The 1,153,433-nt window shown below is 39.2% G+C and overlaps 1 protein-coding gene, 1 non-coding gene and 1 pseudogene across 2 annotated transcripts; 1 reads left to right on the forward strand and 2 right to left on the reverse strand.

The window, feature by feature from the left end:
• Positions 1-67,431: 67,431 nt before the first annotated feature.
• On the reverse strand, positions 67,432-885,904 carry Ctnnd2 (catenin delta 2). The gene is given in 20 exon segments (XM_058583219.1): positions 67,432-68,203; positions 76,657-76,730; positions 82,400-82,531; positions 88,964-89,090; positions 111,250-111,334; positions 116,478-116,798; positions 161,039-161,328; positions 166,523-166,640; positions 201,261-201,444; positions 241,622-241,835; positions 276,356-276,488; positions 380,020-380,275; positions 394,155-394,349; positions 416,951-417,506; positions 428,643-428,815; positions 443,376-443,492; positions 443,821-443,855; positions 573,985-574,097; positions 730,580-730,716; positions 885,726-885,904. Coding segments are annotated over 20 exon segments (3,558 nt in total). The 5' UTR covers positions 885,763-885,904; the 3' UTR covers positions 67,432-67,942.
• On the reverse strand, positions 270,589-270,668 carry LOC124101050 (small nucleolar RNA U3; annotated as a pseudogene).
• Positions 885,905-1,102,313: 216,409 nt separating the features above from the next.
• On the forward strand, positions 1,102,314-1,102,420 carry LOC124101051 (U6 spliceosomal RNA). The gene has a single exon (XR_006854515.1). It is a non-coding gene; the product is annotated as a U6 spliceosomal RNA (small nuclear RNA).
• Positions 1,102,421-1,153,433: the final 51,013 nt, after the last annotated feature.

Below are 1,153,433 nucleotides of genomic sequence, written 5' to 3' on the forward strand. Positions count from 1 at the left end.
CCTCGGGGCCTCCCAACCTCCAGAACTGTGAGAAAATAAAATTTCTTTTCCTTTCAAGTTACTCCATCTGCAGTATTTTGTTATAGCAGCAGAAATCTGACTGAGACTGATGTCTGCTATTGATTAGGATGTTGGCACCAAGAGTCACTGCCTACAGTATACTAATGATCATAAATTTCATGACCTCTTGGTGCCTCAGTTTGCTCATCTGTAAAAGGCAGAGATAAGGTGTAATCTGCTACAGAGATTCCTTGGGAGGCATCAGGGAGTTCAAGCAGATGAATTCTCAGTATGGACCTGAGCACAGATGCTTGGATTATTACCACCTATTGTCATGGTTGTTATTTTGGAGAAATTGCATTTGACTTCACTAAGAAGACACCTTGATCTAGTGGAAGGAACTCTGGGGCAGAGCACTGGGGCCAGTGCACACCCTGCCCTGACATCCAGTGAGAGTACAATCACATGCTGCTGGCCTGTGACCTGTGACCACTGGGGTGGTGTGGGTGTGGGGGGGTGATTCCAGTTTGTGGATTTCCTTAGATTGCTCTGAAGATAACTTTAGATGCATAATACCCATGGTTTTAAGTAGATGTCACTAGTTAAAATTTTTCTGCTCTCAGTCTCTGATTTATCTTTTTTCCCTCCCTGCCAAGTGGATCAAACCCAATTTTGTAATTCAGACATCAGATTGGATTGCGGAAGCTCAGCAGGAAGACGTTAACTCTTTGGACTGTGCCATCATCCAGCTTACCGGGCTTACCATTTTCTGGATTATTAGAAATCTCTTGTGCTTATTAGAGAATCTCATTCAAATTTATGTGTTTTGACTTGGCATTTCTGAAGTGACACATATCAAATGGCAAATATATTGCTTGTCACCATCTGACGCAGTGCACAGTTACTTGCTAGTTGTCAGTGGATTGTCTGCTTCCTTGCTCTGGAATGGAAACTTCACGTGTGCAGGGCTGGTTTACCTCGCTGCTGGATCTATAGTGCCTAGCAGCTGGCCTGACTCTGGAGTCTCTCCATAGCTATTGAGGGGGCGAGTCACATCTCAGTGACATAATTGAAACACTGGAGCAACTGTCCATCAACAGGATCAGTGTTAAGGAGAGGAAACAACCAGAACTGCTTTAGTTGCAAGTCATGGGCAGATGCCACCTGAGATGATTGTGAGAGCTGGGTTTTGTGGGACCAAGGAGACCTGAGACCTCCGTCCTGATTGAAAGGGAGCTGGAAGTCTACTTGGAGAGATGACAGCTGGAAGGAAAGCCAGGAAGACGCAGGAAAAGAGTGAGTGCTGACACTCACTCTGCAGGAGGGGATCACTGGACAAGAGGGGGAGAAGGTGGAAAGGGAAAGGGGAGCGAGGACTAAGACAGAAGGGGGAGGGTTTTGTGCAGCAGCAGATTCCTGTCCTTGAAGGATGCATGGGATTTCATCAGGAAAATGGGATGAACATCCCAGAAGGGGAACATGGAAAGACTTTCAGCCCGTCAGGGCAGACAACGCAGCGTGATAAGAGCAAACCTCCATCTGAAGGTAGAGGAGGAAGTGGGAGGTGAGCCCAGCCAGGTGGGGAGGATCTCTGCCGGACATCGGGGCTACTGGTCAGTGTTGCCGGACTTTCTGATCATATGAATGTCCAAAAATACAAACACTGCTTGGACACTATTCTGGGCTTACTGAACTGGAACGTCCAGGATTCTCATTTTAAAATTTAAAAATTCAACCCATCTGTCAAGACAAACTCCTCAGGCAAGTTTGGGAAACACAGAGGGTATGCAATGGACAGACACCAACAGTTTTGAGCAGACAGGAGCAGAGGAATGCTGTGTTTTTGGAAGACTAATGGAAGTGATTGATGGAGGTTGGCTGATGGAGGAGGAGGCTGCTGAAGGAATCCAGGCAGGTGGAACAGGCTGGACCCACAGGTGAAGTCCATGGGATACCACGACCAGACTCCACACAGAACAGCCAACCATGGGACCAGCCAGAGGAGGAAGTCATTTACAACTGGGTGTCTGCAGGAACTGTCTAACAATTTACAGAAAGAATAAGATCCAGGCAGGGGCCATTTACACAGCGAGTTCATCTCAGAGACACCATGTTTCTGGTGGTGTTGGGTGTTTCCCTGGAAAAGTTGATCGGAAGTTGGGTTTGTGGGCCTGGCATGCAGGAGAGAGTCAGTGCTGGATAGTTGAACTGGCCCTCTCCTGGACAGGGGGTGGGACAGTATATTTGCAGCCGCAGCCACTGCACCTATGTTGGGAGGTAGAGGCTTAAGCTCACCGGGTGAGGGTGAGGGTTACACCCCCCACCCCTGCGAGGTGTTGTGCCTTTCCGCTCCCATTCATCAGCTAATTCCTTGCAGGTACTGTGTCCTCGACTTGTTTTGTTCAAAATACATCTTTTTCCCCCTTCAGCAAAATAGAACGAAGTCGACAAGAAGTTTTGACAATTACTCCCTGAACAATAAATCACTCTGCAGCTGAGCTGTGCAAAGCCCAGGTGGGGCCCGGGTGCATTTCAAGCGAAGCCCTCCCAAGACGAATGGCACCGAGTGCTGTGATCACAGCTGCGCAGACGCGCAGAGGGCGCTGGGCCAGGCTGGGTGCTGACCGCCAGACTGGAAGGGGTTTTCCAGAAGAGCCTCTGAGAGGCTGTTGGAGGAGAAGCAATGTGCCTCTCGCTCTGCAGCTACCTGTCCCTGGGAGACGCCCAGGGAATGAATGAGCACCAGAGGGGTTCCTCAGCCCCAGGCTGGCGTTCAGCTGACACAGGGCGTGCCCATGGTGATCAGTGTGCACAGCCTCGGGCCTGTCCTGACTGCTGTCGCCTGATTAGACAGGATGCTAATTCGCACAAATATCACCCTGTTAATCTAATTAAATAAGATTAAACTCTCATATTCTCTAAGTACAGGGGAAGCACTAGAAATATGAAAATAGGTAGCCTGGTGTATTCCTCAAGGAATACACGTGTGTGCAGGGTAGAAACAGCCCAAACTCCAACCTTTGGTATAGTAGAAGCACCACCGAGTCCAGTGTTTGGAAGGTGCAGGAGGCTTTTGGGAGCAGGACACAGTGAGGGGACCTGGAAGGAGTGGGATACACTCCTTGGTCCATTTGGGAAATGGCAGCTGTTTAGATGGGCAGCTGCAGGGAGTCCCCGAGTGGTATTACCTGTGCTGGGGAAGTGTGAGATAGCATGAGAGTCTGAATAGGTTCCTAAAATTCCCTTGCTAAAATTTGGAGCAACAGAGTGATGAGATCATATTTGCAAGTTAGCAAGACCTTCCCAGCTTGAGAATAAAATAACATAAAAAGGGGCCAGGGAAGACTGGTTAGAAAATACCATGGTTCATTCATTCATTCAACACATATTTCTTGAATGTCACATCTGTTCCAGGTCACAGGCAGGATGCTGGAGATAAAGAAGTTACCAAAACAGTCAATAATTCAATGGGAGAGTGGGATTTAAACACAGAGATGCTAAAGTGTGTGTGTGTGTGTGTGTGTGTGTGTGTGTGTGTGATTTTAATGAGTGACCAGGACCAGGCCTCCTTAGGAAATGGCACCTATTCTGAGACCAAAAGGATGGGGAGGACATACCTGGCTGTTTTGCAAAGAAAGATTGGGAGCAGGTAAATCTGTCCAGAAGCTGGTTTCCTGGCAAGGAAGAGGTTGTGGCACTCGGAATGTGGGAAGACAGCTGATGAAAGATGGCTTTTTGGAGAGGGAGTTGGCAGAGCTCCTGCAATCTGTTGAGAAGCAGACGCAGCTAGGAAGCAATTCAGAGGAGGTAGTGTGGATTCGAGAGAGATTTAGAGAGGAAAATCCACAGGACTTGGTGATGAGTGGTACAGGGTGTGGGTAAGCGCTTGTGGGCCCAGGGTGCTTTCTGGTTCTCTGGCTCAGTAGCATGGGTAGATAGTGGCAAGATGGGCCAGGAGTGTAGGGAGGAGAGGTGTCTGAGAGGCCTGTTGGTATATCCAGAGATTTCTCTCACTAGCATGCAGGCGAATATCGGGCTGACAACTGTAGACTAGGAACCAAGTACAAGGGCGGATCCAGAATGTGTGTAAGATTGGGCAAAACCACGGCTGGGTCAGGTGCCAGAAATGTGAACTGATCCTGTGGTGCCATCCTTTCATCAAGCACGAGTGCAAGAGACAGAAAGAACGTTGGTGAATTGATGTACAGGGTCACTGCACCCCTGAGCTACATCCCCAACCTTTTTACTTCTTATTTGAGTCAAGGTCTCACCAAGTTGCCCACGCTGCCCTTGCTTGAGCTCTCATGCCTCACCCTTCTGAGTGGTTGGGATTATAGGTGTGTGCCACTGTGCCCACTGCTAACCATATCCTGTTGCCCTTTTACTCCCCAAATAACTCCAAGTTGGTGGGCAATCTTGAGTTAATGAAACTTAAAAAAAACAATCTTTTTAGTTGTAGATGGACACAATATATTTACTTATTTTTATGTGATGCTGAGGAGCAAACCCAGTGCCTCACCCATGCGAGGCAAGCGCTCTACCACTGAGCTACAGCCCCAGCTTGACTTAATGAAATTTTACTCTTTTCATGGAAATCTCATTCACTAATTAGCAGCAGTTCTCTCTGGAGAATAAGATTAGGCAGAGGTGATTGAGAAATTTTTCTTATAAAATTATTTTTTAAAACTTAGATTTTGCAGCAAATATTACTTACATAAACAACAGATAAATGGGGGGCTTAAAAATGCTTAATTATAATAAAATTGGGTTTTCTTCTTATGTTAAATACACTTGAGATGTACAGTGTCTAGATGGTTCACTTTAGGCGTCAACTTGACTGCACTAACAGATTCGGCATACCCAGAGAGCTGGGTGAATCTGAGCCTGCTTCCCCCACATTTGAATCAGTGGACTGAGAAAGCAAGATCTGCCTTCCCCTGATGTTGTCTGGGCACATCAGTCATCAGGGACTGGATAGAACAAAAAAGCAGAGAAAGGTCAAATTCTCTTTCAGCGCAGGGGCCTTCTTTTTCTAGTGCCTCGAACATCATAACTCCAGCTTCTCCATGTTCTGGACACTGAAGCATGCACAATCACCCTCTCAGACTCCTAGGCGTTTGACCTTGGAGTAAGAATTAAACCATTTGGCCAGGTACAGTGGTACACGCCTGTAATTCCAGCAGCTCAGGAGCCTTAGGCAGGAGATTTCTGAGTTCAAAGCCAGTCTCAGCAAAAAGCTAGGCACTAAGCAACTCAGTGAGACCTGTAAATAAAATACAAACTAGGGTTGGGGATGTGGCTCGGTGGTCAAGTGCCCCTGAATTCAATCCTCAGTAACCCCCCACCCCACCCAAAAAAAAAAAAATAGAATTACACCATTGGTTTCTCTGGTTCTGAGACTTCTGGATTTGAACTGAGCTACATCCTGGTTTCTTGCTTATCATTGACATACTATGAATTTCTCAGACTCCATAATCGCAGGAGTGAATTCCTCTAAGAAATCTTCTCTCATATATTTATATCTTATCTATATCTACATATTCAGGAAGGTTCTGTGTTAGCAGATTAGACTAAAAATATTTTTTAAAGTTGTATCTTTACTGAAAACATGCAGATATTTTTCTTATCATTATTTCCTAAATTGTACAGCAAGACAATTATTTACATTGTATTAGGAGTTATAAATAATCTAGAGATGATTTAAAGCATACAGAATGTTCATAAGTTAAATGCGAATACTATGCCACTTTATATAAGGGCTTGAGCATGCATAGATTTTGGTACCCAGGAAGGCTCCTGGAACCAATCCCCATGGATACCAAGGGGTGACTGTATATCCTATTGGGGTCTGTCTCTCTTAAGAACCCAGACTAATACAGTTTTATGACTTTTTATACACAAATTCTCAAAGAAAAAAAAAGTAGCTCCCCCCACCTCCTGTTTAATTCCTGACTTGACTGCCATAAATGAGTTCTGGTGAGTTGGAGGTGACTGGGGAAGAAAGGACCCAGGACACTCAAACATTGAACTACAGCAGTCCAGTCTGGCTGGGCGCCATCCATCGATTCCAAAAGCAGATTGACGCGTTTTCAACAAGTAGCACATTTTCTCTGGAGCCACAGATTGTAGAATTCCTGGAGTGAGGAATGAGTGGAGGGAGAGGTGTTAACAGGAGATTCTGTGAATGGACAATCTTTGTGACTCAGGAAACTCACCAGACTCATTTCTCCAGATGGTTTTCATCTTCTTCCTAGGGTTAGGGATTGTTTTGATGATCTCATTCCTTCTATGAACTTAGGGGGAATATTCAAAGATTGTGGCTGATTACATAATTCCTTTTGTTATGGCTTAAACTCAGTAACATTCTTAGGGAAAGACAAAATGTGCTAATGAGTTTTTTTTTTTTTAAACAAGGTAAAAGTGGCCTTTGCATACAGGAAGTCGGAGCTGGTTTGCCTTGGAATAAAAGAGTGAGGAGCAGCAGGTGGTGATCAGCCTGGCCTTCAAGGAGTCCAGGGCTTTCAGATGTGGCTCTCCATCCTGCTCTGTTTTAGTTCAATAGCACGTTTTATTCTTAAACAAAGAAAAATGAAAGAAACCTCTTTAAAAGAAGATCAGTGTAAGAAAAAGGTATTAATTCCAATGAAAGTTGACTTTTCTCTTTGGGACATCTGCTGTCTGGGGAGCTGCTACTGGACAGGTGGGCTGTATTTGGAGGAACAATGAGCAAATCACCTGAAGCCAAAGAAAAGCCAGGTGATTGGTTAACGGGTTCTTTGTGTGTGGTTTCTTCAGCCATTGATTCGTCCTGCCTCCGATGTATGTTAATAAGGGTGCAAACCCCTACTGTCTGTGTGCTACAGCTCTGGAAACTAAGGGAGAAAAATAAATCAAAGAAAACATCCTTCCCGTCATCTACAAGAGAGATAATTCACTCAAAATGACTTTTTTTTTTTAGACATTTCTAAAAGTCCTTAAAATGAAGTGGGCTGCTTGGGAATTGAAGTATATAAATTTAGAAGACTAGAAAAGCCGTAAACCTGGAGGACACTCTTTAAGAGTGCATTCGGGAGTCTCACTCCTGAAAGATGGGCGGATTGTGTTGAAGAAGGCCAGCCACTTGGGTAAAGTACTCCTTTTCACAATTTTGTATTAGTACCACCTTGCAAAATTCTGGATCCACAAAAGCTTACTCGGCATTAAGCTGGTTTCGGAAGTTGGAGGTCTGGGTCTTATGACCATGACTGAAGTCTTAGCACTCTGGGGAAGTTCATTTTCATCCAGTGGATATCCCCTGTCTGCCAGGGAAGCTGTCAAATTCTGAAATTTCAGCTTTCTTCCATGAAAAGACTCATGAGGCCACATGAATTTTCCAAATGATCATCACTTGAACTCTCATCCTGCTCAGCTGCAGGAAAACCAGTTCAATTCTCCAAGGATTTTGGGAAAGCTTCAGGGAGTTCTTGGATGTCCCCATCTCCTTTGGTTGCCAGGCCAGCTGCCACCTCTCTCAGGACCATCACTCAATCGGCTTCATTCGTGGTGGACGTGGCTGTTCTGCAAGTTTCCCCTGCAGCCCTAGAGAGCTTCCTTCTCGTGGCTGCTGCTCTCCAGCTCCCTGATCTCCCTTAGGCTGAGCACCAGCCTCCAACCCTCCAGCACAAGTCACCCAAATCCCTCTCCTGGAGCTCCTTTCTGTTCTCCTCCTGGGAGTCATCGCACTGATAGCCACTGTGGACAAGGACAAGTCTTGGTTTGGACAAAAGATGATGTGGTTTCCCTTGCAGATACCTGGCCTACCTTCCATTGCTATCACCCTTGACCAAATGCTGGCCCTGCTTGGACACTTGGCCTTTGCAGCGACTGGCACCAAACCCTCCATTGCTCTTTCTGCTGCAATACCATAGCCCGCCCCACTGACTGGGCAGAGCTGCCTCTGTCCAGGGCAGGATGCCCTGGCTCTTCCTTCCCTCCACCAGAGGAAGTTGCAAAAGGGGTTGCCTTCCATCACTGAGTGCTGCCCACTTGATTTCCCAGGTGGAGTGAGCAGTTGCACCCCTCTCCTTCGGACGCTCTTACTCCATGTATTTAGAGAATTCAGGGAAATGCCAGGACAGAGCTCAGCAGCGCTTCAGGCTGTTCCCATGTTGTATATTTCATGAGCCAAGTCACCAAATGCTGCCTCTTTTGCAGCATATTGTAGTGTTCTGTTTTTGGCAAGAATCTCACCAGAATCCTGTATCATCTCCAAATAGTCTCATGAATCACCTTGTGGCTTTATTCCACAAAATAGCACAGGCTAATTGCTGCCTGCCTTCTGAAACTGCAGGGTACAGTATCTGGGTACTTAGCTTATATTTATTGGGCCCAGAATGATTAATTCATGCACCTATTCATCCACTGAAGAAACACTCATTTTAAATCTACCAGGACTAGCGGTAAGAAGTGGTAAGGAAGGTACAATGGACTGGAGACGTGGGTCAGATCTTCCAATCCAGACAGCCAAGTTCACGTGTGAAACTGTCTCTGCCTCTGTATTCACCTGAGTGACCTTAGGCAAATGCTTTAAATCCTTTGGGCTTTAGTTCCCTCATGAGAAAATGGAGAAGGAAACCAACTGTCAGGTATGTTTCTTTGTACTGATGGACAAGGTCAACACCAGAGAGCAGAATTGGGCCCAGCAGTGCAAAGTCTAATACGATGGTATTAATGCAATGGTGCAAAGACTGTACTAGATTGCCTAGTACTGTCTCAAGATGGACTGACCCCCATGGCACTCCTACCAGAATGGTGCCTCCCCCAGAATGAGCTCTCCATTCCTGCAGGCCTTGGAGCACAGACCAGAGGGTGCTTGCTGGAGAACCTGCAGTGAGTTTACAAAATTCAGTCCCCCAGGGCTTTGTGAAACATGGAAGCAGATAAATTAACAGTGCAGGGTGGCCTTAGTCTTCGGGTGGAGCTCTTTTTACTTAACACAGATGGGACATCTACTAGATGCAGAATCCTGGTGCTCTGCCCAAAGAGTGTGAACAGCAAGGAGAACAGATTTCCTGTCCTCATGGAGGAAAATATCATGTGAGAAGATAGTTACACACAGGGTGAGAGAGAGAGAATCAAAGGGAGGTGAGCTACCGCTTCCAGTGTACCCCAGGGGTGCACGTGTTGTGCTCTTCCACGTTGTTCTAGGGTCAAGGCTTGTAAGAGAAAACAGAATTGTACTGGGCCTTGGGCAGGAGGAACATTGTAAGTGATAAAATGAGGGGGTTAGACAAGAAATGTCACCCCACTGTGTTCTCAAACTTGAGACACAGGACCTTGTAAGAATATTTTGACCTTCCAGGGTTGACCTAAACAATTTTTTATTATAAAACTATTTAAATACAAATATAAAACTAAGTATATATTTCTCAGAAGGATGTCATAAGCATATTTGTAAATTACATACAAACTAAACCATGAAACCAATAATATTCACTTTTAATTTAGTTTGATGGGTGTTTTTTTTTTCCTGAACCTAAATTGCCTACAATGGACTTAGGAATGGGCATATGGTTTCCTCTTGTCAGACTGTCTTACAACATTCCTGAGGATGGCATGTCACCTGAGTAACTGTCACTGTGAAATACCCACTGCATGTGGGTAAAATTGTCGATGTTAAAGCCTGAGGTGGCCACATGGGGGTTATGTGGCCCTGAGTGTTACTTTACTTCTCCGTCTCTTCCTCTCCTCATCTGTAAAATAAGGATGAAACACTAGCACTTGCCTCTGAGGGTTGGAGTAAGAATTAGAGGATGTGACGCATTTATAGAAATCAGTGAGGTGTGTTTAGAAGGATGCCTTGCACATAGCATGATGTAGCATAAGTGTCCCTTCCAGTGTCAGTTATGATTTTAAATGCTCCTTTCTAATTATGACTTTATTTGAAATCTGTGATGAATTATTTTGATGAACAGTTAATGCAAAAGTGGTCCCCAAATCTAATGGCAAAGCATAAAAATAGCATCTAATGAAAAATGTCATCATTGAATCTTTACTGCTGTGCTCACTGCCAATGAACTGCTGCAGGTGTGGACCTGAGCTGCTCACCTTGCAGCCTGAGCCAGGGGCTCTCTCCTGCTGTGCAGGTGTTGAGTAGGCTTGCTCATGCTCCACAGTACTGGGTGATGACTCGGTTCTCCCACCTCGTCTCTCTGCTTGGAGAACTGTGACATCTCTGTGAGATCTTCTGCAAGGGAATTTGGGCTTCACCTCTCACAAACACAAACACACGGGAGGATGCAAGTGCCTTAGCCTGTTGGGGGCTATTATAGCCAAATCGCATGGACCCTGTGACTTAGTGGCAACAGAAATGTGTTTCCCATAGTTCTGGGGGCTGGGAAGCCTATAAGATCAAGCTGCTAGCATCTGGTGAATTTAGCATCTGGTCAGGGCTCTCTTCCTGGTCCACAGATGGGGCCTCTCACTGTGTCCTTACATGATGGAGGAGGCAAACTAGCTCTCTGGGTTCTCCAAGAAAAGAGCATGTTATGGTTTGGACCTGAAGTGTTCCCCCAAATCTCCTATTAATGCAGAAATATTCCGTGGTAAATTGTTCAGATGATGAAAACTGTACCTTAATCAGTCCATTCTACTTTGAGTGGACTGACTGGGTGGTAACTGTAGGCAGGTAGGGCTTGACTGGAGGAGGAGGGTCACTGGGGAATGTTCTGGAAGGGCACATCTTCCCCTCTCTCTTTTGCTCTGCTTCCTGACTCTGCCATGAGCTAAGCAGCTCTCCTCTGCTGGGAACTTCTCCTGTCATGTTCTGCCTCACTTTGGGCCCAGAGCTATGGAGTCAACCATCTATGGGCTGAGACCTCTGAAACCATGAACCCCAAATAAACTGTCACTCTAAGTATTTTTTTTTGGGGGGGCAGGGGTACCAGGGATTGAACTCAGGGGCATTCGACCACTGAGCCACATCCCCAGCCCTATTATATATTTTATTTAGAGACAGAGTCTTACTGAGTTGCTTAGTGCTTTGCTTTTGCTGAGGCTGGCTTTGAACTTGCAATCCTCCTGCCTCAGCCTCCCGAGCTGCTGGGATTACAGGCAAGCATCACTGCACCCGGCCTTTAAGTTGTTTTGCTGTTTTTTTTTTTTTTTTGGTCATAGCAATCCAAAACCTAAGTAAAATAAGACCCTAATTCTGTCCTAAGAATTTTTCCCTCATGACCTAAGCATCTCTGGAAGGCCCTACCTCCTAATACCACCACCTTGGTGTTAGGATCTCAGCATATGAGTTTTGGGGGAACATAAACATTCGATAGCACATGGCCTAAGAAATCCTGGTCCTACATGATTGCCATGATCCAGATGATGACAATATTACTTTAAAGAAGATAAGAACAGAATTCTTGTTAAACCTGGGTGCTGTTGAAATATATTATTTCAGGAATTTGGAAAGGAGCAAATGACATTGTTTTAGATAATTCCTTAAGGCCTTTAAAATCCTACCTAGGAACCATTCAACATGCCAGGCATCATGACAAGCCCTTTGTAAATGGCATCTTGTTTAATCCTTAGAACCTTCCTATGGTGGGGACATGTTTATGATTAAAAAGTCAGAAGTTTAGGGATTGACTTGCTGAACATTGTTGAAGCAAATGAAAAAAATATGAAGAAGTAAATGAAATGAAGCAGATTCTCCGAGCTGTTGGCCTGCAAGGCCCTACTCCTACCCATCATTCTCCTGTTTCCTTGGGAAGGCCTAGAGGGAAAAATCACACTCAGTGGAACCTGAGAGGTCCTGGTCTCAGACACTGCAGCAGCCCTGTTGCAGCCTGCCATGTTCCTCATTTACCTAAGTAAGTAAGTTATGGAGTGATCGCACAGCGTGGGCAGATAAAAGCCACACTCTCAAATCCGAGATAAGACAAAGTGGGGGCAAGGAGAGGCTGTTGTCTTAATGCAGTTATGAGCACCTCTGCTATCAGTCCAGGCTTGAAGAGCCTCACAATTGGAAGTACGCATAGAGAAAGGATACCCAGCTCCAGTTACATGAGGCTTGGGCCTTATTATCATTTCTTAGAATACTTGAAACAACCCAATGAGGATTTTCAGTGAATATTGACTGGGAATGTCTAGAAAAATGGGCACTGCCATCATAACTACTGTTAATAAATGCTGTGCTGAATCAGTTGCAAATCTATGAAAGGCAAGTTAAAAAAAAGTTAAAAGTCATTTTCAACAATATTTTTTTCTGTTATGGAACAGAAAGTCATTGTTCTGAATTTTCTACAGACTGACTCTGACCCTGATATTATAACTGAAATATTGGATTTATTTACTCCTTTGCCTAAAACTGTTCTAACCAACTATCTTAGTTGACTTCTACTGTCCACCTTGTAGCAATAGCCTGTGAACATTGAGAAAGAAGTACAAGGATTATTATGGTGATTTCTTAAGATTCTGCTGCTGAGAAATTCCTTTTGCTTTGTCCTTCTCTCCCCCAGATCTCTTTTGGTTTTGCTTTCTTGGTAAGAATGGTGTCTTGTCACTGTAATGTTCTGACTGGCTGAAAAGGAACTGCCAGCCACGTAGAAATTGCCATATCTTAGACAAGAGATTGGCAATTCCCCCCCACTCTACTATCTTTCATTTGGGTAATAACAAGAGGAAAGACTGAGGGAGATGATTTTATTTTACTTGGAAGAAGAGTTTGAATATAGAAAAAAACCCCAAACAGTTCCCACAGATAAAACACTCATGGTGAAATATGTCTCCAGTCTCCACAAGAATCGTTTTATCTGCTGCAAGAGAAACGTGTAGGACTATGATGCTGTAACTGTAAAACTGTGCTGTGTTTGGATTTCATTTCTAAAGATCTAAAGAAAATCCTAAGATGGAAAAGATTAAGAAAGTAATCAAAAAAGACCCTGTACCTCCATCTGAAAACTGTTGCCTTCCTTGGGGAATTCTGTCATAACTTCAAGGAACTGATAAATCCTAGACTCTTCCTTCACATCAGGGAGGATGAGGCTCTCCTTTTTCTTTCCTGATGTCAGTTAACCCTGTAAACTACAGAGCAGGACATATATGAGAAAACTGCCCAATCCCACCCATCTTGAACACAGAAGAGTGTCATCATTACAAAATCCGAGATAAAACACTGGTATTTTAAAAAATAATTATAAATGTGAGGCTTCAGGAATGGAAGGGTGGCTTAAAATGAGAAAATATAATAGAGTATACTCTTTTTTTTTAATTTTTTATTGTGGGTTGTTCAAAACATTACAAATTTCTTGACATATCATATTCCACACATTGATTCAAGTGGGTTATGAACTCCCACCTTCACCCCATTAGAGTATACTCTTTTAAAAGATTGAATGAAGAAAAGTCATTTGATTGTCTTTATATATTAAAATATGATAATATGCTACATACATACCAGGCCAATCATTCATTTTAAAATTTTTATTTGTTTTAATTAGTAATGCATGACAGTAGAATGCATTTATGCACTGTGATATATCATACATAAATAGGATATAATTTCTTACTTTTCTGAATCTACATGTTGCAGAATCATATTGGTGATGCAGTCACATATATACATACAGTAATGATGTATATTTCATTCTACTATGGGTTTTCTATCCCCACATCCCCCTACCTTACCCTCCCTTCACTTCCCTCTACTTAATCTAAGGTAACACTATTCTTCTCTAGTGCCTCCCACATTATTGTGAATTAGTTTCTGCATATTAGAGAAAATATTTGGCATTGTTTGGAGATTGGCTTATTTTGCTTAGCATGATACTCTGCAACTTCACCCCTTTACTGGTGAATATCATAATTTTATTTTTCTTTAAAGCTGAGTAATATTACATTGAATATATATATATATATATATATATATATATATATATATATACCACATTTTCCTTATCCATTCATCTATTGAAGGACACCTAGTTTGGTTCCGTAGTTTAGCTATTGTGAATTGAACTGCTATAAACATTGACATGGCTGCATTAATGTAGTATGCTGATTTTAAGTCCTTTGGGTACAAATGAAGGAAAGAAAACTTCAGACCAATATCCCTGATGAACATAGATGCAAAAATTCTCCATAAAATTTGGGCAAATCGCATAAAAAACATATTAAAAAGATAGCCTACCACGATCAAGTGGGATTCATCCCAGGGATGCAGGGTTGATTCAACATATGGAAATCAATAAAAGTAATATATCATATTAATAGTCTTAAAAACAAGAATCATATGATCATCTCAATAGATTCAGAAAAAGCATTTGACAAAATACAACACACCTTCATGTTCAAAACACTACAAAAACTAGGGATAGTAGGAACATACCTTAACATTGGAAAAGTTATATATGTTAAACCCAAGGCCAGCATCATTCTAAATGGAGAAAAATTGAAAGCATTCCCTCTAAAAACTGGACCAAGACAAGGATGTCCTCTTTCAGCACTTCTATTCAACATCATCTTTGAAACTCTAGCCAGAGCAATTAGACAAAAGAAAGAAATTAAACTCATACAAATAGGTAAAGAAGAACTCAAACTATCACTATTTGCTAATGACATGGTTCTATATCTAGAAGATCCAAAAAATTACACCAGAAACTTCTAGAACTAATAAAGGAAGTTAGCAAAGTAACAGAATACAAAATCAACATCCATAAATCAAACACATTCCTATACATCAGCAATGAATCCACAAAAGAGAAATTAAGAAAACTACTCCATTCACAGTAGCCTCAACAAAACAAAACAAAACAAACAAATAAACAAAAAACCTGGGAATCAATCCAGCAAAAGAGATGAAAGACCTCTACATTGAAAACTACAGAACACTAAAGAAAGAAATTGAAGAAAATCTCAGAAGATGGAAAGATCTCCCATGCTCCGCATAAGCAGAATTAATATTGTCAAAATGGCCATACTACCAAAAGCATTATACAGATTTAATGCAATTCCTATTAAAATCCCAATGATATTCTTCATAGAAAGAGAAAAAACAATTATGAAATTTATTTGGAAAAATAAGAGACCCAGAATAGCTAAAGCAATCCTTAGCAAGAAAAGTGAAGCAAGAGACATCACAATACCAGATCTTAAACTATACCAGAGAGCTATAGTAACCAAAACAGCATGGTATTGGCACCAAAATAGACTTGTAGACCAATGGTATGAAATAGAGGACACAGAGATAAATCCACATAAATTTGGTTATCTCATACTAGACAAGGTTGCCAAAAACATTCACTGGAGAAAAGATAGCCTATTCAAACAAAAGGTGCTGGCAAAACTGGAAATCCATATGTAGCAAAATGAAAGTAAACCTCTGTCTCTCACCCTGCACAAAAATCAACTCAAAGTGGATCAAAGACTTAGGCACCTAACAGAAGAAAAATAGGCCCAAATTTTCACCATGTCAGCCTAGGATCTGACTTCCTTAACAAGACTCCAAAAGCGCAAGAAGTAAAATCAAGAATCAATAAATGGGATGGATTGAAATTAAGAAGCTTCTCAGCAAAGGAAACAATGAAGTGAGGAGAGAGCCTACAGATTGGAAGAAAATCTTTACCACATGCACCTCTGATAAAGTATTAATCCCTAGGACATATAAAGAACTCAAAAACCTTGACACCAGAAAAACAAATAACCCAGTCAATAAATGGGCTAAGGAACTGAACAGACACTTCACAGAAGAAATACAATTGATCAACAAATAAATGTAAAAGTGTTCAAAATCTCTAGCAATTAGAGAAATGCAAATCAAAACTAAGATTTCATCTCACTCCTGTCAGAATGGCAGTCATCAAGAATATAGGCAACAATAAATGTTGGTGAGGATGTGGAGAAAAAGGTTACACTCATACATAATTGGTGGAACTGCAAATTGGTGCAACCACTCTGGAAAGCAGTATGGAGATAACTTGGAATGGAACTGCGATTTGACCCAGCTATCCCACTCCTCAGTTTATACATAATCATTCTTATTAAAATTTATGGAAAGTTGCTTTGTATAGTATGTGAGGGAAAAAAAACCCACAATTCATGTGTGCTGTATATATGACCATCACCAGTATGTGTCCATCACACTCCCCACCTGTCAAATCCACACATTCTGTGTCCTGTCACTGCATTGTAACAATAGCCAATGTCATGTTTGGTGATGGAGAGTAGAAACAGGTTAATTCTATAATCATCATGTTAAATTGTTCTGGGAATGATACAATGAAGTTAGGGGGAAACTGCGATCAGAGTTCTATATCCTGCTTAGAAAAAGGCAATATTTTCAGATGATATGATGAACTGCCTGGAAAACCCAACCATAACAGTGAAAAAACTCTAAGAAACAGAAGGAAAATTAAATAAACAGGTTACAGAATTGAAATACAGAAAGTGGCAGTGTTTTTAGTACAGATTAGAATGAAATACACCAGACACCGAGCCACATAAGGAAGCTGCATGTGCATCTGTGCACCCGCCATCTGGCTGAAGAGATCCACGTGGCTGAAGTCATGGTGCAGCGCCCTCCTGACCACATTCTTCCTTGGAGGTGGTGTGTATCTTGAGATTGGTGTTGGCCATTTGCACACAGGTCCTAATGCCTTTCTGAAGTATGCATGCATGCCTGGATTCCATCTGTGGCTTATCTGATGCCCATGGAAATGGTGTCACTCTGAAAGGGTTCCTTCTGAGCCTGCTTGTGTTGGTCGGCAGCAGGTTGGTGGAGTTCTGCTGGGAGGGTGTGTGGGCTGCAGCATGCCGCTGCCTGGCTATGGGTTATTGCAGTGGCAGAATGCAGCTCTGCTTATTCCACTGCTTGAGTGTGAACATTCATGTACAAGTCTCCTTTTCACAAATGTGTCTCTCCAGCCCCATGGACCCGCAGTATGTACCAGGGCCTGGGTAAAATTCCAAATCTTCTTCACCTTTTCTAGCCAAGCCCAGTTGCTCTCAATTCATTTTCCAACCACAGTGTATATAAATTCATTATTTCACACCCGTCCCCAAACATTTGCTTTTATCAATCTTTTTCTTTTTTTACTATATCAGCCATAAATATGTAAAAAATATAAAGGAAATAAAAAATGACATTCTCAATAGCACTGACAAAATTTTTAGGAATAAAATTTACAAACAACGTGGCACAGAATTTATGTGAAGGAGACTAAAACTCTTTTCAAAAAAGAATATGAACAATGACTTTAGTAAATAATGATGCAGTTTCCTTAGTTGCAAAGACTCTAAATTGAAGAGCTAAAAATTTTAGTCTAATTTATTCTACAAATTCAAAGCCTAAAGTAATTTCCCTCTATGTATTTAAGAAGAGTATATTAATGTATACATAATTTTATGTGTAAGGATATATATATATATATATATATATATATATATATATATATCCATAATTTATTTCCTTTCTTTGGTGAATTATACATAATAGTTGGGTTCATTTTGATGTAATCATACAGGATGGTCCATTTCAGTGCCCCCTGACCATGTTTCCTCCTCTCCTCCCTCTCCCTAATCCACTTTCTCTACTTTCCTGGTCTTCCTTTTACTCATTTATTCATTTATTAATGATGCTCTATATAAACAGTGTCAAGGGTGAAATTCACTGTGTTGTGTCCACTCATGCTCATGGTGTTATTGTGTCAAATTCACCCTGCATTTCCACCCTTTCCCCCCGCCCCCAATCTGCTTCTACTCCACTGATCTTCCCTATGTCTTTAGGATATCTGACCCCTCCCATTTTATCCCTTACTTTGCTCTAATTTCAACTCTTGATTCTCTGAATCTTGGCCATGACTTTTTTTCAAAGAAAAGAAAGGGGTTAAAATAGTGCTAGCAAACATTAATCATTTTATGACACACTTAAGTGGTATAGTGCTGATGCAAGACAAGAAGATTGCTCCTCAAACTGGTGGCTCTAGAAAAAAAAATTCAGGGATAATGCAAACAAAAAAGATGGCATTTCAAATCCCTGGAGAAAAGATATACCCTGTGGATGTTATTGGAGATTTTGGCTAACGATTTTAAAATAAACAAATGGAATCCCTACCTGACCATGTACATACACACAGCTCAGGAGAATGAAATATTTTAAAGAAAAAATAAAACTAAAATAACTGGATAAAATTTTTGGTGATTATGTGATCTTGAACACAAAGGCAGAAACCACCAAGAAGAAATCTGATAACATCAAAATGAAAATCTTCAGCTCAATGATAGAATTTAAGCATATAAAGAAAAATAAACCAGAAAAAAATTTATGAGGGTTAATAGTCCAAGCATTAAAAAACTTCTGTGGATGTGAGGAAAAGGTATACCTCAGTAGGAAAACACAGATCACAAACAGGCAAATTATAAAAGCAGCAGCATAACACCACCAATAGTCTTGAAAACTGTGCATTCTGGCAATAATGAGGTACACAGGGATGGCTGGGTTGTGGGAAACAAGCAACATAAACTCATAGTGCACTTTTGGAGGGAAATTTGCTTGTTTCAAAAGCCAAATTGTACATCCTTTGACACAGAGGTTCTAGTACTAGAAATTCGTCACCAGGGAAATTGAGATAGGAGTAGTGGGCAGGTGCACCCCAGATGTGAGGGCCCACCAGGAGCCAGGTAGGCCTGGGCTTGACTCTCAGGGAAATCACCCACTAAGCCTGCCTTTTCATAAGTGTAACAGATAACAATTCATCACACCCTCAGAGTTGTGAGGATAAAAGGGGGAAGCAACGCATGTTGAGAGCTTAACAGAATACCTGGTGCATAGAAAGTGCTCTACAAATTTTCGCGACTCCAATTGCCATGACTATTAAGGTCTATTCCTAGTCATTGCAAAGAGATACAGAATTATGGTTTTTGACACATTACTGGGAATTACTGGTCATATTCTCTTTCTTTCTAAGATACAGCATTAACTGAAAATGCAACTTATATAGACAGCATTTGTGCCGTGAATACATTTCTGCCGTATGTCTAGTCCTGCCACCTCTAGGTAGGGAAGCGGAGCCACTGCCATGAGGGGAGAGAAAGGGGTCACCTAATGTGAATCTGCCTAAAAGGCACAAAAAATTTGCAGTCAAAATAAATAAGAAGAAATAAACGTATTTTATTACTTTATCTTGAAGATCAAAAAGAAAAATTTTGGAAAATTTTTTATTTTATTCTTTACAACATTTAAAAAAAATAATGGTGCTAAATACTAGTGCTTAAATGAATAATGAACTGTGTTGAAAGAGTTTGGGGGCATAGATTTTCTTATGAGAGGTGTATTCCAGCAGCTATTAGGCACTTCCTATGTGCAGGCACATCACAGGCACACCGAGGACACAGCAAACTAGACAACACAAAGGCTTGCTCCTGTGGCTCGGTTTTTAGAGGGGAAGACAGACGAAAAATGAGTGTCAAGGAGCAGGCCACATGACTGTCCTATGCCTGTCCCTGGGCACGGAAGGGTCAGGCTCCCTGGGAAGGGAAAGTGAGGATGGTGGACAGAGGGGGGAGAGCCCTAGGCAGAGGCAAGATGTGGTGCAGGGTCCGTGAACCAGGGCTGTACCTGCATGTTTGAGCAGCAGCAATGGGGTCCCTGAGGATGGGCCAGGGCTGGAGAGACACGAGGATCGCGCACTGCAGAGTGGGCAACAAGCCAAGGGAGGACGCGCAACTGGACCCCCGTGGGGAAGCGCCTCAGGAAGGAGAGCGATGACTTGGTGTTGAGGGATCAAAGTCAAGGACCAAGGCACTGACAGATTCCGTGTCTCCCAAGAGCCCGCTCCTCCTAGACCACAGCTTCCATGGGTACGATCAGCTTTATAAGTGGTTATTTCATTAATTGATTTTGCTGAAAACTGTTAGTTATCATATTTACTCTCCTTTAAAATATGTTGATGATAATAACTCAATAAAAAAGGAAAATATATGTAAAAGTCTAGAAGGTGGCATACTACATTAGCTTTAGTTTTTGCTGGGAATTACTGTTCATATTCTCTTTCTGTTTTTGGTGACTTTACCATGACCATGTGTAACTCTTATTGCCAGAATAAAACCCAAACAAAGCTATTGTCATTAAAAGGAGAAGAAAGTATGGAAAACAGCACAGATGTGCCTAAAAAAATTAATGAAATTTCCATATCATCTAGTGATACCTCTCCTGGGTCTATGTCCAAAAGAATTAAAAGCAAGGTCTCAAACAAATATTTGTAGTAGCATTTTCCATAAGAGTCAAAGGTGGAGGCAACCCAAGTGTCCACTGACAGATGAGCATAAATCAAATGTGGGCTATAATGCAGTGGAATATCACTGAGTCTTACAAAGGAAGGACGTCTTGACACCTACTGCAACATGGATGAGCTTCAAGAACAATTTGTTAAATAAACGAGCCAGTGGCAAAATAAAACAGCATGTGACTCCACTTGTATGAGGCAGGACGAGGAGGAGGCAAATGCATAGAAACACAGTATAGTGGTGGTTTCCAGGGGAGGGGTACAGGGAGTCTTGATTACTAGGTGTGGCGTTTCAGTTTAACAAACTCGGAAAGTTCTGGAGATCTCCTCTGACAATGTGAATAGACTTAGCTTTAGTGGACAGCACACTGAAAAAGGGTTAAGATGGTAAATGTTATGTGTATTTTATGACAAACACTTTTAAAAGAAAAGAGACAGATTGGAAGAAAGAAAGAAAGGGGGTGAGGAGGACTGATGGCCAGCTGATTGCTGAGATGTAGCTGTGCTTGAAGGCTGAGTGGACACCGGACGGGAGATTCCACACGTGTCCTCTGAGAGTCACTTTTAGTTTTGTGGATCTAGTAAATGTTGGATTCTTTCCTCATACTTGAAAGTAAGTCAGTAAATGAAAAGGGTGTTTATAATATGATTTGTAGCCTGTATTTTGAGTTGAGACCAACAGTACTACAAGAGCCCCACATGAATACAAGTTTGAAAATTTTGGCCAGCTTAGAGGGAAAAAATGGATTTTTGGGACTCATTTTCAGTGTAATTTACTTTTCCAGTCTCTAGTGTACAGTATGATTCATATCAAAGGGGCTCTATTTAAGGCAGTGTGGCTTTTAGGAGGACTCACATAAAAGGAAGCCACGGCATCTAATTCATCACTGAGGAACCCAGACTCTGTAATTACGTGCCAACCGTTTCCAATCATGAGTCAGTTGTAAATCTAAATAGAATGGTTTGCCCACTGCAATTATGTAAGTCCCTCTTATTGAGAAGGTCACAATTACTTTGACAGTCCTTGTCCCTGGCTCTCTGTCAACTTTCAGAGGGTACTTCTCTTTGAGATGTGCAGCTGTACTTTCAGGCTCCACCGTGATGCGGGTCACCTGGGGACTAGGCTCCTTCACTGAGGCCTGCAGATAAGGCTGCCACACCCTCTCCATCATGGGGCTGAGTAGAGACATTACTCAGCCAGTGCTCCTTGATCTCAAGAGGGCAAATGTTCATGTGGCATCTATCTGAATGCTATACTAGCCAGGCACAAGTACCGCTGTAGATGGAATTGGCTTTCTTGATTTCTATATCAGATAATTTGCTATCGACATACAGCAATGCTACTGATTTTTGTACATTGATTTTTAAACAAGGTTGACAAACTTTGGTGAATTGCATGGGTGAATTCCAATAAAGTCATCCTTTGCCTGACCGTGGTGGAGCAATGGGAAAAAGAATTGTCATATTGGGAAATCTTTAGAGAATATTCAATTTAGAGATATTAATGTGGAGGGTGGGCAGAGAGATGGCACCAGGGCAGGAGGGACAGCAGAACCAAAGGCTAGAATCAGAAGCAGGTGAGACAGAAGTAGGGCAAAGATCACTTCAAGTATATCATATGAAGAACTATACTGCAGGGTTGGGGTTTAGAGAAACAATGGATATAAAGAACTGAGTTCCCTAATTTCCTTTTAAAAAAAAAAAAACTACTTCTCCAACCTTGGCATTGGGCAGAGACACAGAAAGTTACAGATAAATCTTACCCACATCTGTGGGGAGTTCATTTTGATCAAACATTGGGAAAATATCCTCTTATCTATAAAAAAAATCATAAATATCTTAGGAGAGAAAATGTTATAAAATGGCAAGCCATGAAACAAATTTTACTTCACACTTGAATCTTTTGTGTTGCAAACTCAGATTACTCTCCCCATTTGGCCCTGAGGGTGCAATGGGTGGTGTTTGAGAAGAGGTGCTCTGGCTTTGAGGTGATGCAGAGACACCCAGGGAGAGATGTCAGGATGCAGGGGAAATAAAGGAGGTAGCAAAAGGCTCTGGAAGGGTCTTTCCCCAGGTGAGTCAGACTTCCCCTAATAGGACCCCTGCACACCTGTCCTGGCTCTGCCTCTGAGAAGGCCTGAGCACACTGCTCCTTCACTGAGTTTCCCGAGGCCCAATTCCTGGTAACAGTGCCCACATTTCCTCCTTACGCATTCTGCCATTCGACAGATATTGATTTCAACCCCAGTGTGCTGAGCCTGCTTTGAATGGGCTTCTCACCTTGGTCACTTTCTTCTGAATGCTTCCTGTCTTATCTATATTGTTCTTACAATGTGGACCTGGGAACCCTTATCCTGGTTTGCAGAATGAAGTGTCGCTCAGTTCTAGAATCAAGAATTAAGCCAACTAAGATCTTTGAAACAACGTCAACAACAGAAAACACTTGAACCTCAACGTGAGCGAGTCCTCAGCCATGGTGTGGCCAGGGCACATCCGAGGAGGCTCTTGCTTTCCCTGTTGGAGATGGGGCTTCTGCTCGGGTGGCACTGACTCCAGGGGAGCTGCCTCTCACTGTGCCTCATCGCCCTCTTCCCAGATGGCATTCCTCCTACAGACCTCTGTGTTCCCCTCCTGGATTTGAAGGATCGCTCCTTTGAGGAGCTGGAACAAGTTCATCCACACACTTGTTCATCCTGTGAGCCCAGCCTCCTGCCCCAGCCTGTTTGTTCAACCATGTGGTAATGAGCGGGCTTTGCACCCCTGCATTCCTGGCAGGCTTTGGGAAGGGCAGCTGTGAAGACAAACAGGGAGCATGGTCAGGTTTAGCTATTTATCCTGCTTTCATTTTATATAGGAAACTTGTTTTTTGGTGAACTTAGAGCATAGTTACTACAAGTGGCTTCTGTGCATTCTGCCAGCAACAGGGCAATGGTTAGAAATTTTGCTTACAAAAGGTATGCAGTGAGCTGTCTGTGAACTTACATAAGGACAATGACTTCCTTTAAAAGATGAATGAATTAAAGCTAAATTGATAAATAAATTGTGTGCATTAATGGTGAACAACAGGATGTTTTGATAAATGTGTTCATTGTGGAATAGCTAAATCAACTTTATCAACATGTATTAGTTGACATACTTATATTTATTTATTTGTGGTGAAGACATCTAAGGTCAGACCTCTTTTTAATTTTCAAGTGTATTATACAGTGTTATAACCATTGGCACAGTGCTGTCTTGAAACTTATTCCTCCTTTCTCCATGAAAGTCTGTATCCTTGAACGAGCATGGGGTCTCTGCGAACCACCATTTTACTGTTTCTACAAGGTCCACATTTTAGAGACGATGAGTTTTTGAGAAGGCTGTAGGTGCAACACAGACGAAATGTATTTCACAAGTGACTGACTCTGACCGTGTTTGTGTACATGTGTGTGTTTATTTAATACAAGTTTAAATTAATTTTTTATCTAAGCAAATTCTAATTCCTTACCAAAATGAGAAATTTTCGTAGGTTTCAGAGAAAGAAAACCGAACATCTCTGGCATAGTAACTTACAGCTGCACTGTTTCAGCTCCTGGGCCTTCAGCAGGGTGTCAGAACCAGAGCTGATGGGTCAGATGATTCTGCTTCCTCAGGCTGGGAGGCTGGCCCAGCTGAAGGGCGCAGGCAAAGGCGATACCAGGCAGCAACAGGACCCGGACAGGCCTACCTGGAATTCAGGTTCCACAGGGGTTTCCCGTGTTTATTTTGTAACATTTTGGTGAGCATCCAATGATGTATTGGATTTTCAACCTGCTATTCAAATTTCAAGGATTATTATTTAGAAAAGCCAGGAGTGTGTAATTCATACACAGACCCTGCTCCCTCCCATGTGATGAATGCTTTATCTTCCAAAGAGCATTTTTAAACGACCGCATGTTCAGCTGAGGGAACACAGAGGAAGGAAATTCAAATAGAAAACAAAGAAGAGCTTGGTAATTAGAAGGACAAAATGACAACGCTTGAGCATAGGAAGGGCTGGTGAGACGCCGTGGGATGGACACACGTAGGATGTCAAGAGCTGGAATTCTGGGGAGTGGTTTCCCTGATATCTCACTGGTGGTAAGGACAATGACACTTGGTGTTTCACTTCTTGAGAAACAGACTCTGCTGCTTCCCTTTCACTTAGACTTGGTTGAATATCCTCCCCGAAGCTCTCTAATGGAGCTTGGTCTCTCCCTGCGCATCCCTGAAACACCTAACAAACCTTTAACAACCGAAGCGCTTGCAAGCAAAAGAGCCAGGCCAATAGCATAAGTCAGAGGTCAAAGCAAACAAGGTGCCAAGGGCTGAGGCCAGTGTTTGGGAGATGACCCGGGCGATGGCCTGGTGCATCTGCAGCCCACTGGTGTCACCTGCGGAGGTGATTGAGTGGCCGTTCTCAGACCTGCTTCTCTTCAGCTAGTTAGACCCTGAGAATCCACGAGGAAGGCCCAGGAAGAGCATCTATCCAATTTAAACCGTGAAAGGAGTAATTTAAGTGTGCTTCTCCCCTTTCTTGACGTTCAGGGAGGGTGGGAGAAAAGTGGATGGGTTGAATAATAAATACACTCACCCAGGAAATCCCCGCGTCACAACACATATCATGTTTGGACGGCTTTGCAGGCCCAAGCCATGAGACGGTGCAAGGGTCTCGTTTGTCATCCTGTTGACTTTCATTAGGCTCAAGAGTTTGACAATTTATAGCCATTATCAGTGTTATTTTTTAAAGCCAATATTCTTAACACTTACACTCACCCAAACTCACCCAGCTCGACTATACAAATTTTAAGAGAAGATACAGGCATATATTCTTTGTGACAGTTTCTGGCACCAAGTCAACTGCATGGCCATAACAAGATACAGCACAGCAGGAACGTATAAAAGGTTCTTTATGAGGTGGTACTTTCAGAAATTCATAAAACATTTAAAGATGAGCAAAAGATTTTTAGACTTTGGAAAAAGTGAAAGATCATTCAAAAAGATGCATTTCAGCCCACACTGGTGAATGCCAATGAGTGGAACACCAAATCTGGTCATTTGTTCTATTTGTAAAGGGCAATAACTGGTCTTCTAGATATTTTAATGAATATTAAATTGGCATTTGCTTTGATTTCTGGATTACTCCCCCATTTGTGTGCAAAATGATATTCTAAGTGCAAAGACCCACATATCAATGTCAAGGTCAAAGGTGGGAAAAGCCATCCAGACTTCAAGACCTTTCTCTTTCCCCAGAAATCTAAATCTTAAAGTGGGAGGGGTCCCTAGTGGCAGCCCAGAAGCCACAGAAACTGTGGAGACATGGAAAGGATCGCTTGCTGGCCAGGGAAGGACCTGGCCTTCTCCTTGTGTTCTCAAAGATCATGAGTCCAGAGTAAGCATCACAGGGAAAGGTCAACTTGGGAAGACATTCAGGTGTTTTAAGTACACCTCCAAGATGTCCCATTCATGTGACTGTGCTAAGGAATGTGTAGCTTCCATATGACTAGTGAGTCTAGTTCACTGCCAGTTCAGAGCACCCTTGTCTCCTTGAGTGGTAAAACGCCAGGTGAAAGAGGTAATCAGTGATTGGCTGGTCTGTCTTACCTGTTTTCAAAATCCTCTGGCTTTTCCTTGACTTTGGATTCTCCTTCCTTGTTTTCTGGAAGCTCCTGTTCTTAGTGCCTACATATGGAGGCTCTTTGGCTACATGGACTTAACAAAGACCACTTAACACCAGCCCTGGTTTCCTAACCAGGGCCATTGAGCATGTTAACCTGTTATGAAACATTCTAAGACTGCAGTATGCCATGTCACCAAACACTGGCAATTTATACTAACTCAAGATGCTTGCATAATGGAAATTTTAAAAGGCTATCAGTTTGGGACATAAATAATATAATTAGGAGGTAAATATGGAGCATAAAATTTCTTCAGATGACGTGCACAACAGTTCAGCCTTACCCTGTTCTACTTTTGCATGACAGTAAGGCCAAGGTACAGAGCAGCAGGACAATTTCCTGGGCCTCTCCTGTCGGAGGTAATCCTGCTATTGCCAAGGATGGAAGGTGGCTGAGAGGAGTGTGGTCTACTTGTATATCCTTATAGATGCCCCTGGAAATGGATGCTGGGCATTAGAGTCTTCTGTCTGCTCTGCAGAAGTGCCAAGTGACACCTTCTATTCTCTTTCTCTGACAGGTGTCTATGCCACACTTTAATGGAATAAAGAGGATAAACATGTATAAAAAAAGTTTTATCATTTGTTTCTTTGGGGGCCCCATAAGATGGATGTGTCTGGGCTCTGAGGACAAGAGGAGAAATGGCCAAGGCCTGGGAAGGAAGAACTCTGAGGAGGCGCTATGTCACGGGACCAGCTGCATCTGAAAGATCTTGGTGTGGGCAGCTCATCAGAGGAAAATAATTTCTATTCTTTGATTTGATGAGGCCTGTGGAAATTCCTCCTATTAGTCAACAAGGGCATACAGGTAGCTGTTTAGCCCCGTAGCCAGTCACCTACATGATCAGATCTGAGGCAGCCTTCTAAGGGGCCTCCATCTAGCCCTGTAACCACCCTGCTTCTCCTTCCCTTGGGGTAATAGTGATTTTTCTACCCATATCTTGACAACAGATTCACCTGGAGATGATTTTTTAAAACACACTCTGATTCACTAAATCAGAGTATCTATGGGTGAGGTCTTGGCATTTGATAATTGTAAAAATTGCTCTAGGAAATTCTGATGTTCAGGTAGGGCTGAGAGTCACTGGATTACTCCATTGATCTTCTGTTAAATAGAAATATTTCCCGGCAGGGAGAACACATCACATCACTGTAAGTCTTCAAAACCATTTACACCAGCAGCGGGTGGGTCTAGGGGTAGGACAGGTGAATTGACCTTATTGAGGAGTGGACATAAAGGGATCAGAGGAGAATGCCAGTGAGTCTGGGTGTCAGAGAGTCAAGAAAACTAGACTGAGATCAGAGCCAACATCAAAGAAGACTGGGAAAGTGAGTGAGAAACAAAATTAATTTATTTCCAATTTGTCAGGGCCAGTCAATTGATGGAACAGGAGCGGGTTGCAGAGAGAGCGAGTAACTTTTACTATCTTGATTTCCTAGTTTGGGAGGTTGGGTGACTTGATTCATTATGGAAACTCAAAAGGACCTGGGCAAAGAGTACCCTCTGTTGTAGTCAGCTTTTTTTGCTGCTATGACTAACGGACCCGACCAGCACAATTATGAAGGAGGAAGAGTTTATTTGAGGGCTCATGGTTTCAGAGGTCTTAGTTCATAGAAGGCTGGCTCCATTCCTCAGGGCTCCAGGTGAGGCTGAGCATCATGGCAGGAGAGGGTGGCAGAGAGAAGCAGCTCACATCATTGTGATCAGAAAGCAGAGAGAGACTCCACTCGCCAGATACAAACACATACTCAAAGCCATGCCCCAATTCCCACCTCCTCCAGCCACACCCCAGCACTTCGATTACCACTCAGTTACTCCCTATCAGGGGATTAATTCACTGATTGTGTTAAGACTCTAACAACCCAATCATTTCTCCTCTGAATCTTCATGCATTGTCTCACATGGAAGCTTTTGAGGGACTCCTCTCATCCAAACCATAACACCCTCAAACTTTGCTGTGGGCACACCATCCAGGGAAAACCACCCAGGATCTGTTTTTTATTAGTATTTTCAAGGAAATAAACAATCATTCCTAGTTTACTGTAGCCCAGCAGCAAGAAAACATCTAATTTTTAAACCTAAAATAAAGTTTTGATAAAATTCCCTTTTGGAATACATCCTCAATTTGACAGTTCCGTGTAGCTAAATCAACCCTTCTACGAGTAATTCAATGCAGGTCGGCAATTTATTTCACAAAACTTAACAGTGCTCCATTGTAATGCCAGGTTAAAGTGAGGGTCTCCGTGGATCCAGCTAGTAGCAACAAAATCATGAGGAGCAATCACACTCAGTATGAAGGAAAAAGCTAAAATCAAAAGAGTTTCTATTCTCCTGAGGAGACATTTTAGAAAGTCAGGGCCATGCTTTTCAATAATGTGGTTGTTGGTAGATAAATTTTCTTACCATTAATATAAACTCAATTAGTTGTTGACTTGCTTTTTGTGTATTGATTTTTTCTCAAATGAATAGGGTTAGGCCACTGAAAACAGTGATTTAAAGACGCACTTTAAAATAATATTACCACCTCTGAAATCAGAATGTATTCAAATGGACCCTCTTACACGGGAGCAATAAGGCTGCTCTCCTGACCTTACCTATCTCACCTTTCTTCCAGGTGCAGGATCCGTTATTGCCCAAAGCTGGGATGTATGTACCCTTTTGCAGGCTTCTCTCTGATGGCAGCATGAATGCACGGCTTGAGTCCCTAGAGAATAACAGCTGTGTCCTCTGCTCTTGCCTTTTGTTTTTGTCCCAAGTACCATTGAGGAGCAGCCCTGGGCTGCAAGACTTTCCAGGTCACAGCAGGCAGAGAGCTGGATGACTCTCTCATGAAGTTCTCCTCAAGCCACACAGTTAACCTACTTTTTATATTTATAGAATTATTTTCTCCTTTTTAGTTTAAAAGATTAGAACTCTACTAATGTCCAGCATGTGGATAGAACAGGCTTGCCTGGGAAATCTCCCTCTGAAGTAGGAAGTCCTTCCTCATTATCGGCAGCCATCAACTCCTGCTCGGTCACAGTGGGATCATACCTCCGTTGGGGCAATCTTTTTACTTGATAGTTTGAAAGTTCTTTCCAAAAAAGTAAACATGATGTTCAGACTAAGAGAAGCCCAAGTGTTCCAAGCTTTCAGCCTCTCAGAGGCCATAATCAAATGTCAGAACCCAGGACTCCATGTGACCTGACTACAGAAGTCTAGTCCCTTACCAAGGAATCTACCACATGTGCCTGCTTATGGTGTCTTCCACCATTTTCCATGCACCATCTTGGTGATCCTTTCCACACAGGTAAACCTCTCAGGACACCTCATGTAGGAACTCTGACACAACTCTTCCTTTAATGCCCAAAGCATAAACTTATTAAGGTAGTGTTGCTCAAAACACCTTGCTTAAGATCTGAGAATAATATAAGGGAATTAGCCTGAGGGGAAGGACACTCATTTCTCACAATACATAGTGTCCCTAATCTGTCTCCCTCCTTATCTCCTTAGCCTACGTAAGCTGTGGTTCTGCAGGGCCCAGATCTGTTGTCTAGAGTCCATTTTATCATCAAGAAACACCCATCTCTGTGCTTCTCCAACATAACAATCTCTCGAAGACCTATTTTACCAGGAGAAGACCATTTGTTTTATCTTCCTGGTGGATTCACCTATTTTTGGAGGTATGTTTCCATTGCCTTTTCTTTTTTCTTTTTCCAGACTCTTGATATATCCTGTCTCTTGCTATGCTGCTACATTTTTATTGAATGCTGTGAATTCACATACATTTGTACCCATGGGAAGTTACAGAGGCTCTGGATCCTGTTATCTCCTCCTGAGAGGGTTCTCTTTAGCTCCTGATGTGGAGCTGGGTTAGGAGCAGACCACTGCTATTCAGGTGGGGATTGGAATGAATACAGATGCTTCTCGACTCGTGATGAGCCCAGGTCCCAGTAAACCCATGGTAAGTGGGACTGCATTTAACACACCTCGTCTACCAAACATCGTGTCCTAGGAACACACGCAGAACATCAGCTGTGGCCCCTCACCATCGTGTGCTGCCGCTGCCCAGAATCCCAAAAGTACCACGCCACATATCACTTGCCCTGTGAAAACATCAAAATTCAAAATAATGCAGTTTCCACTAGATGCACGGCACTTCTGCACTATTGTAAAGTGGGAAAAATTGTAAGTCAAACAATTGTGAGTCGGGGACTGTTTGTACAGCCTCATTTCCACTTTCCATGAGGTCTGCTCTGCTTCAACTTACCCTTACCATCCTGCAGTGGCATCCTGCAGGGGTCCCAAGTGAAAACTAATATTTTCCTAGATCCTCCTCTTCATTCAGCCTCAATATTCATTTCCTTAATACCATAAAGATTCCAATAGCTCTGCTTTAGATCTTTAGCTCCCTTCCTTCCTTCCTTCCTTCCTTCCTTCCTCCTAACTTCCCCTGTACATCTCATGTTGAGAGAGTACTTTGGGAGAAGAGTGACTTAGACTCTTGGCTTTACATCCTTCACTTCATGTACTTTCCTTTACTCCACAGTCTTGGTATTTTGGGTCCTGCCTATGTGGGGAGGTCTGTATGTCTAACCTATTTCTCATTCCTCATAGAAGCATATCAATCACTGGATTTAGGGCCCATTCTAAACACAGGAGAATCTCATCCTGAGAGTCAATTTAATTCCATCCACAAAGGCCCTGTTTCCAAATAATATCACATCTGTAGTTACTGGGTGTTACAAGTTGGATCTGTGTCTTTTGAGGTGGACATTATGCAATCCACTAAACACATACAGAAGATTAGGAAATGAAAGAATAATTACATCAACAAATATTTCTATTTGGTGCTGAATTGGAGGAACAAGGTTTGTGCCTAAGAGTCACATCCTCCTTGGACTGTCCACAGAAGCTTAAAGGTTTCTGATAGGAACTACATGGAGTGGTATTTTATTTCTAACTGAGATTAGCTTAACTAAGAGAGCCTGGTCTCAGGTCAGCTGGAAGGGATCTTCAGAATAACTCCTGGACTGAGGGGCTCCTCACAGTTCAGGATGTGGCCCACAGCCTGCTACATACAACAGCTACTTTCTCCAAGGAGTAAAGGCATTGGCAAGTCCCAGGTTATGTTTGGATGGCAAAACCCAACCTCCCATCCCAGATGACATGAAGATGTACTGCTGTGGATTGAATTGTGTCCCTCCTCCAAGTTCATATGTTGCAGTCCTAACTCTCAGTACGGAGATGTGACATTGTTTGGAGACAGAGTCTTTACAGGGGTAATCCGGTTAAAATGAGGTGTTCAGCATGGGCTCCATTCCAATGTCACTGGCTTTATTGTAGAAACAGGAAATTTGGAGACAGACATGCACAGAAGGCAGATGCCACATGAACATGAAGCACATTTCAGGAAGGTGCCTCTACAAGCCAAGTAACACCAAAGGTCACTAGCAAAGCCCCAGAAGCAGGGGAGAGCCCTGGAACAGATTCTCCCCTGTGGCTTCAGCAGGAGACAAACCTGCTAGTGTTTCAGACTTCTGGTCTCTGGAGCTTTGCAACCATAAATTTTTGTTTTGATGCCACAGAGTCTGTGTATCACAGGAAAGGGATACGTGTGCATTTTTCCTTTTCTAATTCAGAGACTTTCCACTTTGATCTTGTTTGATTTTCAGAAATGGGACTATATAGGCAGGGAGGTGTTTTCCTCCTCTGTATGTCATCTAATCATTTGGGTCTATTTTTCTGATAGGGCAACATGTTATCATGTTATTGTTGACACTGTGCCAAGAGCTTGTCATGACATTTTTTGCCAGCTGTCACCTGAGCAGTGGGGTTCCACAGCAATGGAGGGAGTTGGAGAGTATCTACCCAGGTAAATTCAGACCACATTTGTCATTCTGGAGGTTAACAAATTGCACCAGATTTTAAATGAGGGAATTTTTTTTTTGCACACAGCTTATACCATAAATTAAATTTCTGAAAATTTGCCAGGCTACTTCTTATTGCCAATACCAGATTGGCAAGTAGAGAGGTCAGTAATTAAAATAATCAAAATCCTGCTATGTTAGTTATTTTTTGAAAGTCAGATTTAGGCAAGACTTGCAGTGGTTTGCAGTTGCTTGTAGAATAAAGTGTAAAGCAAATGCACAGCCAGTTTTTTCCTGAAAGCTACAGTCACAAAGCAGCTGATGAGGAGATCCATAAGAGGAAGAGGGCATGAAAGTGGCACCCTCCCTCTGACACATTAAAACATTAGTCCTAAAGTAGAGGAGTGCACATCTCTATCGTCTTTCATACAGGGCAAAGGCAATGGAGGCCATCTGAGGTGTCTGCTGTGGTTTGAATGCATCCCCCGAGTTTCTTGTTGGGAAGCATAGCCCCCAACTTTATGTGCTAATGGCAATTGGAGGTGGGGTCTTTGAGCAGTGACTGGGTCAGGAGGGCAGCCCTCCTGAATGGGTGGACTATTCACAGCTTAATGGGTCACTGAGTGACTGTTATGAAAGCAAGCTCCCTGCAGCATGCTTGCTCTCTGATTTGCCTTAGATGCCTTCTGCCACATCATGGTGCAGCAGGAGACCCTCCAGAGGCTGAGCAGACGCTGGCACCCTTCTCTTGGACTTCCGAGCTGCCACATCCATAAGCTAAACAAAACTCTATTTTTTATAAATTATCCAGCCTCAGATACTTTGCCATAGCAACAGAAATAGACCGAGAACAGCTCATCTATGTAAAGAACTGCATCATGTTAAGGTTTGTGCATCTTTTTATAAATCTGTCTGGACCAGGGGCAGCAATGACCAGCAAAGTCTCCTGAGATCGAGAATCCAGAAGTCTGGGAAACAGGAACTATTTCTAGTGCTGGTACCACTCTTTTTTTCCTCACTTCTCATCTGCCCTTGTTTTTTCTCACTTCTTTATTTAGTGAAAGGAAACAATAAAATGAAGGAATAATAGTCTTTCTCCACTTTTACAACTTAATGCTTCATATATAAATAAGAAAATGAATGTAAGGAATAAAAACCTAATGATGAACTGCCCAGAAACAGAGGGGGCACCTCTCTTGGGAATTTCTTAGTGCAAAGGTGCTGTGGAAACCACCCTGCAGCATGCTTGCTCTGACTTGCCTTAGATGCCCTCTGCCACATCATGGTGCAGCAGCAGGCTGTATGGTGATGCCCGGTTCAAAGGGAAATTCCTTGCTAGTCAAGGACTTTTATTAGTTCATAATCTGGGGTTCAAACATCTGCTGCCTGGAGGTAGAAGATTATGGGCACAAGGTGATAAGTTCTAACTGGGCTCGTTTTACCCTCAGCTTTGGTTTTGTTTATCTTGAAGACCTTTCTCACAATAAGTCCTTCTGGTGTTGAAACCTACATAATGAGTGTGCCCAGTTGGCTAGCGCCCAGCTTCCTCTACCAGCGGCAGGCTGAAACTCCAAGCCCCAGATTTTTCTCTATTTTTGTGTCTGTTTGTTCTTTTCCTAATCATTGACTAGGTCATGTAGTCCTGAATAAACTGTTGTGCTGCCCACGACCATAAATAAAGTAAAAATAACATATAATAGGTAAAATAAAATTACAAAATAACAATAAACTGGGCCTTTCTTCCCTAGTCACTTGGGTTAAGGCAGACTTTCCACAGAGTTGTGACCCCTCCCCAAGCTTCTTCTCCCCAAGCTGATGATCCTCGAGAGAGACTGCTTGATGGGAGAACTGGCAATTAGTGCCAGCTGGGCAGGCCTTCTTGTCCACTTCTGCTGTTCCCTGCAGCAAGGCCTAGTAGCAGAGACAGGGGGCAAGCACGGTGGATGGCAGCCTTTTATTTCAGCAGGAACCTCCTCCCTACACACCAGGACAAGAGCATGCCGGGCAAGGTCGTCATTTTGACAGTGGAATACCTATATTTCATCCTCTGAGCAGAAATTAGACTTTTAAAGCTCCTAATTACATTAACACAGAAATACATCATTGTACATGTTAAGAAAGGAGTTCATTCAAGTCCCAACAACAACTAATCATCTGCTAATGTGCACATTTTCCCTGTGGTAACTGGTCAAGTTTTGAATCAGCAGTTGTTTCCATGGCTTAGTATTTTTAAGGAAAGCTACACAACGCCCATTTCCCTCAGGGTCACTCAGTCTTGGTAGAATTCTGATTCCAGGAGACAACTCTGAAATAAAGGGGCTAGATATTGGATGGTGCTTATGGGGACTCCAGAGTTCCTGCTTCCAAAAGCCTATGAGCAATCACCAAAAAACCATGTTAGATCTACTGTGCCATACAGAGCGATGAGAATCAAGCCTGTTTAGGAGAGCTGAGGGGCTGGAGGTGTATACAGGGGTGCCTCCAGGTGACTGGGCTGTCCTCTGTAGGGCAGAATGGGGCAGGACCCCTGCTTCTGTGTCACAGGCTCAACCACAGAGACAACTGCACAGCCTGGGGGCTGTCCCTCTGTTCTTCTTTCCACCCCATCTAGGTAAAGATGGCTTATTGTCATCTGGCATAACTTGGGTCTTGTCATGTTCCCATAATGCCTGATTATGTGGTCCCGGGGCTAACGGTTCGGTCAGTGCTGACACCCTAGCCAGGACAAGCATGGACCTTTAGGCTGACCTTTCCACCTCCACAGTTTCCTCTGGTGCTCTTTGTAGCACATTTCACCCTGAACTCTCAGTGCCTCAACAACACTAACGTCGATTCTCAGGTCAAGTTGATGGGGAGAGTTCTGCCCTATGGGCCGATCAGCAGTAGGCATCCTGCATCTCTGTCACCTGCACACTTGGCCTCCCTGGCAGCTGCAGTGGGGAGGACCTGGCTGGAGGGCCTCCATCCAGCTTTTAAAGTTGTCCACCAGAAGCGAAATTTCTGCCCCTAGCATTGACCAGATTCTGAATCCCGCTTGAATACCAGAGAGTCACAAAGGTCTACTGCAGGTCTCCGTCATGTTTTGTGCTGATTTATCTTAATCTTGTTTTATAGATCAGTTGATTTGTTTTACATTTTCCCTGATAGCCTGAGCTGCCTTTTCGTCTCTCCTTCCTCTGCCCAGGCTCTCCTCTCCCTCTCCAGACTGTGCTCCATGCTTTATTGCTGCCCGTTCATGAAGGCTGTTCCCCTTTTGGAGAGTACAATGGTGAAGCCATAAAGTGTGACCAAGCTCAACAGCGGAGTCCAGACAAGTGGTCTCACTTTACACTTCTAATGGGATGATTGCCACTCACATTGGAAAGTGGAGACCCACATGGAGGGCTTGCTGAAACACGGGTTCTGACCCAGGACGTTTGGGGTAGGGCTGCATATTTCCTTTCTAAACATGTTCCCAGATGAGGTTGATGCTGCCCATCTGAGGACATTTTGAGAACCATGGACAGTGCTTGGGAAGCAGGTTGTTTCTGTTTTCCTAGACTTATTCTTGTTTGGAAGCTGACATTTTCTGCAGCCTAACACAGCGGGGGAGACATGGTAGGGAAAGGAAATTAAATTATATTTTGGTGTGAAATGTGGGGAAAGAGCTATTTGTTGCTTGTTCTGGAAGGCGAAGGGTAAGCTTTTGTAGGCAATTCTAAGGGATGCCTGGGGTTGCTGGAAGCAGTTTTTCTCCCGTTCCTCCTGGGCTGCCAGCAACAGCGGCTGTTCTACCCCAGGGCTTCCTTTGTAAATGGGAAAGTTTCCCTGGTGCAGATGGGAACACTTCACTCAGCCTGCACTTAAGGGTGCCTTCTAGGTCATATGAAGAGTTATTTTTTTAGGATTTGCTTTTGAGGTTGATGGAAGGGTTTACTAGCAACGCCTTGCTCAAATCTAAAAGAAAACAAGGTAAGTGAACAAAATTTCATTTTTCACAATGCCTTGTGTGAGGCACCTCAACGTCACTTTCTTCTTATTTCAGGTGGGCTAGGTAATGAGGTGCATCTGGGAGGAACTGACGTGTAACCACTGACGATGCCACGTGTGTAGCCCATCCTCATTTCAGCTGCGCCAGCTGTTTGGGATGATTTGCTGTAACTCCTTTCCCTATCAGCCAACATTTAAAAATAACTGAGACTCCCTTCCTGTTGCTCCACATCGGATACTTCTTAACCCCATCTTTTGATTACAAGGTGCAGAATGGTTCTAGTCCAGATTTTTTTTTTTTGAGACTTAAAATGGGGTTGTGTTCAAAAACGTGCTCATTGGTGGGCTTATGGGGCTTTAGGGAAGATGAAAGGAGGATTTGTGCTTAGCACTTCTAGAGCTTCCCCTGAAAGCTTTTCCTGAAATGCCCCAAGCTGACTGCTGCATCTGTGAGCGAGAGTCCCCAGGTTAGGTGTGACTCCAGGTGGAAAGCCTTCTCCATTGACTGCTATGTCCAGTTATTTAGGATTCTTATCTAAATTTTCAAAATCTCTTTTGAGTGTGAACAAATATTTTTGCTCTTTTGAATTCAAAAGTTGATGAAGTAACTGTTAGATGTTTTTTGAAAACAACCTTAATCAGACAGCTTCTTTTTAATGATAACCATTCTAAAACATCTGAAAACACTTTCAAACCTTTCTCCACTTTTTTTTTTACACAACCGTAACTCATAACTATGGCCTATTGCTTTTTAATTTTTACTTTTTATTTAATGTTATTATACACTTTTTTCATATTTTAAGGCAGTCATCTTAAACACATTTTTAAATTGAGGCTAAATATTGCACAGTGGGCACAGTGTCCATTATTAGCTTGAACTCCTACTTTCCATCCTGGTTCATCCCTTTTGTTTCTCCCTAGTGTTGATATTTCTTCACTGAACAATTTGATACATTGTTTCCTCCTGTTGAAATATGCTCTTGGACTATTTTCTCTGGGTTGACCTGAGAGGCCATGGTATTATTGGTCCCTTTTCCATGTGCTGCCATCACCCTTTACGAAGTGAAGAGCCAGATTAACATGACATTATGGTGGCAAGGGTTAGCATTCCACCTTTCTGCTGTGTGACATCTCTGTGATGGATAAGACCTTTCTGTTCCACTTTTATCTTTATACCTCTTTTTCTTTATCCCAAATGTGGAAAACCCTCTGTGTGAAAGACGTCCTCATTATGGTAGCTTGTTACTCTCTGATGACAGTGTTGAGTCAAGTGCATGAGTAGCCAGGAGGGGACTTCCGGGGGTGGAGTTGAGGTGAAGAGCTCTTACTCTTGGTGTGCAGCGGTGATGTTCTCAGGCTCCCTGTGGGACCGGAAAATCTCATTGCTCACTAGGTGCCACTGGAAGTAAGTTTTCTCTTTGGGAAATGTGAGCACTGAATGCAACTCTAGGTTGGCACCAGATGACCCACAATGGCAGTCACATCTGTTTATGAGTGTGTAACCAGTCTCAAGAGCCCACTCTGGTCCAAGACCAACACTGGGAGGCTGGCAATGCTTGCACAGGGGACGACTCTCTATTTGGAACATATTATCATTCTCATGACGTATTTCCCCTTGGGTCTTTTCTGTTTGTCCACATTTAGATTAATTCAACAGACACACATTGAGTCTCTGCTATGTATTAGGTACTGAAGAGATGATAAAAATAAAGGTAGTTAATGTTTGTGCTCTTTTTGAGAGCTTAAGGATACTGTCGCATGCATACATCAATCTCCTGAATAAGATAGGGCTCTGTTCTCAGGTAAATTATGGTGATATTATAAAAATGCCTTGCTTAACTGAATCCAGGGGTTTGAACAAAACAGAACAGTGTTGGGAGGTAGAGGTGTTAAACTTCCAATGAGAGCAGGAGTTTAAATGAAGACAATTCTTCAAAATGGCAAAGTAGATTAAGTGAATGTCTCACATTAATGAAGGGATTCCAAATGAGTGGCCATGCATTTTTTAGTAAATCATGAAAAATATTCTATTCAGAAAAATGAAGAATTGAAATGATTGACAGCTTACCTTGCCTGTCTTTGTTCTCTCGTGATTTACTTCTTTATGGAGAGAAGAGTGGCAGTGACAACATTCAGAAACGATGGGTGCTCAGGGTCAAATGGGTTCGCTTTGGGGCTGCCAGGAAAGCGTTTGTTTGGAGATGCTGCCATGGCCTGCAGCAAAGCAGATCTGTAATTTTAGCTCTGGAAATAGTATTCAGTTCAAGGTAAGTTAAAAAAAAGCATCTGTCTCTTCTGAATACATGTTGTTTTTGACAAACTCTTCCTCTTGATGTGCTAAGGATGCCTGGAGCTACATAAGGAGCTTTGATATTAACTCTTAAATTAAACCACTCAGGAAAAATAACAAGAGCAGTATAGAAAGGACATTTGTTGAGTATGAGTTTTCTTATGATGATTATGGAGCCACGTTTCAGTTTTCTCGTGTGCACAGGGTTCTGGTTTCAGGCTGCTGGACAGAACCCAGTGGAAGCGGATGTTTCATGGGGGGCTTGGGAATTGCTTGGCAGCCTTATAGTCCAAGAGAAATCTTCATTACAACAGACTCTTGCAATTTGCAGAAGACTCCTCAAATTCAGAGAGGGTTAGTCTGTTGAGTATAAAAAGGAGGAACAAAATCAATTTCTGCATGGAAGGGATAACTCTCATTTCTACAATATAAAGGAAAATGCCATTTTTCACATTTAATATTAACCTATACCATCCAGTATACCAGAAAGGGAAGCAATTGTTTTGTAACCAATAATTAAGGCAATTGGCCATAGCTTTGGCTCTGCTAAGTTGTCCCTCCTGTCACATTTGTGTGCAGTGATAGGTCAGGCAGGGACAGTACCAGGTTCCTCACCAGCTACATTTGTTTATGCCAATCACACAGGTGCAGGGGCATTCTGTGTCTTTGAAGGCTGTAGCTCCTGCCTTCATAGAAGCAAACAGAATACAGGTGCTGACCTATGGGTTGGGGCTGGTCCTCTCTGGCCAGAGAAACCTCAGGTGGCCTCTTGGTTCTCCTCAATCCATTCATTACCATTCAAAATCATAACTTCTCTGGATGTCATTACATGAGCAATATTGGGAAACATCAGGGTGGAGGATAGATTCTTGGAGAAGATGCTAGCTAATCTGAGGCTTCAAGCTCAAGAAAGAGAATCCTAGGCAGAGGTACAGCATATGAAAATAGAGGCAAGCAGTACCGTGACACCTCAGGGCAACAGCTGGCATTTGGTTCAGTTGGGAAGAAGGGAAATGAGGGGGAGGGGAGGTTTGATGGGTGAAGGGTGTGCAGGGACGTGTACACATAGCTCTTTAGTTTCCAATCCCAACTCTGAGCAGGGCCATTGAAGGATCCTAAGGAAAGTGGTTCTTTTGTCTGGCCTAGCTGCAGGGAGACTGGAGGACAGGAGAAGACAGCAGGTAAACTGAGTGGGCAGCTTGGACAGTTTGCAAGGATCCAGGGGAGTACTCATGACGGTCTCAGCAAAGACAAAAACAACCATTAGATAAAACTGTCCTTTGCAAATTACAGTGATCTGCAAATACTGACTTTAAAATATACCTGAGCAGATTACCTATGCGAATTGAAGGTAAGATCTGTAACTATCTGCTACGGCAATTAAAAAAAAAAGAAATCATTACATGAGAGTCTAGGTGAAATTTAAAGAATTTTTATGTATTTTTTTTAATAGAGTAGGTTTTTCTTGCTAGAGGAGAATGCTTCTCCAGAGCCACATAGAAATGCTTAGCATAGTCATTACCAGAAGTGGTTGGAACAGTCAAACAAGAAGGTCCGAGAAAGAAAGAGGCACCCTCTGTTTGTTTCTGGTCTTTGGGGATTTTGTTTGTTCTCAAGTGTGATGGTTCATCTTACATCTGGGGATTTGCCTACAATCAACCAGGCTGTACCCTATTTTCTCTGTATCTTTGGTGACTGATGATTCCAGTGTGGCATATTGAAGTTCATACATCCCCACTGAGACCCTGACACTGCCGATATATGGAGGCGTTACATTTGGACTATTCTGGAACTTTTATATTTTGGAAGTTAGGGTTTCTGCTTCTGTGCCACATTGTAGTGGAGTTTATTGAGCCTTGATGGTTGTCTCAAATACATGACAGTTGATTCTCCTAATTTGCTAGCATTGGAGTTTTCTTATGTGCAATTCATTGTGGTGCCAAACCACAGAGGCATCCATAGGAGGAGGAGTTTGGGCTTGAGGTCTTGCAGGAGGTGGGGCATGTTCTCCTCTGAAGGTCCTTAAGAATAACATGGAGTCAATTCCTTACCTCCAAGAGGCTCACAGGGGGTTTTACTTGAATAAATGAGCTGTTAGGTATTTTCCAGCCTTGTTGCTCTATGTTTAAAGCCTTTTATTCAGCCTAACAGAGCATCTGTCTTATTTTGCTGTTACTATAAAGAATTGAAGATCATTTAGCTCACAGTTCTAGAGGTTCAAGAGCACGGTGCTGGCATCTTCTCAGCTCCTGGGCAGGTCTCAAGGCAGATGGCTTCACTATGCCATGGGACCATGTGTGTTGGGTACAGATGGAAGCAGATCCAGGAGAGGCCGACGTGACTTTATAACAACTCATTTTCATCCAGTCCCAAGAGACTTGCATAAAGCCCTTCCAAGAATGGTGCCCCCAACCTAATGACCTTCCGCCAGACCCCACCTAGCCTAAAATGTCCCACCACATCTCAGCATGCCACACAGGGGACATGATTCTTTGGGGTCTCATTCACATAGTATAAGCATCCAGTAGAACAAGGTTTCAGAGAAGGAGCTTTTGACATCGTCGTGTTGGGATAGTGTTTGAAGCTCTTCGAGAGGTCAAGTCTCAATGACAAGGGCCAAGGGTGAAACTTCCACGTACGTTACTTTGAGGTGCTGCTAAGGCTCCACGTAGTTGTTAGCCTTTCGGTAGCTGGAAGGCAGGTTACTCGTTACGATTAACTAATTAGGGGGTGGAAATGGAGACTTGTCATTTTCATTATTCTCTTGGCACATATTGTTCCTGATTTTTGGCTGTTTTGCATCGTGATAAAGGGCACTTCAGTCATGGCTTTCTAAAGAGGGCGCATCTTGGAGGTAGATTAAATCCAGATTTGGTTTCCTTGTCTCCACAAAGATAACGTGTCATCTGTGTGCGAGGATCGTGACCAGTGATAGGGCATATAATCGTCTCTAGATCAAGAGGTAAGACTGAAGCAGAAATAAATGAAAGCTGAAAGCTCCTGGGAGAGGTGGTCATTAATTCTGCCTGGGAGATCAGGGGTTCCTGAAGGAGCAACTCTTGATGTGGGCTCTGAGCTCAGAGTGGGTGAGAGATGGGGTCTGGGAGGGAGACATGACGGGGGAACCACAGGGACAAGCCCTGCAATATGAGGTTGCTCCGTGTGTATCCTTCTACACATGTTCAAGGATGTCATTCAAAGTCTGGACACAGGAGAAATCAAGTGGGCAAGTTCCTCCTTGCCTGGAGGTTCTGAGAAGCTAGGTATGCCATGAACTGGGCATTGGACAGGTGGGTCAGGGCACAGGGCTCCGTGGTAAAATGCCACTGCATGATGGTAGAGGAATTCAGGCTCTGTTCTCTGGTCTGTGGGAGTAGGGACTCTAACTGGCTCTGTAGACCCATCTTTTGAGATCCTATGAATTTGTGTGGACCTCAGCCTCAAATACCCGAGTTGTATCTAGGAGGAAACACCTGGAAGGGCCTCTCCTGCCCCACACAACAATCCTCCTGAGTCTTCACCTGGTCCTTCTTTGTTGCTGTGGCTTGGGCTCTCCATTGCCATGCCATGGCCCAGCAAGTCCTGGGAAAAGCTGCACTCTGGTCCCTCCTAATTCTTGTCCCAATGGGATAGGGGAATATGGTGGTAGCAGGAGATAAACCCCAAACACCCTGAAAGTCTTTATCATCAGATGTTAGACTAGAGCTGGTTTCCCTGCGCAGGGGGCTCTGGACCTCTGAACCTATGTTACCTGACACCATTCCAGAGCAGCTGAAGGGGCCCCACAGCAGCACCTGGGCCAACCTGAGAGCTTTCTCCAGGGTTACCTGCCTAGGTCAGAAGGGCGGGGAGCAGATGCTCAGGCTGGCCCTCAGTTGAGGATGGGTGGGAGTGAAGGATACATACCTCTGCTTCTTCCTCCTTTACTCTATCAGTTCCTGCTCTGTCTCCTTGGACCTGCACCTTGGTCTTTTCAACTCAAAGACAGTGCTGGGCCTGAATCTCTCTCCAGACACAAGCTGGTGCAATTGCAGGAGATCCCGCACTTGTTTTTCTTGTCTACTGATCACTGTCTTCTTTTCCTCCATTGCCTATTGTCCACTGTTTCTTTCTTTCTTCATTTTTTTTTTTGGTCAAAAATTTTGTTGAAAAATATTAATTAACTTTTTCATTTGCTGGATTATATTATCCCCAGTGGTGGGGTGCTTTGTGGCATGTTCATATATGTACATAACAGTTTGGTCAAGTTCCTTCCCAGTACCTCTCCTTTTGCCTCCTCCCTCCCCCAGCCGTCCCTCCACTTTCCTGGTCTCTCTTCTCATTTCATTGCTTCCTTTATGTTATGGAGTGTCCTAATTATTTAAGAATAAATGCATTCCCCGTTATTCCATAGAGGTCAGACGTGGAAGTCTGGGGTGACTGCAGTTCAGTGGAGAAAGTGTGATCTTCCCGGGGAGCAGGGCTGGACACTTCTGTATGGGAAGATCTGAGCTTTCAGCTCTGCTGTCCATCACGCCAAAACATAAAGCAGAAACGAACTGAATTAGATCCAAACCCCGAATATGATGACTAAATGATACATTGAGAAGAAACAGGAGAAAATCTTCACAGCTCTGGGGTAGGCAAAGATTGCTTAGGACCAACAAAACAAACAAACAAAAACTCCATTAATTAACTATAAAATTTTAAAGAGCAATACCTCAATGAATTTTTAAAAGTTTGCTCTTCAAAAGATAGTATTAAAAAATGGAGAGACAAAAGCACAAACTTGGAAAAGTATGTTTACAGTGCACATATGTATTAAAGGACTTGCATCCGCAAATTATAATGCACTCTGAAGACTTAATAAGGAGAAAATACACAATCCAGTAAAATATGGGTACCTCATTGATCAGTATCTTGAAAGAAAATAAAACATTGAAAGAGCTAGTAAGTACATGAATACATGTTCATTATTCATGAGAGAAACCCAATTAAAACAAATAAAAAGGCTAAAATTTAAAAAAAACTGACAATACCAAATGTCAGTGAGGATATGAAGGGTTGGAACTCTCAGATCTTTCTTTGGGTGGATATAACAGCAACCCCTTTTGTAAACAGTTCAGTAGTCTCTTAAAAAGTTATGACGTGCCTTTAGTAAGGCCTTAAGCAACTTAGTGAGACACTGTCTCAAAATAAAAAAGGGCTGGGGATGAGGCTTTGTGGTTAAGCAGCTCTGAGTTCAATCTCTGGTTAAAAAAAAAGTTACATGTATATTATATGTATATTATATGACCCTGGTTGTCTACTGCCATGTATTTACCTAGAAGAAAAATAAATATGTGCTCATTCTACCATCACCATAAACAAAATTAAAAACAAAATTCTAGTATACAACATCCAAAAATGTGTGTTCACAGGAGTTCCAAACTGGAATCCACCTAAATGTCCATCAACAAGGGAATGGGTGAAAAATGGAGTCACATCTATACAACGGAACTGCACTTAGTGATGAAGGAAGTACTAATACATGTATCAGCAGAGATGCACTCACAACCACAGGCTGAGTGAAAGGCACGAGGAACAAGCACACACTGAATTTATTTCTATGAAATTCTAGAACATGGGAAGCGAATCAGTAGTGTCAAAAGCACAACAGTGGTTGCCTGGGGTCAGGCATTGGCAGAGATGGACTGCAAAGGGGAGCCCTTGGGTGGGAGAGAGTATGTCTCAACTGGAGCAGGCACAAGGCCATCCATTGGTCAAAGGTGCTGAATGTAAAGGTAGACACATTTTGGCATGTATAACTTATAACTCTGTAAAGTTAATCTTAAAATAAAAATTGTGGTGGCCATCTTTTTAGTAACTTCAAACATTTTCACTGATTAAGGATAATTTATTTCTTGAGTGTTTACTATGAGTTGGATGCCAGGTGTTTCCCATTTCACAATCTACCTAGAATGTTAGCCCTACTGACATCCCCATTTCATAGACGGAGAAACTGTGGCTTCCAGAGTAAAGCCATGGAGGAACTGACTTGATATCACTGGAGCAGCCGTTGGAGACTGGATTGAAACACTGCCTTTCGGATTCCAGAGTCTTTGCTCTTGTCCACTCTATGAAGCTGTCTTGTTGGTCATAGAGGCTGCACTTCTGCTTCCTCAATAAAATAAAAGTCACCTACTTAGATTTGGTGTGAGGGCCTGGACCCTTATGCAGGGAGCTGGGGCAGTGGACAGGGTACTCGCTCAACTCAGTCTTCTCATTGCCGGTCCTTCCTCCAAGCAGTGATACTGGAGTTGGGGGGTGGGACAGTGTGGACACGCAGCACTTGATGAATTAGTCATCCTTCTTGCTGCCTGAGCCAGGTGTAGGAGTCGCAGATCACAGAACCTGCAGGGCCCCAGGTGTGGAGGTTCAAGTGCTCTCGTGCACCTGAGCCATCTCCTTCTTCTTAGTGGCATCATTTTTCATCTGTGGTCAAAGCTTCCCTGGACCATCCCTCAAAGTGAGGCAGAAGGGGCTGCTGTCCCTGCCGAAACCTCTGTCTTGTCTTGTAGGTCTGGATGACCCCACAGCCCACCCAGGAAGGGCACGAGCTGTATGCAGTTCTCATCAGGGAAGAGATGGAGCTGCACTTGGAGATCTCTAACCCTCACCTGCCCCAACTCTCATCTGGTTCTACCTGTCCCCAAAACAGGTGGACAGAGAAGAGCCATGTTCTATATCTTAAAGACTGAGGCCTACCCACTTCTACCCATACCCCTCCTCCTCCCTGAGGAGTCAAGGGGCACTCTGAATCGAAATTAGTTTGGATGTAGAATCTCCTTTATAGGTCTTGAACCCTGGAGCTTATGGGAGGTCATGCATTTTAATAGCTTAGTAGTCATGTTGCTGGATTTACAGATTTGGTAGGCCATAGAGGGACCTTCTACAGTCTGAAAGAGAAAATGGGGTAGGAGGGTGCTGGCCCCTTGGGTGGATTACAGCATGGACTCTAATGTAGCCATTCAATAGCTGAAAAGAGCAGGTTGAAATTTCCCCAGCAAACCCAACCCTTGAGAGAGGGAAAAGGAGGCCAGTAACTTCTGGTTGCATAGGGATTGTGTATTTTCTCAAACCTATAAGCTCTTCTAAAGGCTAACTAAGTGACACACATACTCAGCCTCCCCAAGAATGCAGATCCAAGAGCATCTGAGACAATATTCAAATGTCTTGTGAAGTCTTTTCTGTATCCTGATTTCAGTTCCGAGCAAAAGGTCCCTCAGGTTCCCTGAGACAGAACTGGTTCTACAGTAATGTTGACTGGCTCAAACCACCACTCAAGGAAGCACCAACGTTGGAAAATCCCCAACTATCAACCTTTGCACCCTGTTAGAGTCTGTAAACAAGTCAAAATAACACCTGGCATTTTGCCAGGGGAATGTTAGAGTTCGTAAACAAGTCTGGATGGTGCCTGGCAAAATGCCAGAGGGAGTGGTTTGAGAAGTAACAAAAGCGAGCCATTAAGTGTGGAGATTCCTTATTGGTTGACTGATGTATCTAGTTTATGCTAATTAGATAAGCTGTGTGGAATGTATAAATACTGCTCCTGTCCTGCAATAAACGGCTCCCACTCCTGCTGTATCAACGTACGCAAGTTATTCGTCACTCCCCGGTTATTTTGCTGCAGCCGGACTGCGGCAGCACCCCATCTCCCTGGCTTCCAATTTGATTCACAAGCAGCGATGGAAGAAGGAGGAGAATGAAGAACAATTAAGAGAAAGCTGGGCACTTAGGTGGAGATTGGAAGGATGGAATGAAAGAGGAGGGAGATCTTTCCAGGACTGAGGGACACTGAAGAGGAAGGGGCTGCTGGCTCAAGACTGGCCACTGAGACCATCATGCGTTTCCTTCATGGGTCCTCTTCCAGCTGCTTTCCCTGCTTAAAATTCAGTTTCACATAGTCATCTTCCTCTCTCCCTCCCTTCTTTCCTTCCCTTCATTGCTCCTCCTCCCCTCTAGCCCTTTCCTGTAAAGTACAGGAAAAAGAGACGAGCAGAGTTCAGAGTCTATTTACCAGGCCACTTCAGGTAACTCGATGTTTCTAGTATCAGCAATCCTGATCCATTTAGCTTCTCTCACCAGAAGCTCCTTTTTAATTAAGTTACAGTGGTCTCCTCTCTCACTGTTGATTTTCAATTTTTTAATTGTGCAAGACCTTAGAGTAAGCAACCTCAGAACATCCTCTTCTCACATTTAAGGCGGCAGTAATTAGGTCAGATTTGCTGAGCCTGTGGGAATCCCACAACCAAAGTGATCTTAATGGTGGTTTAATGTCTGAACTCCTCTGTCTTATGTGTGAGGTCACTAAGTGGATAAAGGGAATGGCTTTGACATCCTGGTGCTTATTGAAGTTTGGAGAATGGCTTCAGGGTGGAAGGTTTGTGCGTTTTTCTTTACTCTTTGAGAAACTGTGAACCCCTGAACCCATGTCAGAGCCCACCATGCATCTGGGGGCTTTCATCCCTCCGTACGTAAGGTACCTGGAGATATTTTATTCAATTCAGAGAAAGTAAAGATTCTATGGATGGCAAAGTCTTGTAAATCAGGAAGCTGTAAGCAAGTGGGAGTGCTCAGTGGTCTGTAACAGGGGAGGCAGTTTATCTTTAAAGGAAAGCTTTGTTACCTTCCAAGTAGAGACCTACTGGTATTTTGGGTTCATTGTAGAAGACTTTACAGGAAATTTATTTATAACTTTATGGAGTCTTATCAAACACCCACTTCATAGAATAGAGACTATTTTTAATGGTGTTACCCCTAAATATGATTTCTCATAGATGGTCTGAGGGAAATGGAGAAAGAGCACAAATAAATTGTCCAAAGCATGGAATCATCATTGTCTCAGACTGTGGCCTGAATTAAAATTTCTCCTGTCTTAGGAAGCCAAGAACCACCACCTGCCCTTTCCCTGGGGAAACACTGAGTCTAGTCTCCAAATCCCACAAACTTCACTTTCCATTCAATAATAATAAAATTCTTTGCCAGCTGGTTCCTTTGATCTGTCTGAGTCTTTTCCAACTACCAGATGATTTCTGAGCAGAGACCACCTCATTATTCTTGTGAAACCAGTCCGTTATCTCAGTTACCTTCTCCCTGATAACCACCCAGCACACTTTGACGCCACCTCATTTATTGACCAGGCATGGTACCAGGATCTCAACTGCAAGATGCCCAGGATGACCTTAAGCTGCTGTTGTCTTTTAGGAAGCTGCAAAGCAAACACAAGTATGACTCCGGACAGAGAGACGTGGGCATAAGAGAGGCTTGCCAGAGGGCCAGGGAGGGGGTCCACATGTGATCACAGACTCAGGGAACCCTGCCTGAGGGTGACGACATTAGTCTAAGCCTGAGGGTTATGTAGGAGTTAAATGGTGGCAGTGTGTATTCCAGATAGAGGACCCACCGTGAAGACTTTGTGGGTAACCAATTATTTGGGATGGTTAGGTCAGATTTGCTGAGCCTGTAGGAATCCCACAACTAAAGTGATCTTAATGGTGGTTTAATGTCTGAACTCCTCTGTCTTATGTGTGAGGTCACTAAATGGATAAAGGAAATGGCTTTGACATCCTGGTGCCTATTGAAGTTTGGAGAATGGCTCAATGGCTTGTCCCTGGAGGGACAAGTATAGGTAGACAGTTAGAGCTACCATTGGGGCAGTTACTAATTGTGAAGGTTATTAAATTCAAATTACACCCCAACAGTTCTTAGAAAGGAATTGAAGATGTCCAGCAGCATAACTGGATGTATGTTGAAGAAGGATGATGATAGAGTGGAGGGACTTATTCCATGAAACGGGAAGCCACTGAGGTTGCTGCCGCGGTATTCCAGGTGAGAGGAAATTAGGGCTGGATGGATGCAGAGATGTGGGAAGAGGAGGAACATGTAGAACAGAAATATCAGGACTGTCAGGTTGGGAACTGATACAGGCAGAGAAGGGAGAAGGAAGAACTGAGACTGTCCAGACTGCTGCCGGGGCTGGGGGGTAGAAGGAGGGGCTTGCAGGAGGCTGGAGGGAAGTGGACCCCCCTGCACATTCTGGGGCTGGGGTGAAGCTGACAGAGCTGTCTCTCATTCAGTTCTCGACCTCGAGACCCAGGTCTAGTGGGTACCTAGTCAACTGCAGACGGTGGGAATGACTGACTGCTGAGGGAAGTGCACAGAGCAGGAAGACTGGCATTCTGAGAGGGAATGGAGAAAGGAGAATCCAGCAGCCCAGGAAAGGAGGTGGCAGGGGGAGGGAGAGAGGCCCCACTGTCCCAGATGCTCCGTGAGTCTCTGCTCTGCCGTGTGCTCCATTTCCTTCTCTCCTTGAGTTGCTCAGGAAGAATGGACACCCTTCCTTCCACTGTGCACTCCTCTCTCTACCTGGAATACACACTGCCACCATTTAACTCTGGGTAAGGATGGACCCTGTCTCTGAACTCCATCCATTTCTGTGGTTCCTTCTCTGAAGAAAGTTTATTTCTTCTTAGTCTTGGGAAATTGTTAAAATTCCCTCCCTCGGGAACAAAACGGGCTTACAAAATTCCTATCACCAACAAATATTTTTTAAAGAATGGTTCACAGTTTAGAGAAAACTTGAACAAATAAAAATACTTGGGAAGAGTTAGATAATTGCCTGTGTAGGTTGAACTTTTCTTGATCAATAAGATGCTTGTTCTACACAAGTTTATGGAGTATTAACTCACACGGATGTGGTTTTATTCCTTAGCATTTTTTTTTTAAGTCAAATGGTCCCAAACCAGATTTTCTGGGTGTTAATGTGCTTTTAATTTTCTTTTTCGTTTATTTTTGATCATATCAGGGGAGCTCCGACTACATCATATTGTGACTTCCCTGAGAACGGGCACCCTTCTTTACTTCTGTGTGCTAACCTAATCTTCTCCAGGGGGAGTGATCAATGAATGTATAGTGTGTGATAAACGGATTGCTTCCAGCCTTTCAGCCAAATCATCAATTGGCACTCCAAAGATTCCCATTCTTTTTTCTTCTTGTTGTTTCATTTCCAGACCCTGCAGAAATAAAATGACAAAATCATATTCTAAGATATATTAGTTTATGTGGCTATTCCAAGAGACTCTTTCTCTAAAAAGGAACCTACACAAATTTTACTAATTGCTATAAAATTTTATCTCATATTGGATATATTAAAAGACTGTACAATCTTGACCTTAAACATTGAAATCCACTGTTTTTTTTATCAACAGAGGACTGATTTGGGGGACTGTTTCATTTTAAAGATAGCTCCATCAGTTTTAGAAATTTCCTCTTTAAATGTATTTAACTCAAAGAGGGTGGGTTAAATAAAATTCGAAATAGATATAGAAACATAGTTAGTTAATTAGAACATAATTACTATGATTCACTGTCCTTTAATATCCCTTAAGTAGCTCATGAAGATAAGCACACTTGAGAGACAGAGGTCTAAGGCCCTGTAGGATAGGGTCTGTATGAGGGTCCTCTGATGCTGTGAAGATCCCCACCGACCTACTGTCTTGTGCTGCAGGTCAGCAGGGCTGTGTTGCTGTGCAGGCCCTGGGGAGGACCGCTTCATCCCCTTTCCTACCTTCTAGAGGCCAGTTATAGTCCATGGCTCATGACCCCTTCCAGCCAATGATCACGCTCCCAGCTCCAATTTTGTCGTCACTTCTTCTCTGACTCTCTTGGCTCCTTCTCTTTAGGACTCTTGGGATCATGTTTGGCCTCTGGATAATCCAGGATAGCCTTCCTGTCCTAAGATCCTTAACTCACTGACATCTGCAGGGTCCCTTTCCCATGTATGGTCACACATATTCACAGGTCCTGGGGATCTGAATGTGGACATTTTTAAGAGGCCATTATTCAATGTATAGTTGTGTCTTTAAGACAAACAGTACCCAGCTGGAAGAAGATCCCCTGAGCTCTGTGATCCATGGTCAGAAGAGTCCAACTCTGTTCTTAGTCTCTGCTTTCCCAAGCAGTTTTTCACATTTCTGCATCTCTCATCTCTCATCTTTCCCACCTTTCCATTTTCATGTCTTGTTCTTAGTCATTTTAAAAGGACCAAAGCAGGAGTAATGATTATATGCCTTTCATATATCAAGGGGATATACAGCCTGTGCATGATAACATGAGCTCTTGATTCTGCATGAGTTATGAGGCAAGATGGGGAGGATACAAGGGATCGTGGCAGCCTGAAAAATGTTCATCGTACAATCAGCAGCAGGAGCAAGTAGCTCAGCTCCACGTCTCTGTCGTGGTCCCAGAGCAAATGCATTTTATTGATTTTTATGTTTGAAAGGCTCATCCACTCAGGTAGCATATTTAATATTTCAGGTACAATTGAAATAAGCTGAAACTCCTACACTTTAGAGAAAAAGTTGTGGCAAATTGTGTAACTACCTGCAAGTTTATTTATACATCTATTGACTTCTCAGTTATCTTTTCTGTTTCTCTTGGCTTTTAGCAAGCAATGTAGGTGTTCTTGTTCAAGTTAAGAATGATCCCTTTTAAGATCCTACAAAGGCTTGGTGCTGGAGAGATTTCTTTCCAGAAATTATTTGAAGGTGTGAGAGATTCTATCAGAAGGAAGTAGATGGTTGATAATAAATGGTTAAAAAAAATCATTTAAATCCCAATTGAGAGAGGCTTGTTTCCATTACCAATAAGTGTTATGAGCAGGTAAACGTCATTCATCTGTTATTCCAAAGATTGTCCACAAGCACTTTGTGAAGTTTCCCCCACCTCTCTGTTCCTGTTCTTTCTGCCTCTTTGGTCACTTCTAATTCCCACACTGCTGGGTCCCAATGCTGGTATGCCACTCCTGAACTCTTCAGAACACTCTGTCACCACCACAGGGACCTTCACATGGGCTTATCCTCCTTACCCCTCCATTCCTTTCCAGTATCTTCCACGAAACTTCCAAGAGGATCTTTTCACAAGAGCAGCGTCTCCAGCTTCCTGACAGTTATCCCAGGTCTAATAGTCTGGTTCTCGCAAAGTTACCTTATTCTGTTTTCCTCTCTGGGATGGCTGGAAAAGCAACACTCTAACTACAATTTCCCAAATGAATTCCTTAAAATACAAGTTTCCTCACATGCTAATACTTACCAGGTGAAAAATATGTTCAGTTGTCCACTAAACCCTGAGAGCCCATAATGTGCATTGGCATGTGTGAAAACAGTGTCCTAAGTAACCTGTCCCATGCTGTTTGACACTGTATTTTCCCTCATGTCGTCTATAGGACTGGAGGATCTGGACCTCACTTAAAAAGGGGACACCTCAGAGATGAGCTGCTTCCTCAATGACAAGCAGTAATGCTTTGGGGACAGTGAACAACAAGAGAAGCAGAGAAGCTTCAGCTGGTGTAGAGTTAGAAGGATCAGAAAATTCAGACTCAAGCAAAAAAGGAAATGATTAATTCACTTGCAGAACTTGAATTGAAAAACTTGAGAACAGATCTGCTTCGGGTGGAGCTGGGTCCTTCAACAAGACTTAGGAAAGCCAACTTAAACCAAGAGAAACCAACAAATCTCATTGGCTCGTTGACTGAAAAAAACCCCAGGTAAGCAATGGCCACGATGTTCTGACATAGCCATCAGGGCGTGATGTCCCTTTGTCCCCTGGCTCTGACTTCTGTCTCCTTGGTCTCATTCCCAGGACCGTGTGGTGGTCCTTGTTAGCTCCTGACTCACATCTTCCTACTTCTAAGGAAAAGTCGGGAAGGTCTCCTTGAATTTCTTTAGTTCTGACTGGGTAACACAATCCCCCTGGGCCAATCACAGTGACCAGGGAGATACCATCCTCTGACTGGTCATGTCTGAGTCCTGGGACCAAAGGAAAATCAACCCCTCTCAATGGACCTGGGCAGAGAAAAGTTGTGGCATTATTACTAGCAGCAGAGTGAATAGGTGCTTGGTGGTCAGAGTACATCAGTGTCCACGGCAGCTGGGAGGGAAGCATCTTCCAGCACATCTTGGTCTCAGTATTTAAAGCAGTTCAATTTCACAAATGAGTACAAAGTCATTACTAAAAAATTCTCCATGAGGACTGGCAAGTTAGTGCTGCAGATAGGCAAGATGCCTGCAGTTGTCACAGAAAAAGCTGGGGAAAGATGTCCCCAGGATGTGGAACGAAGGTTCCCTTCTGAAAATGTGGTCATCCAGAATGTGCCTCCCGGAATGTGAGTCAGTTCTGAGTTCCTTGCTGGGGTGATTTGCTTAAGGGTAACTTAAGGGTGACTCAGTTTCAACCTCTCCATCTCTTAGGTAACGCCTGGTAAGGAATTTCTGAACCAATTAAGAGCTTGCAGAAGTGACTCAAGGAATGGTCATTTTAAACTTATGCCCTGGGATCTGTGAGAAATACTCTTGTCCAGGCAAAAGGTGAATGGATCACATCGCTGTATCAAGGGAGATCTGCCAACTAATCGACTCTGCCTCAGTGTATCCAAAGACTGTGTGAAAATCCGGTTCTTGGTCCAGGAGGAGCCTAGGAAGTAAAGACAAAGGGCTGGGGCTTTTCAGGCTCAAGGGAGGATGGCCTGTCCAGCTAAGTCAGCTTGGGCTGCTGTAGCACATCACCATGGAGACAGTGTCTTATAAACAATAGAAATGCACGTCCCACAGTTATGGAGACTGCAAGTCCGAGATCAGGGTGCTAGCCTGGTCAGGCTCTGAACAGGGGGTCCTTCCAGGTTACAAACTACAGACCCCTCTCCGTCACCTCACTTGGTAAAAGGAGCCAGGAGTCTCTCTAGGGTCCCTTTTAGAAAGGCGCTAGTCCCATTCATGAGAATCTGTGCCCAGGACTCAATCACTTCCTAATACCATTACCTGGACAGGTGAGGTTCTGAGGACATACACATTCAGACCACTGCACCAGTTTACCCCTGTGTGGCTCTCTTTTTCCCGCATCTGCCACTCCTTGGCCTCCCCAAACTTCAGGCTTTGTCTCGTCTCAACTCAGGTCCTGTTGGGGTCCCTCTTTGTCTGCAGACAGCTGGAACCCCAACAGTATTGATATCTCAGGGCTCATCTTGGTGTCTTCTTCCACTTGGGGACCACAATTCTATGTAGACCTTTGTCCAAACCTTTGGTGCAGGCATTTTGTCCAGTTTTCAAGGTGTTTAAGGTGGGAGGGTAAACCCAGCTCCTGCTGGTCTAAGGGGTTCTTGGTCTTTACAGTGAATTCATTGGATCTGGGTGTGAGATCCAAGGAGGATATCTGGAATGAATAAATGGAGCAGGGGACCGGGAGAATTGGATGGAGTTCTTTACTCAGACTGCTGGGTGCCTTTCTTGCAGCTTCTCCTAGTTGTCTGATGAACAACAGAGAGTAAATGTGATTTCCTCGGGCACCACAGGGCAGCAGCAGCCCCTGGGGTTCCTGGTTGGGCAGTTCGGAGGCTGGATTTTGGCACTTGTGCCTGGAAACTTCTCTCCTGTCTGTTTCTGCAGCCCTCCCCACACTCCTGTGATACCTCCTTTTCCTCCATGATCCACCAGAGTCAGCCACTCACTTGAAAGATCCATTGTTTTAGGGCTGTTATTTGACTGAGTAGTAAATAATCACCAAAAGAGTGACCAAAAAATAGGATATCGCTTTATCCAATCAAGAAAGGTTAAATTTAAATAGCTGCTTCCGGTTAGACCAGAGTCCTCTCTTCCACGCCATCTCTGTATGCCACAGACTGATGCCAAAGACCAAAAGAAAATGAAAACATTAATTATTTTTATGTCTTTCTATTGTTAACTATAATGATTTTTTCCATTTGAAGTAAAATCTCCTTGTTACTCTAGTGACTATTACTGGATGTTTTAATAACCTGTGCCAACACCTTACAAATCATAATTTTGGAACAAGTTTCTAGGCTTCATCAATATTTCCACTGATGGGCATTTGTAATCAAGGTATAGGGCATGTGAAGGTGACAAATGGCACTCTCTCAGGCAAACAGCATCTGTTTAATTAATTGTATATTTTTCCATTCTTTTACATTCATAAGCTGAACATGTACTACTAGGCTTATAATTTATTCCTTTGAAAAATGAGCACATCTAGCATAGTACAGAAACCAGGGCCGTTTTTATGAATAAATGTGCATCTTCTTGAAGCAATGTGCTTGAAGTGGAAATAGTGTTGGGCTCCAAGGTGGGTCACCTGAGCCAGCTGGTAGAGAAGAAGCTCCTGGAGTCAACCAGGCCAGGCGTGAACTCAGGAGACAGGAAAGGCTATCCGAATCAAGTCCTGGATTCCTTGTCTTTTTAAACAGGAACTAATGTACCCCTGGCCTGTAAGAAGTTTCTGGTGGGTGTTGCTTAGAAGTGTGTATTCAAATTTCGGAATGGCACACTTCTCTCATCATCAAGAATTACTTGGTGAGATTTTTATGGACAGGCAAGACGCTACTTTGTCATTGAAACCTTTGAAATAGGGTGAGAGAGAGTGAAAAAAAAATCTACAAGTGAATAAATGAACGGGCTGAGAACATGGTAGGGGAGACACTGACCTAGCTGCTGTTTATGCCCGAAAGAGATTCTGAGTGTTTTTAAAATAGATCTAAATTCAAAACCATTATAGCAAGAAGTGAATGCTTCATTGAACTTATTGCTGGGTGAGAAGGAAAAAAGTAGATATCAAAGAATAGTTTTCTGGAAAGGACCTTGGAAGTCCTTCTAGTTCGACTATTATGCTAACAGGGGAAATTGAGGCCCAGACCAGAAAGTGACCTGTCCAAGGTGCCTTATTAGGTAGTGAGAGAATTCTTTGGACTGAGTGTTTGCCTCAGGTATAAAAAGGAAATCCAAGAAATAAATAGGAGAAAAAGTGAAATGATCTGTTTGCTGATGATCTGATCCTACATCTAGAAAACTCAAAAACCCCAACCAGAAGACTTCTAGAGCTCACAAATTCAAAAAAGCATCAGGATACAAGATCAACATTCCTAAATCAATAGCTTTCCTATATGCCAATAATGAATTTTCTGAGAAAGAAATAGGGATAACTATCCCATTCATGATAACCTTAAAAATAAAATACTAACAGAGGAGGTGAAAGACCTCTGCAATGAAAACTGCAAATCCCCAAAGAGAGAAATTGAAGAAGACCTTAGAAGATGAAGAGACCTTCATAATCTTGGATAGGCAGAATCAATGTTGTCAAAATGATCATACTAACAAAATCATTCACAGATTACATACAATCCCATCAAACACCAAAGAGATTTTTCATAGAACTAGAAAAATAACAGTTCTAACATTTATTTATAAATGTAAATAAAAAGAATAAAAGCAAAATACGAAAGCAATAATAAACAAGAAAAGCAATGCTGGAGGCACCACAATACCTGATCTCAAATTATACCACAGTGATATAGTAACAAAACAGCCTGGTATTGGCGTTCAAATTGACATGAGGACCAACAAAACAGAAGACACAGAGACCAGCCCACATGGGCATAGGCATCTGATGATCAACGAAGGTGCCACAAACATTTGTTGGAGAAAAAACAGACTCTTAACAAATGGTGCTGGGAAAACTGGATATCCATATGTAGAAAATGAAACGAGATCCCTCTCACCCCACACAAAAGTCAACTCATAGTGGATCAAGGCCTGTAGGAAGTAGGCCAGAAACTTTGCAACTGTTAGAAGAAAACATGGGCTCAATGCTACAATGTATCAGTTCCTTAACAAGACCCCTGAAGCTCAAGGAAACAAAAACCAAAAAAACCAAGAATCAATAAGTCAGACAGCATCAAATTTTAAAACTTCTGCACAGCAAAGGAAACAATTAGGAATATGAAGAGAGAGCCTGTAGAATGACAAAATCTTTGCCAGCTACTCTGCTGATAGGGAATTAATAACCAGAATATATAAAGAAATACAAAACTTAATAACCAAAAACAAACAATCCAATCAATAAATGGGTAAAAGAAGAAACAAATGGCCAACAAATATATGAAAAAAAAGTTCAACATCCTTAGCAATCAGAGAAATGCAGATTAAAAGTATATTGAGATTTCATCTCACTCCATATGGAATGGCAATCATCAAGAATACAAATAATAAATTCTGGCAAGGATGTGGGGAAAATGGCACAGTCGTGCATTGTTGGTAGAACTATACGTTGGTACAAACACTTTGTAAAACAGTATGAAGGTTCCTCAAAAGACTAGAAATGGGTCACCATATGACCTAGATATCCCACTCCTTGATATTTATCCAAAAGAACCAAAATCAGCATACTCGAGTGATGTAGGCACATCCATGTCTACAGAAGTGCAGGTCATGGAACCGGCCCAGGTGCCGACGAACTGATGAATGGATAAGGAAAATGTGGTCTATATACACCATGGAGCTTTACTCAGCCACAAAGAAGAATGAAATTATGGAGTTTGCTGGTAAATGGATGGAACTGAAGAACATAAGGCTAAGTAAAATAAGCCAGATTCAGAAAGTCAAAGGTTGAATGTTTTCTCTTCTATGCAGAAGCTGGAGAAAAGTGAGGGGGGAAAAGGAGTGGATATAGGTGGATCTCATGAAAATAAAAGGGAGATCAGTGGAGTAGAGGAGGTGGATAAAGAGGGAGAGAGGAGGGTCAGGAAAAGGAAAGAACTGCAGAAGGAACTTGACCCTATTATGCTGTACCCAAATGTGAATATACCACAGTGAACCTCACCTTATGTATATACACAAAGTGCCCATTAAAAAAAAACAATAAATACATATAAGCAAGATCAGTAGAGTAGAGTATGGGGAGGACTAAGGGAAGGAAGTGGGGAGGGAAAGAGCAAGTAGTAGGTACTGAAATAGCACAAATATATATTCCATGCATGCATAATTATGTCAGAATGAATCTCACTGTTATGTGTAACTATAATTCACTATTAAAAACAATACAAGAAAAAAAGATGATATGGGCTGAATAGGTGTCAGTGTCCAAACACCTTGGAGAAAGAAACTTTGAAGGGTATAGATGGAAGTTCAAAACAAGAGAGAACTTTCTTGCTATCTATTGTATGGATTGGGCTCACTTAGACTGGTATGCATCCCTGGAACGCTATGAACAGGTGTGTGAACGTTGCTCAAGAATGCTGTCTGTTTGATCTGACTTGGACTAGGTGGCTCCCAGCTCCATTCTAACTCAAGTGTTAAAAGTGCTAACTACAGCATTACCTCCCATGCCCACCACTTCCCCGGTGACCTCAGGCATGTTATTTAACCTTTGCTGAATCTTTCTTTCCTGGCTTGAAGATCAGGAAGATCAGATACATTTCTCAGGAATTGTCTTAAACATCAGTTTTAAAATGCACAACAAGGTCCTTAGTATAGTACTTGGTACATGATGGTTTTTCAAAGGAAGGCTTGTGTCTCTGCAGCTTTCCATTCTCCCATCTTTAACAACTCTTTCAGGCATGAGCATGTGACCCCATAACAACTAATGAGATACCCTGAGACTTTCGCTGAGTCTTCTTGCTTAATGCATTTGAGGCTGAGAGGACAAACTTTCTGGAGATCTTATTACATCTGAACTCAGAGATGAAAACAAGGACAGCGGGAGAGGGAGATGAGAGCCAGGGAGAACAAGCCAGAGACGACTCTGGCCCCTGAACCCAGCAGAGCCTGCAGCTTAATGACTTCCAGACTTTTCATTTACAAGTGTCAGTTAATTTCATTCTGTTCCTGCTGTCTGGGCCATGGTTTCAGGCACGTGCAACCAAAGAATTGTGACAGATGCGGTCCTTCGAGAGACATCCCCATATCCATACAGTTTAAATGTCATCGTTTCTTGTGAAGCCCCAACCTGGCAACTATTTTCCCCTCCTTCCCTGTGTGGAGCCCCTGAAAGCTCTACCTTTCTGGAATCCTCTACCTCTTCTCAGAGCCCCTAGGGCGGCTGGCTTCAGTATCGACCTAAAAAGTCTTGTTGATATTTTTGGCAGCTCTCAGTTTAGAGATGGTACCTTTACAGCAAAAACTGCATCTTTTTAAAGTGCTTTTTAGGTGCCAAAAGCCAAATCGATAGCGACATCTAAAATTCCTTCAACTGAGTTTGGCATCTGGCCTGAGCAGGTAGTGCCAAGTCTGGGTCTCATGGTCAATCAAAGTCGCATTGGAAACAGAAATGCTGAGACATGCTCAGTCACAACATAGATCCACAGATATTCTTCTTTCTTCTTGTTTTTTTTTTTTTTTTGTGTGTGTGTGTGTGTTTCATTTGTTTTCTGACTCAGCTAATTTCCTCTGTTTTCTGACTCAGCTAACCCGTCAAAACCTGCTGCAGATGGGGCAAGGGGTGAAGTCAAGAAGGCAGAAGCTCTGGTGCCATCTGTGAAGCAGGCTGTCGCAGTCCCCACTCTGATTGTCTCAGAGGCCACCTTGTCTTAAGGACCTCTGGAGACTCTGCTGATGAGCTTCCAGGAAGCAGGTGGGTCTTTCAATGGACAGGAACCTGGATGTTGGTGGCCCAGGTGCTGGAGGAAGAGCTCCAAGACCCTACAGGAGTCTGTGGATATCAGTCATTTAATGCTGGTATTCTTCCCAGGGGAGACTCTTCCTCTATTAGTGTTATGTAGACCCCCCCTCCAAAACTTTATTTGGGAGTGTAGGTTAATGAATTTCCACTGTGAAAGGTGTCAGAATCAAAATGGAGTCACTTGTGTCAAAACCCAATAAAACAATCAACAAAGGAAGCAGAGAGGTTAAGAAGGGGACCTCATGGGCGTATGCCTGATGACCAGAGCTGTCAGCAAACTAGTTTAATACAACCATTGCAAGGACTCTGACAGAAACACAACCTTGCATGAAGACCAACACAGACACACAAAGAATCTCCTTCTGTGAGGACATCGACCAGCAGCTGTCCGTCTAAACGTGGTCTGTCAACAGCTCCTTTATGATGATCCTTTCAGGCAAGGATGTGTGCTTCAAACTAACTTAAGATAACTTTTCAGCAGTGAGAGATGAAGAACAAGATCAGAGGTGGCGCTAACGAGTTATAATCTTATCTAAACAAAGTGGATTCATTTCCCAGGGTTGCCATAACACATTACTACAAACTTGGTGCCTTAAAACAACAGAAATATATTCTTCCTCAGTTCTGGATGCAGGAAGTCAGAAGTGGAGGCATAGGCTGCTTGGGTTCCTTCTGGAGAATCTCTCCCTGGCCCTTCCCTGGTCACTGCTTGTTTCTGGCAGTCCCTGGTGTTCCTTGGCTCAGGCTGCATGTCCCCAGCCCCTGTCTCCATCTCCACAGGGCCTCCTCCCTGTGTCTGTTTTATCTGTCCCTTGAAAGAACATGTCCAGGAGTTTAGGACCCACTTTCATCCAGTATGGCCTCATCTCTTACCTTGATTCCTTCTGCAGACACCTGTTTCCAAATAAGTTTTCTGAACTTCTCCTGGACATTTAATTTTGAGGGTAAAACTATTCAACTCAGTACAAAGAGTGAAAGCACCTCATTATCAATCTAAAAAAAAATCACTTCTCAATCATACTTACCATATGGCTGAGATTTTGCTTCCCAAATGGGACTGGAGAGAACCTTCACAGGTTTGTGAGGTCCCAGGGGAAGCCTGATCCTTGAGGAGCTTTGAGACCCACCAAAAGACGTTGCTCAAAGATGGAGCTGACAAGGAAGAGGGCAAGCCCTGTCCAGGAGGCAGCCCTGGCTGGGCGGAGAACCAACCGTCAACGACATTGGCCTGTTTCCTTGGCAGAGACTCAGGCCACGTCAGGAATACCGTGCCACTTGGTGAAGCATCACAGCCTCATTTGATAGATTAATGCTTCTAAACACGGTTCTCCTGGCTGGTGCCCTCAGGATGAAGACTGGGTGCTTAGCAGCAAGTTCAGCTTTAGAATTTCTGAAGTTTGGTTGGATTCCGTGGTGTTGCCCTTTGATCCCTGCATCAGTGTGCCTGGGCTGCAGTATCAGAGCACCACGGTGGGGCCTAAATGGCAGAAATGCATTTCCTCACAGTTCTAGAAGTCTGGGAGGAAGGTGCTGTCACTGTTGGTTTCACTCTGGCCCTACTTGGCCACTGTGTCCTCACATGGGCTCCCCTTTGTCCCTGCATGTGAACAAGTTTCCTCTTCTTATAAGGACAGCGGTGAATTGAATTGGAGTCCACCCTACAACCTCCTTTTAACTTAGTTATCTCTTCAGGGGTAACTTAATAGGGACCAGAGTTGGGACTTTAATTTGTGAATTTGAGGGGACATAGTTCAGCCCTTAACGATCCCTTTCACATTCTTGTATTAAGTGGGGGAAGCACATGCCCTCCTTGTTGACACCCTTATATGTCTGTGGAGTTACGACTACTTTCAAGGAAGTGTCCAGAATTGAGATGGCAGAGCCATGATGCAAAGCCAGGCGGAGACCTTGGAATCTGTTTCCCACCTGTCCCCTTGACATTGAGCACCATTTTGCAAATGTATTGGCTGGTGTGTCCTAACTGTTGTGCCTGGCTGGTTGTCTTAGGATGTAGATTTTGGGAGCCTTCAGATAATGTGTGAGAAGTGTGGCCACTCTGAAGTGTTTCTGCTGGAGAAAGCATGTGGGGAGGCCTCGGAGGATGCCCCAATGCTCAGGAGGTGTTCCTGCTCCAGCTGTCAAGAGCTTGGCCTTCCGTCCCAGACCTTGTAGCTGATTCTGAGATGAGCAGAGTTGAGCCATCCCCATGGAGTCCAGTCTAGATTGCAAATTCTTGAACAGCTTTTGGAGTAGTCTGTTAAAGAGCAGAAGACAATCAGAATGAATGTAGTTCAAAATCGTGTGTGATTTTGTAAGTAAGTTGTACATACAAGTGGTGGTATTGTAACAATTTTTTCTTTGATAACTGGTTAGCTCAGATACTTGATATACAGTTTTAACATGGCTATTGATTTGCATTTAACTTGCAGTTCACTTTCCTCAGCTCTGTGACCAAAATGTGTTTATCTCATAGATGTCTGCTTTCATGAGAGAATAAAGACTCCTTGCAGCCATTAGGAAATAGACACCTGGCTTCCCTGCCAAGTGCATGACTAAAGGGAGCTTGGCTGTGTTGTGGAAATGGGTCTCAGGTAGCCCGGGCATTGAGGAATGTAGAGTTAGACTTGAACACAAGGGGGTGAGAGAGTGTTATAGTTTGGATTTGAGGTGTCCCCCAAAAGCTCATGTGTGATACCATGCAGGAATGTTGAGAGGTGAAATGATTAGATTATGAGAGCTGTAGCCTAATTAGTGGATTAATCCTTTTGATGGATTAATAATTTGAATGCATCAATGTGTGGGGGTAACTGTAGGCAGATGGGGCGTGGCTGGAGAAAGTAGGTCTGTGGGGGCATGCACTTGGAGATTAAGTCATCCTTGGCTCTCTCTGCTTCCTGTCTGCCACACCCTTCCACCATGATGTTCTGCCTTGGCCCAGTGATGGAGCTGGCCCACTGTAGACAGAATCTCTTAGAAATCCTGAGCCAAAAGAAACTTTTCCTTCTCTAAGTTTTTCTTGCCAGGCATTTTGGTCACATTGATGCAAAAATGACTAACACAGAGCGGGTAGTATGGACGAAAGTCTGGAAGGAATCCACCTAGCTCATGTGGCAGGTGCCTGTGGGTATGGAGTGGAGAGTAAATGGGCTCCTTGAAAGGGCTGGTAGCCAGATGCCCAACCTTCTGAGATAGGATTAACCTTGTTTCCTGCTGTTCTCTGTATATTTCAGGGTGCCAAGTAAAGTGTGCACCTTGGGGAGTCAGACTGTCCTCTCCCTATGGCTTCTTTGCTTGGCAGGGTCTTAATCATGTCTCAGGTTGCAAAGTCTCAATTTTATGTTGACCTACAAAATTTATCACTATGTGGCATCACCATAACCATTCCTCTGACTTGAAAAAATGGGGCTTAATCTAGTAGGAGTCCACGGGACAAGGAGGATAAGTGTTTAAACAGTACAGAAGCCATAAATGCTGTACCTATAGAAGAGGTGGCCTTTAAACTGTTTGTATGAGCATAAGCCACATTCCCCTTGATTCCTTCAGCTGGCCCAGATGGTTCAGTTCTTCCTTCCTTCCTTCCTTCCTTCCTTCTTCCTTCCTTCCCTTCTCCTCCTCCTCCTCCTCCCCTCCTCCTCCTCCTCCTCCTTCTTTTTAATATTTTTTAGCTGTCAGTGGACAGAATCGACTCAGTGCCTCACACCTACTAGGCAAGCGCTCTTCCACTGAGCCACAACCCCAGCACCCCCTTTCATTTCTGTTGTCTCAGGATCGCATCTCAGTAGATGGTTCACTGCCATCTTCCTACTCGCTCACCCTCAGCTGCTGTTGGAACAGCTCTTGAAGGCCCTGCATGGTCTGCAAAGTACTGTGTCTGAAGGCTGATTCTCTGTCCTCTTACTCCTTGCCATCCTTTGTGCCCACCATTGGCATTTGCCACTCTCTTCACATGAGGTCTTCCTTCCCTGGTTTTGAAACCTTTGCCTTCACCTTGTGTCCTTTCCTGTAGCACATAGCCTCCCTAGAACCTTCCCCACTCCAGGACTTGCTTCTGGCCATATTCTCCTTTTCACAAATACTCTATGCATGCCCATTTTCCAACTTTCAACCCCAGAGGAGCAATGGCTACCTTTATATCTCCAGTTCGGAGTCTCCGTTACATTTCCCACTGCCGGTTGCAGCTCAGCCCCTGGATGTACCAGCAGCATAGGTAACTCCACATGTCCAAATGGAGTGGGCTCTGTTTGCTGGAAAGGAGAGGTTTGGGGCAACCCAGGCTCACATCTCAGAGGCATCTTTAGGTGCTTCTCTCTCTCATCAAGTAGTGGGCAAGTGCCTCTGATCAACTCTGACAATATTTTATATTAGGTTTGTTAGTTTTACTGTTAGCTCCTCACTCAGACCCTGACTTGTTTTCTGGATTGTTGTTCTGTAATGTTCTGTGCATCACCCAGGCATCTTGTGAAAAGGCAGATTTTGATGGGGAAATGCTCGTGTGGGAGTGATTTGGGGTAAAATGCTCACGCTTCTGGATCATTACAATTGTCTCATAAGTGATCGTCTCTAGACCAGGCATTCTCAAAGTGTGGTCCTCAGACAAGCAACATAAACATCATTTGTTAGAAATGCAAATTCTTAGCCATATCCAGCCCTACCCAGTCAAACCCTCAGAACGAGCTTGCTGGGTCATGTGCTCCAGGTGATTCTGCTGCCGGCTGGAGTTTTAGAGCACCCATCTAGAGTTTGCCTTTATTGTCACCACACACACTAAGGATCTTTGTACAGGTGCAATAAGAAATTGTCAATGTTTCCACAAGGTGGTTTTTCAAAGGCCTGCAGCTTTGCTCCCAGCTGATTTTTCTTTCTCTCTTAGTTAATCCTTACTCTGTTCCTAATTTTAAAATAAAAATCATCGCCTGCTGTTCCCTGTCCGTTCCTGATGCTTCCTATATTGTCTCCTTCATTCTTGTTTCTGTTACCTGAAATGCTCCTATTCTTGCTCCCTAGAAGTCTATCCTTTCTTCAGATTCTAGCCAAATGCTGTCTCCTCTGTCTTGTTTCTCAGATCACCACGCTGTGGAGTGTGGCATTTTATGTTCTTGAACTCGGTTGTGATTAGCACCTGGAGCAGGGCACTGGGACAGTGGTTCTCCACTGGGGCTGACCTGCCCCCTGGGGAGCACTTGGTATTCTTTGTGAACTGAAGGTCTTGGTCCTTCACTTTGGAAGGCCAGTAATAATCTAGCTCATTCTGATTTTCCTTGCTCTTTGGTTCTACTGGTGACCAAACAATATGGCACTTCCAGGTGAGATGTGATGTGCACAAGGTTCTCTTTCCCACAGAGCCCTCGCCAAGGTGCACCCTCATGAAGATCTTGATCTGAGATGCACCATGGGTTGGAGATTATCTCTAGGAGCTAAAGGAGACCTTGGAAACCCAGAAGTCCAGTTCTTATTCAGTTCGTATACCAGTTCACGTGTGTGAAACTCTTGGGCAAACTAAGCTCAAATTTTCAGATTTTTAAAGGCAATCAGTCATTCACCCATAAATTCCATAGCACCCCAACACCCCACCAGAGTCTGGGCAGCACCTGGTGCTCAAGCACACAGTGTGTGACAAATATCTGAGCAGCCACACTAAGCATGATAAACACAGACCACAGAGGGCTTGCAGCCAGCGCAGAGCGGGTTTTGCCACCAAGCCAGTTGTGAAATGTTATTTGGGATATTTGAGAGAGCAAGGTTACAAGCTGATGATCAGATGGTCATTAGTTTGGTCTTGATTAGCTGGTTGCTTGACCTGCATTTCAGCCCTGCTGTCCTGACCACACTGGGAAAGAAAGTGTCTCAGGTTGGGCCTGGGAGAACATGTTTCCCCAGAGAACTCCTCCAGGTATCAGCGGGATCCCGTCTGGGATATGCAGTTCTAAAACACCATGTGCCCCCGTTGCTTGGCTTTTCTCCTCTCTGTGTCATACAGATGTTCTGTCATTCAGTCAGCCGGTGAGTTGAGGTGTCCATAACCCACTGGGCTTGGCCTTCTCCTGCTATCTGAGGTGAGCTGAGCTGATCATTCTGAGTTTTCATATTTGGCTGGTGAGAGACCGTGGCAGTCTGGAGCAACACTTTTGCAAACAGATATTTTTCAGGCAGTACTTAATGTTATTTCCCCACACCAACATGGGGGTCTTCAGATCTTATGGCCCAGGGGCACAGCTTCTAGGAAGAAGGGGGATGATATCAGACACTAAGGAAGAGCTCAAGTGGAGAAACCAGACAGACCAAATACATCGAGTATTTTGGTGGTTATTGGTATGTATTTAATTTTTATTTGTTATTCAGTTTAAATGCTGCTTTTATCTTATTATTATTTCTTTAAGAGAAGCTTTCCATAATGTGAGTCTTATCAAGATGAACAGGTCGTCACTGGCTAACTTTCACCTACGTCAGCACCAGTAAGATATGACCTCTGTGTCACCCAAATTCTTAGAAAATTGATATTTTATTGTTTAACTCATAACTGTTAACGAGGACTGAAATATTAGTGCATGGTATTGCAGCTGAATCGGTATTAAAAGATCTTATTTGTAAGTGTTCATTCTATTTATAATGGTCTAGTCTAAGTGTTCCTTTATCAGACTGGGGTGATAGCTTTTCCTGCGTTCATGTCTGGGCTTACATCCTGTTAAGTGCACTGGGGGTATTTAGTATCTACCATAAGGGGCTGAATAGAAGAAGAAGTTGTGCTAGCTGAAAAATACCGTTCCCATCTCAAGAGGATGACCCAGGGTCTGGAGGCTCTGTAGACCTAAGCAGCAGCCACCTGGGGGAGGTGTCTTACTTGCTCATCAGCACAGTGAAAGCTAACCAAAGGTTTCTTGCCATCTGAGGCTTTTAATCAATACATATCTTATATTTCACTAGCTGATCAACCTTTATACCAAGGGAGACTGTGGAGCTTCGGGCCATTTTACTGTTCAGATAAGACCCATCTATCTAGTTGGTTATTTATCCATCATCTCTCTCCCTCCCTCCCTTCCTTCCTGTTCATTTAGCAGCTATCTTCTGCCTTCTGCCTACCTACCTATCATCTATCTCTGTGTATTTATGAAAAGGAAAAAAAAAGGATTGGCTTGAGTGACTATGCACACTTCAATTTCCTTCTCCTCCTTCCAGCTGTGATCCCAGAGGTTCCTGGATGAATCAGTTCACCACAGTCTGGTACCATATGCCCTCAAAGAAATACAGACAGCAAAGGCATCTTTGGTCTTCAAGAATTGCTAATGTGGGCCATCCACTGAGACCCAAAGTCATTAAAAAAAAATTGCAAGTTCCTGCTAGGAGGAGGACTGTGTTAGCACATCATTAGTTTTCCCTGCACAACTCTCAGCAAGAACTGCATCCTACTGTTTACTTTTGAAAGGTTAAACCAGCTACTGGTTGTGGATAAGTAACGTCTATACCACAATCTGTCTTGATGAACTTGCATTTCACTCTACAACTCAGATGAAGACCAAGCTCTGTCTTTAACGCTACATCTTTCTCTCTCTCTAGAAGGAGGGGTGGGAGCATTTCTTTGAGGAAACCCAGAATCCTGGAGTCCTACAGTAAACAAAGCTTCAAGGTCCAACGCCTAGGTAATTTTTAGGAAATTCATATGTAATTTTCTGTCTGCTGCTCTATTCTGGAAGTTAACATTTCTAAAAAGAGGCACAAATGAAGTATATTTGGATCACTGTTAAATTTGGAGCAAGAACCATGACTTCAGACTTTGAGCTGAATTAATCTATGTGGCGTGAAGGGCAGTCAGTTTTAAAGGAAGATGGCAGCCAATTTCTTTTGTTATTTATTTTTTTATTTTTTCCAAGAACAGTTAACATTTACTAGGCACCTATTGGCCTCAGTCACTTGCATCTAAAGAGCGAAGCTAATTCACCCACAGCCCGTGTTCTTTGAAATGGTTAGCCTTATTTCTTAGCTCTGTTAACCACTAGTCTAACATTAGCTTCAAGTTCAATTTTAATCATCTACCCCATAATTGTCTACTGCTCCCTGCCACGAACAAAAAGTTTAGGGGGGAATAAGGCGAGCAGTTTACATTTTCTGTGGACACTTCAAGTAATTGGCCCCAAAGTGAAATTATCGATTGGCCATGGTTTGTAGTGTTCTGAGGGCATAAAACGTGGAAGGAAATTGACCTGTAGAAAGAGTTGGTATCCAAGAATGTGTGAATGTGTGAAAATCCTATAACTTCACTTCAACTGGCCTAATATCCTGAGTCACTAGATGGTCAGAAGAATAGATACAGTACGAAAGGAACAAACCAATGTACATTGATACTAAAAACCAAAAACAAAGTCTGCACAAATGAACAGCAAATGAAATCGCTTCTATCCAAATAAGATCTCACACAGGTCATTTTTTCCCTACGTACATGGACATACACACACCCACACACGCACAGACGCACAGCAAGGATGCGTATTTTTGTAAGCTAGGTCCTTGGAAATAGACATTCTTAGCAAATATGGATGACAGATCAATTGTAATTTATTTTCTTTTAACACTGTATCATCATAAAGAAAACTGGTATAAATGAAAAAATCTATTTCAAATATCTACATCTAAAATTTTAGGCAGTGGAAAAGCACTTTGTTGACAAGGAGAGTGGAATGATGGATGTTAATCGTCAGGAACTGCTGAATGCCTCGTTAGTTGCCACAAACAAATTCACATATCAGAACGAACAATACTGCTAAATATTCCTTTTTTTTCCTTTTTTTTTTCGTTTTTTTGTTTTTTGTTAAAACATACTGGGAGAAAGAAAAGAAAAGAAAAACTGGAAATCCATACATCTTTCAAAAGTTTGAAATTGAAGCAATATTTAGAACCATAGATGAGGAAACACGGTGGCATTGGTGTAATATACACAATGCGCTCTTCTTTAATCTGTAATGTACATCAAATACTTTACAACAATGCATTAACAAAAGGCAAGAAACATCTTGCTATACAGAGGAACCCCAATGCAACTTGAAGCCTAGAGTCACAACGGATGAAGAGAGTAAACAAAGCGTGAGAAGCCGTCCCCCATAAGTGTGTAAACTCTTCTGTGTCTTGTGCTTAACTAACCTCCACGCCCCGCCACCGGCCTCTCCTCCCTCCTTCCTCTGCCGCCTTCCATATGAAGCACTCTTCAAACCCTACAGCTCAGACTAGAACGGTGTGGCCCGTTGTCGTGTTTAGGATCTACTGGTTGCCGAGTTAACGTTTGATTCGTTTAGCTTTCTAAAATAGCTCTTAATATTCCCTTACTGGTTACCACAGCCTTCCTATGGAACAGGCTTGAACAAACTAAATTTGCAGGGTGGGGAGAAATGTCTCGTGGTGTCTGCATGCACATGCACTGCTCCGGGCGGGCGCCTGGCCGGCTCACACCCAGGAGTCGGGCGAGGCCGGGTAGTGGCTCGTTTCATAGTTCAGTTCGCTGTAGGGACGGGCTGCCGAGTAGAAGTCGACGTAGTTGCCCGTGGACTTGAGGCCCAGGTGCATGGTGTACTCGCTGGCCGGAGGGCGGTGGTGGACCTGGTCCTCGAAGAAGGACTCGTCGTAATTCCTCGTGGAGTTCTGAAACGGCTGGTAGGCCTCGTAATCTTTTCTGCTGGGCTCCTGGGGGACCGGTTGTGCTGAACCCTGTGAGGACGGAGGGAAGAGCCAGGCTGGGTTAACCCATTTCCACCAGCTCCCTCCCGACAGGCCACTCCACCCGGCCTCGGAGAAAAGCCCCACGCCGTGCTGGGCATTCACCCGTGAGCATTCTCCCAAGGCTGCCACCTTTGCTTTTTTTTAAGAAAAAAAAAATTAAACTGATCATAATTATGGGTGAGCTGGGATGATTTGTACAGATACACAACGTGCCAGGATCAAATCAGTGCAATGAATCTTTCTGTCTCCTCCAACATTTATCATTTATCTGTGCTGGGAACCTTTGAACCGCCCTCTTTATAAAATATATGGAATGTTCTGTGTCCTTTGGTCACCCTGCGGTGTTGCAGAACACCGTGCTATTCCTCCAGTGTAACTGGATTCTGGAGCACATTACCCACCTCCCTCCCACTCCTCCTCCCTCTCCCTTCCTAGTCTCTAGGGACCACTGTTCTGCTCTCTGCATCCACTCTTCTAGGCATGAGTGAGAACACGGGGCACTCGCCCTTCTGTGCCGGCTTTTATGACCCAACACAAAATCGTCCCATTCCACCCCTGCTGCTGCAGATGACAGGATACGGTTCTCTGTGTGGCTGAATAATATGCTACCGTGCACATATATCACAGTTTCAAAACGGGTTCTTGGGTCCACATGTTATCCTTCTGCGTATTCCCCTCTCTCTCATTATTATTGTGGCAAAGTTGTCATAACATAAAACTGGCCCTTGTGAACAGGCTGGAGTGACCGGCTCAGGGGCTACGCACATTCCTGGTGTTGTGCAGCCACCCCCCCATCCCCTCCCACAACTTCCTCCCCACCCCACACAGGCTCGCTGGCACTCACTAAGCACAACCCACCTCCTCCCCCACCCCTGGCACCCACATTCTACTCTCTCTCTGAATTCCATGCTCTAGCGCTCCAGTCAATGGAGTTGTTCAGGATCAGTTGTTGTGTCCAGCCTGTTCACGCAGCATAATGTGTTCATGGTTCATTCATGATGTAACGTGTGCCAGGATGTCCCTGCTTTGCATGTTGAAAGAGATTCCCTTATAGGGACAACCCATGTTTGGCTCATCTTTCCTCCATCCATGGACACTGGAGCTCTTCCCACCTTCTGGCTCTTGGGAGTTAGGCTGCAAGGATCAGGGTGCACCAGGGTCTATGGGTCCCTGCTTCTGGTTCTCCTGGGTCAGTACCCGGCAGTGGGCCAAAGGGTAATTGTTTCAAGGGGGCATCACACTGTCTGCCACAGTGGCCACACCATTTTACTAGCTAACCTTTTAAAATTAAAGTGGTGTAGACCAGAGCTAGAGAACACATGGACTTGACTTTCATCTTTTCTGCATTTTCTGGTATCACACTCAGGTACTGCAATCTCCAGGAGACGTGAGGATGCACAAGGTCTAATGGCCACCCAGGGACCTTCCCTCCAGTGTAGAGGACCATCATCAACATGCTTCTGATTCCTGTGTGCACACAGGGGACTGAGGCTTCCCTGTGGTTGGGCCACTCCTTCACACCTTCCTAAGTGGCCAGGGACCACAGCCTTGGATGCACACCCCAAATACTCTGCACTCTGAGGGACAAAATGTTCCCTAACTTGGTGCTATCAAGAACTGGTGGTCTCAAGTATGCTGTGTGATGAAGACTTTGATTAGCAGGGAGGGGTCTTCAGAATTGTCTGGTTTCCCCTGGGCTACCTCAATACCGCCCTAGGCTTTGCCCTCTGCACATTACTGTTTGATGTATGGCCTAGGAACATTCAGGGATTACAGGAGCCTAGGAGATACATGAAAGTCAAGAGTCAGTTCCTCTGCTTGGCTTTAGGGAGAGTGAGACCCAGTTGTGTTCATGGGCTGATAATATATTTACTACCTGGGGACAGAACTAGCCTTTCCCTTCTGACTGGCTCTGGGGTTCCTCTCCGAGTACCTGCCCCCAAGGTGAGCAGAACCTCTCAAGGTGTGGGGTAAGGGAGACCCTCACAGCTAGTGCATAATGCAGGGACGCACCAGCTCTGCTATTGCAGTCACGGGGGAGGAGGTCTGGTTTCAATTAAAACACTCCTAAAAATACAGTTAGATCACTTTCCAGCATTCGGTAATTTCCTATTAATTTAACTAAGGTTCAGCATGGAAACACCCTCTAGAAATTGGTCTCAGTAAATAATGATTTGCAATTAGCACGTTGTGTATGAGTGAATGTCTCTAATGGCCCGCACATATTTCTTCTCTCAAGGAAGTGAAACTCCCTCTTTTATATGTAATTGATTTATGTTAGTAATCGACCTGCTCTTCTAAGAAGCAGTGAGCTTCCTCACAGAAGTGCTCAGAACGTCCACATGTCTAGTTAGTGGTGGCGGAATGCATGAGAAAGTCCAAAAGTCTATAGAGCTCAAACCATTGTTAGCCCAAGAGCCTGAAGAGGAGAGGGACATTTGGAATTAATCTACAACACCTGCTCTGACCACACAGACTGTGTGCTTAGGCGCAGGTGACCTGGGCTACTCCACCAAGAGCTGTGTCTCTGTGGACCTTCTCCACCCCACTTGGGTGCAGCTGTCCGAGAACAGAGCACAGCAGGCTTACAGGTGGGAGGTTAGAAAACTCACACAGAAGGACACCAGAATTACTGTTTCTATTCAGTAGGTACCATCTTCCACATTTAACAAGTTCTGTTTTGTTTACTCTTCAAAGGGCAATAAATGTATAAGTATATGTATATGTCTACCTATATTGATATCATCCATCCATCTATCCACCCATCCATCCACCCATCCATCCATCCATCCATCTCTAACTATAGGAGAAGAAACTGCAGTTCAGAGCCATTAAGCAGCTTCTCTAAGACACCATGGTGAGTGAGGCTGCAGAGCTGGAATTTGAACATATGCCTGGCTCACTCTAGGGCCTATGCTCTCTTTGTGCCAGTAGGGTTTCCACAAAGTCATGGTGGCCAAACCTTGGAGGGATGTCCTCACTGAGCTGACTCCAGACCCTGTGATAAGCAAGGAGGTCCGTGGACAAAGGCCAAGGAGAGGTGTGTCTTGTGCTGGTCATGGCCTCCCAAGGGCACTGCTGGAGACAGAGGGGACCTCAGGGGAAGTCACTAATGAGGCTGCATCTGCTGCTTAGTCATTTCCAGGTGAATGTGTTTCAGATATATATATACACACCCCCCACACACACATACACACACATATATATATACATATGTGTGTGTGTGTATTTTATACTGTTGTCATGTTCTCTGGTTGGGGCACATTTTAGAATTGGGTATAACTTACAGGTGGGAGAAGCAGTGAGCTTCGTCACAGAAGTGCTCAGGACGTCCACATGTTATCTGAAGCACTTACCTGCTTCAGTTCACCTGTACTGTTCATAAAGTCTCACATCAACCCCTTCTAAGGCTGTGCTGAGTGCACAGGTCAACAAACTACTTAGGATGGGTGGCGGGTGGCACTGCTGCGTTTGGAGGGACTGAATTGCTCCCTGGCCTGGTGGTAGGAATGTTGGCTGATGAAACACATCATAGTGGAGAAATGTTGGCTGAATTTTACAATTTTCCCTAAGGAAATAAATATCTGAATGTGTTAAAAATTTGGCAGATGAAATGCTCTCAAATATAAGCCCACCCCAGAAAAGAGCTAAAAATACATGCATTAAAAATATCGTGCAGTTTGCATAAACCGGATTCTATGAAGGAAGGAAAACCACCCTATGTAATGGTGGGGATTTCTAAATCTGGGTGTCTGCTGTGGTGCAGAGAAGCCTGGATCACCCAAGGATCTGACTCTGTGGCTGGCTTGCCCTCAGGCAGCATCCTCTCCAGGAAGGGGAGGTGTGGCCAGCTCACATGGGGCTGGGGGGGGGGGGCCCATGCTCTTTGTGCTTGTGCTGTGACTCCTGTTTTTGTAAGGCCATCTTCGCTCCACTTTCCCCTCACCTAGTAGAATGTCTAATACAAATTATGGAGCTTGGTTCCAAAAGCCCTCCCAACTCTGCTAGCACTAGAACACAAAAGACTTCTTTGTGGTTGCTCCTCGTCACATTGTCCAGTGTTCTGTTTTGGATGTGCTCTGTCCCACCAAGGGTCATGTGCTGGAAGCTCGGTCATCAGTGGGGTATTGTTGAGTTGGTGGAACCTCAAGAAGTGGGGCCTAGTGGGAGACAAGTGGGTCTTGGAGGCGCCACCTTGGAGGAGATTAATGCTGGTCTTCCAGACTAAATTTGTGTGGTTGAGAATGGGGCTTTATAAAGTGAAGCCACCCCATGGGCTGGGCCTCATTTGGATGCAGTCATTTTCCCTTTCTGCTTCTCTGCCAGGTTGTAATGCAACCAAGGGGATCTCACCAGAGGCTAGAACAGATGGGACCTCCTGCTCTTGGACTTTCAACTTCCCAAACTGGGATTTAAATAAACCTCTTTTCTTTATACACGACTCAGACTCAGGTATTTTGTTATAACTACAGAAAACAGACTCATACAGCCAGCAAACTGGATTTATTTTGAACACAAGGGAAATATCTGCCCATAAAAGGTCTTCAAACTTTTCCATACTGGCAAATACGAGGAGTCAGAGTGTTAACAAAGGAGGCCACATGGTAATCTCAGTGGTTTGCAAAGTGTGGTTCCAGCAGCATCAGCATCACTCCCTGGGAGCTTGTTCAAAGGGCAAATTATCAGGCCTACTCCAAACCTATTAAATTAGAAACTCTGGGCTTGGGGCTCAGCAATCAGCTTTAATATCCCTTAGGGGAATTCTGACTCATGCCCAAATTTGAGAACCAAATTGGCATAGAAGAGGGAAAAACGGAACGAGGCAGAAAAACCAGGTTGAGTCTTTGCCTTTTCCTAGCTGAGTGACTGAAGTCAAAACTTATCCTCCTTAAATCTCAATTTCCTCATCTCCAGGGGCACTAATACCTGACAGTGGGACTGAGGACACACACACACACACACACACACACAAACTAACTCAAGATGCTGGTTTTGTTATAAGCAAAACACAAATCCCTTTGCTTCTAGTTTACAACAAAAGGCCCATTGCTGGCCACATACATAAAGTTAAATAAGGCACTTCTCTTTATAAGCATGGGATAGACTGGTAGAAACTCATCAGGACTTTAGAGAATAAAAGTGGTTAACTCTTACAATGGTGCCTGTGACCCACTGACCCCAGACGTAAAACCCCGGGGCCACCTACTTTATTCTACAGGATTAGTTGTTTCTTCTAGGAGTCCTTAAGCTCTGAATTTGTTGATATGTAAATGGGGTTCCAGGTAGTCACAGGGCAGAGCAGAGCTGGCTCCTCCCCCCCCGGGTCATGGGAAGCCTGGGTCACAGGGGATGCCCTGTCCCCCATCAGACTTGGCCATGCCTCCAGAGCTGCTGTCCTGTTCTCAGCCCTCAGCGTCCTTGGCCTCCTCCTGGAGGTCCACAGGAACTCATCTCCTCTAGAAGGCTGGCTACTTCCAGCCTCCTCTGTGAGGGTCCCGAGGCCCCACTGGTGGCTGAGACACAGAAGTTTAGAGGGCTCAGCCGAGGGAAGCTAACCCTCAACAAACTCCAGAACATTCCTCCCAGTCGAACTGTTCAGGCGAAAAGTGGAGAGGTCACTCTGTCCAGGAAAGCTCCTAAAATGAAGGCCTTCCACTTGGCAATGGCTGGCCCTACCCACATGAGGATCCAAATCATGGATCCTGTCTATAAGGGCATCTCTGGAACCACCCGACTGGAGCCCTCAAGAGAAGCTCCACATAAAGACAGATTCACTCCGGTAACGGAGTCCCCGTAAGTACGGCATTTTCTTCTGTTTTCCAGGCTCATTGGAGTGTGATAATGATTTTTAGGGGGAAAGAGCTCTCTGGTGGATATTTTTAAAATGCTGCTTCGCATTAGAATTTGACGGACAGCCCAACTGCCCCCTCCCTTTGCTGCCCTGCTCAGGAACAACGAGGGCACGGAGCCATGACCACAGGACTCAGCTCTGGGAGGGCTCCCCATGTGGTCGGGAGCTGTGGTGCTCATGTTCCTCCCGGGTGCGGGCAGAGGGTTCAGCAGCATTCACCAGAACCTCTGTGGCCTGCAGGCTTCACTCTGAGATGGACGTCTGGGCAGTGCTGGGGAGAGGCTACACAGGACTGGCTCCCTCCACTGCAGGACGCCATCTTAGTCCATCAATTCTAATTGGCATAAGGGCCCAGAATATTCTTAAGAATGTGTCCCTTAGGACAGTTATGGCTTGTCTCTACGTCTAGATAGCAGGCAGTCTTTGGAACCCTCTGTAGCCACATCCTGAGGCACCCAGGACTCCTGGGCCACACCAGGGTGCTTTTTCATTGCCAAGAGTGCAGGATTCCATGGAAGGCTGGTGTGGAATTCACTGATTCTGCTGACGAGCTTCTCTGTACCCTGGGAACTAAAGACTAATCTTACACTCTTGAATGCAAAATCAGTGTCCTAGTGCCTCCCGACAGGTCTCCCTAAGAGCTACAGACAGTCTGCTCACTGCACTGACAGAATTTTGCAGTATTTGCTATAAGAAAAGTGGTTGCTTTCCATAGAAGGAAGCGGCATTCCCAATACATTTTGTTTCTGTTTTCCTTTATGCTCAGGCAGGTACGTTGGCATGTGTGCAATTGTGAGCCACGCTGGTGACCTTGTCTAGTGCTCATGACCCGATTTATTTATTTGTTGGCTTCTTTGCTTTTAGTAAAGACCAGAACTTAAGGGAGGCCGATTAGCTGTTAGCAATGTGTCAGGAGGAAGCAGGGCCATTGCATTCACCAGGGGGTCACGCACAACACCAGATGTCTTCCAGAATGATTGCAGTTGGATGGAAAATTGAGGGTGAGAGGCTAACTCCTCTGCTGATGGTCATATCTCCTGCTGATGTCTGATTAGAGGAAAAAATGACTTAAGGTCAAGGAGACAGCCTGGTGTCCTTCTCTCCCACCCAAATGGTTCTGCTCAGGACATCTGCACCTGCTTGAAGGGGTAGATGCTACCCTGCAGGGTGCTGGGATACTGTTCCAAACCTACACAGTTCCCTTCCATACTTCCTTTATCTGGTTACTGGTACATGGCTTTCAGGTTTATCTTCTTAACTTTCCCGAAGTGTGGCAGGAAATAAGACATGAGCAGAAATGGTTCCTGTTGACAGTTCTTAAGAGCAACCAGCTATGAGGGGTCGGTCTTGCTGTGATGCCCACCAAGGGAGGGAGAGAGAGGTTGTCAATCAAATACGAGGCACAAGCTTTGCCCCTTTGCTTTCATAGTTCCTGCAGAACCCCAGAAAAAATGAATGTTTCAATGAATGTTTGCTGAAAAAAACAAACACCTACAGATTCATATTAGTTCAGGGTCTATATTTCAGAGCTCCTAAAACAAGGAATGTTCACACAAATCACTGGGGCATCTTATTAGAATGCAGCTCTCCTGCAGAAGAGCTGGAATGGGTTAAGGCACCAGAGAAGACCCTGTTCTGCACTTGTAATGAGCTCCCAGGTGATGCAGATTATGCTGTTCCTCAACTAGACTTTGCTCAGCAAGGAATGTTCAGTGCTTTCTATTTGGTTGTTTAGATTGAACTTGATGTTTCTGTGTTATTGGTAACTAGCATGTGTAATGAATGTTTTCTTCCTAATTAGAGTTGGCTCTGTTACAGGAGCTATTCAATTCCTGCCCAGAAATTAGGCAGTTTCTGTTTAGCAAATGACACCTTACACTTATCTACTGGGGACTTTCTTTTAGCTTCATACCTATATTAGTCTGGTGTCTGTTACTGTAATGAAACACCTGAAGCTGGATAATGTTATAAAGAAAAGAGGTTTATTTATCTCACAGTTCTGGAGGCTCAGGGGCATATTGTTGGTACTGGCCTGGCTCTGGTGAGGACCACATGGTGAATGGTATGACAATGATTGGAGAACATGTGTGAGAGGGATCACATGAAGAAACAGGAAGCTCAAGGAGGAGAGGGCTTGGTTTAAAACAACTTGCTCTTGAGAGAACTAACTTCAGATCCCATGGGAACCACCTTAATCACTTCTGAGGGTCTCAATGACCTTCCATTAAGCTCCACCTCTTAAGGCCCCACCACCTCAATGCCACCATCCAGAGGACCCAGCCTCCTACACATGGACCCTTGGGGACAAACCACATCCAAACCCAGCAGCACCACTGTAGAGAACTTGCTTTGCCCAGCAGGTCAGGAAGCAGCTCCCATGAAATCCCAAGTAGTTTTAGGATCTGAGGCTGTTCTGAGCACTGCCGCTGGCCACCCACCTGTATGCGGTGGCAGGTGTGAGAGAGGACATCAGGGGACATCTCTCCTGGTTGCTGATGATGTGAGGTGAAAGTTAAAGTCTTAAAAATCCCAGGTGACTTCCCATGAGTCAAATGGAAAAAACGCACAGAAAGGTGCTGCCTTTACTCACCTGGTTGTGTTTGATGTCCTCGGCGGGCGCACCGTATGAATTCCTATACAAGGTGGAAATCCCGGTGTTCTGAGCTACAAACAAAAGGAAAACAAAAGTGTTAGAAAAGAAAGCAGGATTTCAAGCCAGGAATGATGGCTCTTGAGGCCGGTTTCACCCTGACAGAGCCGGGCGTCCCGCGAACTGTTCCAAGTAGGAGAGATTCTTTGAGCCTGGACCTCATTTTACATGGGGCGATGCAGAAAGAGAGCCGTGGTGCTGTCAACTCCCCGGGCCCATCGGCCGCTGGCAACACTGCTCACCGCACAGACAGGGTCAGCGCAGGTGCAGCAGACACATGGCCACCTCGCGAGCTTTATTGCCTTCTTTTCTGGTGAGAACAGGTCTTTAATAGAGGCTCGTCACTTGCACTGGAGCATGCAGTCTGTATCAGCAGCTTAGTTTTTAGCTGAAGAATGACAAGAATAACATTTCTAATTTGAGCTCACAGAAGTGCTCTGTCATCATCCAGACAGTTCATTTCTCCACAGCCCAAAGGACCAATTGACGGTGCCACCTGAATGTCCCCTGTGCATCTGAGGGGCTGTGGCTTTGAATCCTGCTAGGTGCAGAGATAGGGTCCCCCCTGACTTCTCACCCACTTGTGGTGTGGCCAAAAGGAAGGAGGAAGACCCCCTCCAGCTGCCAGCAGCTTCCACAGGCCGAGAGTGGGTGACGGTGCCTCCTCCTTACCCAGAACCCTGAGGCGCATGCCACAGGCACTACCATCGGTACAGCTGATGAAAGATCACGGTTGAAGAAAGCTCAACCAAGTCCGTCTGTCAAGTGTCAGTGGGACACAGAATACTCTGGAAATAAGAAGGGCTTGGCCTTTGTTTCCAGGGTCCAAGGGATAATGAAATCCATCCCACGGCACCTGCTCTCTCAGAGACCAGGCTGCTCTAGGCCCAGCCCTGCACAGCCTATCCAGGTTCAAGTTCATTGTCACCGGCGATGGTTACCTACAGGCACACGGTAACTGTGCAGTAACCTCCTCTTGGAAAAGTCTGCTTAGGAAGCGAGGGTGAGAGCACAACTTCAATTTCAAAGACAACTCTGCTGTCCTCTCTGGGTGAATGCACATCACTCCTGTCTCCCTGGACACTAAATCCCCTGATGGCCCAGCTTCCTGTCCCCCAGTCTGCTCCTCCCAGCCCCCAGGGAGACCTCTGTTAGGCAGATTGATTACGTCACTCCCTCTGCTTATCCATACCCCAGTGCTCTCCACTCGAGATGCTCTCCTTCCTGGTCCACGAGGTTCCGCATGATCTTCCCCACCTGACCTCCCGCGGCATCTCTCCCTTCTCTAGTAACGCGGCCCTGGCTGCCCGGGCCTCCTCTCTCAGTCGAGGGAGCCCAGCTTGTTCAGCTTCGGGGAGACGGTACTCCATCTTCCTCTAGGAATTACCTCCCCCAGACTCCAGCTGCCTCTTGCTATTTAGGTGTCAGCTTGTTGCCTGGGGCAGGTAAGGACCACCTGGCGTCCCCTGTCTCAGTGCTCCAGTGAGGGAGACCTTTCATGCCTCTCAACATCCTGCAGTGATCCTGCTGGTGACTGTCCCCTGATGACCCTGCACATTGCCTGCCTGTGCCCACCAGCGCAGAAGCCCACGGGGATAGAGACAGTAGGTGTTCTCACCATTGTCCATGCCCCCAGAGCCTGGCACAGCGTGTGGCCTCAGTGGACACTCCCAGAGTAAGTGCTCAGTCTGCTGAATGGATGAAGGGAGGCACAAACCGCGGGACAGCGCCATCAGAGCTCTGATTCCCGACAGAAAACGTCCCTCCAAACTGACACTGAGTTCTTTCTGTTGCTTCAAATAAGACGCCTGGGAGGGGGCAGAGGGGAGGACAAAGCATCTGTACTGGTCGAGCCTCAGCCTCCCTTCCTATTAGATTTGTGGTTTCTGAGTGAAAGCTATCCCTCCTGGAAGTTCTGCTCCACTCTTGGCCCCTCCCCTGTTGAGATGGGACTGTGTGGCTGAAAGGCCCTCAGGAAGCAGAGGTCTCCAGGAGCTCTGCCCTGGTATGTCTGAACTGAGTGGACTCACAGGGACGTGCGGGTCTAGTTCACACAGGAAGTGGCCCCAGAAGCTCATCTCCACCACCTGCACCCGTGCAAGGACGTTCAGAGGTAAAATGCTGGGTAATGAGAGCCTGAGCCTAATCACACATGAACCCCCTTCACAGGGATTAACTGGGAAGGGACTAGGAGGTATGGGGGGCTGGAGGAGATGAGTCCCTGGGGCAGGCTTTGGGGTTCCTATTTTGTCCCTGGTGAGCAGAGCTGTCTGTCTGTCTGTCTGTCTCTCTCTCTCTGCTTCCTCACAGCCATATCCTCAGCTGCTTTCTCAGCCACACCTTCCGCCTCCATGTCCTGCCTCACTGTAGGTCCAGAGCCATCGAGTCGGCCAACCACAGACCGAACCTCTGAAATGGAGACAAAATAAATTTTTCCTCCTCTGCATCGTTCTTGCCAGGTCTTTGGTCAGAGCAATGCAAAACTGACTTAAATAAACGCCTTTTTTTTTTTGTATCATCTCCCAAACACCCAGCTTCCGACGGAATCAACATATGGAAGATGAGAGGCTTTAAAAGACGTAAGTGAGAACCAGGGAGAATCAGCCCAGACCATCTGATGAAGCGGCATTTGGGATGCTCAGATGGGAGGGCAGAATCCCCGGATCCACTTCAAAGTCCTGCCCTGCGGTGAGCGCCCACACCAGAGGTGGCTCTCCAGCGGCCGTGACTGCGAGAAGCAGAGTCCTGCTTGCCTCAGTGAACAGCTGAGAAGGGTCCTGGGCTCCTCAGTGGCAGAGGAACCCTGTGGATAGAAGATACTTGAAGGAACTTCATCTCAGTGAGAAAATGAACCCAGAAAGGGGTGGGGGAGTCTGGAACAAAGCCCAGAGGCCTGGATTTCTGAGAGCTCAGGAGGGAGCTGACAGCTGGGCCAAGGAGCTGCTGACCCTCCCTCCCCACGGGCGTCTTTCCTGAACCCAGAGCTTGGTCCCAGGTGGGGAACGGCAGGATGCCCCTGCACTGAAAATTACATGTCCCTTGCATTTATTCTTTTTTTGTTATCAATTTTTAAATTACAATTTTTTTGGGTGGGGGTGTGTGTGGACCTGGGAATTGAACCCAGGGCACTGCACATCTAGGCAAGTGCTCAACCACGGAGCTACATCCCCAGTACCCTTGGGTTTATTCTTGAATGAGAAAAAGAAAATACTGCTTTTGGTGTGGAGGTCGCACACAAAAATTCAGATTTCATAGGTAAATACTTGAATTATAGGCATTGGCCAAAGGGCTCCGGAGAAGAGGTTAGCAGGTCAACCCTTCTATTCCTGTCTGGAACACTGGCTCCCACCTGGCTGGGCTGAGGACTTATTCACTCCTCTATATAACAGGATAAACACCAGCAGCAGCCTTACTACCAACACCACAGACTGCCTCCCACCAAAACCATCATCTCCACTAATATCTCCACCACCTGCACCCAAACAAGCCTTGCCAACACCATCCCCTCCACCACCCTCATTACCCATCCTCACCTCATCACCAAACCACCCCCCCGCCGACCCCCACCACCCTCCCCTTCTCAGTGTCTGTTTAGAATTGCATCCTCTGCATCCAGTTTTACGAATGATCTAATATAACCATGCTCTCTTAGTCACCACCACCAGCATTTTTGTGATGCCAACAACTAGATTTCACCTCGCACTTATTGGCTTCAAGAAGCTTCCCCTGTCTACACACATTCAATAAAGATCTTAGTGTTATGGGCTTGCTATGTGATTGTTCGTGTAGCTTTGAATCACATTTTTAAGTAAGTTAGAGCAAGGCTGTTTAAGCCTTTAAGTAAGTTTGAAGATTTACGTGTATAAAACTCAATACCAGAGTTGTCCAGACCCCCGCCGTTTCCTAGGAAGGCTGAATGTGGGAAACACCAGATTTTATGTTTTATCTTATTAGGTGGGCAGGGCACCATCATACACCATTGGACTATTTCAGTGTGAACACATCCACCTTTAAAAGCCTTCTGAGTGATTCTACTGGGCCGGAGAGTTAAAAAGCAACACTAAACTTAAATGATAATACTACAATCAATCTCACAATTATTCTTAGAACCATCATCTGAATTTGTTGTCCCAGACTTCTGGCGATGTGGCCACCTGGTGCAATAATCATTGCAAACTGAATGGGTCAGGTGAACTAGGTGCCACTACTAATGCAAAGTGATTGGCATGACTTGCATTCCCAATGAACATCTCTACTCCAGGGACTCAACATTCAGATTCATGGCTTTCTTTGTTCATGTTCGTTTATGATGAGGGGCAACATTTATGGGGAAAAACAGAGGAGGAGACTAATAAGTATGGCCTTGTAATGAGCTCGGTTATCCCACCCAAAGGACATTTCAGGAGTAAACAGGGCGTATTCCCTGGGAGGGTCTGCTCGAGGAGGCAGAACGTGGACCTCCGAGTGGGGATGAAAAGCATCTGTTTATTATGCTTTTCTTTATGCAGCTGTACAGAGTTAATGTGGAAAAGACAGCCACTGGGGTAAATACATTTTCTATTAGGAAAATTCATCTTAGCTGTCCTGGGTTTAGAGGACATTTTAATAAATCATCCAATTTGTCTATTCTGCTTCCCTGCAGGTCTGCATGTAAATAATATCAGAGAAATGTGCCCCATGCTTTCAAGATTTCTCTGATAACAGGGTCTCAGTGTCTGTTTAGAATTGCATCCTCTGCATCCAGTTTTATGAATGATCTAATATAACCATGCTCTCTGAAAGCCCTGTTGCTCACGACTGATTTTCAAAGGGACCCATCTCTATGTCTGTGTGGAAAAGAAGCATGTGGGTCCCCTGTTAGAGTCTTACAGCTCTGAAAGTTCTGCTTTTCAAGTATAAACCCCTCTCTAATAATATTCGGTATCCTGCTTCTTAAAGGAGGACCAGTGGAAAGGAGATTTATGGAAACCCTGGAGAAGGCTGAGTAATACTCCATTGTGTATATATACCACAGTGTCTTTACCCATCATCTGTTGAAGGACACCCAGGTTGGTTCCATAGCCTAGCTACTGTGAGTTGAGCTGCTATAAACATTAATGTGGCTGTGTCAGTGCAGTATACTGATTTTAAGTCCTTAGGGTATATCAAGGAGTGGGCTCTAATAAAACCTCCTGGCAATCCGCCGTGGTAAGAGGCAGGCCTCATGACAAGAGGAAGCAATGCCTCACAAGAGTTCTGGGGGATCCACTTAAGTCTCCCCAGCCCTCTGTTCCGTGCTTCTTCCCTCCCCTCCTTTCCTAACGGGCAAGGTAGAGCTATAGAGCAACCAGCATCTTGGAATCTCTCCCACCAGGGGTCCTGCAACAAAGAAGAAACAGATGTTGACTCTCCCTTCTAATTGGAGGGGACATGAGAAGCTGGTAAGGTGAGAAGGAAATAGTGAGATTAAAAGTGTGCAGAGGACATTTTCTCTTAGTGCTTCCCAGCTCTAAGATGCGCAGTTTTTATATCTTTGGTTAATCTCCTCAGTTCCCATTTCTGGGAATCACGGCTTTCAAGATCTCAAGTGACCCAACAGCCACTTAGTCTTCCTGAGCGGCAAAGCCTGGTGTGCGGCCGAGGTTGCAGCCCCTCCCTGTCCCTCAGTCACCGGCTCTGAGGAGGAGGTCCGAGGGGCACTCACCTGTCATGGTGTCTTTCCTGGAAGTGTGCTCGCCTTTAGTTCCGTGGTAGGTGGCGTTGCTGCTGGTGGACTCGTAGTCCGTCTTCCTTTCCTTGAGGCTGATCATTTCCCGAGGTGAAGCTGGGGCACTTGCTAGATGAAGAAATGAGAAAGATGGTCTTTTTGCAGCTCATTCCAAACCATGTCTGCCTTTTCACATGAGCAATTAAGGCCACAAAGACACGGCTCCACCTGGGCCCGATATCTCTGCGTGGCCTCTTGAGAGTTTTTGGTGATTTTTGCTCTTGAATTTATCACTTTGTCTTACTCTGTGACAACTCGTGCGAGGTGTGGCTTAGAGGCAGGTGTTTAAAAATTACATTCTGGGACCATCTTCCCTGGTAGAGACAGGACCTGCCCGAGGTGTACATGGCAGTTTTAAGAATGAAGACCAGTCTTGCTTTCTTTCTCTTTCCCTTTCCCCTCCTCCCTGTCTCCCTCTCTCCATTTCTCCTCCCCTCCCCTTTTTTTGCTTCAGCCTCCTTAACCCCAAAATTCAAAAATCTGAAATGCTCCAAAATCAAACACTTTTTCAGTGTTGACATTATACCAAAGGTGATATACTCCATACCTGATCTCAAGTGATAGGTTGCAGTCAGAACAGATGATTATTCAAAATATTACATAAAATCACCTTCAGGCTCTATGTGTAAAGTATATATAAAACATAAATAAATTTCATGTTTGGACTGGAGTCCTACCTCCAAGATATACCATATTTATCTATCTGTCTATCTGTCTTGGGGCCGGGGCCAGAGTATTTCATATTTCTGGGTATATACCACTGTGTGTGTGTGTGTGTGTGTATCTAGAAATATGAAATACTCTGGTCCCAAGCATTTTGAACAAAAGATATTCAACCTGTACTGATAATGAAGAATCCATGTTTAAAAACAACGCAGTTTGATTTAAAGGTTGGGTTGTCAACGCCATCAGAAACTGCTCTCAAGGAAGGCAGAAGAAACGACCATCCACGTGGGATGATTTGTGGGGCTGAAATCACCAAGCCCACCAAGCTTCTCTCCAGGTGGCCCAGGGGCAGGGCTGAGAGCTTCTGTTCCTGATAGGGTGTCCCTGCCGCACTCCTTGGGTGATCATCGCAACAGTCCCTCACACACCTAACCCTCCAGCCACTCATTCCCTGTTGGACCCGGGGAGTGAGCCGCTACCAAAAGCAGAGGAAAAGTTGAACTTGGAGGCAAAGAAGTGAATCCAAAAGGTCTATTTTTTTTTTTCTGGGAGCTGGAATGGTTGGTAGCAACCCCGTAGCCCAGCCAGTAAGTACAGAGAGGAGGAGGGAAGGGGAGCAGCAGGGTGTTCTGTTGGGGACAGTCCTGCTCCCCCCTGGGGGCCATCGGTGTTGCATGCAGTTCTTCTGTACCCTAATGCAGTGCTCCACCATCTTCCTTAACCCAAACACCTGAGAATTTAGGGATTCCACCACCTGATCCTGGGCCTTGCTTGTTTGAATTTGCAGTGAAGGGGCCTCAGAATCCATGCCTGGGGACGGTTAAGGCTAGGACTCCCTGGGAACTCTGATGGCAGGTACCAAGTCTTCTTTGCCAGCGTCCAAGCCCCTTCTCAGCCAACCTGTTTACCTTTTGCACGTTGTTCACACTGTGCAGGGTCCCTCAGCCCCAGCGCACGGGCTGCTTGCCCCCGAATGCACCTCTCTTTTCACTGAATCACTGAATCCTGTTGGTCAGACTATTTATCTTCTGTGTACAGATCCCTGCTGAGCCCCTGAGAGGTGGAGCTGTGAGCCACAGAGCTCCCTGATCTGGGGAGCTCTCAGCCAGGGAGGAAGGGGGTGCTTAACGCCAGAACAAGAGGCACAAGTACTTTAGAGAAGTCACAGCCAAATGCTGGGAAGGGAAAGGAAGAGTTCCCTCCCTGAAGAGCCCTTGACCTTCTCAAAAACTGATGAAAGCAAAATCCAGGTCATCTCTGCTCCACCTGGGACACCTGGGGGCAAGTGACCCTGGGTCTGTTAGGGGACAGACATGGTGGCTTCCTCATGGAGGGAACATGAGGTTAAGAGAATAATTTCATAAAATGGGCCCACTGAGCTGATCCCTACCTGCTTTCTTTTCCAATAAGCAATTTACCTGCAGCCCTGCCTGGCCTCAGTGGACAGGACATGTCACTTTCCTCAGCAAACTACCTGTTAACTGCAGGAGAAACGCAGGCCTGAGATAATGCTGATGGAGGAACCCAGGAAACTTTTGTGACCAGATCCTGAAACTCTGGGAGACAAGGATGGTTCCTCCTAACCAAAAAATCTGTAAGAAATCAGAACGGGTCATCCTGGGCCAAGGTGACTACAGTTGCCATGACAGTGCGGACTTGAAAGTCTGATGTCAGCGTGCTGTCAGTCAGAAGTGAAGAGGTGGATCTGGGTGGACTCTCTGGAAACTACTCTGGATCCCCAGTAAAACTGGAGTGCAGGACAGGCACGTGGTCCTGCTCCTCTCTGAGGACCCACTCTTTCCCTTGAGAGTGTCCCCTTTCGCTTTTCCTATCCCCTCAATCAACTCATTCCTGTTACTCTGAGCGACAGGTCTGACATCTTTCTGACATGATCACAAGAATCGGGGTTTGAAGGGGGTCTCTGTGCTGCCTCAGTTTCCCAGAAGGCCACAGCTCTGTAACAGGACGCTGCATCGTATTAATACTTGGGGTTCTGAAGCTAAAGGGGGACCTCTGCAAGAACAATGAAGTCCCCGAGAGCCCCTAGATCAGCTGGGCTTTGTCCATTTGCTGCTGTTTCAGAACGTCAGCTGCTCTGCTGAAGCCTCACTCACCTCCCTCACCCTCTGCTGGAGTCTCACTCAACTCCCTCACCTGCTCTACTGGAGTCTCACTCACCTCCCTCACTCTCTGCTGGAGACTCCCTCACCTCCCTCACCCTCTGCTGAAGCCTCACTCACCTCCCTCACCCTCTGCTGGAGCCTCACTCACCTCCCTCACCCTCTGCTGGAGCCTCACTCACCTCCCTCACCCTCTGCTGGAGTCTCCCTCACCTCCCTCACCCTCTGCTGGAGCCTCCCTCACCTCCCTCACCCTCTGCTGGAGTCTCCCTCACCTCCCTCACCCTCTGCTGGAGTCTCACTCACCTCCCTCACCTGCTCTGCTGGAGTCTCACTCAACTCCCTCACCCTCTGCTGGAGCCTCCCTCACCTCCCTCACCCTCTGCTGGAGTCTCACTCACCTCCCTCACCCTCTGCTGGAGTCTCACTCACCTCCCTCACCCTCTGCTGAAGCCTCACTCACGTCCCTCACCCTCTGCTGGAGCCTCCCTCACCTCCCTCACCCTCTGCTGGAGCCTCACTCACCTCCCTCACCCTCTGTTGGAGTCTCCCTCACCTCCCTCACCCTCTGCTGGAGTCTCACTCACCTCCCTCACCCTCTGCTGGAGCCTCACTCACCTCCCTCACCTGCTCTGCTGGAGTCTCACTCACCTCCCTCACCCTCTGCTGGAGTCTCACTCACCTCCCTCACCTGCTCTACTGGAGTCTCACTCACCTCCCTCACCCTCTGCTGGAGCCTCCCTCACCTCCCTCACCCTCTGCTGGAGTCTCACTCAACTCCCTCACCTGCTCTACTGGAGTCTCACTCACCTCCCTCACCCTCTGCTGGAGCCTCACTCACCTCCCTCACCTGCTCTGCTGGAGCCTCCCTCACCTCCCTCACCCTCTGCTGGAGTCTCACTCACCTCCCTCACCCTCTGCTGGAGTCTCACTCACCTCCCTCACCCTCTGCTGGAGTCTCACTCAACTCCCTCACCCTCTGCTGGAGTCTCACTCACCTCCCTCACCCTCTGCTGGAGCCTCACTCACCTCCCTCACCTGCTCTGCTGGAGTCTCACTCACCTCCCTCACCCTCTGCTGGAGTCTCACTCACCTCCCTCACCTGCTCTACTGGAGTCTCACTCACCTCCCTCACCCTCTGCTGGAGTCTCACTCACCTCCCTCACCCTCTGCTGAAGCCTCACTCACCTCCCTCACCCTCTGCTGGAGCCTCCCTCACCTCCCTCACCCTCTGCTGGAGTCTCACTCACCTCCCTCACCCTCTGCTGGAGTCTCACTCACCTCCCTCACCTGCTCTGCTGGAGTCTCACTCACCTCCCTCACCCTCTGCTGGAGTCTCACTCACCTCCCTCACCTGCTCTGCTGGAGTCTCACTCACCTCCCTCACCTGCTCTGCTGGAGTCTCACTCACCTCCCTCACCTGCTCTGCTGGAGTCTCACTCACCTCCCTCACCTGCTCTGCTGGAGTCTCACTCACCTCCCTCACCTGCTCTGCTGGAGTCTCACTCACCTCCCTCACCCTCTGCTGGAGTCTCACTCACCTCCCTCACCCTCTGCTGGAGTCTCACTCACCTCCCTCACCCTCTGCTGGAGTCTCCCTCACCTCCCTCACCCTCTGCTGGAGTCTCACTCACCTCCCTCACCTGCTCTGCTGGAGCCTCCCTCACCTCCCTCACCCTCTGCTGGAGTCTCCCTCACCTCCCTCACCCTCTGCTGGAGTCTCCCTCACCTCCCTCACCCTCTGCTGGAGTCTCACTCACCTCCCTCACCCTCTGCTGGAGCCTCACTCACCTCCCTCACCTGCTCTGCTGGAGTCTCCCTCACCTCCCTCACCCTCTGCTGGAGTCTCACTCACCTCCCTCACCTGCTCTGCTGGAGCCTCACTCACCTCCCTCACCCTCTGCTGGAGCCTCACTCACCTCCCTCACCCTCTGCTGAAGTCTCACTCACCTCCCTCACCCTCTGCTGGAGTCTCCCTCACCTCCCTCACCCTCTGCTGGAGTCTCACTCACCTCCCTCTCCTGCTCTGCTGGAGCCTCACTCACCTCCCTCACCCTCTGTCCGCTTCTCTCTCTTCTGCTCACCCTGTCTTTTTCTAGAAAAGTTCCTTTTCTCTCCTTCCTGCTTTGCTTCTGGGTCTTCCTACGCAGCGGCTGCCCTCTGAGGAGCTGCTGCCATGCAATCACGGAGGGATAATTTTTCGAAGCTTCTTAACCAAAGCTTTTAAAATTGGAGTCTAATACTGCACAGATGGTGGTGTTTATTAAACCACGTCAAGTGTGTAATTATCTCCTGAGACCTCATCCGCAGTGGTGCTTTGAGTCTCCAGTAAATCAGGATTAAGCTCTGGGAAAAATCAAATCATGCAAACAAGTGTTTATTAGGTGTCTCGATGTGCCTGGCCTAGGAAATACCAAGGCACTGGTGGATGGCTGAGTCCCAGCCCTGCCTGCTCCTGGGGGGGGGGGCTGTTCCCATCAGGGCCTTCTGAACTGTTACATCACTTTATCTTCCTTACTTCTACCCGAACTTTTTAAAGGACACTTTCCTTATGTTTCCCAGGCTCCATGCTCCTTATCTCTTAAAACCTGCCAGAATTGTAGGAAAAGAAGAAAAAGAGGCCACCTCTGCACTGCAGTTTAGGTGGAAGTGTCCCCAGTCACAGGGGTTCCTGATCCTCATGGGAGGCTGGACCTAGAAGCTTTCATGGGTTGGAGAGGGTGCCTTGTGTCGGTCTAAAGCTACCCCTGGTTTCTGATTTTCAGTCATTTTGACGGGCCAGTGTAAGGATTTGCAATTGTCCTCGGATTTGCAATGGTCCTCAGGGTGGAGAGGCCACTTTGGTGGGCAGCGTTTTTTGCCAATGTCTCCAGAATATCCTTTCAGAAATGTGATCACTTCATCAGGGAGAGGGCTGGGGAGGGTAAGGAAACGGAGTCATGTGCGGAAGCCAGGAGAGTTGGGTTGGTGAGGGCATAGAATTGCTGTCCGTCCTTCATTCGCCAAACAAAACCAAAATGCAGAAATGAAAAGTTTCAAAAACTTTTCAACTTTGGGTAAAAGAACAATAAACCCATGCCGCTTATGTTATTAAACAAGGTGTTCATATTTTACCTTGTATATTTCCATCTAATCTTTGGCATTCCTTCAAACAACTGAAAAGTGGTATAACATAAAATACTTTCACAAATAAATGTGTAAATTAAGCTCAAAATTTAAGCAAGAGGAATGTGACAAAATTAGAAGATTAAATGGAATGACTTCCAAGTTAAAATTTGGCGTAAGAATTTATCAATGATTTGTAGGTAATAATAAAAAGCCAACTGGACACAGAATAGTTATGAGACCCTCAAAATACATCTCATGCCAAAGAAAGAAACAGTACATCCCGTTTCCTCTACTCTGTTATCCCAATTACAGTAAAGAAAATGCAACTCAAACTAAGTTTCAAAAACTGCGCATGGAAAATCCTGATGTGTACAGTCTTGACAGTCTTCCTTACACTTGTTCCTCTCTGAAGGCAGGTTCCTGATAGGCATTTGCGCATGTGAACCTGTTAGAGAATTTGCTCTGAATATGTGTTTACATAACACAAAGGCATTTCATATTCCCAGTCAAAGTTGGGGCAGTTCCCCTCCGGGTGCATCTCAGCTGAAGGACTGGGGTGAGAGCCTTTGCTCAGGGGAAACCAAGGACGGCCCTGGCAGCCTCTTACCTGAGCGGTTGTTGGGAGACACGCGCACAGGGGAGATGGAGGGTGTGCGGGAGGAGGAGTAGGGCCTTTGCCGATCCCTCTCGATGGTTGAAGATGAGGCTACAAAGTGATATTGTGACCATCCATCCTGCAAAAGACAGCGTGCTCCTATTAAACGGGAAGGCAGAGTGATCCTTCACCTCCTGACATTTGAAAGTTCTAAGCATCTGAATTTGCAAAACATTTCTATACAACATGTCAAAAGAGATTACAGAGCTCCTGGCCATCATCAAGGTTAACAGAGGGAATGTGAATTAAGACACACCCCTTCTCCTCCAGGCAGCCTGGCTGGGAGCCCCTGCTTTTAGTGCCTGCTTTCCTTCCCGGATGTGGAATAAATGGTCTCTTTGCAAATCTGCTTTGGTTAGAGGTTTTCATTAAATGCAAATATGATCCTCAGGATGTCAGATGACCCTGAAAATGTCCATCCTTTGTTTACCTGTCTCTGGCCATGCCTGCCTCCTCTCCCACTGTCTCCAAATCTTCCCAAAGTGATTCCTCTTGTTCTCAGGACCGATTTGTGAGCAATCAGGATGCTGGGATGGCATCCTCCCTCCCCACTTACCTTCTTTACCCTGTTTCCAACCCTCTTCTCCGCCACTGATACCCAACCCCGCCTGTCTCAAGGTCTTAGCAGCTGCTGCTAAGTATCCACACTAGACTGGGGGGTGTTCTCTGGTGCCCCAGAAGTTACATTTTAAAATTTAGAGCATATTCCAAATGCATCCTACCAAACCTCCATTAGCCTTTTAATACCCAGTTCATACATGTAAAGCATGCATATGATTTTTAAAAATGCATTGAAATACATTCTGGATCATTTGGGGAACTTAGAAAACATAAAGAAGAAAGAAAGAACATCTGGTGATTCCGTCTTCCCCACCCCAGATAGCTCTTGTTAACGGGTCCCAGTATTTCCTTCCAGTCTTTATTCTTAAATTTCAACTATATATCTATCAAAGTAAAGTGCCCAATAGTATTAATGTTGTAACAAAGAATAGTAGGACTCTATCCAGCTCCCAATTCTTGCTTCACAGAGACAAATGTTTCCAACTCTTTCAGCTTTTCATTTTGGATAATATTTAGACTTTAAGGGAATTCAATGCTTTTTAGAGAATCATTGAAAATATCAATAGACGAAAATTAATAAAAACACAATTCATACTCATTTTGCTATTGCGTCTCTTCATTTATCTAATGTTATTCTATTTTGTTATTCTTGTTTATATGAATGGTGGGATGAAGTCCAGCTTAGAGGTGGGTTATCTTAAAAGATACTGTTGGGTACTTACGATGGTGCAAGATCCTCTTATTGATCCCAAGAGCTGGATGTTATTATTCTCCCCAGTTTACAGAGGAGGAACTTGAGCCTTACAAAGTCAAGACGGCTCCCAAAGTCAAAATGTAAGCAAGTTAAACATTAATATTAAAATGTGACGTACTTACAAGCACTCGGAAGGGAAGCAGGGCGAAGAGAGAGAGTGTGGTGGGTCGTGCTGGTGTGGCTATTCAGTGGCCTATGGTCAAGGAAGCATTTTGGAGAATGACAAGGAGTCAGACACGGAGGACAGAGGTGGGGCCTCCAAGTCACAGGATGAACAGAGGTGAAGGTGCTGGGTGGGAACTGGTCTGACCCACGTGAGAACAAACGAAAGGCTCCTGTGACTGAGCAGAGTGAGCAAGGGGACCAGGACAGCAAGAAGCCTTCTGTGCTGAGGACAGTTTACAGAGAACAGAATAGAGGCTGCAATTTCACCAAGAGAGAGGGAGAGGCCACACTGACTCAGATGGGGTGCTCATGGGGAGAAAGGGAAGATTTGCACTACGCTGGAGGGTTTTCCAATGAGTGTGGGACACAGACATCAAGTCTTACCCCAATGCTTCTGGTGTGAACCAGAATGGCAGGAGCCACTGACTGAAGGAGAACAGGGAGAGAAGTAGGAGGGGAACCAGGAGCACCTTGGCACAGGTTGGGTCAGAGATGGAACAGAGGCTAGAGAATCAAGCCGAATCTGTGAACCCAGAGCAATGTCAGGGTTAGAGAAGAAATTCTGGAGTTGAGCATGCAGATATTATTCAGAGCAGGAGAATGGCTGGGGCCATATATCTGAATGGAAACACAGGGAAGCCGGAGACAGAAGCCGGGTGGGCCCTGGGGCACTCCAGAAGTTAGAGGGTGCAAGGAGTCAGGGGTGTTTCTCAGGGCACTGAGTAGGAACAGGGTGGGCTGGGGGGAAAACAAAGTGGGTGTGATGTCAGCAAGACTAGGAGAGCAGACGCATAAGGAGGAGGAGAAGGCCAATCAAAGGAGAAGGACCAAGCACGTCCACTGGTCCTGGAAAGATGGAAGCCATCAAGATAGGAACAAAAGTACTTGATTCTGCCAGACTGTGTCTCACTCAAGAAGGCTCAAAAGATAATGGAGAACTAATGAAGGAGAGACAGGGAATCCAGGCAGCCTGTGGCACAATTCAACCATACAAGGGCAGCAGAGGAATGGGGCTTGAAGAGAGAGGGATCAAGAGGTGTTTTAATAGATCCCTGGGAAGATTTTGCAGCATTTTGTATGCTGATAGAATGACTCAACATCAAGGAGGGAAAAACTGGTGACGTAGGGGAGAAAGGAGAAGATCACAGGAGGAAATAGGCTGATGGGATTCAGTGAGCAAAGGGGTCACTGGCTATGGGACCAGGAGGGAGGCCAGACAGGCTCTCCAGCCACGATGCAGTGAGGAGATGGCGAGATGCGGAGACGGAGGACGAGCATGTTCTCTCCTCAGGGAAAATGAAAAGTGAGGTCGTCTGCTGAAGGTAAGGATGGGTTGGAGTTTGGAGGATGGAAGAGGAGAGAGGAAGAGAAAGGAGAACGGAGAAGAAGGGTGTGGAACAGTTTGGGAGGTGAGGGGGGAGGAAGTTGGCTACGGCCAGGCGCTGGGCGGCCAGGGTGGGCAGAGGGATTGCGGGGACACTACTTGAGGTGTGCAGCAATGAACAGAGCATGAAGCCACCAGTCAGTGTGGTCCTTTGCCTTTCCCCAGCCACATCCAGCTGCTCTGGGGCAGGTGGGCAAAGCTGGATGGAGGTTTTCAGTCATGCAACTTGGAGAGGCACAAGGACAAGAGAAAGTCATGGAACTAAGCCGGGTAGAGAGGAAAAGAAAGATGGGAGGGAGGGGATGGAGAGTGGAGATTAGCTAGTGGACTGGAGATCCCACAAGGATCAGAGTCTGCGGGAGTGGGGGTGCCTCCCAGATGCTGGGAGTTCTTAAAAGGGAAGAAAAGGCCAAGTTCTCAAAGGAGCAACGAGGAGAAGGAGGGCACTTACCCCACCTCAGGGGCCAGTGACCTGGGGTGAGGGAGTCGAGGAAAGAGGGAACAGCCACCTCCTGAGAGGGTGGGCGAAGTCCCTAGGGTCTCCAAGGGTCAGAGCAAGAAGATGAAGAAAGAGCAGCCAGGTAATGGACACAGAGGGGCTGCTACCAGCACACCGGGGGTTAAAGATGAAGGTGTAAGACAAAGACAGACTGCGGAGGCAGCCCGAGGTTGATGGATGACCCGGAAGGCTCAGGAAATTGGCAGCAGTTGAATTAATGAATGAAGGGTGTAAGGTGTAAACGTGTCCTCGGGGAATGGTGGGATCATGTCATGGTAAGGGGTAGGGACCGGGGTAGGAGGAGAGAATGTGTCCACTGGAATACTATGGGTTTTTCTTAGATCCTCTGGAGGGTGGCGTCCATGACAGGAAGGGACAGGTTTGCCAAAAACATGTGCAGGGTGGAAAATATTTTGAAAGTGTATGCACCCATTAGTCATATATGAGAATGATTTTTAAAAAATTGTTTAGATAAGATAATCTTTCATTTTGAAGGGAATGCTTGGTTGACAGCAGAAAAAAAATCCTAAATATGACCCAATGAAGGCAGCTCGTATTATGTTGGTCTCATTTGCAATTTAGAAGGTACATCTTGGGGTTCTAAGTCATGGCTTAGGACACAGCTTCATTCAAATATGAAGCAGTTTAGATTTCATGGGGCTTAGGGTACACTGCTCCCCTCTAAGTTCTTCCATGTCAGGAAAATGGCTGTATAAAACTGCTTATGAAGGAACCCTCAAGGACACGTGCGCGCGCGCGCGCACACACACACACACACACACACACACACACCTTTCAAATCCTTCATAATGTCCAATCCTGAAAATGCTCATGCATGACAGAGATGTGACCTGGCAGGTAACTTGTCTCCGGGTGATGGGATTAGTAGACACCCGGGGGTGGTGAGAGAGGAGGTGGTAAGAGGCAGGGAGGAGAATGCCACTCTGAGCCAGACCCCTCTCACATGGCCCGTGCAAGTGGGCACAGAAACTCCTAGTGGAGGTGGGGAGAGGGGAGCTTAAGGAGTAGGGCTGTGGAAACCCGGTCAAGGATGTTGATTTGGCAATTTCCTGAGCTACAGCAGGGGAGCCCCAGGAGGAGCAGGAAGAAGGGCTCCGCTCCCCGTTCCCTCTTGGCTCCAGATGTGGTAGATGTTTCGGTGGCTAAACTGTCGGACTTCAACTTTGCTCCATTCAACCGTGCCTGGAAGGGACTTTAAAATCCGGGTTCTGAATGTACCTATTTCCAAATGTCCCAGAAGCCAGCGTTACCACTGGATGCTAGACCAGGGTACAGCTGGCCTAGGATACAGATTAGTCAGTGCTCATTACAAAGAGTTATGATGAAGAATCAGTTACTGTGAGGATGAATTTCATGGTTCTCCACTCCTTTTATTGTATGAAATTTTGCGCCAGTCTATTGAAAAACAATGTTTGGCTTTCTAAATAAGAAAGGAAATGAAGAGATCGTTTATTTGGGAAAGTTGTTGTTAAGTTAACCTTCTTTCCGTCCCACTAGCCACTTACATATTTGTGATCAGCTCGCCACCAATCATTTCCTTCCCACTCTCATTCAGAAAGGCTTGAAGTGGTTTATGTAAACACGTGCCACTTGGACAGGTATCTTCGATCATTGTTTACCTCCTTAATCACTATTTTTTTTGTTAAAATTTTAACTCACTGTCAGCAGGAGAACTTCTTGGAGCTCTAGTACACGGGGTGCTTGGCCCTAGACCCCCCTTGCACCATCTCTCTGGCTTGCAGGGGTTAGATAAGAAAGCTCAAAGAAGAAACCCAGAGAATTCGGAATAGGCACAGTAACCAGGGAAGGGCTATTAATCCTCAATATTGACGATAAGGAACTTTCCCAACATCTGTGGCTCAGCAGAATGACCCAGAAGTTGTGCCCTCCAGCTCAAGACCCAGCTAAGCTGTCAAAAATGTGATATGATATCTGCGCCTCAAATTGGTTTTTATTTTTAACACATTAAACTTAAAACTGGAGGCTGGTAAATGGTTCCAAGTAGATAGAGATGGAAATCTAAAGAGGAGTTCAAAGTCATTGAACTTTTAAATTGCCATCAGGAATCATCTGATTTTCTTTATCGTACCCTTTTACTGTCCTTCCACCAGTTTTAGCTTCTGTGTCAAAGTTTCTGACGTGTTTCTTTATGAAATTTATTATTCCCCAAAGCTGGGGTCTACGCCACTGGCATTTTCAAGGGTGCGGAGTGCCCGAATGTCAAGTTCATGCACACCCGCACCGTGGGTCTTCACGGTGGGTCTAGGCGGCTGCTACTCTATTAGGTTTCACAGAACTTGAGTATATTTAGGTTCCTGAACTTATAATATTATATTTATTGAGTACCCAGTAAACATCTCAAGCAGAATGTTATTACTGGAGAGATTTCTTCCACTTACAGAGTGTGGACGAAGGGTCTAAGCGGCTTTCAGACTGTTGAGGATAACACATTAGCCCACAGCTTCTTACTCTGGAAACTCTGCGTGACATTCAATTCAACTGTGCAAGGGATGAGCTAGAGCACTCTGTCAAGGCTCAAAACTATTATCAGGAATATGCTTCCCCTACTCAGGGTGTTACCCTAGGGGTCCCTGTAGCTGGAGAGGTGGGATTAGACATCTACAAGGGGTCAGCCCCTTCCTCTCAGTATACACATTGTAAACACAGCTTCAGGTTTTTTTTTCCTCTTCCATAAATTAAGGGTAACAAGATTCATGAGCTTGGGGAGTTTGAAAAAGAGTAATGCCTAGGCAGTAGCCCTGGAGATTCTTCTGTTTAAGTTGTTCTGGGAAGGGCCTGGGCATCATTCTTGGTGAAAGTTCCTGCCTCCCCAGAGTTGGTGCTAGCAAAGCACTGTGATCATACACTACTGGCTTGGAGGTTTTGCACAGGTGGAGGAGATTACTAGTTGGAATGCACACGAGTTTTTAAAGTACTAAATCCTAGGAAGCCCTTCAGCCCCTAATCCATGTGGAATGTCTCAAGGATGACTTCTACAGAATCAAAAATAGGTCACAACCTCAGGGTGCCACACACACACTGAGCCCCCCTCACACCCGATTGCACAGTATTCGCTGACTGTGTGATTCAATTTCACATGTCTACACTGTTCAGCAGGCAGCCCTGAGACTGAGCACAGCGCCTTCCCCTTTTGTATCTGTTGACTCTTACCTGGTCAGTTGTGTGCCAGGTAAACAGGAGACAGGCAGCAGATGTCCATCAAATCACGACTGCTCTGAGACTTGGGGGGAACGTACAAGTCACGTGACTATGGTTTTCTTTTCCTACTATTAACAAAATGCTTTCACATCACCTGAAAGTCTCTTGCCATCCTGTCCGTCTCCCCAGCTGTGGGGCAGGAAGGGTGAGTACCCTCTTTATGAAGCCTTAGTGCCAAGTATAATACACTCGTATTATACTTGGTGCCTAATAAATGCTAGCTAGATTTAATATGATGGCATTTATTATTGCGAAAGGAAATGCTAAGCAATTTCGTAGGTTTTACAGATAGCCTGTACTGTTCTTAAGGTCTATTATTCTATATTGAATAAATATGACAGTCTTATGATATTTTCTTAATTTTAGATTAGAGTAACCTCATCAGATGAATCCTCTTCTGTGTTGGAATATCTGTCTTTTATGCCATACTTGCAGCTGGGCTCAAGGCAGTGTTAGTTTAGGCTAAATAGTAAAACAAAAACAAAAAAAAAAAAACGGGGCCGCAGCCTGCCTGCTCCATTTTAAGTGGTAATTTCTCTCAGCTGCCCATATTTCAGTGAGAGGCAAATGAACTTGCCTCCTCCTTACCGGATCTTGAAAATAATTTTGAAGCATCATTCTATCTGCACATCTGGCCCCAGATTGGTGCTGATTCCAAACACATCTCTCAGGGCACGCATCTCAGCTCCTCCATCTCCATTGCTTCTTGTATCCTGCAGCTCAGAAAACACCCATTCCTGCCCACAGCCTCACAGACAGTTCTCCATCCTCAAACCCCTTAGGAGCACCAGGAGAAAAGGATGAGAAGGGAGAGCATATCACATTTCCTGTTAGATATGCTCCAGTTTCTTTCAGGACTGGGTACAGCCACCCACACCTACCAGAATGTGCCCACTAACCTGAAGGGGCTGCTTCCTGAATGTGTCACATTAACATTATTGGGAGGGAAAAAGGATGACAGTCACATTCCTGTCAACAACATGATCTTGTTGATAGAGCGTGTCACCAAGAGGGGTGGGGTGGGGAGAATGTAGGGGAGACAGGATGAGAAGCACCTATGTGGGATTGGGTACAGAATCCCACTTGGCCCCAGGGAGCAGAGAACACCCTGTTACCACCAGGTGGGCAGATGAGCGCACCACACCGGGCACCCTGCTGAGTCAGAGAAAGGATGGAGAAGGACCAGATGGAGGAGGAGAAGAGGCCCCAGGGAAAGAAGTTGGCTCCATCCACACAACAAAGAGTTTACAAAGAAGAGCAAATATCTCAAGGGCTGCTAAAATGAAGTTTGGAGGATTTGGCAATCAGGCAGAGAGAAAAGGGATTATATACCAAATCCTCACTAATGAGATGAAGAGTGGCAGGAAAGGGGTTTTGAGTTACTTATTTGGTGCCCTCTGACTTCACCTTCTGGAAGAAGACACACTTTAGAGACCCCCTTGGGCTGGGGTGAAAGGTGGCCTGGTGGACAATCAGGGAAGTTAATGTTGATGATACCACGGACAATTCTGTTCTCAGAGTGGGTTCTGGCTGTTGGACTTCAATACTTAGAAGTCAGATTTAGCCAATCTTTCCTTGTAATCAGGAACATCTCTGACTCAGACACAAGTTTCTGTAAAAAATGAAACTTGACCGTGCACAACAGTTTTTTATTTCTACTGGGGACATGAGTTGGACTCTGGCTCAGACACTAGGACAGCCGTGGCTGGTGTTCGGTCACTGGCCTTTTCCTCCCTGGTTTGTAAACAGCTCTGGAACTTCCTCAATCTGGTAAGATTTATTTGGCCTCAAAACAAGGATTTCTCAGTGGGCATACAGAAACTATTTGATGCTGAAGTAACGAATACAAGTTTTTCCCCTTAGCTGTCCTTGAAGGCTCTACAGCCCATAAAGCTTGTCAATTCTAATTTTCTTTGAGTGACTTGAGATACAAAGAAAAGTATGGTGAAAATCCTTTGGGCTTTTAGCAACCCAAGACCATCTACTAGTCCGCCTCACTGCTTATTCTCGTCACTTACACTCACAAACAAGATGTCTTCTTCAGGGACCTGTTTCTCAAATGAAAGTTAAAACATAAATCGTTGCTACCCCCCTTGAAAAAGGCAACCAGCTAAGACATTAGGCTCACATGCAACAAACTTGATTTTTCAAAATTGTGCCTGTTGCCAGTTATTTTTAAGTGTACAAACCTATTAATGTAATCACATTAAGCAGAGAAAGAAAATATTCCAAATTAGTGGTAGTTATACATTGTCCTTATTTCAATGAAAGGTTATTAAATAGAAAAAAAATGGAAGCAGAATACTCCCATGCATAGTCCCAGTAATTGAAGACCCAGGCAATTTTGCATATCAGTGAAACCTTCCGCTTCTCTTGGCTGTAATAAAACAAGCTTCCATCTATTTTTAAGGTAAACTGTTTGTTAAAGATTCATTTAAGCTAATTCCATCAACAATTCCGAAACCCATTAAAGTTAAATATTTAAACTAAATTTTAAGGGCCAAAAGGGAGTATTTGCAGTTTAATGCAGGAATAAATACCACCTGACATGCCAGTGGCTTTCATTAGCTAGTTTCAGCTCTGCCGCTAATGAAATTTAATTAAATTGATTTGGATACTTAAAGGTACAGTATATATGAGGATCTTCTGTAGTGACATCTTTTCAAAAAGACTCTGTAAATTCATTTTATGAATTAAATTTAATTCAGTTGGCCTAATCTTAAAGAACCCACGTCACCAAGAAGATTTGACAGGTTGGAAAGAAATGTACATAATTTAGTTGAAGAAAGTAATATCATTGTTAACTGCCCCAAATTAATCATTACCAATAGGATGGGGGAGGGGAGAGCTTGGGAAGTTGAAACAAGACCAAATTAGTCTTTTTGATTTCCCTGCTGTCACTTTTGAGGCTTTGACCCAAAGATGTGACATTGATGGTCTTTAACTCTGTCCTCTGTGTCCCAATCAATACTACAAAGTTGAACTTGGGATACAACTGAACGAAGTCCTGCCTTCAGGCTCACAAATCCAAATGTCTGGCTCTTAGCACTTCGATCACTTTGACATTGGAAATAATTGGGTATTTTTCATATATGCTCATGAGGGGTCGATGAAGACCTGGGTCTCAAATCTGAGGTCTCTGCAGAATGCCCCACAGTGGACAGGGAAGGAGTCACTGAATGCACCCCTGCAGTGCCTAAGCTCCCAGGTAGCTACAATGGAGGTTTATTCAATCAGCACTCAGAACCACCTAACAGTTGGCTTCTGATGAAATTTAATTAAATTGAGGTGTGAATAGAGAAAGAGACAGGCATAGATCCCGAGGAGAAATGGGGGAGGAATGAGTGTCTAAAAATGGCCATAGCAATAGCCTCTTGCAAAAACAACCCATGAAAGAAAAGTCTAGCCTTGGTAACAACCATGCCATGAATTGCATAAAAATACATTTCTATTTTAGAATAGAGCCTGGTAAAAATAAGCCTAAAGTAAAACAATCAAGAAATAATGATTGAAAAGGACTGTCTTTATGAAATTGGGGAAAGGCAAGCCAATATGGATGTGTTCACTTTGGGAAACTAGAAGAGAGTCAAAGACATAGTAAGTATTCAACAGAAATGTGTTGAATGAGTGTAGAAATGGTCATTTGCTACTAGGACAGGGAGGATGACTAAGAGGAATCATGTGATATTACACAAGGAGATTAAGAAAAGGGGGTACTATAGTTTAGAATGGCATAGAGGAAACCTAGTTGATGCATTTCATTATGTGATGCTATGTATGTCATGGTAAATCTGTCATCTGATTAAATCAGGCAATTAGCATAAGTGACTCTCAGAGGATGTGTGAGAACTGTGGGTTCATCAGGGTTTACCACCAGGCACTCGGCCAACCTGCCAAGGGCACTGTGTGCTAAGACGGGGAGAGTAGAAACAAAGAAAAATCCAACATGTTTCCACATCCTATGACCTCGCTTCTTCCTCTGACATTACTGATGCTCTTTGCATCGTGCAAGACTATTTTTTAATAATCTGGAAACTTACAGGTCTTCTTCTTTGCCCACTGCACTGGTCTCCTGTATAGGACTAAGGAGTCATGGAAATGGCTGTTTTTCAAAGTTGAAGTCAACTGGTAACTCCTGTAGAACCCTTTGCAATGAGAGGTAAGCATAGTGGGATCTTCCAAAAAATGTGCTTTGATAAAAACTGGGCACTGAGAGTCAAGGAGTTTGGTGTTGATATGTACAGAACATGCACATTATGGGCATAAACATGTCAGTAACCTTTAAAAAAAATCTCCACCTTGTAATAGAAACACTCAGCTTTTGGTTAGGCCTCCAGGTAGAGAGATCTGCCCCCATGATTTAGAGTCTCCAAAAGAAGAAGGCACATGCTCCTGGCCCATTTCTAGTTGTCTGTTATGTGGACAGACTGAGGGTCAACGTGAACACTGAAGATGAGGCTGACACTCTAGAGGTGAAGACAGCGAATGAGGAGAGGCCAACCCCTGACTCCAAGAGGTGTTATTTCACGGTTTGACTATTACACTCAGACTCTCATGTGAGAGGGTATGGGGCTGAGTAATGGGCCCCAAAGAGGTCCTTTTCCTAATTCCAGAACTTGTGAATAGGCTACCTTAAATGGCAAAAAGGACTCCGAAGGTATGATTAAGATCTCAAAGGACAAGGTCATTCTGAGGATGTCAGGGCCACTGCAACCACCACGTCCTTCCCCATGAGAGATTTAGGAGGTGAGAGCTGGGGAAGGCAATATAGCGCTCAATGGAAGCAGAGCGAGGGACTCAAAGGTGCTTTGTTGCTGACGTTGAAGACGGAGGATGAGGCCACCAGCCCAGGCATGCAGGCCACCTCCAGGATTCTTCTCTGGAGAATGTAAAGAGCGAGTGCATCCCTGCCAACACTTTGATTTCAGCCCAGTGAACCCATTTTGGATTTCTGGCTTCTAGAACTGCAAGATCACTTATTTTTTGGTATTTTTAACTTTTTTTGGTGGTAATTTGTTAGTGTTGCAGTAGGAAGTAAATCCAGAGGGTGATCCATTTCTAACTTCCTTTGAGTCATGTTTGTTCAACATAATGACTTAGCATTATGAAAAACTTGTAGATAATTACAGAACTGACAGGGTACTGTGGCCTGTGTTAATATGATTTTCCACACTGTCTCCATGGCCCCACATTCTCTAATTACAGTTCTAGAGCATTTGTTCAGAGCTTCAACAGTGGCAGACCAAACAGGCTTCTGCAGTATTAGCATGTGACCCACTTTCATATGGTCTAAGATTAGGTGAGGAATTTTCTAGAGGGTGAAGAGGCACTCCCATGAAGGTAGCCAGTGGCTGAGTATTCCCCACATCCCATCTCCTAAAACCCAGGGGACAAACTTCTTAAAGAGCTTGACCATGGGCTCCCTGGAGTTTGGGTGTTGCCAGAGCCGGTGTCTTGAGTAACGTTGGCAGAATGATTTGGGGTCAGAGGTGAATTGACCATGGAGCACAAGAAGCTTAAATTTTAGGTCCTCCCACTGCATGGGCTCCTTCGGAGGATGGTAGATAATTTTATAGTCGTAAAGTTTACTCTTTTTTTTAAACAGGACTTCCAAAACTATGTTATCTACAGGAACACAGAGTTTGTATCTAACCAGTCTATATACAGTGAAGAAGCAGAAGCCTGAGGCTGATGCAGAATTCTGAGCAGTTGGAGGAGGCTGGGCCCAGGCCAGGCAGCAGACGGAAGGCTCCCAGCAGCAGGTGGCACTTCTCAGTAAACCAACCACTGCCCTCACAAGAGAAGGAGCTAGCCGGTGGACATCTCCCAGAGCCCAAGTGCACCAGAGCAGGATATGGCTGCACTGGTCAGGTTGGACCTCCTCACTGTGGCTTCCTCTCCCACTTGGTCTAACCTCGTTGGTGGCACTGGGAAGGGTAAAGTCACAGCTTATGAGAGAGGGAGGGAGAAAGGGAGGGTGAGGGCAGCATGAGCACACTCAGCCAGGTTGAGGTTCTCATAGGTGACATCCCCAAATCTACTGGGATCCACTGAAGATGGAGTGGGTAAGGTTGACGTGGTCACACAAAGTAAGCCACAAGAACGCACATACGCTGTACGCCTACGTTAAACTTCCTGAGTTTTCTAGTTACTGATGCAATCATTTTTTTCTGTCTTTTGTCTCTAGGGTATTTTTGTCATGGGTGAAGCTCTGTAACTGAGTGGTATTATAGGGGAAATGTTTAATTTGGGCACCGCTATGTGGATTTCCCTGACATGGGGACCTGTCCCAGCAATAGTTATAACTGAGTCACTTCTCGTCTAGCAACTGCCGTGTGCATTGATTTCCACTTTTGCACAATTGATTTTTGCTTCTGTTCCCATTTGTGCCTTTGTTTTTGGACAGATATCATATGATGAGTGCCTGAGAATTCTCTCTGAGAGGTCAGGGGACCTCATGAAGAAAGACCTTCACTGTCAATAGAAACATCAACAAGTAAACGCCCAGATTTATGGAGGAGAAAGTACCATGGACGAGTTTAACTTCAGCCTTTTCATTTTCTACCCTAACTTCATATCAAGCGGTTTGGAAAAGAAAACACTAGAGGAACTACAATTGTGAACTTTGAGGACTCCAGCCTTGGGGTTGTTTTAGAATCTGGCTAGAAGTCCTTGTGTTTTTCCAGTCATCTCTTGGTGAGGAATTTTCCAGCACTGCTGAAAGATTAATAAATTCCTGGTGAACGGGTTCCCTGATAAAATGACGGCTCTGCATTTAGCAGTTTAATTTATTTCTACAGAGGATTTAGTGCTTTTCCATGACTATCTTAGATACCCAGAGAGTAAAATCTATTAATTCTCAAAATGGTACATACCGAAGGAAGTATTAAAGTATGTCTCACTCTTCTAACTGCAAAGCTTAGGGATCACAATTTCGAATTTTAACTTTGTTGTGTTTTTTCCTTGATGATATTTCAAAATAGATTTCTGATTTTCATCACAAACTAGGATGGTTCTTCAAATGCCCAGCAGACCAGGCTGATGAAGGGATGTCAGACGTGAGCCATTAACTCCAATTTGCGGGGACAGGACTCCTGGCTCATTTATGTGCAGTGGTCAGCCTTGAACAGGCAGCAGGAGGCCACACAAGGGCTGGGTTCACTCTCCCACCTGCTGTGGTGTGGGCACCGGAGGAGACCTGTAGGCATTCCCTTACCTATCCATAATTACTTATTGATTTCTTGTTTTGTCAGTGCAATGGTGGTAAAAGCCAATGAAATGAATACCAGGGCAGGAAGAAAAGAGAGTCCTGTGTGAGACAGGCTGTGAAGGGCATGGACCTCACTTCTATCAAAGCTCATTATTCACTGGCTGAATGGAATGTGCGATCCAAGAGTCTCTATTCCCTGACAATAAAGGGAAGGGCATCTAAAGATTAGCTTTATGTTTTGTTTCTCACATCAAAATGGCAATAGGAAATACAATATTGCCTGTCAGAGAAACATGACCTTACCCAGTTTCCAGGACAGGCAGCTTGCATTCCGGGAGAGAGCAACTCACTGTGCACAATGCTGACATTTCACTGGGGCAGGGGCAGGATCCTAAAATCCCCAGGCCTGGAATAATCTGATTTCTAACCCCAGTGACTGTCAACAAGAGTTTGATTCTGATGTTTGATTGATCTTGGATTCGATCTCTGCATTTATGAGCTAAGGATTTTAATTCTTTCGGAGAGGCTGAGTCGATGTTGTTCTCTTTGAAGCACTCTGAGTTTCTTGGAACACATGAGTCTCAGTAACAGAAGGCTACATGCTGGAAAGAATCATCTGCCACTTGGAACAGGGACTGGCCTGTCTCTTCCGTGGTAACACAATAGTTTGTTTCAAAGGCTTAAACATGTTTCTAGGAAGCATCTCATGGAGAAGCAAGGGAATGGAAGAACACAGGTGGTGGCTCCACTCACCGCTTGCCCTCTCAGCACCCAATGCTCACAGGCATTTTTACTCTGGTGTCGGGCTGACTGATACTACTTCCAGTTGATCTCAGATGAACCAGTATATGTCTTGGAAGGCAGAGCAGAGTTCATCGTACCTGAAGCTCCATGACTGCCCTGTGAATCAGTTACCCTGAGGTGGGTCCCCATGGAATCACACAAGAGGGCCCAGAGGGCTTGGGTAGCTAGGGCTTCCAGAGCTTCCCAAAGCTGTGGCTGAGTGGCCCCAGCTAAGTCCCACTGAGACTCCAAGTCCAGATTGCGAATGTTGAGGCTTGGGGAGAGCAAAACACTGCTGTGTGGAGCTGAAATCCGACCAGTTTAGGGAGGAATCACACACCAAAAAGATGTCATGGAAAGTGACAAGGAATCTCCTGGCTGGCATATTAGCCTAGAGCCCACCCACCACCAGGCAGGAATGATTCACTGGTGAAACATTCACGTACACTGGTTGTCATTCTTCAGCAAAAAATAATTTTGCTTCAATGTGACAGTGAATATGAGTTCTTATTTGCATTTTTAATAATCAAACAATAGCATAGTTCTATTTTAGTAAAATTGAAGGAAGACTTTGATCCAAAGCCTAAAATCTATGTGCTAAATCTTGTTCAAATATCTGTCCAGATTTAACAGAAGCTCAGAATTTTAGGCCAGTGAAAATACTCTGTAAGATGCTATCATGAGAGATACCTGCCATTATATATCTGTTCAAAATCAGAGAATACACAACACCAAAGGTGAACTCCAATGCAGTCTATGAATTTTATGTGACTATGATTTGTCAGCACAAGTGCACTGACTATAACAATTGCCATTCTGGTGGGGGATGCATATGTGGTGCAAGGGGTATATGAGAAATCTCTACACCTTCCTCTTAATTTTGCCTAAATTTAAAATTGCTTTAAATAAAGAATTCAAAAAATGTATTTAAGAGAAAATAGTAAACTTCCTGAAAGAACAACAACAAAATCTGAGACCAAGTGCTAAACATGCTTACATTTTTAAGAGTCTGCTACATAAATAATACCTTGAAAGTAAAGAGGGCCATGTAAAATGTAAAACCAAAGTCTGTCACTGAATTCGTATTCTGGAAGGCTAACTAAATTGATTATGGACCTACAGCATCATGAAGACCAATAAAACAGAGATCCATATTGTTTGGGGATTAGATAAATGTCAAGTTTCCATGCCATTAAACTGCGAGTTGTATCTTTTTATATTCTGGTAACCAAGAGTGGAATTGTGAATTTTGGGAAACAGAATAATCGAAGTAGTTGAGATAAACTATGAACTATGATTTTAAATAAGTCAAAAACATCTATTTTTGCTTAAGACATAGTTATGCTTACTTTCATTTATTTCATTTTCTGCATTTCTATTTTCTAGCACATATGAATAAAATCTCTTTCAGGCAGTACTTCTTAATTTTGCCTGGTCCCTATTTTTGATATTCCTTAATTCAACACTGTTAATTAGGAATGAATACTAATTGTACCAGAGCTGGGCACAAACACCACAGCAATTTCCAAGGAGAAATCACTTGCAACATAAGTTCAGGGTGCGAATTCTTCCACAATAAATATTTGAACCCAAAATGAAATTATTTTATAATAAAAATACAAATACAGCTTAGGCTGTAACATGTTAGCTGTAGGTTCAAACTATTCCTAATACTTGAAAGTTATTCTTTCAAAGTATGAATTTAAACAATTTTATTCATTCAAACTAATCTGCTATGTAATTATTTCAGATTAGTAAGGAGTGACCTTACTTCAGAGCTAAGGAGAGGTCAGAAACATTATTTTCAAGGAAGGTGGTACAAAAACATGTAGGGAGAATGAAAATTTAGATGGGCTAATTGGATGGAGTATGGACTTGGGAAGGCTTTAGCGGATGGCGGGGATGAAGAGTGACCTGCAACCCCACTCAGCTGCGGTGGTGATAAGGGCTGGCAGGAAGCAGGGAAGAGCTACAGAGAGAAGCTACGGCCACTCTTGAAATGACTCATGGGCTTTGCTGACATATTTTGACTCTGTCCTGAGGACCACAGTGGCCACAGACTGGTGTGGCTGCAAGGAGACATGAATTCAGATTTGCTCTTTAGAAAGTTCACACTGAATGCCCTTTGGAGAATTTGCTGGTGAGGAGTAGGACTGAAATAAGAAGCCTCGTTGGGAAATAAGAAGCCTCGTTGGGAGACTGGAACCAAAATCCAGAGATAGGAGACAACTGTTCATGAGTACAGAAAGAAGAGGGCAGAAGCAGAAGCAGAAATCTGGGGTTTGCTGGTGGACTGGATGCTGCAGAATCAGGGAGATGCCTGGGCATTGACTTAGGAGCTGTGCAGCTCTTCAACTGGGGTTGGGAGGCAAGAAGAGGAGCTGACTCCAGGAGAAGCAGGCCTGTCTGGGATCTGATTCAGGGAGATGCTGCAGATGCTGCATCTGAGCAGGTTTTCTAGCAGGGGGCTAGAGATTCAGAAAGCAACTGGGGCTAGAGAAATAGATTGGAGAGGCCACAACATTTAGTTGATAATTGAATCAACGAGAAAAGTTATGATAACCCAGGAAGAAGTTGTGCATGATATGAGAAAATTCCAAGCATCAGGTCCTTGAGGATGTCAAAATTCAAGAAATGAACAGGGAGGAGCCCATAAAGGGTGGAAGGTGGGATGGGGATCATGAGACCTTATGGGAAATAGATTGTCCTAGTACTTCGGAGAAGACTGTTTTTGTGAATGACACTATTTTGCCAAAATGTGTTCAAACTAGAAGCACAAAGGATCACAGCAGAGCCTCTGACTAAGGAAACATGGTTGGCTTGCACTTGTGAATTATTTAACCCTAGACCTCACCATGATCCCCAGTCTAATATGTCTTCAGCATACTTGACCTTCCCCTCCACCCCCACACAAATTCAGCACAATTCCAAATGGAATGGAAGCATACCAAATACTTCCCCTCCACCCCCACACAAATTCACACAAATTCCAAATGGAATGGAAGCATACCAAATACTTCTGAACTACTTATGCTGTCATGTTATAAAACCCCGTTTGTGGTTTAGTTTACCTAAACCTCACCATGCAAAGTTCTCCCTGTTGGGACTCTGGACAATATGGATGGCCGGCGGAGATGCTTAGGAGACAGATTGTGGGAAGGGAGCAGTGCTCCAGTGTCTGAGGACAGGAGGAGACTGTAGAAGAATCAAAGGGGAAACAAGCCATAAAAATGTTGGTGCAAATGAATAGTGATGGTGACAATGACAAAATAAAATCCTCAGCTTTAAAACTCCAGGATGAGAGGGACAGCATTTGTCAGCAAAATGGCATGAACAAGTGTTTTGGATCAGCAGCAGCAATGTCCATGGGCACATGAGTTCCCAGTGTACAGAGCCCTTTGGTGACTGCTGTTGCTGCACCTGAGACAATCAGCAACCCAGCAAGGAAGGTGCTACACTTTTCCCTCATATGTGAGGACACCGAGATTGGGGCTGGATTGAGGAGACATGCTGTGGTCTCTGTGGAGCTGGGGAGGTTTTAGATGCAGGGATTGAGGAGTGCTAATATCTCTGATTCTTAAAGCAGAAGGAAGGCAGTGAGTCATGGAGGTCCAGGCCTCCAAACTTCCAGGACCCTGAGGCCATGTCCAGCCACCTAGAGAGAAGATTCTGCTTGTAGAACTGCCATAGGCCATTTGAAGAGGTTATTTAGTTTTCTGGAGACTGTCAGCAATGTCTGGGAAGGAATGGCCTGGTAGAGATGGAGGTCAGCTTCAAAACCAGGAAGGCCAACACAGAGAAGAAAAATGAGACTTGCTCAGTATGGCTTTAGGGGAAAAACCTGCAGATAAAGAGATCAGTGCTTAAAGTAAGCAAGAAGTTCTGGCTATCTTGGTCACCCTCAAATGAAATAATGTCTCTCATTAGGTCATACTGGCAATTGGCATTAAAGATATTCGAACAAAACGAAATGACTGCTGGAGCCGATTCAGCCTTCCTTCTCCTGTCATGGCTGCCCACGTCTCCCGCCACTCTTGTATAGCTGGACGCGGCTCCAGGGCTGAGATCTAGCCCCAGGGGCATGTGCAGGAGTTTGGCAGTTCCCCCACTGCTTGCCCACCTTTCTCCCTCTCCTGTCCAGACAGACAAGGACCATCCGCTGGCCCCAGGCCACCGTCTGACCAGGTGCAGTCTGTGAGAGTTCTATGAAAGATGTCTGTTTAGATGGAGCTTCTGAAGTTCTGAGTCACTCTGTTAGAGTGACATAGGTTCCAACCAATTGAACTGTTTCTTGATGATCTGACAGATGATTGCAGTATTTACACAAGGACAGGCACCAGTGGTTTCCCCAACTCTACATTCTATCTCCCGCTCACCCAGTCATTCCAACAGTCCCCAACCATGGTCAAATGTAAGCACCTCCTGTTGTCAGTGACATTCTGAGGTTTTGGGAAGCCAAGCTCTTCTGAATTCCTGCTCGTCTTTGCCTCCACCTGCAGACAGTTCCCGAGGCTAACAGCCTCCAAGATGATGCAGGTGGCAAGGACGTTTTGCAGATTTATTTGTGACTAGCTAAACTTAAGGACTTCAAAAAGGTGACACAGTATTTATCTTGCATTTCATAAGGTTCTTTGCAATGGTGTATTTTCCCTGCGGGGAACAAACCCAGAAGGCCAGGTCTTACTCAGGTAGAGGGTCAGAGAATACAAATGTGTTTGGGCTCCAAACAGGAATTAACAACACCCAGCCTGAAGAATATTCCACCCATTAGTCCTCTAAGAGGTAAATAATAAAGTAGACAAGCTAGAACTAAAAGTCCCTGGCCTCTGTGCCTGGGTCTAAGGGAAGATGTCAGTGACAGATGGGTCTGAGTTCTGTCCCCGACACACGCGGCTGTCATTCCAATTTCCATCTCCCCCTCATGGTTTTCCTCTGGCCATAACTCCCTTACCTCTCACCTCCTAATTATACATACTGTAAACATTCTTCAAGACTTTGCTCTATAATTTTCCTTCCCTTAATTCATTCTTTAAAACCTGAAATATATAATTCAGGATCTAACAAAATCTCCAGTAATTGTTCCATCTTTCATTTTTGCTCAGGTGGCCTCATCCATATCTTAAGTTTCCTTTGGAACTCTTCCTTTGCTCAGCCCATAATAGGTGTTTAATAAATAAATCTGAAATGTGGGTAGTTAAAAGATATGAATCTGATCTTTTTCTGATGATATGTAAATTGTCAATGAAGAACAAGAGAGATCACTTCCCTGATGATTAAAACAATTCATGAGGATAAATGAGCTTGGTTTTCTCACCCAAAGACTTTTCAAATGGAGAGATTTTTGAATTTTGAGCTTTGCTATTAACAGCATTATGACATTGAGCACCAAGGTCCTCATTTCATTTCACAACTGCATAATTTGGAAATGATTAACAACAGCTCTTTCTCAACATCTTTAAATCATGGGTCAACTAAAAATATCATCATTTATTTCTCTAGCCCATCTTTCTTGAATTTTCCCATATGAAGCACATTTTAAACTTTCTTTAGCTCTTGAATTTAAGGTCCATTAAATTCCTGTCAACACATTCTTATTTTCACGGAAATAGAAAGACAATTACACTTTTTGAACTGTACTATCAACAAAGAAAAAACTAAGGTGAAATCTCATACTCCTATTTAACAAATAGTGTGCAGCATCTTAAAAGCTGTACCCCTCCAGTGCACAAAAGCATGAGCAGGTGCATTTGTGCACAGAGGAGGCACGGAGGATCCCAGGGAAAGTGGTTTATTTGAGGCAGTAATACTTCTTTGAGCTCCTGGAACCACTGACTCAGAACCACCAGCTTCGTTCTAATTTCTAACATGTTCTTCATGTCTGGCTGCTGGTTAGCCCAAGGACTCCTTCCTGGGAGAGACGTCTGTCTCCTGGAGGAGTCCAGGGAGGAACTCAGAGGGGATGCTGGGACCTGAATTTTAAGCAAAACAGAACAGAATCCAAAACATTTGCTCCTCCTGACATGCAAAATACTAAGAAAAGGATGCAATTAATCTTCAACACTCAACACTTAATTTTGTTATCTGTGATTTAACTTCGACACACCACCTCCTGGGGAACAGGAAAACTTTGAAAGAAAAATATGTAAGCTAAACTTTATCAATTTAAAGTGCAAAGTAATGGATGCTTAAGGGAAGTAGGAAGGCCCTGAGGAAATCTAGAAATAGACTGTAACTTAGTAGAGCCAGTTATTAAATATTTACTTTTTCCCATTGGTTTAGAAAAAGACAAAATTCTTTACTGGCAAGATGGGTCTCACTCCCCACAAGAGACCCTTGCTGAGGCCTCACAATCCGGCCCAAGGAGCTGGTTTCACGGCAAGGCTGGTGGGTGTAAAGAAGGCAGTGATGACCTTGGCTCTCTCCCCTCTCCACACTGGCAAGCAGGTGCTTTGGGCAGTAGCCATGGAAGCCCCTGTGCCCTGCCCCAGCCCCATCTGATCCAGGCACTGCTTTCTTCCTGTATACCCATGTTCTCTACTCCCATTCACTAGCTCAAATTTTAACTACCCACATTTGCTCGGCAAAACAACAACTTATGGGAGATATTGTTAAAGTATTCTCCCCACTAAAAAAAAGAAAGAAAGAAAGAAAAAGTATCCACTATTTAGAAGCATTTGGAAATGAGGCATAGAACCAAAATCTCTAGATGTGGCATTTTTCTCTTCAGGTTTAATTTCGAATCATTTTGCAGGTAAAGACTTCTTCAGAGGCATGATATGAACGCTTACTACCTTGCACAGGTGTACAGACCAATTGCCCCAAGGGCCAAGCCCCTCTGAGTTCTCAGGTGAACACTGGAACCATTGTCTCCTTCCCACTGGGCACTAAAGTGGTGAGGTTCTCAGGGCCAGGGGGAGGGTCCACATTGCTGGGACTGAGTTCACATCCTTGTTCCTGGGCTGTGACACTGGACTGCCTGTATTGCTTTTTGTAATTTTTTTCTGCCTCCTTTCTAAAATTACTTGTTGAAACTTGTTAATAATTTCCCCCTGCCAAAAAAAAACTCCCTGAGTTTATTATATTTTAGTCTATTGTAGAATGCAAAAGTGTAGGAAGATAGGTCTACTTTCTTCTTTATGTAAGGTGATTTAGCATAATTAAAAATATTACATATTTCAAAATAGGTGGAAGAGAAAATATTGAGTGTTCTCACCATAAATAAATGAGAAATATTTCAGATGATGGATAAGCTAATATCCTGAATTGCTTATTACATTAGGTATACATGTATTGAAACATCACACTGTACTCAACAAATACATACAATTACTATGGTTAATTAAAAATTTAAAAAATCACAACCTCTTATGGAAACAAAAAAGACAACTTTGGGTAAGACTCTCTGAGTGTGGATCTGTCCAGTCCCAAAGGTTCATGGATCTTGGTGTGTATTTAGGGGACACATGGTGGTCCTGTTTTTGCATCTTCATTGATGATCTTGTTTTAGTAGCATTTTGGCTACTGAGGCTGTTGGACTAGTGCTGTCCATATCTGAGGTGCCTTTTGTTATGGCCAAATACTGAGTCTTTGGATCCAGAGCCTGTGTGAAGCTCCTAAGCCAAGTAGGTAAAGCAAACCTTACCTTTTTGTACAGACTTCTCAGATCTCGGTACTGCCACATGCTGTTTAGGACCTGAGATGCAGCCTTGACCACTTTTGGGGAGTGTCTGATAAAGGAAAGACAGGAAATGCAATCAGAGTGGTAGCTGGGCTTGCACTGACCCTGACATGTCAGGAGAGGTCAAAATGGACTTCCTCCCAGCTTTGCTGGCTCTTTTCTTCTCTGCCTGGGGACTGCAAAGGATTTTTGTACCAGTCCCCATCCGTGGTCTCATCACACATCCATGAGGGTGACAGGTAGGAAGAAATTACAATTTGGCAAAGAGTTTTTAAAAATGCAAACACAGGAACAGTGGCATGTGGTCAGAATGCAGACTTAGTGTTTGACTACAAAATGGAATAGAAAGAAAAGAAACAGTGATCAGAAAGGACAAGCTTCAGGAGTTCTGATGGCAGTTTTGTGGAACACCTGGTAATAAGAGAGCAGTGTCCCACTGGGGCATGAGAGCGTACCAGCGTTGACGCTACACACTTGCTGAGGCCATAGGCAGTGAATGCTGAAGTGGGCACACTCTGACATGGGTGCAGAGGAATACATTTGTGTAAGAATCTATAACGCCTTACCTGCACTTCAAGTTCTGGCCTCTGGACCATAGTGCATAGGGAGAAACCAAGGTCACAGAAATATTTGGACAGGAAGTTGTTAACTGCGTTCAAAGTCATGCCTTTGAAATACCTATGACAATATAACTAGATATTTTGATTTAGGTTCAGTGCCAATCTGAATCTCAAAACACAAATTAGATTAATAAATTCCTGTCAATTTAATTCAATTGAATTCTTGGAAGTCACTTTGACCTGTGGTCATGGAAGCTACTCAGGAATTAATCTAAGTTAATCCACTCAGGAATTTTGTATACTAATAGGCTGGTTTCACAACCAGAGCACTATTTTAGTGACTATCATTACAGAGTCTATCTGAGAGTGTCTGATAAAGGAAAGACAGGAAATGCAATATGAGGGGTCAGCTCACTTTTTCTGCAGAAGGTCAGATGGTAAATATTTTATGATATTAGTCACAATTACTTAACTGTAACTGAAACATGAAAAGTCATATTTAAACAAATAGGTATAGCTGTGTTGTAATAAATGTGATTTATCAAAAACAAGCAGTTGGTAGGATGTGGCCCATGGTAGATTATCAGGGGATTCCTGCCTCATGTAGATGCTGACTCCTGGTGTTCGGCAAGATATTACCATTCATGAAGACTCCAATGTGATAACCACTCCTGAAGGTGACTGGTTGCAGTGGCTAGCAATAATATCTGAATTAAAACCAAAGATGCCTTTGAAATAAAATGGTATTTGAAACAAAATAGGAAGATGGTAGATGGTCCAGGATGAGTTTTCAGTTGAGAGCAGAAGTAAATAGATATTCTGAGGCTATGCATTTTACAGTGAAATTATGGGATGCCAATACATGGTGGAGAAAGTGGCTGCTATTTTCCTAGGTCTTCACATTTGTCATTTAGACCAACCTAGTTTGAGGATTCTTCATCCATTCACTGAAGGGCAAGTGTAGCAGCCATTGCTATGATTACTGAGATGAAATTCAACTTTAGCCATGTTAGTTACATCAAGGAATTAAAGAGAACAAATATAGAGTTTCTATAAATTCCAATTTTTAACATTTCTTTTCCTGAAATGAATTGTTGCTAAATTATTTCAAAATTTATGATAGTATTGTGCTCCAAATGTAATTTTAAATTCTTTTGACTTAAAGACAGAATTTTAGACCTTTTTGTGGTCTAAAAGATAAAGGTACCTGTCATTCTTATATAATCAATGCTGAACAAAAATTAGATGCTATTTTTTTTTGAATTTTGTCACTGTTGGGGAAGTATTTGTCTGTGATGATACTCAAGCAACTTAAGAGGAAACTATATTAAAATTTAGGTAGTAATAGTGTAGTTGAAATATTCAGTAAAAAAAATTCCCTGACACAGTATAATTTTTAAGTTCCACTTCTTTCCTAGTTATAAAATAGAAAGAGACTATGATTCGTAACAAATAACAGTTTTTAACATCTTAATTAAAATGCCAATACATCATAGTGTTATAATAATATGTGAAGGTCAAAGAAACATTGACTTCTTTTTAAGTCGTTAATTTTGATTCATCCACTAGACTGGTATCATATAAACTTCTACTTGAAAAACGATGAGTATTGATTGAAGGACTTGAACATTGAGTGCTTTTAATGTGACAAGTGATTATAACCCAAGCCACAATACAGAGTTCTTTTCTGACAAGTATCAGTTGAGACTGTTAATAGCTTTTCTGTCTTATGACAAAAGACAGGGACACATTCAATGCTATTTCCTATACAACTTTTACAAGCGGAAAAAAATATTATTTTTGAAATAGACATGATAGAATGCCCATGATGGGTGTTTAAAATGATGTGAAAAGAACATTATCGAGACTTCAAAATGGTGAGTATGAGACTCCTACAAGAGTTAATAACAATTACACAATGTCCGGTCTTCACCAGAGCTGTCAAATCAGGGGTGACTGTTCTGAACAGTCATGCCAGCAGCAGGATCCCAGTCCCATTGGTTGTGCTCCCAAGATGCAGTGAGTGTTGTGCAATCACATGGTGATGGCCAACTCACCAGCCTGGTTCATATCACTGCATATTTAGGCTTGCATATATTTAGAAATAAAACAGATCTGTACATAAAATGGAGGATGATAGCTAGGCATGCTTTTAATGCCTGTGGCTTCTAATATTATTTCAAATGAAAATCAGATATACACTAAATTTATCTTTGGAAGTAATTTTTAAATAATAATTTAGGGTGGACTTTTTGCAAGTATTTTAATAATTACCTAGTATGAATTGATACTCTTATAATTTCCAGTTATGAAATCATTCCCAATTCCAAAAAATCTATTGTCAATAAAGAGTTTCTCTTTTATTAAAACATTGCTAGAAGGTGATGGGGATCTCAATGTCTCCTATCATGATAGAATTGAGTGAGTTTCATGCTGAAATATGGAGCAATTCTCTTGGAATCACTTGGTTTCAAGGGCAATGAAAAGAATAACAAAACTGAAGTACAGATAGATAGGAAATGAGGAATTATAAAATTCTTGTTTTACCCCCTCAATTAATCAATATATATATTTTAAAAAATTGGCAACATGGAAAAAATGGATGAGCTTTCCTAAGCTGGAGAAATACAACTGAAAAGGTACATAATTCATTCCGGTTCGACACTTCTTATGCAACTCAGAAACCCAGGTTGTTGACATTGAAAAGAAGATCAAGGAACAATGAGACAGGACAAGTACCATGGAGAAAATTTTAATCAAATTAAAGGACATTTGTGAGATCATCTCAAGTGAAAATACCTTCCCATTAATAATAATCAAGTTAGGACCAGATATAACAGGTCCATTTTTTTTTGTATTGGCAGCAAGTATACATACTGTATTGCAGATAGTTTCTTCAAATGATTTTTAGTAATTTTGATTAACAGTTGTCTCTGACCATAGAACTGAGTCAAGCATCTTTTCTCTATAAGATTCCAATAGTGAGGCACACTGCTGTAGAGAAGCTCGGGAAGGAATGGAGTATCACTCCCTAACTCCCTAGTCTTAAAATTCAGAGAAAGTACTTCAATCTTTGAATGCCTCATGGACGTAGACAAAATGTTAGAGTGTTTCTGTGCACTCCAACTAGAGATTCCAAGCACCTACTGAAACTATGAAAGAAAAGCACATACCTGCAGTGTATGCACAACATCATGAGATCGATCAATCTATCTATCTATCTATCTACCTACCTACCTATCTCCCTGCCTACTTACATACATACCTACAGGTTATCTTGTTGTTTTCCCTTGCATGGTTGCAAGTCTAGGTATTGTTGGATCCATGTCTTTGACTCTGTGCCCTTCATTGCTGCATAACAAGTCATCATGCAGTATAGATGGGGAGGGTGTCGTACAGTATCTCTGTCTGTCTATCCATCTAACCATATATAGTTATAATTCAAGCCAACCATCTGCACCATGATTGCATGAGTCCTATGGGCCTTCTCTATCTGATACAGGAAAGTATTCAAATTCTAATGCTGAATTGTTGATTGAACCTATTTCCAAATAGGTTCTCAAGGTGCTTAAAACAGAAACACTGAAATCTCTGAAACACATTAGTAGCATCTTGAATTAAGTTAAATAATGAGACAGCATTTCCAGAAAGTCTCCAAGTGCATTTCTCACAGTTTCTAATAATGAAAGAAAAATTATTTAGCATTTAGATGTAAAGGAATGAAAAGTCTAGAAGCAGACAGACCCTTAATAACAAAAGGTTTACCCTTTTAATCTTCTTTGATTACACTGAGGGACTTCCAGGAGGCAAAATTTAATTAAGGTTGGTGCAGGTTTCTGTAAAAATTGACAGCTCTCTGATATACTAGCACCCTGGCTGGTGGAGATATTTTTTAGTTGTGTACACTAAGATACCCTTGGCTCTTCAATCACACAGGGAAACATTCCCATTTGTGGCAGTGCAGCTGCTTGACACCCCGTCTTATCTCTTTTTATTCCATTTGTCTGAAAGCTCTCCCTTCTCCCCACCATTTCCTCAGGTTAGGAAATTTCTGCTCATCCTTCTGGGCTTGATTATCAGTAATTTCTGGAAGAATATTATACAGCTCCCCCCTCGGCTTTAGATTGCAAAATATGGGCATAACGACTTGTTAAATTAAGTGGTTTGTCCCAAACCACAGCTTGTAAGGTGGGGTGGTGGGCTGGGACTGAGTTTCCTCTGACTGCCTCTCACTGTCTTCTCCCCGGTCGGTGCTGCTTGATGAGAGTTGAAGGGGCACAGGTCCGTCAATGCCTGAACTTGCAACCACACAAGGACTGTAGCAAGAAGAGTCCTTCATGCCTCCAGGTTAAGCGAGTATCTCTTGCAACACACTAGCATGAGGGTTGGAATGTCAATTCTACCTTTCCAATTTCTTGGCCATCGCCAACTCACAAGTTATTTATCAAATCAAAATTAACAGTGAGATCAGCTTTCGTGGTGAGGAAGGAAAACTGGAAACCATTTGCCTTTTTTTTTTTTCCTTGACTATGAGAGAAAAATGGTTTTGAGTGACAATCAATAGTGCTATCCATTGGCACACTTAGAACCAATTCTGCCCCTGTGGAGGTGGGACGTTACCAGCCAACGTACTTGTCTCCTTTGCTCTTGGAGATGCCGACCAGTTTCTCGATGCCTCCCGCGTCCCGCAAGGCCTTGGCGTTCTCCATGTTCTTGGTGATCACCTCGTGCAGGGTGCAGCAGACGGCGGTCACCGTGTCGTCGGACATGGCCTTGCTCGCTGCGTTGTTGCTGTTGTTCCCTCCGGGAAGCCTGTGGACCAGGTCTCGCATGGCGTATTTGCCTTTGGAAAAGGAAACACAGGGAAGAGTTGAGGAGAGGGCAAGCAGAGAAAGAAGGTTCAGGGAAAAAAGAACAGAGGCAGGTGGACGCAGTAGAGTCACTTTCCCACCTCTGAGTGTTGATCATAGGGTGATTTCAGACATACACACAGAGAACACAGCGGTCCTCCTTCAGAACCCATGGGGCATCGGTTCTAGAAGTCTCCTGTTCTGCTCCATGGTTACCAAAGTCTGGATGTTCAAATCTCTTATGTAAAATGGCACATGCACATTTTTCTTTGTATTTTTAGTCATCTTTAGATTCTTTTAGCTTAACAAAATGTAAATGCTATGTAAATAGTTGCTACACTGTATAGTTTAGGGAATAATGGCAAGAAAACGTCTGTAAATGTTCAGTACAGATGCAATTTTTTTTTTTTTTAGTATCTTGATCTGCTGGTGGTTGAATCCAAGCATGAGGAACGCATGGATGTGGAAGGTGCTCATGGTGAGCACCTGGAGTTTGGTCCTAGATACATCAAGGATGAATCATGGGTCACTTCATTTAAGCTTTGGTTTGTTTTTTCCATTTATAAAGGAGAATGACAATGATACCTGATTTATATTTTAAAAATTAAAGGAGTAGATGTATGGAGTGCATTTGACACAGTGATTAACGAGGATGCAGGACTCACTAGACATTAGCCATCACTAGGTTCCTACCTGATGTATTCACAAAAGTCAAGAAAATGTATGTGATTCTAAGAACCCCCCAAATACCTTGCCAGGAGCTATCTTGGGACCTGTACTACTGAACAGGAGTCAAGCCACACATATATAGAGAACATGGTCACGCATGTGAGTTCAGACCCCTTTATAGCACAGAGAAGTTGCTTAGGGCTATCTAACTAGGTACCTGGTCCATCAGGGTGACCTTGCCTCTCTGGGATTTGCCTAATGGGATTTTATCGTATGGGTCCCCCAATGTTTACTAATGTGGCATGTTTTTATTTGCGCAAGAAATAAAATCTAACTCTGCTTCCTTAATTCACTTTATCATTATTAATGCGGTTACTCCTGATGATAAGGGTACTTACAATGACATAATTATAGAGCCATTTTAGTTTACATAGCAGTTTAGGCAAGACAATTCATTTATCCCACCTGCAGCTTCCAATTCTGTTCCTTTAATTTATTTATGGAAGCGAGTAAATGAGTGCCTGCAGCAAAGTTGGCTGTTCTTAAATTTGGGGGGTGGAATTGGCAAGTGTCCAGAGTTATATTTCTGACTTGTCCTCTATCCCCCAGTAGACATGTGTGGCTAGCTCCTCAAAATTATGTGGACTTTTTACCTCCAACATATACTGTAAATGATTCTTTCATTTGCTGCTAAATTCTCTAGTGCACAGAGACTAGGGCCATAAAATAGAACCCCTTAGGAATGTGCAACATCTTAATTCCAGGTGGTAATAAATAAAACACAGGCCCTTGTAATTTTGGTATCTGCTTTTATCCTGTGTTCTAGTGGCTTATTTTAGTGTGGACAGAAAATGCTGACGTTTACTGAAATAGAAAAGTGTCTTCATCCACTTCGTGATGGCAGAGGAAGCGTCTGACAAAACTGGTTTCCTGAAAACCCCCACATGTGGCATATTTCTCCTCTAATGACAGCACTCACAGTAGTTTGGAGAAGATATCTGTACATGGACAGTCCTCTGAGCAACTTGCCTTAGCTCTCTGTCATTGGACCAGACTGAACTTGGGCTAAGAGTTTACTTCTGTAGCACTCAGCATGCGGGGCCTCCTCTCAGTCCATTCATCCCATAAACCACGAGAAGATACATTTGAGATCCACAAAAGTGAGAAGATGAATGTGTTCTCTCTCTCTCTCTCTCTCTCTCTCTCTCTCTCTCTAAGGGAAATGATGGAGAAAGGGCAACGTATTGAAAACTATTCCAATCCCCGTGCGTATGGCGACATTCACACTCAAGACCGCATGGAAGACTGGCTTTGTAAGCTTGGACGCTGTCAATGTTGAAAGCAGAAATGAGGACAGGAAAAGGTTTGGCTGCAGCGTTTCTTAGTTTGATTGCTACTGTCGCCACCAAATGAGCTCAGATACAGCTGAATGTGCAGTTTTATCCGGGCTTCCCACACCCTGAGCCCTGGAGGAGACACAGTTGTCCCTGTCATATTCAGGTGGAAGGAACCCTGCTGAGCAGCCTCTTCCTTCACCTCAGGGTGCAGTGCAAACACTGTCATTGTCCATGTGACCCTCGATGTGACAAAGATCAGAAGCCACTCTTATTTAAGCCACCTGGGAAATGCAGCAGAATTGTTGGATTTCTAATATTTCTGATAAAGTTCACTGATGTTCTACTAGGTGGTTGGGGATTTTTCATGTAGTCTGCTTATCCAGAGAGATACCATCTAGTCTATACTTTTTTACCATCTGAGAGAAAAACTATTCCATGAGGAAGAACTTTGTTAATTATATTAAGGGCGCACCTTATTATTATTTTTTTTAAACTTTGTGTGTGTGCTCAAAAATGCTATCTTCTCACATTAGAATTTGAATCCCACTTTTACATGGAATCTGGGTAGCCAGGAAAGTTTCTAAAGCTCTTTTTAGTGTTTAGAAACGTTGAGGCTAATTGGGGTGTTGGGGCAGGAAAAATGGAACGTAGAATGCTTATGGCCACAAGTCACCTTGGGTGGCAAGCTCATGACATCAGCTCAAGGAAGAAAGACACTGGGTGGACTGGAGTTGTTAGGGCAGGCCAGACACGGGAGGTGGACATATAGGACTGCTCTGTAGGTCAGGGGCCAGCCAGTCACTATTTAACAAAGAGATTCTGGGGCATGAGGAAGGAAGTTCTCAGCAGTCAGACGGAAGGGGGGAGAAGCATTGACCTTACCCCTGATGATAAAGCTGTTGACTGCAGATATTATCAGCACGACAACTCAGGGAGCTTGTCCCCTGTAACTGTCCCTGGTCCCTTGTTTCTTTTTTCCACAGGTTTCTAAACACTAGAAAAAGCTAAAACACGTTCCTACTTTATCAAACAAGAATCAAGGTCCCCTTTCCTCCAACCCTCATGCAAGGCTTTTTGATCCTTGAGGCCTGAGATGTCTTCAGAGGTGAATGGAGTTAACTCCCTTTCATAATAAAGAGAGTGGGCTGACCTTGATTTTCACAGCTTATCACCATCAAGATGTCAAGTTGTTGATTTCTTTGTCTCCTTTCTTTTCTTTTCTTTCTTTCTTTCTGTTTGTGGTGGGGGGGATACTGGGGACTGAACCCAGGGGTAATTATCCACTGAGCCACATCCCAGCTCCTTTATGAATATTTTAGAGACAGGGTCTCGCTGAGTTGCTAAGAGCTTTGCCTCACTAAGTTGCTGAGGCTGGCTTTGAACTTGAGATCCTCCTGCCTCAGCCTCCTGAGTCTCTGGGATTATAGGCATGTGTTACTGAAGCCAACAATTTCTTTTTAGAGAGAGAAATGATAGAGGCCAGGTTCTGCTATGGCTAGGGATGGAGTGGCCGGGACAACAGGTGGTGACTGTCTCTCTAGGGATCTTGAGGGGGAACAGGTTGCAGGTTCTGCAGGGGCCCAGGGACATAAAAGGCATCTGCAGCTCAGCAGTGGCTCCATGGGGCACGGGACACTCTGTGGATGCAGAGCAGGACATGGAGCACAGGGATCACCCTGGGGTAGAGCCAGGCATGAGGCATAGGAGGTGATGGCCTAGGCACTCAGGTGGTGGACGACCACTCCCTCTTCTTCTGGATTTTGTCTGTTTTAAAAATAAGAAAATGATACAGACTGCAGTCTCAGAATGGTTCACACTGAGAGGCCACCTGACAGCCACTACAAGACTTAAGGATCCAAATGATATGGATGTGTGACTACTAAGAGGTGGAGGCTGGAGAGGAGAAGCACACCATGATGGAGAGTCCACGGGCTTGGAGTCCAATGCAGAGTTGAGGGAGGATGACTCGAGGTTTTCAGCTGCCAGTGAAGTGGGAAGTGAAACCAAAGAGAACTTTAAAGCACAATAATAATGGGCAAGTGGATTTAATTTTACTTTTTCACTCAAAGGAAAATGTGCAGAATTAGTTGTGCTAGTTTTGAACATGGATTGTTCCCATCAGAATCCATGTTGAGACCTGGTCTCCACTCTCACAGTCTTGGGAGGTGATGAGACCCGTGGAAGGCACTGAGGTCAAGAAATCCATTCTCATGAAGGATTAATGTCATCTCTTGGGACTGAATGAGTTGTTGCTCTTGAAGGGCTGGATTAGTTTCTGCAAGAGTGACTTGTTACAAAGGTAGGCTGTCCCTTGAGAGTTTTACCCCTACAGGAGCCAGCTTGCCCTTCCTCTTCCACCATCATTGGAAGTAGCCCAAGGCCCTCACCAGATGTGGATGCCCAGTGGTGGATTTTTCCAGCCTCCAAAACAGAGAGCCAAAATGTAGCCCCTGTCCTCATACCTGACTCAGTCTCAGGTATTCTGCCATTGAGTACAAAATCAGCCAAGACACATTATACTAGTTACATGAGAGAACCGCTCAGCCAAATCCTATCAGAAGACAAGCAGGTGATCAGGTTCAAAGGACAGAGGTTTGTGAGGCACAGAGGACACCCTGTCCTGCCTCTGTTTGGAGTAAACATGCTTCCCATGATCCACTACACGAGCCACACTGTAAGAGAGAAAAACTCTTTACTTTCTTTCTTTATTTCTGAACTAAGCCTCAAAACAAAACAAAGCCTGACACCACCATCCCCACCAGACAAGTCGCTCCATCTTGCAGAGTTCCCAGTACAAGTGAACCCTGAGGCTATTTCTTCTGCAGTGCTTGGTCTCTAGGGGAGAGGACCTTATCTATGACTTTGGTGGTACGGATATGAGATGCCTACTAGAGGTATCATCATCATGTGGAATTGTAATCTGTGTTTCTGTCAGCGATAGACCAAGTGCAGCCTTGTAACTTGCTCTGTTTCTTCCAAATCCATGTATTTAGCACTCAGCAAAACCATTTTGTAAATTCAGACTCTCTTAACAGATTACAAGTAGAAATTATTTTCTCTTTATCATGCGTCTTGCTGGTAGTCTTCTAGTCAGAGCTATGGACACCCCAAGGTAGCCAGTGGACTCACTCAGGAGACCTAACAAACCGTGCTGCCCACAGATAGTGCTCACTGAGGTGTAGCTGTGCGTGCAGGCTGGAGGGCCTTTCATGATGGGGGACAGAGCTTTGCTCTTCTGACTGCTTCTGCTTCTGTGTTGTGTTTGCTTGTGACTCTGTTTCTATTATTTCTGAACCAAGCCTATTTCTGGTATTGATGTGCATGCTACCATTCAGCTCCCCCCACTGGAAGCAGGAATTTTGAGGAATGGTTTTATGCTTTGTAAGGTGTCAGACAACAGAAAAGTCCCCTGAGTTCCTTCCTACACTGATTATGTGTTTCTTTTGATCATTGACACTGTTCTCTGTTAGCTGATCTTTCTTGTGCACTACCCTAAACTTCAATATCTCAAAATGACTGGGAAAATATATTTTCTTAAAGAAAGATTAGGTAGAATGGGCAGAAACCCAGGGTCAGGAACACCACAGCTCCTTTGTCTTTGAGTTCTTGGTGCTTTTTTGGCCTTTCTGTTTCTGGAGCTGCTAGGAGTGACCTGTGAGTTTTTGCTGAGACACTCTGAAGTTTTTTTTATTTAACTCTTTTTTTATTGTGATAAAAAACACATACCATAAAATGTACCACATCATCAATTTTTAAGCAATATTAATTAAGTACCTTCATATCATCGTACAACCTCTCAGCAAAACCATTTTGTAAATTCAGACTCTCTTAACAGATTACCATCCATATCCAGAATCCTTTCCTCTTGCAAAACTGAAACTTTATGTATTAAACACTAATTTCCCCTCTCCCCTCTTCTCAGCACCTGGAACCCCTATTCTACTCTCTGTGTCTATAAAGTTGACTACTCTAGATGCCTCATGGAGTGGAATCATAGACTGTCTTTTTGTGGGTCGTTTATTTCACTGAGCACTGAGTCCTGAAGGTTTACCCACATGTAGCTTCTCAGAACTTACTTTCTTCCTCATGCATTTCACTTACCTGTTCATCTATTGATGGACAGTTGAGTTTCTATTGTCAATAATGTTGCTATAATATGGTGCATAAAGACCCTGTTGTTAATCTATTTGTCTTTTGATCTAAAGTTAGTCTCTTACAGATAACAGGTACTTGGATCATGGTTTTGTGTGCAAATGATTGATTCCTGTCATTGGAGAGTCTAATCCAGTTACATTTAAAGTCACCGCCAATTAGGAAGGACTTATCTCCTGCCATTTTGCTGTTCTCTAAATCCCTTATTTCCTGCATTATTGTCTCTTTGGTGTGTAGTTGATATTTTTGTAGTGAAAATTTTAATTCCCTTCTCCTTTTCTTTTGTGCAGGTTCTTTGTTTTCTTTGTGGTTGCCATGGGAATTACATCCAACATCCTAAAGCTATAACACTCTATTTTAAATTTGTGTCAGGTTAACTTCAATATCATACAAAACCTGATTGTTTATAGTGACACACTATCCCTTTCAGTTACTGATGTCACAAAATTATACCTTTGAACATTACATGTCAAAAACATAAACTGATAATGGCTTTTTAAAGTACATTAGCCTCTTAACATATGTAGAAAACAAAATATGTAGCTGTAAACCAAAGTTACCACAAAATAGCTTGTAGACTAATAAGTGTTTTCTTCCTTATGCTTATTAGTCTCTTAAATCATGTAGAAAATAAAAAGTAGAGCTATAAACTATTGTTACAATAATATTGGCTTTCATAATTGCCCGTCTTTACTTTACGGAGGTCTTTCACTCCTCTTGGGATCTGAATTACTGCCTGGTGTTCTCTTATTTCAACCTGCAGGACTCCCTTTGGGGTTTCTAACAGAACAGGTCTAGTGCTAATGGTCTTTCTCGGTTTTGCTTATCTGGGAATGTCTTAATTTTCCCCTCACTTATGAGGAACATTTTGCTGAACACAGGATTCTGGGTTGATAAGGTCTTTTTGTTTTTTCTTTGAGCATGTGAATATGTCAGTCAGCCTTCTGACCTCTGTAGCTTATAATGATAAATCTGCTGTTAATCTTCCCGAAGATCTCTTGTATGAGATGAATTATTTCTCTTGCTGCTTTCAAGAGATTCTCTGTCTTCCCACAATTTGATTATGATGGGTTTTTGCAAAATACCTTATTTTATTTGGATTTCATTGAACTTCTTAGATGTTTATATTTATGCCTTTCATCAAATTTCCTCTAGCAGTCTCTCTACCCTTTTCTCTCCCCCTTTCTGGGTACTCAGTGTGACTGTGAGTCCTCTTGATGGTCCCACAGATCCCTTAGAATTGGATCCTTTCTGGAATCTTCTTCTTTCTGTTCTTCAGACTCAATCATGTCAATGGTCTGACCTTCATATTTGCTGATGCTCTCTTTTGTCTGCTCAAATTTGCCTTTGAACTCTTTAGTTTTCCTTTAAGTTTTTCATTTCAGTTATTGTACTTCTCATTTTGTTTTTTTTTCAATTTTGTATCTTTTTTGATATTTCCATTTTGTTCACACATAATTTTCTTGACATTTTTTTTTTGAGTCTTCTTCCATTTTTTGAGCATCTTAGAGATAACTGTTTTAAAGTTTCTGTCTAGTAGATCAACCATCTAGCTTGTCTCAGGGAGATTTTCTGTTGGTTAATTTTTTTCCTTTAAATTGTCCATGTTTCCCTATTTCTTTGTAGATGATGATGATGATGATGATGATGATGATGATGATGATGAATTTGTTATAGAAAATTGAATCTAATAGTGTTGTTACTCTGGAAATCAGATCCTTACCCTTTCCCAGGATTTAATACATTTTTGTTTTTGTTTTAATTGTTGTAGGCATTCTCTGAACTGTGGAGTAACCTGAGGTATAAACTCAAGCTTTCACAGACATTTCTGAGACTGTCTCTTTCCCTGGGCATGCACACAGACTTTCTAATTTCTGTAGCTGCTTTTAAACATCCTAGTCTTTAATGACTGGCTTCTAAGAGAAGAAAAAAGAAAGAAAAAAACCCAAATCCCTTGAAATATCAGCTAGAGAGGGGCTTGCACCACGGTGTGTGTGCACATGCAGAACAGTGCTGCCCCTCTGCCTGCCTCTCTGTGATCAGAAGCAGATATCAGTAGAAAGCACGGATCTCCAATATTTGGTGGACGGGGTCCCTTGTGCCAATCCTGGCTTCTGGAAGCTGCATGTAAGCTGCTCTAGCTGCCTGTCACAGGGTTGAGGGCCAAGGGATAAGAGATGTGTAGCTACTGCTGGGGTAAAAGCTAATATGGACCAAAATCAACCACAAATTACTGCACAAGCCTTTCCCTGGAAGTCGCAAGTCTTCAATAGACTCCTGAGTTTCTGAATAGTTACATCAGCCAGATGCTGTCGGGGTCACAGTGACGGTGCTTCCTCCTCCTATACCACTCCCCAATCCTCTCTGAACTCTGAGTTTACTTTTTCCCAATGAATAAATAAATAAAAGTGAAGGGTTGATAACTATGTGATTGGGTATCTGTACATATGTGTGAGTAGAGTTTCTTTCCCCTTTGCAGCGGAAGGCTATTGTCTTTGGCAATGCTTTATGGATAGCTGCAGCTCTACCTAAAGCAAGTGGGCAGTTTTCTCTCTCTTTTCTCTTTTGGGGAATGTCTGGAGCTCAATTTGTCACAAAACTAGTCATTTATGCACTATAAGAATATCTAACCTATCCAGATAGTCTGTGGTCAAAGAGGAGATAGCATGAGCAAAATATTTGTTTCAAAACTGATTTACATGCTTATAGACCAAGTTAGTGAAGCACATAAGATGGTATTGTTAGTTATTGAAAAAAGAAAACTGAATGCTATTGACATCTGAAAAATCTCTTCTGACTGGTCTGGAGATTTCTGACCTCTGGAACTATCTGGAAGGATCTGCTTGCAGGAAATTTTCATTTTCTACCAAAAATAGATGGAATATTACTGAGTGAAAACAAAACAATATATGCTGTTTAATGATGCAGATAAATCAATGTTTATAGCAGCTCAATTCACAACAGCTAAGCTATGGTGTCCTTCAACAGATGAATAGATAAAGAAAATGTGGTATGTATACACAATGGAATATTACTCAGCCATAAAAAGAATGAAATTATAGTATTTTCCTGTAAATGGATGGAACTGGAGATTATCATGCTAAGTGAAATAAGCCAATCCCAGAAAACCAAAGGCCAGCGGGGCATGGTGGTGCAAGCATCTGTAATCCCAGCAGCTTAGGAGGCTGAGGCAGGAGATCACGAATTCAAAGCCAGCCTCAGCAACACAGCCAGGCTCTAAGCAACTCAGCAAGACCCTGTCTCTAAATAAAGTAAAAAAAAAGGGGGGGGGGCAGGGGATGTTGCTCAGTGGTTAAGTGCTTCTGGGTTCAAACCCTTGTACTCTCCTTCTACTCTCCTCCCAAAAAAACCCAAAACAAAAAAACAAAGGTTGAATGTTCTCTCTGATATGCGGATGGGGTGGGGAATGAAGAACAGAAGTACTTTGGACTAGACAAAAGGGAATAAAAGGGAAGGGAGGGGGGATGGAAGTAGGAAAGACAGTCGAATGAACTGGACATAACTTTCCTGTGTGTTCATACATAAATACACAAACAGTGAAACTCCACATCATGTACAACTTCAAGAATGGGAAGTTATACTCCATGTATGTATGATATGTCAAGATACACTCTACGATCACATATAACTGAAAAGAAAAAATACAAAATTTTAAAAAAGAACAATACAGGTAAGGTACCATCTAGACAGATCATAACAGCACTGTGTCTACAATTTCCTGTGACTCTATAGTTATTTCACAATAAGAAACTAGCATAGTCGCATAGAAATGCAGGTAAATGTAAGAGCAGTAAAAATATTTGTAAAATAACAATAAGGAGTTGGTAAATCTTAGAGTGGACCCCCTGGGCCCACACTGGGCTGGACAAGCCTGGCGAAAGTCACAGCTATTTAATAGGGAGAAACACGGTTATAAGTTCCCCTGGATTCTCCAGCTTGCCTAAGGATCTTATGGGACTCTATTTTTTATGTGTATATAAACATTTTGTGTGTCAAGAGATTGGCATAGCTTTTATATTTTCTGGGTGAACGTATTAAATGGAAATCCTTGGTTTCATTGGATTAGGTAAACAATTAATTCTTTCTATGTAAAATTATAATCAGAGAATTAAAAACGTTCCAGTGAAGACATACTCTCAGAATGATTTCAGCTGTTTGTCCTTTATGAAAAACAATTGTCTCATGAAAGCTTTTCGTAAAGGGAAATGCAAAGTCGGTGAGTGATGAATTAAACTAATGGCCTTGGTTGCTAGGTTAAAAAACTGTGCAGCAAAGGAATACAAGTGGACGTCGCATCGGCAAAGGCAAGGAAAAAATAGTACCGAGACTCTTCAAGGACCCTGAAGGACATCTAAAGAGGTTTCAATATTTGGTACTTAAGGTAGAAAGAGTTACGTTATATTTTTAGCTAAGGCAAACCCTTGCAAAAATTAGACAAGTTTGGTAATTTGAGGGTAAAACAGAGATGTGTCCCCTCCCTGATTTTATTGTGTAATAAATTTTTCTTCATGTGTATCTTTATTTTTTTTCCACATTTTTTATTGGGGCATTTAATGTCATGAATCTTTCATTAGCGTGATCTATTTTACACAAGATAAGGTTTATTTCCTCATTTGTGAATTAATATAAGCCAATTAAATTTCCAATTCTGGTTTTATTTCAGACAAGCTCACATTATTTATTTAAAATGATAAAAGTAAACAGGTGTTCAAGTACACTGAATTCTATAACTGCTGTTTTATAAAGGGTTTGCTCTTCTTAACCTTATATAATTCTGAAAATTCTACTGAGTTATTGCATTTAACTTTCTCGATAGAAATTCTAACGTCCTCTTTTTTTCTAAAATGCTGGTCACTCAGCACAGGTGCACAGGCACACCTAGACATGCTTCAAAGACTTGCAGGTGTACAGCAGGCTTGACCTCATTAGTGTGTGTATCTGTGTTGCTGCTAGGGCAGACAACAGGGCTCTGTGGGAGGACGAGGGGGCGCACACTGGTGGGGCCCCAGATCTCGCACACCTACCTCGAGTCTGCTCTATGTCTGAAGAAACAACTTGGGTGCATTGTTTAAAAGTTACAAGTAGAGGAACAGTCTGTGCTGTGTGCATTAGTTTTCTATTGCCACCATAACAAATCACCACATGCTTCTTAGTTTACAACTACACAGATTTACTATTTTACAGTCCCACAGGCTAGAAGTACAACATGGGCTTCGCTGGGCTAAGATCAAGGAGTGGGCAGGGCTGCTGTGTGCCTGGCACTGCAGTGACAGTCTGCTCTCTGGCCTTTTCTGGGCTCTGGAGGGCACTGCATTCTTTGCAGGTAGCCTTCAGCTTCTGTCTTTGAAACTAGCCACAATGTGGGTTGAATCCCCCTCACGTCACATTTTTCTGACGCTCTCGTTTGCTCCCTTCACCCTCTTCCACTTTTAAGAACACCTGGGATCATGTTGAGTGCACTGGGGTGATCCAGGGCCTCCTCCCTATTTTAAGATTAGCTGATTGGCACCTTGGCTCTCCTTTGCAGCACAAGGCCACAGGTTCCCAGGTGTGACGGATAGGCTAGAGATCTTGGGGCTGCAGTCTGCGTGCCTTGCTATGCCAAGTACAACAGTCGACAGTCGTAATGTGAGTGCGTCTGTGAGTAATGGGCTGTGTTTTTGTTTACAAGGTAGAAAGCCTCAGGTAAAAATGTCTAGCTGTGTGTTAATGTGAAAGAAAATAATACAAGACATGTGCGGGGAGGCCAATAAGTTATAGAGAGCTTGAGAAGAAGTGGGCCTTATTTCCCTAGTTTCTAATACCTGTGCATAATGAATTTGAAAAAAAAAAACAATTGAAACACGGTTAAAATCTTCATCGAGTTTGCCTAATGTTGATGAATTTACTTATAAAGTAAGAAAAGACTAGTGAATTCTTGATTGCAAATGTTACCAATGTGATGTACATAAAGAATAAAGTCAGAACTGAATTTTATCTCTGGAGAAATAATTGATTTGAGTATCCACTCTGCTTTCAACGTGGAAATGTAAAGAATGGTCTGTGCCCATACCCCAGGCTTCTCCTATCACCAAAAAACTTCTACTTCAGTGAGGTCATGTCAGTTTTAGGCTGTTTTTGTCAATCTCTTTAATCACTTAACTTTTTAAAATTAATACTTAAAAGATCCTCACTCCCGAAAAGGTTAGAGTTCCTCATAACTGCTGGGTTTGCTGTTGTTTCTTTATTTTAAATATTATCACTCTGCACCCTCTGAACTAAACAGAAGTTATGAATTGTCTTTATCCACTCAGGGCTCACATTCATATCTTGAGTCTCCTGATAGGTCTTTTTGAAATTTCCTTTCCAGAAATGTACACTCCCTAGTTATACAGATTTGTTTTTTTTTTTTTTGAGAGAGAGAGAGAGAGAGGGAGAGAGAGAATTTTTAATATTTATTTTTTAGTTTTTGGAGGAAACAACATCTTTGTTTGTATGTGGTGCTGAGGATTGAACCCGGGATGCACGCATGCCAGGCGAGTGCGCTACCTCTCGAGCCACATCTCCAGCCCCTATAGAGATTTTTTAAAAAAACTTTATTAGTTTATCACCAAAAAAATCTGTAACCCCCCAAAAGGTTTGCCAGGCTCCACAGGTTTCTCTTCTTCTTCTTTTTTTTTTTAGAGAGAATTTTTTAATATTTATTTTTTAGTTTTCGGCAGATACAACATCTTTGTTTGTATGTGGTGCTGAGGATCGAACCCAGGCCGCACGCATGCCAGGCGAGCGCGCTACCGCTTGAGCCACATCCCCAGCCCCGCGATTTCTCTTCTTCACCTTAGGAAATGTACAGCATTCTGTAGATTTTTCTTTAGCTGAGTACTGTGATGAGAGAGCTGCACTATTTACCAAGAATCCAACACAGAAAGATCTGACAAGTGAGAAAAAGAGAAGCTAAATTTCCACTTCATTACAAGTGAAACAGTGTCATTATGATCAAGCGTCAGCAGCCAGGGACTTTTCATTCCAGACTGAAGCATGTTCTCCTTCATGCTGGAGAATGGCCTGATAGTGGCCAATGCCTTATTATATTTTATTTTTATTTATTTATTTTTGGTCAATGGTTTATGTTATTTTATTTATTTATTTTTCCTCTAATTCAACTTTATTTCAAACAACTACATCAGGGAAAATTAACAGCAGAAGCTCATTTCTCAAGTTTCCCAGCTGACTCTTAAGTTTTTAATAGGCTGGGGTGTTATAAGGCAGGGGAAACCAGCTTTTTAAAAAACCCTGAAGAATTCACTTTGAGTTCATTATAGCCAAGGAGTTAACAGCTGCTACAGTTTATGGGCTATCACTGTTTCTTTCTTCTTTTTTAATTGATTTTATTTTTTTAAATACATGACAGCAGAATGCATTACAATTCTTATTACACATATAGAGCACAATTTTTCATATGTTTGTATATAAAGTATGTTTCAATGGATTATTTTAAAGGAAAGTTTCCATTTATAAGTTTCAGGGAGCCACTTCAGTGGTGGTAACCCTAGTCTGCACTCAAGGATAAATGAAAAGGCCCTGGACATCTCTCTGAGCTCCTACTGTCATTTCTATGTGCTGATGGTTGTCATCAACTCCATATATGAAAATTGCCTCAACTTCGATGTTATTGCTTATAATGAGCATCTAACCAGACTAATCAGCCTTGTCACCAACAGGCAGTTTATGATTTTTCTCCCATGCTTAACAAGGCAAACAAAAAACCTGCTAGAGCCATGGAACAGTTATCCTATCTGTTAAGAAATATCAAAATGCCTTGATTAACGGACTCTGCGGGGGAACTCTTGCACTTGATACAATAGAAAATAGGATGCTGGTTCCAGGCAGCCCTAAATAAGCTGATGTTATCATCACCAATGAACATCTCTCAGACTGTGGAGGGACTGGGTCAGGATTTCCAGAACTCATTTACATCAGAATCAGACAACCTGGAGAAACTGGACTGGTTACTAATCCAAGATCAATAAAACAAGGATTTATTACCCAGACTACATGAAACACATTTAATTGAAGCTAACACTGCATTTTAGATTGGCATGTTACAAAAAGCCCTCTTTCTACTTTTTTAGTCTCTAATGCGTGATCTAACAGGTTATGCTTATAAAAATTAGAATGAAACATTCTTTAAGTAAGATCTTGTTCCAATTAATCCTTTAGAATTCATTAGAAAGATCCTTTAAAAAGTCCTAAAACAGATGATAAGTCAATAAACAATTGGGCAAAGCTCATCATCACTATAATCATCATCATCACCACCACCACCATCATCATCACCATCACCATCATGCTATACATGCAGCAACATATATTGATCAGCCTGGGTTTCTGCTACCACTTACTGACAAATAAATAAAGTATCTTCACTAATCTGTGCACATCTTTCCTTAAACGTAGGTTTTCATGGTTTATAATGAACTAGAATCTGTCCTTCTTCCAACCAGAATATAATTGAGTAAGTCAAGTATGTAACTGCGACGGTGCCAGAGACATCATATTTAAAGGCAAATATAACTTAACAAGACATGACAAGTCCATTAAGAACAAGTACATCTCATACGTAGAATTGGTGTGCAAGGCGTCCTCCTAGGACCCTTTGTTGGTTCATGTTGTATGGTTTGGGGAGTCCCAGCCCTACAGGTAGTATGGCCAGGAGCACTGATAACTGGGAGCTCCGACAGCTGAGACAATCTCCATGTCATAGGTAATGCAGGTGAAGCCTGTAAGAGCTGAATCTTGTACCAGAGATTTCTGGGTTATTGTTCTCAGTAGTTGAACTGAAAGGGAACTGAATATTTCTGCCATATAAAATGGCCACAAAACAAAAGTTAAATCTCAAGATTTAGTGTCATATAGCTTTCATTCTGATAACCATGCATACAGGTCTTTGTGAAATAAACCAACACTGTTTGCCATCCCTAAGGCTATACAACTGGTCAGATAAGACAAACCATGACATTAATAATGAAATTACATAAATAAGAAAACTGCTAAACAGACATCTATGGTTCAATCTGCATTTTAGGGGTAGAACATCAGCATTAGGAGGAAAACTGACCCCAAGCTCTGTCCCTATCATGGCGGTGTTCACAGTGTGGGCTCATTATGAAAACAGAACAAATGGCACAGATAAGCTCAGGGAAACTAAGCCAAAAAAATCAAAAGAAATACACTCTGTTTTTCTAGCTCTAGTCCCAAACTTTAGATCTCCGAGGCACTTTCTTTCAGTTCCTGACTCCTAATCAGCTTGATCTCTGACCCTGGCAATACCAGTTTGTGACTGTTATCGTTTAGATAGGAAGTGTCCTCAAACCTCACGTGTGATGTTATCACCATGAAAGTCCCCAAGTGACATGACTGGGTTAGGAGAGTTGTAACCCGCTGATGGGGATTAATCGGGTGGTAGCTACAGGCAGGTGGGGTGTGGCTGGAGGAGGAGAGTCACTGGGTCATGCCTTTGGGTTTACATTTATCCCTGGTGAGCAGAGCTCCTCTCTCTTCCTGGTTCCCATGTTCTGAGCTACTTTCTTTCTCCATGCCCTTCCTCCATGCCCTTCCAGATCCAAGGAGTCAGTTCACCATGGACTGAAACCATGAGTAAAAATAAACTTTTCCTCCTCTATGCAGCTCCTGTTATTTGTTATTTGGTCACAGAAATGAAAAGGCTGATTGTAATAGCGGTGAGTGATGAGCCTGCGAGAGAAGGGCTGTTTGCTCACCAGGACCCAATTAAATGTAATTTTATAAATGGAATTATGTGCTTTTTTATTCTAAACTTGGAAGTTTAGTTCTTAAATCCTGCTCCCCTGCAATAACTTGTAGGTGAAAACCCCTTTCTCTTCTCCACGTTTTGTCTTCCCTTTCACGCACTGAATACGGCAGTGGCGATACGATGTGGACTCTCTGGTCTAATCATGTCAGTCCCTTTCCCCAGAATTGGAACCTGCTCATCTCCACATCTGTCCCTTTGTTTCTGCTGGATTAGAATAAATATTTCATGAGATGCATTGTTTTTTAAATGAACCTTCTTTTATGTCTCTGCCCATTGTTTTAATTGATTTGAAATTTATTCAGAGAGAGAAAGCAGAGCAGGAAGGGATCCGTGAGAACCAGGGGCTCCTATGGATGCTATGGGCAGAGGTTGACACAAATTCTAGAAGATATGCTAAAGTTCCTTATGCTTTTTTTTCCCCTAATAACTATGAACACATATAACACATGCCCAAATTGGTAAGTAGTTGGCCTGAGAAAATGAGTCAAAGAATAATTCAGCCCTCTGAAGAGAAATAATATCGAACAAGGCAGCATCTTATAGGTTTATGGTATATGGATGCAGTTCTTTCAAGAGTTATTACCTGCCCCCCGCCCCCCAGATAATCTATTTCATCTAGTTGAAGACAAAAGGAGTTGTGTTTGGGGGCACCTTGAGGTCTCATCCAGAGGAATTCACTGAATTAGATTCTGAGATCTTCTCACACTGTTGAAGTGTCAAGAGCTGTAAGGAACACAAGAAGGCAGCTAAGATATGCATATTTAACTCACGTAAAAATGATTCTAAAAATAAAAAATGGCAGTTAATTAACAAGAAGTTCACTGGAGCACCTCTTTGAACTAAAAATAAATTGATTTTTGAGAAATTTTGAAAATGAGGCAAGCAACTGAGATGACACATTTAACAGGATTTCAGTAATTTGATTAGATATTAAGCACAATAGCCCCCAAATTATCTTAATTCATTGCTTAAGTTTAGCAGAAAGAAAATAAAGATGAAAAGTTTAACTTAACTGATTCTAGCTTCAGGGGAGAAACCTAGAAAGGGCTTTTTATTTTTAGGGCAAGATTGCTATCTGTCAAAGACCCAAGCATTCTTCTAGGGTAAAAGTTTCAGAAGACAACAGTCTAACAGTCTGCCTGAGACAGGGTGAGATCAGCATTTCCATAAAAAAAAGTTTGTTTGCAGGAACAGAATCTGAAATCCATCCCCTGACCTGAGCACACTGGGATGATAGCGTGGTTACTGTGAATGAGCTAATGATGGGTTACAAAACCACACTCCCTGTTCTTGGTTTCTCCAATTGATTTCCTCCTCTGCCAAAATAAAAATCAGCCTCAATTAAGGATATCCAGAGAAGGAATGATTTCTCAGTTTTCTTCCTATGCAACTTCTTACAGGTTACCTTCTATGGAGGCTTAACTTTTGTTAACAGTCACATCTGTTCTCGTTTTTGTTTTACCCCTCCATGGGGCATAAAAGGGGCAGGTGAAATTTCCAGTTTATACAGGAGACAAATCCAGTCTGTAGAGCTTGAATGATATGTGCTGGTTTGCGGTTTTCTTCTGAGCTTTGGTACCTGTAGGTCCAAAGCTCTAAAATTCCCCTTTCTAACCTACTCCCTCACTCCTTCTCTGAGCTCTTTCACAGGTACTAATCTATCTGTGCGACACTTCTGTCGTTCCTTTATTCAGTCAGTCATCCTACAAACATCCACTATAAGTTGCATCCTGTTAGCTGGTGTATCTGATGTACCTTCCCAACAATGTTATCAATTGAGGACAGGATGAAATCTAGCAACCTCATGTCTACTGATAAATTATTAAACAGTTGAGTGGGGCCCTCAGGCCACACATCTAAGATGCAGTAGTGCTTTGACTCTTGTGAATTGTGTTCACATATCTCCTGCTGTTCTTGTCACTTGCCTCTGTGACAGCTCTAGGGTGAAGAAGTTCTACAAGATGGCGAGTGCTAAAAAGGGGTTTTATTGCTGACATAAGTATTGGAAATGCTGCACTTGATATTCAAGTCACTGACTTAAAATGCATTAGCAAATGTATTTCCAGTTAGTGAAGTAAAGGCTCCATACAGTTTAACATAGCATAGTTAGCCTGATTAACAGAGCTTAGCTCAGGTTTCCCCAAACTTATCTGAAGAGAGAACTTTTCAAGATGGCACCCATTCCCTTCCCAGAGAACTGGGATGCTGAGAGACTCACACTGGGTCGTTTTGCTCTGAGCCTGAGATTCTTGTCACTAAACCCACTATTATGCTTACCCCTTAGTACCCCACACATCTTTACTACCAAAGAAATCATAATTTCATGGAAAATTGAGTTAATATTGATAAAAACCAGAACTGAGCAAATCGCTTGATTATGAAAAAGGGATAGTCAGAGAAAATAGACAGCTGCATATCTGAAGCTCTGCTGAGGGGAGCAGCTCACGCTGTGTACACAGGGCTCTCAAATGCACGCGTCATGTTCTCATCCCATATACGCAACCTCCCTCTGATTTCCCATGTGTGCTGACTCACAGATATAAGAAGGACATCTCATTTGTTTAAAAATTTCATCTTCCTCCAATGAGATGTTCATGGGAGAATTCTCAGGACAGCTTCCTAAATGAAGGAAGTTCACTGTTTGAAATTCACTTAATTTCGTTACCCCAGCTGATTTTGGTCCTGGTACCTAAGAGCAAGTCAAGTATTGGTTTCCAATAAACAATTCTAATTCTGCTTTTAAATACTGAACTGAGCAGTGAGTCTTCTGTGGCTCTGGGTGACTGCTTTCCCAGGGTGTGATTTTGTTTATATAAACCTTCATGTGGAGACAGGTAAACTGAGGAGGCAGCCAGCCCAAGGCAGCTTGGGCTGAACTGTTCTCATTTTCTACTTCCAAAACACATAATGGGGCCCCAAATTATATAGGTCAGGGACTTGAGTTTGCACCAAATCTTACAACATCCTTGTCTCCCTATTCTTCAGAGATACTCTCCTGTCCTGGATACAAGGGAATTTACAGTAGTCCTTTCCAACAAAAGTAACACTCTCTTTTCTTTTAAAAATATATTCCCACCATTTGCCCTCACTTGGAGATTTTTAATGGTATTAGTTTATAAAATATGATGCCTATGTCAAAACTTATTGTTTAGTTTCTGCTCATGGGCTTATTAATTTTTTTTCAGGATAAAGAGATTTGGTATCTTTTATATTTTTTTAACCTTTTGCATTTTTATAGTACATAGAATTTCTAGTTCAAGAGAAAGAACATGAGAACCCAAAGATATTGAGAAATTATTCTAATAAAATTTGGCTTGTGTTTTAGATATTTCCCCAAATTCCCAAGATACTGAAAACACTGCTCCTATGAATTATAAAAATACCCTGGGCTCTGTAATATGTCCCACTTCTCTGTTAATTAACCACTGTGAATGCAGGGAGCTGTTCTCATTATTAGTCTACCCAGAGCTCCAGCATGAATATTGTAGGTTTCCACTGTGTGTATAGAACTAAAATTTATGGGATTGATATTTGATTACTTTTAAACTTTGGTGAGCGAGTTTGTGCTATGCCACAAAATTCAATATTATAACTATATGAACTATTCAGCAATAAGTAGGTAGAAATCAATTAGACATGAAGATAAAGAATAAAGGGGGCCAAGTGGATACAAAAGCGAATTTAAAACTTAGCTTACAAACCAAAAATAAACCAATGGTCATTTCCCCTAATCCCTCCCAATCAAAATGGCTAGATATTAGATCTGAGCCCAGCTGATCACCCACTTATTACAAGCAATATTTAATCCTGAAAAATACTAGGAACAGAAAGGAAATTGAACAGTCCTCTGACAATTTCTTTATTGTGATGGGATTTTGCAAAGAAGAAAGATGCTATGAATGAAAAAGAGTACGTGGAAGATTCTAAACAGAAGAAAACTTGAGACATAGAATTTTGTAGGTCAATTACCCCAAAGCCAGGAATGTGATTGGCATTTGAGTTTTCTTATCTAAACAGACTCAGTTTTTGGTGCTGGAGATTGAACTCAGGGGCACTCGACCACTAAGCCACATCCCTAGCTCTATTTTGTATTTTATTTAGAGGCAGGGTCTCACTGAGTTGTTTAGTGCCTTGCTATGGCTGAGGCTGGCTTTGAACTCATGATCCTCCTGCCTCAGCCTCCTGAGCCGCTGAGATTACAGGTGTGTGCTCACTAGGGAGCCCAGGCAGGAGGGAGTGGCTGTCATCCACAGTTGTCTCCTTGAATCTGCTAGCAGAGGGGTGGCCTCCTGGATATCTGCTCTCACTGCTGCAATGAAGTATTGCGCCACAGGTCCTGGGTTGGAATGGCTTCCTAACAGTGTCCCCTTCTATAGCGTAGGCACCAAGCGTGCACTGCACACTCTCCTCTGACACTTCTTAAGCCCCATTTGGCATGCTCAGATTGATGGCAGTGAGATTCGGGTAATCTTGAAGGATCACAGGAGAGCCTACACTTTGGTCTACAGATAGTATGGTTATTATTATGCGATGGATGTGCCAGGCACTACCAAACCCAAACCAAACCATGCAAGCCCAAACCACTCACCAAGCTAAAGCAAGTAGCAGGCTTCATGTTAAGGAGAATCCTTCAACGTACACTTCCTAACCTAATATGAGCAGCACTGACTACTTCACTCTCAACGTCATTAAAAGCTTAAAAAAAGCTTCAAGGTATGTGCACAAGAGCATCAGCTATTTGGTTCTTTGAAAGTCTGAAGTTTCAATGATGGCTGTTTGACTTTATATAATTCCATTAGCTAGACCCAGTTCACACAGCAACTGCTTTCCTCCTAGAGATAAACAGCTAAGGTCAACTACAGGTTTGAGTGCCTGAATGCAGGTGTAGGAGCCCAGGTGAGCAGATATGAGACAAATACTGACACTCCTTAAGAAACTGTCCCTCTGGAAAGGTGGCAGGATCAGCAGGGGATATAGCAGAGCTGGAGAGGAATGTGGGCTTCAATGTGGTCCCTGAAAAGGACACTTCTTTCATTCCTTCTGCATTGGTTTTCTGTAATTAGCAAACGACCATGAACAGGCAGCTTTAAAAAATCAGCAATGTATTTTCTCATAGTTCAGAGGCCAGAGGTGTGAAGTCCAGGCGTTGGCTGGGTTGAGCTCCTACAGGAGGCTCTGGAGGAGAACCCGTCCTTGTCCCCAGCTAGATTCTGGCATTCTTGGCTTGTGGCTGTATGACATCGTTCTCTGTCTCTGTCTCAACATCGACTTGTCCTTTGTGTCTACGTTGTCTCTTCTTCTGTCTCTTACAAGGTCACTTGTCTTAAGATTTGGGGCCATCTGGGTAACACAGGATGCTCTCAAGTCTCTTAATTGCATATGCAAATAAGGTTACGTTCATAGATTCTGGCGATTTGGATGTGGACACCTCTTGTGGAGGCCACCATGCAACTTACTATGCATTTCTCCGCTAATCCCCTCCCCTCATTTTTCTTAGAGTATCCCTATCCTTCTCTCCTTCTCTTCCTCTATTTGGTTGGAGGTTCCAAACCTCCATCCTTGGAGTTTAAAACAGAAATATGAAGTGGCTGACCTCATGCTACAAGGAAGGGTGGAGAGTCTGCCTGCTGAGCAGTTGGTGGGGCCAGCTGGTGAGGGTGGCGTGAGAACAGGCATGCTGCTGGCAATGAGGTGATTTGTGCCCCCAAAATCATATTTTGACAGTTTAACCTCAATATATGACCTTATCTAGCAAGAGGATAATTGCAACTGTAGTTACATAAGATGAGGTCATCCTGGAGTGCAGGGGTTGGGGGTTCTCAATCCTATATGACTTTCTTATAAAAGAGGAAATTTAGAGTGAGATAGATGCATACAGGGAGAAACCTGGGATGGTTCTACAAGCCAAGCAAGGCCAAAGATTGCCAGCAAACCAACGAAGGCTGGGAGCAAGGTTTGGAATACATCTCCTTCCTCAGCCCTCAAAAAGAATCAACCTTGTTGACACTTATTTCTAACCTCCCGAACTGTGAGACCATAAATACCCATTTTCATCCCACTTGATTAGTGGTACTTTTCTATGGAAGCTCTAGCAAACTGTATTCACTGCTAGACATTTGAGTTTAGGCACATGTTTAAAATAGCTACTCTGAAGAGGAAACTACAAATAACAATTACTTATACTTTGTTTGATTTGAGAAATATTCACATATTCTCAGTTGTGAATTGTATGCAATTCCATGTCATACATCATTCCATGATTAGCATTCTGAAATCTTCTTTAATGACATACTCATTCACTAGGTCTCCAATATTGAAGATTGGTATAGAAGATGAAATAACCAAGAGCAAGTGAATCTATTACTTCAGTATCACTGATGATGTTTTAGCCTATTATAATAGGCTGCTGATATCACTGGAAGTGGATTCTACTTTGTCCTCCTTTATTGCAAAGAAAACACGACTGAGTTCTCTAGGAAGTCCTCAACAACAACATAAAGCCCACGCATTTTCATGAGGATAATCACCAACATTATTGGGAATGGAAAGATGGTTTAAAATTCTGTCGTAAGGGACTCCTCTCAGTCCCCCACGGATTTCAGAAGGGTTAATGAGATGGATTTCATTACTGCAAATACCTCTGCAAAGCTGAGATTTCTCAAGGAAATGCATGTGTGCACAGGGTCTTTATCTTAGAAATGAAAGATTATTCACAGCAGTGAGGGAAAACTGCCAGTGCCCACCTCCAGCTGTCTAGGAAGATGATGTCATAGGAGGGGGCTGGGCCTTCAGTTTAAAAGGAATACAGGGATGAAATCATGTCACATGCAGTCCCACCAATAGCAATGCAAAAATGCTGGGCTGTGAGTTTACAACAGAGGCAGAGAATTATCCACTTAGAGGTTTGCTATCTATGTGATGAGGGACAGAACATGTGTGTGTTGTTTAGCATATGGAGAATGTGGCATGTGCTCTCTGCATACACATGCATGCATGCATACAGACTGACTTGTTCATTGAAAGGTCAATAAAAACATAGATCAATACATTTAACCACCTGATATTGTGGAATAGGTTCAGAGATATCTTAATAAATACAAATCCCTTATGTATTAGTCCTAGCAGAATAAAATTGGACTCACAAGGCCAAGTGCATCATTCTGCTGACCATATCAGTGGTCCCTTGCTTTCCAGATAAACTCCAGTGAGACCCCTGTGGTTGGGGCCTCTCTCTCCTTCCAGGGGGCCCTACCTTTAATCTTATGAGCTGGGTGCTCAGGCTTAACTCCTGTTGTTCTTGCTTCCTGCATGGTTAACACCTTTGCTTGGGTCACCCTGACTTCTCCAGGCTCAGTTCAGGGATCCTACTATTTAGGAAGATATTTCCTGAATCCTCCTCCTCGCAAGGCTGCTTCAGCAGCCCCTCCCCCACCCCAGACCCCAGCATCTCTAGCCTAGTGCGAGGGATCCTTCAGCTTCATGATCTGAGGTAATGGATACAGGTATCACCTAAGCCCTGGCACTGGAACTGACCACACAAGGTCCCAGGCACTGCCCCAAACAGCACACCAACTAGTCTCTGCATCTACTTAGCCATGAAGCAAGCAAGCAACCAACCAGAACCCCACCCAGACCAGACCACAGCCAACACCACTCAAGCCTCCTAGGGGAGCTTCCAAGTTTGAAACATAAGCTATTCCCAAAGTGATGGCAGCTGCCTCAGATTTAAATGATCATGAATATTTGTTGAACCTAAATTTAATATTATGTTGTTTTATTTTTCCCATAAAAATCTTGTATGCATATATTTGTGCTAATACATTTAGTTGCCTGGGAAACCAGAAGAGTATGTGCAGTGAGAGAAACATTTCTGAGAGAGTCTGCCACAGAAATGTTTATGGAATATTCTGTCATGGTGAAATCTGCTCCATGGGTATACAACATGCACATCTGAGCTGCAGGAACACCCCACCCCACACTGCTCTCATGGTACTGTGTGACAGGTGATGACAGGTGGAATATCTGTGACTTGACTGCCAACTTGCAGGGGGTCACACCAGTGCTGTTTCCAGCTAATGTCATCTGCCTGGATTGCACTCTGGATTTTAGTGGATTTCCTACTTGTGATTTTCAGATGTAAGTGGACATGATTATGTCTACTTTAAAAGATAGCAAGGGATACTGCTGTTGGGAAGAGATGGAATTTTCCAGGTCTCCAAGGCTTCCAGGGAGATCTGGAGCAGGGTCTTCAACCTTGGCACTACTGCCATCTGGGGCTGGATCACCCTCCCCTCCTAGGGGCTGCTGTGCTGTGCACTATAGGATGGTTAGCAGCCTCCCTGGCCTCCACCCACTAGGTGGCAGTAGCAACCCTCCCATCTTCAACAGCTGGGCCAACAAAAAATGTTCCCAGACACTATTAAATATCTTCTGGGGGACAGATCTGTCCCCTGTTGAGAGTGATGCTTCAGAGATTCACAGGTGAATCCAGGTATCTGCGGGGAATGCGGGAAGCAAGTCATGTTCTGAAAGTCATGGGTGGATGTTTCAGGGAGCCAAAGGGAGGATCCTCTGTGCTAAAGTCTCCTGATGTCTATTCTCCACTTCTCACATTGCCTCAATAACTTCATAAGCCCTGGGAACTTCATGCCTCATGGGCTTTTGGAGGCTTCTGCGTGATTAGAAGGGCAGACGGGAGATGTGATTTGGTGTAACTGACATAATACAAATTGCTTGTCAAATTCCCCTCCCGCTCGTCTGCAGAGTGCAATGGTGGGAACACATGCAGAAAAAAATAAATGTCTAAACATGCACCGGCACAGACGGTGTGCTGACTCTGAGCCTCAGAATGGAAATGTGAGACTCGTCAAGTGTGTTGTGATAACTCCCCAGGGGCCAGGAAATTGCATCCTTCTCATGGGGACTGGAGGAGTCTGGAGTTGTCCACTCCTGAACCCTATCCACCGCCTCCCCTGCATTATATCTACATTCCTATCCCTATCTACAAGGCCTCCTGAATTTCCCTGAGATCTGGAATCCTGTCCATTTTCCACACACCCAACCATGTCCCTCCTTGCATGGTATGTTTTCAATAAATAACTGGGTTCCACACCCCTTATGTAAAAGTAACATTAAATTGCACCATTTGTATCTCTTAGTAGCCATTTCATTTGAATAAGAAATCTGCAAGGCTCAAGCAGTCCAACTGTCCCAGAGCACATTCTGTTTCCCCCGCGTTGTTGCAGACTACCATTAAGGTATCACAGACTATTTCCAGTACCAGGCTCCCAGTAGGGCACAAGTGTTCAGTGAGGGTCCAGCAAGTTAAGGTCAGTTCCACTTCTTAAATATGGTCTTAACAGATTGCTTTTAAAAATGATACAGACTCTAGGATTCTGCATGTAATTTTTAGCCAATGGAATTTCAACTGGATGCTCTTTCTTCTTCATTCCTTACCAGACCATGATGTCTTTCCTTCCTCTTTTAAGCCATGTTCCATCTCTTCCCAGGTCTCCTGCTCTATAAACTGGGGACTAGGAGATCATGAACACTTTCATGCAAAAAACATACTCAGAAGTATCCACCATGTCAGGTCTCAATATAAAACAGACACCAGGAGATGCCAAGTTCAGCCAGACATTTCCCACAGTTAATTCTGCTACATACAAAATCTCCCCAATGCTTTCCTTTGTGATTCATGCCTTAGTCCCACAGACTGGGACACTCCACTAGAGGGGGAAAACTTGTAGTACATAATTTATTCCTGATTACCTAGCTATGCTTATGTTTATTACAATCTAGTTTAAAACCAATATGAAACAAAATGTATTTTAGAATCAGAGCTCTGCTCCATTATAATGCTCATACATATCTCCACCAAAAGACTGAATATACAAACAGACAACAGCCAGACTTTGCAGAAAAATAGAACTTTGACTCACAACCTGCAGCCACCTAACCAAGCAACAACCCAGGAACCAGCCTGCTGAAGGCCATCTTGCATGGATGGAATGCTATTTCTAGTGACAACTCAGAACTCTTAATTATTGGCTCAAAATGGCCAAGACTCAATAACTGTCAGCTTCCTTAATTTTTTCCCTGATTCCTATGTAGGACTGACCAGGGAAAGGCAGATACATCCTCCCATTCACACACCTGCTTGGGGTGTGTCTGCTTCCAGCTTCTTTCCATCATCAGGCTCCAACAGGTTACACCTGAAAATTACCTTTTTTGCCCTATAATATTTACTACTCTTCTGCCTTACAGTCTGGCAGAACCTAAGTGATAGGTGCTGACTCCCTTGCTACAATAAGATCAGAATAGCTCACCTTTGCTGTTCTCCTTTGGCTGGTGTTTATTTCCACAGCACTCACCCTATAAGCAGGAGGATATGTGCATTCTTAAGTCAACTGCTCTGCTCAACTGGTGGCTTTCCTTCTCAAGCAACTCAAAGAGGCTCTTAATTTTCAAAATATCACCATCTTCAGGATAGGGCACACCTGCCCATGGCCAATCAGCCAATGGACACCCGTGGAAAATAGAACACGCAGAGAAATAGCAGGGCTACTTGAAATTGCTGAGAATTTGGGGTGACAGGCCATTAGCTAGGGGGAATTTGGCCAGGGCAAGAAGCATGTGAAAAATGGAGACAGGACATTGCTCCCTGGTTAATTTTCCTAATCTTGTTAGGAATTTGTAATGAACTAACAAGAACCTTGGTTTTCATTGACAAGAACTTCACACTGTAAGTCACCATTCAATCTCATGCATCTGAACTTTTCTTGATCATATCTACAGGACTAAGGCATGAATCACAAAGGAAAGCATTGGGGAGATTTTGTAAGTAGCAGAATTAACTGTGGGAAACAGAAAAATACAGACCTTAGGTACTAATCGATAAGTCTGCATTGTTAGATAGCAGGTAGTCATGAGCAGTGGAATGGCAAGCTCACAGGCTTACTGGAAGTTAAAGTTTTCTCTGAGTTACTGCCAAGGCAGATGAGCAAGTAACTTGTAGCAGAAAGACACCAGTGCACAGACCTTGAGAATAAAGAAACAAAAGTAAAAGGCGCTAAATGGGGGAATAACATCATGAAGGAAGGACTAATGGGACTAACTCTTGACCAGCCCATAAAGGTCAAGTTATAACTGGGAGTTACGGCTTCCAGTTTCCTTGCTGGTCTCCTTCGATCTCAGAAGGGAGCTTCTTCAGTGGTGCAGGTACAGGAAGGTAACCTGCTGCCAGTGGCTGACCTCAGTGTCCACATTTACATAGGACTTACTTATAGATGAAGCCCCCTGAGTAGGATGGCCACCATGACAGTTCCAGAGAGGGCCAACTAGGTTTGAAAACTCACCACCCGGAGAGAAGGAGGGGGCTAAACACCTGATTGGTGAGACTGCAGACAGTGAACCCCAGTTCTCAAGGCAAGCATCAAACAGAAATAAATTTGGAGAAAGCACTGTTTCCTTTGTCTTTCCCTCCGCAGAGATGGCCCCCTCTCCATTGAGAGTGCTCTCTGCTCAGCCTTACTCTGCATTCACCCCTTTCTCATTCCATTTCCATTTTGTCTTGACTTAAAATAAAATTCTCTTGCCAGACTTTTGGTGTCTACTTTAAATTTTCTTTTTTTAGAACATGAGACCTGAGGTTCGGAGCTTCAGCACCCCTCTCTCATGTGACAGTACGATATATGGCAATGTTCTAATAGTTGGGAAATCAAAATTGCAAAGGATTTTCTAAAAAATAAGAGTGGGGTCATTTTCCCCTACTTTTTCAGCATTAGATTTTTTTTTTTTTTGGTAGCAAGAGAATCTATGATGCTTGTTCTTTATGAACTTAAATCATGAATATCCACTGCTTATCCACTCAATATAACACTTACATATTGCCACGCTAACATTTTGTTGGCTTTGGATTTATTCAAAAGTTAAATATGAGTGATATGATCAGACCTGTCTTCCAAATCAACTGGGCTTAAGCGTCAAAATAGTGTGATTCAGAAATTCTTAATTTACTGTTGTTTCCTCGTGACCTAGAGCTGTTCACTGAGTAAGCATTGTGTTTGCCTCGGTGACCATCCACAGGCACTTACAGCACGTACCACAATCCCAGCATCTGTGAACACCTAGTGTGCTTCCAAATGGGACAGAGCTCAGGCTCCAGCTGAATGACCCCCTGTCTTAGAGATCTCCTCTCCTCTCACATCATGTTGGGAGGGAATAATTAAGTGGGAGTCCAGAGGTGGTGACACTGAGACACTGGGGTGCAAATGATTGTTAAAGTTAAGTGAAAATGAATTTTAGATGATTGACAGCTTTGTGTTACTGTGATTTTATTTCCTTCCCGGCTACCAGTCCTTCATGACAGAGAATTTTTGAGTGAAGAATCCTATAGCTCCACATCCTTGCTGCTCTACACACACAGCTTGCACAATGAATTTACATGCACATCTGTCTTCATGAATATCACTTAATCATCAGGATTAGCATCATTTCCTCTTTCATGAGGTTGTTGACCAGGCAAAGAACTTGACAGTTCAATACAGAAACTTGTGAAAAGACCCACCAACCCTTCAATGGAAACCGTCAACAGACGTGCTTATACCTGGAGACTCTGGATGCCTGCTTCCATCAACCCTCAACTGGGCAAGCCCCACGCTGAAAGCCCTGCTTTGTAAACCAGACTCCCCATGAGGCCTCCCCCAACCTTAACGAGGTATGGCTCCTGCTCCCTTAAGTGGTGAGTCCCCTCAACATGGCATGGAATAAGTTCAGCTTTGTTTTAGCGATGAGTTGTGCTGATGATATTTAGGAAGCAAGTCTTGGGTACCACTGAGGACCTTTTTTTTTTTTTTTCCCACTAGAATTCAAGCAGATGCGAGCATGTGAGGCAGCTAGACTTCGTGCTGGCCCTTTGTTCATTACGCTGTAAAATTATTGTATAGCATCATGTAAACTTCGGATAGTTTCATTATCAAGACATTAGTTCTATCCTCTTCTTATAATGCTTGATTATAAGTTGATTTTTTTGTCTCTATTAGAATGCACAAAACTCAAATTGGGCAGTGGCTAGTTCAATTTGAGTTCATCAGAGTCCCTTACAGATATGACCTAATGTCAGCAATTTAAGTGTCAAAGAGGAATTGGACTAGACAAAGGGTGACAGCCGTGGCTTGGTGTACACTCTCTCACAGGCCACACTAATCTCAGATGACTAACCAATTCAGTCTTATTCGAAGCTTAAACTAAAGGTGCTTTTCTCTTTTCTTCTATTATTTTTCATACTAGGTTTTGATGTGTTTATAAATGGAGGCAAGCTTACCAGAGAAGTTTCAGAGGAAATTAAAAAAAAGGCTTAAATGGTTCATGAGTGAAATAGACGAATTTCAATGTCTGTAGGAAAAGGCTGAGCCCTTTGGTATAAGGCCAAAGCAATTCAATACCAAGGAAGGAACTCAACTTCATGGGATAATGCACTCAAGTCCTCCTCAAGAATCCTGTCTCCAAGGATTTGCCAGGGAATAGGCTTTTACCTGAGGCTCTGCCTGGCTCCCTGGAAACTCCCAGAGACAGTGCTCTTCTGGTGGCCACATCTGGATAGAAGAGTGTTGTTCATGGCACGTCAAAGAGAGGTTACCACTGCCTCCAACCCCATGGAGGGCATGTGGGTTCTGGGTCACAAGATGTGCCTGATCTTCTCCTTTGTGTTCATGTGTTTGAATTTGTTTAAAGCAGGCTTATTTGGGTGGTTGAAACCCAGTGTTCTTGTTAAGGCATAACAAGCCATCTCTCCTTTTATCCAACTCTGCAGATGTGTAGGAGAACACAGTTGGCAGGTGCTTGAGATCACAGCTCCTGTCACTGCTGAGTGCTCTCCACTGCCCACACTTGGCTTCAGAGACCCACCATGCACCCCTGGGCTACTCGGAAGAACAGAGATGTGATGCCCAAATACAAAACCTGGGCAGGAGGAGTAGGTTTCTTTTGGGGAAACATTAAACAGCTGCATAAGAAATAAAGCCTACAATAAAATGAAAACAAAAAATAAAGCCTACAATAAAATGAAAACAAAAACGTGCTTTGGGAAAAAAACCTTCATCAGAACAGGCTAAAGATAACTAAATACACCAAACAGTTTAATCTCTTGCTCACAGAGCAGAGGTGTGAAGGAGCCTTTGCCTCGCAGGCCCCTGCACCTAGAGACGTCAAGGGAAGCACCCGGGGAAGCTAGGGACGAGAGCTGCTGGTGCTGGGGCTGCTGCAGACAGGCGTCAGGGCTGGATGGCACCCACGGCGCCACCTCCCAAGCACTGGCCTAAGAACTCTATGTCTTCATCTCCCTCTTACCACAGGCCTTGGGGGTTAGTGGTACCACTCTCTGCATCTTCAACAAAGGCACAGAGAAAATGAGTCACTCACTTGCCCAAGGCACTCAAGCTAGAGAACGCGCAATGCCCAGTGCCCGGCCAGAAATAAAAGGAGTGGGAGTGCCCCCTCAGTGACCCCCATCTTCCCTGCACACCCCAGCTGGGATCTGGGCCCCCAGGATCACTATCCCACCCCCACCATACAGCTGGACCTAACGCTCACCTCCCATCTCCACACACCCCCGCTTCTCCTGGAAGACCAGGCATGTTTACTACCTACCCCTGCTGGGCATTCTAGACTCTTTTCTCTATGAAAGTTGAAGACTTGGGATAGAGTAAGGTTAACACTCTCTAGATGGTTCAGCGACTTATCGGGAGCATCATACAATTTTTTTTTACATTATAGTAATATTGTCCCAAGAGCTCTGGTCGCACACTAGGTGGCCCTAGATTGTTCTATGCTTGTATTTGTGTGGAGCCATTACATTTCCACCCTCTCACAGCCATTGAGCAATTCTGCTTTGTTACTCCTCATGTGTGATTCTAATGTTCTGCCTTACACGGGGAGCCTTGGAGGGACTTCTCAGAGCAAGCCTGGGCCACATCTCAGCCATGCTCAAGGTGTTGATTTCCACCTTGGAGTCTGCAAGTCCTAGTTTGTTTCTTTACACCACAGACTGGACTGAGAAATGGGAAAGTGAAAAGGTCTGAGAAGTCAGGGTTAAGAACATAGGAACTGGAGGCAAGACGACCTAGACACAGCCTCCGGGATCTCGAGTGGACCCACTGGAGTGACATGAAGATGGAACCTAGAAGAAGCCTTTCTGAGCCTCTGAGAATAAAGGTGCTATAACCCACTCTGGGGAACTTCCTGCCAAAAAAGGAGACTGGCCCTTAGCACTGGGGGGAGAAACTGCATAAACAACCTTTATCAGAAGCTTCTGGACCTCGGTTTAGTTTCTCTCACGCCTTCTTTAGTCTCCCTAGAAATCCTATCTGTGCCTCATCCCAATTAAGCTGGTGTGTAAACCGTTAGCCCCGCTGTTTAGTGAGTTACTCCTGACTGAGCTTTCTGTGTATATGTGACTAAACTTGACTTTTCTCCTGTTAATCTGTCCATGGACCTGAGTTGGTAGAGGAAAGTTCTACTCCCACCAGTTTGGAGTCAGGAGGTGGCATTCCAAGGCACAAGCTGTTCAAGGGAGCTATCAGTGAGCTACCCCAGAGAGAGGCAGTGCCCAGCAGTACTGTGCTAAGTGGTCCTTGGCTTTAGGGACAGAAGACACAGGTGGGGAGGAGTCAGAGATAGACAGTGACCAGCCTCCACCTGAGATTGCTATGTATGCACTGGAACCACAGCAGGAACCCACAGGCAGACACCCTGCTAGGACCTGGCACTGCTTGGTGTGTTGAGGACAGGGAGGTCCACCTGCAACACCAACCCGGGTTTCGGCTGGCTTCCTGTCTGCAAAAGAAGTCAGCTCCTACGGTCAAGTGTGGGATCTCAGACACACTTGCCCATGAACAGAGGGTTCCAGTTGGTCCTTGGTAAAACTGCAACATGCTGGGGCCCTGAATCACAGAGGTGGGGTGTGGGTGTCTCCCATCATCCAGACTTTGCTAAGTACATACTTGAATCAAACTAGACGTTCAAACAATGGCTTTCACTTCTGAGAGTAAACCCATGCACTTCAACACTATTCATGAATCTCCTTTCAAATTGAGAATCAAAATAAATGCCTGGCATTGAATCAGCACCTAGCATGATGTCTTGAATATAGTAATCACTCAGTTAATGCTCATGACTGAATCAACTTAGATTACTACCCAAGAAATGCTGAAAAATGAGATGCAGAATAAATTTAAATGAATCTGGGAAATTTTTCTCCCTGCGTTTCCTGTGTAATGGAACTTGACACTACTCATCTGACTTATTTAAAAACAATGATGTAGTTGCCGCTCTAAATTGCTTATGTATTTTAAATCCACAGGCTCACTGCACAGTCTTGATGACACTTGATTTGAGCTTTATTTTTTTAAGGATCTAAAAACCTTTGCAAGTGAAAATTCAGAGCTAAGAAAGTAGTGCCATGAGACTGAAAATGGCAGTACCACACAAGAGGAGGGGCCTGGCGAGGGCTAACGCTTTACAAGGCAGGAACCGGGTGCCCAGCTCAGACCCTATACCAGAGTCACCTGGGAGACTTCTGCAGACAGATGCTCGGGGCCCTTGCCAGATGGAAAGATTCAGGAGGCCTGGGTCAGGTCAGGGCAGGTGTCTTCCTATATATTTCTGAAGCTGATTCCTGGTGGAGCAGTTTTCACTGAATCCCAGTGTGTGGAACCTGCTGGAGCCATACCTCTGGGACATCTGTTTGTCTATGACTACGGCTGCCCTTGGTCTGCACTATGGAAAACCACGTGCATTTTCCAACACCCCTCCTCCAGCACCATCTCTAAGAATACGATGACTACCTAAGACTGACATTCTGGGCTCTTAAAACAGCCTCACGGGCACAGTAACTAGGAAACAAGAGGAAACAGGAAGTTTGAAGGGGGCTCTATTGGTATATTGTTTTGTTTAATGATGTGGGCATAGATAGAGCATCAATACCACAGAACTGGGTCTCAGCTCTGAGTGAACAAACAGAAAAGGTGCTGGGAATGTGAAGGCAGAGCAACGATGGTTTTCCATTCTGAAGGAATCACGTAAATCTCTAAAAGTACCTTGGGACAAAAATCACGTTGCTTGAAAAACTCTTGTAGCATACAAAGGTATATGGATATTAGGGGAAGAAAATCACTCACCCACAGCCAAATAAAATCCAATAATGGGGGTAAAAGTGTCCAATTTAAAGGACAAATATTACTGAACCCACCCACTCCCATCTCATAGTAATCTGTTGAGCCTTACATAGGGTTGAAAAAAAGAGGAACTAAAATACTCCCCCGCCCCCAGAAAATAAGGTGAACTTGGCTACAAGGTGTCTCCAATGGTCCTCTATCAATTAGATTTATGTGTCCTAGAAGCATTTGCCTCACCACAGGCTGTTCTCACTTCTAAATGTTTGACAGAGTCTCCTGCCAAGACCTGCACACAGCTGAAAATTGGGAGATGAATTCACAGCCCGAGCATTTGTATGGCAGGTGTGGAAGGGAGTCGGCTCTGCTGCATGTATGGAGGTGTGAGCAAAGAAGCAGTTCCATCTATTTCCATGTTAATAAATTCCACAGATAAATAACTTGGCACTTCATATACGGCTCCCTATTATCATTTCTGCCACACAGAAAACTGAACAGAGCCGAATAACTAGGTATGCTGTCCTGTTCACAGGGATCCATCAAGTCCCTGAAACAATAGATTGAGGGATGACTACACACCCACAAACATTACTTGACAGATGGGAATTTCAGTAGTAAAATGTGACCATCCAAAATAATAACACTAAGAAAATAAAACAAATAATACCCAAGGAAGTCTAGACCAGGGTACAAAAATGCAGACTTCTCATCAGTTTTAAATGACTGACCCTCTCCCACCTGGACATATTTTTTCTGGGGATGGCTAACAAGCCATGACGATTCAGTTATTGTGCAGGCACAGGTTTAAGTGCCATACTTAGGCAAGTAGGAAGACCATCAAAGGACTTCACAATACGACCTGTGGGTCATGCAAAATTACGTGAACATATGTGGTCTCAGATTATCCAGAAAGAAACAACATTATCTTTTGTTTTCTTTATTAACAAGTAAAAAAGGAAGAAGAAAATCATGTAAGAAACCTGTCTTTGGTTAATGAGCCACAAAAGCCTTGTATACCAGCAGCTAGGCTTTTTATTTAAAGATGATTAGGCTTCCTTGTACATGTTTTTGTACTCAGAAATGAACATAATTGGACCATGACTTTAATTATCTTTTTTCCCCTTTAATTTCACTGATAACCCACAGATGGGTATCTCAGTCCTGAGCCCCAAACTAATATTTCCTGTTTCCTATTTGGCCTCTGCTTTTTTCCTGTGTAACACACATTCTACACCTTCATTCCACAGTCAAACTCTAGTTCCTACCAGCCCCTCCCTGCCTCTGTTCTCTTTCTATTTATAGCAGTTTGTTCCCCATCCATCCACAAATCCTGCTGGTTCCACATTTGAAATTCTTTTCCTGATACCCCAGCTGCAGCCCTGGTCCAGGATGGTACACTCTCCTTCCAGACTCCTGGAATCCACCCCTCTTAGGTCTCCCTCCTTCCCTGCAGTCTAGCGTGCAAAGGACTAGCAGACAGGACTGTAATGTAAATCCAATCACGCTCTTTCCAGCTAAAACCCTTGGAGGAAAATCCAAATCCGTCCCCTACCCCCGGGCTTACAGGCACCCCTCACCCATCCTCAGCATCTTCAGCCTTCCCTCTCACTCACTGGCTGTAATAACATGGATTCTGTCCCTGTTTTTGCCACACACCAAGCTCTCTGCTACACCAGGGTTTTCACTCTTGCTACTCCTTGTTCCCAGAAAATCGTCTTTGATGCCTTTCTGAAAGCTCCTGTCCATCACTCATGACCTACCTCCTTACAGAATTCTTTCCTGACTGCTACATTCAAAATTCCCCTTCTCTTGTTACTCTGTAATCCCCTATCAATATTCTATTCATATCTAAAGCAGAAAGTAAATATTGTTTGCCTGCTCTGTGTCTGTTTTCACCATCAGACCACAGTCTCCATGAAGCAGAAGAAACTTTGATGCTGTTGCTGTATTGTGATTGGCACACAGTAGGCACTCAATAAATGCTGAATGAACGAGTAAATTGAATGAATAAATGAGGATGTAAATTAATTTCACACGTTGGAAGTCGATAGACAAGGAGAAAATGATGATAAACCCTTGAAATACCCGACTATTTTTTATTACAGAATCTCGGTAACTAAATTAAATAATTGCTTTAAACTTTCGTGGTATGAGAACTGAATTGTGGCACTTGTAGTCTGAAAGCAGGACTTCTTTATATATAATTGATCCCTAGGAAGTTTTAAATACTGCACTTATTGTCCCAATAATGATCCTCTATATGTAGATAAGAAATTATTATCTAGCATAAAATTCATCCTGTAGTCTTAATTAGCTTCAAATGCGACCCTTAAATCTCGCCTGGTGCTTCCCACCATGCAGATGGCTGCTCTTCTTTGTGGTAAGCTCCCTCTGGGGATCTGCAGCTCCGCACTGGCATATGCAGAGATAGCTTGTGAAAACCAAAGCTCATTCAGGTGAGAAGCACATTTTCCCACCATTAACCTTTGATTCTGTTCCAACAACCTCAAGGTCATGGCTATAGTGCTGTCAAGGTCAGGCTATCCTGGGGCACTGGTCTCCAGGAGCCTGTGTGCCCTGGGGCTTGATAAGGGGATGTGTGGCTTGGGGGTTCAGAGAAGCCTCTTTAGATCCTTGACTTCCCTGCACACTGTTACAGCAAGACCCATCTTCTAGAGAACACATGGCCTGCCCTCTCACAATGTACCTTTTCCCATTTCACAGAGCCAAGTCAGATCCCTCCCTGCTCTGAAAGGGCACATGTTCTGTGAGACAAAACCCAAGTATTGCACATGCCTGTGACTAGGTCAACAAGGAAGAGGAAAGGGCTCTGATGATGGACGATCCATTGCTTTTCCCAGAAGGGGAGTTTCTAATTCATTGCCTTCAACAAGTTTGAAAGGGGGCTAAATCAAGTTGTCCATTAATAGAGAATTAAAAATCACTTCTGATGATGGACCCCAATGAGATCTTTGAAACCACATATATAAGAAGTTCAAAGAATCAAATGGCATGGCTATAAGGAAAGACCTTTGCTTAGGTTTGTAAATATGTTTCTCAGTATTTAAGTCTATAAAACCAAAGCAAAACAAAAATAAGATCAGAATGATACTGAACCCTGTTTTTTTTCAAACAATAAGTAATATTCCTTTGGATATATAAATTGAGGGATGAAGCTCTTTCATCTAAAAAATGTATTTCCAATGAAAGTCTACTCTTAAAAATTTCAATAATATTTGTGATATATATGTTATTTTGGTCAATTTCATTCTGCTAACACCTACAGTAATAACTTAAATTTTAATTTTAATTGAAAAATTTTAATTGTAAAATTAATTGTAAAATTTTAATTGTAAAATTTTAATTGAAAGCCTGTTATCATTAGAAGTATTAAAAATTAAAATTTAACTTGCGTATATTTTGCTTGGAGAGACAATGATCAATCAGAGACCTTAAAGCATAAGAGACATTAATCAGGGTAAAATTTGGAGGAATGTGGGAGAATCATATGTTCAAGGAGCAAAATAAACAATGTTGAATTTCTAACATTAATGAAGCATTTACTCACATATTATTAAAGAGGATGACAGTGGATATAAAACCACTGTAGTATTCAGATTTCTTAGACATATTTTAAAAGGATGTATGTCAATTTTATTTTAGAATACAGCACAGGAATTACATTTGTGGCACATTTAAGAATTTTTAAATGTGATGTTGTAAAGGAGTAGCAAATAGCTATACAACAGTCTTAGAAAGTTAGCAAGCAAAAATAAACTGTGGCTCCCAGCCTCTAATCATTCTGGCAATGATTTGTAATTGTTGATGCTGTCAATAAAAAGACACAGACCCCTTGCAGCCTGGATGGTCAGGCTACCCTTGGCCATCATGGGGGATCCTGGACAAGACCACAAAACCTTTCAACGAGAATATCAGGAACAGGCACCAGACCCAGGAGAGGCCAGTGTCAGGAAGAAAAAATGACTTCAGAATTTCAGGCTACTTGGTGGGGCGGGGCTTGGGATGAAGAGATATGTGTCCTCCCCAGGACATTTATAGCAGGGTCTGTTCCCTTCCATCCCATTCCCCTTCCTTTCTCTAAGTTAAGATCCCAGCTCCTTTCAGCCCTGTTATGGGGCTATTCTTGGTACTTAGTTGATCCCACTTTTTACTGTGTTTAAAACAAGGAGTCTCACGTGCCTTTGAATTTAGAAAGAAAGAAGCAGAGAGGAGAATCTAGTCATTGGATATCTGAGCAGAGACAAGGTAAGTATGTAGACAGGAAAGCCCTGGACCTGGAGACTCCAGAACAAAACAGAGACTGGTTCTCAGCAGCTGCAGGGTGGGGGGGGGGAGGAGTGAGTCTGAGGGAAACTCGGCATTCATTCCTGAAAATTCAGCATAATTCTTAAAGGAAAGTAATGAACCTAGGAAATGGCAAAATCTGGATGCGTTTCAATCACACTCTTCCTACTTAGATGGATGTGGTCTAGGGAGTGATTTGTGTTTTCTGTGTTCCTTTTGGGCAGGTTCATGAGTTGGCTTCTTGGTTTCCCAGCGTAGCTAAAGGTCTGTCAATTTTATTTATTTTTTTCAAAAAATCAACTTTTTGTTTTGTCAATTTTTAAAATTGTTCCTTCTGTTTCAATTTCATTGATTTCAGCTCTAATTTTAATTATTTCTTGCCTTCTACTGCTTTTGCTGTTGATTTGTTCTTCATAAAGGGCTTTGAGTTTTGTAATGTGAGGTCATTTATTTGTTGACTTTTTTTCTTTTAAGGAATGAATTCCATGCAATGAACTTTCCTCTTAGCATTGCCTTTATAGTGTTCCAGAGGTTTCCATATGTTGTGTCTATGTTCTCATTTACCTCTAAGAATTTTTTAATCTCCTCCTTGATGTCTTCTGCAACCCATTGTTCATTCAGTAGCATATTGTCTCCAGGTGTTGGAGTAATTTTTATTTTTTATTTTGTCATTGATTTCCAATTTAATTCCATTATGATCTGATAAAATGCAGGGTAGTATCTCTACTTTTTTGTATTTGCTAAGAGTTGCTTTATGGCATAGTATATGGTTTATTTTAGAGAAGGATCCATGTGCTGCTGAGAAGAAAGTGTATCTGCTTGATGCAGGTTGAAATATTCTATATATGTTAGTTAAGTCTAAGTTATTGATTGTGTTATTGAGTTCTATAGTTTCTTTATTCAACTTTTGTTTGGAAGATCTGCACTGCAGTTGTGGCCATTACTGACTCTTGTCTGCAAAATGTCCCTCCCACTCTAACACCTCCAAATCCTCCACTGTGTCCCATTCCTGCCTGGAGCCCGTACTGGGGGGCCTGAGGTGGTCTTTGAAGCCAGCTTGGAAACTGAGAAGCTATGCACTGCCTTAAACCAAAGTGGGAAGAAGACTAAGCCCTACTCACTCTGTCTCTTCTAATTTGTGCTTAATTACCATGGAAGAAATCATGTTTACACACACAGGTCACTTACCCATTTAAGATGGGCTTTGTTGCAAATTGTACTTAATTACTGAATGTTCAGTATTCATTGTTACTCAGACATTGTTACTATCCAATCCATAGTAACACTGTCACATGCTTGAAGTTTGTGGATCCCAGAGGAGCTCCTTTAATCTGTGATTCAAATGTTTTTAGCTAATTCTAGTCCCTTACCTAATGGAAAGTAGCTGAGTAATTCCTCAATTTTCCCCTCTGAAGAGTCTTAGAAATGATACTTCTTCATTCCACAAACATCCTTGCCAATCCCGGTCACCAACTTTCTCTTTCATCTTCTACTTCTTCTCCCCCAGCCTAGGCCAATAGCAGGAATCAGTAGGAAGGAACCTGATTTCAGCATTATTTGGGGGAAATAAGTGAGCTGTCACAGAAGGTGACACTTAATGATGGGTAATATCAGGCTCTCTGCACAGTGGGATCATTTCTTGGGTCTCCTCATTGTTTGCCATTCTTTAGTTCAGTAGAAAAAAGCAAGGCCAAAGATTTGACCTTCAAGGGCACCAATTATCTTCTCTACTGTATTACATCTGAGGCAGCCTCTTCACCAAAGCCCAGAGGTATCTGCATGCCACGCCTGTGTTAGGGGATGGGAAGGGGACTAGATACTAGATGGAGATGCTTCTAAAACATCCTGTCTCAAAGACTCAAAAGCAACTCAAAACACATACTGTCTTGCCTCCATAAACCAAGAGCACAGTTCAAACTCATCCAGGCATAAGGCACAAGGTAGAAGCAAAAGGGAGAGGGGGCGAAGGGGAGAGGGAGGGGGAGGAGGAGGAGGAGGAGGAGGAGGAGAGGAGGATAGGCGGCCATATTTTCCAAATCTATGAATTCAGTAACTAAGAATTAAAAATGTCTTTAAAAATTGCATCTGTACTGAATATGCAAGGCTTTCTTTTTCTTGTCATTACTTGCAAAGCAATAGAGTAGAACAACTATTTACATATCATATTAGATATCAGAAGTAATCTAAAGAGGATCTGAAGTGTAGAAGAGGATGTGCATGGGTTATATGAGAATACTAAGCTGCTTTATGCAAAGGACTTGAGCATCCATGGGTTTTGGTTTTTGAGCAGGGAGGTCCTGGAACCAGTTCCCTGTAGATATTGGGGACAACTGTTTTTCAGAAGTGATAGAAAGATTTAATTCATGGAAACGTAATGCTAATACCACAGCACTTTGGGGGAATGGTTGGGGGCAGGGTTGTATCTCGAAGTATCAACATGCATATATCCTTTCTTCCTCAGTCCCTTCCTTCCTTTCTTTCCACTGACACATCTTAACCCCTGACACATCTCCAGCCCTTTTTAGGTTTTATTTGGAGATAGGGCCTTGCTAAATTGCTGAGGCTGTCATTGAACCCCTCATCCTTCCACCTCAGCCTCCTGAGCCACTGGGATTACAGGCCTGTGACACGGCCCAGCTAGTTTCTTCTCCTTTGCTCATTCACTGGGACATGAAGGGCATTCTTTCCATACTCAACCACCTTTAAGCAGAGTCACTCAAAGAAGCCATGAAACAAAGTGTGAGGAGGAATATCTGAGTGTGGAGTGAAAAATGAGGGGTTCTGGTTCCAGAGATGAGCTAAGACTGGAGCTGAGGGAAGGACACTAGCCCGGAGGGCTAACCATGATGGTCACCTGTATGATTCCTGGGCTGGACAGCAACTTGGATGCCTCATATCTTCACCCACGGGGGGCTGAAGCATTCCCCACACCCTTCCCAGCCTGAGGCTGCTGGTGGTGGCCACTCACATTTAATGTTTTCGATGAGCTCATTAAGCCCATACTCTTAATTAAATTGGTCTTTCAACATAAGGGGCTTCATTAAGTGGAAATATAAAGTTAGAATCCTCCTTAAACTGAAGAGGCTTGTGATATCTTCATCCATGGATGTGTTTTGAAAGCTTATACTAAAACAAGGGAGTAGTTGTCTTGAAATTCCCATTATATATACACAACAATTTAAACTTTGTTCTAACTGTAGGTATTGATACCAGTAGTGGTAATGCTGGCTGAAATTGGCTACTCAATTAGAATTAATTATTCATTACATGCAGTAAGATAAGGAGGGAATTTGGATCAGAATATTCCTGGAGAAAATTTTTTTATCTTTTTACTGATCAAAGAAATGAAATGTCTCAGAGAAAAATACATGTTTTAAGCTTTCACCATTAAAAACAATTCAAAATTGGAAGAAGACAATTTTTCAGAAAATGAGCAGGCTGTTTCTATCTACAGTGGGTTTTACAGACTCTAAATCAGTAGTTATCAACTGAGATATTTTTGAAATCCTGAGTAGGCCTTAAGATAAGAGCTAGTGTATCTTGGTGTCCCTGGAGATGGGACTCCAATGTACATCAAAGTTAAGAACCATGTTCTTCAAAAAGTACATCAAAGTACTATTTGCAAAATAAAAAAAAAAAAAACAACCTTTGGTTTGCAAAATAAAAACAAAAAGGCACTGGATTCTATTTTTTAGAGGTGTGGTGGTAGTGTGTTCGAAGTAAGGAAGGAAGAAGGTGAAGGTAGATAGGTCTCAATTGCTAAAGAAGCTGTGCTAGATGTTATAGCTGCAATCTGATTTAAAATGATAAGGAAAATCTACATATGACAAGAAAATCTTGGTTTGTGAGGTCATAACGTTAAGACTTCAACTGGTCTAGTACCCTGGACTGGACTTAACAACCAAGACAATGTTCCCTCTCAAGGTACAGATGGTAATCTCTGCAGAGATATCTGGTTATAATAACAGGGGCAGGGTGGGGGTTGGTGGTGCTAATGCCATCTGGTAGGACCCAGGGATGCTGATAAACACCCCATAATGCACAGCACAGACCCATAGCAGAGCATCACTCAGCTGCAAATGTCTCTAGCAGCAAAGCTGAGAAACTCTGGTGCAGTGGTCCAAGACAGAGTATTGGTGGCATGGAGTACTGAGTGGCAAAATGTAATTAAGACAACTTGATGAGACAGCTGAAACAGAGCTTTAAGTCTGGAAATCCACAGAAAATAAATAAGCAACACTTTCAGATGCTTTTGGAGGTGAGGAAAAGGCAGAAGGAAAATCTCATTCATAGTACAGGAGAGTTTCTGCATCAAAACGTGCAGCTGATCTTTGTAGGAGCAAGTGGCTCACTGCTTCTAAGACATGATATTCCATGTCTTGAATCAACAAGCTCCTGGAATATAGTGGGGTTTTCACAGAGCAAGACTAGACTGGAAGCAGCCAAGAGGAGTACGTAGCAGCTGAAAGAAGCAGATGGCTGGAGAGGAAATGGTATTGAACAGAAAAGAAAAATCATGGTTACTAATAAGAAAAGGAAAACCGCTGGAGAGAAGAAAAACAACTTCTGACGCTAGGAAATGAAAAGCTGAGAGTTTCAACAGTGTCGTGACAAGCAGATCCATGAAGTGATAATAAGGAAATCAACTCCTCATACCTAAATTGTCATTGGCAACATGATAGATAAATTTTTGTTCATGTATCAAAAGCCTTTAAACATTCATTTGGTCTAGATATTTCATTTTGAAGATGTATCTTTAAGACACAATTAAGGAGGTAGGTGAGGTTTAACTACATGGGTGTTTATTACAGTTTACACTAGTGAAAAATTAGAAGCAACTTCATTTTCTAAAAAGAGGGACTGGCTCACCACATCATGGTATGCCCGGCAGTAGAATTCTCTCTAGCTCTTCAGCATTGCAGCATAAAGAGAAACTTGCTGGCAGAGAGAAAGGTCATGCTGTCCAGTGACAAACTGCCACAGCACAGTCTACTATCCCCAACCTGCTCTCCCCTTTAGAGCTGTCAAGGTGGCAGGAGAGAAACCCCCTGGGTACAGGTGAGAAGGGTCTGTGCAGTTTCCAGAGAATGTGCAAACAGTAAAATACATAAAAGTTATTATTGTTGTTATTAGTAGTATATGCAAAAAATGTGGAGTGAGTTCAGTGATAAGACACTCCTCTCATAGGGACAGGGAGCTCCTACTAAATTATGTCACCACACCTCATTTTTCTGTATTAACAAAATGCCCGAGGATCATGCACAAAGGGTCCTGGTGACTAAATTCCTGCTTCCCTGGCAGCTCAGGTATTACTGTGAATCTTGCAGGGCACCTGGGTACCAGTAACAGTGATCTGTGCAATGTCGGGGTAGGGCAGGGCTCTCCTGTCTTTCCTCTATCTATCTATCTATCTATCTATCTATCTAGGTGCAAAACCCAAGGGCAAGGCAGCACTTAGCCAGGTGCTCTCATTGGGAGGGTTTGGTAAACACTTGCCAGGGGCCCCTGCACCCCTGGAGGGAGGTTGAAGAGATTAAGCATCAGGGCTCAATCCTTACCCACAGATTCCTTCCTTTCAGGGAGAGGATGAGAGATACAGCTTGACTCAGGACAGGGGAAAAAGTGGGGCTGGGCTTAGTTCTCAGAGGGCTAATGAACCGGTGCTGTCAAAGAGAGTGTGAACATGGATCTCCCAAAGTACAGGCATGTGTAAGATGAATGCATGAATCTAGGAGTGGTCCGAAGTACACAGAGCTGTAAGCCACTAGAGAACTGGAACCTAAAACAAATGCTAACCCTGATGCATTCAAGGAGAATTCAGGAATTAGACTTAAGAATGCATTCTCATTGATTCTTACTCAAAATATCTTCTTTAGCCTTACCTTTACTGGAGGAAAATTATTTCTCAAATAGTTTAGAAATTCTGCATTGTGATCTTGACAAATGCATTTGCATATTTATCTTGAATTCAAAGACTGTCAATGGAGGGAGTTGTAAATTTCAACCTATTTCCCAGGCCAGTCAGGTCCCAAGTTAGTATAACCCTCAGAAGCTGGATATATGACCACAGTGTCCAGGGCAATCTGGACTTGTGACCTCAGCGTCCAGGGAAGGACATGGATGTGAGACCCCAGTGTGAGGAGAAATAGGGAAATCCTCAGTGGCAGGGTTTTGGCCAGCAGCAGAATGAACAGTTCCTTCCCACTACTCCCTTTCCTGGGATGAGGGCAGCTAGGGGTAAGGGCTTCACCTCCCAGGGGCCCTGGGGATGTGGTGGAGGCTGTTCCGATGCCCTGGAATGAGGAGGGGTAGCTGCCTACTGGCCTTTACTTGACTGTAGGGGACCCACTTACAGTTGCACAAGGTGAAAAGCATTTTGTTTAAAGAGATCTCCCTCTCCAGCCGCAAAGGGCTTTGAATAGTCCCTACAGCCAAACTTCTGATGCCCATTCTGGTGAATGGGCTATGAATTCTGACTTGCACTAGCAACTTCAAGATGGCAAAACAAAACCTTCTCCAAACGTGCAATAAAGCAAACATTGGATTTTGTGCTTACCTTCATACAGTGCGTCTATTCCAGGCATCTCTGCCACCCAGATGGCAGCCAGCCTGGCCCCCCTACTCCCAGACTAGTCCTGCCTGGGACTCAGAATCCAGTCATAAAGAGCACAGTGAATGTGGGAATCAACACATAGAAGGCTCAGCCCCAGGGTCCACCTCTACTCTAGGAGCTGTCACACCTTGTCTGGCTTTTTTTCTTATTTTGAAATTTACCATCTTGGCTCAGCTGCAAGACATGGGGGGAGTTATTTAACTATCACCGTCTCAACTGTGAAATTCCCACAGGAAAACTGTGCAGGCACTTCAGTGATTTTACCGCACAGTGGAAATGCAAACCGGGTATCTGGACATACAGAAAGGAAATTCACGTTGCAAGGAGGGAGGGAATGAGTGCATGCAGCTGTGAGTGTCCAGCATCACCTGGTCCTAGGATTTCTTTTTCTTCTTTTTCTTGCCCCAGCACCCAGAGCACTCCTTGTCCTTGCTGTTGGCCTCGCCGCAGAGCAGCCCGTCCAGCTAATCCGTGCCCATGTGCTGTCCCTGAGACGTTTCTGCTGCCAGCCGGTATGAGAAGTTCCTTAAGATGCACACACAGTTTTCACCGGTCTGGGAAAATGGAGAAGAAAGAAAGAGAGAAGGGAAAACAGAAGAGGAATGAACAAGAACTAACCAGTACTCTGCCCTCCACCCTGGACAGGCAATGAGTCCCAGGCACACACTTCTTTCCTGCTCCCAGGGCTCCCCTGACCCCAGTGGAAAGAATTCAGAGAAGCCTAGAAAGGTCATGATACCCTCTCTCCCCACACAGAAGCTATGCATCAACAACAGTCACTTCTAAGCACCTGTTACTGTTGATTGACATTTCACTGGAGAGAGAGGAGGAATTTATAACCACGAGCTGTCCCCAATGCCTCTACTCCCAGACTAGTCCTGCCTGGGACTCAGAATCCCATTCATGAAGAGCACAGGCCCTGGCCTGTGGTCAGCCCTGGTGGGTGACCCTAACCTGCACCATCTACACTTCTGGGTGTAAGAGGAGCAACAGACACAAACCAGGGCTGTCCCATACACATCAGGGGCTATGGCCACTGGGAGACATATCTGTTCTCATTCAACTGATTCTTTCAAGAGGACCAACATTCCTGTTTCCTAGCAAAGGGGTTCAACAGCAGTTAAGGGCACATGTGGAGCTGGACACCTGTAGAGCTCCGGATCTCCACTCTTAGCTGTTTGACTTTGGGTGATATAATCATGGTATCCTGGACTCATTGTCTCCCTCTGTACAATGACCACAATAGGACCTCATCAGTAGATTGTTGTGTGGGTCAGGGGAGCTAATGTATGTGTGTGCAATGGTCAGAATAACGCTCCCAAGTGTCCACATCCTAACTGCTGGACCTGTGAATGTGTTAGGTTCTATGGAGGGTGATTAAGGCTTAGGTGGAATTAAGGTTGCTGTTTGGCTGACAGATGGGCAGTTTATCTGGATTTTCCAGGTGGCCCATTTATCATGAGGTCCTGTAAGAGGGAGGCAGAAGAGTCAGGGCAAGATGGTTGTGATGCTGAGAGGTAGGAAAGGCCACCAATGGCTTTGAGTATGGAGGAAGGGGCCACAAGCCAAGGGATGTGGGCAGCTTCTGAGCTGGGGTGTAGAAGGAAGCAGATTCTCCCCTGGAGACCCCAGGAGAAGCCAGCCCCCATGGCACTTTCTGTTTAGCCCAGTGAGACCCATTCTGGACTCCTATACTCTAGAACTGGAAGATAATAAATATGTGGGGTTTTACCCAGCCACCAAGTTTGTGGCCATTTGTTACAGAACAGAACAGTAGGAAATTGATGCAGCGGGGAAGCACCGAGAATGCCGGGGGCACCGGGAATCATTCTAGTGATGCTGGGAGAAGGCCTGGCTTCAAAAGCCTAAGGCATGGGACCCAGAGGGAGTCAGCATGGTTTGGGTTTTAGTGTGGGCTCTGCCATTTAATGAGCTCTGTGACCTTAGGCAAGATGCTTTAACTCTGTGCATCACAGGGCTAAAGGTAAGGGTTAAACGAGGTCACAGACACAGGTCTCAGAAGAGTGACTGATGATGATGCATTTGCTGTTATCAGAGTCAAAATGTGGGATTCAAGAAATATAGTTCTAATAACCTCTAATTGTTGATAGGAGGGGTTGGCTGGTAAACCAGAGCTTGCAGGCCAAGCCAACGGAGCTTGTACGTAACCTATCAGGGGAATTCAACATGCCCTGGTTTTTTTATGATGTATGGTTGCTGTCATGTTCCAATAGCAGAACTGAATAGTTGGGACAGAGACCAGGGGGCTCACAGAGCCAAACACGTTTATGCTCTAACTCTTTGCAGAAAGTTTGCTGGTTGAGACAGAGCTGACCATTTTGACCTTTGTCCTGGACTTGAGGAACCAGAGGAGAGGAAAAAAAATACTCCGATTTTTAAAAGGGCATAACATCAGGAGGCAATTAATCTGAGCTAAGTTTTGCTTGAAAAAATCACAACACCTGGGCTTCCATTTCCCACACATCTATTATGTGTCTGTCACCACTGGACATAGGTACCAGGATTCCATTCTATGGAGGCTGGAAAGCACAAGCCAGGCTGTGTGTGACCAGGGCAGATGCTGCCTCTGATCTGCAGTCCAGGCTCAGGGCTGGAGCTGGGATCCCAGTCCTGCCTGATTTCCTCTGTAGGCTGGAATCTGGTGAGATGCATCTGTGCCCTTTGCTGGATCATGGGCATGTGAAAGTCAACCAGGAAAACCAGCTCTCAGGACATATATCTGGGGCCTTTGCCATTCTAGACCTTTCTTGTCGAATTTTCAAGGTTTCACGGCAGCTAATCCCACAGGCTTTGCGTCAACTTGATTTTCTATTTCAAACCTCCTCTCAGCATCAAAAAAGGAACCCGGCATGAAAGCAGGTAAGCACAGGACGATGCATGAAAGACAGAGAAGTCTCTCATTGAAAGGAAAATGTTATGGCATAAGTCAGAACGATTTTCAAATCAGCTCAAACTGATTTTTCTTACATCAAAGACTTGGGAGAATAAACTTCTCTCTCCTCCTGCTGTTCATCTTCCCCAGGGGCTGCGCCATTCCTCTGTTTAACAGAAGACTACTGGGGGCTAAATCTGCTGTCTTGAGAAGTGTTTTATAATCTACCTGCTGTGGGGAGATGATTCAGGGAGAAGCTGGAGGGACAGAGGGAAAGAGGTGGGGGTGGGAGGCGAGAGGGGCCAGGAATTGAACTCCTGGCTCTCATTGAGATCCCTGGAGTGAGGCAGTCCGGTGTGGTTCAGGTAGGTTACCAATTCAAGAGCTTTTCTGTGAAAAGATTGGGGAGGGGGTGAAGGAAGAATAGAAGAAGGCATGTGGCAGCTGGTGGCTTTGCTTGTGACATGCATTGCTGTCCACAGCACTTTTAGCAGTTTCTTTTGGCCACCAGGGTCATCTTGACTCCTTATTTTCTATTAGAAAGGGCTAATATGGAAGTCGTCTGTAGAGTGCTCTACCATATGCTACCCATTCAACAAACTGTCCCCATTATAACAACAGAGCTGAGAGCTTGCATAGAATCCAGGCTCTGTATTCATTAACTTCTCTGGCCTTAAAGGGAACGTATGGTCATTTTTACCCCCTTGAACTTGTCATTGTGAAAGCGCAGAGTGGCCGAGCAGAGCACTGAGTGGAAAATTGTGGTACGATAATAACATGTTAAAACTCCATCTTAGCATGCAGCCTGCAAAGCACTGCTGAGTGATTTATCACATCTGAGCCTTGCAACAGCCTTGGCACGCAGCTATGATTATCCTCCCTGTCACAAAGCTGAGGTCACTTGGGCATGGTCCTCCAGCTGGCTGGAGCTGGAGATGGTACTATCCACTGGCGCCTCCTGGATGGCCCTCAGTGCTCTTCCTACACATCAGGGATTTCAGGGTCTTCCTACTCCAGACTTGAAGACTCCAGATTATTTCAACTTTCCTTTTGGGGGAAATGTGGATATCCAATAGATGACCTCCAGGGTCTCCCAGGAGTATTAGAAGTGTGACGTCTGAGGCATCAGATGAGAGATAGTTGCGCCTTGGAGCACACTGGCTCTCAAGCCACACTGCTGAGACTGCCTGAGCTCAGAGATGGTGCAGGGGAACGTGGCTGAGGCACAAGGCCACTGACTTTCACTTTAGCTTCACCTGCAGTCCAGAAGTCATTTAAGTTCCTTCTTGTGCATCGTGGTAAGAGGCTTCGTCTCCCCTTGCCTCAGTCTTTCACAACAGCAAACATCAAGATGCTTAGCATGGCTGCTTCAGGAAATTACCTTCAGTAGCTCTTTTAAAAATCAGGAGTCTATTATGCTATCAGGCCTCTGTAAATTCTCAGGGCATCTCAACTGGTCACTTTTCCAGGGATTTAATTTTCCTGTCAATGATGCTAAAAGGTCTAAAATGGTCATTAAGGGTGTTTACAAAAGAGGAACACTTAAGCCTCTGTTACATTATGTTCTGTCTTAGAAATTAATAGCTCATGGCCAATGAGTGGATGCAGGCCTGGGGGTGGCAAGGATGAGATGACAAGCAGCACTCGTGACTCAAAGAGCTGGAGTCCCAGGAGACACCCAGGGCCCCAATCTTTGAGGAGCAAGCCTAAGCCACTGGTAATTCTCTAAACTTCTTGTGACTGTAATGAGTGGCCAAGGCTGAGAAGTTTAATGTGAACTTACTCTCAAAGCTGATTAACAACTAAGGGAATAGAGTCACTCCTATTTATTTTTTGTTTGATTTTACAATTATATTATCAAAGCAGACTGCAATTGTCCCATTCAAAGCTCTACCTACTAAGGCAGGCTCTTCATCCAAGATGCACATTAGATTCATTTTTAAAGGTATCAGCACTTGCAACCAGAGCTAGGCAGTCAGGTTAGGAACAACAATGGGGTCTGGGAGACATATTCATTAGTGCCCCAAAGGCAACTCTGATGAAGAGTCTGGGTTGGGGACCATGGGGTCAGATAGGGGTTTGCAACCAGGGTGGATTTGGCTCTGCATAGAAGGCATGGCCACGTGCAGGGACCCGTTGGTTTGTTAGTACTGAGGTGGGTGGGTTGGGAGATGCTACTGGCATCCAGTGGGTGAAGGCAGGAATGCTACCTGATCCTGGTTACAGCCCCTTACAATGAGGAGACAGAAGGCCCCAACTGTTAATAGGAACAGCTCCTCAGAGCCCTCATTAAGGTATCACACTTATCCATGCACTAATTTGAAGTATAGGTAGAAGCTGTGTTTATATGAAGATTACTTTGTGAATTTATATTAGTGTGAATTGAAACTCATCTAGTTAAGAGAAAACAAAATAACTCAGACACTGGAAAGGTTCCCCCATTTCCATCTTGGCTTGTGAACTACAGCAGTGAGTACATATTAATAACTTAAGATACTGGCAGCTTCATTCAGCTTTTTGACATTCTCTCCGATTTTGAAGGCATTTTAAAATGGCATTTAGTACAATTAGCAGTTATTAAAAAGATAATATGAGAATACAAGATTATTCCAATCTTGGGGAGTTTAATGTTAACCTGGATTGTCACGCATTGCTGATCTAAGGTTGGAATGCTAGTTCTAAGACCACGAGGAGAGGCCTGCCTGCCTGGACAGAGTTGGAGTCACACAGAGAAGCTGAGAGAGCTCAGGATGCATGTGTGAAATGCCACCACAGCTCTCTGTGTTGTCCTCCATCGCGGGGCCCCGCGGCATCTGTGTGCTCTGAGATGCTCAGTCTGTGCAGATACTACAAACCTTGCTATCGATCTCGCTGCTCCCCAGTGCAGACTGGACCACGTAAAGCAAGGCATCTGTGAGCCCGTCACACTCCCGCATCCTCCGGCGGGCCTCCTCTCCGGCTGAACTTACATTCCTGCAAAGCAGAGGGAAGTGTCAGTCATCAGTGACCTTCACTGTGGTCACTGAGAGAGCATCCTTCCAGGCCACCACCCCCAGTTTTAAAGAAAACTTTTTTTTTCTTGGTTAATCAAGAATATAGCTTTAAGCCTGGGGTTGTGGCTCATGGTAGAGCTCTTGCCTAGTCTTGTGAGGCACTGGGTTCGATTCTCAGCACTGCATGAAAATATAAACAAATAAAATAAGGTTATTTTCAAAAAAGAATATAGCTTTAATGAGTGGGATTGGCTTCAACAACAGTTCCTGGAATTGAGTAAAACAAAGATCCCTTACTGCAACTTGGAAAACAGAGCATGCAGACTTCCTAGCATGATTGATCTGCCAGTCTTGTGACTGCTGAGAATGGGGGACTTTCAGAAAGTCCCAGGGGTCATGTCATTTATAATCAACAAGGGAATCAGAAGTCTTTTGATTCAAAGGATTCTTCTTCTTTGAGAAGTCTGAAGCAATTTCAAAGACAGAGCTTCTGACTTATTGAAATATCTTAGAGATCTAAATTGGCCTGCCTCAAAAATTACCTACCCTGGCCCAGCCAGAAGTAGACTTCTAGGAATTTACTCTAAGGACACAGAGTTTCTGGACAATTTAGTATTTGGGATGTCCATGACAGTTCTTAGGGGAAGAAGTTACTCCAAATGCGTTCCTGTCCTTCAGGGCTTGAGCTAAAGTCCAGAGAAGGAGCCTGTTGGGCCGGAACCCAGCTAGGAAGCACACAGACCACGGTTAGAATTCGGCTCCAGGGGAAAATTTCTGTAGAGACTCTGGACCACTCAGAAGGGATGCTGGGGAGATGAGCTAATGGAGGGCACAAAGGGATTGGAAGAATTTAGAGAGAAGGACAGAGAACTAACTAGGTAGGGCAATGGTTCTCAAACTTTGGGAACCTCAGAACAACCTGGAGGGCAGATAAAATATAGGGTGCTGGATTCCACCTGGGTCTGGCTTAGAAAGCCTGGGTTGGAGTCAGATAAGGTGCATCTCCATGGTGATTCAGAAGCTGAGAGCGAGGCCCTAGTCCTGTGGGGCAAGTTTGGCTGGAGGAAGGTGGTCCTCTTTGCTGCCTGCTAGGAGGCCATGGGGAGGATTCCCAAAACCTCTGAACTTGGACAGTCTGGAGGAGTGGAAATGGTAGGACTCTCCACACCAGCATGGTCATCAACACAGGCACTTCCTCATTTTGTTTTTAAAAAATCTTTTGCGGTTGCACCTATTCTACTTGGCAGGTGAGGAAGCTGAGCCTTAAAGAGGTTGTCCAAGGTCCTGCAGCTACTTATGGAGACACTGAAATGAAATATGAGGAAAGGAGAAGCCAACAGCTTCAGCCTTAATGGAGAGTATGGACGGACTAGATTTTGTTTGTTCATAGTTTTTTTGTTTTTGTTTTTTTTTTTTTTTTAGGATAAAAAGAAAATGAAATAGGCCTAATGTTAAAATGCTAGTGAATATAATGCTTTCTTTGATGTCTAAAACAATATCACAGGAGATATTAAAAAGGGTTTATCAGCATTTTAGTGTATCCCTAGAAAATGTTATTTAATTTAAATTAGGATTTTTGGCATTTGCTGATCTTATAATATGAACACAAATTTCAGTTTCTTAGGTAATACAACTAATCAAATATTGACAGCGTTTTAATGCAAAATTTTATAAATTGCACCTTGTGTCGACCAACATGTTTCTGGCAATGTCCCTAGTGGGGGTGAGGAGGGAGGAGGAACTCACTTACTGCTATGGGAAATGTGGCAGGAGGCACAATAGTATTATTTTAAACTAGAAGAATGGCCCTTGTAAAAGTCAAGTTTAGACCATTCATCCTTGAAATGATTTTCTCCAGGTTGAGCTTTGAAGATATTAGAATAAGTTTGTCAGAATTCCCTATCAGACTTCCATGGCAATGAGTGACCTTGGGTTTGGGAGGGTGGTTTTTCCAAATGAAGAAACTGTGGAATTCAGACCTGAAAGCACCTCAGCTCATGTACACCCCAGTCTGAAGTATCCTGAATATACCTCCTGGAGGGATGAGATGTCTTTCCTTTGAACATCGTCATGATGGGGTGGCAGCCTCCTGACCCACAAATAAACTTAATCATGATCAGCACTAATTTCACTGATAATCAAAAAATGTGCAGGAAATAACAGGAATGAACAGTTCATCAACATTAGATGCTGTCAACATTAATTCCAGCATATTCTAGTTTCTATTTGATTCTAGTCCAGTCTGCTCCCAAATTTAAAACGTTTTTAATTAAAATGTACATGATGTTGAGACACAAGAAAGATTAATATAGTCTCACTAGACAAGGTAAAAGGACCAAGACACCCACACCCACCCACCCATATGCCTATTGTCTGCAAGTGACAGGAGACAACATATATTATCAAATGGATACAAGTTTGTGCTTGTCTCTTCTGTGGGTAATGGTTCCATACAAGCCTTTGGACATAAGTTTCTACTTTTATTCAACTATTACAGAATTGGTAAAAAATCACATTAGGTGAAACTTTGGGCTTTTCTTGCAGGCAATGAGGTTTTCCTTTTTTTCCCTTTTCGTCCTAAACACAAGATCTACTACTCTTTCAACTACAGCAATCAGTTTTGCTGTTCATTACCAGGTAACTGAAGAAGAATGATGTTCTTTCCACCCATTGTAAGGAACCAGTGCAGAAAAAAGGTCACAGCCTCAGTAATTCCAATACAAAATCCATGATGGAGGTTTAAAATGATAAGGAAGTAGGAAGGGAACCAAATAGATTTGGTCCCTTAAATCCCATCTTTTGGTTTTCTCTCTGGCTTGATCTCCCACATGTTGGCCATCTGCACCAGAAGCACTTTTTATGGGAAATGGAAGGCCCATTCAGTTGAAAGTGTGCTGTAAGCTCCATAGCATAGTCTGTGGAGTACTGGGTATTCCATCTGATTTAAATAGTGCAGAGAATGATGGTGGCTCAGAGGCACAAGGCGTCCAGCAGCACCGGACACCTGTGCCACTTGCACCTTTCCTGGTCTGGCCACTCAGTTGGATGTATGCTGTGAGCTCTCTTGCAGAGCTATGAGAGCACAGTCTTTGAGCTCCCCAAGGAAATCACTGTGACCACTGGTGTTTATCATCCAGGATTATTTTCTACTCCTAATAAATGACCTGGGCAGGTATGATTTTGTTTTTTAACCATCCTGTTTCCTCAGGAAACTTGCATTTATCCTTAGAAAATGTATCATTGTCTCTTTTTATGATGGTACCTACAGATCTAGCTTAGTCATCAAATGACTTCTGGTGTCCCATGTATAAACAGATCATGATTCACATTTTTTAGACTTTTTGCACCTAAATGGACACTCAGGTTATATCTAACTTTTTTCCTATACTTAACAATGTTGAGCTAAAGTTCATAGTTATGGGTTTTGTCAGATGGATGCTGTGGACCTGTTCTAAGAAGAAAGAATTTACAGAAATAAATCCATTCAAGTTAACAAAAGTAGATACATGCTTTTTCTATACCCAATGCTATCTTGTGATAAAAAGACAATATAATACCTAGTCTTTGACCTTTAGAAGGTCACAGACTAGCCAGGTAAACAGATGTGTGTGTGTGTGTGTGTGTATGTGTATAATGTGACTAAATATTTTGCAAGCAGCAACCAGCAATATGAAGGAATGGGAACCAATCTCCTTTGAATATGACTCTTCAATGTTCAAAAGAAAACGAACATAGGCTGAAATGGATGGATGGGTTATCACTTACCTCATTCAATAGAATCTTTCCTTAAATTGTAATTCTATAAAATTGGACATTGGTAATTTTCCTTAACATTTATAGCAGAAAATTATGAGTTTGTGATTAAGAAATAAGGACACAGAAGGCATTAAATGTGTTTCCAGCAAGGAAGCATCTCATGTGAATTCAGTGGAAATTATTTTTGAGAGTGAGATAAAATCACAGACACGGGCTCAGGAGCAGTCCAGGTAAACTGTGTGTGCACACCAATCAGCACATCTGCTCAGAGGTGGGGTCGGCAGACCATTAAAGCCTTTGACAGAGGAGAGGACCCAGCAGGAAGAGGTAGAATTCTGCATCTAATGCCAGTTCTGGCACAAGACCTCTCCATTTTACTGGTATCCTGAGCCAGCCCACTGTGTCGTAATGTCATGGCTAGCTCCTGGTTCACTGGAGTAATCTTGTCAGTGCCCTTCACCAAGCCCCGTTACCTGTGCTGGGTCCCTCCTAACATCTCTAGGTACTAGATGGCATAGGTAGGCGGCTGTGAGTGCTGGGAAAGGAACACCAGAGGCTCTGCTGCCCCACGGGGCTCCGCAGCAATAGGCAAGTGAAGGTTTATGATGCTATAACGATACACAAAGGCAGACAGAAGCAAGTCTCCGGACCTGCTGGGTGAATCCAAGTCATTCAAATCGCATTTCCAAGGCCACCTTTCTCTGACATCTTATGCAGAGGGCATAAGAACGACAAAGAACGACAAAGGGTAAGTCCTTGGCCTTGAAGCTCAGTGGAGTTTGCTGGGCTGGATTTCCAGGCTGCTTTGGGTCATGATTCCACTTTTCTTTCTACTTCCTCCCTTTTTGACCTCAAATGTCTCTAACTATTGTCCCAACTCTGTCCCATCCACCCTGGGTTGGAAATAGATGACTGCTCCTTCATTTTTACAGGTCTCACATAGATGGGGACTGCTTCCTGGGAGCTTTGCTTAGTGGATTGCTCGTCCACACCTGATTTAGATGAATCAGATTCGGAGTTTGGAGGTGAAGAGATTCAGGACTTTGAATCAAATGCTGTAATGGGATAAATTTTTAGAGAGATAAAATGGGATGAGATAAAAGTATGTGGGATGAATGTATCTTTGAGGGCCAGAGAGGTGGTCAAATACTGGCCTCTCAAATTTGTTTATGCCTTAATCTTTGGAATCTGTGACTAGGTGGCCTTACATGGAAAAAGGGACTCCACAGATGGAATTAAGGTTTTGGACCTTAAACAGGGAAGTTGTCCTAGGTGTATCCTTGGGCTCTAATCACATGAACCTTAAAGGCAGAAGGCATTCTCTGCTTTTTTTGGCTGGAGTCACAGGGACCCCAAGTATGAGAATTCGATTCCATATTCTGGTTCTGACATAGAGAAGGCTTCATGCAAGGAAGGGAGAGAAGCAGGTTGGAGGTAAGGCCAGTGGAGTGGACAGCCAGCAAGGAAACAGAGACCTCCGTCCTGTGGCTACAAGGAATTGGATTCTGCCAACACTGGAAGTAACCGGCCATCAGAAGCAGATTCTTCTCTGGAACCATTGGCAGGGAACTCATCCTTATCAACACCTTGATATCAACTGGGGAAGCAGATTAGTGCCTAGATTCCTGACCCACAGGCACTATGAGATGAGTGCAAGTTAAGAAGGTATTTCTAGATGGTCAAAGAGTTGTACCCAAATGCCACACAGGTAAGAATCAAAATTCTTCCTAGAGGCATGTGTGTGCAGGGGTAGGCAGTGGCATAAGTCATCTGCCCTCCATGATGCCAGGCCAGGCTACACCTGGATGTATCCCAGAGCATGTGGAGGAGGCTCTCCGCATAAGACACACTGAACAATGTGGAATGTACTGCCTGAGGCCAAATTACACCACTTTATTTTTTTCCCCCTCCTTGATCTCATTACCCCAAAGGATGCCACCAAATTTGTGGGCATCAGTCTGTCTCAGAATGCCCTTCTGTTTGCTTGATATCTTTTATTTCTGCCAGAAGAGGCCCCTGAAAACCTGTGTCCACAGCTTCCATGAACAAGAAGTGCAGCCTGCGTCTGTGTCTTCACAGAAACGAGCCTGCCATGCCAGGGGAGAGAAATGGCAGCGCCCTAGCCCTGCTCCAGTGGTGTCTGCAGGGCGGCCTCATTATTTTCAGTGAGTGACCAGAACACGGTGGAATGCCCACCGTAAGTGCCAGGGGCTATTAACCATTTTAGGATCAGCTGCACCTCTGCAGACTTTCACTGGGAAGCTGAATGTCCCTGAACAGTCTTGACCTCTCTCTGCACATTCGTGTACACAGCTGGCACCTCATCACAGTCAAGTCAGAACAATTTCCAGGGAAAGAAGTTCCCTAAATTTTTTTAAAAAAGATTAGCACAGTCTTGCTGTTTGGATTACAATGCACCTTGCTGTCTTTTCCCAAGGAAGGCAATTTCTTTATAAATAAGAATGATGATGTCTCGGTAATTACTGTTGAGCTTCAGGGACAGAACGCTTCAGTGGCCAAAGCCCAGCTACCGACTGGGGCTGGTGGCGAACCCCACTGCCATTCTGCACTCAGAGCCGTAGTTGCTGTATTCGCCCCACACTCCTCAAGTCCCCTCATAAATGTAAACCATCAGAAAGAGACAGGTGAGCTCCTCCTTCACTGACTATTAAACACTGCCCTCTTAAAAACTGCCTGGGTCCATGCCTTCTGGAGTCAGCCATGCATGAGGGAACATTGTTCCACAGAAGCCCAGAGCGGAACCAGAGATACCTGACTTAAAAGACACCCTCTCCCTGTCAAGTGCTACCTAGGGTTTAGCTACATGATTCCAATTAAAATTGATGGTCACCACAGAGTGAACTGCTCTATGAAACGTCTGCGAGAAGTTTCCCGTTGGGCTAAATTACAAGAAAATCAGAGGGGGGATAAAAGAGCAAGTGCTCTGTGGCTAAAACCATTAGCTGCAAACCTAATTGTGCATGTGGTCCTTTGTGCTCCACAAACACGCACGCGCTGGCCATCGCGGTTGTTTCCTCACTTGGGATGGGAGCTGTGCTCATTAGGCTTTGTTTAGTTTTGCCACCGGTTCTGAAGCTGGAAGTGGTACCCTGTAGTTCAACTTCTGGGTGAATGCCCACCTACCCTGTTCTCCACTAATGCCCCCAAAGTTCTCCTCTTGCCTATTTGTGGGTGGGCTCAGAATCTCAGAATCCCATTCCATGTTGGAAGGCCCTCGCTCTCTTCCTTGGATCCAGCATACCATCTTCCCGTCAAGACCACCTACCACCGTCACTGCCGCAAGTTGCTCAACATTTTACCTGACATGGCCCAGTCACAAATGCAACAATAGCAAAAAGAAAATGTCCTGGGCCAGAAGCAAATAAAATTAAAAAATGGATAAAGCAAGTGTTTTCTTTCTTCTCTGCTAATCCAGATTAACACACACACACACACACACACACACACACACCTACATACATATATACATTCATTCATTCATTCATTCACTGGGTACATAATATATGCTAAGAAATACTGCAAAATAGAATGCAATATTCACTTCACCAAGCAGGTGGTTTCCAGGAAAAAAAAAAGCACTGTATCCTCAGCAAATCATGAGCAATAACAATGTGACCCAATTCTTTCAATTTCAAGTTCTCCATTTTCTAAGAAGTGGAAGAACACAACTGACTAATAAGGGATTATCGGTAATTGGCTACCTCCCTTTTAAAGTCAGATTGTGGGTTTGAAGACATTCAAGATTTGGCATTATGTTCTGGATTATTAATAGCAAGTATTAAAACAAACTTTCTAACTTTCATTTCGATTCCTCAACTAATTCCTCATATGCAATCATGTAATCTTTCAATTTATTTACTTGTAGGAAAAGTTAACAACTCGTACTTCAAAGGATGATTAAAGCTGAGAATCCATGTGATTTTTAAAGCTCACTTCTCCAGCTGGTAAGCTTTCCTTGAGGCCTCTTCTTGTTTTTACGATTGCTCTGATCACTCACTGATAGCTTATGAAGCACCACAACCACCATCAGAGAACTGAAGGTATATTCAGAGGCAAAGATGTGCCAGTGGTCTGCGCCTCCTCCTCTTCTTCCATGCCCAACCCTCCCAAGGACCACTATAGTCTGGGAATTCAAGGTTGAACTGCTGTCCTCAGCAGCTCCCTAAACTGTTCAGTGCCTTGCCTAGCCCAGTGCGGTGGAAGAATTGGCAGCAGCTACACATGATAGGGAATGGGGAAGAGAAGGCCCCAGCTGCTCAGGGGCTCCAGGAGAGTGGCTACGGGTGACCATCTCTCTCTGCAGCTTTGGTCTTTGTGATGGACTGAATGTTTCTGTCCTCTGTAACAAATTCTCATGTTGAAATCCTCTCAAAGTGATGGTATTAGGAGAAGGAGGAGCCTTTGGGAGTTGATTAGGTCATAAGAGTGGGGCCTTCATACTAATGGAAGAAAACTAGAAGTAAAGAGCAGAAAAGTCAGTAGAGGGAAGGGAATAGGAGAAAAGAGAGAAGGAGGGAAAGCGGAAGTACTGGGGATGAATTAGAGCAAATTATATTCCATGCTTTTATAATTATGTCAAAAGCAATCCTCTTGTTAAGTATAACTAGAAAGAACCAACGGAAAAAAACAATCAATTAAGAAAAAAGTGAGGCCTTCGTGAACGGTATTAGTGCCCTTAAGAAAGAAATCTCAGGTGCATGCCTATCATTCCAGTGACTCAGGAGGCTGAGGCAGGAGGACTGCAATTTTGAGACCAGCCTCAGCAACTTAGCAAGACCCTGTCTCAAAATGAAAAATAAAAATGGCTGGGGATGTAGCTTAGTGACAAAGTGTCCCTGGGTTCAATCCTCAGTACCAAAAGAAAAATTAAGAGAGAGAGAGAGAGAGAGAGAGAGAGAGAGAGGGAGAGAGAGAGAGAGATTGATTGATCCCAGGGGAAGGCAACTCTCTGCAACCTGGTGAAGGACTCTCATAAGAACACAGTTACACTGCCTCTCTGATCTCAGAGTGGTGAGAGAAAACCCTGTGTTTTAGAAGCCTCTCGTCTACCATACTGTAATGGCTGCCCAACCGACTAAGTCAATCTTCCTATATCTATTCCCTAGGGGGAAACACTGCTTAAAATGCTAATAAAAGCAGTCCTTGGATCAAAACAGCTTAAGTCCTGTGTCCAAATTGAGAGAAAGTGATTAAAAATAAAACCTTTAGTCTCTAAGAAAATTACCCATCTCTGCGACTTGCTACCTCATGAACTCAGAAGTTGTGAAAACTCACTGGGTGGTCTTTTACTTGATCTACAGAACATGCAATGCTAGAAAACGCTGACTTCAGTAGCTTGGCCAGAGAGGATGGTGTGGTTCTAGCTAGGTGAATATGACACTAGAAGCAAATGGAAGGTGGGCTAGTTGATTAGTTAAAAAATGATATGTTAGATTAGATTAGTTAAAAAGCCATGGCTAATGTCTGTAGTCCACTCTTTGAGAAGAAAAAATATCTAGTGTGGAGATGGTAGGGGATGGAAGAAAGGAAGAAAAATGATAAGATTACATTTCTACTTTATGCAAGAGAAAAATACACAAAAAACTCAGTAAAAATAAGACTACTTGGCCTTTTTTTTTTCCCATAAAGGGAAAAGAATATATATTTAATCTTGGTTATTGAGATATATATGTTTAAATTTTGGAAAGAAATTTCTGAAAGCCTTATTAAAAGAAATCAGGAGCTGGCTTCTGTAAAGAGGAGCACCAATAAGGACTTTCAAGTCTATGGACTGAGTTGCTACTTAGGAATACTGTTGGAAAGGAAACTCCGCAGCGCAGAGTTCCTCCATCTAAAAATCAAGGCTGCTACAACACCTGCACAGTTTGTCTGCACGTTTGTTCTTCATTGTGGTGGGGAGAACTCTAAAGCTGTCCCTCCAAAATTCCGGCCACCTGGTGGAGTCAAATATGAACCTAGGAACTGCTGGGAAGGAGATTTACAGATGGAATTAATCTTAAGGTAGGGGGAGAGAAAAGGGAAATTGCATGGAAAGGGAAGGAGACCCTCATTGTTATACAAAATTACATATAAGAGGTTGTGAGGGGAATGGGAAAAAAAAACAAGGAGAGAAATGAATTACAGTAGATGGGGGTAGAGAGAGAAGATGGGAGGGGAGGGGAGGGGGGATAGTAGAGGATAGGAAAGGTAGCAGAATACAACAGTTACTAATAGGGCATTATGTAAAAATGTGGATGTGTAACCGATGTGATTCTGCAATCTGTATTTGGGGTAAAAATGGGAGTTCATAACCCACTTGAATCTAATGTATGAAATATGATATGTCAAGAGCTTTGTAATGTTTTGAACAACCAATAAAAAAAATAAAATAAAATTTAAAAAAAGATAAAGAAACATGAATACACAGAGAATAAATCCTCAGGAACCCACATGCATCTGATATGAGTTCCAGAAAGAAAGAGTAAAGAAGAAATAAAGATAAAATAACAACAACAACAAAAAATCTTAAGGTAGGGAAATAATCTTGGATTATCCCACTAGTCTTAATGTAATCACTCAATCTTTATAAGAAAAAGTGGACGGCAGAATATTCAGACTGAGAGATGAGGAGCAATGAAAGGAAGGACCGCCACTCAGACTTTGCAGACGAAGGAAGGGGGTCATGACCAGGGAACATGGTGGCCTCTGGAACCTAGAACAACTCCCTCCAACAGCCCCCAAGAAAATGGGGCCCTGACTCTACAACTGTATGGCACTCAATTTGGCCAATAACCTGAATGATACTGAAAGTAGGATTTTCCCAAACAGAACTTGATGACCAACATCTTGATTTCAGCACAGAATCCAGCCAAGCCCCCATAGACATCTGGTGTGCAGAACTCTGAGGTAATGAACTTGCATTGTTCTAAGTCATTAATATTGTAGTCATTTATCACAGCAGCAATGGACAACTGCTGCATCCACGTAAGAACAACAACAAACCACCAAATATTTGTGTATCTGTTGTCTTGGTTTTAACATTTCTGCTAAAGTATTCCAAAAATTTCATATAAACTTTGTGTCTTCATATGAGGGCATTTTAGATGCTCCATGTAACAAGATGGATGCAGACATTGTAAAGCCTCCTGTTGCAGGATGGTAATCTAACAAGCTCCTCCCCCAACCCTAGGTTACACCCCAGAGTGACTCTTCCTGGCTTACTGCCACCAGATGGCTTGCACTCAGAACTAGTGCAGGGTAATGGCACCACTGGGTGTACAATTTCCTTTTACTGCTCTAGAAGCCCAGGGAGCAATGCTTCAAAAACCCAAGAATTATAAAGCTGCATAAAAAGGTCAAACTGCAAAGACACTGAGGAGCCACAGAGCACCATTAAAAACAGGTCACAAGGTGGCCATGAAGAGTCGCATTGCACTCCCTGTCCTCTCAGCAAGAAATACGTGCTGCAGTCGAAGGGCTTTTAATCTGTTATCCCACCAGCCACTCTTTTTTTTTTTTTTTTTTTTTGTTTTGAGAAAGTGTTAAGATTTTATTGAAAAGCTGCATCCTTAAGCAGCTTGGTGGCCATCCTGAAGACAACGGAAAAACAAAAGGGAGGACTTTTGCCCTCCACCATCTGCCCAGGCCACATTCCTCCTTCAGGTCTACTGCTCTAGGTAAATGGCAACGATTCTGAGAACTTCAGCACAAGGTACATAGAATGACTTCATGGGAAACCATCAAGCCACCCAAGGAAATGGGGCCCTGACTCTACAACTATATGGCACTCAATTTGGCCTGGAAGAATCTGGAAAGCAAAAGCTAGGCAACCAGGATTTTTTTCTAATGTTCATTTTATTCCCCTTATGACCAATCTGTTATATGTACATGGAAAGGTCTTAGAGATGTGTTGAACAAAACAGTTAAAAACAAAACAATTTATGAGGAGATAGAGTAGATTTAATTTTTGTATAAGAAGGAATGCAGGGAGAGGATTCTTATATATCATGCAAACATACTAGCTATTAGAATCTTAGACCTAGTGATCAAATGATTTCACTTAATCCAGTAATTTGCTAAAATTCTCCAAGAAACACACTGCACTATTTCAGTTTTAATTACAAATACTTATTCTGAAATATTTATATAGAATTCTAAAAATAAAATATATAGTGCTAGGTTATTCCAATGGAAGAAATTTAGAATTGCTGCAGTCTTAGAACAATGGTTCTGCACACGGACATGTCTCAAGGACAGTGTGGCCATAGTTTACACTCCCCATCTGCACTGATCACTCACTGTGTGGCAAGATTAAGCCACAACTGTAACCCATCCTCCATCTGATATGGATCATGGGGGGAGTCAGTATCAGTCAATGCTAAGTTCTGAATGCTCTGTCTCCCAAAATACATGTGTTGAAAATTAACCCCTAAGGTCATGGTATTAAGAGATGAGAGCTTTAGAGAGGTGATCAGGTTGAGGGAGCCCTCATTAATGCAGTTGATCAGTGCCCTTGTAAAAGAGGCTGAAGGAGTTTGTTTGCCCCTTCTATTATGTGAGAATACATAAAGGCCCCATTTTTTTTTGGGGGGGGGAAGTCACCAAGGATTGAAATTACGGGCACTGGACCACTGAGCCACATCCCCAGCACTATTTTGAATTTTATTTAGAGACAGGGTCTCACTGAGTTGCTTAGCTCCTTGTTGTTTCTGAGGCTGACTTTGAACTTATGATCCTCCTGCCTCAGCCTCCTGAGCCACTGGGATGTGGCTTTGCATTCAGGTAGGCATGTGTCACTGCATCCAGCTAAAGGCCCCATTTTTTAATCAAGGAGTGAGCACTCACCAGGCACTGAATCTGCCAGAACCTTGACCTTGGACTTCTCTGTCTCTAGAACTGAGCAAAATTTCTCTTGCTTATACATTACCCAGACTAACATATTTTGTAATAGCACTCGGCATGAGGCCAGTCAGCCTTTTGGTTAGTTTTCTTTTAAATTCTGAGTTTCCCTTGCCTTGGAGACTTTGAGTCAAAGTGGTGATGAACAGGGAAAGATCAAGAAGAGTGAAATTAACCAGTGCAAACTATATTCATGACTACAGTGATCAAGCGATGCCCAAAAGGAGTAAATGAAAAAAATTAATGGGGGGAAGACAGGTAAAGTGAAATGGGGATGAAGTGGGGCGGTGCCAACTGGAGGTTGACTTGGGGTTTCCTTAATGGTCACGCGGTCCTGTACCAAAACCCTACTTCACTCGCTAGGTAGGCCTGGGTGTGGCACACCCTCGACTCCTCCCTTTCCCACACACTCGCATCCAGTCAGTCAGTAAATCCAGTCGGCTCCAACTCCAAAGCATTTCCAGAGTCCCCCAGGACACTGCCTTGTCCTTGAACCACAATCTTCTGTCCTTTGTCCTCCGGCCTCTTCCCTCAATCCCCAGGAGGCACCACACAGTGGCTATAGTGGTTCTCAAAAAACGTTCACTGGCGCTTGAGTCCTCCCCATGATGTTCCATTTCACTCAGAGCCTCACCAAGACTCATCGGCTCACTCAAGGCTCCCTCTCACAACCCCACCCCACCACTGCTCCTCCATGCAGATGCATAAGAATGGAGAACGGGCCTTTCTTCTTCACCAGGTCATTAGCATCCAGCTCAGTACCCGGTGTGGAGCCTGATAAAAGCTGTTGAACTGCCAAGACTGTATCCATGATCAAACCTCAGGAATACTGAACTTACCCTAGATTTGTCAGGAGGGATGAAGGACAGAGAAGCTGTGAGGGATTGATCCATCCACTGTTCCATTTCTACTTACTGACTCACAGGCATTGTCTCAATTTTATTGATGAAATGTTGCTCTAAAGTCAGAAACTTCATAAACTTTGGTATAAAAAATACACAACTCTTTTTTTTCTCCATTCCAACTTAGCCAAGCAGTTGCGTCATAGTCTAAAGGAAGTTATGATTTGGAAAAGACTATAAATAGCATACAGGCCCTAAGATGTTCAGGACTTGCCTTGTATTTCCTTGCTTGATGTCTTTCCATGTGCAAGAACAAGATTAATCCTGATAAACTTAACAGGGCAGCTCTCCAAGCCTTGGTTTACTATTCCACATAGTTGTAGATAAACACTTGAGAAATAAATCAGGAAAAGAAAACCGAGCAGTGGGTCTGGGATGCCCTCTGACTTTGGCACAGGAGGAAGAATGCTTTTGAAAAGGGAAGCAGGTGGTGGTGATGAGTCAGGCATGTTAAAGACAGACCCTTAGCAAACACAATGATGATGTTTGCTAGCAAGGAAGTCCTTATCTACATATGGAAAGCTTTATTGGGAACGGTCCCAATATCCAGGACGACCTATGGAACATACCACCAAAGTTAGCTGTCTATCCAGATATGAAACAGAAGCTATTTAATAACCAAAAGAACCATCTATTGCCACAATAATCAAATTTCTTCTAATCTTGCAGCTTAAAACAACACAAATTCATCAGGTTACACGTTATGGTTTAGATGTGAGGTGTCCCCCCAAAACTCATGTGTGAGACAATGCAAGAAAGTTCAGAGGAGAAATGATTGGGTTGTGAGAGGCTTAACACAATCAGTGCATTAATTCCCTTATGGGATTGACTGAGTGGTAACTGAAGGCAGGCAGGGTATGGCTGGAGGAGGTGGGCACTGGGGGCGAGCCTTTGGGGGTATATGTTTTGTACCCAGCAAGTGGAGTCTCTCTCTCTCTGCTTCCTGATAGTCATGTGAGTTGCTTCCCTCCACTATACTCTTCCACCATGATGTTGTGCCTCACCTAGAGCCCCAAGGAACAGAGCTGGCTATCAATGGACTGAGACCTTTGAAACTGTGAGCCCCAAAATAAACTCTTCCTTCTCTACAATTGTTGTGGTTGGGTTTTTAGTCACAGTAGCAAAGAGCTGACTAAAAGAAGCCCATCATGGGTCTGTATCCAGGGCTAATGTCAAGGTGTCAGTAGGACAGATACTTTCCCACCTCTAGGGGATAATGCATTTCCTTGAGTATTCAGTATATTGAGAAAATTCAGCTCTTGCTGGTCATAGGACTGAAATCCCCAATTCTTTCCTGGCTGTCAGCTGAGGACTTACCCAATTTCTATGGGCTGCCTATATTCCTTGGCTTGCATCTGGCTTCCTTCACCTTCAAAGCCAGCCATGGTATGCCCAATCTTTAATTCTTAAGATTTCTCTGACTCCAACCAGAGAAAGTTCTCTGCCTCTGGGGTCTCATGCACATGCTTAGATTGGACCCATGCCAAATTTTTGTGACAGTCTCCCATCTCAAGGTCCCTTATTCTTACTCACATCTTCAAAATTGCTTTTGTCAGGCAAGGCAACATATTTGCAGGTTGCTAGGATTCATGCAAAAAGTCTTTGGAGGGGTGGTTCCCTGCTGACACAGGCTCCACTATGCCAGTGGTGGAATGCCCTCCATTCTTCAAGGTCACATGTTTAACCGGGTCAGTGCAAGTCCTGACATAGCAGGGGAACCCGGGAGGTTCAATGGCAGAGCAAGCCTCTCACTGCCTCCTTGCTCCTCGAGACTACCTGCATCCTGATGTTATTAGTGAGGCTTGAGAACGTCGAGGTTGGTGTGAGTCTCACAACATTCTAAACCTTTATTCTAATAATTGTTTGCAAACGACACACTGAAGTTGTTTTCATTCATTATATGGGCTAATAAATTAAAGTTCCAGCTTTCTTGTGAATCTACTAATGATTCCCAAGAACTAAGTATGGAGGGACACCTGTGTCTATGTTTGCCAGCACTTCAAAATTCCTCTGATGACACACTCATCTGGAGAAGGACAGGAGGACAGCCCATTCATTCCCAGCTACAGAAGAATTACTGATGCTCCTAGGGGTAAACAATGGGAAAACGAGATGGAAACAGAGACCCTGTCCAAAGTTCATTCAGTGTATAGGATAATCTGCCTTTACCTACTGTTGGGGAGAGTATTTACATAGAGTTAAGTTGATGCATATTGGATTTACCAAATACAAACAAACAAACAAACAAACAAAACCCCCAAAACAAAAAGCCCCAAACAACAAACACGTACATTTTCTGGAATGTATACATAAACAGTTAACTGGTTTACTTCTGGGTTAAGAAAGTTTGGGAAGGAAGGCAGGCTTATTTGATTCCTTTCATATTGTTTGGTTGCTTTAAAAGCACATACATGCAAGACAATTATTTCTTCATTTTTTGAAGTGTTGGTGGATATAATAGTAGAAAAGGTCAGAGTAATTAACAATAATTGCATGTTAATATGATTAACTGTACCTCGTTCCTGAGTGCTCAGAGTTCCCTCTTGAGAGTTTTTGGTGAATAAAAGGGCTAAAGCTAGAAGGTAGGGGCTCTAATCTTTGGAAGTCAACTTCAGTAAAAATATCCTTTAGGGAAGCTTAATTATCCTAAGAGCAGATGAAGATCTAATAAAGATTGACTTGAACGGCTTGCGTTTGACTATGCAAAAACACAGGGCGAAGGAAGAATGGGTAGCCACGAAAGATGACAACGTGAAGGACACCTTTGACTGTGGTCAAGAGAAACCCAATAGGTGCCCGAGGCCAGCTGTGCCTGCACTCCAGAGCCCAGACTGGCAGCAGGCCATCCCCCACGGTGCCTGTCTTCATCCACAGCCAGTGTTGGTCTGTGAAAGAATATGCATGGCAGCTTGTGATTTCTTTGCCTGTGAAATAGATGATAACTTGATAAAATGAAAAGGAGAAAGAAGGACTAAGTGATGCCAATATTAATGGACTTTAGCTACAGAAGGGAGATAAAGAGGGAAGCCAGCAGGAGCACATTCTCCTGGTGCCTGCTCCTTCTTTACCTCTGTTCCACAGGGAAATTAGAAACGGACCAAGATAACATTCCTATCTCAAGCATGTTATAGGAATTTCAAGCAAAAAAGTCTGCAGTTGAAGGCAGTCGGCATTCTGGAAGACCCAGGAAGAGGGTATGGAGAGCACGAGGAGCACAACAGGATACATCCTTGTCAGGTCCTCATCTTCTCCCATGCGAGCTTACGCCTATCAATGTCATCATTTGTTTATAAATAATGGAGATATATTCTACTCCCTAAGGCATTCCTGGGGCAGCAGAGAACTCTGATGTGGTGTTCTGACTCTTTTTATCTGCCTGGCTTTGCACAATACATTGAGACTCTCTGATCCTCAGTTTCTGGATCTGTTAAGTGGGCTGTTTCGATGGGGCTGGAGAGGAAGTCTGAACTAACAGACCTCTAATCCTCCTCCCTCCTCTTTCCCCGTGACTTCTGCTCATTCCAGCACACTTGTTGTCACTTGTTATTATCACTCAGGCTCAATTATTGACTTGGCAGCCCAATAATCAAACCCCTTTTTTCTGCCAAGTTCAGGACTCACTGAAAAATATGACACAGAAAACAGATGGAAACTCAACTGTCTGTTTACAGCTCAGAATGCTAAGAGGGCACTAACAAAATTTCATCAATTATTTTAGTGTACATAAAATTGGGGTAAAACGACACAAAACTATCTTTTTAACCATTTTATATAGTTCAGTAGTGTTACGTGTGACCACGTGGTTGCAATAAATGATATTTGAAGGAAATAACTTTTCATCAAAATTGATGCAAAAAACATCCATAATGAACATATCACCATTTTAAGTAAAGATGGGCTCCAACCTGACATAGCTCATTCCGCCTCGCTTTAGCCTCAACCCAGCCCTGCATAACAGGCCCATTCCCTTTTACAGACAGAGACACTGAGACACAGAGCTGCTGCCTCAGTGACCCCAGGTTACCCAGCCGAGGTCTGCAGGCAGATGGGGAATGGATGTGGCTCCTCTATAGTTGGATTTCATCTCATATCAACATCACGTGCATCTCAAAGACATTGTCCCTGACTGATGCTCTTTCTGTAGCTTCTAGGACACAGTCCAGGATCAGCAAAGGGGCCCAGTGCTGTCCTAGGTCCCTCCTGCCCCATGCCACCCACCTCCTCCTCCTCCCCCACTTCCTCCCCCGCCCCGTGAGCACTGCCACATTTCTAGAGCACAGAGGCACTTCCTGCCAGCAGAGCTTCCATGGTTCCACAGAAACTTGACCCTCCTCCCTGACCCACCAAACCTCAACTCCCACTAACCTGCTCTCAGGCCCCTCCTTGTCCACCTCTCCCTGGCGAGCCACACAGAGCCACTTGCTGGCCCCCAAACGTGCACACAGGCAGTGTGCCCCTCCTGCCCCTGGATCCTTCAGCCTGACGTGCTCTCCTCCGCCCCTCAGCCTGCCCACCCTCCCTCAGCAGGAATATCACCTGTGGGGTCCTCTTAGAGTCCTGCAGGAGAACATACTGGGGTCCTCCCAGTTCTCCATGGTGTTTTTTTAACGGCACTAGGTGCACTCATTATGCACCGCGGGTCAGGTTTCCCTCAATTCTTTTAGGTCATAAATACCATGTCTTATCTTTGTTTCTACCAAACTTAGCAAAATCCTGGGCACATACTAGAAATTCAATATATGCTTGTGCGGAGGAAGAGTGATCACCCATTTTATCCAAGCTGTAGAGTAGCACTTGGCCAAGAAGAAGAACATGAGATGGTTATAGCTGTTGTACTTATTGCCTGGGGGTCGGGGGTGGCTGACCACAGTGATGAGCAAGGACAGGCTGACACCCAGGGAAACACTAGGAGGAAAGCTTTCTGTCCAGACTCAGAAGCCCAGGTTGGAAGCCTGGTGCATGGTTTTCCACCAAAAGTGCCAGGGTAAATGGCCAACCAGGTGAGTTTTTTTCTTATTTAAAGTTGGAGGAAAACATATCATATGTAAGGCTGTCCTGAGGATTAAGGAATGATCGAAATTGTTAAAGAGGGTTTTTACCCCTATAAAGCACTCTAGTGACATTATTTATGGATTTTCAAACAGTACTATTAAGATGACAGTCCAACAGCTTCCTCCAAATGAGGCAGATGAGGAATCCAGGATCCTAAGAACCAGGAGCAACTGAGCAAACTGCAGGGACAAAATGTACTGGTTGAGTACCAGCCAGTGACAGCTGTCCAAGAGAAAATTCAGTCTTCTCTTTGACAAAAATAATTGAGAAGCTGTTTTCACTTGGCAGAAACATCACATATTACCCACACTGGAAAACGAGTAGGCGTGTGGCTCTAACCAAAGGATAAGTCTCACATGGAAAGGGGTGGCCATGCCGTGGCTTCGTCTCTGCCATTGATCCCTTGGGAACCAGCAGAATGGAAAGGTCCCTTGCCTTGGTGACAATGAGCACTGGATGGGTCTCAGACAGCTCAGCAGTGAAGGAAGGGCCATTCCCTCATTCATCACTCACTCATTTATTTAGCAGCTACTTACCAGGGGTCTACAAGGTGCCAGACATTGTTCCAGTGAAAAGGATTCTACGGTAGTAAAGATGTGAGTCTCTCATGCTTGAGAAGGCAGCTGGTGGAGCACCCGGGTTCCAACACTAGCCCACAGGCAAGGATGACATTCCAAATCATGACAAGGCCTGAGCAGAAGCCCAGGGTGCCTTGGAAATGCCTCAAGGCAGCTCTGATTTACATGGGGGCAAACTGGCAAGGAAAGTATCTCTGAAGAAAGATCATTTAAGCTGATATAAAGGTAAAGAGGTGGGAATAAAGTTCTTGGCCTGGTGGGAGTCATGTGTGGGCATTCTGAGCTGAAATGATCTCACTGATGGAGATTCCTCAGGAAACTTGGAATGGAACCGCCATTTGACCCAGTTATCCCACTCCTCGGTTTATAACCAAAGGACACAGTCACATCAATGTTTATAGCAGCTCAACTCACAATAGCTAAACTACAGAACCAACTTAGGTATCTTTCAACAGATGAATGGATAAAGAAAATGTGGTATATATATATACACAATGGAATATTACTCAACCTTAAAGAATAATAAAATGATGGCATTTTCTGGTAAATGGATGGAGCTAGTGAATTATCATGCTAGGCAAACTAAGCCAGTCCCCCCAAAACCAAAGGCTGAATGTTTTCTCTGATATGTGGATGTTAATTTACAATAAGTGTTGGAGCTAGGGAAAAACAGAGGTACTTTGGATTAGATAGAGGGGAGAGAAGGAAAGGGAGGGGCCATGGGGTTAGGAAGAATAGTAGAATGAATTGGACGTTATTACCCTATGTATTATCATTACACAACTGGTGTGAGTCCACAATCATGTACAACAAGAAAAATGAGAAGTTATTCTCCATTTATGTATGATGTGTCAAAGTGCATTCTATGTTATGTATAACTAATAGGAACAAATTTTAAAAATAGTGAAAAAAAAAATCTTACTGCATAGAGCAGAGGTGATGGGCCACTATTGCAAACATGGATTCAGGATGAGTGACATCAAGGCCATTGTCCCAATAATCTACTAAACAGGGCAAAACCCTTCTCTGGTATGAAGATAAATGAAAAGGAAGATAATGAATGAAAAAGAAGAGTCTGAACTCAGAGACATAATGGAGGTGGCCACACCAGAGAGTATACAGAAGAGCTGTGGAAAATAGTTTGGTGGTTACTTGAGATGCTATTCATAGAGTTACATATGATCCAGCAACTCTGCTCCTCATTAACTACCCAGACGAATTGAAGACAAATACCTGTATGCATGTTAATAATACACTATTCACAGTGGCCAAAGAGTGGACACAGGCCAATGTCCATCAATGAATAAGCAGATACATAAAATGTGGTACATCCAAACAATGGCCTATTATTCAGCCATAAAAAAAGAGTGAGGTACTGAAGCATACTACAATATGGGTGAATCTTGAATACATTGTTATACCTGAAAAAAGCCAGTCAAAGGCCTTAGATGTTGTGATTCTATTCATATGAAATATGCAGAACATGTAGTTTCATAGAGATAGTGCATGCATTGGTAATTGCCAGGGTCTAGGGGAAAGGATATGGCGGTAACTACTTAGTGGCTCTGGGGGTTTCTTTGGGGTGATGAATATCTTTTGGAATCAGATAAAGGTGGTTTGTACTACCTTTTAATGTGCTACATTTCTTTGATTTGTTCACCTAAAAATGGTTAGTTTTATGTTGTGTGAATTTCATCTAAATTTTTTATTTTTAATATAAAAAAATAATATGAAGGGGAGAAATTGCTAAGGGGAGGGGTTTGTGACAGAACCCAAACAGGTGTCCACTAGGCAGAGAGTCCCCTTGTTGCTGTTAGTCAGATTTGCCCACAGGCCAGGATAATCTGATCTCCATGGTTCATTGTGCTCCTTGGCCTTTGACTTCTTCTACATAAAGTCTTCATAGCTCAGTAAGTTTCTAAAGAGAGAGAGGAAGCCTGAGAGGTGAGACTTAAGGGACCCTTTTCTCCAACAGCATCCCTGTCCACAGCGGCCATCTGGACACTCTGGCACCGTTATTCGCAGTTTTCGTATCTTTGGGACCCGCGTGGGAGGATCTCAGCCTGCAGAGCATCCTGGCTGGTGCTTGAGAGGAAACAAGAGGATAATCTGTCTCAATAATCTCCCCTCAAATAGGAATAAGCCCTGGAAAGTCCTAATAAACTCCGGCATCGGTTCTTTGTAAGCCTATTACCGCAGGTCCGGCCGAGGACATTCCGCTCCATCTGATTTAGGAAGTGCCAGCCTCTTAATCTATTTCAGCTGCTTAGGAGTGACAGGGGTCAAGGACAAATGACATTTAATCATGTTTGCTAGCCAGGATGACAGTGCTGCCTGGAGAGGAGAAATAAGTAAAGTTCCTTTCTCTTCTAGAAAGAAGCTTATCAGCACTGCTTTCATACACGTTGAGGGGAAAGACTGCCCTTCAGGCCCAGCCAGATTCTGAGCAAAGGACTAAGTCCGTCTCCTCCAGAAAGCTTGAACACTCACTTAATGTGACAGGCCACACACCACGCCTCCTGGCAGGCCTTCAAAGGACATGCTTTTTGTTCTGATTTGAAATAATTATGTTTTGCAGTAAGCTTCATTTGCTCCCACTGCCTGACCCAAACCTGTGCACAAAAGAGAGCATTAAATTCCAGACCTGGTGACAACACTCATTTGGCAGAATCCTTGTTTGTTTATATAAATTAGCCTGCAATTAACAATTACATTGTAGGTCCCAATTAAGGTCAGGCTAAATGCAGCCCCAGGAAGAACAATGCTCTGGACATGAAAGTCCAGATAGGACTATTATGGAGAATTATAGGGGATGATTAATCAGCTTGCCTGTTCCTGGGGATGGCCATTCTCACATAAAAATCTTTGTGCAAACACAGCTACTTTCTGGTAACAAGTTACCTTAAGAGAAAAGTAATTAGTTGTAGGGATTTATTAACTCCCATCAGTGCATCCATAGCACATCTTCCTTGCTGGTTTAGAGCCTGTTAATGGGGAATAATGATGTGTCTGTACCTCTATGGAACAATAATGCAGGATGTGGGGTTAATCTGAACTCCTGGCACATCTGTCCTTTCACTTAGCAGACTGAACAACTGAAAAATGAATTTATGACACAGAGAAACACAGTGTCCTGACAGCCCAGGGTTGAGGGCTGTCAACTTGTTTGCACACATTATTACTAAATGTTGCTTCTTTGCTTAAAGCTTTCCCAGGCAAGAACATGCAGACTGAGCATGCAACCTGGGCAGGGCTGTCCTCCCCGTGGCTCTTCTACTGCAGGAAAACTTTTAAATTGGTATTTCCAGAGACTCCAGTCGGTTCAGAACAAGAACTCTAGTTAAGAATGGAGGAATAAGGATCCCTACGTTCAGGAGCTTCCTGTTTGCAGAATGAGCAGCTTTGTATGAGATGATGATGAGTCATCACAGAAACGCATCCTGGGCTCATCATGCCAGGCAGGAACCCAGTGCAGGAGCCCAGCTCACCCCAAGGCACCTCTGCTTCCTGTGAAATCCCCGCCCACCATCAGCAGTCATGTTCCGAGACCCCACACCTTTCTTCTCCACCTCAGAGCTGCAAAGGCTGATGGAGAGAAACCCAGAACCCGAGGGACCTAGGGAACCAGACTTGCTAATCAGCCTTTGCCCTGCAGCAATCCATCAAAGGCCCAGTGTAACTCCTGTGGACTGCACTAAGCCCACACCAGGAAGTCATTAACCCTGAAAGGGGGCCCATGAAGACAGAATGGCACCTGGAGACTTTCTACTCTTTTATTCCAAATATTCTGCGTCAACTAAGGAACGATGAAAATTTATTGCAACATCTTCTTGGTTAATTAAGGGTCCACCAGACTCAAGAAAAAGACCATGAAGGGGCAAAGGATGATCCTGTTTCTAGAATGAGCAGCTTTGTACGAGATGATCAAGAGATGCACGCAGCATGAACTTGAGCATCAGGCTCTTCACTCTGCATCTACCAGACGCTAGGCGGGAACCTCTGAACCATTGCTTGCTAAATGCCTTCTGTGGCTCCCACTGCTCAGGTTTCTTTTCCTCCAAGAGGACTCACACCTGCAAGCTGAGGACTTCCACCTGAGTTTGATGGAGGGCACTCCACCTGCAGTCTGCTATCTGTTCACCACAATCACCTCATTGATTGTTTTGTCCCAAATCTGGTAAATGACTTTGTTATTTTGTTTATTTATTTTAATTGGTGCATTAAAATTAGACATTATAATAATGAATTCATTGCATCGCATTTGTACATGAACATAACATAATCTGATCTATCTCATTCCCCAGTACCTTTGCTTTCTGGCTTTATTTTAAAATAATGCCACTCTGATCAGGGAAAAGAGAAATGGCATGAAAATAGATAGGTTAAAAGATTGCAGAGGCTTAGTATGTATGCTATTAGTGAAACTGGCAAGACATTCTTCTTTAATTTATGGTTAATAGACTAATTTCTTTGCTTCTCCTCCATGGAAGCTACTCTTTATGCAGTGAAATATGAATTGGGGGACAGCAGGAAGAAAAATTATATTTCTAATAAGAAGAAGTTATATAGAATTTTAGGAATGAATTGACTTTATATTTATCAGGGGTCTAACATCCTGTAAACCAATGTTTTATAGGAAAAAATGTTAAACATTAAGGTATACCAATTGAGAATTAGCTAAACTTTTCATTGAAACTTTTTTTAAAGGAAGTCATTTGTTCATACTAATGGAAAGATCTAAATATTCATATTCTGATAGGAAAAAGTGAGAATTCACAGAAAAAAGATAAAATTTAATATTTGTTCATTTCTTTAAAAAAGCCCATATTTACAAATTATAGAATAAATAATATAAAACAAATTTTAGTTAGAGCCTGTAAGTTTTCATAATTAAGTAGATTAAATTTGCAGAAATAAGTTATAGAAACTTTAAGATGGACTAGCTTGATGGATGTTTTATATTCATCATTTATATTTAAGGTAAATTCATTATATTCATTTTTCTAGCTTGGAGGAAAAAACATAACATTTAGGAAGAAATGATCCCTATTACTCTTCCAGGAAATGTAAATGCCAGAAAGAACTTTGCACAAATCTAGTAGTCTTTTTAGGGGGGACAGGAAGATCTTTTGAAGACTTGAAAAAAAAGAAAAGAAAACCTTTCATACTTTTTGTAATGGAAAGGATAAGGAGATATAAAATCCTGAAGATGGAAAGCTCAGGAGCTCTAAGACATAAATTTTAAACTAGTTAATGGCAAAAAACCAAAACAAAACAAAGCTTTTTTATGTATAAAAAAATGTGTCAGTAAGAAGAAGTTGAGAAGCCATGGAAATTAAACAATATTATTATCTCCTGAGGCACTAATTTGGGAAAACACTCCAACTTGCCCCCTCTAGGGCAGCCAGGTGTGGACCTACACATCAGACTGTCTTATTTTAATGATGTTCTTCAGGGCTTCCAACAACAAATTTCACGGATTCATCCTCTCTCCATTATCTGCAGTACCTACCACAGGGCCTGGCACAGGGTAGGGGTCTGAAAGAATATACCCCAAGAGAACCAAATGTTGGTTCATACAACTCGTGTTTATATTATATCCAGTAGCTTCATGATGATAACGTAGCATTTTATAAGCTTAGTGTGTTCAGAAGGGAAGTGCTATCAAAAGGTTATCTGATGTGTCACCCAATGAAAACACACCACTCAGATCACTGTTGCAGGAGTGCCACTGACTGACGGGCCCTGGCTGCTGCACCCTGAAGTCCATTTCCTTGCCTTCTTTTATGCTAGGGCTTCCTCTCCCCTGGGTGCTCCCAGCCACGGAGGAGATCAGCAGCAGTGAACTTGTTCCTAGGAGATATGGTTCAAGGGTGGCTGGGCTCAAGAACTCTCCAATAGTCTTGATGAATTCTGCTTAAGTCTGAGACATTCCACTGCCTGCTCACCTGCCCTTCCTTCCTTTCCTTCCTTATGTTATGGTTGGAATAGGAGTGTTTCCTGTGTTAATGAAGGAAAGTTCAGGGGTGAAATGGTTAGACTATGCAAGCTGTCATCCAGTGAGTGGACGAGTTCATTTGATAGGTTGATAATCTACAAGGACTCACTGGGGGTAACTGAAGGCAGGGAGGGCATGACTCAAGGAGGTGGCTCACTGGGGACATGCCTTTGGGGGTTACATCTTGTCCCCCAGCTCCTCCTCCTCTCTCTCTGCTTACTGGACACCATGAGCTAAGCAGCTTTCCTCTGCTATGTCCTTCTGCCATGATGCCCCCCTTACCTAAGGCCCACAGCAATGGAGCTGACCCATCAAGGGGTGAACCTCTGAAACTGTGAGTTCAAAATAAATTTTTCCTCTTCGAAGTTGTTCTTCGTCAGTGTTTTGGTCACAGTGATGAACACCTAACCAACACACCTTCCTTTCCTTCCTTCCCCCTCCCTTCCTTTCTTCCTTTCTTCCTTCCTTGTCTCTTTAACTTGGGGTCAGACCTGAGCCATGGTTTGAAGGTTCTTCTAGTTCCTTTGGTTCCCTCCCATTTTCCTCTCAGGTGTTTTCCCTAAGAAAAATTTCTTTCATCGACTGCCAATTCCAACTTGGTGTTTAGACCCAGCACCTGGACTGAGCGTCACCTCTGCCCTCACGGTAAACAAACACATATGCCCGTCCTTGGGGGCATCGCCTGGTCTCTGTCTTGTGGAACATAGAAAAGTGGCAGGGACCTAAAGGCGTCATCATGCAATCTGGGTATTATTTGCATACTTCTTTCACGTGCAAGCTGTATGTCTCGGGGAAGTTACGCTTATTCTATGAGCATCAGCTTCTGGATCTGCAAACAGGATCAGAATCCCTGCCTCAGGATTATTGGGACAGCTGCATTAGGCAGTGTGCATGTTATAGAAACATCAGAATGGGCTTCTAGAAGGGGCTTTGTCAGAAATGAATTTCCTCCTGATGGTCTTGTGGTTTCAAGGTCCAGTATTACACCAGTCAGGCCACAGCTGGGCCCCAGAGCCATGGCACTCCCTGGGGAGAACCCACTTGGGGACACTGATTATCAATGGGGATGCCCACTTGGGTATGTCTCTTCTGGATCCTTACTCAGAGAATGTCTGGGGTCAGCTAGCACATACCCCAACTGTATTGCAGTTTCTTTGTCACCTTATGAAGGACTGCAGGCCAAACCTTTCTTCACAGCCAGGAAACTGAGGCCAAGATAAAGCTGCCACGTTTCCTTCAGGACACTGGACAAGATGCTGCAAAACTGGGGTGCAAATGCAGACCACCTGATTCTTAATCGGAGGTCATTTTATTTACTCTTCAATTCAACAATTAGAATTGAGGATGAATATAATATGTACAGAGATTTTCTGAAAGTCATATTTTTATCACTAAATCAAACTATTGATTTCATCAAAATTAACTATCCCCCCCCCTAAAAAAAAGAAAGAAAAAAGCCCATTAATTGGCTTTTATAGTCTTCTATATAAGGACTTTTCTGAAAGTCCCTCATGTGGGTACTTTTGTGACAGTGTTAGCTTATGTAGGGAACATTTTCTACAGACTACTTTTATGATCACTTCCATCTGGAAATAGAGACTAATAACATTAGCTTTTTTAAAGTTAGAGAATAAGTATGATTTTTATTTATATTGCCCATGAATCAAATATGCTTCATACTGGTAAACGTGACCTTGCCATAAGAATGTTTCATTTATTAAAAATTATTTCCCAGAGTGAAAAGGAACAGGGAGACCCACTATGAGAGCTGCAGGCTGAATTTTATCTCCCTAAGATTCATTCTCGAGGTCCTCACCTGAAGTCCTTCAAAATGCGACTGTATTTGAAGACTGGGTCTTTAAAGAAGAAACAATTTATGAAGTCTTTAGCAATGGTCTTAATTCAACTTGACTGGAATCCTTATAAGAAGAGAAAATCTGGACACACACTCAGAAAGAAAGCCAAGGGAAGACACAGGGAGAAGCCAGAAAGCTACAGGTAAGGACAAGGACCTCAGAAAACCAACCCTGATGATCGTGACTCAGACTCCTGGCCTCTACATCCTTGCAGACATCTCTGTTACTCAAGCCACCCTGTCCTCGGGACTCTGTCATGTCAACTGAGCAACCTGATGCAAGTAGAGACCACCACCTCCTATTGGCTGGGCTTGGGGTCAGTGAGCTAGTCATGCTGGGGGGGTGGAAGCCCTGTCCCCAGTGGGGCTGCTCTGGTGGGTGCCAACCAGTTGGATGAGTTCTTAAGACCCCTGCTCATGCCCCCAGTGAATTCTGTTCCCTCCACAGTAGAAGACCTTCACTGTTGAGTCTTAACTCAAGAAAACAAGATATTCTGATCATATTGAACATGGAGAATGCCCATAAAGAACTTCTTCTGCTTTACGGAGAGGGTGGGAGTTGGGGAGGGATGGGGAAAGGGGTGAGTGTCTCCTCTGTTCTCGAACCACAGAGACCAAGTCCTTTCTCTTCCAGAGACCCTGGACAGAGAGTGCTCCAGGCAGAGCTGCCCACCCTTGCCCTGGTGGAGACTGGGGTAAGCCAGTCCACAGCTCATCACACACCACTTTAAAAGCACTTTTAAGACTCTTTTTGAATAGATGAAAAACACTGGCAATAACCTGACCTTAACACAAAAATAGTACCATTTCCCCTTCTTAGTCACTGCTAATGCAAGTGTAAACCAGATAAAATAAATGTCCTTGGAGCATTCCAGCTACAGCGTGATTATCATTAGCATTACTTTATGATGGGGTTTTCTCAAGGTCACTCTAGAATTAGTGGCACTGTGGGACTGAGCACTCATCCATTATATGGGTTAAAATGACTAATTGAGGGTCTGAGTTTAATTATACTCATAAGCACAGGCACAGTGCAGCTCCTTTGATGGCTTAATAACATTCTTGTGTACACAAAGATAGATGGAAAAAATTAGGGTTGTATATTGTTGTCCTTTAGGACAAGATGCTGAAGTGGGAATAGAATAATAAAAATAAATAAATGACTCAGGGGCACCAGGAAATGAGCTGGGGAAGCTAGCAAACCCAGCCTTGTGCACATGCTCAGGCTGGAGATAAAGTCCCAAGTACCCATGACTAAATACAGTGCAGCTATACAGTAACGTAGATCCGAGTCTCTTATTGAGCTGCCTCTTAGATTAACAGGAAAAAGAGGATGCTAGCAAGGCTTTACCTGCAGCTCACTCTGAAATGATGATAATGGCCACGACAGGGATCTTTAAGGTATTGATTTGTGATATTTTCAGTGGGAAATGCAGCCACGTTTCACAGTAAGTCCAGAAAGCATTCATTCTGTACACAGCTGCTGGAGTTACTTCCAGAAATGACACTTATATCATGTCATGCTACCTGTATAAGGACGCAGAATAACTTCTGGCTGTTAGATAAATCCAAGCCACCTTGAGAAGCTGGCTCGAAGTCCAGAGAATAAGAGCAGGGAGAGCAGAAGTTGGATACAGTGTGGGAAGACCCTTATTGAATGGAGGTTGGATGGAACCTTCTTCAGCTGAGGTGAACATATCTGGGCTTGAATAACTCAGTCCTGCTCACACATGCTGCTTTGTTTTGTATCTGAGCCATGGATGGGAAGGGCCTGTGTACAGAAACACAGGTCCTTTCTGGGTTGTTTGTCCCCATGTGTGGGCACTATTTGGGGACAGGCCGTGTCTCTTCTCTGAGTTACTTACTCATTTTTCTCCCTGTGCTGTGTCCACAGGTGACTACCTGGTTTTGTAGGTGTCTCTCCATTTCTTACTGGGGTAATGTGTTCCTTTCCTGGGGATGCCAGTATGAAGCATCACAAAATCCATGGCTGAAAGCAACAGAAATGTATTCCCTTAGAGTTCTGGAGTCTAGAACTCCAGAATCAAGATGTTGGTGGGGTCATGTTGCCTCTGAAGGCCTGATGGGAGGATCCCATCCCTCTTCCTAGTTTATGGAAGCCTTCAGCAATCCTTGGCCTCCTTGGCTTGCCACTCCATCCCACCAGCCTCTGCCTGTCTTCACTTCTACCTTCCTCCTGTACATCTCACTGTGAGGGTCTTCTCTTCTTACAAGGACAAGTACAACCTGATATGAACTATGTCTCCAAAGGCCCTATTTCCAAATAAGGTCACAAGCTGAGGTTACGGGTGGACATGAATTTTGGTGGGACATTTTCAGCTCACCACGCGGAGCTCAGCTGACATGAACTTGTCCAGAGGCAGAGCCCATCTGACCTCACTCATCAGTGTTCAGACGGGGTGGTCAATACGTGTTTTCAGTTGAAGGTGGTGACGGTGCCGGCCAAAGGTTAACAGATATATCTGATTACACTGTGTGCAACAAAATAGTCCCGAGTACAAAACTAAATCCATTTTAAGATCTGCACAGCCTGACAGGCTATCTGAAGTCCTTTCACCAGAAGAATTCTTAATCATAAAATGAAGAAGAAAAGATTAGCAATAACCTTCATATACATGTCTTCAGTCTTTTTAACTATTTGCTACATTTATTTTGAACCATATTTTTATTTTTATTTTGGTGGTGGTGGTGGGTACTAGAGGCAGTCAACCACTGAGACACATCCCCAGGCCTATTTTGTATTTTATTTAGAGACAGGGTCTCACTGAGTTGCTTAGCGCCTCACTGTTATGAAGCTGGTTTTGAACTTGCAATTCTCCTGCCTCAGCCTCACGAGCTGCTGGGATTACAGGCACGCACCACTACACCAGGCTGAACCGTATTTTTAAATACCAGACATTAAAGCTTGAACCAGGCAGAATTGGAGCAAAAGACTCAATGAGAGAAGGGGAAGAAATGAGGAAGGCGAGCATGAGTTGGGGCACAGCAGGGGATGAAACCCTTCCCGTCCTGCTCCTGATCTCACAAGGCTAACACCCATTCCCTCCCACAAGCCGGCCATCATCACTCCCATCAACCCGCTTCTCCAACAAAATGTAAGAGATAATTTTTTTCATTTCCCTGTCCTTTTTCCTCAGTGACAGATAGATATTTCAGGAACAAATAGGTAGATATGCTTGAGAAAAAATCCATTTCCCACTCCAAAATGAATTTTAAATGGAAAAGGACTAAGGGCATCCACTGTTCATTTTATATTTGCTATGTGCTTAAGTTTTTGCTGTGTCAACATGCAGGACTTTTCCAAGAAGGTGTTCCCTGCCTCTTAGGGAAGGCGGGGGCAAGTGGTTCCTCTCTCTAGAAGGTACCCTGAAGCTGGCTCCTTCTCCAGGCAGGGTCTGGAGCCACTGCCACGGATGCTGGACCACGCCCACTGCCCAAGAGCAGCACAAGACAGTGGACACAGTCTCCCGAGATTGGAGCTCGTAAAGGCAGGATGACATCAGCCTCTGAGCTCCATATGACAGAGGCACAGACTTATCTCTCTCTCTCTCAGATTTCCCTTTGCTGAGCATTTTTTTTTTTTTTTGGACATTTAGGAGCAGTGAAATTTGCATTCATAAAACTGTATTTTCTTTCTGAAAAACAATAAAAAATGTGATCTCTTTATAGCAGCTGCTTAAATCTTTAACCCTGGCTTCTCACCCAAGATGACATAACACATATGAATTGTTTAGGAACAAACATCAAGAGTAATGATTTCTAATGGTGAAGTGATAGATCTTCTCTATCCTATGCTCCTACTGGACTGGTAAGCTACACTGGCTTAGGAAATACTATACTGGGAAGAGTTCTATTTTCTTTTATATTTTCTTTTCTCTATCTATTCCTGAATCTATAGTTAACAGAAACAAGCCCCAAATATCAACTTATCTTAAATTTATCCAATGATGGAGGAGTCTGAGTACTGTAAAAATCATGTCAATGTCATTGTCTAGGATATTCCTTAAAAACAGCCTTCTCTCAAAGAAAAGAAAAGGCAACTATAACTGTCTAAATGAAGATTCAAGATTGGGCTAAGAGACTAACTCTGTCCAAGCCACTTGCCACTCAATATTTAAATTCTGTCTTATTCTGTTTTCTGTTTTTACAGAAAAGAATTGATTCTGGGTACTTTATTTAAAAAGGAAGTGGGGGTTTTTTTAGGTCAGAGTTTTGGAGACTGCCAGTCCAGGACAGGCCAGCCCATCTGTTCAGCTGTGGTCAGGGCCTCCTGGCAGTGATACTACAAAGGCAGGAGTGTGTATGGGAGAGATCATGTGGCAAAACGAGAAGCCACAGAGATTTGTGGACCAGGATCAGTCTTTTAACAACAATCTTCTCAAAGGAACTAACCAGGTCCCCCCACCACATCAATCCCTTCCCACCAGACCCCGTCTCTGAACGGCCCCCTTATCGCTCCTCCTCACCACACTGAGGACCAAGCACAGCAGCTCTGGGGGACAAGTCAATCCGGACCACAGCAAGGCCTTAGTGGAGGGAAATGGAAAGGAAGGAACTGGGGAGAGGAAGAAAGCAATTGGCCTTTTAAGGCAAGAGGGATGCTGGCCAAGTAGAGGCCACCCAGCAGGTGGCTTGACTATATTTGGGTCAAAACTTTCAGGTCCTTGGAAGGCAGAGATTCTATAAATAATAATAATCGTTGAAGATTGACTTAAGAGTCTAGTCTCTATGGACAATGCACCTCGGAATTCCTGGACTTCTCCCGGGCTGTGCCAGACCATGTCAGCTGCTCTTCCTGGCCATGATGCTTTCCCTTAAACCCACTGAGGCAGTCTTCTCCATGCCTGGCCCAATATCACCTGATCCTCGAGGTCATTTTTGCCTACACCTGGCTGAGTTCGTGACTCCAGTGGCAGTTTTCCTCCTGTGTTACCCTAACTGTGGCGTCAGCCTGAGAGTAGGACACCACCTTAGGGCTGACTGTATGGATGGCCCTTTCTTCCACTAGGCACGAGTTTCTAAAGTGCAGGAGCACTTTAGACCACTTGTTGACCGCTTGTCTCCTGCCTGGTTCCCCAAGGCACACACTAAGTTTTCAGCAAATGCTTACAAGATAAAACTACTGTAAGCAAAAGCAGCCTAGGAAGGATTTTTTTTAAAAAAAAATGTGAATAAAGATCTAGGAGTTTCTAGAAAAAGCAAGAATGTAAATAAACCCATACTAAAACCTAAAATCTTCTATCATGATGTAGGCATTTGCACCCATTTGGGTATGTTGTCAACATTATTTCTCAATAAATGGAAAAACAAATTCCTTGAAACTTTACATCCACTCACACTTTGATAACTTTATTTTGGCCTCCTCCAGGGCTGCTTTCTTCCTCTCCCAGTCAAACCTGATCATCAATGTGAGATGATTCATAAACACATTCAAACAAGAGAGGAGCCCCAGGCATGGTGATGCACACCAGTGATCCCAGTGGCTCGGGAGGCTGAGGCAGGAGGATCCAGGTTCAAAGCCAGCCTCAGCAACTGAGAGAGCCCCTATGCAACTCATCAAGACTCTGTCTCTAATAAAATATCAAAATAGGTCTGTGGATGTAGCTCAGTGGGTAAGCACCCTGGGTTCAATCCCCTGTACCCAAACACACAACAAGGACAAAAAACAAAGACAAATAAGACAGGCGAAATCATACTGCTTTTTGTAGGAGGATGGAAGTTTAATGGATTAAGGGAGAAGTTATCACTGATTTTGATGAGTTTTGGTTTGTCACTCGCCTGATAAACCCAGAGACATGGGACATCACAAGCCCTGGTTGCATCTTGGCTAAGGAAACCTTGCTTTGGCTACAACAAACTCTTTTCAAACCAAATGCTCTCTTCTCGTGCTTCCTGTGTTACTACCACTTCTAGCCAGCAGCAAAAGCCAAAGCTCTGAGTGAGCAGAGAAGGATGGAGAGTCTCCTGAGTCTGACCTACCTTTGTTCTCACCTCACCCTCAGCCAAGGGCTTACAAAGGGGGCCCTTGTCATGCACCAGTCTAGCTTCTTCAGCTACTTTTTCATGACAGTGCTACACGTGTATGCTCTTAATGGCAGCACCCCAAGCCTTGAGTCAGTCATCAAGAAGATATAATCATGCTCCTATAGTACTCAAATTTCAACTTATAGAGCTAACTAGCTCTTTACTCTTCTGCCATTGAGTCTGAGACACATAGACGTCCTTAGGAACCATGACAGGCTTGGTAAGTCAGGGGCAACAGGGAGGGAAAAACTAATCATAATAAGTGGAAATAACTGATCTAGAAAGATCAGGCTGAAAGGTGGGGATGCCTGCAGCTTGAGCTTTGGAAGAGTTACGTTTCTCCTGCTGAGGCAAGAGGTTTCTGAAGGGTAACAATTAAAGAAGTCATAAAATTAATGCCACAATGGAGGTATTTTGGAAAACTGTAAATTTGGCTTACATTAGAGATTACCCATGTCAAAAATTCATGAATTTGGGACCTGGAAGAAAAGCAAAATTGTCAGAGGGTCCCCACTTCTGTGAATGCATGGAGATACGCATGGATCCTGTCTCTTTATCTCACATTCTGCATACACATTCACACAGAGGCCCCTCTCAAGACTAGGCTGAGAGTGTTATTATGAATATTCATGACATGACGATTATTAATGTCACTGAGGTGATTTCATTCCTGCTCGGCAGAGACAAGTTTTTATACCTAGAAACCAAATAAGTGTTAAGAGAAATGGCAGCTTTGCACCAGCCCAGCGAAAGCAACTCTGTACATTTTAGTCTTGAAATACAGATTATTTGACTAGGTGCTTTTAATCACCCCCTCCTTGCCCCCATCCCATGATTAACCTCATCCTGGGGAGATTTCCAGCTTTGACACAAAATGCAACATCCTTGGGAGCTCAGGTTCCAGAGTTTGTAACTGTATCTTGATTATTACTTTCTTTCGTAGGAGTCAAAATTAAACAAGGCATAAAGAGGCTCTAAGAAGTCTCAGTAGATTTCTGGGGGATGATTTTGTAAAAATGCTTTGGGAGAGAATTACCACATATTTACAACTTCTATTATTTACAAAAGCATTTAACACAACAGGCCTTATGAAACAGCTCTTTCTAAGAACCACAGACTTGCACAGTCACACAGAGAATTGAAAAACAAAAACAAAACCAGCTACTGGTGATAGTTAAGTAGACCCTTGCACATCTGTTGTCGACTCCCCAAGCAACTGGCCTGTCTGGTTATTCTTTATGCATGATATTACATCAAACGACCCAAAACTATTGTTTTCAGTTAAATGAGTCAGACCCAGGTGTAGGTGCAGGGCAGTGGAAGATGCCTACACCAGTTCAGTGCAGGATTAAAAACTTTTGGTTAGCTTCTTATACTGCACTGCCTCGTCAACACTCATCTTTGCAGAACAATCTGGCCCTTAGGAAGGCAGCAGCGAAAGCTACAAGGAAGAGTGCCTGACCCAGGAGGACCCAGGGAAGATGGCAGGAGCAGGCCCCTGTGCTGCGGGACTGACCTTAGGCACCCAGTGGCATTGCGCAGCACCTGTGATGAATGCAGCTGTATTTTCCGATCGTCCTGAAGAGGTGAATTTTCCCAGCCTGAGTGGGGGATAATCACCGCGTTGGTCAATACTGCCAGGGCGTCCTGGATGATTGGCATTTTGAGTGCATCACACGACGAGAGGTTCCACAGGACTCCTGCAAGAGACACACAAGGAGAGAGTTGGTGGCTAACAGTCGTTCTCATCTCACAGTGTTTTCCTCTCTGGAGTGAAAGGCATCGCCAGGAAGGAGTGAGGCAGCGTGTGGGGGTGTGTCTTAGAGCCTGATCCTAATTCTAGGGCACCCATTGGAACCTTCTAGAAGCGTGCTGTGAAAGACAGGTGAGCAGAACCGGGACATGACTGTCTGTCTCATCATGAAGAACAACTAACTCCAGAGGGCTGGTTGAACTGAGGCTCTTACCCTGCTTCAGTGAACTTCTAATATGATGGACCCAAGCTTCCAACTTGAATCCAAGACCAAAGACGTGTGGAAGTTATTCAGAACAGTCTGCTAGGTCTTTGTTTTACCCAGCACCTCAGCCTGCCTGTGTGGCTGACCTCAGTCACCCAGCTTCTACACACCAGCAGCTGCCATTAAAGGGACACCTGAGACTCCAGCAGGAGACTGATGGCAATTAGCACGTGAAGCAGTTTGAACATGGTGTCACTGTGACAGCTTTGTCAGTTTTTCTCTGGAAGCAAGCTCATGAAGGACCTCTAGAATGTTCTTTCTTAAATGGTGACACAGGGAGCATGGAGGGCCTGCCTGCCGTGGGCAGAGAGGAGAAGTAATTAAGGTGGGCAGGGAAAAGAAAAATTGCAGACATGTGGAACGTTTTAGGTTTTTAGATACATGTTTTCTAAAATGAGACTAATTCTGGAACAGGCCCATGGGCATTGCAGGTTATAACATCATTTGAAAATGCTTTTAAAATAATGGTTCTATTTTTTGCTCAGAATAGTTCACATAAAGGAAAAAGAAACAGTACACTATTCTGTTCCCCTACTGAGCCTTTTGCTCCTGCAGCCTAAACAGGCATCAGCACTGCAGAGATGGGGATCAAACACTGTAGTTGTCTTTAGAAAAATGACTTCCGGCTTTAACAAACTCTCAATCTATTTTAACCAGATGAGATTTTGTTTTACCCACCATCTGATGAATAGAATATATAGAATGAACTTCGTTCTGAATTTCTTATTAGTTCTTTACACATGTGGAACCAACCAGTAATACAAATGTGACTGTTAATCATTAATGAAGCAACATCACAGTGACTATAAAGTTCTATAAAAACATGACTGCAGAGACAAACCCCTTTAACTGTCTTTAGAAGTAACATTTACTGGGAACTTTATTTAAGTGAATACAACAGAGATGAAATGGTTTTGGTGCCTGTGGTCCATGAATCAGTCCCATAAGGCCCGGGGTTACCTGGAGGGCAAATCTGGACTGCCTGTTGGGGTAAATAAAGTATTTTTGTAACACAGCTGTGTCTGTTAATTTGTGTATCTTCTGTTTGCTTTTGTCCTCAGAGGGAGAGTTCATTATTTGTGACAGAGACTGTATGGTCCACAAAGCCCAGTAAATACACTACCCGGCCCTTCACAGAACAGCTGTCCAACCCTCCTCAACCCTCCCCGGGCTCTGTGAGCATGCTTGAACTGCCATCAGTGTCCTTCCGTGAGTGGACAAAGGTGCTCAAGGGTGTAGAGAAGGTGCCCAAAATACTTCATGATTTGGACTACTTTGAAATACCAGGAATATTAGTAGATGCATTTGTCGTTTTGAAAATAGAGCATGAAGCTATTTATTTATCTACTAAATGTTTTACAAACTTTTATCATCAAAATAATAAAAATGATTCTATTCATTCATTTGCAGTCTTGAAAAATATTTTTAGGGTACAGATAATTGATTTCTTTTCTGTTTTTTTAAAAGCACATTACAGAGTAGCTAAAAGCACATTAAAGAGAAGTAAATTAGTAGCTACTATTGTGTTTGAAGGTATCTTTTAAGAATGTCATGTTAAAGCATTTGTGCACGTTCCTTCAATGCAAGGACATGGAAACATAACTTGAAATATTCTCATTCTTAAATCCTGATTCAGAAATACTAAGACATGAAAATTGAGGTTTAGGAATAAATGCTTTAAAATATGGGTGATACGTTCTTTCATAAAATACAATTCCTCCAAAAACTAAATATAAAGGAAAAAAATTGCATTTTAACATGAATGTGTTTAAACCAATCCAAATCAATTCTTATTTTATTTATAGCTTTTAAAAATAAGTACATTATAAAGACACATCAAAATGAGATTCACTGTGGTATATTCATATATGCACATAGGCTAGTTTGGTCAATTTGATTCCTTTGTTCCTCCCACTTCCTGACCCTTCTCCCCCCTCCTCAATCCCCTTCCCTACTCCAATGACCTCTCTCCTGTTTTCATGAGATTCCCTCCTTTCCCCACCTTATTTTGGTCTAGATTTCAGGAGCACTAAAATCAGCATGTCATAGCGATCCTGCCACACGAATGTTTGTAGCAGCGCAGTTCACAATAGGCAAGTTATGGAACCAGCCCAGATGCCCGTCAACAGATGAATGGATACAGAAGATGTGGTACATATAAATGAGGGAGTTACTCAGCCATTAAGAAGAATGAAACGGCATTTCCCAGTAAATGGATGGAACTAGAGAACATCCATCATGTTACATGAAACAAACTTTATGCAGAAAATCAAGGATTAAATATTTTCTTTCAAAGTAATTTTATGATAATTATTTTTAGTTTTCTAATGAAAAATAAGAAGGAGGGAAAATAAAAGAAAGATTAAAGAAAAATTAAAAACTCAATTTCATATTTGACAAGAAGAGGATAAAAAAGACACAATTTGAGGTGTCTTTATCTCCTTTAGGTTTCTCATTAATTGCAGTATAATTCAGACTTAGTTCACAATCATTCCAGGCTGGATTCATCTGTGAGTCACGTTCCAATGAACTGAGTACTTGACCATATCTCTGAACCTTAATGCATGTCTGCAGTCAACCACAGGTGCTTGCTGAGCTTATTACAACAGCAGAGTCTCCATCAGGGAGAAATTTCTCACCTTCATATGAAGAGTGGGCTAAGTAGATATAATATTGCCAAATTCCTTTTGGTGGAATTCAACAGGCACCATTTGAAATTTTGATATCAATCTTAAGAGTAGAAGCAGTAGTCTCTGTGGACAATTAAGATAAAGGTGGATAATGTCACCGGGAGCATGAGGGAGCTCCACATCAATCCTGTAAATACACACACACACACACACACACAAAGCTGGAGGGAGAGGGACTAATAGAAGACATTGGATATAATTAGTCATCCTCTTTGAACAAATGGAAAATGGTGTTTTGCTCAGATTTGTATTCACCCCTCCCAGATTTCTTCCATAGTGGTTTAGGATATGTCTACAAATTTCCTGACATTCCCTTCAAATGATGGAGCCCAATGCTTCTGAGAGGACTGAATTTAGTTACTCATTACTGACCAACAGAAAATGGTGGAAATACTTGGGATTATTTTAAAAGGTACTGTGGATTCCTCCAAGTTCTGTCTCAGAAATTGCCTGTTTTTAGGAGAAGCCAGGTGCATCCACAGGAACCTCAGCAGCCCTATGGAGAGGCCACTGTGGTGACGTCAGCAGCCACACAAGGGCATGATTTTGTAGTGGGCCCTCTAGCCCCTTCTGAACCTTCAGACAAATGACTTCAACCTCATGAGACCCTGAGCCAGAACTACCCAAACTGGCTGCCCCTGGACTCCTGTTCTGTTCACTTCCCTCTCTTCCTTTTCCATTCCCTCTGTCTGGTGGGTTCATCCCCCCGCCTTTTAGCTTTGAGCATCTTTTTCAAGTTTCAACTCCTCTCTCCTATTCCTAAGTTCCATTGTGAGAACATAAAAGATACAGGAAGAAGGATCCTGCTGAAATTTGTAACTAAATTTTAAATGCATTTTAATTTAAATGATAAATATCTAGCTTTTAAAACCCGTACCATTCATCATGTGCAGGACTTATTAAAAGGCTAAGCAGTTCTTTTAGTTTGGAATGTCTGCCTTAGTTTCCTATTAGTGCTTTGACAAATTAACACATGGTGGCTGAAAGGACACAGCTAGTTATTTCCAGCCTGGAGTCTTGCATGGGCTAGCAGGGTGCACCTCTGGAGGGGCCCGCCTAACCACTCTGCTGGAGGCTGCCTGCTGCCTTGGCTCGAGGTCTGGCATCCGTCTGACCTGGCTTCCATCATCACATCCCCTTCTCTGACTCGGAACTCCTGCCTCCCTCTCATGATCCCTCTTATGCTGCTAGTGAGCCTACCTGGATAACCCAGGATAGTCTCAAGAACCCTAATTGAATCAAGTTCTGCAAAGAGCCCTAATTCAATCACACCATGTAAAGCAGCATCTGCAGGGTCTGGAAATTAGTATGTGGACATCTTTGGAGAGCCACCAGTCAGGCTAACATAAGTCTCCCTAAAACTGCTGGTATATTTAGAATGAAATTAAACTTCTTGTGGTAGCTTTTCCCTACGTCTCTAAGTTCATGGTGAACCAGATTCTTTGTTCATTTATTTACCTCTCCATACATATCCAGCACCTGCCATGTGCCAGGTTCTATTAGACACAGAGTGGAGCATCAGTGAACAAAACCCAACTCCCTGGCCTGGGAGCGGGTATGGCAGCAGCTCTCGTCATTATGCTTTAGTCAGAGTGGCCTTTGGTCCTCTCTCCAGCACACATGCTCACTTGTACTACAAGACCCCCAACCTGCTGCTGCTGCATTCTGGATCAGTGGGAGCTACCTTTCTGGCTAAAAATAGAATTTCTGTAGATTCAAGGGATAGAATTCCACTTAAGTATATCTTCATACAGACACTTGGGAGCCAGAACTACCGAAACTGGCTGCTCCTGTCTGGCTCAGTGTCTGGCTTTGATTTTCAGCAGAGCCCTTGTGTCCAGCTCACATTTTTCATTACTTATTGATTTTCTGCTATCAGTTGCTACTCTTTCCCACAGCAAGGTCCTCATCACTAGATGGGAGCAGATGCTGACTGAGTGTACATAACACAGAGAACACACTCAGTGTTCACACAGTAGCTCCAGCATAAGGACCATACCCTGGCATCCAGGAGCTTACCAGATAGGAACCACGTAAAATAGCAATTAATAATGGTGTGCTATGACCTTTAAAAGATGTCATGGACTCCAGGCAGGTTTCATGGTACTAGAAAAATGACATAATAGCTTGAGAGAATAAAACAGAAAATGTGAGATGTCATTTTACAAATAATAAATCCCCAAAGAGAATTAAAAAATGCACGTAAGTGGAATTATATACTGTGAATCTATAGAAATTCTATTTTTAGCTTGCAGAGAAAACTTTATATCTCCAAAAAATATTCATCCATTTAGCATTGGAAGGCTTATCTCCAGTGCTTCATTTGGGTAATTTCATTACATGAACTCCCTGATAATTCTAAATTAGGCAAAGTAACACTACCCTTTCAACTCATGGGAAAACTGTGAAATAGACTGAATTGAGTAGTCTTCATTCACAACAAGTGTCTCCACTTATTTTTATCTGAAGATAAAATTAAAATGTAGTAGTTTGGTTGATGGTCACCCACAAATTTTAATTTACCCGAAGAAGATATGCTAATTTCTTCTAGATTATAATCTGTAATAAAATTGTTTTATAGCATCTCTCTGCTCATTCCTCACTCTTGACAGTTTCTCTCTATGTAAAAGATTACTGTTCCAAATATAATTCTGACAGTAAGTTTAGTTAAGAAGACATTTAAATAACTAATTATGTATAATAAATATACCTAACAGATAGTTTATTTTTATTTCAGGCAGAGGATGGCTCTTTTCCTTGAGATCATCCATATTCATGAGCAGTAATTGGTTTATTAAAATTTCTTTAATAAAATCTTAATTACTTTAATTTGATCCTTTATTTTGTCTCAGTAGAGGGTGACTGTGGTTTCTTTTTCCTAAAGGAGATGATGACTATCTTAATAAAAAAATTAACAAAAAATACTTTTAATAGCAAGTCTTAAATTATGAGAAAAATCAAATATTGCCTCGTGGTCATGCAAGACTTTATTATGGTCCCCTATTTGTTTTCTGCTATTTCTTTTCATTTGACATACCTAAAACACAATCCCCAGACCCATGAGGCTCAACCCCAAATCCAGAGATATTTGGGCTTAATTTATTTTTATTTTTTTAAGTTGTTGATGGACCTTTATTTTATTTGTTTATTTATATGCAGTGCTGAGAATCAAACTCAGTGCCTCACACGTGCTAGGTAAGTGCTCTACCACTGAGCCACAACCCCTGCCCTTAATTCATTTTTAAAATGTTAAAAAAGTTTATTCTAAATTAATCAGTTAATGAAAAATTAATGTATTTTTTAAGCAAACTTACCATTTATCATATTTTGAGAAAGATGGTTTGTGACCCTGGGAAAGGAGAAAGGAAGAGATAAATGGGGGCCGAAAATCTCATCACATAAAAAAAGTCAGTTAGGGGCTGGGGTCGTGGCTCAGTGGTAGAGCACTTGCCTAGCATGTGTGAGGCACTGAGTTTGATTTGCAGCACTGCGTATAAAAAATAAAATAAAAATCTATCAACAACTAAAAAAATATTTTTAAAAAGTCAGTCAGGCCTAGTTAGGGTGGTGGGAAGGGGTTACAGGGGAAACCATCCTTAATTTTTACCATTCCCCCCTCATTTGTATATTTAGCCCGTAAGTGGGTAGAGGGCTGTGGATCAAAACCTAGGGGCCATGAACTCATGCTGCCTTGGGGTGCACAAACTTCCATGAGTATTTGGGTGCAGACTATCACACTCTCAGGTCCTTGAGAAGCAGAGACCCTCAGGGTAGGGCTGTGAGTTGAGATTGTCTTGAGAGTCCTTCTGATGGAAAAGAGTCACACACACAACACTGTTGGAAGTTTTTGTTTTAAATAGAAACATTTATCTTGAGTGTGTTAAAGCTTATACCAAAATGTTGTTTTAATCTCAGGGATTCCTTAGGGCAATACTCCTCAAGCTTTCTTTTAGGAGTCCCAGGGGTTGGTTAACCAGAAAAAAATGTCCTCTGTTCTCCTCCTTAATATTCCCGTGGAGGAAGCTGGTGGCCTCTGCAGTGGGGATCAGGACGGCTAAAGCCTCTTCAAATTTCAACTCAGACATGATGAGCTGAGGGTCTAGAGAGACAGGGAGGAGATGAAAGGAGGATTGGGCTGGTAGTGGAGGGAAGGACTGGGAAGACCTAGACTGTCAGCATCCACGACTAATCCACATCCTACTATTGACACACAGGCTTCTGGTTCACACGCAGAATTGATTTTAAATAGTAACATGCACACCAATCCTAAGATTTCAGTAGTATTATTCTTACTTATTTAAAAAATATATATAGAATGTGGTTAACTGCAGAAGGCTGAGAGTGAACTGCTCATCTTTACATCTGAAAGCAATTCAGACCTTTGCTGTTTCACAGCAGGCAAAATCTGGTTTAAGCTGAATAAATCTACCTGGTTCCCATGAGATATTTTAATTGCCAAGGTTCTAAAGCAAGTTTGAGAAAAGATACAGCCATCAATATTGAAGCTGTCTTGTTCCAAAGCCAAAATGAATCTCAGCAACACTTTTAGATTCAAATTTCTGCACCAACAGCATTTTTTAAAAGTTTACACCAAGTTTGTGTAATTATTAATATAAGCAAGAGGCCCATCCTTACCTAAAGTTTTGATTAGTAGTTTTAAAAATTATCTTCAATGTGGTTTTAACAGCTTGAATTAAATTTAAAAGGAAGTAATTTTACAGAGAGAAGACTTTAAGCAACTTTTTTTTTCTAAAGAAATATTCAAATATTTAAAACTCACCTACATCTAGGATCTCTCTAGTTTAAGTTGGCATAAGCACATCCTAGTTTCTTTAGAATTCTTCCATTACATTTTTATAATAAAGGGGTAACAGACTAGATTCCACTCATGGAAAACAATGCTTATCTTCAACTTGGGACAAAGCAATGCAGATACTGAGAAGGAGAAAGCTCTTCCCATGGTAGGTTTTAATTTATTTGTTTTTGTTTTAAGTAGTTGTATTTGAAAATAATTTGGGTGCTATTATCTGACAGTGGCCATCTGTGAAAGTCATAGGTTCACCTCTGATCACAGCATTTTTTATAAATGAACCACAGGATTCGGTATTTCTCAATTCCCAAGAGTTCAGTGGTTAGGATGTAAAATTAAGTTTGTTTAAACTGTAGTCTCCCCCAATGACCTTGGGTCTGTCATGACTCAGAAAAAAATGTCACCAAAGCCCCCAGACTGCTTTGTAACCCCAGGAAAGCAGTCCTGGCACTCTCTTCCTAAAAGTTACAGCTGTCCAAGATTATGTACATCCTTTTAACTGGCAATCACTGAATTCATATATGTGTTGATTCAAGTGGTTTTAAGATGTATATACAAATATACACACACATATTCCTTGGTTGTATTTCTTGGTAGTTTTGTGCTCTAGAATTATATAAGTTAAATAAAGTAACTTAAGTTTGTCTCTTTCATAAATGGCACGATTGAGGGAGAGAGGGAAAAACAGAAACAGAGAGAGAGGAAAAGAGAGGGGAGACAGATTCAAAGACAAACAACCCCACTCTCAGATGATTTTAAAAATTAGTGCCGGAGGTGAACTTGCCATGATCTCTGGCCCTGTGCTAATGATTTGGGGGCCGACATAGTTTTCCACGTTGAACAAAGCTAAGTCCAATTAAAGGTAACCTGCTCAAGCACGGACGTTTGGAACATGAAGGAAACAGCTGGTCGCTCCAAAGCAGGAGTTTGCTCATCAGGACACATTTCAAGACCCTCTCCCCTCTCTGTGGCTCTCCAGCTTGGACACCACTTACGGCCATCCAGCCAGGAGCCAGATACTGGGCACTTACCGCCCTTCGACTCTGGTTCTTTCTGAGAGAGCAGTGGTCTTTCTGGCAGTAAGTGTAATAAACGGTTCTGTTGGTCCGGAGAATTTTTTTCCTGCTGGCCTTTAGAACAGATGATAAGCCACATAAAGCACTTCATCTTTGGTAAATATACAGCCCTGGAGAATTCCTGAAAGTGCAGGGGCTCCATTAACCATAAATTTGAGGCCTTCTTTGGGTGTGAGATAATGTGTGTTAAGCTGTGTGCAGTTGGAGTAAGTGCTGTCACTCAGAGGTCACACAGCAACCCCTGTTCCCAACCTCCGAAGGGCCCAGGCTGACATACCAGGCTCTCTAGGACTAGAGTGAGGAAGAAAATGGGAAATGATATAGCCTCATTCAAAAAATGAAATGTCCGCCGCCTTGAGAATTTTCTATGTTATATATAGCACATCCACTTCATTGGTCCTGTTGATGCCAATATAAGAACTTCACCTGAATTCATTAGAGCTTTCTTAGCTACAAGTCTGTACTCTGGTTTATATGTGGTTTGTTTCCCAAAGGTTCAAGGTGTTGATGGCTTAGTCCTCAGTGTGGGGTGGGAACTTTCAAGGGAGAGGCCTAGTAGATTCTGCAAGAAAATCCACTGCCCAAATCAGCAACCCTTAGGGCACGGGAGATTTGATCACACCTCTCTTGTTTTCTCCTCCTGTGACCTCTTGCTCCCAATGCATTTCTACCATGAGCCATTCATGGTGAGGCGCTCCCCAGAGGCCCAACAAATGGGGACACCTAATTTTGATCTATTGGCTTCCAGAACTGTGAGCTAACTTAGCCTTTTTTCTTTATGAAGTTACTGAGCTTTGTGCTTTGATATGGTAATGAAAAATGAACCAATCTACCCTTGGAAAGAGGACACTGGAAACACTCTTCTGCACTGGGATCATTTTTAAGAGTATTTTGGTTCCTCTGGCTCTTGAAGAATTGCAGTCTTAATGGAGGTGTGGAGGCAGAACAAAAAGAGCAACAGCTAGGAATCAAAGACAGATTTGCATTTCAGCTCTCACATAGTCCAGATTAAAGAAAGTTTAGTTATCACTAGGTTTTCAAGATGTGCTCATCGAATGGGAGAATAATCAAATGAATGAAGAATGGGAGAATAATCAAATGAATGAATCTCAGATTATCAAAGAGGACAGTTGAATCAGGTGTCCTAGAGAAGATCACATTGAAATAACATTTAAAATCTCCCCCAATACTTCACATTTTTGAGTTCATATTAGGCACTAGGGTCTTTGCTAAGTACCTTGCACATATTGACTCATGCAAACTTTCAACCATCTCCCTTTGACAGATGAGGAAACTAAGACACAGAGAAACTGTCACTTGTTGAAAGTCATTCAACTTGTAGGTGAAAATGAAGGTCAGATGAGAGTTTGACTATGATGCATATGAACAATCAGACAAATGTCAGGCACATACATTTGCTACTTGAAATTGGAGAGAGGTGATGTGGTTTGCGATCCTTTGAAGCAGAATACATGAACACAAGAGAATGTTCTGCTTTTCATCTTTTGCCAGTTTCTTTTTAGCCTCAGGTCATGTAGCTGGAGAAACTCAAGAAGTCATTTGAGTCTACAGAATGAAGAACATTCAGTTTTGAAACTACTTTTACAAATATTTTTTCTTGCAAACATCCAATTCTGCTTACCTCTACTGAAAGAAAAGACAAAAACCAAACCAAAACAAAACAAAACAAAAAAACAGCTACAATCTTCCATGGAAAAAACTGAACAGACACCAGGTTGAGATGAGGAGTAACTTTAAATGTAAATCCTCCCTTCATCTACTTCAAAACTAGGTCTCATTTTCAGTAAAATCAAAACTGTCTGACACTGGCTCTGTCACAATACCCAGTGATAATAATAAGGCCTTGTTCACTGAGTCATGACCGTGTCACTCAGACTATTTTATAAATCTTGACCCCAACAGTAGGGGAGAGCTATTGCTGGAAGTTTTGTTTGTAGATTCACAATTAGAGATTGAAGAGTTTACAAAAGTCCCTCAAGGACAGGTAACAAGCAAGAGAGGTGGAGCTGGGACATAAACACATTTCAAACAACACTGCCACTTGGAGACACTCTATTCAGAGGTCATTTCATGGAAACTGTATGATGATAGAAGCTGAGATCACCAAGATTCAGCTACAGTCTCTACTTATCATCCTCAACTTCGTATTTCTGAGTTTCCTCATCATAACTCCAATCATGACCACTTGTCATTGCAAATTTTCCTCCAAACATATTATCTTCCCTCTCAGATTCTGCAAGAAAATCCACTGTCCAAATCAGAAATCTGGGGACACTTCTGATTCCTCATGCCATTTTTTAAGGTTTTGATTGTTTAGCAGGTATTCTGTGATTACCTGCCAAAGCAAGGTATTGCTAGTCACCCTGGGGAATATGTAGTAAATGAAGCAGAACCCACCTGGGGAGATAAAGAGTAAGCACACATGCCCAGTGAAAAATGAAATTTAGCATATAGGGCTGTATATGATAAAATCCATTAACTGTCAGAGATGGCATGCCATGGAAATACAGGTATTGAAGATCTCCATAGGAGGATATCAAAGAAAGTCCCACGGACTGGGTGAGACCTTTAGGGATAAGAGACCTTTAGGCTGCCCTTTAGGGATAAGTGGAGTTAGACAGAGAAAGAGGGAGGGGGAGATTCAGGTGTAAAGAGAGCAAAGACTTACAGCTATGAAGGGGTAAGGATATTAGTCTCAATGTCTACAGCCGAACTCTAGAGTAGGTGCCAACTAAAATGTTGAGTTAAAAACACCACAGCTCTCAATAATCAAATGGATACCTATTACTTGTACACGGTCTTCCTCCCTTTCATGGTGAAATTCAGAAAGACACCTGCCCAGTCTCCAGCTCTATCTATGTGACATGGGAGTGGAGGTTGGGAGGTGCGAGTGTTGCTTTTTAAAGAGTAGCTGATCTCATCCTGGTTACTCTAACAGACCTCAGCACACTAGCTCCTCCCACTGCACCTTCCTCTGTTGGGCACAGGACAAAAGTGGGATTTGAGTAAAGGAATGTGATGGGGGAGCTTCATGGGCGAGATCTTTGGACTTTCACACCACTCTGACCAAATAACTTCATGCATTCATTTATTTGTTCATTTATTTCATTATCAGCCCACTCAGTAAATAATATTCTTGTCTAACAGAACTCTGTGAAGCCTCACAGGGACCAGGCTGCCCCAGTCAGCTTCACAAACATTTAGCAAGGTGGGTGCAGTCCCTCTGAAGAGCTACAGAGCAAAGGGGACAGGGCAAAAGTGGTCTAGAGCCTTGAGGAACTATAGTGGGTCAAGAGACTAGGCCACAAGAACAAATGCATGCCCATGTAGTTAAGACGGGAGAAGGGCTTAAGGGGAGTGACAGGAGGTTGGTAGCAGAGGCATGAGCAGAGTGATGCCACTTTGGAAACTGGCCTCAGGCTCTATCAAGACCTGGGAGTTAAAAGGGCTTGCTAAGATCCATCAGTGTTCACAGAAGCATAATTCACAACAGCTCAGTTGGCTAGCCTAGGTGCCCTTCGACAGATGAATGGATAAAGAAACTGTGGATTATATGCACAATAGAATATTACTCAGCCACAGACAAGAATAACTTTATGACATTTGCCAGTAAATGGATGGAGCTGCAGACTATCATGCCAAGTGAAATAAGCCAGTCCCCCCAAACCAAAGGTTGGATGTATTTGTTGATATGTGGAAGGTAGACCACAATAAGGAGGGTAGGGAGAAGAGAAGTTCAGTGTATCAGACAAAGAGGAATAAAGGGAAGAGAGGAGCGATAGGAAAAAACAGGGGGATGAATCTGACCCAATTTTCCTATGTACATATAGGAAAATACTTAAATGAATCCCACCATCGTGTACATCCCCAAGAATGGGGTCCTAAGTAGAATAAGATATATTCCACACTTGCATCATTTTATCAAAACGAGTTCTACTGTCATGTATAACTAAAAAGAACAAAAAAATTAAAAAAGAGAAAATCAATTTTCATAAACCAATTTCTTGATTAAAAAAAAAATCTAGCAAGCAGACAGAACATTCTACTTCAAAAACAACAGGAGGGTCTGCAGTTGCAGAGTGTCTCAGCCGGTGGGAAGCATGCTCCACTGCAGCCTCTGCTATGGCTAGATTCTCAGCAAACCCTGGATAGTTGAGGTTATGACTCCAAGAAGACAACAAGGAGTAGGTATTCAGCCTGTCGCATCCAACGGAAATCCTTAGGCTTCTCATTCTCTGTATCTAGATAGGAAAACTGACGTTCGGTGATGGCATTCACGGCACTGGATTTTCAGGTCCCCAACAAGTCCCATCTTCAGCATCATGGTGTCTAATGCTGTTTACAGCCAGGACTCCCATTGTTCTTCTGAAAGCTCTCCACTGCGTGCTCCTGTGGGCCCCCAGACTGGTGCACTCTGCTTGCAGTGGGTTTTAGCCAACGGAGGGATCTAGAGAGGTCAGCGGGCCCAGAGAGACCGAGCGCAGGGGTGCTGCAGGCCCAGCTCACTCAGGGCCCTGGGCCTCAGGGTCTCCATGGCTACACCTCACCAGCCTGGATCCCTCTGCTAGCCCTGCCCACACCTTGGAGAAGAGTCCTTCCCTTGTATCTCCTGAGAATCCCAGGGGTGTGCTTTTAGGTCCTGCTTAAACTGGTGAGAGCCCAGGAGCCGGGCATGTCCCTCACAGGGCCTTAGAAGTTTCCCTTTTATTCACAAGGGTGGACAAAACTCATAAATGGGTTTTTTCTTTTTAATTTTTATCCTTTGTTGTGCGTCACTCACACTAAAAGCGAGATAAATTCTCCACTGGTTATCTAGCTCTGAGATTTTTTTTTTTTTAACAAAATTCCCATAACATACAATTAGCCATGCTACAGTGCACAACGTGGTGGCATTTGGTTCATTCACAGTGATGTGCAACCTCACATCCACCTAGTTCTAAAGCATCGTTCTATCCTCTCAGAAGGAGGCTTGTTTTGTAAAGATACATTCTAGAAGCACTTGACAGAGAATGGAGTGAAATGGGGTAAGAAGGGAGCACAGCAGTAGAGAGGCCACTTCAGGATCCCAAGGGAGAAATGCTCGGGTCAGTGGAGATGGACATGGTCAAGTCCAAGACAGAAACTGGATGTTTAGCTGGTAGCTGGACCGGATGTGGGCCAAGGAGGGAAATGGAGCCATTCTGGCCTTGGGCACAGAGGTGAGAAGATGGGGGAGGGGAGGGCAGTCTCCAGGAAAATGTGAGATCCAGCGTGGGATGTGTTGAATCTGAGAGGCTGACTGATGTCCAGTGGTGACACCAAGAGGCAGGTGGGCTCCCAGGCTGGAGCACCCTGCTGAACTCAGAACCATAGAGTCCTCACCACCTAGGGGGTATTTAAAGCTGCAGCACTGGATGAAGTCACAGAAATAAAGTTCAGATGAGGAGCTGGCAGCCCAGGGCTGCTCCTAAGCATGCCTACCTTTAAGAGTCTGATGGTGAAGGCAGTTTGGCAAAAAAGAAGAAAATCACTATAAAACTTTTTTGTTTCACAAACTGTTCACCTTGGGATCCTCTGCACATCTTGGAATCTCAGCTGACACCTCCTCTGTTCCTTGCTGAGAATGTCTTTTTTTAGCATCACAGGTAACGGGGAAGGTATAACTTCTCCCTTTATTATGCACATGCACAAGAAGCTGAGCTGCAGTTTTCATCACAAGGCATCTGTTTTACACCTCTCAGTGGGTGGACTGAGGATAAATGGAATGGAGTCAGCCAGCTGATCTTCATGGCAGGTACTCAGTGAAGATAAGCAGAAGAACTGGCGGGGCGGGGGCAGAATCACTTATTTTAGGCATTTCCCCAATCAAAGCAGTAGCAACATAACCAGAGCTTGGCAAAGCATGCATAATGGTGACAGCTCTATTATAATGGGGATGTAAAGTGTAATAAGATTTTCAGAAAACAATTTAGGCAAAGTGACAATCTTGCTTAGTGGAATGCTGTGTGACATTCAGCATTACTCCTTCAGGTAAAAATCACAAAACTGATAAAAATGACTTTGAGAGATATTGTGGAATATGCTGAACACATGTAATGCATTTATCTGTTGACTAACCCTTAGGTGATTATAAAAAAAGCATCGTTTTCTGAGAATTGAAAGCAACTTTTACTGATTATGCTAAAATTTTAGAATGTCTATGTTTTTTTAATTTCAAGCCAAATTTCAGTGTGCTGCTGCTGCTGCTGCTGTTGCTTTTTTAAACTAGTAATTTCTCTGTATGGGTAAATAAAGTAGAAAATAAATTACACTTTACATTATAATTAATCTTTACCAAATTTTAAGTTCATGAAAAGTGCATGGTTTTGGTACATTAAGTTTTCTCACATTCTAACAGGACTATTTTTCTCTGGTAACTTTAACATCTCCAGTCTGATGAAAAGGGAAAAAAGACAAAGTACAAAATAAATATCCCCACAGATAATCAGATTTGGGGGAACATGTTCCCGTACACTTCTATGCTTATCATACACCCACTTTCTAACTTTACAGAAAGATAATACACACAGGTATTTAACTTGCCTTTTGCATTCAACATAGGAACATATTTTGATATCAACAAATATCTAAGCCACATTTTCATTTTTAATGACTGGTAATGGTCTTTTCGGTGAACCATTTTTATCCAATTGTGTACTGACAGCCATTTAGGATTTTTCTAATTTCTTTTTTCTGATATTGGCTCTTTACTACATACTAGAGAGTGCTATAAATATTTTTTTCGTACTTACACTCATCTGCTTTGAAAGCTGTTCTTAATAGCTCCTCAAAATAAATTTATTAAACTTGACTCACTGGGTAAAGAGTATGAACATTTAAAATATTGAGGTATGTTGCTAAAATGCTCTCCAAGGAGATGCTACCATGACAGTCTCACCCAATGGTGCACATTTTACTGTCTCTGCTAACACTGGGGGCCAGCAACCATTTTCAGGTTTGGACATCTAATAGCAAAAGTAGCATCTCCTTCTCATTGGTATTCCCTTTAATTATATTTCTTGATATGAGCATTTTACCTGTTTGCAAGTTATTTCCTGAAATGGCAGTTCATATATTTGAATATTTTATTTTCCAATTGGATGTTGCATTGACACAGACACATAATTAAAGTTCATAAAAGTTGTCGAGTTGTGGGGCACCCAAAGAATTCAGAGAGTATCAGAACTAGTATCCGTGCCCACGATTATTATTGTTCCTTTTTCTCATCTTTAATTTTTGGGACTCTGAGTCCATTGATATCCAGACTTCATTTTTCACAGTATCTTTTATTTCATTTGTTTTCTACAAATGATCCCACTTTTAGAAATCTGGGGACATCTGACTTTACCTCATCTCCTGGCATGATTCTTCTTTCTATCTTGTGTTTTGGTAAGAGGAAATTTAAACAATTACAAACACCATGTTGCAAAAGCCTCTGGAAACACGTAGCCCCTGGATAGAGGGGTACTGTTGATGATGGACATTAACATGTACACATTGTTTCAAGGCAGACTCCTTTCCCTGTTGCCAGAGCCTAAGGGAACAAAGCCCTAAGCCATTCATTTCTAAATGTGTTTATCTGATTGTGTCTGTTGGTTGAGGATGGCAGTAGTGATATAGTTTAAAGTAGGATGAGTTCCTTCAAAGACAGAGGTCTTATTGATCTGCTACTTATTTCTATTTCTTTCTCCAAACCAGTCTACTCTGTGGAGATCGATTTCCTTAACCCAGCTCCCCATAATGGGAACCCAATCCAGCATGACCCTAATTGGACTCTGCCATCATGTTTCCAAGTCATTATTTCTAGCTTAAGGCATCACAATAACCCACCTGTTCTCCCACCTCTGGTTACCTCAAGACAGGCTGTTCATTCCAACCCACCAGGTCACTGCTGTCAGACTGATGCTCCTCCCTGCAAGAAGGATCATGTCACTGTCCTCCTCAACAACCATCTATTTGTGTCCCTCATCCACAGATTGAAACACAAATGATGTAAGAGCATCTAAAAGACCCGGTTTGTAAGATTTGCTGATGTGCTTTTCATATAAATGCTTATGTAAAAGTCTAAGAACAGTAAGGAGAATGGCATTAGAATATAATCTGTCTGTGGAGCTGAGCTAATGAGATCCAGGTACACAATCTTTTGATTAAAAATGTGGTGAAGAGATAGAGCATATAGACCCTGCAAAGAAAGATGGTATCCACCCCTTTGCTCAAGCCCTTTGGCTTTCTGTAGGGGACTCTATAAGTTAAAGTTTCATCTCTGAGAAGACAGTGAGGGAGATTCTCTGTGCTTCATACTTAAGGCAGGTTTGTTTCCAGATGTAGATAGGACACTGAGGTTCAGTGATGAAACTGAAGGATTTGGTTTTCAGTTAATTATGAACTCTGTATCTACCACAAGGCAACACCTAACGCTGACCAAAGGGATCCATGGTTCTTAAAAATGTCAAAAAAAAAAAAAAAAAAAGATAACTTGAAATACTCAAGATCCAAGGCATTACTTATTTAAGACTTTAGAGTTTTTGAACATAGAAAGTTAACCAAAATATATGTATAAAATACAGGCACTACTGAAAAATATTTTATGGAAGTGAGATTTTGAGAGGCATCAAATTTTGGTCTTGTTCAGAATTATCAGATATAAAATATACCATCATTAAACGGCATGGAATAAACATTAGATGAAAAAGTTTACATCATCCATTTAAATTCTGAAAAACATATGGTAGAAATCACCACTGTGATCCACGATGTTGAATTATTCTTTATGGAAACAACTAGAAATGATGTCAATTATTTCTTCAGGAGAATTATGTTTGTGATGATAAAAATCATACCATGGGAGGAAAAAAAGTTCTCCTTCAATTTAGGAAAACAGGTAGGTCTCAACTCCTTCTAAAACTGTCAAGCAGTTCACACGAGACAGACAAATGCAAACTGACACTTGCTGATGCCCCGTGGTGACTGGCATGGCCGTGGCACAGCTGGTGCTGATGAAGGCAAAGCAGCAGAGGTAGAAGATGGGAGCCCGCCAAGGAGTCAAGACAGGTTTGCGCTGTTTCAGACAGAGATGGGATCTGAGTCCCATTTCACTTCCCATAATGGCATCAAGCCATTTCCTGTGGAAGAGCTAAATGCTGTCACCCTTCACATCTCACAGAGCACCCAATGTCCTGCCGTAAAGTCAAGACGGAGGAGCAATCAGTGAACAGGACAAGTCAGCCCTGGTCTGAGCCTTTCCTCCGGAAGCTAAAAACAGAAGATCACAGTGGCTGTGTGCTGAGGACCCCTTTGAGACCCAGATAGGCAGGTCCATAAGGGGGACTGACCCAAGAGTGATTTGTGGAGCTCTTACGATAGGCTGAGCTGGACATGGAGGATACAAACACGGTATGAAACTGCCCCTGCCCAAGGAGCTTGTGGATTAATGTTGTGGAACACGGGAGATGGTATCAGGTATCTACCACACAGGCTAAGTGGAAAATCTGTCACATCACCCCTGGGGCAGGAGCATGACTTAATGATGCCTCATAAGGAAGACGGGACAGGATTAGACAGGACAGAGCACCCCTGGCAGCTTGACAAATTTCAGCAAGGTGAGAGCAAGGGGAGGAGGAAAAGCCCAGAATATTTTACATGAGAGAAGTCTGTAGAGCCCCACAGAGCTTCCCTCTATAAATGTGTCTATAAATTTGAAATTTATAGTACATAAATTTTTATTGTTGAAATTAATTAGACCAAGAGGGATCACAACATTTAATCATTTCAAGCTGAAAAAGAGTGCAACAACTGGTATCTATTTATTGTACAAGGAAGACAAACACGATATATTCTTGACCTTATATTTAAATCTAGCTGTTAGAAAGACATGTCTTACTGATGTTCTGGAGACTATAGAACTACAATCACTCATCGCTGGAAAATTCTTATTTAAAATCACCCCATAAGATGACAGTTCATATACTTTACACCATTAATTTTGGGGATGGTGTGTGCAAAAGTAAGCAGATGATTTTTTTATAGTTTGATTAAAAATTTTCAATTTTAGGTTGTTACATTCTTCTGAATGGAAATACTTTAACATAAACTGTGTGGACATTCATTTTTAAAGATAAAGCAAAGCATTTTATTATTATATTTTCTAAAAACAAGGCTATCCTTTAAAATATGAGCTATGCCTTTAAATATGCATATCTACCAAGAGGTAATTCTGATATCTATCATGTATCCAATTTTCAATTCTTTTCACAAAAGATGTTTTCTCATAGAAAATGTTGTTTTACAAAATATTCTGCCCTCCATTCCTCAAAGTTAGTAGCTCTGAGGTCTAAGAACATATTAAAAGCTTAAATTATACCCAGAATCAGTGACCCTGGATATTACCTAATTTAAAAAATATGTGTAATTGGTTTGGAGAAAGCATGACTTTGTGTTTTAAAATGATGAATAAACAAGGAGGAACTGTTAGTTAGGGATAGATGGCAGTAACCTTTTAGTGACTCCTTATCCCAAAAGAGGGGGCAATAACAATGACGTATTTTCCCTTTGCCTCAATAATGAACAAGGGCTCTGCTCTTTGAGGAAATAGAGCATTGACCTTCAGTAAGGAAAGGCTCAGTCCAGGACACTAAGTCTGAAATTAGCAAGGAAAGTAGGGTAATGTCACCTTATAATGCAATACATTTATTTTGGAAGTCGAATTCTGGGTTAATACTTATATTATTAAAACAAACAAACAAACACCACATACTTATATTTGGTTTTAAATTTTATACACTGTATGTAAGGACTGTGTGCCTTTCTCATCGAAGAATCTTACCTGCTGTAGAAGGCACTTAGGTGCCTGAAAGGACATGGGCTAATGTCCCTGGTCCCTCCAGCAGGCTGCAGCACGTGGCCTGTGGGATGGGCTGGTAACTCTGGGCTCTTGTCCACCTCTGCCCAAAGGCAAGCTGAGCAACACACATAGTTCTGCCCATCACAGAACATCACACACTTCCATCTCCTAACACTGGAAGTGTGACATGGCTCCTTAGAGAAACAAGCCAAGACACACGCACTTGTAATGACAAATGGGCGGCCATCATAACAGTTTCACATGCAGCAGGGATACTGGCTCTCGACTGAGCTGATGCCTCTGTCTGTTGATGAGATTAGATAGGACAGAGCACCCTTGGCAGCTCAACAACATGAGGCAGAGTCTACTGCAAGATGAACATTCCTAATCTGAGACTCCAAAATCCAAAATGTTCTAAAATCTGAACCTTTTATGGGCACTGATAAGATGTCACAAGTGGAAAATTTCACATCTGATCTCATGTGATGGGTTGAGGTAAAAAATGTGAACTCACCATCAATGTTTATGGCAGCTCAATTCACAATAGCTAAATTATGGAACCAACTTAGGTGCCCTTCAATAGGTAAATGGATAAAGAAAATGTAGTTATATACACAATGGAATGTTACTCAGCCATAAAGAAGAATGAAATTGTGGCATTTTCTGGTAAATGGATAGAACTTGAAACTGTCATGCTAAGTGAAATAAGCCAATCCCAAAAAACCAAGGCTGAATGTTCTATCTGATATGTGGATGCTAACACACAATAAGGATGGTGTGGAGAGGAAGAATAGAAGTTCATTGGATCAGACAAAGGGGAATGGAGAGAAGGGAGAAGGGATGGGCATTAGGAAAGACAGAGGAATGAATTGGACATAATTTTCTTATGTTCATATATGAGCATACAACCATTGTAACTCCACATCATGTACAACCACAAAAACGGGAAGTTTCACTCCATGTGTACATATGACAATACATTCTATTGTCATGTATAACTAAAAAGAGCAAACAAAAAAATGTGTGACTCACAAAATTCAGCATTCCCAAGGGGCAAAACCCTCCTGCCTACTTTAGGTGTGATACACAAAATTCATTTCATGTACAAAAGTATTAAATATATTTATAAGATTACCTTCAGACTGTGTAAATATGGACATGAAAAATGAATTAATTTTATGTTTAGATCTGAGTCCCATTTCCAAGATGTCTCATTATGTATATGCAAATATTCTAAAATCTTAAAATATCTGACACCTGAAACACTTCTGATCTCGAGCTTTCAGATGGGCAGCACTGAATCTGTAGTGTGCGGATGCAGGAAGCTCTGGGCGAGAACCCAGTGTGGGGACTGGGTCCTAGCTGAGTGGGTTGGGCAGGCTGGCTGGGCCTCACTGATGGGGCAGCAAAGCTGCAAGAAGAGAGCTGACAGAAAGGAAAAGCAGCCTCCAAGGGCCAGGAGCAGGGTGTAGCAACAGGGAGGTGGACTCACGGACTGACCTCTGTCCCAGCTCAGCCACCAGAAACACGTCTGCATCTCAGGGGAGAAGGCAAGGGTGCAGAGGCTGCTCTGGAATACCCAGTGCTCAACACCTCTTCAGGTGCTCCTGCACAAACCCTGAGGCAAAGGGCAGCAGGCCATTCTTCCTCTTTGGGTCACATACGGCCTCCTCTCTGCTGTAGCTCCTGGGGAGGGGGAGCTCATGGCACCTGTGGGGGTGCTTTGCCTGGGAGGCAGCAGGTGAGACTGAGACAACTAGCAGAGCAGAACTTTCCATGCTCTGGGAGAGGTGGGTGACAATAGCCAGCAGGGAAGACCTGCAGCTCTGCACAGGCTTCCACCAGACCCAGTGTATAAAACAGGTACACGAAAGGAGCTGCGGACAAGAACACTTCCAATACGATCCTCACCTATGGAGAAAACAGCTGGAATGGCTGTGTGAGGGATGCAAATGGAGGTGTGTGTGTGTGTGTGTGTGTGTGCGCGCGCACACCTGTATACACATGCTGTGCACATGCACCTGGCTGTGTGTGTGCATGCTTCCACATGCATGTCTATGTGTGCATACCTACACTGTGCAAGCAGCCTTATATGTGTGCTTGCTCTCCTGCATGTGCACACATGTGTGTAGATTCCTCTGTGTGTGTGTATGTGTGTATGTGCACACGCCTGTGTGTGCAAGCCCAAAATTTTTATTTTTTGCAGGAGAAGTTGGGTGGGAGATAGTTGCTGCTATAAGTAGATTTCCCTTAACTTCAACCTCTATCCCTATTCCTAGGTCGTTTTGTTCTTCCAAAACCCAAATATGCCTTTACATTCTTACCGTAAGTGATTGCCCTCAACTTCCTGTCCTCAACTCTTACTGTTGGTGGTCTCCTCCAAGGATTCAGTAATATTATCTTTGCATAAAACAGACAGAAAAAGTAACGAGGGACAGTTTAAGAGGAGAAACAATGCCAACGGTAGTCTTGGGCTGAAGTGCTTGTAAATTTCATATGTCAGACAGACTTTCGGTGGCCTAATGATTTTTTAACGAGTAATTTGCATAGTTATAGCTGTTTCCATAGCAACTCAGAAAGTGTTGCATTACACCGCAGCCCTAATGGAAGCATTAGCAAAGGTACCTAGAGATGGTGGGGAGGCTCCCTGGAGATAAGGGACTTTTAATAAGACCCTAGTATTTGGAGTCTGATCAGTCAACTACAGAGAGGTATTCCTCTCCATTCACTGACTGTTTATTTAATCAGACTTAATGCTTTGCTTTTGGGAGAATTCTCATTCTGAGATCACATGATCCTTTCTTTTCAATCACATTTTCATTAGATTCAAGTTATAAATGCCTAGCCATGCTCAATGTGAAGTTTTTCTATGACAATAAAATTTCACATCTGTGTTTACACACTCCAATAACTAAGTTAATAGCAAGGGCAGTTTTGCAGAAAGTTATTAAATTGATAAAATGCTTGAGAAGCCTAAATGATCCATGCTCATCTTATAAGCACAACTATGTGTTAAATACAAATTTCTACTTCCTGTGAATGTCACAAAGCACTAGGAATCTTCCCGAAGACAGCACAGAAGGTAAAACACATTAAAACTACCTGAACATAAACGTCTTTAGAGAAGGACAGACACAATCTTGTGTATAGTGGTAAGCATTTCAGAAAACACCCCAGGGCTAAGAGCAGGGAGACTGGCATCTCCAGGCACTAGTTAGCTGGGAGAATCTCCCTGCAGACAGGCAGCCACTGCCACGAGGCGCAGACTCAGCTTTGTGCTCTCTCCCTCTCGTTTTTAAACTCTTTGCCTTCCTTGCCCTGAGCATGCTTAGAACCAACACAAAATTAAACATCTGCTCATCAAAACTATAAAATCACTTAAAAAGCATACAAAGAACTGAAGCAAAACAAAAACTGCCAGAGTTAGCGGCCAAGATCTCTTTTTATTAATGAAAATGTTTTCTGAATGCTTTGGAGTCTGTATTTCTCAGTCTGATATTTCCAAGCATATTCGTGCCTCTGGCTAACTGACGAGAAGAAGAATTTTGAATAAAGCATAAAGGATAGAGGATCATTCTTTTTAATCTAGAAAAGTTTCTTGACTTACAATGTGAGGAATAGAAGCAGCCGTTTTTACTACTGACCCTTGTGAATGCAAAATGTGGCTGTCTGTGAAATATATCTGGGAAACAGATTAGAGTGCACACTCATGTTTGCTTTTAATTAAGTAACTGCATAGATAACTCTGGAAGTCATATTTGTGAAGAGAGCAGGTATGCCACTTGAAAATAAAATTGAGCTTATGAATTAAAATTAATTTCTCAAAAATTATTCCAATGAAAGTCAAGCAGAATGCAGGGTACATTGTTTATTAATTTATTTAATTTTGGGCTGAGATGCATCCTTACTTTAAGAATGCTGTACTTGAGGCACTAAACACCTTCATGCTTCAAGGCTACATGATTTTTAAATTACATGGAAAAATGACCACGATTTTCAGTTGGTCAACTGTCAACCCTTTTTAATTAATTGATCCTCTTTAATTAATTCACATGCACTTTTGAGTCAATAGTACATGCAAACTTTTTTTTTTCTCCCATCAAAGAGGACGCCACTACCGCTGGAAGGTCCCCCTAGAAATATTTGGGTGAAGTTGTCAAATTTCGTGGAGAGCATACAGCACCTTCCTCATTATTCCTTCCAACCAAAGGCACATGGAAAGTACAGGATTTGAAGGCAAATAAGGAAGAGAAGAGAAGACCAGACAGCAGGAAACATTAGACCGTGGTGAAAGGATGGTGGTGACAGTGGCTGTGCCGAGGAGCCCTACTCTGACCGGATGCGTGTGCAAGAACGCACGTGATCACCCAGGCCAGCAGAGGAACGACTCAGTGTACCACTGTTCTTTTAAAAGGGGTATGCTTGGGAAGATCACACCACAACTTTCTTAACTCTTCTTTTCCTCCTCCTATTATCTGAAAGCCAAACCCATGCCCATCTTTAAGACCCTTTTGAAATATTGCTTTCCTCATGAGATCTTTCTTGATCTCTCAATTGAAGTTTTCCCTCCTCTAAGCGCCTCTTGCCCTGGTTTGTCTTGGGGAAGAGCTGCCTATCCATTCCTCGCTCACACTTAATTGACCACTTCTGGAGGCCAGAGCTCACGTCTGCCTCACTTTTACATTGTGTACCCCTGGACTGCAGGGCTGCTCAGACATATCTTGGGGATGCAGGAAAGAAAGAAGGAAGATGAGAAGACCATGGCTGAGCATCATTTCTGTACTTCCCTGGGATTACAGGTCTCTTGGGACGCAGGTCCCTGTGGTAAGAAAGTGCTCACAGAGATTCCTCTTCTGGGCATTCCATTGGGAAGGCGTGTGGTTGGCAGTACCTGGCTGTTGTGGTGGCCAATGCACCATCAGTGAAGACAGCAGCCCACTATCAGTACGAAACCACAGCTTCTCTGCCAGATCTTCTAAGGTACATCCAGGAAGGAAGTTTATTCTGGATGCGTTATTTGGAATGACAAATAAAAACATCTGTTGGAGAGGAAACCAGGTGTTGGGCAAGGGATGTAGACATTGTGTAATTTGTTTCTCTCCTTCAGTGGATATTCTATGCTGTGTTCGTTAACACTGGTTAATGTAATTTTTGTGATAATTGTAGAGCAAATAGAGCAAACTCTCAAATATAATTAGAGAAAAGTGTTTCTAATTAACTTGTAACTCGTGAGTCACAAAGTAGAGCCACAAATCAGTTAAGCATTGTCAGGCCTGACAAGCAAGAAGGCACCACACATTTCAATTCTGGCAAATAAACAAAGAACAGAAAGCTCCTGTCAATACTTTCATTTGAACTTGTATAAAATTTTGGCTGCTCTCAAACAGGAGGGTAGATAGGGACGGGTACCTCTCAGGACACCAGCACTAATGATCATGGATGTGAATAATGAGGGCAACCTCAGATGGGATATAGAACGGATGACGATCACACGACACGCTCTCATGGGTACACAGGGGGTTCTTATGAACCCCAAGAAGCTTTGCAGGGAAGTCAAGGACCTCATAATTGCAAGCCCCATTCTGGATCACTGTACTGTCAATAGAAGCTGGTCTGTTACCAGCAGTTTCTGCCATCTTCATTAGAAGTTATTTCATTGTTTTCTCTTTCACTCAAGAATGTTTGAATGTAAGGGTAACCTCAAATTCATTCTAATGGGAAGAAATGATAAATGGGCTAAACATTCTCACTGGGTAATTTAGTTACTATTAGCACCAACTTGTTTTGGCATCTCCTGAAACACATCTGTGCCTTCCAAGTCTCCACCAGTCTGCTCCCACCATAACTGAGGATATATGAGAGTAGAAAGTGGTGTTTCTCAAACATTCATGATCATAACCACCACCATAGGGTCTTGTTAAATGTGTAGAGTCCCAGAATATTATCACAGAGATCTGGGATTCAAATCTGCTCCCTGCCCACTCATCCTGTGTCCCAAGGATCTCTTTTGATTAGGAATACTGGGTGACTATGGACATAAAGCAGTCAGGTTTCAGAGGGAGAGGATGTTTCACAGATCAGCTATGTCTTTGAGCAAGGCTTTTACATCTGATCTCAGGGACCATCTGGAATATTCAGAGCAATAGCTGACATAGAAGCACAGAGGACAATGGTTGCAAGGACTGGTATTCAGGAATGTTTGTTTACTCCCTCTTGTTATACAAGAGATCAGAGAATGCTGTACTTCTCAGCGTAGGCACACTGGGAAGCAATAAGAGTGCAACCACAGGAAATAATGGAACATATAGGCTCTTAAAGCATCCCCACGCCATGCCCCGTGACTCAGTTAATAAAGAAGGTGTATAAAATTGACTTATCTGGCCATAAACGTCAGCAGGTTCATCTTACCGCAGATAAAGTTGCTTAACCTTAACTCTTTTAAAAATACTTTCTACCAAACTCCTGCTCACTGAGTGTAGACCATCTTGGTCTTCCGTCAGTGGGTTGTTCCCTAAGGAAGGGTGAGCTAGTGGCTGGAAGGGGTCTGGGTTCCTGAAGACTCAGTGGTGCTGAGCTCCATTGCTACCCTGAAGCACTCACCTCCAGACTTCATGTGTTGGAGGCAAAAACTCCCCTCTAGTCCAACAGGGCATTTGATGTGCTTTCTATTTCTTCAAGCAGAGCTTCATTCTAAGTAAATCTACCCTTTAAATCTCCTCGGCCTGCTTGATTTTTCTTCAGAGCTCTTGCACTCCCTAAAACTACTGATTTATTTGTCTGGGTTTATTACCTGTCTCATCCACCACAACACAAATGGCAGGATCTGAGTATTAAGACTGAAACCTTCTGAAATGGTTCTGTTAATGGATTATGAAATTCCACTTAGAGTCTTAATATAGTTCAGACATATGAACCAACCGAGACACCTGTCAGCTGTGATCCTTTTTTCTCTCTTCCTCTATCAGGCTTCCTGAAAAGCAGGTGCCATGATCTTGCCATTAAGAAAGAAGCCATAACCTAGGGAAGGCTGGCCTATGGCTAGCAGGTGCTGACTCTTTGCTCCTTGTATCCCAAGCATCTTAACCTCACTTCTGTAGAGCAAGCAGTCAGCAAATTGCTTAACGAATGAATGTATGAGATTCACAGCATACAGAGCTGCTTTGACCTCTTGGACTGAGGGTGGGGTGAACAGGAAATTAAATGATGTGGATTTTCTGATTTGATTAGACTTGATCTGGTTGGGGAGAGAATCAGGAATCAGAGTAATGCTGAGGATTGTGAGTTTTTGCCCTTCCTCTGCAGACGTAACTGGACTAGCTCCTATAGATAAATAGCTTTAAAATAGCTAAAAAGATGAGGGATAAGAACAGGCAAAAACCATACAAAGAATGTGCGAGCTACCAAGCTGGTTAGGAGATGACCTGTGGTCAAGTGGCAGATGCAGGACAAACACTTAACCCTCTCCCACTCAGGCATCCCTGGAATGGACAGCAATGTGCTAGTGGGAATGATTCTTCCCAGGTCGGATGTTTCCTTCCTGTGAATGGAGTACAAATAATGTAGCACCGGCCACTCCCAATCCTTCATCTGCTCTTCTCCTGAGAAGTGGAGACTTATCCAAGTCATCAGTGGGCTTGCCTTCCTTGGGCCAGCTTTGCCCTTCTTCCTTCTTGTGAATGAGTAGTCACAGGGAAGTTTGGTTCCCCTGGTCTCCATATGATGTGACCTGGCAGAGGAGGAGGGAGGCTGCCCTGGTCCAACTGCTGCCGGTTATGATGGAGAAGTCTGCCTAATTCTAGGAACTGTATGAGCAAACCTGCTTCTTTAACAGTCCTACACCCTGATCTTCAGCAGCAACAAGTTGACTGTGTGTCCTCCTCTTCATTTTATCAAAACTTGGTTGTGGGAGGAAAGGTGTGATGGAGGGTTCTGTACATTGTGGCCTGAAAGCCCACCATCTGCTTCTAGAGATAATGTTTAATTGATGCATAGCCACAGCCACTCATTTGTGTTTTCTCTATGCCTGCTTCCATCCAGGGTAGGTAGAGCTGAGTAGATAAAACAGACCCTACAGCTTACAAGCTCAAGTAATTTCTGTGTCTTTATGGAAAAAATAGCTTCCCTGTTGTAGAATCTGGAGGAATGCTCAAAAAGCACAGTGCATTTAGCACAATGCTTTTGGGAAAAGTAGAAGGCAGGCAGAACTCCGTCCTAGCCAACACTGCTGTCCCCACACACACTAGGAAGCAAAGAGCTCAACCTAAGCAGCAGGTTTAACAGTTAGAAACTCTACTAAGCCTTCCCCAAGAGATGCAGGGGATGAGCAGAGGGAAATGAATCACAGAAGGCCCCAGTACATGAGTAAAAAGGGTCTAGAGAGATGTGGGTCCCAGGGCCTGGAGAGGAGAAAGCTGATGGGGGCCGAGGATCGGGGAGCACAGGAGGTGACTAGTTGCACACACTCGGGCAGCATCAGGAGCCGTGTCCACCACATAGTTGGTTGAGGCTGATTCTGCAGCCTTTGTGAGGACAGGAATCCAACCAATTCCACGGAGGCAGGGGAAGCAGGTGCTGCTGTGTGCATCCCTGCTCTGCTCTCTGTCTTCAGGGTGGGGCAGCAGGCAGACCCCTCACTCTCCTCCAGTCTGCACCTCACCTCCTCTTCCAGCTTCCCAGGTCCAGGCTCTCGCAGAGCCCTTAGGCAAAGGGCCACAGCTTCTGTGCATCACTCAAATGGCTGAAATGCTGACAGACAGGCCCAGGAAAGGTGCTGCTTTCCGCATGCAGCCAGAGCTGCATTCAGCTTTTCTTCCCTGCTTGTGCCTGCTGACCAATATCAACCTCAGACTCCTCACCAGGCACAGAGACAAAGCCTTCCACAGTCTAGACAATAAATCTCCTTTCATATCTTTCATAGTGCTTCTGCCTCCATGGTCAAACCAGGGCCGATAGACCTGGGGACAAGGGATGAGAGTTGCTACCACTGCCAGCATATAACTGCTGCATGATGGCGATTGTGGCAACACCTACATTTGTCAACCACCATCACTTTTCTAGAGACATGCATAGATGATTCTCTTTTCAACTGGTAAATGGTTAATACCCAAATTAACCATCACCTGAAAAATTTCTCTTGATTTAGTTTAAATTCATGGATTATGGTCCTTTGGAGTCAGGTACTACCCAGTTGGCATCACATGACTGACTAAACTGAAGGAAAGTCTGTTTCCTCATCTTCCTCCAGACATTGTGGCCAGGAGAATACTAGTTCTTCCAAGATGCCTACATCCTAATCCTCAGTACCTGAAACTATGCTTTGTTCAGGACAACAGGCATTCTGCAGATGGCATCAAGTTACTGAGGTTATCCTGAAGAGTGTCCTGGTCTAACCCGATGGGTCCCGTTCATCATCCCACAGTGGTCAGAAGAAAATGTGCTGCAAAAGAATCATCAGAGATGCAGTGTTGGTGGCTTTGAAAAGAAAGGGGTCCCAAGAAAGGGAACATGGGCAGTTTCTAGAAGATAGAAAAGGCAAGGCAACAGATGTCCCCAGAGTCGTCATGCTATGGTATATATCTGGAGTGTCCCTAAGGGCATGTGTTGAAGGCATGAGTTCCACCTGTGGGGCTATTGAGATGGGAGCTTTAGGAGATAGGGCCTCATGAAACGTCACTGTGGGCATGTCCTTGAAGGGAAAACTGGGACTCTGCCCTTTCTTTCCTTCTGCTTCTGGCCTTCATGAGGTCAGCACTTTCCCTCTGGCATCTACTCCACATCATTGCCCTAAAAGCAATGCAATCAATTGTCCAAGAACTGTCATCTCTGAAACTCTGAGCCAAAATTAATCTCTCCTCATTCTAAGTTATTTATCTCAGGTATTTTGTCACAGTTATAGAAAGCTATTTAAGAATCCAGAAAGGAACAAGGCCCTGATGATACCTTGATTTTAGCCCAGAAAGACCTGTGTCAGGCTTCTGACTTCCAGAACTGCAAGGCAAAAGATGTGTCTTGTTTTAAGCTGCTGCATTTGTGGTGATTTGTTACAGGTCCAATTTGAGGCAGCCCTGGCCTGGACCTCTGACGGAACCCACCCAACAGAGGGATGAGAAACCTACTGGTTGAGATGGTGCACAACAGAAAAGTTGGGGAGGATGGCTTTTACATTTAGTTAACTTCAGAATTGTGGACTTTGAATTTGAACACATAATGGCAAGTGATATTGATTTTTCAACTTTAATTCCTTTGAACTTTAATGTTTTTGGACTTCAACATGAAAGGGGATTTAAACTTTGATTTTTAATTTCTCCTTGGGAATTTGATATTTGGTAGGGTCGGTATTAAAATTCAGGGCATCTCCACAGTGCTGCCATTTTGTTCCTGGAATGTCTCTCTTCATTTTCATCTTCGTGAGATGTGAGATTAAGCAACACCTTACTGCCGCACCACTAATGTGCTATGTTGGACCACATGGCTGGTTATTATTCTGGATACAAAATAAAACTGGAATTTAATTTTAAATCCTGTGAAAATAGCAACCCTGCAGTTGACTTATATAGTTTGCTCTTCTGACCCAATTCAGTGACTCTTCTGACCCAATTCAGTGATTCTTATGAATTCCAGGTAACTACCCGGCTCAAGTCCCCCAGAAGATGGAAGGGATGTTTTGATAAACTGCTTAGCTCCAGCTTGGGAGAAAGCAGCCATGCCTCTGGGTGATACAGAAGAGAGGGTAAGAAGACAGTCCACGCCATGTTCATGGGGAAAGGCTTCTCCCGGTTCCATGGCCCTTCCATGAAGGGTGTTCCACCCAGCTTCTCTTGAACTAGCAAGCGCCCTTGGCTTACCGGCCTAAAGTAATGCCTCTGACCTGGTTTCCATCAGCAAGAGGAGAGAATATTTAGTAATTTTTATGCTTTGTTTTATATGTCACTCTGTTCAGAACACACGCAGGGCAGGAGATGTTATTTATTAGGGATACAGTGGAATAAGTCAAAGAAAGGAAGATGTAATTCACAGATAAGAAATTTTACCACATCCCTGCAAGAGGCCCACAGACGGAGGTGAGCTGACTGGTGGAGATGACAGGGAAGCCAGTCCACCTAAATGCGCACAGAGGGGGCACTGCAGTATAGAGGCTGACCATCCAGGAAGAAGTCACACTCAGAGAAGACAGGGTACAGAAAGGAGAAGGGAGGCTACAGAGGGTCTAGAAATAAACAGCCTCTTGTTCTCTTCTCCTGTTGAAGTGCAAAGAAGAATGCTCAGCAGCCGGAAAAGTCCTGACCCCTCCTTTCAGGCCAGACAAATAAGCAAGACTAACAACACAGAAACGTTTCAAAAGAAGTTGGTCACACTGGGGAGAAATAAAAAGCTACCATGGATATCTGAGTCTTGGACAGGAGTTCTACTAATTAAGTCTGCACCGCAGACCCTGCTCCCCCTTAAGTAAAGCCTCACTTCACAGTTAATGAGCTTCACCAATGTGCACAGAGCTCAGACAAATCCCATTTTCTTCCTGTCTTAAAAATAAGTAGAAAATCCAAGAATCACCCTGCATTTACAGTATGCCCTCAAAATCAATGAGGAAGACCCTCATAAGAAACAGAAAAACTGATACTAGAGAACAGTGAGCTCATTCCTGTTACCTAGAACAACCAACCAACAACCATAGTTCTAAATAATATCTTCAGAGAGTGCATTGGTAACTTATATTCATAAACCAAAAATAGAGGCTATTAAAAAAACACACACACACACACAAGAGGTTCTTTCTTAGAATTAAAAAAGAAAGAGGATATCTTCCTGTGCCCCTGCCCTCACCAAAAAATTTTCATAGATTTGGGAAAATAAAGGCTGGAAATAAATGTTAGGTATGAGATAAATCACTCAGAAATTATGTGATAAAAAGACAAAGGGCTCCAAAGCATACAAGGAGATAAGGAGGAGGAATAATCCATGAGATTTACAATATGCCTTCTATTCCAGAAAGAGAGGAAAAGAAAAGGGAGACAGAGAAATGATCATTTTTTTAAAAGAACAATCTTCTAAACTACAGGAGGTAGAGGAGAGGAAGGTCTTCCTTGGAGTTATCCCTAGATATTTCAAACAAGGATATGTTTTAGACAAACACCAAATTAAAAAAGGACAGTTTTAGTGATTCTATGCCAGGGAATTTTTAAAAACACACACCCCTAAGATGTCTCTTCATCAGATGTCAGCAGTGAGTTTTAGAATATCAAGGATAAAATTAAATTATAGAAAATGTTTTTGGGAAGAATAATTTTTCTATCTAAAAATCTAGATCTGGCATGTATCAATCATGTGTGAGTTTAAGTGACATTTTCTGAATTTCATCTCCTGAGCACCCCTTTTTAGGAACTTGGAGAGTAAAGCAAGAGGGGGAGCAGTACTGGATCCAGGGGATGGGTGTTCCCCTAGAACAGTGGTTCTGGGAGGAGATATGTGGAGACAAGAGGGAAGCAATGATGGTGAAAATGGCATGAGTTGGGTTGGTGGCCAGGCCCCTTAATCAGGAGGAAAGAGACTCAGGTGTGGGAGGCAGACACTGCACTACACTTACTCTTGGGGAAGTAAAGCTCTCAAGGCCACTGGCTTTCAAACAAAATAAAACTTATCAAGTTTTATGGTTTAATAAAATCTTTTATTATGACTTGTAAAGCATTCTGAAATCATTAGTTGATCATTTCAAAATGTAGGTTGGATATTTCCTTATTTAGAGAGAGAAAAATTATATTAGTCAAGCCCAAAGACAAGCAGCCTTTCTCATCAAAGTTTATTGCTTAGGAGGATTTTGAGTAATGGTAGCACAAAATAGCCTCAACTGGATTTAAGTAAAGTTCTGATTGTCACCTCATAATAGTTATTGCACAGCAGGAAAATTATTTGTTTCAAAGCCTAAGAGGTAGAGGCAAGATCTCTTCTGCTGTGGATAGATATTGCAGTACAAACAAGCGGCTGTTTTATTCAGCATGTATGTTTATGCATTGAATTTAAACACGTATAAATAACTCAGTTTAGCATTTTATTATTGTTCACTTTTCCAAGAAATATTCAATAAATAATTTAAAGCTTTGCAATATAATTTCTTTCTTTAATTCTTCAATTATTTGTAATTTGGCATTCTTAAAACCTTACTTCTAGATCTACAGCTAAGTCTCATCTAAAAATTAGTTTATAAAAAAGACTGTCTAAAAATTATCACTAAACCCCATGCTTTTTAAATTTTGTATTCATATGAAACACATCGTTCCTTACAAATATCTAGGGAATACTTCAAAGGAGGATGTTGCTCTCCATCTCTCTGTAATTTTTTTTCCTACTAAGTCTGATGAAGAATTGCAAAAGAAGCAAAAGGTATAGTTGTTACACTTAAGTCACTGTTTTGTTTAATTCATACTTGGATCTTACTATGGTTAGAATATGAGATATAAGCTCAGGAGAAAATGTAGCAATGATGAAATGAAATTATTAGATTATGAGAACTGTTACCTAATCAGCGGATTAATCCATTGGTAGATTAATAATTTGAAAGGACTACTGTACCTGGTATCAACTGTAGGGTGTGGAGACACGCCTTTGGGGTTTATATTTTATCGCTGGAGCCTCACTTGCTTGCTCCCTGCTTTCTGGCTGCCATATGCTGCACAGTTTTTCTCCATCCCACCCTTCTGCCATGATGTTCATGATAATCATGATGCCATGATCAAATCAGATATCCATGGACTGAACCTCTGAACACCAAGAGCCAAAATGAACTTTTCCTCCTCTAAAGTGTTATATCAGTTATATTTTAGTCACAGTGATGGGAAGCTAACACAGAAATTAGTATTGAGATGTGGGATCCTTGGTTTGCCAACACCTGACCATGTAGTTCAAAAGCAATTGAAACTGGTTTGTGGGAGAAGTTTGGAAAAGCTTGGGAATGGAGGCTGGACATGCCTTAAAATGTTGTAAATAGAGTTTAATGGGTGATTCTGGTGAGAGCCCAGATGACCAAAATGACAATAGGAAAGCAAACATTAAGACTGTGCTCATGTTTCCGAGGCTAACAAGGATTTACTTGGGAATTGGACTGGAGACCAATTACATTCTGGCAAAGAACTTTTCTACATTTTGTCCATGTACTGAGACTTTCTGCAAAGCTGAACTTAAAGGTGATGGATTAATGAATTGGGCAGAGGAAATTTTAAGGCAGCCCAGCATTCAGGCAGTGACTTTGATATTGCTGAAAGCTTTTATCCAAATGCATTGTGAGAATTAAGAGCAAAAAGCAGAGAGGAAAGATTTGAAAAACTCCCAGTTTGAACAGATAAGAAGTGCATGTGGTGGCTGGGGTGTGGCTCAGCAGCAGAAAGCTTGCCTCCCACATGTGAGGCACTGGGTTTGATCCTCAGCACCACAGAAAAGTAAATAAACAAAATAAGGATACTGTGTCCACATATAACTAAAAATATTAAGAAAAAAAGAAGTGCATGTAAAATTGAGGCCAAACAAAGTGTGATTATTGAAAGATTTGACACCACTAAAGAGAAGCTAAGTACGATCTACATACTGTGGGGTCGGGCTCCAAATTCCTCAATAGGACACCCATAGCACAAAAGTTAATAACTAGAATCAACAAATGGGACTTACTCAAACTAAAAAGTTTTTTCTCAGCAAAAGATACAATAAGAGAGGTAAATAGACAGCCTACATCCTGGGAACAAATCTTTACTCCTCACACTTCAGATAGAGCCCTAATATCCAGAGTATACAAAGAACTCCAAAAATTAGACAATAAGAGAACAAACAACCCAATCAACAAATGGGCCAAGGACCTGAACAGACACTTCTCAGAGGAGGACATACAATCAATCAACAAGTACATGAAAAAATGCTCACCATCTCTAGCTGTCAGAGAAATGCAAATCAAAACCACCCTAAGATACCATCTCACTCCAGTTAGATTGGCAGCCATTATGAAGTCAAACAACAACAAGTGCTGGCGAGGATGTGGGGAAAAGGGTACACTTGTACATTGCTGGTGGGACTGCAAATTGGTGCAGCCAATTTGGAAAGCAGTATGGAGATTTCTTGGAAAGCTGGGAATGGAGCCACCATTTGACCCAGGTATTCCCCTTCTCGGTCTATTCCCTAAAGACCTAAAAAGAGCATGCTACAGGGACACTGCTACATTGATGTTCATAGCAGCACAATTCACAATAGCTAGACTGTGGAACCAACCTAGATGCCCTTCAATGGATGAATGGATAAAAAAAATGTGGCATTTATACACAATGGAGTATTACTCTGCATTAAAAAATGACAAAATCATAGAATTTACAGGGAAATGGATGGCATTAGAGCAGATTATGCTAAGTGAAGCTAGCCAATCCCTAAAAAACAAATGCCAAATGTCTTCTTTGATATAAGGAGAGTAACTAGGAACAGAGTAGGGAAGAAGAGCATGAAAAGAAGATTAACATTAAACAGGGATGAGAGGTGGGAGGGAAAGGGAGAGAGAAGGGAAAATGCATGGAAATGGAAGGAGACCCTCAGAGTTATACAAAAGTACATACAAGAGGAAGTGAGGGGAAGGGGAAAAATAATATAAGGGGGACAAACGAATGTCAGTAGAGGGAGCAGAGAGAGAAGAGGGGAGGGGAGGGGAGGGGAGGGGAGGGGGGATAGTAGAGGATAGGAAAGGCAGCAGAATACAACAGACACTAGTATGGCAATATGTAAATCAATGGATGTGTAACTGATGTAATTCTGCAATCTGTATATGGGGTAAAAATGGGAGCTCATAACCCACTTGAATCAAATTGTGAAATATGATATATCAAGAACTATGTAATGTTTTGAACAACCAACAATAAAAAATTAAAAAAAAAAAAAGAAGCTAAGTACTTTGCATAACAGCAACAGAAAAAATGCCCTGAGGGCAACTCAGGAATCAGCAAGATGATGCCTATTGAAGAGTCGAGGGTGTAGAAGTGAAAACTTGTTCCAGAGGCCAGGGGGAACCCTACCTACACAGGGGTGCCTAGGAAGTTGTTCCCCCAGGGTGCATTTCACTGTGCTCAGCTGCCCAGTCTATCAGAGGCCACTGCAGCTGTGGTCCAGAGTGGTATGGTTATTACTGGAGCTGGCAGCAGACATTGGCGTCATTCATGTGGTACTGGTTCTTCAGGAATGCAGAATGCCAGAGTTAGGGGGGTCCAGAACTTTCCATTGAGATTTCAAAGGAAGGCTTGGTGAGTCAGGTGAAGTGTAGCAGGGCTAGAGTCCCTGCAAGCAGGGGTCACTGAGAGTGACATGTGAGGCTATACAGGTGAAGCTGAAGTTGGGATGAAGACCCCCATATTAAGAGATGCCAGGAACGAGGAACATTTGCTGAGGTGCTGGCTGCTGACAGACACAGCATAAGAGAAAGACCATGTGGGCTGCAACTGGCAAGGATCAAATAGGAGCTGCCCAACCCTCTGGGATCACATCTTGCCGGCATATGCTCCAGATGCCCAAGGTGGACAGACAGGACCTGTTGCCTGGCTAGATTTCAGTTTTGCTTTGGTCCCATGTTTTCTTTACTTCCCCCTAATTCTCCCTTTTATGAATGGAAATGTTTACTCTGTGCCATTATATATTGTATATATGTTAAGTTTCTTTTGATCTTGACAGGGGCTCAGAGCCAAGAGTTGACCTTAAGTCTCAGAGGAGGCTTTGGACTTAGACTTTTAGATGTTGCTCAAACGTTTAAGCTTCTGGGGATTCTTGTAAATGGACTCAGTGGATTTTGCACTGTGAGATGGCATGAGCTTTAGGGGGCCAGGGGCAGAATGCTCTGAGGTGTCACCCCAAAGGTCGGGAGACAATGTGGCAATGATGAGAGGTGAAATGATCAGATTCTGAGAGCTATAACCTCATCAGTGAATGGATACATTTGATGGGTTAATAATTTGGAAGGACTACTGTACCAGGTAATATCCACAGGCAGCAGGGTGTGGCTGGAGGAATAGGTCAGTGGCAGGTGCCTTGGGGGTTTTATCTTGTCCCTGGTGCCTCACTTGCTCACTCTGTGCTTCCTTGCTGCTATGAGGTAAGGAATGTTCCTCTGCCACAAGGTTCTGCCTCCTCTCAGGCCCAAAGCAATGGAAATGGCCAACCATGGGCTGAGCCTCTGAAACTATGAGCCAACATAAACTTTTCCTCTCCTCTAAGTTGTTATTTTCAGTATCTTGGTTACAGTAATGAAAGATGACTAACACAGATACGTAATCTAATTCTCAAAAGGATTTGTGGCTGCTCCTTGAGGCTAAAAAAGATGAGTGAGTCTCTCTCCTCTTACACTGTACTCTACCCTTCACAGCCGTGTCCTCCTTTGCTGCTCATCTGGTAACTCTAAAACGTAGACATGGTTGTCAGGGATGTCTCTGCACATTAGCAGCCAGCAAGGCACAGGTGCTGACCATTCACAGCAGAGTCCAATCACAGCAGCGGGTGCTGACCTAAGCATCAGTGCCCCTTCAATAGCACCTGAAGCCTGCAGATCTCCAAGATCATTCGAGAAATGAATAACTTAGGAACAATGGGGTGCCTGTACCCACACAGGAAGGCTTACCATGCTACAGAGTCCAGCACACTTGGCCAGAGACACAAGTCTGGAGGAGAAGGACTGCAAAGAAAATGAAGGAGAAAAGAAACGCAGGCTTTGAAGACCTGGATGTTAAACCAGGTTTTCTGGAATAAAATATCTGGTTCTCAAAGCTCTGCAGGAACTAGCAGGATCCCACTTCATAGCCAATTTGCAGATGACCATGAGCTGCAGCTGAGGATGAAACTGACCTTGCAGGCTCTCTGTGGTGAGGCCATTTGCCTTGTTTGCCTTCTGCTTCAGCAGTGGGTCCAGCTTCCGCTAGACTTGCACACTGATGTGACATTGACGTGGATGTCAGCAGGGTCCTGCAGGTTCCCAGGCGTCCTTGGAACGCTGTGGCTCCTTCTGCATTGGAAGGTCCTCCAGGTTTCTCTTCCTGTCTCCTGCACTGGAGGCACAGCCAGGCCATGGTAGTCACCGTTTTCAACAACATCCATGAAACTCCAGATACGATGAACTGCAGCTTGTCAAAATGTTGTGACAACATGTTTATCTTTGAGAAACAAATTCCTGCCTGAAGTTCAGCTGAGCACAGTAAATCCCAGCCTCTGGAAAGGCAGAGACACCTGCTGAAGGAGCAACCACTGTCACTCTCCGTCAGTCTGGCTGTCACCGTGGACAGCATTTCTTCTAGGAGGTGCAGTGGAGAGAGCCTTGGTCACCAGCACATGCTGATGAAATAACAATGGGTCATGACATGACCACGGGGACCAATCTTTGTTCTTCTCAGAAGAAGGAGAATAAGAGGTGAAAGTCCCCTCTCTGAATATCAAGTGCCTGCCTGCTTCCGACGCCTGTTTCACCAGGAGAGGAAACTTCCTGACATTTGGGAAAGGTCTGTTTGCCTTTGAGGTTATGTTCCTTTGATGTTTTCAAATGGGGCTCACGTAGATATTTTTGATGTTGCCCTGGTCGAAAATGGGTGACCTCTAGGATCTGTCAGAAGCAGTCAAGAAAGCAGTGATGTAGCTGTCCTCTGTTCCTTTATAGCCACCTCAAGTGACAGCAGTGGCATAGGGCATTCTGTTCTGAAGTGTGTCATGTGACAAGAGAGCACACTTTTTTCTTTTAAGCCATCAATCCCTCAATCATGCCAAGTTTTCACATGTGACAGTTTCTTTGGCAATGAGATGAGCTCTGGTGGTAGTGATCTGGGTGCAGTGGTTCTGGACCATGGTTTTGTATAGCAATCCCAGATTTTGTTAGATCCATTTTTTTTCAAAGCATGCAACATGCCCCAGGGGTGGGTCCACGGAAGGCCTTCTTCTGGACCTTAGCACTCGTGGCTTTGTGCACCCGGGTGAAGGGCTCAGCACAGAGGCAGTGTGCTTCACCGCACGCACTGAGTCCTTCCTTTCTCCACAGCTATCTCCAGCTTCAATACAACCCATGCAAAGAGGGACGGGTGTTCATGGCCACAACAACAGGGAGTGTTTCCAGTGGAACAGCACACCTCAAATCTATCCCGGACATCACGAGGTGTGCATGGTGGTACTTTTGCACCTCCTAACCCAGGTTACTTTAGTGTGAAACACTATTTTTACAGCACTACAACCCATAGCAATGATTCTTTTCCCCTACAAAGACAATTTTCTACTTACGGAAAGAAAATAGAAAAAGAAAAGAAAACTAATTTGGTTCTAATTCAGCTAAAAAGTGAGAAAGAGATGTGACAATCATCTTAAAGAATGAAAATTCAAGAAAATATATTGAAGCTGGCAGTCTTGACCCAAGACTGAATAAATCTTTATGATTCTCTGGGTTGAGTAGTATATTTTCTTTAATAAACAAATTTGCAGCTGTTTCATCAGCACAGATATGAGGAAATTTTAGAGTGGAGACAGAAGGTGAGTGAGGGATTACAGAGGATTAGAAGATTTTTTTGGAGTGTCAACTTTAAAGTCCATTTGCCAAATACTTGCTTCTAGGGATATGCTAATGAAGCTGAAACCAAACATCACCCAGAACAGCAGTGAGCACAGTCAAGAAGAGGAAGCATTAGGCAATGTGGATCCCACACAGGGGCCACCTATGTCATAGCATTCCAGCAGGTAAATCTCATACTTAAAAAGCAGGGGAGGATTGCTAATGGCCAAGGTTTGCTATGTTAACACATATTCTAAGAAAGGTGCATGCTGAATGTCTGTGTATTCTCATTAAGCCCTCAAGAGGCTATGAGTACCTGGTTTATAAAACCCACAGTTCTACAATCACGGGAGGCTTTCTTTCATGTCAACGTTTGAAAAACTCCTTAATGTGTAGTCATATAACCTTGGGACTTTGAATAGGCATAAATACATAACTCGATAAATAAAGTGCTAATAAGTATGATAAGCTCTCTACTATTAACCAGCCTATAAACCAGACTGCACACTTATTACCAATAACTCAGGAGCCCTGTCCTTCTATCAGTTATTCTTCATGTAATTCAAATGATGGCCTGTGGTATTGTAAGATGCTCCACTGCTTATAAATCAACTGAAGAGGGCTGAAATAAGACCACAGAATTTTAGGGAGGGCTACATTTACTGGCTTCTACTGATTTAACACGATCAATCCAGGCGTGTGGCAATGGCTACTACATTATTCACGTGTCGGCTCATTTGAAAACAGAAACTGAGACGGCCCATGTTATGAGCACTCTGAGAAGCCCAGAACCACAACATTGGCTTTGCACTCTTAATATATGGCTGGGTAATGGAGAATCTGCCTTGAGATCCAGTGTAATGACCGAGTAGCGATGCTAACCTGTGACCAACTCCCGGATCTCCAGGTCCGTAGTCTTGCGGAGTAACCTCACCAGTGCGGGGATGCCACCGCAGTTTTTCAGGGCGATTTTGTTATCATCATTGGCCTTTCCATACACCAAGTTCCTCAGGGCGCCGCAGGCACTGCGGTGGACTTCCGTCATCCGGTGATCCAGCAGGTCCACCAGGAGCTGTATGCCCCCTTGTCTCCTTATCTGAAAGAGCAGAGGACATGACTTTCACCTCAGTGAGCACAGTTTCACTACCTAAAGCAAAACATGTTTTTTTTTTTATATGAAGAATCTGCTACAATTAATTGCACTGAACTGAATTAAGACATGCAAAGGGAAAAGAAAGCCATTAAGTGTTCCCTGATTTTATTGCCTGTACTTGCTTTAATATCCTCCCAATAAAAATTTAAATGTATTTCTTTCAAGCTATAGAATTTTGGAAAGGTGATTTTCACTTTAGAATGGGTGTCTCAGACATTTCTCTCTAAAAATATGCCACACATTCACGGCATGAAGCAGATGGAGGAGCAAAAGGCAGGAGAATGGTCCCCATTCCTTAGGCTTATTAAATTTAACCACTGTCTTACAAGGCTGCAGGGTTGATGCAGGAAATGCTAAAATTATGCTATTTAATAGGGAAACACTCCAAATGATTCAAAGGAACCAGGAGCTAAATGAGAAACTGGAATCCTTGCCACAAGGAGTTTTATTTATCTCAGAAGATCTGGGAAGATGAGAATGTCACTCACAATGAGAGACAGAACATGTTGAGCTAAGTAGTTGCACTTAGGTATTTGATTAAAAACAACAACAACAAAAGCTGCATTAAATTTTCGTGTCCTTTTTACCCAGAGACAATTTTAATCTTTTACAAGTAAATGTGAAACAACCTTTGCAATGTGTTTGCAAAATGCCTGCTTTCCTTACTGCCCTTTGATGTTGGGACCTCTTTTAAAATTTAAACTGGAAGCAAAACAAAGTGGCTAGTTAACATGCAGACTATTTCACAGTTGCCACGGGTGAAGCTGTGTCTGAATACCTCTGCATTTAACATGGGAAAATACAAGAATTCATTTTGTAATGTCCTTCTCGTTTGCTTTGTTTAAACTTCAATGTTTCCCAGGGACAGAGCATTGGTACCTTCTCTACTTAATTTTCTTATTACAGAAAACCCATCCATCTCACTGATATGCCAGGACCCATGGCCAAATCCTCCCCCCGCTCTTGGTGTTATGCAGATGCTACCTTCTCTATGAAGTTCCTCTAACCACATTGCTTAAAACTATAATCTGAACCACACCCACCCTCTGCCACAGCATCCTGGTTTAACCTTCATTGGGAACAGTGTTCTTCAGACCCTTGACAGGCTCACCTAATTTGTTACATTTATTGTTATCAGCTGTGTCCTGTTTGAAGGCATGTTCTGGGAGGGCCAATCTCCTTGTTTGGTTCACTGATGTATTCTTATTCCTACCACAAGTGCATGGCCAAGAACATAGCAGATGCCACTAAATGTTTGCTGAATGGATGAATGAGGCTAGTCAGTTACTATGTCACTTGCTACCTAAGTATTCCTCAAATTTAATAGTGCTTTTTAAGATTAAGCAATAACCTCTTCAAAGGGATGAAAACACCCTTTTATGAAGAGCCAAGAATGCGGCCCTGAGGCCCCAGCAGCAATTGCTACCTGCTTACAAACAAAATGAAGGCAGGCCTCACACCTATGGTGGGACCACCCATGGGCCATCCATTCCTATAGGAATGATTTTCATTCAGCCACAAGTGAGAGCAGGAAAGAAAAAAACCCTCAAAGAACGCATGGGCCATAAAAGTTTTTATTTTGGAAACTTTATGCACAGTACTTCAAGTATTACACCCCGTGGGAGAAGCACCAGGGCAGGAGGAGAGGGGACTCAGGACCACAGTGCTGAGCGGGGTACCATCCTCCCAGGCTGTCTGCATGGCACCTGCAGATGACTGCTCCGGGGATTACCAAGTCAAGCTGAGAAAAAGCAGCCAGAAACCACTTTGCCCAACTGAGAGTTCTGCCCAGTTGTACTGCTTCGCATCTACCCCAGGAAGGTGAGTTTGTATTGCTCCTTGTGTGATGCAAACTAGAGGTGTGTCCTTAAAACACATCTGGATTACATCCACCTCCACTCTATTAAAGCACCTCAGAAGGGATACTGCATTTGTATGGAAAGTTTAAACTGTGAATATCCATTTTTTTTCTATGTGTGTGTATTGAAATTGTGTGCTTTACCTTAAAATTCTCTTGGTTTAATATTTAAATAATGATAAAGCCATTAAAAAGATAACAAACTTATTTATACAGTCAATCTGTCAGTTATATATTAAAGACAGATGGCATATAGTAAATCAGAAAACAAAACAATTTCATCCATACCTATGTATTTTAGTTATTGTGAATATCATAATTAATATTCTAATTTATGACATTTCCCATTCATGTGACTCAATAAATTAAGCAACTAAAATATTATCCAAACTCATTAAGAGGGTAAATGAGTTCAGAATGAATAAGATGAATTCTTAATAATATAATGAGATCACAATATTTTCATCATGACCCTAATTAATTCCACATACTCAAATTCTATTTGAATCTATTTAGAGAAACACAGATAAGATCATAGCACTTTCCTTTCACTCCTGTTTGGGGCCACCAGGTCATCTATATAAAAGCTTTTGTTTTCAGGAGGTTGAATGTTATCTTAGAATTTGAGACTCCCATTTCAGTTTTCTAAAGCCAAAAGTTAGTCGGAATCAATATTTAAATATTCCCACCTGTGAAATGGGAAGTCAGGTCTTTGGTGCCTCGTGCCCCTCCCCCTGCTTCCAGCAGGAACAGAGGGGAAGCCCTGCCCGGGACGTCTCCTCCTGGTCTGCTCTGGAGGACCTGGGCTGTCCTCGTCCCTTCTCCTCTGCTCTTTCTCCTAGATCTTTCTTCCTCATTCTTCTGGCACATAGTCAAGAATCCTTTAAAGTCTCCAAACAAACCTATTCTGAACATTAATAAAGTATAACTTTTTGAAACACTACCAGGGGATGCTCTTCTTTAGAAGTGGGACCTTTACGTCCTGTCCTACTCCATGTCCAGCAATCTTTCTGACTCATCTCCCCCATGAGGGCTCTACATCCAGCAGGCTGAGCCCGGTCACTGCTGGTGAGTTGATCCTCTCACCTCATTTCCTGAACCATCTTCATGCCGAATTCTCAAATCTCAAAAAAGTCTAGGTTTAATATAACTAAAATAAAGTCAACCAAGTTAGCTAATATGTAACCTTTACCTTTAACAACAGAATAAAATGCCCTAGAAGAAAGTAAGAAAGAAAAGTAAGACAGAACGTAGCAAGTGAATAAGTACCAAATGAGTGGAAGACTGGTGTAGTTGGTTTTTATATATTCGTTTCCTCTCCTCCTCCTCCTTTTTCTTTTACATTTTAAAACTCTTTTTCCAATGGGATTTTGATGTTTTAGAGCAGTTTTGGGTTCACAGCAGAACTGAGCTGAAAGCTCGGCATTCTGTGCTCCTTGCCTGCACAAAGGTATGACCTCCCCAACCACCAACATTCTGCACTCTAGGGTCCTTTGGTTACAGGGGATTCACTTAATTGACTTACTGCTGTCACTCAACCTCTAAATGCTTCATAGTCCAAAGTTACAATAGGGCTGGTGTTGTGCATTCCACAGGTCTTGACAAATGTAAAATGGCATGTACCCCCCACCCCAGTAGTAGATAGAATGGTTTCCCTGCCCCACAAGTCCTCTGCGTTCTGTCTATTCTCTTCCCCCTTTTTACCCCAAACCTGGGAAACTACTGATCTTTTTAACCATCTCTATAGGCTTCATTTTTTCTAGGATGTCAAGCAGTTGGAACTATACAGGACACCGCCTTTTTCTTAGTAGTATTCATTTAAGGTTCCTTCCTGTCTTTTCATGGCTTGCTAGCTCATTTCTTTCTAATGCTGAATAGAATTCCATTTTATGGATATACTACAGTGAGACCATTCATTTAATAAAGAGCATCTTGGTTGCTTTTGAGTTTGAGCAATTATGTATAAAGCTGCTATAAACCTATGTGTGAGAGCTGTAGTTGCGGCTCAGTGATAAGAGTGCTTGCCTAACATGTGTGAGGCACTGGGTTCGATCCTCAGCATCACATATAAATAAATAAAGGTCCATTGACAATATATATATATATATATATATATATATATATATATATACCCTCTATGTGATGGTTCTAAGCTTTTATCCCTATGGGTAAATTTCAGAGTATAATTGATGCATTATATACTGAGAGTATATTCAGTTCTTCCAAAGTGCCTGTGCCATCTTGCACAGTGAGAGTTCCTGTTGCTCCACATCCTCACTAGCATTTGGTGATGTCAGTGCTTAGATTCTGGCCATTTTGATAGGTGTGTAATGGTATATATTGTTGTGTTTCTTCTAAGACTACCTGCATGATTTAGATTTATTTGTGTTAGTATAAATGATTGAATTAAAACAACCAATGTTGAAATTCATAAGGGATAGGATAGCTTTGATACAATCTGAATTGCACAAATCCCATATCTGCTACCTTCCTGAAGCTGACAGGCTTAGAAAATGGCTGGAAAGGGCTTTTCATAGGATAACCTGCATAGGTAGCTTTAGATTTTTTTTTATTAAATAATTCTTTGATAAGTGGCCAGATTTTGTCAGTTGTAGTTATGTCAATAGTTTACATTTATTTTTCTGCTTAGGTGAAAATTTCAGAGATCTAGAAGATAAGACTAGTCCATTAGGAGTGAGAAAGTGGAAACTGATGGACTGAATTGACAAGCAAGAAGGAAGGAAGGAAGGAAGGAAGGAAGGAAGGAAGGAAGGAAGGAAGGAAGGAAGAGGGAGGGAGAAAAAAGAGAGAGAGAAATAAAGAGAGAAAGAAAGAAAGAGAGAAAGAAACCATGCTCTGCTGCCTGTTCTGTCAGGGAAATTTAAAATCTGGTATAGACCCCATCTTAGGAACGTGTATGTTCCTGGAATGTGTATGTTCAGGCTCTGTGATGCCCATTCAGTTTCCACCAGGGGAGAATGGAAACAGCTTCCACATCGCTCCCATCAATCCACTGTTTACAAGTGTTTTTACCGTTAAAATTCCAGAGCTGAGAATACCTGAAAATCATTCAAGAGTAGGACACAGTGGATTTCCTCCCTGCCCTTTCCTTAAAAGGCAGAAGACATCTAAGCTTTAGCCAGAAAACAAAAGAATGAATTAAGGTGAAACATAAAACATGCAAACAATACAGCATCACCTCTTAAAAACAGGGTCTCTTAGTGAATTTGTTATTAATATAATCTGCATTTTTAAGAATACAATATATTACCAATAAGCTAGTTATTATAATTAAATTGATATCAACATCGGTGAACTATCTGTAGCTCACCCAGTTAGAGTTGTGTCAGGATGTTCATAACAGTCTGAAGATGATATATATAGTGGGGATGATATATATAGTGGGTTAAAAAATTGCTTCAAAGTTTGCAACTTTGTTTGAGGAAGTACTTGTCTTTATTTAGAAAAATACCAAGAAAAGTTTCTTGGTGAGCCGCTGAGGGCACAGCCTTTTGGGCATTTGAGTGTGACAAAAGAGATTGCTCACCTGCACTGCAAAGGAGTGAAATGTGGAGGGAGGCATAGGTACAAGAGCAGAAGGCCAAAGTAGCCTTTTGTCAGCCCACTGGGTGGTAAAATTAGGACCTAAGAACAGGTGAGAACCTGGGGATCCCTTCTATGGCCCTCAGGGATCTATCTCATTTTAAGCAAAATAGGTATATCTTTGGGCTTCTGGGCTAGTGTTAAAAGAAACTAGGCTGGATCTGAAACCCAAAGTAAGTTTAAATAATAGCGTGCAAGACAACTGCCATAGTGTCATATATACATACACACTGCATTCACATGCACAAACACACCGCCTTCAGAGACCAGCATGGTGCTTTTTCTTGCTTTGGATGTTTATGAAAACTCAAGTCACCATGTCTGAGAACTAGTTTATAGAATGAGCTGATTAAAAAGATTTAAAAGTAGTGCTTTGATTCAATGACTTTACTAAACTTCCTGTTAACTGTTACATTTCAATGGTGATGATCTAAAAATAATGACACTGAGAGTTACCATGCAATCCTTATTAATACCAAAATTTAAATAACCTTCTTTGCTAAAAGCCAGATTTGTTTTGTAAATCAAAAAACAGAGGCTGATCAAATCTCACTTTTACACTTTAATGTAGAAATTGCAAAGTTATTAGTTTGTAAAATGTATATTTACCTCACTGAATTCAATCCCTTAACTATACTGTAAAGCCAGTGAAACAATCAATGTTTACCAAAGATCCAAATTGATGTGTGACCATATTTACCTCTGAGTAATTTCCACTTCATAAAAATGCTTTTAGTTTAAAGGCAGAAATTATTTTCGAGAATTTTGATCAATAGTCTTTCCCTCTCCCTCTCTGCGTCTGTTTCTCTCTTCCTCCAGTTGGGTGAAATGATCTGCTTTCTCCATTCAGTGGGTGAATGGAGATGAGTTAAGTTTCATTTTAAATCAAGTAGTAAAGAGGGGTGCTTGGCTTCTGAACTGGAGTTGCACAATCCTATCTTCTCCTCTGAAACCCTGAATGCCCTCCAGCAAGTTACTTAACTACCTATATATCTGAACCTATCTCACAGCGTTGTTCTCAGATTAAATGAGGTTTCAAATAAATTGCTTAACAAAGTGCTCAGTAAATAATATCTATCTGGAACTATATACTGTACCAACTTGTTAAAGGATATTCTTAATTGATTTACAACCTGGTCAACATATGAAATCAATTGAATAATTTGACAACATAATATATGGTAATCAGTAAGGGAACACAATTCAGAGTTATCACTTCATAAATTAGTTTTAATATGTAAACTGTGTATTGTCTAATGCATTCTGAATCCCATCTGGCTTATGATTAATGAGATTAAATAAGGAATATATTGGTTCTAGAATAAACTACATGGATTTGTCATTTAAGGAATAATTTCAAAATATCTACATTAATACTGCACAAATGAGATATTTTGCTAGATATATTTCTAAGGTAAGAACAGTGTTCGAACTAATTAATTTATGTTTTTTAAAAAAGTAAAATATTTTCACATTATGGTAATTGGCAAAAACACATTTAAAAACAATAATTTTGAGTCTTGCAAAAAGAGCAAATACAGAGAGTATTATGAGGCAAAAAGAAAGAAGGAACACTTTTCTTCTTTTTTTTTTTTTACTTTATTAACAAAACAGCTTCTAATAAACAGATGAAAAGGAAGCTACTGGTGATTGATGCAACCTATAACAAATGACCCAACTTGGAAGTTTCTACTGTTCTGTATCTGTTCCTAGGTGCTGCACATGTATCCTGGTGTAAGATATATAGGGACATGGATTCATCTAGTGTCTAGCATGGAGGTATTTTTTTATTTAATTTTTTTAAAGTTGTAGATAGATACAATACTTTTATTTTATTTATTTATTTTTTATGTGGTGCTGAAGATTGAACCACGTGCCTTATGTGTGCTAGGAAAGCATTCTACCACTGAGCCACAACCCCGGCCTGCTTTTTGGTTTCTAAAGTCTGCATTTCCCTAAAGAAAGAAATTGAAGAAGAATTTAAAACATGGAAAGATCCCCCATGCTCTTGGACAGGGGGAATTAATATTGTCAAAATGGCCATACTACCAACCCATACACAGATTTAATGAAATTCCTATTAAAATTCAGTGACATTCTTCATAGAAATAGAAAAAGCATTCCTGAAATTCATTTGGAAAAATAAGAGACTCAGAATAGCCAAAGCAGTCTTTAGTGAGAAAAGTGAAGCAGGAGGCATCACAATACCAGACTTTAAATTGTACTACAGAGCCACAGTAACAAAAACAGGATAGTCCTGGCACCAAAACAGGCCAGAAGACCAGCAGAACTGAATAGAATACACAGAGAAAAACCCATATCTCATACTGGACAAAGGCAACATACACATACATTAGCTGAAAGATAGCCTCTTCAACAAGTGGTGCTGGGAAAACTGGAAATTCATCTGTACTAGAATGAAATTGAACCCCTGTTTTTTACCCTGCACAAAACTCAACTCAAAGTGGATCAACGACCTAGGCATTAGACCAGAGCCCCTGAACCTACTCGAAGAAAATGTAGGCCCAAGTCTTCATCACGTTGGCTTAGAAACTGATGTTCTCAACATACTCCTAAAGAGCAAGAAGTAAAATCAAGAATCAATAAATGGGAAGGTATCAAACTAAAAACTTCTTCACAGCACAGGAAATAATCAAGAATGTGAACAGAGAGCCTACACCAGCATCTCAGACAGCATTAATCTCCAGGATATACAAAGAACTCAAAAAACTTAACACCAAAACAAACAAACAAACAAAACCCACAATTAATCCAATCAATAAATGGGCAAAAAATCCCACAAAAAGACAAAACAACAACAACAACAAAAACTGAACAAGCACTTCATAGAAGAAATATGCATGGTCAAAAAATTTTCAACATCTCCAGCAATTAGAGAAATGCAAATCAAAACTACACTGAGATTCCATCTCACCACAGTCAGAATGAAATCATCAAGAGTACAAGCAAAAATAAACATTAGTGAAGATGTAGGGAAAGAGGTTCACTGATGCATTGTTGGTGGGACTGCAAATTGATGCAACCACTCTGGAAAGCAATATGGAGATTCCTTAGAAAATCTGGAATGGAACCACCATTTGACCCTATTATCCCACTCCTCAATTTATACCCAAAGGACTTAGAATCAGCATACTACAGTGACACAGCCACTTCAATGTTTACAGAAGCTCAATTCACAATAGCCAAGCTATGGAACCAACCCTAGGTGTTCTACAACAGACGAAAGGATAAAGAAAATGTGGTATATGTACACAATGGAATATTGCTCAGCCGTAAAAAATAATTCAACTATGGCATTTAGCAGTAAATAGATGGAGCTATGTGAAATATACCAATCCCCAAAAAATCAAAGCCATAATGTTCTAATATGTGGATGCTAACCCACAACAAGGGAGGAGAAGATTAGAAGTTTATTGCGCAAAGGGGTATGAAGGGAAGGGAGAAGGGATGGGAACAGGAAAGAATGAATCCAATATATTTTTCCTATCCTCATAAAAAATACACGACCAGTGTAACTCCACATCATGTACAACCACAATGATGGAATTCTAATTGGAACGAATCATTCTTATTCTATGAATATATAGTATTTGAAAACACACTCTACTGTCATGTAAAAAAAATCAAATGCATAAATAACATGTTAAGTTCATTTTCAAGGCCCCAAAACTCCAAAGAAAGCAAGAAGAAACAAAGAGAATGTAGAATTTATACAAACACAAAGTAGGCATTGAAGGTATCTTTCTACCAATAAATATTAAATCAAAGAAAAAAGTCTGCGTCTCCATCCTGCCTACCTTGGAGAATCGTTAGGAAGGGCAAAGGAGGCAACACATTAAGGTGCATATGGAAAAAACAATAAGTCTGCAAAGACATTATTACTAATATTTTATTTATCTTATTGGTTCCATGTAAGTATCCCATCAAAAAGCCCCCACAATTCCCCGAACATTTGTCACCCTGCATAGGCTTTCCAAACCCACTCTGGACTTCAAGTCCACCCCACTGGAGGACTGATAAAATGACTCTCTCAGCTGGCACTGGAATCAGAGAAGACCACCACAGTTAAATGCATCGACGTGAAACCGAAAGCACATCTCAGAGGTGCAAAGCTGGTATTCTTAATCTTTTAATTCTTTGTTCTATTTAAGAGCAGTAGAAGATACTGTACCAGTATTTGCAAAGGTTCTGTCCATGACTCTGGTTCATGAAAACTATTTCTCATGAAAAATCTCTGTAATGATCTATTTGGTTGCAGTTTGAACTTGTAAGTTCTCATCTCCATCATGATCCCATCATTTAAGGAGATAAAGGAAAGTAGGAAAAGCCTTTATCTTGGACTGAAGGGAATCATCATTTTCTGTGTAGTGATGTGTCCTATTGGTCACTTAAAAGGTGCCTGCAGCACCACAGCCAAGTCACACACACACCTGGCCCTTCCATTCCCCTGCACTGACCACGCTCAGGCAGCCATGTTCTCCCAATGGTCACCCTGTCTGAGGGTGAGATTCCGCCAAGTGTGAGTGGAAGAACAGCAGGCAGTGGACTCTGCTGAAACCCCTGGTGTCCACCCCTGTGGCAGGCCCCTCCCCGCTCCTACAAGAAAGAATGTCAGGAGATTCTACAAGTTCCTCTTCTAAGGACACCACTCACTAAACGTGATCCAGGGGAGTCCAGTGGTTCCTGCTACTGGCATCTTTTATCTACCCATGTGGATACTGAATACAAAATCACGCAGCAGTGACAAGGACAAAGAAAGCCTCCAGTGACTCTCTTACTGTGTTCCAAGCTGAGCTCAAATGTCTACTTTCTGTTTCCACATTAGATATTACCTGATGTTAAAATGCCATGGTTTTCTCTAGGTGTTGGTGAATCAGTAATCCCAGGGCCTTGGATAACTCCTCTCCTGAAAGTCTGTCCCCCCATCATTCAGAGGCCAATGCTGCTTGTGAGTGGGGACTCGACCTCTCCTTCCCAGGCTCTCCTCCCAGGTTCAAAGATTATCCCAAATTGTTGTCTTTGTTTTAAAACTGCTATCTGACCTCTTCACCAAATAGACTCAGAAGACACGCACTCTCTCACAGTAGGAAATTTAATCTGTGGGACATTTCATATCACTATACACAAGGCCTGGTGCTATTGGAGGGACATACAGTTATAGTACCACAGCCTAAAACAAAGAGAAACTGTCTGTAAAGGTAGATTGTTTAAAATATTCACAGTGCTCTCTGGATAGTTGGGGCTGATAAGGTTTCTTTCACACTTCTTTGAACTTCAATCCTTTTGGCTTCTTTTGTGTGTTGCAGGAAAGTTCTCATAGCGCCCAGATGGTCAAGCTCCCTTCAAGGTGCTCATTAGATGCTTTGTCTGGACTCCAAATTCAAAATGAGCTTCTGATTTTGGCTTACTTTGACTTTGAGAACAATTGCTTTACAGCTGAGCAGACTCATTGAACCTGGATTTGACACACAGCAAACCTAAGACTTGTATGGCACTTAAGCAACTTAACCCAAGAATGAGCCTCACTTTAAACCCAGAATAGACTGAGGACACCAGCCTCTAGCTGAATGATTTGACTTTGCTAGGATGTGATGATCAATAGAGTTAGACCAAAAAACTGAAATAAGGTGGAAAGGGTATTGGTAAAAAGGATCACAATTATCAAAATCCATTGAAAAATCTTTTAGGATTAATAAGAAAATTCAGTAAAATATAAGATTAAAATAAAAAGTTTCCTTATGTATTTAAAACCACAGATTTCCTATATATCAAAAATAATCAGTCAGAATTTTAAGAGAAAAACATCATTTGAGAAAGTAACATTGTAGATAAAATACTAGGGAAATTAACAAAGAATCGAGGACTTCCTATCTGGAGATACTTGCATCTATGAAGCAGATGTGAATAAATGTGAATGGAACAGCACACCTCTGCTATTGCGAAGACTTCACATTGGCCCATATTCAGTTAAAATTGAGGCCATTCTAATCCAAAACCTAGAATGACTTAAAGTTGCTTTGCACATAATGATACCAAGCTCACCTAAAGAATGAACAGAGAGGGGGAAGATCACGGGAAAAAAATAAAGAAATGTTGGAGGATGAACACATTCTAAAGCACCAAGAAGTAGACTAACATGACAAAGGCCCATGAATCCAGGGACAGCGATGAAGAGCAGAAACGGCCGTCCAGAACAGAACCACATGCTTACATGTGGATTGGATTGGACTTCAGACACCAACTTAGAATTCAGTGCCTGGATTAAGCTCAGCCTGTGAGGGGAGATGGCATTTGATCCTTCACAGTGACACAAAGGAAGGTCCAGATGTGCTAGAAATTTAAACATGAAACATAAAACAAACAAACAAAAAAACATTACGGGAAGGTAGACATGGGTATGTACACATTGCTGAGAGCCACAGATGAAAAGATTGAGTACTCAGGATAAATGAACATCGGTAGTGAGGGGCAAATGGGGGCCATTACTGGCTGTGACATGATAGACAAAGAGTTCATAACCTTACTCTAGAGACAATAAAAGCAGGCATAGTGAGATGGCACCATCTATAATGTCACACCCAGCAGATAGCTGAGCCTAGACCCAAATCCAGTCTGCGCTCTAAAACCCTCTCTGCAGAGCCTTATTAACTAAGTGTCTACAAAATGGCTTTATGTTCTTAAAACTCTATGTCAATAGTTCCATGCTGCACTCAATTCTCTTTACTCATTTTAAAAGAAAATTATTATTTTTTTAACGTGGTACTAAGGATTGAACCCAGTGCCTCATGCATGCAAGGGAGCACAGTTCCTCTGAGCCATAACCCCAGCCCCTCTTTACTCAATATATAAATGATATTTACCCCCAAATCAAAGAAACCTGTTCACTCACATTTACTGTTGGGAAGGTCTCCTCTGTAGGAGCATACCACGGTAATTTTTAATCTAGTCTCATAATAAATACCTACTTGTTTCCAGTCCTCCTTATAACAGCCATGGTGCTGTGTACATTTGCAAGCACAGTGGAAAAGTTTGTCTGAGATAAATGCTTAGGTTTGGTGGACCATAATGATGTAGCCAAAAAGGATGTACTAATTTACATTTCACCAGCAGTGAATAAGAGCCACCCTGCTGATAATTTACATTAAGTTCTTTTAATTTTCCCAATCTGTTGGATGAAAAACGATATCTCTTTTTAGTTTTAATTGGCATTTTCCTGATTACTCATGAGTTTGTCACTGAATAAACTCTTTACCAAAGAGGTGCAGAATCTATATGAATGAAAGCAGAGGGCTTTACTGAGTAATATAAACACGCACATTAAGTAAAATAAAATAGCTTGTTCATGAATGAAAAGAGTAGATATTGAAAAGGCTGCAAAATTTATCTATAGTTTCAACACAATTTTCAATCAAAATTCAAAGGGATATTTTGGATCATGACGAAGTGATTCCAACTTTTAATATAATCTTGAGCCCTCAATAAAAACTAAAAATTTTTCAATACAGAAGAACACAAGGAGGATTATTTTATCTCAAATCTAAATATTACAGAAGTCTTAATACTTAAAACATCATGGTGCTGATGCAGAGTTTAGATGGCATAGTGGAAGAGAATGGATGACCAGGAAAAAGAGCTTAATGCATTTAGGACCTAATGCGTGATTAAAAAGCAGACTTGCAAGCTAATAGTGAAGGTTTGAATTACATGAAAAGCTCATCAAGAAGTTGCATTGCAAGAGTTTAAGAAGAAAATATATCAAATAAAGCCAAAGTTTAAGGGAATATCAGTATGACTTCCAGGATGAACAAAGAACCCAAAACACAGACACTAATGGAAACAAGGTATTTCCAAAAATAATAACTGTCTACAGATAAAAGCTATTGTTCCAGCTTTGGCTTCGCTAGGTATCCTGATTGGAAAGGTTGAACATGAAGCCAGCACAGCCTCAGAGGGGATCACACTGACATGCTAAACTTGGGGTGTGTCCTCCATCCAGCACAGGATGCAGACCGAAAACAAATACTCCTCCAATTCTGGCCTTCTTTTAAAAAATAATTTATCAGTTTTCTATTGTTTTTTTAGATTAGCAAATACTAAGCTACAAATTTTATCCCTTCATTTGGAAAAGATATGATTTAAAATATTAGGGTGTGGTATAGCTAAATTCACGTTGCTCAACACCTAAGAGAAGTTTGAATGAGCTCACATAAATTTTGAAAGCACAAACCCTAGATATATAACCTAATTACTTGAAAAGTCTTAATCTACCTTAGAATGTGAGTATAAGAAGCCTAAACAGCCCCCAGAGCTTTCATTTTTGCAAGAACTGGACAGAGGCTCATTTGGCAAGTGCTTCTGAGCACTTTTACAGGAGGGTGCAAGGCTAAGCCCTCTCCTAAAGAGACATTGTACCCATGGAGGAGTTCACAATTCAGTCAGGAAACTAGCAAAGAAAAAGCAAATATGGCCATTTTAATAGTGAAAACTAGAGACCGCTTTATTTAGAAGAGGACCAGCAATTTTCTACTCATCATTTTCACATTTTTTTTTCCTTAAAGAAGATCAGTCAAATTAAAATATATAGTTTCAGGTTGCTCTACACCTGTGTTGTCCAGTGATGAAAACCACAAAGAAACAGCAAGAAAAGAGGATGAGCTGGGGACTGGGTCAGGGGACATTTGAGCAGAAACCCAAGGGCATGGAAGAATGATAGAAATGATAGAGGATGTCAGAGGGCGGGTCACTGGGAGGAGCCAGGAGGTCAGGATGCTGGAGCAGGTGGGGGGCCTGAGAGGGGCAAGATGGGGCAGCCTGCAGAGCTGGATCTGAGGCTGTCAGTTATCACCAGGGTTGCTCTTGGGAAGACAGAAACCAGAGTCACCCTAATCCACTGGTTCCAAGACTGCTGCCTTGTGGAGGACAGACTGGGCACCAGGTAGGGCCACTGAGAGTGTCCAGATGAGGAATACACAGTGGCTTTCAAACAGACTGATGGGGAGATGAGAAACAAAATATGGTCAAATTCCATATTTGTTGGACAGATAGGGTGGTAACTATGGGGTCTGACCCAAAGAAAGGAATCATGAATGACTCTGGTGTTTGGCCCTTCATGTTTAATGAACACGTGCCCTGGTGGTCATCACAACAGTAGCTCTGGTTTACAGACAGATGGCAAAGCACTTGACACAGCCCTTCATTTAAATTTATATTTTATTGCCATTACCAAAGCACACATTTTAAAAATTGCTATTCTTTTGTTTATGTACAATGGAAAAATAACATCTTTCAAAGATATAAAATTATGCTAAATATAGAAATAGCAATAATAGAGAAATTGGTTTGTGTCTTAGCCCATAGTTATAAAAAAAATGAGTTCTGAAGTAAAAGTAATATATTTCACCAAAGGGTTATGACAGATGTGTACAGAAAACTTTTGTATGCACACTTATTTTAAAATTACACCTTAAAAAAAACTCCAAGTCCAAGAAAGACTTTTATTAAGCCTACAAGAGTTGTATACAATCTAAAATTTCCTTTATTATATGAATTACATGATAGAAAGTGCCCTCTTATTATGCATACATCTTTTTTTGTCTTTATATTTTAGGTTATGAAGTGTCTTACATGTCATGAGGATGCATTTTCTTTGTTGCACTAATAGCCATTACTTAGAGGATTAAACTTTGGTTGGGGAAAAAAATTCTAATTTTGTTGGGTTTTAATAATAGTCATTAAGCAACAGTCCATGGTTCTGAGGAAATCATGGTTTAGTGAAGGAAGAAAGAAGGTGCTCTAAAGTCCATAGGAAATCACCAAATCAGCCTCTGTAGGAACTGGGGTGGGTCATTACTTCTGGGGGAAATAATGACCTGAAATAATGACCCTAGTTTAGACCTGAACTAATTACTCAGAAATCTGAAAACAGGCAGCCTGGGTAGTGTAGCATACCATTAAAACCACAAAATGCTTGGGTACAGTGGGTCCACACTTTGAAGTGGGGTGCACATGTGGTAGGGTTGGAGGAAAGGGTGGGCATCACTGCTAGGCACAGGTATATCTTCTTGGCCCCTAAATTTACTAAAAGATCTTGTTTTAAAAATCAGATTTGAACAATTAATGGAGTAGAATTCAAGATGTGTGGCAAATTCAAAGAAAAAGCACGGAGATTCAGATTGACACATGCTCACAGAGAACTTCCTTGGCCAGCAGCCCCTGGTTCTTGCAGCCCAGATGCCCGAAGGCTTGGAGGACAGAGGTGAAGTGAAGGTTGGAGAAGTGGGAAGCCACATGAAGAAAGCCGCCTCCCTGCACACAGCGCCCCCCAGAGGCAGATTCAGGAAGTGTCAGGGATGCTGGGAAGAGGGCAGGTTGGGAATGGTACCAAAAAGCACATTAAGGTGAAAATATCAGAGGTGACAGGACGCCTAGCCAGCCACATGTGGCTTCTGAGCAGAGGAATGATATGGGCATTGGGCAATAGAGACAACAGAATGAATTTGAGAGACGGTTCAAAATAAGACACTGTGGATTGTAGTGTCAGATATTAAACATTTTGACTTTCTTCCTGAGATGTAGGATTTTATTAATATTATAGAATGAACATGGGGATTTTTACAACTCTTAATCATTTGTTTAAATAAACTTTGCTTCTTTTTATTCTGATAGCCCAGTGCTCTGATAGCCCAGCAAGATAACAGTGGAGCCCTCTGCGATTCCCCAGGAAGCTCTGTCCCCAGACTGAGAAGGAGGAGGGAATCCTAGAGACTGGGCAAGAGAGAAAGCAGGAGCCCAACCACGGGGGGATCACTGGGCTCTCCAGTAGGCTGCCAGACTCAACCACTGTGACCAGCTTTTTTGAGAACCTACAAACTGGAACATGTCAACCTCATTTTCTCCCATGTTTCTACTGAACACAAAGAAAGTGGTTTCCAGCGAAATCCATCTGTAACACAGCATCTTGAAATATGAGTTTTTCAATGGTGTTGCTCAGTTGATTAAATATTATTCACTCTTCATTTTGTCCATCAGCCCAAGCAGAACATTTATATGACACTTGGATCTTGCTTTAATAAGAAAATACACTTGTTTGGTGCATCTGTGACCTCTGAAATTTTAAAAATTATGTACTCAGAAATTCCATCAAGTGTCCTGCAGTGCATCCCCAACCTCTGTGTCATCCCTTAATGAAGAAGGAGGTTTTAGTCTAGGCATCACATGGAAGGTTTCCGTGGCAATCCTCACGGCACAACAACTCTGCCAGGATTTTTAAAGCCCACAGTATTAAATTATACATGTCTGTAACTCAATACACACACATACACATGGTACAATGCTATGCATGTATGTATGTATTATACATACAAATGCATTTAAGAAAGGTCTCTGTCTCCCCTCACCAAAATAGGATTCACTCTGTTCTTTCTTTTTTTTTTTAATTTAAAATTGTTGTGGCTTATATATGAGGTATTCCCCAAAAGCTCATGTGTGAGACAATGAAAGACCGTGCAGAGGTGAAATGATCGCGTTATGAGAGCCTTAACCTAATCAGTGCATTAATCCCCTGATATGGATTCACTGGGTGGCAGACTGGGAGGAGGTGTCCTGGGGACATGCCTTTGGGTTGTATATTGTGTCCCTGGTGAGCAGAGTGCTCTCTGCTTCCTGGTGCCATGTTCTGAGCTGCTTTCCCCTGACACACACACTTCTGCCACGATGCTCTGCTCACCTCTTGCTCAGAACAATGGAGTCAACTGATCAAGGACCAAACCTCTGAAACCATGAGCCAAAATAAAGTTTTCCTCCTTCTAAGTTATTCTTTAGTCACAGCAACAAAAAGCTAAATTGGTAGCATTTTTTCTTTGTTTTGGTAACCCATTACTTGTGGTGTCAAAGGTCCTGCTTGAAAGTGTTGCTACTTTCGAGTAAGTAAAACAGTCACAGAAATGGAGAAGGCTGTTATTTCTTCAACGATAACCTCAGCTCGAAGATCTTTGGTTCTGGCGTTTACCAGATTAAATGGCTACAACTCACATTTCAAATAATTAAATGCTTTGATTTTACCCTATTTTCAGACTTTATCCATTGGCATAGCTTATCAATGAACTCTTTAAAAATTTCTAATGTGTGAAATTTCAAGTTTTTTTTTTAAAGCAGGTTTTTTCTTACTGATTTTTTAATTGTGCATTTAAAGGAATATTGTCTACATGATATTGTCTACAAAATGGTTTGCATTTTTAGTTCAAGAGTCTTCAAATATGTGTCCAACTGCATATTGGTTATGCGCTCAATTTGTAATAGCTAAGTGGATGCTAAGGATCCTTAATGAAGCAGAGATGTAGGGAAAAAGTTTTTGTTTTATTTTTAAATTCTTCTCACACAGTAATCACTTATTTTTTTTAAATGCATCTATAATCAGACCCTGTCAATCCCTGTTCAGAATCCTCTAATGATTCCCATCACATCCAGAAGACCATTAGCCTTGGCTTTCGGTCCTGCATGACCTCCCCACCTTCTCTCTACTTCTACCTCTGTTATCTCATATTTCTCTCTGACTGGCATTTGGCTTCCTTTCTCTGGTTGTCTGGAGGTGGCTGAGCCACCCAGTGTGTCTGAGTCTGTTGTGTGACTTCCTTTCCATCCCACAGTCTCCACTCAGCCTGATCAGTATCCAGAAGAGCTCACCACCCCACATACCGTCTCTCCAGGTCCACTTCTGCTCTAGATTCTGCCATAGCTCCTATTTATAACCTGATATACTTCATGTTCTTATCTACTGACTCTCTTCTTTCACCCCCAAACAGAGGGAGTGCCTGGCACCCAGCAGGCATATACTGTCTTTTGATGAATGAAGTTTTGACTTTGGACTCTGAAGTTTTATAATAGGGCTGGTTTGCACAGTCTACCTTTTAGAAGAAATGTTACCTAAGCAGATATCTTAGAACCTTAGAATATTAGGCAGCCATGAATATAATGGCACTAGTCCAGGCAAACATTATATACACTTAGAAAATGTTTTTCTTAGACCTGTCTTTTCATTTCATGCAGAGTGAGTAATCTTTCCCACAAGTAAAAGCCAACACTCTGTATAAAGTGCTTCTGTACTGTGTACACCTGCATCTTGTTGATAGAGACCAACGCTGAATATATTAGCTAATTATAGATATGCAGATGTCTTGTTTTCCTTAATGCAAAAATATATAAAAGCAGGTGAAATAGTGTAGCACCTAAGCCTATAGCTAAATATCCAATTTCCATTAGTTATACTTGGGTTAAAAGGTAAAGAGACAGATAAAAGTCAGAACAATAAAAAGATTATTCATAACTCAAAATCTTCACATTTTTCTGTCACTCTTCTGGATGGAAGACATTAAAATAGAAAAATTTGAATTGCAAAGCAAATTATCATCTATTGATTCATTTCTTCATGCGTTCATTGCCGAAAAATTAAATCTAAAGCCTGAAAAACTAGCAAAAAAAGGGAAAAACCTTAGTTTTGGTTCCTCTAAAAGATAATATGCAAAAAATGTAAGGTATTTATTAATATAGATATACTCACAGGGTAGGAAGATAGTAAGTTTGAATGACAAAATTAAGGAAATTTTGATTTACACTGAAACTTCTAAAAGGGGATTTCCATAACAACAGTTGGAAGGTGCTCAGCACATTTTCTTTTAGGTTGTGTGGTCATAAAGATGGAAAGGATTAATACAACAGAGTCAAGCACCTAGCCAGGGAATAGTCCTGTCAGTGGCAAAGAATCCGGAACCTTATTTGAGGGAAGACAGCCCCATAGAACAGAGGTAATATGGCACCTTCCATCAGAGGTGCCACTTCCCAGGTTTCCCAGCCTGTAACATGTCTGCATCCTAATTTCATGTGTGCCACATGGCAACAGGGACCTGAGTTGCAGAAGAAATGAAGGCTGCCTATCAGGTGACCTTAAAGTGAAGAATTTTCCCAGGATGGTCTTGAAGGACCTAGTGGAACTGCAAAGCTCCTTTTGATGCCATACAGGGAGACAGACGTTTAGAATCTGAAAGGTAACAGCACGAGGAAGATTCACTCAGCAGCTGCTGCTGGCCTGGAAGATTAAAGGGGCCATGAATCCAGGAGTGCAGGAAACCTCTAGAAACTGGGAAAGACAAGTGAACAGATTCTACCTGGAGCCTCCATAATGAGCACAGTCCTGCTACAGCTGGATTTCAGCCCAACGAAACCAACTCTGGACTTCTGAGCTCCAGAGCTATAAGGTAATGAGTTCATACGGTAATTAGGCTCCTGGGTTTGTGGTAACCTGTTCCAGTGGAAATAGGGAGATAATATGTAGGCAGTGATGGGTCATAGGTTGTCAGGGTATGTGTTCATGAGGGACACTTGAGCCTTCTCCAGGGAACAGGGCAGCTGCTTTTACCAGCCCAGGTGCCAACAGCAGAGGGCTACAGCACCCATGCATTCTGATGCCCAGACTTCTGTGACCATGGTCAGGACCTATGTATCATCCTCTCTTGTTCTAACCAGTAGGAGTTACTTGGCTTCTCGATGATCTGAAATGACATGAGCAAATCTAAATCTGGCAGGACCAAGGTAACCTCAGTATCTGCTCTGCATAAAGAAGTACCAAGAACAGGGCATTCATTGCCTCTTTGTCCATTTTCCTACTCAATGGCCCAACCATTGGCCACTGACCATAGGTCCATGTTAAATGACTCCCTTTTCAGATAATTTCCATGAAGAAAATTAGGAACAGTCCTCCCAAAGGGTCAGGTTGCACTCTGGTTGGTGACCCTGTCTACATAGGTAATCACTGGTCACTATAACTAATACCACTTCAGACAGTTCATGCAGAGGAATACAACCTGGCCTCCTGGGAAGACGGCTCTGGTGTTTTGGCTTTGCTTTTTATTCTCCTGTCTTTAGCTTTTCCATAAAACAGGATGGAAGGAGGTAGATTTCCCAAAGTATTGCTCAAAAATCCCCCCAGAAGCATTCTTCCTCATCATTTCCTGCTTTGTCTGCAAGTCTCGTCACTGTTCTGGTAAGAAGTATAGGGCGGCGCTAGGCTTTCACTGCAGAAGAGGACAAAGCAGCAGAAAGGGCAGTGGGGCACGCGGATGCAGTCTTCCTGCTCATGCACTTACTGGGCACCTCTGGCCTTTCAGCCCAATTTAAGTTTATGAGCAAATCCCTGCATTTAATCTGAGAGTCTCAAGGAAGGCCCTTTTCTATGTCAATGTTTCCTGATACTCTCCTTTCCAAGGTCTACCAAGAGGTCCAGGCCTCCAATGTTCCCTAGGAATGCAAGCACTCTTTATCTGTGCCCAACAGCAAGCCACCGACCACCTTTTAAAAGGTAAACAGCTTCTGGCGAAGCAAGGTAAGGGGATGACCTGCTCGAAACCTCAAGGTTATCTCTCTGCTGCCTCTAGGGGCTTTTCCATGGATGCCAGTCTCTTTGGATATTTGTCACTGTTTAGTTGAAGGACTTTTGGGATCATAGATATCCAAGAATGTGTCCAATATTCTTACCCACTGTGGACCTTGAGACCTTCTTATTTGGGGGACCACCTTCAACAATCGTTCATTCTTCCCTCCCTCCCTTCTTTCCTCCCTCCCTTTCTCTCTTTCTTTTCTTTCATGATTTTTCTAGATTTTTCTTTTCATTCCTTTTTTCCCAATAGAACTTAATCATATTCCTAAATATAAAATATATTTTCTCTAGAATCCAGGGAGTTATAGCAAGTATTATGTTCTGTGTTCACTTCAGGGAGGCATCAGGAAAAATTTTTTCAATCAGTTGAGAAACATTTCTGATTCCTCAGATCTGCCCTGTTGGGTCAGCCGCATAGTTCTGCAGGACTGGCCAGCCCACCGCAGCTTGCCACATGGGTCAGCTAGTCCAGTTCTGTCAGCCTTCTCTCCTTTTTTTTTATGGACCTTTGTTTTATTTACTTATTTTATTTGCTGAGAATTGAACCCAGTGCCTCATACATGGTAGGTAAGGGCTCTACCACTGAGCCACAAACCCAGCCCTCTGCTTCTCTTTTATAAGCCCAATAACTATTATGTCATCCGACCTGTATATCAGGTCATATCATATATGACGACGTTTGGGTCTCTTTGCTGAAGTTTTTGCCGTGGCTAAAGGAGTTAACATAGCTTGCGTGAAAACTGTTAAAATGGATTGTATGGTCTTTAGGGTAAAGACAAATTGAGATTGACTTTTTCTCAGAAGCTGGGATTGGAAAAAAAAAAAAAAGAAATTTTCCAGATTGATGATAGCCCTATAAACCCCTGGTGCCTATTGAGCTTCCTTATTACCTTGAACTATATTGGATACTGTCAGAGCCGTAGGGAGTCCCAGTCTATTTAGACCCTAATGATCTATAAAGTAAAGCCAGAACAGCTGATTGGTCTGATCAAATAGGCCGTCTGTGCAGAGAGGGGCTGTGAACCAGGAACCTGCCTTTGCCACCTCCTTTGTCAGTAGAGCTATGGCCAGCACCTGCGTCTTATTCTTGTTTCAGAATTGCTGGGTCCTAGGGGCTTTGTTTCATGTGCCCAACTACAACTGTCACCCTCTCCTGTGCAAACTCACTGCACACTGTACGGGTGATGCACAGGGGCCAGCCAGATATGAAAACAGACCTTTTGTGTATGAAGAGCCTGTTTCCATTCTCACTCTGAGTAACTTCCAGTTCTTCAGCACAAGGGCCATTATAATGACACCAACGAGGCCCAGGAAATGGAGCTTCTCCACCATGAAACTGGCCTCAGCACATGGCCTCCGATCTCCTGCAGGAGAGCACCCCTGCCCTGCCCTGCCGCTCCTCCACACCCCTCTTGCACTGTACCCCCATCCTCTATCTGCTCCTTCCTCACTGCATGAATTAAACCCAAACCTTTCTCCACAATCATGGTTTCGCCTCCTCTGAGCCTCTATCCAGGTCTTTAAAAAAAATCAGCAAAGGTAAACATACATACCCCACATTTTCTAGCACTTTTCAGGGGAGAGAAGACTGCAAATTCTGATTTCTTTTTACTCCCAAAGTACCTAAGTTTTTCTCCTCAGTGGACAAGACTTAGATGGTAGGTGGAGTAATTCTCCTCCCCTAAAGATGCGCACATCCTCATTCCTGAAACCTGTGGATGACCTTACACAGCTAGAGGGACTTTGCTTCTGTGATTAAGTTAAGGAATTCTGAGATGGGAAGATTATTCTGGTCGTCTGAGTGGGCCTAAGGGTCAGAGAGAGAGAGGAGATGTGATAAAGCAAGTGGAGACTCTGTGAAGATGGTCTGGGGCAAAGAGGTGGGTATTGACAGAGGCTGGAGAAGATTCTGTAACTCCTTATGTGATGGCCAGACCATTCTGGATCCAGAGCTACACAACTTTACATGGGTGAGATAGGAACTTTTACAGTGTGTCCATTGTTCCCTTGATTCTGGGTGAAATACAACCTTATAGTGAATAGAAATTATAATTCAAAGAGAGTTTTTTTTCCATGGGTTCTTACTAAAATGCAGAGATAACTGAAGCTTTTAACAAGAAAATAAAAGCTGACATCAAAACATAAAATATGAAAACCGAATGTGGAGTGCCAATACATTGCAGATAGATGATGCAGAGAGGGGATGGGTGAACCTGCCTCTTGATAGAATGTTCCATTCAAAGAGAAATCTGTCCTCCTTTGGTGTCATCCAAACAGACCATGAGCAAGTAACCCTAGTCTGGGGGCAGAAAAACGGGCAATTCTCCAATAACTATCTGCACAGATTCAGTCTCACCTTGCACATCTACCTGCACAACGGACACTACAGCAGCTGGGTGACCCCTGGAAGGCTCTGGCCTCTAGAGCCTCCAGAGGGAAGAGCTCCTTGGAAAATAAAAGGGAACTCTGAGAAAGCCTAAGGGAAACCTGCCAATTGCACAAGCCAACATTTTGTCACTTCTGGGTGATATTATTTGTCTTTATAAGAGAAAAAGCAGGATGGTATCTAAGAAGGAAGCATTATATTCCTGCCATATTTCTCCATCAAATATGAACATAGTAAAAATCTACATAACATCAAAATCCAGAGTGTCTGCATCACATGGAAGAGGACAGGGAACAGCTGGTAGGTGGTGTTCTCTTCCCCAGTGCACAGGATTGAGAGAACTGGCCTCCAAGCTGTGACAGCAGTGGTAGGAAGGACAGTGGTTAACCTAGGCACATCAAGTGAAGGGTTTCCAGTGAGCTCTGAGAAGTTCCCTTGGGATTTAAGGGCAGTGCCCATGGGAGCTGACACTCAGCCCCCCACCCAACCACCCCTCTCCATTCAGCTCACACAGTCTCAGAGCTTACTAAGCCCTCCTGGTAAGGACACTGCCGCTGTGTCCTTGACCCTCTTCATTTGTCTTCATTGCCCTCCTGCCCAGCCCGAGCCAAGAGACAGCATCACCTGTGGATGGTGGCAAGGGTGGTCCCCACTGCCACCCCAAAGCCCATAAGGAAGTTGTGTAGGGACAGTGCTGGGGACGGTTCCTGGTATTCCTACTGGAATTCTCCTTGCTGGTTCCCAGATACCCATAGATATTGGATATGACATTATGGTTCACCTGCTGCTAGAGTCCAGGGGACATTCAAACAAGGTTTTAGAGCAGTTCTGGGAACCTTGTCTCCTTATATATCACTGATAACAGGAAAATACGTTTCAGTCATGAGAGTCTTTCCATCTTGGAAATGGAAGACAATGTGTACAGAGCCACAGGAAATACCCAAAGCATCCCATATCCCATCTCATATAACTAAATGCAAACAACAAAAGAGTTAATGCCTACTCAGGGTTTCACTTGTTATTCAAGAGGCAAATAAATTAAGAATGATTGTAAGTGCAGGAGAACAATTTGAATTTTGAAGAGCTTTTAGCAAAATAGACGTTTTTTTTTTCCCCCTTACACGTGGGTTTGGTTAGAAGTGCACAGGGGCTATCAAAGCAGGAGAGGTATCATATAACCATCACTTACACAGCTTTTCTTGAAATATCTGTAAACATTTGTAATGATAAAGTATACCTACTAAGGAAGAGAGAAGACAAAACATCTGTGGGAAAGTTTGGGTAAAAAGACACACTTCTTCCATCCAGAATCTGATTCTTCCATCCAGAATCAAGTACGTCCTGAATCTTCCCACACTTAAAATAAGTCAACTGAGGATCTCATTCAACTCAGGTGGCTCTTCCCTTCCATGGTGTTCTGGCTTCAGTGATGTTAAACATTTCCAAGATGGTGCATGCAGGGGCCAGAGGGGAGGGTCATTGGTCATCTGCAGCTCTACCAGATGGAGGAGGTCTGAATCTTGGATTTAGAATGAAACAGAGCAACAACCTTGGTGAAGCTGGAAAAGCGGGCAGGGGCTCCAAGCAGCAAGTCCACTTAGGGTGGATGAATGAGGTCAGAGGTTGCAGAAATACAGTTCATCACAGAACTGGGATGAAATCAAGGACAGGAGAACTGTCCATGCACTGATCATCTGTGCATGGATCTCACACAGTTTTCTTGTGCTGTTTCTAACAGTATCTCAGCAAGAGCAGTTCTGGGAACCTTGTCTCCTTATATATCACTGTTAACAGGAAAATACGTTTCAGTCATGAGAATCTTTCAGTCTTAGAAACGGAAGACTTAGAAATGGAGCAAGATGTTGAGATACTGGCTCTGGTACACAGAGCCAGGAAAACATGGAGAAGGTTTGGAAGGGAAAATCAAGAATAGGACAGATGAACAAGATTCCTCTCCCTTGGTTCAACACTTTAGAGATTTTCCACCTGGAACAAGGCCTGAGGGTGGTGAGCTAGCAGCAAAGCCTGACGGGAGGCCGGAACTCGGGTTTTCCTGCCACCTCTCCTAAAGATGAGGAGAAGGAATGGCCCAACAGAGAGCTGAAGAAGTTTAGGCTGTTTATAAAGTTGGATTATGTCCTCAAAGGATGGCTAGTGCTTTAGGTAATAGGTCTTCTCTTCTAAAACATGGAATAAGCTTCTGAAACATGCCCAGGAAACAAGGCTCTAGGAGAAATCCTGGGTCACAGCAGGCCCTCCACCAGGATGCACCTGCACCTGCACTGACTTTTGGACAGTCTTTGTCTCTTTAGCTCATATTTGGAAAGACGACAGACCAAGGTGGGGGAGGGTAATAAGAAGACCCATTAAAATAAAAGGGAAGAATGGCCCAGAGAAGATGAAGTTAAAATAATCCAAAGTGAAATCAGCAAACCCAGCCCAGTAACTTCACAGACATTAGAAAGATACCTGCTTCTCTCTTCCCACGCCATGGCCCAGATTTGAGATGGTGCTGTGACTCATGTGTCTTGCAAAGAGAACCTGGTGCACCTGGGGGTCTTAATCGGGTGTCTCGTCTCAACACAGCATCAGTTTGAACCCCTAACTTCCATCCACTTATTAAGACAGTCTCATCCAGTCTTCAGCAACCCACCCTCAGTGCACTCCTTTCTTCCTCCTTCCCCTCCCTGCTCTTTCTCCATTGCTGCTGGGGTGAAAGGGAGAAGGGAGAGGTGTTCCCCTCCACAAAGGCAGGTCACCAGGCCTCTGTCCTTTCTGTGGATCATCCATCTGCTGATGGATGTGGCATGTGGGCTACAGAAAGGCTCCTCCAGACAGCTGTGCTCGCTGCTGCCCTCTGTGGAGCCTTGCTCTGGGCTTTCTGTTGCCTGCACCTTGCTTCATCCGCCCTGGCGGCCCTGCAGGAGCACATCTGAATCCCCAGCACCTCAGTCTCTTCTCTCCTCCATGACCTTGCCTGGTCCACCTTCCTTTAGGGAACCTTAAACCTGAGGGAGTACAGTATTGCTCATTAGGTCTGACTGTACAGCTGTGTCACCTCTCCCTGTGCTCCTGCAGCCCAGGCAAGTCCCCAGCTCATGACCTGAACTGATAGCCAGCTGGGGAAAGAAAGAAAAGACAGACTCCTTCTCTCCTCCTCCTCCTCCTCCTCCTCCCCCTCCTCCTCCTCCCCTTCCTCCTCCTCCTCCTCCCCCTCCTCCTCCTCCTCCCCCTCCTCCTCCTCTTCCTCCTGCTTCTCCTCCTCTTTGCTGTCTCCTACAAACTACAAGGCTCCTCCAATCTCTATACCCAGTCTTCCCCAGTGTGGATTCTCTCCCAGTTCTCCTGTTAGACATCTCAATGGACAAGGCTGCCAAATTAGGGAGGTCACCATTCTATTACAGAGACCATAAAGAGACAATGAGGTGATAGTTCTTCTATCAACATCTGGGCTTATTATTTTTGTGTTTTTTGATATTTTTAGTTGTAGATGGACTTAATACTATCTATCTATCTATCTATCTATTCATCCATCCATCTATCCATCTATTTATGGGGGGTACCAGGGAATGAACTCCAGAGTACTTGACCACTGAGCCACATCCCAGCCCTATTTTGTATTTCATTTAAAGACAGGGTCTCACTGAGTTGCTTAGCACCTCACTTTTCTGAGGCTGGCTTTGAACTCACAATCCTCGTGTCTCAGCCTCCCGAGCCTCTGGGATTACAGGCATGCACCACCACCAGCTTATTTATTTAATTTTATGTGGTGCTGAGCATCAAACCTAGTAACTCACACGGGCTAGGCAAGAGCTCTACCTATCAGCTATACCACCAGCCCCCTGGGCTCTTTTTGACCTTGGTCCTGGTAATCATCCACTCATTTTCTTCTGGAGCAGTACAGCTGCTGATGTCTCTGTTCAGTGACCACTGGGTCCCATTTAGCACCTCCTGCGGAACTGCCGTGATAATTCTGAGGCCTCCTTGCCCTTGGGAGGAGGCCTTCTGCCAGGTGAGCCCTGATCTCTCACCTTGGGGAAACCTGCTAAGGCTGGTGAGTGCTGTGACTGGCGAGTTGAGAAGCAAGTGAGGAGAGAAGAGCTACATGGACAGGGAACAAAGTCCCAAGGGCCATGAGGCATAAGAGCACAATGTGAACAGGAGACCTGTGTGGCAGGGAGGGGCACCAGGGAGTCACCAGGCCCAGGCAGCCTGGCCTCTGCGTCCCTGCTCACTGACCTTCAAGCAAAATGGTGCCTGATCACCAGCACTGGGTGCCTCCAGATGCCTCGTCTCTGTTGCTTCTCCTTGTTTGAAAGGACCATGATTGTGACTTTCCCCACACTGATACGTATAGGTGGCATCCTATCTGTGCTTTTCAATTGAAACTGCCCCATCTGCTAGCAATATTGTGTTCCTATTATCTCCTCTGCCAAGGGTGACACATGGCCCTTTCTGCTTCAAGTGCTGGCCCTATAACTGTGGTTCTGCCTCTTTAAACATACTTCACATACGAAGGACCAAGCCTTCAATACATTTTTTTTAAAAGTGTGTTGGGCTATCTTCTCCTCTTGCTCAGTGCAGCCCTGGCTCTGAGGTGCTCCCTGTGGACCACAGTCGTCACCCTGCATGTTCCTGCAGGTTGTCATCTCCAAGAAGCTTCAACCCCCCAGAGAGCTGACTCCTCCACAGAGACCTAGCTATCTACCCCACCCTGTTCCTGGCCCTTTCCTCCTCCCAGCCTGAGAATGTGGCGTAAGCATGATGAGGCCAGGTGTTTCCCTGGAAACAGGTCTTCCAGCTCTGCTCATGTTACTGCCTGCTTTTCAGCTTCCCCTCACTGACGACAGCAAGTCTCAAAAGGTGGACAGCCAATACACATGCAGCAGAGTATGTACAAAGATTTCATCCAAACTAAAACATTTTATATTTAACTATTAGAGATTTCTCTCATTAATCTTTGCAACAGATGCTAATAATAACTCATATTAACTTAACCATTTGATCTGTGCTGGCTGTCCACCTGTATTCTCTCTGCAGGGATATGGGGTCACTGTGCCATTTTATAGTCTGTTAGAGGTTCAAAGAGGTAAAGCAACTTGCTCAAGGTCAAGGTCATGGAGCCAAAAAGTAGTACAGCAGCCAGGGTTCAAATGCAGGCAGCCTAGCCCACAGCTGAATGGCACACTGTCTACTGATACCTAGAAACTGAATATAGGCTCTCTTTCAAAAAATGTGGAACAATTTATGGTGAAGGAAGAGAAGAAATCATTCAAAGGCAATCAACTGAAAAGATAGATAGCAGCTTCTCTTGAACTATATGAGGTAGAAAGAATCAAGAATAAAGCAGAAATTATGAAGCACTTTAAGTGTAGTAGACAGGAATAAGTCTCAATTTTTTTAACATATGAAATGTTCTACATGATCAGAGAAACTTCTCTAGTAACGAACTATAGAAATGATCCCTGAAAGTATAGTCTTAAAATGTTCTAAATTGTTCTGAATAAAATCAAAATTGTGGGGGAGGGAAAAGTGTGCATATTTTATACACAAAGATCAATTTCTATGTTATAGTTAAAGAAAGATACTGTCAATTTGGAAGAAAATACTATCAAGGTTATACTGACACCACAAGCATGCGCACACATACATACAAAGAAACCCCCACAGAGGAGAAAACTCCAAGGGACAGCATCCTTCAATCTGAACTACTCTGCTTACCAGGTCTAAGTGGGTATGCCTTAGATTATATTTTTATGGAAAATTCTGACTTCACTGTAAGAAGCAGGCAGCTTTCTCTGATTCCACAAGGATGGATTTCAAGTATTTTGTAAATCCTCTACAGCTGTGGATGTGCCTTTCCATACTCATAACCCAGGGTATTATAATGCCCTGTTGCCCTTAAAAAAAAGATTCCACTGAGAGCCTGGTTTATGTTATCTTTTCTTAATTGCCACTCGATATGAAAAGTTCATTTCTTTAATAATAAAAATCTTTACAGGAGCTGGGATGATACAGCAAATATAAAAAAGCTACTTGGAGAGAGGAAAATACAGTCAGGATTGGTTTTGTAGGGCCAAGGTCCTTGTACTGGAACAGTGTAAGTTCATAACGTAAGATCTTCAGTAATTCAGCTGCCTTTATTATACTGAGGCTCATTTTTCGTGAAACAAAAAGTGACCAGGTCAAACCCTAAATGGAATCTTTTGTTGTGTGTGTACTGGAGATGGAGCCCAGAAGCATTCTGCCTCTATGCTACCTCCCCAACCGTTTGAAAATTTTATTTGGAGAGAAGTTTTCACTAAGTTGCTGAGGCTGGCCTGGAGCTTGGATCCTCCAGCCTCAACCCTGTGAGCAATCAGGATTAGAGGCATGAACCACCACCTTGGGCCCTAAATTAAGACCTCATCACTGGTGATCAGTGACCACGTCTGTCATAAAGAAGAAACTATTGTCAACCCTTCCCACAGGCAATGTCATATATTATGACTGAGATCTGAAAAAAGGCACATTGTTTAAGTGAATGAAAACATCTTTTAACTAAAAAAAAATCTTTTAATTATTTAAGTATTTAAAATTTTTATCAAATAAAATTATAATTAAATTTGATTGATTGACCAATGTATAATTAAGTAAAATATTTTTAAAACTAAAAAAAAATTAAGATAATACCTTTGGAAATGTGGAAATATTTTTCAGTCTCTAGGAGTCACATTACCTCGAATGCTGCTATTTAGGGAACCATTGGGGTGTGTGTGTGTGTGTGTGTGTGTGTGTGTGTGTGTCCTGGCTTGCCCATAACTCTCAGGTGTGAATGTGAGTGTCCCTCTACCTGCCTAGTCCACCGTTTTCATCAGAAGAAATGAGAAGAAATAGCATAAAAAAACTGAAATGATCACAACCCATGAAAGGCACTTAGCATTATCCCCAATCAATGAGATGCTCTTAATATTCTCACCTGAGCAGGAGTTCCCAGGAAAAAGAAGAAAGGATTTATAAAAATATCCAGAAGTTACCTATGTTGAGGCACCCTGCAATCCATACACATAAGACAGTTGCCTGGTCTAACAATTTCTCTGCAACTCAATTTATTGTGACATTGCCAACAATGTAGAAGACAGCGTGGACTGCAGGTATTGTTCACACACCACTGACATCTATCCACTAATCATGCCTCTGCCCATTAACACAGGTGAACCCGCTTACAGATCAGATCGCCATTGTCCACAAAAAGGAGCTGCACACATGTGGCGTGTTTGTGATCAGAACCTAGCCCCCTCTTTACCTCTCCAGCTTCCTACAACCTCTTTTAATTTTCTTTACCTGCTTGGCTTCAGATCTCATCTCTATCCACCTCTGACTCATTGCTTATGTGATGTCCTCCAATCACAATTGTTTTTTTACACACTGGCTGATCTGTGCTTATGGCTAAATGTCCGACTCTGGATCAGGGCAACTCATGGAATGCAAACTTCACCTAAGTTACTGGAGACTATCAAGCTAGACTCTACCTGGCCCTGTCTCCTGAACCCAGAATCATTCTATTTATGCTGTTTCTTCCTACATTTCTGATGAAAACAGCAGGTAGAGGAAGACCCATTCACACCTGAGAGTTATGAGCGAGCCAGGACACACGCACCCATGGTTTCCTAAATGGTGGCATTCAAAGTAATATGTCTCCTAGAGACTGAAAAATATTTCCACATTTTTAAGTGATCAAAAGGGATTATTTTAATTTTTTTTAAAAAAATCATTTACTTAATCATACATTTGTACATCAATCAAATTGAATTCTGGGAGGTGCACCAGGAGGCTCTCAAACCCCAGTTCACTAGGCCACAAGGAAAAGTTAGGACTGGGCTTTCGTTGATGATTTATGGCAGTGAATTCTCTACTTTGTACCTATAAGATCCAGCATCATTTTGAACAAAACTGAATTTCTTGGCTTCATTATATGAAATCTGTACAAAGCACTGTAATAAGGAACAAGCAAGGCATGATTTATGGCCTCCACATATAGGAGATTTAATTTTGCCTTTTGCTCAATGCCCTATCCATTGTGTGAGCAGAGTCAATACCAATAATGAAATGTAGACTGAAGGGCTAAATCAATCCAATAAAACGCAATAGAAAGACTAGAGGACTGAGTAAATTTGGAAAGGCTAGTGCCTGCAAGATTAGTATTTGGACAACAGGTAATTACGAAAATCAATACCTGTGTATGAAAACATGACAGGCAGCCATCCGTCACAAACAGAGAACCCATTACTAATAGTCTGGGCTCTGAGTAATGATGAGAGAACAAAACAGGTCTGGAGGATTCTTATCAGAGTTTTGCATGCATGTACACCTCCCCATGGACTGAGGGTGGAGAGGAAGGAAAGCTCTGGGCTGCTCATTCTGGGTTTTATTTAGGCCCTTTGCGCGTCTCTGTCCTCCTGGCTGACAGCAACTTTGATCTCATGCTTTCCATTCGATATCAGGGCATGCCCTCAGTCCTACACCCTTGCTTTCCCTCACCCCAGCCTCATAGGTACCAGGAACCATCATCATGGAGCCAGTAATCTATCAGGTACAGTGAGGAGGGCTGGGATAATTTGAACCACTACTCAAGGGTCAGCTGTTGGCAGGCACTCCAAATACTAAGAGGTGATACAGATGACCTGGAGGGGACCCAAGCAAAGTAAAAATAAGTACACACTGATATATGCAGACACACAGATGCACGCACAGAAAGACATATATATATATATATATATATATATATATATACACACACACACACACACACACACACACACACACACGTGCACACATATATTCATAAGGTAAAATAGCTTCAGTGTCTTAACTAGGTTCCTATGATGATGAGTGGATGTTCCACCACTAAGTAGTCTGCAGTCCCTTAATCCCCTCAAAGGTATCCACATCTCTATTTTAAAGGTAAGAGGCTCTAGTAGACAACACTGGTTTGTTCCAGGTAACCACTGATGAGCAGGGGCCCCAGTATGGGAAGCTGCCTCTGTCTGATGTGATATATGTGCCCCTTCACTGAACAGGCTCCATGAACCACAGGGCATTGAGGGTAATTCCAGTGTGGCCACAAGTAAGTCAACAGCCAGGTGCCAGCCAGCATCGCTATTGAGGCCTCCATGCCTAGGCCGTGAGCCCGGAGCACATACACAGCCAGTTAGGAAGCCTTTTCAAACTACCCTGAACCATGACGCCTGTACGGCCAGACCAGGCGATCCCTTGTGATAAAGTTTTGCCAGATGCAGTGGTGCACGCATGTAATCTCAGTACTTGGGAAGCTGAAGAGGATTCTCTAGGTCAAGACCAGCCTCAGCAACTTAGCAAGACCCTGTCTCAGAAAAAAAAAACGTCATAAAGGACTGGGGGACAGCTCTGTGGTAAAGCACCCTGATTCCTGGATTTCCATGTCTCCTTTCTTTCTGCTGCCCCTCATCTGAACAAGCTGATAGGAAGAATCGCCCTCCACACAAGGCCCCGTCCACAAGACAGACTCCATTGCGTACCACCCCAGGATCTCAAGCCAGACCCTCTCCAGAACTCTCTCAAGCCATTTTTTGGAGGGATTGGCAGCAATGATGTTCACTCTGGAAAGCCTCACCATGTGGGAAACCCACCTTTTTGTACCTTGGTGTGAGAGTGACCTTGGCAGTCTCAACACTGGAACCACAATTTGAGTGGGATCCAGCTCACTTGGGGGTGGACACCACCACACTCCTGAGATAACCTCATGCTAACAGTGGACGGAATGCTTTCATGGCCTGAGACACTCTCCAGGTTGCATTCTTCAGAACCTTACATGCTGGTACATGATGCCCTCATCAGAAGTCTGTCCTTCAGTTTGTATGGCTCCTTGGTTTTCTATTCAAATGACTAAGATGAGTTCCACTGAGGATTGGAGTCACATGACTTTGATGACTTTTTTAGGTCATTTTAACAGTAGGTATTTTTTCACATTTAAATTTGCCTTAGGTGGGCAATATTTTCTCTGTATCTAAATTTGGCAGAATTCACACTTGGGGCTGGGTAGTTCTGGGTTCTTCCCTGTGAATTATAGGACGTTTTGCAGCATCCCTGACCTCTACTCAGGAGACCAGTGGCATCACCACACCTTCCTCCAGTTGTGACAACCAAAATTGTCCCCAGACAGCAAATGTAACTCAGGAGAAAAATCACACCTGGTTGAACACCACTGCTCCACATTCATTCAAAAAAGAAATATGACTTTTCTGATAAGAATGGACATGAATCAAGTCCTCTGTAGTCCCAGAGGAAGAGAGGAAAAAAGATGAAAAGCTGCTGGGCTATATATATCCCAATGAGAGCAAGCAAAATCTATGATAAATTGCAATTATATCTTCAAATCTCTTCTTTCCCCTCTTAAACTAATTCAGACTCATCCTCAAAATTGCTTACATGCTATGGAGATGACTCATTATAGCTTATAAAATCTTTTTATAAAAAATTGATTACTCAGCTGCTTGTATGCAAATTCTTTTCCCTTATCTGAAAAAAATCAGAGTTGCAGTGACCACAGTGATTTTCCAAAAATAATCACACACCTCAGTGTGCTATGCACTTTAGAGTGTTCCCAAAGAACAGGGCATGTTAACAATCATTTATGTGATGGACACAGACAACAGTCTCTTTAATGCACCACATATTTCCATATTATATCTGCTGTTACCTTTGTAAATGGCTTCAAAATGCTTGTTTATAAGACAAAGCCATTTTATTGCCTAACATCCTCATTCTTTCAATGAGTTCGCCAAGAAGGATAGGCCATAGCTCCTCATATTGATTGCAATTTGAGGAGATAGCAATTGATGCTTTGGAATTTTTTAGGGCTTAGAGGCAGAGATGACTCCAGAGATGGAATTCAGAAGAGGAAGGCACATCACACCCACATGTGCCATTGACAATCTAGCCTCTACTGCTTCTGGCATGCATCCTTGGTCCTCTATGCCTCAGTATTCTAATGCTGGAAGAAAAGAATGATGGTTCAGTCTTAAAGAGAGATCTAAACCTGAAAACACAACTTTAGTTTACTGATGTCTTTTCCCATTGACATTTCTCTAAAAAATTCTGAATACTTACTCATCTGACACCTTTCATTTGAGAATCCAAGTAGTGCTTACCTCAGCTTTAATTTTATTGTCTCCAAAACAGAGGTGTTGTAAATAGGCTGCAGCATTAGACTGGACTGAAGGAAACTGATGTTGCAACATCTGGATCACTTCGGGCAGTTCTGGGTCTCTCCATCCAAATTCTCTGAACAAAAGGAAGGCAGGAGAACATGAGGATGAGCCCTCTAGACTGTGGCATCTGGTTAGCACACTGATGAATTGTACTTACTAGTTTACACATAAATAATTTGCAATTATTGTTCTGGTTTCCTTACACATAGACGCATCTAAGAGAGCATCCTGAAAAGATCAACTCATGTAAATAGTTTTTAAGTGCACCCATACACATTGATTATATAAGATTCTAGACACACATAGCTGGGTATGGTGGTGCACGTCTGTAATCCCAGCAACTTGGCAGGCTAAAGTAGGAGGATCACAAGTTCAAAGCTGGCCTCAACAATTTAGTGAGGTTCTTAGTGACTTAGCAAGACCCTGTCTCAAAATTGAAAACAAAAAGGGCTGGGGATGTGGCTTAGTGGTCAAGTGCCCCTGGGTTCAATCCCTAGAACCTAAAAGGAAAAAAAAAACATTATATATATATATATATATATATATATATATATATATATATATATATATATATGAAGTTAAATGTATCAACTAAAGTTCCACATTTATAAAGATTATGATTATGAAAAATAACAAGATGACCCATGATCATATTAATATAGACACTTTTTTTAATTTGGCTTATGTGGATACTTTGTAGAGATCACCTTTTCCTAGTATATTATTTTTTAAAAAACTGAGGCATGGCATTTAGCTAAATTTTCAGATATGAGAAAATATAATTCATGATAGTAGGTGATGCTGATATCATCATTATTTTCATTTTCGTGGTTGCTGTTTTTATAAACTTACTTTAAAAAAATAGAAGAGCTTTAGTCCTGAAAAAAGTAGGCAAAAATTAAAAAAATAAAAGATAAAACATAGACATATTCCTTTAATGCTTTTCTGGGGACAAAAGTACAAAAAACAACATGACATTTTAAGAGGAAATTATTTATTTAAAGACATTGATGTATTCACAAAATGTTAATACATTTTATGTACTAAATATTCTTTTCCTGAATCCTCCTTCTTACATCTGACCTACTCCTAAAAAATCTATTTTTTAATTTAAACTTAAGGAATATGCTCTAATATCCTAAATAAGAAGGGATATTGTACCATTGTCCAAATGGATATTCTTTTTTTGAAATCTCTCAGCTCAACCAGTTAGATCACAAGGCTGACAGGACCAACTCTATGGATTCTATTCTTGAAGCAGAGAACCAATTTTTAACTGAGAAATAAAAAAGCAACCTCTGAGACCACAGATAAAAACTTGACCCCACAAGGCACAGAAGGGTGCTATTTATCTGAAAGATGGGCTACAGGAGGAATGAGATGGCTGTGCAGCATCTACTCCTACTCCTCGTGAAACAACTCAAAAGCATGCGTCCTACTGATGCCAGGTCAGCGCTGTCATCTGCACGGAGAAGTCATGAAAAATAGGATGGAAAGGAACAGACAAAGGTTAAAAGTTTCCTCATAGGTTCTAACCTGTTCTCTTTATCTTTCCTTTATCACAACTGGTAGAGCTGTCAAGAAAACCCTGAAACATGTTGGTGCTTGCTTTACTGAAGACACTATGAAATAGGAAGGCTTTTGAAGTGGCTTTGTTTTTATTGGAAAGACAAAGCATTTGATTTCATGTGCACTGACTATTCAATAAGTCTACATACCTTCGGAGGCAGATACATGCACATTCTCAACAAGACACAAAGCACAATACTACATTTGCTGGGAAACACATATAAGTGACTGCTGATGCTGAATCCTTCTTGATATGTGATCACAGTAGAAAACCATTATAGACTAAATATGTGAAGCTGGCTCTTCTTTCAAATTTAATTTCCTTTTGTTGCATGATCCCAAACCACCTCTGCAATATGGAGATAGCATGGTCCTTCTCATGAAAGTAGCCCTCTAGAATTATATGCCTTGCAAATCACATCAAAATCTGCAGGGCAGCTACAAATTTAAGACAATGGGTGGCCAAGATGAATTCAGTAAGTTTAGGCTATTAGGAAGTGATTAGTGAAGAACTTATTTCAGTCTATTTTATTAACCAGGTGGTAATTGATTGCTCTATTAGATAGACAAAGGCTCATGGAACATACCTTTTGAACAAGAGCTTCAGGGGAGAAGACTTAGAGACTTTTTGAACACATGCATACAATGTAAACATGTGTATCCACAAGTCACCCCCCAAAATTCATATGGGACTGATGAACATTCCAAAGAATCATGAATCCAGAAGAGATCCAAGCTCCCTACTGATAGGTCAGAAGGAACCTGGCGCCAGCTTAACCCCTCTTCTAGCCACAAACCTCTGGAATCCCAAACACCCACCCATCCCTATTTCTACCTCCACAAACCTAGTTCTAACTGTCAGTCCCCTCCCACCTCACTGCCCTTCCCACTGTCATCTAACCATACTCAAATGAACTTGGCTATCTCCATTTCCTGCCTCATACCCTGTGTGGCTCCCAGCATTCCTGGTAAAAGGACAGTGAGTCCCCTTGGCCTTCTACAGTGCCTCCCCAGCTCTCTGTGCTGGTCACCCTGGAGACGGGTGGGCATCACTGTCTCCTGCCTCAGTTCCTTGGCTACTGTAGGAGGATGATCTCAGGATCTGGCATCAGAAAAACTGGAAAAGAGTTCAGAACTTGAACATCTGTCTTTAACTCTTGTATCTTGTGAATATGGGGTAGTCCCTTAGTCTTTGTTGACTTTGGCTTCCATAGATGAAATAGAGAGTAACAGCGTAATATAATAACAGAATAATATTACAGAGAATAATAGCACTGTTCTCATGGAAGATACCATAAATTGGTAAGTGCTTAGTAAACTATTCAGAGCTAGATATATTCTAGTAATTGTAATGCTAAGATTGCTATAGGGACATATTTTTCTTTTGTAATCATGTAACACCATCTAATTTTTTAAGAACTTCCCTTTTATTGACATGTATCCATTTGGACATTATGCTTATGTGAAGAAATAGAAGTGAAAAGAGAAAGATTGCTTTCGCTTGTAGCAACATTTGCCATTTTGAAACTATTATCTTTCTTGCTATTCCCTCAGAGTCAGGGTGGGTTAATGGGCAAGGTTTTTTGGATGGAGCCAGACCTGGTTAGAATCCTGCTGACCCATCAATTTTCTCTGCAGCCATGGGCTCAAGTCTGTCCAACTTGCCCCTGAGCCTCCACTGGTCAGAATGCGGTGGGGAGTATTTGCCACATAGATGCACTTGGAGTCCATCTTCCTCCCTGATATCATAATTCCTGCTCTGGTATATTGGTGGGAGATCAGCAATAACAGGCACAGATGGCACACGGTGTAGGCTCTCTAGAAATATCAGGTGTTACATATAACCAGACAAAGAAAAGGAGAATAAGAAGCAAGAAGCATCTATAATTTTCTAAGAAGCTGAACTCAACACTCATTTGTTACTGGGCTTCACTTCAGAATGTTAATGGAACTGGAGAATATGCAAATGTAACCTTTTCTTCATTAAAACTTGTCACATAGACCAACAATATTGTGACTAAACCCTCACTCATATATGGACTGTCTGAGCTGTTAAAATTACAATGCTTAGCACAGAGCTAAATAGCAAACAGTTTGAAGTTCTTTACAGAGTTAGACTGGGATTGAAACCAAAGTGTTGGAGGACTGTCATAACATTTGATTAAGTTTCCCCAAGGAAAAGTGTTGAGAGCCACAGCCGAAGGGGCCCCAGCAAACTTCCAGCTGCCAGCAAACTTCCAGCTGCCGGCTGATGATTGGCTCACAGTGGCCCCAGCTACATCTAGCTGATTGGCTCCTCCGCGGTGATGCTCATTGGGCTGTTTCCCTGCCCTTTCAGACCACGGAGCTGCTCATTGGGGGACTTTTTTGGCTCTGCCCACGTGACCCAGCCAATCGGCCTCAAGAGCAGGAGGATTGTGGGAGGTGGGGAGAAGCTTGTGTGGGAGAGAGAGGCTTGTGGAAAGCCGGTGGTGGCAGTTGAGGCTCTGAGGGTTTTTCCTGAGAGGCTGTTTTGTTTGGCATGTGTGGTTCTAAAAATAAAGTTAGTTTCTTTTGACAAGTGGCTCCTGATTGTGCCCAGCCAGACTGCGGCAGAAAAGAGTGTAGAGACACCCAGGGTCCTCACAAATTCAAACTTTGGTTTTTGACATAGCTTCATGTCAGAGGGGACACTGCTCACTTTGAATGCAACCTGAGTAACTTCCACTGGGAGCCTGACTGTATGGAAGTTATATAAAAGTGTGGAAATCTTTATCATTCATGAACTTTTGAACTTTTTTGAAGTTTTAAAGACCATACTGACTTTGACATTCATATCTAGAGCTATGAAGATAGGCTGCTTTGTTTTTTATGCTGCTTGTTGATTAAGTTGGAAGGGCTGAAGGGTGCTAGATATAAAAAAAAGGATTTTTAAAATAATAAAAAGAAGATACGTCAACTCAAAAGAACTTATCCAATGATACACACATGAAAGCACTAATGTCTCAACCCTCATTCCTGGATAGATTGTAACACAAAACAAATAGGATAAAGTTAATCACATTTTTAAAAAGTCTTTTTTTTTTTTTTTTAAAGAGAGAGAGGGGGAGGGGAGGGAGAATTCTTTTAATATTTATTTCTTAGTTTTCGGCGGAGACAACATCTTTATTTTATTTTATGTGGTGCTGAGGATCGAACCCAGCACCCCACGCATGCTAGGCAAGCGTATTACCACTTAAGCCACATCCACAGCCTAAGTCTTTGCTTTTATATAAACAGTAGCACCAGAATTAGGACTATCTAGAAAGTGAGTTCAATTGTTATACGGCTTTTAGACAGAAAGGGCTTTCTTCAGGCTTTCCATATTGAGTTAGATGGAATTCCCTGAACTGCGTCATAGGCATTATTCATTCCACCATGCCTTATGGGGCCAACCTCATGATGGAGCTGCCACTGTGCTCCACGGACATGTGCCCAGCTCACGAGGCACCTTCAAGTCACCTGTCAGTAGGAGAGAAATTAACAGAGAAGAAAGGAATCCCACTGGAAAGTCAGGAGGGAGAGATCCAGGATGCTCTACACCTGCCCTGTGTTTGGTCTCTGGTTAGAATACGTGGGAGGCTGGACAGTCACCCCACATGACCCAGGTCCTAATCCCTGGTATTGTGAGTGTTGTCTTGTCTGGCAGATGTGACCACATGAAGGGTCCTGAGATGGGAGATCATCCTGGATCATCCAATGGGCCCTAAATGCCATCATAAGCATCCTTCAAACTGGACACGGGTGGAGGCAGTGAAACAGGGAAGTGAGAAGGGAGGCTGCTGCCTCTGCAGATGGAGGAAGGAGCCGGGAGCCAGGAAGGCAGTACTCTGGAAGCTGGAGGAGGCAAGGGGATGGACCTCCCTCTGGAAGCAGGCAGCAGGGCACTAGTGACACCTTGTGTGGCACAGAGTACTGGAGTTCAGACTTCTGACGCACAGACTAGCAGGAGTAAAAGTGTGTTGTTTTAACCCAGTAATTTTGTGTTAGATTGTAAAAGCAGCTGCAGGAAACTAATGCAGAAGACCACCCACTGCCAAGGCCTAGCTTCTTGGCCTCCTCCTCAATCCCAGGTCTGAGAGTTTCTCGTGTGACATCTGTTTACCAGGCATTCTCTTCTGTTGATTTACTCTGACTTCCTGGCCACCGCCTGCAAATCTATGTATTTGAAAATGTAACATCCCTGATCTGCATCTGGCTCCCATAGGGCCCAGGAGCCTCCACTTCTTGCCATGTTCCTACCACCCCTGCCTGCTGTGCCCAAGGATCCAGCCACAGTCCGCCCACTCCACCTGCCAGTGTTTATGGGGCAGCCACTGTGCCTTCCCACGAGGACACAGCACTGAACAGAGCAAATGTTCCCACCTTTGGAGAATTTACTTTCAGATGGGAATTGGTAATTAATTGTTAAAAGAGAAAAACAGATTACTTCTCAGGTCGTACTAAGTGTATAGGAGGGTGAATAATGTCCCCCTTAGAATCCTATCTTATTTGGAAATAGATTTGCAGACATAACTAGAGTAAAGATTGAGACAAGTCTATACAGGATTGGAATGGTCCTAGGTACAAAAAGAGTGTCTTTTTGTAAAAGACAAACGGGAAAAGAGGGAAGAAGGTGGTGTACAGATGGAGATGGAGACTGGGGACAGGCATTGGCAAGCCAAGAAACACTAAGTCTACCTGGCAACACAAGAATCTAGGAGGAGGCTTGGATCAAGCCTCTCTCAAGCCTCCAGAAGGAACCAACTCTCCAACACTGTGATTTCAGACTTCGGATTACCAAGCACTCAGAAGCAGATTTCTGTTACTTGAAGGTGTTCAGCTGTTACAAGGTTATGGCTGCCACAGGAAACTCACTTATATGATGGAAAAACAGCATGGAGATCGGGACAATCAGAGCCTGGGAGGGTGGGCGTGTGGGGGTTTGTGCGGGCGTTGTTACTATACAGTGGCCGGAAAGAAGAGTCTGTGGCAGAAGTGGGCTTGGCATGTCAGGCAAGAGGTGAGAGGCCAGTGGGAGAAGTGGAGTGGGCCCTGTGGGCCTTGCTAGAAGAGGCAACGGGGGCCCAGATTATGGAGAATATGCTGGCTATTGCAGGCCCTTAGATGCTTCTCCAGAGAGATACTTGGATGGTGGTTATGTGGACATATGCACCTGTTACAGTGCACGAACTTCAGGCCTAAAAGTGTGCATTTCTGTTCATCAAATATACCTGGATGAAGCTGAGTTTTTGGAAGGGGTCTCTGAATCTGCTGTGTTGATAGCCGGCTTTAAGGGGCAGGGTGAGAGCAGAGTGTCCTGAGAAGCAAAGAGTTTGGGTACAATTTGCAGGGTGAGCCAGCAGGGTTTGGATGGGTGCGTGTAAAGTGTGAGAAAAGGGGGCTCTTGGAGACCCACTGAGAACCCTCCTTCCTCCCCCACATAAGGGTGTCTTCTGTCACTCATCTCAGGCACAGCCTGGACCAGTGGGGCAGGTGGGGCAGGCTAGGCCACCTTTTGGAGACTAGGACCTTTTATTTCAGAATAAGGAGGAATGATTTGAACCGGCAAGTTTTCTACTGGCTGCTGAAGTGGAGAGAGACAAGCAGTAAAATGATGACAAAATTGGTTCCTTTGAACTATTTTTTGTGAGTACTAAATGTCTGGAATTAGTCTCTGCCAAGCAATGGGCTTCTTCTCTGAATTCAATCTAGAAGAAGTTGAAGAGGAAAAATAATGTACCATGATTAGCCAAAACTTATGATATTATTTAGCATTTGAAATTACATATAATTTAAACATCAATGAATTGCTGCTTCTATTGAAGACGTAAATATTTTAAAAGATGATTAGGACAAAGGATATTATCAGTTATATCATAACACCTATGTAGTGTCAATTAACTTTAAAGTACTATTTATTTATTCATTAAGGCTACTAGATGTTTCAAGAAAAATATGGTACACAAGGAAAAATTAATAATACATGTACATAAGAATGGAGTTGCTCTGATTGAACAGGTTCTTTTTGGTGGCAATAGCCCAAGGGAAAAGATTGCAAATTAGTACCCATAAAATTTACCTTGTAAAACATAATGACTTTATGGAAAATGCTTATATTCTACAACTATGTACCTATTTTAAAATTAATAGCCCATATTGTTCCTTAGAAAAACACCTAGACGTGTGGACCCAGAGTGGGAACTGGAAGGAAAGAATTTGATGCTCAGGACATTAAGATTAGAAGGAGAGGATCTAAGAATGTTTGATCTACAGCTTTTAGTCTGTCGATATTAGGAGAAGATCAGGATTGTGCCTCCAGGTTAGATTAAGAATTTGAGAAAAAATAACAAAGGCCCAGGTCACTTCTAACATTTTTTTAATGCATATATGGATATGCACATGTATCTGTATGCTTATGAGTACATGTGTGTATGTATACATATATATGTGTATCTGTGTGCTAACGTGCACACATGTGTATATGATGTGCTTGCATATACGTATGTATATATATTTACAAATCTGTGTGTATGCATACATACACAAAATTGTACAATGCACATACACATGCATTTTACATAGGTAATAGGGTGGTATTTGGAAAGAGTAAACTTCAAAAGCAAGTTGCTAGCCATGTCAATGCCAGGGAATCAAGAATAGGATTTGGCTTAAATTAAGTGATCTCGGGCAGATTCAGGGGTGAAGGGCTGTGTTCAGCATAGGTGGTTACCAGGATGTGGGGGAAAGTCTATGACTAGGTATCTTAAAAAATCTTATTTTTCTAGGAGGAGGGAAGAACAGAGCCCTGCTCAACCTGTGGTGGTCAGAGAAACGGCAGTCATGTTGGCCAGGCTTGGGAGTTGTGTGGTCATTTTTTTGTTATGTGGATGACATTTGCTGTTTTGTCTATATTCAGAGATGCTAATGGATAGTGGAGACTTCGTTAGGATCCATCATGATGCAGGACCTTGCCTGTGGTTCATGAGAGGTGAAGTGCTCACGTTCAACAGGAGGGAGCCCGGGTCTGACAGATGCCTGCCGGGTTGGCTGCCAGGCCTCGCTCTTCCGGTCTCACACCTGGGTGTGAGGACACCCTGTGAGGCCATCAGGGGCACATCCGAAGGGAAAGGAAAATGCTGAAGAGAAACTTCCCATTCTAAGGCTTACTGCCTCTGCAGAAGGGTCATTCTAGGGCAAAAATTGTGTTCTAAATCTGCCAACGTTTTAACAAAACTACAAGTTAAACAGGAAGAAGAAAAGGAATTGAACCAGTTGATTTGTCGCCAAGAGCTCACATGCTCTAACTCTGTGTCCTTACAGCCTGAAATCTCCCCAGAGAGCAAGTCTGACACTCAGTGAAGAGTGACCTGAAGAGTGACCTCATGGATCACGTGGTTCTAACCAGGAATACATTAGGAAGGGGAGGGAAGCTTATTGAGTAGTAGTTGTGTTTAGTTACTAAAATAAGAGGAAAAATAAAACACCACAATTCCATAATTAGGCCTAGAGCAACTAGTGCCCCTGTCAATAATAAGGCAAAACCCAGCCCTCTAAGTGCACTACTCCACGTTGCTCTTAAAGGAATCCTAAGGAAGATAGAAATTCTTTCATATATATATATATATATATATTCTTTTTGGCACTGGGCACTGGGGCTTGAACACAGGGGCGCTTTATCACTGAGCCACATCCCCAGCTTTATTTTGTATTTTACATAGGGACTGGGTCTCACTGAGCTGCTTAGCACCTTGCTTTTGCTGAATCTGGCTTTGAACTTAGGATCCTCCTGCCTCAGGCTCCCCAGCCACTGGGATTACAGGCATGTGCCCTCACACCTGGCTTACTTTTCCTTTTGAGACAGGGTCCCACTAAGTTGCTGAGGCTGGCCTCAAACTTGCAATACTCGTGCTGCATCCTCTCGAGTTGCTGAGATTACAGGTATGAACTAACATGTTCAGCTCATCATTACTCTCATATAAGAAAAAAGAAAAACAAGTACAATGTCTGAGTAGCTATTCACAATTACTTCTCATTACTAGGCATGAAGTACAAGGAAATTCCATGGGTGTTTCTTTTACCTTATTTCACAGTACATTTGATATAAAACTATTAACCTATTTCCATCTTACTGTCTGGATTTTTCCAAATGTAAAATACGGACATTGTTTTCACTCTTCAGTTTGAATAAAACAACCAACATTGGATACTCATTAGCAGTCCCTGCAGACCATGAATCAAAGGGGTGTCAAAAGGCCACCTGTATACCCTCATCCTAGATGATTCTATAGCTGGGCAGCTGAACACATTGGCCAGCTTCTTTGCAAAGTGTAATAATAATAATAATAATAAATTCATTTCAAGATGATGATATCCAATTACCTTTAACTTGGACCTGTTGATAAAGTCTTAGATGAGGCTTTTATTACATCGTGTGTGGCTAACTCACAGTAAATGGTTATGACTTATTTGAAAATTAACTAAAAGTTTTCAATGAATTCACAAAGATTTTCTCCTATTGTTGCCACAAACCTCTATAATTTAAAATGGGCAGGGAGTAGACAAGGCAAGAGGTTTGACTATAGGAAAAAGAGCCAATGGTAGATAAATAGAAGTTACTTATGCAAATAACCAAAAGGTACGTTATTTCTATTACCTTTTTCACTAATTATGAATGATAGTTTCTGTGATGGAGCTGTAGCTCACATGTGTAAGGCCTTGGGTTCAATCGCCATCTCCATAAAAAAGAGAAAAAGGTAGTTTCTTCATTAAGCATTTCTTCAATACACAAGAAATACATTGTTTTAAGTTCTGTCTACATGGTAGCAAACCAAAGCCACTAGAAAAAAACAGAATTTGGATCTTTAAGAATGCTAATTCAATATTTAATTATTGTACACATATATGTTTTTAAACAAAATTTTCTTTCTTTTTTTTTAGTAAGAAGTAACTGTACAGTTCTCAATGCTTGACTTTATAGAGTTCAAAAAGTTCTCAAACTGTGTTGGTTCACAGGGCCCTTTGCTATAAATGCTTCACAGTGTCCCTGGGACAAAAGAAATAACTGACAGTCCCATTCATTAAGTGATTAGATCCAATGACTTTAGAATTATCTGTGCCCTGACCACTTGTGCTTTGGGGCACCAGGCAACTTCTTAAACACTGGATTCAGAAAATGCCATCTTCACTTTGTCTCCTTGGGTAGTTGAAATTCAGGATTTCAATTAAGCAACTCAGTAAATCAAATGAACCTAAACATTTGTCATTTGGGGAAATAAACTATCACTCTATCAGTTTTCTTTTTTAGGTGTTTCAAAATGTATCATTCTATGACTGTGAAAGACCTAAATAATAGCAATGTATTTATTGTTAAATATCCTATATTTACAATATAAAAATACAAAATAACTTAGGGAAAATATCCACATTTAAAGTCACCTTCGCCCTCCTTTTCTATTTGACCTGGGCAAGGGCATAGTACAATGGGATCATGAAACTCGATGAAAAGTACCACTTTAGTGCCGTGGTATCACTGAAAACACTTATTTTACTATATTCAGCATGCTCCTCACTGTATGAAATTGCTGTTGACGTCTTCACTATTGCATTTGACCTTAAGGGACTTTCCTTCCCACCCATTTCTTGCCCTTTCTCCCGAGCCTTTCTTGGGCTGCTATGTATAGGTTTAAACTGCAGAAGAGAGAATCACATGAGGGACCTGAGAGCCAGAGAAAGCAAATGAATATAGTGATGGGAAACTCTGCTCTTCGAAGAATGTAACAAGCAGGTTTTTTTTTTGTAGACATGACTGTGCTGGAATGATCCAAAGTTGGAAGAATGCAATACTTCCTCTCTACCTCTAGAGACAATTAGAGATTTCATTATCAGAGTGATTATCTGAGGTGCATACTACTACTTTACAAAAAGCACTGACATAACTTCCTTTCATGCAGAAATAAGTCGACATAGTGAAGAACTTGTTCTTATTGAGCACATCCTGTGTTCCTAGGAACTGCCCCTGTGCCTTACCCATTTCTGATCATCACTCCTATTGAGGTAGAGTATTAATATGCCCATTTTACAGATGTAGCTGCTGTAGCACAGAGTCTATCAGCACTTTTCCTAAGGTCCAGAAATAAGAAGGTGATGGAGGCAGAATTAATATGCAGACAGACTCCTCAGAGTCCCCGCTCATAGTCAGGAGGCTCACTGTCTCATCACACATGGTTGTTATTAGTTTTGAAAGCTATTACAGGTTTGGGAGAAGAACAAATGTGGACCCCTCAGAAATTTCATGAGGATAAGGTAAAACTCATCTGATTTAGGACTAACACCATGTCTACTACATATCTTTCAAATGTAACTGCTTTCTCTTTTTAAATCAAGAGTTGTGTGATTTCTCAAAAATAAGTAGCTCACACAACAACGTTTTATATTGTTGACTTTTATAAACCACTAATTGCAAAAAAAATCTCTAATATAATTGACATGTTTATAATTTTAGGTAGTTTCCTCAAAGAATTCTGGGGTCCAGAATCAGGTAGTGGAGGAGAGAATAAAAGGTTCTACCTGGAGAAACATCCATGCCCTCAACCAATTCCTCAGATATTATCCTTTTCTTGTCCTTCATGATCCAGTCTCTAAAGAGCAGAGTTTCCCATCACTATATTCATTTGCTTTCTCTGGCTCTCAGGTCCCTCATGTGATTCTCTCTTCTGCAGTTTAAACCTATACATAGCTTTACCCACAGCCCATTTCTTGAAATTTCTTCCAAATTTTGATCTATAATTCTCTGGTTTTTGTAGTTCACCTACCATTCAATTAAAAACTATGATATACAAACAAAATATACCATTAGCCACCTATTTCAATAAAGAGTTGTTATTTGTTGATGCAAAGAATAAAGTCTTCCAGATACAATAACTTTTCCTAATTTGTTTTCTTCTAATAATAATCTTAGTGTTCTCCTGTTTAAAGTCTTCCAAAAGGGACTTGAAAGGCCAACCAAATTCTGCAGAATGAACTTAAAACAAGTGTTCTCTTTATACACAGCATGATATAAAACATTTATTTTCCTGTACTCCCAATATATCCATTTATTTCTATTTATTTCCCTGGTATAATATATTACATTGCCTTGAAATTATGTTCTATTTTCTATTAAAATCCACTGTGGTGACAAGAAAAATGCTTTACATGGAGTGGATACTCCGAAAACAATAGCTGTCTGATCATCAAATCTAGCAAGCCATATGGGTTTTTAAAATTTACACAAATCACCCCAGTGTTAATGTAACTTGACCTTAGTATTTGCACAATAAATGTCGGTTGTCAATTCACTATCTGGATAACAGCTCTGTGAGTTTGGTTCTATGATTACTTCTACCTCTGTCCAGATACAAGGCAGTGGTTGGACAACAGGGAGGGCATTGAACACTGTTCCTGGCTTCCACAAGACATTGAGCAAACTCAACCATTTCAGAACACTTCAGGCAATGTTTTGACTCCATATGAGTAAATATGAGGGGTGCATATGCTCAGAGGCAAGGACTCAGAGAAGGTTCTTCTTCTACTTGGTCAGAGGAAATTTATGCTTCCTAGAAGAACATTCCGCTTTATCCTATGTCAGTGGATGTCAAAGTTACAAAGCAGAAAACTCACTCTAGACTTAATTTTTTAACTTCAAGGAGAAGTGTGAAATCTATAAAATATTTCACTAAGTTGAGAGAGCAATTATAACTCATATTTGCAAATACTTGGGATTGATTAGAATATTCTGCACATTTTGATAACCCAGAACAATATGTGAGTGGCATTGTGTTAGGTCTCGTGTACAGTCAATTCAATCCCACATCTTTATTTCTCTGAGTACCAAGTGATCTGGGTTGTTGTTACTATTTAAAAAATCTGATTCTAAGGGATGTCAGAGCTTTAAGTTCAGGAGTACAGGGTTGAACACTTTCCCTTCATCTCTTATGACATGTGTCATCTGTGAGTTTTTTCTAAATATCCCTTGACCTATTTAGGTTTTAAATCTTTAGAGTAGCTGGTATTTTAAGTTTACTTTATTGTGTGAGTTAATACTTCTTTTGTAGTGAAATAGAAGAAGGGAAAGAAAGATTTGCATTAAAAACACAAGGGAAAAAAATCCAAACTAAATCTTACTTCACAAAGGGTGTCAGCACATTTCAGCTACAGAAAGGGTCCTCAGGTCTCAGCTGTAATGGGGCTCAGCCAACAGAACCCCAAAATGAAGACCTCAGAGGCAGCCTCAGAAGCAAGCTTTCTCTTTGACTTTCTCTTGCACTCTGTTTACCCCCTCACATCCCCCTAAGACAAATGCAGAAATTAGATTTTCCCTTTTCCAAGGCATGTCATAGAAACCAGACCCCATTTACCCTAAAGCCAGCCATACAACCAAAAAATATTACTAGAGCTTTCTTTCACTTTTCTGCATAAGAGCTGGTTGTAAAGAAACCCTCTAGTCTACTTTGAGAGTAGGTCAGAGGAGCCCATTTCTGTAGGGTCCTGCCTCCTGCCCTACAGGATGGAAAGCTACACAGAGAGGCCAAGAAGAACCTGAGCCCACAGGCCTGGCTGGGTTCCCACTCTGCCTGTTCCATTAGCTTGGCCACTTGGTGCAGTCATATGTCTCCACGGCTGTCTCTGCTTTATCCAACCCAAGCATAAAAGCAGAAAGTTCACCTGGGGCTTTGGGTCTTTAACGTGAAGGCTCCCGCGCCACCTCAGACTATGATCAAATAAAAGTGTCATGCTCGTCTTTTGTCAGCCAGTGCAGCCAAGACCCTTTATGTTGAGCAAGGAAAGGATTGTCCCCTCTTCGTCCCTACAGCTCCTATCTGCAATTGCTGGGCCCCAGCGACCTCCAAACATCATTCTCAGAGATCAGACTTTGCGCACGCTGGCTTGACACAGAAGCCAGCCAGGACTTTACACAGGCCCACGTGTGACACAGAAACATACTGGAACCCGATCATTTTCCCCTGTTCATTTAGCAGCTCGGAAAGTTTCAAATATTTTTGTGAAAAATACTTTCTTGGAACTAAAATCACCAGAATATTGTAACATAAAGGCAAACCTCAGTCTTGCCTCATTTTGAAAATTTCTTTGAATTGCAAAACCCGTAAAGTTGCCGTGACCATAAAGGTTACCCAGTCTAGCAGGATGCTGGTGAGGGGAGGGGCTATCTTGGGACAAGACAAACATTTACAAGGGACTGTTTTTTCATTAACTACTGGGGGAAAGTTACTGGGAATAAAAGAATGACTTACAAGTTCCTTCAAACATCCAGGCCCAAGGCTGTCAACTCGCTTTCCGTAATCCATAATATTCTCATGGCTGAGCTGCGGGCTTCATTTCTCATGCTCTGAACACTGTGATACTGTTCTAACGGCTCTTCACCCCAGGCTGTGCTGCTTCACTCTGTCCTGCACAGCATGCCAGCGCTAGGCCTCTCCAGACACTTCCCAACATCTCGGTGACCTCCCAGCAACCCCACTCACGCTGTCACTCACAGAGCTGGCATCCACCACAGACTCATATTCTGGCCTCTGCCTCCTCTTCCAGTTGCACTGTCACTCTGTGTGCCCTTCTGTGCAAGCCCTGTATGCACACCCAACTATGCACAGCTCCCAACACAGGCCAAGCCATGTTCTCTCACTTGTCCCTTTGCTAACATGCCCCAACCCCACTCCAGTGGCACTTGAAAAAGTCCTTTCCAGATGGCACAGAAGTTGACACTATTCCCAGGGAATATTAGTATCCAAACACAGACTTAAAGTATCACTTGTGGGTCAGACTGTTCTGCAGAGAACCCTGGCTGGTTCCTGACCACACAGGACCTTCCTTGGCCTCTTCTGTGGCAAGCAAGCAGCCTCCATAGCTTCTCACACCGAAACTTCACACTTGCTGTGTAGCTGGGCAACGATGGTTTCCTCACCAGGCAGCAAAGTCCAACAGGCAGGGATCATGTCATTTTTTACTCATTACTGTGTATTCAGCATCTAGCACATGGCTTTCACATAGTAGGCACTTGAAGAATAAGTAAAACTATTCCAGGGTGGAAAAATCTCAAAGCTAAAAACAACTATGATGCTAGAAAGTATACATGTAATATATTCAGTGCTGCTTTTTCTCTTGCTGGTTGTACCTCCCAGACCCCATTTGTTCATTTATTCACCAAACACTAAAGGACTGACAATGAAGCAGAGTGAATAATCAAGGTCACTGGCTCCAGGACCTAGTGACTGAGAGGATGAGGTGGGTTTAGAAGGGGCAACCTCAGGTTGAGACAGGGTTTCTCAGACTCAGCACCACAAACATTTTGGGTCACATAATTCTTGGTTGGAGACAAGAGCTTCCCTGTGTTAGGACATGTTTAACAGTAGCTCTGGTCTCTACCAATTAGGTGCCAATAGCATCCTGTCTGCTTACATCATGCCAACTAAAAATGCCTGCAGCTATTGCCCAATGTCCCCTGGGGTGGTGGACTCATCCCTATTTGAGAACCACTGGTGTGAAGTCACAATTCTGAAGCAGACAGACCAAGGTCCAGGACACCTAGCACCTCTGATCATATCAGATAGGCCTCTGTTCTCTTACTTCTTCCTTAAGCCAAACAATAAGAGGCTTCTTAGATTGAGATTTCAGTGAGTTTGGGTCTAGAATCATGGGTGCAAAGGATAGAGTGGGAGAGGGAGTGAGTGACAACCTTTGGGTTCACGGAACCTAAGTGAATGATTAGTTATCAGCCCAGCTTGGGGCACAGAAAACTAAATGTGATGGCATTACAGGTGGAACAGGAATATTACAAGAGCTGATTAGAGGTCATTAGCCACCAAACAGCAGCTGACTGGCCTTCTGAGTGCCAGAAAAACCTTGTTTGGTGAATGAGCGAATGATGATCTTATGCTGCCTCCTTACAGGGAGCTTTGCAGTAGGTTCACATATTTGCAAGGAAAGGTACCCGAGAGTCCTTGTGCTAAATGACTCTTCTCAGGCATTTTAACATGGTTGTCAGTCTCTTACTACCCCGTCAGCCTCTCTTCCTTCAAGGAACCAAGCTGGTGTAGCATTTTCAATGGTTATATTCCTGGATGAATAATGCTCTTCAACTGGTCTGGGGTCTCCATCAAACTCAGGCTGCTCGAAAGTTAGATCTTTTCGGTGCAGATCCACTTGCGCTGTGTTGCAGGAAGTCAGACTGGCACCATAGGCTTAATGGATTTCCTCTTAAAAAAAAACCCAGACAGGAGAGAAGCACAAAACTCTTCCTGTTAGGGAACCTGGCATGAGTTGCCATCACGACAAGTCCACAGGCCAGGAAGGGGACAGACTGGAGGCCAGAGCTGGGCTGGAAAGGAGGCCATGCTGGCAGCACTGGGGGGGCTGCTCAGCCCCTCTCTCCTTCTTTCCTCTCCCTGGCAGCAAAGTGGCTTCCATCTGGTCACCCCAAATCCTTTAAAACACTCATGTACCAATGCTGCAATTACTCTCCACAAGGGTTTGCTCAGGCACAACTGGCTCCGTGCATTATTCAAGGTGACACAGGAAAATCTTACAAAAGCTGAAAAAGACTTCCATGTTCCAATTCCTTTCCCAAGGTGAGAGAATCTGCTCATCACTTCATCTTTATTAGGCTTGAATGTCTCATTTTTCACTTTTCTCTACTCTTTTCATATTAGCATAAAATTTTTCTAAAATATTTTTAGAATTTTTTTTTGTTTTAGTTATAGTTTATGATATCACTAAGAAGTATTTTTTCTTATCTTCTAGAATGCAAGAAAATGGTTGCATCTGAGATTGAGAATTTTAAAAATAATAAAACCCCAGAATTTTACATCATCTTGAGTAGCATTCCCATATTTCAATTTTAAAATCTTACCCAAAGCATGTTTAGACAGAAAATCTATAATATTTTTGTCTCCATTTAACTTCTTTTGATTTCCCCCTGCTTTCCAAAGAGCAGCTAATTAGGAAATTCTGTGCCTCTCTAAGCTCTTCATCTCTGCTCAGTTCATGGATCAGCAAATCCCTCTTCATAGAAGCTTATGTTTTAATGTGTCAACTTGACTGGAATATAGTACCCAGCTATTTCACCAGACCTGAACGAAAGGGTTTCCTTGAAGATGTGTTGAGATGTGAGGACCATTTATACTCAGCTGACTGTAAGTCAAGGAGATGATCCTCAATAATGTCATTGGCTTCATCAGGTCATTGAAAGAGAAAAAATAGATTGGTAGAGGTAAAAACTCTGCCGCAAGATGGTAAAATCAACTTGCACCTGACTCCTGCCTGTCAACATCCCTTACAGAATTCAGAATTGACAACCCCCACAGTTCAGTGAGCCAACTTCTTGAAATCCATCTCTGTGTGTGACCAGGTCATAAGAAGCCATGTGGCTTCCAGCTGGGTCTCTTGGATACTCTCTCCTAGATCCCATTTGGGAGAAGATCAAACCATAAGGCATAGGTGACTAGGCAGGTAATCCAACTGATCTCGGGTTTCATAACTTCAACTGTCTGCATAAGAATACGCCATCTTGGATGTCCAATCTTGTAGGGATAGTACATGAACATAGCCAGGGACATCTTGCTGCAACCTATGATACTACCCAAGGGAGAACTCCCAGCTAAACTCAGTCTTCACAGAGAATCATGAGACACAATACCCATAGCTCTTTTAAGACATTAATTTTGGGGGAATGTTTTGTCATGCAGTAACAGATAGCAAAAATATGGAGGAATAGATCTGGTTATATTGTTCTTTTTTAATATTTATTTTTAGTTATAACAATCTTTATTTTATTTTTATGTGGTGCTGAGGATCGAACCCAGTGCCTCATGCATGACAGGCGAGCACTCTGCCTCTGAGTCACAACCCCAGACCAAATCGTTCTTAAGTCATGTTCACATTTTCTGCAACCAAGGATACTATTCACAGGACCTAATGAAAAATAATTTCATCTTGAAACTATTCGAACTGTTCCTTAATTTCTTTAATTTTTCCCCATCAGACAGGAGTAAAAGGTTTGAGAAGAGCTTTTTGATAGTAGGGATTGAACTGGTTTGTCTTCCCACTGAGCTACACCTCCTGTCCTTTTTAATTTTGAGAGAGGGTCTTGATAGGATGTTGAGGCTGGCCTTGAACTTAGGATCCTCTTGCTTCAGCCTCTTGAGTCACTGGGTTTACAGGCATGTGCCACTATGCCCGGTCTGAAAAGGCCTATCTTTGGTATATTGTAAATGACCTCCAAAGGCAGCACTGAATGGGTCCAGCTCTCCCATATCAAGACTATGGGTCAAAGAAGGTCTTCATCTCTTATGCTTGTTCACTAATACTTAAAAGGGGGCAAACACATTTTAAGACACTTGGAAAATTGTTCTAAAATGGAGATATTGCAAACACTATGTTTTCAGCTTCATCTATGATCTTCCCCAAGGAGTTTTGCAGGTATGAACAAAACAATACATCAGGCTACCTTACTACAGAGTGATGGCCATTCTTTGAATACTGTGTTCATATCCAACATTTATAGCTTTGAAGTGACAGAGAGAGGAGCGGGCAGAAGGTCAGCCAATGACAATGAGAAGAAGCAGAGTTGGCAAATGTATTTTAACCAGAGAAACAAAGGCTCATGCAGAGAGGTGAAAAGTTCAAAACAATATTTCTTGTGGTTAGACATCTTTGTTAGGCCTGATCCATAAGAAACTATTAAGTAATGTATTTGCACTTTAATGTATAACTAATGCAACATTTTAAATTTGTTACTTCTCATGAATTTAATTTATATACTTAAAAAAGGAGCTTAAAAAAATACAAGGTCTTGTTAGCATCCCTCTTAGGGTCTCTCCCCTTGAGAGCTCTGTTTTCTTTCTGTTACTCTAATAAATCCTGTTTCCTCATGCTCTCTCTCTTCCTCTCTCTCTCTGGGGGGAAAAAAGGGAGAGGGGCTGGAGTTGTGGCTCAGTGGCAGAGAGCTTGCCTAGCAAGTATGAAGCACTAGGTTCGATCCTCAGTATCACATAAAAATAAATAAATAAAATAAAGATATTGATTCTGTCTGTCTACAACTAAAAAAAAAAAAAATTTTAAAAACCCCCACATGGGCTGGGGATGTGGCTCAAGTGGTAGCGCGCTCACCTGGCACACGCAGGGCGCTTGGTTCGATCCTCAGCACCACATAAAAATACAATAAAGATGTTGTGTCCACCGAAAACTAAAAAGTAAATATTAAAAAATTCTCTCTCTCTCTCAAAAAAAACCACATGAAAACTCAATGAAAAAGCAATAAAATTATTTTTATAATATTAAAATATTTAACTATTTCATGTAATATGTATTCTAATATGTTAAAAGAGGATAATCTGAAAAAGTCAAGGTGGTAAAGATGACCATTTTATCAGCAATCCTTATGACAGTAACATAAATTGAGTATTATTGGAAATAGACAAGTCACTGGTTAAGAATGAATCCACTTTTTTAGAAGTTATTAAATTAACTCTGACATATTCCTAATTACAGTGGGCCCAGAGCAGGACTTGGGATTTTAACTATCATTAGCTCATACAACGTGGAGAGATGAGTCTGACCCCTAGTCTGCAGGTTGATGTCAGGCAGGGGGTTGACACTCTCTAAGTGATGTGTAGCTGCAGTCATATACAAACCTCTGTATGCCTTCTCTTCACTTAGGACCAGAAAGGATTTTAAGGTGGTTTCTTCTTCAATAAAAATGAATGATTAAAAGTATGGCTTTAAATACGGCAGCAAAGTGACATACAAGTGCCTGAGAGGGTGCTATGCGGCTGCCACTCCTCCCAGCTGCTCAGAGATCCAGGCTGCATCTCTTGGTATTGCCCCAAAGATAGACAAGGGACACACTCGAGCCTCTTTATATTCCAAGAATTCCTTCCTCCAGAACCTGCAGACACAATAGTTTATTTGTTATTTGTTGCCCGCTGACTCTGCTCAGGATCTGGCAAGCTACCCAGTGTTCTCCCAGTGGTTTGCAAGTGAGACTGACAAAAACCCCCGTTATAAAATCCACCAGCAGAAAGTGCAGTTAACTCTGCAGTGGACAGAGTCACTTAACATTTTCCCTTGGTCTCCATCTCAGACTTAGACTGCAGTAACCTCTCAGGATCCTACAGAGCCAAGCAAAGGCCATTTGTTTCTCCCACTCTAAATGGTGGGACACCCTGAGGGTGAAATGTCCCTGATCCCCTTCCAACCAGGGGCTGAGGTAGACTGCCAGTGCACCTCCTGCCATGGCACGCCAGGGTCTTCCCAACTTACTGTTGAGAGCCACAGCTGAAGGGGCCCCAGCAAACTTCCAGCTGCCAGCTGATTGGCTCCTCGGCGGTGATGCTCATTGGGCTGTTTCCTGCCCTTTCAGACCGCGGAGCTGCTCATTGGGAGACATTTTTGGCTCCGCCCACACGATCCAGCCAATCGGTCTCAAGAGTAGGAGAAGTGGGGGGTTGAGAGGCTTGTGCGAAGCCGGTGGTGGCAGTTGGGCTCTGAGGGAATTCCTGAAGAGCTGTGTGGTGTGGCCTGTGTGTTCTAAAAATAAAGTTCGTTTCTGCTTGACAAGTGGCTCCTGAATTGTGCCCAGCCAGACTGCGGCAACTTACCACTAGTGTAGGTGAATGAGAAGGAAGGGGGAAGCTTGGGATGTGAAGGATTTTGTAGCTACAAGTGTGAATGGAGGGACTCATCACTTTCTCATCATGAAAGTCAGCTGGGAGTTCAAGTAACAGGATAATACACCATAAATCAACACGTTGACGACCCAGACCAACAGTGTTAGATTAACTATTTAAAGCTTAAAATCTCACATCAAAGGTCTAAGAAATTCAAGGTGTATTAAAATGTATGTATGCATTATCCAATTCACAGTTCACGTATGAAAGACACCCGGAGTTTCACAGGTATGTGTTAACAAAATGGTAACTTTCACTCATGTGAAAGTTGATCATCAGCTGAAACTGAAGTTGCTTGTAAGATCAGATCTGAGAAATCAGAACAGAGATGAGAGCCAGCCCCAAACAGGCCAGTTAGAAAAAATAAAATCCAGGGGCAGGAGTTGTGGCTCAGCAGTGGAGCGGTCACCTAGCACATGTAGGGCACCGAGTTCAGTCCTCAGCACCACATATAAATAGATAAGATAAAGGTATTGTGTCCATCTACAACTAAAATAAAAAAGAAAGAAAGAAAGAAAGAAAAACAAAAAACCCCAACCCCTCCGTCACTTCAAACAGGAGACCTACAGCAGCCTATGAAGAGGGGCCCATTGACTGATATGAAAGAACTCTCTGCTCAAACCACACAAGGAAAGCAACCAACTCACCTTTTACACCAGGCTTCTTCTTGAGCCTGCTAAAGCTCCTGCCAGCGGAGCTCCTTACTGTTTGTCAAGTGGATGCTGCCTGGTTCATGAAACCACACTAGCAGCCAATTAGATCCTTGAAAGGAATTTGTTGAATTTTTTTTCTTGACACCTGTATTACTGTCATGGATGGGCTGGACTCCTGATTTCCATGCTCTCTCCAGCTCCTTTCAAGAATCTAGGCTTTTTTTTTTTTTTTTCCAAAAAAACTGTACCTTGAGAAATGACTTTCCTGCCAGAAAATCACTTTATTTACATATGGTTTGCCATGCTCTAGAAGGAGTTTCCACTGGGTCTGCCCAAAGTGTAACATTTCATAGGTGAAAGAAACCTTGATGCCCAAGTGATACAACTTTTACCCGAATTTAAAACACAGACTGCAGAACAATGGTCAATATCTATGGATGCCAGGTGAAAAAGCATATTTCATCACTCTGAAAATGTTCAAGAAATGACTGTCAATTAAAAAAAAATCAAGATACAAATCTATAGAGAAAATATAAATGTGTGTGTTGGTGGGGGCAGTTAGAGAATAAAAGAGAAACAATGGAAAAGAATACTAAGAGAGAGGCTGTAAAAGACTGGGAGGACAAATGGAGACATGCATAGTATGATCAATATTGGCACCAAGTCACTTTAAAAATCCCTCTTTGTATTTGCCCTCTGGTGCTCATCATCTGCAATCTCATGTTCACTTAGGAGCAACTAAGCATAGATGTTCTATGTTGCTAGCATAAACGTTGGAAAAATGTGTAGCCAACAGCATTTTAATCAGTCTGACTTTGTTATCAAATGGACTGAAATACTTGTTTTAATCTTTTTTAAAAATGTAATCTGTTGTCTAAGATACAAAGAGAATCTCCAGTTTTCTCGAGGATAGTTACTTGATATTACAGGTTGAATTCTATCTCCCAAAAGCCCTGTGGAAAGCCAAACCCCCAGAATGTGTGATTGTGTGCTTATTTGGAAATAATCAACTCATAAGGTCATACTGTGTTAGGGTGGGCTCTAATCCATGACTGGGGCACCCAGACAACAATAGGGCACTTTGGACCCAGAGGTACCGAGGGAGGACAATGTGAAGCAGACACAAGGTATATGCCAAGTGTCTACAGAGACAGGACTTTGAGTGAAACATTTCTAAGCCAGGGAAAGCAATTGGTAGGAGCTCGGAGGGGCCGGAGCTGGGGAGACAGCATGGCCCTGCTGATACCTTGATTTTATCCTTCAGAACTGTGAGAGGAGGAACTTCTGTTGTTTTCAGCCACTCACATTCACAGTCATTCTTTCAGCAGCTGGAACACACTGGAAAGGTGTGATGATGGTGTTTCTTATAATTACTAACTACGTAAGTGACAAAGCCTTTACTTTGAAAATACTTTCAGAGGAAAATACTTTAATTGTCATACTTATTGAGTACTTAATGTCACCTAATGCCCTCTTCACAAGTGATTTTTGAACAATGAAGCAAAACTGAGTTTGATGAAATTATATTTATAAAAGCTAACATATAAGTGTTGGTAATGTATCAAAACTCATGATGAAGACCTTACATACATACAACATGTATACATACAAGCACATAAGAAGCCTCATACATACATGTAGATTTTTATATATATTTATACACACATAAATTAAATATTCTGATTCAGGATTCAGCACTTTTTCTCTTAGGGCCAGATAATAAATACTCTAGGCTTTGCCATCCACATGGTCTCTGTCAAAATTACTTAACCTTGCTTAATGCACAGAAGCAGGCACAGCACGATATATGCAAATGAGCATGACATGTTTCAATAAACTTTTATTTACAGAAGCAGGCAGGGTGCCCGATTTGGCTTGTGGGCTCCAGTTTGTTTGCTCTAACTGAAACCATTGAGAGAGGTACTGTTTGCAGATGAGGAAACTGAGACGGAAAAACCTTGTGCAAGGTCATACAGGGCAGGGAGCGCTGGCATTCCAGCCTGGTACTAATCTGCAGAAGCCGCTGGGCTGGTGTAATCATTTGGCTACACTATCTCCCAGGCAAGAAAAATTGTGGAGTTTCATCAAAAGCATATTGATTAAATTTTTAAGAAACTTTTCTGATACCTATGCTGCCTTGGCAATGTAATATAAAATAAAGATAGAATAAATTTCATGAAGTCAAAAAAAGAAATTGCTACAAATCTTCTAAAGAACTTGCATATATGTCAAAAATTTTTTAGGAAATTAAAATTATAATTTGGAGTCATTGATTGTTAGTATTTTAAACAATCTGTGTATATGACCAGAGAAATCATGTAAATGAGAGAGAAAATAGCCATATAAAGGAATCAGGAAAATCCTGATGTATGTCACTGTTTTTATTAGTTTTCTAGCTAAAAAAGCAATTAAAAGGTTTTAAAAGCAATTAAAAGTTCTCTGGAAACACAGAACAACAGTGATGTGATACTGGTGGTGGCATGAGCCTTGTGCCACAGGACAAGCTCACCTCTGTCACAGGCACCCTAGATGTGGCTTTTCCTCCCTGTCAAAGCAGACCCTTTTAACACTTAGGAGCACTTATGCTGCATCTTTTTACCCGTTAGCCAAGAATTCTCCAAACACTCTATTAGTGTTTGACTGGGTGCCAAATCATTCTCAAAAGACACATGAACATGGAGCTTTCCAAAATCAGCTGAAAATCATTCAGCATCGCTCTTCTTACAAATGCCTTTCATTTAGCTGGTTCAGGCGGCTTTGATGGAGAACACAGGAAACCCATCCTACTGAAGGATTTTTAGAAATCTTAACTGACAGGATTAACTAATTCGTCCTTTATATCACCACAATGTATTACCACAGCATGACGATGATGCCTCTCAGATCCTTCGAATCGATAACTCTGGCACAAAAGGCATATGTGACTACCTCTGGGGCTTGTTTTAATTCTAAGTAAATAGAATTTATTTCCCAGAACACAGCTTTAGTTGAGCATACTGAACCCACATTGGGCCGATGGGTTCGTGCCTCATTTCCATAATTATCATAAATACACACAAAAGCATAAATAAAAGATAAAGATTAACTCCACAAACCCACTTAGAATAGGACATAAAGCTGCAGCATGCCACGGCATTTAACTCTGCTGTAATAATGCCACAGACAAATAGAGTTAAATGGGTTAATTAGACACCAGTGGCTATTTTTATTGCCATATTGAAAATTGGACACAAATGGTAGAAGACGCTCATTGCAGGGTTACCCAGGCCTTAAAGACAGAGTTTGCCTGGGATGGAAGCCTCTCCGAAACACCGCGTAACTGATTACATCTCTTCCTCCCCTTTACCTTTCATAATTAGCTGCACACTATTAAGTTAATGCACATTTATCTACAACAATTCAAGTCAGACTGTGAGCGAATCTTCCTAGTCTATAATTACACTCCAGCTTAATTAGCATAATTTCCACTGCACATATTTAATAAAGAAGCTGCCATTATGGGTTGGCTTCCCATGTGGAATCTCTTCCAGGGAACATCATGAGGAGAGACAATTGCCTCCTACTCATGAACTGCTGTGACTGCACGGAGATGGGGTGAAGCTAGCTCTTGGTGAATGGGAAATGTTGGAAGGGCAAGCTTCTCAAGGAGGGGACCTGATGGAATGTCCTCATCTGCCATTGTCCACCAAGGGCCTGGGCAGGTAGAGCTCGTCCTCACTAACTATGGTGGGTGATTGGCGTTTGTCAATGGTATCCTGTGGTGCAGGATTTGCCTCCATCTATCTGTTAGTGGCTGGGGTGTGAACATATGTCTACTAGTTCACTTCCGATCTATCTCCAATAGAGCCATTTGGGTGCCTGCAATGCAGCCACCACTAGGTGTCACCAGTCATTAACTGAGACACAGATGAATCAGATCGAATCAGATCTTGAGGAGATTTTTATTAACCTGAAAGACCCTAAGCAGTGGGGTCTCTATTTCCTACAGCTCCCTTGTGGAGGGCGGATTAATAACAAGAGGGAGCCCATCTATTTGTCCAGCTAAGAAATGAGAAGTAGGTGACATCCTACTTAACAAGATGGCACACATTCTGTAGGTGTGACAAGTTTGTTCTGATAATCATGGGATTATAAAGGGAAGTCTAGTTCTAGCAGTGTGAACATCTGACACCCAAAATGACTTCACACTCAAACACACACAAATCGTTTTGCCAATGATTTGGAAGCTAACGTTTTAACTAAATCCCTTATTGTTTCTATGTATCTGTCACTCAGAGAAGAATGACGGGCATTTGTAGTTTGTGGGACTGAAAGAAATGTGAACGGTATCACACACAAGAGGAAGAGCCATGGAAAGAGAAAGCAATCGTCCCTGTCATGCACAAAAACCTCAGTAAGAAAACTAGGAAGGAATGAGATGGATCAAATAAATGATGGCAAGGCCAGCCCATGCTTCTTTGAATGTCAAAGTGGCAATAGCAGGAGGATGGGATTAAGGGACCTTGAGTGAAGTAGGTGTTTTTAGAGATGTCTGACCCCGACAGTATTCCTGGGGAGGCCAGGTAGGTGTCAGGAGACCCAGCATGTGCCCCCTCCATGTCAAGCATTTCCTCTTTCAGGTGTATATTTAAAATTTAGAGCATTAATAAAAAAAATATGTTGCGTGAGCTCAAACAGTAATTTTAGTTAGGTATCTATTTACTTTCTCCATCATTAAAGGAGCAACTTAAAATAACAAAATAGGATAAAGAATGATCACACTACTTACACTAAACAGAATAAAAATAACATCATGAAGACTGACTGTGTCATCGCAGTTGGTGCTTTTTCACATCCACACTTTCCTACTCTTTAGAGTTCACGTTCCTCTGCACACCTACATCTGGGCTAGTTTTATGGGTGGTTTCCTTTTAACATAGGATTTGCAGCCCAGTGGGCAATGTGCATACTGACCCTTTTAAATTGTACTGAAGTCTCACCACAGCATTCTCTTAGGTGTCTGAAGAGGTGGGAGGGGTTAGTTAAAAAGCTGAACTCGCCTGGGTGAATTTAATGCTCACTCTGTTCCTTTTCTGTATTTCAGATCTTTTCATTAAGATGTGAAACTGGCTAGGGGTGTGGCATCTGGAGACAGACACAGGGTGGGCCCTGGCTCCTCCACAGACTGGCAGTGAGACCATGGAAAGGAAGCTGGGATCCCTGGGATCAGTCTGCTGGACTGTAAAGTGGGGGGATCACGGCATCTGGCCTAGAGGGTGGCATGGGAGTGAAGGAGGAAAGTCGGCAATGGGCTCAGAGCAACATCTGCCCTGAGACAGTCACGCTGAGTATTCGTTTTCTCTTCTCTTTGTCCCTTAACCTTCAAAAATATAAGAGAATGGTTTTATAACACGTTGGGGCCCTTAAATCTGAAAACCTCTCATTTGAATTCTATTCTTTTCTATTATAATGGAAATATACTGGAAAACAGTTTAGATTTCTTGATCATGACCCAAAGAGAACCAACACAACATCTCTTCACTGGAGAAGAACCTGATCTACACTGTGTTCACACCTCATCTTCAGCCAGTTGACACTGAATGGGGGACTCACATTGTGACAGAGTCCAGGCCTGACATGGATTCCCACGTTGGATGGAAAGAATCAGTGCTTCTGCTCTCACCAAGACCACAGGGTGTGAAGCTCACAATAGATGGCTGGCAAGAATATAAATACTTACAAAGAAGGTGCTCTTTTTGAAATTGCTGTCAGAGTTCCTCTCTAGATTTTCACTTTGAGCCCCTGCAGAATGATTTTTACAGGACTAAGCCCTTCCCTCGCAGGATATTCAGGACATCATCAATATTTACATTGACGTTCCATAAACCAAAAGGCAGACATTCTCAGGAAACTGCACATTTATCCATGAAGTGTACCTTCTAGAAATTAATGTTGAAAAATTATAAAACATGAAGCCTTGGATCGTATGATTATGTTAACCTTGGGAATATTAATTGCATGATGATTATTTTTCAAAAAGGTAGAAACAAAACCTTCACAATGAACTTGAATTAAGTTTGTGTTACTCATCATTTTGAAGCCACTTCTCATGAATGCTGGAATTCACTGGAATTAGTTCCTTCCAGAACTTCCCTGAAGGGCAGCTTTTTTAATTTTTATTTTGCTCAGAGACAAAAAGTGTGAGCATGGCTAGATTTTCTCATTTACATTACTTCTGAAATTTTTAACATCCAAGTACTAATTTTTATACTCATAGACCCACACATAAAGTAGTGCATTATGTAATTATCATAGAAGAGCTAATAATTGCTGGTGCAATATTCCACATAACAGCTGTACAACTTGCCAGGTACAAGATGGCATTGCTATAAGCCTATTAGCGTACGTTCTTAGGAAAACAACACGGTGACAAAGAAGAAAAAGAAATCCAGTCCCTGCAATATTTACTCTGTGAGAATTCTCACGCTTTTCCAGTGTCAGATTTCTGGCTGAATTGATTTTTCCTCAGCAGGGAACAATAGATAATACAATGCTCATAAAAAATCCAGGATCCCAGCTCCAACACATGGTACCATCAGAAGCTGTATTAGAAAGGATAAAACTCCTTTCTCCCTAAATTAGGGTTCCACAGTATACTTTTGGGCTATGTCTCTGAATACTTCTTTTGTTTGGGGTTATTGGATTATAGCAACCCAATCCTTATCCTTATTATTGCGACAAAGCTTAAAATAGCAGATAAGAAACCTCTAATAACCAGCAGAACGAAACAGCTAAGCAAAGAGTAGTTTATGAATGCTATGTGGAACCAAAAGTAAAAATATTTATTGAAGTTAAATTGTATCTAGTAACATACTAATTATCAGGCTTTATCACTTGGCGATAAAATATAAAATATGTAGGAGAAGAAAAGGAACACGTTAATCATTATGTCACTAAGACTTTAGCCCTATTTTTTTTCAGAGTTTTAAAATAATGAATGCTAATGGGAAATACTTACATTGCAACCCAGTTCACACACACCCAATCACATACATGAGTGAAAAACAAATTATCCTTACTAATGTGACACATTTTGATAGGTTCTATTCTGTTACATTGTTTTGAAGGATCTAAAAAACACTATTTATGACCAATAAAAGGATTTTACTATAAAGGTCACAATCTACAATTGGAAAAATATGATTATTACACATATGTATGTGTGCATATGTATGTATGTATATATATATATTATCTATGAGTGCTAGATAATCATGCATACCACATACCCCATATACAATAGCATATATAATAGATTAACTGTTGGATGATTTAGGTAATATTAGCTTTAAAGGCTAAAGTTAGACCACAGAGGAAAAGAGCTTTCTTTGATGATTTTAATTTTATTTACTTCTGATTCAATGAGAATTTCCCCTCCCTTCCTCCACATCTATAGTCTCCTTCCAAGATAGGTCAACCTGATGAAGATGGCAGTGACATAGACAATTCCTCCAAACGTTAATCTTAATTCTGAGGAGAGGCCTACCACCATTATAAAACATTTTATCTTTGTATGAAGAAAGAATATTGGTCTAAGATGGGATGTTGAAAAGAATCACGTTACCTTTTGAGTATCTCATGTTACTTGTAAACTTGGGTCCTCACCCAGGGCTGGCTGTATGAGCAGTGATCAGGAGGTGGAAGCCGAGAGAGAGGAGAGGAGATTTTGTTCTGAGATATGAACCATCTCACTTAACAGAAGGACAAAATGACTTCACTGGGTACGACACAAATTCTGTAAACTAAGCCACAATTCCTAAATTATTTTCATAATGCAAACTAAAATATAAAAATGTCTCTCAAAATATTTATAAAATATTATGAAAATACCTTCTGTACAAATATAATTCCTATTTTTCTAATAAAAATGAAGTCATAATTTTAAAATGTCGATGCCTAAAAAATAAGGAGGAAGATTCTAGATTATTGCCATAAAACAAGTTGTAGATTCTTTCAAAAAACAGCAGTGATAGCAATGTGAGATTATTTTCCTGATAAATAGATTAACTGTTGGATGATTTATGTCATTTTTTAATCTGCTCTCTTTCCCTCTACTGTGGAACCCACTCTCCTCCATAGCCACCCAAACTATTTAATTCCCATGAATTACAATGTGATTTGTTAGCACTGGATGGTTGGAGACATTTGATAGTGTTCCTTTGTCAGAATCTACGAGGTTCTGATTTGAAAATATTATTTTTTTTTTAAATAATATTGGGCTGGGGTTGTGGCTCAGTGGCAGAGCGCTTGCCTAGCATGTGTGAGGCACTGGGTTTGATTCTCACCACTACTTATCAATAAATAAAATAAAGGTCCATCGACAACTAAAATTTTTTTTTTATTTTCTGATTTTTTTTTAAATTTTTTATTGTGGGTTGTTCAAAACATTACAAATTTCTTGACATATCATATTCCACACTTTGATTCAAGTGGGTTATGAACTCCCACCTTCACCCCATACACAGATTGCGGAATCACATCAGTTACACATCCATTGATTTACATATTGCCATACTAGTGTCTGTTGTGCTCCGCTGCCTTTCCCATCCTCCACCATCCCCCCTCCCCACCTCTCCCCTCCCCTCCCCTCCTCTCTCTCTACCCCCTCCACTGTATAACCCTGAGGGTCTCCTTCCATTACCATGCAATTTCCCTTCTCTCTCCCTTTCCCTCCCACCTCTCATCCCTGTTAAATGTTAATCTTCTTCTCCTGCTCTTCGTCCCTACTCTGATCTTACTCTCCTTATATCAAAGAAGACATTTGGCATTTGTTTTTTAGGGATTGGCTAGCTTCACTTAGCATAATCTGCTCTAATGCCATCCATTTCCCTGTAAATTCTATGATTTTGTCATTTTTTAATGCAGAGTAATACTCCATTGTGTATAAATGCCACATTTTTTTATCCATTCGTCTATTGAAGGGCATCTAGGTTGGTTCCACAGTCTTGCTATTGTGAACTGTGCTGCTATGAACATCAATGTAGCAGTGTCCCTGTAGCATGCTCTTTTTAGGTCTTTAGGGAATAGACCAAGAAGGGGAATAGCTGGGTCAAATGGTGGCTCCATTCCCAGCTTTCCAAGAAATCTCCATACTGCTTTCCAAATTGGCTGCACCAATCTGCAGTCCCACCAGCAATGTACAAGTGTACCCTTTTCCCCACATCCTCGCCAGCACTTGTTGTTGTTTGACTTCATAATGGCTGCCAATCTTACTGGAGTGAGATGGTATCTTAGGGTGGTTTTGATTTGCATTTCTCTGACAGCTAGAGATGGTGAGCATTTTTTCATGTACTTGTTGATTGACTGTATGTCCTCCTCTGAGAAGTGTCTGTTCAGGTCCTTGGCCCATTTGTTGATTGGGTTGTTTGTTCTCTTATTGTCTAATTTTTTGAGTTCTTTGTATACTCTGGATATTAGGGCTCTATCTGAAGTGTGAGGAGTAAAGATTTGTTCCCATAATGTAGGCTCCCTATTTACCTCTCTTATTGTTTCTTTTGCTGAGAAAAAACTTTTTAGTTTGAGTAAGTCCCATTTGTTGATTCTAGTTATTAACTTTTGTGCTATGGGTGTCCTATTGAGGAATTTGGAGCCTGACCCCACCAACTGTAGATCGTAGCCAACTTTTTCTTCTATCAGACGGCGCGTCTCTGATTTGATATCAAGCTCCTTGATCCATTTTGAATTCACTTTTGTGCATGGCGAGAGAAAGGGATTCAGTTTCATTTTGTTGCATATGGATTTCCAGTTTTCCCAGCACCATTTGTTGAAGATGCTATCCTTCCTCCATTGCATGCTTTTAGCCCCTTTATCAAATATAAGATAGTTGTAGTTTTGTGGATTGGTTTCTGTGTCCTCTATTCTGTACCATTGGTCCACCCGCCTGTTTTGGTACCAGTACCATGCTGTTTTTGTTACTATTGCTCTGTAGTATAGTTTGAAGTCTGGTATCGCTATACCGCCTGATTCACACTTCCTGCTTAGCATTGTTTTTGCTATTCTGGGTCTTTTATTTTTCCATATGAATTTCATGATTGCTTTCTCTATTTCTACAAGAAATGCCGTTGGGATTTTGATTGGCATTGCATTAAACCTATAGAGAACTTTTGGTAATATCGCCGTTTTGATGATGTTAGTTCTGCCTATCCATGAACAGGGTATATTTTTCCATCTTCTAAGATCTTCTTCTATTTCTCTCTTTAGGGTTCTGTAGTTTTCATTGTATAAGTCTTTCACCTCTTTTGTTAGGTTGATTCCCAAGTATTTTATTTTTTTTGAAGATATTTTGAATGGAGTGGTTGTCCTCATTTCCATTTCAGAGGATTTGTCGCTGATATACAGGAATGCCTTTGAGTTATGCGTGTTGATTTTATATCCTGCCACTTTGCTGAATTCATTTATTAGCTCTAATAGTTTCTTTGTAGAGCCTTTTGGGTCTGCTAGGTATAGAATCATATCATCTGCAAATAGTGATAATTTAAGTTCTTCTTTTCCTATTTTTATGCCTTTAATTTCTTTCGTCTGTCTAATTGCTCTGGCCAGTGTTTCGAGAACTATGTTGAACAGAAGTGGAGAGAGAGGGCATCCCTGTCTTGTTCCAGATTTTAGAGGGAATGCCTTCAGTTTTTCTCCATTCAGAATGATGCTAGCCTGAGGCTTAGCATAGATTGCTTTTACAATATTGAGGTATGTTCCTGTTATCCCTAGTTTTTCTAGAGTTTTGAACATAAAGGGATGCTGTACTTTGTCGAATGCTTTTTCCGCATCTATCGAGATGATCATATGGTTCTTATTTTTAAGTCTATTGATGTGGTGAATAACATTTATTGATTTCCGTATATTGAACCAGCCTTGCATCCCAGGGATGAATCCTACTTGATCATGGTGTACAATTTTTTTGATATGTTTTTGTATCCGATTTGCCAGAATTTTATTGAGGATTTTTGCATCTAGGTTCATTAGAGATATTGGTCTGTAGTTTTCTTTCTTTGAAGTGTCTTTGTCTGGTTTAGGTATCAGGGTGATGTTGGCCTCATAGAATGAATTTGGAAGTTCTCCCTCCTTTTCTATTTCCTGAAGTAGCTTGAAAAGTATTGGTATTAGTTCTTCTTTAAAGGTTTTGTAAAATTCTGCTGTATACCCATCCGGTCCTGGGCTTTTCTTAGTTGGTAGTCTTTTTATGGTTTCTTCTATTTCCTCAATTGATATTGGTCTGTTTAGGTTTTCTATATCCTCCTGACTCAATCTGGGCAGATCATATGACTTAAGAAATTTATCTATGCCTTCACTATCTTCTAATTTATTGGAGTATAAGGATTCAAAATAGTTTTTGATTATCTTCTGTATTTCTGAAGTGTCTGTTGTGATATTGCCTTTTTCATCCCGTATGCTAGTAATTTGAGTTCTCTCTCTTCTTCTCTTCGCTAGCATCGCTAAGGGTCTGTCGATTTTGTTTATTTTTTCAAAGAACCAACTTTTAGTTTTGTCAATTTTTTCAATTGTTTCTTTTGTTTCGATTTCATTAATTTCAGCTCTGATTTTCATTATTTCTTACCTTCTACTTCTTTTGCTATTGTTTTGCTCTTCTTTTTCAAGGATTTTGAGATGGAGTGTGAGATCGTTTATTTGTTGGTTTTTTCTTTTTTTAAGGAATGAACTCCAAGCAATGAATTTTCCTCTTAGAACTGCTTTCAATGTGTCCCATAGATTCCGATATGTTGTGTCTGTGTTTTCATTTATCTCTAAGAATTTTTTAATTTCCTCCTTGATGTCTTCTATAACCCATTGATCATTCAGTAACCTATTGTTCATTCTCCAAGTGATGTATGCTTTTTCCTTCCTTCTTTTATCGTTGATTTTCAGTTTCATTCCATTATTATCAGATAAGATGCATGGTATTATCTCTACTCCTTTATATTGTCTAAGAGTTGCCCTGTGACATAATATATGATCTGTTTTTGAGAAGGATCCATGTGCTGCTGAGAAAAAAGTGTAACTGCTTGATGTTGGGTGGCATATTCTATATATGTCAATTAAGTCTAGGTTATTAATTGTGTCATTGAGTTCTATAGTTTCCTTATTCAACTTTTGTTTGGAAGATCTGTCCAGTGGCGAGATGTGTTGAAGTCTCCCATGATTATTGTATGGTGGTCTATTAGACTCTTGAACTTGAGAAGAGTTTGTTTGACGAACATAGCTGCACCATTGTTTGGGGCATAAATATTTATGATTGTTATGTCTTGTTGGTGTATGGTTCCCTTAAGCAGTATGTAGTGTCCCTCTGTATCCCTTTTGATTAACTTTGGCTTGAAATCTATTTTATTTGATATGAGTATGGACACTCCTGCTTGTTTCCAAAGTCCATATGAGTGATATGATTTTTCCCAACCTTTCACCTTCAGCCTATGTATGTCTTTTCCTATCAAATGCTTCTCCTGTAGGCAGCATATTGTTGGGTCTTGTTTTGTGATCCATTCTACTAGCCTGTGTCTCTTAATTGGTGAGTTTAAGCCATTAACATTTAGGGTTATTATTGAGATATGGGTTGTTCTTCCAGCCATATTTGTTTATTTCTGTTACTAAACATGGTTTGTTTTCCTCTTTGATTATTTTCCCCCCCTTTACTGTCCTACCTCCCACTGTTGGTTTTCATTGTTATTTTCCATTTCCTCTTCCTGTAATGCTTTGGCGAGGATGTTTTGAAGAGATGGTTTTCTAGCTGCGAATTCTTTAAACTTTTGTTTATCGTGGAAGGTTTTAATTTCATCTTCCATCCTGAAGCTTAATTTCGCTGGATACACAATTCTTGGTTGGAACCCATTTTCTTTCAGTGTTTGAAATATGTTATTCCAGGATCTTCTAGCTTTCAGAGTCTGTGTTGAAAGATCAGCTGTTATCCTGATTGGCTTACCTCTAAATGTAATCTGCTTCCTTTCTCTTGTAGCTTTTAAAATTCTCTCCTTATTCTGTATGTTGGGCATCTTCATTATAATGTGTGTAGGTGTGAATCTCTTATGATTTTGCACATTCGGCGTCCTGTAGGCTTCTAGAATTTGGGATTCTGTCTCATTCTTCAAGTCTGGGAAGTTTTCTCGTATTATTTCATTGAATAGACTGCTCATTCCTTTGGTTTGGAGCTCTGTACCTTCCTGTATCCCAATGACTCTTAAGTTTGGTCTCTTAATGTTATCCCATATTTCTTGGATGTTCTGCTCATGGTTTCTTAACAGTCTTGCTGAGCTGTCTATGTTCTTTTCCAGTTGAAATACTTTGTCTTCATTGTCTGATGTTCTATCTTCTAAGTGTTCTACTCTGCTGGTAGTATTCTCCATTGAGTTTTTAAGTTGGTTTATTGCTTCCTGCATTTCTAGGATTTCTGTTTGTTTGTTTTTTATAACCTCTATCTCCCTATTTAGTTGATCCTTTGCTTCCTGGATTTGTTTGCGTAATTCATTGTCGAAGTGATCTTTCATTGTCTGATTTTGCTGTTTAATGTCTTCCTTGATACTCCAGATCATCTGAAGCATGTATATCCTGAATTCTTTATCTGACATTCCATCTGATGCAGCTGTTACCTCTTCTAAAGTTGCATTGACCTGCATTGCTTGTGGTCCTTTCTTTCCTTGTCTTTTCATACTGCTTGCGTATCTTTCCTGCAGGAGTGGGCGGCGGCTCTGCTCTCTCCTTATTCCAATTGGGGTGTCGTGGCTACCACACCGGCAGGTCACTGGGCCTGTTCTGGGCGCTGGCGGCGGCTCTGTTCTGCCCCTACTCCAATTGGGGTGACGAATGTACCACGCTGGCAGGCCACCGGGCCTGATCCGCCGGTCGGTTGCAGGTTTGCCTACCCTGCAGGCGCGGGCGGCAGCTCTACTCTGCCCCTACTCCAAATGGGGTGATGTGTCTAGCCGCAGGGTGGTTTGCTGAATAAGCAGTGTTACCCTCCGTGCAACAAACCTCTCGCGTTTGAGTCCCCGTAGCCGATCCTCGTGCGATGGAAATCCTTCCTCCAGGTTCCGGAGCACCCCACTATTGCTGGAAATTCCTAACAAGATATCCTTTAGCCGTCCTGACTTGTCATACTCCCACACAGTGAAGCAGCACACGGGGCAATGCACTCCCCTCGCCGCCATCTTCCTTCCCCCACTAAAAAATTTTTTGAAAAAAAAAAAACCCACAATAAAAATGTTTTATGCCCTATACACCAATGTGACACCCTTCTGCCAAAACACAAAACCAATCCACAGTGTCCTTATGTGGGTATTAAAATCCATTCCACTTCATTCTATCTTTTAATCCTGGTAAAACCCTTTTGAACTGATTCACCTACTCGGTCATGGGTAGTTTCCAGATGGAAAACAAAGTCGTACCAGTCATGAGATCATGGGCTCCTGAAAACATCATCAAATTCCATCTGTATCACTCTTAAGCAGCTCCCTTGCTAAGCCACATTAGGGCAAAGTATCCACTTTTATAATTCAGAGAAAATGCTAGAAGTAAACCCACAAGTACATTAATTGTCAGTGTACTAAAAGAGGGTTGGTCTTGGGTCTAATCTGGGCCACCTCCTGTTTTTATGTGGCCTATGAGCTGAAATTGGCTTTCACAGATGAAGATTGATGATCAACTTGATGAAATGGAAAAAAAAAAAAAAACCAGAAATTTTGAATCCCAGAAAGGCAAAATGTTATCCCCTTAAAAAATCCCATTCTTATTAGTAGATCTGTGTTAAAAATATCATCATGAACATCATTATTTTAGAACTTCATCAATAATTCTGTGAAAAATCAGTTTTCTTTTCTATTATTTAAGTATTTACACAATATTCTCCATTTTGCCTTTTGGCCCACAAAGCATAAAATACTTGATATCTCATCCTTCACAGAAAGTCTGCCAACATACGTATTTGAGAGTCATTTTGAAGTTCTCACAATTATTCTTATACACACCTGTCAACTTGAAGAGTGATCTGGCTATGGCCTTCACCACCCTCTGGGACGCAGGTGGAAGCACAGGCAATGTGTGCAGCAGGTGCAAGACTGGGCGTGGGAGTCCTGCCTCCTGTGCTGGATGCAAACTGTCCCGCTGATTCCAGGGAAAACCCTTCCTCGGAAGGAGCCCCTCTCTTTCCCAAGGGAAGGCAGTGGTCTTAGTTAGAAATAACCTTGCATTCATTTTATTAAAATTCATAAGCTCCCAGAAAAACTGGGCTTTTCATCCAATGATATTGCTTTTCACCCCATTTCCTTAGTGTCTCGGGAGGGTGCCCACCTCTGCAGAGGGAGGCAGGCTACTGAATGAACGTCCTGGTAAAATGAGTAGCTCCTGTCTTCCCTGCAATGGCAGTTGCGTTCTAAGTAACCACCACTCAGGTCCCCCGTAAATGGCATTATAGAGCAACCCCAGGTTTATTACATTTCAGAAATTCTAATTTGTTTGAGGTTGACATGCAGCAGCATGGCTTAACTCCCTCTGTGTATATTTTCTACCAGAAAAAAAAAATGTAGCTCTATCCTGGTACACAGTAAGTTTTCCTAAAAAGATGTTTTGGTCTTTGGGGTGCTGCAGTTTTAAAACTTAGCCCAGGAAAAACACTGGAATGGAACATAAATTTCCTGGGGAGTACATATGCTTTCTGCTATTTATTTTTACAGTGTTTTATCTGATGCTCCTGCTCCATTCTCCCTCCTCTCCCAATCTAATAAATACTTCTCTTTAGAACATGTTTAACTAAAAACCTTAAACAACGATCCCATCAAGTATTCATCACTAACTCTCGCCCTTACTAGAGGCTGAGATAGGCACCTCTTATGGGTAGGATCAATGACAGTCGTACTTACACTCAACTTGATAAAATTCTTAATCTTCGTGGCATGTGTCAAAGCCCTGTTCTTAGGGCCTTTGGGTTTATGCAGGCATGAAGATTGGTGAGACTGTTTTGGGTCCTCATTAATTTTTTGTTGACTGTGTGTCTGTTTTAGCAAAAACTAATAACTTTTTCATATGAAACTGCCATCGTATTAAATCTCCATTTCACGTGAATGCACAGTGTAATAACCTGCACCAATAAAATTGCTAGACGAGCCTGAGGCAGGAAAATAACATGTTCAATATCACATTAAAAACAGACTTCAGAGAGTAATTAGAAAACAAAACAAAATAACACAATTTCCATAAAAACATAGTTGATTTAGGAAAAAAAAAAAAAACTACCAAAACATAAAACACATTTCAGATTTCCAAGGGACAAGATCTGTCTGGCCTTGCCAGACAAATTAACTTAAATATGATCTATCTGGAAGCAGATTATAAGCCCAAAGAATCAAGCCTAATAATTAATGATTATCTTCCTCCTGTATAAAATGTTACAGCTTTATTTGCTTTTAAGTCTCGGATGGAAAGTCATGGTTTTTATCTGAGCAAAAGTTTATTGCGAAAACAAAGAGTTGACTTCCAAAGACAAAAACTTGGGGTGGGTCAGAACTACAGATCTTCAAGTTAGTTGTGAAAAATATTAAGATTTTTTTTGTCATTAGCTGATGCACTTTTCGAAAATCTTTCCGTTGCAAGAAACACAGTAAACTGGGACTTGACTACTTCTTGGTCCTCCTGGGGCCCGTCACCAATCTTAGAGACCTACTTTTGGGTGAAAAGCTGGTGGGGAAGCTCCTGGGGCTGGCTCTGGAATTCTCACCCTAGGTCACCCCACAGTGGCTAAGGAGGTGGGACGGGTATAATGCTCTCAGGCACCTCTTTATTTAACCCCCACAGTGCCATGAAGCAGGAGTTAGTATTATCCCCACTTACTGATGAAGAGACTGAGGCCACAGAGGCACAAGTAAGTGTCCCCCGATCACACAGCTAGTCAGCAGCAGAGTTAGAGCTCCAGCCAGGACACTCTCATCAGCAGCAGTGCTGATAGTCACCTCACAGCCTTCTCTTGATGGCTGTTGGAGCATCAGCACTGGCCAGGCATGAAGTCAGAACTGGAACTCAGATCTCTGCACTCTGCTCTTGCCCTGGCCATCCTGACACCAGCCAGTTCACATCTTGCCCATGAATCTTCTGCTGGTGCTGGGCCAGGTACACATGCATCCACTTTTCTGCCACTTTCACAGTAAGAGGGTCTTGCTGCAATCCCTGTCATTGCTGGGCTGCTCTGATCAGGAATGAGATCCCGGTGCAGAGGGCTTGAATTAGCAGCTGCTAAGTATGCGGTTTCCCTCCCTCATGCCACACGTGAAACTTTTGCTGGTTCCCTGCTACTCTGTGAACTCCTGCAGCTCTATGTTCAAAGGAAACAATTCTTTGAAACAACTCGAGTTAAAGATTGACATGACTTCAAATTAATTGGGATTCTATTATGTGCCAGTCCTTGGAGGAATGCATTCAGCAAAACACATTTCTTCAACAGACATTTTACTAATTGTGTTTTCTAGACAATTTAATGCCAGCAAGAGAAACATACAATCTGTAGATTGTTGAATATCTGATTTTAATTCCCATGTCAGCTATTTTTGGCACATGATCCAGAAAAAAACCATTAAAACATGGTCTTGGTTGTTTTGCTGAAACTCAAAACGGCGTTATTTATTTATATAATTATTTAAATGATGTTGACTTTCCTAGAACATAAAACAATGATGTGTTGATTTAAAACAGCAACAAAAACTCACATCTCAAATTACAAAACAATCTGTAGTGAATTACACATCTGCCCTCAAAAAGATGCACCTAAGTGCTAATCCTTATACCTCTTATTGAAAATTACATGCTTACAAATGTAATTAAGGATCTCAAGATAAAATCACCCTCCTGGATTTAGTGCAGTTCCTAAATCCAAGGACTTATATCCTATGAGAGAAAGGAGAGGGGATTTGAGACACAAAGACACACAGGGAATAGGGTCACATGACAATGGAGGTAGAGACTGGGCCACCAACAGCCAAAAGGGTCAGGGCAGGGTCCCGCCCAGACCTAAGAGGGTCTGGGTTTGCTCATATGCTGACTTCTGGCCACCAGACTGTGAGAGAATACATTTCTGCTGCTCCAGATCATAAATTTAGCACCAGGAACGAACATACGACATTTTTGAAGAGAAAAAGAAAACGCTTGGAATGAAAATATAACTTAAAAGAAGCCCCACAGCCTCTGACTGTTTTTTCTTTCCTGAAGCAGTGAGAGAAAATCTTTCTCCAAAATAATCCTCAGAGAGTAATCTAGCTATGAAACGACACAAGTTTTGGTTCCACAACATGATGGAAGAATACATAAAGTTTTAAAGCTGTCATTTGTATTAAGAACAGAATTTACTGTTTTTTTTTTCTCAATTTTTAAATTGCTCAATGAAAAGAATAATTGATTTGGAAAAAAAAAAGTGAACTCACTCAATAATACAAAAAAAAAAAAAAACCTGAAAAACCTCACAACACTTGACCTCCCTAAATCTCTAAAGGCCAGTGTCCAAGAGCAAGGCCACGTGGCTGCTCAGTTCTCTTGCTTCGACGCTGACTTGCAAGATGAAGGTGCCTACGTACATGCCCCTCCCCAGAGGTGACCAGAGGTGACCTACCACTCTGCTGCGAAGCCTCTTGTCCTTTCCTTTCAGGAACCTCACCCCTGCTCCGGCATCTTGCTCTGCTTCCACACATTCTCACAAAAGCCCACATCCCTCAACTGTCCCTCCAACCAGAAGGCTCTCCAGAGTTCCCTGTAAGCTCAGCGCTCTTGTGTCTGTGGTGTGATAAGGGCCTTAGCATTATTTGGAGGTGGTAGAAACTTGAAGAGGTGGAGCCTTCCTTCTGGGAGAAAGTTGGGAATATGTCCTGGCAAGGGATTGTGAGAAGCTGTCACTTCCTTTTACTCTCTTTGCCTCCTCCTGGTCACAAGGTGAACAGTTTTGCTCTCCACATATGCAGGTCCTGATGTGCCACCACAGGTTCAAGAACAAAGGGGCCAACAGGTTGTGGACCGGAACCTCCAAAACTTTGAGCCAAAACAAAGGTTTTTCTCTTTATAAGGTGACTGTCTCAAGTATATTTGTTACAGTGACAGAAAGTTGACTAATACAGTGCTATATCACCTCTCTCTCATTAGTGGTCACTAAGGAAGTAGAGGTTTGAATGTGGTTTGTCCCCCACCAAAATGCACCAAAATGCATGACAATGCTTAGTTCCAGGCACAGCTATGTTGGGAGGCATCTGGGTCATAGGCAGAGTCCTCACATATGGATTCATGCCTCACTCCTGTGATTGAGGTCTTACTTTTGCAGGACTCCACAAGTAATCACAACAGTGTGTTGTGGTAAAGCAAGGTAACCCCCTCGTGTTTCATGTCTTCTGCACACACCTGTTTGCCCTTCCATTTTCCAGCATAGATTGAAGCAGCACAAGGCCCTTGTCATGCCAAGTTCTTAAATTTCCCAGCCTCCAGAACCATGAGCCAAATTAAACCTCTTTCTGTATAAATTTACCAGGCTCAGCTATTTTGTTATAGCAACAGAAAGTGGATAAAACTTTCTCTCTCCCATATTTCTTCCACTCTCTCTTGCCTCCGCCTTCTCACTGGGCTTCCTTCACAAGTCCTATTTCTTTTACTTTCATTCAGAGATTCAGCAAACCTCCATGGAGCATTTTACACCACCAGTCTGCATAAATTTCCCAGTATCATGGAGGAGGCGGCGAGAAACCGCGAGGAGAGAGTACTTACAAGTGTAAGGAGAAGGCATAGGAAAAGGGGGTACAGAGATGCGAGTGACCAGGAAAGCCTTAAATGAGAAAGTGATATTTAAGAAAATGTTTCTCTGGCTGCTGACAGGAAAGGAGACTAGGCAGGACGGAGGTTGAAGATAGTGGTAAGCTTAAGGCATAATGTGGAGTCACTGCCATTAGACAGCAGTTAAAGCTGAGTCTGGATGCGCTCATCAAGGAAGTCAGTGCAGAGAGGCAGGGAACAGCACCCCAATACTGACTCCCCTCCTCCTGAGGCCCTCTCCCCCGGTTTCCACCCACTTCACAGGCACTGCTTACCCCTGGTCGCCTGACTTCTGGGCTTTGTGTAAGTGAAACCATGCACAAGGCCCTGAAATCCACTGTTATTAGCAAATATCAACATTTTTCTTGACTGGGTCCAAGAGAGAGACCACACTGACTAATTTTTATCACACCATATTGTTGTGATTTTTCTATTAATGGCTATTGCTATTGATCTCTTACAGTGCCTAATACATAAACTCTACTGAAGGTAAGTGTGCATAGAAAAATACAGTATATACACACTGAGTACTGGCCATGGTTCCCAGTATTGACCTGCATCTTTGAAGATATCTGCTGAGGGCACAGTGGCTACTCTACACCGAGAAAGGCAGACTCGACTATCCTGGGCATTGAAAATGAGTGGTGGCTTGTTCTGTAGACAAAACACCCTTTCATTTTACACCACCAGTCTGTATAAATTTCCCAGTATCAGCTACTGCCTCATCTAGAACTGCCTCGTCTCCCAGATTTGGAAAACTGAATCTTGGGAATCTTGGCGATATCTCTTTACAGGGGTCTAAGTGACATTTAAAACTGAATGCGGCCAAAACTGTGGCATTCTCTAAAGCCATTTCACCATCCAGTCGCCATGGCGCACACCTGTTATCCCAGTGACTTGGGAGGCTGAGGCAGGAGGATCTAAAGTTCAGAGCCAACCTCAGCAACTTAGTGAGGCCCTACGTGATTTAGCAAGACCCTATCTCAAAATTAAAAAAAAAAAATTAAAAATAATTGGAGACACAGCTCAGTGGTTAAACACCCCTGGATTCATTCCCAGTACCAAAAATAAGTGAGTAAATAAATATATAAATAAATAAAATGACAAAAAGCAGCCAAAAACCAACAAAGATAAAACCATTCTGCTCATCATCTTTACATCTCAATGAATAAAACCATCCTTACTTGAAACCCACAACCAAGCTGTCAACAAATTTTGTCATATCTGTTTTCTAAGTGTATCCGTAATCTGACCCTGCCTTAAGTTCATCCCTGTACCCATCTGATGGTTCTTAAATTTCCAAGTCCCTTCATCTCTGTTCCAGATATTGGAAGAGCCTCCTGACTGGTCTCCTGCCTCTGACCTTGCCCCCTGGATCTACTTTCAAGGGTACAGACTGGAAGTTCATGCTGCCCACTTAACCAGGCTTATGATGCCTCAGCATCTCACCTGGATAAAGAATCAGTCTACTCCAGCCACACTGCACTTCAAAGCCTGACGTCTTAAATGATGTGATTGTTTCTGCATTTCTTCCCCCCCCCCACTTCTATAACCACCGTTTATTGTGAAATTTAGGACACTCAATATCCAGCACTATCTTATCTCACATGGAAAGGGCCACAGGCTAACGGTTAATGTCAACCTATGAAAGAAGACTGAGCATGGCGCTGTGGAGTAATACTTGCTTTAAATTGCCATGGGTGCCACATGAAATTCCACAGACTGGATGTCTTAAAGGACAGAAATGCATTTTCTTACAGTTCTAGAGCCTGGAAAGTCCAACATCAAGGTTCTGGGGTTTGATTTCTATGAGGGCTCTTGGATTTCAGGTGCCTACCTTTTCCCTGCACCTCACCTGGCAAGAGAGAAAGCTCTCTGTCCCCTCCACTTTCATAAGGACACCAATCCTGTCTGGACAAGGTGCCACCCTTGTGACTCATTGCATCTTGATCAGTTCCTCTGAGCCCCATCTCCAGGTACAGTCACATGGGACAATCAGGCTTCACTATGTAATGTTTTGGGGGGACACGACAGGTCAAAGCATTTACCTGCACGACTTATAACTCCACTGCAGCCACAGATTGCTTTCAGTTTTGCTTCAAGGCCTCTCCCTGCTCAGTTTTCCCTGAATGACTCGTCATGCCTCAGCCCTAAAAACCCTCCTATCCAGCTCAGCCTCCCCCTGAAGACACCCTCTAGTGTGTCTTCAATGCCCAGAGGGACAAGGAGAAAACTGAGGGGAGAGATTATGGCCAGTGTGTGTCTGGGGTGGGGAAGCCCCACTTCTGGCCCAGGCAGGAGCAGGTAACAGATTCATATTGCCCAGAGTGGTGGCACCAGAAGTCAGAAGAAAAAGAAAATAAAAAGGCCAGAATTTATCTTCTTTGAATTAGTATAGAACATGTTCACCATGTGTGATTAGCTTTTTGAGTTCTTTATGTACCCTAGAGATTAGTGCTCTATCTGATGGGCAAGTGGTGAAAATTTGCTCCCAAGCTATAGGCTCTCTATTCACCTCACTGATTGTTTATTTTGCTTAGAAGAAGCTTTTTAGTTTAAATTGATCCCATTTATTAATTCTTGATTTTAATTCTTGTGCTATAGGTGTCTTATTAAGGAAGTAGGGACCTAATCCGATATGATGGAGATTAGAGCCTACTTTTTCTTCTATTAGACGCAGGGTCTGTGGTTTAATTCCTAGGTCCTTGATCCACTTTGAGTTGAGTTTTGTGCATGGTGAGAGATAGGGGTTTAATTTCATTTTGTTGCATATGGATTTCCAGTTCTCCCAGCACCATTTGTTGAAGAGGCTATCTTTTCTTCAATGTATGTTTTGGTGCCTTTCTTAATAGTTTAGTGACCCTGTAACTAGTCTGTTGCAAAAAAAAAAAAAGTATATCAAATATTTTATCTTTTAGGACTTTTAATGGCAGATGCTGATCCTTGGGACAAACATTTTCTTTACCTTTGAAAAATAATTACACAAGCCCAGTAAATTCCAGAGGCGATAAGATCAGTGGGTGAAAGGAAAGGCCAGGTATGTTGACATTACTGACTAAAAGAGGTCTGGTAAGCCATGTTTTAGGAATGGCTCACAAACCGCATCAGGTTTTCTAAAATGTTTCTTTACCCAACCAAGTCACACACCATGAAAAGTGTTTGTGCTGCGGAAGCAAACAATTATAGGAAGTAGTGTTCTGTGAAGCCATAGCCAGTGGCAAAAACTTAAAAGGATTGTCGACACTCACAGACTGAATCTGTTTTGCCTTGGTATTCATTAGTTTGCCAGGGTGCCCATAACAAATACCATGGGATGAGGGGCTTCAACAATAGATATTTGTTTCCTCACACTGATGGAAGCCAGGAGTCCAAGATCATGGTCCCAGCAGGATTGCTTTCTCTGAGGCCTCTGCGTGGCTGGCAGATGGCCACCTCCTCTCTGGGCCCACACGAGGTCTTTCTTCTTTGTGCATTCCTGGTGTCTCTCCCTCCTACAGACACCAGTCAGGCTCGATTGACGCCAACCCTGACAGACTCCTTCTAGCTTAATCACCTCTTTAAAGACCTAGTCTCCAAATATAATCATATTCTGAGGGACCAAGGGTTAGGGCTTTAACGTACGAATTTTGGCAGAACACAATTCAGCCCATCACAGAGCACTCAACAAACTACTCCAAAACTTAGTAGCTTGAAACAGCAACCATTTATTTTGCTCACAAATCTAATTTGTGCAGGGCTCGAAGGGATAGCTCATTTCTGCTCCAGGCACTATGATGTGGTGAAAAAGAAACTCGGGAGAATCCTCAGCCAAGGTTTGCTCTCATGTCTGCAGAGTCTGTGGGTTGGCTGTTGTCTAGGTACCTGCAGGGGGCCACAGGCTGGTCCCCATCAGGGTGACCAGCCATGGGTGGATGTGCAAAAGGAGACAACTCACACCTGAGGTTCAAGCCCCTCTAACCCAGCACCCAGAAGAGTGAGTGGCAGGAGGTAGGTGGAATAATGGTGCACCCAGCGGGGAGACTCAGAGGGCTGGGGATTGAGGCTCTCTCCTTCTTAGAAGGAAGCATCTTACTTCAGGCTGGCAATGGGAAGAAAAACAAGTGGTGTTTTGTAAGCCACTCTCAAGTGGTGCTGGTAAGCTCCAACCCCATCGAGGCAAAGGCAATAGCTTACAGGAGACCAAAGCTGCTCCAAGAGCCTCTTCCTGCCACACTCACTCTGTAGGGAGGGCTGCTGGGTCTCTCAGCACCTGCTAGGCAATTGACACGGACCAGCCCACCCAGGCTAGAGAGTTTATATATCTTTTCTGAATCAAGTGATAAAAATTAGGCTTTCATATGTAAATTTAGTCTTACATTAAATATTTATAGAGCAATGAACCCAAGTAATTTAATACTCCTCAATTACTTTTCTATCTTTCATTGTTTATACAGGTTAAACAGCAACACCCACAAGTGACCGTGACCCGCCAGCCAAGGCTTGACTACCTGCCATCTGCATAATGATGCATCTTTGCCAGAGGAGTTTTACTCCAAACTCAGGACACCACACAAAGCTTGTCCCAGCCTAGCACTCTCCCTCCCTCAGATCTCTGTAAGATCAAAGGGTGACAAATGAAGATGCTACAGCCACCTAACAAACCCTGTCTGACTGAATCCTCAGTGGCTGGTTTTACAGTCCTTCCAAGGCTTTGATAGTTTGACAATTATTTACTATCTTTTACAACAGCTATTTTTTTATATACCTAAGAAATTCTGAGTAACTTTTAAGTAGACTGCTTAATCTATTAGGTAAATGGAAAATGCTGTGATTTTAGTAGTATAAAATGTGGATTTTTCCCCCCTCCAGTATTGGAATCTAAATCACTGATGCAAACTTTTGGTGCCTTCTATACTAAAACAAAGAGGTTTATCAACTTCCTTGCCACTGTAAACACAGGAGGCAAATAAGAGAAGGGAATCAATTTATTTGGAATCCAAAATACATGTTAGATCATTCAGAAATTTCTGGAAAATAGTCCCTAAGAGAATCACCTGGGAAAAAGTTCACTGAGTAAATTTCTATGAAACACAGGAAATTTAATGCTCATGTTAAAACTTAGTACAGTGCTGAGCTAGGGCTCTGAGGTCCTCTTCTGAGTGGGATGGTGTTCCCCACTGGACAGTAAGCTTGTCCATGCTGTCCTCAGAACTGGCCAGCAGGAACTGTCACTATAAAATGGCTTCTCTAACACTGCCCACCTGGTTCCTTGGGGCCTCTGTGCACTTCAGTATCTAGGTAATTGTCTTTCTCAATGCTTCAGCATTCGCTGTGTGACTTCTTGGGCCATACAAGAAGCACGATTTGTCCTGGTACTATCTGACAGCATTCCTGGCCAGGGCACAGCTGTAGCCCCGTGTCCTGCTCTGGGGAGGTGTCCAGGGCTGGGAAGGTAGCCAGGTAGCTCTCATGTTGGGCTTTGGCTTCCAGGTGAGCTCTGCCCTTCTTATGGGCATAACTGAGAAGTGAGGGGAGCTGACAGCAGAAACTGCTGTTTTTGTGTCACAAAGGTTTGGTGGTCTAACAAAGACACCCTCCTTGACCAAACTTTGGTCAGACACCTCTGAGCACACTTCTCAACTAGACCTCAACCCTAAGGTCTTGCTGAGTCAGTCTGGACAGGAACCTTAAAAATTATAGAGAATTCCTCTTCCTTGATGTCTTATCTCCATCAAATCGGATCAATTTCTCACCTGCCACCACACCCCATGTCACCACCTGTGCTGTCATCAGCAGGAGTCATGCTAGGAGGGCAAAGAACAATCCCACCCTTGATGTCTCTATGGCATTTTCCATCAATGACCTCTGCTTTGCTCCTTGGCTTTCCTATATTCAGACCCGAGTCCAGCTCCACACTGAGGACTCTCCTTCCCTATTGCATTAGTTTCTGAATAAAATCTGGTTGTAGTACGTTCACTGCTGTCTACCTCTGGACATTGGCTAAGTGTTTTCCTGAATGAGAAGAGGGAGCTGAAGTTCAAGGACTGACTCAGTTCTAGCTTGTTCTTATTAAACACCCTCACAAACAGCCAGACGATGGGTGATGCACATGTGTAATCCAAGGGGCTGTTTTAAAAAACAATAAAAAGCTATTGTAGTTCTAAAAACAAAACCACCTTTGGCTTTGCATATCAGACACAGAATCTGGTTTAGAATAGTCAACAGGAGTCACAGAGCTGAGGGCACAAGCTGACATCCTGTGGTAGGTCACCCACTCTCTCCCTGGACCATGGGGATGAGTTCTGAGAAAGACCAGAGGAGACTCATGATTGCATGGATACCAGTATGAGGTACTGACCTGTGTTTTAGGCCCTCTTAAGCTTGAAGAATCCAAAACCAGACAGAGGACCATTTTCCTTCTTCCCTCCCGGGAGTCAGTAGCTAAGCACTTGGCCCTGGCCTGCAGGACTGCAGGAGAAGAGAAGAATGGCAGATCATTCTCTGCCCAACCAGAGTCCCCCTTAGCTCCCACAGCCCCACAGGTCTTTCCTGCTTCTTATAGGAGTGAAGGAGGTAATCAAGAATTAAAGGCCAAGGAGCATCTGGGAGAAGATGGTGGGGGAGTTGACACGTTAACCCCAGTGGGATTCACAGAATCATTAAGGATATACACCATGATGTAAGCATTGGTAAGACAGCACAGGTGTGTAATGATAAATAATGAGGCTGCAGTTTAAAGGCAAAATATATTACTTATCAGTGAGTCAGAAGTACTAGAAAAAGAAGCACTTTCCTGCAGCTGATAAACGTGTAGAAAAAAAATTAGATCCCTACCTCACACCATGCAAAATGATAAGGTGAAGATAAATTCAAGAAGAAATCTAAAGGATTAAGTGTTAAATATTTTAATAAGGAAATAAAGAAGAATGATATTATGAACTTGCCATAAAAGGGGATTTCTATGACATACAAAGAACAAAATTTGAATACACCAAAAAATTTTTAAGTGTGTTAAAAATTTTAAGTTAAAAAATTATTGGGCTGGGGATGTGGCTCAAGTGGTAGTACGCTCGCCTGGCATGCGTGGGGCTCTGGGTTTGATCCTCAGCACCACATGAAAATAAAATAAAGATGTTTTGTCCACCGAAAACTAAAAAAAAAAAATTAAAAATTGTCTCTCTCTCTCTCTCTCTCTCTCTCTCAAAAAAAAATTATAGCAGTATCATAGATTGAGAGAATATATTAGACTCTAGATAACATCAACAGTGAATAAACATCTCCTATAAAAATTAATAACGACTTTCTGTGTGTAGGATTGCAAATTGGTGCAACCACTCTGGAAAGCAGTATGGAGATTTCTCAGAAAACTTGTCATGGAACCACCACTTGACCCAGCTATTCCACTCCTTAGTTTATATTCAAAGGACTTAAAATTGGCATAGTACAGTGATGCAGCCACATCAATGCTTATAGCAGCTCAAATCAAAATAGCTAAACTATGGAACCAATCGAGTTGGTTCAACAAATGAATGGATAAAGAAAATGTGGTGTATATACACAATGGAATATTACTTGGCCTTAAAGAAGAATGAAATTATGGCATTTGCCAGTAAATGGATGGAGCTGGAGACTATCTTGTTAACTGAAATAAGTCAATCCCGAAAAACCAAAGGCCAAAGGTTTTCTCTGATATGCAGATGCTAATTCACAATGGGGGTGGCACAGCTAGGGAAGAATAGAGGTACTTTGGGTTAGGCAAAGGGGAGTGAAGGGAGAGGAGGGGATAGGGGGTTATGAAGGACAGTAGAATGAATCAGACATTACTACCCCATGTACATATTTGATTACATGGCTGGTGTGATTCTACATCATGTACAACCAGAAGAGAGAGAAGTTTTACTCCATTTATGTATGAGGTGTCAAAATGCATTCTACTGTCATGTATAACTAACTAATCAGCACAAATTTAAAAATAATCTAAATAAAACGGGACTATAAAAAGTGCTAAAAAATTAATGACTTTCACTTATATATCAATCCTGAGCATTTTACTTGTATTACTTCCTTAAGAACTTAGCATACTTTCAACATAATGTCCCATTTTAAAGATTGTAGAAGACTACAGAGAACAGAGGTTAAATTTGTGCATGATCACATGACTTTTAGATTGGGACCTACACCTAGGGGGCCCGGTTCCAACACTTCCATTCATCATCCAGTAGTAAACTGGGAAAGGTAGACACAGGCAATTCACAGAAGACTGATCTGAGCATATGCTAAACTTCAGAGATCATCTGAAACATACATCGAAGCAACCAGACTATCCAATTATCAAAAATGTGAAGGCTGAGGAGAACTGGCACTTTAGGTGAAACAGGAACTCTCACCACCCGATCGCTGGGAAGATAAACAAAGCAACCATATCAGACAACGAATAGAGGGTAATTCTTAAAATTGAAGATGGGATTCCTCTGGTCCAGTAATTTTAATGCCCAGAAAAAACTCTCCCATTTTCTCAAGGACACATGCTCTAATGAGGACTTGCTAAATGTCCATCACGGAAACCACCAAAATCTCACCTAATTAGACAACAGATAAATGCATGGTGGTCTATGCATGCAATGGCATATTTACTACATAATAGAGAAAGTGAATGAAATGTGCATATACATTCCTTTTGGGTAAATCTCAACAGCAAGGCTCCATCAAAAAGGAAGTTACAGGTGGATTTCTAGACCTATAGGTAGTAAGATACTGTCAAATTAATTTTAGGTATCACCTGAGCTAGGTCATGGTGTCCAGGTATTTTCTCAAACATTAGTCTAGATATTTCTGTGAAGATATTTTTTAGAGGAAATTCACATTTAAATAAGTACTCTTTGAATAAGGCAGATTACCCAGAGATGTGTAAGCCTTATCCAATCAGGTGATAGCCTCAAAAAAAAAAAAAAAAGATTGCCCTTCTCAGAAGAGGGACTTATACCACTGACCACCTTCAGTCTGCAATTCTTCAACAAGTGTCCAGCCTGCTGAACACCCTTCAGGTTTTGGACTTGCCAAACCTCCACAATTGCATGAACAAATTTTTTAAAATAAATCTGTCTCTGTTTACATATACAACCTGTTGGTGATTGTCCCTTGAAGAACTCTGACTGCAGATAAGGCACATGTTTAAACTATGCCAAGGGGTGTACAGGAAAATACAGGTGTGGATGGCATCCTAACAGCTGTGCTAGGTGGTGCTCCACTCCATTTTCCATATTTACAAATAATAGTCCATAGGCAATGTCCACAGCACTGTCAAGGACGGTTTAAAAAGTCAGATTAACATGCAAATGCAGAGGGACAAGTTTAGACACTTCTGAGAGCTGCATTTTAAGTAAATTTCCTTTTTCAGGAAAGAGAATGTGCCTCACTTTATAATATACAAAGGAACTTGATTTTCTTCAACTATAATTTGAATTACGAGATGAGTTCTGTCAACTCTATGGAAGTGTTACCCCAGAATAAACACTCCACATTAGTCAGTTGCTAGAAGGATACATTTATCTGAGCTATTGTTTTAAATTTTTATTTTGTAATAGAAGACTTTGTATTCTGATAAGCGTTATAATTTTCAATGTTTTTCTCTTTATGAATTAGAGAAAAGTATGGTGTCCTGATTTCTCAACCGTGTCAGACATCATTCAGGTATGACAAATAATTCAGTGCCTTCTAAGTTATTGACTACTGCAGGCAGACACATTACGCAGGTTGTTTCTCCTTGTGTGTGAAATATTATACCCACATTGGGAGGTGGCATGGCATGGGAACTGCCTGCTGAATATTTAAAGTGAGGTTAGGATTCCAAAAGGAACCCAAACATTAGATGACATTGATACGTTGGATATCATCTACATCCTTGCTCTTTGGTACAGAAATAGCTCATAAAATGTTTTCTACTCTACCTTCAAGTAATGTCTTTAAATAAGACTTGGGGAAAAATCATTGCTAATTAATTTTAACACCATGTCGATTATGCTAATAGAAATCTAATTAAAATCCATGTGATGTAAATCAGTCTTTCCTTACGTGGGTATTTAATTATGGTAAGTAGGCTGTCACCAGATTCTTGGTACCTTGGTAGATATTTAGGTCCTTACATGTGTCTAGGTCCATCTTCCACAGCTTGGTCATGTTAAGCCGCCACAACTGCATGAGCCAATTCTTTAAAATAAATCTGTCTCTCTTTATGTACACATCCTTCTGGTTCTCTTCCTTTGGAAAAGTTGAGAGAGATCGCCTAGTATTCAAGGTACCCCAGAGGTACGCTAATGGGTGCCCATTATGAAACAAAACAACTCGGAAGGCAGGGAAGGACTGAGGCTGAGAAACAGCTTTCCAGCAGGAACATGGAACACGGGCAGGAGAATTTGAACATCAGGTTTCAAACTGATTCCATGAAACTCTATAATGAAAAGAAATAGCAGCTTTTGTGCTGCAGGATGCAAGGAAGGGTTCCTCGGGTGTGCAAAGGACGTGCAACTTGGACTGCTGCCAAACGTGGAAACCCCAGCTAGTGTGTAAGTCAGCTTTCTCTCATCAGAAAATAATCTGAGAAAATGGCCTTAAGGGAGGAAAGGTTCACCTTGGCTCATGCATTCAGAGATTTCAGCCCGTGGTCACTGGATCCTGGTGCTTTGGACCTCCAGCACGGCCAACATCACCCGGGCAGCATAAGCTGGAGAAAGCTGCTCACCTCACGGTGGTGGGGAGCAAAGCGAGAAGGTCAGGAAGGGGCTGGGGTGGGACAGTCCCTTCAAAGGCTTATCCTTGAGGCCCTTCCAGTAGGTCTCACCTCCTGAAGGTCCCTCCACTCCCAAGAGTGAAAGATGTTAGGATTTGGATCTAGAAATGTCCCCTGAAGAGCTCATACACAGGTGATATGGCAAAATGTTCAGAAAGAAAAGACTGAATTAAGAGATCCCTCACGAATGTGAAGCCAGAATCAGGCAGGCAGGCAGTGTGGATAGGTAAATCAGTCAGGTCGGTCAAGGAGGCCAATTTTGAGTGAGTCTGGGAAGTTGGAGACTGTCCCTGAGGGATCTTATCAAGAACCTGCCCCTGCTCCACCCTGTTGCCAAGGTAACCAGTCCCAGGAATCTCCCCTCTACAGGGAGCTGTAAGGCTGTTACAGTGTCCTTGTCTACTGCACCCTGCCCTCCCCCTTCAGCCCACCTATTGCCCACCTTTTGGCCCTTCCGCTGAGCATTCCTGGGCCTAGTCACATAGGCAGGAAAGATAGGGGAAAGATGGGGGCGGGGGTGGGGGGGTGGGAAGCAGAGAACAAAGGAAGCCTAGGATGTTTAAAATGGGCAGAACATCTCACTTCTGGGGATACCATGTTACCAGCTATGGCCCCCTTCTCCCTCCCTGCATCACATCCTCCTCCGCCTGCTTCTCTGATTTCAACATGTGGGGCTCGTCACCAATGGATTAATTCATATGATGGATCAATAAACTGAAGGCACTCCTGGGTATACCACAAGTAGGTGAGGGGTGGATGGAAGAACCATGTCCCTGGCCCCTTCCCTTCCTCTCTCCCTCCCTGCTTTCTGGCTGCCATGAGCTGACAGCTGCTCTGTGTCGCATCCTTCCTCCAAGATGTTCTGCCCACCTTGAGCAACGGACTTGGCTGGCCAGGAACTCAACCCAGAAACCATGAGCCCAAAATAAACTAAAGAATAAAACACGATATCCAGTAAGGCAACTGTATCCATTTCTTTTCCTATTATTTGACTGGCCCTGTGCTAGGTTCTGGGAATGCACCACACATACACGGACCCTGTCTAAATTAGGAGGCTGCCTGGAAGGGACAGAGAGAGTAAACCAGGACGTGGAATAACAAGTGTGTTGTGCTGTGATGACGCACCTCATCCAGGCTGATCATCAAGGATGGCTTCCTGGAGGAGGTGGCCTTGGATAGCAGTCCTACAGTTCACAGGATTAGTGCCTGAGGGGGAGGAAGGCGTTTAACATTGGGGAACAGCATGCTGAAAGGCTCCTAAATGAGAGACAGCAGGTCTATTAGATAAACTGACGTCTACTGTCTCTGGAGCTTAGCCTTAAGGGGGCTAAAAGAGAAGCAGGAACAAGACCTTGAGTGAGCTAGAAGGTCATAGTAAAGAATGAGGATTTATGTTGAAAGTTCTCTTTTATCTGCAAATGATTTTTCTGGACAGGAATAGCCTTTGGGCTGCAGACTTGTTACCTCTGGTATCAGGCCTCTAAGTCCCCCCCCCACCCCCACCCCCGGCCCCGGGGGAGAGGATAGGTCGGGAACTCTGGGATCTGGGCCTGACACCTTCAAAGCAAACCCTGATGTCAATGATCCGGTGTCCAAGGGGATGATGGCAAAAACACTGGTCTATGTCACGAGTCCCAGAAGATGGGAAGTTAACAAGGATAGTGAAAACCCCAGCTTCTCCACTCTGGGTGTGCAACTAGTGAGCACATCCATGTCTAAAAAAGGGAGCTCTGGAAAATGAAGGCCAAGGACACATACTTGCTTATAAACCTGAAATGTCTGTAATGTGGATCCTGCCACTTTCAAATCTCACTGATGGAAAAAGAAAACTCTGAAACCTAATTAAAAAAATAAAGGCAGAGTCTTGATGGCATTAAATCTTCTTTACATTCATGACAAAACTGGTGTCTGAGTCCTTATTTCAGAACCACTCAGGGCTGACGCATGTGTGCTCTGGAAAAGCCCAGCTGAACTCTGGCTGGCCTCCTCTGTCTGAGAACCAGTACTCCTGGTGATTTATCCTTCCTGTCCCAGTATGTATAATTCCCAGGCTGCCTTTACTACGGGCTTCCTGACACGATGGGTTATGAGAAGTCAGGGATATAAATGAACCTTTATGCTCACTGCTCTTCAAAGAAAAATAAATAATTCAATGGGATAGGAAGAATGGATTTCTATGTGGAAAACAAATAACTTTTACGTGTAAATACAGTTTCCTATACCATGAGAAGTGGGTCCTCCAGGGACTATCGGGCAAATTAGTCCAACAAAAGAGGATGAAGCTAAACAGTCTGTAGAGAAAAATCAGTAGAAGTGGGAGAGGGCAGAGGAGAGCAGTCTCAGGAATCAGGATCTTGGATTCCATACCAGCTTCCTCGCTGCACCCAAGGGCCAGCATCCACATGCTGCAGAGGCTTCCTGGTCCACTCTGAACTTCAGCCACTGCTGGGTGATGCTTCCCTGGACCTCAGGTAGATACCTGAGCACCTGTCCTATGGCTTTTGCTAGGGAACCTTCACCAAAGCCCCGGGGCTATTTTGCTACAAATAAGCACAGACCCAAGGTACAGCCCCACGACATCTGCATCTTCTGGGGACCTGGTGGACAGAAGAAGTCCGCCTCCTGGGACCACCATACTCTCCAAAGTCCCAGCAGAGCGACCCCTCCTTCAATGCAAATGGGGGTGACTGCTTCCTTCCCTGTCTCTCTCCCCACCTGCCGGGATCACCTCCTGAGTATCAGAGCTGTACTCAAGTTCTGGTCTCAGCTTCTGTTTACAATGATGCCAAATTAGAACAGAACAGAGAAGGTGATGACCAAAACCAGACAGCCAGTTCGCATGGTGAAGCAGGTAACCAAAGGAACCAAGGGAACAACCCAGTGGAGGGAGCAGCGGGAGGAGGTGGCCAGGAAGGCAGTGCAAAGTGTGGGATAATTGGGTGCCTGCTATGGGGGGGCAGGACTCCCCGCAGGCCATGCACCTCCAGGTGTGTGGTTTTCCAAAGACACACAGCGGCTGATGCACCACACCTCAGCCAGGGCCCTGGGACTCAGAACATAGAATATCATTTCTTCCACCTTTATTTCTGGCAAGCTGCAGTGAGAAATCCATTTATCTTTGCAGCCAGAGCACATGTACATGCACATACGTACATACGTGTATCTACACTTACTAGGTACTCATCGGATACTTCAGTGAAACAAAAGGTCACCAGACATGATTCCTACCCACACGCAGTGGGATTTGACCTCTCCATCCTGCCTGGCTCTCTTTCGCTCCCTCTCCTCAGAATTGGTTTCACAGCCTTTACCAGCAGGTCACAGCCCACAATTAGTCCAGACTTATTTTCCTGGGAATTTGAATAGACCATTCATCCTCTCTGGGCCTCACTCTTTGTTGGTAAAGTAACAAAGAGAAGATGAAACGACAGTGGAAGTCCTTTCTGCCTTTCAAATATTGTTACAGCTCTATGTAAAATTCATAATAAAATATCAGGGAATGCACTCAATATTCCATTAACGCCTGGCAGTTAACACATGATACAATTTAAGCAAAAGCCCTGTGTATTATGTTAAGTGTTCTTCCAAGAAATGTTTACTAAGGTGTTGTGTGTTCTTTTGGTAAAACACTTTTGTATTCAGAATTAAAATATAAAAAGTCAGGAATAGTTGCAAAGTAGTGGCTTTAACTTCTTTACTTCTCGTCATCAGCTTTGCCTCTTAGGCCTCATCCTTCTTGGTCTTAGGGAGCTCAAAGTAACCACACACATGCCTTTGTCCTCGTGGTCCCCAACCTGGAATGTCGCTCATCTCACTCCGGATGTCCTGCCAGGCTCAGGCTGATGTGTTCCTCTTCCCAGAAGCTTTCTCCAGTCTGTCTGCATCCCCATGTCACTGTCTGCAGGCCCTGGCATGGGTCCCATCCGATCGCTGTGCAGCTGTTTGCTTATGTGGCTCCGAGTGCCTCAACAAAGGAATCTGTCCTGTTTGTCTCGGTATCCAGAGCACCTAACACAGTGCCTGACACAAAACAGGCAAAGATAAATGGAAAGGGATCCTATCTTTTCAATTTTCACTCAGATACTCCCGGGCACTCACATCTGACCTCAGGTTCCAATGCCAATCCCAGTGTAAGAGCCACTATCAAATAACACAAGTGAAAACCTTCTGCACTCCAATTACACCGCATGGGGCATCGCCTCTTATTAAATTGAATTTGGCCAGAAGAATGGCAGTTGAGCCCTGGGAAAGTGATTCATGGTGTACTCACAAAGAAGCAGCTGTCACCCTCCAAGCAGTACCTGCATGGAGGGTACAGATGCATTCTCCTGCTCGTCAAATTGCTGAAGTTTCTATTGCATCCGACAGAATCTTTGGCATTCAAGGGACAACCGCTCAGGAGATAAAACATCAATCAAACAAATAACAACCACCACTACCCCTATTACTACTCTCTGGGCTCAGGGGAATTATCACCAGGTTTCTATAACCTGAGAAGAATGAGCCTCTGGGACCTCCTTCCCTGGTTCCCATTGAAGCTTCTTGCTGAATGTTGTTCCTCCTCCCTGTAAGGCCACTCGGGACCTAGCCCCTCACTATCCATCACCAGAGGGTGCCTATCACCCTTCCTGGTCCCAGTCCAGATGCTCTAGGAAGAGGCCCACGGGCTCAGCCTGGGCAACGCGCTGAATCCCGGAGCCGTCACTGCCCCCAGCAGGTGGGACTCTGTGACTGGTCGTCCACGGATAATCCCCGTCTGTCTAGCATCATACACAGCGGCTCCCCCGCAACCACATGGCTGGGGTGTGGAGAGACACGAGGAAGGAAGGGGAGGGCTGTTCTAGAATGTGAACTGAAGGATGAGTGCCTCACCTTCTAAGGACTAGCTCCATTTTTACCCCATTCACTAAACTAATCTGTAGCCATTTCCCCCAGGCATGAGCAGAGCCCACTCTCATACTCCTAAGTCTCTTTAAGTAGTTTAAAAGGCTTCACATTCTTTCTCTCAGACTAGAGCGGAAGGAGGATGGGAACTCAGTAGGCTGCTCTAATTGTGTCTGTAGCTGCCTGAGAGTGCACAGGATGCTCCTCCGCACAGCCGGGGCCAAGCCCAACTCCTGCAGGACTGTGTCTTCGCATTTGTGACTCGCTGCTCATGCTGCCTCAGGCTGCAATGCTGCCTCCCCTTCAGGTCCCACAACAGAAGGGACTGCCTGTCCCCACTAGTTCTACCTCTGTGCTTTATTCCTTTAAATAAACAGTCATCACTCTGACCCTGAGAACTGTATTCCAGCCACATATGAATGACCTCATGTGAATAAACACCCATAACTTCATTTTGTCCGCTGGATGCAACTACAACTGACCTTCAGGAGAAACTCTATAAACTATAAAAAAAGTTATATAAAAGGATACATTTCATTGAAAACATCGGTTTTACTCATTATCTGTCCATTTTTATCATGTCTGAGATCAGGGGGGCTTTGGTCTGAATCTCATGCTCCTATCACCTTTTGACATTAATGAGATGAATCAAGGCTGAGGCTTCATTGAGGCCCCTCTCAGTTTCAACATATCGGAACCTTGGTTGTTTCTTTAACCAGGAAGCAGAATACACTGGGCCCCCGGGAAGGGATGCATGATGGCAGCTGATTTTGTGAAGTTCAATTAAACTGCTGATTTTAGCAGAGTCCTAGGGAGTTAATGTGTCACCTCCACTTGAGTCTCACAGGTGAAGTACACTGCTAGGGAGTAGAGAAGGACACTTGAGGAGAAGACGAGTGGCCAGGCTAACCCTCCTCAAGAATGCGGAGCTTCCTGGCTGGCGTCAAGTGCTGTGCTCTACCACTCTCCTGCCCGTAACCCACACCCACCTCCACCCTGGGCAGCTGCTGTCAACTGAAGGCAAGCAGTCCAATCCGGGAGTCACATCCGTGATCCCTTTCCCCTCTGAATTTCTCTTTCCTTGTGTTTTGCAAAAAGCATAGTACCCTCCCCCCTTATACACAAGGGATATGTTCCAAGACCCCAGTGGAAACCATGGACTATGGACAGTACCAAACCCTACATAGACACTGTGTTTCTTCTTATAGGTACACACACAGATTGATGCCCTTCCCACTGTAACTAGGCACTTATCACACACTGTGGCCACAACTGCTTTCACGGTTAGAGGCATAAACATAAAGCTAGTACAGATTTCCTTTTCCTTCCTCACAATTTCAAGGATAGAGGATTCATTCCTCCTATACATCTTAGAAACCTCGGCAAAAGATTTCTTTTTTTTGCTTCTTAAAGTTGGGAATTTTCATCTTTTCATTCAAAGGAAGCACTTCATGAGTTTCCTTTGGCATGTCTAAAAAGCCAGCATCACTACCCTTGGGCTTTGGGTCCTCATTAAGTGACATAAGGGTCACCTGGATACAAGCACTGTGGTACCGAGACAGTTGATATGATAACTCACAGGGAAGGTGGTGCACGCAGCATGGACACACAAGACAGAGGGACGATCCACATCCTGGGTAGGTTAATGCAGAATTTCATCAGCTGCTCAAAATGGCATGCAATTTATAACTTATTTATTTCTGAACACTCCATTTAATACTTCTGTGCCTCAATCAACCACAGGTGAAAAACTGCAGAAAGAAAAATCACAGATAAGAGGGGGCTACTGGGCTACAATTCCCCATGGTTCTTGGAGTAAATTTTGTGCCTATGCCTGGTGCTTCCAGTTCAGTACACAGTTATGTTCAGAAGAGCCCCCTAACAGAGCCTCACATACCATTCCCCAACCCCCCAAAGCTCTCCGTGGTTTCCTATTGCTTTGAGGGCAAAAAGAGAAAAAAAAATAGTAAAAGGAATACTCCTGTCCTCTGTACCTACGGCTGACCTCTCCCATGAATTCCCTGGGGACTCTTATCAGGCTAGACTATTCATTCTTCTCTAAACATATCTCTAGGTTTACGACATAAACAGTGCCCCAAATCCCCCAAATATTGTGGGGAAAAACCTACCTGGTACAAAACAGTTGCTAAATGCAGAAAGAATGGAATCTTTCACATGAAACACACAGACACATGGACTTTCTGGTGACTTAAGCCCACAGCCCTTAAGGTAGTTTAGGGATGAATCTTAAGCCCCACAGCCCTCTTCAGATTTCCTTTACAATACTTAATTGATATACTAACAAGCTAATTAAAATATATTCGCACCCTGACCCCCCAGCTCCTGCTCCTCATTTGGGCTTTGGGGCCCGGGCACAAAAGCTCTAGGTGTCCACCCAGTTGTCAACACTAGAAACCTCAGAACTATCCTCGGCTCCAACTTCTCATGCTCAGTGTTAACGAGTTGTCTTCATGGTTAAGAGTGACAAAATGTCACTCTTAACAGGGGTCAGCTGGGTGGTGTGGGTTGAGTTGTATTTCCCCAAAATTTACATGTTGGGATCCCACCTCCAATGTCTCAGAATGGGACTTGGTTTGGAAGTAGGGTCATTCCAGATGTATTGAACAAAACGGTCACACTGGTAGAGGGGTCACACATGACTGCCTGACACCCTTAGATAAAAAGGAGACTCGGACCCAGACACACACACAGGGAGAATACCATGTGACAGCTGCAGTTCTGCTGTCCCCTCCAAAGACCCACCAGAAGCCAGGAGAGGAGTGGACCAGCTCTTCTCCAGCAGCCAAAGGACACAAGGCCATGTGAACCTCCTGATGTCAGACTTCGGCCTCCAGAACTGAAGTGTTACTCTTAACTGAAGTGTTAAAAGGAATTGAAGCCGAAGCATCACACGGTGCCCACATAATGAGAATTCAGTTCTTAAAACATTTCAAATTTCACGTGTATTCTAAATAGTGAGCAGCTGAGTGAAAGATTTCTGCTCAGCAGGCCGCTGAGGTTGGTTCTCTGCATCAGCAGTCCTCAGAGACAAATACTCAAGTACCAGCCAGGAGCCAAAACCTGTCTCAGGCATTGAGTTGGTTAAGGTTCACAATGACCATAAAGGCATCAAGAGTTAGAGGTTCACATGATTAACACCCTTTTTACTGCTGTGGGGACAGTATTAGAAAAATTAAGTACTTAGTTCAAGGTCATCCACTAGGAATTAAGAGAGCAAACTCAAATGTCTGTGAATAGCACCCCAGTTCATAACCATGGCATGGCCTCCAGGGATCACTCCTGATACCTCTCCAGGCTGGGACAAAGCTCTACAGGGGCCCCTCACTTGGTCCACTGCAAGGCAACATGGGATTTCTACTAAGTGAGTCTGTAACATGCCCCTTGAAAATGCAAACTTGAAAATAATTCATTTATCTCAGATAAGACCATGTTTATAAAAAGGCCCAAAGGGCATCCTATTTTTATTTGATTTATCAGATGTGTTATTTAAATAAAATGAGTCATGAACAAGTCTAACATGCTTGGCTGCACATTTTTACTGTTTCTTTTATAATGCAAACATAGTGTTACTTTTGTTAAAAGGAATTAAAGCCAATGCATCACACAGTGCACAAATAATGAAATTAAATTCTTAAAACATTTCAACTTTCACATGTATTCTAAATACTGAGCAACTGAGTGAAAATAAAAGCATTCAACAACTAAGATGTTGCTTCAACATCTCAAGGAATGGAATTACATGAACTTATGAATACAGAACAAAACCACTGTTTCTTAAATCATTACCATCAGCAAACACGGCTCAAAGAAATTTGTGCTGAAAAAAAAATATTCCCTAGAACAGATTTGTGTGTGTGTGTGTAATTATTTCCTTGTAATCTGAAGAAACAACTGAACAACATGGAGCAAATCTGGAGCAATAATTGAACAACATGGAGCAAAATTAGTCTAGAACAGCAGTTCAAAGTTTGATCCAGGAGCCCCAGGACTCCTTTCAAGGCAACTCCCAAGTTAGGAGAATTTGTATGACAATTTTCTTATGTCATTTGCTTTTTGACTCGGCTCACAATTGCACTGAAGCTGCAGAGACAATGCAGGTAAAACTGCTGAGTCTGAGCATGAATCAAGCCGGTGACATCAACACCGACTTGCAGTTACTGTATTCTTAACTGTCCCACTCATGCAGGAAAAAAAAAAAATCCAGCCAGCCCCACCTCCAATCAAGAATGGCCTTGAGGTATCAGTACAATCCACTAATTTAATGAAATCTTGACCCTTGAATTTAGATGTATTTAATATTCTGGGTGATCAGATGGAATCCATGTGTAGGTCTTCTGCTTGATGATGGTCCCCTCCTCAACCGGCACCTGTGTTCGCTGTATATGAATTACCCACGTTTTCATGGCCCTGGTTAATCAATCTTGAGTATTTATAGGTCATCTTGATGAAGATGAATGAAGGGAGCTTTTTAGTGCCAGAAAAAGAACGGACAATATATGTTGCCAATGACACAGTTTGGATCTTCATGCAAATGTAGAATTTTGGGAAATTTGGGTCTGCCATCTTGAGCTGGTACATGTTTTAAAGTCTTTCTGAGGCAAACATCAGAGATATTAACAAAAGTGATGTTTAAACATATTGCAAAATGAACCCTACCAATATTTAGAAGATCTCTAAGAAACTTGGTGTAATACGTGTCATCATTACATACAATTTTATCAGATCTAATGAAGACACTTGAAGTCCATTCGAGAGAGAGTAAGTCTATGTTCTCAAATTCCATCTCTCAACTAATCCTTCATAATATACAACTTGTTGAGTTTAGGTATTATTAAAGAATATGAATCCATAGTTTCAAAAAGCTTTGAAAGCGTTGTCCCTTTTCCAACTGTGATGGTCTGGATTTGAAATTTCCCCTAAAAGTTCAGGTGTTAAAAGCAGGGTCCCCCGCAGCAAGGTTCAGAGGTGGGGCTTTTAGGCAGTGATTGGATCATGGGGCTCTGACCTCTTCAATGGACTAATAATGGATTTCTGGGAGGTGGGACCTAGTTGGAGGAGGTTGATCCCTGGGTGCCTGCTCTGGAACGGTTTGTCTTGTCTCTGACTCCTTCCTCTCTCTCTCTGCTTCCTGACTGCCATGAGCTACTGCTTTCCTCCACCATGCCCTTCCGCCATGATGCTTCTGCCTTGGAAACAGCCAACCACACTCTGAATCCTCCGGAACTGTGAGCCAAAATAAATCTTTCCTCCTCTCAGTTATTCTTGTCAGGTGTTTTGATAACAGCAATACAAAGTTGACTAACAGACCAACTAAGTATGTGTGTGACCATATCTTCTTCCTATGCCTCCAATAAAATATCTTACAACAGACTGAATCAAGGAGACCTGAGAGCAGGGATGTCTTGTATTAAGCCAGACACACCAGCTACTTACAGTATTATAAACTAAAGCCACTCTTCTTAGCTGTGAAAAGAATGGAGGTATTTTGAATGAAATATTTATATCAATACATAATGGGTTTATTATATTTGACATTAAATGAATACTTAACAGATATATTGAGTCACACATTTTAAAATTTTTTGATATTCAATATAATACATACTAATTAGAAGCAGCTCACATAGATAAAAGCTTCTTGGGGTCTTCTACAATTTTTATAAGCATTAAGGGGAGGTCAAGAGTCCAAAATCTTTTAGCTCCTCTGGACTAGTGGGGTTGAATGGGAGCGAAGGGGACAATTCATTATGGGCATGAGCCTGGATTTTATCCTATTGTGCATAATTTATTTCCCTCACCATTATCTAATGAATTTCCAAGGAATCACATTGTTAGTTATGTTCACCTCAAAATTCACAGCAATAATGAGGCAAAATGAAAACACTATAGTCCTAAAGTTAAAATGACAATGTATACTTTCAACACTGGTGAGCCTGGTTCTACAATGTCCTGTTGCTCTACCTTCTTCAAAAGACACCACATGTCAAAGTTAGGCAATTTTACCCAAGGAAGCATACCACTGTGACTGCATCCAGACATCAAAACCTCACGCTTTGCCAAAACTACTAGTTTTTAAATTAGGACAAAATCCTAGGAAATGATCTGTTGTCTTTTGTTTCATAAGTAGATGCTAAAGCTTGGGAATAAATATGTTAATCTGAATAGTGACTGAATTTTCTTTCTCTTAAAACTCTTTATAGTTTGCTTTTAAAATGTCCAAATAATTAGATTATCCCTCGTTTAGTTATGCCTCTCATTGAACTAGTTCTATTAATTCTATGATCTTGGTTTCTGATGATCATATCCACTCACATACTCCCTAAGGGAAAAATCTGAATTATTCATGCACCACTTATTTGCACAATGGATACAAGAATGTATCTTGGAGCAGGGGCTGTAACCATGAATCTGAACTGCATTATTTATGGTCTGAGTGATGCTGAGGGAGGCAACATATGTCTGTGGGCCTCAGTTTCCTCAGCCATGAAACCGGATCAGTGACAGCACTTAGGAGGTTTTGTAAGACACAGAATGAGTTCCATATGGGAAACACTTCAGAACCATGCCTAGTGATTCCTGGTCATGTATCATTTATGCAGCTGATAATCTACATTTACTTGGGTCACCTTGGTATTACAATTTATAAAACTCCTTTTGGCATAAATACATAAATAAATGCTTACTCTGGATGTGTGCTAAAGATAGTCCCTTTTGCCAACTAATTTATTAAAGAAAGAAATTATAGTGATGGCACACCAGTCAAGTTTCTTGAGTTTGTCCACTTTTTTTTTTTCCTATAAGTATCTGTTTTGTCTCCTGACCAGTTCTTAAGGCTTGAAATGACTGTTTTATCTAAATTTACCACTTCCAAGTTCTACTTGTGGAGCTCCAGCTACCAAGTGGGTATTTATCATAGGCGAACATGCACTCACCTCTTTTCATATATATTATCTCAACAAGCTGAGATCTTGATACTGCCCCTTCTCATTTGAGCAGAAGTAGGCCAAGTGACGTGAAGTGTCCTGCAGGAAGCCCTCTGATCTCAAAGTAGCAGAATCGAGAGAGACCTCCAGCTTTTTGGTTCCTGATTCCACAAAGACCAATACACACTTTGGTGCCCATGGAGAGCCATGATCATCCCCGTTCATACCTCTTATGGCCCTGGTGGATGCTCCTACTACATCTTGTCATCTTGAGAAGCCACCGTGATCTCCTAGCTGGGTTGGTGGGTTTTCTAGGGAGGAAACACCTACATTGGCCATGTCATTCATCTCCTCTGGGAAATTCCCTCTGCTGAAGTGTGCCTGGAACTTTAATAGGGTCACTCCCAGACTGAGGTCACTGAGGATATCAGTGACTCCAGGGTAGGACACCAGTAGCCTTGGCCACTCCTGAGAGACCCTGGCATGGGAAGATGCAGTGTCTTGGACCTTCAGATTGCTTGACTCCTTAAACAGTCATGGGGCTACTGAGGGAGGCTCCAGAGGACCCGTCTAGAGTAAGCATTTATGTATTTATACCAGGGTGCCTCACTGCTCTGATGCACCCTGTAGAAATGGAGACCGTTTATGTTTGCTAATTGATCAGTTTTAAGCATGCATGGGAATATATAAATTATTAAAAGTCTGAATATATTACACATGATGCTCTCCAAGGAAATAACCAGCTTTCCTGGATGTTGTAGCTCATTTGTGCATATCTAAGTTTGATGATCTAAGTGCTATGGAGTCATGGTCTCTGAGGTACTGAGCCCCTTTTAGGAGAAGAATCAATTGCCCACATCCACCACACTGAAAATTTGAGTGGTTAGCACTTAAATCCTTTGAATCGGGAAAGCATATAAGATTCTCCTTTGCTACAGTGGAGATCTATCTCCCAAAGGCCAATGTGTTTAAAGCTTGGTCCCCAGTACAGCAATGCTCAGAGGTGAGGCTTTGGGGAGGTGACTGGATCATGCGGGCTCTGATTTCATCACAGATTAAGGATTTGATGGCATTATTAGGAGTGATGGAAACTATAGGAGGTGGGACCTTGGGGCACACCATGCCCATGGGAACTCTATCTTGGCCCCTGACCTGCATCCTCCCCTGCTCCATGGCTGTCCTGAGTTGAGTAGTTTTCCTCCACCACACCCTTCCACCATGATGTTTCTGCCTTGGAGTCAGCCAACCATGGACTAAAACCTTTGAAACCATGAACCCAAATAAATCTTTCCTCTGCTAAGTTTTTTTCTCAGGTATTTGTCACAGCAACGAAAAGCTAACTAATACACTATTCTCAAGAAGGGATTCAGTTTGGCCTCTGGGATTAAAAAGAGAAAAAGAGAGACAGACAGACAGACAGACACGGGTGGTATCCCTAGGGAAGATAATGTGCGTGGGTATCAATCCTGTTTCCAGGGAAAGGTATATGGCTTATAAGGCTTAAGTAGAGAAAACTCTTCTGGTGGCCCTGTGGTGGTGGTTTGTCACTAGTAACCTCAGAAACCCACTGTTTATGTCTTCACGATGAAAGGTCCAGTCCAGGCTGTATAGGGGATCCATGTTCCCTGCAGTTTCTGCCACTTCCACCTCCCCGAGTGAGGACAAGGTGTGGTTCTCTTTCTACTGACTACAAACTCTGCATCACCTGTATCTATATTCCTCCAAACCCATAGTTTCCAGGTCTATCAAATTAAAAAAATACAGGACTCTGAATTAAATTTAACTTTCAGATAAATCACATGTTTTTTTTAGTAAAAGTATGTGCCATGTAACATGTATGGCATCATTATATGAAAAATGTACCCACTGTTTATTAAAGTTCAAATTTAACTGAAACTTGTGTATTTTATTCAGTAATCCCAGATCTTGCCCACTGCACCCTGCCCCATCCCCTCAAGGGCACAAACTTCCAGAAATGGGAAATAGGAAGGAGCTGTCTTCAGACCACACCATCTCCTCCAGGGATAAGAAAGCATCAATGATGGTAGCAGGAAAGACTAAAACAGAGTGAAGTAGGAACTCGTATCTTAGTATATGATCTCCCTCCATCTGCTTCCTCCTTGTGGGGTCCAGCAAGCAGGAAGCAGCCTTGATGGGCTTAGCTGGAGTAGCTGAAATGATTTAAGACATTTTTTTTTTTTGAGACAGAGTCTAGATAAATTGCTGAAGGCCTCATTAAGTTGCCGTCACGATCCTCCTACTTCAGCCTCCTGAGTTGCTGGGACTACAGGTGTGTGCCATCACACCAGGGACACTTTGAACATCTATGAGTGGCTTTGTTTTGGAAGACTTCCTCAAACATTATCATCACATCGTTTTGCTTTTAATACCTCCCCCACCAAAGCAAACATTATTTTCTTTTCTGCCATTTCATTATTGAGAGAGAAGAAATTACATTTCTAAATTTTTACTCTTCACTCAGTCCTTCACTAAAGGATGTCTGCAAGTGGGCAGGAAGGGGTGAAAACACATCTTTTTGTTCTAATCCTAAATACGTTTATGTTTTTATATCAGAGTCGCATGCGCATCTCCATTGCAAGCATTGGGAACTTCACGGTTTTAGAAATGACCCTTCTGGAATACACCTGCCCTCGTGGTTATGTTGTTTTCTCTGCTGGGCTGGCTTCAACCTGAATGACTGAGTGGTGTCCTGGGGAGGCACAGGCAAGTCAGAGGAGGTGGCAGAGAGGTTCTAAGAAAAAACATGGGCAACTGGGAGCCAGGCCCTCCAAATGCTTGTTGTGGGGACTGGTAGGCGGCCATCCAGCAGAGACCTGTGCTGAATGCACCTTCCCTGGCTTGTGTTCTGGCTCTCCCGTTGGGATTAACTGATCACTGCCTTCTGAGGTTCTGCAAAAATCCCTCCCCAGAGGGTGGCCCTCTCATGAGAGGGATGAGGGCAGGGTGCTGTATTGCTCAGGGCACATGTGCTTTCCTAGCAGCTGGGAATGACAGTCTCCTCAGTGAGAAGACCCCGGGGAGTGTACCAGGAAATCACTCTGGGGTCCGGCTGTCTGTAATCTGGAAGGGTCTGTGCATGTTCCCACAGGGATGCTTTTCTCTTACACACCCCCCCCCCCCCAGGATTCCTGTGCTAAGCGGTTGAGTTGACCACGGAGGATGGGAAAGGAGCAGTGCATGCCTCAGTAGGTGTGGTGCTAGAGGAACACACGGATCCTGTAAAGACTGACCAACCGTGGGATGGAGAACTGACCACACCAGCTTACGGAGAGCTGAAAGAAAGCCAGCTGAGGAAAAGAGGAGCTTCCTCCTTTCTTGATGATACTTCTCCTGCTCTCCACACTGAGTCACAACGTGATCTGAAGTCAGCCACTGCTTCCTACTTCTGTGACTCCGTCTGTACCTCTTGGCTGCTGTAAGGCGGCACAGGGCCTCCTGGGAAAATGGAGGGTGCCAAAAGTCTAACACATGCCCCCTTGGTTAGGAGGCATCACCTGGCAGCATTCAAAAATGCATGAAGAAGTTAGGAAGACAAGGGCCACTTCAGAGACGCTTCTCCCGTCCTCCTCCTGGCCCGTGTTGGAGATAGCCTGAGTGTCCAGGTGCACAGGTCAGCTGGGTGCCCAGACCTGCCTGAAGCTGCTGTGTTAGTCACTCACTGGCTCATAACTCTGTAACTCTTCTCCTCAAGGGTGTGGATGTCTCCAAGCCCTCAGCTGCCCCCATGAACTGCCTTCTTTCCACACAAATGTTCGAGTCCACTCCTGGGTGGTCAGTAGGTTCTCAAACACACAGCTGAACTGAACTTGAGGTTGGCATGTCCAATACAGGTTGAGATTTGGGTGGGCAGAAAGACTACTGCTCATCCCCGTAGGAGATACTGAACTCCTAATTATTTACTCTTTCTGGTACAGGTTGCTCCTGAAAGCCATAGAGCCAGCCCAGCACGGTGGATAGGAGTCCTGGTTGGGGCAGCCTTGGGCTCACTGAATTCCAGCCCCTCCCATTAGCCTCCTCCCATTAGCTGTGGCTTCCATTTCCTTCTGACATAAAACACAGGTGATAAAATCCCTCTTCCCGCTGGGTTGTCAGGAAGACTTAGTGACACAATAAATGACATCTGCTGAGATGGCTGCCTGGCACAGATGGAGCCTTCAATGGACAGTCACCATTATTACTTCCCAGGGGCCACAATGAGACCATTTCGATTCCTTCTTCATTCAGATACAGACTGCAAGGTATGGTGTCTCTCCTGGTCCTTCTAAATTCTATCAGGAGGAAGGAGTGGCCATGGGAAACCACCCTAGCCTTACACAGTCTCTAATTTTACAATAACCTGGGTTGATCACCCAGGAAACTGTAAATCTCAGGTTCTTTCTAAAATGGGGGTAATGACACCTGACCCATTCAGTATTGGGGATTAAAAATACTTTTTGAAATGTGTTATAACCAATTTTACTTTTTTATATTGGACTTTCTTACACAACTGTGCATGTATGCGCACACGCATGCACACATACACACTCTCCCATGCCTGCCAACACTCTTCCCCATGGGGGGAGTGTCTATCTTTACTTTCTGTTTCATCAATGTTCAAAGAAATAAATTTCTCATCCCAGGATATACCCAGGTTTTTGTAGACCTGAAACTTGTATAATAATTTTGAGTTCCTCTACAAAAATATATAAACTTACTGAACTAGTTTTTAAAGGAATATTTATCTAAACTGAAAGAGCAACAAGGAATAGTGGTGGAAGAGAGGTCCCTTGCAAAAAGGGACCAGGAATCTCAGTTCCATATCAACCTGTTCACCTGTCACAGGAGTCTCAGCTCCAAATCTACCTGTTCACCTGTCACAGGAGTCTCAGTTCCAAATCCACCTGCTTACCTGTCACAGGAGTCTCAATTCCAAATCCACCTGCTCACTTGTCACAGGAGCCTCAGCTCCAAATCCACCTGTTCACCTGTCACAGGAGTCATAGTTCCCAATCTACCTGTTCACCTGTCACAGGAGTCTCAGCTCCAAATCTACCTGTTCACCTATCACAGGAGTCTCGACTCCAAATTCACTGCTCACCTGTCACAGGAGTCTCAGCTCCAAATCCACCTGTTTACCTGTCACAGGAGTCTCAGTTCCCAATCTACCTGTTCACCTCTCACAGGAGTCTCAGCTCAAAATCCATGGCTCACCTGTCACAGGAGTCTCAGTTCCATATGCACCTGTTCACATGTCACAAGAGTCTGAGCTCAAAATCTACCTGTTCACCCATCACAGGAGTCTCAGCTCCAAATCCACCTGTTCACCTGTCACAGGAGTCTCAGTTCTCAATCTACCTGTTCACCTATCACAGGAGTCTCAGTTCCATATCCACCTGTTCATATGTCACAGGAGTCTCAGCTCCAAATCCACTGCTCACCTGTCACAGGAGTCTCAGCTCCAAATCCACCTGTTTATCTGTCACAGGAGTCTCAGTTTCATATATACCTGTTCAACTGTGACAGGAGCTCAACTCCAAGTCTACCTGTTCACCTGTCACAGCAGTCTATTCTCCAAACACACTGTTCACCTGTCACAGGAGTCTCAGCTTCACATCTACCTGTCCATGTGTCACTGGAGTCTCAGCTCTGTGTCCACCTGTTCACTTGTCACAGGAGTCTCAACTCTGTGCCCACCCCTGTTCACCTGTCACAGGTATCTTCCTGATCATGTGGCTGTAACCCATTTTCTTCCAACCACTCCTTGTTCTTTGCCAATTCTGCACTGAGCAGGTGAGCTTGCATCCTCTAAGCTACTATGGTCAGAGGTTAGCCAACTTTTCCTTCTTTTTCAACAAGTCTTACCTATCTTTGGGTCTCAGAAAATTATGCCCCAAACTCATATCTTCAGAAGCAAAGTTTCTTTCTGACCTTCCCCTACCCTCTTGTCTGTGGCCTCTCAATCCTCCTGAGGTAAGTCATAAAACCCTTTCCCCAAGGCAGGTCATAGAAACCCAGAACATCTTGTCCCCAAAGCAAGTCATAAAAGCTAATCTTCCCCCTACTTTCCCGTGTAATGGCTGGCCATAAAGAAATTCTCTCACGTACCATGTTTGGTAGGTGGGACCTGTTACCATTTGGGGCATCATAAACCCCATTGCAGAAGGGGCTCCCCTCCATATCCTGGAGGAAGGAGTGCTGCACAGAGAGGCCAAGAAGACTCTGAGCTCTCAGGCCTGGCTGGTTCCCACTCAGTCTGTCTCCATTAGCTCCGACTGTGTTTGCCCACTCATATGTCTATATGGCTGTCCATGCTTCACTGAACCTAAACATAAAAATGGACAGTTCATCCCGGGTCTTTGGGTCTCCAGGGTGAAGTCTCTTGTGTCACATAAAACTATGACCAAATGAATTTGTTATGCTTTCTCGTGGTAACCTGACAGCCATGGTCTTTTATGATGGGCAGGAAAGGGATCACCCTCTTATCTGTCCCTACCTGTCCCTCCATTTGCTCCTTTTGCTGGACATCTGTGTGTTTCCCACAGTCCAGTCTCAGGACAAGAAATGAGCAGGTGAGTTGCTGTAGCCCCAGTTCCTTGTAGCATGCTGGGCTCTGCAGGATGGCTAGACAGGTGAATGAGCGGCCCTCAGCACCCACCCACTCCACCCCTTCTAAGTCCGCAGTCTTGGAAGCATCTTTGGTTGCTGCAGTTGCTTTCCCCAGCCTCCTAGTGATTCTTAGAGTTGGCAATTTTAACCCATGCTGATAAGGCTCTTCCTTAAAGGTGGCCTTATCCTGAACACCTTTTGAACACTATCATCATCTCCATTAGACAGATGAGGAACCCAGCACACAGACAGTTTAGTGGGGTCCCCAGGGTCACACAGTGAAGAAGGGGCAGAGTCAGGAGTTCTACTGCACCTGGTCCTAAGCTCAGTGTGTAGACACTTCGCTTTCCCTCCCTCCCACTTCCAGGGTCTTAGGTTAGCAGTGTCCAGCTCTCAGGCGAATACTGTGTTAGCCTCTCAACTGTCCCCTGTCCCCAACCTTCACAGCAGCCATTGCCCAGGCCAAGGTTCTGAGTGCCCTGGTGCCGCAGAAGGCTCTCACACCATTTGTTGACACATCTTGCCTGCACTCAGTAACTTCCCTCCCAACTTCCTTCTTCACATTCCTCAGTGTCTTCCAGGAGCCGGGCACCAATTTAGGTGATTAGGTCTGTAGAAAGGCAGAAATGGGTGCAGCGCACACGCATCTCAATGCACAGTTGGAGCCTGTGTCAGAGGAGCACTTGGGGATGCCAGGCAGAGCCCGAGAGGGGAGCAGGTGTGGTGAGGACGGAGGGCAGGTTCTGTTTTACATGCCTGAGAGATGAGTGACGTGGTCCAAGAGAGAGGGCGTGGGGTGTCCAAGATGGAAGGGTCACCCCCAGAAGGCCCCGACGTAGAGACGAGGTTGGTCCCTCCAGAGCGCTGCACACAGGCCCACCGGGCGGGTTCACAGTGTGCAAGACGGCTACGTGAGATGACAGCTGGGCTGAGTCTGGACCTTGCGTGGACTTACAGGACGCTGTTTTGTGAGTATGTTAGTGACACAGAACAGTGGGTGACACTCTGGCACACCCGTGCATGCACTGAACGTTTTGATAACTTCCACCACTGTTTCCCCCTCTACCCTCCCCTGCCCTTTCCCCTGATCCTTTCACTGCTTCTCCCCTCGACGCTTTCCTGAAGACTTCAGACTTGATCTTAAATGTGATGAGAAGAAGACAAAAAAATTTGCGCAGTGGAATGGTTCCATACATGAAGAATTGATACTGTCTCTGCTGCAAGAGGAAAGGATTAGAAGGGAGCAAGACGGGAACTGTGGGGAGGTCGGTTGGGGGGTTTTGTGGTGGCAGAGGCAAGAGATGATGCTGGCTGGGAGTGGGGACGTGGAGGCGGACGCCAGTGCTCAGCTGATCTCAGCTGTGTCAGGTTGGAACGTTGGTCCTGTCAAAACTCCAGGCAATTCAGTTGCCACTGTTAATGGCACTAAGAGGGGGGACAGTTCATGGATGACAGGCTCTGGAGGTTCCGCTCTGATGAATGGAGGAACGCTGTTATCACAGGAGTGGGTTCAAAATAAACAGGCGATTTTGGGCCCCTCAATTCACCCTCCCCAGCCCTTCCACCTTCCACCATGTGAGAACACAGCAAGACGGCCCTTGACAGGTGGTAGCCTCTTTAACCAGGACTTCCAACACATTCCTGGTCATCCTGCATTACCTAGTCCCAGGAATTCTGCTAGAGCAGCAAAGAGGAGACTAAATCATCATTTGAATTAAAGAAGCCTGCCTCCTGTCCCATTGCATCCTTCTTGCACCCACCCTTGTCCTGGGTTCCTATTTCTAATGCTGGTGACGTCATTATACCTGGAGGATTTATGCAGATTTCCTAGAGTTATCATTGATGATCTCCGCCAAGCTCCCTGCCTCTTTTCCATCCCAGTACCAGGCCACAGTTAGTAATGCACCATTCCTCAAATAGATCCCTTGCTGCCAACATCGATGACTTTTCTTTACCCCACAGCTGTGGTCCTCTATCTCTGTCACCAAGTTCTACTCGCCTTTCAAAGTGTGGTCCAAATGTCTCCTCTCTAACCTTCTTGATTCCCCAGTGTGAACTGGTTACTCTCTCTCTCTCTTCTTCCCTCCAGCAGTACATTTTTTTTTAAGAATTTGTAAACAAATTGAGAAAAGCACTGGAACCAATCCTGTTAGTCAGGAAATTAGTATAATGCCAGGATGCACAGGGCTACCATAGCTCCCCATGTCCTGCCTTAGTTTTCACCACAGGTTAGAAGCTGGAAGCTACATCCATCAACATTATTAGGGCATCTTTTGGAAAGATTATTAGAAAAACACTCCCCTGAGACTAGCAAGGGCTGACCCTGAGGTGTCCACTTTCCTACAGCCTCACTCAGTTGAGAAGGTTCTAGAATCATCACATTGTCCATTGGATTCAGAATCCAGTTATTTGTCATTCTGTTGCCTTGGAAACACAAAGACTTTTGCTTCTTTGGTTTGGTCTTTTCAGAATGCACAGGTTGACCTAGGCCCTAGCACACAAGGCCCAGCTATCTTTCAAATGTATGGATATGCTTTTACCCACACCTACGCATGGGGATATTTGAGGCTAAAATCTTTTACCAAGCTGCAGAGTCAAAGTGCCAAAATGCCTCAAAGGTTTGGCTTGCACTACACCCCAAAGAAAAGGCACAAAGAACCAGGCTTGATCTTAAATTCATAGAATCCAGTCTTCTGTCCTCAGTGACAACACCTTCACCTTTACCAGGATGGTGCCTCTCTTCTGTGCACCAGGCAGGGATGCTTGTGGGTGGATACAGGGCTCCCTGCTGCAGCCTGGGGGTGGTAGCCAAGGTTCCAGAGGGGCACAGGCAAGTGACTGCTCTAAGCCACCAGTTTAGTTCAATGCAGTTAGCTTGCCCACAGTGTGATCGCAAAGGGTTTTTCTGAATTGCTTTCAGTCATTTATTAATCCCCATGAACAAACTATTCTTTATGGCAACAGTAGTTCTTTCCACATCCCATGCTCTTGCTCCTTTCTCTATTCCTAAGTCAGTAATGAGGTGAGGGGAGATCAGAAGCTAATGTCCCTGAATACACACATACACAAGTCACAAAGGTGTGTGTGATGGGGAGAGAATGAATGTGCACATGCACATGAATATAAGGACCCCAGCTGCAAATCACAAGGGCCAATTGGGGAAGACAGTGTGATAGGAGGAAATCCTTTTTCTTAGTGTTGTGTTATCTCAGCTGTTTGTGCTGTGAGAGCAGCCACAGACAATCCATCATTGCATGAATAAAACTTTATTTAAAATAACAGGCTGGGAGGCTAGATGTGGTCCACACACTGTAGTTTGCCTGTCTTGATTTAGGGAAGGTATATCCACTTCCCTCCAGGTTGTGTTAAACACAAACTCCAAATCAGAGCTAACATACACAAAAGGTGAAGGCTGCACTCATTGTTTAAATGTGCTTTGATTTAAAAAAAATAAATAAACTTAGCTTAAATCAAGCAAAATCACTCAGAAGCATGAGTGTTGAATGCAAATCTAGGCGACATCTGTAACTGTTCAGACCTTTCCCTTAGGAGGTGTCAGAGTCGGCCTTCATTCATTAGCACATACTGGGCCCTTCCAAGAGGTCTGGCCCTGGACTCACCAGTACCTAGAGAGAAATGAGCCCACTTGCCCCTCTCAGAGTCCCCTCCCACATGAAGGCTGATGCTTTCAGGGCCTTGCTGTGACTCCCCATTGCTAAGCACAGGCCCGGTGCCTAGGAGGTGTTCAGACCACCTTTGTGACCTGCCACAGTCTGTCTAACACATCTGAAGTGTGTCCTTAGCTTCCCCTCAAACTTGGTCTCTCCTCCTGCCTTCATTGCTTCTATTCATAACACTGTTTTCTAAGTTTAAAATCCCAAAGTCATCTTCTGTGACAGCTCCACGGTCCCTCCCTTTACTCCATCCTACACGTTAAGTCACTGCAATCTTCTGGAAAGACAGCTCTGATTCTGCCAATCCTCCTTCATTACACCTGAAAGATGCCCTTGGATTTCAAAAACAGGCTTCTGTCCTCAGTGAGCAGGTCGCCTGGGGGTTGGAGTGACCCTGCTCCTGCCCTGCCCTGAGCCTCCTGCCAGAAGGTGACCCTCTCTTGAGCCTCTGCACAGTGAGACATACTCCCACCCTCCAACACCACTCAGCCCACACTCTCACACTTGGCCCCTCGCACATGCATGCATGCACACGTATTCATGCTCTCCACACACCCTCCCCCCAGACTCATTGTTCTACGTGGGCGTGCTCAACCCCTAACACAACACCTGTATGCCTTGCCACACTCCCGGCATGCCCTCGTCCACACACACTCACAGTCCTACCCACACACTCAATCCCTTGCATCTCAAGCCCACACTCATGCCCACATTCACACTTGCATCCTGCCATTGACCCTCACCCACCCTTACCATTCCTACCTGCCCATTCTCTCACACACACATTCACATCCACACTTACCACCCACTTTCTCATTCACCTAAGCACACTCATGCACACACTCACTCAAAGCCAGCCATACGCCCTGGACAACTTGACTTTTGCACATTTTTCATATAGTTTCTAAATGAGTATGTGCTTATGATGTCTTATCCTTCCAGAATATCTTTACTTCCATTGCAAAATGCCTTAAAATCAATTTAAACTGCACCTCCTCCCTGGAGAACAGGGTCTCTGACAGTGCCCGTTGTTTACATCTCTCCTTGCCCTTAGCACATATTGTAAAAGTGGGTGGAAACCTGAATGTCACTCGTCTTTCCCTCACTGAGCGCTCATCTGTTCCAGAGCCTTTATCTGCATCAACTGAACTGACCCTTCCCACCCCCTTCAATATCCAGATTCTCCTGACGGAGTCAACTCTTACAGACACATCAGTTTTTAAACTCCATCACAAAGAGTAAAACCATCTTTTCTTCCTCTTCTTCCCCCTGAGTAGGATCTGGGTCAGCAGGAAGCAGAACTGTGGCCTCTCTGTGTCTCTCCATTCGCTCTATGGTGCTCTGGTCTCTTCCAGGCTCTAGCACAAGGGGCCCACACTTTCTGCCCTCTGGTCCTGAGATGCTCTGAGTACGTGCAGTTGGGTCATCCTGCAGAATCCCGTGAAAACAGCCGGAACCCCTGCTTATGGAGGGCGGGCTGAGGTGAGGGGTGGCACTGGTGAGCCCACTGCACGATGTGGCCTCCCTACACAAGGGCCTGCAGCAGGGCAGAAGCGGGTTTCCCCAGAGCCCCAGGAGAAAGTCCCAACCCCTCTCAGGGGCTCTGTGCCTCAGCACTTCTCCACCCTGGCTGAATCCCAGGTGCTGGGCTCTGGGACACTCCTAGGGTCCCACACAGCAGCTTTACAGTGGACTGGTCCCTCTGAATTTCTTGTCTTGCTAATTTGGCTTGGTCTTTTACCTTCTTCCCTAAATTCAGAAAAGTGTACTGTGCTACTTCTGGAGTCCTGCCTGCTCTGTGCTCAACTTCGGGCTGTGATCTGGGGACACGATTAATCTTTTTCTTCTTCCCCCCATCAACATTCCAGACTGGCTTTTGAAATCAGAGACTCTTGATTTCTTACCAATTCTGGCTAATCATTTTTACATTTCTGTTTGAGCATCACAGTTGAGCAATGAGCCCCTGGCTCCTGGTTCCCTTCCTCTGAAGAAATGGGTGCCTTCACTGCAGTGGGGGTGGGGTGAATGGGGTAACCAGGGACACTTGAGAAATACAAGATGCTCAGTTAAATCTGAACTTTAGATAAACAATGATTTTTTTGTTTTTTATTGCAACTACGTTCCAAATATTTTAAGAAACACATACTAAAAATGTATTCACTGTTTATTTGAAATTCAAATGTATCTGGGCATCATGCATTTGAATTTGCCATCAAAAATAATTATATATTAATTACAATTTCCCAGTTTTTCTACTAGGTTCTGTAAACAATAAGAGCTCTGAATAAAAACAGGCGAGCCTAGCAGCTGAGGGTTCACTGGGAATGAAACATATTAGTTTCATGTTTTCAAAACTATGATCTTCTTTATATTAGCTTGTACCAGAAAGAGTGGTAGCAGATAGGGAAGTGACTCAATATGGCAACTTATGTAATAGAGAGTATAGCTTTTTGCTGTGATTTTATTAGTTTTAAGATGATACAATTTTAGAGATAGCAGAGATCTTAAATTAGTTTATACTCCACATCTGAAAAAATATTAAAGTAATTTATAAATAATTTTGTAGTGTTGATCCATTTTTTTGCGGTCCTTTTCTTAACTTTCACCAATAAAAACTGATTTCAAGGCCATTTTTATTTTAGAGTTTTCATTTCCAGCATAACCTAGCACAACAACTGAGAAAATATAATTAATCATATTTTGTTTGAAACAAATTAATAATATATGAATACATTTTGAAACACAAAGCTCAGGGATCAGATTATTTTGTTAGTTGGGGAAGAGACATATACAGCCTTTCAAATTTTCCTTTCAATAATTCAGAGGGCTAATTTTGCAGAACATGTTGGAATTTAATTAGGAAGACTGGTTCTTGCTTCTCCGATTTAAAGACAGCATTACTGATCCAAATGGGTCTGAATCCTCTTTGATTATTATGACACAGTCAGCCCGACAGAAGAGTCTGACTTGGATGAAGATGTTACTAACAATGGGTTCAAGTACTCAGTATTTGAGCAGGTCATAGGTAGAAGTTAACTTCATTTAACACTGAGCAGTTATTGAAAGTGATGACTTTTGTACCAATCTGAACTATAGAACTTATGCAGACCAAGAGGTAAAAAGCAATTATCCCATTAATTAGTATTTCTTTCACTATACTTTATACTAACAAGAATTCTAAATGTTAATTTGATTCTAGACCTCAATTAAAAGATTCCAGTTAAGAAAAAAACATTAAAACAACAACAACAACAACAACAATAATGATCATCTCTGGAATCACACTACTTGAAATGTTGAAAATCAAGACCAAGAGCAGCTATTTAGGGGCTGGGGTTGTGGCTCAGTGGTAGAGTGCTCGCCTAGCACGTGTGAGGCTCTGGGTTCGATCCTCAGCACCACATACAATAAATAAAATAAAATATTAAAAAAAAAAAGAGCAGCCATTTATATGACACTATCTCCCAGGTATATCTGAAGCGTGTTAGATGCACCGATCCTCAAAACACTTTCCTGAGGTAGATACTATTATTTTATTCTCATTTTACAGGTTAAGAAACTGAGGCTCAGTGAGCTTAACCTGTCCCTGGACTACACAGCTGGTTAGACTAGGTCTCGGATTTGAACTGTCTTACTGTAGATCTCTGTTTCTGCTGCAGGACCCCGCCGGCTACGGCCTCTCCTCACGAGCCCCAGCACCTTGGTGGCCAGGGCACTGTGATTAGCTAAACACACAGCACTTAAATGCCCAGAGAACAGACTCCAGCAGGCACATTTACTTTTTTATTTTTAAATACTTTTTTAGTTGTAGATGGACCTTTACTTTATTTATTTATATGCAGTGCTGAGAATTGAACCCAGTGCCTTACACACGCTAGGCCAGTGCTCTACCACTGAGCCACAACCCCAGCCCAGGCAGGTGCATTCTAAATATCAGTACTTCCCATTCTGCTTTTTGCCGAAACTCCACATTATTCAGTCTGTTGAACTCTGAATATAAGTCTTCACTCCTCCCTGTACTCTACTTTCTCCACTTCAAGTAGAGTTCTTGTACTAATTATAAGCCCTTCTAAAATGGTCTCCTAATTTTGACTCACTCCTTTTAGAGAAGAGAGTATCTTCAAAATTTAAGTATAGCCATTTCTTTAATTTAAATTATTATTTATATTATATGCAATGTAAAATTTTAAATCACATGGCTTTTCACCTGGGATTCCTAGGTCCATGGAAAGGATTCTCCTATCCTCAAGTAACCTGAATATTAAATACAGAATTCTACAAGTGTGTGAGTCTATGCAAAGGTGGAAACGTAAACATGTCTACAACTTTTATTGGATTTGTGAGAGCCCAGAATCCCAAACATAGTTCTAAATGGCATATAATACTAGAAAATTACCTGTATTTTCATGTTGCTGTGTACCAGCACCCTGCCAAAGCTAAACAGAGTCTTGGATTAAGAGCTGGACAGATTCTTACCCACCTGCCAGGGAGCACCTGTGGAATGCTCCATGGGGCTCAGAGGAGCTCCCCTCAGGTAAGCTTCATGGTTAAGCTGCATTACTCCTGACTTCAGCAGACTTGGAGACTCTGAGTTACTCCTTGGTGAATCTAAAGGCACTCCCAGTAGATTCACCTACCACCTCTTCACTGTCCATCCCCGTCACCTGGCTCTCCACCAGCCCAGAGTCACCGTGAGCTGCACAGATGCTCTGTTCCTCCGTCCCTCCTTCACATTCACTTGGCGCCACCCCTGGTCTCACCTGGTGACACCTGGCTTGCTGCCTACTTGCCCTAAGTCCTGAACATGGCCAAAGCCAACATCAAGATGCACCCAGGCCAGTCCAAGCACGCTGCTGCACCTGAGGGTAGTGATTCTCACCCATTCCTCAAGCCCCCAGGCCCCAGACCCCTCCTCAGGACCACCCGAGGCCCTGGCTTCTTTGTGAGGAAGTAAAAGGGATCCCCTTCTCTTCAGATCCTTCAAGCCAGCTGCCTGTCCCCATTTACTCTGCCCTTGTTTCTGTTGAAGTAGAATCGCCCCCTTACCCTTTGACACCACTGAATCCATTCCTTCTGCCAAATCAGAAAACTTACAATCATCCTTTTTTTTTTCTGCACTACCAGTTTTTATCCTTCTGTGAATTCCCACCAGCAGAAAAACATGATGTAAAATGTCTTCTCAGAAAGAAAACAAAAATCGAGCTACTGCCTCATTTCACTTTCTCTGACCATCTTTAGAGAATCTTCATAGGGATGCCTCTGGTCACACCCACGCTCACGTGGTGACCCCGCTAAACCCCTCTGGGATGCCAGGCTCTGCTGTAAGCACTGGGTACGTATTCACTTAATGACTCCACACCACGATCCTCACTTGTGAAGACAGTCACGACTGCTAATATTCTCAGATTACATTTGAGCAAACTGAGTCACAAAGAGGCTCAGGAACTAGTTCAAGGCCACTCAAGCCAGAACCCAGATGAACAGATTGGAACCAAGGAAGCTCTCGTTTTCTCAACTACACAACTGTGTTCTCTGAATTTTATCCATACTTAAGGTCTACACTGCCTCACCCTGGGGTATGGGAGTTTGGCACTTTGGGGTCTTAGTGCCTCCCTTCCCAAACCCAGTGGCCAACCATCAGCCCTGATCACGTGGTCCCTCTGAGCAGCGCGGGACACAGGGGGCTTCTCCTCCCTCTAGCTGCTGTCCTAACCTGTCTTCCAGGACGTGGTTCTCCCTTGGATCTCCTCCACTTCACTGTCGGTGCCACCTCTGTTTTCTCTGCCGAATCCTCCTCTCTTCAAAGCCCTTTGGGAGCTCTGGAGGCTCCTGGATGTCTTCTCCTCCTTTTAGGAGACTGCAACCTCGTGGGTTTACATGCTGAGATGTGAAGTGTCCCTTCCCAGTCCACTTCCTCATCTCCACTTGGATGGTCAAAGTGGACACGCTCCAGCCTTTCCTGTGCTGCCTCTCACGATGGTGTCTCCCAGAAATGCACTCTCCGCTAGTGGAGTCCCTGTTCTTCCCAGCCACTGAGGACAACATCAATGTAGCTGTCCAGGGCTCCTCGCTTTTCTAATACCCCACCTTCAGTTCATCAGCAAATTCCACGGGTTCCATCTTCAGCACAGCCAAAGTCTGATGGCCTCTCATAACTACGTCTTCTGTTCACTTAGTACATAGGCTATTTTCTTCTTGCTTAGCAAATGCACTTCATCCTATGGGATGCCGCTGCCTCTAACCTGTTTTCATACAGTTTATTTCCTCTAGAAGCCATGATAATCCCTTTAAAACTACATCTGATTAAGACTCTACATACTGGCAAAATCCTTTAGTTCTTTCACATTCCACGCATAGCACACTCAACGTCTTAACAATGTCCTATAGGTTCACCTCCTGCCACTTTGCCCGGTTTTCCAGGCCCTGATATCTTGGATCACAGTGACCTCCTTGCTTTGGTTCACACCTGCCAACCAGGTTCATGTCTCAGAGCCTTGTACTTCCAGTTCGCTACAGCTCCAAGATTCTTCTCCAGGTACCTGCTGATGACAGTCACCTCTTTTTCAGGTCTCTATTCAAATGTCACACCTACAGAAAGGCTTCCTTGTTCGCCCTGTGTCAAGTAGCATGATTCTTTCTTTTCAAAGTCCTAACCTTGCTTGCTTTTGGCAGAACATTCTACCTCCGCATGGCTGCATCTATTTATTTCTTTACTGTCTCCTTCCTCTGACTACTAGGTAAGCACCAACAAAATAAAACCTGGACCTGTTTTCTCATACCTGGAACAATGCCTCAACCATCTTTGTTGAGTAAAGAATGTTAAAGACCTACATCCTGGTATTGTGTGATTGAGATTCTTCATAATATGCAAGATAACTGTTTGTAAATTAAAATGGACATATTATTTATACAAATCTGCTACATCATTTGCCAACTTTTGAATGTGACAAACTGCCCAATAAGCCCACAGTTAGATCCAGTTTGTCATAAGCTCAGGTTTGGGGATTTTATTTAAGTGATGAGCAGAATACTTTAGTGCACCCCACCTTCCTCTGAAATGGAGAGCATATGCTTGCCGAGTCCGTGGGGCTGTCAGCGCTGCTTCAGGAAGTTCACGAACGGAAGCTGCGTTTGCACACTCACTGGCAAGATCTTTTAGAATGAGAATCGATTGGAATGGAAATGATGCCCAGGGTTCTGACCATCCCTGGTGGACAGCACGTCCTAGCTCAAGGATCACAGGCATCCATCCCCAGCCGCGTTCAGCCGGCACCCTCCACTTAGAAGATAACGCATGCCAACAGGAAATTAAATGGATGTTTGAATACAACATATTGTGTAACTCTTCTCTCCCCCTCCCCTTAGTGTTTATAAATTCATTTGACAGGTTTTAGAAGGAAAAGAATCGTTTCTTGGCAATATTGATATATTTCACTTTTATGCTCAAAAGAAAAGTTGCTTCAGTTTTGTTATTTTTCCCACTCAGTTGTTGTCTAAATATTGGTGCCCTCAGACAAACCAGCAACCATGTCATGATTTTCAAAAAATCTCTGTAGGTGAGGAGATGGTACAGAATACGAAACACCTCATCAGCTGAAGAACTGAAAAGGAAAAGGTATCATAAAAAGAAAACCCCAAGAATGCACTGTTTAATCTCCAAAAATATGAAGAGTAACACCAATTCCTAAGATTAAAGAGACAGACTTGAACATAGCTTTATGTAATCATCTATTTTTTGAGTTTGACAGGCATGAAAATGTTTGCAAAATCTTATGCAATAAATCATATTTTCTGTGCAGGCAATTCACACACATTATTCTTTTTTTCCTTAAATAAATACAGAGCTTAACAGTGCAGGCTAAATATCATTTTTATCATCTTTCCAATAACATGTAACCTACAACTAAACAGGTAACGGATCCACCACCAAGCAAAAGAGAATTAAAACAGTTTGAGGCTATAAAAAGTCTGACATAAAAATGAACAATATTTTACAAAACAGTGATTTTACAAAATACAACATGTGTTGATACATTGAAAAGGAATTTGATTTTCTGTTTTTGTCACTTGGAGATGTTGTGTCAGTAATAAAGATTATTGTGTCAAAGCAGTATTACACTCTGTAGAGCATTTATCATGCTCTGCACTATGGATGGAGGCTCAGTGCTCTGGGTCCCAGTCCACACTTTGCCCAGATGACAGTGGAGTAGGACAAGGTCTGAAGGTCCAAATAATAGCTACTGAACCCGGGACAGCGCTGACTCTGCTAACATGCCAGCCTTCTGCGTCAGGCCTGTGTACACCACTGTTGAAGAAAGCCCTGTAACCACCTCACAGTCCATCCTAAATCACGGACTTACCAACATAAGACATTTTGATAATGACATAATAAAAATGTAAAGTTGAAACAGTGAGAAACTCATAAAAATGAAAAGCAAAATAACTGAAAGAGAAAGATGGAAAACCTGTGAGGAGACAAGTTTGCTTCCTGTAAAAGAGATGGGAGAAATAAAAACCACACATATGCACATGTGTGCACCTGCACACATACACACACGCACAAATGTAATGAGTGTGGTACCTGCTAATTCTTCCCTAGCAATTTTGACCATGAAAGATGGCTCACAGCACTGCTCTCCCATGCATGATCTTAAAGCAGAGACAAACTTTCTAAAGCTCAGGCCCAGCTCTCTATCCCTTGTGGCCATGATTGGAACCAGATGAAGATGACCCCTCAGGTGGGAGCCCTTTAGAACAAGGCAGGCTTGGAAACAGCCCCATGTACTCCACACAGCGCCCTCTGGTGGTGGGCATCCTGCCCCTCCCTTCACACACACTGTCTTCCATGCTGGGTACCTTCTACCTCACAGAATAGACCCTGCTTTTTCTTTCATGTGAAGCTCTCCATGAGCCTCACTAGAACTGCCTCACCTCCAGTCATCGCATGCAGTTGGCTCTAGAAAGCCTCCCTCCTTCCCATGCACACGAAATGCTCCCTTCACTTCAGTGCCTCGCACTTTAACGTCACACATCACAGGACTGAAACTGTTGAGCTGCCTTTTCCCATGGAGATCCCAGAGTTTCTGGGGGATGTGACATGTCTTACTCATTTTGGTAATTTTAATGTTACCACAGTGTTTGCTGCACAGAATCTCTGTTGACATAATGAAGGCACTGTTGCATAATAACATTATGTAATAAGCATTTGTGAATTACTTCCAAAAAGATGAGTGACATAAATGCACTACCCCACAAGAGTTTCACCAAAGTGTCAGTTTTGTATATATAAAAATAGCAACAGCAAAGCTACACTGAGTTGATTTGTGTTTTCAGTATTTTATGGAATTGTTCTATGATACACATTTTGTGGGGGCTCTTAAATGCGTTTACTCTGTGAGCTCTTTTCATTTTGATAGCTAAAGGGGAAAAGGTGCCTTATTACCAGTGAGAGATATAACTACATTTAAGGTATAGAACAAAATCCGTACTATAGGTCAACATAAATTTCTACGAAAGTACAGGTATTCTCCTTAGGCAGGAAATTCTGATAAGCAAGCAACCAGATCCCAGCCAAAGACAGAGTGTGCCAGTCCCCAGGGAGGAATAGGGTCACCACAGCACAGTAAGCACCTGGCCTTAAGGAAGTTCACTACTGTGCCTTCAAAGTGGGGCTCAGATGGTGGGGACGCACCTTCATCTGGCTGCTAGAGAAGGGGATGAGGGAGACACTGGCAATGGTCAGGGCTTAAGAATAGTGATCTGCACCATCTGGAGGTTTTCTACCACCGTCTGGGTCATCTCCAGAATCTGAAGGTGCTGAACCTGCGGCTGGGTGCAGAAGGTACTCTAGGCAGGTCCAGGTAACCCTTCTCTCCCTTTCATAGGCTCAGCACCAGAAAGGCCCACCCAACTATGAAGACTAATGCTCAAACCACTTTTCAAGCAATTTTCCTCATCAGCTTAAAATCTGACTGCATATCACCTACACACACCGCTCCCTTCCTGAATGCAGTAGAATGTTTTCTGGTTTCCTAAATCGTGGCCCTGCATACCATTCACCAAGCGTTACCACTTGAAATACAGCAGGGGAAACTTTAAAGTGCAAATTTAAATAAGTAATCATAAGCACATTATTTTGTTGTTGTTGAAAATTGCCAAAGAAAATTTCCCTACCAACTGCAGTGACCGTGGAAGAAAGCATGCCCTACACCTAGATGGCATATCTGGGGACGATTTGAGACTATTTCCCCTGGCTTATCTTTTGCAAATAGTCATGAAGAATCTAAATGGTATCTGTCCTAACAAGGTCGGGGGCACCTCAGGTTACTGGCAGGGGAGAATTCTGGCTTTCTTAAAAAGATGAAATGCACAAGTCTTCCCAGTCTGAGGGCAGCCTGCCATTGCCGCCACAGTGTGCCATTGAACATGAAGAGAGGGACAGGCTGGGAAAGTGTATAGTCGGCCATTGTTTTCAGTGGACTCCAGACATCCTCATTTGCTGTGTATTAATTGAAAGAAACCATTTGTTTTGTGGATAAAGTAGTTTGCTTCTGAAATTTGCTAAGGAATGAGTGCTGATTTCTCAGAAAACTCAAGGCCAAGTTTAATTTTTCCAGCTTTCAGCCCGACACATTATCCTTTTTTCTAAAGAGTGAGAGCCTTAAATGGGAACCAAAGCCTGTAGCCGAAGGACTGACCCTTTCTGCTGAACTGGGGTTTCAGGAGAGGGAGCCTCTGCATTGCTTTCTTATTTCTGAGAAACTGGTTCAAAGGTCAAGCCTAATGGAAGTCTTCAGAAGTTTTATTTTCCGTGGAAGGCTTAATGAAAGGCCCAGAGCTTGACCCAATAAAATGCAGATTATGAGGCATTCTCAGTTGAAAGAACTTCCATGGTTTTTCCCTTTAAAAGAATCATATGCAGATCAAAAGACAATGTTTAGATTTTTCATTAAAATAACACACTCACACATATACCCACAGATATTCATATATCCTTCATTTCCTGTGACAATGAAGCTCTAATTGTTAATTTTTTCTTTGAAACTGAATGATCATCACAACTATTATCAGTATACAATGGATCAAAACATGTATGATTATTAAAGCACAGAAATTCTGATATGCAATTATGAAACAAAATTTTATTGAAAATGTATCTTTTAATGAGATGGATGTGGAATCTAAAAATTCATTGATTTTCACAAACAAATGCTATTTATTGCTAGAATGAGACAGGTCTTTATAATCCATTGCAATTTTGTTTTCTATACATGAGAGTATTCCAAAGCCCTGTTCATGTACGTATGTAGTGAGATTCTGGAGTAGAGGCTGCTGTCATTTCTGAAGAGGGTGCAGAGAAACAGTGAAAGAACATAGAAAGGGCATCTGGAGAAGAGCAGATCATGAGATCAGACACTGCTGAAGACAAGAGTTCCCTCACCTAGACCTTCCTTCTCAGCCAGAAAGCCACAGGTGTAGAGCTCAGTGGGGAGAACTCCTACTGTGAACCCTGAAAGCAACCTGATACAGCTGCCTTCTAGGTAAGTCTGGATGTATCTTCTGTGTCCCACAGGTTATATCCATAATGGGTATAACCAATCTATCAGCTGTGCATCCTTCATCCTCTTGTTCCCTGAGTTTAGCACCAGATCAGGGGTGCTTGGCTCCATAACCAAATGTAAGAAATGTCAATTCTTTATTAAAGAGGCAGAAAGAAAATGAGCAGGTAACATTGACCATCAGACCATAGCTTCTTAAACCACAGCAGAATAAGCCACTGCTGGAGGAATTGTTAAAATGCAGCCTGCAGGTGGGGTCTGGGATTTCACATGGCTAATGAGGAGCTCCAAGCCCAGCATCACCTGGGATGCACTTGAGCATAGAAAGTGGGCTTGAATATATCTGAGTGCTGGTGAGGTGTGTGCAATTGGATGATCTGAGGAGCATCCACCTGATTGGTAATAGCACACCCTGTGCTCCGTGGAGTCATGAAGAATGGCAACTCCACAGGGAGGGGTCCTACGTCCATGCTGAGGGATCTCAGGCTAGTGGAGGACATGCCTGGCTCTATCAATCAGAGAATGCTGATGTGGGGAGTACATTGGGTCTGATGGAGGTGAAGGGCAGGCAGGTAAGGGCAAAGACTAGAGAAAGGCATTGCAGCAAGAGACAGAATAAGGCTCTGACTCTCATTCTAGCAATTCTGGGATGGAATGGTCTATGCCCTCTCAGCAAAATGAGAAAGACTCAACAGGAAAAAGAGTGGGGAAAGTTGGAGGAAGATATGAGAGGCATCTGCCTGGGGATAAAAACGGGGAAGGAGTTGTTCAAAACCTTTGAAAGACAAGCAGAAAATTACATCATTTAAAAAAAAAAAAAGCAGATACTGTGGAAATTTTTTAAAAGGTAAACTACATCTTCAAAAGTCTATACTGTAATGCTGTGAAAAGTGAGTTCACATTTTGATAATATTATCAACTCTTTTAACATCTGGATTCTCAAATTTAGATTTTTGATAAAATAAGACTCTAAGACTTCGAAAGTCAAATGATTGTAGTAAATTATTATGCCACTAACGATATAATTCAAAGCACATTCATATGGTCCAATAGGAGAACTATCTGAATACCACTGCTTGATCCCTAACTTCTGCAATAAGATGTTCTAACTGAGAGACGTTTTTGGCCAAAAAAAACATCAGCTATTCAGACTTTCATGTGCATAGAGCACATAGTGTCTTGTTAAAAATGCAAATTCTGAGGTCTGTGATTCTGCATCAGGTCACAGCACCACACTTTGGAGAGCAAAGTTCTAAAGAAGGTGCTAGAAAGTTTAAATTTTGGTTATTCCCATATTAATTTTTAAGTAAAATGATATATTTTAATGTAAAATTCAAAATGTAATAGAGTGAATATTTATTGCAATGATTTTGAAACTGAAGGAATGAAATGAAAAAGAAAATGTTCCTTATTTTTAGAAAACATTTCAATCCCATAATGGGTATAACCAATCTATAAAAAGTAGTGACTAATTAATGACTTACTACCTTAGGTTCATTTATTTATATGCATAATGGTGCCTATGAAAGATTACAAAACTGTCTCTTTTCACATCTCATTTTCTATAACCTGCAGACACCTTCTTTAAAGTTAGAGCAGATACATTTGTATTAACTTGCATATTGTACTGTAAACACTACACAAAGTTCATTTTCCCAAAAGACACATCTAAACAACAACAAAAAAAAAATGTCAGGCCAGCTCGGGCAGCCTCCTCAGGGCCTTCTCAAAGCAGATATCCCCCTCCAACACCCTTCTCTTAGAGGACTCCCACAGATGGACTGCTGCAGAATCCCACCACAGCTGAATGCCCTTGGGATTCACATTGACCTAAAGCAGCTCTGCTCAGGGTCAGCACAGCAGGCAACCTGGTGAGCAAGCTCTGTCCAGCGTGCTTTATCCTGGACTCCACTCATGGCTATCCACATGGACACCTGGATTAGACTTTTAGGGCTGCCATAACAAAATACCACCCACAGGGTGGCTCACACAGATACGTATTGTCTCGTGGTTCTGGAGACTAGAAGTTCAAAAGCAAGGGGCCAGCAGGGCCTCTTCTGAGCTCTCTCTCCCTGGTTTGCAGGTGTCCATGCTCTCTTTTCTTACAGGGTCTTTCCTCTGTTCAAGTCCGTCCCTGGCGTCTTTTCCTTTTCTTATAAGGGCACCGATCCTCCTGGATTAGGGCCTCACCCTAATGGCCTCATTTTAACTTCATCACCTCTTTAAAGACTGTATCTACAGAAACAGTCGCATCCTGAGTGCTGGGAGTTGGAACACTGACACACGAATTAGGGGGCAGAATTCAGCCCCAAATGCCTCTCTTGAGCAAGCTGGAATTCACGGTGTTAGAGACAAACATACACAGGAGAGAGACAGAAGCAGAGCACAGGAGGAAGCCAGCACAGAGCTGAGAGACCAGGTAGACAGGTGGGGAGGTCAGAGGGAGGCAGGCAGAAAAGCCCAGAGCCCACACTGCAAGGCTCTGCCACGGGGCCCAGCCCACACTTGCTCTCAGTGACATACTCAGAGTTCCTGCCCAGCTCCAAAGCCGCCTTTGTTACCAGGCCTGTGAGCTGGTTTTCAATGAGACCCTCCTGGCTGAAGCTGCTGACACCGTTTCCTGTCTCTTTCATACCCTCTGGAAACATACAACAAGCTCCTATTGACTGAGATCACCCGAGTGCATTCTCATTCCTTGCAACTTGTAAGTGCTTACTGCCGTGAATGAGCTAATGTAGCATGTTACACACAGGCGCTTCAGTCGAGGGCCTGGGTCTGAATGACAGATGCGTAGCACGGGTGGATGTGTGTAAGGGTCCTGTTGTATGTTGCCTGTTTTGCCTTCATTTTTACTAAAGCAACAGTGTAGGGCAATCAAACCTTTTCTTTCAAAAAATGCAAACATATCAATAGTTACAGGGTTTGAAGTTACTTATTCAGAGTAGGTCCAGTCTGTGTGTGTATGTATGTGTGTGTGTGTGTGTGTGCGCACGCGCGCATATCTGTATGTGTGCATACATGTGCATATGTATTTGTATACATGTGCATAATGGAGCCCTATATGTTTGTTACATTTGCATGCACATGGGTGTATGTGTACATACATGCACACTGCTTGGCAGACACAAAGTGTTCATATTCCTAAAAGTCCCATTTACAATATTAGCAATGTTGCCTGCTACTTTCAATCTGATTTATGGGAAGTTTAAATCTTTAATGTCCCAGTCATCCTCAAAACAAAGGACAGCACACACATTACTCGGCCCCTACAGAGACATGTCAGTTTATCTAAAAAAGCCCGAGCTTTGTATTTTCCTCTTTAATGACAGGAGCACTTTAGTGCAGTTATACATGTTAATTGCCACTTACCTTTAATGAGTTCTCTTCTAACACAACAGAGCTTGGCTGGAAATACAGCAGACTGCTTTGTCAAGAAAAGACAGGAAGGGTCCTGTTGGTTCCTGGGAGGAAGGAGATGCTTTCTCTGTCTGCTTTCTTGGTGTTGCTTGAAAGCTTTCTGACTTAGGGCCTTTGCAGTTACTACCTTCATACTCAGTGTGAGTGGAAATTCAATAGAAGTCATGAAATGGAACTCTGGCTCTAAAACAATAGGCACAGTAGGAATGACTGAGGTCATTATGCAGAATTATGTGGTGGCTGGTATAAGCAGGCACTAAGGGGAACTTATAATAATCCTGCAGATAGTCTGATTTAAATTCAATTTATTTTTAAGTTTCTATGATTTTAAATCTGATTATTTCCTATTTATTTCTTAGCTAATATTCCCACTTCATTTTCTCTAAAGTTTTCAGTATCCAGAACAGTGCCTGGCAATTTGCATTCAATAAATATTTGTTGAATGAATGAATGAATAAAAATATCTAAATATGATCACCATGAGGCAGTATTTCTTGAATAATATGAATAAATATTTTTCTTCTGTAGAGCAATATTATGCCATCTAATTTAAAAAGCTACTTTAAATTTATTCTTTTAATTGAGTCTTATAGTTATTATAATTAGGCAATACATTGTAACAGACTATTATTGTTATTATTTTACTGGATCATGAGAAAGTCTGGGAAAGAGATTAAAGAACTTACTTTGGTAATATATTTGGCAAGTAATAAACGAGGGATAATAAATGATGTTCTCCTTAGAAGTGGGCTTCGGAGCTTCCTACAAAGTTGAGAGAAGCTACTGCTTTGGAATCATGTTCAAGTCCATGGGGCCGCTTCCATTCATTCCACCTCCCTGTAGCTTCCACACACTCCTCCATATGTTTTCTGCGTGTAAGAACTAGTGCCTGGTCAGCGTGTAGCTGGCTTCTATTCTTTTATTATGGTAAAACATGTGCAACATTAATTTTACCATATTAACTGCTTCTAGTGTGCCATTCAGTGGCATTAAGTATGTCCACAATGTTGTACGATGATCACCATTTCAGGACATTTTCGTCATCCCAGAGAGAAAGGATGTACTTAAACACTAACTCCTTATGGTCCCCTTCACCCAGTTCCTGATTATCACTAATCTATTTTCTGTTTCCATAAATTTGAAACTCTAGGTACCTCATTGTGTTAGCTTTTTTGGTACTTGATCAAAATACCCCACAAGAACAATTTAGAGGAGGAAAAGTTTATCATGGCTTACAGCTTCAGAGGTCTAGTCCATGGTCAGCTGATTCCATTGCTCTGGGCCCAAGGTGAGGCAGAGCATCGTGATGGAAGGGCATAGTAGAGGAGAACTGCTCAACTCATGGAGGTCATGAAGCAGAGAGCGAAGGAGAAGGGCTGTAGGTAGATGCACTCCTCCAAGGCATACCCCAGTGACCCACCTCCACCAGCCACGCCACATCTGCTTACAGGTAACACCTCTGTTATTCCATTCAAACTAGATGGGCTGACTAGGCTATAACTCTCACAATCCAAGCAGTTCTCCTCTGAATATTTCCACATCAACACAGGAGCTTTTGGAGGATACATCATACCCAAACTATGCTATTCATGTAAATGGAATCACACTGTATTTTCTCTTTTATGTGTGGCTTATTTAAATGCTCCTTTGTGTGTATGTATCATACTTTCTTTATCCATTCATCAGTTCGTGGGCATTTGGACTCTCTCAACACTTTGCTTTTTTTCTTTTTAATAAAGAAATTTCACAGAAGATATTGGATGTGAGCAACAGGAGATGGGGTCCTTGGGGGCCACACTATGGACTTGCTCCCTGAAACAGGTATTGTTAATTCACACAGTATAATGGATATTGGGATTTTTTTTTTTTTTTTTTTTAGAAATGATTAAGATTTTGATTATTGCTTCTTTGCAAAACTCAAAAATATACAGAAGAAATGATATAATCCTAGTCATTCACTAATTCATCAAACATTCAAAACAGTATATGCAGGAAAAGTAAATGAGAGTCCAGGGTGTCTTTTTCACAGTCAGTGGGACCTAAATGAGAACCTTCAGCTAATATTACATTAGTTACTTGTCCAGAGAGTGACTGTTTCTTGGTGTGGCTTTCATGTCAGTGTTCTCCAAACATCTTCTTCAAACCAGCTTCACCCCCACCCTCCGCCTCCCCCTGTAAGGCCCTTTCATTCTATTGCAGAGACTGTTCTTAATTCCAAGGTTATTTCATGGCTGCCTTTCCTGTGTACTAAGAGGTTGGTGGTGACCTTATGCTAAGCAAAACACTGGCTAACCTATGCTGTGTTTAGGCTAACCATGTGTCTTTAGTGTTTGAATTCCAGAGATGTTGGGAACCACTGGGCCATGGTTGAAAGCTGGGGGAAGCACCCTGGGTCTACTGCAGCATCCGTCAGTACAGAGCAGCTGTCCAGGGAACACTGGGTTTTCCTGGCAAACAACCCAGTTATCAAACACAGTTTGAGCCTCATGAGGTGCTGCCTCTTCTCTGAAGAGTCCTCCAAGTTGGTGGCCCACGGCCATGCTCCACTATGAGATTTTAAACATCAGATACAGTAAATAAACTAAGGAAATAGTGAAACGTCTTCAGAAAACTAAGGTGAATGATGAAAAAGTGAGGATCCATCTTCCATTTCACCCTCCAGTGCATGTTGGCACATGAACTGTGCTTTATGTACAGAGGCATGACAGATGCACGACTTCTCAACTTCCCACCGGAGCCTTCTCCTCCTCCTTGCCACCCTTCTCTCCCTTCTCCTCATTCTCTTAGATAATTTAGTGGCTGCTAGAGCATACGTGGCTCAACAACCCAGTTCAACTAGTTGAATGTGATCTTCAACAGATGAAAAAATGAAGTTACTGGACTTGTCAAACTGTAATGTACCATGAGCAATGAAATCTCAGTTTAAAATGTATTTTTTTTTCTTACTATAAGATGCTAATTTTCTTTTTATCAATGTCAGTACCTCCAAATTAATGAGCACTATTAGCTGCAAAACTCCTCAAGAAGCAATGGGAATTAATTTCCATTAGTTAACAACTGACAGTCAACTACAACCTGCCTTGCAAGACAATAAATGTTTTGAATGCTCCATTTTTGTCCTCAATTAAATGTTCACAGTCAGATGGTGAAGAAAAGTGACTATGACATCAAGCCAGATATCAATGCTGGTTAGCATATGACATGACCAAAGGGGATTTCAGCTGTTCAATTGTGATGGAATAAACAAGGAGGGCTTTGAGGATGAATTAATTAAAATATCCTAAAAATGAAAAAGCTTTACTACAGTAGGATGAGTGGAAGAGCAAAGGGGGGAAGTTCTTAATTAGGAACTGGCCAAGCTTTCTGAAAAACACAGGTCACTTAGAATAGCACCCGACTTCAAAAGGTACAACCCAGCAACACAGAGACCCACAACCAGAAATGGACCTTTCAAAAATCTCATAGCTACCGTGACAGGTCCACATTTATCATATGGAAAACACCCCTATGGATATGTATTTTTAGTTTATAATATCTTATCAACATTGAAAAACAGATAAGATAGAAAATACTTTGTTATGTGTCCTTTGTAACATTAATAACCATGTGTTTATGCAAATTTTATAGATCTTACCTCTGCCTAAATATATGGAGAACCAGTAAATGAATAGATTGTGTTTATATATAAATATACATATACACACATATGTGTACATGAACATATAGTCAGACATAATCTACTTATCAATCTGCCACATAAACAGATTGCATATCCACATACATGTATATGTGTATATATAAAATACATAATATATCCATATCTATACATATAATCTATATGTACAGATATATAAATATAATGGATACATACACACGTCATTTGCCACAAATATATAATTAAGTCTAGGGCTATTAAGATTTTCCTAGAAGACAAATCCCAAAGGCTGACGGAACAAATGGGCTAATTCTGTCACCAGAATTATTTTTGTTTCTCTTTTTCTAATTAGGGATTCCTCTCATGGGAACCAACCTTAGATAACAGAGTGCTGTCCTTTATTTAATAATCTCATTCAAGTCAGGATGCACAAAACTTACTATTTTTTTTTAATTCCTTTTGAAGCACCAACTCTTCTTTGAATTCCTTCAAAACCACATTCTAGGGGCTGGGGTTGTAGCTCAGTGGCAGAGCAGTTGCCTAGCACATGTGAGGCACTGGGTTTGATCCTTAGCAACACATAAAAAATAAATAAACAAATAAAATAAAGGCATGATTTCCATTACAACTATACAAAATATTTTTAAAAATAAAAAAAAAATACACACATCCTAGAATCTCAAAAAGTGTCAAGTGAGAAATGAGCAGGAGGAACACACAGATTTTAAGTGAATCTAGGCATTTTACTTGTATACTGGATTTTGCAGCGTCATCTCTGGGTTTGGCTCTCAGAGTTTTCTCTCTGGGTCTCCAGGCTGCTCTCCTTCTCTATATTTCAGGATAAAATGCTCCCTTGGTTTTGGATTTCACCTCATTTTTAATATTCACACTCCTGCTGTCTTAACCATTCTGATCATTTATTTCAAATGAAGATAGAAATTGATTTCCTTCAAATACAGAGGATTTTTTCCCCCTCATTCGTAGAGACACATACTTCCTGAGACATCACAAAGTGGTTCAAGGACTGACTTCCTCTGTAAGACCCCTTTCCAGTGTGAGGAATCCCATAGATCACACATGCAACAGCATACACAAAGTCATCGAGAGATGATGGACATTACCCAGGCGTGCATCGGGAAATAATATGATTGCTGTATTAACCTTGCAGCAGGTGGAACAACTGTGTTAGTGCATCAGCCAGGGAGAGTTATGCCAGGAGGAAAGGACAAAGTCAGCTTTTGCTACTGGGTGTTGGCTCCAACTAGTTCGGATTTGGTTTTTTGCTCCAAGGATGCAGGAAGACCAGAATGTGTACTGCCCACTTTAGAGATCTAGGACTTGGGTTCTGCAGACCCTTCATACACCTGAAGGCCTGGTGGGTGGTGAGATCCCAGGGGCACTCAGCTCTACTCCAGTGTGAGCTACATGCTCACCTCTGAACTTGGGCTAGAGTTTGCTTTACTGATAACCTGTGGACTGAGTGGGGCAAAGGAGTTGGCTCCCCAGGGGAAAGTCTGTTCACCAGGCAAGCACAAAACAAAGATCTCCACCATCACAAGTGATAGAGAGCCTGCTAACAAGTCATTAACTAACTGGCACCCTGGATACAGATACCCTTCAGTGTGGCTGCCTATTTTTCATTACCTTTAACCCTGCACCGTCATGGAGTCTCCTATGCCAGATCCTGACAGTATAAATCAGGTGGGGATGTAGGATTAGAAATCAGTTGTTATTTTAAAAATGCACTTGTTTACTCCTGCAAATAGTTTTGAAGACAAGAGGCAAAATAGCATCCTAGAATGGAAAGAATCAACATTGGCACAGATAAGTCTGATGTGTAAACATTACTTTCCTTTAAACTGATAAAGGAAATCTTGAAAAGAAGGATCTCATAAAACAACAAAAAAGTGCTTTGTAAAGAAGTCTCCTCTTCCACCTTGTAACTCCGACCTCTCAGTGATCCCTCCTCCTCCTTCTCTGCTGGCCACGACTCTGGTCTTCCCTACACCCTCTCATATTGCTGGTCTCCAACAGGAAATGCTCCAGCACCCGCTCCTGGGCCTCTTTTTGTGCTCCAACCAGAGAGCTCATAGCCTCTATATCTTCCCACATTTACTCTGTGGATCTGATGCCCAAGCCCCAATCTCAACAAAACTGAGGGGCTCCTGCAGGCAGGATTAGGAGTTGCTGCAGAAACAGGGGTGCTAATAGCAACCACAGCTTAAAATGACTCTCCTGCTATGGTCTAGATAAGGGTGTCCTCCATATGCACACACATGAGACAGCACAAGAAGGTTCAGAGACAAAATGAATGCATCATGAGAGGTGCAACCTAATCAGTCCTTCAATCCACTGATAAAGATTAACTGGGTGGTAATTCTTGGGAGGTAGGGTGTGGCTGGAGGAAGTAGGTCACTGGAGGTGTGCCTTTGGGGTTTATATTTTATCTCCTGGCTGTCATGTCCTGAGCTGCTGTCCTCCACCACACCTTTCCTTCCACCATGGTGTCCTGCCTCTCCTCAGGCCCAGAGCAGTGGAGTTAGCTGTCTATGGATTGAACCTCTGAAACTGGGAGCCCCAATAAACTTTTCTTCTATTTTGTTTTTGTTAGGTATATTGGTCACAGCAATGAAAAAACTAATAACCTCCCTGCCACCACCCCAAGCCTGGAGGTATTCCAAGGATATTAACGTCTTAGTATAGTTCATCCTCAGAATGATTTTTATGAGGAAGGACTGCCATCATTTCCACTTCACCTCATGGACACTGAGGACCTGCAGAGATCATGTCCCAATTGTTATTTGGTAAGGACCCTTTTACCCTTGTATTTGATACCCTTCAGAAGACTGGCCACATCTACCATTTTCCTGTGGGAGAGACAGTATGCAGCTCAGGACTGAGCAAAGATGTCCCCTGGGTGGGAGGAGAGAACATTAAAATGTCTGCTCATTTATCTAACTAAACAAAATAGAGAAACAAAACATCATAATAGCTACTCTTTGGGTTGGCCCTGTCCCTCTTGCTGGGTCCAAATCTCAGCTGATGGTGTCTCAGTAGAAGGCACAACATGGCACAGTGGTTGGAAACATCCATGCTAGTTCTATGGCCTTGCATACGGGCACCTGTTGCTGCTGATGTGTGTCCCTGTGAGGTTTGATTGACACTAACTACTTTTAATCCAGCCCTCGCAAAATGAACAAGAGAGCACTAATACTTCAAGCATGTCCAAAAGCCAAAACAATGGACCCACTGGCCCAGCTACCTAGGCCCAGAGCCATAAACATCAGCCACATTAACCAGTAAAAAATGGTGACAATACGCTCCGATCTAACACAGTCAACCACATTGCTCTTAATAAAGAGTGACAGTTATCATGAAAAATTGAAAAAAAAATGAAAAGTTTAAAATTTTTAACCTTTAACATACCTTATTATTTGTAAGTTCTACCTTTAGTGTACATCTATTTTATGGTGTGTGTAGTGTATTAGTATGCTGGTGTGTGTGTAATCGTTGAATAGTGTCTCACCAAGTTAATGTCTACCCAGAATTTCTTAGTGACCTTATTCATAGGGTTTTTATGGACGTAATTAACATGAGGTCACAGTAAATTAGAATGGACTCCAAGTCTTAATGATTGGTGTCTTTAGAAGAAGACAAAGGTAGGTAAAAACAGAGAGAAGATAGAACGTGAAGACAGAGGCAGAGACTGGAGTGTTGAGTCCAAAGTCAAGGAATGTCTGGGGCCACCAGAAGCAGGAGGTGAAGAAGGCTCCCCGTAGAGCCCTGGAGGAAGGCAGCATGGTGGCATGTGGGTTTCAGACCTCCAGGCTCCACACCTGAGAGAATACATTTTTTTTTTAATTTAAGGCCACCGAGTTTGTGATAATTTGTTATAGTAGCCGCTATTGTTGAATGTTTGAGTCCCCTCTGAATTCAAATCTTAAAACCCAATGGCCACAGTGATAATAAGAGAGGTGAGGCCTTTGGGGAGGTGATTAGGTCTTGAGGTGAAGTCCTCACGAATGGGATTAGGATTCCCAAAGAGGTCCCCGAGAGCTGCCTTGCCCCTTCCACATGAAAACACAGAGTGAGAAGTGCCATCTACAAGGAAAGGCCCTCACTAGACCACAGTCTACCCGCACACCTGGATCTTGGACTTCCTGGAACTCAGAACCATGAGCAGTATTTTTGTTATTGCAGCCCAAACACACTAAGACAGCAGCCCTAGGAAATTAGTACAGAACAGTCATAACATTATGAGAAGAAACGTCCACATGGAGGTGCCAGCTGGCACTTCATCCTGGTTGGTTGGGGAGACAGGGACGCCCAGAGGTTTCCCTGCGTATCCCCACAGTCCAGCTGAACCAGGCCTCAGTGTTTGCAATGGTCCTCCCTGCTCCACTGCCAGCCCTCTTTTCTTTCTGACTGTCCTCTCTGCCTGGAAAGCTTTCTCCTATTCTCCCAAGTAAACCTTCTGTCCCTCTCAGCTGCAGGACACCCTCCACCTCTCTACTGGGCCTCTCAGCACTCTTCTTAGTTACTCAACACAGAGGGTCACTTCTGGAGGAACCTTTCTCTCCAGGACAACTGTGAAAGCTCCTTAAAGCACAAGGCCATGTTCAGGCTGCTCCTGTATCTGCCTAGTCTGTCCTAGAACTTTCCAGAGAAAAGTCACCTTTACTGCCGTGACATGAACCTGGGGTGCAAGGAATGAGCGCCACAGGGCTCCATCTCTGGGCTGGTGCCAGCCACATCTGGAGGAAACCTTGCTGGACACACAGCACGCCTTTCAAGTTTTCAAGGGACAAGGAGCAAAAGTTATAGTAATTACACTTGGTTAAAAAAAAAAAAAATGTGAGGATCCAAAAAAAGATTTCTGTAGTACCAAATAATGGAATCATCTGATATAAAGCCCCATCCTTTAAGTTGAAAAGAAAATTAAAAACCTGAGTTGAGTATAATTGATTCATATCTTTGCAGAAGACACATGAGGAAAGACAAGGCATTCTGTTTGGTTGGTGATATTGGTATCAATGCTCATAGCAGTAAGAAGCACAGGGCTAAAAATTAGTCAGATTTGGGTTCAATTTCTAGCTCTCTGGGTCTCAGTTTTGTCATATGTAAAATAGCCATTATTAAAAGTCCTGTGCTAGGGATTTTTGGAAACAGGAAATTAAATAATTAATATGAAAAATTTAACCCTGAGAGTGGCTGTAAAACTCATTAATTTTAATTGTTGTTGTTCCCGTTATCAGTTAGAGACATCATTGTCATCTTACTTTCAAGAAAACCCACAATAAGCCCAGGTTGGCCCCTGCTAGCATTCATTCTTTCTGTACTTGCTGGTGAGGTGTGAGACAGACCTGGGAGGAGGCGGCCCCTGCAGGGTGACCTGGGAGCTCCTGGGATGAGGGGAGCTTGCACAGGGACAGGGACAGGGACAGGAGTCCTCGCCCCTGGTGGGACCTTCTGTAACTGCCATCGAAGTTCATTCCTAGAGAAGGAATAGGCACATTCTCATGTGACTTCAAAGGGCAGAGACAAGATCAGGGATGAGCTTACAAGAGATGCAGATTTTGGATCTATATAAATTAGAGTTGGAGATCTGAACGACTCAAAGAAAAATTGTGAACTTAGTCAAGAGGAGGTGAGTGGCCAGTTTATTTTACTTCCAGGAAGCGTGCGGCCACCTGCCAGCAGCATTCCCATAGGGTGGTGGGCTTGCTCTGGGCCCAGGGAGTAAGTGCCTTCCTGGTGCTCTTCAAGCTCAGAGGTTCTTTCTTGTCACTGTGAATCCTGTGCTTCCCTCTGACGTTCCAGTTAAATAAACGAGTATTGCACATCTGAAGTTAAAAGCCAGCTCCCCGGAGACTCATCACCCACGTGAACTGGACTATGAAAAATATTATTTGTGTTTTACAGCAAACACTTCAGCAATGTTACTGAAGCTACGTGATAGCTTCAATTGCATAGCAATGGTGTTTAAACCTTAACATTTAAAAACTATTTTTCAACCTTCACCTTTCAAAAAGCATATAAAACCATATTTTGCTTCCTGAACATTCAGTTCACTACATATTAGGTGTGTGTGAGCTGTAAACTGTTAAAATATAAAATAAAACAGTATTTGAAAATCATTTTTCCTACTGAGGTTTACATAATAATATAATATTTAGAAGTGATATTATTAATTGAGATCCAATAATATAATGTCAAAATAACTTTCAGTAATACCTCAAAATAGGAAATAAAGTAGGAATATACATATAATTCTTTAGAAGTTCCTTCTTTTATATTATGGATCAACTCTGTGGCTTAAACAACTCCATGGAGAATAAATTTGAAAAGCCAATTGAAAATGCAGTTGCTAATTTGGGTCCAATAGCTGTATTAAAAATATGCCATTTTATGCATTTTTTTCTGTTTTGATGAATAACAAAAAGAAAAGTTTTATTGTAAATCACATTCACATCAATTGAGATTTCTTATGGCATGTTTGAAAATTGCTTTTGAGATAGTGTACATCCTTCAAGACATACATCACCCTGAAAAGGGATTTACCAAACATATTAAAAGTATGCTGTGATTGCTATAATTTATGCATTATATTGGTGAACTGTCTTGGCCAACACTTCTCTTCTTTTGTAGATGAGAACACTTATTACATCCAAAGTATCTTTGAATATCAGTCTTGCTTTATGTTGTTCTAGTTACTTCATTAATTAGAATTTCAAAATAAGAATGTTATTATAAGACTCACCACTCCTGATGTCACTGATACCGCTTCCACATAATTTAATTCAGAATTTATATCTGACTCACATGTTCAGAAATAGGAACAAATAGGACTCGATATTGGGCACACATCCAAAAACGTATTCGCTATGTTAATAGTCCTTAGGGAAGTCATGTTTGATGCAAGATGGCATGCCATTACAAAATAAAGGCTTCTTAAAATCAAAACACACCTGTAAAGTTAATTTTATATGTATAAAAAACTATTTTCCCAGTGATTGCCAACCTTAAAAGAGAAGCTGGATTTACCTCCTCTTCGGTAAAATGCTTCTGTGTGCCCTCTTTGTTGGTGTGTATGATAGGGCAGTTAACAGCACAGAAGACCAAAGTTCTGCCTCAAATCCTCATGAGCCAACCATCAACAAGAAAAATCCAACCTTGCAACAATCCTTCCATCCTGTGACTCAGACTAACTCAAAGCTGACAGGTTGTCTCTGGCTTAAAGTCCAAACGAATGAACAGAGGCTCTCCTGACTCCAAATTCTTATTTTAAAATGCCAAATTTACTTGAAAACTTCTGACTGAATAATATTATAGCTCCTTAATAGAGAAAAGATACTGGTCTTTAATAAGACAGACAAGCCGTGCACTGGAAAAGAACTAAACCACCCAGCAGAGACACGCCTCTAGGGAGGCGTTAGTGCTGCTCACTCTTCCCAGCTTCTCACCCACACACCCGGCTCAGCCATTCATCCCTCCTCAGAAAATCACAACAGACCTTAATACAGCATTTCCCTTTCCCTTTTAGTTTTGGTAAAGAAACAAAACACTCAAGCCAACACAGGCTGCAGAGTGGAGTGACTGGCCCATGTGCCCTCCAGCTTCAAGGTGACCACCCCAAAGTCACATCACACCTCTTATTTAAGGGACAGCATGGGGGACACCAGTTTCCTCTCACAAAGGAGGAGTACTTCAAAGAAGTAAGAAAACAGACTATTATAAACCTGTGTTTGTAATGGTAAAGAGGCTTATGTGGCTTGTGGCTTGTTGTTTAATGATATGTCAAACTTCTAACACACTCTCCTAGGTACATGTATGTATAAATGTGTGCAAAAAGTCAAAAGGCTGAAAAAATCTAGATCTTAAGTCATCATGCAAAGTAAGTAAAGGTAAATAATTTTAAGAATTAGAAGTTAAGGCAATATTTGCTTATGAAGAATAAAAATTCATTTTAAAGGAAAAAGCACAACAATTTTATTAAAAGAAGAATTACATTTCAGATTTGAACATTAGATTTGGCATGTGTTTCCACTAAGAAAATTTTGACATGTTCCTTTGTTTAAAAAAAAACTACAAGACATTATTATACTTTATGCTCCATTTTGTATAAAGTCAGATTTATTCACTTCTATATTGAGCCACAACAATCCAATTGCAGCTCTAGATGTGGCTCTATTTTGTCTGAATGCCTAAGCTTAGGATGGTGGTATGTGTTTTTCAGAATTCATACATTTTTAAGGCCAAGATTTAGCATTCTTAAAAATAATGTTGAACTTGTAATTCTTGTAGCACTGATTTGCATATAAACTTAACACACACAAAAGATTCTCAGATTCACTCTAACATTTCTTGTTGGTGTTACTGTTTCTGGTTTATAGCAAGCACTCAATAAATATAAGTGACATAATCCATAACTCGAAAAGGTAAGAGCTATGCCGATACAGCAAAAGAAGAAAAAAGCCTATAAAAGTGACAGTAATATAAAATAAAAAGGATATGCCATTTAATAAAATAAAATGCATTTAATACACAGTATAAAACAGACGCAAACTTGCAGCTAGAGAAATAAAAGTTTTGTCTCTCATAATCCAAATGTTCTTAATATGAAAATGTAAAGCTTTTTAATTAGAGATAAAATATTTATTCTCCATTGAAATATACAATGTTAAATACAAGCCAGCCAATTCAAGAATATATTTTTCTGTTTCAGACTTCTTAATGGCTTACTATTGTTGTATTTCCACATATTTTCAGTTGCATATTGAGAAAAAATTATGTGAAAATAGAGAGTGCAGAAGTATTTTTCAAAGAATATTCTAATGAAACATAATTAAGAATACTTAAACATTTAGGGCAGATTTCAGGACCAAGACTATAGAGACCGTTACTGACACTGAAAATCTAGAAAACCAGGACAGTGAGCATTGTTGATGCAAGTATATTTCTAATTTGTAGTCCTTAAGAGTAAGGATTTATTACAATTGAATTTTATAATGGAGGTTAGACCAAATATGGTATTTAGCAAGGATACTACAAGTGGGTTTGATCTATACTAAAGTATCTATCTCAGAGAATACATAAACTATAACATTCTGCTTTTTATGTTTGTAAAATTGATTTCTTCTTCTTTTTTTTTTTTTAGAGAGAGAGAGAGAGAGACAGATAATTTTAATATTTATTTTTTTTTAGTTATCGGCGGACACAACATCCCCGTCTGTATGTGGTGCTGAGGATCGAACCCGGGGCCGCACGCACGCCAGGCGAACGCGCTACCGCTTGAGCCACATCCCCAGCCCCTGATTTCTTCTTGCTAAAGAACGTACGCAAACTTCTCAATGTAATACACAGAAATCTGTGTTCTCTGTAAGTAAAAATTCCTTAAGACAAAATTTAAGTTTCCCACCAGAGTCAAGCTACATGCCCTTCCATAAAGATATTCCAGAAATTTGACATTTCTGTAGTACTTGCAGATGCAGATATGTATTTGTGGGACTCTATCTGCATAAAGCCAATGGCTATGAATAAAACATCATTTAACTCTACAGGGAGTCAATTGGAACCTCAAAAGTAAAGCATCACTAAATCCTTTGCTGCTGTTGGAAAAAAGAAAGTAAAAAAAGAGACACACTTCATAACAACAATTTCTTTAATATACTGTGTTCCAAGCTTTGGTTAATCCCCAAATTAGTTCATCCTAGCATTTATTTTCAAACATAGACCAATGAAGTTCACAGGGAATTTCCAAATTTATAATTTTTACGATAACTTGGGAGGAGCTATCTTGACACTGTGATAAGTGGAAAGACAAAAGGTGACAAAGGATGCTCCCACAGAGACAAAAGCATACCTCTTAGACCATGGCACTGGAAGCCAAGTGACACAACCTCTGCTCTCCAAGCCTCAGTTTCTACTGCATCACCAGGAGCTCCTCTAGATCTTACCAAATGGCTGAAACCTCAAGCCCCTAAAGCTGTTCCCATCAAGAGATCTCCATTTGTGTTCTGTTTTGAGATAGCGTCTTGCTGTGTTGCCCAGACTGGTCTCAAACTCCTGGGCTCAAGTGATTCTCCTGCCTCAGCCACTCGAGTCGATAGGACTACATGGGTGCACCACTGCATACAGCTCAATGATCGACCATCATTTCATGATATGGAATCACAACATACTAGGAATCCACTGTGAATTCTCATGTCCCATATTAAATAAAAGTACAAAATCCAAGTAAAGCCAACTGTCTCATACTTAGCCAGTGACGTAAATGCTGAAGTGACATAAAAATATTATAATACGGTTGAATCAACACCCAGTTATAAAACCGTTTCCAACATCACAGGTATGAGAAAAAGGGTTTTACCCACCTGGGGTCTTTCTGAATGCTGTCGATGGACGGGGACCTGGCCAAGGTGCCTTCGGGCGGGAGGGCAGGGCCGGATTTGCTGTAAGGAGACTCAACAGAGGGACAATACTGCAGCTGTCGGTAGGGGTCTGCGTAGTTGGCGGCTGGGCCTGCGGCGTAGCTGGCCCTCTGGAAGGTGGCTGCTGTGGCACTCTGTGGCCCGTGCTGACTGCCTGTGCGCTGCAAGGGGACGGAGTCGACACCGGGGGAGGATGGGGCTAGGACAGGAAAGTAGGGACAAAGTAAAAAATTGAGGACCTGCTCACAGAAACGGTTAACCAGGTCTAGGCAGGGGGGAACATTACACACATAAAAAATAGGGGTTCGAAAGAATAAAAATAGTTAATCTGTCATATCTGAACCACATATTCAATATTATCCAGTCAAATGTAATCAGCATGCTACTTCAGAAACACACCCTACAGGAACAGGGCAGGGATCCACCTGTCACGTGTATATTGCTAACCCACATCCAAGGGTAGGAGCATCCAACTGAAATGTGAACTAAGCAGAAGTCTAGGGAACACTGTGAGGAAGGACAGCTATGGCCTCACTACTGAAGTTGAGGTCATTTGGGATGGGGTCACTCAGGTCACCTTGCATTAGTATCATTAAAGGCTTGGGACAAATTCAGAAATGAATTAATTTTCCTGAAGAGAGGAAAATAAGGAAGAGAGGAGGATGTGTGAGTGGGGTGCTGGGGGGAGAGGTAGGCTTGCATTTCCATAAGCACTATGTGCAGCGCTGTGCAGGGCTGCGCTAGTTTCTGTCAAGTAACTCCTACAGATGTTTGCAGGCTTCTTTCTCAAGTAGAGCTGTGTAGGAACAAATGCCTATGGTGTAAGGTAGGTGTGCAGACATGGGGGACGTCATCCCAACCAAAAGGCAGACAGAATGATGGGCAGACTCAGCTTTTCAGAAGAGGACTTTACACCAGCTACTAAAGTCAGTTTGATGATTGCCAAACGGAATCTCATTTTTTAGTTTGCTTCCTAAGCTCTTTTTAGATCGTTTATGTGATTATTTTTATCTGGTTCTCAATATTTTTAACCTCTAAAGTTTAATTGATACATATATATAATGAAAATACCACTTTCGGACCAATACAACGTGACAGTGATTTACTGCTCCAACAGCTGACACCTGTGATCAGTATCAGCACACATGCTTTCCAGCACTATGAATCAGAATATCCTCAGATTATAGCCAGTGTCTAAATGTGACCATTGGTACCACAACCCTCTAAGTGGAATTAGATTCTAGTTATAAATCCCACTCCACAACTCTGACTTCTTGAGCACGCCTCAGAGCTTATTTTATCCTGTCTCACATTAGGCAATATATACCATACCATACACAAAAGACGCGTCGCGTTGAGAAAGTAACCATTAAAAGAGGCTAAGGAAAGGCTGGGCACACACTCTACTGCTTAGCAACATCCCAGTCCTCCTCAATCTCTTTTAAAAGCTACTTTCAGTCCTTTGGGAATAAACCGAGGAGTGGGATAGCTGGGTCAAATGGTGTTCCATTCCAAGTTTTATAGGGAATCTCCAGGCTGCTTTCCATAGTGGTTGCACCAATTTTCAGTCCCACCAGCAGATCAGCATACTACAGTAATGCAGCCATGTCAACGTTTATAGCAGCTCAATTCACAATAGCCAAACTACGGAACCAATGTAGGTGCCCTTCAATAGAAGAACGGATACAGAAAATGTGGTATATATACTCAGTGGAATCTTACCCAGCTTTTAAGAAGAGAGAAATTATGGCATTTACCAGTAAATGGATGGAGTTGGAGAATATCATGCTAAGCGAAATAAGCCAATCCCACAAAACCAAAGGACATGTGTTTTCTCTATTATGTGTATGCTAATTCACAATAAAGTGCTGGTGGGGGGAAACTAGAGAAGAATAGTGTTACCTTAGATTAGGCAGAGGGAAGAGAAGGGAGGGGAGGGGAGGGAAGGGGAGGCGAGGGAAGGGGAGGGGAGGGGAGGGGAGGGAAGGGGAGGATAGGAAAGGTAGTAGAATGAAACAGACATTATTACTTTATGTATGTTTATACGTGACTATATGACCAATATGATTCTACAACATGTACACTCAAAAAAATGAGAAATAATATCCCATCTATGTATGACATATCAAAGTACATAAATGCATTCTATTCTCATGTATAACCAATTAAAACAAAATTAAAACAAATTTTAATTAAAACAAATTCTAATTAAAACAAAAAAATAATTTTAAAAAGTGTCTTTTAATACTCGATCTTATAATAATCAAAAATTAGGTTACATGATAAAGTGACACAATAAAAACTAAAAAAATATTTAAGAAAAGTTTTCTAAATGAAAGTGAGTATATTCATAAAAGAAGTATTTTGAGATGGTGAAGGCTGTTCTGATATATAAGTTTCGAAAATAATTAGATCAGATTAATTTATATTACATACATAATCAGAAAATCTGCTTTATGTCTCTAAGCAATTTCTTAAGTATTTATAATTTCTCCAAAATACTACTAAGATGTCTAATTAAAATTCACATTTTAACAATTTTATACAACGTGCTTTATGTTATGGCTATGATCTAAAATCTAGGCAAATGAACAGACGTAAACAGAATTTCACTTTCTATTAGAGTTGTGTAGGGCGGAGTTGTAGCTCAGAGGTACCGCACTTGCCTAGCACATGTGAGGCACTGGGTTTGATCCTCAGCACCACATAAAAATCAATAAATAAAATAAAGGTACTATGTCCACCTACAATTAAAAATATTTTAAAAAACAGCTGTGATAAGTTGGCCAGAAAACCAAGGGCAAAAGGAGAAAACTGAGCATACCTGACTTTTTTTCAGAGAAGTGGATTTTTTTTGGCTCAGGAAACTAAATATTAATGTTCAATCTTGCTGAAAATGGTTTTCAGAAAAAAGCCCTCATCTTTAAAGAAGTATTCATTACTAATACATTATCCACAATGGTTAACAGGAAAGGAGGACAGAGTGGTAAAGACCAGGAAATAACACTGAAGTCTAAAGAAATTTGTTACTGGTGTGTGTGTGTGTGTGTGTGTGTGTGTGTGTGTGTTAGGAGGAACAGTGATGGAACAATCTGAGTGCCTTCACACGAACACTCAAAGGATCATAAATTAAGAGACTATATAATATGACAGAAGGAGTTTAAGACAAACCCTACCAAAGAGCAGACCCCAAACTGAAGAATAGAAGAGGGATCAAAACGTGAAAATAGGGGCTGGGGTTGGGGCTCAGTGGTACAGCACTTGGCTAGCATGTATGAGGCACTGGGTTCTATCCTCAGCACCACATAAAAATATATAAATAAAATAAAGGTATAAAAATGTGAAATAGGGTGTGAAGTTCAATTAGAAGGAAGCAGGAAGGCAAATCTCAGTATGAGAAAAAAGAGAGGGTGGAGCCGAGTTTTAAAAAGTTATTAGGTTCTTGTCTGTCTTGGACTTTGGCCTTTTTCAGGGAAATGTCATCAACTCATGTACAGCTTAGCTTCTGAGTTAGAGAACTGAGTTCAGGTCCCATCCTTGGATAGTCCTTGGCATGGAACAAAGTAACAGAGCTCTCCACACCACAGGGCCAAAGTTGTCAAGAGAATCATGGCCCCATGGAATCCTGGTTGAAATGAGGGAGATCAGAGAAAATGTTAAATAAAGGAGATGCTATCATCACCATTACCAAGGCTGAAATCCACAATATCAGACAAAGGGACTGCACCTAGGGCAGTGGGCACAGGCCCTTGCCCTGGCCAGCCAGCTCCTTGCAGGTGAGTACTGTGGTCAGTTCTGTGTAACGGTGTGGACCCATGTTTCCTCCAACAACTGGGCAGAGGGTAAACATCATTCTTACTTACAGATGGGAAACTGAGGCACAGAGAGATGAAACCACATGGTGAGGTTTGGCTGAGACCTGGTAGGATGGGAAGTTAACCCTTAGGTTCAATCTGTCTCCAGAGTCTACACTTATATCCACCATGGCTGTTGGACCAAGTTTAAAACTTCAAAGATGCATACTACTGAATTATCTAATATGGTCTAAAAACTTAGAAAAAATTATGAGATGTCTAAAACTAAGGGAAACATCTACTAAAGGTAGAGAGATGGAATTACAATAGGAACTAATTATTGGAATATATAGTATTATAATGACCAAAATTATTACAAATTGGCATGTCATGTTCATTTACACAACTTCTCACTACACTGAATTTACTATGATATACAGCAGAAATACACAGGAAAACCACACCAAAGTTTTGACTTTGATGAGTGGCTTTTCAAAAGTATCATCCCAAATACATGATTGAAACTTCTTCTAGGTCCCAATAAATAAGGTAGGTGATGAGAATTTCAAAATAGAAAACCAGCATTCAAATTGGTGTTGCTAATTTGAAACAAATATGAGAATGATCCATGCAAGGGAGCAATGTAAAATATCAATATGTGTGTCAGGGACGTACATACATTAAAGAATGGGTTCTAAAACCATACAGAACAAAATGTGTAAGGATCAAACTGATCGCAAACCAAACATCAGCAATGTAACTATGTAATTCCTTATTTTTTTTTAAGTATACATTAAAAAATTTTCCCATGACTTCATAGCATCATGGTTTACTTTGAGCACATGAAAAGTGTTAGACACCTAACATACAAAAATGTAAAATAATTGAGCTATTATTAGTAGTATTAGCATTCAATTGTTGAAACTGATGGTTTAGGGGACTGTACGTAAGGTATTGGGGTGAATGCTATAATGATTCAGGGTTCAACTCTCCCCTTTTTGGAGGATTTTTCAGGCCTTGGTGTGGCTGATACAAATCAGACTCATCATTAAGGATGATAAATGAATACTGGATTTTCCTTCAATACGTTTTCCCCTTAATCTCTGTCCAGCTGAACATATCTGTTATTTGAGCTTTGGAGCTCCGCTGACCTCCTGCAGAATGATTCCATCCAACAAATGCCTCATGGCAAACATCTGCAGGGGACTGGACTTCATCAGCTCTGCAAACATGCTCCTCCCCACCTGCTCTGCAAACAGCCTCCTCGCCTCAGTGAGCTCCTGAACTCCAAGGTAGGTGACTCTGCTCTCTCTGGGGACCCCAAGCAGGAGGCACTTCTGCAGCTGACTTGACACCAACATCACCTATGCTGTTCATGAAATTATCTGTCTGTTTTCTGTAGAGCTACACAAATAAAGCTCTAGTTTATCAAGGAAAAACAGAGAGATGTTCAATGCGTTATATTTGAAAGAGGAGGTGATGCATCTTTTAAAATAAAAGGAAACATTCTGCTGTATGAACGATGGCTACAAACATTATTTACTGAAAAGGGAGAAAAGCATGGGAAAAAAACCCAAGAATCTGGGTATACAGTAAAAATCTGTTGGGAGGAATGTAAAGTAGGGTTGAACAAAGAGGAAGCAAACATTTCTGTTTTTATATTATTTGCTTTGCTTTTATATATATTTACAAATATGGATAAATGTGAGAACATAACACATTTATAGGTGTTATCTTGATAAATACAAAATAAGCATATAATAAGGTAATTAAAGAAAGCTCAGAAAAAATGATGGCTGAAGTGACAGAATATGGCCTCCATCCTCTTAACATGGAAGAATGGACAAACTTTGGAGAGGGTGAAGGTGAAGTGTGGGGAGGGGAGGGAGCAGTGGGGTAGGAAAGACGGTGGAATGAGATGGACATCATTACCCTAGGCACTTGCACGAATGGTGTGACTCTACATCATGCACAGAGAAGTGAAAAGTGTGCTCCATACATGTACAACGAATCGAAATTCATTCTACTGTCATGTATAACTAATTAGAACAAACAAAAAAAAGGAGAGTTCAATCCCATCCTTCAGCAGATCCTTACAGCATGAACCTCAAGAGCCACATTGTCAGCGTCTTCTACTTTTCTGTACTTGGCACAGGCTGACCCTAAACTGACTGGGAAAATATTCAAGGGCAAACTTAACGTAATCTTTCAACTTTACATATTATTTCTGTGGGCAGAAGCACTTAATGCATGATTATTAGTAGTGATGGGAAGATATCATTACTGTTGATATCGTTTTCACTGTTTTATTGAAAAAGAAAGTACTGAAACATCTGCAAAGGGCAAACATTCCCACAACAGTGGTTCTCAAACTGCACGTGAGGTTGTGCATATGAATATATTGTAGGTGTATTTTTTTATTATTTTTTTAAAACAAAAAATTTATTTGGCATTTCTTTTTTTAAATTTTTTAAATTATTTTTTAAATTTATATATGACAGTTTAAAAGAGAAAAATAAAATAAAAACCTATCCTGAACCGTTTCTACAGTTTTCTTCTTGTCATGTATTGCTTGAAGAATCTAAAAGTGTGGCCGTGCGTGTGGCACATGCTTGTAATCTAACCCCAGTGACTCAGGAGGTTGAGGCAGGAGGAACGTGAGTTCAAAGCCAGCCTCAGCATAACTGAGGCGCTATGCAACTCAGGGAGACTCTGTCTCTAAATTAAATATAAAATAGGGCTGGGGATGTGGCTCAGTGGTAGAGTGTCCCAGAGTTCAATATCTGGTATCCCCGCCCCCAGAAAAAGAATTCATGTTGAGTTCTATATACATATGCTTTTTTTACATATTTAAATGTATACTCAATCCTGTATAATTTGATCTCCTTTAACTCATATTGTGTGTAATGAGAGTTACTATGGATGATGCTATGGTCATGCTTTTTCAACATTCTGAGCACATTTTCAGTTTTGAATGGGAATACAAGAAGGGTATAATCATCAGTATTTACATAGAGCTTCCTGTTCTAGCCACTGTGTAAGGAGCTTACACAGATTGTCTCACTTACTGTGCACAACAGCCCAGGTGGCAGGTACCATTACACCTATACCACCTCATCATCTCCCAGGTGAGCAGGTGGGGGACCCACTGGGTGGAGCTGGGATCCCAACTCAGGCTGACTCCAGGGTCTGCCAGTTTCTCTCCCCTCTAATATACTGTTGAGCACAAGATGTGGAGGGTGTTCCCAGAATACAGCCCATGCACTTTGAAGGGTAATGTTTTTGACAGAAATGCCAAACAAGATAACAAATTAGTGAGACACACAGTGTGCCTGATCAAGTCCTATTACCTAGGTGACTTGCCCCACTTTAATATTCCTCAGAATCTATGTTGTGATTTTCTTTGGCTTCTTCCTTAGAAACAGCAAAAATTGACTCCAGCTGAAAACAGAATAGACCTGGATGAAGGTCCCTGGATAAAATTTCCCATCAAAATGGAAATGGAGGAGTGGGTAGAAAATGCTCATGTATCCAAGGTGGATTCATTTCTTTCACCTGGGGTGGGATAAAGGGGTCTCTGCACCCTTGCCACAGGACAAGAGGGGAAGGCAGGAAGGGGGGCTGCATGAGAAACACGAGCATGTTTCCTGATGATTCATGTGGCCTCACGGGAGGGTCATGTGGAGACAGAGCTGGGCGCAAGACCAGGTGGCTGAAGAACAGCATTAGCCCTGGAAAAAAAATCTACTCTACCTTCTTAAGCACTAAATGACATAATATCAAGTACTTGACAGGATGTGGTTACGATTAAAAGACCTATTATATTCCTTATATATCCAAATGTCTACCTGCTAAATAAGAAGTCCCAAAGACACTCCCAGGGTGCTTAAGTGTTTGAGCAAAGAATCTTATTAACTGGCTGAGGCTCTGAAAATCAGGGACAGAGACTGGGATCTGGTAGATGTGGGACCAATGGTGCTGTGGCCCTTTTTATACTAGAAAGTAAACATTTCCATTCAAGTGAAACCATGATCTTGATCTTGTTCATTTTTCTAAAAATTTTAATATTTCCAAGAATTAAAACAGTCACATTAGTAAGTTCTAGAGCCTCTATTCTACTCTGATAGAAAATATCAGGTGTTGAGGGCAGAAGCCGCTATGTGTGAGTATGGCTTCACAGGGGAGTGTCTTCTGGCCATGTCTTAACTCTTTCTAAGTTCCAACTTACAGTGTTATATTAAGGCCCCATTCAATGTTCAGATTGTCACATAATCTTTGGCTTTTACTCTTTTCAACATTGCTGTGCTTATTGGCATAACTCAAGGGGTAAAGTGAACTCCCAGGAGGTTGGGGTATGCCTTCTAGGACAAAGCAATGGTATCAGTTATGGGTACTCCTGGTTGGCATCAATCAACATGATCCTCAACATGCATTTGCACAAAATCATGAGTTTTCATGATTTTTAATTTTATCAATTAACTGCTCTGCCATCAGACACTTTGTCTTCTCTAAGGTATAAGTAGACATTTTATTTATAGCATCTTAAGTGAACTGATATAAGAAAACAACTGGGCAACTGGAACTTTTTTTTTTTTGAAGATATTTATCATTGAGCCCATTTAAAATTTTCAATTGGGTAATAATGTTTCCCTGACTTTTGGATTACAAAAGGCAGTGAATTTTTTTAGGGGGTGATGCGTATCAAACTCAGGGCCTGGTGACCACCGAGCAAGCACTCTACCACTTAGCGACACCCCTAAGTTACAAAACAGTAAAAATTTTAACTGAGAGGTAACAGAAAATCTTATTTGACTTATTCTAATGAGAAGTACTTGACCTTTCAGGTAGAAGGAACAACAATTAATACACTGTTCATAATCCACATTTTGTGGACTCAAATTACAATTTTAGTTTTGATACTCAATCTAATATTTATATATTAGTAAAGAATAAGAAAATTTTACACATAGGAAGGTCTTATGTAATCCAACTACAACTTCATCAAACATTGGCTATTTTTGCAGAGAATCGGGTTTTTTTAAAACACTTTCCCCACGTGGGCAGTTATTTTCACATTTCTTTTTCTTTCCTTGTTGCAATGCTCGTCACCCTAGGAAGATATCTGGTGGGTTTTCTCCCTGCAGCCTGTTAACCACAATTCTTCCCTTATTCCAGGCTGACAGTTGCCTCAGGGATGCTTGGTGTCACTTGTCACCCAGAGTCACATTTATCCAAAACAAACTCCCAGGACTGGCATCACAGCATTTGTGGGTCATTTTCACTCATTTGCAAAAACGCGTTCAAGGGAGTATCACAGTCAAACGTCTGTGTTGACCAAAGGGCTTCCAAGTTGGCCATCATTCACATTTGGGGTTTGAAATAGAAATCGTGGCTATTTAGTTTCTACTTAATAGACTTTTCCCTAAGGGATGCACGAGGCCCACACATTCCTTGTCCTGCTGTCCTTCTGATTGTACAAGCTCTGGTTTTGACAGTCTCACCTCAGAAGAAATGTGTGTTTCATCTAAACAGACACCTTCGTTAAACTTGTGCCTTCTTGTATTTCACTGTGCAAGCAGTTGTTAGTACCCCAACACTGGGTTGATGCAAACGCCTATCTGCCATTTCTGGTTCACAAAATCCTGCCTCTCCATCCAGGGACAGTGGCCTCCTTTGCCATCTCCCCAGCCCACTTAGTGGTTTTATAAGAAAGAAGCAGTCATCATATCTGGTGATGGGGCACTCTCTGAGACAGCCTGGTGACCAGGGACCACTGCTGAGTCACAAGTAACCCTTTCTCCTTCCTTTAAGGACACCAGATCCCTGGAGCCACCACACTGGCTTCTGACCCTCAATTGCTCTCCTTGGGCAGAAGCTCAGCTGCTGTACTTTGTCTCTACTCATAGAACTTCTGGGACCAGAGAGACTCGCAGAACTGTCCTCACAGCCTGCAGCCTCTACTGGCCTGGGTGGGGGATTAACACATGTGGGTCGTGTTAATTAACACATGCAGGGGCTGGGTGAGCAGGGGCATGACAGGAGTTGGGACTGTGGAGGGGGCAGGAGACCCCCTTCATCCCACATGCTCTCTGACACAGTCTTTGTCGACTGTGTGCCTGTCAAGCTTCATAAAGTGGCATTGATTCCTATGTAAACAATGACACCTATGTGTATGTTTCACCATCCACAAGCTGCAGAGGAGGAGTGAGGAGTGAGGCTTGGGCCTCTCGATCCTCAAACATGGACCTAAGTGTTCATAAATGCCTGTCCACGAGGTCCCTAACAGGATGGTTAGGCTGCTTTATGGTTTAAGAAAACCAGAGGAGTTTTCTGAGTGCCCAAAGGTAGACAGACTAAGTTGGCATCTGAGGTTTAAATTGTCTTCCTTAGAAAGCAGCAGGCATGGACTTCTTCCTTACAGCAGCAGAGAAGGAAGGCAGAGAGAGGTGACGGGTTGAGCCTCGGGACATGCCACCTGGGTCACTTTTCTTGGTGGGGAAGATTAGGGAACTTTAGCCTGACTCTTCTTTAATGTCTGAAGATGCTTTCCGGTGTCCTCTGTGTAGTCAGCTCTTGGCAAATCTCTCCACCCAGAGCAGTCTATTATTCAGAGTAGTTGGTGGTGTTTGGGGCCAGAGACTCCCAGAGATGAGGTCAGCACGGGGTTGACCAGGGGAGACAGAGACCAACCACAGGATCTCAGAGCAATGCTCAGGTGCCCCAGCCAGTAGAGAGTGCAGCTGCAGCGCTGGACAACAGCAGGTGGACAGGAGAAACACACACCTGCCCACGGCCAGGCTCTCCCTGTGAGCAGGATGGCCATCTTTAGGAGGCATGAGCAGAAGACCAGGGCAACGAGATCCTTCAATTTGTGTATAGCACAGTCTCGTCTTGAGTTGTATGTCATCCAGCACAAAAGCAAAGACTCACAATATGCTGTTCAGTGTTTTTATTAATACTTTGCCTTTGATTTTATCTGGGATATTCATTTATCCTTTAAGATTTACCATCCACTACCTGTTAATTTTTCATGTTCCTTCTCTGAAACTGAATGAAACATGCTCAAGGAAGGAAGAGATTCTGAGCTTCTTTGACTGTGATGGAGCACCTAGTATACAATGTGTCTTCAACAGTTCTTCTCAACCAAATGAGATCTGTTGAATATACATATGTTTTCATCTGTGAAGTTGAATGTTTTTAAATGATGATATTTACAAATGCAGTTTTTCCCAAGGCCAGGATTTGGGGCAAGACTATCTGGGAGCAAAGGTTTAAAGGCTGGCTCCACAAAACCTGTGCAATCTTGGTCAGATCACTCAACACCTCTGTGCCTCAGTTTTCTGATCTATAAAGTGAGCATCATAATACCAAATCTGTTTTAGCATTGTTCTGGGGATTAGTAAATATGTTCAGAGCAACTAGAACACTCCTGAAAGTAGCCATAGTGTGAATAACCTCATTCTCTTTCTCATGCTTGATTCTATATCCCAACTCATCAGGTGTTAAGTGTGGAAGCATCTTATACCTGTCTTCATTCCTAAGAGTGGACTCACTGATGGGAAGCAACTGGCTTTCCATCTCCTTAGCCCACTCTCTCTAAGGCATTGTCTGAAATGCTTTAGGGATCCAACCAAAGGAACACTAGATGATGGCCCAGGACTTGGGAGCAGAAAGGTAAGACTCATTGCTCCGGTCACTCCATTACCAATCCAAGCTAAGAGCCAGGGGTCCTGAGCACTCAGGTCTAACAAGCCTTATGAGGACCTGTCCAGTTCTCCCATGGGATCAGGCTCTCCCCACCCCTGGGAGCCTCTTCAAGGTCTGCCCCAGTGGTCTCCAGCATTAGGCAAGTAGCACAGGGCATATGAAGGATAATCCACTAGATGTGGGAAAGCTACCTTAGAATTTCTCATTATAGCTATTTTATCGTTATTTCATTATTTTTAATTTCTACTTTTTAATATTAATTTTAGGTATATGTTATGCTAGATCGACTTTAAAATTTTACAGTATGGAGATATATATATATATTTCTCAAATATGCAGGCTCTGATAGAGATGATTTCTGGATTCAGAAAAATGTGAGAATATGAAATAGCTCAGGTGTGGACAAGGGGCAACCTGGGCAGGTACAGAGGAAAGAGCTTGTGGCTTCACACTTTAAGAATTTGAATGAGGTAGCTTCTCCTCCTCCACCTGTGTTCCCAAAAGACCATCTATGCACTTCATAGTATTGTGTAAACCACCAGATTTCCTTAAAATTCAAGGAAGGTCTCAAGTTCAAAGGTGCAGGCTGGCATGTGGCCTCAGACATCTGGATGTCACAACCTTGGTGGATCTCTGCCATGATTATTACTGGCTAAGCCCTAGGGCACACAGGTCTTCCCCTGGAAGTATTTGGAGGTCACTGTCACCTGCCCTCAGAGGCGGGAGAGGAGAAGAACATGGTTCACTCAGAAAGCTCTCTGTTGATGGCATACAGCAGGGGTCAGCAAAGTCCCCCTGCCAAGGGCCAGAGCCTAAATGCTCTTTACTCTTGGTTTTGCCAGCCCAAAGTCTCCTCACAGCCTCTAAACTCTGTCACTTGGAGCCAGACTGGCCACAGGGATACACAGGCGCAAGGGTGGGACTGCAGTCTGTGCTTTACTCATGGACACTGATATGTGACTCTTATGCCATCTGCACATATTACAAGTCATCATTCACCTTCTGATCTTTTCCAACCATTTAAACACAGAGTAGTCATTCTTTAACTCTTTTGAGTGCTGTTAAACCAGGTGGTGAGCTGAATCTGACCCCCAGGCCACCATTTACTGACTCCAGGCTTAGAGAAAAACACTACAGTTTCATTTTGTTTGTTTTCATAAAGTGTGAGCCTTATACTATCTTCAATGTGATATAGATTAATTAAGCTTTTTTTTTATTATGGGAGTGGATTTTTCATGAATCCTCTAGAAGTTGATTAACAAGAGATAATTCTAACAGCGTACACATATGCAACAGAGAATTAATAAATCTCTCTTGCCATCAGTTTTTATTCAAATTAGGTACTGAATGTCACTGAAATTGTTACTTCTCCTTGACAAGAAGTACACAGAAATAAGATTACTGTAGTTGATTACATGCAAAAATAAAATGTTCAAGTAGTCCAACTCCAGATAGGAGTAGACCTAGCAGGCTGAAGGTGAGAGAAATCTGACAGAAGAATAAATGGGTATTCTTTTTCATCTATACCAAGATATGTACTATTAACATGGGGCAGCATTTACGATGTCAGAAACAAAATAAAGAGTGTTTGGTGCCTTTCTTCCTATGAGACAGTGAAACACTATAATGTAAATATCAATAATCAACGATAAAAGTAGCTTAGCTGGTCTTGATTTCAAAACGTGTAATTTAGTATCATAATAGAGTTTAACAAAATTGCTACACTGCAGTTAGTGGCTACCAGACATTACAAAACTCTGAGGCTACACAGATCTGTTTGCCAAGTTTTGGACCAGATCCTCAGCTACTGTCAGCACTGGGGGACTTCAGAGGAAAGAAGAGAGCTACAGTTCTGCAGACCAGCAACATCCCCTTGGCTGTCCTCTAACACTGTAATCATGACATTGGATCAATTATTTTCTAAATAGCCATATACTCTGGGAAACCTTGTCTTTCTTCCTGTGGCCTATGACTCTGTACAATTCAAAACAGATCTAATCCAGGAGAGCTATAGAGTTGATTGAATCACACGCAACTGCCAGCACCAGACCTTTAAACAATGATTTCATGTGATTCAACTTATCACGTGTATGAAAACAAAATACAAGTGTGCCTTTCAAAATATGCTACATTTTTAGGAAATATTTTTTCCCCAAGCTTGCCAAATAAGTAGATGACACCATTAAAAAACACTTATGATCATCAGGCATTTGCATTTTATGTTCTCTGTAATGGCTATGTTTTCTTGGAGTTCTTATGTTCATTAGGTAGATTAATAAGGAGGTATGAAACATCAGTACTGCTTCTTTCAATATTCCTGCTTGACAAATCAGGCTTCCAATCCCCATTGTAATTCCGTCATTCATGGTATACACTGTTCGCTAAATTGAAGTCACATTCTGTTTATACCCTCGTTACCTCAGACATTGCTGGTAGGGGCAGGTGACAATGCTGGTGGGGAGCAGGTACACAGGCACACATGCACGCACACACGCACACGTTTCATTGGGGGGCAATGTTTAAGCTTCCAAGGAATCCCACCCCCTGTTGACTGGCAGTGGGGTCCTGAATACACACCTGTGCTCGTGCGGTAGGTGCCGGTGTGTGCTGGCGGCAGAGGGTCCCCCTGGCTCTGGCTGAGACTCCTCATAGGGGGCTTCTGATAGACGCGGTCTTCGTAGATGGGGTCTATGTGGTGTTCTGGGGATTGCAGGGCCCGCAGCTCAGGGCCCAGGTGCCCATGCTGGCTGCTGTATGAGGCTCGGGACCCAGCTGAAATAAATTAACAGGGGCACATTAAAGCTCAGCCAATATTCGCACCGAGTTCTATCCAAGAATATTTGAATTTGGGGAGAGACAGAATGATTGCAATCTTCAGAAAACCAAACGAATACCATAAAATGGCAGCAACCCCTCAAGCTGGTCAGCTTATCGCGCCATTCAGCAGCCTTGATCTGCTCCCAGAGCTGATCACTCCGAGGACGATAATGTTTCTGAGATAAGTCCACACTGAACAAAAATGGGGAAACATCAGTTTTCTCACAGCCTGATGAATGTAACTGGATTCTTCACCAAAGGAATCAGGCAGGCAGTGGATTCTAAAAACCTCTTATTACCCATAGTCCTCATACCCTAAATTATACAACAGAAATATCATAAGTGAAGAGGAAATGAAGGAGCCACAAAGGCAAAACCACCTTGATGCTGCCCCTAAGAAGTAGAAAGGAATTTGTTCCCATCAGCAATGTTTCCCAAGACAATGAAGGAGTCAAAAATATCTGGGCTGACAGCAGCCTGAGACCCTGAGAGAAGTAGACATTAAAGAAAAAGGTTTCTGAGTTATATTTTCTTTTATTCTTGATTCTCCAAACTGATGTATTTATGTTTAGCCAAAAAAAAAAAAAATATATATATATATATATATATATATATGATTGTCATTGACTGGTTTATTTATAAATTGAGGCCACAAATCATTTGTCTCTTTATCATTTGTGAGCCCTTATTTATGACACTTGATTGCATGTTATGGGGAAAATGCTGCTTTGAAGCAATATTGTAGACCAGGGAACCTGGCAGATGTTTCTTAAGGAAGGAAGCCTCTGCACACCCTGAGCTGAGCCAACAGATGCCGAGAGCCAATATTAGAGGAGAAATGTCAGGGGAACTGGGGCCTGAGATGGACTTGGGGAGCCTAGAGAGACATGGTCTATCCATGACAACAAGAGAACAAAGGAGACTACAGCTGGCTTGAGAAGGACCCTTCAGTGAAATCCCCCCAATGGGTACCCACTTGGCACATTGGAATTCAACTGCCAGCTGTCACTTCTATAGGCCAAATTTAGAGCTCTCCATTGCAGTCTAAAGTACATGTGGGTTGGAACTCCTTGACTTTGACAGAGCCTCTGGATAGTTCTATGTCCCTTCTACTTGTCCAGGCCGTTCCCAGAGGACACCAACAAGCCAAAATCTTCAAATGCTCAAAGATAAGGTTGCTTCTTTAGGAACATATGACCAAAGAATTTGAATATTCTCATCTAGTGTATTTGAAGAAAAAAGCCATTCAAAAGTTTCAAAATTGCTGACAGATAAATGTTTTACTGATATATTTAGCACATGCTGCTCTGAATTTAAATAAACAGAAAACAACATTTCCGGATGAGGGGGCAATGTGGAGAATGCTTTGAATGCAGTATTAATAAAAAGCACTGCTTGCTTTGAGGAAAGGAAAGAAGTAGGGCAGGCAAGATCCTTACCTTTCCCTTTGCAGTAATTAAATAATGTCTGATTTAGATAGTGTTGAGATGAATGATGGATTGGAAATAATTGTTTTGCATAATTAGGTTCATTGCATCTGATTTGTCAAATGCCAACACTGCACTGAATATTATCTCCAGCTCAGATTTTCCAGGAATATATTTAAGTACAACACACCTTGAGTTTCAGCTGACAATTCTTACTCCTGAAGATTCAGATAGCATCGCTAAGGATTCAAAAGTGTAGAAACAAGGAAGTAATAATTATATCCAAATGTATAGTTAAATAGAAGTTAGCCATCATTGGTAGAGTGCTAACTTTATCACCATTCCCTCGTTCTCAGTCTCAAAAAACATCTCATATTGAACCACCAGAGGAACTGCTTGAATCTCTAAGTGGTGACATGATCATAGGGCATATATGAGGAACCTCTTGGCATAAGGAACTTTTTATTAGTACCATCCATCAATCACGGGTTCTAAGCAAGAGGTAAAGTCTACCTCTGTGGATATAATTTCAATGTGCTGATGTTGATGATCATAAAATTATTGAGGACTTGAATAGTGTGCCATATATTTTCTCCTATTATCATGCTGCTGGTGAAACTATAAGCTCATAGTGTTTTCCTGCAAAAATACTTGTGTAAAATACAGTTGGACATTTAAGCATCATGCAGAACATGGAAGGAGATAAGGCATTTTAAAAGGAGCATTGTTTATACTGTTGATCCACTGTGATCAGATTTCAATATCTGTGGATGGGCACAGTTATAAGCTATAAGAGAGACGTAAAGAATTAGGGGAAAGAAGAGAGGCAAGGAATCAGAGTTTAAAAGTGCCTCTGCTAGAATTCATGTGTTCTACTACCCTTGTTTAAGAAGAATGCATCATGGGATCCATACTCACAAGATCTATTTGACTTTGGGCAATTTTGAGAGAAAGAATATCACATAACAACTTTTGGGAATATGCACCAAAATTTCACAAAGATGTATCTGCTAATTCAAAGAAAATGTACTTTTCTTTTTTTTTAGTAGGAATTTTCCATCAGCATTATGGTCTATTTAACAGTGAGTCTAAAGTACCATATACTATGCTATCATAAGAAGAAAATTTCTGAAGAAATTCTGATTTGGTCCAAAATGTCATAGACATCAAGGCCAAATGTTCTCATCTATTATGTTAGTAGAGAACAATTCTGGGAACTTGACCTTGACCACGTTGAGGACTCAGAACTGCAGAACAGAAAAATATAATCAAAACATGGATAAGCAAAAGAGAAAACCAGACCAATGGTACTGACAGCTTCCCCTGACCTTGAAGATATACATCCTGCAAGAATAATATCTGTGTCCATATAACATTTCATGACAAATTTCTGCAACAGTTCTAGCACTAATACTTCAATTTTATCACATGTTTCTATTCTTCCTATTTCTTCTCCTCATATGACAAAGTTAGTGGCTAGAGAATTCAGGCACTGGCAATTTTCATGAACAATGTGATTTTGAAAGGGCTTTGAAGATGCATGTCTGAAACGTGAACATTCAGCTTCCAGCTCAAGAGAGACTGTGATGCCGGAAGCCTGAAGAGTGTTCAGAATCTGCCCATGTGTGCATGGTGCACCCATAGCTCCTGCAGGCCTAAGATGCTCTGGAGGAGGATATGCAAGCTGACCTTGGATTGGGTCAGAGGCAGTTGCTCTATCAGGTCTACCATTTGTCTTGGGACCTCAGAGCCTTCTCTCCACTGTGATGGGTGCTGGAATGGCTCCTGGCCACTCAGCTGTGATCCGGGTGTGGGAGGAAAGAGGAAAAGGTTCAGTCCCATGGAAGGAGGGTGGGAGGAAATTCAGGGGCTCAGAGACCTGAACAGACTGAAAAAAACAGCTGTCCCTGTGTCCACATTGGCACCATTAGGCCATGGCTGCCGTTTCCACCTGCAATTCCTGCATGGAAGCTTGACATCATGTCTCACCACCAAGTTTTGTACATGAGAGACGGCTCAGGGCATTGATGTATAATGTTTAAAACTTCAAAGTAAACAGAAAGACTAAGGCACTTTCTAATTTTATTGCTGTTATTTTTGCACCAGTGTTGCTCAAAGAACTTGAAATAAAGAGACATAAAGTTTGCCCCTCATCTGTCTCTAATCAGCAGGGTGAACCAAGGCAAATAACCAAAATCCTTTGATGCCAAGTTTACTCAAGTGTGAAACAGAGATAATAATATATGCATCTGTAAGCCTAGGATTTTTGGAGGACTGAGACAAGGGAGCTCATATACGAAAGTGCTGTGCCACTGATAAAGCAACATAAGAAATCAGGAGTTCTCGTGCCATTTAATCTTAGCCTCAAGAAATGTTGTCAGCTCATGCATATGTATCTTTTGATTTGGAAAAAAAAAATCAAATACTTCTTAACATAAACCATTCAAATTCAAAAACACCTGAAGATTTAATTTTGAAATATTCTAAATGTCAAAGATTTTTCTGATAATTTTGTTAAATATTATTGCAAACTGTAAATCTTACCATTTTTCTTTGAAGAAAAAAATCTGTTGCTTTCTAATGGATAATTGCAAAGATTTATCTCTCCAAAAGGGGAGAAAATACTAAAATGACCATGGAAAGGTAAAATTCTTTTTAGGAAGAAATATGACATAAATGAAACCTTCACATTAGTGACAATAAATACTTGCTAATTAAGTCAGAAGCCAGCAACAGGACAATCTGAAGCCTGGCTCACTGCCTAGGCTGCCAATCTTTCACACTGTTTTCACCGAGTCAATTGGTTTCTGACTCAGTGAAACTGAGTCAGAAACAACTCTAAGCTGTTCTTAGAGTTGACCAACAATATGTAACATTTATTACTTTTGGAAATATTTGCAACTACATTTCTATGAGCTAGATTTTATGTGCAATTGTTTATATGTGCCAGTTAATTCATACTGATCTATTCCTTCCTTCAGTCAACACATTTACTGAGTACCCTGAGCAGCCTCTTGGAGATGAGGGCACATGATGCTCAAGACAGAAAAAGTCCCTGGTCTTGAAAGTGAGTTCTCACATTCAGGCAGATGGGATAAGGGAACGGAGGTAGGCAGGGGAAGAGGAATACAAGCTCAGGAGGGTAGATTATCTGGATAGGAAGGTCAAGAAAGTTTTTTGAGTGTCTGATGTTTTAGCTGAGAACTACAGAAGGTGAGAGACTGGGGCCACACTGAATGAATAACTGATGTTTCTCAAAGAGAGGAACTAAGCTATGGCAGCAAAGGACGTCAGTAGCAGATCCATTTCACAGTATTTATAGAATTATTATCAGTGTCTATTTAATCCATACTTTCTCTCCCCCCACCCTCGGCACTGAGATTGAAACCAGAGTTCCTTTACCATTATGCCACATCCCCACCCAGGGGTACTTAACAACTGAACTACATCCCTAGCCCTTTAAAAAAAAATGATTTTCAGACAAGGTCTCACTAAGTTGCTGAGGCTGGCTTCGAATACGCAGTCCTCCTGCCTCAGCCTCCCAAGCTGCTGAGACACATTTCTTTTAAATTCAAAATTTCACAACACAGCAACCATATATTTTTATTTTATCAAAAGAATCTGAAACATTCAGTGGTAGGTTGCACACAACAAAATTGTGAGAGCTGCCCAAGTTTTAGCTCTAACTACTTTCTTAATTAGAATTTTAATTTCTTAGACTATGATTATTTCTTAAGTCTTCACTGAGTCTTCAAATGATCAACTGGGAACCTGTTGAAAATGTGGATTTCTGGATACAACCTTCAAGAGATTCTGATTGGGTCAGTCTGATTGGACTGCAACAGTGCAAATTTTAATGAACACCCCTAAGCCTTCTGATTCTAATGCAGGGATCAGGGGTCACACCATGAGCTTCCCTGCCTCAAATAAAGCAGAGAAGAAGAAACAGGCTGGAAGAAAAACAAACAAACAAAAACCCTCAATTTATCGTTTCTTACTTTATTCAAACAATATCAATTCTACCATCTTATGCCAGTTACAGGTCCATTCAGTTTTTCATAGGGACCCACTTATATTCTTGTATTTCTATACTCTATGATGTCTAATTCTGCTTTAATGCAAATTCACCTGCTTCTCCAAAGAAATATAGTTTTGCATGTTTTCATTTTAAAATATATATATTAAGGTGGTTAAGAATGTCCTTATCATTAAACTGGTCTCTTCAAATTTGCCATTCAGTTTCAAATGCTCATTTGCAAAGAAATAGAAGTAGAAAAAGAGGGAAATGACATTGTAGTATTTGGGAGGCAGCCAGCTGGCCATGTGCATATGAGCAGGTAGCAGAGGAGTCTTTTCATTTCTGAGATAAAGAACTATCTTCAGAAGAAAAAGCTGTCAATTCCTGTGCTATGAAAGGAAGTCCAAAGTAGAATCTAGGAGTCCAGGCTTTTAAAAAATTGTGCAATCAGTTCATGCATCAATAGTTATTGATGGAAGTAAATCTGTGAAGGATAAAAGAGAACTTTTATGAAGAGGGGCAGAGCCTGGCATTAAAGTTGATTTTCTCCTCATACATCTCTATGGCAGGTCTGTCTCTGCTGGGCTCCTGACTTGAGGGGTATGTTTTCTGCCATTCTGTCACCATCATTAAGTACTCTGGCCAGGCAGCATGCCCTGTGCAGATACTTAGCCTCCGTGATAGATGATGGCTTTGAAATAGTTATTTTGTGGACTTTGAACTTCTTTAAAAAGTTTGGCTTGATGTCTGTTACCATTATATTCCAGGGGGGTAAAAAGTTTTACCAGCCTATAAACATTTTTTAAAATATTGGTTAGTGTTACCATTTTATAAGCGTGTACTAGATAAATTGATGAAAGATGCAAATATTTCATCTTGGATTAGAGAAATGCCTCATCATAACAACTTACCTCAAAAGAAAGTACACTGAGAAAGCTATACTGCACAGTGCTGTTTTGGGAATATACAAAAGTCCGTAAGACCATTGCACCCTTCCTTCTGATCTCTATACACTATGATTTACTTGTTTTATTATTGATTTTTGCTTTTGACTTGAATCAAAATTCCAATATCCACTTCTTACTCGAAGACTAGGAATTCACAAACCAATTTTAGTATTTAAAGGACTCCAAAATATTTACCCATATCTCCCAGGTCAAGTTCATTAGCTGAATTTCATTAGCACATGAGCACTAATTCATTTGATATGCTTTTTCATGTTATTATAAATGTGAGATCATATGGGAACATTACCAACATAGAATAAGAGTCATATTTCAGACTGATATTAGGAACGTATTAATTCATGTGTATTCAATAAAACACTGTAGCCTAGTGAGTTCATTGTGATGATACAAAATAATTCTATGACAATTCAGTTTTTAGATAGAAAAAAATGCTCTCCTGTTTGATCTGTTTCACAATCCCAGATTTTCATATATTATACGAACAGTACACTTTGCTATCACTAAAAGCTTGAATAGTCATGTAGTCTCCGGCAGTATACAAAACACAGAGGATTAATTTGTTCCTGTGATTTTCTCTGTGAGGTCTCCAATATGATTTATTGTAATTATTAAATCCCATTGCCCCTTTTACTAAGTGAATACTATAATCTAATGTGATTCAAATACTTTGAGGGTGAATAACGTAATGGCTAAAATCACAGGTAGGATATGGCAGTTACTGTGATCCTGGCATTTCATCCTCCGTACAGACATATGCCCCTTGTTCTTGTAACCACAAGCATTTCTTCCCAAGCTTTTAAGAAAACAGTCTACTTTTGCTAGATTCTTTTTTGTGACAGGCAGGTATTTGGAAAAGAAGGAGAAGATGGCAATGGGATATAACAAGAAATGTGGGTTCTACCTCTTTGTACTCATAGGTGGGCCTTTTCCATTCTCACTTCAAGCCTAATGCTGCATTGCTTCCTTGACTACCACGCAATGGATGGTACTAAGCTATAGCTCACACCCAGCTCTGACTTAATTAAGTGCTGTGGGCGCTATTTGTCTAAGACTCTATCCACATAGTGAAATCCATGGGATTGGTGGTGTGGCACCTGTTCCCGTAACTGCTTTTGCTTTCACATCTCAGGTCAGGTAGAGTACCTCCAAATGTAGTAGTCATGCATGTCAGTGTTTCTCAAATTGCCACGTGCATAGGAATGCCCTGATTGGAATTTAGGGTCTGACTCCGTAGGTTTGAGGCATAGCCCAAAATGGTGTATTTCTAAAGAGCTCTCAGGTGAAGCTGGTGCTGCTGGTCAGGTTTAGAAGCCAGCAACTCCAGGTCCAGCTGTACATATGTATCTGGTTGCTAGAGGACATCAATTTTGACACCCATCTGCAGCCCTGGAAGCAGACATATTAATGCCACAATGCCCTGCCTTATGGAGGGGACAAAAGAAGCCTCAGCAAAGGCAGATCAAGGGTGCAGCTGAATACTGGCCATGCAGGTGAGGCCTGGCAGGTAGCCGACATTCCAGGTTCAGTATGCACATGCTATATGCCCATGAGGACATGTGAGCATCCTGGGGCTGCTATAGAAAGACTTGCCTCTAGGTGGTCAGGTCACAAGAGAGGCCCACGAAGGACTTACGAAGCAGGCTATCTGGGGCAAGAGTCAATTCTAGGGAGCAAAACATGTCTTTCCATCAACACGATGGACTTCAGAATGGAACACTTGTGATCTCAGTGTTTCTGGGGCAACAGGTACACAGGTTGCCAACACTGCTGCAGTGCCCACATATAAGGAGAAAACTCACTGCTTCTGCGCCCTGAGAGAATCTGTATAGCACTCACTGGGGACTTTTCAAAGAGTTTGATGTGTGGGGCCCACTGCCAACCAAGACCTTCAGGGATAGGCCTAGGGAATAAACAGTTCAGTCACTCTCTGGGTGCTGCTGAGAACTGACCTAGCTTGGACAGTCAGTTTCAAAGCTGGAGTTTTGGGGCAAGATGCAGGATCTTGAGGAGCACAGGTCAAGGTCTGGTTCTCAGCAGGCCCCTTAAGCCAGAGCTTCATGGCATCCCCAGAAATGCCTGTTCCTAGATTGCAGGGAGTGCCTGTTAGCTGGAAGTTTCATTTCTAAAGTGTGCAAGAAGGTAGCAATACATTTGAAAGCAGGACAATGAGGACATGGGTTTTGCTTCAGCATGGTATACCCGGTGCTGCAATTAGCCTCCTACTGGGAAGTCCCTGGGAGTCCACAGGCTGTGCCCTGCATAGACCTCAGGACATTTCTTGCCTCTCTTCTCTTCCATAGGCCTCTGAAAAAGATCTCTGTCCTGCACAGAGTTCAGCTTGTAAGGAGCAGCTGCTCGGGGCCAGGGTTCCTGATGTTCTCTAGTGGGTATGTGTGCAGGGGTCAGGCTAGGGCAATTCTGTGTCCTGTGATCGCTTAGGAATCTTTCTAAAACAGCTTCAGACTGAAGCCGGTTTAAAGTCCCCCAGAAAGACTCTACCTAGGCACTTCAAAACCTTCTCAGTGAGACTGGGCAAAATGAAATGTGGGGAGCAATGAATTTCAAATTGTAATACTATTATTTCAGGCTTGTAATTATAGTATTTGGCCATCTGCACGCACAGAAATTGAGTATGGGAAAGTTAAATTTTCACATGAGAGGGGGCTTGTATTTAAAATTTGCTTCAAACCACGTCTCTTCACTGAATGGAGTGAGCCACGTGTTTGGCTTAATGCTATTTTCTTATTGTCCTAATTAACTATTGATGCAAAACAACTTAAGATTTGGTGCTTTATTAATTAGTCACTTCCCAGAATTTTTAATGGCCAGTCTCATACTCACACAGATCCTTTTTTTATATATATATATTAACAAGGGGGATAAAATTCAATGAGTGTCATTTTATTTCTTGACAGCTACCTCTCAATACCCCATTAGTGCAATATTTGAACAGTGCATCTGGAGTCTGGCTTCTAGACCTCACTATTATGGGTCATTATGGATATTTCCATGGAAAGAACCCAGAACACTGTGGTCCTCATCCATCTTTTTTTTTTTTTAATTGAGATACAAACAGCACAAACAGGTTGAGACACCAAAGGGGACTCTTGTCTTGCTTTCCACAGTGCTGACTGCTGGGGGAACTAGAGTTAAGTTTTCCTTTTTGATGCTATGGCTTCTGCCCAAGAATGCACATGAAATTCTGACTTTATGAACAGGAGGAGGGTCTTCACCAGATAAAAGTAGGCTTCAGCATGCCTAAATAGCTTGTAATATTTGAAATATATGTGAATTAAGATGTTTTGCATCTCAGCATCCTACACACCAGCCTTTTCGCTCAGCTTGTCTTAGATATATCATAGACAGGCTGCACAAATTCTCTTTCAAAAACCAGACATTTTGCTTCTAAAATGCAAACTTCCAATACATTATCTCCGTATCATTTCTCTACAGCTTTCTGTGTTTTGCCAACACCCACAGAGAGGCCTTGTGATAATTTCAGAACAGAAGTCACCATTAACTCTCAAAAAAACCTATGAGGAGAAAATGACATACTGCTTCGTAGATTAGTCAGGGTCTATATTTATACTTTATAGCTCCTCTGTATCAACATTTTATTATTATTTTGTTCTACATAATATCTGGCATACATAAAAAGAATTTGAGAAGAGCAGAATTACACTGTCTATTGAAAAATTCTAGGAAGGCTTAAAATTTTCTTTTGATTCTTTTCCTCCTAAAAATTTTAATATGTGTGTATGTGCAAGTATAGTTTAAAATCCAATTAGTTACTAGATTATGTATGTAAAATCATCATATGAATACCAGTTATAGCCACTAAAACATCAGTTTCCTAATATTATACATAATTTATGAAACCAATCTATACCTAAATTCTCCCATATCATTTCTTAAATAATGACTGTATTCAAGGAAGACATACTAAATCAACAGTTGGGATAAAACTCTCATGATGTGAGGGATACCTTCTAATACATAAAGTCTATTTCTGTTGATTCTTCTAGTACAGAACAAATGTTACAGGTTTGTAAGAAGACTACTAACCTGAAGGGGAATGTTTGTGGCCATGTGAACAACAGTAAGTTAACTGAGTACTGAGGTCTAAATGTTTGTGTTTGCCCCCAAACTTTTATGTTGGCCGGCATTGGAACCTAACCCCCACATGAAGGCATTTAGTAGGGGGAGCTTTGGAAGGTGGTTAGATCATGGGTGCACAGCCCTCATGAATGGGATTTGTGCTCATGTAAAAAAAGGACCCAGACAGACCTTTTGCCATTTTTAACCATATGAAGACATGGCAAGAAGGCACCATCTACAAACCAGAAAGTGGCCCTCACCAACATCAAATCTATTAGCACCTTGATCTAGGACTTACTGGCTTCCAGAACTGTCAATTTCCATTACATATAAGTTATGCAGTTTATGATATTTTGACATAGCAACTCAAATGGATTAAGAAACGTAAAATGTGATACAGGAGAAGGCTGGCATTACTTGTTTCTAACTAGCTGAGTTTAAGACCTGAAAGAATATGTGTGTGTGTGTGTGTGTGTGTGTGTATGTGAGAGAGAGAGAGAGAGAGAGAGAGAGAGAGAGAGAGAGAGAGAGAGAGAGAGAGATCCTAAAGAGAAACAAACACTGGCTTTTCTTTTTCATATCACCCAGGAAAGAAAGAAAAGCGTACCTCCTAAGGCTGTGGCTTCTCCCCCACATCGCCAGTCCATGCACAGAGAGCTAAGGCTGAAGTCAGAAATTTCAGGAAAGGCAGGAAGGGAAGTGACTCAAAACAGAGTAGGGAGGAAGAGCATGAGAAGAAGATTACCATGAAACAAAGAAGAGAGATGGGAGGGAATGGGAGGGAGAAGGGGAATTGCACGGAAGATGGAAGGAGACCCTCATGGTTACACAAAATACACATATGATGGTGTGAGGGGGAAGGGAAGAAAAAAAAAAGAGAGAGAGATAAGTGTCACAGTAGATGAGAGAGGAGGGGAGGGGAGTGGGGACAGGGAGGGCAGCAGAATACAACTGACACGAGGATTGCTGTATGTATACACATGGATGTATAACCAATGTGATCCTGCAATCTGTACATGTGGAAAAATGAGAATTCATACCCTGTTGGAATCAAATGTATGATATGTCAAGATCATTGTATTGTCTTGAGCAACTAATAAAATAAATAAATAAATAAAAAACAAAGTTCAACATAGACCCCCATCTGTAATGACCCGGCACTTTTCTGCCCTGGGCCCATGCAGAACACCAACAAGGAAAAATCAATACTATCAAGTCTCAGAAGATATCCACATATCAAGTGGCAATTACAGGGGCCTCCTTAACCCTACTCTTTGGTCAAAATTATTAATGGTCTTCTTTGGATTCCCTCTGCTGGTCTTCGGTGGTTTCCTGGGAACAGCCACAGGACATGGCATGGGGTCTGCACCAGGGAAGAAGTGTGCCTGTTTTTAAGACCTCTCACTTCCACAGAGCTACACTTGTAGGGTTGCTCACTCCTCAGTGAACCTGTGGAATTCCATGGACTGCTTTCTGGGTCACTGGGAATGCTGCAGTGGAGACCTAGGGAAGGTAAAAGGCCACTTTCCAAGGAACTGTGGAACTCAGAGGTGAGGAGGACGACGTTTTCTCCTACCGATGCTCACCACCCACGGAGCCATGCTTTCTGTTAACTATTGCAAACTTAGAGACATTTTACTAACTTTAGGGAGACTCTGGAATCTCTGTGTCCACTCTTCACTTTGTACTAACAATGGCTTTTGGTTTCCTGGGCTGCAACAGTTTCCTCCACTAGCTAGCTTTACAATAGCTGACCAAAGCATTAGCTGAAATCTCCTGGTGGGAGGCTCTGGAACACACAGGGCTGCTTAGCTGCCCCCCAGAAGTCCACATGCCCACTTGGTGAAATGCTCTTATACTTTTGATCATAAGAGAATTTAGGATACTTTCTTCTTTTTATCAAAGTTGGTGCTTTGGTAGTATGCGACACAATAAATATACAGAGATCTATTTGGGATTAGCCTTTAGAGATTTCAGACCTATCCATTTTAGTTAGTCAATAGTGTGTGTGCCAACGTGCACTCACATGTGTACACGTGCATGTATGTATATGTACTATCTTTATCCTCAGCTCCACAACGACATTATCTTCAGAGGCACAGAGCCTCCAAAGTGAGGGAGAAGCCCAACCACCCTCCACAACTTCACCCAGGCTTTCTCCATTGTGGGTGCTCAGGATCCAGCCATGACATCACTGTCCTGGCAGCCAGTTGACACAGGGCTATGTGTGCCCCTCTATTCACCTCCTGTGGTTTGCTTTTGTCATTCTGGATTGTACATAAAAGCAGTTCACAGAATACTGCTTCTCATCTAAGCCCTAAAGAGAAGAAGATTCTCTGAGGTCAGTACTAGCAAACCACGGGGTTTTTACCACGTGGTCCATCTCTCAAATATGAAAAAGAAAACTGGCTGGAAACTGGTTCCTTTCTGGTGTCCCAGAACTAGCCCCATGTTAATACACTCCTCTTCAATTTTCTCACATACCCTCACCTGCTTCCAGACTCTAATGCCTCAGATATCATTTACATACTCTTGGGACCCTTATCCTGTGACAAAAGCTTATATGGACTTCTAGATGATTTATTCTTTTTTTAACAAATGGCTCCTTTAAAAAAAAAAATCCTGGGATACTGTTTTATGGCTTGGATGGTTCATGCTGGAAATTTGGTTTCCAGTGTGGAGCTGGTGAGATGGTGGAACCTCCAAGCCACGGGACCTAGAGAGCATGTAAGGTGATGCGGTCCCTGGGGATGCTACCCTTGGAAGGGACTCATGTAGTTCTTCTGGGACCCGAGTGAGTTCTTGAAAGAATGAGTTGTGGTAAAAGAGCAAATTCAACCCCTGGAGTACTCTGGCTTCCTGTCTCATCATGTGATTGATCCCTCTCTAATGTGCCCCCACCATGATGGCATCTGCCACATTGTACTCAAAGAGATGAAGCTGCTAGTCTCAGACCTTCAGCTCGAAACTCTGCGTGGTACATAAATTTCTTTCTTTAGAAGCATCCAGCTTCGGGTATTTTGTTGTAGTGACAAAAAAAAAAAAATACTGAGGCAAATAAAAATTTCTGCTTGAGGCAACTCAGTGCCTCCCAAACGCGGTCATATCTCCTCAGAGGCAGTTCAGGAGATCCAAACCGCACAACAGACTTCAGACTTATGCTAAAACTCACGTATGTCCCCGGCACACTGAACACAGGCTCTGAGGCCCCTCTGCACACTCGTTCACATGAGTATGGAACTCACTCTAGAGCTCCCCGTCTTCTACATGCACGGCCACAAGGGCAGTCTATTATACCCAGCCTCCAGGACAGCCTCCTTCACTTAGCCTTCCCTGATTGTTTCACTGGGAGGTGCCTTTCCCTCTTGGGATTCATCAGGTCCCATATCATGATGACATGATGTTCTGAGCAACTTGTGCACCACTGTCATTCCAGTCACAGATTCCATTGATTTACATTTGGATTTCCATTAAAACCTGATACTGTGCCTGCCCATAACAACAAAAGTTATGATTTATAGAGTCCTTTTAACATGTGGGCAAAACGACGGGCATGCACAATCTCACATGATCTTTGTAACGACACTGTGTGATTGTAGAAGTATTGAGTGTGCAAGCCCTGAAACACTGCCTGACACAAAACAGGTGCTCAGCAAATACCTATAGACTTGAACCAAACTGTCCAAGGTCACAGAGCTGAGAGGTGAGGGAACCAAGATACCCACTCACCTATGTCTAGCCCCTCAATCTGTGGACCTTGGGAATATGTGACAACAGCCTCTACTTCCCTGTGTACAATTAAATACATATTTATTTTACTTTACCTGTGCTTAGATACTGACATGACCCTGAGTCTCTGGGACTTGTGCCAACATGCACAGCTCACTGCACAAGTTGAGTCCCCATTCCCTGCTTCCCAGCTGGCTTCCTATCCTGGGACTAGTCTTCATTTCCTTCTACTCAGGACCTGTTCTTTTCTGGATGTCTTTATCTTATTTTATGTTCTCATTTAGTTGTGATACATTCTGCACCTACTGTAACTTTCTAGGACAGTGTGCACAGGAGAGGACTTTCTGATTACTTGTAAAGCTGATATTTGATTCTCCCTTTTCCGTGGGTAACTGGCTGTGTGTAGATTTGGGGTTGAGAATTACTTCCCTCCAAAGCTTTGGGAGCAGCTCCTTGTTCCCTGCCATCTAACATAACACCTGTGGAGCCAGGTGGGGTCTGTTTGACTTCTCTCAGAGATCAAAAGGTCTTCTATCTTGGTGTCTGAGATTTCATGATGTAGAATAAGGAATATTTTCTATTCCAAGCAGAGGGTATTTTCCACGAAGGCATGTGCCCCTCATCCTCTGCTCCTCCCTGCCCTTTCTCTGAGACCCCAGTAACACGTTCCATCTAGGGACTTGTCCTTTATGGTTGTTCTTGCATTATTCTCATATTTCCTGTCTCTTTCCCTCTATGTCCTACCTTCTCGGTGACTTCCTTGACGACTCTCTAGCCATTCTATCACATCTTTAGCTTTGGTAGTTACATTTTTACAGCACAGAAGAGATTTGTTGTTCTTTGATCCTTTTGCATACCATCCCAGTTATTATTAAATGAACCCAGGATCTTCCTAAATCCTACTCAACACAGAATCTAAAGGTTTTGCTTATTTCTTCTAATCTTTTATATTCCATAAATTATCTCTGTTTCTTCCAAGAGACAATCTATTTTTCTATTTTGGTCTCTCTTTTGTGCCGCTCATTCCGCCCCATTCCTTGGTAATCCTTTCTAATTTATCACATTGAGGAAAGAAAACCTGGTAGCCACTTCTATTCAGTGTGAACACAAGGCCTTCTTAGGAGGCATTGTCCCCAGTTACCATTTAGACAGGGAGGACAGTGTAAGTGGGCCAACCATGTTCCTCCAGAGTGAGTGGACGGGCGGGCAGCCCAGGCCCTGTCCATCCCACCTCTGCCTACACCAGCGTGGCATGAACCAGGCCACCAACATCCATGACAGAAGCTTAACTCTCTCGGACAGTGTGTGCAGCTTCTTCAAGAGAACACTCCTGCCTTCATCTTGAACAGAAACTGGCTACCATTAGCCATTTTGGTAGGAGAGGGGACATGAGCAGGAGGGGGTGCCAACTTACAATCATCTCAAACACCGGCTTATAAATTATCCCTCCATTCCGGCCCCATGGTTCTCCCCAGGAATCCCAGCTCAATTCTGACCCTTGAGCTTCTGTTTTGTAGAAAATTCTTGACTTCTAGTTGACACTCAATACCCATTCCCTGTATTCCCGTCTCTCTCTCTCTCTCTCTCTCTCTCTCTCTCTCTGTCTCTTGGTGTGTGGGGGGGCGGGGTGAAGGGTACCAGGGATCCAACTCAGGGGCACTCAGCCACTGAGCCACATCCCCAGCCCTATTTAGTATTTTATTTAGAGACAGGATCTCACTGAGTTGCTTAGCGCCTTGCTTTTGCTGAGACTGGCTTTGAACTCACTTTCCTCCTGCCTCAGCCTCCCAAAGAGTGGCATGTGCCACCGCGCCAGACAGTGTGTTCTTGTCTCTTCAGTGACTCTGTTCCCCGTTTCTTTCCTGTACTTGTAATTTGGGGTGGGGTCTGAGAAACAGAGGCAGCACATGAGCGGCAGAGAAGGAACCCGTGTTTACGACATCTTTTCACATTTTTGTTTACATTTTCCCAGTTAAATTTAGAGCACACTTGAAACCACATAAATATCAATAATATTGGAGAGTCTTTGACAGAATTCTACATAAACATACCACTTTCCTATAAAAGAAGAACAATAAAAAGATGTGCCTACTTCATTTTAATTGACAGGGTTGCTATGGGGTAGGAAGGCTAGGTAGGTAGGTATTAATTTTCTGTGACTAAAATGAGAAAGAAAGACACCAAGAAAGGCTAGGGTCACCCAGCAATCTAGATTCTTAGTTCTGGACTCCAGACACCAACTTGCTCTAAGAGGGTGTTAGAAGGGGCACTCTTCCTGCTGACACTGAGTGGGCAGAAATTGGATGCTAAGGTAAATGTGATGCAGATGCCACCCAACGTGAATTTACAGAGGTCACACTAAGGACTGCTTCTGGGAGCACTGGAACTCTGGGTTGAAGGACACTGGAAAGGACTTGGCATACACAGAGGAGGAAGGGTTTGCTGAGAGATTCGAGGGTCCACCTTCGGGGCAGGTGGGGAAGCCTGAGGAGATGAGAGATCAGACCACAGGTTCCTTGCTATAAAATAGGGGTACAGAATCCTAGAAGGCAAATGGCTGAAAGAATAGATGTTGGGGAAGTGGGAGAGGGCCTGTGTGTGGACACCAGCCGGCCTTCCCAAAATAGACTGGGAAGCAGGAGAAAGATCTATTCAACATTGATTCACAAGATGGACTGGGCACAGGCTGGTCCTATGGGGCAGGAGTGTCTGGGGAAGGGGTGAGGAGAGATGCCTGGCCAGGGGGGACACAATGGGTCTCTGTGCCTGGAGAGCTCCCCAGTGATGTCTTGCTCCAAAGAGCCTCTGAAAGGTCCTGTTGAGAGAGACAGTCAGCTTAACCACCTGCAAAGGAAGGTTAAGGAGCTGGTTTGTATCCTAGTAAAACTAAGCTGGGGTTCATTTCACTTTCGCTCTCTTTTTTTTCTTTGTTTTTGACTTAATGTGATAGGGGAGTAAGTGCTTGTCCACAGGCAGGGAAAGGGAAGCTTCAGGATGTTTAAAGTAGCTGTGGGAGCTGGCATCGCCCAGCCTTCGGACCACAGCCCAGCAGTGTCATGCAGACTTGCTGGTCACCTGAGCTAGTGAAGTTCCCTTTGAGAATCTGACTGCAGAGAGGACAAGGCTTGCATGCAGGATTAGGCATTCTTTGCTTTTCTTCCTCATAAGGCACCTGGTAGCCTTAACAAGGCAGGCAGTGGACTGAAATCTCCACATATTCAGAAGTCAGGGTTCAGAGTGCATCATCCACTCTAAATACTGAGTTTTAGGTCCATCTGGCTGGAGATGGACACGCCTTGACCAAAAACCCTCCATATTAGGCCAATTTTAGTTAAAATCATGGGTTAAAGAGTGACGTTTCGTTCTCAGTTGAGTCAAGCAGGCTTTCTGATGTTTGACAACTTTAATTCATATTTACAACTCAGATTTCTATTTCTAACAGGATTAATTTTGCTCTAAACTTGGAAAAGAAAGAATCCTATCATTGTCTTCAAAAACCAAACAAAAATTGGTACTGAGGTCACACTTGATAGAAGGTTGACATGTTTTTGAAATGCTTTCTTCAAAGTCACCAGCTATTTAAATATGTTAAAAAAAAAAACTTACATCATATTTCTGCATCCTTGGTATTTTTCTTCACTGATGCAAAAATATGTTCCATATATTCGTTTATCATATGCATTTAAGACTATGGTGAATCTGGACTGAAAGTGATCTAAGTTTAGATCGCACTTCCAGACAAGTAAATTTGGGCAAGGAACAAATTACTAAGACTCAGCTTTTACATCCATGGGATGGGGGAAAAAGACACACTTATCTCATTAAATGATTAAGAACCATATGAGACCCAGTTTGCAAGTGTCTGGCATAGTGCCTGGCGCATAGCAAATGTTTTACAATGCCATGCGTTTTTGACATAGTTTTATTCATTATTAAATACTCGCTCATTAAAATGAATAAAATTTAACTTAATTAATTTTTAAAATCAGGCAACCTGTTGGCTCCAGAGAACAACATAAAAAGTAGGTTAGGTCCTTTATCTAGCCTTCTTCCCTCTACCATTTTTAAGTGATTGTTGAATTCTCCCATTTCAAAACAAATGAAAGAGAGTTTTAGTAAATACATCCAGAGGCAGAAAAGGGCTACTTCGATGGCTTTCTGTTTCCCTAACTTTTTTTTTTCTCTGTATATCCATCTTGGGCACCACTCTGAGAAGTTTTTAATATGCAAATGGAGTCACTCCCTACTTTGTGGAAAGAGGATGCTACAAGCCCTATAAGCCCTCTAGTGTGGACCCACTGCCCATAACTCCTCTTATGCCTCTGTCTCTCACAAGCCATTGCCACTCATCTTTGCTCAAGAAACAAGGATCTGCTGGTCATCTCTCTGCTGCCCCTTACCACATTCACCTCAACTTTTCTGAATTGATTCCAGCTGCTTCTTTTCAATTGGGCTCTGGGACTGCTGCCTGAAGCAAGCTTACTGGGCACACCTGGATGCCTCCTCAGGTGCTTCCCCAGTAACTAACTTCTGTCCCAGTCTGCATTTGGTTAAAAATGGGAATTAGGTCTTTGGGACACAGGGATAATGCCTCCCTTATCTTTGTATGTCCAACACAGAAAGTAGCATGTTTTGAAACTGATGAACCTGTTTTGTACCTAAAGCAAAGGTGGACTACTTCTTCCTTGCACACCCAAGGTTGGTAAACATCGTCAAAAAATGCAAGTTAACTTTTACTGAAACATAAAATGTACACACACTTCATACATATGACCTTATTTATTTCTAAATTATGAGTAGATACTGTTATGGCCCTCTCTATAATGAATCAATGACAAACAAGTTTGTAGGAGATGCTACCCGGTTTTAGGGGGATCTTAGGAGGTTAAGTGGGTTTCAACACAGACATCACTGTCTGATGAAAAGAAAAACTACTGAAAAGAAAAAGTAAAACTACAGCGAGATCTTTGACTCCAGTAACTGAGAAATTACACTTTTCTAGGTTTAATCTCGACTGTGGTGTTTCCCCAGAGAGTTAGAACTCTGAAATCTCCAGTCAGACTTTATAAAGTCTGGCCATCAGGAAGAGCTAACAGAAAATGTAGAAAAGTCTTTCCTGACCAAGTGCCCTCTGTAACTAATGACTGAGATCCTCAGACAGAACTTCTAATCTCTGGAAATTCTGTAGCTAAACAAAGCAAGTTCCTTGAAAAAACTCTGATCCAATTCAACTTAACCAGTGCACTTTGATTCTGATGGACAGCTGTCAATACTGGGATCTCAGTATGTATCACCATCATCCCCCAACACACCCAGCTCTGCAGAGCAACCCAACCAACTTAGTCAACAGCAACTTCATTCTTCTGGTTGTGGGTTGGAGGCATCAAGTCCCCATTCCCTTACCATAATCACCTAGTCCATGAGAAAATTCTGTAGGCTCATGTATGTGCAACTATGTTTGCACAGTTCCTCATCACCCCCAACACAACCACCTTGGCCTGCCCCATAATTATTATTGCAACCAGTTCCAACTTACAGCCTTGATTTTTGCCTTTGATAGCCAAATCTACTCTTAATGCATTAGCCAGAGTAAGCCACTTAAAAACTATGTTAGATGTGTCAGTCTCTGCTGCAAACCTCAATGGCTCCCAGGGGTGTAGCACAGCCAGCATCCTTAAGTCCTTGGCAAGACTTTCAAGGGCTTCCTGATCTGGCTTTGCACCCCCATCCCAGTGGCCAGCTTCCTGACTTCATAGCATTGTTATGTCTTCACCCCCGTGTCCCCCATTTCTTTCGCAAACACACCAGACATACTGCCATTTATGAGCCTTTAAACTTAGTTTTCCTTTGGTTCAGATTTCCATAGGGCCAGCTCACTCACCTATTCACAACAGACTCAAAAGTTACCTTGTAATTAAAGCCACCCTACCAAGCCACACATTGCTGACCACGTTATCAAAAGTATTTATTTTACTGATGTTTTTGCCAAGGCCAGAGGTTTCAGTTGATATTGTATCTCCAGGATCTACATCAATGGAAGTACATAAAAGACACATGATAAAAATTATGAAATAAATGAATCATTAGGGAAAGTTGCTATCATGTATTCACACTTCCTAGCTACCCGTGACAGATCTCCCCAATCACAACCCTATAAACACAAAAGTGGTTTTTCAATTCAACATAATTGTGCTCTTTTAATTAGCAAACTGGGGGGCTCTGAACTTGATACTGCCTGGAATATTCTCTAGCACACACAATGGGATGAAGGCACAGAGTCTCAAGGCTACAAAGTTCCTGGTATCATCAATACCATCAGTATATTGCCCATCCCTCTCCTGAGCAACATATAATTTTATATAAACTAAGTGCTTGTACAGTGTTATGGAATATTTGTCAACTCAAAAACAACCAGCAGCAAATTGCATGAAGAAAAAACTTTAGATGAATATTTAAAAAGTATGCATGTTAAACAAATGCAAACATTTAAACTGCCCATTGTAGCTCTAAAATTAAGACTCTTCAATGGCATATTGGATTTCTTTTTTCTCACCAGGTAGCAAAAATTAGATATGGCCAGAAAATTTGAGGAACAGATGGAAATGTGGAGAGAAGTGAAGGCACATGGGAATGTGCTGGTCAACTAGAATTCTCTTTCTGGCCAAGAACACTTCCTTACCCATAACCAACCTACTGCACATACATGTGGATACTCACAGATATACACAGATACACACATACATGTGCATACACACAGCAAACAAAACACCCATTGCAGACAATAAAGTTCAAGCTATTTTCACAATGTATATATTTTAAAACCATCTTTCAAATCAATGATATCAGGAGCTATGCTACTCCATTCCCACTCCCTCATCCTCTCCTCCACACTCAATGTAATCAGCCATGTGGTCACACTCCCTATTTTCATGGAAATGATATAGTGGAATATGCAAATATCCACCACACAAAACCAGTGGGAGGAAGAGATGAAAGCTAAGATTCCTATTTCTTTCACCTGGTAAATGCAGGAAATGAAATGGTCTTTATAAGTCTCTGGGACTCCCTGAGCCTCTTTCCTCCCCTCTCAGTAGCTGGGAGGGTGTCATAAACTTTCATCTCTTACAGCTGTCCCACCTTCCCCCTCCTTGACAAGATCTAGAAAAATATTTTATAAACTTACATAAACCAAGTTTTGGTACCTCTTTTCTAGATGCCTCTTCCAACCAGATTGGAATCTCTACACTGTTGAAATACTGTTTCTAGCACTGGATTGGCATTAATGATTATCTTTCTCCAAAGCTCTACTTTATGGGGACAGGCTGTGAGTGAGAGAGATTATTTTCAGTTCAGTAAACATACCTAGCACAATTTTGGGGCAGCAAATACCAGCCGGCATCCTGTTAAGCCAGGCCAGTCCAGACTGGCAATTACTGTGCTGAATTAAAGAAGGCTTTGGCCACCTGCCTCGTGCCTGCAACAAGTTCCTTTTTTATCCTATTTATCTTCCCAGTCATCTATTTGTGTCAAGAAAGGAAACATATGAGCACAGCATCTGTTACTAGAGTGACACAATTACCAAATACTTCTATAAGGGAAAAAATCAGCAATAAATCCAGGTTACTTGTCAGGTGTTTTAGGAGAGAAGCATTAGTCTTTCAATCACAGTGCCTGTTCAAGCTGAGCATATGGTGCTAACAGCAGAGATGCACACGCTCAGCCTAGTCTCTGATGGGCATAACCACCACAGAAATGTCACCTCTGAATTGGCAGAAAAGAGCAGTTTTCTTTTCCCCCAGTGCCCCCTCCCCTTTCCTAGAAAAGGCAGGTAGGGATTGGAAGGTACTTTGCTGTTGGTTACTTTACTCTAACACTGAAACCTACTTAGTTTGCTCTGGGAAAATCCCTTACTTTCTTCAACAAGTAGACACAGACAACTGGAGACATTTCTATTAATATTGTGATTGTTCCTTGCTTTGCTTTTTTCCTAGATAAAATCAACAGGTCTCGTTGCTAAAACTGTCTTGTTTTCATACTTTAGTCTTCAAACCAGGGAGAGGAAACAGAAAAGTGAGAGACAGATGCTAGAGACTGAGAGACCACATTCCTTCCAAAGTTAGAAGTGACTGATAGGTACACTGTAGGAAGACACCAAGGGGCTCATTCTAGGATGGTCAGTTTCCGGCAAAGAGTGAAAACTGGCCCCGAACACGCCCACCTTGACTTTCACTCAAGCCGGGTGGCTTGCATCAAGCCTGCGAGTTCCCCCACCACTGCGCTCTGGTGAGCCGCGCCAGGTAACCGTGCGCCCATTACCTGCCAGGCTGCCCGGCCTCTGGAGGGTGGCGGTGGCATACAGCTCCTGCGAGTGCTTGCTGTACTGCTCGGACGCGTGAACCAGGCGCTTGGTGGGCGACAGGGTGGCGTAGGTGCCGATGGTGGAGCTCAGCTGGTGGATGGGCGAGGAGGAGATGGTGGACTGCACGGTGGGGGGCGAGGTCACGCGGATCGGGGACAGGCCGGCCGAGGACACGACGATGTTGATGGGCGAGCTGGTGCTGTAGGACTTGGCCAGGCGGCTGGGCGACTGCTTGGGCGAGGAGCCGCGCGGCGCGGCGTAGGCGGCGCCCTCGGGGGCCGAGCCTCCGCGCTGCAGCTTGGTGGGCGAGCCGCCCTGCGGCGCGGTCAGCGGGGAGCCCCCGCGCGGCGGCGCGGGCAGCGTGGAGCTGGAGTAGTAGAGCGCGGCGGCAGCGGCGGGCGGCGCGTCGGGCAGGTGGAAGGCGCTGCCCAGGCTGGGCGCGAACGGCTCCCGTGGCGGCGGCGGCGGCGCGGGCTCAGGCCCCGTCAGGTGGCCAGCGCGGCTCGTCGTGCCCTGTGCCCGGGAGAGGAGAGAACACGCGCACTTAGCCAGGGAGAAGCAAAGGCCCGCCCGGCCCAGGCCGGCCCCAGCAGGGCTGGGCACCTTGAGCGCTCAGGAGCCAGGCTGCGCCCGCACTGAGACGCGAACTCACGCCCCCTAATCTTCCCAAGCAGGTTCCTTTCCCAGCAGAAAGACACCAGCTAGCAGAGGCCTGCTGACGGGAGGGTGGGAGTCACGTCTGGCTAAGGAGACATGTGTCTCCTTACATTTTGGGGTGCTTCCGGAGTAAGAGGCATGGCATAAGCCACATAACGGGTTTAAAAGGCCATTCAACCGGGCAATCGTGATCGCCCTGAATGCACTCCCAAACTGTTATTTTTACTGAGGAATTCAGGCACTAAATATCACCCCCACCCCGTCATCTTAGGATACACTTTCAACCTCCAAAATTGGCCAAGTTGCATACTTATCTGGAAGACATCAAGAATAAACATACTTAGGATTTATTCTGCTGCTACTGTTGAATGGATTCTTCTTTTTTAAGACAAGAAAAGTTACAGGAGGAGCAAAAATATAGAGCTAGAGAAATATGCTTAGTTTTTCAGTATTTAGAAAAGAAAAAAAAATTCTAGACAAGTCAGAGCAATTGCAAAGGAAAAGCCTCAAAAGCCTCCCTTTTCTAGATTCTAACACTGGGCTCCAAATCTTCCAGCATCTAGCTCCTTTTAAGAGCCCCCCTGCAGCTGTGCCTTCCAACTGAAAGCCAGTTGCCTCTCATTTATTTACAACAACACAAAAGACCACAAGGGCTGGGGTGGAGCTGGGAAGACAGTTGGAGGGGAAAGCACTTTCCTTGAATCTGGTCCAGAGACAAATTTGCATTCGAATGAAAACACTGTATTGTCAACTACTTCTGGGCAGGAGGTCTGCGATCTTCCAGGCTTTCCCCAGGGGAGCAGAATGCTTTTGGGAGTCCACTGGTGTGAAAAGGGGGTAGGATTATACAAAGAGTGAGAGGGAAGCTATGAAGAAAGGTTTGCAATGAGGAGTGTGGCTTGGGTGGGGAGGAGAGAGCTGTGAGCTGAGGAAAGGGGGAGAGATGAGCAGATGCTGTCCCTTAAAAGTTTCAATTATGCCTGTCCACCCTTTGGGGATGGCAACTGGCAAGTGATAGGCTGGGCACTTTCATTCCTACATACACAGCTTTCCAAATTGTATCTGGGATGTCAAATACAATTGAAGATTGAGAAGTTAATTGAGCAACATCAAAATCCTCTGTTAAGACCATTGAGGTTTGAGAGATGAACCTGTTGTTGAAAGACATTCTTTTTACAAAATGTGGGTGTATGTATGTGTTTATTTATATGTATTTACTTATATAGGATCATTAAATATTTTTTCATAAATGCATTATTTATCTCGATCCATACAACTATTTTGAGCTTAACAGTAGGAGTGGAAGTAAAATGAAAGTGTCTCCAGCAACCAGAACAGGGCCTGATTCATGGCAGAGAATCCGGGAATATTTGTGAAATGAATGAAGAAGTGGTTTATAAGGCTGGTCCCAGGCTTTTTGCAATCAGGGATTTTATGTGTAGAGGTTGGCGCACAATCTGTGCAGAACTCCTGTGCTCCCCTATCCCCAGGGAGAGGGTTCAGCATTACCTGGAGAAGCTCAGAGCTTCTCTCCCAGTAGTTTGGGCTTCTCAAACCTGGCTGCCTATTATGATTATCAGGGGAGCTAATACAATATATATATATTTATATTTCAATACCTATGACTTGCCCTGGCCATTCAATCAGAATCTCTGAAGGTGCCACCCAAGCATCACACTTTTTGGAAGCTCTCCAGGTGATTCCAAATATGAACTAGTTCTCCCTAGAGCAGTGGTTTTCAAAGGGAGGCACCTAATCCACAGAGGCATCACCATACTTTGAACTGGGCAAAAACTCAGGGGAAGAGCCAGGGATTTGTGCTTTAACAGGCTCTCCAGGTAATTACTGTGATCAACAAAGTTTGAAACCACTGAGAGAAGAGATTCTGATTCAGAGGGTCTGGAGTGGGCCCAGAAGGTCTGCACTTCTAACAATATCCCACAGAAGGGAGACGCTGCTGGTCTGAAAAGTTCCACTAAGCTACAGAGCTTTTCCTTCTAAAGCTCTACTGGGGTTCCCTATTGAGGGTCCTCAGCAACATTCAACCATGCAGAACCTAGCTGGCAAGCGACAGAAAAGCCTCCAACAGGAATTTCTGAAAGACCTTCCTACAGGAGGATAATAGAACACAAAGGGATCAAGGAAAAGTCCCTGCTTATAACAAAGCAAACACTTTTTGCAGTATCTTGGATATATAACATTAATAACTACTTTATACTGCATAAATGATGCTACTACCAAATAGCATAATTATGAACAAATTAAACAGTAATGCAAATTAAAACATTACTAAGTAGGCATTTATCATGATATTTCAATATTAGAATATCTGTGCTCCAGGAAAACCTTGAATACATTCACAGGAAAAACGATTTTTCTTTTAATCTGTTGGAATTTCTAATCTTAGAGTCTTAAAACCCTGCTGAATATTGTTGTTTCCAAAGTTTCCTTATATCACCCCCAAATTTGTAGAAGAGTTGAGAAGCACCACACTAGATCCAGATATTTTGACAAGTGATGGAGGCCAGTGCAAAACACTTTTACATATTGTATGATCTTGGTGAAATTCTTCCAATAATTTTTTACATTATAAAAACAATAAAATGTTACATATCTTTAAGAGAGTAAGCAGTGGTGTTCACTTTGCACTCAAACAGAACCCTAAAAAAGCCTCCTGAATCTATTTGTCTAAAAAGTCAACATCAATCAAAGAGCTTTCCCAGGATGCCAGCCTCACGGGGAGATGTCTGAACAACCTCAAGGCCTGAGAGACTGCAGCAGGACTGGGGATATTCCAAATTTCTAGGTTCCAGTATGGCAGCAGCTGGACAGACAGGCCGACTGAGTGCCTGGAATGGGGCTAGTCAACTGAGGAACTGAATTTTAGTAAGCACTTAATTTTAATTAACTTACATCTACATAACCACATGTGACTGGGGCCAGGAAAGATGGTGGAATGAGACAGATATTATTACCCTAGGTACATGTATGACTGTACATATGGTGCAGCGCTACATCATGTACAATCAGAGAAATGAAAAGATGTGCTGCAATTGTAGACAATGAATCAAAATGCATTCTTCTTTCATATATACCTAATTAAAATAAATAAATAAATAATCCAGGGGTGCTACACTCCATTTCAATGGCTTATGGAGTAATATGTGCCTTAGAATCGTTCTTTGGTTAAATAGAGAAATTTATTCTGTGACGTCATTTGGACAAAACCACAAATCTTTTGGGGGCCACTTTCCATTTCTGTGCTTCTTTTTTCTCTTGTTATGTAACTTGATTTAATAACTCTCAGCCAGTTAGTGATATATAGGCACCACTTCAGACCTACAGCACAATCCACAGGATGGCTTGTATCAGAAATACTATAAGCCAATTTCAACACATGAAGAATTTTATGCACTTTCCTGTCATAGAGGTTCATTTCAATATCAAAAGTGTGTTAATACGATAAAAATGTAAATCTAATTTTAAAGGTTGGAATTTAGGTAAAATTTCACTTTTTATTTTTGAGATTACTTTGCACTCTTTCCCTAGGAATTTTGGAAATGTATGTATATAATGCAATGAGAATTGAAGCCAGTTTGTTATTGATGATGAAACCCTTAAAAGAAAGATAATAAGTAAATTTTAGAAATACTTGGAGCAGGTTGACCCTAATACTGTCTTTGACTCCATACTACGGTCTATTGGCAGGGACAATTCCAGTTGGTATCTTCATTCTCAGCTCTTTGGATTAGTCTCAAGCCAAAGATTACTTTGTCTTTCCCATCCCTTCAAATGGGGGGTGGGGGGGGGCATCTTTGTGAAACTGACAAGTTTCACAAAGGTGGCAGATCATTCAGACACAAGCAACCCTGGCAAGTCGAGACTCTGATTTAATAGCTTCTCATAGGCTGAGTTTGGAACATATTTAAGGTAGATCTGTTTCTTCTTGCCATTATGGGAAATTTATCAAGAAAACTATGCAACATTAACTCATCACAGCTCTTATAGGTTAAATGTTTCACTTGTATGTAACTTTCAGGAGGGGTCAGATTTAGGATATTCTATGGTTGTAACTTTTATATTCTATGTTTGCATGTGTGTTTTTGTGTGTATCTGTGTCACCTAGTGGTACATTGCAGCTTCTTGTGAAATCATGGGATACGTTTATATGTATCTTATTAAGCTGTTGAACAGGAGGATGTATTTTCAAAATGTAGTAAAAAAAAAAAAATTGAAAAGGGAAGTTAGGCAATGCATACACATTCCCAACAGCCATTAACTAATAGTGTTCAAGTTGCATGCTCGATCACTAACTCAATAAGCCACCAACGAGAGCAGACCTCACCCACGCAGGAATGAAGGGCATGCTTGAAGAGCTCTCAGTGCTTCTCTTCTGTGCAGTATGTTGTTTTGATGTTATTTTGGAGCCCTAGCATTGTTGGATTTTTGTTTGTGCAGTGTACTTTATTGCTCACAAATATGGCACTGTTCTTTTGGGTAAGAACAATTCCCTGAGAATATGGTGCCCTTGGAACAGAAAGTCATATTGGCCTCAATAACTAAACAGTTGCTTCCTGATCTTCATGCTGTGTCTTCTACAAAGGGAGCAGGGATGGCAAAGAGGTCAGAAGGGGAAAATTCTCAGAACCTGGAAACTTATTTAATCCTCATTCTTTGGAGAGCTGGCAGAGCAAACAAAACAAAACAAAATAAAAAGAAAGAAAAAACTCAATGCTTGCTGCCAGTTAACAAGAAACTTGACAGCCAGAAATCTCTAAGGAAATCCTGACTTCCAGTCACAAGAAAGCCATGTCAGTAAGCAGAAACACATTTATAAAGCAGATCCATGGTTTACGAGCAGTTCTTGTGAAGATACATTAAGACCTTCCAAGTTTCCTGAAATAGTCATCAAGGCCCCTAACTCTGGGACAGCAGGGATGCTTGCCCAGAATGCTCAGCAGCCAGGCCAACGATGTCAAGAATGGAGAACTGGAGTCCCTAGATGGACTTCCCAAAGCCACACTTAATGACTTTTGATCAGCAGTCTGTTCCTTCATGTACTGTTTTCATCCTTTCCCATTTTCCTTGGTTACAACAGACTGGCAAACTTGTCACTAATGATGTGATTCTCTGTTGAAGATGGCGTCACCATTGGCAGCAGTGCTATGGGCAGGCTCAGGCCATGAGAAGAAAAGCTGTATGGCACATCTCAAAGGAAAGCCTGGGAAGAGCTGGACACACATGTGGCCCCTAGGGGGTGAGGAGTGGGTTGGTTTGGGGTTTGAGGGAACTGCATTGATGTGGAAGGCTTCAGTGGCCACAAGGTTTAAGTGGTGGAGAGAAAGTAACCAGGACAACTGAAGTGCACTCTTGCTCTGAGTTAGGAAGGCGGGAGTAAGTTCTGAGTATGAAAAGGCAGAGCACTAGGATGGCATCTTCAAAGAAATACATCTTTAACTGACAATGATCTGATAATGTGATTTAGGACTGCCATGTCTATGCAGTTCTTGAGAAGTCCTTTCACTTTCCTAGGGCACATCTATCAGATGTGGACACGGCCATCAACTCTCACAACTTTGAAATGCAACTCCAAATGTAGCCACCTAATTTGGGTTTTACATAAAATGTTCTATTAGAATGAATCTGAATCCCCAAATAAGTTGTGTCTCCTGATCACTGCTGGGGTTTAATAAAGTTGCTTCAACACAACTACTGTTGCTCACATGATTTGGTAAATTCTCTTTGCTACAGTCTTCAGAAGGACTTTCTCCCTTTATTTCCAAAGGAAGAAACTGGTATTGTGTAAAAGGTTTGATTTTGGAAATAGCCAAATAAAATCATCAAGTGCTTGTCTAGTGATTCGCTTGAGGGTCCTGGTTTTGGTAAAAACTAATATGTAACATCAAGAGAAGAGACAGCATCTATGGGTGGTTCCCACATCCTCCCAAAGCCATCAGTACCTCAGGAAAGAAGGGCTGGGTTCACTTTGGTACCATCCCACTGACACTGGAAGGCAGGGCCCAGAGCAAATTAAACTTAATTAATTGAAATCCTAAGGCACTAGAAGGGAATTCCTTTCCTCAGATGGAAACATCTCAGGTAAAAGGACCCAAAAGAGCAATTAAAAAGCTGGTGATAACAACAGAGACCACCTTCATGGCTTCCTTTTTGCCTTAGAGAGGAATGGAGAGCCAGAGACAGGTCTTGTAGATAATACTGTTCCTGCCACTCATCGGGGGATTGGCAAGGTACTCATTTTCCCAAGTCACTACATAAAACTTTTGTTTCAGAAGGAGGCCCACTTAGTATAACACTAATAATCCAAATATTTGCTCAGAAGAGGAAATGCTCTAATAAAACACAAACACACCCTCCCTGCAATAAGAATGTTTCAATTGTTAAAGCCAGATTAAATATACCAAAAAGAGAAAATCGAGAGAGATTTTAAAGTAAAGCAAGGCATGGAGATTTATAATAGGTAATCATCTTTAAAACAGCTTAAAAAATATCCTGCCAATTTCCCAAAAACATGCCAAGGAAAATATGTAAAACAACATGATTTCCGCTCTAAATGCTGCATGATATATGCACTCTATACTAAAAATACCTAAGTTTGTTTTCCAAGTTTGTTGGTGACTTTTCTCCTGAAAGTATCACCTAAGGACAACTGCTTTCATCATTAAGCAAACTGGAGTGACCTTATGACAGTGGCCTCTGCAACCCTTGGCTATCCAGGATCAATGCAGTAGATGCTTCCTGGCCATTGGATCCTCCTCTGCACCAAGTGGGTCTCCAAGGTCTACCTTGTCACCATTCACATGGTTCCCCAGCCCCTTGTCCACCTCCACCTGAGTGTGCACCAAAAAGCAAATTCCAGTGTTCCAACAGCAAATGCATCGGCTTCTGGCAGAAGTGAGCAGATGGTATATTTATAATTATGATACAGTGTAAGTGAGGACTTCAAGAGATAAAAGTCAGTGCAGCAATAAATGGAGAGGCCAAATCACAAAGAAATGGCAATTCTGCTTCTCAAAAAGCTTATTGCTTTTCTAGAATATCCACTATTGCATAGGTTTATTTCAGAGAACTATCACACAATTCTCAATTTCCTGCAGCTAGCGGGCCATTTCCCTAGGATTACAATTGTGCCCATACTTCATTTCTGCTGAAGAACATGCAAATGGTTTAAATATCTTGAGGCTCCTGTACTACTTTTCCAGTGTTCTGCCTACAGATGTACACTCTCACATTTCTTGTGTATTTTGTTTCTTTGAGGGATGAACTGCTTGGTGAGACTATTTTATGTGTACACATGGGGAGAAACCCACCTTTTTAGAGTGGCTCCTCTATGACAGAAGTTGTATACTCAGAATTGCACACAATCCATAGGACATTTCGCAAGAGGAGAAGCAGCAAAACCTGCAGGATGGCCAACCTCTTAATCTTCTGACCTGCTCCTGCACAACCCTGGCTGCATAATTATAAACAATCTGACGGATGCTGGAGGATCCTGATGGATATCTGGTGAACTCTGGGTGAGTTCCTGGGGATATGGAGAATAGCTTTTGCATTGAGGCAACCTGATGGGAAGAAATAAACTTCCCTGCAAGTGGCTATAGGATATGACATGTGCTAAGGCAGAGCAATGCTTTTATTGCATGAGGCAGATCACACTGTTCCTCCACTCAGAATTCTCCTCACCTTTCTCCAAGTTGAAGCCAAGCCCTCACAATGACCACCTATCTCTCTCATCACCCTGCCAACTCCCACACCTTCTTCTAGTTGTCCTGTCAACTTACCAGACTGCTCATATGGCAACCACTGCATTTGTTGTACCCCAGAGAGTCACACATTTTTGCCCAAACATCTTCTCTACAGGGTCTCCTATTGTGTCACACTCCACCTCGTCCTTTGAATCTTGCTTACCTCATTGCAAGTCTATTTCCTTCCCATAGAAACTATCACCTTCCAATATACTAGGCAGTTTGCTCATCCACTCTGTTCATTTTCTGAAGCCCCATCCCTGCTGCTAGAATGTGCTACTCCATGCCAACCATATGGCCTCCCGGCATCATTGGACACACAATAAATATATTATATGCTTCAAAGAATAACCCAGAGATATATGAATATAACTGGAAGAGCCCCTCTGTTTTGATTGAGGCTCCTCAAAGGAGCCCCCACAAAGGCACAGTTTGACTTGGAGGAAGAAGCTAGGGATGCAGTGATAATCTGCAGAGCCAGTAGGAGCCTGCAGCTGGGCTGAGCAGAGAGCCAGGTGTGGAGAAAGAGAGCTGTGACTGCTCATGCTGATTCCCAGACAGGGCTGGTGGGAAGGGCTGGACACTTGCTCTCCTCCAACCCAGCTTTATGAACTTCTCCCAGAGTCTGAGAATCCACTTTTAAGGGTGTTAGTTGGGAGTAATACAAGATAACTAGTATTTTATGGCAATTTTTGTGACTTGTAGTTTTTCCCTGGAATGGAATCAATGGGCAATACAGATGACATGCATCACCAGGGCTGATCAGAGAGCTTGGTGATGGCCCCTCAGTAAACATTTATTATAGTGGATAAACTAGAGCTTTTACAAAAGTAAAACTAGAATCTCGAACATTTATGATATTCCTTTGAAACTGCATTCAGATATGATTTGAGAGTCAGAAAACCATTTGCTTTATTTTAGAAAGACATTTTTTTTAAACAACAGCAATGAAAATATAAAATGCATCTGTGTTGACTGACTATTGACCTCGGTCACTAGGCTGGGCATCTGCTAGTATTAATTGGCATTTCACCAGCCCTTGTATCACTTTACAACTACAAGACACTCTAAAAATGAACCTAGCCTTAAAGGAAAGACTTCATGCCATTCATGATCTGAAAAGAAAGTATCACAGGATTCTCAAAACCACTCCATGGTAGAACAATGCAGACATTATTGGAGTGGGACATGGCCTCCCTTCTTCCAAGGACATAACTCCGAATGTGGAGTGAAAGTTCTGGCCTACTGTTTCAACATTTCTCTGAAATTACTTTCAAGTCACAGGTCCTGTCAGAGACTCAATAAAAAAAAAATGGCTTTCACACTGCTGTGCACAACTAGAGTGAATCATGGTGCCATCACCACCTGGAGCTATAGAAATAGTTCAGATTTTTAGCAACACTCTCTGCTCTGCTTGTCAAGTACATTTTGACTCCTTGTTTGGAATATTCAGACTTGTTCAAACTACCCATCTGCCAAGTAGGAGAGTATACCAGTAACCTTGGCCTCAAACTTAAGTTCTCTCTCTGAGCATTCACATCCATTGGCACCTTTGAGCTATATCTGGTGACTTCAAATACACATTTTTGATATCTTTACAGCTTAGTAACACTCTATGATTAAACCCTAAAGTATACTTTTCCTGTGAGGTGGAAGGACAGGCTTTTGTCCCAGTGTTGACTGTGTTTTATCCACTTTCCTGTAGCTTAGCATCACAAGAAGGTAAAAGGGGCAAAGCTACTCGTGGACAAGGGCGTTGCTGGAAGAAGGCAGTCCTGTTTCTAATAATATTGCCGAGAAAATCATCTGACTTTAATAATTGTAGTGCAATGACAGTTTTCAATATGTGTTTCAGTAATGTTAATGTCACATTAATGAGCAGCTGACTGTGCCTGCAGTAGGCTATTCTAATTTTCCTTGCCTCTTGCCTCTCTGCAGACATTTCTTGTGTTCATGAGGATTGCTAGGGGCTACTGGTACAAGGATGGAGAAGGTCCTGTCCTCAGGCAGCTTTCTGTTTCATTGGGAGTACATAGGGAAGAATAACAAGAAGACATTTGCACAGAAGATAAAGACCTGGGGATTACAGGGGCTGGTGATGGGTAGTGGGGCCAGTAAGATAGAGGCAGAGGTGGTGCCTGAGAAATGTCAGCTAACAAGGTGACTGGGGAGGGGGGTCCTTCATTCTAGCAGTAAAAGCACAGAGATTAACAGTGCATTATATTGGGGCTGGGGTGGTGGATTAGTGGTAGAGCACTTGCCTAGCATGTGTGAGGCACTAGGTTTGATTCTCAGCACTACAGATGAATGAATGAATAAAATAAAGGTCCACCAACATTTTAAAGAATTTAAAATGTGCATTATGCCACTGAAAATAAGTTTAAAATTGCAATATACAAGATAGCCCTCTGATACATTAACTCTGGCGAATTGATAGAACATACCTTGTACCACAAAATCATCAAAACCCAAATATTAGCTACATATATGTATTACAACACATACATTTTTTCTGGAAATCATTTCCAGGTTGGTACTGATTTCTTTCTTTCTTTCTTTCTTTCTTTCTTTCTTTCTTTCTTTCTTTCTTTCTTTTCTTTTCTTTCTTTCTTTTTTTTTAACCAAGCATTGGTTTTGAAGGCAGCTAATAAATTTATGCAGTCAAAGTATAAGAACAAGCCCATGCCTTAAAGAAAACATTAAGGGAACACTTCAAAACCATACTAAACAAAGTGTAACTATTCCTAAACTAATTACAATTATCTACAGAATAGTTCCATATACTCGATTACACATTTACACTGTGTTCCTTGAGAAGACTAACCACAAAGAATAATTGCATTCTTGTTTTTTTTTTTTTTTTTAAGAGAAAAAAAAAATGCTCAGGGTTTTTTTCCAGGAGCACTGACAAATTCAGAGCATATATTATACTTCCATTACATATAGACATGGATACAGCAACTCAAAGCCCATTTGCATATTCATGCAGCTAAATATATGCAGCATGCAAGAGCAACTCACAGATATTCCTAAAGAAGACACGTTGAATCTCCAGTGTTACTTTACAAGTGCACTTTACTACTCCCTTCCTTCATTCACAGCACCAAGGGGATCTTCTGTTAAGTTATGGGATATCTGAAAGGCAAGCTGGGTCACCACATCCCTTGCACACGTCATCTCTACCTGTTCCCTAGGAGCCCACCGACACAATACAGCAAAGATCACATACCTGGCTGAAGCTCTGGCCCCCAGCTCGGGCTTGAGTGCTTCGGGCTGGGAGCTGCGAAGGGGCTGTGTCACTCAGGGCCAGAGTCTGGTTGCTATGGTAGCTGGCCGGATACTGGAAAGACCCTTCAGGTTTGGAATTGAGCTGAAGTGCACTCTGGGAGAGCAGGCTGGGCCCTGCATTGAAAGTCATTTAAAGCAGTCAGTGACAGTCTCAGTGAAGCAGAAATGACATGTATTATTTATTGAGAGTAGCCTAGAATTATCACATGCACATGATTCCAGCCATCTATGCTTTGAATTCTGAGAACTAAAATGACCATATAATTCGACTTTAGCTCACAAATGAGATTTTTTTTTTTTTTTGGCAGTTTAAAAGTTCTCAAAGGAGTAGATTTTTCAAATGATCTCATCCTGACCTACATAGAGACACTTCTAATTGGAGAAATTAGTTAATCAAGTAGTTATTTCTGGATCATACAATATCAGAAACATATGAAATAATGTAAAAGTCTAGCTTTCAGTACATATTAATTGTGTTAATATAATTACATCTCCCAGATAATGATCAAGATGCTATAACACTTGAAACCTTCCAATCAGTGACAAATTCCATTGTATAAATAGTGATGTAATACCTCATTGCCAGAAGGGTAGATTGTGTTTAAAATATTAATAGCTCTTCATACAATGTAGAATTCACCCTGATCTCACATAATCTCTGATAACTAGTTATCTCTGCCATCACAGCATCGCTCAGTAGGAGAACAAAGAGAAGACACAGTGTTAAAATTGGTGCCGCTAACATGGTTGATAATACAAGGGATGAATAAATGAGAATCAGGTCCTGGCCTCATAATTTAATTACCATTTCATATGAAATGGTGTGTTATTTTTTTATGCTCTGTGTAGATAGGATCCTTGCAAGGGTTTACCCACTTTCTTTTCAGGCAAATTTTCAAAAATCAAATTTAATACTCACTTTGAGTGTTAAGAGGAGCATCGGGGAACAGAAACGTACTTGCTAGTTTGCATTGTGTGTTTAAGAGGGAGCCGAGGTAAGAGGAGTGTGATAAGCCATCCAAGTTTTCTCATGTTTCTTTGTAACATGGAACAAAGGTGCATTTTTGATGAATGGTAATAATATAACATCGCCTGTCCTCTACCCATTAAACCATCCTTGGTCCCCTCCTTTGTCTGTTTTAGACAGTAGCATCATTTCTAATAAGCATGAGCATTTTCCATTTATTCCTTTTTAAGGTAAGTGACAGCCTAGATTTGACATGAGACAGACTGGTCTTGCATAAGAGAACACATTGTTTTTATGCACGTGAACTTTGCCATTTAAGTCTTTCCTTTTCCTTTTGATTCTCTGGTGGAACTTCTAAACAACATATAGATCCTTTGTTTTTTAAAAGCACAGGATATTGAATAATAAGGCAATTAGCTTATATAAAAAAGACTTGGTATTTTGTAAGTGATGTAGTTTCTGGGAAAAAAAAAAGTCAAACAAGGAAACAGAAATGTTTCCATTCATCTCCAACTTCATTATAAAGGGCATAACAAAAGTACAGCTATAATTCTTTTTCTTTTAATTTAAAGCATATAGTCCCAAGAAAATAGTATATACCAGATGGTTAAGTTTCCAATAGTCTGTACAAAAACCATTTAATGCATATTGAAGGTATTGCAGGCCTAATGGTCAGATACACAAGTCTCTGGAGAGAGATGCATTCAGAATCTCATTCTGGATGCCAGGGACATGTCTCCATCGCTGCAGTGGAAGCTGCCAGGCTCAGCAGCAAGGGGAGTTCTCTAAAGGTCCTGGCAATGTATCTGCTGAGATATGGGAGAGCCTTTGGGAGGCAAGGGAGGGGACACTGTTGAGGACCCTGGCACATGAGGACTACCCATAGGGAAGAGGAGGAAGTCAGCACTGGCAGGGTGGTGATGGATTTTGGCCACGGGTGCTACCCTTGGTCCCTGATGAAGGTCACATCCTAATGGAGAAGAGTGAGCTATGGTGAAGAGCAAAGGCCCTTTCAGGTTAATGGTGACCATTGTACCTGCTAATGGGCAGCTTCCCACTGTGGCTTCCATGGGCTATTTCTTTCAGGACAGTCCATTGAGGACATAATAGTCTGTACTGGCCACGCCATCTTCCCCACAATAATACATCTCAAAGGCAATGAAGGTTACAGCAGACACGCAGCAGTACACAGACTTCACAAAAGTCGATAGGATGAAGTAAAATATGATCTTTAATTTTATGTATTTTAACGGAGTCTATAAAGGAAAATAGGTGCATGCCTAATTATTTGCCTTTCGACTAGATTGTGAATTTATTCTGATGAACTTTCTTGATATGTAGTTAGCAAGCAAAATAATTCTGTGTATTCTAAATAGGTTCAAACAATTATCTCCAGAAACCTACAAATGATGCTTGGCAGGAGTTTTAGATGACAATGTAAAGTCCCTTTTAAAAAAAAATTCAATTAAATTAATTTGCTTCTAAAAAATATGTCATGGAATAATCAAATCTGATCGTCTGTTGTAGAATCAGCTATGTATTTGATCAATACTCAATGAAAACAAACCAAGATTCTCTATTTCATTATTTTGTTCAAACATCTCAAGTGCTGAAGTCTAGATGTGCTCTGACAAAGGTAATTGCGACAATGAGCAATAGATCATCATTTTACAACACTGACATCACCTGGCAAGGACAGAACCGCAGGGACAATAGCAAGCTGCGGGTGAGTTTGAGAATGATTCTTTCCACTGCTCACTAGGTACTGATTCAACCCTATTTATTCATTCCAGTTTTGAAAAGCATAGATGTATGAAAATATGAAAAAGGTTAAAACGATAGGACAGTTCTTAATTACTTTATAATGGGAGTAAAATTTGCATATAACTAACTCTCAATTAGTTTTATCAACATTACTGTGCATTGAGGTAGAAAATACAAATGTGCCAAAGATTTTAAAAGCATTTATAGTTTTTTACTTTATTTTTTTTTCTCCAGAACTTTTGAGTTTACATCAGTTCTTGCTTGAGCTAGAGGTAAATCAGGCTGTTGGAGCTGGAAATGGCTAATGTGGAAGATGTGGTAGGGAAGAGGGAGAGGCTGGGTGTTAAGATTCTAGCTGGGGAAAGGACATGTTGTCTTAGTGCAATTGGTTGCTTCCAGAGAAACCTGAACTGTGAGCTACAGTGAGTCATGAAGCCCTTCTAGGTGGGAGAAAGCGAAGCCATGTTCTGGCACGTACATCTTCAGAACATCCATCTGAGGGGTTGCAAAGACTTTGTTGACCATCCTGGACTTATCCCATCACTTCAAAGTCCTTGTACCTGAGCCCAGGGACCTGTTCAAAAAGACTGACCTTTTAAAGGAGAGGAGGTCACACCATTTACAGACAAAGTGATAATGCTCAGGACACTCTTCTGTCCTAGGTCTGATGAAAACTCACTATCTCCCACTGAGCAGAGGAAAGATCTCAAGGAAACTATATAGTTGATCCCACTAACTTAAGAACATACATGAAGCAAAGTACCTTTTTATTAATTATTATTATTATTTGGTACCAGGGATTTTGAACCCAAGAGTACTCAACCACTAAGCCATATTCTTGGTCCTTTTTTATTTTTTAAAAATATTTTTGTATTTTATTTAGAGACAGGGTCTCTTGGAGTTGCTTAGTGTCTCACTAAATTGCTAAGGATGGCTTTGAACTCATGATCCTCCTGCCTCAGCCTCCTGAGCTGCTGGGCAAAGTACCTTTTTAAAACTGTTTATTTGATGTACTGGAAATTGAACCCAGGGCCTCGTGATGCTAGGTAAGTGTTTTATTTTGAGACAGGTTGTTGCTACCTTGCTGAGGTTGGCCTCCAACTTGAGATCCTCCTTCCTTAGTTTCCAGATTATTTGGGATCACAGGTGCATACCACCATGGCATTTCCCCCCTGAAAAGGATCTCTAGTAAAATATTTTGGCCTCAATAGGTTTTCAAATACACTAGTTGATTAGAGAAAACACAACAACTTGCAAACAAAATTATACTTTTATCTTTTTCATTAATCCTACAGGTATAAACAGAAGCAAAGAGAGGTTAAGCTATCAGCTGCTGTTGTACATGTGATAATTTAAAGATGAGATTTAGATTTTGGTCTTCTGTCTCCAAGTCCAGGAGTTGTTATCTAAGGTCAAGCACATTTATTGAATTCACAAATATACACACAACAACATGTTAGGGCTGAAAAAGTATTTCTTGAATGGAGGACCTCTTGTTCATAGAAGAACTCTTCACACCTCAGATTACGGTTCTTTCCCAGCAAACTGCTGCTTGGAGATTTCAGGTGCTAGCTGGGGAGCTTGCTGTCTACCACCAGGGGAACAAAGTCTACTTCAATGAATGTAGAGGCCAAAATACTAACGTTTACATAAAAATCCAGACCCACTTATAGGTCATATAAACAAAGACATTATAATACACCGTTTCTTTTGATCCAATTAACTAGATATTTTAGTTTCCATGACCATGTGCACTGGATCTGTTTGCACAAGTTTAAAAGCAGACTTTATCTGAAGTATTAATTCTTGCTGGCTTTACCTAAGTTTCTGTCCCAGAATACAGTAAAGTGTAATAAAAAGACACACTGTGTAATAATACAGAAAATGCCCAAGGCCTCCAATATGGCATTTTTAAGTCATGGTCATGCTAATGAAGTGACTGGTATATGTTGGGGGTAAAAAAAATATAAACCAGGACTAGATGCTTTCAGACCTGGGCCCTAGTCCTCCTTCAGGTTCATGTAGGCAGAGAGGGTGATGACCATAGTGGTGGAGGTCACAGTAAAACCAGCCAACAGGGACTGAGTACTTACTAAGTTCCGGGGACTGTCCTGGGCAACTCCTACCCTGTTGACTTTTAACACATCCCAGTGCAGAAGCGTCTGCCATTCCTTCTGATGCTGGAGGCACTGAGGGTCCCTCTAGCTGAGCCCACAGTTAGTGGTGGGCATGGGGTTCAAACACTGCATGCTGGCTTCAGATTGTATGTCCTTAACATTATTCTGTCCCTGCACATTTTACTATCTCTACATTTGAGCACCTAAATGAGATAATGGCTGTGAAAGCACTTGGAAAAATATAAATTCCAATGTGAATGTCAGTTATTATTATTATCATCTACTCATCTAATTACATAGCCACATGGTCTGATAATAATAAAACCTTGATTGGGATTTGTTTTTCCTGAAAATCTTGTTAAAGCATCATCCCATACATCACTTATTGTTTACTTTCAATATTCTTTAAGCTTTCAATTTGCAAAGGAGACATAGAACGCATCGTTCATTAAAATGGCCTGCTTTTGGTAAAAATAGAACAAACAAACAAGCACCTAGTGTCAGAGCCAAGCAATGAAAAATTAAACTCTTTTGGCATCCAGTGAAAGATTTTCCTATTCCCCTCGTCTGAAATTTCTTTCTCTGAAAATTTCAAAACTCATTCCCAAACTTCAAGTGTTTTTTTAAATGTCACCACCTCCAGGCAGCCAGTCCTGATGCTTGATTGCCTAGGGAAAATGAACCCTCCCCTGCCATGCTACCTTAACACTCTGAAAGATCAGACTCCAAGGAATTTTAACTGTTGAACAGAGGCCCTGTGCACAGCATTACAGGGCAACAGGAAATTGGGGAGGAAGAAAAGAGGATGAAAGCAGAGGTTATAGACACTTAGGGAATAGAACAGAAGAATAGTGTGTTCAGAGGCAGGAGAGCCTAGAGATCAGGAATTTCTTGCTGTGCAGGGAAAGAAAAGCTGCAGTCACTGAGGAAGGAGAGCACCAAGGCTGGCAGGAAGGCCTGTAGTCCAGAGACCTAGGAAGAGAAGCACTTGTGGGAACTCAGTAGATAAGTAGATAAAAGGAGAGTGGGAGTGTCTCATCCCTGGAAGGGGGACCCATCCACACTGCAGTGGTGCCCAGAGTTTTCTGCCACCCAGAGGGACTTCTTTTCAGATAATGCAGCAGACAGCATGCGGGCAGGGCATGGCTTCTGTTTCCGCACATCTTCAGGGGTTTGCTCAGACTTGCTGATTCTGGTCTCCTTTAAGTTGGACATCAGTCTTGAACATGATTAATAGGAAACGAAAGAGCATATCTGTGCTTTCAGAGTAGTAAGTGGCAAGAGATGTGTGTGTGGGCACTTGATGTCCAGGGATGGACAGGCTTACTTCTTCAGGGATGGAGTTGGAGGAGAAGATGCATGCACTGTTACTAGAAAGGAACCCCACTGGATTTTAATACTGGGTCTAAAAGAACTTGACATGCTTTGTCTCTCTAGATCTTCAGTAAATTTCCAGAAATTACTGATTATGGGAGGATGAAAGCAGATCCATTTGATTTGATTCTAAGTAAATGAACCTTTAGGGCAGAGGTATAGACATCAGAATCATCAGTAGAGGAAGCCAGGGCCATAAGAATAAGGGGACGTCTAGTGGATTATTTTAGCACCAACAAGAAGCCCCCAACAACAACAAAATCAGGTAGTAGAGTTGGGTAGCATCTTGATTAGGAACAAAGGGGATGTTTATGAGGACCCTAATTCAGGATAACGAAAAGAATCTAAACACACAGATTGAGAGGCACATGTTCAGGGCTGACATCTCAAAGATCAGCTTTGGTTAAATTTATGCCATTAGGAAGTACAGTTACATTATTTAATCTTAGGTTAAATTGATTTTTTCAAAATGATTTAAAAACATTTTTAGGTAGGCCATGAAAAATGAGCATACCAGGATCCACACACCTCTATCACTGACGAGCAATTTACATTCATTGCTACCCTCTTGCTACCTACTCTTTGTGGAAGGTTAAAAATGATTTGAAGGTTATTATTATTTTTTAAATGAGAGTAAATTATTTGAGTAATGTCAAATACAGAGAAAGGGAACATATTTCATAGACGATGCTAGGTAAGGATAAAGGAAATAAGTTGTGGTGATTGTATCGAAGCAGTTATTATAAATTACAAAATCAATGAGAAAAACTGTTGATTATTTGTAAGATTACTGACAAATTTAAATCAGTTCAGAGCACTTTAGTTCTATCTAACCACAAATTCACTCTGAAGAGTAAAAAATACAGACTCTGCTTAAACTGTGCCACTAATCAGCTTCATTTACAGCAGCAGTTTATTTTTTATGGATTCTGGAAGAACTCGTCAATTTACAAACTTACTTGGAATAAGAGGCGGCTGGTGGTGGTAAGCTAGTTGTTTTCTCCTGAGCTTCATTAGTAACTTATAAAGCTCATTTGCAGGAGTTCCACTGAGGAGGTTGCCTGAAAATAGTGGTGCAGCCATCTAGGATTCCAAAAATTAACTGAGGGGAAAGCTCAAGGGGCTTGTTATGCAAGGAAGCTTACAGTCAATGTGGCTGTTCTCTGAGCAGGTGCGCTCTTAAATTTAATTTCTATGTCTCTGTCTCCAGAATACCTATTTCATCTGATCAGTTGCTTTCCATGCATAATGCTTTAGGTGAAAATTAAAACTTTAGTGGTCCCAGGAACACAGAATCACCCATTTGGATTTTAAATTGATTTAGATTCAACCAATGCTATTGACTTAATTAGTATGATTTTTCAAGTTTGACTATTTGAAATGAATAAAGTTAAGATTGGTCATGTGCTGACAATATGTAGCATCTCACTGTTTCTTTAGATCTATATTCAAGGGGGGAAACTGAGCAAAATGGCAGTTACCAGAAAAGACAAATGTCAAATGTATAACTTTATAGTTCAAAATGTGTAACTGAAGAGTCTTACGGACTCTCATAGGGTTGTAGGTGATAATATAACAAATAATGTTTTTATAGTTACTCCAGTTTCCCAACTATTTCCTTATAAAAATTTGTCTCCAGATTATTGATCATTAAAGAATTAACATTGCACAGAGAAGAAAAATCTTTATATATTTCTTTGTAAAATAATGAGCTGATGAAGGTAGATTCCTATTTCTCATTATCAATCATTGTTGGGAGAAATAGAGAAGTAACATAAATCTGTCTTGAAGAAAACAAAACTTAGAAGCTAACTTTAGCAAATGCCACAGTTGATTAACGGGATGACATGAGTTCACAAAGCAGTTGCTGATTGGGCAAGAAGGGCACTTACTCCCTCATATCCACATGACTTGCTTGTGCACTTAATCACATTTTATTTATGTGTCTTGGACATACATCTTTTCACAATGAAGACTTTCTTGGCCCTTTGATGTTTACCCTAGTGGTCCTCAAACTTCCCTGTCTTATAACTCTTTTGTACTCTTAACAATTATTGAAGATCCTGAGAGCTTTTATCAATGTGAGTTCTACATAATGCTATTTATTGGAAAAGTTAAAAAAAAAAACAACAGAACAACATGCAGCATGTTTCCTTAACTGTCAGAGAGCACTGGTGCTGTCACACACCATGGGTTCTCTCAACAAACACACCTGAGCATTTGCTCGAGAAAAAGCAAGAAGAGATTAGTAACCTCAATATTGTGAAGATCCTTTGATTTTGAGGGTCCCTGAAAGAGTCTTGGGTACCTCCTCACATTTATATGCTGGGCATCTATGGTGCCTCTGCAATTTCAAAACCAGAATTTTTTTTACCAGAGACTAATCTTGGGGCTTAATCCCAGCTGATGTGTTTAATGGGAACTTTGTATAACTCTCTCTTGTGTAGGCAATGGATAAGGAGTTCCTTCTCCAGTATGCCTTTGCCGGTCCCTTCAACTCCCAATTTTGCCGCTGAGCTGGTGACCTCTTTAGAGAAAGTATAACAAGCTCCTTAAATGTCTCTGTGATAGAAGGAAATCTAAGTTAAATCTAAGAAAAAGAAATTGAACATTAGCTGAAAATCAAGTAGAAAGAGAAGATAATTACAGCTTCCTGAAAGGTTTTCTTTCTTTCTATGAGCTATCTTTGTGTTTTCTCTGTGATTTTGCTCATGACTTCCACTCCCCCGCCCCCACCACCACCACTAACTTCCTATTGGCGTCAAACAGTAAAGGTGGCTGCGCAAGTAAGTACCAGTGAATTGCAACAGAATCAAGTGGACGAACGAAGCCTTGGGCAACCCTAGACCTGGATACGGTGACCAAATTCTAGAAGGACTACCATCAGGTTTGGATTTCACATGCCTGGATTGAAGCATATGATAAACTGATTTCAAATGGAAGGAGCAATCTGAGACTGGACAAGTAACTCAAACAGACACAGTTCCAGGATGAAGGCTCGCCAGAGGTCAGGTGACAGTCTGTGGCTACTCAGGGAGTGAGGGAACTTGAATCTAGGGCTTCTACCCCTTTCCAGAGTTTTCCACCCTACTGGGTCCATGTGAGAACACAGCTTCTAACACAACAGAAATCAAAGCAAACAAAGCAGCCCATTTCCTCTGACCATGATTTCTATATTCTGACCAATTTGATTTATACACTTCTCATTTTTGATTACTATAATTTTTATAAAAATTTTATACGCCTAGACTACTTCTGCATTCTTTGGTGTTGTACTTTGCAGGAATTATGAAAACAGGCACTTCACAGAAGGTCTCTCACTTTCAATATTATTATTACATAGGGATATATAGAGTAATATTTTATAGCACTTTAATAACCTGATCTTTCAGAGTCTCTTATGAACTAAGTATATTCCCAATAATTAAATGAAAATGATAGTTTGTAAATCCACAGTGAATGATATATTTGCTTCCACCAAATTACATATGATTATTCTATTTGGATTCCACCTGCTCAAATGGTAACCTATATAATTGATTCCTGATTTAAAAATAAATGCTGGTTTAAAAATCAAAACAATGTAGGTTTTTATCATAATGTTTAGAACATATCAGCTTCCAAGATTTTCTTCCTGTTGAATAATAAAATTATCTAAAATATGGTATAATTTCAATTTATTAATATGCCATAGACAGAAATAATTAGCATTTGAAATATAATATTAAACACATTTCTGGCTAAATATGTAAGTCCTTTTCCCCAAGCTGTTCTTCATATTTCTGATTTTTCTGTATTTCTGATTTTTGACTGATGATAATAATGTGTTAATTATTGGTCAAAATGCAATCATGCTTATCTCTGAATTTAAATAAATTATTTGGTCCGTGTCAGGTGAGGCCAACCTATGCATTATGTGAGAAGCTGATGGGTGCAAGTTCTGCCAGTAAATTGTCTTTGTTGCCGATGTGTGGGCTTTGTTTTGTTTCAGTAAAACAACTGCAATTTCTGAAAACATTCTCCTAGTGACTCAGTGACACATATTTGTTAGAATTGAAATTACGCAGCCGGCAGTCATGAAAAAGTGTTGGAAGCCAAAGGCTGTATACACGATTTACATTCTGTTAAGATGGCATTTTTAAAAAACACTAAAGTACAGCAAAACCTTTATAGGTGTACGACCTCATAAAGTCAGGATGGCAGAGCACTTGCCTCAGGGTCAAGAAGACAGGGTTACTATGCTTCAAAATTTATTTTAACCGGACCTCAGAAAGAAGAATTGTAAAAGCTTTAAATACAACAAATTAAGTACGATGTGCCTAGGGATTGAGATTGCTTTCCCTTTTAGTATTTTCTTTTCGGGCTTGATTTAGACGTATTTAGCATTGTTTGAGTCCCTTCTGAGTTAGGATTAAGGGACTGGTTCTCAAGGGCAGGGTGCCAGGCCCGATTTAGCATTAGCTAGTTCATGACTGTTCCAGCTTAATGAAGCCACTGATTGAATAATCACAAGGGACCAGCAGCATCTGATGCGCTTTCTCTAATTAGTTGGAGAGTGTCAAGGAGCCCCTGCATATCTACTTGCTATGCCTCCAGACAAGGACACACATGGTGCATGCTTCTACTATTTAGCAGAGATTCATGCTGATTAATCCCCTCACTTGGCACTTCACTGTCTGGCCATCCTCTCAGCAACAATGCCCTGCTCTCTGGCCTCTGCTGCTTGGGTTTGGCCAATAGGAGGCCCAGAAAGGAAACTAGGGGCCAGGAGAGGAGGAAGTTAGGAAAGTCCTTCTCCTGCAGCCTCCATTCTTCTCAACTCTGCGGGCACCAGTGGTCCCTCCATGTGTGAGGGTGGTGAGGGCTTTTATTTTTTTGGTCATTGCTATACCCCGTGAATCTCAACATTCACTGCGTTCCCTTAATCTCGCCCATTCCTGTGCAAAGAGTTCCTTAATTCAGTTCTCTTCAGTTAAGTTTTTTTTTGTGTGTAGACTCTCTATATCCCATCTGGACTCTAACTGAAACACAGAGCAATTGAGATTTTTATTTTATAGCCTTATGAACACTTAAAATTGGCAATATTGATCTCCAAAATGATGCTATCTACCCAATATTTTCAAATTATTTCTCTAAATGTTACTCAGCTACTTCAGTCTGAAAGTGACTGAAAAAGTTGAGAATGTTTCTGAAGGATAACCATATTCTCTATTTCACTGTGGTTCCAAGCCCCATTGCAGGGTTTTGGGGTAGGGCTTTCATTACGTGGCAATTTCTTTGGTTTATATGTTTCGTTTGGTTTCTTTTCCTTTCTTTCAACCTGGATGCAAGAACTTATAAAAAAAGAATAATGAACTAAAATCCTATATCAGTCTTCAAGTAATTCTGTATACAATAATACAAAGAAAATAATCTTTCTGAAAAACAAAAATTCAACAGTTACCACATATATTTGGAAAAAGCTCTACCAAAGCATTTAGCTTCCCTGTGATGAAGATACGTCATTTGAGGTGACTTTTGTTAGTTGGTATGACAGGACTGGGGACTCAGCCAGGGCCCCAAACCTCTAAGCCTTCATCACTGAACCACAGCCCAGCACTGTAGGTGACTTCTGAATTTATATTACAGGAAAACTAAAGTGAAAGCTAAATCCTCTCCATTTTCCTCAGGTGTAGCAGAGCTTCTCACCTAGGAAAGCTTGGTATTATCTTCTGGCATTTAATTAAAAAATTCATATATTTACCCATTCTGTTTATTTATTTTTCTATGCCATTTATTTATCTCTTCTATTTTATTTTGCATTACCTTGTCTTTGAATTTACTTTTTTTTTTTTTTGGAGGGGGGTGGTTTAAACTCAGGGGCACTGGACCACTGAGCCACATCCCCAGTCTTATTTTGTATTTTATTTAGAGACAGGGTCTTACTGAGTTGCTTAGCACCTAACTTTTTGCTGAGACTGGTTTTGAACTTGTTATCCTCCTGTCTCAGCCTCCTGAGCAGCTGGGATTACAGGCATGTGCCTCTGCACCCAGCTGAATTTACTTTTATCATTTCATTTTGTTGATTTTTAAAACTTTATTTGGCTCTTTATAAGATTTCCCAAAATAAGCACAACATTCCTTTAAATTTTGTCTTACTTTTTAAATAACAAAATTTAGATTTCATCTGGATTCAGTTTTTATTATAAAATGTTCCTTTTTATTTGCATTCTAAATTGTATGCAATTTCTTTTTTGCTTATAATTCAGTAGATATCCAGAAGTATGTTTTCTGTTTTTTACTTATTTTTTGCTTATTATTTTATTATTCAATTTGGTTTTTTGTTTGTTTGTTGTTGTTGTTGTCTCTCTCTGTGTGTGTGTGTGGTGCTGGGGATCAAACCCAGGGTTTTATGCATGCGAGGCAAACATTCTACCAACTGGGCTATATCCCCAGCCCCTTTTTATTCACTTTTAATTCTCGTGCATTATTATCAAGTAATATAGCCTTTCTATGTAATTGTCTTTATCTTCCAGGATCTGATCACTTTTTTGTCAATATTCCCTGGGCATATACAAACAAATTAGTATCATTCAATGACTAAAATTTGAAAATTTATTTAATACACTGATTTGTTAGTTTTAATTTCCGACTTTCTGTGGCTTTTTCTTGTAGCATTCTTTCTGAATGAGCATTGAAGTGTCTACAGCAATATTTTCCATCAGCCTCTTTAGCTTTAATATTAGAACTCAGGTTCTATATTGTTCAGTGCATTTACGCTCCTTTGTTCTAGCATATCCTTAGAGGTAAGACAGTTTCACTACCTAGCTCCTCTCTGACTCTGATCAGTGCTCCATGATATATTCCATTTGACCTCACAATATTCTTCCAATTCCACTTTTTGCATTCATTGCATTTGCTGGCACTATTTTGTCTAGTCCTTTAATTTTAACAATAATTTCACCAAAAGTGTTTCTTATAAATGTCACATAAGTATGTTATCTTTGTTAACTTCAAATTTGAATTATAATCCTTATTAGTGAATTCAATGCACTTACACATAACTAAGTTGATATACTTATCACTTCCATTTTAATGTCTCCCTCTTATTTTATCTTTTTTCTGTGCTTTCTATTTATTAAGGGTTATCCCTCCTTCTAAACTCAAAAATTAGAAATTTTTAACTCTAAACTAAATTTTGAGTTTAGAAGGAGGTTTAAACTTTAATAAAGGATTACATTATTATATGAAGAATGATCTATTCTTATATGAAGAACAATCTTCTAATATTAATGAAGAATGATATACACCATCTTGCCTCCTTCACTGCAAGACCTACTATTCTATGTCTACCTTTCCTATTTTCTAGGAAGGTGAGTGCATGTGGTTCAAATATTAATTAAATGCATTTTAAATACAGCTACTCCTATAACATAAACATATTTGTGACTCTGGGGAAAAAGTAATAATTCTACATTTAAATATAAAATACAGAGAATAAGTAAAATAACAATCATTCATCTTACTTTAGGAGTTCTATTAAGGGGATGGATATGGGTTTAAAAATCAATCTGGATATTTACAGGATAATTATCCAAAGAATAATGGTGTTATAAAAATTACAGAGAAGATGATATAGTATATAAATTAAATGGTTTATAAGGTAACTATGCTATCTTATTCTTATGTTTTCTTTTTATAAGACAAATCTTGAAGTATATTAGAGGCAATTTTATTTTTTTAAAAGTTAAGGAATTGATTGCTTCATTTATTTTTGATACCAGAATTATGAGAACATGATATAGTTAAATTATTTCCTTTTTAGTCTTTTGTAGAATTTTATTAAAATAAGTCCAGAGAATTTTACATTTTATTAAAAAAATGACTTATTTCAATTCCTCACATTTTTATATCTGTTTCAATTTCTCTGGTTAAATATATTAAATGAAAAGAAAAAAATATTTCAATATTCTACTGAAATTAATATAGTAATGCAAGATTAAGTGTAGGAATATAAGAAGTTATTGAGTATTACATTATTATTATTAATACTAGTTAACACTATACATTATACCAAATTGATATCTATTTTGTTACATAATTGCAGATTTTAAAGATCTCTACCACAAATGATTTGTATGAATAAAGCATGTATGATTGTTAATTTCAAGTTAGACATTTTGTTGGTTAAACAAGCATGTGAGTTCATTAAATATGCTACTCTTAATGTTGAAAATCTGGTGAAAAAATCTAGATGTCAATGACTGAGTTAAGAGAGCTTTTTAATTTAATGGGAGTCAGGATAGGATAATGTGGGCAGGTAGTTGAGAGTGGAAGGCAATGGATAACACAAGTATAGAAATATCTAGAAGCCCTATCATATATGGTGCATAATAGTTATTATATCAGAAAAAACTATGGCACAATATGCTGTGTCCTGAAGGTCTTCCACTGTAACTGCCATCTGACTTACTTTCGCTGGTGGAATAGTCCTGTGGGTCAAGGATTCCTGACTCCTGCAGTGATCGGATGCAGGAGTCCACCAGCTCAAGACCTGTTGTAAGTTCATCTTCGATATCTTTTTGACCATCTGAAATAAGATATTTGAAGAGGATGAATCAGTAAGTGATATATTAACACTAAAAGCTTGAGATTACAACTAAATAATCAAAAAATTTCCCGGGAAATCCATCATCTCCATGAAGTTCTCATTGGATAAACTTGTAATTGACAGCCAGGGCTAATGTCAAGGCCAGCCAATTCCACCTATCCCTGGAGAACATGAAGGCATCAGAGAATGAGAACTTCGCTCCCCACTTGTTTATCACAACAGTGTCACTGTAATTGTCACTGTCACGTTTTCTCATTTACTGTATGTGGAAGTAAGCATAAGGACCCACCATGAGCCCATACTTTACCTTGTGGCTGCCAATGAAACTGCTCTTCTGCTGAACTGCAAAAAAGAGAACACACAGGTATAATGCGCTGATTAGAAAAGAAACGTCCCAAACTGCAAGTCACAAAGGCTTAGCAGTACACTGACTCCATGACACTGCCTTTAATTCCTTGCTGAGAAAAGTGGCATAATTGGTCCATTTGCCATATATTGCTTTTGATTCACAGGTACTACCATGTTGTAAATGGACATTGTTCAGAAATTTCCACAAGGACAGCTCATTTTAATTTTTTTTAACAAATCTCAATCCATTAAACTTGTTCCTTACAATACAGCTTCTGTATACATGCAGTCTCACATAATTTTAGTTATTTTAAACTACAAGTCTGAATAAGGTTATATATAGACTTTGTAAAGTAGCCCAATGAAGAAATAACTATCTCTCTTTTTATTACAAAGAAGATAAAATAATTCTTTTCCTTTACTTCGACATTCCCTATGAACACTTCCTTTCAGTTGATTACTATAGTTTAAATTGTCATTTAAAATTAATAACACTTTTCTACCAATTGAATATACATTTCTGGCTTTCTCACTTGATGATATATCTATAAAATAATCCAGCATAAAATGTTGTTCATATATATGCAATGCCAATCATATTGTACACAGTGGCAACAGATTTATTTTGAATAATTTATTAAATACAAAATAGATGGATAAATTTAAAGCTTCTAAATGTGAACAACTTTCATTGTATGTGTGGACTTTTCCTACCTGCCCACTTTTTATGTCAATAATTGGAAAAAAAGTTAATGTCAATTACTGACAGATATCATTTGGAGAATGATTTTTCTACCCTCATTTCACTAGATTTTTTCCTCTGATTTGGCAGCTTCTGTGAATAGCTCATCAGTTCCTTAACAGCAAGTGGAGTTTAGGTCTTTAATCTGTACCTTAGAGGTGGCTTCTGAATACATTGACAGGAGAAAAAGAGATTTCTGGTATAAATCAATGTTCAGAAAAGCCATGATTGACGCAAATGAATACAAGAATAGTCCCTTAAGAAACATATGACTTTTATAGTGTGTCTTGCTCCTGCATCAACCCACATTAGCAAACTAAAAAAATGGTTTTACAATAAGAGCTATCCACAGAATTGCTATATGAAATGATAAATTGGTAAATTCAGTCCCATGAAACTCTTTCTTGCACTGAAAAGATAAAATATTATATAAAAGCAACATCAAACTACAGTCAAACCCTTAAAATAGAAATAAAATCCTAAAATCAATATTAAAAAAAAATTAAAGCAGATTCTCTTAGTAAGTGACATTTAACATTAAGCAATCTCATCTCAAAATCCAAGAATCACCACAATAAATCTAAACCAAAATCCTGGCTATTTCCATACTGTAAGACGCTGATTAACCATAATTTTTAAATGATGTAAATGTCAATATCAATCTTAATGGTCATTTGCAGGAGGCATATTAATTCTGAGTATATCCAAATGCTTACTTGTGTCAGAATCATTTGTGGCTCTTCTGAAATACATGTATTTTAGGCCTCACCAGAAACCCACAGAATCAGAAAATCTTCAGGTGGGGCTGAGAATCTGTACTGTGATGACCCTCATGCTCTATTATCTTTGAAAAACAGTAGATACTGTTTCTATTAAGGATGCACTATGAATTTAAAGCTGTTCCACTACTTTATTCCATATTTTAAGGCTGATCCCATTCTAAGCATGTATATGCCATGTGTTTACATGGGGTTGGAATTTTCCCTCATCTTGTAGTAAGGATGTATGGTGGTCTTCTCTCTTCTAAACATAAGTGTACACAGAAACCTTGAAACTAATTGATGGTAACTTACTTGGAAAAAGAGATTTTGAAATGCAATAAGTTGATGATCTTCAGATGAGGTCATTCTAGATTACCTAGGAGGACTCTGAATCTATTAACAAATGTTCTCACACAAGAGAGAAGACCAGAGGAGAAGGCCAAGTAAAAAGGGAGGCAGAGAGTGCAGCCATCCGGCCTCAAGCTGAGGATTGGTTGAAGAATTCAGAACCTGGAAGGGTACCCACGGCACCTTCCCTTGTGCATTTGTAGGAACAGGGCCCTGCTGATGACCTAAGTTTGAACTCTCGGCCTCTTAAATTGTGAGAAAATAAAATTTTAAGCACCCAATTATGGTAATTTGTTAAGGCAGCCCCTGGAAACTGATAAAATATTTTTCTGATACAATAAAAAATGTTCTCATATCCTCCAGGATTTACTACCCTCTCTATACTAGTACATGCCTTTATCACCACAGCTATTTACTGCTAAGTGCTTACTGTATACCAAAGCCCTGACATTTTGCATCACCATAACCCTCCTTAGAGATAAGGCTCAGTGATGTTAAGTAACTTGACTGCACAGCTCATGAAGAATTCAGCAGGGATTTGAATGAACCTGTCCAACTAGCTCCAAAACTAACTCCTCATTCATGGTCCAAAATCATGGAGGGAAACACTTAAGCACCCAGCTATTTACAGCAGCACCCATGACTGATTCAACAGAGGCTGCTTCGGGGCTCAGCAAAGTCCAGTTGTCCTTTCCTTCCAGCCACCCTGGGGGCCACACTGCCCTCCCCTTGCATGAAGATGAGGTCATGTGAGAGCCTATGGCAGGAAGTGACAGGGCTCACTTCCTGCCCAAGCACAGAGGGAAGGCATGAGGTCTTCCAGCTGTCTGTCCTTTGAGGCCCAGGATGGGTCCCTGAGTCAGCATGTGGCATAGAGACTTCCTCCAACCCACAGAGAACACAGAGCATGAGCAAGAAATAGACCATTGATGTGTTAAAAGTTAAAAGCTGAAGGATTGTTTGATTTTATAGAAGAGATTTCACACTGACCAAAACAGAAATTTTCTGTGCCATGATTTGTATTCATAAGTCTTTTCTTTTTCCTCCTTCCTTCCCTCCTCCCCCTCCTTCCTTCCCTCCTCCCCCTCCTCCCCTCCCTTCCTTCCTTCCTTCCTTCCTTCCTTTCTTCTTCTTCTCCTCCTCCTCCTCCTCCTCCTCCTCCTCCTCCTCCTCCTCCTCCTTCTTCTTCTTCTTCTTCTTTTGGGGAAACTTCTGTTTCCACAGTAGAAAGCAGGATCAAGTGTCTGGGCAACCCCAGCACAGACAAGGTGCTGCCACAGCTCTGAGTCATCCTTTGGGATTTTTCGTCCATCTTCATGGTGATTTTATGTGCAGGGCTCCACATCATGCTACTACATAACATTTATTTTTCTGTCCATCTCCTTCAAAAGTGTTTCGATTTTATGATGCAACAGAAAGAAGAAAAAACATTTTCCTTACTGCAATTGAAAAAGTACCATCCACAGTGAATATAAAACTAGGCTCTTAAAGCAGAGGCACCTTCCTTTTGGGCAGACAAAGGCATTAATCACTTCAATGGTTTCCCTGATTCCTTTCGCACAGTTAACATGCATTAAAAGTATGACTGATCACAGAGAATAGAAATCCCGAGAGAAAGCTGGCTTGGATTTTATTTCCTTTAACTGCACACTTTATTCTCTGTGCTAGGGGATTCAATGTAATTGCATATTTTACTCCCTTGATTCCTTCTCTTAAAAATGGTTCTAAGGTGGATGTCTTTTAAAAAGCAAACAAACTATTTATTCATTTAATAAACTTGCATCATGACTGTGTCTCAGACACTCTCACATCATGAGTTAGGAATTGCTTGTGATAGACTTCTTTCAGTTAAACAGTTCAGTTTAATAGAAGACACAGTTTTGAAACTGTTTGTAGCTTACATGCATGTTTCCCTTCAGGGAATAACGTTTGCTTTTATTGCTAAAATGCTATTACTTGAAACAAAAATTGTCTCGAAAAAATAAAATATAAGAAAAATATAGATGTGGTTTAGATCAGTCCATAGGCACTTAAACAAACCTATCTACTTATGAGCTCTAGTACCCAATGACTGTGAGGACAACACAGATTTCTAGTGAGTACCATACAAGAGCATGTAACCTTTAAACATACAGAGACATCAGAGATGCTAGGAAGGGCTTTACAGACAATATAAGCAAAATCACATTACAAGCAAAATCCTAAGAGCCAACACTTGTAAAGTTCTCTGTTTGTACCAGGCAATATTCTAACTGATTTGTAGTTAATTTTTGTGACAAAACTTTTTTCCCCCTAGTATTAGGGATTGAACCCAGGCCTCTTGCAATGTATGCATGTGTGGACACTGAATACACTAAGAGAATTGGAGTAATACAAATGAAACACAAGCCTCCTCTCCACTCCTCTGTCAAACAGTTCGAAAGTCTGATAGCACTAAGTGTTAGGGACGAGACAGAAAAATTCCTCTCAGATATTGTAGGTAGGAAAATAAATTAGAGAAACACTTGGGCAAACCATAGTCAATACCTGGAAATGTACATGTAAATACCATTTGGCAATTAAAAGAAATTAGACAGATCCATACGGTGTTCTCAAAAAAATATAGAGTAAATTAATTCAAGTGGCACAAGAGATTTATACTGCAAAATCCCAATTATGTGAAAGTTTTTTTTTGAAACCATTGACAATATCATATATAAACATACACACATAAGGAGAAAGAAAGAATAAACATGTGATTTGGAAAGATAGAACTTTTATTATGGTAGTGGCTTGTGGTGGGGGAGAAATAAGTTCAAGGAATGGTAAAAGGGGAATTTCACTTTGAGCTTAATGTTTTATTTCATGAAAACTGATCAAATGTTCTGACATTATTAGGATAAAATGTTAGCATTAATTTTAAAATGTCTTTTACATTTAGAATAAAAATATCCATGGCTCTTGCATTTAGAAACAAGTTTAGTTAAACACTCTTATAACTCCTTGTAATTCCATTGCACATAAAGTTGTCACGATTATTAGAATCACTGACAGTTGACAACTAATTGATATCAAAATTTCTGAAATATATAAGTACAAATAAGAGAGAAAAATAATGACAAAATATATAATTCTCTTTTTTTCTCCATCATATGTGAGAAAAATTACAGTCACTTTTATAGTGTTTTAAGTTTGAGGTAGTTTGAAAACTTCTGGTAAGCAACCAATAACTTCCAGGTTCTGAGGGCATGCAGTGAGTGGGGTGGGGGAATTTGTTTAGACCAAAGAATAGCCTTTGATTTCCTAGAGAAGTGATTTTCACCCTGGCCATTTCCAGTATGATAGTCTCCTTACCCACCTCCAGGCCATTTCTAATAAAAAGAAAAAAAAAAAAGAAAAAAAAAAAAAATATATATATATATATATATATGAATGAAAGTTCTGTGGGTTTCCTTAATGTCAGGAAAAGACACAAAGCAAACCATTACTACTGATGCCCTGTCTCTTATGAACCTGCTCAAATACATTTTCTTATTTTCTTTTTCCACTTTGGGATGCCCAAAGCATCAATCTCTTCACTGTTTCATGGGAAGCATTATTGCTCCCAAAATTTTTCAAAATGAAATAAAGCTACAGAACTATGAGTTTTTGTTAGTTTGCTTTCAAGTTAAGCAATGTACCTAAAACATAAGCCAGTGAAACTATTGTAAAATAAATTGCTTCCAAATGATTGCTCGATTCTAGCCTAAAGGAGAAAAGATCCTCATATTGATGATGTTCACATGAATTGACCTTGTACTCTAAGAAAACAATTTTTAGTTCTGCAGGCAGCATCTCACATGAGTGGGCAATGGCGACAAAATAAAATGACTTCAGTGAAAAGTCACTGTGGAAATGTGACATGTGAAGTAAACACTGTGAGGGGCAGTCCCACAAGCTTTGCCCTAGGCTATCCTTGACCTTTCACAAGGGACTGGATCCCCCATGCAGACATTTTTACTGGGCTATGGTGGACAGTGAACTCCTAATTTAGGAGACCACGTGTGGAGTGGACAAGAGTGCAAGCTCTAAAGTCAGACTGTCTGGGTTCTGGTGTCCAGCTCCATACTTTCAATCTAGAAAATTCTGGACAGGCTTCTTGAACTCTCTAATTCAGATATCATGAATATTAAGGAAATTCGTTTAGTTCAGGTGATTATACGTCAAGGGATCGTAAGCCTGCCTCACATTGGAGAAATAAAGAAGTGCTTAAAATGGTCAACAGATGATGACTGATCATGATTATAATTAATCAATTATTATATGTTATCAGTATCAATATGAATAATTATGAATGGATTGGTTATGGCTTGCTGTCCTGCAAACTTTGTATTACACTGCACTCCACTCTCGGAAAGTCAGAATGGGGCAGCACAGACAATGAGGAGAGCAGGAATTAGAAAACACTTAGACATGGTGGTTTCTGCACTGAGCTGTCAGTCACAACTAGTCTTGGGGAAAATGGTATGAGCTCCCAGGGACTCTTGAGGAGCACTCACCATGGCTTTGGGGATACAGAAGAGAGATGCCACCAGCTCTCCTTGACTTTTGCTATTATTAGGATGTTAAGTGTCCTCCAAAGACATGTTAAGGACTTGGTGCCCAGGATAACACTATGGGAAGGTTGTGGAACCCTTGAGAGATGGGACCATTGGGAGTAGACCCCATCAAGGACTATGGGACTCTAGCCCCTTTCCTCCCTCTTTTGTTTCCTGGCTCATGAGTGAGCCGTTTTGCTCCACCACATGCTCCTGCCAAGAAGTGATGCTTCTCCCAAAGCAACAAGTCCTCCAGATCATGGACTGGATTCTGCAAAACTGTGAGCCCAAATAGGGTTTTTTCTCTTTATAGGTTAATTATCTCAGGTGTTTAATTATACTGATGGGAAGCTAACAGAGCTTTGTAGCTAGACGGGGGCATCAGTAGATAGATGCACAGTGCACTGAAGTAGGGGGATTTACTGCATGATGAGAGGAGTTCTAAGCACTCCTACACCCAGGAGCATGAGACCTTACGTAATTCACTTAATGTGATGAAGTCTCAGTTTCCTCATTTGTAAAATAAAGATTTTCCTAGTATTTTAAGTATCTAAAAAAATAAATATTTGAGTATATAAAGTATATGAAACCCAAAGAACTTTGCCAGGAACATAGTAACTATTAAAATACCTATAAGAGGGTGTGGTGGCACATGCGTATAATCTGTAATCCCTGCTGCTCAGGAAGCTGAGACAGGAGGATTGTAAGTTCAAAGCCAGCCTCAGCAAAAGCAAGGCGCAAAGCAACTCAGTGAGACCCTGTCTCTAAATAAAATACAAAATAGGGCTGGGGATGTGGCTCAGTGGTCAAGTGTCCCTGAGTTCAATCCCTGGTACCCCCCTAGCCTCACAAAAATACAGGTCTCTTTGAAAAGAGACCTGAACTCCCTATCCTGCCTCCTGGGATATGGCCTCCCTGTCTGATTACTTTGTCTGTTGCTTTCCATATTAATTATGGTAAAAAACAAAACCACACATTTAAAAATTACTTTCTCTGATATAAGGAGGCTGATTCATAGTGGGGTAGGGAGAGGGAGCATGGGAGGAATAGATGAATTCTAGATAGGGAAGAGGGTTGGGAGGGAAAGGGAGGGGTCAGGGGATTACCAAGGATGGTGGAATGTGATGTACATCATTATCCAAAGTACATGTATTAAGATACTACTTTATATAGAGATATGAAAAATTGTGGTATATATGTGTAATAAGAATTGTAATGCAAAAAAAAACAAAGTACATGTATAAAGACATGAATTGGCGTGAATACTTTATATACAAAGATATGAAAAATTGTGCTCTATATGTATAATAAGAATTGTAATACATTCCACTGTTGTGTACTAAAAAAAATAAAATAAATAAAAAATTACTTTCTTTCCAACATTTAGCCCCAATACTTGAAACTGAAAGAGGGGATCAGCCTCCCCACCTTCCGCAGATCCAAGCAGCTGTGTATGTATGTTGAAGTTCTCCTTTCTGGAAAGAATGAGGATTTGAAATGTGCAATCTCACTGAACAACGGCACTGTCAGTCAAATACAGAAGATCACTTAAAAAGTCATGTTCTTAAGATATTTAGAGCAGATCTTTCCAGAAATCATTGTTGAGACCGTTTTTATCCTTTATCCACTGCAAACACCCTTGAAACTCTACTCCCTCCATTTCTTATTTGGAGGTTCTGGTTAGCTCTCCCTGGTGGCATGCAGACTTCCCTACCTGAAAACTCTTCCCATTGACAAAGAATCTCTCCTTGATCAAACTTTGGTTAGGGTCTTCTGAGGTCTTTTATGAACTCCCATGTCCTTCCTTGTGGTGTACAGTTCTAGTAAGAATCTTGCTATTTCAGTTTAACCAGCAACTCCCATCACTGATATCTGAACAGCTTCCTCATCTTCTTCCCCCCATCCCCAAGTGACATCTTATCCCCCTAACCTACCTACAGAAAGAATCTTATTAGGGCAGTTGAGTTTAGAATACTCCTTTTATTCATATTATTATGTCTCAGTAGCTTTCCATTCATTGACTTCCTACCTTGCTCTATGGCTATAAATTCCCACTTTTCCTTGTCTCATTTGAATTTGAGCCCAACCACTGTCCCCAAGTGTAAAACACCATGATAGTAGAACCAATTGAATAACCTCTGTCTTACCAATCTATAAAAGGCATCATTTAATATTTTTTAATAGCCCCATATGTTCTCCACTGTCTGATAGGAATATGGAGGAAGTCACATTTCCTTGAACACAGGTCTCCATGTTTGTACTGAGATGACATTAACAGGGCCAGCTCCCTGACTGAGATCTGTGCAGGGCCCTGCAATGAGAGGGACCCCTGCCTTACTTATTTGGTTTAATGCTCAATATTGCCTTTGGAAAAGGCAAAATTTTATCTTTGAACTTGTGTTTTACAAGTGAAATCTGACACAGCGGTGGACCACATGCCCATGTGAAGGAACTGTGCACAAAACCATGTCCCGGGCTTCCGGCTGCCTTGTTCACATATTGCATTTGCAGTGCCCTGCGGGAGCTACCCTGAACTGGGGGATTGAACAAGACAGAAAGCGTGCCCAGAGTTAGCGTCTTGTCTTGATGATGGAGGATGCCGCAGTGCCGGTGGCTCCCAGACCCTGCTTTCCCTTCCAACCTCACTGGCTTTGAGCAAAGAAGGCAAACCTTCTAAAAACATGAATGATCAAGGAATTCTATCATCTCTTTGACTCCTGTTCCTCCCCGTGGCAGCCAGCCAGTCAAGCTGAAAAAGATAACCTGGAAGGGAAGGGAACGATCTGGCAACCACAGACCCATTCCCTTTTACAACTTTCTTACTCATCAGTAAGAGAATGTTAGTAGACTCTTGCACACCCAGAAGTGAAATCAAAACAGTGAAGGCCGTTTGTGCAATGTGTCCACTGTTCTGGCAAAAAGGGAATGCACATGCATACATGGGCTGTGAAATATGATCTCGATGGTTTCAAGAATCCTCCATACAAGTTAAAGGCGGTAATGTCTGCATTAAATATGTAACAGCACAAATTAAAGATCAATTAGAGAATCATGCTAACAACTTAAAATTATATTTTTACTTATGACTGCTTTAAATTTTAAGTAGAGGGAAAGACTATGTAAGAAAGGGAAAAGTCCTGTTAATACCTTCAATGGGATCTTTCTTCCTGTTTTTTTGAACCACAGGCCCTGTATTCGCACTGGGCAGTTTGAATTATGTGAACATGACCTATCTCAGATAGCCACTGGGGTAATTAAAAGATAATGCACAGAAGGTCCCCAGTGCAGGAGGATAGCAACAAATCCTCCCCAGCTGCTCTCTGGCTCCACTTCACCTAGCTGCCTTCCTCCTTTCCTCAGGCCTGCAGTCTTTTCTGCTCTAATCAATGATCTCAGATGTCATTGAAATCGATAACCTCCAGCAGAAGTCAGATCATAGCCATCCTAGCTTAAAAGCCGTCCTTGGTTGCGGCTGCAGGAGAGCAGACCCCAGCCTTTCGCAGAGTGTGCTTGGCTTGGAGGACCTGCTTGACCTACCTGAGGAGCCACTGTGAGCCACCTGCCTGAGGCTCTGCAGCCACTTACTCCACAGCAGCTTATCACTGACTGGGACGTGCTGCGATGATTTGTTTTTCAGTGTTTGTCTTTGCCAAATGATGAGTTGCTCCAAGACAGACACCAAGCAGCATTCAGCTTGGTAACCCAGGGCACGCAACTCTTTGACTGCTGCTCATAAAATATGTGTTCACAGGTGGGAGTCAGCAGACGCAGGGCTTCCTCTTCACGTTCAAAGTGAACCTTTTATTTCGCTGAAGGTTGTCTTTTTTAGAAGTGTACTGTGACAAAAGGAGACTTTTACATTTTACTGAACTGTTGTCATAGAGCATCACTAGGACCATGAAGCAACCTCCTGAGTGAATATTGGATTTGTACCACCTCGTTAGGAACAAAGGCAGTCACCAATCCGTGGTGGAGCCCTGGCGCATGCCACGTTAGCATTCACCTCTGTAATAAATACTTTAAGGGCACTTATTATTTAACAGTGTGCCCTGGAAAACCCTGTTATGAAAACAATAAAAGCTTAATTTTTTTATACATCTAAGTTTACATGTGGCCATTTTTTTTTTCTTAAAGGCAGAATATACCATTTTTCAAAAAGCCATCCTGGGTGGAATTATTCCTCGGTGGGGGAGTTGGTGAGGGTGGTGCTCACAAATGTAGGGAAAAGCTATTCTTTTGAAGTTCCACTACTATATTTCTGGTCATCTGTGTTGTTTTCCAGTTTGTTTTCTGTTATAGACTTGAGCAAACTAATTTTCCTCTCCCCAATTAAGCCCATTGTCATAGCTCATCTGTTTGAGTTTTCTATTCAGCGAGACATTATTTCCACTTATCAGGGCTACATGATGTGCTGCTAGTGACTTCTAACTGGGGACTATTATAGGACGATCAATCATAGCTCGCCAGGGCAGTTGTCATTAGTGGACCCTGTTCTGCTTCTGAGGCTTCTGTGTTTGTTTAAGGGACGGGGCAAAGCAGGACCCAGAGTCAGCCTTGAAGAAGCAGCACAGGAAGTCCACAGCCATTGGGGACATCCTTCATTCTAATTTGTTGATTTAAGGGGAACTGACAGAATCCTCATCACCTAATGTGCTTAATGGTCTAAATGAAATGAGGTGGTAGTGTTGATTTAGTTCCTGTTGGACCCATTTCCAAGTCACCCAGCCCCTGATAAATTGCTGAAATGAGTCCTTCTCTCTGAAAATGCACCCTGCAAGATGAAACTTTGACACATTATATAGAAGTGAAGTAACTAGTCTCCAGCAGTGGGAGACCTCGCCTTCCGCAAAACACAGGTCCTCATCAACCCAGGAGGAAACTGCACCCTAGCCAAGGTCCAGGTTCCTTCAGCTTGTTTGGGAAAGGAAATGGAATTTTTGCTTTTGCCATGATTTAGTTGTAGTTGGTGGGCTTGATCTTTGGAAAACAAAGAGACCTGTTGTCGTCAGCTTCTTTGCTGCTGTGACCAAAACACAAGACAAGAACAACTTAGAATGTTGAAACATTTATTTAGCACTCATGGTTTCAGAGCTCTTGGAGGTCTCAGTTCATAGCCAGCAGACTCTGTTGCTCTGGGCCCAAGATGAGGCAGAACATCATGGCAGAAGGGTGTGGAGGAGAAAAGCAGCTCAAGACTTGGCAATTGGGAATCAGAGAGCTCTCCTTACCAGGGACAAAATATATACCCCAAAGGCATGACCCTTCCCTCCAGCCACACCCTACCTGCCTACAGTTACCATCCAGTTAAACCCTTTCAGGGGATTAATGCACTGATGAGGTTAAGGCTCTCATAACCCAGTCATTTCACCTCTGAGCTTTCTTGCATTGTCTCACACATGAGCTTTTGGGAGACAGCTCATATTTAAACCATAACAGGAACTTTTTTCTTCTTTTTTACTATTTCGAGTAACATAAAACATACAGACAAAAGGGAACAAAATGTTGGTGTGAAACAAGAAACAATAAACTTATTCCCTGAGGCAGGTAGAGCATATATCTCTTGCTATATTGCATAAGTGGTGAATAGTTCAAAATACTGATGTAGGTGAGGAAAAACTTGTTATATGTTTTTAAAGGATTAAAGACAATAAAAACGTATTTCCTTTCTTTTGTCTTCTTTGATCTTCAAAATATAGAAAAAAATATTGAAAAATCGAATCTCCAAATCTAGAATTTTTTTATATTTATTGCACTATTGGAAGAAATTTCCCTCTATAGTGACTAGACTCAGATGGTAATTTAGTAAACTAATGAAAATAGTTTATTATTTTTAAAATTTAAAAATTTTGCATAAACCTCCTTTCTTATCATATATACATGTACACACAAAAACATATACCCATCCCACCACCAACAACAATAACAACAAAAAACGCAACAATGATTTTTATGATAATTTGGAATGTGGAATCATTTATGTGTCAGGGAATATAGAACACTAATGCCCATATTTAAATTTAGATTAATATATAGAAAATGCAATTTCAGTTTATTCAGATAAATAAATTAGGGTCATACTTTACATCTACTTTTTCCCCTCCTTTTCAGAGATTCAATCAAACACCCATCATGCTGCATAAGATCTGTGCATCACATAGGGATAAGCAGTTTAATGAGTCTGGGTCTTTGAAGGTATTCTCACCATTCAAAAGAAAAAAAAAATAAACCTATACAACCTGTTGAGAATCAGTAGAATTATCTTTATGAAAATAAAATGGTATTCAGCAGCTATTCTTACTGAGGTTATGTCACTTAGTAGAGGATTTTTATGGCCTTTCTTTTTTTTTCTGAAGCCCTGTTTTGGTGGAAGGTGTCACATTGCACATATGCCCTGAGCTTGTGTTCTGCAACTAGCAGTGCAAGGTGACAAAGAGCTCTTGGAGGTGAGCTCAGTTCAAGTCACTGTGAGCCCATGGAGCAGTAAGGAAGCCAAGCAACAGCCATCAGACTAATATCCCACAGCTACAGTGCAGCCTGGTTAGACATGTTGAGCTGAACTAGGTACACTTGGCTCAGCAATGTACGCAATGGATTAAAGTGAGACCAAACAAAGAATCTTTCCACTTCAACTATTGAAAAGGATGCCGATTTCTCTTTGACTCTTGACTGGTTGGTGAGCACTGTAACAGTATGCAGCAGAGTTAATGTCTTGTAACTTTTAAATTCTTCAGATTGGGCCCTAAGAGACCTTAGCTCTGCAGTTCCCTTCTGGAATGCAGCTTCCATTTAAGAAGTCTGGCCACTGAGAGACATCCATGCTATGAGGAAGCCCAAGATAGCTGGATGGAGAGGTGGCAGCCACCTATAGGAGCTCTCAGGTACTAGGCACGTGAGAGAAGACTTCTTGGTCTCTCCCTTTACACCCTCAGTGACATGAATGATCTCAGTTAATGCCACACAGAATAGAAGACCTACCTGGATATGCCCTACTTGAATTCCAGACCCACAGGATCCTGAGCAAGTAGAATGGTGATGTTAAAGCCAGTGAGCTCTGGGAAAGTTTGCTGAAGAGTAGCAGATTTGCACAGCACAGAACACTCCTTGGCAGCCCATGATAGTAAAGCAAATGGATCAAATGGCTGACTTTTAAATTTACTATGCATTGTATTTCTGTATTTTATTTCGACGAAAAAGATATTTGCAGAGTTGGGTGAGGAAACAGGATTGAACACTTCCCAAACCCTACCCTTCTGCTTTATTGCTTCCTGAGTCAATTAACCTTCTATTTTATTTAATTTTTAAGTAAATGCTGGATGCACACCAAATACACTCCATACTATGAGTTTCTGAAGCTGATGTAAAGAAGAAAAGGGTGAAAGCTTATGTCCTATTACCTTGAGGGAAGTTATAGTTTGAAATGCAAACAATGTATACCATAAATTAATAGATGGTAACATAGAAAGTGTTGTGAATTAACATAAACTGAGAATATGAGGACATGGAAGATATCTGGGTAGCAATGTAGGTTAAGCCAGATCTTGAAAGAATGAGCTGATAAAGTTAGAGAGTAAATTCTATGGGAGTAGAGACACAGCGGATTCCTAACATGAGACAAAATGCAAAGAAAATTAAAAATCAATAACTTATTTAAGTCTGTTTAACATTTCTTGACAAGACTTCAGGTGGGTGGGGATGGTTCTGTCAAACATAGTTCATGCTTAAATTATTTCTTTCATTTCTGCTGCGGTGGTCAAGGAGAGGGTAGAGAGAGGCCATTTCCACTCACAGTAACACTGGGAATATTTCACAGGGGAAGATTCTCTCCTAAAAGATAAGCCAAGTCTCTCCTAAAAATAAGTCAATATTTTACTTAAATGGAAGTAAAATAACAGCAGCAGTGGCAATAATAATAATAATAATAATAATAATAATAATAATAAAACAAATGAGCCTACTGCCAGGGGACCTTGATTAGGATTTACCATAGTAATTCTCTGTATATACATGTATATTTCTGAAATGGTGAATATCTTAGGTGTCTATAGAAAAAAGCCTGTTGGAATTCATTACTTAAAAAATCTTCACAGGGAAAACAGTTTTGTCAATGAGCACAAAGTTTCAGTGTTTGTTCCAAAGTTTTCATGAGTCTTATTTTAAGACCACCTTATCAATGGTAAATGACTACATTAAAATGACTTACAATAATATAAAAAAGTGTTCAATGGTCAACAAGTGTTACTGGTCATTAGGGAGATGCAAATTAAAACCCAAAGGAGACCTGCCTCACATCCACTTGAATAGGTACTTTTTAAATTTTTATATTTTGTACTACAGATTGAACTCAGGGGCACATAACCACTGAGCCACAACCCAGTCCTTTTTATTTTTTATTTTGAGACAGGGTCTCACTAAGATGCTTAGGGCCTTGCTCATTCACTGAGACTTATCTTGAATTTGTGATCCTCCTGCCTCAACCTCTTGAGCCACTGGAGTTACAGGCATGTATGCTGAAGAATAGTTACTTTAAAAAAGACTGACACTAGTTTGAGTCCATCCCATGTATTAATTCTTGATTCTATTTCTTGTGCTTTAGGAGTCTTGTTAAGGAAATTGGGGCCTAAACTGACATGATGAAGATATTTGGGCCTTCTTTTTCCTCTATTAGGCACAGGATCTCTGGACTAATTCCTAGGTCCTGAATTCACTTTGAGTTGAGTTTTGTGCATGGTGAGAGACAGGGGTTTAGTTTCATTTGTTGAAGATGTTATCTTTTCTCCACTGTATGTTTTAGGCGCCTTTGCTAGTATGAGATAACTGTATTTATGTGGGTTTGTCTCTGTGTCTTCTATTCTGTACCACTGGTCTCCATGTCTATTTTGGCGCCAATACCATGCCATTTTTGTTTGTAATATAGTTTAATGTCTGGTATTGTGATGCCTCCTGCTTCACTCTTCTTGCTAAAGATTGCTTTGGCTATTCTGGATCTCTTACTTTTCTAAATGAATTTCATGATTGCTTTTTCTATTTCTATCAGGAATGATGATGGGATTTTTAATTGGAATCACCCTAAATCTTTATAGTACTTTGGGTAGTATGGCCATTTTGATAACATTAATTTTGCCTATCCAAGAGCATGGGAGATCTTTCCATCTTCTAAGCTTCTTTAATTTCTTTCTTTAGTATTCTGTATTTTTGATTGTAGAAATCTTTCACTTCTTTTGTTAAGTTGATTCCCAGGTTTTTTGTTTTGAGACTATTGTGAATGGGGTAGTTTTCCTAATTTCTCTTTCAGAGGATTCATCACTGATGTTTAGAAACGTATTTGACTTATACGTATTGATTTTATATCCTGCTACTTTGCTGAATTCATTTTTTAATTCTAGAAGTTTTCTGGTGGGGATGAAAACCCCACATAAATACAGTTATACTAGACAAAGGCGCTAAAAAACATACAGTGGAAAAAAGATAGTCTCTTTAACAAATGGTGCTGGGAGAATTGGAAATCCATATGTAGCAAAATGAAACTAAACCCCTATCTCTCACCATGCACAAAACTCAACTCAAAGTGAATCAAGGACCTAGGAATTAGTCCAGAGACCCTGCAACTAATAGAGGAAGAAGTAGGTCCAAATATTTACCATGTTGGATTAGTCCCCGACTTCCTTAACAAGACTCCTAAAGCACAAGAACTAAGATCAAGAATTAACAAATGGGATAGACTCAAATTAAAAAGCTGCTTCTTAGCAAAAGAAACAATCAAAGAGGTAAAGAGAGTGGATACATTTTGGGAGCAAATTTTTGCCACATGCGTATCAGATAAAGCACTAATCTCCAGGATATATAAAGAAATCAAAAAACTTAATACCAAAAAAAAAAAAAAAATCCCCAAACAGATCAATCAATGAATGGACTAAAGAACTGAACAGACACTTCTCAGAAGATATACACTTGATCGACAAATATATGAAAAAATGTTCAACATCTCTAGTAATTAGAGAAATGAAAATCAAAACTACTCTAAAATTTTATCTCACACCAGTCAGAATGGCAGTTATCAAGAGTACAGACAACAATAAATGCTGGTGAAGAGGTGGGGGAAATGGCACACTCATACACTGCTGGTAGGACTGCAAATTGGTACAACCAATCTGGAAAACAGTATGGAGATTCCTTAGAAAACTTGGAATGGCACCACCATTTGATCCAGCTATCCCACTCTTCAGTCTATACTCAAAGGACTTAAAATCAGCATACTATAGTAGCACAGTCACGTCAATGTTCATAGCAGCTCAATTCATAATAGCTAAACTGTGGAAGCAACCTAGATGCCCTTCAATAGATAAATGAATAAAGAAACTGTGGTATGTATACACAATAGAATATTACACAGCATTAAAAGAGAATAAAATTATGGCATTTGCAGGTAAATGAATGGATTTGGAGAATATCATGCTAAGCAAAGTAAGCCAGTCTCAAAAAACCAAAGGCCGAATGTTCTCTCTGATAAGTGGATGCTGATCCATAACAGGGAGTGGGGAGGGTACATGGGGCAGGAAAGATGGTGGAATGAGATGGACATCATTATCCTGCACATCATATGACTGCACACATGGTGTGATGCTACATCATGTACAACCACAGAAATGCAAAGTTGTGCTGCAATTGTGTACAAATGAATCAAAATGCATTCTGCTGTCATATATACCCAATCAAAATAAAGGAATTAATTTAAAAAAAGACTGACACTACCAAGTGAAAGTTAGGCTATGAAGCCACTGAAACTCGAATATACTGTTATGGGTGTAAAAAATTATCCACCCACTTAGGAAGAGGCCAGGCCGTTTCTTTAAAGCTTAAGCATACACATATCCAGTGATTCAGTAATATCAATCAAGATATTTTCCCAAGAAGTCTAAAGTAATTGTATGCAAAAAAGATCTATACAAGTTGTTAGCAGCTTTATTCATAATTGTTCTGAACTTGAAAGAATCCAGACGTTCATCAATAAGAGAATGGATAAACAATCTGTAGTATATTTATACAATGGAATTCTATTCAGCAAAGCAAAGGACTCCTGTCCAGCTAAGGCTGTAGCTCCATGTATAGCTTTCTTGAAGCCACATTCTACACAGTAATGTGAAGGCAAGTGAGCTTTTCCAATCAGCATTCAACATGGTTGAAATCTCATCAAATCCATTCTTTAGGGACAAGTCCAGTCTGCTGAGAATGGGGATTCCTTGGGGTTGGAGGTGGGAAGGCTCCTTAGACTATGTGGTTGCAGAGGATGGATCAGTCTGTGATTTAGCCAGAAGCTCAGTGGTACCTCCTTATCTACAAAGAGAAAGTCAAGCCCTCTTTTCCCATTCATGTTTTAACTTCATGTTAATGGGATCCATAGAAGATGATGGGATAATAAATGTGAATAGTTCCTCATGAACAATATGAATGATGAACTAACCTGGGTCACTTTTGAAAAGAGGAAGATGATAGAGGAATTATCAATATTTATAATGGAATGGCTGGCAGAAATCAGAACTGTATGAACAAATCAAGGATAAAGTCCCTTTCCTGTACACAAGCAGAAATCCAAAGACTCTATTCTTAATATTCAAATAAAAATAATATTTAGATTGCCTACCTTTATCTCTACCTATTCCCTCATAGATCTTATAATAAACCATGACTTTGCAACTGTTCTGGTTGATGTATAAACTTAATCACAGCATCAAAATTCTCTGTGATCAATGTTTAATCTTACCTTAAACTTAAAAAGAAATTATGCATGTTTTTATTCTCCTTAGGCTCCATTACTACTTTCCTAATCAAATGGCTGTAAAGGGCTTTAGCTATGATATGCTATGATTCTAGGGTGAGGGGTTTTTAAAAAGTGATTTAGTAAGACAGGTAATTTATCCTGAGAATATTGGAATGCTTATGAAAAACTATGAGCAAATAAAAAGTATTTCCAAATTCTTATGTACTATCACTTGATGAGAACAGACTGAGTGTTGAAAGTTCCCAAATGAGAAATGCTAGAAAATAATACTAGGAAATAATTGAGAAGACTAATATGTATTTTTCTTTCCAGCTACTATTTGAAAAAGCTTATAATACCAGAATAATAAAGTGTATGTGCTAATTTAAAATGCTAAAATAAGTGTAGTTAAATGGGCAATGTGCATATTTTTAGATATTCGTGATAAAGTACATATATGTCAGAAAAGATACTGTAGGAACATTTAAGTACAATTCAAAAATTAAAATTTAATTTCTGGACAGCATGAACAGAGTTATTTCTGAAGCTCAGATCTATAAAATTATAAAACTACATTTTACCTTTTAAATGCTGAGTATAATTACCTATAGTGAAAATCTCTTTTATCAGTTCCTATCTCTCATGAAAAGATAGAAAATTATATAGAAAATAAGTACAGTTGCCAGAAAAAAAAATTTGGATTTAGAAAAATGTATCTTTGTTCAGCTATAGAGCTGAAAACACAATACATCATTACTGAATAATTTTAAAGGATGCAAACTCTGCTATGTGGCAAAATTACAAAAAATACTACATTAGGATCATGTTTGGTAGTTACTTTTTGTTATTGAAAAATGTGTCACATATTGATACCAAATTAACTAGTGATATTTTATCATTTTCTTAAAACTCTGTAGAATCTTGCAGTATATAATTTCACCTGCACTGAGAACTGAAATAAATGTAAAAACTGCTCATCAGCCATTTTATAATAGATTATTATGTTTACAATTAAAAAAATGAAATGTGTTCAAATTTCCAACAAGGGAAGAAGCTTGTCTCTAACAGAACTCAGGAAGCTGGTGGGCAATATCCAAATCCATATGTGTCTGAAGGAAAGAACATCAGTCAAACTGTCTTCTCCCCTAATCATCAGTTAATGTGACTATTAACAAGGTATTTTTTCCAATATGTGCTTCCATTAGCATAATTCTGGGCCCTAATTACCTTATGCTCTTTTTTTCATCTTTAAATATCTGACATAAAAATTGCAGTAGCAAATAGACCCATGTGGCTTTCTAATCCATTTTTTTTTCCAAATTTGTCAGAGATGACATCCTTTTATGTGCCTTTTAATCCAGTTTCTTTTGATTACTTCTTCAGATTTTTAAAAAAGTAATACATATTAATGGTAAAATTTTAGAAATTCAGCAAAGTAAAAAAAAAGTTAAAATCACTTAAAAGCAAAATTGAGAGTTAATCTCTGTGGGCATTTCATTGCATTTTGTTTTGTTATTATCTGCTAACACACATTGATTTTTTACTTTTTACAAAAAATAAAATCACACTACTTTTTATTAGATTGTTTTGTTAGCATTTCTTACTGACCTTAATCCTTGAGAAAATAATTTGTAATAACCTTATACCCAGGCCAGTTTAAATACCCTGATATATTTTAAACTTACCTTATTTGTAATCATTTAGTTTATTTCCTGTTTATTTTGATTATGTATCTAATAATTTATATATATATACCAGATTTATATCAATATCTATATGCATATACACATGTATATGAAAAGATGTGCATAAAATGCTATAATAAATATTTTTTACAACTTTGACTGTTTTGTGGAGGACAAAATTTTAGAGGTGGCATTGAATTATTGGGCAAATAAAAAATATTTACTGTTTTTGACTGATTTTACAAATCCTTTCCAAAGAGTACTGTTTACAATTAGTTTGGCAAACATTTACATGTAAGTCATATGTGCTTTTTCTTTTCAAAGTCTCAACATTAAGATTTAAGTATAAGTCAAATCCAAAATTGAAATTCTCAATAAATAAGGTTCTTAACTACAAGAATATCTGGATATATAGGAACATGTTATACATAAATTCCAAACAAATTCAAATGTCGAAAAACACCCTGCATTTTAGAAAACACCCAATAAATCCTAATTTTGCATCCCTATTTTTCTCAAGGGAACTATGAAAGCAATCCTTCTAAACATTAAAAACTTCACATCTCTATGTAATTGGCTTAATTTATTTCTGATCAAGTTCAACTAAATATAAAGAGTTACTGGATTTTTCTGTATATTATAGCTTCCCTCCTAATAATGATTCTTGTACATGAAAAACTGACAGAGTGACATTACTTCTTCACTCCTTTATTTTTCATATTTTCTCTATAATAAAAGTATCTCAAAGTTAAGTCTAGATATTAGCATAAACCCCTACCAATGTCTTATTTAACAATGGTTTGATATCTATGTTGAGATATCCATGCAATACTCCCTATAACTTTCAAGAAATAAGCAGAAGAAGAGTATAGATCTACAAATATGCATTATATACAGGACATATTCTTCTGTTTAAAAGAATGTGGAAATAGTCTATGGATGTTATTAAAATAGTTGTGCATTGATTCTTTTCTCAAAATTTTTGTATGAGATAAATTAAAGGTATACATACAAATACAGATATATTTTGGTGGATTGAAAATTGGAATATTTTGTGAATACAAAGTTACCTGTTTAGTTTGCTGTAGACTGGGCTTAGTGACTCAATACTAAGAAACACAACTCACAGTGACACTGAGGAAATGAGTACAGAAAAACATATTAAGGCTGATTAGAAACACTGGATACCATAACTAAAGACATACTCATTTACACCTGGGAGAAGAGTTAGTTTGAAGCAACTAAAAAGGGAGTTGTGAGAAATGTGATTCTCCCTGCCAAAGTTCCTCATTGCTCAAAGGATGAACTCAGGGTAAACATCTAGAAGCATTAGGTTCTTACTTTGAACTAAAATCACTCTGAAATTCAAGGAGACTTCAATTAGTGTGACTGTCAGGGGAAATACGTTCCATCCCATGGGCCTGTAATCAAATATATATTTGTATACATATATATTCATATATGTACGACACACACACACACACACACAGTGAAGAAAGTATTCAAAGAGTTCTCCACTTCTCACCAGCAAGAGACTGGGGGAGAGAAAGTGTGTGTACCGGGGGGAAAGTGTATATATTGGCATTTACCACAGGTATATCTGAAGAAAACCCACTGAAGTGACTCAATAAAAAGAACTCAGTTGTGCATCCATCCGGTCCTGGCTTTTCTTGGTTGGTAAGCTTCTCAAGGTCCTCTATTTCCTTGCTTAAAATTGATCTGTTTAAATTGTATATATGGTCCTGATTTTGTTTAGGCATTTCATATACCTCTAGAAATTTGTTGATGCCTTCAATATTTTCTTTTTTTTAATTGATTTTTAAAAAAATAAATGACAGCAGAATGCATTACAATTCTTATTACACATATATAGCACAATTTTTCATATCTCTGGTTATATATAAAGTATGTTGACACCAATTTGCGTCTTCATACATGTACTTTGGATAATGATGTCTATCATATTCCATCATCCTTACAAATCCCCTGCCCCCTCCCTTTCCCTCCCACAGCTCTGCCCTATCTAGAATTTCTATTTTATTGGAGTACAAATTTTCAAAATAATTTATAATTATCTTCTGTATTTTTGTAGTGTCTGTTGTAATATTTCCTTTTTCATCATGAATGTTAGTAATTTGAGTTTTTTCTCTCCTTTTCTTCATTAGCAAGGCTAATGGTTTATCAATTTTGTTTATTTTTTCAAAAAAACAACTTTTTGTTTTGTCAAATTTTTCAATTGTTTCTTTTGTTTCAGTTTCATTGATTTCAGCTCTGATTTTAAGTATTTCCTGTCTCCTACTGCTTTGGGGGTTGATTTCTAGGGCTTTGAGATGTAATGTTAGATCATTTATTTGTTGACTTTTTCTTTTTTGAAGGAATGAGCTCCATGCAATTAACTTTCCTCTTAGCACTGCCTTCATACTGTCACAGAGATTTTGGAGAAAAGATAGCCTCTTCAATAAATGGTGCTGGGAAAACTGGAAATCCACATGTAACAAAATGAAATTAAACCTCTATTTCTCACCATGCACAAAACTAAACTCAAAGCGGATCAAAGACCTAGGAATTAAACCAGAGATCTTGCGCCTATCTGAAGATTAGGCCTCAAATTTCTTAATAAGACTCCTGCAGCATAGAATTAAAACCAAGAATTAATACATGGGATGGATTCAAACTTGGCAGAATGCAATTAATTTCATATTACACATATAGAGACAAGCTTTTTAGCTTGTTCTCAGCAAAATAAACAATCAGTGAGGTTAATAGAGAGCCTACAGAATGGGAGCAAATCTTTACCACAAGCACATCAGATAGAGCACTAATGTGTAGGATATATAAAGCACTCAAAAACCTTAACACCAAAAAAAAAAAAAACAAAACAAATAACCAGTCAATAAACGGGCCAAGGAACTGAACAGACACTTCTCAGAAGAGGATATACAATCAATCAACCAACATTTTCCAAAAAAATGTTCAGTATCTCTAGCAATTAGAGAAGTGAAAACCAAAACAGATCTAAGATTTCATCTCACTCCAGTCAGAATGGCAGCTATTCAGAATACAAACAACAATAAGTGTTGGAGAGGATGTGGGGAAAAAGGCACACTCATACATGGCTGGTGGGACTGAAAACTGGTGCAACCAATCTGGAAAGCACTATAGAGATTCCTTGGAAAACTTGGAATGGAACCACCATTTCAGCCAGCTATCCCACTTCTCAGTTTATACCCAAAGGACTTAAAAAGAGCATACTACAGTAACAGCCATATCAATGTTATAGCTGCACAATTCACAGTAGCTAAATTGTGGAACCAACCTAGATGCCCTTGAGTAGATGAATGGATAGGGAAGCTTTGGTATATATATACACAATGGAACATTACTCAGCATTAAAAGAGAATAAAATCATGGCATTTCCAGGTAAATGGATGAAGTTGGAGAATATAATGCCCAAGTGAAGCAAGCCAATCCCAAAACACCAAAGGTCAAATATTTTCTTTGATATGAGGATGCTGACTCATAATGACAATGGGGAGCATGGGAGGAATGGAGGAACTTTAGATAGGGTAAAGGGGAGGGAGGGGAAGGGAGGGGGCAAGTGGGTAGGAATGATGATGGAATGAGTTAGACATCACTACCCTAAGTGCAACACTTTGTGGTGTGAAAACACTTTGTGTATAACCAATGACTTGAAAAATTGTGCTCTATATGTGTAGTATGAAATGAATTCCCTTCTGCCATTACGTATAACAAATTAAAATAAATAAATAATTAAAAAGAAAGACATTAGTCCTATGGAATTGGTACATAAAATAAAGTCATTTTTTATACAGGAAATCATCTATTAGTATATATGTGTGAGTGCACATGTGTGCATCTTTATATATATATATATATATATATATATATATATATATATATATATATATATACACAAATACACACAGGTCAAATTCTCCAGTTAAAAATATCTTTCAAATTTTTATCTTTATTTTCTTCTCTGTTTTGATGTTTTATTTCCTTACATGTCTATACATTCCCTTCAGTTATATACTGTAAGACAAAATAAACTAAATATGACATTTACCAGCACTCTAAATACTGAAGGGGAAAAAAAACAAACTATGTTGCAAGAGAACATTTTTTTTTTCATTTGGAAATCACATTGAAACTCAATCTCTGCTATTTCTCAACAGTATAAACTTGAGATTTTTAAACTCTCAGCATTTCAGGCTTCTTCTCCAAGATGGCATACGATCAACCATGCTGGGTGGGCAGAAGAACAACCAGGCATTGGGTAAACATTCATTTCCTTCTACTTAATCCATTTATTCTACCCTCGTACCACCTGTTGATTGGCTGCTTTACAATGTCACAGTTTCATTTAAACATATGGCTATGTAAAGTGATTAATTATTTTCCACCAATAGTGTAGACTGCTTGCTTTGTTAAACTCAGTTCAGAAACAGTAACTTGGAAAGATACCAATGAGGCTATCCTGACTTAATTGACTTAATGTCCAGATTCAGGAGAATTAAGACAATTGGAAGTAAACAACATACAAAAACTGACTGAAGTCAATGTGGAAATGATAACAGGTCCTAAGTAAACCACTAGGCTACTGGAGAACTCATGCCCCTTGATCATTGTTGATATCATATGGAGAATAAATAAAACATTTTGCCTTATTAGGAAGCTTATACTATGGAATTGGTACATAAAATAATTTTTTTGGCAAAAATATGATTTTCCAACACAATTGCATCCTTAAGTGATTCAAGATAAAAAAAAAAAAAACAGGAGAAAATTGTGAATCCTCTTATAGACAAGCAGTTCTCCAAACAACTGGTCATTCAAATTCTCAATAAGTATAAACTCAGGCAGTGGCTGTGCTAGGAGCAAGGGGAAAATAAAGAAGAATGAGATGCAAATTAGTGCATCTCCAGTGAAGGCACGTAACTAACAGGTTCTAGTCACAGGTTCTGTGACTTGCAGGGTCTTCTCTTGAAGTGTGTGGCTCTACAACCTGCAGACAGCCGGGCAGGTAAAGCCTGAGTTGCCCTAATGTCCTGTGGTCAGCACTACGCCCTGGGCATGGGATGAGGTATAGGGTGGCCATGAAGGGATCTATTGAGAGTAGAGAAGGTCTCATCAGGTTGTGTGAGAGATCCACATGCCCTAAGAGCCACCAGGGAACTGTTCTAGTTTCCTGGGGCTGCAACATCATAAATTAGTGACTAATAACACCTGAAATGTATTTTCTCAGAGTTCTGGAGATTGGAAGTCTGAAGTCAGCTGTTCTAGAACTTTCCAACTCCTCTTAACTCCTCCCACCACAGTTACATCACACACACACACACACACACACACACACACACCTGGAGGTGTTTTTTCTTAAGTAGTCTACTAGAGGTAGAGAGAATAACTGTAAGCTTGAATAAAAATGGACTATTATGAGGGGGTAGAAATTAATGGTATCAAATTGAAAATGTTTTAAATATTAGTTAAATAGTATTTAACTAATATTTAAACTTTCCCCTCACCACACTCATTGGAGGATTAGTCACACGGCAGATTGGTCCTGTGATGATACTGTCCATACCAAGTGGTGTACATGCAGCTAATAAAAATGCACAACTTTAATAATGATAGGTGGCCTATAATATCATCAGCAGGAATACTGAGTTTATGGATTCATGTACTATGTTTATTAGATAATTAGTTAAAATACTTATAAATTTTGTTAAAATTACTATAAAATCTTCAGTAGCCAATAGATAGGCTGCATCCATCCTTACCCAGAAGCCATGAAAAAAGTCATATAATTATGAAATTTTCACCCCTTCAGAGAAATTAGGTTTCATGAATTTATTAACACTTTATTAGTGGCTTTTTATTTTATTTTTGCTTTTTGTGTAAAAGATGAAGATTATAGTCCAGGTGATACAAAAAAAAGACAAGTAAAAAGATCTAATTTCTGTTTTTATTTCACACAGTATCTTTGAAAAATGGAAAATGCTGTGCCTCCATTCTTATCTTGCTTGGAAATATATCATTTTATTTCTAGGATTTGAACTCAGTTGCTAATAAGTTCAAAGAATAAATCAAAAAACATTGTTCAGCTGCTAACATTTTTATATGAAATGAATTCTAATCAACACAATTCATTTTCCTTGCTTTTTTAGGTTATATAAATAAACACTGCCAATGTTACAAAAATGGCTTTCATTTATTTCAAGGTTATGTGCAGATATAAAGTGATGGTTTATAAGAGGAACGGGTGCTTTCTCTCACTAGCAATCCGCTGTCCCTGTATTTGAAAGCAAGAAAACTGATTAACTTTTTCAAGTGGACAGTGAATTTGTGGAAGGGGCAATGCTACACGGGCTTTGACAGTAGCACACGTGGCTGGCTGTGTCACCCCAGCCAAAGACTCCCTGCTATTGGCTGTTCTGAGATCCAACAAGACCCGGCTCAGCCTTCATTGTGATGTTGGCTTCTCTCCCTTAACTTGATCAAGTGGCAGGTGGCCCAGTGGAGGCTGGGGGCCACTGGAGGCCACAGTGACGTGGGGACTGCACATCAAATGACAAACAACATGGTGCTGACTTTGAAAACACCTGGTCCCTAGGACTCTGCTAACTCAAAGTGATTATTGTTCTTTCTTAGGCGTGCCTTATTTCTATGTAAAATTACATTATTCACTGCTCAGTCACTTTTCATCTGTCTCCGTCACTGGAGTAGTATCTAGCTTGTCTCCCACTCCCGGCTGCCTTCTCAGTGTCTCCCCTATGTCTGGCACACAGTCCTGAAGGGACGCTGGCTATACAGAAGGCAGCTGTCACTGGATCTTCTGATTATAATGTCAGTCCAAGGAATTTGCTGCCTGCACTATTGCCAGATAGTATGATATACTACAGGTTTATACTGATAGATTTTGTAAGAGTCCTTTCTATTTAAAATTAGCATAAGCTGAGTGCTGGAAAAGCCTTAGAAGGCTGGTTCTCCTATACCGAACGGCGCATCTTGTCAGATCCCATTCCTTGCTTTCTGCAGACCCAGCATGCAACAGCTCCTTCAAATTATACATCGTTTGTATAAGATGGGTTGCTCTTTGCATGTAGTAAATCTCATTAGTGAGAATTCCTTGGGTGCTAATCCTATCCAACCTGGATCAGTTAAAGGTGCTATTGCTTAAATTCTATCATAAAAACTATAGAAGATGTTATTCCATATGTCACCCTAAGAATTCCTGGGATTACAGTGTTGAGCTATACATCACAGTCTGCCAGGGAACAGTGTGCCTTCAGTGATGGTGTCAATTGGTAAACTTAAGTCTCTTCAAAATGACTCACACTGATGCAGGGAGTCTGCTGTCTCTCACATCCATTCACCCAGTATTTCTGCACAGGGGAGCAGAGCCAGCAGATCCCCAGGTTGGCTATGCTCGTTCTCAGTGCAGAGAACATCTTTATAGGGCTTGTATTTTTTTATTAATTTTTTTAAAAAATAAATAAATGACAGCAGAATGCATTATAATTCTTACTACACATGTAGAATACATTTTTTTCATATCTCTGGTTATATAAAGTATGTTGACACCCAATTCGTGTCTTCATACATGTACTTAGGATAATGAAGTCCATCACATTCCACCATCCTTGCTAATCCCCTGCCCCTCCCTCTCCCTCCCACTCCTCTGCCCTATCTAGAATTCATCTGTTCCTCCCATGCTCCTCCTCCCTACCTATAAGGCTTGTATTATAGCTTCAATAAAACACAAGTTTCTGGAAAAAAAGAGACTAATTTCAAGTATAAAAATGCATTCCAAAACAGACCTTTCATGAACAGTTTCTTTCATACTTTGGGACAAAAATGTGTTAATCACTTAGCGATATTACAGAGAAAATTTTGTTCAAGCAGTCTACTTTTTTCAGAATATTAAATTATGATGTGCTTCCTGGGCACAGTGGAGCAGTTGTATAATCCCAGCGACTCAGGAGGCGAGGCAGGAGGATCATAAGTTCAAAATCAGCCTCAGTAAAAGTGAGGTGCTACTCAACTCAATGAGACCCTATCTCTAAATAAAATACAAAATAGGGCTGGGGATATGGCTCACTGAGTGTCCCTGAGTACATTCCCTGGCGCACCCCCCTTCAAAAAAAAATGATATGTCATTGTTGAGACTCTACTAGCTATATATTATTGTTTTATATAAAATCAGCCATATCCAACAATCAAGAGATATGAGTATAAAATTATATTGACATACAAATTAATCAGAGATAAACTGTTTCTATATGTGTGTCCTAATTGGTATCTGTGGTACTGTCCCTTCAATATTACTATTAATATTTTCCCTGATCACACTTAAATAGTTATATTTAACACAGGCATTATATTCCCTCAAAACTGTATCAGAACCATAGCTAGAAATAGGAAATCGAAAAACATACAACTTGGTGTATAATTCTCTTCCGACTATGTGTGTTCAAAGACACACATGCACAATTTTCTTAGGATGGTAATATTACAATATTATCAGGCTTACATATTAATTCAAATGGTGTGTTGGGGCTCAGTTCATGGTATACAAGGCAATTGGGCAGGCTGCATATTTGGACCTAAACACTGGGAGGCTCCAGAAGCAAAGTCTCTCCAGGTTTCTCCTGCACTCCCATGTCTCACCAACTCTCTTCCCAGCAGCGAATCCCCAAAAGCAGAATTTCCCCTCCCCAAGATGGGATGTAGAAATTCCCAAGCAAGCCATAACACTGAGAGAGGTCACTCTCCCCCTCTCCCTTATCCCATGAAGACCCTCATTCCAGAGGGGTCCTGCCCCAATCCCTGGAGGAAGGAGGGCTGCACAGAGGGGCCAAGGAGAGCCTGGCACACAGGCCTTGCGGGGTCCGCCCAGCCCTGTCTGTTACCTCTGTTCAATCACATTTCATCACTGCCATTCTTCAATAACCTATGCATAAAAACACTTTTCTCTGGGTCTTTGTTTCTGAAGGCCCCCTTGAGACATAGAACTTAGATAAAATAAATTTATAATGCTTGCCTTTCTTTTATTTAACTGACTTGTTGCAGGAGTGTGGGCCATGACTCCTGATGGTGGAAGACATCCAACCTTTCCATCCCTAGGGGCCTATTATTTATTATGAAAGGCAGAGTCAAAAGCTATTTTTATTTATATGGTTTGCACTTTCTAATATATTTGCTTAAATCCTCTTATGTGCCTTTTAAATTTGAGTCAGAAAACTGATTAAGACTTATTCAAATTGAAAAACACATGCAAATAATATATTCTTTCATTAAAAAAATAAATGTAGTGACATATCCTTCCACTTAGCATTATCCTTTAGTCATTCATTCTTAAATAAATACCCACTAGCAACACAGAATTCCAAAGACTACTTTCCTTTGTTTTTGCTTCAATAGTGATACATTCTATGGTGATTACAAGGATAATCCTAGGCATAAATGTAAAGTTAAAGTCTAAACATGCTTCAGGAAGAAACTTTTAAAAAATGGATTAACTTATTTTAATGATGTCACATGTTTGCACGGATAAGAATTATTGCATCCCTCTGGACTAAATACCCAGTGCTCATATAGACAGGATGAAAAGTCAGGCTAAAAAACATCAATAAAAAAGGAAATGGAATTCAATATTTGCTTTTTTAAATCCTAGTCTTTCAACTCTTATGGCTGATATAGTTTTATTGCCAGTCTCTGAATTAATCAAGACAGCATATTGGTAAATAGAAATGTATTTTATGTCCCCCAAAATTTGAGTTGCTATGGAAAAATATACCCCCAAATAAGAATAAAATTTTATGATTTTTCTTTAAAAATATGCAAAATTAATACTACTTATAAACCCTTTCCAAATGCTAGGTAGTTCTCGAGTTTTTCCGACATTTTAGTATTTAAAGTCATATAATTGTAAAAATCCTCCCCTAAAATTTAAAAATATGTGACTGAATAGAAAGTTAGGGCAGGAGTTCAAGATTGTTGTGGGGTTCTTTTCCCAGGAAATATATTTTATGTAGCGACATCCCAGCCCTGTTTATTTTTTATTTTGAAACAGGGTCTCACTAAGTTGATCAGTTGGGTCTTAAACTTGTGATATTCTTCTGTCAGCCTTCTAGTCATTGGAATTATAGGCATGTGTCACCATGCCTGGCTTGTTTGGGGTTTCAAATACAAGTATTTGACAAAATCTGAAATATGTATATATATATATTACAATACAGATAGATGCAGTATGACACTGAGCTCACTCAGTGTTCTATTCATTCTAAGAAGCCTGTCCAGTAACAAGCATTTGATCTGGATCCAGGATTAGCTGGGTTCGGGAAGGAAAAAAAAAAAATCTCAAACATGGAAATTAAAGTTCTTTTGAAATAGTTCATTTAAATTTGAAGAAATCTGGAGCTTCAAACAGTATAATATGCACATATTTGCTTGAAGTGCCTGTCTGAAAAACATCATAATATACATATATTACACTGATGAACTTTAGGTAGAAGGAAAAGCGTCCAAGAAAAAAATCTTCCATCAGCCCTCAGTGCAACTCATCAATAGCTGCAGAGACGAGGGCCTGTTGTTTCAGGTGCCACGCATACATCTCAGGCTCTGCCAGCTACCCAGAAAGGCACTTGGCATCATCTTCATTTCAGATTCTTTGTAACTGAAGTGACTCATCAAAGGCCACAGAGTCAGAGAGTGGCAAAGGAAGCTGGAGTGGAAATCCAGAGACTAAGAATTTTAAAACCCGTGCTCTCTGAATAATGCCTCTGTCTTACCTGACAAACAAACATACTCTATAGTAAGTAACTGGCACTAAGGTAAATCAATATGCATGGCAGTGGTAGCCAATATCAGAGGTGTCAACTAAGACTGAGAATCATGTTATGAATAGTGACATCAGAAGCCACAGCACATTAAGCTGCCCTGATGTTTTTGAAAAGCATTTTTAGCTCTTTCTGGAGAAAGGACACTCTAAGGATGTGATACCATGCCATATCCAGATTATTAACTTAATCACAATTTCTTTCCCATTGTTTCACAAAGCTCCAATCACTGGAACATTTGCCTTTGCTTATTGTAAATCATATGAGGTTTAAGCAAAAACATGAGGCACTTAGAGTAGCAGACTATGAAGGAGCCAGGAATCATTTATGACAAATAGGAAGAGATTGCAATCTGAAAGGCTCTGCTCTCTTTCTCATATATTCAGAGAATATATGACCCAGCACTGCCAGGCATGATATACCCTCCCCCAAAGGAAAATCTTTTTAAAAACAAATTCAGGACTCAAGATATAGCTCCATAGCAGAGTGACAGCTTAGCATGCGGAAGGCTCTGGGCTCAAGTCCCAGCCCTGAAAAGAAAATTCAAACTTTTGTTTGTGCGATTTAGGCCTTTTATTTTTCATCAGTTAAAGACATAAATTGCATCTCTTTCTTCTTCCACATAGACATGTACTCTTCCTCTCTTCTTTTGAAAATCATTCTCTTGGTTTCTGCCAAATGTGTGCTAGTCTGCTTGAAAGGCATTTATGATATGGTAACATGTGACAGTTTAAAAATATTTTTTAGTTGTAGATGGACACAATACCTTTATTTTATTTCTTTATTTTTATGTGGTGTGAGGGATCAAACCCAGTGCCTCATGCATGCTAGGCACTGAGCCATAACCCCAGCCCACATGTAACATTTTAAAAATAAATGAAAACAGGATTCTTCTGTGGAGAATTGAGGCTCACTTTCTTATGGAAGGCTGTTATAAATATAAATTTACCTTCTCCACATTAACTCCTCATAAGCTTTACCATAATTAGTAGAAGAATTAATAAGTGGGATGACACCAAATTAAGAAACTTCTGTACAGCAAAGGAAAATCTCTGAAGAGAGAGCCTTCAGAATGGGGGAAAAGTCTTTGCCAGCTACTCTTCTAAAAGGATTAATAGCCAGAATGTAAAAGTAACAAAAAACTTAACCCCCCAAAAAAAATCCCAACCAATAAAGGAGAAAATAATCTATGCAGAGATTGCTCAAAAAAAGAAATACAAATGTCCAGAATATATATATATATAAATGTTCAACAGCCTTAGGAATCCGGGAAATGCAAATAAAAACTACATGAAGAATTCATCTCATTCCAGTTAGCATACAAATAACCATAACTGCTGGTGGGGATTGGAAGGGAGGTACATTTATACATTATTAGTGGGATTGTAAATTGGTACAACCACTTTGGAAAACAGTATGGAGAATCTTCTAAAGACTAAGAATGGACCCACCATATCACTCAGCTATTCCAGTTCTTGGCATTTATCCCAAAGAACTAAAATCAATTTACTATAGTGATGCATGCATACAAGTGTTTATACCAGCACAATTCACAATAACCCTGTTACAGAGCCAGGTGGCCATCAATAAGTGAATGGATTAAAAATGAAGTATTACTCAGCTGTAGAAAATAATGAAATGAATCTCATTTGCAGGTAAATGAAGGGAACCAGAGAACATCACACTAAGTGAAATAAACTGGACCCAAAGTCAAAGGTGAAATGTTTTATATGTGGAAACTGGAAAGAAAAGAAAAAAATAATAATTTCATGAAAACAGAAGGGAAACCAACAGATTATAGAAAGGGGATAGAGACTGAAGCAAAAGGAAATTTACCCAATTATGTTATGTCCATCTACAAGTACACCACAATGATTCTTTCTTACACATATAATTATAATGCACTGATTAAAATAATTATAATAATCATAATCATAGAAGGAACATCAGGAGAGCAGATCAAGAGGGTTGAGGGAATGAAGTGGAGGAGGAAAAGGAAAGTTCTAGAAAATGAGCTTGATCAGACTATATTATGTGCATGGATGAACATGGCATAATGAATCCCTCCTTTATTTATAATTACAATGCACCCATAGAAATAAATAAGCAAAAGAAGAAACAGATAGAATTAAAGGTTCTTCATAGAAAATTATTTACTTTGTTCTTTTTCCATATGGGTTTTCCTGTATTTTTTTTAACCACATTTTTTAAGAAAAATTCTGAGTATCAAGAAACTGAATGCTGGTAAATAACTTCCTGTTTTGCATCACAACATTGAGTTTGGAAGAACTTAACTTGTTTAAGGTCTAAGCTGAACTTAGTCAAGAAATGTACTTTCAGGGAGTTGTTCATTTTGGGGGTAGGTTTAGGAAGGATAAATGGCACCAGAGCCTTTAAACACTCAAGGATGGAAGTTAGAAAGACTAACTAGAGGACTGAAAACTGGACTTGAAGTGGATACAGAAAGCTGCTTTATTCAGAGTGGGAAGAGAAAATCAAACTTATTTTCCATTTTCATTTCCAAGGTGAAGCGTAGCGCAGAGAACCCTATTTATTTTGCTAGGTATCACAATAACGCTCTCTCTGGACTCTTTTCTAACTTACTTCATTTCAGTGTGTATATCCTATGAGCATGACTGTGAGTGGAAGTGATTTTTTTCAACCCACAAGTATTTCATGAAGCACAATACCTAACACAGAGTTGCATCCCCCTACACTCTTACGACGAGATTAATCTTGATTTAGATTTTCAAGACTGTACCAGGAATTTCAGATAAAATTGCAAAAGGTGACCTTTAAAAAAAAAATCTCTTTTCAGAGACAGCTTAGAAAGTTCTCTGGAAATCAGTGCCTCCACTTTTTGCCTTCCAGTTTTTGATGTGTTGGTTTGAAGTCAATCATTTTGTCATTCAAGAAGTGATCATACATTTCTAAGAGTAGAGAAAATAAGGGCACGAGAAAAGATGACTTTTTACTTTAAATAATGGTAACTAATGCTTATCAAGGAAGGTTTGTTCTGCTCAGAATTAAAGTGATCATATATAATAAGACTTTAGCATTTTGCTTTCCATCCAAACCAAGAATGCTTGCTCAGGCGCCTTTGAGAAATAACACAAGATTACTTATGCTATTAGATTCTGTCAGCATAAATCTTTCTCATTGGCAATGAGAATGCATTTATTTATTTAATTTTGAAAAAGGAACCCTTTCAGATGCCATGAAAATGAATACTCCTAAATTAATACAATTAAAGGGAGTGAAACTTTTATCCATTATTATGTGATAGCCTTTGCATGGCACAACATCCACAAGACTGCAAATTATATTTCAGTCTTTACCCACTTGGGCAAATAAACACTTATTATCATCACTCATTTATGATCTAATTCAATCATCTGGGCAATAGATTTTAATGGGTTCTACTACTTCTTGATGTGCCCCAAGGGACACAGAATTGTGTTTAGTTTTCCTTCCAGCATCTGAAATACAATGTTGGTTTTACCCTTGTGCAAATGTACTCAGCTCTGCCTGCCTGACGTGTGGGAGAGGGCACAGTGGTGATGGACTAGGGATTCGTTTCGGGGACACTCACAGCTTTAGCTGTTTTTCCATTTATAACATATGAAGTTGGGCAAAGATTTGTGATCTCTCATCTGTGACTGGACACAGGTGCTATGACCCAGCAGAGAGCTATATCCCATGTGAAATGAGGACATCCTTCTCAGGCAAATAGTTGCCACATTTCTACATTTCAATCTCAACACCCGTGGAGGCAGAACCAAACAGCACCAAACACGTTATTCTGGCATTTTATCATGAATCCTCTTTTTTGAAAACATTGTCCAAGGTAAGTCTAGAACTGATTTTTTACAGATTATCTCAAAACTTGGAGTCTTTTAGAGGCGGAATTTCTGGAAGCAGATGCGCAATCCTGGAAGCAACGTGGATTATCACAAATGTATGACAGTGGATATAGTCATCACATTAAGTCATGATACCCTTTGTGGTATGGTTCAGATTTTTAAGCTAAAAAAAAAAAAAGTAACAGTATTTGTTCAAGGTCACAGAGCTAATAAGTGGTGATACTAGAACTCTTGACCCCAGAGTTGGCATCCTTTCTACTCAATCACCTTCAGAAATCTAAATATTCTTTGATTCTTCATTGTTAAGGAAGGGGTATTTACCCCTTCTCCTAAAGGCTGTGCTAGATTATTTCCAAAATGTAAACATTTTGGGCCACCTCTCTATTCCTGCATAGGACACTATTGTACCAGCATCCTCTGAGCAGATTTTGCCACCAGTACAGGTGACTTCAAAGCCAAACCACATGGCCATCAGTGCAATGCCTGCCTCCACTCCTGGCATGTCCCCTTCAGCTCCATGTCAGCTGTCCACTGGGGTCCCTGGTTATTCCTGTTACCAGAACCCCTTATATTCCCAACTCCCTTCAAAACTCAGCAACTGTGCTAGCCCAGGAGAGGCATGGGCTTGTTGCTTGCTTGGGCTCTGGGCCCTGGGACGTCAACCCAGTTTCAGCTGTCTGATATCTTTAAGCCATGAGCAGCTGCACCCTGACGTGACCTCGCACATTTAGGAAGCACTACAGGTTCTACTGCTCTCTTGGGGATCCATAAGGTACAACTCGATTAGAGGTCATGAGGCGGGTCAAACTCAAAGATGTTTTATAAGGAATAAATAAATAAGGTCAAAATTAAATGAGACAGCACATGGGAAGTGTTTAGCAGAGGACTTGCCATAGATTAAGTGGCTATTACAAGTTTTATCTTTATTAGAGTTGCTATTTGTTGCAGTTTAGGGAGTTTAAAAGTTTAAATGATTTAGTATAACCACGCTGCTGCTGATAAAGCTCACTGTTTTCCTAATATGCAGACTAGAGTCCTAGATTGCCACTTAAATCTTGTCTCTATAAACAATGCAGCAGTCTTAAATTTGCCACTTTATGTAGAAAAATTGAGTCTTAAGTATTAAAATTCACCATTATAATTTCTGCTTGGCCGCATTCAGTGGAAAGGTTTTATTTTGTCCTACTAAAAACAATATATTGAAAGATAAAGATTCCCACTTTCAGGGATGCAGGGGCTTTTGAAGCCAAGAACAGAAACCCCAAGTTCAGGGATAGACCTCAAGTGTCCTGACTGTCAAGGTTTATAACAGCACACACGCTAACTCTCTGTTCTCAGAATGAAAAGTATCTCCAGATAGTTCTTTTCTTTTTCTACCCAGAAAATATATATATATATATAAAATATAAATATATATATATATATATATATATATATATATATATATATATCAACTCTTCCCTATGCAGCATGAATTCCCAATACTTAGAGAGAGATATTAAATGACACTTAACTTAATAATTGCTGGGCTCAGTGGCACACACCTATAATCCCAGCAGCTTGGGAGGTTGAGGCAGCAGGATCATAAGTTTGAGGCTCTCCTTAGCAATATAGTGAGGCCCTAAAAAAATCAAAGGGCTAGCGGTATAGCTCAGTGGTAAAGTGCCTCTGAGTTCAACCTCCAGGGCTAAAACAAAAACAAAAGCAAAAGAAGAGAACAGAAAAACCCAGCCAACTTTAAAGTTACGACAATAAAATCTTTGTATGTTTGTACGTGGAAGGAATTGTATGTACACTCGACAGTAATTTAATTAATATTTTGTGAATTTACAAATATGTTGAAGCCAAAACGTCATCTTAAATGTTAATGTGAACCCAGAGAGTGGAACAGGCCAGTTAGGATAGGATGCTTGTGAACTTGTCAGGTGTTAGAACTACACATGTCCCAATCCAGTATAGCTTTATGAACCCTGTTACTGACTTTTACTCCTGGTATTATAAGGCCTGAGACAACAAACAAAAACAAGCACAAACAACAACAAAGACCACCTTTGACCTGGAATGTGTTACTTCTGCCCCCTCAATGTGGTTGACCTAACTCATCTGAAGCATGTTCTAGCTCCAGCGAAAAAAATGTCATGGAATCATGCACTTTCAGAGCTGAAATGGATTTTCTGCATAGTTCAGCTAATAGTCCTCATAAATATAGAAACCAGAGACAGGCATTTCAGAAAAATTCAAATGTTTGCACTCAAGGATTGGTGAAATGATTTTCCAAGAAGTAGTTTTAGTTTAGAAAGAAATAAGGGTACAGTCCTTGCTTCTGGGAGATACTATATAACATTTATGTAAATTCTGAGGAAAAGTTAAAAATTATTACAAGAGTAAAGTGATATTAGGATTTCTGTTTTTATTTATTTTTATTATATCAGGAATTAAACTCGAGGTGCTTAAACACTAAACCATATCCCCAGCCCTTTTTGTATTTTCTTTAGAGGGGGGAGCTCAATGAGTTGTTTAGGTCCTTGTTAAGTTGCTGAGGCTGGCCTTGAACTCACCATCCTCCTGCCTCAGCCTCCTGAGCTGCTGGGACTACAGATGTGTGCCCCCACACCTGGGTCATTATTATTTTTTTAATTGGTATTTGATACCTAAGTTAAATTGAGCCCTATGGATGAACGGAACTGGTAAAATGTCAATGAGAAGAACAAGGCTGAAAAGCAGCTGACATCACAGCAAGTGACCACACCATGCTAATTTCAAGGCTTCAGAGAGAGACTGAAATTGGCATCATTGCTGAGGAATGCACCTGCCCTCCATAGGCCAGTGCTGTCTGCACACATTTCTTCACTGTGCCCACTCATACCAAGCAAAGGGCATAGTTCTTGGCCAAAAGCAAAGAGCTGAGGGGCAGAGAGGTCACAGTTCTACTTCTGAAGTCTAGGTTGTTTACTCCTTGCTTTTGATGACCCCTCAGGCACAGGTCTTGGGGGAAATGCTTTCTCTCCTTCTGCCATGACCTGACTTTTTGATATCCGTTTTGGATTTGGCCTTCTGTGAAGCATGGACACATGGCAGTCATCTCGTCTCTTCTGGGGACCAGGCTTTGGTGTCTTCCAGTTGCGCTGTCTTTGCGGCCCACTCCCTAGTGTGGCAGTGGGAGGGAGTCTGAGGGCATCAGTGTTTGCCGTTACAGCTCAGGTTTTATTCTCTGGGTGCTATTGTTGCCTATATGGAAGAAAGTTTGTATTTCTCTTTTTTTCCCACAGAATAATTGGCAGGATATAGAAATAGGCTATGATGGAGGAAGAAATATCCACAAAATTATATAATGCTCAAAAGATAAAAATAAAGTTACAAATATAAAAAAGAAATAAATTCCATTACTTGGGTCTTGGGAAATAACTTATTTTTATGTTATGTAGTATTAATGTCAACAAAGAAATGAGCTGCTGTGATTCTAATCTATGTGTTTCTTAATATGGGTCTGCAAAAAATATCCAATCATAGTGCAAAGAAACGAAGAGACAACAGAATTCACATCTAGGTGGACATTGCCTGGCTGCCCCTCTTCCCTGAATTTGCATCTCTTCAGACTTGATACCAAGTGTGGACTTTCCATCTATCTTAGTCCTGCATTTAAAACTCATTAAAAATCTGTTTGCCATTCCTCTCAAAGATTAATCACACAAGTCCAACATAATAGCTTTGCCAATTTAAATGCTCCCACTTTAACATTTCATTTCAAGTGTACTGTAATTATAGTATATTGCTTCTGGCCAAGTAAGAAAATGTATTCAAATAATAACCCTACTTTTTGGTATATGATATGCTCTTAGGACCATTCCTCATGTTAATTATGTACAAAACTTGAAAATGGACTTATACATGTCTTCAGAAGTAATAGCAATCCATCCATCCATTCTTTTACCTACCCACCTGTCTCTTAAAATTGTACAGCTATGTAAATGTGCATAAATACATAAAGGGGGTAATTATTATTCTCTGGTGTAATTATTTATTCTTTGCACCATCACTTTTTTTTTCCATTTGTATTTTCAATGAAAAATGTTGACACCAGAGATCTGAGTTACGTGCTTTCTCAGGTTGATAGGCATGCCCATGACGGGGAGGTGCTCCCCAGTTGGCTGACTGCTAACCACAACCACGACCCATCCATTCCAGTTAGTGGTGCTCTCCAGTTGGGTGACTGCTAACCATAACCACTTGCCATTCCCCGGTGGAGAGCTATGGCTGACTCTGGCAGGATGATGAAGTCAAATCATGAATCCTTAGGGAGGGCTATAATAATATTTAAGGAAAAAAAAAAAATATATATATATATATATATATATACACATGTGCTTTTAATATAAAAATAATTTCTCTTCAAGCATTTTTTACTTTGCTTTGTGATATTGTGAGACACCTTCTTGTACTCTTTAAAAAAATAATTGGAAAAGCACTGGGCAAAGCAGGCAGATGTTTATGAACTATAGGTCCAGCTAAGTTTTGGCAGCCAGAAAAATGTACCTTTGTAAGTTTTTATTTGTAAGTGAAATAAACAGATTCTGATTTCCTCCGTTTGTTTATCTTATACTCATTGGCAAAGTAAGTTCCACAGATTGCAAAAGTTAAGAGTTAGTTTCAAAGCAATTCTAACCAGTTATTTTGGTATTTTGAGCTACTTTTAACCAGTGATGACCCAATACTGCAACAGACTTCTCAGAGTACACCTAAAGGATATAATTTAAAAATTCAATTGTAGAAGTGTTGGATATTTTGCTCATTCATTTGTCAGGTATCTACTTATTACCTACAATGTGCCTGGACCTCTTTAGGCATTAGAAAAATCAGCCATGAGCCAAACAGGCAAAAATTTCTTTCAATTTTGGAAGAATTGCAGTTTGGAAAGAAATATAATAAATAGATATACAATATGTTAGAAGGTGATTAAAAAGAAGGAAAGAAAGAAAAGAAACAGGCAAGGTAGTGTTGAGGGTTGAGTCCTGGGGCTGGGCTTTGCTGAGTAGGGACTGGGAGGAATAAGGCAGTGGCAGGTGGCCTTGAGAAGAGTCCTGGTGGAAGAAGACCCTCTGCTACATCCCTGAGTGACAGGGCCAACCAGGACAAGGATCAGGGGAGCCAATCAGGAGAGCTGATGCCGGGAGGAACTCAGAGGGGCACCAGGGCAGGCAGCTATATTAAGGTGGCTGCTCTGAGGGTTTTCCCTTCCCTCTGCCTCCTCCGAACGTCTTGAGGCCTTGTCAAGCGTTGGAACTAGGGAGTGAAGGTCTCCAGCTTGTGTTTAGAGTCAGGCTGATGCTTGTGTTGCCAGCGGCCTGTCGGAGAACCGAAGCTCGGAGACCAGTTACGGGGAAAGGCCACTCTGCAGGTGAGACGGCACCTGGATGAGCAGGAGTAGCTGCCAGTGCTGGCTACAATTATGAAAACGACGGTGTCCAGACTGGCTGCTGGACAGAACAGGAGGCTTAAGAGAGAAAAAGAGCTGAGCTTGGCTCCTGCGCTTCATTAACTACAGGCAGGGAATCTTCAACCCTGAGTTGGACGTGGTACTCAGTCACTGTGACCATGATTATTTTAGATATATAACAGCATGGAAGAGGAATGCCTTCCTTGGTCACCTCCAATACAGACAGAGATCCCAAGATCTGTTCTTGAAGGCTTTGCTTCTCCTCACTTAAAGGACAGTCCTCTCTTCTTCTCCCACCCAATTTTGTCTTTAGTCTTCACAATCATCATAAATATTTGGTTTCTTTTTTTTTCTTTTTATTTGTCTTTTGAGAGACACATTTTTTCTTAAATAGTTACATTTAAAAATATTATAGTATTTTACATTTCTCCTATTGTTCACATTATTACTAACCTAGATAATTTTACCCATTAGGTAGTATTAAGATATTTTACAAATATCGGCCTTTCACTATGCATACTTATTCAGAGTTTTTCTTGAGACAGGACTTACTCTCAAACTGTGCTATTCCTCTTTGAATTCTCTTCCTGACTCTAGTGTTACTTACACATTGAGTAGTTGAAGGGTTGGACCCAATTACTGGGTTGGGTATGTGTGTTTTGGCAAATGGTTAAAAATCAAAACACAATAAATGTAGGACCTGTGTACCTGTCGTTCTCACATGGTCCGGTTTCCAATTTTGAAATGCAAGTATTAAGCAGACAGATGAAAGTGACACAGCTTTCCTGTCACCTTTATTTTTGCCAAATGAGCTGGAATGCAGATCACTGTTGACTCTGCGTTTCCCGATCTATAATTATTTCAGGAGCAGCTACTGAAAACTCAGAGCTGTGACTCAACATCTGTTTCCCCTTCCAAAATGGCGAAGGCCCTGAAAATACCAAGACCCATTAAGCTGATGAAACCAACTTAGTAGGTTGGTCTGGTTTAGCCTTTCCAAAAACACTGATGGAAAGATGACCAAATCCATCTGGAGTTTGCTGTCATTTCCTGGAATTTCATTATGAAAACTGTGGGTGTTGCCACAGTGTAGTTGGCTTGCTCATAGCAGAACATGGGTGGAAATGGCAGATGACTTCCATCTACAAGGGACAGATAGCCATGTGTGGATAGTCTTCCCTCAGTAAGATTTTATAATACAGACTAGTGGTGCAACCAAAAATGAACTTGATACAAATCTTATTTTCTCCTCAAAAAAGATAAGACCATTGTTAAATATAGGAGAGTGTTCTTCCTTACAGCCATTCACCTGGAAAGAAGCTCATTTTGAAGAATAACTAATAGCCATTGAGTTCTTTTTTTTTTTAATTGTTCTTTTTAGTTAGAGATGAGAGTAGGATCTATTTTGATATGTTTATACAAGCATGGAATACATCTTATTCTAATTAGGGCTCCATTCTTATGGATATGAGATTTACTGTGGTGTATTCATATATGTACACAGAAAAATTATGTCAGATTCATTCCACTCTCTTCCCTTTTCCTATCTCCCTTTTGTTCCCTTCATTCCCTTTTGTCTAATCCCTTCTATTCTTCCCACCCTCTTATCTTGTGTTAATTTCCACATATTAGAGAAAACATTTGACCTTTCATTTTTTGGGATTGGCTTATTTCACTTAGCATAATAGTCTCCAGCTCCATCCATTTACTGGCAAATGTCATGAAGTCAGTCTTCTTAGTGGCTCATTAATACTCCATTGTGTATATATACCACATTTTTCTTTATCCTTTCATCTGTTGAAGGGAACTTAGGTTGGTTCCATAGCTTAGCTATTGTGAATTGTACTGCTACAAACATTGATGTGGTCAGGTGTGTTGTCACATGCGGGTAATACTGGTGGCTCCAGAGGCTGAGGCAGAGGATTTCAGTCAGCCTCAGCAATTCAGAAAGCCCATAAGCAACTTAGCAAGACCCTATCTCAAAATAAAATAAAGGATTAGGGATGTGGCTCAGTGGTTGAGCATACTTGGGTTCAATCCCTGGTACCAAAACAGAAAAAAAAAAAAAAAGGAGAAAAACAAAACAAAAAAACCCCTGTGTTCTGCTCATATTTCAGAGGACAAGGTAAGCTGAGTGCAGTCTAGAAGTGGGTGCTGGACACAGTAAATGCACAGAGTCTATGTGTATTGCTCACCAGGTCCTTTTGTCAGGCCTACCATGAACCCCTTCAGAGGCCAACCTACAAGGTTGGGGTCCAGATCATTGTTTGCAGGGAATCTACAACATGGCCCTGGATGTGCAAAAAATCTCTCTGGAGTCAGACAGGTGGTGGCCTTCATCACAGACTGTTGGAGTGGGGTCCTCTCCAGGCTGGCCTACCTGACCCTGCCAAGATGGAACAGCTCTGACCACGCCTCTTTCCCTCTCCTGCCACCTTCCTCTTCCTGGGAAGACTTTGTATGATCTGCTTCCTCTGAGTCACTGGGCTGGCTCTGAGAGACCCCATCCTTGGGTTTGTCCACATCCGAGGCTGGGAGGGGCCCTGTTACTTGTGAGGGCCTCTGGGATGAATGGCTGTAGTTTAAGTGCCAGGGCCTGATTTATTCAGATTTCCTTTGTCTCTAATCTCATATCCAGTCTAAGTGGGGTGACCTTAGCCAGAATATTCAATGAGTGTAAATCATTTGTGACATGTTCTGGCCTTTGCATTATAATGTGGTTTTCTGTTTGTTTGCATGTGTGGATAAAAATAAACAAGTAGACTAAAGAAGTGAGTACATTTTTTTTTACAAGATTCTTTTAAAAGGTGACTTGGGCTTATAGGAGGATCTTTTTATTTAGGAAAATTTTAATGTTATTTAATACAAGTAGTACTAATGGAGGAGGTTCTGAAATGAATTTGGACCAATCAACTTTCTTGTGAAACATTTCACTTTTACATGCAGAAGTTCTAAGAAATATCTTTTAAGTTTATAATTTCTACATACTACTTTAGGGGGTGAATGAAAAATAAAACAAAAGCCTTGCCTTTACATTTAGTCAAAAAATTAAGATACAAAATTTTAGCTTTAAAGGTTAAACACTGTTTTATCTTTTAAAGATACTGTGCTGTTCTTCTTCCCTTGATGAAAACATGGATAAATTTCAGTTTCGATTAATGCAAATTCAAGAGTTAAAAGTTGTGTCAGTGTGAGACGCTAAATCAGAGTCAGTACACCAAGAAGTGGTGAAGGAGATTCCAGGCACAGCCAGCTATAAAGCTCGGTTCCTGCACTATTCTCAGGGTGTCAGCCCTCACATCAAGGTGGCCCCAGTCCATGGAACAGGGGACCAAGACTGCTGTTACTCAAACACTCCCAGAATGCTTAACATACAGGATTGCCTTATTCATTTCCAGACATTCTATCTGGTCCTTTTTCAAATTTTATAGTCTCTTATTGTTTCTTTCAGCTTGCTCAAGTAACTCAAATTCCTGGGTTGCTAATCACTCCATTTGTTGAAATTGCTGACTTCTGCATGTCGGCTTATTTATCTTGTCTCTTGAAATTTTTAACTTTTGGCTCATTCCGGTAGACTTTTTTCCTCCTTTCCTGAGGGATCCTGGCATAATCTGCTGTGTGGAAGAGCCTCCAGAGAAGAGTCACATTTGTCTGTTCTGTGGCCCTAAGGGATTCTGGACACATCTTCAGGCAGACTTCTTCAGCAGGCATTTCTGGGTGACGTACGTTGTGTGACTTTGGATTCTACGTCAAGTGGGTCTGGAACCTGGGTTTCTCACAGGAGAATATTTCCTCATCTGAGGCCCCCAAGATGGCAGGATGCTCTGCCGATTCCAAACTCGTGGTCAGAGAATTTCTAGCTTTCCACAGTCAGGGCTACCCCGGCTTCTAGGCCTTGTTCACGGTTCTAGTTCCCTCCTCACTCAGCGTACTGGGTATGTCCTTTGCATCTGATTCTCCTTGATCTCAGACTCCTCTGGATCTACCACCTTGAGTTCCATCATATCAGCTTGGTTTCTCCATTTCTGTTCCCTTCCCTGAGATTTCTCTTTCTTTCCCTGAAGATCAGCTCTGTATTCATGTTGGGGGAAGTCACAGTTGATTTCTAATATGTGAGACAAAGCCCAGTCAATATCCAGTCTGTCAGTCATGTTGCTGGGAACTGGATAAGCCAATCTGGAAATGGGAACACTAAACCCAGGATCTCTTTAACCTATCAGGTCCCATGTCTTCAATTCAATAAATATTTCAACAGCATGAACACAGGTTCATTAAAATAGGCTGGGATACATAATCTAGAGCTTATACACCTATCATATTAATATCAGTATAATTACTATAATTGTTTTCCCATTATTATTAGATAATTGTATTGAATACTATATAATTATATTATATATTATAGTTAAGTTTTTATAGGAGTCCCACATCTGGGAAAATGAGATGAGATGGATTAATTTACCTTCGGCACAGAAAGATGGAAAGCTGCTGCATGTATTGGAGCAAAAGAGCATCCAAACCTGGATTCCCTTTCTAAGAAGACAGTCAACTGACAGTGTTCATTACAAACAGAAATTATCACATCACAGAGGCTGACAAAAGACAGGCAGGCTAAGTGTTGTCTCCTTAAGGCCAGAAAACCCCAAATCACATCTCCAAGGCCAGTTCCTTGGAAATCTACTTACCTTTGTAATTTCCACTTGTAACTTTCTTGACAGATTTTCTCCTTAGAGTATGATAAATACTTAGGTCATTTTTTTCTTGTTAACATTTCCAGTATGTCAATTATCAACTTGAATCTCCTCCTGGTAGACTTCTCTCCTCTTTGGCCACCCACCCCCATGATGCAAGGATTCAGTGCCATTAACTCCATTGGTTTCTCTCTTGTCTCCATTCAGTTCCACTGCCATTCCTGACCCAGGCCTCTGCCTAGACTCTTCTTGACCAAGTCCCTCCTTCCAGAACACTTGTTTACAGCTCAGTCCTTCAGAGGCTCCTGAATATGGTCCATATACACCCAAAGTGCTTACAGCACATAATAGTTCTATTATCCATTCTACTCTTAACCCTACTTCTTTCTTAAATAGACTATTTTTAAGGACTTTTAGAATTAGGACAATCTTAAGAAGACATACAAAGAGTTCCTGTGTGTCCCACGCCAAGTTTATTCCCCTTAATATCTTATTTTATATTGATGCAATATATTTATCAGAAATATTGAATCAATATTGACATATTATCATTAACTGAATATTAACTGAAGCCCTAGGTTTATTTAGATTCCCCCTGCCCTTTTTTTTTTCTGTACCAAGGATTGAACCTAGGAGTGCTTAACCACTGAGCTTCATCCTCAGTATTTTTATTTTGAGACAGGGTCACACTAAGTTGTTTAGGGCCTCACTAAGTTGCTGAAGGTGTGTGTGTGTGTGTGTGTGTGTGTGTGTGTATATGTGTATATATATATATATATATATATATATATATTTAGTTAGTTAGTTAGTTAGTTTTTAGTTGTAGTTGGACAAAATACCTTTGTTTTATTTATTTATTTTTATGTGGTGCTGAGGATCGAACCCAGGGCCTTGCACATGCAAAGTGAATGCTCTACTGATGAGCCACAACCCCAGCCCTCCGAAGCTGGTTTTGAACTTGTGATCCTCTTGCCCCTGTTTTTGATGATAATGATGGTTTTGGTGAGTGCTGGTCAGGCGTCTGTGGAATGTCCCATTACTGTCTTCCTCATGGTTCCACTGGGAAAATTGGTTTGGGGGAGGAGAGTCCCAAAAGGAAAACCGTGTTCATATGCCATCCAAACAAGAGCACAAACGACCACACGGCCCATCTCTTTTGGTGTTAACTTGGCTGGTCTGGCTGGTCAAGTTCAGGAACCTGATACGTGGATGTACTAGTCACACATTAGTTCTTGGCACTCTCTTCCAGAGGCTTTCTGTAAGGTCTCTCTTTATTCAATTGCATTTTACTGTTGTTTCCTTTAATCTTTTATACTTGCAACCATCAATGTTTCAGATACCCCACATGCTAATATAATAAGTATATAAATATCCTATTTATCTTTGTATTTATTAGATAAAAGACAGTATTTTTGCATTTGTAATGTAAAAAAACACTATATAACATTATATGCACTATAATAAAAAGTTCTTATAAAAACTTGTTTTCAAACAACGCTATGTTTCAAGAAATCATCTAGTTGATTACTCTGACTGCTAATTAATAGTCCACCAGGAAATCAAATACATTTTCCAGACTCAAATTATGGCAACAGTTAAGGATCCTCCCCGATCCTGTGTCCACCCCGAATGCTAGACTTAACCCCTGGGATGAGTTCTTTAGGGAGAATGTCTTTGCTGTATGCTCCCAGGGGTGGAAAGAGTGGGTTCTGGTGCTACCTACAATCTGACTCAGAGGGGCTGCACCTGTTCCCAAAGGGCTCCAGGGCCTCTTTGCCCACAGCCTCACTAGGATTTAGTATTATCTGACTTTCCAATACTCCTCACAGTGATGAGTCTAAGGCAGTACGACCTTTTTGCTTTAATTTTTCTTTGATGATTATTTGTGAGGTTTCAGTACTCTTCAAAAGTCATGACAGTTTGTCTCTTACTTGAATTGCTTAATTGAATCCTTTGTGCATGTTTATTTCATGGTTTATGCCCTTTGTCTCTCAGTGTATTCTGAATATTAATCTTTTGCCAGTTTTGTGTCAAGTCACCTTGTCCTAGCTGTCACCATTGTTTATCACGTTCTTCCTTAAATTTGTAATCTTATTTTTACAGAGCGAAGTATATAAAATTCTCTATTTATGACTTGACTTTTGGGTTATCTTGTTTAAGAAACATGTATCTTTCTCATGGTCACTAGTATACTCTTCTACATTATGCATGATGGCTTTGATGTGGGAATAATATTAATTTTTGTTCACAGAGTGGTTCAACTCTCAACATGATAGACTAAACAACTTATTCTTTCGCCTATGATTTACAATGCCAAGGCCATCACACAGGAGGCCCCCTTACATACTCAGGTCTAATTGTGAACTCCAGTTTGTTACTTGATTATTTGTTTATTCATTCATGAATATTCATCATATTCAATGCAGATTCTAATTAAAATTCAAATTATATTCGTTATAGTTAAATGGGCTATTAATGTGTGTTATATCCATATTTATTTGTCTTTCAAAGCCAATGAACTCAGATTCTTCCCAATTACCTGTTTTTATGTAATTGTTTAATTTACTGCCTGTCCAAGCATTTTACTTCCCTGCAACCCTGTACCCAGGACAGGAAGCAAAACAAAGAGAAAAGGCCAAATGCTTTGGCTGCACAGATATGGATTAAATCTTAGGCCCTCACTCACTGCATGACCACTGCCATGTTACATCCACCATCAAGGCCTTAATTTTCCTTTTTTATGGGAGAAAATAAAATAACAGTATTAGCTGACATTAATTATACATCTTTAATTTTGCCCTAAAAATCAGCAGGCAAATTATGAAGTTCGCCCAAACTTGCACAGCTAATAAGTAAGTGGAAGGGTAAGGATTTGAACTCAGGATATTCAATGATAGCAACTGTTATCAAATAAGGAATCTGTATTGCCTTATCAGGACCTTGGAGAGAAACAAGGTGAAGTCCATGAGGTGTTTACCATAATGTTCAGTAATCATTGGCCAAACTCTGGAAATGTGGGATAGAGAGTGACACATCTCACAACCTCAGCTTGCCCCAGTGGCTTTGTGACAGCAGAAATGGAACATGTCATAGGAAATAGGAAATTCATTGTCATTACCTAAATGGCAGCCCGAAAACAATAATAGGACTGAGTGCTGATGTTCTTTTTGCAAGACCCAGGGCTAAGCACTTGGATTCTTCAGCTTATTTAATGCTACTTATTACAATAGATATTTTTATCCTTGAAAATAGATTTAGCTGAGTCAAAAATTCCCCCAAATAACACAAAGGCAAAGTTGGGTTTCAACCCAGATAGCTCAGTCTCCAGATCTTTCTGTTATCTGATACAAAGTCTATAATTTTAATGCATTTTCCAGTTTTTAATTTAATTTTTAATTTTCTTGTTAAACTATTTCAATACATATTTTGGAGTTTAGGAAGTGAACTTAAGCCCAATGGATGTTTTTATACTGCATTAGAAGATTTTTATACCCCATTATTGTTGTTTAGTTAACAAGGAAAAAGAGGACTGATTATACTCAGAATACACGATGATATTATCAATATTTGTGTAAATAACAAATTCCAGGAAAAGAATATTGCTTTTGATAAATACATTTACTGGCAGTAAATGGTAAACAAATCAGGGGCACATGCTACTCATTAGTGTGTCCCTCTCTATCTGATGGACACATATTGACTATGACTTTTTAAAAGCTCAGACAGTTCATTCTGTAAAGGCCAAAAACTGGCCCATTAAATATCATGCCAAAATTGTTCTGAGAAAACTTGACACAGGAGTTTCCTGTCATTGTCCAGAATTAATTTCCAAGTGGGAGTTACCAAAAAGAATAAATACCACTTTCCAGAAGAGGAGGAATAAGGTTTAATTTAGCATTAATTCCCAAAGCAGAGACACAAAGTACTGACTGGGTACTATTTAAATATTGTTACAATGAATAAGTTTATGTGTCTTTCCATTTGTCTATTATATGGGCTGGCAAAACCGCTTGCCTTTCTTGTTACCATACATAGAACAATTTGGCCTTTAATTTATTTTCAGAAGCAAACATTTTAATCAAATTCAAAGATAGCTTAGAAACCAGTTTAATTCCTTGCTTTTAAAATTAATTGTTGAAGAAGTAAAGGATGTTATTGTGTGAGGCATTCATTTTATACTATTACTTATTCATTCTGTTTTTCCCCTCAGTCAGAGTCTTAGTTAACCCTTGTAATTATTGGACAGCTTTAAACTTAATAGAACTTAATAGAACCTGATGGAAATTCTTATTTCATGGTTGATGAGGTAATCACCATATCTTTCTCATTATTTGCCATGGCTATAAAATTCTTGGCAATGGTTCCAAACAGGCATAATGATTTCAGCATTTTGACATTATAATTGAAGGAAAATTTCACTTCTCATTATCACTTTCCTAAAATATTTTAGTTTCATTCATTGACTTTTCAGATAAATTTTAGATTAATCTTTCTATTTAGATTTTGTCCCATAAATTTTTAAGAATTGGACTGAATTCTGTCTATAAATACATTAGAAAGAAATATAACTTCTTCAATGATCAGAATTTACACAAATCCTGTTCATTACACTTTTTCCCCTTTTTCAGTCACTTCGATAAGTTTCTGCCTTTAGATTTCAAGCCCTGTTGAGTAAATTCACTTCTAAGAATGTTACAGTTTTTAGATTATTGCTGTTAAATTCTGAAATCTTGTACTGTACTGTTAAACATTCTAACTGGTTCTTATAGATAGGACTGCTATTGATTTTCATATTAGAGAATATTTTCTAATTTGGAAAATTTTGGACGTGATGAAAGTGTCAGACAGACCAGCAATTATGTGACATCAAATTGAATACGGAGAATGAAGTGAAGAAAACTAAAAAGTTTCCTATTCTCATCTAAGACGAGAGATCTTTATTTATTAAATTTGAGCAGTTTCACTTTTCAAAATGTATGGCAGGTCATAATCTTCAGTAAAAAATACAAAACAGATTGAAGATCTTGACAGCTAAAGTAACAGGATTCATTTTGTAGCCAGATCCCTTGACTACAGGATTTAAGGAGATGGAGGACAATAACACCTGAAGATTTTATGGCACCGACAAAAGAAAGCCAATCGGAAGAGGGAGGGAGCGAATGCAAAATCAATATGAAGCAACTGTGGCTCACAGCATCTTCTGGCCACTCCTGGTGTTGAATGCCCATGTAGTTTATGTGAGCTCTAGGCTTTCCCCAGGGCAATTAATGAAGATGAGAGCCACACATGGCATCCCAAGGGCATTCACTCAGTTGATAAAGGGATACTGGTTTCTGGACTGGGCAGCAATGCCAGTGACTTCTAGAGCAAAGGAGGGCCCCCTGCAGCTTTGCCCTCAGCTGCTGAAAGAAGGCACTGGCTCAACAGCACTCGGAAATGATCCCATTACCATTCCCAGGGAAGACATTCATAAAGAAGGAAAGTTAAAAGCCCAACCTGGAGCAAAATGAGAGGAACAGCAGGCATCTGTATGAGCAAAACACTGTGGCAGGATAAAGGACCAAGCCAGGAGCCAGGAGAAAGTTATCAAGGCACCACCTGAGATTGGCCTGTCTAAGGAGGGTTTCTGTAGAAACCAGTGGGAATGCTGACCATCGCTCTCAGGATACAAAGGGGTTGTATAGGTCCTAGAAAAACGGCTGTGACAAGTTCAAGTGTCCCCTTACCCCTCTGTTATGATTTAGTTATGATATGTCCTTCAAAGTCTAATGTGGAAGATGGTGCAAGAGGGTTTAGAGGTCAAGTAATTGGGTTATGAAAAATAAAAACTAAATCAATCCATTAATTCTCTCACAGGGATTAATTGGGTGATGACTGTAGGCAGGTAGGGTATGGCTGGAGGAGGTGGCTCACTGGGGTGTGCCTTTGAAGTCTATATTTTGTACCTGGCAAATCGAGTCTTAACTTCGTAGGATATGATCATCATATCCTGAGTTACTTTCCTCCTCCACACCCTTCTTCCATGATGTTCTGTCTCACCTTGGGCCCAGAACAATGAAGTCCGCCATCTTTGGACTGAGACTTCTGAAACTGTGAGCACTCAAATAAACTATTCTTCTTCTAAAATTGTTCATGTCAGGTCTTTTAGTCAGTGCTAAAAAGCTAATGAAAACACTCTCTTATATTTCAAGGGTTCTGCATGAGCTTGTGATGAAGTTGGCTGGAACTAAATAATCTTTCCTACCCTGGTAAGCAGAAATCAAGAGCCTTAAGTGTAGAATCTATGTTGTTTGGAGCAGAGGACCACAACAGAGATATTTGTACAAAATCATCATTTGGTTTGCAGTCATTCGGTTTGCAAAATCGACAAAAACTATGAACCTTTTTAACTGTAGATGTTTGCATTTTGCCCCTGTAAAAATGGAGGGGGGTGGAATCCAACATGGCTTAAGTGTTCAAGACTTCAATTAATTAATTATTTCTTAATTATTCAATTATCTGTTATCTCCAATTCCAAGTGTTGGGCCAGGTATTGTGATCCCTTTTTCTCTCTACCTCAAATGAGCAAGGCTGATCAAGGCATCTTCTAATCTAGTTAAAAAGAGAAATATAATAATGGAAAATAATGTGTTTATAAGAGAAAAACATAATGTTCAAAAATGGTACTAGGAAAACCCAGAGGAAAGAGAAAGTAAGCGTTGATTGGGAAAGTGGGACATAAACAATCATCTTGGAGTAGGAAATATTAGACCTTGGCCTTGGGACACTGGTAGTTTCCAGAAGGCAGAAGTGGGAACCAGGGCTGCAGAAAAAGAGTACCAATAGGGAAGAAGAGCTAGGCACGTTTCTGTTCAGAAACAGCAAATATCATCACTTGGCCTCAGGATCCACTGTAAATACTAGATGGGAAAAATAAGTGCACCCTCTTTGAGCACTTTTGATAACCATGACAACTGCAGTTTCTCTGGCCTGATGTCATCATATACATTCAAACTGAGCCCTTACATTGAGCCCCATTTGTGCAGCAAGTAGTCTACTGGTCTTCTCAGCTCTTGTCATCATCATTACCAGTTATCCTCCCTAGTGCCCTTGGCAAGTTCTCAGCACCTGCCTGTGTACACCTGCCCTTCATGGGTCAGCATGCTAGAGCCATGCTTCTACGATATCTTATAGTCAACTGCTTTTGCGTTTGCACATGACCTGTTTGTAAAGGTCATGTGCAAACAGCCAAGCATAGAGTTTTGTGGGTGTGTATCTCAACAGGGATGATATTCTTAACGACCACTCAGACTTGTATTGAAAGTCCTTTTAGACAGACAACATAAATTAAGCATGTCTCAAGTATTACTGCAAGCCAACCAATTTGGTTCAAGGGCTTTATTTTCCATTAATGGACTGTGAGCTCTGCTAGATATTGGCAGAAAGAGAAAGAATGTAGAATTGATGATAGTTGTTTTTGCCAGACAGACCAAGGAACTGAATGAGTTGTCTAAGCCTGCTTAAGTAGCCATATTGCTAGGAATTAAATTTAAGATTTTGGATATTCAAGTAGCAGTGGGTAATTAAGTCTCACTGCCTTCAACCCACCAAATCAGCAACTAATGATGGAAGAGTTAAAAGTATTCAGCATATCATCTTCGATCAGTTTGGGTTCAATAGTATTTATTATGTGTTAAAGTTGGGTGTATAAAACACTTTCTTAGACTCTTGCTCTTAAGGAATTTAGGGGGAACACATATATAAAGAGTGAACTCTAATCAAGACTGAATGGATGTCAAATCTGGATAGGCTAAGGTTTCCCAGTGTGTGTGAGTCAACCTGTGAACCTGAGAAACAGAAGATGGAGTAGTTGATATTATAACATGCAGCAGTTCTCAAAGTCAGTCAATTGACATGGGAGGTAGAGGCGGGCACAAGGAAACCTGGATATTTTTCTAATTTCCATATTTAAGTGTAGGCTTGTTCCCAAACATTTTCTGGCCTACATTCACGTGAGGGAAATAAATAAATGACTTCATGTTGCTGAACCTTAGCTGGACTCAAACCAGATGGTTCCGGGGATTAATTAACTTGGAAAATCCATCTAAGGGCTTGTAACTCTATCAATAGCCTTACATTATTAATGAATATTTGGAATTTCAGAATATCTTTAAATTCCCATTTGACCACTCTGTGCTCACCTACAATTACCAATGAGGGTTATTAACTTAGATAATTTGCTAGGTGTTAGGCAACATGCTATGTAAGGTACATGCACAATTTCACTCAACTTTCTCAATAATAATGCAAGGTAGATATTGTTATTCATGTTTTTGGGCAAGGATATAGAGGTCCAGATGGGCTGGGTGAATTTCCAGTGACCCCCATGTATAAGGTGGAAGTAAAGATGAATACAAATTTGGCTTGTTCATCTCCACACATTTAAAACTCTATGCACCCACACAACCAACAATCTGTACAGGACCAGCTTCCCATAACTTTCTTTTTCTATAACTCCAACATTTATTTCCTATTCAGCATGATACTATGACCAGAAGGAATTATTTATGGATACACCAAGAGACGTATACTGAAATCACATGATGATTATGTCATAATTAAATTAATACATAGCCAAAACACTTAAAATTGTTAAGTGCAATATATATAAAAGGTATTTTAACACTCCTTATAGTAAGGATTAAAACTAGATGATTCTGTACTATTGGAGTAATGATTGTATTGTTAAAATAAGTTCTGATTTTGACTTTTCCCTCAAACTATATTATAACATTGTATAGGAAAGTAATCAATCTTATTTAACCATAAATTGCCTGAAATAAAACATGCTCCTTTTAATATAAGGATCCCATTTTAACATAAAAAAAATGGAAAATTCACAGCAAAGGAATACTTGACCAAGAAAATAATAGGCCTTGAGTCATGTTTTTTTTATGAGTTAATTGAAACAAGTTGAATGCTGAGAGAAGGAGACTGTGTTGGAAGACTGTTTTGTGGATTCAGTCCAGAGCTTTACAAGAAGAACTTTTATATTTCTGTTTTATAGGCAGGTCATGTTTTATAGTATAATTATCATGATAATTAACTCTCATGAGCTATTATTAACTCTTAACTCTATAGCACCAATTTTTAGAAAGTCAAAAATCAGTAACCATATAGGGATAATCTTGTATAGAGCAGATATATACACTTGTTAGGAAAGTGGACTCAACTCAAGGAAAAAATGTTTGAATTGAGTACACTTCAACTGTCTTCATGCTTCTAACCCTTATAAGTTTATCTTTCCTTACATGGTTACAATCATCTATCAAGAATTTAGCTCTTCCTCAGAAAAGTTGGTGGGGGGCGCGGATGGCAACAATGGTATGAATGGTTAACCAGCTGCAGTTAATCCTTGTACTCCTATTCTTAATGTCAAATCAAGCCAATGTTGTCAAGTAGTGACAGGTTGTTGTAAATCCTCCAGCTTGGGATGACAGTTGAGTTTTAATTCACTCAAACAGCAACAATACGATAATATGACCTTGGTAAATAATAAACTGTCTTCTGTTAACCAGTCTGTTGGAAGTATTTTTCATTACCTGCTCATACTAGGTTCTTACACTAGACTTCCTGTGTCATACATATGTATGGGTGGGTAAGTGTATGTGCATTTGTTCATATTTTATTTCAACTTTTTAAAAATCGGTCCCACTTTATCTTATCAATTGTGTCCATTTCTTCATGGACCTAGTACGTTTGCTGTGCTTGGGGGACCTATGAACTTGATACTTATTTTACCAAAGCAGTTTTTAGACCATAGCTGATTGAACATAAAATCCTGCATTTCACCCATGGTTCTGAATTGCTCATGTCCCTTGTACTTTCATAAACTGCTTTCATTTCCTCTGTGAGACCTGTGAAATCAGGCAGTGTTGCTCACAGAAGATGGAGATTGCTGGATTGGTGGCTTTTTAGCCTTTAAGTACCATGTCTTTGGAGCACTCTGTCACAACACATCATGCCATTCACATCTGCTCATTTATTTGAACTGGAGAAAACAGCTTTTCTTTTAAGATCTTCTTAAACCACACATATTGCTGCTTGATTACTTCCCAAAGGGATACGCCCTTGTTCCCCTTGGCAGCCTGAACTTACCATTGACCTATGATAATTATGCATTTTATTCCAGAGTTCTGTGAAATTCGCATCGGTTTTTGAATGTCATGGATTCCAAAGGTAATGTCAGTCACCACCAAAGCAATGCATTGTGGATCAGAAGCATTTTAGTCAATGTTATAAGCTTCTGATCATAAAAACATATGATTAGACCTAAGGTTAGCAGACATTACAAGGAGACTACATGCTCCCTGTTGATCTCATTTAAAATTTCACTGTTTTCAAAGCAAATTTAACAACACAATTTTAAAACTACCAAAAGAGACTCAGTTATAAGAAACACTAAATGGGGAAACAAAGTTGGAATTTTAACTCACTAGTGCACTCTGAGCAAGGTGTCATCTCTACGTGATGTCAGCTTTTCACCAGTAAAATCCAGACTGCACCAAGTCTGCATCTCCTGTACTGTCCTTTTACGTAGCTGATTATGAAGGTTTCTTCCACATGCTACTCCCACCACATAAGCAAAGTGCTTAAGAAACACAAGACACCCGCTGTGGACTCCCAGCATGCTATTGTCAATACTATCACCAATTCAGGGTGAGCGCTTCATTCTGATGAAATTGCTTCAAAATGTTTCTGCTAACCAACACCCATGTGCCTCTTCTATGATTTAAAAACATGCCCGTGTAGCCAGGCATGGTGGTGCAGGCCCATACTCCCAGCAACCAGCGAGGCTGAGGCAGGGAGGTCTCAAATTCAAGGCCAGCCTCAGCAACTTAGTGAGACCCTGTCTCAAAACAAGAAAATGAAAAAGGCTGGGTATGTAGCTCAGGGGTAGAGTGCTCCTGGGTTCAAATCCCAGCACCAAAATTAGACAAAAAAAAAAGTGTGTGTGCGTAGGAAAGTGGATAGGTTAATGTTGAAAAAGATACTTAGGAAGGAGGTGCACAGGGCTCCACACTGATAATCAAGGCATCCTGAAAGCAGGTAGGTAGTGGAAAGTGTGAATGTCAGGTGAGTTGCACCTGCTAGCAAAACGTAGAGTCTCTAGGAAGTCAGGGAACTGAATAAGGATACTTTCCCAACTTAGTTTATAAGAAGCAAATGTGGTGGGTAGTCCAGCAGCAGCACCCTGTGGACCCTACTGAAGCTTGAGGCAAAAGAAGAAAAGTGCTCCTATGTCCACAAACTCTCCTGTCTGAACCAGCTGGGAAAAGTGACAAAAGCTTTGCAATCAAAAAGCATGTACCCAGAGCCTCACTGCCACGGTCAACCCTCATAAACCCACCTGGAAGGGGACTCGTGGCCCTCTGTAAAGAGACAATCACATAATGGTGCACAAAATGCAGGGTCATAAAGCAAACCCGGCTATTGCCTTCATTCAAAATTGACATCTTTCTCATCAGTGGTTGTCAGTCTTAATTTTGATTTTTTATATATATTGCCTCAAAATATTATTTCTCTTGATTATCTGCAACATCTAGGTTCCCCTGAGTCTGGTGCTTTTGATAAGCTCCTCACCTCTTTCAGTGTAATCCTGGCTGTATCAACCAGCATTAAAATAGCAGAAATAAAACAAAAGAGTGCCTCACATAAAGGAATATTTTTTTTTAGAGAGAGAGAGAGAGAGAGAGAGAGAGAGAGAGAGAACTTTTTTAAAAAAATATTTATTTATTTATTTATTTTAGTTTTCAGCGGACACAACATCTTTGTTTGTATGTGGTGCTGAGGATTGAACCCGGGCAGCATGCATGCCAGGCGAGCACGCTACCGCTTGAGCCACATCCCCAGCCCCACATAAAGGAATATTGAGAATTATTTACTAGCAGTTGTCAGATTTGTGTGGACTGGTTTGGAATAGGAAGCACATTCCTTTCTGTAGGATATGGACAGAAGGTTGGAAAGTCACTGGCTGGAAGAGTCCAAAACGAGATGTAGGAATTGTGGACAAAAGCAGCCTTTTTTAAAAGCCCCAGAATGCACCGCTTGGAAAGTTTTTAATTATGACATGTCTTTCTGACTTTCTCTGCAAAGTCTTTTAATTGTAAGGCTTAAATAATAGAATACAGCCTTGGGGTTTAGAAGAAAGGGCCTGACCCCTTGCTACTACTTTTCTGAGTTTGAGGCACACGTCTTTGTACCAGTTCAAAAGGCACTGGAAATTCCAACTGATTCCCATCATAGAAGCCCAGACTCATGTGTGAATTTCAGCACATGCTTTGGAATCTACAGAACTGACCTCAATACAACAGGAACTGGGGTTTTGAGTTTCCCAAAGTCTTTCCTACTGCCATCTATCACATCTTCCTAGCAAATCCCCTGTCTGAGAGCTTTGAATCCCAATATATTATATCTCTGTGAACAGGAGTCTAGATATTGAATTCCCCTCCCCCCACCTACATGAACAACAGTTGAGTGATAAGTATTCTAAATACTGACCCCCCCCCCCCCCAAGAATATTCAAGGTTCACTGAATAGAGATCTTTCTGAATGCATATTCATTCGTTACACATATTCATTCATGAAACAAGGAAGCTCTGAGTGCTTTTCACATACCGGACACTGTTCTAGGTCCCCGAATGGAGCAGGGAAGAAAAGAATCCAACAATCCCACTCCCGGGTGGTAACATTCCTGTGGTGGAAGGCTGCCAATAAACAGATGCCAATAAACAGATGTGAGTAGAATAGCACATCCGGTGAGAGGCGCTAGTGGGGGAGATGAAGCAGCAATGGCAGACAGAGATGGCCCGTGGGGGGAGGGGGATATTGTTTTGATTTGATTGGTCAAAAAATTTATCTCACTGAGAAGCAAACATTTGAACAAAGACTCAAAGGAGTGAGGGAGGGAATGGAGAGGTGCGATGCTATGGAATGTTCTACCAGATGGGAAGTCCCTCGAGATGGACCTTGGCTAGAATATTCAGAAACAGCAAGGAGACCAAGGTGATTGGGCAGAAGTGGGGCACAGGGGTGAGAGTGAGGGTAGGAAGAGGGGAGTGGAGAGAAGACAAGCAGCTGGGAGGACAATGGGAAGGAGAAAGCAGGGGCATGTGGAAGGACTTCAAGACTGTTTTAAGAGTTTGGGCTTTTCTCCAAGATGAGAAACCATGCAGAGGTATTGTTCAGAGGATATTCATGTCCACAGCCTCCCTTTGCTGCCCCTGAGATGAGTTTGGGGATCAAAGGCAGATGTAGATAGAGGACAGCAGTGGAGGTGGATAAAGATGGCAGCAGAGGAGGCCGAAAGAAGTGGTTGAATTCTAGATAATGTTTGCCATTAGAAGAAAATAGCATTGATAAACCCACTATGTGATAAAAAGTGAGAGCAAAGATAACACCTGATTTTTCACATCCAAGTGTCTGGAAGTGTGGAATAGCTATTTTCTGATGTGAATAAAGCCATGTTAGAAGAGCAGTTTTGTGGTGCATATGGAAAGTTTGCTTTGGAGGGTCACATGTGAGGTGCCTCTGACACCTTCCAGCAGCCATGGGAGTTAAGAGCCAGACAGAGCTTTGGAGAATTCTAGGCTGGAGACAGATATTTGGCAATTGGCAGTGAGCAGATGGCATTTAAAGCTGCAGTGGACCCAACTGGTAGACCTTTTTCATTTGGCTTCCCAGTGTTTTTAGAAAGGGGAATTGTGTGCCTTTAGGACGAAGCACACGTCCTCCAACTTCTACACCTCCATCCAGTTCTCTTGCTTTATCCAGTTTCTACTTCACTCCAGGATGATGCCCATGGTCTCCCCTAAGTTCCTCCAGAAAACAGATCTTACTCTTGATGGTTCAGTGATGCAGGGTTTGGGCATGGAGTCTGTTCTCAGAAATGTCTGACAAATGAATGAATGGTTTTGTTACAGAAAAATGGAATAAAGTCAATATGGTTAAAGGAAAGGCCACTCCCAAGAGCATATTGGAAAATCAAGAATTAAGACAGGAAACCAAAGAAAGAAATGTCCTTGAATGGACCTTTCACAGCCAGGCACACCTGGGGGACGGAAAGCTGTATTTGGAATGTAAGTGTCTTAGGAGGGAGCAATTGAGAAAGGCAATTGAGAATAGATGCAGAAATGGAGTTTCAAACCCATCTGGGTCGACGTGGCAGTGTGCATCTGTTGGTACCATCAGATGGCTCCCCCATCAGGCTTCCTGCCACATCCTCAATGTTCTAACTGCCAAACTGCACAAATGCAGCAAATTCTTTCACATCTTCTTGGTTTTGGATTGTACTTTTCTATATAGAGTTTATCTCCCTGTGGACTCTCTCTCGATATTCAACAATCTAAGAGTCATATTTCTGTAACCTCCATCATTACCTCACACAGACCAAAAAATTGGTCATGTTATGTCACATATGGTTGGCGTTGACGCTGAATCTGCCACATGGCTCACAAACACTCCAAGAGCTAGCCTGATGCACATGTAAGAACTAGTAAATGTGTGTTGTATCTGATGTTACATAGGATCTAGAAACAGAACTGACAAATAATTAAGGGTCACTCTGGCATTTGCTATACCCAAAGGGAACTGGCACTTACTCACCAGGACAGGAAACATCTATACCCTGCTGAGAGCTGTCCATGGATTATTAATAAGCCCTGGGTAATATGTCATTAAGATCAGCTACCTCCAATCCCCCTGTTTGATTTGGCTTTGATACTGAATTTCATGTTCACAAAACAATATTTTGATGATTATTTAACTTTTCCTACTGAACACTGTGAAATAATCATCTTCAATTAAAGATAAATATTTGATGACAGACCACACTCTCCATTCCCTAAAGGTATTTAAAATATAAACTATAGTTTAAAAGCTAGCATTCTTGTTTTGGTTAGCGTCAAACACAGCCAAATGATGTTTGATGAATAAATAAAATGAGATCTACTAGCAAAGTTAACCATCAGAACCTAGAAATAAAATGAGGGTGGGGGGAACCAAGAGAATGCTGAAATTCAAGTAATCAGACAATGAATTACATGCCTCCTCTCTAAAGTTCTGAGTTTCAGGACATTCAAAATAAACATAGGATGCTCAAGTGCTTTATAGTGTAACTGAGAACATTACAACTGATAGGGAACCACAGGTCAGACCAGGTGTTAGAGGATGTGTAACCAAACAGACACATAAGAGCAGCTCAGAAAAATCAGAATCCTCAGAAGAGTCATGGAGGAGAGGATCCAGCTAGGCTTGAAATGATGGGCAATTCTAGGGCAATTATGGCACATGTCATAATGACAGCACCAGATGCCAAACCCGTGTTTTCATATATTATCCAACGTAATCCTCATAGAACCTATAAAACATAGACACTGCTGTTACCTGTGCTATAGAGACCATAAAATGTCCATTTAGATGAGGTAAGTAGCACAGATCAAACTGGGAGTCAAAGGCAGATGCAGAATTTAAATCCAGATCTGTCTCTGTACCACATGCTCCTAACCATTACTGTGTAGTTTACTGAGGAAATTCCACATTCCAGATGCTTTAGTTATCAGCGATAATGCTTGGTGTACCTTTCTGTTATCTGAACTATTACAAAGCAAAAAGAATATCCATATGCATTATATGGAGCAAGCATGAACTCACAAAAACAAGACAAATGAAAATTATCTTTTCGTGAAAAGCAAAGATTCTAGTTACAATGGTTGGAAACGGAACCCAACAGTGCATGAAATGAAGAATACCATGTGCTCAAGAGGCTTCTCACAAGGTCAGCAGGTCTCCAGCCTGTCCTGGAAGCCTACCCCATCTTTCCAAATGAGGTGAAAGGGCCCAAAATACAAAAATCTTACTATTTCTTTAAATTTGATTTTCTCAGATACCTAAGAGGGTCCAAAGAATCAACTGAAAAAAAAATCTTTAAAAACCACCCTTCCAAAAAATATCTGTTTAATAGCAAGTTACACAACACACACCCACAATCAATAGCTTTCCTATTAGCTGGCAAATAAAAAAATGCGTAGCAGAAAATATAAAATGTCTAAAGTGATTTGACAAAAAACATGAAAGAAATAAGATTAAATTTTTTAAAAATTATTAAAGGAGTGAAAACAAAAAGGAAACATTTAATGCAAGTGGAAAAAAAATGTATCATAGATGTTAAAAATTCAACTTCTCACTAGCACGTGGGTGCATATGCTTGTGTATGTGTGTGTGACTGTGTGTGAAATCTGTGCACTCCCTCAAGATATCTATTTGGGTTATCTTTTCACTTGAAAAGTAAAGCAGAGAAGATGGAGAGGAAGTGAAGACTGAAATTAGGACAAAAGGAGAATGAGGAAGAGGAGAAAAGGAGAAACCGGAGAGCAGCATTTCAACAGTTATCTCCACACCGTCTCCAAGGCTGCCAACCTCCACAGTCTTCATGCCACTGAAACAATGTGAAAGTATGATTTTTTTCAAACTCTCAATTTTGGAAAAAAATATCTCACCAAGGCTGTAAACCAAATAATTTTAAATTGCATGTAAATAATCAATGATTAAGTAGCTATGCTTTTCCTATTCATTTCTTATGATCATTTTGAAATATACTTTATAATACTTATAGTCATTGAAAGCAGTTGATATATATAGTAATAACCAAAGTGGTGGGTAAAATTGTTCAATTACTTTTAATATCCATATTTACATTCACATAAAAACAAATTTTGGTTCAGTGAAAATATGAAACAAGTTAAATATTTTTTATTCACTTATATAAAACATTTTATTTTTTATATTGAAAGATCCATGACCAAATTGTAAATGGAGGATAATAAGGGGTGGATGTTGGAAATCATTCAAACTAGATGAACATAGGCACGGTACTTACATAAATTTCTTCATCTTTTTAAAATTTTTTTAGTTGCAGATGGACACAATACCTTTTATTTTATTTACTTATTTTTACGGTGCTGAGGATTGAAGCCAGGGTCTCACATGTGCTAGGCGAGTGCTCTACCACTGAGCTATGATCCCAGCCCGAATTTCTTCTTATCTTTACTATCATTTTTTATTTTATAAAATATTATACTATATTTTTCTTGCATGTTCTGCATTTTATAATTTAATGTTATACTACATCTACAGACACAAGCAGTTATTTTCAAACAAAAGAAATTCTTGCTATAATGTTCTCTTGTATTTTCAGAAACAATTTATTTTTCTTATTGCAATTTAAACTTCTGACTATACATGAACATGCTCTTATGATATTGTCTTTATTTTCATATATTATCTAAAACTTGGCTACCTCAGAAAATCCTGACCTGCTTAGGAGTTCTTAAATTTCATTTTTATTTTTTGGAACTCAAATAGTATCTTTATTAAATCAGATAACTTGTATGAACAATAAGGGGTTCTCAAACACATAAACACATAATTATACAGACTCTATTTGTACTCAAAGAGAATAAATACAGTCTCTCATTCTGGGTCCTTCCTGGTCAAAAGTTAGACAATAAAGTGCATTATATCCATCCTGCATGCAACTGACCTAATGACCACTTTATTAATATACTTTAGAATTATTTTGAAATTATCCTTCCATTTTTACAATCTGCTAAATTTTAAGCAACACAAACCATGAAATGAAGGATTTGATGTATTATTTACAGTTTTTAAATACCCACACAAACAAATACTTTACTATGAAAATGAAAATGTCCAACCAGGAGCCACCTGCAGCCATCTCCTATTTTGCGCCTGCACTCAGGCCCAGCTGCAGGCATTTGTCCTTCTCAGTGGCCATGGAGAGCAGGTTAACCAAGACTGTGATTTCAGTTCATATTTGAAAGCTCATTGCAAATTTGAAATTGCCACTGCCTTGAACTTTTCCAAGTGGAAATTTAGCAATAGCTTAGACAGAAGTACGATTGAAACAAAAAATCATGATGAATGAAATTGATATTTTTTTGCGGTATTCAGTTTTTTGCATGGTGATTCATAACAGATTCATGTAACTAGTCTCATACTCAGGGTAGAGAGCAGCTCCATCACCTGAAACTCCCCTTATGCACTCCTTGCCCATCCCCACAGCCCCAGCAATCACTGATCTGCTTTCCAGCACCATGGCTTTGCCCTTTGACCATGTTACGTAGAGACATATATTATGCAGTATTTTCCAACTGGTTTCTCTCACCCCGTATAATGCCACTAAAGTTCTCTGAAGCCATTGCACATATAGTTTGTCCTATTTACTGCTAAGTAATATTCCACATATGCACTTGGAGCATTCACTCATTGAGGAACATTTGGGTGATCTCAGATAAAGGCTACATGTTCAGAACTGGTCAAAACACAAATTTTCATTTCCCTGGGATAAATACTTGGAAGTCAGATTCAGGATCATATGGAAAGTATGTGTTTCTAAGGAAACTCCTGACTTGGTTTTCAAGGTCTACAGTGTTTTGTTTTCCCTCTAGAATGGAGATGAGGTCCTGTGGGTCCCCGATCTCACCATAACATGGTGCGGTTATTGCTGTTTTGATTTTTGCCATTGTTAAAAGTTAAGTTGCGGTGTCTCTTTTGTGGTTTGCTCTTCTCCAGTGGTTAATAGGTCCAGCACCTTGATACTCTTTGCGGGGGAAGTGTCCAAGTCTTCTGTACCCCACTTTCAACTAGAAAGATACTTCTTTTTGATCATATTCCTAGATAAAACTTACAGGATATAAAAAGATGTCTGGATTCAGCAGTTTGTTTGAATTTCTTATGCTGTCAACTCATTTTCCTTTCAGAAATTCAATAAATATGACCTGAAAATAACGGAATAGGAATAAACATGTGAATAGAGGAGCTTTTCAACACAGCTTTACTTCCTTGGAGGGAAATGAGAAGAGGGTTGGGAGATGCATTCTGGCTAACGTAACCGAGTATGCAAAGAAGAACAAAATTAACGTGCAATAATGTGGAGACTGGCACACAGATGCCCACAAAACTTTTACGTTCACATAAATTTTTCTCTATGCTTGCTCATTGAGGTGTCCTGATATGCATTCGGTTGTCATTCATTTTATTTATAGTCTTTTTAAAATACTAGAATTGTTATTAGGGAGGCATTCTTATCATCTGTAGGCACAGATGTGTGTGAAACAAGACCTTAGTGAATATGAACGAGGCAGCCTGCAAACTTCATTCTAAGGCATTGTGTCTGTTCCGTTGCCTCCTGCCTCCACCTGCTCTTGTGATGGCGCAGATTCATGCTGCAGAAGTAGTTTTGCAGCCATGCTTGTCTCATGAGCACTGAAGGAAGGTAAAGTCCCTGGTGAGAATCCACGTTCACAGTGCTACATCTAATCTAAACATAAAGAAAAATCTAAACTTCTTGGGCTCTCCCTTTCTGACTTTATTGTGTTAACATTTGACTTCTTGCTGCACAGAGCCTATAATACCATGTTTAAGAACTCCAGTGCCTGCCTGTCATCCCAGGGGCTCAGGTGGCTGAGGCAGAAGGATCACAAGTTTGAAGCCAGACTCAGCAATTTAGTGAGGCCCTGGGTAACCTGGTGAGACTCTGTCTCAAAAAATGTGGCTCAGTGGTTAAGCACTCCTGGGATGTTCAATCCCCAGAGTACCCCACTCCCACCAAAAAACCAAAAACCAAAACAACAACAACAACAACAACAAAAACCCAGAAACTAAAACCAAATATAATTCTAGCCAATGAGATTTTTAAAAACAATGATGCACACATTTTGAAAGACAGGCACTAATTAATAGTAGAATATTTTACTTCCTAGACATGATTATATCTTGAGTTTTATCCTTTATGTGTTATTTATAAAACAAAATACAAATTTAATGTCCATGCTTTGAATTTCTTTCACGGATTTTGAAATTAAGTGTAGATATATTATGTATTTTGTCTTTGGAAAACATGGGCTCGCACTAACTAATAGATCTAAAAGATTCACAAAATGCCAGATGGATTTAAGTATCTCAACCCATTTCATTCAGAATTTCGTACTTCAATTTTTGTGCCTGACAACAAATATTGACTTTAAGAATCAATCAAACAAAAAGGACATGTATCTGTATAAACAAACAAAAAGAACATATATTTGTACAAATACACACATACAAACACACATACATTCTGTCATAAATCTGTTTTTACATTGCTTAGTGAATGTGCATCCTCACATTCTCAAATGTTAATAAATATATCAGGATGCATGACCATAGTTTGCCCAAAGCCTGGATAATTTCTAGGAAACCCTCTCCTTGAGATAAAATATGCAAAAGAAATTCATATTAAAATAAAACCACAAGACATTTTATGACAGCAACTGTAACTATGATTAAGAAATCAAAAGCTTACATGAATGTGATGATCAATTCCTAAATTTTTGAAATGGTAGAGTGAATTCTTAGAAGGCTGTTTAAAATCCCACAGTACTATACACTTGTGATAATGATGATGATGATGATGATGATACTTAGGATGATGATGATGATGATTGCCTAGTACGCAGTTGTCTCACTACCAGGCTGCTTCCCCAGTGACATATGGCCACCTTCTGCCCCTTTGGGGGAAACCTTCATTTCATTTTAATGATAGGATTTGAAGGGTTTATGGTGATGACTCATTTACTGTAGGAAGCACAAATAGTTACACAGCACTTACTGGGCATTAGACCCTATTCTTAGTGGTTTCCATATATCATCCCATTCTTTTCTCCATATATTATCCCATTCAACCACACAGAGGTAGGTAGTTATTAACACCATCCCCATTTATGGATGATCAAAGGGATAGACAAGCCACAGACCTAAAACTGGGGATTCCAATCAGGACAGTCTGGCTCCAGGCTTCAAAATCTTAATCCCACCATTCCTCTTGGGAAGATGGAAGTTCAGAGAATCCAGCTCTGCTCTTTCAGGCTCACCTTCACTCACGATAACACCCTCTTCTCTGCAAGCGCTCTTGTTCCCTGTCAGAGAGGGAACCCTTGAAGCACTTCTTGATGCCAAAATGGGAAGATGCTAAAGTGACAAGTCTGATTTCCAAGCATATACCCAGTGTTTTAAATCATATTTCAGACAGGATCCAGCAACTCAGCAACTAGGCGTGATGCATTCTTTCTAATTACCATCGAACATTTGGTTTTTCAGACATTCTGCTGTCACTAAACCACTGTTATTTCATGCATGAGAATTTGCTCAGCAAAAATATTTTCAAAAACAACAAGGACAGCTGTCAAAGATGATCGTGACCTTTGCAATACAAAGAATCATAAAAGGAACTACTGGGTATCTTGGGATGGAAACTGGGGGCAGCACTTGGTTATTCACCAAACTCCACAGCACATCTACTTCCTTGACTGCATCCCTGCACATGGGCATTTGTGTGCTGTACACAAATCACACATCTCATAGTCTCTGCAATTACAGTGTGGGAGAGGAAATCCAGCATTTTTATTGGCTTCTCCCCAGAGTCATGAAGTCTTGGATACGTTAAAGCAATCCAGTGTTACCAGCACATGGTGAACAGGCTTCTAAATTGTGCTCTTCCCTGTATAGAGGGCTGGACAGTCCTCACTGCCTGGGCTCTAGGTGCTAGGAAAGTTTTATTTAACACTTTTGGTATGCCTTACCCATATTTATTAAGTATGTGTAAATATCAGAAAAGGAATACATAAATACATGTACATATGTCTATATCAGGTGGTCCTATGAATTGATTTTCATATCTCAATATCACATCTATATTTATATCTATACTATCTTTCTCCTTCCAGCCATTTTTAAAATAAGAAATGGACTAATATAAAATTAGTAAAATAAGAATCAATATATATTGTTCACATAATTACCCTAAAATCATTGGATTTGACTTGGTGACCACTACAATCTTGGACTAGTTGCTTAGATGCTCATATCTGACTTGGCTTTGAGGAAGCAAAGGGGCTGAGCTAAAACTGCATCAGTGCCTTTCAGCCTGATCTACAGAAGCTTGGGTTTTTGCACAAGGTGGTGCAGTGAAAGGAGGGAGCTGCTACGTTTCACATCATCCTGCAATTGAAACTCCACCTTGCCAGGCCAGGCTGGAAAAAGAGTTCACTGGAAATTAGGGATCAAAGCAGATGTGAAAATCTCTGATCTTTAAGCAGATGTAGACACCTCTGATCTTGAAGGTCCTGTGTAGCTGTACATTTTTATCATTAAATTCCTCAAAGAGACATATTAGACTTTAAATTTATTGTGATGTCATAGGGAATAGCATCTAAATTCTCTATGCTTCTCTGCAAAACACAGGTTCATCTATGAAAAATGTAGGAATGTGGTTGGGATAATTTAGAATTATATCTGGTGGTCCTGAATGTCTTCATTATTTTTTAAAAAAATATATACATATAACATTAAAGAACCATCAAATATTAAGTGATTTAAAAAAATTTATTTCTGAAAAAAAAGAAACATGGCATAATTTGGGCTTAAAGAAAATATATAGATTGAAAGGTTTGTTAATTCAATGTCCATCCCTCAAGGGGGAAAAAAAAACAAAAAAAACTTCTATTTGTGATCCTTAAATATCCATTCATTTTGATGATAGCCTGACAAGCAAGATTCTAAACTATAATCATTGCTAATAGATTAGTTAACTCCATGAAAATTTTCTTACTCTGAAGATGGAGTCAGTTTGTTGCTACATAATCAAATATGATGGATCACTTGGGATCCAACAGCTAAAGCAAAGGACAAATCTCTGAAACAAATGTCTTTTGGAGCTTGGTTTTATCAATAGCCATTACAGCATTCACCTTATTTGCAAAGGAAGGGAGCTTTGATCCACAATTGCTTGTTATCACATGGCTCGATTTCCATATACACATGACTGGGATTTGAAAGAAAAAGATTTTGACATAAAATAAATGTAAATAAATTTCAAAGAAGTGCTGCCACCTCTTGGCTGTTCTTTTGAGAAGCAAACACATATTCTTGAAAATCTGCCCCATACTTGAGAAATGCTCAATGAAAAGACTGGGAAATACCACTGCAATCAGCATTTCTACTGCATTAGCATTTCTTATTTGCATGACTTACATTATTTTGGAAAGGTTTCAAAAAAGACTACTTGATGTGAAGTAATTTTTCCAAATGTTAATACAGCAGTAGAAAAGATCTGTTTCAGAAATGGAGGAAGATGTCATGTTTTATTGCGGCCAGACATGTTAATGCTGTGCCAATCATACCAATGGAGGTAAGAAGGTAATTTTCATTGTATTGCACAACAGACCAGAAAAGACCAATGACGTGTTCGGGTCTCAGTTTTCCATTCAGACCAAAGTTTCATTTCATCATTGCGTATCTATCATATTTGCAAATATCCTTTCACTAATCCTGCTCTCTAAATAAAGTGGGGGTCTGCTTTACTCTTAAGTTCTTTAAAATTTCTTTCATTCCTAATTAATTTGCTTTAGGGTTGAAAGAGCAGATGCCCCCTAAGGAAATAATTTACTGACTGTAGTTACTACAGTTGAGGTTGAATCAATAATTATAATAAGATTAAGCTCCATGATTTTCTAACAACTTCATTTAACTGACTCTGACCTGAAATTGGAAATCTTTTTTGAGTCCAATGATCATCTTTATTATTTATCAAAACAGGTTTAAGAAATCAAAATATACATCAGGATTTACAAAATGCCAATTATTTCAGTTTAAAAACTTGACTTCAGGAATATTCAGTAGTAGTATTTTTGATATTTAAAATATTTCTTCCTTTCTCTTTATAATTATTATATAACACAATGACTTAAAAACCAAAGATTTCAAGAGCTTCCAAAAATGCACCTGCAGTTTAAAAAAACAGGACCAATAATGTAAGCCAGGGGCTCATTCCAAAGGCCATCAGGTAGCTGAGATTTAATCCAGGTTTTGTACTGCCATTGACCTTGACCTGCCCTTCAGTATGCTATCTGTGCATACCTACAGAGCATCACTCCCCCGTGAAGTCTGAACAACAGGGCTTTGGATCCTTCAAGTGGCAAGGGATCCCAAGGTCAACTTCCTCTGCCCTACTGTGCTCCTACTGCTCCCTTCCTCCCATCCCTGCAGACCTGAAGAGTTTTCAACAGAAACTCAGCACAGTTCTGACTCCAGCCCTTGTGGACATCTGAGGAGGTTGGGAGACTCACAGATTTCATTCCCCTACTCTCTCTCTCTCTGCTCTCCTCTACCCCATGTCTACTTCATAACCCCCCACCAGTGGCCCTGAAGATGCTTCTCTCCCAAAAGAAACTGTAGCGGGCAGTACCTCAAATCATTCCCTATGATATTACAAGTCCTTTTCTGTACTTACTTCTATGCTGCCTCACATCTTTTCCTTATTTCCACACTTCATATCCTTCATCAAGTTTATTCTGAAATTAAGCTACATTAAATATGGATAAACACAACCACTAAAATACCTTCCCTTTGGTCCCTCCTTTCCTATCTAAAATAGCCCTGTCAATTGTCTGCCAAGAATATTTTTAAAGTTTATGAATCTATTGTTGTAAGGCGTGGAAGAGAACACCAGGGAGTGCAGAGTGTTCATGTAAACATTAGGGCACTCAGAAATGAAGACAGTCCAAAATGGCAGACTAGGTTCAGGGACTCACTTTACTGTTAGGCATGTGCAGTGTGTCTCTTGCTACCAGTGAGTTCATGACCAGAACTGTCACATTGAGAACATTTTGGTTTCCATCCTAGGGATGATGAAGGTCATCAATGTTTTATTTTAAGATTTCTTGATGTGACAAGTACCATTATAGTGATTCTTTAGGCACCTAATGCACAAAATAGCACTGACTTTGGAAAGGGGCACTTGTTGCCCAGCATTCCATCAGAAAATGCAGTCAGGAGTTTCCGAAACCCCCTGCCTCCTACGGTATAAACCTGGATGAAATACTGCACATCTCCATGATGAACGTGGGAGAGTCTGATGTAATCAGAGCTGCAAAAGACCTCTCATTATTGTCAGTAAAGGGAACCTCACATGAATATACGGCTCTAGTTATGTGCTATGTTCCTAAAGCCATCACTCAGATGTTCTGAACGCTGATTTGACTTTCTCATAGAAATAGCATTATTATGATCATTAGTTCCAAGGTTTGCTCACGATGTCACTGTAATGTCTAAGAGCATCACTTGGACTACAATAAGCAGTGACTGTGATGAGGCTTCTGAAATGCTGGTGATGTGCTTGGGAATGGGGTTGGGACCCACACTCAGGAGAGAAAAAAAGAGCAAGACCCATCCAGAATTCCTGAGTTTTGACTGCCAGATGTAGGCCTCCTATTGCACTAGGAACTTTCATTCACCATTAGGCAGTGTAGGGTTAGTACACACCATACAGAGAAGTCTAGTCACTGAAGAAAGGATGGAGAACTAGTCAACCACTAGAACTGAGGCTCAAACTCACATCGGTGTGTAGTCTCCAAACTGGGAAACTCAGTCATCTGAAAAGAAGAAGTTTAATAATTTTTTGGAAAACCAATCTTGATACTTCCACTGCCAAGGGGAACAAAGATGTCACTTCTCCATCAATGACATCTGTGGTCCAATGTGAATGGTGGGTGTGATCTATCCTTATAAAGAACTATGTAAACAAAAATTATAATGGGCCATGAGGAAGAAAGTAGGATCTTCATTCCCCCCAAGTCCCCTCAAACACACGTGCACGTATGTGCTCACAGATAAGCACACACCCAAGGGCTCTGCTTCACCCCAGACTTGACAACAAAACAGGAAAAGGATGACTAGGAGACCGCCCAGCAGGTGAACCACAATCTTGATCTCTAACAATACCAGGTGGCAGCTTGTTAGGGTCTGATTTTGTAACGGGGTTAAAACCAGGGTGCTACAACCAATCACACTATTCTAGACTTCTTCCTAAATCCACCAAATGAATTAGCTCGGGTTTTATGAAAATGTAATACATTTAAAAAAAAAAATATACACACACATATATTTGTTTATTTGTTTTGTTTTTCATAAATAACATAGGATACCAGTAAATTACTATGGTCAAAAGACCATCCACCACATTCATGATCTTAGGTTTATGGAAGCCTGGGTCTTCTACCAGCTTTCTTTCCTTACAGCCAATGAGATGCTGGCACCTAAGACAGACACACTGTTCCCTGGTGTATACAATAGCTGGGGAATTTTTATATTGCAATAATGCTTCCACTTAAGAGTTTTAAAATTTTTATTATTATTATTTTTTCTTAGCAGATTTCTTAAAAGGCTTTACTATAAAGACTCTGGGATAACATTGAAGGCTACCTAAGAGAGAGAAAAATAGCATTGATATATTTAGTAATTGCTTTAATAGCTGAACCAGTCTAAGACCTAAATGTGATTTTTGTTGTTGTTGTTGTTTAAGTGTATTTGATGGCTTTTGAACATTCTTATCTCCTAAGAATTTGAATACATTTAAATGCAAACTTCATGAGATCTGGAGTTCTTTTCACTATGCAGGGAGTTCTTAAAATAGAACAATTAATTTTTTTTTTGTTCTCAGATAGATGGGTTTATATAATTTTATAGCTAGAAAAGGCTTTAGAATTCTTGTAATCTAGTATAACCCAAAATTTGTAGACCATGAAAATCTCTGGAGAGCTAAAGAAAGGCTGGGGTTGTAGCTCAGTGGTAGAGCGCTTGCCTAGCATGGGTGAGGCACTGGGTTCAATTCTCAGCACTGCATATAAATAAACGAATAAAATAAAGATCCATCGACAAGTAAAAAACAAAAGTGGTGCTTATCTAACAACCAAATATCTACCCAGAAAAAAATTCCAGTTGAAACCTAGTAAATACTTATATGGAGTTCAAAATCTCCCGAAACACATTTACAGATGCCTTATGGGCTCATGTCCCTGGAATAAGAGCTCTGATCTTGGGCACCCCTAGAGGAGAACACTTTTCCTCCCCACCCATCCAGTTCTCCTTTGCCCTGTGTGCTGTGGCCACCAAAGGCACTGCAAGGCTGATGCTGTTTATGAACCTGCACAGGCTCTATTTCAAAGACTCTGAGGCGTACAGGGAGAAGTTTCCTGACCTGCAACCCATCTATCACATGACTTCATTAACTGTTAACATTTTGGTGACCTCATGTCATCTATCTCCCCTCCCTCTCCTTTTGTCTAAAAGATTTTATAACAAATCCAGGGCATTCCCCCAAATGTGAATGAGCCACTATCCCTACCTCAGGCCACCCCTTACATCATCTAATTCCAAATTCATATTAAATTTTTTCTTGTCAAAACACTTTTTATAATTAATTTATTTGAATCTGAATTTAAAAAATTCTTTTAGATTTAAATTTGCTTGCTATTTCTCCTAAAGCCCTTTTACTTAATAATACCCTCCTGAATTATCTTTTTATTGATTTCTTTTGTTGAAGGATCTCCCACATTTGGGATTTGATTAATTATTTCCTAACCTAATTTTTTCCTCCATCCATGGGTGCCCCAACATCTGGCATTTGGATGCAATTTTCATTTATTTATTATCTATCAAATTATTTTTGCTCCATTATGTTCCATCTTGAAGGAGAGCAAGGGTCTGAGAATCCCCTCCCTCCACAGAATACACAGTTTTGATTTTCAATCTGAACTTCTCTCACCTGTTCTAGGATGTAAGTTGTTTTGATCATCTGATCCTCTCTTTATCGGCTGAGGAACAGGTTTTTTCTGCTTTAGGGATTTAGGCCCCCTCTCTCTGCCTTTGTTCCTACCCTGAAGAGCAGGCAGGCTAGAATAAAACGTGCTCCAAATCTTACACTGAGACAATATTCATGGAAGCATCTGGTGCGGTCCCTAACACATGGAAAGCTCTTCAATGTTAAAGCCAAATCAGAATACATCTCATTTCAAAATAATGGCCATCAAAATAACTGTCATCAGGTATTAATCAACTCCTGAATTGAGATACACGAAATTCTTTACATCCATCACAAGTTAAACTAAGATATGCTCTGTAATGTCTGCCAATGGAATAACATACGTCTCTCATTCATCGTCACAGACAATATCAGCATCTACAGAATTGTGGGCTTATATCTGGTTCTCAAACACTGATAATCAAAACAAATAAACAACAATAAAATTATGCAGTCAAAAGGCTGAAGATCCAGCATGCAACTTAGGAATGTGAAATGAAATCAGTATGTTAGACAAATCATATGTCAAGTTGTCAGCAATAATGAATACTCCACGTAATTATCACCAGTCTGTCGTTACGGCATTGACCAGCTTATTACTCCAATAGCTCCATATTCTCAAAGGCATATTAAACACTTGGATGCTAAACATCCCAGAGTAGATCATGAACTATTCTGAAGAACATAAGTAGAATTGATTTTTTTCTTTGTATTATCTCAGGTAGAATAAAAATCTGTTACTCAAAGAAAACCAAGGAATAGTATTATTACTATGTAGTCAAATGATAATGAACCCTCATGTAAGAACGGCATTTGGCAGAATGTGAGCATGTCAGTCATCAGCATCTCTTAAGTCCCAGTGGATCAACAAGTGCCTTGTAGGTCTCTTTTATGAAAGTTTCTTATTGTTTCCCATTTTGTGCTTCTCAAGCACATTTTAAAACTTGTTGCAAATGGACTGCTCTACTGGGAACACTTAAGGAAGACAGAGTTTATCTGATCATACATTCTTTCAGTATATAACTTGCTAAAGCAACATGGTCACAAGTCCACTGATGTTAGACAGAAAGATGAACAGGCACGCTTCTTATCCTCAGTAGAGACTTATTTCCGTGAATTTTTCCTAAACCCATTTCTTGGAGGTGAGGTGAAGTCCTCAGCTTCACATGCTCCCAAAAGAAAGATGGAGCCTTCAAGATGGACTCTCTGTAGATGGGACCCCTACTGCCCAAACACGAGTAGGAAGGACACTCTAGAACCGTGTGTTCCTGGAAAGGATCCCCACCCCTCACGTATGGGAAGTGATTGTTGGGTCTCATCCAAGCTCACCCAAAGTAGAAGCCACCGAAGCCCTGCCTCTGTTCTCCAAGAGGTCCTCATAGCACAGTCTGAAGTCACCATTACATGTTTAATCCAATTCAGTACCTATTTACTCGAATAAATGGAAGGCTTGTGCCTCCTGAAATTCATATATTGAAACTTTAATCCCTATGTAATGGTATTTGCAGGTGGGCCTTTGGGAAGTCACTAGGTTAAGAAGGTGGAACCTTCATGAATAGGATCAGCACTTCAGAAATAGAAGCAAAGAAAGCTAGCTAGCTTTCTGTCACATGAAGACCCAGCAAGAAGGCAGCTGTCTATAAACCAGGAACAGGTTTATAGACATCTTTCATGGAAAGATGAAGAAGGAAGCTCTCAACCCCATGATGTTGTCTTTATTGAAGACAGCATCATGAAAGAGAACACCCTGAAATATATGTAAAAATGTAAGGTCAGAAATCAGAGCCAAATGTATTTCCCATGCTGAGAATAGCATGAATGGAATATCATGTAGGTATATGCACAAGGACGTGTTTTGTGCTTTAACATCAAACATGAGCTCTAGTGCAAGTCTTCATAATGCTCCTGGTTAGCATATGGAAATTTAATTGACATAGAGCCAATTATGTAACATCAGCAGAGCACCAGTGAAGGAAACCACATACACAACAGAAAAAGCCCCCAGTGGTGGTGGAGTACATTTGATTTCACAGGGGCCAGCTTACATCTGTCCCTTTGGCATCATGTGCCATGTCGGAAGGACAGCTGATCACAGGTTCCCAGACAACAAGGGTCTGGACAAAAAAAGCAGTTATTGCCATGTTTATTGAGGGCTGAAAACCTCAGTTCCTCTTCACATGTTGCTACAAACTGTGATTCTAAGCCCTAACTTCTTCTAGGCAACTATATTTAGCTTGGGAATTTTGTCCTCAATTGGAAGATCCATTGCCTCTGCAAAACCCAGTGTCTCAGGTAACTTCTCTGAAGTTTTTATAGTTAAAGCTTCCATGTTTAGCTTTTATTTTTAACTAATTCCTCATGCTGTCAATCTTATGATACTAAGCTTCATTCAGCTGACCAATCAACCAATCAGCGCATCTTTGCTAGGGATTCAAATGGCAAAATGTCATTATGACATCAGTTCTGTGCGGGTGGTGTGGGCTTATTTATCTTGCACAAAGACAGCTGTGGCCATGTTGGTACACACACCAATTCCACACAGCTAGAGAGAACTGGAGGACATGATGATCTTTACAATTATAGCGGGCACTAGCTTTTCTTCCTGTAAAGTTGTTTCTCAACACTTATCCTCCATCATGACCTGTACATACCTTGTAGTAATGATTTATGGAACAAATAAGGATACTACAAGAACAGGAAGTAGAAAAAAAACACCTTAATCTAAATATGATCTCCTTACACCTCCTTTTCCTATCTCCGGTCTAGGAAGAGGGAGTCATTCAGAGAATGTCAGGGCACAAAAATCATTCGCAGAGGAAAAAACTCTCCATGAATTATATGAAATCAGGATTTCCATTTAAATGGATTTATTATTATCTTATCCCAAAAGATAATTGTCAAAGCACAAAAGATGTGAATGAGGGTGCAAAAGAGTCATTATATTTATAATTGACATTCTCTGGAAGATGAACTAAATTTTTCATCACAATTTGCAACTTTTACATGTGAACAGGAAAACCCACAAAGAGTTCAGACAGAACTTTTGATGCTCACACCCAACTCGCCTTCCTGGTGGGGCCAAATCCACTCCTTGGGTAAGACCACACTCAAGTCTGATGATAATAATGATAATGGTAATGAGAATGACAATGATGAGCACTTAGCTATTGTCACTCCCCTCACACAGATGACTAGATAAAGATGGCATGAAACTCCTGCAAAATGGGAGCAAACTGCTCCCTGGTTAATGAGCAATGTCTTCAGAGTAAATCATTTGAGATGGGAGGAAACAGAACCAAAATGGAGTCATTTTCCAACTCTACCACAATTGAAAGGATCCTGAAGATGTCAGAGAGACAATTCTTGCTCATGATTCCCTAACACTAACGTCCTTTCATTAGACAGAGACCTGACGGGTTCTATATAACAATCCCACAGTAAACTGCCAACCAGATGTCATGTACCCCAATTCCCTCAAGATTGAGGGATGCACAAGACAGGGGGGAATTGAAAGGGCACCCCTTTCAAATGAAAAGCCTCAAAATGTCTCCCCCCCCCTTTTCATTTCCTGGTAACTTGTGTGTTTCTCCATCCCAGCTTCCTGATGCTGGGAATGTAAACTGAGACACTGTTGTCTTGGTCTGGGTAGGCGCCAATGGAACAGGAATTAATTGCAACATTTCTAGCTAGCACAGCCTGGCTAAAGCCACATGCATATACTTCCTGGCTTTTGTTCCTACAGACTGTAATACTTTTGCAGACAAACAGAGGTAGATTAGATGACTTCCCAGTTTTAGCCAAATTGTAATTAAATTCATTTTTTTCCTTTATATAGGATTTTCTCTTAATTATAATGTGAACGGGCCACTGAATTCAGTCCACCAAAACACCAGCAGGGCCACTGGACCTGGGGCATCGATTTCATTAGCACCAATTTCACTAATCTTTTATAAAGGGTGAAATACCAAAATGCATGCAAAATTTCCTCATGTCTCTGGTCCACTTAGGAACTGCTTCAGTAGAGGAGCCAGAGGAGCCTTCCATGGCCAAAAGGAGAGGCAGCTGGCTGCTAATTGCCTCCCTGCCTGGCCAGTACCCCCTCACACCCTGAGCTTGCAGCCACCAGGGCTTCCTGCCTGTGGGATGGGAAAGTCTTATGGATTGAGGAGTGTCAGAGCCCGACTTTGTGGAGGGCTGTTGGAAGCAGACCCTTCCCCCTGTGGGATACATTCTGTAGGTTTCCTTGAGATTTCCAGGAAGGGAATACTGAGAGCCACTGTCTGTGCAGGCCACCTGGGGAATACCTCTGTGTTGTTCCTTTGCTAAGAACTATCCATAACCCAGTGATAACATCCTATAGTGGTCCTACAGCCTTCTTTGCTGAAATTCCTATTCTTGGCAGGCCTCATGAGCAAAGTCCTCTCCAAATGACCCAGGAATGCTGCTACCTGCAGAGCCCACATCTGGCCTGATTTTTGCCCCGTGGTCCAAGGAGCCATTTTCTCTCCTAGGGCCCTCTGCTGCATGGCCCATTTCAGCTGGTTTCCTGCCTAGGAGATGATATACGCTTGAGTCATAGTAGAAACTGCAGAAATACTTCTGTGAAAGGAGAGTTGACACATATTCTAGGAAAACTAGGTTGAATGCTTTGGGAAGGCATCAAAGTTGTTGAATTAGCATGCAAAAGAAACAGGAAAAGACTGGAAGAATCACAGAAAAAAAATCAAGAAAACCTCTGTAGTAAAATGGCTCCATAAGTAACTCACATACTCCTTTCTCTTGAAAAAAAGTTTAAAAAATAAAATAAAACAAAAACACACCAGAGTGGCAGAATCTGTATTGTGGGTCAGTTTGTCCAGGACAGACAGAAAGGAAATGAAATCAGCAAGCCTGCAAGCAAGAAAGGAGCCTGGGATTCTCAGCAAGAAGTCTGTAAATGAATCCACACATCGAAGATGTACGTTACAGTGACATGCTTGGTGAATGCACACATCCATGACTTCTGGCAGGGGTCATCTGTTTCAAAAGGTGGCCCTTGGCATCTACCCACCGTTACTGACATTATAAAGCAAGAGCGTCCATGGGTCATATGGTTTCTGTCCGTTAGGTTACAGAGTCAGAGAGTAAAAAGAAAAACAAAAATCCTGAGACAGAATACAAAATGCAAACCTACTCCAAGCCCTTGCCTGTCTGCAAGCTTCAAATCTGTAGAGTAAGGGCCATCAGAGGGGAGAGGGCAAAAGTGGGGCTCTCACTCTGTCTCCAGTGCTAGCAAGATGTTAGGCAAGGGGAAGTTACTTCATAAAGACTCTTGTCTTTTAGAATACAGAAATGATAGCGTTATATTGCTCGATTTTTGTTTTGCCATTTGTACGTTAAACAAATGTACGTTTATTTTTTTAAACTTTATTATTACTAATTTATTATTACTAATATTCACAGCAACCGTTCAAAAGAGGCATCTGGTGGGCCAGAGATGCAAACTAATAGATACATAGGAGGATCTATCTGGGGATCTATGTACAACACGAGAAGAGTAGTTAACAAAATTGTACCATATTCAGGATTTTTGCTAAAGGCGAGTAGATTTTTTACTTGACCTTGCCACACACAGAGAGCAAGGATAACTATGTGAGATGACGGATATGTTAAGTTGCTTTACTTAGGGTAACAAGTTCACTATCTTTATGTTTCCCAACACATCATGCTATATACTTTGAATAACACAATCACATTTTTAGAAGATAAAATTCAGGTTGTAAATAATTTAATGCATATTATGGGCTTACAAAGTGACCAACACATAGCAAGTCCTTTATAAAGGAAGCTTTGTTTAATCACTTGCTAGATAGCACCTCACTGATGTCATTACAACATGTCAAATGTCCACCAAACTTAATCCATCACCCCAGCACAGACGGTATTTCTCCTCCTCTGTGCCCTACCTCAGTCACAGAATCACCGCAGCCTTAGCCACTGAGACTACTGATCAATTTCTGAGTCATCTTCTCCTTGCTTCTCAACCCCTACAGACAATCAGGTGCCAAGCCATTCCCCGTACCCCCTTAAAAAGCTACAAATTAAACCTTAAAACTGAGCTGCGGCCTTCTTTCTCCTCATAGCCACCGACCTACTTTGGGCTCTGTTTATCTTTCATCTGGACCACTGTGGTAGGCCCCTCAGCGGGGTATTGTACATGGACTGCCTTGAAGAGTGATTGCCCATAATACTTCTTAGCCTCAAACACATCCTGCATGCAGTTGCCAATTATGTTCCTACATAATAAGGTCCCCAAATGGCTCAGAAGCTTTCAATGTCTCTCCAGTGCCTGAGGAATCCAGTCCAGGCTTCTAAGCAGAAGGTGATCTGAGCACAATCTCTCCTTCCAACCCCCTTTCCCACTGTGCTGGATTCTCAGATGCAAGGGGGCACCTGAATTTCCCTTCTCGCATTTCTGGTCATTGCAGTCCCTTGGTGTACAACCAATTTTGCTTTAATTTCTGGCCATAAAAGTCCAGAAATGTATTTCAAGACCCTCAATTTCTTGATGTTCTTCCTAATAAACTTTTTTTTTTTTACAATTAACAGTTTTCTTTTCCATCTTTCCATGATACCTCCACAAAAATGTCTTCAAATGCTTATTTTACATGTTTAATAATAATTTGTATATAGCTCTGTCTGCTAATAGGCCAAATGCTCAGCGAGGATTTTATCTGTCTTGATTTTACTTAACACACTGGATCCAAAGAAGGAATAAATAAATGTGTGATGTATTCTACTATATATAAGTCTAATTATGACTGATGGAGTTTGAAATAAACTCTAAAGTATGTGGCAGGAACCAAATATTTTTCGAAATTCTATAAAATGAATTCTAAAAGATATGAGACAATACTGGATTATTCATACACTACTATAAATTAGCAAAATCTAAATAAATTTGTTGATTGAAAAAAGTAAGTTTGAATTAGGCTCATTTTTTGTTGGATTATTCACGTATTCCTGCTACAGGGGAATTAATCATTAAAATATCCTAGTGCGCATTAAGAAACCATTCCATGCCCCTCCATCTCTTTACTCTGAGCATGGCTACCTTATGGCTCCTCCAGTCTCATTCCTATTGGGTTTCTGGAAGTTTCTTTCTGCCTAAGACCATCACATGCACAACCCGGAGATGTCCCACCTGGCACTTTTATTTGACTTTTCCTTTAGATGTGACTCCTTGCCTCCTCCAGTCCTAAGATAAGCAAATGTGTCAAACTACATTTCCAGAGACCAAATTCTCTCCAAGAAGTTAACATCCTTGCCCTACTTGATGCCTGGAATCTGCTTACCTGACATGAGTCCCTAGTGACAGACTCCATTGCCTCGTGTCATTCATATGTAAGAAGGAACAATCTGATTAGAAAGCAACTTTCTAAAGAAAAACACAAGATTCAGATTATCTGCTTAAGAAAGACACAGAGAAAAAAGTGTCAAAATCTTATCAGCAGTGTTCCCTGCAAAAGAAAGGTCCAATTAAAATTTGTGTGCAACATTCAATGAACCTCTGTACCTTATTAAAGTATATTGAGACATGTTTGATTCTACATCTCTGTCCATTCTCTTTATGCCCAACAAACACATAAAGCATGGTGCTCTCTGTCAAACTTTCCTTTTCAACACACACTTCCGACAGGATTCCCAAGACTTCTCCAGCCTACCCCGAGGCTTCCTCTCTGTGCTTTCTTTCACACCTTTATTCTAATATTTATCACCTATTCATGCATTATACACCTAGCTCTCTACCACTAGGAGATTCTGAGTTCTCTGGGGATAGAAACCATTTCATTTTTAATAAGGGAAGCCTGAGACTGGAAACTGGACTGTGTTTATTCCTGTGTAATTGGGACAGGACTGTGAGAGCCCTGTGTGGTGCAGGCTAAGAGAACAGACCAGAGGAAAACTGGGCTGTGTACTGGTAAGATCTAGTCCAGGCTGGGAGATCCAGAGTGTACCCTGTGCAGTGGGAAGGGACCCTTGTAGAGAGAAAGGATTGTCCTGCCTTCATCTTCCAGAGGCAGAAAAGGAGCTGACCTTGTGAGGGGAGAGGGGTTCCCTCCTTCCTTGGTGCACTCAGGCAGTGCCACACAGGATCTGAGGTGTGCTGATGAGGCACGTGGGCATGCTGAGAAGCCAAGAACAGGCTCACAACTGGTGACCAGCCACATGTGGAAGTTGTGAGCTATCCTGGAGCAATTTGTTCCATGGGAGCTAGATGGCTCAGGCTCCTGTCTTACAGCCTGGAGTGTGAGTGGATGAACACTAGGGGAAAGGACTGTTCTCCAATCACAGAAGCAGCAGAACAGACCTGGGGACCCAAGGAGTCAAAGGGCAAGTCATGGAGTGGCAGTTCCATAGCCTGGCCAGGACGTCTCAGGGGGCACATGCTACCTCTTTGAGGAGGCTGAACTCAGCAAATCAGGATAAGTTAGTCTTACATATGATGCTTTGGACATACAAAGAAGTGAGATTTTATTTTGATGCTGTTAGCTATGGAGGAAGGTGACACACAGTTACATTAAGTACTGTGTAACACTGTCCTATGTTCCTTCATTTTATGTGACAGTTGTTAGGATTTAGAATCATTTTTAAGTATACTATTTCTAAAGAGTTGTTCTGAGGGAATGATGCAGCCATTGGAAACAGCAGGTCTCACTCCTGGTCAAAACAATTTTGCTTATAAACATTTATTTCTCTTCAGGATCAGACCCAGAAGAGTCCGTTCTACAGCAAAGATGCTCTCTGCAGCACATGCCCTTGAATAAGCTCTTAGTCTGACATGGCTTTCCCCTTGCATTTCTGCTGACAGTCTACTTAGCAAACAACTGGCATGTTCCTGAGACTTCAGGTTGAGACAACAGATGTGGAACTAGAGAGGAAAATCATTTCCCTTCTGCTCCTGACACGATAATGCCAACAAGAAAATTGGTTTTCTTTAATGTAGCCCCAAAAGCCATATATCAACACATTATCAAGTGAAATAATCTCTTTTATGTTGCACTTTGAAAAAGTTTTAATATTCATGCAGAAATTAAAAGAAAAAAAAAAAAAACAGATACAACATAAAAAGTTTCCCCGGGATGCAGTACAGTTTCTAAGTCTTCATGGAGACCCCAGAACAGGTGCTAGGAACATGTGAATGCAAGAGAAAAACTAGAAAAATAGTTAAGTTGGGGGGGTGACTTTAAAATAATAGCAACATGATCTGCCTTTGATGGGAATAAATTTTTGGTACCTTTATACTGCTTTAAGATGAGGATGAACCAACTGCTTTAAAACAGAAAAGAATATCATGGAGATCAAATAACCAAGTGTTAATAAAATGGAACATGATTCCAGAAACTCTGAGGTCTAGCACTCAGGGGCTTTCCCTAAGGCATTACATCAGTGAACAGACGAAAGTTTTATTGGCTACAGGGAACAATTCTCGGCACATACAGGCATTTAGACTTCTAAAAGGTGCTTATGAAACAGAAGATGCCAAAAATTACACACATTGTGGAACTATTAAGAAAATCCATTTAAAAAGCCATCCCATAGGAGGTTTTATAACATTCATCTAGTTCAAAACAGCTTTATATTTCCCACTTCTCCCATCTAATAGTACACTTTGTGGGGGGGGGCGCAGAGAAAAGAAAGTAAATAAAAGAAAAAAGTAAAAAAGTATGAGGGTTAATGGTGGATCATATACGGCCAGCTGAATGCAGGAGAATATTTATAATTATTAGGTGGAGAAATTGAGCACCAGGGAAAAGAGGCCACAAAGAAAAATAAATAAGAAGTGAGGAAAACAAACAAATAAGTGGGCACCAAACAAGACATGAGCATCCTGCTGATTTTTAAAGGGTAACTCATAGAATCTCTAAGGTAGAAACCATATTGAACATGGACTGGATCCCTTTACCTTTTCTCAGGCAGAGATGATTTAAATTCTAACATGGTACCTACCGTTCTAGACCAGTATTACTGGGAATGTGTTCAAACTTCTCTTCTAGAGAGAATTGCCCTTCACCACCAAGATAGAGATTCTTATTGTAACTCTTAGGAATAGAATCAAATCTTCAGAAGGGATAGAAAAGAAAATAAAACTAAAAAAAGCTATTCATTTTACCCTTAGGTCTGAACTCTGCTAATTAAAATGGGGTCTAGGATCACTGCAATGTGAGCATCACCCAAGAGTTTGTTAAAAATGCAGTGTGGGGCCTCATTCCTAAAGACTTGGTTGGAATCCACATTTGACAAGATCCCTAACTCCTGGCTCACTAGAGTTTGAGACAACTATCATGAGAGATTAACTGAGGATGTCTAGTTGTCATTTCTGACAAGTTTTACCTATTGGTGATGTTTGTGCAATTGGATAACCTTGATTTGTAATTAATTATTACTAGGACTCCCTATTAGATATTTGTGAGTGACATTAGAGTTATGTAAGAAACAAAGTAATGGAAAGCAAATACACTCACATTTAAATGTGTTTAGATAGAATTCCTGTCCCTAGTGATCATCATCATCATATCTTGAAAGAGTTGCTGAATAGCGAGCGTCACTACATGGCAAAACAGGAAACTTTGTAAAGTGGTACTATGTCCAAGAATTTGAATTATATTATAATAAGGCCTAGCGCAGTAGAAGCCCTGTAGCATGTCACATGGTCTTGCTTAGAGATGACTGGAGTACTTTTTTTTTCCCCTTTGGGTATTGGGGATCGAACTCAAGGGCACTCAACAACTAAGCCATATCCCCAGCCACATTTTGTATTTTATCTAGAGACAGGGTCTCCCTGAGTTGCTTAGTGCCTTGCCACTGCTGAGGCTGGCTTTGAACTCGCAATCCTCCTGCCTCAGCCTTCGCAGCCACTGGGATTACAAGCGTGTGCCACCTCACTCAGCTGGAGTATTCTTTAAAGGAATTATCACTCTCGGCATTTCTGTCATGTTGTCTCAGAATACGTTGAAGGTCATTTCACACTTTTAAGAAAAATATCTAACATTTAATGAGCCACAGACTTATCATTCTATGCAGCTTCTATCTGTAGTACGCACAGTTCAAAGTCAAAGTTCAAACTCAGGACATGTCAGGGAGGGAAAAGAGCCGCTGCCAAGCTCCAGCTCTTGGGAAGACTGGAGATGGTGGGATCCTACGCTGTGCCTTGGGGGTGACAAGGGGGAAACAGAGGCTAGGAAAAGTGGACCTTGGGCTGGAGGTGAGTGAGTGGAGAGCCACGAGGAACACTTAGGACCTCTAATTTCAGCACTTCCCATTGCGTTCCATTTTCTCCAAATTTGGGGACAGTAAATATGCCCATTTGGGGACATTTAGTAGGTAGATCACCTAATTTCTAGATATGTAGTGAAAACACACATTTTGTCCCAAAGAACTATTGTATCTTTCACTTTTCTCCAGCTGACTCATTTACCCTATACTTGCCAAGCACTAGCTTCAGGCTGGAATACTGAAAAGAAAATACATCCTAATCAATCCTCCCCCACTTTGAATTCTGGTATTCCATAGGCTCAGGACTTGGCCACCTTGCCTCTCATTCTATATTCTCATATAGTTTTTCTTGAGGGTATCACATACCACCCATATGTCAGTAATACCCAGTTCTTTACTTTAAGATTTCACATCCTTTGTGAGCTCCAGATTCATATTGCTGACTGCCCTTGGACAATATCAAAGGAATTTTTTGAAGTCAGCTCAAACTCATTAGAAAAAAAAAAACTATTAGCATCTAGATGAACCAGATTTTATTTCTGAATTCCATTTTCATTTAATAAACAATGGCGTCATCACCCATTCAAATAAATAGAGAAGCATCCTGGATTCAACTGAGGTGGTCCGAAGGCACACAGCATACAGTCTCATGAAGATCCAGACTTAGAAGAACGAGGTGCTTAGTTTAATGCTCTGCGGCTGCTGTCTTAAAATTCTTATGTTTTTAAACAAGTGGCTGCACATATTCATTTTGAATTGGACCTTGAAACCTGTATGACTAATCTTCTCCTTCAGTTCTGCTTCTTGATACTCTGTCCCTACATATTGCTGCAGGAAATATTTTCCTACATCAAGATAGCATTAAGAAGCTTTTTAAAAATAAAAAAAATTCTGCTATCAGTTTTCCAAACAGTAAAAGTTAAATAATCACCTACAAGTATTGACAGCAGTGAATTTGCCAGAACAAATCCCCGTACCCTCTTATTTTCCCCTAACAAGAGGAGGCCTGCTCTCACGTGTTTATGCTAATATCTCATGGACTTCAAGTCACTTTCTCCTTTCTGTACTTGACACACGACATTCTTCAAGCTTTAATTTTACTAATGTGGATATGTCTCTTCTTCCCTTCTGTCTCCCTCTCTGGGTAGGACCAACACCCATGGTGGACTGATGGAAGTGACTGCCAGCTGTCAGACACAGGGCTCCAGAGGCATGAGGGTGACAAGGGGGAAATTCTCCTGGCGGCATCTCTGATGAGGAGAACAGGCGAGACGACCGGTAACTGCATGGTTCACTAATATACTGGTGTTGGGCAAAGTTCAGCAGGCGAGAAGACATGGCCCCAAGCCACACATTCTCTCAAGTACACAGATTCAAGTAGCTTTTCATACCCACCCCAAATCCCAAATCCATCCTGGGTGGAGGTCATTCCTGCTCTGCACACTATTCCCCCTGTGTTCCTGTAGGTGGCGCTAACTTTCCTGCTTGTAATCATGGCTGACTTGGATGCTATTGCTGTCTACACAACAAAGCTATTATTCTCATAGGGATCCCCACTGCAGACATCCAGGAGTGGTCCTGGGGGCATGGGCAGATCAGTGTCAGGAGAAGCCCTGCTGTATGTGGCTACACTCCAGCTGCATGTACAAGTCACCATATCCCTCGTGAAGGCCACAGAACCATCCCTGGCCCACAGATAACTAACTCTCCTTGTTTTGCTTTTCCCCCTTCAGAATCAAGGATCTGGATTCATGACTAACATTATACTGGCTCCACAAACCAGACCCAATTAATAATAAGCAGTGACATATTTAATAGGAGGGCCATCACTGCAATTTCTGAGGCCCCTCAAGATCCCTTTGCATCTCTTTCATGGAACAGCCTGAAAAACTTCCTGTTGATGTGACCAGGGAAGCGTTAGCACCTACTTATATTCTCATGTTCCAATCCTCATTTCTCTCACTCAGTTCTTTTCAGTATTTTATCACTTCATTTTAAAATATCTGATTTTCACTATTAAGTTAAGTAACCTCTTAGAGAATAATAAATGATAGGCCAAAATGTGTAGTCAAAGACTTCCAAATTACTATTGATGATTTAGATATCATTTTGAATTTGGCTTTCTACTAGTCAGGTTTAGAGGAGTTTCAAAAATTCTCTTCAAATATGTCTTAATTTATAAAATGCTTGACTACAAGTTGAACCATTCATTTAACAGACTTTAAGTTCATAGTACATAGTGCACTTGATAGACGTTCATGCTTTCTATTGTCAAATTACTAATTTAGCTTTCTCATAATTAACAATTATGACAATATAAATATAAGTATACATATAATAAATATAAGTATACATAAAATGTATGAGTATACATAAATGTATATATGACATAGGTCAACTTGCTGGCAACAAATGCATGATAAAGTAGCCTTTAAGTATCAATGCTGTGAGCCCAGCGTGGTGGTGCATGCATGTAATCCCAGTGACTTGGGAGGCTGAGGAAGGAAGATCGTGAGTTCAAAGCCAGCCTCAGCAACTCAGCGAGGCCGTCAGTAACTCAGCAAGACCCTGTCTCTAATAAAATATAAAAAAGGGCTGAGGATGTGGCATGGTGGTTAAGCACCCCTGAGTTAAATCCCTGGTGCTAAAATAATAATAATAATAATAATAATAATAATAATAAGAAGAAGAAGAAGAAGAAGAAGAAGAAGAAATGTATCTTATTCTAGAGAGAAGTTAATTATGTTCCTTTCCTGGCATCTGGCTGTATTCACATGACATATTTTGAGTTACTAACATATTTACAAATATGAAGGCAATACAAATATTTAAAAATCATTTATCTGCATATAATAGTATAACACATTTCAAGGTTGATCAGCTGCCCTGCTTATTTTACTGTCCTTTAAACCATCAACATTATAAACATGTTCTTGTGTTTAAATGTCATAATATAGCCTCAAAAAACATAATGTAGCCTCAAAATGCTGCATGAATACGCAGTGCCAGTTTGCTCACTGGAGCTGGCACTTCCCAGGCATCTGCACAGGAAACACAAACCCCTCTGACACATGCATTTGCTTAGACTCTGGAACTACTTTCACATAAGATGGAAACATGCATGTGCACACACACACACACACACACACACCCCTCAAAAATCATATGCATGATATTTCTATAAAATGCATGCAAATGCTTTCTTTGCTTCACAATAATGAAAATATGTTCTAATGTTTGCATCACATATTTTCAACATAAAACAGAATTACTCAAATTTCCTTAACAGCAGGGCAAACAAATCAGAAACCATGCATCCCATCAACCCACAGCAACAAAATTAATTCCCTAGTGAAAGGGAGGTGCGTCTTTGCTGAAGCACTGTGGCCAGCACACTCTGATAGCATATTTTCTCAGTATGGGGAATGCTGCAGCGCTTTCCCTCAAATAGTGGCCCATTCGTTTCCCTCATATAATAAAAGTGACACTGGAAGGTTAACGATGTGAAACTCTGCAGACAAAATGAAGCTTCTATCCTTTTTCTGCCGACAAGACCATAGCAATGCAATTTGAAAAACTAAAAAGAGTGAGACAGAGTCTCAGGTGGAAATTCTGTTTGTGTTTTATTTTAACAAGCCACAGCTCCACTTTACTAGGTAGCACATAGAAGTGGATGTAGTTGTTTCATTTATGACTAGGAAGATTCAAGATGTTATCATCAAGGGGTAACTTGGTTGAGTTATACCATATTCTATAACATAGCATATTATTGAATTTCTTTGTAGTTGGCAGTTCCAAAAGCAGACCACAAGAATGCAATTACAGGATTTTTACAACAATGCAAAGTACATTTTTTTTTATGAACAAAGCACCACAATGGGATTTTAAATAACAGTCATGTTTGAATTTCAACAGAAGTACATCTGTTTACATATGGAAAATCTAAACATTCATAGTTAAAATTTTCTGTTAAAAAGCTACAGAATAGTTATAGAATCTATAATAAGGTCTTTTAGTATAATTAATAAACACATGCTAATAGTTCAGTTAGAAATATTTGCTTAACATCTAACATACAATAATTACAGTATTATTAAAAAATAAAGGGCAGAAGAGTAACTTAATTTCCAGAGTCACCATGAATTTCATATATGTACCTGTACAGTCACACATACACACATATATATAATTGTTTCTTTTAAAACAAATCACAACCACTAAAATCAGGAAAACCTCACCACTTCTGCTTAATATGGTAAAAGAAGTTCTGGTTGAGGCACTTAGGCATGAAAAAGAAATAAAAGTCATCTGGAAAGTAGTGGAAGGAGGCCTATCTCTATTCATGGATGATATAATTTTGTATGTATAGAATCCAAAGAATCCATGAAATTACTTTGAGAACTAATAATCAAGTTCAGCAATGTTTCAGAACATAAGGTCAGTATAGAAAAATATATAATCTTTTTATATGCTAGAACTGGAAAATCTAAAAATGAAATTAAGATTAAATTTTCACTAACAATAGCATCAAAAATATTTAGGAGTAAATTTAACAAAACAAGTCCAAAACATGCACTATGGAGATGCAAAGAACTGTCAACAAATTAAGGAAAATCTAAGCAAATATGACAATGCTCTATATTCATAAACTGGAAAATTTAATATTGTTAAGATGTCAATGCATGCCAAATTAATCTACAGTTTTAACACCACTTCTTTCAAAATATCTGCTTTAATTTTTTTTTTTGCAGAAATTTTCAAGAAGATCCTAAAATTTATATGCATATGCAAAAACACATAATAGATAAACAGTCTTGAAAAGAAAGGGAAAAAAAGCTGTTAAAATTTTCTTAAGTAATGCAATCACCTCAATTATCATTATTCTATCAGAGAGAATTTAGACATTTTGGGAATTACTTTAATTTGATTCTATATGTAAGTAATTTAGTCTTGGTGCGGAAAATATAAAACTTGACCTTTTAATAGTTGTTATTAGTCTAAGCAGTGTAGTTAACATAGTTGTGAAACTGTGAATAATAGAATAAGTAGGTAATGCAGTTACCATCTGGAGAATTGCCAACTTCAAAATTTGTTGTTGCCGATGTTTATGGAGTTACTACAAACCAAGATAGATCTTGTAGACAGTATACATGTTTGCAAGTATATTATAGTAATATTTTCAATGCCCAAAGGAGTTCCAGTGCTCCGATTTCAGGAAGTTCCACTTTTTGAGTAAGCACACTTGACCTTTGTGTGCAAGCTTCAGGGAGATACACAAGGTGCACACTGCGTGGTAACTGCATTACCTACTTATTCTATCATTCACAATTTCCAACTATGTTAAATATACTGCTTAGGCTAATAAGAAATATTAAAAGGTCAAGTTTTATATTTTCACACCAAAACTAAATTACTTACATATAGAATCAAAGTAATTCACAAAATGTATAAATTTTTCTCTCTGTGATAGAATAATGCTAATTTAGGTGATTATATTACTTAAGAAAAAGCTTTGTTGACAAATAAAAACTATACCTATCTCAGGGTACAGTTGGATGTTCTGATGAACTGGTACATTGTGAAATGATTGCAATGTCAAGCTAAGAAATATCTCCACTACTTAATATAATTATCATTTTCTTTTTCTCATTCTTTGCATGTGTATGTGTGTGCGTGTGTGTGTGTGTGTGTGTGAGAGAGATAAAAATGACTAACATCTACCCTTTGAGCAAATTCTAAGTTCACAATGCAGTGCAGTATTTTTCAATATGTACTATGCTATGGATTTGATCCTCCAACACAGAAAGACAAATATTGTATGACCTCACTGATATCTGGAACCTAAAGAGGTCAAACTCACAGAAGCAGAGAAAACAGTGGAACTAGGGATTGGGGGAAGGGAAATGGGGGGTAATGTTTGTTAAAAAGTTTTGGTTTTAGTATATTAGGAAAAAGATTTAGCCCCATCTGGCCTTCCTTCCTAGGTGTAATTGAGACCTTCATTGCACAGATAAAGTGCCTAAGCCTCAGTAAGGCCAGGAAACTAGTCCTTCATAATTGGGCCAGCAAACATGTACTTCAAAATCAGCTTAATGCACAGACCACATGCTAGATCATGACATTTTCAACAGCAACCATTTATAACTTCTTTTTACAGTAAAACTTTTCAGAAAGCTACCACTTCTTTGAGTATTTACTTTAAATGGACATTTATCCAATTATCTTGTTGAAATTGATCTTACCAAGGTCACCAATGGCTTCCAGATTAGCACATTCAATTGTTTTTAGTTGAGGTTTAACTTAGACATCTTCTTAGCAGGGTCCTATGTGGCTTAGAGCCTCTTCCTTGAGGTCCTCTCCTCTTGACCTCTGTGACTTAAGGGTTCTTACACTTACTTGTCATTCTTTTCTGGCCAACTGGTAGATATCAGTGTACTTACACCTAGCTAATGGGCATCTCAGCTTCTGCATCTGCACTTTCTGAAGCTGCATGAGATACTTCACTATTTTTTTGTATTTTATTTCCTAATTTGTTCATTAGCGGTTTACTTTTTGTTTGTTTACACAAGTGCATAAACTACATGAATCACAACCCAAGGGGAGTATTTAATAATCATTTTCTGACTGGCCAGTGGGCAGGCTGGCAGGCTGGCTGGATGGGTGGATGAAAGAAAGCGTGATATGGATGGAAACTTTAATCCATTCTTGAAAAAACTGTGACTTGACCTGCTGAAGAGTGACAATCAAAACTATCTGTATCTTAGAGCTCTCTTTTGTGACAGGCTTGGATCCTTTCTGTCCACACTAGGCATCTCACTGCCATTCCACATCCTAGGCCAATTACATCTGAATGGTTCACTCCAAATATTCTCATGGCCCGGCCACCACAATCCTAGGATTAACTGAGATTAGAGGGAAGGAACTAGTCAGCCTATGATCCTTACTGTGAGTATAAATCCTCACAGGGGAACTAAGTTCACGCTGGATTTACCACCATGCCCTGAGCAGGAATGCCAAAAATCATGGGGGCAGAGTGATGTTTTCCTTAGGCCTGAGGTGATTAAACTCATAGCGGGATCTTTTACACTTATTTCTGAGAAGCCTATTTTAGCATCAGTCCCATGGGACTCTGCAGGACCTTATCCCATTTGAGTCCTATCTGACACTGTCAGGTCTGCTCTTGATCTGCCCCCTCCCCCAGCTGGCCCTGCCTTCCTCCCATGCCAACTCATCTCTTGCCATGCCACCCGCTTTTCCTACTCACATGGGCAGCTTCCCTCTCTCGGTGGCTTTGTGGGGAAGCTGTGTTATCCCAACCACCATATGCCAGAGCTCAGCACCTAGCAGTTTGTGGTAAATAGACTCAATGAAGTCAGGATCACTGTTTTGCAGAAATGCTAATGATAAAGATCTTCATTTCAACAAGGAAACCGTGTGATTATGTGAACCCAAGGAAACAAATGAAAATAAATTAGTCTATGCTATTTGGTTTATCATTTACCTAATGCAATGCTCATTGTTTTCCTATTTTTCCAGATTTCCTATTTTGATTCATGAAAGAGTAGAGGGATAATCAGAGTTCTCAAGCAGATGATGTACTTGGTACCACTAGGAAATACAATAAACATTTCCATGAGAAGAAAATTTAGCATTTCCTAAAGTCAAAGGCTTTTTCAATATTAAAATGGCAATGCATTTAGTGATGTTATTTACCGTTGAATAACAGCTTCCAGTTATTGAAGTAATCACAATCTCAAAAATAAATAAATGAAGATTCTCTCTTAACATTAAGGGACATTAGAGGAATCTTCTCTGTAAACTGTCTTTCCTTGGTTATTCTCAGGCAAATTATCAAATCTATCTTAGTTTCTACTTCCTCTTCATTGTCCTTATGGAGCGATCCTAAGAGTTGTCACTTTAGAGAGTTCTAATGACTGAATGAAATAATCCAGGTAAATCACTGAGCACATGCGTGGCTCATTGCAAATTCTCAGTGTATGTTTGTCTCCATCACCTGCATCAAAAAATACACCATCAACATCTACTTTGAATTTTCTAAACATTCTTCAAAATAGTCTGCCATATTATCAATCCCTTTTGTCATTCAACTGATGCAGAGATCATGTTGTGTCCCTTCGAGTGGACACAGTGTTAGGAATGGATGCATCATGATTAAGAGTGCACAAGTAATGTTACCTACTACCAGAGGATAAAGAGAGCTACGCATTCCAGTATAATGACACAGGTGCTCTCTCAATAACAATAGTTTATAAATTCTCCTCTCTTGCCTTTTATTGACAACTGCTTACAGTGTGTAAAACATTGCTATAACCTGAAGATGCTCTCCAGCTACATAAGACATAGGCATAGCACAATGAAGAGGAGATCCATCTTAAATTAACAAACGTCTACATGATTACTGGCTACTAATTCTGTCATCCAGGATGTCTAAATTAGCACATATTAAATTAAGAGGGTTGGGAGATGGTTAAATACAGGGTGATCAATTTGATATTGCCATAAATACATTTTTGGGTCTGTATGTGTTGGAATAAAGATTGTAAATTTTTAATGACATGATTGATGTAGAATCATTACTCAATCTCTGTGTAGTATGGATTAGGGAAAAAAAAAAAAAACCTGGACTGGAAATGCCAAATATCCAGCAGTAGTCTGGGCCTTGTGAATTGGTACAAGTCACCTGACAGCCAGGCCTTCCTTAGTTTTCTTCTGAAACCTGTCAACTCCTATCCAGATGTAAAAATCCTAATTTCTGATAATAACCCGTCATCACAATCTGTGTTTTGTTAGCACTGTTCTCCCAAGCACTGCCACAGACTACAATCAACTCTATTGTCTGTGTTAGATTTCAACACTCTGCCTGGGCTCTATCTACAGGGAGACAATATCAAATCAGCACTCACAATGAGGACTTGCTACATGCAGCCACCAGCTCAGACTCCCTGAAAATGAGACTTCCTCTGTGAAAACTGAAAGTGCACAGAGTCCAGAGATTCCTGGAACCAGCATTTCCCATTGCTTCTAATCACAGCCTATGCATGACAAAATGGTAGACGGGGTCATCACAGGTGTCAGAATACATTATCCTAAACTAATTAACCCATTATCCCATATAGACACAGGTACTGTTCTTGGATGGAGAAGGAGCAAAAACATTTTTTTTGAAACAAGAAAAATGCAACACGATGAGTTCTGTTTCTAGCAGCTGTGCACACACATATTTTTGTTCAGACATGTATATGCACTTAATTAATTTCAAAATCAAGTTTCTCGAAAAAAACGAGTATGTTTTCAACAAATAGTACAGCATTTATAATATCAAAATTCATAAAAACTATAATGGATTTATTTGGCATGGTTATATGCAAAGACCTGGCTTTTCCCTATTATATTCTTGGATATGCATATTTTAAAAAAAAATATTTCACAAATGGTTCTAATTTCACTCTTAATCCACAAATCCTGGCTATGGTGAAAGCTTAAACATTCTGAAAGATTATGAAACAGGATATTCTCCAAGGCTGCTTCCTGTTCTAATGTGAATCCTTCCTTAATATGGGTGGTAATGTGAGGAAGTGCAATCACATTTTCTTAAAATCACGTGACATTATGCTTCAGCATCTTATGGCTTCTGATTTGAAATTGTTTCTAGGCTTCAAACAATTTTCTATTTTGAACATCAGAGCATAAATGTAACGTAAGCACGTAGTGCAAATGTAGGTGCTCAGAGCATGCATGTTAGGACACAGTGGCACAGACATCGAGTCCCTCCACACCGGAGAATCCTGAATTTCAGCACCCTAAACAGGAACTCTCCATGCTGCATTTATGTTTTATAACTCTATACCAGGATAGTCAGAAACCTACAGTGGGCATTTCTGAGGTTTACTAATTCAACACGGAGGGCCACTGGCTGAAGGCCCCACATCATTAGCAGAACTTTAAATGAACAGCACATAGCGCCTATCCTAGGTTATGCCCAGGTGGCATAGACTGGGAAAAACAGCTGGCCCATTCAGAGGGATCTGAAAAGATCTGACATGAGGGACTTCCAGCACTGCTCTCCCTCTCTTTCTATGGCTGGAATGGCCCCTCTCCGCATATCCAAATGCTGCCCATCCTTCTCTGCCTGGACATGGCTAAGGCACAGTGAGTGCCCTTGCTCATTTCCTCTTCCCCAAGTGCTGGCTGAGCACAGGCCTTCCTTCCCCCTGGCCCTGGGTTCTGGTGCCTTATCTCTTATTGCCACCGTGATTCCTCAGCTAATTAATCCCCTGGTTACAGAAATTCAACCACGTCTCAGAAGTGATCCTCATATATAATCATGGGCAGACAGGCTTGTTTAGGGGTAAAAACAAATCTCTTAAGGGCCAGCTCCTTTTGGAACTGCTTCAGGTAACTGTAAGAGGACAGAGAGGGAGCTGGGGAAGACCCCAGGCTGGCTTATCTAATCCCCCAGTGCCCTGGTACCCCACCTATCAAGTACCCAGCCTCCTGTTCCCCCTCCACACACCCTCCCCATTTCAGGCACTAGGGATACTAAGTGTCCATTCACAGCCTAACAAAATAGAAGAATTTCAATTGTTTTCTTGACTTATTGCACCCAGACTTAAGCACGGTCCAACTAAAGCATGAAATGCAAAAGTGCTTTTGTTGTAAGTTGCAGAATGAAACGTTTCTGTTCTTGGATAAGGAAATTTCAAGCATCAGCAACCAGGGGGTCACTGTTCTTTTGTGTATGGACCATGCCAGGGCCACTCCAGATCCAGCCGCCTTGATGGGGTCTGAATGAGGACAAGGGGCAGTGACATGGGGGGTGTGGCTTTAATAGTTTCTTTCCTTAACAAAGCCTTTCCTCCTCAAAAGGATTTCAGGTAATTTGAAGATTGATGTTAGAGGAAAACAGGAGGGGAACAGCTTTTGTCTATTCCCCTCAACAAGCTTCTCTCCATATAAAAAATAAATTCCACCTTTTCTTTTCTTCAACCAAACACCTACACACCTCAACACAATTATTGTCCTTGGCAAAATAAATGTAATATGGATGTCTTCTGTGACCACATACACGAGAGCTTCTGCCATACCTCTAATTATATATGTATAATCAATTCATTTTGCAAAACTTATTTTGTTGTTCATCATGTGTTTTTTTTTTTAAGACTCCCGTGTTCTCCTTTTAGGAGAATCTTTTATATGCTGGGTATTCACTGATGCATAGCTTATTCAAAATTCTCAAAACTTTTTGTATGATACTATGTGACACAGGAATTTAAATAGAATACTCTACTTGGTTTTAACTAATTTAGAAAAGCAGGTTGTCAAAGGAGACTGGCGTGATCTTCACGTTTATTGTAAGATGACCTTTTCCCAGTGACAGCGAAGCGTTGGCAGCACTAACTTCCTCATAAATGATACACCAGAGAAAGCTGTAGGGCTTTTAGCCACGGCCAGACATCCACGCTTGAGTTACGTATCAAAAGAGATTTTTCATACTCAGCCCAACTAATAGCACTCTGAGCATGAAGTGCTGAATTTTTAACACAGGAAACCTCTTCTCTGAACAGTCCTCTCCCCCAGAAGGCTCTGATCAACACATGTGATATTCAGAGTAAAATTCATGAGTGGACAAACTGATTCCCTCTTACATGGTGGATAGTCTTTTCAAAATAAAAGTGTAGATTCATATTTCATTTTCCAAAGAACTTTGGAAGAGTTCAAATCCGAACATTTTGATTCCAATCTCAGCTACCATCTACCTATGTGAAACCAGGATCATGGGAAGCTGGAACCGTGAACTGCACACCACCCCCAAGGATGGATGGCTCACCCCATGAAGAAGTGTGTGGCCCTTGGGTTCAGCAGTGGTGATATTCAGGCCCCCTTCCAGGTGCTCACCAAGCTGGCAGGACACAAGAGCCAAGGCTGGCTCCTGAGGCAAAAGCACACAGGCCAGTACTTACCCAGAGTGCACCCTATGCCAGCACCTGGCTATGCGCTCACATCCTTACTGCCCACGAGGAGCTGTGGCTACCGACATTTTATACAGAAGAAAACTAAGGAGCAAAGTTAAACAGAATTACCATATGACCCAGCAATTCCACTCTCAGGTACATACCACAAAGAATTGAAAGCTGGGACTCAAATAGGCACCTGTTCCCAAGTGTTCATAGCAACATTATTTACAAAAGTCAAAAGGTGGAAGTAACCCATGTGTCCATCAAATGATGATTAATAAGCAAAATGAGGTATCTAAATACAATGAAATAATCTTTAATCTCAAAAAAAGAAAGAAATATTGATACATTGTATTTCAGTATTTCTTTCTTCTTTGATATTAAAGATACATGTTACAGCATGGATGAATATCAAAGACATTATGCTGTGAAATAAGCCAAGTGGAGGATAAATACTGTATGATTCTCTTTATATGAGGTAATTAGAATAGGTAATTCATAGTTACATAAAAACAAAACAAAACAAAACAAAACAAAAACGAGGGGTTGTGGGTGATGAAGGGAATATGGGAAACTATTGTATAATAGTTGTCTTAGTTCATTTTCTATTGCTATAACTGTTCACCTGAGGTTGGGTGATTTATAAAGAACAAAGGTCACTGGTAAAACACTTGTTTAGCATGTGCAAGATTTGGTTCTGGTGGTGGGAAGTCCAAGAGTGTGGTTCTAGCAAGGTCCTTTGGTTGCTTCAGTTATGGCAGAAAGTGGGAATGCAAGTGGGCACGCAGGGAAGACACAAACACAAGCAGCAGCCTTGCTGTAAAGCAGCCTGCTCTCACCAGAATGACCCTCGCCCAAGACAAAGGCATTAACCCTCCACTTTCCCTTCAACCCCCCCCTTTCCCAGTCATGCCACAGTGGATGGCGGTTAAACTCGAACCTGAGCTTCAGAGGGGCAGGTCATTCTCAGGTCAGGGCATGGGCAGTTTGGGAGGCTGGAAACATTCTGGAAAAGGACTATGAGGAAGGTTGCTCACTATTGAGAAAGGACTGCACAATACTGAGCTGTCTGCCCCAAAATGGCTGAAATGGCCAATTTTATATTATGCAAATTTTATCACAATCTTTAAAAGGAAGGAAGGAAGGAAGGAAGGAAGGAAGGAAGGAAGGAAAGAAGTGTGGAAGGCACACTGTGCCCAGCTTCAGTTCACACACACCTCTGCCACATGGCGATGGACCCCCAACAAGGCCTCCTACAATCCTGCCCTCGACCGCCACCCTCCTTCCCTCCACCATCACCTGTGACTCAGGCTCACCGACCTCTGCACTCACAGTACCTCAGCCAGCTCTGGAGGACCTTCCCTCCACCTGCAGTCTGCACACCTCCCCTTCCACAGATCCTGCTTCACTTTGGATGGACAGAAGTAGAGGCAGAGTGAAGGCTGTTGCAATGCATCTCTGGGACTTTTTGTTTCTCTGGTTGTAGCTCCACTCCAACAGCTCTCTCACAAACAGCACTTTCCAAAGCTCCTCTGTCACTACATGTAACATATCACGTTACTGTATACTCTTAACAAGAGGAGGTGGCCTTATGCTTCATATCTCCCTCAGCACTTCAGAGAAGAGTAGTGCTATGGCTGAGATGTGGAGTCCCTCTAAAGCTCTTGTGTAAAACAATGCAAGAAGATTCAGAGGAGAAATGATTGGGTTGTGCAAGTCTTAACCCAATCAGTGAATTAATCCCTGATGTGGATTGACTGAGTGGTAAGTGAAATGGTTGGGTGTGGCTGGAGGAGGTGGGCATTGGGGCATGCCTTTGCGTATATATTTGTATTTGGCAAGTGGAGTCTCTCTCTGCTTCTTATCACTATGTGAGCTGCTAGCCTCTGCCACACTCTCCCACCATGGTGTTCTGCCTCACCTTGAGCCCGGAGGAATGAAGCCGGCCTTCTATGGACTAAGACTGCTGAAAACCTGAGCCCTCAAACAAACTTTTTGTCCTCTACAATTGTTCTGGTCAGTTCCTTTTAGTCCCAGCATAAAAGCTGACTACAACAAGTGGACACACAGGTGCGATGACTGTCCTCTGAACAGGAGCCCTGGGGGCTACTCCAGAGAATGGCCACCATTTATGACTTGCTACTGAGAAGCATTAAAGTCTACAGTGTTGCTCTAAATCGATTTGAATTTAGATTTTTCTGGAAAGGTAAATAAACTAGAATAATTATAACAAAATATTGAGTCCATTTTTAAAAAGTCATATTGAATGAGCACACATGTAAAGAGAGGCATAATGAGACCCTCCCAGGGGACTGATCAATCAATGCCACTTTCAGTATTGGTCTCTGAGCCTGGGAATCTTATGCAGGGTTCAGAAAGAATGAACTCAGTGTTGCTTCTGCAATTGTGCTCGGTGTCAAATGACAATATCATCCATCAAAGAGGCATCGCAGCAACTCAAAGCCAAGCTCGTACAAGGTGTATGCACAGCGGCTTTCTGGAACTGCAATTACTCTCAGAGCCTCAGAGCCCTGCTCCTTAAAGAATGAGCTGGCTTTTCATTTGTATACCAGCTTTGGGTTCATCAAGTAAAATGCAGCAACTCATAAAATGAAGAGCTTTTATTTCCAGTAGTTCACATAAAAAAATGAAAATTTCATATTACATATATTCAGGAGTTCATCCTCTATTTCATGGAGATTTTAGAATGTCAAAGTAATTGAAATATATCAGAGGGACTGGGACAGTTCTGACTGGAATAGGAAATCAAATCTCTTAGAAATGGCTGAAAGAGCCGGGTGCACTGGAACATGCCTATAATCCCAGTGGCTCTGGAGGCTGAGGCAGGAGGATCACAAGTTCAAATCTTGCCTCAGCAACTTAGCGAGGCCTACACAACTCATTGAGAACCTGACTCTAAATAGAATATTTTTTCAAAAGGGCTGGAGATGTGGCTTAGAAGTTAAGCAACCCTGGTCTCAATCCCTGGTCACCCCTAAAAAGAAAAAATAAAGTAAATAAAAGACTGGGAGCTCAAGCTGGGTCCAGGACCATCCCAAATGTCCAGTTACAAACAGATGTTGAACTCTGTCCAATCCTACCTGCCTGCATCAGAGAAGATAGCCATGGGGAATCAGACAGGCTGGTCATTCCATGGATTTGAGAGATCTTCCTGGGACAGAGTCTGAATGGAAGGAGGTGTTCCAATGGGGCATGCATCTGCCCTAAGATCAGTGAAAACCCCTACATCATAAGCAGTAACGTGACCCCAGAAAATCAGCCCAGGGCTGTCTCAGCCTTGTGGCCATGACAATTGATGTCACTGGCTTCAAGGGACACACCTGAGTTTCTGATCTTCTGATGGGGGCTTGTGCTGGAATGAGTGGGCTGATGGAATCATCTGAAAAGAGAAAACCCCAGGTCACACTGTGCTCAACTGACAGATAGATGGGTGTTTGCAGTGAGTGGCAACCTGGGAATATTTCATAGTCACTGGTTGTGTGATCTGGGAAGTGAGCCTCGCTTACCAAGGGCCAGAAGACACAGAAAGCAAAGCTCAAGCCGGAGGCAGCAATGTTTCTACCCTACCTAGCATGGATTTCCTATTAAGCGTGTAAAACACATATTTAAAAAGTGGTGTGTGGGGGGGTATTGACTGTATTATTCTGGAATATTCCTAAACCGATTATTTAATTTCAGTTAAAAAAAAAATCGATTGCTCTGAAAGCCAAAAGCCTCTTTCAATGAAGTACATTTAACTGTGGATATTCAGAATAGGAGACAAATAAGAAGGACAAGACTTCCAAGTTCATAAATAAGAAATACACACGATTTTTCTATATAGTTCCAGCCATCTTTGATCTATTTTTAACTCTGCTTTAGTGCTCAAGAGAAATTCACAAGGAAAAATGATTCAATAAAAAGCAATATCCTCATGGGAGAACAATCAAATAAAGCTTAGTTTGGAAACTGGTTTTGTAGTCTCCTAAATACAGAGCATGCAATGGATTGCCTAGATCTTTAGCATAACTATGAATATGAATGGGGACTTCAGAGTCAGCCCAAGATTATGTAGATAACTTAAGCTTTATTCAAGGCAAATTTTTCAAATAGATTTAGAAATATTTTCATAAAAAAAAGCTGTAAAGAGATTAATGATATTTTCAAACAATCGAAGATCATGGATTTGAGAGATCTTCCTTTGCTTTATTGTCTTTAAAATTACTCCGAACAATATGCGCTTAAGGTATCCAGAGCAGAATTATTAAAATCCTTTTGTTCAGATGACTCCATTATTCAAACATTATTTAGAAATACTAATTTATCTAGGAAATTACATATCATATGCCATCAGACTGCTTGCTGAAGCTCTATTTATACTGAACTTTCAGCAGTACCCTGCAGTAAGCTTGTCTTTGGATATCAAATCGTTTCTCTCAAATGGGTGTCCTACATTCTCTTTGACTGCTACAGTTCATTTGGTTTTAACTTCCCAAGTGCCCACCTCAAAGTTTCCATGATCAAAGAAGCAGGTGCAACTCTACCTGGGAAGCAGGTGTAAGATGAGGATTCCACAACGGTCCATCATATCTAAATACATGAAGAATACACCAGCTGAAGCATTGGGCAGGCAGCGGGTAATCCTGTCCCTACACCCATCAGCTGGTGTAGAGTAATACAGTTTTTAGCACAATTCCACCTCATGTCCCAGAACTCATCACCCAGCCTTATGATCTGCCCAGCCCCTCTACTTGTGGACCTGGGACTAGCCTCTCACTTTCCAGGAGAGAGCAGAGGCTCATTATAGGGGGTGCCAGGAGTAGCCTGTCCAAGTCAGCTCAGGAGATTTGTCCTTTGGACCTGGGGTGTGGACACCCAGCGATTCAAACCTTGAGCCTTGAACACCACACTAAAAATATTAAAATGTGGGATTTTCCAGAATCGGACACCCCAGTCACATATGAGTGGTAGGGCCTTGACAGTGGTCCTAACCACGTACACCTTGACGTCATTCATTTCATCAATGACCACCTGTCTTCACCATCCTTTTTGCCAATTAGCAAACCTGATGGTATGGACTTGGGTACTGATTTTTGACCACACCTCAATTGTGGACTCCTCCTGGGGTTTTTCCACTGATAATGATCTAACCCTAGGGTAAGAAATAATGTTAACTTAGAAATGCAGCCTCTCTTACACTGATACACCTTTAACGTAAATTACTCTACTCACAATATAACATGTGGCTTTCTCTCCTGCAAGCAATGGAAAATAACATCCTGCAAATACAACCATCTTTACAAGCTTACCCCAGTGCAGGAGAGGACATGAAGGAAAACGTTGATACCCTATTAGAAGTGATCATTCTGAATTTACAAAAGATGTGTAATCCAGTGTGTCCAGGCAAGAGGGACTGATGCAAGTATCTCTAAAAAAGCACACCAGGCCAAGAGACATGGGGATAGACCATGAATATACTGCATATATTTATGCAGGATGAGGGATGATGGAGGGTGTGCCTGGCATGGTGGTCCCCCCACAGTGAACTCAGGTCAGGAGAGCCATTACCATGGGGAATCTTTATCACAAGGCAGAAAATATTAATTATTAATGGGACAACTCAAGAAAGGGGCAAAGGACCAAATAACAACCAACTAGAGATAACAAAGAATTTTGATATCTCTTTCCCAAGCTTCTTTCCTGTGAGTATATCACAGAGCTGATATACTACATACACATTTCCCTTTTCTTCTTATCTTCTGGTCAATGTTAATTTTAGGGGTCATCTTGACTAGATTAGGGAATACCCAGAGAACTAGCAAAGCATAGATTCTGGGTGTGCCTCTGCGGGTGCTTCAGAGGACACAGGCGTGTGAGATAGTTAGTGGATGGGGTAGGGAAGATCTGCCCTCAGAGTGGGTGAGCACCATCCAATTGGCTGTAGGGCCACATAGAAGAAAAAATGAAGAAAGAGCGTCCCTCACTTCTCTCTTGGAGTAAGGACACTGTCCTCTTGCTACCCTTGGACATCAAAACCCTAGCCCTCTGGTCTCTGGACCTTTGGATTCCAGGACTTACACCAGAAACCCCTGGGGTTATCAGTCTTTTCCTTAGACTACAAATCATACCATCAGCTTCCATGGGTCTGAGGATTTTGGACTTGGATGGAGCCATGCTACCTACATCCTAGGGTCCCCAGCTTGCAGACAGCCTGTCATGGAACATCTCAGCTTCCATCACCATGTGAGTCACTTCCCCTGATAAGTCCCCTCCCATACATCTATCTGTATCCCTCTCCATTTACCTGTACCTAGATCCTCTTGGCAATATACTTCCCTTTTTTCCATTCCATATGTTGACTCCCGAAGCACCCACAAAAAGCCCCCTACATGTTACTCTCCATATCTGAGTAAGCTTACCAGGGAACCAGAATAACATTTATCATAAACAAAAGACACTTACTTTCCAAGTATTTATTAGAGAACATTTTACACATCAGTGTCAATTCCAAAATGTTTATTCTGTTAGTGAAAAGGATATTAAAGAACTCTGCCCTGTATAGCACATTTTTATTAAGCTACTGAGAACCTACTGTAGGGCATCCACCTTGCAGGGGTGAAAATATGTGGTTAACACAGTCATAGTCTGTGATCTGTGGATTTTATGCAGATTACTGGTGTGTATGTTGCATGTGTGTTGTGTGTGCCATATATTATATGTTCTGAGACATGAGTGTTGAATGATATGCATTTTGTTTATACGCATGGAATGCTGTCCCAGTGTGTGTGTGTGTGTGTGTGTGTGTGTGTGTGTATTTGTGTTTTGGTATGGAATAACTAAACTCTACAATAAATAAGAAAGCTACTCTGCATAAGAATGTTTTGTTCTATTGTTTCAAGTTAATTTTACTGACTCAAAAATAGGACAAAGATTCAAGAGGCTTGGACGAAATGGACATCTGCTAGCTCAGGAAATCAATATTAATCAGTACTTCACAGGATATATTTTTAAATCATCAAGGAAAAGTTGATGTACCCAGGGACTTTGCAGCAAGGGACTCTACATACCACCTGGGCAGGTGTGCCCATTGTTGTTTCTCTGCTGACAGGAAGAGACTGAGGGGGGTGGAGAATGGGAAAGAATTAGAAGTAGTCACTTTGCATAAAAGAAGGAGGCAATTCAAAGGAGAGGAAAAATTATGTTAGCAATTAATGCCTCTTTATGAAATAATAAAGCAATTAGTGGAAACTTGAACACAGTCACTAGTGTGAAGTGGCAGCCCCAGGGGGCTAGAAGAGGGAAGGTAGAAATACAAGTTCAGGACACTCTAGACTAAGATGAGTCAAGAGGAGCTCATATCCACACACAAAGAGGCCAGCTACCTTTTCCAAAAATATCAAATTAATATTAAATCTTGCACCAAATGCAAGACTTCCACTGCAAATCTAAAGGCACATATAATAGGAAACAACACAATAGTCTCTCTTTATATTTCAGAATCACCAGTGAATGGCTCTCAAAACCTTAACTCATACCCAGGAAGGTCCCTGAAGTCCTAAGAGGACTTAACCTCATTCTTTCTACCTGATGTGAGACGCGGTTGCCCACAGCTGCTCAGTGAGAATATGTTTCCCAGGAGCCTCCAGTTGGAATCGTGAGCAAAAGTTTCCCGGACCTCAGGCCCTGAGCACCCTCAGCCTAGAAGACACTCGGGTGGCACAGCCCTGGTTAACCCTAACATCCAACACCACTGCTGCTTTCCACGGTGGCCCGGGACGCTTCTTTCAGTTGAAGTTCTCCCCACCCAACGTCAACATTGCCACCTAAGGCCACTTCATCTCTTTGCCTTCATGGAGGCAGCTGTTTTGACCACCAGTGGAACACTCATAACAGCACTCATCAAACCTGAATGCACATTCAAATGGCCCCTGAGTCTTGCTAAAATGCAGATTCTGTCCCAGGCATTCTGGTGCAGGCTTGAGATCCACATATCTAACAAGCTTCCAGGTGGGAATGATGTCCTGGGCTCAGGGTTTCACTTTGAAGAGATAGGGTGTAGTGTCTCCACTGCAGAGAGCAGAGGACCCTGTCCATCATCCTGGAGAGTACCTGCTTCATTCACACTGCTTGCAAACACAGGAGCCTCCACACAGTAACATCGTGTTTGACAGAACCATCTGTAAAGAGTTTGCCTCCTGACTCCCCCCAAATTGGAAAATAAAAAAATCAACATTTGTCTTTTTCTACTCAAATGGCAGAAATACAAACACAGCCTCTCCCTTTCCATTTTATATCCTTTCTATTTCATAAGCCATTTTCACCTTCCTCATTTAATTTGATGCATCTTGTGGAAAAATTGAAAATTCCAAGGTAGTAGCAAAAACATGGCTGACTCCTGTGGTTTCCCCGGCTTGTTATCGGCACTAAAGTCTGATTGTCCTGGAGAGAATCTCAGAGAACAGTGAAGCCAACAAGGGTCAGGCTCAGAAATCCTGGGGCTGATCCTCTGCGAAGAGGTCAGGCAACATAGTTTAAAATCTGAATCTCACATTCCTTGTCAGAGCATGGAAGTGATGTCTCCCTTTTCAGAAGGAGATGGACCATTCTCTTTGCTCTGACTTGTGTTCTGGAGTGAAGTTTGAAAGAGGATAAGGCACTTTAAAAAATAAAACACTGATTTTGGAATATTCATTCACATGCATTAATTTAAAAGGCAGAGGAATCCTGATAAAATGATTCACCTTCTTATGAAAAGTTATAGCCTTTACTTCTGGTAAAAGGATAAAAACCTGTCTACGATATGGTACAAAATATGCTTCTAATTACCCCCAAATAATGCATACCACCCTGTTGTGGACATCAGCAAGACGCAGTAGCATCATGCTGAATGGTGAACCCTCACTTTCTGCTCCCTCCATTATATCAACAACACTTTTTACAAGGGTAATCTTGTAAGAGATAGGTTTTTCTTTGTTCCTTGAGTATTTATAGATTCAAGGAAAACTAAAAGCATTACTTGATTTACCATTGCAGAGAATATTGTTTAAAACTATGGTATTTTCATGCTTGAAATACCCCAGGAAAGTCCAATTAATGATATACAAAAGTGTGCACTTGGAATGTTAGTAAATATGTAAAAGGGTTGACAGACAAGTGTCATTTTTCTCCTCACGTTTCCAACATGAGGTCTGGATCTGCAGTACTGGATGTATGTTCCATATCTGCCAGTAATCAGGTGACTTAGAAAAATATTTTGAACTTTTATCATCCTCTTCCTCCTCAAAAATATCAAGGCTAACACCATAGCCTACCTCATAGGCTTATTGTAGATTTAAACATGATTCTCTAAGTGTTCAATTGATCTATGGTATAAAATCCACAGTATTTAATCAACAAATATTAGATCTTATTCTTTTAAAATGTGTTAATAAGTTAGAGTGTAGAAGTGTGGTTCCTAGAGGTAGTATCAGCATCACCTGGTACTGAAAAAGTACAAAGTCTGAATCAAAAGCTGGAGAGATGGAGAGAGCGGCACAGTGATTAGCCCTTAACAATGCCTCCCAGTCTTTCTGATGTGCTCTCAAGCTAATAAACCATTGGGATTACAAATATAACACTGACTCTTTAAATAGATATAAATTTCCAATGGTTTCCAGTTTTGCTTTACATATTGATTAATCTGGTAAATGCTGGTTAACAACTACAAAGCACAGTTTAAAGATGATCCAGGCATTTTTAACACTGGATCAGCATCTTTATGATACTTTGATGTTCTAAAACAAAATCCTTCCTTTGATTAATGAATTAAGCATTTGATAAATAATTTTGAAGTTATCTTTCTTGTTAGAGTAGGTCTCCATAAAAAATTAAGAGCAGAAATAAGCTTTCATGATTTAGTGCACAAAATGGGTACTGTAGTAAATAATAATACATTGCATATTTCAAAATTGCTCAAAGAATAGAGCTTGAATGATTTCACCACAGAATAACTTAAGTATATGAGGTGATAGATCTGTTAACCCAACTTGTAAACATATCAAACCATCAAATGGTACCCGCAAAAGTATATGTAATTATTATTTGTCAAATAAAAATAAAATTAAAAAGGAGTCTGGACAAGTGAACTTCTATTACAGAAACAGGCACATAGTAATCACTCAATGTGTCCTACTTATTAACGAAAATTTGCACCATTACAAATCTATCATCAGCGTGATGCTATGGTTTGAATATGGGCAGTGTCCCCCAAAGGTCCATCTGTTCAAGGCTTGGTCCCAGGCATGGTGCTACCACAAGATACCATGGACCTTTAGGAGCTGGGGACTGGGTGGAGCTTCATAGGTGACTGGGAACATGCCACTGAACATACCCTCAAAGGGGATTTGGGGACCTCAGCTTCTTCTTGTCTTTCTGGGTCTTGACATAAGAGGTCTGCTCCAGCCAAGTTGTGCTGCCCATGCCAGAGGCCAAAAGGATTGTACCATTTGGTCTTGAAGGGAACCTCTAGACTGTGAACCAAAATAAAGTTTTTCTCTGTACAAGTTATTTTCCTTGGGTATCTTGTTATAGTAATGGGAAACTAATATACATGAATCCAAAATTTGTTACCAAATTCCAAAAAAATATTCAAAGGAGAAATCAGTACTAAAAATTTTCTTTTTATAAAAATTTTAGAATAGAATTTACATATATTTCACAATTCTGTAATTTTGTAAATCCATTCATTCTCAGATCTAGTATTATTATTTTGATTTGGGCATTTGTATACTCCAGAGTAAATAGTTACTTTGAAATTTTCCTTTCCTTTCTATTCTGACATGGAAAAGGAAAGCAGTGGCAAAATAATAAAGATACACTTAGGTTGAGGAGTGAGCCAAGAGTGGGATTCAGAAGCAGGGTACTCTTCCCAAGAGCAGGAAGATGGGTGGTATTTATGCTTAAAGTATGGTACTCACTTTAGTGAAGAGGACTATGAAAAGCATATTTAAGATCCTATAGAAAAAAATTAAAACAAAAGCAAAAATTTTAAAATATACCCATAAACTATTTTATAAATGTTTCTTCATTATAGTGCCCTGTAAAATAATATAGAGTTTGGAATCATAAATGCTTGTGTGAGTTCATTGGTCAGCAAGATTCTCTATATTAACCCACAGTGTCCCTACAATACTCTGAAGTCACTCAAGAACAATGGCTATGATTAAGAGTGTTCTCAGCATACAGAAGTAAGGACTGCTGTGATTTACTGTAATACTTCTTTTCTGATCTTAATTCCAGGGATTAAATGCCACTACTTTTTGCTATTTTCATAAAACTTCCCGAATGCACAGATTCCCAGTAACATGGCTACTGACCCACTCTATTTATTGTCCACATTCCAGCAGGACCCTGATGTTCTACTTGAGATATAGATGCCTAATGAGGAGCAGTGTAAGTCATCCATCTCAGTGTCTTGTTAGTTACTTTCTGTGAAGAGCTCTTTCCTAATCAGACTGTCTGGGAACACTTAGGTCGATGTATTCTGTTTTGTAGAGCTCTCCAGCAATTCACAGGATGTTATTTTTAATGACAAAGTTCTCATAAACAATTCTCAATAGTTTTCCAGTAGACTAATAAGATTTTTCACCTGGCTGTCTATAATAAGAGTTAAGTGGATAAAAAAGAAAAAAAATTACATGCAGAATGGCCATTCTTTAAAAAAAAAAAACTTTAAGTTCTTTCTTTTAAGATTAGTTAAAATTATTGCTATTAATACTAAATGTAGCTCCCCAGACGTGTGGCACATAATCCAAGTCAATTCAGCAGCCAAGTGCACGATGCTCATTGGTGTCCTGGGTTCAGAGGATTAGATGGGGAAAACATCAGGTTGGCCCTCTCCAGTTTCAACAAGGCAGATGTGAGATATGAATTAATTAAATCACTGCATACATGTGGAGAGTGTTATTTGATTTGGACTTCACTCTTGGTGACTCTGAAGAGCATCCACATTTGAATATTACCCTTCCTGGTTCCTACGGCTGTGGGAAAGAGCACACCTATCTCTGGCCAGGGCACAGCCATTGGTCTGCCTTCGGGTTCAGTCCTGAAAACTTTCTCACAACTTCCAGAGGGTGCCAAGCTCTCATTCCCAAATCAATATTGTCCCCACGCGGCTTCTGAAGGCCTATTCTGACTTGTCACTTAAAAGCAGCTCAGGGACGTGTGGGATGCTCTGCACTGCTGCTGTTCAGAGGACCCCAAGAACAGGCCCAGGTGTAGATGAGCAAATGGCTCAACTGCAGGGATTATCCTGGTGTGGCATTTGTGTGACCAGCAAGCCACAGATGATGCCAAGGTCCAGCAGAACTCACAACCCTTCTGTCATGGAGGCCAACCTGCCAATGACCATAACTGAGTCCTCGATCTGGAACACCCCGTCTCAGAGACAGAAATTGTTACTGCTGTGAGTCAAATGGATGAATATTAGAAATTCATATATTTTCTCTCCACCCTGCACAGCCTCACTCCCCTTTAAAATGGAGTTTCTTTAAAGTCTGTGGTATCTGTGCTCACTTCAGCTACGAAAATATCTGTCTCCTCCTAAGTCCCTTTTTAGAGCATTTTCAAGGTGCCAGCATGGGTCTTTAGTGACATGGACCTCATCACTAAGCAGTGGGGTATGTGTCCTCCTGAGGGAGGACCTTGTTCCCCCACACCTTCATATCTGATAGATTCCCTTACTCCTGGTCAGTGCTTGATTTTTATTCCCAACAGTTGATGGGAATTCTACAGGGAGTCAAGTACATGTTATGGCCTAAATCTGGGGTCACTCTGCCCATGTTGAAATTCCTATGCCATTCATTCCTGTGGGCTTGCCCTCAGTTGAATATGGACATAAGGGTAGTTTATGGTCTGGTATGAGAATCAAATAAATGCTTTGAAAAGGTAGGGGTTCAATGAATATGAGCTATTGCTGTTACTATTTCAAGGTGGCAATGATGGAAATGGGTATCTTATAGATTCGGGGTCCAGTCATCTCACAGAAATGTCAAAAACCAGATTTCAAAGTACTAAGCTGTTGGTCCGACCCAAGTCCAGTGTGCACACGCAGTGGACAGCATAGGCAAAGGAGAGGGACAACTTCAGAATAGGCAGAAGTCCCTGCATGCACATGGCCTTCACCAGGATTGGCTCTGAGGCTCCTTTGTGGACTGATGAAATCAGAGCCCCGAGGTTGAGGCCTGGGGTGAGTGCTTTTAATAGTATGGTCAGAGTTGAGAGCGACTGGTTCCCAATGCTCTTGGGCCACACTTAAATGTCACTTTAAGCAGTTTGCTACCAGCTTCTTGGATAAAGGTAAGTAACCATGTAGAAAACTCCTTCCAAGTGTGAATTCTTTCCTAAGGCTGTCATGGTTCCAATTAAGGAAACACCACAATTTCTCTCGGTTGTTGTTGTTTGCCTCAAAACAAAGCCACCACCATAAAAGGACCTCAAAAGGTAGAACACCTTACCTAAACTGAATTGAGACTTAGTGACAAGTGTTTAGGGAATCACAGGAAAGCTATGTAGCTTCTCATTTTAGAGAATCACAAACACCTGTGATCTTGATTTTTTTCTATGAAGAGCCATCCATACAACGGACAAGAAATACATTTCTTGGGGCTGGGGATGTGGCTCAAGTGGTAGCGCGCTCGCCTGCCATGCGTGCGGCCCGGGTTCGGTCCTCAGCACCACATACAAACAAAGATGTTGTGTCTGTCGAGAACTGAAAAATAAATATTAAAAAAAAATTCTCTCTCTCTCTCTCTCCTCTTTAAAAAAAAAGAAAGAAATAGATTTCTTATCTTTGTTAAATGAATGCTTCACTCTGACACCTAAACTCAACTGATTCTACTATTTGCTCACTATAAACTTTTCTCAGAGCTGATGAAACCAAATGCGTATGAGATTTCAGTAGTCTGAACTCTCATAAACCATATTTGCCAACCTGTTTTTCACTATTGGGAATGAAAGGAGCCTTTTCTTACTTTTTTTTCAAAATTCCTCCCTCCACCCCCTGCAATATTATCACTCCAGATATACTCTAAATCTGGTTGTGTTCTGTGACTTTGGGGACATCACAAACTACTCTAAGTTTTTTCCCCTTCCTAACTAAACAGACAGACATGTTGCCTCTTTGGAGACACACTCCCACCCCCATTACAAACCCACACTGTAATTCAAAGGATTCTATCAGCCAAAGCATGGGCTGTGGGGGCCGACCTCAGATGCAACCCAATAGTTCACACCCTCAAATCTCAGAGTCAGTAAATATTCAGAGTCAATAACGAGCTGTTATCAGTACTAGCTCTGCTGGCTCATGTCCAAACACTACATGTTCCGACGAAACAACCTGCTTTTAAAGGAAGGTGAAGATATGGACAATTATAAAATAAAATAAACTGCACTCATTATTTCCAGTGTCCCTTCAACTGGTCGTTCCAGACATTCTGCTCATTTGTGGGTAAACTTTCAGAAGGAGGATTGGTGGTGACATAAAGCAATAGGGAAAGCAGGATGTTTCCTCACTGACTCCAAGAACTGTGCTTTGCATAACCTCCACCACCTGAGATACCTTCACAGACATTCTTACTTAAATAACGGAAGATGGTGGAATGACATTCATACCTAGTGATTAATTTAAGGCGGCATGTGATCACTCAAGTTATTGAACTTGGGCTTTTGATAGAAATGTAAAGGTCACAGTATAGGTCTTAATTTGGGCAATTTCTCAATAAACTTAAGAAACAAGTGACTTCCATAGTAGTCTTCAATCATCTACCAAGAAGAAGCCCAGGCTACTTCCCCATCATCCCAAACCCTTGATAAAGCCTCACCTGACCTCTGATTTATATGCATCCTGCAAAGCCAAGGGCAACAGGAAGAGGAGGTGGAACACTGGAGAGCAGTAGGAGTCTACTGGAACTCTTCATTCTGAACTTGAGGTCTCTCATTTATTACTAAAACGACAGGCTACACGGGCTTTAAATTGCCTAGCATGAGAAATACATGTTCTAAATATGCTCTAGTGCCTAGAAATAGGTTTTCAAGTAAGTGGACTCAACAACAATTGCCTACTGTAAGTAGGTAGAGCATTTATTGCAGAATAAATTATATCTTTCAGGTTCATCTTAGCAAATTATTCAGGGACAGCATAATGGGCAGGGTATTCTCCTCATTTTCTGCATACATAAAGTCTGTACATCCCAGACCTTAGATCTTTATGTTGAAACACAATGGGAATTGATCAGAAAGGTTTTAGCAGCGTGGATTTCTTCTAACTAAATGCTAACAAATGACAATCAGCCCAATGTTTCCTGTACAGTTCATGTTTGTAACAATATATCTTGAGAGCTTGCTATTGCCTTATTTAGTGTTATTTTGTTGCATCTGACCTGCTCATTGATAAAATGGCAGATGATGTCAACAACTTTTTAAAGCCATAAGTAGGTAGAGCATTTATTTTCCTCTCCTCTGGAGTTAAGCTTTCCATTTCTGTTACCCGTGGTCATAAGGCATTGTCACGGCTCAAGGATCCCTCTTCTTATCTATCATCAGAAGGCCAACAGAGCTTAACACTACCTCACTGCACCTCAGCACAGAGGCCTGCATAATTCACATCATCACAGAAGGTTGAGCACAGTGCAATATGCTATTTTGAGAGAGAGGGAGAGAATACACATGTAACTTTTATTACAGTATATGCTATAATTATCCTATTTCATCATTAGTTCTCATTGTTAATTTCTTACAGCGCCTCATCTATGAGTTCAAGTTTATCATGCATAATTACACATGTAGAGTGGCTGGTGCCTTCTGCAGTTCCAGGCACAAACTGCGGGTTTGGAAATGTATGTTCTATGGTTAACAGGGATGACTGTACTGGACCAACCAGGGAAAGGGCTGCAAGACTTCACTATAAACATAGTAGAGATGAGGCCTTTCAGAATGGAAGAGTCCTTACCCACGTGTGCTCAGCTCAAGGCCACATTCTTTCCTGAGGATGTTCTCCCAGGTGCAGATCAGGGAGCTAGTTCAAAGTGCCCTGAACTTGGAAGCATTTCCTCACACTTTGCAAAAGATCCCTCTTTCTCAGTAGACTGTGTTTTGAACTCAGACCTCAACTAAGTCCCTCCAGTAAGTTCTAAGAACTCATAATCAAAAGTCCAACACATGAGAAAACACACCTCCATGAGAAGGGGTTTGTGAAAAAATACAAAAAAATCGAAATGAAGAAGATTAAAGATAGTGAATGATCAGATTCAGAAAAAGATATGCAGGAAATATTTAGTATGTTTAAAACTATAAAGGGGACTTTTAAATTAAAAAGAAGAAATTCAATATTCCACAGGAGATCTGATAATGAAAAAGTTGAACTTCTAGAAATGAAAAATAAAGCTCATTTTAATAGAACACTGATATTCTGCTGCTAGGAAAAGAAGACAGTGCATTCACCTGGGAATAATTTAGCAGCTTCTCAAAGAATTGAGTGCAAGCTTGCCATCTGAGTCAGTCATGCCACATCCAGGCACAGACTCAAGAGAAAATGATTACTACTTTACACAAAGATGGACAACAAGATTTTTCATAGCACATCCATATGTAAAGAGCAAAATTTATAAACAATAAGAATATACATCAAGGGCTGAATGAACACACAAACTGTGGTACATTCACAAAATGGAAAATTACTCAGCAACAACAAAGAGATGAGAAAGGCCTGCAACAACTGAATCTAAGAGTTCTTAAAAAAAAACATAGTAAATTAAAAATGAAATGACCCAAACTAGATAAAATGAATCTATAATAAAAGGTTCATTCAATAACATAACCCTGTAACTCCACTGGTAGAATTATTTGTGGGAGAAATAAAAACATATGTCTACACAATAACTTGTATGTGAATGTTCACGGTAGTCTTGTTTATAGTATCCAAAAAGTGGAACCAAGCCTAACAACTGTGTGCTACATATCTAAACAGTGGAAAATTATTTGACAATAAAACATAAATAAAGTTACTAATACTTGGTGCGACATGGATGAACCTTGAAAAGATTATGCTAAATGCAGGAGTTAATAATTAAAGACTACATATTGCATGAGTCTTTATTTAGATGTCCAGAATGTGCACAAAAAGGAAACCTAGGGCTGGAAAGCTTCCCCACCTCCCCTGGGCAATGAAAATGTTTTAAAACTTACTGTAGTCACCGCCTCAAGTCTCTGTGAGTACGCCAATAAAAGATCACATTTTATACTTTAAATGGTTGAATTGCATGGCACAGGAGTTATATCTCAATAAAATTGTTTTGGGAGAAAAAAAACCATGATAGTTCTCTTAATGATAAACATAAATGGAATTATATTAAATTAATAAAGTCACTTATTTACCCTATTTATTACCAGTGCAAAAAGACAAGACAAAGTAAAGAATTTTAAGATTTCAGCATTAGACAGATAGTAATTTTCAACACATAAAATCCCTAACAGCACCGACAAACAAATTACTACAAATAATTGGAGGGTTTAGCAATTTAGCATATAAATATATAAAAGGGTTTATACATTTACCATTAAGTATATAAAAAACAATTGCATTATTTAAAAAAAAAGAAATTCTTAGAGGATGCATCTAATAAAAAAGATAACATTTCCAACAGCAGGATAAACAGTAAGGACCCTAGAAATGAATGCCACCAAGAACAGTGCGAAGGCTTTATGAAAAAATGTCTAAGTTTCATGGAAAGATATTTTAAATGAATAAAGTAAGTTGACATAAAGTCCATGAATCAGAAGATTCGGAATCATAAAGTTATGACGATTCCCCAATTTTTCAGAAGTAGAACATATACACGTGAAAACTGGTACACTTCAGAGATGTCACCACAGTTTGTGAGACAGATGGCAGTCTACTCAATATTAGGATAATCCATCAGTAACCTGGAAAAAATTGAATGTCTAGATCTTGACTTGAAAAATAAATTGGTTTCAAAGAGATCGGATATTTCAACATAAAAATATACAGCTTCATAATTAGTAAAAGAAAATATGGGAAATTGGAAAATTTTACATAATTAGTAAAAGAAAACATGGAAAATTGTTTTAATGTCTTAATCCTTAAAACTTTTTAAAGATTTCTTAAATAATATCTTAGAAAGCACGAGTCATAAAGAAGCCATACTGGATGACCTAAGAGTGTTAAAATAAAGCACTTCTGTTCAAAGACAAGATCAGAGAGTTGGAGGACATGGGTATGACATATATACAAGTAACAGGAGTTCAGTGCCCAAATAGATTGGATTAAAATACTAAGAAAATTATAAAGTACCAATAGAAAAATAGGAGAAAGACATAAATAGGCATTTAGTAGAAGAATAAACATTAATAGCAAATAATTAGTAGTTCTATTATTGCATAAGTCAGATAAATCTAAACTTCACATTCACCAGAATTGCAACAACAGTGAAATAGTATGAAAACCATGAACTCTTGCTGAGTACGTGCAGCAATGCACTATACATTGCTGATGAGAGTGTAAATTCATACAACCACTCCTCAAAATTCTTTAGTATTTTCAGAGAAATTGAAATGTTCCAATCCTACAACCCAGTTTTTGCTCTTCTGTGCATGCCCAAGGGAATCACTGCTTGCCCACAGGACAAACTTAGTGTGACAATGTCCCTGGCCATATGTTTACAGAAGCAAAATGTAAAAACTCCACAAATTTTCTCCTGAAAAGGATAAACACCCTTTGGCATATTCACATGATGGAGCAGGAGGCATAAGTAAAAAAATGCACGAGATAGCAGCCCCCGTGTCAACACCGATAAATCCAAGAACCGAGTAGAATGGAAAAGGCAAGTTGCAAATCATGCATAACACATTTATGTGAAATTCAAAACAGGAAATCCAAGTAATATTTTGCATGTTAGGATGCATACACATGGAAAAACATAAAGAACTTCAAGGGAATGAATAAATACAAAATTAATCTCTGGTGTAGTGAGACAGAGGGGGAGGGAAAGAAGAGTTTTCAACAATTATTTTTCAGAAGATTTGACACATTAAAAAAACCCACAAATACACGAATATTACATATTCTCAATTGTGTATATTATGTTCATAATATGCATACCAGGATCTTCAAGGATTTGTTTCTAAAAGTTATTTTTAATTTACAATAACCTTAAATTCCCTTTACTTTATAACCGAAGTCCTATTAATAAATGCTAGCATTTTTTAAAATCTATCCTCAAGTCTACTATAAAGTTATCTTTATCATTGGATCCAATTAGCATCTTAGAGATTTGTACTTTTCAGACTTATAATGAAAAAATTCTCCCAGGGAATAATGAGGCATGTTAAATCTTCTGAAAAAATGGCAAACCCAATCCGCTGTCAGACCACTTCTAGCTCCTATATATTTTATTTCTTCCAATGCCCTCATTTTGAAGTCTCCATTGTTTCTTTAATAACAAATATTCTTCAGAGTCTGTTTCTTCATTAGTTTATCAGTTTTTCTTCTGGCTCCAAAAGTTGCACTGAAAACTAGGTGCTGATTAATTTTCTCCCTCTGGAATGCAAGTCCATTAGCCAACATAATAACTGTTTGAAATGGTTTGGTAGAAGCTTAAAATACACCTCTGCATCCCTACCCTGAAGGACAGGTTAAATAGAATCCAGCTAATTCATTTCCCTCCCTTGAATTTTGGTCTTACCCTTGCTGTTTTATTTTAGGATGAAGTGGTCTACCATGCACCTGAAAATCAGCTTGATAGACATTTTGTTACAGACTTAGAAGAGCAGCTTTGATAATCAGGGCAAGATCTTGTTAACATCCCTGTGAAGGGTTGCAAACAGGCAGGCTGTATTCCCATGCTCACTGCACTGGGTGACACACAGCATGACCATTACCTACATGCATTGGCCGAGTGGATGAAGGCGAGCTTGCCTCTTCCTCCTCATAACAAGGGCCTCACAATTCCATGCTCCTCTAGCTTTGTCCTTGGTGGGTGACCCTAGCACCCACCCACATAACCACAGGCGGATTCTGATTTTCAGACAAGCCCCACAGGATGCCAATAGGTTCCATGAGCCTCAAGCACTCTCAAGACTTAAAAGAATGCTAATAATTCCAAAGTTTAGATGACACTGAGGATTTTCCCTATTCCCACATTAATCTTTCTGGTAAAATTCTTCTCTAATACCTGATTACAAGGGAATTAAATGAAGCTCATTAGTACTAGAATGAAGACCTTGAAACTGCAATGTCTTTGAGTAACTCTCCAACCTCAGGGCAAAAGCAATTTTCATGGTGATGAGACTGTGTCCTAAGCAGTGTGATAATTAGCACATCACGGCTGCATTATCGCACACAAGACTCATGCACTGGGAACACCCTTTATTGTGGTGGAAAAGGGCAGTAGTCATATACTCTGCCTTAGGTCAGAAAATGGCAATAGTTACTATAACCTGTCCTTGGTCAATTTGGTATCATAACACCTAGCAAATGAAAGAGAAGATATAAGTAAATACATTGTTCTGTGAAAATCAGCGCATTTCCTATTTGTGCATGTCACATGTGAATCATCACATAACATTTAGATAAATTAACTATTGAAGAGGACCAGCCCACATGTATTGAATTTTTTCAGTGACAAACAATATGCTAATTGTTTCAATTTATTTCCACACCAACTCCTTGCAACAAGCTTCTAAGGTAAATGTTATTGTCCAAAATTCATAGACAGTGTAAAGAGATTCCCAAAGGAGTACATCATTTCCCTATTAAACACAGCAACAAGCAGAGCTGATATTCAAATCCAGAACTCACCCATTCCAAACATCATTGTCTTTACCACCATGCTTTTCCACCTTCTTAATTAGAGTTTCAGTGTTTGTTGGAACCTTATGATATGACAGGCAATGAGTGGGTCCCAGAAGACAAAATGCAGTTCTTTACCTTAAATGAGGCATGTTAAAATGACAATGAGTTCTCAACAGGTGGATACCATCGTTCACACATTAGGGAGAGAAGGTTAATTGCTAAATTTTGAGTACAGTCGGCAGTCAATTCCTTGGACAGATCTTTTCAATAAAATCTTGCTGAGAGTTGCATTCTCAAATAAGTGCCGAAGACTAAGCAACAATGTGTGACAATTTTTAAACTTCCTCAGCTCTTGAGGTACTAAACAAACAGATGTTGGAGAAGACTGGAGCTTATGAAAACCGCTTTACTGTCAACAAATCAGGCAACATCTTTGCTGCCTGCTGCTAGCACAGCAATCTCTTACATTTAAAATTCTGTGATAGTTTCTCCTGGATAAAAGGGAATTAGGATACATTCACACAGGATGAAGTAAAACAAATCAAACTGTTCTTGTTGAAGATGGGAAATGCCTGTGGTAAAAGCTAAGATCACAGTACTGGTTTATCCTACCAAAGGTTTAAATTTGTTAAAAACAAAATAAATAAATAAAAATAAAAAAATAACAGTTTCCCAATCCTACCTTGCCTACTTAGCCCATGTGACCTCCCAGAACCTCTCACCTCTAACTCTGAAACCTCTGCAGAATGCACTAACTTGGTTTCAGTCTGCAGGACTAACCTCCCTAACAGGGGCTACCATCTCTGATTTGGGCTGCTCCCAGCCTCCATGGGCTGCCATTCTTCTCTTGCCTACTCAACAAAACCCAGTCTCTGGCTGCACCTACCCGGCTGCACACAGAATGGACTGCTCAGTCTATATCCCTATTGTCTGCCCTATATCCAGTGCCAACCATCCTGTATGGACTCTGTATCCCAGCCACACTGCTCCACATCAACCCCTGCCTTTCCTGACAATGCATGTCCCTCTGAGAAGGCCCTTTATCCTATTTCTTCTCAATGTTTCACAGCTTGGACACAGAAATTTCCTTCTGTGAAACTGTTGCAGGCACCCCTTCCTGTTGTCCTCACAGCACCAACAAACTTGATCATGCTTTACCAGTTCCTTCCCTGACTCTCAATTTGGTAATGAATCTGTGGAGGGCAAGAGACACGTCATAGTCGCTTTTGCAGCACAAGGAGACCTTACTAACATGTCTGACCTTCAAAAGTACTTCACAAGCAAAGTCTTTTTAAATGGAATCAACCATTATTCCTGAAAGGTCCCCTCCAAATGCCAAGTGAGCTCTTGGTATAAAACACTCTGCTCCAGCGCCTTCTTTTTTTAATCTCAATTTTTTTGTCAAAGTAGGAAGCATCTAGATCATTTGAGGCAGTTTCAGTGTACTTAAAAACTTTTCTATGCTATTTTTTTCCTCAACTACAAAGCCCATGCTTTGACTCAATGGGAGAGTCCTGGAGTAAACACACACACACACACATTTTCATATTCTCTCTCTCTCTCTCTCTCTCTCTCTCTCTCTCTCTCTCTCTCTCTCATAGTTAAATAAGTACAAGGAGAACTAATATACCTTCCTCTGAAGTGCCATATCTCAGGACGTAATGGTTCTGTTCTGTTACTCCAGCTCAGGTGATGTCTCCACGTCATACATCCAGAAGTGACTTACTGGCCATAACAGGAGGTTTGAATGAAACAAAGGGTAGAAGAGCAAATAGCTGGAACAAAGGTATATTCACTGCTTCCTGTTTCTAGACAAGGGAACTGAGACTTTGAAACCCAAATGACTCTCCCTTAGTACACAACTCAGGGAGTTCCTGCCAAGACCAGGATCTTCTCAGCTTACTACCACATTTTTTACGCCCCCACTGCCTTTCCCATCACAGTGCTGAACACTTGGAATGGTGAGCCCTTGCAGTGTGTCCAATGCTCATTGTTATTTCATCAGCTGAAATATTACTGGTTCCAGTCCTTAATAGCAATCATAAAAAAGCCAGTGAACATAAACATGAGACTTGCTAAGACCCTTTGAACCCTCAGTAGCCAAAGGAAGATGGAAGAGATGTGAAGGATACACATGAGCCCTTATCAACAGACCCACAAGCAGGAGAGGACAGAACGTCAACGTGTGACTTACACCTCTCTGTTGGAATAACCTCTATTCACAAGAGCTACTAGCTTCTGGGTCTTAATGCACTGTGTCCCTGCTCTACAGATGTCATCTCTGCATGGTGCTCTTCCACTCAGGATTACACACTATCAGAGATCACACTCTCAGCTCCATCAGTGGGTCTAGATACACATCAAGATTTCCAGTTTGAGAGGGAAACTGATTTGAACTCTCTTCCACTGCATCTTGCCCATTTCTGCAAGGTAGTTTGGTCTACAATGTAAAGGAGACAAACATGGTTTATCCTAACACATCTTTTTAGCTCACGGTGAGAGAAACCACTTTATAATCTGTTGTAGAAAAATTAGGAAAGAGACTGCAATGAAAACATTTGCTGTGTATTTGTCAAAAAGGAAATATAAATGACTTGCTAGTTAGTCACAGTGCATAAGATTCTTTCCTAACATTTCTTACTCCATATTTGCAAATTTTTTGAAGACCATTACCCCCACTTTTAAGGATAAAAACAAATTCAGAGAGAAATTTAAAATATTTTCCAAGGGAAAGCGAGGTAATACCATAGAAAAACATGGTGGGGGTGGTGGTGGTGTGTGTGTGTGTGTGTGTGTTTGTGTGTCTGTGTCTGTGTGTGTGTGTGTTTTGCAAGGGATCAAAACCAGGGTTTCATACATGCTGGGAAAGTGCATGTGCCACTGAGCCTCATCCCTAGCCTAGCAATCCTGACACTGAGTTATAATTTATGGAAGTGCAAAATGCATATTTCACATCCATGAGAAAAAAATTTAAAATGCTATTAATGTAGAAGAAAATGTGAAGAATCTTCTGGATTAACTAAATTTTAAGGATTTTCAATTTTCTACAGATTAGAATGTTAAATTTCAAAATTGTTTAGAGTTACTTTTCCTAAAACCTTTTTTTTTATAATAAAATATCTGTATAATAAATGTTGATATATTATTTTTAGATATAACAAGAATATTAGTGTTTTGAAGCCTAACTTCTTTCCAAAATGTCATTTCAAAAGTGATAGAAAGATGTTAAGATACAGTTATTCATAGAAGAGATACCCAATAACTATAAACATTAAGTATTCAAACATTTTAAGACCCTACATAATATTCTTAGGTCAGATGACTATTATTCTCAAAGAAATTTAGAACAATGTGCTTAATACAGTAACTAGCATTTTATATAAGATAAATCTGTAGAATTACCAGTTGGCAATAAATAATCTGCAAGAGAATTGTAACTTTTTGAGAGAATATTGAGGATTTACTGTGGATGTATTTAATAATAATGACAGCATAGGATCCACTTTTTTAACCTCATTTGTGTAAGAATCAATTTTAGAAACATATTTGCATAAAAAAGTCTCAAAATAGCTATAATAATTGGATCAGAGAGGGATAATAGCAGAAATTCAGTTAAGCAATGTTTGCATCCTAGAGTGAAAGGGACTACATACGGCTGGATGGTTATTCAAACATGACTCAAGACACCAGATATGACTGAATAGCAGCACTGTGGTGTGGCATTTGATGACATTTGCTTGGGGAACAGAGATGACTGGCTTCAAAAATCAATGTCTAGACAGGTGAATTTGGGGAAAGTCAATTTTCTTCTATCTCAATGTTTTCACCTTTAAATGAAAAATTAAGACTGAACTCACAGAAGGAATTAGGAGTACATGGCATAATCCATGCAAACCATTCAATATTGTGTCTGATATATGGAAATTATTCAATAAATACATCTATTAATTATTATTAAGATCATTACCATAAAACTTTCATCATCCTCCATAAGACTAGAACAACCTTAATTCCACACGTAAGGACATAAACTATCTGACCTTAGAAATTCATGGTATCATTTTAAGAGGTAGACATTTCCATAAAAACTAAAACCAGAGTGAATATTAAAATGTAAGATTTTGGTCAGGCAAAGTCAGAGTAAAATATTTTATATTATATTTATATACTACATATAATATCTTATAAATGAAAATGCATACATAATACATGTGAATTTATATGGTCATACTAGTTAACTACAAGGGTATGTTCTAAGAAATACATTGTTGGGTGATTTTGTCATTGTGTGAACCATCAGAGTGTGTACCTTCATAAACCCCCATGGCTATAACATTTCTGGGTGATATAATATTAAGAGCACTGTTGGAAAAGGGTCTGTTGACCTAAATGTCATTGTGTAGGACACGGCAATATTACATATATATATGTAAGACAAAATAGGTAAGGTGTATTTTATCTTATGAAAGATGGAAATGTTTACAGACTAAAAAGCCTGGTGTTTTTACCCAAGAATAGCAATGGAATAACATTTACTACATTTTCATTTATCCATCTGTCTTTCAACACTGAACAGTTACTATGCTTTAGCCACTGCTTTGCCATGTACTCAAGTCCCCACCTGGAAGAATTACTGAGAGACCAGTGGAGGGAATGCAGGCTGGACAGCCAAGCACTTCCAAGTCTTAATGCTTGTGGGGATGAGATAGCAGCTTAATCCAGTTTGTGAATGTGCTCTGGATTGGCATTCAAAGAACCTGGGCTACTGTGCACTCATGGCTCATACAGGGACCCTGGATCCCAGGCTAGAAGAGAAAGGCTCAGAGAGCTAATGGCTGGGAGGCTGAAGAGGATTAGATGAGTATGTGCTGTCCTGTCCACAGAGCAACAGCTGTGCATGTTGCTGTTATTGCTGATGGAGGAAGACTTCAGTGGAGACTTGAGCAGAAATTCAACAGGCCACAAAGCATGCAGGTGAATATGAAGGCCTAGAAAGTATTCCAGAATGTTCCTCCAAATTTTTGTAGGAGAAAGGAAAAAGTATATATTAAAAAAAATCTTAAAAGTAGAGATTAGGCATTTGGAAATTTAAGAAAGAGAGATAACAGGAAAGATTGTTGTAAAATAAAAAAAACTAGAAACTTTTCTGAGGAAGGTCTCTGCTCTAAAATTTACACTGGAAGTAACCAGAAGAAAACCTTTTTTTTTTTTTCCTTTTTAAATAAAATTGTCAATGAGGGGGGGGGATATCAAAATATGTCTGTAGTCCTTCTGCTTATTTGCTCTTTTTATAGTGGAACAGGCATTCTCAAAGACTTTGGAAATGACTACTGCATTAGTAATTTGGATTTTAAATTTCAAGAAACTAATTGCCTTTTTAAATGACTGAGCATAACTTTTTTGGAGGAGTAATATCTATCCCCTCAAAATGATTCTTTCCATGGGAACTGCTACAGTTTGAATGCTCCTGTCCCTCCAGCACTCCTGGGTTGGAGCTGGACACCCCTCCCCCACCCCAGGCAGCAGTGCTGAGGGGTGGGCCTAAGGGCAGGCCTTTGGGTCACAGGGCCCTTTCCTCATGAATGGACCATCACTGCTGTGTAAGGGCTCTCACAGGCAGTTCACCTCTCTCCATCTTCCACCAGGTGAGCACCCAGCAAAAAGCTCACCGCAGATGCCACACCTTGATCTTGGACTTCCCATCCTCCTGAACTATAAAAAAGTCCATTTCTAGTCTTTACAAATTATCCAGTCTGTGGTATTCTGGTTCAGCAGCACAAAACAGACCAAGACAGCAACTGACAACTACTGACTAATTTAAAATAAAACCAGTATTTAAAGGAAAAGTAAAAATTTAAAACCAAAAACAAATAAAAATGATTGAATGCTCTGTGATTGCTATTTTTTTTCTAGCTGGCAAGCATGCATACACTGTAAATAAGTATCTAAAATCCTACACTCCCAGTGACTTTTACATTTGGCCAAATGAGTGTGTTTGGGAACTGGCATATGCGTAGAAATACTTAAATTATAAGAAGAATCTTATTTTATTTTTAATTTATTGTAATTATCATTACAATTTGGCCTTGGGGATTGAACCCAGGGGCGCTTAACCATTGACTCACATACCCAGCCCTTTATTTAAAGACAGGATCTCACTAAGTGCTAGGGCCTTGCTAAATTGCTGAGACAGGCTTTGAACTTGTGATCCTTCCCCCTCAGCCTACTGAGTTGCTGGGATTACAGGCATGCACCACTGTGCCCAGCAAGAAGAACCTTACTTTAAAAACTAAGAAGCAGTTATTTCAATATCTAACATATCTACTTTCCAAAATGAAACACTCTGGCAAACCTATTTCTTTATTTAAAAAGAGTAAATATAATTATTTAAATATAATATATTATAATTTAATGAAAAATGTATGAACCACTCTACTTTGGAATTAATTATATTCATATGTGATTTATTTCCTTAAGAAAACTCACCTATCATGCTTCTTTTCATGGAGGGGGGTTACTGGGATTGAACCCAGGAGTTTCACCACTGGGCCACATTACCTAGTCCTTTTTCAAAGACATATATATATATATATATATATATATATTTAAATTGTCTAAGACAGGGTCTCATTAAGCTGCTCAGGGCCTGACTAAGTTGCTGCACAAATACCTCCACTTCCTAGAATCAGAGCTACAGATTTCTGTGTCCAAATGGATGCATATTTATGTGTGAAGAATAAAATAGGCCATCTGCCCTGAACTTTTGAATGGGGTACAAGTCATCAAACAATAAAAATTATTGCCTCTCACAATGTTTCATAATTCAACTTTTTGCAATATATAATATGATTGATTAGAAAGCATCACATTAGATTTCTATCACTGCATAACCAATCACCACAAAGTGTAGCAGCTTGAAATAGTGCAGACTGCTTTAGCTAACAGTTACATAAGTTTTGTAATGGGTGGGCAGGTTCTCTGCTCAGGGTTTTATAGGGCTATCAGGAAATTTTCTGAAGGGTGAATTTCATTTTTAGGAGATTCTGGGAAATAATCCCCTTCAAATTCATTCAGTTTCTCAGCTAAATTTAATTCCTTTCAATTATAGAATTGAGGTTCTGGTTTCCAACATTTAGATGCCTACTGCATCATTAGCCATACAGCCCCTCCATCCTCAAAGCCAGCAACAGAAAACATATCTCATGTCAAATATCTGTGGCTTTGATTGAATTTCTGATTTCCTTTGTCTCTGACCTCCAGACTCAGATGTAAAGGGTTTATGTAACTAGGTCAAGCCCACCCAGATAATCTCCATATGCCATATAACATCACCTTATTATAGACATGAGGCTCTTCCTGAACACATCTCTGGGTTTGTACAGGCTGTGAACACCAGGCAGGACAGAAACCTTGGTGAATTTCCTACGATTCTGCCACCTCAAGCTGCACTGTTTAACAGGCTCACAGTCCTTGAGACCAGCTAGTGACGAGTGGGCTTTTAAAAAGAGACACACATCTGGAAGACCTGGGCGAGCCAAGAGTTGAGGGAACTGGCGGTAGCTGAAAATTCTGAAAACCATTTAATTTTCTTTAGTGAGGACTCATGTCGCTGCCAGGGACAGCAATATCAAGAGATGATATAAAATCAAGAGGCAATTTCCAAATAAATAAGAGGAGCCATTAAAACCTACGTCCAAAGGAAAAGATGAGAATCCAGAGAAGTTGGTCAGGTTCAGAACCAACTGAATGTCAGGCACTGACTTGGACTATGGTCACCTGAATGCCAATATCAAGGTCACCGTCTTCAGGGGTCTCACAATCCAGGGGAAGAGAGAATTTCAATACTTTGGCTGTGAGAAATATAATGTCAGCTAAGTACAGGTGTCAGGTGGGAGTCAGAAAGACAGGAATACAGAAAAGCTGTAGCACAGGTAGAAGAACAGGGGTCTGGCATCTGCAACCCAGGACTGGACTACAGCTATACATTTGCTATCTATGGGCTTTGATCAAGTTACTTAGCATATCTGGATGATTTGCTTATCCATATAATGCAAGACATAATATTTCCTTGTAGGTGGTTGTAAGGGTTAGGTGAGTAGTGAGTTAAGGAGCTGTCAGGGTCTACCACAGACCATCTCCTCCTCTCTGACTGTCACACTTGGAGTTTGGTTTGGGCATCAATGCCTCCAAGGTTTATGGAAGAGTCTGGACTATCTCAGATGCCCCAGAGCTATGGTGGGCTAAGTAAGGACCTCTGGAATTATTTTTTCATGTGTATTTACATTATATATAAGAAATAGAATTAATTCTCTATATGATTACATATAGACATATATATTAATTTAATATATAGCTGTGTGTGTGTGTGGGGGGTGTTTATTTGTTCATCTCTGTATGTATGTGTGCATGTGTATGAAGGGAAGAGAGAGAGAGATTAACGTGTGTCCCCTCCCTTCCCAATCTGCACATTCTTAGGCCACTTCTTTTTTTATGGTACTAGGGGTTGAACCCAGGGGTACTTAAACACTGAGCTACATTTCTGTATTTTGAGATAGGGCCTCACTAAGTTGTTTAGGGCCTTGCTAATTTACTGAGTCTAACATTAAGCCTGCCTCAGCCTCCCAAACTGTGGGGATTATAAGCATGGGCCACTGAATCTTGTTGAGACCACTTCTCACAACCATCAGTGAAATGCCACAGGACCCCAGAAAAGTCTACTAGGGTCATGATGTCATTGGGACACCAAAAGAACCTTGTCAACATTCAGACTTCATACTTACTGAGATCAATGCCTTCGTTTTTAAAATCCATTTGATTCCTATGTCTACTCATCAACTTCTCTGCTCAAACGATAGGTAATGCATCTAGTGCAGGAACTGAGACTGTGATTCCTCCTATGGTGAGATTGTTGCTGTTTTTCCATATCCTGAGGTCTTACCCAGAGGAGCCACCTGAGTCTGAGCACCAAATCAGGATGCTCTAATGCCTACCTGCTGTGTAGCCTCCTCCGGAGATCCTTCTCTCTTCTCTCCACAGGGACTTTAAAAAGAGTGGCTGCAGGGAGGCAGGGGCAGGAATCATGTAATTAGGACTGCCACCTGCTTCTCTGCAGCCTGCTGATGTCACACTGCCTTTCTTCATTAGTAGAGGCTGTGGCTCTACTGGCCTTGGGCTATGGTCTATGCCCTCCCTGATGGACAAGGTCATGTCTAGCTCCCTGCCTCTGAGGCTTTCCAAAGCCCTGTTCCCAGCTCTGTTAGAGGAATTCCTCAGTGAAGCCCCAAGGTGCCAAGTGACCCAACTCAGAGGCAGTGTGCTGCAGGACGGTCAGTCACACTGTGTCTGAGCCCACTGTGCCACTCAGGCTCCTCCTGGCTGGTTCAGCAGTCAGTGCAGCCAGACCCCTCATGTGGAGATGCCCTCCCATGGACCTGTTCTGCCCTGCTCCACCATGGCTGCCTTACTGACAAAGTGGACACAATGATGTCATTTATCTGGAAGGGTTATCACAAGTACGAAATGAGGTGACACGAAAAATTCTCAGAAAAGTACCAGCCCACAGGAAGAACACAGCAACTGTTAGTCTTACTATTGTCACATGTCCCCATCATCCTCATTGTTGTCATCATTGACATCACCATCATCTATCCTCATCAGTCTTCAAAGAATGAAGCTTAGCTGAGAAGCAGTCCATAAGGTGGGTCCAACAGTAATTAGAATTCAACATTTCTCCACTATGTTCCTGCTCCCCCAGGGAGTCAAGGAGAGTGGGCATCTATTGAGATGCCCTTAATTTTTCAGTAGCACTTATGCAAATGCCCACTTATCCTTTCACTGAAGGATAAAACATTTTGCAACAGGTTGCTTCTAGAATTATCCACAAAGGATTAATCACAACCTATCCGATGCTTTATTGAGCTATGATGACTCCCAAAAAAGGGAATGGTCCAGTTTGGACTAATCAAGAACATATTCAAAGGATATGAGCTCCTTAGATCAGTGATTGGAGCAATAGAAGGAGGTAACCAGGCTAAAGAGACAGGATGTTCTAGGAACAAGGCACTACATGGTCGTAGGAACTGAGACAGGAAAGCATGGTAGAGGTTGCAGAAGTTGAGAGTGTCCTCAGTATGTTTGCGTATTCTGCAAACTAATCTCATGCCATGTGGAGACGGGATTTGGGATGAATGTAGACATAGGATGACTTAGGAGGCTGTTATAGGGTCTTGGAGAGAATTCCAGGGGCACAGACTCAGGCAGGTCCCTGGACCAAAAGGCTCAGCAGGCTGCCAGTCCAAGACCCAGCTGACAGGCTTGGTGAAGCTACTACCAACAGGGGCTTGTTTAGTCCCTAAATAACAGGGGACTAGACCAGGACATCAAACAAAGAACATCTGCATAATGTGCCTGCCTCAGGTCTGGATGATTTGGGGGAATCTAGGAGAAATTATGGAACCAGATTATAATTATAGTAATGGAAAGAGGACCCAGGAGACTGGAAAGGTTTGATCTAAAAACAGGTTCTGGGTGCAGAAAGCCAATGCAGGAAGGAGACAAGCCACACAGCAGAACTCTACCTCTAGTAACAAGCACCTGTAGTTCCTTTTGGATGGCTGAGAAGACTTGGACGACTATGAATCAGTCTGAGTATGGAAACTATGGTGTACCTTGAATGTCAAGAAAAGTCTATGAAGAGTTTAAGAGGCCACAATGCTCCTGTTTGCAGCTATACTTAAGCTAGACAGCTAGATGCAGAAGCCGATTTGCAATAGCAAACATCTCCAGATCCTTCCCTCCCATGCCCAGCGTTCTCATTTACTCTCTGATGCTCTGCTATAAAGTTGACTGCTATAAATACATACTGATAACATTTTTGGTAAGTTCAAATATTGCTGTGACTACCAGTCTTAGGAATCAGAGGGAACGATTTCCTATCACTACTAAAGGCAGAAGAAAAAACAAGGTTATATTTATAAGTGAATTCTACTTGTTACATAAAAATAAGTCAGGAAAATATGACTTGATTTTGTTTCAGTTCCTCCAAGAAATTCTCCCACCCACCCTCTAGCATCACTAGGAGGAATGAGTCAACATCTAAATTATCACAGACTTCTTTAACTGTCCTCCTTTTGGAGAAATTGTTGATATTCTATTTTTGTTTAAATATCCCCTTTGATGTGATAACTAGGTTAGTCTCTCACCCTTAATGAAGACATGAATTTCTAAAGATGCTTTTCTGAAGCCATGCAAACAAGTAGGTTATGATTAAAAAAAAAAATCCAACAATAGTAGAAGGTATGTAGGGGTTGTTCTCTACAGATATATCAATAAAATGCTTGTATTATATCAATGTGAATTCATACACTAGAAATTTATAAAAATACAAAATAATCTACTTAGAGAAGACTGATATTAATTATGGTAAGGGGAAATAATTGGACAGTGTCTTTTTCACTTAATACTCTTATTTAATACATATTTAACATGGATTTGTAGATGAGGCGTCCTGGGCTATAAGCCAGGAAGTAAAGAATCAAAATTGTCAAGGGATCCGTTTTCCATCTAAATTGTCATTCAGTGCTGAGTTTTGTTCAAGATACTTTGGATCCAAGAAACCAACTCAAGAAAAATCAAATGAATGAAGAGGAAAGATTTAAGAAGTTAACAGATAATCTTATGCATGCAGCCCATCCTTAAATAAAATAACATGAAACGAACTAATTAAACTAAACTGAATCTCCCTAGTTTTCAGGGCCCATTCAGTTTTCTCTGTCGGGCTGCTCTCTGTCACTACAGAGCCCTACACGAACACACAAGCCACCATGGCTTCTGTGCCCTGCATGTCACAGATTTTAAGTCCCTCATTCCAATTTTACAGACTCGTCATCAGCTGAGTTCCCCTTGGGTCAGATGTCCACTTTAGTTCAGTCAGGAACCGGCTCCTACATGGTTCCCTAGACCTGCTCCTGGCAGGGGGTGGGGGAGTGAAAAGGAGTGGAAGACACACAGTACGTGACACCGTCACAGAGATAGATTAGGACATAAATCAAAAGGTAAACAGGCTTCAGGGAAAATAGAGGTCAGTTCAGTAGAGCCTGGGGAGCAATAAAGCCTGACCCCCTCTCCCTCTCAAGACGTGGGGGGCCTGCCCAGAGCTCTTCAGCTACGCACAGCCACATGCAGAGAAGCCAACGCAGGCTTACCTCTGTCCCCACAGTCACCCATCTGCAAACAGTCAACCAATTTGGAGGGAAGAATTCCCTTTCCTTTTCCTTATGCATCCTGCCTTGGCAACTGTGGATGCTTAGACAAGTCTGTGGTGAGTTTAAGAGACCACACTGAACCTCCCACCTGCCACTACCTATGCACCAAGTATTTGGAGGGATAACAGATACTTCTCTATGTCCTACAGAAGACTTATAATGAAAATGATATCCCAGCCATCTAACCACACAGGGCACAAAGATTTCCATGTAAAGGTTTTCCATATTCAACCAATGAGAGAACAATGTGATAAGAAGAGTGGCGTATGCACTTTTAGTATTTTATGGTAGCAGAACAGATGAGTCTACCCAGCTCATGTTTTGGCTTCCAGAGTAAACTGGCAGCAGAGTCCAGGACCAAGAATCACTGCCCCATTTCTGTCTATAACAGGCCATGGGACTGGCTATCAACAGGGGACTGTGAATGCAGTGACAAAATTGAAAATGCTAATAAGGATGAGGCCTCAGAGATGGCAGGCCCTTCAGAGAGCAGGGAGCTGGTCCTCACACACAGTACAGGGGCAAGCAACCCTTCCCAGCCTGCCTGCCCATGCGGTTTCAGATGGGGCAAGCAGACTGCTGTTGGGCTCAGTCATGGAAATGTTAGCATTTATGTGATACTGTTCCCTAATTACAATGCCACTCTAAAAATGCAGAGTGCCCAAACCACATCACCAAACAAGGTGGGGAAGGACAATGTGCTTCTGAGCAATGGAAGTTCCATTCATCCACACGTATCCACACACACACTCACAATCCTTACATGCTTCAATATGAAGACACGGCCCTAAGGAGGGTAATTCTTCTGGTCATGTGACTAAAGGGTGGGATTTTAAGACAGCCCTGATTCAACTGTCACTTCCACCCATGGGTGGGTAAATATTTTTACACATGGGGAATTGCACGTGTGGCTGACACTTGGGAGGCAATTTTATAATTTATCATTATATATTAGCAAACAATAAAGGATACATCAAACTTTTCTCTCTTTAACTTTAGGAGCCTGTGTCTCTGGATCATTTAGGGAAAAACAATAAGAAGAAGCAACATCAGCTGCAATCTGGGAGCTCAGGATTTGGCATCTCTGATTTCCAACAACTTGACTGAAGGCAACACTTCCCTTTGTGTAAAATCATGCATAATTTGCATTCAGGGCAGGCATTAATCTGGTTAAAAGAGTTCTGAGTACAAATCAGGCCTTTTGAACATCTTAAATCAGGTCAGTTGCCACTTCTTTCCAACGTCTGACTGAACGTCCCAATTCCCCATCCAGGTTGGAAAGGAGAATCTAAACACCACGATTTACTTTCAAAGGCCGCTGGAAGCCCAGAAAATGGGGAGAGCAGGGTGCCAGTACCTGATGCTGCTCATGCTGCCTGTCTCGGACCCAAGTTTGCATCGCTCTAGCTGGCTGGCTACGATCTGCCGTTCAGCCTCCAGCTCCCGGGTCAGCCTTTCAAACTGCAATTCCTGAAAGAAACCAAGCAACAAGGTGAATGATGTCATCTCTGTGAAATGGGAGGTCCCAACTCAAGCGACAGAATGGCAGAGGGGAAAGCCCGGTTTTCCAAGGGGTCACATTAGAGAAACAGGATGTAACCCAGGGATGTGATGAGGATTGGAAGTTCAGACAGACTGCTGTCCACTCGCTTAAAAGGAGCTTACTTGAGATCTGCTCCAGCACCTGTAAAATGGGTTTAGCGTACTCATTCTGTAAGGTGGGCTGAGGATTAAATGACGTATGGCCTAGGAAACAGTTAGCAGCCTTGCTATTTCTGGCAGTTGGTCAGCTTCCAAGTGTCAGTAACATTCCTGACATTAAAACTGTAGCATTTAGTAAACAATTCCTTTGTTACCATGACTTAAAGACTGTGTTTACCCCCACTGGGCTTCTAACTGCTTCAGTATGCTAATCTGGTCTCCATATTACTTATGTATTATAGATTGAAGAAGATAATGCTTTAAAACCTGGCTTTTTCATGCTTCAAATTCCAGCAGAATAACAACATTACACATTCTATACAGTCTAATTACTAAAAGCACAATCTTTGAGATACATGATACATCACCTTTAAAAACGATCATGTGACTCAATGAAAACAGCTTCTGCAAAGCTGACTAAAGCGTAGGATTAACTTTAATGAAAAATGATTCAGACAGAACTTTAAGGATCTCAGCTATTCCAATGACAGCTAGTTGGTGTCATATTCTAGTCTTTTTATTTTTCCATACAGTTAAATTATTTAACAAACAATTACAACAAATCATGTGTTTTAACTAAAAATTTCAGGAACATATTTATGATTTCACACTTAACTTCACTGAAAAGATAAATTATCTGCACAGTTACATTTTGGAAATGAGAAAGCAAGAATGCTATCTCATACTGAAGCATCGGGTAGGGTCCGTTTTGGAGAATGAAAACTTCCAAAGTTGCACAGATTTTTCTTTCCAAAAAAGAAGATTTTATTTTATTCACTACCCTGGGATGGTCTCAGGTGAGATCTTTGAAATGTAAAACGTGGTGTGTCCCATACATATATTAAAACTACCCAGGCTCTTTTCCATGGGAGCAGATTTTTTTTTAAGACATTGACATTATTTGGGAGATTAAAGTAAAAGACACTTTGCAGATGAGAATTCAACCTTTTGCTTGAGGGAGCTAAGACTGAGGGGGTAAGCCGTTGGTTAAGTCCCAACTTTTCTTCTTGCATATTCTGAAGGGCACCAAGTATTGTTGGCAAGAAATAAATAACAAGACCTCTTCCAGATGCACTTTTTATATCTCACCTTCCTTCCTTCCCTCGCAAAGTCTCTTGCTTTGATAGTTCCCTCCCACAAAAATATCCAAGCTCTGGATTTTTTTTTCCAGACTTTAAAACATACTGTGTGTTCAATCTATCTGTGTAAGAGGAAGCTAACCTATACCTGTGCACTGACACCATCCTGAAACATAGCACAGAGCTCCTTACCACTACATGGATAGTAATGGTTCCTGTTATCTAAGGAGAAGTCTTAATTCACTGCATTTCCCTGGGACAGAGTGGAGACCATCAAGGTGACGTTACAGAGCTAGGGACTTCCAAGAAACTGAGGCAACCCAAAGACCACCCCCCCCCCTTCCAACCCTGATTCTGTGACTAAGTCAGAAAGATTTCGGACACATCACTCAGCAACAAGAATGAATTTGTTGAATGAATAGGAAAAGGGAAAGAGGTCACTCTGAGGGGAGGAAGTGGATCCCATCAGAGAGGAGAAGGACAACATGCCTCTCCTGCGTTCCAGTTTTTGTTGTTGTTATGTTCTCTCTAGATACAAATGACAGTAGAATGTATTTTGATGCATTACATGTATGGAGTATGACTTATTTTAATTAGGATCCCATTTTGTGGTTGCACATGATGTGGATTTCACTGATTGTGTATTTATATTTGTACACAGGAAAGTTATGTCCAGTTCATTCTACTGTCTCACCTTTTCCCATCTCCCATCCCTTCTCTTATTCCCCTTTGTCTAATCCAATGAACTTCTATTCTCTCTACCCCTCCCCCGGTATTATCTGTTAGCATCCATATATCAGAGAGAACATTCAGCCTTTGTTTTTTTTGGGGGGGGGATTGGCTTATTTCACATGACATGATAGACTCCAGTTCCATCCATTTAATTTATTCTATTAAGGATAATTCTATTCTTCTTTATGGCTGAGTAATATTCCATTGTGTATATATACCACATTTTCCTTATCCATTTATCTGTTGAAGGGCACTTTGGTTATTTCCATAGCTTAGCTATTGTTAATTGAGCTGCTATAAACATTGATGTGGTCACATTACAGTAGTATGCTGATTTTAAGTCCTTTGCATATATGCCAAAGAGTGAAATAGCTAGATCAAATGGTGGTTCCATTCCTAGTTTTCTGAGGAATCTGCATACTGCTTATTAGAGTGGTTGCACCAATTTGCAGTCCCATCAGCAATGTATGGGTGAACCTTTTCCCCACATCCTCACCAACATTTATTTTTACTTGTATTCTTGAATACTGCCATCCTGACTGGAGTTGAGATGGACTCTCACTGTAGTTCTAATTGGCATTTCTTCCAGTTGCTGAAGATGTTGAACGTATTTCGATATATCTTTTGACCATTCATATTTCTTCTGTGAACTGTCAGTTCAGTTACTCTGCTCATTTATTAATTGAATTATTTGTTTTTGTGGTATAAGTTTTTTTTTGAATTCTTAATTAAGCTCTATCTGAGGTATCTGTGGCAAAGATTTTCTCCTATTCTGTAGGCTCTCTCCATGTTCTTCATGGTTTCTTTGCTGTGAAGAAACTTTTTAGTTTGTAACACACCATTTATTGATTTTACTTCTTGTGTTTTAGGAATCTTGTTAAGGAATTTGGTTCCTAAGCTGACATGATGGAGAGTTAGGCCTACATTTTCTTCTTGCAGGCACAGGATCTCTGGTCTAATGCCTCGGTTCTTGAGTCAGTTTGAGTTGATTTGTGCAGGGTGAGAGAAAGGGGTTAGACTTCATTCTACTACTACATATGGATTTTCAGTTTACCCTGCACCGTTTGTTGAAGAAGCTATCTTTTCTTTAATGTATGTTTATGGTGCCTTTGTCTAGTATGAAGTAACTGTATTTATGTGGGTTTGTCTCTGTGTTTTCTACTTTGTTCCACTGGTCTTCATGTCTGTTTTTGTGCCAATACCATGATGTTTTTGTTACGACAGCCCCATAGTATAATTTAACATCTGGTCTCATGATGTCTCCTGCTCTACTTTCCTCATTAAGGATTGCTTTGGCTATTCGGGAATCCCATACAAAAATATATTAACGGTGGTGTACCATGATCAGCGCAGTTCATCCCAGGGATGCAAGGTTGGTGCAACATAGGAAATCAATAAATGTAATTCATCACATCAATAGGCTTAAAGACAAGAATCATGTGAATATCTCACTAGGGGCAGAAGAAGCATTTGACAAAGTTCAGCATCCATTCATGCTCAAAGCACTAGAAAAACTAAGGATAGGAACATACCTTGATGTTGTAAAGGTATAAATGCTAAATCCAAGGCCATCATCATTTTAAATGGAGAAAAATTGAAAGCATTTGCTCTAAAACCTGCAACAAGAAAGGGATGCCCTCTTTCACCACTTCTATTCAACATATTCCTTAAAACCCTTGCCAGAGCAATTAGAAGAAAAAAATTAATGGGAAACAAATAGAAAAAGAAGAACTCAAAGTATCCCTATTTGCCAACAACATGATTCTAAATATAGAAGCCCCCCAAATCGCCACCAGAGTGTTTCTAGAACTCATAAATGAACTCATCAAAGTAGTGGGGTACAATATTAACACCCATAAATCAATTGCATTCCTATACAGTAAGGGTGAATCAGCTGAAAGAGAAATTAGGAAGACTATCCCATTCACAATAGACTAAAAAAAGAGAGAGAAGGAAGGAAGGAAGGAAGGAAGGAAGGAAGGAAGGAAGGAAGGAAGGAAGGAAGGAAGGAAAAGGGGAAGGGGAAGGGGAAGGGAAGGGAAGGGAGGAAGGAAGGAAGGAAGAAGGAACAAGCTTGGAAAGGAATCTAACAAAATTAGTTTTCTCTATAAGGAAAACTACAGAACACTACAGGGAGAAATTGAAGACCTTAGAAAATGGAAAAACCTCCCATGTTCTTGGATTAATATGGTCAAAATGGCATGATACCAAAAGCACAATACAGACTCAACACAATTTTGATTAACATTCCAATGACGTTCTTCATAGAAATAGAAAAAGCAGTCATGAAATTCATTTGGAAATATGAGAATCCAAGAACAGCCAGTGCACTCCAGCTTTACTGGGGATCCCAGAGAAGATCCAGAGAGTCCTGCCAGGTGCACTTCTTGACTTTTGACTGTCAGCAGTGTGACATAAGACTTTTAAGTTCCCCTGCCATGGGGACTCCAGGTCACCTTGGCCCATGCTAACAGGTTCTAACTGGATTCAACCATACATTCTTACAGGTATGGTTTGGAGAAACCATCTTTATCTTCCAGAATCTCCTCTGTGAAAAGGGTCACAAAAGTCTCTCCCTTCAAAGTAATTGGATTTCTCTTATCAAAGTTATTTCTTTGCAAATAACAGGTACTTTGCTGAAGAATGTGATGTATTCCATCCACTTGGGCCAGGCAGGGGTGCAGGTAAAATTGCTTTTCAGCAAAGAAAGCATGTGGGGGTCAGCACAGTGGGCCCATGTTACAGAATTATACTCTTACCCTCCCATTCCCATCATCCCAGCTATCTGTCCCTTAACAGTGACACAGCACTAGGCTCTAACTGTACTCTAACTGTACTCAGGGTTCCCTAACTGTAGACTTCTGAGATGAGACACACCACCATGGGCTATGCTTGCTTCAGGTTCTGGGACAGAATGTTTTTTCCATGTTGTGTTGATGACCACTTCTTGATTTTCAAACTACCTTCCAAAACAGAGAAGCAGAGTTTCCAGCACTGTGCATCGTTGATGTATATCCACATTCCAACTGTTCTGTCTGAAGGATTGCCTTGGACCCTTCTTGCAGTATTTCTATTTTGGTGAATACTTTCAACTTGACATGACTTTTAAAAGTTTTTATTTCACCCTCATTTTTAAAAGACATGTTTGCTTCAGAGTCATCTTAATTGCACTGTTTCTGGCCAAAAATCTATAGTTAACTTAAACTTTATTTCTTTGTATATATGTTATCTTTTTTTCCATCTGCTTTAAAATTTTTTTCTCCATCACTGGTTCTGTACAATTTAATGATAATGTTCTCTGGAGTTGTTTTATTCAAGCTTCTTATACTTGGGTTTCATTGAGCTTCTCAGATTTGAGGTTTGATGGAAACTGTGATCTGAAACTATGTGGTTTGATAGAAACTATCAAACCAAAAAAAAAAAAAAATTGCCACTATTTCTTTTAAACATGTTTTCTCTTCTCCACTTTCTTCTCTCCTTCAGTGACTCAAGTTAAGTCCACATTATTTTACTTGGAGTTACTCCAACTCATAGATTCTCTTTCTTCTTAAACATTGTGTGTGTGTGTGTGTGTGTGTGTAATTTCTATTAGGATGGTAAAGTTAAATAATATTTTTTTTCTACCATGTTGAATCTACCAATAATCCCATCCAGTGAATTTTTATCTCAGACTGATGAATCAAACCCCTGTAGAATTTTTCCTTTGGGTCTGTCTTATATTTTCATGGCTCCATTTAACTTTTAACCCATGAAATACACTTACAGTTTTGTTAACGTCCTTCGGTGCTAACCCTAACATCTGTGCCGGTTTCAGCTGATCAGTTTTTCTCCTCCATGTGGGTCACAGTTCCCATTACTCTGGACGTATGGTGCTCTTTGATGAGAAACTTCTTTTACTTTGTTGGGCTCTAGATACCTTTGTATTCCTGCAAATATCTTCAGCTCTGTTCTGGGACACCACAAGTTACTTGAAGCTAATTTCACACTTTTGCCTTAATTAAGATTTGTTAGAGGAAACAGCCCAACATTTAAACTAGGGCAAATCTTTCTGCACTACTGAGGCAAGACCCTCCTGAGCACCCTCCTCTGGGCTCCATGAGCTTCCCAGCCTAACTGGTGAGTGCTGGCAGATGTTCTCAGCCCCTTTGCATGTAGGGGATCATTCCTTTTTATCCAATCAAATAGTCCCTCCTGGCCTCTGGCAGTTTTCTTACAATGATGGTCTGCTCTGCTCTGCCCCTGTGGACTGTCTGTCTGCTACCTCGGTCGGCGAACTTCAGATGACTTTACCTCCCTCACATCCCCGTGTTGTCTTCCCACTAAGGCTCCTCTGGGTCCCACCTTCTTGCAGTGTAGTGGGAAACCTGTCCCAAGGCCTGTCTCTGGCCATATAAATGTTCTAAGCCTTATTAGGAGTGCTTTTAGGCCACTGCATGTCACTGGAGTGGGGAGCTCTCCAGACATAATCACCCACCCTACCCTGGCATGGCACTATGTTTGGAATTGATACTGAGTTATTGAGGAACATCTGTGACCCACACACAATGAGAGCAGAGTATCTTCCAACAAGTGGATGAGCTCCTCTGGGGCTGGGGTGCTTACAAGTGGGTGGAATGGCATTCTCCAGGTCTAAGTCAGTTTGGTGTTTGGAGGAAGGACAGACAGGCCTCTTGTGACCCATAAGCCTCTGAATTTCTTAAAGAATGTGGGATGGAAAAGTATTCAAGAAAAGGTACCTTGCTAATGAGGACAGTGGAGTATGCAATAAATCAACTAGAAAAATAAAAGTATGTGAACATACTTTTATTTAGTTTAAGGAATGGAAATTTTTAAGGAATGGAAACATTTAGACTGAATTGTGAATTAAAATAGATGTGTGATGATCTTGCTCATCTGAGAAGATAAAGAGAGACTGGACACTACACGTGGAGAAGGGAGAAGACGGAGGTGGCACTGTGTGGCGGAAGACATGCCACTCCTCTATAAGGCTGAGAAATCAGTGATTGACAGAAAACAGGGAAGCAAGATTCATGCTCAGGCTCATTGCCAGAAGTAGGAGAGCAACCCCAAGACCCCCCAAGACTGCTCTGTGCCCTGTAAGAACTGTTACATCCGCCATTCGTCAGGAGGAAGATAAGAATGTGGACCAGCACCTTCCAGACACAGTGGAGGTACTAGCATAGTCCTCATGTGTTCAGACAGCATCGTGGCCAGCATGTGGGTGAGGAGCAGAAAGAGAACCTAGACTGGACAAGCTCAACCATGCTGTTGACAGTTCAGGGCCCTCCACCCTCGGAACTCAACGAAGAATCATTCTTCAGCTGGGTCAGGTTCAGATCAGAAAAGAAAATCTACCAACATGGAGTATGTTCATGATGGAATACTATTCAGCCTAAACAAGAAGGAAATTCTGTCACCTGTGACAACACCAATGAATTTGGAGGGCATTATGTTAAAGTGAAATAAGCAAAAGAAGACAAAATATCACATGATCTCACTTTTCTGTGGAATCTGCAGAAAGATTCCTGGAAGCAGAATCGGGTCTTCCGATGGCCAGCGGTGGAGATTCAGGTTTCAGGAGATCAAGTTGGTCAAAGGATACAAATTCCAGTTAGACAGGAGGCATAAGTTCAAGGGATCTAATGTACAACATGGTTATTACAGTTAATAAATTATATCTTATTCAAAATTGATGAGAGTAGATTCATGAGTTCTCATAATCTATGAGGCGATGTCTGTATTAATTAGCTTAATTAAGCTATTCCACTATGTATATATATTTCATATAAACATTTTTACATGCTAAATATATAAATTTTATTTGTCAATTAAAATGAATTAGATAGATACTATGAAAAAAGAGACATGGGCTGGGGGTAGAGCTTAGTGGCAGAGCACTTGCCTATCATGTGTGAGGCACTGGGTTCAATCCACTGTACCACATAAAAATAAATAAATAAACATATTGTGTCCATGTACAACTAAGAAAAAAATTTAAAAAGAGACATAATACTACCCCCTCCTCCAAACATCAAATCACGGTTTATGCCTCAGCTCTTGTACTTGTTTTATTATAATTATCTATTCAGGTGCGTGTATACCTGCTAGACTGAGAAAATCTTCAGGAAGGAACTGGGCTCTAACCTGCAGTTTGATCTCTGAGCCAAATACCTGGCACACAGTTGGGTTAGAGGCGTTTGTTCACGAACACATGGCTCAAGATCCTGGTCACAGCTCCCTGAATGGAACTGAGACATTGTTACACCCTCATTTCTCCAAAGAAGTTATCTCATGATCACAAAGTATTCTCATGTGAGAATACTTCTGCAGGACATCTGGAAAATCAGCAGCTCTGTGAACTGTCTCCATCATAACATTCTCAGGACTTCCTACTCTATACCAGTACAAGGATATAAATGCACAAGCATTACTTGAAGGGGCTGTGAAATGTTCAAGTGTTTTGGTTTGGATCTTGAATGTTGAGAAGCTCATGTGTTGAATGCTTAGTGCCCGATGCAACAATGTCCACAGGAGGGGCTTTTGGGAAGTGATTGGCTCCTGAGGTCTCTGTCCTCATCAGTAGATTAATCTATTTAATGAATGAATAAGTTGAATGGACTACTGGAGGTAAAGGAAACTGTAGGCAGGTGTGACAAGTTTGAAGGAACTAGGTCACTGGGGGCATGCCCTTGGGGACTACATCTTGTCCCAGCATCCTGCCCCAACTCTGCTTTATTTTTTAATGTTCTGCCTTTGAACAGACCCACAGCAATTGAAGCCACCTATCACAGACTGAGACCTCAGAAACCATGAGCCAAACGAATATTTTCTCCTATAATTTGTGTTTTTGGTCACAGCAATGTAAAACTGACACACTATGTAATGCTCCTTTTGCTTAAATATCTTCTTTGTTTTTATTTTTAACCACTGACTGTAATATTGTGCACACACACAAATATAAATACAAAAAAATTAACCATATATACAATTGACCATATGTACAATTCCATAAAGGAAAATATGTGTCATTGTTTTCAAATCCAATTATTCATGTAAAAATTGAAATGGGTAGAATATTCATCAGGTTGCTTGGTGCAGGGGCACACACTTGTAATCACAGCAAGGAGATGCCGAGGCAGGAGGATTGCAAGTTTGAGGCCAGCCTCAATCACTTAATGAGACCTCCAGCAATTTAGCAAGGCTGTCTCAAAATAAAATGTAAAACAGACTGGAGATGTAGTTCAGTGGTAAAGCGCCTTTGGGTTCAATCCTCAGTATCTATGTATCTATACACATCGGTACCTCTGTATATGAATGTATACATAGATAAGATAGATAGACTGATATAGATATCAGGTTCATTGCAAAAAAAGCAGTGATCCTTGTCCTCTCATTTTCTTTTCTTTGGAGGCAATAGTTTCAACTCCTTTGTCCTTTGTTCTGCCTAACACTGAAGTTTAATTACATGGGAAATCAGGACTTTGCCTATATATGATGGCAGACGGGGGGTGGTGCTAACCTTGCCTCTTACCTGTAGGAAAATGATGGATAAGTACCAGTACTGTAAGAATGAGAATCAAGAGATAGAGACACAGACTTTCAACAGTTTGAATTCCCTATGTCAAACTGTTTTGTCCTTTTACTTACTTACCCATATAGTTATTATGAATCCAACCTAAAACTCCCCCAATTTGTGTAACTCTTTCCTCAACACAAACACAGGCACAGACTACCAACCCCAGCTAATGAAGACATCACTGTGGCAGCCTCTGACCTGCTCCCCCCTGCCCGCGTGGCATGTGGCTTCCTGGGATCTCCTGCCCTCTCCACACGCGGTTTCCTCTCCCTCCTCTTGGTGAATGCCCCACCTCTCTACCTGCTGTCTTCTTCATACTCTATTTCTGTCCTGGTGGGAAATGATTTGCAGGTGGGGAGAATGACTGAGAGGCAATTTTCGTGACTTTGCACATCTCACTGTTATTATTCTATTCACACGCTTGGTTAAGAGCAGGGCTGTGTGCAGAGTAGAGAATGAAATTCTGGATTGAAAATCATTTCCCCTCAAGTTTCTAGAAAGAGCTTCATTATCCTCTACTCTACAATGCTACTGTTAGGGAAGTGAGAAAGATTTTGGGATCTAGGGTGTGTGTGTGTGTGTGTGTGTGTGTGTGTGTGTGTGTGAGTGAAATTTCTTTTACTGTTTCCCAGAAAATTTGTTGAATCTTTTGTTTGTCCCAGTGTTCTAAATGTTGATCTGTCTTGATATGACATTTTTAGATATTTTGCTGCACATTGAGTAGCACATTTAAATCTTTCAATGTAGAAACATTTTGGTTCTAGGTAGTTCTATTTAATATTTTCAAATGACTTTCTCTTCCCCCTTTTGAGTTTCTCATGATGCTATTTTTCTGAAGCTCTCATTATTCAGATACTAAATCTTCATCCCACCCATCCTGTATTTTCTTCTAACATTTTCTTCTTTTTCTTTTCTCTTTTGCTTTGCTCTCTGGAAAGTTTTCTCAACTTAATCATATAAGTCTATAGTGAGTTATTCCTTGCTGTTATTATGCTTTTCATTTCTGAGAGGTATATTTTATTCTCAGCGTAATCTTTTAATTAGCATCTGGCATTTATTCTGTCAATGCAAAATCATCTCCTTTCTTTCTGCACGATGTTAATGCCATTGTTATTTTTGTTTTTCTGTCTGCATAGTTCCTGTTTCACAAGAATTTCTGACGTTTTAGAACCTATCTTTTATATTATTGGGTCTTTGAAATTTATCTTCAGTTCTCTGGCCATTGGCTTATATTTGAGAGAGAGAGAGACAGAGAGAGAGACAGAGAGATAGATAGAGAGAAGAGAGAGAAAGAGAGAGAGAGTGTATGTGTGTGAGTGTGAGAGAGAGAGACAGAGAGAGGACTGATCATGCCTCATGCATTTCCAGGAGAATTACTGGGTGTGTCTCCATGATGCAGAAGCCCAGGAAAGACTTTACCAAGATACAGCTTTGAGTGTCAACATCTGGCTATAGCTCTTCCAAAAACTTGTGTTGAAGTAAAGCTGGGTAGAGGATGAAGTGAGGCATGAAGCTTTGCAGGTAAAATTCTAGCTGTTCAATACTCTACTTCTCATGCCCTTCCTTGAGGGCCTCTCCAGAGAAATTATAGTCCGTCATATTGGAGTCTGATATCTAAACTGGGTTTCAGACAATTTAGTTTACTGCTGTATTTCAAGCTCCATTCCCTATATCTACATACCTTTAACATAATTTTATGTATATGTTGGGCTAGGTTTTAACCTTTCCCCACCACTTAGAACTCTGCTACCTGGGGTGTGATGAGTCATTTACCATTCTATCTCCATCCACCACTTTTTATTCTATTTTCTTCTGCTTTCATTTATTTTATTTATTTATTGGTGCAAGGGATTGAAACTAAGGCCCTGTGCATGCTAAGCAAATACTCCTACCATTGAGTCACATTCCCAGCCCATTCCCCAATTCTAAGACACACATTTTTCACACTTTCATATCTCTGAGTTTACTCTTTCTTGAGTTACAATGAGCTACATTTGGTAGTGCATAATGGTATAACTGGTGCTGTCTTCACAGAACTTGAAGTAATTCTAGTAACAAATGGACTCAAACTTGATAAATTATAGTTCTTTTTCTTTTATCTACCTACTTTCTATGTTTTTGTACTCATATTCTCTTTTAAAAATCTCCTTGCCATTTACGGCAAGGGAGTAGGGGTTAATTTGAGGGTTCAATCCATCTTCTTTATTTGAAGGTCAGGAAATTTCCTAAAAGGACGTAGGACTCTCAAAGCAAAGGAGGACAAGCCAGAGTGACAGTGAGACTAAAGCACCCTGGTCTTTGCACCATCTGCTGAAATCCCTGAGCTAGAACAATCTACCTTGCCTAGGTTGGTCTGTGTGCTCTCTTTCCAAGCATAACTATCCTCCAGTGTGCTGGTCATGTTCCTGGTGGGGGAGATTCTTAAACACATCTGAAGTCTGATACTGCAAGACTCAGTCAATTTTCCTACTGTGCCCTCTATTTCTGGAATTTGGGTTCATACCTTGTTTTATTTTGAGCAAATCTGTGGGTGAGAAATAAAGATAGCAATCATTCTTTAGGCCTATATTCTTTTTTTTTTTTGTGAACTCAACTTTCTACCATTTCTGTGCCTACTGTTGGTTTCATTTAATGGTTACTTTGTCTGTGTTGTGAGATATACCACCCCATATATACTTCTGCTCTCCTTTGACCTCTTCCCTCCCCGCTGCCTAAAAATGCTCACTGCCAAATGTCCCCATTGACTTCTATTGGATCACAGAAGATTGTCCATTTCCCCCAAAGATTACCTTCAGCTTCCACGTTTCTTTCATCCGCCCCATTTCTTGGCCATCCTGCCTATACATCCTTGTTCTCAGAAGCACCACTGCTAAGTGAGCCATATATAAAATAAGAGAATGAAAACTCATTGATATTTCTCTTCAGGTGCTAAGAGTCAATGGTTTTAGGGTGTCTGACAGTAGCTATGCGTGCAATCATGTTGCAAAACGAAGCCTCAAATAAATCATGGTCCTTGCCATGGTCTAAACCTTACCAGTGGATATTGTTCTACCTCAGAAGGACTGTGGCTTCTGCATCCCATTTTCCCACTGTATAGGTGAGCTTTTGCTCCCTAGTGTCCCTCATTTGTACCCATCAAGGATTTGAACTCTCAAGTCATCCTGAGCCATCTTTTATCTCACATCAATTTTAATTCCCATTTCACATGAATGATTTGACTTCAGGGCCACACCTCTTGGCAATGTTAATTTCATCCCACTCAGACATGGAGCCAGCCAAGTCTGAAGGGAAGGTGGCAAAATGACAGGGTGATAACAGGAAGCCCACAGCAAAGTGTCCACAAACCTGGGAAGAGCGCTCCATGATGTCAGACGGAACAGAACTAATCAATGTCAGCCGTGAGCCCGCGCAGACCTGAGTGGCGAGTCAAAAACTACGGCCAAGAGCTGTCCACAGAAGTTTACAGAACTGACAGACTAATGTTTTAAACAACCACAGTGTCATTCTGGGTCACCTAGCAAGATGGCAGATGACAAGAATCAGCACTCTGCAGCAGAATCATAGGCACCTTTCCAGAACAGTTTCAATAAAATATTACAAAACACCCTTGACAGCCAACTCCCTCTGCCCCATCTGCTTCGCTCTGCCATTTTATCTCACCAAATGTCTTGCCAGCCAAATAAAGTCTGCTTACCAGTCCACTTAGTCCACCTCAAAGATGGGACTCTGGAAATTAAGGCCACATTTGTCAGTGATGCAAGGTGAGGTCACATTCTCTGGTATATTCCTCAGAATTTCAAAATAAAAACTCCAGGTAAGAGTGCTCTAAGATGTGCATTCTGACCGTTGATTTCTGCATCCATACTAGCTTGGGTGTGATGTTGTATTTATAGCAATGGTAGATAATAAGGGCAGTAGGTATTTTCAGTATTCACTTACCACGTACGCTGCTTTGCTCAGTGTTTTACATGTTTTTACACAGTCATTACACAGACGAGCCCAATAAGGTAGGGATATTCTTTGAGATATTTCAATATTAAAGATGCTATCTAGCTTCCTAAAGGTATGGCAGGACTGGTACTGCCAGCTATTGGTTCCGAACCCACAGCCCCAGAACTCCAGGACTACTTGCATTCAGTGTCAACATGGACATGTGGAGCCAGCAACAGGGCAGCCAAAATAGCAGCATAAAATTCTTTAGCAGAAATACCTAAAGCTCATCATTTCATGTTCTTTTCTTAGTTTTACCCACCTGCCTGGAAATCAAATGCTAGCATTATTTGGTGCGATCACAGGAAGAATGATGTGTTGTAACATTAAAGTTCACAGTATAATGGAAACATTTCCTTCTAATATCGGCCCTTAACATTTTTTTGGGGGGGAGCCTCTAGAAAACTTAGGTATACCCAACATGCACAATGAAGAGATGGAAGAATCCTCTCCAACACTCTGCACCCCTTTTTTCCAAATCCCTTCCTCTTCTCTACCCTTCTTCTTTCTGTTCTTCAAGTCTAGGGAAAATGCCTTTTCCTTTCAATTTTGCAGTGATGAATCACAACACAGTTTCAACTTATTACCATCTGTTCCATATGAGTACACTCCTCATACCTGGACTCCATACCCATGGGGAGAATTGACCACCACAGTAATAACAATGCTTAATTGAATTCACCTAATTACATGTCTGTCTCCTCTCTCAACCACCTCCATGGTAAAACCTTGTTGCGTATTATCTCTTTCTTCTCACCTAGCATGGAGTGTACTCAGTGAATGAGGGATGGGTAATGGAGGCTCAACAAATAGTATTTGAATACATATTGAAATTATGAATGTTAATTCATAATTTCAGTCACCGGTGCAGTAGTGTGCAATAGTACGTATGCATGGGACAAGCTCACTAAATGTATCTGAGAAAATGTAGAAGATGAGATTTACTTTAGTGTTAGTTTGAATGCCAAATCTCCAGGATCTTTTTTCATGAACTGTTCATTTGTGTTCTCTCTCATATCATTGATAACTTTTGTATAACTACATTTCTTTAGGAATAATTCTACTCAACAGAAATATTTGAGAGATAACAAAAGAACGATGCTTATTCTTCCTTAATTGACACTCTTCATTGGAACCAAGTTGCTGAATATTCACATCAGTGGAATCATTTTGTAAATTCTCCAACCAAGGCACATGGTACAGGGACCATCGGCCCTTCACCTGACGTCCTTTTCATATTTTACTTTTTGGCCTCTCCTGGCCACTTGAGACAGACTCTTCTGCTGGATTCTGGGAACTCTGGGGGAATCCTGTTTCCTTCCCTCTTCTCATTCTCTTCTGTGGGTGTCTTTCTTTCTTAAGTGATGCTTTTTCTTGTGATTATTTTAACTTCTATTTTCCTATTTTTTCTCTGAATAATTGTGTGTTCATTTCCACAACTCAATGACTAGCTCTTGGTATTTATGCAATCACCCAATGACACCCAATCCCCAAAACCCAGAGTTCAAAATCAGTCAACCAGAACCCACAATGTTTCCCCATTTTTCTGTTTTCTTATCTCACTGAATGACTACATCATTTATCCAAGTCACTTAATCCACAAATTTCTCTATCATTTGTCCCCTCCAGACATGCAAAACTGTCATGTCCAGTCTGTCCCTGGCTGATCTATGAAGCTCTGCAGTCCTGGCACCAATGTCTCCTACCCAGACACAAGACCTCAGCATCTTGGAGTCCCCTCCTTGGTTCATAGATATTTTTCTCCATGTAAAAGCCAAATGTCATCTTTACAAAACAACGACTGTGATTATGTTCTCCAACTATTTAGAATCTTCAATGACTCCTTATTGCCTGAAGATAAAAATTATTAGAATTTAATCCTGTGATGACTCAACATTTTATAACAGTGAAAGAAATATTTCTTACCACATCATCAAAATTTGTCTCTTACATCTAGATATTAAATTGAGGGATTGAAGATGCTGAACAAATATTTTTCGGTATCCCCATTCCAATGTATATTTGGTTTATGCAAAAACATATAGAGCTGGGGATGTAGCTCAGGGGTAGACGGCTTGCTTAGCACAGGTGAGGTCCTGAGTTTGATCCCCAGCACTGCAAAACCAAAACCAAAACCAAACCCCTCAAAACACAGGCTTCTGAATATTTATGTTGTACTATTCTAAATTACAGAAATAGCCTGTAACAATTAAATATTTTCATCATGTGTCCTTCTGAGACTTAGAACTGTTTCATAGTTTCTAACAATAGTTACAGGAAAGTTACTCCGATCTTCAAAGATATTCTTGTTTACTTGTCCACCAAGAAGCATCTGTAAAAATTTTCAGAGACGGGAAAACTGACTTGCTTTGACTTGGGAAAATACCCAGAGATATTTGCTTTCTATGGACCTAGCCTCCAAAGTCCTCTGTCCAAACTGTGAAGTCCACATATTAAAAAATTTATCATAAATATAAAACCGATATTTTCAGATAGAATTCCCCTGGCATCATTTGCATGGTAGAATAATCCACTTTCCATCATTTACCCTCTTCTTGGTCTAAAATTCTCTAATGAGTTAGAATATTTTGTTTTCTAGTTTTATTTTTTTTATTTGTTATTTTTAGATATACATGAGAGTAGAATGTATTTTGACATATTATACCTACATGGAGTATAATTATTTTAATTAGGGTCCCATTCTTGTGGTTGAAACAATGTGATTACACTGGTTTCTTATTCATTTATGAACATAGGAAACTTGTGTCCGATTCATTCTACTGTCTGATTCCAATCCCCCATCCCTTCTCTTCATTCCCCTGTGTTTAATCCAATGAACTTCCTTTCCCCACCTGCCTTATTGTGTTAGCATCTCTATATGAGAGAGAATATTCAGCTTTTGTCTTTTGGGATTGGCTTATTTCACTTAGCATTGATAGTCTCCAGTTCCAAACATTTATGGACAAATGCCATGATTTCATTCTTCTTTATGGCTGAGTAATATTCCATTGTGTATATGTACCACAGTTTCTTTATCCATTCATCTGTTGAAGGGCATCTATGTTGGTTCTGTTAGCTCCAAAACAGACAGGAAGACCAATGGAACAGAACAGAAGACACAGAGACAAGCCCACATAAATACAGTTATCTCATACTAGACAAAGGTCCATAAACATACACTGGAGAAAAGATAGCCTCTTCCACAAATGGTACCGGGAAAACTGGAAATCCATATGTAGCACAGTGAAATTGAACCCCTGTGTCTCACCCTGCACAAAACTCAACTCAAATGGATCAAGGACCTAGAATTAGACCAGAGAACCTGCACAGACTAGAAGGAAATGTAGGCCCAACTCTCCATCATGTCAGCTTAGGAACTGACTTTCTCAACAAGACTCTTAAAGCACAAAAGTAAAATCAAGAATCACTAAATCAGATGGTATCAAACTAAAAACTTCTTTATAGCAAAAGAAACGACCAAGAATATGAAGAGACAGCCAACAGAACAGGAGAAAATCTGCTACCTGCACCTCAGTGCATTAAGGTCCAGTGTATATAAAGAACTAAAAAAAAACACTACCACCACAAAAACAAATTACCCAATCAATAAACAGGCAAAGGAACAGAACAAACACTTCACAGAAGAATACAAATGGTCAAAAAATATATGAAAAATGTTCATGTATGTTCAGCACATGAATGGATTAAAAAAATAAATAAAATCATGGCATTTGCAGGTAAATGGATGGCTTTGGAGAAGATAATGCTAAGTGAAGTTAGCCAATCCCAAAACACAAATGCTGAATGTTTTCTCTGATACAAGGTGACTGACTCATTGTGGGTTAGGGAGAGGGAGCATGGGAAGAATAGACGAACTCTAGATAGGGCAGAGGGGTGGGAGGGGAAGGGAGGAGACAGGGGGTTAACAATGATGGTGGAATGGGATGGACATCAATATCCAAAGTACATGTATGAAGACACATACTTTACAGAGATATGAAAAACTATGTTCTATATGTGAATTAAGAATTGTGATGCATTCCGTTGTCATATATTTAAAAAATATAGATAGATATGATAAATTGTGGTATAAAGGTGTAATAAGAATTGTAATGAAAAAAATAATAATAGAGCTCATGTATGATGGCATAATTTGGCATGAACATACTTTATATACAGAGTTACGAAAAATCGTGCTGTGAATGGATAATTATGATTGCAATGTATTCCACTATTGTCACATATGTAAGAAATAAATAATAAAACAACAAGTATAGGACAATCACCTTCACATAGTTTTTCCAAAGATATAGTGCAATGGCCATGTGTTCAACAGATGGCCAAGTGCACAGTAAGTGCTTAATAAGTATTAATTTTCTTTTACCCATATTTATAGTTTACATTGGAGAGACAGAGATGGAATGGGCTTCTGTTAGAATGTATAATTCAGCCTGACCTATTAATTAATACATTATTTCATTTATTCAACAAAAAAATGTTCAACATTTCTAGCAATTAGAGAAATGTAAATTAAAACCACACTGGGATTCTATCTCACTCCAGACAGAAAGGCAGTTATCAGGAATAAAAGTCACTATAAATGTGGCTGAGGATGTAGGGGAAAGGCACACTCATACATTGCTGCTGGGACTGCAAACTGGTACGACCACTACGGAAGGCAGTATGGAGATTCCTCAGAAAACTAGGAGTGGAACCACCATTTGACCCAGTTATCCCACTCCTAGGTCTATACCCAAAGGACTTAAAATCAACATACTACAGTGACTCAGCCACATCAATGTTTATAGCAGCTCAATTCATAATTGCTAAGTCATGGAAGCAGTCTAATGAGTTTTGTTGGCAGCTCTTTGAGAGATAAGCATCTATTAGTATTTTATGGGTGAGAAATATCTTAAGTCTCTTTAGTGGCTCCAGCAATTCTCAGAGAATCCTCTCCTTTGATCGCTGGAACCAAAATCTGTCTCCATCAACGTGGGGCTATTGCTAGTGAATTTCTCTTCAATGCCACAGCATCAGAGTTATTTGTTACATAAGTGAAATGGCAAAAAAGCACCACCTTCCCACCACCTGTGGCTGGGGGTGTAGTGTTGAGCCTTTCGGGCTTGATTCTCTGGCAGCAAACCACAAATTCGAGTCATCTTGGGGTTATTATCATGTTTTATTCCAAGGCAAAAATGACATCACCTCTTTAATTGAAATCTCTAGGATCTACCACATATTAAATGCCAAATAAATATTTCCTAAATAAACAAAGCAACAGTTGGGAAACAGATACTTATGTGCAAAGTATTCTGCAAGATGCAGAGTGGTACAGATTGGGAAGAAGAAGGTAGAAAATTAATGTGGGGAGAGAATCTACTGAGAGTTTTAAATCTAGTAAAGGGGTTGAAAGCTACACTGACTCATTAGAATATAAATTATTAACATGTGGACTCTAATCAGAGATGACTATTTTGTAGGGAGGTGGAAGGGGAGAAGGAAGAAATGTCTCATGCAGAGGTGCATTTGAGATGGACAAGAAGGAATTTCCAGTTGACCCTGAGAAAGGATGGAGGAAAAACATTACCTACCAGTGGCAAAAAGAGCATAGTTAACACAAAGAATGGGCAAATGCTGTGCACGTGTGGATGTGTTTCAGAAAGTACTTTGAGTTCAGTTTAATTTGAGTGAAGGGCCAGGCTGAATATCAGGCAAATTAGATTAGAAGTCTGACTTAAGTATTCAACAGTGGTCCTGATTTTCCTCTCTATTGAATGTGATATGCCATTTCACCTACTTCCTAGGAAAATGTACTGAATTCATTTGAATCATTGACAGTAACATAGCTGATAAAATTTAACCATTTTTGCCCTCTCAGGATCGACAGAGGAAACACAGATCTTTTACTATATTGCCCTGCTAGGAGATTAGTTTGCCTGTACCTAAATGTCCTTGTCAATACTGAGATTTTTCATAATTAGATGGACACAATGACATCCTCTGGGATCGTGGACACAAAAAAAATACTATAGCTCTTGCAGCCTACGAAATCATCTTATTTTCTTCTGCTTCATTTACATGGTCAACAATTCTTTCCATTAACTGTGCATAGGTTTCAGAACCCCTTTCCTTCATTGTCTCCATAATTGACTTTGTGATTGTCACATCTATTGTTGACTATTAGAAGCCAGAAGTTACCACAGGGCTGACGGGCATCAAGTAAGAGGGAGTTACTATGCAACTGTCCCCAGATACACTGGTAAAAATAGTTTTACTATTTGTATGATAAGAGCTATGTTTTTAATCTGCTTCAGCTTCAGAATGACCCAGCAAAGGTTTTAGAACATGAAATATAGTCAATTTACATAAAGAAGAGTGAATTGGTAATCAAAGGGGCTAAGTAAATAATTTAAGATTACTCAGTGGTCTAGCAGGAAAAAAATAAATAAAAATAAAAACAGTGACAACCAGCCCAGAGGTGTTTCCTATTCTTAAGAAGGTATTTAACATGCATATACAGGTCAACTTTTGTTACATTTGCAAAATATACCTCCCACTCACACTGCTTAGGGAATAACAATTAAAACATGAATATTCTTATATTAATGTGTTTAAATCCACATGGGACAATGGAATCTGATTTGTTGTTCATTTCTTAATAATAAGTTGCTTTCAATTAAAAAAATTCACTATAGTAAAGTAGCTTCATGATATAAACATTTCAGGAGGATCTGTTCTCAGATCAACTTCAAAAGACTGCATTTAAAACTTTAAAACTCTTCAAGCTGTGAAGGTTTCTGTGCCTTTTCCCTCTATTTTTTTATTTTAAGTTTTTGAAGTTCCTCTTCTGGGAATAAATTAAGCACCCGCCTAATGAGATACACACCCATATTTGCTTCCTGATAATCAAACAAGATATTCTAGGAATGTAATGTTGATAAGATATACCACTGTTTGAATAGTTTATTTTGAAGCAAAATGAACTGTGACCAACAGATCACTTCCACGTCTCCCCAATATGTGCAAGTATCTTAATGGATGTACATTATCAAGTTTGCAGGCTTATTTTCAGTCATAAAAGAATAGTGTACCAGATGTTCCTGGTATACTGAATTTGTCACACTGTAGACAAGCTAATATCATTATGTGAGACCACAGGGGGAAAAATAAAAGATTCACATTTAATCCATATTAACTGCCAGGAGACCCATCAAAGCATCAAGGCAGTTGGGCTAGCTCATGATACAGCAGCTTCTAGCAAATTAGCAGCCCATAACAACTTAGTTATAACGAGCTGCAAGATCTTACACCATAAGCTCAACTCCATTACAGTGAATTCAAGTACATGAAATCATGTACAAAGTATAACCTTAGCATCTGTCTATGCTTAGCCAATATTTTGTTTATGCCTTTTCAGGAACAGCCAAATTATCTTTGGGTCCCCTGAAACCACAGAGTGAAATTTCCATCAACTGCAGTGTTACCTGATGGAAAGGGCAGGTCTGATAAGCATTAGCCTCCCTGGCTGCAGAATGGGGCAGCAAGCCGCTCAGGATTCTAGCAGCTGCTTCCATATTAACATATTAGGCCAAGTTTCTCCAAACAATTTTTCCCTTGGTATTCAAGTGGGGAAGGCAAGTCAGAAATTAAATAATCAACAAGATGAGGTATCTAGTAAATACTGTAGAACTCGCATTTATTCAGATCAAGTACCTTACACTCCCTCACTCAGCCTGGAGAACCTTTGTATACTAATAAACTGTAGCTACTTTTTTTTTCTTCATAAAGCAATGTCCTCTGTTTCCCTTTCCAAAGTGGAGTGAATACTCTTGAGAGACTCGGGAAACCGTATCCTTGCTATTGCAACTTCTTTCTGTTTTCACGGCCAAGCAGTTGCTGAGTGGGGAAGTAGAATCATGTATCCAGAAAAGTATAACTTCCATGGAATGTCGTGTATAGGACAAATAAATAAAAACGTACATAAGTTCTCCAACTTTCCTATTCTTTTCTGTCTTAAACAGAAGGTATACAGGAATGACTCAGTGTTTTCAAAATTCACACCTTACTTTCAGGAACCTCAGTATGCAGAAAACATTATAATGGACTTTGAGATTTAGTTCTAATAAATCTAGACACTGTATCTTACAAGTCTCACAGGATTTTATACGTGTCCATGGGGTCTAGCAGGTCATTTAGTCCATCCTCCTCCTTCATGAGGAAGCCTCTTGGGTAGTGCCTGAGTGACAGTTACAAGGAAGCAACTCTAACTCAGATGCCCAGCATTCCACTGGCCATCAAAGTCTCTCTATGCCTTCTAGAAACCTCTAGTAATTGATTCTGACTTCTCTTCTAGTCTGTCATTTGATTTCCCCAAAGTATTGCACTGACTTTTTTCATGAATAGACACTACTACCCTCTATTTGAAAACCACGTCTCTTCTATGATTTAGACAGGAGCACTTTAGGAGGACCTCATCCTATTATAGAGGTCTCCTGATTCTGGTAACGGCTCTCCACTATCTCTTTTGATTGCTGATGCCTGTTCCTCTCTATTTGTAACACCCAACCCTTCATGTGGTATTCTAAATACAGTCTTCAAAGTTTCAAAGTACTTGAGAGCCATGCCTTGTCTTGGAACTTTGATACTGAACTTCCAATCATGTAGCCCATGTTTAGATAAGCTTTCTTAATCTTGCCCAGTAGTTGCCTTATATTAAATCTGAACTTGACTCAACTTCAAATTTTTTTTTTTTGAGCTGTTGCCAAACTAGACTTCCTTCCCTACACTATCCACTTCTGCAGTTGATACCTTTGGGCCGACAGACAAAGCTGGACATGTAGTCCCCATTTCTATGTTTTTGTTTTTGTTTCATATTTTCAGCAATATATATTTTTTAAAAACTAATTCAGTTTCCAAGATATGCATATTTTCTTGTTGTTGTGTTCTATAAGTTCATTTTGAAGACATGAATCCAATTTTTGATTATAGTTTTGAGTAGAAAGCACAGTGTTAAATGCTAATTCAAACTGTTTTTCAAGTTGATATTGATTCAGTAGACAGGGTATCCAGTGGGATATGTGAGCACATGCCTGGTATTTGTTCTCAGAATACAAACACCAGATCTGGCTTGGGAGGTTCTCTAGCACCTGCATGGAGTGCACCAAGGAATCAGCACTGTCTTTCTAGCTTCTTATCTGCACAAATATGGAGGTTATGTGCTCATTTGCAGATGATAGTCAATCCCTCACCATATGATCCTCTTCAGTGACCCCAATTCCGTCTATAATCAAGACAGAGGGTCTTAACAGGATGTATAGCTAAGCCTCATACATTACCTATCTCTCCTATCAAGTTTTGAATTTGATTGATTATGCTCCTGGAATATGCTAAATTGTTCACATGTTAGTTAGGGGGGCAGCAGTCACCTTTGAAATAGGGTGCACAAGAGAATACTGTCGGGTGTGGAGAGTAAGATTTGGACTCACAATTTAATGGACTATTCTCATCTTTTAAACACTGGATTTTAAAAATTCTTCTAACAAATTTTGATATAGTGGTAAATTTATATTATGTAGAAATCAATACAAATATAGGAGATGATTTTGCTCACAATACTCCATCAGGAATGGAATTAGCAAAGCTGGAGACTTCTGGACGAGACACTCCCAGGCTGGTCCACGACTCAGTGAGAGCCCACCTCAGTCTATCTTCCTGCTCCACGACTTAGGGTTTACCCCTAACTCCACACTGGGAAGCTCTTGAGAGACAATAAAGTCCTCTTCATTTATAAGGGATCATAGAGATGAAGCATTTAATTCTGCAGTTATGGAAACTGAGGTGGGGAGGGAAAAAGTAAATAGACTGAGCAGCTTTAATGCCCACCGGGGATAGAACCAGGATAAAGAAAATAAAGTGAAGTTCTTACCAACCCTGGACCTGTCACTGCCCTTTCTCGAAATACCCCAGTAAGAAAAGAAACAAATAAACAACCAAAAGCCTAAAACAAAAAGAAAGGAAACAGAAGGAATTGGCGGTAGTAGTAGTCAATGAACTAAATATGTCTACGTCTTTTGGTACCAAACTTATGCTGATGGATTTTCTGGTGAGAGCATCAGGTAGGGGTAGTAAAAGTGCTGGTGAACTCGGCCAAAGCCAGCGGCTTGCTTCATGCAGAGCTGCCACTGAATTTGAAAGCCCTGTGGAATCTGCCTTGGAAATGGCAAATATTCTCACTGTCCTAAAATGAATGACATAGTATCAAAAACTAAAGGTGTACCCTATAGGAACAACCACTCCAAACCTTGGTCCAGTAGAGTGTGCTAGAGATGGAAAAGAACAAATGCAGACACATTGTACATCACATTGTGCTGTGCCATAATGATGAGTGTGTCACTATTTTTATTGTGGAAAAAAAAAAATATATATATATTGGACACACACATATTTCCTTAAATTCATACCACTGGATTGCCCTGGGGCCAGCACATGAAACCAAGCCTCTGGCTCTCATTCCCACACTGTTTCTACCAACCCACAGCATTTCATACCTGCTTACAGATACTATATTCCATACCTAGTTAAATATACTAAGAATTTTGTCTCCAGTGAACACTCACACATTCTCGAATTTCTTGTATTTTGTTACCTATAAACAATATTGATAATAACATTTCCCTGGCTTCATATTAAAAATGAAAGTGAACAATATGGTGTTAGACATAAGTGATAGTGAAAGACCCATCTGGACTCCCTGGGATGATATAGCCTGTCCGTAACCATGACGCTCTGTACTCATGGGTTGCTTTCTCTTAGTAAGGAAGAGGGAGTGACAGGAATAATCACTGACTTGCCTCCACATCCCCACTGGAACAGCAGGACTAGGTCTTCTCTTTATTCCTAGTTTTTTGAACAGCAGCTGGCAAACAGGAGAAGTTCGGTAAGAAGGGATGAACAATACCTATGCCACAGAACTAAAAATATTCTTCTGAGAAGTTTTGAAGATATGAAGCATCCACTGAGTTGCTGAATAAAGTGATAATGATAAACGAGAGAGCAAATGAGAAATAAGTAATATAACAGCTGTGAAAGCAGAAAGGAGAGGAGGAGGAAGTGGACAGAGATATAAGGAGGACAACTGAAGATCCAGCCTTGAGTCAGCAGAGAAGGGAAAACATGGGGAGGGAGGGTGGGAGGAAAAGGGGGATGGAGACTGACATCAAATTATATGCATGTAGATTTTGTCAAAATGAACCCAATTACTATGCATGATTAGAATGCTCTTAAAAAAATGCCTTGGGGACAAAAATAACAAAAGTCCTGTTTTAGCAAAGAATCTTGATGAATAGTGTATACCAGCTTATTGTACCATTACTGTAAATTCAAAATTATATCAAAATATAAAATTTTGAAAAAAAAAAGGAATGCCTCTTTTAAGAGTTCAAGCAACAACAACAACAAAAACAAATAAACAAACAAAAAACACTGTGATCAAAGTTAAAAACAAAATATTCAGCCTTGAAGAGCATGGCTAGCACACACCTTCTTAGCATGGAGTGGCCCATCTTGTGAGCACCTCTTAGCCGGCTGCCTCCCTGTCACTATCTTAAACATGCACAAACACACCAAAAGCTTGCATCCAAGATTGGGCCTGGAAAAACACAAAGCTGAAACTGATCACACACCCATCGACCCCCTTAAGCTCTCTCTTCACCTCGAACCCATTGCTCATACTAGTCTCCACTGTAACCTGCCTGTCTTCAGGCTCTATCCTGCCCCTGTCTCCATACAGAAATCTCTGAAATCATCCTTCAAAGTGTCTCTCCACCTCCCTCATAGTCAGGTGGTTTTGTAACACTACTAGAAAGGCACATGTCCAGCCGCAGCCCTGGACATTGTCACAAAGCTGCACTTACAAGAGTGGCCTTGGAGATCCTGATGTGGGTAGGTTCCATATCACCCATCACCAATCCCTGGGTTCTAGGCCTGGTGGGATTCCAAGAAAAAATAAGCAGATCCAGGGATCAAGTGTTTGCAGGACAAGGGAAAGAGACCTGTGTACCTGGGTAGAGGTGAGCAGCAAACAAAGTAGAGTGAGGGACAGACAATGAGCAGGAAGTCTATGAGCAGGCAAAGGCCCCTGAGGGGCTGCTTAAACCTAAAGGAAATGGTTCTATTGACCAGTGTCACTGTACAGAAGGCTGAAGCATGGTGAGCGTCACACTTGTGCACACCTGAGTTCAAAATCTTGCGCCAATTTATATCTATGATCTTGGAAATATCATGCAATGACATCATATTTCAGTTTAATGTCTCATATCTATAATACAGGAATAATATCTAAGACATTGGATCTTTCACAGGATTTAATTAGATATCACATGTAATCAGAATGACACAGGGCATGCTCAATAATTTTATCAATTATTATTTCAGACTAGTGACAAAATCAAAGGGAGGGAGTTCAGGTTTATACATTTTTAACTAAAGAAATAAATTTTTTTGTTTTAATTTTATAAAGCCAGAGATAAGTTCCTAAATAAAAAAAAATGCATGGCATTTGGCCAATATATGGGCACTATTTTTGAGAAATGCATATCCAAATATACATGAGTTGGCAATTTCATGTCAGGAGCAGGACAGCACTGGGAGGCTGGGTCAGTGCCAGCTCCAACACTGCAGAAGAGCCTCAGGGTGGCAGGGCCAAATGGGCAGGCCACCGGAGGGCCTGTGTATCCCAAGACACAGCCCTGCTGTTGACTCGAAGTCCTCCTCTTTAATTCTTTTCCATCTCCACCACTATATTTAAGGCTTCCAGTTTTGGGCACAAGTACCCCATGGTAATATATATGCAGTTAATTCTAACCTCAGTCACTAAACTTAATTACATTCAACATTTCAATGCTGAATATAGTGTCTCTTGAAGAAACTCTATTAATGCTGATGAAAATTACCAGAAATTGGTTCAGAAGAGCACAAGGCTTTGTAATGGGGTGGAGCAGATGAAATTTCATGGAGAAGGAGCATGTGACAAATGTGGGGACCACGCAACGAATAACCATGTTCAGGGTGGCTCTCCCTTCAGGAACAAGTACAACAACAGCACAGGTGAAAACAGTACCTGAGGCTTCCAGGATGAAGACGGCTCATAGTCATCTGTATGCTTTGTCCCCGAAACAGACAGAGGACCTAGATGTAAAATTATTGTTTCTTCTTTAAAAAGGGGCTAGATCATTGGAAACTACACTCTAGTTCAATATTTTTACTCCAAAGAAGGTGACTCTTTTTATCTCTGAAAATCATTTGCAACCTGGTGAAGGGCACATGTAATTAGCCACAATGCAGGGTTTATTAAATTTCTAGTGCTTGCAGAGAATATTTTAAAAATTACATGGGCTGGGCTGAATCTAATTAAATATGTCAAAAGTAGTATGAACTCAATGGGTTAGAAGCAGGTGGTCTGATCCACAAATAAAAAAATACACCCATTGTTATACTTTATAGGTAAGCACTGGCAGCAGATCTGGGTGAAGAAAATCAATTAGTGGGGCTGGCTTTGTGGCTCAGTGGTAGAGCACTTGCCTACCATGTGTGAGGCACTGGGTTTGATTCTCAGCACCGCATATAAATAAAGGTTCATTAACATCAAAAAAAGAACTAAAACAAAACCAGATAGTATCACAAACAGGACTAATATTGAACAGTAATTCTTAGTCTTTCAAGAATTGTTTTTGTTGTTTGGTTTTGGTATTTTGAGTAGATAAACAGAATTGCTGGCTGAATATGTTCACATAAATAATAGAGGCATTGAGTTATTTTTCTCATGTTAATGGAGGTTTTAAAAATGATTTACTATCTCAGAGATTATATAGACTTCTTTTTGTTCTCTTTTAATACTTTGGAGAACGTACAGGTGAGCCACAGAAACTTAGAAAGGGGAGCTGTGATATTAGAGCAACAGCCGGGCTTTTTATGGTGAGGAAAAGAGAAGCCAAAGGCTTCCTGACAGATATAAGATGGACCACGATTCTGGGTGTTTTCACTAAGTGTCCTCTGATGTCCCTTAACATCCATGAGAAATCCTCAGCTCCCCCTCCCTCCGCCATGACACAGAAGACCTGGCTAAGAGCCTTGGTACATATCGACTGTACATTCACTATGGTAAATGGTCACTCTAAATTAATCAGGTGATATCAGAGCAGATAAAAAATGAAGGAGTGACGCACATGCATATCCAGGCTGGGGACTGCGGGAGAAAAACAGAAGGAAGGACGGTGGCTCAAGCAAAAGTAAACAGCAAATGCCAAAGCAAAGGGCAGGGAGCATGTTCCAGGGAAGGCAAGGGGTTGCCCAGGCTTGAGCAGACAGCGGGGGGTGGGGGGAAGACTCTCAGGAGAGGTGGGAGAGGACAAGGGGGCTGGTGGCCAATCATGGAGGCCCTTAGTGCCATAGAAGGATTTTGACTTTCATTCTGTTTAGAGTTAGTTACATGATTGTATCTGCATTTTTGTAGGATTTCTTTGGCTACTATCATTAAATAATCTTTAGAGTCATGGTTATTTTGTGCAAATAACTTTCTTAATCTCTGATAGGGAGGAAGAATGAAACATGCTGAAATGCACGGTCTACACTCTCCCACTCCTCTTCACCTCTCCTTGGCCACGCTACTATTAGTGCAATTATTTTACTACATCACAGTTACTAGTTCACACATCTGGATCCCTGCCAGACTGCCGAGTTCCTGAGCTCTCCGGGGAACAACTCTTTCCATTTTTTGCACACAGAGTATCATATTATGTTTAACACATAGGAGAGAATCGAAATATTTGAATACAAGGTGTTGCAAACTACAATTATAAACAACCTACAAACAGAATTCTAAGTCAGATTTCATGTGCTAATAAGCATCTCGGAGAAACACAAAATAAACACATCCTTATTCATAAGCCATTCCAAGCAGAACATTTCGTCAAACTTATTAGTTGGGATTCTGCAACTCAGCAGGCTTGGACCATTTGGATCAAACCTCATATTGAGCCTGGACAAATGCATTTTTTTTTAAACAATTGAAACTATTTTTCTCTCGTTCTTGATTTTGTGAATAATACATAGAAGTCAAATAGCCTAGAAAGCATTTTGCAACTTGGCATTTGGAAATCTTCACAATATTTTCTTTTTGATTCACATTGTTTGACTCTTTGCTTATGTTTTAAGATGCTATCTACGAAGATGGAACGGCAGAAAACGGCCAAATTATGCTATGTGCATTATGAATATACCATAGTGAATTTTGCCTTTATGTTTACCTATAAAGCATCAGTATAAAAAAACAATGAATAAATATAAGGAAGACCAGTAAACTAGAAGAAGAGGAACAGAGGGGGTGAGAGGAAGGAGGGATAAAAAGAAGTACTGAAGGCTCCAGTGTAACAAATTATATTCCATGCACATATGATCATGTCAAAATTAGCTCCACTAGAATGTATAACTACAAAGCACTAATACAAACACTTTAAAAAATAACTGTTTACAATATTTTCAGGTATATCCAATTAATATAAAATCCTTAACTAAACAAAATTAAAAATAGAATTTTCATCTTACATAGAATAGTTGTATTTTGTGACATGGGGAAATAGTGTATCAAGCCATTTAATTAGTTAAAAATTTTAAAAACTCTTATTTGAATCACAATAATATATTACAGTTTGGAGATTTAATGCCATTTAACTATATTTCACAGATATTACGAAAAGTATGAATGCCTAGATACTATATACCTAAAGTGAAGTTTCATAGTCATTTACTCTTATATTTAGATAATATTAAATAATAGTCTATGTGGAAAATACTTCCAAAGATTCAAGTTTTCTTAAATCACTATTCACAATCTATACCATTAATATTTATTGACATTTATTAGAAATAAAAGATTTCTTAGCCTTATTATGTATGACTAACATAATTTTTTTAAACTTTTAATTAATTTAAATGAAATATTCAGTAAGAGATAATGGTAGAGTTCATGGAAGCTTTCCTATTTAAAAAACACACGACTAGGCAATGAAAATATTAAAACACATAGAAATTTATTTCTGATAAAAAATAAAGCACTTTTGGGCTGGGGTTATGGCTCAGTGGTAGCAAACTAGTCTGGCATGTGTGAGGCACTCAGTACCACATAAAAATAAAAACAAAAATAAACTATTGTGTTCATCTACAATTTAAAAATACTTTAAAAATAAAGCATTCTTAATATAACATGGTAATCTTTTTTAAAAAAATATGGTCATTCTTTGTACTTACATCTGAGTTCCAAAAGTACTTCAAATTTCAAATATTAATCAAGTAGAAGTTGAATCTTGTGATTTTTGTACTTCAGTTGAAAATAATTGTCACTATTATTAGCCATTTCAAAATTTAAACGTAAAGATCTAAAGATTTTCAAAGCATTCCATTTTATTTTACTCACAATTATACAATGTGCAACTAGGTTGCAGATATGAAATGATCTAACGTACAATTCCCATAAACAGACTTTCATCTTGATTAAACTCTATTTTCCTCCATCAACTCGTTTCTTTGATCTGTTCACAAACACTTTCTAAACTACAGTGGCAGCGCCAGTGCAATCTATGGAGACAATCAATCTTGGTCAATGATTCTCTCCATGAGTTATCTGAATAAATGCAATCTGGAAACACATGAATGGAAAAGGTTTTCTGTAATTACGGGATATGTGTACTCCCTTCACACCTGTACCATTTAGAATGATCAAAACATGTAATTATCATATTCTAGCTGCAATACAAATCTCATCATTGAGAACCAAATAATCTCAAAGAAAGGGAATGCAATACAACAAGTCAGCTGTCTAATATACTGGATTTTACAGTTACTTAGTGACACTAGTAAGGTGAGGCTAGTGCCTTATTCTCTAGGAATGATTTCCTTCTGGGCGGGATATTCATTTAACTGTGCACTGAAAGGAAAATAAAAACCCACAGTTTTCGAATCAACTCTTACTTAATTCTTACTGAATTGCAATGACTCTTTGCATGGGTAATCATAACTATCATAAAATCTAAAGTGCACACTAAGTTTTACTAAAAACAATTGTTAAACACATACAATGGTTAGTTAACAAGGAAATGGCATATCAATCCTGATCACCACTTTCTGTTTGATGTAATTATTTGGTATTTACAATTTCAACATTCATACTCTGACTAAACTGACAACCAGGAGGCTAGAAGTAAATTCTTATCATAGTTGCTGAACATCTCTCTCAATGTGCAGCTTTAAAACTTTTGCAAAAAAAAAAAAAAATCATTACAAACAACACAGATAATGAAAGCATTGGGAACCCGAATACAGTTAGTTTTTCACTTCCTTTTACCTTTGCTGTACCTTTGGAAATAAATGGTCCTTAAACACTTGAAGACTGTGGTCTTCAACTAATCCAACAAGTCGATTAGTTCCAGAGCTGGGAAGGGTCACTCTGCCCTCCTTCCCCAGGCCGCAGCATGCAGGCAAGGGCGGGTCTCCAGGCTTGCACCCACCTGCTCCTCCCTCCCAGAACCTCGGCTAAAAGGAACTCAGAGGCACTCAAACATCAGGAAAGGAGAGAAGAACAGCCTTGAAAGAGTCAGGATGCCAAGTTACCATCATCGTTTAATTTCTGCTTTCACTCGCAAACAGTTTAAGAGAAAGCAAAGCAAGATGCATCGGAGATACCACGGAGAAGTGGTTGCCTTCTTAAAAGAGAGGAGAATAGAGTTCAGCCAGGCACAAAGGTCTCCATGACAACCGTGAATTTAGACCCCCACCAGCATTATTTATGCAACATTTCATCACAAAAGGACCCTCCCACTAGCCTGCCTTGCGAATTCTAGTTTTCTAATCTTCCATTCCTTTGCCCTGGATTTGTATCTGGATTCTTAGCTACCCCTATCTCAACACAAGAAAGCAACAAAACGCAGAGACCATGAAAAGTCTCTCAAACTGACTCTAGAAGTTATCTTCTTTGTAAATAAGAAAGCGAGATGTAGCCTCAACGTGGTTTTAAACTTGTATTTAAAACTTGTATTAAAACACAAGTTTGTTCTGATTATATTATTATTATTATTATTATTCTGAAATGAAGCTGCATTTTGAAAGGAACACAAAGTGTACAAAATCATAGAAATTCAACAGGGTCATGGCAAAGAGAAACTGGATACACATTGATTTGAGGCCAGAATTTATAGACTTGATACATACCCTCACCCATTAGCTATTGAAACAACTTTGAGTCTTTTACCGGATTCTCTGGATTTCAGCCATAACTTCCAAAAACATATTCAGCAAAGTATTTTAAACACTTTATTGAACAAATATTGGGATATGTGTACTCTATTCACACCTATACCGTTTAGAATGATCAAAACTGTGTACCAAATGGACCCAGGTCCACATGTTATGATTAGATGACCCAAGGAAAGCTGGTGAAAAGAGAGAAAACAGCCCAATGTAATTCGGTTGCTATGAGTATTATAAGATGACATCTGTACAAGACATCAATTCTAAAATAATGTACACATGTAAATCGCTGGGATAAAATTTGATGATGCTAAAAGGGAACCATGAGTAAAAAGGTCACTTTTTAAAACGTGGTTTTGATTTTTAAAACAACACAAATTTATTATTAAAAATTTAAAGTTGAAATGTAGCTCAGTGATAGAGCACTTTCTTTACACACAAGACCACAGGTTTGATCACCATTCCTGAAAAAAAATCAATCAATACACAATTTTATAAAATGAACAATTATACATACACTTTATTATAAAGTATCAGGTCCTTCTTATTGTACAGATTTTCAACACCACCCTCTATATCCTTTTAATACAATTGCATATCTAGACCTAAATCATTCACCTTGACTTACGTCTTGATTATGTTATCTTTATTACAATTTGCAAGAAAGGTTTTGGGGTGCCTATATTTTCTGTAAGTGCATACTGGAGATGATTTCCTGTTGCCTGCAAAGTAAGCCCCAAATCCCTGTTCTGCAAACCTAGGAGGCATCACTCACCTGGAAGGGGATGCTCCTGGTACCCAGAAAGCTCACTCATCCCCTTTTCTGGGAAGGCCTTCCTTAAATTGCGTATACGAACTACAAGAAATGCAATTTTTATGTCATACTTTTCTTCCCTTCTAATTTTGGAAAAAAATGTGAATGATTTCTGACACTGAAACTTGCAGAGGAGAATTATAAAGCTAGACTGGTGTTTCCCTCTCCTAAGAAAGTTATTAACCCAGGTAGAAAGCGCTATGACAATAACAGTCACCCTGTATACTTGCTCCCGGTGAGCCCTCTCCTGCATCCATTCCCTTCTTTGAAGTTGCTTCTACATTCTCTCTTCTACTTTTTTCCCTCACTATCTAGTCTTCTTTGGATGCTTCTGATGTGGTTTCAACAACAGCTTTACTTCTTCCTTTTTTTTCCTGTATTTTCCCAAGAGTTCTGCCATCTCATTGATTTTTTTTAAGCCTTAATTCACCTTATGATATATTCCTTGACTTCAACTTTTTTCATGATTTTAAATTTTGTCACACTATAAAAAACAATAGGATTTACTTTCTCTTACATTACAAAGGGGTAATTTTCTTTGTTTTTTGACCTGTTTTATATTTTTCTTATGTTACTTTCTTGTTTCTTATATTTTTAAACTTTATGACAGCATCATTCCCTTGTCTTATCTTGAATTTTTGGTATATTATTTATTTTTGAATTATGAAAAACTTATCTTGGACTGACACCCCCCCCCCCAATAGCACTAGGAAGGAAAGGGTTCTGGGTGTTCAGGACACCATTCTCCCTCACTGTAGATTCAACTGGGCTCCCTCTCAATCCTTGCCTTCCATGTCTTCAGAGCCTAGTGCTCCCACTGAGAATTCTGGTGAGGAACCAAACCTCCTTCTACCATTCCCCCTCGCTTTCTCCTCCTCCTCCCCCTCCTCCCCCCCTCCTCTTTCCCCTCCTCCCCCTTCCTCCTCCTTCTTCATCTTCTCTTTCTCCTTTTCTTCTCCTTTTAGAATTAAATGTGTATTTGTAATGTGTGGCAGGGCGTATGTTTAGCATATGCAAGGCCCTGGGTCTGATCCCCAGCACCAAAATAAACCATCTTTGCAAACTAGGAATAGAGAGGAATCTCCTCTATTCAATAATGATAAAATAAGTGCCTAAAATTATAATCAGAGTTAAGTATTAAAACTTCCCTTTAGATACAAATGAGATATCATTCAGTGACATCACTTCTATTAAATATTGTCTTGGAGGTCTCAGGCAATAAAGAAAAAATGCTATTGAACAAATACATCCATTTCCTTTCTGTATTAGGATAATTAAAACAATTATAGTATTTATAATAGATCATCCACACCTAGGAATAAATATATGAGAGTGGAATACAACTAAACACTGCACAACACTAGAGATTAAAGCACAATTTAATGATCAGAGGGAAATATTTATAGATTGGCAGATTCAATATTATAAGGAATTCAACTTAATTGTATTGACAGATTTAATAATTCTGATCAAAACGTTACCATGTATTCATGTATTCAATTCAATTCAAAGGCAGATGCCAAGAAGAGCAAACAGTTTGAAAGGAAAAGAACGAGTCTGCATCTTGAAGCTTGCAATACTTAAAGACTGAGTGATACCCACACGTGGAGAAAGAAACACAAGTGTCCAGACACAAGCCACACATGCACTGGTTTAGAACATGGTACAGCAGGGTAGGGGCGGAGGCAAAGACGGTGCTTTTGACTCATGAGAAAAGAGGTGCACCTTGACCCCCATCCCCAAAATATACAGCAGGGCCATCCCATCAGAGTGAAGGTCTATATTGCAATTGAAAAGCTTGGAAAGTAAAGCGTGCAACACACACGTGGCCTTGAAGCAGCTTTGGTACCCTTTGCAGGTCAGAAAATGGGCTAATCATAAAAGGAGATAAAGGATTATAAATGCGACCATGTTAAAAATTGGGAAATTCTGTTAATAAAAACATTATTAAGGGGCTGGTATTGTGGCTCAGAGGAAGAGTGCTTGCCTACCATGCGTGAGGCACTGGGTTTGATCCTCAGCACCACGTAAAAATAAAATAAAGATATTGTGTCCTCCTATAACTAAAAAATAAGTATTAAAAAAACACCTTTAAGAAAGCAAAAAGTACCTTAGTGAAAGAAAAATATGTTCATCCTTTCTGTGTATATGTATAGTAAAGTCAGGAATGAAATATAATACTAAGCTAATAGCAACCCAATACCAAAAGGGGCAAAATATTTGAAAAATAACTTCAAAGACAGAATATCCACGTATCTCCACATATCCACATGGCCAATAAATAAATGAAAAGTTATCATTGTCAGTACTCATCAGGAAATATATATATATATATGAGCATATATATATATGTGTGTGTGTGTGTGTGTGTGTATAGTGGTTATATATATACGGCAGAATGGTTGAGGGAGAGAGAAGAGGATGCTAAATATTTGCAAGTGTCAGATGTTATCAAAACTTCCAAAAACTGTAAGTGTGAGTGTAAAATGGTAAATGTGATGCTTCTCAGTCTCTTCAAAACTCCTTATGTGCATATTTTACTTGTCAAAAATTGTACTATTGGGTATTTACAGAACAGAACTGTGCTCTCAAGGACACAGAACTGTGCTCTCAAGGACACATAATGCTCAATGAGTCCAAACTGCACATTCTGGCATGCCCAGCAACTAGAGGGAACATACATGTATATGCACTCAGTTAAACATCACCCAGCAAAGCAATTGAGCCATCAGTCACCATAGTGTCAGACAAGAGCTCCACCTACAATAGCGAGTGAGTTGAACTTGATGACACATGTTCTTTCTCTGTGTATATTATACTTAAAAAGGGTCCTAAATTACTTTCGATGCTATATATTTGGAAGATAGAGAAGGCATTTTCATAAGAAAATGGGAAATTCTATTTAACAGTTACATGTTCTTAATGAAAAAAATGCATTTTAACTTCAGAATTTTCTAGTAATATCTTTGCCAATTTTATTTTTAAAAATAAAATAAAAGATTTTTCAGTTTTACAAAATAAATCAGAATTCAAGGATAGATGAATCACTGTTTGGTATAGTTATCATTAATTTTGTGAAAATTCACTGTGCCACGGACCTTTTGAGAAAAGCAAGTAAGCAATTTCCTGGTCACTTTTATTTATTAACACTGGTAGCCATTTGGAAGAATACGTAGTTATAACATTAAAAACTCCTATAATATTATAAATTATAAGTGACTTTTTAGTGATTTACAAATAACTTTAATATTAATATCTAAATGTTTTATTTTAATAAACATTGATATTTAGGAGAGGCTTTTTGAAAAACTAGACTCCTGAAATTTTGTCTTCTCATTTTGTGAGAATCAGCATTCAAATATAAGAGTCTGTAATTCTATTTAAGATTGTACTTGATGGATAGTCAAATTACTGAGTCTTCCTTCCAATGGTCACAGCGATGTTCCAACTCGAAGATTCTGCTGCAATTAAATGGCCGCAAGGAGTAATACTTTTAGGGCCAGCCCGGCTTTTCATTTGTAGTCCAGCAGTTATCCCCGCTGTCCAGGCCAAAATAGACTGTACAAGGAGGCAGAGGAAAGAAGAGAAGACCAGAGGACGGAAGTCACAAATGAAGCTGGACCTCTGCCTCGGGCCTGGCAGTGACAGCTACTGGGCTAAAACCAAATCCCCAGTCCTGCCTTCTGCTGCCCGAACTCCCGAATCCTTGTGTTGGACCCAGAAATAGGACCCTCAGTATGTAGAGACTAGGAATGCAAACACTCACACACGAGCTCAAATCCATCCATCAGCGTGCACTTACATCTTGTGGCTAGGAGTACAGGATACCCTAAGTCCCCCTACTAAAATACATCTGGCTCCTGTGTGCTCCACTAGGGAATAAGCCTCCCACCTGGGACCTTACACTAGGTGAGTTACAGGGTTCCTTCACTCTATCTCCAACTAACCCTCATGCAACAGCCGATTAAGACCAAATGATTGCAGGGGCAGCTCTCCACCCTGGCATGAAATTAATTTCACTCTCTTCAAAGCACCCTGGATTATTCAGACAGAATGTGAAGTTGACCATCCTAGTAATAGTAAGCAAACCCCTTGGCATTCCTGATGTTATAAATTATCAATCCATGAAATTTATATGATTTCACATTTGGGGCACAAATAAAATGAAGGGAGGCATTCCTCAGTGACCAAAATCTTGACGACCATAATTACAAGAAAATGAATTAAGAGCATACTTTTTGAAATACAATCATTAGTTAAAGGTAAAGAAACACATCAGGGATGTGCCAGCTTAACTATGAATACATGCCCTTTCCAATATCAACAATAACAAATGCAGAATTTTTTAAAAAGTAGAATCTCTCCCTTTCTCCACCCCACCCCCAGCGCCTTAGTAGAATTCAATATTTTTTTAAATTATAAGAGGACAGTTTCCTTATGGCAAAACTAATAGCATTTTTCTGTTTATTACCAGAAGGAAAGTGTCTATCACATTTTACCTTTTTCCATATTTCAAGCATATATTTAAGGCACTGTCTTTGAGAAAATGATTAAGCTTATCTGATTACTGAAAGTATCACATCTTAATCTGTGAGCACTAAGACTAACATTTGTTTCAATATTTTTTTGCATGTTTAGCTTTTGTCTTTATTTGATATTCTTTTAACATTTATATAAAGTGGTGATCATGAATAAATACTGTATCAAAACAGAGTGGGCCCTGTTTCTCTGGCTGGTTTTAAGTATTATGTCATTGCCCTTGGCTCAAGACACCTAAGGAATACCAATAAGTAAACGCACATGACTAAGCATTTTAAGTTCATCCCACAATGTGTTTGGCTAAGACACTAGCCAAAGACACTACTTAAAAAAATGCATGGGTGCACAAGCATGCGCACGCACATGCACACACACACACACACACAAACATAAACCCACCCCGAAAGAACAAAAAAACACAATTAAGATTAAAAAAATACCAGAGGGGTGCATTTAAAATGAGCATGAGTAAATTATTTGAAAACATACCACAGTTCAATATATCAAATCACATCTACATCTATATGCTGTATAATTATTCCCCACAGGATGTGCTCTCCTTGGCTATTACACACTTCTTACACTTAGCCTCTAATATCCTGTCCTCTAATTCCAAAGAGTTAATGTGTGCCCTGGGAAGCTGGGTGTAGAGGACAGGGGATAAGAGTGCTCATCATGAAGAAAGAGGATTACAGACAGATCAGCAGGCTCAATATGACCAGCATCCCTATAATGTTAGGACATTAGTTGTTATGGTTTGGATATGTGGTATCCCCCAAAAGTTCACGTTAGGCAATGCAAGAATGCTCAGAGGTGAAATGATGAGATTATGAGATCTGCAACCCTACAGTGGATTAATCATCTAGTGCATTAATAATCTGAATAGACTACCTGATGGCAGCTCTATAAGCATGTGGGGCATGGCTGGAGGAACATGTCCCTGGGGATGGTATTTTGTCCCCGACCGCTCCTGCTCTGTTTCCTGGCTGTGGTGAACTGCACAGCTTTCCTCTGCCACGCTCTTCCAACCTGATGTTCTGCATCACCATCATACACTGAACCTCTGAAATCATAAGCCCAAAACAGACTTTTCTTCCTCTAGGTTATTCTTGTCAGTTATCTAGGTTACAGCAATGAAAAGCTGACTAATACATTAGTGTTCTCTTTGAGTTTTTACATGGTTAGTATTTTTTTAAGTCTCATAACCATATTTAAATATTTGATCAGCAACTTTTATGAATTATAGTGTATTTGTAACATTTGCTCTTGAATGCCTGAGAACCATCCCTAAGTTTGCTCCTTATCCCACTGTGCCATAGGGTGCCATGTGGTGCAGGGTTGGGAGCCGGTTTCAGCATAGATAAACTGTACTTTTTCTCCCTGGAATGGAAGCGCCTGGCACCGAGCCACAATAGTGATTTGCTGAAATGTTACACAGTCCTTTGAGAACTCTGAAGACTTTCCCATAAAACTCTTCAAAAACACTTATTTCTGACCATTGCCTGTAATGCAAGTATCCTAAAAACAAGGTCCACAACTGTATGTCACAACTTAAGTTGGTTCTAAAATGGACATCACACTATTTGAAATAAGCATTTGTTTAGATTTGTTTATGACTTTTTAAATCTCCTAAACACTGAAGCTTCTCCCTCTAGAACATGAGGACATCTGGAATGCAATGGTTCCTTGGCATTTTCAAAACTACTCACATCATCTGAAAGACTCGATAGAAAAACTAAGGCTCATTTAGCTCTGTATATTTATGCTATGTTTTCTATATCTTGCTCTAAGTTTACAATTTTTTGCTCTAAGTTTAAAATTTTCCCAAACCAATAATATGCTTTTCTCAAATTCACAATTGAGTACCATGGACTGGGGAATGTATTTTTTTTAAATAATAAAGTAAAAAATAGTTCGTATTTTATTGGTAGGTAGCTCATAACTGGATAACAAGGGTATCTTACTTCCCTTTGTACTGAAATTACCACGGTCCATATTTTCACATGATGAGAAATCGGTGCATATTTTCTGTTGTATCAAAGAAACAACTTCAGCAACAGATGGATTTTTACCATAGTTTGTATGCACATTCCAAAGAGTAAGTCATTAATTTAGTTTATATTTGTCTCAAATCACACAGATTTTTACACATGGAACCTGAATTGGAACTTAAACAGTATGACTTCAGAATTTCATTTCTTAACCAATAGAAACCTGAAATCATTTACAAGGTTTTAAGTTTCTCTTCTAGGAGCCATGTCTAAGAAGTCCTGTATCATGCTCTTATGAAGTTAGAATAATAATGAAGAATCAGATTTTCCATGCCCTTCCTGCCCAATCAAGAAAGAAAGCTCCAACCAGAAATCCCAGCTCCCTAAGAATCAGCCAGGTTTCTGTGGGTACCTGCACACTGGGTCTGTTTCTCACCTCACCACCCACTAAGCAATCCTTCCCCAACCATGGTTTGTCAACCATTTGAAAAGTAATAAAGGTCTATCATATATGGAAAATTTAAAGGTCTTTTATCTGACAGCATTTGAATGTCAGAGTTGTATTTTTAAATAAAAGGAGACACACATCACCTTCTTTTTCAATTAGCCTCCTGTGGAAGATGTACAGTTGAGGGGAGAAAGTGTTTATTAGTCACAGTCATTAAGTTACTTATTTATTAATATCTTTATGGTTTTAGGTATTAGTAACTACTTGAAAAATTATTAAGAGGATCAGAAGTGACAATCTATACAAAACCACTTGTAAACCATAAAGCAATAGATGTACTTATGTGTTGCCATTCTGATGTATTTTCTCATCTAGAAAAATCTGAAAGGATCTGAACTCCATAAGAGTTCTAAAAATCAAAATGAGTTATTGGGAAGCAAACAATTAAATGTTATCAACCAAATATAATAAAATTATTTCAATAAATTTAAGATTATTAAGGATTTTCAAAAAGGCCACATTAACATTTAGTGATCTAAATTTTAATAACCTGAAATAAATTTTCCAGTTCTTTATGGATTAATATGATGTATTATTTTACTCACATATGGAATCTGACCTAACAAAGAATTTCAGTCTTTATGCCTTTTGTTTTTTTTTACTACTTTCTAAAATCCAAAGAAGTTGGAGCTAGTCTATGAGGTCAATGTAAATCAAAGGTGAGGCTTTTGCTTGAGAGTCTAATTGTATTACAAGTCAGGGCAATTAGACTTCTCACTGGGTTTTTAGGTCAGAGAGTTTATTATTTTGATGATGAGAAATGGCACATGGAAACAGCTATCTATCTTCCTTCGAGCCATACTACATGCCTGAGGACTTTAAAGGTAGAAGTTTCTTGGGGCCTTTTGAAAGTGTTCTATTATCATCCAGGCGATACTTGAGTTACATGATGATGATTTCCAAAGTTAAAAAGTTATAAATTATGTCTACTTGAAGGAAATTCCAAATTTTGAGACCAAAATTGTTTTTTTAAATCCCATTCTAAAGCACAAGCATAAATATGGATCTGAGCTTATGATCTATAATTAAAATACATAAGCCAAATGTCTTCCACATACTCTCTGTTTTCCTCATCTGACATCACTGGATGTCCAAAACAATCATAGGTAGTATCTACTTAGCAGGATTACATATAGACATTAATATAGTGAATGCATGAATATTCAGTATGTGAAAAGCATTTGCTGACATCTAACTTCTAAAAAAATATTCGAGGCACATTAATGCTAAAAAAAATCTATATATAATATATACCGAATATTTTCCATAGATACATTAAATACATTGTGTGTTTTGTTTCTGCAAGTTGAAAAACATGCCAATAATTGAATGAGTAAGTGCGCACATCTTTTGAAATGAAGACTAGCCCATGAAATTGTATTTGAAAATTATTGAGTAGAATGCTTTCAGACAATGACATTATTAATAAAAGGCTTGATCTGAAAAGAAATGTCAGAAATTAGCACAGCAATAACAGCACAGAAGTCAGAAGAAAATGAGAGTATTGGTGGTTCAAGTGCAATAGGAACAACATATATGCAGATATTGTGAAGGCACCCAGGAGGACCTGTCCACCAAGGAGAGTAAAAGCTCCCAGATAAAGATCTGAAATGAATGAAAAGAATGTAAAGAATCCAAAATCTAATAAATACTGTCACTTGACTAGTTTAAAGCAGGAAGGACTGTTTTATTACTTTAGTAATAGTACATAGAGATGTAGAAATGTTAGAATATCTCACCTCTGAAATGAAATCATAACTGAGGAATATGTTAATATCTGTATTGGTACAGGTACAAATAAGACTATGCACAGACGTATTTCATACATCTATAAAGTCAAGCAAAACATTTGAGAGCTATAGGAAAACAGGTATCACAAATATGTTTCTCTTTTTTCCATAGCATAATGTTCACCTTTGTGTGTGTGTGTGTGTGTGTGTGTGTGTGAGGATCTAATGAAAATGATTAGTCTCCATTCCCTTCCACCTCGTATGGATTCTGTCAGTACTATGGAAAATGGCACCCTATTCTATATGAATTTTTGTTTTGTGCAAAATGTTTTCTTGGCAAGGAAAATACATCATATTAAGCCATAAAGAATTGTAAAATTTATTTCAGGTTATTAAAATTTAGATAACTAAATGTTAATGTGGCCTTTTTGAAAATCCTTAATAATCTTAAATTTATTGAAATAATTTTATTATATTTGATTGGTAACAATTAATTGTTTGCTTCCCATAACTCATTTTGATTTTTAGAACTCTTATGGAGTATAGAACCTTTAAGATTTTTCTAGATGAGAAAATACATCAGAATGGCAACACATAAGTACATCTATTGCCTTATGGTTTACAAGTGGTTTTGTATAGATTGTCACTGCTGATCCTCTTAATAATTTTTCAAGTAGCTACTAACACCTAAAACCATAAAGATATTATGAATTTAATAACAGAAAGATAATTTATATCAACATTCTTATATGGGAAGTTAAATTACCAGGCTAATTGCAGACAATACTCATAGACACATAAAAATAAACCTAGGTATTTAGGGGCTGCTCATTAAGGAAAGCCCTTAGGTAGTATTGTATCTGGAACCATTTACCAGATCTCTTCCAATCCACTCCCCCACCCCCACCCCCACCTCCACCCCACTCCCACAGATCTCTCCAGAATGTTTTGCCAAGTGGACAAAATAAACCTTTCTTTACTTTGTTACCAAGACTCAGGCAAGAACATTCATTCCTCTAAGAAGGTGCTAATGAAGTGCCTTTTACCATAATATATATATATATATATATATATATATATATATAATTTTACTTCTCTTCTTATAGAAATTAATAATTTGTTTTATCTATTTCATTATTATAAAATATACCATCATAATAATTCATTTTTTAACTTTTCAATGGGTCCTGACAATGTAGTAGCATCAGTACTGTAGTATTAATATTATCACAATTACGGGATTACAGGTGGAGGCATACTAGTTATTATTTTCACATTGTTGATACCAAGAATCATTCCACAGTTTTTGTCATCTGGGAGGATTTGAGAATCCAGAGCAACACATATGAATATTTCCTCTCAGGCAAGCTCCCCACGGACATGTGTCAGTGTGCATAATAAGCATGATGACATTAGATAGCGCTATTCAAACACTTTCTTGGCAGTCATGGCAGGAAACAAGGGCACTGCCCTTTGGCCATAGGGATGAGAGTGAATCATCCAGCCGTCTGCCCAGATGGAAGAGTGACACACTGAGCCAGTGGGGACACTAGTGGAATAGCCTTACAATATTCATGATTGAAAAAGACAGAAACCAACAGACTATTTCACCTTCTCTTTAACTATTAAAATAATTCAATGATCTAAACATGGCTTTTCACTTTTCAAGCTGATAATATTAACATACAATGATTGACTGAAGTAATCCCAACTCTGTAATTCTCCTGTGCTCCTAGAAACCTTAAGTCCATGAGTGGTGTATCCACACAATAAATATTAATGATTTTTTAAATAATTCTGGTAAACATAACTTAAATGCATAGTTTGGCAGTTTTAAAGTAAATATATTTCTATGGTCATTCTTGACCCTATTACAGAGTAAACAGTAATACAGGATAAAAGGCTTCATAATGGGCATCTTAACAACCACAACCACAAAGTTTTGACCCCTTATGCCCTTATGCCCTTAACTCCAAGATGTGCTTGCACTCATCATCATGGTATGAGTCCACATGTCATGTATCATAAATTTAATAAACTAATTTTCATCTGCATTTAGCATATCACAAGGATGGCCACCTACTTGTGCAATATGAACATTTTCATTTCTAGTTTCCAAAACAGAAATTCTAAGATCTTAATGCAAACTATTTCATGAAACAAACATAAACAGTTCATCCACATTTCACATGTTAATGTCACTGTGATAGCAGCTGATGGTTTTCAACTTTAATATCGCTGGCATCCTTGTCAGGATCTCATGTGCTACACCAAGAAAAAACCTTGCTTGTCCTTAGGTTACCAAGATTATCCCGCCCCACACCTGCTTTCAAAGTAAAATAGGCTGCAGGCCCCAAAGGAATCCAGAGTAAATGGCTAATTACAGAGCTTGCTGCACACAGCTTCATTATCATATTATTTTAATATAAAATGTAAAACCCGGGAACATCATTTTCTCTAAAAATAAAAGGCAATGAATACGAACAGATCTTGAATGCATGATAAAGTATAAACATTGCAGAGAAGTCTATTACAAACCCAACAAATCATTAGCTTGAGAAGTCTCTTATCATTCATACATTCATGCATTCAACAAATAGTTATCGAACTCTCATTTTGCTCTGGGAACTCCAATGAAAGATACAATGGAAAGATGTGGCCCACCCTCATGGAACTTACAATCTGGCTTTGTTTTGGAGACATTCAATATCTTATACTCAATATCCGACTTCAGAAACTTTTTTTTTTTTTTTGGTACCAGGGATTGAACCCAGGGGTGCTTAACCAGTCAGCCATGACCCAGACTCCTTCTTAATTATTTATTTATTTTTTCTCTGAGACAGGGTCTTGCTAAATTGCTTTGGGCTTTGCTTAGTTGTTGAGGCTGGCTTTGAATCTGTGATCCTCCTGCCTCAGTTTTCCAAGCTGCTAGGATTACAAGTGTGAGCCAATGTACCTGGCTAGAAACTCAGTTTTATCTCTGTCAAACAAATTTATTTATTCCTCCAGTGAATTTCATCTAGTAAACATTTAATCATGACTTAACAGACTGAATAAGTATTTTCCTTTTAAATAAGTATATGGTGTTAAGACATATCTCAAAAATCCAACTTTATTTGTTATTTTACATCACACATGGAGGGTGGAAATAAAAACACAGGAATTTCCTATTGTGTGTTTGCAAGCATTCATACTCCCAAACAGGTTCTCTTTTTCTCACTGAAGTCTCTGGTGATGGAATGTGGTATATTGGGGCTCATATTTTGGAATAAAGGCAGTATTTTATTTATGCACATTCAACTGATACCACCTGCTCACTCCACAAATTCACACTGTACTTGGTACCATGAGTTAGCAAACACCCACGATCTACACATTGTGCAAAGTTCTCCACATATATGGCCAAGAACTTCCACCACTGCAAAGAAAGTTTATCTTTTATCTTTATATTCTAAAGATGAATGATATTCAAGAACAGGCCACTAAGCTTGTATACGTGAAGCATGGGTCTGGCCACAGTTCTGACTCCTAAGTATGGTCTTCTCCTGCAGCATGTCTGCTTTCTGTATACAGTGGTCCATATTCTCCCATACCCTGCCTTGATGTCCTTTGGCTTTCCAAATCCTAGTTCTTCCTTTGTGGTATAGAAAGTCTGGGGCTCATCTTCTCCATGTATCTCCAATGCTCAGCTATTACCTGGATGTAATAACCATCCATACTCCAAGATTACAAGACATATCTCAAAAAAAGCAGTTACACTGGTATTATCATGTTAAGTGGGAAATTAAATGGGTATTGTTAATTCCAATTCTGTGGAGGGATTAAAGAGATCTTCATAATCACTTTTGTCAAGCTTTGGTTTTTAGAGCCTGGAGACTTGCCTACCTTCACATCTGCCCCTTCTGGTGATGGGAAATATACAATTGGAAATGGGAGAGTGTCACTCAGAAAGGAATGGATACCTGTCTCTTTGAGTCCATGGCAAGAGTGGAGAAAGGAAGGACCAGCCTAAGGTGCCAGCCCCAAACCCCTGAGAAACCCATCTCCCTTTTATAACCTTTCTTCTTTATTGCCCTGGACAAGTTTTCTCTTGTGTGGCCTTACACTGTCAATCACTTTCAGGCATTTCCATATAATTTAATGTGTAAATTTTATTTGTAAACGCCAAGACAAAGACATTAAAACATAACATGAAGATGATTCATATTCACTTTTGGAAAAATATTGAATAATTTATCTATGCTTTAGGAGGGTTGGGAATGATTAAATGTAGCACGTGTCGCAAAGAGACACCTAGAGTAGAAGCAACTACTCTTAAGTTCTAGCTATGGCACCAGGATTTCCTGGGGAATTTATTAAACTTGACTTCAACGAAGTTCTTTTATGTACAAAATTGGAAAACACTTGTACAGTAGAATAAAGGTGACAGAAATACAATGAGAAAAGGCTACAAGTTCTTTGGGGTCAGGAGCCTAGTCTAAGGCATATTCACACACCTCTCTGTGTGTAGGGAACTCTGGTACAAGGATGCCCAGCAGCCTAACATCCATATTAATGGCCGGGACAGATACACATGAAAGCAGTCAATTTCCCCGGAATTTAAACATGGCGAGCACAATGTCAGTGTGCCTTTGGGGCTGAACATGTGATGCTGAAGCAGACAAGAGTATCCCATCATCTAGACGGAGGTCCCACACAATGACATCCACCATGCATGAACTAGATGTTTTCTCGCAGTGATAAGTTCTATGACCAAAGTACAATAGTCTAGTAGAGAGACAGAGCTTCTCATGGGTACACAGGCCCTTGAGAACCATATTAAGTTTTGGATTTTATTCTAAGCAGAGAAGGGAAACCAAAAGAGAGATCTAAGTGACATGATCTGGCAGCCACTGGTTTAGTTTTTTTCAATGGTTGATTTAATATGTATTGGACTAAGCTTAATGTGAACCTGCCTAGAACAACAGAACATAAATGAAGAAATGTCTTGATTTGATTTGAAAAACCATGATTCACAGAAATCATGTATGGGGCCACAGAGCAATTTACTGTAATTATCCAGAAACGGCAGTGGCTGGGTCTATGGTGGTGGCAGAAGAGAAAAGTACAGTGTGCTGAAGTGTAGGTAAGGAGACCCAGCAGCTGTGAGAGGATCAGTCCTGAAGATGGCCCCTTGTTCAAGATCCCCATCGTGGCTCTTCAAATATTCCTCTAAGTTCTACTGTGAAGGAAACTTGAAGATGAACTGAAGGTTTCTAATCAGTTGAGCTAAGATAGACAGACACTGAAGTCATCCAGGTTAACAGAATCCAATTGCTCAAGCCCATTACACCAAGAATATCCTCTGGCTACAGCTGGGGAGATATGGCCGTAGGGACAAGAGTTGAATTAGAAGGAAAGGCCAGAGAGATCCGAAGCCAAAATGGAGGAAGAGAGCCAGGAGCCAAAAGGACACAGGTAGAGTTAACAAGTCAATAATTATTCCAAGCACCAGCTAGCAAGGAGCCAGAGATCCTGATCCAACAATTGCCTGGAACTGAACTTAAACAACAACCTGAATAAATTCAGAAGAACTTCCAAAAAGGAATGTAGGCTATCTGACACTTTGATTTCATGCCTATGAGACTCACGTTGGACTTCTGAGATAGTGAAATAAAAAAAAAAAAAACTGGTGGTATTTGAAGCTACTAAGGCAGTAGTAATTTGCTATAAGAGCAAGACAAAATTCATACAGCAGTAGAATATATAGTAGAATATATAGAAGGGAGGAAAAGAGATAGGGTGATACAGCTCTGAGGACAGAAGGGATTACTTACCAAGGTGGAAGGGAATGGGAAAAGAACATTGCTTTGAACACATCGAGCTTAAAATGTCTACATTTATGCAGCTAGAGGCAACAAGCAGGCAAATGAAAATACAAGTTTGGACTTTAGTAAGGAAGTGAGGGCTGGAGACAAACTGGTTTTATAAGTGTACCATAAACATATGATACTGTTTTTAAAAATGGGGCTACATATGCACTATCAGTAATACTGATGAAGAGACCATGTCTGCAGAATATTCTTATTAATAATGCCTCAGGAAAATTTGGCATATTAAGACAGAAAGGACATTACATACTCTTCCTCCAAAAAATATACTGTGGCATCCTAATCCCCAGAATATGTGAATGTGATTATTCTGAAAGTAGAATCTTTATAAAGTATCCAAATTAAAATGAGGTTATTAGAGTGGTTGCTAATCCAACAGGACGAGTGTCTTGTAAGAAGGATTAGGTAGAACCCCCATGTGAACATACAAGCCGACAGCAGCACAATGCTTCCATAAGCCAAGGAATGGAAAAAAAAATCACACACAAACTGTCTCAGGGAAGAGGAAGAAGGCTGAGACAGATTTGCCCTCAACCTTAGAATAAATCCACCTGTTGACAACTTGAACTTGGATTTCTGGTTTCCAGATTGTGATGTGTTCAGCAATTATATAAGCAACCCAGTTAGTGATACACACACACACACACACACACATACATGTAAAGTGAGATATATATCAGCCCTAACACATTCTGTAAAGTTGTCCTCTGAGATAGCCACACAGATACATTTGGAGTATTATCTTCATATCTAGCAAGTATAATATTATTGTACATTGTAAGATAAATAAAACAGGTGAAAATATGGCAAGAAAAAATAACCTATTAAAATTATAGTAATCACATAATTTAAATTACTCAATTTTAAGAAACAGCAAGCATGTATTCATTATCAAGCATACATTGTCTTAGAAATTAAAGTTTCTTTTATTAGAAGATTTTACAATCTATTGCAATTCAGTTGACATAAAGTACTGTTCCTTGAATATTGATATTCCATGAAAAATTATGGATAGAAAAGTGCCTAAGAGTCTTAGTTATTAACCCACTTCATGATATTTCTCATATTTATTCAAATAATGTTTTTTTTACTTATACCCTGTTAAAAAATGTCAAACTGTCAACATCCCAAATGGAAGAAGCTCAAAACTTGAGCTTGAAAGTCTGTGAACACGGCAGGCATCTAACCCCCTCTAAGTTTAAAAGGAGCACACCTTCTGCTATAAACAGAAATTGATACATAATTAGGCCTCATATAAGGAATGTACTTAATGTTGACACTACCCATTATAAAAAAATTCTCAAGTTCATTATCAGTCATAAAAAAGGAACCCAAGGGGAAAATTCTTAATACATGACTACCTCTGAAATTTAATAAATATTTGCAACAAACCTAAAAATAGAAGCAGCCAACATCACAGACTATGTTAAAGGGAATATGGACTGACCCAGAGCAATGGAAAGTAAGAAGAGTCCTGGTAAATTCTGAATTCCTATGATTCATATAAATCCAGAAAAGACCTATGTGGAAGTAGAAAATTAATGGAGTATTATCCCAGGCAGGCCCAACGTTTTAAACATCATCTAAATGCCCAACCTTTCATCTCCAGGTCTGCCCACCCCATGGAGCTCCAGAGTCATTTATTCAAGTACCTGTTTCCCATTCCCACTTGGTAAACCAAATGTCTCTAAGTTCCCACATCCAGGATAGAATTGTTATTTTTCCCATTATCCCCATCACATTCTCCCCAGCTTTTCTTCTTTTCGAGTCGAGTCATCACATCTCTGTAATGGGACCACCAGCACAGCAGCCCCAGGGGACAGATAGACATGAATGAGCTGCTTTTCCTTGTACCTCACAAAAATGCAGGAGCCCAATTCTCTTGGTTCTGCTCTCCTGCAATATTCTGAAATCCTTCACTTTTCCTCATCTCTACTGATTCCAACAAATGTCTCCATGGTCTCTAGTGCCAATGTGTAGCTGGACATTGGTGGTTCATTCAGCTACTTTGGAGTCAGAGTCAGAAGGATCACTTGCGCCTACAAGTTTGAGACGAGCCTTGGCAACAGAGTGAGATATACCTCAAAAAAAGTAAAAGTGAAAAAGAAATAAATTTTTGCAATAGAATTTCACTTGATTCCTGCTTCTCTTCTTGCCTCTGACCCAATAGCCCCCCACCTCCAACATCTTGATTTTCTGAGAGCAGAGGTTTCCATAAAATTAATGACATTTCACTCCTTTCCTTAAAATGTTTCAAATGGCTTCCCAACAAGTCATCCTCCTCTTCTTCCTCAGCATCAGGATGCAGTGGTTTCCTGAGGACCTGGTTGGGCAGGACTCTGCCATCCTCTCTGAATGTCTTGACTTTACCCTTCACTCTCTTTACCGAACCCCAACCATGTGGTGTATGGTCTTCCTTAGACAAAGAAGTTGATTCCCGTGGCCAGGGCCATGCTTCCCCTAGACCTGTCCAGTTTGCTCCTGATCTTCCTTCCAGCCTGAGCACGGGGCCTGCTCCTCAGGGCAGCCTCTCCTCAGCTCACACTGCCCACCTTCCCACTCTCTCTCAATGCCCCTGCCCCTGTGTTTCCTCTTCTTCATAGCACTCATCACCACCTGAAACGACAGCTATTGCTTTCTTGGTTTTGCTTGAGGATTTATTGTTAGTCTCCTCTAGCATTTCAATGTGGTTTAGTAATGTACCTTCCTGTTCACTCTCCACAAAAATGAGACAATTTTTTTTAAGAATTATGAGCAACGGATCTAAGTTTGCAATTTTTTTTTCCCCACCAAACATGAAAAATATGGGGCTCTTTAAGAGCATGAATTCTTTCTACATTGGTGGGTCTGTTCTGAGCCTGTCACCATGGCAGTCAGTCTTAAATCAGGATTACTAATCACTCACTGGCACCCCAGTGGGAGAATGACATTTCTTAAACTTTTGGAAGAATAATGGTTTATTTTATTATACCTATGAAGGACAAAATTCTAGTGCTTAACTTTTTGGCCCCGTACAGACTGATAATATACAAGAGTGACAGGTGAGACCACAGGAAGGAAGTCTTGTCTACGGGTCTGAGTTTGCTGCAGACTGTTTGTCTAGCTCAAGCCTGTCCCAGGGAGGGGTGAAGCCACCTGCCAAGTGGTGGCTTCACTTGAGGGCTGTCTTCCATCCCCAGTATGGGGATCTCAAACTCATCTCTAAGTGATAAACTCCTTCCCCTTGGCCAGGCCTATTTATTATGAAAGTTTCTTCCTAACAAACCACATTGAGAATCCCTTAACCTACACAATGACCTCCTTTGAACACAAGGAGAAGTTTGGAACTGATTTATTTGACAGCTATCTGGTTTGAGTCCTAGCATTTGTTATGTTGATTTATGATAACAACATAAGTAAGTGCTCATGACAGAGTTTTAGGACTTGGTCCAGACTCCAAGTACCACTTCAGCTCCCTGTACACTGAGTTCCCTTTGCATGACAGACTAAAGACACTTTCAGGAAAACTTAGCCAGCACAATGACAGTAATGACCTTCATAAATGAATCCTAACCAAAAACTCAATACTTTATTAAATCAGGAAGGAAAAACATTTGGTTTGTATCAGAAAAGTGGCATTCAAATGCTTCGTTTTGCTGGTTGTAGTGCATTTTGAAATACTAAAGATTGCAAACCATATGGGTAAAAAACATATTAAAATTTTTTGGTTTTGCTTTTGATTTTTTTTTTTTTTGATGAAAGCTTTTGCTATAACCCCTTAAGAAATGTAAGAAGTGAATTATATCTCTATTTTGGTGTTGAGAAATTAAGGCCTACAGAAACAAAGTGACTATTCCATATTTACATACTGTTTTATTTTTACTCAATTCATTTTTAAATTGGTGCATTATAGTTGCACATGAAAGTGAAATTCATTGTGATGTGTTCCTACATGCACAGAGCAAAGTTTGGTCAATTCCATTCCATGGTTCCTCCCATTCAACATCCCTTCTCCCTCCCTTCATCCTTTCCTAGACTCCATTGTTGTTCTCCCTCCTATTTTTCATGAGATCTGCCCTTTTTAAATTCTTTTTTTCTCTCCAACTACCACATACGAAGCCAAATATTTGATCCTTGACTTTCTGAGTCCGGCTTATTTCACTCAGCATGATGTTCTCCATTTCCATCCCATTTACAGAAAATGACATAATTTTGTTCTTCTTTTTAGCTGAGTAAAACTACATGTGTATATACACCTCATTTTCCTTATCCAATCATCTACTGAGGGACACCTAGGCTGGTTCCATAACTTGACTAGTGAATTGCACTACTGTAAACATTGATGTGCCCGTATCAATATAGTCTGCTGATTTTAGTTCTTTTAGATAAATACCAAGGACTTAAATAGCTGGATCCTATGGTGGGTCCATTCCTACTCTTTTGAAGAATCGCCATTTTACTTTCCAGAATGGTTGTGCCAATTTGCAGTCCCACCAAAAATGTATAAACATACCTTTTCCCACATCCTTGCCAGAATTTATAATGTCAAAAGGCAGCCTGACTCTTTGATCTCAGCCATGGAAGTTGGCTTTCACTGAGCCCTCTCCTTCCCCTGCTTATAAAAGGAAACCCTTTGGATTGTAGATGATGATCCATGACTTAAATGTAGCAGAACATTATGATCATAAATGTGGCCAAATCAATTATAGCAAAAACATGTTGATCCAAAAAATAACATCCACAGGGAGTTCTACTTACCTAGAAGTAGTATGATAAATTCCTATTTCTGATAGAAACGACATATGGTAGGTTTGGGTACACAATTATCTTATTGAATTTTAACTATAATTCAGTTTAGGGAGAAAATAATATCACAAACTATCTGGAATGAGAAGATACTTTACCTAAGGCAAAAAGCATTGAGATAGACTCTAATTTGGAGCCAAGAGTTGGGATATGAATCCAGGATCTGAGACAGTAGAAAAAGTCTAATGAAAAATCCTGTCAACCCTAAAACCTTCAAGTTTCATGTTCAGGGAAACACAGGACCCTATTAGGGTGGGTTGTCATTCAATCATGGAAATGACATGTTTATCTTCATGTTATGCCACGTGCATCAGGATGCAATGTGAAAGTCTTTCCCTGAAAATCAAGTAGATGCGGTGGATGCACTCTCCAGGTCTTGCCTTCCCATGCCTTGCTCAGGACACACACCCTGAGAACCCATCCCTGCCTCTGCCACAGCATCACACTGGAGACACTCAGCTGGTTTTCAGTCTTTGCAGATGTGGGCCCTAGATGCCATGTCCTACCAGCCAACATTGCCCCTTCCTGGCCTGGTGGACTTGGCATTTCCAGCTCCAGGGTCAAAGTCCATAAGAAGCTGTGGGTGCTTCTCGAAAGGAGAGATCCCTGTGCAAATTCATGTATCTGACAAAAGGTCTGCTCCATCCCTCACCCCATGAATCATAAACATTGAAGGCGGACCGCCGGCCCCCTCAGACACTGAAACTTTTGAGGACAATGATTCTATTATATTTCTAGATGAGTTCCTAATACAAATAAGTGATCAAGAAATATTTGACACTTAAAATAAAACAATTTATTTTAAACAAATGTATATGGAAATTCTATCTTTTTGATTTCTTTGGACACAAGTCCCAACAGCAGGTGTTCACCAAGCCTGGATTGAAAGGAGACTATATCACCTTAAAGCAAACAATGGCCTTATGAGCATGTCCAGCAGGAACCCATATACCAGAAGTGGCACTCCAGTCTACCCTTTAAACACTGCGGACTTTGGTCACTGAAAATGTGCCTTTACCAAAGGCACTCACTGCTGCTCACTGCTGGACAGCACCATCTTTGTAAGGGTCCCGGGAGCACCCTTGCCCTTTTTCTCCCTGCCGCAGAAATCCTGCAACTCTGAGAAGAAAACATAGGCCCAAATCTCCAACATGTCAGCACAGGAACTGACTTCCCTGCCAAGACTCCTAAACCATGGAAATAAAATGAAAAAAACAATAAGTGAAAAGGCATCGAATTAAAAAGCTTCTTCAGAGGAAAGGGAACGTGAGTATGAAGAGAGAGCCTACAGAAAATGGAGGAGGAGATTTTCCACCTGCTCTTCAGACAGAGCATTGATCTCCAGGACACACAAAGAGAACTCAAAAAACTTAGCACCAAAAAACAAATAACCCAATCAATAAATGGGCAAAAGAACTAAACAGGTGTTTCTCACAAGCAGAAACACGAATGGTAAGTGAATATATGAAAAAGTGTTCAACATCCCTAGCGATTAGGGAAAGGTAAGTCAAAACTACATTGACATTTTATCTCACTCCAGTCAGAATGGCAATTACCAAGCACAGAAGTAATAATAAATGTTAGCCACCATGTGGGGGAAAAGGGACACTCATACCTCATTAGTGGCATTGCAAATAGTGCAACCACTTTGGAAACAGTATGGTGATTCTTCGAAAAACTATGGATTGAACCACCATATGACCCAGCTATCCCACTTCTTGGTATATACCCAAAAGTTTTAAAATCAACATATTACAGTGACATAGCCACATCAGCATTTATAGCAGCACAATTCACAATAGCCATGCTACGGAACCAACCTAGGTGCCCTACAACAGGTGAATGGATGAAGAAACTATGGAACATATACACAATGGAATATTATTCAGCCATAAAGAAGAATTAAATTATGGCATTTGCCAGTAAATGGATAGAACTAGAGACTACCATGCTAAGTGAAATAAACCAGTCCCCAAAGGTCAAAGGTCAAATGTTTTCTCTGATATGCAGAAGCTAATCCAAAATAAGGAGGTGGATTTTAAAGAGAGAGAGAGAGAGAGAGAGAGAGAGAGAGAGAGAGAGAGAGAGAGAGAGAGAGAGAGAAAGGAAATAAAACGGAGAAGGAATTTCATCCAAATAGAAGAAAGATCAGTAGAACAGATGAAGGGGTTTGAGTTGGGGGGGGAGCAAGGAACAGGAAAAGGGAAAATAGGGGAATGAATCTGACCAAACTTTTATATATGCTACATGGACATGGCACAGTGGGTCCCAGCAGTGCTGTATGCACAGGACACTAATTTTTACATATATATATTTTAAAGTAAACTGTAAGTGGATTAAAGAGAGATAGGTGGACTAGGAGGGAGGGGAGTGGGGATTGGGGGTTTAGTGATGGGGATTAAATTGAAACAGATTGAATTTCATGTTTTTGTGATAATGTCAGGGTATATCCTGGTGCTGTATATAACAAAGAAGAATAAATAAAATAAAATAAAGTGAAATATTGTGTGTGATTATAATTCCTTGCTTTTTGTTAATTATTATTCATGCCTTCTGACTTGGAATTTTAGTTTTCATAGAAATAAAAAAAATCTCAAAAGTAATAGTTATTTCTTAAATAATAATGTTAAGCCAGGTATGCCTAAAAGATATTTAGATTACTAATGGCCTAAATAAGCAGATTTATGCCAGGAAGCACCACATCCTAGCTACGTACCCACCTACATTTCAAGGCATGTGCATTAAGTAACTTTAAATGTACAGACAAAATTATTCACTGAAAACATGGTGGAAAAATACAGCATAAAGAAATTATATTTCTTTCTAAGACAAGCATGCTATTCCTAAAAACAAAAATAAAAATTTTACAATTCTCTAAGGGTCAATTAACCACAGCTTAATTTAATAGAGTCATAGAATTTTCTCTCCTGGTTGGGTACCAATTTCTTGAGTGCATACTGTCTCACTTGGGCTAAATAATGTTGTCAATGAGGTATGTGGGAAGAACCCATCAGCTTCTCTGTGGCATTTTCTAACAAGTTTTGCCAAGGTCAAGATTTCTTAATTAAAATCTGCCTTGCTTTGGGGTTGTTTTCAATTCAGTTTCAAGATGGCATTTGTATACCAAGGATCTTGTCTCTGGCACCTTGTGTCAATAATGAATTTAAGGCTTACCTTGCTTCTTTCCCAAAATTTTATAAATATACATCCATGTGTATGCTACTTACTGAGCTTCAGTTAAAATAATCTTTCTAAAATTCTTATAAAGATCCAGTATGACATTTATGAGAGATGCAGGCAGGCCCTGACTCTATCTTCAAAGTTAAAGGAAACTGTTACAAGAAATACCTCTCTTATGCCATCCAGATTCCAGGAAATAAATCACCACCAGGAAGTAGCCAAATCTACACTCCAATCAGGCACTTAAAGACATTGATTGGCATGTTTGGGTTAAGTTTTTATGCATTCTGAGCTTTCTGCTTCAGGCAATTTATTTCTTCAGGTTAAATTAATGGTAGGGTACACACATTCCCCAGAGGTAGCCCTGCTTATCTGACCCAGGCTCTTTCCCACCATCCCCCTAACTATCCACAGTCTAGGAAAGGCCAGAACTAGGAATAGAACTTCATGTCTCCAAAACAGTCTGTGGCTTCACAGTAACCTACCAGACTCCTGACTTTTGTGACTTTTCCTCTCCCAACAAAATCCACATTTAACACATTTTTTTTTTAAATTACCAACTCCTCTAAGGAGAAATTGATCTCTTTATATCTATAGTGACTTCCTAGGACTATACTTAATTTTTTTGTGTGTGTGTACTTGTGTAGTTAAGAAAAGATGTGCATTAATTGAAAATGTTTGAACATTTTTGATAAAAAGTTCAGATAATTTTTTGCTTGTCATTGGTTCTTTCCTTATAGTTCTGTTTTTAAAACCAGTGTAATTATTTTAAAGGTAACTTCCTTCTTATTGACAAGATGATTATACTTGTTATTATTTGCATGTCCCTGCATGTTGTTTGAATGTGAAGTATCCCCAAAAGCTCATGTGTGAGACAATGCAAGAAGGTTCCAAGGATAAATGCGTGTGTGTATGTGTGTGTATAAAATTTGAATGGGCAGTGTGCTACGTGGGCATGATATGCAATTGCTCTCATTATTAAAATGTCATCTACTAGATTATAGTAAGATTTGAGTAAAAATTCAAATATATTTAAGATTCATTATCAATAAGCACATGCAGAAGAGACCATTTCTCTCACTCATGGCATAAATACATTAGGCATATTCAACATACTAAAGCCGTTTTTGTAACTGAGGCAGCAATAGCACCTCTGAAACACTGAAGGACAATATTTACTACTTTGTGTCCTTGGTCATGACAAAAATTCTCATGTGTACAGCTTTCCTCAACACTTTTCTCAAGACACTTTCTACTATACATTTTTGTCAAGCACCTGAAAATATTTCCTTTTACTCCTCTTATCCTTCAGTGTCTTAGTCCACTCTGTCATCACCGATCCTCAGAAATTCTTTGTCAGACGTGCTCCTGAGTTTTCACGCAGCGACCTTCATGAGATGCTTTCACAGCTGCAGTATCTGTATGCTAGCACCCATCCTTCTAGACAGTTCAGGTGATCTGATCTTAATGTTAAGGCTGACCTAATTCCTACTCCGTGTGGTTTCTTTTTGACAGTCTTTCTGTCCCCTTTCACTTCCCTTTAAAGAGAGTCATTCTCCTCTGTTCTGCCAATTGGGATTGGTTCTTCCTACAGCTTATTCCATTACTTTGCACCATTCATCATATTTACATATGTAAACTTACTGTTTTCTGCCCACCAAGTTTTCTGTGTAATTACAGGAATACACCTCCAACTGTTCATTAGCTCCATGATGATCAAGTCATTACTAAAACTCAAGGGTCATAACCATGTTTTTCTCCTTTACACACATGTTCTAATTTCTGATGTCTTCATCCTGTTTCATGATATTACATTCTTCTTCCCTCCAAGTTCAAAAATGTGATGTCAAGGTTTGAGTCGTCCTCTTGCTCTTTTGACTAATGTACCTGTTGTGCATTTATTTCCAAGTCCAAGAGTACATGCCAAATAGGACCTTTCATTTACCTCCAGTGATCATCTTTGTAATCTCTCACCCTTGGAAAGAAATTCCTCAGGCATCCTCTGTGGCTGGGTACCATTCCATTCTCCCACCTGGAACACTCATAAGGTACTATGGTATCATAGTCCCCAAACCTGATTCATGTTTTGCCTTCTGTGTTGCCATTTGTAAAGCTTTTTCTTCATTCATTTATCATTTATCAAGTCTGAATACTATAACAATACTTTGAAAAGAACTTTTTATGCACACACTTAAAACACTTATTAAGCAGTTATTATTCTAGGCTCTTCATAGTACAACCATATGAATGTAAGTAAACCTGGCCTTGACCTTATTTTCTATTTCATACTGATGCACTGAGGAATATAGGCCATTTCCTAAAATGTCTTGAAAGGAAAATATTTCCACAAATATTATGGAGAAATAATTCTGGCCCCCAGTGTGTCAAAGTTAAACAAGGGTCTTTATCACATGAACTTTAGAGCCATTTATAATTTAATAGGCTTTGTAAACTTCCCAGTTACAGAACCACTAGCTTACTCTACCAAAGGTTTAGCCCATTCATCAAGTCTGGTAAAGCAGGTACATATGATTGCTTACATTTTATGGATGAAGAAACTGATGACAGGGAATTCAATTATAGTAGCACTGTAAAAATGATGGCTCACGTCTACCCTTCAAAATCTGCTAAGTTTTTCTCCTTTGTTTTGCATATATTTAGCACTTCAACAACATGCTTTATACCCTCCCTCTGTCCTTTCTATCTGAACCCTATCAGTTTTTAACATTCATATATGAACACAGTTGAGTTTCCATGTCCATTTCAAATCATTTGAAAAAAATCATAAAGCATGCTCTCTGCCAGTTATAGGACCACAACCTCTTACGAGAATGCTTGAAGTTAGATACATATTGAATTGAGAAATTTCCAATATAAATGTATGACTATACATATACTGTAGGGTCCAGGAGAAGTACACAAAATCATTAAAATTTATGAAAAATATGTGTGATGACTCAGGCATTGTATAATTAATAATGCCATAAATAGTTTCATGCTGGTTCAGGTCAGGCTTATACTCAGAAGCAAACAGCTTTTGCTGACTTGTCTCCTTAACACCTTGCTGACAGAACACTGCTTATGATTCCTGAAAGCCTTCACAGTTCTTTTGCATACACACACACACACACACACACACACTATAGATTATGGAGTCAAATGACAATAAGTGTCATTTTGTAAAAGTACTTCTTAAGTCTCTCACCTTTTCCACACTTTTGAGTATCTGATATAATACAAAAAATAATTATTCAGTGGTACAATTTGCCACAAATAGATGTTTTGTTTTTGTTTTTCATAGTCCAATCATTACTGTCTATTCCTGCTCAAGCAAGCCATTGTGACTGTCCACACTGGGATGAGCTGAGCCTCTGTGTACACTGGACATTGAGCCATCCTCATTGTATCACTGACCTGCTTTATCTCTCAAATATTAATATTTTTATTTAAAAAAATTAAAATTGTAGCAAACCTGGTATTTATTAATAACATATCTGAAAACTATATTGCTCCCCTCCAACTTTTTAATATAAATTATGCAACTTTAAACCTTGTATGATTCTAGGTGTTTTGAAAAACTGATACACAATTATTTTAATAAATAAAAATTCCAATATCTTCATTCATGGGTTATTCATGGTTTAGTCTTTTCTAATCCTACATATAAGAGTTTCTGCAATCAGAAGCAATCTGCATTCTTGACATGAAATGCAATTAATATATTTTGAATTTCTGAATGTGTTCCATGATGGCAAAGAAAGAAATTCAAACATTCTAAACAGATGGTGTAAGCATTTGGGCCTAGGTGAATATATAAAAATGATGTTATTCAACATCTCCCCTTCCTTTATGCTGCACAGGTAGCTTGGAATCTCTAGCCCACTTTTATTCATCCCAGCTAAAGCCAAAAGCCGTCTCCATTAACTACTGGTGCCATCTGTTGGCACTGAAGGAATGGCACCCAAATCGGTGGGTATTCAGATATTTCACAGAAGAAAAAAATCATATGATTCACCTCAGTATTTGAAGTCTAATGTTACTTGCTTCCTAAACATGTCAGGGACTTAATGTTTTAATTTTGTTTCACAAGGCATGAACTATTTCTAGTACATTGTCTTTCATGACATAACTCATGTCCAGTTCATCTTACTTGGAAGTTGAGCTTTGTATTTGTTTTCATACCATTTTCAATAATTGTGCAAAATAATGTACCAAATAAATTTTAATATCAACATAAAGAAAAAAATTAATCAATGCTATTTTGGCTTACTTGATATTAAAATATCATATATCAAAAATGATAAAACTTCAAAAATGTAGCTCATTTTCATGTTTGCTCTTCCCAGCAACATTACTATGGATCATAGTAATGCTGATTTTCTTAATTCTGATGTTTAGGCAGCTTGGAGCTTCACTGACTCAAGAGAAGCAGCCCCTCTCAGAGCCAGTCGATTCTGGAGATTAAATGACTAGCTCCAGTGTAACCTGCACTTGCAAGCAGCCCATCCAGAGACTCCCATGTCACTGCACCCTCTATTGGGCTCTTAAGCTCAGGGCAAATAGTCCCCTGCCTTCATCACCCAGGGCCAGGAAGCAGACAGCCAAGGATGGCTCTATAGGTTGGTGCCCAGGGAGAGCATTCAAGCCCACTCCCCCTGCCTCAAGGGTTCCTTCCTAGAGAAAGGGCAGCCAAGCACTCGCCCCAGGGCTTTCCCATGCATTCCAACAACCTGGGGTCCCCTCTTGGGAATCATAAGAAACTTTCTCTTTAGAACTCATTGCCTCCTGAGCATCAGCTTCATCACAGTTAAATAATAATAAAACCTACATTTCATAACAATGGAGCACAGGCCTGTGTTTTATTATCCATTTCTGTCTCAATCTCTATGTTTACAACCTGCCCTCTGCATCTGGAGGCATGAGATGTTCTTTTCAGGTGCAGATGCAGGTGCCAGGTGACAGTCAGTCCACTGGCTTTGATGCAAGCTCCCACCATCTCCTGATGCCAAAGGCCTGAAGCATCTATTTAGTACTCAGGGTTTACCAATGCCAGTATGTCCCTCATGTTACTGTTTATGGCTACAGAAAACAGGACCTAGCAGACGTGGCTACTTGACACTGTCTCTCATGACAGAGGTCGAATCCAGCTGTGGTTTGGCTTGTTGCTGTTTACGCAGCCATTCTCATGAGTCTCCTAAAATGACTGTGCATGTGTGAGTGGATGAGCATCTGAGTACATGCATGCTTGCTCTCTCTCTCTCTCTCTCTCTCTCTCTCTCTCTCTCTCTCTCTCTATCTCTCTCTCTCTCATATACACACGTATCCATATAAAATCCTACATGAAAGCATGAAAAACCAATATTAAAGGAATCCTGTAAAGTGAATGTCAGATTTTTAGAAAATAAATTTTTGAAAATACGTATACATTGTTAGATGGGTATTGGTCATTATATTTTGGTAACAGAAAAAGCTGCTAGATGTAAATGTTGATGCATTAGTCTTCATGTTTTATTTGAAAAGATGTTGGAATGATAAAACAAATGCAAATTCTGCTTTCCCAGTAGCATGCTTGTTGATCACATTATGAGCACTCATGTGCAGTTAGTTCCAGAATTTTCATTTGTAGTTTTACTGATTTGTTAGATAATAGATTTCCTTGCCTCTGGAACTTACATTTTTTGGTACAGAAGAAAATAAATTGTATAAATAGCATACATCTGTAGATTATATAAACTAGCTTAAATACTGCATAAAACATGGTATACATCAAATGCAAATATAAAACAAGTACAATGCAGTACATTTATTTTATTTAGATGTATGCAGATGATGAATCACAACACACCTGTTCTCCTTCACGCACTACAAGAGCACATGGTAAAAAGTGTGAGGGCCAAGGAAACAGGTGTGCTCCTGTCCCGTGCACCTAAGTCAATGCCCTGCCATCTCCTAACACTAAGGACCTTTCAATACTCAAGCCACTTGCCTGCCTTTGGTGGCTTCTCCCTGAGCTTCCTTTAAGCACCTTTCCTCCATTCCTCCTCAGATGTTTGCAGTGTGCATACACAAACTACAGACAAAGGTACACTACTCTAAAATGAAAATTCACCATCCATTTAAAAAAATAAAAAGATTTAAATTTTTCAAGTGAGTGCTTAAAAAATTTAATAAATCTAAATATTAGTAACAGGATCCTAGTATCAGGTTTAAATCACCATGGTTTAAATCAAGTTTAATGCTCACTAGAACAAAGAAAAAAGCACAACATCTATGCCCTTTTCCAGATTAACCAATAATTACCTAACTTAAATTTCTTGTAAGGAGTTGTGTACTTTAAAATTATTATTATCTTTAGAAATCTGTATTGAATGGATTCTTATTTCCCAAGCTAAAAATTACTTTAAATGGAAACAGAAAGTAAACAAAGTTATTTTCTTACCAACATAAAACATGATGAATATACCATCGATTGGGGACAACAGATGTGCCAGCTTAATATAAATCAACAGAAAGCAAATACATACAAAAGGCTGTGAGCACATCAATAGTGCAAGGTAGTTCAGACTGTTTTCTTAAGAAGAGTCCTTGAAGAAAGAGCCCAGCTGCATCTATGTAGCTTCATAAACGGAGCACTTTTGGTGATCTGATTTTATTCCAGCATTCTAAATGACAGAATTGATTGAACTGACCGTGCAGTTAAAATGGCTAAAATGATCTGATTGACTACAGCTCTTTCTTGTTATGGCTTGTGGGCTTTATTTTATTTTTTAGAAAAACAGGCTTTCAGACATGAAATTCTCCCCATCAAAGCATGGCTCAGGATACCACAGACCTCCATACAAAACTCTTCCCTAACAATATCTTCTTAGTAATTACCTTCTCCTCTCTACTTCAAAATAGAGTTGAGACAGATATATCAAGGTATGGGGAAAACCTAGAGCCAGCAAGCAAACAACACTAAGGCCATTCACAATAATTTCGGAATGATTGAAATTGTTTTGCCTCCCAAGTATGGAATATTTCAACTTCATAAAATCTTTTTTTTAATTGTTGATATTTTTAGTTTACTATGTCCTTCAAAGCCACATTAACAATGCAACACATTTATTTTTAACACCAAAAAAAAAAGGGAAATTTACTGGAAAACTGCTCCTTTTCAAGAAGAATGAGAAAATTAACTACCCTGTTGGTCTTTGAATTTTTCCAATGGAAATATTCCTTTCTCCACAGAACATAAGAGATGTTCAGCCTCCAGGCAGACTTCTTTTTACAGGAAAAATGTCAAACCAGAAGCATGCACTCATGCACTTGCTTTAGATTATTTTTATGTCCTTACAGGCTGCTAAAGAAGTGGAAAATTAAGGGCATGCAAGTTCACAAGTTTTGAGGATTTATTGCACAAGGTACTGGGCCAAGACTTTCAAAGTAAGATTTCACTGGATCCTCAGATAGGTTCATTGCTCTGTGTTTAATGTATTAATTTGTTTTCTGGGTACCATGGATTGAACCCAGGGGTGCTTGACCACTAGCACTTACTCACATTCCCAGCACTTCTTTTTTTTTAAATTTTGAGATAGGGTCTAGCTAAGTTGCCTAGGGCCTCACTAAGCTGCTGTAGCTAGCCTTGAACTTGCAGTCCCTCCTGAGCCTACTGAGCCACTGGGATTACAGGTGTGCACCACTACACCCACCATTCCCTCTTTTAAAGCTGAAGATACTACTGTTCATTGTATTCACATCTCTTGACCAAGAATGACCACTGAGGAACATGGGGACTCTCAGACCATCTCTTTTATCTAAAGAAAAAGTGCACATCAGCTGGCATGGGTGAGGAAAGAAAAATGTGTGAATCCACATTGAAGAATTCATACCCAAGGCTCTGGGGTTGTGGCTCAGTGGTAGAGCACTTGCCTAGTATGTGTTGGTTCTGGGTTTGGTCTGAGCATGCCTAACATGTGTTGGCACTGGTTCTTAGCATCACATATGGATAAATAAAATAAAGATCGATTGACAACCATAAAATATTTTAAATAAAAGAATTCATACCCTAGTATATTGAACGCTAGATACCCATTGTTTTCATTTATGTAAGGTAACACAGAGTTCCGTTAATGCTGGATGACAATGGTGTTATTGTAGTCACAGACAATGATCAATCAAAGTGTACTGTATAGATGCTACCTAATTGAACAGATTAAAATTCATATGAAATTGTGTTAAGCCTATAACTGCAAATACAAAAATAAAAGGAGACTAGAAAGAAGCCAAGTAGAAACATTCAAAAATATTCACTTTTATCAAGAGTAACTGCTTGAACAGTAAGTAGCTTCTATGATTTTGGTGTATAAGAAGTTAGAAAAAAAAGCTTCTTCTCAAAATAAGAAAAATTAACAGTTGAAACTCCAACAGTGATCAATCTTTTTCCTCTTTCAACACTACAGATATTATAAATATTTGCCAAAAAAACCCAAAGTGTGATGATATAACAATAATTGTTAAAACTGTACCTGCCAATTGTGCCTTCTTTTAGCTCACATTTAGTAAGTCTACTTATATGACCAATGATGCCCCTGAAGATTTATGTGATCTACTGTAATTTGTGGCTTATGTTTTAAAAGCACTTGTCTCAAAAATGAAAAAAAAAACAAACCTAGCAACTACAACAGTAACCAGAATCTCCTCAATATTTTTAAAATTAAAATACACTTCAGTAATATGCATTATTAAAGAGCATACAGATAAATGACCAAATGGCTGAAATTGTTAGAGTATAATAGAAGACAAAATATTTAATCACTGCCATTTCTCAAAATTGCTAGGAATTGGTATGGCCCTTGTTTCTTGCTTGTAGTCTTCATAGGGAAATTGATTTCATCCTCAAAAATTCCTTCCAACAATTCTCTTGTGGTTGGCGGAAAACATTTTGTCTAAACTGTAGAATATCAAGTACATATGACAGCTGATATTCATCAAAGAGATCAATCCAATACAATAAAAAAGGGGAATATTTTCAACAAATATCCCAGAAACAATTGGGCAACCATATGAAAAAATTAACATGAAATGGATAATAGACTTAAATATAGGACAGAAAACTATATAACTTTTACAAGAAAATACAGAAAAAAAGTCTTTGCAATCATAGACTAGGCAAATATTTCTTTTAAATGATATTAAAACATGAGTATATTTTTAAAATAGATACGTTGTATTTCATCAAAATTACAACCTTTTTCTCTTCAAAAGCCAATGCTACAAAATAAAAAAAGGGAGTTACAGACTAGAAGAAAATATCTGCAAAAATCTGATGAAAGACTTGTCTCCTGTATAAACCAAGAACTTTCATGACTCCATAAGGATCAATAGTAACTCAATTAAGAAGATGGGGGATGCTGAATGCTTCAACACCTAAGATATACTGGTGGAAACAAGCATATGAAAAGATTCATAGCCTGTTCAGCTACTGGAGAAATACAAATTCAAGTCACACTGAGATATCACACCAACCCCCAGAATAGCTAAAATGGAAAAGATCCATGAAGCCAAGTGTTGGTGAGGATTTGCAGCAACTGAAGCTCCCATTTCCTGCTGCTCCTAATGACACTGCGATTCTGTGAGCTATCTACCCAAGAAGACAAAAACACACATCCACACAGAGTTCTGGCCTTGAATATTCATAACAGCTTCATTCAAAAAAGAAAGAAAGAAAGAAAAATAATGGTAATAATAGGTGATCAAAAAACAAAAACAATAAAATATTCTTTAGAAATAAGAAAGGAACCCATCACTGATACACTCAATAACATGGATGAATGTCAAAAGCATTACTCTAAACTAACAGGAATCAGACACAAAAGACTAAACCTGCTATGATTTTATTTACATGAAATTCTATGAAAGTCACAATTTCAGTGACAGAAAAATGACCCACAGCTGCCCAGGGTGAGGGAGTGGTGGAAGCTGCACTGATCACCATCACCAAGGGTCACAGGGAACAGCTTAGGGCCATAGGAAGGTAGCAAGCCATAACTTGTGGTTGTGACTATGTGGCTGAATATATGTGTCAAACTTCTTCTAAATGCACTCTCAAAACCAGTCAGTTGTATGAACTGTAAATTTTACTTCAGGAAAGCCTATAAGGAAATTTAATATAATAGGTGTTTGCTGCCAAGTTTAGGTACAGATTATAAAAGGATTTAACTTTAAAGTTATAATCACTTTCTTTCCACTTCAAATAGGTATCATTTCTGCTAACAAGTACAGAGGAGTATTATCAGGCTCATTCGAGGACTGAGTATAAAAGAGTAAGTTTCTCACATACCTAATGTGAAATAATCAATGAGGCTTTTCTGAAATTACAACCCAAATAAAATGTCAGGACCTATTTGGCCACAGAGCTCTCCACTGGAGCTCAGCAGAGGGGCCCCGGCTCCCACTTCAAGTCCTGTGTTTCAAGTTAATAGGTCCTTGTCTGCCTTTTGCCAACCCTCAGCAGTGTTGGGCTCTTATTCTCTTCAGCTGCATGTCTAAGGCTGATTGTTGGTTGTGGCCTACTGATTACTGCATTTAAAAATTTTAATTGCATTGTCTTAAAAATGAACTCTATACCATGTGTGATATTTAGTAATGAGGTAAAAACTAAAACATAAACTTACAGGTAAAAGAGATTTACATAATTCATTGAGTGTATATGAAACACTATCCTATTAGGAATGTACACATTGCTAATTACAAAATTATATTCCATCAACCAGCACAAATTGAAGAGCCAGGGTGTTTAAGTCTCTTAACAAGTTGTTAAGTGGCTGAGTCTTGTGATGTATTTTCATTTTTGCTAGACACTCTGACTTTGTCTCTTGTGGCTGCCACTGTGTAATTAATGTTCCTTCTTTACAGCAGCACAGACAGCGAGATGAATGGGATCTCAGATACAGGAAACCATGATACCACATATCCCACCAAAAGAAGGGACATTGATTCATACTTCCTCTAAAATAAAATCTTGACAATGCACCAAACTTCGTGTGCAAACAGGAAAACACAAATATGAGAAGATTTTAACCAGCATGCACAAAAATAATACAGAAGGTTCCAATGGTGATTTCATTCTAATTTGAAAAATTGTGCCAAGCTGTTCTTACTGTTTTTTTTGTTTGTTTGTTTTTGTTTTTTTGGTGTGCCAGAGGCTCTTTCTGCTAAGCCAGGGACCTGTTTCATCTATTTCCAGCTGCCAGGTACAGGATCAATGATGGATAAAATTTGAGATAATTTGCAGAGGTATCTGAAAAGCAGTTGAAAAATTACTGGCGATCACTAGGCTCCAAAATTGGGTCATGAAGATCCAGTCCCATAAGACAGATCTTTAGTCTTCCTGATAGATTATCAACACTGGAAGAACTAAGGAATCTGGTGAAAGCAATACTGTTGGACTTCAGCCAAGGGTCTGAGGAGGCTGGTCTTCATGTCCCACAATACATTTAAAACTTTCAGTGTCTCAGCCCATTCTTCAAGATCTACTCAGAGGGCAGCTCTGCAAAGCAGGCCCTTGTTCATGCAGGTGGAGAATCCAACTGCTCTTCAGTAGCTCCCTAAAACAGAGGTCCTCCAGTTTCCCTTTCACCAGGTGGGCATCACTGTATTTTTAACAATCTAACACCAGCCAGCTCCATTAGAACATGGGGCTGTGTCAGAACACAATAGCTGCCTGAATTAAGGTATCCATACATGTTTGTAGAACACTATGGTTGAAGTCCTGCAGACAGAACAAAAAAAAAAATCACTAGGGGTAACGTCTGCTGTAGGGATATGCTAAATGATACGACAGCTATAACATTGATTATTTCAGATGATGGGAAGGGCCTGTGCAGCATCCAACTGACTCTATTATCATATCTGTGATTTATATAGAGATAACAATTATTTGGATGACAGAAATAATTCAAAACAATTTCACCATTCTGGAACAAAAGGTAAACCCTAAAATATGAAATGCAATAAGGATAAATAAAATGGTCCTGATTTCAAAATGTATTAGTTTATGGCTCAGGATCAAGATGCTGATGCTTAAAATCCTACTATGCATAGAAGAACACAAAATAACGGGTAATATATTCACTGAGGACTTGTTCTGCCTTGCCGTAAGGACCAAGCATTTTACAAGTATCACATAACTCAACTCTTGGAATACTACAAGATACAAATATCACATTTGCACATAAGATATGAGGCAATTGAAACTAAGAGGGCTTAAGAAACCTGCTCAAGTTCACATAAATAAACAGTATGTAGAGTGACATCTTCAGCTCTCAGAGCTTAAAGTCCGTGTTCTCGACCACCATGGATATTGATTCTCAAAGAGATTGCAGTATAATTTGGCCTTTAAAGTATTAAAAGGCTTTGTGTCACACTAGTAGATGTACAAGATCCAGAATAAAGGTGGTGATTGATACTCATTGCTTTTTTGTAAGATCACATTTATCTGAATTACAGCATCCCTGGCCTGGGGAAGGGTCCAAGAAGAAAAAAGTGGTTAAATTTCTGAGAAGATTCAGAGAACAAGACCCTCATCTTGTATGTACTGAGAACTCTCCTGTGCAAACCAGACTTTCACTCTTTTGCATTGCTCCAAAAAGTGGGACAGGAGCTCATGGAAACATTTTAGCAATTGTGAGTGTCCAAAACCAGAACAGACTAACCAGTGACATGGTAAATTCCTAAGAGAAAATATTTAGGTGAGAGGTGAATGATGTATGGTCAGGTTGCTGGCAGGACTAGCAGACTGACCAGAAAACAACAAAATTGTCCTCCACCCTAGTATCCAGAAGTATTTAAAATGACCTAGTTAGCAGAAGACATGCAATTGTTAAAGATGTGATTCAATAATGAAGTTCCGGCCCAATACTTTTGAATAATGCACATTGAGTATTTCTTTGAAATTCTGAATATTAGCTATGTTCTCACTGCCTGAACCAGAAAATAAAAAAAAAATGACCCAAGAGTCAATAAGCCAGAAGACAGAAACCGGAAAAGACAGAAGATCTTTCTGCACAAGATCTTACTGCACAATACAGCAGCTGCTCACCACAGGTGCCTCATGACATACTCCACCCCACCTCACTGCAGGGTCTCAGAGTTCTACAGGGTGTCGGCCTGACAAAACACAGTTTCATTTAGATGTAATATAAGAATATAAGTAATATTAATACTTTCACCTCTACATATGGACAGTTTGAACCTATCAAACTAAAACCACCAGCAATTAGAGGAGATCATAACATAGCAGCACCCAGTAACACTATCAGTTTTGACATCTTAAGGCTTCTTTATAGGCACACATCATTTATATCTGAGGGGGACTTCATTTTTACTTCTATATGTCATTGCTCCCCAAGTTGAACAGGCTATGGCATGACATGCTTGAAATTTAAAGATTAAAAAATGCTAATTAAAAAGTTAAAATCACTCATTTTGTTTTTAAACAGGAAAAGGTAAGTGTGTGCTATTTTTGCTGATCTCTTATTGTTGGTTGTAAAACGTTTCCCTGCTTGTACGTCAGCCTTTGCTGGCTTGTTTGTTTGGTCATCTTCCCATCTGTCTCATAGCCTCATTTCAGTCCTTGTTACCTAATAGTAATTAACTCTAGTGCATTTGATGCATGTTCTTTGAATTCATTCTCCATATGCTTTTCTACTTATGTAAGCATCTTTAAAAACTGCTTTGTGATTTTTCACTCCACTTCTGTTTCCTCCATTTTTTTTTCCCACTCAACAGAGTACCTCAGAGACCCTACCCTGTGCCTGTATAGAGACACAACTCATTATTTCCAGCCAATGCATGTTCCACAATTCACTCGTCCATTCCCAGAGGAGTTTCCCCTGTTCTTTCCTATCTCAACAATGTAGTGATAAATGCCTGCTGCATATGCCCCTTGTGAGCTTGAGAACACAACGTTCCCAAAGGTGAACTACAGGACATTGAGCCATGTGCAGTCTCATCCATTGCACTGCCACTGACTTCTAATGGGCTGATCAGCACATGCTTTATTAGTCCACTTTCATTACTGCAATGAAATACCAGAGGCAGGCTACTCTGTTAAAAAAAAAGAAATTTATTTTGGCTCACACTTTTGGAAACTGACTCCAAAGAGCATTCCATACCTTTTACTACTCCTTTTTATCTTTTTCTCTCCTTATAATGTCACCAAGAACCAATTCTAATTACTTCCCAAAGGCCCCATGTCTATACAGCATAATCAGATTAGATTTCCATTCTCTTAATACCATTAACGTGACTTTGGGGATTAAGTTCCCACATTAGTTTGTGGGGGACAATCCACATTCAAACCAAAGCACACCACCAAGCAGGAGTGCCAGGGGCTTCTGTTGCCCTATTCTTGACAGCACCCCATATCGTATGACTTTGCCAAACTGTCTGGGTGAAGAGGGCAGCCTGTCCTGGATGGCCTGGTTCTCCGGCTTCTACCTCGGCAACATGGCGGCCAGCGTGCACACTGCCCACTTTTCTCTGGAGATGAGCACTTCCGTTTTCACTTCATGTGTTTTGCTACCGTGTACATTTTAGGCTCTGGATCCCTGCTGGCAGATAATCATGTCTTGTCCGAGTCCGTGGCCTCAAACCTCCCTGAACTCTCCATGTTGTCTTTCACTGAAGAAAAACATTAATATTAAAGGAGACATATAATGTCACTTTTCCCATGGGGAAAAAAAAATGCTTCCACAGAGAAGCTTTTCCAATCCCAATGTTGTTAAGATTTTCTCCACTATTTTATTCTATACACTGTATAGGATTCTGCTCTGGTTTGGGTGTTGTTTGTCCCCTTAAAGGTTCATGTGTTGGAAGCTTGGCCTCCAGGGTGGTGGTATTCAGAGGCAATGGAGCCCTTAAGAGGCGGGGCCTCCTGGGAGTTCCTAGGCCAACTGGGGCATGCCCTCAAAGAGGATCATGGGCTCTCCCCTGGAACCTGGTTAGCTCCAGAGAGGAAGGTGTTGCATAAGCCTGACCCTGGCCACACCCAGGGTCGCGCTGCTTCTTGCTTGGTGATGTAAGTACTTGCTTCCGATGTGCCCCTGCCACTGCCAACTGCAGTGAGGCCATGGAGTGGAGGGCCCTCCCCTGTTCTGAGCCAAAGCAAGGGCCACACCCTGGGGCCTGCAAAACTGCAAGCTAGGTAGACTTCTTCTTTTTCATAAGGAGCCTCGCCGCTCAGGCCTTTGTTCCAGCAGCAAAATCTGACTAGTGCAGATGACCTCTCACATTTAGGTCTTTAAAACATCAGAAACTGTAGAGGATCATCCTATAGTAAGCTGAGTGTCCTTGCAACTTACACTGTATTATCATCAAATCAAGGTCGCATATATTCATGGGGATACCCGCTGGACTCCTATATAGCAACAATCTGTTTGTCTTTCCCTGAACAAGTATACACAGATTTTGTCACTATGAAAAATTTCTTAGTATGTAAAAGGCGAGGCCCTACTATGTCCATTATATATTGAAGACTTGCTATGTTTAAAACATACCATTGTGTATTTTTATAAGATACAATAAAAATCTTAAGTTCTTGATAATATTCAAGCAATATTAAAGAATACATTATTAAATTTCTATGAAGAGAGCCAAGTATTTCCATTGATAAAGACTGTTCACCATGTCTGTTCTGAAGAATAAATTTTATTTTTAATGTAAGGGAAAGTTTACAAGGCTCAAAGTTTTTCTACACTAAACCTGATGCCAAGACACACATTTCTTATTTCAAGAATAAAATGGATGGACAAGATGATGTTGAAGGTCTGTTTAAGCTCTAAAATTTTTATTAATCCATAAAAATCACCCAAACAGAAATTTCAGTGAAAAAAAAAAAGCAATTTCCATCTCTCTATTTCTGGAAAAATTTCCTAGAAGGCAGGCTTCATTTGTGCATTCACCTTCATGCGGTATCTCTAATACCACTAGTGGACTGACCAAGGACTTGAAAACATTCCCCACTGCAAAGTGAGGTACTTAAAGATTAAACAGCAAAGCTAACACAGAAGAATGGAATTCTGTGTTAAACTAACAACTACAGATGTTTCAAGAGTAAAAATGAATCATTTAATAAAACATGAGCTTAAAGGATTAGACATCCCACATCACACAAGATCAGTATTTCTCAGTTGATATTTCTAAGCTGATGTCATTTTTAGTATATATGATTATTTCAATAATATCATATACAATATTACCTAAGATAGTGCTGGTAATTTCAAATTATACCAAAGAGACAAAATCATCTTCAGATATTTTAGAAGAAACCTATTATAAATTTTCAAAATATATGGATGCTATTTACAGGCAATTAAAAAGCTACATAATTATCACAATTTCAAAATAAGAAAATACTACAGGCTCATTAGAATGGCTGTAATAAAGACAGACAATAACAAATGTTGCTTAGCATATGGAAAATCTCATATGCTGCTGATGGGAATATAAAGCAAAACACAGCCACTTTGCAAACTAGTTTGGCAGTTACTTAAAAGTTAAACTCAGCATACCCAGAAATTACCCTTTTTAAAATTTACTCAAGAAAAATGAAAATTTGTCTATACAAACAGAGAATACAATTTTTCCATAGAAGCATTATTCATAATAGCCCCAAACTGAAACAATACAAATGTCCATCAGGAGGTGAATAGGTCAGCACAACACAAATATCCTCAGAATGGAATGCTTTCAACAATTGAAGGGAATGCACTACTGACACAGCCCAAATCAGGAGGGTGCTCAGAAGCACTACAATAAGAAATAAGAGCCAGAGGCAAAGGACTACATATGGTACAATGTCATTGTTATGAAATGTCTGGAAAAGGCAAAGTTACAAAGGAAAAAAAAATAAGACCAGTTGTTGCTTGAAGCTGAGGGTGGCAGCAGGAATTAGCTGGAAAAGCATATAAAAAAAACTTTTTAGGGTCATAAAGATATACTAAAACTGGATGGTGTTAGGAAGCACTTCCAAGAATGGGAGTTGAGAGCTTCAAAGTCTCTCTACCTAACAAAACAAGAATAATTGGAAATAGCATTTTTTAAAATAAAAAATAAGTAGAATCTTGGGAAACTGATTCAAGAGCACACAGCAGATGTGGAATCAATTACTCCAGGTAACCAACTAAGCCTTGGTAATGAGGGAGCCGGTGGATTGGAGCCCCCCTTGCTGATTGGTGTGACAGAAGCTCCACTCTACCCTGAGTGGCTGGGGTGAGAAGAGCTCCCTCACTCAGCAATTCCAACTGCAGAGCAATGGTGTCTTCCCAGGACAGAAAAACACCAACATTAGTGGTTACCTGCACTTCTGTATTACAGAAGCCCTATTTCACACAAATGAGACCAAAAGGCCCAGGGCACCCTCCTTTCATCACCCCCTTTAGGGTAGGATAACTACCTCAGCTGAAGCCAACTGAAAATATTAGGTTTTGTTGGACTCTCTACAGATTGCTCATGAGGAGGAGATTCCATGCCAGAAGATTAAAAGAATGGATTCTATACCATCAATTAAGAGAAGGCTGAGAGCTCAGTGACTGCAAGAATGAAATGACAGAACATAGAGAAGTTCACCAGAGAAATCCTGGAAAGAGACCCCTATGAAAATCCTTCCTGTGGTGGGAGCAAAGCTCAAATACTAACAGCTACTGATAGCGATAGAGGTGCCCCAGCAAGAGGCTTAAGAGAGAGAAACAGGGAGATGCAAGAAAGAAACAGCAAGAGTCTCGTGGAAACCACAGCCAGCCCTAGTTGGATGGGGAGAGGAATTACGGGAGATGGCATAAATGTCTAGGGATCTGCCCTCTAAGGAGGGACAGCAGAGGGGAAATAAAGAAAACAGTCCCCTATGAAACTAGTCCAACCAATTTACTAAAGGAATAGTTGATGCATTATAGTATCTACAATGTCCAGTGTTCAACCCCCAAAAAAGTTAAAAAAAAAAAAAACTCAAAGAAATGTGAAACTGTGACTCATACAAAGGAACAACAACAACCAAAACCAGATGTTAGAAACTGCCCCTGAAGGGACCTAGATGGTACATTCAGCAAAGTTTTCAAATTGGCTATTATCCATATGCTCAAGGAATTCAAGGAAACCATGCTTAAAGAATTAAAGGAAGGTATGGAGAGTAAAATACCCCTCAATTGAAGGATGTCAATAAAGACCAAGAAATTACATTAAAAAGCCAAATGGAAATTCTGGGGTAGAAAAGTATGATAACCAATGTTAAAAATTCTCTAGTGGATATCTAAATCAATCAATCAATCTATCTATCTATCTATCTATCTATCTATCTATTTTTTTTCCACACCAGCGATTGAACTCAGGGGTACTCGACCTACGAGCCACATCCCCAGCCCTATTTTTATATTTTATTTAGAGACAAGGTCTCACTGAGTTGCTTAGCACATTGTTTTTGCTGAGACTGGCTTTGAACTTCCGATCCTCTTGCCTCAGCCTTCCAAGCCGCCGTGATTACAGGCAGGTACCCCTGCACTCGGCCACCACAGATTTGAGCTGGCAAAAGAAAGACTCATTGGACTTGAAGAAAGGCCAATAGAGATCATTAAACACAAAGAACAAAAAGAAAGAAGCATGAAGAACACTGAACAAAGCCTTGGAGGATTGTGGGACACCATTCAGCCCACCAGCACACATGTAATAGGAGTACCAGAAAGCAGGAGACAGAGAAAGGAGCAAACATATCAAGCCGTGGTGTAAGCTTCCCCAATTCAATGAAAAACATTAATCCATACATCAAAGGAGCTCAATAAGCTACAATTAGGATAAACACAAGGAGACACATTACAGTTAGAAAGCTGGAAGAGAAAATCAGTATATATTTTACAGCAGCACAAGAAAAATGACCCCTCATTTATAAGGAAATGTCAACAAAGAACAAATACATCTGCAGCAGAATTAGTGAAGGCCAGAAGGGACAGAATACCTACATATGCCCACAGCTAATGAAAGAGCCCAAAAATATAAGAATTGAGGGACAACTTGCACCATTCAAAACTGGTCTTTATTTTTGGCAGTGCTCAGAGACAACCCCAGGGTCTCTCACATAGTAGGCAAGTACTCCTGAGCTACACTCATAGCTGAAATAATTCAGCAGTATTATCTGGAGATTCCAACTTTGTACCTCATGTATAATAAAACAACTTGATAACAGCTCAGATCAGAGGAAAATAATTGAAGGCTAAGGAAAAGACCTGTGCATATATGGTTAACACCGGCATTTTATATAACCCTCTTATCACTTGAGTGTAGGCCTTCTTTTACATTGCAATCTAAAACAATCATTTTAACTTTTATGTTTTAGCTAAGAATTTTTTTTCTTTTTCCTTAAACCTTCGTTTGAAGTCAGATAGCTTCCCTCCTATGATGATGTAATGTTTGAGGTTCCAGTAATTTTGAGTAGGTAGGAGCATAGTACATTTTTTTTTATACTTGATCTTTCTCCTTGGTATTGTCCAGGGATAGAGGGAGAGAAAGATCTTTCCTTATGATGCAATCATTAAAGTCATTGATTGTATCATTAATCTTCTCAATAATTGCTCATAAACACATGAATAATTCCACCATGATAGTAGTAAAATGGATACTTCCTTGTATTGATCATCACATCCAGAATCTTCAGGAAAGTCTCTGTGCAAGTTGGTGGAGACTGAAAACTCAGGAACACAGTGCTGGGCAGCACCCATTGGCAGAGCCTTCTGAAATCTGTTCATGTTTTCTATACAAATCCCAGCTGATAGAATTGAGCCCATCCTTCCAATGCACATAACACTTTGCCCCAGGCTTTGGAAGTCCCCAGTAAGCCAACCTCCCCAATCTGTTTTATCTATTTCACAACTCTTGACACAATGAGATGAATATCTACTTTCAAGTGCCCATACCATCATGAGACTAGAAAAACCTACTCTTTCTTCATCTAGTTGGATATAACACCATATTTTTCTATTCTTCTTCTTCAGCCCTAGCAAATCCTGTGTAGGACCACAAGCACACACACACACAGCCAAGGAGTTTGTCTCCCCTCTGAAAGGCATTTAAAGTTCATAAACCATTCTTCTGAAGATTTGTACTTCAGGACCTTGGAGAGCAGTATTCAGATTAGGTACCCCTGATTCCTGGACATACAAAGGGAAAAGGTTCTTCCCTGATGTCCTTCTCCATCACCTGTGCACTAGCTTTCCAGTTCTGCCTCTTGGTCCTGCTCTTATGAAAGGACAGATGATAAAACAATAGTCTGTCATGAAAGCATTTGGGCTCTTAATAGATGGCTCTTTCTTTGCCAACTCACACTGCATTTTGAAAGACCAGGAAAGCTGAATATTTTACCATTTTGAGTAGATGGTAGTTGAACAAAAGCCATGATGAAGTGGACCAGAGACTATGTGGAGAATCTCAGAAGGACTCATGGAAGAATAACAGGACAATATGTGAGAGATGGAATTAAATAAGCAAACGATGGAAGAAGGAAGATTCTTAGAGGGAGAACAGAAAAACTGGAGCAACTTTAATGTGATATTGTAAGATACAAATATGTTCAATGGGCTAGAAAGTCAATACTAAATTGGAAATAGGAAGCACAGATTTTAAAGCACCCTCTTAATACTGTTTTCTGGGAATGCAGGGGAAGGATACCTATAAATCATAAGAAAGAAAAATGTTCCAACCTGTAAAGAGCCCAGAACAGGAGCAAAAGATGGTTTTAAAAAGTTTAAATAAGAGGACATATTTTTTTATCAGAATTTCAAAGAATGTGGAACAAAAAAAGTATGTATCAATGTTCATGGCTAAATACCATCTTTAGAAATAAGGCATCACTCATGGGAAAGAAGTGATGGTCAAATGAGTGTTAAAAAACTGGAGTCTTAAGATCACCTACCAAGCATGAGGGAAACAGAGTGGTCAGCCCCAGAGAGGTGGAACTTGATGCAGGAGAAATGGAGCTCCCCAGGAAGAAGGACACAACTTTACCAGGGGCTTTATGACATTAGCTGAGATCGGAAAGATTGGAAATTCATCATTCCTGGAGGGATGCTAGGGACGCTCTGTTACTATTATTATCTTCTAAATATCTCCAAATTGCTCTGAATTCTCTACCAGACCTCAATACTCTAGTTAAATATGCATGTCTTTTTCCTAGCATTCTGATATTTTTTTGTGTCTCTTTTTAATATTCTCTAGTAAAATCGTTTCTCACATTCTATGTAGGAAAGAATGTCTTTTCTTTCTCTCCTCTTCCATTTCCTTCCTTCCTTCCTTCCTTCCTTCCTTCCTTCCTTCCTTCCTTCCTTCCTTTCTTTCTAACATGGATAGGATTTCTTTTAATCTTTTGTACTCAGGCTCCTGTCAGTCCTGCCTTGCAGACATACTGCCTGGAGAACACAAACATCCTATAGGTTCTGCCAGCAGATAGGTTCCTACCCTTAATCCTATTTGCCAACTTCTTTCTGCTTTTATTCTGGGTCTCTTTCTCTATGTCATCAACAAAAACTCCCATTAATTTCCAGTCTTCTAGAAAGTCCTTCTGAGGTCCTCTTGGCATCCATGACTTAACCCCCTTCCTTCCCCATTTATGATTCTACTATCATCTTCATAGATTTCAGAGGGAAGGAAATAAAAATGAGAAAAAAATATGCCCCTTTAAGGACTACAAATGAATCTTTGAAATAAGGCTTATTTGGTATGGATATTATATTTACTAACGGAAATCAAATACACACATTCAAACTGTTTATAAGTTGGCTATAGAATATTTTATTAGCTATAAATACTGACAATTTCAAACCTATTCTTGCCCCAGGATCCTTATGCAGGTAACCATGCCTGGAAATAGCATTGTCTTCCCCTTCCTCCCAATCCAGGATAAAATAACCATGAAAGTAGGAAGTGATGTCATGAAGGAGTATGTTGCTCTTCTACATCCACGCAGATCTTGACTGTAACAGACTTCATGTACTTGGTAAGTATGGAAATAAAACTTAGCAGTAACAAAATGTGGTGGGGGGATTGTACAGGTGGTTGAGATAACTAAGAGCAAGACAGTTATGACAGTGCAGACCAGTATTTCTACCTCTGAGCATTTCCTACCCTCTAATGCAACTCAGCCAGCTAACTCCACTGCCCATAGAAGTAGAATGCTGCTGATCAAAGGCTGTCTGGTCCAGTGTACGCATCTGGAAGACATGTCTGAAGCATATAAAGTGTGTCATCTTGGCACCAGCTGGAGTGCAACCATTTGGAGCAGATCTATTTATCAACAGGCTCAGAGAGCAAGTTTAAAGCTTGCACATTGGTGTTGAATGGAGCATGAAGAAGGGGTAGTGGAGATCACATAAATATTAAGCAATGACCTTCCTTTTGGAAGTTGGAGGCAATTCCTCACGAGGGCTTTTATGCATTTAGAATTTATGTCTCTGGCTTCCAAGGTGCAGGCAGATTGTAATAGGAGTAAATAATATCACAATCCAGAAAAACACGGAGGGCAGGAAAACCAGGGCTACAGCAGAAAAAGAAGCTACTACTTCAAGGAGATGACAGTTCGAAAATAATAAGACAGCAGCTTCACTTAGAAGTTAGTAAAGCTTAAAGTTGTAACAGCTTCAAAATACAAGCACAAAGTGGGAAATGCTTACCTTCATTTTGTATGTATAAATGCCTACTGAATGTTTTAAAAACTAATAGAGGATAACATATATGCTCTCAGAAAAACAGTTCTTTCCAATGAACTGTTTCAACAGAACATGCAGCCCAGAGGTATACGGATGTGCTGAAGGATGCTCTTGCTAACTGGTCCCTTGAAAAAAAATAAGTATAGGTGCCCCCAAACAGTTGAGAAGATAGCCATTGCTCCAGCAAAATGTGCTTGAGAAATATTTTCATCTTGTGAATATGCAAACTGATAGCTCACGCTTAATTTCCCTCCAATTACCTCTACTGGAAAGTTTTATATGCAGAATTAATTTTTATCTGAATTGCTTATTTGTTTATCAAAACTGCTTAATGCAGAATTGTACCCTTTTAGCCTCAGAAGAATGCCATGGAAAATTAGAGTAACACACTAAAAAATTCTGCATTATCAACTTAAAAATCATTTTGAAAAGTTTGATAGATTTTATACATTATTAGAACATAAAATATTATACCTTAAAACTCATCTATCAATCCTTTCATCAAACAATAACTATAGAGTAGACACACTTGATTTTTTTTAATTGTCATTAGTGATTCCTTTCTCAGACACACTGAGCTTTCTCTGCCCTCCACCCAAACCTATTAAAGAATTACTGCATCATCCTGAAACTGGAGAATACCGTAGAGATCATCTAATCTAAGCCTCACTTTATAGAGAAGGAAGCGTAGCCCAGAGAAGTGATATAAACAGGATTAATCTGCTTAAGAAAAGTAACACCTTATAACAAGTTATCAATAAAATCTAATGTAGATAACTGGTCTCCAAAGTCTTTGATTTTAATGAAAAAAGATAATAGTCTCTTTTTTTAGTCAAATGAATTAGTCTCAGATTTACTAAACTTTTAAAACATTCTTAGAACTTTAGATTGGTTGTGCCAAATGAGGGGTAGCTTTTCCAGCTGCCTTCTGGGAGATGAGCAGCTGAAGTCCATGCCTGACTGTGGCAGGATTCTCTGTGGATCTATTACCACATTGCCTCCAGAATGAATTAGCATTCTCACTCTCTACAGAATTTAGCTCTTCAGAAGCTACCAATAATGATTTTTTTTTTTGTTATTTTACATTATGTTTGCCATCTTTGTTTATTCTATAATTCTGCTTTCATTTTCAGATAAAAGTTTCAAAAATCACTAGCATTAGTGTAAGGAATAACAAGTACTCCAATCATGGACTGCATGTCCCAATACTTGTTATCACTGCAAAGGCCCTTAAGTTCTCTAAAAGCCATTTCCTTCTTTGGTTATACAAAGCCCCTTTATATTATAATACTATTCCTTGAACACAGTTCACGAATACATACTAACTAGCCCTATAACCCAAAGAGCCACAGACTGCCACCCTCTGTCCTCTTTTCAATAACTCAAAATTTGAAACATTTCTTTTTTTCTTTTATTCTTTCTTTTCTTTCTTTCCCTCCCTCCCTGCCTCCATCCCTAGGGTCTTGTTCATGATAGGCAGCATTCTACTACTGAGTTACATCCCAATCTATCTCATTTCTTTATAAGAAACAACACTCTCCAACAGCTGATGATCAATACCAATGTGAATAGATTTCTGGATTTGGCCAATTCTTTCCATCACAACTGAGAACTAATGCTTATGTCAAAGAGACAGGATCATGCAGTACAAACTACTCAAATCAGTGATTCTCAAGAGGGGGATACTTTGCCACCCACGCTAGGGGACTTCTGGCAACATGTGGAGACATTGTTGGTTGTTGTAACTGAGGTGGGAAAGTGCTACAGTTGTATAGTCACCTACTAGGTAGAGGCCGGTAATGCTTTTCAATACTCTATAATGCCCAGGACACCACACCCAGCAAGAAGTCATCTAGTACAAGATGTCACTCTTGCCAGAGGTGAGAATGCTGATACAAATATTGCTACTCAAAATAATGTTCTCATACAGGCTGTTTTGGTCTCTTTTAGGAGCACATTAGGATATTGGGCCCACAACAGATCTACCAAATCAGCCTACTTTTCACAAGATCAACAAGTGATTCATATGGCTAGTCAACTCCTCCGAGAAGCACTGATTATACAACAATTTGGCAATCTTTAAATTTTATAAATTTTCTTTGTAGATATTTCTTTTAGAGCCCTACTGAGTAAATGGATGGAATGAAGAATATCATGCTAAGCAAAATAAGCCAATCCCAAAAAACCAAATCTGAATGTTTTCTCTGATATGCAGATGCTAATTCACAATGGGGGGTGGCTAGTGAAGAACAGTTATTGTAGATTAGGTACAGGGAAGGGAGGCGGGGGAGTGGTATGGGGGTAGGAAAGATAGTAGATTGAATCAGACACTATTACCCTATTTACATATATAATTATACCACCAGCATTATTCTACATCATGTACAACCAGAAGAATGATAAATTATAATCCATTATATGTGATGTATGAAAGTACATTCTACTGTCATGTATGACTAATTAAAACAAATAAAAAATTATGAAAAAAAGAATTACTGCTAATTTAAATAATAGACTCATTGTTAGAGCATCCTGTCTCTAATACAATATTACCATTACGTCTTCTAGATAGTAGTGTTACATACAAAATTAAAAGCAATCCATTCCTCAATACATGTGGGAAATACAACTTAGGGCAGACATATATATTGAGAAACTAAGGCACCTTAAGAATCACCAAGAAAGCACTATCATATACAGCATTTCCCAAAATTGTTTAACTTTAGAATTTGTTTTTCCTCAGAGCATTTGTTTTTCCTCAGAGAACACATTTCCATTTCTCAGCCTGGAAACCAAAAGGAAACTCAATAAAGTTCAACTCCCTCTGAATAGAGTCTTGAATTTGGTATTCCCAACCATGCATGTTGCTCCAACAGAAGACAAAACCCAAGGCCCGCCTTGACAATGAGGATTTGGCTAGAATCCCATGGAGTCTCAGCAGAGAAAACCTTGATCAAGTGTTAACGACACCCAAGCAGTGGCTTACAGTGAGAAATTTCTTGCATGAAAAATTCAGGTGAGGAAAATATCCAGGGCACCGTGAGATGTTGAACAAGAAACATAGCATAGGGCTACGGATGGAGCCTCCTTGCTCAGAATCACATTACAAAGACACGTTCTTTCCACACATTAACTGATCGGTTTAGCAATACAACACTTTTTCTCAGCTCTGTTTGTAATAGGGGAAAAAATCATTTAACAAGCAACTCTTGGGAACAATTGCAAAAGAGAAGGAAAAAAAAAACATAAGTAATTCAATGTCAATGGTGACTTTATTATGCACATAAATTACACGGAGTCACACACTGTCTCTTTTCATCACTAATTATATTAAGGGTTATTGAAGGTTCACTTAATGAAGAGGATTGCCTTGGTGTGGACAGCTTTGCAAACTCACGAACATTTCCTAAGCAATTAACAATTCCTCAGGGGTGTCACACAGACTAGGATTGTATCCCTGGCATTTCATGTTGATATGTAGTTATGCATAAATAGTCCTAGTGTTACACTACCAAGAAAAGGGCAACGACACAAAGGGTACCTGGATGTGACTAACGATTAAGATGTCAGTACTGGAGACATGCATGTCCCAGTTCAGACCTCTAGACTACTCATGCCCATGCCCCAACAACACAAAGGAAAGTGCTGCACCTGTCTCATCAAGCCATCCACATGCCATGTGGGAAGATAGTACAGGGCCTTCTTCAATTCCAGCAGCAATCACTATCGGGATACTTAAGATTTCCATTTTCAGGGCTGCCTAGATACTCAGATGTCCTTGATTGACATGCAGACACTCTTCTCTGTGTGGTACACTATATATTGTAGGATGTTAAGTAACACTGTTGGCTTCTACCCAGAAAACTCATTTTCATCAACCAAAGTCATTCTCTTAGATACAGCTTCTGAAGAAATAATGAGCCAAATCAACTCTGCTCAGTCAATGGCGTGAATGAAGAATAATGAGCCCGACCAATTCTGCTGATCACTGGAGTGATAAATGCTAGAGTCACTCAGCATTAAGAATCTATAAAGTGTAGCATTCATTCAGTCAAAAAGAAAAAAAAAACAACAATGATTGTTTACTATGGGGCAATGGTGCTCAAGGTGCTGGGGTCTGCCTAAAGGTAGCTCTGCTTGTCTCCAAGGTCGCTCAGTGTTCAGAGTTTAGAAATGGGGAGCCATTATCATGTCCTGTGAGTCCATGTGAAATTAATAGATACCTTTGTTTATCTGACAGCATAGAAACACAGATAATGTACATTTCAGCTCTCCCAGACATTTTTTTTTTTTTTTTTACAATGTGGGCAATGTGAGAGTTAAATGAATACACTGGAAATATAACTGGTCTTGGACAAGATGAACCATGCCCCAATCTCTGTTTTGCTGTAAGCATCCATTTCCCACTGGAAAAGGTATTTAATCTATTTTAGCATCTATTTCATTTCCAGAACAGCAGTAAAAGGAAATCTTTTTGTTCTTGCTCACAAGGTAATTGAAAGGATTCATTTAGGTAATATAAAACAATTTATATGCTTAAAAATGATAAAGCTGTTCATTGATTCCATTTCATTCCCAATAGCCTTTTCTTTATGGTGCATAACATAATCACAGTGCTTCTCCCACAAGGTTTAGGGTAATTGTTGTTTGTTTTTCTTAGTGAATATTAAATTGTATAAGCTTGACAGGTAAAACTAACAAAATTGTTTCCTAAAAGTTAAAAAAAGATACAAAGTTTTGAAAATAATTGTGTACCCTAATTATACATATGAAAAGAGGTGTATCTAGTCAATAAATATAAGTGTAAGCATTTAATAGCCTTATCTATTAATTAATGCTTTTTGAGTATCTATCATGTGCCAGGTGCTGCCCAGATGCTTGGAATTTATAAGTAATTAAAGTACATTAAGATTCCTGTCCTCATGGAGGTTAGATTCGAGAACTGAGGCACAAGATAAATATTAAAGAATGTTGTAATAAATCAACAAGTTATGTATTATGGTGGAAGATGTAAATCATATTTTAAACAACAGTAGAGTATAAGAAATGGGGAGACTGTAATTTGGACCAAGAGAATAAAAATAGGCATTTTTTGAGAAGGGAATGCTTCTCAAATGCAAAGAATTGGCAGAGGTGACAAAGCTAGGTTATAACTATGTACTACTAATTCTAATCAATGTCACAGATAAAATGCTCCTTAAAATCTCAAATATTTGTTAGACCAAATTCTAAATAAATTTTCAGTTACTATGAAGTTCTAATCATACATCATATATATAACTTCCTGCCATATAAATAACCCCAAAAGAAGAAGCCTTAGTTAGCTGTGTGCTTTGGAATCATATTCATTATCTTATTATATATTATTATTAGTCTTAAATAATTGAAACTTGCTCTTGAATCATGCTATTACTACTTAATTTTGTGAGAGGTCAAAAGGTCACTATGTCTAGAATTTTCCTCAGTAATGCACTAATATAAGTAAAAACTACTAAGCTAGTTTCCTCTATTCTACTGTAATATTTATTTGCTTTTACTACCATAAATAAATCTGTGTGTGTATATATATATATATATATATATATATATATATATATACACAGATGTATATATTCATATATATATATATATATATATATACACACAGATGTATATATTCATATATATATATATATATATACACACAGATGTATATATTCATATATATATATATATATATGAAGTAAAATAAAAGGAAATTTCATTTTCTCCCTTTTAAAGGTCATTATTATTCATTTGAGTTCATAATTATTATTGAGAAAAACTTTTTGAATAGAGAAAAATGCTTAAAAAATGACCTGCTCTAATTGTCCAGTATATAAAGTAGGTCAATGATTGGACACAACCCCTTGATTTTGTTTCTTAAATATCTGGTGCATGAAGGACAATAAAATCACTTAGTCTAGGGGCCAACTTTATTACTTTTGGATATTCTTCTCCACAGTGGGAAAGTTTCATTAATAGGTGAATCAATAAATGGATCAATGAGAGAAAGTGAAAACAACCTGGATAATAGTATTTGAAAGGCTGATAGGAACATGTCATGCCAGATACAGGACCCAGACAGGAAGCTGGCAATTTATGGAACATGTTTCATAATAAATTAGTTTATTTTCTTGTTTTAAACTTTAGAACATTATATTAGGAAAATAACAGCAGTTGTTATTTTCAACTATTAAAACAGTGAAGTCTCCTATGATACCTAGCAATGAGTTTTTGTTGTTGTTGTTGTTTTAATTTTGCTGGTTTCAAATAATATAACAGCAGGGGAAGTCAGTCACGATTGCCCATCATCTGTTCAATGTATTGGCCCCTTCATTCATAGAACTGGACAACTGATACATGTATCCTATAAACCAGAAACAGGATATACATGAAAATAAGCTAATTTTAATGGCTACTTTTAACAAGTAGAGATATGAGAAGTGTAATTTAGTTTAATGGCAGATAGATTCTAGTAGACAGAGTGCAAAACCATCAACTTGCAAAATCCTAAATAATTTTTTATATATAGTTATTAACTACAAGCTATGATGACTCATTCCACAGATTTATTATGTTATTGGAACAGCAACATGAAACAGGTACATATAACACAAAATCACATCCCAGAAACTCTGTTCATCTTCACAGTACCAGTTAAAAGAAGTGATATTAAAATCACCATTTGCAGGGCTGGGCTTGTGGCTCAGTGGTTGAGCACTCACCTCGCACGTGCAAGGCCCTGGGTTCGATCCTCAGCACCACATAAATAAATAAAAAAATAAAATAAAGTTATTGTGTCCAACTGCAACTACAAAAGATAAATATTTAAAATAAAATAAACTAAAATCACCATTTGCAGTTTTTTATACTTAATTAAACCACACATTGACAATATTTAATTCAAGTATTTGAATATGTCAGTAATCACTGTGGTTTTCCAATAAATTGTGGTCTTTTAGTACAATAATTAAGAAAGGGTTAATGGCACATTCAGACATAATTGTACTAATTATTCATTTGCCACCATTTCATTTATAAGAATAAGGAAATAAAATCTTGAACCTACTGATTATCTGTATAAAATTTTTACTATAAAATGTTTAGAAAAGGAAAAACACATAAATAAGAAAATAATTTATTGTTTAAAAATTGAGTTAACAGTTTGATTTGTATCTATACTTGTTATTATATAAAAATTAATAATTTTCATGTTTAATCTGTAAATTTTAATTCAATTTTAATTTAATTTAATATATTTTTTTGAAATATAAAAACCTATCTTTGGCAATTACTGTTGACAATATGCATAAAACATAACATGATTGTAATAGTCATATACTATCCCATTTTATGACGCACTATATTTATCTCACCAAATGTCTGTGAATTCTCTTTCTTCCTCTATCCCTTCTCCTCTCTATTCTCTTTCACTCCATTTCTCTTCCCCTCTGCCTTGCCTTGTTTTTGTTCCCTGTGGCCTAAAATGAACTGAGTGCCTTTAGCATCACATTGGCACTGGGTTCAGGTTTATGTACCTCACCTTAATTCCCCTCTCAAAAAAAAAAAAAACTATCTGAGCGGCCATTACAAGTGCGCCCTCTTTGCCAGCAACAGTATTAGCAGAGTTAAGGGATTTCCTAAGGTCAGTAAGATACACACAGCAAACCTGGGATTCAAAGTCATGAGAGCCTGTTTCCAGAGAGGGAGCTTTACCCATTTCACAAAGGTACACCCAGAGGCACACACACTCTTAAGCATGTCTCACTCTACTCTTGCCTGAGCATTCGTTTGGAATATATTTCCATCAGTGGAACTCCTCATAGGCTAATTTAAAATTTGTGATCACACTTTGAAATTATTTTCCAAAAAACATTTTACCAATGATGCATGGTAAGTCTGGGTTTTCAATTTTTAGAACCAATTTTGTTTATCAGTATTTCATTTTTTAATTGAATTTGTTTTTGTTCCTATCTCCTTATGAAGGAGCCAATCCTCCCACCCACCCCCTGCCCAGTCCCCACCAGACCCCACTCTCCTTGCATGTGCCAGGAGAACAAGCTTCCTGACCGACCTCCTTGAGGACATCTGTGGATGGAAAGTCTTCTCACTTTGTCTGACATCCGACTCCAGTCGAAAGCCTCAAATGGAAAGGCATATCCTGGTCCCCAAGGGTTCATGAAGCCACGACACCTGGGTTGTCTTCCAAATCATTTTCTGCACACAGAGCTCTTCTCTGATGAACAGTCCGTCTCTTCCCATCAGCCTCAGAATGTTTCCAGGAAACAAAGTTAGCCACAAATTCTCCCGCGGATCATCCTAAAACGATCTTCTCTCTCTCTCTCTTCTCTTTTGTTTCAGCCTGCTTGTTCTTACAGGATGCCACCTGTGACTACTGCCCCCTCCCCATCACCATTTCTGCTTCGGTGTAATCTCCACGGCTCTTCACCTTCCTTCCTCAGCTGGACTCCAGTACATATTAAAGAACTCAGCCAGCTTTCCTCAAATACCCACAACTCCTTTGTTTATTTTCCTTGCATTACGGGTCTGACAAAATAAAAAAAAAAAATCCAACCCTGGATCAATTAAGCCGTCTGCCTTCTCTACGTCTGAGTTCCAACAAAATGACTTCTGCGGGAAAAATAGCACAAGTGAACAGATTGCTGCTCATGAGAGTCCAGGCTGGTGGAAGTCAACCTCAGTGGGTCCTCCCTCAATGCTCTCCACAAAGTACTGATTACTTTAGTCACCAGTCCCTGTCATCTCCACCAATCTCTCAGCTACTGAGGTCTGGCTTCCACACAAGCTACTCTGCTACATTGCCCGCACTAACATCTATATACTGGTCAGGGAGGATCACATCTCACCTCTCCTCTGTGACTGAAATAATCTTCTGTTCATTTCTATGACATCTCATCCAGTTAGTCTTCTCCCAATGTGATTTTGCGCCTTTCCCACTATCCTCCCTGGGCTTCTCCATCTGTCCCATAACTGGGGTGGTCCTCAGGGTGCTGCATTTAGCAAACTGTATTATAATTTTATGTACTTTTTTCCCCTCAATCAACACTGATTTTCTCACTACTGTGTTTCTGACTTTGCTAGTGCACTCAGCAGGGCTCATATAACTAAGTTGTATTGAGTAGAATTGAATTGTGCCTGAGTTCCCCATGCCTACATGAGCTACCAAAGCCAGGATGTCTTGTCCCACTCTGTTCATTTCCATGTCTCAGCTGTCACTGTTTAGCGATGGTTGCACATACATCTTTGCCAAAAGTTCCTTCCTCCATGTTTATTAGCTCCTGGTAATGAAGCCCCTGAACCATCCATTTTTCAGGAAAGAAAAATCTACAGATCCATTTGGGTTTAGCTTCACACTTCACTACACTTGAAAAGTCCTTTCCTTGTAGTAATTTCCCCTAAATTTACTTAGATTTATTTAACCTATTGAAATCTTAATCTGATATGTTTTGCTATAAAATAAGGTTCTATGTGTGTTGTCAATTGATTAACTACCTTAGCACTACTGAATGAGTTTTTCAAATATTCTCCAATGATCTGAAATTTCAATTGTATTAATCACTCAAGTCATTTATCACTTGACAGAGTGTAGACCCAGATGCCCGGGTCCATTCCACACTGGCACTGAATGGACCTTGAGCAGCTCACATGATCTCCCTGTGAGTGCAATTCACAGACAACAGCAGCCCCTATCTCTTAGGGTTATAGAAAAAAATGACACATAAAATGTTTAAAGTAAGTACTTACACAGAGCAGATCCCTACATGTTACTGTGTATTATTTCCCACATCTGTTTATATAGTTTTCTTCAGATCCATTTGTTTTTTTTTTGTTGTTGTTGTTGTTGTTTAATTTTTACCAAAATTCTGACTACTGTAGAAAGCTAACAGATTGGCATAGATAGGAGACTAATCACCCTGAGTCATCGCTTTCTCCTTCTATTAGAAAAATAAAAAATCACTTTCCTGCTCTTGTGCAACTACTACTTTAATAAAACCCTTTATTCCAGTGCAATGTCACATGGATTGGTTGCTTTCTTGGGCTGTGGCCTACATGTGAGTGTGCCACATTTCCTTTATCTCTTCACCCCTAATGGATGTTTCCATATTTATTATAAATAATGTTTATAAAATATGTTTCCATATTTATTATAAATAATGCTAATAATACTTCTATGAATGCAGGAATGCAGATCTCTCTTCAAAGTACTTGTTGGGAGTCGCCCCTGCTCCAAAGACTAACTTCCCTATCCCCCAAGAAGAGCCGTCAAATGGTGAGCCCTGCTGGCTCACAAGATCCTTACCCACCAATCAGATTAGCCCTGCTGGCTCACCTGATCCTTACCCACCAATCAGACTAGCCTTGCTGGCTCACATTATCCTTACCCACCAATCAGACTAGCCCTGCTGGCTCACCTGATCCTTACTCACCAATCAGACTAGCCCTGCTGGATCACCTGATCCTTACCCACCAATCAAAAGGCACCCCATGCCAACTGTCAGACCACCCCGGCTCTATAAATATGCAGAGCTGTTTCTCAATAAATGGGCATTTTCTGCGATGACAAACCTTGATGGTTCTTTCAGTACTGACTTAAGTTCCTTTTGATTTTCCCAGATGTTGTATTGCTGGATCATATGGTAGTTAGTTCTCATCTCAGTTTTCTCAGGAACCTCCATACTGTTTTCCATAATGGCTCTACCAATTTACAACCCCACCAGCTCTGTACACATATTTCCTTTTCTTCATGCCCCTGCCAACACTTCTTCAATACTTTGATAACAGCCACCCTAATAGCTGGGAGGTAATATCTCATTGTGATTTTGATTTGTACACATCTGATGACAGGTGATACTGAACAAGTTTTCATATACTTATTGGCCATTCATGTGACTTCTCTGGGAAAAAAAAAAGTCTATTCAGGTCCCTTTCAACATTTTTAATTGTGATGTTGTTTGAATCTTGAGCTTAGTTTCTTGTATATTGGGATATTGGGCCCCATCAGATATATAATTTGCAAAACTTTCTCCTTTCCCATTGGTTGCCTTTCCTTTGCTGATTGTTTTCTTTGCTGTACCATAACTTTTTAGTTTAATGTTATCTCACTTGTTTTTGCTTTTGTTGTCTGGGTTTTTGTTGTCATATTCACAAAATTGTCACCAAGACTAATGTCAAGGAGCTGTCTTCTTATGTATTCCAGGATGTCTATAGTTTTGATTAGATTTTTCTGTATGATGAAAGATAAGGGTTCATTTTCATTCTTTTGCATTTGTATATCCAGTTTTCACAGCCTCACTTTTTAAAGAGACCATCCTTTCCCTGTTGTATATTTTTGGTGCCTTTTTTGAAGATTAGTTGCTCAGAGATGCATGGATTTATTTCTGCTTCTCTTTCCTGTTCCATTAGTCTATGTGTTTATTTCATGCTACGACTACACTCTATGGCTTATTATAGCTTCCTAATGTACTTAAAAGCCAGGTAGTGTGATGCCTTTGGCTTTGTTTTTCTTGCTCAAGATTGCTTTGGTTCTAAAAGGTCTTCTGTGTTTCCATACAGATTTTAGGATTATTTTGAGTACTATGATTACTGTAAGGAAACCAATCCTTCCACTCCACAAACACTAGCTATCTTTCTGTGTGTGTTATCATCAATTCCGTTCATCAGTGTTTTTTCACTTTTAGTGCCTTGGCCTTCACTTCCTTGGTTAAATTTATTCCAAAGTATTTTCTTCTTACTGAACTACTGTAAATGGAACCACATGCTTATTCCTTTGTAGGAATTCACCATTAATTCATTGTTAATATATAAAAATGCAATTGATCCTAGCTTGTTAGTTTTTGTATCCAGAAACTTCCCTGAATTCATTTGTTAGGTTTTTTTGTTGTTGTCTGATTTTTTTGTTTTGTTTTGTTTTTGTTTTTGTTTTTTTGCTGGAGTCTTCAGGATTTTCTATATAAAAGAGATCAGGTCATCTGCAAACAGAAACGATGTTCCTTCTTCCTTTATTATTTGGATGAATTTTATTTCTTTTTATTCCATAATTGCTCTGGCAAGGACTTCCTGTACTCTGTTTAATAAAAGCAGTGATACTGGGAATCCTTGTATAGTTCTACTGAGTATGATGGGGACCATGTGCTTGTTATACATAGCCTTACTTGTGTTGAGCTGTGTGACCTGTGCCTAGTTGGTAGACAGTTTTGATGATGCAAGGGTGTTGACCTTTGTTAAATATGGGCAAGCACTAGGTTTTGTACACAATCTTGCTGTCCTGTTAAAACGTTATTAATTCAAATTATTTATCAATCAATAATGCTGAGTTATTTAGGAAGATTATCAAAATAAATCTAGATTTTGTTTTTCAATATTCGAAATCTGTCATTTTAACATGAAGAAGTGTCTGGTTAGCACTTGTAAAAAATTGTAAACAAATAGATTTAACATTAAATATATTTATCTTATACTGCACCTTAATGAGAATGCTTCTAAATTTAACCAATAAGAAAAGTTTTGCTCTCATTTTATGTCTACTCTCTCCAGGAAACACTGCACATTGAAGTCCTTATATTAATTCAGTTATTGACTACCATTTCCTGTCTTTCATTATTAAAGACACAAAGCTCTCCCACACCATACAAAAAGGGGCTATCTATTCCATTGAGAAAACAGCAGTGTATCACCCAGCAGGATTCTGCTTCCCACAACATGGATATATAACAACTCGTATTTTAAATTAAAAGGACAACGTTGAGGAAGTTACTATTCTTCTTCATAACTGATCCGTTCATGTTTACATAAAACAATTCCATAGTAAACTTTATTAACAGGTAATTTTTCAGCTGAAGGTCATATGGTTTTTACTGAAATGAGTCATAGTAGAAATGGCAGAAAGCTTTGCCTGTATCGATTCATCATTTTCATTCAGGGTTTAGGAATTAAATAAGATCAACCCAAATGCACTGGAAGCAGCCCTAAATGGCTTTCATACATTTCACATATGCTGCCCAGGAAGTGAACACCACACAGGCTGTGGTTTTGGTAATTGAAATGGCTGATAATGTGGCTCTGAGCTTCCCAAGTTGCTTTTTTGTTTTTTCATTGATGAAACACTGGCTTTGGTTTCTAATACAGAAGATTCTAAGTCAATGGCTTATTTCCATTAGTGTGTCCTGAGAGTTGTGCCTATATCAGATAATTCTTTGAATTAATTTTAAAAATTATTTTAGTGTTAAAGAAGCTTTGAAATTTTTCAAAATACAGATTGAGAACATTTAGAAATTGACATGAGACTCTAAAGTTACAGAGAGCAATGGACCAGGCAAGATGAATCTAGAGTTGCTACAACTTTACTGATATATGCTTTTTTAGTTTTAATTCATATATATGGTCCAGAAATAAAATCATTAAGTACTTTTGTATCTCTTCTTATTCCACACTTGTATTTGCACTGGTTAGATTTGTTTCAGACTTGCTCTATAAAACCTCTAGCTTTGATCAGTACAAGCTCAGACCAGCCCTGCTTCTATATTTTCTGCTAAACTCACCAGAGAAAAATTAAACATGGATGTGGACCAGAGATGCTCCACATTCTCAGTTTGGACCTGAGTACTCTGTGAATGTCTTTGTGTTCCAGAACCCTATGCCAAACACTGCAGAGGTTACTGAAAACCTGCATCATGCTGTTATCACTTATCCCCCCTGGCTCTCCATCTCAAGGGATGGATGTGCTCCTATTGAGTCATGAACCATGAAAACCCACTGAGAGCAAATCTCTTTATCTCTCTGTAGTTGCAGGTGAACTTTCCAGCAGAGCCCCCAAAGATGCAATGATTAGCATCTTTGATTTTAACTATACAAGCTCAATAACAGAGAGCAGAAGAAACGGATGATAAACAGTACATGCTAACAAATCTAGGATGTACGCTGTTCACATTTTCATGTCTCTGAAATCAGAATACATCTTACACCAGGTCTTTTGATAATCACTTTTGGCCAGACGGTGGCCACAGCAGATTTTTCAAGTCACACTTGTGTAGGGACAAGGCTTTCTGTGTTTCACTAAAGAAACACATGAAGGACTGCAAGGAAGGAGCATCCATGCTTACTGCTGTCTCCAAGTCTGCTAGAGCTGCATTCTGGTGTGACCAAGAAAACAGGACTTATAAAATGTGTCTCAACAGCTGGAAGACAGAAACAGAAGCAGTTACAAATCTACTTTCTGAATATCTATAACCAAAAATTGTAATAAACTTCCTCATGTAATGTCTCAAAGATTATGAAACTTACACTAGTATAACTCTTCCACCAAATGAGAATAATAAATATTTCCAAAAAATATATTGTATATACGCGTGTGCCAATATTGACGTGTTCACTGCATGTTCCTAGACCCACTAAATGTCCAAAGTGATGAAGAGTGTAAGCACTAGGCAGTGAGATGCCCGAGTACAAAGACTAAATATGCATTAGAGGAAGCTTTGCTGCACCTCAGGATATTACTATGCACTTGGTGCGCTTGGGGTCTATCTGCCCTTCCACAGCAGGTCACATGCACTCAAGTCAAATTACTGACAACCCAACAAATAAGAAGAACCCATTATTGGAAAGCTCTTATTTCCTGGCTTCCTGTGCTATCCTTATTGCTATATTCCATGGGAAACTCACTAAACTGAAAAAAACAAAACAAAACAAAACCCTGACATATCTCATCTTTGTCAAAGCCCTAAAAACATTACAGTCAATGTCTTGGAGTCACTTAAGCCCTCTGGCACCAAGCACTCAGCATGTAAGATTTCCATAAATGACAGTGGATTGCTGATGGGAGGAAGTGACAGATTAGTGAATAAAAAATTTACGGTGTGCTAGGTGAATATTCCTCACAACAATCAGCATTATTGGCTGCTCAGATTCTGTGTCTAAAGGAGGCACAGAACTTGAAGTTCCAGAAATCACAGTCCTGTCTAATAAATACAAACCCTATCATGTGGTAGTTTACAGAGCCTCAGTGAAAAGTCTTTGAAATCTATTATGAATTAAATATTATCATAAAACTAATTATAACTAAATAGCACTTAGAAATAATTTAACAGTTTAATAAAAACTTTAAAAATTTCATTTCAGTAAATGGTGTGCAAATATTCTTAATCTAGAATATACAATGAGAAGAAATACTGAATACCTACAGAGGAATAAGGTAACTGACAGTGAAGTTAAACTCCCTTGCATTTCATTGATGTATTGTCTCTCTTTACATCAGAACCAACTGGTGGTTCAAATCTTCTGTACACACTGATCATTCATTATTTGTTATGCCAGTTTCTGAAAGAGAGAAGTTGAAATCTCCAAGTATGTTTGCATTTCTTAAATTGAAATTTTTAATTCTATCAATTTTTGCTTCATTTATTTTTAAAGTTCTGTTATTAGCACATATATTGGGATTGCAGTATTTTTCTCCATGCAAAGATCTACTTTTACTTTGACAATAATTAATCAAATTAATCATGTGACATCTGCTTTTTATACTTATTGTTGATATTATATAATTCAACTTATTTTCAGAATAGCTGTTACTTTATATTTCAAATGGGACTCTTTACACAGCAAATAGTTGGGTCCTGTTTTTACCCAATATGAAAAATTGTACCCTTTAAATAGCATAAGTCTTGTCCATTTATATCTAATGTAATTACTAACCCTCAGACTTAATCTTCCACCTTTCTGCATTTCCTATCTGTTGATGATTTATTGTAGCAAGTAGATTATATTGTTACCTTTGAAGGAGTGTTCACTTTCTATTTAACAACTAGTTGACCTGCAGGTGGAATGTTTTGGTTCTGTTAGGTTTGATCTTTTGTTTTCTTGGAGGGTTACTGTATTCTGTTTTTCTCTATAGACCTACAAGATCACTATGACTCTAGGCAATGGTTCTCACTTCTAAAAGTGGTGTTAGTTGAATGCCCAACGTAAACTCTGACCTCTATCTGATCTCTCCCACTCAGAGACCCACACATTCCCACTAGTGTCAGGTTGAGACACTACTCCAAGAGTGATCTGGAACTAATGTGACACTCATCTCCCAGGTCTTTTTTTTTTTTTTCCTCTCAAGAATGAAATCTAACACCACCTGTTGTCCAAAGTCTGAAAGCAGTTGCATGATGTATTTGACAAGTTTTATAACTCTTTATATCATGAGTGTACATATTCTGCAAGGTATACTTTTATGATCAGAAGCAGTCAGACACATGTTAAGAAGAACACTCACTATTGCAGTAGTATGTAGGAAGTACATAGCTAACATTTGTGAACACTTTCAGGAAACGAGCAAACACTGAACAGGATAGATTATTAGATCCTTACACTGAACTGGTGGGAAGATGGGGTGGAATTGGATTTAGGACTCTTCATTGTCAATAAGAGTCATTATGCCAGGCACAGTGACACACTCCTATAATCCCAGTGGCTCAGGAGGCTGAGGCAGGAGGATCGGAAGTTCAAAGCCAGTCTCAGCAAAAGCAAGGCACTAAGCAACTCAGTGACTCCCGGTGTCTAAAGCAAATACAAACTAGGGCTGGGGATGTGGCTCAGTGGTTGAGTGCCCAGTAAATCAATCCCAGGTAAACGCCCCCCTCCACACACACACACAATAAAAAGAGTCATTAGATTGGCAGCAGAAAAAGTTGGAAGAATCTTGAGCTGACAGGTTGGGATCAGCAGCTTGTGCCTCAGGAAACTCAATCGGGCTGAGCTTTAGCAGGTGACTTTGGTGGGATGAGGTCCACACAGACGAGTTGAGCGGTTGCTACCTGAGGTGGAAAGACCATAAACAAGGACAGGGAGACACTTGACGAATGAATGGGAATAAGCCACTTGATGAGGGTGTACTCCTGGCTTAATATGGTACCAGAAATGTGTAAGTCAAAGAGCAATTGAGAGTTTTGACTTTCTTGATTTAGGTGGGGGAAGCACAATCACTAGAATTATGGAAATTGTTATTATGGAAATAGTTTCTGACTTCAAAAACCATTACATTCATGGTACCATTTCAAGTGTGAAGGCTGATAAACTGTTGAAAGATTTAAAATACCAAAGTGGAAATGATGGACAGGTGACCGAAAATATAAGCTGAGTTCCAGAAAGAAATTAAGAGAGAGAAAGAAAAAAAAAAAAAAGGGAGTGGGGATCTCATGAAAATAGAAGAAAGATCAGTGGAGTAAATGAAGGGGATTGAGGGGGAGGATGCAGGGACAGGGAAAGGGAAGAAGAGTGGAATAAATCTTCACTGAAGTTTCCCATGTACATACATGAATGTGGCACAGTGAGTCCCAACATGAAGTACACCCACAGGACACTAACTAAAAACAACTATAAATAACTCATAGAAAGATCAGTAGAGTCAGAGGGAGGAAAGCAGGGGGAGGGAGGAAGTGCAGGGGACTGAATTAGAGCAAATTATACTCCACGCTTCTTCTTATGTCAAAATGCATCCTCATGTTTTATATGACTAAAAATAATCAATAAAAATTAATAAAAAGAATATTAGTGTACATGTAAGACATGAGTGAGTTACACAGGAAAGAAATAGGTCTTTAGACTAATAACATATTGGAGGAAAAAAATCCAAATTGGAAACTATATTGATATTTGATGTTTTAATTATTCTTACTTTGTCAAAGAACACTAGAAAAATGTGCATATTTTAACATTTAATCTAATCTTTGTATTTTGCAAGTTGGCATATTAAGCCTTCAGAATGGCTTGATTCTAATGATAGAAAATTATCCAAGTGATAACAAAATAAAATTAAGTTAAAGCACACAAATCTCCATAGGACCAATATCACTAAAAGCAAAATTTAATTTAAAAATTTTGAGAAAAAAATTACAATGTAAGTTTTCAAAGAAAACCAGCAAGAGCTGAAAATGTAGCTGATTTTTGAAACTTGACTATTCAGCTTAGTCATTAGATCAGAGAATTATTTAAGGAACCTTTATTTAAAAGCAGTGATAACATTTCTCGTGAAATATGAAGAAGCAGGAAAATCATAAAAAGAAAAATCAATAAAGTTTATTAAGAAAAGCTCTTGGGCATTAGAATACGAATGTATAATGATTGCTTATTTTTGTTTTTTAATAAAAACAAAGAAAGCAGTTGCTAAAATGTTCCTGGGAATTCAAAGACTTTTCAAGAGAGTGGTTTTAAGCATAAAATGTGGTTAAAAGTAGTTAAAGGAGTTGGACGAGCTTGAGCCCCTAACTCTGGAAATAGGACTAGAAAAAAGCAAGACAATTTACTATCTTGCCACCTGCATCCCATGATGTGGCTCAAAAGGCATTGTAAAGACGGTTTGCTTTGGAGATGAGAAAGTGAGGTGCTGAAGGTAAGTCAGTTTTGAAAAACCTGGCCTTGAGAAAGAAGCAGGACTGAACATAAAGTTGTAACTTCATGAATAACTGCCTTCTGGACCATTTGGACACTTAGTGCCCTTGTTTGATAAATGAAGCACCAAGCCCTATGGACCCCACTGCCAGCTAGTGGCTTTATATCAGTATCAACCTCCTTGAATCTTATTTCCCTAAAGCCTCATTAAATCAAATTATTTTTAAGCAACATTAAAAAGACATAGACTAGGCGTGGTGGCACAAGTCTGGAATTTCAGCAGCTCAGGTGGCTGAGGCAGGGGGATCCCAAGTTCAAAGCCAGACTCAGCAATTTAGCAAGCAACTTACTGAGACCCTGTCTCAAAATAAAAATTAAAAAAGGAACAAGGAAGTGGCGGAGTGGTTAAGTGTCCCTGGGTTCAATATCCATTATAAACACAAACAAACACCAACAAAAAAACATAGACAGGAGTTTTACAGAAGCATATGTCATATCCAAATTCCTGGAAATTTATCTTCCTTAGGCCACGGAGAAAGGCACTCACCATGGGTACCAAAGATGAAAAGAGCTATTTCCTCCATCTTGAAAATGCAATTACTTCTTTTTGATTTAAAAAAAAAAAAACACATTAGAAAGAATTTCAGAGTTCTACTCTGAGATGTAAATATATATTTTTTCTTTTAAACTTTGTAGACACTTAAATAAATGTCTCTGAGTAAAGAGAAAGTTCTTCTAATTGATTTAATGAAGAAGAACAAATTAGAGCTCTCATTTTATTTCACTCTAAAATCCTAAAAAGGACTACTAGACAATTACTTCCACAAAAAAGCCAACAGGAAACAAAACAGCCCAATCATTTCCAGTCTGCCCTCCCCAGAGAAGGACAGTACCAGAACACACCAACCTGATGGACTGCATGAAGTTTGGAGTTGAAGAGAGTGAAGAGGGGGAGGAAGGCACCTCATGGCTCCTTGCTATTTCTAAAATTTTCATTTTACAAATATGCCTGCAACCTGGGTCAGAGGGAAGATAAAGCTGATAGAGGAACCACAAAGTCACTGCAGATGGTCCTTGATGTATCTGCACTTTTTGGAGGGTAAGTAGTCATGCCATTATAAAAACATGCATTCACGTAATTGATTGAAATAGAAAACTTTAACAGAAATTAAATTATCCTAATGTCCTATACTTGTCTATGGATTGATTTATAGTAGGAAGACAGCTACATTTTCCCATTAAAGAGTCCAACCATAAATTTAAGCTGGCATTTTTATCTGCAAACTTTTAAATATCTATTGCTTGTCAATACGCACTGTAGACAACAGAACTCCACAACTATTAAGGGGCCTAAGGAATAGGATAGAGATAGTTTTCAAATAAAATATATTTACTCCTGGAAAATGGTTATTTTCTTTACAACAATAACAAGAAAAAAACATTAAAATATGATGTACACTTAACATGAATTAAATTATATGTGCAAGAGGATTAAATGTTTGCAATTAACCCAATAAAATTTTTCCTTATCATTCTAAAATACTGCATTCTAGAACATCTTTTAGAAATGTAAGACCAACAAAATTAAATTTTAAACTTATACAAAACCTAAAAACATGCATATTTAATTCAAAGTTTATTATAAAACAAAGATTATTGCTAATAAAAGTATCCAAGAAGGTATAATTTGACCTAGAAAAAGAAAATAATTATGACATAATTATAAAAAAGTAATTCAATAACATTTACAGATACTTTATTTTGCCATCATATTCATAGGTAGTAGTATGAAGTAACTGGAAATATTATGTTCCTAGATTATATCAGATTGCAGAATTCATTTTAATGATGATAGAAGTGATCTGATTAGCAATGTTCTAAAGGACATTTCTCAGTTATCTCTGATGGTAGAGACCATCTCAAGCCTAGATGCTGTGCCGTCTTCAAATTCTATTAGTTGACAACATATCTCAAACCTATAGAGGAGTTCATTAAAAAGGTTTAGTCTTAGAATTCATTCAGATCTGAATGTTTCAGTTGAAGCTGCTAATTAAAATGCTATACCATAATAATATAAATCAGCTGGTAACAGTGGTATCTTAATTCAAAATGTCATGTATCTACCACATGCGTATGCACATACCATATTATTACCAAAACATCATTTTAAGACAATATCACTCCTCTGTCATACTGTGAGAACAACAGTGTTTTCAAGGCTGATGACATTAAATCATCTTTTAAAAATTAAAACAAATAATTTACTTTAAATGTTATAATATAAACTCATAAAAGTACCAACATAATTTATCACAGAAAAACATTTGCTCTTTTCTTGTCTCAGATACCCTTTGGTCTGAGATCATTTTCAGCCAAATTATTAGCTTCAGTTCATTCAACTTATTATTCTTCCCATAGATACTTTATCAAGGAAAGATGGAGCTGACTCGGTCTTCTGTCCTCCACAAGAGGAACTGCTCCAACGGATTCGTGTAGGGAATGAAATACAAAGTCACTCTTCATAAGAGGATTAAGATGTGATTGAAGAATAACAACACATTAATTGCATTGTGAAATTACTGCTTTGAAGGAAGAATTCAAGTGAAAGGAATGTTCCTTGAGATGAGAAACTACTGGGTTATTTTTCCCCCATCAGGAGTACTCAACCATTGAGCCACATCCCCAGCCCAATTTTATACTTTATTTAGAGACAGAGTCTCACTGAGTTTCTTAGCGCCTCACTTTTGCTGAGGCTGGCTTTGAACTCTGGATCCTCCTTCCTCAGCCTCCCAAGCCATTAACATTATAAGCAGGTGCCACCACACCCAGCTTGTTTTTTTTTTTTTTTTTTTTTTTAACCTTTGCTGTCACTTGGGATTTTTGCCTTCAAGATGTTGGTCCTCTTTGGATGTAAGCATGAAGAAGAATTGAAAATTTATTTCCCTGACCAGATTTCTGATGCATAACTATAATCACATTTCAGGTTACCTGTAACTAGCCTGTGCATGTTGAATGTCTGTCCAGAGCTCACTAGGAAAATCAGAGGCTCAGGTATATGAAGGTGAGTCAGTGCGCTGCCTGGGAACCCTGGATGGGAATGTCAGCTCCACTACTTTGCAGCTGTGAGAAAGCAAGTAACTCTATCCAGCTATTACATTGCTGGAATAGAGGCAGTGATACCTATGTTAAAAAGCCGTAGTGCCAGTTCATAAAAATGGTTCTAGATGGCATCTAGCACTAGCATATCACAGGTTACTTAATAAAACAGAACCCCTGAGAGTTGTGTGTAATTCTTACTACATTCACACAAACACAATGTTACTCTCTCTTCAGGGATTTTACTAGAAGGTGAACTAGATGAGGTGACCCGAGGACTTTCTCTTTCAGGAGTTGTAATTTGGTTTTATAGTTTAATGCTATTGAGCGATATTCTATTCATGCATAATACTTCTCAGTAGTTTTAACATTTCAGAATGACAAGTTTACCTAATTTTTTATATGTTAAACAAATGATATCAATCCCTCATCTTAATATTGATGGGGAACAGAGGACAGAGTAAATGCATGTTTGGGGACCAGATGAGCAACAAGAGAAGGGGCAGTTAAGCCACTCAGCCCTTCCTCTCCCCTGCTTGAATGCCTCTGCTTTGTCCTTCCAAGAGTAGCACATCTGATAGCCTCCTACATCACAAACACAGCTCTGTGTCTAAGGTGTGACAGCTGAAAGTGCCAAGGGACAACCAAGTGCATGCTATTTGTTTCTTACACAATCACCAATCAGGAAAAAAAGTAAAAAATAATTGACCAAAGTCTGAGTTCTTCACCAGACTTCATGCCATCCTATTAGGTTATTTAATTTATATTGCCCATGCTGAGTGTGTACTATAAAAGGCTGGAGAAGAAAGGTAAGATTTAAGTTTCAAGTTTAAGGTTGAACAAGATAACAGCATGTATATAAACCTCAACCTCAGATACCATCACAGCCTCTAAGTCCAACTGTGCATGGACTCCCAAAAGGCACCTGGAAAAAGAGGTCATTAGGGACCAAAATCTGACCCTCCCTTACTGGGCTTGCCTATGCACCCCGGTTTACAGCTGTATCTTCTCGAAAGAAGGAACATGATAAGTCAGCAGGCTTGTGTTAGTCCTGAGGAACAAACACCTTAAAAAAAGGACAAAGACTAAGAAAAGAACTCTTTTCATTCCAAAGATCAATGCACTCTTCAAAAAGGAAGTTTTAAAGAGTTTTCAGAGATGGGATTGTTTTAACAGCCAGACATTACCAAGTAAGAAAAGTTCTTCTCAAACCAAATTGGAGGAATATGTTTGGATAAAAATAAAAGTGCACTGTAATGCAATCACAGAATGGAACTAATTGTGCCCATCACTGGAATTGTTCTTTCTGTGTCTGAGTGGTAGAGACAGAGCTTGCTGCTTGGCCTGTTTCTGTCCTGTACAAAAGAAGGCAGCACTTGGGATTCCTAACTGCTCTTTTGTAATGTAAAGTGATTGAATTCTTCTACACTTTGAACTGAGAGAATCTGATTTCTTTGAAACTCTAAGTCCCCAAACTTGCCACAAAACAATGTAAATTTTTTTCCAGTGTCTAGTTGATCACTTCAATATTCAAAGATTCTAAAACACGAAATCCAGACCCCCTATTTTGAAAGTATATCACTCTTGAATTTTCCAGAGAGTTGGGAACTTATACAATTTTTACATGGGACCCCCCCTGATTTTTCTAAGCAGTAGAGAGGACAGGACTTCTGGTTGATTTCTGCTTCCTGCTCATATTTCTGCTTATGCATATTTATATCTTGATCTACTTATAGATACAGCTTTTGCTATATGGATAAAATACATACATATATAAATGCCACAGTATTATGAATGCATGACTGTGGCTTTTGCTACGTTTTGAAAAGCTGCTTCAAATGTTAAGCAAACTTTTATTTGAAATTCCTGTAAATAATGATGTAGATGCTTTATTTTTTATGAATTAAAATTAATGTGGGTGCTGTTACTCTGTTTGGAAATTCAGTCTAATCTTTTTCTCATATTTTTGAATCTCATCTTAAGGCTGTGTTTTACTGTGGTGAGGCGCTTCTGCCGTTTCTGCAGATTATGGTCGCCATTACAAGATGACGCTGGCTCCACTGTGGTCTGTGACAAACAACTTCTTATCTGGGAAAGTTGGCACATGATTTTTCACCACCCTGTGAGAAAGCTCCATGCAGCAGCTTTGCATTGGGGCTTGGGATGCTTTATTAAGGCTGGGAGGGGCATCTGAGAGAGAGAAGAAGAAATACCAAGGGCCTGAATAAACTGTTGAAAGAAGATTCCCGAGTTGCGTCTTCCTTGCGGGCAAGGGGTCGCGACATTTTACTATTTAGGAAGTTCTGTAATCACCTCAAGCCAAAGGCATCAAGGACCGAGGTTGGCATAAGCATCCTGATTCACTCACTTAATATTTGGAAAGTGACTGATTATTATGGTGAAAGTAAAATGACGATTTAGACAGGTCTTCATTCCTTCCTTCAGATGGAAGAGAAAATTGTATACAAAACTGGAAAAAAATATGAAACAATGTCAGTTTGGGGAAGATCACTGAGAAGTTCCAGGCCACAGGAGTGGAGTGTCCAGGTGTGGGCCTACATCTCTTCTGAAACATAATTAGGGCAGAACAAGTTCAACATTTCAGGAAAATCAATTCAGTTTCAATTGTTTACTTGTCATTTAAACATGTCCACAGTTGACAATCCAGAACTATTCAAATGAATGAATCTAAGGAATCAAAGGAGATTAAAATTCCCTGAAAAGCTTGTGTCTTTGCTGACATGAACCCTGCCTTTTCAGATTACCTTTCTATTTTTTTTTTTTAACCTGTCTTCTTAAACACACTTGATCTTGCTACAGGTTCCACCTGTCTGGTAACTTGGATCTGCTAAAGGACTCTCTCCAATCCTGGCTCTTGAGGAAACAACACAAAACAGTCTTTCTCCATTCCCACCAGGGAAAGTTAATGAAGAGACAATAAATGCAATGGATATTATAAATACTAGTTTTTCACTTAAACCAATGATTTTTAAAACTACATACTCATTTTAATCCATTTGTCACAATGTCATTACCACTGGCCATGACACATAGTACATGTAACAATTGTATGCATGATCCTTAAAAGTGAACTGGTTTACAACTGTCAGATTGGCTGAGCTTGCCAGCTACCTGTGAGTTTACTAATTACCTGTTAGAAAGCTACTGACCTATCCAGAAAGGGTTAATTTTTCTCAGCAGCATTCCTACGGTCAGCATTTGAAGCAATTATCACAATATACTAAGAAACAGACAAGCTGTCTTCAAATGAGATGACTGGAACAGCATGCTGTCCGTCTGTGCAGGTAAGCGCCAGCTTGTTCTCCCCCAGGTACCTGGGAACAGCAACTGCACAGAGTCATGTAGCATGTGAATCATCTCCAGTTTCTACCTAGAAGATGTATGGACAAGAGTCTGTTTTAACGTCAGGAAATTTCACATTCTGTCACTAGACACTCAGATCTTTATGTGGAAGATGTTTCTATACCTGAAGCCCTGGGCACCTCTATTGGGCTTAGTATGATGTTTATTACAACACAACAGACAGCAGAAATGACAGGGACAGGCCCAGGTGTTGCAGACTGCCCTCGCAGATCAACATACAATACTCCACAGGTGATCAAACACTGCTTAGTCAGAACCATTTGTAAATTATACCAACTGCATCTAGGCAGACGCATCAAAATATGAGAGTGTGGACTTTGGATGGTGACTCTGTTTAAGATAAAAGGATTCCACCCAATGAACACCAGAAGGACATTTTTGTGCAAATTCGTTTCTTGGCTATACTTATAAGGATGTAACCCGATTGGAGTTATGGAAATCACACATTTTGCGATGTGTAGAAGGTACACAGCTGTGGACAGTTACTGTGCTGAGCATACTATGTTAGTCAGCTTTTATTGTCATTGTAAGAACATACTTAAGATAATCAACTCACAAACATAAGAGCTTTATTTTGGCTCACAGATTTGAAGGTTTCAGCCCATGATTGGTTGCCCTTGTTGCTTTTGGACCTAGTGAGGCAGTACATTATTGGAGTAGCACACAGAAAAGCAAAACTGCTCAACTCATGGCCAAGAAACCAAAGAGGAGAAGAGGAAGGGGGTGGGACCTCACTATCCCCTTCCAGGGCACACCAACAATGACCTGAAGCCCTCTCAGTCCCACCTCTGCCAACTGAACCATAGGCTGGAGACCAAGCTTTTACCAACAGGACTCTGGGGACATCCAAGATCTAGACTCTAGCAGACTCTGAAATTACTGAACACCCACAATGCGCCAGGAACTTGACAAGTTCAGGTATTTCAAGTGGTCCTTTCTTTTGGATAGAAACAAAATGACCAAGCAAGAAGCTGCATATGCTGGCATATAGCCTGCTGTCCACACAAGGGTACAAAAAAACCCTGTTGTGGAAGACCTCACAGACACAAGCGGCTAGGAATGTGAAGGGAAAGAAAGCTAGAAGAAATCAGAATTTACAAACACCATATGTGGAAAATGTAACAATTAATAAGGGTATTTATTAAAACTCCTGGAATAAAATACATAATCCTAAAACACAATATAAATTACATTTTCCATATCAGTTCTGTGCCAGTCAATGGTAACATCTCCTGTGTTTTCTGAAGTTTTGGTTTGCTAACTTATGTGCTTATGATTTATCTAACTAGTTTCTAAAATATCTTAACTTCACACAGAAATCCACAGACACAGATAGAAGACATTTAAATATGCTTTTAAAAACAGTGCATTAAATAGAAATTTCCATGTCGGAGTATAAACTCCAATGAAGTGATAAAAATTAGATGGAGAGTTTTAGTAGTCTAAGCATTGCACATGCTATTTTTCAAACAGCAGAAAATAAACATTCCAATTGCTCTTAACGTTTACTCTCAAGTCACATATTTAAACCTCAAATCAAAATACATGATAAAATCATCAATAGAATTCATTATAAAGATAATTATTTCTTTTCCTATATCCAAATTCATAATTTTATATAATTAACAGCACAACTTAAATTAGTGGCCCTGCAATTGTTACCTTTGCACATACGTGGTTCCCTCCAAATAATTAATAATCCTCATTTGTTTTCCATAAGTTTGCACTTTATAAAGTGCTCAGAAAGAAAATAAACTCATATCTTCTTAAACTTTTAAATTGAGGCAAATGTGCACTATACATAAGCTCCTAAATTCTCTCCTTCAAAATGTCACTTGGAATCACAAAGAGTAACTGTAATTCTCTGTGGAAACCCCATGGATAAACAACCTACAGCGCTCCCAGCAGCATAACACTGTGTTTCCCTCACAATGATTGAGGAACAAATTCAGATGTCACAGTCCTGTGTCAGAGTTCTGCCATGAATCCACTCCCTCCTTGTAACAGGAGGGTTTGGAGGAAATCATGCCTAGCACCTAGCAGTTCTAAGATATCATGATGTTGTAAAAGTGCTAGGATTTCATGATTTCAGAGAAGAGAATAAAAAGGGTATGGAATAAAAAGATCCAACAATATGCCATTGATGCCAATTGACATGTAAGCAAAAGAGACAGCCACTGTTATGTTTTGAGAGGTTGTTTTAATAAGCCTTTCTTTAATGAGAAATAGCTCAAATATCTAATGAGAGAATAAAAAAATAAAATAAAATAAAAAATAAAAAAATAAAGATTTGCCTTAACAACAACAAAAAAGAATATTTTTTATTGTTGCTGATCTATGGCTTCTGATTCTTCCGTGATGAATATGTATTATCTATGTATTGAAAAAGCCATAAAATCATTATTTAAAAAAAATATCCTGTGAGATTAGACAAATCGATTATTTTAAACTGGACTAGAATATTAGTTCCAGTCCAGTTTGGTTTTAAGTGCATATTTACATCCCCAAACTATTTCCTGTAATTTAATCAGGTATGGGAGTGATATGTCAGCCATCAAAGAGCCACAGCACGGTCCTTTCAAGTATGCTTCCTCCTACAATCTTCGTGCCCAGCATAATTCAGAGTCGGAGGAATCCATGAGTTTGAAGTTGCATGTAGGAATTATAGGAGCTCTTTCTCTGAATAAGAACAACACAAGGTGAACAAAGTCACAGAATAAGATGAAGCGGTGTCTTAACAGCCTTTAACAATAGGATCTACAGCATCACACTGGCAATTAAGTTACTGCCAAAGGTGATCACTTATAAAACATTATATAAAATACAAGAAAGTGCAAGCTCTCAGCCTCTGCCTCTGTAGGTTAGAAACTGAGAGCCTCTAAACTCAAATGGCATTTATAACGCCCTATAAGAATCAGTGCTTAGGCAGGATCAGGAAGAACTCAGAATCACTTGTCTCCTCTGTGTCCTTTATGTTTTGAATGGAGAGAGAAAAAAAAATGCTATGGTACGTCAATTAAAAGTCTGAAAAATAAGCATGATAATGTGAACTGAAGTGCCACAGTGAAAATAGAGATAGTAAACATTTGAGGGTTTGGTTCTATGCACAAAAGATTCAGCACACCTATGAGATCTTTTTTATTTTGAGCTACTGATAGCTATTCTAGTCTCTGCAATCCTCTCCTAAATATCCTACATTGAAGCCAAATGAATGATCAATGAATATAAAGTAAGCATCTCCAAACATAGTTTTTAAAAGGCTTTGAGGATGTGCCTTTATTTGTCTGATGTTCATATTTTTTGCCTGTTTCCCACTGACTTATGTTCAGCTCACCAAGTAGGAACCTGTCCCGTGGCATGAGTGCCTGGGTAGCCCTTGAGCTTTAAGAGAGGAGACGTCATCCCAGAGCCTTGCTTGATGCAATGGAATAATTCTTAGACAGAAGCACATTTTTTTCTTTTCCTCCAGAAAGTTCCCTTCCAATTATAAATGTCAGATGGCTTTCAAGGCCAGAGTTATGTTTGCTATACTGATCAAGAAAACCAGGAGGAGTGACTAGCAACTTTTTATAGCTCACAGTTTGATTTTGTTAAGTAGGACATGTGAAAAGAGGGGTGGAATGAAGACTTGAGGAGAGCCACTAAAGGATGCCACACTGCACCAAGACACCGAGCAATGGCCATGCTAGGCTTATTGTAAATACTGAGCTAAAGCACACAGCAGGCTGCAGAAAGGGCTGACACCGTGGGGCCTAAGAAATGTGCTGTAGTACTTCTGACTTGGTTACACACCCACCTGTCGCTCCTATAATCACTGTGAGCTTGGTCAGTCTCTCGATAAGTCATCCCACCTGTACTTGTCAGAGATTTTATATACAGAAGCTCCTATTTTAACTGCTTTAAAACAGGAAGGTTTTCTCCATTTCTGAAACCCCTTGAACTTCCAACAGTTAAACAAGTCAAACAAGAAGGAACAGACAGAAAGTGACCCACAGCCTCTTCTCTTTGCTAAATATGAGGACCAACTCTTCATCTTTATGGAATCACCATCAAACTTATGTTTCATAACTAATTACCTTCCTCTTTTTCATAACTGAGCTTAACAAAATTTCCATTTCGTACTCTGAAACACTGTAGTATGATCAATAAATGGATTATTAGTTAAATGGACTATTATTTTTTACAAATAACTTACCACCCAGACCAGATGATAGTATGCAGAAATATAAACACTAGGCTGACCCCAAGGCATTTTTATTTATCCAGACCCAGCACTGCAAATCCAAATGAGGGATGCAGATGCAGGACAGGAGTGAAGCTGCCGTGCCGAAGAGCTGGGGGAGTCATGGAGAGGACGGTGAACCGTATTCAGCCAAGTCTGGCCCCTTGTTTATAAAGATGACAGCAAAAGGCACAAGATGCCTACCAATTCCAGGGGCAGTTTGTAGCCTCACCTCTCATAAATTTCCTATAAAACTATATGATCATTTGAGCTTTCTGGTTACTGGAGTGTCAGGTAACATTTGATTGTATGTGAACTAAAATCATAATGGTCTACTAGTTCCTACAACATAGATTTAGGGTTTTATATGTCAAAATAATTCAATTAAAGCACACTCTTCTAACTATAGTTAATTTGCCAAAGAAGACTATTTTGTTCTTAACCTTTTCCCTTTAATATATAAAGTCTAAACATGACATGTATATGCTAATCTAAGTTGATTTCCATTAATAAGTAATAAAATCATTATAATAATAATACCAATCCTATTGTCATGAGTTGCAATCCAATGAACAGTCACATTATTATTCAAGCTCCAAGAAACTTTCAAATAGTACCTCTTGTCATTCCTTCACATAAAGCCTATTTGGAGAGCTACATTCCTGGGTTAAAGATGAGGAGATGAGAATAAGAAGTTATCATTAATCCACATATTCTGTATAAAGAAGTTCTCCTGGCATTCAACTCCAGTATAGAATAGGTTTGAAGAGTAAAATAAAAAACTTGTGTGAAGTACTGCACTTTGGAAAATGTTTCTATGGCACAAAAGATGAAGTGCAGAGGGCGAGAGCATGGGTTCCTCCACTAGACAGAGCCAGAAGCTCTGCCGACACAGACCACTTCTTTTGCTATCAGCAGCAGCTTCTGTTCACTCCCAGTGATCTCTTGTGGCAGGTTAGGAGAGTAATGTTGTGCAGAAGTGAGCCACTAGAAGGCAGGGACGGAGCACTGTTAAGTTATGTGGTGCTCACGGTGGTGCAGTTTTGAAGGACGCAACACTTGATGTTTATATTTGCCACAGTCATAAGACTCTCTCAGAAGTATGTGCCAGCTCCAAAAAAAGGTTCTCATGGTCACTGTTTCTGGCTCCTAATCAAGATACAGCTGTCACTAATGAACAGAGTGGAGAAATGCAATGACTTCCTACATGTTAGCACATTGATCTATTTAAAAATGTACCTGATCATTGGAGGTATGCATATATAATATGTATATACATACAGAACATGTGTATTATACATATGTATAAATACACATTATAGCTATATATTACAGAGTATAATACAGACATATCCTGTATATTGTAAATGATATATAATTTTATATAAGGTGTCAAATATTATATACAGTACATTTAAATGCATATTATATATATTTATATATTTGAATTTTCGACTATACAGATAAATGGAGAATGTATTTGAGATGGTAAGAAAATGGAATCTTTCATTCCTCATTCCTTCCAGAATGATGTTGGCCAGGACTCTATCACATGCTCTTTCAGTCCAGGTTGCCATCAGAAAGTCTTTCCTCTCTCCCCACTGGTACTGACAGTCATTTTGTGCAGTTCTCTGTCTGTTTTTGTGTGGGCTTCTCCCCCAGCCTCCTAACTGGCTTCCCAAGTCCACACTGATTCCCCCTACTCCACTCTTCATGCCATTGCCAGAGACCTGCCTACAACACAAGTCTATCCACAACCTCACTTCCACCGTGGATTCTTCAACTACTGACCCCTGAGCCCAACTTCCTTGCAAGGATTATGGGGACACCATCATTGGAACACAGGGTATTGACAATTAAGTTACTACTGATGGTGTCTATTTATACTTGCTTTCTGCACAGGTATAAATTCCTGATGCTCCCAAGACACAGCCCCCAACACTAATCAGAGGAAGCTCCAAATGAATCACATTCTTTTCCTGTCTAGGTTCTAGCATGTGGTTTGAGCTTGTGGGCTGCAGCAGTGACTGCTGACAGGATTCAAAATCTATTTCCACCACTCCCAGGCTGAGTCCAGGGCAAGAATCTATCATGAAGATCTTACCATGAAGTTGTAGATTCTGCCCACCTCATCTGTGTACCCATAGGACACTTCTTAACTCTGTTATGGCAGCCATCCCAACTCCCCATCTGAAGTCCTGGAAAACAAGGTTTTCCACCAGGACTACATGGGTTGCTCAACATGCAGCAATAGTCCAATAAAAAAATGAATGGATAAGTGTGGAAGAAACAAGTGAAAAATAAACTATGCACATTGTGAAGATCAGTGAAAAGTATGGATGCCCCAGTGAGCTGAGAATCTTCCACAAGGGACTGGAATTAGAGATGGTGAAGAAGCACATGCCTTCCGTGGACATCATATTCTAATTTTCAGCAATGTCAGCAACAAGGTTCAGCAATTCTAGGCTACTTTGCTAAAATGATTTCACTTTATAATTTTCAAAATTTTTGCACATGTTATCTAAATCTGTTTCAAAAATAAACTTTGTGCTTTTCTGATTTAAGTATCTTCATTTCCCAAATAAGGAAATTGAAGACCAAAATATCAAGTGACTAATGGAAAACAGTCCTATAATTCAGGAATCTGCTTCCTGTGAGCAGAGCACTGGTGCTTATTTGGAATAGTGTGGCTTCGTACAGCACAGAGAGTATTCCCGCCAAGACAGCTGATGCACAGGAAGTAAAGGGAGGCAGGAAAACTAACAGCAGACATAATGAAGCAGGGCCTTGGGCCTGAGGGGAAAGAACACAAGCAGAGAATAATTCCATTCTGCATTCACTGAGCATAGATAGAGCCACCCTTTTGATGAATGAGAAAGAAAGGACTACCAACAAAAAAAAAAAGGTGGTAGGGGTTGCTGCCAAGAGATGCCAAGATGACAGGAACAGAGGGTAATGACAATGAAGGTACCACTGATGGCGTCTATTCTCCATATAGCTGTTTTGTTATATTAAGTTTTTGTCAAATTCTAATTCTTCAGCAGCAATACTATATGTAATGTGTAATGCAAGGCAACTTTCATGAAAATAAAAAAAAAAAAAAAAAACAATGAGCACTGTACTTGGACCCAGGAGAGACTTTGCACAGACTATGATGGAGATAGCAGACATTCTTTTTTTTTTTTTTTTTTTTTTTTGAGAAACTGAGACTAGGTTTTTTAATCTGCAAAGTGGGGGAGACAATGTCCATTTTAGTGATATGTTTCAGGATGGAGAGTGTGGTAGAATATTAAAAATGGTGAAGTGGTTTACGGAAGCCAAGACAATTAAAGTCTCTCTTCTCTCCATATAGATTAAATTTCAAATAACACAATCTATCTGTGTGTGTATACATACATATGCATATATAAGTAAATAGATATACATATGACATATACTGAAGTTAACCAATACTTTATATTATAAATAATTTATTAAAACATTTATCTCCCATTAAAATTGCTAATCACCACTTAAAAACAGAACCACACTTCATACACATGCATATCTTAATGTCACTTTTCAGTAAATAAATCAACTTGTGAATGCCACTGTAGAGAATATTAGGACATGCATTTTTTTTTTTCATATAAACAAGGCCAGAGTTTCATGCAGCTCATAATCACTGTTTTGCAGAAATATCCCAGGAGGTGTGTTATTCAGCAACACTCCCTCCATATTATATTACAGTGATATTGTGACATTTGACAAGAAGCAAGGTAAATCTCTCATCATAAAGCCAAAAGGGATTAGTAACATCAGATTACCTTGAAAGCTGAAATAATGAAACTGACTTCTTCTTGCTTAATATGAAGATCTTGATCCTATCATCTTTTTTCATTAGTGACATTATGACACACTGCAAGCTATTTTGTCATAGCAGCATTACAACCCATGACCTTGCATCTAGGATAGTGATTGAACAATGTCAATGAATCACCCTTCTTCTTCCTTCCAAAACAAAATTGCAAAAATGAGGGAGACAATGTCTCTTAGCAGCAAACACCAGGGGAAAACTGTCTTGTTCTTTTAAAAAATATAATATAGGTACAAATTTAAAAAATATTATCATTACAAGTTTGAAGACTCACATTGCTACAATTGTAAAATGACTTAAATGAAAGTGACAAAATCAAAGAAAACTGCACTTTGATGGGTCAATGAAATCAACTATGAGTAGCTTGGAAGAGAATGGAATCAATATATGGAACTACTGATACAGGAATTCAAAATCATGTAACAAGTGACAGATATTTAAGTAGCAACACATCAGCTCAAATGTACAACTAAATAACAACAACAAAAAATCTATCAGACAATGTTACAAACTAACAAGAAAGCATGTTTATGAAGCTGTGTGGTCCCGGAATGCCCCTTCATTTTATGGTAACATAGAGAAGCAAACAAACTGAAAATCACACGTCTTCCCAAGCAAGAAGGGAGTCTGACTTCAGGAATCTGTGCTGTCAGCAATATCCCCTTTCTAAGCTTGATAGCTAATAATTGGTATATAAAACATTGCTGCATGGGATTAATAGGAAATTAATAACTCCATGTGGATGAATCTTCATATATTAACCTGAAAATATGTTGACAAAGAAAAGTAAAGGTTTTTTTTTGTTGTTGTTGTTGTTATTGTTGTTGTTGTTCTTGTTTAAGATTCAGGAATAATTTAGCAGTATTTTTTAAATATCTTTATTATTTATTTATTTATGTGGTGCTGAGGATCAAACCCAGTGCCCCACACATGCAAAGCAAGTGCTGTACCACTTCCCACAATCCCAGCCCTAAAGTTTTACTTGGATGGAACTACCAGTCGACCCAGTCATGCCACTCCTAGGTTTACACCCAAAGTACTTAAAATCAGCATACTACAGTGATGCAGCTACCTTTATAATTCCACATCATCTACAATCAGATGAATAAGAAGTTATATTCCATTTATATTGATGTGTCAAAAAGCATTCAACTGTCATGAATAACTACTTAGATTAAATAAAAAATATATTTTAAAAAGTAAAGTTTTAGTTAACAAAATATAATGGTTTTGACTATGACAACCACAGCAACGTTCTGATTTTTTTAAAATCCATCAGACAGTGATTGTCCATAAGACAAAGACAAAGGAAAATGATATGCTTCTCTAAGAGATCATACAAAGTGGCACTGAACGTGAATTTTGAAAATTATAGTTTTCCCAAATATACTAGTATTCAACAAAAAATCAGTATTTTAAGAATGACTCTTTTCCTAAAAATACCAAGTTCAGATACAAATTTCATTGTTTTAAAGAAAATCTTAAGATATGTAATAGAGAAAAGTAACCGGGTATGGTCGTGCACACCTGTAATCCCAGTGGCTCAGGAGGCTGAGCCAGGAGGATCATGACTTTGAAGCATGTCCTAAGCAAATTAAGGAGACCTTGTCTCAAAATAAAAAAATAAAATAAAATAAAATAAAAAATAAAAAGGGCTGGGGATGTGGCTCAGTGGTTAAGTGCCTCTGTGTTCAATCCCCAGTAATAATAATAATTTTAAAAAGGTAAGAAATGTTTTGGTTCTCAATTATCTAACATTTTTAAAGTGTGCTTTGTACCTTTTCCACATTCTATGCTATCATTTTCATTTAATTGACCCTAAAATAAAAAAGTTTATATAGTCAATAATCAAAAAGCTATGCTGTTAAAATTTAATAAATAAAACTTTTCAATATCTGAAAAACATCACAAATATATTTTTCTGCATGTCAATGTAATCACTAAAACAACGTGTTGTAGCAGAAAGATATTTGATAATCTAAAAGCACATTTGAAATATATTTGTAAGTTTTCATCTTTGTTGATTATGAGCAATGTAACTATTAGAGATTTTTATTTTCTTTCTTTTACCTTGTTTCAAAAGTTTTCAGTTAACAAAAATTTTTGTTATTCTTAAAATGAAGGAATTAGATTTCTAAGCCATCATAAAAACAATAAAACTCAAACTGGAAAAATATTGGCAAGTGTAGTGTAATAAAAGAAAACTAGCCAGAGGCACAGTGAGATTGGCTGCCATATACATCCGGCTTTGCTGGAATTTCATTGATTAGAATTTGTGTTACTGGACAGACAACAAGAGGAATGCAGGGGAGAGGCCTGGGGAGAATCCTGGAGGTGAGGAATGGCTCAAGACAAGGCAGGGGTGGCTCAGATGGTAAATACCACTAGGTGGAACTCAAAAAACCATATTGACACTTGAAATACATTTTAAAAAGTTTAACTGTGACACATGATAAAAATCCCTGCTTGTCCCTCTAAAACATTTTGAAGAGAAGAAGAAAAATCTCCATCCCTCTTCAAAGTTTAAAACAAAAGTGCCTTGGTTGTCCATTTTTGTATATTGGTGTAAGTAAATGTATAGTCCCCAAACCAAGAATATTTACAAAGTTACTCCAATGTCCAAAGAAGAATATGATAATGAATCCATAAGATTAAAAATAAATAATACTTGTACAATGTGGTATTCACTTAAATTATTAAGTCTAATGAACTGTTATCGTGTAGCACTTACTACATGAAATATAAACACTTAGGAGTCATCTTCATTTCTCTGTGATTTTCTTTTCAGCATATACTTTCAGGTAATTAAAAACAGATAATGACATTATAGTACCACATTTAATAGCCCAGCACTGTGAGATGAATGATTATGCCTCCTCAAAATTCATGTGTTGAAATCCTAACCCCCAGCACAATGGGTGTAAGAGGTGAAGTCTTGGGAGGCAATTAGGTTATATGGATTAGTACCCCCATGGCAGAGATCCAAGAGAGTTTATTTGCCACTTCCTTCCAATGTGGACAGAAGAAAACATTCACTATCTAGAAACCAGAAAATGGACACTGAATCTGCCTTGATCTTAAATATTCCAGTCTTCAGAAAAATGAGTCTCTGTTGCATCCAGCTGATGGTATCTTGTTCTAAAAGCCCAAATAGACCAACACACTGACTTTGTATTCAAGTGAACTTAAATTTGAAGTGAAGTTTCGTAAAATTATGCATTTCATTTTGAACAAATTATTTACTTCAATCACAGTTTCCTTTCCTTTAAGATAGTATTAAAATAACTACATCATAGGGGCTGGGGCCATAGCTCAGTGGTAGAGCGCTTGCATTGCATGTGTGAGGCACTGAGTTCAATCCTCAGCACCACATAAAAATAAATAAATAAAGATATTGTGTCCATCTACAACTAAAAAAAAATTACTACTTCATAGGATTGTTGAAAGGACTGTACAATACACATGAAGTACTTCACTCTGGCCCTTAGAAATCAATGCATCTTAACAGTACTAGATACTCAGGGAAGAAAAAGTCAGTTGTTTCTCTGATCGCTGATCAATGTCTACCACACAGAAACCCTCCCTAAATAACTGATATATGCAAACCTTGTTATTATCAATAATTTTAACAAGTTTCCATAAACTTCCATAGCACCCTATACATAGTACAGTTGATTCTTGTTATTTACAGTAGTTTTGTTTGACAGTGAGAAAGCTGAGCTAGTGAATGTTGAACCACTGCTCCTCAAGAAACAAATGGTCAGATCCCTGCAAGCCCCTGGTCACGACATTTCATCAACTTCTGAACGTATGACCTTGTTTTGTATAAGAGCATTTCACTTAAACTGCATTGTTGATTCACTACCATTGATTCACAGCCAGTATTTCCATAATTTCACCCCCCAACACAAATTTTATTTAATATGAAAATGGCTGTCCATTTTCCTATACTGGTATAAGTAAATGTATAGTCCCCAAACCAAGAACATTTACAAAGTTACTCCAATGTCCAAAGAAGAATATGATCATGAATCCATAACAGTAAAAAATAAATAATACTTGTATAATGTGGTATTCACTTAAATTATTAAGTCTAATGAACTGTTACTATGTAGCACCATCTACCTAAGGACCACCACAGCTTTCTAGCATTTCAAACACTAGACAGCATGTTAGCATAGAACTTGAGGGCCATTTTAAAAAAATAAAATCATAGCAGAAAAAAAGCATTTTTTAGAAATGATATATCCTGTGAAAAGGACTTTTGTTTATAGCAAGAGCTGAAAGGAAAGCAGAATATCACCTTCCTGGTTCTCGCTGTCCATATGCTTCTCCATGTGAGGGGCAGGACCAGGGCATCTTGAGCTCTGAGAAAGGAATTACCAAGTAGGCAAGCTCAAAATGTGCATTCTCAAACAATGAGGATCAGTTGAGCTTCTAACAAGGAATTACAATATTCCTGTAGGAAAGATGTCTTCCAAGTCAATCGGTCTCTTCTCTCCTCCTTCCTCTTTATCATAAGCACAAATTTTCAAGCAGTAAATATCTAACCAGTGCTTGCTGAGAAGGAAAACCAATGTATGGTTCAAAGAATAAATAAGAATTGGACTGAGAATCCCACTATTTTGTCATCTTAAATATATACATATGTATTCATCCAAAGAGGTATGGATTTCACTGAATGTTACTGGATTACAGAACAGTTATAAGAAACTGAAATATGTTAGATTAGGTGGAGTAAACAGAAAGGAGATAAAAAACTATTAACTTTAATCAAGGGCTACAGTAGTCTATTGAGAAGTATGCCATATAGGTTTTCCTTTCTGTGATTCAGTTACTCCTGGTCAACCACAGTAAGAAAACATTAAATGAAAATACAAGAAATGAGCAATTCAGAATTTTAAATTGCATGTCTTTCTGAGTGTTGTGGTAAAATCCCATACCTTCCTGTTTCATCTTGCCCAGTAAATGAATCATCCCTTTATCCAGTGTATCCACATTGTATATGCTACCTACCAATGAGTCTCTTAGCCCTCTCAGTTATCAGATTGTCTACCACAGTATCATAGCGCTTTTGTTCAAGTAAAAAACACTTAATTTACTTAGTAAATGCCCCAAAGCAGAAGAATAGTAAAGTAATACAGGTACCACAGCATAAAACATGGAAGGAGAGATTGATTCTGATATTATGTGGCAATGCTATAGGTTATATAGAAGAAAAACAATTAATATACTATTTGGTACGAATCACATTTTTAAGCATCCACTGAGTGTCTTGGAATATGTTCCCTATGGAAAAGAGGGGACTACTGCAATCTTACAAAGGCCAGATAAAGAAGAGATAGCTTGGAAAGAGGAATCCCACAATAGAAGAAAATGGTTTAAATGGTTTATGTAGTATTATTAATAAGGCAAATTCTAGCATATCAAGTCACATGACTTATTGTTCAAAATGAGTATCTAGCAACATGCATATTCTGTCCAATCTATTGTTTTGTGGAAGCAATGTAAAGAGCCTTTTTGTCTTGACAGCTCTGTGGGCTGGGTACTGGGTTATTACTTCTGATAGCACAGAAACTCAAGAGCTGAATTGTTCTCTGTGGAATCATTAAAAAGTAGGGACAGAATGTCCAACCACTTCCCTTTTCTTCCGTTATAATGAAATGGATAAATAACAAGCTATTCAGAGATGTTTTCCAACTTATGTATTATAACAATGCTTTTTGATCTCTCAAAATAAATGCAATATTTTTATTCTGTACCAACAGTACAACCATGTTTACTTCACTAATGATGAAGACTATGCAAACTTCCTGTTCCTTAGCTTTGGCATGAGTATGATGTTCAACATTATTAAGTAGTCCCATTGTTTTAAAATGAATGCAGGCATATTTGAGACTGTTAAGCAATTGTCCCTATCCCTTAATCTGATCCATTTATCCTTCATTATAAACATCTGTAATACTAGTTATATATAGAATATTAAGTGTGGGACCATAATACATATTAAGTCTTGTACTGTTCTTAATCACTTACTATATAATGATCACTGTCATTAAATGAACCTCAAAAACAGTTCCCATTACCTGTGATGGCTAAATTATTTAAACTATTATTTAAATTATTATTAAATAAATTATTTAATTATTTAAATTTTCCACATTTGTTATGCATGTTTTCATACTTTCTATGAATATCTATAATTTGTTTTAAATTATTTGGCAATGATATTGAGGTATTGCTTATGTTTTGGTTTAAGCCTGGGGTCAGCACACTTTCTGTAAAGGGACAGATATTACTTTGGGGATCTGTGGGTATTGAGATCTTATCTGTTAAACTCAGCACTACCATGCTAGCACCAGAGCAATGACAGTCAGCATACAAATAAAAGTGTTCTGTTCCAACACAACTTTTTAGAAGAGACACTGAAGTCTGAATTCCACATAATGTTCATATGTCCCAGAATATTATTATTGTTTTGAATTTTTCCAAATATTAAGAAGTGTGAAAATCATTCTGAGCTCACAGGTCACAGAAAAACAGTCAGCACACTGGATCTGGCCCCTACAAATAGTTTGTAGATCCCTAGTTTCAGATGCCCGAAGGTCATTGCCCTAATAAGGATCTCTTGCTTCATGAATGGCCCACTCCCTCCCCAATCCAAGGCCCTTCTTCCAAGAAGGGATTACCACTGGGACTTCAGCTGTATTTTAATCTGATCAGCAGCAGCTAATTTTTAAAAACTGCATTAGAGTGAGTTCTCCTGAGTGAAATTATTGGCTTGTTAGCGTAACAGAAGTTAGAGATGAGCTCTCAATATTGAAATTAGTGGTATTCAGTGTCACCTTTTAAGCCTTTTCTCTGTGTTTGGGTACAGCATCTACAAATGCTCAGGGAGGTTCAACACTTTGGCATCTGGACAGTAATTACATATCAATAAGTATTAATAACTAATGTTTAACAACTAGTATGGTGAAATGAGTGAATAAAACTGAAGATAAGCCTTGTCCAAGAGGGTTTTACCTGATCCTTGACTGCAATCCACCTGTTTGAAGGTAATGGTCAGTCTTATGAATATCTCCAGGTGTGGTGCCATTTGATCTCAAAATTGCATTCACTTCTGCCAGTTTTTGGAAAGTGTATAAGCCTCCCCTAATTACAGCTATTTGCAATTGCCAAACATTGCCTTAAAAAATGTTGAGCCTCCATGATACAATTTAATTTAACTTGCAAAAATTTGATCTGAATTCAAATTTCATTAATAAAATATCTGAGAAACTTCTCTGGTGTGCCAGGAATAGCTGCAGGGAAAGTGTGGGAATAAAGGCAGATATGGTCCCCAACCTGACATTGCTATTGCAGGAAAGAGAATGAAAGATAAGCGATTAAAAATGTATGAAACATTCTTTTGTGTTTTAGAAGTTAAGATCAATGTACTATACCCATCACTAACATTCTGTGCCAGGCATGGTCTAAACACAGGGCACAAAACAACCCATTCAAAACCCATACCTCCTTGCCGGGTGCAGTGATACACACCTGTAATCCCAACAGTTTGAGAGGTTGAAGAAGGAGGATCATGAGTTCAAAGCCAGACTCAGCAATTTAGCAAGGCCCTAAGCTACTCAGCAAGACCCTATCTCGAATAATACAAAAATACAAAAAGGGGCTGGGAATGCAGCTCAGTGGTTAAATGGCCCCTGTGTTCAACTCCAGGTTCCAAAGAAAATCCTGTAACTAATGAGGCAGGCACTTTTATTATACCCACTTCTCAGATAAAGAAATTAAGGGTCTAAGGAGTTAAGAAATCTCTTGATATGAATAACCCTCAGGAAGTGGCTTTGACTTTTTGACCAGGGAGGATGAGGCCAGAGTCTGTGCCCTTAACACTCCACACTTGGAGGAGTGGCTCTGGGGTGAGTGGTGGGGGTTTCTCAACAGGTGGGCAGGGAAGGGCTTCCCCAGCAGGGCTGTCACACTGAAGCCTGAGGGTGGGGAGGCACCAACCATGTGAAGCAGCAGGCCTTCCAAGCAGACCTTGTCTGAGGTCTATGGGAAGTCACAGGTGTGAAGGGAGAGGCAGGCATGAGTGTGGGACAATTCCGGAAACTGGGCCCACTGTCCTGATCCCTAAATACTTCCTCTTAAAAAGTAATTTACCTTCTTATCTTGGAAAGTTTTCATTTCCTCTTGATTTTAGCTATAGGGGAGAAAAGAAAAGAAAGTTGGGGGTGATCACATGGAAAACAAAGAAAGATCAGTAGAACAGAGGAAGGGGGATGGGGGAGGAGAGGAGGGAGAGGGGAAGGGCTGGAAAGGGATATTGGCCAAACTATACTGTTACATTGTGTTCATGTGTGAATATGGGACCACAAATGCATCATTATGTACAACTATAATGCACCAATAAGAAAGTGGTGAAAATAAATAAATAAAAGAAGGTAAACACCCGAGATAAATAACTTAAAAAATAAAAAGCCATTTGCCTGCAGCTCTGCCTGGTTTAAGTCAAGAGAACACGTTACCTTCCTTGGCAAAGTCTGTTATCTGCAAGAGAAACACAGTTCCCAAATGCATAGGAACACAGTTATCCTAAAGAGGGGAGTTTTGTGACCCTCATACAGACAAGTTCCATAATTCAGGAAGAAAAAGATAATTTCCACTAAACAACAACAACAATCTGTAAGAACATGTTCCAATTAGTATTGGTCAGCATGGGCCAAAGTGGACTTGGAGTTGCCATGTCACGTGTATGGGGACTTAGAGGTCAGATGCAACCCCGCTGTCAATCAAAGTCAAGAGGGGGACCTAGAAGGGACTCTCTGGAAACCTCTCTGGGACCCCCAGTGAAACTGGGAGGGAAAGAGGGCATGCTATCCTTCTCCTTTCTAAGAGGATGCACTCTCTCCTTGGAGAGTGTCCCCTTTTCCCTTTTCTTATCCTTTGTAATAGAATTTGCTCTCCTCTTACTAAGTCTCCTGTCTTGCCCGGAATTCTGTGGATCCTAAGAACACAGAATCCAGGGCCAGACTTGGAGGCTGCCTCTCTCAGGCTTGCTGGCAGTTCTCATCTGCAACAGTTAGCAGGTCGCTCTTTTGTTTTAAAGCAATGGAAAGCCACTACAGCTTTTAGAGGAGTAGAGTTAGAGATCAGATTTCATTTTAAAAATCACTGTGGTTGCTGTGCAGAGATGGGATAATGAGGGCCGAGGAAGAAGAGTGTAACAGGGAAACTAACCAAGGGCTGTTGAAGATCAGGAACAATCATGGCTCAGACAAGAGCAAATGGCATAGAGAAAAGGAAGCCTGCCATTGCCCACTTAGGAAGCAGTTCTGAGGCTCCCAGATAACACTGGCCAACCCACCCCTCTACGCTCCTTGAAGCTGAGGATAAATAACCTTGCGCCCTGCACTAAAGCAGTATGGCCTGTTAAAGTAAATTCACTTCTCTTCTGTCTTGAGCTCACACCTTCCTGTCCTAGAAGTGCTGAAATGATTTAGGAACCAAATACTAACATTAATGAAAAATTTCAACAGAGATACATATAATTTCAATTAAAATACTACTAAAGCAATGGAGCCAGTCTCACCACAAAGTTCAAAGAATTTTTGAGTAAAACTCATTTTGCAGATTATTTTTAGAAACCTGTCTTATAAGAATTTATAATTCTTATTTATATAATTTGATTATTTGTTCTCAATGATAAATATTAGCATTTTCCAACAATAATTAATATTAATAAGCATATTTTCTGTCTTTCATTTATTGCTTTATTATTATGCTATGATATTATTAAGAGGGATTAAACATATCAAAATTTATGTTTTGATTAACCATATATAACACATACACACATGTCCATATATATGCAAAAATATCTGATTATACTTTTAGAAAGACAATAACTTTTAAACACAATTACCATGAAGTATGCAAATTTTGTTCAGAGAGGAGCCACTGAATAGATTTGTTCACCTGCAACCGTAAGATTGAGGGTTGGTAAAGTAAGGTCAGGTTTACATTTTGGAAATGTCCCTGGGTCATGCAGAGATGGACAAGCTGGGACAAGTCCAAGGAGAGGCTCAGAGTCCTCTGGGGAAGGAATTGAAGAGCTGAGCTTCACAAAGGCATGCAGGAGTCAGGGGTAGGTATGTGGGGCAGCAAATCCTGAACAGGTGAGAGAAGAATCAGGCTGCGCAACTGATACTGTGACAAGGAACAAAGGCATGGGCGTGTCCAGGTCAGGGAGTCCAGAGGCCTGAGCCATAGAACAGAAAAGGCTAAATGACCTATGAGAGGACGAGATGAATTTTAGTAAATTTCAAGCCTCTAACTGCAAATGAGCAGAATAACATTCATCAGGAGACTAGTGGGAGGGACCAGGATGAAAGGAATATGTGGAAGACAGAAAGAGAAAGAAAAGTCCACCAACACTCTGTCCTGCTTCTCCCCACTCATTACCACCTATTTTAATCCTTGCCACATGGACCTATGGGAGGTCCACAAGCTTCCTTCAAAATGAAAACATGTGTGCAAGCATTGTAACTTTAGTTAACTCTTCATGAAGTTAGAAGTCCTAAATGTGAGGCTGAGTGAGTACAATGCAGAATGTAAGTTCCACCCAAGCCCTGGAGGCAGCCTCCCCCTTTGGCCCAGCCTCATTCCTTTACAGCAGAGGAAGTCTGATACTGTGCTGAAACCCTTTCACTGCCTTGGAGGCTTCATCCAAACTGCATACGTGTCGGGTTTCTCAATGGTTTGTGCATAACATTATATCAATATCTACTAAAAATTAATGTGTGTGATATGTAAAATGTGGGGTTGTTCCCCCTTTTTTCCACAGATTTATTGGTGCATTATAGTTGTACATATGGTGGGATTTGTTGTTACATATTTTGTTCATGCACAAAAAAATAATGTACTTTGGCTAATATTTCTCCCCAGCACTTCCCCTTTCCCTCCTCTCCTCCCATCCCCTGGTCCCCTTCCTCTCTTCATATGAAAGAAAATATAGGACCCATGATCTTCTGAGTCTGGCTTTACATAATGTTCTCTAGTTCTATCCATGTTCCCGCAAATGATGTTATTTCATTTTTCTTTATGACTGCATGAAACTCCATTGTGTATATGTATCACATTTTCTTTATCTGTCCATCCACTGATGGACACCTAGGCTAGTTCCATAGTTTGGCTATTGTAAATTGTGCAGCAAAAAACATGGGGGTACATGCGTCCCTACAGTATGATGACTTAATTCTTTAGGATATCAAAAAGTGGTATATCTGGGTCATGTATTGGCTCATTTCTAGTCTGGGGAACCTCCACACTGATTTCCATAGTGGTTATACTAATTTATAATTCCACCAACAGTGTAAAAGTGTTCCTTTTACTCTATATCCTCCCCAGCATTTATTATTCTGACTGGTTTGAAATGAAATCTCAGTGTAGATTGATTTGCAGTTTCCTAATTGCTAATGATGTTAAACATTTATATATATATATATACACACACAAACACACACACATACATACATATATATATAATGGTCATTTGTATTTCTTCTTCTGAGAAGTGTCTGTTAATTCATTTGCCCATTTATTGTGTTAAAATTTGTTCTTTTTTTTGGTATTTTTTCAGTTCTTTATATATGCCAGATATTGATCCTCTGTCAGAAGAGTAGCAAAGATTTTCTTCCATTCTGTAGGTTCTGTCTGCACATTCTTAATTGTTTCTTTGCTGTGAAGAAGCTTTTTAATTTGTTACTGTCCCATTTGTTAACTCTTACCATTATTTCTTGAGCTTTAGGGGCCTTATTGAGAAAAATTTTGCCTGTGCCTGTATACTGAAGTTTTGACCCTATACTTTCTTCTAAAGAGTTGAAAAATTTCTGGTCTAATTCCAAGGTCTTTGATCCATTTTGAGTTGTTTTTTGTGCAGGGTGTGAGGTAAATATCTAGTTTCATTCTTCTACATATGGATAAGTAGGTGTCTCAGCACTATTTGTTTAAGAGTCTGTTTTTTCTCCAATGTATATTTTTGGCACCTTTGTCAAGAGAAGGATGTCTACTTTTACCACTCCTATTTAATATAGTACTAGAAATTCTAGCCAGAGTAATTAGGCAAGAGAAAGAAATAAAAATGTTAAAAACAGGAAAGGAAGAAGTCAAATTATTGCTATTTGCAGATGATATGATTCAATACTTAGAAAGTTCAAAAAGCTCCACCAAAAGACCACTAAAGCTAATAAACAAATTTAGCAAAGTAGCAACTTACAAACCCAACATGGAAAAGTTGATAGCTTTCCTATATATCAAGAATGAAAGAAATGGAGAAAATAATAACATTCACAAAAGCCTCAAAGAAAAAAAAAGTAATAAAAATAGGAATGAATATAGCCAAAGAGATAAAAATAGCTTTCTACAATGAAAACCACAGAAAACTGATGAAAGAAATTGAAGAAGACATAAGAATATGGAAAGACCTCCCATGCTCATGGATAGGGAGAATTAACATTACTAAAATGGCCATACTAGCCAGGCACAGTGGTACAATGCCTATCATCCCAGTAACTGGGGGAGTCATAGACAGAGGATTATAAGTTCAAGAACAGCCTCAGCAACTTATTAGGCCCTAAGCAATTTAGCAAGATCCTGTCTTGAAACAAAAATAAGTAAATAAATACAAAGGGCAGGAGTTATAGCTCTGTGGCAAAGTGTCCTTGGATTCAAACTACCAAGAGCAATACACAGATTCAGTATAATTCCCATCTACATACCAATGACATTCTTCACAGAACTAGAAAAATAAGAATCCTCAAATTCATTTGGAAAAATAAAAGACCCAGAATAGCCAAAGCAATTCTAAGCTAAAAAAGCAATGCTGGAGGCATCACAATACTTGACTTGAAATTATACTACAGACCTATAGTAATGAAAACTGCATGGTACTGAAATACAACCAGACAGAGAACAACGGCACAGAATAGAATACCCAGAGAAAATTAATCTTATCACCTTTTCCAAGGATGACAGTACACACACAGATACTGTCATCCTTGGAAAAGGTGATAAGATTAATTTTCAATTCAAATATTTAATTACTGAAGGTGACTGCCTTTGACCTTAAGGAGCTATCACTTTATTGGGGAGTCAGTGACTTAGCGAATAGAACCCCTATTTGGCTATAGGAAGTACATTTGTAAAACAATCTCTGGAGGGAAGTTGCTGCATGGAGACACACATGAGGACTTACTTCTGCCTTGCAGTTACATTCTGTGGCCTCCTCTTCAGCTGGCCTCCTTTATTTGTCTCCTGTTCAAAGCCAACAGTCAACAGAGACAGTTGAACAAAAGATTATTTTAGAGGGAATACTCTCGGATCTTGGGAAATCTCTGAAGATGCATCAGCAATAGGCAGCGGAAAAAGGTAATTCCCTTAAATAAGAATTGAATTGAAAAAACTGAGATAAAGAGGTGAGAAAGGTCTTTTCAAAGAAGTGATGCACTTGAAACTTAAGGATTTCAGTTACAATATGTACCTTCGTTTTGTGAGAATATGTAAGTCAGTGGTGAAGATAAGATCAGTGCTAATTCAGAGCTACTCTACAAAGATTATGCTTATTTTTTGATATTATCATGCATAATCAGAAAGTTATTTTATTAAATGGCTGCTCATTTTGGTTAAATTTCCAGAGACTACTTGAGACCCATTAAGTATAAAATAGTCTTGTACATTGTGTAAATGAACTGTCAAAATTAAGAAAGGGGACTTTTACGATGATCATGTAGAGATGTCTCCTTTTTATTTGAAGGTCCAATATGCTTTCAGAGTATTCATTTATGTTTTAGTAAGTCTTTGGTCCTCTTGAAGCATTCTGAGAGGCTCCTCAGCAATGTCCTATTAGTAAGTAACTCTCATGCAGGGGGTTCGCCAACATCATCTGATGTTGGAGACAGTGGCTTATTTCTCCCAGGCTGCAGGAGGCTCAGGTAAACATCTGTGAAGTACAAGTATGTCCAAACTTCACTTAATAGCATAATAACAGTATCAAGTCAGCCAACAGTCATCTTGTATAAAGTGATTATATAGACCTCTCAAATAATATCGATACACTCAATATTCCTGTTTATTCTCCTTTGAGCTAAACTTCTAGAATTATGAAATACAGAATTGTCAATAATGAGCTTTACATGGATTACATAGGTGTTGAAAAGGGGCTGGGGATATAACTCACTCTAAAAATCTTAATATGGTCCAACATCACATCAACAAAAATTTAAATGAGAACTGATTTTGCAGGGACCTCCCACTCTGTCTCTGGACTCAGCCTCATCACTAGTAATGGAAACATGACACACCAAAGGCCTGACTGGCATATGCACAGCTGTGTTTTTCTTCAACTACTTCTGTGAGAACCTATAAGGTCTAGCCTCCTGCAGGATGAAATGCAATTGGGTATCCAACTGCCCCAGCTGACACCCAGCTGACATCCAGTTAGTCCCCAGACATACGGCCAAGTGCAACCCAAACCAGCAGAACTGATTTGGTCCTGAGAGCAATAAATGCTCTAGACTTTACATCACTGAGGTTTTGTGTTATTTGATACAAGGCATGTGTCTTAGTCTATTACCTGTTGCTTTAACAATTTACCTACCTGAGACTGGCTAATTTATAAAGGAAAAAGGGTTATTTGGGCTCATACTTCTGCAGGTACAAGTGTATGGTGCTACTATCTTTAGATTCTGGCGAGGACATCATGGCGGACCGTGGGAGACGAGCAGGCACAGGGGAATGAGAGAAGAAGGGGAGATGCAAGTTCACTGTATCACAGTCTGTTCTCACAGCAACCAATACAGTTCTGAGAGAACTAGAAGACAGGCCCATGAGAACAGCATAATCCCCTTTAGCATCCTAATCAGGTCTAAAAGGCCTCAGCACGTCTCAATACCATTACATGGGAGACCAAGACTGCATGTACCTGTCAGCTTCCCAGATTCACTGCCCATGTTTGCAGGAATGCAGCTGCTTCACAGAGGTCTCATTTCACAGTACCTCCTGATAGCAAGATGCCACCCATGAAGGTGAGCCATTCTTCTTTACTGAGTTCTGATCTTCTTTTCACAGATCCATCAGTGATTTCTAGCCATCATAAATGTTGCTTCTTTTCTCTTTATCCTTCCCACAGGATTGCAAAGACACCAAAATGTCACCCAGCCCAAATCACTCTCCAGAGGTCAGGGACTGCTACACAGGATCCTGGGGGTGGAAACCTGAAGGGAAGACCTTGCCTGCTGACTGCCCATCTCTTCACATATGGAAAGCTTGCCTGGGCCCCTTCGGAAAGCACAGAAGTTGTTAACTCGGTTTCTAGCTCTATGCAAAGACTCAGCCTCCCCTCTCTCTTCTCCTGGGATATTTTCTTCCAATCCTCCTCACTCTCATCTCTGCAAGCCATTCCTGACTCTCAGGACCCCACAGTGGGCCAAGTTTCCTACTTAATTTGGAGGACAGGCTGTGTGGCTGATCACATCAACCTTAGCAACTAACATCCCTGATACTCATATTCTTCATTGCTGCCCCCAAAACATGGCAAGAAGAGAAACGTACCTCCTCACAACTCTAGGGTGAAGCCTTCAGGGGTCAATAAGGCAAACCCTGAAGGATCATGCAGGCAGCCCATGAGGGACCTGGCTGGAGCTAGAGCTGACAGGAGTCTACACACCCCATCCTCACGAGGCTCTAAGAGCTACTCCACTCCAGCCAATTCTTTCCACTAAAGAAGGATGTGATCTTCCTCTCTTGCAAGAGAAATATATAGGTATATGTTGTTGGCAACTAATTAAAAAATCTTAATATGGTCCCAACAAAACATATCTTATGGCTACATATAAATGTTTAAATCAGGAGATGAAAAATAACCATAAAGGATTGGTCTACTGGAGATTCTAGCAAAACAGTGACCTCAAACCAGTGTGAGACCTGATATACACTGTTTTCTGAGAGCAACATGCCCATTCCTTGCCTTTAAATAGGTTTTTTTTCCACATGCAACACAGAATCATGCACTCAGGCAGATCCACACTGTCACTGTAGAGTTACATCTGCTGCCAATATTGAGTTTAATTGAAATAAGCTCTTAACCCTCATTCTAATATTTATTCAGCAAATGCCATGCTCAAGGGAGGGCTTCCATTGTCTCCTGGTTTTTGTGTGGAATAAAATGTTGTTTCTGCCCTCAGCAGGCAGACAGATAATTTTACAGGTGCTATTTAGTAAATAAATGAACAAGAGACTTTCAATCTTCTAGGTCTGAAAAAGCTAGTTTCTTAAGAAGACTGGATTTGAATTATTTATCTGGATATCTTGTATATCAGCTGAAGAATTAGAATTTGGAATGAAGATCCCAAATACAATTTGATCAAAACTGTGTCTTTGACCAGAATCAATTAGTAACTGAAACAATTAAGAAGGAGCAAAAGAATATTAACCTGGAGGGAGAAAATTAAAATAATTATCTGTTGTCAGAGAGATTCTTGTGGAATCTTAAAAGGACATATATAAGGTCTTAACAATACATGGGGTAGAATCCTCCTCTATAGGCATTATTAGCCCACAATCTTACAACTTCTGCATCTTTTATGAAGAGGATATGAGGAATAAAGGAAATAATTTTTCATCAAAACTTCAAAAATGCTGTTTAAATAGCAATGACTAGAAGACTAGAAAACTCACTTGAAATTAATTATCTAAGAGGTCTCAATAGTGCTCATCCATCAATCTTGCTTGGGTTTTACCTCAGAGGACCACCTACAAAGGTGTGAGGACAGCTCCCACTTTGGAATGATTCACTGTGTAGCCCTGGCTGACATTCATTCCTGGAGGATTAATTAAGAAGACTTCTCACAATACAGGTGCCTACCTAAAGAGAGTGACAGATACCATTTTTCACTGAGGTCAAGAAACAGATGACAGAATGTAGCAGATGGTTAACTTTAACGTGGGTCTGATGAAAATATGAGGAGTATCTCTCAATTCCCACTCAGTGGAGTGTGGAAGGCACCTCAGGCACAGTGGGGGATCCTGACCCCAAGCCCTGAGCATCATGGATGCAGCTCACATTTGGGTATCCAGATGGAAGGAAACGCTGAATGAGATCTCTTAGGTTTAGAACAGAGTTTGTTGGTCCTAGAAATTTCTATTTCCATTGGCTTTAATGCATTTAACATGACCTTAATTCATTATAAGACAAATGTCTACCAGCTTACATCTAAATTAATACACATTCAGCTGTTTATTTGGAGGCCCTATGTTCAGCCCAACTGTGATGGAGCTTGTTGCAGGTTAGCTGTGGATCAGAGTGACAAGAGAAAAATCCACTGGAATTGAGAGCAATAATACAATCACACGTAGTATGAGTAATCAGAATATATCCACAATACAATGCACACCCAGTGAGGATGCACAACATCAAAGTCTTTCTCTCCAGAGGTGGAGCTGCTAGAATTAAGTGAGAAAATCTTGAGTGATTCAACCAACCATCTCACAAATAAAAGACAATTTTCTGTCAATTAAACTAGAGAAACTGAAGGCAAACCCAGAGAAAGAAGGCAAAGGAAATAGTCATGACCCTTGGAAGAGTTGGAAGTGGTCACAGTCTAGGACTAAGTCATCTGCAAATAGCCAATCAAAAGTTTGTATAAGGGGCAAATACCACTATGACCCTCTGAGAAGTGAGGGCTCCTCTGCCCCAATGTGTCTGAAATAAAGGACGGACGTTGTGGGTTCTGCATGGAGAACACAACACACCTGAGCAGACACTGGCTAAAATTCCTTTCCCACCCAACTCCATTCTTGAGCCAATAAAGCATAAACCAGACCACTATTCAAAGGATAATAAGAATATTTTTAGAAAAAGGAAGGGTTAAAGTGATATAAAATAGAAATGGCAAAAGTCATTAGAAATAATTTAACAAGCTGAAAAACAGTCAGATTCCATTAACATAAAAATACATGGAAATACAGGCCTATGAATAAATTAATATCAGGGATGAGACATCTGAAAATATAAATAGTGTATGCTGGAGTCATGAGTACAAGGAGGATATGAAACTCCTATTATTTGCTTTGTGTACACAGGTACCTTTTGCTTTTCTTGAAATATCATACAGAGTGAACATCCCCCGAGGAAGTCCTGCAATGCTGTCTCACACTGGAACCCTCATCCTTTCTTGCTACTGGCCCAGCTCCCACTCCCCACTGCACCTGTTCCCACCAGCTGGAATCATGCTCTGAACTGCCCTTCCAGAAGAATCTGCAAAGTCCCCTTCATCGTCCTCTAGACCACGGCATACAGATGTCAGGGTGTCTCCAGAATTGCTACTACACTTCTATGTAAGCCCCACTCAGTGTGTAGGCCAGGTCCTGTGACTTGCTTCTAATCAACAGGATACAGCAAAGTGACTGGAAGTCACCCTGTGTTTACGTCCATCATTACCAGGCATTATAGGAGGCTTCGCCTCCACCGACTGGCTCCAGCCACTCTCCCAGCTGGTGTGAGAAAGGAAGAAGTTTTCCTGGAGAGGTCACAAGGCCAGGAACTGTCAGTGCTCTTCAGGAACCACGAGCTGCTCCCAAGAGCTGAGGGCAGCCTGCGTCTTGGACCAGGAAGTAGCCCAGGCCTACAGACTATATAGGTCTAAATGAATTCCTCTCATGATCTATGTGCACCTGGAAGCAGATCCCTGTCCAGTTGACCTTTGAAAAAATCCAACTCTGCCAACACTGGATTGCAGCTGTGAGACTCCGAGCAGAGGAAAGGGCTAAGTGTGCCTAGACTCCTAACTCACAAGCCGGGAATAATAAATGTGTGTTGTTTTAGGTCAAGCCCAAAACAAAAGCTTGAAGCCATTTCCACTGGTACGCTGTCTGAATCAGGGCTGTAAGACACCACAGGGTCAGGAGACAGGGACAGGGAAACTTTCCCAAGACATGGGATCTCTAGACATTTTTTAAAATATATGGAAGAAAAATTTACCTAGAGTAAAATTCATCCTTTTTTTTTTTAAGATCTTAACAAATCTTGGAAAATGTGTACAGGTGTGTAAGTAACACCAAATCAAGACACAGTATGTCTCTATTACTGCAAAGGGATCCTCCTCTGCTTTGCTCTCTGCCCCGTCCCCTAAACCCTGGGATCTGCTGATATAATTGTGCCTGTAGTCCTGTCGTTCTGTGAACACCATACGGATTCAATTGTATATACGAGATAACCTGACTCTTTCCATTTAACATAATGCTTTTGAGACTCATATAAGCTGTTGCATGTATTAGTAATTAGTTGTTGCTTCTGAACTTTCTTACAGGAAAATTGCTACAGTATGAAACTACATCACTGTGGTTTTTGACAGTTGGTGACACAGAAACACAGCAGACCTGCCAGACCTACCCTTCTCTCAACCCACAGAGGCCTACTGATGCTCCTGTCCAACACTGTCCCTATCTCTCTTCATAGGCTCAATGACAACCCTCATGTCACTTTTTGCTTCTGAATCTTATGCAAGTAATCTGACTGATGAAACCTGAAACAGATCAGGAAGCGTACATGAAAAGGAGTCTGGGAAATGCACTTTCCCTTTTCCTGTCTAGGTAGCCCAGGAGGACAGCAGAAAAAGAGGACAATAGATGATGAATGACAGCACACCTGGACCCACACCAAAAGCACACAACACGCAACCAACAGCACACAGCAAATGTTACAAGTTCAATACACTTTTTTAAATATATGACAGCGGAATGCATTACAATTCTTATTACACAGAGCACAATTTTTCACATTTCTGGTTGTATACCCATTTTAGAGTAAACCAAAATGAAAGTTTTAACGTTTTTCACCCTCTCTGTTATATAAATCACTCTATAAGCCATTATTTTAGGCTAGTAACAACTTACGATTAAAAGTCTTTTTAAAAAGAAGAAAAGAAAAAAAGTAAGTCTTGCTGGATGCAGTGGCACATGCCTGTAATCCCAGAGATGTGGGAAGCTGAGGCAGGAGGTTTTGGAGTTCAAAGTCAGCCTCAGCAACCTAGCTCATATCCTGAACTAAGACACATAGGGAGACCCTATCTCAACAATATATATATATATATATATATATATATATATATATATATATATATAAAATATTAAATACATATAATATATAATAGAATATATTATATATTAAAATATACATATTATATATTATATAATATATAAATATATTACATATATTAAAATATACATATTACATATATTAAAAAGAGCTGGGGATGAACCTGGGTTCAATCCCCAGCAGCCAAATAAATAAATACATATATACATACATACATAAAATTAATATAAAGTCTTGAAGGTACTCAGGTATGACCACTGTGCATAACAGTGTTTGAGTCTAAGCTCTTGGAGCTTCCATTTCTATATCATTAAAGTGAACAGACAAAATCAAATATTTCTAAAAAATTCCCAACTCTTAATTTCTATATTTTGCCAATTCAAACACATTATTTGTGTTAAAAATTGGTAACTCATATATATTGAGGATAAATAAAAAGTGAATAAGAATATGCTTTAAAAGATAATTTTTGTAGCATGAGGAGTAGTTGAATAGATGTATAAGTTGAACAGGTTTACCAGTGTATAATATGTAAATATCCAGTGGAGAGTACTGCATCGTCTTCTATTTTTATCATATGAAATGTGCCTTAGTTTACCCAGGAGAGAGAGAGCCATTAATCCTTACTGTTTTAGCCAGCTCTTTTTGCCACTGTGACCAAAAGACCCGAGGAGAACAGTTTCAGAGGATAGAAGTTTACTTGGCACTCATGGTTTCAGAGTTCTCAGTCCATACAGGGCCAGCTCCAATGCTCTGGGACAGTGGCAAGGCAGAAAATCATGGAGGAAAAGGAAAGCAGCTCAAGACATGGTTAGCAGGAACCAGAGAGAGAGAGCTCCACTCCTCAAGGACAAAATATGTGCCCCATAAGCACTCACTCAATGACCCACCTCCTTCAGCCACACCCTACCTGCCTACAGTTACCACCCAGTTAATCCTTATTAGGGTACAAATGCACCCTTTAGGATCACATTATCATAATCCAATCACTTTACCTCTAAACTTTCTTGCATTGTCTCACGCATGAGCTTTTGGGGGACACCTCATATCTAAAACATAAAAATTATCAAAGTAGGTCAAGGAAGTCTCCTACAGCCAAACGTCTTAAAAGTAAAGAAAGATAGCGTTTTTTTTGCATGAGTTTGTGATGTTCTCCACACATTAAAGAAATTCAAGTATTTCTAATGCTTACAACACTAGTAGTGCCTTTCTATGTATATACTGTTATGTCTGCTAGGAAATGTCCATCTGCACAACCTGAACAACAAAGTCTAATGAAGAGGCTTTTGTTTCCTGCATGAGTGTGAGGGCGTGTGGTCCTGGACTTCTGCAGTGTGGCTCATGGAGGTGGAAGAACCAGACTCCATCTAGGACTTAGCCATCTAGAACTCTTCCCCTTCCTGGGAAGGATGCTCAGGGCCATGGGCTGCTACTGCAGTTCCAGGTCCATACTTAAGGCAGGTGACATGGGGGTGACATTTATGGATCTTTTCTACAAAGCAAGAACTATAAAAAAAATGCAGTGTGTTTTTGCTTGTACTTGTCAATGAGGTGCCTCATGACTCACTGAGCTTCAGAAGAGCCTGGGAAGATAACACTTAGCATCCCCATTGTGATTCCAGAAGCCAGAAGATGAGATGGGGGCTTGTCTTGGACAGTCAGCCGCATCTGGTGGAGACTTTGCAAGATCAAAGTGCTTCCACAGCTTTAACAGCATTAGCAGTCAGAGCTGAGTGCAGGCCAGGTACTCAGAGGTGTCAAGGATCTCTTACTCAATGACTCTGGAAAAATTGCTACACCATGACAGGGTCTGCATGTGTGTTTCTTAGTATAATTTAATCATGTAAAAGCATCTCTTCTCCCCAATCTGTTAAGATACTTGTCAAAATGTCACATGAAATAAGATGTTGAACTAATACTGTACTCTAAAATTAAACATAACAATGCCAAACACTTTGAGTTAGTCTAATTTATTTTTTTCTTTTTGCTAAGAACATAGAGTTATCTGAAAAAACAATGTAAAAAAATTAAAAGTTATACAGAAAGTAAAAAGAGCAGTACGAAGAGAATTGCTTCTGTAACTTAAAAAAAAAATTAGCAAAGGATTCAGTTGAGTTAAAAAATGCAAATGTTGTTGTCAGTAAGGCTAAAGTTGGGCTCCTTTTAATATAGAGATTTTATACAGAATGATATTCATATTAAACCTAAGTTTTGTTATCTAAAACACACCCTGATGAAACTATCAAATATATTTATAAAAATATAAAATGTCCAATTGATAAGATTCAATAAAGATACCATAAAAATCATATGGAAAATGCCTGTAGAAGTTCACGTAAAATCCAGTCTGTGATGCATGGAATACAAAAATATTTTCCTCATAACAAGTTACCCTAAACGCATAGGTACCTTTCCATTCAGAGAGAAAGAAGAGACACACAGATAACTCTAGAACCATTCAGAAGGTGCTAAGAGTCCCCACAGAGATGCCACAGAGTGATGATTGTTTCTTGGCCCTAGGAGGCAACAACAATTAGGACATTTGTCTCCATGTCCTAAATCAGATGAAGACAGAAGGAACCCCTCAGTCCCTTGCTTGGACACATGTATTGATTGTTCCTTGTGCCAGAAAACACTGACCAAATCCTGTTGATCTATCCTGTTGTGCTACAACTCTCTCCCATCCCACTCCATTCCCCGGGTCCCTCCCTGGGTTCAACTGTTGTGATCTCTCTCTTGGGCTTCTGTGAAAACCTTACCCCCTCCACTGGCTCCTCCACAAGACTGCTGGCACCACGCTTTTACTAAAAGACACTCGATGATTGCATTCCTTGCTTTAAAACAGAACAGCCGCTACCATCACCACTACCACCTCCTCTAAGTGTTATTTTCTGACTGCAGAACAAAATGAAGAGTCCTGTGCTTGAACATGTTGTCATTCACTACCACTTGGAAAATGGTCCGGATCTCAAGTCGGAATGACAGAGAAGGTGACCAGAAAGCTCCGAGAGAGAAACGGGTTGAGCAGTGGTCCCAAGCCCTCTATTCCTGGATATCGCATCTCCCTGGTCCCCATGTCTGTCTGTACACCACACAGCAGCCTAGTGGGTAAGAGGGAGCTCCTGCTGGTACCTTCAGGCCAACTGCTTACTCTCCCTGGACCACAGATGGTCACATGACCCTATCCTGAGATCACCAGTTCATGAACTGCCCAGTGTGGAGGCCAAACACAGAAGGCGGGTGGACAGTGACACACAGTGGACAGTGACAAGAAGAGAAGGAAATGTGAAGAAATTTTTCAAAGTCAACCCATTCCACCCCAAGAGGGAACATGTTCAGTGACACAAATGGCTTTAGCACTGGGAAAAGGTCATAAATCTCCTCTCGAGTAGTATTGTTTCTTTGCTTTCAGCAAACAACCCACGGAGATGACGACCCCAACTACATGGGGTGGACAGAGGAACCAAATAAGGAAGGTACTTTGCACCTTAATTCCTCATCTTCTCTTCCCTCTGTGGTGCACAGTCCCAAGGCCCTGACAATACTGTCCTGTCCTGGTCTATATGGACTAGAATTTGCCATCTACCCCGACCCGCTTACTGAAATGTAGTATATTTGTTATAGATTTTATCCTACAAGGTGGTTTTCCTGCCAACACAGACAAAATCCTGTTAATGCATTATAAACATTATAACTTATAAACTTCTTGAAAAAGGCATGTTTTTTCACTAATCTCTCCAGGTCTGGCAATAACAGAAGTTCAGTAAGTGTCTGTTGTTTGAGAGAATCTATATATTGTTGGATAAACTAATGATGATCCTTTTCAAGAATCTGCTCTTTAATACCTACCTGCCATTCCTTTTCCTATATGATGCAAGTGATCTCATTTAGCAAACCTCTTGCAATGTTCTCAAAAACTCAGGCCAATAAATTGGAAAAGATGTAATGGATAAATTTAATCTTAACTGTGTAGAATCTCCAACAGTTTTAAGGAATTGATTCTTCAGTTTCGAGATATGGATCCCTGGCTGTGGTCTATGGGAGAAATATTTCCTAGAGGTTAAAAGGTTAAAAAAAATGGAGTGAAAATTAAGTATTTGTAAAATTGTCTAAAATATTTTCCTTGAAAACAAATCTCAGATTCCGAAAATAAATAAGGAAATAAATAAAGTTACCTAAACTTGCTTCTTCCTTTACTTATAAATGGAAAATCCTCCAGGGCAGATGTTGGAGTGTGGGCAACATGAAAAGGAATGCTTAGCTCATTGCATCTAGTCTTTTCACTAAAGACTTCAACTTGCTCCCTCCTCCCAAGACTGCAGCTGAAGTTCACGGCAGTGGACCACCAGGACCACATCTTCAATAGGCAGGAGAGAGTGAGGGTGCAGCCAACTACTTGCTTTAAAGTTTCTACTTAGTTACTTTTGTCTTTTGACATGGAAAAGCAAAATAACCCACAATCTGATTCTTTGCCTATTAACTTATTTTTTTTAGTTTAACACCAGTTATTTTAAATTATTTGCCTATTAATGTTAAACAAATGAAAGAAATAAGTTTTGATCCCATGCAATTCTAAATGTCTGTAGAGATGATATTAGTTTTTGCTGTTTTCAAAAGTTTTTCTCATTGACTTGGTTCTCAAAGGGGAATAATTGAGGGTCATGTTCTTCTTACCAATGAATGACTGATTGATGATATTTTGTTTTTTAATTGACATAGTTCTAATATGTCGTATTAGAATATGTCATAGTTCTAATTTTAATATGGAAATGTATATCTCTCCATTTCAACTGGCTTAATATTAAGCTATAGCATACAAATGTCCAGGCTTCAGTATTGCCTTTTATATTAAAAAGAAAAACAAGCAGATAACATAAATAATAGATAATAGTTATTGTGTGTTTACTGCATATCTTGTTCCATTTTAAGCTTTTAAATATATTAACTTTGAAATCCTGAAAACTCTGTGAGGTAGATACTCTTGCTAACCCAACTTTCATAGAGTAGTTTAGCTTCAGCACTCATCTGTCAGATGTACCCTATAATTGCATATGGTTACATTTGAGGACATTAATAAAATAATGTGTGAGGCATGGTGCCTGGATCAAAATAAATCCTCAATGATTTTTAGTTAATATTATTCTTAGTAGGAATTAGAACACCGGTGTTTATACTCTTGGATTGACAGTTTATAATCTGTGTAATTTTGGAGAAAAGATTTAAAACCTTTGCTTCCCAGTTTCTTGACCTGTGGAATGAGATTAAGTAAATGTCTCCTACGGACCACAGGATGCAATGCAAGATTAAATCAAACAGTGTTTGCAGAAGTAGCTGGCAAACTGTTAGGAACTATTCACACACCAACTATTACTTTTATTAAATCAGAAGCGAGACAATGGCCTTAACCTTTTCTTACCATTTCAGAGAGTTTCAGTGTCCCTGAGCTCATACAGATAAATGTTCCCATTACATTTTTGTTTTGTTATGACAAAGTGCAGATGAATTTACAAAACAACTTTTAGGAGTATTTTCTATACAGATCCACCTCTCTACAGTTTCACAGCTCTTGCTTCTGTAATTATGGATGAAACCTAGTAAATTTAGAACTTATACAATAAAAATAGCATGTTCAGTGTTTTGTTTTTAATTAACTATAGAACATAAAGAAAGATTATGAAAAAATATTTTATAAGGATAATTTAAATAAAAATATTATAGCACTTATAAAGGTTATACTAATTAAATGTAAATTCTCTTTTTTATTTAAAACTCTTCATTTTCCAATGATGCTGAATGAATGGGCTTAATTTAAGTAGTATTTTTTGAAATGGAGGATATAAAAATTGCTTTTGCAAATAGCAAACGGGGTAAAATAACACTAAAGAACCATACATTCTAAAACTTAAGAGTTCAGTAACTTCCAACAGTTAACATTCTTGATCACTTAAAATAACATCAAGAATACTAGTTTCAGAAGGTAAGTTCATATAAAGTTAATTTTTTGATTAAACATATGCCATAGTAAAAACAGGGAAATGATACTAATAACAACATTTGAAAATAGTGATATTTCTTGGTAATCAAATCTTCTGTATTAATATGGAAGTCATGTTGAAAATGAATGGAAATAAACTTATAATCCCATTCTCTGCAAAATGGTATGTACACAGTGTTCAAAATTGGGAAGAATAAAAAATGAAAACTGAAGATCTTATCATAAGAAATAATACTAACATGACCAGAAAGAAATATAGTTAGTATTTAAGGATGAGAGGAATAAATGTGAATGGGAAATTTCACCAACATCTTTTGTTTCTATTGTTTGTGCCATGATTATTGTGATTATAAAGGCTAGGTTAAAAATTATTTACTCTTTGTAGATATTTATCATCTACCTATATAGGAAATCTAAATATGCATGTATCTGGTATAAAATGTCTCTTAGATTTTCATCATGAAGATAAGACTTTCTACACTAATAACATTAACCAATATCATTAGCATATTTTTAAAAATCAGCTCCATATCAATAAAGAGAAATAAAACTTAATGTAAAGCTTCAACTTTCTTAGAACCCAAATGACAATGAAACTTGCAAGGAGTTTGAAAAAATCCATTAATTAAAACCCACACTTACCGTGCTTGTTGATTGATGCTTCCTGACCTTCTGTCTCTTGGAGGACAGCCTGGGAGACAGGTAGGAGGGACTGAGGACTCGAGAGTCACGGCCATTCAAACAGGGCCAGTGTGTAATAAGACTGCAGCACCGACAGTCAGCTCAATATTGGTTTAATTGTAAATTACACTCCACACTTAATTTTGTTACATGGGGAGTATATGTTTACTGTGAGTGATGGCTTAATTTATTTTTAAAGAGAACTTGAAAGATTTTTCTTGTGATTGTATCTGAAAACAAACTGAATGAATCTGATAGCAGGAATGCTCCTGTGGAGCTACAATTGGTAGAAAATGGAAAAGCAAAACCCGAGCAAAAATTGACTGGAGTCGATCCTCCAGACAGAGAGACAAACATCTCAACAAATCTTTAAATGTTGTTATCTTCCTAGGGATAATGATATGTTTTCATGAACAGCTCCATTTTTTCCCCCTTATCATTATTGCCTGAGTTTCTCTTTTCTTTCTAATGCTTTATTTAGGGAAAGTTACAAAGCATAATATTGGCTGCTTTGATCTTTTATTCCATTTATATATATTTATAGAGTAGTGTAGAGGTGAACTCACTTTAAAGGTAGGAGAATTAGGTTTGAATCCCACTCTGAAATTGAATTGTCTGTGACTCTAGATAAGTTGCAAAATCACTGTCTCGTCTTCATTTTAACATGGTCATAATACAATCTTCCTCATATGTAAGTTGCAAGGATTCAGGAAGCTAATGAATGAAAATCTACTTGTATTGTGGCTCACTGTTATTAGCTAATACTATTGTGATTATTGTTTGTATGTACAATATCAGCTACATAAAAATAAAATACCTTAAGCTTTTGGGAGACAGGCTCTCTATCTTAGATTATATTTCCCTCCAAGGGCATAAGTGCTGAATGACCTAAAGGGTGCCCCAACTTGATACCAACACTCTAGGCAAGATTTCAGTCCTATCACCAGAGCAGAAGTGAGTGGCAATGCCTCGTGTGGTCTCCTCTCTTCCTTACATCACACAGGAACACCACAGGAGCATGACGAATAATTTACTGAAGTACTGCATCTTTGAGTTGTCATATGGCAATCTATTGAAAGAATAAGAAGAAACAAAGAGAAACAGGGCAGCTGGTGATGTTCTCTTCTCAGTCATCCCTGAATGATTCCTTGAGATGACTTTTTTACTGAGTTCTAACAAAACTGACTTAACTCCAGGACCCTCCTAGCAGCCAAACAGCCTTTCACCTATGGAAATGTCCTCTAACCAATAACAGATAGGTCCAGATCAAGGGTATGTGTCGAAACCAGACAGCTTTCTCCTACTCTTCCCTGGGATTCAGCTCCAGGAGACCATGCCAACAGCCCCAACCCTGCAGTGTTTCAGCTCAGTATCCAGTTCTTAAAAGATCTTCTGTGTCTTAAGAGAGAAAAGGAAATGTCATGGGTCTGCCTTCAAAGGGATTGCATATCAAGTCCCTTTTTAAAGGGAATGACCATTATGAAAAGTAAATGATTTAGTTAGGACTTGTTTGGTTGTGACAGGAGCTCAACTGGAATTGGTTTAAGCAGAAAACAAAAATGGCAAAAACCAAGCAAAACCAAACAACAACATAGAATATATTGGACATATATTTAGATCTCCCAGTGAATCTTTCCAAAGCTGAAGAACCAAGCCTTCCAACGTTTTCACAGCAGACTCCACTGACTACAGAGCACGAAGACAAACAGGCCCAGAGAAATGTGCTGATGTGTCCCCATTAGTTCAAGTGACCATCCGCAGGACAGCTACCCTCTATGGCCAGGCCAGTGTGACACTGCACAGAGTTTGAGCCATGAGAGCAACCATGTCAGCCAGCCCCGGGGTGTTCCCTACTGACCTCTAGATGCCTTCATATCAAGGCAGATAGGGTACTGCTTCATTGTGTAGCCAAAAAACTTCCTGAAAAAAATAATGTAAATCTAGCAACAAAGAGAATATTAATCCAGTTATACACACAGCTAATATTTCAAATGATGAAATAATTGAAGTTAACAAAGGGAAAAATGTGATTTCTCATTGATTTATTTATGTGCATACTATCATAAAGGTCAGATTCAAGCAAGTACCCAGGGATATCATATTTTATGAAAAAGGATGATAATTTTCTTAGGATAAATTATCTTAAAATTAAATTTGAGGTAATGTTGCTATTGAATCTTCCTCATGCTGATCTTGCAACCCTTGAATCTATCCAAATATTTAAAATTTCATTTTCTTATGTTCTCTTCACTTGTAATTCCTAACAGTTACCACTTATTTAATCATTCATTTATTCATTCAATCTAAAATTGAATCACTATCCATGATAAAACTTGAAAGCCCTAGAATCATGATCCTGGGGGTTTCATTGTTAGAGAATTTTTGAAAAAGTAGAAAATTAATTTCACCATACTCACTGCTAACACTTCTTTAAAAATATTCCAACAATTTAAATGAAATGGGTAGATTTATTCACTTACATAAAATATTCCAATGGCAATAAAACATCAGGACTCCTGGAATGTATTTCCCACACTCAATTCAACCTCACTAGTTAAGTATGAAATTTATCACTTCCATTGCAATGAAGTAATTTCAGTTTTCTTAATTGTAACTGCAAAGAGCAATTTCTGTATTCCAGGATTACCTCAGTCCCTTTCCAGAGCTTACAGAAGGAGGAGGGTGTGTCAAAGGGACCCAGAAGCACTTTCTGTAGTGAAATTCAATAGTAGATAAATTCCTTGAGACTCAATGAAGGCTCCTTAGATCTTCCTATCTCACATTTATGAGAATCCAGATTGGTTCAAGGTTTCTGTAAACCCCAGGCCCTCATTGTTCTTGTAGTCATCTTTGACTCTGAGCTCCTACATGTTTAGAAACACCCTCCTTCATTCACATACAACTACCTTATGAGCATATTAAGATAAAGAATAAAACCCACCTTCATTTATTTCCTTCAGATATCTTAATATCAGACATTGGCATGTGACTACATATCAAATGTCAGTAAGTAAAATTCTGAACACTAGTTTATTAAAGCAATCCCAGATTCACACTGAGATTTTATGAATTTATCCCAAGTTTGAGGTTGCATATACGTTTAAAAATCCTGAGGAGTAATTCATAAAGCTAATATAAACTAAGAAGCATAGATTTGCACAAGCATCTTAATAAATTAATATTTTTGTATATTTATGTTATAATTTGTATTTATTCCATTATAAATCAGATCTGATTATCTTTATTTTACTATAGAATCAAACTCAGCTTTAGAAATGTTACATTCTAAAGTCCATTTAGTAAGAAAATGTTGGAAGAATCTGAATGAAGTCTCCCTTTGCTAAATATATCTCCTTTTCCACCATGCTGAATATTAGCCCAAACCCCAAAACCACTCATGAATTAATACTTAAAATAAGTTGACATACTTTATCTTCAAGAAAGATAAAGATCTTCTGGCACAGAGTAAGATATAAGCTTAGTCTATGCCACAGAGAAGCTCTGAAAATTTAACTTGTCCTTGAAACTGGAAGAAATATTTCAGCCTGAGTGATTTTCCCCCCTAATTATCAAAGGTTCTACAATTGTTTTAGTTCAGGTCCTTAAATAGACTCACTAGGGAGACAGTAATTTCTAATGCTACCTAATAACCTAAAAACTGCTCTGTTTATAAATGCCAAATATTTGTAAACCAAGGAAACCTCAGACACTGAGAAAATACTCTAAGCAGGTACAAATATGTGTATATATACACATACACAATATATATTCACACACACACACACACACATATATATATATATATTCATACTAAAACATAATTTTCCATATTCAATTTTAATGATGGATGCTAATAAGTATATTTGATTGACTAACAAGTTGGAAGTCAGACTTCAAAACTATCTAACACTTGGAGAAGATCATTTATATAGTTAAGCCTTCTTTCCACTACGATATGAATCTCTGGAAGATATTCATTCAGATTCTCTTTGCTTAATTCCTATGACGATTACTTCACTATTCCTTCTTTTAAAATTTGTGAGTGCTTTGTTTGTTTGTGTAATTCTAAAGCACACACTTTTATATCCTAGGAGGTTTTTTAAAAATATGTTACATCTCATTGTTGTTATTGTTTTGTTTTTTGTTTTGTTTTCCGGTACCAGGGATTGAACCCAGGGGCACTCAACCACTGAGTAACATTTCCAGCTTTTTGTTTGTTTGTTTGTTTTGGCTGAGGCTGGCTTTGAACTTACCAGCCTCCTGAGCCACTGGGATTACAGGGGGGCACTACTGCACCCGGTCTTAATCTTAGTTTCTTACCCTTGTTAGAAAAAAATATTTGGGGGGCATCTTTTGCAAAATCAACAGAGGAAGCCAGCAGCAATGGCCCACAACCAGGGCTGAAGTGTAGCACAGAACATTTTAGACCAGCCATAGTCCATCTCTGTACCGCCACCCACTGGTCAAAAGTCTGTCCATGATCATTGTTAGTCAATTTTCTGAAGAGAATAGCAACCAGATATACATATTTGTACTTTCCAAAATTTGTCAGTTACCAGCATCTTGGAGAATCTTTCTTCCACTGAAAACACGTTTTTACCTTTTCAACACATCCCCAAGGCTGATCTGCTGGATGGTCATTATCCCTAACAATGTTGACTGTAAACCTATTTGGCCCTTCCAACTATTTCTGTGAATTTCCCAGGTTTTCTAAATTATTCCTTTCAGCTTAAAGTTGCCAAGTTTAGAATCAGGAATTATGTCTGCTGTGAACTCGAAATCTGACTCCCCTAAATTTTGATTCTTTATCCGAATTCTCTTCTCAGTTATAAACAGCTCTCCAACAGATTTTGCTTCTTTTGCCTAACAATGTTTGAAGAGGGTTCCACAGCCTACCCTGACAATCTGGTAGTTTGTAAGTCAAACATCACTGGTGTCCCACCTGTGACATACATAATTTGGCTTCTTGACTTTAGAGGCAACAGTGTGCTGCTCCAGGTATACTGGGGCTTACAACAACCATGTTTGGGAACTTATTTTGTCTACTGAATAAATACATTGCTAAATGTTTGTTAAATATTTCAATATTTTAAAATTTAAAACCATTGTTCTGCCATAGGGTTTTTTTGGCTTAGATCTGGCAGTTCATTTCAGATATTGTAGCTCTCTATCATATTGGTAATTAAAAAAGACAGCTAATATCAAGTGTTGGCAAGATTGTGAAGAAATTGGAATCCTCACAGGTACAGTCTCTCTCCCCAAACACTTTGGCTGCTCCTCAAAATAGTAAACCTAAAGTTATCCCATAACTCAGTATTTCCATTCATGAGAATTTATCCTTGAGAAATAAAAATGTGTCTACACAAAGACTCAGTCACAAATAATCACTGCAATATACTTCTCTTTAGTCAACAAGTGAAAGCAACCCAAATGGTTAGCGACAGAGGATCGATGAAATGAGGTATGCTAGACAATGGGCTATTATTTGTCAACAAAAATAATGAAATCCTGATGCAAAACTTCAAATAGTATGTGCTGAGAGCCATAGCCAAGTAGGAATGACGCATGGCAATTTCTTTGTCAGCCTACCCCATGTTGCTTAGAGGGAGGACTCTCCATTGTGGAAATGGGCTTGCCTTGGACCCAGGTCATTTGCAGTGACATTGCATGAATGTTTGAGAAAGGTGACCCTGCTCAAGGACCAGGGTAGATCCGGGTTTAGGGAGGATCCTGCTGGATTGGGGTGGGTCCAGGTTTAGGGTGTATCCTGCTGGGAATAGGGTGTATCCTGCTGTATTTTGGGATGCAGAGCCGAGTGGAGGTGTGGATTTTTCCCCAGAATGTATGTGTAGAGTGCCGGTGAGAGGTCGGGAATAAAGACTTCCTGTTTGAATCTACAAGGCTGTGAGTGGCTGGTGATTTTGTGCCCAGCCAGACTGCGGCAAGTATGAGTGAGAGAAACCATTCATGAAAAACCACATCTGAAAATTTGTGTACATGAAATAACCAGAATAAGAGCATCTATAGAGGCAGAAGGCATAGCCGTGGTTGTCTAGGCCTGACGGGCTTGGAGAAAATGAGGAGTGACTGACAATGGACAAAGGGCTTCTTTTCAAGAGGACAAAAGCATTTCAGAATGATGTTGTAGTGATGGCTGCACAGCTCTGAATACACTGAAACAACTAGAATAGGTATGATTATGGGAGCTGCTTTTTAAATAAAAAAAATGTTACCTTGGGTTACATAGGATCACAAGACTTAGAAGTATATAAAACTAGAAATGGTTTACCAGGACTGAATTTTTATAACCTGGAGAAATTAGTGAATTGGTTGTGTATGTTGTGTGTGACAATTTGCCTAGAAATGTATGGCTTAGCAGTATGACTGTTTTTTTCAGGCCATCCGTTTCTAAACACCAATGGGACAAATCAACTCTGCTCCCCATGAAATCTGCCAAGGCCAAGTCTCCACCCTGCACGGCTCATTGGAAAGACTGACATGTTAGCACTGTATCAGCTGAGGGTCTGGGGGTACTCACAAAACTGAGGGCCTGTTCACAGGGCCCACTTACAAGGTGCCTGAGTGTCTTCATTGTACATGGTGATACCTCTCCCACTATCCCCATCCTACCTAAAGAAACCGAGGGGATCTAGACTCTATCTGTTAAGAGGAAAGGGTCAAGATTTGAAGGGAGAATGATAAGGGAGACTTAGAGATGAGAAATGACATTGTTGCCACTCTGAAACAGGAGGATCTGCCAACATGAGGCCCAGGGTCAGCACAGTGTCAAAATGCACCTGTTCATCTACAGTGCTGTGTGCCTATACTGCAGGCTTCACTTTGCTAACTGTTCACTTCCTGCATGGACATAAAAGTGTATCCGTAGTTTACATTTTAGTGGAGTAGCTTTCAATAATAGGCTGTTTTAAGACACCAGTTCTATTTTTTAGGATTTTCTCCTAAAAAATGTTGAAAAATAAATCCTCATATGAGCCAGGGATATTATGGAGGATTTGCTGAAATAGTACTTACAATTTTCAACAGAAATCCTTATAACATTTTCTTCTAGGCAGATTCTATTTACAATAATCAGTGGAAAAGACTGAAATTATTCTGGTATATAGCTATAGGAAAGTAAGCATTCTGTCTGTTCTAGTGTCATCTGTACAAATGTACACAAAATGTATCTTGTACTAAAATACGAAAAAGCTAACATTTTTAAAGAGCTCATGTATATACATCACACAACCACACCACCATTAAATAAGGAAACAACAACACCCAAAAAAATCCCTCAAAATCTGTGATAATTAGAGGATTTTAATTTTAAAAACACCAATAGTTTCATCAAAAACAAATATATTTTAAAATCCTACAGCCATAAAGGATATTCAAGATAAGCACTACAGTAGCTAACCAGCATGCTCTGAGACTCAGAAGGGGTATGTTTTCCAAGAGCAATTAAAGATCATTGGAGTAGATAGGCAGCAAATTTGATAAACTTGGCATAAATGCATATAAAGAAAAAATAACTGAGTTTATTTGTGGGTTTTTCATGTTTAAAGTTACAGATTCATGCACTAAAAGGTTAGGAGTTTTTCTTTTAACTGAAACAAGGCACATAGTGTAGCTTAAAGGGGAAAAGGCCAATATTTTATTAATGAAGAATATGTTTAAGTTAGTAAGTCTCATTTTAAATTGAAAATGTCTCATTTTACCTGATTCAAAGAGTCTCAATTGACATTGTTTACAGAAGAAATTGCAATTTGGGGGCCTGGGACTTATCAATATAAAGGGGCTAATTCTGAAAGCAGATGCAAGCAGCCCACATGGGAGACATAGACCCAATGCAACTATTAAAACAAGTGGTCAGGGACATGATCAGCACAGTACTGTAAATGAGACCTTATACAGAAAACTAAACCAGGATGTCTATCACAACCAAGCAAAGCATTTACCATTGGGCTAAACTAAAGTAGTAAAACACAGTAAAGTTCTGTCCTGAAATAATACCCTCAACACAAATAAGAGGAACATTTCCTCCTGGATGGCCAGCTCGGTCCTGATAACACACCAGGAAGCAGGGGACACTTGGACACATCTTCTTCCCTAGACTAATAGTAACCTCAGGTATGTATCAGAAAAAATATGGTTGATATTGTTACAAGTTAACAACATCACCATGCCTACTACTAAGAACATCCATTTATACTAAGTCACTTGACAACAGTGTAGGAAAGGTTTCCAATATCATTCTTCTGCACAATCCACAATATCTTCTATCATGGTTATTCCTTACCTTGCATCTCCATGGAAAGTGTGGTCACACTGTGTGAGAGCATTACTAAAGTCAAATTCTTAGAGGGCCTTCCAATGAGGGTTGGGGTATTGCTCCTAATATGAGCCGAGCTCCCCAAAGATGGAGCATTTATACTCTAGATTATTAATTTTAAGAATAAACTGCCTCTCTGGCTTTTGACAGGAAGTCGATAGCAGGCAATTCCAGGTCTTGGAAAAGTACTCAAAGAGCTCAGTATTATTTATTGAAAGTGTTTTCTGTACTAACAGGTGGGCTGAGTACCAAGCTCACGTCTTGGGTGGAGGGTCTCTCCTCTACTGTGGATATGGTTTGTATAGGTGCCAGGAATAGGGCTACAATCATATCCATCACCTCAAAGCCATAAACACCCTGAGTTTGTATGCCATGGTTCTACTTCCCAGAACAAACAGCAGTGTCAGAATTCTACGAGGAGTTGTTTGTGATTGCCTACAACCACTGTGGAAAAGGCTCGATTGACATTTATGTCATTTTAATTTTTAATCTGAGCATAACTCCTTTACCCGGCAGATCTTCCAGGATGTGTAAGTTGCAGAATGCATCCCCGATGACTAAATCTATTGACTTGGTGAATGGAGCTATTTAGCAATGTCTATCTACATGCCGAAGATCACCTGTCAAAAGTGATTCTTTTTTATTTGGCTTATTGATATTGAGTGTTTTTTTTTTTTTTTCTCTCACAGTAATTAGGCAAGTGGTCCAGCTGCTTCCTGAGGCCATGAGGCAAACGTGAAAGCCAGAACTTGTCATTAGGAGAAAAGGAGAGTGCTGATCTTCACTTTTCCATGGCAGCAGGCCACAGAGCAGACTCATTTAGAGCCCAGGGCATGAACCTGCACGTGCCTTCTAAGATCGCAGCAGACTGACAGCAACTTGAACGTGATCGATGGGCAGCCCAGGGCACATTTACCTATGTCACTGATGCCTGCTTGAGATAACTGCAGTCTAAGCCACTGACTCAGCCACAGGAATGCTCAACTACAGAGGGCTGTCTCCAGCCCTCCCATCACGTCTTCTCCACAGACATTCTTAGCTAATAATGAGGTGTAGAAGTTCTCTGTATTATTTTTATTCAGATTCTCATTAATAATTCCTTCAGATTCCAAAAATACACTTCAGGAAAAATGTTTCTCTTGGGAAGCATATTAGACACCGCATTATAAGTCCATTATTATATCTAAATAATGGAAAGTTGTAGCATAGAGAAAACTGCACTGAATTCAGAGTAAATAAAATTCCTTATTTCAGTTCTTCAGCAATTTCCTAAATGGTTGTCAGTAGGTAAACTGAATATATATCTAGTCTTAATTTTTTGGTCATGAATAAAAATATCGAACAAAATAATTACTAAAAAAGCAATTATTATATAACTACACACTTGAAATACTTGACATATGAATTTATAGAAATATTTAACAAATATTGTATAAAATATATAAATTTTAACAAAAACAACCTTCTGAAAATATTTTTGATATACTGTTAACTTTATTTCCTGTTCCGTGATCACTCCTGTGTTAATCTTAACTATTCCCACTGCACTTTTATTGGTTCATATTAATCACATGAAACAGTGGGCTTCATAGTGGCATATTTTTACATTGGAAATAATAAAGACCCAAATTTGGAATAATCTGGTTCAGTTTCTCTGAATAAAGAACATTTCATTTTCTCTATTTTCTCCCTAGAATGTTCTGTTAATTTCTTACTCTGTGTAGACCCTGCTCACAACATTGATTATTATACTCCAAATGCCCTGCTTTGTTGTCCTGCCTCAGGCCCTTATCAGTAATTAATTATGACATATTTTCCCAGTGAGTTTGTAAGGATCATTAAACTCTTTTTCAAAACTTTGCTCTAGGCAGCCTCTGTCAAAGTAGACCCAATGATTTACGTACAAGGAACTACAACATGTCATTTTTGTTCAAACTAGAAAAATGGAATCAACTTAAGATATCAACAAAGATAGAAAAGTTAAATTAAACCATTATATTAAATAACTTATGGGGAAACTATATTTTTATATAAATAAATAAATAAATAAATAAATAAATATATATATATATATATATATATATTCATTATACAATGTTCAAAATAAGACAGTGATGAGAAATTATTCCTAATATAATATTAAATATTGTACCCGAATAAATCATATATTTATTTATTGTAAATAACTCATGGTAAATAAATAAATATTGTACCAAATAATCATATATTTACATAAAAATATTGGAAGGAAATACCCATAAATATTTGTAAATAGCTCAGGTCTTTCCCAAATAAAAGTTTCCTTTTATTCTTTCTGCTGTTTCAATTTTTCCACAATACTCATGGATTACATTTACAATAGAATTTTTTTTAAATTACTAAAACATTACTTTTAAGAAATTTAATATGATTTCACTATGCATATTTAATGAATTCTAATGAGAAATAGATGCAGAGATGCACTATAATGTCACAGTACTAACCCCACTAGTAAACCCTCATCTTCTCATTTAGATGTAAGAGCTGAGTCCATTTTTTTTCTCCACATCGTAACCTCTAGAGTCTTATAATAGTAACACTTTTAAAGATAACAGAGTGGAAGGCCATCAAATGGGTTAATTTTTAAAATAGAGTTTAAGGTTTTCAAAAATGTGAGTATACAGTGTCATGAGAAGACTTATATTCTGAGATTTTCAGAAAAAAATATGTTTTAGGAAGAAGTCAAAAGGGAGCATTGGGTTGGCAGCAGGTGGGTGTAAAGGGTATATCCCCATTTTAGGAATTAGTTTTCTATAACTGGAACCCCTACCATTGACTCCCAAGATTGCATTATTAGTTTATTAGCCTTGTTTCTCTTTGATTTCTAGCTTTGATCATCATTTCTCTATGAACAAAGTCAACCAGGAGACCAAAGTATTTCAATTCATCATTCTGATACCTCCTGACCACCTACTCCCTTGCCATGTGGGGCTCCAGAACTGTGCACACAAGCCCACCACCTTCCACGGCATTCACAGGCTTTCTGAGCCAGCGGGTGGTGCAGTTCTCTCTCATCCATGTGAGAAACCACCAGCTTCCATGACCCAATCCTCAGATTCCTGACCTGGGCCTTCACATTTCAATCCACATCTCAAAACAATCACTTCTCATAATGCAACTGATTTCTAGCATTGAAAATTAGAGGGCGAACATAATTTTTTTTTTCATTCTCAATCCATATGTGACTTGAAACAAGAAATAAATTTAAAAATTAGCCATCAAGAGACCCTCATTTAATTTTCACACATGGAAGCAGTTAATGGGTAACACCACATTATGTATGATTCTTATCTTTTCTGACAAAATGAATCTAAATTTCACTGGTCTTTGCAGATAATCCTCTGTCTTCTTAACCTTTCCCAAAGGTGTTTTAATTTCCTTTTATTTTTCATGGATGATAATTCTGTCATTACTTTTATAACATGCTTTTCTAAAATACTATTTGGAACTTAATAGGTATAGGTCATACTCCACCTGTGTTATCAAAGCTACTGTTGTAAAATATAGCAACAGTAGTAATGTTGAAAGATTTTGCAATGATATAGGGCACTGGAAGAATATTAATCAAGACAGTATTTTATAATGTGCTCCTTCCAAACAGTATTCTTATTATATAGAGCCAAGATACTTTAAGATTACAAATGCAGACACTAAATAAAAACAAAAGTATGAGATCATGGCATGAGTTGACGTAAAAGATCAAGCTTTCTTTACAGCTTACGTGAGATGGATTTTTAATGTGCTCTTTTAATGAGTGCCTTCATATAACTGACATACATAAAGTACTCAGTGCCATGGTCTTCCCATGGGGGTGGAGAGGTGCCTTCATTCCTACTTCTTCCCACATCAAATAGAATAGCAAAGTGATAAAGAGCAAGAAAACTACTATTTTTGTTTTACCATCTAGAAACCATCAATGCCCTAAATAATGATATTTTAAAATTCTGCTAAAACTGGGAATGTTATTTACAATGCTTGTAGAATTTATGAAACAAGAAAAGTCAGTGTAGGAAAAGAGCATCACAATTTCAAAGAGTGTTTTGTTTGTTTCTGTAGGAATTATTTGAAGTTTGGGAATATATTGATAGCCAATTTTGTATGCTCACAATTTCAAAGAGTGTTTTGTTTGTTTCTGTAGGAATTATTTGATAGCCAATTTTCTTAAAATTTTGCCTATAATTTTTCTATGTTTTAAAACTTTTTACATATGTTTGTTCTGTATTATAAAATTCTCAATAGTACTTGAAAGTGAACCCCAAATCTGTGAATCACCTGTGGCAACAAGTGACAGGAAAAATGCTCCTGAATAAGTGTGGGGTGATGACACACATACATAGACTGCTACTGACCTTGAAACTCTCTATGTCTTCTATTCATAGTTAAATGCACATGGCTGGTAGGATTGTTTTTAAAGCATTTATCTGAGCCATAAGAGTTTACAAATATTGATGAGCTGTAAAGATTCTAAAAATGTCCCAGTAATTTCTCTAGCTTATAAAGAAAACCCTTTGCATGCTAATTTTTGGAAGCATGTGATCACCAATGAAGTACTGTTTAAATTAAAGGGAAAGAAATATTAGTTTGGAACAGAAGTATATTTTCAGGGAACTCATAGTTTTGCTAAGAGCAAAATAGCACTAGGATTTGTTTAAAATAAAATACAATGACCAATGTTACATAGCATGGTTTAATATAAAGTATTGTCTAAGAGATAGACCAACATAAAAAAAAAATTAATGAAGACAAATGGCCAGGTGCCATGGAACATGCCTGCAATTCTAGTGGCTCAAGAGGCTGAGGCAGGAGGATCCAGAGATTAAAGCCAGCCTCAGGAAAAGCAAGACGCTAAGCAACTCAGTGAGACCCTGTCTCTAAATTAAGACACATGAGAAGCAGCCTTAGGTGAGTCTCAAGCAAACATGTCTGTGCTCCTCCCAGGCAGGAAGCTACCTCCAGCCTCCCTGTTCCTCTGCTGGCGGGTGCTCTGAGCTGTTGCTGCTGAGCCTCCTCATTCCGGTGTCTTTGAGCATCCTCCTCATTTCTGCACCTCTTTGCATCCTCACACAGTCTCTCCGAGGTGACCTAGCCATCATGCTCTCTCTCTTTCCTTCTTTTCATTTTCTTACTTCCTGGAGTCTTAAGTCTTGACTTTATCAATACATACTCCCGAATTCTTGGTTTTAAGCACCCCTGAGAATACACTTCTGTTTCAGGCTGACAGCATCCATGCATGTTTACTCTGACTGTGAATCTCTTGCCCCTCCAATTCCTCTGTCAGTCACCTGCTTTCCCTTGGCACAAATTCTAATGCCCAGCACTACAATCACTATCTCATGTCCCCCATCTCCAATGCACCCCTCCCTCTCTACGTTTGCTTGGTCCAGCTCTCCACACACTGCAGACATCTGAACTCAAGACAGGCCGACTGGGCCTGCCGGATGACAGCAGAAGAGACACACCACAGGGTTCTGTTCCTGCACACACCACAGCTCATCTGCATCTCATTCCTGTGTTTCTGCTCAGTTCTGCTGAAAGGGATGACCTGTCCTCATTCCACTTCTGTACTGAATCTTGTTCACTTCACCGACTCAGGAACTTTTCCTTTAAAATTGTGCCTCTCTCAAACATCATTAATATCTGATTTCATGGGTCACAGTCATCCTCATAAGCATAGCACCCATGGCAAAAAGGAATCTCTGACCCTTCCCACGTCCTTAACCACAAAGCTATCTTTGGCTTTTTGTTGTAAGAAGTGCTATTAAATACCCCTGTACTGTTTTTCCAAATTATCCAAGAGGAGTCATTACATGCCCAGTGTCCATCCTCCTTTGCCTCCTCTTCTGGTGTGGGACACTCGATTATAGGGGAGAAAACAGGGATGAGGGGCCTCTCTCTTAAAACCCCAGAGGATAAGAGGCTTGATAACTGCTGGAAATGAGGCAGGTGTGTCTGAAAGAGAGAAAATTACCAAAGAGTGCTGCATACATTATGGCTTCATTTATGTTAATGTAAAAGTGTGAAACCCACCAATTAAACAGCAATCAAGAAGGAAATTAGAACAAAGAGAAAAATCAATGAACACATTTCATTGAGCAATCCAGGACTGAGGTGTTCAAGAGCTCAGCCTACAGACACATCTGTCATGCCATCATGGGACATGAATTGCATGTCATAACTTCTGTTTCGGCCACAGCTGTGAACTAGAATCTATTTCCATGCAGTGTTAGCTCCCTGCCTAAAACTGTGTTTTTAGTCTCATTAACAACTTGCTCCAGTGAACTCTATCAGACTGGGTTTTCTTTGCATGTGTGTTACTCTTACTGCATCCTCCCGTATAAAATGCTCAGTATGTTTACTGAATAAGTGAACAAGGTATGTCACTTTTCACCTTCTTACATGAGAGCTCAGAATGTGCCTGCTACATGGAAGAATGGCTTCCTTCCTGTAGAGGTGACTTCCTAGGAGACAGGACAAGAGTAATACATCATTTGATATCATAAAATTTCTCACTTGAAATTTCCTAAGTAAACAAGTGGGATTTCTACTCTAGAAGGTTAATTTTCTTGAGTACTCAAAAGAGCAAAACAAAACTATATTCCATAAGCAAATAGGTTTAAAGACTGATGTGCATATAATTATAAAGAATCATAGAAGGCATTAACTTTTAAAGTAAGTTTTCCCTGATCTCAGCTTCTACAGAAACATCTTTAACTGAGCTTTAACTCCGTTGACAATAGTTTATACTTGAGGTTAAGAGAAGAAGGAAACCTGAGTTAGAATGACTTAGGACAAATATCCCCAGTGAATGAGAGACTGATTTGTTTGTCTCAGGTCGCCCTAAGAGAGTTCAGGGGATTTGCTACTTGTAGGTTTCTGGTTTCACACCTGCAGATGCTGTGCAGAGGACCTGGCTCCAAGCCTTCAATGGGGAATCTTCAAGTTGCTCTATTTCAAGATCCCAGAACAGATTGTCATTCCTTTTCAGATTAGTTGTCTGCCACAAAGAATCTCAGCTTTACTGCCCAGAAGCAATGAACTTTTGAATTGTTTAGGAAAAAAAAAAAGTCTCCCAAGTTTTTATTAAGTTCATGTCAGGACCTCGGAGCGCTATGGGAGTAGCTTGGTTATAGAACACTTGCCCAGCTTGGGCTCCTCCCTAGCACTGCCAACAACAAAGGGGAGAAAGGGGGGAATTCTGAAATGCCTTTTTATTTGCAGAAATGAAGCTCTGCCTAGAGCACTTTGTGTAAGTTCTCAGAATTCAAACAAACCCCACTATGTGAGCTGACGGAGAAATTCCTACTAGCTGAAGTTTATTCCAGCCACCAATTTTCTTCCCAGCTTTTGATTCTCTTCTCCATCCTCCAGAACTCCCTCCATTCCATTCCTGCCTCTCCTGAATCGTACACAAAAGCAAAATCAACATGAATAGTTTGGTTTCTTTTAAACTTTTCTAGATGATCATAGACACATAGAAAAATTTGCTATTTTGTTTCTAAAACACAGGCTAATATCATCCTACCTTATTTCTTTATGAATTTTCCCCAAAATGCGAGATATGTATCCCCAACTATTTTAATGGATGACTACATGATATTTTCTAGAAATGAATTATCATTATTTCAACTTTTCACCAAGAAATATTCTTAAGATTTTTTTGTTTTGTTTTGGCTATCCCAAATATTTATATAAATGTCCAGATAGATTAAAAAATACTTGTGTCCTAAGTCACCCATTTCTATAGAACATACATCCAAGCATGACCAGACGAAAGGCACTTAAAATGTCAACTCACAGACAGGGATCATTAAAGCAATTCACATTCTCATTTGGGATGGAAAGAATCTGTGTTTCCCTAAATCTTTGTAGCAAACACTATAATACTATTTAAAAAAAATGTCCACATGGTTGATTAAAAAAGAAATAGTTTCACTTAAAATTTAATGTCCTAATGAGAACATTCAAGTGAAAAAATCATTTCCATATATCCATTTCTTGTTTGCATTTTTCTTCTATAAACCCATGCTCATATCCTCTGCCTAGATACCTATTCTTTTTATTTCTCATGAACTTCATGAAGTCTCATTAATTTTAGCAACATGCACATGGCCTGTATTCTCTCTAGGCTTATATTTCTACTCTTTTGTTTAATTTTGCCTTGATATTATCACTAGTATACACACTGCCATATGCATCTACCATTTATAGATGGCTTCAGAGCTTCCTGAAGTATTCAAAGCCTCTCTGCCATTAATTTATGCATTTCCCCAATGATTCTTCAAAGCATTTTTATAATGGCGAGGCTTTCCTTTTGAGGTTTACGTCTACATGGGTTGTGATTTAACAACTTTTCTTCCAGATGTTGAGCCTGTTTAGCTAATGCCATTTAAACCACTGCTTTATACTGAAAATAAATGCAAACTTTAAATGAAGTAGCCCCCACTTGTATTTGTTCTGTGCTCTCCATTTAGTCCTCCAAGGATCAATCTTTCTGTTTCTGGCAAACTGAATACTTCTGTGATTAGGATGTTTTATAAGGTAAATCCTATCAATTTTCCTTGAACCCTCAAAAACTATTCTTCTGTACGATCTTCAAAAATACTAGTTTGATCTAACTTACTAAAGAAATGAACAACCAGCCACACATGCTGATTACAATGGTTTGAAATCTTTATATTAATTTGGGAGAGCAATACTGTGAAGATATCAAGACTTTCCACGCAAGAACATGGCATGTGTCATTTATTGAGTTACATATGATAAAATGTCACATTTGATGAAATGTTCCTCAGACAGGTCTTCGAATTTTCTTGTTAAAATTATCCCTCCTGTTTTCGATATTACTACTACACAAAAGTCAGTGGCCTAGCAGGACTTCCAGATCATACCAGGGTGAGAAACCATGATGTAACTCAATCATAAAGAAGCAGTATCTTGAGTTTGGAGGGTGGCAGGAAGCCCCTCTTTGCCTCTTTTTCTTTGTCTTTTTTAATATATATTTTTTAGTTGTAGTTGGACGCAATATCATTATTTTCTTTATTTTTTTATGTGGTGGTGAGAAAGGAACCCAGTGCCTCATGCATGTGAGGCAAGCGCCCAACCACTGAGCTAAAGGCCCGGCCCCTGGCCCCCTTTTCTATTACTCCTTAAATACAATCAGAAACCTCAAGAGTGGTCTTTTGAAAACTGCTCAAGCAGTACAGCCTGATCCTCACTGCAGTTTCCTGATTGCTTTTCATTTCCCTGAACTGGACAGTCCAATCTATCTCCCCTTCTGGACCCACCTAGCTGCAAACTTCCTGAATGGAGGGAACCCCTTTGAGTCCATTGTTGATCCTTTCAGTCAGTGGTATCTTCCCTTGGCTCTCTTGATAGCTTGGCATTCAGGTGGCTTCCTACCCTCAGCTGATCAGTTCCCACTTACTAAATGGATCCTATGTGCTGAAGAGCCCTTCTCCTTGACGCAGCTACTGTCCTTCACGGCCCCAGTTACAGCTATGCTCTGTTGCCTTCTTCCTGGAGATGGCCAGGTCATGTCACTCTGCCCATTGCTGTCACAAATTCCCTGAATAAAATAGCATCACTGAATAAAATAACCCGGACACAGTAGAGAGTAGAAGAGATGACACTAGAGCTTAGGAAGGAAACGGGGAGTAGGGATAGGGGCAAGTTGGATAATGGGTCCCCATATATAAAGCTAGATTGGGGAACTGGTTCCAGTGTTCCACGTCATAGCAGGGTAACCATAGTCTCTTACAATGTATTATGCATTCCACAATAACTAGAGAAGAACTTGAAGGTTTCCAACACATAGAAATGATAATGGTGGATGGAAATGCTAATTATCTTGATTTGATCATTATAGATTATATAATACGTGTCCCATTGTAAGGAAAGCTGCCTATATCATGAAATTAGAAACAAAAGCAATTTTAACTTTTTTTTTGTACTAAGAATTAAATCTTGAGGCGCTGTATCACTGAATACATTCCCAGTTCATTTTATTTTTTATTTTGAGACAGGCTTTTACCAAGATGCTAAGGCTGGCCTCAAACTTGCCATCCTCCTGCCTCAGACTCCCAAGTTGCTGGAATTTAGGTGTGTCCCACCACATCTGGCAATAACCATATTTTATTTACATGAGGAATACCAATATTCTCCTAGAAAATTAAGTTTCTCTTATAACAATGTAATCATCATTGTCATCTGGAAAACCAACTTTTCAATGTCCCCCTACATATTCATATCTCATTAAAATGGAATGTTTCTACCTGTTCTTTGACGGAGGCGAGGATGGCAGAGGTGGTTTCCGTTTCAGAGCCGTCCCCATTGGAGGTGTTTAAGCCAGGGCTCAGGGAGCTGGTCTTCTCAGAGGCTGACGAAGGCTGGTCTGGGACAGGCATAGCTCCTGCAATGCAAAGGACAGGCAGGCTCAGGAAACTGGACATGGTCACTCCAACGGACATACCCATCAGACGGCCCCAGAGCACAGGTGGGAATGAGGAAGCTTACACACTGCAGGCGGAACACGGCGCGACTGTAGAGGAGGAAACAGTACAGCTCCCCTTTATGTCAACCCCAAGCAAATCTGCAATGGCCCAACATGCCTTTGTGTTCTATCTCTGAGATCAGTGGGGGAAGAAAGGGCAGAGGGGGAAGAAACAAGCAAGAGTCTAAGGAAGGAAGAGAAAGGAGGTGAAGAAACAATGAGTCTAAAAAGCTCCTATAACTGCAAATTTATGTTTTAGGCAAATGTATTACTCTGTCCTATTGGTATATTTGCAACTCAAGTGTACCCATTGTAAGGAGATGATCCCATATAAATAGTCCATAGTTACCAATAATAGAATTAACATAAAAAGCTTTGTGGGTATTGTGAAATCCAGTCAGTAACTAGTGGATCCCATAGATACGTACCTAGCACTGACTCCAAAACAGATAGCAACAAAACACTCCTTAAAACATAAAAGGCCCATTTTTCACACTTTATTTTGTCTCAGTTTATTTATGGGATGGGGGAGAAACTCAAATCACATTAACCCCAGTACATAAAGGGATACACATGTGCAGTTAAAAAGCAAGTTTTCTTTCTCACACAAATGAGACTGGTGTGGTCTGGATGGCCACAATGCTCTACCAGTTCACATACTGATCTAACCCTCAAGGTTGGTGGTGTTGGGAGTTAGGGCCTTTGGAAGGTGATTAGTCATGGAAGGAGAGCTCTCATGAACAGGGTTTAGGCCCTTATAAAAGATGCCTAGGAAGGACTCTTTGCCCCACCCACCTTGAGAGAACACAGTGAGGGGCCCCAAGTATGATCCAGGAAACAGGCCAATGCCAGGAACCCTTGAAGGCCTTCATTTTGGACTTAGTCCCTAGAAATGTGAGAAATAACACATTTTATTTTGTTTGTTTTATTTTTTTGGTACCAGGGATTAAACCCAGGGGTGCTTAACCACTAAGCCACATCCTCAGCCCTATTTATTTATTTTTTTAGTTTTGAGACAGGGTCTTGCCATGTTGCTGAGGTTGGCTTTGATCTTGTGATCCTCCTGTCTCAGCCTCCCAAGCCACTGGGATTACTGGTATGTGCCACCGTGCCAGTCAATAAGATATTTTTTAAGACAGACTGAAAGGACTAAGACAAACATATATCATCTAGCAATGACTACCAACAGAGAAACCAATCATTAACTGAGGGCCATCTTTACCAAGGCATTACAAAAAACCCATCTCAAGAAAAGGCTGGGAGTAAGTAAGAGTCAATTTCATGCCTACACCTGCTACTGGTCCCGCGGGATAGTAAAGCATATTCCCTATTACACTAAACCTAAGTATCATTTTATACCAAGTGACAGATTTTTCAGGGTAGCCCTTTCCCTGTGTTACTAGCTACATTTATCTAATAACAGATCTATGCAAACCTTAAAAAGCCCAATTCACAACTTTACTTAAAACACAGAATAAAGAAGTGCCATTCGGTTTTTTTTTTAATTGAACCTTCCAACTACCTTTTGATTTACTTTTATATTTTGAAGCAACTTACTATGATTTCACTACAGGAGACTAGAATAACATTGGAGAAATTAATCTTGGAGAGATTTTTAGTTACTAATATCAACAAAACAGAATTTGAGTAAAGAGTGCAGATCAGATCAAATACGATTTGGCAAAATGCAAACTTGCTTAAAATGTTCAAAATACTTGAGGAGATGGAAACTGACAGGAGGAAAGAAAGAGACTTAAGTGATTTGGGTGGTGGTGTTGGGAAGAGCACAGTGAAGAATATCTATGCATTTTCATTGTTCCTGATGTGGTTTTTTAGTTGATCAAATCTCATCACTATGTAGAACACAGATACATTAATATGCACTGTGCCAGTTAAAGTAACTGAGACCCAGGATCTGTCACCTAAGAGAAGTTGGGAGATGGAGAGAGGTGCAAGGTGGAAATTCAGAAAGAAGGAAAACGGCAGCTCTGGGTGCTCGGTCAACTCTGGTTACCAAGATCCACCCTGACTATGATGTATTATGATGGCTTCCAGAGGGGACCCCACACAGGAGAGCTTTCTCTGAGAAGGGAGTCTCACGTTTTAAATTATTATTCTAATTTTTATGTTCTCTGAACTGCATTTCGCTCATGTTAATTCAGGTCCTGGGCTAGTATTATTATTAATACGTTTTCTGACAGAGAAAATGTCTGAGTTCTTAAATTTATTAAGAAACATAAGTGGGTCTAGAACTCATGTTTCCTCCTCTTTCATTCCTGTTTTAGTGTTTTTTTTTTTTTAGTGTCTACTTCCTTTAGAACCTTTATGACCCCCTAAATGCTAGTCTACCACCTAAATTTTACAGAATATCACTCTTAAAAGAATGACAGTGAGCTCTTATGATAAAATATGGATTTAATAGGCACCAATCTCATTTTGTCCTTAGGCAATTGACAACTCGACCCACATGTTCAAGGGAAGTGTGGGCCTGTCTGCCCCCTTCTGTTGTTCTATAGAAAGGAGTGAAGCCTTCAGGTCTTACTCCACCACACAGAGCTACTGCTACCTAAGGCAGCCACAACGTGTACCTGCAAATGACTTGGAATAATGTCCATGGCTTATAACTCTTAATATCCAGACTTCATCTAAGCACTGGTCACTGCTGTGTCTGGATGACAAAGACTGTCAACTTCCACTCCCATCTTCTTGGCTCCCAGCAAAAGAAGAGATGGATGAGATATGAAAAGACCTGCTGCAACTCAGCCCGGGATCACCACATGGTAAGTATCCATAAAGAGCTTTAAGCCTCCGGATTTTGCGTTAATATGGCCAAGTACTTTAGTCTTAATCAGAACTAATCCACTAAAAATGAGTATTTAAACGGTGTTAAACCCAGGGAATTACCAAAGCTGGGGAAGCAAAAAGAAGAAACAAATAGAGGAGGAACAACCATCAAACAATGCTGCCATCCCAGATAAGTGTGTTTACTTGGGGATTTGAGTAATTTTTTTTTTCCTACTATAACTTATCTGTATAGAGATTTTTACATAATGGAGAACTAAGGTAATATTTGTAAAAAAAATTATTTTCCTGCTCAGCAACATCTTTTGAACAATTTCTTGAGTCAACAATAATTATTTTGTAGTTTAATGACGTAATGAACACATATATTTTGATAATCTCTACAGATCAAGATTTACTTACTTATTCTTTTTTTGTAATTTTTAATCCCACTTTTGCATCTCTGATATTTTCAACAAACTTCCAGAAGCAGAGTGAATGAAGTAAGGAATGTGTGTATTTTTCAGACTTTTCATAGCAAAAACACAGGGTCCTGCAGCCAGGCTGACCCACACCTCTGGCCCCTTTGATATAATGACAAAGCCACTTCCCCACCTGTCCCTAGCACTGGCTGGATCCTCCCATACCTCTACCAGCATGATACAGAAAAATGCATCCCAGCCTACAAGTACAGTAGCTTTTTGAGACAGATTTATTCCTTTATACACAAGTCTTCACACCCTTCCCACAATGTCTCTGTGAAAAGTCTTTCTGTGTAATAGAATTATAATCTGCAAATATACAAGTGATATTTTAGGCCCATTTTCCACTTTAGAAAAGGACAGAGTAGTGAGGGAAAAGTAGCCCTGAATTTTGGGTTTGTTTTTTCTGGCAAAAGTCGGCACTATCAAGTGCTATGTCCATAAATTAAAAAAACAAAACCTACTTCTGGGCCAACGTATGCTGCTCTGTGCCCATAAGCATGAGCAGTACTGTGCACTGAGTTGTGTCTCCTGAACATACACTAAATACAGCTCTAATTCCCCATATGGCTGTATTTGAAGACAAGGCCTTTAGGGAGGTAATTAAGGTTGCATGAGGTCACAAGGCTAGGGTCCTAATCCACAAGGACTGGTGTCCTCATAAGAAGAGAAAGAGTAAAAGCTAGCTCTCCTGTGCACACACAGTTCCAAGGCCATGTGAAGATACAGCAAGAAAGCACCACCTGCAAGCCAGGAAGAGAGGTGTCACAGGAACCAATCCAGATGGCACCTTGATCTTGGACTTAAGGTTGCCAGAAGAGTAAAAAATAAATTTGTGTTGCTTAATGGTACTTTGCTATGGAATCCCAGACATTACACGAATACAAGAAAGATCTGGTTATTCTCAGGTATCGTCTCCTAAATTCCCCAGGGGGCATGAGCATGGGAGTCTTGTAACTGATGGTAGCAGGGTCTAATTCCAAAATGAATTAAAGTATCAGGAGAAGGCCTACCTCCTGCTTTTCAAATCAGCACATGTGATAATGGGCTTAAAAAGAGATGCATCCCTTCATATGAAATAAGCCTAGAGAACAAAACAATACCTTAAAAACCTCCATAATACTGCCATTCTCATAGAAGCAGCACTCAGAAACCAGAACAGTTGGCCGGAGTGACAATAACAGGGAAAGCAGGTATTCCCATACCCAGGCTCCTTTTTAATATGAACTCATATCAAATGTAATAAGGTTTTGTGGTGTCCAAAGAATACTCCAATCTTTTCTTTCCCAAACATAAGATGCTATAAATTCACATTGTACTTTGTAACATATTAAATATCCTCTGCGTTTTGGAATACCAAACACTGCTCCTCTCAATTCAGGGACGACATTCAATATCATATTTTATTGCTACCCATCATACAGAAAGAAAGCAACTTAAAGTTTTGGGTTTTTTTTTTTAATACTCTAAGTTGCTTCTTCTGTAGTCCTTTCTGCCTAGCAACGATGACTCTGACATCAATACATGGCCATTTTCACAAAATAACTGATGGGTTCCATGTCACAATCACCCAGCTAAGTGACTCACCTACAATTTAACATGCTACAATTTCTTGATTCCCCCTCACCTCCAATTTGACAATTAGCTTCTTTGGTCATGATATGGTCTTTGCTCCTACTGAGCTGCCCATCCCTTCTCTGTGGTTCCTGACCTCTTATCCTTTCAAATTTCCTCTCACTTTGTCACTTCTATGGCCCAACACTCTGACATGATAGAGGCCAGTTTCTTTATTCCTCCCAGGCAAGCAGGTACCACCTGCTTCAAATTCTAACTCTTCAAATCCTTTGCATGCTGTTGGACTCAGGAACAATTTCATTAGTCAGACTTGCAATTTCCAATGTGGCAGCCCCCTCAAAACATGTGGCCATTGGAATTTTAATTAAATATTAACATTAAAAATCAGCTCTTTAGTTGCTCTATTCACATTTCAATGACTCAACAGCCACTCTGGCCTGTGGCTACTCTACTGGATAGTTACAAGTAGGAGATTTCTATCATTGCACAGTTTCACTGGTGGCCTTCTTCTATACTCAATAGTCAACTCTTTGATGAGTTATCTGAAGCTTTAATCTTGGGCAGGGAAATATGGTCCTTATGGATAAATTTGAAGGAAGAACTTTCAGGAAAACTGATAGACTCTGTGTGGTTTATGCAACAAGGACAGGGAACTCTAGATGATCCCAAGGGTTTGCTCTGAGTGAGGGACCATGGGTCAAGATGTGGAATGGTGATGGGCCAAGATGGGCAGAAGAGACTTGGAGCATGGGAAGGTGACCTTTCCTACAAACTTTAACCCCAAATCCATGCACCCTTTTTCTGTGTTAGTCAACCTTCAATCTCTATAATGAAATATCTGAAAAAATCATCTTATAAGAGACTTATTTATTTTGGTCACAAATATGAGGTTCTTGTCCAAGATCATGTGGACCCAATGGTTTTAGGCCTCTGGTAGAGGTGCCAGAAAGAACAGGTGGAGAGTTCATGGTAGAACAAACTGACTTCTCATAAGCCAGGAAGCAAAAGAGGAAGATGAAGAGGTCAGGTGCACCACCAGTGACCAAAGGACTTTCCATTAGGACCAACCTTCTAGAGATTCCACCACCTCCTAATAGTACCACCTAGGAACACAGGAAGCTTTTCCAGATCCAAATTACACCAGAAGGCAGCCCTGCCTACAAACCCTCAAACCGAACCCATCTGCCTGTGATTCTCCTTCACTGCCAACATCTGGGCAGCTGAACGCACCAGACAGAAACCATATAGTGATGTGAACCAGGGAACACACAGACCAATGCTTTCCAATCTTGCTCGTCAAGACTGGGTTCCCCATTTCCCTTTTCTTCACACAGGTCCCTCTACCTTTTACTTTCGAGTTGGTAAAAGCTTCTGTGAATTGTCTCACATTTGCTCTCCAGCTTCAATTGACAGCTTCCATCCCCAAACATCTGATGTGACTTTCCTGGACTCCTCTGACACCACACCAGCACATCCTGTGTGTAGCCTCTCTTCACCTTACACCCTTCCCTCATGTGGATCAAAGTTATCTTCTGATCTTCTGCGCAGGAGCCCCTCCCTGCCCTGGATCTTTTGTGCAAAACACAAAACCACCATCCCAATAGACAGGCTCTGACTTTACTTCCAGGATGAGGCAGCACTTTCACAATGTACTGTCACCTTATACCAACTTCATAATAGGTAAGCCAGTAAGAGTACTCCAAATATTGTCACCAAAAAACCAAATGTGAATCTGAGCAATTTAATCTGATAGAATTTAGTGTATTTCAGCATATTTGATTTTAATGTTCTTCTGCTCCACAAGTAACACTTAAAACACTGTGTAACACTAAGCATGAACTTGTCCTTATTAATATTATTAATATTAGGATGTACAGAATATATGCATTAGTATCAACTAGCAGCATCAAGACCAATATGGAACACCTCATTTCAGGAATCACTGTGGCCACCCAAACTGCAATTCTTTATTTGCAGTTAGTATGTCATTATCAGAACTAGACACAGCATCATTCTCCCTCAGATGTGCTCTGTCCACATACAAATATAACCATCCTTACATCTTACTTTTAAAAGAGAAATTTGAAATTACTGCTTGTCATAATACAAATAACATAATAATTAATCATTGTCAAAACTAAATGCAATTAGGGCAGAAACTCAATCTGTCTTGATCTATCTTCAATTTCCCACACCTAGCTCAGCATCTGATATATAGCAGCCAGTTAATAAGTATTTGTTGAGTTAATGCATGAACTATTAGAGTAAAATCAATAGTGGGTGCTTACTAGAGCATATAACGTAGGTAAAATGGGCTTTACATTAGGAGCATTTCTCTATATGGTATTTGAATGATTTATTTTGACTTAAGAAAGTGCTTTTCAGAAAGGCTTTTGCTTCTGTCAATTGCCTGAGAACGGTGTACCCTGATATTTGGATTTTCAGGTACAACCATCAATCAAGTAGTCTTCTGGGACTTGAAACACATAACTAGAAACTTACAAAAAGAAATCTGATAGACCAAATGGAGCACAGCATGCAAGGATAGGAAGCAGCAGCCCTGAACTCTACTACGAGCAGCTGCAAGGACACTGGGAGGCAAAGCCAGGGGCTGGAGAAATGTATCTAAGACGTTGGGGGTGAGGGTCAGGTATTATTCATGGAGTCACAGACGCTGACATTTGTTGTTGTAGTGAAGAGGGGACTGAAGTGTAGAGAGCTGTTGGGATCTGAATGTCAGATTCACCCTCAAGTCAAAGGCAAGGGATGACTGTACCACCCAGCTGTTGAGGGAGTGGGAATGGTTGCAGCTGAACAAGCTGAGAGGGTCAGCAAGCCTGTCCTGTGTCATTGCATGGGCTATTCATCATTGAGGACCATGGGACCAACCTGAGTATCTGACTTAAGATCCACCTGGATTATTATTCTTAGTGACTTGAATTAGGTTGAAGGTTTAAAGAAGCTTTTGTGGAAGATGCCAGAGAGCAAGATGTAATGGCATTGCTCACACGTGGGAGAGACCGTGAGCAGCCCAAATGGAGCAGGATGAGATCAGTGAGGATAGGAGACTGTCTTCCTTTGGCTCTTCCTTCTGAGTGTCTCCCAGGCCTGTTTCCAAGAGGTAACAAACATTTTCATCCAGTCTTAGCATACATATGTCAACAAAAGGTGCTTCTTTCAGAAAACAAGCCCAGTAGATGAGGATGGGTGGCCGCTACCCCTGACCCCTGACCTCTGTTCCAGACAAGCTTATCACATGAGATAACAGACCAACACCAGGGTGAAACACAGCCAGCCAACAGATAAGGTTCTGATGGTGACAGAGGACAGGTTCCTCAACTGCAATAAGGGTTCCCACAGAATCTCAGGAGGGAAGAGATGGAAGAAGACAGAATTCCATTTAGTGGAATGACTGTGGGTGGAAGTGCAGAGGGTTTGTTAGTCAGCTCTTCATCACTGTGACCGAAACCCGACAAGAGTAATTTAGAGGAGGAAAGATTCATTTTAGCTCTTAGCTTCCGAGCTCTCAGCCCCTGGTCAGCTGAGAGGTGAAGCAGATCATCATGGCATAAGGGCATGGAGGAAGAAAGCTGCTTAGCTCACGGCAGCCAGGAAGCAGAGAGAGAAGAGAAAGGGGATGGGGCCACAAGATGCATTCCCCAGCAGCACATCTCCAGTGAGGACCTTGAGTTTGTTAATGATCTTGAACTTGAACTTGTTGATTTTAGAAAATAACCAATTTTCAACAAGTATATTATTAACAAATGACACAAGACATTCTCACAACTGTGGAATCCCAGAGGACCAAAACAACAAGTTTGAAAGCTATTGTCTTACAAGTAAGTGTCCGAGGAGTCCATACCTGTTTCCTGTCACTGAACCTCATCTACATTTGTCTTTGCAAGGCCTTGCACAGCTGAGACTGGATGTGCAAATTATGTCTCATTTGCTTACTACTAAAGGAGACCTCACACTTGATGTCCAAATGGGTCTAATTATACATGGCTCCCACACAGCGCCACAAAAGCCACCAAATTCAACATGGTTCTTCATCTCTTACCAGGGCACTTGCAAAATCTTCCTAAACTGCCCACCTTCCTCCGTCTGTGCCTCCTTCAAACGATTCTCCACACTCTTTATTGGGAGCCTCAATCTCCTTTACCCAAAACCTGAACATGACATCCTGTTTTTCTAAATTTATTTCAGTGGTCATCAGTACCTAGACCAGAGGCTTCCAAACTTCGAGACAGAAAATGTATCTTAGATCATGACCCAGTGATACTCAACAACATATTTTAACTGGAAAAAAAAAAAGTCATGAAATAGGAAGCATTACAGCATGAGATGCACCATATTTCCAACTCTATCTTAATCATTTGCATTAGCATTCCCAGTGGAAAGTTAAACCCTTCAATTGATGGAAGGAAAACAGTTTGGAAACCATTGCCACAGAGGATGAAGTCTGGTCTCCTTTGCACTGCGGAGGAGGCTGTTCTACCACCCATGTTCCATGGCCCATGCTTAATTCTCCATCCTCAAGACCCATGTCCCTGCCTTCCCTACCCAGCACACAACTTATGCTATGGATACACCAGTTTCCTGTAGCTCCCAGCACATCTCATTGAACTGCATTCGCATGCAGGGTTCTCCTCCACCACGCCTTTATCACTCCCAGAACTGTGCAGTGTCAACCTCCTTCCACCTTCTCCTTCCCCTTCCCGCCCACACATTTCTTCCTCTCTGCAGCCCTCTGGACAAGTCTAGACATCATGAATCACCTGCTCCTCACCACTACCTTGACAGTGGGAACCTTCCCCAGGCACTGCATTTATCACCATGAGCAGTAATGGTCTGACCTCTTCTGGGATTTAAAAAGAAAATCTTTAATGTTTTTGAAAATAGAATGCCTTCTTGATATGACTGTGGTCCCCTTTTCCTCCAAGCTATTTGGGATGGATTTTCTGTCACTTGCAACTAAAAGTGTTATTAAATCAATGATATACAGAAATTTATGGAAACATCATAAATTTGCATTTTACAGTTCCTAATTAGGTCATGAATTCTTTGAGAACAGAAACTTTGTTTCATTCATACACACACACACACACACACACACACACACACACACACATTGGTTCTAGGGAATGAGCCCAAGGGCAATTAACCCCTAAAAGACATCCCAGCCTTGTTGTTTTTTATTTTGACACAGGATCTCACTAAGTTACTTAGGGCCTCACTAAGTTACTTAGGGCCTCACTAAGTTGCTGAGGCTGGCTTTGAACCTGTGATTCTCCTAGCTCAGATTCCCCAGCTGATGGGATTATATGCACTTACTAATTCATATTTATGACACCAGTGCTTAAAATAGTGCCTAGTAAGGAGCTAGTGTCATTAATGTTTATTGAACAAGTGAAAGATTTATAATTTAAAAATGCCAAAAAATGTTACACTTACAATACTGATTGATATATAAGTGTCCTATGAATCTGCTCAGGTTTGTACAACAGATATATTCAAATCTATGAGTCTGGGCAATATATACACAAAATTAAAGTAGCCAAAGCATTTATATTTGTGACAATCATAGCTACGTCGATATTTATAATGGGAATGTCCAGATCATCAGATTAATTTTCATGATGAGACAATGTTTCAGCATTCATACTTAGTAAGAATTAGATAGGGAGGTACTTCTGAAATCAATAACCACCCTAGCTCCCCTCAGACAGTGCAAATATGTTTCAACAGCTGATTGATGAGAGTACTAAGCTACAGGGACACTTCTCATGCCAGATAAATAAAGTCCAGTATTCTGGAATTGCAAACTCCTCATGGAATAGTAGATTAAGCAGAAACTGAAACACAAAGTATCTTAAATTGTGACTCTGTGTATGAGTGAAATTATAATGCCTTCTATGATAAAGAGACTCAGTGTAGTTTGAATGTTCTTCTAGCTGAAACTTAAAGAAGCTCCTCTCATAGTCCTCCTCAGACAGTGAGTGTCCAGAACACTCTGTCACAGCCAATGTCTCTGAGGCTAGAGATTTCCTTCACACACAGCTCCAGCAGGCTGAATCCATCTTACCTTGAATCTATGCAAGGTGCTCAACAGTAGCCATGCTGAAAGTGAAAAACAACTTGTCTTCCCAAATACACTCCCAATAATATTTTTTTTGAAAATGTAGTTTTCCATTGTATATTCCCCTACTCAACCACGGATTTGCATGTTAAAATCTAATGCAAAAAAAAAAATCATGCTTTATAGCCAGTTCAAAACAATTTAACCACTTTGAATTACTAATGCTGTCACAACCTATTTAACAGAAAGTTCCAAATGCCAGCCACATACTAGTCGGTAACATATCATACTGCACAGTATTTGAAAGTGTCCACTCAAATTATGGCAATTTACCCTTCATATTGACTGCAATTACATATCTGACACTTCAAAATTTCTTAAGATACTGGAATTTAACCACTTCTCCCACCTCATAATTATCCATGGGCCGTCAAGGACCAAATCCCACACTGTAAATAAATATCCCCATCAGCCAACATGTTCAACACATCCCAGCTAAACTGTCATTTAAATTTAAGTACAGAACACAGAATTTCCACTACTCTTATACAACTTTGGTTGGTACCATTGACTGGGAAAGTTTTCAAATAAATACTTCTGCTGACCTGAAAAAAATAAAAGAAAAAACTGAATAGAGTAAAATAATTTTTCATGTCTGGCAAGATATATTTACAGTTTTACTCACAAACAAAAAATTTTGAAACATTATTAAGTGTTATAATTTGTGTATTATATTCTATGACTTCAAGAAAAATGTAAGCTTTGTTTAGAGTATTAAATCAAAATTATACATATACAAGAGGTTTTATTCTACTTGTGAAGGGTACAAAACAAAGAACCTCTTTTGTGTGTATATTCATGTACATATTTATATTCATTAAATATTATTGCTTATGGGTTTAAATATCCTGGCATGTAACCAATAATTTTACACAATTGACAAATAATTATACATTATGCAAAGGTGACTATTGATCCCTAACCCTACTTTTGCAATTTTTTTCTTTTCAATTTAATTTTGTTTAAATCTAAACATTACTCCCCTCATGGCAAATTATAATATTTTCTTATTACCAAATATATTTTTTCTCAAAATAAGACACTCTCAGATATTGTTCTTTCTCCAGTTACCTCTTAATGAATATATGAACATTTCATCTGCTCAGTGGTTCTAACCACCTCTGTTAGGGTTGGCTTGGGAGAGTGTGATGATCTTAAATTATGTCCGCAATTCTTTGGTGCTTCTCTCTTCAGAAAGTAGAGCTTAGTCCACATCCTTTGAGAATGGTCTAGACTTTGTACCTATTTAGAAAACAATGGTAGAGGAATGGTGTGGGACTTCTGAGAAATACAAGGCCCAGCAGTCCTTGTGACTTCTATCTTGATCTCAACTCTTGCAACATTTACTCTGGGGAATGAACTGCCATGTTGAGCAAACACTCAAGCCCCATGAGGAGGTCCATGGAGCAGAAAGTAAAGCCTCTGTCAATCAAAGGCAAAGGTCTGAAGCCTCAGGCAGCAGCCTCTCACAAGATCTCAGGATCTTGTGAGAGCAGATCCTGAACCCCAGATATGCCTTCTTATGACAGTCCTGCTGACACATTAATGGAAATATTGTTAAGAAATGCTGCTCTACAAACACCTAGTTAAGCTGTTCCTGAATTCCTGACTCACAGAAACTCTGAGATAAATATTAGTTTGTTCAGGTGTGAAGCTCTCAGGCAGTATATTTTGTAGTAAGATATCCTATAATTCACCTATTAAAAAAAAGTTGGGGCAAAAAAAAAAAAAGAATTGCACTAAAGAAGGGTAATCATGGGGCATTTAGGAAAGTCAGGCTAAATTTGATTTATAGGCCATAAATGCATGATATAATAGTCCTAAATGTTTTTTTCTCTCTCTCTTTCTCCAGAAGGGTATTTATTCTAATATCTTACAGCAAGAATGTTGCTAAAGCCCTCCTAACCTGGTCTGTACACAAGAAAGGTAGGGACAGAATCTAGAAGCTAAAGGAAAGGATTCCAGGGACAAGGATCAGTATAAATTTAGATTTGAAACAACAAGAACAACAAAAAGATATGCTGAATATTTTTATGTTCTTTTAGGGCTCGTCCCGTAATTCTGACATTACAATACTTTCATGATGGTCTTTTAGACAGAGGCACGTGGAATGAGCCACAATTAGGGTAGGCCAGAGACTCTGCTTCCGTCCTCAAGATTTATTCTACATGATCCCTCAGAATTTATGATTTATCACAAACTTCTGTTTGCTGATTGGCAAGTTCAATGCTCATAAGAAATCAGGGAAAAGAATGTATAGATGATTAACATGAGTATAATCACGACTTCACAATACATTTTATATTTTTTTAAATATTTTTAAAGATGTTTCAAGATTTTACTGAATTGTGCACACATATTTAAAAAGTAAGCATTTGATATTTTTGCTGACGTTGATGATGCTATTTTGGAATATCCTGTCGAGTTGATGCATTTTGTCAACAGTTTTTTTTAAATATGCAGAAAATAATAGCCCCTTGTACATGAATAGTGGTGAGGACAAACTGTTTTAATATCACAATGATCTTATCTTATTCATAGACTGCACCTCATTTAAAAAATAGATCCTTGTACATTCAGGTTTCAACTGGTTTCCCTTAGTGAATGCCCATAATAATCCTCAATTATCAAGGTACAACTGGTGCTAAGTTCCTGATGATTCATTTTCTGGCATTACTTTCAGAAGATTCTCTTGGCAAGGGCTTTTCATTTCTTATGCATTCACATTCACACCACTCTTCTGGCACATGACTTTCTTCCCCTCTTCCACTAGTAGCCTTTGGGTCTTGGTGTGAACCAACTGTATTCTTCCCCAACCCAAAGTGGGGTGAGAATTACTAAGAATTCTATCTTAGTAAGTATTAGTGTTGCTCACTGGTTTTCCATTTTTTTTCTTTTATATCTAAGAAAACATTTCATTAAAATCAGCTTCAATGTTATGAATTGCTTTGGTCAATAAATTAGAACTGAGTACAAACATGAGAAAGTCAGTATTGAGTCTGCATTCCATGTTTCCTTGCTTTGGGAAATCATTTGAATCATACTAGGGTGGTAGAGGCATAAGAAGTTGTAGAGTGACAATGACGAAGAGGAAGTTTGTCCACTTACACCAGACCTGATGCATGAGTGATGAAATAGACTTTTCATGAATTAATCACTAAGACTTGGATATTGTTTGTTACTGAGCATACCCAGCACATCCTGACTGATGCACTGTAATAGAGTGCAAGATGGCATAGTTACAAAAGTTTCTCAGTAAAACAGTTAAAGTGCTAAGTGAAGTCAGCCAATCCCCCCACAAAAAAATGCCGAATGTATTCTCTGATATAAGGAGGCTGACTCCTAGTGGAGTAGGGAGGGGCAGCATGGGAGGAACAGATGAATTCTAGATAGGGCCAAGGGGTGGGAGGGAAAGGGAGAGGGCAGGGAATTAGCAAGGATGGTGGAATGTGATGGACATCATTATCCAAAGTACATGTATGAAGACACGAATTGGTGTCAAAATACTTTATATACAAACAAAGAAATGAAAAATTGTGATATATATATATAAAATAAGAATTATAATGCATTCTGCTGTTTTTATTTATTTATTTATTTTAAAAATCATTTTTAAAAAGTTAAAGTGATATGAAGTTCTCTTAGAAAAAATTTCTTCTGTCCCATTTTGCAGTTATTTTCTTTTGTCCGGAGGCTTTAGAAACCTGTGGTAGCACTGTATAACAGAACTAAGAGATAAAGAGTTCAAGCTTAATTATTGTCCTATTGAGATATTTTTCTGGTTTCTCAGTTTCCTCAAAACAGATGAAACATTCTCTGTTTAAGATTTGTGCCAAAAAAAAAAAAAAAGATTTGTGCCAGACTCAAAAATGTTAATTTTTGTTATTATGCTTTGAAAATGAAAAAGCTTTTGACTAGATACTAGAAGAATATTATAAAGTTAATTTTAATATTAAAGTGATCTTATCTTATACATTACTATATAATCAATATTTATTGACAAATGCACTATAATTACACATACAACAAAGCAATTTGTGATTTAAGTCATACATTCTTAAAAATCGAAAGGTATTTATTAACTTCTTGATATGTTAAAATTCCGATCATATAGATATTCACCTGTTCAGGGTAAAATTTAAGCAAACTGCCTCATCATAACAGGCAATTAAAGAAGCACACCACATAAATGTATACCTGAAATCTCTACTTAGTGAAATAATCAAAGGATAATTCAACAGTGATTTGCTCATGTACTTTGTTGATGAGCTTACAGTTTAACCAATACTAATCATCTTCTCCACCACACATTCTGAACATTTTCAAGGATAAAATAAAATAAAAACTTTTTTTATGTGTTAACATTTTTCTATCTGAATTTTCTCTCTCTCTCTCTCTCTCTCTCTCTCTCTCTCTCTCTCTCACACACACACACACACACACACACAAAATCTAAAAAATGAAAGCAAACGAATTTAAAGGAGTTTATAATGCCTATGCTTTAAGAATTTTAAATTATCAACAACAAGAAGCTGATCCACAGGTACAGAAAAATTAAAAATATAACTTACATATCACTGTGACATGAATAAAAAACAAGAGTACCAAAAAACTAGAAAATTGGATAAAATATTGCATCATTTCTATTTGTTATATAAAAATACATGAATTCTAAATATTTTAAGAATAATATGTTTAAACTTAAAGAAAATAAATTACAATAGTAGTACATTGAAGCAATAATATCATTATAAGACTTGGATATTTTAAATTACCTCACATTGATTGTCAAAAACTAAAAAATACAAAACAATAAGAACAATATACAGACAAATGTATCAGCAGTCACATTTCTATGGGTATGTGTTATGGTCTGGATATGAGGTATCCTCAAAATTTCCTGTGCTAATGCAGTAATATTCAGACGTAAATGATTAGATGGTGAAAAATGTAACCTGGTCAGTCCAATCTAGTTTGAAAGGACCGACTGGTAGTAACTGTAGGTAAGTGGGGCCTAGATGAATGAGGTATCCACTAGAGGCTAGGCCTGGGAGGGTAAATCTTCCCTGTGTCCCCCTCCACTGCCTCTTGGCCACCAAGAATGGATTAGCACTCCTTCCCCAAGCCCTTCTGCCATGATGTGCTGTCTCACCTTGGGCCCAGAGCAATGGAGTCAGCTCACCATGGACTAAACCTCTGAAACTGTAAGTCCAAATAAAATTTTTCTCCTCTAAGTTTTTCATGGTGGGTATTTTGATAACAGCAACAAAGAGCTATTAAGTACGTTATCAAATTTCCCTTAACACATGCACAATTACATACATTTATAAATATTCACATATACATATGTATACACACACATACACATAAATCGAAATCTACACTTATCTATGTAACTAAAGTGGAATTATGTTTTACGTATTGTTCTGTTATCTTTTTATTATCACTGTGTTTTGGAGATCATTTCAGGTCTATACATATGGACTTATCATGCTCTTTTATTTGTATTCAACTATTCCATTGAACTGAAATATCATATATTTAAGTCTTTTCTTTATAAAAAAAAATTTATATGCCTTTTTTTTCTTTTTCCTCATCCTTTTCTATTTCACTGATCTAAAGATGTTGAAATCAGCACCACTCTTTGACTCTATATGCATATGAAAGAAGATTATTTCAGAATAGATTGCCAGGAATGGATTTTCTTTGTCTTAAGGATATGAAGCTCCTAAGCAGTGACAGATGTTGCCATCTTATCCTAAAAGCCTTTCCAGTGGAGACTCCTCCAACAACAAAAAGGACCGCACTGCACTTGTGCTCTGGCAAACCAATATGAGTGATTCTTTAACTGTTTCATAATATGATAGCTGAAATGTAATCCATACTATTGTTTTCTTTTGCATTAAATGACATTTAAACCAAATAATCCATCAGACAAAAAGCTGATTCCAACCACAGAGAACAGAAGCCACCTTTTTCTCGGTCACTTGTCACATGAGTGTGATCATGCCTCCTACAGCACTTTTCCCAATTATCTGCAATGACGGATAAAATTCTTCTGACTCTCACAGCAAATATACAAAATAACTACTCATGACTTCAGTTCACAAATGTAGAAAAACAAGACTCAGAAAAAGTAAACAGCATATCTCTTCTCACAAAGAGTAGCCAAAGATGGTCAAGGATTTTAAAGTGAATTTCTGACACTATGATATGTATCATTTTGATTAGCTCCCAAAATTATCAATGTCTAAAAGTAACGGGGTTTTTTGCAGTACAAATCCTATTATAAAACAATACTCGTTAGTTTCAAGAAAGTTTGTGGGTTTTTTTAAAAAAAACAGTATTTAAATCTTTAAGTTTTGTCATATAGATACTAATTTTGAGAACTTGAATGGGATAATATATTTTAAGTCATAATATATTTAAAAAATGTATTTTTAATTGACAAACAGTAACTATATATTTATGGCCTATACTATGACATTTTGATACATATTTGCATTACAGAATGATATATCACACCACTTAGCAAGTTCATCACTTCATATTCTCATTTTCTGTAGTGAAAACACAGGAAACAAACAATGCCTTATTATTTATTATAATCCCCACTGCATATAATGGATCACTAAAGTGTATTCTTCCTGTCTAACTGGAACTTTTTATTCTTTGATCAACATCTTCCCAATACCCATTTTCCACTTCTTTAAGCCTCAGCATACAAACCTTTTTAATATGTTGCAAAGTCAATCATCTTCTAAAGACTAAGATTGTTTAAAACTCCAAAGGCAAATTTCAGCAAATTTATTAGAAAAGCAACTTCTCTACATTTACAATTATTTGTGCAATTATGTCATATTTTTCAATCTTAGACAACTAATAAACAGGTTTGTTTGAGGTGACACATTCCCAGGCAGAAATGATAATATTTAGCAATTTAAAATTCATTTTAACTGTTTTTTTTTCCCTAGTACATTTTAAAGTACCATTAAGTTATTCCACATTTGTGGAAACTGTCCCTCCACCAACAGGGTTCCTACTTTCTACTCTCTCTTTTTGATGGATATTCACAATGCCTCACATCAGAAGCAATTACCACTCTCTAATACAAAAGTTATTGCTAAATAATAATTTCAAATACTTTAATATTTAGTTATTATAAAATTAGTCAATTATAGGTGTTCAAATATATTACTGAACAAACTCAAATAAACAAGGATAACCATTAGAAAAGGAAATCATGGCTTCATTTTCTTAGCCAAAAGAAACAAAAACTGAAACAAAATTTCTACCAATTAGGAAGGACGCACACATCTCTGTCCTTGGAAATGTCTGAGCATTATTACCCTTGTGTTTCTGGAGGATGAGGTTCAAGAGCCGACTTGATAATTAGCTAGCATCCTTTGTCTCTTGTTTTTCCACATCTCTAAAGAGGGATGGGTGGATGAAATTTCAACCAGTGAAGAATGATATTATATTTTAAAAGGACTGAAAAAAAGGGGAAATTCTACACTCTTTCCAACAGGAAAAACTTATTAATCTGCAAGGTCCATTAAGCAGCATGCAAATGAACTATTGAGATTGAAATTTGTTTTCTTACAAATGTTCAAGGTCTCAAAAAAACCTCAATCAACCAATATGTTTCTTTGCAATCTCCATCTCTGTAGGTACATAGATTTCAGTTAGACAAAAACATAAGTATACTACCACAAAATTTTTCTCTTACATTCCTTTTTTCTCCTATAAGCTTTTCTATCAGTTAATTTCTGTATGTCTTAGAATAAAAAAAAAACAATGAAAATGCATTTCAAAGTTACACCAGTCCTAGCACATATACTAAAGTGTGTGTGTGTGTGTGTGTGTGTGTGTGTGTGTGTTATACATGGATGGTACAAATGAGGTAAAAACTTGACACCAGACTGCAAGTTTTAAGCTACAGTTGAATGAATATTTTTCTAGACAATATAAGACTGACATTAACCAAGCATACTTTATATGTACGAGGCACATGCTAAGTTCTTCATCAATACTGCCTCAGTTACTAATCAATCCTGGGTTGTACTCCTATGATAGTCCCTTTTCCAGATGGTGAAACTGACAGCCTGAAAGGTAACCCACCAAGGCAGCCAAAGAGAAGAGCCACTATTCAAACCCAATGGCCTTTTCTTTTTTCATTCTACTATGCTGCAATTCTATAGGATGACTACTAAAACTGACACCATCATAGAAATAATTCATTAATCAAAAAATAACTCACTGACCACTACATCAGGTCCAGAACTAGGTATTGAATACTGGATGTAAAAGATAAATAGGACGTGGTTTCTTTACCATTGGGAGAAGTCCCAGAGAAAATAATACACATAGAGATCAAATCTCAAATATGAATTTCAGTTTTCATTATGAAGAGGAAAAGTCTGTACACAGGAATGCCTTCAGAGGGTTTATTATTTTGGTGTTCCAGTGTCTACCATAATGACCAGTATGTACTTGGGAAGCTCTCCTGTCTGGTCCATTGTGTAAGGCTTGCTGTCCAGCTCCTGCACCTGTGGTCAGCTGTACACTTCAGAGCAGCCTGAAGGCCCTCCTGACCTCACTGAGTAGCGTAGGTGTTGCTTCCAAATACCTTCATTCCCCTGTAGTTTAAATAATAATTCTATTACTTAATTACACAGGTGCAAACAAATGAGTTATAACTTCATGAACCAAAAAAAAAAAGAGTTTTGTTGTTGTTGTTGTTGTTGTTTTATTTTAAATTGACTATTTTGGTGAAGCTCCTTTAAGACATCATTAAAAATGCTGTGGAATCAATTATAGATGAGAGGACTGTAAAGGGCAAGGGGAAAATTATAAACATCTAGATTCTTCCTTCAGAATGCTTCACCATTGTCAGGTTCCTTACTGACTTGAAAGAAACAGAAATTGTAAGTCATAGAGAATGCAGGCTGGCAGGCTGGGAAGGCAGGCAGCAAGAACTTTCACTTGGCTCTGATGAGCAGACCCTTACTTCAACAAAGGACCCAGGTCCTGTAAATCAGTAACACAGGTACAGCTAACTTGACATAAAATGAAAACAGCCTGACATTTTTTCCTGCTTCCCTATTTTAAGTGATTATTCTTAACCAACTGAACCTGATCTCTTGGTTAAAAGGGTTTCATCAACCAGTGTCTCAATGATTAACTGCCAAATGAGAAAACTGAATGAATGATTGAAAGAATGAGTAGGAAGTGAACTGGTCATGCTGAAGCCCACTTTGTTATGTTATGGGGTTGTTGGGTCTCCTCATTGTACCAGCCTCTGTTTTGCCTGGAATCATTTACTTGCTGGATCCATTAGTCATTTATTGACTTCATTAAGAAACAAGTAGCTACTGGTACTCGATGATGTCAATAATTCCACCAGAGACAATGATGCTGGGTTTTGAAGGGCTTTTTGTTTTGCATGGATTCCACCTCTGCTCCCTGGTGACTGTGTCTGTCTGTGTGTGGCATCTACAGAGACAACGCAGGCGGAGAGACTGAGTTTATGGAACAGCAATTACTCTGCAAATGACGCTAAATTTAAATTGTACAAGTGACTGAATTTCAATTTAGAATAACCAATCTACACATCATCATATTGGAAAATCATTATCTAATTTCTGTGTACCGCACATATAATTTGCACAATTGAGGAAAAATGTCTCTCAATTAGCTATTTTCAAAAGTGGAGCAGCGCTCTAAACTTTGAACACAGGAATAAAGTTCCATTGACATATTTAGAAATTGGACAGAAAATAGAAAGATGAATATTAATCAGAAATTAATTTGAAAATTTCGTTTGCAAGATGATATGATTAAAGTCGATTAAATCACGGTTTAATCATTATATAGGTACCCGGAAAAAAAAAGTGAATAATGAAGCATTGAATTGCATATATTTAAATGTGTATTGCAGTGCACAAATACTGCTAAGTTCAAGTTGTTAGTTTCTACATAACGACAGTGCTGTGCCTAATGCAGTGAGATAATGAGTCCAGGTCTGAAAACAGCCAACAGTGACAGTGTGAGGTTTCATCAGGTTACCATGTAACACCTATTGGACCTAAAATCAATTATATCTGGCATCCACTAGTTTACCCACAGAGAAGCAGAAGATGTGTAGTTTATTCTGGTCAACAGGAAAACTTCTAATTTAAAATTTAAATGGACTGTAGCCATCAAGGTAATAGGTAAATTTCGAAAACTAGATTTTATCTAGTTTTCTAAAACTAGATGATTAGAAAACTACTGGAACTGAAAAATGAAGGGACAAACTCACATATAAATTGGTATTGGTGAACTCTGTTGGTAGAAAAACTATATTATCCACACAGATATATGACTTCTAGTATATTTAATTTCTAACACGTGCAAGGTGAAATGCCCCTTTAAGTAAAAAAAAATACATTTATTGGTAGAACTCAGTGAAACTTCAATTTTCCTTTGTCACTCCTAGAGTCCCCTAAAATAATGATAGCCATTCTGAGCATTTCTTCTTGGCACAAACCAAAAGTACAGAAACATACGAGTAGTCCTTGAGCAGCCCAAGGGAAGGCAAGGACTCTTTGCTGAGACATTTTATAAATGGGAGGGTAATGAGGCATAAAAGAATTAAGTAACACTTTCAAGGTCATATCCCAAGTCTTTAATAGAGCAGAGAATAAAACCATAAGTTTTGGCTATTAGAGACATACTGTAATGTCTAGAGCATGCTTCCAATCTTGCACTCTTGCACAATGAACCAAAATGAAGTACTTGGCACTGGACAAGCCTCATATGTGTAATATGAAACACTTGCTTATCCAAGATGCTAAGTGATCCAAAAAGGAATTATTTCAAAAAGTAAATGAAAGACAAAATAAAGGTGCACTGCAATCTCCAAAAGAAAGCTAAGATAGATGACAGCCTTCAAGCATATTTCTCCTTTGCTTGCTTTTATTCGTGTACTTTGCAATGACCTTGTGAATTGAATCCAGGCCACCTTATTACAAGTTTGGCAGTCTTGAAGTTGCCCGAAGCAACTCCATATAGCATGTATATCTTCCACATGGACAAGTCAAAGCCGAGTACATCCTTCTATCTTATTTTCTCCTACTCCTGAGTGGGTATGAATTTGAAACCACAGGTTTGAAAAAAAAAAACATAATCCATTGACTGAATCTTGCCTGGACTGCTGTTCTTAATTTAGGGTATAGACCCCTTTCCAGTTTGTTAGTAAAGGCTTAGAAAAAGCAATGCCCATAGGAGAAGCACTCTTACTCAGAGCATTAGATGTTCTGCCCAGTCAGAGAAGTCAACATAATCCTGTGAAAAGAAGTAACTAAAAGTCCTCTGGGTTATTTCATCATATTATGGCAACCTTTTCCACACTGATTATTTGCCTAATTAGTGTCCCATATGCCTATGGTTCCACTAACTGGGGGCTCTTATAGAAAGAATGCTGGCTTAGCTTTCATTGTCTGCAAAAGCTGGTCAATGAGCATTCCAAGAGCCTCCAACGGGCATAATGAAGAATCAGGAGGGAAGGGTTTGCTCAAATGCTATTTTAAGCATCTCCTCACTGTATGGAGAAACATCTTTACAAAGCCCTTTTTAGTACCAAAAAGTTGGCAATATGAACTTTGATTTGTACAGTGTTTGTTTTCATCTAAGCAGCATTTAGTTTCCCTTGAGAGACCTGCCCATCTTATATTGTATGAATTTTAGGGGGCTACTAATGAAGGATCCTCATCTATAGAAGGTGAACCATTGCCCCCCCCAAAAAAATATCCATGCTCCAATTCCTGGAACCAATGAATATTCTATATTAAAAGCGAGAGGAATTAATAGAGATGAAAGTAAGGGTGCTAGGTAGCTGACTGTGAGATCAGGCTGGACTTCCTGGGTGGACCCAATCATCAATCACAAGGTCCTTGTAAGTGGAAAAGAAAGGTAGGAGGGACAGAGAAGAAAACGGAACAACAGAAGGAGAAACTGCAATGACGCAATTGCTGGCTTTAGAGATGGAGCCACAGGCCAAGGAACATGGGCAGCCTCTAAAGTTGGAGCAGGCAAGGGAACAGATTCTCCTCTGAAGACTCCAGAGGAAATGCAGCCCTGCCAACACCTTGATCTACATCCAGCCACACCCATTTCAGACTCCTGATTGGCAAGAAGATAAAATAATACACTGTGTTGTTTTAAGCTACCACATTTGGATAGTTTGTTACAGCAGGCATAGAAAGCTAAAATACCATCCTTTCCTATACAATTGTGGGTATGACACTGATCCAAAGAGGTCCTATTGAGAGATGAAACTTGGAGAAGCAATACATGGACAGAAAACTGTTTAGTTTGATTCTATCAACGGGAACACTCGAGTCACTGTGCACAAGTTCCCACTGCTTATCACCCTAGGGTCCATATAGGTCTCCTCTTCCTAAACCCTGGCTTTGAAATGTGTCTTTCTGTTATGAGCACCTCATATGACCAATGATGTTTCTTTTCCCTCTTAAGCAGACGTATATTTTCGTTCACTTGTGCCCAAATAACCCATCTAATGTATGTAATTCAGTCAGGTATAACTTGATTGTAGCAATGCTCTTGGTTGATTGGGCTATTAAAAATGTACTCTCTGAGGACAAGACACTGTGCTCAGCAGTGAGATCAAGAAGTCAACAACATGCAGTTTTTACTACCAAATACATATAATTCTGTGGCCAATATTGTAGATCCAACCTACATAAGTAAGTTAAACTCATACCAAGAAAAAATGTCCAGATAAAAAGCAAGAATCATTATCTATTGGTACCAACTCAGGATGGAAATTTATCAAGATGCTACCTGCTGTAGAATATGAGTATTCTGATGATCTGTCCTCAAGAAGTGGCTTACTAGGCTCTCATTAGGAGAGCCCTTCCTTCCTTGACTCCTTCGTTCAGCTTACTCACAAGTTGAAGGAGTGTTCACAAGGGTTTTAGCACTGAGCATGAGCAAGCCCAGGACAACTAAGGCAAAGAAGCAAAGTCAGAGGATCTTGCAATAAATACCATGGTCCTGGGTGGGGCAGATGGATAAAGACAGTCACCCCAGTGAGACAAATGTTCATATGGAAGGACTGGGAGGACTAGTCAGGGGCCAGCCTGAGGCACATGCAATGCTGAGCCCAGTTCCCATGAGCAGACATTGGTCAGCTGGAAGCTGGAGGAGGGGGAGTCCCCGCTATGGAAACTGTGAGCCGGGCTCAGGCAGCAACACGTACAGCAAGTTCCCAGGCTGCTATGTGGATCAGAAAAGCAGAGCAAAGACCTGGAGAAAGGAATCTAGAGGTTGGGGTTGAAAAGTCCAGGCCACAGAGGTCTGTGTCCACTTTTGTATGCTTACTCCTTAGAAATCTTGAAGATGCTGGAGAGGAAATAAAAGATTTTACAGATGGGGTAATGACATCAAGATCAAATTTTAATATTTCTGAAAATATTATACTAAATGTAGCTTGAAAATTATTTTGTAAAAGGTACAGAACTCACAGCAGAGCCAAGTTGTGAGCCTCATGCTCATTTGTGCATGCAACCGGTTCAAATTAGGAGAAGGAGAAATGAGGAAAACTGGAGATTATCAAGAGGCAACATATAGAAGCCCATCAGAGGGTGGGAAGTAGCTCAGTGCAGAGCATTCGCTAGCACATTAGAGACTCTGGGTTAAATCCCAGCACTGAAAAAAAAAAAAAAAGAAGCCCATTTGATGGACATGTCTTCTCAAAATGACTCAGAATTGCTTAGGGTCACATAACAATTAAAATAATTGCTTAATGAATGAGTAGATGGCCGCGAATAGAGTGCATCACACCCCGTGTACCGCATCACTGCACAGGTGAATAACAAGTTAGAACAACAAAAAACTATCTTGTTAGGAATTTACAGCAAAATGGGGGTGCACCGAAACCTAGAGGAAGGATTTCCACCATCGAGGTCCGGTAATTGAGTCTCAAACACGAGCCAACTGTGCGACCAGAGATCCAGGCTGACTGATCTGCAAGGCCCGCCCCGCGGCTACAGACGGCGGGGCGCCGCTGAGAAGCAACCAGCAAGCAGAGAGAAACTTTGCTACGGATTCTGTGGAGTCCTGCCGGCTGTGCCCTCACTGAGCCCCGGGCTGAGTTTGGGATTTCAGACAGGGAAGGAAATGGTCCAGTTCTATCCCCCACAACGGAAAGCCCACCAAGGAAGCCAGCGGCCACCATCTTGGAGAGCTGACGTAACCACCGCCAGTCTCCGACAGATTGCAACAATAAAACAGGTGTGTGTTACTCAGCCCATCTCCCATACAGCAGGGAATTCGCATAAAATCTCTCCTAGGCTTTCCGGGGGAGGGATTATCAGAACGAACCTGCATAAAGACACGGGGAAAGCTAGAGACACCGGACCTCCAACTCCCCCTCCCATCAGCGGCGAAAAGGAAACCTGTCTTGCCAGCGCTGGGGGAGGGGCAAGCGGAAAAAAATCAAAACAATAGAGTGCCAGGGTTCCCAATAGCCACCCTCCACACCCAGCAAACGGCAGGCCCAGAGTACAGTTTGAACTGCCGAGAGGCATCACTCAGGGGAAGACTGGTCTAGCAGGAGAAACCAGGGGACTAGAGGCCAGGCCCTTGCGACTGGACGGCTAGAGATCGCCAGCCCGCTGGCGACAGCCCACTCGCTGCCTGCGCGACTGGGCGACTGGAGACCGCCCGCCCGCTGGCAACTGGGAGCTGAAACCAACCAGAGACAGTCCAGTCCCACCCTCCATTCGGACACCCCGGCAAGGAGCCTGGGGCCCGCCATAGCAGAGAGGTGACGTCACTGGAGCTCGGCCATCGGAATTCCTTCCCAGTGGAATCCACTTTAGCAGGCATAGTCTACCAACACAAAGGAGAGACAACAGAGATATACAAAACCAAAACAAATCTATAGGAAAGAGCAGAAATACAGCAATCAAATAGAGCTGGAAAGTAATGTGAACAACATGAAAAAACAAGGGAAAAAGGGATTACAAACAATGCAGGACAACTTAATTCTACAGGAGGACCTAGAAGCATCAGAAACATGGACAGGGAAAGAAATCAAGGCATACCTAACTCAGATGGAAAGGAATATTACAAAAGACATGAGACAGTAAGTCCAAGCAATAAAAGTATATTTTGAAAACGAATTAAACAAACAAATACAAATGGCAAAGAACGAGCTTTACCAGGAGATAGAGATCTTAAAAAAAAAATCAAACAGTAATCCAAGAGACGCAGGAAACTATAAACCAAATTAAAAATTCAAAGGAGAATATTACAAATAGACTAGATCAAATAGAAGTCAGAACATCAGATAATGAAGACAAAGTTTATCAACTTGAAAAGAATATAGTCAACACAGAAAAGATGCTTAAATCTCACGAGCAATCTATTCAAGAGATATGGGATGTCATAAAAAAAACAAATTTGAGAGTCATCGGGATAGAAGAAGGCATAGAGATTCAAACAAAAGGAATGGACAGCCTATTAAATGAAATAATTCTAGAAATATTCCCAGAGATGAAAGATGGAATGGATTGCCAAATCCTGGAAGCCTACAGGACCCCAAACATTCAAAACCATAATAGACCAACTCCAAGACATATAATTATGAAGATAGCCAACATACAGAACAAGGAGAGAATATTAAAAGCTATGAGAGAAAGGAGGCAGATTACATTCAGGGGTAAACCAATTAGGTTAACAACTGATTTTTCATCACAGATTTTGAAAGCGAGAAGATCCTGGAACAATGTATTTCAAACGCTAAAAAATAATGGATTCCAACCAAGAATACTGTATCCAGAAAAATTAAGCTTCAGATTTGACAATGAAATTAAAATCGTTCAGGATAAACAAAAGCTAAAAGAATTCGCAGCCAGAAAACCAGCACTGCAAAGCATTTTGAGCAAAATACTACAAGAAGAGAAATTGAAAAATAGTGCCCAAAACTAACAGCGGGAGGTATCTCAGTAAAGGGGGAGGAAAAAAACCAAAAAATAAAAACTAGCCAAACTAAAATAAATAAATAAATAAACATGACTGGAAGTACAAACCATATTTCAATTGTAACCTTAAATGTTAATGGCCTAAATTCACCAATCAAGAGACATAGGCTAGTAACATGGATCAAAAACAAATCCAACAATATGCTGCCTTCAGGAGACTCATATGATAGGAAGAGACATACACAGGCTGAAGGTAAAAGGTTGGGAAAAATCATACCACTCACATGGCCCTCGGAAGCAAGCAGGAGTGGCCATACTCATATCGAATAAAATCAACTTCAAACCTAAGTTAATCAAAAGGGATAAAGAAGGACACTATATACTGTTAAAAGGAACCATCCACCAACAAGACATAACAATTATCAATTTGTATGCACCAAACAATGGAGCTACAATGTTCATAAAACAAACTCTCCTCAAGTTCAAGAGTCAAATAGACCACAACACAATAATTATGGGTGACTTCAACACACCGCTCTCGCCATTAGACAGATCCTCTAGACAAAAGCTGAATAAAGAAACTATAGAACTCAATAGCACAATCAATAACCTAGACTTAACAGACATATAGAATATATCAACCTTCATCAACTGGATACATGTTCTTCTCAGCAGCACACGGATTCTACTCAAAGATAGATCATATATTATGCCATAGGGCAACTCTTAGTAAATATAAAGGTGTGGAGATAATACCATGCACCATATCTGATCATAATGGAATGAAACTTGAAATCAATGATAAAAGAAGGAAGGAAAAATCCTACGTCACATGGAAAATGAACAATATGTTACTGAATGATCAATGGGTTACAGAAGACATAAAGGAGGAGATAAAAAAATTCTTAGAGACAAATGACAATACAGACACAACATACCAAAATCTATGGGGCACAATGAAAGCAGTTTTAAGAGGGAAATTCATTTCTTGGAGTTCTTTCCTCAAAAAAAGAAAAAAAACCAACAAATAAATGAACTCACACTACACCTCAAAAACCTAGAAAAGGAAGAGCAAAACAACAGCAAATGTAGTAGAAGACAAGAAATAATCACAATCAGAGCAGAAATCAATGAAACTGAAACAAAAAAAAAACATGGAAAAAATGGATAAAACTAAAAGTTGGTTCTTTGAAAAAACAAATAAGATCGACAGGCCCTTAGCCATGCTAATGAAGAGAAGAAGAGAGAGAACTCAAATTACTAACATACGGGATGAAAAAGGCAATATCACAACAGACACTTCAGAAATACAGAAGATAATTAGAAAGTATTTTAAAACCCTATATTCCAATAAAATAGAAGATAGTGAAGATATCGATAAATTTCTTAAGTCATACGATCTGCCCAGATTGAGTCAGGAAGACACACACAATTTAAACAGACCAATAACAAAGGAAGAAATAGAAGAAGCCATCAAAAGACTACCAACCAAGAAAAGCCCTGGACCGGATGGGTATACAGCGGAGATTTACAAAACCTTCAAAGAAGAATTAATACCAATACTTTTCAAGCTATTTCAAGAAATAGAAAAAGAAGGAGCTCTTCCAAATTCATTCTATGAGGCCAACATCACCCTGATCCCGAAACCAGACAAAGACACTTCAAAGAAAGAAAACTACAGACCAATATCTCTAATGAACTTGGATGCAAAAATTCTCAATAAAATCCTGGCGAATCGAATACAAAAGCATATCAAAAAAATTGTGCACCATGATCAAGTAGGATTCATGCCTGGGATGCAAGGCTGGTTCAATATACGGAAATCAATAAATGCTATTCACCACATCAATAGACTTAAAGACAAGAAACATATGATCATCTCCATAGATGCAGAAAAAGCATTTGACAAAGTACAGCATCCCTTTATGTTCAAAACACTAGAAAAACTAGGGATAACAGGAACTTACCTCAACATTGTAAAAGCTATATATGCTAAACCTCAGGATAGCATCATCCTAAATGGAGAAAAAATGAAGGCATTCCCTCTAAAATCTGGAACAAGACAGGGATGCCCTCTCTCACCACTTCTATTCAATTTAGTTCTTGAAATGCTAGCCAGAGCAATTAGCCAGACAAAAGAAATTAAAGGTATAAAAATAGGAAAAGAAGAACTTAAATTATCGCTATTTGTGGATGACATGATAAAATATTTAACAGACCCAAAAGGGTCTACAAAGAAACTGCTAGAGTTAATAAATGAATTCAGCAAAGTGGCAGGATATAAAATCAACACACATAAATCAAAGGCATTCCTGTATATCAGCAACAAAACTTCTGAAATGGAAATGAGGAAAACCACTCCATTCACAATATCCTCAAAGAAAATAAGATACTTGGGAATCAACCTAACAAAAGAGGTGAAAGATTTATACAATGAAAACTATAGAACCCTAAAGAGAGAGATAGAAGAAGATCTTAGAAGATGGAAAAATATACCCTGTTTATGGATAGGCAGAACTAACATCATCAAAATGGAGATATTACCCAAAGTTCTCTACAGGTTTAATGCGATGCCAATCAAAATCCCAACAGCATTTCTTGTAGAAATAGATAAAGCAATCATGAAATTCATATGGAAAAACAGAAGACCCAGAATAGCAAAAGCAATTCTAAGCAGGAAGTGTGAATCTGGAGGTATAGCGATACCAGAGTTCAAACTGAACTACCCAGCAATAGTAACAAAAACAGCATGGTACTGGTACCAAAACAGGCAGGTGGACCAATGGTACAGAATAGAGGACACAGAGACCAATCCACAAAATTACAACTTTCTTATATTTGATAAAGGGGCTAAAAGCATGCAATGGAGGAAGGATAGCATCTTCAACAAATGGTGCTGGGAAAATTGGAAATCCATATGCAACAAAATGAAACTGAATCCATTTCTCTCGCCATGCACAAAAGTTAACTCAAAATGGATCAAGGAGCTAGATATCAAATCAGAGACACAGTGTCTGATAGAAGAAAAAGTTGGCTATGATCTACATACTGTGGGGTCGGGCTCCAAATTCCTTAATAGGATGCCCATAGCTCAAGAGTTAATAACAAGAATAAACAAATGGGACCTACTTAAACTAAAAAGTTTTTTCTCAGCAAGAGAAACAATAAGAGAGAGAAATAGAGAGCCTACGTCCTGGGAACCAATTTTTACCCCTCACACTTCAGATACAGCCCTAATATCCAGAATATACAAAGAACCCAAAAAATTAAACAATAAGATAACAAATAACCCAATCAACAAATGGGCCAAGGACCTGAACAGACACTTCTCAGAGGAGGACATACAATCAATCAACAAGTACATGAAAAAATGCTCACCATCTCTAGAGTCAGAGAAATGCAAATCAAAACCACCCTAAGATACCATCTCACTCCAGTAAGATTGGCAGCCATTATGAAGTCAAACAACAATAAGTGTTGGCGAGGATGTGGGGAAAAGGATACACTTGTACATTGCTGGTGGGACTGAAAAATTGGTGCGGCCAATTTGGAAAGCAGTATGGAGATTCCTGGGAAAGCTGGGAATGGATCCACCTTTTGACCCAGCTATCGCCCTTCTCACACTATTCCCTGAGGATCTTAAAAGAGCGTACTATAGGGATACTGCCACATCAATGATCATAGAGGCACAATTCACAATAGCTAGACTGTGGAACCAACCTAGATGCCCTTCAATAGATGAATGGATAAAAAAAATGTGGCATTTATACACAATGGAGTATTACGCAGCACTAAAAAATGACAAAATCATAGAATTTGCAGGGAAATGGATGGCATTAGAGCAGATTATGCTAAGCGAAGCTAGCCAATCCTTAAAAAACAAATGCCAAATGTCTTCTTTGATATAAAGAGAGCAACTAAGAACAGAACATGGAGGAAGAGCATGAGGAAAAGATTAACATTAAACAAAGACGAGTGGGGGGAGAGAAAGGGAGACAGAAGGGAAATCATATGGAAATGGTAGGAGACCCTCAATGTTACACAAAATTACACATAAGAGGTTGTGAGGGGAAAGGGGAGGGGAAACAAGGGAGAGAATTGAACAACAGCAGATGAGGTAGAGAGGGAAGATGGGAGAGGAGGAGAGGGGGGATAGTAGGGGATAGGAAAGGTAGCAGAATACAACAGTCACTAATATGCCATTATGTAAAAATGTGAGTGTGTAACCGAAGTGATTCTTCAATTTGTATTTGGGGTAAAAATGGGAGTTCATAACCCACTTGAGTCAAATGTATGAAAGATGATATATCATGAGCTTTGTAATGTTTTGAACAACCAATAAAAAAAATAGCCACAATGAGACACCGCCTCACACCCATTAGAACGGTCACTTAAAAAACAAACAGAAACGTTGGTGAGGATGCAGAGAAATTGGAAATTGTGCACTACTGGAGAGAATGAAAAATGATGTCGCCAATATGGAAAATGGTATAAAGATTCCTCAAAACAATAAAAATAGAACTGCCATATGGTCTAGTATTCCCACATCTGGGTATATATACCAAACAACTGAAGCAGAGACTTGAACAGGTATTTGCACACCCCTGCTCATTTAGCACTGTCCAGAGTAGCCAAAAGGTATAAGCAACCATATCCCTTGAAAGGTAAGTATATAAACAAAATGAGGTAGATAGGTACAACTGAATTTTATTCATCCATTAAAAGGAAGGAAATTCCAACACATGCAATCACATGAATTTACCTTAAAGTAAATTATACTAAGTGAAATAAGCCAGTTTATACTAAGTGAAATAAGCCACACTAAGTGAAATAAGCCAGTTACGAGGGCCAAGTACTATATGTTTCCACTTTCACGAGGTACCTCAAGCAGACAAATGTGTAGAAACAAAGTAAGAATGGTAGTTTCCCAGAATAGAGAGAGAAAAAAATGGAGGGTCATAGATTAATAGACATAGAGTTTCGGTTTTATAACATGGAAAGTCCTGGAGATGGGTAGTGGTGATAGATGCACAACATGGATATATGGAACACTGCTAAACTGTACACTCAGAATTAATTAAAATCACAAATTTTATGTTATATGCATTATACCACAATGTTTAAAGTTCAAAAATAAACAATTTCCTCTGTCTCCTAAAAAAAATTCCTTAATAATATTTTATTAAAACATGTATTAATATATATCAATTAAAATAATTTCAAAATAGTAAAATAATCTTTTCATTAAGTCAGAATGGATCTGTTAAACATTGTGAATTCTGAATTATTCCATAATAATTACAGCTGGCATGAGGACAGAAACAAAGGCTTGGGTTTTCTAGAAGACATGCCAGGAACTTAGCACTCCACTGTGCAATTTGGGGAAATCTGTGGCATATTTACCAGGCATTTTAACTATTTTACTTCTAGAATGAGGACTGAAATTGTACACTAACTTATTTATCCGATTAATTTTCACTGAATAATATCTACCTCCACTTGTGTATTTAACATCTCGTTGGCAAACAGTAAATCCAGATCTTCTGAGATGGAAAGTATTCTACAGGATAAAAATGCAAGTCCCACTAAGTGTTGGTGGCCCACAGTCTTCTGATGTTCAGAATGGGTGGCTGAAGGGCACTTCACTGGCTCTCAGTTAGCCCCACAGGAGCCATAAAGGGAAGCCTTTCAGTCCTGTCACAGTGCTTGGTTTGGGTATGGTCTGGGGTCCCCAAGGTTCCATGTATTGATATTTAATCCCCATCACGAGGCATTAACAGGTGGAAGTTATCTGACTATGGTGTGCAGGTGGTACCACTGGAAGGTGATTAGGATATGGTCATCAGGGTGGAGCCTCCATGATTGAATCTTGGTGGCTTTATAAGAAAAGGGGGAGACCACAGCAGACATTCCAGCACACTCCCTGTCTCTTGTCACATGATGCCCTGAACTGCCCTGAGGCTCTTCCAGCAAGATGATCAGCACCACAAATAGCAGCTTACCTGGGACCTTCAGAACTGTGAGCCAAAGCAAACCTCTTGTATTTATACAGTTACCCAATCTTTGGAATTCAGGTATTAACAACAGAAAGAGGGCAAAATATACCTAGGCCTGATCTACTCTGATATCTCTTTCTCTTCTTCTCAATTTTATTCTATGTGAAATCTCAAACCTATCCTGTATTTTAGGCAAACATTTATGACTCTGAGATTTGCATAGCAATAAGCACTTTGGGTAAGAAGAACCAGAAAACTGGCCTGTCTCTGTAGTTTGTAGCTGTGGTCAAGAGTCTAGGTGCCTGACCACGTAATTCTGGAGGGTACCATCTACACCATCATCTGGGTGCTCCCTACTCAGTGTGTTCAGAACCTGGGAACTCATTGAAAATGACAAATCTCACCTCTTTCCAGACCCAATGTATGCACTCAGCATATCAATAAGATCATTAACAATTCTGAAGAGCACAGAATGGATGAATACCTAGAGTTTGCAGTGCATAAATTCTGTGGCAGTATTTGGCAGCCTTGGTACCATCACAGCTTCAATACTGCTTTGATACAGGAGAACCACTGGCTACACTTTGCCCATTAATTTTGGTGTGCCATATGACAGCAGATGCAGGATCATATGCAGGCTTGTGTCTGTATCTCCATCTGTTCATATGCACTCACTGAATTTCTCCAGTTGCACTTCTGCAAAGGCAGAGCTCATGCTTGGGCACCACTGCCCCTAAGAAAAGGACCAACGAGTGTACATGTTACACTCAATGAGCCCCCCAAATGCTGTATATGTTCTGAAGAACAAGTAAAAGAATTATCATTTTTATCTTACCAACTTTAAGTAAACCTCCAATATGATATTTCAACCCCTATTTAAATATGTTGAAAATGTATTCCAGAGGGTATCAAAGCAAACTGCTAAAGGGACAATGCTCCTTGACTCTGCTGGTTCTCAACTAACTGCTCCTGAAGGTATGCTAAAGCCAGGTGAGGTCAGCTTGTTTGGAAAACATCTAATAAACAGGACCAGGAGATCTGTTGACTGGGGGTTCATGGCTGTATCCTCTCATTACCTTGACCTGTACTCCTTGAATAACATTTGTCAAATTCAGTAAGAAGAAAATATATGACAGATACAAATATTATGCATAACACCCATTTTTGTTTGTTGACTAAGAGAATATTCTAACAATGTTTCACTAAGTTTCTAACTTACCTTCACAAAGTTTCTAACTACTAACGATATAAAAATTATGTGTTGAATAACAGACTTCTTCATTGGGGACTGACATACCTTGCCATATCAATTTCTTTTCTAATTATAGCATTAAACACGAAAAGAAAATCTCTTGAATGAACCTTTGCAAAATGAAGCAGCTTCTGATCATGAGGTAATTGTCTTTGTAATACTCAATGTACTATATTATGAATATAATAGTACTAAGTCATAAACAGTGAGGGGCACACAGAAGTCAGAAAGCCACCCTCCCGTTTGGGTAGTTATTAAGGAGACAAGGCATCCAGTACCCTAAGAGACGTGGCCAAAGTTCAAATGACCAAAGAGTGGCTCAGCCTGACCCAGAACCCAGGTAGCCTGGCTGAACATAAACTCTCAGTACACACCACCCTGCATCTTGAAAACTCATTTACACACACGTAATAAGCCAAACCTACGGAGGAAAAAAAAAACATACCTGCAATCATTCCAGACAATCAATGAAGGCCAAAGATGAATCACTGAGGTGGTCCTAAGGGAAACAGAGTGTCCCTAAAAGGCCCAATTCCCAGTGTCTTCAGGATTCTGGCCCTTCCTCCTCCCTCCCAACATCTGGAGAACTCAGCGATGGGATATTGTACAATTTTCTGCCCAGACTCACGTGCTGTAGGAAAGAGCCCCCTTGTCTAGCAAAATACAGTCAGTTTATCTTAAGAGCAAAGAGTAGTGTTTTCTTACTTGATGACTTCCTTATTCTGTATAATGGATGGCTTGCTCTTTGGCATGAAATCACTGGTTCTCAAACTTCAACGTATGTCAAAATCCACTGAGAACCTTGTTAAAAATGCAGAATTCTGGGTAGTATGCTCAGGACCTATGACCCACAAGTGCTGGATTGCTTCAGGGATTTAGTCCTGCCTGGGTCACTTCAGGGCCCTCCTGCCCTGAACCTCCTCAAAAGCAAAGGCACAGAAAGACCTCGGAGGCTAAGACTGAGGTGACAGTCCAGTGGTTGCAGTTTTCCAGCCCTCAGGGGCCTCTGAAAGCTGATACCACCAGATATCCAATCCATATTAAAAGAATATGACATGCATGACACAGCTCTGTTTAAAATTAACTCCAAACGCAACATATTAATACAAGACAGTCATCTCCCATTTAAGACTGCAACAAGTACATCCTTAAAGAAACTTGGTTTCATATGATGTTTGAACAACTTCAAGTGTGTATTATACATGCTTATTTAAATATTATAAAATACGGCATTCGTCTAGAGTTTAAAAGTGGCAATTTATTTTACTAATCATTTTACATAGTATCCATTTGCCGATAGCACTGAAGAAGACATTTAATTCACTAGAATCTGAATTATAGTAATGGAGGCTTAAAGATCAAATGAGATGGTAACTGGAGATACTGTACAGTCAGCAGTATAAATGTGCAAATTTACACACACATAAAACACATGCCTCAGGATAAGGCATTCAATTGAAATCATTACATTATAAATGATTAATAATTATATTTTCAAATCCCAGTAATAAGATGATTTGGCCATTCATAAATATGTATAATCTTTCTGTACCAACACTGTCGACACATAATTTGTTTTCCAACCCCACTGATTTTCTCTAGGCAGATGTATCATTTTCCAATTATGAAATTAAACATTTGAATTGAAAATACGTTGGCAGTCTAACTCCAGGTTTAATAACTTTCTGTATATTTTCAGGAATATATATTACTAAAATTCAGGAGGAAACGATGAAATTCAAATGGCTAATGAATTTTAAAAAAACGTAATCAGCCTCTGGGAACTATTACCACCATGGGTTAAATTATTAAGGAAAGAAAAGCTTTGAGGGTGGAGAAATCTTAGGGAGAAGCAGAGACTCCCTGGAGCTGAATGGTCCTCATCAGCACCACAGATTTTAGAAGAGACAAAAGAATGCCTGGCCCCTTTCTGTTATGTTTAAAACATCAAAATAGCATTCATGAATTTGAGAGCAACTTGTAATTCCAATCTTAATGTGAACACTCAGTACTGAACTAATCCTATATGAAGTGAACATAATTAGAATAATAAGGATCTTGAAATTCTATTGAAGATTCAGGCTTAAGTTTGTCGTGTGGCAAGGAAAAAATAAACTTAAGAATTGACTGTTTAATACAGTGAATATATTTTTAATTTGTTTGAATATTTCCCTACATCCAGGAACTACCCATGCATGCCCTGTGGTTTATGTGAAGCAGAGGGAGTCCACCTGCTCTGATATCACCTGGCATCCTCCAGCAGCACACCTGTCTGGCCTTGGGCATCTGACCCCTGCTGTGACCAGCAGAGCCTATCAGAGACTGTAGTTTCTGGGCCCAGAGGGATCACCTGATCCTTCCCCAATGAACAAAGCTGTGAAATATCAAGTTTGGGAGTAGTAAGAACTTGCATTTCCACCATGTAGATTAGAAAAAATTCAAAGAAAACAAGAGACAGACAGACAGACAGCAGGGGCAGGTAGAGACAGAGATGAGAAGCACAGAAAGAGAAAGGAACTGAGGGGAAAAGAGAGGAAGAACTCATCAGGTGCCCAGAAAAGAGCAGCAACAGGATTAGTTTCCTCTATTCCCTGAAACTCAGCCTGATTCATCCTTGTGGGTTATTGAGAAAAACAACTAGATCCAGATAAAACCACTGAAAACTATTCCCTGTCCTAAACATATTTGAGGTGGATTCTGTGAGAACAATACATTCCCCTGATACACTCAGAACATCACAATCTATACGTGAATTGAAAGACTTCATATTGCTTTCAAATCCCAGTAATAAGATGCTTTAGTCATTCATAAATACATTTAATCTTTCTGTGCCAGGAAAGAGATCCAAAGTTCTACCTTTCGGGAAATGTCAACACTTTTCATAAATCCACATTGTGGGTTTTTTTTTTTTTAATTTGATTTGAACTTCAAAAAAAATTTTAAATTATCTAATTAGTGCAGAACTACAGTAGAAACCATCAAATATAGTGTCAGATATAGATAAGGAGCATAATTTTAAAAGAATAAAATTAAAATTCTTAAAATACCACTTAGAGTAAAACAGCATTAATATTTGAGATGTACGTATAATTTTTTAACATATGCAGATAGAAACAAAATCCTATAGTGTTGCTTCATAACATGTAGATCTCAATCACTATCCTCTCCCAAGCCCTTTCTATATCAGTAATCATTTATGCAGTCATTATAAGGATTCCACTTTCTCTAATTAGCTGATACCTTATGATTTATCAGTCCTGCTATAGTTCTGGGCATTTAAGGTGTCTCCCACTTCCCATTACGAAAAGAGATTGCAATGGAAATCCTCGTTGACTTGTACATTTCCTTATGACAAACTCTTTAGGATGGGACTAATGCCTTAAAGACCTACACCATTTTAGGGCTTTTGAAAAACTGAAAACATTCACTCTGGGCAAGTTTAATATATGAGTTTGGTAAGCACACCACGAAGCTCTGCTATGTAATAGCGTTTTCACTTCCATTTTGCTATCTGAAGGACAGTTAGTTAGATCTGTTTTAATTAATAGATAACATGAACATTTTCACCTCCTTTTACCATTTTTATTTCTTATTTTAAAATTTGCACACTTGGGGCTTGGGATGTGGCCTGGCATGCGTGTGGCCCGGGTTCAATCCTTAGCACCACATACAAAGATGTTGTGTCTGCCAAAAACTAAATAAAAATAAATAAATAAATATTGAAATTCTCTCTCTCTCTTTAAAAACAATTTGCACACTTGCAGTCTTTGTCAAATTTTCAAAATACATAAATGGTCATTTTCTTATAGACTACTCTTTTTTAAGAGAGAGATTAACATAAGATACAGCATGATTTTTTTAAATTTTTCATGTGTACTTCATTTTACAGTGATTTTGCAATGTAGAAACATAGAGTGTTAATCTTGATTAAACTTTTGTCTTTGTATTATTTCTGCTTCTCTAAAAATATACCAATAATTACTTATCTTTTATTTTGTTTATAATGTTTATTTTTAGACAAAATTATCTCTCTATGGAATTCATTTTGAAGAGTAAATTCTAGTGATAGGGCTTTCTATCTCAAGTTTTCTAGTGTTGGGATTAATAGTCACAGTGATATGAAATTTCGATAGGGGTTCTAAAAATACAGGTCCATGGAAGAGTTTAAAGAGGACTTTGAACATTTAAACTACCTCTGAAAAGTTGGATATCTAAGCATTTGTGAATTTTACTAAGAAGTCTTGGCATGCTCAAAATTCTCCAAGTGGTATCTGAACCCTAAGTGGTTAAAAAAAAATTGCTTTAAAGAGTAAATGCCAGATGAAGTACTCAGTGGTCATTGCTGTTAAGAAGTCAGCATAACTCTTCTAATTTCAGAAGAGCAGGCATGGCCTCATGATATTTTAGCCTTTGAAGCCTTTATTCTAAAGAAATTCCAAGCTAGGACAAATAACACCAGTTCTTCCCTGAAAGCAGGAGGAGGGCACTGGAAACCTGCACAGGATTTGAAAACCCTGCTTTGGAACATGGTTGAAAGTGGGAAAACATGCCTCATCCAAATTCATCTTCCACCTCCAAATAAAAGTTCCCAGAATGACTCATCATAACTCAAATTTGTTATGCTTGTGGAACTGGAAATAAATGATGGTACAGATTAGGGAAAAGAAATGCACTCTTCCTCGAAGAGCAGAACATGAGATGACCCAGACCATCATCCTGTGTCTGACTGGCCGGAGACATTACAAAGGTGGAGTACAGGATCACAGAGGAAGCTCTCTTTTGTTGAACATTTTCTTCACACAATGAAGTCAGCCACAAATGAGGGTGGAGGACACTGAATGCCTGAACTTCCTCTCAATAATTTGCTAGCGTCCGCCAATCCATTTTAGAAAGTAGCAGGAAAAAAAAATGCATCCACACATAATTTGAAACATCTATAAGTACATCTCTGAATTTATACAACTGTAATGAAATTTTTTCAAGCAGTAAAACTCAGTTTATTTTAGGTTTGTTTTGTGCAAGATTACTAACTGTGCAAATTCCTAAGAATATCACTGAAAATAGGTATTATTAAATACCTATTAAAATATCATAAAATAGGTATTATTTAATGAGCACTATAGCCCAATGAGTTTGACACTACTGCAAGGTAGAATTGGTGGTGCCACATTTGCCATACAGCTGAAAATTTTGTTATGCTTTACAAGTTACCATATATCAGAAAATAATAGAAGATAACATACAACAAATACACATATTCATAACCAATTTTAAAAACATTGTCATCTAGGAGCTGTTATATTCTTTTTTTTTTTAATACTAATGAGCAGTAGAACTGACCCATAGTAATCGTGTTTTAAGATTTGCATTCAGTATTATGAGCAATTTGTTACAGGAGGTAAAACACTGAATCTGTTGTCAAACAAGATAAGAGAATAGGATCTATAGGACTGAAACTGGTGATCTAATACTGAGCAAAAGGAAACTCAAGTACAGTTTAAAAAAAATAAACGACAAGATAAATCTTATTACCTCATTTTTTAAACACACACACACAAGAGTTCATCGGGATATATTTCAAGCACACATGAACTTATTTGTTGACAGAGAAAAAAAGCAATACCAGTTTTAGTCTGAATCTCTGCTTGGAATAATAGCTGTGCTGACATTTAGATTGTCACATTCTCATTTGAAAAATGGAAATAATATATATTTCCATCTGGATCTAAGGAATTCATTTTTCAACTGCTGGAGACTCCATATTTATATTCATACTTCCCATTCTTATCATCCTCTGCAGTTAATGAGGTGAGTTCCAATCATGTTTCCAACCCTGGATGAAGTTCTGAGGTCTGGAAGGTGGAGTTGGTTGAATGGCCAGTTTAGGTCAAAGTCCCACTCCTGAATATTCCACAGAGGCCAGAACAGACAGTGGGACGTGGGGTCAGGCTCTAATCAGTATTGCAGACTATGCCTGCAGCCAGCGAACTCAGTGCTTGACAGGAAAAAACAGCAGACATCGTTTCATAGTAAAACGACCCTACATCAAACAGTTTTATTTTCCATTTACAAATGTCAGTCATTTCAGAATTCCTCTGTAAAACTGATAAAAAATACAAGTGCCCAAACCCTGGATCTATCAACGCCTTTAAGTCCTTGTGTTCTTTACTATCTCTCCTTCGTGGTTAGGATATACCTGTTGGACAGCCACCAGTCTATTCCACAATCATGTGTTTCAGCACTTGGTAGCTGGTCCTGGGATGGTCCCAGAATAAAACATTTTCAGAGCCAGAAAGTCTTAACCGAGTTGACTGTGCACCAGATCTTGTGGTATTTGTCCAGGACCACCTGTGATCTATATCTTTTTGTTTTGGAATCAAAAACTCTGAACCCACGTTTGAATGGTTAGCAAGTTCTACAGGTGATTCAAATCAGAAACCCCAGCCAGGTGGCCATCATCAACATCAACAGAGATCAATCATTTTGACAGTAAGTACCTGAAATGTGATGTGATAAGAAAGGCATTTTACTCTGTCAACTTTGTCCAAAACCCATAACCCCAGGCTAATCATGAGAAAAATATCAGACAAATCCCAATTGAGGGATGTTCAAAATAGCTGACTGGTATTGTCAAGGTCATTAAAAAATAAACAAAGTCTGAGAAACTGCCACAGCCAGGAACTGAAAGGGACGTGATTATTGATGTAATATGAAATCCTGGAGGGGACCCTGGTACAGAAAAACAACATCAGGAAAAAATGAAGGTCATCTGCATAAATTATGGGCTTTAGTTAGTAATAATGCATTCATGTCAGTTCATTAGTCATGACAGATGTACCATACAGATGTAAGATATTAACAACATGGGAAATGGTGCCAACTTTATGGAAGTTTCCATGCCATCTGCAACCTAACTCTGAAAATCTAAAATACTCTAAAATTCAATCAAAATCAGTTATAAAAAAAAAACAAACTTTAAATACGTTTTGTTAAACTTAGAACATAATATAGGTCCAATCCCACATCTTTTCACAGCAGACTAGGCAACGCCAGGTCCTTTCGAGTTCAAAGCCTTGGGTCCAGCTGCCACGTATGGGTGGAGTATCCTCTATAAATTCGTGTCTTACTTAATTTACAGAATGAGAGAAAATTAAGACAGAATTCTGCAATAGATTGGTTGCAGACCAATTTTGGATTTTTAGGCCTTTCTAGGCCATTTTTTTCTGCTTTCTCTCATAGTCTAACCCAACATTTATCCTTGCAACCTCACCTTCCAGTATTCATCATCACATACACCGAAGTAATAGCTGCATTTCACACTGGCCCTCATTTCTATTGGCTTGGGGCTGCCTAAAGCAATGCCCCAATGATGATAACACAAAAGACAAATAAACCTAAGAGCAAGTCCTTGATTAAAATTCACCTGGTGGGGGTCAGGGTGCAGGGTTCCTTGCAGAGAGAGCAAGAGAGCATCCGGCCAGAGTTGGGATCAGTCAGCCTGCAACATGGATTAGGGTGTGAGGCAGAGGGGACGCTAGAACAAGGGTTGGTGGGACAGCAAGCTCTGGAAGTGGAGGTCAGCTGTTTTCACAGCTTCTACTACAGTTGAGATACCCACCTTGGCTTATGTGAGGATTCACCACTTGTACTTGTTGATGTATAAATAGCAAATGGTTTTTATTTTTTTTCCAGTAATTGCTACCTGCTGTAATTTTTCAAACTCTCCTTTCTTGCTAGGCATCCAGATTCCTTAATGATAGCTCAGTCCAACTTTATTAAATTCTCAGTGACTCTGGTTACTAAAACACTGTCATTTCATTTATGAGAACTGAGCACTTGTCAATGTTAAGACTCCAATATCGCTCTCAATTTAGTCTCTTCCTCTCTTGCAACTGCCATCCTCTTTTTTCCCCCTCTAGGATTTGGACTTTTGTCTCTTGCCTGGGGAGTGCTGAGGCTCCAAGGGCCACTCTATAAAACGGCATGATACATTACTGCTGAGTTAGATCCCACATGTGGCAAACCTCTTAAGTCCACTCAGTGGACTCCCATTCCCAAACCCAGAAAACAGAAGATGCCACCCCATCTCCAGTTACAACAATGTCACCCATGATATGCGTTCACCCTAAAGTGGCTAGTGATCTCACTGTTGGATGGAGAACAAGTGAAGTCAGGAGCCTGGGTCCATGGATTGATACAAGAATTTCTTTATCCAATAAAGGACTCTGTGTCCTTCCAGTTTAGATGCTCTAACCTCCTTTAACCATTGTTCCAAGCCTCCTACTTTATTTCCTTTTTATAGGTAGTGCTTTAACTCAATGCCCTGATATGTGATTTTCAAGCCAGCAGTGGAGAATGGTCATTTAAGGCACACCTGTTACTGACAGTCACCTGGGCTTGACCACCACAGCTGGGTGAAGAACCCTGATCCTTCACATAGGAGTGTTGGATGGAACAAGTCTGAGCTCCAGCCCAGAACAATTGAGAAAAAGCCTGGGGTCTTTAATTTCAGACTCTCTTTTTCATTATACACTTTTCTATAAATTCCCTAATATGACCATTTCCAAATACTAAGTTTAAAAAAGCCACAAAGAGTGCTCCTTATTCTGGAGAAGCCACCCTTCACGGAGCTCATAATCAAATATCAAGAGACCCTTTCTCCCTAGGGAGTCTGCCTTTCACTATTTATGGCACTTTCCTTCTGTAAGTTTTACGGTTTGAACAATATTTCATCAAAGTGCAGGGTGCCTTCTGAGGATGACCTATGTTAACACGGACTGTGAAATAAGGAGTAGTAAACAAGAGCTATCTTTGCTTTTCTCTGAAATCCATGCTACAGATCATCCACACAGTAAATAATTCCCACATACATAACTGATTTACCAACTGCAAACACAGGTAAAATAAACATTTATCTGTGATCTTCCTTCCTTTACATTTCTTCATGCTGAATGATACTTAAAATACATCACATAATCTCACCTTTTCCTCTGTTAACATACCTGTTACCCACCATCTCTAACTTTTAAACACTACGTGAACTGTTATTACTTTAAAAGCAACACTGCAGTGATTTTTAAACTTGCTTATACTGAGGCATCTGGGTTTATAAAAGTCATTTCTGTATACAAGAGTCTGTTACAATTAGGCTGGGCTGGAGTTAGGGAGACAGTTTTAATATATACCACTGGACTATTAAATACAAAATACAAAAAAGTGAGCCTTTTGCAAACTTAATATAATTAGGATTCCCTTTTCAAAAAAAAGTGAGCCTTTTGCAAACTTAATATATTTAGGATTCCCTTTTCAAGAAAAGAGGCTGAAGACTAAGTAAGCTTACAGTTTCAGGACACCTGGGCTGGAGTTGGGGCTCAGTGGTACAGTGCTTGCACAGCATGTGTGACCACATTGATTCTCAGCATCCAAGTAAATAAATGAATAAAATAGAGGTTCATCAACATCTAAAAAAAATATTTAAAGAATTGTTTCAGGATATCTTAATGCACATTGATGAAGGTGGAAAGGCCTGAGAGAATGACCATGATGGACTGTACCTCCCTCCTCACAGATGCAAGAAACCAAGCCTATGTGTGATTCTCTTGTACAATTTTGTCCTTTATTACCTATTGCTGGACCACTTGAGTAATGGTCGTATACCACTGCCCCAAGTTTATTTCAATCTACAATCCAAAAAATCATCTGTTCCATCTCAGTTTAATCTTTACTCTTCGACTGTCTGCTTTTCTTCCTTTACCATGTTCCATTATGGTACTTGGGTTTTGTTTCTCTTCTTGCTGTTGATCTTCCCTGCATACAATCATGTACAGAGAGAATCCTCCAACACTATCATGTTAATATTGTGGGGAGGCTGAGTAAACGGCCCACTCACACTCACTGCCCCAGCCTAGAACCCAGAGACAGGAAGGACCCTGAGAGCTCCCTTTGGGTGCAGGCTGGTGGACGCTGGAGAATGGACTTGGACCGTGGCCCCTGGGGAATCACGATGCTGAAGCACATGCAGGGCTCCCGGGGGCTGCCTCAGGTCAACTGAGACAACTGTCAAGGTAAGAGACCCAGCCCCAAGGGCAAGAGTGGCTTCTCTTCCCAGCTTCTTCTCCCAGGTCCCCGAGCACCCTGAGGAGACAGATGTCAGGCAGACTCCCGAGCTGGTGCTTCCATGAGGAAGGAGAAAGCCAGGCAAAAGAAGCATCCCCTCCACCAGCACGTGTCTGTGCTCAGTGCACTGCAGGCCTGCTTATAATCCCCACTAGTAAACATCAAATACGCACTTTTACTGCCTCTTGGCAGCTCTTCCCATCTGCCACCTGCAATGATGTCACCTGCTCCATTTTGGAACAAAATAAATTATCCTGTCCTATGGCTTGGGGTGTTTCTAGTTTTCTTCCCAGAGCCACCAGGAAGGTTGACCACTAGCAATATATGTCACCAGGTCCAGGACTACATGCCACACTTCACCATGTTGTCCTGGGTTAGGCGAACCCTTAGAAGGAGTGAGAAGAGTTAGGGAGCCATCCTGTAACCCACCTGTCCAGCCATGCTCACCAAGCGGACCACACCACTTGTTCAAAGCCGCAGACCACACAGCACTTCCACAAATCTGCAGACCACATCACTTCCACAAAGTTAGAGTCGTTAGACAAAGCAGAATTAAAATGACAAAAGTTCACAAAATTCCCTATAAGTGGACTCTTTGACTCATGTGTCATAGAGAAATGATGGGACAGATGCAGACTGGACACTGTAAAAGAGTTCCTGTTGCCTGCTGAAATGGCATGAACTATAGAAAAACAGTAATGATGTTTGACATATTGACAACAAATGGTCATGAAGGTCAAGTGGACAGTGCACAAAGACAAGAGATGAGAGACACTTAAAATGTGAAGAATAATTAAATAACTGGATTTAAGTGGTTAATAAATGAAAACAGTTCAGGATCTGCCCCATACCAGGTATGAGAGACTGCCAATGATGACTGACTTAAGGAAGTTTTCCTTGGGGGGAGTATATGAAAAGCACAACTCTAAATGATCATACCCTCTCTCCATGCACTCTCTATTCCCTCTTTCTTGTCAGGCAAGAGAAAAACCTATGAATGTAATGGACACTACTCCAGTGATCAGGCTACATTATATGTCAATGGCAAAGAAAATTTTTTTCAGGTACAATTAAGGTCCCAAAGCAACTGACTTCCCAGTAATCAAAAGGGAGACTTTCTTGGTGGGTCTGGCCTAATCAGGCCAACTCTTTAAGAGAGTCTAGAGATGAGTGACCTGAAGCAGAAGACTATCTTTCTCCATTGTTGGTGTTGAAGAATCCAGTCCCATAGATTCAAGTGCCAAGTAGAGAAGGATTCTACCAACAACCTGAGAGAGCTTGGAAGTGCTCATTCTCCAGTCAAGCCTGCAAATGCAAATACAGCCTGGCTGAATGGATGCCTTGATTTCCACCTGATTCCACCATGAGTGAGGATGAGCTAAGCCAAGCCTGGACCTCTGACCTGTGGAAACTGTGAGGTAATTTCTGGGTGTCATTGTAAGCCACTAACTTTGTGCAGCACTGTTCCCATACCTTCCCCCTTCCCTTCATTCTCCTTTGTCTACTCAATGAGATTCTACTCTTCCCCTCCCTCCTCCCTTATGGTGTGTTAGCATCCTCATATCAGACAGAATAGTCAGCCTTTGTTTTTTGGTTTTTTTTTTTTTTTTTTTTTTTGGAATTGGCTTACTTCACTTAGCATGATGTTTACCAGTTCCATCCAGTTATTGACAACTGCCATAATTTCATTCTTCTGAATGAGTAATATTCCACTGTGTCTATATAACATATCTTATTTATCTATTCATCTGTTGAAGGACATCTAGGTTGGTTCCATAGTTTGGCTATTGTGAATTGAGCTGCTATAAACATGGATGTGGCTGTGTCACTGTAGTATGCTGACTTTAAATCCTTTGGGTATAAACCAAGTAGCCAAATGGTGGTTTCATTCTAAGTTTTCTGAGGAGTATCTGTACTGCTTTTCATAGGTTGCACCAATCTGTATTTCCACCAGCAGCATATGAGTGAACTTTTTCCCCACATCCTCACCAACATTTATTGTTACTTGTATTCTTGATAATTGCCATTCTGACCGGAGTGAGATGAAATCTCAGTGTAGTTTGAATGTGTATTTTTCTAATTGCTAGAGAGGTTGAACATATTTTCATATATTTTTTGACCATTCATATTTATTATTCTGTAAAGTGCTTGTTCAGTTCTTTTCCCATTTATTAATTGGGTTATTTGTTTTCATGGTGTTAAGTTTTTTAGTTCTTTGTATATTCTGGAGATTAATGCTCTACCTGAGGTGAAGGTGGCAAAGATTTTTTTCCCATTCTATAAGCTTTCTGTTCATGTTCCTGATTGTTTCCTTTGGACAGCAACACATTCTAAGAAATATACGGCTGGTCAATTTCATCTTCTTGAAAAATAGAGCCAGTGGGCTCTGACCTTAGCAGGCAGTCCAGTCTCATGGGATGACCTTCACATGGACAGTTCTTTCTCAGTGTAAAGGTCATTTTTCAGTACCTGACTACAGGTAGCTTTTTTATTTCCAACAAGAAACCATAAATGAGTTACAGCATATATTGGAAATTATAATTCACTGAAAGATAATTAATGTATTCAAACACTAAGGTATTCACATATACCTTGAAGATGAATATGAATATGTGTTAGTCAAAAATAGTCACTGTTTTGCAAGCCATTTTGTTGAAAGTAGGACATGCAGAAATTGTATAAGTAAATATCATAAATAATAATGGCTGAAGTACAGAAATGCTAATGTGGCTTTAAAAATAACCATTTTAGATACTTTTCAGTAACTTGAATATCAAATATTAAAAGTTACTTCAAAAATTTAAGTTCTAATTTAAAGTGAATAAAATATGAATTGGTTGCATAATGCATGTTCTATCAAAATAAATCTGCACTATTCAACACAGCAGCAAAAAGTGAGATGGAAATGTATTCCTGACATAGTGTTAGTGGCGGGGAGGAAAGTGTAAAATAAAATGTATAGGAGTATTCCCTACTTGCGGGTTAAATGGTAGAATGTCTCAACAACTAGTTATCAAAATGCATCTCTCATAAAGACCTGGCTTGGCTGAGATTTGGGGGTGGGCTCTTCGCATTTCCCCAGAAATTCTCAAGTGGGAAGAATGTCCTCCCACTTTTCTCCTCCATGGGGGAAGGAGTGACGTACCAGTGAGACCAGGTTTGAACCTGAGCCTCTTCAGTCCAGGACTGGACAGGGAGCTGACCAGGGAAGTCCAGGATATAGGTTGAACTGCTGTTGCTTTTACCAATCCTTCACTGCCTGGAGCATGCCTATGTGCTCCTCAGTGCTGCACACAGGGCCCACCTCCCTCCCCAGGCAGCACAGCTGTGTGCAAGCCTGCATGCACCAGGGCCAGGCTAAGGCTGCCCCGCTAAGCCCACAGCCACCACAGGTGCAGCACAGAGTGCCAGATCCGCCCTTGGAGGAAAGGAGCTGCTTTTCCTCCTCAGTAATCAGGATTCGCGTCTGCAGCTGTCACAATTTCATTTTAGGAAAGCAAAGTGGAAGATGGCCCTCTCCGAGGGGATTTCTTCAATTTGCATAGTTCCTGGAGACTTCTTTCTGTTACTCTATTAATTTATTAACACTTTTAAAAGTGAGGCAGCTTCCCAAGATGCTCTCTGTCAGATAAATCATTGAGGTGGTTATAAATAAAGCATTACACCTTAAGTCCCTTGGTATCTAACCCAGAAAACTAAATGCTGCTGATTTTCCAGAGAGATGTTATGAAAATTAATTGATGTTGATAATTCAATTCTTCCCTAAAGTTAAGAAAAGCTGGAGCCAGATGAGTACATGGAATGCTTTCCAGTGGTACAAAGAACAAAAACGACAGTGTGGAACCATGCGAGGATCATCAAAGAGCAAATTAGCCATCCAGTGTGGACAGAAGAAACTGAACCGAAGTAGAAAATAAACACCTTTTCCTTGAGATATCTCTCCTTCAAAGTGGCATTTTTTCCCTTAATAACTTCTGTTAGTAAACATTTTCCTCTCTTTATACAAAGTTCTCATATATTTTGCTGACCAACTAAACTAGTGAGTCCCTAGGAGCTTTTAGGGCTTATCTTTATTTTAATTTTAGTATTTTACAAGAGCTACAACATTTCTTCTAATATCAGAAGAGATTTGGAAATTAGGAAAAAGACCATTAAAATGTCCAAGGAAGGAACTGCTGCCTTCCACATACTTGGCTTCCACAGAGATAGAAATTGCTTTAATAATAAAGTCACATGTGTCAACTGCACACCCCCACAACTGGAACTGGCCATGTAGCTGTGGTATGTTCTGGATGGGAGAATCCCATGATCCTAATGTAGGGCTTCTGGACTAAGCAATGGTAGGCAATGTGGAGAAAAAGACCAAGCCTTTGTTATTCTCTATATTTCTTCTTAATGTAAACAATGCTCCCACTACAGGGTACTCTGGATAAAAATAGCTCACACTGCTAAAGCTAAAACAATATCATTAAACAATATTCTGGTTAAACAGAGCTAAGCACACTTGATGTGCACATCTACACATACATTGGTTAGTCTGTGTGTAATGAAGACTAAATCTCCAACTACATTGTAACTCAGCAAAAGATCTGAGAGAACATAAATTATAGGTCAAAAAATGCACCTGTGCTAAGAACTGCAATTTGTGATGTTTTAAGTGCTACACTGCCGCCACACCTTTCATTTACCTGCCAATACTTGTAGCCAGGATGGCACTACCTACCACGAGGTCAGTCCCTCAGTCCTGACCATTCTAATAATCTACCTGCATCTGAAGCACTTATTACATAGGGCAGTTGTCACGCTTACTTTTTACTTCTCAGTAGGTTGAATTTAGTACTTTTCCAAATTTTTAATTAACAAAAAGCATGATTAGAACCCCATCTGAATATGTGGCTCATTATACTACAACTCGTTGGGCTTTATGCAAATTCCACCTCCTTAATAAAGGACTCTGGGTCCGAGTGTTCTCATGCGTGTATATGCTAGGAAAATAGGAATTCTAGATTTAGATGAGTTAGGAAGGATTATTTCTAGGAAGGTTACTCTATATGGCTAGGTTTTAAAATATTTTTTATAGTTGTAAATGGACACAATACCTTTTTTTTAAGAGAGAGAGAGAGAGAGAGAGAGAGAGAGAGAGAGAGAGAGAATTTTTTAATATTTATTTTTTAGTTTTTGGCGGACACAACATCTTTGTTTGTATGTGGTGCTGAGGATTGAACCCGGGCTGCACACATGCCAGGCGAGTGCGTTACCGCTTGAGCCACATCCCCAGCCCCCTGGACACAATACCTTTATTTTATTTATTTATTTTTATGTGGACCTTAGGATTGAACCAAGTGCCTCACACGTGTTAGGCAAGTGCTCTACCACGGAGGTACAACCCCAGCCCTGTACAGCTGTTCTTGAATTTGAAATATAAAAAAGTGAAATATTATTGTTTCCTATTGAGAATGTGTTCAATATTTAATATATGTTTACTTGATAGTGAAAATAAATGAATATGTGTGTACAGTGCCCTATGTATTAATAAGACTGAATTCCCAACCAATATACCATTGCTAGTTCTGTGTAGAACATTGCTACCTTCAAGTTCAAGGCTTTGGGAGAAGACCTGAATCAATGATATTTCTCTTGTTCACATGCTATTTACACACACACACACCATTACATATATTCAAGACTCCAGAATTTATGGTATATTAAAATTAGTCCCACACGTTATATTTAAATTGATCTAATAACTTCATGATCAATACAGAGCCAAGGACCCTTAGTCTGATGCTCAAATTCATGAAAGGGCCACCATCAAACTCAGTGAAAACCAGGTTGCCATCACCTTACCTAATATTCTATATTTTTAAAATATTTAGGACTTTAATCAACTTGGAATTTATACTATGGAGTGAAGACAGAAATCTAATTTTACCCTGATTTCCATATAGACAAGTAATGATTCCTTCTTATGAAATTGTCACATATGTTCAAGTCTATTTCTAGTCTTATATTACTGGTCTAAAGACTTAATGAGGAAATTCCTTCTAACTAGCATACTGCCTGCACGTACACTGTATTATTAACATTATTTTGCAAATTGTCTTAGATGGTTCTGTTTATTTATATTTATATGTGACTTTTGAATCAATTTTTTTGCCACTCCTCAAAAATCTCATTGAGGTTTTTGAGTGACAGTGCATCACATTCCATTTGTTTATTATGATTAATTTTCTACAAGGCTTCTACATTGAGCCCCCCTATTCCTGAAACTGTTATTTTCTCTTTTTATTCTAGTTTACTTCATGGGATTCTATAAAACTTAATAATTTTCTTCTAAAGAGTTTTGCATTTTTTTTTTTTTAGGATTTTACCTATATTTCTTATCACTGTACTCTCCTGGCATATGGGACTGCATTCTGATTGGCAACTCGTTAACAAGCTGAAACACTTCCTTCTGTCATTTTGCTAAAAGAATTATTTTAAAATCATAATTGGACATTGATCTTTATCAACTTTATTTTGGGCTTCTATGGACATGACCAGAAAGCTCTTCTTCTGGTGAACATTAATTTACTAAATTTCATCCATTAGTTTTATAATGTTGAGTCATCCCTGAATATCTGAAATAAAAACCATTTTGCTATAATTATTTTTAATACTTATAGGACTGAATAGCATTTGGAGTTTTGTGCTAATTGGGGTTTGGAATCCTGCTTCGTTATATAAATTCTAAATTGTTCTAAAAGCAATGTAGTGTGGATTACTCAACTTGGCATCACGTCTGGCTCATGTGACTTTCCGATAACCCCAATCCCCATTCTGTTTCACCCTCTTAGTGCCACCATGAGCTTGTCACCGTTCTTAGGAAAACATTCTGACATGCACTCCTGGAGCCTCTGGGTGAATGGCAATGTCCTGAGGTGTGGGACGAGTGTGAGCTTTGTGTCCGGCTCTGAAGTGGGCAGCCATTGTGTGAATTTAGTCCTCTGTTCTCTTCCTCTGTGACAGAAGTGAGTTTACCCTGCATGGTGTTAGAACGGCTCTTAGAGCACCTGGAGATACAGGGTCTGCTATAAATAGTGATGGGGACGCGTTCTATCAGTGAAGGTACATGTATGTATTTATTTCTTTGTATACATCAGCCTTGGTCTCTGCATATTGAATGATACACAGGATTTAATATCACTCATCAAAGAAAGGCTTACTTGGAGCCTTGTGAGAATAAGCTGGTGCCAGAAATTTGGCATGGGTAGTGAGACAGTCTGACTGTAGAAGGAATGAAGATCCTGCAGTTGTGTTAGGAGCTCAGGAAGGGAGGGGGGCTCTAAGTTGAACTGTGTTCCCCCAAAGTTGAAAAGGACCTACCTGTACAGTACCCACGAATGAGACCTTATTTGGAAACAGGACTTTTTAGATGTAATTAGTGAAAATGAGGTCACACTGAAGAAGGACAGTAGCCAATCCAATATGACTGAAATCCTTGTGAGGACAGTGTCCCACAGGAGAACACAGGGAGACCAAGTGTGGAGCACTATGCCTATAAGCAATCCAGGGCAGCCAGAGCTGTCTTTAAGGCCGAAGGCGTGGCTCTGCCAACACCTCCACTTCAGATCTGAACTTTCCAGAAGGCTGAGATATTACGTTTTAATTTTTTGGTGCCTCTTTATTCCAGAAGTCCCGAGGGAGGGAGGTGTCATGGGTCAGAGCCAGGAAAGGGCACAGACGTTCAGGCTGTCAATGAAGTAAACCAACAGGAAGGCAGTTCAGTGCCTGCATCAAGGAAGTGCTGACATGAAGTTTTATGTTATCTGAGCCAGGAAGAAGGCAGGGACCCATTCTGCACAGCCAGAGCAAATGGGAGGGCATGACCCGAGTGGGGCCGAGAACACAGCCATAGAGCCAGGAGGGCTAATGGTGGCAAAGTATCGCTAACACTGTATCACAGGTTCATCAAATCGCTGGGAAATGGGTCCAGTTTTTAACTGCAAATACACCTAATAATCTATTTGAAAAATGGTGACACAGAAACAGTTCCTGGGACACAAGCAAACTCTGCACTGTAATCCTGTAATGAAAGGAGTTCATGAAAACAGATCCCAGGCACCGAGGTCCATTCTCGCCTTAAAAGTCCTATCTGTCCTTTAAATTCATGACCCCTAAACTCTGGGATCCATGACATTCCTTGGGTTAGGCCAGTCTCAATGTCTGAAATGCCATCCTCCATATAACCTCCTGCTTTCTGATTGATGAGTAAAAGCAAAAATCAATCGTTACGACACCAATCAGATATACCAGGCAAGCAAAAGGCAGTCATGCTGGTCACGCTCTGGTCAACCAGGGCATCAGAGATGCGGATGCCACGCCAAGAAAGTGGGTGACTGCCTTTAACGTTCTGCAAATAGAATTAATTGACTCGCCCTCCCGGTCATATGATGGAGCTATTCTGAATCTGGGAAGGAAACCAGAATTTCTCCCTATCAATTCTCTTTTCTCTTCTCTAGACCACGCAGTCTCAAAAGTTTTTATTCTCCTATGATAATCAGTTTAAATGAGGGAACTCCTGCCAAACTCAATGCTCTAATTACATAGTTAGGAAGGGCCTGATAATAATTACTGCAATGTTCTACCCTCAAAAACTGTCAGGCAATGCTGACTGATTTAGATCCAACTTTCTTTTTTCTAAAAAAAAATATGCATATATATTTTTTAAGCCATCTGAATGTGTATGTATAAAAAATCCACCATCTATGACAGTTAGCATTGATTTCTAATGCAATTAGCTCTGTGTGCTTTTCATTTACAAATAATTCAAAAATATTGATTAAATCCATGAACATAAGGTCATTGTATTATCACTTAGTCTATTATAGTAGCAGACTTTCTCTGAGAAGGCAAGAGTCGTAGGATACCCCTGTGCAGTATCTTTTTGTGCAGGCGAAAAAAAGCTTTCAGACATTCAAATATGATTACAGCAGGGGTCTAAGAGGAAGCATATCAAGGCCAACGGATTGAGTGTTCATGATATTATTCATGCTTGACACGGCTTTTTATAAAATTCTCACTTCTTGTCGCTTAGAATTTTGCTTATTCTTTCTTCTAATTATCAAATTCCATGGTTACTTCTACCAATAAAACAGCAATGTCCTCTTAAAAGAAAAATATCCTCGCGGTGCACAATGCTGCCATTCTGCTTCCATTTCCTCATTCCCTAAGGAAAGCTTCCCTGCCAGACCCCATTCACAGCCAACGGACGCTTGCCAAAAAAGGGCTTAAAATGATAAAACAACTCAGGGATAAAATGCAAAAGCTACATTTATTGAGAGGGAAGAAAAGGTCCACATGTGCAGGACTGAACTGCGTATCACCATTCACCAGGGAGGCACCGTAAGTCAAATTATAAATGCTTTAGATAGCTAGAGAGGATCTTACGTAATCAATTCCATAATTTGTCCCACTCAGGAGACACTGAGTTTCTGATAAAAATTCCAACAGACAGAATTAGACTGGTATTTCATGGCTGACTGCTCTGTTGGTTTCAGGAACCCTGTCTCTCACAATAGACATAGGTCTTCAGGTGAGCCCACCAGCTTCAGGCCTCCAAGGCCCCAGGTCTAACAGACCCACCCACCTGCTCCTCTCGGTTTTCTCTTTCTCAGTAGATGGCAAGTCCATTCTTCTAGTTGCTTTGTCCAAAAAAATCTACCATCACCCTTGTCTTCATTCTCAGTTTCACAGGTAGTAAGTATTATTGGTTATGGGTTAAACTATATTCCTCCAAAAGTCCTATGCTGAAGTCCTAAACCCCAGTATATCAGAATGTACCCAGTTTAGAGTTAGGGTTGCTGTAAATAGATGTACTTAACAAATTTTACAAATGGTCCACAAATACATATATACACACACACACACACACACACACACACATACATATAAAGTTCAACATCTCTAGCAACTGAGAAGTGCAAATTAAAACTATAGTGATATTTTATCTCACTCCAGTCAGATTGGCAATTATTAAGAATATAAGTAATGGGCTGAGGTTGTGGCTCAGTGGTAGAGGGCTTGCCTAGCATTTGTGAGACACTGGGTTCCATCCTTAACACCACATAAAAAATAAACAAATAAATAAATAAAGGTATGCTGTCATTCTACAATTAAAAAATTTTTTTTTTAAAGAATATAGGTAACAAGAAATTTTAGTGAGGATGTAGGAAAAAAGGTACACTCATACATTGCTGGTGAGCTACAAATTAATGCAACCACTCTGGAAAGCAGTATGGAGATTACTCATAAAACTAGGAATGCAACCACCTTATGACCCAGGTATCCCACTCCTTGTTATATATTCAAAAGACTTAAAATCAGCATACTGCAGTGATACAGCGATACAAATGGTTATAGCAGTACAACTCACAGCAGCCAAGCTGTGGAGCCAACCTAGATGCCCTTCAACAGATCAATGGATAATAAAAAGTGGTATATAGACAGAATGGAGTATTACTCAGCCATAAAGAAAAAGGACTTTATGATATTGACCAGTAAATGGCTGGAACTGGAGACTATCATGTTAAGTGAAATAAGCCAATCCCCAAAATTCAAAGGTAGAATGTTTTCTCTGATATGCAGAAGCTCAACTAAAATAAGGGAAAGTGAGGATAAAAAAGAATAAAAGAATAATCAATAGAGCAGACAAAGAATATGAAGGGAAGGGAGGAGGGTGGGAGAGAGAAAGTGGAATGAATCTGACCTAATTTTTCTATGTACATATATGAATACACCACAGTGAATCTCAACATTGTACACATCCACATGACACTCATCAATATATATATATATATCAGAAAGATCAGTAGATCAGATGGAAGGAATCAGGGGGAAGGGAGGAGGGGAGGAGAAGTACTGGGGACTGAATTGGAACAAATTATCTTCCATGCCTTTATAATCATGTCAAAATGAATACTGCGGTCATGCACAACTAAAAAGAACCAATAAAAAAAAGAAAGAAAGAATTGCTTATGCTGGGGGAAGATAAGCCCCGGATCCAACAGGACTGCTGTGCTGAATGCACATGGGAAGAATCCCGTGAAGACTCGAGTTCTGCTGCCACTGCCAAGGAACTTCACAAGCTAAGAGAGAGGCCTGGGAAAGAACCTTCCCAGCACTTTGCAGGGGAGCAGGGACCAGATGACTCCTTGTTCTTGAACTTCTGGCCTCCAGAACTGTTGGAAAGTAATTTCCCATTGTCCCAAGCCACTCAGTTTATGGTCCTTCGATAGAGCAGCCCTAATAATTTTAAACAGCATTCAATCCATCTGCCGATCCTACTGGCTTTATGTACCTCTGATGCTGTTTGCAAATATTTACTTCTCACACTAAGGTTATTCTAGACTCCTCATGAGAAAGTTTTCACAAAAGCAGAATGAGTTTCAATGGGACTTCTATTCTCACAGCTTAGACTTATTTTTAAATTGACTCAGAAGAAATATTGTAAGCAGCAAATGTTTTTTGTTCTCTGCACCCTTGTTCTCTGCATCCACAGCAAGAATGCCTGTCTATCCACTCCAGGCCTGGCACCAATCACACATGGAGGAGGCTGTTCCCTGCTCTACCCCAACTCCTGAAACTTGTAATTTATATTCACAGCCAAGCATTCCATGTCAATTCCCTTTTACTTCTAGAAGATGGATGAGGAAATGTATCAAATGAAGTTTTCAACATCCACCAGTTTTATATTTTTTCCCTTTGTTTGTTGAAAATTAAGAAACAGAGCTAAATAGAAAAAAAAATGCTTATAAACCTAAAAATCCAATAGTGACCAGGAGGAGACACATATAATTAGGTGCTAAATTATGTGCACAGGTGATACCTGCTATAAGAGATCAGAGCAGCCTTAGATCAAGGAGCACTGGCCAGAACCTGGAGTCTTGCTGTGTGAGCTCGTGTTTCCTTCTGGTTTGCTCTGTCATCTGTAGATTCTTCTCCGTTTTGGAATTTTTAAGTACTTAGAATGGATTTAAAATTTGAAAGCACACTTAAACATCTTTGTGCACAAGAAATGCTTTTCATTTTTTTTTTTTTTTTTTTTTTTTTTAAACAGGACTGGAAGATGAGAATTTGAAAACCAGAAGGAAGCAAGAATTATCAACATCATTCATTTACAAAATTCAATTTATGTCATCTTTTCTCCAGTGAATGAGTGATTGATAAAATATGAAAGAAATGTTTTTTAGCCCAACCAGACGGTTCCTCCCCCATTTGCATGGCTCAAAGTCCTTCTGTAAAAGTATCCACTAGCCTGACCTTATGTTATCTGTCATGTTTTAAATTCTTAAGTTAATGAACAGTATGTTCAATATAGGAGAAGTCATGCTATTATCCCCATAATAAACTTATTTACTATTATTCCCTGTGCAAACACTACTATGTTTACAGTGATCAGTCTCACATTTTCTCCTATATATCTGACTTTTATGATCCTAAATGGGGAAAAATAATACATTAAAGTATTATTTTGGATTAATAAGCATCTATTTATTAATTTTTAGCTAATTCAATTTTTACAAATTTAAGTGGTCCTACTAGACTCAATAATGTATGAGGTGCTGAGAGCTCAGCCATGAGCACTCAGACCTTGATGCCTACTAAAGTTGGCAATTGGATGCCACAAAGGCCAGGTATATCTGTTAAACAGTCCCCTTATCTGGGAGATACAGAGGCTTAAAACTGAATGTAGATGAATTGTACCAACCCCAGTGTATATTATGTTTTCTTGTATACATTTATACCTATCATAAATTTTAATTTATAATTTAAACACAGCAAGAGATTAATAACAATAACTAATAACCAAACAGAACTACAAAAAATATGCAATAATAAAACTCGCTTGATAGTAATGAATTATTTAATTCTGGAAATGTACATTTAGTATTTTTGGACCAAGGTTGTCCATGGTAACTGAGACCTTGGAAAATGACACTTGAGATAAACAGGAACTTTTGTATTTAGAAGGCCAGGAAAGAACTCTAGGGGTCATGACATTTCAGTCGAGCAGTGAAATTTGAAGGACTAACAGTGGGGATATAAACCGCAGGGAATGAATATGAGCCTGGAAGCCAGACACTTCCATGAGGAGATGGATTTCATTCATGGGTAATGAAAACCACTGCAGAGTCTTCACCAAGGGGGGAATGACATCATCAAGTTCAATGTAGGGCCCCATGATCCTGGATGTAAGTTGGACAGAAGGTAAGGGTGGTTCCGGATAGCAGAGCCCAGGTACTAGGTAGCCTTAACAATTAGGATAGAGGTGGAGTGGCCTGGATGGGAGGGTGTCAAGAGCAGGTGGGAGGCACCGGAGCCACAGACTTACAATACGGTCTGGCCCCCACACAGTGGCTGGCAGCACACTATGGCTGGGGAAAGACACAAAGATGTCTCAGAGAGAAATTATGGTGATAAATTCCAAAATGTTATGCATTTATTAACATGGAAGATCTGACTTTTCTACCTCATCCACGTAGAAAAAAAAAATCAGCACAGCCTTAGTGACTTAACACAAGTCATTACATGACAGGTCTCAGATCACAAGCCAATCAAGGGTCAGTACCAAGGGCTGCATTCTTACCTGGAGGCTCTAACTGAGCAGCTGGCTCCTGGTGGCCGTCTGGGTTCTCGGCTCCTGGCTTCTGAGCCTCATACAGAGATCGGGCCATTTTGTGGCTCTTTTTCCATCCTCCCCTGATCTTGGCCACAGCCAGGGAAGGTTCTCAGGTTGTAGGATCTCATGTACTTATTTTGGGCCCACAAAGATAATCCAGGTCCATCTCCACTCACCATCAGCCAAATGGCAGCTATAATCACACTTACAAGCCTGAACCCTGTCACCAAGCAACATCACCTATCACAGGTTCCAAGGACAAGGACATGGACATCTCCAGAGGCCATTCTTCCAAAGACCACACAGAAAGACACCTTTCTGCCTGAACATCCTGCACATCACACCCAGCACTAGGACTTCCTAGAAATTATGTTCATACATTTTCCTCTAAATAGAATGTATCCTGAACCATGTGCCCCTCTGAGCTCTGTCTGAAAGACTTTTATTCCCTGGAATAATGCAGCATGTTTCCAACCAAAAATAATCTCTGAATATCAGGTACTTTGTCTTTCTGTCCCTACAACAATGGGAAAGCATTGTCCCATCCTGTGAACTGCTTGATTTACTACTTATAGCATTCTTTCATGGCCACAATATTTTAAAATATAAACATTTGTGAGTCTTCAAGGTAATGGGCACAATCTGTATTCAATAAGTGAAACAATATACTTAAAAGTACATGCACTATTGAATTTTGTAGCATGTCTTAATTCTCCAAACAGCTAACATCATAGAAACACGTATAAAAATGAAGCATCAATTGATACAACACATTTTCTCCTATTTTTGTGACAAAATATTTGAGGGGAAAACATACTGCTACTAAAATTTAACAGCAATTGAAATCATCAGAAGTTCTTTGCAAAAGAGCATGCAATCATAATATATTTTTGTGTTTGACTTAGCACAGAAATGAGAACTTTTATAGAACCAATATCTATAAAACACTAGATTTTGTTAGTATTTCTCTCATTACTAACAGCAGTGAAAAGACATAGAAACCACACACACACACAAAAAATTACTGGTTCTGAAAATGGCAAATTTCACCAGGAAAAAAATAATTTAAAAAAAGGTGTGTGTGTGTGTGTGTGTGTGTGTGTGTGTGTGTGTGTGTTTTAATTCAGACTGATTTTCTAAATATTTTTTCCCAGATGAGCTCTCTTGATGAAACAACTGGGAAGACTTCTAAAAGTCACCTTAATTCATCAGGATTGAATAAATTGTCATTGATCCTTTGGGGTCAGCAAGCTTACTGCAGGTGGCAGCAGGAACACTTTGCATTTGATATCCACACAGCCCTGTTCCTGCCACTATCTCACCAGGGCCTGAGGATGGTCCTGGTTCCCAGCCAGGCCTTCCAAATTGAGGCAAGAATGAAAGGATTAATTTTCCCCTCATTTTGAACACAGTCCAAGATTTAGGGTTTAGTGGCATCATTACTATAAAATGATGATCAAAGATAAAAATGTATATTTTATTTAATGATCATTTGTAAACACTGTCCCAAACTGAAGTTATCCTCAAATAACTCATCTCAAAACTCACATCTTCCACATTATGTACATGAATAATTTAACTATGAATGCACATGGCTGTATCTCTGTATGTGGGAATTTTTCAAGAAGTATAATTATGAAAATAATCAACTTTTCAAGCATGGTTGGCAATAAACATTTGTTAGTGTCCCCAAAATTTAAGATTGTGTTATTTGGGGATTTAAATTTTAATTATTTTACTCCATCTACACATTTTCATAGTTTAAATTTATAGCAGATGCTAGACTATACCTATAAAACATGTCATAGACTTCCTTGCCCTTCAGCAAACATGCAATAATGCAATATTTTTGTATATTTCTATGTATGCTTTTTTAAAAAACTATGGATGTAGTTTCAATGTACCACAGAGCAAAAATAAAAAGAGAAAGTGTTTTAATAACTTGTGTTTCTTCAAACCAGGATATTAATTCACTGTTCTAAATGCTATTTGCTTTTGTTTTCTTGTATGTTAGACTCTTTCCACTGTTGTGATAACCACCAGATAGTGGTGTGTGTGTGTGTGTGTGTATCTGTGTGTGTGTCTGTGTGTGTGAAGGGACACTGCCACATCCCTTAATAATATTTTCTACAAAAACAGAAAATTTACATAGTTGCAAATGTCTCTTTGAAATATGAATATGGCAGAAAAAAAATTTGCTTTGGAAAGTTTTGTATTCAAACAAATATTTTTGTGGAGTGAATGAAAAACAGATCATGGTTAGAAAAAGTTTGTCTTTCATTTTGTTTTTAAAGATCATTATTTTAATTGTATAATTTAGAAGAGGTATCAGGCAGCTTCTTTGATGAACAAGATTGTGGACTCAGAAATCTGAAAGTCTTTAAAGTAAATCCTGGTTTTTAATATTTTTTTTCCTTTGTTACTCATCTGTAAGTCTGCAATATACTAGCATTTATTGGTACATTTGTGTAGTGATGTCAAAGTAAAATTTCAAGGGAACATGAATAGGTAATATAAATTCTAAAAATGTTATCCTAATATATTCAGTTAAAAAGAAAAGTACATTTATATTTCAGTATTTCTATAAAACAGCATTCCTTGAATATGTATACTAATTGGAATATTAGTAATAAATATGTACAGTAGATCTCTGTATGAAGATTTTAAGCAGCCAATGAGTAGGTCAGAATATCATTTAATCATCTAGAAGAAACTGATGATTTTTAATGTATATGACTTTGGAGACTAAATCAGAAACAGAGATCAAATAAATACTTTTTCAAAAAAATCCAGCAGAAAGAATCTTACATTTACGATATATATTCCTGAAACATTGGTCAACATATTATAATCTGACTTATATTTCAGAAATGTGCTACCCACAGAAAAATAATTTCAACCTTAAAAAGCTTATTTTTAAAACCAATATATTTTTAAACCATTAAAACCCAACTTTCTCATAAAACATTTATAGCAGCATGTAAGTGGGTTAGTTTTCCTTCATGCATTTTATCTTTATCATTGATCCCAAAGGAACTCAGCTCTAGACACACTGAAATAACCATTGTACTTTTCAAGTTGATTGCATTAGTAGTAAAGATGCAATTCTTCCTTCAGAAACCAAGCCTTGGTTTAAACATAATCAAGGAGTTTCCAAACTTTAAATATGTAAGAACTCCATTTTGCTCCAATTTCCTAAACAGAGGTGCTTAACAGTTTAATGACTATTATTACTAAGGATAATGCACCAGTCATAGTGCTGACCAGTTCCTGGATTAACTGAAGGAGTAGCTAAGGTGTGGGAGCTCCAAGGAAGCAAAGTTGGATGAGCCCATGGAATTTGTTATAGAAATGGTTTCCGATTAAACTTGCTGGTTTTCTTTATGTTAACCACATGTATGATTGCCTTAGTTTACTGCCAATTACTTCATTTTAGTAGCTGTGATAAATTAGTCCACTTCTCTTTCACAAAACATGCCTCTGCTGAGTCACCCTGTCACTTTCCAGTGGACCATGGTAAAGGAGTCCTATATTTGTTTCATGACATTATTAAATCCCTTTGGATGGCAAATTGAATTTTCACCTTTCCCACCCTTATGACAACACAGATTAATTGTCAAGCATTACTATTGTAAGATATTACTAATTTATACTTTCCTTTCATTTTTTAAGTATTTCATATTTTCCCCCAGGTTCTTATATAATAAATATATCCTCATAAAAGTTGCCTAAATCATGAACATCATTAATCATAATGTAATTTTCACAGCAATACCACTGCCTTTCATTCAAGAATTAGTGTTTCTGAATCTATGGAGAATCATAGATGATTTTTTTTTAATTTTTACCACATCAATTTATTTCATTAAAATATTATTAGATTGAATTCATCTATTTATTGATTCTTGATTTTACTTCTTGTGCTTTAGGAGTCTGGTTAAGGAAGTCAGATCCTAAGCCAACACAGTGAAGATTTGGGCCTAATTTTTCTTTTATTAGTTCTAATGCCTAAGTCTTTGATCCACTTTGAATTGAGTTTCATGAATGGTGAGAGACAGAGGTTTAATTTCATTTTGTTACATATGGGTTTCCAATTTCCCCAGCACCATATGTTGAATAGACTATCTTTTCTCCAATGTATGTCTTTGGCGCCTTTGTCTAGTATGATAATAACTCTGTTTCTGTGGGTTTGTCTCTGTGTCTTCTATTTTGTACCATTGGGCTACATGTCTATTTTGGTGCCAATACTATTCCATTTTGTTACTATTGCTCTGTAGTATAATTTAAAGTCTGGGATTGTGATACCTCCTGCTTAGAGCTCTTCTTGCTAAGGATTCCTTTGGTTATTCTGGATCTCTTATTTTTCCAAATGAATTTCATGATTGTTTTTTCTAGTTTTATGAAGAATGTCATTGGGATTTAAGCTTTTTCTCAGCAAAGGAAATAATCAATAACATGAAGAGAGAGCCCACAGAATGGGAGAAAATCTTTACCACATGCATCCTAGAGAGAGCATTAATCTCCAGAATATACAAAGAACTCAAAAAACTTAACCCCAAAAATATTAATAACCCAATCAATAAATGGGATAAGGAAGTAAACGGACACTTCTCAGAAGATGATACACAATCAATCAACACATATATGAAAAAATGTTCAACACCTTTAGCAGTTACAGAAATGCAGATTAGAATTACTTTAATATTTCATCTCACTCCAGTCAGAATGGCAATTCTCAATAACACAAGTAACAATAAACATATGTGAAGATATCAGGGGAAAGGTACACTCATACATTGCTGCTGGACTGCAAAGTAGGCAACCATTATGGAAAGCAGTATGGAGATTCCTCAGAAAACTTGGAACGGAGCCACCATTTGACCCAACTATTCCACTCCTTGGTTTATACCCAAAGGACTTAAAATCCACATACTACAGTGATGCAGCCACATCAATATTTATAGCAGCTCAACTCACAATAGCTAAACTATGGAACCAACTTAGGTGTCCTTCAACAGATGAATGGATAAAGAAAATGTGGTATATATGCACATTGGAATATCACTCAGCCTTAAAGAAGAATGAAATTATGGCATCTGCTGGTAAATGGATTAAGCTGAAGAATATCATGCTAAGCTAAATAAACCAATCTCAAAAAAATCAAAGGCCGGATCTTTTCTCTGATATGTGAATGCTAATTCAGAATAAGAAGGGCAGCTAGGGAAGAATAGAGTTACTTTTGATTAGGCAGAAGGGAGTGGAAGGGAGGGGGTATGACGGTCAGAAGGACAGTAGAATGAATAGGACATTATTGCCCTATGTGCATATATGACTAAATGACCTGTGTGATTCTACATATGCACAACCAGAAGAATGAAAAGTTATATTCCACTTATGATGCTGTATCAAAGTGCATTTTCCTGTCATATATAACAATGAGAACACATAAAAAATAATATTGGAAGAGATGAAAATATGTAACGTATATGGATTGTTATGTATACATGGGTGTATTACTTAGTGATATAATAATGAAAAAAATATGCGTGTTTATAATATATATTTTCTATCATTCCCCTCAATTATAAAAAACAAAAACAAAAACTATCCAAAATAGTTAATTTATACACACTTCACATTTTTCAAGTTATATACTGGCTAGTTCTTCCCTGTTTATAAATCCCTTCATATAAATTCCCACTTTTTCTTCTTCTCAGTACTCTATCCTGCTCTCAAACAAAACAATTCCTCTTTCCACCCTGGAAACACTTGGCCATTTAATTTATGCTACATGTTCTGCCACTTTGAAAAAAGTCTCTCATGCTTGGACTTCACTGCTTTCCCTTGAAGCCCTAGATCATTGGCCTCACTCTGTTCATCTTTTTAACAAGCTATTTTCCCATTCTCCAGTTGCTTCATGACTTTATTTCATACTTCATTGATTTAATTTCCCATTTGTTCTTCAAATTTCCACAGTGATTTTACACCACTGGTGATTTTTTTAATCCTACATTGTTTTTATTTACAACATGCACTGTTCTTTTTTATCTCAGACTACAGACTTGGGCTCATGGCCAGTATCTATGTCTATATAACATGGCAGAACTTCATGGCTTAGAGTTAATCACCAAACTCTTACAACTTCTTGTCCTCTTGGAAATGTTTATTTGCATGTGTTTTCAAAACATTTAGTCATCTCCACTGCTTTTTTTTTTTCAACTTCTTCTGCCTTTTCATTCATTACACTATTTTCAATGCACTTATCTTCTTTGAGAAAACATATATGCATTTATGTAGAGTTTAATGAAAAAAATTAGATGCTACTACTATAATACTCTGAAATACCACCCCACCACCAATTCTCTGTGCAAATCTCTAATCTGATAAACAGAGGATAATTTAATATTTGGTTTGTGCTAGAAATATCTTAAAATATAATCAGACAGTGTCCTAACATACAGACAGTAATGTATATTAGAGACAAGACACTGCAGTTGTTTTTGACAGGCAAGATACTATTTACAGATGAAAAGAAGGCTTGAAGTGCGTACGTAGTTTAAGTGATACAATACACAAACAGCAGTGCTAGAATCAGGCTCCTGTCAAAGGACCTTGCATTTTCTACTACGTCACCCTCCCTCTTAAATTATAAATTATTTCAAGGAGTAGACTAGAGTGGTACACTTTGACATTTCAGAATCTTGGAAAGGCTTCTCAGTCAGCTACTTACTCCTTTGTTTGAGAAACTGAATTAATTTCTCTTGGACTTGGTTGTTCTTTCCCCAAAATGTGAGTGACAATAGCAGCTTCATGGTTCATTGAGATGATGAAATGAAACAGAGCACGTTCAAATGTCTGACACATCAGAGATGCTGAGAACATATTTACTGAATGGGATTTAAATATTCACATAATTACCCAATTACACATATTCGTTTGGGCTTTCTTATGTGGTAGTCACCTGCCAGCAGAGAAAAGCTGAAGGCAGAGATGATTTACCATGTTCTGGACTGAGGACGCCAGGGTTCCCAACACTGTACACTAGGTGTGTGATTCAAAACACCTGATGATATAGAACCTCAGGAGACCTACCTCAAAACTCAAGTCGAATGTGATCTCAGCATTGTGGTCATGAAATCGTATAAAATCTGAGCACATTATTGAGACTCTGCTCCAATTAGCAGAAGCAGTAAAGAGAAATGAACCAGCATATGTCCTTTAATTTATTCATTCATGCAAAAAACACTTGTTATCATCCCAGTTTGTACTGGACATTGCACTGGGTACCAGGTGACAGAAGCCTGAAGTCCACTGAAGTGCTTTTATAACAACATTGCCACTTGATTCTTCTGCAATATGTAAAAAAAGATAACAATGGAATAAACTGAGATAATGAGAGGGAGGCAGTCCCTTTTAGCAGAATAAAGAATTTTCTCATGTTATTTTCAGCTAACATTTAAAATTAAGTATCTGAAGCCCAGAGACAAAGTACACGCTTTATAAATCATATTTATAAGTTATAAAACAACACTTTAGAATTTCCTTCTCCTACTTCCATTACTTAAGGAACCAGAGCTGTTAGCAAGTGGAAAGTGTTAATTTTCTTATGAGAAGGTGTGGACAGGGCTTTGTGGCTGTTTTTCATGAGAGAGTTCTTTGCATCTCTCAGTGACACAAGAAAGAAGATATTTAAGATGTTAATTTCCTACAGGAATAATATAAGGTTTAGATTCTTTCAGGACTGCTCTTCTGTAATTATCCTTTACCACTCTATCTTCAAAAATGAACACATTCTTTTGTTGCTCTTGTTCCTTGTGCTAAATAGCATGCTGGCAAAACTCTTGGTTGCTGATAGGCACCAGTTAAGCATGGCACTTCTGTGTGAGTGTGCGCTGTGGTTTTATTTTCTGAGTCAATATGCAACAAATGTAATAATGAGCAAATTCTCACTCACATAGTGTGAGGAACAGCAATAGCTTCCTCTATTAAGGACAAAGCCCTGACCTGATGATACAGCTGCTTTGGGGTCTCTTTCAATGCACATCAATTTTTGGCTCTGTGTTTAAAATCAAAACCCAGGCTTTTCCTCGGTTGTAAATGGTCTAATATGAGGGGTACTGACATATATAAAGTCAGAGCTCACTTTTTCTTACCCATAATAATTCAGCAATTACACTTTCCATTTGTGCAATGCTTCTCTGGGGGACATGATAGCCTGGAATATTTGAAATGAGAATGGCTGGTGCCCTCTGGGTATGTAACTAGGAAGTCTCCATAGGTAGCAACTGAAGCTTTTCTTTTGCATCTGCTTATATATACTGAGCTACACTGTTAGATAGAAGCAGAACTTTCATTCTATGTGTATCAATGTAAAAGTAGAACTTTTCATTATACAAATAAAATATACTCCTACAACATCAAATAACTGGAAAATAATCAGGAATTTTGAGTTGAACTTAGCTATCTAAAAACAACCATATATATTACAGAGAATTATTAGTAGGCAATTCCTTGATTAATCATAAAATATTTAGAAATGATGAGAAAACATTAAGAAAGAGAGAAATGCTTCTGGTACTCCCAGATTTTAAAACATTTTCTCCAAACTTCTGTGTAGGTTCATGTGTGCATCTATTAATAATCTTGGAAATGCACTATATAAACATTTTAGTTTACTGTAACTTGTTATAGTGCATATGATTTCCAGGTCATATATAATTAAATGATTATATAAGTGGGCATATAGTAGTCCATTATTTTGCTCTATGCTAATTTATTTAATAATTGATATTGTCATCTATTTTCTTTTTACCACACTGTAATAAACACTATGTAATGAAATATGCATCTCGGGACTCAGCATTTCATACCAGTCCTCCAAGAATTCCTATTTTTATCTGAGTCCATTTTCCTTATTTGTGATGTATTACAATTCTGTGCTTTATTTTTCTCTTTTTACTCATTTTTTTTCCTGTTCCAATTTAACTTTAAAAAATTATTTCCATCTTACCAAAGTTCTAGCTTCTGGTTTTGTTCTAAGGACTCATATGAGTTTCTTACTTTTTCAAAGTATGAATACTTTCTTTCTTAAATAAGATTTGAAAAGACACTCATCTAGGGACTTTTAATAAGATGCTGTTTAAAGTAGAAGCTATGGGAGAATATGTGGCTTCCATTTAAAAATATATTATATATTAAAACAACAATATATCACTCTACAGTTATTAGAATGCCTAAAATATTTTTTTTAAAAAACTGATAATATGAATTGCCTTTGAGGATCCAGAATAACAGAGATTCTTATTTACTACTTCTTATCTGCATGGAAATGCAAAACAGTAAAGGCATTTTGGAAGGCTGTTTGGTAGATGCTTTATAAAACTAAACACAAATAGTCTCACCATGCTGTCAGCAATTAAACTTCTAGGTATTTACTCAAGCTATTCAGCTAAAATAACATGTCCATAAGAATCTGCATGGGAATGTGTTCAGTACCTTTACCATTACTGCCTAAACTACAGGCAGCCAAGGTGGCCTTTTAAATGGTCAATGGGTAAATACACCGTGGTACATCCATACAGTGGGATATTATTTGGTGCTAAAAAGCAATGAGTTATCAAATCATGAAAGACATGGAAGAAACTTGAATGGATGTTACTAAAGGAAAGAAGCCAATCTGAAAAGGCTAAGTACTATGGACTCCAATTACATGAAATTGTAGAAAAGGTAAAACTATGAAAGGTCAGTGGTCACCAGGGGTTTGGAGGGAGGAGAAAGAATGGAATAGGTGAAGTACAGGGGACATTTTAGGGGAGTGAAACTACTCTGTAGAAAACTATAATGGCAGATACATGACACAAGGCATTGCCAAAGCTCATAGAACTTTGCAACACAAAGAATGAAGATCACTGTATACAACTGGAATAATAATAATAATAATAATAATAATAATAATAATAATTTGGAACATTGAGGGATCTGAGGCTGGAACACCAAATGTGACAGAGTTGTCTAAGTGTGTGACACAACCTCATGAAGCAGGCAGCGAAAGAGATGGCAGGCTTAGAAACATTGGAAATGAGTGGGGGTTGCAAAACTAAAGGGAAAATAAGCTATTTTCATCATTATAATCTAGCTGATGATAATGTAATCCAGCAGAGGAAGGATCTAACCACTGTGACCCTGCTGTGTGTCCACTGCAACTGAACAATGACCTAAGCAATAGCACTGAGCTGCATCAGGGCTCTCAGTTTGTGAGCAGGCAGGTACATGTGAGCAATGGGAGGAGGCAGGAGATCCAGGTGGTCCTGATGTAGAGACAAAGACTTGAGTAGAGCTTCATGTAAATGCAAGTTGCTGTACACAGAAATTTTCATAGGTACATGTGTATGCTCACATTAGCCTACATGCATTTGTTTCTTTCAAGGTCACCTAAGAGGGTAAACAAACAAGACACCACAGTAGAAATGAGCTCATCTGCTGACCTTGACCTCTAAAGCCATTTTTCAAAAACAGGAACCAGAGCTCCTTAAAGGAATGTCTGACTCTACAAGTGGGGCAAGGAACACACAAGATGATCCTGAAGCATCATGTAGAGACAGAAAGTGAGGACGTGCTATCAATTAGTCAATAGGCAGAGATATATCAGGACATAGAAACCCCTTTGATACAGCTAGAACAATTTTAGCAACAAAATAGAAACAGTAGTACTGGAATATAACAAAGTATAAAATAAGTATCCAAGAGTCCCCATTAATATAAATGATTGAATAATTTTTTAAATGAGGAGAAAAAAAAATCCCATGCATAAGAATTCCAAGTAACTCACTTTATCAGACAAATTCCAGTATAGGGACATTCTACAATGTTCCTAACCAATACTCCCCATAACTGTCAAAATCATTAAACAAGGAAGGTCTGAGAAGCTTCCTGACCCAACACAAGCCTAATGACACATGACAGCTAACTGCAATGTAGAATCCTGGATAGGGACCTGTGATAGGAGGAAGGCATCAGGCAAACTTAAGAAAGCCTAAACAGAGTATAGACTTCAGCCAACAATGTATCAATATTGACTTGTGATTATAATTATGTAGCACATTAATGCCAGATGTTCTTAATAGAGTGAACCAGCTGTGGGGCGTATGGAAATTCTCTGTACTATCTTCTCAACTTTTTCATGGCTCTAAAACAAGTTCTTTTAAGATACTTTTTGTTTTGTCTGCACTACTGGGCACTGAACCCAGGGGTACTCTAACACTGAGCTGCACCCCAGCCCTTTGTATTTCTTTAATTTTGAGACAGAGTCACCCTAAGTTGTCGAGGCTGGCCTCAAACTTGGCATTTTCCTGCCTCAGCTTCTTGAGTCACTTAAGACATTTTTAAAAGATGCATTACACCTCTAACAATTTAAAGTAAACAAAATAAACAGCAACAAATAATCAGAGTCCACAAATTATTCTGAACAGGATACCTAAAGGAACTTTAAGTAACCAAAGGTATCCAAGATCTGATTTATGTTTAATAAGGTAGAACCCATTCAATCATATTTGATGGATAATCTTTTGTCACTCCTGCTTGTTCCTTTCCAGGGTTCATTTCCCAAGTCCGCCATCCTCTGGCAATGCAGCAATGTGGCTTCTTAACATTCTGGATTTGGGTTCCCTCATTTCCAACAAGGGGCCTATAAAAGCACTTATCTCTGTGGTTCCTGGGGAAATAAGTTGATGTACATAAACCTAATGAACACAAATGTTCACTACCATTATGATTATGGTTATCATCATGAAGATATTATCCTAAAAGAAAAGACAGTCACCAGTAACTCCCCCTACATTCATCTTTATTAAGTATATTGCAGGACAAGAGCCAGAACAAATAATAATGACCACTGAGTGGACAGATCACAGGTGATTTCTGTCCTTGTGCTTTTCTGTGATTCTCAAGTTGCTACTTATATGCATCAGCATAATAAAAACAAACATTTAAAAACCTAAATCAACTTGCTATACTATATCAGTGCTTATATCCCCTCTTTGAAAATTTCACATTATTGATGTAGTGCAAATATTTAAATGAAAAACAGTTCAGAAGGTTTTTCTATTGAAAAACAGTTCTTTCTTTCCTCTTCTACTTCCACATCTCCTGTTAGCACAAATGATTTCAAGATTTCCTTGTGTATTTTCTAATGATTACTTAAACATCTCTTAATAATACATCAATAACAACTGTTTTATCCAATTAGACATTGTCTTTTGACTTTCTACTTTGATAAATGAAAATTAAGTTTGTCTAAGTATTTTTAGCTTTAGATCCATTTTGGTAAGCCTTTTATTCTAAGCAGCATTCATAAGCATCCATTTCTTTTGGCATCAAGGTTAGCATTACTTCAGTGAGTATGCCAATGGTCCCAAGGTCACAGAGTCCATAGAAAAGGGGGTATTAACATCTAGTACAGAGTTGTAAGCAAATGACAGGAGTTATATGCAATCTGAAAAACTATGCACTTGCTGTCTAATATAATCTAAGAATTGTCAACTGAGTGGTCAGTGTAGATTTGGGTATGCAGAGCTTACTATACAACATTATATTTCCCTTCAGAACTTCATATGCCATTTGCATGCTCTAAGACATGAGCAGAGACACCAGCTACTTCTGCATGTTCCCAGAGGTGTACCTGACCAACCAAAATGTGTGGCATGGTTTTTCTCTCTGATAAATATTAAAACAGCCACTCTATTAGAACCACTAAGGCTACAGAGTAACTTTTATTATTCATGATTGTGTGTAAGTTCTATACTTTTTGCAACAGTGATTCTTCCGCTTATTTTTCACTTTGGTACAAAAGAAAATAAGAAATATTCCACCAGTAATAGTGGCTCCCTACTACAGAAATTTTCATCAGATGGAGGGTACCACGGCATATCAGAAATTGGATGGAATGTCAGGAGCACTGTGGTTTCAAAATAAGTTCTGCTTTGCTATCCAAAAGGCTTCTGCTACAACTTCTAGAAATGCATGGCACTTCCCTCCCTTTCCCCAACTGAGCCACACCATGTTACATCAGAGACTTAAAACATGACGTGCAGACTTCCGAGTCACTGGATCACAACTAAACATACTTCATTTACTTATTGCCAAATACTTAATGAACACCCACAACAGGACAGATGATAATTGAATGGGAAAACTGAACACAGAGAGTCTTGTGTCCCAAGGCTTACCATCTAAAGGGAGCATAGTAAAAACTGTAAATCACAACCCAACACAATGCAGATGAAGATCAATCAAGCCTTAAACTAACCACTGAGAATTCTTTCCTTTGGAGTCAGGTCTTTGGGCTGATCTGTAGTTCTGGGTCGTCAAGCAGATTCATACCAACTGTTTGGAGGTGTTGTGCAGAGCTGCCAGAAGTTGGTTTCTGTTACAATTAGATGGTTATTATTTAATACCTGTGCTGCCAGGTGTTCTGCCTATGACCTTGGATTCAGCCTGTCTCTGCTTTCTTCCATCTCTCTACCACAGACACAGGCATTGAGAAAATGTTACCCATAGTCATTCACCAGAATTAGCACCCAAACGGCAATTTCTGCATTTCCCAGCCATGGTAACACTTCTCAAAGTCTGTTGTGTTCTTAGTAAAAGGAACTACTGACCTTCATTTTTTATAGTTCCCATGAGTTGATTATCCAAGTCCTTGGAATTCTGTGTGTTCCTGTGTTCAATTTTTCTCCAACTTGGAAAGATGGATCTACCATTTTTTATGTGAACCTCCCAGTTGGATGTGGAACAGCACAACTAATCAAATGTGCTGATATTTCTAAGGAAAAAAATATGAATATCCACATTATGTAGGATGGACAACGACTATACATAACTACATCATTCCAGGTCAGACTGTGCCCCTATGTGACTTCTATGAACAAATGAAGGAGTTTCTGATTTTCAAAGCTTTCTATATCTCCTAACTTTGGGTAAGATATGGAGGACACACATTGCCACACAGGTCATGGACCCATGAGCCACTGCCCATACACACCCAATTGATATCGTCAGTATTTCTTCTTTAAAAAGATTAAATCCTCCTCTCAGTTTTCATTCAACCCCATTAAAGCATAGTTTTAAAGCATTTACAAATCAATTTGTACATAAATATGAAGTATTTTTATATCATGCAAGATTCATGTGACCAGAAACTTAGCGGTTAAAAATCAGCTTTTTATGCATTATATAGCTTAATATGTATTATTGAGAAAAGTGTAAAAAGTGGAAATGAGATTAGCAACTACAAATAACACATTGAAGAAGACACTAAGGAAATTAACTTGAGTCACCAATGGTACAAATCCAATCAGAAGGGAAAGTTCCCAGAATTTTTACCACTGAGGCTGCAAAAGGCTCTGTCAATCCTCTTTCAACATAATGCAAGAGGTTTCTGGGAATATACTTCATTATGGTGCTAAATTCTACATGTTTGTGTAAAACCAAAAGCACTAATTTTGCTGTGATAAGGACGAAGAAAGTGGATACTTTCATAATCCAATGTTTAAATATGGCTCCCTTATTTTAAAGCCTCTTTGGAAAATTCAATGTCATACTTTAAAAGGGATACTCATTTATTACAGCATTCCATAATTTGCATCATTTTTAAAGTGATGCAAAGCCATAACAAGGCATAAAAGATGAATTCTGAGTGATTATTACCGTTTTCAGGCTCCAAATTCTCAAAGCATATGCATGTAAATTCACAGGATTCTGATTTGATAATCTTTACTTAGAATATATACTGAGAAGCTTATTTTAAAAATTAAGATGCATGCTCATAATCTTATTACCTAACTCTGAATTTAGTCACTACCATTGGGTACTCGTAAAGGATGAATTTAACAAATGATAAAGAAAGATTAAGTCAGTGTACAAATTCATATGCTGCCAGGGAAAGGGAATGTGAGTCAGGGTGGGTCACATGTCTCTGGGTCATGGGTCTATGAATGTAAAATGGGAATTCCGGGTCATCTCCTAATATTGATTTATTGCCAGGCATACACAAGGCAACTGGGAAAGCCTTTCCTAAGATATAGGATTGGTCATAGCTTCTGTGTCACAATTTACAAAACCAAAACTGTAAATAAAAATTACTTGCATATTATTTCAAATGCATGGTGCAATGAAAAACAATTCAAAGGGCTGAGGGTATAGAAGAGGTAGTTGGGTCCTGTTGTAAGAAAACATATCAGTTTTTGATTAAAGAACAGATCTTAAGAAAGAATATCAATTGTAAATCTGGCCCTACTGATCCAGTAAATATGTCAAAGGAAGTATCAGGCTCTGAACAAGAGTATGAAATCTGACAATACCTTGCTTGGTAAATAATGAGAAAACAAGGTCCCTTAACAAATTTGGCATCTTAAATATAAGCACTTAAACATAAGATCATATTTATCCAACTTGAACTTCATACTCTTTAATATAGTAAATATTTGCCTATAATGTATTTTATACAAAATCCATATCTGGCATCCACTGAAGTTATTTTAAACAATGTTAAGAACGTTTTCTGAGCTTTTACTAATGTTGCCATCTGAGCTATCATAATAATTTGAGTTAAATTGCAAAGATTATGACATAAGCTTAAAAAGTAATTAACAATACATGACACTACAAAATAGAAGAAATGCCTTCATTAAGAATGGCTGTGAAGTTTAGGATGACATTCATAAGTTTTTGAGGATTACTATAGCAAATTAATTTTTTAGTTCAATCTTGAATTGCAACTGATAAATATAAGAAAATGTCATCCATTGCTTGAAGCAATGTTTTGAAAATTAAATGTGCATTGCATTAAATGTTTAAATGTGGATTACTACTTTTAACAAATGTTGATTTCCAAATTAAAAATGAGCATACTTTCCTTTTACTATAAAACATAATTTGCAATTACATCAATTGTGCCATGTCAGAAAAATCATTAACTTGAAAAACAACTTAGTTTTTAACGCTTATTATGAGGCACGATTGTAATTTGGAAAGCAACCAAACTGCTGGTATGTGTATGTGGGTGTATGTGTGTATACAGGTATGCTATTGATTAAAATGAAAGGCAAGGAACCTCTTAAATTAGCTAATTAAGTATTGTCATACCACTTTAAATGTAACTTAAAATCCTAGAGTAAATTAGTCAACACATCATTTCAGCATTTAGGGACCTATTGTATTTATAGAAAGACATGCTTTGCAATATGAATGGGAGAAAATGGTTTTATATATATATATTTTATATATATATATATATATATATATATATATATATATATATATAGTGCTTTATTTTACACCGATCATCTGAACTTTACTGCAATTTGTGTTACAAGTTATTTATGCTTATCACACTTTAAGTCATAAAACGTCATCTTAAAATGAAATGCATGCATTTAGAAACCATTACTCTAAATACATGAGGATTTTCTATTTAGCCAACCCACATTTATTGGGTTTCTTAGGCACAAGTCACTTTGGGGGTCTGTAAGAGACACAGAGGAAATTAAGCCTAATGGAATTCATTGCAAACCTTATACAAACCTCTTCAAACAACTTCCAGCTGCTCTAAACTTTGACCTTGGCTTTTGGCATAGAAAAATTACAGAGGAACAACTATAAATTCTCCATTTCCAAAACAGGAGGATCTGATTACCAAGCTGACAGCATGCTGAATTCCACTGTCAGTCTACAATTTCTGGTTTGGTAGCTGATACTCCTTCTAGACACTGGACCTACAGGTAGGCTGTCCTCGACTGAACCATGGGAACTGGCTTACATTAGAAACCGAGTGCTTTCTCTCATACACAGAAGCTAAAAATAAATAAATAACAAAGGTGATCCTGCAAACATAAAAGGAAGATCAGCAGAGTAGAAGTGGGGAATGAAGGGGAGTAACTGGGGGGTGACAATGAACAAATTCCACTAGGTGAATGTGTGAATACACCAGAGTGCATTCAATTTATGTAGCCATAATGCATCAATGAAAAAACAAATAAATAAATACATGGAAGGCCAATAGAGTAGATGGGGGAATGAGGTGGGTGGAAAATGATAGTACTGGGATTGAAATGGAAAATAACTGTGATATGCATGTCAAAATGAACTCCACTATTCTGTATACTTATAACACACTAAAAATAAAAATTAAATTGTGTACTGAAGTAAAAAGCAGGGGGCAAAAAAAGAAAAAAAATATCCCATCATATGGCATTTTTTAAAAAAGATATGTGTTTTTGTATCCAATGATCTTCTTTAAAAAAACCTTTGGTACAGTGGCATCCTCATAAACTTCAAGTGCTTCTGAAGGCAGTCATATGACATATGGTAATGCATCCATCAAATATTTAGTAAGCTCCTAACTGAAGGAAAGCACTATTCTATCAGTGCTAAAAACAGCTAAAAATCCCTGATTCTATGGAGCTTTTCTTTTAGAGGAGCAAAACAAACAGTAAACACAGAAACGAATGAGCAAAATACTGATGTCCAGCCACAGGGGAAATGAAAACAGAGGAAGTGAATAGGAGTTTGCTGGGTCAAGTTGTCCTCACTGAGAAGGTTGATACCTTAATAAAGATGAGATGGCAACTGAGGGGCACAAATTACTCTTGATTGGAAATCCTTGAACTTCTAGCCTTATTTAATGTTCAGATTAAATGGTATCATTTTTAATTCAATGGAAAAAATATTTTTTAAGAGGTGAGTTTGCAAATGTGTCCTTTTATAAAACTGCAGGCTTCTCCACTATCTTAAGTTTGACATGACATGGCCCCTGATTTTCTTCCCAGCTTCTTGTTCTGCCCAGCAGCAGTTCTGGGGAGCTCTCAGCATCCACTGCTTCCCCGTCTCATTTGATACTGAGGCTGGCTTTTGCTCTGATCTGACTTGATCACCATGTTGGGATTTTGATGGATAGGTACTCAGGTCTAAACCAACCCAGGCAAGTCATTTGGCCTCAATGAACAGTTCCAAAGAAGACAAAAGCTAAGAAAGGAAAATACTGCTAATCTCAGCACTTTTATCTGATGAGCAAGAAACAGAAGGTTCTTCTGTGCAGATGAATTTGAAAAATGTAAGAGCCAGAACTTTTGAGCCATTTTTTATGATAAGTGAAGTCAGCCTATGATTAAACTGATTTTTAAAAGAGGACAAAGTAAAAGCATTCACATAGAAAAGTTACTGGTACCCTGATCGAATCATGCTTGAAACCAGTTGACTTTTCAGAAACATCAGACAATGAATTCCTACAATTCATTCATTTTGTATTTTTTTTTTACTGTTTTATGAAACCAAAAGCAACCCGAACTAATTGCACCTTTTTTTTTTTTTAAGATCAAAGTGAAATACAAAGCTCTGCCTTAGCCATCCAGTCTTTGGAACATTTTCACAATCTTGAGATTGTGATCTCTGATGAGTTTTCATTTTAGAAGCTTAAGTAACCTTCCCCCACACCCGTCGCCAATTGTAACAGAAATGTATTTGAATATTTCTACTCTTAATTGGTTCTTGCATAAACTGAAATGCATTTCCACATATCTCCGTAGCAACTGATATTTTTGGTGATATATATATCTCATTCTATGTCAGCATCCACTTTCTAAAACAGTCCACATCTGTTTTAGAACAAACATTTTAATAAGCACTTTAACTGAAAAATTAACAAGGCTTTAAAATGAAGCTACGATTTTCACACTGTATTCAAGTCACGAAGGGCCATACTTATCACTGATCCAGGTAAATCCTAGAAGAATATGCGTAATCATTTAAAAAGTAAAATCTAGTATGGCTACTATAAAATTGCTAATGAAATGGGGTTCTACTTTCATTTGTAGACATTTTTCCTTTAATCTTGCTTATGTACTTGACACATGTTTTAATCATCTATATATTTTATTTACTTTTTCCATTTATCATTTCCAAAATATGACATTTTAACAATGATGAAAGTCTAATATTCAAAGTTCAATTAAGTTGTTCCTAAAACTTTTGAAATAACGAAAATGAAGTTTTATTAATCAGTTTTATGTACAACTATACCCTGAAACCAAATACCTTTTTGTGCACCCACACAGAGAACTCAAGAACATCAGAGATGAGAGGGAAGACATCTCAACACTGCACTTGAGTTCCTGATGGACATGCATTTCATTAAAAGACGCTGTACATGGAAGTACCCACTCACATGGGTTTCATTTGACTGATGAGTGCATTAGCACTGTAGAGGGCTGCTAATTTAAACAGTTCTGTGGCAGATACAGCTGGTATGTCTAAAATTCACCTGCAGTTTGTTAAGCAGTGATAATGGGCAGAGAGAGCTATCCAGCACAAGCAGAAAGGCAAAGCAAGAAGCACCCAGCCAGGAGGAAAGCAATGTCACCCAGTAGGAGAGCTTCCACTGCTGGTAAAAATGAAGCCACAATGACTAAGATCCAAGCTACAGCTTTTAATGGGGAAATGTTCAGGACCTTGCTATCCATCCCTAGATCTGACTCTGAATACAACTGTGCAATGTCACCCAAGCACAAACTATCAAATGGATGTATAGCAGGAATATCGCCATGTGTCTAATTGTGAAGTTACAAAGCAGCCTATCACATCTACAGTTCCTAAACAAGATAACCTGAATTGGTGTTTCCATGATCAAGATTAATGGGAGCTTACTTATAATTGTACACATATTGTTTTACTGAAGTGAACAGTATTTGAAGAACTTATTTTAAAGCTCTCTCTGATTTCGTAGAATTCTCAATAATGAAAATTTCATGGATACCAGAATCATTCTTAAGGAATTATATGTACAAATTATGTTTAAAACCTGAAATCCCTACAAAATGCAGATTTATGCAGAGAAAACAGGTATCATTAAAAAGTGACCATGACGGCTGTGGTGGCACATGCCTGAAATCTCAGAGGCTCAGGAGGTTGAGGCAGGTTCAAAGCAGACAAGTTCAAAGCCAGTCTCAGCAACTTAAGGAGACATGCATCTAAATAAAATATACAAAAGGCCTAGGTATATGGCTCAGTGGTTAAGCACCCCTGGTTTCAATCCCTGGTACACACACACACACACACCAAAAAAAAAAAAAAAAAAGGAGTGACCATGTACCCAGATATAGAAATTACATGAAAATCGTCATGAATAAAATGAAAATGAAAAATAAGCTTAATTAATTCAAAACCAGAAAGAAACTTAAAATTTCTGCTCTGATGTATTAAAATTAACATTAAATGTTAGGTAATGTTAACACAAGTGTAGCATTTTCACCTCTGTTATTAGGAACCCTCACTCTTGAGGCCACTCAGTAAGCAGGATGCAGGGATGCAGTTCACTCTGAGTCAGGAATTTGTGCTGAGCAGGAATGGAAGCACATTCTCTGTGCTTTAGGAAAAAAAAGGGAATATAAAATAAGAAAACTAATGTTTGGGAAGAACCATATCATGTGAAAACAGAAATGGAGTTTATATGGGCAGTGTAACCTCAGTAAAAAAATCTCTCATGAGAGTTTCAAATTTTTATTAAGGGAAGCTGTGTGTCATGGATGTTGTTTATCATTTTGCTTCCAGCCTATATCAAAACCCCACAGTATGCCACCAAGGTAGCATATGCCTATAATCCCAGGAGGCTGAGGCAGGAGGATGGCAAGTTCGAGGACCACTTGGGCAACTTAGCAATCCCCTATCTCAAAATGAAAAATAATAAAAAAGAAAGTTGGGCATGTAGCTCAGAGGCTGAAGGCTCCTGGATTCAATTCCAAGTACCAAACAAACAAACAAAAAAACCACATTGTGCTTCCTTTCAGTTTAGTTTGGTAGGTGACTGTGACTCTTTACAACATGCTTACTTACCAAAGAGCATGGAAATTACTTAGCCAAAATAAAAAAAAGTAGGAGAGAAGAAAGGATGGACAGATGGGAAGAAATAAATTTATGGATTATGATATGTCTAGATATATATGGAAAATGCTTTAATATTGATATAGGGACATCCGTGAATGCATGAATTCATTATGTAAATGCATCACTGAGTCACAGTGTTTAGATTACACAGCTGGTACGTGGGGAATTTGATATGAACCAGGCAGGCTGGCTCGGGCTCAGATACCTGCATTCTTAACCTCTAAGCCTGTTGCAGTGAAGTGGAAGGAAATATTGGAATAAGCAAGTTTAACAAAATAAAAGGGTGCACAAAGAGGCTAAGACAACATATTATACACACTCTAATGGCGCAGCTCATCTGCCAGCTAAAATTAAGCCTTAAGTGTGACTGACATGCATAGTAAAGTTACAAGCCAAAACACCAAGTCCTTGGTTACAGCAGGATTTCTCTCCACAGCAGGGAGCTGTGCCCAGGTAGGTGATCATGGAAAAAGAAGCCAATTTTTTTCTCACAGACCTATTTATTTTCCCTTTCAGAACATGTTGAAAGGCTTACAGATGGCCTCTGCTATTTCTCTTCCTTCTTAGACTGTTAGTTTCTTGTGGGCAGGGGTTGTGCACTGAGCCTTAAAGACCTTACATAAAAATATTCGTGTACTAGTAATTCAATGAATATTTCATTAATATGGTTAAGCCAGATGTTGTGAACATGAGAAAAGATGCATGTAGGATTTTAAATAACCAAATAAATAAACTTATTTTTACTTTCTTGTTGGGAAAATAAAAACGAAAGCTCATTTCCTGACAGGTATGGAAAAGCAGGAACTCACTAGGCTGCTGGGTCCTTCTGTGTTCAGACTCAATAACTGTAAGGTGGCAGCAGAGCTCACTATTTTTCTCTCCAGTGGGGTCTTCCCAAAGTCATTCTGAGGAACGGGGAGAGGAGAATCAAGGCATTCTAATGACTGTATTGGTGGCTCACAGAATGAGTGCATATACATAAAAATTAGTTATGGCTTTTATTGCTGTACAATAAATAGTTTTGAATAATTTAACTATGAAACAAAGAAAAACATAAGAGGTCTCAGATGTTCTCACACCTACATGTCACAACATGCACATGCATGCACACATGTGCGCGCACACACATACACACATATACACACCTATCTTACTTCTCCATAACAATTCTCCTTTCCTGAGCCTAACCCCACCCCTCCCTCAGTTGTTGGTGAATAATCAAACTTTACTGTGACAAAGCAACCCTAGTGAGAATGTCTAGTGCAGTCTTTGCCTCTAGGTCTGCAATCCATACTCAGCATTCCAGAGTGTGGGCCTTGCCCTCTTCCTGCCCAACTGGGCACCGGATGCTTTTATCATCAGGAGGCAAGGCCTGGAGATCAACTCTGAACTCTGATTTTCTCTGTTCAGAGCCTGCAGGGCTGCTGGTGCCACCCCCCCCCCCCCGTGTCCTGTCAGCTTTCACTGACAGAGGACAGGGAGTCTTCACAGCCTGACTAGACAGGGTCATTTCCTTGCACCTGGTGAACCTCAAGGGACCATCAGTCCTTGTGAGGTCTACAAGAATCCAGAACTCACAACACACCCAACTGTGCTTCCCCTTTGTCAGGGTCATGGTAGTATCTTGAACAAACCTTCCAGGAAACATCACAGCAGACTTCCAGCTTATGACCTTCCCATCTAAGGGCACCTCAGGGTAGCAAGAGAGAGCTACCATGGCTATGCATTGTGCCAGAGAAAAGTCTTAGCAATTTGGTGATGATTCTGTTCTTACTTGGCCACATGCAAAGCAAGCTCTTCCCTGTCTCTCAGGGAAGAATCCTCAACCATTGGATTTTCTCCTAAATTTACAGCCTCGTCTTTCAAGAGTTGGGAGGAAAGAGACGACATGCCTGAGAACTTCCTTCCTACACTTTTTGCCTCATTTTTTCCAATCCTCACTGGACAGAAAATGAGAGCTCTCTGCTACTTATTGTCTGACATGGACACAGGAAATTCTGAAGCCTAATCTGCCAGCCTTGATTATTGATTTGGAACATAAAAGGTAAAGGAATTAAAAAATTCTTCTTCTGACCATACACACACATGCCATTTATGACTATCATGTTAAAAGACTCAGGAAGTCAACCTGAGATCCAAAGGTATTTCTTCCCTCCCCTTCATGGGACTATAGCACTTGAGGCTCAGACTTAGAAGAAGAATGGTGAAAGGAAACATTCCTGAAGGTAAAAATTAAAATGCATTAATTTAATATTGGCAAAATATTATCCATATTACATTAGTTTCTGCTCCAAAATTAATAGAAGAGCTTATGTTCAGAATGACAACAGTTCAAATTCTCAAACAAAGAGGTGCTGACAGATAATTTTATACATTGAAATCTCTTGGCCATTTCTCCTAAATAAAAAATTTACTTTATGACAGTTTTAAAGAATTGCTTCAAATCATTTTTTTTTCTTTTCATGCTATAATGCATGCAGTGCTTTGATATAAGGTCTTCTATGAACAGGATATCCCCCCCCCCAAGAGTTGCTCCATTTCTACTAAACAAATTGAATTAATTCCTTGAAACTTCAGGCATTGCAGGATGTGGGTTTTAAAAGGTGCTCAATGTCTGCACTTGAAGGAATGCCAAGTTCAAGTCCAGCTCATCCCATAGGCTAATCAGCAATAGTCCGATAGTCTCAGAAACAGAAAGTATCCTCAATGGGAAGAGAATTATTCAGAAGGATCCACAGTTTGCAAAGTACACACCATTAGTCAAACAACTTAATGTCTATGGTATCCTCCAACAATATCTTCCACATATAAAATATGTCTATTGAAGCCCACAATTTTTGTGTGTGTGTGTGGACAACACTATTTTCTACAAATGTTGGCCAGTTGTCAAAATGTCACTTTGTGTTCTTTTCACAATGATTTATGACATACAAGATAGCACATATAAATTTAGGTCAAAAATTCACTTACTGGAATTTCTCAAATATTACACTATTCATTCCACTTGATGTCAGTTTTATGTAAAAAAGAACCATAAACCCTAAAAGGGCTGGGGTTATAGCTCAGTGGCAGAGCTCCTGCCTAGCATGTATGAGGCACTGGCTTCAATTCTCAGCACCCCATAACAATAAAGGTATTATTTCCATTTACAACTAAAAAAAAATTTAAAAAAAAAACATAAGGAAAAACTGAGTTCTAAAGGTTGGTAACCAAGCTGAACAACTTTCATGTATTGTCTAGACAGTATACTTCATGCCCAGAGCTTTGAAAGGATGAACAATGAATTGTTGGAAGAGTGAAGAAACAGCTGGCAAGGTGCATTGATATGTAATTCAATAATTACTTGTACATTCTAAGGAAGGTATTGTTGTACATTCTAAGGAAGGTATTGTTGTTTACTGTAAAATTTTTCAACAGTTTTATAACTTTAAAGTTTTCATTATAAAACACCAGAAGATTCATTTGAAATTAATCATGAAAACTAAAACAAAAATTTCATCTGAACCTAAACTATTATCACTGCAAACAATCTGTTGGCTAATCCTTATTTCAGTACTATGCTGCTGTAACTGCTGAACTTTCCAACTTTCCCATGTCCTATTATAAATCACTTCCAGAAATTACTTCAGAGAAAAGCATCAAAAAATGGTAACACCACAATGTAAATGAGAGGTATTTAAATCCACATTATTGTATCAATTATAAATACTGATATCTCTGTTTAGAAAAACTAAATCAATTCTTATTTCATTCAACAATATATTATTTTAATAGTTCAGTACTATGTATGCTGAAACCATTTCATGCATTGTGCCAGCAAAACTGTCTCCAAACAAGCAAATAACCCATTCCGTTCACTAAGAATGACAGAATTTCTCATTGTTTAATGATTGGCATTATAATAATAAATCCCATTGTGCAGCAATCACTGTGTAAGAATAAAACATTTAAGGATTCTATTTTATTATATTGTGGAAACTACATGTAAAAACTATCAAACACGATGGCATGGTTATCTCCACTTGAGAAGAATTGAGACTCAGAGGTATAAAATAAATGACAAAGAAAAAATTTGAAGGGCTGAGGTTGTGGCTCAGTGGTAGAACGCTTGCCTACCATGTGTGGGGCCCTGGGTTTGATCCTTAGGACCACATAAAAATAAATAAACAAAATAAATGGATTTAAAAAAAGAAAAAAATTGAATAAAATCACATCCTTTCCTTTTGGTTTTATCTATTATTAATTTTGCAATAACTGTATTCCTAATGCAATGTTTTAGGAATCTATAGCACAATACTAATATCTTTGTTAAAATAAATTTTAGTGATGTGGCTTAAAAAATAAACAATGAATAAGGTTCAAATTATTAGAACAACTTAATTATACTATAAAGAATTTCACCTAGTCTAGCAAAAGAGTCAAATATTACCTTGTTTTTATAATAAATGCACATTTGAATATGGTTAATCCTTACATCCTGGTATCTAAGGCCTGAAGTAATACCTTCCCTTTGGAAAACATCCTTCTAACCAATATTGCATTGAGAGGGGGTCCTTTCCATGAATAGGCTCTCCGTGTGGATAGCATGTGCTCTAGTGCTTCTTGGCCTGCACACTTCACTGAAGCAAGCTGCCATGTTGGAGAGATCAATAGGCAAGGACTCAAGGAAGCTTCCAGCCAACAGTGAGGATGTGAAGACCTCAGCCAGTGACTCATGAGGAATGTAATGCTGCTAAAAACCAAGGCCTGATTCTGGAAGTGAAACTTCCCCAGTCGAGCCTTCAGATGGGCTGCAGATCTAAAGTAAGGCCTTGTGAGAAGGATGAAACAGGATGCCCCTAAGCCACGCCCTAACTCATTGCCCAGAGAAACCATGATAGGATATATGTATGCTGTTTTAAATGATGAAGTCTGAGAGTATTTTTGTCACATAATAATAAATTACCATTATTTGGACTGTGGTTGTAGTTCAGTGGTACAGCAATTGCTAGCATGTGTGAGGCACTGGGTTCAATCCTCAAGCCCACATAAAAGTAAATAAACAACCAAACAAATATATAAAATACAGGTATAAAAATACAATAACAGTAAATAAATAAATTACCAATATTCAATTGCCATGTAAAAATGATTCAATTATTCTGGCCATTGAAAATTTATATTTAATTTTAATTTCCTTAAATCCATATCCCATGCATATTTTAATACTCATATCAATAATTCAAACATATTTTTCAATAATAATGAGAATTATGTTCAGAAGTATAATTGAATTAAATAAGAAGGATTATAGCTGCACATGGAAAAATTTCCTACTCAGACATTTAGTATCCTCAAAAAAGCCAAATAAAATATCAATGTATATAAAGCCACTAATCATGTATGCAATTTGCTCCAATAACTATATTTTTGGATTTGTGTTAGGTTTATATTAGGAAAATTATTACAATCATTCAGGAATTTTATTGACACAAAATTGTTTTCAAATATTTACAGAGCTGGGGATTTAGCTTAGTGGTAGAGTATTTGCCTAGCATGTATAAGGTCCTGGGTTCTATTCTCAGCACACAATTCCTTTTTTCAAAAGAAAATTTCTCATTACTTCTTTTTTAAGCTTAATCCTAAAATTGTTGTAGCCATGTTATAGAAACTCACCAAAGGCCAACCCAACTTATGAATCACTGAGGTTGTTTTCACTGCTAAATATAAAGATGAAAGTTAAATATCAAGTCATTATAAATTGACTAAAATTTCAAGCTGTTATACAGGTAATTTTTATCAACTAAATTGATGTTCTATATTTCCTTTTCACAGTTAACATTTAATAAGGAAGAACAAAGTTCTCATATGAATGAATTTGGGGAAAAAGTCATTGTTCATGATAATATGTAAAAGATTTCTAAGGCCTCTGGTGCTATGTTAGTATACAGTGGTTCTTTAAAAATTAAATCTTTAAGAGAAGTTATGAATGACATCTAGGGAAAGTTTGTTTAAATAGTATAATGTACAATATGAGGCTCAACCTGAATATTGAGAAAAAAAATGTTTTTAATATTTAAAAAACCATTAGACAGATGTTCTCAACACCCTGTGTGTCAATTTCCATTCAATTTTTAAATAGGTAAGTTAAATTGTTTCTGTCAATAAGAATTTATTTCATAAGTGGTCAGTTAACAGCACAGCTAAAAACTCAGTCAAATGAGTTTTTAGCATTAGATTCAGCCCTTCTATGCAGATTTCTATGACAGGAAGCAAAGGCCTTAAAGTAGAGTCAGCAACACCTCTTACTCCAGGGCTTATGTGGTGGTTGTGATGCAGCAGTAGAAGCAAAACGTGTCTGACTCTTGAGAAAAGGGGAGGAAACCCTCCAGCACACCACCAGGAAGCAAGAAAATGCCCACAGTTGGTGAAGTGAAGAAGCACCAGTGCCTCTGGTGGAAGGGAATGGAAATCTCACAGGTCTGAATTCCTCACCAAAAATGAACACAGACATCATCTTCCATTAGAAGAATTATAGTAAACAGTCTTCTACACAAGAAAAAAACAGAAACACAAGGCAAGGCAGAATTTGGTTGTCATGCATCAAAGGGGACAAATTATACAAAGGTCCTAAACCCTAGACCCATAAGGGCAATATCCATAATCCTAAAACTAGATTTTTAGAAATTAGAACCATCCTTGTCCCCACTATTTCTACTACTAAATAACAAGCAACAATATAGCACATCTAAGGAGGAACAAGAATAACTATAAAAAGTGCTCTCTGTTGATCAGGTGATTAGGAACTGTGGAAAGAAAAAGGGAGAGCAAGTGATGTGATAATACTGTTCTGTCACCCCAGAGAGAGTATGTCACCACACTAAGCACAAGGTAACAAGAGTCCACCACTGGAGAAATTTTGATCTATAGACAATGTGGTATTTACTTTTGACTTTACTGTTCTTTTACAAACACAGGGGGACAGAGGCGGTGCCAAGCAATTATCAACAGAATTAGATTCCAGAATGACCCAGTATTGAAACTAACCCACAGAAACTGTAAGTTGTTTTTTATAATAACTGTGATTAATACATAAAAGGTAGGAAACAAGAATGAAGTGTGGGGACATAAGGAAAGAGAAAAAAAATCATAAATTTAAAAATGCAAAAGAAAAGCCAGTGGAAACATGATAATCAAAACATAATATGAGGGGCTGGGAATGTGGCTCAAGTGGTAGCATGCTCGCGTGGCATGAGTTCGGCCCGGGTTCGATCCTCAGCACCACATACAAAGATGTATCTGCCGAAAATTAAAAAATAAATATTAAAAAAAAATTCTCTCTCTCTCTCTCTCTCTCTCTCTCTCTCTCTCTTTAAAAAAAAACATAATATGAGAGAAACAGAATTTCATCACACTTATCAGAAGACAACACAGCTGAAAAAAGAAACAGCAAACTTAAAAATGGATCAAGACACTTTATTCAAAATGAGAGTGCAATGAATTGAATAGAGCATCCAAAAGCAGTGGAACGATACCAAGAAGTCTATACTATAGAAAACTGGAATCTAAGAATGAGAGGAGATAATGGGGTAGAAGAAATATTTGCAAAGACAATGCAAATTATCAACATAAATCAAAAATAGAAGACAAATCAAAAAAATATTAGAGTTCTAAAATTAAATGCTGATAATTTAAAAATCTAGAACAATTATAATTAAATCACTATCATAATGATTATTATTAAAGTGTTTTCATTACAAAACAAAGATAAAGATAAAATCATGGTAGCAGACAGAAAAAAAGTAAGATGCAGAAAGATAAAGCATTATTACAGATTTCTAACTTGAAATTATGCAAGCTAAAAAACACTGGAGCCAAACTTAAGGGCTGAGAGCAAAAGGGGAAAACCCTATTATTTGGAGTTCTATACCTAGTTGAAAACATTTTAAAATAAAATAAATAACATTTTGTTCTCCGGGAAGCAAAAACCTAGTCATTTCCTTGGTAGCAGACAGTACTGTGTAAAAATAATAAAGGAAATTTTATAGAAGACATAGAATGATACCAGAAGTAATGAAATAATAATATAACGATGAAATAAACTATGAAATAAACTGTAACAATGAAATAAACAGCAGAAATAGTAAGACTTGATATAAACAAATTATTTCTTAAACATTTGAATCATTTCAAAGATAACCTATTGACAAATATAGTAGATGCTATTGTGTGGTTTATGACATACACAAAATAAAAACATGAAATCAGAGCACAGAATATAAAACAAAAGAATATTATTGTAAGTTTATATATAAGAAGTACTACAACAAAAATGGATACTATCAACCTAGAAATAAAGAGTTATGATTATTATGCCAATGATTTAGATAAAGCAACATTTTAAAGGAAGCTCAATTAATCCAAAAGGATGGGAGAAGTTTGGACGAAAAAAAGAAATATATGGAAAAACATCAAACAAAATCAATCAAACGGATGATGGAACTCCAAATATAGATGGTTCCAATTTATGATGGTTTCCCTTAGGATTTTGTTTAATTTACAATGGTGCAAAAGTGATACACATTCAGTACAAACCATACTTCAAATTTGAAAGTTTGATCTTTTCCTGGGCTAGCAATATATAGCATGACAGTCTCTTATAATGATTTTAACAACAGGAAGCTTCAGCTCCTGTCAGCCACACTCACATGAGGGGAAACCACCAATTTCTATGGCACTGTCTTTCCAATATTTTCTGAATACAGGCTACCAAATTCCAAGAAATACTCAAAACTGTATTGTGAAATGAGCTTTGGTCAACTGTAGGAAAATATATAAGTGTTCTCAGCATATTTAAGTTAGTCTTGGCTAAGCTATGTTATTTGGTAGGTTATGTATATTAAATGTATTTTCAACCTACAATGGATTCATCAGAAAATAACCCCACAATAAGTCAAGAAACATCTATGTAGTAATTACATGAAATAAACTAAATATAAATACACATATATAAAAGGAAGAGATTATGATTATGTCAGTGTGTATCCTAGTGCTGTATATATCTAAAAAGAATAATTAAAAAACACAGTATAATAGAGTAAATCAGAACAAATAAACCTTAAATCATCATTAGCACACTGAATCCAGAAATATACACTAATTGGGGTTTATCCCAGAATGCAATAATTATTCAATATATAATCAAAAATTAAAAATATGATTCTTTAAGGTAACAAAAAAATCTAAAAATATGATTGTATGAATAAAGAAAAAAAAACTCTTGACCAATTTGAAAATCATAATAAGGAAATTATAGTAATAACTTGCAGAGAACTAGGAACAAAACGGAAGGACCTCAATCTGCAAACGCAGATTTAGAAAAATTCAGCTCAAAGCACATTTGGTGGTGAAAACCTGAATTATGTGGACATACAGCAAGTATATGCATTCTCATCTCTTACATTTAACAATGTACAGAAACTTTACACAGATAACATAAAAGGAAGAAAATAAAGATTTATTGTTTAGAAAGAAAGAAAGAAAACAGTAATTCACAGGCAATGGGATTGTTTATGTGTGTGTGTGTGTGTGTATATATATATATTATATGTATAAAATTGGTACCAGAACTAGTATTTCCTTAGGAAGGTTGCAGGACACTAGTTAAGTACAGAAAACTGTAGCTTTAAAATACGTACTTGCAATGAATGACTGGAAATCGAAATAAAACAAGACCATTTATAGCACTAAATCATATGAAATATGTATGGATATTATTGCAATAAAGTGTAATAAAATATCTGTTAGACTTATGCAGGGAAATTATAAAACCATGATGTAAATAATTAAAGGGAAATGTGTATTCATTAGATCAGAAGGTTCAATACTATCTAGATGTCAATTCTTTCCAAATTGCTGTTTTATATCCAATGCAGTGCTATTCAAAATTCCAACAAGGGTTTTCATAGAAAGGGAGAAACTGACACTGAATTTTGCATGATAAAAATGAGATCTAGGCCAATGCTTTTTAAAGATAGCATTGAGTAGGGAAGGACCAAGCAGGACAACTTACACTGCGTCATTCAAGTCCTATCACAAAGATAAAGTAATCAAGACAGTATCTTCCTCACTTTGGGCTAGACATGGAATAAGTGTATAGAGAGAGTTCAGAGATATGTTCACTCATATATGAAGGTCAACTGCTTTTTGACTACTGTACAAAATAACTCAGTGGAGACAAGAAAGTCTTGCCAACAGACAATGTCAGGATAACTAGACATTTTTAGAAATATGCACGAAGAAGCTTACATTGTCAAAAAAAATTAACTAAAAAGGATCAAAGATTTAATATAAACCATGGAAAAAATTTCCAGAAGAAAATATAAGAGCCAGATATTTCAAATATATAATAAGAAATAAGAATTTTCAAACAAAATAATTTAAAAATAGAACATTAAAATGAAACAGTTCTGCTCTTTGAAATATACTGTCAAAAAAATAAAAAATTAAGCCACAGACTAGAAGAGGGAGAGGAAAAAGAATCTCTTACTACTTTAAGAATGACTCAACTTAACAGTTGGCAAAGGATCTCAACAGACACTTCCCCAAAGAAAATACACAGACAGCAAACAGTACATAAAAAGTTGTTCAATATCAATAACCACTAGAAATGGAAAGTAAAACCACCATGAAGTACCACAACCCATCTACTGGGATGAATAAAATAAAAAATATAAGGAAACTACATAATACCGACAAGGATTTGGAGAAACTGGAACCCTTAGACATCAGTGCTAATATGGAAAAGTACACAGAGATTTTGGAAGAGTTTCTGGCTTTAAAAAAGTTTAGCATACACTTTTCATTTACCTGAGAAAAGAAAACATTTGATCTCTGGAGCAACTGTTTATAACTAATTCATTAATAATACCAAAAACCAGAAAAAAAAAAAAACTTGCTTAGCCATTAACTAGTGAATGGCTAAGCAAGTTGTGATACAGCCACACAATGAATACTACTTATTTTAATGCCTTATTGATGAATGATAAAACGTAGTAGAGCATCAAATGCATTATGCTGAGTGAAAGAAGTCCAGCACTCAAGCCTATACACAGTATAATTCTACTTGTAAGGCATTCTGATAAAGGCAAAACACAGGGCCAGAATCCCATGGGGTTGCCCAGGTGGGGAGAGGGGAGGAATGGCAGGTCTTTCAGGGAGGGGCAGAAGCTCTGTGGCCTGCAGGCTCTATTACATACCTCACTTTGGGCTGTACACAGCAGTATACATTTGGTTACACAGAAGCACACATTTGTCAAAACCCATTAACCTCCCAAAATGAAATTTATCGTATACACATTATACATCAAATCCTCAAGTCATCATGAAACAAACTTGAATTTTTAAAAATGTTCACCACTTGATAGAGATAAAATGACCAGGAAAGGCAATTGAGAAACAGAGAAGATGAAGTAGATGATTCCATGAGGAGCTGGAGGTAGCTTGGGGTAAAAACCTAAGAAAAAGGGAGCATAAGAGGAATAAAATAAAAGCAAGTATTCATTGGGAAAGAAAGGTAATACTCTGAATAACTGAACCATGAAAATGTCTGTAAGAATATTAACACAGACTCCTTAGTGAACCTATACATGTAAAAATAAATGTTTTAGGAAATAAAATCATGACCTCTCTGCCTCTCTCCCTGTACCAATTAATCTTTAACACCTCTAACCAGTGGGTATATTCAGATTTCTCCTATGCATTATCATTTTTCTTGGCTCAGTAATAGCAGAAGCCAAAACATGTAATTGTATAAATTTCTTACCACAAAGGAAAGGTAAGTGTGCAAAGATATGCTAGCAAGCTTGACTGAACTAGTCTGGTGTACACATATATGGAAGCATCATGCTGTAGACCCCCATAAATATGTACAACTTTGTCAATTTAAATACAGATGCAAAACAAGTAGATAAAGTGCTCTGACAGCCTGCAGTTACATTTAATACATGAGCACCTACATCCTACAGGTTCTGGGATGAACACAATTGTGAATGAAACATTATAGTGCATCAGAGACCAAATAATAAATTCTGACTGTCATACAAAATGAACTAGAACTACAAATACAGGTAGCTGCCTTTTCCAATCTAATTCACAGGTCTTTCAAATTAGCATCCTTTCAGGGTGAGAACCCTGTAGAGAACACAGGCCCAGACAACACCTTAAGGTCAAAGGCTGAGGAAACTAAGAGAACAAACCAGTAGAGAGAGCTTTCCCTGTGCTATGCTCACCACTCACCCATGCCAGGGAGGAACCTCACTGAATCCCCAGCCTTCTGCTGCCCAGTGACACAGCCATAGTCACAAAAATACACAGAGTAGGTACTATACATTATAAAGGACGATGTAGTAATGGTGATTGATGATATTAACAAAGATACCAATACAGCAAGACAAATTAATTTGTATTTTAAAAACAACTGTTTTCCAAATAATGGATATAATTATATATATATATATATATATATATATATATATATATATATATAAACATATACTTTATACAATATAATAAATATAACTTGATAATATATAATTTTGACAAATATAATTTGTTCTAATTTAGTCCCCAGTACTTTCCTTTTCCCTCCCCTCCTCCCTCTCTCTGTTCCCTTCCCTCCACTGGAAGACTTTTTAATACATTATTATAAAGGATGTAGAAAACACTGAAGAGAGTGCTACCACAATTACAGCTTCCTTGGATCTAAGGGAAAACAACTGAGGAATGTGGTCAATAGGCTTAACTAGTGGAATTTGAGAATGAGAGAACTACGTGTCACTCTTTGATGGGGACTACCAAGCTAATTGGAATGCAGTAGAGAAGTGAGCACAGACTCTCCACCTCCTCCTGGCTCCAGATCATGACAGTACGATTGATTCTGCAAATCCTGTTCCATTTTCATTTTTAAAATTGGATAATAGCACTAAAGAGAACCAACTTAACAACAACAACAAAAGCAAACAATTCACCTACGATTTATATTTACACTAAGCAGAAATTTAAGTCAAGCAAAGAAATGACATACTCATAAAGAAATTCTCTGTATTTGAAAGTAGAGATCTATTAGCTCTATTATTATGATTTGTATTTGAAAGTAGAGATCTATTAGCTCTATTATTATGGTATTATAATATTGTTCTATTATTATTAGAACAATAATCCTAATGTTCTAAATTTTAGGAAAAATACTGAATTTAAAGTGTTAGGATAGATTTCATTTTGAAGCAAACTATTTCATTGCTACACTATATTTAGTTATACCAAGGATACATATATAGGAAATGGGAATTCTTGGGACAAAACAATCATGAGAGAGTGAACAAAATATCTATGCTGTCTCTGCTCCTCATTTCAAGGGCATTGGAAGAAATGAATTCAAGAGGGAAATGTCCATCTTCACCAGTGGTCCAATTCTAAGGCCCATATCTCCAAGCAGGGAAGCTCTGGGGAAGGTGAGGAGCAGCAGTTAGTGGAATTGGTATAAAACTCCATAATAAGCATAGGAAATGCAAGAGTCTTCTTTCACAGGATAATTGGGAAACCAGCAGTGGATCTAATACTTGTTCACTTGGTTTTTGATTTTGGTTAATCCACTTCCATTCTCAGGGTGCCAATTTAACTAGGACTAAAGTACAATGAAGACAGCACACATCTCTACGTTGATAACTGTACTCCAATATTTATTAGCCATCTACTTTAAAGGACATGAAAATGGCTGGCAAGAAAAGGAAGAAAAAAAGCCTCTGAATCAAGACACCTGTGATGGCAATGAAATAATAAGTATTTGGGATGACGGAAAACTGAGTTGACCATAAGTATGCTGAGTTGACCATATTCAACGTGTAAACGCACCAAACATCACACCATATCCCATAATGATATATGATTACGATCCATCAAAAAATAAATGTAAAACCCTGGGATCAGACCCTCACTTCACATTTTACCACCCATGTGGCTTTAGAATGTCATGGAAGAATATGAAGTTTGTCTTACTAAACACTGAAGGAATGTTTGAAAAGTGCATGTGATAATGCAAGTTAAAATGCTTTGTGAATTGTAAAGACGCAATAGTACCTTATTACCAGGGGTCAACATTTAAAACACAGGTGAGGCGAGTCCTCCTGAGCCCAAGGCAGGGAAGACCAGTCACTGTAAGAAGTGGCAATCTCGAATCCCAATTCTCAGTGGATTCCACCACGGCACTTGCTGTTGCGTCTTAAGGAAAGCGACCTGTTAAGTGGTTCTTGGCTTTTCCAGGATAAGTCTCTCCTGGCACCAGTCAGATCTTTCAGACAAGAAGATTGAAGTTTATTGTCTTTTCCCCTCAACTCAATGTTTTTCGTTTAGCTCAAAGACTCTTCAGCATACTCTAAAGAGTGATACAATATGCACAATTTCTGTACAATAATGAACAAGAATGACAATTTGGGATCACTAACATCCACAAAGTAAGTTCATAATTGGAAGTGTGAGTCAGCTTTTGAGAAGAAATTAATTCTGAAGACAATCAAATGGATATACTTTTGCTATGGCTGCATTTCCAGGCCCTCTGCTGTTCTTGTGTACAACAGCCACTGTCCTTTAAGATGACAGGCTTCCCTGAGGCCAGTCACACACGGGTCCATGACAACCAGCCTTGCACACAGCTTCTCCTTAATAACAGCAACATTCTGTGCACCTTCTCTCCTTTGTAGCCTTGTGTTCCCTTCTTAGAGCACCTTCCATTGCCAGCACCCCAAGAAAGTCTGACCGATGCTAAGGGTGCTTCCTAACTCACCATTCGGCAGGCCTTCTCAGACAATGCAATTCCTGGGGCTTTGCGTTCTCTGGAATTTCTATCCGTTCCTGAGTCTACATTTTCAGATTCCCCTAGTGATCTTTTTAAAGGTTTGCAATACACTTGGCACATTTATTTTACATTTTCTGACAGTTGTTCCAGAACAGTAGCTCTCAAACTCTGTTGGCTATCATAGTCACCTGGGTAATTTACTCAAAATAGAGGACCAGGCCTCTCTCTCCTAAGTGAACCCAGCCTTTTCATGATTTATTAGCCCTGGAGGGTAAAGATCTGGTACACATAAATACTTGAAAGTTCCTTCTGGGATTTGGGGTAACATGATTCAGCTGCCACAGGAAGATCCAGCTTTGAATGACTAAGAACTTAAGCTCTATATGTGAGAACTAAGGTCAAGCCTTGGCTCAGTTTTGCCTAACTCATGACCATTACCTGAAGCCTACCCTGATTTTTTTGTATATTTTGTTGTAGAATAGGAGGGTGCCAGTATTAAATACTATACTGCATACATTTGGGAGATACTTCTTCACATTGTAACATCTTTGATATTGGGACATGTCTTAAAATATATACCTTCTAGCTATGTGTCAGTATCTTTTATTTCACATTAGTAACCTAACATAAAGGTGCATCTTACAGTCAGATTTTCCTACGTGTGAAAAATACAATAGAAAAGAAAGGAAGATAAGAAACTCCTCTAATTCAAAGTAAAAAGAGAAGCAGTCATCAAACAGTTCAAATGATAATATAGAAATAAGGTGGTAGAATGATAATAGCAAATAATTAATTCAGTCTAGGATATATATATATATATATATATATATATATATATATACACATATATAATTATATTAAAGGAGAATTGGTATCATGGTAATATAATAAAACTGAAGAAACAGAAATATAGTTCTTCAAATACTCAATTTGGTCTGCTAGAGCCGTCAAAAGGGTGAGCTTGGACCATATCCCAACTCTGAATGGTTTCTTGATTTGGGAGTCACAAAACCCAGGTTCAACATGAAAAGCATCAAAAACAGTGTTCCAACATTATCTGTTTTTGTGAAAAAAAACTACCCAGACCTAACGGCACAAAACAATGACAAGTTTTCTCTTATCCGATCTAACAGTACTCAGGGTTACTAGGACTCAGCTAAGTGAAGCTCACTTGGGAACCTGCATGTAGCTACAGTCAGAACCTAAGTGGCCAGGGTGACAGAAAGCTCACATCTTGGATCCTAAACTGGAAGACACAAAGAGCTGGGGGTGGGGTATTCTGCACTCCTCTGGTGCCCCTCATAATCTCTGTGTGGTTTGTCCCTGAGTGTCTCCAGGCTAGCTTCAGGACAGTCACACTTTTTATACATAGGCTCAGAGCTCCAGAAAGAGAGACACAGAGATGCAGACAGCCTATGGGAATTGTGTAGCTCTTTGTGACCTGCCCCAGGCAGCCAAGAATCTTTTGCACCCTATTGTTTGGTACTGAGGCATTAAGGTTAGTATAATATTTTTAAAAATATAATTAAATTCATGGATATGTTTTTAAACTATGACAAAGAAGCATTGTAAATATAAGTTGTCACTCTGTGAATACAAGTTATTCGAAACAAAATCTGATATTTTTGTTCTTGAATAGTTATGAAAGCTAAAGTAATATTTTTGATTAGTAGCAAAAAAAATCATGTAAATACTCACTGAGGCAGAGAATACCAAACAACCTAAAAGTACACGCGCATGCACATACACACACACACACACACGCACACAGATATATGACACATATCTTTCTTAGGCACAAATTAGATCAGTACAAAACCCCTCAACAAAGTTGCTTAAGATTCCCCAAATAAAATTTCTTTATAAAACATTAACTGTGTACTCTCATATATTGAAGATGCTTTTCAGAATGTATTGTGAAAGGATATGTACCTCAAAATTTATTACCTCAGGTTTGTGGAAAATTTAAGCAGCATATCCAGAGAAATATGAAATTCAGTGATCAGAATAATCAAGATGATGAGTATGCTCTATATTTTTATATTTTTCTAAGAAATAAACACTATAGGCAAACGCTCATTCTCTGTGATTTCAATTCTGCTTTTAAATTTTGGATTCAAATGCTACAAAAGGATCTAACTAAAATAATTCTGTATTACTTCATATTATTTAAGAATCAAAAGTATGTGTGTGTGCACAGAAATCCATGCTGCTCGGAGTAAAAACCCTCCAGAGTTAGCATTCTGTGGATTATTTTCATTGAAGTAGGCACAAGGGAAATTATAGGTTTCATAGGAGGTAACATTGGTAAATAATGTAGTTAAATTTAAAATAAGAAATAACTTAAATATGTCTTCTGTCCATGTTTGTACAGATGAATTAAGAAGTTCAACTTTTTAATGTGCATACCTATCCTAACAGGTAGGCTCTGATAAACTTTAAAAATAATTTTCTGTCTAACAGACTAATTAGTAGCACAAAAATATCTAATTTAAAACCAGTTCATTGATGGAGCACTAATCTCTAGGATATATAAAGAACTCAAAAGCTAAGCACCAAAAAAAATTAAAAAAATAAAAAAATTAAAAAATAACCCAATCAATAAATGGCCAAGGACCTGAACAGACACTTCTCACAAGATGATATACAATCAATCAACAAATATATGAAAAAATGTTCATCATCGCTAGCAATTAGAGAAATGCAAATCAAAACAACTCCAAGATTTCATCTCACTCCTGTCAGAATGGCAGCTATTATGAAGACAAACAACAATAAGTGTTGGTGAGGATGTGGGGACAAAGGTACACTCATACACTGCTGGTGGGACTGCAAATTGGTGCAGCCAATATGGAAAGCAGTATGGAGATTCCTTGGAAAACTGGGAATGGAACCACCATTTGACCTGACTATCCCTCTCCTCAGTCTATACTCAAAAGACTTAAAAACATCATACTACAGGAACACAGCCACATCAATGTTTACAGCAGCACAATTCACAATAGCTAAACTGTGGAACTAACCTAGAGGCCCTTCGATAGATGAATGGATTTAAAAAATGTGGCATATATACACAATGGAATATTACTCAGCAATAAAAGCATAAAATTATGGCATATGCAGGTAAATGGATGGCTTTAGAGAAGACGATGCTAAGTGAAGTTAGCCAATCCCAAAAAAACAAATGCTGAATGTTTTCTATGATATAAGGAGGCTGATTCATAGTGGGGTACGGAAGGGGATCATGGGAGCAATAGATGAACTCTAGATGGGGCAGAGGGGTGGGAGGGGAAGAGAGAGGGCATGGGGTTAGAAATTATGGTGGAATGTGATGGACAATATTATCCAAAGAACATCTATGAAGACATGAATTGGTGTGAATATACTTTGTATACAAGCAGAGATATGAAAAATTGTGCTCTATATATGTAATAACAATTGTATGCATTCTTGTCATATATAAATTTAAAATTAATTTTGAAAATCATAAAATTAAATTAAATGAATAAACCTGGTTCATGTTATTTGTATTAATATAACAAACTTCACTTCAAATGCAATCCTGAATGCCAGGAATACATTATGTCAATTAACTCACAAACCAATAAAACCAATGATATTCTCTCTAATTTATCCATCAGACACCCACTGTACCAATTGCCCAACTTTTCATTAATGCTATAGGAATCATTTCAATTTACAAAAATTAATGAATGTGCAAAATAACTTCCCAGGGTGCAGTGGTCACCCTCTCCTTCCCACTAGTCCACTTTAGTCACCTTTTTATTTCATGACAGTCCCTTATCCAATTTCAGCACCACCACCAGCCGTGAAAGTTTCTCAAGACTGGCATTAATCTCAAAAATTGAAAGCTAATGAAACAACTCCCCTCAGCCCCATAACTCATTAAAAAATCATCTCCATTTGTAACATGGATGTCTATATTTAAGTCAGTACAAATATTTTCTAACCATACGTGTTGTGCCAGGTATCAGGATAAAACGGTTAAAATGACAAAGTTATGGAGTCTGCGTCTAGAGGTTGGAACAGAGCACAAGTGACAAAGTTCTTGGGTCCTGATAAGAAAGAAACAAAGCAGAGCCAGGGGCTAGAGAGAGGACACTGCCTGGGAGGGACCTGCCGTGTGGACTTTCCAGCAGCAGTGACATTATCATTTGCCTAGAAAGTGGCTGGCTGTCACTGGAATCACATAACTGCTTTTACCCAACTTTCCTCATGTGTGAAGTCAGGGCTGGACTAGAATGGCCTGGTATGGACCTTCAGGCTTGGAGTTCTAGAACTCTGGGACCTCTCATTCACAAGAACCTGACCGTCATCAGCCTGCTCAGATGGCCCTTCAAGTACTCACTCCCTGGTACCAGTGGAGCCAAGAAAATCTGTCAATCACATTCCCATGTGAATATCACCTCCTCCCCCACCCCAGAGGCAAATGTCTGCTCTCTTCTTTGAAATATTTCAATCAGAGAGACACAGTGTTTCTGAGTATCACCAAGGAATTTGTCAGGATTCCACACTAGCTGATCTTGATCTCTTGATGTTCAGAGAGTGGTTTAATCTCTACAATTATTTACTACACCAATATTTGCAACCTGAAAAATAACAGTGGGTCTCTTGTAATACAAAAATCTTGACCATTATTTTCACATAAAGAATAATACTGACTAAATTGTGACAGGATTTAGGAATTACTTAAAAGAAGGAGGTGATTCTAAGCACAATGATATAAGCAGGTACAATGGTAGAGGTTGTAAACCAAGCTACCTAGAAGGCTGAGCAGGAGGATTGCAAGTTCAAGACCAGCTTGGACAATTTAGCAAGAGCACCCCTGGGTTCCATCCCTAGTACCAATAAATAAACAAACAAACAAATAAATAAATAAACAAACAAAAGAAAGAAAGAAAGAAATGATAAGAAGTATATAAACATACTGATTTAAGAACTAACACCCACAGTAACCACTTACAGCTTGGTTGGCTGAATCTAGTAAAATGTATCAGTGACAAATGCACAATTTTACACTGGGGTTTAGAAAACCAAGTGTACACGGACAGCATGGAAAGCCAAAGCTATGTAGCAATATGTCTGGAGAAAATCTCAGAAATTCTAGCTATATAAGGGTAATCTGGAATAACCCATAATAAGAGGTTCCCCAAAACAGGTACCATAGGCTCCTGCTACCCTAGGTGTGTTCCCTGAACAGTTATATGGATATCATCTAGTAATGTGCTAGAAATGCAGAATCTTGGAGTCTACACCAGGCCTCCAGCATCAGACTCCATCTGTTACAAAGATACCCAGTGACTTAGTACACCACTGTTCTAGGCTATTATTCAGATAGATCAAGTGAAGCTCTAGTCTATACTAGAGAGGCCACACAGTCAGTACACATGCATATGATGTAAGTCCATTAGACCAAGGCATGCACAAACTCAAATCTCTAAACCTACCAAGCATATTTCAAAGACTGTGGATCTTTGGTTTAGAGTGTATTATCCAATATGGTAACTACTGGCCAAATGTGGGTATTTAGCAAATTCAGGTGGGCTATAAGCATAAAACACACTGCAGACTATGAACCAATAGTTAAAAAAATGGATGTAAAAAGTACTTCTTTAATAATTTTATACTTAACGTATTGAAATAACATGTTGACTGTGTTTTCTTAACTCAAATGTATTATTAAAATTAATTTATATTTTCATTGGTAATGTGGATACTGGGAAAGCTTAAATTACCTCTGGTGTGCACATTTTATTTCTATGGACAGTGCTGTTTGAGAGATAATTGGGGACCTGTATGGCAGCTCTTTTCATGTGGAACCTGAATCAGTTCAGAAACAAGGATTAAAACTAGGCCTAAATATTGTATTATGGGCCGAGGAGAGAAATCTCTCTTTTCCCCCAAAATACCCAGCATGGAATATAATCAATCCCAAGGATTCATCATTGAATCTAACACTCTGAATCTTGCACTTCTTGTCTTATTATAAAAACAAACAAAAACATATGACAATGAACATAAAACAAGAAAAACCTATTATTAAAAAGCAATATCTCATGAGCAGTTTCCAATTCATGGTCTTTTCCTCTGGAGAAAAATTACAGTGCACTTTATTTTCTCTTTAGAGAATGGCGATTTGGTGTGCAGGTAGGCAATGATGTCATCAGAGGAAATGACATCCATGCTTGCAGAGAGATGAACGTTCTCCTGAAGATGCTCCTTTTACTAAACTTTCCTCATGGAGGACTTCCAGATTGCCTCTTGCAACAAATATCAGCACCTTCCCAGCCAGGCTGCTCCAGTACCACAGGAGGGGAAAATAAATAAATGAACCCCTCTCAGTCCACAAACCTGATCTCAACAAAATATCAAGTCACTAGAGTTTAAAGAGGACAGTCTAACTCATCACTATGATGCTGAAGCTAATACCCAAGTATACTACCTTTACCTTGTTATTACAAGGGAAAGCCCCAATATCTTGGCTCATCTTTCATTCGTTCTAGATGATTCACTTTCTAGATACACATTAGAAATGCTGAACGATTTCATGATCCCAAGAGGGTCACTCTTTGGCCCTTTCTGCATCAATGAAATCTTAAAGAATTAAAGTTTTCAGAGGTATTTGGATTCATTTTATTTAACATAACAAAGTTTTAAAAGAAAAGTAAAATAATATATCATTTTTTGTGGCACGGAAAATTTAAGGGTAGATTTTGTCATTGCTTTTGGTTTATCTATAATCCTACATTTTATTTGGTGTTTGCTTATTTATTTTATTTATTTATTTATATATATATATATATATATATATATATATATATAAACTGTATATATTAATGGGATTAGTTGTGATTTGTCTTCTCTACACATGCATATAGTACGTAGCAATCACAACCATCCACCCTTTTTCCACTTATGCTCCCCAAGTACCTACTAATCACTATTCTATTTTCAGGCTGACTTTGCTTGTTAATTTTCATATATAAGAGAGAACAAGCAACACTTGCAGTTTGATTTGCCTCTAAACTAGGAAATACAAGCAGGCTGAAGTGGTTCAAATGCTGCCGTCTTTAAGATAATGATTTAGATTCAACAGAAGTCAGCTTGAATCCCAGTTCCCATCATGCTCAATCTGCTTTTGAGATTTTAGTTTGCTCATCACTTAGTAAGGGCACTGACTGGCTCTAAATTTCCACATTCCATATTGCCATACAAATGGAAGAGGGGAAGTACTTCATGTTTAACCAAATGAAGCCCAAATCTGCCCAAATTAAAGGTAGATTGTATTTAAAAATGAATATCCTTATAGAAATTTTAATACCTATTTCTGAGAAGGTTGTATAATAGCTCCCCAAAGACTTTTTAAAATTTATAAAGCCATTTATCTTGTATACATTATGAATGCCCCTAAGTAACAAATAGATAGATTTTAATACACACACACACACACACACACACACACACACATATACACCATTCCTTGTCAGATTTTGAAGTCTAATAATGCAACTCCTGAAGCAAAATTAGGATTTGCATTTGTAGATTTCCATTAAAATGAAAGCACTCTCTAGCCATAATTATTTCACTCATTCTGCAAATTGGAAAATCTGTTATAATGTAAAGTGGCATAGCCCAGAACTTCTGTATCACTTTGTATTTAATGGTAGAACTAATGAATTCATGGAGCACCTGTTGTTTACTTTAATCTGAACCATTTTATATATGCCATGTATATTCTGTTGCCAGATTTTCGATGAATTGGCCATTTTTTGAAAACTCAATAACTGGCTTCTGTTTAAAATAAATCACAATACTTACCTGGGGAGCTACCTTTTTACTGGTAAGCTTCCTATATGGTAAGTCATGTCTGTGTCTTTAAACAAATTTTCTAGGAAGGAAACTTGAATTTGCATCTCAGGAGGTTGGCTGTAAGTAAAGGCCGGAAGGTGAAGATCAGGGAGTTGTGTTACTGACTCAAGGTGGTAGGGAGCTATCACCTTCAACAACAGGAGCCTAAGGGTGCCTCCAACTGGGTGCACCCAACTGGGGTGATCTCCTCTGATAAAGCAAAGGTCCTGACTCTCAGGCTGTCCAGCCAGCTATGGACAAGGAAGCCACAGCTGCGTTAGGACACCAGTGTCCGAGTGGGAAGCATCTCCTGCCACCAGATTTTGGAACAGAATAGCCAAGACGTTGGTGTCTTACTTTTGTAAGAAACTAATGTGACATCAGCTATTTAAAGTAAGAGCTTTAACATGCCCCCTTTACAAAATAATGCTGTATTGTTTATTCCTAGCACAGTAATTAGTCCATAGGTAGTAGATATTTTTAAAATAAAAACAAATCTTATCCACTCAATGGTGGCTGTTATAAATGGCATTATGTCCCCCTAAAATTCCCATACTGATGTCCTGACCTACAGAACCACGGAATGCACCTTAGTTGGAAATAGCATCACTACTGGGATGAAGCAGAGAATGGGTGTCTCATCAGGTATGCCTGCTGGATATACGGAAAGCAATGCCATGAGGATATGTGGGCAGGGCTCCAGACGATGCCACAGAAGCCAAGAGACACCAAAGAGCATCAGCAACTGCCCAGACTCCGCGGAAGCAGAGGCCCTCCCAGCCCCAGGGACACCTTGGTCTAGGACTCCTATCTCCAGAACCGTGGGGTAATACATATCTGCAACTTAAGCTCTCCACTCTGTGGGAGCTGGTCACCAAAGCCTAGCAAATTAACAGTAGTTACGACAAGCTATGGCTTGATAGAAACAAATAACAGAAAGTTTAAATCTAAAGGAAAGCTAAGAAAAGGTTTTCAGGCTATGAGTCTCACTATACTTAATGTTCAGATCCCTAATTCATCATGCCTGGTTAACATTAGAGGAGCATGATTAAGTCAACTAAATTAAATCAGCCTTTAAAATAGAAGCCCCTGAGAAAAGAAACTTTGATTTGTACGCTGACACACACCCCAAAAACTTAAATGCAGGTAACACATTATGGCCATAAGTCATAATAAATATGTTCAATGAATGAATGGTTAACACAGAGAAGCATAATTCAACATACAGGAGCAATTTTTAAGCTGGCTTCCTGAAATATTAAAAACAAAAAATTCAAACCAGAAATAGGCATAAAAACAATTGTTTCTTCACCATTTCTGCTTTAAGAGTTTTGTAAGGTTTTATTTTATTTATTTTTTTAATCAAGTGCAAGTCAGTCACTAAAAAGAAATCCTAGAGGAAAAATTAGAAATATGCCATATGTTGTGAGCTCGAGAAAATACGCATGCAAGGGCAATTTCAACACTTAAAAGAACTATTTATCAATTTCCGTGCCTCCTGCTGTACAGATGGCAAAGTTGCTGTGTTTCTGAGGGTGATGAGAAATAAACAATGTGGAAGTCAATGCTGGAATTCATAAATAAGTGTCATTTTGAAAACTTTCATATCCTTCCTTAACAAGTGACTGGTGGCTGGCACTGTCAAGTGGCACATATAAAATCTTTCAGTAATAATAGTAATTATGTTAAAAACCAGTCATCATGTAGAACTCTATTTTTAAAAGCCATTTAAAAAATGATTATCTTTAATATATCTCGACACCAATAAGAATCTAGGATTCCTAGAGTACTGCCAAGTTTTCTACGTTTCTATACGTAATTTTCATAGATTCCATTCAACCTAAGGTAGAATTTTGCCCTGTACTCTTTTAATTTCTTTTAGTCATCAATGAATGCTAAAATATTCATCAAATTGCTTTCTTATGTCCAAACACTGCTGGGTTCTGTGAGAGAAAAAAAATATGACACAGTCTTTAAAAAGCATGTCTTTCAAAGAAAACCAAAAGGACAATCAATTTGGAATTGTGTCTATTATAGTTATCCAAGTATGGAAAGGCACAGAGTCAGCCATATAGTCCTCGAGTTCAGAGTAACTACCTCTTAGAGCATGCTGAAGATGAAATTAAGAAGAAAGCAGAATTAAGACATGAAAAAAGAAAAATGAGTCATGATCAGTAAAGCATGGACCAACTAAAACCTTGGGAATGAGAGGCAATGATTCCATATTTACCTTTCACTGGCTTTATGCTGGTTTGCTAAGGGAGAGCCAAGTAATCAGAAAACTGTCCCTGGCTGTGAGTGCGATGCCTCAAAACAGACCTTATGGTCCTGGGTGCAGGGTTTAGGCAATGACAATTCTCTGCCTTTGATTATAAAAGGAGACATTCTCTATTTGCAAAGCAACTATTAAACTCCTTGTATGTGCCTCATACCTGAGGCTGGAGATACTTCTCAGAGTACACCATGGGCATGGTGGATGCTTCTCCCAAGGAACAGGCAATCTTGTGTCCAGACTGACACAATGAGAAACACGCAAAATAAGGAAATGAATTTATGATAACAGGGATATTTCAGTCCATGGCCAGCAACTCAGAAGGGCTAAATCAGAAGATCATGAGCCCTCCAGGAATGAAGAGCCTGATCTAGTCCAAGGGTCACATCTCTTTTCCTCCAGGTGCCTAGATGCAAGACATAAAGTATACAGAGGTGCTGAGGGGAAGTGACATAGGGACAAAGATGAGCTGAGGGGCTACTCTGCTCTGCATCCAAAGGCACATGGACACTGTTATGGAAGGACCCTTGACTCCACTTCACCAAAACTCCAAAGAAATGAGAAGTTGAAAAAGTAGGTTTATACTTTGTGCCAATGTAAAACCAATGAACATATTTTGTCTTGTAAAGATAAATATATTCCCAAGAGATTAAACTCTAAGATAATAGATTAGCAATAAAATAGCTGCTAATAATCAACTTCTCGTTTATCCAGAGAGCATGGACTCATCTGCATTATTTATACCGAATAAACAACCCCACGTCCTTGGTGAACAGTAGCGCTAATCCTACTCAGCATCTTTAATAAATTATTAAAATGGCAGAACACATTGCATAGAAGAACAAGAAACAAGGAGAACCTTACTAATGCAGAACATATTGTTTTCTAAAAAATAATGAGAATTTTTCTCTTTCTTGTTTTCAAATCCATTAAGACAGAGAGTAGTAATGAAGAAGATGATACCCAGAGGGCCAGCCCAAGAGTACAGTCCTTCAGTCACACATTTGCATCTGGTTAACAAAAAGACAGAAGTTCGATGTGAGGTCCATGGTGCATTATCTGATAAAGGTTTCCTTACTGTTCAGGATAGCACTTACTTAAGATGTAAATAAACACCTGCGGTGTCCACATTTGCTGGGGTAGGTAGTTTTATGTGTCAGCTTGGCTGGACACCATGCCTCATCATGCAGCGTGAGCCTGGAAGTTACTGTGAAGGTGTCTGTGAATTTGATGGATTACTTACAATCAGCTAACTGAGCAAAGCAGGTTATGCTCCATAATACAGTATCCTCAATCAATCAGTTGAAGATTGCAAGAGAAAAGGAGAATTCCCAAAATAATTCTGCCTGAAGACTACCATATAAACTCCCTGCTTGTGTTCCCAAGCTACAGGGCGGCCCTGCAGTCTCAAGACTTCAGACTTCAAGGACAGCTCCTACTTGAATTTCCAATCTAACTTCCTGCTCTACAGATTTTGGACTTGCCAGTCCTCATAATTGTGTTAGCCAATTTCTTCAAATATTTGAATATTTCAATATTCATTCTCTCAGAATATATATAATATATATGTAGTATATGTGTGTATATACTATGTAATTTATATATACTATGTGATTTATGTGTGTATATGTGTGGGTATATATCAATTATATATATTATTAATGTATGCAAACATTATTATTACATATATATATATATATATATATATATATATATATATTACTTATTTGTGTGTACATGTGTGTTCTGTTTCCCTGGAGTGAATAGCTCTTATTAGAATATTTAAATGCCACCAAAAGGATCTTGATGTAACCCTACCTTTCAGGACAAGAAACAACTTATTCTGCATGTGGAAAGAAATGGAGAAAGATGGTCCCAGGTCTGTTTGCTTGGCTCTGGTTATTTCTTAGAGGAATTTTTCAATTTCTCTCAGGGGCCTGATGGTAACCGACTTCACCCATCCCCAGGCAACCAGGAACAGTTGGCATATGCTGCTTTGTTAGACACGGGGCCCGTTTGGTAATCCCACTTGTGAAGTTATTAAATCAGGCACACCCAGAACCTGCTCACCACAGTGCTGTATTCTGCTTGTGGTACTGAATCAGCTTGGTGCTGTTCACATTCCCAGGAGTCTGCTTGGCCCGGGTGCTTGTGCCAAGTCTTCTTTTTGGCAATGTGTGATTCCATTTTGTGACTTTGGTAAACACAATATGTTTCATAAGGTGCTGATGGTAAAAGAAATCTCAAAAACAAAGTCTTAATGTTCAAACCCTGGCTAGAACAAGGGACTTATCATTTAATCAGCAGTGGATGATTTGGTTACAACACACACAGAGCTCCTGAGTGCATTCCACGTTTTCCAGAGAGAGTGAGTAGAAGATTCAGGGTGCAACTCCCAGTCTGTGCCTCAAGTCAGCCACGATCAACATCCTTTCCCTCTCCATCACCATCTCTTCTCCCTCCAGACATTTAGAACTAGCATGTCCCTCTCATACATCCCCTGCATAACTGAACCCAATGGCACCCCCTGTTTATACCACTCCGGCTTCTTTAAAGTTTATTTGTTAACTTCACATCTTTCAGTGCCCACCATGGGCCATGGTCCTGAATTCAGCTCCCAGAATGCCACCAAAATGTCACCTAGCACATGACTTCTAACTGCTCACAGTAAAGTCATTCGTTACAATGAAGGTGATTACAAAAAGCCCCCAAGAGATTTTTGAAAAGTCCATTCTTAAAGTTACAAGAAGTAATAACAGAATCTTTGTTTAATTAGTGATGGGCAAACTTGATTGCACTATTCTACACCACCATTTTCCTATCCTGTCCCTAAGTAAAAGACTAGTGGCAGTAAAAAAATAAATAAAAAGGTTTATAGAACACAGAGGGTGATACTGTGAGAAGCCGTATTTGAGTAAAACCAGGGCACTTCTCCAGGCAGAGGTTGATGCAAAGGAAATTGTGGCTGTGACAATTTAGCTGGTCACGAAATCCAGTCCCTGAGGGTGATCCAAAGAACATCAAGTTCAAAGATACACATCCAGTGAAAAGAGACCATACGTTTAAATTTTAAAAACTGAAACTTTTCTGCTCACTTGCGGTTCTTGGAATCATCCTGACTTGCGGTATGCATCTGAAGCATCAGCAAGCGAAAGAAAGAAATGTCACGAGGAACAACTGCTTGTTCACAGAAGATTCAACTTTTGCTCCAAAGGAGAAGAGGCAGCTGGAAATGAATTAAAGGACGGTTATGATAATGGGCTTTTCCTAAATCTGTGACAGGTAACCATCCCACATGGTTTCTGAGAATCACTTTTTAAATTTTCCTATAAGTTTGTTTATTTGTTCTAATTAGTTATACATGACAGTAGAATGAATTTTGACACATTGTACACAAATGGAGCACAACTTCTCATTCCTCTGGCCACTAGTAGTGTATACATGTATATCAGGTAATAATGTCTGTCCGATTCCACCTTCCTTCCCATTCCCACAGCCCCATCCCTCCCCTCACTCCCCTCAGCACAATCCAAAGTTCCTTCATTCTCCACCAGCCCCCCTCACTATGGATCATCATGTGCTTTATCAGAGGAAAACATTTGGTCTTTGGTTTTTAGGGATTGGCTTATTTTATTAGCATGATATAGAGAAATGTAAATCAAAACTGCTCTAAGATCGCATCTCACTCCAGTCAGAATGGCGATTATCAAGGATATAAGAGATAATAATTGTTAGAAAGGATGTGGGGGAAAGGCACACTCATACATTGCTGGTGTGACTGCAAATTGGTGCAACCACTATGGAAAGCAGTATGGAGATTCCTCAGAAAACTGGGAATGGAACCACCATTTGACCCAGCTCTCCCACTCCTTGGTTTATACCCAAAGGACCTAAAAACAGTATGCTACAGTGATGCAGCCACATCAATGTTTATAGCAGCTCAATTCACAATAGCTGAACTATGGAACCAACCTAGTGCCCTTCTACAGATGAGTGGATAAAGAAAATGTGCTACATATGCACAATGGGATATCACTCAGCCTTAAAGAGGAATTCAATTTGGGGTTTGCAGGTACATGGATAGAACTAGAGAATATCATGCTAAATGAAAAGTATTTTCTTCCACTGCCTTTTCCTTGTGTTTCTCTGTCTTGCTTTTTCATTGTTTTATTCCACTCTCTCTTTTTGAACATCCCCCAAAGAAGAGAATCATTTCCAAATCCAGGGAACTTGAAGTCTCTCAAAATTGGAAAACGAATACATTTCTGGAAAGATAGCACTTTCTCCCCAACTTAACCCTGAGCCCCCTGTTCTATGAGAAACTCCAATTCATTTTTAATCCCTTTGATGCACCAAAACTACTTTGCCAGTGTCCCCAAGACCTATCCCCTTGATAACCCTGCAGTCAATTCCCAAGTCTTTCCTACTCTATCTCCTTTGGGTTTCAGCCAGCTCAGTCTTATGGTGGGTCTCCTGGTAGCCTGCATGAACACTAATCCACCAGTTTTCCTTCTTCTTCACTGGCCACTGCTCCCTCTTGCCTTGTTTCCCCCTCTGTCTGTGACATCCCGACCACACCTGTACTAGGACTCGGAATTCCTGCAATCTTCTCTACCAAAGTGATTCACTTCCTTGGGGACCTCATGCAGGTTTCTGGCTTAAATATCATGCATATAAAGATGAGGCTTAAGTCACTGTCCCCAGCTGAACCCGGCTCCCATATCCAGCCGCCTACTCCACACTGACTTTGGCTGCCTGGAAAGACTTTTGAACTTAAAACTGACCTGTTAAGTTGATCCATTTCTCAACCCTCCTCCCCATCTTCTCCTTCTCACCTGGTGCTAACTCCACCTCTCCCCGTTGCTCAGGAGAAGAGTCTTATGAGTCATTCTGAACTCCACCTTTCCTCTCCCAGTCCCAGCCCAACCATCGGCTGATTCAGTCCATTCTACTTCAGATACACCCAGCCCTGTGTCTGACAGTTCCTCACCACCTCCCTCCCTGGTCCCAGTGGCCACCATCAAGTCACTCACTTGGACTAAGGACACCATCTCTGTAGCGGGTCTCCCTGCGTCCACAATTCCCTCCCTAGAGTCTAGTCTTCCCAAAACCCCAGACTGCAGTAAGGCTACCTACATCAGCCCTGGTCACTCCTAGCTCAAAATCTTCCATGGGCCACAAGATCCTAGAAAGTCTGGTTGTCCATTAGTCCCCTAAAGTACCCTCCTAGTCTCCCAGTCGCCCCAATGCCCTCCTTGAGCTCATAAAGCACACTAAGCACACTGCCATCCACAGTCCTCGTCCCTCACTCCCTGTGCCTGTAACAATGCCCCCTACAACATCCTCACCCTCTTTACTCTTTGCTTCAGGGCTATTTCTAAGATGCTTCCATTAGTGTCAAATTCCAAACACATTCCTCTTGCCTGCTCACCATTCTCCCTGACCTTGCTCTATGGTGACTTTGTTTTCCATAGCACACATCAACTTCTAACATACAATACTTTTTTTCTATTCACTGTCAGTTTCCTGCCACCATGCTGCAAACTTCACAGGAGCAAGTGTCTCCTTTTTCTGTGCTGTGGTAGTCTCCACACCCAGAAAAGTGCTTGGCTCAAAGAAGGAGCTCAGCAAACACTTATTTGAGTAGATGAAGATTCAAAACTCTAATTTGCCAAATGTCCTCAAAAGATGAAAAATCTCTCTCCTAAAGGTGGTAAAAGGAATTCTTTCCAGTTGAATGCAAATACAGAATACACAGGAAAACCAACACTGACTTGGGAATGGAAATCCTGCACTTGAGCTTAGATGCTGTTCTAATGGTGAACTCATGAGGAATTTCTTCAATTGCCCTGGTAATCAGACCTTTCTCCATAAAATCAGGATAATAGTTCACAAGATTTTTGTTGTTGCTGTTTTTAAAACTAACATGACGATACATGTACAACTCTACATTCAAAAGGGCAAGAGAGCGTGATAAGAAAGCCTACTTTTCCCTTCTGAACTAGGCCATTTATGATGCTGTCATTTTTCATAAAGTAAGTGATAAAAATACACCATAATTGTAATGTGCAGCTGCACTCACAGACCTAAATAAATCTGATTAAGACACAGTTCCTTAAAGAGTGATGGTTCCTTGGGTTTTCCCATTCAAGCATAAAAATCTTACGATGCCCAGAGGGCAGCCCTAAACCAGGGATTAACTGGAGATGCCAAAAGAATTTGTGGAAAAAGCTTCAACCCACAGGTTGAAACGAGGACAAGAGCAGCTTGTCTTACAAAGAGAGATACCAGGGGGAGTGGTGAGCCACACAGGCCCCCCACCTGACTTCCCAGGTTCACATTCAGGGTCACTCCCCTTTCCTGTAACTATCACCTTTGAAAAATGAGCATCTCCTCATCAATAAACAGAAACAGTCTATGAAATTATTGTGATAATTAAATCAACTGCCATCTACAAAGTGCTCAGAACATGGGTGTTCGACAGTATATACTTAGAGCACCCAAGGGTGTGGAAGTAGACAAAAGAAAGGTTTAGTGAGGCACCCAGTAGGTTCAAGCATCTTTCCTTCCAATTACATAAAGGCTCTGAGGAAGGACGGTCCTTGAGTAACTTCTTGGTTCTTCTTGCCTAAGTGTCATTTCAATCTAAGGAACTACAAAGTTTAGGTAGAGAAACAAAGTGGCAAGGTAAGGAGAAGAGGAAACATTCATGACTCAAGGGCATTTTAAATTTCCTCTAAGGTCATGCACAGAGGGAGTGCTCTCTGACTCAGTAACTTCAGGACCCATTGACTCCTGCTCACCCCAAAATAAGGTCCCTTAACTGGGGTTCCAGCATGGCAGCATGCATGTCACCTGGCACCTGATTAGACATGCACATTCTTTAGCCTCAGTCCAGACCTACTGAATTAAAAACCCTGGGCCTGAGGCGCAGCAACCTGAGTTTAAGCAAGCCCTCTATATCATGAGAACATGCACCAAAGTCTGAGAACCACTGCCCCAAGCATCAATGCCCAAGAGATAGTAAAAGACACTGATGGAGAACTGAACTTGAGTTTTCATGGCTTTATCAAAGTTACGAGTTTATAAGGCTTGGCTGCAAGAATATGTCTTTAGAAAACATTGAGTAAATTCAATACTCCTCAATATTCCTTAAGGTACCCTATTGGTTTGGCAGGATATGAAATCTTCAGCTCACAAATATCTATTCAGCATTAACCACACATAAGCCTCTCTGCTGGCACAGATAGAAAAGATAAAAATGAAAAACCTGGATCTGACTCATGTTCTCTGAGAGTTTATAATATGATAAGGGCTCAGACCCAGAAAGAATGGGCAAAACCACAAAGCCAAATAAATCACCTGTTGTAACAATGAAGAAACTTGTCCATGTTCTGGAAAAGGGACCATGCAGAACAGTCAACAGCAGCTGGCTGTTGTGGAGGGAGGAAGGGGGGGTGACAGGGACACCGTGGGCATGGCAGCTGGTTCTGTCCTGGGACCCGAGTGCCATCCCAAGAAGTGTGGCTTCCAGCATGCTTCAGTGCAGAGTCATGCGTGGTTTCAGAGAAAGACTGGGTCTATATCCAACAAACTCAGCCTAGGTAACCGTTTAGCAGCAGTCATACGAAACTAGAAGGCAGGCAACGGTCCAGAAACACGAGGGGTGAAGGGAGGAAACCAATGTACCCAAAGGGGCAGCGAGGGCTGGTTCTGCTGAATGAATTAATGAGAACATCAGATAGGATCCCAGGATGGACATTAAAGAACGACGACAAAACAACGCGTCTCCCTTCAACAGGTGGTAGGTGACGCAATGCTACTGACTACTTGGCTGAATCTGAATGACATTTTTAAAATGTCCCCGTGAGCTGGAATGCACTTGAGTTTTACATATACAAGGAATAAAACCCACTTCACAGATGCTGAGAATGTCACAACCACAGGGAAACATGATTATGGGAATCCCTTTCATAGTAAATGATTGTTTATTCTCAAGTTTAATAAATTCTCCCCAGAACTTGTTGGAATGTTTGTTCAAAGATAAATCAATGCTCAATATGTTGATTGTGAATGCACATTCTAAAATTCCCTCCATATTAGAAATCAATGCTTGAAAACCATTACTATACTACTGATATCAGATATAGATTCCTAAATTTGAAAGATTATTCTAAACATTAAGGACATTGGTTTTCACACTGCGACTTTCTGTATTGTCAAATGATTAAGTCATATGTAAGAATACGGCTTTAACAATAGGCTTTCGCATGGAGGAAATCCTCAGATAGAGCTTGGGATACCAAGGATGAGCCACCAAATCAAAGTATGAAGTCCTCTCAAAGATATCTGCAGATTCAAAGGTGCTGGGGCACTGGTCTGTTGAGCAAGAGGAATCTGCCAATGTGGCTGGGGCACAGCAGTCAAGTAGGGCTGTGTCCCTGTAATCCATGGTAAAGATGCTCTTCCCTGTGCACATGAGAGCCAGAGAGGTTGTGAGCAGGAGGCTAATATGATCTGATTACCCTGTGCCAATGAGTGTATACTTGTGTTCTAATGAGACATTCGAATCTTGTAATCTGGACCCAGAATAATGTGATGCTCTCGACTCATAAGGGTATCTGTGATCTTTGGGGTCAACAAGCAGAAGAGCTAATATACATTAAGTATGGGTTAACCTACTTAGTGTCATGTTTAATAAATCTGAGCTGAGCTATGAATGTGCATATTTGATCAGGGACTCCCTATGCTATTAAAGAAAAAAAAATATCATCTCTCTGTAAGGGAAATTACGCCTGTCTGCTCTGTGATGTGTTTTAAGATAGTAGACGTGCATTTAGGGAAAGGGAGAACATTCAATGGAATGCATGGTATACGGTGATTTCAACACAGTCCTTCCAGCCAGAGTCCACAAATGGCCGACAAGGTCCCTTCCTGGTCAGCACAATCCTGAAAGGACGGAGGGGGCTTTTCAGATGGGAAATCTGTAAGTTGCTGGTCCCGTAGTAATATTTGCTTTAGGGGCTGGCAGCAAGTCTGAGCCTCCTTATGGCATGATTTTGGGTGTCTGGATTTATTCCCTCGAAGTGACTGTGACAGAACAGAATTAAAGACAGTGTGGCTTCTACCCAGCTGCGCACTGCTTTGTAAAGTGACTTCATCGGGCATCTCTTGTGCCAGTTCTTCACTCTCCTTTTCCTCCAGTTTTAATTTGATCCTCCTTGTTACTGAGGCCTCTCTGGACCACGACACAAGACTCTGCGCAATTCACAACAAGCACAGGTATCCTGGCCGGTGCTGTTTCCTACCTCCACACAACAATGTTGATATAGATGCACACAGAGGAATCCCCAGGATTTCAAAGATAAACTTCCAGTAGGAAGACATGGGGTGAAGTGAGGGAACCCAGGGTATAAATTCACCTCATGATCAATAAAATAATCCTATATTCCTATTCTTCGTAATCTTACCTACTAATGTGGCTCCACATGAAAACTGCACCCAGTCTATATTGATCTAAAACCTTAGCATGGATGCACAGTCTTAACACCAAAGCCCATCCACTCTTTTTATTTCTAGCTTAATCATAACATAACAAAAGTATGGAGAGCAAAAGTGAGGAGAATATTTAACATTTCAGCAGGTTTCTATATGCTTTCCCTAGGTTAAATGCTTTGTATGTATTATCTCAATGATTGGAAAAACTCAGTGATGTAAGGTTGATGAAGCTCGAGTCCCAAGGCTGTTGGGATCCTGCCTGACCCTAGGCTCATCCTCCATACTGCTGCAATAGCTTTCCTCCAGGCCTGTGGGCTCCATTCCTGCATGGAAGGAGTCGACTCTTTCATTCAACAGTGATGTCTCTTTCCCATGAGTGACCGAGGCAGTTCACTCCTGTGCCTATGTATCATACTTAACATGAAGTGCCTTATGCTGCAATTGACATCATCTCTGAAGGAATTAAGTTCCATATGTAGAACTTCCTATGGTACAAGGTCCAGAAAAAAAAAAAACAACAAATACACTTAACACCACCACAACAGTAGTAATCAAACCGTCTTTCCATCAGTCACCAGATCAAATGATCACAAAATTATCATAGGAAGGATCAACACCTGGTATTATAAGAAAACAAGATCTTGCACGGTTCTGGTCTCCCTACACCTCCATACAGACCTGAGGCTTCCAGCAGTCTCCATCATACAGCCCAAGGGCCTTCTTTCAACGGAGCAAAGAGTCCATGCCTTTTCTCGCCACAGAGTTTCTGCACAAGCTTTCTCAGAACCTGCTCCTACTCGTAACCACGGTGTCTGTGTCCCTCCATTAAGCCTGCTGATGTACCTGTCAAGTACGCACCTCCCATCCAGCTCTCTCTCCCAACAACCTGCCTCTTCACACTTAGTTCTCAGCTGCAAACATTCATTCATTAATGTGCTGCAATCTGTCTTTCCATAAAACTCTGAGCACCACAAGGGCAGACACCCCATCTATTGTGTATTCAGTACTCTACCCTTTTTTTTATTGGTTGTTCAAAACATTAAAAAGCTCTTGACATATCATATTTCATACATTAGATTCAAGTGGGTTATGAACTCCCATTTTCACCCCAAATACAGATTGCAGAATCACATCGGTTACACATCCACATTTTTACATAATGCCATATTAGTAACTGTTGTATTCTGCTACCTTTCCTATCCTCTACTATTCCCCCTCCCCTCCCCTCCCATCTTCTCTCTCTACCCCATCTACTATAATTCATTTCTCTCCTTGTTTATTCCCCATTCCCCTCACAACCTCTTATATGTAATTTTGTATAACAATGAGGGTCTCCTTCCATTTCCATGCAATTTCCCTTTTCTCTCCCTTTCCCTCCCACCTCATGTCTCTGTTTAATGTTAATCTTTTCCTCCTGCTCTTCCTCCCTGCTCTGTTCTTAGTTGCTCTCATTATATCAAAGAAGACATTTGGCCTTTGTTTTTTAGGGATTGGCTAGCTTCACTTAGCATAATCTGCTCTAATGCCATCCATTTCCCTGCAAATTCTAGGATTTTGTCATTTTTTAGTGCAGAGTAATACTCCATTGTGTATAAATACCACATTTTTTTTTTATCAATTCATCTATTGAAGGGCATCTGGGTTGGTTCCACAGTCTAGCTATTGTGAATTGTGCTGCTATGAACATCGATGTAGCAGTGTCCCTGTAGTATGCTCTTTTAAGGTCTTCAGGGAATAGTCTGAGAAGGGCAATAGCTGGGTCAAATGGTGGTTCCATTCCCAGATTTCCCAGGAATCTCCATACTGCTTTCCAAATTGGCCGCACCAATTTGCAGTCCCACCAGCAATGTACAAGTGTACCCTTTTCCCCACATCCTCGCCAGCACTTGTTGTTGTTTGACTTCATAATGGCTGCCAATCTTACTGGAGTGAGATGGTATCTTAGGGTGGTTTTGATTTGCATTTCTCTGACTGCTAGAGATGGTGAACATTTTTTCATGTACTTGTTGATTGATTCTTTGTCCTCCTCTGAGAAGTGTCTGTTCAGGTCCTTGGCCCATTTGTTGATTGGGTTATTTGTTATCTTATTGTTTAGTTTTTTGAGTTCTTTGTATACTCTGGATATTAGGGCTCTATCTGAAGTGTGAGGAGTAAAAATTTGTTCCCATAATGTAGGCTCCCTATTTACCTCTCTTATTGTTTCTCTTGCTGAGAAAAAACTTTTTAGTTTAAGTAAGTCCCATTTGTTGATTCTTGTTATTAAATCCTGTGCTATGGGTGTCCTATTGAGGAATTTGGAGCCCGACCCCACAATATGTAGATCAGAGCCAACTTTTTCTTCTATCAGACGCCGTGACTCTGATTTGAAATCAAGCTCCTTGATCCATTTTGAGTTAACTTTTGTGCATGGCGAGAGAAGGGGATTCAGTTTCATTTTGTTGCATATGGATTTCCAGTTTTCCCAGCACCATTTGTTGAAGATGCTATCCTTCCTCCATTGCATGCTTTTAGCCCCTTTATCAAATATAAGATAGTTGTAACTTTGTGGATTAGTCTCTGTGTCCTCTATTCTGTACCACTGGTCCACCCGCCTGTTTTGGTACCAGTACCATGCTGTTTTTGTTACTATTGCTCTGTAGTATAGTTTGAAATCTGGTATTGCTATGCCGCCTGATTCACACTTCCTGCTTAGAGTTGCTGATCATCTCGATAGACACAGAAAAAGCATTTGATAAAGTACAGCATCCCTTTGTGTTCAAAACATTAGAAAAACTAAGGATAACAGGAACTTTCCTCAACATTGTAAAAGCTAACTATGTTAAGCCTCAGGCTAGCATCATTCTAAATGGAGAACAAGTGAAGGCATTCCCTCTAAAATCTGGAACAAGACAGGGATGCCCTCTATCACCACTTCTATTCAATATAGTTCTCGAAACACTGGCCAGAGCAATTAGACAGATGAAAGAAATTAAAGGCATAAAAATAGGAAAAGAAGAACTTAAATTATCACTATTTGCGGAAGACATGATTCTATACCTAGAAGACCCAAAAAGGTCTACAAAGAAACTACTAAAACTAATAAATGAATTCAGCAAAGTGGCAGGATATAAAATCAACACGCATAAATCAAAGGCATTCCTGTATATCAGCGACAAAACTTCTGAAACGGAAATGAGGAAAAACACCCCATTCACAATATCCTCAAAAAAAAAAAAAATACTTGGGAATCAACCTAACAAAAGAGGTAAAACATTTATACAATGAAAACTACAGAACCCTAAAGAGAGAAATATAAGAAGATCTTAGAAGATGGAAAAATATACCCAGTTCATGGATAGGCAGAACTAAATCATCAAAATGGCGATATTACCAAAAGTTCTCTATAGGTTTAATGCAATGCCAATCAAAATCCCAATGGCATTTCTTGTAGAAATAGAGAAAGCAATCATGAAATTCATATGGAAAAATAAAAGACCCAGAATAGCAAAAGTACTCTACCATTAATGCCTGCACTAACCACAGTCTAAGCACAGCGTAGACCTACCGGAAATGAGTGGCTGATTTTCTTCCAGTCTCTTATTTGTCATTTGTACAAGCAACCATCACAATAAGAAAAAGATACAAAGTTTGAATTACTGCTATATCTTTATTCAACTGTCAATCACATTTGGGTTTATCATATGAATCACAAGCAATCAGATTAGAACTCAAGTACTTAAGGTTCAATTGCATTATGTTATACTAAAAAATGTGAAAACTTGACAAATTTACTGGGAAGTAAATTTGAAGAATAAATTTACTAAGAAACTGGAATGTTCTTTGTAAGTTGTAGATTTCTAACCTACCAACAAATGCTAGAGGGAGAGTGAATCTGTCAGTAGTTCAGCACTTCCATTTCAATTTCCTATGAAAATAGAAATTACAGAAGTACCAAGAATAAACAATTGCTAGATCTTGCAACCAGTTCTTGTTTTAAAACGTATTTTCTTAAGCAGGGTTCTCACTCCATTATACTTGCTCAGTCGCACTGAAATTAACTAGAAAGTGATTTTATGAAGCATTAAATATTATTATAATGTCTCTGAATCCTTACAGAATACAAATGCAGCATAAGTGGTATTTATAATAAAATACAATGAAGTTTTAAAATAGGGATGTTTCACAACCAAGACTTATAGGCATATAATATTTTAAAGTCATATTCAGTTCTTCTATTGGGGCATATTAAATATCCTAAAAAAAAAAAAAAAAAACCAGCATACACTGACCTAAATACAATTCCTTTTTTTTTTTTTTTTTTTGTAGATTTACAGTTGTTCCAACTTCTGGGTAGTTGTATAATCACAATCGTTGGACATCCCTTCTTAGTAAACTTTAGAGCTCAGGTGTAAATGTTGTTTTAATAACATTGTATTTTAGAACATTTCAAAAGATCTATAATTTTTAACAGATTTGTAACCATTTCAGCAATTTCTTTTAATTGGGTTTCTTATAATTATAGCTGAAATCCTGTAATGTCCATATGGAGCACTCCAATTACAAACTAGGAGGAAGTAGAAATAACTCTTACGGACAGCTTCACTAGTTGCATCCTGTGGAAATCAGAGGTCCACTGGTTGGTTGTTTTATACAAGTGCTATAATTTACCTACGAGATGTGTATAAACACACAAAACTAGGCAATTTAGATACTAATTAGAACCCTTAATTTACCTTTATTCAAGCAATGACCTCAATTATAATTTAAATATAATAGTTCCTATAGATGACTGGCAAATTCCCATTACTCCAAGGTCTTCTATAAAGTGTTCCAACCCAACAAGTATAATATGGAGAAGCACAGAGAGTCGCCAAATTGATATCAACACAGTCCCACTTCAGTAGAATTTTTCTCTCAATAAAACACAATTTCTTCTTGTGTTGTGAAATGGTAAATAAAAATCATGTTTTTAGAAATTTACTGCAAATCATAATCTCAATAGAGTTTTTTAGATGATAGTGTTTTATAAGGTATTAGGCTGGGGTGATGGCACATACTGAAATCACAGCTATTTTGAGAGGCTGGGACAGGAGAATCACAAGTTCAAGATCAGCAATTTACAGAGTCCATGTCTTAATATCAAATCAAATCAAATTAAAAAACAAGGTTGGGGATGCAGCTCAGTGCATGAGGCCCTTGGTTCAATGATCAGTACAAAAGATAGATGGATAGATGATAGACAGATACACACATACTTACATACATATATATGTAAGAGATGTATAGAGGCATGTGTAGATATAGGTCTATATTTGTAAAATATATATATTCATATACATATATATATATATATATATATATATATATATATATATAAATAGTCTTCCTGTACTGACCTCTAAATTGCAAACTGTAGAAAATGACTTGAACAGAAACTATCCCCCCCACACATATTCTCACCAAGAGTCCACTTCTATTTCCATACAATATGATAACCCAGTACATGTGTTCACGTTTTAGTTTCTCTGGCCCTGCATGCCTAGCTCCAGGTGTATACTCTGCTGCCTGCTGAGACATCTGATCAACCTCTGCAACACAGCACAGCACAGTACAGTATGACAGAATGCCACACAGTAATATGAAAGTGGTCCACAGAACTCCCCAACTTCACAAGCTCCTCTATCCACAGATGGCAACTCTAGCCTTCCCTTTGCTGTGCCAAAAACTTGGAGTCATCTTTTATCCGTCCAGTTCTTGCACCCAATCCAATTTGTCAGCAAATCCTCTGCCCTTCAGAGCCTATCCAGCACCTGGTCACTTCTACCTTACCAACCTACACCATCTCTTGTTTGGATTCCTGCAAGGGCCTCCTAGCTGAGCTCTCTGACCCTCTCACTCCCTCCGACTTTAGAAGAGATATCTGCAGAGTGCTTCTAAATTGTGAACTGGGATTACTGAAATTAGAAGGATGCAGAGAAGTCTGTGCAAGGATGACACACAAATTCAGGAAGAGTTTCACGCTTTTAAACTGTAAGTAAGAGAAAGGTCAGTAAAGTAGAGAGAAGGGAACAAGGGGAAGGAAAGGGGAAGTTCTTGGAACTGACTTAGAACAAATTATGTTTCATCCTTTATGATTATGTCAAAACAAATCCTGATGTTATCTATACTAAAAGGAACCAAGAAAAAGTGTGAGCTGGATGATGTCATGTCCAGGCTTCCTGCTACCTGCCTGACTCCTGTGCTACAGCCACAACCAGCATGCCCGCACCTCAGGGACCCACGCTGCTGTTTCTCTGCTCTTCACAGTTAGCCACAAGGCTACTGTCCCCACCTTCCGGAAACTCTGTCTCCAAGGACACCTCTTCAGGCAGCTTCCCTCACTACCGGGTTTAGAACTTCAAACACCACATCCTATCTGTGTGTAACCGTCCCGCTGGGGTTTTCCATCACAATTACCCTCCTCTAAAATACTCTACTCTCAAATCAGGGGAAGTGGAATTCAATGAAAACTAAAAGTCAGTATCTTCTTTCAATTGCTGATTTTAACCATATTTCCACAGTGGGATCATATGACTATGTACCGACTGTCATAAAACTTTCCTCAAAGGCTGACTGCCCTGTTTAATCCAATATAATCCTCATAATTTTTCACTGAGAATATGAAGGTATTTGCTAGAGTTACTGGTGTTTACTATCATAATTTCATGACACCAGGGTTCCCTTTAAAATCCTGGAAACTGTTCATGTATGCATGAACAACATGACCTTTTCCTATTTCAAATGCTCCATGGTTCGGGGAAAAACAAAACAAACAAACAAACAACAACAACAACAACAAAAAAAAAAACCTTTATATTCCATCTCTTCAAAGACGTCACCCCCAAAAGGACACTTGGGAGTAAAGCATTAGGAAACAGAAAGATCCAATTCACTTCCTATTGGCAGTACCAAAGCAGACGTTTTAGTGCTTTACCTTATAATCCTAAAGTTGACACTTCGAAGAGTTACTCACAAAACCATTGTGACACCACGGCCACGGCCACGGTGCCTTCCTTCTCCCTCGCCAGCCCTCCCCTCCAAGGGGTCGCCCTTTCCTCGTCGGCATCCGAGCACTGCTTCTGGGTTAGACTCCAGCCTATTTTCTTTGACACATGAGCCAACTCTTCCATTCTTAGCCTCCCGACAGTTCTCAAACTGCTTTACAGTCCCTGTAAATTCGTTTTGAATACATCTAAGGTGATATAAACAAGAGCAATATTGAATTGAATGTGAGTGAACCAGTGTACATCATTTGAAGACATGAGTTAAAAATAAAAAGTCTTCTGTACTCCATTCAATAGAAAAATTAGGACTAAAATAAGATACACAGATGAGCAGGACTTCAAGACTCAAGTTACACATTGGATCAGAGGCGCTGTATCTCTTTCAGCTTTGTCCTTGTTAGTTTAGCAGTGAAGACGGGTCCCATCTATTTTCTCATATTCCATTTACCCCTTAAACTTATATGAACCTTTTGATAGGTTTAAATTATGTCTTCCTAATGAAGCTGAAAGCTTTCACTTTAAGAAAATAAATCATATATGGATATCATCTGCATTCTCTATAGCACCCAACACATTGTTATGCAAAAGATGCTCAATACTAAAACTGTTGATTGCCAAACAATCGCTGTTTCCTATCATAAATGACATATCCTGGAAATTCTCTTTTGTGAGTCTCAAAGGATTTTACTCAATGGGAAAAAAATCAAATTACAGGGCCAGAAATATCACACCAGGATCCCTTGCACAATAGCTTCCCTAGCTTAGGAACCAATTATTTCTGATTGGTGTAAGTATTACATGGACAGATGCTACGAGGACAATAAAATTATTAATAATTTCCTGCAGTAAATTGAATTATTAAGATAATAGGTCCTTCTATTTGTGCTACATAGGCAAAGCAAGAAGACAAAGGAGTTCTTACTTTTTAAAAGCTGATTTTTATGAAAATAATCAAATCTGAGCCCTGGAAGCCCAGCTTAACAATCGCTACGCAGATATCTATGTATCCCAAGCACGTAATCAGCATAACATTGCAATCACCATCCATGCTCTGCTCTTTCTACCAAAGCAACACTTCTGCCCAAGCTAAATTTAAGAATAACATAATCACATATTTTAAGCCAACATCATAAATAGAAGATCATACATAATTAACGATGGGATAAAACAGGGATGTCTGAGACAAAAGGATGGTTTCACATCCTCAAATTCTAGAATTCTCTTCAATATTGTCAGCGAAAGTGGGGTACCGGCATTTGACACAGAAGAAGTACTTCTATGCTGACATCCTCTCATTCCAGACTTTATTTAGGGTCCACCTAGAATAGAGCTCAGTTCTTTGGCCATCTCAGGGCCTGTCCCACTCATCTACTGAAAACAGCTTATAAATGAACCAGGATCACAAACTGGATCACAAACACAATTTTTCACTGCATGCCCACATCGGTATCCCACTTCCTAATTGTTTCTTGATGTGATTTGTCTCTACCGCTTCCAGGAATACTCACCCCTTAGAGGCAAGATTCCAAGAGCCAATCCAAGGGATGCCTGCCACCAGCAAGGGTGTTTATGAACTTTTCATTTCCAGAAAAGAAAAAAAAAAAAAGACTCTATTCACGGACAGTCAATTACATCTGTCTGAAAAATGTTACTTTTCTTAGAAATTTCTATTGAAGTTATTTAGCAGAAATAATTATTCTATTACCAAGAAATAGAGAAGCCACATCATTTAGAAGAAAACATTGCATTCTATATATTTACAAACACTCAAATCGTGATTCATGAAAAGTAGACACAATAATCTTATAACCAAGAAGAGGCAAGACTTTATCTCAAAGTTTCATCTCTCCCAGACGGCTCAAGCTTACTGGTCTCAGCCCCCATGTGGCTGTGGGCAGATGTGGGGTTGGTATTCAGGTTGACTTCCACGGATCCAGCACCTGGCTGCACAGTGTATCTCAGGGGACTACTAACATTGCAGGTGAGACCAGTTTTTGCTCTGGGGGCTTTGCACTGTCAGCAGTGCCCCTGGACTCTACAACCCAGAGGCCAGGAGCACTACCCCCTCTTCTCCCACAGCTGTGATAAGCACAGTGCCTTGGTCAGGGCCAAGAGTCCCTGGGCTGCAAAGGCCTCCCCAGTTGAGAATCACAGGTCTGAGGTCAATTACCAATCCTGCCCAGTCTCGGTTGTTTTTGTTGTTTTTCAAAATGTAAAACAGGCTAATATAAAAGAAGATATCCAGAAGCATCTGTGTAATAGTTTCTTTCAGGATGAGTACTGTATTGTTATAAAGCTCCTTTTTCAATTTTTGATAGCTCCTCTGTTTCTGAAAGGAAGAGATTTCTTCCTGAAACTGAGATGGGAGCCGGGCACAGTGGTGCCTACCTGTGATCCCAGCTACTGTGGAGGTGTAGGAAGGAGGATGGCAAGCCCAAGGCCAGCCTCAGCAACTTAGTGGGACCCTGTGTCAAAATAAAATGAGCTGGTGAAGCGGCTCAGCCGTGGAGCACTTCCATCCTCAGTACTGCAGAAGTAAGGAAATCAGAGAAAAGGGAAGAATTAATCAAAAATAGAAAAGTGAGAAAGAGGAGTGGGGAGGACTAATCGTCAACTTTTCCAAACTTCAATAAATTCAGTAAACTTCTGATATAATCAAGATAAAAGGCCTTATTAATAGAAGTCATCAAAGGAGCATACCTTTTCACTTCCAGGTTGCATAGATGCAGGAAGAAAAATGATGCCACCCAATAATGTCCACACTGTAATCCCTGACACCTGTGAACGTGTGCAGCACACACAAAAGGGAATGAAGGTCACAGAGAGCATCGACGTGCTCATCCGCCGAGCTCAATATTTGGATGGCCAGGTGACATCACAAGCAGGCTGAGGAGTATACAGGGAGGCAGAAGAGGAGTTGAGAGGGAAATGGAATACAAGGTCCCAAACTGCAGTTCTGGGTTTGAAGAAGAGAAAGGGCCAGGAGTCCCAGAAAGTGGCAGCCTCCAGAAGCTGAAAAAGGAAAGAAATGGATCTCCCCCGGGGCTTCCAGAGGGAGCACAGCCCTGCTGACACCTCAGGTTTAGACAAGACAAGTCAAGTTATTCCAGAGAAGCATGAGCTTGCTCCAGGCTGCAGTGCTAATTTTATATCATGTTAATTCTAACCCAAGTTGGGCTGCTAACCTACAGAGTTTAAGACAAGCAATTTATTCAATGTATTGTTGGAAGCTGCTACATTTATGGTGACTTGTTACAGCAGCAACAGAAAACTAATACATCCAGGGATGCCCCATGCAGCATGTGAGTATACAGGGCCTGGCTAGAGGGAAGTCTGAGCAAGGAACCATCAGGAATCAGCAGAACCTGCCCAAATCTCATTGCCCAAATCTATACAAGTATGGGTCAGTATTACCAACAATGAAAATCAGGAAGTCCTTGCTGACACCTGTGATGTAGGAAATAAAAAGGAATCAATATCAGAGACCCACTGAGAGACTCTAAAGAGCTTCTGTTTGCAATGTGTGCAGCACTGCGTCTGGCACATCCCAAGAGCTAAATAAATGTTTATCGTGGATGTCCTACTGCATTTTGCCTAGACAAATAGGAAAGGTTCTGCCCACTCCAACAGTCTTTCCTGGGATGGCCTAATCACAAGCTACACTACTACTCATGCAAAATGCAGAGCACAAAATCCCGTGCCATTAGGGCTCCCTCAGAATTCTCAGAATGATCAATAACGACATGCTATTCTGTGTGGTCTTGATCAATACCTGATTCCAGTCATCATAGACTCACTGTGGGTTGCTGCCCCTCTGACACCTTATCAGGAGCCACAGATAAGCTGTAACCATTTTTCTAGGTATCTACAAGCACATCTATCATCATGACAAATGCATGACATGGCATTATACATTCTCCTCGCAGCCTGGCTTTAACACCACCAGTCCATACATAATATGACATGATTCCGATCCAAGCTTGTGTTTGAACTCCCTCTGCATTGCCAAGGCATCATGACTTTGCCTGCAATGTCCAGCTGGTTGGCTGATGCAAAATGTGCTGAAGCCAGGGATAGTTTCAACAAGTCGAGTTACTCCAGAGAAGCATGAGCTTGCTCCAGGCTGCAGTGCTAATTTTACATCATGTTAATTCTAGCCAGGAAAATTACCCTTTGCTCAGACTTTGGACTGATGTCAGAAGAAAAAAGTCCAATAATTATTTGAAGCAAGAAATAATCATCGCTGTTTTTGTTTTTATTTGGGGGAAGAAAATACAAAATCACAGAAAACATTTTAAGCAAAGAAGAACGTCTTAGATTATTATAATCAGTCGATCAGAACTTTAATGAGTGGCTTGAGATTCTGTCCCTTCCTTCCTTGGGGAGATGATGTTCTGTCTTTTTAGCAGGGTGCTCAGTCACACAGGCAGTGTCTACCATGTGAGAGTATCAGAAATCTAAGTAACTCAAAAGACTAATCACCTTTCTTTATTTGTTAAACAATGGCAGACTCTGGATTTACTGATTTATTGCACAATCACACCTATTTTTAATAAGGTCTGTGATGATCTCAACTAGTCAAAGACACTGAACCTGAATCACCCAGAATATCCGTGGTACAGCTGTGATTCTAAGCCAAGAACTTTCACAGGTCACAGCCATCAATATGCCTTATACTGTGCTGGGCATCTGAAGGGCCACCCCATGTCATGATCTGTAGCACATCAGAATGTTCTCCCCAGTCTCAGAGCTGGTTCTTATACTTGGCCCTAGGCCTCTTTCATCACTCAGAAAAGCTAGTTATGGGAACCAGGAGCAGAACAGAGTTCTACGATGAGCATTAGCCTTGAAGTTCCCAAGGTCTGGCCTCTGAGAGGTCACTTCTCTTGCAGATACAGCATAGCACAAAGCAAAGTGCCATAGCAGGTGCTGCTGGCCTGGCCTGTACCACCATCCAAGTAGTGGTGCTATCCACCCACTGGCCACTCCCATAGCCTAGAGCAGATGGCTTCCCAGCTCTGTCAGGATGGCCTTCAAGTACAACAGAGGGGGGTCTGATCCTGGTATGTATTCCCACCTCAGGGCATTATGGCATGGGAGACACTTGTGCCAGGACACAACTACCAGCTTGAGTACCATGCTACCTTCAAATAAGGAATGACACCCACAGGACTAAATGAATGGAACTAGTGGCTTATGAAGTTAAATGACTAGACATTCAAAATTGATCTATCCTTTAAAAATATCCAACTCAACACAGCAACAAAAATATATTCAAAATGGGCAAAGGACTTGAATAGACATTACACCAAAGAAGAGATACAACTGGCCCATGGGCCCATGACAAAGTGGTCATTATCATCATGAGTAGGGAAATGCAAACCAAAGCCATGGTGGACACAGGAGAATGAAAATAATATCTTTTAATGATAAATAAGTAGTGAGAATGTGGAGAAATTACAACCCTCATGCATTGCTGGTAGAAATTTATATAGGTCAGGTAAAGTGGAACACAGTCTGATGTTTCCCCAAAAACTTAAACATGAAATAGCCACATGGTTCAGCAATCCTGGAACTCCTAGGCATTTCCCTTAAAGAACTGAAAGAGTGAATCAAGCAGATACTTGTACATGGTGTTTGTGCCAGCATCATTCACAACAGACAGAAGCAACTCAACTGTCTACTGATGGATGAATGGATAAACAAAATGTGCCACACAGTGGAATATTATTCAGCCACAAAAAGATCAAATTATGATATATACCCCAGCATGGATGAACCTTGCAAGTATCATAAGAGAAATACAGCAGACACAAGAGGTCAAACAGTGTGTGATTCTACCAATGTGAGGTAGAAAAGCCAAATTCACAGTGACAGAGAATAGAATGGCATTTTCCAGGGGCTGGGAGGATAGGGGCACAGGGAAATATAGTTTATCAGGTACTCTTCTGTATGGAATGATGGAAAAATTCTGGAAGTGAATAGTGTATGGTTACACAACACTGTGAAAGTCCATTATGCCACTGGATTGTACACTTAAAAACAGTGAAATTGATATATTCTATGTCATGTACATTTTACCAAAATAAAAAAGTATATATTTATTCAAAGTATTTTTCCCAGGAGGTGCACCAAAGGGTGAGGAGACAAGTCATTTTAGGTGGAATTCAGTGCATTTCCTTTTCCAGAGCCAGAAGGGGGCCACTGAGGTATCAGGAATAAAGTTAGGGAAACAATAAGGATTTCAGAAATGTTCTAATTCCATTAATACGGCAGTTAATCTGTATTAGGATGAAAATCTCAAAATGCTGGCCCTGAAGAGGCCAGGATGATAACCACTTGGTAAATACAAGCAGAAGGACTCAGGTGGGAATGTGGTCCTGCGGCAGCTGCTCCACCCAGCATCACAGCCAATGGGAGGGGCCCGAGGGAGACTGTTGAAGGGGTTGGCTCCATTCCAAGGCTCTGAGGTGCTCACACTGTGACTCTGCTCCATAGGTGGCTTTGTGCTCCCAGGAGACATTTGCTAATCCCAGGAGACATCAATGACTGGGGTGGGTTACATCTGCAGCGGCTGAGGACACTGCCAAACATCCTGCAAGGCAAAGTCCAGCCCCATGAAAAGGAGAGATCCAGCCCCAGAACTCAACAGGGCAGAGGGGAGCAAACCTTGATCTACACAGAAATGAGTCTTCTCCATGGAAGGTCAAGAAGTTAAAATGGAATGACAAGGGTACTCATGACCCAACTGCACAGTCAAAAGAGCTGAAGACTCAGATCTGCTTACAGCAAACATGCTTCTGCAAGATTCCCTGACTTAAACACACTTGATGATAAACAGAAGCTCCCTTGGCTCCATTCCCTGTAAGAAGGAAGCACTAAAAATGCATCCAGTGCCAGGTTGGCTTTATGCAGGGCAAAGCAAGAAACCTGTCATCTCCACATCTCCTCAGGAGCAGAGGATGGAATCGTCCAGCCTGTTGCTACCACTCTGCTCCGTCAGCCTGACATGGACCAATGGCCCCTGGCACTTGTGGGTGCCAAGACTTGCAGGAAAATGGAAGTCATTATCTGGAGGGAAACTTGCACCAATCCAAGCAGTCACGAGTAGAGGTCAAACTACTCTGCACTAACCAAGATGTAAATTTGTAACATCAGTTTGTGGGAAATTAACTTTTGGTGGAGAGTATGGAAGAACTCTTCTGCAATCAGTGGAAAATCTGAGCTCCCCCCACCCTAAATTTGTATGTTGACCCTAACTCCCAATGAGATGGTATTTAGAGACAGAGCCTTGGGTGGAAATTGGGCTTAGATAAGGTCATGACAGTGGACAGCTCATGAATGGAATTAGTGCCCTAATAAGAAGAGATCAGAGAGTTAGCTAGCTCCTTTCATTATGTGACACAGCACCTGACTGTGACCCAAAAGCACCATCACCAGAACCTGACTGTGCTGGCTCCCTCTACTCCAACTTTCAGCCTCCAGAACCATGAAAAATAAATTTCTGCTATTTATAAGTCTCTCGGTCTATGGTACTTTTTATAGCAGCCTAAACTTATCTTGACAGCTTCCATCTGAGTCATTTTCATGTCTATATAGCTCAGACTGTAGATGTCACACACAGTGGACAAGCTTCTTAACTTCTCTGTGCTTTGGTTTCCTTATCTGCGAACAGTATTATCACGGGGACTTAAGGAGTTAGTATTTTTAAAGGACTCAAAGTAATAACTGGTGCATGAAAAATGCTACATATATGTATTTATAAAGTAAGTCCTGTGTATAGTACTTACTGGCAGTCCACCTCATCATTTTGGAAAGAAGACAGAGATCCAGAAGAGATGGATGGGACATCCATGTTCCTATATCCTATAGATTATAGGCAATATCAAAATGTAAAATCTGGTTAGCCAGAAGTTTGTCACCCAAATAGTACATTCAAAGTCTTCTTTACAAAGAGAGAGAGAGAGAGAGAGAGAGAGAGAGATATTAAAATATTGGGAGTAGGAAATATTTTGAGGTTAAAAATGTTATTTAGTTTTTATCAAAATTCCAATATTTCCAGGGTTTATAGTCTGGATATGAAGTATACCCCCAAAGCTCCTGTGTTGATGCGGAAGTTGTAATGATTAGGCTAAGACAGCTGTAATCTGAGCAGTGGATTAATTTATGATGTAGTAACAAATTGAATAAACCTAGAGGAATGAAATCAGCCAACTATGGACTAAACCTCTAAAACCATGAGCCCCAAATAAAGTTTTCCTTCTCTAAATTGTACTTATCTACTCTTTTGGTCACAGGGAGGCAAAGGTGACCACCAGGCATGGTGGTGCACACCTGTAATACCAGCAACTCAAGAGCTTGAGGCAGGAGAATTGCAGCTTCAAAGCCAGCCTTGGCATTTTAGGAGACCCTGTCTCAAAAACCAAAAAGGGCTGGAGATACAATGTAAAGGTAGAGTATCCTTGGGCTCAATCCCCAGTACTGGAAAAAAAATCAATTTTAAATGAACTATATAAATAGAGATTAGCCCACAATAATTTAAAAATAATTAACAAAGGTATCATTAATTAAAATAAACAATGTCAAACATTTCTAAAGCTTATGGCCTAACAATAATCTATCTCAAACTCATAATATGAGTGCATATGTTGCTATCGAATCACAAGAATATAAACAACCAGTCACGTAATCATGGTATAGATTTGGTTTCATGAGGGTATAATTTATATTCAGAGCATTGAGGAAGCTTGTTTCCCTGCATTACATTTTTAAAATTTGTTTATTCTAGATATACATGACAGTAGAGTGTATTTTGACATATAATACATGCATAGAATAAGTACAGCTTGTTCCAACTAGGATCCCATTATTGTGGTAGCATATGAGGTGGAGTTACACTGGTCATGTATTCACGTATAAGAACAGGAAAGATATGTCCAATTCATTTGGTCTTTTCTATTCCCATCCCTCCTCCCTTCCCTTCATTCTCCTTTGTCTAGACCAATGAACTTCTAATCTCCCCCGTCCCTTGTTGTGTATTAACATCCACAGATCAGAGAGAAGAATATTCTGCCTTTGAATTTGGGGGACTAGCTTATTTCACTTAGCCTGATATTCTTCAATTCCATCCATTTACTGGCAAATGCCACAATTTCATTCTTCTATATGCCCAAGTAATACTCCATTGTGTATATATGCCACATTTTCCATCCATTCACCTGTTGAAGGACACCTAGGTTGGTTCCATAGTTTAGCTACTGTGAATTGAGCTGCTATAAACATTGATGTGGTAGCATCACCATAGTATGCTGTTTTTAGGTCATTTGGGTATAAACCAAGGAATGGGATAACTGGGTCAAATGGTGGATTCATTCCAAGTTTTCTAAGGAATCCCCATACTGCTTTCCAGAGTAGTTGCACCAATTTTCAGTCCCACCAGCAATGTATGAGAGTGTCTTTCTCCCCACATCCTCGCCAACACGTATTGTTACTTGTGTTCTTCCCTGCATTACTTTGAAACATATCTAAAAAAATGCATTCAGGGAGGATGTATTTCGTTGGTTTTTGCTCACCATCTCATTTAATAACTACCACAGTTATAAAAATCTTTAAAACTTTACCATAGTTTGCCAAGTTGTTATTGCTTTTCTAAAGAAAACTTCCTGGCACCCTCTTAAGTTTCATTTTGGCCTCTGAATTATCTTCTCAGACTATCTGGTCCCTCTTTATGATCTTATCAGTATTTTGGTGACTTATGATGCTAGAAATCTTCATAACATTTAGAGAGGCTTGTGTTCAGTTAAGAACAGGATGTCATCATAGGAGGAAGAGTTTCCACAGGAAAACTTCCCATCGCACTCTTAGAAAGGTGAAGTGATGGGGGGGGGGGGGTAAAGACATACTATGATTTAATTGATAATTCCTACATATTGCCTGTAAAACAAACATATCCATTCCTAAATAGTTATTCAATAGTGACTTATATCTGTCCAAAATGATCATGTAATCACAAAACCAATGAAATAACAAGAAATGTATAGTATTTGAGGGAGAGCATATTTAAGCATGGATATTAAAAAGTCAATCAACATCAATATACTACATGAAGGTATGAGACTTGGTGCTGAAAGGGGAAAACAGTCGTACTGAAACATGATCATCTTTTCCAAACCAAACAAAGCAGCATACAAATGGCTACACTATAGTGCACCTTCACTTAACGCAGTTAATGTATGTACAGAGAAGCATCCTGGGAGGGCTGGGGTTACTTATTATCAGCCCCTAGGCATTTATTTTTCAAGGTGAATTGGGTCACAAAGAGATTTTATTGACCATCTGTGAGTTTAACACTTTATCCTAACATTAAAATCAATACACACTGGGGCTGGGGTTGTGGCTCAGTGGTAGAATGCTCGCCTTGCACGTGTGAGGCACTGGGTTCAATCCTCAACACCACATAAATATAAATAAACAAAATAAAGGTATTGTGTCCATCTACAGCTATTTTTTTTTAAAATCCATACACACATATTGCATATGAGTCACCTCTCCATTCTAAACAAATTAAGAAATGTCATAAGAATCTTTAAAATACAGCATCAGCTTGTTGCTGATAGTACTGAATTATTAGCTTGGACTAGTAACCAAAGTAGCCATCCTACAACTTCTTGTTTTATCAGAACCTGCCCCCAAACTGAAAAGGGTCATGATTAATGGCTATTCCTGTGCCACCTGCCCAATGCAGGTGAAGTGTAAGAGCCACTGAGAGCAGCCTTCATTCCATCCAACTGGACCAGCAGGTGGCCTGCCCCAGCTGGTATCAAGGAAAAAGTGAAGTAGTTCTCCCTCCTCTGCAGATTTCTTTTTCTGTGGTTTCAATTACCTTTGGTCTGCAGAAGTGTGAAATATGAAGTGGTAAATTCCAGAAATAAACAATTTATAAGTTTTAATTTGCATAGTTTTCTGGGTGGTATTATAAAATCTCACACCATCCTGCTCTACTTCACGCAGGATGTGAATCATTTCTTCATCCATTGTATCCATGCCGCACACACTATCAATCCAATAGTTGCTTAGTAGCTATCTCAGTTATCAGACATATAGAGCCCATGCTATCTGCAGTTTCATGCATGTTCTAGGTGTCTCGGAACGTATCTCCTGCAGTCAATGGGGGGGTGGGGGGTGGGCTACTTTAAAGGAAATAGAGAGGTAGCCCAGAAAAGAAGATCTAAAATTTCTGTAGGAGAGGTGGAGGGAAAAGAAAAACAGCAACCTCCCAACATGGATGTTCAGACCCTGCTGCTCAGTGATGACAGAATATGTGCACTTTCACAGACTTGTTTTCAAGGGGAAAAAGCAGAAAATTTTAGAATTCATTAACCAGAACTTGAAGCCCTATCTTTCTCCTATTAAGTTAAAAAAGCAAATTTTAACAATTAAAATAATATTGTTCTTATCCCCTTTGTGAGAAAACATTTCATAATTTCTACACCACACAAAAATACAGCAGAAGTATCAAATGTCAATGAGCTGATAAAATGTAATAATGTTTAACTTGGAATATTAGCACCACAATTGGTGAGCCAGACAGCCTTACTACAGCAAGGTAAATCCCACCATTGATTCTCAAAGGAAAATATAACAAAAACAATTTTTTTAAGTTAGATACAAAAGAATGCACATGTAGCAGTGATTCATTTGATTCTTTCAACCATTACCAAAAAAAATGTAATTATCTAATCTCAAATTGGTTTGCACAGATAGAAAACAAATAAGATTTTTGGCCTCATAGAGTATTCATGGCTGATTCCTTCACTTAGGTAGATAACTTAAAAGTAATCTGCCTGTGGAACTGCAAAGACTTTATTTCAAATTGTTTAATCATTCTGGTAGAAACCTGAGTTCTCCAAGTTTCACATTCCTGAGTCAGAGTAGCTATTAGCCTATTGTTATCTTCAGTTCTTTAACTTCAAAATTACCTCCCTTACCTCAGAGCCTTGATTTCTGCTTCCTAACCCCCTAATTCACTATTGGATTTGTGCAATACACTGTTTCTTAAGACTGTCACTCTACTCATGCATAACTCAATTGAAAATCTTCATACTCTGGGAAAGAAAAAGTGATGTCCAAAACACTTCAGCCCTGGGATCAGTGACCAAGGTGGACTGGATCCCCCTCCAAGTTATATGCTGAAGGTCTAACTCAGGACAGGCAGGGCCTCTGGGAGGAAACAAGATGTGGATGAGGTCAAGAAGGTGGTTTTCACATCATGGTGCTCTCATAAGGAGAAGAGACACCAGAATGCACTGTCTCTTTCCTTGTTCTTCACAAATTCCAGAACTATAGGAATAAATGTTGACTATGAGCCACTCAGTCTATGTGACTTTGCTATAGAAGCCCAATGGACAGTGATCTTGAATAGAGTTCTGATTTTACTAGAAAGATTCAAAAGCACATGGAGATACAACCCATGCTCACTGGCAAGAAAGCCTTCGAGGTCCCCAAGAACTAAAGTTGGTTCATAGTCAAGTTTATGCAGCCTTACTAAGGAATTAAACAGACAAAATGTAAAGTCAGTGTAGAAACTCTTCATTTCCAAACGTACACACCATGACTGAACAATATTACTGAATGGCTTCAATTTATACATTACTCAACCTAGTACTATTTATATAAATTAGTAGAAGACACAATCCATTCCCTCTCCCTAATCCCTTGACAGAATAGATGGACTATGTTGTGCTATGATTTTAGATACACATAAAATTTATTGTATATATCATTTTTAAGAAGGCGACTTTGGTTACACATGCATTTTGTAGGAAAGAATTTCTAAAAATCCACAAGCTTAACATTCATTCACAGAGTTGAAATCAGTAAAATCATATTCACACAAACTGTACGTGTGTGTGTGTATGTATGTGTACATATACAGGTACACACATACCTATAATGTAAAAGCATACAAACAATCAAACAAAACATTGCATAGAGAGTGAAACTGAAACAGCCCAGTGACCCTATTGGCATAAAAGGTTATCTTACAAACATCACATATTGGGCTGGGGTTGTAGCTCAAGTGGTAGAGCACTTGCTTCGCATGCATGAGGTCCTGAGTTTGGTCCCCAGCACTACATTAAAAATAAAAACAAATAAAAGTGAAAATATTGTGTCCATCTACAACTAAAAAAATATTTTTAAAAACATCACAAATTGAGGAACACTTAACCATGCTATGAATGGAAACCAGTGCTCAAAGCTTTGCGTTACACTTGTGTTTTAATTGGCACTGAATTACAAACATTTTCTGAAGCTCACTGTGGTGGCTCAGTGCGAGCCTTCAGACATTGTCGTGGGGGTCTGTCTGAGGTTTGGATGACGGTTAGCAGCAGCACTGGCCTCTAGACCCCAGTAACTCCCACCACCCAATCAGGCCAAGCAGAAAGTGTCTCCTGACAGGGAGGTGAAGGAGGCATCTCGTGGTGCCAAGCTGACAATCCCTGCTCTAGGCTGGGGTAATGACGTCCTGAAACTCTTTAGTAAGTTGCTTCACTGCCTCCTCATTTAACTTCTCAACTTCTCTGCCAGTTTTGCATATAATCCCCTATATTGAATTCCCTCTGTTGTAAATACTGAAGTAGTTGATGACTGATACAACAATTTTCAACTATTAAAACAAATAGTTGCTCTTAGGAACTGTACTATTCATATTTGTGATAGCTGGTTTCCATCTGCTTTCTTCAATTTTCCTCCACTGACCTTGTTTTCTAATTCCCTAAGATGAACACTTAGCTCACTAGTTACCAGTTGTTGTTCTAATATATACATTCATTACTATAATTTCTTTTAGGCACTACACTAGCTACATTCTTCAAGTTCTGCTATTTACTGTTTAATGGTAATTTAGTTATAAACAGTTTTTAAAACTCATTTTAACATCCCTTACTTTTTAAATTTTTATTTGTTGTTTGTTTTGGTACTGGGGATGGAACCTAGAGACTCTTAACCACTGAGCCACATCTCCAGCTCTTTTTATATTTTCTTTAGAGACAGGGTCTCCCTGAGTTGCTTAGATCCTTGCTAAGTTGCTGAGGCTGGCTTTGAACTCACAATCCTTCTGCTGCAGCCTCTGGAGCCATTGAGATTACAGTTGTGTGCCACCACACCTGACTCCCAACTTAACTTTTAAAAGTTAACTTCTTTTGAATTGTCAGTACAAATCAAGCATATAATAGGCCATATTTTAATTTTTTAAAGAAGCATTTTTGAAAGATAGAGAAATCATTTTTAAACTGTCAGTAACAACAATATTCAAATGTGACTGGAGATGACCCCCAAGGCTTAAGTTCTCTATGGTTGGGAAGCATTCACATTACTGCTCACTTGATGGCTAGAAAGTAAGGGACTGGAAAAAACATCTCACTTTCAATAATGATCATCGTTATTGTCCTCATCATCATCATCATCATCAGCTTCTACAGTATCCCTGTCTTTATACCAAGACATGACGATCATCAAATTCTGAAAAACTAAAGGACTGCTACTTCATTTCACTGGCAAGACATGCTCTAGTGCAAGTGGAATAAAAACCAATTTTTAACTATAAAAATCAAATTTTATAAATCTCTCTATATATATTTAATCAATAACTAAAATTATTTAAGAACTAAAGAGCAGCACGCAAAATCCCGAGACTTTCCTTATGGCAGAATTAAGTGAATGAATCTTGCATATGATAAAAGAAATGCAGAAGACAATTATCTGCTATTCAAGCTTGATCCTTTTAAAAATTCAGTATAGAACACCTTAACAATTTCATACTCACATGTAGACACACACACATGAACAAATTTCAGAAGCAATCAGAGACATACTAAAAATCTGATTATATCCTCTGTGAACTGTTTTTTTTTCCATTTTATACTTTAAAAACTACAGCACTTTGTATTAACTAACATGGTATAACAAATTTATATATAGTATATAAAAAACCTCTTATAACAAATATTACACATTTTTTCTTAGTTCTGGTCCCATAAGAATTTCTGCTCTCTCCTCTTGGCTCTCTCTCCTCAACAGTATATGTTACTGTCTGTAAGAGTTTGCCAGTTTGTCTTTGGGATGAGCTCCCTAGAGAAAAGGTCAGGCAAGTAGGGCAAGATTCAGAGGTGTCCAAGAAACAAACGGCATTTGTACCTGAGTTTACATCATATCCTGAGGACAGATCGATGCTTAGAGAACACAGGAGAAGCAAATGCTCAGCAGTGCTCTGAACCCAGATCCCAAACTGAGTACAATTGCATCAAAAACCTCCTCTAAGGTTTGTATGGTGGTGAAAGTGACAAGTTATTTATAGAATCCTTAGCTGAAGTTTGCAGCTGAAGATTCACTGACCTTGAAATTTGGTGTCTACATCTTTTCCGATTTTTATTTCATAAGAGCCCTTGCTTTTTCACGCATGTGATCAATCAGTCACCCAATGTGGAGACGTGCTCTTCCCTAGCCAAAAAGCTGCCTACCCCATATTTCTTCAAACACCAACATAAAAAAGCAGCCAAACACAGAAAGAAGCACATGCAGGTGGGAGCAGCATCGTTAGCAAGGTGCAGAGGAGAGCGGGGGCCTCCTGGGAGTTTCACCGCTAGCCTGGATGTCTCAAATTAATAACATTTTTCATTTCTGTCTCTGCAATTACACTGGAAGCTTTTTCCAGGGCTCTTCAAGGCCTCCTCGCTCTTTGATTGCCTCTGCCAGCTCCAGCCGCCCCCCATGGCACAGCTGCCTGCTGAGCAGCCCTTGGTTGCCATGGAGATGGTGCCCGCACAGAAGAGAGAGGGTGAGGCCCATGCCAAGTGGAGCAGCGGAACAGGACTGCAGCACCACCACTCCTGCGGTCCTTGGGAGGGATGTCGGCTAGGGATCAGGGGGAGCAGCAGTGACACGGCAGCATTTAAAATTGGCAAGTCTCCGAACATGAATCACTGTTACTACCAGAATGAAACAAAACTCAGGCCTTCAACCTTATTTAAAAGAAAAAAAAAATATTATACTTGCACACCTATATGTGCATGCATGTGCATATGTACACACACACATACACACAGATGAAGGTTTGCTGTCTTAATGTCTGAGAACTGCATTTCTTGAAAAACAGCAAGGTGGCTTTGGAGCATGCTTTTGAGCACATGACCATAATATTGATTTCCAATTATGATTCACATACTATTTTGTACCATTGATGAGGCTTTGACATTCATTGTTTCTTAGTTTTACACAAAAATCTGAGTTTCTATCCTAGGTACAAGGATTCAGAAATAAGGTTTCTTTTATGAACAAAACCTATAGGCTCATGAGGAGTAACTCCTAAAGTTAAGGAATATCTAAGTCATCCAATTCTCAAAGATTTCACATTTTCCTTTTTTTATTTTTTGATGATTCATTTAGGGCTCTTTACCAGTATCCCAGTTACCTTCATCCTTGAGGACATCGTGAGTATCCCTCTCTCTTTAAAGTTGGGGACAGCTATGTAGCTCACTCTAATGATATAAGACCAAATGATACTGACTCAATTTCCCACTTTTTTCTTGACCTCAGCGGTCATGGAAGACTTTGCCAAGGTGGAGGATCCATTGGCCTGTGCCCCAAAGAAATTATGATTGCCCAAGGGTCCATCTTGACAGTCCATGCTGAAAAGACTACTAACCTTTACAAATTTCAGTTGCTAAAACTGGGGATTATTTATCAAGGCAGCATAACTTCGCTCATCCCAACACACAACCTCCTCATTCAGCTATATGATATTTTAATTAAGACATTATGTCCTTTACATCTGGAGCCTAGAAAATTATGACAGATATTCTACCACCTTAGCACATGATTACCCTAACAGGCAATATATGAAATATTCCATAGTAAGTGAAAAGCAAATTTCTGCAGAAGTTTTCTTTGGGCTTAGGTTAACACTGGAAGGCTCAATAGGAAAGTGGCATTTAAGTTAGTGATGTTCAAAAATTGGCAAACAAGGAAGAAGGCCTTCTATCACCAGTAAGAAGTGTAGGCGATGACATGCAATAAAAGGTTCAATGGTTACTATTGGCATTATCAGTACTAGTAGAATTAAAGAGAAAGAATAACAAGTCACTTTGTGCCCAAGAGACTACATGAATATGTCTAATTTGAACTTGTATTTCAGGAAAAATCAACAAATGATTTTTTATATACATGTGCCCATGCACTATTCAGGATATACTTATACTGAAAAAGTTATATTGTTTGTTTATAAAATTAAAATCTGTTGCTAAAAATTTGTTTATCCAAACTCCATTAGGCATCCTTTATTTTCATTTGCTAAATCTAGCAACCTTAACCATGTGGGATTGCATGGGTTATGCAAAAGGGCTGGTGGGGGGCCATTAAAAGCTTATGTTCAAATGTCAGTAATATGATTCATAAAACAAAGACAAATTACATGTTTTGACTTTGTAAATGTTAGGAGGAAAACATTTTCACTCATTAAAATAAATTTCAAAACAAATGATGGAAATGCCCTTTGCTTCTGTGAAAGTCATACTTTGAAGAAATACTTAAGAAATCTTAGAACTTTTGAGTTATATTTTATGATTTCAAGTGATCATCAACAAGAAAATGAGGAATTTATCAATTTCTAAAATATTTGTATTATTTTCCTCCCTTCTTCTTAGCCAGAAATTCATGAAATAGTGGTAAAAATATTTTATGCTGATTTACTCTTTAATAACAGATCAATTTAAATAATAATTATAAAACACTGGGACACAGTCGACACATACCAAAATATAATAAAAAGTATTATTATTGACATCTCTAAAAACTTTGAAAACGCATTTAAAAACTTCTAGTGTCAAAAGTTACACTCAAAAAACAAATACCCTTTATCTTTTAGCAAACAATTTACCTTCTACCAAAAACCTTACTTTAGTATATTGCCTTTGTTACAATTCATGCAATGGTGTTAATACATTATTATTAACTGAAGTCCACACTACACTTAATTCTGAGTTACTTAATTTTTCCCTAATGTCCCTTTACTGTCCCAAGACTCCATTTAGGGCACCACAGTACATTCAGCCATTTGTCTGCTTCTCAGATCTTCATCATTTTTGATGACATTAACGGTTTTGAGCAATACTAGTTGGATATTATGAAGAATGTCTTCCACATGATTAGGCTAAGGTTTAATTTGGGAAGAAACCCAAAAGTGAAGAGCCATTTTCAACACATCATCTCCAGAGTATAAACATACATACACATACACACACACATACACACATATCTGTGATTGACACTTTTTTTATTTATAGATTTTTAAATTAGTGCCTTGTGAATATAAAGGTGAGATTCACTGTAGTATATTCATATTGGTACACAGAAAAAGTAAGTAACAATTTTTGTTAACTGCTGACTCATATTCTGGGACGTGAAATTATATTTTAATGCACCCAACTTAGTACTGTAGTTCCTTGGTACACATAGGAGATTGGTTCCAGAGCTCCTCATGGTATAGGGATGCTCAAGTCCCAAATCCCTTATATAAAATTTTGCAGTATTTGCATGTAAACTATGCAATCTTCTCCTATATTTAATCACCTCTAGATTATTCTAATATCTAATACAATCTAAATGCTATGTAAGTAGCTGTTATATGGTATTATTTAGGAAACAATGACAATAAAAATTCTTCCTGTTCAGTTCAGATACAGTTTTTTCTTTTCATATTTTCCATTTGAATTGGTTGAATCTTAGGATGCAGAACTCACAGAGTGGCAACTATACTGCCAATGGATTCAATTTGAAGTAAACATCTAAACCAGACTCATTCTACAAATGAATAGTACCTGATATGAACTCCTGCTTCATTTAGAATGAACATAAAACATCTTAAAATGCAAAATAAAAATAAAAACTTGGAAAACAGTCTCATAAAAATATTAGAATATTACATTGGTCCATTAATTAAATCTTCCATAGCTTAAAGGCCAAAGCTACAACTCACAGCTGGGCTATAAAACCCAGGAAAGGCAGAATGGTTGTCGAAGATAAGAATAGTTGCCTAAGGCAGGGGGACTGCCTGTTTCCCACTCCCCAGGGCCAAACATACCAGCCCAGGGTTCTTTAAGTTGCTCAGGGATTTAAGTTAATTCTTTCCAGCTATGCCAACCTTAATCCAATCAATGGTTTCCCCCATGACCAAAGAATTGGCACATCTCCCTTAGTATTTAAAAGCACAAGAGAATTCTCCAGTCTTTTATTTGTTAAGCCACTAAACAGAGAATTTCTGGGGGTGTGGGGAAGGCACACACAGTATTTTTAAATTACTAATTCCTCAGTTAAGGAAAATGAAAATCATTAGATTGAAATTGTCATTCTGTAGATCAGAGATGGTAGCATGTCAGGACTTCACATGGTCCTTCATAATATTTTCAACAGCAACATGGTGAAGTGAGCCTGGGTGTATATTTTTCAAATTGGAAGAATGACAAATAGAAGTCTTTTCAAGGCATGCAAAACACTTGTTGAACAAGTGAGGGAGGGTCTTCTTTCTAGTTCTCTGTAAAACTCAAAACACAAAAGCTAAAATAATTAAACAGCATGAAAAATGTCAATAGTGCCACTAGAGATGGTGAGGAGGGCCAGGATGCCACCTTCCATCATACCCCGAGGTGGCCATCCTTTAGCACAAGCACCAATGGCACATACTCCCAGACCCCAAACTCCTCTCTAAGACCATGCTTCAAGAACTGATTGATTCAAAAGCTACGATGTACAAATAAGCAGTCAGTAAAGTGTTCCAAGAAAGAAACAGTTTAAATTATTGAGTGGACAGCCACAGTTGAAATACCAAAGGGAACCACCTTAAAACACACGTATGAGATAAGAGGGATGTCCCCGATCTAATGACATGTTTAATAACTTCATTCATTTTCAATGTGCAGGTTTTATATTTCAAATAAAATTCACTAAAGGCATAGTTAATTTAAATAAAACAGAGAATTCTGTAACAGTGGAGTCCAAACAAGAGAAATTAAATTTATAAAAGCAAATACCTCATATTATATTAACTTTGAGTTACAGACATTTTCTCTATGAGTTGAAATAAAATAAACATAAAATTACTAAATTTCACTCTTGAAGTCACATAATTGGGTTCTGACATTTAATTATGTTGTAGTTACAAAAACAAACAAACAAAAAACCTGTATATCCCAAAACATTGACACTGAGTTTTATAAAAGATATCCCAATGTTTTTAACATATATCCATCAAGGCTTATCTAAAAATTTGGATATCATTTGGATAATTCTGTAGTTTTTAAAAAATAATTTACTTTCCTTTCAATTGTCAATATTCCAAATCATACATACGTACTCACACCTAGAAATTAAAACTAGTTTTGATAATTATATATGCTGATTACTTGAAATTATGCCATTTTTCATCTACGTTTTCTCTTAAGTCTTGAAAAAATAGCCTGAAAATTCTCATCTAAATCAATATTTCCATGTTTCATAGTCCACTACTTTTCTTTGAGATGATGGTTATCGAACCATGAAAATATAAACTTGGCACAGTTCTGTTCTTTGATCCTAAAAGTATATTTAATATCATCCAGCAGCAAAATACCAGCAAATTTGTATTCCATTTACCTGAGATAATCTGTCTTTGAGAAACAGCTACTGTATGTGAGGATGGCAGGAAATGCATGGCAGCTAACTTACTGGGCAAAAGCACTCTGTTAGATCTGCAATGTGGAAATTCAGGCAGCTCTGGCTAACTAATCATCATATTGATCTCTCATATCCATTGGATGATAGATTATCTGTCTTCTACCTTGTGTTTCCATTCCAACATATATCTCTGACAGCGTTCAATGATGATCATATATTAAAAATGTATCCTCCATCAGGCATCTTCCTCCAAGCCAGGCATGCATATTCATGACCAAGAGTTCCTTCCTATTTGCACTATCTCAGTACAGAATCCACTTAAGTCATTTTAATGACCAGCCCTCAAGGAGGTTGCATTTCAAGGTAGAACACATGAAAACAACCTTTCAAACCAACTGATAACAACACGACTTTTAGTCCACAGACATGTTATGAAAGAGCTACAACCTCATTTTTCAGGAGAGAAACAACTGTTTTAGCAGGATGATCAGGAGAGCCAAAAAGGCAGTCAAGGAAGTGTCAGCTTAATAAATCAAGGAGATAGAAAAGTGAGATGACATCAAACAGGAAGGGTTTGGACCTTTTTCTGATGGTCACTGCTAGGGTCATAAGTAAAGGCAAGATGTAAGTGGATTGGAAGAAAGCTTCTGGCAGCTGAGCAAATGGTGAGCTGTGTGCAGAGTAAAGGCAGGTGCCCATCAAGAGCCTGCAAAAGTAATTCTCGCGAAACATGAGGCAAGTGGATCAGCACCTTCAGAGTGAAGATAATCAGAAGTAGGTATCAGCCAAGATGAAAAACAGCTGTTCAATTTTGAAAAATATGTGCAAAAAATAACTTAGAGACCATACTAGAATAAAGACAAACGTGTACTTAGGTGTTCTATACAGCACATTGTTCTGCATCACCTTCTGTATTTAATCAATCAAACCAAAACATTTATAGTGAACTGAAGAATGATTCAAAATAGTTCAAAGAATGACCCACATTACTCACTGGAAATTCTCATTCACTGAAGAATAATTAAATAGTGAACTCTAAATCCACCATAGAGATTTGCTTTTCTTACAATTGGAGAATCTTGTCGGTTTTGTCCTGTGATCTCTGTTATGGACTACAAGTCCCACACCCCCCCAAAAAACAAATTCACATGAGAAGCCCTAACTTTTGGTATGGTGACATTTGCAGATGGACCTTTTGATAAGTAATTATGGCGAGATGGATCTTGAAAGTTAGGCCATGATGGGATGAGTGGCCTTATAAGAAGGAGGACAGATAGAAATCTTTGAAAGGCCATGTGAGAATAATCTAGAAGGCAGCCATCTGCAAGCCAAGAAGACAGCCCTAAACAGGAACATAATCTGCCAACAATTTGACTTTAGACAGTCCAGATTCCAGAACGATGGAACACAAATGTGTTGGTTAAGCCATCCCTTCTATGGCATCTTGTTACAGCAGCCTGAGCTGAGTGTCTTACACTGCTCTGATTTAGTGAAGCCCTCCCACAGCCAGGTTGTACTATCACAACACAGGTATCTTTGACATGTTTTGCCTAATTTCTGTGATATGGGGATAACCTACAGATAGGTTATCAAAATGTTCTACAATCTTCTGGAAATCCTTGAAGAGCTTCACAAATTTTTCTGACATCATGATTTTCTCTATAACATCACACATGTACATTGTAACACCTGCAATGTTTATTGTATCTATATACTTTGAAATTAGAATGCATGCAAAGCTTCACTTCTCGATAGGATGATGGTCAAGTTTTCCAAATGCCAACAGCAAAGTGTGGCATGGCACATATCTACCCCAAGATGACCTGCCTACCCCTAGTGTCCTCCTCAATGCCTCATAATGGATATAGAAGATTTCCTACCTCTTGCCAAATGACCAGCAGCTTCTATCTTCAAAGATATGTCAACAGTAAATATATAAGTAATGGTGCTCTATTTCTGTGAAAACTACTCAGAAGGAAAACTATTCAGAAGGAAAAAATAAAATCTCTCCCACAGCATGTAATCAACTATTTAGCATAAATCATGAGTATAGGTCTTGATCACCAATAAATACAGAAAATCATCAAAGTTTTCCCTCATTATCCATAGAGCAATTTACTTTAAACACAAAGAAGGAAAGGTAATGGTCAACAAACATAACTGTTCAAACCTAAAGGACACAGAGAAACTGTGGAAACAGATTTCAGCACTAGACTATTTTCTTTGGGCCAGAGCTAAAAAAACAAATAGAGCCACCCAATCCGGGACCACCCATCTCAATTAGCTACAATGATAAATAACTGCAAGAAACCGCATGCTGCTTACAATCAGATGGATAGTCCCTCAGGGTATTCTGAGATTCACTGAACGCAACAATAATTTATTGGTCCAAAAACTGGTTATGTTGCTTTTAAAATTCTTATCCTTACATTCAAGAGATAAAATATGAGCAAGCACATGTAAAAGCTAATATGCTATAAAACTCAAAGAAATAACTTTGCTTCCAGTTCCTCCCACATCCTGTTCAACTCAAGACAGTCCTTCTTGGGCTCAGTCACCTGTGTACCCACTTCCTGCTTCACACCACCTACCATTCTGCAGGAACAACTGAGTAGTTACAAAATACACAGTGTCTCAAGCCCTGAGTAAGCCACATAAACTCACCTCATTATATCAGGTGTGAATGTGGATGGATGTTCAGGACTGAAAAGTCTGGAGTCTGGGTGGCAGTCCACACAAGTCAAGAGGAGTGGCACACAGGGAAAGGAAGGATTTCGGAGAGGCCATGGAAGATACAGCTGAAGAGCCACCTGCATTTAAAATCTGAGTTTGAATAGGAGAGAAGTAGCTCTGATTCAAATAGAAGAATAAAATAAACTAAGTGGGTAGTTGATCTGGCTCTGAAGAAACACAGTCAGAGTGTGCTGCATGCTACTCTGTATAACTTCTTACCTCCTCAGAACTTATGTTTTGGCCAGTTTGCGGGAGGAAGAGTGAACCAATGAATTATCGAAAAGCTTATCATAAAAATATGTTACCCAAACTGACCCTCCCCACTACTTGAATTTCCTATACTTTTTAGCAGGGTATTACCAAGCTCCAAGCCCCAGTTCAGAACTCACCAGAACACACTGTCTTGTGTGTCCACAGAAGAAGTGTTCAGAGGAAGAAGGGATGTCACCTGAGTGTCAATTTCCCCCGCTAGTTTATTGTCCCTTTCCTATTAAACTGTTTCTTTCTTGGGTCCTTAAGGGAAACCTAAGCACACCCCCCAAGAATTCCCCAAATTGTTCAAGCAGGAAGAAGGACATTGCTGTAAAAGTACCCCAGAGGTTGCTCTCGACTGCAGACAGACTTCATTCTTTGATGATCAATTGATCAATTTGATCAATTGCTATAAACATAAAACCATGATTAGCATCGTTTCTCAGATACTTGAAATCTTGCTACTCAGTAAGTTACATCCTCAATGGAGAATTTTAACTCCTCTTCGGTACATCCTTCAAAGGTCGGAGAACAGGGAACAATTAAATTTTTGTAATTTACACATGATTTTTTCCTATTGGTAGGCTATCATTGGCACCATAAGAATTCTCAGCAATTTTGTCAAATTATTTAAGGAAATGTGTTCAAAAAATGGAAGCCAACTATGCTTCACACTTCTAAAACTGTTCTGATAAAGTCTCATAGGTGCCAGACTCAGCAGCCCACCAGAGGAGAAAATAATATTCTGAAGACAGCTCTACAGACTTCACTCTTGATGAACAAAAGGGCTTCAAGCTACCCCCTTCTTTAAAGTAGCAAATATCTATGCCAGAAGAAAAAGTTACAGGAAAATTTCTTGAGTCAATTTGGGATAACTTGTAAGTTTTGAAGTGGTTTAAAGAAATGACAAGAAGTACTTCCACTGTTGGGTAAAGGAGACAGGTGGGTTCCTTTGGAAAAGACCAATGGGAAGGAATGTCACAATGTCTTACAACCATCAGGAAACTGGACACTTTGTAACCATATTGGTAATGGAGTTCACAGATTCACTTTATAGGCAAGAAAATCTTTTGACTCCAACTCATACAAAAGGGGAAAAAAACTATTTTTGAAGAACATCAAAAGCTCCAGTGAATATATTTTATACTTAAGTGTTTATTATGACTGTGCTTCCCATGGCATTTTCACATGAATTATCTTACAGCATTCACAAAATCCCTGTGAGTGTTGATCTCAATGAGCAAATGACAAAGGAGGCATAGGTGCAAAGTTTGCAAGAAAAGTCAAATGTCAAGGACAACTGAGATTTCAGAGCCTAGATTCCTAACTTGGTGCCTTCTAGAGGGCTCCAGGGCCCAGAACCCAAAATGAACCCAAAGCAAACAAATTGTGTTCATCAGATTTTTGTTACTGTGACCAAAATATGTGACAAGAACGTCTTAGAGAAGGAAGTTGGTTTGGGCTCATGGTCCATGGTGGGCTGAATCTACTGCCCTGGGCCCAAGGTGAGCACGCACAAGAAGAGCATGCTAGAGGAGTGCTACTTCATTCCTGGAGGCCAGAAAACACAGAGAGAGGAAGGGCCACAGGAAAGGTGAACGTTTCCAGGGCATGCTCCCAGGGAGCCACCTCTTCCAGCCACACCCCACCTGCCTCATGTTACAACCCAGTCCATCCATCCAAAGTAGGATGGACTAATTAGGTCACAACTCTATCCAGGGACATATCACATCTAAACCATAACACAAGCAAACCTTGGTTTGTGATTCATTTTGACAATAAAACAATAGTGTACCTACACCCCAAAATGGTCAATTCACCATTTACTGTATTAATTACTATGCTCAGATTCCAGGCCCAATGATAAAAGATTATCAATATGGGGAAAGACTCAGGGGAAGCATAGTCCTATATGATACAAAAGAAAGGGACATGTCTCTGGGAACAGGGCAAAATATTGAAAATAATGTATTTATGTGACTAATAAACAGGGTCCTAACTTACTCTTCCCAACACACTAAAATGTAAGCCACAGGGCACCATGGAGAACACACAGAGAGTGTCTGTACCACATGGGAAGCATTCACCTATAAGCTCAGACTGCCACAAGCCCCTGGCCTTTTCACACAGAGGTCCCCTGAATCTGTGTGGATGTCTAATTATACTTCATGTGAGAAAAGCAGAGGTAGATCCTGGAGGAATGCTCTGACATGTTTTCACAGTCGCTAGTAACGTTTAAGTTCTTGTAACCAAGACACAAAGTACTCTGCTAAGTATTTTAAGTACACAGTCTTAATTTACAGTCACAACCTGAACACCCAATAATTATTATTTCCCCTGTATCAACAAGGACATTCAGTAGTAACCTACTCACTTGCTAAAAACATGGTACAGGAAGCAGGAGACTGACTCTTAAGCTGTCCCCCTACTATCTGTTCCACTGTCATATTTACTACTAAGACACAAAATCAGTGAGCAAAATAATGTTTCCTTAAAGAAAAATCCTTCCAGGAAAAGTGCATGAATTTAAGCTTGAACCTTAAACTATGCTCCCTCCACGAAAAAAATAAAATAAAATAAAATGAAATATATACAGTTAAGACATGACAAAGAATGAAGGAATTACTCTAGACAAACAACATAAATCAAAAGAAGGATCTAGATTAACTCAGAAAAATGCATTAGATATGAAAAGACAATTCTCAGAGAATTAAAAGTGGACAACAAACTTGTGAAATATTTAAGTTAGCACAGGTTAAATAGCAAATGAAATCACAGGAAAACCTGATTTTTCTCTGGGTACCTGGAAAGTTTGGGCTTTTCTGCTTTCCTAATTATAATATCCAATGTTGTAAAAATCATGAGAAATTGGCATACTCCTGCCTTGCTGAGAGATACAGATTACATAACCTTTCTCCAGGATGCCTAGAAAACAGCTATCAACAATGGTGACAACATACAGTCCTAGGGTACTTCTGAAGCAAATAAACCCACAGAAGAATTTAGCTATCAGAAATGTAATCCAAGCATCAAATATACTGCCAAAAAAAATGAAAACACCATCAATCTTCAAAATTAGAGAGTTATTTATGTAAAAAATGTTACATAAAGGCATGGGAAACAGACACTAAAAATGAATACTAATTATATGAGAGAAGCTGTCTTACATGTTAAAAGTTAACAAAATGAAATATGAGCAAGCTTATTTCAAAGTTAAAAATGTATATGTGTTACCAAATCTGCCACAGTTAGGGCTATCCTTGTGGCTTGAAATCAGGTGTAAACTTTATTTTTGTCACATATATTTCCAAATATTTACTGCACATGATTTATTTTTTTAAATTAATGTCATTTGATAAGCAGAAAAAACATTTTACTAACTTGCTGTAAATTTCTCAAGGAGACATAAAATTGCTAAATCTACTCAATACATCTCAAATTTAAAATAGAAATAACAAAAGTATGACTGATTAGAGTAAGTGCAATATGCAGCTCATGAAGAATAAACCTTGTTAACTTAAGTCATCTATTCTGCTAAATAAAGAAACATATCAGAGGAAATATGACTTTAAAAATATAAAAGCATGTTTTTCATAGTTACATAATATATAATAAACCATATGTAGTAGTAAAGTAGTATATAAAGCAACACTAAAAACCATGCCATACATGCTGTGTTCTTGAATTTGTGTGGGTATGTGACTGGCTAGGTGGGCTGGGTATCATATCAGCATTTTTTTTTTTTTTTAGGGGTAGGGGGGTTGCTTTGATGAATATTCCCAATGTTTCTATTCTTTCAAAATGTAATCCATACCTACATGATATTTCTTTAGCTAGAAGTGGCATCATATATTGATGTACCTACTATGAATTTTATGGCATTACTCTTTTCAAACCAACTCAAGTCTCACAAACAACCTGGTCCATTTATTACCAGTGAAGCCTTTCTGCACAACCTGCCATGTCCTCTGTGAAAGTGATATGATTTGTTCTGCCCCTGAGCCATTTTTGCGTTTCTCCCTTATGCCTCATCCTCACCCAGTATCCCCATGACTCCAAGAACCATGATCTCCACCAGTGAGAACTGTATTAAAAATGGAGTCTGGATTGTGGCTCTTATATTTGGATAACTTAGTTTGCTGACAAGGAAATTGCTTTTCCTGGAAATTAAATTATTCTGTATTGCTGAAGGTAATGAATGCTATGTTACTCTAATATTTGAAAGTCCAAATAAAATATTTGATGGAGAAGAATAAAATATATTTTAAGAAGTGGGCATTTTTAGGTTGAGTAGTCATGCTCAGAGTCAAATAAAGCATCATATCTATTTGGAAATACATTTTTTTTCTTTTTTCTTAACTGTGTCTGTGATTGCTCCTATTAATACTGAAACATTAAACACCAGTCAAATTCTAATTATCTACACTGAGGTAGAATATGCTATGGATAATAGCTAGCCTGGGTAATCATTTATAAATGGTCTAAGAAGTCAAATTTTGACACTGTCCTTTTTATGCTCAATGCTCACCACTTACAAGGCAATTCAATGATTGGCAGTTAAAAACTAACTTGGGGAGGAGGGAAAAACACTAAGGATAAATTATTTTAAAGTTAGCTATACATAAATCAATTGAATTTCATGGATCATCCTTGCTATAAATCAGTCAGGGCATTAGACGCTCTCCTGATAATTCCTGATATAGTGTCAAAATATCATGAAATATTTAAAGAGCTCAAGTACTAAGTGAAGTCATATGGAAGCTACTTCATCCGGAATTCTATCAACCGGAATTCTTTATAAACCCTGTCAATGGGGAACACTTCTTCCCTACTTCTGTTATTTCCTTCCAGGTAAAGGGAACTTAATTAATGAAACACTTCTGGCCTTTCTCCAACCCATTACTTTCTCGGCCTCTGAAGAATAAAGCAGCAGCTTGCCTTGCTTCTCCATTCTTCCTCTGGAGATCTTCTTGCCTGCAGAGAGAAAGGCTGGCCTCTACCAGCTCAGAGGCAGCTCTGTCCCTGTGGGGAAGGAGGAGGGGAAGAAGGCTAAGAACCTGGGATGTCATTCAGCAGCCACACCAAGTTATGTGTAATGAATGGTAGCCATTCTGTTATCTTTTTTACTTCTAATAACTCAATTTTCTCAGGACCTGGGGCAGGGGTTGGTTGGAGGGTTGATATTTATCTGATTCCTTGAAGATATCAACAATTTATATTTCTGCACATTTTATAATTTTTAAAGTAAATACATACATTTCTGTGATTTATGTTGTTTAAATGAGAAGAGATATTACAATAAGTATTGCAAGATTACAAAGAGGGGAGGCTGGGGTTGTAGCTCAGTGGTAGAGCACTTGCCTAGCATGTGTGAGGCACTGGGTTCGATTCTCAGCAGCACATAAAAATAAATAAAATAAAGGTCTATCAACAAATAAAAAACATTTTTAAAAAGATTATAAAGAAGCTCCTAAAACAAAAGGATGAGTTATATGTAACATGGACAAAATATATTTTAAAATTAATACATACCTTTTAAATCAAATTTCCAATGACAGTTGTGATAATCACATCTAATAGACAACAACAACAACAACAACAAAAAATGACTAATGAAAAACTTCCAGCCCTCTCTTATAGGGAGTAAATGCATTTACTAATTTCAATGATAAAATTAATTGTTCTTCATTATCTAATGCTAAAATCTAACCACCCCTTTCAGTAACCACCATATTCATGTCATTCAAAACTTGTAGAATTTTTGATGCTTATATGTATTTAATCAAATATAATTGGCTCACCTGCTTACTTTTATAAAAAAAAAAACTTTTTATTATTATAACATGTGTTTTACTCTGGTACAACTGGCAGTTCCCACAACAAAACATAAATTTGAATATAAATAACCACATTTATTGTCAAAATGTTTTTCTTACTGAAGATAAATTAGTCACCTGTTACACAGGTCATATTCTATAACAAATTCTAAGATACATCAAAGTGTGATTAAACAAAAAATTATGTTGCTAAAAATCTATGCTTATATCCAATTCCTCTAGGCTTGAGAAGGACAGAGGAGTAGGACATCTTTAACCTGGAGGAACCTGACACCTTTGTGTCTTCACTGCAGATTCAGAGGGTAAAGGACAAATAAAAACTGATCATTCATTTTTTTAAGAGTACCAATGTGAGAACTTGGTTTATTTTTTCCAAGGACTTGATTTTAACGGGGGTGGGGGGGGGTCTTCTTTCTTTGCACTAATTTTTTTTTTCTGCACAAGTTTTCTTTTTACCCTGTTTCACTGATATTATGTTGGGATCTATATTCTGTGATTCTAAACTGAGCAGATGTTTAACATTTGACCTCACAGAGTGATGCTTATTAAACTATCTATAATAGTCATTGTACAACAATAATCTTTGTAGAAAATTTGATCTTAATCAGATGAATAATAGAACACTAACAAAAATATTATTAAAGTTTTGCAATCTTTTTTTAAAATAATGGTTCTGGGAGATATAATTTACTTCTCGTCTAGCCTAACTATTATGTATTTCAATATGTAAAGGAATCATATATATTAGAGTAGAAAATGTGGTGTTTTATATGCAAGTCTAGATAGTAAAACAATGTTAAAACAAACTAAGGAGACAACCTTCTTAACAACACAGATATGAAACAGTTATCTGTCCTAATATGTAGACATATGTCTTATGTTTACATAAATGTTTATCATTTACAAGAACTTATTCATGAACACTTGCTTTGTCTTCATACCAATATTTTGAGATATTCTCTTACTGCGCCCATTTACAACTGAAAAACTGAATTAATAACTGGGAATCACATAAATGGTCAGGAAAACACAGTTAAAGAGAAAGAGCTGGGATCACTCAAAGTCAATGTTTACTCCCCATCTTCTTACACACTGGAAGCAGAATCCAAAAGAGTATTGCACTACTAAAACTTATTTTTCCAATATTTGTCATTTCTGATCAGAAATATACTTTTAAAGAAAAAGCAGGGCTGTGTCCCAAAACCTATGTGCATGTTTATATTTATATGAAATACTGAAATATATTAGAATATGTAATATATGGGAACATGATATAAGTATCATTTTGCAGATAGCTTCAAGGCACATGGATGAATATGGAAAGCTTCTAGGGAGCATTGTTTCACTTATTTAGTCATTATTTCCAATTTGTCAAAAACTAATTGATACAAAGTATAACTTCAATATCCTAATATAGTTAAGACGTTTCCTACAAATCAATTAACCATGATATAAGGCTTGAAATTACACTGAGCTGTTATGTGATCAAAAGATAAACAACTGGAGGTGTCCTAACTACACATTTTTTTATGAGTCTCAATATTTAATGGACTAAAATCACAGTATGATAAAATATTTCTGTGAGTTTCCTGTGTTGGAGGTACTGTTTGTGAATATAATTGGATTCATTAAACCCAACCAGGCAGTTTATTAATCAGTAGGTTGGATTGGCAGACAATGTGAAAGAAACTATTTATCTATGACATGTTTAATATTTTATAGTACTATAAAAAGCTGTTGTTTTGGCATATAATCTGATAAACTTGAAGTGAGCAACAGGTATCATGAACTGTCCCCATTCAATTAACTTTCCACACGACCACATAAGCTATTGCAAAGCCATCAAAGGACTGCATCCCTGGGAACACCTCTGGAATATGGCTGATGAAAACCATCTGAGAAGCAAATGGAAGAATTTGACTTGAAAGCACATTTCTTAACTCATAAACAAGACAGCAGAGACTCACTGTACCACACCTTCAATCAAAATACTGGACTTTAAAATACGGGCAGTCTACGGTTGGTTTTTGTTCATTACCTGTATTATGGCACCTGAGTTTATGTATTCATAACTATGTGGGAATCTTTAAAACTAAGACTCTGTTAGGAATAGTGATACTAGCATCACTGATCCTCTCTCAAGAAGTGAAAATAATGTGTATACAGAGAAACAATCAAAAAGGGATGTTTCCAACACCTGTGGATAATTAGGAGAGGAAAAGAAACAACTTTTGAAGTTCAAAATGTTCCAGTTTCCACTGGCTTGTTACAACTGGATATTTTGATGCAGACATAATATATCATCTACCTTATAAACAAATTACATAAATTATTTCAAATGTAAATTTAATGCTTTCTTACAGAAGGATAACTGGACAAAATTTCTCTGCTAAACTCTTCAATAATTCCATGTAAATTCATGCCACATAAGAGAGAACTTTGATACAGCACATCAGAAAATAACAAATTCTATAACGTTTTCAGTAAGGGCACTATATATTTAATCATATGCCAAAAGTACAAATATAATGTTTAGTATATAAAAATGAATCAAGTAACTTCACTTTTAATTCTAGAGTCCATTATGAAAGTAATGTCATATTTAGAAATTATTTGACAAAACTATGAATGGCACTTTCCAAGTAATATCATTTGAATTCATTTTTTTTTCTCCCTGATAAACCATTTCACTGGGAGAAAAAAAAATTGGCTTCTCTTTATTATGAAAGATGTGAACTGGATAGAGATACTGTAATTTGACAGTGCTTGACTTTTATTACAAACAACGAAAACATTAGTGACATCTATGATGACTGGGTTATACAACTACACAACATACACCAAATTAAATAACTCCTTCCATAAGACTGTGACAATTTCATTAGAGCAACAACCTCCTGTACTTATTACAATTGCCATTCAATCAGGTACTATCATTTTCAACCCACAATATAACAAAAACATTATATAGACAATACATGGAGTTTTCCTCAAGCCCATCAGCAGCTCTCCGGATGCACACACAGGCACAGAGTAATACTGACTAGTCCTTTAAGGATCATCTTTTAAAACTGTAACACTAGACTCAAAAGAAAAAGGAAGGAGAAATGCATATCCACCTCATCTAATGCTTCTTTTGAAAGAAATTTGATATTAAAAAAATGAAGAGGGCATAATAGTGTGTCCAAGTGCTCTTGGAAAGTTCTCTGGATGTTAATAATGTCAAACTAAAGCATATTAGTAAAACTAATCACAGTGTTCAGTTAACATGAGCCATGGAGACCCTGCTAGTTCTTCTGCCTCACAGACTTGTTATTAGTATAATTACAGGCCTCCCAAATTTCGACATCTAACTCCAAACACAATCATCTTCATTCAAGCCCTGAAACCTTATAACCCACACAATGTTAAGGATACCACTTAACATTTTTCCCAGCAACATTAACAATGGATCATGCATGTGGCAGAGAGACGCTCTGGAAAGAAGTCTCCAGGTTTAAAACATCCAGTCTATGTGTGAGAATACTCGCCCCTATTTGTCACACTTCTAATGAAGCAAACCTCCCCAAATCATGCACAGGTTCATCTCTGCAATTTGATATGTGTCATATCAAACACTTCTCCATGGGCTTTTAGAAGCAGTGGGGCTCTGAAGCCATTTCATTATGTAGGTGAATACCCACCAGCAGCGATCAACTCAACTGTCATCTGAAGAAGGATGCACAATGAGATAACTCCTGGGTAGTTTCAGCACCTCCCCATTTTCATGGAAGTCATTTCAGAAAATTCCCAGCCTCTTAAATACTGGCCACACAGTTCCTAAAAGTAAAAGTCTATGCCTGTCAGGTCTGATATTATGCTTATAACAAATCTCTGATCTAAGTCAGCACATTTGCTTGAGAACACTAGGCATACATGTTCATGATACCTTTCAGAGCTAAAGCACATCCGATCAGCTCAAACACCTTGAAAAGAACAACTGCCCCTCTTATTCTCATCTTCCACGCCCTTCATTACCCCGCATTTACTACAAAACACAACTTTGGGCATTTTAGAAGTAACTGTTCTTTGTGGAACCACACTCACGCACACCGCCCCAAATCCAGAAGTCTGTTATCTTACTACCCAAACCAAGGAGGCTACACCACCTTTCTAGTGACTTAATTCTGAGCACAGTGGCTCAAGCCTGCTGAGTAGCAATCGATGAACACATTACACACCAGAAGAAGACGAAGGTCGGGGATAAAGAGAAGCAGCTTTGCTTTCAGCCATTAATTACGAATCACCCAAATATCGCATCACATATCTCCCAAGCCCATGCACAGCTTTCCAAACCTGTGTTTCAGGCGGCGCTTTCCAGAGCCTCGCTATCTATTGTCAGGACGCAGAAGCCCCCGAAACCTGTGAATGGAACTGAAAATGCGTCCTCGGAAACCGCTAAATATAGACCAAAGGGTCCTTGGGTCTGGCAAGCAGCCATAGACTGAAGAAATGGCCATGGACGCATATGACTAAGTCTTTCCATTTTGTTCTAGCCAAACATCGTAATGACATTGAACATAAGGGCAAAAGACTGGAGGGAAGTCCTCCCCACCCCCACCCCGTCTTCTCCCATATATTAGGGACGTCATGAACGCAATGGGTATGTTCTTGAGGGTGGCTGGTAGCAGTATTGTCGGTGTTGCCCTATATACGCCTCCTCCGGGGGAGATGGGTGGCGGGGAGGGGGAGCACGCAGAGATGCCACTTGGTAACCGCTCCAAGAAAGGCACTAACCCTGGACCCCATTCCAGGGAGAGCGGTTTTCCAAGAGGGGGGACCCGGAGCAATCTCGATCCTCCCCGGGGCAGGCAGGACCACGCAGCAGTCGCCGCCACCGCCAGCCGGCCGGGAGCCTAGGACCAACCCCCACCGGCGGCGAGAAGGAGGAGGGCGACGCCGAGGAGGAGGATGCGCCTGGCCCCAGCAGCCCAGCAAAAGCAACTCACCGAACGGCGCGGCGCCCGACTGCTTCCTCGCGAACATGCACCCGCCGCCAGCTACAGCTCCTCAGTCCGGGAAAAGGCGTGTGTGCCGCCGCCCGGCTTCAGGGCAAGGTCCTGACCTTGCCCAACTGCAGCATCTTCCGCTTTTGTTGTCTGAGCGCGGCCGCGGGACAAGTGATGCTAGCGGGGAGCAGGGGCGAGCGCCGCGGGCGAGAGGCGGCTCCCGACGCGAGTGCGCAGCGCCCGGCACGGCGGCCCCTCCGAGCGCGACGATCGCAGCGCCCCCTGCCCGGATGCGCGGGCTCCGCGGGCTTCTCCGGGCTCCTCCGGGCTCTGGGCACCGCCACCGTCACCTCCACCGCCACTGCCGGCCGGGCTAGAAGAGCAGCAGCCGCGCCCGCCGCTCCGCTCGGCCGGCTGCCGCCGCGGGCGCGAGCCTGGGGCCGCCGCGGCGCCCGGCGCCGAGCGCTCCCGTGCTGCGCCCCGCGCGCGGCCCGCGCCACCTGTGTCGCCGCCGCCGAGGGCGAGGCTCCTCCCGCGGCGCGCGGCAGCCTCAGCCTCCACCTATGCCTTGGCGGCCGGCTCCGGCGCCCGGCTAGTGAGGAAGCGTCCGCCCCACCACCGAAACCTGCTTTGGGTGCCGAGCATGCCCAGTGCCGCCGCGAAAGCGAGGCGCTTCGCCACGCGCATTCCACTTCTGGTTTTCGCGGCAGCAGCAGCAGCAGCAGAAAGGGGAGGAGGCCGCGGGTTGGGAGAGGGCCGGGCATACTTGGGAATTGCACACCCTGGACCAGAGATGGGAGGATGCTGGGGAGCCAAGTGAAAGCTGGAAGGGATGAGGGAAGGATGGAACCCCGGGATGGAAGGGTTCTCAAAGGGTCGGGTCCTTCATTCACGTGCAAGCTACTGACAGTGGATTCTGGAGGGGCAGATATCAGTCTGCAAAAGGCTGAGGGTGGAGGGGGCGTCTAGAACAGCTTGTGAGTTGTGGGAGGGGGACCAGGATCGCTATTCATGCTGGTGGACTGAGGTGGATGCTCTTGTAGATCCTGTGGTTCTAGAGCAAAGAAGACGTGACATCGGTGAGATGTCTTTTTCACAGTACCCACCCGCCCCATCTTACCATCACCTCCAGTGTTCTGATTACATGATTTTCACTGGTGGAGAGACTTTCTTTTTCTGCAATAAAGACACTTGTCTGGTCTGAAATTGATTACAGGTGATGAGTTCTCCTCCTCTCTTCTTGTGTCATCTTTTTTAGTCGTTTTCTTCTGCATTTTTGCCACCTTTCTTCCTCCTCTTCTTCCCCTTTTTCAAACTAAAATGGAAAAGCTCAACTCTTCCTTCCCCCAGTCTTCCTATACAGGTTGCATTACATTCTTCATTTTTTTAGATGGGTTTTCCAAATCTCCTCATGGTCATACAGATTAACCCCTGTGAGATTTCTCAGTGTGTCTCTTGCTGTGAAATTTAGCAAGTAGAGTCACCCTATTGAAAATCTTGCTGGCAAACAAGACCCTTGTCATATGCCAAGGAAGTCCTCAGGGCCTTAACCTGTGACCCTCTGTTTCAGGAGTCATGTGGAGAGCCTCCCTACCGCATTTTCAAGACATGACTACAGCAGACCACAGGTTGCACAGGAGCCAGGACAAATACTGCCACCCTGCCATGGCTCAGCATCCCTGATACTGCAGATGGCAGACTGTGTGGAGTTGTGATCTTCTCCACTCCATCCCTCCCCAGAGCTGGTTCTGAAACACTGATAAGCATGACAAAATACTGGAAATCATAATAAGAGGGATTTGGGGCTTATGAATCTCAATGTGCTTCTATTTTGTATTAGAAAAGATTATCCAACAAAGTTAAATAACTTGAATATATAATCAGTGCTAATCTCTAACATACTTGGGAGTAAGTCAGAATATAAGTTGAAGTAAGAGTGAAGTAGAAAATGTTTTAAACAGGTTAAATAGGTAAACATAAATGAATGGAGCAGCAGATTATTGAAGGACTACTGACAACACCACAAATGCATTCTTATTACCTGTGTCTTGGGGATGCATATGCTTAAGTTGGCTTGTCTCACCTACAAAAATAGTTCTCCAGTGTGGCTCTAAGCTATAAAGCTGGTCTGATATTAAAATAGTCTGTTTCCTGTGAGGGAAGACATGCAAGGTCACATGTTTACCTCTATTTTATATATATATTTGCTCTGAGATAGGCAGGTTAATTAGATTGAGTTCTTGGTACAAGAAAAATTAGCAGCATCTTTTGTATTAGATCAGATTATATTTTAAAAGATGCTCTTTATTTCCAATCTTAGTCTTGTCAATTTGTTTTTATTTTTGTTTGTCTATTTGTTTGTTTTTCTCTTTACATCGTTTTTTAACTCAGGAAGTTGTGGGGAAGGAGGGAGATTGATGAGGGGAAATCAGGTTACTCTTTGGGTTAAAATTGAGGTAGCTGCATAAGTAATTCCCACAGAAAAGTTTGTGTGTGTTTTATGCCCATAGAGATCCAAGATGAGACAATAATGTTCCAAACCATTTTTAGAGTTACTTTTGCAATGAGCAATGGTGAAAATCCTGTTCTCTAATTATGCACCTTGACAATGACCCATAGGCAGTCCCTAGATTTCACTGGGGATGGGTGAGAGGTACTTGAACAGAGTAGTGATACCCAGGATTACATTGACTTAATTTGTTCTGTGCCCCATTTTTCATTGGAACATTTATGATTTCTATACTTCTAGAATAATTTATTACTCTAGATATTATTAAATTTTCAAGTAGATAATTTTGAAAAATAAAGTAAAATGATCATGTGTAGTGTTCGATCTTGGAATGACTCACTGCTGCCATCTTTTGCCTCCTGCTTCTGATAGTTCCTGTAAAAAGGAACGTTCTGAATTCACTAACTCACTATAACACCAGAAAATTATTATTTTATTGTTTTCAAATGATAGCAATTAATACTAAGTGAAAATCTTTATTGTATTTTTTTCTGCAGATGCATTATTAGAGTTATGTAATATAGAAATCACATCTAAATAAAAGTTTTACTTAATTTTTAGAAATAAGATCTAATGAAGTTTATGTGTCATATTTTGTAATTTAAAGTATGTCAATTTTGGGAAAATGATGTCCTTATGTGAGTAAAAGTTGCTTAATATACTATTATACTTTGGTATTTAGGCTCAAATAGCAGATACTATTTGTATAATATTCAATGTATATTACCCATTGATAATCACACAGAAAGTTTGAAAATTGGAAAATAATATTATGAGAGTAGTTATTGTTGCTTCCCTGAATATAAGTAGAGTAAAAATATTTCTTTAAAATTCACAATCTAAACTTTAAATATTTTTTGGAATAGTAACATGTAGTGTAATCACAATGATATATATATATATATATATATATATATATATATATATATATACATATATATATATTTAGGAGCCTAATAAATACCACTATGAGTTGATCATTACAGATGTGGTATTTGATACTTAAGCATGTCACTGTTGTATTTAAAGATTTGAAAAGTGATTAAATATTTGCATTGACCATTTTGCTTAATATCAACCTGTGGACCACTCAGTATTTGATTCAAAACTTCACACTTCATGCACACTGCCTTTCATTATGGCTAAAGGCATTTGATGTGTTTTCAGCAAATGTTGACTAAGCATGTAGTGTGGTTCAGTCCTAGGAAAATTTGAAGAATTGATAGCAAATAATAGATTAAATAATTAATTCTCTATATTTATAGAATTCAACAGTAAAATTGGACTTACTGAGTAAAAGAAAAAGACAGAACCCCAAGAAAGTAACCACAAAAGCCTAATATACTGAAATATCCTCATTTCTTTCTTTTCTTTTTATAAATAATAAATTAGCATTTATTGATGGCCTTCTATCTACCACATTCTATCCTAACCCCTTTCAACCATTATTTCATTTCCTCTTTTTAAAAAAAATTTAATTTATTCTAATTAGGTATATATGACAGCAGAATGCATTTTGATTTATTGTACACAATTGCAGCACAACTGTTCACTCCTCTGAGTGTACATGATGTAGTGTTGCACGATATGTGCATTCATATGTGTACGTAGGATAATAATGTCCATCCTGTTCCACCATCTTTCTGGCCCCCATAGCCCACCACTCTCCTCACTCCCCTGCCGCAGTCCGGCTGCAGCAAAATTACCGGAGGGTGAGGAACAACTTGTGTAGATCGATACAGCAGGAGTGGGAGCCATTTATTGTAGGACAACAGAGGTATTTATACATTCCACACAGCTTATCTTAATTAGCATAAACTAGATACATCAGTCAACCAATAAGGAATCTCCACACTTAATGGCTCACTGGCCTTACTTCACAAACCTCTCCCTCTGGCATTTTGCCAGGCGCCATCTTGACTTGTTTACAGACTCTAACACTCCCCTTTGTCCAAAGTTCCTCCATTTTTTCCCCATGCCCCCCATTATGGATCAGCATCCACTTATCAGAGAGATTAAGCCTTTGGGTTTGGGGGATTGGCTTACTTCATTTAGCATGATATTGTCCAGCACCAGCCATTTACCTGCAAATGCCATAATTTTATTCTCTTTTAATGCTGAGTAATATTACTTTGTGTATGTGTACCACAGTTTCTTTATCCATTCATCTTTTGAAGGACAACTAGGTTGTTTCCACAGATTAGCTATTGTGAATTGAGCTGCAATAAACATTGATATGGCTGTGTTAATATAGTATGCTGATTTTAAGTCCCTTGGGTATAAACCAAGGAGAGGGATAGCTGGGTCGAATGGTAATTCCAAGTTTTCTAAGGAATCTCCACACTGCTTTCCTCATTGGTTGCACCAATTTGCAGTCCTACCAGCAATGTATCAGTGTGCCTTTTCTCCCACATACTTGTAAATACTTATTGTTGTTTTTGTTTCTTGATAATTGTCATTCTGACTGGCGTGAGATGAAATCTTAGAGTAGTTTTGATTTGCATTTCTCTAATTACTAGAGATGTTGAACATTTTTTTTTTTTTTTTTTTTTTTTTTTTTTCCCTATTAGTAACTGTTGTATTCTGCTACCTTTCCTATCCTCTACCATCCCCCCTCCCTCCCCTCCCATCTTCTCTCTCTACCCCATCCACTGTAATTCATATCTCTCCTTGTTTATTTTCCCATTCCCCTCACAACCTCTTATATGTAATTTTGTATAACAATGAGGGTCTCCCTCCATTACCATGCAATTTCCCTTTTCTCTCCCTTTCCATCCCACCTCATGTATCTGTTTAATGTTAATCTTTTCTTCCTGCTCTTCCTCCCTGCTCTGTTCTTAGTTGCTCTCCTTATATCAAAGAAGACATTTGGTTTTTGTTTTTTAGGGATTGGCTAGCTTCACTAAGCATAATCTGCTCTAGTGCCATCCATTTCCCTGCAAATTCTATGATTTTGTCATTTTTTAGTGCTGCGTAATACTCCATGGTGTATAAATGCCACATTTTTTTTATCCATTCATCTATTGAAGGGCATCTGGGTTGGTTCCACAGTCTAGCAATTGTGAATTGTGCTGCTATGAACATCGATGTAGCAGTATCCCTGTAGTACGCTCTTTTAAGGTCTTCAGGGAAAAGTCCAAGAAGGGCAATAGCTGGGTCAAATGGTGGTTCCATTCCCAGCTTTCCCAGGAGTCTCCATACTGTTTTCCAGATTGGCCGCACCAGTTTGCAGTCCCACCAGCAATGTACAAGAGTACCCTTTTCCCCACATCCTCTCCAGCACTTGTTGTTGTTTGACTTCATAATGGCTGCCAATCTTACTGGAGTGAGATGGTATCTTAGGGTGGTTTTGATTTGCATTTCTCTGACTGCTAGAGATGGTGAGCATTTTTTCATGTACTTGTTGATTGATTGTATGTCCTCCTCTGAGAAGTGTCTGTTCAGGTCTTTGGCCCATTTGTTGATTGGGTTTTTGTTTTCTTATTGTTTAATTTTTTGAGTTCTTTGTATACTCTGGATATTAGGGCTCTATCTGAAGTGTGAGGAGTAAAAATTTGTTCCCATGATGTAGGCTCCCTATTTACCTCTTTTATTGTTCCTCTTGCTGAGAGAAAACTTTTCAGTTTAAGTAAGTCCCATTTGTTGATTTTTGTTATCAACTTTTGTGCTATGGGTGTCCTATTAAGGAATTTGGAGCCCGACCCTACAATATGTAGATCGGAGCCAACTTTTTCTTCTATCAGACGCAGAGTCTCTGATTTGATATCTAGCTCCTTGATCCACTTTGAGTTAACTTTTGTGCATGGCGAGAGGAGGGGATTCTGTTTCATTTTGTTGCATATGGATTTCCAGTTTTCCCAGCACCATTTGTTGAAGATGCTATCCTCCCTCCATTGCATGCTTTTAGCTCCTTTATCAAATATAAGATAGTTGTAGCTTTGTGGATTAGTCTCTGTGTCCTCTATTCTGTACCATTGGTCCACCCTCCTGTTTTGGTACCAGTACCATGCTGTTTTTGTTACTATTGCTCTGTAATATAGTTTTAAGTCTGGTATCGCTATACCGCCTGATTCACACTTCCTGCTTAGAATTGCTTTTGCTATTCTGGGTCTTTTATTTTTCCATATGAATTTCATGATTGCTTTATCCATTTCTACAAGAAATGCCGTTGGGATTTTGATTGGCATTGCATTAAACCTATAGAGAACTTTTGGTAATATCGCCATTTTGATGATGTTAGTTCTGCCTATCCATGAACAGGGTATATTTTTCCATCTTCTAAGATCTTCTTCTACTTCTCTTTTTAGGGTTTTGTAGTTTTCATTATATAAATCTTTCACCTCTCTTGTTAGGTTGATTCCCAAGTATTTTATTTTTTTTGAGGATATTGTGAATGGAGTGTTTTTCCTCATTTCCGTTTCAGAAGTTTTGTCGCTGATATACAGAAATGCCTTTGATTTATGCGTGTTGATTTTATATCCTGCCACTTTGCTGAATTCATTTATTAGTTCTAGTAGTTTTTTTGTAGACCCTTTTGGGTCTTCTAGGTATAGAATCATGTCATCTGCAAATAGTGATAATTTAAGTTCTTCCTTTCCTATTTTTATGCCTTTAATTTCTTTCGTCTGTCTAATTGCTCTGGCCAGTGTTTCGAGAACTATATTGAATAGAAGTGGTGATAGAGGGCATCCCTGTCTTGTTCCAGATTTTAGGGGGAATGCCTTCAATTTTTCTCCATTGAGAATGATGCTAGCCTGAGGCTTAGCGTAGATAGCTTTTACAATGTCGAGGTAAGTTCCTGTTATCCCTAGTTTTTCTAATGTTTTGAACATAAAGGGATGCTGTACTTTGTCGAATGCTTTTTCTGCGTCTATTGAGATGATCATATGGTTCTTATTTTTAAGTCTATTGATGTGGTGAATAACATTTATTGATTTCCGTATATTGAACCAGCCTTGCATCCCAGGGATGAATCCAACTTGATCATGGTGCACAATTTTTTTGATGTGCCTTTGTATCCGGTTCGCCAGAATTTTATTGAGGATTTTTGCATCTATGTTCATCAGAGATATTGGTCTGTAGTTTTCTTTCTTTGAGGTGTCTTTGTCTGGTTTCGGAATCAGGGTGATGTTGGCCTCATAGAATGAATTTGGCAGAGCTCCTTCTTTTTCTATTTCCTGAAATAACTTGAAAAGTATTGGTATTAATTCTTCCTTAAAGGTTTTGTAAAACTCCGCTGTATACCCATCCGGTCCTGGGCTTTTCTTGGTTGGAAGTCTTTTGATTGCTTCTTCTATTTCATCTATTGTTATTGGTCTGTTTAAGTTGTGAGTATCCTCCTGACTCAGTCTGGGCAAATCATATGACTTAAGGAATTTATCAATGTCTTCACTATCTTCTATTTTATTGGAATATAGGTTTTCAAAATAATTTCTAATTGTCTTCTGTATTTCTGTAGTGTCTGTTGTGATATTGCCTTTTTCATCCCGTATGTTAGTGATTTGAGTTCTCTCTCTTCTTCTCTTCGTTAGCATGGCTAAGGGTCTGTCGATCTTATTTATTTTTTCAAAGAACCAACTTTTAGTTTTGTTAATTTTTTCAATAGTTTCTTTTGTTTCAATTTCATTGATTTCCGCTCTGATTTTAATTATTTCTTGCCTTCTGCTACATTTGCTGTTGTTTTGCTCTTCCTTTTCTAGGGCTTTGAGATGAAGTGTGAGCTCATTTATTTGTTGGTTTTTCCTTTTTTTGAGGAATGACCTCCAAGCGATGAATTTCCCTCTTAAAACTGCTTTCATTGTGTCCCATAGATTCCGATATGTTGTGTCTGTATTTTCATTTATCTCTAAGAATTTTTTGATTTCTTCCTTTATGTCTTCTGTAACCCATTGATCATTCAGTAACATATTGTTCATTTTCCATGTGATGTAGGATTTTTCCTTCCGTCTTTTATCATTGATTTCCAGTTTCATTCCATTATGATCAGATAAAATGCATGGTATTATCTCCACCCCTGTATATTTACTGAGGGTTGCCCTATGGCATAATATATGGTCTATTTTTGAGGAGGATCCATGTGCTGCTGAGAAAAAAGTATATCCACTTGATGATGGTTGATATATTCTATATATGTCAGTTAAGTCTAGGTTGTTGATTGTGATATTGAGTTCTATAGTTTCTTTATTCAGCTTTTGTTTGGAGGATCTGTCCAATTGTGAGAGAGGTGTGTTGAAGTCACCCATAATTATTGTGTTGTGGTCTATTTGATTCTTGAACTTGAGGAGAATTTGTTTTATGAACGTCGCAGCACCATTATTTGGTGCATAAATATTGATAATTGTTATGTCTTGTTGGTAAATGGTTCCTTTTAACAGTATATAATGTCCTTCCTTATCCCTTTTGATTAATTTAGTCTTGAAGTCAATTTTATTCGATATGAGGATGGCCACCCCTGCTTGCTTACGAGGACCGTGTGCATGGTATATTTTTTCCCAACCTTTCACCTTCAGCCTGTGTATGTCTTTTCCAATCAGATGTGTCTCCTGGAGGCAGCATATTGTTGGATTTGTTTTTTTAATCCATGTTACCAGCCTATGTCGCTTTATTGGAGAGTTTAAGCCATTAATGTTTAGAGTTACTATTGATATATGGTTTGTACTTCCAGCCATGTTTGATTATTTATCTTCTTTTTTTTTTTTTTTTTTAATTTAGTTTGTTTCTCCATGGTTAGCTTTCCCCCCGCCCTCTGTCTTTATAGAGGCACTTCCCACTGATGGTTTTGGTTATTGTTTTTCATTTCTTCCTCGTGTAGTGTTTTGCTCAAGATGCTTTGCAATGCTGGTTTTCTGGCTGCAAATTCTTTTAGCTTTTGTTTATCATGAAAGATTTTTATTTCGTTATCGTACCTGAAGCTTAATTTTGCTGGATACAGAATTCTTGGTTGGCATCCGTTGTCTTTCAGTGTTTGAAATACGTTGTTCCAGGATCTTCTCGCTTTCAGCGTCTGTGATGAAAAATCCGTTGTTAACCTTATTGGTTTACCCCTGAATGTAATCTGCCTCCTTTCTCTTGTAGCTTTTAGTATTTTCTCTTTGTTCTGTATATTGGATATCTTCATAACAATGTGTCTTGGCGTTGGTCTACTGTGATTTTGTGTGCTCGGTGTCCTGTATGCATCTACAATTTGTATATCCGTTTCCTTTTTTATTTCTGGAAAGTTTTCTGTAATTATTTCTTTCAGCAGGTTACTCATTCCCTTGGTTTGAATCTCTGTACCTTCTTCTATCCCGATGACTCGTAGGTTTGGTTTCTTTATGTTATCCCATATCTCTTGGATGTTTTTCTCGTGGTTTTTAACCAGCCTTTCTGAGTTGGCTAGGCTCTTTTCAAGATGATATATTTTGTCTTCATTATCTGATGTTCTGGCTTCTACTTGCTCCACTCTGTTAGTGATACTCTCAATTGAGTTTTTAATTTGGTTTATCGTTTCCTTCATTTCTAGAATTATTGTTTGGTTTTTTTTTATAATCTCAATCTCCTGATAAAGATGCTTAACTTCTTCTTTTATCTGTCTATGTAATTCATTTTCAAAGTGTTCTTTCACTGTTTGGATTTGCTGTCTCGTATCTTCTTTAAGGTTCCATTCCATCTGTCTAAGGTGTTCCTTGAGTTCTTTATATGACCATTTTTCTGCTGACTCTAGGTCCTCCTGAATATTTAGGCTGTCCTTCATTGTTTGTACTCCTTTTCTTCCTTGCTTTTTTATGCTGCTCATGTTACTTCTTGTTCTGTTTGACTGCTGAGTTACTGTTTACTCTTATAGATTTATTTGATGCTTGAGAGGAAAGATATTAGAAGGGAAGGGAAGAAGTCACTAAAGAGAATGAGAGTAGGGAGGTAGAATTCAAGGAAGGGGGAATAAGAAGATTGAAAAGAAATGAAAAGACAAAAGAAACAAGAATAACAAAGATTAGATAATAAAGAAAGAAAGAAAAGACGGAAAAAAAAAATTATAACAAAAATAATAGTGATAATAAAAAATGAAAATTAAAATTAAAAAAAATAATAATAATAAAATTAAAAGAATTAAAAAAAATAGAAACATTGAAAAAAAAATTAAAGAACAACAACAAATAAAAATTGAAAATGAAAGAAAAAGAAGAAAGAAAAAAAAAAAAAAGAAAAAGAAAAGAAAAAAAAATGATAATAATAATAATAATAAATGCAGTCCTAGAGTTCTATTAACTTCTCTTCCAGTAGGTGGAGCTGTGCCCACTGGGCCAAGCTTCTCCTGTCAATAGGTGGGAACCATTCACTGTGCAGCAGCTCTTTCTCCTAGACTGGGCGGGTCTCCAATCCTGAGTGTCTAGGGCCTTGTCTTGTGTTTCCTCAAGCCAGGCCGTGCTCACCTGTGGCGCTCACCACAATACTGTCTACACGCCAGGTCTGCTGCTCCTGGGAGCCCTGTTTTCATGAACACCTGGGCTCACTCTCCCTGTTTGCCTCCCTCAGACCCTAAGTTTGTAGAGCTTGGGGCTGAGATCCCCCAGCGAATTTGCTTGCCCTCCTGTAGCCACGTCCCCGGTAGCTGGTGCAAGAGACCTCAGTTGTCAGCACTGGTGGGAGCGGTAGCCGGGAGTTCCGCGCCGCGAGTCCTGCGCCACTCCTGGTTCCCTCGGTCTGGTTATTGCGTTCACAGGAGAGCTGGGAGTGGCCCTTAAGGTTTCCCCCGCTGTGTGGAGAGAGATGGCTAGGGGATTACACACCTGTCGCGCTGGTTTCACTGCAGTTATCTCCTCCGCCCATGACGCCATTTCTCTGCCATGGTGATATCCCATGCAAATGGTGACCGTTTGTTCCCTTTGCCGGATGACCAATGCCTGTTGAACATTTTTTCATATATTCATTGACTGATGTTGGGACTTCAATTGAAATCACATTTGAATCTGTAGAGTGCTTTAGGTAGTATGGCCATTTTGACAATATTAATTCCACCTATCCAAGAGCATGCGATATCTTTCTATTTGCCAAGGTCTTCTTCAATTTCCTTATTTAGTGTTCTGTAGTTTTCATTGTAGAGGTCTTTCACCTCTTTTGTTGATTCCCAAGTATTTTATTTTTCTTTTTTGAGGCTATGTTGAATGGGGTAGTTTTCCTAATTTCTCTTTCAGAGGTTTCATCACTGGTGTATAGAAATACATTTGATTTATGGGTATTGAAATAAACTTCATGCTGTGATTTATCTAATCAGCAGCACAGTGAAGATCTACTGTAGTGGGCACCTAGTGGATGAGGGAATGGACTCCCCACAGTGGCTGGCTTGAAGCACACAGACAGGGGAAGGAAGGAGGAACTGCATAGAAGGGGACCCAAGGAATGGAAGAGGGAAGTTCTTTCTAAGGTTCATCCAGATATTTTAGACACATTTCAAGACAGAGTTGATCTAGTCTAAAAATTTCATCATCAAAATTTCTGTTTTTCATGCCAAACTTCTAAGTTGATGATGGTCAATGGTTCATTACTGCCCTCCAGGAGGTATTTTGGAATGTGTGAGAATGAATTTTCTGATTGTCTCTAGCCTCTGTCACAAACTACAGTGCTGAGTATTTGTGACAACTCAAGAAAGGACTGCCCACATCCTTCCTGATGTTTGCAGTTCTGCTCACAAGTACCTATGCCATGTTATTACATTTTTTTTGTACCAACAAGAAGCATTTTGCATCATTTTAATATATATTGAATTTAACAGGAATGTAAATAATGGGATGTTTTAATGTTATATTTTTAAGATATTGACCAAAGTTATTCCTATGTTTAAGAACTAATAGTACATACTCCAGAAAAAAAATTCCTGTATCACTTTGTTTTTATAGCATTACATTTATGTTGATGCTAATAGAGGTAAGAATCAGAATATTTGGTTAACTCTTTTAAGAAAGTTGTAACCACATACTTATACAAAGAAAGACATAATATTTTCTTTGAAATAACTTTGCTTTTACTTTCAATATTTTTGTTAGTATATTATGCCAATATTCAAAATCAGTTAATATCTAATAATTTATTTTTAAGGAAAGTAGTGTGAACATTACACAATATTTATTATAAATACATACCGTTTAGTTTCAATAGGTAATTGAATGAAATGCCCAAATATTTTTCTTAAGAAAATCAAGAATATATATTATGATTATACTACTGTGGCTCTAGGAAGTAAAACTGGATTCATTGACAAAAGTTTGAATCCCATCATCAATTTTTTGAATAAGGTGGCTTGTAATAATGATGTTGAATGGTTAATCAAATATGCAGCCATTGGGCTGGGATGTGGCTCAAGCGGTAGCGCGCTTGCCTGGCATGCGTGCGGCCCGGGTTCGATCCTCAGCACCACATACAAAGATGTTGTGTCTGCCGATAACTAAAAAATAAATATTAAAATTCTTTCTCTCCCTCTTTCCCTCTCTCTTTAAAAAAAAATGCAGCCATCAAAATCACTATACATGCAAAGGAAGAATCTTCAAATCAATGTTGATTTTGTTTCAGCCTCACAACTTCAATATCAGCTTCTTCCCTTAGTCCTAAACAGTTCTCTACTTCACCATCTTATTGTTTTTTTTTTTTTTTCTAGAACTTTTGACTGATCTTTTCTCTTTTATCCTCTACTTTCTTGGTTGATTCTTCTGACCAAGCCCAAACACAGTAATCACTGCTGGCTCTCTCCCCAATATCTGTCCTCCCTTCTGCCTTTCTTACAGGGCCTAATTTTTTTTTTTCAGTGTGCTGTGTGACCAGATACAAAGGGATACTTTCCTGATTCCCTTGCTGCTACACAGAATCTGTCAGTTAGAGAAATCGAAGAGTATTATGGTGTGTCCAGGGAGCATTTTGCTTTTGCAAAAGGTGAGCTCCCCATTACTGGATGCTTCTTCCTTCTTCTTTCAGACTGATTGCCAACTGCAGGCTGGATGTACATTGACAGGAAGAATGAGAGCTACATATCAAAGGTGTCTAAGCCTCCAGTAGAAGGAACCAGGGAAAGGAATGTTTTCTGTAACCACAGTACCACCCTAAGACTTGTGCTCCCTGAGCTGCTGCTGATGGGAGAAAAATTAACATTTTATTAAGCCAAAATGGTGGTTGGTTTTTGATACCTACAGTCAAATGCAATTTTATATTTAAATATATTTTATACCAAAAGGGAAAAATACCCAAATACCTAAAGAAAAAAATCAAAGAACTAAATAAGAAGACATACCACAATCATGGATTGGGAGATTCAATATTGTTAAAATTCCAATTCTCCCAAAATCCATCTATAAGTTTAATAACCATCTGTAGGTTGAATGAAAGCCAAATAAAAATCTCATCAGGGTTTTTTGGCTTGTTTTTAGTGTATTATGGATATATGTATGTGTGTATGTATTGGCAGGGAGAGAGAATGATCAAGCAAATGTTCACATTTAAGGACTCTGAACAGAGTATGTACTAAAACTTGCATTACCCTGAAATTAAAAATAAAATTACTTTAAAGGGAGTGGTAATGCATAATATCTATAATTCCTCCCCTCTTATTACAGATGCATCACTATAAATAGTTCCATTGCAATATGTTTTCCTGAAAGTGAAATATTTTTCAATGAAATGAGTAAATGAATATAGTCTGAAATCACATATATGAAAAGATAAATCAATAAATAACAATGATGAGGGGTTTTTGGTCACTAACTCATAGAGGAAGCCACAGCATTTTCCTTAATGAGTGTAATGCATGTGTCTTGATGATTTTTAAGCTATCTTCCAAAATGAATATTTCATCTTCAGGCATCAGTCTCCGTAATGTTTTCTACCTCCTCGGAAGTCACTCTCAATGTTGCACACTGTACCCATTCTGAAATCAGCTTACTCATTTAAATAAAATCCTCTAAGCTCCCATTTTATTATCTATACATAAGCACAATCTGGCCACAGGTTTGTTGGATCAAATGAATCAAATGAATGAATCTATGGTGGGCAAAGGACACTGTGCCTCCACATAGTGAGAAATCAATAAATGATGGCTAACAGGAGTAATGACATTAAAATGCCCTTTATTTTTTTATTTTTTAGACTTCTTGCTATGTTAAAATACATTCCTCTGATTGTGCATACCTCATTTTGTCTTGAAAACACAGAAGATACTATCTTTTTTTAATATTTTTTTAGTTGTAGTTGAACACAATACCTTTATTTCATTTATTTATTTTATTCTGTAGTACTGAGGATCAAACCCAGCACCTCACACGTGCTAGGGGAGCACTCTAACACTGAGCCACATACCCACCCCCAGAGAAGAGACTATTTTGCAATTTTTTTTTCAACTTTTTTTTCAAATAGGCATTGACTGGATTTCTCCAACATACAGGTATTTATACCTTGCAGACAAATGTGCATATTTACCGTGGTCTCCAGTTTGTAAGCTAATGTTTAATGCTTTACTCAATTTTAAGAAATTAAAAAACATATAAATCCACACTTCAGGGTTAAGTAGCTTGCCTGTTTTGTTATATGTCATGATGGTATATATCCTTATATGTTCTTTGTCTGTTCCATACAATGTATCACTTTGGTTTACCTATTGATAATAATGTTATCTAATGATCATCATGTTCTCAGAGATTTTGTTTTTTAGAATTCACATTATATGCTTTATCATATATTAGTAAAAATTTAACATTAGTTTTGGGGTTGAAGATGTAAATTAGTGATAGAGCCTTTGCCAAGTCAGTATTCATGAGGTCCTGAGTTTGATTCTAGCACTTAAAAAAGAAAAAAACAAGTTTTGCTTATCAAAAAAAAATACCAAGTTCTCATCCAAACAATTTCCAAATTTCATAACATCATCAAAAAATCACAATGCCACTCCTCAGAACTAAAGCATCTTGGGTTAATTTCCTCCTCCTCTATTTTTTCTTAAGTTTAGACATAATATACAAATGACCATGCTTTTTTTCACTTAGAATTATATATTATTGAACTTTTCTCTTGTTTTCCATACACTTTTCCTGTTCTAAGATTGGAATATTCTTTGAATAGATAATTTTTCCATTTAATATATTTTGGCTGCTGTTACATAATTTTTCTCATAGTAAATGAAAGTTCAATAAAGATTATTTTCTCAAATTCTTAGAAAAGATAGACCCTCATTGAGAAATAGATCAGATTCCTCTTCTGGGTAGAATGGAATCGCTTGAGTGAGCTCTATGCTTCTCCTAAGAATAACTAGAGATTTTGAATAAAGGACAATAATATATCTGTAAAGTATCAGAATCTGCTGAAGCAAAAAGAGTCACAGGAGTCAAGATCACAGACAGAAAAGTATGAGGATCGAGTTGACCTGGAGCATCTGCTTTGCCTCCAGGAGCCTTTGCCAGTCTGGACACAGTGAAAGAGACAGCATTTTGAGGCTCTTTGTGAGTACAGGGCTGCTGCCTGAGAGATGCTGGAGGTATATGTGTTGGTCTCACAGGATTCAAAATGAAACCTGAGCAATCAAGATGCCCTCAGAGGAAGAGCAGAGTACTGAGACGGAAACGGAGCTGAGATTCCTCTCGAAACTTTGTTTAGATATAAAGTTGCCTAGAACTAAACAACTAGGGATAAGGCATCTGAAAAATCAAAGTCTAATTTGATTAATTCTGTTATGTAGAGGGGAAAAGCATTCACATTCAGTACCCGCCTGAGACAGTGGCCTTGGGAGATATATCAGGCTGTCAGTTCAAGTCCTCAGAGGACTGCCCCCTGAGAGCAGGGGAAAAGAGCAGTGGATGGACACTTAGAGCTACTGCTGGCTCCATGCCCATTCAGTGAAAACCCTGGTTAGATTAGGGGTGATTGTGTAATCTATCTGCCTAAAGAAAAAAGGACTGAGCCCTTTTAGGCAAATTTCCACAATGTTTGATATATATTGTCCAGTATTCAGTAAAATTTATCATGTGAGGATTAGGATATAATCCCTGCAGAAAAATGACCAAGAACCAATTAATGAATATATACTAGAAACAGACCCACAGGTGATCCAGATATTAGAATTAGTAGACAAAAATATTTAAAATGATAAAAATATGTTCATAAAAATATGCCTGGGAATGTAGGCAAAGATAAAGCATTAAAAGAGAGAAATTCAATAAAATATGGGAATTTAAAAGAAGAAACCCATTGGGAATCCCAGAACTTACTACTTAAAAAACTTAAAAGACTTAAAATTTCAGTTTAAATTTTAAAAAATTATTTAATTTGCTGTACATAAAATGTGTTCTAGTGTACATACAACATTCAATAAACTCAACCTTATGCCAAATTATAAAGCAGATAACAAGAAGTGATTGGACTTACTTTAAGTATATTGTCTCACTTTAAGTAACCACAAGGAAATAGAAAATTGCCTTTTTAGAAATTTAATTTATACTATTTCATAAATGCACTAAAAAGGTTGAATTGTTTAAATGATAAACACAAATATATAATAAAATCTATGAGATGCAATAAAAATTCTTTTTAATACTTATTATAACTTGTACAAAATACCTATCATACCAGTTGCAGAAAAGGGGTAGTACTCAAGCTAATGCTACTATCCTTGGAAGTGAGGGGGCTTTCAAAGGACATACCACCTTTTACAGTCTTTCTCCCCAGGAATATTTTCTGGTTTTCAGTGCATTTGTAGAAAATGCAAACAAGAGTTGTGTTTTACTGAAACACAGAAGGTAAGGAATGAAGCCTGGGTTTAATAAAGTGACTGATTTATGAGAGAGGGCACTGAAGGAGGACGATCCATTAAGAAGGAAACAAAAAAAATCTAGATATAGATCCATCTCTCTGCCACTAGGTCCTGTGGTCAAATTCTGGATTCATGAGGATGAAAACTAGACTCCAAGAAATTAGATATTGAGTAAATGCTGAGAGGGAGAGAGCTGGAGAGACTGGGGAGTTTTGTCAGTGGAATGGAGATTTTGGTGATTAGGCCCAACCAGATTGGAGGATCCTTAACAAGTCAGCGAGTGATTTGAGATGTCATGAAAGCTGTCTGGTATGGGTGTTAGAGACAGAACTGTGTTCCCTCCCAATGGATTTGTTGAAGCTCCAACCCTTGGTGTGACTGTACTTGAGATGGGATCTTTACAGAGGTAATAAAGGTTAAATGAGATGATGAGGGTAGCACCATAATCCAATAGAAGCTCTGTTATTGTAGGAAGGGAAGAGACATCAGGAAAAGCCCCTTGAGGACAAAAGGAGAAGATGGTTATCTACAAGGAGAGAGGTCTCAGAGAAACCCACCCTGCCAACAGCTTGATATTAGGATTCAGCCTCCAGTGTGAGTTTAAGTCACATAGCCTGTGGTATTTTGTTACAGCAGCCCCAAAAAACTAATACTAAGAGTAACAAAACAAACAAACAAACAAACAACAAAAAAACCCCCACAATTTAGGATTAAGGGCTCCCAGGTAGTAATATGGGAGAAAACTACAATAGGATCTCTAAAGAAATACTAAATTTGGGGCTTGTTCCTTTGGCAACTATAGGTCAAAATGAAACTGATCATTTTTTGAGGGAAAACAATGAAATCATCTTTGAAGTATTATCCAAAATTTGAAAAAATATGATAAAAACCATTAGGTGTGGGAAAAGGAAGGAAAATAATCATTCAACAAAAAGTGAAAAGGACCCATCATAGTGAGATTATGAAAATATCAAATATTGAAAAATAAAAATTGGATAAAGCTAGCCCCACAGGAAAACAGCAACTGATACATTCTCTGACTCCCCCAAAGAAGTCATGGAGACCAGAAGAAAATGGGAAAATGTTTTGAAAATGCAGTAATATCAACTGAGAATTCTAAATCTAGTAAAAATATGCTGTGTTAAACATGATGAAAAACTGAAGGGATTCTTGAAGGGGAAGAAGCCATTGCTAGCACTGTTGCTCTCATAGAAATCAAAGGAAGTCCACCAGGCTGAGAGCAGAGGAAAAATGAAAAAATTCAGAATTAAGGAAGAATAGGAGAAATAGCAAATGCCTAGATCAACACAAAAGAATATTTTCTCCTCCTAGATGTGGTCAAATATTTTTGACTGTTGAAATTAAAAAAAAAAAAAATTAACATTGCCTGGTGTGGCTTCAAATGAATACAAATGTGACACATTTAGCTGCTATCACAATAATTCCAGTTGGTGGTAGGGTAAAAGGATTTGTATGGATAAAAAACCACCACATTTTAATTTAAGTGTTTACATTATCAACTCTAGTGATCAATTATAAAAGTAATACAAAGAGACAAAGCTGGAAACCAGTGGACAAACAGAATATTAAGGTTATTAAAACAATTCAAAACAAGGCAGGCTGGTAGAAGCACATGTAGAAGGAACAGACAGAAAATTGAAGTAAAATTGTAGCTCTAAATATAGTCATGTCAATAATTACATTAAATAGGAATGGCTCAAATACTTCAATTAAAAGGCAGTTTTTGAGTGAATGAAAAGAAATGTGCTACTAGAGTCTAAACACAAAAGCACAAATATAAAAGGTAAAGGATAAAATGAAAGATACTACCATGCAAAAGTAAGCAGAGGAAAGATGTACTGTATACCTAAATGTTGATGAAACAAAGTTCAGAGAACAGAAAATGTACAGAGAGAAACAGGTATGTGACCTAGAGGTAAAAGGACAAGTGATCGGGAAGAAATCACAATTAGGAACTTACATGCCAAAGCCTTAGAATACATGAAGCAAAAACCAATAGCATTAAAGGTACACATAGACAATCCTGCATTAGAATAATATCTGTTAACTCTTACTATAAAAACTGGACAAAAATATAAGCATGATGTTTTACTCCTAGTATTCACATCCTTGTATAATTCCTACCTTTGGACCTAGCAACTGACTTTTGCTGAATAAAACATGGAGAAGGGAAGGGTTGTTCTTTTTTTTTTTTTTTTTCCACATCTGAGGTTGGTTTATAAAGGTCCACAGCATCTATCTTAGATTCTTTCTTTTCTTGGCCCCTCTTGGCTGATTCTGTTGATGAAACATACCACCAGGTTGTGAGCTGCTCTGAAGAGAGATGCACATGGCAAGTGGTCAAGTTGGCTTCTAGTGAAGAGCCCGTGAGGAACTGCAGTGAGCAGACCCTGGGAAACTGTCCACAACCACAAGAGTCAGCCTGGAGTGGGGGTCCCTTCCAAAACCAAGGCATGAGATGACACAGCCCTGGCCAACAACTTGACTAAACATGTGGTAGACCTGGAGTCAGGGAAAAAGCCAGCTACATCTGAATCTGGAACAGGAACTGTGAAATATTGGATGCTTTAGTCACAAAGTTTAGAATCAATTGGTTACAAAGCAGTAGATGAGTAATAGAAACCTTATCTTCACAAAGTCTACTTCATTTTTAAACCAAATACAAATTTTATGTATTTAAATTCATTGATTTAATTTTAAACTTAAATTCAAATATTGATTCCAAAAGCAATAGAAAACCCCCAAAGGCTTACTTATATTCAATAAATTGAATCCAATATTTAAACTTCTCTGCAAAGAAATTCAGGCCAAGATGGCTTCAGTAGTGAATTCATCTTTCAAATAATTAGAGAAAAAAAAATTTCTTTCCTTATGCAAATGTTCCTAACTTATTGGATGAGGTTACCATAAACTTCACATAAAGATCTAAGAACTTCACAGGAAAGTAAAAATATAAGTTTTATCTCATAATTATAAATGTAAATTCCTAAAAAAATGCCTTCAAATTGAATTAACTAATAAAAAGTATAATACCTCATGACAAGCATATCTCCAGAAGGCAAGAACATTTTTTAACATTGGAATATGAGCTAACATAATTTATCACATTGACAGAATAAAAGAGAAAAAGCACAATATAATTTCATAAAATCAGAAAAAAAAGGCTTATTGAATTCCAGTACCCATTTAAAATAAAGAAAAAAATAGTGAATTAGGGGATTAGAAGAAAACTTCTTTAATCTGATAAAGGTTAAGAGAAACATGACCCAGAGCTTTGCCACCAAGATTTGGAAAATAGAATTATTCTGCTTATCACCACTTCTGTACAACAATTTGTTTGCGCTGGGATGCGGGGGTGGTGTTGCAGGGACTGAACCCAGGCGCACTTTGCAACTGAGCTACATCACCAGCCCTTTTGATTTTTTTTTTTTTTTGAGACAGTCCCACTAAGTTGCTAAAGCTGGCCTCAAACCTGTTCTCCTCCTGTCTCAGACTCCTGAGTCCCTTCGATTACAGGCATGTGCCACTGTGTCCAGTCTGTTCAACATGCTACTGTAAATGTTAGTCAATGGAAGAAAGAACAGTCACAAAAAAAAAGAAAGTACATTGAGAATAATAATGGCCACCTAAGGATTTCCACATACTGACCGCTGCAACTTGTAAATACGCTTCTTAATGGCAAAATGGGCTTTACCTGTGTGATGGAATTTAAGGAACTGAGATTGGGGAGATTCTCATGGTCTATACAGGTGGGCTCAGTATAACTACAAGAGTCCTTGTTAGTGAAAGAGGGAGGTTGGAGGGTCAGAGTGAGAAGGAGATTTGCAGATGCTGTGCTGTGGACATTGACGGTAGAGGAAATAGCCATGAGCCAAGGAGAGAAAGTGGCCTCTGGAGGCTGGAAAGGCAGGAAAGTGGACGCTTCCAGGTTATCTCCATAGTGAACGTATTCCTGCCAACAGCATGGTTTTAGGCCAGTGGAAGCTGACCTCCAAACTGTAAGCTAATGAACACTTGTTACTTGAAGCTCCAGAATTAGTGGTAATTTATTATAATAAATTAATAATATTAATTTATTACAGCAGCAATAGGACACTAATCCAGAAAGGATTGTTCACATACATAATTAAGAGTGCAAAGATTCAATGTATCATTTTAGCAAGAACAGTGGGTTCTGAGTGGAGATGAATCAATTGTATTTCTATAAATTTGCAATAAACAATTGAAAAATAAACGTATTTCTAAAGTACCCTAGTTTCTTCACTAGTTATAGATATTCTTGTTTATGTATTTAAATTCATTGATTTAATTTTAAAATTGAATTCAAATATTGATTTTGGATTAGAAGGTTCAATACTGTTTGGATATCAATTCTCTTCAAATTTATCTATATATTCAGTGAAAAAGCAACAAAAATCCTGGAATTTTAGAAATTGACATGTTGACTCTCTTATCTTTATGGGAGTAAAAATAATCAAGTCAATCTCTAATTTGAAGAATGAAGTTCCAGTATATTTACAACCAGATACAATATTTACTATAAATGTTTAGTAATTAATATTGTGATGTTTGCACAAGGATAGATAAAAGGACAAAGGAATGAGATAGAATTCAGAAAGTGGTATACAGGGCTGGTCTCCTAACTCAGGCCAAAGGTATGTATCATGGGTCCTCAGAGAATGATCACAGAGGCAGGATTAGGACCCAGTAAGTGAAGCACCAGTCCTTTGTGAAATCTGAGAAGGGAGACATTTCAAAACCTAGCAGGGAAGGATGCTTTTCCACCTTTGTCACAGATGTTATTGCCCATACAAATTTTAGGGAAAAAGCGTACAGATGCCCTTTGACTTAGCGTAGGGTTATGTCCTGATAAATCCACCATAAATTGAAAATAGCATGTTGAAAATGCACGTAATGGGGGCTGGGGATGTGGCTCAAGCGGTAGCGCGCTCGCCTGGCATGCGTGCGGCCCGGGTCCGATCCTCAGCACCACATACAAACAAAGATGTTGTGTTCGCCGAAAACTAAAAAATAAATATTAAAATTCTCTCTCTCTCTCTCTCTTAAAAAAAAAAAAAAAAAACTCCAACGTGGAAGTACAGATTGCTTTATCATTTTTGTGCCATCATAAAAGTTTAAAAAAAAACCCAAAACTCAAACTGGTAGTGTATGCCTGTAATCCCAGTGACTTGATGGATTGAGGCAGGAAGATTGCAAGTTTAAGACCCTCAGTAACTTAGACCCTGTCTCAAAATAAAAACTAAAAAAATATTATTTTACTTTTAAGTTTATTGATCATACATGAAGTATACAATATTTGCAATTCATAAATAGAAATATATAAAACAAAAATAAAAATATGAAGTATATAATCATAGACATAAATTATACTTATGGATATATTAATCAAAGTAGCTTTGTGATGCCAATATCCCCCTATTAGTTTTGCAAAATCTTCTTCACTTATGATAATCAATGCAGGTTAGAAGGGAGAAAGACTGGTGAAATGCTCTTTATCTCTCTATTTCACGGCTGGTTTGTAATACATGTCAACATTCTGAATAACATCCCAAACTTAGACTACTTTACGGAAAATTATTTTGAAGGACTCATTTTGTTTCTATTAAGCAGAGCATGAGAAAGACAGATCTTTCATTGGTAACTCAGAGCAGTAACATAGATGTTAATTTGCCAGGAGTCTTTATGATGCCTCTTGCCCCATACTAAATTACCCCAGTTGCTGACATTTAGCTGTCACCAAGCAAGAGCTTATCAATATAGGTTAAGTGGGTGTCTCTGTTTGCAGGCTACACACACACACACACACACACACTCACTCACACATACACACCATTCCTATCTCCTACAGTAACAGAGTTCTTGTACTAGAAGAGATGGAAAGAGTTTCTTAGGAATTTTCTAGTTTTATTTTTGCAGGACATATTATAAAATATTTTGTAAAACAGACAAATAAGAATGAAAAAATACTAAGATACCATGCTGGGCATGTAATAAAAGTCAAAGAATTGAATGACAATGTGAAGTCTCAAAGCATGTCAGTAGATGAGTGCAGTGGTCTAAAATTAAGAAAATGAATTCACTGGAGAGAAATACAATACAAAATTTATCACTTAGGTCAAAATAAGGGCATAGTAAGTTCAGGTGAGGATTCTGAACTGTGGTCCCACCTACCACAGCTAAGCTGGCCACTTCCACTCCTTGGAAGTACTACCCATTCTGTTCAATCTGATCAGGGATATTTCCCTTTAAACCCTTCAAAGAAAGATTAAATTTCCTAACTATGGCATGCTCCTGCTAATTCTATGCAGAGGTGAACATCAGTGACACCAGTCAATGTAATTCTTCACTTGCCTGGAAAGCTATTTTCATTCTAATGCTATTGGAAATGAAATTGAAGGCTTTCAGTCTACTGTGCCTCCCAGAAACCTGACTCCATGTAGAACCTCCTTTGGAGTCTCCTCATTGTGTGTTTTCCTACTGCCTCCTTCAGCTACCACCTAAAATTCAAGCCCTCTGATCAAGTTGCTTTTTATTAATTGTTACCCCCTCGCAATTCTGGCTTCAATATAAATTTAAGAAACCCTGAATTATTTCTTTATTTGTTTCAATTTTAATATTAAAATTTCATTTATTTGTGCAAATTACTGAGACTTTTCTTCAGGTTAAAATCTATGTGTCAAATCGAAGTTTCATAATTCTCACTCTTTACATATGATTTACCATTGTTCATTATTAAGCAGAAATCACTCCTATTTACCTACATTGTTCAGTATATGAAAGTCTTGAGAAGGCATTGAGTATCAACTTTAATAGATAATTTACAGTAGTTGTTATTTTACATCAAGAATGGTCAACCAAATTGTGCTTAATTCAGTTCACTTTAACTAAAACGTAAGTCCATTCTTTGCTCTAGTTTCCACATATGAGAGAAAATATTCAACCTCTGACCTTCTGAGTCTGGTTTATTTCACTTAGCAAGATGTTCTCCAATTCTACCCATTTACTGACAAATGTCATAATTTCATTCTTCTTTATGGCTGAGTAAATCTCCATTTTTCATATATGTCATATTTTCTTCATCCAATCATCTACTGAGAGACATCTAGGGTAGTTCCATAACTTGGCTACTGTGAATCCTGCTGCTATAAATATTGGTATGAATGTACAACTATAGTATGCTAATTTTAGTTCTTTTGAATAAATATCAACGAATGGTATAGCTCGGTCATATGGTGGGCCGACTCCTAGTCTTTTGAGGGATCTCCATACATTTAAAAATTGGCATTACCAATCTGTAGTCCCACCAATGATGTTCAAGTGTACCTTTCCCCTCATATCCTCACCAGCAATCATTTGTATCTGTAATGATTGCCATTCTATCTACAGTGAGATAGTTTTAATTTTTATTTCCCTGATTGCTAAGATGTTAACTTTTAACATATATTTGTTGGTTATTTGTATTTCTTCTTTTGAGAATTGTCTGTTCAGATCATTTTCCTGTTTTTTGATTGAGTTATTTGCTTTGTTGGTGTTAAGTTTTTTGAGTTCTTTATAAATTTTCGTTATACATAACCTGTCAAAAGAATAATGGACTAAGATTTTCTCCCATTCTTCCGTTCTTTCTTCATACACTTAATGACTTCCTTTGTTGTGCAAAAGCTTTTTAATTTGAGGCCATCCCACTTTCTAATTCATGGTTTTGTTTCCTGAGCTTAATGGATCTTACTAAGAAAGTTGGTGCTTGTGCCAATATATTGGAGTGTTGACTCTGTGTTTTCTTCTAGAAGTTGCAGTGTTTCTGATTTAATTCTTAGATCTTTTGTCTTCTTTGTGTTGATTTCTGTGCAGGTTGAGAATAAGATATCGAGTTTCATTTTTCTATATATGGGATATCTAGTTTTCTAAGCAAAACTTGTTTAAAAGGCTATCTTTTCTTCAACATTTTTTTTAGCTTTTGTACAAAATTTTATTTATTATATTTTTATTTGTTCTTTTTAAATATACATGAAAGTAGAATGTATTTTGACATATTGTAGCTATATTGAATACAATGTATTCTAATTAGAATAGCATTCTTGTGGTTGTACACAATGTGGAGTTTTATGGGTCATGTATTCACATATAAACATAGGAAAGTTATGTCTGATTCATTTTTCTGTCTTTCCAAATCCCATCTCCCCTCCCTTCCCTTCATTCCCCTTTGTCTAATCCAATGAAATTCTACTCTTCTTTTCCCACCCCTTTATTATATGTTAGCATCCATATATCAAAGAGACCATTTTGCCTTCTGTTTTTTTGAGACTGGCTTATTTCACTTAGCATGATAGTCTCCATTTCTATCCATTTACCCACAAATGTCACAATTTCATTCTTCTTTATGGCTGAGTTTTAAATATATATATATATCACATTTTCTTTATCCACTCATTTGTTGAAGGCACCTAGGTTAGTTCCATAGCTTTGCTATTGTGAATTGACCTGCCATAAACATTGATTTGACTGTCGATGTATTATGCTGATTTTAAGTCCTTTGTCCAATCTATGTTTTTGTCACCTTTTTTGACTACTAGATGACTATGTCTTCTATGTGATTCCATTGGTCTCCATTTCTGATCATATGCCAATTCATGTTGTTTTTGTTACTACAGCTCTAGAATCATTGGAAATCAGGTATTCTGATGCTTCCAACATTGGGCTTATTGCTCCGTATTGTTTTGGTATTCTGGGTCTTTCATTCTTCCATAGAATTTTAGGACTTTTTTATTCCCAGTTCAGTAAACAGGATCAACTCAATAGATGCATAAAAAAGCTTTTAGCAAACCCAGCACTCATTCATGCTAAAAGCACTGAAGAAACTAGGAATATAAGAAATGTTTCTCAACATCATAAATATATTTACAAGACAAACCCAAAGCCAATATCACACTGAATGGAGAAAATCTAAAAGCATTTCTTCTAAAATGTGAAACAAGGAAAAAATACCTCATCTTATGACTCCTATTCATTATAGTTCTTGAAACTCTAATCAGAGCAATCAAACAAGAAAAAAAATTAAAGATATACAAATAGAAAAACAAGAAGTCAAATTATCCTTGTTTGTGGATGACATGAACCTATAATTGGAGATCCTAAAAAACTCTACCAGAAGATGTCTAGAGCTGAAAAACAAATTCAGCAAAGTAAGATATAAGATATATGACCAGCATGTAAAAATCAATTATTTTTCCATACTAAAAAACAATTCTGCTGAGAAAGAAATCAAGAAAACAATCCCATTCAAAATAGCTTAATAAAGAATAAAATAAGATACTTGAGAATAAATCTAACAAATAACATAAAAGACCTCTACAATGAAAATTATTGAACCCTGAAGGAAGAAATTTAAGAAGACCTTAGAAAATGGAAAGACCTTCCATGTTCTTAGTCAGTCAAAATTAATATTTTTAAAATGTGCATATTACCAAAAGTAATCTTCAGATTCAATGCAATACCCATCAAAATAATAGTGTGCTATTTTCATGGTGTGTTCAGAAGACACATCTCTTAAGTAATTGGCATTTGATACATATTTGAATACAGTGGGAGAGGAAGTTTAGGAATATCTAGGAGATGCAAATTCAGGCAGAAGTCACAGCGGTGGCAAAAGGTCTAGGTGGGACAGTTCTTTGTAAATACAAAGGATGGAAGAAAGCCAACCAGCACTCAGGCACCAGATGATGCTGAGCATTTGAGTCATGGGAAAACCTCTGCCTTGTATTAAGAGTGGTGTGAAGCTCATGGAAAGTTTCATTCAGGTGCATGGTAAGACCTGATTTAAGACTTATGTGGGGAGTTACGGTTGCAGGAAAGTATGTGGCAGAATGCTCTGAGACACACCAGACAAAGATCATGCTAAGAAGGATGAGACTGCTACTTATAGACATAGGATTAGAAAAAGCTGTGAGATCCAGGATTTTCCAGTAAAAGCAAGCTCCATTTGGTGGTTTCTTTGCTCCTGTGGTGTAGTAATAAGCTAGAATGTAAAACTCTTCCTTCTGCCAGGCAACAGCATAAGCTGAACTGGCCCAATGGGGACAAAGGTAGCCAAATGTGGCAAAGGAGATGGGCCTTTGTTGAATACCAGATGACTATATCTATTCTTCTGATTCCATTGGTCTCCATATCTGTCCCACAAAGGGATGCTACTTAAGCATCTTGTAGTGTTTCCAATCCCTTTCTCCTGCTGGTGGTAACAAACCCATTCTCTATGAATCTTTACATGTTTCTGCACAATTGGGGCTTTATAAGAGAACATTACTGGTAACTTGGGTTACAGAATAATTGAGTGCAAAACATGCCTTGGAGATTAGAAACTATGCATGCCCTGGGGCTTGTTTGCTTACTTTCCATCACAGCAAACTCTGTTCCTAACTCCCCTGAGGCTATTGACTTGTATTAAAGGGTAAAGACCATCTCTTTCTCTCCTATGGTGCATCCCTGTCCAATATAACTGGTATCCTCCTAGGGAGAGAGTAGAACACAGTCACACACAGAGAAATACTTCAGAAGAAACTGATCCTTGACCTAAGACTCTCAGCCTCTAGGATTGTGAGAAAAATAAATGTTGCTTAAAGCACCCAGTCTCTGATACTTAGATGTGACAACCCCAGCTAACTAATACAATGTGTATGAGAATACATTGTACACAAGTCTGATCATATCATCTCTACTGTTGGTAAGTAAACTGTGAAGAAGAGACAAGATCTCTGACCCTCATGAGCAGAGAATTGTTTGGGACTCTTGAAACAAGGCAGGGTATTGATCTGGAGATGAAGTTTGTGATTTTCTTATTTGAGAAAGTTCTCTATGTTGATTATTCCTAAGCATTCTTATAATCTCATGTATTTAGGGCTCCTGTTTGGAGTGGCAAATTCCTGCCCTTAGGAACATGGGTGCTGCTTGTGTTCTGTCAAGTGGAATCCTGTTGTGGAGTGTTGGCTTCCCCCTGTGAATTGCAATATTGGTAGAACAATGGTCCATAGTGACAATACCATTTGAACTGCTATTTGGTGCAAGAGACAGGGTAGAAACTCTTGAGAAGACTCAGTAATTGGCACTCATAATTTTATTATAACATAGGTCATGATCATTTCACTTTTACTTCAGAGAAAATAGCCACATAGATTATACAAATGTCTACCTGACATACACAAAGTCAAAGTAATGGTGCAACTCAAAATGAAATCTACGTAGGAAAACGGAGGTTTACCTACTAGATTATGTGTATAGGAGGAAAAGTAGAGAACTGAAATTAGAATTAGAAAAACAAATATGACCAACAACCATGAATAAAACAACAACCTTGCCAAATTCTCTCATGATTTATAAGAGTTGATTGTGGGAATGTGTTTGAACTTTCTCAGTAGACAATGGAATAAACAACTCTACTATTAACACACAAAATAGACAAGTGCTGCCACAATTTGAAATCTTGTGCATTCTGCTTATTATTGTTAGTTTTTAAAAATCTCATTGCTCTGCTTGGGAATTCCAGTTCAAAGATTGAAAGAAGTGTTAATAGTAGGCAGCTTACACTGTGCCAGATCATAAGATTTCTAAAATTTTACCATGAGTTATGATGGTTGGTATGAAATTTTTCCTATGAGGTTTCTCATTACGGGGATCACAATTTTTGGTGTCCTTTTTCATGATTTTTCACTGTGTACGATGTTTCTTCCCAACTCACTCTCTCTTCTACCTGATTTGATTACTTGAGGCAACACAGTTTCTTTCAGATCTAGGCCAAAGTTGTTGTTGTTCTTTTTTTGTTTTGTTTTTTCTTTTGTTTTTTCTTTTGTTTTTTCTTTTCCATTTGGAAATGTGTTTCTTTCTTTCTTTTTTTTTCTTTTTTTTGGTGGTGCTGGGGATTGAACCCAGGGCTTTGTGCATGCAAGGCAAGCACTCTATCAACTGAGCTATAATCCTAGCCCGGCAATGTGTTTCTTAATGTCTTTTAAAAAGTCCTTCACGTTGACACTTGCCAATCCTTGTGTGCCTTTCTATAGCTTAGGGTTTCTGTTATAAGCTCCATGGACTTACATTCATGATCCCTGTGTCTTGAAAACTCCCACAGTACAACAAACTGCTCACCTTCATTGTTGAGTGAGCAATAAGGAATGTGTGCACAGCATTGCCCATCAGGAATGAGGGATGACAATGTGTAGACTAACTAGGCTTGTGCCGAGTAGACTTTGAACATCTTGAGAGTAAAACTTAGAAACCTGAACTAGTGTTTCCTTTTGCATGTCTTCCTCCTTTGGACTTGGAAAATGAAATTCTGGATTTGTTGTGGTGGAAAAAGCAAAAGACAGTCTGTGCATTCTCCAATGACCACTAACTCATGTCATATTCTTTTCTATAAAATTGTTTAATGAATCCTCTTTTTCAATTGCAGTCACATCCAGCCCCTATGAATACTTGTGAGATAAGGAAATACTGCTGTGGAGTAGGATCAGACATTTGCGAGAGCAACTACTCAGAAGTCTAACGTGTAGACACATGGGTTCCATGTTTTGTGGTGAGAAGGTTGGTTTGAAGGCCACCTTGGGAAGCAATTCCTGTGAAGTCTTTGAACGCATCCCTAATATACCCTGTGACTGAGTTTTCTCACATTATTTTGAAGCTAGTTTCCCTGAATGTGGTCAGGCAACTTATTGATAAAGCTACTGTTCCTGAGCAAAGGGGAGTATATTGATGACATCCAAATGCAGAGTTGTGCTAATACATGAGAAGGAAGTTGTAAGCCTCTTTTTTATCTTTGTAGAATTATTATTGGGATGCCTGACCTCATGTGTGGATGCAGTTTTTAACATCAGTTCTCTGTAATTTGGAGCATGACTTTTGCAGGTTTCATCAGTATGAAATATGAGCACCCTGCCTTGAAACAGTGTGCATCATACAGTAAACACCATATGGGTTACCAGGATGATTTAGAGGTACGAAGTCACGTTCCTCTTATATCACCCTGCAAGTTACATTTTTCTTTGAGCTCACAAAATTTCCCAGTAAATTTGTCAAAACTGATAGTCCTAGATCCCCCAAATTATCTTTTCTTAATTATTATTATATAATTAATATTTTATAAATTATACATCAATAGAAAAATATATTTAGATACATCTGACAACATGTCAATATCAACAACATGTTAATAAAATCATATTTAAGGGATTTCTTAAATTTTTCCCTTTTCTTCTGGACTCTCACTGTTACAAACCTCCAACTATCCTAATGACCATGGTTAATTACTCCAGGTGGCAGAGTGACTTGGTATACTATGCTGAATAGTGTTTCTTCATGTTTGTCAGAGTTCTCCAGAGAAACGGAATCCATAGATATATGCTTATACAAACATTCCTTGACTCACAATAGGGTTATGTTCTAGTAAACCCAATGTATGTTGAAAATATCATTAGGTTGAAAATACACTTAACACACTTGACCTTGGCTTGACCTACTTGAAATGTGCCCAGGACAGTTTTAGTAGCCTACTCTTAGGCAAAATTACATAACACAAAAGCCCATTTAACCACAAAAGGCTGAATATCCCATGTAATTTATTGACTACTATACTACAAGTGAAAAACAGAATGGTTATATGGGTATGCTTTCACATCATTGTACAATTGGAAAACCATAAGTCAGTAGCTATGTGTGTATGTGTGCATGCGCACAAGTGTATAAAACTTAAGATTGATTATAAGGAATTGGCTCATGTGATATGGAGGCTGAGAAGTCCCACAGTTTGCCACCTGCAAGATGAAGATGCAGGAAAGCTGGTGATGTAATTCAGGCTGAGTCTGAAGACCTGGTAACCAACAGATCTGAGGGTGTAAATCTCAGTCTGAGGGCAGGAGACACCCTCACCCACACACACCACCCATGCTATCCGGAAATAGTGTCTCATCTGGGTACCCCAAGTACAGTCATGTTGACACACAAAATTTCCCTTCACAATCCCCCAAATCCAGTAGGAGTTGCTGAAAGTGACCTTATTTAGAGATAGGATCTTTGCAAATGTAGGTAAGGAAGTCAAAGTCTGGTCATATGGGATTAAGGTGGGCCCTAAATTAAATGACAGGTTTGCTTATAAGTAGAAGGGACACAAATACTTACAAGGACAAAGCCCATATGTAAGTGGAGTGAGAAACTAGTGGGATGCCTAGGACACCACAGAGGGTGGAAGCCCTTAGAAGTTAGGAGAGTCTTTCCTGGAGCCTTTAGCAGAAGCTAGGCCACACCAGAACTTTGATTGACACCAGACTCCAGAGCTGAGGGAGACTAAACTGGCATTGGTTTAAACCACTCAGCTTGTGGCAATTTGTACAGCCTCCTCAGAAAATGAGTTCACTCCTTTGCTTGCTCAAAAGATCCTGGGGACAGTGATGATGTGATGTGTCCCCTGGTGGAAGTGTTCTCCATTTGGGGACCAGGACATTCAGCATCACAGGAACAGCAAACACAAATCAAAAGAGATGGTTGGGCCAGTTTTTACCCTTTGATTCTTGAACTCCTGTACTCTTCTCCCCGGGGACCCAAATGTATGTGTCTGTGACAGCATAAATATATATGCCCTTGACTCAGAGTGTATCCAGTCATCTCTTGGCATCCACAGGGGATTGGATCGAGAACACACACCATTGATAAAATCTGCAAACACAGAGCTCCTTTATATAAATGGCATAATATTTGCATATAACCTATACCCATCCTTCCTTATGCTTTAAATCATCTCTAGATGACTTACAATACCCCATACAATGTAAATGCTATGTAAATAGTAGTTATACTGTAGTATTTAGAGAATAATGATGAGATAAAAGTCTGAGCATATACACATACAAATTTTTAGAAATATTGTCCATCTCCAGTTGGTTGAACCCATGGATAGGAGGCTCATGCGAAAGTCCAGGGGAGATGGCAGTCATCCTAGCATCTCCCCTGGAACCCAGCTCTGTCCCTGTGCCTCGACTGAGCCATTTCATCACCATCTCTGTCCAGCCACTTTGGGCCATCTGGAATGTGGCAACACAAGTTGACTCCACTGGACAGGGGCCTTTTCTTCCACCTCCTTTGCTTCAAACAAGATGCTCTGGTTGCACCTCAGGTTATGTGATATCCCCCAATGCCTCAATGGTACTAGCTGAGGCTCAGTAAGAATGGCAAGAAAAATAGAGGAAATAAATCATTATATTAAGATATTATTTTATATCAACAATAACGGAAGTGAAACAATAATATTACCACTTTTGTGGCCCACTATAAAAACTATCCACATCTGCCTAAGAATAATCATCATCTAAGAGTTTTATCTGATGATGATGAGTCAGGAACACCCTAGCCCATGTCTATGACATGGATTTTGCATTAATTCAATTTCATTTGTTAAGTAGTAAACTTGTAGGAGAAGTACAGTCCATTTTAAATATTCTATCACTTAAGAAAATACTATAACTTGTATTATTATTCTATAGAACAAATAGTGACAACATTTTGTGGCTTAAAATAAGTATAGTCAATTATTAGATAATTGCAATAATTTCTGTGAATGAGTTTGAACAGGAAACAGCAAGACAGCCCGTCTCTGCTCCCAGATAAAGATGTGAAGGAGTAATGAAGTCTGGTGACCAGGCAACTTGAGGCCTATTCACCTGCGGGTCTGGGTTTGATTCTGGCTAACAGCTGAATAAACCTTATGAGTCCCTATCAGGTGGGTTACCTCCATCTGATCTCTCCATGTGCACTGGGCTTCCTCACACTATGGGGGTTTGTTCCCTGACAAAGTAAGAATGAGAGCACAAAAGATAGTCAGGAGGATATTGTATTCCAGGAATGACTTCACCTCAGAAGGTAAAGGGCTTCATTTCTAATGTAGCCCCTCCTTACCTGAAAGGGGTACTCTCCAAGAACTTCAATGGGTGCCTGAAGTTGAGATCGTACTACATTCATACTTATGACCAAGTTTAATTTACAAATTATGCACATTAAGAGATTAACAACAATGATATAATGGAACAATTATAATATTATACTATAGTAAAACTTAAATCATACAAACTGCTTCTTTCTGGAATTTTCCTTTTCATATGTTCAGTCATTGACATAAGGCAACTTAAATGAAAGAAAGTGAGACTCTGGATAATAGGGGACTACTGTACCCTGTTAGTCTGGAGAGGCGCAGGCAGTGTTAGCAAAGAGAAATACAGACTGCCCTGTGTGCAGGACAAGTGTCTGTTCCACTGTAAGACATGGGGATGGTGTGTCAGTGGGGTTTTCATCACTGTGACCAAAGTAACTGAAAAGAACAACTTCGGGGAGGAAAGTTTATTTTGGCCTATGGCTTCAGAGTTTCAGTCCATGGCTGCTGCTTCCAAGGCAATGGAGAAAGAACAACATTAAAGAAGTGCCTTTGAGAGGAAGGCTACTCACCTCATGTTAGCCAGGAAGCAGGGAGAGAAAGTGTGGGAGGAGCCAGGAACAAAGATATAATCCCCAAGGCATGACCCCAGTGACGTGCTTCCTCCAGTTATGCCCCACCTGCCAACAGGTACCATTTAGTAGAGTAGTCCTTTCATATTATTAATGGATTAATCCACTTGTTAGGTTACAGGCTCATAAACTAATCATCTCACCCATTGCGACATTGTCTCAGGAGCTTTGGGAGAATACCTCAAATTCAGACATAATGGACATATTATGGTGGCCACTGTTGGAACCTACTTGTGCTGCAGGAATGAACGAACCCACACTCTGTTTTTGTGCCCAATGCTGCACTGTGCTAAACACACTCCTTATAGCACCTTCATGAGGCAAGTGTCGAGAGATTCTTTTCTCCCCTCCACTTTTAGGCAAAATTTTATGTATAAATATAACCTACATTTAAAAATATCTGATGTGGCCAAGTATTTTGCTCTTCAAACCTCTTTCTCCAGGCTAATAATTAAGGGAGCCACTAGGGGCCTCATTCCTATGCATTTCCTGTTTACACCATAGGGACATGAAAACAGGGCTTCTAATTAATCATTAGGTTTTAATTTTAGGCTGCCATTTTTATTAAATTTAATATATGTGTATTCAGTAATTGGATGTGACTGTTTATGACTTTTTTTTTAAAGGAGAAGAAGGAATTTTAAAAATCACATTTTTTAATTTTTTTTGGTAAGGATGCCACTAAATCAAAGAATTTTTTAAATGAGTCTGATTAAAATGCTTGTTGTCTAAGTGCTGGGGAATGATATTGGCCAAATTATATTGTTATGTTGTATATTGTGTGCATGTGTGAATATGTAACAACAAATCCCATCAGTATGTACAACGAAAATGCACCAATCAACAATATGGGGAAAAAATTGCTTGTTGACTGAAGGAAATTAGTTTTAATTTCATAGGATTATTATAGAGCCAGGCATGGTGACACAGCATCCAGATCAGGACACTGAGGCAGAAGGATCACAAGTTTGAGACTACTTTCATAAACCTAGCAAGACCCCTTGCAATTCACTGAGACTCTATCTCCAAAAATATTAAATAATATTTTACAAAAGTATAGAGTCTCTTAATACTCCCTTAGGTTCAATATACAGTACAAATATATATGTTAGAATTTTATCTAAAAACAATGTTGTAAATCATTTGAGTGAGCACCTTTATTTTGCCTCTCAAGCATAAAGAAAACAGATTATTATAAATGCAAATATGCTTAAAATAATGTGCTATATTGACATACTTCCTTTTACTTTGTAGACCTACTATTGGACAGTGGGGAAACTTTTGAATAACATTACCTAGTCTTAGTTAAAAAAATACAAAATTTTAAAATGTGATGAAAAAGCAGAAGGGTACCATGAAAATGATCATGAAATGCTGTTAATAATTTGGATTTCAGCATGAAATTTGATGCATCCAAATAGTATTTAAAAACAAGGATTTCAGTGGAAGCTAAGTCAGTGGTCTAAATTTGCTGAAAAATGGCATCACATGTGTAGACATTTCTGAACACTGGTGCCAACTTCATTAGGGCCAGTTTGTCTAGATGAACAATAATCAATTGAGATGACATCTTTGTATCAGAAATGTTTTATCTTTGCAAACGAGGTTATGCAAAAGACACAGAAAGTGCTGGTGGTCATTTTTATTGCTCAAAGTAAAAAATAATAAAATAAAGAGTGACTACAATTCTGAAAAATGAGCTGCATATAAAGAATGAAATATGTATATATTTTACATATGAAAGTAATTACAGGTAATCAGGGATATTTTAAACAGTTTTATAAAATAGGAGTCTTGAGTAACTGACACATTTTTTTGTGTTTTAAAATATCCAAAATTAATATTAGCCAAAGAAAGACCCTCCCAAACCTACTCAAACATATTTGATGTGGAATACAAAGTACGCAAAAAGATTTTCTTTTTCAAATTCATCAAATAATCTTACGATTCAATTTATTTTGTTTTAATTAAACTATGAATAAAATACTGGTTTAAAAAAATTGAATAAATTATAAGGAAATGCTAATGTTGGTTTATGAATATTAATGTATCAGCATGCATGGAAGTATCACTAATCAGACAACCAGCACATGGTTAGAATGCGTCTGCCATGTGTAGCTCTGACGTTATGTAATCAATAAAGTCAAAACTCACAGCTCAAGTTCAAGTATAATCACACAAAACTCCTTGAGTGTTATAGACTGAAATATGCCCACCCCTCGAATATTCCTGTCTTGAGGCCTCCATACCCATTATGATAGTGTTTGGAAAAAGGACCTTTGGAAAGGAAGTAGGATAAATAAGACAATGATCTGATGGGATGGCATTGGTAAAAGAGAGGATAAACTAACAGAAAGCTTCCTCTGTCTCTGTCTTATGTGCACAGAAGAAAGGACATGTGGGGACACTGTAAGAATGTATCCAACTGCAAGTCATGAAGAAATCCTCATTAGAAACTGACCCCATTTGATCTTAATCTTGGACTTCCAGTGTCCAGAACTGTGAGAAAATAAATTTCTCCTGGTTACGGCAGCCGGTCAAAGATATTTTGTTAAGGAAGCCTGAGAAGTCACAGGTTTCTCTGGGGGGTAGTCAGGATAAATAAGCAATTGGTGTATTAATCTCTCATGTATAAAGGAAATATGCCAATCTTTGCAAGCATAATACTTTATTCTTAAAATTCATCAATTCCATTAAAATAATATGTAATAATAACTAGAAAGTATGAACTGGGATTGAGACACAGAAACAGAGATAAAGTGGATAGTGAACAGAGATAGGACTCAGCAGCCCTCAGCAGAAAAAGGGAGATAAATTGAAAACATCAGTGAGAGGGCCATTAGGAAGATGATAGAATACGAAGTCTCAACTCTCATCCTCCCATAGAAACCTCAGTGTAACCATATGGACCAAACATTATGGGTCTGAATACCTTTATAGAGGTCAGAATCCCAGTTAAGAAATCATAGTATCCCAGATGAGCATGAAACTGAGAAAAGGTGCACTGAGGCAGGTCATAGAAATTTTACTTTACCACTGTCAGGTCCTCCTCCGGGCCAATATGGCTCAGCACCAAGAGCTGTATTCTTGCCTCATAACTTCTTTCTCATGAGAAAAAGACTGGATGGGGCCTTGAAATTCCTGGCCTTTTATTCCAGTGCTTAAGGGACCAGATTCTTTCTCATTTCCCCAGCGGCACTGACAGAAGTGGCACAGCTCTGATTCCTGGGGAGTGTAGGGACAACAGCCACCAGGGGGAGGTACCTGCTGCTTGTGGGGCTCTGTGAGATTGCTGGAAGGCACACAACCCAGACTTCTCTTTAGGGAGGGATGAAGAAGAGAAGACTGTGCTTCCCTTATCCCTGGGTCTTATTGCTCTTCTCCAAGAGGCGGTTTCTGACTCATAGAACATAGAGCTCTCTGGGAACTGGCATAGTTTGGTGGTATCAACTATGTGAAATGGAAAGGGGCAGGTGACTTTCTGTATATAAGAAACTCTGCTGCAAGATAGGGAGAAGGAGGCATCTCCACAGGGAGTGAGGTCTAGAAGTAGAGCACGCTGCATATGTCCCAGTTTGTCCCAGCAGTCAGACAACAGAAGGAGCAAGGGATTAGATGCCCCTGGTAAACAAACCCTCTCCTCAGTGAACCTCTCTATTTAGAATTTACACATACCAACGAAGACAAAGAAGGCACATTGATAGAAAAAGTGTGAGAGGCTCCCAGAAGCTCTTACCCAGGCTGGTTGATAAAGGTCTCACCCTGTCAAAACTAGTTTGTAAAGGTAACAGTTTCTTCAAATGCACAGGCATTACCAAAAAAACTACAAAAAATGAATAATCAGGAAAAAAAATGACACAATCAAAGCAACAAAATTAATCTTCAGTAACTGAACCCAAAGAAATGGAGATCTATGAATTGCAGAAAAGAGTTCAATACAAATGTCTTGAAGCCTAGTGAGTTATAGGATCACAGAGGTAGATAATTAAACAAAGCTAGGAAAAAAAAATACATGACCAAAATGAGAATACCAACAAAGGAATAGAAATTATTTTAAAAATCCAGTAATTATGAAGCTAAAGAATATTATAATCAAACTAAAAAAATACAACAAAGAGCTATATTAGCCAAGTTGATCAAGCAGAAGAAAGAATCAGAAAAAAACAATGACAGATGATTTGATATCACCTTGTCAGAGGTTGAGAGAGACAGAGAGAGAGAGAGAGAGAGGGAGAATATGTAAGAGACTTATGTAGCACTATTAAGTGACTCAATGTACTCATTATAGCATTCTCGAGAAGAATAAAATGGAAGGCAAGCAGAACCTTATATAAGGAAATAATGGCAAAAACTTTCTAGTTTGGGAAGAAAATTGGACATTTTAATTCATGAAGATCAAATGGCCCCCAAAGTGATGAACCTAAAGAAATATACACCCAGACACATTATGATCAAATTGTCAAAACTAACAAAGGTTGAATTTTGAAAGTAGCAAGAGAAAACCAACTCATCATGGAAAGGCAGCTACCAACGTTTATCAACAGACTTCTCAGCAAAAACTTTGCAGGCCAGAAGTGAGGATGACAGTATATTTAAAGTATGGAGTAAAAGATCTGCCAATAAAATTACCTGGCGAAATTATCTTTCAAAAATGAAAGAGAAATTTTAAAAAATATATCTTTCCTAGATAAACATGATGTTGATGAACATGGGTGCAAAAATCCTCAGCAGAATACTAACAAATGAAATCTAACAGTACATTAAAAGGGTCAGACCTTATGATCAAGTGGAATTTATCCTTGGACTGAAAGGATAGTGTAACATGAAAATCAATTTATGAAACACCCCACATTAATATGATTATTTGCATCGATGTAGGCAATGTACTTGATAGAGTTCAATATCCTTCCTTCATAAAAACTCTCAAAAAACTAAGTGTGAAAGGACTAACCTCAGCATAATAAACTCTATATATGAACAGCCTACAAATAACTTCATAGACAACAGAGAAAAATTGAAAATATTTTCCTCTAAACTCAGGATAAAGGCAAAAATGCCCATTCCAGCCTGTATTCAATGAAGTTCTAACTAGTGAAATTAGGTAAGAAAAACAAATAAAAAGCATCTGAGTAGGAAGGAAAGACATAAAATGATTTCTATCTGCAGAGGACATAGTTTCTGTGTAGACACCTGGAAAGAATCCACTTAACTCTTTGAACCAACAAAAGAGGGTCAATAAAATTTCAGGATTAAAATTCAACATAAAAAGTTAGTTTAATTGGGCTGGGGTTGTGGCTCAGAGGAAAAGCTCTCGCCTAGCATGTATGCAGCATGGGGTTGGATCCTCAGCACCACATAAAAATAAAATAAAGGTATTGTGTCCACCTACAACTAAAAAACAAATGTTAAAAAAGTTAGTTTAATTTAAAAAATTAATAAATAGAAGAAAGATGAGAAGAGGAAAGAGAACGGGGGAGGGAAGAGGAGAGGGAAAGGAGAAGTACTGGGAACAGAATAAGAGCAAGTTATATCCCATGCTTGTAAAATTATGTCCAAATGAATCCTAATATTATATCTAACTAAAATGCACTAATAAAAAATTTAGTTGTGACACAAATTAACATTATGAAAGAAAATTTAGAAAACAATCCTGTGTAGAATAGCATAAAAAATGTAAAATCTTCCTTTTAAACATCTATGAGTTAAAATTAAATGGATTATGAAGAGATGGCAAGTATTCTACTTGTCTGAGAACCTCAACAGCTGTGTGTGACAAACTTAGCCAAACTGAATCCAACCTTCTTAATCCTTATGATGCTTCAACTAATCCATATGGTTTTGTGATGTTCAAATAAAATTATAGCAATAAATGTGTTGTTTCACACAAGTTTTACCCTAACCTGTATCATCCTGCTGAGATCTGGGCTCAACCACATTGACCTGCTGCACAGCTGTAGGCAATTTACTAAAAACAAACAAATGAAAAACCGCAAGAGAAGCAAAAACCTTGCTGCACCTCAGTTTCCTCATTATTCAACTGAGGATAGCAATAGCCTGTACCCCACAGCATCATTCCATGAGGACTCAATGGCAGCGGGTTATGAATAATACTCCACACTAAATATCCTTCAAGCTGTTTTACAAAACCAGCCTTCATTACCATTGTCACCTTCATCGTCATCACCACCACCACCACCACCATGGAACTATTCGTTACAAGCGATGTGTCTGTGCCTTTTCTAGGGAAAAAAAAAAAAGTATTTGTAAATAAAAATTTCAAGGTTGTCATAACTTTGTGGAAATTTGAAAGTTCATACTTCATATTCATATATTTGATCTTGATATAAACTGAAAATTTAGGGTAGATCACATTTACTAATTTAAAAAATTGTTGTGTGGGGGCTGGGGTTGTAGCTCAGTTGTTGAGTGCTTGCCTTGCATATGTGAGGAACTGGGTTCAATCCTCAGCACCACATCAAATCAGTAAATAAATAAAACAAAGATATTTTAAAAAATTGTTGTGTGGGGACAATATTTTAAAAATTGATTTAAATATGCCTTGGGGTGAGATAAAAAAGAATCTAGCCAGTAAAAAAAAAAAAAAAAAAAGCTGTTGCATTTCAGTATGGTTTTTATTAGTGTAATTACCACAAAAAACAGCATAATCAAAAGGAACACTTGCGACAAATTGTAAATGAGTTAGTATTATACTTTTGATCCCAATTCTATAGAAAATGTGGTTACTAAAACAAAGGAAATATTCAACACAGGCTTTTGTTATTAACATGGAAAGTAAACCAAGGTTTATATAACTGACAACTTTTAAGTGGATTTTTTCACATGAAATTAATTTAGCATTCCTTCCATTTTACGGCTCCAATATACATGAATAAGAGTTATTACAATGATTGAAAATGAGTGTGAAGTGACAGAGTATCCTTCAGAAATTTTCACATCTTTAAATGCAGTGAAAAATAGTTACAATTTACACTTATATAATCCCTAGAGGATTACTGTTTTAGTCAGCTTTTTCACTGCTGTGAACTAGAGACCTGACAAGAACAATTTTAGAGAAGGGAAAGTTTATTTGGGGGCTCATGATTTCAGAGGTCTCATTCCCTAGATGGCTGACTGCATTCCCCATGCCTGAGGTGAGACAGAATGTTAAGGTGGAACTGTGTGGTGAAGGCAAGTGGCTCAGGACATGATGGTAAGAAAGGAGGGAGGGAGGGAGGGAGGGAGGGAGGGAGAGAGAGAGAGAGAGAGAGAGAGAGAGAGAGAGAGAGAGAGAGAGAGAGAGAGAGAGAGAGAGAGAGAAACTCCAGTCAACAAGGACAACATATATACCCCAAAGACATACCCCAGTGACCCACCTCTTCAAGCCACACACCACCTGCCTACAGTTACCACCCAGTTAATTCCCAATAAGGGATTAATGCACCAATTAGGTTAAGCCTCTTATAACCCAATCATTTCATCTCTAAATTTATTGCACTGTCTCATACATGAGCTTTGGGGGGACACCTAATACCTTAGCCACAACAAAAACTATAACAAGCCATAAGCCTTTTTCAGTAAATAAAATTTTGATATCAACATGACAATCATAAGCCCATATTTAAAGTTAACTAATTAGTATTCGAACATCATTATGCCAGATTTACTTGTCAGAAAATGTCTGACTCTAGCTTAGCTTTAGTATCTAATTAGGAAAGATGCACCTGAGAGTCATTTTTCTTCTCTAAGAGACTCCTGTGCTGATTGAAGCCCTAACCCTTTTGAAATTCTGGTGTAGAGCTTCAACATTACACACCCATTAAAACCAAGATAGTTCTGTGAGATGCAAAGTGTAATCAGTGGGTCAGCCCCTCAGCAGTGAGATGCCACAGGAAATGTGCCGGCAGTTGGAGGTGAGAGTGGTGGGAGGCTTGGCTGAAGCTACCTCCTGGGATGTCTTTTGGTCCATTTTATCCTGAATTCTTAAAAAAAAAAAAAAATAGATCCCAGGGAAGGAAGATGTTTTCCGTGAGACTAGCAGGTAATTAACCAGGGACTGAGGTCCTGAGCTCTAAGGTAGTGCTCTTTTTGCTCCACTTTCTTATCTTTGTCCAAGATGTGTGATTAGAAGAAACTTTGGAGAAATGCATAAAGGTCAAGCCACTGTCATTTTATCTCCTAAGAGAGGAAATGTTACTGAAGCAAGGAAATTACTTTGTCACATATAATCTAATAATATGAGGAATCAGAGAAAAATAAAGACTTCTTATGTAGCACATTCCATGGAGTGTGTTACCAATAAATAAATACAAATAAATATCTTCATGGGCACACCATTTAGCATGGAAATAAATCCAACTGGATTGTTAAATCAATTACTTTAAAAACTGCTGGATTTTTTACATTACTAAAACGTTAAAAATATTTTGAAAGAAGAATCCTTCACTTGTTATGTATATCACAATTTCTTCTAGAAATATACATGTTTACAAATTTAAACTAGGTTTGATTTGAAGAATGAGGAGCATAATGGTACCTATGTCTTAGGGTTTTGTGTGGATGAAGTGAATCAACACACATATACAGACCAACACAGTGCTATGGCAATCCTGAAAATGCAAACTTGATTAGTTAGCTAGGGCTGCCATAACAAAATACCCCTGACTAGTGGACTTAAACTATTTCGTGCTGGTCAGCTTTCCATTGTAGTGACAAACACCTGAAGTAAACAACTTTTATTTATTTATTTTTGGGACTGGGATTAAACTCAGGGGAACGCAACCACTGAGCCACATCCTCAGCCCATATTTTGGATTTTATTTAGGGACAGGATCTCACTGATTTGCCTAGTCCTTGCTGTTGTGGAGGCTGTCTTTGAACTCCTGATCCTCCTGTCTCAGCCTCCCAAGCTGCTGGGATTACAGGTATGCACCACCAGGCCTGGCTGAAGTAGACAACTTTTAAGGAGGAAAGGTTGATTTTGGATTGTGGCTTCTAAAGGTTCTGTCCGTGGGTGGATGGTTCTGTTGCTTTGGGGCCTGTGACAAGGCAACACAACATGGTGGAAATGCATATGGAGGAAAGTGCTCACCTCATGGCAGGCTGGAGCAAAAAAAAAAGAAAGGGTCCCAAGTTTTTCTTCTAGGACACACCCCTAATGGCCCAACCTCCACCAGGTAGATCTCACCTCTTAAAGGTTTACCACCTCCCACGAGTACTGCAGGCTAGGATCTAGCCTTTAAACTCATGGGCCTTTGGTGGATATTTCAGATCCAAGCTATAGCAAAACCTAGTTTATTTCTCACATTTCTGGAAGCTGAAAGTCTAAGAAAGTGTCAGTAGCACTGGTTTCCCCTGAAGTCTCTCCTTGGCTTGCAGATTGTCAGCTTCACGCCAAGTCCTCACAAGACCTCTGTCTGTGAATGCATTTCTTGGGTGTCTCTTCCTTGTCGTGTAAGGACACGTGTCCTTTTGGATTAGAGACTCACTCTAATGCTTCCTCCTGGTCTCCTCGAAGACCATTTCCACATATCTTCATATTCTGATATACAAAGGGCTGGAACTTTAACATGTGAATTTTGGGGAATACAATTCAGTTCATGAAACACCTTTTTGGACCTTCTACTTTATGGAGTATAAGAGGCCAAAGGCACAAGCTGAACTCTGATGTCCAAACTTCATCACTTTGAAGCCACACCTCCCACAGGTGGGCTGCTCCTGGTCAGTGGCTGATAGAACACTTAAGGACTCTCCTTGTTTTGTGGAAATTTTCTAAGAACTGGCTGGTCACAGTGGTACATGGCTGTAATCCCAGAGACTTGGAAAGCCCAGGCAGGAGGATCACAAGTTGGAGGTCAGCCTTGCCAACTTAACGTGACCTTGCCTGAAGAATAAAACAAATATGTAGCAGGGGATTAGCTCAGTGGTGAAGTCTCTCCAGTGGTGGAGTCAATCCCCAGGATCACAAAAGTAAATAAAGAAATGGATAAATAAATAAAAACACATACATACATACACAAATAAATCAAATGAGCTGCACTTTGCATCCGAAGTTTATACCCTTCCTTCTTTTCCCCTTCTGTCTTCACCCTTTCCCTCTCTTCTTCTTCTCTTCCTTCCTTTCCTTCACTTCAGTATTGTCATCAGTGTGACTCTCGGAGAACTTCCTTGGTCTTGTTCAGTTCTCTCCTCATTTCGTCATTGTTATGGTTTAGATCTGAAGTGTCCCCCCAAAGCTCATGTGTGAGACAGTACAAGAAAGTCTAGAAGTGAAATAACTGGGTTAGGAGAGCCTTAAACTAGTCAGTTCATCAGTCACCAGATAGGGATTAACTGGGTGGTGGGGTGTGGTTGGAGAGATGGGTCCTGGGGGTGTGCCTTTGGCATTTAAACTTTGTCCATAGTGAGGGGAGCCCTCTGTCTCTCTCTCTCTCTCTCTCTCTCTCTCTCTCTCTGACTCTTGGGTGTGTCCTGACCCACTTTCCTCTGCCACGATCTTCTACAATGATGTCCTGCCTCATCTCAAGCCCCGAGGAATGGAGCTATCCTTCTGTGGACTGAGACCTCTGAAACTCCTCTAAAATCGTTTTTTATTAGGTGTTTTGGTCACAGCAGGAAAAAAAAATCTTCCAGAATAAATCTCTCACATGGTGAATCCTATCTTGGCACCTGCTTCTCAGAGGATGTGTAAAACAGCTTGGTCAGTGGTAAGTACTTCTCACAGGGCAGGGGGTCAGAGCCCAGCAGGGTGGGAATGCTGTGTAGTGAAACCAGGGAGGGATCAGGGCTGCTCTCAAAGGAGGCTGTGGGTACAGTGAGGCTGGAGGTGAGTTCACCAGGAGCGTTTTCCCTGAGTAAGAAGCAGGGGCAAAATTAGGGAAGCTGGTTTGATAGAATAAATTCTGACTCCTCGGGGCTGATTACTTCAGAGATGGTAGTTTTGCTTCCAAGTTGGAGAGGTTGTGAGTAAAATAGAGAGTTACATATGGCAAATATAGACATATTTTCTACTTGTGTATTAAAATCAACATATTGTAAAATATTCTTGACCTTTTGATTGCTGTATGATCAGGGTGATCATCTGGAGAAAATAACATTACATCATTAAGAATAATAACATCAAGGTTCTGGAAAGGAATGCAGCACCATGACAACAAGAATAAACAAAATTCCTATTGGATGCTTTGGAAGAGGGGACCTCAATTTTCCAGTCCAAAAGAAGAGAACGAGTCTCACAGGCCACAAGGATCAATTTGAGAGAGTCAAAAAGCATTTTAATTAAGGCATTGCATAGCTAGTTGCACCTTGCCTGTTTCCTTGATACAAGTATATAAAAGAGTATTAGTGACAGCACAGACATCATCATGACTGTGAAACAAGAAACTCAGAGTGTTCCTCATGACTTTTGCTAACAAGTTGAGACTGCTATATATCCATCTAGGGCAAACACATTATCAATAATACCTGCTAGCCCTGGTGATCAGTTTTAATATCTCTCCTATTTGTCTGATTCTCACCATTGAGAACATTGCTCTGACTGTTACATAAATGAGTTTACATTTTTCCCAGGTAAAGACACTTAATATTCAGCAAGTGACCTTGTTTGCAGCTCACTTTTGAGATGCAATCTCCAGCCCTGGCTGTTTATGGAATTAGTGTTTCTGTGTACCAACAAACCTCAACACTTTATCCCAAAGTGAATGAGGTTTAAGACTCAGGTAAATACATCCACTGTCCTGGGACAAAAGGGAAGTAGTATTGGGAAGCGGTACCAGGAAATCCAGGAAAAGAGATGTTCATTCCAAGAAGTCAGATCAAAGCCCTACATTAACTAGCTTACATATTGGCTTCTCTTTTGGTCTCTTCCAGGTGACAAGTTATTATCTCATTGTCCTACGAAAATTGTTGAATTTAAATTTACAATTACCTAGTCTAACAGATAGATTGTAAAATTGATATTTTTCTGGTTATAAATTGATTCTTTTAAAGTCATTTATCCATGTAAGTGCAAATTGAAATGTTATCAGCTTGTCTCACTTGATGAGACCAGAATGGCCCAGTGGCAATTTCCAAAGAGACCTGGTGGTGAATGGCTCATACTGCAGTCTGTCTGAGTGAGGGCAGTAGATGCTATTGGTGTTAGAATATGTGTGTCTGACATAACAATAGCAATAAAGAGAAAAAAAACACAAATAAGGAAAGAACAAAAGGCTTTAAATAGTGGATGCATAGAAGTCTACAGAAAATGAGAAGTATGATAAAAACAAATAGAAAATATACAAGAGTCTTGTTTTGTCTTTAGTATACACTGTTCACTATCTGAGCTTGTCAGTTTGGTCACATGGTCTTGAGTTAGGTACTTTTTTAGATCAGAGCCTCTTTGTCAACCCTCACTCAGTGTGGTCTCCCTGTTGGAATATCCTTCAAATGCTGTTTAATTCTGAATGGATTCTTTGCTTGTAAAATGTGAACCTAATGATCAACTCCCTGTAATTTCATTGCTGCATGGTTGTTAATAGAAACAGTAAATTATACTTAACTAAAACATATTCAAATCCCCAGGAGAATGAAAGCTGATACCATCCATGTAAAGGTGTTCAAAGGTGTTCATTGACATTCAAGTGTTTTCTCTATTGTCTGTCCACATATGAACTCTCCCTATTGAGGATTTTGAAAAGGCTGCATAGAAAAATATTATGGGAAAGTGATATTAATTTGTTTGTAATAGGACAGAGCCTACAATATAAATTCCTTGAAATATTTTGTCATGTCTGCATATAGCAGGAAAGAGTCTAAGACTGAAAGGGGTACCTCTGATGGTATGGGCCTTCCAGTCACCAATTCACAGGGGATATATGAGCCCCACAGAGTGGGTCATATGGTCATGAAGTATGGTGGAAGTCCCTTTAGGCAAGAAAGATCAAGGGCTTATAATTGATCCTGTTTGTCATTGATTCTTTCAATTTTCTCAAATACTGTAGGTAATAAGAGTAGTATATCTGATGAGTATATGATGATTCATTATGGATTTATTTTATAATTGTTCTTCTAATGGATATTCCTTTAAAGACTTTGGCATCAAAGAACGTATGTCCCAAGACGGTAACAAAATCAAGCAACTTCTCAGCAACTGTAATTGTGTATTTTTTCAGCACCAAAATGTTAAGACATATTCTGAAAATAGATTGATGGCAAATAGAGCATATTAAAATTCCATGGAGACTGGAAAGTGAATAAAAGTCCAATTGAAGATGTTCAAAGGGGCCTAAAAGTGCTGGTTCCTGACTGTGTGTCGATTTTACAGTTGATAGATGACATGTGGCAGGCAGTCTTTCTGGTTTCTTCACCAATGCTAATTTAAGACAGTAACCAATTTGTACCATGATGAGAAGTTTTATGAAGAAATTTATCTACTATCCATTTAAAATCTTATGGTGCCATCATGAGGCTACCTTGGGAGGTCAGAGATTACTAGAGTTAAGGGTAAAACCATAGTTTCAACTCTTCCCTTACAACATTAGAGAGCAAACTGTTGCAATGTTTCAATCCATTGTGTGAATCCTTCTAGAGATTTATCTTTTGAGGGTTTTGACCTCCAGTTTTAGTTTTGTGATATAATACAACAACAAATAATTAGGTCAGGATACTGAATAGAGTCTTAGATACTGAGCAAGGTGCTGACAGTTCCCTAACTCAGTCAGACAGTTCTGAAGTCCACTTTGGCATAATGATCTCCTAGGTATTTTTTTCATTTACCTTCTGTATCTCTTTTTGCATGGACCTAAATATTTTTAGATATCAATTTCTCTAGGTAGTAAGACTTCTTTAACTACTTTTTTTTTTTTTGGTTGAGTGCTAGCTAATTAGGAACTTCCTTACTTCCTTGTTTCCAAAGCATCCCCAAGTCTTGTCCTACTCCAAAAGCAAATATGCCATATTCTGGACTTCAGTCATTTGAAAAAATCAGAAAGCACAATAAGTTCTGCCTTGTGAGCTTATTATATTTCATGTAGGGGACTGTATTCTAAAGGAGGATTTAAACGAATGACAACTGATCCTGTTGGATGACCTCCAGTTTTAGTTTTGTGATATAATTCAACAACAAATAATATTAGGTCGGGATACTGAATATAGTCTAAGACATTGAGCAAGGTCCTGACAGTTCCCTAACCCAGTCAGACAGTTCTCAAGTCCTCCTTATTTGAGAAGGACAGGAGATGGTCAGGATTCAGGATGCTGCAGGATTAGGCAGTCTGGCTGAGAACTTTGAAATCAAGTGTGGGGCCTAGAACTAAATCGGCAGAATGGTGACAGGTGCAGGAGGTCGTCTAAAGCAATGTTAAGCCTTCACAAGTTCAAGGAGATGTTAAGAACTTCATAAGTTCACAAGTCCAAGTGAGTGATGGGCTTTCGAAGCTTCTCATGCATCATAAAAGGGCAAAGAGGCTTGTCTGCACAAGGCTTCTCATGCACAAATGCACAAATGAGCTTTCCGTAGTTAAGGAGGCTTAAGGAAGGATGCTTTCGAAGTGTCCTCTTTGGGTTCTATAGGCTTATTCTCGTTTTAGATCCTAAAGAGTATGTTATTTAGGGATTTTTCAAATTCATAAAGAGATGTTACAATTTCAGGAAAAATTGATATCTATTGTTTACCTGTCCCAATTTAACCTAGAAATCTTGTAAATTATTGGGTTTTAAGATGTTTAGGATAAGTTTGTCAGCCTTTATTCTGTCTGAAAAGGATACTTCTTTTTCCTTAGATGGATCATAGCCTGTATTTACAGTATTTTGGTAAAATTGTGATTGATCTCTTAATACTGTTCTTCTAATAATTTTCAACCAAAGCTTGTTGATGAATAGAGAAGTCTTCTGGAACCTTAAGTAATCCTTGGACTTCTGGTGGGCATATAATATCATGATTTCATTTGCAGGATAAGTTTCTCCCTATTAAATTTGCAGGGAAATTATTAGCATGGAGGAAAGTGTTTCATCAAAGGGAAAGGCCCAAATGTTAGAGTTAAGGGCTGGAAGATACAAAATATGTGTGATTTATTTGAAATACCTTCTGCCTGTGTGGAATATTTACTCGAAGGGAGAGATAGGGTTTAGTGCAGAGAGAGTAGCACCTAATCGGCCAGGAATTGATGAGGTTGATCTACCATATTCTATTTTATTCACAATTGCTGGGTTTGGCAGAGAAGTGGGAAACTTTGACAGGAAAACCAGGAAACAAATAAATAAAGGGAAGGCTTCAGATGTGCTTTAACTTAGTGTCCTCAACAGGGAAAAATGGGAGGGAGGCTAATGGAAGTGGAGCATCCGTGAGATTGATTTTGTGAACATGTTTGATTTCTTGAGTTAGTACTGGGTAGGAAGCAGTAAAGAAAATTAACAAGCTGATTGTCATCGAACAAATCCTGATCTTTCTGGACCTGCTGCTGTAGAGGTTGTTGCTTGGCTTGCTGAGCTGGTTGCTAAGGGTCGTGAGTCAGAGTTCTGTTGTTACTTATGGTCTGGCTCATGTCCATTTTCATATTCAGTCTCTCCATCATCAATACCAGTCATATCATCAGCAAGAAATTATGGCCCTGGTCTTCTTGCAAAGAAAGAAGCCAACACTGGGTCAGAAACATCTGGAGCACAGGCAAGGTCCTCTTAATTGCTCTACAGCACCCACATAAAATCCTTGGCCTACGTTTTGAAATGATTAAATTCTATAAATATGTTTGAAAGCCTGCTTTTCAAAATCTCTCAAAAGTCAATAGTATTTGACCTTGCCATATACTTGTTCAGCCCGAGGGTAATTATTAAATTTCCTTGTAAGAGTCTCCCTCTAAAGGAAAAGTGTCTTGGGCCCACCTCATCTTTCCTTCTACATGTTTCCCTTAGAAGTTCGTTACCTCATAGTCTCACATCTCTGTGTGATTTTCAATTCCTTTTTGTGTTCAGGATGGAAACGCAAACATACTTCTTAAAATTTGGAAGCATTTCCTTCTAACTTTCACTATGTGTGTCCCATCTGAAACTGCCATATTGTCCACGTTAGGCTTCTTTTGTCATATTTCCCATTCTTTTCCCCTTTGACATCTGTCTCTTGGTTTTCAAAACTTGAGGCCAATGCTCCTACCCTCTCTCCAATACCACATCAGTGATCAGTGTCTGAGTGAAGCCAAATATTGGTGGAAAATACATCTCCTGCCTACATCTTCCTCTTTAGGTGCACTGACACTTCTCCTATTTCGGTTCCCATTAAGCTCACCTAGGATAACTCTCCCCCACATGCCAGCCAGGTACATTCTGATTCAACATAACCATTGCTGTCAGCTTAATTTTCCTCAAGGCCAGACCTGACCATTTCACTTTCCTGCTGAAAAGCTTCACTTATTCTTTTTATTATGCAAAGTCAAGCCCAAACTTCCCAGCCATGTGACACACTGTGTTCTCTGTTTTATTCTGATACTCCCTTTTCCTGTTCTGAACTGTTAGAACTCTTAGAGTGACTCTCTCTTGATACTTGGTATGCTGAACTCCACATCAAAGGAGTCTATGTACATCTTTTTTATTAAGTAAAAGTATTTGAGCATTTCCATGTTTGTGTCTAACTCATTATTTTCTTTATAGCACTTCCAATAATCAGTGGAATTTCCTATAAAATCAAATAATTGATTCATCAAATCATGAAAAATGTACCAATCATGGCAGAGTGCAAACTTTGATAAATGTTGTAGCAAAAATCAAATACTTTAATACTATAATGTTTGATTTATATAGTGAAAGTTTTGAATGTATTTTGGATTTGACATAAATCTTTAAAAACTTGTAGAATTTTCTACACAATAATAATAAAAACAACAGGCTGAGGAGAAGAAATAATTTCAGGAACATTTTTTGGTGTGCAGTGAGACTGAGAATCCTTTTATTTCATTAGACAACAAGGAATCTTGCATACAGGGAGCATTAATACTTATTTATCCCTTTTCTTTCCCTTTCTTTTAAAACATTGAAATAGGAAGAGAGGCACAGGAAGACTCGAGAATTATAAAGAATAAGCTATACATTAAATGCATGATAATTCAAACATGTAAGTTTAAATATTTTGCACTAACTGTGATTAAAAAATTGTTACTAACTTTTAAAAATGTACCTTTAAACCTGTGGCTAGGGAAAGAGAATAAAGAAGGATCTGAAAAATGTATTTCCTCTTCATTTGAGTTCAAGAAGAGAGTGACAGTTTATTTATTACAGACAGTATTATTAGAAAGAACTTTAAAGTTATTACTTTACAGTCTTCTTGATGGGAATCCATGTTTTATGCAAGTGTGACCTCCTTATCATATTTCTTTAATTTTGCAGGAAGGAAGTGTTCCAAAGGATGCTTTTTAAAACTAAACCTAGATTAACCAGAATATTCCTTTGTAAAACAAATGGAAAAGCTTGATATGACTATGAAGACAAGAGGATTATTAGCCTTCCTGCTGAGGTTGATTTATCTTCTTTGCTAGAACAGGGCTCTGTCTTGCAGTGCTTTTGAACCCTGCAGGCTCCAGGGATTGAAGAAACGTCGGTTGGATCAATATCTGGAGAGGAAGCTCTTGGGTAAAACAGAATGCACATCTGTGATATCCAGAATTGTTTTTCCATCTTGGGAATTTTTAGCCAAGTGGGATCACATTCCAGGAAACAGGGAAATGTCTATGACACTCATGAACCCAGCCCACATTCATCAAGGCTGTCCCATTTATGCTATGAGAAAAGGGGTCCTTTATCAGAGCCCAAAGAATCAGTTCTAAGCCATGGGACTTCAGACTCCTGAGATTGATCCTCGCCTTGTCCCAAGAAACATCAAGTGGTAAAGCTTATCAGGGATACAGGACAATCTTATATCCTCTGTCAACCGAAGGATATCATATTATTTAATATCATACACCTATTAGAGTGAGAATTGTAGGTATGCTTCCTTCCTAAGATTAATGTCTCAATACTTTTTCATAATTGCTTGAAAAAGAGAGGTGTACAGGTCTTAGAGATGCCTCCTCACTCTGACCTGCATCAGAAAGTGCATTGACATAAATTTAACTTCTCCAGGTATATTTGAGATTCCCCCAGAAAGGATAAAATTCATACAAAATGCTTCTTTTATTAGATGTTCCCTGGCTATTCCAGCCAGGAGTGATTTAAGGGACAATAACCATCCAGCATGGTTTGCCCCACTTATAGGACGTTAATCACATCTCACCTTGAAATCATTACCTGTCTGACTTTCTCCTCACTAAATCTCTTGGCAGGTTGAGTTCATGTTCTTCACTTTGAGGCTCAGACTGCACCAGTATAGCCAGTTGTGTTTTGCATGTGGCAGGCGCTTCATGTTTTCTATGCACCAATCACCAAAAGTGAGTTCTTGTGGTTTCTATTACAACTCCCCAAATGCCATTTATATTGATATAGTCAGCATATGTTTGCTTCCATATTCTTTGGTGTGCATCTCCAGAAGAGTTTTATTCATGTCCTCATTTATTTGCATACTCTGATGCAATCCTGTCCTGACTGCTGTCTCTGTTTCATGGGGGACCATTGCTGAGCTTTCCTTTCTTTACATTGAGATGACCATTTCCTGAAGGCTGATGTGGTAGGAGCTTGTGTGCTTAAGGAGGTCCACAACCAAGAGCAATCCTCAGAGGGGAAAATAGTTAATGGACCAATAATTGCAGATGATTGCAAAAATAGATTTTCACACTTTCATGAGATAAAAGGGAGTTTTTTTTTTTTTTTTTTTTTTTTAATTGCTGTAAATGTGCCTCATCCCTTTGGGAACTGGGTTCAGATGATGTATGGCAGCATTACACGTGGGAGTCTAAGTGTATTTTTTTTTTTTTACTAACTGCTGATTATAATTTTTAAGATCATCATAATCTCCTTTCTTAATACACCATTATATGAATAATCTGTTAATGCCATGAAACAATCCCATTAATTACACTAATATTATTTCAGTATTCATGAGAAAGGTCATTATATCTGTTGCTCCTAAAATTTTCTTTTTAAATTACATAGTCTCGAGTGTAAAAAAAAATATCAATCAAATTATATTAAGAAGACAGAATAAATATTTATTTTAATGCATTTTCTATTATTACATAAAACCTTAACAAAACAATGGAACCATTCATTGGACACAAATTTGGCAATTTAGTCTGTAGCACAGTGGCGATGTTGAACAAAAATAATCTTATAGACAGTGACATTATCTTATAGGTAGCTTATAGTTAATTATATTTATTTTCCAGATGCCTAAGTTGTAATTCTTACTCGAGTCCTTATTGTTGATATTTTCTCCGTTTTTTTCCATTTCTGACATTAGCTAATCTATGTTTTCATCTAAAGCACATTTGTGAATTACTCTGAAGAAAAACAAACAAAAAAGGTAAATAGCATGGATTGAATGATTATGACTATTTTCAATACTTATCAACCTGTGCAAAAACAACAAGTATTTCATTTGGAATGTACATTACATCATCAAACAATAAAGTAAACATTGTACCTGGAATTTATTTTATTCTTGTCTTTGTCAGCAGCTCTCTGGCTACAAATTCAAGTATTTTTATCTCTATGCCCAAGTTTTCTTGTCAATAAAATAATGGTTTTAAATTAATTTGAGGGCAACATTAATATTCATGAAGCTGTAAGTATGGTGTTTAAATATGAATGTGTATATGAGTTTGAATAAAAACTCAAAACTGAGAGCAAATATCATGAGGTATAAGTTATAACATATAAGTTATATCATGAGCTGAAAGAATATTTCTTAGGAAACTTCAACTTGCTTTGGAAATAAATAAATAAAAATATTTTTAAACTAACATCAGAGAAAAGTTTTCTCTTTGAAGGCAATATTGTTGTTTAAGGTAAATATTTAAATTATCACAAAGTCTATAATTCATATCATTTCTGAGAAATCACTCAGGTATTTCACATGTGGCTCTGGGTTCCCTTCCCTGGTATTATGTCCTCTTAACAGAGATAACAGGATTTAATTATTTTTTCTTAAGTATCCTTAGAGGTGAAATTCTAAAACGATTCACATGTTTTTATAAAGGAAAATATCAGAACTTAGGCCACACATAGAAAACTGAGCAATCCCAATCAATGATTTGTGTGCATGGCATTAGTTTTATGTATCATGCAAGTATAAATAACACAAAATTTATATATAAGATATTATTTGCTTACAAGGAAGCCAGAATGAGCTTAATTTTGGTGATTTCACTCTTGGCATTTATCAGGTAGCTATCATTTACTCCTGTCCCTTTCTTAGTAAGGGCACATGTACCCTGGACGCCAAATTCCACTGATAGAAATTAGGGCAGAAATGTCAGAAACTCGGAAGTTTAGTTCTATTAGGTATTTAGATCAAATTCTCTCACATGAAACTCCATGAGAGTTGTTCTTTGTTTTTGTTATCTTTTTTTTTTGATGGCTTTATTTCTATTGCTACTGATAAAAGGGAAAAAAATACATAAATCTCGAACCCCAGCTCACAATAGAAAACAACACTTAGCCAACTTCATTCATGTCTTTCTGCAAAACAAGAATGAAGGGAAACAATGAAATTCTACAGTTTTGCTTTCAAGGATAATATATATATATAAATTTCTCCAATTCTTTCTTTGACACGTCACTTTAAAGCACCTTGTGAGAAGAATATTTCTATGGTTTGGATTTGAATGAAATTACTGAGAAAATTAACTATGTATTTAAAATGATGGAGGATTTTACATTGAAATCTTTTTCACAAAATTGACTTAAAACATGTGCTTCCAAAGAGGAAAGAAAATGTCTCATTAGAGTATCCTTAGAGAAAAACTTGGGTTTAGGCTGGTATTTCATAGAGGAGTAAAGATCAATTAACTTGTAATCACAGGAGCAGCATAAACTTTGGAAAACTGTTAAGCAGCCAACACTTTGTGTTTCAAACCATCAATTCCTGTTTTTAGTATAATGAAGGAAATCTTGATTTCCACAGATGCCCACCAATCACTTGGAGCTCTCCCACCCCAAGCAGGCAGCCCAGAGATAGATGTGAAGTGCAGGTTCAGGAGTGTAGATTCCAGGAATGTGTTCCCTCTTGGGGGAGCATATTGCTTAGTCCCAGGTAGCTAAACCAGGCAAAATTTAATAATTTTAGAATGTTTTAGAGTATTCTGTTTAGTCATTTTTGACTATTGAGGTAAACAGAATGTTAAAAGAATCATTTTCTGTAATATTCTCAAAATATGATATTTTCCCCTTTTAAAAAATACAAATTACCTACAACTTATCCAAAGAGCTTGTATTTCTTTTTAAAATTTCTCAATTTTCATCTATCCTCATCCATTAGAAATATATATGTATACACACACACACACAAATATTTCTATATTGTTTTCTATGCTCCTGTTATAATAAAATGCATTCCTTATTAAAGTAATAATGACTATCCTTGGGTCTATTACATCATTTTATTTTGACCAAGTAAGAGAATACCATATCACCTATTTTTTTTTTAATTTTCCACTTAATGCAGCTGCTTTAGTATTTTTCTTTTATTATGTTTAGAATCCCAGGCTGATTTAAATATAACTCTGCACAGCCTTAACACGATTAATGAAAGATCCATAATATTGTAAATAATTAAGAAAACCCACCATTTCTGAGTGAGCAAGACTCGTACAGATAATTTTCCTTGAGAATCATAAATAGGGTGTAACATCCCACTGCCTTTCACTGTGCCTTCCCTCTGCTGCAGTTGTTGTGATCAATCCTCTAGGAATCCACAAGTGCCCCCTCTGAATGAGCCCATTGGCACTTCCATGTTCCCACACACCATGGGCAACTCCACTGGGCTGTGCTACATTTAGGGAAGGGGCACTATTGATGTCTGGGATACAATAAATTCTAAAACTCATCATTCATGAAAAATCTCAGAATGTTTCCTCTCTCGTGTTTTAAAAGGCCATTCATAACAAATAATGTTGAACCCATTGTTGGTATCCTATTGTCTTCATCAAAAGAATATTGCTCATTTTTTTCATGAAAATTGAAATTATCTCTTTAAAAATCAAGTCTGGGGATTTTCAAGCAAATAAAGTATAATTTAGCCAGAACTATTTTTAAAGTATCAGGATTTTATTTACTCCTGGCCCTCAATACTATTTTAGTTTTTCTGGGAAGGAAAAGTAAATTCTTTAAGAAGTTTTATATTTCACTACTTCCAAAATGATATTTGCATGATTAGGAAGACTGAACCTAACAAAGAATTTAGTATTGCCGTTAGATTTTTGGCAGTAAAATTTGGAGCATTTGAAACGAATGAGCTGCTGCACAAACTGGCATTAATATATTATTTAAGGTGGAATCACATTAAGATATTACCAGGAGATAAAAAAGGATTATTGAAAAGTAATTTATGTAAATATGTCAATCACTCCAAATCTTTCTTGAATATTCACAATTTCAAACATTTTTGAAAGAGCTGGTTTTTGAGAGACCTCTTTCTTCAAAAACTTTAGATATGATAATAATAAAGAATGACTTTTGTCTCTTCTAGAAACGTGAATCAACTCTAGCCATATATGGCTATTCTTTTTGAAGAGGTTCAAAACTGGTTTGAAATAATTTGAAAACAGCCTGCCTTACCACACATTAAATTTTCATGATCCTGTTGTGCAAAGAGCTGCATTAGTTTTCATGTGTGCAAATACATGCATGTGCATACAAATTAGTTCTCTAGTTTAAATCGTATTTTAGTTTAACATTCTTAATTTTGTATTCAATACAATTTCAAGTATGTAATCCTACAAATTTTCCATTTCCAATGAAAGACTTTCTGAATTTTTATTAATACATTTAATTTGTATTATTAAAAACCGGAGGCGCCTCTAAAATCACATACTTGTTACTGTTGTTTCCTTTATGGACCATTTGTTTCCATTGTTTTTGTTTGTTTGTTTGCTTGTTTTCATGGTTTAGGATTAGCTGAGTGTCCATTTCTATTTAACAAATTGAAGTTAGCAATAGTGGCAGAGGTAGTTTTCTCAGGAGAGAGTCTCTAGGTAAAGGTGCACACATCTCAGCAGACCCTGTCAGCTAAGGAGTCTCCTGGGATTTTTATCTTCCCTTTCTTGCTTTCAAAGCATTGTGACCTGAGCTCACTGCAAACTTGGGATCGATTTTGAACTAGCTAGTTAATTCTGCAATGTTTATTTAAGTCATAATTGATTTTTGACCTCAGAATATCATAGTTCTGTATTCAGGTACATGAGTTCATCATGCAGGAAAATACATTTCCACAAAGAAACACACCTCAATTTCAATAAAATGTAAGTAAATAAATATTTACATGAATAATTAAAAAATAAATGCTAGGTCTATTCTGATGTGTTTTTATTTATATATTTATATAATTATTTATTTATTTTTTTAAAGAAAAATGCATTCAGCAGAGACAGGAATCTATTCGCTTCCAATAGGAAGTTCTCCAAAAATAATTGTTGAACTAGAGTGACACTACCAATCCAAAGTATTGTCCCCTTTAAAGTGACCACCTTTGAACACCTTACTTCTCACTTACATGTCTTGTGTGAAAATCATCTTTAGAGTGGGTACACTTGGAACTGGAGCAGATCAGAGGAGTTTGGGGAGCCCCACAAAGTAGCACCCAAGCTGACCCCAGGGTATACCTCTGGTCAAAGAACTTCACCATGATGGGGAAGCCCTTGGTTTTGGAACTTTGTAAAAAAATAAAAAGAAATTAAAATAAAGAAAGGACAGGATTGTGGCCACTCCATGATATGCAGGAGATGAAAAAGCATGAGAGGTATCAGTCTGATTTGGGAATATTCAGGAACCCGATCCTGCAAAACAACTGAAAGAAACGTTGGTGGGGCCGCCTGTCAGCAGAAAACATTTTGCAGAACCTCTGTGTGGCTTTTAAAGTCCTTTAGTCTCATTCTCTATGAACTAAATAACGTGGTTCATGTTGAAATACAGGGAGATGAAGCATGCATTAGACAACATATCATGTGACATGTTACCGATGAAGCACTATTATTTTCAATATGAGAACATCCCTGACAGTCATCAGACAACTTAAAATGCTTTGATATTATCACCAATAACATCTTTAAAACTAGCTCCAGGTGTGCAATGGAATTATAAAAGAAAAATTGTCAAATTCCAGTAACACACAATGTTAACATAAAATTTAATGTTATATTCATCTGGATTTTTATCTAGACTTTAAAATTCCTTCCTTAGAAACTTGACATATTATTTATTAAGATTTATATGAAGGTGATTTCTTTTTAAAATGCTATCAAAATGAGACTTTTTTATTGAATAAATTTTCTAGTTGTTAAGGTTGTTTTATCAAAGGCTACTTAGTTTTGCATTAGTAACCAGCAATGTTGATGAAAGTCCTCATTAGCTCAGTTTTTCTCTAGCATTCTCAAATGGACACATTTTATCAATGGTAGTTTTGTTTATTCTTTCTCATCTCACGTATTTTATTTCACCTTTATTTTATTGTATAGGATAGTTTTTATTGTCTTTTTATGTTGATATTATTGGTCACAGTGGTCATTCATGTCTTGTTCCTGTTATTTAAAAAATTCTTTCAAGGTTTCCCTACTAGGTTGGTCTTGATTGCTGGTTTTTATTGGGTAGATTTATTATTATAAGAAAGTTTCTGGGTTTCTTCATTTACAACTTGTTATAAATGTGTTTTGAGTATATCTAAGTAATTTCCCCACCTTTCATGAAAGTTTTATTATTTTCATAGTTTATTTCTATTTATTAATGATATATTAATAGGCTATAAAATGTTCAACTTCCTCTGTCTTCTTAAGAAAAACCTAAAACATATTATATGACAATATATAATGCATTGTTGGATTTAGATTCCTAATTTTAATTTATATTTCTTGAATATATGTTTACACATGACACTGTATTATAATGTTTCTATGGATTTATGCTTGTTTACTCTAGAATAAATTTCTCAATCATTTGTCTTGTTTTCTCTTTTATTATTTTGATTTCTAAGAAAGAGTTACTGGATTTTTTTTTTCTTAATTTTTTCCAACTTTATTGAGATAGAATTTACAAATGCAAATTGTATACATTTATAATACACAAAAGGATGCTTTGATACTCGAATACAGTGGGAGGTGTTACCATGTTGCCAGCATCAGGCTAATTAGCATGCCATCCCCTCACATGGTTAACTCTTTATTTGTAACTCTAGTGACAACATTGAAGAGCTCTCTCAGGAGACTTGAACTGTATGGTGTGTTATGTGGTTGCCGTGCTCTGTAATAGACCTTATTCACCTTGCACAATTGATGCTCTGTACCTCTTGAAGAAATTGTTACTGGGTTTTCTTTTTATTTTAATAACATCTTTTGTTTTTCTATTATTTTCTCTTCTAATCATCCCTGATTTGTTCCTTCTACTTTTCTCAGGTCTAGGTTGTGGATCTGTTTTCAACTTTTGAAACTAAATGCTTAGTTGACATTTTAATTCGTTTCTGTTAAGTGATAAATGAATGCTTCTCTGAGCTCAAATTTGTTGTTATTCTGTAATTTATAGTAGGTGATATGTTTATCATTATTTTCTATATATTCAGAAAATGCAGTTTGATTTCCTTTAGTATTAGAATTCTGTAACAAAAACTTCTAAGTGAAATAGCAATTCATTTTTCATTTTTTTCCATTTCCTGCTTTATTAAAGGTCTAATGAAATATTTTGCATATTAACACATGACAATCTTTTAAAATGTTTGAAAGTGAATAATTTCTAGGACATTAACAAATGCAAATAGACTAGTTAATATGAATCCATTAATTGGATTTGCCTAATTATTTAATATACCTATACCAGTTGTGTGTTTCCCCACTTACACCAGGCTAATAAAAATTATATAAAGTTTTTACTTTTTATGTTACCTTCTCCTTATACTGACTAAAATTTCCACTTCATGAATGACAGCATTCTCCAATTTAATAAACAATGCTTAGTTTTAGATCCCAAGGTACACTACAGCATTTATCATTGCAAAGTATACCACCATCTTTTGCTTAAAAGTCTTTGCCCTGCATTTCACCTCAGTGAATAGTGCTGTTCCTACTCCTACTTTCTTAAGACATGGTCATTTCAAATCTGTTATTCTCCTCTACCTTTGAACACTCTTGGTAAACCACTGTAGGCATATAAATGTAGCCCAGAAGCAAGAAAAATAGTGTGTGTGTGGGGGGGAGGCGAGTTTATATGTGTGGTGTGGGGTGTGTGTTTGTAGTGTGTGTGTGTGTGTGTGTTTGTGTGTGAGTGTGGTGTTCAGCAATGGAGCTTCACTCCTCTTCAATTTGCCCAAATCCTCAGTGATGCGGCCACTCCCAACATGGCCACTCCACCTACTTTCCCATTCAACTCCACATTCCCCAGCCTCTGCTTAGTCAGTGAGCTCTCACAGACACATCCTTGCTTGTCTCATCTGCTTATTCCCCCACTTTCCCCTCCTTTTCTGAGACAAGGAGTTTGAAACACTGTCAGTTCTGCCCAGGGGTGAAGAAATCAGCCAGCATTATGTTTTGGTATTCTAGCTTACCCTATTCTGATTGAGTACTGTGAAGACTTCTTCAAAATTAAAAATTGATGGTATTTCCCAGTTACATGGACTATAGGATTTCATTTTCTACTGGGCAATGTCTTTGCTGCTTTCTTTTTTTAATATCATTTTTTATTGTTGTTGTTTTTTATTTATTTATTTATTTATTTATTTTATTTTTTTAATTTTTTTTATTGGTTGTTCAAAACATTATAAAGCTCTTGACATGTCATATTTCATACATTAGATTCAAGTTGGTTATGAACTCCCAATTTTACCCCAAATACAGATTGATGATTGAATTCAGGGCCTCATGAATGATAGGCAGGTGCTTTACTACTGAGCTATCTCCCCAGCATTTGCTGCTTTCTTGTGCTTCAGATAGAAAAGTGGAAATGCTTTTACTTACCAAATTGATCTGAAGTTCTGAACATTTTTTGCAGAAGTCACAGCTGTGTTCTGGATATAAGCATGTCCCCATAATGAACATAAATAAAAATAACTCATGCAAGATTTTATGAAAATATAAAATATAACATATTTAATAAACAGATAGTTATGAGGCAATATTATGTAGAATATTAGCTGGCTCAAACTTTAATGACAATTGAACATATTAGATTCAACAATATTTTTTTAAATGGGATACTGCAAATGTTACAGGAGTAAATTTGGATTAATAAACGTTGGATTGCAAAAGATAAAAGTAAGCATATATTGTTAAAATTATTCAGTCAAAATTACTTGAAAATGAGAGTAAAGTATAATAAAATACAGTTTAATAGTAAATCCATAACACTTTATTATATCATGTACTGTAAGTTGGTTATCATCTCTATTTCTCTACTAATCTAAGAAAACGTCATACACATTTAAAAACTGAAGTATATAATTTACTAATTTGTCTAGTGTCTTATCAATACATTCCTAAATCAGTAATCAGGAATTTATTGATGGCTTATTGATTCCAGAGAGACAACCACATATCCACATATTTACCATGTTTGACTCAAAAAACAGAATTACATTCTCAGATGAATATTATATACAATTAGTATTAATATTCTTCATATTTTTCTGTCAGATGTTATTTTAAACTTCACATTTAGCCACTGTACAAATGATTAACATTCATATAGTTCATATGTGCTAATATTGATTTAATTAAAATTATATTCAATTATTTAATATTATACACAAAAATGGAACAAATTTATGATCATTTGTTTTCAGCAATGTGCAAACTATTTTATAATTGTCAACTCATGTTGCATTTTATTTACTTTCCAGGTAGGTAGAATAGAGCCTGATTTTAATGTTTAATAAATTTTGCAATGAAATTTCTGTGAAATTTTAATTCCTAAATATCTAAAATATCTATGGATAAAAGGACAAGAGATAGTTGCTTCTTAACAGAAGAAAATAATAATAAAAGCAAAATTATGCTGACTTTTCTGTAATGTTTTAATATTCAAAGATAAAAAGATAAAGCATAAACTCAGGGTCATCTAGTCTAAATAATTTAAAATTCTCTCATATATCTTAAATATTTAGAAGACAAGGAAATGTCTGTTAGGTTTTAATTTTATGTAGGTTGTATACATTTTATTTATGTTGACTTGTGCTTTAAAATAACTCAGAACAAATTTGAGAATTAAACATAGAAACACAGTCTTTCACTCTTTACAGGATAACCAGTTACTCTACTTGGTTTTAGTTTTGCCTATGTACAATGTACTGGTTTTTGCATGTTTTAAAGCTTTATAGATTACTTTTCTGTGTTCAACCCTTTCTTCAAGTAAGGTGGTATTCATTAATGTGGGTACATGGGCTGTACTACATTCATTTTCAGAGTCTACTGTACTTTTACATGAATATATCACAATGAATTATCTACTTGCTTACCATAAACATTTATATTGTTTCTGACATTTTCCAAAGACAACTAATGTTGTTATGAGCATTTATGTAAATGTTTGTTGTCCACATAAGATCCTTTAGGACACACTGAAGTCTAGAGATTTTAAACTTTTTAAATATGTTTTCAAATTTCTAGACACCTTCAAATTGGTCCTCAAACATATTCTACAGTTAATACATCTGACAGCAGCTTATGAAGAATCTGGTTGCTCATAAGCTCACAAGCACATGGTAGCTTCCGACTGGAACTGAGCCAACCTGAGCAGAGTTCCTTGTGGTGTTCTTGAGTTTAAATTTTCTCATCTTTTATTACCAAGTACAAGAACAACAACTTTCCAAATGTTTATTGTTCATTTACTTTTCTTCTCTGAATTGCCTAGATTTTTTCCTTGTGGTTTGCATACTGAATTGATCAGTGATTTTTCCATTTTTAGGAATTATTCATTGCTTTTGTGAAATAAATTGTTCATTATGGTAAATATTACAGATATCTTAGTCTCAAAGTTTCCTTTTTATATTAAAAAAACCCTGTCTTTTAAGGTAAAACTGCTTTTAGTTTTACTTTATTGCTCATGATTTGCTAGCTTTTAAAACCATTTTCTCACTGAAGTTCATGAAGATATCCTCCACACTCTTGCAGTGTCCCAGAGCCTGTCTGTAATTGTGAATCAATGATAACTCATGTATTAACCATTTAGCATCCAATCTTTCAATTCATTCAATAAAACTTACAAACTTCAAAAAATGTGATATATCCTCGCAAAACACCTCTAAATATTTTGGTAGAATTATTCTTAGTTTTTTTTTGTTGTTGTTGTTTGTTTGTTTTATTGCTGTTATAAGTGGAATTCTCCCCAAATTTATATTTTAAATTTTTTCTTCCAAGTTGTAACCTGCTATTATTTTAGTATATTCATCTTTTATCCAAAACTTTGATCAACTATCTTATTAATTTTAATTATTTTAGAAAATTCTTGCATTTGTAGTTTTATACTGGTCTGAGAACCATGATAATTTATTACTTCAGTATCATTTTTCACATTTTTATTTCATTTCTTTTTTCCTCTAACTTCACTTCTTAAGCTCTTAAGAACAAAGCTGAATACCTTATGTTTAACTAACTATATATACAGTTAGTTAACAATCCACATTTTTCCATATTCATCTTTAAATTTTCTTTAATTCATTCTTTTTCTTTTGGCCCTGATTGTTTTTGTACATCAAACCTTTCTGAGAGTATCATTCTCCTTAAAGCACAGACTACAGAATGCCCCTGTTACGTCTCTGTTGATAATCAGCACTTCTTAGATTTTCCAAAAACATCACCATTTTTACTTGGTTATTGAATGACAGTTTAACTGCATATAAACCTTGTGTTTACTAATTTTCAGTATTTTGAAGCTCTAATTTCATGATACTCTGCATTTAACAGTGCTGATTGAAGAGGGTGTAGATATTTCTATTTTTCGTTTTCATAAATTTTGTTTTGTTAAAAATTGTGTTTCCTAGCCCAGGACCAGATGCTTAGCTAAGTTTACCAGACCTTCATAGAAGAACTAACACAAGTCCTCCTCAAATTATTCCATGGAATAGAAAAGGAGGTAACCCTTCCAAATTCATTCAGTGAAGCTGACATCATCTTATTACCAAAACCAGAAAAAGACACATCAAAAAAAAAAAAAAAAGAAGAAGAAGAAGAAAGAAAGAAAAGAAAAGAAAACTTTCGAACAAGATACCTGATGAACATAGATGAAAAAATTATCAGTAAAATACTGGCAAATTTCATACAAAAATACTAAAAAGATAGTGCACCATTATCAAGTGGGTTCAACTGAGGAATGCAAGGTTTGTTCAACATAAGTAAATCAATAAATGTAATTTATCACATGAATACACTTAAAGACAAGAATCAAGAAATTTACAAAATTTAGCATCCATTCATGTTCAAAACACTAGAAAAACTAGGGATAGTAGGAACATACCTCAACACTGTACAAACTATATATGCTAAACTGAAGGTCAACATCATTCTAAATGGAGAAAAATTGAAAGCATTCCCTCTAAAATCTGGAACAAGACAGTGTTCCCCTCTTTCACCACTTCTAATTAGCATACTCATTAAACCCTAGACAGAGGAATTAGTCAAAAGAAAGAATTAAAGATATACAAATAGGAAAGAAAAAAAAAGCTCAAACTATTCCTATTTGCCAATGACATTATTCTATATTTAGAAGACCCAACAAATTCCACAAGAAAACTTTTAGAACTCATCAACAAATTCAGCAAAGTAGCTGGATATAAAATTAACACCCATAAATCAACTGTGTTCCTGCATACCAATGATGAAACAAGTGAAAGAGAAATTAGGAAAACTATCCCATTCAGAATAACCTCAAGAAAAAAATACTTGGGAATCCATCTAACAAAAGAAATGAAAGACCTCTACCTGAAATCTACAGAACACTAAAGAAAGAAATTGGAAAAGACCTTAGAAGATGGAAGGATCTCCCATGTTCTTGGATAGTCGGAATTAATATTGTCAAAATGGCCATACTACCCAAATTGCCATGCAGATTTAATGTTATTCTTATTAAAATTCCAATGACATTGTTTATAGAAATAGAAAAAGCAGCCACGAAATGCATTGTAAAAATGGGAGACCCCGAATAATTAAAGTAATCCTTAGTGAGCAAACTGAAGCAGAAGACCTCACAATACCATAGTTAAATTATAATACAGAGCTGTAGTAACAAAAACATCATGATATTAGCACCAAAAAAGACATGAAGACCAGTGGTACAGAATGGAAGACACAGAGACAGACCCACAAAATTCAGTTATCTCTGACTAGACAACGGAGCCATGAACTTACATTGGAGAAAAGATAGCCTCTTCAACCAATGGTGTGGAAAAACTGGTAATACATATGTAATAAAATAAAATTAGACCCTTATATATCTCCCTGCACAAAACTCAACTCTGAGTGGCTCAAGGACTGACATAGTGGAAGAAAATGTAGACCCAATACTCCTTGACTTTGGAACTGACTTTCTAAAGCACAATCAGTGAAATCAAGAATCAACCAATGGAATGGATTCAAACTAAAAAGCTTCTTCTCAGCAAAGGAAAAAATCAAGAATATGAAGAGAGTGCCTACACAACAAGAGAAAATCTTGGAACTCAAAAACCACCATTAAAACAAATAACCCCATCATAAATGGGTAAAGGAATTATAAGGTATTTCGCAGAGAAAGAAATGAAATATATGAAAATATATATGAAATACATGTGTATTTACGTGGGTCTGTCTCTGTGTCTTTCATTCTGTACCACTGGTCTTCTTGTCTTTTTTGGTACCAATACCCAGATGTTTTTGTTACGATAGCTCTCTATTATAATGTTTCACTTTTCTCGCTAAGGATTGCTTTAATTATTCTGGGTCTCTCATTTTTTCTAATGAAAATTGTATATATAAAATATATGAAAAAATGTTCAACATCTCTAACAATTAGAGAAACGCAAATTAAAACTACACTGATATTCCATACCACTTCAATAAGAGTGGCAATTATCATTGAGGATGTGGGGAAAAGTGTACATTCATACATTGCTGCTGGGACTGCAAATTGGTGCAACCACTGTGGAAAACAGTATGGAGATTTCTCAAAAAACTAGGAATACAAACACCATTTGACCCAGTTATTCCTCTCCTTGGTATAAATCCAAAGGAGTTACAATCAGCATACTACAGTAACACAACCACATCAATGTTTATAGTAGCTCAACTAATAATAGCAAAGCTATGAAATCAATCTAGGTGTCCTTCAATAGACAAATAGATAAAGAAAATGTAGTATATACACACAATGGAATAATACTCAGCCATAAAAAGATGACTTTGTGACATTTGCCAGTAAATGAATGGACCTTGAGACTATCATGCTAAGTGAAATAAGCCAATCACACACACACACACACACAAAAAACAAACAAACAAACAAACAAACAAAAAACAGATGTCAAATGTTCTTCATATCATGTTTGACCTCAGGAATGGGAGTATAATTAAAATAAGTTATACTCTGTGTATGCATAACATGTCAAAATATATTCTACTGTCATGTATAAGTAAAAAGAACAAATAAAAAATAAAAATTGTACTTCCCTATTTTTTCCAGTTTTACTGTAGTCAAATGCATTTGCACTGAAATTATTGGGGCTAAAATTGTGTTAGAGGGTAAATACTTATGTTCTTCACAAATGAACAAGTTGAAACCTAACCACCAAGGTGATGATATGTAAAAGTGAGGTCTGTTGAAGATAATTAAGTCCTGAGAGAGGATATCTGATGAATGGTCTTTTTGCCCTTTAAAAATGTACCCCAAAGAGCTCCTTTCCCCCTCCTCTACATGAGGATACAGTTGGAAGACAGCCATGTATGAACCAGGAAGCGTGCCCTCACCAAACATTGAATCTGCCATGGGTTTGGTCTTAAAGTCTCCATGACTGTGAGAAATACATCCCTGTTATTTATAAGCCTCCCTGGTATTTTGTTACAACAGCCAGATAGATTAAGACAGAAAATGGGTGCCACCTAAAAATGTGGGTGTAGTTTGGAACTGAGTGGGTAGTGATGGACTGCAAACAAGAAATATAGGTCTCACCAGACATCAGATTAGCTAGCACTTTGAATTTAGGCTTACCAGCCTCCGCTGTGAGAAAATATTTCCTTTTACTTATGCCACACTGTCTTGGTATTTTGTATGGAAGCCTGAGCTAAACTTCTCCTACTGCTGGAAGATCAACTCATCCTCTTTTTTTTGTGACATTTGCAAAGGTGATATACTGTATTTCCACATCAATTGTTTCAGAATATTCTCTCTCTATTCCTCCCTTTATGGATGCTTTGGAGCAGCCATGGGCATTTTGAGTATTAAGCAAATGGAACAATAAATTAGGCAGTTCTGTTAATTTAGGTAGTGTTATGCTTTAGATTTGGATTATTTCCCACAGGCTCAAGTATTGAGGCTTGGTCCCCTGTGCAGCAAAGTTCAGAGGTGTGATTGTATTAGCGGGGCTATAAACTCATCAATGGATTAATCCATTGGTAGATTCATAATTTTATGGCATGAATAATTGGAGAAAGTGTAGGAAGTGGGACTTCGTTGCAGGAAGCAGGTCACTGGAAAGATACCCCCCCCCCGCCGCCCCCGCTTTCTCTCTCTCTGCCTCCTGACTGCCATGAGCTGAGCACCTTTTCTCCTTCACACCTTTCTGCCATGATGCTCTAACTTACCTCAGGCCCAAAGCAAAAGTGCCAGTCAACCACAGACCGAAACCTCTGGAGCTGTGATCCAAAATAAATCTTTTCTTCAAGTTATTTTTCTCAGGTACTTTGTCACAGTGACAAGAGGCAGACTAACCTAAGTAGTTATTTGTATGTTATGATATAACAGCCTCTTACCTAATTGTGTAATTGCTCACTGTGTTGATGTAGACTGGCTGCCAGGTGAACATCTCCCACCTACTGAGGTTCTTGGTTCAAAATTAAGATGTACAATGTAGACCTGATTTGCATTTCTCTGATGGTGGAAGATGTTGAACATTTTTTCACATATTTATTTCTCACATGGAGTATATACATGCATGGAAATATCACAATAGAACCCATTAACTTATAATTAATAAGTAATACTAATTATAATTTTAATAAGATGTGTAGGTGCAAGCACTGAGGTTGTAATTCGATTGGAAGTGTTATCTGTCACATGGGGTTAAAAGACTTGGGTAATGAGGGAGGAACAAGTTGAAATAATTGGAATCAGAAGTCAGTCTTTGGCAAATTTTCTAACACTCCAATGGATAAAATTGTAAGCAGATAAGTTGATTTTCAACAATAATATAAGAAGCAGAATTCATCTTCTGATAGGAAAATAGTTCATAATTCATTTAGAGGGTAGTGTGTTTTTAAAATGGAAACTCATGAAATAGAATTGTCAACTCCCTTAACTGTGGTCTAAGCATCTCCTGTATCTGTAGCTATATCCACAGTACTTAATAAAGTAAGTATGCTTGTGTGTGAAGTGACATGTTTGTTTAAGCTGTAATCAGGAGAAAATGGAAACAAGCTTCGGTCAATTACCTAAAGTAGTGGTTTTAACTGCAGGTGGTGTTGCCCTCACATCCACCTGGGAACTTTTGACAATGTCTATATCTATGCTTAGTTGTTACAACTGGCATTTAGTAGCCAGAGTTCAGGGATGCCGTGTGACATACTACAATATACACGGCAGCCGGTCATTAGAGTCACCTGACCTACAACAGCAAAGGTGGTAAGGTTGACACACCCTGCATTAGAGAAAAGACCAAGTGCCTTTGGTGTTGTCACTGAAACTGTTACAAAATCATTGCCATATATTTTCCATCTCTGACTCTCTAAGCTAAATCCTGGATAACTTCTTTAGTTCAGGTTTGAATCTACAAATTCTCTTTCTTAGGTATCTTGTTTAAGATTATCACTGAATTTTCAATTTTTGACTACATTATTCTTTTCTAGTCATAATGGCTGTTTTTCAAGTTATTTCTATTCTTTTTTTGATGGTACATATTCTTTTCACATTTCATTTTGTATTTTTAAAAGCTTTCCATTAGTATCGTTCGTTTAATATGTGAAACTTTAAATTATCTCAAGTTCTTGAAGGGATGCTTGATTTTTCTTTATTTGTACTGATTCTCAGTAATGATTTACCTCCTCAGATTTTATAATTTTCTTTTATTGTGACCTTAACGTTCAGTGGAGTTTCATTTGTTGGAATGTCGGGTGGCTAGGGTGTGAATATGGATTTCCAAGAGGGCCTGGTTTGGATCTCCTAACACTCAGAGATATTGCTCACCGGATCGGGCGTTGGAACTGATGAGAAAAGTGCGTGTCGTGAGTGAGGGCATTTCAGAGAAGAATCTATTTAGTTTTTCTCCTTAGGAATAGAAGAGTGTCTTCTCTCCCTTTCTGAAAGGCAGACTTCTTCATCCTGAAATCCATCCTTTCACTGAGGGTGCAGTTCCTTCAGAGGACTTTAAATTCCAAGTCCCATTTTGCATGTCCAGAAATATACCTACCTGATGAGGGAATTGAGATCCATCCTTTCAATTGGGAAATCACAGAAGAGCTGCAATAATAGCACCCTTACAACTGGAAGCAGAACTCCAGGGCTTGTTTTCAGTTCCCTATGTGTTTTTGACTCCTGATAGTTTCTTCTATTTCCTTAGCTATGCACTCAAAACTATATTTGAATTTTTATCCAGCATATCAGGAACAGATTTTCTGGATATTTTGCCTGCCACATTGCTAGAAATAGCAGTTCTATATTACATTTATTGTGGGAGGCATTTCTTTTACATGAACACACCAGAACCAATTGCAATTAAAGTTTGTTTGGAATTAATATTAACATAATATGAGAAAAACACTTTGAAATGGCCTTGCCCTTTTCATCTAGCAATGCCTCTTCTTAAAGGTACTTCAGTGTTGGTTTGTCCCTACCTCATTATTTCTAATGTATTAGTCAGCAAATAAATCTTTGAAAATGTTATCCTTCGAGAAAAGTAATGGATATTTATTGCGTAAAATTTGGAATTTATAGAAAAAAATGTGAATGAGTTTTAAAAGTATATAAATTGCTCAGCTTTATTGGGTTTTATGTAGACTCTCATGAAATATTTTACCTCAGTGTGAACATTTTTATGCTGTCAAATTTAATCAATCCTTTTATTAATTAGTTCCATCTCCTGCCCCTCACTTGCTAAGAATATTCTATAAATGAACAATTTTAAAATGTAATTTTAGGCAGGTGAACACATACAATTCAGATGGGATTGCTAAGGAGAAGGAGGAATTTCAGACATATCTTTTGTTGTTATTGCAGCTACTGAAAATAGAATTTTTTGAACACATACCATCCTACACTTCCTTCTGTAGCTATATCCATTAGACACGACATAATGCCAGATTCAAGTGTTTGGCATTACAAAAAAACACTTGTTTTTATTTTTTACAAAAACCCTCATCAAAATTTAATATGTAAAAAATAGGTTATAGAATGCATTATGCTTTATTATTAATTTAAAAAGCAAGACCTGTATTTTATGACTATAAATTGATAGTTAAAAAGCACAGCATTTCTTCAGTTTTTTTAATCATATTGATTACTGTGCCAAGTGTCTGAATTGCAATTGCCAACACTAGTTACATTTAATATAATTTGATAATTATTTTATCCCACCAAATCAGAAAGAAAAAAAAATTAAAAGGAATTTATCCAAATGAGACTCCATACATTTCAGTAGCACAAATCAAGACTTACGTCACTTTTAATGTTAAATTGTTCAAAAGCCCCGAGTAAACTTCATTCTTGGGCTTCACTGTGGATGTGAAGAGTTAATTCCAGTAGGTGTCTCATTGGTCTCTGTTTTATAAAAAGCACCTGGTCCTTTTGTACAACCAGGTGGAGGTGGGAGTGTGAGTAGGTGTCTATGGGTGTGGGAATGGGGTGAGTCTCTGAGACCATGGGAGAAGGCCCCTGGTGGGGGCAGGCAAGGGAATTCTGCAATGTCATTGACATAGGGAAGTGTCCCTGTCCTGGGGCTGGCCTTGGGCTCCTTGAAGTCTGCCTACAGGGCCTGCCAGGCAGGGCCATGCACCCTGGGTAAGAGTGCATGTAAGGGAGACTGGACCTTGCCTGATGTGCTGAGGGGAAGCTGGCACCAGGTGAAGGCCAGTGTCCTTTGTCTGAGGACAATCAGCATGGACCTCAGCCATGCTCAGAGGGCAGCACTAAGGCTCCTTCGGTGTCTTACCCTTCCTGCCTGCTCTTTTGGGGAGGTACTGGGGAGGGAGGCAGAAAGGCAAAAGAGAGAGGATGCCACTCTTGTCCCTTCTGGTTCCCTTCTGATTCTCATGGATGAAGCAGCTTCCTGCTGGGAGACGGGGATCTTCCATGGGAGGAGAATGAATGGCAACTGCCACACGCTGAAATCATTATGATGTGGCACTCCTTCATCCAATGAAGTCTGAAAGCAAAAAAAAAAAAATAAAATAATGAGAGAAATTTATCCAAACGAGACTGGATGTATGTCATTAGCATAAGTCATAATATGGAATAGTTCAGCCGGCTTTCAGGATTTCAGTTCATGAACAAGAATACTGCTTGTCTGAAAATGACTCAAGGCCATTTTGTTATCTGTCCAAGCTTTCACCCAAACTTTGGGGAAGACATAATCTGTATTATGAAATAAGAGACAGTAACAAGAAAAGAAAAATGATGGATTGCACACTATTGAGTGAATTTCTTCCAATTAACAATTAATGAACAGTTCTTTGTTTAATTAGAAGATATAGGAGATCAGAAATGTAGCTCTTGCCATTGTAAAACAACAGAGCCTCTGCGCAACATTTTATTATACAAGGGATCATAGATTATCTAATGAACAGTCCTATTCAGCTTTGGCTATACCAACAATGTTATAATTGACCGATTGACTCATTCATTCATCCATTTATTCAACAGACACAAAGACTGAGTATGTGTCAGTTTCTTGAGGATCGTGGCAAGGAATAAGCAGATGACTCCTCTGCTTATGGAGTTACAGCTCCCAGGAAAGAGCCATTCTTAAGGTCTGTGGAGAGAGCACAAATAAAACAAACTCCTAGCAGGGACGCGGCTGCATAGAAGAGAAGGTGCCTGTCAAACTCCGCTAGAAACCGTTAAACCACACAACCAAATGGCCACCTCTGTGGAAAAGCATACCAACCTTATAAGGGAATGACAGCCTTCCACCACTTCTTCCCGCTATCATTTACAAATTTTATTTCAACTTTGGCCAGTTTGAATTCCTAAAACTCTCTCCTATGGTCTGGACCTTAAACATCTCCCAAAGACTCATGTGTTTAAAATCTTAGTCCTTACTTTGGTGATTTGGGAGGTAGTAGAAACCATAGTGGGAGGTCTTCTATTCCCCGGGGGAGGGGGACTCCAGCCCCTTCCTCTTTCTCCCTTTCATGTCCTGGCTATGAGGTAAACCACTTTGCTCTTCCACATGCTTCCAACCACAGTGTAGTGCCTCACCACTGCCCAAAACAAACGGGACCAATTGACCATTGATAAACCTTCCAAAACTATGAGCAAAATAAACGTTCTCTCTTTATAAGTTGATTATCTCAGGTATTTGTTACAGTCACAGAAAACTAACACATTGATGCAGTTTATGTTGCATTATTTAACTATGAGTAAGTTTGGACATGATTTCATGAATTTGCTATGTTAGTTCTTCTGTGATATACTTATCTATAGCCTATGGCTGTTCATTTATCTCTCATGAGGTGTTAGCTTTTCATTGTTGTGACCAGAGTATCAAATATAAACAATTTAAAGGAAAAAAAGATTTACTTTTGCTCACTGTTACAGAGGTTTCAGTCTGAGGTGGGCTGGCTCCATTGCTCTGGGTCTGAAATGAGGCAGAATATCATGGCAGAGGGCTGTGGCTCAGCACATGGCACCTAGGATGCAAGGGATAGGGAAGGAAGGGTGTCAGGGGAAGCTAATCCACTCAGGGCATAAACCCTGTGACCTACTTCCTCCAATAAGGTCCTGCCTCCTCGTAGTCCATTCAGCTGTCAGTGGGTTAATCCACTTGATTGATTATTCAACTAATGAGGTCAGAACCTTGATGATATATTCATTGCCTAAAGTCCTACCTCTGTGCCCATGAGAATTCAGGGTACATTTCAGACTAATGCCATAACACAAAATAGTCATTTCTCCCTACCATCCTTCATTAATTTTTTTTCCATTTTCTCATCTCATTTAAAATTTTCTGTCTTCCTTTGAAAAGAAGGATTCTTCCAGTTTCTATCATGAATACTTCTTTTAATTATAGTTAATTTTGTAAACTTAAATTCAACAGCAACCACTCTTTTCCCTTTAAAAACTGCTGGTGCATGATCTAAATATCATTAAATAATATTTTAGTGTTTAGGCATTTTTTCATTATATCTTCAGTTTCCATTTATATTTGAATTTGTTTACATTTAATGGTTCTCTATTTTACTTAATACATAGTAATATACTGTAGCCTTAACAACATTCATATGTATTAGTCTTCCAACATAGTTTTTTTGAAAAAGGCTGTTTATAAATCTCTGTACTTTGAAAAAAATTTAGACATCAGAGAAGGTTCAGATATAATACAGTGTTTCCTTATACCATCACCGAGGGTTTCCAGTGAAAAAAAAATTGAAGACCATAGTATAATTGACAAAAGCAGGAAATTAACATTGACCCACCTCTATTAACTGATATACTGACTTTATTCACATTTTGACTGTGTACTCCAGTGATTGGTCCAATTCTTATTCAGGATCATGTATTGATTGCATTTATGTGTCTTATCTCCTCAGTCTCTGTCCAAATAAACTGTTCCTTATGTTTCATGAACTGACACTTTTGTCAAGTACTGATTGTTTTTTTTTAGATGTCTCTAAATACATATTTGTCTAAAACTTTCTTGTGATTAAGTTCCGGTTTTGTACTTTGGGCATAAGTGCTGTGAAGTGATGTCTACTCATATGAATGCAAGTCCTCAAGCAGAAATTGATACTGCTTTCCACATGCCATTCCTAACCACCTTTCATTACTTGTTGGTATTTTCCAAGCTCAACTATCATAATTTTATTTTTTCCCCTTTCTAATTAATAAAATCTTGTGGGACAGTCCTTTGAGACTAAGCAGATACCTTCCTTGATTATCATAATACTTTATTATTTTAACCTCCATTAATGATTCTTGGATGCAACAATTATTACTATACCATTTATCAAATGGTGGTATCTTTATCAGGGACTGTGGGCTTCTTAATTTTAATCTTCTCCTTCAACAGCAACATGAAACAAAAAACATTATCTGGGAATATTGTTTGCGGTGTGATTTGGTTAACTGGATTAAACCATGCCTATAAGTCATAATTCATATTGTGAAAACTGTTATGGTTTGGAACTTTTGAAAAGTCCCAAAAGGTCCACATGACAAAGACTTATTCACCAGCCTGTGGTGCTACTGGCTGAAATCTTTAGTAGGTGGGCCTCAGGGAAACGGAGTTAGGTAATTGGGCATGTGTCCTTTGAAGGGACACTGGGAATATGGACCATTTCTGTCCCTCTCTTTGCTTCTCAGTCCTCATGTGGGGAGCATTTCTTGGCCACACTCATCTGTCATTATGGAGTGTCTTCTTTAGGCCCAAAGCAAAGGGGCCTAATTACCATAGACTGAAACCTCAAAAGACCAGTAAATCCTCAAAAATCAATGAATCTTCCTTGATAAGGACAGTTTGGTATAAAAGATGATTTGGGAATCCAGAATTGTTTGAGGGAGTTGTAACTTTATTGCAATTTATATGTGTGGCAGATGAGTTACTCTCTGATTTGAATATTGAGTTTATGTACAAACCCTTAGGAAAAATGTTACTGGTGTCTTTTTTTCACCATAAAAGTGAAATTCTAGATTGAAAAATAACTAAAAATCTCATGTTCTGAAAAACTTTCTATTGTTCAAAAATATGTCAACCATTTTCCCTTGTATCAACAATAGACTGTTAGATTAAAAAAAAAGTTATGAACTTTTAGATCTGTCATCTTTACAATTTACTTATGCATTATTGGCTTAAAAAAATCTGCTAGGCAGCAATTGCCAGTCTGAAACTTAAATACACTTTTCAAATCTAATTGTTTGTCAGAACAACTTTGCAAAAGTGTTATTTTTTGAACATCATCCAAAACCTTCTAAAATACATTTCTCCAAAAATTTAACTGATATAAAAGATAAGTATGATAGAAAAATAGAATAAAAAGGTATTCTATTCAGAAAGAATAAAAAAGTATTTAGGCTGATAAAATAAGAGAAGAAACCATTGAAATAGTATGTTGTACCTCAAGTAGTCTTATCAGAAAAACAGCCCAAACACTTTTCTTTATGATCCCCTCTGTATAAAGTAATTCATCTCATCACAATATTTCTATAGTATATTTAAGTTTTTACTAATGTAAGTTCTTACTAATGCAACAAATGTGACAGTGCCTTACTTTTTTTTAGCAAAGTGATTTATATTCTGAATCCAAATTGATTTCTATTCTCAATAGTTGTTAATTCATTTCATTTGTCTATGCATCATGAATCAGACATGATGGTTTATGTGTTAAACCCTTGATATTTTGGATTTGTTTGTTACAGGAGTGATAGCTTAGCCTTCCTTGATTAATATAACAGTAAACTTTTCCCTTTGTATTGTATCAAACCTTAATACCCTTAGAATAATTATCCAGTTTGAGACTGCTGGATCAAAATGTGGACATTTTAAATTCTGCACATTGCCAACGTACTTTCAAACAAGAAGTGGAGGAATTCACAAAGTCAACAAAAAATTGAGCATAAAATGTGTTTCATCCACTCAGGGAACTATGAAAGCCTCTTCCAAAAGAAAAGATTTAAAGTACATGTTCTCAAATATTTGGGTCTCAGAATTATGTTACACTCTTAAAACGACATAGAAAACCCAAGGAGCCTCCTTTAAATGACATGCATCTGTCCGTATTTATCATTTAAGCAATTGACGTTGATTAATTTTTAAATCATCATGTATTAATTACTTTAAAATGTTCAGTAATCAAATATTAAATACTCTGATAAATAACTTTTTGTTAGAAACAACTATTTATCCAAAATGATAAGTCATGGTGGGAGGGGTGGCACCGTTTGAACTTTGAGAACCTCTGAAGTCTCTGCCCTCAAAGAGGATGGCTGCATTTCTTTAATGCTCTACCTTCTCTATTGGGCTATCCCATGCCAAGTACCCTCAGGAAAATTCTGCTCTATATCTACGAGAGAATGAGGCTATATTCTGAAAATACTTTTTAGATTGCTATAATTCACCCATAAAACTTTGAACTTGATATGGTTGTGTCCCCTGAGAATTCCTCATCTGAAATTCTGAGGATCAATGTGATAGTACTAGGAGACAGGGACTTGTGAGAGGGAGCTGGTGCTCTTTTAATGGGATTAGTGCTACAGGTGCTCTTTCTTCCTTTTTACATGATAGAATGCAAAAATCATTCACCATCTGAACCAGAAAGCAGGTCTTCACCAGACTCGAATCTGCTGGCACCTTGGTGTTAGATGTTTCAGCTCCAGAACTGTGAGAAATCAATGTCTATCCTTCATATATCATTTAATTTCTGGTATTTTGTTTTAGTAGCCCCAAAGAGCTAAGATCTATTGATTTGATTAGCTACCAACTTAGTGCAATAACTAGCCTGTAATGAATATGAAAAAAAATTCAGAGATAAATTTAAGATAAATATATTTTATTTATATAAAATATTAAATATATTACATATATACATATGTGTATCTTTGTTCCCATCTATGTGTACATCTATGTATGTGTATGAAAGCAATGCAAACTATTACATACAGCATTTAACACCTGCAACTACACAGATGCCTTCCATTGTACAGGATCTTAACTCTAAAGAATATCTAGGGACGATTTGCCTTAGAAGACTAAAATTGTTGCATAGCAATTTACCACACACTTTATGGCTTAAAACAATGGCCATTTACTGGCTCCTATCTTTTTGAGTGAGAAGTCTGATACAGCATGCATGAGTTATCTATTGCAGAAAGAAATCAAAACTGAGTTGAGTTCTCATCTGGAGGTTGCGGGGATGATTTCCTTCAAAGCCACTTCTTGCTGTTGGAAGAGCTTATTTCCTCTGGCTGCAAAACTGAGGTCCCCATGTCCTTATTGCTGTGAGGCTGGAGCTCCCTGCAGTCCCCTGGGGCTGCTTTCCCTTCTACCTGGTCCTGTCCAGCCTCAAAGACAACATCAGGAATCTCCTTTCTTGAATCCCTCCTCATTTCTATTTCTTTTAATCCCTTTAAAAGCAGATAAGTCTATGAAGAGACTTATCTGCTTTTAAAGGGCTCATGTGATTGGAATAATCCACACAGATAATCTACCTTTCTTACTGTCCCCTCTGCCCTATAGTTTACCTCATGACACCTATGGGCTTACTCACACGCAAAGAGGAGATGGTTATGCAGGCCATGGAGAGTGGGATCATTGCCATCTTAGTTACAGACCCAGTGAGAGAATCTGGCAAATGTCACATGGTGCAGCCTCTGTGTTGGGCCCCCTGGTTCTCCTCTCATGTGCATGCCCTGGTGCAATCTCCTTCCCTAGAGGGAGCTATACCTAGTGACTCTCTTATAGCAGTTAGAATATGGGAAATGGAATACAATGAACACTCAGTAAAAATTAGACATTGAGTGAAAAGTGACACAGACAAAGCTCACTGAAGGAACACCACTCTAAAGGAAAATGGATTCACAGAGTGGATGGTGGAGAGATCCTGGTCCTCATCCCACTCTTCACATTGGAATGGTTTTTATCAGGTACCCACCTGTGCACCAGCTGAGCATCAAGAAGGGTATGGACACCCCGAGGCCAAAAGAAAAGATGTCACTGGAGTAAAAGTGTAAAAGTGTACTTGTTGGCAGAGAAGAGATAATAAGGTAAGTTTGGGAGTAGAGGTGATACTAAAGGAATAAGGAAAATAGAAGGAGTGTAGGCATTATGAAAAGAGAGGTAGGTATACTTACTATTTTAGTTTTTAACCATCAACAAATGAAATTCCGGATGGCTATTCTTCATTAACGACATCAAAGAGTTTTATTTTCCTGACAGTGCTGATCATGACTGAATTAGAGTCACAAATTTCTCTTGGACTTCATCAACATCAAATTAATAATAAAAACTACATAGTGCTTTTATATTCATTTCCTAAGGCTTCTTGGAAATGTTGAGGAGAGTGGGTTGCTTTAAAAATTCATGTCCTGTAGTGAAATCTAGAATTAAACTCCTGACTTAAAATTGTATTTAATAAAAAAAATACAAGAGTAGCAGAGTTTCAGATATACTTGATTGTGTGTAAAAAATCTATTTTATTTGCTTCTGTGTATCTCTGCCTTTGGAAACCTGACTTTTAAAAATTAAACATAGATTCCAAACTATGAGACTATGCACAGTGTATTTTCTTTCTCCACTTCTTTGCTGTTATTGCTCCCTAGGGCCATCTTCATCTCTTCTCCAGTAAGACAAGCTCCCATTGCTGGCCAAGATATGATATGTCAAAATTTACCACCTTTCAGTGTTATTGCTTAACTTCATTGCTCTATTCATTTTTACAATCTTCCAGCAAACCCTCCCCTTTTTGTATTTTTATAGCTCTTCTCTCCAGAGGCCACTTTTTTCTCTTCTTAGGTCTTGTATTGAACCTTTAGTTTGAAAAAAAAAACACATTTCTTTCTTTTTCTCAATCAAGAGTCAGCTGGAACTTTTATATAAATTTTCAGTGGTTGTCTTCTACTTAAGAACATGGCTAAGACTTCTTGGCCTCAGACTTTTAGGGTTATAAGTTTCCTTGACTGTAAACCCATTAGAGTAGGACCTCATTCTCATTACCATACCCCTTTCCAGATGCCCTATTTTCTCATAATGCTGTAACCTCCCCATGGCTTCATGCAGGGTCTATGCAATATTAATATTCACGAGGTCTGATGGTTTTAGATTAGGGGACATTCCAAAATATTTGTTGACATGTAGCTGAAGAAAACTGATGTTTTCAAAGAAACTATTAAATTCTAAGAGATTACAGAGACTTTGGAAGATATTCCCAGGCAAGGGACAAATGTCAGAGGGACAAGTGAATTTATTCTAATTTTGTAATGTTTTTCCACATAACACCCCATCTCCTACCCAAGCAAGATAACACATAGATGTTTATAGTTCTATTTAAAAGGAGGATAAGTTGGTGAAGACCACAGACTTGTTTTAAAATGTGTATCAATTATGTAGACATTAGAAAGGCCATGGACACAATAGCATCTTTCAATTAAGCCAGATTATTGTCTGTTTTGCAGACAACTCTCCTGGACTGTGACTATGAAAAGGGGGATCATGGGAAGAGGTCCCTTTTTGGTTTAGTGTGCTTTAGAATGTCAGTGTATTAATCTTATGCTCAATTCAGGAAATGGCTAATACAGACCTCTCATGGTAATTTCTGTCTTCTTATTGACCCAAAATGTCAGTTCCCATACCTGATGTTGTTGATTTAACTTGACTTGGAGGTGAATGTTAATATCAAGGGAGCCCGAATGTTTTGCAATGGTGCCATATTATGAAAGGCAACTGGAAAAAACCAGTCATGGAAGAGCTCAGGATAAGTCTTGGAAAGGAGAGAGGTGACTGGTGAAGGTGGAGAGAGAGAGAGAGAGAGAGAGAGAGAGAGAGAGAGAGAGAGAGAGAGAGAGAGAGAGATTTCATACATGTATGTGTTCATGGTTCAGACATTCTGGCATTGGCATTTATACAAGAAAGGAAAATCAAAGTTCTATGTATACAACTTGTTAAGAACAGAATGATCCTTATGGAAAAGTAATATGAACACAAATATTTAAAAAGAAAACTCTAGGGTAAACAAATACACACATGGTTTTGTTTCCAGATGTCTCAAAAGTGAATTTGACTCAAAGTTTAATCAAAATAGGAGCTGAATAATACAAACTATTAAAATCCCATAATGGGTTATAAATTAGAAGTAAATCAAGATATCTATTAGTCTATCTTTCTGTAAAATTAATCATAATTGTGTGGTACTTTGACTCATAATGTACATAGCAAATTATAAGAAATAAAAATATTTTAAGGAGAAAGTCTCTCCACTGTGAATATCAAAAGGACAATGTACAGTGCATATTTGGAGGAAAAATCATTATTTACATATTTCATGTGCTACCTTAAACAGCAGGACTTTCTTTGGAGAGGGAGATAAGGTCATTTGCAACCTAGAGTAAATGAAAACAAACAAACAAAAAAACAAGCCACCTGAAAAACTTTGGAAGCAAAGAAATCAATCACTTTTGGGGTTTATCAAAGATTGTGCGTTCTTCATTCTTCAGGGAGCATGTGTTTTTCATTTGGGCTGGCTCAGGAAATTGAAATTATACTTCTAAAAAACAAATATGATACTCCATAGTACAGATTTCTCCTATCCTTGAGCCATTGAGAAAACGATGCAGTTTAAAGAAAAGCTCAGGCATGAGAAAGAACTATGATAAGGCAGGGAGAAGTGGTTGAGTAAATATCTAGGAGCAATTATTTGTATACTCAATAGCCAAGTTCTAAATGCAACATCTATGAAAATGGGTTAAAAGAATTTAGTTATGAACACTAGAAGAGAAACAATTTATAGTTTTGCTCAGAGAAATGATGATACAAATAATATGTTTTATAATAATCATGAATATGGGCATATTCTTAATAAAATAATGATTCCCTGATAGCAGATGAAAGTAATTCACTATGAATAATAACATATGAAGCAATAATATTTTCAAGTAATGTTTTAATAAATCGGTAGAATTAAGAGAATCCTAAATTCTGGTGATACTTATTGAGGGCACAAAACAAGTATAGAGTTATAGCTTTTGTGCAAATAATTTCACTAAATTAATATCAACACAAGTGTATAGCGCAGGTCATTACACATATCAATTGTTCTTCAGAATCAGAAGACCAGAGGACCAGTAAACGTGTTTAGGAAATCCTGAGCACTGGGAGTGTGATTTGCACGTGTGAACATAATCCATGGGTGAGGTCCTTTGAGTGAAGAATAGGGGAACATGGGTGAGAACAGAGGAGAGAATAGACATGTTCAAGGAAATGCAGAGGATTTGATACTTCTGGAAGAAATAAACATTAGCAGTCCTCAAAGATACTCCTCCCATCTGCTATCCTACTAGAACACCCAGGTTTTAGCTGGATCTATGACTGTCTTCAACGGACTGCATTTTCCAGTCTTGTAGATAATGAAGTGTGACCACAAGACCTTGAGTGTTCAAAGGGGCGTGAGAAGGAATCACTGGTTATACAATGCACTTAAAGGGCAAATAAGCTGCTTTCCTTTCCTTCCTTGCCCTCTTCTGTGTGCTGTGGTGCACACCTGGCCTGGAGCAATCTTGAATCATTTGGTTCATCCTAAAGATTGCTCAACATCCTGGGTCAGAAGGAACCAGTCATTTGATGATTATGTGAAGAGTAACTACCATGTTCCCCTGGACTATATCTCAAAAAAGATGTGAAAGAAAGGTAACTTTCCATGCAGTTTAAACCACTATGAATTTGGGCTTCTGTTATAACACTATATGACTTTCTTTTTAATTACTTTAGCCTTTATATAATAAGTTTTCCCTGGATACGGTCCCTCTTATAAAGCTATGGGTCTCTAGAGGACCAAAGCCATGAATAGAAGACTTACCTTGAGATCTACAGGCAGAATTTGCATTTTCTAATTGCATGTTGACATCATGCAAAGACTTAAAGAGAGAGTAAGGGAAAGACAAGACAAAAAGTCCTAAAAAATGTCAACTCTGTCTTTAAACTACTGTTGGGCAATCCTCTCTGTGTGACCACGGAGATTCATGGTGAATATCTAGTGATGAAAATTAGGGAATTATTGACAATACTTGAGCCTGGGTGTGGCCACTATAACATCTGAAACAGGGAGGCAGGAAGGAAGGTTCAAATGACAGGCAGATTGGACCTAGAAGGAGGTCAGTGCTTCAGGTGGACTGTGAATCTACAGGATTAGCTAAATTTCCATAATTAAATACTAAAGAGGTAAGACTAGGCACACAGGGAAGAATCTTTCAGAATCTCCAGAATTTTTGAACAGAAATAAATGAGAAAAGCAAATCCAGTAGTCAAAGGAATCTTGTGGAATTTGGTGTCACATGATCAGGGAAGAGTTCTGAGAGAGAAAAAGTAGTACAAAGACAAAGAAGTGGAAAGGAGTCTTGAACAGGTCAGTAAGTTCACAAACTCTTATGCTTTGTGGAAATGAACTGTCTCCCAGTGACTGGTTTCTAAAGCACATTCTCCAGTAGAAAGGAGCAGTGGTCCTTGGAGAAATGGGTTGGAGGAAGAAAACACCAGATAGCACTGAGAGTCTTATGGTCAGTGAAGAGCCACTTAAAAATAAAAATAAAGCTAATAAAACAGAAAGTGAAGCTTGTCAAGTCTGAAGGACAAGAAACAACCTGAACAAGCTTTCACTGAGGTGTCCAGAGAATTTGAGCAATACAATATTTATAGCTCAATATCACCCAATAAAAAATAATGAGTCTTTGATGATATAAAGAATAAATGAATATATATATAAATGTGACAAGAGTGTTCATTCTTTTTACAGATGGATTCTGTTTAATAAAAGTATTTAATAGAAGTAAAAAGAAAGGGAAAAATGAAAATACTATTAGAACCCAAGAGTAATAATTGCTGCAGCCAAGATCCAGCAAGGCATGTTAAAATAATTATTAGGCTAAATTTTAAGGGTAAAAGAATATTTTAATTTTAAAATTATTTTCCCCTAAATTTGGTTTCCATATAGCAGGGGACACTTTGAAACTCCTCCTTCTAGGAGGCAAGGTTTGGTGGTCTGTTTTATTTACTATACCACAGCGAAGGGGAAAATATGAGTGTACAGTGGGTCTGGCAGACACCATCTTGACAGGTGACCAAGACCAACCAGCATCACCAGTCCTAAGACATATTGATATCATGTGCTGCGCCCCTAACATGTGATATGGAGAGCATATTTTGCAGTATTCTTTCCAAATGCTGAATGACCTGTCTCATCACAGGAAAAATACAAAACAAAACAAAATATCTGATGGCATTCTTCCAAGATATTAAAATTATAATAAGAAAAAAAGAAAGATTCAGAAACTGTCCTTGATTATGGAAGTCCAAGAGAAAAAAAATGATAAATGCAATGTGACATCCGGGCTTGAATCCTGGAACAGAAAAAGAATATTAGCAAGAAATCTGGAGGCATCTGAATAAAGCCAACAGTTTAGATAAGAATGTGGTGTCAATATTCGCTTCTTACTTTTAATCATTGTACCATGAACATAAGCTGTTACATGAGCAGAAAATGTATAAAGTGTATACAGGAAAGCTCTTTATGGTCTTTGCAGTTATTTTGTAAGTCTAAAATGAATTTAAATTAAAAATTTATAAAATAAACACACTTTAAAAAAAACCTAAAAAAACTTTGGTTAAGTGCATAGTCTTTCTATACTATATAAATTTCAAATATCTATCTATAAATCATATGTAGAAAGGTGATAGAACAGATTTGAAAGAACACAGATTATGCATGGTGTTTTGAACAGTATCTAATTAAGGTGTGTACAGAAGATGCAAGGAAAAGTCAAAAGATATGTAGAAAGATAAATATTATCTTGAATGAGTAGTAACAAGTGATCAGAGGCCAAAAAATAATTACACACAGGCAGGAACAAATTTAATTAAAATGAACCTGATGGATATTATGTTGCCTTATTGCAAGGTAAACGCACACAGAGGGATTTATTAAATGTTAAAGCAAGTTCTAAAGAAGATACTACAGTCACATGGAAAATAACAAAATGTAAGAGAAAGGGAAGGAAATGGAATTAAAGAGGGAAACATCACAGAGTAATTTCTAGGAAGGGATATTTTCATTTTTGTTCATAATGGCACATGGTCTACAGTGCTAATCACAGTAGGAGACCTCAGTCTCTGAAGTTGATGTTCTTGACTGGAGACTGTAGGCATGAATGTACCTGTCATGTCACTGAGTACTGAGGTGAAATATTTGGCTTTATCATAACCTTCAAAACAGGGATGGTAGTAGAATGACTGTCCATGACTCAGTGACTCCTTGATATCTGGGGGGACGGGTTCCTGATCCTCAAGAATACCAGAGTCTAGAGATGCTCAATCCCTTTATATAATCCCTTACATTTTCATGACATAGGCTTATCCTTATATTTTATAATATCCTTATATTTTAAATGATTGATAGAGTACTTTAATACTGAACATGACATCAATGCCAGGTTAAGATTGTTACACGGTGTTGTTCAGAGACCAACAACCAGGACAAATGTCTGTACATGTTAAGGATAAATCTTTTCTCAAGTATCTTTGATCTGCAGGTGTGGCATCTGCAGATTCACTGATAACATGGATAACATGTGACTTTGCTGTTACTCCCATTAGAGCTGACAGAGTCATCACAACTCTGCTGAAGAGCATCTTTGGCCACTTGAACTCTGGAGACAGTACAGGAGCAAAGGCTCACAGCATGCTTGGCGCATCTGCCTTGATCTCTTACACTTCAACAAAGGTCATGTCAAAGTGACTGCATCCCTGGTCCCAAGAGGATGAGAGACACCTGGAACAGACACAGTCTTTTGCTCCAGCTTGTGGCCAAGCCCCGAGGAGCCCACCACAATCATCCAAAGCCCAGCCAACCTGCACATATTAAGGAGAATATTGTTGCTAAATTTAGCTACAGTTTTGTGCTTCTTTGTTATGCACTTTTGACAGATATAACCCACCTGTCTCCCTTCTCAGGATTTTCAGCCTGCAGTACAGTCAACTCTGGGGTGGGTAGAGGGTGTGGTTTAGAGCTTTGCTATATCAGTTTGCTTTTTCATATGTTGCAAAGTACCTTTGGGTTACTGTATGGGGATTGTATGGATGACAGTGACTGAGAGTGATTTCAGTCCTCAGTGAATATAATTGCCACAGGGCCAGCAAGTACATATTATAAATGGGCAGTGGGAGATAAGAAGTAGACAACTGAAAGCCCTCAAACAGTACAAAAAAAACCCCACTCTTTTATGATTTCATTAGTTATTTTTCATTGACTTCTTAGATGCTTATAATTGGATGAATCACACAGTTCTATCCCAAATAGAAACTATTATCATGAAATTAATGCAGAGTTCTTATATAATCATTTTGAGATTGTTTCTAACTCTACAAAATAAAACTTCAAAATTACCTTTAATACCTTTCATATTAATTTTCCTACAAGTTTTTTAAACTTTAAAGTAGATAAGATTCATTTCAATAATATCAAATATTTTTAGTGATAGCGAAAATTAAGAACCAAGTGAACTTAACATAATTTTATCTCTAAATTGACCCTGAATACTGATTTCTTTTAGGATGTCATCCCCAAATAAAATAACTATGGAAAATTTTATCTTGTTCTGCGAGATAAAATGGAGTTTTGACAGTGCAAGGAAAAATCATACTCTATTGGACAAACTCAATAAATCGCTCATTCCTTATACCATACAAAAGCAAATATTTCACTTTTTTTATGTTTTGCTTATAGCATTGAAGAATTCTCTTCTTAGCATGCTTTCTTTTAAAATATCTGTTAAATATGTTTCCAATAGCTAAGTGCTTACAGTTATATCTATACCACTTGTGTCATTCTTTTCAAGGACATTAGATGACTTTGGAAGAAAAACTCCATTGACTCATGTTTAGCTCTGGTACACAGAGCTGGGTGCTTTAGTAAATATTGAATGCAAAGCTAAGTGGTTGGACATAATGAGTGGTTATGAATTTCTATTGCTTGTTCAGTCATTCTTTTCAATATAAATATAAAAGAAATATAACCACTTAAAATGAGAAAAAATTTTCGTAACCATTCTTTTCTCTGAAGAGGTACATGTAGGTATAGATATCATGTAACATGCTGAATACAGATGTTTTTCTATCTCATACATTTTAATCATACACCCAAGAAACAATATATATTAAGAATACATGAATATATAGATTCAACTGATGTGATGGAAATGATATTTTTAGACATGATTGAGGGAATATAGAGCTTTTTAAGTTGTTTATTCCATTGAAAAATATTTATCAGTTTATTTATTTATTAGATACTGGGTCTATCCCCAATCCTTTTCATTTTTTATTTTGGGACAGTTGCCTGGGGTCTAGCTAGGTTGGTGGTCATTACCAATGGGAAATCGGGAAACAAATTTGATGAGGATAGAATCAGCAAACATGCCCATCTTTGCTGTGTTAGGATGTTCAAAAACACCACAGAGCTTCCTCTTCTACGCGCTTTAAGAAGAGGTCAGCGTGTGGCAGTATTTGGAGAATGGCTGGTTCTAAGTTAAACTCTGCCCAGATCCTTAAGAATACAGCGAGGGGAGCCTGATTGGGATGTCCCTTGGCCTCCCTCCCGGCTCTGCAGGCTGGCATGTTTTCTTGGGTTGTTCCATATGAGGTAATTCTGTGATCACAGACCAGCACTTGCCTTTGAGTTTTGCTTTTCCTGGCATTTATACTAGATGCTTCCTATTGGTACTAGTAGAGTCAATGCTAAGAAAATTTTTGGACCAAAAGATATTAATCCCTACCTTTTTTTTTCTATTGTCATTTCGTTTTTTTTTTTTTTTCCCTTTGGGGTGTGAAGGAAATGTCAGTTTCAAAAAATCTCATTAAAATTCATTCTTGGAAGGTGTTTAACTAACAACAGAATAGGCAAATATATTCATAGGGGAATATATTTAAAATTGCCCTTAGTTAGAGAAAGGAAATTTACTAGGAGGAGTAGAGATATGAAAGAGAGAGAGAGAGAGAGAGAGAGAGAGAGAGAGAGAGAGAGAGAGAGAGAGAGAAGAGAAGAAGAAGAGGAGGAGGAGGAGGAGAAGGGGGAGAGGGGAAGGGAGAGAGGAGGAGGAGAGATGAGAGGAGGGGAGGGGAGGAAGAAAGAGAAAGAGAAAGAAACTTGGGTTTGCTGAGCTGGGGTTCCTGGGAGGCAGGTTTTGAGATGCAGGAGTCAGCAAGTGGGAAGGAGCTTATTGTGGCTCACTTACAAGAAAAAGAAGCCGAGTTCATTGGCAGAGGGAGAAGTTAAAGGTACAATGGGGACAGCAGATCTGTCCATTCCCCCAAGTAACTGGGGGCTACAATGGCCTGACAGAGTTGCCCCTGTTGGATGAAATGGCTGGGCTTTTGTATTTCTGCTTCATAAATATTTGGGTAAGGGTCAGTCCATGGCCATCAAGCTCTTGGAATAGTCACTATTAGCAATCCTTAAAGCATCTCTTGGCTGAAATCTTGGTGTTCCCAGCATCTCTGGAAATACCTTTCCTGGCCAGGGTTGGGGGGTGGTTTCCTGAATAGATCTGCGGCAGTGTATTCCACCTCAAGCACACAGTTTATTCTTTTTGTGTCCCAGTAAAGTTCAAAGACTTCAACACCTATTAAGAATGCAAAAATTATTGCAAATGATTGATGACTAGAGAAAATGAAATGTGAAGTCCTGTGGCTGGATGATAGAAACAGGAATCAAGAGGGAATTCCAAGACAGCAGACTAACCGGGAAAATTTCTGAGCCTGAGTTCATAAGGACAAAATACCTTGTGGGAAGGATAGAAAACCATAATCAAGCAAACTGTCACCCCTGAAAATGAGCATTTTTATGTCATTGTGCACTTTCCAAGTGGATAGTATTCAATACAAACTCGGTTCCTATGACTCTGAGCTTGGATTTTATCTCCTGCAAAGAACTATAATAAATTTGTTCATTGTTTATGTTAATTTACACAGCTGTTCTTCTGATAATAATTAAAGTTAGTGGTACATATTCAATTCTATTTTCAGGTGACTATCTTTCATCACTTGTTCCTGTGTTTTTTTCATATGACAAAATACTTTTAGTTTCTGATACAATAAATTACGTTTTTTTTTTTCCAGGAAAATTCCTCTTAGAATATACTCTTTCTTCAAGTTACATTTGCAATTAAAAAAAGAATCCCAAATTAAGACTACTGACTAATGACTAGAGGCATCCTTGTACATATGTGACTTTTAAAAGAACAGGATGAATATAACTTTTAATTTTTAATCAGTGAAGTAAAACAAGTGGAAGTGGCTGCGTCAATATTTGTTACCTACACATTTCTTCATGTACAGTTCAGAATTTGATATCATAGTCAATAAATATTGCTGCAATGAAATAATAAAAATGCACACTTAACTTTATTTTGGAAAAATGACTTTACATATATGTTTCCTTATCTCATATTTTGCAGTTATTCTTTGCTTAATCATTTTATCTATATTCTTGGAAGACAGTGTTGCTAAAAAGGTTTTTGGCAGGAAATTATTGTCAACATTTCAATAGAAAGATATTGCATCATGCAGTTTATGAACTTCATGTTTCAAAGGTTTAGAATCATTATGGATTTCTTTGAAAATTATGTAAATACCTCTACTACTTTTAAAGACCTTTTAAATTTGTGAACGTATTAAACTACTTGTTTTAACTTTACAACTGAATGGTAAATAAACTACAGTAATTTGCCAATGTCAGTTTACCTTTGGCAATCTCTTTCATCTCTTGTTTCTTACTTCACAAGTCTGAAATATAGATGCTGTTGCTAAAAAAAGATGCTCAACATTCTGAAATGACTTTGTCTTTTCAAGATAAACACATATTTTCATGTATTTTTAACATTTAGAATAAGAACAAATAGAAGCAAAATGTGTTTATTTTGTGGACAAGCCCAGAGTTATAGCATTTGGATCCTGGAAAGATTATTTCCTTCATGGATTTAATATCATAAATAATTAATAATAAATAATAATTAAATAAATAATTAAAAATAATTAATAATAAATAATGCAGAAAATGAATTGATTATTGGCGATAGAAGGGATACTACATTGTTTCTGTTCTTTTTCTTGTTTTGTTTTGATTAGGATAAGTTGACTAAACTTTACATACTGTTGAAAAAGTATATTAGTACCAACATATTTCTACAAGAAGTTTGTTAAAATTGCAGAATATTGCACTAAAAAATGTCTACATCACCTAAATGTGTTTTTGAAATGCAGATACTGATTCAGTAGTTTGGGATGGAGAAGGAGTTCTGCATTCGTGGTAAGTGCCCTGATGATGTGGGTGTTGCTGGTCCTCACTTCGTAAGAAGGCTTAGAGTGTGGGAAGTAGAATTGGATATCCTCAGAGATATCTAATTCCTAATTTCTTATTATTTTTTCCCTTGATGTGCATCATGGACTCCTTTTCCATGTGTGTGATATCCATGGGCCCTTCTCAAAATAATGTAACACAATTTGCAAAATAAATAAGATTCAAAAATGAGGAATTTTATGGAAATACCAGTGGCAAACTATTTTAAAAAAACATGCTGTTTAGTAGTATATATGCTGCAGTACTGGCAATAAATAGCAAAGCTTAACAAAATATCTAGAAACAACCTCTGTAATTTTGAGGATGATATCTTGAGATATCTGAAGCCATGTGTTAGGGTATAACAGTACCTATGTTTTTTGTTTTGTTTTGTTTTGTTTTTTTGAGAAAGGGTCTGACACCACTGTGGTTTGTTTTCTATGTTACTAACAGCAGAAAATTACATATTTTAGTTAGTGGCTAATAAAGATGTTAATTTCTTCTCAGCAAGTGCTCCAAGGTCATAGCAGCAGTGAAATTTTATGACCTTTAACCAACAGAAACACCTTATTCCTTTTACATAACAATTTATGAATTACTAAGAATAGAAGGGAAAGGTCAGCCTATTTCATACCTTTTCATTAATGATCCTTCATTGCTGTGTCTTGTCTTAATTCATTTTTGTGAATATTTATTGTGTACCTGTGTTGTTGTTAAAATATATAGCTGTTATAGTTGTAAAATCAGAAGAAATCAGAAAATACTTGAATTTTTGAAGTTTTGTTTAGTGGTAATTCATGTTTCAAGGATTATTTATAAAAATTTAGTCATGTGTTTGTAAAAGTTTCCACTGTTGGAGTTTATATATTAACAACAACAAACCCAATGCTAATAAAACTGTAACATAAATTACAAAGACCTCCCCATAGAATTCCTTCCTCTGGGTGTGGTTTGTAGTTGAAAGTACCCTTTCACGTGTTACCTCCTAATTCTCCACATTAACCTTCCAGTGGGTCAGCTGGATTGTTAATTTCATCTCATAAGGGAGAGAGGTGAAGTTTGGATATTTTGTATTTTCTCAAATATCTGGTTTTGAAATTAGAACTCTGATGCAGGACACTTTTACATGTCTGTGTAGCTGGTTTTCTCTGCTAGCCATGGTTGTAGAACACAAATACAAGAGTTCTTGCTCTTACTAGACCCCTTTCTGGTCAACATTGCTTATATTGATAAGTTTTGCATGGTGTCAGGGTCCTGTCCCAACCTCAAGGGGAGCTGGAATTGTCAGAGGCAATGCCTCTTTAAATCCTCTAGAATATGATAGGACTTGTGCTTTGGGAATTAAATTTACAGTTAATTTTAAAAAGTCACATTGTGCAGGCCTGACGGGGCCTGTTCCTTCTTTTAAGCTCCTTTTGTTCATCTCCTCCATCCTGGAAGAAAAAACTCTTTAGCACAAGTTGAACAAAATGTCCCAGAATTAGAATCAGCCTGAGCATTTGGGATGCAAAAGCACTCCTTGTTTTATGCAAAGAGTGAAGAGATTTGAGAAATTAGCTTTGTGCTTATTTGAGTCTTTCTTAACGTCATTCAAAAAAGTTTTATAATTTTCTCTGTAGAGTTCTTGCTCATATTTTATTAAATTAATTCTTCGCCTTTTTGTCTTGCTGTTATGGGTACACTATGTGCTGTTTTTCCTTTCTTTTCTTTTTATATTTCATCATTAGGGCAGTTTTGTTCTGTCTCAAGTTTTTAAAAGATATTTTGTTTTGTTGTGTTTCGTTTTTCATCATAACAGTATTTCCATTCAGAATTCCTGGTGTGAGAAGATAATGGAGAAATGCTACATATTCTTAGGGGAAGAAGAAATAACTCAGTTGCATATTTTAGGCAATCAAGATAACAAAAAAGATAAAAAGTTTTACTTTTGTTTAAATCATTATTTACATATAATATGGGCAGAAAGTAGATGCTTTAAAACATAAATTTAGACACCAATAAACTCTTCTTGGCATAGCAAAAAATGAATAAAAATAAAAATAAATAAATAAAAACAAAACCCCAGAGTAGAGAACAATTCTACAATAATAATTCAAAACTTCAATAGGCCCTTACATCCACCAATTAAAAGTTTTTCTTTGTTTTCTCCAAAAAGAAAGAAAGAAAGAAAAAAGCCAGTAAGATTCAGTGGGAGCATTACTAACTGTTTTAGTAATTTGGCAGTTAGGCTATTCTAAAAATATCATAAACCGGGTAGTTTATAAACAACATAAATGTATTTAAATCTATTTCTCACAGTTCTGGAGGCTGCAAATTTCAAGATACAGCAATTGCAGATTTAAAGACTCCTGAGAGCCCACTTCCTGGTTCATGGATGACAAGTCACTTTGGGGCCTGTTTGTCTTTGTGAGAGGAATAATCCCTTCCTTGAGGGCTCTTGTGACCTCATCAGCTTCCAAAGCCCCTAACTCTTAATAGTGTGACCTTGGAATTTTTGACATTGAAATTTGGGGGGAGGGCATAAACATTCAGACCACAGCACTCAATTCATTAAATTTAGATACAAATTAAACAACTATGGAAATTGTGACTTTAGAAGAGAATACAAAACATTTAAAATTATACATAAAATCATAAAAGTTGGATGTATAATTGTGTACCAAGTAATGTTTGATGCATGTCTGCATAGCACAAAGTTTAAACCAAATTGAAAGATATCTATCTCCTTGGATATCATTTCTTTATGGTGAAAATTTTTGATAAAGTTTTCAAAGATAATTTTGACAATGATTTAATCTTATATAGTTTTATTTTACAAATATTTAATTGCACATTTACTAAGTGCAGACATAGTTTCTAAGTGTTTTAGAACTGTAACTTTCGTGAGGTAATAGAAACAGTCTTAACAAGTCAGGAGATGAAGGGAGAAAATGAGAAAGATGATAATACTTTGATAGCCAGGTGTTAGGGAAAAAGTTTGTGTAAACTTGAAAGGAGCATTTAAAAAGAAAAAAAAATGGAAAACCCAACCTACTTCAAGAAAGAAATTTCAGAAAAATTACTCAGGGAGGATTATTTCCTTTAATAACAGAGCATTTATTTAAAGTTTTTCAATCCTTTAATTTTTGTTCATTTTTGTTCATTTTGTTCATTTTTTGTGTTAAATTTAAATGTAACATACTTTGCTATAATAGTATCTATGTTTAGTTTTAAAATTTAAATTTACCTACATACATACATTTTGTGTCTTATATGACTAAAAATATATTGGATAGAGACTTAATCCTGGACACAGGAGTTGGCTGTAATTTGTTTTCATATTTGCCCTTGACCATTCTCCACTGAGTTAAAAATTTATGAAAGGGGAATGTCAGTTATCAAAAGTTGTGATTAAAAAATAAAAGATATAGCAATTATGGAAAAAATAAGGTGGTTTCTCAGGAAATTAAAAAAATAGGATTGCCCTCTGATCCAGCAATCCCACTGCTGTCTATATACCCAAAGGCAATGAGATCTATATGTGGAAGAGACTGCTGCTCACCCATGATCATTGCAGCACCCTTCCCAATAACCAGCAAATGCAAACAACTAAGTGTCCATCTACTTTTTAATGGATAAAGTCAATGTGATGCACATTAACAAAGGAACATAATTCATTCATGAAATGAGTGAAATCATGTCATCTTCTGAGATGTGGATAAAAGTGGTGATCATTAAATGAGGTAAGTCAGACACCGAAAAATATTACTGCATGATATCATTTATATGTGAAACCTAAAAATGTTGATCTCATGGAAGCTGAGATTAGAATATATTCCCCAGAGGCAGGGGAGAGAGGGATAGGAGGAGGAACAGGGAAAGATCGATTAATGAATACAAAATTACAGTCAGATAGAAGAAATTCTGGTGTTCCTGGCATTGTAGATAACTATAAATAACAAAATGTATGGTACATTTCAAAAAGCTAGGAGGAAGATTTTTTTTTTTTTTTGCACTGGGGATTGAACCACTGAGTCACATCCCCAGTCCTTTATTTAATTTAATTTAATTTTATTTTATTTATAGAGTCTTGATGAGTTGCTTGGGGCCTTGTTAAGCTGCTGAGGCTGGCTTTGAATTTGTGATCTTGGCAGGAAGGATTTTGAAATTTTTACCATAAAGAAATGATATCCAAGGAGATAAATATCTTTCAAGTTGGTTTAAACTTTATGCTATGTAGACATGCATCAAACATTACTAGGTACACAATTAAAACATCTAACTTTTATGATTTGATCTGTAACTTTTAAAAAGTTTTTAAAATCTTAAAAATATAAGAAGGTAGAAGATAAATATGAAGAATCAAAAGAAGACTGAGAGCAATAAACCAGGTGTAAGGCACTTGGGTGAGTGAGTGGGGAATCAAGAAAATAGCAATTTCTTTTTTTTTTTTCTTCTTTTTTTTTCAATTGATTCTTTTTAGTTATACATAACAGTAGAATCCATTTCAATATAATTACACAAAATGGAATGTATCTCATGCTAATTAGGATTCCATTCTTGGGGATGTACCTGGTGGTGGGATTCACCATGGTGTATTTAAATATGTACATGGGAAAGTTATGTCAGATTCAGTCCTCTCTTTCCTTTTCCTACTCCCCTCCCCTCCTTTCATTGCCCTTTGTCGAATCCACTGAACTTCTATTCTTCACCTCCTTGTCCCTTTGTTGTATGTTAGCTTCCACATATCAGTGAGGACATTCAACCTTTGTTTTTTTGGAGGATTGGTCATTTCATTTAGCGTGATACTCTCCAGATCCATCCATTTACTGGCAAATATCTTAACATCACTCTTCTTGATGGTCCAGTAATACTCCATTTACTATATATACCACATTTTCTTTATTCATTCATCTTTTGAAGGGCATCTAGGTTGGCTCCATTTCGTGGCTATTGTGAGAATTGAGCTGCTATAAACATTGATGTGGCTGTGTCATGGTAGTATGCTGATTTTAAATCTTTTGGATATATATTGAGGATCTAAATAAGTGAGCTGAGAAATGCAAACTCCCCATCTAGTTGGAGTACACATGATATATAAACACACATATATACGTATGTGTGTATACTTGTAAATAAATACTCATATATATATATATATAGTGTATATATATATATATATATATATATATATATATATACTATTATAACTCTTAAAGAAAATTATTTTTATTAATTTTTGGCTTATTTGTTGGTAGTATATACAAATACAATTGATTTATATATATATACAGTCTTATTCCTGCAACCTTGCTGAACTCATTATTGGTTCAAATTGTTTGTGTATGCACATATTATTAGATTTCAAGTACTTTAAGTATATTTATCTTTTTCTTAATATATATGTTATCATCTTTCATGAACTTTTCAAAATTTTTGTTAACTTTCCCTTTGTTGCTCTTTTGCATGAATTTCTTTAATTCATTTTTGTTAATATGTGCAATGGAATTTAATTTTGTTGTTGTACTGTAAGTTGTCCATACAATGAAAATTCTAAAAATTCTACCTTCTTTGATGATAGAATTTGTGATTTTTCAAGATTTTTAACGTGACAAAACCACTGCATTAAATTTCTTCCATAAGTTACTGAGTATGCATGTGTTAGGTTTTTTCAGTCTTCTCCCTCCCTCCCACCTTCCCTCCCTTCCTTCCTTCCCTTCCTACCTTCTTACATTCCTTTCTTCTTTTCTCTTTTAAATTGGCATATAATTGGAAATAAAAGCTCTGTATCATAAGAGATATAGTCATTTATCTCTAAAATGGAATGCACTTTGTACTTTAATGTATACTGTGCTAATAGCTCTTTTTTTCTTAACTAATTTAGTTCACATGAATTGCTCTTGCACTGGTTTCTTAGTGTGTTGTCATTGTTAAAGAATTTGAGTCAATCTGTGTATATTTTTTCGTTTTTTTTTCTTCGAACATAGTGTTTATGTCTTTTGCCAATTTTTTTATTTGCTTATTTGTTTTAATGAGTTTCAATTTTTAAAAACTTTTATATATTCTGGACACTAACCTTAATCAGCAACCTTTGTTGAAATTATCTCATAAAGAATGTCTTATTCTTTTAATTTATTTTTTATAGAGTTCCAAGTTGAAAACACATTTTTAACTTTTTGCTAAAGAAGTCAAACGGCATGTTATTTTCATTTTTGGTTAATGCCTGTCCAGTACCATTTGCGTAGTCTTAACCTATCCCATAAACAAAAACACTCCCTTACATTCTCTTCTACAAAAATCTACATGTTCTGCCTTTTATTTTTGAGGGGGGAGAAGGATGCCGGGAATTTAACTCAGGGGCACTTGACCACTGAGTCACATACATCCCCACCCCTATTTTGTTTTTATTTAGAGACAGGGTCTCACTGAGTTGCTTAGTGCCTTGCTTTTGCTGAGGCCATTTTTCAAAGCAAACTCTGCCTGCAGAGCCACTGGGATTATAGGTGTGGGCCATGGTGCAGGCTGGCCTTTTGACATGCAGTATAGTTCAGCTGAACTTGATTGTTTTGTGTGGGTAGGACCTGTGAATGGTACCTTTCACTACCTCTTCTATTGCTGCTGGAAGGATGCCTCACACACACTCCATGTTTTATTTCTCCACTCTGCATTATTTTTATTCTTGCACAACACATTTTGTAGCCTATCTCATTGCCTGGCAGCCAAATCTCTCTGTCTCACTTTCCTTAGGAGTATCCAGACCATTTGTGGGCATTTGCTCATCTGTACTCATTTTGAAAATATCTATTCAAGTTTCAGTTCAGAGTTAAGTTGAAATTGCTTTTAATACACAGATCAGAATGGTTAATGTAAAAACCTTCAATCTAATCTCTGATCATAAGAATTCTCTTTTGAAAGTGATTACATAGAGTTCTTGGCCAACTTTTGTTTAATTTCTTCCTTAGATCACTATATTTTTATTGCCATGGTAAAAGAACATTCTTAATTAGATTTTCTGCTTATTGCTTTGTTGAGAAATATTTTTCTATTGATATTCTATCTGGCAACTATGATCATAATATTTTGTAGTTAGACTATGTTGGATTTCCTATGTAGGGAGTCATTGCATCTGCAAATAAGAAAGTTTTGTTTTTCCTTTTCCATTCTTGCCCCTTAAACTTTATTTTTATTTTTCCTGCAGTTTATTGGTCAGAAGAAATCAGATTGTTTGTACTTTACTACACTATCGATTTCCCTGTGCTCTTCTGTGTCTTGGTTTTCTGTCTCTTGAGACGAGCTCAGATTTAGATTTCCCTTTCCAGGTGCTGGCTGGGTATCTCTTATGTGTGCCATGCTTTATTTCTCTACTCTCTCCTCTTAGGTGGTGATGTATACTAATCCTGAGAAGTCCACGTTTGCTTCACTTTTTCAGGTGTTAGTCATACTCAATGGCCATCACCTACAACTATTTGCTGTATTTCAAGTGGCAATTGCTGCTTCTCACCTGCTTTTGTTCTGTCTTCTTTGCCATGGGCTTTACTATCCCTCTCATTAAGACATGGGATGTACAATGTACTTTCTGCCCTCTTGACTCTGGCTGGAGATGTGATCTTCTTTGATCAACATCACTTGATATCTCTGTGGATGTGATTTTTTTTTTAAGTCTAGCATTCAAGCAAACTTCCATTTTTGTTCTACTATCCTAAAATTGTTGGTTGACAAAGCTCAGGGTAACCACCTTGAGTATGTTATGTAGAGAGAAAGCTGAGCTGGGAGTTGGTATCGACTGACAGTGTGTGAGTGAATTCCTCTCAGACCATCTTATTTGGTTGATTTGACATATGTGATCCAGGAGGGACCAGAACCTTATACTCAGAGAATTACCTTCAAAAGAATCATAAGCAATCCATGAAGGATCTTTTACATGAGTAGATTTGAAAAGATTTATTACATAACAGTGAATAAGCAATGCAAACTCTCAATTCATTATAGGTTACTAAAGGATGACATGCCAATTCTATCAATTTTGCTCATTACCTGAAATACTTCTGGAATAAGAAACTTCCTCTCATCAACTATTTGATGACCTTAAGGTACAATTTTTATAGGAAAATTTTAAAAATATGCAAAAATAAATGAATAATTTTACGTATGAGTTTGGAAATTAGTCTGTTGGTTTCCTAATACATTTTAAAAGTATCCATGAACTTTTCTGTCATTCTGAACACATGGAGATAAGCAAATTTAATGCATTTGTGCTTCAAAGGATATCCATTTTATCACGTAAAATTGGAGGTGGTATTTGGTAGATCTTGATTTCCACTTTCTCAATCAATTTCTTAACACTGTTGACTTTGAAGATCCTGAAATGTCTAAGTTGTTTTTCTGGTAATACTGTGGAAAGGAAATAGCTTCCCTTTGCTTTAGAGTTAGCAGTTTTGAAGTAGCTTCTCGGTTGGCTCCTACCCTATCAATCATAAGGCAAGAAACACAGTCTCTAACAGTCTAATCTCAAATGCTAAAATCCTTAAATATGAAAATTCCTAATGACCAAATGCACTAAAGTCTAGAATCCCCCAAATCACAATTCCAAAAGATGAAAATCATAGATGTTGAAATTTTGAAAGCTAAAATCTCCAAAAGAACAACTCCCATTGGGGAAGAAAAAGAAAGAAAGAAAGCCATATAAAATGCAGAAAGCAGAATTCTGGGACAGGGGTTGGTGTGAGTTTGGTTCTGTGCAGGACAGCTGTGTCATATTAGGTGACACAAATACCTTTAACCTGGCAAAGCATTATTTGGATGTATGAGGTTAGCAGGCAAGTCTGGGTGCACCAGGTGGGAAATGGGCCCTCAGGTCGGGGGGGGGGGGCACCATCCAATCAGCCCGCCTGTAGAAAGAAGAAATACCGAAGGTCATGGGGACTCAGTGTAGGGCTGGGACAGAGCTTTCTTCTGCTGCCTTGGACCTCAAAACTCTGGGCTTACCACACTTGGGACTGCAGGACTTACAGCCCCAACCCTTGTCCAGGTACTCAGGCCTTCAGCCTCAGACTGAGTCACACCCCAGCTTCCTATTCTGAGGCTTCTGGACCTGGACCTGGACCAAGCCACACTACCGATGTCCTGGTGTCTCCTGCTTGCAGAAGGCTTTTTTTTTTTTTAATTTCAAAAGACTGTAGTTATAAATCTGGGTATGCATAATTACCAATCCCAGTGATCAATGTCTGTACCTTTTGTTTTCTAAATTATTTCTTTTATGAGTTGTCTGCTAGTAACTGTGGCACCAGTGTGATTTTCATTAGTATATCTGAATGTTTATGCTTAAAAAATTATGTCATTATTATTGTGCAAGTGGTCTACGAAATGTTTTAAAGTTTTTCAAATAATCTCCTTTTTAAACTGCAAAAAATATTTTAAATGATTGTTCATAATTATTCTTTTGAGAATTTTTGAAATTTTCATCTTGAACTATTTTAGACTTTAAGGACTTCAAATTTGGGCATTATGGCATTAGGGAATGTCTTCTGGGGTCATAGCCCAAACCCAGCTTAGAATATGTGAACATGATTAGCCCCTTTCTCCCTATGTGATCTAAAGCAAGTACTATAATTTTATGAGGTTCACTTCAGTAATCTACAATGGGTATAATTATACTCAATAAAATATTTATGAATATTAAGTTAAACCTCTTTTGAAAAATCTCTCTCTGGAGAGCACGTGGTCCCATGGTAGACACTCAGAACATCTTGAAGATTCTTATTTACCTTCTTTTCTACTCCTTTCCATGTGGTAGAAATTGTCCCAGTTCCTTTATAGGACTTGGTTAGTTGATTTCACTCACATATTTCAGAGGAACAAGAGGTAGGGTATGCTTTATTTTTGAGTTAACTTTTGATATGCTCCAATCATTTAATTTTTGACAAATCCTAGTCTGTTTGGTGTCTCTACTTACACAAACGCACTGGGAACCTTTGAAACCTCTGCAAATTTTAGGAATTTAATATATTCTTAGTGAGCAGCTGTAGTATGGTATATATCATTTTAAAAATAATGTGGAAAACATATTTGAATGGTATATTTAGCTGTTCAATGTACCCTGCTATTTAAATATTTTCAAGTATGGGCATTGTATTTTGTGAATATCAAGTTTGTATATATGAAGTTCATATTTTGTGCATATCATTATGAATATATCAAGTTCAGAGAATATAAAAGGATGATTGCAACTTCACTTCACTCCTTTGCCCACATACTTTGCTTTCTCAGGATTCTCAGACTGTACCACACAGTGAAGAGCAGAGAGAGAACACAGAATGCTAGGGGACCCCATGAATGAAGTAAGTGTCTTTATAAGAGAAGCCCCACAGAAATCCCTGCCTCCTTCCCCCATCTGAGGTCACAGTGAGAAGTCAGTGGTCTGCGAGCAAATGCTACTCCTGGGGATAAAAACCAGGACCTCTTGAATGCTAAGCAAGTACTCTACAAGGGAGCTCCATCCCTGTACCTAACAATGAACTATGAAAAGCTATATTATTACACTGCAAAAAGACTGATACACAATATGCAGCCAATGAGAGTTTTGGTTTGATTAATGTATATGTCTACCATATGTAAATATGCCTTAGTAGATATATTTGTTGGAAGAATCTACGTAGTTCCCAGTATATTAATGTACATTCATGTTATAACCAAAGAATTAACCATCTAAATATTATATAGCCTGGAAAAATTAAAATGTTTGCACTTTGCATTTTTAAAATTGGATACTGTTATATGTGAGGACGTCATACATGAACTATATTTCGATTTCTATATTTAAATATGTATATTTAAATTTCAGGATATAAACTCAAACTCAGTTACTTTTACTCTATGTTTTACTAAGGTTTAATTTAAATGAATTTAATTCATAGTTGTAATGAAATCATTATGAATGATTTCCTATTTTATTGGTCTTGGTATTTTATTGTTAGGTACATATCATCTTTCTGATCTCAAGGAGACCTGTTCTTAGGTGAATTTATTTTTTAATTGTGGTAATAAAAACAATTAAGGTCTCCATTTCTTCATTGCAAAAAGGATGATTTGGACTGGACCTGGTGGTGCATGCCTGTAATCCCAAGTGGCTAAGGAGGCTGGGCAGGAGGATTGCAAATTCAAGGTCAGTATCAGCAACTTAGTTCGGCTCTAAGCAATTTAGCAAGACTCTGTCTCAAACTAATAATTAAAAACAACAACAACAACAAAACATCTGTGGATGTGATTCAGTGGTTAAGCACCCCTGGGTTTAATATCCAATATAAAAAAAAAAAGATTTGAGAGCTTTAAATAAGACATTGTGTTTGATATAAAAGGCAATTGATCAAGAAACAACTAAGATTATTTACATAGTGTATCTTTACAATTAAATATAATATATAATATTATCTTTATTTAAACAAAATATTGCTACCTAGTATTCATGTTCTTTTCCTGTAGGACCAGAGACCCTCTAGAGCAAACTCAGGAAAAGCTGGGGTAGGGGACATTTACTGTAGGGAGTCCTCACATGCAAAGAGTGTATGCAGAGTCCCCAGGGCTCCAGACCTAGGAAACTATCCCTGAACTGCTTCCTCTTATCTTTCAGGCACTGAAGATCTCTTTCAATTTTGCTTTTGTTTGCTTGTCTTCACACGTCTTGTCCATTTTCTTCCCTTTGGCCCAGATTTCTTTGGTACTAAAAACAGCAGAGATACCTTTCTGACTCTGGGAGAGTTGAAGGAGGAGCTGCTTGTAAATGCAGGCCTCCAGGGGCCTCATACAGTGGCAGCTGAATCTGTCACTCCAAAATGCACATGTTGAAATCCTAACCCCCAAGGTGAGCGTGTAGGAGGGTGGGCCCTTGAGAGATGATTACATCATGACAATGGGCCCCCTGAATGAGGTAAGTGTCTTTATAAGAGAGGCCCCACAGAAATCCCTGCCTCCTTCCACCATCTGAGGTCACAGTGAGAAGTCAGTGGTCTGAAACCCAAGAGAGGGCCCCGGCAACCTTATGGTAGGCTTCCCAGCCTCTTCAGAGTGAATGGTGCATTTCTGTTGCATCTAACAGTTTGTGATATGGTGCAGCCCCAGAGCAGACTGAGACAGCAGCTTTTATTCCCATCTCTTTTAGCCAGAACCCTTCTGCTTTTCTGTGCCTTTGCTTTTGCTCTTTCTCTCTCCTCACCAGTTCTGCCTCTGCTTTCCTGGGACTGGGCTTGGTGAAGCCTGTCTCATTCTCAGTATGGTATCACCTGCTTTTTCACATCCTCATCCCTGACTTCTTTGCCTCTTGGGCTCCTGGTCTCAAGAGAGAACATAGCCATATCAGCTAGACCTTGTGAAGCAGATTGCATATCATGGATGAACAGCACTTTCTTGCCAGGAGCCCATTCCTAGACTAGCTGACTGTGGTTGACAGGGTGTACTCCTAACAAGAGGAGGGCTGTCCTCGGAAGGGAATGCAGAAGATAAGGAATGATGAGAAACCTGCATGGAATAACCATGGGCCTTACTTTTAAAGGGATGTAGTTATTCTCATCCCCCCTCCCTCCCTCAGAGCTCTGTATCCTCAAAACCCTATGTAACACTAGAGAAAAATAATACTAATGATATTAAAGAAGACTTCTTCTTTAGAAAAGTGATTTAAAATGATATAACAAAAAAATCAACTATTAATAGTGAGCCTTCACTGGAGTACATCCTGGAACTGTCTCTATCCAGCATGATCCTGGGATGATTTGAGTGAAGTTATAATTATGGATGACTATGGAAGATCAAGCTGACCCTCTATCCCTCGAGATTTCATCCGTTAATTAAGTCAGATCACCAGAGAATTACATTCTGGGACCATATGGTCCTGAAAGCTTGCAGAATTGCAGATGCATTTTGGCAGCTTTTCCACAGACTTTATGGAGGGCGGCCGCAGAAAACAGCATTAAGTAAGAAATTACTGGATGTTCTACAGAGAAGCATCCTGTATGAATGCCCTGGGGAGAGGGTTAGACCAGAGATAGTATCCAAAGAACGTTCTGCTCTCCCAGGATAATGTTTTTCCTTCAATGACAAGGAGAGCCACTTAGGCTCTCATGCTATGGCTATAGCATGTCTAATTTATTTTGCAGCCAGTGAATTCAAAATCTGGACTTTTCTCTGATAGTCATTCCTTTAAACCCCTTTATTCATTTTTTAACTTCTCCTTCCTCATCCCTCCAAGTCACATAGCCTTTAGTTGGAATAAAACCTTAACCAGTCTTTTTCTGTAGACTTAGCTCAGGGATTGCACATGTATATAACATAATATGGAGTTGTCACTCAAAACAAGCCACTGTAGAATCCAAGCCAGATATATTTCTCTACAACATAATTCCATCGTATCATATATATATATATATATATATATATATATATATATATATATATATAAACAGTCTTCATACCTGTCTCTGTTTATACAAGAATGCCAAAATTTATTGTTTGACATTGTCTCCTATTGATGTACAAATTCTTACTTCCAAAATCTTCCTCATGGGATTCCATTTATCTAGGATGAATTTATTTTTTGCCCAGTAATGAACACTCATGGAGAACATCACATGCTAATTTATGCTGTTTTATACACTCTACCTATGCTTATGAATCCAAGAAAAGAATGCTGGAATTGAACCCTGCTGACAGCGATCAAAATAATAACCTACTTCTCCAACTTCCCATAACTGCATCCTGAATTCTACCATGAATTTGATGTGGCATAAACCTCCATTAGAGTGACTTCCTAGTTCAAAGTGTTTTTAGTTGTGCTAATAGTGATTTCCTTACCTATGTCTTCCTCCCTATCAGCTATGTAGAAAAGAGTTCACATAGTAAGACTGATCTTTTAAAGGTCTTGCTGGTGTGACTGCCTTTGGTTGGCATCTTGGAATCTGCCTGTCACAATGGTTTCTCTGTTTTAACTGACGAATTTGTTTTGGTGTGCCTGGGCTTTTGTCCTAACCATGTGATCTAGGGGAACACCTGATTAGCATGTACCTCTGTGACCATCTCTTAGTAACAACCTCATCAAATAATAAAATAAATTGTTATGGGAAGTAATTCATAAAAGGGAACACAATACAGAGGGTACAAATAGAAAACAAACACAAAACAACCCTAAAGTGGTCAGTAGGAAGGATATCAGTCCTGTGAGTTCTCTAGGGAGTCACCAAACATGTGGTTGTACTCCAAGCCCCTACAGTTCCATCTACAGTGCTGACAAACATGGCGGAGATGGTATAGCACAGGTACTGTTGGGGTTTAGATATGCTGTCCCCCAGAAACTCACACATGAGACAATGCAAGAAGGTTTGGAGGATAAATGATTGGATTATAGCCTTAACATAATCATCGAGTTAATCCCTGATGGCTGATTGGAGTGTGGCTGGAGGAGGTGAGAATTGGGATGAAGCTTTGGGTGTGTATTTGTATCTGGCAAGTACAGTCTCTCTGCCTCCTGATCACTGTGATGCTAGCTGCTTTCTTCTGCCACACTCTCTTGCCATGATGTTCAACCTCACCTCCAGCCCTGAGGAATGGAGCTGGCCATCTATGGACTAAGACCTCTGAAACCGTGAGCCCTCAAATAAACTTTTCCTCCTTGCCGTCGCTCTGGTCAGATCTTTTTAGTCACAGTAGCAAAAACGCTGACCGAAACATGTACAATCTCAAAATGACCAACCAGGGGATGCAGGCGGTACAGTAATGGAAGTGCCATGAGGCACCACTTTGTGCAGAAGGGAAGTGTGCAGATGAGTGGTCATTAGGAAGTGTGCTAGGGGACACGGCTGAGGAGCAAGTCAAGAGCTGAGACCTGACTGTTCCAATAGTAACCTCCAAGAAAGTCAGCACTGCAAACCACCAGCACAGAGAGGCAGGGACCATGAGGTACAAGGGTGGGGGAGGGAACACCAGAGGAGAAGAGTCACAGACCACTGATCCTCCTGCCCTGTGCCTTCAAAACCCCACAGATTAGGTACCTACCTTTTAGGTGAAAAATTTTCATTAAAAAGAAAAAATAATGACTTCAGGCAGAGCTGTCACAGTGTGCTATTTAATGTCCCTGCCAATTTACAACTGTCTCCCTTCAGGCTGGTGCTTGACAAGGCCCGCCCAGTCACCATGAGATTTTCAGCGGCATTTGATGCCTTCATTTTTATACAGTATGTGTTTTGATAATCCAGACATATCAGGCATCTGAGAAAAATCGTACCACATGTGAGAGCTATATAAAAACAACATCATTTAAAAAGAATGACAGTTCCAGTTTTGTATTAAATCCCTCCCCCTCTCCAGGATAGCAGAGGCCACAGGCAGCCATTTGATGCGCTGAACCCCACCCTATGCAGAGCTGAAGGATCCAAGCCCAGCCTGGCAGAATATTTTCCTCCTGCTTTTGGTACATCTGTAAGTTTGGCAAGGGAGTGAACACGTGTTTCTATCTACCATATGGCAGGGGGAAAAAAAAAAACCAGAAAAAACATAGAGGCTGATGGAAGGGGGATTAAATAGGAGGATTTGAGATGAGCCCAGACGAAAGGTGCAAATCTAGAGGATTCCAGCCTCGGCATCCGCCCTCTCAGCAGGCATGGCTGCCGGACTCCCTCTGCATCCTGGAGACACCCTTCTGCTCCTCATGTCGGTGCTCCCCAATCTGAGAAGGTTAACACTGTTGGGGCCTGAGGTCCTTAGGTAATTCCTTGTGTTGTTTCCACTGGATTATAATCAAATTCAATCTCAAATGTTGAGCCTTAGAAACACCGTTTTTTATTTTAAAATAATCAACACCTAGCATGTCACTATGTACATGGCTAGTTCTCCTCTCTCTAAAATATGTGCATTATATAATTATAAATATTATATAAAGTACAATATGTTACATAGAAATAACTCCAAACATTGAAAATCGACATTTGAACTTTTGATGGGTGAAGTCTCTCTCTGCCTTCTGAGAGCCTCATAAATCATTGACTCTGTCCCTAAAGCTGGTAGCCAGAGCAACACGAAATGCTTCTTCTACATTCCTTTACTGTTGTTTGCAGTCCTTGTCACATGCCAGCTCTCCCTGTCCATCATATGCACTCACTCTGGCATGCTCGGTACCTCAAATCCTGATCTGCTGCCAGTCTCACCAGTGGGCCCCGTGTATTCTGCCATTCATTATTTTTTCTTTCCTGTTGGACCTGAGGCAGACACCCTCCCTCTTCCTCTAATGGCTCACTTTCTCCTTCAGGCTGCTCCGTGATTTCACCTTCCCGGCTTGTTCTGCACAGGGATCGCACATGATATGCCTTTGCTCTGAGTCTGAGCCACAGCTCCTGCCCCTCTTTCTTCTCCCTGGCTTCTGCCAGCTCCATCTTAGCTCCACCCTGGGAACCCAGAGAACTTTCTCTCTTCAAATTGACTTAGCAAAGCCAACACTACTTTGCACACAAGAATGTGAAGATCAAACAGAACAAGTAAATCTATGTGAAGATTTTTATTTTCAATTAAATAGCATAGCCTATCACATCAGCACATATTGTGATAGAAGTTTTAAAAATGCATGCTATTCTGTACAAAGTTAATCTCTCAATAAAATTTAATCTAGGGAGTAATGCTTAGATGGGTCAGTTTAGATGAGAAAATATTAACATTTTGTCAAAAGAAGAAAAAATATGAATATTTTCAAATCAGATAATATTTGAAAAGATAAAGGTGATCTTGAGAGAAGATATGAATTTGGCTCATATACACAGTGAGAAATATAAGGAATATGAGTTTTTTGCTGTTGTTACTTAGGCAGCATCATTTGCTCCCCTGTAGCCTGCTCTTATCCAGGTATTTTAAAACTGACATTTAAATTCATTCTTCTTGCATACAAGTACATAAATAAGCCAAGCTTCCTAGTGCATACAGTATCATCTGTTTTTCCCTTTTTAAATAAAATTACTGCACTGACTCCTTTATAAATTCCAGGCATCTTGCCCATCTTCCAAATTCTTTAAATTAGCAAGAAGCCTTGCAATGACTTTTGCCAACACCTAAGTACCTCATTAATTGGGTTTGAAAAATTGTATCTAGACTGGACATTCAATTCATTCAATTAAAATTAATGAGTATCCATGGGGCCACTCGCTCAGAGTTGAGTTCTTGCCAACCTATTTCTAACTAAAATAAAATGTGTTCCCTTTGGACATAGTCCGTGTCACAATCAGTAAGACTGTTGAGCTCTTCATTACTCCCAGTGACCATCCAACACCCACTTCCCACTATTTTAAAAGTATTGACTGCCTCACAAAATTGGTGAAAATGAGGAATTATTCCTTGGCAATAACTTTTACACATAGGATGTTGTACTTCATGGTATCATGATGATCATTCCTTTTGAGATGACAAAATAGGACTGGGCTGGCTGCTATGATTTATTTGAAATGGTGGGAACAGGATGCTTGAATAAATGCTCAAGGAATAGAAGTTTGGAATCTTTTTTATTTGTCCTTTTGATGTTCTTTAGAATCTCATCCCTACCACTTAGATATTATTTCTTAAATTATTCTAATTGAAAACATAGTTATACTTGATAGGAACATGTTAAAAGGAAGCAATTTAATTCTGGTCATTATAAATTAATTACAATGTCATTTAATTCTTAGTTACCTGAGTCATAATGATTTTATATTCTTATTTGCATACCAAAACATCCAGGAGGCTTTTAAGGGTTATGAATGAATTTAAAAGAAGGAACAAGATGTGTATCATACCAATATCCTTTACTGGACTATACGACAATTTGGACTTGAGTATTATGCACTGCATACATTTTTCCTTCTCCTAAAGTTCACATTTCAAACTTTGTACACAAGGTTGACCATTAAAATATTGCTTAAATAAGTGAAATGGGAGAATTTTGTTGGAATTCACCATTATACCCATGGATTAAAGCATACAGTAGCAAATGTATTTCAATTTTGAATGTCACAAACTTAAAGTGCATGGAGATAGACATTTGAGTCTCTAACTAGTCTTGGAGCTGACTCTAAACCAAAATGGAATAGTTATGGGTGCAGTTGGGGGAATGCCATTTGTCACATTAGTCTAGAATTCCTTCTGTTCTGAAACAAATACCCAGACATTATTTTTAGCTTATATTATACATAACTTGCAAAGAGCTGTACTTGGATGCATACCAAATGAAAAATGTAAGTATAACTGTAGAAATGCTTATTTTGAAGACTAAAGGGATATCATCAAAATTAAATAGAATTACATGGTTTTAATGAATTATGGTTTAAACAGTAGAAATATTTGTAGAACAGGGTATTTTAGATGTTATTCCTTTAAAAATGCTGAAAATGCATTAGAAATGATAATATGTCTCTTATAGTAGTTGGCGTGAAATTTGATGACATAAGAGTTGAGCTTTTTTCTCGTCCTTCCTCTGGTGTGCTGCGTCACTGTTACAAAGAGCTTGATTATGGTTGTGAGTTCCTTATCACAGTGTGTGTAGGGTGGGGGGTGACCTTGCATGTGCTGTGCTCTGTGGATTTTTGGTTCCATCTTATTGAATGCTATCATGACATCATTTTCAGCTAGTTACAATCGTTAAATGAGCACATGTATTCAGCTTTGAGAGAGTGTCTCACAGTAGTGTTGATGGCCTGTGGATCATTCCTTCATCATCTTTCCCTGCCCCATGATCAACTTTCTACATACAGTATGTTTCTTTTGAAAAATCCCCACAGACAGAAGTCACCTTTTGGTGGCCACATTTTTTCCTCCAAGAGCCACCCCACGCTTCTGCCTTTCCGTGGTAGTCTATGCGGTGACCTACCTCACACATGATACACTCCCGAGTGTGTCATTATGTCTTGGTTCACCTCTTTTCTTCTTAGCCGCAAAGCAGTCTCAATAATACTTTATGCTATTTAAAATGAGATGTAATAACCCCAAAGTTTTGTAAAAGTGAATTCCTGCTTCTCTGCTTCAAATCCTTGTATCTCCCAACTTTGTTATTTATCAGTGCTCACCACGCACCTGCTGTGAGATTGGCACTGTACCCAGGGGTCGAGACCCAGGATACGCGACCCAAGATATGCAACAGATACCATCTCTGCCTATTCTGTGGCTCCCAGGCTGAGAAGAAGGTCACAAAGGTTCATAGAATAGCCATGTGGTCCATGTTCAGAGACAGGTGCCTGAAGGGGAGAGTCTCATCCAAGACTGTCCACTCCAACCAAGAGAGCCAGACCTAGATGCCAGGGATTCCACTCCAGGCTCCAAGATGTGGACAGCACTGAGTTAGGAAGCCAAACAAGGAGTGTCCAGAACTGAGAAATGTGTATCTGTAGGTATAATAGAGAGAAAACTGTTGTGTGTTACACCACGATGCTCAGAGGGATATATAGAGAGCTGAACTTAAGTTCTGATGTCATTCGTCTTTGAAAAGACAATGTATATGGTACCCTTGTGCCCTGAGTACTGTTGCCATTTTTTTCCTCACTGTAATAGACACTGTTTCTTCCAGAGCACATTTGTTCTTGTAAATATGAACCGGTAAAGGGATGAGTCACCAAAAGCAACACCATTGGCTTAGTGATTCCACAAATGTCAAAGACTGACCTACCTACCCACTTACCCATCCAGATATAGACAGATATGGAATGTTAGAGTGATCAGTGTGAGTGTGAGTGTGCAGGTTTAGGGGGTTGGGAACTTTCAGATTAAACAAGGAGATGGATTAACCAGGGAGCAGTGAATTAAATATTGCTAATCGTTTTAGAGCCACTAGAAATGTTTGTTTGGGCTATAAAATAGTCTCTGTCTCATCCAAGTGAGGAAGACATCTCTGGGTGGACACTAGGAGGACTCAGGAGCCATGGTTGTCTCAGGGGAAAGCACTGAAAGGAAATAAAAGGTTCCAGCTCTTCACCACCATTCTTCTGAACGGCTCCTCAGGAAGGCTTAGCTCTTGATGATGCTTGTCAAGTGATGGGCCTCCAGACGGACACAAGATCGGGTTTTCCACATTGTCATTGCTTTCTTCAGACAAGAGTTTTAAGGTACACATGTCACCATTTTCTTAAAAAAATCCCAAATAAGATATGTACATATGTATCTGTAGAGCAACTCTGATATAAATCCCTGTGTATTGAACAGGGTTTTCTTATCAGTAAATAGTAAAATTTTCCTTCTGAGTAACCATTGGAAACTTACTCATTACTCTGCACGATGCACAGGGAGAGGAAGGAGAAGTTGTGCTCCATTTGTGTACAAAGTGTCAAAATGCATTCTACTGCTATGTATAACTAATTAGAACAAATTAAAAAATAAACAGATTAAAAAATAAATTAAAATTTACCTTAAAAGTAAAATGTAAATATATCTTCTACTTTTAAGAATATATTCAACACTATTTTTTTATCTACTAAATAAATCCACCCGTTTCCAGACAAAACTCTGAAAAATGTAAACATCATTTCCACAGAATAAGATATTATAATGGTGTTATAAATAATGATGTGCTCTTTACAAGCCAATATAAACTTTTCCTTCAAAATTATCTTTCTATAAAATTTCTCCATATGACAGAGTATGCAACGGAGTGTTTTAAGCCAGTTTTAATTGCTGTATGTATTACCAATTCATTATATACCCTAATATTTACATAGTACTTTGTCACTTGCAAAGTATTTTCACTTTAATTTTTTTAAAATTATCGCATTTTGAGCTAAAAACACCTTGATAAGTTAGGTGGGCATTATGATTCCAAGTTGAGGCACAAGGAAGAGATTCAAAGAAGCCAAGAATTTATAGGTTTGGGACCTCTTTACAGGATGATTGGTTGCAGTGTTTGCAGGTCATCTATACCCAGTCTAGGATGTAGGGTTTATGGAACTACATATGATCCACTCATTCCCTATTTGTGTTGCTCCAATTAAAAAAAAAAAAAAGAATTTGCGCAATGTCAAATAACAAATGATTTGCAGAGCTAGTAATAGTCACCAGGACTTACTAGTCACCAAACGCATCCGTCAGTATAGCAAGTGCTATGTATGTTTACTGTAGAGCATCAGTCTTCCAAGGAGGAGAATATTGTTCCCAAGCAACTGAGTGGATGACTAAGGTATCCAGGTAAGGAAGTGGAAGAGCCTAGTACCAAAATAAAAACATTTCACACTAAGTCAAAACATGACTTTTCCTCATTCAGATTAGCTGTTTTCCCTTATTTTATAGTCTAGCTCCATGAATTTTTTATGATGGCAGAAGAATGTGGTTTCATATTTTCAGGTCAAATGTTTAAATGTAAAATAATTTATAGTCAGTTCCTGTAGATTTCTGTAGGCAGTATCTTTTTTATAAAGAAACTATTTTGACTGGTAATTTTCTGTCAAATTACCAATTTCTTCTCCTCCCTGCAGAGTGCTGTAATAGGAGAGTCAGCACATGGTAGTGTTGATTTAGGTGCTACAAAATCAACGAACTGAAAATGTTTAACTTATGTTCACGCTTATTTAATTTTTTTAGACATTACTTTTAGTCAAGATTTAAATAATAGAGTACAGAAAAGCTGCATCATCATCATCATCATCATCATCATCGCTAAACCACCAATATTTATTTGTAAGCACTGAACACACTAAAGAATATGTAATTCCCTTCATTTCTCCTAAATCTTAAGTTTGAAAAGGGATCTAAGTTCTAAACATCCCGAATTAAGTCTTTTGTAAAAAATAATTAATTATACTTCTGTTGACAGACTTAAAAAGTCAAATATATTTTGCAAGATATGATTTAAATTAAGAAATATTGGGGAAACCTTTTGAGGTAAATATCCTAAGATGATCTGTATCAAATTTATGTGACTCACAAATTAACACAGCAGTTTTGGAGAGTTGGTTTGATAAATTTATAGAGTGGAAACAAATTAATCTATGTTTAGTAGAAAACAATAGATGTGTTTTACTTGAGTATTAGACTTATGTGTTTCTTAAACTAAGGTGCTCTGATGTTAAAAAAAAAAGATCTATAATTTTATTATTTTGGTATCTATGAGAAGGATTATTGGAAACTGTGACTTCAATGTTTAGTGGTAGGATACCAATATCATCATGAGATAGATTATATAGTGATCTAAAATTTGATCATAATTTGAATTTTTTTAATTCTAATTTGTTATACATAGAGCATAATGCATCACAATTCATATTACACATATAAAGCACAATTTCTCATATCTCTGGTTGCACATAAAGTGTATTTACACCATTTGTCTCTTCATACATGTACTTAGGGTAATGATGAAGTTTTTGATTCAAAAGAATTATTTACTGTGGAGATTCAACTGGAGTAGGAACTTCAAAGCTAGAAGAAATCTCATCCCAAACCATGAGGACACTCTTAGCATTGGTCTTCAAGAACTTTACCTGTTGTAATTCTAGTAAACAGGCATAAAACAAAAGAAGATATTTTATAATTTTTCAATGTTATTGTTGAATATTAATTCTAAAAAAACAATGTCTGACTCTCATTTGACTCATTGTTTGAAAATACTTCCATAACTCATATCAATGATAATATGAGCTACCAAAGCTGCATAGCTCCGTAGTTATTTCTTAGACATGTGTACATTTTACTTCCAGATATCTCTACTGTCACTTAGTTCCATTTTAAGAAGTAAAATTGTGTTTTTCTAGATACAGGCATTAATAGGATCCTTCATTCACAAACTCTTGAAGAACCTAGTCCTGAGATGTGTTGGTTTCTGAATGTAGCAGTGCCCTCTACTGGGCAAAGAGAAATCTGATGTTACTAATGGATTTCTAATTACTTAAGGGCAATCTTGTAGAGAATACATGGAGAGATCATGCAAATTGAACTATGTGATATTTTCTTAAGAATAAGAGCCTGAGAATTATCACTACAAAATATAAATCTCTTCAATTTATTCATATAAATGTCTTTTCATTTATTTACTCTTGTTTTGAATAAACCTGTTCTTTGATTTGGACCTGAGAAATCCTAGATTTAACCTTAGAAACTTTTGAGGTTAAAACATATGGGAGGCAATTAGTATTTTGTATTATTATATAGCTGATTTATAATGAAATTAAAATCAATTTGCCATTAATTTCAATGACTTTCTTTAAGCTAGTGCATAGGAGGCAACTAAAGAGAAATATTACTTTAATCTTTTGATTTATTCATAGCTTAATTTTGTTTATAAATTTAATTATATTTGGATGATGATAGGACATGATTTGAATTTAGGTATGGTTTCTCTAGGACACAGATGAGACCATGAGTTGTATTTCTTCTTTTTCTCCCTATTCTGTTATAGTACAGGCCAGGGGTTTTAGAACTAACATCATGACCGGAAGGTGCTGATTATCTCTTATTTTAAAAGAAAATGATTTAATAAAAATTTCAATGTTCTCTAAAAAAACTGTAAGTAATATTGAGTAGCTATTAAAATATGATTAGTTACATCAGTAAATGAAAAAAAAAGATGGAGCAAATTGGATAATATGGTCAGCAAGTGATATCAGAACATCCTGAGGTGGCAGAAAACACTTAGCATAAGTTTTCCACATGATTTTCATGATTTAAAATGTAACAAAGTCCCTGTCTTTTAGAATCTTATGTGTCATGTTAATATTTGTCACAACAAAACTTTTACAACTTATTTTATTTATTTATATGTGGTGCTGAGGATTGAACCCAGCACTTTGCATGTGCTAGGTGAGCACTGTACTTCTGAGCCACAACCCCAGCCCCAACAACAAAAATACTTTTAGATGATACAGAATGTCAGTCTGTTCTGTATCATATCCCCTGTAGGGACCTTCAATGATGTTCCATTATACTTGTTAGATAACAAACAGTATTTAAAAGGTAGCTGAACTAAGGTAGAATTAACACCTTCCTGTGAAAACTGAGGATACCGGGAGGGGTTTCACCATCTTGAAGTAATGGGGTAACAGGGCCATGATTATTGTCTGAAAGTAATTATTGTTGGCTATTTAAATACAAAGAACATTTTAGACCCACCCAAAATGAAAGGTCACACATCTTGTTCTTTGCAAGATTTACAAGAATTATTTGGAGTAAGGGTCCAATAAAGACGTATCCCACATAGAGCTTTATGATATGAATGTCAGAGGGGTTAATGTATCAGTTAATTGTATCAGACTCTTATTTGTATCAACTTCTTTTAAAAGTGGTAGGATGCAGTGGAAAGGCCTTACATTTTTGCCTGGAGAAGATCTCAGCTACTGGGCTTTCCTGGTGCTGTTGTGAATACTAACATTACCTTCAGTGAACATCCTAATAATAAAGAATTTAACCATGACGTCAGCTCACCCAGGATCCGATAGTCCCCTTCCTTGTCAGGAGAACTTGCAGGATCTTGCCTTTTCACCCTTGGTGTTCACGTGCCTGGGAAATGTATGTGCACACACGCACAGGGTCCTCTTATCCAGAGGCCCAACACTTGCAAACCCTCTCCAGAGCCTCTACAGCAGAAGTTCTTTGCTTGGGGCACACAGGAAACATGGAGAGAACTTAGGTGCTCGACCATAACCATGGATAAGAAGAACTTTGTCTATTTTCTTACAATCCATAAAAAAAATTCAGCATTTTTTTTCACTTAAGAATATAAGTAGGCAGACATTAGAAAAAGTACTTGAGATTTCATCACCAACAGAAATCATCTCTATGAAAAAAGATATTACCTTTAAAGTAAGAGCAAAGGGCAATATTGTATATGAATTGTAATTTCCAAAGTCACTATTCGAAGAGTATTAAATTAATCTGTGATAAAAGGAGTAGCAAAACTATTTATGATTGATCCAAAAAAGACAAGAAAAATGGTTGGACATATAAGAAGAAATTACAGTGTTATGTATGTAGAGTCACTGCTCCAGTGGATATGAAGCAGAAACTGACAGAATTCACAGAGAAAAAAGCAAATTCACATATATGATGGGCGGCTCAATATCTGACAGGACAGGCATATGGAAAATTGGTAAAGGCATGAGTCTAACCTATTTGATGATGATGATGATGATGATGATGATGATGATGTGTATGTATGTGTGAACCCAATTCCCAAAATGATAGAATTCATAGTTTTCAAAAGTACACTGATCCTTCAAGTAGTAAAAATTGAGTATGTTATGATGAAGCATGAAAAAGATTTTATGAAATAAATTCTTTGAAAGAGACATTTAAAACTGACAGAAGAAGAAATAGAAAATCTAAACATTCAACACGTTATCTACTATATATATTAAATCAAATAGTGTAAATTTTTCTATATGTGGATCTTGTGCTTTTTAAGATATAGTGCCACGTAAAGGACTTTGTGGTCTTTGTCACCTGTAAATTTTTTCCCCCTCTTATACTGGAAAATACCCATTAGGGAAAATGCATGGAAATGGAAGGAGACCCTCAGAGTTATACAAAAGTACATACAAGAGGAAGTGAGGGGAAGGGGAAAAATAATATAAGGGGGACAAATGAATGTCAGTAGAGGGAGCAGAGAGAGAAGAGGGGAGGGGAGGGGAGGGGAGGGGAGGGGGGATAGTAGAGGATAGGAAAGGCAGCAGAATACAACAGACACTAGTATGGCAATATGTAAATCAATGGATGTGTAACTGATGTGATTCTGCAATCTGTATATGGGGTAAAAATGGGAGCTCATAACCCACTTGAATCAAATTGTGAAATATGATATATCAAGAACTATGTAATGTTTTGAACAGCCAACAATAAAAAATTAAAAAAAAAAAAAAAAAAAAAAAAAAAAACAGTTTGCAAGGAAATTTTAAGCAAAGGAAGATTTTAAGAAATAAGGAAAATAAAATTAACTTAAAACATGTTGCAATAAAAATGAAGTATCAGAAGTAATGAGTTTGACAAAGCCTCTCATTATGGTATAATGCATTTTTGAAGAAAAAAATGCAAAGCAAACTGCTGTTTTAAGAAACAAGGCGCACAGAATAAATTTAAACTGTGTTGGAATAAAAAAAGTAGTGAAAATAATAGGAAGTAACAACATCTTCTTCAGCTCTAAATGGAATAAATTCACTTGAGAAAGAAAATCCTGAGATCATTTCCTGATGGATTATTACAAGTATTCATTAGCTCTAAAGAGACTGAAATTTCAACAGTGCATGTGCAGATTTAAAGTGTTAGCTTTCCACAGACCCAGATATGTCCTTATTCAAGTACATATATAAAAGAAATTCACTATATCTAGTCAGATGGCTCTCATATTTTACTATGGGTTCATCAGGAATCATGGCATATTTTAGGTGGTCATAAAACCTTCTATTCAAAATGTAATTATGTGGACAGGATCAAACATTATCAAAAAGATCTCAGTTTTGTGCAATTTAATTTTTCCATTTAGTAAATATCAATAAAATGAAGAATAAGTCTTTTTGGAATTAAATAAATGACTCCAATGTTTACATAGAAAAACAAATATTCAGGAATCGATGAGGATAACCTAAACAAGTAGAATAGGTAAAGTAGATTTACCAGATCTTAAAACATAATATAAATATTTTATAATTAAAAGTCTACTCTGGGCACATGAATAAACAGACCAGCTCAATAGAATACATATATTAGAAATTAACCTCAGTAACTATGAAACTTAACCTACTTTGAATAGATCAGATAAATACAAGTAAAAAATTATAGGAAAAATGAAAATCCAAGATTTGAGCCTAATTTGAAGAAAACCTGAGAAATAATGTATTACTCAGAATTTATCTAGTTAAAAATATAGGTCAGTTTGGTGACATTAAAAATGTTTGCATTGTTTGACAAAATACAGAGTCCATTCAAGTTCAAAACACATGAAAAACTAGGATACGAAGAAAATACCTCAACATTATACCTGAAGTCAACATCATTCTAAATGGAGAAAAATTGTGATCATTCCCTCTCAAAACTGGAACAAGACAGGAATGCCCTCTTTCACCACTTCTATCTGACATGGTCCTTGAAACTCTAGCCAGAGCAATTAGGCAAAAGAAAAACTAATTAAAAGAATACAAGTAGGGAACCAGGAGCTCAAATTATACCTGTTGTTGATGACAGGATCTTACATTTAGAAGACCCCCAAATCCCACTGAAACACTTCTAGATCTCATAAATGAATTCAGCAAAGTATCAGGATATAAAATTAATACCCATAAATCAACTGCATTCCTATACAACAATGATAAAGCAGCTGAAAGGGAAAACTCTCCCATATATAATAGCCTAAAAAAAATTGGGAATCAATTTAATAAGAGAGGCGAAACACCTCTACAACAAAAATTACAGAGCACTAAAGACAGAAATTGAAGAAGACCTTAGAAGATGGAAAGATCTCCCATGTTCTTGGTTACACAGAATTAATATTGTCAAAATGGCCATACTACCAAAAATGCTATGCAGACTTAATGAAATTCTTATTAAAAATTTTAATGACATTATTTATAGAAATAGAAAAAGCAGTCATGAAATTTACTTTGGAAAACCAGAGGCCCAAAATAGCCAAAGCAATCTTTTGAAAGAAAAGTGAAGTGGGAGCATCACGATGTAAGAACTTAATTTTACTACATAGCCATAGTAACAAAAAAGAGCATGGTATACATCTGAAGGACTTAAATTCAGTGTACTACAGAGATGTAGCCACATCAATGTTTATATCAGCTCAACTAGCTAAGCTATGGAAACAACCTAGGTGACCTTCAATAGATAAATGAATAAAGAAAAGTTATATATATCTATCTATATATATATATATAGATATAGATATAGATATAGATATATAGATATAGATATATCAGCAATAAAAAATGAATGATTTTATGACATTTGCTGGAACATGGATGAATCTGGAGACTACCATGCTAAGTGAAATAAGCCAATCCTCCCAAAAAACAAATGTTGAATGTTCTCTAGAATATGTGGGTGCTTAATACACAACAGGTGGGCCGGGGAGGAAGAATACAAGTTCACTGGATTAGACAAAGGGGAATGAAGGGAAGGGAGCAGGGATAGGAATAGGAAAGAGAGTGGAATGAATCAGACATAACTTTCCTGTGTTCATATTTGCATATGTGACTAGTGAAACTCCACATCCTGTATAACCGAAGGAATGGGATCCTAATTAGAGTAAGATTTACTCTCTGCATCATAATATATCAAAATAGTCTCTCCTCTCATGTATATATAAAGAGAACAAATTTTAAAATTAAAAAAAAGAAAAATGTAAATTAAATTGTGAACTAAGAACGTACTTTTATAACTAAGCAAGCACCTGAAGTCTCAGTCATTTACCTCAGTTCAAGCTTCATCCAATCTCGGGCTGCCAACTGATCAGACCATGTTCATATACAGCAAATGCCAACTGTAGTCAATCAGATTATTTTGATTGACTATAAGTTTTTCTCTAGACAGAAATATAACTTTGCACAGTGGAGGTGGGAATCTTGAGCCATCTTTGATGTGGACTATTACCCAGTTCTAGCAGCTTTTTCATCCTCAAGTAAATTTTTGTTAAATTGAAAAATAAAAATAAAAATAAAAATAAAAATAAAAAATTTGTAATTGCAATGTCATTGTTATGGTTTTGATGTAGTGTCCCCCAAAAGCTAATGTGTGAGATGATGCAAGAAGGTTTAGGAGACATTATTGGGTTATGGTTTGACCTAATCAGTGAATTAATCCCTGGTTGGATTAATTGAGTGGTAACTGGACACGGGCGGGGTATAGCTGGAGGAAGCAGTTAATTGGGTGTGGGTTTGGAGCATATATTTATATCTGGGAAGTTGAGAGCTCTCTCTGCTTTCTGATCATGATGTGAGCTGCTTCCCTTAGAGTCCTGAGGAATGGAGCTGACCGTCTATAAATTAAGACCTCTGAAACCGTGAGCCCACACATAAACTTTTTCTCCTTTAAAATTGTTCTGGTCAGGTCCTGTAGTCATGGTGGCAAAAAAGCTGACTAAACCAGTCATCATAAACTTATAACAAAAATGAAGACAAAGTGGAATTTTATTGCAGCATATAACACAAGTAAAGACACGTCTCTATTCTATGAAAAAATCCCTTAAAATTTAGAAAATGAAAAAAAGAAAAACCCACAATGGGAAAAACACAAACTTTTTACAAAAATGATGCACACACATTGACACATACACATAGGCACCTCTACACATCAGTTTGTAAAAGAGAAATACAGGACCAATGAAATGAAGAGCAATGGAAGAGAACATGTAAACATAATGAATGAGAATAAAAAGATCAAAGAAGACATGTATATAACAATATGCCTCTGAGCACTTTCATTTTTTGGAATCATGACTGTGTTTGACATTTTAAAAATATAAGACCCAAGTGTCTGTCAATGGGTAAACGTGGAGTATCCACATTTGAAAAGTGGAGTATCCACTCAAAGGAGTATCTGGCAGCATGAAGGAACCAGGTGCTCACATATGCTGCAGTGTGGGTAAACCTCAAGCTCATCCTGCTAAATGAAAGAAGCCAGACCCAGGAGACCACACCTTGTATGACTCTGCTCATGTGAAATGTCCTGTAAAACAGGAAAGACAGAGTAGGAGAGAGGGCGCCTGGAGGTGAGGTGAGAAGTGGGTGGCACCAGTGGTTTCTTTTTGACACGTGAAGTTTCTTTTTGGATATATGGAATTGTTCCATGATCACACCGTGGTGGTGGTGGTTGTGACATTCTACAATTTAATAAAAATTATTGAATTGTATGTATGAAAATGGGGGAATTTGGTGGTCTATAAATGATCTGGCAAGGCTATATGAAACAAGGATAATCTATGAGTCTTACGAAAGCAAAACAAATGAAATTACACGTAATTATGTAGCTTTAAATCAATAAGAAATGAAAAAACTAACCGTATATCACATCGACTATAAAATCTTCAAAAAAGAAATGTGAATTTCACCTTTATGTGTATCTACAATGCACTCATTTAAAAAGCTATAAATAAATGGAAGGAAGACCGATGGAATAGAGGAATGGGAAGAGGGGAAGGAAGGAGGGGAGAGAAAGAGGCAGAACTGGGGACTGAGCTGGAGAATACTATATTTGATGCTTGTTTAATTATGTAAAAATGAACTCCAATATTATGTATAACTCTAACGCACTAATAAAAAAGAAATATGGAAACAATATTAGTAACTTTTGAACAGTTTATGTCTTTAGTCATATATACTGTCAATAGAATGTACTTTAAAGGCAAAAGGAAACAAAAACAAAATTTCTAAATTTATTTATTCAACTTTTTGTTGTTTCTGACATGAAAGTAGAAATTCTGAAATGACTTTATGTGGATAGTAGAATTAAAGAAGTGATAACTATATAGGTGTTTTGTTCCTCAAGTTCTCATTGTGGAGGAAGTTTACATACACAGACTGAGGTGAAGTCAGAAATGCTGGGCTGACCTCCTTGCATTAGATACGTTCACATCTCGGGGGTGGAGACTTTGTGTAGGACCAGCATTTTCTAATTGTTGGGGTGAAGTGGCCCTCATCTCACATTTGTGCTTCTTAGGTGAAGAAGTTTCTCAAGGAGAATCTTAAAAGTATCATTGTCAAACGTGAAAGAAAGAAAGTCCCCAAATATTAGAAATAAGGCGGGAAGCAGAACGGTGACAGATGACCCCGTGGCCATCATGTGGTCTGTTACCAGATGAGAGCCTGGGGTCCATGCTTGGGAAGTTATTATTCAAGGGAGAGGGAAGGAAAGATCCTTGATCCTGCATGGGGTGGGGTGGGGTGGGGCACTTAAATTAAACATCACCCCAAGCTGATTCCTGAAACTGGCTTCCCATCCACAGCACTGGCCCAGGGAATGGCTAGTGGGGTTGCTACCAAACAGTCCTGCAGTGAATAAGGGACAACTGAAAGCACAGGAGAACACCAGTGTGAGCATCTTCATGGAAATTAGCATATCAATGAAAAGTGGAAAGGTCACTGAAACCCAAGGCTCCAACAGGCTCTCTAAGACCTAGGCCTCTCCAAGGATTAAATACATTAGTAAGTAAATCTGTAAAAACTATCTTCAATAAAAAAAGAAAGACAAACCAAAATCAAACAGAAAGAAACCCATTCACATGAAAGAGAACCATCGACCAAACAAGAATTTGAAATCATAGGTGCCTTTGAAGAAGCTCTCAACTAGTATGAAAGTAGATGAAGGAGTTTGGAGCAGAAGTCTCATTTATGACAACTGCTAAGTAAAAACATATTCCTTCAAAAATCACTGTGTTAAAATAGTCATTTTATTCTGTTCACATTTTTGAGAGTTGGAAATTTGGGAGGTCAAATTGGGGAATAATCTGGCCCATGCTGCTGGGGGTGAGCGCTGGAAGATGAACAGGGCCCAGGACTGTGGCTGGATCCTTGCGGGTGCTCAGCCTCTCTCCCTCTCCTGTATTACAAGGTGTCCGATCTTCCAGATCTGTCAAAGGCAATTGCTCATGTGACCTGGCAGCCGGCTTTCAAGAGGAGGCCTCCTAAGAGGCTGCCTGGAAAATAATTCTGTGAGAGGCAGGTTATGTCAGAGGATCCCACAAGAGCAAAAGAGAGAACTTATCAGAAGTGTGTAATGCAGACGTATGCAGAGCTGGGAAATGTGAGACTTACACGCATTAAAAGGCAAACAGAGGAGAGGTGCAGAGGTGTAAAATTTTCAGAGGGATGGTACACAAGGGATGAAACTCAGACTTTGTTAAGATGTGAATAAAGGTTTTTTGATTCTCTCCATCAAAGAAGTGCATTGAATATGGAGCAAGATAAAAACAATATCTAAGCCTGGATGGATTGTGGTGAAACTACAAAACATCAAAGAGAGACAGGCATTAGCAGATTCATTTGGCAGAAAAGCCAGATGACCTACAGTAATAATAATAATAATAAAAATTCTCTACCTGGGCATACGTATTTTCCTAGTATGGAATTTGAAATAAGAGAATATTAGAAATAATAGTCTTCATAAAGGTACTAATCATATAATTTATTTAGTGTTTTTAAGAATAAATATTATTAGGGGTATTTCAGAAATTAGTTATTAAACTACGTTGGGAGGTGTCTATTCTTTTCTTCATTTTATAGACAAGGAAAAAATTTGATTACCAAAGCTAACAGTAAGTAGAAGAATCACCATTAAACTACAGGTCTGTTTCTCATGAAAACCAAAGGTCTTAGTAGTTAGCAAACAACCCTCTATGGAGATCAAGAATTGGACCTTTTGTGTAATGTCTATATAATGATGACTTTGCATGAAGTTAGCTGGAGGTTGCCACAGGTGAACATGCGCTTGGGGAATGTGAGTCCTCCTGAGGAATGATGGAGCCAGTAGAACAATAAAATCTTTCACAATGGGGTGGTAGTGGGGTTTTGTTTTTATGTTTGCTTTCCTAATAGCAGTGATTCTCTAATACATGAATCTTGGATGAAATTTTATATTTAGAACAGGATGTATCTTGCCTTCTTACATTAAAGCTGATGGAGGAAGATTAATGTTTTCACCTCTTAGTTTTATTTACACTCCCTTCTATGCTGTTTTAAAAATAATGGATGTTAAAAATGATTTTAACACTTCAGTCTTTGCAACCAGCAATTGGCACACCCTTCTCAGCAGTCATGCACAGCATAGTGAAGATGTAGAAGCTATGCTATGTCCCTCAGATTAGCAATTTATATATATTATCATGTATCCTTCTGGATTGGATTTTCATTTTACACAGGGGAAATGATGGGGCTGTTTTAAAAGTATGTTAAAATTATTGAAAATATATTTCTTATTTGAAAATGTATGTTTCTGCTTGTGGTGAAATGATGTAATAGACCTGGAACCATACTCTGAGGCCTCAGAGTCTAGACAAGCATTCAGGTATATTCTATCTATCTCCAAAATTTCCCCTGGTTTACTCATAGCTGATCCTACACAGAGGAACCTCAAAACTGTATTTTTTCACATATATAATATATGATACCTTCTCTTCCTTTAGATCACAGATGCATTCTGTGATTATCTTTACAGCCTGGTTTGGAAATCTACTTGCTCTGTGTCTGGGATGAGGAACTCACTTCTGGCTCCATTTGGAAATGGTTGTAGAAGTCCTTTGTCGTCTTCAGAAAGGGGCACCTGCAGGAGCCTTCTTTCTTGCAGCATCAATTCCTCCATTAGATTAGAGTTCATCTCTATTACAGTTTTCATATCTGCTATCCTTTGTTGTGACCTCCTGGTATATGAATGGAAGTCAAAAAGAAATTTGTAGGTGAATAAAAATACTAAAGTGTAGGTATGCATTTTACGCACACACACATATATGTTGCATAAAGGGAAGATGTAACTATTGGAGTTCTGAAAATATAACATGAAATAGGGAAGAAAAAAAGCAAATTCTTGTTCTAACCATTGAACAAGATTGGCTGGCTTCACCATGATTAGCAATTGGCAATCATTTAGAATTTCATAAATCTCTTCTATGTAAGTATAATCAGTATCAAAATACTGAGTGTTATTGACCACGTCCTCAGTGATGGGCACATTTTGGACTGTCACATGCACAGACACAATTAGTTATAATTAGAACTGTACAAACTAGTAACAACATTGTCTGTTTGGCTTGAGAAATCTGAGGAGAGGGAGTTGAATGATTTTCTGTGCCAGGCAACGTTTAGGGAAGGACAGAAGCCAGGCAATGTAGCCAAGAAGGTGACCTCTCACCTCTCCATCACAACCACTTCCCTGGAAGGGGTGGGGCTGGAGCAGACCTTCCCAATCTTTAAGTTTCTTACTCTTTAAACATGGCACAATTCTTAAGTATTATTAAGTAGAATAATCATGTAGGAAGTGGAATCTCTAGAAAATTAAATGCTTAGAACAGCAGGAAGTCTGGTCAGGACAATTATGAAATAAGTGTCATGTAGAGATCATACATTTTTTAAAAAATAGAAGCCATTTAATTAAGAAATAACACCGCGATCTGCAGTGTCAGTGTTGATCCTTCATCTCGTGTATCTCATACATTCCAGCAGTACTCATTTGCTAGCATTTCTTTTTCACAGCAAGTATATGGAGTGCAGGGACAATTAACAATTAGGAAATACAGAGTCATGAAATAGTAAGCTTTTGTTGTTGTTGTTTTTGTTGTTTGTTTTTTCTTTTGGTAAAATCTTAGTCACACACATTTGCTAGGTCCTAAATAGGTACTAGATTTTATTTATTTTTTATTTATTTATTTTTTTAGTTATATATAGCATTAGGTTCATTTTGACATAATTATAAAAGCATGGAGTATAACTTGGTCTAATTCAGTCCCCAGTAGTTTTCCTCTCCCTCACCTCCTCCTTCCCCTGTTCCCATCAGTTTACTCTAATGATCTTTCTATTTACTTACAGTTATTATTTTTGAAATAGTGTCATGTGAGTGTACATACTGGTGAGATTCGTTGTGGTATGTTCATATATGTGCACACCACCAGGGAACTTAGATTCATTGGCATTCTTTATCTCCAATCATGACACTATCATTCATGTATTTCTTCAAACAAGAATGCTGAAATCGTCCATCGAGTGCTTTTTTCCCAAAAACCTGTCTGAGCAGTATTATGTACATCCTGCCTCCTAAGTGTCTTTTGTGTCCATCTCTTTCAATGTCCTCCATCTCCCCTGTCCTGCTTCCTCACAGTGTGAAGATGCTCATCTTTATACTGTTCCAAGGGAAGAAGGAAAGTGGAGGGAAGTTGACTGCTAGATGTAAAGATGCATTATATAGTTTCATAATTAGGGAGGTTTGATATGGGCTCAGCAATGGGCATGTTGATCAACAGGACATCATAGAGAGGCCACAAGTGGTGCAGATACGTGGAATTCTGATACAGGACAGGCTTAATCATGCAGATGAGACGACCATTCAGTGATCCGTGCTGGGACAATGAGTAGCCCACATGCAAACCAATGAAAGAGGACACCTTCTCAGGTATCAGTGTCTCTTTACTGTGTGAGTGTAATTTCTGCTTTTACTTTCAAAAGCATTTATAAAAACTCTAGGTTCTGGTAGACCCTAGAGAAAAGATGAGGAAATATTGACTTTGTTGTGCTTGATTTAGAAGAAAAGTTAATTATTCAAGTGAAAGTGAGTTGGAAGTATAACAGGACAAAACACTGTCCTCAAGAGCATTTCCCTGGCACAGTGCCACTGTGTTTTTGTGTAGTGAGAGTATGTGGTGAAAAGTTATAGGTAACAGAGGTGCATTTTTTCAGTCCTGTTTTTTTTTTTTTTTTCAAAGAGTGCAGTTAACTGTTGGCAAGTACTCTCTGGTGGTTGTGACTTTCCTTTTCCTTTCTCTACTGTTGAGCTCAAACTCTTCATGGAATGAACATGGTATAGTAACAGTAAGAAATACAAACAACTCAAGAACAAGCTAGCAAGGAAAGAAAGGGCTGTGTGGGCACTCTTAAGTCCTGAGGTTATTTTATGTCAGAAATTCTTGTACTTTGCAGTTAATATCTGGAGGAAGCATTCCTCTAAAGGGGTTTTACAAGATCCTCATTATCAACAACTAGCACAAGGAATATCTTTTTAAACGTTGGCAGGTACATTGTCTTGTAAGAAGACATGAAGAGCGTCACTCAGTGATACGCAGATGCCACTTCATACTCCTACATGCAGAATTCTCATCTCATGGCTTTCTGTTGAGATGTGAAGGGGAATCTGAGCTTGAATATATTTGTGTAATTTTTATGGCAAGCAAAATATGAATAGAAGTATGTTGATGTATTAATCATTCCCCCTAAATTCTCAGCAAGTTTTTGACTCTTCATCTATAAATTTAAATGTTCAGTGTTCACTTCCAGCTGGATATTCCTAGAAATTATCTTAGCACATAAGAAATATTCAGTAACATCCTGGAATAAATGAATAGCTACAATCGCCATTATGATGTGTAGATTTAGATGAGAAAAGGAATACTGATTCCGTATTCACAAGAAATCTCATGAATAAACTTGTAATCTCTAGGATTTAGCTCTCTAAATTTAAATTATATTTATGTGAGTAATTATCATCTGAAACTCTAAAATTAATGATATCAATTCTTCTCGGAGGAAAATATCATCATCATTGAGAGATACTCTTGAAATAATCTCTGACAAAATTTTAACTTATTATATGAATAAAGGCTAGTAGAGCTCATTCATTCTTTTCTTTGGAATTGAAAAGTAAATACTGGAGGCACAAAAGTAAATACTAGGGCATTACCAAAAAGAGTATCTGGTGCTAGCCTGGCTTCCTAAGTAACACAATCTAGATTCCAAACCTGGCAAATATATTAACTATATGATTTTAGGCAAGAAAATTAAACTTTAAACTTTGATCTCTTATCTGAAACAAGGGTATACTAATATTTCTTACTTCAAAGGCGACTATGAATTTTCATGTTAATTGCTCAGCACAGAACCTCACAACTGAAAGTGTACTGTGTGTGTTATCAATAGTAACAACATCATTATCATTATTGGTGCAGCACACTGCTTTACCCATAATGGAAATATAGCATTAAATGTGATGATTTACTTAATAGATACTTGTTTGGGACAGATATATTTATCTAATATAAATAATAGCTTATGGCTTTAATAATGAATACATGCAAAAGTTTTCTTTAAATCATCAAATTTCCTAACTAAAGCAAGTTGTTTTGTTGCTTTGTATAATCATGTCAAGCATTTGAACTTGTGTTGATATTTCTCCTTTATCACATTTCTGTTCAGTGCCTTCCAGGATTTCTGAACTCTAAATAAGGATGCATCATTGACTTCCATTTGGACTGAAATTAGTCAATGCCAGATGGAGAATCTGGAAGTACCAACTCCTTGTCCTTCACATTAGTATTTTTCAAAAAAGGAAAATTTCCTGTAAACTTAAATGTTCAGTGTAAAGTACAATTAAGTTAGACTGAAGAAATGTTGGGTATTGACTTTGACATAAATTGGAGAACATGAAATTTAAGGTTGACATTGAATGAAGAATTCATACAAAATCATGTTAAATATATTTATTCAAATAGTAATGTGATTATGGATTTGAGTTTCTCTTTAAAAAATATTAGCCCTATTTCATTCAAATGCAGGATTCATCAATTCAAAAGGAAAAAAGAAAAAAAAAACTTTCTCAGGACTAGCAGCCTAACATTTCACTGAGTGTACTTGGAGAAGTCTAAAGGATGAGCCTGCCTTGTTAAATGCTAGTGTACAATGATACTTTTAGGTTTTTTCTTTCCTCCATATAGCCAAATGAAGATCAGTAGATCAGGGAAGATGACTTTCCAGCGTCTATTCTTTGGCTGTACTAACTCAATTTTCTAAAAAAGTGTATTGGTGGAGCAAAACTTATTGCTTTAAGGTAGCATGTGACTTCAGTAGAGTCTTAGCAGTGCTTTAGGATGGATTCAGAGTAAGATATTTATAGGACTCTAGACCCTGAATTATGTGATTTTAGGGCAGTTCTTGTCAGGGAGAATTAGTTGTGATTGGGCAGAGTTTATGACTTAATAGCTCCAACAAGACAGGGTTTCAAAGTGAGTCTCAAGCAATTGTTAGTTTTGGTAAGTAATACATTATGTAGAGTGTGATCATTTAGGACCAAGTGTCTTCTGGAGCAAGAAGCTTATTTTTACTTGGGCCTGGTGTTTTTTTACACAGGGATCAGATATTTCATCTGGCACCAATCTTATCAGGTCAGGGAGGGTGGGTCACATTATGTCAGTGCTTACACATTGGACATTTCCATGTGAAATGGTAGCTACAACTAAAATTTAAAATATTTGTTTCAGACTCTCAAGTGGCCTCCTTTTGAGTGTGTGTATGACTTGCTTTTAATTAAGACAATGTGACAGAGAATGGGAGTTACCCCTGACATTGCATTATGCTAGGTATTCCATCTTGCTAGCACACACATTCTGTTCCCTTCTTGGCTTCCATTGGGCAATGAACGGGCAGTGGCCTCTGGGTCAGAGCCAGCAAGGAATTCAGGGCAGCCTCCAGTTAATATGCAGCGAGGAAACGAGGCCCTGCTGACAGGAACCCATGAGATAGGGGATCAAAAGCACTCAAGTGAATCCTTCCTCTGCTGAGTTCTCAGTGACACCTTGCTAGGCTGACTCTGTGATGGCAGGAACCTGAGAAACAGTGAAACAGAACACCTAGCTGGGCTGTGGCCAAATCCCACAGAAGGTATGGTCCAACACACAGTATGCAACCAAAAGTGCTAACATTGAGACACAGCAATGATAACTAGCGCCAGATCTAAAACTGGACTTTCCATTTTGGAATCACAAAGGGAATTTTAAGAAATGGGTTGTCTTTTTTCTTTAGCTCCCCCTCCCTTCTTTTACTCCTATTTGTCTATTTCTCTCAGGGTGTTTTCTTTGTCTCTCCTTGTTCATTCTTTTTCTTCCTTCCCCATCTCTTTACATTTAATTGCACACTGCCCCCCACTCCAATCGCTCCTTACTTGGTTTCCTAGCAAGTTGCACCATTACATCTTACATTACATGAAAACTTTGGGCATATTGTTGATTTATTATGTAAAAGTCCACAAGCTCCTCTCCTCTGCCAGCAGAGGCCTGGAGACAGCTTATGAAAGCCAGTGCAATGATGTTTATTCATGGGAAATGGTCACTTTAGGGCATTTCAACTTAATTGCAAGTTCAAGCCTGAATGGTGGCCTTATAATAAGATGATTATTTTTCCATTATTGAAGCAGAATGGAGGTTTAGGGAGGAATGTTAGCTCTTTACATTGCACTTCTTCATGCGATTTAATTTTACACATAGCTCTGAGGATTGGAGTTTTTGATGGGTTTGAGTTTTAGACATATGGAGGAAAGTAGGTTGTATGTGGGGTCTGATATAAAAGGACCAAGGAGGCTGAGGATACAGCTCAGTTGCCTTGCATGCACTGAGGCCCTGGGTTTAATCCCCAGCACCACAAAAAAGAAAAGACCAAGGAATTTGGGGGAAGCTGAAGTAGGTACACAAGTGAAAGCCGGAGTGTGTATTTCCTAGCTGTGGTCCTCTAACAGGGTCTACCTGCGCTTGGAAAAGTCCAGCAGATGTGTCTCCACACAGTATGAGCTCCACTATTTTTGCTCTCACTCTCTAACACAGTCTTCGGTCATGTGACTTTCTTCTCATCCCCCACCCCAAAGGCTTCATGCTCTCTGGCTGGGTTGTGCTCATCTGTGCCAGCCAGTCGAGACCACTTTTGAACACAGGCTGTACCATGTATTCCTGCCACCAATGGACACATGCCACTCCATGCACAGCTGCCTTCTCTGTCTCTTTCTGTCTTTGTAATGACTTTTGTTTCAGAAAGACCTGGCACTCCGTCTTCATCATCTTGGAACAAACCTTCACCATTAAGTCACTTCTGATCCCAGGCAGAATGAAAACCTGCCCCTGCCCAGGTGGTGGCAGCAAGTTTCCTGGCACTCAGTTTGACATAGAGCCTTCTGCAGGTTGCCGTATGTGTACCTATCCCAGGACGGCTTGCACTTCCTGAGAGGAAATTACTCCTTTCCTTTCTTTTCTTCTCTCCCAGGCCTAACATTGGGGATTTTATAAAACATTAGTTCAATATATTCCTGATGTCAATTCATCAGCAAAATTTAAAGTAAAAACCTACCCTCTCAGAAAGAAGGGATAATTTATTTTAATGTGGCAAATAAACATGTTTTTTTTGTGAAGTTGTTATAAAGTCAATGTTAATAAATCTAATATACCAATTGAAGTCATGTTCCCCAAGCAATTGGGCAATAATTTTGCAACTCTATTTTCCCCTAGCCACTCTCCTACACAGAATTGGAGAGCCAGTGAAATTTAGGTCAATTTACCTTCTGCTCAGCAGGAATGCAATTGCAAAGTTCGGTAACTGGCAGAATAAGAAAACTCTCACGTTTTCTTCAGGAGTCCTCAGATTGTACATTTTTATACTTTTTAATTTATAGTTGGAATCTCATGTTATTTTGGTATGGTTTAAATATTTGTCCTGTTTTATTTTCTCTTTTTAATTTTTTTTTTTTCAGAAAAAGAAGTTTCCTAAATTTGCTGAGTAGAGTGGCACATGCCTGCAATCCCAGTGGCTTGGGAGGATGAGGTAGGAGGATCACAAGTTCTAGGTCAGTCTCAGCAATATATAGAGGCCATAAGCAACTTAGTGAGAAGTTGCCTAAAAATAAATAAATAAATAAATAAACAAACAAACAAACAAACAAACAGGGCTGGAGGTGTGCTCAGTGGTTAAGAAACCCTGGGTTCCATCCTTAGCACTCTCCTGCAAAAAAGTTACCTAAATCTTTGTAAATAACAGTATCAGTTTAAATGATATATAATTAACTGCTTGAAAGATAAATCAGAAAATAAGTATGAACTACATAAATGCTAATATCTACAACCTCTTTATGATTTAAATACTTTCATTTATATAGATGTTTCACATTTTTTAGTTGGCTACTTCCTCCACAAATGTTTTTAATCCTTGAAACTGTAGAAAATGGAATCATTATTCCAACTTGTGATGTTTTCACATAATAATGAAGGAAACATACTGTATTTCAAAATGTTGGAGACTTAGCTAATTGTATCTGTTCATTTAGAAATTAAAGAGACTAATGAGTAAACATCTTTATGTGTTCAAGTGAAGACTGATTTATTTTTCTTGGTTAAAAAATACAGATGCTAGATAATGTTTTTATTAATAATGTTAACCACTTTATGTTAAACACATTATCTTAAATGAAACATAAGAACATAGATTAAAAAAAATAAAAAGGACTGAGTGAAATAGAGCAATTGGTTGAGCATTTTAACTTCACAGCTTGTTTTGAAAAAATGTCAGTGTGGAAAAGGTACAACAAGCCAAAGATATGACTTTTAATTTTGAGCAAAGATGTAACAAATTACATGACCAGCTGTGCATTAGTCTTTTGGAAGATCATCTATTACATAGCATCAATAATTTTGACACCTTGAACATTAGTTTCTCATATGAAATTGGAAGTATGCTTAAAGTTTTCTACAGTATAATTTGCCTGGAAGTCCTAGTATAGTTATTTCATAAGAAAAAAAAGTTAGCTAAAAGTTTATGGAGTAAAGACAGTTTCACTACTTAAAAAAATGGGCAAGTTTGTATAATTAGCATATTTTTCAAATCCTCATTTATTCAGAGGACATACAATTGCTAGTCGTGATCAGTGAATTTTGGCACACCACAGTAATTTTGTTTACTCATTTTTACTTAGCATCAGCTATGGCTTCAGTATGTCCCCAAAGTTCATGCATTGGAAAGATAATCTCAGGGCAACAGTGGTGGAGACAGGTACTTTCAGAGGTGATTAGGTCATGGGACACTGCTATCTTGAATGGATTAAGACTGTATCTCAGGAGTAAGTTAGGTTTTAGAGGGGGGTTTTGGCTCCCTCCTCTCACCCTCGCCCCTCCCCCCACACACATGCACACTCTCTCACCATATGATATCTTCTGCCATGTTATGACACAGAAAGGTCTTCGCCAGACATGGCTTTTTGGTTCTGACTTTCACTGTGAGAAATACTTTTTTTTCCTTTAAGTTACCAAGTCTGTGGTATCTTGTTACAGTAGAATAAAACTGACAAGTGCATTATTTAACAAATTTAATAATCTCAATGGATACCTGACTACTTGATTAAGTCTTTAAGAACAACTTATGAGATATTATGTGCACTGAAATTTGGGGGAAATTTTGGAAATTTATTATTCATTTTACTGTACAATATCCTAGAAAAAAACTGAGTCTCAAACATTTTTAAGTGAACTCTGATTCAAAATAATTCCTCACTCTAAAAATTTTTCGTGTTTAAATATTAGAATAATTGTTTAAAGAGTTATGTAAGCAAGTTAATTCCCTTACATATAAACATTTGTCCCCAAACTTATTGAGAGTAGCAAACTGTCCACAACTGTTCTTTGAACCTCTAGGAATAAGACTATTAAGGAGGATCCCAGACCCAACACAAGAGCACAGTTTCCTAAGGGCCACCTGAACAGAAGAGCCTCCACAGTGCTTCAGACACTCAGGGCCTCCATATTCACAAGGTGATGGGCCTGAAACACATGCCTATCCCCTGGAAGTGTGCTGGCATCTCCTAGTTGGAAGTCTAATAATCACAGGTGATGGTTGCAAGAGTCGTGTAAACAGAGGAGGGTGAAAAAAAAATCAGGGAACAATAGATGGAGAATGAACACAAGCCGTTTAATGACTACAAGTCACCTTTCCAAGAAAGTCAGGCATGGCAGAGGAAGGCGGGGAGTTTGAAGATGAAGGAAAATTAATTTTTAAAAAATATTTTCACAGTCAGAGGAGGGGAATAAAGAATCCCTGGGATTAAAAACATCGCAGGAAACAGAGGATATAATTGACTCTCTATCACGGGTTGCATTTGTTTCATGTAAAAGAACAGAATGTTTTGGGAAGTGGTCACCTTGACTTTCCCTCCATGTCCAAGGCCTCTGTAGCTGATAATGCTGAGAGTAACTGTGTAAAATTTCTCTTTCTGTTTGGCATGGAGCTTGAGGTTATTTTCTATATTTTAAATAAATGTTTCTTCAGAAAGAGTGACTCTAGATCCACACACTACAAAAGTTTTACTAAAATGTATTCCACTACTTACCCCAAAGACTTGCTCCATGTACCATTAAGTATTTAATCATGATTTTTCCCCTTATGATGAGATTCATGGACAGTTACAGAAATTAGAAACAACATTTCATAAAAGAACTACTTTTCTGCATTTTGGAAAATCAGGTTTAATTGAGATATAACAACAATATTTCCATACTATTTGTGACACATATTAAATTCACATTATTGCTGTATTAACTTAGTGTAAATTATGTGGTCCAAAACACCCCAAATTTATTACCTTGTGTTTCTGTAGGTCCCCAAGTTAACACTGAGGTGTGGATAGGGCTATGCTTCTTCTGGAGACTCTAGGGAAGAATTCACTCTGTTTTCAAATTTCTCGAGAAAACTGCATTCCAAGATTGATGGTTTCTTCTTCAAAGATAGCAGAGCAGCAGGCAGAAAATTTTTCTCTGACTTTGACCTGCTTTTCAGCCTCCCTCTTCCACTTTAAATAACCCATAGGATTACTTTAGGGCCACCCAGGTAATTCGGTATAATCTCTTTTATGACCAGGCAATTAATAAACTTAATTCCTTCTACATCTGCAACTCCAATTCCCCCTTGCCATCCAAAACAAAATAGCCACAGATTGCAGAAATTAGTGTGTGTGTATTTTGTAGAGGCATTATTATTATTATTATTATTATTATTATTATTATTATTATTTTCCTAACATGCTTCCTTAATTGTAGGTCCTTTAGCATGCTATCATTAAGCTCTAAGCATTCTTGTGGGGAGGGGGGATTCTATTATGCAATATTTCCCAAGAATATATGGTCAAGAAAACTACTTCTTCTTTTCTTAAGTAGATGCAGAATTTTTTTTTTTTTTGGTCTTGTGGACTCTCAGAAAAACAGAGTTAAACCAATATGAAAGTTGCTATGTGTTCAAGATTGTCTTGCATGTCATTGGATGACTCCATAGCCATTCACTCAAAAATGTACTGAATGCTTCTTTTAGCTCAGCTTTTCTATTTTTTAATTATAATGATTAGCACACACTAATTGTATGAAATAATGAGTTTCATTGTCATTCATGCATATAGCCTACTTGGATGGCATCCACCATCCCACTCCCCTTCCCTTCCCTAATATCCTCCTTTGACTTTCCTACCCTCTTTCCCACCCCCCTAGTTTCCACAGCTGATTCTATTTTAAGTGATTTATTGAAGGAATACTTTCACAAAAAAAAGAATAAGGGAGAAGAACAAGGAACAGAGGGGGTGCCAAGCAAGAATGGGATTTCAGCTGGCAACGGGTCTTACTCTAAACTCACAGAGAGACCCTAAAGTGCAAATTGGACTGAAGAGTTCGTCATTCAAAGGTGTTTCAGGATGGGCAGACCTCTGCACCCTGTATCAGTCCTCACTGGCAGAATTCTGTGTGTGGAAGGGACTTTTCATCTTTGCAAGTGAGTGTAAGGGAAATCTGTAGAGAAGGCACACATTATCAGCCAACAAGCTCTACCTGGGGGTTTGTTGCACTTGCTAGAAGAAGGGAAGGGGATGGTCACCACTGGCATCCAGAATAATCTTCTTGAAGAAATTGAGCATTGTTGAAGGCATTGTGTGTTTAAAGGAGCTAGACAAAAGGGTTGCTACCATCTTGGAACCTGCCATCTAGAATGTAAGACAGTAAACAAATGCAAAAATAATTATGTAACTTCAGATAATGATAGTTGATATAAAAATGAAGTAAGGTAGTGGGGTAGTAATTGTGGGAAAGTTTTGGGAATATTTTTCATAAATCTGTAAAGGAACAAACATTTGAGGAAAAATTTGAGGTGTGAAACAGACATACTTTTGGGAGATTTAAGAGAAATTGTTTGCTGTGAAATTTGCTACAACTGTAAAGACAATGAGGAAGGAATAGACTTGCCCTATTGATGTATGCTGAGAAAATTTGAGTGACAGAAGTTATTTTTAACTGAAGGGTTAGCAGAGGTACATAGGTATGCAGAGCTTTGTTGGCCATGGGTATGTGTTTGAACTTCATTTTGCACATAATGGAAAGCCATTCAGGAGTGATAAGCAGGAGGACTTGCATATATAAGATATAGTTTACAGTGTTCCCTTTGGTGATTTTATAGTCTGAATTATTCTGATTCAAAGGCACAGAAAGGAGGAATCTGAAAGAGGTTACTAGAGTTGGCTCTGTGGGAGGTGACTAGTAGGGTCCAGCTTTGGACTAATGAATTCCAGTTTGGCTAAAGGTGAGGAGTGATTAGATAAAGTTTGTTTTGAAGACAGGACATCTGATGTTTGGTACATGAGATAAGAAGTTAAAAATTCCATTACTAGAATAATAAACTTGTTCAATTACATTCTGTTTAACAAAATGCTGCAAACTGAGTTTGAATGGGTTTGAAGAGTAGGGCTGTGTTGGTGTATTTCAGTATAAATAAAGACATATGTAAAATGTGCACATCTAACTGAATATAGCTGATTATCTTGGGCATATACATATGTGTAATCAAGAGAGAAACTACTGAAGTTATATTAAATTTCTTAAAAACAAAAGATTACAACAAGTAGTTTTAAAATGTCTTCACCGTTTGGACTTTTGATTATCTACATATATTGGTTTTCTTACAATCTCAATGTTAAGACTTAACTCCAAGATACTATTTCCTGTAGATAATCAATCTAAAGCCTTCAAAAGCACCAGCTAAGTTAAAAAGCAAAAGTATTGGCATGCTAAGTTGTTACCACACCTTTCTGAAACATGGAGTTAATTAAATGTGACAGTAGAGACACCTCAATAAAGAATTAATTCTACATTAAGGATGAGCTGTCTGTGTTTTCAGAATTTATCAAACAAGAAACAATTTAGCAAAGTGTAAAGAATACTACATTTATAGTTCAAAGAGCTGAGTTTGGGATCTATTTTTGGAATTAATAAACGTGGACCTCAGTTTCTTCAGCATTAATTAGAGGTAAGAATGCCTGCATTATCCTGTTCAATGTAAAATACTTTATAATAGTAGATGTGATAAAATGGCTCTTCCATTTATGGATGTATTTCGTTTTATGATGCATTCCCTTGTTATGGCAAGATTGCAATAAATCACCCAGTTGATCTTAAAGCAGGAAACAGGACCATCTTTATTCATCAGCCAGCAGTTGAGATCCACCAGCTGGCGGGCGAAGGAGCAGGCTGCAAGTCTACACCCTTCGACCCCTCCCAGGATTTGAGTCCACCTTTTATAGTCCAAAATCATAATAATCATAAGTGGCTCTTGCTATAATTCAAAACCATGAACACACTTCATGAGATCTAAAATCATAAACTGAAGGGGAATTGGGTCAAAATGACCCTAGTTGAGTACACATTGAAGAATGATTACCAACATTCAGACAACTGTTCTCTGATAGGGTACCTTGTCCAAGAAATACAGGAACCAAAGAGAGAACAATTTTACATTGTATAAGAATTGCGGTGTTGTGTTGCCAACCATGCTATGCTTAGCAACTCTTGAGGGGTATAGAGGTGGGGTGTTCCCTCTGGAGAAGCATTTCTTACATGACATGGAGTCTCAGGGCAAATGGAGTCTGTTCAGTCATTGCCCATGTAGCCTGGCCCATAACACTAATTAAAAGTAGGAGAGCTCAAGGAGTCCTGGTCGATTTTGACTTCTTGCTTTGAATGATATTTTGTTTCATGCAACTGACCTCCCTTCTGCTGCCAGTTGTTCCCCAGGTGCTGGTTGCTTCCCCAGCACCTGGGGAACTGGTTGTTTTCCCCGGTGCTAAGCTCTTGGAGCTGTTGTCTGCTGGTTCTTTCCCATCTGTTTGGACCATCTGGAAAACTAATCTTCCTTGGGATATGTTGTAGTTTTGATATGAAGTGTCCCCGGAATAGCTCAGGTGTTGAAAATATGATATCCAATCCAGCAAGCTTCAGAGAAGGGGCTTTCAGGCAATGATTAGAGCTGTGTTCCCATCACTGGATGAATCCATGTGCTGGAAGGACGACTAGGCTTTAACTACAGGCTGGTGGGTCATGGTTGGAGGAAGTAGGTCACTGCAGACAAGGCCCCTTAGTGTATTTGTCCTGATATCCCCCTTCCTGGCCATGACCTGGTCAGCTTTCCTCCGCCAAACCCTGTGCCATAAAGTTCTGCTTCACTAAAGATCCAAAGCAACGGAGTTGACTGGTCATGGACCAAATCACTGACACAATGGGCACTTGATAAGTTTTTCCTTAACTAAATTGTTCTTGTCTTGTATTTGGGTCGCTGTGATGCATTCTCATTCAACATCCCCAAAGTGTCCCTAGTGGATGCATCGACATTTCTTTGCTTTACACTCTAGTACTAGTGGGTCCAATATTAAACAGCACTCACAGATTGGCATATAAATTTATCTACAGTAATATTCAACAGTAAGTTTTCCTCAGTGATACTCCATTCTTTAAAGTGAGGACTCAGCCTGTTTCCAAATTCTGGCTCTGTTATTGATCATTGATCTCAGTAAAACGTTCTGTGACTCGCCCCACTGTTCTATAAAATGTAAAGGTCAAATGTACAGCAGAAAACAAGTGATTATTTTTAAAAGTAGAAATGGAGGAAAACAGACACCCTGAAATACACCTGGAAGCTTTGGAATGATGGTGAATAGAGGTTCAGTCACGAGGAACCTGAAGGGAATCTTGCATTTTAATGCTTTTCATGACATGACTGATTTTTTTTTCTTTTATTAACAAAATATTGAGAAGTCATTCATTTCTTTAAACATTTCAGGAGAAAAATTGTATCATGTTCTTTTTGTTTTATTGTGAGTTGGAGTTGCTACTTCTTTTATTAGCTTCTGCTACTTCGCCTAGTTCTCATGACTGTAACTTCTCAACAATTGCTTTGGCTTAACAATTGCTGTTTTTAAAAACATAAGAGAAAAATGTTAAAGATGAATATATATCCTCATATCAACCTTGTATGTTTGCTTACATTTGTATGTCTTATCATCTATGAATCTATCCATCTATTATGTATCCATAGATAAGCATAATGCAATTTTACTCATAGGGGATCATCTTACTGTTTTTCCATCCACTTAATATTTATAATTTTTGATGAATAGATAGAGAACATATTTCAAATAAACAAGGGAAACATATCTTTGCACATTCATCTCTTTAAGCAAATTTAGTTAGTAATGATTCCCTTTTTCCATTTTAAAAATCAAGTTATAAATGAGATACAGAAAAATTAAGCCTTTTTAGTTTAATACCTATTTTCTAGTATTTTCTTCGATCCTTGGCTTCTCAGTATATTAAATAGTGTCATTTTAAAAACAGTTTGTTTTTTCTGATTATGGATTTATTTGTATACTGTCTAAGAAATCTTTGCCTATCCATAGTCACAAAGATGTTTTCCTGGGCTTAAATTGTAAAACTTTTATAGATTTAGCTTTTACATTTATCTTCCTAAAATAGTTTTTTATGAATTATTTATAAATATATGAGATAAGGCTTGCTGTTAACTTTTTTTCTCATATGAATGTCTAATTGTATCAGCACTATTTGCTGAAAGACTATTTTTTCTCCTCTGAATTGGTTTTGACCTTAGTCAAAAATCAATTGACAGTATATATGTGTAGGTCTTTTTTGGGGCATTCTATTTTGTTATATTGATTGATATGTCTATGTTTTCTTCATTAACATACTGTACTATTGTAACTTTTCAGTTAGTTTTGAAATTGGGAACAACTTTGTTCTTTTTTTTTTTCAAAATTCTTATTGCTATTCAAATTTGTTTTACCAAAAAAAAAAAAAAATGGAAACATCTTTTTAATACCTAAAACCATTTTATGCTGAAATTTTGATAGAAATTGAAATAAAAATAGATAAGACTTTGTTAAAGTATTCCTCTGAAAACAATATTGAGTTTTCTGATGCATTAGTACAGTGTATCTCTCTATTTAGATTTTTATTTTTCATCAGTATTTTGGAGATTTCAGCATGTAGCTCTTACTCATATTGGGGTGCTTGTATTTTAGAATCTTAGTTTTCATGATAGTATAAATGATACATTTTCTTATATCAATATGTAATTCTTCATTCCATGAAAATTGATCTTTATACATTGACTCCATATCCTATGTCTTTGTTAAAATCTTTGGGATTTTTCAGTGTGGTAAACATGATGTCTAAAAAGACAGGTTTAAATCTTTCCTTTCAATATGAGTGCTTTTTGTTTACTATAGTTATGTTCTAAACCCTCCAGTACAATGTTAACTAGGAGTAGTGACAACTATTTTTTCCATATTCTTGATCCAAGCATAAAATAGTCCTCAACTAATGGGGATGAGTTTAGCTGTAGGTATTTTTGGTAGATTTTCTGTTCTGTAGTGAAAAATCCTCTGTTATTAGATTTCTGAGAACTTTTAATGAATTTAAGTTTAATTTTGTCAAATGCCTTTTTCTGCAACTATTGAGAGGATCACAGACTTTTCTTTAGTCTGTACAATGATACATTGATATTTGAAACTCAGACCAGGTTTTTGTTCTTAGGATAATGCCCACTTGATCATGATTTATTAGCTATTTATTTTTAGTTGTTGGATTTGTTTTGCTGCTTATTTGTTAGAGGTATTTATTATTTGAAAAGTATTATTAGTCTAATATTTTCATTTTTTAATATATTTTTGGTTTTAGAGCAAGGTATCATTGTCCTAATAAAATGAATTTGGAAATACTCCCTCACTTTTTTTTTTAATTTTATGTTTGCATTCTGGAGATGAGGTATAGAATGAGTACTACTTATTCCTTAAATATCTAGTAAAATTTAATAGGAAATCCATTTGTGTCTGGAGTTTTGTTTGTTGAAAGTTTTGCTTCTTTGTTTATTTTCAAGAGTCAAATTGACCACAAAAAATAATCTCGGGTGACTTTAACACACCTCTCTCACCACTGGCTAGATCTTCCAAACAAAGGTTGAATAAAGAAACTATAGAACTTAATAATGAAATCAATAACTTAGACTTAACTGACATATATAGAATGTTTCAACCTGCATGGAGCAGATACACTTTCTTCTCAGAAGCACATGGATCCTTCTCTAAAATAGACCATATACTATGCCACAAAGCAACTCTTAGCAAATACAAAAAAGTAGAGATACTGCCATGCATTTTATCATATCACAATGGACTGTTGGAAATCAATGACAGAATAAAAAATAAAAATTTCCCCATCATCTGGAGACTAAACAAGATGCTACTGAATGAACAATGGGTTGCAGAAGACAACAAGGAAGAGATTAGAAAATTCTTAGAGGTAAATGAGAACATAGACACAACATATCAAAATCTCTGGGACACTATGAAAGCAGTACTAAGAGGAAAATTTATTGCATGGAGTTCATTTCATAAAAGAAGAAAAAGCCAACAAACAAATGACCTCACACTGCATTTCTCTTTTATTAAGTGTTATACATGCATAATCGGAGATGGTTTTAGAAATAAGGGAAGATATTCTATGTTCTCTGCAAATACTACTATTTTATAAAAGAGATTTGGGCATCCATGGATTCTGGCATCCTGGAAGGTCTTGCAACCAATGACAGCATGTTGAGACCAGAAAGTGGGGTGCTGTTCTTAATTCACCCTGATCCTGTCCAATTGTTTCCATTCTTATGTCAGAGGTGTGCTATAAGGACCAAATATTTCAGTGCTAAATTGTCAATATCTGCACAGATATATCTCAAAGAAATTAAAGATACAAAAGTACATTTTATAGTTCTTGCTTATTTAATGCATAATGCAAAATTCCATCTTTATGAAAAATTTTCTGTAACATTTCTTCCAGTGCAGGTCTGTTGCTAAGCAATTATCTTTCATTTTCTTGGTCTTAATTTCCTTCAGTTTGAAGGATGATTTTTTCAGTATAAAGAATGCTGGTTGACTCTGGTTAAGTAATTCAATGATTCCACCCCAGTCTTGAGTTACATATCCCATTAGTAGACCCCAAAGATCCTATTATTCATTCTTCTTAATGTGGTACATCCTTTCTCTCTAGGTACCTTTAAAATTTTCTCTTAATCTTTGGCTTGGCTTTCAGCAAATGGTTTTTTTTTTTTTTTTTTTTTTTGTGGTGCTGGGATTGAACTCAGGGCCTTGTGCATGTGAGGCAAGTACTCTACCAACTGAGCTATATCCCCAGCAGTCTTAACATTGTTTGTATTATGTGTCTAGATTTTATTGGTTGAAGTAAATAATTTTTATGCCAGAAAAGCACACTTTGCCCGTATCCTAGAGGAGGAATATTTTGATGTTCTCCTCCCAGTGCCTTAAGTCTCTGTCACTCACAAAGCTGTGTGTTCTCTTTCCTGAAGCTTCCATCATCTTCGATGAATTCAGTCACTTAGCCTTTTATTTAGTCATCCTTTAGCCTTTCCTGTGGTTGTGGAGAAGAGCCCAGAAGTGAATTTCTCTATACAAAGCTCTGAGGGGTCTCCCAGAAGCCCACAATCTGCCATTATCAATTTGCTAAAATCTTAAGTTGACTTCTCACCTACTTGGGATCATTCCATACCTGCTTCCAGGAGGCTAGTGTTTCTGTCGTCTTTCTTCTGAATTTACATGCATGCCCGTTAATTTCAGGTTAGTGGGCAATTCTGCAACCTAAGCTCTCATAGGATTTCAAGAAAACCTAATATTTTGCAAAAATTTTCAGTTATTTTTGTTGTTATTTTAAGTTTGGGTGTGATGCTCTTTCCAGACTTCTGTGGTCTAAGTGGAAGAAACAGTTAATCAATCATGGTTTTGATGTCAGATGAATACTTGCATTTCTGTTTTGATACACTAATGGAGACTATTACTCTTCTTAAAAACAACAGGATTTTTTTGCAGATTTTGCAGAATAGTTATCTCTGAGTTCTCTAATTATCAATGTTATATAGTAATATTGAGAAAACTGTGTATTTCATATTGTGTTTATCAACAGAAGTGCATAAATGAATTAGTGAAGTAAATTAAATACATTTCCACACAACTTCCATCTCTAAGGATTCATTAAATTCCATGTCAAATTTCTGATGGTAGACTATAACTTCAATGCAAGTGTGATTTGATAACCATGTACATATGAAGTTTACATCTGGGAGAAATAAAAACAAAATTGTATCTTTTATTTACAAGCTGGGAAATAAGTGATATGTATTACAAAAAAAAATGTGACCTTGCAAAATGTTGTAACAGTCTACCATGAAAAGAAGTTTGTCTGTTACAGTAATTGTATACCTTTTAATTATATGCTTGACTGATTTTCAGTAAAAACATTAACTTTCATAGAAATAATGTTATATAAGTAATACTATATGTTTTCTCTCTGTTAGTTAATGAGCTTACATATTTTATTCTGGAGATACACTTCTAAATAATTTACTTCTAATGAAACCTATATGCTCATTAGGCATTTTGTCAAAATATCTTTATGCTAATTTATGTTCTAAATGTCTCAATATGTTTTATGTTCACTCAATTATGGTGAAAACCACTCAGTATTTTCATGCTGTCAGTAGCTTGCTTATGTCCTGCAAGTGAGTAATTTAGAATGTATAAATTTTGACTGAGGCAATACCTTCAACTTAACCTTAATAAAATCTTCTTGTTAGATTTTACCATTTATTTGAACTGTTGGACTGTCTTCACAGCCTATATCATTAGTTATATTTGCTGTCTATCTAAATGTTGCTTCATTCATAAGTTTTATTTAAAGGCTTCTATGCTCAAAGAATAGAATGATGAATTAGTTAAGCATGACCACACTAAACCTCATACTTATGGATGCATGTGTTAATATGCATACATTTAGGTACTAGGATTCACACCTAAAAATATAATTCACAAATTAGGTAATGAATTATGCATAAGTAATTATACTAACATGTGTTTAATTAAGTACATGATTCTAACCCTTTGTGGTCTTGAAGTTAATCACAAAACACATATTTGGCAATATATATGATTATTATAGTGTATGGTGAAAGCATAGTTTTTATTAATATCTATTCCCAGCTTTAACCTGTATTTTAATAAAGATGCAACTAATATTTAAAATAATTCAAAAGTAAGCCTAAGCTGGATAAAGTTTAAGAGAGTAAAAATGATGGAAGGAAGGAGATCAGCTGCACAGGTCCTCCTTCCTCATAACCTTGGCTAAGCTTTTAAGTTTATATTATTTACCGTACTTATATTCTTCTTAAACTTAATTATTAGACTTTAAGCAGGATTACTGGCACAAGGATAAGCTACCAAGGTCTTGACAAAATTTTAATTGGGCTCTCTCAATCGATAAAAACAATTTACCAACATAGCTGGAGATTTCAAGGATGAATTATGAAATTAAAAATGATGTCATAAGGTGGACTTATTTTTGAATCTGAGAAAGCAGCAGAGTCTTATATTTTTGTAAAATAGAGGATTTTTATGGATTACATCTTCTTATGTCTAGGAAAATAGTATTAAAATTTACTAACCCTAAATACTCACTCAAAATTTTTCCAAGGCATTTCCTTATCAAGACATAAATATCTTCAAATATTATGAATATAAGAACCAGGAAGGAGATATTTTTGCTTTAAAACATCAGGTTATAAAAATTCACTTAATTAGTGAGATTTTTAATCTGATGGAGAAAATTAGCTAGTTTTCTGAAAGCGTGTTAACAGAGGACAAAGACATTTTAGTAAATATATAGTATATGAAATATGAATAGAGTATTGATGTAAATCTTTGCTTCTCGCTTATCATTTGCAAAGTTTTATTGCTTAAAGCTGTGGGAAATATGAATATTAAAAAAAGAAAATTCCTTATCCACCATCAAGAAGCTTAAAATTCACTGTCTGGCAGAGGAAGGGTAAGACACCACAGGAAAAGGCAAAGTGACATCTTATGAAAATAAAAATGCAAAGCACAGGGCACATAGGAAGGGTATGTTTTTAACCTCAGCAGGCAATTCCAGGAAGCATTTCATGGGGACCATGACTATCTGGATGTCCTCTCAAGGAGGAGCATACATTCTGTCCACTAACAGAGGGAAGGGGAAAGGCTACTTGTCAGAGAATCAGGGTGAACAAAAATATTTAAATGAAGTTCTTGGGAGAAAGAGGGTGTAGTGGATGTAGATCATAGGGGAAAGGAATGACTATTAAAGAATAAAAGAAATTTATTCTACTCTACGAGACTGACGAGAGAGACAGGCACAGTGTTGAAATGTTGCCAATTCATGGAGTTTCCCCAGTCTGAAAAATACAATTGTTGAAAACAAATATAGAATACTTTTTAATGTGCATGGGGAATAATTGAGGAGTGTGAGATTCTGGCTAAAGCTCTGTAGCTGCCCTGAACATCAGCATCGAGCCAATATCAGGAAGCTGTTCTCTAGGGGTGCAAATGTTCCATTTCACGAATTTCAAGTTAGACTATCAGGACAAAACTTGTTAAGAAGAACAGACTTGAAATTGTTGGTTATGCACATCTTCAACTTGGTTTCTTAATAGAAATTAGTGCTGTTATTAAGATCATAATGTGTTTTTTTTTTAACAGCTGATACATGACTTACAGATCATATTTTTGCTTTGATTTCCGAGCACAATCTAGGCAGTCTCTTGCCTGCCAGGAGAGGCAATGTAATGGGGAGTCTAGGCTTGAACCTGCTATTTAACATACAGACTTAGTAAGTGCAAATAAGCTTCTTTAACTAAACTTTAAAGAAGACAAGAATGAGGTGGGGAAAGAGTTGGATTTGAGGGTGGAACAGGTAAGTTCTGAACGGGGTATCTTTTTTCCACCTTAAAGAGCACACTAGTGGTGGAATATAGAAGACCAAATTCTTGGTCTTCACTTTTGTGTCATCCTGTTGCCTAGGAAAGTGATAGCTTTGCTGTATAAAGTATCTTTTTGTGGAACTGAAAATAAGTAGACATCCTGAAAATGTAAATGCAATATTGTCACATTGTGATGGGTGTTTCCTCCAGCATCATGTCTTCTGGGGGCTGGCTCCAGCTCTTTCAAAAGGCCACGTCCTTCTAGTCACCTTTCCTCTGTCTCTGAATGAAAGCCAGACCTGCCTTGCTTGCACTAAGCCTTTGTCAGAAGTGGGCCTCCACTCAATTCAGGCCAATCAGGATTCTTCCCTGGGGTTTTCAAATGGGCACCTGGCTGCAGACTCTGATTTTCTTTCCGGTGGCCCATCTGTGTGAAAGTGAATTTGGAATTGCTGCTGGCTGTGTTTCCTGAGATAATAAGGGCTGTAGTATTAATTGCAGAATGACTCAAAACCAACATTTTTAGAAACTATCAAATATTTATGAAAATTAAATTGTTCAATGACATTATGTGATTCCATTCTAGGCAAGATTTACTTTGATGGGAAGTAGATCTGTGGCTTCTTGGAGGATTGATTGCATTGGCACCTACAGGAAAGGGTTACCATGGCAGGCCTAGGATTCTGGTCCTTAGAATGGCCTGCCTGCAAGTGCAGCCTTGGTTGGCCATAGGGAATTTGAATTTCAGAAAGCTTCCCACCATTCTGTGATAAGCATGGTTCACTGGCCTAAATAGTTTGTGCAAATTATTGGTTTATGCTGAATACCTCTTTCCTTCTTTGAATATGAAATTTTTATACATACCAGGTGGAGTATGCCTATGGGATCAGCCCCAGTAAAAACCACAGGCACTAGGTCCCATGAGTAATTCCCACTTGCTGCTGGAGCGACTAAACTTACCTGTGTCACTCCAACAGCATAAGACTCTTGGAAGCCTGCACCTGGTTTCTCCTAGGCGCTGCCATCTGCAGTTTTTCCCTTTGCTGATATTGCTTTTTATCCTTTTTCTATAATAAATCACTGCCATAAATATGACTATAAACTGAAGTTTGGGAATACTAGCAAGTCATTTCACCTCAGGATGGTCTTAGGAAACTCTGGTATAGCACAAAGAAACTTTTTATCTTAAAGGAGGGTAAGGAATGTGGGTGTTATTCATTTTTCAAAACGAATGAAATGGTTCACATAAATTCTCCATGTTAATATGGAAATAAAATTATCATGAGAAAAAACTATCAAGAAAAAATTCAAAACATAAAAACTTATGATGAATCTTATTTTTCAGCTGCGTGTTACATAAAAAGAAGAAATTGATGGTAGAGCACAAAAGGAGTAGCAACTACTAATAATCACAAAGAAAGGATTTCTTTTCTTTCTCTCTCTTTTTTTTTTTTTTTGGTCATCTGAAGAATGAATAAGTAGCTCTAGTAGGGCCTCAGCAATTTGTCAACCCACCAAACCCAAGGAAATGATGTTATTCAAGTATTGCACTTGGCCATATGATTTATTTAGAGAGAAGCTTACTTAGTATTGCATATGAATAAAGAACATTTTCAATTTTCAATTTTTAAGTTTTTAAAAATTTTTAGATGGGAGAAGTGAGGAGTCAGAGGTGGGAAGATATGGCCTGAGTTGATTCATACCTTTCCTACCAGTTTTCTAGCTGTTAGATGGTGGCGGTATTTCATGTTTTCTCAGCATGTTGTCCCAGGCATGACAACCCTTCACAGAGAGAACTTTATTATCACATGCAGAATTATGTAACTTTACTACCCGAGGTTCTTCTAATGAAATCAAGATCAGTGAATATTCTAGGAGAGTTTGCATCAGAGTTTGTTCTTCTGACAGGTATGTCAATGAAAAGAGTTTTCCATCATCAGAAACAGGACTCTTTTCTCTAACGATTCACAGAGACATCAATACATTGTCATGAAATGTGGCAATTAAAAAAAGAGAAAGGAATTTAGTGCTTACCGAATTTATTTCTAAACAAAACTCTTCTTTCAGAACTGATTTTTCAGGGATAGAGTCATGTGTGGTTCTTTTTGGAATCTCTTAAGAAAGAGTCAACACACTACAAAAGAGAAAATTATTGGTATTATTTAAAATAATGCAAATTTAATAAAAGTTACACACCAAATTTAATAGTAACATGATGAAACTACTAAGAAAAATGCACAGTATTTTTCGTACATAAAATTGTAAAGTGTGGTTAACACCAATTTTTGAAAAGAAAAGCAGGACAGTTAAGTGTCTGTGTTTGAACTCATGCTAGATCTGTTTTTCCCTGATCCTTAGGTTTGGAAATGAAGGTAGAGATAGGCCTTGCTAAGGCTAAAATCTCCTCATTGGTATGTATAGTTTAATGAGGAATTTGCAGGTGTCAGATGGGTTAGCACTAAGAGGATTTTTTTCCTGCTGTGTTTGCTTAATTAGGATTGGTACATCCAGATGTTATCTGGTGATTCTAAGAAATTTCATGAAACACTGAGGGAAAACATAAATTTTACACTGTTCTTTAGCTAATGTATTTAATTTAAACCTCCTCCTGTAATATCTTGTTCTCTAAATTGTTAAACACAATGTTGGGTTTTAAGAAAAAGAAGACTAAAGAGAAAACTCAAGAACTCAATTTTTGGATAAGACCCAGAAAAAGCTGATTAATTTAAAAATCAACTCATAATTCACCATAACAATGGATGTTGGAAAGAAGCCTCATAAAAATTCAGAGTTAAGGTTGGACATTAGACAGATAGAATAAATCAAGAAGAAGAAAAAATTTCCCCTCAGAAAGCACCAAAAGCCAGTGAGAAATGACAGGTTTGATGAGAAATGTAAGAACCTGATGGTGTCCTGCTAAGTAATGGCTATAAGCTGTCATGTCAAAACACGGTGTTTTTTTGCTCTTAGAAACTTCTGTGATCCCCTGATAAAAGAAAAAAATGAGCCACATTACTTTTAAGTAAATCACCTACTTTATGGTGCAATATATATTTTGAGCATAGTGATATCGTAAATCCATTTTAATAATCACATTTGTAAAATCTCTAAAATTTCAAAGATGTATAGGTTCCCTGATTTATTACCTCCTTTTAACTTCTACAAGATAAGTTTACATAAATTTTCATTCAGGTGAAAGCCACGGATTTCCAGGGATTTGCGGAATGATCAGTTCAGTGAATTTTAATAGTAATAAAAGGAGGAAATGATGTGTAAAATAACCAAAATGTAGCAATTTGGAGCTTACAGGAAGCCATGCGATCTATAATACTCAGATATCATGCTTTCCATTCAATTACTAATTCTTTCTAGAAAGATGCTGCTCTCTGTGTGACACAGCCACTGGCCTCATCTTTAAAGCATTGAAATGCCTGAAACTAATGATCTGGATATTTTGCCCACACCATGCTCAACATTATTTAATAATTATGCATTGAAAAGTGATTATGCAATCTAGTGATTATGGGGATTAAGCTATCTTAATGATGAGACAGGTGATGGATGATTTTGGGTGACAGAATCATTATATGACTGCCTATTTTATAACTACCTGTAGACATGCACAAATTCTCAACATGGTTCTTGACAGCTGTCTTTGTTCAAGCAATGAAACTTACAACATATTCCTGCAGTTGGTTAGAAATGTATTGAAACTCATATGTGAAGGTACATGGAATCTCTCTTGGATACTCAAGGTGGAAAGCAGATTACTTACGTAAGCTTACTTCCACCTCGAGTATCTTACTTCCCTTAAGTACTCATTGCCTTAGCAAACTTACAAGATTATAGCTCTCCAGTAAATGAATCAAAGTTCTTTTATTCAGTAATGGCATCTATGATAGGTAACAATTCAGTCAGAATATTCTATCCTAAAGAACAGGAACTATACTTGGAGTTTCTTTATATAATATTAATTAGCTATTCTATATGATTGCAGGCACACAAAAATCTTTTTTTATTAAGAATGATGCACAGAGATACGTTTTTTTAATGCCTAAACAAGATTTGTAGACAATATGTGTTATTCCAGTGTCACCAAATTGAATCATACTGGAGTAAGAACACCTTTACTTAACTCTATGCATATACTTTAATTGGGGAGATTGACACTTTGATAAATCCACAAAGCAGATTCTGTGCTAGAGGAAACTTAAGAGTAGTTCAAGGTCAACCACCGTGTAAAGGTGCATTATGTTTAGGTATTGCACTTACGTCAAATTTTAACTCAGGTTGGGCTTTTTTCCTCTACAACTATGTTGTAAAATTATGTGAGAGAAAGCTGAGTCTTTCCTTTGCTCTATCTTCATTTGATTGCAGCAACTAACAATGCTTGGAGTACAGAAGGTGGCAACTTAATGGATAGAATCATGGATAAAAGTTTTGATACACTTTTTGGCTAAATTATGCAACTGTAGTTTCTTTTTATAGTAAAGGGCCACTTTACATTTTTGATACATTTCATAAAATCCTAACAGAACTCACTGTCTTGTAAATAACAGCTATAAATTCATGGCAAAAAGCACAACCAATGCACCCAGTGAACAAACAAAACTGACCCAAAATACAGGTAATGATAAAGAGCAGAGGGAAAAGGAGGCCCAACACTTGGAAAAAAAAGTTGTGTAGGAAATTCCTGTTCATATGGCTTCCAGGTGAAGGCAGCCTGCTGAGAATTCTGTGTAACGTGGGAAAATCTCCATTATGTTACCTGTAGCACTTTTGGCTTGAAGAATTGAAAGGCAAAGTCTGGGGCATTTGCGACCCCTTGGTAGTAAGGGAGACTCCTTAGAGGAAAGGCCAGGTAGGGTATCCCCAGTTCTATGAATAAATATTGACTTTCAATCACCTTGACTCCAGAATCAGAACTATAAAGGAACTGAACTGAGATCTAGGTTGCTGCCCAAGAAATAGAATTCAGAGTTTGAGTTAAGCAAGTCCGTCACCTTCAATAATGAAAATGAAATATTCTATGGGGCCTAGAAGAGAATTCAAACTTTCTTAAATATCATATTCACAAAGTCTGGCTTACAATCTGAACTTCCTTCACACATGAAAAATCAAATTGTATGACACAGTTTGAAATAATAAGGCAATAAATAGAATCCAACACAAAGATGATTCAGATATTTGACTTATCAAAGATTTTGAAGTATCTATTATAAATAGGCTCAATACAATAAATTCAAAACATTTTGATAATAAATGAAAATATGGCAACATTTGGCTGATAAATAAGGATTATGAAATGAAACAAAATCAAAATGTAAAACTAAAGGATGCAATATCTGAAATAAAAAAAAAATTCACAGAATGGGCATGGTAGTGAATAGTTGATAAAGGGTGAAGGACCATTCATTTTAAGACAAAACAATTGAAATTATCCAACTCCAAGAGAGAAAAACAAAGCTTGGGAACAAAATGATTAGAGCCTGTGGAACAAGAAGTTGAATAAGATTATAACATATGAAATAGTAGTTGCTGAAGGTTAAGAAAGAATTAGCACAAAATGTCATGAAATGATGATGGAAATTGTCTTGAAATACAGATTTAAAAATTAATAGGAAGAAAATCATGGTTCAGCATATGCCTGATCAAACTACTGGGATCAAAATATAAAGAGAAATGTTGCAAATAACTATAGAGAAAAGGAATGCTTTGGAAATTTGTGATTTGCAGGAATCTTGACTTCTTCTTTTTTTAAAGATGGGCACACTATCTTTATTTATTTTACTTATTTATTTTTATATGGTGCTGAGGATTGAACCTAGTACCTCACCAGTGTGAGGCAAGCACTCTGCCACTGAGCTATAACCCCAGCCCCAATTCTTGACTTCTTAAAGCTGTGACTACCAGAAGATAATGCAATATCATCATCAGGTGCAAATGGAAAAAAAAAAAGGTATCATCTCAGAACTCCAGGTGCAGACAAACATTCCTCAAGAAGAGGGACAGCTAAAATGCTTTCAGATAAACTAAGTCAACATCATGTATTGCCATAAGTTGAAGTTCTAAGCACTACTAAAAGTTCTAAGTGAAGTTCCACCAGCAAAAGGAAAGGAAAACCACAGGAAAATTATAATCTTTAGAGGATGAAATGCTTCAAACATAGTAAACAATGAGGTTAATGTAAATTTTCCATTTTAATTTCTTTAAAATGCATAATATTGTTCAAAGTAAAATTACAACATTATCTTGGTTCTTTGTAATCTATGTAGATGTACCACCCACGAAAACTCTTTTAAGATAAAGCATGGGGAGTAAGTGAACCTACACAATTACAAGGATTCTATCTTTTATGTAAAATGATAGAGCACCTTTTTCGAAAACAGCTTTGTTGAAATACAGTTTACATATTATACAATTTACTAAAATGCACTCAGTCCAGCAGTTTTTAATTTGTTCACATTATTGTATAACCATCACTGAAATCAGTTTTAAACATTTTCATTACACAAAAAGGAAAAGTCCACAGTCATTAAAAGTCCAATATTTATTCCTTATCTTCAGTACCTATCCACTCCCTGGCCTCTTACTCATAAGCAATCACTTATTTTTTTTTCTGTTTTATTAATTTTCCAGTTCTGCATATTTATTTTTATGTTTCTCCTATCTAACTATACTTATTATATACCTTCTAAGTAGATTTTGAAAATTTAAGGGTATATATTGTAATTCCTAGACCATGTACTCTATTGTCAAGGAAAATGAGCTATTTAATAATAAAAAGGAAATTTGTCAATACCAATCATAAAGATATAAACATGTAAAGACAGAACTTTCAAAATAATTTGTGACAAAATTGACAGCATTGAAAGAAATAGAAGATCAAAAATCACTTAGCAATTATTAGTAAAATGAATCCAGCAATGTGTAAAAAAATGAACACATCATGAACCAGTGAATAGAGTCTGTCACTGGATCTCAACTTTGATTTAACATTGGAAAATCAATCAATGTAGTTTACCACATTAAGACAATACAGGAAAGAAACCAGAATATCTTTTCAAAAATGTATGAAAACATTTGAAAACCAACCTCACATCTGTTTGTGATTACACTATTATTCAGATCACTAAAGTAGGAATAGAAAAAACTTCTCCTGTCTAAATGACTTCAACTGAGAATGTATACCCAGGAATGGCAGCAAGATGGCAGAAGACGACTCTGACCCCACTGCTGCAGCAGAAAGCTCAACTGGCAGTCCTTTGAAGGCCAGAATGTCCACCAGAAGGCTCCACTGTTCACAAAGAAGCCTGGGACAGCTGCATGGGCTTCGGAACTGAAAGCAGGCTGAAGTGGAAGGGTAAGAATGATCCCTTCCCTTCCTCACCTGAAGTAGGGGAGGATTTCCGCGTGCCCAGGTTTCTCCCGGGGGAAAGGAGGCGCAGAGGCAGTCTTGCAGCTTCCCTGGAGTCCATGAAGCTTCCCAATCCTGCCCCACCTGGACCTGGCTGGATGTCCACTCCACCTGCAGGTGCTGAGTGTCCCTGGGCACGCCACGGAGTGATGTCACAGCTCCCATTGTCTGTCTGCCTGCCTACTTAGTTTCTCATATCACCTGTTCCAAGTTGGCTCATGGGAGGTTGAGGAAGACCTGCAGCCTTTCTCAGAATTTAGAATAAGGACAAATTTTCTAGAAACAAAGGTCTCCTGTCCTGAATATCTCATGCTTTATTTTAACTAGTCAGCCCAGTTCCCAAGCTTGACCTATACTTGATTCTCCTTCTAAATGCCCATGGAAAAAGATTGAGTCATTCAAAGGGAAATTTTTTGTTAGTGATATCTTTTGAGAGGAGATAATAATTCCTCCTTTACACAAACTTCATAAAGGGCTTCCTAAAGTTGACCCATAATACCCAGATGACAATTCTTGGGAAGAATTAAGCTGACCATGTTCTGTTGCACTTGATTAAAAGAGGGTTGCCCTGAAAGTAATATTGTGTGAATGGCAACTCCAGACTATTAGTTTGAGAACTGATGTAAAGAGAGCATTAGTTGGGCACGTTGGCACACACCTGTAATCCCAGTGGTTTGGGAGGCTGAGACTGTAAGATTGTGAGTTCAAAGCCAGCCTCAGCAATGGCAAGGAGCTAATCAACTCAATGAGACCCTGTCTCTAAATAAAATACAAAATAGGGCTAAGAATGTGGCTCAGTGGTTGAGTACCCGAGAGTTCAATTCCAGGTACTCCCCACAAAAGGGAGCATTACTTCTTCTTTTTTTCTTTTTGGTTATAAGGATCAAACCCACATCCTGTGCAAGCCAACATTGTGCTGTAACATTGATATACACTCCCAAACCTAGAAAGCATTAACTCTTAAAATTTGAATTAATTCTAAATTTAATCTTTTTTATTTAAAAAATTTGCTACTTAAAAAAAATTTCCTCCAACTCTTTTGAATTATTCCCTCATTATGGAAATACACAAAAGCAAAGAAGCAGAGAACAAATATTTAATTTTTAAAAGCAGTATAAAAGAACACAAAATATTAATTCTGGCTATAAAGAGAATAATTTCTCAGTTAGCTGAAATGATTTTTATGAAGAGATTCTAGCACTAATTATTCCATTGTTCTTGAAGATCCATTCCTTATTAAGGAATTTTAACTCAGTTGGTCACATAGAAGTGCAATGCTCTTGATTCTCAAAAGCCTTGTCAATTAGTGTTTACCAAAATCTTATTCAAGAGAAACCATATTTAAGACAGTTAAACTGAAATGCATCTGTGTCAGTCAGTTTTTCATTATTGTAACAAATACCTAAGATAATCAACTTCCTAAGACAAAGTTTATTTTGATTCACAGTTTTGGAGATTTCAGTCTGTGATTGGATGGACTCATTGCTTTTAGGTCTCTGTTGCAAGCGGGGGTGGGGAAGCATATCACGATAGGTGTAGATGGTGGAGCAAACCTACTTACATTATGACTGGGATGTAAAAAAGACAGAGGAGGAGATTGGGATCCCCAATCCCCTTCTAGGCTGTAACCCCAATAACACCACCTTGCATTAGGCCCCATCATTTGAATTTTCTATCAATAGTGCCAGTTTTCAATAGTGACAAGCTGAAGACTCAGCCTTCAACACATAACTTTTGGGAGATAATTAAGATACAACTTGTAGCAACATCTAATGCTCCCCACAATTTATGCATTATCCTGTATCAGATTTTATTTAAAAAGAGGGTAATATGACAATATTTCATTGAACTGTCTTTGCCCATATACATGTACATACACAGCATGCACACTCACATGCAGAAGCCCTTCAAACACACACACCAGTGTACATCTCCACATATACACATCCAGAATTGCTCTCACTAAATTATGGTTGATTCTAAAATCATTGGCTTGTAAACATTTTTGATGAACTAGATCATTGGCTGCATTTTGGGGATATTTTGGGGATCTTAACTGAACCACTGTTATTGTGTTCAGCAGGCACAGTGGGATTCTTAATAGTATGGCAGGTGATATCCTCCAAGTAGCACTGGTTCTTTAATAATCCATCTGTGTGTGGACAACCACGTCTAGTTATGTGACTATATTTTTTATTATGCAAATTGGCAAAAGTTATTTTTTAAAGTTTTATTTTATTTTAAATAATTTAATATAAATAATTTAATTATTTTATATAATAATTTTAAATATGTATGAACTACAATTTGGTATTTCAATACCTTTGTATACATTGCATAATGATAGGATCAGGGTAATTAGCATATCCATCACCTCAAATATTTGTCATAGCTTTGTGCTAATAATTTTCAAAATCCTCTACTCTATCAACAAAAGCAAAAATAGATAAATGAATTTGCATCAAATTAAAATGCTCATGCCCAGCAAAGGAAACAACCAAAATAACAGGAATCTACCTGCAAAGTGGGAAAAAAAAAAGTTTGGAAATTATACATCTGACAAGGGCTCAATATCCAGAATATATAGGAACTCAATTCACTATAAAACCCAAATAATCTGATTAAAATGGATAACAGACATAAATAGAGCCTTCTCAAAAGCAGAATAGAAATGGAAGTAGGTATGTGAAAAAAATTCTTGACATCATGGAAGTGCAGATCAAAACCTCAATGAGTTAGCACCTCATCCTAGTTAGAACGGCTATTTTTAAAATGACAGAAAAAAGAGTGCCAATGAGAATATGCAGAAAAGGGCCTCTTACTGTACTGTTGGTGGAAATATAAATTAGCACAGTCGTTATGAACAACTGCGTGCAGTTTCCTAAAAAAAAAAAAAATGAGTAATAGAACTAACATATGACCCAGCAATCTTACAACTCAGTATATATCCAAAATCAGGATGTTGGAGAAATATCTGTATTCTCATGTTGATTGCAACACTATTCACAGAATTGAAGATGTGGAAACAACCTAAGTGTCCATCAATGGATGCAAGGATCAAAAATGTGACACACACACAAACACACACACATCCCACAAAATATATTAGGTCACACAAAATAATGAAATCCTGCCAATTTTGATAATATAGATGAAACTGCAGAACATTATGGAAATAAGTCAGGCATAAAAGAAAAAAATATACATGATTTCATTCATGTGAAAGCTAAAATCGTTCATCATATAGAAGTAGAAAACAGATTAGTGGATACTGTAGGCTGAGGGGCTGAAGAGAGGGAAGGGGTGGTGAGATTTGTCAACAGGTGCAGTTACAAGAAGATAGGAGGTGCAAGCTTTGACTTTCTATTTCAAAGTAGTGTGACTACAGTTAAAAGTAGTGTATTTCATATTTCAGTGTGGTATGCTTTTGAGTTAAATGGAACACAGTAACTTTAGAGTGTGGGTATATATGATCATGGCATTCATTGGCATATATGATCATGGTAGCTCTAAGGAATATTTCATTAAGGGTTAGTGAGTCTTTAATCAGTCTGCCTGGATTAATATTTTATTCCAGTGTTTAATAAATCTTTACTCATGAGCAACTTAGAAATCTTAATTAATCCTCAATTTCCTCATGTAAAATTAGATATAACAGTACCCAGTCATTAGTTTTGTGAAGATTGGAAGAGATGGTGCATGTAAAGTGGCTTGTTACCCAACACATATAAAGCATTTTATGATTGTTAGCTCTGATTAAGGAAATCATAGTTTTACTTACAAGTAATAGTAGTTTGGAAAGGTATTGTTCTGATAGGTATTTGGAATTTGTGCCATACTCTTATTAGATCTAAGTTCATTTGTCCTTCAGAGTTTTTAAGTCTTCCTATGAAATATGAACAATGATCTCATATTTGGGGCTTTTATTAACATTTTTATATATTGGGAAAATATGCAGAGAAATAAACCTGTTCATTATATTTATCAGATATTTTATTGAATTCCACTACCACTGATGTCCACCAATCCTTTAAGTACCTATAACTATTTTTTAGCTCTTCAAGGCATGGACTTGATGAAAGCAATGGTAATTCTGTGTTTCTCCCCATTTCACTCAAAATTTCTGCTCTTCATTTAAATGCCACCACCAGGGAGAGGGTGTAATATTAAGAGAGTTGACCAGAATGCTAGCTCTGGGGCCACAGAGATATTGTCTCTTGCCCACTGTTGGACCCACACCTCCTAAAAGAGGGGCTTGGGACAAGGAGGAACTGTGGCAAATTTAAGCAGATGTTAAATGGCAGGTCACTTAATGAATTAATGATTAATTTGTTATTCCCAACCCTCTATTTTGTGAAATGTAATTTCTTTATAATATAGAATGTTAAACACTACTGGAATGCGTAAGAATATACATCAAAAAGTTACACTATTTCTATAAATTAATAACTATTGAATGTGGGCCGTTCTGTCCTGACTTTATCCACAGAACACAAATCTCTTTTTGAATCATGAAAACTTACAGCTAACTCCAATTATCCAAGAAAATAATGAAGTATGTGCAAAGGAATTGAAATCCACAAGTAATTCTCGAAAAGTATTTTGGCCAGTGAATTAAATGTTTCCACCTCCTAACCTTTAACGAGAGCTGCCGGAGGGAACAAAAGTGGTTCCACTCGCCAGTCCTCTCGCTCCCGGAGGAGTTAAAGAAGCACGAGATGTCTAAATGGCAAGCAGGAGAAAGAGGTATAACAAAGGGCATTGCTGATCCACAGAAAATCCCTAAATAATTAAATATGCACTTGAATGAAAAATTCATGCCATAAGACTATATTTTAAGCACATTGTATTTCCAACCATTTGCCACAGACCTTAGCATTCTATCCTTTACCGTTCTCATCTGTACAGTTTCTTTTCTACTCTGGTTGTGAGTACATTGGACATATACATACTTAGACACACACACACACACACACACACACACCCTAATATATATTAACGCACACATGCACATTGTGATACTACATATTTGTATGCAGAATTTTATATATGACATATAATAAGATTATGATGAATGTGAAATAGATAAAAATAGGTGACAAATACTACCTAAGTATTGTTCTCTGTTAAATAAACACATGAAAGTTTAATGAACATGAATCAACATTTTATGTTATCAGATAATGATTCCCTTCATTTACTCTTTATACCATTTTTTCACATGAAAGAGCTGTGTTTTCAGGTGCTGGGAGGAACATCATAAGGATCCCTTTGCAGAAACTGGTCAGTTTTAGCATGGCAGGAACATAGGATCTACACAGACCTATATGCTACATGTGAGGCCATGTGCTCCACAGAAGAAATGATATCTATTAGGAGGCAAAACCATAAATCTAATTTAGAACATAGAATAAGGAAAATAATAGGATGAAACACCCTTATGGGGTAGGGTGACTACTGCTGTCTTCAAGGAGAGTCGGGAAAAACAACCTAGAAGGTACCAGGCAGAGCAAGCTCCTAAAGGAATAGAATAATAAGTATCCATTGAACTACATTAGATTCAAAACCTGAGAATATTGTACCATATGCATGTCAAATTACAGAGATATTTAACAGTGTGGTAAGTTCTGCTCTTATTAACAATGAGGAGCACCTGAACATTTCTAGAATACAATAGAGATTTTCCTTAGTTGAGACCATGAGCTCAATGTGGGTTTTCTTTTGTTGTTTGTCAGTTTTCATAATAGAAAGTCATGATCTTCAGCACCCCATTCTCAGGGCATTTCTTTCTTTATTTTATTTTTATGCTTTTGTTTTTCTAAATTTGAAACTCTTTCAGTCATGCTATATTTGCATTATTATGGTTTATAACATTTATATTTTGTATTGTAATTCCCTTGATGACCTTTGCCTCATTGTAAGAAGAACTGAATTTACTGCTAGGTTTTATCTCTATATATTCCTTTGATGGAGATCATTGTCCTTAAATGTTCAGAAACTCAGAAGGTCAAGAATTCTATGTTTTCTTGCATATGTGGAAGCTAGAGAGAAAATGGGAACAGAAAGATGTGGGGGCTATCTTATAAAAATCCAAGGGAGATCAATAGAGTAGAGAAAAAGGACTGTGGGTGGGAGGAGGGAAGGGCAAGGGGGAACATTGGAAAATGATATTGACTAATATATATTTTCATATTGTGTGCACTTCTGAATATGTAATATTTCACAATGAATCCCACCATATGAACCATTGTACTGCACTAATAAAAAACATGGACAGAAAAAGAAGTTACTCATGGTAACCATAGTTCTTGTGTTAATACCTGCTTGGAAATATTAGCTTTTTTCTCAAATACTTGAAGATTTTTAGCTCTAATTTATAACCACAAAAAACTCATGAATCACACATTGTTTTATTAAAGCCATTTGAGACATCATTCTATGATTTTATATTATCAGAAGGTGGCACATCGAAGCCTGGGTACAGCTTGACTTTCATCCACTTGTACATTATTTTTTCCTTCTGTTTTGTTGCCATGGGATTCCTGATGATTTTTATTCTAGTTTTGAATGCAGGTGATGTCATAGGATGTGGTTCAGCCTGGATAACCATGTGCCAGTTCTGAGGGATATTGGAGTCACTTTCACTTGAAAATCTAAACCTTTTTATTTTTAGTGAATTTTGTGAATTGTATAGTTTTTTTGGTCTTATTTCTTTTGCATTCCTTTGGGATACTTGTTATGCCTATATTGAATTTCATTTTTTTGTCTCTTCTTTGCATTTAACTCACTTTCTGATTCTCAATTGCCATGTCTTTGTTTCTTTTGTAATAGTTTTATTAGTGAATTATATTTACAATATTAGGGCTCATTTTGCCATAATCATACATGCATGGAATATAAGTAGCTCCATTTCAATCCCTAATACTTCCCCTTTCCCTCCCTTCTACCCTGCCTCTCTTCCTGTTTCTCTGCTTCCTAATAATTTATTGTTTTTTAAAATTGGATCTCTATAGATAGATTCACTGTGGTGTATTCATATGTGCACACACATAATTTGGTCAGTGTTATTTCACCCTTCCTTCCTTTTCCTGTCCCCCGCTCAGTACTCTTCCTATTATTTACTGGCCTCCTTTCTATTTTCATGGGATTCCCATTCCCCATTTTTTCCTTATTTTGGTCTAGCTTTTGCATATGAGAGAAAATATTTGACTCTCGATTTTCTGAGCTTGGCTTATGTGGCTTAGCATGTTCTCCAGTTTCGTCTATTTACCAGAAAATGCCATGGAATGTAATTCTTTAAGGCTCAGTAAAACTCTACTGTGTATTTGTGCCACATTTTCTTTATCCATTTATTGGTTGACAGGTACCTGGGATGATGTCGTAAGCTGGCTATTGTGAATTCTGCTATAAACATTGATGTGGCAATCTCCTTATAGTGTACTGATTTAGATCTTTTGGGTAAAAGCCATAGAGTAGGATAGCTGGGATATGTGGTGGTTTTCTTTCTAATCTTTTGGGGGAACTCCATACTCCTTTCTAGAGTGGTGTACTGATTTGCCATCCCGCAAACAAAGTATGAGTGTATGTTTACCCCCACATCCCAGCCAACATTTATTATTATCTGTATCCTTGATGATTGCCATTTTAACTGGAGTTAGATGAAATCTCCATGTAGTTTGATGTGCATTTCCCTGATTGCAGTGATGTTGAACATTAATCATATTTGTTGGTCATTTGTGTTTTTTCTTTTGAGAAGGATGGTTTCATTCTTTTGCCCATTTATTAATTGAATAATTTATTTGTTTTTTGATTCTAAGTCATTATGTATTCTATATGTTAATCTCCTGAGGAGCAGGTGACAAAGATCTCCCATTTTTTTAGGTTCTTTCTTGTGCTCTTAATTATTTCCTTTGCTTTTGAGAAGCTTTTTAATTTTCTGCTGTCCCACTTATCGATTCTTAGTCTTATTTCTTACATTTTAATGGTCTTGTTGAGGAAATTGGTGCCTGCACCAATATGTTGGAGTATTAAACCTGTTTTCTTCTAGCTGTTGCAATTTTCTGGTCTAAATATTAGGTCTTTGATCCATTTTGAGTTGGCTTTGTGCAGTATGTAATATAGGTATCTAGTTTCATTCTTCTACATATGGCTATCCAGTTTCCCCAGCACCATTTGTTTAAAAGGCTATATTTTATCCAGCATAGGTGTTTGGTACTTCAGTCTATTATCAGATGCCTGTATCTATGTGAATTTGTCTTTGTGTCTTTTATATATTCCATTGGTCTTCTTGCCTGTTTTGATGCCAGTGCTATGCTGCTCTTGTTACTATAGCTCGGGTAGTTCAATGAAAGGTGCAGTACTGTGATGCCTCCAGCATAGCACTTCTAACTCAAGATTGCTTTAGCTATTATAGGTCTTTTTTTCTTCTAAATAAATTATAGTGCTGTGTTTTCTAATTCTGTAAAGAATGTTATTTAGCATTTTGATGCAAATTGCAGTGAATCTGTAGAAACATGATGAACACAGATTCAAAAATCCTTAATAAAATATTGGCAAACCACATTCAAAAACAAATTAAGAAGGTAGTACACCATAATCAAGTAGTTTTACCACCAAGATGTAAGGTTATTTCAACAAATGAAAATTGATAAATTTAATTCACCCCATTAGTAGAGTTAAGAAGGAGAATCACATGATCATGCCAACATACACAGAAAAAGCATTAGACAAAAACCCAGCACCATTTCATGTTAAGAAGGCTGGAAAGGGGCTGGGGCTCCAGCTGAGTGGTAGAGCACTCGCCTAGCATGTGGAGGCACGGGGTTCAATCCTCAGCACCACATAAAAATAAAATAAAGATATCGTGTCCACCTAAAACTAAAAAATAAATATTAAAAAATACTTTAGAAATGGCTGAAAAAAGTAGGGATAGAAGGAACTTACCTCAACATTGTAAAAGTATATATGACAAACTTAAAGCGAACGTCATACTGAATGAAGAAAAGCATTAAATCAGGGGAAAGACAAGATGTCCATTCTTACCACTCCTATTCAGCATAGTTTTTGAAATTCTAGGCAGACAAGAAAAGGAAATTGAAAGGATACAAATGGGAAAAGAAGAAGTCAAATTATCTGTTTGTCAATGATATAATCCCATATTTTTAAGATGCCAAAAAATTCCCCCAGAAGACTTCTAGAGCTGGTCAACAAATTCAGCAAAGTGGCAGGATGGAAGAGTAATATATGCAAATCAATCACTTTTCTGTATTTTCTATACACTAATAGTGAAACTGGTGGGAAATAAATCAGGAAAACTATTTCATTCATAATAACCTCAAAAGAAAGAAAGGAAGAAAGAAAAAAGGAAGGAAGGATGGAAGGAAGGAAGGGAGGGAGGGTGGGGAAAACTTAAACTTAGAGACTTAGAAATAAACCTAACCAAGGAGGTGAGAAAACTATAGAACACTGCAGAAAGTAATTGAAGACCTCAGAAGGTGAAAGACCTCCATGTTCTTGGACAGGCAGAATTAATACAAATTGGCTGATGACTTTCTTTGACTATTGAACTTCTTTCTTGAGCTGTGTTTACTTTATATTTAACCTGTGATGTTGCTGTATAATTTTCTTGTTGAGTACTTATAACAGGAGCTCTTACATAAGTCATTTCATTGTATTTATTGACTCCTCAAGTGACTGATTAATTGTATCTCTGAGCACCATGACAAAGCATTTCTCCCCAATATCTGCCAAGATTTTTATTTATTCTGTTCACTATCAGCTTTAGCCCTTACAACATACTTACAGAGCTCTTATTCCATTTCCTTTTCTATTCTTTGAATTTGAATGAGAGGAGTTATTATTGGAATAGGATGCAAGGATATTTCCTAGGATACAGCTATATCTATAAGAATGCTTCCAAGAAGATGCCATTATCTGTATTTAAAGCCTGGTACCATGTACTATGTGAATGTGTGTGTGTGTGTGTGTGTGTAAGAGAGAGAGAGAGAGAGAGAGAGAGAGAGAGAGAGAGAGAGAGAGAGAGAGAGAGAGAGAGTTGAGAGCCACAGCCTAAGGGGCCCCAGCAAACTTCCAGCTGCCAGCAAACTTCCAGCTGCCAACTGATTGGCTCCTCTGCGGTGATGCTCATTGGGCTGTTTCCCTGCCCTTTCAGACCATGGAGCTACTCATTTGGGGACTTTTTTGGCTCTGCCCACGCGACCCAGCCAATCAGCCTCAAGAGCAGGAGGAGTGGGGGAGGTTGAGAGGCTTGTGGGAAGCCGGTGGTGGCAGTTGGGCTCTGAATGTTTTCCTGAGGAGCTGTTTTGTTTGGCCTGTGTGCTTCTAAAAATAAAGTTTGTTTCTTTTGACAAGTGGCTCCTGAATTGTGCCCAGCCAGACTGCGGCGAGAGAGAGAGAGAGAGAGAGAGAGAGAGATGAATCAGAGGGGAAGATATTCATATAGTGTGTTCATTTATACCATCCAAGAAGTTAATTCTTGGCACATATACGATTTTAAATGTTTGTGTTGCATGGATGCATGCCACAAATTAGCTCTGTGAGTACCGTGCGTGCATTCCCTTGTTCAGCCTGGTCCTGTCAGTTCCAGATTCATACACTGTTGCCACGGCTGCTGGATAGCAGTGGCTTGTTTGCTCCCTCTACTAAATACTAATCATTCTTCATGGTAGAGATGGTGGAAGAGGAAGTGCACTTGTGCTACCAGTGTGACTCCACCTTCTCTTCAATCTTGGTGTGCAGAAGATCTACACTCATGGCAAAGAGGTAGAAATAGGGGAAACAGACCTGTCAGTTACACTTTTGACTCATGGAGCAGCCAAGCGAAGAGCAAGGTTTGGTGAGAATTTGCCTGGGAGTCCAGAGGTGTGCAGCTATTCTCCCAGCTAGTCAAATGATGCTGCTGGAATTGGGAGAGGAAATGGGGACAGGATTCCATCACTGGGAGGGGGGCAGGATCCTACAGTTCACTCTTTTATCAGGTATTCTCAGGACCTGGTAATTTCTCAAGTAACAGATACCATGCCAGCTGGGATAACAACAAAAATTAAATACACAGTGCAGGTGGAAAGATGTGAGAGAGGAAAATGAATTTTGACATCTAAAAGGTCTGACTGGTAGGCAGCAGCAAGAATGGTAAAACCTGCCTGGGAAAAATGTTGTTTCAGCAAAAGCCTTAAATGAGGACCTCTGGAACGTTCTGGCTGCTGGTGAGGAGGACAAATGCAGGAACATAAAACAAGTGGCCATTCATCTGCAAATAAATCTACTTTGGTCTCTATCTAGGAAAAAAAAGAAAGAAAGAAAAAGAAGAAAAAAAAAAAAAGAAAAAGAAGTGTGGTTGTGCTGCACCGCCCCCCTCTGGGGCTTCCTGGTCCTGCGTCTTGCATAGTTGGCTTGTTCTGAGGTTTCTGGGCTCTTATTGGTCTCCTTAAGACATGACTCAATGTCCAACAGGGTTCAGGACACTCACACAGCTTTCTGCATTTCCACATCTGTTTCTAACCAAAGGTCTCTGCTTCTGTCTTTTGGATAAAGCCACTTACGGAGTCTACAGGCAAGGTACCTCTCTTTCCCCCTCAGAGACCTTTTCTATATAGATATTGTATTTGGGTTGTAAGTTCTTTCGTTTCTCATTTCTTGCATAATTTCCAGTGTTTGTTGTCAACAGAATAGGAAAGAGATATATTGTTTATTATTTTAAGGTTATGCTCTCTCTTTTCTTCTACATTCCTTCTCGTATTATTTCCACTTTATCATTTGAAAATTGCTTGGAGTCAAGTGGCTGTAGGTCCCAGTTTTATAAGAATGAAAATGATGAATGCTATCTTATATAGTGATGAAAGAGGTATCAATCAATAAAGTATTGTATCTTAACATTTTTAGCAAGAATGAATTGAAATCAACTCATCACAAACTAACAGCGTTGTAAAAGTTGCCTCATATTGTTGCTGCTTAATGCATAGTCTAACTACAGTTGTATAATTGGCAATGGAATTTCACCAATGATTTACTTTTGGAAACCCAGTGAACAAAAGAAGATCTTAGATGAGCTCATTAATGAGATTTTTCTAGCACCAGGTCTCTTGACAGGTAACACTTACATAAAGATTTTCAGCCCAGACGCTCTAAGTTGGGATGTCAGGTGCGAAACTAGGGATTTTAATCATTTGTTCTGTTTGTGTGGATCCAGAAAGGTCACCCATATATCCCAACTCTTGAGCAGGGTAGGGGATCACCTACTTATCTGACAATCATGGTTATGGTTTTAATTATTGGTAGAATAATTCCAACCTTATTAACTGTGCCTCTTTTGTGACATTTCATATATCAGAAATTGTCCTTAATCAGCAGCATGAATGATCTTAAGATCCTTGAAAGAGAATATTTTTATTCTATACTATAAATTCTAACAAAGCTTATTTTTAAAACATTGAGACAATTGCTGTTTCTGAATGTATTTGATGAGATTTTTTGCTCACAGAAAAAGATTATTAAGGGTCATGAAAATAGTTACAGGTTGAATGTTTTCTGAAGGCAATAGAATGTCAATGGATTGTCTGAACAAGTCTCTTAAATTACAGAGTGGCATCTTAAAAATGGACTGCAAGGAGAGACGATGGCAGGATGGATTGAAGTAGAGTGAAGTGGAGTTGAAAGTGAAGGAGAGGCACTTCTGTGCTCATCTAAGAAGCTGACACTGGAGCCATGAGCCAAGAAGTTGTAGCAGTGATGGAAAAAGAAACAGAGATGATGTAATTAGACAAGAAGGGAAACTGAGGGATTTTAGTGGTTGTCTTGGTTAGTGTGGGTTGCTATAACAAACTGTTCTAAGCTGGGTTAGTGAAAAACAGCCAACGTTTTTCTCTCACCGTTCTGGACACTGTAGGTCTGGGAGTAGGGTGGCGTTCTGGTCAGGGCTCTTTGCTGAGTTGTAGGTCCCTGGCTAACCTTTGCATCCTCTTCACTAGTGGAAAATGGTGAATTTAAAAGCCACTGATCATGTTATGGGAGCTCATGAATTTATGTAATCTACCCATTTTAATTACCCCCCAGTGGCCCTTCTAAAACATCCCATTTGAGGATTGGGGTTCAATGTAAGAATTCTTGAGGGACACATTCAGTCCATAATGATAGTTAACTGTGTGACAGAGGTTAGGGGGTGAAGGTTCAGGGAAGGATTTCCACGTTTTTAGCTTTGGTTTCCAAATTCACAGTGATACCACCAGCAGTAATAATTATATGAGAAAAGAACAATAAACTCAGATTTAGACATTCTAAGTTAGTGTTTCCTGAACAATGTTATGGTGGAGTTAGTTCAGCACCAATCTCAAATACAGGGGCTCCGAGGCTTCTGGAAACTGTAGGAAATGGTATAGAGGTATATTCCATAAGAGTCTGAGAATCCAGGAACATGGCAAGAGTGAAAAGGAAAGGTGGTGGAACTGAAAGGACCTGAATATCTTGGAGGAAATAAAAGCTCTGAACTGGTTTTAATATTTATCAAAATAAAAATTTAAAATATATCTACTATTTACTAAAAGTGGATATCAAGTAACTTAAAATAAATAACTGGGAAAGCTGGCTTATATGCATTCATAAATGCAATGGATTTTCTGAGGATGATTTGACATTTGGAGAGAGACTGTCTTGCAAACACTGGTAAAAAGGAAAGTGCTTTTGGAGGAGAGAGAAGTAGCAGCTAATAAACACAGGCAGGAAGTTCAAAGGAGTCCCCCCAGTATCACTAATATTTTGACTGTATTTTTGCTAGAATACATAAAAGGGAACCAAGAAAACACTTGATGGAAAAACAGATTTGGAAAAGCCAATGGGATTTGTACTTTGTTATTTGGACAATAATTAAACAAGAAAGATTTTTGCCACATATTATAAGTTCGGATAATTGCATAACTTGCCTGGAGAATTAATTTAGCCACTGCTTCACATGGAGGAGCAGAAAACCCTTGCTATTTATTTCTATATTAATAGCACTGTTAAAAACCTTGGAAGTAAGTTAAAATCTAAATGCTCCGATGGAAAAAAATCTTATTTTAGCCAATACTTCCATTTTTATATTCAAAAGAGAATTATGAATGGGATTTTATTCCTGAGAGATCCATTGGTTTAGCATGTTAAGTGATATTCTCAAGACCACTGAAGCATCTCAAAAGCAATTTAGCATATTTAGGGCACTGATATTTTTAACAAAATAAAATACATTTAGGTAATTTTTCATTTTTAACATTGAAATGTGTGTCAATTTCATCAACTCCTTACACACTGTGCTTTAAAAATACAATTTTATATGATCATATTTTAATAAAAGGTTGACATATTTATGGAAAGGATAATCAGAATTCAAAGGTTGTCACATTCTAGTTTTTGCAGGACTGAATTGAGAGGCTTGATAGCATAAGATTTTATAGCTCCGAAAGCCTCTTTTTATCTGTTGATTATCATTGCAGTTATGTAGCTAGGCCATTTGAAAAAGCATGCCATTTAGAACAAAATATTAGGGAGTATATTTGTTTGCATATTAAATCTTACATGAATCTGGAACAAAGTGTAAGGCACAGCACCCTAGGGAAAAAGTACAGTTAAACTAATTCATCGAAATCTACTGAATGGATATTGATGTGAGTGGTGTTAACATTTAATTTTAAATAATACCTTTAAAGCAAATGTAAAAAAAAAATAAGTAAAATACTTAAAGTCTTCAAAATTAAATAGTAAATACTTAGATAGTAAAATACTATAGCACTATTTAGGATAAGCCAAACTTCTTTTTCTAGTCCCCATAGGAAACTATAAAATTAAAATGATAAAAATATGTACATAATTCTGATAATTTTCAAAAAGTCATTGGTAAGATATTCTCAAGATGGTAGTGTTCTATGTGATAGAATTGTACTGTATATAAATTAAATTAATTTTATAAAAAGTTGTTATTAACTGTATGAAAATTTGAATGTTTCCATTAATGTTAGAACAATAACTTATGCCCAATATCATGGCTATTATTTAACATCATTATTAAGGATTTTAGGTAATATGATATAGTCAAAAAAGGATACGAGAGTTAAAAGATCAAGTGAAATTATAAGTGATGTAAAGTCAAAAAGGTAGGAAAATCTACAAAGTACCACTAATAAGAATTTAATAAATAGATGGCTGTGTAATAGTAATAAGCATTATAATAAGCAAAGCCATTAGTATTTGTATATCAGCAATAACCATTTAGAAAATTCAACTTTCATTTTAATTCTGTCCTCAAGAGCCACAAAATCTGGATGGTTCTCCTAGGATCATGTGTATCCTGGGTATATGTGGCTCTCATTGAAAATACACAGTTATGGAAGGTTTCCAACAAGGAGGGGAAGATGCCTCATTTCAAATATGTAAATTGAGACTACAAAATAAATGCAAGTTTAAGGCAAATATCAATAGAACGTTCTGTGGAACTTGAGAAATGCTTTAAAACCCATTGGCAGTTGGGTATCTGAGGGGAATGGAGGTTGTCATTTCCGGTTTCAAGACAGGTCATAAAACTACTGGCTGAAATAGAGTAAGGATAGACAAACACATCAATCAAATGAGAACTAGAGAACACCTTCTCTGTGTGTGTGAAATTCGCCTGTGGCCGATGTGGTCTTATAAATCATGGAGGAAGGATACCTGTCCAACAGCTGCTATTGGAATAATTTGCTAGGTACATGGGGAAAAATTAAACTAGATTTCTACCTCAATCATACACACAAATGAAATTCAAGCTGAATAGATAGCTAACATTTCAGTGGGTTCTAAGTTACAATTATATAGAGGAAGTCAGTGCTGGTGTGTTATTGCACAGTAGGATGACTTTAGATAACAATAATCTAGTGCATATTTCAAAATGGCTAGAAGAAAGGATTTTGAAAGTTTTTATCACAAAGAAATAATAAGTGTTTGAGGCAATAGAAAGGTGGATTATTCTAATTTGAACATTATACAATGCATTCATGTATGGAAACATCACATTACCCTATAAATATATACATTTTGTATGTCATTTAAAAAATCTTGAAGAATACATAAGAGGACATTTTTTTTATCTCAAGGCTAAAAAAGTGTTCCTAAATTCTACAGGAAAGACCTAATATATTTGACTGAAGCCACATAGAAATTTTATGTGTGGCATGATTATAAAATTGTGATAATAAAAACAAAAAACAAATAGAAATAGGCCATGTTAATTAATAAGGAAAAGGACACAGATATGTTTTGTATATTAATATGAAGTGCTATTTTAATATGAGAGAAGATTGTCCCATAGTTAATACAAATAAAATATACACACACTCATTGTATAATCTCCGGCCAATTATGGAAAATTATATTTACTAAAAACAGATTATTTGCAGAATAATAAAAATACCAGGATAGCCTTTATATTATGTAGAAAGTAGTATTATGAACATCTTTTCATTTTACATTTGTCTATGTAGAAACACGTTCATTTGGACTGAATTCACATCTGCAAACTGGGAAGCAAAATAAAACGGGTGTTTTGGGTAGAGGTAACATGACCTGGAGTTTGTCTGTGTTGTTTTCTGTAAAATACTTTTAAAAGATTTTTTAAAAAAATAATAAAACAAAATACGAGCAAACATGAATTTGTAATCATTGGTAAATAGGGAATTATGCTGTTTTTGAGCTTGTATTATGTTTCTTAGTTTTCTTTAAACAAAATCTTATGTGTTCAAAATGATAGATGGATTATGAGGTGCTGTGGAATACTAGGGCAGGAAGCTTTGAGTGCATCTCTCAAGAATAAAAAAAATATTCACCAACAAAGGTGTTCATATGAGATCCTCGTAGATCAGATGACAGCAAAGAGTGCACATATTATTTATGTGTCAGAAACAAAAAAAAATGTACCACCACATGCACAGTGTATACCACCTCTCGATTATTTATTAGGTCTTTAGAACCTCGACATGAAGGGAGGAAACTCAATTGACTAAATTCATCTGTCCTCTACTCTATGAGATAGAGATCGAAATGGAAATTAATTTCCATTACAATAAATGATGAGATAATATTTTCATAAAGATGTTTGTGAAATTATTTTTAGTTTTTGCAATTTATATTTTTTTCTCCATATTTATTATAGGCTAGTATACCTGTAGTTTGAATAATTTTTCTCAGTCTTTATACAATTAAAAATATTATTTCTGATGACTAAAGTGGTGTGTATATTTTTTTCATACACATAGGATAATTTGCTTCTTCTTAAGGTAAAGATGAACTTGTTTAGATAACCTTTATCTTTGTTCAATCTGAAATCTGATTCTTCACTAAGATGTATTTATAGCTTCTAAGTATAGCCAACATTTAATTGTGTGGGCTACAACTTTCATCTTTCAAGGTCATACTTATAATAGAAATACTAATTAATAGTCAATGCTTATGGGCTTTTTATCTTCTAAGTACGTTACCAACAATTAATTTAATTCCCTCAAGAATAACTGGGGTCTCAGCTTTGTAGAATAAAGAAAGGTATCGCTGGGTTCATTGGGAAGGAAGTTAGGTCAGGATGTGTCTTCACAGACTGGATGATGTTTACAATATGAGGTAGGAGAAACAAAAAGGGAAGAAAGTACCTATAATTCAGATGATATTATAATTTCTGAAAAAATTCCTTATTTTCTTTTGTACAAATTAAACTGCAATGGATTAAACTTTAATGAAGTGTAGAATTAGTTATTGAGGTTGACATTTCACTAAAAGAAAGTTGTAAAAGAGGTATCAGTCTATGTATAACACTATTGTGCCTACATAATTTGATAATATGGTGATCTGGAGGAAAATGTTAATTGTAAAAAAAAAACCTGTGTACATTATGCTTTTCTGTTAAAGGGTTCTGAAAGAGTTGTCACTTTTACTTTGAATAAGTAATTGAAAGATATTTCTGTTCTATCAGTGTGGCTAGGGCCCTAGGTTTCATATCATATATGCACAGAAGTGGTTCCCTGGAGTATTTTGGATGGATTTACCTCCAAAACTAACTTGGTGTGCAGATAAGATGAGAAACAAACCTCTCTTCTTAATTAATACAGAGATTTGTCTTCCATCTTCATAGTAAAAGTCATCCTTCTCTGGGAGTCTGTCTGCCTGAAGGCATGAGGACTCTTTCCTTTCTTGAAAGGTGACTGTTCTGGAAGGATTCAGGCATCACTCTTTTCCTTGCTTTCTCCCTCCCTGTGCCTCTCTTTCTCCTCCTCTCCTGGCTCCTTCTCCTCCTTATTCCTCTTTGCTCTTTTTTACTTTTTCATCAAGAGCTACGTGTTCTTAGCCAATTAGCCTCCAGTTAGAACCACATGCACTTGTTTTTCTGCTATCAACATGGGTCCAGCACAGACAGCTTCAAAATAATGTACTTTATATCTGTAAATGTGAGCCTCTTATTTAATTGGAGAAATGTTAAGTATGTCTTGCTAATGCTGTACCCATGTCAGAAAGTGAAAAACTGTAGCACAATTCGAAAAAAAAAATAAATGTTGTTGAATAGAATGCTATGTTTCTCTTGGAATAAGCAGTTGCAGTATTCAGCTATCAAAAATCTCAATTTTCTACCTGATTTATTGACAATTGAGATTCTCACTTCATTTTAAAGTACATGGAACAGTCACCATTTATCTCTTAGCCACACAATCAAATATTTTAATTAGTTGAGGCTTTAATTAAAAATAAAGCTGAGTAATCATGATTTTCTGTCACTGACCTATTTATCGAAAAGCCTAGTTTATTCCTCAGTCCTTGCTGTCGTTTGTCTCCCTCTGCCAGTATTTAGGAATTATTCTCTCAATAAGAAATGGTTACCTGCAAATAATGAGTTTGCTAATGAATAGTTTTCAAAGATCGATGTTGGCAGTCTCTTAAAGCAGTTTAAAATCTCTCCCAGGGGCTTGTCTCCAAAAGATTCACAGGTAAATGATCCACTGTTTTCTAGACAAGCGTTGTTTCTCGTGATGGCACAGGTTCAATAAATTATTGATGTAAAGCTAAGGAAACATTTCTAACATTGCCATTGCTATTTACTGATGGAGATAGACACGAACAATTTTATATAAGGTCAGAGATTTTTAGGAAACTCTAACTGTATTTTATAACCTGCTCATTGGGAATAACCTTGGAATTTCTGTGGTAGGTTAAATAATGACCCCCAAATTATACACATCCTAATCTCCAGAACATCTCACTGTTTCTTCTATGACAAAATGGACTTTATAGATGTGATTAAGTATCTTGAGATGGGGAGATTATCATGAGTTATCTGAGTAGATCCCTTATGCAATCACAGGTGTCCTAAGAAGAGAGGCAGAAGACACTTGCCTTCAGTGGGGAGGGGGTCTGGGACCAGGGACACAGAGCTTGAAGTGATTCTGCCAGGAGCCCAGGGGCGTAGGCGACTTCAGAAGGGAAGAGGAAAGGAGTGGATCTCTCCTTGAGTTGCTAGACTTGTTACCCCAGTGGAACTGATGGATTTCAGACCTCAGGCCTCTACATTTGTAAGAAAATGCATCTGTATTGTTTTATGCCATAAAATGTGTGGAGATTTGTTCTAGCAGAATATTAGTGTGATATTCTTTAGTATCTCTTCCCTGTTGAGAGTTTGCATGCACCACTCTAAGCCTGTGACTAAATAATCACACATGTGTGAAACACCTGTCTGTAATCATATGCCTACATGCTTCATATATTGGTAATTTGTTTTTGTTTTATTTCTCCTTTATGTAGTGGGCTTTGTATATTTATACTTGCATTTATTTCCTCTGATGTTTTCACAAAATAATTATCAGTTTATCACCACCTACAATGTGATCAACTTATTCTTAAGCATACTTCATTTTCTATGTAACTCTGTTCAGTTAAAGTGATTTTAATAATGTATTCATAAATAAATATAATTGGCTCCATAACAATGAAAACCTCTTCTCTTTTGAAGATAAAATGTTTAAAAATTCAGAGAAGAGATATCTCATTATCCATATTTGGTCAGGTAAATTTTTATTAAATCAAAGAAAAGATATATAAGTCTTGTAATCCCCATGCTTCCATCTTGGTTGCAGATGCCACAGGATGTCTCTGATCACACTCATTAAAGAAAACTGTTGTTTTTTAACTTTGTTTCTAGGTTTACATGCTCAAAGTTATAAACATGTCAAAAATATACTCATAAAACAATTTAAAATTATACAATCCACAGAAGGCTATATGAGTCTGCATGTGTGCTTAATCTTGTTTTATAAACACTACTAACTAGCTGTGGAAAAGAGAGACATCCATCCCAGACTTAATTCCAGTTGAATTGAGTAATCTTAGTTTCTCATCCTGTTTTGCCCCCCTTGTAAGTGGAAAAGAATGAGCTATATTGCCTGCATAGTACATAAATATTCTTTAGATATGATCGTTGTTTTATGTTCAAACTAATAAAAAAAATTCTCTTTGAGACCTTTACCTTCAAATTCTGGTGCCAACCATAGAAGCTTGCTTTGAGTCATTAAGGAACTGCTCATTTGATTTTACAACTAAATGACAGTTGACCATCCATTTTTACAGAGATGGTTGATATTATTTTTATTAGTCATCTGACAAGTAGAAGCAAATCCTTCTAAATGGATATGTTTAAATAAATGATGAAATCAATATTGTTAAGAAAAGTGCACATACTACTTTAAAATTGGACATTCTCCTTGGGTCATGGAAACTCCTGTGACTCACCAACATAAAAATCCAGAAATGGAGTAGAAATAGCAAATTTCTTGGTATTATGTGACCCTTAGCATTTTCAGTGTCTGGGTAAAACTTAGGTAACTTTTATGCTTGTACATGTGCATGCACACGTGTGTCTAAGAGCTGAGTGCTAGAATGCAGAAGGATGGGTGGACAACTGGCCTAATAGCCACAAATACATCCCAGGGATACTAAGCTACATTTTCTCTTCAACCTATATATTGGGTTTTATTTCTGATTACATGCACATTTCAAGTTAAAACATAATTTTTTCCCCTTGGATTTTGCATACATAAAGGAAATGATTTTTTAAAAGAGGATTTTAAGAGGTGTGTTGTTCAGAGTGCTACAGAACAAGGAAGAAAAATGAGAAGAGCCCTTATGGGAAATTCAATATCAGTGGGTAAGTCAACACAAAAAAATAAGCTGCAAAGTTTTCCAGCAAGTGTCACATGAAAGTGTCAGCCCTTCCCAGTGGCAACTAGCAATGCTGACTGTGCATGCTCCAGTCCCTGGTGGAACCTAGTCCTCTTGAAAGTTCAAAGGGTGTCCTGAGTCCTCCACTCCCTTGATTCCCTTCCTCTCTAAACTGAAGATTTGTTTCCTTGTTCCACAGACCACTGTTGCCACTGAGTTTGGCACCATTTCCATTAGGATGCCTCAAACTCTATCATTAAATACTATATCCCATATCTTTCCTTTTGTGTCACCACACTGTAAAAGCTAAATGGGGACGATGAATGCCGTAAATCGTCCAAGTTCAACATGAAATGCCCTCTAGGACAGATAAGAAGAATGAAGGGTGCATAAGCTGTTGAAACTGACCTTCTCCTGTCACTCTGGAGAGCAGTTTGACATTTCTGTCACCCCAGATGCCTCTGCTGCCATTCACTGTACTTGCCTAGATGGCTCTCTATTTCAGGGCCTGGCTTGCCAGTCATTTCCATTCTTCAGGTTTCTCACCTTCTGCTCCAGCCTCTTGTAGCCTATTGAATAGGACCCAAAACCTCTCCCACACTTTCTCATCTGCCCCTAGATCCACTTTAGCTTTCTCTTGCTTTTTCCAAAAGAAACCTAACAGAACTCTGCATTTTCAGACTTCAGGTACCCTATGTCAACACATTGCATAAACAGACTCCCTCTTCCCCATCCTCTTGACTTGTGTGATTGAGCTGGCCCACTGGATTCCTCCCCTTGGTGAAAACACTAGTTCAACAGTAGCTGTCTCCAAAGATGTCTTTGCACTGCTTCTCTCTCTCCACTCGCTGACTTCTTTTAATAGATTGGATATTACCATGGGACGGCCCCCATAATTATTTCTGTACAGATTCTGTATTAGAAGATATTCCCAACCTCATGTTCCCATCTGATGTTCACTTTTGTTGACACTTCACCACAAAGAGAGGGAAGACGGTTCTTAGCATCTTGGTAATAAACAATCACACAGTATGGAACGTGAAGCAATCGACCTATCAGGAACTTATTAGGATGGGGAAGAGGAGGACAGGGCTGGCACTGCCTTGGGGTGAGAGTACAGGGAGTGGAGGGCAGCTACAACATGGAGGAAAACCGAGTATTCCAGAAAGGCCCCCAGGATGAACTCTTGGACAAAAAACAGGTGGTAATGTCTTCAAAGGTTGGGAATCCTTTTGGTATGAACTGAAAAGTTAAAAAAACAAGATTTTTTTTTTCCACAATAAGACTTTTTTCTCCTCATCATGTTAAAATGCACAGAATCTCAGCATCTTCAGTAATTTTTCTCATTTCAGACTAATATTCTTTTTTAAAAATTTTTTTGGTAGTTGTAGATGGGCAGCATGCTTTTATTTTATTTATTTTTGTATGCAGTGCTATCGAACCCAGTACCTCACACATGCTAGGCAAGTGCTCTGCCACAGAGCTACAGCCTCAGCCCCCAGACTTATATTCTTAAGGCCAATGCTAATTTCAGTTTAAATCAGTAACTTGGCATTGGGTCATCAGTATATTCAAAGCGTTCTGTGGAGAAGTTCAGGGCATTCTCTCCCAAGTAAAGCAGTGGCTTGGTCCTTGGGAATGGAGTGATCAGGAGACAAATAAGCCAGGTGCACAAAGGGAAAATAAATGTTTTGTTGAGCACCTTGTTTCTGCCAAACACTTTCTGTAGAATTTCAGATGGGTTCTAATGTGTTATGTGCATTTTAGAGTCAAGAAAAGGAGCAGATGGACAGGTAGATCAAGTAGCTGTCAAGATCTCTTCTCTCAGGGAGAGAAGGAGGAGGAACCAGGATGTACCTGCACTTCCATGTGTTTCCTGGAGTCCCCCATTCTCCCTTTCTCTTCCATTACTCCTTCTGTTGGCTTTGCACCAGCGAAGGGCAAGCTGCAGGCAGAAATGAGTCTGAAGAAAGAGATCAAACGCTGAGAGTATACAACAAGGTCGGAGCTCACTGCAATTTGAAGCACTTCCCTGCCTGCCCCATAAGGAGATGATGTTTGAAGGATGGAAAGAAGCAGCCCACTATTGGACAGAAGTTGGCTGGGGAAGGGAGGAGGTTAAGAATGTTCTGCATTATAAACAGAGCATCAAGGCAGGGGAAAACTGGAGAGGTATTTCAGAAACAGAAAGACATCTATTTTGCCTATCATTTGTCACCAGGGTGGTTTATTCAGAAGAGTTATAAGAACTGAGACTCTTGAGTCAGGATAGAGGGCATTCACTTAATCAAATGGAAAATGAGGACTCGCTAACATTTTTGTTTGGGCCATAAAAATCAAATCCACATTATTGGAAGGAGAGTTTGGCTGAGGTTTACAGCATGAGTCCCCATGCATAATACCTACACATTCCTACAAAGTTTTTTAAACGGGAGTACAAATATATTACTTGAGTTTAACAAGAAGTTGGACTATACATATAAAATTGCTTTCAAATGTATTTGTTAAATTATCCAATGAATCATGGTGTGAATAGAGATAAGAGACCTTTAAGTAAGTAAATTCAAAACCATTATGGCTGTTATGATTTGGATCTGAGGTGTCCCCCTAAACCCCCGCCCCCTGTTAGTGCAGAACTATTCAGAGATAAAATAATTCTGTTACGAAAACTGTAACCTGATCAGTCCATTCTAGTGTAATTGGGTGGTAACTGTAGACAGGTGTAAAGTGTTGGAGGAGGTGGGAGCCTGGGGGTGTGCCCTAGAAGGGTTCATCTTCCCTGAAGCCCCTTCCTCTCATGCTCTGCTTCCTGGCTGCCATGAGTGGAGCAGCTCTCCTTCACCATACCCCTCTGCCATGATGCTCTGCCTCACCTTGAGCCCAGAGCAGAGTCAGCCCACCATGGACCGACTAAGCCTCTGAAACCAGGAGCCATAGTAGACTTTTTCTTAAATTGTTGTTGTCAGATGTTTTGGTCACAGCAATGCAAATCTCACTAGCACATCAGTAGTGAAGGAAAGACAGTAACTTTTGGAAAGAAGAAAGATAAGAAAGTTTAAACATGCACTGTTCATGTGTTAACATCCAGTTACACATCCAGAGAGGACCATGGCTAATCATGACTCCAGTACTCTAACTTTGGGTGGTTGAGGCAGCGTTACGAGAAACTAGAAAGTTGAAAGGCAGGTTCTAGTTGTCCTGGAATATATGCATATCATTCCTTTTCACACAGCATTATTTTATTGCATTATTTTGGGATCTTGGAAGAATGAGCATGCCTGGCAGTGTCGGATGACATGCAGGTATGACAAGGTGTTGAGGAAGAAGAAGACCCTGGTTAGAGCAGCACACATCCACTAGAGGTGGGGTTTAGGACAGGGGGAAGCCTCCTTGAGGAAAAGCCTCTGTATACAGCTTACCGTCCTCCCAGGGAACCACACAAGAACAGCAATGGCAGGTGACACTGGAAGTGCCACGGGCTCTTGTCAGGAAAAATCCGTCATCTTTCTAAGGCAAGGCACCCAGGGTTGATATTTGAAATTGTCTTTAAAAAAGAGTGAGCAACCATAGATAAAAAGAAACTTGAGTAGCGGAGAGAGAAAATAAATAGCAACAGTTTTTGGTGGAAGTTTAATCCTGGACACATTGTCATGGAGTGAACATTTTCACTTCCCATGCTCTGTCAGGACCATGGATGTGGGGAAGCAGCAGGTGACAAAATCAAATCAAATTGAGAAATCCTCAAAACATGGAGGCTACTTTGATTTTACTTTAGATCATTGTATTGTGATAGAAGACATTGTGCACCAAAGCCTCCAGGAAGGTAGCCTTACATCTCAGCCAGAGCAGTCATGGGCATACCTTCTAAGAGCTGGTTGCCTGGACTTGATTCTACAACTATAGGACCTTGGAGGCAATCATCCAACCACTCTGCTCCTTAGATTTAACGTGTAAATTGGGGCAAGGGGAACAGTGGTACAATGTGATAGCTAAGTTTGTTTCCATAAGTAAAACATTTAGAGTAAACTTTAAAAATAAGCATAAAGTATAGAGTGGGAAAACGTTATGATTCCATATTCCGGGAATATATTTTGTATAAGGTATTATCAGGGACTCTCCCTCTCACCTGGAGCTACGTTCAGCCCTGGGAGGTCCGCAAACTCATGCATTTCCCCAAACTTCCCAACTTGAGGATTACTAAAGCCAGAAAAATGCTCTTGATGCCTGGGGCAGCCTGGCTCCCTTAGGCTAGTTCCAATGTCTCCGAAATCTCCAGGACTCCTGGGATCTCAATCCTGCCAAAAACAAAGAAAAGACTAGATAAGTGAATTAAGGCAGAAACGACAAATAGAAAATGAAATTACATATCTGTGTATCCTACCATGATTTCACTACTCCTCCATCTTTTTCCATATCTCTATTATGAGCCATGAAGATTTCATTTTAAATTGGGTCCTGAGGGTTAAGAAAATCAATAAGGAATTTCAGAGTGCAGAGAACATAAACTATCAATATTCTCTGGAACCATGAAATTTATCACTGTCTACCCTAGAGCAAAATTTGCTTGCTTAGAAATTATCAAAAACATAAATTATGAAGACCCATTCCACAGAGATTTATACTGATTGCATTTCAAAATTTAGATTTTGGGAGGTAAAAAATATTCAAGGAAAAATGTCTCAAGATGCATGCATTAAATGTGTAATAGTGATTATTGTAAAGCATATAATTTTTTCGTGTGTAAGTCATATATTATACAAAGACAATCTAAAGGTAGCATTCAGTCATTAAGAAGTATAATGCACATAGTCATTTGTATTTCCCTCTCATATCTGCCATTCATCACAGGTGCATATTAAGTGTCCTTGGTCTACCCTCAATACTCACACATTGGTACTATGCATGCATATCTCTTGATCTTCTAATTTTAAGTGGGATACAGAGCAAGTTTTATGATTCTGGGTTTATTATAGAGCAAAATGACTTAATAGAGCGTTTCTTTTCTTCCACCAGCTACATCTCCAGGGAAACATATATGGCAAGGGGGGAAAGGCAGTGATAGAGGTGGTGAAGAATTGGCAAGACAAACTGCATGTTGATAAATAATCTTGACGTGGACGTGTTTTAAGGACTCCTATGTATAGTGAATGAATGCACCTGCCTAACTGTAAGCTGCTTTACTGGATCTGTAGCTAATTTCCTCAGGCTTTCAGCAGTTATGTCTGATTCAATCACTTGAGTAATAAGCTCGTAATTTCAGTGTGCTTTGAAGTTCTCATTCTTGAAAACTCTTTATTTTCTTGATCTATAGCTTACACATGTTAATGCATTCAACAGACTAAAGGATGTGTCTTGATCATAACAATGGGAGACAGGTGGTCAGAAAACATAGGTTGGAATGTTAGCATCCCCGTGTTGAGGAAGTAGGCTTCTAAATGCACATTTACTTGTGTATAAAATGGTATCAATACTGTTTTCTCTTACAGTTGTTTGGCATTAAGCGAATTGGGTGTGGGAAGTGTATGAAGAATATAGTCAGTGCAGAGACACAGTCAATACCTTAGCTGAGGAAGTTTGACCTTACTAAGGATGGCTTTGGCAAAGTCTCAAAGGGGATGAAGGTCATAGACAGACTTAGGAATCAATTTTGTTTCATTCTTGGAAACTCATTTCTAAATTTACAGACATTGCCAGGTGTGACTTTTATTCTTACCTTGAGGATGTCACAAATTCTTGCCCTAGGTTTCCAAACTCTAATAGAAGGATGTGTTGCAGATTTGGAAGTCAGGTTTGATCAGTGCTAAAATGACTGCTCTGCTCTTCATTATTGCTGCTGAAGAGCTGATGGAGGTGAAGAGAAATGTGAGTCTATGATAGCAATGACTCCTTATCGTGCATAGCCACTGAATGTTTAGTAGCAATTGCAGGTGCTATGTCATTGCTTATATGACAAGGATGCCAAGAGTGTGTACGTTTCTTGAAACAATATATGTGTTTCATTTTGCCAAATACCATGATTAGTGTAGAGTTAGAAATGGTGGTAATTATGATATAATAAAAATAGATTCTGTGGATTACTGGTGAATACTTTTATTATTTATTAAATTATTTATCATTAAATGAAAAATACTACAAAATATAATAGAGGAAATAAAATTCTCTTATGATTTCACCTATCCAAAATTATCACTTCAAAAAATTTTTTGTATGCTTAGTGTCATGTACATAAAATTTCCTCATAACCTCTTTTTCTTCCCTACGGGCAATTAATACCATAATATTTATGCTAATCATTCTCAGATATCATTTTATAATTTGTACTATTATTCATGATATACAGTATTGTTTTGTGCATTTACAAGTTATATAAGCAGTGTGATAATGTGCATGTCCTCTTGCAACCTGTAGGCTTTATATTACATTTTAGTTATTTATCCATGTTAACATGGATCCATTTCTTTTTGGTACTATAGAATATTCTATTGATTGCAACTTAATTACAGTTGCTTATGCAATTACTGCTGAGAAGGAAGTATGCACTCCACTGCTTGCAAGACCAAGCATTGCTGTACTGAAGAAGCCTGGCTGTTTCTCCTAGACCAAACATGTGAGCCTTTCTGCAGGACACAGCATTAGCATGCTTAGTCACAGAGTGTTTGCATCTTTGACTTACTGACTGCTGTCTAGTTCTCCTTGGTGAAACTTTATCAATAATAGTTTTGCTTTCTACCTGTCAGTGTTCCATTTTTCTTACCATTAATTGGTTGTAGCATATCGGCAGCTGTAGAATCACTCATTATCTGGCTGTTTTTTCATTTCCTTTATTAAAAGCAAAGGTGGAAAACTTTACATCTCATAGTTGTCCATTCAGATGTTCATTGGTTTTCATTTCAGTGAATGATTTCTCTAACCATTTGACTGTAGTAGCCAAAAATCTAGGAGTCCTTCATAGTCCGTTGATCATCAGGTTCATTTTATTCTTCCTCATAAACACGTTTCATTTCTCCTTACTTATTGACATTCCCATCATTAGTCTATACAACTATTGCATATTCCTAACTAGCCTCCAATACCCAACTTTGCCTTCTTATACTACATTATTCATCAACACACCAAATAGGGTAACAACTTTTGGAGGGAAATAATCGTCCTTCACTATTATTTTAGTTGATTGCTTGAACTAATCTGTTTATACCCAATTTTCTCTATGTGATTCATATGCACACCTATACATAACACACAGAGGTAGATATTTGCCAATATACCTGAAAAAAATTGTTTGGCTAATCCTTTTGTTCAATATCTGGGAGTATTTCTACACCTTATAAGGCTTAATGCTTTTGATATTATATTTCTTTAAATAAGATTCTTTTTGATAAAATTAAACATAATCACTTAAATGTCTGAAGATATTACTTCTGGTGCTTATGTATTACCTACAACGACTTGACCTCAATACATTAAAGTTTAATATTATTTAACCAGGAGCATAAACACCAAACACGTCCATACAACTGAATATTATGAAATAATAGTTTCAGGGCTGGGTTTGCAGCTCAGTGTTAGAGCAATTGCCTAGTATGTATAAGACCCTGGATTTAATCCTCAGTATTGAAAAAAATAGAAAGAAAAAAGTAGCAATCTTTCATTTAAAAATTTCATTTGCTTTAGTATTTTTTAAAAAATCACCAGCATCTAATATTAAAAAAATAAGAGGGGGACTTGAGGATGTAGCTCAGTTATTAAAGCACCCCCAGGTTCAATTCCAAGTACTACTACTACTACTAATACTACTACTACTACTAATAATAATAAAGTATTTGCCATGTATCAAAAAGGCTGATTCTAAAAGGAAGGAAAATACATAAGTAAAAGCGGTAAAGTATACTAATATCTAAGAGGGAAAAAAGATCTTATGATAAAGTGCATAAACAAGGAAAGAGAAGATATAAGACTAAATAACTGAAAGAATAATTCATCAAAAAAAATTCTAAATAGGTACACAACATGCAGTTTATTACTCCATACATACAGGTAGCAAGTTGAGTCTTCAGTCAAACAGTATTTTTTAAAACCTATTATCAATCTCTGATGATGAGCAAATTAAGTGCATTCTTGTAGAACTGCAAAACCAGAGAGCACACTTCAGGTAACATTAGTGAGAGAATTTAGAGAGTTTCTTTTACAAAGAGTTATATCTTAGAGAATATTTGTTGTACATGCATACTTAAAGTATTTAAAAAAACAGCAAGAATTTATTCTCTCATAATTTTTGGAGGTCAGATATTCAAAGTCCTGGTGCTGGTTGATTTTGTGCTCATGTGACCTTCTCCTCTGTGTGCATGTCTTCACAGTGCTGTTGTGTGTGTGTGTGTGTGTGTGTGTGTATGTATGTCCAAATTTTCCCCTTAGAAAGATACTAGTCATAATGAATTAAAGGTCCACACTACTTAGACACGAATTTACCTTAACTTAGCTAATAATTCATGCCATAACACTTTTTCCAAGTTAGTTCATATTTTGAAGTACTGGTGGTTAAGATTTCAACACATCTTTTCATGGAAAACAATTGAACCATTTGAATGAATATAAAAATACTAAATATTGATTGCTAATTGCAGATGTATGCACATGAAAGTTCTATTATACATTAAGTTTCATGAGGAGTGTACACAAATTTAGTTTTATAAGCTAGAAATTCATGTAAAAGTGGTTGCTCAATTTATCTGAATAAATATATACTATGCTCAGTTTGCAGGTAAAATTGCTCTGTTACATTTGACAATTAGTTAAGAAAGCACGCCTGTAAACTTATTCTCACTCAGTGGTTAGCTGATCATGGTTACCTAGTAATTTGTTGCTATAATGTTCCTTAGTTTGATAAAATGAAATAAACTTGAAGGCTGTTCATATCCCAGTGTACTTTTAGTATGTCCATAAAGAACACTCTAGAGGTTAGAGCAGAATTGTGGAGACAGGATGCCTAATTTGAAATCCAGCCTCCATCACTTACAATAATACAAGTCTGGGTAGTTTGCTTAACCTCTCCCATATCTGTTTCTTTGGTTGTACAGTGAGATAAATATAGGAGTTATATGATAAGGCAAGTCTTCTAAAGTCTTTAGGAAGAAGCAAAAAAATAGGCATTTCGAAATATTTTCTATTTTAATTATTGTTAAAATATGCAAACCTCATTTGATATGTGAAATAATAATGTTTCCTTTAGACAAATAATGCATAAGTTATCTGTAATTAAAAAAGAAACTAGAACCATGAGATATACCTTTCATGCCCCTCACCAGTCTCCATACTTGTCCCATTTGGGATTGCTGCTAGCTTGGGGATTGTGAAGATGTCTTCATTCCCACCTATTCCAGGTCCTTTGAAAAACCTGGGGCCCTGATTAAAGAACACAGTGATTTCATTATTGAAAAGGAGCTGGGCCTTTTGTAATCTATTATCCTGTCCTTTCCCCACTATGACAGTTCCAGGTCATGGAAAATCCCCCTGGCTGCACAGTATTTTAAATTTCTGACCCAGTAGTGCACAATATGGACTTGGCAAGGTCTTAAGACATTTTTTATTTGTGGGTTCAGGGTGGCTTCCACATGTGCATGTAAACCTGTTATAAGAATCTCTTCACTTTCAGGTACACAGAAATTTTTGGAAGAAGATTATATGAGGATGCAGTTTATATGATTTTTAATTATGCAGATACTCTTACACAAGCCTCTCAAACATTTCCTTTTCTTTATTTTCTAATATATTTGTAATGTCTATCAACAATACATTTCCAGACATTCCTCCTAGCTTATTGAAGTCTCTAGATGTTAATATTTGGAATATTATGTTAGGAATGCTGCTATCCTATTTTTATGGTACATTATTATAAATACTAATAATTTTGGAAATCACTTTCTAGTTTAATCTGTAATTGCCTTGTTTGGTGAATTGCCTAAGTCTTTGATGAGGTTTTCTATTGAATTACCTCTCTGTCACTAATATGTGGATTTTTATGGCCTTCCATTACTTTCTTATTGTAGCAAGTATTATTCTTTCAATTTTTCTTATAATCTCTTATTTTATAAATTAGATTTAATTCAAATGTGAGAACACTGTTGATCTTCATGTTCATACCAATTTCTCCAAATAGTTATGTTTTTAAAAACTTCATCTAATATTTTTTTCCTAGCATCCATTTATACATATAGATCTTTAATCCTCCTGAAAATAAAGTTTAAGAGATTTTGAAGTATTATTTCAATATATGTCTTGTTTTTTAAACACTATTGAGGAAATAATCCATCTGTTATTTGTTGTATACAAATGCACATTATTTTAAGATGCATAGAAATGTAGCATTTCTAAATAGTGTCTTGATTTTATACAATAAATGAATGATATAAAAAACAGTAAAACTTATACCCTCATGATCTCCGTATCTTTTTTCCTGTTTTGATGTTATTCATATATATTGCATAATAGATATTTGATGTTATTTATGTGAAGTAAATAAATCTTGATAGCTTTCTACTTTCACAAATTTGTTTTTGTTGGGGTTCATGAATTATGAAGTTTTTTTAATTGACAAATAATAATTGTACATATTCAAGAGGTACAGAGTTTGCTTTCAATACATGTATACATTGTAAAATGATCAAATCAGGGTAACTAGCATATCCATCACTTCAGGTGCTTTTCATTCCTTTGTGTTGAGGACATTTAAAGCCATCTCTTTTACCTATTTTGAAATTTACCTATTTTCAAACTCACAATTTTTAATTCCAGTCACCGTATCCTGTGCTGTAGGATGCTGGAGCTTATTCCTCCTAATTGGCCTTTATGCTTATTGTCCATTTCCTCTTTCCCTGTCCACGCCCTTGTTCCCACCACCTTCTATTTTCTATTTATGTAAATGCAACATTATTTGGAGTTCTACAAAAAAGTGAGATAATATAGTACTTGTGTCTGTGTGTCTGACTTGTTTCACTTCACATAATGTTTTCTAGGTTCATCCTGTTCTTTTATATTTTTTTGAAGCTGAATAGTGTTCTGTTGTGCACGTATACACCATTTTACAGACCATTTGTGCATTGATGTGCACATAGTTTTTTTCCATTTTTTGGTTCCTGTGAACAGTGCTGCAATACATATGGGAGTGTGGAGATCTCTTAGTGTTGCAGATTTCAGTTTCTTTGTGTAAATATCTAATAGTGAAATTGTTAAATCATGTAATGTTTTAGTCTGAATCTGGAATGTCCCTTATTACTCATGTGCTGAAGGCGTGGTCCTCAGTGGGCAATATTCAGAGATGGGGCTCTGGGGAGGTGATTGGATGGTGAGTGCTCTGGCCTCATTAGTGGATTAGTGCACTGATAGATTAACAATTTGTTGGCCTTGTGGGAGGTGGTGGAGGTTTTAAGAGGTGGGGCCTTGTTGGAGGGAGTAGGTCACTGGACTCTTGCCCTGGAAGGGTATTTCTTAGCTTAGCCCCTCCCTCTCTTTCCCTGGCTGCTTCCAGGGGAACAGGAGGTGAGCAGCTTTCCTCCTTCACAGCCTTCCACCATGATGTTCTGTCTCATTCAGGCCCAGAGCGATGGAGCCAGCTGACCATGGGCTGAAACCTCTAAACCAGGAGCCCAAATAAATCTTTCCTTCTCTAGTTGTTCTTGTTGCTTATTTTAGGTCAACCAAAACTTAATACCTATGATAATTCTATGAGGAGCCACCATAATGGACATTAAAATGGTTTACTAATTTACAGTACTACCAACAACATATAAGGGTTCCTTTTTCTCAGTATGGTCTTGTTATCTTTTCTCTTTTGGATAATAGCAGTACTATTGAGGTGATAGTTTTGTTTTGATTGCATTTCCCTGAAGTAGAACACTTTAAAAATATACCTGTTGGCTATTTGAATACCTTTTTTTCTTATTAATCTATTTTTTTTTGTTTTTCTTAATAGGGTCATCTGTTTGTTATTGACTGGTTTTCTGTATATTTTAGATGATAATCTCTTAGAGATACATGTGTAGCAAATAAAAACCACATGATATTAACTTCTACTGCTCCAACTCAGGAGAGCTGCTACTTTGGGGAAGAGGGGCTAGGTATTGATTGGGAGGGAAGTATATTGTGGAATATTATGAGCTTTATTCAAACAATTTTCTCCTCTATAAAATATGAGGTTGATGTTAGTATGGAAGAAAGAATGAATTTCACACAAATAATACAATAGTCTCTGCCACAAGGCCCTAAAATCTTAACTTGGATTTAGATATTTCACTTTATTTCATTCATTCTGGTGCTTTTGATTGAGCTAATGGTGAGGAATAGGTAAAAATTATTATTTTTTGTTCCAGGAAATTATTGAAAGAAAGATATTAAATATATTTAAAATAGCAAATAATCCTACTGTTTGATTGAGGAAATTCTTGCACTCCAATATATCTAGGCAAAGAGTAAATTTATTTGGGCTGATATCTTTGATATGATATATTATTCACCTAGTCATTTATTAGACAATAATCAAACTTTCTACAGCACCAAGCATCTCTGTTTCCCAGTCCTACACTACTAGGTCACAAATATTGTTCAGTCATAATCTCTTCCCCATTTTGAGTATCCTTCCTTAAGTCACTTGGGCACCAATGCTAAAAATGTAGAAAAATCTTCTCAGCATTTCCTTTCTCAGAGCTTATCTCTGTCAATATGGCATTCTCTGTTTCTGCAGTAAGCTCCATTTATATTATACTAATATAAACACAGCAAAGTCAATATCTGTGGTGTGTGTGTGTGTGTGTGTGTGTGTGTGTGTGTGTGTGTGAAAGAGAGGGGGGAGATACTTTTGGTAATCTATTGAATGGGTCACTTCTCAAAATACCATTTCCTAGGTCAGAGGTTCACACTGGCAGTACACCCCAGGCTTTTGAACACAACATATGTAGGCATTTTAGATTATTTCTTTCATCATATTTATTTAAGAACCTTTGCTATAAAAAAAAACATGAACTTATATGGGAAAAATACGAACACAGTGGGATTATTGCAGTAGGAGGCAGACCCTTCCTTCATTTCCTTTAGAGGACTATGGGGCACTGGTGTCCTTCAGTGACTCTACTTTTATGCTGTCTTCCCTGGCTGGCATGTAAGGGCAAGTTGGGGTGCAAGGGGAGAGAATCCTGTAGTTAGGAATCTGACCACAAAAAGACAATGGGGATCCTTAAAAAAGGCACAGGCAGCTTGCTCAGCTCTTAAGTGAGAAGACAAGAAGAACTTACGTGTTCACGCTAATCCAGGTAACTGACAAGGGAAATGACTGGGCTGTTCCTAATAGCAGCCCCCTTTCCCCATCCTGCTGTTTACACAACTGCTCTTCAGGACATGAGTGTGGCTAAGACATCCTGATCACAGCCATCGACTCACTCCATGCCAAGGCCAGTTAATTGAAAAGTCATGATAGTTGGAAGTAAACTTTTATTTATTTATTTATTTTTATTTATTTTTTTTTTGAGAGAGAGAGAGAGAGAATTTTAATATTTTAGTTTTCGGCGGACACAAAATCTTTGTTTGTATGTGCTACTGAGGATCAAACCCGGGCTGCACGCATGCCAGGCGAGCGCGCTACTGCTTGAGCCACATCCCCAGCCCCTGGAAGTAAACTTTTAAATTATTAAATTACTCAAGTGCAGAAAACTGTAAGTTCTCAAGTTACCAACTAATCCAAATATTTTTTTCCATAAAAAGAACACTTATGCATTTAAGGGTTAATACAGCATTCATGGTGTTAGTAGGTAATAGTCCTTATTTGTGTATCTACAGAAAAGCCATTTGCAAGTCCTGGAGTTAGGAACAATAGTACAGTCACAACAAAAATAAACCTATGGCTAAAGAGACAGCAAAGGGGACTTCCTTTTGGAGCCTTGTTTTTCACATAGTGATGATTATTAGATCCGACCATTCCTACTACCCAAATAAAGAGAATCATCTTAGGAACATCTGCAGATTGTCTCTATTCAGATTTTAATGATTACTGGGTGTTGAATATCATAAAACTCATCTATAAGGGCTTAAATTACTCACTTGAAATTTTAAAAATAGAAAATGATGTTATGTTTGAAGCCAGATTTTAAGTCTACATGAATGTGGCATCATACATTACTTGTGGTATGTACTTCATTTATTCTAATCTTGCAAAATTTCTAGTAGATCATAAAAACTTGGTTTATCCTGAAAATTGATGGCAAAGGTAAATGATGAGTTTGATTTTGTGTTGAATCTACTTATAGTGCATAACTTTCACTCTCCTGATTCTATAGTCTTTATATATATATACATATATGTGTGTGTGTGTATGTGTGTGTGTATTTTCATATCCTATAGCACATACTTTACACAATGAAGACATTTTATTTATTGAAAAAATGTAGTTTCATTTAAATGCATATAGCTGTAGAATTTAATGGAAATGGAATTGTAGAAGACTAGAAATGTTATATGCTCTTATTCTAAGAGCACAATTTCCCTAGGTATTGAACATAAGAAGATACCTCTCCTTGGTGACTGTAAAGTGTTTAGAAGAGCTCAGATCATGGCTCTGTCATGCTAAAGTTTGGATATGGTTTGAATGTGGCCCCCAATTTTTCCTAGGTCAGAAGCTTGCTCCCCAGTGTGGTGATGTAGGTGGTAGAGTCTTTAAGAGAGGGGACCTGGAGGAAGGTAATTATATCATGGGGGCACTGCCTGCAGAAAAGATTCATGCTACTCACTTAGCTCCCATTTGAGTGAGATTTTATAAAAAGAGCAAGGCTGGCCCTCCCCAGTGTCTAACTTCCTGTCTTGACATGTGACCTCTTCCACATCATGCTATGCCATCCATCAGGAGACCCTTGCCAGAGCTGAGCAGAAGGAGGCAGTGCCTTGCTCTTGAACCTCCATAACTATGAGCTAAAGCAACCTATTTTCAATTATCTGGATGTTAAAATTTATTTATTAAAGAAACAGTTTCCTAATATATGTGATATTCAGGGAAGGACACATCAGTGAATACTGAATGGTCTCTGTCCTAAAATACATCACAAGATGGCAAAGATAATAGCACATTTGTTCACAGTTTGGTGAGTCTTGTCTGGCCAGTATAATTTCAGGGTTGAGGGAGTCCATGCATGGAGAAAGCACTGTGAAAGTTGCAGAAATACCTCAAGGTGGCATGTGGAATAAGGAGGTTGTAGGGGTGACTTATCCTCAAGAGCGAGGCCTTATGAAATAGGCTCAGTAAGTAAAATCTGCATATGGTGATGTATAAGGCAGATTCTCCAGAGAAATATATATGTGTGCATTTATTCATTGATTATAATAATTGGATCACCCAAGTATGGACTCCCAGAGTCCACTGGCTGTAAACTGGAACACAAAAATGGGGTGCCTTGCTGGTATAAATCCCAGAATCCAAAGGCCCCAAATCAGCAGTTGCAACGTCTGAGGGCAGAAAATAGATGTTCCATCTCAAGGGACAGAAATCGTTTCCCCTGCCTTTTGAGGAGGACTCTCTGCTTTAAAAGTCAAATTCCAATGTGGATTTACTTCACATTTAAATGTTCATCTCCTCCAGACACACCTTACAGATGCACTCCCCAAATAATAATTTTTTGAGGAATCTGGGTATCTCTTAGCCCAGTCAAGTTGACACATCAGTCATCACAGGTGGTAAGCAGAGGACTTCTGTTCACTGGAGAAGACTGATTAGTGTTCCCAGAGAGCAATAACTTAAGGAGCAGGAAACTGCTAGGCAGGAAGGGTTGGGGAAATATTTTAGTTAGATACTCATTTTGTGGAGAAATGTACCCCTTTAAAGAGTAAATTTAGCCTGACATGTGGAGCACACCTGTAATCCCAGCAGCTTGGGTTTGAAGTAAGCCTAAGTTTGAAGTTACCCTCAGAAACAGCAAGGAGCTAAGCCACTCAGTGAGACCCTATCTCTAATTAAAACACAAATAGGGCTGGGGATGTGGCTCAGTGGTAGAGTGCCCCTGGGTTCAATCATCAGTACCACCCCCCGCAGAAAAAAAAAAGTGAATTTAGCTCCTCATTAAACATATCTTATATCAAATGTCTTAATAATAGAAGAGTTAACAAATGAAAGTCCAGCACATGGTAGGAAATCAGGGAACTTTTCTTGGTTCTCAACCCAGAGCAATGTTGCCCTCTAGAGGAAGGTGGACAATCACCGGAGGCATTCCAGCTGTCAGGAGGGAGGGGACACTATGGGTGTCTATTAGGTAGGGCCCAGGATGGCACTGTTTTCTTCACTTAGCAAAATTTTAGTTAGACATTACCATGAGCTCTGTGAAGTCTTTATTCCTTTTAATGGAACTATTCTTTAAGCCCCCGTGTTCATAGCAACCTTTCTGAATTTGTGATCATTATACAAAGAAGCCCTTAACATTTAGATAAGATATTCAGTAGCTGCTTAATGGTGACTGCAGCCATACTTATGTTTTTGACTTTGATTCATTTCCTGATCAATGGTGATTTTACATAATTCAAGTACCAACATTCTTCTGAGTTTAATGTTAATTAACAGCACCAGCTGTGGTCTTTGAAAATGTGCATGGCAGTACCGTCCTTAACCTGTCATTGCTGAAAGTTCCTAGTTACTAAAGCCAAGTGTACTAAGTCATTCACATTTCTAAAGCTGATGTCAGGAATCACCCAATTTCTCAAAGTTTATATAATTTAGGGATTTAATTGAGTCAGGCCCACGAGATCTAAAATTTAAGCATAGGTAGGGAAAAATTAGAATTCTAAAAAATGAATAATTGTTTACTAAAGGTTATATGTACTAGTTTGGATCAAAAATCTCTTGCCAGGTAAACAATTTTGGAAACAAAGTTTAGAATTTTATGGTCACCAAAAAGGAATATTTACAGCCTAATGGATATTACCTATAGATATTGAAACAGTCTTGCTGTTTTTGGCAACTGTGATAGTAAGTTTTCCATAACTGTTACAGATATCTAAGATAACCAGCTCATAAAAGAAGGAAAAGCTTATTTTGTTTTACCATTTTGGAGTTTCAGCCCCTGGTTTCTTGACCATATTGCTTTGGAACCTGCAGTGTGTTGTGGGGACAACATTCGTTGGAACAGGAAGCACATATTGAGCAAGCTGTTCACCTCATGTTGTCCACGAAGTAAAGAGAGATAAAAAGGTGTGGGCAGGGTTTCAGTGACCCCTACAAGTACACATCCCCGTGCAACTGGAAAACTTCCAACTAGTACCACCTCTAAAGGTTCTATTACCCGGTGGTTCTACCACTGAGTGGGGAACACATCTTAAGCCTACAGGCCATTGGGGGTCACTTAGCATCATCACAGCAGAGACATAATTCTTTGCTGAGTATTGTATCAGAAAATTTTGATAGAATATCATTGTAATCCAAGTGATACAATGGTCATCCATATAAAAAACCTATCATAAATGTGATAATCTAGGAATAAAAGGCTGAGAAAGAGCACGGAAGTTGGAAGTTATATTTGTTTAGAATATAGGTCTAAAGTGATAGAAAGGGTACAAGGAGCTAAAAGGAAGTCATAAAAATAATCAGGGTGTGGACAGCTCTTGGCTGGAGACTGATGAACCAATCATGTTAATTCTACTTGCTAAAGGGAAATTGGTGATTAGAAAAAGATGAGTTGAAAGGAAATTCTGGATGCTGTCATGAAGCTGGACAGAGGGGACAGTAGGAATGAGACTATCAGACACCAGGAGCTGTGAACTTAGGAGAGAGAATTTTTGGATTTAATTATTAAATATGTGATAACTTGATTATTATAGAAGCCTAATATTTGCTCATGGGACCTAATGTTCATTGCAGAAGAAAGTTTAGCCCTGAATATAGACATGGTGAATGGTGGATCATTGAGATTTACGCGAGTTTAACTTTATTTCTGAGCTACTATATATCTCATTACTCTACTTATATTTGATCAACTTATTTATAAATTTTATATATTTGTTAAAAAATTGTGTTTAATAGTGTCCTCTCTCAACATTGAAGTCAAACTGGTGTTGAGCTCACAGTACTTCCAGCTCACAGATAAACCTGGTTTTTACTTGCCCTTGCAAGGCGAGAGGCTGAAGTTCCTAGTGGTGCTCTCAGCTGAGCTTGTAAAAGACATACAGCCACACAGGCACACAGGCACACCATTACAACACACACACACACACACACACATTCAGAACCCATTCCTCCTGTGATAAGTGGTATATGACAAAGGCCTGTCAGCTCTGTGGAGGTTTATGCCTAGAAGGCATTATATTTCATTAGCAATAATATAGTTATGAAATCTGACCAATGTATATACATATTTTTGGTACTGAGTATAAAACTCAGGGGTAGTCTACCACGGTGCTCTGTCCCCAGCCCTTTTTAATTTTTATTTCGAGATAGGCTCTCGCTGAGTTATTTAGGACCTTGCTAAGCTGCTGAGGCTGCTCTCGAAATTGTGATCCTCCTCCCTCAGCCTCCCAAGTCCCTGGGATTACACATGTATGACAACATGCCTGGCTGAAAACTGACCAACATTTTTAACATCATTTTTAAAAACAAAAACATGTGTTTTAATTTGTGGACTGCTTTCATTGTAGGGGTTGTTCAATACAATTTATTTGAGAAAATAATTAAATGAGGATATTTTTTTTTTAACATAAATCATACAAGATTGTGCCCAAATTCCTCTCACAAACAAGATGGTCTAGCAGCCACAGATGAACAGTGAGCTAACATGTTGATAGCAACAGTCAGGGTGTCAGGACCAGGTCTGCTCACAATCATTACAGATAACGGCGACATTATCTGTAATTATATTATATCTGTATATAATTATGTATATATCTGTATATATATATATATGTGTGTGTGTGTGTGTGTGTGTGTGTATAATTATACCTGTAATTATTTTTAGACAGATAAAAAACTTTTTGTTGTAGTTGGACACGATACATTTATTTTATTTATTTTCTAAATTTTTTTTGTGATGCTGAGGATCAAACCTCATAAGTGCCAGGTGATTACTCTACTCCTGAGCCACAACCCCAGCCTCCTGTCTTTTTGTTTTAATGAGCTATTAACTAGGAAGCATATTCTCAAGATTCGCAAAGCAAATTACTCAAGAAATCTTAAAAGAAGGCAAAGAAAAAAGACACATTTCTTCAAAGGAAGAGCAGGAAGTCCAGGCTGGACTTCTTTCCAGAAGCAGAGGGTGGAGGACTGCACAGTGACACTCTCAGGTGCAACACAGAGATCTGTCAACACGAAATTCTAAACCCGTCAAAATAGCGTTCTAAAGGATGTTTTCATGAGGATACAAATGAAGACGACGTGTCACTAGCAAAGCTTCACTGAAGGACTGTACCTTTGAAGGAGGAGGACAGTGATCCTCGATGACATCTGAAGATGCACATTTTAAAGGAAAGCATTGTAAATGGCAAATAGACCAGTACATATTTGTGGGCACTGACTGTCAAAAAGTACATGGATCTTGACTTGTGGGGTTATAAATAAAGGAAATTAAATGCCCTGGTCGAGGTGGGATATAGTAGGGAAGAGGACACAACAATCTAGGTGCTTAAAGGTCATTGCCTGGAAGGGGAAGCCATAACCGTTCCACATCTGGGTAACTAACGGGCATGCATTGTAACTCTGGGTAATCATTAACAAGTATAGTAAAGGAAACCTATAATGTCATAAATTTACCAAGCTAATGGGAGAGTAAAATATAATAATGAAAAATAATCCACACAAGAGGAGTCAAAAGAGGACAGGGCAAAGGAAGAGGAGAAGACAAGACGAAGACAAAGTGCAGTGGATCTGTGCTCCCATAGACTAGTCACTTTACAGTTGCAAGGTGACTAGTGCTCTAATTAAAGGCAACCTCACCAGGTAGGAGACACACATCTAGAATGAAAAGAATGAGGAATCTGAACTGGATCACTCATATCTAGGCTTCAAGACATAAAATTGATAAAGATCTATTCATAGCCCTGTAATTAAAAGTTATGCCCATAAATCTTTCTAGGATTTTTTCAAAAGCCTTTGTAAGCTCTTACTGCACATTTTCCTCACATGTGCAGAGTGTAACAGTGCTACACGCTATGTCTAAATCAACAACACTTTACCGGAAATACTTTTCGTTTTCCATTTTAATTCGTATTTTAGGCTGGATCATTCTCCCCTCCAAATTCCTTACCTGGCTCACCCAGCATTTACTGTGTGATTTAATGGCTTTGTTCACTCAGTTACCAAGACTGGAACTGAGTGCTGTAAAAATGTTTCTCTCCCACCCCAGCACTCTCTCAAACCACTAATAATGAACACCCCGTCTCCTGAACGTGTTTGGAACTACTTCAGTCAGGATGTCACGATAGCTTTGAACCTCCAAGGGAGAAGGACATGATTTAGTCCACTTTCGCTTCTATAGCAAAATACTTGAGACAGGGCATTTTATAAATAATAGAAATTTATTTCCAACAGTTCTTGAGATTGTAATTTCCAAGATCAAGTGCTTGCTATTTGGTGTCTGGTGAAGCCTGTTTATAATGGATGGCACTTTCAGGGTGTTCTCACATGGTGTAAGGGACACAAGGGGCAAATGGGCATGAACCCTGTGGCCTCATGTTGTTGATGACCAGGAGAGGAAAAACCCACTTCCCCCACTTCCTCAGGGCCCTTGGTAGTGTTCCTCCCTCCCATATGGTCTTCATCCTCATGACTTACCTCCTAAGGGACCCATGTCTTCATACTTGGCCATTGAATTTCAACTCACAGATTTAGGGTCACCTTTGGACCACGGCAGGACTCCATCTGTTGACTTGCCAGGCAACATTTCCAACTGTCACTTTCAGTGTTTGGCTTCTCGTTGTCTCAATGTCTGGATAGTCATAAGGACTTTGTGAAGTTTAAATCTTATCCCCAAGTATTTGGTTTAGTGACACATTTTCCCTCTAATGCATATTTAAATTACATCAGGTTGAAATAGAAAACATAACTCTAATTCCTTAATTTTTTGTCATCAATAACAAGATGCACTGCGTATATGTACACATCAATACAAGCAAGGCTGTGTGTACAAAGCCTTTTGAAAAGCATCAGAGTGAACCAAAGGGTGAGTCTTAGAATGACAGAACTGTGTTGGTCCCTCAACACTAGCTCCATGGAAAAATATCCTGCTGAAAGTGATGCCTCTAGGAGCCAATCAACCATTATTATGTCTAAGACTGCCTAGTAAGTAGATTCTCATTGGAGGCTTTATCCTGCATTGTCATGCATGCTTTATCTGCCTGATATTCCTACTTGGTCAGTTATCAAATGTAAAGACACTGAGGGAGCCCAACATCTGATGGATATTCTCAATTCACCAAAGCGGTTCCAAGCCCCAGCTGACTCAGGCACACTCAGCCAGCATCACTACCTCCCTCCTCACACACCGGGATGCATTTTCTCTCATTCTCAGGGCAACTGTCAAATTTTCTTGAGAACACCGTTTTGTTGTGTGTATGTGGCCTTCACCAAATCAAAATTTGACAGTCTGATAGAACTGATATTAATGCATGTGGTGTTATTGAAGTAGGTTGAAATTGTAAAATATAGAGTTCAATTTTCAGATAATCAGCAAATATGTTCATTCATGTGTACCCTAAAACTCCACACTGCTGTCATTTTTAGATCTGCTTTCAAATCATTCAAGACATGAGAGGATAAGTCAAAAGGTATGAGAGTCCTTCATTATATTGGCCACATTCTTTAAACTTTCATATCATTTGTCCCCCTCTTCCCTTGCTAACATAAGGACAAACATACTTGCATGTGTACCAGCACACACACACACACACACACACACACGGGGGGGGGGGGAAGAAAAAGATTAAAGAACATCCATGAATCAATCTAGCATTATAAAAATAATACTAAATAACTGTTATGGTTTAGCTATGAGGTATGATCAGAACACTGTGTGAGATGGCTCAAGAATGCTCAGAGGTGAAATTATTATATTATGAGCACTGTGACCTGAGTGTCAGTGGATTTGTGGTAACTATCAGTGGATTAATCCAATAGTGGATTAACTGAGTGGGGACTGGAGGCAGGTAGGGTGTGCCTTTATATTTTGTCCTGTGAGAAGATTTCTCTCTCTCTCTCTCTCTCTCTCTCTCTCTCTCTCTCTCTCTCTCTCTCTTCCTGGTGCCATGTCCTGAGCTGCTTTCCCCCACCAGGACCTTGGGCCCTTGTGTTCCTCTTCACCTCTGGCCCAGAATGATGGAGTTTGCCTTCTGTGGACTGAGACCTCTGAAACTGTGAGCCAAATGCAATTTTCCCTCTCTAAGTTGTCCTTGTAGGGTCTTAGTGTCACACTGATGAAGAGCTGACTAAAACAACAATAAAATATCTAGGGGAAAATGTAAATGTGGAGAAATGTCAAATAGGAGCCTCCTTCCCTCTCTGCCTTCCTCCTTTCCTCCACCCTCGTTCTTTGTTCTTTCATTGTAATTATATGCAGAAATGTATATTATGCTGATTTACTTCACTTAATGTACTAGATATTTTTTTTAATTTTAGAGAAACAATTATGCCAAATACCAGAAATACCAAGATATATATTTTTGAGTAGCCATATTTCATGTTTATGAATGCAAAATTAATTACTTTAATTGATGTTAGCACTGAAAATACTAAGCACACAAACTACACCTTCATTTTAATGTTGTTATTGTATTTATTAAACTAATATATTTCTTATATAACCTGTACTTATGGATTGACTGAAATAAGTTGTTTCTTAAAAAAAAATGATCTACAGCAAATCCCTAGAGGAGGTCAATCTTTCCTTCTTTCTCTTTGAACTTTGTTGATTAAAATATGGATACCTTTCCTGGGAGACTGGCAAAGTGTCAGAGTCCTGATGAATTGTTTAAGTTCTGAATATTGTTGCAATGTAGGCAGCAGGAATCATAGAAACCCTTGGGAAAACTGAACATCTTCTCAGAATACCAAGTAAGTAATGGTACACTATGTTACAAACAGATATAGAAGGAAGAGATATGAAACTTTTGACTTTAATAAGAAGCAATTATTTGAAAAGCCAATCATAGAGGAAACTGCTCAAAAATGAATATGTTATATACAACTATCAGTCCTCCAGATCATGTGTATACTCAACCAAAGACCTGCTGAAATAGTCCACAGATTGAAATATGGCAGTCTCTAGAGTAAAATTGAGAAAAGATTTGATTTCACAAGGTGAGAGGTAAATCTGTTTAACTTGGGAAATTACTTTAAGCACTTCAGTTGCTATAAAGTAACAACTGGAATGAGCACTAGGGCCACTGATTGTATTCCCAGGTACATCCTAATTTTAGGGAAAAAAGGTTTGTTACTTAAAATTATTCTCTCAAATCTCCAAGTCAATTTCTTCTGTAAATTTGAATGCAGGAGAAAATAAGAAGTGCTTTGCAAATACTAAGACACAAGGCTCACACTAGTTTGAAGTTATTATAAGTGTTTCCCAAACTTTGGAATATGACAAATAGCTACTGCAAGTGAAAATCATTGTAACAGTATGCAAATGTCATGGACAATGAAATAATTGTTATTCATGACCTATTGAATAGGGTGGCAAATATTGCTTTTCTTTTTTTGTGTATGATTTAAGCATATATGTATGATTGATGATTTAGGAAACCTTATATAGAAAATTGCATACATATAAAATGTATCCAAAGAACTCTGGACTTTGTTATTATGCTTTTTATTCGTTTTGGTTTTGGTACTGGGGATTTAATCTAGGTGAGCTTAATCATTGAGCCACATCTGCAGGCCTTTTTATTTTTTATTGAGAGATGGAGTCTGCCTAAGTTGCTGAGGGCTTCACTCAGTTGCTGAAGCTTGAACCTGCAATCCTCCTGCCTCATCCTCCTAAGCCACTGGGATTATAGGCATGCATCACCACATACAGCAAAAACACTGTACTTTTATAGTAAAAATCTTACCAAGATTCATAGAGGAACATTTCAGATAAGGTTGGTTGGGATCTTTTTTACTCTGAGAGATTCAAATTATTCAGTTAACCTAGCTCTTCATAATTTTTGAAAATATTTCTATGTATTACCTTGAAATATTCATAAAGTTTCCTCCTTCAATATTGCCTGGTACGACATGCCCTTTGCCCCATCCAGGCAGATGAAATTTTCTACCTTCATGGTTTCACAGAGTGGATGGTGCAGCTAGATATGCAGCTAATTGTTATTGGCATTTCTTTTAAAAATCCTGGTGTTGGGAGAAGAGGGAGTTTCTGGGCTGGGATAATATATTTTATACAACATTTAATAAAGGCTTCTCACCCCTAATCCAGGACAATCATCCCAGGCTACGAGAACTAAGAGATCAGATGGATGGTGGTAACACTGAAATTACACATGGTCACTCAGGAAAAACACAGAGATTGGCTGAGTTGCCTACTCCTCAGAGCAGTTCCAAGCCCACGTCCTGTGGGAGGCAAGCAGTCAGGTGCTTAATGTGTTTAGAGAATCCAAGAATAGAAGAAAAATATGTCAGTTCTCTACAGCTGAAGCTCTGCAATGTACAGAGACCCCAGTGAAGAAATGACCTGTGTGTGTAAGCTGTTAGACCTCAGACAGCCTGGGGCTCAGGGAACAGCTAGGAGACCTAAGCAGATCTTGTGACTCAGGAGGACAGTATTGCGAGGATTCAGGGTCCAAGACTTGGTGTATACATTCATACACACATGTATGCAAACACATGTGTATCTGTAAATGTGCATGTGTAGCAGAGGAAGTCAGTAACCCTGGTCTTGACCCACTCCTCTGTGATCATTCTCACAAACAGGGCTGCCAGATTCTGGTCCTACACAAATCTTCTGGAATTAGCTACAACCCTATAGCGGGCTGGGGGAAGAGTATAGAAATTGACCTTGTTTAAATCTCTGCTATCCAACCAAATAAGAGCTAGAAATAAATATAATCTCTTATTGTAAAAGATAACAAAGGACGCTATCTGAGTGTGCGTTCTAAGCTGCAAACTGGATAGTAAGGATAAAAACAATGGGAGCAATAAATGGTCTCACGACCTCCCAGGAGCCTGAAGGGACAGCCCTCCCAGGAGGTCATCATCCAGCACATGGTGACTGGTACAGAGGGACAGAGACTCTGGTAGCAGCAGATGTCCAGAAGTCACTCCTTGAGTCGCAGGCTTCCCCTGCCACTTTCCCTTTGCGCAAAATTCAGGGTGACTTATCTTTCCAATCTCTGCTTTCATTAGCTTTTGGCTACCATCCAGTGGCTCTTCACTGCCTCATGATTTTGCCTACTGGTTTGTCTACGAATGCCCTTTTCCTGCTTCTCTATTTTGATGTCTGCCTTTCCCCACCCCCCTCTGTTTGTGTGACGGTCAACCTTTCTTAGAAACTGGGTTAGCCAGGCCTGGTCCTGATTTGATTTCTGCTGTTTGAAGAACTTTCATTCAGGCTGTATCTGAGCTTAGTTCCATTCTTGTTCTGTCTGTACATGTACTAAGGATTGAGCTCAGGGCTGCTCTACCGCAGAGCTTCATCCCCAGCCTGATTGGTTGATTTTATTTTGAGACAGTGTCTCGATAAATTGCTGAGACTGGTCTCCAACCTGGGATCCTTCTGCCTCAACCTCCTGAGTCACTGGGATTATAGGCATGTGCCACGAAGCCCCGCCTACATTCCCTTCTTTTGCTAATCATGTAGTGACCCAGGTTCCTAGCTCACACAATGTCATGGCAGGTGCTCGTGCCCAGGCAAACCTCAGGCTGTCTGATTAGCAGGGACCTGCCTCGCTTCACATCTACGTTCTAACTCTTTCTGCCATGAAGTGAGGATCATCTTAATAGGTTCGAGAATTTCAGAGATGCCTATCTCAAGTAATCTAATAAGGAGATACATCCACACCTTTGTTTCCTCTCATCCAATTTACACCTACTTGTATGTTTCTTGAAGTAAAACAAAGCAGTCTTCAAGCAAGCTGCTGGTCCTGAGCAGACCTCTGCTATTTCTTGGTCAACTAATTCATTCATCCATTTATTTAACTCCTATGGCTCTTTGTGTCAATTCAGAAAAACATCTGCATCTAGTGTGTTACATTCTAGTATGGGAAGAGGGGACATACCCAATAAGCACACTAAATGAAATGTATGGTACATCAAAAAAGGAAAATATGCTAAGGGAGACAGCCAAATTAGGGAAGTAGGGGTCTGTCAACAGAACAAAAAAATAAACTGGGAGATACATAGATAGAATGCATAATGTGTGTGTGTGTGTGGTGTGTGTGTGTGTGTGTAGAGAGAGAGAGAGAGATGGATATGAGTTTTGGTCATCCATAAATAAGAATGCAATGATGTCATTTGCAGGAAAATGGACAGAACTGGATAGCAACATGTTAAGTGAAATGACAGACTCAGAAAAATAAGTGTCATATTTTTTTCTCTAGTATGTGGAAGCTAGAGGGAACAAAGGAAAAGGGGATCTCATGAACAAAGAAGGTAAAACATCAGGGTAAAGGAAGGGGTCCAGGAAAGGAAGGAGGGGAGAGCCGGGAGAGGTACTAGGTAGCGAAAACAGACACATTATGTTATGCACCTGCACAGACAGGCCACAGTGAGACCCCTGGGCGGTATCATTAACAGGCACCAATAAGAAATTTTAAAAAGGATTTTTTTCTATCTTGAAAAAAAAAAAGAGTAAGATCAGAGAAGGGACTTGAGAGTTGCGATTTATAAATTGGTATTTGGTGTGAGCCTCATGGGTAAGAGGGCATTTGTGTCTTTTGTTCTTACCTAGTGTCCTCTGCCATGACGGCTCTATTTAAGAGAGGACAAGATGATGATGATAAACTTGATCCATCTATTCCCAATTCTTGAGCAAACAGGCTCTGCTTCAAAGCATATATCAAAAAACAAAATAAAATCGGGACATTAGTCTGCTCCCATTTTCTGGCTTCCAGCGGTCAGCAGTACTGTCCACTCCAGTCTCTGCCTTCACCATTTTGTCATGTTCTCTGACTCTGACCTTCCTGCCTCCCTCATCTGAGGACCCAGGTGGTTACACTAGGTCATGGTTAGCTTCCATGATAATTAAGGAAAACCTCCCCATCTTAAATCCATATGCACAGTCCTGTTAGCCGTGGAAGAGGACACGCTCTCAGGCTGTAGGTTAGGGTGTGGACAACACTTGGGGGGGTTTCTTCAACCTACCAAGGGAGACAGGTAAATGCCAAGTTGTCCTCTCTTTTTCATTCTCAAGTCCTTGCTCACCACTCCGAATAACTGTTGAACAATATTTGATAGTTTGAAATATTGGTTTGAAAGTGCCCTCAATTAATGACACGTTCAGGAAACCCAGCTGTCCTCCTGGATCAGGAGTGATGAGCTCCTGCAGCATCTGCTCAGGGCCTATCTGGCCACCATGCTTGCAGACCACAACACCACTGTCCTCAACTGCCACTCAAGTACTCAAGCACATTAGTATATACTGCGTGGCAATTTTCTAGGAAGACTTAAAATCCATTGATCAATGGATCATTTTAAAGTTTCTTTTATTTGGTTTGATGATAATTCCCTCAGTACATTACTCACATACGAGCCTATGCTATGCTTTCTGGGAGAAATCTAGGCCAAGACACCCAGATCTGTGATTCTTTCCTCTTCTGTATATTGCTAATTGTTTACATACTTTCTTTCTCAATTTCCTTAAAATGTTTGTCTTTCATTTCTGTTTCAACACGGTGTCTTTGGGAATATAAAAATGATTTTGAAGTTACAAAGAGCAACATGGGTGATGCTGTGATATCACTGCTCTTTCTCCTGACCATGGTGTATATGGACACTTCCATTGTGATAAGAATGGACAGAATCAAACACACACAATGAAGTGCACATGTTCTTATGAAAAACAAACAAAAAAAGGAAATAAAATGTCTAACCTGAGCACATTTTTATGAAACCTCCTTCATTACAAAAATATGCTATTAGATTATATAACTTCAAGGTGCTTTCCTTCTTCATAAACACTAAAGGCAGTAAATGAAGATTCTTTTTCTATTTAATTTCATCCTTTATGCAGTTATTTTCACGTGATTCTAAGAGTTTCAAATCACAGAGGCCTAACAGGTGGCTTTTTTAAAAAGCCAAATAGACTTTTGTGAATATGAGTTCATAATTTAAGTGAGATGCTCTTACAAATGCATACATTAGTGTTTAATTTGGCTATTAACCCACTAAAGGAATGTGATTTGCCTGGGTTTATAAATTGAGGAGCTAATGTCAAATTAAAGCAAAATGTTTTTTTTTTCTTTTACAGTTTTTCTTTTGACATAGTTTTAAAATCACACACAACTGTAAGTACAATGCAAGGAGATGTTATGTGCTCTGTACCAACTTCCTCCCCTGGTATAATCTTATGGCATAATAATATTATAACCACTATAATGACAGTGACCAAATGCATTATAATTTCAAGGGCATAGTTCCTTCAGAATTGTTCATATGAACCAAGGACAACTTTAAGAACAAGAGAAATAAACAAAATGGACCCAGCACTTTCTCTTCTTCTCATTTGTTTACAATGAAGCCTGTTTTATATTTTTCTGTAAATGCACACCAGCTTCCCACCCAAGTGCATGCCTAATCCACAGAGTCTCCATTTGTCTACCTCACTCTCCAATGCTCTATTTCTCTGTTTTAGTTACCATTGGCCTCTACCTTGACCCTACGCTGTCTGTCTCAATAAATTCAGAACACAAGCATTTACCTTCAGCAAATGTGAACGGTTCCTCCAGAAATATAGCATCCTATAAAAACTAAAGCCAGAGGAAGTAGAAAGGTGAGGTCAGGTACAATTTTCTCATCACAGCCTCTCTCACTTTTTCCTTTTAGGTTCAGACACTATGCTGACCTCTGTCTGTTTTTATGGCTAGATTAATTCTGCTATTTCAATGAGTCTGAATTTTCTGAATCATATGGTTGGAATGACCTTAAGAAGTGCTGACCTCTGAAAATATTATGTGGAAAACAGATAGAAAGATGAAAAAAATTAAGACTTACAGACCAAGATGATATCTTAGAGATGGTCTTTTGGCCTTCTAATTTACAAAGAGAAAGGTGAGGGAGGGACAGCCGACGAGATGTATTAGGCTTGTGTCCCTCTTAAAGTGGCTGTCAAGTCCTCTAAGCTTTGTTGCAGCAAAACAGCCGACTCCAGGCCAATCAAGGAAGTCAGAGGAATCCTAGGCTAACTGAATAATTCAGATTAAAATCTCCAGGTGTTTGACTCTAACCTGTTCCAACTCTCTGCTTTGTGCCTTGCAAAGTCTAGGGATATCTATCTTCCAAAAACTTATCTGTGGGTTTAGATACCACCTTGGAAGGCATTGTCTACTATTGTCTAGGTTCTCTTATGCTCCAAAAGTATACAACTTCAAAATCAAAACCCTATTTGGTGTATTTCTTTGGGATGAGTAGAAAAGGAGAAAAACCAGTATGTCTAAATGGCACTTCCAAAATGGAGAAAGGCAGTTAAGTTACTACAAAAATAGAACTATGCATTCTCCCAATTCCACCACTTCTTACTCCGCTTCCTCTCTTCCAGGGGTACCTTAATCACAGTAGGCTCCTCAAACTACTTTCCATGCACAATAACTATAATAATATTATTCTGTGATTGCTATTGTTGCTTTTTAAAGATATCACACCACTGTCAGTATTGAACAAAACACATTAGTGTTTAAAACTAAACACTTTTAGAGAATTGTAGACCATAAATAAAAAACACAAATGCTTTATTATGTCTCAAGCACCCTGTGAAAGTAAGATTAAAACTGGCTTATAATGAAAAGAATAAACATAATACAAACCAAACAATTGTCACAAATTTGAAATGTTATTAGTTTGAAGATGGCAATTTTAATATTTACTGTGGAGGTGATTAACACATATTTTCAATTTTTTAAATTTTGTGCTACATTTCCCCCCATAATTCTTATTAGCTAATCAAAAAGTAATAGAAAACACAGTAAGAAAACAATCATAGGTAGTGAAAACTGAATTTTTGTTTTAAATTTTAAAACATCGCTTGGCAGATACAGTCACATTATCAGAGAACATATTCATATAAGCAAAATACGTTATGCTCAAACAAAAACTTTGTCAAATCTCTGAATTTTTCTCTTGAACCTTTAGGAAAGAAGAATAAAAGATGTATCACAAATTCTTTTGAATTCAAAAGGACCCATATAGGGAATTTGCCAAATTAATATTGAAGACCCCACATTGTACAAGGTACAGGAACTTTTAGTCTCTGTGAGATAAAAACCATGACTCATGTGGAAATATGTTGTCTCCTTGAGTTAGTAATATGTATGGTGACATTTATGTGTACAGGAAATAGGAAATCCCACACCTGTATTTATAGGCAGTAGTATTTTTCAGAATGATTATTAATATTTGAATAGTTTGATACTACAGATAATGAAATAGTTGTATAAATCCTGAATACTGATCCAAGTAAGTTATTCATCCAAGAGGTTTAGAAAGACAAGAATAGAATAAAATGGTAAAACAAAACTAATGTTTTAGGGTTTTTTTTTCCTTTAATAATGGCCAAGCCAGGCAATCCTATGAGGGAATATATTTTCAATCACTTGTGCACCTAAATATAACTTTACAATAAAATTGGATGCCAGAGAGCAATATAAAAAAATAGAGTATTGATGTGGTGTTTAGGTTCTCATGCAGAAAGTTATTTTGCTATGACAATGACTTCATGTAAATATAAAATCCTGACATAAAAAAATTGCTACCAAGGTAGTAATAACTATTTTTTTTTTACAGAATAACCTGACAAAAACATTCTTATAAGAAAGAATAATATAGTATTATTTAATTCTCTTTCTCCTCCTCAGCACTGGGCCTCCTGTTAGGCAAGTGCTCTACCACTGAGCTAGATCCCCAGTGTTATAATGATTCTCATGCTTGCTACTCTATGCAACATATTTAAATATTTACAAGATTGATCTTAGCTACATTTGTCTGGTCTCTAAGACGAGTGAATGATTTATTCTCCTGTTAGAATTTCTGTAGTGTGTCTATTGTTGAGTAATAAATCACCCAAAGCTTAGTGACTTCAGAAAATACAAAGTTATTATTTCCCTCATCTGTATGTTGGTTTCATGGTTTTACTGATTAGGCGGGTCTTGCCTGAGCTGGACTCACTATCTCTTATTTATCTGAGGTTAGATTTTTGATCTAATAGGAACTAGTTGTTTTAAGAAGACTGAGTTCCACTCAGCTTCACCTGGCAGACCCCAGAAGCTCTCATGGGCTTGCTTCCCCAAGAGAGAGCAGAAGTCAGCCTTCTAAAGGGCTGAGGCACATTACACTGCCCGTCAACATTTAAAGGGAAGAATTGAAAAGACAATTTGCAAGGAATTACAGACAGGGAGCAAATAGTAGCCATTGATATTGGAGAACACTTAAACTTAATATTTTTGTTTTTATTCATTGCCATTGGCAGTTGCAAATTTAATCATGTCTTAAATACTTTATGTTACTGGTTTTCAAATGTTGACATCCCATTTATTTTTTAACAAATATAAATCAATACACTTTACAGACATAAAGATGAAGTTCTATTTACACTACTTTTAATAACTTCATTTTATCAAGGAGACAATAAAGATACAAGAAAGAGATACATCAGGGTTTTCTAAATGCTTTGTACAATTCACTGTAGGAATTATGGGGGAAGGAGCACCCCCAGGCCTTTCTGTGCTGTTTAGGGAAAGTTTGTAGAGACAGAAAGCTCGATTTCCTACTGAAGAAATGAGTAGGAGTCCATCCATGTAGAAGGGGAAAGGCAGGAACTACCAAGGTGGAGGAGACACGGAACATCACCAGGTCCATCTGAACCAGTCCTAAGTGAGTGCAGTTAGGAGGTGGGTTGAGCATGAGTTGGAAAAGTTGGTAGGGGCGTTGGGAAGAGCTCTGTAAATCTTAGCCAGGAATATGGACTCATGGGGAGTAGCAACATCAGTGAATGCAGACCTTCAAACTCTGAATGTCTTGTGGGTTCAGATTCTTGGTAACATGAGTAAAGCACATCTTTTTCCTATTTTACTGGGCTTTTTCTCATAACCTGGCTTCGGACTGTAACCGAGTAACTGGGCTGTTTTCTTCCCTTTCTGTCTCCTAACTTTCCTTTCCCTCCCCTTTTGTCTCCCTTTTGTTAAGCATCCCTAATCCAAAAGTCTGAAATCCCCAAATGCTCCAAAACCCAAACTTTATGAGTGCCCACTGATGCGACCAATGGAAAATTATCATCTGAACTCATGGGGCAGGTCACTGTCAAAACAGAGGCACCCAAAAAATATTGCACACAATTTCCTTCAGGCTATGCCTATAAAGTTTATTTGACACACAAATGAATTTTGTGCTTACACTTGGGTGCCGTCCCCAAGATAACTCATTATATGTATGTAAATGTTACAAAATCCACAAAAATCTAAAATTTGAATTAATCCTGCTCTGAAACATGTTGAATAATAGATACTCAATGTATACAAGTTTTGCAAATACCTGTGGCTTCTCTCTTCTGACTGCCAAAGGAATCCCAGCAGCAAGATAGATCAGATCAACCCTCTCTGGACTGGTCTTCCTTGCTTCCGCCTGGAATATCTGCTGCTGCCCAGAAGACAGTCAGCACAATTTAGATTTGGGGTTTAGAAGTGAAGCAAAAACCATTGGTAGGTCTATAAATGTACTCTACGTTCTATAGCACAGCTTCCCCCAGAGCCTAACACTGGATCTCAGTTCTGTTTCCATTAATAGAAAGTGTCAGTTGCTTCTGATTTTAAATTCCTCCTGTGTAGATAGATTTTATAAACTTACAGTGGAATGGTGCCGGAATCAAGGCAGATCAGAATACCCCAAAATGTTGGAGCATTAGATCTGATATATCCCTCAATGCTATCATTGCTCTAAACACATATCTTAGCAGCATTTGGAAGCTGGAAAAGATAATATCCCTAGATTTTCAGCTTTCTGATACCAGGTGTGGGGTCTTCATTCATTGTAATCATTATTATTTTATCTGTAGTTATCATCTGGCTGATGGTGCTCAATAAATGACTGCCAACTGAATCCAGTTCAGACTTTATATCAGAAAGAAAAAAAGTTGGTCCATGTCAATGTCACAATTTTATTATTATAGAGTCACTTTTTGAGGTGTAATTGCTATAAAATTTTCCTGGATATTTTTCTTTTGTCACTTTATAACTCTTTCCTCTATCATCACAAATAATTTGATGTTGTTCTAATCCTGGTCAATCATGTCATTTACATGTTGCTTTTTCTTTATTTCTTTTTATTTAAGTTTCTGTTAATCCTTTGAAGAGTAAGAAATAACAAAACTAAATAATAAAAAGTAATACAGTTATCCACATCTATTTTTGTAATTAGAATGTTTACAACACAGAACAAAATACAGCTCCCTATTTAAATGTAAAATATGTTTGCTCAATTAAATAAGGTTGATGGGCCAGTAATTTTATTTCTACCTTAAATTTACAATTGCAGCCAAGAGGCTTCCAATTGCTTCTATACTTGTACACAGTTTGTAGACAATCTGTAGCTAATCAATGTTCCACTCATTTTTCTTTTCATGCTCCTTCTTCTCCTCCTTCCTCCTCCTCTTATTGAAGTACCATGTAACATATGGTGTACCATAGAAAGACTGGAATTTTGACACAAAGAACCTAATGCAGTGAGAATCAACTGAAACATCCCAGCAGCCGACCTGTAAGAATTCCATTTTATGACAGTGTCAGGATAATGCAAATATATTCATATATTTGATAAAATGTGAGAGAAGCTAAGAAACATAAGAAGGAAAAGCAGGATTATTGAAAAATAAACAAAAAGATAAGGAGAAAAGAGCTCTAGAAATAAATTGAAAATTAATTTAGTATTAACTTGAATTTCATCTTAGGTTTAAAATACATCCTGATTCAAGTACCCAGTTTACTTAGAAAGATAGTCTGATAAATTTAATGTGAAGCTGATGAAATTATATCAAATGAATCTGAAGGCACAAAGAAGGAAAATGTTGACATTACTGTTAGAATCTGGATAATGTTGGATAATGCTTGGATACACACAGAAAAGTTTCAGAATCATCTAGATAATAAAAAAAGGAGTTGGCTTTTATATGAGTAATAGAAATTATTCCAATATTGGCATATTTCAGAAAATCTGCAGGGCTGCAAGCCAAATCAAAAAGTATGAAAGACCATGGGAGAGTTTGGAGAGGTGGCTCTCTGTGGATAAAGGTGGAGGTCATGTGCATCTGTGCTAAAGTAGAGAAAGCAAATGTTCACTGAGATTCTGTTTCTGACCCATTTCCTTTCAGAAAAGTAAGCAAGTAAGGGCATTTTCAGAAAAGAATGACGTTTACCAGCAATTATTCTCCTCAGAAATAAAAAAAAAAATGGATAATCTCCAGTAAAAGGAGGATCACTAAAGAAAGATATTTGTAAAATAACTAAGAATAACATTTAATACATTGCACAAAAACAAGGACAAACATGACAGATAAAGTCATAACTCCATAGAAGTTAAACTTTAAAAAATCATGTATGGTAAAATAGGTAGTGTAAGTTCTGAACAGAGAGGACACATAACACCCCAAAAATACGGGAGAAAGGAGTAATATTTGGAAAACAAATCAGCCCAGCTCTCAGGGAGCACAGACATTGGGACTGAGGAGGAGGGCAGGGAGGACTGTTAGTAGCTGTTCTTACTGAAATGACAGGTATCAACAAGCCCCTAGAGAAATGTCACATACCTCAGCTGGTGCTCTGAAATTAGAATGTAGGCTAATTAACACCTTAGAACTCAGCTGTTACTCTTGCTGCCAATTCATGAAAACAAAAATAGCTTATCCTACCATTTTCTAAAATTAATTGGGAAGGAGTAGAGTTCACCTGGGAAATAGATTTTTTTTTTTTTTTTTGTGGGAAGGGTTACTAGTCAATACAGGTGGATTTTGTGTGAAGTTTTTTTTTCTGAACCAAACTTTTTAAAAGCTTCTGTTTTTCATGTTTCCCTTTGTATGAAATGTGGATTCTAAAGTTTTTTAGTTGGAAAGTGTTTGATGCTATAATGATGTATAATATCGGTGGTATTCTGTTAGAGAACAGAATAGGAAATGTAAAATAAAAGTTATTGGATTTTATTCTATTATACAAGTCAAATATCCTCTAAATAACATGGATTCCTTCCAGTATGTTTCAGTATTATTTTCCTTAAAGTAAAAAAAAAAAATACTGTGTAAATACTGCCCTCAGAATTTGTTCTTATCTTAGGTGTTACTATTTATAAATCTGGATTCTGCGTTAACAAAATCTTGCTGGAGCCAGAAACAATAGGAAAGAGTTATTTTTCTGAAGTAGTTAAAATTTAAATATAATTCTGCTTACTCTTAGAAACCTTTCTCATTTTAGTTTGATGAACACATGATGATAAGTTCAGTGAAATGAGCTTAGAAAAGTGCCCTTTCATATTTATTTGTTTTTGTAGACAGGTGACAAAATTGATTAGATAATGAAAAAGCTACTTTATAATTTAGGGATTTAATCAAAGTAATTAGAGCTCTAAGTGATTTAGTTTTGATTTGATTAATTTGATGCATTTTAGTATTTTTATTTAGAGAAATCAAAAGATTTAAGGGAAACTGCAACAAGTAACATGAAAAATATAATAAAAGTTAGGCACAGATTTTAAAGAGGTGAAATATTAAAATACACCTGGGTATTAAGCTAGAAGTATTTTTTTATCTCTTAGCAAGAATATCACTTTAAAATTTCCAAATTTTCTGAGGTAAAGTTGATAAATATATGTCTGTGGTGTACAACATGAAGTTTTGATGTTCAAGTGCACTGTGCAATAACTGTGACAGTCAAGCTGGTCAACATATCCATCACTTCCACAACTATGCTTTTTTGTGGTGAAAATAGTGAAGACCTGTCAGTAAATTTCAAGTATAGAATAGATTATTTTCATCTGCAATCTCTATGCTACACAGCCCATCTACAGAATGTACTCTATTCTACGACTCCATCTTTCTACCCTTTGAATGTTGTCACTCTGATCCTTTTCCTACCCCCTTAGCCATGGAAACCACCACTTCACTCTCGGTTTCCATGGGTTTGACTTTTCTAGATTCCACATACAGATGAGGTAATTTAATCTTTTCCTTTCTGGACCAGACTTATTTCCCTTAAAATGTAATATCCTCTAGTTCCATACTGGCACAAATAACAGGATTTTTTGCATTTTACAGCTGAATAATATTCTATTATATTCTATTGTGTGTGTACATTTGTGTGTGTACGTGTGTGTGTGTGTGTGTGCGCGTGTGTGACATTTTCTTTTATCCATTTGTTGGTTTATTCCACATTTGACTATCACCAGTAATGTCACAAGGAATATGAGAATTCAAATATTTCTATAATATAATGATTTCAGTTTCTTTATATATTTGCCAAGTTGTGGAATTGCCGAGTGATATGATAATTCTACTTTTAAATTTGAGGTTCCTCCTTCCTAATTTCCATGATGACTATAGTAACTTACATCCCCCAACAGCACGGAAGTTTTCCGTTTACTCCACAGCCTCTGCAACACTTATATCTTGTGTCATTTTGATCATATTTATTGTAGCAGGTATGAGATGATACCTCATTATGACTTGAGTTTAATTTCCCTTACGTTGAAGGATGTTGGGTATTTTTTTCATATACCCATTGGTTATTTGCATGTCTTGTTTGGATAAATGTTTATTTATTTAGATCTTTTATCAAACTTTGAAGGCAGTTCTAAGAGGAAAGTTCATTGCATTGAACTCATTCATTAAAGAATAAAAAGTCACCAAATAAATAACCTAAAGTTTAAATCATGTCTTCCTTGCTATTGAATTTCTGAGTCTTATACATTAAAAATATTAACCCTTTATCGGATAAGTGGTTTGCAAATATTTTCTACCAATTCTCACATTGTCTATTACTTTCCTGATGATTTCATTTCCTATTCAGTGTCTTTTCACTAAGGAATCCCATTGGTTTGTTTCCTATGCTATTGCAATTTTATTTTTTTAAAAAAGCCATTTTAAAATATCAAGAAGATATTTCCCTATGTTGTTTTCTAGTATTTTAATATTTTCAGGTCTTTTCAGTCTTTTTCCATTTCAAATTGAGTTTCTTCTTTCTTCTCAAGATTGCTTTGTGTATTTAGGAATTTTGAGGTTGCATATGAATTTTAGGATTTTAAAAAATATTTTAGCCAAAATAGCATTGAGATTTTTATAGGGATTACATTGAATTCGTACATTGATTTGGAAAAATGAACAATTTACTAATTCCAGTTCTTCCAATGCATGAACATGAACCATCTCTCCATTTATTTGTGTACTCATCAATTTCTTTCATCAATATTTTATAGATTTTAATTTTGATCTTTATGGTGAAATTTATTTCTAAGTATTTTTTATGCAATTGATAATGGAATCTCTTAATTTATTTTTCAAATAGTTATTTGTTATATAGAAATATTCTTGATTTTTGTATGTTGGGTTAGTATCCTGTCAGTTTGTTAGTTCCAGAAGCTTTTGAGTTTGTGTGTGTGTGTGTGTGTGTTTTCATATCATCATATGTATGTATAAGAATAATATATACACACATATAATTATAATATTTGCAACAAGAGACATTGTATTTCTTTTTTCTGATTTGGATGCCTTTTGTTTTTTTTCTTAGTGCCATTGTTCTGGAAAGGACTTTCACTATATTGAATAGAAATGGTGAATATGGGCATCCTTGTCTTCCTGACCTAGAAGAAATTCTGCCAGATTTTGTCATTGAGTTTATTGTTAGCAGTAGACTTTTTATATATGACTATTATTTGAGGTATATTCCTTTTCTATGCTTAAGTTACTATTCCTCTTCTTGGTCTATACCCAAAAGACCTAAAAACAGCATACTACGGGGACACAGCTACATCAATGTTCATAGCAGCACAATTCACAATAGCTAGACTGTGGAACCAATCTAGATGCCCTTCAATAGATGAATGGATAAAAAAAAATGTGGCATATATACACAATGGACTATTACTCAGCACTAAAAATAACAAAATCATGGCATTTGCAGGGAAATGGATGGCATTAGAGCAGATTATGCTAAATGAAGTTAGTCAATCCCTAAAAAACAAATGCCGAATGTCTGATATAAGGGAGGTGACTCAAAACAGAGTAGGGAGGAAGAGCATGAGAAGAATATTACCACTAAACAGGAAAGAGAGGTGGAAGGGAATGGGAGGGAGAAGGGGAATTGCAGTGAAGATGGAAGGAGACCCTCATGGTTACGCAAAATACATATACAATAGTGTGAGGGGGAAGGGATAAAAAAGAGAGAGAGAGATAAGTGTTACAGTAGATGGGAGAGAAGGGGAGGGGAGGGGGGTATAGGGAGGGCAGTAGAATACAACTGACACTAGGATTGCTGTATGTATACACATGGATGCATAATCAATGTGATCCTGCAATCTGTACACGTGGAAAAATGAGAATTCATACCCTGTTTGAAGCAAATGTATGATATGTCCAGATCATTGTATTGCCTTGAGCAACTAATAAAAATAAAAAAAGTTACTGAGAACTTCTGTCATGAAAGGATGTTGAATTTTGTCACATGCTTTTTCTACATCTACCAAGATGATGATTTGTTTTTAATATTTATTTTATTAATTTATTATATCACACATTGAATTTTATATGATGATTCATATCTACTATTCTGCTGAATAGAATTTATAGCCTTTTGTTGAAGTTTTCTTTTGTTATGTTCATCAGGAATTTTTGTTTCTTAAAATGCTTTTGATTGGCTTTGGTAGAAGATATTTCTGGGCTTGTAGAGTGAGTTTGGGAGTGTTCCATAATCTATAATTTTTTGGAAGAAATTAAGTTGGACTGGTGTTTATTTTTCCTTAAATAGTGAATAGAACTCACCAGAGAAAGTATCTGGTCCTGGACTTTTCTTCATTCTGAGAAGGTTTTTTTGACTACTAATTATCTTGGTCCACTTTGTGCTGCCATAATAGTACACCAGAATCTGAGTAATTTATAAGAAATAAAATCGCACTGACCTGGGAAGCCTAAGACAAAGGGGGAAGCATCTGATGAGGGCCTTATTTCATCATCCCATGGCAGAAGACTGAAGGGCAAGAGAGGGCAAGAAAGTGTAGGAGCGAAAGTGAACCAAATCCTCATAGGTAACCCAGTCTTGTGATAGTGAACTCATTCTAGTGATGGTGATATTTAACATAGACGTCCTTATTGGCTCTGTCTTCCAACACTACCATAATGGGTGTAACAATTCCAACCAATAAATGTTCGAGGGAGATGTTCAGGATAGCCATGATTCAATCTCCTTACTCATTATTTGTTTGTTCATGTTACCTGGTTCATAGGTTATATATTTCTAGGAACTTGTCAATACCCCTAAGTTATACACTTTTCTAATCTTTGAAGTATACTGAGTAATATAAGAAATAAATAAATACAGAATTTATTTATAAGAAATAAATTCTGAAGGTTGCATTTGTGGGTTGATATTCTGTATATTAGACAAATTTCTTCTGTAACACTGAATTTAATTTTTAAGTCTGACAGTTTTGTGATTGTTCTCATAAACACTAATTGCTTTCAGTCATGTTCAGAATGAAACTTTTTCCTCCATATTTGCTCATATTAAAGTATATTTGATAAATTTTAGAGTAATTAAGAAACATCTTGTCATATATTTTTTGCTTCAAATTGATCTCCATTTCTTTTAAGCCACTGAATTTCTGTATTGCATCCATTATGCATTCATTGATTTTGATGATCAAATGGACAATAATAGATTCCTTTGAAAAAAACTCCTGATTTCACAACTAATTGGTGCCTCAAAGAAGCATTGGGTTATGTTAATAAGTAAGTGACATTTATTTACTGATGGTATTCAGACAACTCTTTTTAAACCATGGTCTTTAGTAAGAAAATTGGCCAAATTATGCTGTGTAAATATATGAATATACCTTAGTGAATTTCAACATTTTGTATATCTATAAAGTACCAACTGAGAAACAATAAATAAATAGAGGAAGACAGAACAGTGGAGCAAGAGAAACAGGAGAAGGAAGGTGGGGAGAGAAAGTGAAAGCACTGGAGATTGAAATGAAGCAAAATATATCCCATGCATGGATAAGTATGTCAAAATTAGCCTCACCATTGTGTATAAGTATAAAGCACTAAAAAATGCATTTGAAAGCAAAACTTCCCACTTTCTTACAGATAATGTAACAAATTTTATCTTCAGTATATAAAATTTAGTATTTTTTAAAGATAGGAACCGAATATTTTTTCTACCTCAAAATAATTTTTTATCTAACTTCCACTGACATATATTTTCTTATCAGGTAAATATGGTTCTATTATTTTGTTTATTACAATTCTGTATAAATATAGCTTACCATTGAGAATCTGAAAGTGTGCTCATGGTTTTCTCCACTGAGCGTGAACCACAGCTGTAGGATGCTGTGGAATATTGAGAAGGCAGAGGAAGATGACTGTGAGTGTATGTTGAACAAGACAGAAGCAATGCTACTCCAGGAACATGCCATTCTCATGTCTGACATTAAAGATGCTTTTTTTTTTATTAGTGTTTATTCTTTCAGATTCTTAAACAAATACATAATGTCAATAATTATTTTCAACTTAAAATTGTTAAAAATTATATAATAACAGCATATATTTTGTATTATAATATATATTACCTGCATAAAATAACATATTATAATCATGATATATTATTGTGTGTGCATTTGTTTATTCATATTTAAATAGAACATTCATATTATAATCATGCATTTATGTTTATTCATATCATAATTCTATGTAATATTTATATCTATTTTCATATTAAAATTAAATGATTGAATATATTACTATCATTCGTTTTACAGTAGATATAGTTTTTCCCCAGGCAAATCTTATTGAAATTTTCTTCCTAGTGTGGCAATGTTGAGAAGAGGTGAAAAACTTAAGAGATCATTAGGTCATGCAGACTGCACCCTTGAATAGATTATATTTTTGGAGAGACTGGATTAGTTCCCCAGGGCATGAGTTGTGTCTCATGGGACTGGATTAGACTGCAAGGATAGGATCTTATAAAGCAAGTTTTCTCCAGTGTTTTGCCTTCTGCACAAAATTGTTCATTACTCTCTCATGTGCTTCTACCAGGCAATGCCATCTGTTGAGGCCCTCACCAGAAACTGAGCAGATACTGCCTCCCGCACTACTAGAACTGTGAACTAAATAAGCTTTTCTCTTTATAAATCATCCAGCCTCAGGTATTTTGTATAACAGCACAAAATGCACTAAGACAGATGGAATCTAATCTCAAATTAGGCCCTATTTTCCTAAAATGTCTTCCTTGAAATCGTAAGTATGGACTCAAATTTCATACGAATTCCATTCCAGCCCCTCTTACTGATATGCCCCACAGTTCCTTAGGAGTGTGTCCATGCAGGCTGCACACAAATAAATGAAACCTACTTTATACATTTCTTTAATTTTTTTCGATGGGCAGTAACATTATTCAATTAACTGCAGTCAGGTGATGAACTCCTAAGGCTGGAGAATAAAATTTATTTCTTTGTAAACTCCAGCAGGCTCTCAGGAACCTGACTGTAAAGTCTCTATCTATAATGTGGGAGGAACAAAGTCAATTCATTGTATGATCTGAGTATCAAATGAGAATATCACTGGTAAGGATTATAAAATACTCTGCAATTTTAGTTGCTAATTTTGTCTTACTCTATTATCCTGTTCTTTAGGGAAAATGCCACTCAACTCACCCCATAACCCACTGAGTTCTGGCCATTTATGCTGGCTTCACTGATATTAAATATTACCTTTGGTACAGCAGTTAGGGTTGACTATAATTGCTTGATTTGAGTCATCAATACTATATTAATTAATTAAAAGGCAATGCTCAAAAATCAATTGCTAAAGTTTCTCCATAGACATCCATATTTTGGTGATTGATTTTTTTTCGGTTAATCCCATCCTCCTTGATATTTAAATGGTCTATGAAGCAGAAAATAATATGAAAATTCTCCAATAATAATAGTGTCACATTTCCTACATATCATTTTATTTTGGACTAAATAAAATACTTAAAAATAGATTTTTATAGTTATGGTCATAAGCAAAAGCAAGATTTCATTTCAGATTTAATAAAGAAAATCTCCAGGGTGGGGGTGGTGGTGGTAGGACTCACTCAATAACCTACATATTTTATGTTATTTTAAATTTATTATTATTCTACAGTACTTGGGATTGAACTTGGTGTGGTTTACAAACACTGAGTTACATCCCAGCCCTTTTTATTTTTCATGTTTTCCTGGTGCATGATGGTCGTAGGTAATTGTGGGATCCATATGCCACCTGAACCATGCAGATGACCTGATTCCATCAACCACATTCCCAGCCTCTCCCCTTCTCCTCCCCTCCTGCCTCCTGCATCCTCTTGCTCTACTCATCTGAACTCCCTTCAAATATTATTATTCTAGTTTCAATTAGTGCATTGTAATTATATATGTAATTCTAATTTGTTGCGGGATGTTCACACGTGGATATGGTACATCATGGGACATTTCATTCCCCAGCACTTCCTCATTCTCTCCTCTTACTTCCTCTTCTTTTCCCTCTACTCTTTTGATCTTCCTTCTATTTTCATGAGATCTTTTCTTAAAAATTCCTTTACTTTTTGCACTTTAGCTTTCACATGTGAGAGAAATCATTCAACCTTTAATTTTCTGTCAGACCCAAAGAGCTAAAATCCATGTTTTTTTTTTTCTTAATGTTGAGACAGGATCTCACTATGGTGCTGAGGGTCTGGGTAAATTTCTGAGGCTGGCCTGGAATTTGAGACTCTCCTGATAGTGTCTGGTATTACAAGCATGCATCAATGTAACTGGCAATAATATGTTTATTATAAAAGTGCCCCAGATACTTAGGTATATCAAACAGGTGGATCCTAGAGAAGTTGTCTGTAGAGAGTTTTCCTTATATAAATTTAAAAAAAAGTTTCACCTGCAGTATATAACTTTACCTTTCTAATCACAGGAGGAAAGAAATATAAATAATATCAAAACATTAATTAATGACTTAAACTTCAAAAAGCTTTTCCAAACAAACTCAGATTATTTCAAGAGGAAAAAGTCACAAGGAAAATGAAAAGTATTTTTTACTTAAAAAATGATATAAATACTTCGTCTGTTGTGGTTTATAACAATTACAAAAATGTGGTCTGAATTCTCCAATACTGTTTGTAACTATAAACTTGCCTCCTTCTAGTCCCCTCAAAAAAGTGTTGCAATGCATCTTTCAATTGTAATTTTTAAAATCTGTGTAGGGTGGATTAAAAAGTCCTCTGATTTTCAATATTCCATCAACTCTTTACTGAGGTATGAAGAGGCTTGTCGTGTTTCTGCTGTTTCTTGGTTGCCTGCCAATAATGAGACAAAGGCTGGGGGAAATGAGGACATATTCAGGATAATCAACCCAGCTCAAGTCACCCTTGACCGTCAATCATTGCCCAGCTGACTGGCCACCTGACTGGCCACCTGACTGGCCACCTGACTGGCCACCTGACTGCCGGTGCGCAAACAAGCTCACAAGAGATGGGCAGACTTAGCCAATTAGCAAAACTGTCTCAAAGAACCACAGACCCATGAGCCATAATAATGCTTATTGTTCTATGCTTCTGAGTTTCCAGGTTGTCTACTACTTTGCAACAGTCAATTCATACATCTATTTTAAAATTTAGTAGTATTTTCATACATAACCATAATAGCTTACTGAAACAATTGATATTAAAATTTGTAAGTTGTGCTCGCTTCGGCAGCACATATACTCAAATTGGAATGATACAGAGAAGATTAGCATGGCCCCTGCGTGAGGATGACACGCAAATTCGTGAAGCGTTCCATATTTTTCATCCTCATATCGAATAAAATCGACTTCAAGACTAAGTTAATCAAAAGGGATAAGGAAGGACATTATATACTGTTAAAAGGAACCATTCACCAACAAGACATAACAATTATCAATATTTATGCACCAAATAATGGTGCTGCGACGTTCATAAAACAAATTCTCCTCAAGTTCAAGAATCAAATAGACCACAACACAATAATTATGGGTGACTTCAACACACCTCTCTCACCATTGGGCAGATCCTCCAAACAAAAGTTCAATAAAGAAACTATAGAACTCAATATCACAATCAATAACCTAGACTTAACTGACATATATAGAATATATCAACCATCATCAAGTGGATATACTTTTTTCTCAGCAGCACATGGATCCTTCTCAAAAATAGACCATATATTATGCCATAGGGCAACCCTCAGTAATTATACAGGGGTGGAGATAATACCATGCATTTTATCTGATCATAATGGAATGAAACTGGAAATCAATGATAAAAGAAGGAAGGAAAAATCCTACATCACATGGAAAATGAACAATATGTTACTGAATGATCAATGGGTTACAGAAGACATAAAGGAGGAAATCAAAAAATTCTTAGAGATAAATGAAAATACAGACATAACATATCGGAATCTATGGGAAACAATGAAAGCAGTTATAAGAGGGAAATTCATCACCTGGAGGTCATTCCTCAATAAAAGAAAAAAACAACAAATAAATGAGCTCACACTTCATCTCAAAGCCCTAGAAAAGGAAAAGTAAAACAACAGCAAATGTAGCAGAAGGCAAGAAATAATTAAAATCAGAGCGGAAATCAACGAAATGGAAACAAAAGAAACTATTGAAAAAATTGACAAAACTAAAAGTTGGTTCTTCGAGAAAATAAATAAGATTGACAGACCCTTAGCCATGCTAAGGAAGAGAAGAAGAGAGATAACTCAAATTACTAACATACAGGATGAAAAAGGCAACATCACAACAGATGCTACAGAAATACAGAAGACAATTAGAAATTATTTTGAAAACCTATATTCCAATAAAATAGAAGATAGTGAAGACATCAATAAATTTCAAGCTCTTTCGCTTCGCTCCGGGCAGAGAAGCTGAATGTGTAATCAGCAGTGGATTGTAAGTACCTGAGGCAAAGAAAGCTCAGTGCGCCCTGCCTTTTTTTCTTTTTTTTTGAATATTTTTTATACAGGGAGAGTTTGTGGATTGGGATTGTTGGCGGGGCTGTGGTTTCTGTGCCAAAAATCCACTCCGCGGGAGCCGCCATTTGCTTTCTGCTTGCTGTCTTGATGGCTCTGTATACACTGTCCGGCAGCAGCACCTAGAGGTTGGAGCTGGACTGCATGCCGAGCCCTGTCCTCCGAAGGCTGGACTGCAGCCTCGAGCGCCTCGGTGGCCTGTTCGCCGCTGCACCTTCGGGCAGAGCCTGCTCTGGGGTCGTTCTGCACCCCCCTGCCAGGGGACCCATGCTCCGGAGGAGGGGGACGGAGAGCCGTGGCGGCAGCCACTTGGGCCCCAGGGGCCGGGCACCGGGCTGAAGAGCTGCGGAGGCCAGGGCGGCTCTGCTACGGTTGCAGACGAGTGCGGCGCTCATGAGCGCGGCCCAGAGACGGAGGCGACGGCGGCAGGGTTTCATTTCTAGAAATCTGGACTGGAAACAGAAGCAGCAGTTTGTATAATCCCAAGAACTTGCTTATGCCAGGAAGCTGTAAGGGCAATATGAATATCATTGAGGTGATCTAACATGGTGGCAGGCGGAGAGAGATCAAGTCTCTGACATCTTCAACTGCGCGGGCATAGGGAGCCGTAAACTGTCTAAATGCTGTTTGCTCAGGATCACTAGGCAATGCTGAGCTGAAGTGGATCTGGGGTGTACAGGCTGGGCCCCTCAGAACACACACACAGAGCCCGAATCAGAGGCAATTAAGCTCCGGTTCGCCTGCTTCATGTGACTCAGCACTAACGATCCCGCTGAAATAATTGGCCGGCCCTTAGGAACTTACAGAGGTAAAAGCCAACCGAGCCTTCATAGGCAGTGGCCACAGGACTGAAACGGGGATTGGGAGAGACAGTCAGGACCCACCCGTTGCATTGGTCACCCGGCAAAGGGAACGAACGGTCACCATTTGCATGGGATACCACCATGGCAGAGAAATGGCGTCACGGGCGGAGGAGATAACTGCATTGAAACCAGCGCGACAGGTGTGTAATCCCCTAGTCATCTCTCTCCACACAGCGGGGAAACCTTAAGGGCCACTCCCAGCTCTCCTGTGAACGCAATAACCAGACCAAGGGAATCAGGAGTGGCGCGGGACTCGCGGCGCAGAACTCCCGGCTACCGCTCCCACCAGTGATGACAACTGAGGTCTCTTGCACCAGCTACCGGGGGCGTGGCTACAGGAGGGCAAGCAAATTCGCTGGGGGATCTCAGCCCCAAGTTCTACAAACTTAGGGTCTGAGGGAGGCAAACAGGGAGAGTGAGCCCAGGTGTTCATGAAAACAGGGCTCCCAGGAGCAGCAGACCTGGCGTGTAGCCAGTATTGTGGTGAGCGCCACAGGTGAGCACGGCCTGGCTTGAGGAAACACAAGACAAGGCCCTAGACACTCAGGATTGGAGACCCGCCCAGTCTAGGAGAAAGAGCTGCTGCACAGTGAATGGTTCCCACCTATTGAGAGGAGAAGCTTGGCCCAGTGGGCACAGCTCCACCTACTGGAAGAGAAGTTAACAGAACTCTAGGACTGCATTTATTATTATTATTATTATTATCATTTTTTTTCTTTTCTTTTTCTTTTTTTTTCTTCTTTTTCTTTCATTTTCAATTTTTATTTGTTCTTGTGCTTTAACTTTTTTTCAATGTTTCTAATTTTTTTAAAATTTTTTTATTTTATTATTATTATTATTTTTTAAATTTTAATTTTCATTTTTTATTATCACTATTATTTTTGTTAAAATTTTTTTTCGTCTTTTCTTTCTTTCTTTCTTTATTATCTAATCTTTGTTATTTTTGTTTCTTTTGTCTTTTCATTTCTTTTCAATTTTCTTATTCCCCCTTCCTTGAATTCTACCTGCCTACTCTCATTCTCTTTAGTGACTTCTTCCCTTCCCTTCTAATATCTTTCCTCCCAAGCATCAAAAAAATCTATAAGAGTAAACAGTAACTCAGCAGTCAAACAGAACAAGAAGTAACATGAGCAGCATAAAAAAGCAAGGAAGAAAAGGAGTACAAACAATGAAGGACAGCCTAAATATTCAGGAGGAACTAGAGTCAGCAGAAAAATGGTCATATAAAGAACTCAAGGAATACCTTAGACAGATGGAATGGAACCTTAAAGAAGATACGAGACAGCAAATCCAAACAGTGAAAGAACACTTTGAAAATGAATTACATAGACAGATAAAAGAAGAAGTTAAGCATCTTTATCAGGAGATAGAGATTATAAAAAAAAAACAAACAATATTTCTAGAAATGAAGGAAACGATAAACCAAATTAAAAACTCAATTGAGAGTATCACTAACAGAGTGGAGCAAGTAGAAGCCAGAACATCAGATAATGAAGACAAAATATATCATCTTGAAAAGAGCCTAGCCAACTCAGAAAGGCTGGTTAAAAACCATGAGAAAAACATCCAAGAGATACGGGATAACATAAAAAAACCAAACCTACGAGTCATCGGGATAGAAGAAGGTACAGAGATTCAAACCAAGGGAATGAGTAACCTGCTGAATGAAATAATTACAGAAAACTTTCCAGAAATAAAAAAGGAAACGGATATACAAATTGTAGATGCATACAGGACACCGAGCACACAAAATCACAGTAGACCAACGCCAAGACACATTGTTATGAAGATATCCAATATACAGAACAAAGAGAAAATATTAAAAGCTACAAGAGAAAGGAGGCAGATTACATTCAGGGGTAAACCAATAAGGTTAACAACGGATTTTTCATCAGAGACGCTGAAAGTGAGAAGATCCTGGAACAACGTATTTCAATCCCTGAAAGACAATGGATGCCAACCAAGAATTCTGTATCCAGCAAAATTAAGCTTCAGGTACGACAACAAAATAGAAATCTTTCATGATAAACAAAAGCTAAAAGAATTTGCAGCCAGAAAACCAGCATTGCAAAGCATCTTGAGCAAAACACTACAAGAGGAAGAAATGAAAAACAATAACCAAAACCATCAGTGGGAAGTGCCTCTATAAAGACAGAGGGCGGGGGGAAAGCTAACCATGGAGAAACAAACTAAATTAAATAAAAAAAAGAAGATAAATAATCAAACATGGCTGGAAGTACAAACCATATATCAATAGTAACTCTAAACATTAATGGCTTAAACTCTCCAATAAAGTGACATAGGCTGGTAACATGGATTAAAAAAACAAATCCAACAATATGCTGCCTCCAGGAGACACACCTGATTGGAAAAGACATCCACAGGCTGAAGGTGAAAGGTTGGGAAAAAATATACCACGCACACGGTCCTCGTAAGCAAGCAGGGGTGGCCATCCTCATATCGAATAAAATTGACTTCAAGACTAAATTAATCAAAAGGGATAAGGAAGGACATTATATACTGTTAAAAGGAACCATTCACCAACAAGACATAACAATTATCAATATTTATGCACCAAATAATGGTGCTGCGACGTTCATAAAACAAATTCTCCTCAAGTTCAAGAATCAAATAGACCACAACACAATAATTATGGGTGACTTCAACACACCTCTCTCACAATTGGACAGATCCTCCAAACAAAAGCTGAATAAGGAAAATATAGAACTCAATATCACAATCAACAACCTAGACTTAACTGACATATATAGAATATATCAACCATCATCAAGTGGATATACTTTTTTCTCAGCAGCACATGGATCCTTCTCAAAAATAGACCATATATTATGCCATAGGGCAACCCTCAGTAATTATACAGGGGTGGAGATAATACCATGCATTTTATCTGATCATAATGGAATGAAACTGGAAATCAATGATAAAAGAAGGAAGGAAAAATCCTACATCACATGGAAAATGAACAATATGTTACTGAATGATCAATGGGTTACAGAAGACATAAAGGAGGAAATCAAAAAATTCTTAGAGATAAATGAAAATACAGACACAACATATCGGAATCTATGGGACACAATGAAAGCAGTTTTAAGAGGGAAATTCATCGCTTGGAGGTCATTCCTCAAAAAAAGGAAAAACCAACAAATAAATGAGCTCACACTTCATCTCAAAGCCCTAGAAAAGGAAGAGCAAAACAACAGCAAATGTAGCAGAAGGCAAGAAATAATTAAAATCAGAGCGGAAATCAATGAAATTGAAACAAAAGAAACTATTGAAAAAATTAACAAAACTAAAAGTTGGTTCTTTGAAAAAATAAATAAGATCGACAGACCCTTAGCCATGCTAACGAAGAGAAGAAGAGAGAGAACTCAAACTACTAACATACGGGATGAAAAAGGCAATATCACAACAGATGCTACAGAAATACAGAAGACAATTAGAAATTATTTTGAAAACCTATATTCCAATAAAATAGAAGATAGTGAAGACATCGATAAATTCCTTAAGTCATATGATTTGCCCAGACTGAGTCAGGAGGATACTCACAACTTAAACAGACCAATAACAATAGATGAAATAGAAGAAGCAATCAAAAGACTTCCAACCAAGAAAAGCCCAGGACCGGATGGGTATACAGCAGAGTTTTACAAAACCTTTAAGGAAGAATTAATACCAATACTTTTCAAGTTATTTCAGGAAATAGAAAAAGAAGGAGCTCTGCCAAATTCATTCTATGAGGCCAACATCACCCTGATTCCAAACCAGACAAAGACACCTCAAAGAAAGAAAACTATAGACCAATATCTCTGATGAACCTAGATGCAAAAATCCTCAATAAAATTCTCGCGAATTGGATACAAAGGCACATCAAAAAAATTGTGCACCATGATCAAGTAGGATTCATCCCTGGGATGCAAGGATGGTTCAATATACGGAAATCAATAAATGTTATTCACCACATCAATAGACTTAAAGATAAGAACCATATGATCATCTCGATAGACGCAGAAAAAGCATTCGACAAAGTACAGCATCCCTTTATGTTCAAAACATTAGAAAAACTAGGGATAACAGGAACTTACCTCGACATTGTAAAAGCTATCTATGCTAAGCCTCAGGCTAGCATCATTCTCAATGGAGAAAAATTGAAGGCATTCCCCCTAAAATCTGGAACAAGACAGGGATGCCCTCTCTCACCACTTCTATTCAATATAGTTCTCGAAACACTGGCCAGAGCAATTAGACAGACAAAAGAAATTAAAGCCATAAAAATAGGAAAGGAAGAACTTAAATTATCACTATTTGCAGATGACATGATTCTATACCTAGAAGACCCAAAAGGGTCTACAAAAGACTACTAGAACTAATAAATGAATTCAGCAAAGTGGCAGGATATAAAATCAACACGCATAAATCAAAGGCATTTCTGTATATCAGCGACAAAACTTCTGAAACGGAAATGAGGAAAAACACTCCATTCACAATATCCTCAAAAAAAATAAAATACTTGGGAATCAACCTAACAAAAGAGGTGAAAGATTTATACAATGAAAACTACAAAACCCTAAAAAGAGAAGTAGAAGAAGATCTTAGAAGATGGAAAAATATACCCTGTTCATGGATAGGCAGAACTAACATCATCAAAATGGCGATATTACCAAAAGTTCTCTATAGGTTTAATGCAATGCCAATCAAAATCCCAACAGCATTTCTTGTAGAAATGGATAAAGCAATCATGAAATTCATATGGAAAAATAAAAGACCCAGAATAGCAAAAGCAATTCTAAGCAGGAAGTGCGAATCAGGCGGTATAGCGATACCAGACTTAAAACTATATTACAGAGCAACAGTAACAAAAACAGCATGGTACTGGTACCAAAACAGGAGGGTGGACCAATGGTACAGAATAGAGGACACAGAGACTAATCCACAAAGCTACAACTATCTTATATTTGATAAAGGAGCTAAAAGCATGCAATGGAGGGAGGATAGCATCTTCAACAAATGGTGTTGGGAAAACTGGAAATCCATATGCAACAAAATGAAACTGAATCCCCTCCTCTCGCCATGCACAAAAGTTAACTCAAAGTGGATCAAGGAGCTAGATATCAAATCAGAGACTCTGCGTCTGATAGAAGAAAAAGTTGGCTCCGATCTACATATTGTAGGGTCGGGGTCCAAATTCCTTAATAGGACACCCATAGCACAAAAGTTGATAACAAAAATCAACAAATGGGACTTACTTAAACTGAAAAGTTTTCTCAGCAAGAGAAACAATAAAAGAGGTAAATAGGGAGCCTACATCATGGGAACAAATTTTTACTCCTCACACTTCAGATAGAGCCCTGATATCCAGAGTATACAAAGAACTCAAAAAATTAAACAATAAGAAAACAAATAACCCAATCAACAAATGGGCCAAAGACCTGAACAGACACTTCTCAGAGGAGGACATACAATCAATCAACAAGTACATGAAAAAATGCTCACCATCTCTAGCAGTCAGAGAAATGCAAATCAAAACCACCCTAAGATACCATCTCACTCCAGTAAGATTGGCAGCCATTATGAAGTCAAACAACAACAAGTGCTGGCGAGGATGTGGGGAAAAGGGTACTCTTGTACATTGCTGGTGGGACTGCAAACTGGTGCGGCCAATCTGGAAAGCAGTATGGAGACTCCTGGGAAAGCTGGGAATGGAACCACCATTTGACCCAGCTATTGCCCTTCTTGGACTTTTCCCTGAAGACCTTAAAAGAGCGTACTACAGGGATACTGCTACATCGATGTTCATAGCAGCACAATTCACAATTGCTAGACTGTGGAACCAACCCAGATGCCCTTCAATAGATGAATGGATAAAAAAAAATGTGGCATTTATACACCATGGAGTATTACGCAGCACTAAAAAATGACAAAATCATAGAATTTGCAGGGAAATGGATGGCACTAGAGCAGATTATGCTTAGTGAAGCTAGCCAATCCCTAAAAAACAAATACCAAATGTCTTCTTTGATATAATGAGAGCAACTAAGAACAGAGCAGGGAGGAAGAGCAGGAAGAAAAGATTAACATTAAACAGATACATGAGGTGGGATGGAAAGGGAGAGAAAAGGGAAATTGCATGGTAATGGAGGGAGACCCTCATTGTTATACAAAATTACATATAAGAGGTTGTGAGGGGAATGGGAAAATAAACAAGGAGAGAAATGAATTACAGTGGATGGGGTAGAGAGAGAAGATGGGAGGGGAGGGAGGGGGGATAGTAGAGGATAGGAAAGGTAGCAGAATACAACAGTTACTAATAGGGCATTATGTAAAAATGTGGATGTGTAACCGATGTGATTCTGCAATCTGCATTTGGGGTAAAATTGGGAGTTCATAACCAACTTGAATCTAATGTATGAAATATGATATGTCAAGAGCTTTATAATGTTTTGAACAACCAATAAAAAAATAGATTTTAGACATAAAATAAAGAAAAATTTCTCAATTAGTATTTATTCATCTATATTTTGAGATTGAAAATATCTAGCTTATAGTATGAATTGTGGGTTTAGATTTGTAGTAAAACTGAAATTGGAAAGAAACAATTTCTTCATGTAGTTCACTTTCTATGGTAATTATTCCATACCCTACAATTATTTAATTTATTCTCACTTTAATACATCTTTATACTGAGAGTTATCTCCTGCTTATATTATAATAGTAAATTATTAGAAAGTTTAGAAGTGTTCTCTCAGTTTTCCAGTTTATATGGATTAATATTTCATCTCAATTTTAACAGGTCATATTTGTACTTTATCCTTCTAAATATAAATTAATAAAAATCATATAAAAATTAAAAAAAAAAGAAGAAGCAATCAAAAGACTACCAACCAAGAAAAGCCCAGGACCGGATGGGTATACAGCAGAGTTTTACAAAACCTTTAAAGAAGAATTAATACCAATACTTTTCAGGTATTTCAGGAAATAGAAAAAGAGGGAGCTCTTCCAAATTCATTCTATGAGGCCAACATCACCCTGATTCCAAACCAGACAAAGACACCTCAAAGAAAGAAAACTATAGACCAATATCTCTGATGAACCTAGATGCAAAAATCCTCAATAAAATTCTCGTGAATTGGATACAAAAACACATCAAAAAAATTGTGCACCATGATCTAGTAGGATTCATCCCTGGGATGCAAGGCTGGTTCAATATACGGAAATCAATAAATGTTATTCACCACATCAATAGACTTAAAGATAAGAACCATATGATCATCTCGATAGACGCAGAAAAAGCATTCGACAAAGTACAGCATCCCTTTATGTTCAAAACATTAGAAAAACTAGGGATAACAGGAACTTACCTCGACATTGTAAAAGCTATCTATGCTAAGCCTCAGGCTAGCATCATTCTCAATGGAGAAAAATTGAAGGCATTCTCCCTAAAATCTGGAACAAGACAGGGATGCCCTCTCTCACCACTTCTATTCAATATAGTTCTTGAAACACTGGCCAGAGCAATTAGACAGATGAAAGAAATTAAAGGCATAAAAATAGGAAAAGAAGAACTTAAATTATCACTATTTGCGGATGATATGATACTATATCTAACAGACCCAAAAGGGTCTACAAAAAAACTACTAGAACTAATAAATGAATTCAGCAAAGTGGCAGGATATAAAATCAACATGCATAAATCAAAGGCATTTCTGTATATCAGTGACAAAACTTCTGAAATGGAAATGGGGAAAAACACCCCATTCACAATATCCTCAAAAAAAAAAAAAACTTGGGAATCAACCTAACAAAAGAGGTGAAAGACTTATACCTTGAAAACTACAGAACCCTAAAGAGAGAAATAGAAGAAGATTTTAGAAGATGGAAAAATATACCCTGTTCATGGATAGGCAGAACTAACATCATCAAAATGGCGATATTACCAAAAGTTCTCTATAGGTTTAATGCAATGCCAATCAAAACCCCAACAGCATTTCTTGTAGAAATAGATGAAGCAATCATGAAATTCATATGGAAAATTAAAAGACCCAGAATAGCAAAATCAACTCTAAGCAGGAATTGTGAATCTGGTGGTATAGCGATACCAGATTTCAAACTATATTACAGGGCAATAGTAATAAAAACAGCATGGTACTGGTACCAAAACAGGTGGGTGGACCAATGGTACAGAATAGAGGACACAGAGACTAATCCATAAAGTTAGAACTATCTTATATTTGATAAAGGGGCTAAAAGCATGCAATGGAGGAAGGATAGCATCTTCAACAAATGGTGCTGGGAAAACTGGAAATCCATATGCAACAAAATGAAACTGAATCCCCTCCTCTCGCCATGCACAAAAGTTAACTCAAAATGGATCAAGGAGCTTTATATCAAATGAGAGACTCTGTGTCTGATAGAAGAAAAAGTTGTCTCCGATCTACATATTGTGGGGTCGGGCTCCAAATTCCTTAATAGGGCGCCCATAGCACAAGAGTTAATAACAAGAATCAACAAATGGGACTTACTTAAACTAAAAAGTTTTTTCTCAGCAAGAGAAATAATAAGAGAGGTAAATAGGGAGCCTACATCCTGGCAACAATTTTTTACTCCTCACACTTCAGATAGAGCCCTAATATCCAGAATATACAAAGAACTCAAAAAATTAAACAATAAGATAACAAATAACCCAATCAACAAATGGGTGAAGGACCTGAACAGACACTTCTCAGAGGAGGACATACAATCAATCAATAAATACATGAAAAAATGCTCACCATCTCTAGCAGTCAGAGAAGTGCAAATCAAAACCACCCTAAGATACCATCTCACTCTAGTAAGATTGGCAGCCATTATGAAGTCAAACAACAACAAGTGCTGGCAAGGATGTGGGGAAAAGGGTACTCTTGTACATTGCTGGTGGGACTGCAAACTGGTGCGGCCAATCTGGAAAGCAGTATGGAGATTCCTGGGAAAGCTGGGAATGGAACCACCATTTGACCCAGCTATTGCCCTTCTCAGACTATTCCCTGAAGACCTTAAAAGAGCGTATTACAGGGAAACTGCCACATCGATGTTCATAGCAGCACAATTTACAATAGCTAGACTGTGGAACCAACATGAGAAAAAGATTAACATTAAACAGGGATGAGAGGTGGGTGGGAAAGTGAGAGAGAAGGGAAATTGCATGGAAATGGAAAGAGACCCTCATTGTTATATAAAATTACATATAGGAGGATGTGAGGGGAAAGGGAAAAAAACAAGGGAGAGAAATGAATTACAGTAGAGGGGGTAGAGAGAGAAGATGGGAGGGGAAGGGAGGGGGGATACTAGAGGATAGGAAAGGTAGCAGAATACAACAGTTACTATTATGACATTATGTAAAAATATGGATGTGTTACCGATGTGATTCTGCAATCTGTATTTGGGATAAAAATGGAAGTTCATAACCCACTTGAATCTAATGTATGAAATATGATGAAATATGTCAAGAGCTTTGTAATGTTTTGAACAACCAATAAAAAATAAAAATAAATAAAATTTGTAAGTTAGTGCATTTGTAAATTAATCTCAGGATATGACTAAGTAATATTGTTTGGCCTTTAGAGAAGAAAAAAAAGTAAAGAAATGTACACATACATAAATCCTAGCTGAGGATGTTTTTTCAATCTTTGACCCTATTATGGTTTATACCAACTTTGAATGTTTCATTATGAATATAGAATAGTGGACAGAGAGTGTTTTTTTCTCCTGTATTGGACCATATATTAAATATTTAGACCTTATTGTCTCTATCACAACTACTTGGTTCTGATACAGTAGCACAAACTTCATAGGTATGCATGAACAAATGGATACAGAATTTGTCTAATAGAAAGCAATTTGACAAAACCATCACAGGCTTCTTTTATCGGACCTCACATAGGAATTAATCTCTTTTTAACGTGTACAGTTAAGAAATCTATGTGCATTCAATGTTTTGAGATAACATGAAGTCTTGGCATATAAATTTACTTCCAAGGAATAAGTGGCCAAAGAAGAGAATTTAAATGTTCTTACAATGCATGTTTCCCAATTCTTTCCTGATCATCACAGTATTTTTGTTTCTTTAACATTTAACCTTATCTTAAATCCAGCTTACTATCACAACTGTAAAAGACATTTCTTGCCTAGCAGACAGAAGGGACGTGATTTTGCCAATACTTGTCAGCACTCCTGTGTGACCTAATTTAGTCACGAGTGAACCAGATCTTTGATAAACATTATTTGTTCATCCATTATCACTCAGATGAGTTATTTCCATAGATAGTAGCATTTCAACACTAAATGTTGACCTGAATGATAATATTTCATTGTATTTAAAATATTTGAAAATAATGTGCTGTGACTCAGGATTAGAACATGTAAATATTTATATAGCCTGTCAACTTTTATGCTTCATCAATTGAAAATATTCTCATAGTTAAGAAAACGGTAAGGCAAAATAATGTCATTTCCTTTCTCTCAATGATCTGCAGTATGTGCATATAACTTGTAACCCAGAAAAACATTCTAAAAGACTTTAATGCTGATGCAAGTCCCAGTAACAAGAACTTTCTGAAGATCTGAATAACAGCGCATCACAAAAGGTATAAATTTCAAAAAAAAAAGGTATAAATTTCAAAATATGCCATAGTAATAGTAAAAACAAGTTGAATAAAACTTATAGTAGCAGTTGCATTTTCAATTGTCATGTAATCATTTGAATTATAGATAATGCCTTCTTTTATTGAGAAGTCAGAGGCTCTTTAAATTGGTCTCCCTTGGATATAAACCTTATTATTACATGTAAAAATTTCACTCATTCTTAAATCATCTTTTTTTTCTCTGATAAAATCTTGAAAGTCCCATTAAGATCATCCACCAAGTCCATCCAAAATGCTTTGCTCAATAAACCCTCCTCAAGGACTTATGTCTTATGTCTCTCACGGAGTCTGACATGCATCAATACAGCTTTTCTCTTGCTATGTCTGTTTCTGTTTGGGGAATATTACTGGCAAGTTGCGTGATTTGCATTTGATTTCCAACCAGATTAGTGGCCAGTAGGTACTCACCATCAATTAGTTGCAAATGCTGACAAGTTGCAACTGGCTTTGTTTAGCATTACTTATCTGGAGGACTCTGGAAGATATTCATGTACCTAGATATGGTGGGTCAGAAAACGAGTTGGTGAGATTCTAGGCTATTTCAACTGGGCAAATGAAAATCTTCCCTGTTCCAATGCTTATGCCAATGTTATAAATCTCTTTGGGCTGTAAAGAATATTCTTAAATTGTCTTCTATTTTGGTTGGTAATTGTATTACTTTTTTTTTTCTGTAAGGGGTTTTCTCCTGTATTGTATTTGAGCTTCTTTTACTTAGGGCTGAAGTTGTAGAAATAAGACCTTCAGTTTTCTATGTGTATGTATCAATCACCACCTTTCTCATGCACACAAAGAGATGCTAGTTATTCATCTAGGAAGGTCTATTTGTAAATATAGCCTTTTGGTGCTGTGAAAAGTTCTTCTGAGCACTTTTGAGGTTGCCACTGGTATTCATTATGGAAATGCTCCTGAAATACTATAGTTAATGGAGGGGAAATACATGCAAAGGTATGAACTCTATATCTTCCTCTCCGTGCCTAAGAAAGCTGAGGTCTCCAACCAAAACAGGCTTTTCTGACTTGTATGATGATTGCACAAAATGCCACAAATTTGTGTTTTAAATCCTCAAATTGGAAAACTGATGGAATCGGGTGATTTATTGTCTGTAGCCTTGGGCTATCCTAGTTTCCAAATAGGAAGGGTTCTGAATGCATGACTTTCCTCTCTCCTTCTCCTGCTCCTCCTGCTCCTCCTGCTCCTCCTCTTCCTCCTCCTCCTCTTCCTCCTCCTCCTTTTCCTCCTCTGGAAGAAATTAGGAAATCCAAAATAAACACACAAATGAACAAGTATAAATAGGAGGGTTTCAGCAATTTGGGAGGTGGTGGTATTCATCTCTAGAGTTAAAACCCTAGCTCAAATTGTAGTTGATATGACAGGGCCCACATGAGAGAGCACGTAAGGGGAAGAAAGAGACACCACAACTGCTGATTCTTGTATTTCCTTGCCTCGAACTTGTGAGATTCTTCCCTGTTGTAAGAATAAAATACTTTCTGGTAAAATAGATTGACCTTCTTCTTTCAACAGAGGTTCATAAATTAGGTTATAAAATCTCTGAAATTCAAAGGAGCTCTTGTTCTGATTGGCTTAATAAAGTCTGATAAGCATTTACTGAATTTAGGGTAAAGAATTCCATAATTCTCAGAGAAAGAAAAAACTGAACATCTTGTCATTTAAATGTGACAAATACTCTTTTAATAAAAATTTCCTGCTCACACTATGATAATTAAATGGTGATATTACTTGCTCAATAAGAAAGTAAAAGATAACAAATATGATTCTAAAAAAATTGTACCAATAGAATTCCTAAAATATTTTGATGCAAGGAAAACAAACTAGAAAACAAAAGTGAGAATTTGTGTCAAAAATTCAAACATTTGGAAAATATTACCTTCATAATATTGGTTTTAAAACACAAACACATCTTATTCTTAATTTTGTCACAATCTGTAATAAGATGCAATCAGAGCCTGCGGATTTTTGTAATATTTAGGTTTATTTTCCTTAAATTCTTAAATTTCTGATACTATTTTTGAGGGGTAATACAGTTAACATCTTTTCCACAAAAATTTAAAGTTATGTTGACATGATAGTCATTTGGGATTTAATGCTGATATTTTTGAAATTACTGGCCTTTGTGACCATCAGCTAAAGCTTAAAATCACGTGGAATCATTTCTTCTGCCTGTTCTGCCTGTGAGTGGTGACACTTGCTGTTTCAGCATACATCACCCCAACTGCCATGGTTCATCCAATGACTGGTGGGCCCCGACTGCCTGCTCCTTTGTTCCTTGTATGGGATTACACTGAGGCATGTGGTGTACTTACACTGATTCCCAGAAATTTATATGTAGGTGGTGCCTGATTTGATGAAGTGGTTAATTAATTACCTCCCCTCTCTGTCATTCCTCAGCTCCTCTTCCCTTCACTTCCCAAATAGTCTCCCTGAGCATTCGCCTTTGGGAGAGCTGATTCACAGAGTAAACCTGGAACTGTCATCTCTCTGAAAAATGTGTTTACCATAGTTGTGCTACTCCATTTAAACATAAATTGCATTTCTCTGAGGGATCCAATCAAAATATAATTTCTAACGTTTTATATGGACTTTGTTGGATTGTTTTAAATTGATTAATAAGCAAACTTTGATTATTTGGACAATTTCTGAACGAGATTAAAATCTATGAAGAGAGAAAAACAAAATATTTTGTCCCTAATTGAAGTTTGGCTTACATTCTCATCTATATAAAAATAGTAAATTACAAGAGCAAATATAATGAGCTATATGTTAACAAATGCTGAAAATCAGTATATATTGAAATGGATATTTTATAGCATATTTAATTTATATATTTTAAGAAATAGCAAGTACTGTGTATTATCATTATTAATCAGTTATCTTGTAAGTCTTTTACTTTCTTATTGTAAATAATAGGAGAAAATCTCAATGAGAAGGAAGTTGTTACTGACTAGCAAATGTTTCCCCATGTTCCTTCCTAGAAAACAAACATTTATATTTCATCAGAGCAATCCACTTCCTAAGAATCATTTAACTTACTTTTGATATAAATTTTGGTATGATATTGAATTGTCATTAATAAAAACTCTTGGATTTTGCAAAAGATAATATTTTAAACAATTATTGATTTTTTTTTGCATTGAAAACTTTTGTTGAGTAGATTAATTATGTAAATAGGATTGTAACCATTTCTTGCCATTAGGCAGCTAGAGCACATCTATATTTGTTGATGCCAAGTCTCCTCTGGTAACTTTTTGCTATTGCCTTTCTAAAACCAGGCCTTGAATTTGCTGAGCCTTCTGTATGGCACCATAGATTCTCTCCAGTACTGTGGAGCTGTACAGCATGACACTCATGAGAAGGGGGGACACAGAGATAAGTAGCTATGGAGAATATTCACGTCAGTGCAAAGGACTGAACTGCATCCTCTCTCAATTTTTGTTTTGAAGCCTTATCGACTAAAATGATTTTATTTGGAGATTGGACTTTTGGGAGGTAATTAGGATTAGGTGAGGTCATGAAAACTCCCTCCACCCCCAAGACCATATTAGTGACCATAGAGGGTCTGCAAGTCCTAACAAAAGGCTCTTCCTACAAATGGAAACAGCTAGCACCTGACCTTGGACTTCCCATTCTTCAAAACAGTGGGAAATGAGTGTCTGTGGTTTAACGTCACCTAGTCCAAGGTATTTTGCTCAACATATTTTGGTACTTCAGTGGGGCATTGTTGTGGTAAACACCTAATCATATGGAAGTGGGTTTGGAACTAGGTAATTTGGGAGAGATAGGAAGAGTTTGAGGTGGAAGTTACAGATATTAAACGTTGTTTGAGAGGTCTCAATATGGAATGAGGAACAGGTTATAGGACACTGAGAAGAGGTAATCTTGTAAGTGGCAAAGAGCTTGGCTGAACCCTGTTTTGTGGATGTAGAATTGTTGAATGATATTTGCTGAGAGGAGGGCAGATCAAAGTATTGAAGGAGTGCTTTGGTTTCTTCTTAAGAAAGGAAAGAGATGAATTGATGGAGAAATTGTCAACAAAAAGGAATCAGAACTTGAAGATTTGGATGATTCTCAGTGCAAAAGAATTCTCAGCAAAGAATGAGGAGAGAATATCAGGGGTGTGGCTGAACATCCCTTTAATTATTCACTTCAGCCAAAGACTGAAAAGAGGTGCGATTACCCAGCCAAGTCACTGCCTGTCTGCACTAGAGGGTACGTAAAAATGAAACTGAATTGGGGGAGGCTGACAGGCTTTTTAGATCCTTCAGGCCTGTACCATAAAGCCATTTGTAGGATGTTAGGGTCTGTAAACAAGTCAAGATGGCGCCTGGCATTTTTGCAAGAGGGAGTGGTTTGTGAAGTAATGCCAGCGAGCCATTAAGTGTGGAGATTCCTGATTGGTTGACTGCTGTATCTAGTTTATGTTAATTAAGCTAAGCTGTGTGGAATGTATATATACCCCTCCTGTCCTACAATAAACGGCTCCCACTCCAGCTGTATCAGTCTTCACAAATTGCTCCTCACCCCCCCCCCGGTTATTTTGCTGCAGCCGGACTGCGGCAGGAGGAAAATCTGCAGTATTCTTCAAGAAAAGGGAAGATATAAGTTGAAGGAAACTGACAGAACACGTGGACCAATGCTTTCGTTTCAATGGGCCAGCCGGCCTCTGACCCCAGCCTTGAGTGGAGCCACTCAGCGCTCTGGGGGGAGAAATCACACCCAGCACAGCTGTGGAGGTGGGATTATTTGCCCAGTGTGTAAAGGAATTAGAATAACAAATGAAGAGAATTGTTGTTCAGCCTTAGGACACAGTAGAAGTTGCCTGGCTAAGTTTAGACTTGCTGTCAGTCCTTCCCCTTCCCTCTATTTCCCTGTTGGGATGGGGATTTCTGCCTCTCACTGTCATCCCATTGGGTTTGTAAAGTGTATAACCTGAGGGTGGATCACTCCAAGAGGCTTCCTGTTACCTATTTAGTGATACTTCGAAAATTTAGAATTTAGAAATGAGACTGGAATAAATTAGACCTTCTGGGGCTTTGGTAATGGAATTAATATCTTTTTCATACAGGAAGGATGGGAAAGGGGAGGGAATATGGAATGAATTTAACAAAATCACATTATATGTGTATATAAATATACCACAGAGATTTTACCTTTATGTATGTATAGAAAGTGCTGATCAAAAAGGAAGATCAGTAGAGGAGAAAAAGGAGAATAGGAGGAGGTAAGGGGGAAGGAAAGGGGGGCTATAGGGATGGATATTAAATTCCATGCATGTATGATTTTGTCAAAATGAACTCAATGATTATGTATAAGTATAGTGCTCTAATAATTAAAAAAAATGTCAGAAGGCCACGACTTTGAAGGGGCCCAGGGTAGAACACTAGACCCTGAGTTGTGTCCTCTCAGAATTCAAATTCGAAGTCACTAATGTGCAATGTGGTGATATTTGAAAATGGGCTTTAGGGAGGAAGTTAGGGTTAGATGAGTTCATGAAGCTGAAACTTTCATGATGTGATTAGCAGTTTTATTAGAAGAGGAATGGAGACAGCTTTCTCTTCTATCACATGAGGACACCTTAAGAAGGTAGCCATTTACAAGACGGGAGAGAGTCCTTGCAAGGAAACAAATGAACTAGACTTTGATCTTGGCTTTCCCAGTCCCCAGGAAAGTGAAGAATAAATATCTGTTGTTTAAACCACAGGGTCTGTGATATTCTGTTACAACAGCCCACTTAGACTAATGCAATTGTCTACACTTTTAATTTGCTTAATAAGAAAATGAGAAGTTTCTAAAAGATCTGTACCTTAATTATGATGCACATATATTTTGGAGATATGATATTGTTCAGGTTCTGGAGGTGTATTCTCTTTTCTCTTCATCATAACTTCCCTGTAAACTCCAGCAAGGTACATGCCAGCAAATTGATTTTTTTTTTTTTGAGAGAGAGAGAGAGAGAGAATTTTTTAATATTTATTTTTTAGTTTTTGGCAGACACAACATCTTTGTATGTGGTGCTGAGGATCGAACTGGGCCGCAAGCATGCCAGGCACGCTCCCGCTTGAGCCACATCCCCAGCCCTGTGCAAATTGATTTTTAAGAAAATTTTGTTTCCAGGAATAAAATCTACTTGTCAGTCTTCAAATCTTAATACATGCTTCATAAAACAGAAAAGAAAGTTCTGGGAAATTTGTGAACCTCATGGGTCATAATGCCTTTTTATCCTCCCTGTAACTATTGACTGATTCTACATAATATAGTGTTTTATATCTCACTAAAAGATTGTATTTTCCTCCTTTCTGAGCCTGAATAAGGTATTCAGCATCAATCTTTTATTGCTTAATACTCCTACAGATTACAAAGTGGAGCATCAATAAATAATGCTAGTGTTTCATTCTCTGTAGAAAGGGTTGTACAAGGTGCTCTTGATGGTTGAAGCAGGAAATAGAATCATGTTCTCTACACCAGATGACATGACTTCAGTAAGGAGACATTGCTAACATGGAGACCAAGTCAGCTCACCCAGGAGCATTGATGAGCAGATGATTTCATGAAGACCACTGCTGTCTCCAGAGGAGAAGAACAAGAATTGGTGACGCAGGTCTGAAAGGAACTGAAAGAGTGTAACAGCCATTATTATCTTGAAATGTTATGGGTATTGTTTTAATGTACTATTTTTTGCTGGGTCTGTGAGAAAAATGTCTCTTTTTTAGTCATTCACCAATTTAAAAGCACCTACTGGGGAAAATGAAAGAACCCAATTTTGTATAGTATCTTCTTCCAGTTAATCTCTCAAGATTAATGAAAAATACCCATGAAAAATGATGCTTATGTTGTCAATTAGTAAATTAAGAACACCTAACCTAAAGATTATTCTTTAGAAAATATGACATATATTAATGAATCTTTGTCTCAAAAAAGGTCAATATTGATCCAAGGGATTACTTATGTTATTAAATTTTAGGTTCAAAATAGTTATGTGGACAAGTTAAAAACAAAACAAAACAAAAACTAAGAAAACAAAAATAACAGCAGCAACAACAACAACAAAAAGACTTTAGCCATACATCTGTAAAAGATGTCTAATTTAAAAGAAAACACTCTTTTATTAGAATTAACAGCATAATTATGACTTCAAATTCTTCACATTAAGCAGGTTTGTCATTGCTCAGAGGCTTTATTGAATTCAGCCTTACAGGTAATATGTCACTTCTTGGTAGGTACATTGATGAATTTGGAGATGCTGGTTTCCAGAACAAACCAACACCACAATCAGTAGAAGACAGGAATAATTAAAATCAGAGCTGAAATCAATGAAACTGAGATTTAAAAAAAAATAGAAAAGTTCAATGAAACAAGAGAGTTGATTTTTTGAAAGTATAAACAAAATTTATAAACTCTTAGACAAACTGAAAAAAAAGGAAAAGACACTAGTGAAATCCAAAGGATCACCAGAAGCTATTTTGAAAATATTTAATCCTATAAGCTCGAAAATCTTGAAGATATGGACAAATTTCTAGAGACATATGACTTACTCTAAATGAACCAGGAAGATATAGAAAATTTTAACAGATCAATTTCAAATAATAAAGTTGAAGGATCTATCAAAAGCCTTATAATGAAGAAAAGCTCAGGACAAGATGGAGCCTCAGATGAATTCTACCAGATTTGGAATGACTGACAGGAAAAGGACAATGAGGTTATGAATTGCGTGAGCATTATAGTGAATAAATAAAGTGAGCAAATAATTTTAGATGCTTTAAGAAGCTCCAGACTTACTTTATAGTTCCACTTTTGCTAACCATACCACAAGGATGTCATTACATATTCATGGACATCATTGGTTGCCCTTGAAATAGACAAACTGACTATCAAATTAATGGTCCTAAGTCAGAAAAAGTTGCTATTCAATCAAATCCATGCCTCAGTGGTTGAACACTATAAGGTACTGAAAAAAGAAATCTGCTACTTTGTGTTTAGTCTCAGCATATTTTGAAAGGAACTACAGGAATTTCCTCAAAGCCCTGAATTCAGAGATTAGCCTTCCAAGCCAGAAACACCATTTTCATTAAAAATGACTCAAGTATGTCCAAGTGGAATTACTGTTGGTGATAAAACAATTTGAAATATAAACAATAGTTTATTTATTCTGGGGACAGTTTTTATGAGAGCTGACTCATTTGCATAGTATCCTATTAGTAGAAAGTTGTACTTAGTGCCCAAGAGTTTTCTATAAATATTTTTAAAACATTCAAGATGCTATCACATGGAAAATGGTAGAAATTGGTAAATATCTGAGACAGGACAAATTATTTACTAATCTAGGAAAAATTTCAAATGCATGACTATCCTATGTCTATCCTATAAATTATCACTTATAACCTTGATTCACACCTATTACTAGGTTGTTTAGCTTAGTAGAGGAATACTGATTATATTCCAAAAAATTGTTGAAGGAACAGAGAAATAAACTCCTATTTATCAATTAGGAAATTCAAAGTAAACACTACTTTTCCTCTTCAGGAAGGCCAGTTGGTAAAAACTGCTATTAAAAAAAAGGAAAAAATGGAGTCAAGTCAAAAGGACATAGGTCTAGTGGGAAGAGGGTGTGGAGTAAATATTACACTATTTTAAAAGGATGATTTCATTAACCTCCTTTGAGAAACACGTGTTTTTGAAAATAATATTTAGATAAGGTGAGGAATTTTTGCATGGATACCACATTGCAACAATAAGTCAGGTAAAAGAAATAGCTAGAGCAAATGTCCAACTTAGGAAAATAATAGGAGTTTGCAATGCATAGCAAGGTCACCAGTTTGGAAAGAAAAGCATGAGCAAGAGGAGGTTATTAGGAGCAGAGGACAGAGACATTCCCAGAAACCTATCAGGCTTTTAATCTGAGAGAAATGAAGGGTTATAATTGATTGATACCTTAAAGGGTTCATTGCAGCTCATATGTCAAGAAAACACCATAAGGAGAAAAAGGAAGAGGTTTTAAGACTGCATTAAAAATGAGTTCATGCTGAGAAGCATCATGAACCATGAACCATGAGGGCAGCATTGGAGGCAGGAAAAGATTCTATGTGTGTGTGTGTGTGAGTGTGTGTGTAGGTGGATATATATGTATATAAAAATAATACACTTCAAATTTCACATAGGTCATTGATATTTATTAATATTAATATTCCATAATAACCTAAATAAAGGAAATTTTAGAATTCTAAACCTCCCCCAAAAGAGGGTATTTTAAAATAAAAAGCTAGAAAAATAATTAGTACATATAGATAGGAAATAGTTACAAAACCCATCCTCAATAATTCCAGCTCCAGATAAATTCATGGAGGAACTCAGATTAGATCAGGTAATGCAAGATAAATTATCACAGTCTATACACAAAGAAAGAAAATGTCCAGATTTTATTTATGGAATAAGAATAAGTTATAGCCTTAAACTAAACAAAGACTTAAACAGAAAAATGCTGCCCTTAATAATGAATATTAATGCAAAAATCTTGAGTTAAACACTAACAAATAAAATGTGATGGCTGATTTAAAAAAGGAGACACCAATGAATCTCAGCTAATTTTCCTATGTGTGTATATGAATATAGTACAGTGACTCTCACTATCACGTATATCTACAAAACACTAATTAAAATAAACAATAAGTTAATAGCAGAAACATCAGTGGAGCAGAGAGAGGAAAACAGGGGAGGAGGGAGGAGAGGGAAGAGAATGTCCTGGGGACTGAATTAAAAGAAATTATGCTCCATGCTTTTATAATTTTGTCAAAATTAATACTAGGCAGTTTCCCATCCAAGTGCTAACCAGGCCCAACCCTGCTTAGCTTCCAAGACCAGACAAGATCAGGTGTATCAGGGTGGTATGGCCATAACCCAATCAATAAATGGGCTAAGGAACTGAACAGACACTTCTCGGAAGAAGATATTCAATTGATCAATAAATATATGAAAAAATACTCAACATCTCTAGCAATTAGACAAATACAAATCAAAACTAGTCTAAGATTTCATCTCACTCCAGTCAGAATAGGAATTATCAAGAATACAAGCAACAGTAAGTGTTGGCAAGGATGTGGGGGGAAAGGCACACTCATACATTGCTGGTGGGACTGCAAATTGATGCAACCACTCTGGAAAGCAGTAGGGAGATTCCTCAAAAGACTGGAAATGGAACCACCATTTCGCTGAGTTATCCCACTCCAAGGTTTATGCCCTAAGGACTTAAAATCAGAATACTAGTGATGCAGCCACATCAATATTTATAGCAGCTCAATTCACAATAGCTAAACTATGGAACCAAAATTGATGCCCTTCAACAGATGAATGGATAAAGAAAATGTGCTATATATACACAATGGAATACTACTCGGCCTTACAGAATAATGAAATTATGGCATTTGCACGAAAATGGATGGAGCTGGAGAATGTCATGCTAAGCAAAATAAGCCAATCCCCCAAAACCAAAGGCTGAATGTTTTCTCTGATATGTGGATGCTGATCCATAATGGGGGGCAATGGCTAGGGGAAAATGGAGGAACTTTGGATTGGGCAGAGGGGAGTGAGGGGAGGGGAGCAGGCATAGGGGTAGGAATGCTGGTGGATTGAGATGGACATTATTACCCTGTTGACATGTATGATTGCATGAATGGTGTGACTCTGCATTGTGTACAGTCAGAGAAATGAGAAGTTGTGCTCCTATTGCGTTCAATGAGTTTAACTACATTCTGCTGTCATGTATAACTAATTAGAACAAATAAAAAAATAAAATTAAGACTATTGTTTTATGTAACTAAAAAGAACCAAGGAAAAAAACTAAATTTCATGAATTAAAAAGCCAAGAGGAGTTACCATGACTAAATGGGAAATTAGTGTAGATTATGCTAGGATTGTTTCAATCATAGGACATCTGAAATTATAATTCACTGCATTGTTAAATCTAACAAGAAAATTAGAAATGCATCCCCATTATTTCAAAACAGTCATGACCTAAAGTCCAACAGGCTTTTCTGATTAAAAGATAAAATGAAAGGTCACACACTTCTTTAAGATAAAGTACATGTACGAACCACTTTGGAAAGTAGTATGGACATTCTTCAAAAACCTAGGAATGAAAACACCATATGGCCTAACTGTCCCCCTGTTTGGTATTTATTCAAAAGAACTAAAATCAGTATATTATAGTAATATAGCTAGTACAATGTTTATAGCAGCATAATTCAAAGTAGCCAAATTATGGAGTTAACTCAGATGCCCACCAATAGATGAATGAATCAAGCAATTGTATGTATACACATTGGAGTTTTACTCAGCCATAAAGAGTAATGGCATTTACCAGTAAATGGATGGAAAAGGAGAACATCACACTAACCGAAAGCAATAAGCCAGACTCAGCAAATCAAGGTTCAAATGTTTTCTCTCCTAGAGCAAATATAGGAAAGACAGTGTGTGTGGGGGTGGGGGGCGGGGAGGAGTGATAGGATATGGGGGTGTGTGTGGGTGTGTGTGGGGGTTGAGATATCATAAATATCATAAATATATAGAGAAAATCAGTAGAGTAGAAAGCAGAGAATTGGAGAGAGGAAGATGAGAAAGGGGGACAAATATCAAGTGAGTTTAACAAACTCATGTTCTTTGCATATAGAAATGTACTGCAGGGAATTTCACCTTTATGTGTATTTAGAACGTACTAATCAGTCAGGTATGGAGGTGCACACCTCTCAGGAGACTGAAACAGGAGGATTGCGAGTTTAAAGCCAGTCTCAGCAACTTAACAAGAGCCTTAATAACTTAGCAAGACCCTGTCTCTAAATAGGTCTCCAGATGTGGCTCAGTGGTTAAGTACCCTGGGTTCAATCCCGGGTACCAGAAAAAAAAAAAAAAAAGAAAGTAGTAAAGTACTAATCAAAAATAAATAAACAAGTGAGAGGAAGATCAGCAGAGTAGAGGAGAAAAAATAGGGGAAGGGAGGAGAGGAAGGAAAGTGGTGGGGAGCTGGGATTGGAGTCAAATTCCATGCATGTGTACTTTTGTCAAAATGAACCCAACTGCTATGTATACCTATGATGCTCTGATAAAAAAGTATGTGTCCAGAGGACAATGCTTAACAATAAATTTACATTAAGAAAATCATATAAAACTAGTATAGCTGACAGTTAGGTGATGACTGTAAAGAAATGGGACTGGTTATGTCATCGGGGAAATATCATAAAAAGCTGTGTATGATAAGTTGAGAATATTCCATTTTATCTTGATAGTATTAGGAAGACATAAAGTATAGTCACCAGGTATTTGAAGATCAATTTTAGATTTTGTAAAGATCACTGTTTTCATATGTGTACCAGAAAGGGAAAAAAAAGAGAGAGAAGAAGATAGACTGGGAGTTGGTGCAGTAATGCTGACCTGAAGATTAGTTTTCAGGGAGCAATGGGGTGTGGGTAGAATTCCTGGGCATACAGTAGGATCTGAATAAATACAATCCTTACATCACAGGGTTAAAAAAATAACTTGAATAACAATTATTGGCATCGTTTAAAACATATTAAAATCCTTCTGATCTTGCAATTAAGGGGGTCAATATTATTACGCACAACATATTTTATAATTATAGAGATTAAAAGACTGTTAAGCAATGGAGCATTTACTTAATAAATTCCATGGGATGTAGTTTGTGGATTTTCTTTTTGTTAATATTGTCTCATTTTTATGAATATTTAAAATGCTTTATTTAAGTTTTTATTTATATGAGTGCTGAAAAACATTTCAAGAGGCTCTTTTAATTAAAAAATAAACAAACATAACTTATTGCACTCAGATTTCCAAAAAAAAAAAAAAGAATTTATAATGTCTGAGCAAACTACATACATTGTGTAAGAGGATTTTTTCCCTCTGGCATCTGCATAGTGTTATTTTCTACATCCTGTATCTAATGACATGAAGGAAAGAATTCACATATGCAGAGGCATATATTTACATTTTAAATTGTTGTTATAAGAGTTAACATGTTGTCATTATGCACTAGATAAATTCTTCTATTTTCCTTTGATTATGAACAATGTACATAATTTAAACTTTAATTTTCTCATTTCCCTGGTGATTTCTGCCATCATCAAAGTCTTCAAAGAATGCTGTTGAAGACAAACATGAGTAAGTAACCCATGAATCTTTAAACATTAGATACAGTAGAATTTTAACTGGGAAACTATTGAATTTATGGAAGTGGGGCAGATATACCGTGCACTGAAAGATGTGAAGAATTTGGATAAGGGAATATTAGTTGAATTCCAGTCTTTTAGTTCAGATCCAGCCTAAGGTATTTCAAAATGAAGGAAGATTTATTTTAAATTCAAATTCTAGTCAGGATCCCATTTTCTAGTTTATATTACTGATATTTGTTTTCTTTTTTAGTATCCTGGTAACCCCAGCTCCCCAAAATGCACTGGTGAGATTTTTATTCATTTGTTTAGAATACTTGGGACTTAATACTATTAAATTGTATATTGTGCATATAGCGTTTCTTGTTTTCACTTAAAGAAGTAACCTTTTGATCTCTGCTGAACGAATCACTCCATCATCTGGCTCAAGTGTAGGGATGAGGGCAGCTCTGTCTGCAGCTTCTAGCCGATCAAGTCAGGACTGAGGACAGAATCAAAAGACCACCAGGGTCTCCTATCCTGCCTACTGGTCCTCCCACTTTTCTTGCTCCTTCAGGCATGTTTTCAGCACATGGCTGGTACTTCTTTCTGAAATTTTAAAATGTGAGTTTTACTGTGAAATAGTCTATCTAAAATGATGCAGAAATATGACTTAGTTTTTAATTCGTAGATAGCAGAAGTTCATATCTGGCACTAGGTTCCCATTCAAAACCACACAGTGAAACTCATATCATTCCTTTTTAAAGAATGGTTTATGTGGTAGGCACTGTTTTAATAAAGAAATATTTGGTGATTGGCAATTTGGAAGATAGGCTTAAGCAGTATTTGGCCAATTGTAATATAAAATTGTATGTGATTGGAAACTTTCAAGGTGCTTGAAAATGTGTTGTCTTTTTAAGTCAATATTTAAAATACACTTTTATCATCGAGTCTTATTGAGCTTTGAAAATTTCCTACATAACTAGCATTATTATGCATCATTTTTCAACATAAAAAATTGAGGCCAGAGTAATCATGTAAATTACCCAAGATAATATACTCCTGTACATTTAAACCTACATTCCTTATCCAGGTTGTGGCTTTCAGGTAACCATTGGCCTCATGAATATTTTCTCAAATCAATAATAACTACATTGTTTTAAATGATGTATTCTAAAATTTTCAAAGGAAAGATTTAGAAAATAGAATACTTCTTAATAGAAATAATGGGAAAAATATAATTCTGCTCATTTACAAGACCATTGCTCTAAACTCTGGATCATGGTTTACTTTGATAGTGTCAAAGATTCGTTGTCAGGTTTTTATTTTACTTTATCCTATGGAGTTGAAGATTGTTCTACCAAAGAACAACATCCTTTTACTTCAGCAAAAGTTGAGATCTTATTGAAGTTAAAGAAAATATTAATATTTCCAATACACTCTAGAAATTGTCTAGATATAAAAACTAGTATGGCTGACTGATTTTAAATAGGAAACTGGGAATTCATTTTGATGCTCTCAATGAAACATCTCAGTGATTCACTTAGACAATGGAAAATCCTTTTCTAAGCCATATAACTGCAAGTTTTAATCAATTGATAGTTACTAGTTGAGTTTCAACTAATAAAAGTATTTCTATACTAGTTAACAAATAAAGTACTGTTCTGTATATTCTGTCTTGTTAAATCAGACCAATGTTTGAAATCAGTAATATGAATTCATTATGTAGATAAGCATTTTGCAAATTACACAAAGTTGTATACCTCTGATCTTTTCATTCCAAATCAATTTATTTTTTCCCACTTTTCTAAACTGTTATATAGCTCAGCACTAGCCTTCACACTGTGATGAAAGTCAGAACTTGAAGATTTTCTAAAAATCTAGGATGTGCATTAGATCTACCAAACATGAAATGTTAAAGTAAATAGGAGATATTTGCCTGGTGATTGTACTGGTCAAGGAAGGATTAATATAAGATATAAAGCTTTATCCCTACACTGTCTCCAAGAAACATTTGGAGATTCATCTAGCTCAGATTAACATCACCTTCTACTGTGCACCTGCACTGTAGTATTTGAACTCTAACATTGTACAAGCACTGCTTGCCCTCTTTCCAAGTTATGAATGATGTGATTGGTTCTCTCTGCACATTGTCAGGATTCCAGAAGGTCTGACCCATTATCTTTTCCTCCTTATATATCCTATAATTTATCACAGAGAGGTACTCAATAGTTGTTCATGGAATTAAAAAAATATATATATATGGGTTGGATATGAAGGAACAGCCCAGTTTCAACCAGGATTAATATATTTGAGCACCTGTATGTGCCAAGCATTGGGGGAAAAGTGCTTCTGAAACCTATTAAGTAAAATCAGTGAAGACTAATATTACAACATTAGCATATTTAAAAATGAGCAAAGTGGAGATAGTATATCAATATTTGCTGTGAGTGATAGTGACAGAGGTAGGAAGTAGTCTCCAGAGCATCTGTTGCTTTCTCTGTAAGTACTGCCATCCATCTGTGATATCACTTGACAAAAGCCTTAGCTGTACTTCAGGTAGGCACATTGCTTTTGTGATTCTGGTTGGAATAAGTATCTTCTATAAAATATTTTCATACAATTTGGAGTTTGATGCAGGTTTCCATTTCAAATTTTTAACAGTTTTTTAGATGTTGATGAACCTTTATTTTATTCATTTATTTATATGTGGTGCTGAAAATTGAACCCAGTGAGTGGCACAGACATGCTAGGCAAGTGCTCTACCACTGAGCCACAACCCCAGCCCTCCATTTCAAATTTTTAAATTTTTTTTTTAGAATTTCCCATCAAGCTCAACAGCAAACCATTTGCCTTTAAGAAAGAAAATTCCCTCCATGTATTTATCACTGGGGAGTTCTGGCTCCTACATAGCAAGGTCAGGGAATGAGGTGTCCTAAGTGCCCTGGGCATAGTCTGAGAAAATGACTCCCATTAACCAATTAAACAATAAACAACAGAAAGTGAAATTCTTGCTTTCCTCATAGTGAAAGATGGAACTAGTACTCCAAATGCAGTGGAAAACTATGATAAGTCAATGAATCCAAAGGAAACATGATCAAAGCAGGGATTTAAAATGGTTTCTCCACTCAAAAACAGTGACTCAGTATGTGCTACAAACCTGGCAAGTTGTTTAGACATGAAGCTACAAAGCTGAGAGACTGATTGTTCTGAGCCATTTACAATCTAAAGTGTGTCATTTAGGTAAAGAAATATTTGCAGTATGATTGTAACAAAGAGGACACAAAGAAGAATAAAGAAACTACAGATTTAAAGACATCAGCTTTGATTGGTTAAAATGTTCAGCCCAGCCAAATAAAAGGTATGACTCATCAGCGCCCATGCAACTATCTTACCTTTATTCTTATATCAATGACCTACATCTCTTGTAACTTTGAGGTGTTTTCTGGCATATGCCAGGTGATCCATAAGCATGCTCACTTTTAGGAGGTTGATTGATTGAGGAAAGCAATTTTATTTAAAACTAAATAGAGAAAATATTAGCTTGACTCAGATTTATCAGTGAGTGTGTGTGTGTTTGTGTGTGTGTATACATACATACATATATGCAGAGAGATATCTATGTATAGATCTACCAATATATAATATGTATATACAGTGTATAGCATATATACTATACATGTATATATGTGTGTATGTATGTATATAGTACACATATACGCACACAAATAGTATACAATTTCCCAGATAAACTTTTGCTAGCATAGTGGTAAAAATGGATAATGAATTGCTTAAATATTAAGAGGAATTTGTTATTTATTTTATTTCATTTTAGATGGCAATCCAAAATTCAATGACAGGGAAAAGTAAAGAATTTCCATGTTTCTCTCTAGTTACAAAATAAAAATATAGATGAACTATAATATTTTATTTTATAATAGCCAATAGAAAAATAAGTAATAAATATAGCAGAATCTCTGGGCTTAAGATTTTTGAGACTAAACATATTTTTTCCTTTTTTTTTAAATTCAAGTCATTTAATATATCTTCCTACATATTGTGAGCATACAAGAGAAAGTTTGTGAAGAAAGAAAAAAGAATGATGGGATAAGAAAATAAAAGAAATAAAGGAAACAGTTTGAAAGTGTTCGGGAGAGGCTTCATGGCAAGGTTGATACCCCACTGACCGAATCATAGAGCTTGACTCAAGTAGACATTTAGATTTTCAAATAAAAATTATTGATTTAGGAATATCATGGACCCCTTATTTGGATTTTTCTGATACAATAACAGTATTTCTTCTGGGGTTTGAACGGCACAATCACGTAAGTTTAAAACTGCACCTCTTGTAGAATGATTTCCAGCATTAGAACATCTGAAAACCCCATCCCCTGAAATGCTGAGTCCCAGTGGCATCTTCTACCCCTACACTGGCGACCAAAAATAAATATTGCTTGTTGAGGGCTGAAATCAAGTCAAGATGGCGCCTGACACTTTGCCAGGATGAGTGGTTTGTGAAGTAACACCAGCGAGCCATTAAGATGATGAGGATTCCTTAATGATTGACTGCTGTATCTAGATGATGTTAATTAAGTTAAGCTGTGTGTAATTAGTTACGTATATATACTTCTGCTGTCCTGCAATAAAGCGGCTCCCGCTGTTTCAATTGCTCCCTTGTTCAAATACTCACCTGGATGAATTGACTTGAAAAAATAAAAAAGAAAGAAAAAAGATTGAATCTAAATAAAAAGACTGGTTATCTATCTAAATTTAGTTTTTTAAAAAACATTTTATTTACTCTTCTTCTCATCACTTCAGGTAATGAAACTCAGCTACCCAAGGGAAAAGTAATGAAAACCCATTTATCAGAAGAACTACTGGGGTCACCTAAACAACTGAATGGTGGTTAAAAAATTTTTGACCTTCTTACTATTTTTTTGCTCTCATCTTATCAGATGACTTGTCACCTACAAACTGGTATCATATTTCAAATTTCCAGAGGAGATTCTCACTGGCCCATTTTGTATCAAGAGTCTCCCACTTTGAAACCTCATAGCTGAGGAACCAGGTGGTTAGCTCAGAATGGACCACCTGGGACAGGCTGCAGGGTGTTATTGCCTCAAAACTAATTAGTTCATTTGCAACTGGATATATTTTATTAGTCCTTCACATTATTTTAAATTGTTTGAACAAAGTATGAATAACTGATCTTGTGTCATTTTTAGGCAAACTGCTGGGAATGGAGAGCATCATGCTGAGTGAAATAAGTCAGACTTACAAAGTCAAGAGCTGTAGGTTTTCTCTTATATGTGGGGGAAATGTAATAGAAATGGTTATTGCAATAATAGAAGGGAGAGCAATAGAGTAGAGGAAGCAGGTTGGGGGAAAAAGGGGAGAGGGAAAGGGGAGGTGCTGGGGAATGAATCTAACCAATTGTCATGTGCAGGTGCAGATACATCTTCTTGTCACTGTCTTCCTCCTAGATAGAAAAAAAAAATCATTAACCTAATGATTTTTCTAAGTGTAGAAGAAAAAGGAAAATGTTGGTTTTCAGGAAATATCCACATGCTATTTATAATGCCTTTTAAAAAGCAAGCGAGTTTCCGGAATGTGCTGACTACTTTCTGAGGAAGCTTCTTTTCTGCTCATTAGCTACTTCACACGTGTCATGGGCAAAGCCTGTGTACCTATTAATTCATTAGAGCCCTGACTGCATACTCATCTTCACTTTTCTGTGCTATAAGACACATAGTTGTTTCTTATAAACATGTCTTCACTTGTCAACTTCACTTTTTGCTTTTATTTTTAGTAAAAATAGTGCTTTCCCCCCTTCATGATAATATTTTGAACTAGCTATTTGCTTTAATCAGCAAAGTAGAATACTTTCTGCTGTTTTGTCCCAGTTTTTGTTTTTCAGGTTTTAAACAGTTCATTAAGGCATTTCTTTTGAGAAAAGGAACAACCTGTCTTCTGGTAAGTTTATTTCCAAGTGAAACAGAAATTCTTAAAAATCTAACCTGCAATTCAAATGATTTAATATGATATCTCTATTATATTTATAACATCAAGATTGAACAAATATTTTCTTAAAGATTGAATAACTGTGCTGATTTTTATTATGAAGAGTTATTGCAACTAGGAATAGGGAAGGGGAAATAAAATGACCATCTAAATTTGATGTACTCCTAAAAATCTGACTCAGTTTACTATAAGAAAGCTTTGTTGGAGTGAATGCTTAGTGCTTATACTCTGCTGTATAAGCCAATGTGTAAAATATAGATGAAATAATTACCTAATCATGGTCATATAGGTAATTTTTGGAACTGAACTAATGGGCAGTCTGATTAGAATCTTTGTTTTCTCGGATATCATTTATTGATGCAGAATTGATTGTATCCATAAAAGTATTTTGTTTACTCCTAATCAAAATGCTGAGAATAAGTTTCATATTAAATCTTGAATCCTTACCATATTCTTAACTAGTTTAATGAGCAGGAAAATGTACTCAATATGCTAAGGTCTTGAAAAAGTGCCAATTTAGTTTCTATTTGGTGAGAACTATATTTTTATGAAATCTTTCAATGAGTCTATATCAACCTTTATCTACTGAAGTTACACGAGTTTACATGGATACTTTTTGATAATTAGCATGGGAGTGTTTTTTTCCCTTGGTATTAAGGTCTATGGCTGCTTAATAAGACATCACACATTTATGAGTCTAATCTGGGTAAGGCGTAGCTTGATCTACTGTTTTAAGCTTCTCATAAGGTTGTTATCAAGGCATTACCTATAGTTGGGGGTACCAGCTGAGCACTCAATAGGAGCAGGATCCACTTACAAGTTCACCTGGCTATTGGCAGAATTATTTCCTTTTGGACTGCTGAAATGAGGGTACTAGTTCATAGCTGGCTGTTGGCCTGAGGTATTACATGCAGTTCAGCAAGATGGGGAGTAAATTAACAAGAGGAAGGCAAAATCCTAACTAAATAATCATGGATGTGACAAGCCCATACCTTTGTCATATTTTAATGATTAGTAGTCATTCAGAGATCTCAGGGATAGTCATGGAAGGAGACAATGCAAAGTATGAATACTAAAAAGTGGGGGACCATTCAGAACTATTTAGAGTCTACCTGCCACACTGTTAGGCTTACTAAGTAATTGAGTCCTTTGCAGTTATTGTACCACTCAAGATAAAAGATTAAAACATAAGAACTAAAAAAAGTATGTTTTTCATATGTTTTTAAAATCTACACTAAATAAATACAATAATGCACTGAATCAAATTTACTACTATGTATGAATTTATAATTTCTTTGGGTAATGCTTCGTTTGAACTCTAAGAGAGACAGAGAACTGTGATACTGGTAATAGCATCTCAAAGGCATAAGAAACAAAATATACCTATAAACTTCTATGTGACTAAGACCATATTGTTTTGAGAAAAAAAGATTTATAAAGGGCTTTCCAAATTATGCACAGAATAACAGCTATTGGAATTAATAATTCTAATCAAAGAAGGCTTTCCTTTTGATCAATGAAGGATATCCAACTTTGAAATTTCATGACTATGTGAAGTTCACTTGGGAATCTTACAACAATTTAAGGTAAATTAGAATGCCATGCGCGTTCAGTGACATATTCAGAAACATGAACTTTAAAAGAAGTGTTAAGATTTGAATCTGAAATGTTCCCCAAAGTCTCATGTGCTGGGAGGTGGGGCTTTGGGTAAGTGATTATATATCAGGAAGGCTCTGACCTCACCTTGGATCAACCCATTGATGGTTGAATAGACCACTGGGAAGTAGAACCTAGTGAGAGGAAGTAGGTCACTGGGGGATGCCCTGGAGGGGTTATCTTCTCCCTGACCCCTTCTGCCACCCTCCTTCTCTCCTTCCTCGCTGCCATGAACAGAGCAGCTTTTCTTCTCCAAGTGCCTCTGCTCTGTTGTGCTATCTCATGCCTCAGTCCCAGAGCATGTAGCCAGCTAACCATGGACTGAGACCTCTGAAACCATGAAGCCAAATAAACTTTTTGTCCTCTGAGTTGTTCTTGTCAGATATTTTGGACACTGGAAATAAAAAGAGAATCAAAACAAAACCTGAGTAACACAAGAAGTGCTTTTGACTACCAAGGTGAAAACGCTCTTCAGGGATCAAACTGAATGATCTCAGTTAAGGTTCAAATCACTGGGAGTTACATGAGGAGAATTAAAAGCTCTTTCATGCCATAGACAACATTCTGTGGTTAGTTTGTTATTTGGTATTAATATGGTGAATACAAGCTCAAATCAAAAGCAATAACAGATCCTGATAAGATGAATTAATCCTTTCAGAAAACACTGTAATCTTGTTTTTGATGTTATTAGATTGGGTACTGCATAAATCACAAATATTCATATTTATGAAGTTTTTGCTTTAAATAATGAACTCTGCCAGCCAAGTGGTATTTGCTTTTGAAGGCACTTCCGAGAGAAATATTCCCTCATACGAACTGGAATTTTAATACCAGAGTCTGTATATTTACTTGATGCCAATACTGGGAATAACTTGAATCTACATATTATAGTCACGATGTCATACTCTAGATTTTCATTTTTTAAGATTTTAGGGTCCATTCTAAAGGTACGTAAGTAATTTAGAGGCAAGTTTTCCTAGCATTGGGTCCGGACATTTTGTCCCTATATCCATTGTATCCAGTTGCCATTCTGTCTCCCCAAAGGGAGGAATACTAATGTGGTTCAGTATTTAGTGCCAGTAATTCGAATGTCAAACTCACCTTAGAACATTCTACATTCAAGTATTTAGAAGTTTTTAAAGTACTTTTCTATAAATTTTGGGTTTTCTTCTTAGTCAAAGTTACCATTTATCTGTTCATAACTCCTTTATATATACTTTACAGTAATATATGATTAAATAATACACACTCACAATTTATGTAAAATACAGATGATACGTTTATAAGGATAAGATAATCATAAACAGATATTCCAATATTTATTTTTTTTACCTTATAGCAATATTTTGCACACACAGCTTTAGGAATCTGTATATCAAGACTACACTAAAAATTGTTGGTATAAATTGATAGCAAAACAGATATATTAAGACAAAAGCATGATTGATAATTTTATTTCAAGATGATAGAGGACAAAGGTAAATCAAACTGTATTCTAAATCTATCATTGCTCAGTTTTTTTTTAATAATACTTGGGAGACACCACAGAAAAATTGCAGTATTTTATATATAACTGAACAAAATTTTAACCCCCTGTCTAAAATGATTGACTAGAATTTGTTATCTTGTACATTTTCAATAAGTCATTATACTCTTTACTATTCAGTAAAACAGAAGTAGGTCAAATCTGATTTTAAGAAAGCTAAATATTTACTTCAAAAGTTTCATTTCATAATATTTAAAGTATGAAAAACAGAAATCTTATTTAACAAATCACAATCAAACACAAATTTTTATTTAAATATTAATGAATTTTAAGTTTATGAACACAAACTTTGTTATTATTTAAAATAACTATTAAAATGTTTAGCTAAGTTTTAGGTTGGCTCCTTTGATATTCAGAAGAAAGGCCACAAAATAGAATAGACATTCGAAATCATATTGAGCAGTGAAATGTAGTCACTTGGCACATTGCATCACCTGGATCACCCTTCTCCATGGTCATTAACTAAGTTATGGCTCCTGCCAGCTGTCTTTGAAGGCTGTGCTTGCTTTCTCCATATGAATCCATTTGCATTAATCTAAACAACATCCTTCTTAAGTTCCTACTGAAGCTACATGTTTTGCTTTAGGTCTTCTTGTTTAAAACCCAGTATTATTGTCAAAGGTTTTGTCTTTGAAATATGTGGCTTTTTACTCTGCAATATGTGTTCATAAGTAAATTCAGTAAACTGCTAGGACCATGAGGGATACAACATTGCCTTTGTCTGATTGATTCAGGTCCTATAAGATGTCATAATACAAACTGCTTAATGTATGACAATTATTATTGCATCCCTTCTATGTAGGATGTTAATTCTGGCTTTTGACCTCCCAGAAGCAGAGACTACAAGAGATATAATGTTATTGGTTGGTGTAAACCTGGCTGCCATGGACTTGACCTGTCTTACCCTCTGACCCATGAAAGACTTGTTCCAATTAGAAAAGCTCTGCTGGTAAGATGAGATTTTTCATAATAAAATGGAAACTGAATAAGTAAAGAATATTGATTACTTATTTGGGGTTAAATTAGTTTGGCAAATCTTTTTTGGAGAATTCTGAGAACGGCAATGGAAGAGGTGAAGAATTGTATTGGTGTGGGGGGTACAGTTCTAGATTGTCATATAGGCTTGAGAATGAGTCTGAAAAGTGATTGAGCAGGTAACATATATGTGTAATCTGAACTTATAAACTTGTAAATACTCTATAGTCTTTCACTTCAAAATTATGGCACTTAGTAGCATAGTGTCAACTGGATATATTTCCCCCACTCTGTGATATCTGTGTCTAGCTTTCTCAAGAGTGTTCAGTCCTTTAGATTGACTTGATCCTGAAAAACTTAGGAATTGTTAAATGGGTATAAATTAATCTATAAAGCCCATAGTTTTAAAACTATTTAAGTTTCCTAGTCTATACAGAGGTAGTTGTCAAAAAGAGTCAGATGTACAGCACAGATGATAGTCTGCAAAACTGGTTTTCTTATCTAGTGAATTTCAAGCATCAGTTTAGCTGGGATTTCTTTGTAATTTTGGAGAAAAAAAATAATTCGATTCAGTATAATAAAGTCTAGGCTTTAAATAGAAACCCAAATTACCAGGTGACACTTAATTGAATCCGAGATTGAATCTGAGGTAGGAGAGTCATGGGTATTTGAGTGATGTTCCATATCAGTGGTGGCTAATTTATTCTTCAGCTGAGGCTAATAAGACCTTTTATGTATATGGAAAAGGTTAACAAATTTGCATTTTATGGGCTATTTGCCTTGTTTCAAAAACACTAATCCAAATATTATGTGAAAATGTTAACATAAGTTTTGACTAATTAGGAAATTCCTAGTATGTTATCTATATGACAATTTAATTTCTACCAAAAAAATCATATGTGTTTTGTAATTTTTATGTAATCTGAGACCATTGTTGTTTAGACTTGAACTTGTAGTCCACACAAGAAGTGGAAAACTGCACAACAATCTTTGTATTTTTAATATCTGAAAATGTATACCCCACAGAAAGATCTTTTGACTTCTGGACATACCTAGCAATGAAAGTCCTACTTCTGCAGTATGTATGCTTTTAATCTAATAAATATATTTAATCTTCAAAAGTAGATATTTGACTGAAATTTGAAACATACAAAGTAATACTTCAACAGTGTCATACTTAGGATGTTGTATGAATGATCTTCCTGTCCTCAAGCATACAATAATTCAGGGTCATGTGCTGCATTGAATAATTATTATCAAAATAAACCTTTCTCTTTACAGTTCATTATATATGTCTCATGTTTGCATTCTACAAGCTAGCTCATGTGTAGGCAAATAGTAAGATACATGCATTTTCTATTTCAAGATTGGTTTATGGTTTTAAATCATCAGATATACTCAGTTGGCTGAGACTCAGTAAAATATTCATATAGACTAAAAAATGCAGTTAAAGAAAAACACAGATTAAAGCACTGCCACTTAACCTATCACTATACCAGTTAAACTTTGAAACCTTAATCAAAGCACATTAAATGCTGAATTTAGAGTATGGGGAAGAACAAAAGGGATCTCTGAAAACTGATTGAAATAAAGAGTCTAGCACCAGAGACCTGTAATCACAGCAGCTCGTGCTGCAAGATGCTGATCATTGCCATAGCAACAGACGGTGTTTTGTTACATCATGGAAATCAGGAGCGTGTAAGTGATGAGTGCAACATCCCACAGCGTGGACAAGTGCAGAGCCATTAGGGGATGGGGTAGTAGGAGATGCAGTCAGAGGCAAGATGAGCACTTTGAAAAGGATAGTAGCAGAAGCACAGGAATAAAGATGAGCAGTTCATGTGAGTGCGAGTCTATTTTTGAAAGTCAGGCTGTCATTTGTAACCATTCTTAATCACTGTTATCACTGCTTTTTTCCTTTCTTTTTTTCACAATAAAGCACAACAGTGAGCAGCTTCAAAACGAAAGTTCAAAATTTTGCCTCTTTTATTTCCTTGAGAACCTATGTTTTATACTACCATAGATTCAAAGAAACATAGAAAAGATTATTAACTCCTATATTACGAAACCACACTTATTAAATATAAGACCACATCTACACTGTGAGGATAAAAAGGTTACATGTTAAATTTGTTTCGAGAACACGTACATGTATTATGAGTCATATTAGACTCAAGTGTGTTCATTTGTATAAGAAACTCACATTCCTTCAAAAATCTCAGTATATTCAGAATTTCACTTCCCATAGCAGTTAAGATACAAGTGGATCCATGTTGGCTCAGACAGTGGTGATGACATTTGGACATCAGACAGTGGCCTGAAGGGAAAGGAGATGGAACCAGCGCAGGCAACTGCAGAATATTCATTCTGGGGACATCATTCAGTGAATTCTTTGTTGTTGTTTTCTCTAAGGGACAGAAAAAAGCAAGCACCGGTGGAGCTCAGGTGCTGGGCAAGACGCACCACAGGCTTTCAGACCTCAGGAGACAGGAGGAGTCACTGTAATACAGTCACATTAAAAATAGAGGCAAACCCGTGACAACATCTCAGATTGCAACTTTATGTTCTTTGAAAAGGCCAAGGGAGGGATCTCAGCGTTTCATCTGGTGACATTTGTTGGCTGATCCTTCAAACATACATGAAGGGGGCCCAGAAAATCAACCGAGACATCATATCTGAACTGAGATCAAAGCACTGTCCAAGAAACAATTTCCATTTGTGGTCTACCAAGGTGATGCCGGCTAAAACAAAAGGAAGTTTACTTACAGGATATAATAATAGATTTCAGAGTTCCCACATCTTAGCATTCATAATATCTAAGGCACTGTCAAAGATAATTTTGGTGAAAATATAAAATCAGGAACCTCATGAAGATAAAAATAAACATATGAAAAATATTTTATTCTATTTATTTATTGGACCAGGCAGATATTATAACTGGTTCAAGTGATATATCAAAAATACTGAGATGAATGTTCAAATGGGGGCAAACATGTTTTACCCTATGACAGGGAAGGAAGTCAATTGAACATTTTACCAAACACTACGGAAGTTCCAGTTCTATAAGTCTTCTCAAACTGAAAGAGTTAAAAAAAAAAATATATATATATATATATATATATATATATATATTTTAATTTTTTTAGTAGTTGTAAATGGACAGAATGCCTTTATTTTATTTGTTAATTTTTATGTGATGCTGAGGATCGAACCCAGTGCCTCACGCATACGAGGCAACGGTTTTCCCGCTGAGGTACAGCCCCAGCAGGAGTTCAAAGTATTTTTAAGATGATGACAAGCTGAACTCAGATAACCTGAAGAATATCCTCTAGGCAATGTATATTTTCCATTGAATACATTTTTTCCTAAATTTGATTCCACATGTACCAACCCAACAAAGATTAGGAAAATGGGGAACAATTCTCAGTTGAAAAGAAAATTAAATACAATCAACTCCAAGATGGTCCAGAGGTTAAAATTATAAAATAAGGACTTTGAAACACATGAAAAATATTTTCAGAGCTATAAAGGAAAATTAGCTTTCACATTTTTTAAATAGGAAGTCTCATTAGAAAAATAGAAACGTGATATATATCTTTTTTGTTTTCTGCCCTCCCATGATTTCACCTATCAGACTTTTACATACATAACCAAAGGAAAAGAAATTAGGATCTCATAGATACCTGAATGTGCATGTTTACTGCTGCACTATTTACAATAAGTGAAATATGGAATCAGCCCAGGTGCTGCTGAATGGATGAAAGGAACATGAAGAAGATGTGGTATATACACAATACAGAGTATTATTCAGCTATAAAAATAAATACAATGGACAGCAAACTCGGTGGAACTGGAGTTCATTGTGTTGAGTGGAATAGATCAGACACAGAAAAACACATACCACATGTTCTCTTTTACATGTGGAAACTAAAACTGATGATCTGAATGTAGGATAGTAATTAGCAGGGAGTGGGAGGAGTAGAGAGAGTGGGAGGCTAGGCAAGGGGTAACAGAAGTAATAGATCCTAGCCAGGCATGGTGGTGCATGCCTGTAATCCCAGCAACTCAAAGGCTGAGGAAGGAGGATCACATCCTACCAAGGGTGCTCCCTCCAGTCTCATGCCCTTTCATAATGCTAATTCTATTCTTGAGGGTGGGGAGCTCATGTCTCCTTCACTCCCTAGGACCACCTGGTTTAATACTATTGCAGTGGGATTAGGTTTCCACAAGAATTTTGATGGAGGAGGCACCATCATTTAAACTAGAGCAATTAGAGATCCAAAGGAATATTTGATAATGATGAAATTATCAGTATATCAGGAGGAACTTCAAATTACAGCTGCATATGCATCATTAAGCCAGTGCTTCTATGAGGCAAGCACTGGAAAATTTAAGGCAAAAAAGATATTAAACATTCTCTCAGTTAATGAAAGAAAAACAATAATGAAAAATCAGTGAATTTATAGGATATCAGAACAATAGTAGCAAACAGCTCAAAAAAGTCAATATTTTTAGAAGACTACACAAGCAGCTAGAGAATATATATTTCTTTCTTTTGTATGCACCATGGTATACCATATGCTGGGACATAAAACATATGTCAATGTTTTTTCTAAAAATGCAAAAACATACAGAGTATTTTCTCAGAAATGCATATGAATGAAACAAGAAATCAAACAATAAACTATCTAAAGGAACACCAAATATCTAGACATTAAAATACACTTCTGAATAATGTAAAATGCAACTAAAAATATTTTCTATTGGAAGTGATTTTTTAATATTTAGTTAAAATAGTGTTTGGAATTAAATATATGGCTTCTCTTATTTATATTTAGAAATAAAAAAATATCATATGTTAATTTATATATTCATTTTAGGAAAAAACAAGAAAAAAGAAAATTTAATCTCCAAGAAAGCAGAAGAAAGGAGATAATAAAATTAAGAACTGAAATATTAAAAGAGGAAATGAGCAAATAATTGGTAAAAGAAAACAATGAAATATAAAGGTATGAATGATCAATAAAATTGACAATATTGCATCTATACTAACCATGGCTAAACAGAGAACACACACATTACAATATCAAATTTGTGATTATCCACGTGCAAAGTCACATATGGCTTTGATGACTGCAGTCCACAAGGACTCTCTCTTGGGCTAGCTCTGCCCAATGCCTCCAGCTTTCCTCATTCAAAATTTCATATTCCTGCCTCTCTACTTCTTGGGGTCTCCTTGCAGTTCCAGCCTCACTCTCAGAGGATCACACATTAACCTCCCAGGAGATTCCTACAGGAATTGAGTACATGTCGCACATTGCCCTGCCTCCCAGGCCTTACTTCAAAATATGGGTGAAATTCTCCATGATCCAGTAATTTCAGCATTTTGTGTTCTTGGAAAACCAGTACTACAGTGGACAATAGCAAGTTTTTTCACCAGCTTGAACAGTAGCTGGGCCCAGTGGATCACAGCAGCAATGGCCTTTGAGCACCTGAGTAGCTGAGCATGTTAAAATGAAGACTGGAGATACAACTTCCTAGGTGACCGGTGACAACAGGAAGCCTGGGTATTGGGATCAAATCAACATTTTCAAGCAAATTTTCACTTTTACACTTGGGGTTTGGGATGGGTGCATTACTGAAATGCACATATTTTTTTTTTTTGTCAAAATGCAAAGTACTTAGCTTCTCTTTTGTAATTGTAATCTCACCAACTGGAACACTTTCCCTGGACCCAACTGTACACTAATTTTTTTCTGGCCAAAATGCAAATTTTTCAAATATTTCTACTCTGCTTTTTGCCTTGTATTCTTACAGTAAACCTGATTAAAAGCTGCCATCAATACCCATGCCACTGCTTGAGTTGTGCTGCTTTGAACTTTCCTCTGCCTTTAAATTCAGTGTCATAAAATTATAGGACATAGATAAAATGTAGACAAATTATTTTCCAGGATGTACCATGTGTGGCCTCTAGTCCAATTCCCAATAAAATCCTCATTTCCATCTGAAACTTCATGAACGCAATCTTCACTATCTCCATTACTATTAACATTCTGGTCTTCCACAATCACATCAGAATCATTTTATGAGTTCTGCTTACAAAATTCTAAGACTTTGCCAAACTGCTTCTCAAAATTTTTCCAAATTCCCCCTAAAAACTGAAGCCAAATGCATCAGAACCACAAGGTAAGACATAGTCACAACAATGAACCTACTTCTTAGTACAATTTCTGTGTTAGGTTTTTTTGTTTTTGTTTTTTTCCCCACTGTGACCAAAAAATAACTATTCTGAGGAGAAAAGATTCATTTTGGCTCATGATTTCAGTGCATTCAGTCCATGGTCAGGGGCTCCAAGACAGAAACATAATGGTTGAATGATATGGCAACCAGAAAGCAATGAGTGGGTAGGCAGGGACTGGAGAGAAGATGAATCCTTCCTGGGCACCTCTCCAGTGATCTGCTTCCTCCAACAAGGTCTTACTTCCCAGTAGGCCATCCAACTGTAAATCCATTTCATGGATTAATTCACTCATGTCTCATGATCCAATGAGCGTCTAAAAGCCCAACCTCTGAACTTTGCTGCAATGGGGCCATGCTTTTTATCCATGAGCTTTCAGGGGACATTCAAGACTAAAACCATAACAAATGTATTTTCAAAATAAAAACCCAACAAATGTTCCATGCCAGAATCACACAACTTTTTCATCTCAATTTTGAGAAGTCAATAAATCCAATATACTAAATATGTAAATCATGTGAATAGACATTTTACACAATCATGAAAAGATGCTCAATATTGCTGTTCATAAAGAACTACTCATAATGGCCCCAACTTAAAATCCCACAAGTTTAAGTTTTAGCAAAGATAGGCAGCAATAGAAACTCTTCTACATTACAGAGAGGAAAGCAAAGTGGTTTAGACAATTTGGAAAGAAGTTTGAAAATTTCTTACACAGTTTAACATACACTTCCCTTATGATCTATCAATACCACTTTCTGGTATTTATTCAGGAGAAATTTTACCATATATTCACACAAAGACAGGTATGTGAATATTGATAGAAATTTTATTTATAGTAATCCAAAACTGGAGAGTGCCCAAGTGTCTGTTAACTGGTGAATGGATGAACAAATCTAGCCATATTCATATGGTAGAAATCAACGCAGCAATGAAAATAAAGAGGTACTAAGACATGTAATAACATTGAAGAATCTCAAAGGTAATTTAGTTAAACGAAGAAGCTAGACACAAAGACCACACATGGTAATACCATTTCCATAAAATTTCCAAGAAAGCAGAAGAAAGGAAATAATAAAATTAAGAATTAAAATATTAAAAGAGGAAATGAGCAAATATTTGGTAAAAGAAAACAATGAAATATAAAGGTACAAATGATTAATAAAATGGACAATATTGCATCTATACTAACCATGTTTAAACAGAGAACACAGATTTTTGAAAATCAAAATTTGGATGATAGCAAGAAGATTAGTGGTTACTAAAGATGAAGAGTGTGAGAGTGTTTATTACAAAGTGGCATGAGGGGTAACACATCAGATAGAGCACTAATCTCTAGGGTATATAAATAACTTAAAAAGCTAAGCACTGAAAAAACAAATAACCCAATCAACAAATGGGTCAAGGACCTGAAGAGACACTTCTCAGAAGAAGATATACAATCAATCAACAAATATATGAAAAAATGCTCATCATCTCTAGCAATCACAGAAATGCAAATCAAAACTACTCTAAGATATCATCTCACTCCAGTCAGAATGACAGCTATTATGAAGACAAACAACAAAAAGTGTTGCCGAGGGTATGGGGAAAAAGGTACACTCATAGATTGCTGGTGGGACTGCAAAATAGTGTAGCCAATATGGAAAGCAGTGTGGTGATTCCTTGGAAATCTGGGAATGGAACCACCATTTGACCCAACTACCCCACACCTCAGTCTATACCCAAAGGTCTTAAAAACAGCATACTACAGGGACACAGTCACATCAATGTTTATAGCAGCACAATTCACTATAGCTAAACTGTGGAGCCAACTTAGATGTCCTTCAGTGGATGAATGGATAAGAAAAATGTGGCATATATACACAATGGAATTTTACTTAGCAATTAAAGAGACTAAAATCATGGCATTTGCAGGTAAATGGATGGTGTTGGAGAAGATAATGCTAAGTGAAGTTAGCCAATTCGTCCAAAATAAATACCAAATGTTTTCTCTGATACAAGGAGGCTGACTCATAGTGGGTTAAGGAGGGGGAGCATGGGAGGAATAGATGAATTCTAGATAGGAAAGAGGGGTGGGAGGGAAAGGGAGGTAGCAGGGGATTAGCAAGAATGGTGGAATGTGATGGGCATCATTATCCAAAGTGCATGTATGAAGACACGAATTGGGTGTCAACATACTTTATATTCAAACAGAGATATAAAAAATTGTGTTATATATGTGTAGTACATATTGCAATGCAAAAAAAGAAACCAAAGTACATGTATAAAGACATGTATTGGTGTGAACATACTTTATATACAAAGATATGAAAAATTGTGCTCCATATGTGTAATAAGAATTGTAATGCATTCTGCTGTTATGTATTTAAAAAAATAAAATCAATTAAATAAAAAATAAATAAAAGCAACTCTCAGATAAATCATTAGAATTTGAATAAATCAAATTATCTTCCGTAACATGGGAAGGCTGTATTCAACCATAAAAAAACAAAGAAAATATTTCGAACTTAAAAAAAAAAAAAACAAAGTGGCATGAGAAAACATTTTTGGGAGATGTTTAAGTATCATAGAGTTTCATAGTAGTAATCAATCTGTAACAGTACATATTTGTCAAAAATCATCAAGAAACACACTTAAAGTGTATTACTTATTGAATGTGAATTATATTTTAAAATGTTGCTTTGATAGATTGTTGATGTTAAGAAATAAACAAAATATAACATTACACATATACACAAATTGATGTGCCATATTTGCAAAAATTGTTCCATTATTTGAATGTGTAATTATAAATGCAATGACCTAAAATGTATTTCAGAAAGGCTATTTGATGTATAAAAATAGGTTTTACATCAACCCATAATTTGATAATGTTTATCTGAAACCAAATGTTTGAATAAATTAGTAAGGAAACTTAAAATGATACCAGATGTTAAGATCAGTAGAATTTTGAGTTTACCAAATTCAGCTGAAAGTGATTGATCAGAATGTTATCTAGACTCATGAATATTAATCATTGAAACTTATTGAATATTTATTTGCTATCCTCTATTTTGCCTAAAATGAATAAAGTAATGAATCAAATATTTAGTAAGCCAATATCTAGTCCAGTTTTTATACAATATCTCAAAAAGTATCACATTTAGCAAACCTAATAAAAATTATATTTGGTGTATTATCAGGAAAGTTATTTCTTCTTTATGATCTAGGAAGAGTAACTTTATTGTACAAAACTCAGTGAATCCAAATAAAACCTCAAAATTTACTTACTGATGTATTGTCTTTTTATTTCTAGTGTAACAAATTTCCACCAAGTTAGGGCCTTTGAGGAGCCCAGATACGTTAGGTGACTGTTGAGAGGTACAGTCTTTTGCGGGTGCAGCCACTGTGCCAGCAGAGCTGGTTTCTTCTGGAGGCTCCAGGGTCAAATACAGGGACTGCCTTTTCCAGCTTCGAGAGGCTGCCTTGTTTCTTTATCTTCAAAGCCAGTAGCATAGCATATTTAGATATCTCTCTAATTCTGACCTTTCTGCCTCTCTCTTAAAAGAAGCCCTGGGATAGATCACATTGAGTCCAATGGGATACTCACAATCACAAATCACTAATTTAATCAGATCTGCAATTTTCTTTTGCCATATAAGGTAGCAGAGAGTATCAATCTGGGAATAAGACTTGGACTTTTTTTGGCTGTGCAGAAAATCTCCTACAACTGACCATCCTGGAGTGTGCTACCAACTGGGCTTTCAGTGATGACTAAGAAAGATGAAGACCATGACCTCCCAAAGTTTACAGTCTAGGGGGAATTTTAAAGGATCCTAGCAGGGCCATTTAGGATAAAAACAATTTATAGGAAGTGATAGGCATAAAACCCTATAAAATAATTATTGTATCTCAACAAAGAAAAATTAATACATGTAATTTTGTTGCATAGTTCACACTAAAAAGTAGTAATATAAAAATTAAAAGTACTTAAGAAAATGTTTCTGTAAAATTAATTGTAAACATATGTACAGCATTACAGAAAAGCCATTCCAGTAATAATATTTGTATTTTTCCTAATTAAGATTAGAGCAGGAAGATGTTTTTGCACAAAAAAAGTGATTGTTTTTTTACAGTTCTCATAGTACTTCCTTGGGCAGTCTCTATTCTTTTCTTACTGAAACATTGGCATATGAAGCACTTGCACAATTTGATGGACAAGCCCAGGTCTGTTAGCAGGAGCTGGGCCAGGGTCTAGAGTCTAGGTTCTGCAGGGTATTATTACTCTTTTAAGAGAAAAAGTGGGTTGTGATGTTTGGGGGAAAGAATATGGAAGAAAATGTTAAAGCCCAATGGAATATCAATTAGCTGACAAGTACACGTAATCTGAGTTGTCATGGTGATGGTGCAGGCAGGACAGGAAAAGAAAGTCCCCAGGAGTGCCACTGCCACATCCCAATGACATTTCAGTTAAACTCTGGTCTGAAAAGCTTTGCTTTTAGTGCTGTACAATCTAGTAATTTTCTTCACTAGAATTTTTTTTTTTTTTTTTTTTGGCAAGAGACCCATGTTTTGGTGAACTTAACAACAGCAACAAAAAGAGTAAATGGTGATAATTGCATGTTTATTTCTTTTGTGTTATGATTTCTTAAGAGTAAACACAGAAATACATTCACTGCATTTAAGGATCATCATTTTAATGTGTTTCTAAATTATTTGTCATAGTATTTTTTTCTTTCTAACCAATCTAAAATTTTCCGAATTTTTTTGGAAAATTTGATGATATATAAATTTTATAATTTGTTTCATTTAGTTTTTTTTTTTAATTTATTGTTTGCTCAAAACATTACAATGATCTTGACATATCATATTTCATATATTTGATTCAAGTGGGGTATGAATTCTTATTTTTACCACGTGTACAGATTGCAGGATCACATTGGTTATACATCCACGTTTATACATACTGCCATACTAGTGTCTGTTGTATTCTGCTGCCTTTCCTATCCCCTTCCTATCCCTCCCTCCCCTCCCCCATCATCTCTCTCTACCCCATCTACTGTAATTCATTTCTTTCTTTTTTTAATAGTTAAATATCCTGATATCATTATCTTAAGATATCATCCAGCCCTGATGAGTGTTCAAGTATATGTGTTTGTGTGTGTGAGAGTGTGTGTGTGTGTGTGTGTGTGTGCACGTTTTGTTTATAAATGACTATGTTAAAATTTCAAACATACGGAAAAGGTTAAATGAAGAGTTTAAGAGGAGTCCATGAAGCTATCACCACAATGATTTGCATTTCTCCATGTTTGTTCGGTCTTTCTAGTTAAACATATATAATCAATTTTCTTTGGTGACACATTTGAGATTAGGTTATAGACATAATGACATTTCACGGAAAAACACTTCAGAGTGAATTTTCTGAGAAGAATATTCTTTCAACACACTCACAGGACAATAATAGCATTCAATAAATTTAGTGTTTATAATATATCCATGCTTCTTAAATTTTCTAATACAATATTTTCTGATATTTAATATAGAATTGTATTAAAGATCATGTATTGCATTTAGTTGTCACATTTCTTTAACTTTCCTTAATTTAGAATACTTCTCTAGAATTATTTTCCCCTTTCCTTGCATTAATTATGTGAAAGTACGTAGGACAGTTGCTCATCAATTAGATTTGTCTATTACCTCAGGTTTAAATTCATCTCATGTGAGTTTGTGCCATCGTAAGTAAGGTTAAGTTGGTTCATTGGTCTTCTTCAGAAAATCATGGGATGTGAGAGTCAACTTGGTTTTGCTCTGATGAAAATTTAGAGGAGTGAGGTTCATTCTGGCTCACGGTTTCAGAGGTTGGCAGACTGTATTGCTCTGGGCCTAAGGTGGGGCTGACTATCATGGAGGGAGGGCTTGGTGAAGGCAGGTGTGCAGCTCCACTCCTGGTGGCCAGGCATCAGAAAGTGGGAGGGCAGGGTTGCAGGCAAGATGCATCTTTCTATGGCTGACACCCAGTGACCAACCTCCTCCAGCCAAGCCCCCTCTGCCTGGAATCAACAATCTACTCAGACAAGGACGGATGAATTAGGTCACAGCTCTCACAATGCAATTATTTTACATCCTAACCTTCCTGGATTAACATAGGAGCTGTGGGAGGACACCCTCGCATCAAAAATGAAATGACCCAAGACGGTTTTTACTCCTTGATTTAGTAGCTGATCTTGCCTCAGGAAATCACTATTTGGTTAATTGGCATTTATCATGTGGTATCCTTCTGTGGGGAAAAATGAGCCTCATCTTTTCTCTTTTTAAAATTTTATTATACTAAAGCACTGATGGGAGATGATGGAAAAATATACAAATTCTTAGGCAAGGAAGTTAGTTTTTTTTTTTTATAATTACTTCACAGTATAGTGAAGATAGTTAATAACAATACACGGTGCATCTGAGAATCATTGAGAGTTAATTTCAAATGTTCAAATACTTTAAATAAGTATTTGGGTGGATGGATCTATTGATTGACCTGATTAAATTATTACCCATTGTAGTCATAAATCACAATGTTTTTTGGTAACACATAAATCCATGCAACTGTAATTGTCAATTTTTAATAAAAATAATCAAAATAAAATATAGGAAACACTTTATTATAAACTATATTATAATCCATTTTAGTCATTCTTTTTTCAATGTTTATTTTCTCCTTTTTTTTTTTTAACTGGGAATGCCCTGACGTGGGTTCCTGTGCCCTTCTGAAATGTCTATTTCATTTTTGATGCATTTCCTTATTTTCTAGCAAAAGCTGTGTTGGGCACACCAGGCATTTTGCTGCCCTGTCTGGAACCTGTGATTTTTCCAAAGAATACCTCTTGCTTGTGGTGGGGAATGTACTACAGACCAACATCTGGGAAGCTGGTGTGCTCACCACTATTGGGCTATTGTTGCTTCTAGGTCACTCAGTGGACAGAGCTAGAAAAAATATACATACTACAAACAGTGTGATGCCTTCGAAGTCCAGTTGTGGTGAAGGCAGGTGTGCAGTGACAAGACTCCTCTTCTCTGTTCTGCATTGCTTTCACATGTCTTCCCCAGTGTTCACCCTAGTTCCCCAGACAGTAATGTATCCACCATATTACTCAGACTATAGTAACAGAAAATGTGTACAAAATAATTTGAGAATTACTAAACAACTGACATCAACGACAATTTTTTTTAATGCAATTCAAGCTTCTTTGGGGTTTCTTTTACACTTAAGATATTCAACTGATTATGTGTAGTCAGATCACTGTGTTAAAAAGATTGTTTTTTTTTTTTGTTGTTGTTGTTTTAAAGCATATTTAGCTACATCTATTTATCTGTATATCTGTATTGCCCTTTTTATATCTGTTTTTATTTTCTTCCTTCCTCCCCTCCCCTCCTCCTCCTCCTCTCCTCCTTCTTTCCTCCTCCCCCCCCCCTCCTCTTTCTTCTTCTGACATTCAGATAGGTTTCTTGTTTTTCATTTAACTGATACCTTATATAATGCTCTGGGCCTCCATCTCTGTTCCCTTCTAAGAACTCATGAAATTTCAAGTCTCTCAATTCCTCAGAATCTAGTTGTTCTGTCTTGAATTTAATATCTCTCTCTCTCTCTCTCTCTCTCTCTCTCCCCCCCCCCCCCAAGGGAATCTGATAAGGGACTTTAGAAAACAGGCAGGAAAGGAAGGAGGCCAAGCCAGCCTGTGCCCTCTGGCACAGCTGGAGAGTTGCAGGGATCCTCAGGACTGTCCCCATCCTCAGCAGGCAGCAGGCCCCTCAAGCTCCACATTCTGTAATACTGGGTTGAGGGTCATCTAATTCTCCATGCCTGTGAAAAAGAGAGCCTCCAAAGAGTCCAAGATGTCTTCTGAGAAAGCAGCACACGTTGGCCATTGGATAGAGTGAGATGGGGTAGGAGCTTACAAAAATGCTGCCGCTATCCACTCATATTATTCACTGTTGTTGGACAAGTCTTAGAACTGTTTTCACATGTCTGCACTCACCATGGAGTGAGTATCCTATTTCATGGGGTGACTATATCTTTATTTTATTATTTCTCGGTTCCTCTCCGTTTTTGTTTTATTTTCTACAAAGTGCTTCTATATTCGTCTGTTGTGTGTTGCCGTAACAGATATCACAGAATAGGTAATTTAAAAAGAAAGGAAATTCTTTTCTGTTCTGGAGACTGAAAGTCCAATACAAAGATGCAATCTTTTGGTGAGGATATTCTAATTATGTTGCTCCATGTCAGAAAGCCAGAAGTTGAGAGAGGAGGTAAGTTAGTGGGAGACAGAGAAAATGTGAGGGGGGTGGGGGAAGACAGAGAGAGAAAGGAGGAGAGAGAGAGGGACAGAGAGGCAGGCAAGAGTGCAAACAGGGCACGAACTCCCTAGTATAAAAAAATCATTTGCGTAATAAAGACATTAACTATTCCTGAACACCTTATTAGGCCTCACCCCTGTCACATTGCAATGGTAGTGCAATTTCCCATGCACAAATTTGGGGATACATTCTAACCACAGAAAGCTTCTTGGCCTCTTTCTCTTAGCTGGGCTGACTCTGTGGGTTCTGGTATTTATCCCCCATTTACACATTAGTTCAAGTTTGGGATATTCTGTATCCCCTCATCTTGCTACTGCTCTTGG

The sequence above is a fragment of the Marmota monax genome, unplaced genomic scaffold, assembly GCF_021218885.2.
Source record: "Marmota monax isolate L192 unplaced genomic scaffold, Marmota_monax_Labrador192_F-V1.1 WCK01_AAM20220418_F8-fsc00287, whole genome shotgun sequence".
Lineage (NCBI taxonomy): Eukaryota > Metazoa > Chordata > Mammalia > Rodentia > Sciuridae > Marmota > Marmota monax.